Here is a 1,153,433-nt window from a genome sequence, read left to right as displayed (position 1 = left end):
CATTATGTTAAGTGAGATAAGTCAGACACAAAGACAAACTTCATATATTCTCATTTATTTGTGGGTGCTAAAAATGAAAATAATTGGCCCAGTGCAGTGGCTCATGCCTGTAATCCCAACACTGTGGGAGGCCAAGACAGGTGGATCACTGGAGGCTAGGAGTTCGAGACCAGCCTGGCGAACATGGTGAAACCCCGCCTCTACTAAAAATACAAAAATCAGCAGGGTGTGGTGGTACAGGCCTGTAACCCCAGTTAATTGGGAGGCTGAGACACAAGAATCACTTGAACCTGGGAGGCAGAGGTTGCAGTGAGCCAGGATCACACTACTGCACTCCAGCCTGAGCGACATAAGCGAAAATATAATTGAACTCTTAGAGAGTTGAAGGATGGTTACCAGAGGCTGGGAAGAGTAGTAGGCAGGTGGGGAACAAGTGGAGATGATTATTGAGTACTAGAGAGAGAGAGAGAGAGAGAATGAATAAAACCTAGTGTTTGATAGCACAACAGGGTGACTATAGTCAAATATATATATATATATATATTTTTTTTTTTTTTGAGACGGAATCTCGCTCTGTCGCCCAGGTTAATGTGCAGCAGCACGATCTCAGCTCACTACAACCTCTGTCTCCTGGGTTTAAGTGATTCTCCTGCCTCAGCCTCCAGAGTAGTTAGGATTACAGGTGCCCACCACCACACCCAGCTAATTTTTGTATTTTTAGTAGAGATCGGGTTTCACCATGTTAGCCAGGCTGGTCTTGAACTCGTGACCTCAAGTGATCTATCTGCCCGCCTCAGCCTCTCAAAGTGCTGGGATTACAGGCATGAGCTACCGCATCTGGCCATTATTCATTTAAAAATAACTAGAAGAGTATGATTGGATTGTTTTGGGAGTTTTGTTTGTTTGTATTTGTTTGTTTGTTTTTGAGATGGAGTTTCACTCTTGTTACCCAGGCTGGAGTGCAATGGCACGATCTCGGCTCACTGCAACCTTCACCTCCCAGGTTCAAGCCATTCTCCTGCCTCAGCCTCCCAAGTAGCTGGGATTACAGGCGTCTGCCACCACACTTGAATAATTTTTGTATTTTTAGTAGAGACAGGGTTTCACCATGTTGGCCAGTCTGGTCTCAAACTTCTGACCTCAGGTGATCTGCCCGCTTCAGCCTCCCAAAGTGCTGAGATTACAGGCATGAGCCACTGCACCCTGCCATTATTCATTTAAAAATAACTAAAATAGTATGATTGGATTGTTTGCAACACAAAGAATAAATGCTTGAGGGGATGGATACCCCATTTTCCATGATGTGATTATTGCTTATTTCATGACTGTATCAAAGTTCTAATGTACCCTGTAAATATATACACCAATGTACCTACAAAATTAAAAATAATAAAAAGATTTCCAGTACGTATTGTAATATAAGTAGTTAGATTTTTTTAATAGTCATTAAGAAATACTAGGAATTATTTTGTGAAGAATGCAGTGGAGACTTTTCTTCTTCATAAAAAATAATTTTGTTGCTTTCAAAATTAAGCTATTTCAGTTGTTTATAGAGACAGGTCTCTTTCCACTTTACTCCAGGGGATTTCTGTCTTCGTATGAAGTACTCCAGACACTTCTCTTCAATTGTTTTGTTGACCTGTTTAAAGTTGATTTCGGGTGAAACTGGAAGCACAAAATTGTGGGCACATTTAACTAACAATTCAGTGACCTAATTACTTACAGAATTCAACTTCTGCCTCAGACATTATTTTGTATTACAAAATAAATTTTCAATAGTTTAGATTTAAGAAAAGTTTCACAGCCATGATCTTAAAACTTGGAATAAAAGTCCTAAAGTGACTGCATGTAAAAAATTCCATCCTGTTCAACATTAACCCTAACAACAGGGAAGCATAATAGAAATGAAAACCTTTGACCTCCTCTATGAAATTCTCGACATTTTCTCATTGCTATGGGGATTTTCTTCGCTGAATACATACACATGACTTTCAGTTAGTGCTTCCCTATGGCAAGCTCTCATGATATTTTTCTCTGGTGTTCCAAGGCTAAAACTGTTAGTTTAACTCCTCATCATTAAATACAGAATCTAATACAGATTTCTGTTCTTAAGTTTATATGTTTTTGGGCAATGTGTAATTTATTAGTTCAGTAATCTCTCGTTTCTGTAAGCAAGACTGAAAAGAATGAGCATTTCGTAATTAGGAAATTCAGTAACTACCCCCACTGAATACTAGAAAGAGCAAAATGAGAAAGCTGGCACTGTTTTTAGCTCCTTAAATCCAGTGTTTTTTCAATGATTCATTGGCAACACCCAGGGAACAACTGTTTTCTGGTATGAAAGCCATCCTTTTACTTTAACACGTTGTCAGGAATAACATGGTCAAATCCTAAACTCTCTGTTTTAATTATCAAATACTATTTTGCTCATGTATTGTGTAGGACAATTTCTGGGCCATTTTCCTTCAAAATCTAATCATAAAAATAAACTAGCAACATATATAACTACTTCTGCAGTCACACACATTTGAGTTCAGTTCTGTAACGCTTGTAAATGGGCAATTAACACTTTTGTATACTCAATTTAAGAAAGCCAGTTTAGGCCAGGCGCGGTGGCTCACACCTGTAATCCCAGCACTTTGGAAGGCCAAGGCGGGTGGATCACAAGGTCAGGAGATTGAGACCATCGTGGCTAACACAGTGAAACCCTGTCTCTACTAAAAATACAAAAATTAGCCGGGCGTGGCGGCGTGCGCCTGTAGTCCCAGCTGCTGGGGAGGCTGAGGCAGGAGAACAGCATGAACCTGGGAGGCGGAGCTTGCAGTGAGCCGAGATCGTGCCACTGCACTCCAGCCTGGGCGGCAGAGTGAGACTCCGTCTCCAAAAAAAAAAAAAAGAAAAAAAAGCCAGTTTAATATGATGTTAGCTATTAATCTTTTGTCACAATTCATTTTATTTTAATGCAGGCATCAAGCAAAGACATCGAATGACAACATCTACTGAAAAAGATACTTGTGGCCACTTTAGGAAAGATTAATGGTTACACACACACACACACACACACACACAACAGAGTGATGAGTGTAATGAAAAATGTTAAATCCTCACATTGTAGTGATAAGTAAATTTTGCTCTGTCACAGTACAAATAATGGAATAAAACAAATTTGCCCTTGTCTGTGTGCTAACAGAGTTTCATATTCATACACCATATACACGATGATTAGTGACACTTTACACTCTCAAGAATCTTAGAGTGTAGAAAACAAGTGGAATAAAAGAGTATTATCTAATGCACCAACAATTTAAATGCATATGTGATAAAATGGTTGCTTTTAGTATAGTATGCACGGAATGAGATCTTCAAAATTTCTCGGTAGCAGGTGCTAGATATATAAATAAACATCTAGAACTTTATATTTGGCTTCTCCCGATTTGTTACCCTTTCTCTGTTACACTTCTTTTTTTTTTTTTAAGACATTGACCTTATTGCTATTCAATAAAAGGTTACCCGAGGTGATTTTCATGTTCTTCAGATTCGAATAACAAAGGTATAGTTATTTTGTGCTTTCATAAAATTCATCTATCCACCTAGAATACTTCCTTATGAAGGGGGAATTGTTTATTCTAAAAATAGATAGCTTTTTTTTTGACAAAAACAAGCAATGGGGAAAGGACTCCCTATTTAATAAGTGGCACTGGGATAACCAGTTGGCCATATGCAGAAGATTAAAACTGGGCCCCTTCCTTACACCATATAAAAAAATCAACTCAAGATGGATTAAAGAGAAATGTAAAACCCAAAACTATAACAACCCTGGAAGACAACCTAGGCAATATCATTTGGGAACTAGGAACCTGGCAAAGATTTTATGATGAAGACTCCAAAAGCAATTGCAACAAAAGCAAAAATTGACAAATGAGATCCAATTAAACTTAAGAGCTTCTGCATAGCAAAATAAAGTATCGACAATAAGGGAAATGGTGAATAAATTGAACGTGGTATCTTAAACAGGGTATTAGGTAACAACCAAGGAAACCTAAATAAGTATGGACTTTAGTTAATAATAATGTATATTAATAAACCACTAATCTGCTTTCTGTCTTTAAGGATTTATGTATTCTGGGAATTTCATGTAATGCAATTATATAATATGTGGCCTTTCGTGTATAGCTTCCTTAACATAATGTTATCAAAGTTCATCCAAATTGTAGCATGTGACAGTACTTCATTTCTTTTTATGGCTGAATAATATTCCTTTGTATGGATATGCCACATTTTGTTTTTCTGTTAATCAGTTGATGAATATTTAGGTTGTTTTAATGTTTTGACTTTTGTGAATATTGTTGCTATAAACATTCATGTAAAAGTAAAAACAAGAAGAAACTATCAACAAAGTAAACAGGCAAACTACAGAATGGGAGAAAATATTTGCAAACTATGCATCTAACAAAGGTCTAATAGCCAACATCTTTAAGGAACTTAAATTTACAAGAAAAAAACAAACAACTCCATTAAAAAGTGGGTAAAGGACATGAACAATTTTCAAAAGAAGGCATACATGTTGCCAACAAGCATATGAAAAAAAGCTCAATATCACTGATCATTAGAGAAATGTGAATCAAAACCACAATGAGATACAATCTCATACCAGTCAGAATGGTTATTATTAAAAAGTCAAAAAATAACAGATGTTGGTGAGGTTGCAGAGCAAATGGAACACTTATACTCTGTTGGTGGGAGAGTAAATTAGTTCAAACCTTGTGGAATGCTGTGGGTGATTCCTCAAAGAGCTAAAAACAGAACTATCATTTAACTCAGCAATCCCATTACTGGGTATATACCCAAAGGAATGGAAATCATTCTACCAAAAGGACACTTACACTTCTATGTTTATTGCTGCACTACTCACAATAGCAAAAACATGGAATCAACCTAAATGCTCATAAATGGTAGACTGGATAAAGAGAAGGTGGTACATATACACCATGGAATACTACGCAGCCATAAAAAGAATGAGATAATGTACTTTGCAGGAACATGGATGCAGCTGGAGGCCATCATCCTTAGCAAACTAATGCAGGAACAGAAAATCAAACATCACATGTTCTCAGTTATAAGTGAAAGCTGAATGATGAGAACACATGGACACAAAGAGGGGGCAACAGACACTGGGGCCTACTTGAGGGTGGAGTGTGGGAGGAGGAAGAGGAGCAGAAAAATAACTATTGGTAATAGGCTTAGTACCTGATTGACGAATAATCTGTACAACAAACCCCCATGACATGAGTTTACCTATATAACAAACCTGCACAAGTACCCCCGAACCTAAAATAAAAGTTTAAAAATATAAAATAGATAGCTTTTTTTGCTATAAGAAATCCATCTATTTGATTATTTTGGATATAAAATTCATTGCCTAGTACACAATCTTCTGATTATAAGCTCTATTAAGGATACATTTTGTGCAGTATACTTTTGACAAATTACTTATTGACTCCTGAGACTCATGATCTGCTCTTAATAGGATAACTGCATGTTTTTTCTTTCCCTAGACTATCTATAAATGGCATTTTTTATTTTGCAAGTTTCGAGAAATGAAATATGCCAGATAATCAAATAGATGTTTCTTCATTTGTTTTATTTTGAAGAATTATAATATTGCTTTCTAATCTGTACCACTATCTTACATGCTTAATGATTAAGAAGACTTACTCCAATGATTTAACACTGCACAGAAACTTTCTAATAAATTTTAGTTAACAAGCTCCAGCCAGCTTGCTAGTGCTCTCAGGGCTCAAAACATGATACCCCAAAGTATGGCACATTGGCATGCTGAGTATTTTGAACTGAAGGAGATTGAAAGGCCTCAGAAGAAAATTTTCTATGACCTTCTCCTGCCCTCCTGTCTCTTTCCCCTTGTTTTCCCCAGAAACAGGTCATAGAAGCCAAAATTCCTCTTTCAAATTCAGTAGTAGACTTGATTATGACTTGAGTCATAGAAACTAGAACCTCTCTCCCTCAAAGCAAGCCATAAAGTCTAGAAAGGTCTTTCCCCTCTCCCTTTTCCCTTGAAGATCTTCATTCCAGAGGGGTGTTGTCCATACCTCAGAGGAAGGAATGCTACACAGACAGACCAAGGAAATCTGTACAGAAAGGCCTTGCTATGTTTCTCCCACCAGTCTATTATCATTAGATCATATCCTTTATCCAATCACATTCGTACATGGCTCTCCATTCTTCATTGAACCTACAACAGTTTTCCCTGGGCCTTTAGGTCTTCATTTCTGAGGCTCCTGTGTCACATAAAACTTAAATTAAATAAATTTGCTATGCTTTTTTCTTGTTAACCTGTCTTTTATTATAGGAGTGTTGATCGTGACCCTTATGATGAATGAGGACAGGGAGCATACCTTTCACCCATGCCGTGCCACAAGGGCAGGGCCCACTCTAATTGTTTACTACTCTACAACATCTAAAAATAAGTCTGGTACATAAAAGGAGATCAAAGAAGGCTTTTGGTATACATCCATTAGGGGAACTAGATAGCAAAATCCAATGTAGTTATGATTGACTCACTTAGCTCTCCCATCATTAGAGGCTCTTCTAGGACGAATGAGAATGTTCACTGGCCTATAAAAGCTTGAACCAAGGGTTCCACCTCAGTTTGGAGGCAAACCATGTGTTTTGCTCTGTGCTTTTAACTAGTTTCTGAAAAATCTAGTCTTCTGATAATGATATGATAAGTTAAATTGGAATGCAACAGAACTTCAATTCTGACAAAACTATTTGTTTTGTCATTGACCTGTACAAGCATGCCTTATAACTAATCTCAGGAATTAAAAAGGTCATCACAAGCCAAGGTTACTCTTTTCATCAAAATTATATTTGTAAGTCATTTTTAATGATATAGGAAAATACTTTTATTTCAAATAACATGGGAAAATTAGGATAGCATATAATCACAACTATTTTTTAATTATTAGAAAAATACACCAAGGAAAGACAGCAAAGTAACAACTGATTATCTTTGGATGGTAGGATTATTGGTAAGTATTTTTCTTATTTATACCTTCCTATATCTCACAATTTTTGAAAACAATAAATAGGTATTATTTGTGTAAGGAAAAAACCTTCATACTTAAAATGTTATAAAATCACTATTAATTTTTCATATATTTCATTTCTAGCTAATTGCTGCAATCACTTCTGTAGTTGAAGATGTATATTTTCATAAATTATTTGAATTAGAACATAATTCTGTTTGAAGAAATGTGTGTCAATGCTGTTATGAAAATAGAAAGAGGGCCTACACTAGAACTTTTCTCCAGAAAAAAAAAAGATAGACACTTGGAAATGCCAATGTATTTCTCTGAATTATATCTTTTAAAAATAAATGCATGTGAATATCTCATCTTTGTTCTATGTTTCCCCATATTAACCTGAATTCATTGTGAATATTAACTATAACTTCGTGTGGGTTTTTGGGAAGAATTTAAGATTACTTTTAAAAATTACTTTTAGAAAAGGAACAACAATTTGTGGTTGCTGAATGTTTCAGTTCCCAGAGTTGGAAATATCAGTTAAGTTTTAGAACAAATTCCCTTTGTTTTGGGAAATTCACCAGGATGGAACTTTTAATTACATAAAAGTACCTATCATTGTTTCTGGAGAAAATTGTGAAGTCTCCACAAATTTGGATGTAGTAATATAAATGGCTGCATTTTTAGGCAGACTATTGACTTGTAGAGTTAGACAACTGTTTTCCCAAAATATGGATACAAACAGAATGTCAGTGGCCTCCATATTAAGATTGAATTATCCAAAAACTTGGGAAGTACATTTTCACCCACTATGATTGCATCATCTAACCCTTGACAGTCAACCCACGCCTGGCTTCTTCTGCTAAAAGAACAGGTGCCTATTTTCAATATCAGTCTAGGTGGGGCAAGAATTGGTGGGCCTGGTCCTTGGGGCATTTCTGAAATATAGGACCAAAGAATAGGGGTCTTGAAGTGAAGGAACATGGAAATTTCTCCTTGGCTGGAGTAGTGTACTGGCGTCTAGACACCCAGGAATCTGCACAGAGCTAGGCTACAACCCCAACACTAGATTCTAATGTCCATGGTAAATCACTGAGGTACCAGAGTTTGTCTCCCAAACAGTAAAGCATCATTATCCCTCACTTTGCTGAGATTTGGAAAGTTTAAGAGAAAGGATATGTCTATACTGGGAACAAAGCAGTGTGTTGTGAACAGTGTCAGTTTTCACTTAGAAATGGCCAAAGGTGACTTGGAGAGTTCTGTAGGGCAGAGTGGCCACCAGGATGGGTTAGAAGGATGTGGTAGCATTCTCTAAGGATTCCCAGGAATACTTGAGGAGAGAAATCTTAGAAAGGAGATGCCAGATTTAAATAGTCTGGGCAAGTGGGAATCGCCAATCATTACGGCTTAAACAGTAAAAGTAATGTAACTCCAAGCTAGATAAGGGTCTGCTGTTTATGCCTGTATAATCTAGTATTTATAATATATTAAAACATAGTTTTGGACTTTTAGTCAATCAGATGCCAATTTTGAGTTCTCAGTTTAAGTTGTTAAAATGTGTTTAGCAAACGCTTAACCATAAATACCCTTCCACATTGTGTTTTCAACTCTACCTAATTTCTGATTTTTTTTCTCTTGACCTAAGAAATTATCACTCAATTCTTGTAAGTCTCATTGTTAGTTCTTTTTAAAAATGTTTTTAAATTATTATACTTTAAGTTCTGGGGTACACATGCAGAATGTGCAGGTTTGTTACACAGGTATACATGTGCCATGGTGGTTTGCTACACCCATCAACCTGTCATCTACATTAGGTATTCCTCCTAATGCTATCCCTCCCCCCGCCCCCCAACCCCCACAACAGGCTCTGGCGTGTGATATTCCCCTCCCTGTGTCCATGTGTTCTCATTGTTTCAACTCCCACTTATGAGTGAGAACATGTGGTGTTTTGTTTTCTCTTCTTGTGTTAGTTTGCTGAGAATGATGGTTTCCAGCTTCATCCATGTCCCTGCAAAGGACATGAACTCATCCTTTTTTATGGCTGCATAGTATTTATATATTCCTCTCCTCCAAGCTAACATTCCTTTTTTATTTATAAGGAGAGAATTCAGAGAACACATCTGTTTCAAAGAACAGACCAAGTCACTCCAAATAATAAGACAGGATAAGTCAACCTTATATTCCTGTTGGGCTTCAAGAGGCGTGCATATTGTTGTCAAAATCCTATGGACTCAGCACACTTCTGAGGAAAGTGGTCTGAATCACTGTCTCCTACATAAGCATCATGGCTCCCACCACGTGGTTTCAGTGAAAACAAACCTGCAACCATGGTCACCACCTCCAGGAGAGTCTAGCCCTCAGGTGGAGCCAGAGATAAATAGTGGCAAGTGTCCGAGAACCACTGAACCAGCAGAAGCATCCAGATTCCCTGTTCATGTTGTTTGACCAGATTGGCTTCCCTTCTCAATGAGCGAAGGAAGGGATCCTTCATTATTCTCCCACCAACACCTGTAGTCCAGGTGGCATCACCAGTCAGGCAGGGGACCAGGAGCAGACTCCATTTCTCTGCCTTATTACCAAACCGGGTAGTCTGGAAAGTCTGAAAAGTGCTGTTATTATTTTTATTTTGGAGGAAGGAGTGCATACAAGGGTTTTGTGGGTGGGGCAGGGGCAGTCCTGGGTCTGTAAGAACCCTGTATTTGCCTCTTTCCTTCCCTTCCCAGGGACTACAGCTGTCCTTACCAGGGAATATCCAGTCCAGTCCCTTAAGGCTGAAAGCTGGGCTCCAAATTGTCAGAGTGCAGTTCACTGATGGGGGTTCCAGGGCTGTGCCCAGAGACACAGAGGTCAGGGGCCTCTTGGCAGTACTATATCAGGGGAAATCCAACTCCAATCCAAGCAACCGGGAATCAGAAGCCACGTTGAGTAGGATGGCCAGCTGGAAGGATGGAGCAGGTGAGAGGGCAGAAGAGGATGGTGAGTGGCGAAAATGGACAGGCAGAGGGCAGCTCTTGGTGGGAGTGAGTGTGGCAGTTAGTCCCCATGGCCTGGTTAATTTCACTGGAAAATCTTTAATACTGCATGACTGCACCTGACATGAGTTATTCAAATGGTGGTGGTCCCTGGATCTGTGAGCCAGTGGCAGCTTTCCAGCTTTCCCTTTCTCTCTCTCTCTTTCTTTTTTTGGGAGTCTCACTCTGTCGCCCAGGCTGGAGTGCAGTGACGCGATCTCGGCTCACTGCGACCTCCAGCTCACGGGTTCGAGCAATTCTCCTGCCTCAGCCTCCCAAGTAGCTGGGACTACAGGCATGCACCAGTGGCAGCTTTCTAAGGCTCCTCAGGCTCACCCTGCAGGAAGCTGGCACATTTCTCACAGAACACAAAGGTGGCTGCTGCACAAACATGTGGACCAAGCAGGTACCTCCTCCTGGGGTCAGTAACAAGCTGGCTTGCCTCACAGTTAGGGACTGTAACTGCTGCCCATCCTGTGAAGTGTGGAATTCCACTTCTTCAAACGTCAGGATCCTTCAGGTGTGGAAAGAGCTTCATATCTGTGTGTCACTCCAATACTGCCCAGTCTTGTCTTTTTGGGGGTCCCATTAAGTCATTTCACATTCATTTTCGTTTTCCTCCCGCCTCGTTCTCACTTCCTGATAATTTTTTCTCTATCTTTATACTTTCCTTACTGATTCATTCCTTTCTTCTGTCAAGACACACTTTATTCCTACTAATGAACTGAAGGAGATCAGTCTGAATTTAGAGCACATAAAACACCAGGCCAAGAAACAAATCAGTGCACACTTAGAAGATCATTGCTACACTCACCTCAGTACCTCCATGCTTCCTGAATCCCAGGCTCTGTGGATGGGATCCAGGAATCTCCTATTGAAGCAAAACCACTACGTGAGTCTTGTAAACACTAGCGTTTGGACCTGCATCAACTCTGACTCCTCCCAGGGCAGGGTCTCTGTCCTTTTCACCTTCGTCATCCAGTGTTCGGGATAGTGTTTGGTTAAAAAGTAGGTGCTCATCAAATCAGTAGTGAATGAAATACTGAACTAATGAAAAAATGACAAAATTGAATAAATATTGAAGCCCCAGCCTTAGGTAAAATTGTAGAAGAGCAGATGTAGTCAGCTTTTTAGCCTATCATGGCTACCAAATTTTACCTGGCCTCCCAGTAGTTCCAATCCTTCCCTTATACTCTTCACTTCAGTAATCCTAATAGGAGGTTCTCTGAGTTCTTATCCCACAAACCAAACACTGTGTTTCTGTTCATTTCTTCTTTTTTTAAAAAAAAAATTTACTAAAAGTTAACTGCACATTACCTCATTCATTCACAGCCAGGGTGTCTGTGTCTTTTGTGTTGATAGCTCCTTAAAAAAAATAAATATTTGGTAATGGACAAGGGTAAATGAGTTTCTTCAGTGCATTCCCTCTCTTCTTCTGAGTTCTTGTGGATTCATCTGAATAGTGCCTTCAGAAGACAACACTATCCAATTTCTTCCCTCTAATTCCAAGGTGAAATTCAGATAATGAAAACTTCAGGCTCCCTGGCAAGTAACCTAAGCAAGAGAGGTTTGAAATTTATTGAATAAAATAAAATAGTTTATTTGTAGCCCGTGATATAAATAGGAAAATGGCCTTTTCATCTTTTGTTGTTGTGGTGGTAGTTTTTAAAAGAAACTACAAGTATGTTATTCTCAACATTTTTCACATATTTAAAACTAAACATTCATTTAATATTAATATGTTTAGTTTTTTAATTAACGGGTTTTTAATTGACAAAAATTTGCATTCATTTATCATGATGTTTTGAAATATGTATACATTATGAATGGCTAAATTGAGCTAAATTAATATTATGTTTTGTAAAATAAATTTTAAGCTTAAAAGCTTAAAATAATCTTTTCCTTTTAAAAAATTACTATTAAACTCTTATTACTTACCAAGTATTTTTTTTTTTTTTTGAGACACAGTCTTGCTCTGTTGCCCAGGCAGGTGTGCAATGGTGCAATCTCAGCTCACTGCAACCTCCACCTCCCGGGTTCAAGCAATTCTCCTGCCTCAGCCTCCCAAATAGTTGGGATTACAGGCGCATGTCACTGTGCCCAGGTAAATTTTGTATTTTTAGCAGAGACAGGGTTTCACCATGATGGCCAGGCTGGTCTTAAACTCCTGACCTTGTGATCTGCTTGCCTCAGCCTCCCAAAGTGCTGAGATTACAGGCGTGAGCCACCATGCCCAAAATTGTTTTTTTTTTTAATCTTTAGTTTGAGCCACCAAAATTTTAAATGTGATTTGCAATTTTAAAATTAGGTAAAGATATAACATTCTTTTATATATGCCTAATTCTTACATCACTTTTTCCTGCAGGACAAAATATAAGCCCACCTAAATATATGTAAGCTAAAATTTACCCTTGACAAATAATAACTGTGATATAAAAATAATTGAGCCAAATTACCAAAATTAAATATTTTAAAGGCAGTCCAAATCAAAGATAATAAGGAAATTAAAAGGCAGTTAAGATGTTGAAACAGTCTGGGATCACCAAGGTATCCCAGTGGAATGAACAATCAAGAGAGCTTATGGAATTTATTTCTCACGTCTTCACAAAAAGAAGAGATTCTCCCTATTATAGGATGGCTTAAATGGATTGTTGCCAGAAGGCAAGAGGATGTACTGCACTAGATAAACACTTAACAGCCTTTGGCTTTACAGTCCTTTATTCTTACCCAATCTTTCTATTCATGAGGTCCTGGTATTTCAAACTTGATCATTAGCTTATTTCTCTATTTTTCTGTAGTGTAAAAATACTTAGTTTTAATGTAGTTTCTAAGCTTTGGTGATATTCAAGTACATTTAAGTCAATAATTTATTTTACTTGAATAGGACCACATGGAAATTTGGTCCCTCTGAGCATGGTTTGAGGGCCTTCAGTTTCTGACCCTTTGACAGTGCTAGTTGACACTGGTTAATATTCTCCTGTTTTTTTTTTTTTTTTTAAATAAACCCAATAGGACTTAAATGTAGTTAAGATACTTCGAATAGAATAGTCTATATTTAAATTTTTATTTTGTTCAGGCTCCCATAGTAATAAATCCTAAGAGGAAGACAACATCCAGTGATATAAAAAAATTAGGAAAAGGGACTTGTAATTAATATAGAGGACACATGCATATCAGAGATGAACACATTTCAAGACTGAATATGTTCAATACAAATAAAAGATACAAATCTTTTATCTTAAGACAAAAAGGGGAAAAAGAAAATGAATCAGAGATCAGAAATGTATACCTGGTGATTTCAATAACAAGCATGCTGTATGGTCTCTTTTTACTTGCCTGGTCAGTTGTGAGTAAAAAAGATTTGCAGGGCTGAGGGGGTGCCACCACAGAGTGGCACTAAGATCCTTGCAGCCCAGTGTTCTGCTGCCAGAGAGCTGACAGGGGTTGCTGTGAGATATTGTGAAAAGTACTAATATAGAAGTGTAAGATATGGGTTTATGGGGGATGGACATCCGACTAGCTTGTGATGGGACAGGGGCAGTGGCTGAGGGTCTCAAAAGTCCTGCTTGAATACATTCTGCTGAAGGTGTAGACTTATTCCTGAAGTTAATGAGAATTTCCTGGAGAGTTTTAAACAGAAGAAGAGTGTGATCAGAGCCTCTTTTAGAGAATCCACTTTGGCCACAGTGCAGTAGATGTACCAGAGGGGAGTGAAAGTGAAAACAGGGACATAAGTTAAGAGGCTATCCAGGACAGAAATGGTAGAAGCCTGAGATAAGGCAGAGACAGGCAAAAAGCAAAACAGTGAAGAAGGGAACAGGGCCCCACTAACAGACTAGCTACCACCTGAAGCATTGCCAGGTACTGTGGCAAAGAGAAAGGCACTAATTGTGTAGTGACTCTTAAAGCTTCTTCCCAAAAGTAACATATCCTATATCCACTCACAGTTCATAATCCAAGGTCACATGACCATCCCCAACTTCAAGAGGGTAGGGAAGTGGATTTCTACCACATACCTAGTAGCAGAGAGAACCAAAATGTTTGGAGAAGCATCTAATAGCTACACTTCCTAGTCTATAATCATTACCTACGGAGACTCATTGCCAGCTATATATGGATTCATGAAAAGAATACACCTAAAAGAACTGCCTAAAGACCTTAAAGGTCTTTCAGTCTTGGCCATTTAATTTGTTGAAATATTAAGTTCAGTCAGGGAAAAAATACTTTTCACTTTTATTTTCCCACCCTAACCTTGGGTACATTCTCTTTTCTTAGCCCAGCTACATAAATCTCACCCCTTTTGAAGCATGGTTTAGTCATTCAATAGATACCGAGCATCTACCATGTAGTAGGTATTGGAGACACTGATGAACAAGGCAGACATCTCACAACATCCCTATCATCAAGGAGCTTAAAATCAGAAAAATTGAAACTAAGAAAATGATTACATGTTATTTACTTATGATTGTAATAAAGGATGGGAAGGCAAACATATTGTGCAATGAGAATGTAAGAACAGGGCAAAGTAGAGTAGTCAGCTAGTTGGGAAGTTGGTCAGGTAAAAGTCTGCGGAATGATTACAAGCAGAGGAAAGAAATGCTTGTGAGAAGGCCAAAAGGTAGGAAAGCCATTGGTACTCATGAGGTAACTGAAATAAATCCAGTATGGCTGAAGCAAAGTAATCAAGAGAAAAAGGCAAGGGGCTAGAGACTGAGGCTGAGGTGAGATCACGGAGGTAGTCATAGAACAACTTAAGGAGCTTACATATTATGCCAAATGCTGTAGGAGGTCATTGAAGAGTTTTTGGCAGGAGAATGACATCATCCATATAGAAAATGAGGGCTGTTCAGAAGGAAATTTACAAGAATAATTATTAATGTATTCTACGCAAAAGTGGCTTGTTTCTTCACCACCTTGTTTACTCAAATGTACCTCCTTCATGAGCACTCACTTTCAACCACCCCCTATCTAAGATTACATTTCCACTCCTCCCACACTAGCCCTCAGATCCTGCTTACTCTTTTATAAGAGCATTTGCCACTTTCTAATATTTTAGACAATTTTCTTATTAGTTTATTGTCTATACTCTTTTGCTAGAATTCTTTTTTTCCTAGAAAGTGCCTGGCATATGGGTCTTCAACAAATATTTGTTAAATTAATGTCATATCACATTATGATTTAAAGCTGGGTTGTAAGATGATTTATCTATCAGTGTTTATGGCTTAATATATTTAGTTTAAAATACCTATTTCCTTAATATATGGCTCTTAGGCAAAACACATACTGTGATTTAATTCTTATTCTTATTTATTGTTATTATTTTTTTAGATGGAGTTTCACTCTTGTGGCCTAGGCTGGAGTGCAATGGCATCATCTCGGTTCACTGCAACCTCCGCCTCCCGGGTTCAAGTGATTCTCCTGCCTCAGCCTCCGGAGTAGCTGGGATTATAGGTGCCTGCCACCATGCCTGGCTAATTTTTGTATTTTTAGTAGAGACAGGGTTTCACCACGTTGGCCAGGCTGGTCTCGAACTCCTTACCTCAGGTGATCCGCCTGCCTCGTCCTCCTAAAGTGCTGGGATTACAGGCGTGAGCCACCGCGCCTGGCCGATTTAATTCTGAAATACGAAAATTGCTCTTGCAGCAGAAATTCATCACAGGCTTATTAAGGCTTATGGAAAAGTGTTTTTAGTTGGTAGAATATCCAAGCTTTGAGCAAATTTTAGGAAGAAAGTTTATGAAATGTGGTCAAGAATCATGAGTCACAGTGTGACAGATTAGCTATTTTACAATGTGGCTACATATACCTATCAAAATGTACTGCTGTGCTAACAAAATTGTAGTATTTTCACAGCACAGCAGTGATTAACTCTATAAACCTACTTTTGAACAATTATTGTAGCCTCACTTGAAGGTATTTTAAGGACTCATATGCAGTTGGCAAATTACAGCTTGTGACAATGCCTAGAATTCCTTGGAGTAAAGCCATTTGATTTGCAAAAAATAAATAAATAAATAAATAAGTCAGGTAGTGTCCTTTTCATTTCTCTGTGTATCTGACTCATATAATCAGAGGTTCCTGATTTATTTCAGAAATTAAATTTTCCAAAAAATTAATTTCCATTGCCAATGTTGTTACTACCCATGATTTCACATTCATTCATTTATTAAATTCATTTATTAGGCATATACTAAGTTTTACAATTGTGCTAGATGTTGGTCCATTTATTCATTAGCTCACTCATCAAACATATCTGTACTGAGGAGAGGCACAAATTTTAAGAGGTAAAATGAGACAGTTGCATAGTCAGTAAATTCATTCATCTATAAAAATTGAGAAGGCTTAGGTAAATAAAGGAAGACATTTGCTTTTTATAAAAAGAACACATCCAATTAGCACCAGTTTCAAAAGTTATTTTTGCTGTAGTTAATGCTGAAAGATGGGATTGTGATTAAAATTATTTGTGTTAAACATATATAGATATATTAAACCAAATATAAACACCAGAAAGTAATTATATTATTTGAATTTTATGTTTAACACTATAAGGAAATATGTTTGCATATTATTAACACTCTACTTTCTAGACCACTTGAATACAGCTTAAACATGAAACTATAGTGCAAGATAATAAGACTAAAATGGCAGAATTCTTGCTACCTTCATTTCCTGCCTCTGCACCCTTTCTTAGAAATGGGACTACCTTATTCATACTTGCAGGATCTATGCTATTCCAAGTCAAATCTAAGCCTCATACAAGCCAGGTAGTATTTAAGAATGACCTTTAAGTCTTGTTCTAGATTTTTTTCTTACCAGCACTCCTCCCACTCAAGTTGGAGTCCTGCCCCTGCCCCTAGTTTGCTGACTGGGCTGTGCTTCCTCATGGCAGATTTGCCTGGATAACCAACTACTGCCTTTTGGCTCTCTGCTTGCTATGGCTAACAAACACCAATTATTTTCTGGAATGTTGAAGTTATCTTCATATATGCAATTTGGGCTTGGGCACCTGCACCTTGAACCCCGGAGGTAGGCTGAGGTCTGCATCTCATTTTTTTCATTTTTTCATAGCTGGGCCCCCCTAAATGAAGCATCAGAGTACATGCTTTCGGCAACAGTTAAAGCAATCTATTCTACATATTCTTGTTCATAGTTATAAAAATTAGACATAGATTGTGTTAGAATATTTTTCCACACATGTAACAAGATTCATTACCCCAAGATATCATCCACATTATGATGGTAGCTAAAGTTAGTTAATTTCTCAAATGATTCTGCGAATTGCTGTTCTTCCGGAAGTTTCCATGTAGGAAGAAACTTGCTAACTGTGGAATGAGTACTTATCTACAGACCAGATTTCAGACAAGCCTCTGTCACTTAGCCCTACCCACAATCATGACATGTCATCTACTCTGTGGAGCTAAAATACATAGTGCATTATTTGATGATAGGTACTTTGGTTTCCTGAATCAAGGAGGCCAAGATTAAACTGACAAACTGACAAAGTTTAATCTTGAGTCAGTAAAGTATCAAGCTCCAGAGGTATGTGTTCAGCTTTCCAGATGATAGTGACACTTAAAGCTATCATAAATGTCATATCCAGCTTTTGAAATGGTCACTATGAGGAGCCAAGTGGCAAAAAACTATCTGGCAATGAGTTCTGTGACTGTTGCCAGTTCCCTGTCATGAAAACGATTCCCTGTACATACAGCTGTATGGGATGAAGCAAATGAGAATAAGGATATGGAAATACCTCCAGGATGGCCAGGTGAAGCTCAGACAACTGCTACTAGAAAAAACACAAGAGATATTTTAAGAACTTAACTGATGCCTAGTAAGTGGCAAGGCTGCTGGGAGATTATAACCCCTGAAAGACGAAGTACTTAAGCAGACATAATTACCTTTAAGGGCTTATAAGCAAGAAATTGTGTGTCTAAGGTGGGCTGCAAATAGAGGCAGCCATATAATCCATTACTATAGTTGGAAATCAATCAACAATATTTATATACACAGTTCAGAATGGACCATGGCTTCCTAATACAGATCATGTGACAATGGCAATCAATAACATTTCCAAATGCAACCAGCAATAAATCATGCAGCTGCTAAATAATGTCCCTCACTGGATAGCATCAGGCTAAGGGCTAAAACCCCCAACAAAACTTCAAAGAAACAAAAATCAGTATTTGTTACTTCAGCTATAGGTATGTCTTGAAAATTTTGTGGATTATTAATAAGAAATACTTTGATATCCCTAATAAACATTGTTGCATAAATAATACATTTATCCACTTGTTTGATCTATATTTTACTACTTTTGCCCATGAAATGGAAATTTCAGAATTTTATTGTAATGCCAATGTCTGTTTTTTGTTTTTTTGTTTTTTTTTTTGAGATGGAGTCTTGCTCTGTTGCCCACACTGGAGTGCAATGGCACAATCTCAGCTCACCGCAACCTCTGCCTCCTGGGTTCAAGCAATTCTCCTGCCTCAGCCTCAAGAGTAGCTGGGATTACAAGCACACACCACCATGCCCGGCTAATTTTTGTACTTTGGTAGAGATGGGATTTCACCATGTTGTCCAGGCTGGTCTTGAACTCCTGGCCTCAAGTGATCCGCTCTCTTTGGCCTCCCAAAGTGCTGGGATTACAGGCACAACGTCTGTTCTTTTTTATCAGCAAAATACTGAGCGAACTTGACAGGGGCTGTAGAATAAAGTGAGTAACAATGGAAACAAATTTGTCTCTCCATATCTACCAGATATAAGAAATGCACCATTTACACTGACATGGGTGTCATAAACCAAATGTGCATCTCTGATAATGCTCACCAAAAAGCATCTGATACAGGGACAAAAGAAGGATCCAAGCCCATGAGAGACGATGCCAGAGAATTTCTTGAGTTTTGTTTTTATGAATATGTTTAAAATCATTCACAATGAAAACAGAATTAACCCAGTTTTAGGCTGAATGAGACAAAATGTTAAGATGAAGACATCTGTTAATAGTAACAGCCATACACTCGGAGAAATACAACAATTAACTCACTCTTAAGTTTCTCCATGGGAAATCGTTGGCATTATTCTAGCATTATTCTAATTTATTTTCCAACGTAAAAGTGAAAGGTGATTCTCAGCTGAAAACTTTCTCCAAACTAACGTTTTACAAGAAAGAATATTATATATTTTGTTTTATTATGATTTATTTGGGGGCTTATTTGGGAACTTTCTGATGTGTGGCTAGCATAATTCAAGTACAGTATTTGAACAAATTGCAAATGTATACTCTACTAATTATCTGAACCTCCCACAACAATGTTCTGTGCTGTGTATGACTCCTGACTGTCTGAAGCATAAGTCCTTGGACAAAAGAAAGTACTTGAGGTAAATTAAAAAAGAAATTCAATATCGTTAAATGCATTATGCTCTAGAAAGAGTAAGGCTTTACTTGTTCTAGCCAAAATTAGTTTAAACAGTAACACAGCAGTTCATTCTCATCTGGTTATACTGAATATCAAATAGCCTAAACTTTCCATTTCTCTTTAATATTCTTGTTACTAGAAATTGTTGACTATAAAGACCTATATATATGTGTGTGTATATATGTACATATATGTATATGCGTGTATATATCTACATATATGTATATGCGTGTATATATGCACATATATGTATATGCGTGTATATATGTACATATATGTATATGCGTGTATATATGCACATATATGTATATGCGTGTATATATCAACATATAAGTATATGCGCGTATACATGTACATATATGTGTATGTGTATATATGTACATATATGTGTATATACGTGTATATATGTACATATATGTGTATATACATGTGTATATGTACATATCTGTATATATGTATATGTGTATATACGTGGTATATACACGTATATACACATATATACATATGCGCATATACGTACATATATGCACATGTGCGCATATACGTACATATATGTACATATGCGCATATACGTGTATATATGCACATGCGCACACGTGTACATGCATGTGCATATGGGCATATGTGTACACATGTGTACATGTGTGTACATATGTGTGCGTGTGTGTACGTGTGTGCATGTGTGTATATATGTGCATAGGTGTACATGTGTGTATATAGTGTACATGTGTGTATATATGTGCATATATGTATGTGTATATATGTACACATATATGTATATGTGCGTATATGTACATATATGTATATGTGTGTATATAGGTGTATATGTGTATATATACGTATATATGTATATGTGTACATACGTATATACGTATGTGTGTATACACATATGTATGTGTGTATACACATATGTATGTGTGTATACACACATATACGTATATGTGTGTATATATGTACATATATGCGTGTGTATATATGTACATATATGCATATGTGTATATATGTACATATATGCGTATGTGTGTATATATGTACATATATGCGTATGTGTGTATATATGTACATATATATGCGTATGTGCGTATATATGTACATATATGTATATATGTGTACACACATTTATATACATGTAAGTAAGTAGCTGGGCACGGTGGCTCACACTTGTAACCCCAGCACTTTGGGAGGCTGAGGTGGGCATATCATGAGGTCAAGAGATTGAGACCATCCTGGCAAACATGGCGAGAACCCACCTCTACTAAAAATACAAAAATTAGCTGGGTGTGGTGGCACGTGCCTGAAATCCCAAATACTTGGGAGGCTGAGGCAGGAGAATCGCTTGAACCTAGGAGGCGGAGGTTGCAGTGAGCCGAGATCGTGCCACTTTACTCCAGCCTGGCAACAGAGCAAGACTCCGTCTAAATCAAAAACAAAAACAAAAACAAACCACTATATATCTATATATATCTCATTTATTTTTTGCATGAGAATTTTTGAAGTGATGAGTAATGTGTATGTTTTAGATACACAATTTGAAGGAGTATGAGAAATACCAGCTCTTCTCACAGTCCACTGCTGTGTTCCTGGAGCTGCACAAAGACAAATGCATGTGGCTTCTGTGATCCTCGTGCAATGAAGTATCAAGTAAAGTCAGTGTCATTTTTCCTAAGCAACTTCAAATATAAATTGAGCTGTAGACAAACACAAACAGCAACCTAAAATACAGGAGCAAGTTAAAGAATGAGAGGAAAACCTGGAGATACACAGTTGAAGGTGAGGCACACTGCTTCGGCTCTCCTATGCCCTTGAGTTAGAAGTTTCCTTGGGAAACTTCCTTCTTCAGACAGACTTTCCTGATTAATCTTCTCCTTTCTCACAGCAAAATCTTCTCACTCCAAAGAATTCTCTTGCAATCATCTTTTTCAATTAATAAAAAGGAAATAACAAAATGCTGTTCATAACAGTATTGCTGTACAATGTCTATTTGCATATGTATATATGTTTTATTTTATTTTATTTTATTATTTTTGAGATGGAGTCTTGCTCTGTCGCCCAGGCTGGAGTGCACTGGCACAATCTTGCCTCACTGCAACTTCCATCTCCCGGGTTCAAGAGATTGTCCTGCCTCAGCCTCCCGTGTCGCTGGGATTACAGGCGCCCACCACCACACCCAGCTAATTTTTTTTTTTTTTTGTATTTTTAGTACAGATGGGGTTTCACCATGTTGGCCAGCCTGGTGTCGAACTACTGACCTCAGGTGATCTGCCCGCCTTGGCCTCCCAAAGTGCTAGAATTACAGACATGAGCCACCACGCCCAGCCATATATATGTTTTCTACTCTAGTTTCCTGAAATTAATAGAAGCTTGATACTCTCCATGATAATATTGAAGTAACATGATTTCACATCTCAGGAGCTAGGTAAATTATTAATTTATTTTCTCACTTTAAAGATGATACTAGTAAAATAATATTTCAATCAGAGAACTATATACACTTGAGTTGTAGTTCCAAATAATAAAATAAAAATGAAAATATAGTAATATATTAATAAAATCAGTCTATCAACAATTACAGAGTATTATCAGTTGCAATTATTAGGCTTTTATTGCATGCCAAACACTGTGCTATTGGCTTTATTTGCATTACCTCATTTGATAGTAACAGCAATCTTTGAGGTGGATATTATGGATCAAGCACATTTTACAGATGAGGAAACTCATCCTTAAGGGCTACAAACCTTGCCCAAAGTCACACAGCTAGTAAGGACCAACGCTAGGGAATCAAACCAGGGCTTGTTTACTTCTATAACCTAAGATATTAGCCACCATCCTTCCAGCCCATAAATTTTAAAAAGGATTTTTTTTTTTACTGAAGAATTAATTAGTATGAAATAAGAGTCTAACATCATACTGTTATACCTTTATCAGAAGCAATGAATGCAGTGGAAAGAACACTGGATTGGATGTTCAACAACGAAGTTTAGGATTGGTTATGCTGTTATCTCACTGTGTGTGATGATGAGAAAGTCACTTAAACTCTCTAGTCTTACATTTTCTCATATATAAAAAGAAGGGACTAAAATAGAGGCTTTGGGAAAGATTTGCAGATCATGTACAGCTTGACCACAATCTTGTAGGAATTCACTTGTGATATGGTTTGGCTGTGTCCCCACTCAAACCTCATCTTGAATTGTAGTTCCCATAATCCCCACATGTTGTGGGAGGGACCTGGTAGGAGGTAACTGAATCATGGGGATGGTTGTCCCCATGCTGTTCTCATGATACTGAGTAAGTTCTCATGAGATCTGATGGTTTTATAAGGGGCTTCCCCCTTCGCTCAGCTCTCATACTTCTTTTCCTGCCGCCATGTGGAGAACGACGTGTTTGCTTCCCCTTCTGCCATGATTGTTAAGTTTTCCGAGACCTCCCAGCCATGCTGAACTGTGAGTCAATTAGACCTCTTTCCTTTATAAATTACCCAGTCTTGGGTATGTCTTTATTAGTAGCATGAGAACAGACTAATATGACTTGCTACATAATAAAGAATATTTCAACGGAGGAAATAATTCAATGTGTTATTTTAATTTATGTTAAAATAATTTTCCACTCCTACACACAAATGTGACATCTTCACCCAAACTCAAAAGCAATTCACAACAAAAAGCAAATTATGGTATCCTGAATGCACTTGAGCAGAGACAAAAAGCTTGCTTCTCTTTTATAAGACAACAAATGAAAAAGACCATAAAACTGATGAACACCCTAGTGTAGCAAGAAAAATTGTAGCTTGCACAAAATATCAGTAAGATTGAGATTCAAACAACTCGATTATCTTAGGGAAGTATAACATTCATCCATGAAACCATTCAAGTTTCTTAAGAATTACAGTTAATGAAGTATATTCCAAGCCAGAACAAACATATTTACTAAGTTTTGTTTTGCCTAAAATTCAGGTTAGAAATGAATTCAACATGACAACTGGCATGATAAAAGGAACATGTACATTTTACATGCCTAATGGCACAAAAACAATTTAAGTATGTTATTTTCATTTGCTTCCCAGTTTTAAATCTATTGTCTATTGCTGTATAACAAACTTTGTGGCATACAACAGCAAATTTTTATTCTTTCTCACAATTTTGTGAGTGAATAGGACTCTGCTGGGTAGTTCTCCTTTGAAGTCTTTTATGTAGTTGCAGTCAGGTGACAGCTGGTCTGTAGTCATTGGAATTCTCCTCTGGGCTACCTGAGATGGCTTATGCACTTTGACATCTGGCAGATGAAACTGGCTGTTTAAATGAGAGTTGGGCTGGGGTTTTGACCAGAGCACCTACGCAGGGCATCTCTGTGTGTTTGGGCTACTCATGTAGAGTGGTTCAGGGTAAACACATTTCTTACACGGTGGCTGGCTTCCAAGAGGGAACATCCCAAGTTGGAATGTTCTAAGAAACATAGGTGGAGGCTATAAGGTTTCTTATGACCTAACTGCCAAGCATCAGTCTGTTGTATTTTATTGATCAAAAGCAAGTTACAGAGACAGCTCAGATGCAAAGGGAGGAGATTTATTGGGGGACTAACTACCACAGTGACACACAAAAGTAAACCTTTGTGACGAATCCACAGAAACCTCTGAGAGGTATAAAGTTAAGTCTTTCATACAAGATTCATTGAATAAGAATCAGGGTGGTTATTCTTGTACCAATGTGTTTTTTTCTACTTTGACAGAAAAGCATTCCTGGAATGAAATTCACCCTATAGTTTTACCTTGAGAATATTATAGATTTAGGAGAAAGGTATAAATTTTCTAATTTCACCTCAGGTTGTTATCTGAGCCAATCAAATTATCTTCAGCTTTATTTTTCTCTGTTTCTTGTACACGTGTTGTATCTTACAAATAAATTGAAATCAAGAACTTGAAGACACTTGCCCTCGTGCTGAAATAAATTGTTGGTCTACGTGTAATTATTGTTGGCTTGATTTTTCTGTATTAAATCTGATACTCAGAAGAAAACATGTGTATTACATCAGAGACTTAGCTGGGTATGGTGGCTCACACCTGTAATCCCAGTGCTTTGGGAGGTCAAGGCAGGAGTATCACTTAAGGCCAGGAGTTCAAGACCAGCCTGGGCAATAAAATGAGACCGTCTATACAAAAAGTAAATAAATAAATAAATCAGAGACTTACAAAAAATCTGTTTAGTAGCATATATGCATTTATGTATATTGGCCCAGAAAATAAATTCAATTTTTTTTTTTTTTTTTGAGACGGAGTCTCAGGATGGTGTGCAGTGGCATGATCTCAGCTCACTGCAACTTCTTGAAGTGATTCTTGGGACTCAGCTTCCCCAGTAGCTGGGACTACAGGCACACACCACCATGCCCGGCTAATTTTTTGTATTTTTAGTAGAGGCGGGGTTTCACCATGTTGGCCATCCTGGTCTCAAACTCCTGACCTCAAGTGATCTGCTGTCCTCCACCTCTTAAAGTGATGGGATTACAGGAATGAGCCACCGCGCCAGCCTCAATATGTATTTTTAAAAAGCAGTTTGGGGTGTTTATTATAATTACCCTATTTTCTGACCACTGAGATCAAAGATATTTCAACTTGTAAAATATTAAATGTCAATTCTTATTCTTGCCTAAGATTTATTGAATATCATTTATTACGTTCCTGTGCCTTCAAAGAGAACATGTCAACAAGTAATTTTTTATCTCAATATATTTCTTTCTTTTAGTCTATTTTCTTTCTTTCACTTTAGTATATAACATTCATGGATGTAACTCTAGATTTTCCTGGCTGTAAGAAGCCAGCATCTCCAAATCTTTGCTACTGAAAATATGCTACTATTTTCAACGCTCATTAAGATCTTCCAAAACAACCCACATTTCATATATTGGTTCCATCCTTGACATTATTTATTGATTATTTATTATAAGAATATGATACTTCTATAGTTGAGGGATTTTCAAACATTCTGCTAACACTATGTCAGGATGTTTATGTGTGGGATATTCTCCCATGTATAGTACCAGAGACATGGGTAGCATACCAAGAATAAGCTCTGGCTTCAAATACTTCCCAGTGTATTGTATGTAACTGCACACTATTATAGGATTGACTTTGAATCCATTCCAATCTATTTTGAAAAATAAATCATTCACAGATTGCATTATTTTAATTATTATTGGAAACATGTTATTTGCTCAAAACCTCTTAACTAATAGCAACATATGTGACATTACATCATTATTGGACTGTTGGAGAACCATTATTTTATACTACTTCCTCATTTTATGTAAATTGTCCAACTTATTGCACAATGTTGTTTATAACATTCTCTAATTTTTTAATGTCCATAGAATTGATTTCTCCTTTCACTCCTAAAATTGGAAATTTTTGCCATCTTATTTTTTCCTTGCTCAATCTGGCTAGTGGGGTTATCCATTTTGTGATCTTTTCCAAAAAATGGCTTTTGGTTTAATTGATTTTATCTATTATTTGTCATTTTCTCTTTCATTGATTTGTACTCTTTATTACTTCCTTCTTTCTGCTCATGTTGAATTCAATTTATTCTTTTTCTAGTGTCTTAAGGTTCAAACTCAAATAAATATTTTTAGATCTTTCTTCATTCCTAAGCATTTTAATGCTATAAATTTGCCTCTAATCACCACTTTGCCTGCAACCCACAAATTTTGATATGTTGGATTTTCATTATTATTTAGTTCAAATAAATTTCCAATTTTCTTATGAGAAAATTAGACCTATGGGTTATTTGGAATGTGTTGTTTAATTACCAAATATTTAGAGATTTCCATATATCTATCTGTCACCGATTTTTAGTTAAATTCCACTGTGGTAAGAGAACATAATGTGTATGATTATAATCCTTTTAAATTTATTGAGACTAGCTTCATGGCTTAGGATCAGTCAGTATGGTCAATCCTGGAGAATATTCCATGCACACTTTAAGAAAGTATTCCACTACTGTTGGGTGGACTATTTTATAAATGTCAATTAGGTGAAGTTGGTCTGCAGGACTATTTCTTTCTTTTTTTTTTTTTTTGTGAGACAGAGTCTTGCTCTGTCACCCCAGCTGAAGTGCAGTGGCGCGATGTCCGCTCACTGCAAGCTCCGCCTCCCGGGTTCACGCCATTCTCCTGCCTCAGCCTCCTGAGTAGCTGGGGCTACAGGCACCCACCACCACGCCCAGCTAATTTTTTTTTTTTTTTGTATTTTTAGTAGAGACGGGGTTTCACCGTGTTAGCCAGGATGGTCTTGATCTCCTAACCTCATGATCTGCCTGGCTCGGCCTCCCAAAGTGCTGGGATTACAAGCATGAGCCAACCGCGTCCGGCCTACAGGGCTATTTCAAGTCATCTATACCCTTACAGGTTTCCTGTCTACTTGTCCTATTTATTACATAGAGAAAAGTGCTGAAATCCTGAAGTATAATTGTGGATTTGCCTGTTTCTCCTTTTAATGCTATTAGGTTTTGCTTCGTCCTACTTTGAAGCTCTGTTCTTAGATATACAAACAAGTAGAATTGTTCCATGCTCTTAATGAATTTTTCATTATGAAATGTGCCTGTTTATTGCTATTAATATTCCTTATTGTAAAACCTACTTTGATATTAATATTGCCACTCCCAACTCTATCAGATTATATTGAGGTATAATTAACAAACAACAAAATTCGCCAATTTTAAGTGTACAAATTGATGAGTTTTGAGAAATACATGCAGCTGTATAATCATCATCACCGTCACGATATAAAACATTTCCATCTCTCCAAAAAGTTTCCTTCTGCCCCTTTGCAGTCCCCTCCCCCAATGCCACCGTCACCTGACTCGGCACCTGATGTGTTTTCTGTTTCTATAGTTTTGACTTTTCCAGAATGTTACATAAATGAAATCAAAATAATAAGTAGAATTTTTGATAGAGCTTCTTTCCCTTCGTCTAATGAATTTGAGATTCATGAATGGTATTAGTTTGTTTCTTGTTATTGCTAAGTAGTATTCCATTATGTGGATATACCATATTTTGTTTATTCATTTACTAGTAGAATAACATTTGGCTTTCCTCCAGTTTGGGGCCATTATATTAAGCTGCTATAAAACTGGAGTACAAGTTTTTTTAATAGAATTGCGTTTTTATTTCCCTTGTAAATATGGTAAGACTAGTACTTGAGACAATAGTGCTCTTAAGCTGTCTCTCTTTAGTCATTAAGCTTCCAATTAGTCCTAGAATCAGTCTCAGTAGTTAGGAAATCATGACTGCATACTGAACACTGTACCAGGTGAAAGAGAGGAATATATAACAAAACGTTGAGATCGATAGGTATCGATATATGGCTTCAAGGCCGAGCAGAAGCCACCCGAAGCAAGGAGAAAAAATGCCAGGAAAGCTCACAAATATAGTTTTGATCTTCATGCTACTGTGAGAATTAAAAAAAAAGGTGAACATAAATAACAACCTTTGAAAATGTCAACACGTGAAGCTATTAACCAACTCCACATCCCTGTTTAGAAATTCCTGCTTACTATTCGAATATACACTTGACATACAATTGACGGACGTTCCAACACTATATTTAATTGGCAGAAATTACTTCTTAAGGGTACAAAGGGTTTTCTTTATGCACGCAAATGATTACTGTCGAAGGTAATCTGGGACTCGATTAACGGCTGTGTTAATTATTCTCCCTTCAGCAGACCTCAGTATCCGTTTAAGACTAAAGTGGCTAGAATTACCTGCCCACCCGGGCTCCCAGTTGTAACTGAGACAAGCGGAGGAGCCTGAGGAGCTGAAGACGCACAGGTGACGGTCGCGGATGGCCGGCAGGATCTGACATTTAAAATCGCCCTGCTCATCTGGGCCTCGGAGCCTTTGACAGGCGGGCGTGTCAGCGACAGTGTGGGGAAGGGGCTGGGCTCCGCCAGGCAGCGCGCGACGACGCCCTTGCCTTGGCCTTCACAGAGTAGAACCCGAGAAGCCCACTCGCCCGTCTTGGCCAACGCCCCCAACGCCCAGGGCTCCCCCCGCAGTCGGCGGGCAGGTGTGCGTGGTGCGCGAGCCCAGTGCGTGCCGGGTGCGGCGCCAGCAGCGGAGGGGCGGCCCGGCGCCCAGCGGAGAGCCGCTGGCTGGGTGGGTGTCGGCCTCCCCGCCTCCTTCTTCTCCCCGCCGGCTTGCCGGGGATGCTTGCGCGAGGCGCCCCCTCGCCTTTAAGCTCCCGGCCCCGGGGGGCGGTGTGTGTGAGTAGCTGGGAGGGGGCCGCGAGGCGCTCCGCCGAGGGCTCGTCCGGGTTTGTCCGCCGCCGTCACCTGACTCGTCGGAGGAGCCACAGCTGAGGTGGGGGCGGGGATGGGGACGCAGCTCGGAGCGCTAGAGAGACGCGGCGGCGCTGGCAGAAGAGGCGGCGGCGGGCGGGTACTGGCTTCTGGGGCCAGGGGCCAGGGGCGGTGGGCGCCGGGACCGCGGAGCTGAGGAGCGGGGCCCGGCCAGGGCTGGAGACTTTGCGCCCGGGGGCACCGGGGCTACGCGCGGTCGCACACATCCACCGGCGCGGCTTCCCTCGGCGGCCCGGGCTCCGCTCATCCTGCGGCGGGCGGCGCCGCTCAGGGGCGGGGTGAGTACCCGCGGCCGTACTCGGCCCCCTCCCCGCGCCAGGGTCTCGCGGGGATCCGCAGAGGATAATCCCAGGGTGCGGAGAAGGGCAGCGGCCGAGTGACAGCTCCGCGGAGCGCTCCAGGGCGGGCGGGGGACTGGGCTTCGCTGTCAGCCCGGCTCCTCTCCAAAGCCAGGAAGGGTGAGGCGCCCCAAGACTCCGGCGCCTCCGCAGAGCTCCCGGGCGGCCCCTGCGGCAGGGATTTGGAACCGGGGGGAAGGGGCCCGGGCGATGGGCCTCGGCGAGGCTTTGGAGCCGGCGGCGAGGAAGGAAGGGGAGGCGAGGGCATAACATGGCGCAACGCTAGGATAATCTCCTTCGCGACTGAGGGAGGACGAGCCCTTTGCTGCAGCAGCGCGAGGAGGAGGAGGGAGGCAGCCAGGGCTTGGGTATCCGATGCATTCCCCGAAGCCTGCGGGCTGCTAGGAGGAAAGTCTGCTGAGGTGGGAGATGGGCACCGGTGGGTGCGGCGCCCAGGGAATAACCCCAACGCACGTTGTGGCTAGTCCAGCACCCGCGGGTCAGGTTGCGGGGAAAGTGCTGATTGACAGGGGGGTCCCCAGGGGGTGAGTCTGGCCCTATGTGGGGGCCGGGGGAGAATGGGGACGGTGTCACGATGCTGCGACTGGAGCCCACGCTGGGGTTCCGTGACGGCCCTACTCACGGCCAAGACTCCCTGGACCGCATCGCAGGAGCGGGGCTTGGCGCGTTGCTGGCTCCGAGAGGTGGTGCCAGGGTGGGGATGGAGGAGGAGAGAGCCGCCGCGCGGCTGGAGGAGGCAAGGCCTGGGTGCTTGGAGGGTAGGGTCTGCGGATTAAAGCCGGACCGTCTCCCCTTGTTTCCTGCAGAAGAGGAGGCGGTAGACGCGACCACAGAAGATGTCGGGCCAAACGCTCACGGATCGGATCGCCGCCGCTCAGTACAGCGTTACAGGCTCTGCTGTAGCAAGAGCGGTCTGCAAAGCCACTACTCATGAAGTAATGGGCCCCAAGAAAAAGCACCTGGACTGTAAGCATCTCTTTATATAAGAGGGACATGCGCACGGCAGAGGCGCCTGGGATGCTGGTGGTGCGGCCTGCGCTCTTGGTCCATAATGCTGTGGCCTCTGATACTCCCAGCCAGGTTGCCCCTGAGCTGAAATTCTTCAGCTGTGAAGGTGTTCCCTTGGGTTAGCCATGAAACCTTGTCTTGTGAGCCATTTTTTCCTCTTATTGACCTCCAAGGTCTTGGTGGAGGGGGAAAAATACACACACACACACACACACACACGCATATGTATATACACACACACAAGAGAGAGATTGTACACACTGAATTAGATGTTTTTCACCTTTTTTTCTTTCTCCACCCACCCTCCCTTCTCCAAATTAGAGGAAATTAGAGGTTGCACAGTCAAAAAAAAAAAAGATGAATTTATGGAAGGTCAAACTTGTCACCCTAGTTCTTTCCTAAATACATTTCAGATAGTTCTAAGGTAGTATAATCTTTTTAAGTGTTGCTCCTGAGGATTGTTTTTGTGAGTATGGGTGTGTGTGTGTGTGTGTGAGGTATGTTACCATACCAAACTGAAATAAATTCAAGGTACTGAATGAGGAAATTGGACTTCATAGCTATGGCAATTTCATTTTACACATCCTGGCACACTTTGTCCCATTCTCAGAAAATGCTGGGTGAGATGACTATGCTATGGTCACAAAATGGATGTACTTCCCCAGCATCTGAGATGGTGCAATTTTAGATGAAACCGTTTAATTCTTAATATTATTTTTGTAACTGGTTATTTGATGGAAAAGGCTTTATTCTACTCTGGAATCTATATATTTCTGAAATACCTTAATTAACAGTAAATCTTTTGTCACCGAAGGATAAACAGAGGCACTTAGAAAAGAAAAAGGCTTTCACCTGCTTTGGGTGGTGAGGTTTCTCATAAGTCAGGCTATATGAGTGTATGTTCAGCAGTTGCTATTTAGTTCTCTTGACCTGCTTAGGATCTTCTGTTCTATTGTGATGTTTTTGGTAAAGGTGAATGTTGGCATGAGAGACACAGGTATGGCCACAGCCATTTCCTCAGCTGGCTTCCTTTGCCCATCTTCTGGGTTTTTTTGGTCTTGGGTCTTTTTCCTGCTATTTCCTTTGTGCAGCTAAGAAAATGGCACCAGTGTCAGAATTCACTCTAGCCCTATTATCTGCATAAGCGAAGCTTGATGAAGCTTACAACTGGACATTGTAAGAGTTGTCCAGCCTTGTGAACCTGTTGTCTCATAGAATTGAATAATTTTGTTTCTAGAAGCTCATCGGAGGGGAAAGTACCATTATGCCTTTCCCAAGGGAATGTTTAACTAAATTTATTGATTACAGCATTATATGTTATATATGCAGTACAGGATGAAAGAGGCCACCAGGGCCAGGGCACCTAAGAGAAGTAGAAATTGTAAATTTGTGACCAGATCACTTTGCTGCAGCATGCTGAATCATTTAGCCATTTTCCCATCAGTTTCCCCAACTCTGGAAGAATGATTCATGTCTTAAAGGTATATATCAGTCTAGAAAATCCTCATAATAAGAAAGGTATAGGTTATGAATTTGCTACATGCTGATCTATAATTAAAATGATAAATCAGTATACTGATATATTTCAGAGAACATTCACAGGTTTGAACATTTCATTAAAACATCATTCAGATAAAGGCTGACTTCTCCAGATCTAAATATTTAGTCACATTAGTATTTTAGTGGAAAAGTCTTTTGAAAATTTGAAGGTAGGAGGTTTTCCAATATGATTTCTAAGATGTGGAAAATAGGGGGAAGATTCCATGTTATAAAAGAAAGCAGCTGAAATAGGAACTGGTGTTGAATTATTAATATGAATGGTCATAAGAGCTGAACATTTATTGAGCAGTTACTATATAGCACGAACTGAACTTTATATTATTAATCTTTCATCACTTAATGGGTTCAGGGAGGGTAATTAACTTTCATGGCTTTTTTTTTTTCTCTTTGTGAGATGGAGTCTCACTCTGTCACCCAGGCTGGAGTGCAGTGGTGCATTGTCGGCCCACTGCAGCCTCCCAGGTTCGAGTGATTCTCCTGCCTCAGCCTCCTGAGTAGCTGGGACTTACAGGAATGCACCACCACGCCTGGCTCATTTTTGTGTATTTTTTTTAGTAGAGATGGGGTTTCTTCATGTTGGCCAGGCTGGTCTTGAACTCCTTCCCTCAGGTTATCTGCCCACCTTGGCCTCCCAAAGTGCTGGGATTACAGGAGTGAGCTGCTACTTCCCCTGTCCAAACTTTCATAGCTTTTAACCAGTACACTTAACTGCCATCTGTAGATTAGTAATATACTTTATTGAGAGAGGAGAGAAAATGAACCATATTAACCTAAATGGTCTAATCTCTAAAACACCCACCTTGCTTGCATAGCTTTCTGTGGAATTGAGCATCAAAATCCGCGTACATATTGCAGTCTTTATAATATGCATGAAAAAATTTTAATTCTATCATGAAAAAATTGAATGAAAATATTTTAATTCTGTTGCATAAAAAAATGACCAAAAACCAAGCACTGAGGAGTATTGGTTAGTGGTTTTTCTTTTTAATGTTTTACTTTTCTAATAAGTCATAAAATAAAACATCTTCTACTTAAAACCAACTTTTGGATGGAATTTGGAGACATAGTTATCACATTACTAATATGTACTATTCTAAGAGAAGATGATATGGAAAACCTGAATGTATATGTTATATGCATTATTAAGAGGACATCTTTGCTCAGAATTCTTTGTGAAGTTCCTTTAAAGAAACAGTAAACTACCTCAGTAATTTATTCACAGGTTTTCAGTAAACACCAGTTATAAAAGTGAATTGTTATTAAAACATGCAAACACATAATTAAGTTTCTTTATAGGCATTGAAGATTCTCAAGTAGTTGGTGTTTTAGTTTTGAAAATATTAAATACTGGTTGGGAGAAAAAGAGCACAAAATATAGAGTTTGGGGGTTTGAAACAAAAACAATTTCAATTTATTACTAGTTTGATTTGTATATAACTTTTTAGTTTGGAGTTTAGATTGGAAGATTATAAAAACAGATTTATGGTCCTGTCATTTTTTTTTAAAGGTATTGGATTAATTGGGCTCAAAATCCTTATGAAATATGTATTTAATATTAAGGTACTGGTTTAAATGATAAATTCTTTTCTCTTTAGGTTGATAGGCCAAGAAAATTATTATTGTTAGTCATGGTGACTTATAAAATGATTCTTAAAGATATATGATTTATACACTTGAAGAAATGATTTGTTAACATCTGAGGGCAGAATTATATCTGGTGAAAAGGTCGAGATGAAGAAACTATATACATTTATTCCCAGATTTTTTTTCTTTTTTCAGTGACAGCACCTAATAATCTAAGTAAGGATTATATATTTTATGGCACTTTTGGATTATGTAAAACTTTCTTTCCATACTCGACTATAGTGATGTTGCCCTTTGTATGTGAAAATTAAATACCTAACCAATATTGGTTTGACATTAACTTTTCTGGGTCCACCTGTACATCCTCGCCTCCTTTCCCTTGTAACTTTTTGTACCTATTTGCTAGCATATAAAACATCCAGGACTCAATGAGTATTTACCTTTTTAGTTACAACTGTTTGACACTTCAGTGTTGTCTGTTTTTTCTATTTTGTATGTGATGCCCTAAGGGATAGCCCAAGTCAAATAATAAAGTAAAAAGATCAGGTAGTAATAGGCACCCAGTACCTACCCAGTATTGTGTCAAGCTTGAACAATAAAATAGAGTTGGTCCAAAGTAACATCTGCAGGTGTAAATTGGAAAGTTTTGCAGCCCTGCCATGTGATTCATTTCAGTTAATAGTGCTTATGAGTGATTTCTATATATGCTACATTGTTAAAGTATCCTATTTATGATAATCAGAATTCAAACCTAGACATTACTGTTAACATCAAAACAAACCTTATGAAAAGCCAATTTGGTTTTCAGTAATCCTATTTTTTCCGTATTAAACACTTGAAGCTATTTAGTAATGAGCTTATCCCACATGAAAAGCAAGTGCTTCAAGTTCTGAATCTGATGTTTGAGAGATACTAGAATTTTACTAATGATTCCGTTCCTCCCAAATTATGAAAAAGAAAAAGATTATGTTTCTTATAAGACTATCTGGTAAAGGTAGTAGGAGACATGTACTGAGTTTTGATTCAAGACAAATACTGGCACATCAACCCAAATTCCTGCTGCTTTAATTTTATTCATAAAGTATCTGCAAAAAAAGTAAGAAATTTTGTGAGTAAAAATAGAACGAAAATTTAAACCTAAAAGTGAGTTTTCTTTGCATAAATGTGCTTAGTAAATATGAAATATATTTTAATTCATAGAAGTTCTGTTAGCACACTAATTCAGTAGACACCATATATTTATATTTGTGATAATTTAGTAGGGCTTTCAGTAAGTGCTGAAAGATCCAAAAAGTAAGCAAAGTTTACTGAATAAAATTAAGTAGAACAATGTGTAAAAGATTACTAAACACTAGAGTAACTTTGAATTTGAGAAGTGTACTAACTTGCTGTAAATATATTTTAATCTGATTTTTGTTTTCATTTAACTATTAGTTTAAAAAAAAAAAAAAAACACACCCTCTCACTTTACTGTACCAGAACATAATCTGTTCCTTCCTCTTGATTTTACCAGAAGACCCAGCCCAAGGGTGAAGAGATGGGGGAGATGCACTTCTGAAAAGCATTTAATATGATTATAATTCATACCATACATGTGTAATGGGCCCAACGTGTGTGATTCTGTGACATTCTCGAAGATGCTCAGTGTCCTAGGAGGGGAGAGAAGAGACCATGTGATCAGGGTTGGCAGGAGCAGGGGAAGCAGAGTGACAAACAGTCTTAGGTAATAGGAGGGAGCATGCTTTAAAAATGACACAAAAATAATTAAACAGAATTTATAGCAGCTAGTGGAACAATAGGGGTTTTTTTTCCAGATCTTTTTACTTTCTCATTTTCAAAAGAATCTTTTTTTAATGGTATAATGTTAAATATATTTGGGTCACTTTAGATTTTTTTTTTTTCAGTTTTTGCAGTTGGTGTGGTTAGCAGATACTTTCTTAGAATAAAATTGATAACTCAATTTGATTTTTAAAAAGTTGTTTTAGTGATTTAAAATGTTGATATGGAAAAATATTAAACATTATATAGATAGTAGGCAAATTCATATCCTAATTGCAATATTAGCTTGTAGCATTTTAAATTAAAATCTAAATTTCTTGATATATTGCCACATTAGTTGTAATGTTTAATAAATGGTGGTTAAAGATTTATTTGTAATTTAATCTGTGTACTTAGTTGCCATGGACCTCTCTTTTAGCTTTTCATAAATAAATATCCTTTAATACCTTACCTCCTCCCTTCAATTGACTGATGCTGGGATAGGGTGTTCTTTGGAGCTTATCTTGGTAAAGAAGGTCAGAAGTGACATATAACCCTATTCCCTAGGGGCCGAGGGTGCTTTCCTTACAGAGTTGTATTTTAAGTGAGTCAACTCCTGAGCCAGCATCTACTAAGAGAACCTTCAAACATAATCATAGTGCATTTAAATAATTTGAAAAATCAAATTCCTTGCCATTAAAAACATTTATCCTTAGTTTCATTTCTTTTATAATGTTTTCTCTTTTTAGAAAAATGTATTGTTTATTTATGAAGGGGAATGTTGGCTGTGTTTTTTCTTAGGCATTTATGTAATGTGGGAGTTACCCTATTTTTTTCTTTCTCACCAAGGGAAGATTGGTTGAATGGTATACCCTGTGTCAATTGCACAATGATTTGTAAGAAATTACGACTCTTCCTTGAAACAATTGGGTGAAAGCACAAACCAGAGACAGTTGTACCCTGAAGCCCACAGTCTTTCTAGCTGTTTTTCTGCCATCTCTTCATTTGTCCCAGATGTGTGAGGATCCTCCTCTTCCTTGTGTACAGACAGAAGCCTTCTTTATTATTCATTTTTAAGGAGGATCTAGCATTTTCTCAAGAATTTTCACCAGGCGCTGTGGCTCACGCCTGTAATCCCAGCACTTTGGGAGTCCAAGGCGGTCAGATCACCTGAGGTCAGGAGTTCAAGACCAGCCTGGCCAACATGATGAACCCCGTCTCTACTAAAAATACAAAAAAGTTAGCCAGGTGTGGTGGCAGGCACCTGTAATCCCAGCTACTCAGGAGGCTGAGGCAGGAGAATTGCTTGAACCCGAGAGGCGGAGGTTGCAGTGAGCCGAGATCGCGCCATTGTACTCCAGCCTTGGGGGACAAGAGTGAGACTTTGTCTCAAAAAAAAAAAAAAAGAATTTTTGATGTGTCATTCCTGGCTACTCAGGAGAGAGAGAAGCTAGGTCTCTCCCTGCTTGGTGTAGTTTTGCTTTTGGGTCTCACCATTTGATTTTTCTCCTAGGCTTAGCATTTTTTATTTTAAATTACAACTGTCCTTTCTACATGAGTTATTCTCTCTGTCATCTCTATCTTTAACATCTTCTGTCTCTCTTATAAGTATTTTCAAGTATCTCCATTTAAAACAAACAAACCACACACATGTCTCTTTGGCCTCTATTATCTTGATAATAGCTTTTCAACAACCAACCTGTCATTCTTTGCTTTTTCTTTTTTCCCACAATCAAGCTGCTTGAAACAGTGTTTTACTCACCATTTCAAAGAAAACAGACACAACTGTACCCCTCTTTAAATATTCTATGTCTTTGAATGGCATAATTCATGCATGAAATCTTAGAATTGCTATCGGATGCCAGGCATTGCCTACTCAATTGCCCAAGTCACTAACTTGAGAGTTATCCCTCATCCCTCAAATCCAGTGAGTGATAATTATTTAAACACCCTCTGAGCTGGATGCAGTGGCTCTTGCCTGTAATACCAACACTCTGGGAGGCCAAGGCAGGAGGATCAGTTTAGCCCAGGAGTTTGAGACCAGCCTGGGCAACATAGGGAGACTCCATCTCTATAAAAAATAAAATAAATTAGGCATGATCATGTGTACCCATGGTCCCAGCTACTTGGAAGGCTGCAGAGGATGTCAAGCCTGCAATGAGCCATGATCATGCCATTGTACTCCAGCCTGAGTGACAGAGCAAGACCCTGTCTAAAACAAAGCAAAACAAAACAAAAAACTATCTGAAATCTCTTTCTTTAGTTGTCTTCTGCTTGATTTAGATCAGTAATAAGCCTCATCTGTAAAATGAAGATTAATTATAGTACCTACTTCACTTTTAGTGAGTAATGCATAAGATAATGCATGTAAAATACCCAGCTCAGAACTTGACACACAAATATGCAATAACAATCAGTTATTAATACCACTACTAATAATAAACATTACTAGTACTATTATTGCTGCTACCACCAGTATAACAATTCCACATGTATTGCCAGTGATTTGGCCCTTCTTCTCCATGCTTCTTTTTGCCCCCTCCTTTTAATTGTATCAGTTTTTCCTTTAATTCCAACTTTCTCTTTCTGTAGTTTGGAAGGCATATATACTATTTCTGTTCTTTTAGTGATTAGTCTTAAAATTTTAATATGCATATGTAAAGTCTGAAGTTGATCAATATCTCTTTTTTCTTCCCACGAAAAGAAATTTAGGAACTTTTAACTTCAATCACCTACTTCTGTCTTACGTGCTGTTATTATTCAGTGTTTTTAATTCCACTGTAGTTTTAACCCCTAAAGCTGTACATTATTATTTGATGAAGGCAGTGTTTACTTAGATGTGCCTACCTTGTAACTGACTTCTTTGCTCACCATTCCTTCATCATATATAAGATTTTCTTGAACTATATCCTTTTCTTGAACTATATTTTGAGGACAGTGTATCTGTATATAAGATTCTAGAATGACAGTTATTTTCACTTTGATAACATTTCAGTCATCTGCCTTCTATTATTGCTTTTAGGAGAATTTATCTGTCTACCTGTCTTTAGGTAATTCCTTTGTTTGACGGGGGCTGCATTCAAATCTTCTGTTTGTCTTGTCCTTCTTTAGTGGATGTGTGTCTAGATGTGGCATTGTTTTTTGTTTATTCTATTTGGAATTTGTTGGGTTTTTTAAATCTGAGAATGTATGTCTCGCATCAAGTCTGGAAAATTCTCAGCTTTTCAGTTATCATTGATTATTGCTTATTCTCATTCTCTTTCTTTTTATGTCCTTCAAACATGATTAGAAATATGTTAGACTTTATTACATCCGTATAAATCTAAATATACCTTTTGTATTTTCTAATGCTTTCTTTTCTGTTCAGCATGATTTGTTTTTCAGATACCTTCTAGTTCATTAATTCTCTGTTTAGCTGTGTCTTGTCTGCTTTTATGCATTCTTGGTTTTTTACTTTATTTATTTATATTTTTTGTTTTTGAATTTTTTCAAATTTGCCCATTTTCTGGATAATGTATGTTTCTTGCTAACATTTTTGAGTTCCTCTTTTATTTCTTTACCATTTTAAACAAAACTAATTTTATATTCTATATTTCATAGATCTATCACATGAAGTTCTGTTTCTATTGTTTTTGCCTGATGTTCAATCATGATTCCTCATGTGTTTTGTAATTTTAGACTCTGAGGTCATGTTGGCTAGTACTTCATTTGTGGGAATCCTAGGGAGCCTGGGGTCACCTAGAAAGATTTTGCTTCAGAGAGGTTCCACAGGTGCTGCCATTCTGAGAGCACCTGAAGTTGAATTATGCCCTTGGAGCTTCCCATCCAGTGCAGGTCCAGATCCATAATCCTTATCTGTAATTTGAAAATTAAAAATGCTCAGAAAACCAAAATTATTTTTGTAAATCATTTCATAGGAAAAGTTGACCATATATAGTCTTTATATACTGCCTATCATGATGAGTCATATGTTAAGCTATAAAAATATTGTCATATTATGGTATGCTGTTCAGATTATAGTGAGGTGTTACTTAATATATGATGTCTGTACCATAATACCTTTGTAGAATCTGCAAACTCATGAACTCTGAAACATATATTGCCCTAAGGGTCTTAGATATTGGAGTGTGGATCTGTAGTATAAATTTGAATCACAGAGTTCATCGGGGGAAAGCTATGCTTACAAATGCCCCAGATATTTTTTTCCCTTATCTACCCAGAGCCTAGGAAGAGCAGAACACATTTTCCCTCGTCTCCTTTTGCTGAGAGGTATTCTTTTTTGTTTTTGTTTTTCTCTTAATTTTACTAAGGGAGTAACCCTTTGAGGATCCTAGCTTTATATGGTGGTCTTAGTTCCAACTAGTCACCTTGCTTAGTCTCAAAGGCCTTGTCCCCTGTTCCCCACAGGGCTGCTAGAATCTAAGACTCTAAGCCACTTAGATTAACACATGACTTCAGGGCAGTCTCCTCTTCAGTATTACTTTACCATGTGGTTTTCTGCAATTTCTTTCTTTTTTTTTTTTTTTTGGCCTTGGAGATTGCTTTTATTTTCTTGTGAGTTCATCTAAATGAGTGGAAGGATGCCTGTAATATTTATCCAGGTTATCAGGTGTTTTTCCCTTGATAGTCCACCTGTATGCTAGATGTGGAACCAGCCTATTTTCCTATTCTTTGTTTTTGCCTACACACACACACATACCCCACAGTTCATTGCTGAACTACTTTGAAACATTCGATTCACTATATTCTGCATTACTTTTGGGCCTTTGCATGTGCTGTTTTTAAGTTTTAATATATTTTTAAAATCTAATTTCTAAAACTCTAGTTTTAGGCTTTCTTTTCAGTGCCTACATGGCCCCCTGTGCATTTGTTTCTTTCATATCCCTCCCAGAGCTATAGTGGGATTCTCTTCAGTGGTTGTTTTCTTCCTCTAGTCTGTAGTTTCTTTGAGACTGTCTTATTCCTCACGCCAAACATAGCATGATAGCAGGTTTTGGTAAATATTTATTGAATGATTTTTATTATGCTTCATATTTCCCTAATTTTATACCTTTGTTTTCTCATAAACTTTCTACTTAAAAATTTTACTTTTACCCAATAAACTTCGGAAGAGCAAGGAGTTAAACTCAATTCTTTCTCTCAAAAGACTATAAAAGCAATAGAAGTGTAATATTGGAGGAATACAAACAAATAAACATTAAATTACTTAATGTATATAATTAATGTGTATTTCCTGACATCCTCTCAACACTTGCATGACCATGATCTGACAACGATTTAATCTGGGGAAAATCAGAAAATTGATATTAAAAGTTAAAACAATGAGAAAATTGGTAAATTTGAAAAAAATGTTAGATTTTAACAATTATATCCATAATTTTTGGGTTGTGAATTTAAAGCATATGTGGACTTCTCTCAGTACATACCATTAACTGTTAGATATTAGATGGTTAAGTATTAGTATTAGAGAAAATCCTTTGCCGGCATTGTGTGTGTGTGTGTGTGTGTGTGTGTGTGTGTGTGTGTGTGCAGCTATTTTCTTTAGAGTTGGATACAGTTGGGCAGCATTGTTTTTCAATATTCATTTTATAATTTATAACTACATATATTATACCTGGTTAAGATAATTACAAAAGAAAAACAATTTCAAAAGTGACTACACACTTTCAATATTCACTGAAATGATAGTATTCACTAAGTTATTGGTGATACTATTAATTAACGTGATAAAATTTCCATTAACAACTTGGGGGCTTTCGACAAGCAGTAAGGAAAGGGGGCAAGATTAACCTAAAACTTAGGGTTCTTTTGCCTTTGTAAAGAAAGCAATAAATAACAACATATTTAATTTTATTTTTAATGACCTACTTGGAAAAATTAGAAATTGCTTTCAGTACTGAGTCTTTCACTAGCTTACTTAGCACAATCCCATTATTATTCATTTAACAAATATTTGGATAACTTCCAAATGCCAAGAATTGTTCCAGGAAACAGGGATACCATGGTGAACAAGATATGCATGGCCTTTGGCATCAGAGAGCTTGTGACTTAGTAGGGGAGACAGAAAATTAAAGAAATAATTACAGGTGATTCAAAAAGAATTCAGTTTTAATAAGGAAGGTGAAGACTACAGCGGAGGCACTTTGCAGAGGAAGAGATGTTTAAGCCCAGACTTAAAGAATGAAGGGTACTTAAAGTAGGTGAGGTGTGAACAAGAACTGCTGCAGAATGCTGTGTAGGAAGAGGCTCACAGAGAGCAAGGCACATTTTAGGAGTATGAAAAAGTTGAAGGTTGCTGGACGAATGAATTTAGGAAGACAGAGAATGTTAAGAAATAACACCAAGGTTGTAGATGGCCTGAGATCTGCAGGGCTTTTTAGGCTTAGGAGAATCTTAGAAGTTGATCAGCCTTTTCATTTTTATAGATGAGTGAGCTGAGTCCCAAAGTGGCAAAATTATACTTTCTGTATGTGTTAATACTGAATGATTCTTATCTACCTATCTTGAATAGGTGCCCTAATATGTAATTGCCTTGTTCACCTAGTTCTGATTGTTACATCTAAACCAGTGGATTTCACTGTAATATCGCTATGCACCTGGTTAGTGTCAAAGTGTAGAGCCTACAGCTCTTCCAACTTCTAGCTAAATAATTCAGTTAGACAATGGCTTCATGTAGTTTTGTTGTTTTTTTCTCCCTAAAACATCTAGGTTGCAGTGTGTTCATGTTTTTCTGGCCTCTTCATTATGTATTTTAACATGTAACATTCTGGTTTTGGCTACCCTTGAGTGAGCATGACTGTACCCATGGAAGTTTCCATAGGAGGCTGATTGGAGACTGTGCTAATGAGTGGGCTGTGACCAACTGTTTAACATATGCATCTCCTCACTGCTTTGTGGTTCTTTCCCACCCCCCTCCCCACAATAATTCTCATTATTGTTCCAAAGGAGTTGCTTAATTTTTAGTTATATTTTATTGCATTTTGTAAAGGACTGTGTTCCTTGGTGACATAACTGTGCCAGTGGTCTATTCTATATATATCTTAATGGAATAGAAATTTGACTTTGGCCCCTATTGTAGATTTTACTAATCATTTCGTAGGATAGTGCTGTGAATTAAGAAACAAGTGTTTTTTCAGTTCAGCTCAGCATTACTTTCTCAGGTGGAAAAATAGTATGAAGCGAGCACTCAATTGCTGCAAGTGTAAATGGGTATAAATATTTGGGAGGGTGGGTTGGCAATATTAATCAAAACCCTTGAATATCCTTTGACCAGCAAGTTGAATTCTACAGCTTTATATCAGGTAAATAATTGGAAAAATGTTTTGTTTCCCCCAAATTTGTTGCATCAATGTATATAGGAGAATGCAAAATTGAATATACCCAAATACTTTTTTTAAAATGATAGTGTATTCAAACAATAAGATACTGGCCAACCTTGAAAAATGAGCTTGTTAAAGTATATTTGACATGGAAAAGAAAATTTATGAGGTGTGATCATAAATCCATAAATCACAGTTTTCTTTCTTTTCTTTTCTTTTTCTTTTTCTTTTCTCTTTTTTTTTTTTTTTTTTTTTTTTGAGATGGAGCCTCACTCTGTTACCCAGGCTGGAGTGCAGTGGCTCAATCTCGGTTCATTGCAACCTCTGCCTCCTGGGTTCTGGTGATTCTCCTCTCTCAGCCTCCCTAGTAGGTAGGATTAGAGGCTCATGCCAACACACCCAGCTAATTATTTTATTTTATTTTTAGTAGAGATGGGGTTTCACCATGTTGGTCAGGCTGGTCTCAAATTCCTGGCCTCAAGTGATCCGCCCACCTCGGCCTCCCAAAGTATTGGGATTGTAGGCATGAGCCATTGCACCCGGCCCCACAGTTTTCGTTTTTTTAAAGTATGTGTACGCCCATAATTTTGGAAGAATATATGTCAAAATATTGTCTGTCAGTTGAAAGATTTTTGTTTTCTAATTTATACCCGTATTAGTCATGACTGTTGTGTTGGCAGGTTACAGGACCATAGATCAAAATAGTTTTGGCAAAAAGAGAAGCATTTTGGCCCTTGTAACCAATATGAGGAAAAGGCAGGGGTGAAGCTTGACCTCTCTAGTGCTTGTTCAGGATTCTTCCTCCACCCCCTGTTTCGCTTGTTTCTGTTTCACACATTAGTAGTGAAGTACCTATTCCATTCTTGAAGACTTTTTCAGTGATTCTGAACTAAAGCTCCCAGGTTCACATTATCATAGCCTCACAGAGAGAAATGGGTTCTCTTCCTAGAGAGAGAGTTTTCCAAAATCATAGGGAAGAATTCTGATTTGCTTAGCACAGGTCATGGTTGACCCATGTATATGGCACGATATTATGATTGTCAGTCTCAACCAGAACTACATTGTTGGGAATACCAGGAGCTAGTGGCATGCTACAAGCTTAATTTTTTGCTCGTATCATGGTCTGCCATGGATGGCTCCTCCTTTCTAGAAATTCTGTCATCTAGAGCTTCAGAGTCCTCCACTGTCATCTATGCATCTGGCTGACAGAGGGAGACAGACAAAAAGGGGAGTATTGCAAGAGAAGATGTAGGTCCAGGCCTAAATATCATTTCTACCTGTATTCCATTGGCAAGAAATCTATTAATGGCCTCATCCAAATGCAGGAAATGCTGGAGATGAAGCCTAGTTGTGAGTCCAGGAGCAGAAGGAAATGGGATGTGAATACACAGCATTCATTCTATCATGCCCATGGAAAAGGAAATTAGATTATAGTTTTTTCATCTGTAACTTAAAAATACTTCTTTTATGTCAGTGGACTCACTGCATATTCCTCCATTCTTGGTAGACATTGCAGATTAATCCTGGCACTCTTTTCTGCAAAGCTTTGATTTTGCCTCAAAATGCATCCATATACAGTGCTTTAGATTGTCACTGTCAATCAGTGTTGACACTTAAGATGAAATAGACTTGCTATCCCTAGTCTAGGCAATTTATCCATGCTGGATACTAAAGCAAGCTGCTCACTAGATTTACATAGACCCAGAAATGGCATTCAGCATGGATGGTTCCAAGCTGGGATTCATCTGCCAGTGGCCTTATCTTTATAAGCTAGTAATTCAGTGATTTGTATTGTTATGCCCTAGGGAGAAGTTCTTCCTCTCTGCTTGATAGCAAAAGGTAGTTGTTCTTGATTTTACATTTTGCATTAGTGGAGACAGTTATAGCTATTGTGAGACAGGGAAAAGACATTTTGAATTTTGCATTTAATATTTAAACTTTCTTCCAGCATCGCGTCTGATATTAATCAGTTGCCTTAAAATATATCTAATGCAAAGCATATTAGTACCCAAGAAATTTTCTTTGAGTTGCCACTTAGGTACCTACATGATTATAGTTTCTTTTTCAATTTAAAATAATTTTTTATTCAATTGTTTGATGTATGATACATTAGCAGTCTCTCATTCACTACAAGATTCAAGTGAAGAAAAAATAAAGGCGCTCTTTAGAGTGAAGGAGAGGCCGATGTGTGGAGCACTTACTGTGCCTGGCCCATGTATGTGACTGATTGACTTCATCTTCACAAAGCCCATTAGTTAAATACTCTTATTCCCAGTTTACAGAGGAGGAAAACAATGCCCAAGGAGGTTAAGGAATTTATCCAAGGTCCCACGCCTAATGAGGGGAGGAGTCAGGATTTCTTCAGCGGTCCTAACTGCAAGACTTATGCTTTTTTCTTTTACATAGTGATTTTTGTTTGTTCTCTGTCTCTAGTGTCACAGGTAGCAATAATCAAAAGCAAAAACAAAAACAGTTAAAACATCAGGCCCAATGTGGTGGTACACATTTGTAATCCCAGCTACAGGGAGCCTAGTAGTTTAAAACCCAGCATGGGCAACATAGTGAGACCCTGTCTCAAAAACAAAAAACAAAAACACACCACATGACCATATGATTGTTTTGGGAAGGAAAAATGGGGTGAGATCCAAAGATAGCTAATTAACTAGATGGGTAAAGCTCTGTGAAGGCCCATCTCTAGCTAGTAGGGAAAAAAGTGGAAGGGGGTGGGTTCAAATGACTGTCCTTGAGCCAGTCTCACCCCTCATTAGTTATGTCTTTTGATGATTTGCTACTGAAGCATTTATTTTAACATGCTTGTTAATTAAGGACCTTGGGGGTGGTGGAAGGTACAGCAGAAAGGGCACTGATTTGTGATCAGAGTGCTTAGTGTAATTCCAGGCTCTGCTGCTTTCTGCCTGTGATCTTAGCTACATTAATTTAATTTCTTTAGACCTCAATCTCCTCTTTTATAAGGCATCATGGGGTTATGGTAACATTTAAATAGGTAATTTTTTTTTTTTGAGACAGAGTCTCGCCATCTTGCCCAGGCTGGAGTGCAATGGTGAGATCTCAGCTCACTGTAACCTCTGCCTCCCAGGTTCAAGGGATTCTTCTGCCTCAACCTCCTGAGTACCTGCGATTACAGGTGCGCTCTACCACGCCTAGCTAATTTTTGTATTTTTAGTAGAGATGGGGTTTTGCCATGTTGGCCAGGCTGGTCTTGAACTCTTGACCTCAAGTGATCTACCCACCTTGGCCTCCCAAAGTCCTAGCATTACAGGCGAGTACATTTGTTAAAAATGGCAGTAACAGCAACAACAAACTTCAATCTTTAATTACTCTATAAATTATCGTTATTAGAGGAAAGAGCCTTTCAGAATCTAATAGTTCTTTTCATAGGTATCTTTCAATACTGTAAGCAGAATAGATATGTACAAAGAGCTCACCCTCAGCTGCTCTGGGCTTATCTCTGACATCTGCTTGAGAGATGATAGTTTATTCTAGGAAGATAAGAGTACAGAATGGGGCAATTATGCCTTCACTGTACTGTTTCATAATTTATTTGTTGATAAATGTTGTAATTATCAAAATATAACTTATACTTTATTAAAATCATCTCCTAAAATCAAATAAAAATGACTTTGGAGTGTCTGTTATGGCTTTCCTTTATTAGTATAGATTGTTGAGACTTGATAGGTTTGGACTTAGCATTTTTTAGATATTACTTTACACTTTTCAAATATTTAGGTTTTTGTTAACGAAGATTATTGCTTCTTTAAGAAAATAATGGTGGTTGTCCATTGAAGTATTTCAGATACATGGAAAGCAATAAAGAAAAACATATATGGAGTGACTTTATTATTGGGCCTGGGTTCTTCGTGGTCAGCATCGTATACTATTCTTAGGTTGGAGCTGAAGACGTAAATGCCAACAAGGAGACACTAAATATATTTGCATTGAGCACTAATAAATTGCCATTGAGGAACAATTTGTAAAATATTTAGAAAAAGAGTTGATCTAGTAGGGAAGTTAATTAGAAAATGACCATCAGTAGTTGTGGTGAATCTCGATATACATTGTATATACTAACAGTGAAATATATTTGGACTTTGACCATTTTAGTACTAATGAAAAGGCAGACAAGACTGAGTAGAACCATATAACAGAATTTAGTTAGTAAATAAGGTTACTGATATTCATTGTTTGGATTGAAGATGTTTTGAAGAACTGTTAGTGGATAATTTAATCATTTTAAATTTTACATTTAAGAGTTTAGTCCTTATAGCTAACAGTAAGCTATGTAATTGTGGTTAAGAATTTATAACATTTAATAAACTAATTTACCAGGTACAATATAATTTTAGGGAGGTTATAATTCATAGAGCTTGTCAAAATCTTAAGTAGGTCATCATTAAGAGCTATCTTATTTTTAAACATTTCATATGTGTTGTTATGTATTTCCTAAAATTGCTACAATTAGCCAGGCTCTATTTAAGAGTGTGAAAAGGGCAAATGTCTACCTTGACTTAGAGGTACCATTTTTGAGTTAAACTTCATCAGTAGCAAAGCATTAGACTTGAAATGCATAAGAAATTCAATATTAGCAATTTCTACATCATAGTGTGATTATGTATACCAAATTTTGCATATCTTATCTAAAATGGTGTTATAGTGTAGTTTAACTAATTTTCCTTATATTTTTTGAAAGTCCTTAAAAATATGCCTTTCTTACACTAATTAAGTAATAATTTTTAGACTGCTATTTAGTATAGGAGCTAATCTAATACTGCCCATCTCATTTTTCTTATATGTGAAGAGTTAAAAATTGAAAGGTCCTAGAGCATGAGATATACAAGCAGAAATTGCCCATTATAAGACTTACCTCTCTCTTGTGAGCTAAAGATTCATTATTCCTGTTTCAAAATTTATTCCTATGGAAATGCATCCGATTTTAGTAGGCTTTCTCTTTCTTTAGAGGTACGTTAGTCAAAATGGATATAACCAACCAAACAAAACGCTTGTTCAATGTATCTGTTGCTTTAGCAGAGAGTTGAGTATTTTCTTATTAATGTGTAACTGAGCTGCATTGTTTTCGTAGACCTACAAACCTTCTTTCAACAAGTGCTTCCTAATTTTGAGATCTGAAAGTATGTTCCAGCATCTTTTGAGTCATACAACCAAAGTATGAGGAGATCACAAGTCTTTTAAAAAGTTGTGCTAAAGGAGAAATACTTCAGAAATATGTTACATTTGTTTTGGATCACAGTATTATTTATTTCTCAAGAAGAGATTTGTTCATCATAGTAGTATTAGTAAGTATTCCCTGAAAAAAATTCAAATATTCAAATTAAGTTATTGCTTTCGTAACCATAATCATTAGGAAAACTCTCAAATGTGATGCTCACTTTTATCCTGTGTTTATACAAATTTACTTGAGAGGATTTTTATATTCAACAAAAATGCAAACAAGATTTTAACTCATTGTTCAGCAAAAGGGTCGAATAGGAAAAAATCAAGATTAGTAAAAATGTTTTAATTTATAAAATGAGAAAAAGTAAATGATGAGAAATAGAAAGGAAATAAAAGGAAAAAATGAGACAATTATAGTAATATACTTAAGATGAAATTTTATATCTTGAGAAAAAGGTAAAGAGTTAAATGTCAAAATAGAATGTGTAAGATAGAAAAGAAAGGAATGCAAGACTGCTAACATGAAGAAATAAAATGTTTGGAAACAAATTTTTGGCATGGATTAATAGAAAATTATAAGGATATTACCATATTCACAATCTTTGAGGAGTGATGTCAAAAATTATTTAATGAATTTTTTTCTAAATGCGTGTCCTCATTCTTTTCTTTACTGTCTTCTCTTTTGATTTTTGTACTTAGATTATGGAATGAAGGGAGCACCATCATACTGAATTTGAATTAATTTTTACTAGGTATTTTTATATTTATCTCAAAGTTATTTGGAGGTTTTCATTTTTAGTGCTTATCTTGTGTTCATTTTTACTAGTAGTCTACCACTTTTTACCTTTTTTTGTATGAGTAAAATATATTAAATTTCATTTGTCATAGCTATATTCAACTAATTTTTACTAGAGACCATAGTATATTCTCCTAGGTGTTAGTTTTCTTGCTTTTATGATTTTATAATTTGTTATGAAAACAAAAACAGAATTTTTAATTTTGAGGGATTAATTGGATGACAGTTTGAAAACTGTGCTATGTAGTCTCATAGACATGTTATAAAGACCTCAGTATACTCAAGTATAAAGAGATAGCTGACAGTTCACGAATCATAATGGCTGCTCTGTTATCAAGCTGTTTTGGCCTGCCACCAGCTTCCCTTTCTTTGGGTGGTCCTAAATGTCTTTGTCCCTAATGTTGCAGATGGGATAGCAGAAGGTTTCCTAAGCCCCACTCTGAGCCATGATGGGTGGCACACCTGATGGCGAAAGATCTTAGAGCATAGACACCCTTGCTACTTCTAAGCAACACTTAATTTCACTGGGGGTTGGGGGTATAGGTAAGCAGAGGGTCTTGCACGAACTTACCACTTAGTGAGATGATGTAGGAAAACAGAAAAGACACGGCAGCCTCTAGTGGGAGCCTTATAGCAGAGACATATAAGCAAACTAATAATAACATGCCATTATAAGTGCTATCGTGGTGGTATGACTGATATGTTTTGAAAGCACAGAAGTGGAAATGGCAAATTTTGCCTGAAGATAGTCAGGAAAGGCTTTTTAGAAATGGTGATGTTCACTTTGGGAGGCTGAAGTGGGTGGATCACAAGGTCAAGAGATCAAAGCCATCCTGGCCAACATGGTGAAACCCCGTCTCTACCAAAAATAAAAAAATTTAGCTGGGTGTGATAACATATGTCTGTAGTCCCAGCTCCTCAGGAGGCTGAGGCAGGAGAATCGCTTGAACCTGGGATGTGGCGGCTGCAGTGAGCCGAGACTGCACCACTGCACTCCAGCCTGGCAACAGAGCAAGACTCAATCTCAAAAAAAAAAAAAAAAAAGTGATGTTTGGCTGAGTATTGAGGGACAAATAGGAGTTTTCCAGACAAAGAAGCATGACTAGACATGGCATATTTTGTATACAGTAAAAAGAAAGGAAGGTTGGGGCTTTGTAGAAAGAATCACTGATGTCAGCCCTAAGTTTTATTTTATTAAGCAGTGAGAAGCCAATGCAGAGTTTCAAACAGTAGAGTTCCATTATTACTTTTATGTTTTACAAATATACACTGGTTATGTAGAAGATGGCTTCATTAGAGCAAAAGGAGACTAGATAAAAAGATATTAGGGTGAGTCAAGTGAGAATAAGAGCCTGAATAAGGAAATAACCAAGGGAATAAAATGGAGAGACTAGATTTGAAAGGAAATTCTGATGCAGAGGCTATGGGGTCATATATGAAATGTAAGGGGGAGAGATAAGAGACCAGAGAAACCTATATTTTAATCTTGGCCCATAATGGAGTCAACCTCCATGGGTTTGAAAATATTTTTAGATATCTCACGCTCAACACATCCAGGATTGAACCCGTGTCTTCCACGTCCCTCAACCTATCTTATCTCAGTCATCCACCTCTCGGTAGATAACAACTGCATCTATTCAGTTGCTCAAGCCAAAATTTTGAAGTTGCTTGACTCCTTTATTTCTCTCCTACCCCCATTTCCTTCAGTCAGTCAGGAAAATTAGTTGGCTCTACCTGTCTACAAAATAAATATAAATCCTACAATCTCCTCTGCCCCTGCTAGTCCCAGTTTTCATCATCTCTTACCAGGACGACTGTGATGGCTGCCTGATTCTGCTTCTGTCCTTCTCCCGTTCCCAACAAAGTACTCTTAACACAGTAGTTGGAGTAATCCTTTCAAACATATTTCCAGCCATGGCACTGCTATGCTAGTAACCCCCATTTCACTCAGCCAAACTTTCAAAGGGTTTATAATGGCCTTCCCAAATATCTGGATAAGTGAATGAGTGAAGTGGCCTCTGCCCGAGATGAGCTTACACTGGAGAGGGAGAAAAAGGAATATATGTAAAAAGAAAATCATATTATTAATTATTTTTAAGTTCTTGGACACACCGTGATACAAGTATAGTTTAGAAATTCTAAACCACTTATATTTTAGTTGAATTTCAGGTGAATTTCATCACAAACATATGGCCCATGTAGGATATTATTATTCTTATATCCTGAAGGACATGAAATAATTTGCTGCCAATTTTTTCTTAAAACAATATTTTCATTTTCGCCGTATTAGGTAAGAATAACTAAAACCATACAGTAAGCATAAGTTCATTTGAAGTGACTGATATTTTACCACAAATCCTCCTGAACACCTCACTCTATCTATATTACAAGAACTCATCAAACCCAAGTATGAGATTATCAGCAGGCTAAAGGGTTAACAGCTAGGTTGCATGAAGCATAGGGTACCTGGCTAACTGTAATCAAATAAGTCATGTTAAGTCCTGTATTATGTCCATTTCTCAGTACCAAAACTTAATAAACTTGAGCTTTATGAAGGACTTACATTTTTATATAAAAATTATTATCCAAGAAAACCAAAACCTAAGTAGCATAACTTTCAGGCCCATCAACACAAAAAGGCATTATTGTTAATTAGCAAGAGTGTACAGTTAACACACTGGTAACAGTGCCTCTCTTTTTTCCTAATAGGCTTTATAGAAGTTGGCATTCATCTTGTCCTTCCTCAGTTGTACTCTCATGGGAAACAGCAGTAAAGAAAAGTTTGATTATGGTCTACTAATTGAAATTAGAATTGGTAAATTTAGTGTCATCCATTGAATCATTCTGTTAATCCAAATGGATATAATCATTGGCATAAAAGATGTTTAAGCTGCTGTGTATTACACTTGAAATTTAGCTGAGCCACCTAAAGCACTAGATAATATAAAAGTATGAAAGTGATTATTTTCCCATATAGTGGCCTGGGCCCAAATTGGGCCCTAAATTTCAGTAATTTATTAGCTGAATTAGTCACCAAAGACCTACTAGCCACAGTTTAAAGCACAAATCTTTATAAGTGCTTTGAACAAAAGAGACTCTTCCTTAATGTTTAAATTTGAATAAAACTCCTTACACTCTACCCTTGATTTGTTGTTAAATACCTCTGTAGCCAGTAACTCTTAAAAAACTAAGTAGTGAATTTTATTGAGAGTTATATAAATATTATCAGCTTATTCAGATGAGCATTCCATGTCACCAAAATAGTGCTTAACTGAGTAACCAACTATTACCTGTGAGGGTTCATCTAATTTCGTATGTTTTGCAGGCCCGGTGCAGGAAGAACTCAAGTAAAAGACAAGAAAAAACAAAAAACAGTGTTGATTGTGGGATATTAAGGAAGGCTAGAATTTAAGCAACTGAGGTAAAAGCAGAGTATGTTCCAGGTTCACAACAAACATTTAATCAGTGTCTACTGTGCATCTACTGGTCTAGACGCTTGGGGTACCTTAATGAACCAAACAGCTGAAAATGCTTTCCTTGTAGAGCTTACATGTGAGGTAAGGATAAGAGAATCAAAAAGAAATAAACAAAAAGGTAAGTCAATTGGGTAATATGTTAAAGGTGAAAAAAAAAGACCTATTTTTTTAAAAAGATGGAAGCACAGATATGGGAATGCATTCGGTAGAGCGTTGAATGTGAGATAAAGATGACTGGATTTTCTTTGTAGGTGATTGGCTATTGAAATTATCTGGAGCAAAAGAATGATCAGCTCAAAGAGTTGTTTTGAGAACCTCAGTTTTGTTTAATGCACAAAGGATTGGAGAGATGGGAGATCTACTTGATAGACTGTCTTAGAAGTCCCGAAGCAGGTTCTGCAAGGTTGGTAGGAGGTGGTTATAGGGAAAAGGTTAGAGTTGAAGACATGAAGAAGTTCATACCACTTAGTATGGTGTCAACATAGGAAAAGGCAAGGGTCAAAGATAACAGAGGTTCATACCCTAGTTTTGCCCCATAGAATTATTAAAGAAGAAATTAAACAGTGTGTTATAGTCTTACAACCTGCTGAAATTAGTGATTATTCTTATGTTTTCCTAACTTTAATTATTTTTAATGACAATGGGATGGATGTTTTCTGACAAGGAAAGCCGAAGTATTTATTATTTCCTTATTTTTCTCTCTTAGTCTGTGCCAAACAACACAGCAGGCATTGTTCCTGCTACTTCTAGCTTTTTGCCAGAAGCAGGATTTTTTCCATTATGGAAGGAGGCCTGGACCCCTGAACTGTCAGGTGTTGCTATATTTATGGGTGGCACAGAGGGAGTTTTCCCCAGCCAGCAATTATACTCTGAGGGTGTGACCTGGCAACTGTGTTAACATGGGGTATATTCTGACCATTCCTTTAACTTTCTTAAAGCATAAATACTGGGACTGTGGTATCCAATCATAATTCTTGTCTTGTTTAGACACTGAGGGACAAGTTTTGCTTCTTTTTCTAACAGGAACTTAGATCCATAAAGGAGTATGTTCTTTAAAGAGAATTTTAACAAGGTCTGTGCCTATATTGAATATTCTCCTCCCTTTTTTGCTACTTGTTGGTTATCTTCTAGGAAAGAGGCACAGATCTTGGTGTTGTAACTCATTTTAAGAATAATTGTCATGGCTTTCTCCCTCCATCTGTTCTTTTGAAAAAGTGGAGTCATTGCAGCATGGTTCTAGGGTTTCTTGTAACTGTGATTAATGTCAATGTGATATTAAATAGTTTCTGATTTTTTAAAAAATAACAGAGCTCCAAGACTTGGAGCAACTATTACAGGTTTTTAAGATAAGGAAAAAGGAGCATTTATTATGGTTCTCTCAAAAAAGACTTGTTTCATATCCACTATATTTCAGGAATTTTGCTGGTGAAGCAAAGCTTGCATTCTAGTAAAGTGCACAGATATGTGAATAAATCTTCATGATATTGTGAGATGAGCTATAAAGGTGTATACAGAGTGTGACAAAAAGGACTTTGTTTGGCAAGGTCCAAGGAAGCTTGCAAAGAAGGTATTATATGAGCATCTAGGATGAATTGGAGCCCACTCATGGACAGGTGGAAGAAGAAAATGCCAGGCCAGGGGAATAGCGTATGCAAACACATACAGTTGTGAAAGAGCATGGGGGTTCTTGTTTGCAAGCAGGTTGTGTGTTGTATGTGAAGAAGTAGCAGGAAGTAATGGAAGGTGGGTGGCAGGAGGTCTGTGTCAGCCTTTCCCAACCCATGTTCCTCATCTGAACCATAGAATTCAGAGCATGATTTGAGTGAATATTTTCTTAATTTTTTCAATGATGGTATTTAATGCCAGTCCAGATGCATGAAAGAGAAGTTAACTTCTTACATATAATGACTGCTTTAGGGTATTGGGAAACCCAGGTTGAAGGGGACTAGATTGTATGAAACTATTCATTTCATCAGACATAATCGCATTTGTATTTAGAACTATACTTTTGAGAGCTGATTAAAAATAGAAGGAGAAAAATGGCAGGGAAACAAAGGTATGAGGCAATTGTGATAGTGATCCTCACAGAAGATAGTTCGAAGATTATTAACACAGAGCAGGGAAACTGTTCCAGAGATTTGTAGGAGGTAGTATCTGTGTGGTGTGGTGGTTGACTGAACGTGGAAAACAAGAAAGAAGACAAGGATGATGCTGAGCTAGAAAGCCAAGGGGCCTTTGTGGATGGTGGTACCATTATCTGAGCTAGGCAAAGTCGGTTTGAAAAGAAGGTAATGATTTCCATTTTTGTCTTACTGATCCATCTTAGACTATCCAGGTCTACTAGAAGTATGGGCATGGAAGAGATTGATTAATGTGTTAGTCCATTTTGTGTTACTATCAAGGAATACCTGAGGCTGGATGATTTATAAAGAAAAGAAGTTTATTTGACTCATGGTTCTGCAGGTTGTACAAGAAGTGTGGCGCCAGCACCTGCTTCTGGTCGGGACCTCTGGAAGCATTTACTTGTGGTAGAAGGCAAAGGGGGAGCAGGCATGTCACATGGCAAGAGAGGGAGCAAGAGAGAGGAGGAGATGCCAGGCTCTTTTTAACAATCAGATCTCCCATTAACTAATAGAGAAAGAATTAACTCATTACCGTGAGGACAGCACCAAACCATTCACGAGTGATCCACCCGCAAGGCCCAAACACCTTCCATTAGGCCCGACCTCCAACATTGGAGATCAAATTTCAACATGATAGTTGGAGAGAAGAAATATCAAAACTGTATCACTTACTAAGAGAGTCTTGACTAAGAACAGAAGAGGACTGAGGAAATCATCTTAGGCACACCCATTATTTAAGAGATTGGGGGAAGAAGGAAGGGCCAGTAATGAAGGCTGAGAAGGAAAGACAGAGATAAGAAAAAGGCCAGAAAAGGGTGGTTTTCCCAAATCCCAGGAAATATGACTTTTAAAAACTAGGTCAGGATTGACACACAGAATAGGGTGGAAACTGGAGAGTGCCCATTGGTTTTGGCATTTTAGAGGACACAGCTGACCCTGGAGGAGATTAGGAAGCATGATGGGGATGATGGTCATATGGTAGAGGCTTCCAGAGGCTAGCTGGTTATAATGATGTCCCAAGTCTTGAGTGAAGAAATGGAGACAAAGAGAAGGTGTGAGATTAGGGAATCTAGAGTATAATACAGGCATAAGAGAGGGATCTTATGTTTCCTTTTCCTCAAAAAAAAAGGCTAATTTAAAGGGAATTGAACAATGAGAACACATGGACACAGGAAGGGGAACATCACACTCTGGGGACTGTTGTGGGGTGCGGGGAGGGCGGAGGGATACCATTAGGAGATATACCTAATGCTAAATGACGAGTTAATGGGTGCAGCACACCAGCATGGCACATGTATACATATGTAACTAACCTGCACGTTGTGCACATGTACCCTAAAACTTAAAGTATAATAATAATAAAATAAAAAAATTTAAAAAAATATATACTTAGAAGATACAGTGGACAGGGTATAATAGAAAGAATAAAGAAATAAAGAGATAGGCCAGGTGCAGTGGCTCAAGCCTATAATCCCAGCACTTTGGGAGGCTGAGGTAGGCAGATTGCTTGAGCCCAGGAGTTCAAGACCAGCTTGGGCAACATGGCGAAACTCCATCTCTACAAACAAACAAACAACAAACACACAAACAAAAACACAAAAATTAGCTAGGTGTGGTGGCATGTGTCTGTGGTCCCAGCTACTCAGTTGGAAGCTAAGGTCGGAGGATCTCTTGAGCCCAAGAGGTTGAGGCTTCAGTGAGCCATGATTGTACCACCGTACTCCAGCCTGCACAACAGAGCGAGACCCTGTCTCAAGGAAAAAAAAAAAAAAAAAAAGAATTAAAGAATAATGACAGAGTAGACAGAAGAAAGCCTGCTGCAGGAATGAGAGCCCAGAATATGGTGTGGCCTTAGGAAGGAGGAAGGACTCTTTTTTTCTCCAGGATTGGAGAGAGAAAACAGTGGACCATCATGTCACCAAATGGAAGTGAGGTCCAGAGGGTATCAGTAGAATTCAAGGAAGCTTTCATTAACCTGTGACTTAAAGAAACATTGCTGTGTGCTTATTGCTCCCCATTCTGTTACTTGATAATGGGTCCTCTGTGACCCATAGTTTCAAATTTAACCTAATATGGAGTTTAAACTGTTTTTCAGTCCAGGATTTTTGCCACCATTTGTCATTCTAGAACACTTGGGGGAATGGTAGACCAAGATTGGTCATCTTTTATACAGCTTATTATGTCCAGAGTTGATATTGATTGACAGATACCCCTCTCATCTCTCTTTCTCTCTCAACCCTTGCTCTCATAGAGCACTGCTGCTCAAAGTATACATCCCTTTAGTTACCTATATTTTATAGTATTCTGTACCTCCAGTAAATACAGTTCTTTTCTTTTTCTTGCTTGTTTTTCCCTTGATGTTTTCTAACTTTTTTTTTCTGAGCTGGCTAGTAATCTTTGTCATGTTGTAAACTATAGATGAATCTTCTGTGGATTTTTGTATATGTACCATTGGTCTTTATCTTGAGGATCTAAACAAATGAAGGAAAAGAGTTGAAGAGAAATGTAGGAAATAGACATCTTTCTCTTTGGACAGCAGGGCTTTAGAAAAGCTCTGAGGTTGTGTGTGTTGTTCCACAGGGCCTAGAGAGATAGAAAACCTCCTCAGAAGCAGTGACTGCTCCTGGTGAAAATCAAAGTTCAGGCCAATGCTATCTGGGGACCTTAGGAGAAGGAGGCAGCCAGGATAGGAAAGTTTGATAGGATTTTGTGGGAACCTACAATTGCTTCAGAAATTATTAGGTTGAGTTATATAAAATTGCTGATGGTGTTAACCATTTTTGACTGACAAAAAAGGTAATTTCATATAATTCAACCTAGTGATTCTAAGATATACTTTTGAATCATAACCCCTTCAAAAGCTAGGGACTCCTATGCTTGATTATGTGTGAGAGTCCCTTTTCTGTAAATCTTTTTTTGGTTATAATTGTAAGCACTATGCACACATATTAGGTTCTTACAGACTGTTACTCATGCAGCATGGTCATTTGGCCACAACCAAAACTAGGTAAGTATTGATCACAAGCTGGGACAGTTTCCCCGGGGTCCTACTGCAGCCCAACTTCAATCCCTGAGATCTCCAAATTCTTACTGTAGGCAAACAGTTCTCAACAGTCTACAACAATGTCTGGACATGCTTTTGATTGTCTTGGAGGGAAGGGGGATTCTATTGGCATCTTGTGGGTGGTGGTTAGGGATGCTGCTAAACATCCTCAATACACAAGACATCCCCTCATAATGAAGAATTTTCTGGCCCAAAATATCAGTAGTGCCAAGGCTAAGAAACTTGTTCTAGACTGAGCACTAGAGAACTCAAGAAAATACCCGCAAACTTGTATATCATCCTTTTTAGTGGTATGCAAAATTTATAAAGAGAAGGGCAGAACTAAGAAGAATTAAGTTTGGAGAAGATATAATAGAATAAAACAGATTGCCTAAATATCCTACAGTTGTGAAGCTGCCTGTCTGGTGAACATGCTCAGAGCACTTAGATTTGGATAGTTTTAAAAAAGAGTTGGGTCATCAGAGAGTGAGTTTTCGATGGAATGTGACAGTGCCAAATTTTTTCTACTGCTTGAATGAAAGGAAATGAAAACAAGAACAGAAGTTATAGAATAGGGTAAGAGGGACGTTGCCATACAGAAAGTAAAAATTTAAAACCTTACTTATTCCTTTTGAATTGAATAATTGATGTGTCTACTACTATGGTTACTGAGTTGGGTAACATTTTCGGGTACAAATAGTGGTATAGGTATGAATGGGGGGGAAGTAATATGATAAACTCTTTAATCCTAAATTTTTAAACTTGATTGAGAGAGGTCTAGCCTTTTATTTGGCATAAATTATCTGGGTGACCCAGAAGGTTCTGTAAATATATTTGACTGAGTTGCTTTTAGCTCTGAGAGCTATAAAGAGATATTAAGAGGTGTCCTTATAAAGAGCTGTTAATAATTGAGTATATGAAGCATTATCTGTGCTATGGGAAAGATAGCTGTATTTTCATTTAGGTTAACTTTTTGAAAAAAAAATGTAAGTGGACATGAGTAGTATATAATTTTGTGTTGCTGATTGTGAACACTGAAGCTTTTTAAATCTTAGAAATCACTTTATTCTAGAACTATATTCTGATTAATATTTAAGTTCTCCAGGTAGCTCTCCAAGCTTGAAGTGCATTGAAGCCTAGGGCTGAACTACTTGAAGAAACTAATCGTTGTTACAGTGTTTTAAGGATTAAAAACATAAAGTTCTATTTGGGGGTGTCAGAAAGATCTTTCCTCGCGACCCCAAGCTATAGTGGAAGTAGGAACTTCATTCATTTTTCTACCTGTTGGATAGAAGAGAATGGAACGGGTTGGCCTGGTCAAGGATCTCAGATGTGCAGGGCCTTGTAGAAAAAGAAGAGATAGGGATGGGGCCTGGGGCTTCAGGGGTAGACCTACTGAAAAATTTGCCTTTCTGCTGCTGTCGACTTTTATTTCTAAATTTCTGCCCAGTCTTCATTTCTCCCCACAATTTACTTATCAGCAAATGTAGTCTCAGCAACTTCTCTTCAGTGTTTTTAAAGAAGTGTAAAAACCATTTTTTAAAAAACTAGTTTCCCTTTTCTTTTTTTCCCCTAGGAATTAAGGATATTTATGGAGGGGAAGCTTAAATTCAGGTGTCCCTGAGTATCTATGGTGGATTGATTCCAGGACTCCCTGTGGATACCAAATCCCGTGGAAGCTCAAGTCCCTGATATAAAATGTAGTGTTTCCATATAACCTGTGAACATTCTCCTGTGTGCTTTAAGTCATCCCTGGATTACTTATAATACCTAATACAATGGGAATGCTATATAGATAGTTGTTATCCTATATTGGTTTTCTATTTGTATTTTTTTAATTGTTGTATTTTGTGTGTGTGTGTGGTGGTTTTCTTTTCAAATATTTTCCATCTGAGTTTGGTTGAATCTGAGGATGTGGACCTTGTGGATATAGAAGGCCAGCTGTATTTTTTTTTTTCATTTCACTTAGATATTATTTCTTTCTTTTTACTTAAATCCTGCAGTAAAGTAAAATGATGTACTGAGAACTAAAGTTGTATTCCTTGGTACTTCCGAGAGAAAACAGACTTGGATTTTTATTGGATGATTCCTCCTAGGAAGTAAGATGAGGGCGTTCAAGAATAATAACAGTAAGGCTTTGGTAAGGCCAAAGAGGTGGGATAATGCTGGGAGATGGTGCCAAGGATTCTCAATAGGGGAGGAGCAGGAGTGGAAGGTAGAAGGTTAGATCCAGTGCTGTGATAACCTTGGAATGAAAAATAGAAAAGAATTTGAGAGACATCTTAGAGATTAGGTTATAGATACAGCAAAGGAGAAAAGTCCCAAATGCCTGCAGCAGCAGTTGCCATTTCTGAACTATTTATTTTTAGGAAACATAAGTTTCACGTGTGTGGGTAGGCAGCTTGATTGGAACAGAAAACTGATGCCTTGTGTCTGCTTTTTGAGTCCCATTTATGAAACGCTGTTTTTTTTATGGCTCGAGAGCACTCTACCAGGAAGTATTGAATATAAGGAGTTAAATAAGGATAAAATAGCTATTCTTTTCTGAGGATAGAGTAGGAAGTGATGGGTTGTGGTTAGAGCATGAGGGTTAGATATTTTTAAAAGATGTTCAGGGCTGGTCAATCGGTGTTGGGAGATGGTAAGTTAACCAATATGGTAAATTCTTCTCTAGAGACACCTAAAATACTGTTTTGGAGATAATTTGAATGTAAACTCCTGAAGTTTACTTTTAGTTCAAGATTCTTTGAAAAAGAAAAAAACCTCAAGGCTGTCATGTAAATAGGACATGTGTTAATTTACCTGACATACTTGAAGACTAGACATGGTAATTGATCATTGTGTGGCAGTAGCAGGAAATCAGTAACCCAAGCTGCTCATATCTTCTAAAATCTCCCTAGCAACAAAGTCAGCAAAGGCCATCCTTCCAGCAATTACTGCCAGCTTAGAGAACTGGCTTGAGATTCTTTGTGGATTGCCCAGAACACCAAGATCTTCTGTTTCAGTAGTCTGTTACAAATGGTCATCTTCCACCTCTATAGAATGATCTGTGTTTTTACTTATCCTTTTAAAGTTCTATTCCTGTAAATTTCTGATTCTTAAAGCACAGAGTTCTTTTGAGAATCCCATGACAATTTATAAGAAAACACTCAAAAGAGGATAAAATATAAAAGCAATGTAGTATTACAGCTGGCATGCATGTATTATTTCTACCTCACAGAAAACTGTAGGATAAGGAAATTGAATTACATGCTTAAGGTCACATTGTTAATGCCACAACAAGCTGTGCACAAACCCTAAAAGACAAAAATATAAATTTCCAATTTTTGTCTAAATAATTTTCTACTACCCTAAGGATTGACAATATTTGGCACACGGGCAGCTTCTCTCCACCATCCCCTTCTGAAGTAATAGTGGTGCATGGCCCTAGTTTCAGACTCATGCACATGGTTGGAAATTTTGCTGGCTCTTTGGAGCTCTGTGAGTTCATGGTGTTACATTCATGGTCATTATCTCCTCTACTCTAACTGGTCAGAAGAATCATAATCAGTAATTTATAATGTTCATTTTGAAGTGTTGCTGATGCCTGTACCTCAGACTGGTCTACATTGAGAGCATTTTGGGGTATAGCTTGCCAGTGATTCTGAAATGACTGACATAACTCTGAGGGTACCCCCTTACCTGCTCTGTAGAAAGTAGACATCCCTTTGGATGTGTCTCAAACATTGCACAAGGCATGGGGTCTCCTGTGGTTGGGAATGAAGTCAAGGAAGAGAGTGACAACTAGGTGGAAGTGGGTGGAAAGAGAAACATGAACTAGATACAAGCACGGCTCACCTACAGTGTTTTTCTTTCCTTTTTCCAGAGAGTGTACAAGAGGTATTTTGTCCAGTTGTTCAGGGGCTGCAAGCTTATCATTCTTTGTTCCTTTTGGTATCTAATGTCCTCTTTCCCACATCAAATCTATCAGCTATTCCTCTTGGCTCTGCCTTTGGAATATCCAGAATCCTACCTTTTGTTTTCCTGCTTCTATCCCATTGCCACACTAATATAAGCTCATTAACACCACTCACCTGAACTATTAAAATAACCTCTTTTATTTGTCTCCCTGACTCCCCTTTCCTCACCCAGTCTTTGCTCCATATAGCCACCATAGTAATTCTTCAAAATAAAACTTGACTCACAATACTCCCCTGACCAAAACCCTCTAGCAGCTTCCCATTACATTTTGAATGAAATATCAAGTCCCTTCTGTGACCTATAATGCTATAATGCACAGAGTTGTCTGGAACCTGGTCAGTTCTCTGTCCACCACTCCGTCCCTTGCTTGCTCTTCTCCAGTCACACTGGCTTTCTGGTTCTTTCTTGAATCCATCAGGCATGCCCTTGCCTTAGGACCTTTGCTTTTGCTGCTTTCCTCTGCCTGGAATGTTCCTTCCCAAGATGACTGAATCGCTGGCTTTCTCACTACATTTAGACCACTTTAAATTTCATTTCCTTGGGGAGGCCTTTTCTGATCACCCTATCTGAAGCAGTATCCTCTATCTATTTCTCTTCTTACTTTTTTATTTTTCATAACATTATCTGTGCTCGACATTGTATGTCTAGTTGTCTGCGTGTTTCCTCCATTAGAATGTGTGCTCCATGAAGGCAGACACTGTCTGTTTTGTTCACTGCTATTATATCTAGATGATAGATAGAACAGTGCCTGGCACATAGCAGGCACTAAATAAAAATGTGTTAATGAATTAATATATTAATCAACAAAGTATGTCACATTCTTTTTTTTTTTTTTTGAGATAGGGTCTTGCTCTGTTGCCCAAGTTGGAGTGCAGTGAGGCAATCATAGTTCATTGTAACCTTGAATTACTGGGCTCAAGTGATCTTCCCACCTCAGCCTCCCAGCAGCTAGGACTTTTTGTAGAGATGATGATGTCTAGCCATTTTGCCCAGTCTGGTCTCGAACTCCTGGCCTCAAGCAATCTTCCTGCCATGGCCAAATCTTTTTTGACATTGGCAGCCAAAGGGTGAATCTAATTATAACTCTGTGTGTGTGTGTGTGTGTGTGTGTGTGTGTGTTCCTTCAAGTGTATCAGGCTCTGTGCTATATACTTTGCTTGCATTACCTAGTTTAGTAAAACAGCTGTCAGGTAGGTGCTATTATTATCTCCCTTACGGTAATAAAGAAATGGAGGTTAAGAGAGGCAACTTTGCTCAAGTTCACACAGTATTAAATAATATAAGGTAATTGAACTAGGTCTCCTCTGGCTCCAAAATCTTAACTCAATAACTGTGATATATGCTGCGTTTCCTAATTTTGAATCTGCCAAAATCCTATTGGGGAACAAATAGTGTAAGAGAATTTTTGTAGCATATATTTCCACAGAGGACTACAAAAAATTACAAAGTATATATATTTTTTTCAAAATGAAAGAAGTTACTGAAATAGTTTAGAAACTAGATTACGTTAAAGTTCACATGTTAATGAAGAAATACAAGTATTTATTCAGGTATATCAACTAAAGTAAATAATGTTACTTTGAAGTTCACATGTTAATATAAAAATACAAGTATTCAGCTGTATCAACTAAAGTAAATAATGTATTTTAAAGCTCACATTATCTTTCTATTTAAAGCATTTATTTGAGGAAGGATATCTGTTGTTAAATTCTACAAATAAAATTTATTGTATTAGGCATATTTATAAGCTGCTCCCCTTTATCTCTATAAGCTTAGAGGGTGTCTATTCTTTTCTTACTTGCCCTATTCATCCATTGTCTACAGTTAGCAATTAAAGGTTATCACTTCTTATTCTTGTTTTCCCCTCCTTTGTTCTCATTTATGCAGTTCTCAGCACCTCCCCTTCAGGTATCCCTCCCACCTAAACCGTCAGTAGGTCGTTTCATTTGACAATGGAGAGCCCCTCTAGCTCAGTCTCGCCTAGACTTACACAGTTCACCCAATACCTCTCCTTAGCCTCCCTTCTTCTGGGAAGTGCATGAAATGTCCAATATCCTCTTTAGATTCCTGTTCTGATGATTTCCCTGTCTTTCCCATGTTACCTCAGAACTTCTATATGCATAATTTATATTTTATAAAATTGTTTCACATTGTTAGGTCTTCATTCCGCATGGGAAAAAGATAGCCCCTTTCTCCTTCCCGAAATATAACCCATTAAATATCTGTAACCAACTCACCTGAAACTGAACTTAGAAAGGGCTCTTATCCCACAGGAAGACACTACTAGAATTTTGAACATTCTTTGAAAGCATAGAAGCCTTGAGATTTTGAGGAGCAGTAAGATACTCAGAGAAACTTAGAGCTGGAAGATACTTGAGAGGCCATAGGTCTGGTTCCTTTTCTTTGGTGTTTTGTTGTAGCTTGTATTACTTAGCATGCATTTGGTTGCAAGTAACAGAATACCCCAACTAAGGACAAAACAATAAAATTATTTATTATCTTTCTTTTTTTTTGAGATGGAATCTTGCTCTGTCGCCCGGGCTGGAGTGCAGTGGCACTATCTCCACTCACAGCAACCTCTGCCTCCCTGGTTCAAGCAATTCTCCTGCCTCAGCCTCCCAAGTAGCTGGGATTACAGGTGCCCACCACTGTGCCTGGCTAACTTTTTTGTATTTTTAGTAGAGACAGGGTTTCACCAGGTTGGCCAGGCTGAGATCAGGTTTCAAACTCCCGACCTCAAGTGATCCGCCCGCCTCGGCCTCGCAAAGTGCTGGGATTATAGGCGTGAGCCACCACAACTGGCCTACTGTCTTTCTTAACAAGAAGTTCCCAGCAAGGGTACTTCCAGGGTTTGATTTTCAGTTAAAAACAAAACAAACAAACAAACAAAAAACATGATTCAGACCCAGGTGCTTTCTATAACTCCCATCTGTTATCTTCAACTTATAGATGAAGTCTGTCCTCCTGTTGAGATGGCCATGACATCACATGCATACACAACAACATTCTTGATGGAGAAGAGACATGTTTCCATCCTGTTTATTATATTAATAACAACTGTTTATTATGAAAGAAAGAGTCTTCCCAAGTGACTCAGCAGACTGCTGCTTACATATCTAGCTACAAGGGAAGCCTGGATTGCACCTGTCTGGCATTTTGGCCTTTCTGATGGGCAGAGAAGGGATGGGGGCAGGATTCTGCTGGCAAAGAAGAGGGAAGGAATAGCTGTTGGTGAGGCAATGTTAATGTCTGTCATTTGTGCTGAACCCAAGAAGAAAAACGTCTGAATCATCTGTATCACTTTTTCGTATTGTCTGGATAGCAACAATTTATTTCTGTTTACAAATGTTTGCAAGTTTGAACTCTTTGATTGTTGTTAACTAGAAGAGAGGGATCAAGGAAGGGAGGGAGGTACAATGGATATTAGTTTGCAGGGGCTACCAAAACATCATAGACTAGATGCTTATAAACAACAGAAATTTGGTTCTCACAGTTCTGGAGATAGGAAGTCCAGCATAGTCAGGTTTTGGTGAGGGGTCTCTTCTGTACTGCACACTGCTGACTTCTCATTGTGCCCTTGCATGGAGGAAAGAACTAGTATGCTCTCTGGGGACTCTCTTATAAGATACTAATCCCATTCATGAGGCCTCTACTCTCATGACATAATCATCTCCCACAGTCTTCCTCTCCTAATACCATTACATTGGGGGTAGATTTCAACATATGAATTTGGCTGAGGGGACACAAATATTCAGTCCATAACAGAAAGAGAAGAAGGAAGGAATGAGATGTAAATTTAAAAGAATTACAATGAATAATCTTGCATATATATATAAGCTTGTCCATGTGGCAAATATTCTGAGCTATTATTATGTGACAGGAATATTTTAAAACTGCATTTTAGTGTGACCTTGGACTTTGGTCTGTAGTTTCTCATTTCTCCTTGTGGAAGCTCAAGTTTACAAGATGATTATAAAATAAAAGAATGACCAGTTTTTATTCCCCTTTCTGACATTTGTGCAAAGGAAAATTGCTGTACTAGTGGGGTTTTACAGAGTCATATAATTAAACTTAGGGAGAGATTTTAAAATGGAATAGAGGATACTTTCCTAAATTAGGCTGCTGATAAAAGTATACATAACAATGAAATAGAAAGTAACTCTTTCTAATTTGTTGATTCACTTATGTCTAGTAAGAGTTATTGAGAGAATTGGCCTATAATATCTACTATTAATTTTAGTATGAAAGTATTTTAGATTCAGGCATATGACAAGCCAGTTACAGCCATCTTTCATTTACTAAGTGTCTTTTATACATGAAGACCTGTGGTAGGTACTAGGGATCCATAAATACAGATATGGCCCCCTTATTACCTGTTAGACCTTGAGCTCCAGTCGGGGAGAGACCTATGTAGACTAACAATGATAATTCTGTGTAATAAGGACTACAGTAGAGTCATATAGGGTGATAATTACCACAAATGACAGTGTTCATCACATAAAATAGTTAATATTATTCTTATTTCTAGGTGAAAAAAAAAATGGAGCTGCAGAGTGGTCAAATTAACTTGTCCATAAGTAGCAGAGTGAGATTGTGAACTAGGCCTCTTGCCCCCAGTCCCATGTCCTTTGCCTTACTTGCATGGAAGAGAAAATCAAAGCCTCTCTTCTATTTGAAGGTAATATCAGAAAAGACTTCGTGGAGAATATTGTATTTGAGATTGATCTTGAGAGATGAGCTCTCTATAGAGTGAAGGCAGAGACGTTCTAGGCAATGAGAATAGCACGTAAAGGTATCATAATTTTGTTGGCACAATTTGTAGCAGAGAAAAGATTAGTAAGGTAGCTGAGTCTTCTGATGAGAGGCCGTATACTCAAAATATAAGGTATAAAGTACATACTTCAGACATTTATATTTTATTAAATGGACAGCAGTAGGCCCCAGGGGGTTTTGAGCAAGTGACAGCTATGATCAGAAGGGCACACATGGGTAATTAATTTTTCACAAAAGTATCTAGTTGTGCTGGAGATGACTCAGAGAAGAGTTTATAGAGCAGTCCAAGCAACAGATAACAAGGGCCCTGTCATAAACAGCTATCTTTTCCTAGGATTTAAGTGATTGACAATCTCATATAGTAGTGGGAAAAGAAGTAGGTGACCACAAATTTGAGAACTATTTATATTTGTTGCTATTTTCTTGTTTTAGTGAACAATTACTTATATCTCCTGAAAGTTAAAGTTGTCTTTCTGCTTATACCTATTTCCTTCATTCTCTTGTTTATGAAAATCTCACCTTAGAGAGATTTAATTAATCTTTCTAAGATTAATTTTCAATTGCTTCAAACTACCAAAAAGAGAGACTGATACTTTGTGGCAAGATGGGGTAACAAGTAACAGAGTGAGATTGTCTTTATTTTCACTCATGCCTAAGACAACCAAAACACTGGACAAAAGCATATTAAATAAGTGTTGTCAGTATATTGAACACCAGGCAAAGTAAAACTGAATTTATCACAAGTGACATGATCATACATGCAGAAAATGTGATGGATTCTACCAAAAAGAACTGATAAGGAAGTTTAGCAGAGTTTCAGAATACAAGATCAAGATACAGAAATCATTTATATTTCTCAATATTGGCAAGAACATTTAGATACTGAAATGAAAAATAAATATCCCCATATCTTGAAGAAGTATAAAACATTAGGAATGCATCTGGCAAAATATGTGTAAGACTGATGTACTGAAAAGAACAAAACATTGCTGAGAGAAATTAAAGACCAAAATAAATAGACAGACCATGTACATGGATTGTAAAACTCAATATTGTTAAGATGCCAGTTTACCCCAAATTGATCTATAGGGTCAACATAATCCCATTCAAAATCCCAGAAGACTTTTTTGTTGCTGTTAAAGTTGATAAGCTCAGTCTAAAACTCATACGGAAATACAAAGGACCTAAAAAAGCCACAAACCATTTTGAACAAAATATAATAAACTTGAAGGGCTAACACTATCTGATTTTATGAATTATGATAAATTTATAGTAATCAAAGTAGTGTGGTATTGGTATAAAGACAGACAAATAGGTCAACAGAACAGAATAAAGAGTCCTAAAAGAGACTCAAAGATTTGTGGTCCATTTATTTTTGACAAAGATGCAAAGGCAATTCACTGGAGAAAGAATAGTTTTTTTTCAGCAAATGGCATTGGAAAAATTTGATATCCATATGCAGAAAAATGAAACATCCATACCTCATGCCATTTATAAAAACTAACAATGTATTATTGACCTAAGTGTACGTACAACCCTAAAACTATAAAATGTGTAGAAGAAACGTAGAAAATCTTTGTGACCTTGGATTAAGCAAAGATTTCTTAAAAGAAAACCTCCATAAATAGGACTTCATCATAATTAAAAATTTCTGTTCTTTCAAAGACACTGTTAAGAAAATGAAAAGGGAAGCCATAGATTTAGAGGAAATATTTGCAAGTCACATGTATGATAGAGGACTTGATCCAGAATAACTCAATAATAAAATAATCCAATAAAAATAGGAAAAGAATGTATACCAATGGCAAATAAACAAATGAAAAGCTCGTGACATAAATGTTTAACACCATTATAGTCATTAGGGAAATGCAAAGAAAAACCACCGAGAGATATCACAACATACCTGTTATAATAGAAAAAAAAAAAAAAGGACCATATCAAGTCTTAGCAGAGATGTAGAGCAACTAGAATGCTCATACACTGCTGGTGGTAATGTAGCATGGTAGAAATGCCATCAGGCAAGAAAGTAGTTCCCTAAAATTAAATATTTGAACTTGGGAAGATATATCTGGTATCTTTTTGGTAGTTTGAAAAACAGCTTTCTGAAAGCAGTTCCCTAAAATTAAATGTTTACTTAAAAATGACTCAACTATTCTACTTCTAGAAAATTACCCAAGAGAAATGAAGGCATATGTCCGTATAAATAGATATATGTAAATGTTCATAGCAGCTTTATTTGTAATCACCAAAAACTGGAATCACCCTTAATTGTTCATCAACAGGTGAATGAATAAATAATTTTTGTATGTTCATCTAATGGAATACACCTCTACAATAAAAAGGAATGAATTATTGATACATTCAATAACATGGATAAATCTCAAAGTAATTAGCTAACTGAAAGAATCCAGACATTCCCTCTCAAGAAAAAAGTTTTATTCCCTTCACATAAAATTTAGAATATGCAAACTAATTTATATTGACTGAAAGCAAATTGGTGGTTGCTAAGGGACAGCAGGAGAAGAGAAAGAGGAATTTTTAAAGGGTATGGGGAAACTTTTGGAGGTGATGGATATGTTCATTATCTTATTTTTGGTTTTGGTTTTATGAGTGTATAGGTTTGTCAAAACTTATCAAATAGTACACTTTACATATGTGCAATTCTAATATCAACTATACTTCAATAAAGCTGTTTCATAAACTACCAAAAAGATACCAGATATATCTTCCCAAGTTCAAATAAAACTTAGAATTCTAAGAAACTGATACATGACCTATACATAGCATTTAGATCTCACAATTTTTAAGAATTTTTTCTGTGTGTTTGTATCTATACTTTATTTTTTTAAATTCTTTAAATGAAAATTATCTTTTTGGTGAGAGAGTAGAGAAGTAGAAACTTATATAATAACTACTTATGAGAGCATTTGAAGCAATGACTATGGAAAAACACTTTTAAGTATGTGCATACCCTACAACCTAGCAATTCTCTTTCTAGGTATACAGATGGCCATGACCTATGATGGTTCGACCTCTGAGTTTTCAACTTTACAATGGTGTGAAACAATTCTGTTTTTCACGTTCAGTACAGTATTCAATAAATTACATGACATATTCAACACTTTATTATAAAATAGGCTTTGTGTTGGATGACTTTGCCCAACTATAGGCTAATGTCAGTGTTCTCAGCACATTTAAGGTAGGCTAAGCTAAGCTATGATGTCCAGTAGGATTGGTGTGTTAAGTGCATTTTCAACTTAATAATATTTTCAACTCACAGTGGGTGTATAAGATGTTACCCACAATAAGTCAAGGAGTGTCTATAGATGAAGAATAGTTGCTCTCAAACTGGTCTCAAGACTCTTTTGTACTCTTAAATTACTAACGAACTGAAAAAGCTTTTGTGTATGTGAGATATTTACTATATTAAAAATTACTCGTCACTTACATTAGGTACATCTCCTAATGCTATCCCTCCCCCTTCCCCTACACCACAACAGGCCCCGGTGTGTGATGTTCCCCTTCCTGTGTCCATGTGTTCTCATTCTTCAATTCCCACCTATGAGTGAGAACATGTGGTGTTTGGTTTTTTGTTCTTGCGATAGTTTGCTGAGAATGATGGTTTCCAGCTTCATCCATGTCCCTACAAAGGACATGAACTCATCATTTTTTATGGCTGCATAGTATTCCGTGGTGTATATGTGCCACATTTTCTTAATCCAGTCTATCATTGATGGACATTCGGGTTGGTTCCATGTCTTTGCTATTGTGAATATTGCTGCAATAAACATACGTATGCATGTGTCTTTATAGCAGCATGATTTATAATCCTTTGGGTATATACCCAGTAATGGGATGGCTGGGTCAAATGGTATTTCTGGTTCCAGATCCTTGAGAAATTGCCACACTGTCTTCCACAATGGTTGAACTAGTTTACAGTCCCATCAACAGTGTAAAAGTGTTCCTATTTCTCCACATCCTCTCCAGCACCTGTTGTTTCCTGACTTTTTAATGATCACCATTCTAACTGGTGTGAGATGGTATCTCATTTGGTTTTGCTTTGCATTTCTCTGATGGCCAGTAATGATGAGCATTTTTTCATGTGTCTGTTGGCTGCATAAATGTCTTCTTTTGAGAAGTGTCTGTTCATATCCTTTGCCCACTTGTTGATGGGGTTGTTTGTTTTTTTCTTGTAAATTTGTTAGAGTTCTTTGTAGATTCTGGATATTAGCCCTTTGTCAGATGAGTAGATTGCAAAAATTTTCTCCCATTCTGTAGGTTGCCTGTCCACTCTGATGGTAGTTTCTTTTGCTGTGCAGAAGCTCTTTAGTTTAATTAGATCCCATTTGTCAATTTTGGCTTTTGTTGCCGTTGCTTTTGGTGTTTTAGACATGAAGTCCTTGCCCATGCATATACCTAATGTACATGACGAGTTAATGGGTGCAGCACACCAACATGGCACATATATACGTATGTAACAAACCTGCACGTTGTACACATGTACCCTAGAACTTAAAGTATAATAAAAAAATATAAAAATCAAAATAAAAATTACAACTGGGACAGTTTTTTAAAATTCACTTTTAAATAATAATAAATCTGTTAACATGTTACATATAAACATGTTAATACAAATAATACTTTTAGGGGAAATGATAGTTCTCAAAAAAAAGCAGTGAAAAGAATATTATCATTTTATATTTTTATAAATCTTTTTAATTTCTTACTCAATAAAAGACCAGCATTTATATCTGTTTCTGTAATCAACCTGTTTGCATATATTATTTTAGTTAGAGTGTGTGAAGAAAATCTGGCCTCATAAAGATACTCAGTTAGAAAAATGAGAACTGTTTTAATAACCTTTTCAGAAAATTGTGAATATTCTTTGATACTACACTACAATTCTCCAAGTTGTAGTTTCTTAAGTTTAAATTGCAACCTTGACTCTGAAACTGTATCAGTGAACTGTTTATCTTCTGTTACGTTTAAATGCATTGGTCTATATGGTACTTTGAATGCATTTTTTTACCCATGCGTTATTTTGTAATGTTATGCGCTAGTCATTTGGAAAATATTGGTTCACTGAGTTATTTACACCTTCCAATGTTGACTCATTTGATTATTTTAGCTAAAGTATGTCTTTTATACATTTTGCTCAATAAATATTGTACACAGTGCTCTGCAAAGTGTTGTATGTGAAACAGACATTACTGCTTTTAAGGAGCTGTGATATGGTAGAAATTATGACAAATATACATCTATTCTGAACACCCAGCAGGAACAAAGTACCTCACGTTTTAAAGCACAGGAAGGCCACATGGGACTGCATTTGAAAGGGGCCAGGAAAGACTTCCTGAAGGATGAGTAAAAGTCCAATAAAGGAAAATATTGAGAGAAGGGTGTTGATGGGAAGGGGATGATGACAGAAATTTAAAATCAGTATAAATTAAGAAATAAGCCTGCCTTGATCCACTTATAATTCCGAACAGTTATTGATATCCTTTAGTCTAAGGAGTTTAGATATTTTTCAGTGGTAGAATATCAATTTTTAAAAACATTTATTGTGAAGAGAAATGCAATGCATAAAATGTATAGTTTAATGATTACTGAGTGTGGATTTGGAGTAAGAAGAATACATGTGCATGTTTGTTGCAAGCGCATGTTTGTTGCATGGGATTGCCTAGGAACTGGGTATCACATGCAGGTCTCTGCAAGATAAGTGTGGACTGTAACAGAAGTCATGCAGTGTCTGCTGTCCTGAAGAGGTCATCCTGTACTGTTGGAAGTACTTAAGTCTGTACTGTCCCACTGTGGCTTAGCTTCTGTTCCTTAGCACATGATCTTTGGTTGTCCCAGCTAACTCTTTGACAGCATTAACTGCTTTTCTGAATGCTGGGCACTCCCTGTTGGCCAGTAGATAATTTTTTTAAAAAATACACCTGGACTCATACTAATAGATGTGAACAGTGAATGTATTATAAAGGTTTACTCTCTTACAAACTCAGGTTAAATTATAGTAATTTAATGCATGCATGTTGTTCTACAAAAGCTTACATGTGTACAAAATTCTTTTCTCTTTTAATATTTGACCTCATCCTGCCACTCATATGACAAGTGTATTTACTAGCACCTTTCAAAGTTCAAATGCAAATGAGATATGCTTTTAGCTGTTAAGTTTGAAGAGTACATTTATGTTATTGCCTTCAAATGGCATATAGAATAAGTGCCCACATTTGAGACATTGTGCTTATAGCAGTAACAAAGAAGATTAAATACATGAGGCTTAGCCTTCCTGGAGTTTATAATTTTAAAAATGGCATAAGTACCAGCAAACAGGTAAATTCAGAAGAGAGTACAGAAGAAAATTAAGTAGCAAAATATACTCAAGAATAAATAAATATATTGGGTAAATAATATATGTACATGTCCATGGGTAAAATATTACAGTTTAATTTTTTAAATTTTGTTATCAGCTATTATCAAAGTACTTTTAAGGTCATATATTAGTAAACAGGCTTATATGTTCCAAGTTTGAAATGAATTTTTGCATGTAATTGTTAATATCATTGATTAATATCTTCTATTTTCATAGATTTGATCCAGGCTACCAACGAGACCAATGTTAATATTCCTCAGATGGCCGACACTCTCTTTGAGCGGGCAACAAACAGTAGCTGGGTGGTTGTGTTTAAGGCTTTAGTGACAACACATCATCTCATGGTGCATGGAAATGAGGTAAACTAAGTAAACTTTTCTTTTTTTGATGGAGGAAGGAGGCTTTTAGGAAGAGCATGGTGATGATTTAAGGCTCTTTGAATTTTCACTAATTAGGAGAAAAAGAAAAGGAAATACACAGTTCCGGATCATCTAGAATACAAGTTTAATCTTCTCCTTAGCTAGTTAACAAAAAATAAACTTTAAGTTAGACATTGTCTTAGAGATATGAGGAATAGGTACACCTCAGAGATATTGCAGGTTTGATTCCAGACCACTGCAAAAAAAAGCTAATATTGCAATAAGCGAGTCACACAAATGTTTTGGTTTCCCAGTGCATGTAAAAGTTACATTTACATTTATACTGTACTCTATTAAGTGTGCAATAGTATTATGTCTAAAAAAAGTACATATCTTAATTTAAAAATCCTTTATTGCTAAAAAATTATTATCAAATGATCATCTGAGTCTTCAGTGAGTTGTAATCTTTGCTGGTAGAAGGTCTTGCCCTGATATTGATGGCTGCTGACTGATTAGGATGGTGGTTGCTGAAGGTTGAAGTAATTGCAGAAGTCTCTTAAAATAAGACAACAGTGAAGTTTGCCACATCAATTGACTCTTCCTTTTACAAAAGATTTCTCTGTAGCATTCAATGCTCTTTGACAGCATTTTATCTACAGCAGAACTTCTTTGAAAATTGGAGTCAATCCTCTCAAACCTTGCTATTGCTTTATCAGCTGTTTATGTAATTTCTATATCCTTTGTTGTTATTTCAACAATGTTCACAGTATCTTTACCAGAAGTAGATTTTATCTCAAGAAACTACTTTCTTTCTCGTCCATAAGAAGCAACTCCTCATCCATTCAAATTTTATCATGAGATTATAGCAATTCAGTCCCATCTTCAGGCTCCATGTCCAATTCTAGTTCCCTTGCTATTTTCCCACACATCTGCAGTTACTTCCTCTACTGGTCTTGAATCCCTCAAAGTCATCCATAGGGGCTGAAATGCTCTTCTTCCAGATTCCTGCTAATGTTGCTATCTGTATGTCCTCCCATGAATCACAAATGTTTTTAATGGCATCTAGAATGGTCAATCTTTTCTAGAAGGTTTTCAATTTACTTTGCCCACATCCATCAGAGGAATCACTATCTGTGGTAGCTATAGCCTTACAAAATGTATTTCTTAAATAACAAGACTTGAAAGTAAAAATTACTCCTTGATCCATGGGCTGCACAATGAATGTTGTGTTAGCAGTCATGAAAACAACGTGCATCTCTTTGTGCATCTCCATCAGAGCTCTTATGGTGACAAGGTGCATGTCAATGAGCAGTAATATTTTGAAAGGAATCTTTTTTTCTGAGCAGTAAGTCTCAACAGTGGGCTTCAAATATTCAGTAAACCATACTATAAACAGAGTGTGCTATCATCCGGGCTTTGTTGTTCCATTTATAGAGCACAGGCAGAGTAGGTTTAGTGTAATTCTTAAGGGCCCTAGATTTTCAGAATGGTAAATGAGCATTGACTTTCACTTCATGTCATCAGCTGCATTAGCCCCTAACAAGAGAGTCAGGCTGTCCTTTGAAGTTTTGAAGTCAGGTACTGTATTCTCCTTTCTAGATAAGAAAGTTCTAGATGGCATCTTCTTCCAATTGAAGGCTGCTTTATCTACATTGAAAATCTGTTTCATGTAGCCACCTTCATGAATTATCTCAGCTAGATCTTCTGGATAACTTGCTGCAGCTTCTTCATCAGCACTTCCTGCTTCACCTTGTACTTTTATATTGTGGAGATGGCTTCTTTCCTTAAACCTCATGAACTAACCTCTGCTAGCATCAAACTTTTATTCTGCAGTTTCCTCACCTCTCTCAGCCCTCCTAGAATTGAAAAAAAGTTGAGGCCTTGCTCTGAATTAGGCTTTGGCTTGAGGGAATGTTGTAGCTGGTTTGATCTTTTATCCAGACCACTCAAACATTCTCCATATCAGCAAGAAAGCTATTTCACTTTCTTATCATTTGTGTGTTCATTAAAGTAGCACTTTCAATTTTCTTCAAGACTTTTCCTTTATATTTACAACTTGGCTAACTGGCACAAGAGAGCTAGCTTTTGGCCTTTCTCAGCTTTCGACATGCCACTCTCATTAAGCTTAATCACTTCTAGCTCTTGACTTAAAGTGAGAGATGTGTGACTCTTCCTTTCATTTGAATATCTAGAGGTCATTGTAGGGTTATTAGTTGGCTTAATTGCAATATTTTTGTGTCTCAGGGAATAAGGAGGCCTGAGGAAAGGGAGAAAGTCAGGGGAACAACCAGCGGTGGTGCAGTCAGAACATATGCCACATTTACTGATTAAGTTTGCCATCATTTATGGGCACAGTTCATGGCAACTCAGAACAATTACATTAGTAACATCAAAGATCACTGATGACAGATCACCAAAACAGATATAATAATAATGAAAAAGTTTGAACTATTGTGAGAATTACCAAAATGTGACACAAAGTGAGCACTGATAGACTGGCTCATCCCTGAGTTGCCACAAATCTTCAATTTGCAAAAAGTGCAATAAAAAAGAAGCTCAATAAAATGAGATATGCCTGTGTTAAAATTATAGGTTCAAAAAATGGATATACCATGTAAACCTATTTTTAAGCAAAAATGTTAGGAGAAGGAACAATAAAATTATTTTTCCCATAGGAAAGATTTCTTTGAATCTTTGAGTGAAAATTGCATTCGTAAGATATTTATTTTGGAAAATACTGATAAAATTAAAATTACCAATTTTATGTAGGATGCCTACTGAATCCTAATAAATTGTAGTATTTCCATTATGTGTAGAAATGAAAGATCGTACAATTTAATTCTAATTCACAAAGCTTTTTTTCCCCTCAGAGAAATTCAGCATTCTAGGAAACTTTATAACTGAGTAAAAGAGATCCCAATGAGAATTTGTTAAAAAAAAAAATCGCTTTAGTGTCAGAAATTGTTTAAAAGTATGATTTTAAAATGTGTGTTTAATTCTAATTTTTGTTTTTCAGAGATTTATTCAATATTTGGCTTCTAGAAATACACTATTCAATCTCAGCAATTTTTTGGACAAAAGTGGATCCCATGGTGAGAATATTTGTATTTTATAATTTTTTGCCAATGCTTTGATTTTTGAAGTGAGGCTATTAATCCAAAATCATTGCAACTGATAGCTTCATTGAATATTTAAGAATGTAAAAATAATTATATTTAAATATAGCTTTAAAATATTTAATTATAGACAACTCAGCATATAAAATATATATTAAGTTTATTTTGGGCGTTTTTACCACGTTTACCTTAAAAAGTAACAGTGGGTGTGCTAGACCCACAGTTGTTTTTTATGAAGGTACAGGAGACAATGAAATAAAAGATGTCTTCTCAATTAAAAAAAGTGATTCGAGTCTTAAAGAAATGTTTTGTGTGGATTAATAGGGTTTGAACTGCATTCATTTGTTCATTTATCATATTCACTGTTTATCTGTTGTGTGTAAAGCAAGCACATCAAGCAAATGGAACATTATCAGATGGCTGCATGAATTAAGTCTGAAACTGGCCATTATTTGAAAAATGAACAAAAGTTCAAGGAAAATTTAAAAACATATTCTGTACTGGAATGGTGGAATAAGTAATTGAAGAATCCTGGAATGCCTCATGGCAAAAGTATTTTTGCCTAGAAGCAGGATTTTAAATGAGATCTATCTGATACAGTTATTGACCCTATCCTAGGACTATCACCATTTAGAGAGTTAAAAAAAAATAGTACTATGCAAAGCACAGTTGAAGGTATTTTATTAATTAGTTTTATTTCTTCTTTCCACTCTCCCAGGTTATGATATGTCTACCTTCATAAGGCGCTATAGTAGATATTTGAATGAAAAGGCTTTTTCTTACAGACAGATGGCCTTTGATTTTGCCAGGGTGAAGAAAGGGTATGTTTTTGTCTTTCTTATATTTATTAGAGGAGAATAAGTCTTTGAGGCATACTTGATTTATTTTAACTAAGCTTAAATGCCAGCTAATTTTCTTGAAGGCCCAGTTTACAATAACCTAAAAAAAGGAACTCAATAATATTGTAGAAGTTAGCCTTGAAGTTGCAATATGCATTATTTTGTTTATATCTTCATGCAGAAAAATCTGATTTGCTTCTCAGTTTATATGCTATAAAATTTTTTTCTTCTCTCTAATCCCAGGACAAATTATATAACATTTTATTTGTTAAAAACTCAAAATTTTTAAACATGTATATACCTTTAAATAATTTAAGAAGGAGGGAATTAAGACAAGATTCACTTAAAAGTATAGTGGCTGTAGATGACAATAGCTATTTGGCCTGGCACAGTGATACCTGTAATCCCAGTACTTTGGGAGGCCAAACTGGGAGGATCATTTGAGCTCAGGAGTTAAAGAACAGCCTGGGCAACGTAGGAGTTAAAGACCAGCCTGGGCAATGCAGTGAGACTTTCTCTCTACTAAAAATTAAACAAATTAGTCAGGCGTGGTGGTGTGTGCCTGTAGTCCCAGCTGCTTGGGAGGCTAAGGCAGGAGGATTGCTTGATCCTAGGAGACTGAGGCTACAGTGAGCTATGTTCATGCCCCTGCACTCCAGCCTGGGCAACCCTGTCTCTAAGACCCTGTGTCAAAAAAAAAAAAGATGGAAAATAGCCAATAGCTATATAAATATTTTTTTTTTAATTGAGGTGAATCTGAACTTTGATCTGGTTTTGAGAGACGTATCATTCTAGAAAACACATATATAAACACACACCATAATCAAACTAATTGTTAATACTACCAATTAAGAAAACCTCATTGAAACAGAAACACTTGAATTTTATCTATAATTACCATTTATTTCCCTCTAAATAGATGCATAAATCTAGTCAGAGGCATTCAGCCACACATTTGTGCATATCTTATATCTGTTCCTCATTTGAAATAATGGCAAGGTACTATAGCAGCTTTAATATTTTAGTCTCAAGAATCCACACAAAAAGATGTAACTTTATTTTTGCAATGGCTAACCTGACCTTAGTTTGGGGCTACTTTTTTTACCATGGTGGTGAAAAACATCAACTTGCCTATTCAAAATAATTTATTGTAGATGAATACTTTATAAAAGTAGGTGTTTTCCTTCACCCTCTTCTCACGAGAGATGATTCTAGTTCATATGCCTTCCTCTAACTTCTTACATGGCACCATGCAACCATTGCTGATGTTCCCAGCTGCATTGTGACCTCTGCAGTAGGTCCATGGCCTTCCTAGAAACTTCTGCACCCCTGTATGAACACATATGGACACTTCAGGTTGCTTTCTCCACTGTTGGTCTGGGAGAGACCCTGAAAGTTGCCATGATCAGCATGTCCACATCATCTGGGTATTTTCTTCAGCTATTACAATACTGCTGCTCCTCAACCATCACCATCACTGGATACAAGGGCTTCCTAAGAGACCTGAAGGTGGAGACAAGGTGCAGTGCACCCTCCGACATCAGCATTAACCTTCAGTCTCATCTTCTGTAGCTAAACTCTTACCTTTGTTTGGGAAAAGTGTTCTTATCAGCATGCATTTTTCTTCCCTTGATGGTTAATAGCATAAACCTTGTACTCCAAGTCATACAGGTTTTATAAACTTCCAAGACATGTTTTCTCTTTCTCAAAAAAAAAGAAAAAAAAACTGGCTTTTTTGAAAGCTTATATTTTGATTGGGCAAAGTGGCTCATGGCTATAGTCTCAGCACTTTGGTAGATCATGGAGGGAGGACTCTGTGAGGTCAGGAGTTTAAGACCAGCCTGGGCAACATAGTGAGACTCCCATCCCTACCAAAACAAATTTTTTAAAAATTAACCGGGTGTGGTGGCATGCACCTGTAGTTCCAGCTACTCATGAGGCTGAGGCAGGAGAATCACTTGTGCCCAGGAGTTTGAGATTACAGTGAGCTATGATCATGCCATTGCACTCCAGTTTGGGTGACAGAGTGAGACTGTCTCAAAAAAAAAAAAAAAAAAAGAAGAAAACATACTTTTCAACACTATTACCTTTATTATAGATTTAGAAAAATCCATTCATAAATTCAGCTTGCCTCTTTTATCCAGACCCGATTGCTTTCTTCCTAAGGGCAGTACACATAGAAAACAAACAAGCATTGCCTGTGCAATGGAGGAATAAGAATAGATAATAGATAGAGGGGGGAAATGACTACAACCTTGTAATACCTCAAATTGATCCCACAGGATTAATAAGGAAATGGGGTGGTGTGGGGGAACAGCTTAGAACAATTCATATGGTCTTGAATTGTCCATATCCAATGAAATTGTACCTTTTTTTTTTTTTTAATTGTAGGGCCGATGGTGTAATGAGGACAATGGCTCCCGAAAAGCTGCTAAAGAGTATGCCAATACTACAGGGACAAATTGATGCACTGCTTGAATTTGATGTATGTATCTCACTAGAAAATGTTTCATACACAATCAATGTTGTCTTTCATTTGAAGATGGGCTACAGGTAAATCCAAAGATTTCCTCGGGAAGCAGCTATAGATCTTCATTTAGATGAATACTTAGTTCAGGCTGTTAAGCTCGGTAAAGATTATTTAGGTTCCCCTGATTTTTCTAAGCAGTTTACCAGGTGTTTACATAAGTCATGGAAAAATATGAATGGTACATTCTTGGAACTTCATGTTCTGAGCAGGATAGTGACTTCCTATTGTACTTGACAGGATGAAGTATCTGCAAGATGTGCCTTCAGGCAGTTAAATAACTTGACCTGCTGTTAGAAATCTTTTTTATTTTTTATTTTATTTTATTTTGTTTTATTTATTTATTTTTTTGAGACGGAGTCTCACTCTGTCACCCAGGCTGGAGTGCAGTGGCGCGATCTCCGCTCACAAGCTCTGCCTCCTGGGTTCACGCCATTCTCCTACCTCAGCCTCCTGAGCAGCTGGGACTGCAGGCGCCCGCCACCATGCCCGGCCAATTTTCTGCATTTTCAGTAGAGATGGCATCTCACCATGCTAGCCAGGATGGTCTCGATCTCCTTACCTCATGATCTGCCTACCTCGGCCTCCCAAAATTCTGGGATTACAGGCATGAGCCACCACGCCTGGCCTAGAAACCATTTTATGCAGATTGCTTAAATGACACTATCCACCAAAGAATTGTGTTTAATCTTAGATAAATTAGTGAATTGTTTCATTGTCAATATCCTGGTTGTGATATTGTACTATAGTTTTATAGGATGTTACCATTAGGATAAACTGGGTAAATGGTATATGGGAGCTTTCTGTATTCCTTCTTACACCTGCATGTAAATTTAGAGTTATCTTAAAATAAAAAAATTAATTTTGAAGAATCTTGAGGCTGGGCATGGCTCACGCCTGTAATCCCAAACTTTGGGAGGCCAAAGCAGGCAGATCACTTGACAAGGTCAGGAGTTTGAGACCAGCATGGCCAACATGGTGAAACTCTGTCTCTACTAAAAATACCAAAAAAAAAAAAAAAAAAAAGCAAGGTGTGGTGGTGCATGCCTGTAATCCTAGCTACTTGGGAGGCTGAGGTGGGAGGATCGCTTGAACCTGGGAGGCAGAGGTAGCAGTGAGCTGAGATCATGCCACTGCACTCCAGTCTAGACGACAGAGTGAGACTCTGTCTCAAAAAAAAAAAAAATCTGAAATCTGATTCATGAAAGTAAAATATTTTGACATGTAGAGACATTATTAACTCATATTGTTCAGCCTTTTTGTATTTTGGTAGTTGCCTACAACAAAGATTTTCCTCAAATTTTAGTAACTTAGCATCTCTGTTAAGATTGTATGGTTTAGTCTATAATTAGGTGCTAATCACAACACCTAACTCCTGTGAAATTTCATAAAAGCAGCAAACCATCTTATTTTTTAACAGATTTTATGATAAGGACTTCACTAAGTATCTGTCGAATTGCCTTTTAGCTTTTATTTTCTTTTTAATTCGTTTATTTTTCTTTACTTTCCTTGACCTTAGTAAGGGTTCTGTCTTAAAAGAGAAAGTCATAAAGGGAAAAAGAAAAGGATTGAGGAGTGGGGAGAAATTATGTGCCTTTGTGTTGATGATTAGAGTAGTTTGGAATAGGTGAACAGTTATGAGTCTCTAGAGTTATTTTAGAGGTAGCTGACTAAGGTATTCCCCATGCTGTTCTTCCACACTGAGTCATTGCAGGCCCCTGGAGCCTGAATCCTTTCACAGAAACTATTAGATAGGAGAAGTGGAAGAAATGTAACATAACAGTAAAAGTAACAAAACACCAGATTTTCAAAAGTTAAATTTGAATAATCTATGGATTAATCTATATAAACACATATATATATAATGCATATATCTGTCTTTTAATCGATAAGACTAACCTCATTGACTTAAATTGAAGCAAAAACATATGTAGTCCATCTTTTGATATTGGTAGGGTTACTAAATGAATTACCAATGTTTGTAGAATATTCATGAATTTCTTAGTAGTCATTTGAGACATTTTAATGTGATTCAAGAAAAATTAAGACTTAATGATATGCCGCTAATATTAAATTTTTCTGTTTTTCTAGGTGCATCCAAATGAACTAACAAATGGTGTCATAAATGCAGCATTTATGCTTCTTTTCAAAGATCTTATCAAACTTTTTGCTTGCTACAATGATGGTGTTATTAACTTACTCGGTAGGTGGAACAACCGAAACATGTCTGGGCTGATGGGATACACAGTAAGATTGATGAATTCTGTGGGGTGAGTCTGTTGTCTCACTTGGTGGGCAATATTGTGTGGAATATCATGATAGTGAGTAAGTCCACAGATGGTGGTACTGGCAGAACGATATGGGCAGAGATGGTAAATCCATATCTAGGGTAACTGGGTGCTAATCATAGTGTAGACAGATTGCTGCTAACCACCCCTAGTAAAAGGAATTAATCCTCAACCTGTTACTTGGTGGATGGCTGGTGTCCCTGGCCTATCGTGTTATGATGAAAGCTCAGTGTTGATCCAGGGTGTTGGCCAACTGAGGACTCAGCAGTGATGATAGGCATATAAGCCTTGGCGATGGGAAGCCTATGCTGTTTAGCCTATTCATAACCTCCATTTCTGATATATACCCACTTCCTATAGAGTTCTCTTAGCCGCCCTCTGATTAGAAAGAGCCTTTTTGTGGGATATGCCCTTTGGTTTTTATTCAAATGGGATGAATATAGTCTCATGCTCTCTATCCATTATGAGAGGTCCATCCATCACCTTTTCTCCAGAACTCCTTGTCACCAATCCTCCAGTTTTATTTTTTTCAAGTACCTTATCATCCAGGCCAACAGTTAGTTGCTACACATAATTTGGTGTAGTTCAATGTTTCTTACCATTTTTCCTTTACCATAAAGTGGAAAATTAGATAGATATATTACTGGAAATTTGACTCACTGTGAAGATTTCTTTCTTTGTCAAGGCCATCCCTTTGTGGGGATATTATTCAGCTTTTCACTTCCAGGTGGTGCCAACATGAGGAACCATCTCTAAACCAAATTTGAATGTTTTCTTCCTCAGTCAGCTGGTGATAGGGAACTCCCCCAGAGTCCATGGGTATAATTTGAGGGAGAAATGGGAAAGAAAAAGAGTAGATGCACTGGGAATATGAACCATCTGTTCATACAATCTACCTGCTTATTCACAACCTGCTTGAGGCTTATCTCTTATAGACTGCTTCTTTTGATAATGGAGTATGATTGCACTTGTTCAACTTTATTATTTGGTACATTAGATAACACCCACTTTAGGTCTGATGATCACTTGATGTTCTTTGGTCAAAATTTAAGTCTCTAAAAGTAAAAGGTAGGTAAAAATAAACCAAGGTAAACTGAGGTAAAAGTAAACCAAGAGCATTTTTTCCAAAGGAGATTAGCTAATGTGTGAAGAAGACATAGCCCTACTCCAAAGCACTGGAGGCCTGTATTGGAGTGTACCAGAGGTACTCTACAGCATTTGAATCTGCTGTACACACTTTAAGTACCTTTAGATCTGCTGAAACAGAGCCCCACGTGGCATCAGTTTGGAGAAGTTGCAGAGTCTTCCCTTAATCTGAGCCTGACTCATATGTGACACTATACCAGATGCTTTGCTTAGAGCAGCACATACACATGTCCTCTATGTTGCCACCAAAGCAGCTTAGCAGACTTCTGCCTCTTTTTAGTTACAAAGAGTGCAAGGTACAAAATTTCTCTTTTACACGGCAAGGATTTCTCTGAAATGCACAGTCTTTGGGGCCCTTAGAAACTTCATTGAGGTGACTGGTCTCTGAATTTTCATGGATTCTCCCATACTTTGACATGCATGTGACTTATCAAGGCAGCTAAGATACCGTCAGTTCTTGCCCACTAAATACATTCAGCCTTATGTCATCAAAATGATATCCTATGGGAGTATGACAGCCAAAGAGGTTGATATCCCTGAAATAAGACAGTGAGGCTTTAATGGCATCTCTGCTAGATGACAGAAAACTACTTCTGATGGTTTCTGTTTATTGAGGTAGAGATAAATCATTACCTAGTTCTGTAGCTGCCTATGAGGTACCAGGAGCTACATTGATTTTCTTCTGGTAAATGAGGATATATCTGGAAACCTGCACATTAGCAGTTATCATCTGATTAAGTTTATAATCTACTGTTAACCTCTCAAATACATACATCTTTTCATAAAACAAATATGCGAGTATACTGAGAATGTGATGGAATTTCTACCCCCGTATCTTTGCAGAAGTCAGAAAAACAGTGTGGATTCTGCTAGTTTTGAAGTATATCTACTCAAACTATGCATTCAGAAAACTGAGGATATAACCACAGATAGTCTTGTGCATTCACTGGATCTAATTTCCTTTTGTAACTTAATCCCCATAAAGCCTCCACTCAGATAGCTAAAACATATAGTGACATTTTGGGTCCCCAAGGAGTAGAATGAGCTTAGAGTCAGTGTCCTTGAAAAGTCTGGGTAGGTAAATCTGACTTCCGGTTTCCAGTTCCACATGGAAGGAGCTTAGAAGTCACCAATATGTCCTAAAAATAAGTACAAAGCTGAACAGACTGAAAAATCAACAGCTCTTCTGGGATCCACAAGAGAGGGGAGGACATAGGGCAAACCTCTGCCCCCAAGATTGGAGAGACAGACAAATACAAGGAGTCATGGATTACTGGAACAGAGACTCACGAGTGGAAGCTGCCATAGGAACTACTGTTGAAGTAGGAAGATCTGAACTGTGATTAATGAATTGTTGGATGCTCAGTGTGGCCAAGTCTGAGAATTAAAAACTCCAAGGGAACCCAGTCATAGAGAGCACCACACTTTTGTTTTACCTCCAGGAGCTCAACTAGGCTCCTATAGTAAATATTAGGGAAAAATCTCCTTGTGCTTCCAGGACGGGGAGGAGAAAAGGAACCATTTTGAAATATGCCAGAGCACTCTTGTCCTTAAGAAGGAGCAACTACTTAACCAGAGCTTTACCTGATGTGCTGAGATTTTATCAGAGCCTAACTGGACTGGGGCAAGAGAAATACCCAACTCCAGCCCACTACATCTATTTTGTCCAAGAGGAAAAACCAAGAAGCATTTGTGAAGTTCACAGTCCAGAGGCATAGACTCACTAAAAAGTGAGACCTAAACACAGGACTATGGAACACTTCCCCTCTCCGCACCTTAACACTACATTAATAAAGACCTATTTACAGCAGTTCCTTTTACCTGGTACATCATGTACAGCTATCAAGAAAAAATTACAAGTCATACTAAATGACAGAAAAACATTCAAAAAGACAGAGCAAGCATCAGAACCCGACATGGCAGGGATGAAGGAATGATCAGACTGGGGATTTAAAGCAATTATGATTAATAGGCTAAGGGCTCCAATGGATAAAATAGGCAGCATGCAAGAACAGATAGGCAATGTAAGCAGAGAGATGGAAATCCTAAAAAAGAACTAAAAAGAAGTACTAGAGGGCAAAACCACTTTGGGATTATTAGCAAACAGGACATGGCTGAGGAAACAATCTTTAAGCTTACAGATATATCAATAGAAACCTCCAAAACTACAAAGCAAAGAGAACAAAGACTAAAAACAAGACAAAAACGGCAGAACAGAATAAGACTGTGGGACAACACAAACAACTAAAAACAAAACAAACATCAGAACAGAATAAGACTGTGGGACAGCAACAAAAGGTGTCATATATGTATAATGGAATACCAGAAGGAAAAGAGAGAAAGGGACAAAATATTTGAAATAATAACGACAGAGAATTTTCCCAAATTAATGTCAGACATCAAACCACATATCCAGGAAGCTCAGAGAACACCAAGTAGGAAATGCCCCCGAAACTACCTTAAGGCATATAATTTTCAAACTATTGAAAATCAAAGATGAATAAATAAATCATGAAAAAGCCAGAGGGAGAAAACACCTTGTCTGTGGAGGAGCAAAAATAAGAATTTTGTATGACTTCACTTCACAAACCATGCAAACAAGAAGTGAATGGAGTGAAATGTTTAGTGCTGAGACAACCCACTTAACCTAGAATTCTTTACCCTGTGAAATAGTCCTTTAAAAGTGAAAGAGAAGACTTTCTCAGTCAAACACAACTGGAAAGAATTTATTGCCAGTAGATCTGCATTTGCGAAAAATGCTAAAAGAAGTTTTGTAGGGAGAAGGAAAATTATATGGGTCATAAACTTGGGTTTACATAAAGAAAGGAAGAATATCAAAAGAAGAGTGAGTGAAGGTAAAATAAAAACTTTTATTTCCCTGATTCTTAGTTGATCTGACAGACAACAGTTTGTTCAAAATAATGATAGCAATAATATATGTTTATGTATTTATAAAGCATATACCTATATGCTTATATATAGGTGAAATGAATGACAGCAGTAATACAAGGGATAGTAGGGAGGAATTCAGATGTTTTGTTGTTATACTCACACTATCAATGAAGCATTATGGTGTTATTTGAAAGTGGCCTTGGATTAGTTGTAAATGTACATAGCAAACTCTATGGGAACCACTAAAAAAGTAAAAAAGAAGTGTAATTGATATGCTAAGAAAGGAGAGAAAATGGAATCTTATAAAGTGCTCATTTAAAACCACAAAGGGTAGAAAAGAGTGGAAGACAAAAATAGGAACAAAGAACAAAGGCAATAAATAGAAAATAGTAACAAATATGGTAGATACTAATCCAGCTATACCAAAAATCACTTTAACCTCAATGGTCTAAATGCATCAATTAAGACAGAGATTACCAGAGTAGATCTAAAAACAAGACCCAACTATATGTTGTCTATAGGAAATCTACTTTAAATATAAAGACACACATAAATTAAGAGTAGAGAGATGGAGAAAAATACACCATGCTAACACTAATCAAAATAAAGCAAGAGTAGTTATATTAATTTCCAGACATGGCAGATGATAAAGGGGTCAATTTTTTCAAACAGATGCAACAGTCCTTAATGCATATGCACCTAACAGCAGACAATCAACAAATATGTGTGGCAAAAACTGCTAGAACTGCAAGGAGAAATAGATGAGTCTACTGGTAGATTTGGATCTTCAACCTCCTCTATCAGTAATGGACAGATTCAGGAGGCAGAAAATCAGTACAGATGAAGTTGAACTCAACAACACCATCAACTAGATATAATGGACATATATCTATATAGACTACTTGACCTAAAAAGAGCAGAATGCACATTCTTCTCAAGCTTGCATAGAACATTCACCAGTAGAGACCACAATCTGAACCATAAAACACATCTTGACAAATTTAAAATAATAGGAATCATACAACCATCTGCTCTCAGACCACAATGGAATTAAACTAAAAATAATAACAAAAGTAACTGGAAAATCTCAGAATAGGTGGAGATTAAACACACTTCTAAATAACACATGGGTCAAAGAAGAAAGCTCAAGAGAAATGTAAGAATATTTTGAACTAAATGATGCTGAAAATACACCTTATCAAAATGTATAGGATGCATTGAAAGCAGTGCTTATACGGAAATTTGTAGTATCAAATGCATATACTAGAAAAGAAGAAAGATCTAAAATCAGTCACCTAAGCTTCCACCTTGGGAAACAAGAAAAAGAAAATTATTCAAAGTAAATGGAAGAAAATAAATAATAAGAATTAGAGCGTAAATCAATGAAATTGAAAACAGGAAATCAATAGAAAAAAATGATGAAACCAAAAGCTGGTTCTTTGAAAAGATCAATAAAATCAATAAGTCTCTAGCCAGACAAAGAAAAAAAAGAGGACACAAATTACTGATAACAGAAATTAAAGAGGGGAGACCACTACAGATCTTATGGATGTTAAAAAGATAAGAGAATATTATGAACAGCTGTATGCCCACAAATTTGATAATCAAATGAAATGGACCAACTCCTTGAAAGATACAGTCTATCTAAACTCATACAAGAAGAAATAGACAACCTGGATAGGCCTCTATCTATTAAAGATACTTAGTCAATAATTAATAACCTTTGAAAACAAAAACCATCAGGCCCACATGGGTTTACTGGTGAATTCTACCAAGCATTTAAGTGAGAAATTATACCAATTCTTTACAATCTCTTCCAGAAGATAGAAATAGAGAAGATTCTTCTTAACTCCTTTTATGAGGCCAGCATTACCTTAACCTCAAAACCAAAGACATTACAAGAAAAGGAAAGTGGCCAGGCGCAATGGCTCATGCCTGTAATCCCAGCACTTTGGGATGCCAAGGGGGATGGATCACTTGAAGTCAGGGGTTCGAGACCAGCCTGGCCAAGATGGTGAAACCCCATCTCTACTAAAAATACAAAAATTAGCTGGGTGTGGTGGTGGGCACCTGTAATCCCAGCTACTCAGGAGGCTGAGGCAAGAGAATTGCTTGAACCAGGAGGTGGAGGTTGCAGTGAGCTGAGATTGTGCCACTGCACTCCAGCCTGGGCAACAGAGTGAGACTCCATCTCAAAAAAAATTAATTTGACTATTAGATTACCAAGCCAGGCTATTAAATAGCTAATATTCTCAGATCTGCCTGTATCTTGTATTATGTCCTGAACCATTCATTCAGTCTCCTAGCCTTCTGCTTCAATATTCATAAAACAACTGAGGTAAATTAGCTAATGTCTTAGATGTCTTCCAACATTAATGTCCGAAGATTTTATTAACTATTGCAATTGCAAATTGAAAATGCAAACTACAGAAAGTACATTATTAGAATTAATACCATGATTTGAATTTTTCATTTATGTATTTTTAATAACCTTTTGCTGTAGGCTTGACTTAAAAAATTCAGTTTGCTTTTGAAATATAACCATGAATAATATTCATCTGGAAAAGAAAGTAGAACTCGTAATGCCAGCTATGGGGTAAAAAAAAAAAATCTTCAACAAATTATAGTAGAACAACTGGATATCCACATGGGAAAGAAATGAACTTTGAACTTTATCTCAATTAGTTGTTCAAAATATACCTACAAATTCTTTGATACTCATCCCCTAAAAAGGTATGAATTGGCTGGGCGTGGTGGCTCACGCCTGTAATCCCAACACTTTGGGAGGCCAAGGTGGGCAGATCACTTGAGGTCAGGAATTCAAGACCAGCCTGGCCAACCTGGTGAAACCCCATCTCTACTAAAAATAACGAAAAAAAAAAAAAAGCCAGGCATGGTGGCTCATGTCTATAGTCCCAGCTACTAGGGAGGCTAAGGCAGGAGAATCACTTGAGCTGGGAGGCAGAGGTTGCAGTGAGCCAAGATTATACTGCTGCACTCCAGCCTGGGCAACAAAGGGAGATTTCACCTCAAAAACAAACAAACAAACAAACAAAAAAGGTATGAACTAACTCCTATCACCTTCAATGTGAGATGGACTTAGAGACACTTCTAATGAATAGAATGAAGCTGAAGCAATGGTGTGAAGCTTTGACACTAAGTTGTAAGAGACACCTTGATTTCTTCCTCACTAGTTCTTGCTTAGATCATTTGCTCTAGGGAAAGCCAGCAGTAAAGTTGTGAGGACACTCAGACAGCCTGTAGAGAGTTCCATACAACAAGAAACTGAGACCTTCTGTCAACAGGTATGTGAGTGAGCCACCCTGCAAGCAGAACCTTTGGCCCCAGACCACTGAGGGCTACAGGCATGGCCAGCAGTTTGACTATAACTTCATGAGGTCCTGAGCCAGAATCATCCAGCTAAGCCACTTCCAAATTCATGACTTATAAGCTGTGTGAGACCAGAAATTTATTTGTTGCTTTAACTGCTAAATTTTGGAGTAATTTGTTATTCAGTAGTAAATAATATGCCTCACAGCAGGCCTAGAAGTGAAATCAAAAGAATTATTGGCCTAAATATAAAAGTTAAAACTAAAAAGCTTCTAGAAGAAAACAAGGACTAGGCAAAGATTTCTTAATTAAAATACAGAAAACATGAACTATAAAAGAGAAAGTTAACAAATTGGACTTCATCAAAATTACTCATGCTCCTCAAAAGACATCATTAAGAATGAAAATACAAGTCACAGAGGAGGAGAAAGTATATGTATTTATGTTTTAGGGATGCCTATCAAGAACAAATAAAAGAACTCAGTAATGAAGACAACTCGATTTTTATAATGTACAAAAGATTTGAACAGACACTACAAAAGAAGATATAAAATGGCTAATAAGCATATAAAAATTATCAATGTCATCAGTTACTGAGGAAATGTAAACTAAAATCACAGTGAGATACCTCTTGGACCTACTAGACTCAACTAAAATTAAAACTACTGATGGTATCAAGTATTAGTGAAGATGTACAGTAACTGGAACTCCTATACACATCTGATAGAAATGTAAAATGGTAAAACGTCAAATGATTTTACCATTTTACATTTACTGTTTTCCTTAAAAAGAAACATACACCTAACTTATGACCCACTAGGATCATATCCTGGATGCTTACCCAAGAGAAATAAGAACCAGTATCCATACAAGGACTAGCACATGAATGTTCAAAAATGTTCATAATAGAAAAAAAAAACCATAAAGAAACTAAATATTCATTAATAGGTACATAGATAAACAAAAGATGTATTCATATTATACAATGCTATTCAACAATAAAAAGGAATTAACTGTTACATTTATGTAATAACATAAATGAATTTCAAAATCATTAGGTTCAAAGAAGCCAAAGAAAAGAGAGTGTGTAATGTATGGCTATTTACATAAAATTTTAGAAAATGCAAACTAACTTACAGTGACAGAAAAGAGACTAGTGGTTACCCATGGTTCAGAGTGGAGGAAGGAATGAACTGCAAAGGGACACAAGAAATTTTTTGAGAGTAATAAAAATGTTCTGTACTGCTGTGGTTTTAATGCTCCCTCCAAAACTCATATTGGAATTTAATTGGCATTGTGATAGTATTAAGAGGTGAAACTTTTAAGAGGTGACTTTTGTCAGGCATGCACTCTCTCACCACGTGATACCTTCTGACATGTTATGATGCAGCAAGAAGGCCCTTATTAGATACAGCCCCTTGATCTTGGACTTCCAGCCACAAGAACTGTGAGCCAAATACATCTTTCTTTACAAGTTATCTGGTGTGTGGTATTCCATGATAGCAGCAGAAAATGGACTGACATGTACCTTGCTTGTGACAGTAATTGATGTTGCATATAACTGTCAAGACACATAAAATCTACACCTTAAATGAATGTAATATATTATATATAAATAACATCTCAGTAGATTTTATTTAAAATTAAAAAAGAAAAGGAAATTACAGACCAATATCTCTCATGAACATAGTTGAAAAATCCTCGATGAAATATTAGCAAATTAAATCCAACAATGTATAAAAAGAATTATAAACCATGACCAAGGGGATTTACCCAGGTATGCAAAGCTGGTTCAACATTTGAAAATCAATTAATGTAATCTGCCACATCAATAAGCTAAAAGAGAAAAATCATATCAGTAGATAAAAGAAAAACATTTGATGAAATCCAACACCCATTCATGACAAAAATTATCAGTGAACTAAGAATAGATGGGGAACTTCATCAACTTGATGAAGAATATGTACAAAAAACTTAATAGCTAACATCATATTTAATGGTGAAAAAGCTAGAAGCTTTCCCAGTAAGATCAGGAGGAAGGCAAAGTGTCTCCTCTCACTACTGCTTTTCACCATCCTACTGGAAGTTCTAGCTAATGCAGTAAGACAAGAAACGGAGATGAAAGGTATACAGATTTGGGATGGAGCAATAAGACTTCTTTGTTCCCAGATTATATGACCATCTATTGTAGAAAATCCAAAAGAATCGACAAAAAAAAAAAACTCCTGGAACTAATAAGCAATTATAGCAAGGTTGCAAGAAAAAATGGTTAATGTACAAAAGTCAGTGGCTTTCTGATATACTAGCAATGAACAAGCAGAATTTGAAATTAAAAACACAATGCCATTAACATCAGCACTCCCTAAAATGAAATACTTAGGTATAAACTTAACAAAATGTCTCTAAGATCTATATGAGGAAAACTATAAAACTCTTATGAAAGAAATCAAACAACTAATAAATGGAGAGATGTTCCATGTTCATGGATAAGAAGGTTCAATACTGTGAATATGTCAGTTCTTTCCAACATGATCTATAGATTCATTGCAATAGTATTCAGTATTTCAGCAAGTAACTGTGGATATTGACAAACTGATTCTAATCAGGTAAAAGACCCAGAATAGCCAACACAATATTGTTGAAGAAGAACAAAGTTGAAGGACTGACCTATCCCACTTTAAAACCTACTGTAATACTACAGTAATCAAGATATTGTGGTATTGGCAAAAGAATAGACAAATAGATCAGTGGAACAGAATAGAGAGCCCAGAAATCAATCCACATTAATATAACCTGATCTATAATAAAGGAGCAAAGATAATCTTTTGAACAAATGGTGCTGGAACAACTGGACGTGCATACACCAAAAAAATTAATCTGGACACAGACCTTATACCCTTTACAAATATTAACTCAAAATGGATCACAGACCTAAATGTAAAATGCAAAACTATAAACATCCTGGAAGGTAACATAGGAGAAAACCTAAATGACCTTGGATATGATGGTGACTTTTTAGATACAACATCAGAGGTGTGATCCATGGAAGAAATAATTGAAGAGCTGGACTTTATTAAAATTAAAAACTTCTGCTCCATGAAAGACAGTGTCAAGAAAAAGAGTAAGATGTGCCACACACTGGAAGACAATATTTGCAAAAACCACATCTGATAAAGGACTGTTGTCCAAAATATACAAAGAACTCTTAGAACTAAAAAATAATAAAACAACCCAATTAAAAATGGGCTAAAAACTTTGATACCTCACCAACAAAGATATGCAGATATTATTCCGTGCTAAAAGGAAATGCAATATCAATCCATGAAAAGGCGTGAAGGAATCTTAAATGCATATTACTAAGTGAAACCAGTCTGAAAAGGCATGTTTTCAGCTCTCTGACATTCTACAAAAGGCAAAGCTATGAAGACAGTAAAAAAGATCATTGGTGTTTAGTGGAGGTCTTATTCTGTCTCCCAGACTGGAGTGCAGTGGCACGAACACAGCTCACTGCAGCCTTGACCTCCTGGGCTCAAGTGATCCTCCTGCCTCAGCCTCCCGAGTAGCTGGGATTACAGACACGCACCACCACTCCTGGCTAATTTTTGAATTTTTTTTTTGTAGACATAGGGGCTTGCTATGTTGCCCAAGCTGGTCTCAAACTCCTGGGTTCAAGCAGTCTTCCCACCTCAGCCTCCCACAGTACTGGGATTATAAGCATGAGCCACCATACCTGGCCAGATTTTTAGGACAGTGAAAATACTCCGTATGATACTAAAATGGTGGATTCATGTCATTATACATTTGTCCAAACCCATAGAATGTACAACACCAAGAGTGAACAGTAATGTATGCTATGGACTTGGGGTGATAATGATGTTCAATGTAGGTTCATCACTTGGAACTAATATGGCACTCTTTTCAGAGGTGTTGATAATAGGGGAGGCTGTGCGTGTTTAGGATCAGGGATAATATGGGAAATCTCTGTAACTTCTGTTTAATTTTGTTGTGAACCTAAAACTACTCTTTAAAAAAGTATTTTTCTAAAAAAAAAAAAGTCAGGATATATCCCTTTACCCTGTGCATAGTCACTATGGTAAAGGTCCATTTGCAGAAGACAAGGAAAAAGTACTTTAAGCAGTGTTCAAGGACTTTCCTCAAGAATATCTGGAGAACTTGTTAAAGCTCAGGTTGCTGAACCTGTTACCCAGAGTTTCTAATTAGTAAGTCTGAGGTGGGGCTTGAGAATTTGCGTTCCTAATAAGGGCCAAAGTCATGCTGTTCCTGGTGGTTTGGGGACTTTAGTTTGGGAATCATTGTATTAGAACCACTCCCAGATGCTCAGACTAGCATTTTGAATTTACATATTTTGGCGTATTCACCTAATTTGATAAATTTTGAGGCAGGTGTATTTTTCATTTGTTTACCTGATAGTGCTAGGAGTTAACCTTATGAATATGTTGTGGGTTAATTTTAGTCAAGGATTTCGTGACCAATACTTTACACCTAATGTTGGAATCAATATTGGTGCTATAAATCTTCACAAATGCTTTATTGCTATAATGAAACTCTGACTTGTAAGTAAGCTGTCTCCCTGACTAATGGTCATTAGTAACAGCTTATGTAGAAACTCTCAGTTTGTCTCTCAGAGATGATAATTTTTTTCATTTGGTTTCTTTCCTAGGACAATTATCCTTCAAAAGTTAATACTAGTATGACAAGGGTAATTTATCACAGCTTTACAAAGGTTCATGTCACAAACATGAAATTTGATCATTTCAAATATTGAAAGTTAACATATGTTACCTTTACTGTGAAAGAAAGGTAGAGGCTCATTTTTGGATGACCAATCCCCTCTTTAAAAGTGCCAGTTTTTTTAGGCCCTGCACTGGTCTGGACAGGGGAGTCTCATTAGCTGTGCCTGTGTCAGTGAAATAGAACATGTTGCCTTTCTGTGTCAATGCTACTATTATAGAAACAATTATGAGATTATGACCTAAATCCACAATGATCGAGTGCTTTTTATTGCTGAGTCCTAAATTATCATGAAGGATACAAACAATTTTAAAAGTATCCAGAGGAGACAGAAAAAAAAATTGGTTAAAATTTTGGTCACTGGTTCTAAAAGGAAATTGAGATATTCAGCTTGATTTTTCTTTTTGTATTATTGCTGAAGATCAGATGCAAAGATATAAACTCAGATTATACTAAAGAGAAGTAATTTGGATATTTGAAAGAAGTTTTTTATATGAAGATTGTTGTAGAAAGAGAGAACAAAAAGTATGTTTTGCCAGAATAAATCCTTATTTTCAAATTTCTTAACAAGAAAAGACTTTCGTCTTATAGCACCGTGAGTTTATCCATTGCATTAGAAAACAGGACAGAGTGGATAAAGAAAGTATCCTTAGATTTGGTCATTTTTTAAAAGACTGTCTTTTCTCTAAACTCCTAGCAAGTAGGAAACAGTATGTGTCTGTTTTCTTGATCTTTTTGCTTCCCTTAAATACCCTACAGGGGAGGTCCATGTAAAAAGTTAAAATTACCCAAAGACTGTCAACAGAAGGTAATGAAGTGTAACTGCTCTTGATAATTAGTTCTTTGTGTAATTATATATTACTAAACTTCCCTTAAGAAAATTAAAAATACTTCTGAGGTAGTAAAATTACATGCTGAATGAAATAACTCTCAAGTATGAGACAATATTAAAATAGCATATGTAACCAAAACAACATGGTACCGGTATCAAAACAGAGATATAGACCAATGGAACAGAACAGAGCCCTCAGAAATAATACCACACATCTACAACTATCTGATCTTTGACAAACCTGACAAAAACAAGAAATGGGAAAAGGATTCCCTGTATAACAAATGGTGCTAGGAAAACTGGCTAGCCATATGTAGAAAGCTGAAACTGGAACCCTTCCTTACACCTTATACAAAAATTAATTCAAGATGGATTAAAGACTTAAATGTTAGACCTAAAACCATAAACACCCTAGAAGAAAACCTAGGCAATACCATTCAGGACATAGGCATGGGCAAGGACTTCATGTGTAAAACACCAAAAGCAATGGCAACAAAAGCCAAAATTGACAAATGGGATCTAATTAAACTAAAGAGCTTCTGCACAGCAAAAGAAACTACCATCAGAGTGAATAGGCAACCTACAAAATGGGAGAAAATTTTTGCAACCTACTCATCTGACAAAGGGCTAATATCCAGAATCTACAAAGAACTCAAACAAATTTACAAGAAAAAAACAAAAACACCATCAAAAAGTGGGAAAAGGATATGAACAGACACTTCTCAAAAGAAGACGTTTATGCAGCCAACAGACACATGAAAAAATGCTCATCATCACTGGCCATCAAAGAAATGCAAATCAAAACCACAATGAGATACCATCTTACACCAGTTAGAATGGCGATCGTTAAAAAGTCAGGAAACAACAGGTGCTGGAGAGGATGTGGAGAAATAGGAACACTTTTACACTGTTGATGGGACTGTAAACTAGTTCAACCATTGTGGAAGACAGTGTGGCAATTCCTCAGGGATCTAGAACTAGAAATACCATTTGACTCAGCCATCCCATTACTGGGTATATACCCAAAGGATTATAAATCATGCTGCTATAAAAGCACATGCACACGTATGTTTATGGTGGCACTGTTCACAGTAGCAAAGACTTGGAACCAACCCAAATGTCCAACAATGATAGACTGGATTAAGAAAATGTGGCACATATACACTGTGGAATACTATGCAGTGATAAAAAATGATGAGTTCATGTCCTTTGTAGGGACATGGATGAAGCTGGAAACCATCATTCTCAGCAAACTATTGCAACGACAGAAAACCAAACACTGCATGTTCTCACTCATAGGTGGGAATCGAACAATGAGAACACTTGGACACAGGAAGGGGAACATCACACACCAGGGCCTGTTGTGGGGTGAGGGGAGGTGGGAGGGATAGCATTAGGAGATATACCTAATGTAAATGATGAGTTAATGGGTGCAGCACACCAACATGGCACATGTATACATATGTAACAAACCTGCACGTTGTGCATATGCACCCTAGAACTTAAAATATAATAAATATATATATAAATTAAAAAAAGAATACTGAAAAAATAGCATATTTTAAACCATGTGCAAATATAAAATAATGAACTTATAAAGAAGATGCTAGGCCATCAGGTATAAACCAGAGTTGCCTGGGAACTACTGTAGGCAGACATGGCCTGCTGTGTCTCCATCTGCAGTGTCAATAATTATTGACTGAATGATCAATGAATAACTGATTAAAACACTGATGAAGTACTGGTTTTCTTCAAAGCATGTATGGAAAAATTATACTCTCATATTGCAAGGGTAATGGAGCTGTAGTTCCCTAATGACAGCATTCTAGTCTTGAGAGTGTGAAAGAGAACAGCAAAATAAGCTTCTGTTTTTCTGTCTAGAAAGCTAAAGGTTGAGAAAGAGAGCATAAATAGACTAGAAAGTCATGAAGAATATAGTAAAACAAATTTTTTCACAAAAGTCTACTGTTTTATAAATAAAAGCCACATCATGATGTTTGAAAGAAATAATTTATGACCAATAAAAGCAAGTATCAACTTAGTGTAGAAAACTTAAAGAATTCTTTAATTCAGGAAGGTTTATTGATTATTGTCTTATAATTTATAGATTATTAGTTTATTGCGAGCTAATAAGAAAATAAGGATTCTGTAGAATGCAGTCATAAATTTTGAGATTATCCTTAGGAAGAATTTGCTGCTGTTTTCCAAGACAGGATATTGGATATGGAACATGAATTTAGCCAGTTGTGGCAATTCATATATTCTTCTACTTTAGTTCTGTTTTCATTATTTAAATTGTTTTATTTGAGACAGATGATTATCTTGGAACATAACACTTTTCTTAATCTATTCAGGTTCCCTTTGTTTAGGTGCCTTAATACCTCATATAAGTTTTACTGCCAAGTGTTTTGATTCAAACATTAATTAAGTTTTGAGTAGTAATCTTAACATAAGCTTAGAAAAAAATAGAACATAATACTCTTTTCAAATTGCTTATCTCTTTATCTTCTCTAGAAAAGTTTTTTGAAATGAAGAAAGGACAATGTAAAGATGCTCTAGAAATTTACAAACGATTTCTAACTAGAATGACACGAGTGTCTGAATTTCTCAAGGTTGCAGAGGTAAGTAATATTAAGTTTTCTTGGGAATATAATTTTTTAAATATTTGCTCATGTATCTGGAGTATATATAATAGAAGGTGTAAGAGAGTCACAGTATATTAGGGTTGGAAGTGCCTCGGAGTCACAGTATATTAAGGTTGGAAGTGACTTTGGAAGTCGTGTCATCCAACTTCTCACTCAGAGCTGTACTCTGTACTCCTGCATCCTAATCAGATGATCATTCTGCATTCAAATAAAAGTTTCATGGATAATAAGCTCATTTGCTGCTTTGCAAGGTGGTCCATTCCTCCATTCCACCTAATAGCTATCTTTAATTGTTAGAAAATCCTTTATTTTCATTGAACCTTAGGTTTGCCTTTAGAAAAGCCTGTTTATTATTCTTAGCATGTAAATGATAAATCATAAATTCTTACCTTTCTTACTTTGGCAATGATTTATACACAATGAAAAATAAGACAGAAAGCATAATTTGTTTTATAAAGTTTATAAATTCTTTCTTCAGAATGTGTCTTTATACTTGATTAGAATACCTGTGTAACTATGCAGTTGGTGTTCCTGAAATTATTTGTGAATTGGTATTTTCTCTTATAAAATCCAATTAATGATTCATGCTGATATTGGAAATTATAACATTGTTATTATAGTCCTTTGGAAGAATGACAAGTGTATTTTTATCTTACATGTCAATTAACTGATTACTAGGAACTGATTGGAATGTTGTATGAAAGAGGTTCTAAGGCTCAGCAGCAAACCATACAATGCTGTGGATGTGGGACATTCATGCCATGTTTTTGCTGTTTTTGTCATTTTGAGAATATACTGCATAAACAAGCATTTTATACACACGATTTAAGAAGTACTCTAGTCCATGCATTGTGTTTAAAATCTTTTATTCATAGAAGTAATAATTGTCACATGAAAATTCTGGGACCAAAATAATATCACAAAATGCTGATTCTTGAACTTTCACCCATACAACATGTAGTTAGAATAAAAATCTTTTTTAAATATAAGGGAAACAAAAGATAAAGATTAGCTTATGTAAATTGTATATACATTAAAGCACATTCACGTTTCTTTCCTCATGGGTTTATCAGTGTTGGTAGTCTTTAAGAAATGATAGAATTGCTTAAAATTTTTTCTTTTGCTGCTATACAGGTGTTTTTTGTATTTGGTATGATTTTGCCATGGTTTAACCGTAATTATCAGCCTAATCTAGTAAAATTTGCCTAATTTCTTTCTGTGAAAAGATAAATTATGCCTGAGTACGGAGAACAGATTATTTTGTTTCATTAAATCTTGGTGTACATTCATCCCAGTTTCTCATTTGTTATTGTATGTAAGTAAGGAGCTGGCATGTGGCAGTCTGGGGTATACACTTCTCTAATCAGCATTACAAGGCTGGGCTCATGATTCCCATGAGAAAAGTTCTACTTATGTGTCAATTCCTTCTGTTTTAACATGTAAAATTTTACTTTTTGTCTGTTGATACCTCATGTTAGCACAAGCCCACCTGAGGCCATTAAGAAAGAGATCTGCAAAAATCAGATATCATTGTAAGAGTCTGTCTTTAAATAACTGGATAATAAATTTAAAAATTATTTTTATTTGAACATTATGATTAAGACTTTTTCATAGAATGAATACTAATTTACAAAATTATTTTTAATAGAGTAAACATTAAATCACAATGGGACAACCATAACCATTTGTGTTTTCTTTCACATTTAAATCACATTGTTCATAATTTGGACACACAATGTTTGAATACCAGTGTTGAGTGGTTTTGTTATGATTGGTTAATATAGAAATTTTTCAACCAATGTACAAATCTCTCTCTACTGTATAGTACTCATGTGGTCGATGTATGGATTCATACTCAATAGCTATCCCATAGTTAGTAACATTTACCTGAAGAGTCTCAGGAAGACTTCTAGAATATGATTTTCAAAATACAACTTTATATATTGGTTATTTGGGAAATAGTAACAGTAAGTTGCTCATTGTATTAAAGAAAAGGTAAAGTAGTTGAACAAGTTCTATGGAACTATTCAAATTTCTTAAATTGCTTGAAGTACAGAAAACTTACTATGCCTTATATTCTTATCTGAAGTCTCCTATGGCAGACAAGTAAAACTTGGTAAAATAATTTTTACTGGTAAGATATATTTCTGCTAAATACTCTTCTCTTTCATAGAACCAAGTTATTCTTAGTTTTCTATTCTAAGGTAGATATCGGAATCGTAGGAGCTACATCTCCCAGAATATTTGCAGACAGAAAGTGATGAGATTTCTGTAACACACTTTAATCCTCTAATGATATTGTGGTTCAGAAGTTCAGAGCAATAAAAATAGCAATGTTGAGGAAGAATTCCTAAATTGTCTCTTTGAACACAATTATCCATTTAATGGAAATACATCACCTTTTCCTGAACTGATTTCAGTATTAGGGATCCATAATATTTTTATTTTAAAAAATGCCTCTTTCAGTGCCTTCTTATCACAGTAGGCAGCGAGTCAGTCTCATAAAAATGCCTCTTTTGTTCATATTAATATTTTTAAATGGATCATCTAAAGTGGTGTTAAAACATACAAATAAACAATGCAGTTGCTTTAACTGATAATTTCCCTAATTTGTAATAATATAAGTGGCTTTAGGGAAGCATCAGTGGCTAAACTGTTCCTAAAGCCAAAGTTCAGTCATTAGAAGGATAATTCCAGAGAGGGAAGGAAGACAGCCAACTAGACAAAGCTAGCAAATGCCTCTCCCACCAAGAGGAACCAAAATATCGAGTGAATCATCATGCTGATGATCAACAGATCTTTTGAGAGAAAATACTGAAAATCAATAGAGAGGCAACACAGTTGCCTTCAACATAGTTGAAGAGGGAGGAAGCCGGGAAACCTGCTCGGAGCCACCACATGCCAGCTGCAGTAAAACATGACCATAGGTGCCCATCCCCCAAGGCGCTCCATCTTGCTCTGCAGTTCCTGTTCTCTACTGGCCAGGACCATTGCTGCAGGACCAGGATGAATGCCCCCTCACCTGCTGGCCCCTCCCAAGATTTCCTGCCTGGCCACTCCCACAGGAGGATATCCACAGCGCAGCCCCCGCGCTTCCCTACCTGAGTGTTTTGCTGGTGGCCTGGAAGCAGTCTGGCACCCCCAGCACAGCCAGTGCTTAACCCCGAGGGGCCAGAAGACAAATCTGCAGGCCTGGTTTCAACTCCCTGGGACTCAAGCACACTGCCCACGAGTATCGTGCTGAGATCTATGGCCTGAGCTCAAGTGGAGGAAGAGCTCCCAGTGTCAGAACAAAAAGAAGATTGTGACTTAGGTTCTTATGCTGGTGCAGGTTCTTGTACAAATGTAGGAGCTGGGTGTCCCTCCCTTCACAAGACCCATCTGAGAAGGGTGCCGCCTGAAAGCCACATCTTCTTTCCCAGGGAGCCCTGCAGCCCACATCATCTGGAACAGCTCAGTGATCTGAGAGCAGAAGGCTTGGAACAAGTCTAGCCAGTCAAAATGCTCCTGGGGCAGACACTGGAGGAAGACCTGTTGGGTCAGAGGAGCACAAGCTGAGTGGGCCCCACAGCTGTCTGCCAGGCTGGAAACCCTGGGCCACAGGCACTTTTCCACTTGCGTATACATGATACCATTGCCCTGCCCAGGGATTCTTCACCCCAACCCACTGCAACACCAGACCGCTAGTAGTCATATCCCACAACCTGCTCTGACTCTCACAAGCACAGTGGGCCCCCCAAGAGTTAGAGATCTCCTGATGATCTCTCAGCTGGGACCATCCCTAAAGGGAGAGGGTAGCACAGCCTGCCAAAGCCCCCTTTTGAGCAAAGAAAACATGGGTGCAGCACCAGTACTTGAAGGGGACAGCACCAAGGCCCAAGGCCTGGAAACAAACTTGGACTGAGACTTATCTCTTGGCCCCTGCCTCCCCTCCCCAGAGCACTGCCACATACGCACTGAAAAATAAGAGGTGTCTGGCTGAGTAAGAGTATATCTGCTGGCCCTGATGTCACTGTGAAGAGCTGTCTACGAGACTGCAACCTGAATGGCACCACCAAACAAAAATACATTGTTTCACCGTGCAACACCTCTGAAATGCACCACAGGAGCCCATCTATAACCTCAGAACCTAGAACAGAGCCTTGACCCTCTGAAAGCGCTCAGAAACGAAACCGATCAACTATATACAACATTCACCACAGTCAACCCTTACGGGAAAAAAGAATGTAAAAACAAAAAGCCCTATCCAAATGAAAGCAAATTGACAAAGAAAAAGAAAAGCCAGCTCCCTCAGACGAGAAGGAATCAGCTCAAGAACTTAGGCAATGCAAAAAGTCAGAATGTTTTGTTTACCTCTAAAGGATGGCATTAGCTCCCTAGCAATGAATCCTAACCACATTGAAATGTCTGAAATTATAGACACAGAATTCAGAATCTGGATGGCAAGGAAGCTCAATAAGATCCAAGAGAAATTTGAAATCCAATACAAGGAAGCCAGGAAAATGATCCAAGATATGAAAGATGAGATAGCTATATTTAAAAAGAACTAAACTGAACTTCTACAATTGAAAAGTTCACTACAGGAATTTGAAAATGTAGTTGGAAGCCTTAATGACAGACTAGATCACACAGAGGAGAGAATTTCAGAGCTTGAAGACGAGTCCTTTGAATCAACCCAGACAGACAAAAATAAAGAAAAAAGGAATTTTACAAAATGAACAAAACCTCCAAGAAATATGGTGTTAAGTAAAGCAACCAAACCTACAATTCATTGGCATTTCTGAGAGAGAAGAGAGAGTGAGCAACTTGGAGAACATATTTGAGGATATAATCCACAAAAATTTACCCAGTCTTGCTGGAGAGATTGACATGTGAATACAAGAAATTCAGAGAACCCCTACAAGATACTATACAAGATGACCATCCCAAGGCACAGAGTCATCAAGCTTTCCAAGATCAACACAAGAAAAAATCTTAATGGCAGCTAGAGAAAAGGAACAAATCACCTATAAAAGGAACCTCATCAGGCTAACGACAGACTTCTCAAAAGAAACTTTACAAGCTAGAGATTTGTAGCCTATTTTTAGTATTCTTAAAGAGAAGAATTTCCAACTAAGAATTTCATAACCTACCAAACTAAGCTTCATAAGTGAAAGTGAAATAAAATCTTTCCCAGACAAGCAATTGCTAAGGGAATGTGTTACCAATCAACTGGCCTTAAAAGACGTGCTTAAGGGAGTTCTAAACTTGGAAACAAAAGAAACCTGCTACCACAGAAACACATATAAGTACATAGTCCATAATTCCTACAAAGCAACTTCACAGCTGAGACTATAAAGCAACCAACTAACAATATGATGACAGGAATGAAACCTCACATATGAATACTAACCTTGATGTAAATGGTACAAACACCTGACTGAAAAGACACAGAGTGGCAAGTTGGATTAAAAAAAAAGATGTACTGTCTTCAGTACATCCATCTCATGTAATGACACGCATAGCCTCAAAGTAAAGGGATGAAAAAAGATCCACCATCCCAATAGAAAACAAAAAAGGACAGAGGTTGTTGCTCTTGTATCAGATAAAATAAACTGAAAACCAACAACAGTAAAAAAAGAAAAAGTACAAAGAAGGACATTACATAATGATAAATGGTTCAATTCAACAAGAAGACTTAATTTTCAGCCAGAGATGAGAGATTAGGGGGGAAAAAGACTTAACTATCCTAAATATATACACACCCAACATTGGAGCACCTAGATTTATAAGAGAAGTACTTCTTGACCTAATAAAAGACAGACAGCCACACAACAATAATGAGGGAGTTCATCACCCCACTGAAAGCATTAGACAGATCATTGAGGCAGAAAACTAACAAAGAAATTATGAACTTAAATTTGACACTAGACCAATTGGACCTAATAGACATCTACAGACTACTCCACCCAACAACCGCAGAATGTATGTTCTTGTCACCTCTACAGGGTACATACTCTAAGATCCACCACATGCTCAGCCATAAAGCAAATCTCAATAAATCAAAAAAATCAAATCATAACAAGTATATTCTTAGACCACAGTAGAATAAAAATAGAAATCAATACCAAGAGGAACTCTGAAAACCACACAATTACATGGAAACTGAACAACTTGTTCCTGAATGACTATTGGGTAAACAACAAAATTAAGGCAGAAATCAAAACATTCTTTGAAACAAATGAAAACAGACACAACATACCAAAATATCTGGGAGGCAGCAAAGGCAGTTTTAAGAGGAAAGTTTATAGCACTAAACACCTACATCAAGAAGTTAGAAAGATCTCAAATTAATAACCTAACATCACACATAAAGGAACTAGAAAAACAAGAACAAACTAATCCCAAAGCTAGCAGAAGAAAACAAATAGCCAAAGTCAGAGCAGAACTAAATGTAATCAACGAGAAGTGGGGATCGTGGTGACTGGGAGGCAGGACTAGATTGCAGCTCCAACTTGAACCAACAGAGCAGCATATGGAGGCTCGCATTGTGAATTTTTGCTCCAGAATGACTGCAGGAATAAATCAGGAAACCTGAGATGACCCACAGACTCCCTGAAGAAAGCAGATTGCTCCTACCAGACCCAGAAGACACCCCAAATACTATGAGTGCCCAAACTGTGGAGGCAGGAAAGGGAGATCCTCTGCCCCTGAACACACACCCCGCACTGGGGAAACCGTAGGCCTAGATAACAGGAGAAGATTTTGACCTTACCTGGAACTGAGTCAATTTAGAGAGCCAAGCAAAATACAGGGATAGAAGAAGCAGTGAAAAAAATCCCTGTGGGCTTACTGGGTCCCCTAGCAAGCCGTTTTTGCCTGGCCTTACAGGGGTCCTTCAGGACGGTGGCCAGAGGCACTGGGAAAAGGCCACAGGGAGAAAGAAATCTCCAGCTGAACTTTGTAACAATTTTTTTTTAATTTTATTATTATTATACTATAAGTTTTAGGGTACATGTGCACAACGTGCAGGTTTGTTACATATGTATACATGTGCCATGTTGGTGTGCTGCACCCATTAACTCGTCATTTAGCATTAGGTATATCTCCTAGTGGTATCCCTCCGCCCTCCCCCCACCCACAACAGTTCCCAGTGTGTGATGTTCCCCTTCCTGTGTCCATGCTGATTGAGAAGCCTCTTGGCCAGAACTCGGGGGAGGGTGTGAATCTGTGTGCAGACACCACAGGCAGGGGAAGAAGAAAAGCTGTATTTGCCTTCGCAGCTGGGAGTTGGGTAGCCTGGGGCAGATTCTGAGATGTGCTTGCCCACTGCCTGGAAACACATTCAGTGCTGTTGCTGGGGGGCACAGTGGGAATGAGACTGGTCCTTTGGATTGCATGGGAGCTGAGTGAGGCCTGTGACTGTCGGCTTTCCCCCACTTCCCTGACAACCTGCATGACACAGTAGAGACAGTCATAATCCTCCTAGGAACATAACTCCATTGACCTGGGAACCTCACCCCCAACCCCCACAGCAGCCGCAGCAAGACCCGCCCAAGGAAAGTCTGAACTCAAACATGCCTAGCCCTGCCCTTGCCCAGTGGTCCTTCCCTACCTACCCTGGTAACTGAAGACAAGGGGCATATACTCTTGGGAGTTCTAGGGCCCTGCCTCCCACCTCTTCCTCCCCATACTACCACAGCTGACACTGTCTAGAAAGTGCCACCTCCTGGCAGGAGGCCAACCAGCACAAAAATAGCGCCTTAAACCACCAAAGCTAAAAACCCTCACAGAGTTCATTTCTGCCACCTCTACCAGAACAGGTGCTGGTATACATGGCTGAGAGACCCACAGACAGTTCACATCACAGGACTCTGTGAGACAACCCCCCAGTACCAGCCTGGAGCCTGATAGACTTGCTGGGTGGCTAGATCCAGAAGAGAGATAACAATCACTACAGCTTGGCTCACAGGAAGCCACATCCATAGGAAAAGGGGGAGAGTACTACATCAAGGGAAGACCCCATGGGACAAAAGAATCTGAACAACAGCCTTCAGCCCTAGACTTTCTGTCTGACAGAGCCTACCCAAATGAGAAGGAACCAGAAAACCAACTCTGATAATATGACAAAATAAGGTTCTTTAAATCCTCCAAAAAAATCACACTAGCTCACCAGCAATGGACCCAAACCAACAAATCCCTGATTTACCTGATAAAGAATTCAGGAGGTTAGTTATTAAGCTAATTAGGGAGGCACCAGAGAAAGGCGAAGCCCAGTATAAGGAAATCCAAAAAATGATACAAGAAGTGAAGGGAGAAATATTCAAGGAACTAGATAGCATAAATAAAAACAATCAAAACTTCAGGAAACAATGGACACACTTATAGAAATGCAAAATGCTCTGGAAAGTCTCAGCAATAGAATTGAACATGTAGAAGAAAGAAACCCATAGCTCAAAGACAAGGTCTTCAAATTAACCCAATCTAGCAAAGAAAAAAGAATAAGAAAATACGAACAAAGCCTCCAGGAAGTCTGGGATTTTGTTTAACAACCAAACCTAAGAATAATTGGTGTTCCTGAGGAACAAGAGAATTCTAAAACTTTGGAAAATATATTTGGGGGAATAATTGAGGAAAATTTCCCCAGCCTTGCTAGAGACCTAGACGTACAAATACAAGAAGCACAAAGAACATCAGGGAAATTCATCACAAAAAGAACATTACCTAGACACATTGTCATCAGGTTGTCTAATGTTAGGATGAAGGAAAGAATCTTAAGAGCTGTGAGACAGAAGCATCAGGTAACCTATAAAGGAAAACGTTTATAGTTATACCTTTAAAGGTATAACTATACCTTTAAATTATACATTAGCAGCAGATTTCTCAGCAGAAACCCTACAAGCTAGAAGGGATTGAGGCCCTATCTTCAGCCTCCTCAAATAAAACAATTATCAGCCAAGAATTTTGTATCCAGTGAAACTAAGCTTCATATATAAAGGAAAGATACAGTCTTTTTCAGACAAATGAATGCTGAGAGAATTCACCACTACCAAGCCACCACTACAAGAACTGCTAAAAGGAGCTCTAAATCTTGAAACAAATTCTGGAAACACATCAAAAGAGAACCTCTGTAAAGCATAAATCTCATAGGACCTATAAAAAATATATAATTTTAAAAACAAAAACAAAAAACCAAGGTATACAGGCAACAAATAGCACAATGAATGGAATGGTACCTCACATCTCAATACTAACATTGAATGTAAATGGCCTAAATGCCCCACTTAAAAGATACAGAATTGCAGAATGGATAAGAATTCACCAGCCAACTACCTGCTGCCTTCGAGAGACTCACCTAACACATAAAGACTCACACAAACTTAAGGTAAAGGGGTGGAAAAAGACATTTCAGAAAAATGGGCACAAAAAGTGAGCAGGAAGAGCTATTCTTATATCAGACAATACAAACTTTAACAGCAGTTAAAAAAGACAAAAAAAGGACATTATATAATGATAAAAGTCTCGTCCAACAGGAAAATATTACAATCCTAAACATATATGTACCTAACACTGGAGCTCCCAAGTTTGTAAAAACGATTACTAATAGACCTAAGAAATGAGATAGCAACACAATAATAGTGGGGGACTTCAATACTCCACTGACAGCACTAGACAGGTCATCAAGACAGAAAGTCAACAAAGAAACAATGAATTTAAACAGTACCCTGGAACAAATGGACTTAACAGATGTATATAGAACATTCCATCCATCAACCACAGAATATACATTCTTTTCAATAGCACATGGAACTTTCTTCAAGATAGACCATATGAGAGGCCACAAAATGACCCTCAATAAATTTAAGAAAATTGAAATTATATGAAGCACTCTCTCAGACCACAGTGGAATAAAACTGGAAATCAACTCCAAAAGGAACCTCCAAAACCATGCAAATACATGGAAATTAAATAACCTGCCCCTGAATGAGCATTGGGTCAAAAACGAAATCAAAATGAAAATCAAAAAATTCTTCGAACTGAATGACAGTAGTGACACAACCTATCAAAACCTCTGGGACACAGTAAAGGCAGTGGTAAGAGGAAAGGTCATAGCCCTAAATGCCTACATCAAAAAATTTGAAAGAACACAAACAGACAGTCTAAGGTCACACCTCAAGGATCAAGAGAAACAAGAATGAACCAAACCCAAACCCCGCAGAAGAAAGGAAATAACCAAGATCCAGAGCAAAACTAAATGAAGTTGAAACAAAAAACAATACAGAAGATAAATGAAACAAAAAGCTGTTTTTTTTTTTTAAGATAAAATTGATAGACCATTAGCAAGACTAACCAAGAAAGGAAGAGAGAAAATCCAAATAAGCTCAGTAAGAAATGAAATGGGAGACAGTACAACTGACACCACAGAAATACAAAAAATCATTCAAGGCTACTATGAACACCTTTACACACATAAACTAGAAAACCTAGAAGAGTTGGATTAATTTCTGGAAAGATACAATCCTCCTAGCTTAAATCAGGAAGAATTAGATACCCTGAACAGACAAGCAGTGAGATTGAAATGGTAATTTTTAAATTACCAACAAAAAAATGCCCAGGACTAGACAGATTCACAGCAGAATTCTACCAGACATTGAAAGAAGAGTTGGTATCAATCCTATTGACACTATTCCGCAAGATAGAGAAAGAGGAAACCCTCCCTAAATCATTCTGTTAGCCCAGTATCACCCTAATACCCAAACCAGAAAAGGACATAACCAAAAAAGAAAACTACAGACCAATATTTCTGATTAACATAGATGCTAAAATCCTTAACAAAATACTGGCTAACTAATCCAACAACATATCAAAAAGATAATCCACCATGATCAAGGGTTTCATACCAGGGATGCAGGGAAGGTTTAACATATGCAAGTCAATAAATGTGATACACCACATAATCAGAATTAAAAATAAAAATCACGTGATCATCTCAATAGATGCAGAAAAAGCATTTGACAAATTCCAGCATCCGTTTATGATTAAAACGCTTAGCAAAACTGGCATACAAGGGACGTACATCAATATAATAAAAGCCATCTATGACAAACCCACAACCAGCATAATACTGAATGGGGAAAAGTTGATAGCATTTCCTCTGAGAACTGGAACAAGACAAGAATGCCTACTCTCACCACTCCTCTTCAACATAGTACCGGAAGTCCTAGCCAGAGCAATCAAACAAGAGTACGAAATGGCATCCAAATTGGTAAAGAGGAGGTCAAGCTGTTGCTGCTTGCTGATGATATGATTGCTTACCTAAAAAACCCTAAAGACTCCTCCAGAAAGCTCTTAGACCTGATAAAAGAGTGCAACAAATTTTCTGGATACAAAATTAATGTGCACAAATCAGTAGCTCTTCGATACACCAACATTGACCAAGCAGAGAATCAAATCAAGATCTCAACCCCTTTTACAATAACTGCAAAAAAATAAAATACTTAGGAATATACCGAACCGAGGAGGTGAAAGACCTCTACAAGGAAAACTACAAAACACCGCTGAAAGAAATCATAGACAACACAAATGAAAACACATCCTGTGTTCATGGATGGGTAGAATCCGTATTGAGAAAATGACCATACTGCCAAAAGCAATCTACACATTCAATGCAATTCCCATCAAAATTCACTATTCTTCACAGAATTAGAAAAAAACAATTCTAAAATTCATGTGGAACCAAAAAAGAGCCCACATAGCCAAAGCAAGACTAAGCAAAAAGAACAAATCTGGAGGCATCACATTACCTGATTTCAAGCTACACTATAAGGCCATAGTCACTAAAACAACATGGTACTTGTGTAAAAATAGGCACATAGACCAATGGAACAGAACAGATAACCCAGAAGTAAACCCAAATACTTACAGCTTACTGATCTTCAACAAAGCCAACAAAAACAAAGTGGGGGAAGGACAACCTTTTCAATAAATGGTGCTGGGATAATTGACTAGCTACATGTAGGAGAATAAAACTGGATCCTCACCTCTCACCTTATTCAAAAATCAACTCAAGATGGATTAAGGACTTAAATCTAAGATCTGAAACTGTAAAAATTCTAGAAGATAACATTGGAAAAACCCTTCTAGACATTGGCGTAGGCAAGGATTTCATGACCAGGAACCTAAAAGCAAACGCAATAAAAACAAAGATAAATTTCTGGGACTTAATTAAACTAAAGAATTTTTGCAAGGCAAAAAGGAATAGTCAGCAGAGTAAACAGACAACCCACAGAATGGGAAAGAATCTTCACAATCTATACATCTGATAAAGGACTAATATCCAGAATCTACAATGAACTCAAATCAGCAAGAAAAAAAAATCCCATCAAAAAGTGGGCTAAGGACATAAATAGACAGTTCTCAAAAGAAGATACACAAATGGCCAACAGACATAAGAAAAAATGCTTAACATCACTAACGATCAGGGAAATGCAAATCAAAACTGCAATGCGATACCACCTTACTCCTGCAAGAATGGCCATAATCAAAAAATTAAAAAATAAAAAAAAAAACAGTAGATGTTGGCATGGATGTGGTGATCAGGGAACACTTCTACACTGCTGGTGGGAATGTAAACTAGTACAGCCACTATGGAAAACAATGTGGAGATTCCTTAAAGAACTAAAAGTAGAACTACCATTTGATCCAGCAATCCCACTAGTGGGTATCTACCCAGGGGAAAAGAAGTCATACTTGCACACACATGTTTATAGCAGCACAATTCACAATTGCAAAATCGTGGAACCAACCAAAATGCCTACCTATCAATGAATGGATAAATAAACTGTGATATATATATATATATATATATATGTAAAATGGAATATTACTTAGCTATAAAAAGGAATGAGTTAGTGGCATTTGCAGTGACCTGGATTAGATTGGAGACTGTTATTCTAAGTGAAGTAACTCAGGAATGGAAAACCAAACATTATATGTTCTCACTTATAAGTGGGAGCTAAGCTATGAGGATGCAAAGGCATAAGAATGACACAATGGGCTTTGAGGAAATCAGGGGGAAAGGGTGGGAAGAGGGTGAGGGATAAAGACTCCAAATACAGGTGCAGTGTACACTACTATGGTGATGGGTGCTCCAGAATCTCACAGATCACTACTAAAGGACTTACTCATGTAACCAAACGCCACCTCACCTGTTCCCCAATAACCTATGGAAATTAAATAAATAAATAAATGAAATTGACACCCCCAAAACATACAAAGAATCAATGAAATAAAAATTGGTTCTTCGAAAGGATAAACAAGATTGATCGACCACTAGCTAGATTAACAATGAAAAAAAGAGAAGATCCAAATAAATACAATCAGACAGACAAAGGTGACATTACAATTGATCCCACAAAAATAGAAAAAATCCTCTAGACTACTACGAAAACCTCTATGAACACAAAGTAGAAATCTAGAGGAAATGGATAAATTTCTGGAAACACACAACCTTTCAATATTGGACCAGGAAGAAGTTGAAACTCCGTTATTGGTCTTTCAAGTTCTGCAACTGACTTCAGTAGTAAAAAAACCTACTAAGAAATAAAAGCCTTGGACCAAATAGATTCACAGCTAAATTCTATCAGATGTAAAAAGAAGAACTGGAAGCAATTCTACTGAAACTATTTCAATGAATTGAGAAGGAGGGATCCCTCCCTAACTCATTCTGTGAAACCAGTGTCATCCTGATACTAAAATCTGGCAAAGGCACAACAAAAAAAAGAAAACTACAAGCCAATATCCCTGACAAACATAGATGCAGAAATCCTCAACAAAATAATAGCAAATCAAATCTAGCAGCACATCAAAAAGTTAATTCACCACAATCAAGTGGGCTTTATTCCTAGGATGCAAGGTTGGTTCAACATATGCAAAACAATAAATGTAATTCACCACATAAACAGAATTAAAAACCATGTAATTATCTCAATAGATGCAGCAAAAGCTTTCTGTAAAATCCAACCTCCCTTCATGATACAAACCCTCAACAAATTAGGCATTGAAGGAACGTACTTCAAAATAATAAGAACCGTCTATGACAAACCCACAGCCAACATCACACTGAATGAGCAAAAGGTGGAAGCATTCCCTTTAAGAACTAGAACAAGAAAATGATGCCCACTTTCACCACTACTATTCAGCATAATACTGGAAGTCCTACAGAGCAGTCAGGATAGAGAAAGAAAAGGAATCCAAATAGGAAAAGAGGAAGTCAAACTATCTCTCTTTGCTAAGGATATGATTCTACACCTAGAAAATCCTCAAGATTCCATCAAAAAACTCCTAGACCTGATAAACAACTTCAGTAAAGTTTCAGGACAAAATCTACCTACAAACATCAAAATCAATAGCATCTCTATGCACTAATAACTTCCAATCTGAGAACCAGATGAAGAATGCAATCCCATTTACAATAGCCACAAAAAATTGAAAACCTAGGAGTACCTCTAACCAAGGAGATAAAAGATCTCTACAAGGAGGACTACAAAACACCAATGGAAGAAGTCAGAGATGACACAAACAAATGGAAAAACATTTCATGCTCATGGATTGGAAGAATAAATATTGTTAAAATGGCTCTACTGCCCAAAGCAATCCGTAGATTCAATGCTATGTCTATCAAATTATCAACATCATTTTCCACAGAACTAGAAGAAATTATTCTAAATTTATATGAAGCCAAAAAAGAGGTGGAATAGCCAAAGCAATCTTAAGCAAAAAGAACGAAGCCAGAAGCATCACATTACCAGACTTCAAACTATACTACAAGGGTGCAGTAACCAAAACAGCATGATACTGTTACAAAAACAGACACATAGAACAGTGGAACAGAATAGAGAACCCAGAAATAAAGCAGCGTACCTACAAACCACTGATCTTTGATAAGTTGGCAAAAATAAGCATAACAAGGGGAAAGGACTCCTTATTCAAAAATGGTGCTGGGAAAACTGGCTAGCCATATGCAAAAGAATGAGACTGGATCCCCCACCTAACACCACATATAAAAATTTACTAAAGATGGATAAAAGACCTCAAACTATAAAAATGCTAGAAGGAAACTTAGAAAATGCCCTTCTGGATGTTGGCCTTGGCAAAGAATTTATGACCAAGTCCTCAAAAGCAATTGCAACAAAAATTAAAATTGACAACTAAGACTTATTTAAAGAGCTGCACAGCAAAAGAAACTATTAACAGAGTAAACAGACAACCTACAGAATGAGAGAAAATATTCTTCACCTTTGTTTCTGACCAGTGACTAATGTCCAGAATCTATAAGGAACTTAAATAAATCACCAAGAAAAACAACCCCATTAAAAAGTGGGCCAAGGACATGAACAGACACTTCTCAAAAGAAGACATTTAAATGGCCAACAAACATGAAAAAATGCTTAGCATCACTAATCATCAGAGAAATGCGAATCAAAACCACAGTGAGATACTATCTTACACCCAGTCAGAATAGATATTATTAAAAGGCCGAAAAACAACATGTTGGCAAGGCTGCAGAGAAAAGGGAACTCATATATACTGTTGGTGGGAATGTAGTTCAGCCACTGTGGAAAGCAGTTTGGAGATTTCTCAAAGAACTAACAATAGAACTTCTGTTTGACTGAGTAGTCCCATTACTGAGTGTATACCCAAAGGGAAATAAATTGTTCTACCAAAAAGACACAGGCACTCATATGTTCATTGCAGCACTATTCAAATAGCAAAGACATGGAATCAACCTAGGTGCCCATCAGTGGTGGACCAGTTAAAGAAAATGTGGTACATATGCACCATGGAATACTATGCAGCCATAAAAAAGAATGAAATCATGCCCTTAGCAGCAACATGAATGTAGCTGGGGGCCATTATCGTAAGTGAACTAATGCAGAAACAGAAAACCAAATACCACATGTTCTCACTTATTAGTGAGAGCTAAATCTTGGGTACACACATGCAGATGAGAACAGTAGACACTGGGGCCTCCAAAAGCAGGTACAAAGGGAGGAAGTCAAGGTCTGAAAACCTTCCTGTTAGGTACTGTGTTCACTATCTGGGTAACAGCATTAGTAGAAGCCCAAACCTCAGCATCATACAATGTACCCTTGTAACAAATCTGCACTTGTACCCCTGAATCTGAAATAAAAATGGAAAATTTTTAAAAAGAAATAATAATATTTGGTAGTTGCAGAAAAAGTAAAGTCTGGAATTCTGGATTCAAACATTATTTGATCCAGAGAGATTAAGGCAAGTGCTCTACGTCAGTGGTCTCAACAGCAAGTGACTTTGCTTCCCTCCCCTCCTCAAAGGATAGCATTTAGAGATGTTTTTTTGTTATCACACTGGAGAGGGTGTCTACTAGCATCCTGTGGGTAGAGGCCAGGGATGCTGCTAAACATCCTACAGTGCACAAGACACCCCCCAACAAGAATTATCTTCCCCAAATGCCAATAGTGCCAAGACTGAGAAACCCTGCTCTAGACACAGAGAAGAAAGAGGAAAGAAGGTAGTTCAGCATTTGACACACAAATGGATTTTCTGATCTCCAGTTTGCTTTATTGTCTTTGTAGCAGCCCAGCACTTTTGCTTCATGTGTTTACTTCTACATTTCCATCAGTATAATCAAAGCTCTTCATTTCTCAAGGAGATACACTTTGGCTTAACCCACTTTGTTTCTTTGAACCTCAATTTCATTATTTATATAAAAATGATACGATTGAACTTGTGATTTGTGTTTTTCCCCAACTTTTCACTTTGAATAATTTTCAAACCTACAAAAGAATTTATGTATAATGAATAAATATGGTCTCTTCATTGATTTACCTTTATTAATATTTTTTCATATTTGCTTTTCCTCCCTTCTCTCTTTCTCTGCCCCTATCCCCATGCTAACAAAATTAACAATATGCATATACTTTTATCTGGTAATTCCACTTCTACAAGTATATCATACAGATATATACATTACACATGCAAAATGGTGTGTGCAGCACTGTTTGCAATGGCAAGAGATCAAAAGCAACTTTAGTGTCCATTAATAAGTTACTAATTAAATATAGGACAAGGAAGTTCTATGCAGCTGTTTATTAAATGAGGATATTCTGTGTGTTGATATGGATATATGTCTAAGATATATTTTTTAGTGAAACATAAGTTCATTATATATAATATGTTATTATTTGTGTTGTAATGGGGAAATAAGTATATATTTGTATAATTTCATATTTCCTTGAATATACATAAAGAAACTCTGAAAGGATACATAAGAAACTAACAAAGTTAGGTCTGTGGGAGAAAGAGTGGAAATTATACCCTGAATGAGTTTTAGAACTAAATGAGCATTCCCTATCCAGAAGCTGGGCATAATTAACTACTAAATTTAGTCTAAGCAGTGTTTTACATTTTGAGCTTCTGTTAACTAAGGATACCATTACATTTTATGCTTCAATTTGTTGTCATTTGTTTTTGGATTCTAGTAGAATTCTATACATTTGTTATGTCTAACTATATTAATGAAATTACTGCTCTATTATATTGAGTGAAAAACTGCATAAAAAGCATATGTTCCAAGTGAGAGTGATACATAAAATAATTCATTTACACCAATATTGAGCTGTTTAAACTAATTGTGTAGGTGATCTTCCATTAAATGAAAAAAATTAATTTTAAAAGTTCTACTAATTTCTAATTTTTTAAATCCACAGCAAGTTGGTATTGATAAAGGTGACATTCCTGACCTCACACAGGTAAGCAACTCTCCCAGTGGAAGATTCAGTATGCATGAGATTATTACAACATATATTGCCACAAATGGGCATAGTCTTGTAAGCATTTCATGCATTTTGAACTTAGGCCAACCAACTTTCTTGGAAATTATTCTACCTTATTTATTGTTTCTAGCCATTGAATATATTTCTGGAGGTAATAGGAAGATTTTCTTGTTCTTATGATATAGTTTCTTCTTTAAACGCAACTGAATTTAGTAAATGAACTCATCTTTTCATTTTAAACTTGATCAAAAGGAAACCTTGAATAATGTTAATAGAAATGCTTTGGCTATGAAAAGTCACTATTTCTAGGCCTGATAATCAGAATATTAGAACTTTTCCTCCTGCTTGTCTTCCTAGTTTCCAACATGTCCCAGATATGAAGGAGACCCATGAATAGGGAAAACTCTGATGTCACAGTTGAACTACTTGTCTCCCCTATGAAATGGAGAAATGTCCATGTATAAAATAAGCTAATAAAATAGTAGTGGTAGATGAGCAATTTTTCTGGAGCCCATCTAGTAAATGACAACAATAGAGGGGCTTCTGTATCAATCATTTTATCTGTGAAGAGGGTACTGTGTATGGATCCTAATATATAGATTCAAGGTCATTCATGGGTATAGTATAACCTTTCTCATAATTGGCAGGAACTGTTTTTACTTAAGCACTCTGTTATGGTACAGTTATATCCCAAACATGTTATTTAACTAGCAATGATGTTATTGTAGAGATGATAGGAGAAAACACAGAGCTGCTATCTTATTTACCAGTAATGAATATATGAACTTTCTGTCCTTGTAAATATAGTCATTATAATAGAAAAAATTGTCATAATGAAAGATACCTACTTGTTAATAATATCAAAGTGCATTTAGTAATTTGCTGTCCTTATTATGCCTTGAAATGTTTCCATCTTTAAAATAATATTAATCCTTAAGTTTTTATTAAAAATTAGGGAAACTCAAAGAAATGTTATTTGTATTATTAAAATGCCAATTAAATATCAAGAATTCTTTATGAATAAAATTCACAGAGCAATCCAGAACATGATGGCATTGTATTTTTTAGTGAAAAGTTGAGAAGCAGTTCTTTTTCATAGACAGAATATTGGTATAAAATATTTCTGCTACTATGAGAAAACAGTGTTTTTTGACGAGGCACATACCTGAATAAGATATTGGTATCATTTTGGATATGGCCAAAAAATTAAGTGTGCATAAAGTGCCACTAAAAATCTCTTTATTAGATATAGATTTATCTTTGTAACACTATAATTAAAAGCAAAGAAAATAAGTGTGTTTTCATTTAAACTAATCATTTTTAGTAAAATTTATAGTACATTTTAAAAAATAATCCACATAAGTAATACATGTTAACTTTTAAGACATTAAAATATTTAGCTCTGATATTTAGAAGCTAATGAATAGCTTCTAGAAGTGGCAAATCATCTTTATTTCACATCTATGGACACCCTTACTGTAGAATAAAAGAGAAAGTAGGCTCTCAGTTAAGAATATAGGTCCTCATCTATCATACTTAGTTTGGGCAGTCTGAAAGGAAACAAGGAAATATTCAAATGACTACTTAAATCTGTTTTTGCTTTTAACATTAGACAATGAGAGCATGTCATTGAAAGTACATCATTGAAATCATATACTTGGATTAAATTTTTAATGATACTATTATAGTCATTATAATATTTATAATCTCCCCCTCAAGAAGCCCAGAAACATTATATTTTACTGAATGATTTAAGATGTGTGTTTTCATAATTTAGGGAACAGAGACTCCTCCCTCAAAGAAAGTAAAATCTTGCCCTGGGTCTGTTAGAAAGCTATTCTATGGTAGAAATTCATTAGAATCTATTAGCACTCTATTCTCTTCTTTTGTTATGACCTTAAGCGCCACATAAATTTCAATATTAACATTTATTTTTATGTGATACATATACACCATGGGATACTATACAACCATTAAAAAGAAAAGATCATGTACTTTGCAGAGACATGGATGGAGCTTGAGGCCAATATCCCAAGTAAACTGATGCAGAAACAGAAAACCAAATACTGCATGTTCTCACTTATAAGTGGGAGCTAAACATTGAGTATATATGACACACAGAAGTGAACAACAAACACCGAGGCCTACTGGAGGGTAGAAGGTGGTACCCCTGTGACATGCAATTTACCTATATGACAAACCTGCGCCAAGTATCCCCAACCCTAAAAGATTTTTTAAATGGGGAAAAATATTTATTTTTAAATTACCTGTTCAGGCTGGGCGCGGTGGCTCACGCCTGTAATCCCAGCACTTTGGGAGGCTGAGGCAGGCGAATCATGAGTTCAGGAGATCGAGACCACGGTGAAACCCCGTCTCAACTAAAAAAAAATACAAAAAATTAGCCGGGCGCGGTGGTGGGTGCCTGTAGTCCCGGCTACTTGGGAGGCTGAGGCAGGAGAATGGCGTGAACCCGGGAGGTGGAGCTTACAGTGAGCCGAGATCGCGCCACTGTACTCCAGCCTGGGCGACAGAGCGAGACTCAGACTCAAAAACAAACAGAAAAAAAAAAAACCTGTTCATAGAAAAATTCCTCTAGTTCAATACAAGAATATGATATGCTTCTGAAATTTCTTAATACTGTGGTTTCTTTTGGGGTTGTGAGTGACATAGAGCTAAACACCCTTCTTCATTCCTGTGTAGAGCCCCTCGGCAGGTCTAATGGAAGTCTCTAATTGACCTGAGGATTTAGACCTCTGACAGTTATGATCAGGTCTGGGCTAGCATGTGAATTGTTCTGGGGTTAGTCCTTTAGAGAGCTGTTTCATCTTTAAAACCAGGATTAATCTGCAGATGGGTCCGAAGTACCAGGTTATATGGATTCGGTTCTACTCTTCTAAGATTAGATTCTGCTTTCTACCAGGCTTGTCTGCGGCCACCATGGCCATTCAATCTAGCCAGGTAATGAACAAAAATACCTGTCAGAAGAGAGTGTTAAAGAAGAGATGGAGATCAGAAGGGCTTCCTACTGGGAGTAGGAATAGAATGCTCATAACTTAAAAAATGATTAGAATTCCTCTTTCAGCAAAATGGAATGGAGGAATTTCATAGATATCTTTATGAATTTAATGGATATCTTTTAGGTTAGAGACTGTACATTAAACATGAATGCAATCATCTGTAACCCTTTTTAACTTGTACACATAATATCATAATTATTACATTTAAATTATTCACCAATATCAATGAAATTTTTAAGGACATTCAAAAATAACTGTTTTGGGTAAGAACTGAATATATCAGAACTGAAATATTTCTCCTCAGCACTTTCAAATTGTTTCTTAGATCTAATGATAAGAATTTGAATGATCTTATGATTGCTTTTTTTAAATTTGGTTTTAATGATGCTTTATAAGCTATAGCATCTAAATCGTAGATGGATGCTTTCTTTTGGAGCCTGGGCTCACAATCAGCTATGAATTTGTTCCGAGAAAAGAATTTTTTAATATTATTTCCTGTTTGTGGCATGTGTACATTCCAAATGTAAATATCTTCATTTATGAAAAAAATCTTATGTTTTTGATGTCAGGAATTCTGGTTGATACGAAAACTACTGGTAAAGAAGGGTCTCCTTTTAAAGACCATACAACTGATGAATCGGTAACCATATGTTGCTGTTATCAGCTTTCACAGGCTGACTCTTGTTCTTTGGATTGGTGTTCCCATCTGATTGGTCTATTGACTTTGACATTTTTAAAAACAAGCAACTAAAGAGCCTGCTCATTATATTTTGTTATATTAAATTCCTTTTACAACAGCAGAGGCATTCTCAAAGTTTTTGCTCCTTGGAAATTTAAGAGGTGGTTTTCATTTATTGTCTACTGCATGCCCGGATGTCCTCACTGCCATAGATGCAGTTGAGAAAAGGTAGACATTCCTGCACGCCTGGATATTACTATCAAAGTACTTTTTTTCCTCCAAAGACATTTGAGGAATTTATTTCTGTTTGATTTTACATGTTTTTATAAGAAATATAAATGATGAAGCACTTTCAAACTTCTAGGATGGAATGCTCCAAACTTTATTTCCCTTTAAGACAAAAGTCAGTTTGATAGTCTTGTATTCCTTGATCAAATTTCTCTTTCAGCTATTGTGATTTTTTTTTTGTGACTTCTACTTATTTTTTCAATTTTCTCACTTAGAAAGAAACTTTACAAAACGAATAAAATGGGGACCTCTCTTCCTGGGTTTTTTGTTTTGTTTTTTTGTTTTGTTTTGTTTTGTTTTAGGTAACTAAGAAACTTAATAGGAGAAAATATTACCTATTTTTGGTTATCCCGTATTTGTTGCTATTTTGTGACTAAAAATAGCATTTTTCTTAGACCATGTTTTAAACTTAGGTTTAGCCAAAAAAATCACCCTTTCTTTACATTACATTAACATTCAAAGTATCTTAAGTTTTCTAACTGGAAAGAAGTTCTATGGCTTATTTTTTTTCCTTACTGCGATCCCAATGAAAAAATATAAATATGAAAAGTTTATATGCCCAGACCTCCTAAATTCCATCATCGTCATCATCATTATCATCATCACTGGCAATTAGTATGACAATTTTGAAGTTATCAGATGTGAATTCATCTAAAAATTTTGAAGCCATTTATTTTTTTATTTTTAATGTTACTATGTACATTCTTTATTCAATGAGCATTTCTTTATAGTTTATAATCTGGTATCTATAACAAAATTTTCTGTATCTCTTAAAATTCATTTTTTAAACTTAGAAATATTGTCTTAGTTGTGTTTTATTAGAATTTATTAAGTCCATTTTCATCTGAGTTGTATTTTAAAATCCTAATTTTTGTAATTTTCTAAACTTATTAGATGCCGATAATCTTTTTTTTTTAACTCTATAGTTCAAAGCTTTTAAAATAATGCCGACAGGGCTGTTCCTTTCTATCTTACCTTCATCATTTTGATCAAATTAATATTTTGGTTCACTTAGTAATTTTTATATATCTAAATTTACATGTTTTAGTTCACTTGGTAATTTACACTTATAATAATCACATAATTACAAATATAATAATCACATGAATGTTAAGACAGTTTTAAGAGTCTATTAGTGAAATGAAAAATGAATATTAAATAAATGTCCTGAATTTTCAAAATTAAAGATTTTTAGTAAGAATTTCATTCTGTCATTAAAGGTACAGTGTAAAAGATACAGTTATATGAATGTCTGTGAATTCTGTGAGTTCCTTTATCAGTTACCATAGTTACTTCAATGTCCTTCAAAATTAATTTCACATTAATTTAAAGAAGAATTGTCAGAATTAAATATACCTATAAGGGTAGTTATATATTTCATTTAAGAAATGCTATTCTTTGAATGCCTATGCTGCTGTTAAGGTCTAATTTGTATTACAACTATTTGAGAAAGATGAAATGAAATCTCTAATGCTTAAGGAATAGATTGGGTGAAAAATTTGCGTGAACCTATTATTTCTCCTTAAGTATACAGTGAAATGTCATCACTTTATATTGCCTAAAATATTATTTATAAAAGGAAACATTCAAGTATTTCTTAATAAGAGTTGAAACTTATTAAATTTGCCAATACACAGTGCTCTGATATTATATTTGCTAAAAGTTACTTTATTATACATATAAATATATTTTTATATATAAATAGGTCAATAATAAAATCTTAATTGTTATTGATTATTAGAATTATATTCTTTTCCCCACAACTCTCACTCACCACCTTTTTAAAATATATTTAAATGGTTTTTCCTAATATTTCAGACAAACATAGATAAGTGAGATTTTACTGTATTTTCAAATTTCTGTAAATTTGTATTTGGGCACTCATATTTTTGACTTGAATACAAACACTTATTCATTTTTACTATGGTCTTATGAGAAGGAGGTGGTGAACTTGATTTGAGTTTACTGCATATAAGTAATGTATTAGTAAAAGTCTATCCAATGTAATCTCTACACTGAAACCACACTGTAATGCTATTTGTTATGCAGTGGAGTTAAGTCTATTTAAGATGGGTCTGTCTGAAAGTCTATGGAATTTAAATATTTAAATACTAAAAGAACCTGCAATTAAATTATCTCACATATATATCGGGGTCCATCCACAGACTTCCACCATACAGTTACAGTGACATTACAGTGTGTTTACATTGAAAGTAAACAATGCAGACATTTATTTTTACTTTCTTATTGTAGGCTCCCAGCAGTCTTATGGAGACGCTTGAACAGCATCTAAATACATTAGAAGGAAAGAAACCTGGAAACAAGTACGCATTAGTTGTATATTCTAAATAAGATGAAAAATACTACAGTCGTTCTTCTAAGAATGAGATTTATCATGGTACAACTTATATTGCTCTAGTTTTAGGGTATGCTTTGTTATAATTTTCTGGGCTCCCTCAGAACCCCTACTCTTCCTATTAACTTATGACAGTGGGTATAGACAATCTCTCTGCAGGCTAATGCAGCAAATTAGTAGATTGTACCTACATTAACTGAACCTAATGATTTGAACATTTGCCTTTAGAAGGAATTCACAATATATGGAAAAATAGTTACTCCTGTTTAAAAATCAAAGCTGTTATCATTGGACATGAGTGAAAACAAGCACAATTTCACAAGCAGCCTTGAGCACTCTATTATCGTTATCAACCCCACTGTGAAAAAAGAAAAGCCCTCAAGTATAGTTTTTTGGACTCCAGTATCTCCCTACTTGAACTATTAGGCATGGCATACTACTGACATTTTATTCATAGATCCTTTTATATAGAGAATAGCAATCAAGCAATGATAAGTACAGTTTTACTAGATTTTCATACCTCTGTGTTTGAGTACTTATATTTTTGACTATTTTTCCTCACTACATGCACGAAATGTCCAGGTTCCTTTTTTTTTCTTTTTCCATCTCTCCAGCAGGTCTGAAACTTGTCTATTCACAAGGCCTGGTGTTTTCCAATCTTTGTGCCTTTTTCAGACTATAATTCTGCAAGTCTTAGGATGCCCATCCTCCTTGTCCTGCTTTGTAAATCTTATGCATCCTGGGAAGGCCATCTCTAGTCCTACCTTCTCATGAAGCCTTTCTTTATCTTGAACTGCTCAGTATTGTGGCTATTTCTTTTTTTACATGTATGATTTAAGTAGATTTTCTGAATCTAAAGGTTAGGGACTATTTTATACTTCATTATGTCCATTTAAACACTTAATGTATGTCCTCTACAGGGAGAGCTTGGAATCTGTCTCTGTTGATGATACCAGCTTTCTGTTTATTCCATTTTGGTTGACAGCAGGAGTTAGTAGAGACAACCCGTAAAATGATCATTTCAGGGCTGTAGGCTGATCACAGATTTTACCTATGACAGAGCTATCAAAATGCAACTATTTTCTGACTTTGTTGCCTCTGGACATTCTCCCAGAATCTAGGCTTGTGTCTTGATGTTACTTTTTTTTTCTGGTTATTTCATTAGCTGTGTTATTTCTATAATATTTTTTCAAGTTAGTGTAGAAATTATTGCGTGTTTTAAATTTGCAGTGATAAGCAACAGTATAAGAGTATTACAGACAATTATGGCAGAGCTATTTGGAATGATGGATAGTAGGAGCTCTCAGGGGCTCTTTCAAGGTTGTTTCCACAGTCCAGGCTCTGCCTCCAATCTCAGCGTGGCCGGGGATGATCAGACTTGACATGAGAGTACATTAGATCACAATAAGAGATGCCCTAGTTCAGTTATTTCTAGGCCCACCCTCTATTAGGGTATCTGGGAAGCCAAATGAGTTGCCTAGGATTTAAGCAAATGGAGACAGGAAGCTGAGAAATGTTTCTGTTCCTGTGACAGAAGGACCTCTTTAGCTAAGGAAATATGTACATCCGCTAAAGTTAAAATCTCTGTCTTGTGCAGTGCTGGATGCACACTGTAAGTCAGCTTCTCTGCACTCTTCCACTCAGGGTCCCCCAAACCCCATATAGGGCCACACCCTTCCCTTGTTTTTTGTTAAATCTATCAGTGCTGCAGTCACAGAGAAGCCTCCTTGGGTAGCTAGAATGGGTCTCATTAGCCCTGACTTCAAATCTAAATTCGCCCCCTTGTGGTCACCACAAGCTATTTTTGGAAAAAAAAATAGCTATGGACATTTAGTTACATTTCTAGAGAAGTGAAATTTAAAATTCAATAGTCCTCCATTTCAAATTACTTTTTTCTTAGAATAATTTTTCTTTTTCCTTTAAAATCATTTTATGCTTGTCATATTTCTCTTCTGAATTGGCTAAAACCACATTTGAACTTGTCTTTTGCTTATTCCCTATTTTTTAAAATAAATGAACTATAATAGTTAACTATTCTCTTCTTTGTATGTTTGTGCTTACCTTGGAACTTAAGTGAAGGGTGAGTACTGTATGGAGTGAGTTTTTTGCATTTGGTAATTACTAAAAATGCAAAAAACACTCTTAAGATTCCACATTTGGTATTTAGAAGATTTAAAACTGATTTCTGTCCCTTTTACACATCTGTGTTTTTTCATTATGCTTTATTTTTGTCTCCCAAGTTGACTAGCATAAATGGTTTTACTTTCTTTCGGTCTTCTTGGATATAGACTAACAGTCTCTCTTAGATGTATATATGTATTTATATTAATATATTCCTCAGATTTTAGAAATGAAATATTTTTTATTTGTTTAGTAAACAAAAGACTTCCCCATGGCTTATAGCATAAATGCGAAAAGACAAATTTATAAAGAAAATTAATTACTTAAAATTGTTTTATTTGTCTTCTGGTCACAGTATAAAACTATTCTAACCTCCAAACCAAGTATATACATAAATTGAAGCATTTGCAAATGTCTGCTATGAAGAATATGTATGCCCTTTATATTTAGTACCTTGTGTCCACTGCTGTTTATTTCTGTAATTTTATGCAATACTCTGTGATATACCTTTATATATTGTCTGTTTCTATAATTCCACAGGACAAAAGAGAGAAATTTATTTTATTATTTATGTGGGTTTACTAAGTGTTGAGGTTACAGGAAATTTAAGATAAATCTTTTGTAATTCAAGTTATTTGAAGGATGTAGATAGATCTTTCACATCTGTATTTTTTTCTGGCTAGCACTTATACTCAAAATTATGTAGGGATTATTGTTATGACTCATATAAAACTTAACAAAATATTCTATTTGACAGCTTCCTGTTAACATCTTGGAAAGAAATATGGACATTTGCTGTGTTCATAGTGAAACCCATGAGTTTGTAGTAATTTTACAGAATTTAGAGTAGATTACTTATATGGGTCATTCATTTTCTTCTAAAATTACCTTAATGCCTTGTTTTTCCAACATGGTTCATTATCTACTAGATTTTTCTAGGTGAAATTATTAATAGAAGTATTGGTCTTTTTAACAAATATTGTCTATATGTAAATGATGTAGTATCTTCTTTCCTAAAGGGCAATGACTAACATTAGGGTGGAAAATCAAGTGAGAAACACATAAGAAGAGCAATTTATATGTTGTGTAAGAGAGAAGCAAATGTGCCAAGTTTATCTGTGTTTTGGGGGTTGGAATGTGGACTGAGCATAGGCTCTGAGGGGCATATAGACTTGGACTAGAGTCTGGAATCCACCGTTAAAGCATGATGAGACATGGGAAAGTTATTAACCTCTCCGAGCCTGGGAACCTTCAGAGTTTAATCAGTGATTAATGGTGCTTTTGAAAGCTATGGCCCCATTGGAGCACCTCTGGTTCTCAACCTTTTAATTAAATCATGGCAGAAGCCAACTCTGGTTAGAAAACAGAGGTCACGCATCCTGACAGTTTTGTTTCACAGAAAATAACTTTTTAAAGACGTCTGGTTAATTTATTGATTATAGAATGAATACCTGAACATATTCTAATATAAAAATTCAAATAATACAGAAAATGTCAGATGATATGTAAAGTGCTAGGGATATAAAACAATGGGATGAGTTCCTTCCTTTCAAAAAACTTAGTATCTAGTGAAGAAGATAGAGAATTAAACAGGCAACTAAGATGTAATGTGGTAAGTGGGATATCTCAACAGAGACAGTAGGAGGGTTTTGTTTGTTTGCATAATTCATGGGATAACTGCAAGTATCATTTACTAATATTGTTTATGTGGAAGCTTGGCAAAATGATTCTTGTACCAATTATGATTTTTCATACTTAAGTATGATACTCTTTTTTATAGCAGGTAGAACAATTCTATCATTTTTATTATATCTTCATTCTTGCTGTGGGGTAGAAGATGTTATAGAAGAAGTTATAATATTTTAGGTATTAGTTTGGAAATGTATTTCTAAAGCTGTTGATATTTTTTTTTTTTTTTTTTGAGACTGAGTCTCGCTCTGTCTCCTAGACTGGAGGGAGTGCGGTGGTGCGATCTCGGCTCGCTGCAACCTCCACCCACCAGGTTCAAGCGATTCTCCTGCCTCAGCCTCCTGAGTAGCTGGGATTACAGGCGCGTGCCACCACACCCAGCTAATTTTTATTTTTTATTTTTTTGTATTTTTAGTAGAGACAGGGTTTCGCCATATTGGCCAGGCTGGTGTCGAACTCCTGACCTCAAGTGATCTGCCTGCCTTTACCTCCCAAAGTGCTGGGATTACAGGCGTGAGCCACCGCACCTGGCCTCTTCTCTTTTCTTTATTAGTATTTATAATTGTATCAATACCACTAAGAATTGGTTTATGAAAATTGCTTGAGAGAGAAACAAATTAATTTAAATTAATTCATTCTTAGAAAGTGACCATACCAAAGGCTTCTATGTTTTCTTTGTAGAATTCATGCTACTATTTTCTTGAATTTTTATTTAGATTTAACTCCCTTCCTTTTCCATACGTAAAGGGAAAAAATAGTGGAAGTGGAGAAATTATTAGCCAAAACTCACTAGGACATTTCCCACCGTATGCTGTACTAGATTTTTAGGTTCTTAAGGAATTTACTGTAGATATTTCAGTAGACCCTTTGACACGGACAGTATAGATAAAGGTATATCCTTTCCCTCATAGACTATATTACTCTTAAGATAACATTTAGCCAAACTACATGTAACCAAGTTGTTACCCTTATGCTTGTTATATAGCAGAAATCTCTGTGCCCTTGCTACCTGTTGTTTATATTCATTTTAAGTAGAAATTAAATTCAAACAGGAAATGGCAGGCATGTATTTGCAAATGAAGTTGAACTTAAAAGATATTAACTTGGGCCTGGCGCGGTGGCTCATGCCTGTAATTCCAGCACTTTGGGAGGCCGAGGCAGGCGGATCATGAGGTCAGGAGATCGAGACCATCCTGGCTAAGACAGTGAAACCCCGTCTCTACTAAAAATCCAAAAAAAAAAAAAAAAAAAAAAAAAAAAAAATTAGCCGGGCGTGGTGGCAGGCGCCTGTAGTCCCAGCTACTTGGGAGACTGAGGCAGGAGAATGGCGTGAACCCGGGAGGCGGAGCTTGCAGTGAGCTGAGATTGCGCCACTGCACTCCAGCCTGGGTGACAGAGTGAGACTCCGTCTCAAAAAAAAAAAAGAAAGATATTAACTTGGCATATAATACTGTTAAATTTGCTATATCCAATAAGACAAAAATTCATAATATTGTACAAAATTCTACTTACTAAATTTCTGCTGTAATTTTGTTTTGCTGCTGCTATGTGTGTGATATTTTCTCTGTAGATGAGTAAAAAGTCATCCCTGCCATGCAGTAAGGCGGTGAATATAGGCTGCTTATTGAAATGTATTTAGTCTTCATCTTGTTTTGTTATTCATTTTTCACTAACTGAAGTTAGTAAAATGTGAGCTGTTCTGGCAGTTATTTCTGAAGCACTTTCCTAGAAGTGATCTGCAATAGTCAATGCTACCAGTAATATAACTTAAAATTCACGCCTTCCTAATTTTCCCTCATTTTCTTAGAAAAAAGCATCGAAGTTGCTGTTTTTTTCCTAGCTCCCACTAATTATAACAGGATGATGGGAATATTTTTCCTAGAATATTCTTGCTAGAGTTTTTATTACAGCCATGGGGGGGGAAAACAGACTTCAAGAGTATGAATATGGAAGCCGAGACATATTTCAGCACAGGGCCTGTAGGGATCTTCACAGTGTACTTTAACCTAAGTGATTTAAACCACTGGGTGTTGGGGTTTGTCATAATTCTGCAAAGCATGGTTTTTTCCAAGCCTTCTGAAAATGGTTTTAAATTCCCATTTAGACAGTTTGTTTTTTATGGACATAGGCAATAATGTTTGACTCAAAGAATTTGAGTTGCGAGAGATATGGAAAATAATGTTGAATTTAAGTATTTCTAGTACTGGAAATTAAGTAGATGGAAAACAGTGGAAGGGGGTGTCATTATTAAGTAAAAGATTAAAAGTTTTTTAAAAATAGCCTGTCCATTATTTTAAAAGTCTGTATATAAAACAAGTTAGTGCTTGACCAAGTGAAATCCAACTTAAATGCTTCTACAAATATATTCACATATATATTTATATATATATATATATATATATATATATATATATATTCAGTTTTAATTTTTTTTTATGTTGCCTTTTAGATCTGGTGCTCCCTCTCCATTAAGTAAGGTAAGTTTGGTTTTTTGTTTGGGGGTTTTTGTTTTTTGTTTTTTACCATTTTACCATCATAAAGTGTACAGTTCAGTGGCATTATATACCTTAACATTGTTGTACAACCATCCTCTCTATCCATTTCCGGAACTTTTTTTTTTATCTTTCAAAACTGTAACTATACCATTAAACAATAACTCCCCACCTCCCTCTCTCCCCGATCCCCTGGCAACCACCATTCTACTTTCTGTCTCTATGAATTTGATTACCCTAGGAACCTCATATATGTGAGCGCATATAGAATCTGTCTTTTAGTGACTGGTTTATTTCACTTAGCATATCTTCAAGGTTCAGCCATGTTGTACCATGTGCCTGAATTTCCTCCCTTTTGAAGGCCGAATTATATTCCATTATATGTATATACCACACTTTATTCATGCATTCATCCATCAGTAGATATTTGGTTGCTTGTATCATTTGGGTTTATGAATAATGCTTCTGTGAACATGGGTGTACAAATATCTATTTAAGTCCCTGGTTTTGATTCTTTGGGGGTATATACCCAGAAGTGGAATTGCTGGGTCATATGGTAATTCTAATTTAAATTGTTTGAGGAAAGGTAAGTTATGTTTTTATGTATCCTCCTTTGTATTTGTTTCTAAGTCCAATGTAGTATAGTATATGTAATTTAGTCCTTTGTTTGGACTAAATATTTTTAAAGTTGGAGAGATTTTCACGTATTTATATTGCAACAGAAAACAAATGTTATCAGTAGAATGTTTTAATAGTTGTAAAACATTTTTACATATTCTAAATCAGAGTCGTATGAGGTAGGTAATGTGATATTGTGCATGTTTCAAAGGTAGAGAAATCCATTGTAATTGGGTGTCTTTCCACAAATATGCCTTTTAGACAGTTGACTATAATAACTTTAATAACTCGTTTACCTCCTTGTCTCTTTTTTACCATGTGAAAGGACAGGATTAGGGTTATTAGTGACAAGAGTATTTACTTCTATAGGTCTGTAGTTCACATTTACCATTGTATTCTTCAGACAAAAATGTAATAGATGTGTTTTTTCCTCTTTGACAAATTTCCATTATATAATTGCTGTCATTACAGATATTCAAGGATATCATTATGGCTGCACTGGTGATTTCCAGACACCATGTACTATGCCAGTGATGGGTTGGCTGGCTGCCTAAGATCCCCTCAGGGACCTTGAACAATCAGTCAGATAAAACAAACAAGTGAAAAGCTCCATTTATTCTGATATAAGGCCAGGTTTAAAACCATTATGTCTATGTGAAAAACTCCAATATATGACTGCTGAGTAGAGTGTCGTAAAATTGTGGCATCCTTTGGGTTGGTCTGTTTCTACATTTTGGCCAAATTGAATTTTTTTTTTTCTTTTTCGGCCAAATTGAATTTTACTGACTTTTTCTTTTTGTAATAACAGATTATTTGGGTTCTGTTTTCCTAGCTCTTACATCTCCTCAGAGCTTGTTGTTACAAGGCATTTTTTAATGGGCTTCTGTAGAGTTTCATTTTTTGCATTTATGTTGATAATATTTATTGCTGTCAATAAGTTCTCAGTGTTTCATCAATATCATTTTTTCTAAACTTATTTACATGCATTGGCTTTTAAAAACCTTTTCTTAGAGGATTTCTCAGTGTTCCCAATGGATGACATACAATTAGCTTTAACTAGTCCTTTCTCTTCCATTGATCATGTTTTGTATTCCATTTGGAAGATTTGAATTTTTGTTGAAGAGAGAGTTCTGAGTTGATATTTTCTGATTAACAACATCCACACTGCTCATGTGTCCACCTTTCTTGAAGTGCTAAATGCTTGGCACTTGCATAACTATTGAATTTTGACTTTTGGATTAGTATATTCTTGGACAAACATAATATTTAAGTCTGTAAATTTCTGTAAATTTCTGATCTCCTCAGTTTTTTTTTTCCTCAAATTATTCTTTTTAAAACTTCCTTTATGTTTGGTCTCTTTGAAGTCAGATGCCCAGTTAGGGGAGTATCTGATAGCCCTGGCTTGGTCTTGGTCTTCATGAATCTTCCTGCTGTTATGTCTCATCTCCACTAACAGAACTAAGTATCAATACATTGTTTTGAAATGTTCCATTAATCTTTCTCTTGTGAATGAATGGAGAATTAAATATACCAGACAAAATTGTTTAGTTACAGTAACTAAATAAAAATCTTGTAATATATTAATTGACTATTAATACCTCTTCTTGAAAAATAAATACTAGATTTTATTTTTACCTTTTTAGTTTTATCTATGTCATCTTAGTGATGGGCTATAGTCATGATATCTTCAAAACATCAGTGACTTGAATCTTGCTTGTGAATCGTTCTCTTCCAACTGTGAACTATTTTGCAAGTTAGATTTCTGGATTTGAAGGTCATCTGAGAGGACCTCACATGAAATCTTTTTAGGATGACAAGAAAAAATAATGACATTGGTTTTTTTAGCAATTATTACAATTGATAATTTTTGAAATTTTTTGCAGCTAGTAAGATCTTTCCTAATAATTTTATGTTCAGGAAATACATTTAGCTTTTATTTTAATTAATGAATGGAAGTCATTGCAATGTTAAGCCAAATATTTTATCATTTTATATAAATTACATTTAAAATTTGTAACATGTTTTAGCCAATATTGATTATTTATTACAATCCTTGATTTCAAATTTTATTGAGTTTTTTTTTCCTCCACAAAGAATTACAAAAAAAAAATTGCTGGGCATGTCATGGTTATACAAAGAAAAGTCCTGCTGCCCTGTGTCCTGTAGATTCATATTTGACTCAAGTGTGTTGTGCATCTTCACTTTCAGTCTTCTCCAGCCACAACTGTTACGTCTCCTAATTCTACACCAGCTAAAACTATTGACACATCCCCACCGGTTGATTTATTTGCAACTGCATCTGCGGCTGTCCCAGTCAGGTTGGTAAATAAATATGCAGTTAACTGTTTATTAATATTTTATTAGAGTTTGGTTTTATTTTTATGTGCTGTACCCAAATGATTTCACCAAAGGAAATCTAATCCTAGTAATGTTGAAGTTTTTACTACACAAAGTACATTGTTTTACTCCTGTGCCTCTTAAATCATTAGAAAGACCTAAGCTATAGAAATCACCTTGTTGTCACAAACTGAGAAAGGAAATGGAAGAATGATACACACAATTTATTCTGAAATTGGCTGATATGGAAAGTGTTTTCTAAAATTAGTTTCTTCTTGTGGGAGATTCAAAAGGTATTTTAAAATGCTTTAAAACACACACACACACACACACACACACACACACACACAACCCAACTTGGAATTGTTTGACCAATTAGCTAGTGCGTATGAGGAACTCACACTCTGGTGGTAGGAGGAGGCCTTTGGGGTATTCCTAATCAGTTTTTATAGAACCTACAGATCAGAACAGTAGTGAGAAATCTGGGGATGACTGTGCGTTCTTTGAAATCTCTAGCCTCCTAAAATCAATCCCCAGCTCATAGGTGTGTCCTCAAATAATAAATTTAGGTCAATTCCTTAGTTCATTTGCCTTAAGAGGATTCTAATATCATTTTGTAGTATCTTTGACTCTGATTATGAATGCCCTATGTTTGGAGACTTGAACTTTGAACTGAGCAAGAAATCCAAGTATTGTACCCATGTTAACTGTGTGCTTTACTCTCTACTTGCTTAGTTCTGCATTTTATAATAGCAAATTTGGCATAACCAACTCCTTTCTATTACTGTTCTAATTAAATTGCTTCTTACAAAAGCTTTAAGATATTAATAATAAATATGTATTCCTTTCCTGGTATTTAGTCCAGTTGTATTTATGAAATGGACATCAAAACTAGCAATGGTTTCAGTGGTTTTGAAACTTTTTTTAAAAAGCAGCAGAATCCTTTCTTCAAAAGAATATTACTTGGAAATCTAATATGTAAAAAAAGATAAAGATGAAACTGCTGTTTATGAAGGCAGGTGGGGAACCTGGGACCCTGATGGCTTGGCACCTGGCCTGGTAACTTTTAAGCCAGTGCTCCTCAAATCTGAAGGTACATGTGAATTGCTTTGGCATCTTATTAAAATGAAGATTCTGAGGTGGTAGATACAGGGTATGCCTGAGATTTTGCATTTATAAAAACATCCCAGGATGCTGCTAGTTTGAGGCCTATACTTTGAATAGTAAGGCTGCTCCTTGGAGATTCTACAGACAGAGAAGCTTTGAAAAGCACAGCCTCAACTGAGTAAAAATAAAAAATGCAGTAGTCGTTTTAGGTAAGTCCTCTTACAGGCAAACTTGATATATTATAGTCTAACGTAGGAAAAAGATAAATTAGTGGTTAATAATTCCCTTTAGTGTTCTTTGGTTTATAAATAAATTCTTCTCAAGACATGAATTTTTTTTCTATACAAAAGATTTTAGGAAATAGAGAAAAGATAACCTCAAGGTTATGATTTTGATTTCCCTGTAGAATGCTGCACATAGATCAACTCCAGCCCACTCTCTGTTTTTGTAAATAAAGTTTTATTTGAACAAAGACATGTTGATTTGTTTGTGTATTGTCTATGTCTTAATTTCATTCTACATTAGCAGAGTCAAGTAATGATAGAGACCAACTGGCCCTCAAAGTCTAAAATACTTACCATCTTGCCCTTGACAAAAGTAGTTTGCCAACTCTTGGTATATGCTATAGCTCTATACTTTCCAAAGTATTATTCTTTTATTGGATTTAAAATACCTAAAATCTTTGATGATTTCTGCATGTCTTTATTCAAAAACACCTTTATGTTATAAAATTTCAAAATCTGATTTTAATGTTTTATTTTCCTTTCAGCACTTCTAAACCATCTAGTGATCTCCTGGACCTCCAGCCAGACTTTTCCTCTGGAGGGGCAGCAGCAGCCGCAGCACCAGCACCACCACCACCTGCTGGAGGAGCCACTGCATGGGGAGGTGAGTAAAACCAGACAACCTTGCCATTTCTCTATTCATTTTATTTCATTGTTTTTACTTAGGCTATAATTGTTAACATTTACCTTTTGATTATCTAAAATGGTATTAGAAACTTGGAGGGAAAATGTTAAGAATGGCATTTATTGATTGAAATATATATTGAGAGAGAGAGACAGAGAAAGTGCCTGTAATACAGTGAGAATGTTCAAATAGTCATATAGTTTTTATTTTAACAGTTGGAACAAGGAAGTTTTGTGGGTTTTTTGTTGTTCTTTTTTATTACTACTCTAAAATTCTGATTATTTTTAGTAATTGTTCTCTAGAGACTCAGGCCTTGAGGATTGAGTATTCCCCTTAATTTATGGTTACTCAAAGGTAACATTTCCAATTTGGTTTGGTCAGGTGTAGCCTCGTTCCTGGATTCTTTTAGGCCTGAATTGATTTTATTCACATTGTATTTGACTTCATACAGTTGAAATCTTTTTACAGATTCTTATTTGTACCAGAAAAATCCATACTTTAAACTGATTGACTGAGAGGAATCACATCTAAGCACTTGATTCCCACTTTATTTATGGATCTCAGGAAAAAAATCAGCCTTTTATAAATATTTGATTTAAAACATTTAATATTAATATAAAAATTAAAGTAATTGCTTCATAATGCTCAAAGCTGCAAAGAGTTGGTTTTAAATACCATGCCTTCCTGTACCAAACTATCAGAATAAAATTTTCAAAAAGTTTAAGACATGCCTTGTACAACTATAGGAGCAACAGAAATAAAAGACTTAGTAACTCACTAATGAGGAAACCAGCAAGATGATAAAGCTGTCTCAAAGAACATTTTGAGGAACTGAGTATTTATAGGTATTTTAAAAGGAATGTTAGAATAAGATGGCTAGGTTAGATAGAAAGCTGTTAATGACCTATAGGGTAATAAAAATCATAGCCTTGAGGTTATCTTTTCTCCCATACAGAGATTATTTGCATCACTAGCAGACAAGATCTGTAACAACATAACATTGGAGAATCAGAGCCTTTAGTGCACAATAATAACTAAGTCAAATGAAGTTATATTTCTCTAAATAATTGAATGTCCTTTGGTGGTCTTGTTAAACAGTGTGTCAGTATAACATCAAAAGTCCTATCTGTAATCTCTTGATCTCATTTCCAAGTTATTTTGGTAACAAAAATAAGAGAAAGATAACCAGTTCTGAAATAATGTTGCTAACTATAAATAAGAACATTTAAAATGTTGGCACGTTTCCATTTTAAATATGTAAACCTTATCCTATATTGAAATGTTCAACTCCTAAGGCTACAGCTATCAATTTTTAAAATAAAATTGTTCTCTCAGCTTTATTTAACTTTATTAAATTTCTATTGGTAAAGGAAAATATTGCTAAAGAGATTTTATAAGGGCATTCTTTTTTACTCATGTTTTTATTCTGAGCTTCATCACTGATTATTTTAATTTGCTAATAATTTATTTTCATTACCATATTGTCTTTGTTAGAACTTTAATGAATAAACAGTGAAACTGTAAACTAGTCCCTTTTCCATATTCCCTGGCATGAAACTGAAGATAAATTTTATCTTTTTTTAAAAAATTTTGGCACTAAAAGAATGCCAAATAAAAGGAAAAAATAAAAGGTGAAATTTTGTTGAATTGCAATATAACATTTTTATTCATTTTCATCTCTAAATACTTTTTGCTAAGACACATAATATTGTAAGGAATTGATTGTAATAACCAATTTTATTAGAATACATTTTAGCCTTTAAAGTTAGAAATATGTAACTATTGATGATTGAAACATTAACATACCATTGGACATAAAAAGACAAAGCAGAGCAGTATGGTTTTAGCCAGGGCTGTACTATACAGACAATGTAGATCATGCATTGCTCAAAGGCAGGGCAAGGGGGCTGAAATCCAGCCAGAACTCTATAGTCACGCTGTGAGCCTTTCTCATTATCCTTGAGAAAGAGATGCTTTACTTTTTCTAATCTGTCTCACTACAGGGAGTACCTTTTTTTTTTCTTCTTTTTAAGATATTATAGCTTTTATTTTAGAATATAGCTTTTATTTTATTTTCAAATTTTAGCCATAAGACAGTAAAACGAACTCACTGATTTACCAAAGACAGTTGGATTAAAAAAACTGAGTGCAGTGGCTCATGCATGTAGCTTCTGAGGAGGCTGAGATGAGAATCTCACTTAAGCCCAGTAGTTAAGAGTCCAGCCTGAGCAACATAGTGAGATCCTTTCTCAAAAATAAAGAAAAAAAAATCACAAAAAGGCAGTTGGATCCAAATTATATTTCTGACAAAATGGGGCTTGTTCACATGGCTAAACATCAGTTGTCCCAATAGGTAAGCTAATGGGCCAAAATTTGGGGTAAAGCAGTTTCCATAGTAGTTTGATTTTAAAAGCATATTTTTATGCTTTTTTCAGTTATTTTAAATGACTATAAGGTTAAAGTTTTTTTGATAAACACATAAGATTAATTTTACAATAAAAACTAAGATAGCTCTCAAGTTACAATGAAAGCTAATATTGATTGAGTGCTCCTGTGACAAGTACTATGCTGGTCATCACTACACTTACCCAAGAAAGGTACTATCTTTAACCTGTTTAAAATGATAAATATGTGAAAACCATGTAAACTTTCTTATTTCTTTCTTTTTTAACTTTAAGTTCTGGGATACACATGCAGAATGTTTGTTACATAGGTATACATGTGCCATGGTGGTTTGCTGCACCTATCAACCAGTTATCTAGGTTTTAAGCCCCGCATGCATTATGCATTTGTCCTAATGCTGTCCTTCTCCTTGCCCCAGGGAGTACGTTTTTATAATTAGTACAAAGGCACCTTATAGGGCCTGATGTTCACCTTTTGATGATTAGACAGCACTTTTGCCGCAACAAAACATCTACAACTGCAACATTTCATAGCAATAGAAAAGTCAGCTTTGGGGGGAAATGCTAATAAAGAAATTCTCTAATTTCTAAGCAAAATAGTAAAAATTATAAGACTTTAAGAAATTGAAATAAACTTCTACAATTTGCCCGGTGGATACCCAGTCATGGTTGAAGGTGATGCTAAATTGTAACAGATATGTGTTTGTTTATTTGACTAAGCAAAAAAATAAAATTGTTTTCTCAATCTTGTTTGATAAGATCAAGCCACTTCTATTATTGAAGCATATTTGAATTCTGTATAACTAGGCAGTAAATTATAAACTGTAAAACTCTGTAAGCCTAATTGGATGGTCTCATTTCCAAGGACCATAGCCACTTCAAATGTCTCTAAATTTTTCTTGGGGGTTATAGGTACCAACACACATTTTTATTTCAGGGGACACATTGTAATGATAGCATTTTTTTTCCTGTTGGTGTAAAGCAACCAAATTTTAGCAAATTTATTTTAGTAAATTTAATTTAAATTGTGCATGTAAGATTTGGCATTTCTACAGGCTGGTGATGAACCCAATCGGCTGAAAGAATACAGAGGATTTTTTAAATCCTCATCTTTGGCTCCCTAATAGAGTGTTTTTTATTTTCTTCATAGTAAATTCATGTTGCAGAAGCACAAATAAGTGTGTGTTGTGTGTCTGTATATTTTAGACATGGGAAAACAGTTTCTTTTTATACATGCTTAAAGTGAAATTTCTACTTTTTTTGAGAAACATGGGATTACTGCCAGAATTTATTAGAATTAAAATTATCTACCAACATGTATTTGAAAGCTAATCAATATTATGTGATCATATGACTCTGATATCTTCATGTATAAGGTTAGCTACAGCACAAGTAGTTTTGTGACCCATTTGCTTGTTAATAAAATCTGAAGTACATGTCTAAAGGTGAAACTTGGTCTAGAGGATCTCTAGGTCCCTTCTAGCTTAAAAGTTCCATGATAATAGGTAGTACATTTATTTTTTAATTGCAAATGGTGTAGAAGACACATAAAGCTAAGGTTTTTTTAGTTAGTGCCTTATCTGGCTTGGACATTGGTATGGTTGCATGTTTCAACTTTAGCTCTTATTTATTCTTATGCTGCCATGTAATGGACATCGGTAGACCTTTTGGGAGAGGGTGAGTAAAGCTTTGTTTTTAAACTTCCATTTTGACAGACTTCTGTATGTAACAACTGTCCTTATTTTGATCATTTGGAGTCTGGTATATCTTTTGTCCTTTGCTTTTCTTCTCTCCGTTTGCTCTCTGTCTCTGGTGAAATATAGATTCTTTGGCTGCACTTTCCTCTGTTCCCTCTGAAGCACAGATTTCAGATCCATTTGCACCAGAACCTACCCCTCCTACTACAACTGCTGAAATTGCAACTGCCTCAGCTTCTGCCTCCACTACTACAACTGTTACTGCTGTCACTGCTGAAGTGGATCTCTTTGGAGGTTAGTTAGTCTCGCTGCTACTTTCATTTTTTCAGGATTGCTAAAATTACTTGGGAGTTAAGGTCTTTAAAATTTTTTCCGTTATGTAACAGCATGTCAGAGTGTTTAAGTACTTTTTCAATGTTTATTCATGTATATTTATCTTCACTAAATTCATCAACTTTCTCTTCACTTAATTTTAGTAATTTTATAGCAGAGATTGCAATGCATCAGGCCCATTTGATTTTCACGTTTTTTAACATTAGAATTCATGTTGCTACCTTCAGAACTCCTGCCTTTAGGTTCCTGCTCTCCAGTGTCTGTATAAAAGTGGTACCAGAGCTCTCTGTCACCTTTAGGTTTATTTAGCTTTTCGGCCAGATTAGAACTAGCCCAGAGAATATTTGGGGAATGTAGGAGGAGCAACACAGGCCTAAGTTGTTTCTTAATGTTTAGGGCAAAAAATAATCTAAGAGTAATTCAGGTTTGGAAGCCTTTGAAGAGAGTTAAGGGATGTGCCTGTTTTTACAGCTTTAAGTTTGTTCTGTCCAAATAAAAACTTGGATCATCTTTGGTTTTGGAACTCTGAGAAAACATCTGAAGCAGCACTTGAAAGGCTGATTGAAAACAGATTTAAGTCAGTCTTTGAAATGATTGTCTAAAAATATGCTTTCCATGGAAATGTAAATTCTGACCCACTATAATATGCCTGGACCTGATGAGCCATGTGAAGCCAGTTTATTCATATATGTATCCCCATCTGTGTGGTACCAATGTCCACACCTAAAGAAGTTCTCATATCAAACACATACGTCAAGTGATGTTATAGTCATTATAGTTTTGTGTATCTTCATTACCATATAACATCTTTCCTAGGGCATTTTGAGAATATGGTAAAGAAATTGGAGGAAGAAAATGGTGAAAGCAAGAGAGATTTGGCAGGCTTTGGTGTAATCAATATGTACCCCTGGGAACATACATTTAACACACTGTCACCTACCACTCTGCTACATGCCATGCTCCAGTCTCTAAGGTTGGCCAACATCATCCAAGACAAGGAGCACTCCACTAGACACAGCTTTGTTGCCACTGCTGCACAAAAGACATTTTCTGCTGCCTTGCTGTCCATTCCTATGGAACAGGAGAAACCTGTTTGTAAAAGAGTAGGAGAAAAAGGATTGCAGACCCTTGAATAAAGAGTCACCCATGGTCTGGCGCAGTGGCTCACATCTGTAATACTAGTACTTTGGGAGGCCAAGATGGAGAATTGCTTGAGCTCAGGAGTTTGAGACCAGCCTGGGCAATATAGTGAGACCTTGTCTCTGCAAAATAATTAAAAGCTAGCCAGTTGTGGTGGCAAGCACCTGTAGTCCAAGCTACTTGGGAGGCTGAGGCAGGAGGATTGCTTGAGCCCAGGAAGTGGAGGTTACAGTGAGCCTGATCACGCCACTGCACTTTAGCCTAGGTGAAGAGCAAGGCCCTGTCTCAAAAATAAAATTAAATTAAAAAGAGCCACCCACTATAGAGGGTTAGGTTTTCATTTATGCCCCTATATCCTTTGAAACCAAAAATTTAAATTTTAGCTTACATTTATAAAATCAACTTCCTCTTCCTTCCACAAATCTAAATCAGGTGGTAAATAGAGTTTGTCAAAGTTGTTTAGGCCTGACTAAAGGTAAGCCTCTTGACCTCCTTTGGCCTCAGTTCTCCCATCTATACAATTGGAAACTTGGTCTAGAAGATCTCTAAAGTCCTTCTAGCTTGAAAGTTCCATAATAATAATAGGTAATACACTTAGTAAATGTTTTAATTTAAAATCTATCCTTCCCCCACCCTCTGTTATTGATGTAGCTATGGGTAGTTTCTCATAGGCTTGTGTTAACAGAAAAAAAGTAAGGAAAATATGGACAGGATGCATAATAATTTTGTGCTGAAACATTTCTACGCCTTAGCTGTTTAGATTTTTTGTTTCCAGTCCACTTATAAGGAGTTGATTACCTCAAAGAAATCAATCAACTCTATCTTACTTCCTGCATAGCCCTCTAGAATAATAAAGACTAAGATATTTCTTTGAAATATTCTTCATGCCATTATGCTGTTTTTGTTTGTCATTTATTTCTGTTTTGACTATATTCATCAAGTGGAAAAATCTGTATGTTTAGAAAATTTTCATGATGGCATTCTTTGTAGCTTTAAATATAAGCTTAAAGGATGAGTACTGCAGAGAATCATGCAACTTAATGTCAAAGAATGAGACTGTTCTTGTGATTTTATCAATATCCTTTCCAGTCATCTGGCTGAGAAATGAGTGTACAATGACAATTACATCTGAAAATCACATCATAATTATTTTATTGATCTGTTTAGTTCTATAAATTGTCTCCTGGCTTCTGATAGCTATACAATTTCCATCCTTTATGTTCAGGAGTCTATATATGTCATTATCTGTTTTGTGATTTTCAGTGATTTTCTGTAATTTCTTTCATGCCTTCATTGGTTTTTAAGAAATTATTCAGAGATTTAATTTTTAATAAAAACCTAAGCTAAAATCTCTTTGGCCATTTTGTGTGGCCATTTTTTAAATATTTTGTCTCTCTACAATGGGTAAGTGGTAGAACTCTAGAATAATCAGAAAACCAGTTATGTTTTGTTTAACACAGCATAACTTTACAACTTTAAAACATGCCTTTTTGAGGTCCTATGCAATATGTACAGCAACTAAGTAGATTTCTTTAGAAATAAAGCTTAATGGATTTTAATTTCAGAAGGATGGCTATTTAATTTCATCCCTATCAAATATTAAAACTGTTAATGTATTTTAGTACTATATTTAAATTACACATTTTAAAAATAGTAAATTTTTGTGATTTTTAACAGAAATATTCTTATTGATACACAAGTAATGTTTTAGTCCTTTCAATGTAGGTAGTTCATGTAAGTCATTAAAAAATTTTTGTCAGCTACATTTATTAAATGCTTCATTTTTTAAAGTGAACTTTTAAGAAATGAGATCTTCTTTTTATGATCATGCAGAACAGGATTGCAAGGGCAGTGTTACGCCTTTAAAATTTAGTAAAATTTATAAATATTGACAAAAATAAAAGGCAAAATCCTTAAAAATAACCTATTTTTATACTGATGCAAATTTTACTGACAATAGCACATTGATTTGAACAACACAGGGTTTTTCTAAATACTAGAATGCTAAATTGATGCTAATTCCTCTGCACACCAACAAGGATACCCTTTCAATCAAATGTGTCAATTTGTGAGCAAACCTTCATAAGGTTAGTAGTCTGCAAACATTAAACCAAAGTGACTGGAAAACCAAAGAACTTACCTCACAAGCCTGATCACATTGGGTACATGTTGGTCAAAAAACTAAGTTAACCAACCTTCCTTAAAACCAATAATTAAACACTTTCAACTAGATTTCATGTTAGAGCCTTATAACCTGGGACCTTTGGAGACAAAGAGGAACCAGAATGTGACATTTGGGCTGTTGAGAACAATTGGAACCTTTGTGCTGAGTGTGTGATTTAAGATGGCTTATGTGGCCAAAGTAGATGGGGAGAGAGAATAGGTCAGGCTGAGGGAAACAACAGCTCTTAGATTTGAGAGAGGTAGTCATATGATAAAAAGTTTGAGAGGAAAATTCTGTCTTAGAGTGCTGGAAGGGGAAAAAAGACTAGTCTGCAGCAGTCAGCTCAGTTTATGGATTAAGGCCTAGACTGAGTCCATAATTGAAGAACAGCAGGAGCACGCATTTCTAGGAAATAGAGCTGGTTGAAAAACTGACAGAATGTAGAAATTAACTGCAAATGGGTAACATGAAAAGGAGAGCTGAACTGGAAATAACTTTAGTTTGCAATACTGGAAAGATAATGCTGCCATTTATAATGAAAAAAACTAGATATTTAAAAAAGTTTTGTTTATTTTTTAACAAATTCAAATTTTATCTCTCACAGTTCTGGTGGCTGACTGAGCTCAGCTGGGCAGTTCTCACTCAAGGTCTCTTTTGTGGCTGCAGTCAGACAGTGATTGGGCCTGGTACCATCTGGACACTCATTCATGTCTCCTTCGGGGCTAGGAAGATTCAAACAGCTGGGGGTGGGAGCAGCTGCAGCTCCTACCTTTAAGAAAATTTCTGACAGGTGTAGATGAGTTAAGTTGATAATATTTAGTTTCAAGTAACAAGAGAAGAATTAAAAGGAGATATCTTGCTGACAAGGGGATTTTTTAAAACCCTCTTCTAAGGATGTAGCTATAACAATATGGGCTTTATCTCCTTACACATAAGTGATAACCTAAAGGGGTCAGCCCATAAATATCTATTTGATCCCTGGCACTAATGTAACTGATGTTTATTCAATTATAAAGAAGGGAGTAATATAATAGAATGAGGCATATTTCATAAAAAATGCAGTACAGTGGCTAAACACATAAAGCTCAGACAGCTCTGAGCCAAATCCTAACTCTGCCATTTTCTTGCTGTGTAACTTTAGTCATCAGACTTTTTAAAAAAAAAATCTTTAATTGAAAAAGTATATACATATATATATAATGTACAACATGATGTTTTGAAGTGTGTATACATTGTGGAATGGCTAATTGAGCTAATCAACATAGATGCATTACCTCACTTATTGTTTGTGATGAGAACACACACGCTTTAAGCTTTGGTTGTGTTATCTACAGACTGGAGACAGTAGAACCTAAATCACAAGATTGTTACAGATAAATTTAATAATGGCAATATATATGACTGCTATGTGTTTCTACTCTTTGCAATATTATTGGCCTCAGTTCCAAATTTTATAGGAACCAAAAAAAAATAAAACAACTGACCTGACTCATGGCAAAATATTTACAGCCCTCCCAACATCTTTTCATACTTCTCTTACATTCTTCTGCCCTGCTTGTAGAGGGTGTGTTGCTCTAAGTCCTGAAGTATAGTATCTTTAACATGGCATTTAGAAAGTAGGCCTACTCTATCCCTTGATGTATTCTTCATTCTTTAGTTTTATTTATTTGGCCTCTCAGCTGACCTGACACTCAAAACCTATATTCCTGGCTGGGCATAGTGCTGTAGGCCTGTAATCCCAGTCCGTGAGGAGGCTGAGGCCAGAGGCTCACTTGAGACCAGTAGTTCAAAGCTATAGTGAGCTATGATATTGCCACTGCACTCCAGCCTGGGCAACAGAGCAAGACTCTGTCTCTAATAATAAATAAATTGAACATATATTTCCTCAGTATAACAAAGAGGAACAATCAGATCAGATTAATCCATAAGATATGAATAACTGATGTCCTGTTGTCCCTTCTAAGGGATATTTGTGATTTGGTAAAGGGCCTTTTAACCCAAGTAAGTATCTAGTTTAATGTTTGTTATTCCACATAAAACTAGAACTCTGCATTACTAAAGAGTGTTTCATACTCAGTTTGGGACATGCCAGGTCAAACTGAGAAACAAGTATCTTGACAGTAGCATGTCCTAGAGCCTAATATACTAAGTAAATCACCAAGGAAGAGCATGTACTGTGTAGCCCTTCCCAAGTATATATGACATGTTATTTTCATGACTGAAGGAACAGTGTTCCAGGAAACATGAGTAGATATTGCGGAAGACAGTATTTGGGGATGGAAAGTCTAGCAGGTAAGTGACAGGTTCTAGGTGGGTGCTGGTCTCCACTCTCCAGGGTTTTCTTCTCCTAAGCCTGTCATGTTTATCATGGCTTGATTCCTTCTGTACTTTTGAAACTATAGCATCTCTATGCAAGCTCAAAGACTTCTTACCTTAACTAACATTGTTGGTAGAAACACACTGGGAAGCATCTGTACACATCAGCCATTTGTAAAATGGGCATTTATAAACTGTGGCTGCTCGTATGTTAATGATATTCTATAAATAATAATACACTTATAGTCTTAAAATGTGAAAATATTGTTTTAACCTGTTGAAAATAGATTATTTTCCAAATAACTAGAAAAATATAATTGCATTATGGTATCATACCCTATTTTTATCTCTTTATGTCTTTAAAATAACTTATTGGTTATGTTTGAAAATGCTTTTCAAGGATAGTGAAGACTTAACACTTAGGAATGCTTAGTAAACTTAGTAAGAGTGTTTCATACTCTCATACTTAGTAAACCTTAGTAAACTTAACACTTAGGAATGCTTAGTAAACCTTAGTAAAATTATTGGTTATGTTTGAAAATGCTTTTCAGGGATAGTGAAGACTTAACACTTAGGAATGCTTAGTAAACCTTTCATGTTAACACTGTAATTTTGCCTGTACTAGATTATAAAAAATCTTAAAACTAGAATTATTTACATTGCCATTGTATATTTAATTTTATTGGCATTAAAGAAGATATTATGTTTGCTAGAAACTATGAGACAGGGACATTTTAATAACAGTGAATCAGTGTTACCTGGACATGAAAGTTTAATGTCTTAAATTACATAATAAAAATATTTTTTGTTTTAATTTTTACATCCATTAATTTCTAATGATACATAAAACATGCTTCTCAGAGCCCTTATACAATGAGAATCTCATTACCTTTTGGATCCTATTAGGCCTCAGCAGTATCAACATTGTATCACTTGCATGTTAACTAACATGAAGGTGTGCAAAGAATAATTGTTTTGTGACCACCGACAGCGCATGGGCCATAAAAATGCATTTTTAAAAATTCATGTTGTATAAGGGAGCCTTCTTCACAATTTAACTTGGTTCTTTTACTGTATTTTCTTCTCTTTTTATTCTTTTAATTTCTGCTGTTTTAAAAACCGCACCCAAGATGCCTTTGCAGCTTCTCCTGGGGAGGCCCCTGCAGCATCCGAAGGGGCCGCCGCACCAGCTACCCCAACCCCTGTAGCAGCAGCACTTGATGCATGTTCAGGAAATGGTGGGTTTAAAGTCATTAGCCAGTCTGTTATTCTTCTGTCCTAATGTAAAACCCCCGTAGTTAGAAGAGGCCATATGTTTTTCTAATTTTACTTTCTTCTGAGTGTAAAGTATCATTCATCATAACTAAATAAATAATGCCAGCATTTAAAACATTAAGACAATGAAGTACATACTTATCAAAATTGACAATTTCTTAAGATTGACAATTTTTGTCAGTGCAAGTATGCTGTCTTAATGTTTTTTTTTCTAATGCTATATTGTACTCTTTTGTAACATTGAGTTCAAATATATTGGCATGTTTTAATGAATTTTCAAAGCTACCAGATTGACCAAATAAAGTGAAGATTTGAAGGATAGCAATCTCTGATCCTAGACTGTAGGTTAATCTTACGGCACTTTGCAAAATGCTTTAGTTTGCTAACTTGTGGTACCTACTAAGTTTTCCTTTTTCTTTAGAAAAACATCCTAATCACTAACCCCTGCCAGTAGGATAGTAGTTAAATCCAAGGAGCCTCACACCTAGCTAGTGTGTAAATATCTGTATAAGGTGTCTCTTGCCATAGTTATGATGCTGTCTCTTGTCTCTTTCCTTACTGATGCTGTGTGTGTCTCCACTTTCCTTTCCAAAAGACCCCTTTGCCCCGTCTGAAGGTAGTGCAGAGGCTGCACCTGAGCTGGACCTCTTTGCAATGAAGCCACCTGAGACCAGTGTTCCTGTAGTTACCCCTACAGCTAGCACAGCCCCTCCAGTTCCCGCAACTGCTCCTTCTCCTGCTCCTGCCGTTGCAGCTGCTGCTGCTGCCACTACTGCTGCCACCGCCGCTGCCACCACCACTACCACCACCTCCGCTGCCACCGCCACCACTGCTCCTCCTGCTCTAGATATCTTTGGTGGTAATTTTTTGTTATTGTTGTCGACCTCTTTCCGTCTAGTGGATTGAATTCTGATCCTTGAGATGTACTGCATGAAGACTGTGTAATTAAATGGTTCTCTAGAAACCATTTGCTGCTTAATTCAGAGTTCTTCAAAGTGCTAATTAAGGACTGGGAAGTGATGCTGTGTCAGGCTTATTGTTCAAGTTGAGTAAAGGCATGTGTGTTCTTGGTCTTAGATTTATTTGAGTCCACTCCTGAAGTTGCTGCAGCGCCTAAGCCAGATGCTGCTCCTAGCATAGACCTGTTTAGTACAGGTAAAACCAAAGCAACCCTTTTTTTTCACTTTAGTTTCTTAGATGTTTTCCTGATTAAGCTCTTTGTACTCACCTGTGATAATGCATTTGTTAGATTTTTGACTTTGATTTCAGCTTTCTACTACTTACCTCTGCTTGGTTTTGGTTTGTTTCACTTTTGGAAGATGCTTTCTCCTCTCCACCACAAGGGGCCTCTCCTGTGCCTGAGAGTTCTCTCACTGCTGACCTCTTATCTGGTGAGTGCTTTGCCAAGGTCAGGACTTCAGAGATGTCTTGTGGAAGTAATGCATAGAGAGAAGGATATAACATGTGGGTTTTTCTTGAGTTCTTTTAAATTTAAAATGTACTTCAAAAGAAAAACTCACTCTTGGGACCATCATCAACCGTTGAGGGTTAATATTTCAAATTTAAGGCTAGTGAAAATTTTTTTCACACTGAAACCTCTGACCTCAAGGAGTCAATTTTATTTTGTTCTGGAGAGCGTGTATTTTAAAACCCGTTTGCTTTTCCTTAACTGTTAAGATTGTCTACAGTCTTTCTGCCTGGAGTGAACCATGAAATCCCAAGATGCCATTTGTCAAGGCTCATGGTTTTCTTTTCCCTTGGGTGACATGCACTTTTTCCTGTCTGTGCTTCACTGCAGTGGATGCATTTGCAGCACCATCTCCTGCAACCACTGCCTCGCCAGCAAAGGTGGATTCTTCAGGTGTCATAGACCTTTTTGGGGGTGCGTATTTCTCCTCCATCAACACTTAAGGAATCTTTTTTTCTTCAGAATAATTTTTAAATCTATTTTATTATATTTCATCATTTTTTCTTTAGGCTATATAAAATTCTGTCTCTTAAATGTAAACTTAAGTTTTTAAGATCATTTTCATTTCTTCGTCATCATCATCTTCATCCTCATCATTTCATCATAACTTTCAGTGCATGACCTAACAAAACACATAATTTTTCACTTGGTGTTTTCAACTTTTTGTTCTTCATCCTAATGTAGAATTACCTGACTGGAATTTCCTTCAACTGTTCTTCCTTGGTGATCCTGATCTGTTGGCTAAATCAACATCTCTAAGTTCTTAAAAGCCAAATAAACATGACCTATTAATAGATAATTTAGAAATGAAAACAAGCCAGTTAAAACTGAAAGCATAAGTCTAGATGTTGTACATTATTCTGTAGGTTTATTTATAATGTTTTGCTATCCTTACAAAGAGTTAGAAGGATTGGAAAATGTGTTGCTGATTTAAATATATTTCCCTCTTCCTTTATGTGTTATCTGAGGGCAGGAAGATGTACTGAATTAGCTCTTGAGCTTAAATACTATCCTTAGAAAGCTTAACCCACATTGAGTACCTCCTGTACATTGAAGCATCATGGACATTCCATGATGCGTACATGAGGAATACAAAGATGTTGCAGTGTCTGACATTTAGGGGCTCAAGACTTGTGTCAGATAAACACTAAACCTTGACATGTAGGTACAAATCATATTGCTGCTCCTTGAATTAAGTTTATTAATTTTTTAAACATTTAATAGAATTCTAAATGGAAAAATTCTGTTTTATTACCTTTAGGTAAAAAGTTTAAAACCTTGCTTCTGTTTTGACAGATGACAAGGTTTAGTCCAAAAATTTTATTCTTAGAAAAAAAAAAGAATTCCCTTAATCTTACAAAGAGGTATTACTTGTTAATATTTTAGAACTCTTTTTGAGAGAATAAACCGGTCAGAGCATAATTCAATTCATGTGATCATTTCACACACCCACAAAAGACAAGCTCACTGTACACTGTCATGTCTCTGCATTTCTCTACATAATACTTAAATTACTTACTGTACTTACTTTTTACACTTTCTTACTTTTCCGCTGCACAATGGATAACGGATAGATGCATTTGGAAGTAGTGCTTCTGAACCCCAACCTGCATCTCAGGCTGCTTCTAGTTCATCAGCATCGGCAGACCTACTAGCTGGTAATTAAATTAAAATGGTATTTTGTAGAAGTTAAATTTGGATATATTTTTATAAGTAACAATTATAAAAATTACATAAATTGCAGGGTGCATGTTTTCTTTTTCTTTCAAGACATAAAATTGAGGGAGGGGACAAGTATTGAAAAACTGACTGTTGGGTACTATGCTTATTACTTGGGTGACAGGATCAATCATACCCCAAACTTCAGCATCTCATAGTACACCCATGTAACAAATCTGTACTTGCCCCCCCAAATCTAAAACAAAATTGAAATTGTTTTTAAAAAATAATTTTAAAAGACATGAAATTGAAAATTCAGTCATTGTACGATAGAAGTTTGATTATTTCTCAGGGTCTTAAAGTTGCAGCTGTATACAAGCCACCTTTGTGGCTTCTTGTATGCTCCAAATCTGCCTTATTTTCAGCCAACATGTTTCCTTTAAATTATTTAAAGGGTAATGTGCTTATGTAACAATTTTTGTCTTGTAATGTCTATGCCCATCTTTTTTTAAAGGAAGTTGTGGGGAAATGTACCATGATGTTTGAAAATAGATTTCGTAATATATGAATCACTCCAAGAGAAACTGTTACAGACTCCTACCATTGGGTCAAAACTGCTATTACATAGACCACTGTTTTTGTTTTTTGTTTTTTTTTTTAACAAGCTGATCATTTTTCTATGTGAAAACTCATGGGGTGATCTCAGCTCAACAGGGTCATAGTGTGAAATAGATTGGTACAGTTTGCCTTGGATTACTGCTTGTGGCCCAAGTAGTATATATAGAATAAAAGGAAACAGTTCAAGGACTCAAAAATAGTAAAAGCCAAGTATTGGTCTTCCTTGGGAGCAAGACAAAGTGTGTGCTTAGTGATAGCCTTGACCTAGAAATTATTATTTTCATAAGCAAAGCATTATGAAAGACCAGTTGCAAGACCACAGTAGTAAGTTTAAGTTCAGATTATTAGTCAAACTCACAAGACATTGTTGGCTTACCTTACTCTGATTTTACTTAGACAGGTACATAACAGGAAGCACAACAGTAGTTTCACAGAGGACTCAGTCACTCAGATGCAGCTTCTGAGGCCCCTCCACAGTCACCACAAGGGTTGAATTTTGGTCCTAAGGTTGACAAGGGGCTGACGAGAGCATGGGTCACATCACCACTGGGAAGCTGCCATGCATGTCTGAAGTCTTGCATCTTAAATACCGTGCTAGTGCTAGCCATGTAGACCTTGATAAAGCATATGAATAGTTCCCTTTTTTAGTGTGGATATAGCCCATAAAATTACAAGTTATACAATAAACAATCCTGGCACCAGGTACAGCAAGCTGAGGAACATTTATTCTTGGATTAGTGGTGAGTAATGGCAGATGCTAAAAGACCCTCATCAGCCTTCAGAGTTGTAGGGAGTTTGAGTTGAGGTCAAATCTTTCCTCAGGAAGCTAAAGCAGGTAGTCGTAGCCCAGCTGTTAACCTTTCCTTCCATCAGTAATTCAGACTGGCTATTTAACAGTCTTTCCCAGGGGCAATAGTTCTCTAGTGTCTTTCCCATCCTTTCCTGACTACTATGATCAAACATAACAGTCTTGCATGCTGAAACCACTCATACCAGTGACTACCACTAGGTATTTTCCTCAGCACTGAAGAACCAGGGCCCCACCATGATATTGCTGAGAACTTATGCTGAGAAGCTAGCATAAGAAATTTTAACTTACTTTTAATTTCCGTAGGGCTTAATTTTGGGGGCTAATTTTTCATACTTCCCTGTTTTGTTATAGAAAAATATTTCTCACCCTTGTTCAAGTATCAAAACATAAGGAAATCATATTCTCACTAAAGAACATCATGGAATATTTGGAAGTTGCAGAGATGATAAGAGGCAGTACACTTAACACAAACCACAGCTGGTTACTTGGAGAAATAAACTGCTAGTTTGCCTGGCTTTTATCCAGGCCTAGATATTCTTATATCAGCTTCCAATTGGCTACAGAAACTTTCAAACTCTTACTAAACCAATAAACTTCATACACATTTTGGGGGTTCAGCAATAAGATTTTAACATGCCACAGAAATAGCATAGTTTTAATGGCTATTTGAGGGATCATGACCTTGTTAACTTTAAAATGAGATTAGTGATTACAAACATTTTGCTTTGAAGTTATAATTAAGATTAAAACGGCCCATAAAATCAAATATTCTGGCCTTTCACAGAAGCCTATGAATTCTTTCTTTCTCTCCTGGGTATCCCATCCCCTGCCACAGATCTCAAATGGGAATTTGAAGCCTACCAGACAGTAGCCTGGCAGAGCGGTCAGCCACTGTTGACCACCTCCAGTGCTACACAGCCACATTGTCTACTCCAGGATCCTCCTCCATTGTGGCCTCTCTGTGTCCTCCAAGGCTAGAACCTGAGATATTGTGTTTCTCAAAGAGCCCAGAACACTAGAAACTGGAGCTGAAAGGCCTTTTCCTGTGGGAAAAGGGAGTGTTCCCATCCAATTCCAAGTTAGAAGTCAGTAACAGAGCCAAGAGATTTGACCCTGGGGGATGCAATAAGAATCTAAAAACACATCTAGAACAAGCCTGAAGGGGTTTGTCACCTGCTGCCAGGTGTAACTGCACATACCTGTGCCACAGCTGCACAGCTTGGTATATGGACAGGTCCAGCAGGGGAAGTCTACAAAAAAAGTATGTTAGTTCACTTTACAAAAAATAAAATTATTCAATTGTGTTGTCTATTCTGAAATCTTATTAAAATGGGGTAGAAAAGAGGAGAAAATCATCAATGAAAGTACCCAATGTCATCTACATAGGTCTCATTTACTACACACTTTCCATTTCTTCTACTGCATCTTCTTGTGACTCTTTCAGTGATAGGCAAAGTTATATATTGTGTACACTTTCTTATTTCTCTCTTTTCTATTTAAATAAATTAATATTCAATGTAAATCAGTATAGATGAGTTTAATGTCTCATTTGCTTTCAAAACAGTTCTTGTAATTTAATGTATACATATGTCAGTGCCTGATTTATTTGGCACAATGTGAAATATTATTTCACCTTATATCCTGATATAAGGGGTTGGATGCAGTGTCCCACAATCATAATCCCACCACTTTGGGAGGCCCAGATGGGCAGGATCACTTGAAGTCAGGAGTTTGAGCCAGCCTGGCCAACATGGTGAAACCCTAATCTCTACTGAAAACAAAAAACAAAAATAAGCTAGCATAAGAAATTTTAACTTTTAATTTCCATAGGGCTTAATTTTGGGGGCTAATTTTTCATACTTCCCTGTTTTCTTATAGAAAAATATTTCTCACGCTTGTTCAAGTATCAAAGCATAAGGAAGTCATATTCTCACTAAAGAACATCATGGAATATTAATATAATTCTATCCTGTGAACTAGGAGCAACTTTCCTAGCCAAAAACAAAAAAATAAAAAATGAAAAAAATTCTGCTAATAAACGCAATATAAAACCACAGTCACATTTATATTTGTAACCTAGCTGACAATTGGCTGTTTCTGAGTTTTCACAATTCTCGTACATTTTTATTTAATGCATATTAAGTAGGACAAATATTTGGGGCACTGTGTGTAGTAATTTGCAGTGAAGCTTAGCATTTGTATTATAGTTGTGTCTGTGTTTATTTGGGGGAGGGATCAGCTAAGTCCACAGTCTATTGAAACTAAGAAGATTTTTAAAAAAAAATAAATAAATGAGCCTAGTCATACATAGCAAGCCCACAAATATGATCAGAATCAAAGAGAGAGAAGAGAGAAAAAGATTCTCTAGAATCCTGTGATTGCCTTTAGTAATAAAACTGTTTTGAGAAAGAATGAAAAAGAAAAATAATATGCAGACACTGTCATGGGAGGTTTAGACTGTTCAAAGGGAACCTTGGTCACTGGACTAAGGACTCTTACCCCATGCCTAAGATTAGATTTTTTTGAGTGAATACATTTACATGTGAATCATAAAGATAAGGCAATAAATATATGATATAATTAAATTTTAAAATGATTTTAGAGATTTTAAACTAAACATTAAGAACCATTTTAAAATTGAGGCGAAAGCTTTGTTAAAAATTGGTATCATTTTGAAACTTGAAAACAAAGACTAACTAGATAGTCTTGAAAATGAACCTATCTATCATAAAAACTATTCTTCTTTATTCAAATTCAGTTTTAGAACTGTCAGATAATACCAATTCCAGAATTAAACAGCACTTGAAATATTGCCTTAGTCGTCTTCTACCCCTTGAGTAAAAATTTTAAGGTGTTTGGTGCATGCAGTATAGTGAAATGATAAAAAATTCTGGAGAGGACAACTTCCAAAGAGGCCAGACTAGAAAAATCATTATCAAAATAATGAAGAAAGGAAGGAATAATGGGGGTGGGGGGAAGCAGAGGGGAGAATCCATAACAACAATGAGTAATTCTTTCCAAGCCATTGAGATTACTGGTAGGATACAGATATTATCCATATCTCAGGTAACATCTGAATGAAAACTTGAAAGTTAAGTTTTTAAATAATAAAAGTAAATATTTCATACAGTGAAGAGTAAAGCTGTCAAACTCTGCTCAAAATATACCAACTGAAAATACAGATGTTTGAAAGCTAGAGGCAGACTACTGGATGACAAAGGTAAAAATGGACTGTTAAGGAAGTTAGGTGTGTTGAGGAATATGCCTAACATCTGAGGTTGGCATCGAGCAGGACAACCATGTTTTTCCATCATAGACACAATTTTAGGGTGACTGCACTATAAATCTGTACTAGTATAAGAGAATTTCACATCCTATCTTTAATTGCAAAGACAAGGGACTATATGGTCCAGCCTATGAGGCCCTTTGTAGTTTTGCATTTGTTCTCTTAACCACATTAATTGCTTAAAATGAGCCACAGAAGTCCTTGAACTGAATTTAAAATACAAACATGCCCAGTGTGGCATTAAAAAGTAACAATTTCCTATAAAAGGTAAAAGTCTACAGAGGATCAATTCTATCATCCTGTGTGGAAGTGTCTTTAGCAGTAGTTTTAAAATTGCACTCTTGTGGCCGGGCACGGTGGCTCATGCCTATATAATCCCAGCACTTTGTGAGGCCGAGGCGGGCAGATCACAAGGTCAGGAGATCGAGACCATCCTGGCCAACATGGTGAAACCCCATCTCTACTAAAAATACAAAAATTAGCTGGGTGTAGTGACACACGCTGTAATCCCAGCTACTTGGGAGGCTGAGGCAGGAGAATGGCTTGAACCCAGGAGGCAGAGATTGCAGTGAGCCAAGATGGCGCCATTGCACTCCAGCCTGGTGACAGAGCGAGACTCCATCTCAAAAAAAAAAAAAAAAGAAAGAAAAAAAAATTGTACTCCTGCAACTGAAACAATATGATGTGTTAGATAGACTATGTAGACTATGACAGTCAGACTTGATATATCTGAATCAATAGAACTTCATTAAGAGTGTGGGCTACTCCCCTTTAGAATAACACATTCATAAGACTAATCATCTGTGATTAAAAAGCAGTGTATCAACAGATGGTTGAGTACCTGAAAACAGTTGGCTCTTCAGTTATAGTGTAGGACAGTTCAAATATGATTACAGGATGCACAAAAGCCTTACTCTGTTTCCAATTCCATTCCATAGAGCACCTTTCTTTTTTTTTTTTTTTTAAGCAACAAGGTCACCCTCTGTTGCATAGGCTGGAGGGCATTGGTGTGAACATAGCTCACTGCAGCCTTGAACTGATGAGCTAAAGCAATCCTCCCACTTCAGCCTCCTGAGCAGCTGGGACTGCAGGCACATGCCATCATGCCCCCTGGCTAATTTATATATATTGATATATATAGATAGATATATAAAAATGAGGTCTCGCTATATTGACCAAGCTGGTCTCAAACTCCTGGCTTCAAGTGATCCTTCTGCCACAGCCTCCCCAAATGCTGAGATTACTGGCATGAACCACCATACCCAGCTAAACGTCTTTCTTAATGTAAATTAGAACCACATAGAAAGATTAGTTGTTTAGGTTTTCCTATTAACTCTATTCCAGGGCCCTAAAACTTTTCAGTTAGTTACCAGGAGGAATTCCTCAAATGCCTCATGAATGACTGTAATGTTCCTGTTTAGTTCTTCATTATAGCAATTATTTTTTTGAGATAATCAGTTGGTCCTTTTATATCACTTAATAGCTGTTTAATTATTCTAGGCTTGTGAGGGCACTTACTTCATAAGAACCGAGTATAATGGGAAAAAGTCATCCTGCCAGATCTCGACAATTTTATAAATGTATGGGAAGGTTACCACTACAGCATTTTTTCTGGATGTGAGAAAGAGGCTGTGTGGTACAGTGGCAAAGAATCCAGACTCTGGAGAATTCCTGTTTGGAATCCTGGATCTGCCATTTGCTTTCATATGACCTTAGACAAATTATCTAACATCTCTGACCTCAGCTTTCTCATCTTTGAACCTCATGGGGTTGTTATAAGGATTAGATAAGCTAATGTGTGTTTTAGATTGAACCATTTAAAACTGCTGATTTTCTAGGATCAAAACAGTCAAATATCAGCCATTCGTGTCGTTCATAGGGTTCACCCTAAAAAAGGAAACCTAGAACAGTGCCTGGCACTTGGTGAGCCCTGGGCCAATGTTGGCTTACCTTTAATTTTCTTAGAGAAGGCACTATTTTTTTTTTTCAGTGAACAGCTTTATTTATTCACCTATAGATGTGATCTTAGCATAAAGTAGAAATAGCACTAAGCAGAGTGTCCTAGGTAAATGCACTCTTTTTCCTCTTTTTACTGAATCTTACCAGTGTGTTAACTTCTCTTTGAGTCATTTCTTCTAGCCATGAGATGACAGGAAGGAATCAGATGATCCTGAGGCCCTTTCCATCACTAATATGCTGTGATTCTAAAATAAATTGTCCTTTCCATGGCCAAGTTTTAAGAAGTCAAGAGTCAAGTTTTCTCCACATTCACCTATAGAAAGAGAATCACAACATAGAACAGTTGCCTAAATTTACCAGACAAATTCCAACTTGAGGTACGGGGTAATGTTTTTTAAAAATCAACATTAATACAGCCACCAATCTTCCTAAAATCAAAATGGTCACATTCACAAAAATAATTACTTTTAACCTACCTTGGCTGGGATAAGCTCTTACTGATTTAGAGAACGTCTTCTTCAGTAAAGAAAGTTATATGATACTTATGCCATTCAAATACTAAAATCACTTAAAGTAGCCATCATGAACTGTAAAGATCATCTAATAAAAAACTTTTTTCCAAATTAAAATTTTTTCATACACATATGAGGAAAGCCTAAACCCACATCACTGTCAATTTCTAGGAATAACATAACTCAAACAGCATTGCCACCTGCTTTAGAAAATAGTAGATAATTTTAGTGGAAATCACTTTCAAAATTATAAATCGATTCTATGGAACGTAAACTTAAGGATGTTTTTTGAAACATTGTTTTTGCAAGCAGTTTGTGAAGAAGAGACAATGTGGCTGGATTTGAAAGGAATATATACTTAAACTTTATGTAGGAATGACTTCTGGTAGTAATAAATTCTTTTATAATAGAATATCATCCAGTGTCTTGTTAAGAAATCACTTCCTTCAGAGGCTGTATATTTTTGTTCAGTAGCAATGCAGAGTGATCTCTGCTTCTGTTTCTGTCTGTTGATTGAGAGAAATGTTTTGCTTCCAGCCGTCAAAGGATAAATACTTAATCTGAGGTTGGATTACTTTACAGTAGTCTTTGATTTGTCCTCACCTTTTATATTCAAAAGTGTCCTTCATTTAATAAACATTAATTCAGTGTTTTAGGCACTGTGCAGGATATTAGTGGAAAAAACATGAAAAGAAGACACAGTTCCTGGCCTCAAAAAGCCATCTGGGGTTGGAGTCGGGGCAGTGGGGATAGATACATGTAATGAGAGTAGCAGGGGGCCATGTACCAGGTGCTGAGGATACTCGGCATGTATATGGGGATGTGGGTGGGGTGCAGCTGGTAGTGGGTAGCAGTGTGAGGGCAAGGAAGTCCTCCCAGAGCAGGCATCTGACACTGCGAGTGGCGGATCACAGCTGCAGCCTGCTTTGCTGCAGGGGCCAGTGAGTAGAGACAGAAGGACCTGATCACTACACGAAGGAATTCAAATTATATGAACTGAAAAATGATGGGAAGCTGATAGAAGATTTTGGAGAAGTAACTTTGTCAACATTTTCCACTTGGAAAGATCATTCTGGCTGCACTGTGAAGACTAGATTGGAGGAGATCTAGACTAGAGACAGGATGCCATCCCACTCCGTGACTGTTCATGAATCCAGAGAGCAGGGTTGCGGGGGCCTGCACTGGTGGTAACAGCAGTGGGGCTAGAACATGTATGATAGATGTTAAAGATTTGATATGTATTTTTATGATTTGTTTTGCATTTTATTATAATTTGCAGTAAACATTTTCTAGAAACCGGATATTATGATTTGAAGAAACATAAAATTTCAATGTAATGAGACTGTCTGAATTGTAAACCTAGTGATACCTTATTTGTTTATATACTCCATTGTAATAATAGATTTGCTTGCCATAGTTTCTCTTAATAAGGTTATACTTGTGTGTTATCTTATTTCTAATTAAATTAAATCTCTCATTAATGCATGTCAGATTTCAAAATATTATGCTTGAACAACTTTTCAGAAATGAGCTTCTCTGTTTCACTGACTGCTAATCAACATGCAATTAATTCCTTTTCAGTTTTCTATAACTTTTTAAATTCAGTTTTTATGGCCTTTACCCACCTTTATGTTATTTCTGCTTGTTTTTTTGGAACTTTTTTTCAGGATTTGGGGGTTCTTTCATGGCGCCTTCCCCATCTCCAGTGACTCCAGCTCAGAATAACCTGCTACAGCCCAATTTTGAGGCAGCTTTTGGGACAACGCCTTCAACTTCCAGCAGCAGCTCCTTTGATCCATCAGGTGAGGCAGTGACTTTCAAACATTCTTTTCATGTGTCCTGGTAATAAAAAAAAGTACTACCTAAGGTTAGTATGCTATCAGGAAATTTACAACAAGCAAATATTGAGTGATAATTTGGTTTATAAAACGTTAATAAATCTCTCATTTAGTAACTTAAATTAAAATTTATAGTACACATTGGTATCCATAAGAATAACCTGCAATCCTTTCTCTGTTTCTGTTTATTTTTAGCAGAAATCTAACTTAACCTGCACACCATCTATTTGCATGAGCTTACATGCACATGGTTTAGAGATGGTTAAAGAAAAACAGATACTTTGTACTAAATCTTTGTACAGTGTTTGAATATGTGAACACTCCCACTGCTGTTGCTTACATCCTCTGAAGCCTGCATGGCCCTCAGTTTTATGAAGTTGAGACACAAATAGTATTCTTTGCCTGCCTTTAACCTTTCATCACTGCTGTCATTTTGTTTGTATTCTCTTCCATTCTACTCTTCCCATGCTGGGTCCTTACTACAAATTTTCACTTGGTGAGTTTTTGGCAATTAAATGTGTTTCAGAAACACCCTAAATAAATCCTCTGCCTGACAATTTGGTTGCTTCTATTGCCAGTGCCTAGTTGAATGCTGTCATTTTTCACTTTAAAATTATTGTATAGTAGTTGTTATGGTAGATATGCATAGTTTTTTGATAAAATTTTACAACTACAAAGTTTTTGACATAGATAACATATTAGCAACATCTTATGCAAATGCTATGTGTCTGCATTTTGAATGGACTTTCTGTATTCTAGGAACTGAACAATTAGTAACTTATTTGGTGATCAGGAGCCATCAATGATGCATTTGATCCCTAATACTTAAAATAGTATTTAATTTACTTATGCCCTTAGAGTTACAACCAGAAATGATTGCTCTAATGAGTGAGAAAAAAATCAAAATTATTACTTTTGAAATGTGATCAACTTTTTCAGGTACCTATTACTAGATGCTGACTGTTATATCAGATGTTATTTTGTTTCCTAATTTCGTAGGAAACCAAGAGATGCATTATTTTCTCATTTAAGAATTATTTTTAAGGTAAACATTTTAGGTTTTCAGAGTAAATTATTTAGATTTCACCATAAAGCACATTAGAAGTCTTTTCACTATTTTCTTGAATAAGAGCAACAATGGCAATATTGAATGCCTGTATAAAGCAAGCATTATAATAAACCCATGACATGTATCACCTAATTTAATGTTTACAACAAAGCCATGTATTGGTCATACTCTCCCCATTTACAGATGAGAAAACTAAAAAGCTCAGAGAGTAACTTTCTTAAAGTCATGTAGCCAGTGAGTCATGCAGCTGAATTGAAGCCCAGTTCATTCCTGTACATTATACAGATTTTTTTCCATCCTTGTTCATGTTCATTAGTATTTTCATACTTTATGAGTAGACATATGTCGACATGTTCTTCTTGGTGTTACAGTCATGAAAAGTGTGAATTACTTGCCTTCTTTTATAAGATTTTATATTCACTTGTTTCCATAGTATCAAAAGAGAGTTTTACTTTAATTTCGCATATGATCTTTTTTTGTTTTCAATTATTCTGAACCTAGTCTATTTGATTTCCAGTGTTTGATGGTCTAGGTGATCTTTTGATGCCAACCATGGCACCAGCTGGGCAGCCTGCACCTGTCTCAATGGTACCACCCAGTCCTGCAATGGCAGCCAGCAAAGCCCTTGGAAGTGATCTTGATTCATCTCTTGCCAGCTTAGTAGGCAGTGAGTAATCTAGTTTTTTTTTTTTTTCTTTAACTGAAGCATATGTGAATTGTTTTTTGTTTCTCTCTCTCTCTCTCTCTCATCTCATATGTTTTGTTTCTGGACTCTCTTATGGGTGAGTATGGCAGGGAGGGAATAGAAATACTTAGTGCTTTACCCAGTGCAGGTCCTTGGAAGGCAAACAGTTCCTATGCCATTGGCTCACGAGCAATACCCATGTCATTTTAGTCTAAATTATTAAAGGTATAATCAGGGAGCATATACAAGTATGAAACCAAGTGTATTATGTGTAAAAAGCACTTAACTTTCCATTTCATTTGGAAATAAGAACATAGGGTAACTTACATGAAGTATAGTATCTTTATAAATTGAGTATCCAACTGAGTTTCAGTCATTTGTTCAACAAATATTTATTGAATACCAAGCATTCTTCCAGGCTCTAGAGATAAACCAGTGAGCAAAACAGATAAAAATGTCTGTACTTATGGCACTTAGGAAGGGCAGACACAAACTTTAAAATAAATAAATTCTATAGTGTGATAGATCATAAGTTCCATGGAGAAAAAACAGAACAGACAAAGGAGAGCTGGGAGTGCTACAGGGTAGGAGTTAGAGTAAGCCTCAACAAGAAGGTAAAATTTGAGCAAAGATTTTGAAGGGAAAGGGGTAAACTACGTGATGATCTAAAGAAGGACATCTGCAGGAAAATGAAATAGTGCAAAGGCTTTGAGGCAGAAGTTTGCCTGGCAGATTCAAGGGACATCCAGGAGATGAGTGGCTAGAGCTGAGTGGGTAAAGGAGAGAGTCCTAGGGAGGAGGGCAGCTATTACAAAGATCGACCTTTGCTCTTAATTCTGAATTTTGTATTCATGTGAATGGGTTTACCACTGTAGATACGTAATATTATTCAAGGTAGTATCAAAAGTTTAGCAAATCACGATACAGACTTCTTTACCTGTGAATTTGCCTGTGGACATACATTTTGTTTTCCATTCCTTCCCTGTGATTTGAGCAACCATGAAAATACTTTTATGACACCCGGGGAGAGGTTATTTGAATATTTCCTCCTATACTAAAATTTCATCTCACAAAGTGACTGCTTTCTCTGCATACTATAATGTATCCCCTTTCAGAAATAAAGGACTTATGCCTCCAGCTGCTGAGAGTGCCACCAACACACAGCCCTCAGCTGTCAACCACCTTTGAGAATGATCCCAGCTGAAAGAAGCTAACCCGCTAGAGCAATACCCAAACAATCTTGAAAAAGAAAAAATTTGAAGCAATCGTGTTTCCAATTTCAAAACTTCTACAAAGCTACAATAATCAGGACAAATGGTACTGGAATAAGGATAGACATAGAGACCAAAGGTATAGAATAAAGATCCCAGAAATAAACCCACGTATATAGTCAAATGATTTTTGACAAGGATACCAAGACCATTCAGTGAGGGAAAAGACATTCTTTTCAGGAGAAAAAAATTGGGGAAAGACTAAATAACTTCATGAAAAAGAATGAAATTTTACCCTTTACTTAAACAAAAAAAAATTAATTCAAAGTAAGTCGTACAACCAAATGTAAGAGCTAAATCTACGCAACTTTTAGAAGAAAACATAGGAGTAAATCTTTATGACCTGAGATTAGGTTATGTTTGGTTTCTTAGATATGACACCAGAAGTACAAGAAACAAAAGAAAAAATAGATAAATAGAAATATATCAAAATGTAATACTTTTGTGCAGTAGACAATACCATTAAGAAAGTGAAAGGACAAACCATAGAATGGGAGAAAATATTTGCAAATCATTTATCAGATAAGAGACTTGTACTCAGAATAAAGAACTCTAACAATTCAATAATGAAAACACAAATAATGCAATTTTTAAAATGGCAAATAATTTATTTGAATAGACCTTTTGACCCAAGCACCCTATATTCTCCAAAGAATATATACAGATGGCCAATATGCACATGAAAAGATGCTCACCATTATTCATCAGTGAAATGCAAATCAAAACCAAATAAGATATCACTTTATACCCAATAGGATGGAGATAACTAAAAAGACATATAACCAGTATTGATGAGGATATGGAAAACTTGAAACCCACAGACATTGCTGGTAAAAATGTAACATGGTTTAGCTGCTATAGAAAGAAGTCTGATAGTTACTCAAAATGTTAAACATAGATTATCGTATGACTCAGCATTTCCACTCCTAGGTGTATGGAGTGGAAATGAAAATGTGTATGCACACAAAAACTTGTACATGAATGTTTATAGTATTGTTATTCATAATAACCAAAAAGTAGACCACCCTAATGTTCATCACTTGATGAATGGATAAAAAAAAATGATATATCTACATAATGAAATATTCTTTGGCAATAAAAAGAAATGAAGTACTGATACATGCTACAACTGGATTTACTGTGAAAACATGCCAAGTGAAAGAAGTCGGTCGCAAAAGACTATGTGTTTTCATATATGATTCCATTTATATGAAATGTCCAGAATAGACAAATGCATACAGACAGGAAGTAGATTGGGGCTTCAAGGGGCTGAGGGAAGTGGAGAGGAAGAGGAGTGACTGCCAGTTGGTACAGGGTTTCTTTTTGTGGTGACAAAAAAGTTCTATGTTAGCACTGTGAATAAACTAAAACCATTGAATTACGTACTTTAAAAGAGTGAATTTTATGGTATGTGAATTATATCTCAAGAAAAATGTTTTTATAAAACATTTTTCAGTGTTAGCTGACGCTTCTATTGAGACTGCATTGCAGTCTTGCCCAATCACAGTTTCCTCTCTTCCCTTTCAAAATAAATCTCCTGCATGCTAATCTCCATCCCAGAGCCTTCTTCCCAGGACACCTAGCTTGCAACAGAGGCCCAGGCCCTCAGGTAACTCATTCCCGTCTGCCATGAAATTTGACAAGGGATTCATGTATACATATGTAAGGTACACTTCTGCTTTCTTTTGCTTTTTCACATGAACAGGCATAAATACTTGGTTTAGCTTTTTAATCATTTAATATACATATATTTAGTTTTATAGTCTAATTGAAAAATAAATTTTAAAATAAATTTTGTCTTTTAAAAAAACTAAAATTATGGGTAATCATTTTTATATTTGGTGTTCAGTTAATATATACCTTATTCTGTTTTGTAATGCCAAGATTTGGTAAGAAATAAATATTAACTTCATCCTCTAATACATTGATTATGCACCTGATTAGGGCTGTTGTCCTGGCTGTTCCCTCTGCCTAGAAAGCTCTCACCCAGACTCTGCTCAGCTTTGCCCAAGTCTCACTTCTATGAATCCTTCCCCAAGCACCCTGTATAATATTCTCTGGCCCCATGTTTATCCTACCCCTTCAACCCCACTTACTTTGCCCTTCCTTTTCATTTTTCCATAAGCTTTCCTTATCGCCTTCTAGCAGCCTGTATAATTTACTTTTTAATTGTTTTGTCATCTGTCTGACACCATCGGAATGCAAGTTCCTCCAGGATAGGACTCTCTGACTGTTTTCTTTACTAATATGTTCCGGGTGCCTAAAACAGTGCCTGGCATATGTAGATGCTCACAAAATATTTTCTGAAGTAATAAATGAATTGATATTAGAGCAGATTGATTAAGCCGACTATGTCAAGGGATTCACAGAGCCACTAGAAGGACACATGGGACTCAGCACATCGTTGTACTCACAGCTGAGATTTATTACGGAAGCAGAGGAAGGATATATGGCTGATGATAAGGGGAAAAGACAAGCAGAGTCTAGAAGAGTCCACATGCAGACTTCCTTAAGCTATGTCTCTCCCTTGAGGAGAAGAACACACTCTTCACCCAGCAACAAAAATGCAGCAGCATGTGTGAGGTGTTTATGCCTAAAGAAGACCTTTAGAGACTCCACACCCAGAGTATTTATTGGGCAGTGATCATGTAGGCATTTCTGCTTGGCATGTGCCAAAATTTCAGACTTGCAGAATGAAAGTGGATATTCAACATAAACCATATCATGTGTACAAATAGTAGTGTAGGCACAGTGATCCACTTTTATCATTTAGGGCAAGTTTTATCCTAGTATAGAGAACAATTTACTAACCAAGTTCCCAGATAGCAGCCTTTCTAAAATAGCAGCATCAAACCTGCTATGTTTGCTCTTTTCTGGACACCAGTTGACATTAAAATGGATCCTTAAGTCTAACATGAAGTAAAAGAAAATCTTTAATTTATGAAAATATTTCCTAATATAGTTTCTTTTCTGTATAACTGAATGCAGTCATTCCTAGGCAAAATAAGGACTTTTTTATAGACTTCTGATTATTTGATCTTTTAAATGTCATATCATATAAACTGAGTGTAGAGATTTACATTCTTTTTTCTTTTATCCATTTATAGATCTTGGAATTTCTGGTACCACAACAAAAAAGTAAGTGTTTGGAAATTATGTGATTTCCTTTTGATGGTATATTTGTATTCATTTGAGACTATCAACCATTTTACTCATTGGAGTAATTATTCATTCTCATGCTAGATAATTTCAGATAATTTCACAATTGGTGTTTATTTCATCCCAGATTTTTGTTGTTATTCTACTGGAAGCTCCAAACTGTTGCTTTGCAATGAAAAGGAATAATCTATTTCAATCTCCGAGATTGTCACTAAGTTATATCTAGAAATATTTGGGAATTGTGGCTTGAATATTTTAATAGCATTACATTCTAGATTCATTACCATAGTTCTAGCTAACATGAATTTTAAAAAGTCTTTCATGGAGTATTAATTGTAAGGAAAGATAGTAAAAATGGTAAACAATATATTCTTTTTTAGATGTATATTTTGTCGTTGAAATTGAGACATATCTTTCAGTGGATGGTGTCTTACGATCACTGTAAGGCAGGTTGCAGTCATGATACAGTTGTGTGAAACATTCTGCTGAACCCTCTAAGATCCAGAAAGTGCCATCATCAGTGCATCTTAAATTCAACAAAATCGAAGTGTACAGTATATATGATATATTTATTTGCATTTTTAATAACAAATGAATCCAGTTGGATTTTTCTGACATACTTTTCTTTATAGAGGATAGGAAATTCCTATACTTATTGAGGTCCAAACTCTAAATGATTTTTTTTCAAATGCTTTTAAGCTTTCTTAGTTACAGCATGGCAAGATTCCTCTGTAAGTTTTAACTGCTGTTCTTATTACTATACCACTTGACTAAATAAACTGCTTTTAAACCCAAATAAAATAATCTAAGGAGCCACACACCATTTTTTTCTGATTTGTGATTTTTTGTTTGTTTGCTTGTTTTGCATGGTTAATTTTAGGGGAGATCTTCAGTGGAATGCTGGAGAGAAAAAGTTGACTGGTGGAGCCAACTGGCAGCCTAAAGTAGCTCCAGCAACCTGGTCAGCAGGCGTTCCACCAAGTGCACCTTTGGTATGTAGCAATCAGAGCCCAGGGCAGCGCAGGCAGTTTGCCAGTTTCCAAGTGTGTAAAGTAGCGTGCATTTTGCTAACTTTGCTGCCGACGGTGTACTTATTCCTCTGCATTGAAGAAATATAAGCAAGTAGCACTCCAGCCCAGGGGGCTGCCCTCCATTCTTAGGTATGAAAACATTTGATAGCCTCTGTTTTGCTGCGGGAAGTGGGAGAGAGAGTAAATAAGCAAGATGAAAAAACTAAGCAAGATGCAGAAGTTACCAAAATGCAGATTCCAATGACTTTATATTTAATAATGATTATGACCTTTTAAAAATTTTAAATATTTTAATTAATATTTATACTTCCATATTTGTAAAATTATGAAAATGATTTATCAAAAGCACTTAATGTCATTGATCATTTTATCTATCTTATCATATTTCTTGCCCAAATTTTCTGATTGTCTTAGTAAGTAATAACTTTTTTTCCTACCAGAAAGATTGGGCAGTTTTTTATTGTGTAAGTTCATTTTAAAATCCTATTACTTTTGCTCACCATTTTAAAAATTGAAACTACTCACACCATCTTTTCTATAAGGTTTAAATAGATTTCATGTCTGTATTTTAAATTTCTATTAATATATTAATACTGCCATTCACTCTGGGAAAGAACACATGACTGGAAATAAAGACTAACTATTGCTTTGTGAAATTTGCTGACACAAAAAGAACGTGTTTTCAGAGTAGCAAACTGTATAATTTTTCTATATGCACTCTGTGTTTAGCAAAACTAAGCTAATCACTGTTTCCCAAACTTACTGGCAGTTTTCCACCTTTGCTTACCACCTCCACCTATCTAAATCAAACCCATCTCTAAGGCTTTCTTGATGTTATCCTTTCCTTGTTACCTGAAATAATTCTTAATCATCATTCATCACCGCCAGCCAAACAAACATGCAAGAAGTAAATTAATATAAATTCTAATTAAAAATTTTCTCCCATTCTGTAGGTTGCCTGTTCACTCTGATGGTAGTTTCTTTTGCTGTGCAGAAGCTCTTTAGTTTAATTAGATCCCATTGGTCAATTTTGGCTTCTGTTGCCATTGCTTTTGGTGTTTTAGACATGAAGTCCTTGCCCATGCCTATGTCCTGAATGGTATTGCCTAGGTTTTCTTCTAGGATTTTTATGGTTTTAGGTCTAACATTTAAGTCTTTAATCCATCTTGAATTAATTTTTGTATAAGGTGTAAGGAAGGGATCCAGTTTCAGCTTTCTGCATATGGCTAGCCAGTTTTCCCAGCATCATTTATTAAATAAGGATTCCTTTCCCCATTTCTTGTTTTTGTCAGGTTTGTCAAAGATCAGATAGTTGTAGATATGTGGCATTAGTTCTGAGGGCTCTGTTCTGTTCCATTGGTCTATATCTCTGTTTTGGTACCAGTACCATGCTGTTTTGGTTACTGTAGCCTTGTAGTATAGTTTGAAGTTAGGTAGTGTGATGCCTCCAGCTTTGTTCTTTTGGCTTAGGATTGTCTTGGCAATGCAGGCTCTTTTTTGGTTCCATATGAACTTTAAAGTAGTTTTTTCCAATTCTGTGAAGAAAGTCATTGGTAGCTTGATGGGGATGGCATTGAATCTATAAATTACCTTGGGCAGTATGACCATTTTCACGATATTGATTATTCCTATCCATGAGCATGGAATGTTCTTCCATTTGTTTGTGTCCTCTTTCATTTCGTTGAGCAGTGGTTTGTAGTTCTCCTTGAAGAGGTCCTTCACATCCCTTGTAAGTTGGATTCCTAGGTATTTTATTCTCTTTGAAGCAATTGTGAATGGGAATTCACTCATGATTTGGCTCTCTGTTTGTCTGTTATTGGTGTGGCTCTCTTTACCTATCAATACAAAAATCTAAGGCCCCTCAGCCCACATTTGGAATTACCCACAACTTGTTTGCTACAAGTCTTTAGTCCCACTTTCCCACTACTTTCTTAGAAAAACTCTCTTGTGCAAGTAGCACTCCAGCCCAGGGAGCTGCCCTCCATTCTTAGGTATGAAACATTTGATAGCCTCTATTTTGCTGTGGGAAGGAGGAGAGAGAGTAAATAAATCTGAATAAAATTCCCAAAGGAAGAAAAAAGCTTTTTTAGAACTGATTTGGTGAGTCTGTTAATACTACATAATGACATTAAATCTCACAATGTAATCTATATTATCATTATCAAAGTAAAGGAATTAATTTTCCTATTCCCTTCTGTGCAGAATTAGAAAGGCCTTATTTGTTGTTCTAAGGAATTTATACTTTCGTGATGTTGCCCTTATCACCAGGATAAAACTTTTGTTTTTTAACAAGTTAGTTTCAGAACAATCACTGGTAGTAGCACAGTCTAAAGTGAGTTAGGGGTATTGGAAGGCAAGGTGGTGAGAACATTAGTATCTGGCAGACAGGCTGTAGGTTAAAAAAAGGAAAAAAAAAGTTGGCTGGGCACGGTGGCTCATGCCTGTAATCCCAGCACTTTGTGAGGCCAAGGCAGGCGGATCACTTGAGGTCAGGAGTTCAAGACCAGCCATAGCCAACATGGTGAAACCCCATCTCTACCAAAAAAAAATGCAAAACTTTGCAAGCCATGGTGGCATGTGCCTGTATTCTCAGCTACTCAGGAGGCTGAGGTGGGAGAATCACTTGAACCCAGGAGGAGGAGGTTGCAGTGAGCCGAGATTGTGCTACTACACTCCAGCCGTGGGCGACAGTGAGTCCCTGTCTCAAAAAAAACAAAAGGAAAAAACGTTTAGAGCCTGAGTTAGGGTAGAAAGGAAGAGAAGAAGACAAATTTTCAGTTAGAATCCACACAAGTGGGGATTTTTATGGATGAGGCAACTAAGACAGTGGTTGCCCAGTGTATTATTCCGTTTTCACACTGCTGATAAAGACATACCCGAGACTGGGCAATTTACAAGAAAAAGAGGTTTAATGGACTCATGGCTGGGGAGGCCTCACAATCATGGCGGAAGACAAGGAGGAGCAAGTCATATCTTACATGGATAGCAGCAGGCAAAGGAAGAGCTTGTGCAGGGAAACTCCCCCTTATTAAACCATCAGATCTCATGAGACTTACTCACTATCACCAGAACAGCACAGGAAAGACCTGCCCCTATGATTCAGTTACCTCCCATTGCATCCTTCCCACAACACATGGGAATTCAAGATAAGATTTGGGTGGTGACACAGCCAAACCATATCATTCTGCTCCCGGCCCCTCCCAAATCTCATATCTTCACATTTCAAAACCAGTCATGCCTTCCCAACAGTCCACCAAAGTCTTAACTCATTTTAACATTAACTCAAAAATCCACAGTCCAGAGTCTCATCTGAGACAAGGCAAGTCTCTTTCACCTATGAGCCTGTAAAATCAAAAGCAAGTTAGTTACTTCCTAGATACAATGGGGGTACAGGCTTTGGGTAAATACCGCCATTCCAAATGGGAGAAATTGGCCAAAACAAAGGGGCTGTAGGCCCCATGCAAGTCCAAAATCCAGTGGGAGAGTCAAATTTTAAAGCTCCAAAATGATCTCCTTTGACGCCAAGTCTTATATCCAGGTCACACATGATGCAAGAGGTGGGCTCCCGGGCCAGGCATGGTGGCTAACACCTGTAATCCCAGCATTTTGGGAGGCCGAGGCAGGCAGATCACAAGGTCAAAAGATCGAGACCATCCTGGCCAACATGGTGAAACCCCATCTCTACTAAAAATACAAAAATTAGCTGCTCATGGTGGCACATGCCTGTAGTCCCAGCTTCTTGGGAGGCTAAGGCAGGAGAATTGCTTGAACCTGGGAGGCGCAGGTTGCAGTGAGCCGAGATTGTGCCACTGCACTCCAGCCTTGTGACAGAGCGAGACTCCACCTGAAAAAAAAAAAAAGAGGTGGGCGCCCATGGTCCTCGGGCAGCTCCATCCCTGTAGCTTTGCAGGGTATAGCCCTCCTCCTGGGTGCTTTCACAGGCTGGTGTTGAGTGTCTGTGGCTTTTCCAGGACCATGGTGTAAGCTGTCAGTGGAGCTACCACTCTGGGGTCTGGAGGACAGTGGCCTTCTTCTCATAGCTCCACTTGGTGGTGCCCCAGTAGGGACTCTGTGTGGGGGCCCCCATCCCACATTTCCCTCTGCACTGCCCTAACAGAGGTTCTCCATGAGAGCCCTGCCCCTGCAGCAAACTTCTGCCTGAGCATCCAGGTGTTTCCATACATCTTCTGAAATCTATGTGGAGGTTCCCAAACCTCAATTCTTAGCTTCTGTGGCTCAACACCACATGTAAGCTGCCAAGGTTTGGGACTACCACCCTCTGAAGCAACAGCCCAAGCTGTCCCTTGGCCCCTTTGAGTCACAGCTGGAGCAGCCGGGACACTGGGCACCAGGTCCCTAGACTGCACACAGCACAGGGACCCTGGGCCCAGCCCATGAAACCACTTCCCCCCCCGCCACCCCGTAAACCTCCAGGTCTGTGATGAGAGGGGCTGCTACAAAGTTCTCTGACGTGTCCTGGAGACATTTTCCCCATTGTGTTGGTGATAAACATTCGGCTCTTTGTTACTTATGCAAATTTATGCAGCTGGCTTGAATTTCTCCTCAGAAAATGGGATTTTCTTTTCTGTCACATTGTCAGGCTGCAAATTTTCCAAACTTTTATGCTCTGTTTCTGTTTTAAAACTGATTGGCTTTAACAGCACCCATGTCACCTCTTGAATGTTTAGCAGCTTAGAAATTTATTCCACCAGATACCTTAAATCATCATTCTCAAGTTCAAAGTTCCACAAATCTCTGGGGCAGGGGCAAAATGCTACCAGTCTTTCTGCTAAAACATAACAAGAATCACCTTCACTCCAATTCCCAACAAGTTCTTCATCTCCACCTGAGACCACCGCAGCCCACATTTTCCCATCTTCTTCTGAGCCCTCCAAACTGTCCCAACCTCTGCCTGTTACCCAGTTCCAAAGTTGATGCCTCATTTTTGGGTGGCTTTTCTGCAGCGCTCCACTCTACTGATACCATTTTTACCATATTAGTTTGTTTTCACACTGCTGATCAAGACATACCCGAGACTGGGCAATTTACAAAAAAAAAGGTTTCATGAACTTACAGTTCCACATGGCTGGGGAGGCCTCACAATCATGGTGGAAGATAAGGAGGAGCAAGTCACATCTTACATGGATGACAGCAGGCAAAGAGAGCGCTTGTTTGGGGAAACTCCCCCTTATAAAACCATCAGATCTCATGAGACTTATTCACTACCACAGGAACAGCATGGGAAAGACCTGCCCCCATGATTCAATTACCTCCCACCAGGCCCTCCCACAACACATGGGAATTCAAGATGAGACTTGGGTAGGAAGACAGCCAAACCATATCATCCAGGTTTCTGTGTGAGGCAGTTTGCCAAATAATGAGGCCACTAACCCAGAAGGGAACAAGGGAAAAGCACTTTAAAAGTAATATTAAGTTGAAGAACTTCCTTGGCCATTACCCACCCTGAGATCAAGACTTAACTGTGCAAAGTTAAGAATTCATCAAGTACTTAATTAACAACTGTTTTGCATCTTTAGGATAACAAAGCTGCTGACTGATTGGTAGGCACTTTCACAGACTGAGATTGTCTCATTTTTTTAACCCCAAAACTCTTTATTTTTGTTTATGAAGCAGAAAAATTTTAATTATTGGTAATTAAACCCCAGAAAGTGAAATATGGAAAGTTTTAGCATAAAGTATCCACAGCAGCTACGGAAAGAGAAATTAGAACAATAGAAACTATTTGTTACAATAAAGAGTTACATAAAGTTTTATTTCTTTTATTTTACTTAGCATTTTACACCACAATATACAGGCTCTCTTATGCATAGTTATTTTATCTTTATTAATTCTTAGTTTTATCTATATTCTTTTATATAGATACTCCATTTTATTTTTTACAAAGCTGTTCTTTCCTAACAAAGCTGTGGCTTTGCTTTTACTTAAGAAATTATTCTGAGGGAACTATTTCAGCTTTCTCCAACATACCTTTACACCCTGCCTCCCCAGTTGATCTCTTCCAACCTTCTATTCCTTTATAGTCTCTTTCTAGGAATACTCAAGGAAAAGAAGCTAGAGACACCAGAAACAAGTGCTTCAGAAGCAGCAAAGCAGTGTTTCCAAATTTTCCTTGTAATCTACAGGTCTTTGCTATTGAGAAGGAGATGAAGGATGCAGATTTGGGAAGGGGAATCCTTTTGCTGCCTTTTTAAAGTTTTTATTGATAGATAAGCAGTAAGATTACTTTTCCCCACTTATTCCAAATTTCCCTTAATTGCTTCTTAGAGGTGTAGCTATAACACTTTTCAGATCACAGAACCCAAGTTAGATCTAAAAACCTTAGCAGGACTTGAATATTGAACTACGTCTGCTGGCAGGGCTCTGTCATCATGGCCATCAGGAGCCCTGTGCTTCCTGGGTTACTTATTCCTGTTTTACAGTGCACAGCAGACCTATTAAGTTATTATTATTATTATTATTATTATTATTATTATACTTTAATGTGCACAACGTGCAGGTTTCTTACATATGTATACATGTGCCATGTTGGTGTGCTGCACCCATTAACTCATCATTTACATTAGGTATATCTCCTAATGCTATCCCTCCCCACTCCCCCCATCCCACAACAGGCCCCAGTGTGTGATGTTCCCCTTCCTGTGTCCAAGTGTTCTCATTGTTCAATTCCCACCTATGAGTGAGAACATGCGGTGTTTGGTTTTTTGTCCTTGTGACAGTTTGCTGAGAATGATGGTTTCCAGCTTCATCCATGTCCCTACAAAAGACGTGAACTCATCCTTTTTTATGGCTGCATAGTAGTCCATGGTGTATATGTGCCACATTTTCTTAATCCAGTCTATCATTGTTGGACATTTTGGTTGGTTCCAAGTCTTTGCTATTGTGAATAGTGCCACAATAAACATACGTGTGCATGTGTCTTTATAGCAGCATGATTTATAATCCTTTGGGTATATAGCCAGTAATGGGATGGCTGGGTCAAATGGTATTTCTAGTTCTAGATCCCTGAGGAATCACAACACTGACTTCCACAATGGTTGAACTAGTTTACAGTCCCACCAACAGTGTAAAAGTGTTCCTATTTCTTCACATCCTCTAGCACCTGTTGTTTCCTGACTTTTTAATGATCGCCATCCTAATTGGTGTGAGATGGTATCTCATTGTGGTTTTGATTTGCATTTCTCTGATGGCCAGTGATGATGAGCTTTTTTTCATGTGTCTTTTGGCTGCATGTCTTCTTTTGAGAAGTGTCTATTCATATCCTTCACCCACTTTTTGATGGGGTTGTTTGTTTTTTTCTTGTAAATTTGTTTGAGTTCTTTGAGGATTCTGGATATTAGCCCTTTGTCAGATGAGTAGATCGCAAAAATTTTCTCCCATTCTGTAGGTTGCCTGTTCACTCTCATGGTAGTTTCTTTTGCTGTGCAGAAGCTCTTTCGTTTCATTGATCCCATTTGTCAATTTTGGCTTTTGTTGCCATTGCTTTTGGTGTTTTAGACATGAAGTCCTTGCCCATGCCTATGTCCTGAATGGTATTGCCTAGGTGTTCTAGGGTTTTTATGGTTTTCGGTCTAACATTTAAGTCTTTAATCCATCTTGAATTAAGACCTGTTAAGTTTTTATCGAACAAGTGGGAAGACATTTGCAATTCAGAAATATGTGCATTTTGCAGGAAGATCACTGTTAAAAGAAAAGCTTTAGACAAAATAAATTTAACAAAGTTGAGCTGGATGCGATAACTCACCCATATACTCCCAGAAACTGAGGCGGGGGGATCACTTGAGGCCAGGAATTTGAGGCTAGCCTGGGCAGCATAGTGAGGCCCCATCTCTAGAAAAATTAAAAAGTTAGCTGGGTGTGGTGGCACATGCCTGTAGTAAGAGCTATATGAGAGGCTGAGGCAGGAGGATTGCTTGAGCCCAAGTGTTTGAGCCTACGGTGAGCTATGATTATGCAAGTTTAACAGAGTTTATTTAAGTGAAGAATGATCCATGAATCAGGTACCTCTCGGAAACAGAAGAGGTTCAGAGAGCTCCAGCACAGCAGTGTGGACCATGAACTTTTATTGGCTGATAAAGAAGTACAACAAAATATATTTTGTTGATCAGAATAGAAGGACCATAATTAGAGGTTAGTTGTTGATCTCTGCTTGATAAAGTCTCCAGTTAGAATCTGTTCGTTGGCAATTTCTGATTGGTAAAGTCTCTAGTTTCATTTTATTATTTATGTTGGGCTTCATTTTGCTTACATGAGAACTCAAGGTGCTAGAGCTGCACCAGTCAAGTGGCATCCCAATTAAAAACTTATCACCACTGAATGTAAGAGTTAATCTACCATTTCAGCAAAATGACTAACTCAGACAATTTCTTCAAACTATTTGACCATTTATTTGATCAGGAATTTCTGCAGGTTCATTTTGCTTTTAAAGCTAATAAAGCCCTTTTCTCTTTCATAGCCTGAAGTCCTAATGATGCAATTCAGGTCTGGTAAATAGCCTACCACCTACCCTGTTGAAATGATGGGTAAAGCATTAATATGAAATATAATTTTATAGGTATTTTCTTTCTTTTGAAAAAATTTTTATTGAGATAAAATTCACATAACATTTAAATTCACTATTTTAACAACTTAAAGTATACAATTCAATGATTCTTAGTATATTTACAGCATTGTGAAACCATCACCATTATCTAATTTCAGAATATTTCCATCACCCCTAAAAGAAACAGTCCCTTTCAATTTCCCCTTACCCTTAGAGCCTTTTATGCCTGGCTTCTTTTACTTAGCATAACATTTTCTAGGTTTATCCATGTCGAAGCATGTATCAGTACTCCATTTTTATGGCTGAATATATTTCATTTTATGGATATACCACATTTTGTTTATCCATTCATCAGTTGATGAACACTTATGTTGTTTCTATTACACATAATAGATTTTTATTATCATATATGAGTTTCCATATGAGCGTATATCCTCAGTTCTATTTGGAATATACCTAGGAATAGAACTCTGGGTCATGTGTAAGTCGATGTTTAACTTTTGAGGAACTGCCAAGCGTTTCCATAGCAGCTACATTATTTTACATTGCCACCAGCAATACATAGGGTTTCAAGTTCTCTATATCCTCCCAACAATTGTTATTTTTCATTTCATTATTTATTATATCATTCTAATGAGCATGAAGTGGTATTTCATTGTGGCATTGATATGCATTTCCCTAATGACTAACAGTGTTTAACATCTTTTCATGTGTGTATTGATCATTTGTATATCTTCTTTAGAGAAAGGTCTATTTATGTTGTAGGGGAGGAAAAATTCTTTTTTCCTACTACCCTCCTACACTCTCTGGCTGGGGCTGTGAACATTGGACTGATCAAAGACAAATTAAAAATAATAAAACAAACAGAAGTTATTAGCACATGCATCATGCTTACACATGGGAGCACTCAGGGTGAGTAACTCAGAGGCTTGATTAGAACATGGGCTTAGATGGCATCTTAGCAAAGGAACAATATATTTTTAGAGAAGTCACAAGACAAAGGAAAAGGACTTTGACTCTCTAAGGTGGCAAATATATGGGAAACTAATGGCAGTTCAAGGCTAATTAGTCAAGTTTGTTTTGCATTTTGTTCTGATGCCCTCTCAGGCTGATTAGGGTCTCAAGTTATCTCTGGTGATGAACTTTTGTCCCTGATAGAGAGGGGAGGAGAAATATCTCTGTAAATTTATGTTCCAAATAGTGAGAGTGATGTACTGAAGCCTGAAAAGGCTTCTTTTCAGTTGCCTTCAGCTCAAAGTAATTATTATGCCAAAGTGTCATATTTTGGGGTGGCATATTCTGCTACCCTATAACATCCTTAGCCCATTTTATAATTGGGTTGTCTTTTTATTATGGAGTTGAAAGAGATCTTTAAATATTCGGGATACTAGATGCTTATCAGATAAATGATTTGCCAATATTTTTATCTCATTCTGTGAGTTAGCTCTTCATTTTCTTGATAGTGTCCTTTGATGCACAAAAGTTCTTAATTTTGATAAACTCCAATTTATCTATTTTTTCTTTTATTACTTGTGCTTTTGGTGTCATATTTTTAAAAACTATTGCCTTAATCATAGGTCTTGAAATTTTTTACCTGTTTCTTTCCAGGAGTTTTATAGTTTTACCTCTTACATTAAATTTTTGACCTATTTTGAGCTCGTTTTTTAATATGATAGGGGTCCAAATTTATCGTTTTGCATGTGGAGGTTCAGTTGTCTCAGAATCATTTGTTTAAAGGACTATTCTGGCTGGGTACAACAGCTCATGCCTCTAATCCCAGTACTTTGGAAAGCTAAGATGTATGGATTACTTGAGCTCAGGAGTCTGAGACTAGCCTGGGCAACATAATGAGACTCTATCTCTACAAAAAATAAAATAAAATTAGCCGGGTGCAGTGGCATGCACCTGTGGTTCCACCTACTGAGGAGGCTGAAATTAGAGGATTGCTTGATCCAGGGAAGTAGAGAATCACTTGAGCCAGGGAACTAGAGGCCGCAGTGAGCCATGATCATGCCACTGCACTCCAGCCTCAGTGACAGAGCAAGATCCTGTATATATATATATAAAAAAAAAAAGAAAAGAGAAAGAAAGAAAGGAAGAGCCTATTCTTTCTTGATTAATTGGTTTTGATAACCTTGTCAAAAATTAATTGACCGTCTGACATATTGGGCTGGATAATTTAAGAAAGAGAAAAAAAAATTAACCATAGAGGTATGGGTTTATTTCCAGACTCTTTATTTGCTTGTGTTGATCTATATGTCTGTCTTTATGCTAGTACCACACTGTTTTGATTAATGTACCTTTCTATTAAGTTTTGAAACCAGGAAGTGTGATTCCCCCAAATTTGTTCTTTTTCAAAACTGTTTTGGCTATCCTGGTTCTCTTGCATTTTTATATAAATTTTAGGTTCAGATTATCCATTTCTCCAAAAAAAAGTGGTTGAAATTTTGATAGGGATTTCATTGAATCTGTGTAGCAATTTGCAGATTATTGCCATCTTAATGTTAAGTCTTCCAACCCATGAACAAAGGGTGTCTTTCCATTTATTTAGTTCTTCTTTAATTTCTTTCAACAATGTTCTATAGTTGCAGTGTTCAAGTCTCATACTTCTGTTAAATTTATTTTTTAATATTTTATTGTTGATGCTATTATAAATGGAACTGTTTTCATAATTAAATTTTTCGATTATTCATTGCTAGTTCCCCAGGAACACTGCACTGAGTTTTGTATATTGGTCTTGTATCCTGCAACTTTGAAGAACATGTTTATTAGCTTTGACAGTTTTGTTGTATATGGATTCTTTAGGGATTTCTGTATAAAAGAAAGATTGTGCCATCGATGAATAGAGATAGTTTCATTCTTTCTTTCCCACCTGGATGCCATTTCTTGCTTTTTCCTGCTAACTGCCCTGACTTAGAACTTTCATAACCTCCTTGTCTTGTTTTTAGGTAGAAAGTTTTCAGTCATTTTTTTTCAGTCACTAAGTATGATGTTAGCTGTGGGCTTTTGTAGATACCCTTTATTGGGTTGAGGAATTTCCCTGCTTTTCTAGTTCGTTGAGTATTTTTTGTCATGAAAAGCTGTTGGACTTCGTCAAACAGCTTTTCTGCATCTATTGAGATGATCATTGTTGTGATTTTCCCTTATTCATTTTTGAGGTCTCTCTTAGGAAAGTGGCTGCAAACTCTAACCCTGCCCTGACAGGCCTCAAAAGCGGGTTGCTGTTTACAGTGTGTTTTTCATGGGATACTTCTTTATTGTGGTGGGAAGCCTCATGTCTAAGATGTCTCGTTCACAGGAAGCTTGTTTATACTGGCAAATGCCCTTGTGGCTCTTGTCTAACTTGTGTTGTTTATTTCTACCAAGATAGCCACTCTCTAAGAGAACTTGACCTGCAAAGAAGTTAGGTGTCAGTCAAGTGAGACACAGAGGAGGCATACAATAAAACACATGAAATTACAGAATCTGTAAGTAATAAAAGTTACAGATCCCAGGGAGAAGAGGGCAGCATGCCAAAGGGAAGTGGGGAGCCATCCAGGACACATGTGTTCAACCAGTGGGTAGGAGCAAAAGAGAGTGAGAGTGAGGGATCTGTGGGCCAAGGCCTTTATTGGGGTCCAGGATATCACCTAAGCAGGTTTCCCACAGGAATTTAATTGGTAGGTTTACAGCAAGCAGGCAGAAGTTCCATGGAATGATGCTGTGACTGAGAGTTGGTTGTTGTGGCGTATATGCACAGTTAGCTCTGCAGAGTGTGGGGGACAGTAGGGTAAATCAAGTAGGTTGTATCTAGCTATCCCATAGGGAAGGTGATGGTATGAAGCAGATATCTAGATGACCACCTTAAGGAACTGGGAGGAGGCAGAGAACTAGAAATTGTATCAAGAGTGACTAAGCCCTGCTTCTGATATGAGAAAATTAAAGGTGTATCCAAAATAGATGCTGAGATAACATAAATTATAAGAGTTAACTATAATCATGTAATTTTTTTCTTTTATTCTATTAATATGGTGTATTGCATTGGTTAATTTTCATATATTAAGCCAACCTTGCATTCCTGGGTAAAACCTGGTCATGGTGTATAATCTTTTAATATGCTGCTGGATCCAGTATGCTAGTATTTTGTTGAGAATTTTTTCATCAACAGTCATAAGGAATATCGCGCTGTAGTTTTCTTTTGTTTGTGATTTCTTTGTTTGCCTTTGGTGTCAGGGTAATACCAGCATCAAAGAATGATTAGAAAGTGTTACCTTTTCTTTATTTTAAAAAGCTTGAGAAGAATTGGTATTAATTCTTTATACATTTGGTAGAATTCACCAATGAAGATATCTAGTTCTGGGTTTTTCTTTGATGGAAGCTTTTGTTGTTGTTATTGATGTTTTTTTAGAGACAGGGTCTCACTTTGTCCACAGGCTGAAGTACAGTGGTGCTATTACAACTCACTGCATTCTCAAGCTCTGGACTGAGGCTGTCCTCCCACCTCAGCCTCCCGAGTAGCTAAGACTACAGGCACACACCACCAAAAATTAGGCCCAGCTAACTTCTAAAAAATATTTTGTGGAGATGGGTTCTTGCTATGTTGCCCATACCGCTATGTTGCTGGTCCTAAACTCCTGGCCTCAAGTGATTCTCCTGCCTCAGCCTCCTAATATGCTGGGATTACAGGCATGAGCCACCACATCCACCTAAAAACCTTGCTTAATACAAATTAGAGCCATATAGAAAGATTAGAACAATCCTCAAATGTCTAACCCAATACCATTAGAGGATATAATGATAGGAAAAGACAAGCTTAGGGAAGTTTGACTCATTTCCAGGGAGGATGGGTCTAAAAAGATACAGAGGAAGCCCAATGTTATGAGCAATCTGCAAGCCAGCAAGTCCAAATGACTCTATAACAGAGAACATCAAGTCAGTAGTCTTGTTTATATCATTGATGTGGTGCTAGAACCATTTTCCTTTTTAAATTTAAAACTGAAATTTGAGATTTTCTTTACATATCCACTCATACATATTTGGCATGCATTCACTTTAAAATTCTGTCATTTTAAAACCAAATTATGTTCGGCTTGGTACAGTGGCTCATGCCTGTAATCCCAGCATTTTGGGAGGCCAAGGCAGGAGGACTGCTTGAGGCCAGGAGCTTGAGACCAGCCTACACAGCATAGCATGACCCATCTCTACAAAAAAATTTTTAAAAATTGGTCAGCCATGGCAGCATGTGCCCATGGTCCCAGCTATTCAGTAGGCTGAAGTGGGAGAATTGCTTGAGTCCAGGAGTTCGAGGCTGCAGTGAGCTGTGATCATGCCATCGTACTCCAGCCTGGGCAATGCAGTGAGACCCCATCTTTAAAATAAATAAATAAATACCAAATTATATTGTTCTTTTTGTTTGTTTATTGTCGTGCATGTGTTTGTGTGTTTTTGTGTTATTTATATGTGTATGTCTGTCTATCTGTGTAGCAAGGAGCTGTACCTCCAACCAGTTCAGTTCCTCCTGTTGCCGGGGCCCCATCGGTTGGACAACCTGGAGCAGGATTTGGAATGGTGAGTGATGACGTGTGCTAAAAATTGTAATCAACATTTCTAAATAATTTGCCAAATCCCAAATTACTAAGTATTCCTACAGAATATAATTTTTCCCAAAACACAGTAAGTAAAACTTAAAAAGTTGTCATCTGCTTTAAACCTTAGGTAGTCTACACATGAAGTGATAAAATGAGTTATAAAATACTTATGTTCTACCATCAAATTAATTTCTATAGTACATTGTTATATCATTTTTGCTATAAAATTTACAAAATATAGTATTAGCCCAATCATCAAAATCAACCCTTCATTATTATACTAGGACTTTTTACTCACCAATTTTACCAGCCAATTTTAGGACCATCTTTCATAAAGAAACAAATTTTTCTCTTTCCAAGAATTATGCTTACAGAAGATGAATAAACAACAACAAAGCTTGGTTGGGATGGGGATACCATGTGGCCAACCAGGCTTATGCTACCCACCCACCTTAGCGACTCTCTCCCTCACAGTACAGCCTCACATTATCCCTAATTAAAATTACAAATTATGCTTCCTCATAGTCCTGGATTCCTCAAATATTGTCAGAAGTACATAAAAGCAATAAATGTCAGGATAGTGCCCTAGTGAGTTCCACTCATGCTCTGAACCACTCTCCATTCTTCCTCCTCAGCCTCCTGCTGGGACAGGCATGCCCATGATGCCTCAGCAGCCGGTCATGTTTGCACAGCCCATGATGAGGCCCCCCTTTGGAGCTGCCGCTGTACCTGGCACGCAGGTCAGTTTCTTCAATGTCCACAAATCAGTGACATTAACTAATAAGTGTAAAACATTGGTGTAGCAAACTGTTTAAAAAGTGTTTTTACCTAATGTAATCCTCATACCTGTTGCTTCAGAAGTAAAGGGAGCTTGGAAGACAGATCTGCAAAAGTGAGATTTGGGGGGGAAAAAGTGATGGAAATAACTCACTGTCTAAAGATCCCTCCATTCTCTTCCTACTTAATTCATATTGGTTCCTGAGAACATCCAGATATTCAGGGCATCCAAGGCATGTGTCCCAGAGAAATGAATGCTTCTGGTCTGTAGTTTTAGTATGTGTTCCCAGCGTTAGCCAGAAAGGTTGGCAGCACAGTCCTCCAGACTGCCATGTCCACCCAAGACTCGTGACACTAACTGCAATAAGTTTGCCAAACTGCAAAGTCTGTGAGAATACTCCCTTTTAGAATCTCCTCACTCCAGACGCAAGACACATATTTGTGAGTCCCCAGGACCACCCCCACTTCAGACTAGCTGGCTACAAATTCGAGGTTTTTCCATGGCCAGGTTAGATAGTTTCCTAGAATGATTCACAGAACTCAGGAAAGTACTAAACTTATAAGAGTTTTATTGTAGTAAAAGGATACAAATTAGATCCAGTTATAGGAAGAGATGCATAAACATCATCTGGGAAAGTTCTAAACATGAAGCTTCTTTGTCCTCAGAGGTGGGTTCTCCTGTGGACATCATCATGTGACAGTACACATGCAGTATCGCAAGCTCACCTGAGCTTCAGCATCCAGCATTTATTGATGCTTCATTATGTAGGATTGGTTGGTTGAATTGTTACCCATTTTGTGGAACTCAATCTTCAACCCCTGTTCCTCCCTGAAGATCAGGCTGGTTTCATGTGGCCCAAAGACCCAGCCCTAAAATCTCATGGTTGGGCTTTCTGCCTCCACTCTGAGTCACCTTGTTAGCATAAACTGTCAGGTGTTGTTCCCAGAGCCCACCTTGAATAACAAAGACATGCCTATCATTTGAGAAATTATAAGGATTTAGAGGTTCCCTTTCTGGGCAAAGGAAAAAACCTCAGTTTAGGTAAAGCTAAATTCCTTACTACACACTGTGCTACTTACCCTTCAAAAATGCCAAAATATGTTACACTTTGTTGAACCGTTTTGCTGCTAGTGGTGCTAGTCTTAGTGATGAATCATGCTTTCCTGATTCCTCTTTTAAATTGTCTGGCCAAGGTGATGTTACATGTAGAACCAAAGAAGTTTTCATCATGAGAAATTGACTTGGATGGGCAGGACACCAAATTACTACTTTGGTAGCAGCATGCTTTACAAACTAGAGCAAATAGCTCAAATATATTTTAATGATATGAGTAAATGTTTTCAGTCCTATAATATTTTTAACTTATCAAATCAGTATTTATACTGTCTTATCCATGGAATACCTGCTGCTGTGAACTTTCTGAGTATACTTTAATCCCTTTTGCTTCCTTGATGCATCTCTAAATCCATTGACCTGTTCCCAAAATTTCCTTTCAGCTTCTTCACTTTGCCCCTCAAAAGCAACAGGGACCAAGAGAAAGAATGGTGGATGTTGAAAGACAGAAATTTAGAATGTGAGAAACCCTAGCCTTCATGGCCATTACTGGCCATAACTGGCTTCAGGAGAAATTTTCTAGTCTATGTGAAGACTGGTGAACCCTGTGTAGTGTTGTTTTTGGGGACAGTCAGGAAGGTTTTGGGTATAATGGTTGAGGTTAGGTATAACTTAGATATACTTAAATTCTAAGGGATCTCATTTATCATAAATATTTCCTTGATGTTTGAATAGTTCCATGACTATCATCTTTTTGAAAAAAAAGAAATATTTCTGTTATTATGCACTTGGAACAATGTTACTGAGATTTCTTTTAACCTTATTGTGTTTGATATACTGAAAGCTTCAGAAATAAATAAATATAATTTTATTACTTAAGGCAGTTGTTTTTATTGTGTAATACCAAAGTTAGCAACAATTTATTTACTTAATTAGAAGAATGAAAATGAAAAATAGATAGTATGATGGGAATACATTGTTTCAATCAGTAATTGAATTCATAATAAGCCAGGTAATGATACACCATATTTATGTAATTTTTAGATTATATTTCCTATATCAGAGAAGAAGCATAATTATACTAGATAATAAAATAAATGTGAGTTTGTAGCTTCAGAAAACAAAGTAGTTTTTTTATTACTGATGCCTGGACTATCGCAGCATTCTTTCATTGGCTGGTATCATGATATTGTCATCTCACCTAATTATCAATTATGGACCAATCTTTGAATTGATTTAAGGAAGTTCAAGCCTTACTTTATTTATATATATATCTCTCTCTATGAAACAGATCCCAGGTTTTTTGTTGTTATTTTTTTGTTTGCTTATTTGTTTATTTGAGATAGGTTCTCACTCTGTTGCCCAGGCTGAAGTGCAGTGGTGCAGTCATAGCTCACTGCAGCCTTGAACTCCTAGGCAACAGGGATCCTCTCACCTCAGCCTCTCGAGTAGCTGGGACCACAGATGCAAGCCACTGTGCCCAGCTATTTTTTTTTTTATTATTTTTTGTAGAGATGAGGCCTTGCCTTGTTGCCCAGGGTGGCCTCGAACTCCTGGCCTCAAGTGATCCTCCTGCCTCGGCCTCCCAAAGTGCTGGGATTTTACAGATGTGAGCCATCACACCCAGCCCATATCCCAGTTTTAAACATGGAAATTTGACAGATAGATAATATAATTAGTCAGTAGTTTCTGGACATAGGACCAAATCTCAAAATCCATACTTCTGGAACTCTGTTCACTGAACTAATAAAAATATACAACACTGCCCCACAGTCCCAGCATGTTACTACAAGCATAGGAGATTAATTAGACTCAAAGCCTAGATGTCAACTATTACTCTATAAACTACATGAGATTTTTCAAGACCTTGTATCCTGTAAAAGTCAGCTCCCAGAAGTTATATCTGTGACACAATGAAAAAATAATTTAGATTCTGGTTAAACAGAAACAAGGCAAGTTAATTATTTGTTACTTTTGCAACAAGTCCAATATGATTCTTTCCTATAGTATTTAATAATTAGTTTTGGCCTTCTCTGAGAGCTGAATAGATTGCATTAGAATTTTAGTGGCATTCACTACCAGGAAACTATTTGGTCATGTGAAACAAACAGTGCCCTCAAACTTGACTGATTTTCACTTAAAATAATGTATATGAAATTCTAGTATATTTAGCTAATAAGTGTAAGTAATTTCTTAAATAGCTTTCTGCAAACCGTTTCCTATTTTTCCTTCAAATTCACTCTCACTACAGGAAAAGCCATTTAAATAGATTTATTAGTTTAGAGGTACTAATGACTGAAAGTAAAAATGCTTTTGTATAGAGAAAACGGTTGTTTGTTTGTTTTACTGTTTGTTCATAATATCTTTATGTTACTAGTGTTTCACATCTTCCCTAAGTCATACCCATATTGTTCTACTGGAGTCCCCAAATTTTACTTTGGCTAAATCTGATGTCAGAGAAGTTCAAGAAAGCCAAATATCAGTTGAAGTATATTTTACCAGTCCAGAATTAAACACAACTCTGTGACTATGTAGAACAAGTAGATTTCATAAGCCTTTAACCATCTAATCTTCTGCAGGTTTGTTTTCTTTGATATGTGTTCTGCCTAATGCTTTTCTCTCTCTCTCTCTCTCTCTCTCTCTCTCTCTCTCTCTCTCTCTCTCTCTCTCCCCCTCTCCCTCTCTCCCCCTGCCCCCTCTTCCCCCCATGTCTCATTCTCTCTCTGCTTTCTATTCCTGCTCTTTGGGGCTGGCTTTTTCCCATTAGCTTTCTCCAAGCCCTACACCTGCCAGTCAGAGTCCCAAGAAACCTCCAGCAAAGGACCCATTAGCGGATCTTAACATCAAGGATTTCTTGTAAACAATTTAAGGTATCTAATATTGAGCTTTTCCTGTAGGCTTGTAATAATGAGCTATACAATGCTTAGCTATTTCAGAGGTACTCATTATTTCTGCGTTTTGAATAGCTGTGTATAATAGTAATAATTTGAGTGTTTATACTTTTAAATTTGATATTAAAAGCTCTCTTTAAGAGTTTTTTAAATCTTAATTTATGTAACTAGGAGGGAAAGTAACCTCCAAATTGTCCTTATCCTGGAAAGCACAACGATTAGCTTTAATAAAGCAAAAAGGTGCCCAAGCTACTTGGTAAATTAGAAAATTACCACTTTATTACATGATGACTTGAATTTATAGAAAGCTAACATTTATACTATTGCATTTAGAAATCATCTAAGAATATATTTGACTGCATAATTGTATTTTTATTTTGTTTATCCTTCTTTTGCCTCATAAAGCTTAGATTATTACCCTTTACATTTCTGCATTCAAGCAGAGTTTTAAATTTCTAATGTTCTAGTTTTAAATTTCACAAATTTCATATAATTTATGAAATGACTCATGCTGAAGTTATGGAAGGAAACGAATGAAGGAAAAATGTTTACTGTTGACCCCAGCACCTAACACAGTGGGTAGGTTCTCAACAAATCCTTGCTGAATGGATGAACATAATTTACACGGTACTTTTCACATCCACTTCTCAATAGAACAGTCATGTGAGATAAACTATCCAGATATTTTTTGTCTCCATTTCACAGCTAAAAGAACTGATCCTTGGGCATTAAGGAATTTGCCCAGGGTCCCACAGGGAAGAATTGTAAGAGGCTCAGTGTTTTTGGACTCTTGTCCAATGTTGTTTTCAGTATGCACCTGCTGTGCTACATATATTTCTTAAAACCCTTCCCTAATGTCTACTAAGATTTTTGTGGATTCTTGATTTGTTTTTTTTTTCTTATACAAGATTAATGATGCATTATTCTAAGGTATTAACATCTCAGTCAAGTAAACTCTCCTTATGCCCAACTTTTCTATTCCACTTTGGATTGGCTAATGTAGACATAAGTGAGACAATGAACACTTAATAGTTTCAGGAGTGACCAAGGAAACTGCATAGAGCAGCCTGTATTCACCTCTTACTTAGTAAATGTTGCCCTAATCATATGCCAGGAACTTTGATAAGTACAGGAAACAGATATGCTTGAGACAGTCCTTGCCTGAGAGAGACAGAGACAGACAAAGAGAAAGAGAGACAGAGACAGACAAAGACAGAGACACAGAGAGAATTACTATTTTATGAAGAGTTATCTATGCGGCTAAGCCTTAAGACCCCACAAATGTTTCCAGCAGAAATGAATGATGCATGAATTAGCCAGGGAGATGAGTGGGAAGTGGCTGAGGAAAGGCATCGGGTCGCCAGGGATCTCTCTGTTCTCTTCTATTCTGTCACTGGTTCAGCTGTTTAGAAAGTGACTCATTGAACACCATAACTGAATACATGAAAAAATAATGTAAGGTCATTGCCATGCCCCCTTTTTCTTTAGCTGCCCTTTTTAAAGGTTGGCTGCTCTTAGATACTGAATGCTATACCGAATGTCCTGCTACTAAAATTTCTAATATGTATCTAAATTCAAATTTTTGTTGATATAATTATTATCTAAAATGAAACTATACATCAAAAGTTTTTTTTTAATTTCTGGCTAAACTTTAAAAATTTTAAGCTTGTTTTAAAGAGCTATGAAAAGTATGTAAATTTGAATTTGTCCATGCAGAGACCTTTTTATGTAAAAGTTGTTTTCAGAAACTATGAAGTAAAATTGCAAGGGAGGTAAAATGTTTGAGGACTATGTAATAATCTTGTTTTCTAATTCTAGTTTTTGTTTTCTTTACAGCTGCAATATTTGTGACTGAATAGGAAAATAAATGAGTTTGGAGACTTCAAATAAGATTGATGCTGAGTTTCAAAGGGAGCCACCAGTACCAAACCCAATACTTACTCATAACTTCTCTTCCAAAATGTGTAACACAGCCGTGAAAGTGAACATTAGGAATATGTACTACCTTAGCTGTTATCCCTACTCTTGAAATTGTAGTGTATTTGGATTATTTGTGTATTGTACGATGTAAACAATGAATGGATGTTACTGATGCCGTTAGTGCTTTTTTGGACTTCACCTGAGGACAGATGATGCAGCTGTTGTGTGGCGAGCTATTTGGAAAGACGTCTGTGTTTTTGAAGGTTTCAATGTACATATAACTTTTGAACAAACCCCAAACTCTTCCCATAAATTATCTTTTCTTCTGTATCTCTGTTACAAGCGTAGTGTGATAATACCAGATAATAAGGAAAACACTCATAAATATACAAAACTTTTTCAGTGTGGAGTACATTTTTCCAATCACAGGAACTTCAACTGTTGTGAGAAATGTTTATTTTTGTGGCACTGTATATGTTAAGAAATTTTATTTTAAAAAATATAAAGGTTAACGTCCATAATAAATACTTCTCTTTGAAGCTACCTTATCAAGAACGAAAAATCGTATGGGAAGAATCCCCTATTTATCACTGCTATATTAAAATATATATATTTTAATTATATTTGACAGGTTTTGCATCTAAATTGACCTATTTATTCATTCTTGATTAAATGCACTGAAAAGTAAAGGGTCTGTTTGTGTCATGTTCATGAAAATGCGGTTAGAGAGGTGCTATTCAAGTGATTCTGAAGGCACCCCAAGGTATATCTGTAATTTAAAGATTACTGCAAATATCTTTACTTTACTGTGGGTTTTTAGTACATCTGTTAATTTAGTGTTTCTTTGTGTGTTTTGTAGACTAGTGTTCTTCCATCCTTCAACTGAGCTCAAAGTAGGTTTTGTTGTAACATTGTGATTAGGATTTAAACTAATTCAGAGAATTGTATCTTTTACTGTACATACTGTATTCTTTAAGTTTTAATTTGTTGTCATACTGTCTGTGCTGATGGCTTGGCTTAAGATTTTGATGCATAAATGAGGTCACTGTTGATCAGTGTTGCTAGTAGCTTGGCAGCTCTTCATAAAAGCATATTGGGTTGGAAAGGTGTTTGCCTATTTTTCAAATTATTTAATAGATGTATGGTACCATTTAAAAGTGGTTGTATCTGAATTTACTGTGGGGATAACATACACTGTAATGGGGAAAAATTACCTAAAACCAATTTCAAAATGGCTTTCTTTGTATTTCAGTTTAAAAACCCAGTGCATGTACGCCCTCTGAGATGCAATAAACACCTTGAACAAAGAAATGCAAACATAACGTTTCTCTCTTTGATTATGTTTGGGAAAAAGGTCTGTTTCAAATGACACACACAGCAGACAAAATACTGAAGATTTTAAAATGCTGTTCATGCCAATAGAGTTTTGATTATTTTATAAAAAATTAAAAACAAGGAAAAAGAGCAACTTTAACAAGCCTTCATTAAACTTGGGTCTCTGTAACTGCTGCCAAATGAGTTGAAATTCCATATTTCAAAATGTATATGTATTTTTATGGTGAACTTTCTTTTATTTATTTTTTTAATTGTACTTTAAGTTCTAGGGTACATGTGCACAACGTGCAGGTTTGTTGTTACATATGTATACATGTGCCATGTTGGTGTGCTGCACCCATTAACTCGTCATTTACATTAGGTATATCTCCTAATGCTATTCCTGCCCCCTCCCCCCCACCCCACAACAGGCCCCGGTCTGTGATGTTCCCCTTCCTGTGTCCAAGTGTTCTCATTGTTCGATTCCCACCTATGAGTGAGAACATACGGTGTTTGGTTTTTTGTCCTTGCGATAGCTTGCTGAGAATGATGGTTTCCAGCTTCATCCATGTCCCTACAAAGGACATGAACTCATCCATTTTTATGGCTGCATAGTATTCCACAGTGTATATGTGCCATATTTTCTTAATCCAGTCTATCATTGTTGGACATTTGGGTTGGTTCCAAGTCTTTGCTATTGTGAATAGTGCCACAATAAACATACGTGTGCCTGTGTCTTTATAGCAGCATGATTTATAATCCTTTGGGTATATACCCAGTAATGGGATGGCTCGGTCAAATGGTATTTCTAGTTCTGGATCCTTGAGGAATTGCCACACTGACTTCCACAATGGTTGAACTAGTTTACAGTCCCACCAACCGTGTAAAACCGTTCTTATTTCTCCACATCCTCTCCAGCACCTGTTGCTTCCTGACTTTTTAATGATTGCCATTCTAACTGGTGGGAGACGGTATCTCATTGTGGTTTTGATTCACATTTCTCTAATGACCTGTGACATTGAGCATTTTTTCATATGTTTGTTGACTGCATAAATGTTTTCTTTTGAGAAGTGTCTGTTCACATCCTTCCCCCACTTTTTGATGGGGTTGTTTGTTTTTTTCTTGTAAATTTAAGTTCTTTGTAGATTCTGGATATTAGCCCTTTGTCAGATAGCAAAAATTTTCTCCCATTCCCTAGGTTGTCTGTTCACTCTGCTGATAGTTTCTTTTGCTGTGCAGAAGCTCTTTAATTAGATCCCATTTGTCTATTTTGGCTTTTGTTGCCATTGCTTTTGATGTTTTAGTCATAAAGTCTTTGCCCATGCCTATATCCTGAATGGTATTGCCTAGGTTTTCTTCTAGGGTTTTTAGGGTTTTAGGTCTTACGTTTAAGTATTTAATCCATCTTGAGTTAATTTTTGTATAAGGTTTAAGGAAGAGATCCAGTTTCAGCTTTCTGCATATGGCTAGCCAGTTTTCTCAACACCATTTATTAAATGAGGAATCCTTTCCCCATTGCTTGTTTTTCTCAGGTTTGTCAAAGATCAGATAGTTGTAGATGTGTGGTGTTATTTCTGAAGCCTCTGTTCTGTTCCATGGGTCTATATATCTGTTTTGTTACCAGTACCATGCTGTTTTGGTTACTATAGCCTTGTAGTATAGTTTGAAGTCAGACAGTGTGATGCCTCCATCTTTGTTCTTTTTGCTTAGGATTGTCTTGGCTATGCGGTCTCCTTTTTGGTTCCATATGAAATTTAAAGCAGTTTTTTCTGAATTCTGTGAAGAAAGTCCATGGTAGCTTGATGGGGATAGCATTGAATCTATAAATTACTTTGGGCAGTATGGCCATGTTCATGATACTGATTCTTTGTATCCATGAGTATGGAATGTTTTTCCATTTGTTTCTGTCCTCTCTTATTTCCTTGAGCAGTGGTTTGTAGTTCTCCTTGAAGAGATTCTTCACATCCCTTGTAAGTTGTATTCCTAGGTATTTTGTTTTCTTTGTAGCAATTGTGAATGGGAGTTTGCTCATGATATGGCTCTCTGTTATTAGTGTATAGGAATGCTTGTGATTTTTGCACATTGATTTTGTATCCTGAGAGTTTGCTGAAGTTGCTTATCAGCTTAAGGAGATTTGGGCTGAGACGATGGAGTTTTCTAAATATACAGTCATGTCATCTGCAAACAGAGACAATTTCACTTCCTCTTTTCCTAACTGAATATCCGTTATTTCTTTCTCTTGCCTGATTGCCCTGACCAGAACTTTCAATACTATGTTGAATAGGAGCGGTGAGAGAGGGCGTCCTTGTCTTGTGCCGGTTTTCAAAGGGAATGCTTCCAGTTTTTGCCCATTCAGTATGATATTGGCTGTGGGTTTGTCATAAATAGCTCTTATTATTTTGAGATCCATTCCATCAATGCCTACTTTACTGAGAGTTTTTAGCATGAAGGGCTGTTGAATTTTGTCAAAGGCCTTTTCTGCATCTATTGAGATAATCATGTGATTTTTTGTCATTAGTTCTGTTTATGTGATGAATTATGTTTATTGATTTGCGTATGTTGAACCAGCCTTGCATCTCAGGGATGAAGCCCACTTGATCATGGTGGATAAGCTTTTTGATGTGCTGCTGGATTCGGTTTGCCAGTATTTTATTGAGGATTTTTGCATCAATGTTCATCAGGGATATTGGCCTAAAATTTTCTTTTTTTGTTGTGTCTCTGCCAGGTTTTGGTATCAGGATGATGCTGGCCTCATAAAATAAGTTAGAGAGAATTCCCTCTTCTTCTGTTGTTTGGAATAGTTTCCAAAGGAATGGTACCAGCTCCTCTTTGTACCTCTGTAGTATTTGGCTTTGAATCCATCTGGTCCTGGGCTTTTTTTGGCTTGATAGGCTATTAATTACTGCCTCAATTTTAGAACTTGTTATTGGTCTATTCAGGGATTTGACCTCTTCCTGGTTTAGTCTTGGGAGGGTGTATTTGTCTAGGAATTTATCCATTTCTTCTAGATTTTCTAGTTTATTTGCATAGAGATGTTTATAATACTCTATGATGGTAGTTTGTATTTCTGTGAAATTGGTGGTGATATCACCTTTATCATTTTTTATTGTGCCTATTGGATTCTTCTCTCTTTTAATTCTTTGTTAGACTGGCTAGCAGCCTATCAATTTTGTTGATCCTTTCAAAAAACAAGCTCCTATATTCATTGATTTTTGAATGGTTTTTCGTGTCTCTATCTCCTTCAGTTCTGCTCTGATCTTAGTTATTTCTTGTCTTCTGCTAGCTTTTGAATTTGTTTGCTCTTGCTTCTCTAGTTCTTTTAATTGTGATGTTAGGGTGTCGATTTTAGATCTCTCCTGCTTTCTCTTGTGGGCACTTAGTGCTATAAATTTCCCTCTACACACTGCTTTAAATGCGTCCCAGAGATTCTGGTACATTGTGTCTTTGTTCTCGTTGGTTTCAGAGAACATCTTTATTTCTGCCTTAATTTTATTATTTACCCAGTAGTCATTCAGGAGCAGGTTGTTCAGTTTCCATGTAGTTGTGTGGTTTTGGTGAGTTTCTGAATCCTGAGTTCTAATTTGACTGCACTGTGTTCTGAGAGACAGTTTGTTACGATTTCCATTCTTTTGCATTTGCTGAGGAGTGTTTTAGCTCCAATTATGTGTGCAATTTTAGAATAAGTGCTATGTGATGCTGAGAAGAATGTATATTCTGTTGTTTTGGGGTGGAGAGTTCTGTAGATGTCTATTAGGTCTGCTTGGTGCAGAGCTGAGTTCAGTTCCTGGATATCCTTGTTAATTTCCTGTCTTGTCGATCTGTCTCATATTGACAGTGGGGTATTAAAGTCTCCCACCATTATTGTGTGGGAGTCTAAGTCTCTTTGTACGTCTCTAAGAACTTGCTTTATGAATCTGAGTGCTCCTGTATTGGTTGCATATATATTTAGGATAGTTAGCTCTTCTTGTTGAATTGATCCCTTTACCATTATGTAATGGCCTTCTTTGTCTCTTTTGATCTTTGTTGGTTTAAAGTCTGTTTAAACAAAGTCTGGTTAAAATCCTAGAGACTAGGATTGCAACCCCTGCTTTTTTTTTTTTTTTCTTTCCATTGGCTTGGTAAATCTTCCTCCATCCCTTTATTTTGAGCCTATGTGTGTCTTTGCACGTGAGATGGGTCTCCTGAATATAGCACACTGATGGGTCTTGACTCTATCCAATTTGCCACGCTTATGTCTTTTAATTGGGGCATTTAGCCCATTTACATTTAAGGTTAATATTGTTATGTGTGAATTCGATCCTGTCATTATGATGCTACCTGGTTAGTTGATGCAGTTTCTTCATAGCATCGATGGTCTTTATAATTTGGTATTTTTTTTGCAGTGGCTGGTACTGGTTTTTCCTTTCCATGTTTAGTGCTTCCTTCAGGATCTCTCGTAAGGCAGGCCTGGTGGTGACAAAATCTCTCAGCATTTGCTTGTCTGTAAAGGATTTTATTTCTCCTTTACTTACGAAGCTTAGTTTGGCTGGATATGAAATTCTAGATTGAAAATTATTTTCTTTAAGAATGTTGAATATTGGCCCCCACTCTCTTCTGGCTTGCAGGATTTCTGCAGAGAAATCTACTGTTAGTCTGATGGGCTTCCCTTTGTGGGTAACCCAACCTTTCTCTCTGGCTGCCCTTAACCTTTTTTCCTTCATTTCAACCTTGGTGAATCTCACAATTATGTGTCTTAGGGTTGCTCTTCTCGAGGAGTATCTTTGTGGTGTTCTCTGTATTTCCTGAATTTGAATGTTGGCCTGCCTTGCTAGATTGGGGAAGTTCTCCTGGATAATATCCTGAAGAGTGGTTTCCAACTGGGTCCCATTCTCCCCATCACTTTCAAGTACACCAATCAAATGTAGATTTGGTCTTTTCACATAGTCCCATATTTCTTGGAGGCTTTGCTCGTTTCTTTTCACTCTTTCTTCTCTAATCTTGTCTTCTTGCTTTATTTCATTGAACTGGTTTTCAATCTCTGATATCCTTTCTTCTGCTTGATCAATTTGGCTATTGATACTTGTTTATCCTTCACAAAGTTCTTGTGCTGTGTTTTTCAGCTCCATCAGATCATTTATGTTCTTCTCTAAACTGGTTATTCTAGTTAGCCATTCATCTAACCTTTTTTCAGCGTTCTTAGCTTCCTTGCATTGGGTTAGAACATGCTCCTTTAGCTCGGAGGAGTTTGTTATTATCCACCTTCTGAAGCCTACTTCTGTCAGTTTGTCAAACTCATTCTCCATCCAGTTTTGTTCCCTTGCTGGCGAGGAGTTGTGATGCTTTGGAGGAGAAGAGGCATTCTGGTTTTTGGAATTTTCAGCCTTTTTGCCCTAGTTTCTCCCCATCTTCATGGATTTATCTACCTTTGGTCTTTGATGTTGATGACCTTCAGATGAGGTCTCTGAGTGGATGTCCTTTTTGTTGATGTTGATGCTATTCCTTTCTGTTTGTTAGTTTTCCTTCTAACAGGCCTCTCTTCTGCAGGCCTGCTGGAGTTTGCTGGAGGTCCACTCCAGACACTGTTTGCCTGGGTATCACCAGTGGAAGCTGCAGAACAGCAAAGATTGTTGTCTGTTCCTTCCTCTGGAAGCTTCATCCCAGAGGGGCACCCACCAGATGCCAGCCAGAGCTCTCCTGTATGAGTTGTCTGTTAGCCCCTACTGGGAGGTGTCTCCCAGTCAGGAGGCACGGGGGTCAGGGACCCACTTGAAGAGGCAGTCTGTCTCTTATCAGAGCTCAAACACTGTGCTGGGAGAACCGCTGCTCTCTTCAGAGCTGTCAGGCAGGGATGTTTAAGTCTGCTGAAGTCATGCCCACAGCCGCCCCTTCCCCCAGGTGCTCTTTCCCAGGGAGATGGGGGTTTTATATATAAGTCCCTGACTGGGGCTGCTGCCTTTTTTTTCAGAGATGCCCTGCCCAGAGAGGAGGAAACTAGAGAGGGAGTCGGTCTTGCTGAGCTGTGGTGGGCTCCGCCCAGTTCGAACTTCCCGGCAGCTTTGTTTACACTATGAGGGTAAAACCACCTACTCAAGCCTCAGCAATGTCAGACTCCACTTCCCCTACCAAGCTCCAGTGTCTCAGGTCAACCTCAGACTGCTGTGCTAGCAGCAAGAATTTCAAGCCAGTGGATCTGAGCTTGCTGGGCTCCATGCAGGTGGGACCTGCTGAGCTAGGCACCTGAGGGAATCTCCTGGTCTGCTGGTTGCAAAGACCATTGGAAAAGCGCAGTATCTGGGCTGGAGGGTACTGTTTCTCCCAGTACAGTCTCTCACGGCTTCTCTTGGCTAGGAAAGGGAAATCCCCTGACCCCTAGAGCTTCCCTGGTGAGGCAACACCCCACCCTGCTTCAGTTCGCCTTCTGTGGGCTGCACCCACTGTCCAACCAGTCCCAGTGAGATGAACTGGGTACCTCAGTTGGAAATGCAGAAATCACACACCTTCCACGTCTATCTTGCTGGGAGCTGCAGACGGGAAATGTTCTTATTCGGCCATCTTGCCAGCCAACCTGATATCTACAATTATTGTCTATTTAAAAAGTTAATTAAAAACAAAGAAACACAGCAACGTAGAATTTTGCAATAAATTGTTATTAACTATAGTTACCATGCTGTGCAATTGACCTCAAAAACTTATTTTTCGTTGGTTTCAAAGAACATCTTTATTTCTGCCTTCATTTCATTCTGTACCCAGCAGTCATTCAGGAGCAGGTTGTTCAGTTTCCATGTAGTTGAGCAGTTTTGAGTGAGTTTCTTAATCCTGAGTTCTAGTTTGATTGCACTGTGGTCTGAGAGACAGTTTGTTATAATTTCTGTTCTTTTACATTTCCTGAGGAGTGCTTTACTTCCAACTATGTGGTCAATTTTGGAATAGGTGTGGTGTGGTGCTGAGAAGAATGTATATTCTGTTGATTTGGGGTGGAGAGTTCTGTAGATGTCTGTTAGGTCCACTTGGTGCAGAGCTGAGTTCAAGTCCTGGATATCCTTGTTAAGCTTCTGTCTCATGGATCTGTCTGATGTTGACAGTGGGGTGTTAAAGTCTCCCATTATTATTGTGTGGGAGTCTAAGTCTCTTTGTAGATCTCTAAGGACTTGCTTTATGAATCTGGGTGCTCCTGTATTGGGTGCATATATATTTAGGATAGTTAGCTCTTCTTGTTTAATTGATCCCTTTACCATTATGTAATGGCCTTCTTTTTCTTTCTTGATCTTTGTTGGTTTAAAGTCTGTTTTATCTGAGACTAGGATTACAACCCCTGCCTTTTTTTGTTTTCCATTTGCTTGGTAGGTCTTGCCCCATCCCTTTATTTTGAGCCTATGTGTGTCTCTACATGAGATGGGTCTCCTGAATACAGCACACTGATGGGTCTTGACTCTTTATCCAATTTGCCAGTCTGTGTCTTTTAATTGGAACATTTAGCCCATTTACATTTAAGGTTAATATTGTTATGTGTGAATTTGATCCTGTCATTTTGATGTTAGCTGGTTATTTTGCTCATTAGTTGATGCAGTTTCTTCCTAGCCTCGATGGTCTTTACAATTTGGCATGTTTTTGCAGTGGCTGGTACTGCACAAAGGAACAAGTGGTTGTTCCTTTCCATGTTTAGTGCTTCCTTCAGGAGCTCTTGTAGGGCAGGCCTGGTGGTGACAAAATCTCTCAGCATTTGCTTGTCTGTAAAGGATTTTATTTCTCCTTCACTTATGAAGCTTAGTTTGGCTGGATATGAAATTCTGGATTGAAAATTCTTATCTTTAAGAATGTCGAATATTGGCCCCTACTCTATTCTGGCTTGTAGAGTTTCTGCCAAGAGATCCACTGTTATTCTGATGGGCTTCCCTTTGTGGGTAACCCGACCTTTCTCTCTGGCTGCCCTTAACATTTTTTCCTTCATTTCAACTTTGGTGAATCTGACAATTATGTGTCTTGGAGTTGCTCTTCTCGAGGAGTATCTTTGTGGCATTCTCTGTATTTCTTGAATTTGAATGTTGTCCTCCCTTGCTAGGTTGGGGAAATTCTCCTGGATAATATCCTGCAGAGTATTTTCCAACCTGGATCCATTCTCCCCGTCACTTTCAGGTACACCAATCAGATGTAGATTTGGTCTTTTCACCTAGTCCCCTATGTCTTGGAGGCTTTGTTCGTTTCTTTTTATTCTTTTTTCTCTAAACTTCTCTTCTCCCTTCATTTCATTCATTTGATCTTCAATGACTGATTCCCTTTCTTCCAGCTGATCGAATCAGCTACTGAAGCTTGTGCATTCACCAGAATCTCTGGGACACATTTAAAGCAGTGTGTAGAGGGAAATTTATAGCACTAAATGCCCACAAGAGAAAGCAGGAAAGATCTAAAATTAACACCCTGACATCAAAATTAAAAGAACTAGAGAAGCAAGAGCAAAGAAATTCAAAAGCTAGCAGAAGGCAACTAAGATCAGAGCAGAACTGAAGGAGATAGAGACACAAAAACTCTTCAAAATATCAATGAATCCAAGACCTGGTTTTTTGAAAAAATCAACAAAATTGATAGACCGCTAGCAAGACTAATAAAGAAGAAAAGAGAGAAGAATCAAACAGACACAATAAAAAATGATAAAGGGGATATCACCACCAATCCCACAGGAATACAAACTACCATCAGAGAATACTATAAACACCTCTACACAAATAAACTAGAAAATCTAGAAGAAATAGACAAATTTCTGGACACATACACCCTTCCAGGACTAAACCAGGAAGAAGTTGAATCTCTGAATAGACCAATAACAGGCTCTGAAGTTGAGGCAATAATTAGTAGCTTAATAACCAAAAGAAGTCCAGGAGCAGACGGATTCACAGCCGAATTCTACCAGAGGTACAAGGAGGAGCTGTTACTATTCCTTCTGAAACTATTCCAATCACTAGAAAAAGAGGGAATCCTCCCTAACTCATTTTATGAGGCCAGCATCATCCTCATATCAAAGCCTGGCAGAGACACAACAAAAAAAGAGAATTTTAGACAACTATCCCTGATGAACATCAATGCAAAAATCCTCAATAAAATACTGGCAAACCAAATCCAGCAGCACATCAAAAAGCTTATCCACCATGATCAAGCGGGCTTCATCCCTGGGATCAAGGCTGGTTCAACATATGCAAATCAATAAACATAATCCAGCATATAAACGGAACCAAAGACAAAAACCACATGATTATCTCAATAGATGCAGCAAAGGCCTTTGACAAAATTCAACAGCATTCATGCTAAAAACTCTCAATCAATTAGGTATTGATGGGACGTATCTCAAAATAATAAGAGCTATTTATGACAAACCCACAGCCAGTATCATACTGAATGGGCAAAAATTGGAAGCATTCCTTTTGAAAACTGGCAAAGACAGGGATGCCCTCTCTCACCACTCTTATTCAACATAGTGTTGGAAGTTCTGGCCAGGGCAATCAGGCAGGAGAAAGAAATAAAGGTATTCAATTAGGAAAAGAGGAAGTCAAATTGTCCCTGTTTGCAGATGACATGATTGTATATCTAGAAAACCCCATCGTCTCAGCCCAAAATCTCCTTAAGCTGATAGGCAACTTCAGCATAGTCTCAGGATATCAAATCAATGTGCAAAAATCACAAGCATTGTTATACATCAATAACAGACAAACAGAGAGCCAAATCATGAGTGAACTCCCATTCACAATTGCTTCAAAGAGAATAAAATACCTACGAATCCAACTTACAAGGGATATGAAGGACCTCTTCAAGGAGAACTACAAACCACTGCTCAATGAAATAAAAGGATACAAACAAATGGAAGAACATTCCATGCTCACGGGTAGGAAGAATCAATATGGACAAAATGGCCATACTGCCCAAGGTAATTTATAGATTCAATGCCATCCCCATCAAGCTACCAATGACTTTCTTCACAGAATTGGAAAAAACTAAAGTTCATATGGAACCAAAAAAGAGCTCGCATTGCCAAGTCAATCCTAAGACAAAAGAGCAAAGCTGGAGGCATCCTGCTACCTGACTTCAAACTATACTACAAGGCAATGGTAACCAAAACAGCATGGTACTGGTACCAAAACAGAATCACAGACAAATGAACAGAACAGAACCCTCAGAAATAATACCACACATCTACAACCATCTGATCTTTGACAAACCTGACAAAAACAAGAAATGGGGAAAGGAATCCTTGTTTAACAAATGGTGCTAGGAAAACTGGCTAGCCATATGTAGAAAGCTGAAACTGGATCCCTTCCTTACACCTTATACAAAAATTAATTCAAGATGGATTAAAGACTTAAATGTTAGACCTAAAACCATAAAAACCCTAGAACAAAATCTAGGCAATACCATTCAGGACATAGGCATGGGCAAGGACTTCATGTCTAAAACACCAAAAGCAATGGCAACAAAAGCCAAAATTGACCAATGCGATCTTATTAAACTAAAGAGCTTCTGCACAGCAAAGGAAACTACCATCAGAGTGAACAGGCAACCTACAGAATGGGAGAAAATTTTTGCAATCTACTCATATGACAAAGGGCTAATATCCAGAATCTACAAAGAACTCAAACAAATTTACAAGAAAAAAACAACCCCATCATCAAGTGGGCGAAGGATATGAACAGACGCTTCTCAAAAGAAGACATTTATGCAGCCAAAAGACACACAAAAAAAGCTCATCATCACTGGCCATCAGAGAAATGCAAATCAAAACCGCAATGAGATACCATCTCACACCAATTAGAATGGCAATCATTAAAAAGTCAGGAAACAACAGGTGCTGGAGAGGATGTGGAGAAATAGGAGGAACACTTTTACACTGTTGGTGGGACTGTAAACTAGTTCAACCATTGTGGAAGTCAGTGTGGTGATTCCTCAGGGATCTAGAACTAGAAATACCATTTGACCCAGCCATCCCATTACTGGGTATATACCCAAAGGATTATAAATCATGCTGCTATAAAGACACATGCACACGTATGTTTATTGTGGCACTATTCACAATAGCAAAGACTTGGAACCAACCCAAATGTCCAACAATGATAGACTGGATTAAGAAAATGTGGCACATATACACCATGGAATACTATGCAGTGATAAAAAATGATGAGTTCATGTCCTTTGTAGGGACATGGATGAAGCTGGAAACCATCATTCTTAGCAAACTATCGCAGGGTAAAAAAACCAAACACCGCATGTTCTCACTCATAGGTGGGAATTGAACAATAAGAACACTTGGACACAAGAAGGGGAACATCAACACCGGGGCCTGTTGTGGGCTGGGGGGAGTGGGGAGGGATAGCATTAGGAGATACACCTAATGTAAATGACGAGTTAATGGGTGCAGCACACCAACATGGCACATGTATACATATGTAACAAACCTGCACGTTGTGCACATGTACCCTAGAACTTAAAGTATAATAAAAGTATATTTTTAAAAAAGACTTATTTTTCCCCTGTAATTGAAACTTTGTACCCTTTGACCAACATCTCCCCATCCTCACCTCCCGCCCCACCCAGGCCCGGTAGTCACCATTCTACTCTCTGCTTCTATGAGTTTGACCTTTTTAGATTTCACATATAGGTGAGATGATTCAGAATTTTTATTTCTGTGCCTAGTGTATTTCAGTTAACATATTGTCTTCCAGGTTCAACCATGTTGTCTCAAATGACAGAATATCCTTCTTTTTAAGACTAAATAGTATTCCACTGTGTATACATACACACCATATTTTCTGTGTCTGTTTATTCACTGATGGACAGTTAGTTTGATTCCATGTCTTGGCTATTGTGAATAGTGCTCCAGTGAACATAGGAGTACTGATATCTCTTCAACACTGATTTCAAATCCTTTGCATATATATCCAGAAGCAAGACAACTAGATCATTTGGTAGTTCTCCTTTATTAGAGTTTTGATAGCTGTGTATAGTATAATAGAAGAGCTTACACTAATTGACACCCCATCTTGAAGATTTGAATCATTTCATGTATGTTGTAATGATTGTAAAGGTGGTTCTCTCAGTATTTGTCTCCCTTCTCCAGCCTCGGTGACAGAGCAAGACTCCATCTCAAAAAAAAAATTGTCTCTCCTTTGTTCTCTTTTATGTTATTTACTGCACTTTTTTAAAAAAGGATAGACTCGAGACTTTGGAAGGAGTACTGAGGTTCAGAAGAAGGGGAAAGGTGGGGACATGTACAAAGAAATGAGAACTCGATGCACCGAAAGATAAATTTGTGCAAAGGCTTCTTTCTGACCCTTAAATAGACATCTTTAACAAAAGATGCCCACAATTTTGTTGATGGAAAAAGGCATGGTCTTGCAGCAGTGATTACATGTGGTTTGTGTAGAAGCACTTGTTGGAAATCAAAATAAGTGCGTATATTAGTTGAAGAGTCACATTGACCTATATTTTTGAAGCAAAATGTCTTGTTTGTTCTATTTAAAATATTTTGTTTTTTGTTAATCCTCTTGGGTTTTTTTTTTCTGGTTAGAAAAATCATTTAGTTTTATTTTTATTTTTTGAGGGGAAATAAATTTGTTGGTTTATGTTAAAAGATAAAGAAATTATTTTAAAACATATTAATATATGTCTTTAAGTTTATAAATCAATTTGAATTTTTCCTAGGCACAAATTCTTACAGATCAAATAATCACATAATAATAAAATTGAGCTCTTGATGAGAAGACAAGCTACAAGACATTGTCATAACTTTGGACAAAACAGATAATAGTCTTGTCTACATACAAACTAACCCATAAGATGATATGTGTTGTTTTCTTAGGATATTTCTTTTTTTAATTATACTTTAAGTTTTAGGGTACATGTGCACAACGTGCAGGTTTGTTACATATGTATACATGTGCCATGTTAGTCTGCTGCACCTTGCGTTTTAAGGAAATTTGTTTCTCATAGCCTGGTTGACAGCAGATTTCATCTCTGGATACATCATCCAGATGTCATCTGTAATGAGACATATGAGGGAGTGATGTTTTGTGATTTAGTGATATAGTGGTTAACCTTAGCTAAACTCTCACGTTAATTTAATTCTGTGAATTAATTTCCACTCATCGCATACACATTCAATTTTGAAACATAAAAGTTTTCTATAATTGATTCACAGAGCAGAGTTTTCAAACTGTTTAGTGTCAGGACCCCTTTACACTCTTAAAATCTATTGAGGCTCCTCCAAAAGCTTTTATGTAGGTGGGTTATGTCTGTCAATATTTACTGTGTTAGAAAATAAAACTGAAATTCTTTTACATTTGTTTAATTTTTATTTATGTATTAGATTGGTGCAAAAGTAATTGCTGGTTTTGCTATTAAAAGTAATGTAGTAAAAGTGGCCGAACGCAGTGGCTCATGCCTGTATTCAATCCCAGCACTTTGGGAGACTGAGGTGGGCAGATCACTTGAGGTCAGGAGTCCAAGACCAACCTGGGCAACATGGTGAAATCCCATCTCTACTAAAAATACAAAAATTAGCCTGGCATGGCGGCATGTTTATCATGCTATAATGTCAGCTACTTGGGGCTGGGGCAGGAGAATCACTTGAACCTGGCAGGCAGAGGTTGCAGTGAGCCGAATCATGTGACTGCACTCCAGCCTGGGCAACAAAGTGAGACTCTGTCTCAAAATAATGTAGTAAAAGTAAAAATATAAATATTAAAACCACTATATATTAAATAAAATATTTTATGAAAAATACTACTCTTTGCTTCTATGAGTGTGACTTTTTTAGATTTCACATATAGGTGAAATCTTAGAAACTTAAAAAAGTGGTCCCGTTTTGCCATTTTTGCAAATCTCTTTAATTTTAGACTTAACAGAAGACAGCTGCATTCTCATATCTGCTTCTGCATTCAACATGTTACAATAGCCCATGTCAGGTAGTTATTGGAAAATTCTGTTGTGAGCACACTTGTGGGAAAGTGAGTGTCTTAGTATTACTGTGAAGACAGTTTTGACATGGACGTTCTGAAAGGTTCTCTGGCATCCTTAGGAGTCCCCTGACCACACTGGAGGATGGGTGCTCCAGCTGGGAAATGGGCTGGCATGGCATGAGAAGCATCCATCGCAGAGATTAAACTCCATTTCTTGGAGACTCCTTACGCAGTTTCCAATATCCAGTGACACTTTCTAAGAACATAAAGATGCTGATGGATGCTTTTGGCCAATGATAAAATTTAAAGTGTTTCTACTTGGAGATCAAAAATATTAACAAACATACTTTGTGAATTGACGATGACTTTTTTAAAGAAAAAATATTTAGTAATGGATTAGACTGAGATGGAAGATGATATTGAACATAAGAATATTGAGAGTGAACACAGTAGTGTGGTGCAGGTTGCAACCATCAGGGCTGGAGGAGGGTGAAAATTTTTAGCAAAAGCCTATGACTACAAGAGACTGTAGCCTAGAACAGCACCCAGGCCTGCAAACAGTAGCCCCACAAAGCGGCAGGGCCTGGAGCGGTCCCCTTGCAATAAAGATAAAGGGAGACAGTCACCTCTTAGTGATCATTTTCTCTGGTGTTAAACCACCCTTTGATACTAAATTCATCTCCAGACACCCAACATCCTTGTGGTTCATCTTTCTTTTTCAGTGTATGAAACATCTTTGGGGTAAGTTAACTACTTTTATAATTTGTAGCGGTATCTGTAAACCAGAACCCACAATGGTCTGAAAAGTCTTATAAATGTGTCCCAAGGAAAGTCGGAGTTATTTTTTAAATCATCCGTATTTTGGATCACGTGGATTTTGGCACTGTATTGAAAAACAGGAAATGCAGTTGTGACCATGCATGTAATATTTCAGATGTAAATTTAGGACCAGATTTTTAGAAAACCTGTCTCTTAGGGAAAAAAAATTAAGATTTAGAGATAAATTAAAAGGAACATTTTGTTTAGACCAGAAAAAGAAAGGTAGCTAGGTGTGGCAGCTCATGCCTACATGTAATCCCAGCACTTTGGGAGGCCAAGACAGGCAAATCACTTGAGCCCAGGAGTTCAGCACCATCCTGGGCAACTTGGCAAAACCCTGTCTCTAAAGAAAATGCAAAAATTATCCAGGCATAGTGGCATGCGTCTGTGGTACCAGCTACTCGGGAGGCTGAGGTGGGAGCATTGCTTGAGCCTGGCAGATTGAGGTTGCAGTGAGCCATAGTTTTATCACTGCACTCCAGCCTGGGTGACAGTAGGGACTCTTTCAGAAAGAAAGAACAAGGAAAGGAAGGAAGGAAGGAGAAAGAAATGAAAGAGAGAAAGGGAAGGAAGGAAGGAAGGAAGGAAGGAAGGAAGGAAGGAAGGAAAAAGAAAGAAAGAAAGAAGAAAAGAAAAGAAAGAGAGAAAGGGAGGGAGGGGAAGGAAGGAGAGAAAGAAAAGAAAGAGAAAGAAGCAGAGAGAAAAAGAAAAGGGAGGGAGGGAGGGAGAGAGGGGAAGGAAGGAGAGAGAGAAAGAACCAAAGAAAGAGAAAGAGAAGGAAGGAAGGAAAAGAAAGAGAAAAGAAGAGAGGGAGGGAGGGGAAGGAAGGAGAGAGAGAAAGAAAACAAAGAAGAAAAGAAAGAAAAAAGAGAAAGAAAAGAAAGGAAAGGAGGGAGGGAGGAAGGAGAGAGAAAAGAGAGAAAGGAAAGAAAGGAAGAAGGAAAGAGAGAAACAAAAGAGAAAGAAAAAGAAAGAAGGAAAGAAAAGAAAGAAGAAAGAAAAAGAGAAGGAAGGAAGGAGAAAGAGCAAAGTTAGAAAGTTAGAAAGAAAGAAGAAAAGGGAAAAAAAGAAAAAGAGGAAGGAATGAAGGAGAAAGGAAAGTTAGAAAGTCGGAAAGTCAAAAATCAGAAAGAAAAGAAAGAAAAAGAACGAACGAAAGAAAAAGAAGAAAGAGAAAGAAAGAAAAAGAAAGAAGGAAGAAGGGAGGAAGGAAGGAAAAAGAAAGAAAAGGAAGGAAAGAAAGAAAAAGAAGAAAGGAAAGAGAAAAAAGGTGTAGATGCTATTTGAGTTCAGAACAAAATATAGTTATATGACTTACTGGTTATGTTGTTAATTAATAGGTTAGTTCACTATAGAACCACGTTTTTTATTTAACTTTCTTGTCATTATTAAGGGTATTGTCAATGTTATTGATAAGTATCCTACAACACTTTTTAACATACATGTCTAAGAATGAACTCATTATCTTTTTCCCCAAGCCTAATCTTTCTGTCTTGGTCAGTGTTCTCACCATCTACCCAGTCTCCCAAACCAGAAGTTCAGGGAACAGAACACCCTCAACTCTTCTCTCCTGTATTCAAAGGCCACTAAGTATAGTAAACATTCAGCTCTCTAAATATCTCACAAGGTGTCCTCTCTTGCCTTTCTCTCTGCCTTTTCCTTACCACGGCTGCTCCAGCAGTCTCTGTATTGGGCTCTTTTGCGTCTAATCCCCACTCAAACCACCCCAGTACAGCCTAAATAGTGCTTCCAGAAGGTTTCCTTCTCAAAATTCCCATTTGTTCACATTTACCTGACGTAAAACCTGCATCAATTCCTAGTAATCTAAAGGTTAAAGTCCAAGTACTCTAGCATACCATTCGAAGTCCTTCCAAAAGCTGGTCCAAGTCTAGCTTGGAAGCTTTGTTTCTTACCATTCCTGGCCACTAGGAGGCGCCAACCTCATATAGCAGCAATTTTTAAATACTGTCTCCTAAACACAGTGGCATTATGATATACTAGTTTCCACCAAAAACCAAACTTTAATTTGGGGGTATGTGCATGAGAGAGATGCTACTGTATGTGAGCCAATGACTGCCCACACATAGCCATGATGTGGCTCCAGGACATCTGTTCATGGAGCCACATCAGTCACGTACCAGTCTACATAAAGTGACACAACTGCACATTTGTTGGGTACAGTGTCACTTATTTCCCCAGACCATGAAGAATGCCTCTAAAAGTAAATGGTCCAAGTACAGTGGCAGAGTACTAAACTCAGTTCTGTCTCAAAAATAACAGTTTTATTTTTAGGTAATTGCTTGATAAAGTGGTACTTTTGTTTGGCAGCAGATCGTTGGCATTAAGTCAGTCCTGATTTTTAAAACAAAAAAGTAGAAGAAACTGCATTTTTGCAGGTATTGCAGAGGAAAAAAATTTTTTTTACTTTTTTTTAAGTTCTTTTTTTTATTATTATACTTTAAGTTCTAGGGTACATGTGCACATCGTGCGGGTTTGTTACATATATACACATATGCCATGTTGGTGTGCTGCACCCATTAACTCATCATTTACATTACATATATTTCCTAATGCTATACCTCCCCCCCTCCCCCCACCCCACGACAGGCCCCGGTGTGTGATGTTCCCCTTCCTGTGTCCATGTGTTCTCATTGTTCAATTCCCACCTATGAGTGAGAACATGCGGTGTTTGGTTTTTTGTCCCTGCGATAGTTTGCTGAGAATGATGGTTTCTAGCTTCATCCATGTCCCTACAAAGTACACGAACTCATCCTTTTTATGGCTGCATAGTATTCCATTGTGTATATGTGCCACATTTTCTTAATCCAGTCTATCATTGTTGGACATTTGGGTTGGTTCCAAGTCTTTGCTGTTGTGAATAGTGCTGCCATAAATATATGTGTGCATGTGTCTTTATAGCAGCATGATTTATAATCCTTTGGGTATATATACCCAGTAATGGGATGGCTGGGTCAAATCATATTTCTAGTTCTAGATCCTTGAGGAATCGTCACACTGTCTTCCACAATGGTTGAACTAGTTTACAGTCCCACCAACGGTGTAAAAGTGTTCCTATTTCTCCACAGCCTCTCCAGCACCTGTCGTTATCCTGACTTTTTAATGATTGCCATTCTAACTGGTGTGAGATGGTATCTCACTGTGGTTTTGCTTTGCATTTCTCTGATGGCCAGTAATGGTGAGCATTTTTTCATGTGTCTTTTGGTTGCATAAATGTCTTCTTTTGAGAAGTGTCTGTTCATATACTTAGCCCACTTTTTGGTAGGGTTGTTTGTTTTTTTCTTGTAAATTTGTTTGAGTTCTTTGTAGATTCTGGATATTAGCCCTTTGTCAGACGAGTAGATTGCAAAAATTTTCTCCCATTCTGTAGGTTGCCTGTTCACTCTGATGGTAATTTCTTTTGCTGTGCAGAAACTCTTTAGTTTAATTAGATTCCATTAGTCAATTTTGGCTTTTGTTGCCATTGCTTTTGGTGTTTTAGACATGAAGTCCTTGCCCATGCCTATGTCCTGAATGGTATTCCCTAGGTTTTCTTCTAGGGTTTTTATGGTTTTAGGTCTAACATTTAAGTCTTTAATCCATCTTGAATTAATTTTTGTATAAGGTGTAAAGAAGGGGTCCAGTTTCAGCTTTCTGCATATGGCTAGCCAGTTTACCCAGCACCATTTATTAAATAGGGATTCCTTTCCCCATTTCTTGTTTTCGTTAGGTTTGCCAAAGATCAGATGGTTGTAGATGTGTGGTATTATTTCTGAGGGCTCTGTTTTGTTCCATTGGTCTATATCTCTGTTTTGGTACCAGTACCATGCTGTTTTGGTTACGGTAGCCTTGTAGTATAGTTTGAAGTCAGGTAGCATGATACTTCCAGCTTTGTTCTTTTGGCTTAGGATTGACTTGGCAATGCGGGCTCTTTTTTGGTTCCATAGGAACTTTAAAGTAGTTTTTTCCAATTCTGTGAAGAAAGTCATTGGTAGCTTGATGAGGATAGCATTGAAACCATAAATTACCTTGGGCAGTATGGCCATTTTTACAATATTGATTCTTCTTATCCATGAGCATGGAATGTTCTTCCATTTGTTTGTGTCCTCTTTTATTTCATTGAGCAGTGGTTTGTAGTTCTCCTTGAAGAGGTCCTTCACATCCCTTGTAAGTTGGATTCCTAGGTATTTTATTCTCTTTGAAGCAATTGTGAATGGGAGTTCACTCATGATTTGGCTCTCTGTTTGTCTGTTATTGATGTATAACAATGCTTGTGATTTTTGCACATTGATTTGATATCCTGAGACTATGCTGAAGTTGCCTATCAGCTTAAGGAGATTTTGGGCTGAGACGATGGGGTTTTCTAGATATACAATCATGTCATCTGCAAACAGGGACAATTTGACTTCCTCTTTTCCTAATTGAATACCTTTATTTCTTTCTCCTGCCTGATTGCCCTGGCCAGAACTTCCAACACTATGTTAAATAGGAGTGGTGAGAGAGGACATCACTGTCTTGTGCCAGTTTTCAAAGGGAATGCTTCCAGTTTTTGCCCATTCAGTACAATATTAGCTGTGGGATTGTCATAAATAGCTCTTATTATGTTGAGATATGTTCCATCAATATCTAGTTTATTGAGAGTTTTTAGCATGAAGGGTTGTTGAATTTTGTCAAAGGCCTTTTCTGCATCTATTGAGATAATCATGTGATTTTTGTCTTTGGTTCTGTTTATATGCTGGATTATGTTTATTGATTTGCATATGTTGAACCAGCCTTGCATCCCAGGGATGAAGCCCACTTGATCATGGTGCATAAGCTTTTTGATGTGCTGCTGGATTCGGTTTGCCAGTATTTTATTGAGGATTTTTGCATCAATGTTCATCAAGGATATTGGTCTAAAATTCTCTTTTTTGTGTGTGTCTCTGCCAGCCTTTATGATGCTGGCCTCATAAAATGAGTTAGGGAGGATTCTCTCTTTTTCTATTGATTGGAATAGTTTCAGAAGGAATGGTACCATCTCCTCCTTGTAAAAATAAAGATGTTCTTTGAAACCAATGAGAACAAAGACACAACATACCAGAATCTCTGGGACACATTTAAAGCAGTGTGTAGAGGGAAATTTATAGCACTAAATGCCCACAAGAGAAAGCAGGAAAGATCTAGAATTGACACCCTAACATCACAATTGAAATAACTAGAGAAGCAAGATCAAACACATTCAAAAGCTAGCAGAAGGCAAGAAATAACTAAGATCAGAGCAGAACTGAAGGAGACAGAGACACAAAAAACCATTCAAAAAATCAATGAATCCAGTAGCTGGTTTTTTGAAATGGTCAACAAAATTGATAGACTGCTAGCAAGAGTAATAAAGGAGAAAAGAGAGAAGAATCAAATAGACGCAATAAAAAATGATAAAGGAGATATCACCACCGATCTCGCAGAAATACAAACTACCATTGGAGAATACTATAAACACCTCTACGCGAATAAACTAGAAAATCTAGAAGAAATGGACAAATTCCTGGACACATACACCCTCCCAAGACTAAACCAGGAAGAAGTTGAATCCCTGAATAGACCAATAACAGGCTCTGAAATTGAGGCAATAATTAATAGCCTACCAACGAAAAAAGTCCAGGACCAGACAGATTCACAACCAAATTCTACCAGAGGTACAAGGAAAAAATTTTTTAATTTAAAAGTTCTGTCTTCTAAGATTGTTAGCTGCAAATTTTTCTAACAACTCATCCATTTAAAGTAGGCTTAAGGAGAAAAAAAGTCCTATGTCCTCCTAGATCTCTCTCTAGGGTATACTAGTAAATTATTTTCTTCTATTTCCTGAAATTTATATTGTTTTGTGATCTGGAGTCTAGGTTAGTAGCAGTAGTTTAAATTCTAAGTAAAGCAAAAATTGCAGAGTTTTGACTCCTATCAATTAATAGGAGAGGAAGGGCTGGTCAAGGAAACACACAGGTATCAGAAAGAGGTCTCTCTTCCTTACCTTCCAGAAGCCCCTAGTACTCTGGGTATTAGATTGCTCTGAAGATCCCCGGATTGCTTAGCTAGCTGAGAAGAGGTAGGCTCCATAATGGACTGTTCTTAGAAATATGTTGTGTTGTGAGCTATACCACAAACTCTGGTAAGCTGAAGTTTAGGAGTAACATAATATTGGGGAAGGGAGGATGTCTAGTTTCAGAGAACAAAATTTGCACCAGCACACACAATCACCTTAGTTCTACAGGACCACATGATTGCTGATCTCTCCTCTTAGGAAATTCCAGTTTGTCTTTCACAAACATAAAGTAAAACAGAATGCAACTAATTTATTATATGCAACTATTGATTGTCTTAGGTAACTTTTGCAATTAACAATACCAATTACAATGATCAGCACATTATATTTGGTCAACATTTGCTCTCTACAGGGCAGTCCACTATGATTAGACAACTAAGGTATTTTATTTTGCATCCTGAACTTTTTTCATTATACCAGACTTACTGTGCCTATCTCACAGCACTGTATGTATGCATAAATTGGGTGCAGCTATTCGACAACTTTCAAACTTTCAATAACACACATTAGTCTTCAAAATACTCAGATATTTTTACCCTGAAGAATGACCAAAATATTGCGGTAACATTTTTTCCTCAATTTTTGAGGCTAGAATTTCATTTGAGCCTAAAAACAAGTCAATTCCATTGACCACTGATGTTTCTCTTATTTTAAACAAGACTTTAATAAAATGTCAAGCCATTTTCATGAAAACTTTTCTATCATGTAATGCCTTTCAAAACTCATACTGATCATGATTTTATATTGATTGCTCAGTCATCATTATAAACATAACATATATTGCTATGATTTCACAGGCTAATACGGCTCACAAAGCTACTTGCCCAAACTCAGTAGCTCCAAACTACTAAAATTTTATAGTACCTATATACCTGGGTTTTTTTATAGTTTAATGTTTTTTCTACATCCTCCTTCTCTGTCAGCTATCACTTCTTGAGACTGTTGGACTTGCCTCAGTAGCAGCCTTCTCATTATAGTTCCAGAAATCAGATAACCCAACTTGTTAAGATTATTTCTAGAGTAAAAGTAATTTTGTGGCATCTATGTCGGTTATTCAGAAGACACTGTTTAACTTAATTTTTTTGTTACATTTTAGATACTTGAAGTCATCAGAAAAGGAAGTTCTAGATAAGTGAGATATTGTGTGGTATATTACAAATTACTAATGAAATTAAATGCAAAATATAATATAGAAAAGTAAGGAAAATGAGTGTTAATTAGGCTGAGCAAAAGCCCAGAGGATCTTTCCAAACTCATCTGTGTTCGGTTGTGTGAACAGTGTTCAAAGTATTCCTCTTATCTATACTGCGTGTGAAAGTGTACACACACTTAAGTATAATATGAGCATGCACAGAGGATTTCAATAACATAAACACAAGTTCATATTAGTTGAATATTAGTAAACATTTACAAATACAAAGTGAAATATGATCATGCAGTCTCAGTTTGGTAAACTGTAAACCCAGTTGGTAAAATCACACAGGGAGGCAATAATGGATCCTATGATTGATTGCAATGTGGATCAAAGTAGATATTCTAAGTAAGTGGGCAACTTGTCCTCTGTGCTTGAGAAAAGTGAATGGATGTTAAGGTGTTACTGGAAATTTTTAAATACTACTAAGGCAAAAAGATTTTGGTGACAGGTTTTGAGGCAGAGGTTGTCTGATTAAATATTTACATGGCAGAGGAGAGGATAAGGTGTAGCTACAGAAGCTTGGCACTTGTCTGTTTGAAGGCAGTTTCTATCGTAAACATACATGAGTCAACAGAGAATGTGTCAAATATCTAATTCCTTAAGTCGCACGCTATAGTGTATTCCAATACTAAAATTCTCATTACAAGAAAATATTCCCATTATTTAAATATTTCGCTATATTTTTAATATGATACACAATTAAGACAATACCTATAGCATTTTGGAGCTTCAGCATATAGCATAGAGTAAGTAATGCCCTGAAAGAGTAAGCCTCAATGAATACTTGGTGATAAGTTTAAGCATGTATCCATCGTTGCCTCTGTGCCAGGTACGAGTACTTGAAATAATGATGATGAAAGTTAGGAAAAAGAGATTGGCTGTCCTGAGCTGCCGTTCATACCCCTTTGCCTAGTTTCTCTAGTGACACATGCTTGTGAATTCCCTGGGTCTGGCCCAAGGTGCAACTTGTAGGTTTAGAAGTTTAGTGCAACTTGTAGGTTTACATACGTGTTATGAACTGTGTGTCTGTGTCCCACACCCACCCCTAAAAATGTCACATGCTGAATCTCTAACCCCCAGTTGTGATGGTATTTGGAAATGGGGCCTTTGGGAGGTAATTGAGGTTAAATGAGGTAATAAGGATGGGGCCCTCATGATGGGATTAGTGTCTTTATAAGATGAAAAAACAGAGAGAGTCTGCTCTCCCTTTCTCTGTCATCCTGCTTGTGCACAAAGAAGAGGTCACAGGAGCATACAATGAGACGGCAGCCAATTCAAGACAAGAGAAGAGGTCTCAAAATGAAACCTACCTTGACTTTGGACTTCCTAGCCTCCAGCGTTGTGAGAATTAAATGTCTTTTGTTTCAGCCACCCAGTGTGTGGGGTTTTGTTATGGCAACACCACCACCTTACCTGTGGGTAAGCAAACTAGCCCATATTGGGATCAGAAGTCATTTTGCCCACCATGTTCTAGACAGTTAGCTAACTGGATCAAAACATCAGCTTTTAAATACAGAGAGGAAGAAGCAAGGAATTTCCCTCCCTAGATTTTATAAGTAGAAAAGAAAACCATCTGAGGATGGTTTTTCCGCTTAGTTGAATAGTGAATCAATAAAAACATGTGGGCGGGCACAGTGATTCTCACCTGTCATCCCAGCACTTTGGGAGACCGAAGCAGAAGGATCACTTGAGCCCAGGAGTTAGAGACCAACTTGGGCAACAAAGTAAGACCACATCTCTACAAAAAAAAACTTTAAAAATTAGCCTGGCATGATGGCACATGTCTGTAGTCCCAGCTACTTGGGAGGCTGAGGCAGGAGGATCTTTTGAGCCCAGGAGGAAGGCTTCAGGGAGCCACGATCACTCCACTGTGCTCTAGCCTGGGCAACAGAGCAAGATTTTATTGAAATTTTATTTTAATAAAAATTAAAACTTGTGAATCTGCCTATAGGTCGATGCTATTTGACGAGGACATGATTTCATCACTGATTAGACCAAATCTCCTAAATATCTCTGAACCTAATGATTTGGCCATTGAAGAAAGAGCAATGACCTAGTTGCAAAAATCAGTTTATTAAAAAGGCTCTTCTGTTAATTAAGTAAAGATGTTTTTGCTGATCATTTTTAGTAAAAGTAGTTTTATTGAAGTACTTTTAAAGCCTGGCAGGTACTTTTAAAAATCAGTAGCCAAAAAAGTATCTGTTATTGGGAAACCACCCTAAAGAATAATGATGCTAATTCTAGGTTATTTATAGCTATAGAGCCACATTCTTGTACTATCCAGTGCTTGGTCAAATTGCCTTATCCCAATATTCTTAATTAATAATCACAGTTTATGTTTGATGCGAATAAATACCTGAGTTACTAACACAAGGACAAAAACTTATGAGTAATTAAAATGGTCAACATTGGAATAAAATGCAAGACATACATAATATAATTTTTACACTATGTAGCAAACTGAATAACTTATGGTAAGTTATATTTCTGAATTTATTTTAATAACTAAACAATAAGGGGTGAAAATTTTTCTTATCACTGGACAACCATTTGCAGAGAATGTGATGGAAGGGGATTAAAACTTAAAGTATAGGGTTAAACTGATGATCTTTTATAGTCTCTTCTTATCCTGAGATTCTTTCTATGAAATAAGAATTTAAAAGAATTATTCTATCTACAAGTAAGAAGGGGTAAGAATGTGTCCAGAACTCTGATCTTGGTTATTGCTATTGTCTGAATGTTCACACCCCTCCAAAGTTTGTATGTTGAAACCTAACCCCAAAGGTGACAGTATTAAGAGGCAGAGCATGTGGGAGGTGATTAGGTTGTGAGGGCTCCTGCCTCATAACTGGGATTAATTCTCTTATAAAAGGGGCTTGCATAAGCTTGGGTGCCCATCCACTACATGAGGACACAACAAGAAGGTGCCATCTATGAGGAATGGACCTTCATCAGACACTAAATCTACTGATGCCTCCTTCTTGGACTATCCAGCCTTCAGAACTGTGAACAATAAATTTCTATCATTTAAGAGTTCCCAGTCTAAGATATTTTGTTATAGCAGCCTAAATGGACTAAGACAATCAAACATTATCTAAATCTTTTTCAAAATAAACAATGGATTAATTAAGAAGCATATCAAAAAGGAAAAAATTGTTAAGTTGCTTCTACCCACATGCATTTCGTTTGAACAAGAAAAAAATAAAATAAAATATGTTATTTAGATAAAGAGGGAATGCCACAATTTTAAATTTCAGTTGTTTTGAAAATGGTTATTTGAAATCCACCATTGGTAAGATTCCAGACAATAAGTCAGTACAGTCCTTTGCACACAGTAAACATGTATGCATGTAAGTATGTTTGTTTAGCTAAGTGAGTTCAATCTAGTTCTCAATTTCAAATCTGATAAACATAAGAGAAAAAGTATATGAAGCAAAACTTTCTGGTTAATGCAATACATTTTAGCGTTCCTAAATAGGTCATGTAAGATTCAGGATTCACTTGGAAAAGAAAAGTGCATGACAGAATTAAAACAAAACAAAACAAAACAAAACAAAAAACCTCTAGCCAGGCATGCTAATGCATGCATGCCTGTTATCCCAGCTACTTGTAAGGTTGAGGTGGGAGGATCTATTGAGCTCAGGAGTTCAAGGCTACAGTGAGCTGTAATTGTGCCACTGCACTCCAACCTGGGTGACAGAGCAAGACTGTTTCTAAAAAGAAAAAGAGAAAAAGTCTCTGCAAATTAAACAAGCTCAATTTTATATTTTTGAAAAGTATATTGGACAATGATTTTAAGAATTATATATATAATGAATATATACTCAGAATTTAACCTTAAGTACCAAACTATTTTATTCAGCACCCAAAGGTATTCTAAACTTACTCAAATGCTAGGAGTTATATTCAAAGACTCAAAGACGAAGATTCTGTGTAAGTGTCTGTGTGTTTGCAAGTGTGTAAGTATGCAAAATTGACCTTGGAACATTTTTGTTTCTGTGATCACATAGATGTTTTCCCCCCAAAAAATTGAGCAAAATGTTTGAGTCAATAGCCCTATACCACTGGAAACAATAATAAAATACTACTTAGTGAAATGTGCTTGGAATTAAATCAAATCATTAAAAAAAATAAAATGATAGTTAATACTTGCTAAAATCCTGTATACAAAACACATATGGCTGGGCATGGTGGCTCAAATTTGTAATCTCAACACTTTAATGCCAAAGCGGGAGGATCATTTGAGGCCAGGAGTTTGAGACCAGCCTGGTCAATGTAGCAAGACCCTATCTCTACTTCAATTAAATAAAAAATACAAAAGCATATATACAGATACAGTAAGAGTTATAGCTAATTTATGTTTTAATTTTTATGGAATTATTTTTAAGAGGTTTACATTATAAAAGAATCTGCACGGCCAGGTGCGGCGGCTCACGCCTGTAATCCCAGCACTTTGCGAGGCCGAGGCAGGTGGATCAAACGAGGTCAGGAGTTCGAGACCAGCCTGACCAATATGGTGAAACCCCGTTTCTACTAAAAATACAAAAATTAGCCAGGCGTGGTGGCACGTACCTGTAGTCCCAGCTTCTCTGGAGGCTGAGACAGGAGAATTGCTTGAACCCAGGAGACAGAGATTTCAGTGAGCTGAGATCACGCCACTGCACTCCACCCTGGGTGAGAGAGCCAGACATCTCAAAAAAAAAAAAAAAAAAAAGTCTGCACTTGTACTGAATTTCTGCTGTTTTCAACACCATTCACAAAATCATTTATCATAATCTAATCAATTACTTCTTGGCATACTAGTCCACAGTATAACTCCCCATTATTAAAAAATAATAAGATAAATTTGAACCCTGGCAGAATCAATGACTTAAGTGTGTCAAGAGAGAAGAGAATATGGCCTTAGAAACTACCAGAAAGAACAGACCAAACCAGAAATAAGGCCTGCAATTGCTGAATTTTACAGTGTACTTGATTATAGATCACTAAAATTCTTTAAACATAATGCCCTGAACTATTCTCTTTTTACAGCCTTTTAGCAAGTAGTTATTTATTCAATAAATACACATTGAGTGCCTACTCTGTGTTTTGCCCCAGGGCAGTCACTGGACTCTGCTTACACTACATGATGGCCAGAATGAGTGTTGCAGCCTTGGTTCCTAAGGAAAATAACCAGACCCTTCTTTTAAGTCATATTCATAAATTTTATTCATTTTTAGGAAAGGACATATCTAAAATTACTAATCAGAGAATTCACCCTATAGTCCTCATACAAAAGCTGGATTTTGTCAAGGAGAAAAAGACTCTTTCTTGAAAAAGATTACAGAATTCTTTGTCCTAAAAATGTAGCACCTCATACATAGAATGTATAGCATAAAATAATGTGGCTTTCAACACATGATCATTCATAATTTGTGAAGTGTCTTCCCTATGCATACATGAAAAGTCCATATTTTGAGTATTAGTTAAATAAAAACTTGAGATCTTAAAATGTCTCAGCTTCCCTATTTCTAAACTAGGTTTATTTCATAGAACAAACTATTTCTCCCATTTTTAAATAATACACATTGTAATTGTTATTTCTTAAAGCAGTAAAACAGTTATTAGTTTTGTTTATAATGCTTGCTTTTTCTTCTGATTTGTAATTCTTCAAAAAAACTAAACTAAATGTCCCAGACCCAACAGATAACACAATATAAACATTGAGGGCATGAGCTGAATGGATCCATCTCAGAGTAGTACAAACTGTGTTGTAACTTTCTGTCTCTATTCTGATACTAATTGCTTTACCATCTACCTTTATCTATGCAATTTCACATTTAATACACAACCAGCATCCTATTAGATTCTTCTTAGAGTAGGACCCTGAGAATAAGTCCATTAAGGAGTCACATGTTATTTATAATACCTGTTTGAAGGTTTAAAGTGTGTCTAATTTTTAAGAAGGCAACAAAATTTTTCTACAAATGAAACTCATCACCATGTAAAGAAGAGTATATACTTGGCATTGAAGTGCCCACCTAGTTTCAATATCTGCACCTATACATTTTTTAAATGGACGAAAATCTCCTGATTTTGAAAAATGTTGAAATGCTATTGACAGAGTTCAAGTCCAGGCATAACCTATGAAGTGATCTCACTACGGTAAGCAGAGCTGGTTTTCTCTGTGATTTAGATGATACACCGCCCTGTTTCAGGTCTCTGTTAGCCGTAAGCACAATTGGCATCGTTCCCGTGAATCCAGAGGCAAATCTGGGCGTATTTTAGGGGAGTGATGCGAACAGCAACGTTGTAGTCCTTCTGAACCCCGTGGACATCCACCCACTGGTGCCCTGAGTAGACCGCAATGATTTTGCGCTTCCAATTCTTTTTGTCTGGATCTTTCAGACGCAGATAGACCCCCGAACCGGTGGAGCCCGACTCAGCATCGCAGTATTGGTAAAGGAGATCATTGGATTCGTCGGACACACTGCAAAACCGATAGACCAACTGATCAGCCCTATCGTTATCAAATCCTGAGAAGTGGATCATTCCACCAGGCATTTTCTTGATCGTTGGGCTGATTCCAAGTTCCATGTATTTCTTTTTGTGAGCACGCTTCAGCTCCAGAAGAGCATAGTCATAGTCCAAGGTAGCGTCCCCCATGCCTCCTCGTGCCCAGCCCTTCGGAATGTGGGTATTCTTGACCCGGGTCCACTGAAAGGAAGGCCTCCCTTCGGCAATCCTCTGACCCCGGCCAGATTTTTTTCTTCTTCTCCCACCCTTCGCTCTCTCCCGCAGATGCTCTCTGGTACCCTCTCTTTGGTCACCACCACTAGCTTCTCTCCTGCTCCTCTTAGAACCTCGACGTTTCTTGCCTCCACTTTTATTCCTCATCTTCAACAACCCTACCCTTAGCTTTTTACTCCCTTTGACATAGTCCTTTCCATCATGAACACAGTGGGCAGCAGTTAGAACATGCTGAGGGGAAATGAGAATGCCACTACAGCCCGTGGAAAGCTTCACAGCTGTGCTGAAAGGGAAATTGGTTAAGAACCTTTTGTCCAAGATGCTGAACCTGCTGTCGGTGCCATACACCTGTCTCTTTCTCCTAACAGATACTCCCTTTGTGGTGATATTTTGAGTCGGCTCAAGAACCAAATCTTGAACTTTCACCCTGGTTAAGGTTCGGGTGCCATTCTCAAAGACAGTCTCATAGGAAAGATAATCCTCCAATTCAGAAAGGCTGGGAGTTGGGAGTTCTTTCTGGCATTCGATGCCACACACTGTATTTACCATCATCTTAGCATCTGCCTCAAATGCGGGGCTGGTGAGATGGAAAGTCCTTTCACTGACAATCCGGGGTACCTTTCTCAAGTGCCACATAAAATCCCATTCCATTTCAGATCCATCAATGAGGGTCCACCCAGGGGTGAAAAATATCAACCAAAGCAGCATATTTTCCATTTTGATCTTCTAATTTTGTCCTTAAAAATAGAAAAAGAGAGAGGTTTATAATGTTTCCTTTTTAAATCTTACTTATCCATTTCATTCAGCCCTTGGATCCTAAATGTACCTTCACCACAAAGAGGTGTCCTTATTTTCACCTTACCTAGATTTTATTGAGATTAGATAAACACTGGTAAGTGGGCTCACACAGACTTCCAAAATCAGTAAGTTGTTTTCCACCCAAACTTCCCTCCACCAGCCCTAATCCACCTCGCTCCCACCCCAACCTGTCATCTCCACCTCTATCTCCCCTAATAGCCTCGTGCCTGAGAGAGTAGAATACGGTAGTAGGTTGGAATCCTCTGTCGGCTAAGCCACACTCTCCTCCTTAGATATCCTACAACTTTTTATCCAGATGATTTAGAAATAAAGATAAAAGCAAATGTGCTGCAGTCTTTTCCCACACTTAGCTACTTAAAAATAGGGATCATAACTTCTCCATCTCTAGACTGTAACTGCCTAGCACAGAGCTCAAAAAACTGCTCATTGGATACAGTGAATGTCCATGAACCAGGATTCGCAGCCCAAACTGATGTGAAGGTGCAATGCAAATTCTTGGATAATGTTTTAAAGCAGTAAGAGTATTAGCAATAAATAAATTGCTAATTAATCTTCTATTGATCTGTTTTGATTTGTATAGAATGCCTGGTCATAAAAAGAAAATATATAGCACAGGCCATTTTATGCTAAAGTAAGAAAAATGTACCATGTATTTTTAAAAAACAAAGTTGTGCTTGAAACCACCCTCTAAGCAAAGCTCCATACAAAATGCCTTATGGTGGGACTTTACTGCATATTAAAATTATTTGTAAGAATTTATGAAGTACAGGCTGTTTGGGGGGGACATGAGAATGGTTAGATATAGTCCCTTTTCACCGTAGGTCTCACCATCTAAGACCAGTGTTCTTGTGTTATTTAAATATTGTTAAAGGTGCCAGTACATAATAAATTATATAATACCTCTCCTACTATTCACATCTTCTTGCCCTCTTTTTCTTTTCTTGAGGCTCACTGGCATGTACATGTATCTATTTAGTGGAACTGATATGTATCAGCCATCTTTGCTTGGAGGTGGGTATAGTAGGAGCATGCTGGAGCAGCAATTTTGAACCTCTGTGTCGCTAGTATTTGCCAACTATGCTCCAAGTCATTTTTAACTAATAGTTAAAATATCAAGACTTAAGCAAATGATTTGTACTTTGTATAAAGCAGAGGCAATGCAGCATTCGCTTATCCCTACAATACATTCATCCTCAATGCTTTCTGATAAGCTTTATTTTATTTATTTCTTTTTTGCATGGAAAAGAAAGCACATTAGCAATGGCCCACAGCCATTGTACCACAGGGTACACCCACAGGATGTGTGCACTGGCACAAAAGGGAAAAGTCAACCCTGATGCAAAGTTCAATATCGGTATCCCTTGATACAACAGAATTTATGTTGCCATATACAAATACAATAATTTTATTAACAAACTAAAACATTCTTTTGATGAAAAATGTATGCTACATTAACCTATTTATTGTTTAAATGTGATATATTAATGAAAACATAACATAATTAATTTGAACCATTATACATTTGGAAATATTAAGCAGGCCGGGTGTGGTAGCTCACACCTGTAATCCCAGCACTTTGGGAGGCTAAGATCGGAGGATTGCTTGAATACAGGAATTCAAGACCAGATTGGGCAACATACTGAGACCTCATCTCTACAAAAAAAACTTTTAAAAAATTAGTCAGGCATGGTGGCACACACCTGTAGTCCCAGCTACTCAGCAGGATCGCTTGAACCCAGGAGGTCAAGGCTGCAGTAAACCATGATCATGGCACTGAACTCCAGCCTGGGCAACAAAGTGAGACCCTGTCGAAGAGGAGAGGAGGGGGGGAGGTGAGGGAAGGGAAGGAGAAGGGAGGGGAGGGGAGGGGAGGAAATCTGCATTTACGTCACAATATTTTCTAATAGTCACCGCTGCAAAACAGTAATTATATCATCAAGGATTTTGTAGAGTAGAGCCACTTAGTATTTTATTTTGTCTTCTATGCAATTTTTCTCAATAGTATTTCATCAAGTTTATTTAATTAGAATGAAAAAGGCTCACAACTCAGTAACTCTACTGAGCGCTTGAAATTGTAGTTCCCAGGATGAAAATTTATGTCCTTGGCTGAAAAAAAAAGTGAAAATCAAAGAGTTATTTGCTGCTACTTAGCTTATCAACAAACCAAAATAGATAAAAATGATATATATCATTATGTATATTTTTAAATCTACTTGATTCTCAGCAAAATTTCAATCAAGGGAGTTGTTTTGGTGTGGGAAACTTTTTTCTTAATTGCTTTTTCATTTAGCTCTTTATGACAACAGCTGTCCACTGTGTACTTAATATATGATTACATCAAAGCTTGAAAGTCAGCCAAATATCCACGTCAAGAGACACAAAGTATCTCATTTGGTATATCTTAATGCTTGGTACTAATGATCTGAGGAGCAATACACTTGTGAAAGGCATTCCTGGGCAAAATAAAGGATGTCTAAATAGTGTTACTGTGATATTTTTTCCCCAGTTACGTTTATCCTGTGCCATAATTCTGTAGCCAGACTTTTAAGAAAGCCTCATCAGAGTTGAATTGTATTTAAGTATAATTTTATTTCTGGCTATGTAGATGACACTGGTTTATAAAGCTATTGTTCTAGTCAAAGGCCTTGGACAATACTTTGGAAATTTTCAATGCTATTTGAAACCTGGCTTGGTACAAAGCAATGATTTGACTTATCAAATGACAATACCAATGATATAGGCATGGTTTTCCTTCTCTGTGTTCACGTTCACATTCTCACAGCAGTTACGAACGGTGGTTGAGAGCCCATATCTTGGTTGCTCGCCAAAAGGAAACACCAGACCAGGGGTTCTCAAAGGACAGTCCCTACACTAGTAACTTCAGCATTACCTGGAAACTTGTTAAAAATGCTAATTCTCAGGGCCTGCCCCAGACCTACTGTTAGAAACTCTCCTGAAAGGGTGGTGGAGAGTGACTCCCAGCTAGGTTTAACCGGCCCTCCAGATGACTTTGACACTCAATAAAGGTTAAGAACCACTACAGTAGCCAAGGCTCTGGTGTAGCAACATGAGCCATACCCCAGAAGGTGGTCTTTCCAAGGATGATGGCTTACCCGGGTTTTAAATGACATCTGCTTCATCTCTGTGTACAAAATTAATTTATTCTGACTTTATGCTTTTACTATGTTAGCAACTGACAATATCAAATAACTCAGCCAATTAATAAAAAACAAACATAACTAACTTTTATTTTTATTTTTAATTATTTTTTGAGAGTCAGTCTGGCTCTGTCACCAAGCTGGAGTGCAGTGGTGTGAACTAGGATCACATAGTGATCCTATGTGCATCATATGTCTCAAAAAAGTGAAATTCATAAGGTTTATATGTAATGCCTCCAATATCTCATACTACAGATCATTCAATGGCAAAAGTGAAGTTCATAAGGTTTATATGTAATGCCTCCAATATCTCATACTACAGATCATTCAATGGCATTGGTTCACCAGCCCTGCCTGGTGCCCTTTGAGGGAGCTCTGTGCAGTGTACCACAGGAATAAAAACCATGCCCACGTCTACCCTTGGGTATGGGAAGGGCAGAGCTTTGTAATATGACCTCAGAATCACAGTAATAAGAGGACATGGATTTAGTTAGCCTAATTTGGCCTGTAATTTAAAATTGGGCAAATGTTTAAAGACACTTTCTTTTGGAAAATCTAAGTTTGTCTTGTGGTAAAATGTCAATGTGGCATAAATGATAGCTCTTACTGATAGAGCAATCCACAGTTTGTTCAGTGGAGACATCTACATATGCCCATTATCCAAAAAGGACTAACTCATTGATCTAAAAAGACACAGTCCCAGTTGAAGGGGCAGCTATAATATTTTGAAAGTCTAACATCCCTTGGCTTCCCCATCCCCCTCATTTTTCCTGTCTTCCAATATAACTGTGACCTTCACTGTCCATTTCCAGATGGCTTGCATTTGGGGCTTCAAATTCCAATTTTGGTTAATGAAAGCAAAGTTGCAGTGATTGCTGCCCACCACTGTGAGTCAGCATACACACAGCTGATTATGGGCTGGATCCTGAAGACAGATTGAGTAGAAGGGAATTAAGGAAGAAGTAAGAATATCTGTGTATGTAGATGAACTCTTACTGATGGAAGAGATGTAATTACACATTTGTACCCAATCTATTAATAGAAGTGACCACACTTGACTACGAGATCACTTACTATTACCCTTTTGTTATTTGTTTATAGTTTCTTAGAAATGTGATTGCTGACAGCGTTGAGAATATTTGTGTATCTGTACCAGCATAGTGGTTATGAGTGCAGACCAAGGAGTGGGAAGGCTTGGGTTCAATTCCCTTTTCACCACTTATGAGGCATGTGCATGTGGGCAGTTCATTAACTCTCCAAGTTTCACTTTCCTCATCTGCAAAGTGGGGATAATATTATAGTAATTTCGACTTCATAACATTGTTATGGAGATTAAATGAGATGATACACGCAAAGAATTACTACTGAGCCCAGAGGATAGTAAGTAGTTAACACATGTTATTTTATAATTATTATCCTACCTTAATTGGTGAATTTGTATCACTTCAAAACAGGTTGTTATATAAGCCAAAATTAGAGATCTTGTAGTTTTCTAAAAAGTCAGTTTTACAGTCAAATATTTTTATTTCAAGATAGTTTCCAACTCACTCTAAAATTCGCTTTTTCTTTGTTTTGTTTTTCGTTCAAGGACAGCTTCACTTTAGAGACTTCCCAAATGAATGCTTTCCTAATTACTCATTTCTATGAATATCCATGGCTCTGTAATATATTTTTCTCATTGCTATTAAACTTAAGTGTGATTAAACACTATGCAGCCACAAAACACTTAAATTGCATTTTCTGTGTCTTATTTATAGCCTGGATCTACACTGGGAATTTTGGAACTGCATCAGACCCTCAGCCTAAAAAGAAACAGAGTCTATGTCAACATAATTACTCTAAGGGAGTGATCTACAATGAAAAAAAAACAACTTTTTGAGTGAGTCTATCTAGAGTATATAGAATCCTATGATGAAATGACATTATACCTTAAGGCTCAGTTTCTCTTTTGTGTTTTGTTTTTTACCCTAGAAGTTTATAGTCTAGCTTAGATAGAGCAGACAAACTAATGAAAGATTAGATGGCTGCCCACTATATTAATATTTCAAATCAATTATTTTTCCTGTCTATGAGAAAGCAAAGATGCTGACTTACCATTGAAGGACCTGCATTGAATTGCTTTCCCTCACTAGGTGACAGATTCACAATTACTTATGCCTTTCTTTTCACCTGGTTCCTTGTAATGTCTAGTGAGGTACTTGTCCATATTTATGTACATAGCATGTTGCCATGGGACACAACTTTGCATTGATCCATCAAACAGTTCCTGGGAGGCTGCTGTGGGTCAGGAATTACTCAGTCATATCAATGACCCCATAGGGCCAACACCACCCTCTACTTTAGTGTGTATGTTAGTACACACCAATGATTGCATGACCACCTTTTAAAACTTGGCTGTCCTCTATTTAGCCATCTGCAATCCCAACCACCTGTGCTTCCTAACACCACTGGCTCTGTTTACATGCATACCTAAATGTGAAGACATGCCCTCATTTCCTCCTCTACTTTCATCCTCCACCTACTCAGGATTGACACACAACAGGGAGACACTGGGGCCTGGCCAGATGATTCTGAATAACTGCAGAGAGAAATGGCTTAGGCAAAAGGCCACAGCAGGAGAGGGGGAGAATTACAAGTGACATAAACAGGAATAAAGCAAGCACTAAAGAAAGCGGTGATGTTTTGGATGACAATTGTAAAAACTTTCATAGTCAGTTTTATTTGGGGGAACAGATGCTGAGGAGAGGGGGTATCTTATGAAAACTAATTCCTGATCCACTGAGGCGCTCCCTGACAGCAGCACTACATGGAGGTAACATTTAATTTAGAGAGTGTATGAGAAAATAACAGTGTCTGTAACGTAATAAAAAAGGGGAGTAAGAACTAGGGTGTTTCAATGATTATGGGGGCAGTGGGCTTTGAAGCCAAATCAACCTTAAGTACACTTGCCACTTGTTACACTGTGATCTTGTGAAGGTTACCTAATCTCTCTAGACATTATTTCCCACATTTATTAGATAGAGATAATATTTGAGAATATTTTTGTGAGAAACTAATATGATAAGCACAATGCCCAGAGCACAGTAAGCACTCCACAAAGATTAAAGCCAATGTTTTTCATATCAAACAGGGGGAGCCAACACTCAGGTAGATATTTACAAGGTATTTCATACATCTCTAACTGCCTCATTGTGGTATGCCAAATATCCTCATCCCCAGGACCTGTGAATATTTCCCACACACAAGAAAAGAGACTTTACAAATACGATTACATTAAGGATTTTAAGGTGAAGTGGTTATTCTGGGTTATCCAGGTGGGTCCAATGCAATCATAGGGGCTCATATAAGAAGGAGGCAGACGGGTTAAGAGTGGGAAGAGCTGATAGATGTAAGCGGAGGCCAGAGCAATGCAGGATCATGAGCTGAGGAATATGAGTGGCCTCTAGATGCTGAAAAAGGTAAGGAAAATTATTTCCTAGAACTTCCAGAAGGAGGAACATAAATGAAAATGTGTTGTTTTAAGAAAAATATGAAGAAATATAATTTAAAACTAAAAACAGAAGATCACAATACAACTTCAGATTTCTTTTTTTTTTTTTTTTTTTTGAGACGCAGTCTCTCTCAGTCGCCCAGGCTAGAGTGCAATGGCGTGATCTCGGCTCACTGCAAGCTCCGCCTCCCAGGTTCACGCCATTCTTCAGCCTCAGCCTCCCCAGTAGCTGGGACTACAGGCGCCCGCCACCATGCCCGGCTAATTTTTTTTGTATTTTTAGTAGAGATGGGGTGTCACCGTGTTGGCCAGGATGGTCTCGATCTCCTGACCTCGTGATCCGCCCATCTCGGCCTCCCAAAGTGCTGGGATTACAGGCGTGAGCCACCGTGCCCAGCCAAAACTTTAGATTTCTGATCTCCAGATGCATAAGATAATAAATTTGTGTTGTTTTAAACCACTGAGTTTTCGGTAATTTGTTACAGCAGCAGTAGGAAACTGCTACACTTACAAAGGTGAGAATCGAGTTTTTACAACAGTCTGCCTGACTGTTTAGAAAGAAAGTAGTAGTAGGGAGTGGCGGAGGCTGTGGCTCACACCTGTAATCCCAGCAGTTTGGGAGGCCTAGGTGGGCGGATCACTTGAGGTGAGGAGTTCCAGACCAGCCTGGCCAACGTGGTGAAACCCCGTCTCTGCTAAAAATACAAAAATTAGCCAGGCATGCTGTTGTGTACCTGTAATCCCAGCTACTGGGGAGGCTGAGGCAGGAGAATCCCCTGAACCGGGAGGCAGAGGTTGCAGTGAGGTGAGATCACGCCATTGCACTCCAGCCTGGGCAACAGAGCGAGACTCCGTCAAAAAAAAGAAAAGAGAAGTAGTAGTAGTAGGGAGTGATTAAAAAGTAGAAAAGGGCCGGGCGCGGTGCCTCACACCTGTAATCCTAGCACTTTGGGAGGCTGGGATGGGAGGATCACTTGAGTCCAGGAGTTTGAGAGTAGCCTGGGCAACATAGGGAGACCCTGTCTCTACAAGTGTGGTGGCGCATGCCTGTGGTCCCAGCTACTCTGGGCTGAGTTGGGAGGATCACCTAAGCTGGGAGGTGGACGCTGCAGTGAGCTGTGATTGTGTCACTACACTCCAGCCTGGACAACTAGAATGAGACAGGGCAACCCTGTCTCAAAGCAAACAAACAAAAACAGTAGAAAAGAATGTTTCCTTCTGGGACTTAAAATATAAATGAAAATGTGTTATTTTAAGAAATAATATACAGAAATGCAATTTTAAAACTAAAAACAGAAGATCACGATAAAACTTCATAGTGGTAGGATGCAATATTGCTAGAGGAAAAACAAGAATTAGAACAGGATAGATAAATTTGTCTATTCAACAAATGCATACCACCTGCTAACTCCGCCATGCATTTCGAAGCCTTTATTTTAAAGAATCTCTCTGATAGTCCTTAACTGTTGAGTTGGACTAGAACATTTCTAAGATTTCTTCCAGCTTTAAAGTTCTAGAGTAAACCACAAATGAGAAAACACAAGTAATTTACTCATCAATGCTTCTCAGGAAGGTTCAATTCCTAGTCATCCAGGGAAGAACTTGCCTGTTATCCATGTTGCTACCACTAGATGGCAAAATTAGCCTGGTGATGGCAAATCTAACGCAGGTATTTAAAATGTTTACACTTACTCAGCTGTGAAATAGATTTTATTTTAAAAGCATGTAAGATTCAGCAGGGGCAAAACTTTTAACTGGCTAATAATATACTAAATGGCTGTGACATAGGGAGACATATGAAATTTATTATATTTAGAAAACCCACCTACCTACAGGCCACAGAGCCCATCCTGATGAACTGAGGGCTGATAATGCTGTCTACAGTCAGACAATTTTCTGGCAGATAGTTTTTCAAAAACAGTTGTAGTGCCAGCACACTTCCAGCATGACCTACAGCACTGTTAACTAGTCCCCCAAATGTGCCACAATTTATTTCAATGCTAAGGAAAATCTTGAACCTGCCAAATATTTCACGTTTATCAAATACTTTATAATCCATTACTAAAGGATAAGCTCTCCACTGATTCTAGGCTGAGAATAAATGGCAAGAAAGTTCATTGACAGTGGGCCAATTTCTATTCAAAATATCATACCATAGCACTATTTTCAAGTTTAGTTTCATAAATGGAGACCAAAAAAATGTCTGCTTAAAAAGTTTGGCAGTACTTGAGGGAAAGGAAGATGGTAAAGTTACACAGTTGATTATTTTACAGTAACCCACAACTTCTGTTTCTCATCACAATAAAAAACAAAACCTCCCTTTGTTTGGGGGCTATTTTTCCATGACCTGTACATCTCAATTTGTGCAATCCTATGGATAAATCAAATTTTGGGTGAATGACATTAAAGGAACCCCAAGAGGACTCTTTCATATGCTGCCTTATGAAGTGCACAGCATATAGCTCTAGACTTATCTGTATTTTTCAAGTTGGCCTTTGAGAGCAAAGAATATCTATAAATAGGTATGCTACTTTTCAGGTTTTAAAGCATCTATGGTCACAATGTTTTTAGCTAACCCACATCAGTTTTACCTATACGAAGCTTAACGTTTTTTAGTTATAAAATAATAGCTTGCATACTACTAACTTAACTTTACTGTTTCCTAACCTCTCCATCTCAGATTTCTCATCTGCAAAGTTACCTCAGTGCTAAGGTAAAGTAGCTCTATCCTCCCAAATTCTGAGTCTGATCCTACTGTTAAAATGCAATATGCTTGTTTGATATTTGAGCATTGGGCAGAGGAAAATCATTTACCCAATGGAGAAAATTAACTCACACTAGCAATTGCTTATTTTAACATCTAATGAACACATACTGTATGCCAAGTATATGCTAAACAGTCTCACATTTTAAAACGTGAAAAAGCTTCTTAAAAGCATGCAGTTTTCCCAGCTATCTGGAAGAAAAATGGGGTACAGTATCCACATCTACCACTTCCCTCACTAAAGGAACTCCTCTAATATTTCCTAATAAAAATAAAATTCCATATGATACTTGGCCTCTACCTTCAAGCCTACATGTCTTATTTGGCAGGGATTTTAACATTCTCTCTTCTAAATTATAAACCAGATTCTAAGTATAATTCTCCAGCCAGCAAAATATGACTTTTATAATCCTCTGTGGAGACAAATGTACTTCGGATAAAATAAGAATGAATTTCAGAAGTCAGAAGGGTTAATAAGGGGTGAAAGCCCCCTAGACACAGCAAGCAGCTTCTTTTCAAATCAAGGACAGTGTAAAAATGTCAGAGCAATCAAGCGGGAGTGTTTCTACAACTTTTTAAAAAACCTTTTATTATAGAAAATTTCAAGACTACACAAAAGCACAGAGAAAAGTATTAAGTTGAGAGAAAAGTACAACCCCCATGTGCACATCACCAGCTTCAACTATTGTCAATATTTTGCCAATGTTTCATCCACCATCACCACCCCACACACTTTTTTTTTTCAGCTAGAGTATTTCAAAGCAAGTCAAAAGCTTTTCTACTTCATTTCGCCGCCTCATTTTCTAAACGTTTTCCTATGCTCCTTTTGCTGACCTCCGCAGCCAAGTTGATAAAAGGGTAGAGGGGAGAGGCTAGCTTTCATAGTAACCCCGCCAAAGAGACTTTTCAGGAATGCGTTTCATACCTTTCTCAATGGCATCTGTTAACAATCATAAAAATAAAGAGGGTCCCCTCTGGTACTGCTTAAGCAGAAAGAATTCCATTTATATTCCAATGCAAACATTGTTGTCGTTAATATTAAACTGTGCAGAGGCCGGCACACAGAATTGCCTATGGGAAGGGTGGTTAGTTTCTTTGAGGACTGAAAGAAAGTGTCAAGTTTGATCCCTTTCTTCAAAGTCCTTCAAAGAAGCTCTCCTCGGGTAGGTCCTGCCTTTCTCAGGGAAATTTCTAAGTTCTAAGGTTGTTGGGTTTGGGGAGCTTCATCTTTACCTGCCAGGCTTGTTTGGTCCCCGAGGGCACTGTCAGCTGAGATCAGAGCTCCCGAGGAGGCGGGCGGGGACGCTGCAGCTGGGAGCCTCTCAGCCAGCCTGAGCCGGAGGCCGCCCCGCCAAGGCCGGGCCACAGCACCCAGAGCTCGCCACTGAGACTGCGGAGGGGGAGAGAGCTGCGCCGCACCACGGCCGGGAGATGGGAGGGGAAAGGGGGCGATGACGAGGGGCGGGCGCGGTGGGATGGAGTGGGGGGAGGGGAGGAGGAGGAGGTGGGCAAGAGGAGACGGAGAGGGAGGGCGGAGAGGGGAGTTCCCTGGAGGAACGGGGCGGACCTGGCCGTGTCTCACCCCAGCATTTCTGCCCCCAAGCTGAATTAAGCATTAGGAAAAATTCATGAGTAGGTTCACAGGGGATGCCTGTCCCTGTAATAGTATGCACTCCTTTAACAGTCTCAGGAGTTGTTCAGTTAAGAGTCTCATTCCTCACTGCTTGCTGTTGAGACCCCAGGCATCTAGAAGAACGGAGGGCGTCTCCCCAACCTTATCCCAAGCTAGTCTCCACCGGGGACCTAGCTTCTCTGGATGCACAAGCCTCAGGGTTACCCCGACTTGTACCAGGCGCCCAGGCTGCACACGAGGATGGGGACCTCAGGCTGGGACGCCTGGACCCCCGGGAGCATCCTGCGCTGCCTCCAGGGGGAGCGCGTCAGTTTCCGTCTGCAGGGAAAAGGCTGGTTTTCCTCTTTGGGCGAGTAACCTTTAAGGTCCTTTCCCATCTCAGTCCCACCAGCATTCTAACCTCATCCGTTCTCTCGACCTTTTATTCTCCTTTAGGAGAGGGGTGGGGGCCACATGAGAAAGGAAGCTTCATTTGTTTAACAACAAATTCTAGTGGGTGACAGGTCTGGGGCAAGATGAACTGATACAACGAGAGAATACATAAACAAAAACAAAAACAAAAACAAAAAAACTCGGTCCTGGCCCTAAAGCAGGGAGATCGAGTAAGTGCACAAGTACTTACAACACAAGGTCTTAGCATGTCTTGTAACACTTGGTTCGTTAGTAGGTTATTGCGTATCTCAAGTTCTGTGTACTTTTAATGAGATTATAACATACTTAGCATTGTCCCTCGTTATACTCAACGGACTAGTTCCAGGCCCTCTTCCCCTCCGCCCCCCCATACTAAAATCATCCCATATTCAAGTCCAAGTCCAGCTGTGGGCCCTGGGGAACCCGCGTATAGGAAAAGTCTGCCCTCTGTTTAAGCATTTCTGCCTGAAAATACTGTTTTCTATCCGCTTTTGGGTGAAAAAAAAAATCTGTGTATAAGTGGACCTGTGCAGTTCAAATATGTGTCCAAGGGCCAACTATATATACAATTTCATTGCTGTTTTCTCATTTAGCATTGTTAACATAAGCATTTACCCATATATTAAAATCTATTGGTAATTTTTACCAGTTAGAATTAGTTCTGAAGCTCTCTGTCACCAATTAGATCATAATAGTCATATGCATCTTTGAATCACCACCATCTACCACAGGGCCTGGCATATAGTAGCTGCTGCATTAGACGTGGAACTAAAAAGTTTGCTAGTCAGATGGAGTGTGGAGAAGTCACAGAGAAAGTCCAGAACTCAGAATGGGAATTCCGCCTGACACTAAATAGCTGTGTGCCCTGGGCCTCCGCTTTTTCATCTGTAAATTGAGATGGTTGAGCTGGAGGAGTTCCAAGGCCTGCAGCTCTCAAACATTTTTGGGATTCTAACACTGTATAAATCCAGAAGGATTCACTGTGGACCCAGGTCTGCTTCCTTCACTTTATTCAGCATTCTCCACTAGCATCACAGAAAGCAAACTTCCAGGGCTCTTTCATTTTCATGCCCCCCTTCTTGAGCCTTTGACCCCAAGCCCTTTTGTACCCTATTTCTGGATCTATTCCAGGTTGTCTTATCATTAATTTGACTGTTTTCAAAATTTATCGCTTTACTTCATCTGGTCCTGATGCTTCGTATTTACTATTTCTCTAGTTCTAGGTTTCTGGCTTCTTATTTTTAAAAAATTTTAATTCATTAAATTTTTAGAGACAGGGTTTTTAAATTATCACTCTGTCACCCAGGCTGGAGTGCAGTGGCAGGATCATAGCTGACTGCAGCTTCAAATTCTGGGCTCAAGCAATCCTCCCACCTCCACCTCCCAGGTACACAGGCACATGCCATCTCACCCAGCTTTTTAAATAATTTCTTTTGTGGAAGCAGGGTCTTGCTATGGTGCCTAGGCTGGTCTTGATGTCCTGGCCTCAAGTGATCCTCCTGCCTCAGCCTCTCAAAGTGCTGTGATTACAGAAGTGAGCCGCCGTGACTGGCCAGAATTCTGGCTTCTCTTAAGCAGGATTTCCTCTCCTGGCCTAGTCCAGCCCCTCAGGTATTCTATAGCAAAGTATGAGCAGTTCAGAAACCATACCAAACTAGATTGTCAACCCATCAAATTCCTCATTCTGGACTTGTAATGATGGTCCTATAATTTTCCAATGCTTCTCAACCAGCTTTCCACATGGGAATGCAAACTTTGGATAATATAACTCTTACCATTTTAGGAAATAATGCATTATAGGAAATGTTATCAGTTAAAAAAAATAAACTCATAACAAAGTTTCCAGCCATGTCTCCCCAAGGTCCTAGACTTTATCTTCAATTATTGTGACTATTGTGACCAAAGACTTTATCAAATTACTTTTAATACAACCCAAATTCTTGGTTAATGCACCAACAAAACTGATAACTATCTGTCCTTTGTGAGGTCCCCAGCTTAATGGAGGCATTTGTATGCTTCTCCAGAAATGGAACCAAGAGGCCCAGAACACATCTTCTGTCACATTTCAGGTCACGAGGGGTGCAGTGGCCTCTCTAGAAGAGAAGCCATGACCACTGTCAGGCCTGGCTATGATTAAGGCTATACTACTTAGCTTTTTTTTCTGGACTTGCTTTCCCAAGAGGCTGAGACCAGAATAGAATAAATCTCTATCCAAGACTAAATCTTACTTATCATGGAAATGTACTTGGAAAGTTTTAGCTGTGGAAAGACAGGAAGAGGAGATGTTTCATGGTCCATGGTGAAGGTCTAACTGATGACTCAACCTTGTAAAGGGACCTGAATTGCTTTGGCTGTAATCTTCCTGTTAACTTTTAATCCCAAGGTTTTATCAAAACCCTCTTTATTATTTATTAGGTTGTATGGTTGTGCCTGTTTAAAAACCTAGGGGTCCCTTAGTTAAGGCAGACTGAGAAAATTAAGCAGATGTAATAAGAAAAAAAGATAAGGTAGCATTTGTCCTCAAAGTAGATATACTGTGATAGAAGCCACCTATGATCTGCTAATTTGAGGAACAGTTGCTGGTGCTCCACAAACCTGCAAAACCATTGGCTTTCTCTATCTTTCTGGGTGGCCCAAGGAAATGCAATGATGTGTTCCCCCAAAAATCTGAAAGTTGGGTCCCTCAGTGCAGCCCCTCCTCCATTGGGTCATGTTCTTTCTGATAGGCAGTGTTGATCTCTCTACTGCCTTTGCGCCAGCACTGGTCCTGGGTACTTGCCACACTGTTTCGGAATTATTTTTTTCCATGTCTGCCTCCCAAATAGGACAGCCTCAAGGACAGCAAAACTTTTATATATCCAGCACTAAGTACAGTACCTGCAACTTAGATGTTTAACAAATGTTAACTGAGAAAATCAAATGGACCAGAATCAAGACATTCTACCACTCTCATCTGTAGTTTAGACACAATAGAGTGAATTATGAGAGGAAACCAGAGTTCTTACAGAAACCAGAGACTTAACCTAGAAGCATCATAAATAAGTATAAATTAAAAATCTGAAGAGGACACGAACTCCGGGAAATGCAGCCAGGACTAAAGCACTGGGCCCCAACCACAAAGTCTCCCAGAGACAGGATTTCATGAGACATTGCCAGAGGAGAGAGACTCTTGTAAAGTTTAATTCATAGGCCTGTAAATTAAGGCTAATGGATCAGAGTCATTCATATTCCAAGTTTGAAAATTTATGATAGCTTTTTGTTTTATTTTTTATTATTACATGTTTTCTTGGCTCTGGAAATGATGATTAAATTACTAGATGACATGAATAAGCCTTCAATAAAGAGCTTTATCAAAGTCAAAATATCCTGGGCAAACTACCTATTTAATCACATACCCAGTCAAGAAGAATGAAGGCTATTCCTCCTCCTTCTACATGGCCTCTGAATATGGAACTGAACCCACTATGGATAAGAACAGTGTACTCAATGGAAATATATCTGGGATTAGGAAACTAAGGTTTAAACCTGAACACTGCCGCTTATTAGCCATGTGATTTGGGCCAAGCCACTTAACCTCTGGGAGTCCCTATTCCCTCATTTGAAAAGTTAGCATGATAAAAGTTGTCTGGAAGAGTGGTTATGAAGGGCAAATGTAAGAATGTATGTGGACACCCTTAGCTGTGACCGGGCACATAAGTGCTCAATAAGGAGAGCCAGGAATTGGCCCCAGGAGCAGAGTCTAGTACGTGACATATGACTGGTTTTTGTGCTTCCACGTGACTCCGAGGAAAGGCAAGAGACCACAGTACCTCTAATGTCAGCTTCTCTCTGTTATACTCTCCCTTCCCTTTTTTTTTTTCTTTTTTGACATGGAATCTTGCTCTATCACCCAGGCTGGAGTGCAGTGGTGTAGTCTTGGCTCACTGCAACCTCTGCCTCCCAGGCTCAAGCGATTCTCCCGCCCTGCCTCAGCCTCCCGAGTAGCTGGGACTACAGGTGTATGCCACCATGCCCAGCTTATTTTTGTATTTTTAGTAGAGATGGGGTTTCACCATATTGGCTAGGCTGGTCTCGAACTCCTGACCTCAAGTGATCTGCCTGCCTCGGCCTCCCAAAGTGCTGGGATTACAGGTGTGAGCCACTGCGCCCAGCTCCTTCTCTTTCTTATAATGCCCCAAGACTCTCACTAGATCCAGAGACGAAGTATCCATTAAATCAAATACACTTCATCACATTTAGGTAACCTCCTAGAGGATGAATAAACAGGACAGGATCATCAATGAAGAGATGATAGATGTGGAGAACAATGAGAGATGGGAATAACTCACAGGCTGAGTCACATTTTATCCTGAAGGACAAACATTTCAGATTGCAGATGTTTTGGTGTGGCCAGAAAATTTGAAGATTTTCATTAAAAATTTGATTTCTAGGTTTCTGTGTGTGTGAGAGAGAGAAATTAGACCATCGGGCAAGTCTGGTCCACATTCCCTCATGGCAGTAGTCAGCTGAAGCTAAGTAGGAGCTAACAGTTTAGATGGAACAGGCCCGCTTGAGGTCGGCAGGTGTCACCACTCGTTGTTGCCTCCATATGCTGTCAGTATTGGTTTCCATTTGCCATCTCCAATGCATGATTGTTTCTTTTACTCCTAGCCAACTGCACAAACTACATGTGTGGGGGCTACCAGAAAATATAAGGATCATTTGCATATCAAAAAGGGAATCCTGGAAGCAGAAGGAATTGTTGGGAGAGAGAGAGAAATTTTTTAAACTTAGAGTGGAAAGAACAGCTAAGACACTGTTACAGTAGTTCAAGCTAGATATTATGAAGCTTCAAACCAGGCAGTAGCCATGGAGGTGGAGATGGGGAGAGAGCAGATTCCAAAGATGTCACAGGATTCAAATTGAGTGAGCTGGTGACTGAACATAAGGAGTGAGGGAAAGGGAGGATTTCAGGGCTCAAAATAAATCAAGGCTATGTACAGGGATACTTATTGCAATCATTTTTGTGTAATAGCAGAAAAGAAGAAATAAAGTGAATGCTCATAAAAGGAAAATAGTTGAATACACTATGGTATATCCGTACTCTGGGATATTATGTTGCTATTATCAAGAATAAATCAGGACCAAACCAGCTGCATTGTAGGCATTTCCTTAGTGTAGTTAAGTGAAATGCACTGAGGAACATATATAAGATGGCCCCATTCATAGAAAAGCAACAACCAAAGAACTTACATATGTATCTATATGTAGATATGTATACATAAATGCATATGTGTGATTATGATTATATGAATAAAGGAGAAGGTATGGAAAATATACTGTATTTTAGAATGTGGGGGTAAGCGGAGGAGGAAAGAACTAAGGAGAAAGCAAAAAATCTGTATTAAAAAAAGTCATCTTGAGCTTTCAAAGAATGTATATGACCGTTTTATCAAATTGCATTATGTGTATATAACCATAAAAAACACGCATGAGATTGTCATACGGAGCTTGAGGGACTCCAACTTATTTTATTTTCTTATTATAGATTGTTTATAAAATTGGCATAAAACTCCTACAATATGTGAACCTAAAGAGGCTTTTAAAAATTAAGTTTAGGGTCAGGCGCAGTGGCTCACACCTGTAATCCCAGCACTTTGGGAGGCTGAGGTGGAAGGATCACTTGAGCCTAGGAGTTCGAGGCAACAGCTTGAGCAACAAAATGAACCCTTGTCTCTACAAATAATAAAACATTAGCTGAGCATGGTGGCATGTGGCTGTAGTCCCAGCTACTCAGGAGACTGAGGGAGGAAGATTGCTAGAGCTGGGGAGTTTGAGGCTGCAGAGAGCTAGGATCATACCACTGCAATCCAGCCCAGAGCAAGATGCTGTCTCAAAAAGAAAAAATTAAGCTTATTAATTTTTTAAAAACCACAATAAATTTATTTTAACATAGACAAACACAAATCAAGGTATATTTTTTTCAGCCATTTCAACATTCCTCTCACATTAGGTCTAAATCCTGCTTCGGCTATTTACCAGCTGGGTAAATTCAGGCAATTGGCTTAATCTCCCTCAGCCTGATTTTCCTTATTTGAAAAATTGGAATGATAATCTCAATCCTGAAAGGTGCTGTTAGGATCAAATAGAAGAATATCTAAAGTATTATAGCTCTTATTATGAGAGCCCATAGTAGGCTCTCAATAAATGGCAGCTACATTTCAAAATCACTCTCTACCCCTGCTCGTGGTGTCACAAGGGTGACGTGATTGATGATTTCAGCCATGGCCTACAGTCCCTCCCTAACATCCACTGAAACTTCTTGTTTCAGTTCCAGGGATAATGGTCCCTTCCCCTTTTGTCTCAACTTTGGTCAGTTACTTGAGGCCTGGGAATTAATTCTGGTCTGCTGCCCAGTGAGCAAGCAGCAGGGCTCACACAGCTTTTTCCTCATCCGATTTTAGCTGATCTCACTTCATAGTTTAAAACTTAACCATCGAATTCAAATTCAAACCTCCTAGCCACATTTAATTTGACAAATAAAAGCCCTTATTTCTGTAAGTTTTTTTGTTTTTATTTGTTGGTTTGTGTAGCAAGTTTTGCCCAAAATATAAAGGAAAGGATTAAATAAATGCAGGGTTTTGATGTGATAGCATTACTAAGAGCTAGCTAACTAGCTAATGTATTTACAGAGTCACTGCTCCCTCCCTGCCCCACAAATATAATGGAAACTACTTGAACTTTTGACACAAATATGGTCAAATCACTTCAACGGAACTAAAATCACCTTATATTTGCATATTTGTTTAGTGTCTGCACTCCCGAGAAAGAGATACTAAGACATTTCCGATAAAGCTGTACTATGTTGGCACTGAAATTGCCTAGAGTATTTTATTCTTAGCCAAGAAATTCCACATAGGACTAGATAAAACAGAATCATTTGATTTATTTCTAAATATATCACCGATACTGGGAAGATGTATAAATGCATTTACAAACGTAAATCCAAATCACTTGAAATTTTCCCTCAAAGACTGGCTCATGGAGCACAGAACATTAAAACTCTAGTCTGTCCTAGCCCAAAGCTTTTCAAAACAAGTATCAGAGAGCTGGACTTTGGGTATTTCTTGAATTGAATGGAATATTTTATTTGTGTAAGAGTTTCTGAATAGAGTTTGCTTTTTGTGTGTGTCTCTAAATTACACTTTAACCTTCTTCAAAAGGCAGAGCATTTTGAACACTGTAGAAAACAAACCTTCAGATGTGGCCACTTACAGGAAAAATTCTATTCAATTTGGTTTACCACGATTAGTAGACAGTAATCAACATTTACTGTGTATAATGCTTGAGGCATTGACATTTTGGATAATGCCAATTCTGCATAATTTTTTATTGTAAGTAGCTGTCCTGTGCAGTGTAGGATGTTTGGCAGCATCCCTTGCCTCTACACACTAGTTACCAATAGTTCATCTTTGCACCATGCCTCACTGCCCAGCTGTTTACAATAAAAAATGTCTCCAGACACCACCAACTATCCCTTGAGAGGTAAAATCGCCTCTGGTTGAGTACCACTCACTGTCCCAGACACTTTTACACGGGTCATTTTAATAACTCTTCATAACAGAGTCTATAAGAGTTTAGGTAATTTTCCCAAGGCCACATACTGGTGAGTGAGTGGGTTCCTGGGATTCAAATTCCAGTTGGTGTAATTCCACAGCTGTACTTCTTTTAGAAATCACGCTGGAAAAAAAAAAAAAAGAGAGAAGAAGGTGAGAAAGCCAACTTAGACTCAACATTTCTTAAAACAAATTTTATTCTGAGTGCCTGAGTGCTATTCCTTCCCAATACTTTTCCATATTCTCCAACACCATCCTTGTCCCCAACATGTGCTTATAGCTGCCACCAGCTCCCAGCCCTTCCCTCCAACAAATACGCTATTTTCCCAGAGACATCAAAGCTATCTGATGTGAATAGTTTAAGCATTTTTGCCTTCTTCTCACAATTATTCTGGCACCCAAGCCATCCTTTACTATCCTTCTTTCTAAGCCGAACCCCTCTCTGTGTGACCTTGATTATCCCCCTCTCCTTTCCCTCTGACTTTTCTTCATGAATTATCCCCATTGCAAAGTATCCCTATTACAAAGCTTCAATTCTTCCCTAAGCCTGAGAACATGCTTATCCCACTGCGATGGTTAATTTTATGTGTCAACTTGGCTAGGCAATAGTACCCAGCTATTTGGTCAAACATTATTCTAGATATTCCTGTGAAGGTATTTTTTATATGGAATTAACATTTAAATCAGCAGACTTTGAGTAAAGCAGGTAACCCTTCCTGATGTGGGTGGGCCTCATCAAATCAGTTGGATAACTTAATAGAAAAAAGGCTGACCTTCTGTAAGTAACAGAAATTCTGCCAGCAGACTGCCTTTGGACTTAAGCTGCTTCTCTTCCCTGAGTCTCCAGCCTGCTCGCCTAGCCTGCCGATTTTGGACTTGCCAGCCTCCACAATTGCATAAGTCAATTCCTAAAAATAAATTTCTCTATACTGTATCTACATCCTATTGGTTCATTTACTCTGCAGAGTCCTCACTAAGAAACCTTTCCCCTGAAGCTGCTTTGCATCTAAGCTCAAATGTTCTCCACAAAGTCAGTTCAAGTAACCTCACTCCTTCCTCTGCTGGTGTTGCTCTTATAGCCATCATAGGTGATGTTTGAAAAGTTGGGAATTCTGCACGGTGAGGACAGGTGTATTAGTCCGTTTTCATGCTGCTGATAAAGACATACCTGATAAAGACACTGGGTAATTTATAAAGAAAAAGAGGTTTAGTGGACTCACCGTTCCACGTGGCTGGGGAGGCCTCACAATCATGGCAGAAGGTGAAAGGCACATCTTACATGGCAGCAGGCAAGAGAGAGAATAAAAACCAAGGAAAGGGGAAACCCCTTATAAAAACATCAGGTCTCATGAGACTTGTTCACTACCACAAGAACAGGATGGGGGTAACCACCCCTATGATTCAATTATCTCCACCTAGTCTCTCCTACAACACATGGGAATTATGGAAACTACAATTCAAGATGAGATTTGGGTGGGGACACAGCCAAACTATAGCAACAAGACCTTCTTTATTTCATTTTTACATTTCCCACAGTAGCACAATAACTTGAGCATAGTAAATAATTAAAGTTACTCATTTGAAAAGTCAAATTATTCTTAAATGATGTTGAAAATAATTGAAACTGAGAAAAATGCAACAATAAACATTACCTTTGATATTTCTGGATGTAGATATTTATGAAATTTTCTTATTAAAAACATCTGTTCTGAGAAATGTAATCCTCTTTTCTCAAACATTTACAAAAAATGTTTTCTGGAGTTGCAGTAAAAGAATGATGCAAATGCAGAAACCTATAGCTTATGTTTACAGAACTTCAAGATCAGAGGAGGAATCATTTGCCAAATTCACATGGTGATGACCAGACAGGGTGAGTGGCAGATTTTTTTTTACTTGCCTTCCACTTCTCCCTATAATGCCAAGTATGTTCATAAAAAATTAGAACATTAGGGGGAAAATTGAATTAATTATGTATTTAACTAGGTTTTTTTTTTTAAGTAAATAAGAAAGAAAAAGCAATAGGGTTCAGAGAAGGAGAATTTCTGATGTTAGAGAAAAACAGTTATATTGGGTGGAATTTTGAGCATTAGCCTCTTAACCAGAAAGTGAGTTTTAAAATAGAAACATATTCATAGAGAATTATAGGCGCTTTTAAAAAATTCAGTGGGATTTACCACTCTTTTTTTTTTTAAGATAGCATCTTGCTCTGTCACCCCAACTGTAGAGCAGTGGTGCAATCATGGCTCACTGCAATCTTGACTTCCTGGATTCAAAAAATCCTCCGACCTCAGCCTCCCAAGTAGCTGGAACCACAAGCAGGCACCATTGTGCCTGGCTAACTTTTTAGTTTGTGTAGAGATGAGGTCTCACTATGTGGCTCAGGTTAGTATCAAACCCTGGTCTCAAATAATCTCCCTACCTCGGCCTCCCAAAGTGCTGGAATTCAGACATGATCCACTGTGCTTGGCCTTGCTGATTTATTTTATTTATTTATTTATTTTTATTATACTTTAATTTCGAGGGTACATGTGTACAATGTGGAGGTTTGTTACATAAGTATACATGTGCCATGTTAGTGTACTGCACCCATTACCTCGTCATTTACATTAGGTATATCTCCTAATGCTTTCCCTCCCCCGTCCCCCCACCCCACAACAAGCCCTGGTGTGTGATGTTCCCCTTCCTGTGTCCAAGTGTTCTCATTGTTCAATTCCCACCTATGAGTGAGAACTTGCAGTGTTTGGTTTTTTCTCCTTGCGATAGTTTGTTGAGAATGATGGTTTCTAGCTTCATCCATGTCCCTACAAAGGACATAAACTCATCCTTTTTTATCGCTGCATAGTATTCCATGGTATATATGTGCCACATTTTCTTAATCCAGTCTATCATTGATGGACATTGGGGTTGGTTCCAAGTCTTTGCTATTGTGAATAGTGCCGCAATAAACATACATGTGCGTGTGCCTTTATAGCAGCATGATTTACAATCCTTTGGGTATATACCCAGTAATTGGATATAAATGGCTGGGTCAAATGGTATTTCTAGTTCTAGATCCTTGAGGAATCACCACACTGTCTTCCACAATGGTTGAACTAATTTACAGTCCCACCAACAGTGTAAAAGTGTTCCTATTTCTCCACATCCTCTCCAGCACCTGTTGTTTCCTGACTTTTTAATGATCGCCATTCTAACTGGTATGAGGTGGTATCTCATTGTGGTTTTGATTTGCATTTCTCTGAGGCCAGTGATGATGAGCATTTTTTCATGTGTCTGTTGGCTGCATAAATGTCTTCTTTTGAGAAGTGTCTGTTCATATCCTTTGCCCATTTTTTGATGGGGTTGTTTTTTTCTTGTAAATTTGAGTTCTTTGTAGATTCTGGATATTAGCCCTTTGTCAGACGAGTAGATTGCAAAAATTTTCTCCCATTCTGTAGGTTGCCTGTTCACTCTGATGGTAGTTTCTTTTGCTGTGCAGAAGCTCTTTAGTTTAATTAGATCCCATTTGTCAATTCTGGCTTTTGTTGCCATTGCTTTTGGTGTTTTAGACATGAAGTCCTTGCCCATGCTTATGTCCTGAATGGTATTCCCTAGGTTTTCTTCTAGGATTTTTATGATTTTAGGTCTAACATTTAAGTCTTTAATCCATCTTGAATTAATTTTTGTATAAGGTGTAAGGAAGGGATCCAGTTTCAGCTTTCTGCATATGGCTAGCCAGTTTTCCCAGCACCATTTATTAAATAAGGAATCCTTTCCCCATTTCTTGTTTTTGTCAGGTTTGTCAAAGATCAGATAGTAGTAGATGTGTGGTATTATTTCTGAGGGCTCTGTTCTGTTCCATTGGTCTATATCTCTGTTTTGGTACCAGTACCATGCTGTTTTGGTTACTGTAGCCTTGTAGTATAGTTTGAAGTCAGGTAGCGTGATGCCTCCAGCTTCGTTCTTTTGGCTTAGGGTTGTCTTGGCAATGCAGGCTCTTTTTTTGGTTCCATAGGAACTTTAAAGTAGTTTTTTCCAATTCTGTGAAGAAAGTCATTGGTAGCTTGATGGATATGGCATTGAATCTATAAATTACCTTGGGCAGTATGGCCATTTTCACGATATTGATTCTTCCTATCCATGAGCATGGAATGTTCTTCCATTTGTTTGTATCCTCTTTTATTTCATTGAGCAGTGGTTTGTAGTTCTCCTTGAAGAGGTCCTTCACATCCCTTGTAAGTTGGATTCCTAGGTATTTTATTCTCTTTGAAGCAATTGTGAATGCTAGTTCACTCATGATTTGGCACTCTATTTGTCTGTTTTTGGTGTATAAGAATGCATGTGATTTTTTTGCACATTGATTTTGTATCCTGAGAGTTTGCTGAAGTTGCTTATCAGCTTAAGGAGATTTTGGGCTGAGATGATGGGGTTTTCTAAATATACAATCATGTCATCTGCAAACAGGGACAATTTGACTTCCACTTTTCCTAACTGAATACCCTTGTTTCTTTCTGCTGCCTGATTACCCTAGCCCGAATTTCCAACAGTATGTTGAATAGGAGTGGTGAGAGAGGGCCTCCCTGTCCTTTGCCAGTTTTCAAAGGGAATGCTTCCAGTTTTTGCCCATTCAGTGTGATATTGGCTGTGGGTTTGTCATAAATAGATCTTATTATTTTGAGATACGTCCCATCAATACCTAATTTATTTAGAGATTTTAGCATGAAGGGCTGTTGAATTTTGTCAAAGGCCTTTTCTGCATCTATTGAGATAATCATGTGGTTTTTGTCTTTGGTTCTGTGTATATGCTGGATTATGTTTATTGATTTGCATATGTTGAACCAGCCTTGCATCCCAGGGATGAAGCCCACTTGATCATGGTGGATAAGCTTTTTGATGTGCTGCTGGATTCGGTTTGCCAGTATTTTATTGAGGATTTTTGCATCAATGGGATAGTTATCTAAAATTCTCTTTGTTTGTTGTGTCTCTGCCAGGCTTCAGTATCAGGATGATGCTGGCCTCATAAAATGAGTTAGGGAGGATTCCCTCTTTTTCTATTGATTGGAATAGTTTCAGAAGGAATGGTACCAGCTCTTCGTTGTACCTCTTGTATAATTCGGCCGTGAATCCGTCTGGTCCTGGACTTTTTTTGGTTGGTAGGCTATTAATTATTGCCTCAATTTCAGAGACTGTTGTTTGTCTATTCAGGGATTCAACTTCTTCCTGATTTAGTCTTGGGAAGGTGTATGTGTCCAGGAATTTATCCATTTCTTCTAGATTTTCTAGTTTATTTGTGTAGTGGTGTTTATAGTATTCTCTGATGGTAGTTTGTATTTCTGTGGGATCGGTGGTGATATCCCCTTTATCATTTTTTATTGCATCTATTTGATTCTTCTCTCTTTTCTTCTTTATTAGTCTTGCTAGTGGTCTATCAATTTTGTTGGTCTTTTCAAAAAACCAGCTCCTGGATTCATTGATTTTTTGAAGGGTTTTTTATATCTCTATCTCCTTCAGTTCTTCTCTGATCTTAGTTATTTCTTGCCTTCTGCTAGCTTTTGAATGTGTTTGCTCTTGCTTCTCTAGTTCTTTTAATTGTGATGTTAGAGTGTCAATTTTAGATCTTTCCTGCTTTCTCTTGTGGGTATTTAGTGCTATAAATTTCCCTCTACACACTGTTTTAAATATGTCCCAGAGATTTTGGTATGTTGTGTCTTTGTTCTCGTTGGTTTCAAAGAACATCTTTATTTCTGCCTTCATTTCGTTCTGTACCCAGTAGTCATTCAGGAGCAGGTTGTTCAGTTTCCATGTAGTTGAGCAGTTTTGAGTGAGATTCTTAATCCTGAGTTCTAGTTTGATTGCACTGTGGTCTGAGAGACAGTTTGTTATAATTTCTGTTCTTTTACATTTGCTGACGAGTGCTTTACTTCCAAATGTGTGGTCAATTTTGGAATAAGTGCGATGTGGTGCTGAGAGGAATGTATATTCTGTTGATTTGGGGTGGAGAGTTCTGTAGATGTCTATTAGGTCTGCTTGGTGCAGAGCTGAATTCAATTCCTGAATATCCTTGTTAACTTTCTGTCTTGTTGATCTGTCTAATGTTGACAGTGGGGTGTTAAAGTCTTCCATTCTTATTGTGTGGGAGTCTAAGTCTCTTTGTAGATCTCTAAGGACTTGTTTTATGAATCTGGGTGCTCCTGTATTGGGTGCATATATATTTAGGATAGTTAGCTCTTCTTGTTGAATTGATCCTTTTACCATTATGTAATGGCCTTCTTTGTCTCTTTCGATCTTTGTTGGTTTAAAGTCTGTTTCATCCGAGACTAGGATTGCAACCCCTGCCTTTTTTCTTTTCCATTTGCTTGGTAGATCTTGCTGCATCCCTTTATTTTGAGCCTATGTGTCTCTCTGCATGTGAGATGGGTCTCCTGAATACAGCACACTGATGGGTCTTGACTGTTTATCCAATTTACCAGTCTGTGTCTTTTAATTGGAGCATTTAGCCCATTTACATTTAAGATTAATATTGTTATGTGTGAATTTGATCCTGTCATTATGATGTTAGCTGGTCATTTTGCTCATTAGTTAATGCAGTTTCTTCCTAGCCTCGATGGTCTTTACAATTTGGCATGTTTTTGCAGTGGCTGGTAGCTGTTGTTCCTTTCCATGTTCAGAGCCCTTCAGGAGCTCTTGTAGGGGAGGCCTGGTGGTGACAAATCTCTCAGCATTTGCTTGTCTGTAAAGGATTTTATTTCTCCTTCACTTATGAATCTTAGTTTGGCTGGATGTGAAATTCTGGGTTGAAAATTCTTTTCTTTAAGAATGTTGAATATTTGTCCCCACTCTTCTGGCTTGTAGAGTTTCTGCCAAGAGATCATCTGTTAGTCTGATGGGCTTCCCTTTGTGGGTAACCCAACCTTTCTCTCTGTCTGCCCTTAACATTTTTTCCTTCATTTCAACTTTGGTGAATCTGACAATTATGTGTCTTGGAGTTGCTCTTCTCAAGGAGTATCTTTGTGGTCTTCTCTGTATTTCCTGAATTTGAATGTTGGCCAGCCTTGCTAGGTTGGTGAAGTTCTCCTGGATAATCTACTGAAGAGTGTTTTCCAACTTGGTTCCATTCTCCCCGTCACTTTCAGGTACACCAATCAGATGCAGATTTGGTCTTTTCACACAGTCCCATATTTCTTGGAGGCTTTGTTCATTTCTTTCTATTCTTTTTTCTCTAAACTTCTCTTCTGACTTCATTTCATTGATTTGACCTTCAATCACTGATACCCTTTCTTCCAGTTGATCGAATTGGCTACTGAAGCTTGTGCATGCATCACGTAGTTCTTGTGCCGTGGTTTTCAGCTCCATCAGGTCATTTAAGGACTTCTCTACACTGGTTATTCTAGTTAGCCATTCGTCTAATCTTTTTTCAAGGTTTTTAGCTTCTTTGCGATGGGTTCAAACTTCCTCCTTTACCTCGGAGATGTTTGATCGTCTGAAGCCTTCTTCTCTCAACTTGTCAAAGTCCTTCTCCATCCAGCTTTGTTCCCTTGCTGGTGAGGAGCTGCATTCCTTTGGAGGGGGAGAGATGCTCTGATTTTTAGAATTTTCAGCTTTTCTGCTCTGTTTTTTCCCCATCTTTGTGGTTTTATCTACCTTTGGTCTTTGATGATGGTGACGTACAGATGGGGTTTTAGTGTGGATGTCCTTTGTGTTTGTTAGTTTTCCTTCTAACAGTCAGGATCCTCAGCTGCAGGTCTGTTGGAGTTTGCTGGAGGTCCACTCCAGACCCTGTTTGCCTGGCTATCAGCAGTGGAGGCTGCAGAACAGCGAATATTGCTGAACAGCAAATGTTGCTGCCTGATCATTCCTCTGGAAGCTTTGTCTCAGAGGGTTACCTGGCCATGTGAGGTGTCAATCTGCCACTACTGGGGGGTGCCTCCCAGTTAGGCTACTCGGGGGTCAGGGACCCACTTGAGGAGGCAGTCTGTCTATTCTCAGATCTCAAACTACGTGCTGGGAGAACCGCTACTCTCTTCAAAGCTGTCAGACGGGGACATTTAAGCCTGCAGAGGTTTCTGCTGCCTTTTGTTTTGGCTATGCCCTGTCCCCAGAGGTGGAGTCTACAGAGGCAGGCAGGCCTCCTTGAGCTGCAGTGGGCTCCACCAAGTTCGAGCTTCCCGGCCACTTCGTTTACCTACTCAAGCCTCAGCAATGGTGGGCACCCCTCCCCCAGCCCCACTGCTGCCTTGCAGTTCGATCTCAGACTGCTATGCTAGCAATGAGCAAGGTTTCGTGGGCGTGGGACCCTCTGAGCCAGGCGTTGGATATAATCTCCTTGTGTGCTGTTTGCTAAGACCGTTGGAAAAGTGCAGTATTAGGGTGGGAGTGACCCAATTTTCCAGGTGCCATCTGTCACCCCTTCCCTTGGCTAGAAAAGGAAATTCCCTGACCCCTTGCATCTCCTGGGTGAGGCGATGCCTTGCCCTGCTTCAGCTCATGCTCGGTGGGCTGCACCCACTGTCCTGCCCCCACTGTCCGACGAACCCCAGTGAGATGAACCTGGTACCTCAGTTGGAAATACAGAAATCACCCGTCTTCTGAGTCGCTCACATTGGGAGCTGTAGACTGGAGCTGTTCCTATTTGGCCATCTTGGAACCGCCTCGCTGTTTTTTTTAAAAAAGCTTTTAGAAATACTCAAAGTGCTGTAAATTGAGGAAAGAAAAAAGTACTCACAATAACAAAATGACTACATATCGAATCATTTTTGTTTTTATATTTGTCTCTGGCTTTACAGTCCTTACCCATATAGATTTATAATTTTTCCAACATTTTATTACAAAATCTCTTAAACATACATTCTTTTATCCATGTTATTTTGAAAATACCCTTCAGGCCAGGCACAGTGGCTCATGCCTGTAATCCCAGCACTTTGGGAGGCTGATGTGGGTGGATCATGAGGTCGGGAGTTCAAGACCAGCCTGGCCAAGATGGTGAAATCCCCGTCTCTACTAAAAATACAAAAAAAATTAGCCAGGTGTTGTGGCGGGCACCTGTAATCCCAGCTACTCGGGAGGCTGAGGCAGAGAAGTACCTGAACCCAGGAGGCGGAGGTTGCAGTGAGCCAAGATTGCACCACTGCACTCCAGCCTGGGCGACAGAGTCAGACTCTGTTTCAAAAAAAAAAAAAAATTTCAAAGTAAGTTGCAGACATATACTTCACCACAACCAAGCAGGACTAATTCCTGGTATATAGGCTCGTTCAACGTTCAAAAATCAACTAATGTTTCTAAGATAAATATTGCAGAAGAAAAAAATCAACATTATTAATCACATCAACAGGCTAAAAAAGAAAAATCATATTGATCACATCAATAGATGTAGAAAAAGCATTTACAAAATCCCACAGCCATTCATGATAAAAACTCTAAGCAAACTAGGAATAGAGAGGAACTTCATTAACTTGATAAAGAATACCTATAGCTAAGATCATACTTAACGGTGAGAAACTAGACTCTTTCCTCCTAAAATTGGGAACAAGACAAATATTTACCCTCTTATCTCTCTTCTCTATTCAACTTCATATGGGAAGTCCTAGCTATAGGACTTGCAGTAAGACAAGACAAGAAGTGAAAAAGTATATCAACTGGGAAAGAGGAAATAAAACCATTTTTGTTCAAAGATGGCATGAAAGTCTATGTAAAAAATACCAAATAATAACAAAACTCCTGGAACAAATAAGCAATTACAGCAAGGTTTCAGGATAAAAAGTCAACGCGCAAAAGTCAATTACTTTCCTACCATGCTGTCAATAAGCAATTGGAATTTTCTTTTTTTAGAGATGGGTCTTGCTATGTTGCCCAGGCTGGACTTTGAACTCCCACACTCAAGCCATTTTCTCACCTCAGCTCAGCCTCCCAGAAAGCTGGGACTACAGGCACATACCCTGCTCAGCAATTGAAATTTGCAGTTTAAAAGACAGCAACATATACAATAGCACCAAAAACACAAGAATGGAAAAAAGAAATTGCTCAGGCATGAATCTAACAAAATTTCTATAAGATCTATATGAGGAAAACTATAAAATGCTGGTGAAGGAAATTAAAGACTATCTAAATAAATGGAGAGATTTCATCTTCATGGATAGGAAGACTTAATATTGTTAAGATGTCAGTTCTTCCCTACCTAATTTATGGATTCCATACATTCCCAATAACAACCCCAGAAAACGGTTTTGTGAATATTAACAAATTTAAAAGATTATGTGGAAAGGCAAAAATACCCAGAATAGCCAACACAATATTAAAGAAGAATAAAGCGGCTCATGCCTGTAATCCCAGCACTTTGGGAGGCTGAGGTGGATGGGTCACTTGAGGTCAGGAGTTCAAGACTAGCCAGGCCAACATGGTAAAACCTCATCTCTATTAAAAATACAAAATAATTAGCCAGGTATGGTGGTGCATGCCTGTGGTCCCAGGTACTCAGGAGGCTGAGGCAGGAGAATCACTTGAATCTGGGAGGCAGAGGTTGCAGTGAGTTGAGATTGTGCCACTACACTCCAGCCTGGGTGACAGAACGAGACTCCATCTCAAAACAACAATAAAGCCACGGTGATCAAGATGGTATGGTATTGGTGAAAGAATAGACAAATGAAACAATAGAACAGAATAGAGAGCCCAGAAATAAACCCATACAAATATAGTCAGCTGATCTTTAACAAGGGAACAAAAAATATTCAGTGGATAAAGGACAGTCTTTTCAACTGGTGGTGCTGAAACAACTGGGTATCCATATGCAAAAAAATAAATTTACACAGATCTTTCACCATGCACAAAAATGAGCTCAAAATGGATTATAGGCCTAAATATAGGCAAAACTATAAAACCTCTAGAAGATAACATAGGAAAAAATCAAGGTGTCCTGGATTTGGTGATGAATTTTAGATAGAGCATCAAAAGCATGATCCACAGAAGAAAAAATTGGTAAATTGGACTCCATTAAAATGTAAAATCCTGGCCAGGCATGGTGGCTCACTACTTTGGTAGGCTGAGGCAGAAGGATTGCTTGAGGCCAGGAGTTTGAGATCAGCTGGGGCAACATAGTGAGACCCCATCTCTATAAAAACTAGAAAAAAAAATAGCCAGGCATGGTGGTGGATGCCTATAGTCCTAGCTACTCAAGGATTGCTTGAGCCCAGGAACTCAGGGTTAAAGTGAGCCATGATTATGCTACTGCACTCCAGCCTAGGTAACAGAGTGAGACCCTGTCTCAGAAAATTAAAAAAAAAATTAAACTGCTCTGTGAAAGATGTTGTTAAGAGAATAAAAAGACAAATCACAAACTGGGAGAATACATATGCAAAACACATATCTGATAAGAACTGGTATTCAAAGTATACAAAGAACTCAACACTCGATAATAAGAAAACAACTAATAAAACATAGGCAAAGTGTATGAATCTGCACCTTACCAAAGAATATATACGGATGGAAAATTAGTATATGAAAAAAGTCCCACATCATATGTTATTAGAAAATTGCCAATTAAAACAACATTGAGATACCACACACCTATCAGAATGGCTAAAATTCAGAACACTGATAACGTCAATTGCTGGTGAGGATGTAGAGCAATGGAAACTCTCATTCATTGATGGTAGCAATACAAAATGGTACAGACACTTTGGGAAATAGTTTAGTAATTTCCTGCAAGGATAAACATAGGCTCCATATAATCTAGTAATTGTGCTCCCATGTATTTACCCAAAAGAGTTGAAAATGTACATCCACACAAAAACCTGCACAGGAATGTTTATAGCTACTTTATTCATAATTGGTAAAAATTGAAAGCAATCCAGATATCCTCAAATTGATGAATGGATAAACAAACATATATACCTATACAATGGCACATTATTCAGTGATAAAAAGAAATGAGCAGCTGGGCGCAGTGGCTTTATGTCTGTAATCCCATCACTTTGAGAGGCTGAGGCAGGTGGATCACCTGAGGTCAGGCATTCAAGACCAGGCTGGCTAACATGGTGAAAAGCTGTCTCTACTAAAAATACAGAAATTAGCCAGGCATGGTAGTGTGTACCTGTAGTTCCAGCTACTCAGGAAGCTGAGGCAGGAAAATCGCTTGAACCCAGGAGGCTGAGGTTGCAGTGAGCCAAGATTGTGCCACTGCACTCCAGCCTGGGCGACAGAGCAAGACTTCATCTCGAAAAAAAAAGAAAGAAATGAGCTGTCAAGCCATGACAAGACATGAAGAAATCTTAAGTGCATTTTTCTTCATGAAAGAAACCAGTTTGAAAGGCTACACATAGTATGTTATAGACTGAATTGTGTCTTCCCAAATTTATATGTTGAAACCTTAACTCACAATGTGACTGTATTTGGAGACAGGACTTTTACGAGGTAAAGTTAGATTAGGTCACAGTGTGGTCCAATGAAACTGTTGTCCTTTCAAGAAGACAAAGGGGCCAGGGGCAGTGGCTCATGCCTGTAATCCCAGCACTTTGGGAGGACGAGGCAGGAGGATCCCTTGAGCCTAGCAGTTCAAGACTAGCCTGGGCAACATAGTGAGACCCCATCTCTACAAAAGATAAATTTTTAAAAAATTAGCCAGGCATGTTGTCATGTGCCTGTAGCCCCCAGGTACTCAGGAAGTTGAGGTAGGAAGATTGCTTGAGCTCAGGAGATTGTGACTCAATGAGCTGTGATCACAACACTGCACTCAGCCTGGGTGACAGGGCAAGACCCTATCTCAAAAAAAAAAAAAGACAAAGAGACAGGAGAGCTCCCCCTCTCCCCTGTTTTCTCTTCTCCCATTTTCCTTCCTCTCCCTCTCCCTCCTCTCTCTCCCACTCTCTCTGCAAAGAAGAGGCCATGTGAGGACACAGCAAGAAGGCAGCCGTGTACAAGCCAGGAAGAGAGGCCTCACCAGAAACCAACCCTGATGGAGCCTATATCTTGGATTTCTAGCCTCCAGATCTGTGAGAAAATAAATTTCTTTGTTTAAGCCACCCAGCATGTAGTATTTTGTTATGGCAGCCCAAGCAGATGAATACAGATTTTAGTATGGCAGCCCAAGCAGATGAATACAGATTTTAGTACTAAGAAGTAAGATGCTGCTGTAACAAATACCTAAAAATGTGTGTCTTTGGAACTGGGTAATGGGTAGAGGCTGCAAGAATTTTGAGAAGCATGTTAGAGAGAGCCTAGTTTGCCTTGAAGGGACCTTTGGTAGGAATATAGGTGTTAAAGGTGCTTCTGGTGAGGTATCAAGACTGAAACAAGGAACAGGCTGTTGGAAACTAGAAGAAAGACAAACTTTGTAATAAAGTGGCAGGGAACTTGATTGAATCGTGGTTAGTGTTTTGTGGAAGGTAGAACTTACGAGCAATGAAATTGGAAATTTAGCTGAGGAGATTTTTAGGCAAGATCTTGCAGGTGCAAGCTGGCTTCTCCTTACTGCTTATAGTAAAATGCAAGAGGTGAAATACACTGAAAGAACTGTTAAGCAAAAAGGAACTAGAAATTGATGATTTGGAAAATTCTTAGCCTATCCATATTTCCAAAAAATGAGAAGCATGTTCTGGAGAGAATACCAAGGGTGTGGTGGGACTATCGGTCCATAAGGAGATTACTCATGGAGTTAATCAGCCATCTCAGCAGCACCACAATAGAGAGGGGATTATACCCACAGAGACACTGCCAGTTTGCACCAGAAAAAACAGGAACACGATGGAATAAAGGAAGGCTTTTGGATGTCTGGGATTCTACAGGAGTAGATAATAGAGCTATTTGACTGTAAAAATGCTTTATCCTTCAGAGAAAAAGAAAAATGACTCTGAAGGCAATTCAGAGATCATCAGTTTTGCCACTCCCACCTCAGGTCCAGGGAGCAAGGCTGTTTCTTCCTCAGTTTCAGAGGGGAGGCTCCCCTTCATGGTTTCAGCAGGCCAGGCTGCTCCTATCCAGTGCCTCAGGGGCAAGACCATAGCAAAGAGATATGTGGCTGGGGCCTCCACCAAGAGCCAAGGTGGAAGGCTCACTACCTAGGGCTATGGGGGTGTTGCTGCCACCCCAGTGGCCACAAAAGGCCAAAGAGGATTATTTTTGAGCCTTAAGGCCAAAAAGGATTATTCTTTTTTTTTTTTTGAGATGGAGTTTCACTCCTGTTGACCAGGCTGGAGAGTACAATAGCAAGATCTCGGCTCACCGCAACCTCTGCCTCCTGGGTTCAAGTGATTCTCCTGCCTCAGCCTCCCAAGTAGCTGGGATTACAGGCATGTGCCACGACACCCAGCTAATTATTTTTATTTTTATTAGAGATGGGGTTTCTCCATGTTGGTCAGGCTGGTTTTGAACTCCTGACCTCAGGTGATTTGCCCACCTTGGCCTCCCTAAGTGCTGGTATTATAGGCGTGAGCCACCGCGCCCAGCCAAGAAGATTATTCTTGAGCCTTAAGATCTAATGGAATTTGACTTGCTAGGTTTTGGACTTGCCTGGGGACTATCACCCCCTTCTTCTTTCCAATTTCTCCCGTCTTTTTTTTTAGGTAGAGTCTCACTATGTCGCCCAGGCTGGAATACAGTGGCACAATCTCTGCTCATTGCAACCTCTGCCTCCTGGGTTAAAGCAATTCTCCTGCCTCAGCCTTCCAAGTAGCTGGGATTACAGGCATATGCCACCATGACTGGCTAATTTATGTATTTTTAGTAGAGACTGATGGGGTTTTGCCATGTTGGCCAGGCTGATCTCAAACTCCTGACCTCAGGTGATCTGCCCGCCTCAGTCTCCCAAAGTGCTGGGATTACAGGCGTGAGCCACCAAGCCTGGCCTAATTTCTCCCTTTATGAGTGAGAGTGTGTATCCCTTGCCTGTCCCACCGTTGTATTTTGGTTTTGGGGTTTCTGGGTTTTTGTTTTTGAGACAGAGTCTAGCTCTCTCACCCAGGTTGGAGTGCAGTGGCACAATCTCAGCTCACTGCAACCTCTGCTTCCTGAGTTCAAGCAATTCTCCTGTCTCAGCCTCCCAAGTAGCCAGGAGTACAAGTGCCTGCCACCCCGTTCACTAATTTTTGTATTTTTAGTAGAGGCAGGGTTTCACCATATTGGTCAGGGTGGTCTTGAACTCCTGACCTCAGGGGATCCACCTGCCTTGGACTCCCAAAGTGCTGGTATTACAGGTGTGAGCCACCACGCCCAGCCCCACCATTGTATTTTGTAAGCACATAACTTACCTGGTTTTATAGGTTCATAACCGGAGAGGAATTTTGCCTTCAGGTGATTCATACTTAAGATACCTAACTCAGATAATATTTAGGATGAGTTAAGTTAAGACTTTTGGGGCTGTGGGATGGAGTGAATGCATTTTGCATATACAAAGGACATGAATTTTAGGGGGGTAGAGGGTAGCGTGTTATGGATTGAATTATGTATTCTCAAAATTCATGTTGAAGCCCTAACCCACAATCTAACTGTATTTGTAGATAAGGGCCTTTAGAGACGTAATTAAGGTTAAATGAGGTCTTGGGGTGGGACCTTAAGTCAAGAGGACTGGTATTCTTATAAGAAGAGTAAGAGACGCTGGAGTTCTCTCTCTTTGTGTATGTGCACAGAGAAGAAGCCACATGAACATGCAGAGACAGTCAGGAAGTGTGGTCTCACAAGAAACCAACCCTGATAGCACCTTGACCTTGGATTTCTAACCTCTAGAACTGTGAACAAATAAATTTCTGTTATTTAACCACTCACTCAGTGGTATCTTGTGACAGCCTGAGTAGACTAATACACAATATGATTCCAACTATCTGACATTCTGGAAAAGGCAAAACTATAGAGACAATTTAAAAGATGAGTGGTTATTGGGAGTTCAGGGAAGAGAGAGAAGATGAGTAGATAGAGCACAAGGCACTTTTAGGGTGATGAAACTATTCTATATGATACTATAGCGGTAGCTACATGGCCTTATGCATTTGTCGAAACCCATGAAACTACAACACAGAGTGAGCCCTAATAGAAACTGTGGATTTTAGTGTATAATAACATATAAATTTTGGTTCACCAATTTTAGCAAATGTATCACACTGATGCAGGATGTTAATAACAGGTAAATGTGTGTGTCGGGGTGTACTTTCTCTGCAATTATTTTGTAATCCTAAAACTACTCTAAAAATAAAGTCTATAAAAAAAATTTTTTTAAGAGACAAGGTCTCACTCTGCTGCCCGGCTGAGTGCAGTGGTATAATCATAGCTCACAGCAGCCTCAAACTCCTGGGTACTTGTGATCCTCCTGCCTCAGACTCCTGAGTAGCTGGGACTACAGGCATGTGCCACCATGCCTGGTTAAAATTTTTTTAAAATAATGTTCTTATCACAGACAAGTGCCAGTTTTTTCTTGCCAACTTATGTGTACTTTTAATATAACACCTGCATTATGCAGTTTTCTATCATATTTTCTGGAAAAATATTTTTCTCTTACTATTGATATTTTATTTATTTTCTCTTTTAGAGACGAGTCCTTGCTTTGTTGTTCAGGCTGGAGTGCAGTGGCACAATTACAGCTCATTGCAACCTTTAACTCCTGGGCTCAAGTGATCCTCTCACCTTAGCTGCTCAAGAGGCTGGGACTACAGGTGAGCACCACCATACCCAGCTTTTCCTTTTAATTTTATTATTCTTTGTAGAGACATGGTCTTGTTATGTTGCCCAGGCTGGTGTTATCGATATTTTGAAGTTTCATTAAAATTTCACAGACTTGCCCAAATCAGCTGAAATCATAGCATATTTGTGACATAATGGTGATAGCAATGGTTGGTTCACTTTTCAAAGAAAAGTGATATTCACCTGGGACATCTAAAAATATTGCATATTTAATTGTTTTTCTATGTGCTATTAGTCCACCACACAGAGGAGTTGAAAGTAGGGAAAGAAGTCAGAGTTGTCCAGATCCACTTCACAAGTAGTTGCCTTCACTAAGATGGGGCAAGCCTTCCTGCCACCTAGGACTTGCTAGAGGTAATGGTAGTTGCCAGGGAACCATATATACCCAAAATTATATACGCCCCAAATCACATATTTCCCTTTCTTTAGGGATAATTCAGGAAGGAATCTGAATTTGTTCATACTGAGTATTTGTACAAGCAAAAACCAAAAACATATACCATCTCTTCTAGGGACATTCAAGGGCCACTGACCTTTGCTGTCCCCTTCCCTGACCTTGTTCCTTCCAGTTCTCCCTGTTTTTATTCTTGGTCCTCTGCTCCACTTTTAATACCTGTTCTACTCTCTAGACTTCCTTTATTTCCCTCTCTCTACTATATTCTGTTTATTTTTCCTCCACAATATCTTCCAGTTTATTTTGTGTCATTTATGGTTAAATCCATCTACTGAAGATATTTTTTAAATATTTTATTCTGTATGACTTTCAAACATATGCAAAAGTAGACAGTAGAATATAATGAATGCCCATGTTCCCACTGGCCAACTTCAACAATTGTTTTTTTTCACCTATTTTTCTACCCACTTTCTCCCAGCCCAGTATCATTTTGAAGCAAATCCAATAATCTTCCAAGATTGCTTTTGCACATCACTCTCTCTCCTTGATAGCCATTCCTTGGCCTCTGCTTACCTTTTCATCCTGTAGGAGGTTCTGTCAGAGCTTTTGGGCATAGTGGGAAAAGAACAGGAAAGCATAACATACTGTGGTAGAGAGACTGACATTAGAGGTCTCAGGGGCTATTTCTCTCCTGGGAGTCAGTGTAGGTAGTGATCAGCTTCGCTTTTCTTTTTTTCTTTCTTTCTTTTTTTTTTTTTTTGAGACAGAGTCTCGCTCTGTCACCCAGGCTGGAGTGCAGTGGTGCGATCTCAGCTCACTGCAACTTCCTCCTACCTGGGTTCGAGCGATTCTCATGCCTCAGCCTCCCATATAGCTGGGACTACATGCATACGCCACCACGCCCGACTAATTTTTGTATTTTTAGTCGAGATGGGGTTTCACCACATTGGCCAGGCTGGTCTTGAACTCCTGACTTCAAGAAATCCACCCGCCTTGGCCTCTCAAAGTGCCAGGATTACAGGTGTGAGGCACCGTGCCCGGCCAGTGATTAGTTTCTGATGAGTGTAGTAGTAACCTTTGATGTCTGTCACCTACCTTACTCTGCTCCAGGGGCCACTCCTCTGGATCAATGGCTTGTGCCTCAAGAAATTGGAGTTCTAGGTCTGTTTATTGTACTTATCTTGAACTGCCTTTAAGACAGACCTCAAATAATTCCTTCAGAAAAATTTCTGAGGTATATAAGCTCCCAGGAAACAAGACACATGAGTAAGATCCAAGAGAATAAGACACACAGAGACTGCACATATTGGAATTATTAGACATATTTTATTTTTTAAATTTAATTTTATTTAACTTTCCAGGATACATATACAGGACGTGCAGGTTTGTCACATAAGTAAACGTGTGCCGTGGTGGCTTGCCACACCTGTCAACCCATCACCTAGGTATTAAGCCCACCATGCATTAGCTATTTATCCTGATGCTCTCCCTCCCATTGCCCCCCAGCCCCCTGAAAAGGCCCCAGTGTGTGTTGTTCCCCTCCCTGTGTCCATGTGCCTTCATCGTTCAGCTCTCCCCTATAAGTGAGAATATGCCGTGTTTGGTTTTCTGTTCCTGTGTTAGTTTGCAGAGGATAATGGCTTCCAGCTCCATTCATGTCCCTGCAAAGGATATGATCTCATTCCTATTTATGGCTGCATAGTATTCCATGGTGTATATGTACCACATCTCCTTTATCCAGTCTATCATTGATGGGCATTTGGGTGGATTCCATAGACATAATATTTTAAATAAGTCTGTTTAAACAGTTTAAAGCAATAAAAGAAGGTATTGAAAATATGTGTAAGGGTCAAGAGATTCATTTCTAAAAGACCAAACAGATCTGAAAAAAGAACTAAATAAAATTTTTCAAGATGAGATTATAAATAAAATTGAAAACAGTGAGTATTTTCATAAATGAGATAGTCATATAATTGAACCTGAATGTGATTAAACCTCAAAATCCAAATATCAATTGGTAGAATATATAGGAGCTAGAGGAATATGTTAAACTAAACTGCAGATAAGCAATTGTCAAAATCCAAACTGTAGAAATTTCCTTAAAACAACTCATTTTTCTTAAAAATAGATTACAAGGAAAATATAAAAATATGGAAGGGAACCTATTGATTGAAAGGACATATTCACCAATTGCAATATATTTATCTTATTCAGATTCTGATTCAAACAACTTATAAAAATACAACATTTATGACACAGAAATTTGAACAGCCACTGGATGTTGATGCTATTCAGTGGATATAATCCTATGGATATTAAATAATTATTGTTAATTTGGGCTGTAATAATGGTATGGTGATTTGTGTGAAAACAAGAGTTCTTTTACATATATGTACTGAAATATTTATGGGTTTCTATTTTAATAAATGATTAATCATCTTGGTTTGCTAAGGACTGTCCCAATTTTAGCACTCAAAGTCCCTAATCAAAAAAAAAAAACCTCAGTCTTGAGCAAACCATGATGGTTGGTCACTCTGGTACGGTGTTGATTCTGTGAAATTGGTTGAATTATTGTGCATTAAAATCACTCGTTAAATATTTTTCTATTTGATTTGTTTCCTTTTTCTTTCTTCTTCTTTTTTTTTTTTTTTTTTTTTGCCAATGGGGCGATTTCGGCTCACTGCAACCTCTGCCCACCCCAACTCTCCCAACACCTAAGCCTCGGCTCAAGCCGTCCTCCCACCTCAGCCACCTGAGTAGCTGGGACTACAGGCATGCATCACTATGCCTGGCTAATTTTTGTATTTGTAGTAGAGACGGGGTTTCACCATATTGCCCAGGCTGGATTGCTTGCCTTATTATTGAGTTGTAAGGTCCTAATCTATAATATATAGATTTTAAAAAATATATCACATATATGTAAAAGTTACTTACTAAGGTATAATTTATAAACAATTATATATACAAATCCTAAAAATACAACTTGTAAACTTTTACATAGTTATGTAAAATATATAATATTCTGGATAGAAGTGCTGTGTCAGATATATGTATTGCAGGTATGTTCTTCTAGGCCAGGCTTGTCCAACCCACAGCCCATGGGCCACACACAGTCTAGGATGGCTTTGAATTCAAACCGACACAAATTCATAAACTTCCTTAAAACATTGAGTTTTTTTGCAAATTCCTTTTTTAGCTTATCAGCTGTCATTAGTGTTAGTGTATTTTATGTGTGGTCCAAGAAAATTCTTCTTCTTCCAACGTGACCCAGGGAAGCCAAAAGATTGAACACCCTCATTCTAGGCTATGGAGTTCCTTTCTCTTCGTAAATAGTACCTTTGGATGAGCAGATTTTAAAATTTTGATGAAGACCAATTTATCAATTAAAAAATGTTATGGTTAGTGCTGTTTGTGTCCTGTTAAAAAAAACCTTTCCCTATCTCAAGGTAGTTTAAGCTTTCAAGTGTATATTTGATCTACCCAGAATTGACTTAGTGCATAGGTGTGAGATAAGGGTCAAATTTTATTTCTTATACGTACGAATATCCAGTTGCTCTAGCACCATCCATTGATATGACCATCCTTTTTTTTCTTGGATATAAATTATTGTTTTTGTTGTAAAGCCAGTGACCAAATATCCATGGGCTTATTTCTGGACCCTTTCTTCAGTTCTATTGATCTATTTATCTATCTTTGTGCCAATGCCACACTGTCTTAATTGCCTAAGCTTTATAGCAAGTTTTAAATCTGTTTAAGTAGGTCTTCTAGCTTAGTGTTGGATTTTTGGTTTTTTTTTTTTTTCTTTAGGATTGTTTTGGCTAGTCTAGGTCTTTTGCATTTTCATATGAACTACAGATTCATATTATCAGTTTCTACATACAAATAATTAAGCCTGCTGGGATTTTGATTGGGATTCTGTTAAATCTATAGATCAATTTTAGGGGGAAATGATATCTCAAAAACACCACGCTGGTGGTTTATCTCTACACTTATTTAGGTCTTTAATTTTTTTTTTTGTTTTGAGTCTCACTCTGTTGCCCAGGCTAGAGTGCAGTGGCACAAACACTGGCTCACTGTCGCCCCGATTCCCCTGGGCTCAAGCCTCCTGAGTAGCTGGGACTACAGGTGTGCCACCATGCCCAGCTAATTTTTTTTTTTACTAGAGAAGAGATCTCACTATGTTGCCCAGGCTTGTCTCAAATTCCTGGGCTCAAGTAATTCACCTGCCTCAGGCTCCCAAAATGCTGGAATTACAGGCGTGAGCCACTGCACCCAGCCAGGTCTTTAATTTTTTGAGCAATGTTTGATTACTTTTAGCTTATAGATCTTCCACACTTTTTTAGAATGTACTTTTCTCTTCTAGCTCCTTGAAGTGGAAGCTTAGATCATTGATTTTAAAACTTTCATCCTTTCTAATATATGCATTTAATACACATTTTCTACTAAGTATTGCTTTGGTTGTATCTCATAGAATTAATTTGTATTGTTTTTCAATTCAAAATACTCTCTAACTTTTCTTGTGATTTCTTCTTTGACCAATAGATAATTTAGAAATGTATTTCTTAATTTCTGAACATATCTTTTTGCTTTTGATTTCTAATTTAATTCCATTGTGATAAGAAAATATATTCTGTATGATTTCAGTCATTCAAAATGTATTGAGACTAGCTTTATAGCCCAGAATATTGTCTATTTTGGTGAGTGATCTATGTGCATATAAATAGTATGTGTTTTTTTCTTTTTTGTAGTTGTTGAGTATAATATTCTATAAACTCTATAAATGTTCAATTAGTCAGATTGGTTAATGGTATTGTTCATATCTTCTATATTATTAATATTACTGATATATTGTCTGCCTGTTCTATCAATTACAGAAAGAAGTATTTTTAAATCTCCAATTCTAATTGTGGATTTATCTGTTGATCCTTTTATTTTTGTCAATTTTTACTTCCTTTTTGAAGGTATGTTATAAGGCAAATATACATTAAGGATTTTTGTGACTTCCTATTGAATTGACCCTTTTATCATTAGGAAATGTCCCTTTATATCTAGTAATATTTTTTGCCTGAAAGTCTATTTTTGATATTAATGTAGTCATATCAACTTTCTTATGATTAGTGTTTACACGGTATATGGTATTTATGTTTTCATCATTTTACCTTCAACTGTTCTGTGTCCTCATATGGGATTTTTTTGTCTTTTTATTTTTTGAGACAGAGTCTTGCTCTGTTGCCCAAGCTGGAGTGCAGTGACACAATCTCAGCTCACTGCAACCTCTGCCTCCCAGGTTCAAGCTATTCTCATGCCTCAGCCTCCTGAGTAGCTGGAATTTACAGGCACATGCCACCATGCCTGACTAATTTTTGTATTTTTAGTAGAGACAGGATTTCGCCATGTTGGCCAGGCTGGTCTCAAACTCCTGGCCTCAAGTGATCTGCCCACCTGGGTCTCCCAAACTGCTGGGAGCCCCTGCACCCAGCCTTAAATTTTGTGTCTTATACGTTGGTTCCATTTTTTAAATTTAGTCTAACTATCTGCCTTTTAGTTGGAGTGTTTAGTCCTTTTGTACTTAAAGTAATTACTGATATGCTTTTGGGTCTACCCTCTCAGTACTCACTTTCTATTTCTTCATGTGTTTTTTATTTCCGTGCTCCTCCTTTACTGCCTTCTTCTGGATGTGCGCTTCACATGTGTCTGCACGTGTAGTATGTGACTATGCCGTGAGAATGTTGCCTTTAATTTATAAATTAAAATGTGATGAAGTTAAGAGCATAGTTAATTTAATTCTATTACTTCATTAATTTCTTTTTTAAATTTTAGATTCAGAGGGTACACACGTAGGTTTGTTACATGGATATGTTGCATGATGCTGAGGTTTAGGCTTCTATTGAACCTGTCACTAAATAGTGGACATAGTACCCAATAGGTGTTTCTTCAACCATTGCCTCCTTTGCTACCTCCTCCCTTAGGGAGTTTCCAGTGTCTCTGGTTTCTATCTTTATGGCCGTGTGTACCCAATGTTTAGCTCCCACTTATAAGTGAAAACATGTAGTATTTGATTTTCTGTTTCTGTGTTAATTCACTTAGGATAATAGCCTCCAGCTGCATCCATGTTGCCTCGAAGGACATGGTTTTGTTCTTTTTTATGGCTGCTACTTCATTCATCTCTGAGTGCACTGAAGTGATTGGTTAAATGACAACATATCTGTCCTGTCAAGCTCTTTAACTTGTAAGCCAGAATTTAACTCAAGTCTTTAAAGAGAAAAATTGTATGCTCATAAAACTTCTTGTGAAACAGATATGAATGATGTCTAAATTTAATTCAGTATATATTTCCATAAAATCTTACAACAAAACTCATGGAAACTATAGGAAGATGTCATGTCAGCCATTTCTATCATAGAACAAATATATACTCTCTCAGTTTCATGTCACCTTTTTTAAAAAAATGATTTCTTGAGGAAATACCTTTCTCTCCCTCTGGTAAATTGATTGAACTCTGGAAAGCTGTAACAGAAGAGAGGTTTGGGTCAGGCTGCCTAGAGGAACTTACCTCCCTTGGCAATTGATGCGATCCTGGCTTGTGTCACACAGGTATGATGCAAGTCTGTGCATGTGTGAAGATTATGCTTAACCAAGGGTTTACTTAGTGCAATGATGAAACTGAACTTTGGGGAGTTTTGAGACATAATTCTGTGAAATATAATTGTAACTAAGGTCTCTTTGAGGTAGTTAAGGTCTTTCCCTAGCCATAATAATATTGACTTATTTTGCCTTGCTTTTGGCATTAAGATAAAGACAAAGAGAAACAGTCATTCAAAAGATTGATTCACAATTTTTAAGCACTTTTAGTGCTGGGTATTCTGCCCGGCGCCATAGGTAATCTGAAATAAAAAAAGTCTGAGTTACTGCTCAAGGAAGACCTTGTCAAGTAGGAGGAGCTATGTCATAAATACAGATAACCATAGTATAAGGTAGAAAGTGGCATGCACTATACATTTGAACAAAATGCTAAGGGAGTTCAAGTGGGAAAGACTATTTACAATGGGAGCTGAGAAAGATTTAAAAAAATTCTTTATAAAGGAGGGGACATTTAATTTGGGCCCTAAAGGCTAGGTAGAAACAATAGCTACTGATGAAGTGGAGAATATTAGAGGTAAACACTTAACAAAGGTGTAGCAATAGGTTTGGAGGAAAAATGAGCCATTCTGTTTTGTTGGTATACAAAGTAAAAGTAGGAAAGAAATAATAGATAATTCTGGAAAGATAAGATGAACCGTACCAAGGAGGGTTTTAAATGTCCAGCTGTCATTATTACTCATTAAACATTAACAATGATTTATTCCTTTTACCATGTATTACAAAATAAGGCTAGCTGCTGTATAGACATATAAAATAAGGAAACATGGTCTATATGTGTACTGGATATAAAATATAGTTCTCTCAAATATAAATGGTCTCTGCCTTATTCTACTTTATAAATATTCTGGTTTTTTAAAATGCTTATTTATATTTATGTTTAGTTATGTTTACATTTGTCTTTATATAAGATTTGTACTTACCTATCACTTACAATGGCATGGATAACTCAGATAACTGGTTCCAATAGCAAACTAGTTTTCCTCTGACCTGCTTGTAGCTATCTTTAGCAGTACCTAGACTATTACTTAATGAGCTTCAGTCTGCCAAGGTCATAGAGATTTTCATGACCTTTGTTCTCTTCCCTTAATTTTTAAGCATGCAGAACATCATGAGCCAGTTATACTAGCCAATCTTTAACATTAAACATATGTGGACGCCACTTAATAATTCCCCTGACATTGACCTTCTATTCTATACCCTCCCTAGTCCTAGTCTGTGGTAGGCACCATTTGGCCTTCCAAATTTCTGGGTCCTGGTGTACATACACTTTCTTCCACTTATTCAAACATCAATCTATGTGTTGCTATGAATAAATTTTGAACATGCAATTAAGGTCCCAAATCAGTTGACCCTAACATAGGAAAGCTTACACCTGGATGGGCACACAGTGGCTTACACCTGTAATCCCAGCACTTTCGGAGGCTGAGGTGGGAGGATCGCTTGAGCCCAGGAGTTTGAAACCAGCCTGGGCAACATAGGGAGATCTTGTCTCTACAGAAAAAATTAAAAATTAGCCAACATTGGTGGCACCTGTGGTCCCGGCTGCTCAGGAGGTTGAGATGGGAGAATCACTTGAGCCCAGGAGGTCGAGACTGCAGTGAGCTGTGTTTCTGCCACTGCACTCCAGCCTGGGTGACACAGTGAGACCCTATCTCAAAGAAAGAAAGAAAAGAAAGTATTCCTGACTCATATGAAACCCCTGTGTACTCTGCCCCAATCCTGTTGTTCCCCTCACTTTTTCACCAGAGGTAATCACTGTCTTGAATTTGATGTTTCTCATTCACATGTGCTTTTATACTTTCTCTAATGTGTATATATCTATAAATAAAGATAAAATATTGTGTTGCATGTTTATAAAACTTTTCATAAATGGCATCATGGTGTTTGCAACTTTCTGAAAGATGTTTCTTCCCCTATCTTTCATTGTTATGGTTTTGAGAATAGCATCGTTTTATTTGGGCATATGGTGTCCCTGGCTGAACACTAGCAGTCCCCACTCCAGAATTTATAGGGATGTTGGAAGGAATGACACATAGGCACCAATAGATATAAAATAAGGTTTATTACTCACAGAATAAAGGGTAAAAAGATTCCTCAAGGAGAAGAGGTCAGGTTCAGACAGCGTTACTCTGTCTTAAACCACATTGTTCTAATTACTATATCTTTTGGATGCAAGATTCCTGATATCTTAAAGAATGAGTCCCCTATTCTTCTTCAGAATTATTTTGGCAATTCCTGGCCTTTTGCTCATTTATATGGATAACTTTAGGATAAACTCAGTAACTTTTATCAAAAAAGCCTGTTGGATTTTGGATGAACTAATGTCTTTGTTATTGAGACTTCCCATTCATGGGCATTTGTTTCTTTAATGTCTCTCAAAATTTTTATTTTTCTTTATAAAAGTCTTAAAGATTTATTTCTGGATACCTTATATGCATTATTGCTATAATACATATCTTCAAAAATTATATTTTGAACCATTTGTTGCTGGTTTTTAGGAATACATTTGATTTGCAGGACCATTATCTATTGATTCATTGAATATTTTATTATAGAAAAGCATATAAATAGAAAAGAATGACATTTTATGACTTTCCTTTTAATCCTTGTATTTCCTTATTTTCCTTGTGACTTATATCAGAAGGGCTTTTAATAAAAAGTAATTGGATGTTGTATAGAAAAGATATATATACGTAAAAAACCTGCACGTTGTGCACATGTACCCTAAAACTTAAAGCATAATAAAAAAGAAAGAAAGAAAGAAAAGAGATAGCAGGTATTTTCATCCTGTTCCTGTTTTGTATTTCCTCATTTTAGTGTATGGCTATATTAGTACCATGAGCCTCTCATTAATAGTACTACAAGAGGAAAGCTGTAACCTATAAAGAGATATCTGTGATTATATTTTAGTGGTAAGACCAGAAGCTGATTTAAGTAGCTATATTCAATAATTCATTACTAGAAGTAGACTTAAAAATACATTTTAGCTCACACCTGTAATCTGAGCACTTTGGGAGGTGGAGGTGGGTGGATCACTTGAGTTCATGAGTTCAAGACCAGCCTGGGCAACATGGTGAAACCCTGTCTCTACAAAAAACACAAAAATTTAGCTGGGCATAGTGGCTCATGCCTGTAATCCTAACTACTTAGAGGCTGAGGTGGGAGAATGGCTTGAGCCTGGGAGGCAGAGGTTGCAGTGAGCTGAGATTGCAACACTGCACTCCAGCCTGGGCAACAGAGTGAGACCCCACATAAACAAAACCAAACCAGACATTTCAGTATTTGCCCTCCCAAAAATTGAAATGTGCTATTTATCAAGATCCATTAGCTTAGGTGCCACACTTTAAGTCAGTTTTTCAGAAATAGTAATAAGTTTGCATTGACACAATTGGACTTTGCTGTTAACTGTTCCTCAGGGCCAGCGGCATGGTACTAAATATTAACTATGAACTGATAGTGTATTATTAATCTGTTTGGGCTGCCATAAAAAATATCATAAACTGGTGGTTTATACAGCAGAAATCCATTTTCTCACAGTTCCATATGCTAGATGTTTCAGATCAAAGCCTGGCAGGGTTGGTTTCTGGTAAGGCCTTTCTTTCTGGTTTGTGGATGGCTACCTTCCAGATGTGTTCTCACTTGGCACTTGGCAGAGGGAGATTGAGCAGCTCCCTGGTGTCTCTCTCTCTCTTTTTTTTTTTTTTTTTTTTTTTTTTTTTTGGCTTTTTAGAGATAGGGTCTAACTCTGTCACCCAGGCTGGAGTGCAGTGGTACAATCGTTGGTCACAGCATCATAGCAGCCTAGAACTCCTAGGCTCTACTACTTCCAGCTAATTTAATTTTTTGTACAGATGGGGTCTCGGTTTGTTGCCCAGGCTGGAGGTGTCTTTTCTTATAAGGCTGCTAATCCTACCCACAAGGGCCCCACCCTTATGATCTTGTTTGACACTAATTACTTCCTCACTCCAAAAACAGCCACACTGGAAGTTAGGACTTCAACATATGAATTTTGTGTGACACATCATGCAGTCCATAACAGATAGCTATTTAAATACCTCCACTTAGCTGATTTTCCAGGTTAACAGGTAATCTCCATTTTCCTTGTAAAAGACATATATACCTATGACTTGACAAATGCTTATGATTAGAAGGCTACTCACTAACAGGCCCCATGCTGCTATTCTCACAAGACAAGTATTAAGCTTGAGTCAGTCATGTTGATTACTACACTTGTTCATGGAAGTTGAACTTATTATTGTAATTATATAACTGAAATTAATTTAATGCAAACTAACAAATAAGAATGTGAAAAAAAGGAGTTGTTTTGATGAAAACTAAATTGAATCCTTTAGAAAGATTCAATAGAGTTTTAGGCTGGGCGCAGTGGCTCACGCCTGTAATCCCAGCAGTTTGGAAGGCCAAGACAAGCGGATCACCTGAGGTCAGGAGATTGAGACCAGCCTGGCCAACATGGTCAAACCCCATCTCTACTAAACATACAAAAATAGCCAGGCGTGGTGGCGGGCAGCTGTAATCCCAGCTACTCAGGAGGTTGAGGCAGGAGAATTGCTTGAACTAGGGAGGCAGAGGTTGCAGTGAGCCGAGACCGTGCCATTGTACTCCAGCCTGAGTGACAAGATCGAGACTCCATCTCAAAAAAAAAAAACAAAAACTACAACAACAAAAAGAAAGATTCAATAGTTGTCAAAATAGTTGACAAGGCAACTATAAAAGATTAGTGAACAGTAAGTACAAATCTAGGACTCTGCATAAAGATTATTTCATAAATATGTTTAGTTTTTATTCCACTTTAAAGAAACTGAAATGAGGCTGGGAGCAGTGACTCAGGCCAGTAATCACAGCACTTTGGGAGGCTGAGGAGGGTGGATCATTTGAGGTCAGGAGTTGGAGACCAGCCTGGCCAACATGGTGGAACCCTGACTCTACTTTAAAAAAAAAAAAATAGCTGGGCATGGTGGCACACACCTGTCATCCCAGTTACTCAGGAGGCTGAGACAGGAGAATTGCGGGCAGAGGTTGCAATGAGCATGCCACTGCACTACAGCCTAGGTGACAGAGCGACATTCCATCTCAAAAAAAAAAAAAAAAAATAGAAAAGAAACTGAAGTGATATAATAGCAAGTGCATTACAGACATCATTTGTGCAAAAATGTGATCATAGAAAAATCAGAAGATTCAAATAAAAGACTTTAACAAAGGCTGACAAATCATGTACATTTATGCACTTTATGTTACAGTAAAATGCTAAGGCATGTTTTTATCATTCGTAACTACTTTTATCAGTCCACTGCTTTCCTCGTCACCTCAAAAAAGGCTTCTCTTATACTGCTGACCAGGACCATATTGGGGCCATAATTAGTACACTATTGGTTGACTTAGAATAAGCCCCAGACAGAACTCATCCTGAACATTGTCTCTCCTATTTGCTTAGCTCAGTAACCAGTCACCAACATGTAGCAACAGAGGAAGCATGTGCAAACTATCAAAAGCCTATGCTTTTCATCCACGCCATTAATTTTTTTCATTTTTAATTTTTGTGGGTACATAGTAGGTGTCACGTCATTAATTTTTGAAGCTAGAAGATGATAGGGCTAGTGCACTGACGCAGTGCTACACAGAATCCCAGGACAAATACTCCAAGGAAAAATAATCTCCTCTAGGATACTGCTTTTTCCTTTAGCTGTGGTGATTAAAAGTACTTTCTATGTGACTTAATTTCTTAACATTTGCACCTGTACTGTGTGTCAAGTATCGCACAATGGTAAATTCTAGTAGCACTTTACAGGTGGACACTACTTTTCACCTAAGAAGTTCACATTTTCAGTAGAGGCTTTCCTTTTTCCTGATGGTACTACAGTGGGAGTAAACAGCAATTAACTCATGTTTTCATTTTCAAATGGGGACATCCCGCCCAAGAGGAGCCCGATGGTTAACTCTGATTCTCCAATGGGTCTACCAGTTCCAGCCTTACTTCATCTGCTCTGCTAGCCCCACACATTCGGAAAGTTCTCAGTGCAGTCAGGCTCAACAGCCCTGCTTATGACTCTCCACGTGTTTGCTGCCTGTTGCTTTCTCTTTTGAGGCAAGGTTAAACAGCTGTTGGAGAATTGCCATCTCTTCCAGTGTCCCTACTGCCATGCTATTCCAGCAAGATCTTCAGCTAGATCCAAATAGGACAGAGGTGGTGTGAGTGGAAAGAGAGCCACTCCAGCTAAACTCTGACAGGGAAATGATTGCCTTTAATTGCTAACTAACAAAGGACTTGTTGACTGTATTTTCAGACTACTTTGTGTTATTAGCATTGTAATGACAAATACATTTAATTAACTAAAAGCGCTCTTTGACTTTTAACCAGAAAGGGCAAGTTATATTTAACAGGGAGTGGTAATGAATTTACATTCATTAAGGTTAATCTCTGTAACTTGTTCCATTGGATTATCTAAATGAAAATGACTTAGGGTTACAGCAGCCTGAATTAGAGGGAAGGAAAGACAGCCCTGATAACTTTCTATTATAAATCAGTGTGAAAACAGGGATAGAATGAAAGATTCTTAGAGCTGAGAGAAACACTGGAGTCCATGTAGCCCAAATGCTTATTTTACAGATGAAGAAATTGTCAACATGTTTCTCACTAGGAACACCAGGGGCATTTGTCTGGGACAATTCTTTGCTCTATGGGGACTCACCCACACTTTGCAGAATATTTAGCAACCCTGACACCTGCCCACTAAGTGTTAGTAATCTCCACAGTCATTATGACAAAAATGCTCCCCCTCCCTACTTCCTAATGTTTCTGGGGCAGTTGTACCTTTCTCTCCCTATTGAAAACCTGTGAGCCAAAATGCTCATAAAAAACCAGAAAACATATACTACCACAATCGACCCATCGATACTTCTCAAACTTTAGTAAAGTGGGAATGAGCAACAATCAGGGATTTTGTTAAAAATGCATTATCTGATTCAAGATTCAGCAGGTTTGGGATGGAGCTGAGATTCTGCATTCTTTTATTTCATTTTTTAGAGCAGGGCCTCGCTCTCTTGCCCAGGCTGGAATACAGTGGTGCAATCATAGCTCACTGTAACATCGATTCTCTGGGCTCCAGGGATCCTCCCATCTCGGCCCCCTGAGTAGCTAGGGCTGGCTACAGGTGCATGCCATCACGCCCAATTAAAGATTCTGCATGTCTAACCAACTCGTAGGTGATGCTGAGACTGTTATTTCATGAATCCCACTTTGAGTAACAAGGGACCAGAGATTAAATTGAGAGGATGTCTGAACTGTCTTATTGTCTTTACCAGTTCATCTCCCATCCAGGGTTGTGGCTGAGGATACACCATAAAAGTTACTCTCTATGTATGGGCTTCTCAGGAGATCTGTTCTGGCTTTGCCTTGGGGACTCTGCCTAAATCTCCTTCTCCTGGGTGACCTGGTGGCAGACTCTGTCTTTGCCTCTGCACAGCAACCTTCAGACTGTTTGTTTGTATCCAGAGTCCAACTTTATGGAAGACCATCTCTCATGCCCTCAGACCATCCAGCTGCAGCTTCTGGAAGCCCAGCTCAAATCAAACCCAAAGCGCCTGCTTGCTAAGTGAGCTGGCAAAGGCAGATGGAGTTTGGGAGAGCCTGTGAGCTATTATTGTCTTGATGACAGAGGTAACCAGAGACTGTGTTTCCTGACTACCCAGCTCAGAGATTCTCTCCAGAGCCCCGTGCACTTATTTCTCTTCTATTTCTACCATTAAGTGAAATTCTGTGTCACTCAGTACATCTGTTTAACTTACCAGGAAACTGCCACCCACTCTGCTTCAGCAAGAAGGTTCTTTATGGATCAGCTTTCTGATTGATGCACAATGTAGAGAAGTCTTGCAGCACAAAATTAATGACGTACTGAGAAATGAGTTCCTGCAGACACTGTTGTCAAACTTGTTTTCCATTTTGCCATTCGGAAGTGGCTGGTGGGAAGATCTGGAGATGGGTCCATTTCCTGAAGTGATAAAACAATGAGATATAAAGGAATTCTATTACTGTGTATACACAATCTGCTCTAGATTCTCCACTATCTTTTCTCATCTCCTCCATCCTGTTTCAGCCAAGGAAACAAACCAGAAGGGCATTCATGTGGGTAGGTAGGCCCTGTATCAGGAAGGAAGTACTTCGTAACTCCATAATGTCTGTCTTAGCCTGGATTCCCCAGAAAGCAAAACCTGAGACAATGGTTTGTGTAGCTGGAGTTTATTTGAGAATGGGGTACCATCGAGCAACAGGGCAGGGCAGGGGGAGTCAAACAGAGAATGAAGGGAAGCAAACAAGGATATAGTATCACATTGGCCACAGCTACAGTTGACTGGTACTTGATTCTGCCTGGACTATCTGAGAAGCTTTATGTAGTGCATGTGAAGACTAACTAGAGAGTGAAAGGGGGAAGCATTTATCCGTCAGCTCCCATAGCCTATTAGTTAAGAGCAGGCCCACAGGTGTTGACCTCCCTGAACTTCCAGGTTGTGCAGGTATGAGTGCCCAGAGTTTCTGAAGGAACCCACTGCATCAGAGCCAGTCAAAACCTGTGAGGAAGTGCTAGAGCAAGAAGTGAAATTGAGTGGAATTTTAAGTGATGTATAAAAGGCAACAATCCTTAATACAATGGAGAATGTTTGGGACAGCTTTGGGAGTCCTGGGAGTTGAGACATCCCACCTGAAGTATCCTTTGTGTGACTAGCACAGGTTTTTGTCTGTATAGGAGCTGTGTTTTCTGAAAGACATACTTTGAACCAGCATTCTGGACCCCTGCTTTGTCATAGAAAGGGTTAAGGTGGGGAATCTGGAAACTGCTTTTAGGGAATCAGGAACTCAGTTTAGATCCTGTCCCAAATGTTGATTTCCCATACTCAACTTTGAGTATAGGAAGATTGGCTATAAAAATAGCTTTGGAAAATTGGATATCTACATGTAAAAGAATAAAGTTGGGCCCTTACCTTATACCACATATAGAAATTAACTCAAAATCAATCAAAGATCTAAACACAAGGGCTAAAACTGTTAAACTCTTAGAAAAAAAAAAGAGGAAAAGCTGCATGACACTGAATTTGGCAGTAATTTTTTTAGATATGTCATCAAAAACACAGGCAACAAAAGTAAAAATAGATAAATTGGACCACATCAAACTTTAAAACTGCTGTGTATCAAACAATACAATCCACAGTGTGAAAAGGCAATCCACAGTGTGAAAAGGCAACCCACAGAATAGGATAAAATATTTTCAAATCATATACCTGATAAAGGATTGGCATCCAGAATATATAAAGAACTCCTATAACTCAACAACAAAAAAATCAAACAACCCAATTAAAAACTGGGCAAACAGCCTGGGCAACATAGCGAGACCCCATCTCTACACAAATTAAAACAATTATCCAGAGGTGGTGGCACATGCCTGTAGTCCTAGCTTACTTGGGAGGCTGAGATGTGCAGCTCACTTAGTCTAGGCTAGAGTGAGCAATGATCATGTCACTGTACCCCAGCCTGGGTGACAGAGTAAGACCTTGTCTCTAAAAACAAACAAAACTGGGTAAAGAACTTGAACAGACATTCCTTCAAAGAAGGCATACAAATGGCTAACAAGCACATGAAAAGATGCTCAACATCACTAATCATTAGAAAAATGCCAATCAAAACCACAATGAGATACTAGGTCCCACCCATTAGGATGGCTACTGATTAGTTTTCTAGGGCCACCATAACAGAATACCACAGACTGGGTGGCTTAAACAACACAAACTTATTTTCTCACAGTTTTGGAAGCTGGAGGTCCAGGATCAAGGTGCCGGCAGGTTTGGTTTCTTCTGACGTCTCTGTCCTTCACTTTCAGATGGCTGTCTTCTTGCTGTGTCCTGGCATGGCCTGTTCTTTGTGTGTGCACATCCTTGCTTTCTCTCTGTATATTCTAATCTCCTCTTCTTGTAAGGTCATCAATCGGATTGGATTCTGGCCCACCCTAAATGCCTCATTTTAGCTCAATTACCCCCCGAAGGTCCTATCCCCAAATATGGTTACATTCAGAGGCACTGGGGATTGGGACTGCAACATAGAAATTTGGAAAGGACACAATTCTGACCATAAAAACTACTGTAAAAACAAAAAATAAGTGCTGGCAAGGATGTGAAAAAATTGGAATCCTTGCCTATTATTGATGGGAATGTAAAATGATGCAGCTGCTATGTAAAACAGTACAGCAGTTCTTCAAAAAATTAAAAACATAATAACCATATGATCCATCAGTTCCGCTTTTGTCCATATACCCAAAAGAACTGAAAACAATCCTCAGAGATAACTGTGCACCCAAGTTCACAGCAATATTATTCACAATAGCCAAAAGAAGGAAGCAACCCAAGTGTCCGCCGATGGGTGAATGGATAAACAAAATGTGGCAAGTCAGCTTTTTAAAAAGGAAGAAAATTCTGACATGTGCTATAATGTGGATAACCTTGAGGACTTTATGCTGACTGAAATAAGCCAGGCATAAAACGACAAATATTCCATGATTCCATTTATATGAGGTACTTAGAGTAGTGGAATTTATAGAGACACAAAGTAGAATAAAGGTTTCAAAGGACTGCGGTGCAGGGATGAGGATGATAGGGAGTTGTTTAATGTGTATAGGAGTTTCAGTTTTCCAAGATGAAAAGAGTTCTGGAGATTGGCTACACAACAGTGTAAATGGACTTAACACTACTCAACTATATACTTAAAAATGGTTAAAGTGATAAATTTCATGTATATGTTACCAGAATTCAAAACAAAACAAAAAGAGCTTTGGGGGTGATAGAGGGAGGCCAACAAAATATGGGTGGGGAAATAGACAAAATGGATAAAAATTGAGAATAAGCAAGTGCAAAATTTAAACCCTTATAAAATGGTTTCATGTTACTAAACAGGAAAGTTTTACTCCACTAAGTTTTGCTGATACAGACATATCTGTTATGTGTTCCTTTTTTGGTTTCCCAGAAATCTGCTCCAGGGGCAGGAATAAACCTTGTAAATCTTGATCTATTCCCCAGCTGTACCCATGAGGCCATGCTGTATAATGCTTAGAAAGAGACAATGCATTTCAAGAGCAGTGACAAAACATCCCTGGGGCATAGTGGCTCCCTAGCTACTGCAGGACATTGCAGGATTCTCATTGGGAACCACTGGTATAAGATCCTAATAAGCTTTTTCCAGCTGTACTTAAATTGCTAATGAGAGCAGCATAATTATGTCAGCTTGCAAGCTACTCATGCAATTTGAGAAATCTGGAAAGATGGTGGCAGTTGTCGATGCACAAAGTAATACCTTTAATGCTAGAATTACGTTGTCTAACATGCAATCATCTTCGACATCACCAGAAACCAAGTCATTGCTGGCGTAACATAACAGAAAAGTGAGAAATACAAAATCCTTACAAAATTGTTTTATTTTCTGAATAGGTTGATATTTCATTTGGATTTTACTGATGTTTATGCCATCTGCCATTTTCTCACATTTTAAAAACATCCGTAATGTTCTCCACATTTTCTATCTTATTTTATAAATAAGATAGTATGCAATCATTCTAATTACATAATATTTACTTTTAAACTAATTAATTACATTTTATAAGTAGATGCTATCAGTAATGATTTCTTACTGACAATAATTATTATCTTTATAAAAATCACAATAATTGTTAGCATTTATGAAGAGTCTAAAAGAGGTGACAAAGCTCAAATTCCTACTACATCCTCAGAGTTGTTGCTATAGTATGTTGTTTTTCTTAGAATGTTATTCCCATTGTTTTAAAAGTTCTTTATCATTATACCAACAAGAGAAATATAATCCCATTTAGCAGAAATTAGATAATTCTAGATAAAATTTTTTATATAAAACACAAAACCTAGTTTTAGGCACTTGTCTTTAAAAGAGACAAATATATTTGGGCATGTAGAGATAGTAGCAACTACTTTGGAAAAATCTAGAAAACTTTTGTGTGATACATGATTAACAAGCCTAAGAATACTAACTTAGAGGAATTTTCAGACACAGTGTATCCTTGTTAAAATATTTGAAGGGTTATCAGGTAAAAGATAAATTATATTTCTATGGCACCAACAGGTAGAAATATGACCACGAGATAGAAATTAGAGTGGAGGCACATTTGCTAATATAAAGTCAGTAGTTCCTATGGCTAGGTAGAAATTTTAAAATTACATATTAAGGTCTGCAAAATGTAATTTTATTTCTTATAAGTCTATCAGATTTTATCTCAAGTGCCCAATTGTAGGAAAAAAGCTATTCGGTGTAAACTAGGTCAGTTCAAGATTCTCCCCCTCCACATTCTCCCAGGTTTGATTCTGAAAACAATAACTGTGCCCTGTGTTACAGAAGGAATCTTAAGGTGGCCCCTATAATCCCTGCCTCCTGATATTCATGCCTTCTGTGGTCGCTTCCCATTGAGTGTGGGCAGAACCTATGACTTGCTTTGAACCAATAGGTTATGGCAAAAGTGATGGGATTTTAATGATTCCATGTATTCAATTGTATGTGTGTGATTATGTTACATAAGACTGTGGTGCCGACTTCTTCCTCTCTTGTTGGTTTGAGGAAGCAAGCAGCCATGTTGGGGAACTGCACATGGTGAGTGGGCAGCCCTCTGGCTGAGGATGGCTTCCAGCCAACAGTCAGCCAGCAAAAGAGGCTACTACCACAAAAGAGAAGTTCTACAGCTGCAAAAGAAATAAAATTTACCAACAACCTGAGTGAACTTGGAAGTGGGTCCTCCCCAAGTCAGGCTTCAGATGAGATCATAGCCTCAGCAGTCTTTTTGTTTTGTTTTTGAGATAAGGTCTTGCTCTGTCACCAAGGCTAGAGTGCAGTGGCACAATCACGGCTCACTTGCAGCCTCAATGTCCTGGACTCAAGTGATCTTCCCACCTTAGCCTCCCGAGTAGCTGGGACTACATGTGCAAACCACCATGCATGACTGATTTTTAAAATTGTTTTGTAGAGACGAGGTCTTGCTATGTTGCCATGGCTGATCTTCAACTCCTGGCCTCAAGTGATCCTCCCACCTCAGCCTCCCAAAGTGCTGGGACTATAGGCACAGCCACTATGCCTGGCCTGGCTGCAGTCTTATAAGACTCTAAGCAGAGGTACTTAGCTAAGCCTACCTGGCATTCCCTACCCATAGAAACTATGAGATTAATAAATGTGTGTTATTTTAAATGGCAAAGTTTGTAATAATATTATTATGCAGAAGTTGTTAACTAATTCACCTTGACATCAGTGGAAAGGGAGCACATAATCCTTGGTCCTCATCTGTCTTATTCCTTCCTTTGTTCCTCCATTCTTTAAACAAGTATTTATTGAGTGCCTATATGTCAGACATACATCACAGAACAAAGTTGGCAAAAATCCTTGCCCTCCTAAGGCTTTCCACTCTTGTTATATGGTGTTGAGGTCTTCAGTTTTCAGGCCAATCCAGTCCTCAAGGATAGTCAGCCTTCCACACTGTCATCGCTGAGGTTTCCACACCAAACCCTTATATCCCAGCCTGAGGATCCCTCAGGTCCTCATGCTGTCAGGGTTGTACCTGGACTATTCTCAGCCAAAGAAGATATCTGGCAATTCCCAGAGCTCCTTGGGCTGTGTAAAACTCTGGAACTGCCTAAGATCTTTGGCCTAACAGTTTGCCCTTTCACAGTCTCTGCTTCATGTTTCCCAGAGTATAACAGCCTGGGAAATGCTTCAGAGAATCTGTTGACTCTCAAGGCTGTGGGAAAACAGCGCAGTGCAATGCCCACAAATTTATCCATCTAATGCCTCCACTATCTTCCTGCGAATTAGATGAAGCCTCACCTCTGAGTCAATGCGGTTATATACAGTATGGCTTGGTGCTTTTGTGGGAAGAAAAAGGGTCTCCTTCCCCCAGCCCAGCAACAGAGTATGGGACTTAGTTAAGGAGGCACAAGTGAGACTCCACCTCTCACTTCCTTCTTGGGCGGGTACATCTGCATGTATGCAAACCATATATGATATATGATGGCTCCTCCTGAGTTCCTCCTACAGCTCCTGAGTTCCTGCTTCAGCCTCTCGAGTAGCTGGGATTACGGGCACGTGCCATTACACCCGGCTAATTTTTGTGTTTTTACTACAGATGGGGTTTCACCATGTTGGGTAAGGGGTAGGGAGCACCAAGGTGAATAGTGTCTGGAGAACAGTTAAAGTCTCACATTCTTTCTTCTCTAATTCCTCCTCAGCTCAGAGGAGGAGAGTAATTTATCCCTTTTATTTGGAATTGCACCAATTTTTTGGCTCTTAGGGCCAATGGATTACTTCAGAATCTTCATGTAGTCAGAGAATGGGAGGAACCAGGGTAGGGAGGAATTGGGTCATTAATTCATCCAGATCCTTCTTGAAGAATTTGACAACCTGAAGTCTTGTGTCACTTGAAGTCACCCTTTTAAAGCACTGGAAGCTTTAGACTGCAATTCTAATGGCCCAAATGGGTGAGAGTCATGGAGTGAGAGGTACAAGGGAGAACTCATCACAGGGTGGCAATAATGTTGTATCTCACTACCATTTATTGATGCCCAGTATTGCCAAATGTTGTTCTAAGCACTTCACATTTAGTACTTACAAAAAGCCCTATAAGGTAAATATTCAGCCACATTTCATAGATGATGAAAGTGTGGCTTACAAGATTAATGTCTCCAATATCACAGCCTTAAAGAAGTAGAAATGAGATCTGAAGCTATAACTACCTAATCCAAAGCTTGTGAGTTAATATTTTTAGCTCTGTTATGTGCCAACCACTGCTGAATATACCAGAACTACATCAGTATTAAAACTACTCTACTACCTTAGAACAGAATATGTCAGAGAGGTAAAAATTCTTGATCACTGGAAGCATTTAGGCAAGACTAGAAGACTGCTTGATTGAATAGTTTCTATTAGACAGTAATGTATGGCATTCATTAAAAAAATAGAAAATTAAAGCTTGAAATAATCATTTAACATAATGATTGGGCTGTGTAAAACTCAGCCCAAGATTCAGAAGTATAATTTTCCTTGGTAATTCTACAAACTCATTATTAAACTTTGGGTGCCCAGTAATAGTTATGAAATGACAATAATGTTAAGACTTCATTATTATTAATAATGCTCAGACTGGGGGTGTGGTTGCACTGTGGCTAAGCACAGAGCCAATGAAAAACATACTTTTCCAAATGAACACCTCTAATATCTGAATAGTGTTGACCAAATTCTAGAATTGTTTGACCTGCTGCAGGATAATATACAATCTCATAAAAAGGACAATTTATTTGATGCTTGAGAAATAGAGATTAGGCATAAGTACACTATGGTCAGATTGCCTGCTGGTTGCTACAGGGCCAGTGTGACACTCTTTGGGGATGTGCCATGAAAGACTTGCTGCAATTATCCGGTAATCATACATGACACAATGTGCCATAGCCTCAGATGGGCCATGGAAGCAGTTCTGTTTAAAGCTCTTCTGCTCCAACCTCTTGTATCCAGAAGTGAGTGACAGCTAAGCGTCACTGAATTTATTACAGTTGTTGAGCAAAAAGGTAGGAATGCACCAGGAGATAATGACTGATACTTCCGCCCTCTGCCTTTTTACTACACAGTGAGTGTACTGTTCTTATGAGCAGGTAGAGCCTGTTGACTTGAGAAACTGATATGTATTTTGAGGATTACAACACTATAAAACTTAATGGCAAGGCCTTTCTCTCACTCTCTTCCCCCTTGATATTTCCGAGTATGCCTAAGGGCACATTTAACATATAGCATATAAAATGCCTATGTGCAATAATAACTACCATAAAATGTAATAAATAACACAGACAAACTACATTTGCCTCCTCTGCCCATTTGGCTAGAATGTTTCTGTTTTGTGTTTCCCAAACGCTAAAGCTGGTGTGTTTAAGAAGTGTCCATATGTTGATGACTCCCAAATAGACATCTTGAGCTTTTACCATTCCTGAATTCTATATTCATATATGCAGTGCCTGATTGGCATTTCCTTTTACACTTAAGTCTTTTCCACCTCTCCAAACCCATTTTCCTCCAGTATTTCCCTCAAGTCAATACATCTAGCTTGATTCTCCTTTTCATTTACTTAATCCACTCACAAGTCAGTTACGCTTTCAAATATAACTTGAATTCATTCATATCTCTCCATCTTTACTACTACCACTTGAGAACAAGCCATCATCACAATTCCTCCAGAATTTTTGAATACCCTCAAAACTACTCTCCTACTTCCAATCTGGCCCCTTATCAATCTTTTTTCACAGAAAACCAAAATGATTTTTGAAAAGATTTATCTATAAGTCTGATGTTCTCACTCCTCTGCTTAACAACCTTCACGAGTTTCCATTGCAGCTAGAATAAAGTACAAACTCCTCACAACTGCCTATAAGGCCCTGTATTACCAGGCTTTCCTCTCTGGCCACATTTCAGACCACTCCCTGCTTATTCATTATGCTTCAGCTGTTCCTTTCTGTTCTGTAAACTCATCAAAACTATTTCCACATCGAGGCATTTGCACATGTTCCCTTGGCCTGAATGCTCTTCCCCCAGATCTTTGTTATGCCCATAGGATCATTCAAATGCCTGCTCAGAGAGGTTCTCTGACCTCTGCATCTAAAGCAGATCCCTCCCACTCCATCACTCTATCACATCACAATTATTATAAAATAATCCTGTTTGGATTATTATTATTATTATTATTTTAGAGATGGAGCCTTGCTCTATTGCCCAGGCTGGAACGCTGTGGCACAATCTCAGTTCATGTAACCTCTGCCTCCTGGGTTCAAGCAATTCACCTGCCTCAGCCTCCCGAGTAGTTGGGATTATAGGTGTGCGCCATTACACCTGGCTAATTTTTGTATTTTTAGTAGAGACAGGTTTTCACCATGTTGGCCAGGCAGGTCTCAAACTCCTGACCTCAGGTGATCTGCCCGCCTTGGCCTCCCAAACTGCTGGGATTACAGGTGTGAGCCACTACACCCGGCCCTGTTTGGATTATTTTATAGTAATTTTATATAAAATTTTCTATCTGAAGTGGTCTTATGTATTTACCTATTGTCTGTCTCCCACCATTAGAATGTGAGCCTCCTCAAGACAGACATCTGTTGGTCTTGTTTACTGCTGTGGCCCCAATGCCTAGAAAAGTTCCTAATTTATAGTAGGTACTTAATAAATATCTGTTCAATGATTTGGGTTTTTCCCTCAAGAAAAAAGCATGTTTCAAGGTAAGATATCTAAGAAGGGTACAGAGTCCACTTGCTTACTTATAATGAAAGATGCAAACCAAAGACAGAGATATCAGAAGGCTCATCATTAGCTTTTCTAAAACATTCTATTCTCACCCCACTAATATGAATTAAATTTCTGCCTCTTGGACATTGATGTTAATAGACATCTCAAGTTCATCTAGTCTGACCCACGCTTTTCACAAAATATTTAAAATATAGTGAAAACTTAACAGCTTTAAGAACACTAGTGTGATGGGAGGAAATTTATATTGATTCCTACAGTCGTTGACAAAGACTCTTCTTGACCAAACTTTGGTTAGGCTCCTCTAAGCCCTTTTCTTGACTAGGCCTCAATCCTGGCCTATAAGAGCAGCGACTGAAAGCACAAACTATTTCTCCCAACTCCTCCTGCCCTCCCAACTAAGAGACATGGGCAAACACTAGTATAGTTTCTGTAAGCTCGAGGCTGTGTTCCCAGGATGACAAACCCAGATCCCTTAAAATGCCTGCCTGAGAAAGCTCAACACTGCCAAAAGAATTTACTGTTCATTCCAGCCCAAAACCTGAGTATAGGCCCCTGATCTCTCTTTTCTTAGAGCATTTACTTTAGAAAACTTGCTATTGTAAATCTTTTCTCTCTTTGAGGTGTATCCTCTACATTCCAGGAATGTCTTTCTCAAGGACCTGGGAGCCATCCCTTTGAAGTGTAATCACCAAGAAAGATAAGGCCCTGTTGTGCAGTCTCCCTGGGAGTGTAGGTGCCTAACTTTGATAAGTTCCAATTGACAGACAAAGACAGACTAATAATCATTTTGAGCCAACCCCCACTAATGTCCTGTCCTTCAGTACTTTTTCTTTAGTACACCCAGATGTTTAAAAAGCCTCCCACCTTTTATTTCTGCAAAATTGGGTTTAGTTCTGTACTGAAGTATTTCTCTTCTATTGCAGTAGCTCAAACAAATTCTGTCTTGTCATTTTCAACAAATGTCCAGTGAATAATTTCTCTTTAACACCATGAGCTAGGTAGCTATTATATGTGGCATGTTTGGCTCTATCTTAGGGTGAATGAATTTTCATAGATTGTGTACTACATTTAGCCAGAATTTGAGATTCCTCAACATGATGATATTTTCCAGGAATGGTTCTTCACACTGTCTTCACTTTGATGGGAGATGAACTCAAGAAAGGTCCTAGGGATGGATCTCTGGCTAAAACAAACAAACAAAAATAATAGAGCTATATCCTGAAGCAATACCCAAACATCTACATCTCCAAGCCCCTCTTGATAATCTAAATTTAGGCCACCTGGAGTTTTGTTTTGTTTTTTTAATTGTCCCAATTGGATTTTGCAGTCTCAGTGACTGTAGGACCTCCAAGTGTCATGGATAGTTGGGTATAGAACCTGGGACTCAAGAGAGACATCTGGGCTTAAAGACACCTGGGCTTGGGGACACAGATTTGAAATAATTAACATTCAGGTGAAAACTGAGTTGGTAAAATTACCCAGCAAGAATGGGTTAACTATGAGAGGAAAAGAGGATCAAGGACAAATCCTCCTAGGAAATGCCAGTGTTTTCAGAAATGGTGGTGGACTGTGCTTCCCAACTGTTTACATGTCATAGCAGACATGGAAAATAGCATTTGTATGACACACTGGGTAAACTGTGAGACATCTAGGAGTATTTATATAAGGCTGCATGACATTTTTCTTTACTTTCTGTGTTAGTTTCCTAGGGCTACTACAACAAAGTACCACAAACTGGATGGCTTGAAACAACAAATATTTATCATCTTACGTTTATGGAGACTAAAAGTCCAAAATCAAGATGTCAGCAGAGCCATGTTCCTTCTGAAGCCTGTATGGCAATCCTTCCTTGCCTCTTCCTTGCTTCTGGTGATTTGCCATCAATCTTTGGTGTTCCTCGACTTGCAGCAATTCAGTATCTGCCTTCATCTTAACATGGTGTTCTCCTTGTGTGTCTCTCTGTCTTCACATGGCTATCTTCTTATAAGAACACATATTGGATTAGAGGTCCACTCCACATTAGTATGACTTCATCTTAACTAATTACATCTGTAATGACCCTGTATTAGGCTGTTTTTACATTGCTATATAGGAATACCTGAGGCTGGGTAATTTGTAAAGAAAAGAGGTTTATTTAGCTCACAGTTCTGCAAGCTATGTAAGAAGTGTGGCACGGGCATCTGCTTCTTGTGAGGACCTCAAGAAGTTCACAATGACTGGGGAAGGCAAAAGGGAGCAGGAAGTGTCACATGGCAAGAGAAGGAGTGAGGAGGGAGAGGTGCCACATTCTTTTAAACAACCAGATCCTGCATGTATAGAACAAGAACTCACTCATTATTTCGAGGATGGCACCAAGTCATTCATGAGGGATCTGTCCCCTTGAGACAAACACTTCCCACCAGGCCCCACCTCTAACACTGAGGATCATATTTCAACATGAGATTTGGATGGGACAAACATACAAACCATATCAGAACCTATTTTGAAATGAGGTCTTATTTTGAGGTACTGGGAGTTAGGATTTTAACCCATCTTTTTTGGGTAGGGACACAATTCTTAATACTTTCTTTATATTCTATAACTATAATAAGAAAAATTTTAAAAAGTAGTAGGGGTGCTAAATATTGAATTGATATAATATTTAACCTAACTTTTTAATATCAGATTTTATGTTTGAAATTGGTATACTTTCTTTCTAATTATATGTGATCATTACCATTGGTGGGAAATGTTCATATGAGTAGGTAGTTTAAAAAGTGAGAATATTTTTTATAACTACTTAACAATTTATGACAGTTGGAATTATATCTAAAGAATCTATCATCCCTTTTTTTCAGTGACAAATGTAATAGTAAATTTCTTGCAAAGATGATGATTTTGAATACAATCAAATTTTCTCTTGATGAACAAACACATTATTAGGATAGTCATACTATAGCTAGAAAGAACACTACTAAAATTGTAGTCAGCACAAATTTTATATATTTCTTTATTTCTAAACATTGTGCCATAAGAAATAAACACTAATATATTTGAAGACAGAATTTTATCCTGCTTGCAGCTCCAATAGGAAAGAACCCCTACCTGGCTTCCCCTGCACAGGCAGTTGTATCTTGAGCTGTGCACTCTCCTCTTTGGGCTACCAAAGTTGATGTCCAACTTGGCCTCTCCCAGATCTACTCAATAGAACAGTGAGTGCCATATGATGCTGGGACGGAGGGAGGCACACTTTCAGATCCACTTTTCTTGGATGACCATCACAGGAACACAAAATAAAAATGCTTCTAATGATAGCAATCAGCTATAAGGTTCTGTACTTCCAGGTCCCACATGGGTGAAACAATATCTCTTTGTTTCCTGTTTGTTGGGAAGCTCTGAGATAGAGGAAGTGGAGTCCTTAAAAGAGAAACAGATTAAGCAAGAGAAAAAAAAAAATAAATGAGTGTAGTGTCCCAGAAACTAAGCAAGGGTGTGGTCCACAAAGTCAAGTGCTGATGATAGTCTGGGTAGATAAGGACTGAAAGGGTCCCACAAAGAGGTTACTGGAGACCTTGTTGAGAGTAGTTTTAGTCAAGTGGTAGGAGCCCAAGCACAAGTTTCCATGGGTTGGAACTGGAAATCAGAATGGCAGTGAGAAGTGGGGACAGTGGAGGCAAACAACTGTTCTGTAAGCTTGGATTGCTACTCCGTGTCTCTAAGTTTCCTAGTTTTTTGTTTTGTTTTCTTTTGGTAAAATAGGGCATATATGAACACCAACCTCATAGGATTTTTGGGAGGATTAAAAGAATTAACATGAAAGCTTTCTGAAAATTATAAATCACCAGAAATGTATAAATACAGCCAATTATTATCAGGGATTTTAATGAAAATTTGTGATTCTTCTTGTACCATCCCCTCTCCCCAAAGAACCATCTCTTTTAAGTCTGGTTAAAAAAAAAAAAAAAAGTAGTTAAACCAGGAAATAGAGCTAAACGGTGGCCAAAATTTTTGATCCTCTTTTGTGCTCAGATGATAATGGAAGTAAATCCCCCGGGATGCCACTAAGAAAGAGAAGAAAATCACCCTGAAGAGCTGTCTCTCTACAAACTGTTGGATTTACTCTCTGTGAAGAACGTATGTTTTATTAACAGTGATTTAACTTTGGGAAAATTCTGAGAAAAAGCTGAAAGACACTATGATTAATTCCTTGAATTTGCAGAGAATATAAATTCTAGGAAGACCTGAGAGTATAGATTTGGAATGTGTGTGGCCTTGGCTGGGCCTGAGAATCATAATGGAAATAGATTGCTATTATAGAAAGACCCATCAGTGAACCTAGCTGGGGTCTTCTGCTATATTCAGCTAGAGGAAGGCCATGTTCCAGAAGAAAGTATTCCTAGACCAAAAAACTTGGCTACCTTTTCCATAATGCATTCACAGCAGAACAGCTAAACCGGGTGATAAATATGTGTGATGCTGAAGTGGTGTCAGGTATAGCTTATGTAATTGCAACTCTACATCCTTAAATCCTGGAATTAGATTTATTTCTGTAATCAAATCATTTCACTTTGCCACATTATTACCTGTATATGATTACTTATGTAGATCATTCAGCTTAAGAAAACATTAAAACTATTTTCAGTATGAATTAAGACTTACACTTTTTTTTTGAGATGGGGTTTAACTCTGTTACCCAGGTTACATTTGATCTCCTAGGCTCAAGTGATCCTCCCACCTCATCCTCCCAAGTAGCTGTGACTACTGCACTCCAGCATGTGCCACTGCACTCGGCTTACACTATTTTGAATTACTATTTTCATTTTCTGAAAACTGGTGTTAAAGCAAAAATTGTACCAGGTGGCTGGGCATGGTGGCTCACGCCTGTAATCCCAGCACTTTGGGAGGCCGAGGCGGGCGGATCACGAGGTCAGGAGATCAAGACCATCCTGACTAACACGGTGAAACCCCGTGTCTACTAAAAATACAAAAAATTAGCCGGGCGTGCTGGCGGGCACCTGTAGTCCCAGCTACACGGGAGGCTGAGGTAGGAGAATGGCGTGAACCTGGGAGGCAGATCTTGCAGTGAGCCGAGATCTGTTGCCCAACCTGGGCAACAGAGCGAGACTCCGTCTCAAAAAACAAACAACAAAACAAAACAAAACAAACAAACAAACAAACAAAAAACAATTGTACCAGGCAAAGTAAAATAGGCCAGGATGACATTACTCTATTCAAGGCTATTGCAGTAGGGGAGAGAGGCCAGAACAAACTCTGAACTTGACTCCACTGAGGCAGAGGGGGTAGGGTTTTTTAAGGGCTCGGTTGAACTGGTGGACAGTACTGGAGGACATTAGGGGAAAGTCTTAGGCCATCTGTGTTTGCTAATTGGCTTTATCCAAAGTAAAAATAAACTTCTCATATGTTTATGTTAGAAGGTAGTTTTGCAACTTGGAGCAGATGCCCACTAAAGTTAGGCTCCTACTATCCCACAGGAACTAGGAGATAGGAGTACTATATCCTTTGATAACTATATTTCAAAGAAATTGCTCTCAGGTCCTTGAGACAAGATATTCCTGGGTTGTAAAAGTGGCAAGAACTGCTCACTAGTAAAACTACTCACTAGCCACATGTGGCTATTGAGCACTTGAAATGTGGCAAGTGAGACTGTGAAACTGAATTTTTCATTTTTATTGATTGAAATTTAAATAGCCACGTGACTGGTGCCTGCCACACTGGACAATGTAGGCTCAAATTACCTCATCATCATTTGATCTGCAGAAAAACTGCTGCTATTAAATGTAATGTCTATAATCTGGATCATTCTCCAAAGAGAAATTATCACTGGCGATTAGAGACGCTTGTACTCACTTTGGATGGTGGCAGTGAGAATTAAGTTAGATAATGTATATGAAAGTGCCTAGTAAAATGCCTAGTATAAAACAGGCACCAATGATTTTAGTTTAGTTTTCAGTCTCCTTCAGGGGACACAAAATGAATTGTGGAAGAGTGTTCAAAGTCAAGAACATGACAAATAATTGCTGGTATGGGTGTTGCAGGGGCAGAAGTGTTAATATTCCTCATGGTTACATGGTTACAAGATACTCTGGCTGTTTTGTAATCTACATGAAGTTATTTAATCTTGGAAATAAGCACCTTCTTTATGCTTACTCAAATAAAAATGCCAAATTGTAAAACCATAAACATTTGGGTTACTCTCAATACATTTAATAATAATCTATTATTGCATGATGTTATTGATGCATTCTTTTCCTTAGAGGAGTTAAAATAAAAACCTTTATAAAGACTAAGTCAGAACATCTTCTAAAGATTCTTGTGATGTAAAGGCATGATTTTATATATTACATGTGTTCAAAAGAAATTATATCTTCTTCTGACAGTGAATTATATATTTAAAAATGTGGGATATACAGAAGAGAAAAGGAAAAGTAACATATATAATGAAGGAAAGAACAATTTTGGCAAATGTGTTTCAGCAGAATATGAGGATGTTGGCATACTACAATTGGCCTTAGTCTGAAAATAAGCTACTGTAGCTCCAGCCATCAGAAATTCCACATTTTTTAGCTGTGGGTATACAGCTGTGGGCTGGTTTCTCCCAGACACTATATTCTCTCCTATGTCTGACTTGTCTTTTTCTCCACTGTTGGTCACCATCATCTATTTTCAGTTGTTTTCAAAAGTTTTAATTTTCTCCTGGGAATTGCATAGTGATAAGTTTCTCCAAGAGATGCTTAAATTTTTATAACATGATGAGGATGTTTATATGAAAGAATCATTTTGAATGAATTATACTTACTCTCTGATAAGGAGTTTGGGGTGCTGCATTCAACCAAAGGCAGAATAATGGAACTCCTGGTCCTGGATCCCACCATGCTGACACATAAGAATAAATAGATTTTAGTAGTTTATTTCATAATTGGCCTATAATAGGGAGGTATTACATACTGACTTTTTATTCTGAATCTTATGCCAAGGAGATAGGACCCATTACATAATAGCTAGAAAGGTTTTTTTGTTTTGTTTTGTTTCGTTGTTGTTGAAGCAAAATTAAGCAAATTGATTTAAAATTGTTGAGGTTTACACAATGAAGAAGTCATAAGATTATAATTTACTAACAAAGACCATTAAAGCAAATTCCAATAGTCCATTTAAGATACTTATTTTACAAAATTTCAACTCATACTTCTAAGGAACATGTCTATAGTGTAAAATAAGACAAAACTACATAACTGTGTTTCCTTTTGCCAACTATTGAATATATAACAAATAGTAAAGAAGAAAACTGACATTTGCCAGACAATTTCTGTATGCTGGATGAGCACCCAGAAAAGACCCTTTTCCTCCAGTTTTGTAAATACGTTTTTAGTTATCATCTACCTTGCCCTGAATTCACTTGACTTTTTCACTTTCAGTGATTTTATGATTCCTTTGGTTACCACAAGTCACTTTCATGTTGTAATGATTGATTAAACATGCTAATTTTTAATATTCTACAGATACAGTATGTTACTTTTACTCTTAATTTTTATGTGAATCTTAAAGCATATTAATTTCATATGAATAGCTGACAAACATCATAGACTTTTAAGACTATTATGTAGGAATATTCTTATTTATAAGCATTAAAGAGCTAAACCAGGCCAGACACGGTGGCTCGCACTTGTAATCTCAGCACTTTGGAAGGCAGAGGTGGGAGGACTATTTGAGCCTAGGAGATGGAGACTAGCCTGGGCAACATAGTGAGACCCTGGCTCTACGAAACAAAAACAAAAATTAGCCTGGCATGGTACACCTGTAGTACCAGCTACTTGTGAGGCTGGGATGGGAGGATAGCTTGAGCCCAGGAGGTTGAGGCTACAGTAAGCTGATATCACCACAGCACTCCAGCTTGGGTGACAAGAGTGAGGCATTGTCTGGGGGGAAAAAGCTAAACCAAAAATAATTAGCAAAATTGGGAAGTTGGAACATGCTTAAAATTTTGGAAATGCTCTCTCACAAAGTTAGTCCCTTATGATCATCTAGAAGCCATGGTTTATTATTTTATCTATATATCATAAAACAATCTTTTTGCAGAATATTTTTTGTTCACAAGTCCAAATGTAATGACTTTCAGATACCCGAGGTGAGCATTTCTAATTAAGGAATTGTGTTGATTTACACTGGCCCCTCACCAAAAAAATTCAGTATTTGATGAAAAAAAAATCGGCCAGACATCATGGCCCACGCTTGTAATCCCAGTGCTTTGGAAGGCAGAGGTAGGTGGACTGTTTGAGCTCAGGAGTTCAGGACCAGCCTGGGCAACATGGGGAAACTCCATCTCTACAAAAAATACAAAAATTAGCTGGGTGTGGTGGTGCACACCTGTAGTCCCAGCTACTCCAGAGGCTGAGGTGAGAGGATGGCTGCAGCACAGGAGGTGGAGGTTGCAGTGAGCCAAGAGGGCACCACTGTACTCCAACCTGGGTGACAGAGTGAGACCATGTCTCAGAAACAAAACAAAGCAAAACAACCCAACCCCCCACCATGTTTTTGAATATATTCAAGGTATAATGTAATAAATAGCTTGAATACAACACAGTTTCATTTTCAAGAGATTTGTATCAGCTAATCCTATAAACACTAATACTGACATAGGTAGACTAATTCCTTTGAAGAATGACTCTTGGGACATTGCCAGTATCTGCATCTATTTTTTATTCTTTGATTCCTATAAGAGTTCATTATGTGGCCAAGTGAAGTGGCTCACGCCTGTAATCCCAGCACTTTGGGGCGCCGAGATGGGAGATCACGAGGTCAGGAGATTGAGACCATCCTGGCTAACACGGTGAAACCTCGTCTCTACTAAAAATACAAAAAATTAGTCAGGCATGGTGGCGGGCGCCTGTAGTCCCAGCTACTTGGGAGGCTGAGGCAGGAGAATTGCTTGAACCTGGAAGGTGGAGCTTGCAGTGAGCTGAGATTGCACCACTGCACTCCAGCCTGGGCGACAGAGTGAGACTCTGTCTCAAAAAAAAAAAAAGACTTCATTATGTGAGCTTTGCTTAGACACCCAGAACAATTATGAAATTATTGTACAATTTGCTTACTTCATTGAAAACTTTCCATTTTATCGTTTCAAAGTTTTGGTTTTCATTTTTTATTTGTGGACTGTAGGAGCTATTGTATTTGAAATGCAAGTATATTTCTGAGCCCACTTTCAGTCCACCATCCAGCTAGGATTAAGGGATAACATTTTGGCAATTGTGTAAGTTCACATTCTTGGGTTCCAAGCAACAATTTCAAAAAAGGTTTCTTTTCTTCTTTGTTATTTCCAACATAAAGAAATCCTGTCATAGAATTTCTATCATGAATGGACAGCTTCTATCACAGAATCACAGAATCTTAGAATTGGATCTAGTCCACCATCCCACTCAATTCAAGAATCCATTAGTTAGCATAGTTTAGTATCCCAATGAATGATCATCTAGTCTTTGCCTAAAGTCCACCAGTGATGGGAAAATTCATCATCATAAACCCCTATTCTATTTATGGTATAGTAGAAAGCCCAGTGGTTTTGGAAACAGACAAGATGGATTACAATTTTCAGTTCCAACGACATGAGCTAGGGCAAAGTTACTTACTGTCTCTGAGCCGTGTCTTCCATGCCTATGTCTAGCATATAAGTGCTCAAAAAGTGGCTGATGACAAACTGTATGAAGATAAAACTAGTTAACATAAAACATCCTCAGTGGTTGAAAGCTCTTGCCCCTTCCCCACAGAAAGAAAATTCTTTCTCTATTAAGCCAAAATCTGCTTTCCCATAAATTAGTTCATTCAATAAATATTTATAGTAGTACTGTTCAAGGTACTGTATATAACTGTGAACAAGACAGAGGGGAACTTACTTTCAGGAAAATTATGTTCTAGTGAGAAGAAACAGACCAACAGACAATAAATTAATGAATTAAGTTTACAGAAAAAAAATTAAGTGAATAGATAATGATACCTATTATACAGAAGGCTAAAACAGTTATATACTAATTACTGGGTGGCTACTTCAAGGCAAGACACTGCTGAGGCAGTGTCACTTAAGCTGAAATCTGAATGACAATTCTTCTACCCCTTGTTTCTAGATATGGTTTCTGAACAGGTCAGAAAAATTCTTTCCAATTGTTGAAGGCAGCTATCATATTTCTCTTTAGTTCTTTCGCTTCATCTTTCTTATATAACATGATTTCAACACAAATTTTCAGCTGGGAAGGCTCATGTTTTATTAACGCCGTCTTTAAATGTGTCCTAAAATTGAAAACAATACTCCAGGTGTAGCTTGAACCATGTGGAAATGGTAAGAACACCTCTTCCCTTCCCTCTGGATTCTGTACTTCACTGATGATACCTAAGCTTACACTATCTTTTTTGGCAGCCCAATTCTAAATCAAAGCCCAATTCTGGCTAAGTTTTCATCAACTAGAAATACCCAGTCTTTTCCACAGGAACTCCTATTTTGATGCATTGCCTTCTTCCTATGCAGGGACAGTTGTTTCTATACCAGGACTTTACATTTACATTTTTTTTTTTTTTTGAGACGGAGTCTTGCTTTGTTGCCCAGGGTGGAGTGAGGTGGCATGATCTCTGTGTTCACTGGAACCTCCACTTCCTGGGTTCAAACAATTCTCCTGCCTCAGCCAGCCAAGTGGCTGGGATTAAAGGCACATGCCACCACACCCAGCTGATTTTTTTATTTTTTAGTAGAGACGGGTTTCACCATGTTGCCCAGGCTAGTCTCAAACTCCTGACCTCAGGTGATCTGCCCCTTGGCCTCCCAAAGTGCTGGGATTACAGGCATGAGCCACTGTGCCTGGCCTACATTTACTCTTGCTACAGTTTATCTTGTGTTTCAACTAATTCTTCCAGCCTATGGAGGGTTTTGAATCCTAATTCTTTCCTCTACCATACTAGCTATTCCTTTCATCTCCATGTCATTCACAAATTTAGCTAATATGTTGCTAGGTCTATGAAATGGACATTCTGACAAATATAAAAATATTTCAGAGCCTTGGTAAATTATTCAAGAAATACAATTTGCTAATGAAAAAGAAAAGCCACACTACTATGGATGATTCCCCACCACCACCATCCCGTGTTTCCTAAATCATCTGTATTAAGCATTAATTAATTTTATAATTAGGAAGAAAATTATAAGAAATACATATCACAATATATCATCTATATTTTCATCTAAAAAGTTGGTAAATGTTAAAGAGTAAAGACAATGAAACAGCTGTGTGTCATTCTACTAGAGACTTCCCCATAGGCTGATGCAGGGCTGTTAATTTAAATCCAACTCAACCTGGGCAATAATAATATATTAATAAGTGTATTAACATTATGGTAGCAAAATAATGGTCCAGAAGGATGCAGGCCTTTGATTCAATATCCTCATATTTGTTATAATCTCATCAAAATGAGATTTTCTGGTGAAATTTCTTCTATTTCTTAGTTTAAAAGTAATTTTCTCAAGAATCCCTAGAAATAGTGATTATTTGAGTCAGTCAAACCTTTAAAAAAGCAAAATTTTCTGCCATAGTGTATGCTTAAAAAACTAAACAAAAGTGTTTAGAATTTAAACTTTGAATCTTGGCATACAACTAATACTCAGAGGACAAAGAATGCATTTCTGAGTGTGGGAAAGCATTTGCCTTTGAGAGAAATTTAGAACAAAAAATAACATTTTGCTGGGTGTGGGCAGAGAATTAGTTCTTATTCAGAGAGAAATGCTTACATGATATAATTGTCTTAATACAATTTATAGATAGAACACATTGACCTTGAGAAGTTCAGGTCAACTTGAATATTTATCCTTTTATTTCCCTGGAGATCTGACATTGGAATTTGGTTCTTTTTGTTTTTTTGGTAAAACTTAGCCTAAAACCTAATCTGTGTCTTTTTTTAAAACTTGACAGTAAAGCAGGCAAAAGCAGGGGTCATCACCTTAATAACATCGTCCTCCTCTCCCTGCTTCCCAGCTCTCTGTTGCTAATCTCAAGGCAAGAGTGAGCTGGAACATGGCAGGTAAAGCTGTTGCATAGGCTCAGTTGAGGAAAGAGGGAGACATCTGAGATTAAGAATCATTTTTGGTTGTTAAAACAATGACCAGTTTTCCTTTAAAAGCATGGGCATGGTCTTGATGAACACATTTCTTCTTTCATCGTATCAGATTTCATATCAATGACATTCACTGATTTTTCTTGTCACCTAAGAGAGTTAGTCAGTCGGGATCTTACTGCTTAAGATGGAAATTAGAGAATGTCCTAGGGCATGTACACACCTTCCATAAACTGTCTCTTCAAGTACAGGGCAACACACCTCTTGAACTCCTACTATGCCTCAAGCACCAGGGATTCAAAGATGAACGAAATGTAGGTCTTACTCTTGAAGAACTCACAATTAAGTAGGAAAGATACAGGCAACCTGGATATAAATGCAACTAGAGGAAAACACAATAAAGGTATGCCCATCTTATTGTGTGATCACCAAGAGGGGACACCCAAACCCAAGCCAGAGGGATTCCTAGAGGAAGCAACACACTCTAAGCTCAGCCAATAAAATTCTTAGACCACCATGTTCATCACTGCCTCTCCCCAGCATCTACCATAGTGCCTAACCCATACTAGGTGCTTAATAAATATCTGCTGGACAAACTGAGTTTGCTTTACTCTTGTTAAAAGATTTTATGCAAGATCAGAAGAGCTGCATATTCTCATTAAAGCTTCAAAGAATTCAGATATGTCATACTTATTATCTCCACAAGACTTATCACACTTTATATTGTACACATACTTAACTGTGCTTCTTCTTCTTCTTCTTCTTATTATTATTATTATTATTATTATTATTATTATTATTATTTTGCAGTTGCAAGATTTAATAGATTGAAAACAGCTCCCACACAAAAGGAGGGGACCCAAAGGGGGTAGCCGTTGCCGGCTCGAATGCCTGGGTTTATATCCCGATCATTGTCCCTCCCCCTGTGCTCTCATGCGATAGATTTGATTGGCTATTGTTTTTGCCTAGTTAGCATTTTAGTGAGCTCTCTTTACTACCTGACTGGTCAGGTGTGAGCTAAGTTGCAAGCCTGGTGTTTAAAGGTGGATGTGGTCACCTTCCCAGCTAGGCTTAGGGATTCTTAGTTGGCCTAGGAAATCCAGCTAGTCCTGTCTCTCAGTCCCCGCTCTCAACAGGAAAACCTAAGTGCTGTTGGGGAGATTGGCTGATAACCACTGTAACTGTTTCCTGCTGAATTGGGGTGTAGTAGGGGTCGTGCAGTTGAGATTTCCTCGGGAGGGGTGCCATTGATGTCATCAACATTGGAGCATGGGCTAGTAGGCGGTCCAGGGGTCTGCAGTAGATCTTAGTCAGGGACTGCATCTGGGGCTCCATTTGAAGAACAATGTGTAGTTTTACAGCTTCAATTCTGGAAGAGACAAACTTAACAAGGAAGTTAAAGATACAGGGATTGAAATGTATGGACTGCAGTGTAGGGGATTATTTCTTTGGCACACTTCACCGGCCCTGACTATCTGCTTGATAGTTTTGAAAAGGCCTGGTCCAGTAAATAATAATTTGGCCATCTGATGGGTGCTATCAATGCCTAAGTGAAAGGTTGGGTGAAGGGTTTTAAGTAATTTCCATTGGTTAGCTGCAGGCAAAAGTATTTTTCCTTCTTTGGTGGCTAGCCATTCTGAGGGGAGGAAACTATTTCCTTGTGAGGTCCCCATTCTATTTCTCCTGGTAAGTACTGGGGCTTTGATTCTCGGAGGGGATTACCCCATACTAGGGGTCCTTCTGTAAGCATTTTGAATGGAGGGTCCTGCCTTGTGGCTCTTTTGGCTTCAATATCCATTTGGCCGTTCCTTTCCTTTCCCTTTCCTTTCTTTTCCGATGACCCCAGCAGTGTAAGACTGCCACCTCTTTAGGTTTCTGTACAGCCAATAATAATCTCCTAATGGCTTCCTGATGTTTGATAGGTGTTCCCTCAGAAGTTAGGAAATTCCCTTTCCCTCCATATTGCTTTGTGGGCATGGAGGACTAGGTAAGCATACTTAGAGTCTGTATATATATTTACCCTTTTTCCTTCTCCTAATTCTAGTGCCTGAGTGAGGGCTATTAGTTCTGCCAGCTGAGCGCTAGTTCCTGGAGTGAGGGGATTACTTTCAAGTATTCCATTATCACTGACCACTGCATACCCTGTTTTTTGAAGTCCTTTTTCTACAAAGGAACTTCTGTCAGTATACAAGCTGAGGTCGGGATCAGTCAAGGGAACCTCTAGAAGGTCCCTTTGAGCGGTGTAGGTTTGAGCAATCACCTGTTGACAGTTATGTTCTATCTTTTCTTCATTGTCTGGAAGAAATGTGGCTGGGTTAAGAGTTGCACAAGTGCGCAGTCACAGCACTGGCCCTTCAATTAACAGAGTCTGATATTTAAGCAAATGGTTGTCTGACTGCCACAAGTCTCCTTTAGCAGTCAGTATGCCGTTCACATCATGAGATGTCCACACAGTAAGATCTCTTCCCTGTATTATTTTAACTGCTTCAGATACTAAGACTGCTACTGCTGCCACTACCCGTAAACAATGAGGCCAACCCTTTGCCACTACATCAATTTCCTTACTCAAGTATGCCACGGGTTGCAAGCTGGTCCCTCAAACCTGTGTAAGGACTCCTAGAGCTATTCCTGTTTTTTCTGTGACATATAAAGAAAAGTCTTGCCCCATTGGCAAGCTTAACACTGGGGCTTGTGTTAGGGCCTTCTTTAGGGCCTGGAAAGCCACTTTGGCTTCAGTTGTCCATCTTACTAAATGGGTATTGGCTTTCTGAGTTTCCTTAATTAGTGTATATAATGGCCTGGCTATTTCACTGTACCTGGGAATCCATATTCAGCAGAAGCCTGTTATGCCAAGGAACCCTCTTAGTTGCTTTTAGGGTTTGGGGATGAGGATAAGCCAGTATAGGCTGGATGCGTTCCTCACTGAGGACCCTAGTGTCTTTGGATAATTTTAGCCCCAAGTATTTAACCTGCTGTAAGCAGAGCTGAGCCTTTCGTTTGGAAACCTTGTAGCCACAAGTGGTGAGGAAGTTTAAAAGCACTTGGGTGGGTTGATGGCACAAGGTTTCTGAACAGGGAGCTAGATGTAAATTATCCATGTACCGAAGGACTAGAGTGTCCAGTATGAGAACTGGCACTCAAGTCTTGGGCAATGCCTGGCCAAAGAGATGGGGGCTATCCTTGAACCCTTGGGGTAAAACAGTCCAGGTGAGTTGAGACGTTGGTTTCAAAGGATCTTCAAAGGCAAACAAGAATTGAGAGTCAGGATGTACAGGGATGCAGAAAAAGGCATCCTTAAGGTCCAGGACTGTAAACCACTCTGCTTCCTCTGGTATTTGGGAAAGCAGAGTATAAGGGTTAGGTACAGCTGGGTATAGAGGGACAACGGCCTCATTGATAATCCTGAGATCTTGCACTAACCTCTACTGTCCGTTGGGTTTCTGTACTCCTAAAATTGGAGTATTGCAGGGGCTATTGCATGGTTTTACTAGGCCTTGGGCTTTTAGGTCCTTAACAATCTTTTGGAGTCCTTGTTGGGCCTTGGGTCTAAGGGGGTACTGCCTTTGGTAGGGAAAGGAGGTGGAATCCTTTAGTTTAACTTGAACAGGATGGGCTTTCTTTGCTCGTCCATATTGTCCGTCTGTTGCCCAGACTTCAGGATTCCTTCCTTCCTCAAGCAGGGGACAAAAAACGTGTGTTCCTTCTCCTGTGTTCAGGTGTATAATGGCCCCTGCTTTTGCTAGAATGTCTCTCCCTAACAAAGGAGTGGGGCTTTCAGGCATAATTAGAAAGGCATGTGAAAAGAGTAAAGTTCCCCAGTCACAACTTAGTGGCTGGAAGAAGTATCTAGTGACTGGCTGCCCTAGGACCCCTGGGATAGTGACAGATCCGGAAGACAGTTGTCTGGGACAGGAGAGTAAGACTCAGAAGGCCATGCCAGTGTCCAGGAGAGTTAACCTTCTGGCCCTCAATGGTCAATCATACCCGGGGCTCTGTGAGGGTGATGGCATGGGCTGGCACTTGCCCTGGGCACCCTCAGTCCTGCTGCTGGATCATCTGGTTAGTGGCTTCTGACTCAGAGGACCTTCATCCCCTGGGGCTGTGGGCCTTCCAGTGATTCCCTTGACATAAGGGGCATGGACGAGGGGGCGGCTTATTTCTATTTGGACAATCTTTTTAAAAGTGTCCTTGTAGACCGCACTGGAAGCAAGCCCTATTAGGCATTCGATTTGCCCAACCTTTCCATGTTCCAGAGCCTCCAAAATCTGCTTGCCTGAGGGTCATGACTAAAGCGGTGCCCTTTTTTTAAAAATCTCGTTTGTCCCATTCTGCCTGCTCCTCCTGATCTCTATTATAAAAACTGAGGTTGCCAAGTTCAGTAGGGTTTCTAAGTTTTGCTCTGGGCCTAAGGTGGACTTTTGAAGTGTTTTTTAATGTCTGCAACTGACTGAGTGATAAACTTATCCTTTAAAATTAGTTGGCCTTTAATAGAATCAGGTGCAATGCCTCCCTTAGTCTCTCCAGAAAGGCAGTAGGATTTTCTTCCTTTCCCTGTGTCATAGTGGTCATCATTGAATAATTCATAGGTTTCTTCCTATTTTCCTTAGTCCTTCTTGCATGTAAGTTAGCAAATGTCTGCAGCACCAATCTACATGTTCTGATTCTGCATCCCAATGATGGTCTACACTGGGAACTGCCTGCTGACCTGTGGGGAATTGTCTCTTTCCTCTGTTGTCATCCTATCATTGACCTGACTGAGATACCAGAGATTGCCAAACTCTCGGGCAGCAGTTATTGCGGCACATCTCTCATTTGGGGTTAGTGTCTGATCTAGCATTAAAGTATCTCTCCATGTTAGATCAAAGGATTGTCCTAACCCTTGTAAAACATCAATATAGCCATCAGGGTTATCTGAGAATTTACCTAGGTTTATTTCAATTTGCTTCAAGTCTGACAGTACAAAAGGTACATACACTCTGACTAGGCCGAATTCTCTAGAATACATCTTAGGGGCGTTTTTGCCTTGGGGGAAATGTTTTCCATCTGAAAAAATAACATAGGGTTGCCAGCACCCCTAGTCATTTTCCAGTATTCATTGGTCCTAGAGTGTCCTCTATGGTCTTAATGCTTATTCTTTTCCAGAGTGCATAACCATCCATGGACCTCTGCTTATTGGATTAGTTACTCTCAGTGATGTAGCAGTCCTGCACCTGTTTTCCTGCCCTTCTTGACCACAAAGAAAGGGGTCCGGGCTGCTGGATTCTAGTGGTCCTTTACCAGCGGGCCCAATATTGCCTTTGCACTCAGAGGTGAGTTCTAGACCTGGGCTGGGTTCCTATTTCATAACAACCCAGCTGCCTCATCAAGATGCATTCCTATAAACAACAGTTCTTATACAAATTCGTTTCAGAGAGGGTGTAGGTAACCTTTTGAGTCAGGATTGAGGTAGTCTTTTTGATTCTGTAAGTACTTTAAGGCTTGGCTGAGTGCAAACAGCTCACACGTTTGAGCAGACCAATTATTTGGCAATTTTCCTAACTCTGCTTCCACAAGAGTCTCCCTATCAATTACTGAATACCCATTGTGTTTTTTTTTCCCCTCAATCACCTGGGAGGAACCATCTGTCGTCCTGTCCTGAAGGGAGTTCTTCCTAGGTCTGGTCGTACTTTTGTATGGTCATTAAGATTTAAATCCCCTGTTACGAAATCTGCTAGGTTAAGGGAATTTTCAGTGGTTAATGTTAAATCACTTTTTTCTAAGAGAATAGCCCCATACTTTTAAGATTTTTGAGTTAGTAAGCTACCTTTTTGCTTTTTTGACTTAGAATAATTCTGAACTGGTGAGGTGTGCTCACAATGAGGTTTCCTCTAAAAGTTACTTTTCTTCTTTCTTCTGTTAGCAAAGCAGTTGCTGCTGCAGATTGAATGCATTTGGGCCATCCGTGGGTTCCTGAGATAAGAATTTTTGATAGGAAGGCTACAGGTTGTCAGTGGTCTCCGAGTTTTCAGGCTACGTCCTTGTTTACACTGACAACAAGGTAGTATTGGAGTGTTATAGGGTCATGGAGAAGACCTTCAATTATCAATTACAGGTTTTAAATTTACCCTGGCTTTTAAAGGAATAGGGCACACTGCTTTTTTCTTTACTACTTCTTTCTCTTTCTTTCTTTGACTCCCTTTTTGTCTCTCTCTCTCTCCGCTCTCTGTCTCTCTCTCTTTCTCTTTTCTCCTAGCCCTTTACAAACTTGGGGCCCTGGCAAGGGTGGTGGGGAACAGGTCCCACATAACTGCCCATGTCAAGAGTTGTATGCCTAAATTGGGAGGGACACCAGGGACAAGACTCTCTGAGTTCATAGCCTAGGGGCCTAAGGATGCAGTGTAGAGCTTCCTTAGATCCCTTTGGAGATACAACTTGCAGAGTAAATGAAAGTCTGAACCATTAGTACCTAGGAGGCAGGGATCAGAGGAAGTAGATTCAGAGGTAAGGAGAATTTTGGGGCTACACTTTCAAGAAAGTCATGGTCAGGACCCAGGAGGTATGGGTCAGAAGGAAAGGTAGGGGCACCCGCATGGGCGATTGTTGAGTAGAAACTTCTGGCTGTGCCATGATCTCAACCGGCTAACAGCAGGAGTTCAGGATGACAGCTTTCTGCCTCTAGTCAGCCCTCGGCTTACCCAGATAAACCGAAAGTGGAAGCTGGTTCCAGGCAGACCAACGCTCCCCACCCAGAAGGGTTGGGGGTTGTTAGAAAGCCCTTTCCCAGACAGCCTCACACCTGAGTCTTAAGTCTGGTGGCCACGCTAATAGTTTTTAACCAGCCAACAGGTGCCCAGTATTTTCCTCCAATTCTAAGGAACTATAGGACAGAATAGCAAGTGAAAGCGGTCCAATATTACTCACCACTTTGGAAGTCCCTTTGTGGTCACCAAAATGTTACCAGGGGATCCTTGCTCCTAGACAGCCCAAGATGGTGGCAGGGTGCTTCCAAGATGGTGGCAAGCCTCTTGTTCTCTGACCTGGGGTTCTTGGCCTCACGGATTCCAAGGAATGGAATCTTGGGCCATGTGGTGGGTGTTATAGCTCTATTAGAAGCCCTGGGTCACAGAAGAAAACCATGGAACCCAGCGACTAGTGTTCAGCTTGATTAGGACAAACCCAGGCACTTAGCCATGCACGAACAATGGTGAGCCTTTAGCCCAATCAGGAGCAGTAATGGGCATCTCACTGGATCAGGAGCACAGTGGACACCCTGCTGGAGCCGGAGGGGTGAAAGTCAGTGGCAGGTCTGCAACGGCAGCAAACAGCACTGGTGGATGTCCAGTGAAAGCTCACCTTGAGCCATAACAAACATGGACCAGAAGAGTGTGCAGTTGCAAGATTTAATAGAGTGAAAACAGAGCTCCCATACAAAGGTAGGGGACCCAAAGGGGGTAGCCCAACTGTGCTTATTATTTGCCACGCCACCTCCTCCAGGAATGTGAGCTTTTGATGATGGAATTTGCATTTCTATAGCCTAGAACTGTGGCTGGCATCTAGTAGAAACTCAATAAATATTTGTTGAATGAATGTGGAGTTCAACACTAGTGACACTGATGAAATGAACAATCTAAAAGGAAATTCAATACACTTGGCTTTACTTATTTTGCGGTGGGGGTTACACGAAGCAAATTCATGAGAATCTATATGAGAATTCAGTGACTAAATTCTTGTTGCCTAGGGCAATGGTCCTGGGTTTTCTGAGACTCTCATGAAGCTATTAACTCTCTCTATAGAAAAATTTACACATACATCAAGTTTTGACATTAACAAATATACAAAAATATTTGGTTGAGACCTCTTGACCTAGTGGAGAAGTGGGAAAATTTGAAAAGAATTGATTAGGCTTTTTTGTGAGTTTGCTTTTTATTGGCAGGGGGGCAATTTTAATGTCCATCTTTAAGTGTCCTTTATCTTACTTTATTTGTAAAATGAGAGCTATTGTATGATACATGTGTCAATCTGTATTCTATGATATTATCTAGCTCAATACTGAAACATTTTGAAAAGATTTGATTTTTCTTCCTTCTGACTCCCTTTATATGCTTAGGATGATCTTTTCACTGCTTGCTGCTTGTTTTTTTCCATTGCATCAAATGGCTTAGTAAAGCATGAAGAAAGGAAAGGGAAGGGATGAAGCAAGAGTGTGGGGATTATTCATCTTCCCTTTGTGCAGTTCTGGTTTGCCTGATAAAACTTAATTCCTGCCTTGCCCTGATACTCTACCACACTAAAACCACAGTGGGGGCATAATGGTCTCAGATCTCTCCACAGCCCAATTTAACTGCATGACAGAGCAGTTTCCACAGCAATCAGAGAGGAAAGTACGCTGAGGAGCCTCCTTTTCTGCTCCATTAGCCCCAGAGGATGAACAGCCAGTGGAGGTGGAACGAGCAGGGAGGAAGCTCAGAATTACTTACTCCACATTTTTCTGCATATGGTTCTAGCAAAGAATACTCAAAAGTTTTCTAGTATTCCAGCAAAGAATATCTCCAAATCTAAATATGAATGGCCTGGAAATTTAAAAAATTACACATAAAGGTTTTTGTGTCAATATAAGTTCCACTCTTTTTTTTATTTATTTATTATTATTATACTTTAAGTTTTAGGGTACATGTGCACAATGTGCAGGTTAGTTACATATGTATACATGTGCCATGCTGGTGCGCTGCACCCACTAACTCATCATCTAGCATTAGGTATATCTCCCAGTGCTTTCCCTCCCCCCTCCCCCCATCCCACAACAGTCCCCAGAGTGTGATGTTCCCCTTCCTATGTCCATGTGATCTCATTGTTCAATTCCCACCTATGAGTGAGAATATGTGGTGTTTGGTTTTTTGTTCTTGCTATAGTTTACTGAGAATGATGATTTCCAATTTCATCCATGTCCCTACAAAGGACATGAACTCATCATTTTTTATGGCTGCATAGTATTCCATGGTGTATATGTGCCACATTTTCTTAATCCAGTCTATCATTGTTGGACATTTGGGTTGGTTCCAAGTCTTTGCTATTGTGAATAATGCCACAATAAACATACGTGTGCATGTGTCTTTATAGCAGCATGATTTATAGTCCTTTGGGTATATACCCCATAATGGGATTGCTGGGTCAAATGGTATTTCTAGTTCTAGATCCCTGAGGAATCGCCACACTGACTTCCACAATGGTTGAACTAGTTTACAGTCCCACCAACAGTGTAAAAGTGTTCCTATTTCTCCACATCCTCTCCAGCACCTGTTGTTTCCTGACTTTTTAATGATTGCCATTCTAACTGGTGTGAGATGGTATCTCATTGTGGTTTTGATTTGCATTTCTCTGATGGCCAGTGACGGTGAGCATTTTTTCATGTGTTTTTTGGCTGCATAAATGTCTTCTTTTGAGAAGTGTCTGTTCATGTCCTTTGCCCACTTTTTGATGGGGTTGTTTTTTTCTTGTAAATTTGTTTGAGTTCATTGTAGATTCTGGATATTAGCCCTTTGTCAGATGAGTAGTTTGCGAAAAAAAATAAAAGGATGGAGGAAGATCTACCAAGCAAATGGAAAACAAAAAAAGGCAGGGGTTGCAATCCTAGTCTCTGATAAAACAGACTTTAAACCAGCAAAGATCAAAAGAGACAAAGAAGGCCATTACTTAATGGTAAAAGGATCAATTCAACAAGAAGAGCTAACTATCCTAAATATATATGCACCCAATACAGGAGCACCCAGATTCATAAAGCAAGTCCTGAGTGACCTACAAAGAGACTTAGACTCCCACACATTAATAATGGGAGACTTTAACACCCCACTGTCAACATTAGACAGATCAACGAGACAGAAAGTCAACAAGGATACCCAGGAATTAAACTCAGCTCTGCACCAAGCGGACCTAATACACATCTACAGAAATCTCCACCCCAAATCAACAGAATATACATTTTTTTCAGCACCACACCACACCTATTCCAAAATTGACCACATACTGGGAAGTAAAGCTCTCCTCAGCAAATGTACAAGAACAGAAATTATAACAAACTATCTCTCAGACCACAGTGCAATCAAACTAGAACTCAGGATTAAGAATCTCACTCAAAACCGCTCAACTACATGGAAACTGAACAACCTGCTCCTGAATGACTACTGGGTACATAACGAAATGAAGGCAGAAATAAAAATGTTCTTTGAAACCAACGAGAACAAAGACACAACATACCAGAATCTCTGGGACACATTCAAAGCAGTGTGTAGAGGGAAATTTATAGCACTAAATGCCCACAAGAGAAAGCAGGAAAGATCCAAAATTGACACCCTAACATCACAATTAAAAGAACTAGAAAAGCAAGAGCAAATACATTCAAAAGCTAGCAGAAGGCAAGAAATAACTAAAATCAGAGCAGAACTGAAGGAAATAGAGACACAAAAAACCCTTCAAAAAATTAACGAATCCAGGAGCTGGTTTTTTGAAAGGATCAACAAAATTGATAGACCGCTAGCAAGACTAATAAAGAAAAAAAGAGAGAAGAATCAAATAGACACAATAAAAAATGATAAAGGGGATATCACCACCGATCCCACAGAAATACAAACTACCATCAGAGAATACTACAAACACCTCTACGCAAATAAACTAGAAAATCTAGAAGAAATGGATAAATTCCTCGACACATACACTCTCCCAAGACTAAACCAGGAAGAAGTTGAATCTCTGAGTAGACCAATAACAGGAGCTGAAATTGTGGCAATAATCAATAGCTTACCAACGAAAAAGAGTCCAGGACCAGATGGATTCACAGCCGAATTCTACCAGAGGTACAAGGAGGAACTGGTACCATTCCCTCTGAAACTATTCCAATCAATAGAAAAAGAGAGAATCCTCCCTAACTCATTTTATGAGGCCAGCATCATCCTGATACCAAAACCGGGCAGAGACACAACCAAAAAAGAGAATTTTAGATCAATATCCTTGATGAACATTGATGCAAAAATCCTCAATAAAATACTGGCAAACCGAATCCAGCAGCACATCAAAAAGCTTATGCACCATGATCAAGTGGGCTTCATCCCTGGGATGCAAGGCTGTTTCAATATATGCAAATCAATAAATGTAATCCAGCATATAAACAGAACCAAAGACAGAAACCACATGATTATCTCAATAGATGCAGAAAAGGCCTTTGACAAAATTCAACAATCCTTCATGCTAAAAACTCTCAATAAATTAGGTATTGATGGGACGTATCTTAAAATAATAAGAGCTATCTATGACAAACCCACAGCCGATATCATACTGAATGGGCAAAAACTGGAAGCATTCCCTTTGAAAACTGGTACAAGACAGGGCTGCCATCTCTCACCACTCCTATTCAACATAGTGTTGGAAGTTCTGGCCAGGGCAATTAGGCAGGAGAAGGAAATAAAGGGTATTCAATTAGGAAAAGAGGAAGTCAAATTGTCCCAGTTTGCAGACGACATGATTATATATCTAAGTTCCACTCTTATTTGGAAGTCTTGAATGGATTTGTGTGGATAACAAGTACAAAAACCTTGGATATTGTCAAAACCCCAAAGTGACTTAATAACTTTCCTTCCAAATCCACATGATTTTTTTCCCTCCTGCCCAAAGATTCCCCAGTTTCTCTTCAGGAATTGGACCATGTCTTCAAAATGCATTTTAACACTCTAAATTTCCTCTGGCCTACGTGCTTTCATTCAGGTCTCTCCCTCTATCATGAATGAATCTCTTGTATAACTCTCCTGAGTACAACCTTTCATGCACACATTCTCCCTCTTCCAAGAACCAGAAAATGTGGAGCTTTGTCATTAAATTAGGAGCTTCAGCTTAGAACTAGATTAGAAATGCCAAGTGTCTGGTGACATTACAGATTGATAGTTTGTGCTTAACGCTGGCTTCATTCTTTTTCTGGCAGGTCATTGGATGTTAACCACTAGTTAGAGTGGTTAACAAAGTTAACAAATTAAAAAAGTTTGTGTTTTGACCTGATCTCCAAAACAAAGAATATTCTGTCTAGATTATTCAAATTAAATGAAGCAATTTGATAAGGCTCTTTTGTCTGTGTGATTTTTTTTATTCATTTAAAAAAATATATCTGTTTGAGATAAGAAGCCAAATAATTTAACACGGTACCAGAAACTAATGCCAATTTTAAAGCAAGAATTAGCTAGGCATTCCAAAGAGAAGTTTTAATAGTTTTTGAACCACTATATTTTTGTGTTTGTAAAACTTTACTCAAAAATAAATATTAAATGTTTATTTTCTCTAACTCTAGCATCAAATTTCTCAAAATATGTAGAAAAATACTGAGAAGTAAAAAGCCACGTAATACTGTTGCCTAGCGAATTACTATTAGCATCATGTTGTATTTGAAAGTCAATTATTTATTAAATAAGTTATATGACAATCTGTTCTTTAGGTAGGTCTGGGTTAAATAAATTCAATCTATATTGTTACAAAAAAAGTTAAACTTTCTATAAAGTTTTTAAAAATTTTACTTTTTAATTTTTAAGATCATTTTGGTTTATTTTTAGTCTGGCTTTTTCAAAGTAAGGATAGCAGGGTGGATCCACACAGGTGGAATAAGGTATTCTGAAACTTACCCTCCCTAATTCAGAGTTGCATTATGTGGCTGGCTTCAGTGCCTACTGGCAAGCAGTCAGAGATTTTAAGGTATCCACACTGCAGGAAGGTAGTAAAGTATGATGCCAGATCATCATCTCAAATTAACTTTGGAACAAAAGAAAAAATAGTGTGATTCCTAAAGTTTTATAATATATTGCTTTCATTATATCCTCCCCTGGGGTATGTTCCAACTGTTAAGTGATCTTTTTTTTTTTTCCTGAATGTAAAAGTAATAGATACCTTTTTTTTTTTTTTTTTTTTGAAAACTTCAAACATTACAGAACTACAAAAGGAAACAAACCATCAACAGTTTGGAAGCAGATTTTTCCAAATTGAAAAAATTTTCAGGCCACTTGTGGTGGCCCAGCACTTTGGGAGGCTAAGGTAGGAGGATCGCTTAAAGCCAGAAGTTCAAGTCCAGCCTGGGCAACATTGCAACACACTGTCTCTCTATAAAGAAAATTCTCCATCCATTCAATATTCAGTGTCCAGTATTATTTTTAATATGGTATTCTTTTTTTTTTTTTTTTTTGAGACAGAGTCTCGTTCTGCCACCCAGGCTGGAGTGCAGTGGCATGGTCTTGGCTCACTGCAACCTCCGCCTCCCGGGTTCATGCAATTCTCCTGCCTCAGCCTCCCGAGTAGCTGGGACTACAGGCGCCCGCCGCCACACCTGGCTAATTTTTTGTATTTTAGTAGAGATGGGGTTTCACCATGTTGCCCAGGCTGGTAGCAAACTCCTGAGCTCAGGCGATCTGCCCGCCTCTGCCTCCCAAAATGCTGGGATTACAGGTGTGAGCCACCATGCCCGGCTAAGTTTTTCTCAACTTATTTATTTATGCACATTTTATATTGGTGTCAAGAATTTGTCCGTATCAAGTGCACCACCCTCTCCTTATTTCAGATGAGTTAAAAAAGTGACATAAAAAAGTGTTGGGAACAAACAGTTAAACAGGTTTCTTTATACATCCATGTGTGTGACTGTATTTTCCAAATGGCTGCAACATTTATCCTATCATACAAGCTCTTCTTACACGTAACTTTGACACTCCTCCAATTGGGACAGGCTTTTATGACTGTTTGGATCAAGAGAGTAAGAAAAAAGTGACAATATGTGACCTCTAAGGCTAGGTCACCCAAAGGAAAGGCACATTCTGTCCTTTTCCCTGGAATGGTTGCTCTGAAAGCCTTCGAGCTCCCGGTAAGCACTTTGACTGTCCTGAGGCTGCCATGCTGTGAAGAACTCAAACTGGCCCATAATAAAAGATCATATATGTAGAGAGCCTGAGACTACTTGAGAGATAGAAATAGAGATGAGGGTGGAGATAAGAGAGAGAGAGAGAGACAGAGAGAGCATGCATGGCCACCCCTCACCCCCTTTTACCAGCCACTGTTTAACTGCAACGACATGAGAAACCCTGGGCCAGAACTAACAATCTAAGACCTTCTCAAATTCCAAATGCACAGAAACCATGAGAGATAATGTAATGATTGTTACTGTTTTAAGCTATTAAATGTTGCAGTAATGTGTTACATACTGATAAATAGCTGAAATATCCCATAAGCTTTTCCTAATTTGGGAGTGACATAATTTCCTTTCTTCTTGTAGAATCTGAACAGCTCTACCATTTTCAACCTAGAGAACAGGTTTGGACTGGCACAGGCACTAGTGGCAAGCTTTAGCATGACATACATAGATAGCTGACCCCTGACCTAGATAGAGAAATGATGTTTTGTAGAAGGTATACTGTGGTGATAGCTGGGAAAACATGAAAATTAGAAACAAGCAGTTTCAGAAAATTTTTACTTTGTTATATGAGAGTAAAAAACACAAACAGAAAAATCCAATACAATATTAATTAATTCTACAAGATTAATACTTAACCTTGTCTAGTCACTTAATTCTACTTTCTAAAGCCAAAACCTGTAATTGCTAAAATTGTAAGTAAAATTTATATTCTTAGAATATTTTAATTTCTTTCTTTATTTTCTTTTTTCTTTTTTTTCTTTTTTTTTGAGATGGTGTCTTGCTCTGTTGCCTAGGCTGGAGTGCAGCGGTGCAATCCTGGCTCACTGCAATCTCCGCCTACCAGGTTCAGCGATTCTCCTGCCTCAGCTTCCCGAGTAGCTGTGATTACAGGAGAGTGCCATCATGCCCAGCTAATTTTTGTATTTTTAGTAGAAACAGGGTTTCTCCATGTTGATCAGGCTGGTCTTGAACTCCTGACATGAGGTGATCTGCCACCTCGGCCTCCCAAAGTGCTGGGATTACAGGCATGAGCCACCGTGCCTGGTCAATATTTGAATTTCTTTTAGTGATTGATAGCGTTTTCTTTTTAAAAGATGTAAGTAAGTATACAGAGAAATGCACCTGATTTATTTTTGTCTTTGTTTTCATTTGACAAATACCCATGTAGGGCTTACTATGATGAGGATAAATCATTGGAGGAGACAAAGGGAGGTAAGTAACTTGACAAAGTTGGCAAAATTGGAACAGGAGCCCAGGAACTCTTAGTCCAAAGTCTATATTCTAGATTACTAACTTTAATGCCTTGTTGACAAGTACACCAGCTATTATCTGTCTAAATGAGTATTTTCCCCCTTCAAAATTGAAGTATTTCTGGGAATATCCCCAGTGGGGGCAAATTTATTATGAACATAGAAGCGAAGTGTTACTGAAGCTATCTTTTATTTACATTTGAAAGAATACTTCTACCATTCAGAGAGATTTTCAAGTACTTAAACACAAGACATCCCAAATACCAATAAAAATACAATTTAAAACATTATGAATATTCAAAAATATCAGTCTTCATGTTGCTAATTGCTGAAGTGCACACTCATTTCTTTTACAGTTCGGATTTCATAATTACCTACTTCTTTACTTGTGTATTGGCTGTTTCTCCCCATAAGCTTATGTTTGCATACCAGTGCCTAGTCTAAGGCTTGGCATAGAGGAAGTGTTCAAGAAACATTTTGAATAAATTAAGGGGGAAATAATGTGAGGGAATGGGGAATGGCTTCATAAGATGAACCAGATCTGGAAGGAAAGGAATAACATTTGTTGAATGCTTACTATGGGACAGGCACTGTTCTAAGTGCTTTACATGTCTATCTGTATTATATGATATGACATAGTATAGCTTGTTTATTATCTCAGTAGGATGTAATTTCTAGATGACAGAGAATTTGTATTATTCACTATAAATCTTCCAGGGCGTATATCAGGGGCTGACACATAGTAGGTTAATCTGTAAATATTTATTGAATAAATACACAAAAATCACCTCTTTTAATCCCCATAACAACTTTAAAAGGCAGGTACTTTTAATATCCTCATTTTTCTGATGAGGAAGCTGAGGCCCCGAGGTAATAAGATTTTCAAAGACACAGGGCTGGAAAGATTCAAACCCAGTCAGTCTGATTCTAGACTTCATTCTTGTTATGGATTGAACTGTGTCCCCTGAAAAGATATTTTGAAGTTCTAATCCCTGGTACCTGTGGACGTAAAACTAATATAATCTTTTTTTTTTTTTTTTGAGACAGAGCCTTGCTCTGTTGCTTAGGCTGGAGTACAGTGGCACAATCGTGGCTCACTGTAGGCTTGACCTCCTGGGCTCAAGCAATTCTTCTGCTTCAGCCTCCTGAATAGCTGGGACTATAGGTGCATGCCACCGCACCGGGATAATTTTTTTTTTTTTCAAGTTTTTTGTAGAGACAGGGTCTCACTTTGTTGCCCAGGCTGGTCTTGAACTCCTGGCTTCAAGTGATCCTCCTGCCTTGACCTCCCCGAATGCTGAGATTACAGGTGTGAGCCACAATGCCTGGCCTGAAACTAATAAAATGCTCTTAAAAGAATGTGGTATAGTGTTTACCCAGAGTAAATAAGAAATAATTCCAAAAGAGGAACTGAGAAACATTTCAAATAATGGCAGCTGGCCAGATGCTGTGGCTCACGCCTGTAATCCCAGCACTTTGGGAGGCTGAGGCGGGCAGATCACTTGAGGTCAGAAATTTGAGATCAGCCTTGCCAACATGGTGAAACCCTGTCTCTACTAAAAATACAAAAATTAGCCAGATGTGTGGTGCATTCCTGTAACCCCAGCTACTAGGGAGGCTGAGGCAGGGGAATCACTTGAACCTAGGAGGCGGAGGTCGCAGTGAGCCAAGATTACGCCACTGCACTCCAGCCTGGGCAACAGCGTGAGACTCTGTTGGGGGGAAAATAATGGCAGCAATGTTGAGAGTATGTGCAAAATTTCTCCAGCAGTTTGCTGTCTTGAAGTACAATAGTTATGTGGACATCTGAATTTCAGAAGGTTTATTTAAATGCAGTTTTACTAATTTAGAATTTTATTCCATATGCCATGTTATCAACTGGGATGTGAACTTTTAACAAAATGGTTTGAGGAATGAAACAACTGGGTTGACTATCTGAGAAGAAGGAAAAGAATCAGTGCTTTGTAAAGAAAATCAGTATGTTGCATGCATTTACGGTTATAAATAGCTATATATGTGAAACTAATAAGGTAGTATAACTTGAGTTACTCTGCGATTCATGTAACAACATCTGTATGAACATTACAATAACACAGGTATGTATATTTGATCTTTATTTATTTAAAACATTTAATTAAGGGCCCAAATGCATTGGATTAGACTTGTGCTCTCTAATTCGATGGTCACTGGCATGTTACTAAGCATTTGAAATGTGGCCAGTGCAAATGAGATACTCAGTTTAAATTGTATTTGATTTTAATTTAAATATAAAACAGATACTCAATTTAGTCATTGGAAAACTTTAAGGTATATTTGCAACAAGTTAGGTATGAGAGTCTACTATTGCAAATGTAAGTTTTATAAAATTGAAATACAGATCAAATTTCTGATAAAAATTTGGTGTCTAAATTGAGATGTGTTATAAAATGCACACTAGATTTTGAAGACATAGTAGTAGTGTGCTTTTTGTGTGAAGAAATACAGAATCATTTAGTTAATATTATAAATCCTCACCTAGATATGTATTTTTTCTATTAATCTTTTTTATCTCATGAAAGTAAAATATTAGAATTGCTGTATGTACTAAGAGTTATTTCCTGAATTTTCTATACTTGCAATCTCAACTGACATTACATCAGAGTATCTATTACAATCATATTTTATGTTGTAAAAGCTCTTTGTGTGCTAAACTATAACTTGGGAAAGAAAAATCTGATTTTGACTGATGGCATTCTCACCTGTGTATAACAGAAATCTATGTTTTAGTCTCTTAATTTGTGAATGATACCCATTCTTAACATTACCAATTGCTTTCAGAGTGACAGTGCAACCACAGTTTGTTACAAGGCAAATTAAAGCAGTTTTTTTCTCTGCATCTGTTTTCCTACGTTTTTGGAAATAAAACCTAACCTTATGAGATTATTATTTAAAAAAGACTGAAAATTTTGATATTCTAGCTAACATTTATGTAGAAAAATAGGTTCTTTCTAGTATTCTTGGAACTACATATGAATGTACTAAATGGCTTCTTCAGCTAGGCCTTATCCTGTTTCATTCAAGATGACGGCGGTTATTTTAATAATTAAAATAAACATACAGATGAAAGATGTGAACTTTACCTACTACTGGCAGGATATTGTAATCCCCTTGTAATGTTGCCTTTGAGGGAGAGGCCATATACTCTTTGTGGGTTACTCCCTGTACTTATAACACTTTTCCTATCTGTAGATATTAAATCTCAGAAACAGGAACAGGTAGGTAGTATATCTAAATTCATGTAATAAGTACTTTATTATAATAAGGGTCTGTTGTACTAACATTTTTGTTTCTTCTTAAGCAGCTTGAATTGGCTCCCATGCCAGCTGTTAAACTGTTTCCTCTCACATAAAACACCCTAACTGTAATGTGTCTCAGTTAATTCAGGAGAGTGAGTTGTGTAAAGTACACCTTTTTCTTAGATGTTGTAGGATTGAGTATTTATGGAGTATAGAATTAACAATGAAAGGTGTCATTTAACTTCAAGGATTTTTTTCAAAAAGAACTTTGTGATGCCTAGAAAATATTCTCTATAAAAACAACGAATTCTAGATAATTCAGGCGAGGTCAAAGAAGCTTCTAAATGTAAATACGGACAAAATACAATTACTGTAAGAAATCTTTCTGATAAGGCAAAGTTAACATAACTAGAAATGAAAACACTGTGATTGGATGTGTGTCTAGTATATGGAGATATAAAATCAGCAAATAATCTCAAACACTATCCTTTGTAATATCAGTATGCAGAGACAAATGGGACAGAAACTAGCAATCCTATTTAACTGAAAAGGAAACTGGGGCACAGAAGGCTTTAGTGTCTGTTGCTATTAATTTATTTTTATCAGACAGGCACTCCTTTTGGCTATGATCTGACTATTCCTCCAGTCCATGAACCTCCAAGCATAAATATCAATAAAACAATAAAAAAATGGCCCGGCGCGGTGGCTCACACCTATAATCCCAGCACTTTGGAAGGCGGAGGCGGGCGGATCACCTGAGGTTGGGAGGAAGGCCTGAAAGACTGCTTACTCATCATTATTCAGAGAGAGCAGTGGTTCTTGAACATCAGGTTTCTAGAACTCCCAGAGAAATAATATACAAGATAAACAGGACTGTTCATTGGGCCTTTGCACCCTAACACCTTGACTCTTATCTTATTGACATTCAAATACAATTCCGGTGGAAAATCTGTAGAAACTGACAGGTGTGGCGCCTGAGCTCTCCTCTCTGGGCTTCCTCCCAGTTCCCTTGGGCCTCGGCATTCTGGGTCAAGGTTGGTTCCCTCCGGCCTCAGGGCCCCGGGCATGGCCGGCATCCTGGATGGCACGGCGAAGGTTGTGGATCTGTAGAAAGAGGGCTTCCAAGACGCTAACAAGACAGGAGAGACGAGTCTGATTCTCCTCAGCCTGTCGAGGTGTTCTGTCAACAGTTCTGGGGACCCCTCACGAGTCCTTCCGTCCTGTAATCCCCCTAGGTGTCTGAGCGACCGCCGGCTCTGCCTGAACCGCTCAGGTTCGCACCTTCTGGCATCTTCTCGCACTTTCTCCAGCCTTCCCGGGCAGGGGGATCCTGGCCTGACGCTCCCCGCTCCCTGCCCCCGCCCTGGGTCTCTGGGGTCAGCAGAGCCACCCAGTGCACTGCGTTTAGGCATGCCCACATGGAGAGAGGCGACCACAGCGGTGATCATAAGCCCATGGTGGGCAGAGGCCCTATGGAGCCAAGGGCTCCGGCCGCCACCCCCGCTCCGCCACCAGCAGCGCTGCCAGGACTCGCTCTTCCTCCTCCTCCTCACACGCCGGCTCGGATGATCTCCTGCCATGACTCAGCGCTTCTCGCAGGCTGCCCTGCTGGGGACACCGGCTTCGCTCGGGCCCCTCCCGACGCGTCCACCCCCTCTCGCCACCCACGCCCGCCCCCAGCCGCTGGGCCTTTCCCAGTGCGGCCGCCGCCGCCACAGCTGCAGTCAGCACCGTCACCCCAGCAGCATCCGCCGCCTGCACCGCGCGTGCGGCCCGCCCCGGCCTGACCCCGCCGCCGAACCCGGCGCCAGCCATGGAGCCCGAAGCCCCCCGTCGCCGCCACACCCATCAGCGCGGCTACCTGCTGACACGGAACCCTCACCTCAACAAGGTAAACCCGCAGGCCCACCTGGCCGCCCATCGGCCCCTCTCTATCAGGGTCAGGGCCCTCTTGCAGGTCCCCGCACCATGGCCTCGCCCCTCCGCCGCTCCCCTGGGAAGGTTCCCGGTGAGCGGCCGCGGCCTGGGGGGCCTTGGTGTGGGCAGAAGGAAGAAGGACGCCTAATCGGGTCCGTATCCACTAGAGTGATGGCAGGGCAGTGCTGGTGCCTCTGCACCTCGGCATCCCATGTTAGGGATAGAGGTAAAGGTAAAGGTTAGTGATAGAGGAAAAGGTGATACTTTTCGGCAGCTCTTCTCCAAAAACAAGAGCCCAGACAATGAAAGTAGTATCAGACAAAGTGTGTGAATGGAGTGCCAGGTCAGACTCCATGTGCCACTCACTTACTGGTTGCACACACAGTGTGGCAATTATTGGAAGTTGATAAGGCGAGAAGTGGCTCAACTGGTCCTGCCCAGACAGAAACGTGTACTGAGTGCCTTCAGATCACGTTAGCAATCTGGAAATCCAAGTCCTCTCGGTTTCTGGAGTGACACGGTTAAGAGTCTGGGAATGCGTGGTGGGTGGCCTCTGTCTTGGACACTTTGCATGGCTTGGTAGAAGAACTCTGTCCCAGACATGGGACTGTGGGTAAAGCCATTTCTTTTCTTTCTTTCTTTTGTTTTGTTTTGTTTTGTTTTGTTTTTAATTTGGCTTTCTGGAAGTTAAAAAAAAATTTTGTTTAGAGCTGCTCTCTTTTTATTAAAGGGGAATTCAGTGTACACCCTGTTCAGAGACTCCTTTTCGGATCCTGGTAACATTTCATTTTCCTTCACTGGTGATGCAATATAAGCACTCGGGATGTCTCTCAAATAAAAAATACCTCCGAATTTATCATTTTGCTTCCACACTTATTTTACAGCCAGGTTTGTCTCGGGATTGTTCCTTTTGTGTGTGTGTGTGCGTGCGCTTTGGACATTTCCTATTTATTCAGGAGTCTGAAAATGCCATCAGTCAGCACAGAGGTTTGTTTAGTTATTTTGGTTGTCTCTTTGGTGGACTGCATTTCACATTAAGAACAGAAGCTCAGCTTTTTCCTTGTCGTGTTCCTGATGATTTGTTGATCATATTAATGACTTAAAGACATGATTTATTTAACAAGTTATAGTCAGTGTGAGTGATTTTTTTTGTGTGTGTGGTGACAGGCACCTTTTACAAATCTATGACTGTGTGCTATCTGCCGTCATGTAGCATTATTAAATTGTAAATAATTCCAACTTATTTCTTTCTTTAAAATAAATTTAATTGCTAGTTTGATTGTTTTTTCTTTTCTTTTATTATTCTGCAGGTTTGCCACCTATTTTCAGTAGAACAAAAGTAAAATTTGATGTGACAAAACTATTTGTGACTTGTATGTGTCACCTGCCTACTGTAATTTATGACCAAGTTGTGGGTTGACACTTAAGAAGGACCACATGAGTTGTATAACCTGTTTGATTTTCCTCAAGTTGGGGGCAAGAGTGTCTATTAAGAGTATGTAGATGGCATGAGCAATCCCTGAGCAAGAGTAATTATTGCCTTTACTATGCTTACATCAAGAATTTATTATTATTATTATTATTATTTGAGACGGAGTCGCGCTCTGTCGCCCAGGTTGGAGTGCAGTGGCGCGATCTCCGCTCACTGCAAGCTCCACCTCCTGGGTTCACGCCATTCTCCTGCCTCAGCCTCCCGAGTAGCTGAGACTACAAGCGCCCGCCACCATGCCCGGCAAATTTTTTGTACTTTTAGTACAGACTGGGTTTCACCGTGTTAGTCAGGATTGTCTCGATCTCCTGGCTTCGTGATCCACCCGCCTCAGCCTCCCAAAGTGCTGGGATTACAGGCATGAGCCACCGCGCCCAGCCAAGAATTTATGATATAACAATCCTTGTGACTCCTGTTCACAAGGTTACTAGGAATTAAGGATTAATTCCTACTTCAGAATAATAGTATCACAAAGATCTTCTATCAAAGATAAGATGTAACATTAATATGTTAAAAGCACATTTTCAAATTTGTAATACTTGAACTTTTTATCTGCATTATGTCAAATTGGATCCACAATCCAGTGTACCAACTTGGAGGCAATCGATGGAATAATCTTTTACTCAGTTCTAGGATGGTTATCTGGTACCTTATGGGAGTAACAGAGTTTCCTATGTACCATTGAAACTACAGCTATGGGACTTTCTTCATCTGTCATACATTCAAGACCTCTAGGCCTTTAATTTTGCTAGTAGCTCAGGAATGTTTTGGCTTATTTTTATTCTTATTATTTTGTAATAACCTTGGCTCCAAAGAGACAAGAGTAGATTTTACTTCCCTCAACAACCCAGCCTGTCACATGTCTTCTTCAACCACACTAACACAGAACTTCATCATTTACCTTTGGGTAGCTGCAACAACAGTTTTGCTGGTTTTATTTCCATTGATATAGTTCATTCTACATATATATATGAAAGAGACACCTTCATTAATTAACATTTTCTTCACTTTTCTATTATCCAAGCATTTATAGTATGTTATTATTTCCTATTATGTTTAATGTAAAATCAGTCTGTCAATTGGGTTTACAGTCTTCTCCAAATTTATCTTATTCGTTCCCCAATGTAGGCTTCCACTTAAAATATATTTGCTGAATCTCTTAATTCTTTCCTTTTTGTGTGTAATTTCTACTATGAAAATGTCTTAGTTGATTTAATAATGATCTTTCTAGGGAAGCATTTCTTAGTTATGTTAGTCTTATTATTTAACACCTCTGTTTTTATGTATTCAGTTGTACTATATAATTTTGTATTTACTAACTTGTCTTTTTATTTTCCTTTTTTTTTTTTTGAGACAGAGCCTTGTTCTGTTGCCCAGGCTGGAGTGCAGTGGTGTGATCTAGGTTCACTGCAAACTCTACCTCCTGGGTTCAAGTGACTCTTGTGCCTCAGCCTCCTGAGTAGCTGAGATTACAGGCATGTGCCACTATGCCCAGCTAATTTCTATATTTTAATAGAGACAGGGTTTGGTCATGTTGGCCACGCTGGTCTCAAACTCCTGACCTTAAGTGATCTGCCCGCCTCGGCCTCCCAAAAGTGTTGGGATTACAGGCGTGAGCTACTGCACCCGGCCATAAGTTGTATTTTTTTTTCTTATTTCTTTGATTGTCATAGGGCAGGAGTCACAATATTTAGTACAGTATTTTGCTCAGTAGACATTAAATAAATGTTTACTTAATGAATGAGCCATGTCTTTATTTTTGTCTTTAAACAGAACTCAGCTTTTAAAGTGATAGTTTAGGCATTGTCCTCTTTAAAGTAATTTTGTGAAAATAAATTCACATTGAAGTCTAAAGTTTAGTTCACTTCCTATGCCATTATATAGTATGCTGAAATGTAGTCAGAAAAGTTGAAATGTGGTTTAAGCTTGATAATCTCATGAAATTTTAATTACTTGCTGGATAACCTAAGGGAGGTGCTTCATCTTGGTAAAATCAAAGTTAACAGTAGATATGGTATGAATTCAAAAATTTTCAAAAAACTTAAGAGAATTAGGATCTTCATTTGTTATGATTCATGTATGAGTCTAAGCCTTACTATTTGTTTGTATTAAAATATGCATCATTCAAGGTAGGATTTCATCAAAACAATTGGGGAAGTAAATCTGCCTCATGTTTATGAGATTTAATATTTTTCTGTGCATAGCCCTAACTATTTTTGAGATGCTTATCTTTGCCGGTTTTATATAAATGTGTCTAATTTAATGTTTAATGTTTTTTATTTTCAGGGATATGGTCTAATATAGATGAGTTGTGTTTTAAATTTTTTTCTCAATAATTTTCATGTGACTAATAATATTTCATAAATTGCCCTTCAAAATTAAAATTCTACACATAATAAAATAATCATGCCTATTTTTTATTCTCAATTAGTTTATTTCCCTTTGCAATGGTAGAAAACACTAATTGATAGTTCTATCATAATTGTGCTTACATGGTTTCTATATCTTAAGAGTAAATAATAACATGACCCATAAGTAAATCTCCAAACAACACCACTCTTCCATATTTTAGGCAGTTTGGTTCAGTATAAGTCATGTTTAAGAGTTACGTTCCAGTAGAAGATAGTGTTTTATCGAAGTTAATTTGGGTCATCATTACTAACTTTTACATCTAAAAAATCAGCTTTTGTAGCTGTTTGTTTCCTGGCATGACAAGACCTAGTTGGGTGTGTTGTAAGAAAGAGAGAGAAATAAGATTCATGGCAATGAAGGAAAAGTACCCTAAACCTCTTTTTCTTCAATGTAAACTAGACCTGAATGAATTATTCAGAAAATTTCATCCAACCACATTCTCTAGAGTTGCCTCTGCAACGTGAGAAACTGATTTATTATTTAACATAGAATCCCACTTATGTGAAAGTCATATACAGCCAGGTACCTCTGTATATGTTTGTTACCTTGCTGCAGTGGAAACAACAGTAGTAGTATAGAATATCACAATAACAAAATGTGTGCTGTAATAAGAAAGGTGAGTTTGATATGGTAACTCTTGAGACAGGTGATATGGAGTATAAAAAATATTGAAGAAAGGAATGGATTTGAGATTTTGCCTTTTTCAGCTCTGATTTCCCTCTAACTTTTGGACAGGTAGGGGAGAATGTGATGTAAAGGAATGGACATTCTAAAACTTTGTGCCTAGAAGAAATGAGCCCAAGTCCCAAGCCTCCCAATTAGCTGTGTGATATAGCATCTGGGAAGGTCCTCCTTGCTACATCATCCCATGGCGGAAGGCAAGATGGTAGAGGGTGAGAAGGAGCAAGAGAGGGCTGAACTTGCTTTTATAAAGGAACCCACTCTTGCTTGCAATAACGAACCCACTCCTGCATTAACAATACTAGTCACCTCATAAAAATCCCACCTCTTAACACAGTTGCATTGGGGATTAACAACACATGGACTTTTGGGGACAGATTGAAACCATAGTAGGAAGTCAGGTAATATAATAATGAATAATGTTCTCTAAAAACATGAGAATATAACTGCTAGAGCTTTTCTACTAATATACAGACCCTGGATTTAAAAACACTGGTATTATTTTTTCAATAATCAGGTAATGGTTGAGTAAGAACATCGGCAAAAATACTTGTGTGTTTGATATGGTTTGTCTGTGTTCCTACCCAAATCTCATCTTGAATTGTAGTTCCCATAATCCCCATGTGTTGTGGGAGGGACCCAGTGGGAGGTAATTGAATGATGGGGGTGGTTACCCCCATGCTGCTGTTCTCCTGGTAGTGAGTGAGTTCTCACGAGATCTGATGGTTTTATAAGGGGCTTTCCCCCCTTTTGCTCATTCTTTTTCCTGCCGCCATGTGAAGAAGGATGTGTTTGTTTCCCCTCCCGCCATGATTGTATGTTTCCTGAGGCCTACCCAGCCATGCTGAACTGTGAGTCAATTAAGCATCTTTCTTTATAAATTTCCCAGTCTTGGATATGTCTTTATTAGTAGCATGAGAACAGACTAATACAGTATTCATACCAATGTTAGTAATTATGTTATCAGGCTAGTTGTGATGGCTCACACCTGTAATGCCAGATGTGAGCCACCTGGGAGGCCGAGGTAGGAGGATCACTTGAGCCCAGGAGTTCAAGACCAGACTGGGAAACATAGCAAAATCCCATCTTTACAAAAAAGAAAAAAAAATACAAAAAGCTGGGCATGGTGGTGTGCACCTGTAGTCTCAGCTACTTGAGTGGCTGAGGTGGGAGGCCACAGTGAGCCATGATCACACCCACTGCACTCCAGCCTGTATGACAGATTGAGACCTTGTCTCAGAAAAACAAAACAAAGCAAAACAAAACAAAAGAATAAAACCTTAGAGATCCAGAGGCTGAAGGAGTTCTAAGACTTCCATTGTACTATTAGGCATTGGCCCTTTAAGCTTAGAATATATTTAAATACATTTAAATTGTCTATTCAGAGTCTTAAGATGGCCATCTAGTAAGTCCAGGAGAGAAGCCATAGAATAAAATCAGCCCTCCAGACACCTTGATTTTGGACTTCTATCCTTCAGAACTTTGATAAAATAAATTTATGTTTAAGCCACCCAGTGTGTGACGCTTTGTTGTGGCAGCCCTAGCAAACTAATGATATACTTCTGTAATTGAAGCAAAATTTCATAATACAGCACTTTCCCTTGCTTTGTTTAGTAGACATTTTCTGGACTTTGACAGGAACATGTAGGTGAGAAGCAGTAATGATCTAATCAGTCAGGTTTGCTTGTAGCCATTGCCAATTTTTGACAATCTCTGTCTTTTGATTTTTGTGTTTAGGCCATTTACATTTAATGTAATTGTTGATACACAGAGAGATAAACAGATTTCTATCATATCATAGGTGTCTGTTCCCTTATTTTTCATTCCTCTATTTCTCCTTTCCAACCTAATTTTTAATTACTTAAATATTTTTATTATTCCATTTTGATTTATTCTGTGAGTTTTTGACAATATTTCTTTGTATAGCTTGTTTTTAGTACTTGGTCTGGTGATTATGATACACATACCGAACTTTTCACAGTCAACTTAAAGTTAAAATTTCACCACTTCAATTGAAATATAGAGATCTTACCATTATATAGATCTCATTACCTTCCTCTATTTATGTTGTAGTTATATGTATTATATCCTCTTATATCTCTATATATGTATTACACAAATATTTTTAAAATAGTAATTTAATGTAATGTTTATACCTTTTTTTTTTTTTTTGAGACAGGGTCTTGCTCTGTTATCCAGGCTGGAGTGCAATGGCGTGATCACAGCTCACTGCAGCCTTGACCTCCCAGACTCAGTCCGTCCTCTTGAGTAGCTGGAACTTCAGGTGCACACCATCATGCCTAGCTAATTTTTGTATTTTTTTGTAGAGATGGCATTTTGCCATGTTCCCCAGACTGGTCTGAAACTCCTGGGCTCAAGAAATCCTCCCACTGTGGCCTTCCAAAGTGCTGGTATTATAGGTGTGGCCTGTAACTTTTATTTATTTTTATTTTATTTATTTTTCATTTTTTTTTGAGACAGAATCTTGCTTTGTCATCCAGGCAGGAGGGCAGTGGTAACATGGCTCACTGCAGCCTTGACCTCAAGGCTCAAGCAATCCTCCCACCTTAGCTTCCTGAGCATCTGGGACTACAGGCATGTGCTACCACTCCTGGCTAATTTTCATATTTTTTGTAGAAACACAATTTCATCATGTTACCCCATCTAGTGTCAAACTCCTGAGCTCAAGGTGTCTGCCTACCTCAGCCTCCCAAAGTGCTGGGATTACAGATTTGAGCCACTGTGCCTGGCCCTAACTTTTGTTTTTAACTGTCACACATATTTTAAAGAGTTTAAGAGGGAAAGGATAATCTATTAGAGTTATCCAGGTAGATACTATTTCTGTTACTCTGTTTCATTCCCCATGTTCTGTGTTTGTTTTGGGGTATCATTTCTCTTCCATTTAAAGAATGTCCTCTAACATTTTTTTAAAGCAGGTTTGCTGGAAACTAATTGTCTTAGTTTTTCTTCCTCTGAGAATGTCTATTTTATCTTCATTTGTGAAGGATATTTTCAATAGTTATATAATAATGAGTTGACAGTTCTTTCCCTTTAAGACCTAAAAAAAAAAAAGCCATTTCTCTTCCTCCCGCCCTTTCTTTTTCCTGATGAGAAATCTGCAGTCATTCAAGTTGATATATGTTTGTAATACATCAGTTTTCTCTGGATGTTTTAATGGTATTTTATTTTTCACTTTCAGAATCTTAAATATAATGTTTCTGGGTTTGGAGGTTTTGGGGTTTATCTTCTTGGGGTTTTCTGAGCTTCCTGATTCTGTAAGTATATGTCTTTTATCAAATTTGATATGTTTTCAGCCATTATTTTCTCCAAATATTTTTTTCTTTCTCCTCTCTTTCTGGGACTCTGATGATACAAATGTTAGGCCTTTTGATATTGTCCTGAGGCTCTGAGCCTCAGGTGACTATATGATAGTATCAAAAGGCCTACTTTTTTAAGGACTTGTTTTCTCTTTATTTTCCAAACTGATTTGTTTCTAATGATTCAGCTTTAAGTTCACTGATGCTTTCTACTCTCATCTCAATTCTGTTCTTCAGCCCATCCAATGAATATTTTATTATAATTATTGTATTTTTAAGTTCTAAAATTTCCATTTGGTATAGCTTTTATTTCTTGTCCAATACTTTCTTTCCATTTATTTAGAAAGACTTTGCCCTTATGTTCTTAGGCATGGTTATAATAACTGATTGTAAGTCTTTGTACATTGTACAGAAATTTCAAGGTCTGACACCTCAGGATTGGTGTTTGCTTATTAGTCTTTTATTTTCCAAGTTAACGTTTTCCTGTTTCTATGTTGAGTGATTTTTTAATCTATTCTGGACATTTGCATATTATGAGATTCTAGCTGTCAGTTGTATCTTAAGGGGAATACTGTTCTTCTTTGCTTTAGTGGTCACTCAACCTGGTTAGGTGATTTTGCAAGTTGGACCCACCTGTGGCCTGCGGTTCCGATATCAATTTGGTTTTCAAAGTCTACTCAGTAGTACTGTTTGTATTTGTCCATTATGTGTACCGCCCAGTGGATAGTGTGGGATCTGTGCAGTAGTCTATGCTATAGTTTACTTCTCAAAGCCTTTGGTATGCTGTTTAAGGTCAAATCTATGCACGTTTAGCTCAAAAGTGAGTGTAGAAGTTAATATACAACTTTATGGGATTGCTCTCATGAGTTCCCTTCTTTCTGTGATCTCTGATATTTTTTGTTTCCATGAGGACCCCCTTTCCAGTCCTCATGGCCGGAAAACTGGGCTTTTGTTTTCCTGCCCTGCTGTGTACTTCCTCCAGATTTATTTGCATCTGATGCCATACGATTGGAAGACAGAGAGAAAGTTGCAACAGGCATTTGACCTACGATCTTGAGACCAGCTCTATATCCTCTGGTAAAAAGAATGATTCCCTTACCTTAGAATTTTAGGCATCTGTCGTGGTTATTGCTTCTGCCATCCCCGTGGGATTACCTGGGAGTTGGGACTAGAGAGGTGGAAAAGAATATTGGATGTTCTTCCTTCTCTGACCTTTAAGCACCCCCTTTCTGATTCTTGGACCAGAAAGATAAGGCTTCTCTTGGCAGTCTTTGTACACAATCAATTGCACTTCCAGCTTTTCTGCTGCTTTTGAGTCAAGGCCAGTTGATTACAGCAGAGAGAAAAAAAAGCCAGGCCATATTGGAGGAAAAAATGCCAGGAAACTTAATCTGGTTTTGTCGTACTTTAGATTCTAATCTTCTTCCTTAGTTCTTCTGCTATCATGTATTTTTCAGTCTTCAAATAGCTGCTCAACGCATTCTATACAAGGATTATTGTTGGATTTAGTGGGAGAGACAAGGTATACTATAGCTACCACTTTGCACAGAACCAGACCCTCAGGTTGTTATTTTTAAGGTATGAATGTGTGAAACTCAGTCTAACTTGATTTTAAGTTCGGAGAAGAAAAATACCAGGCAATTGGTTCCCAAATGTACACTCAACATTTTTTCCCTTTTTACTGGGTACATAGTTGCTATACCAATCAATATTAATAATAAAGATTATTGTGTGGAAATGGTTCATGTAAGACAAAAACTCTATACATAATTTATAAAATGTCTGTGTTCTAAGGATTTAGAAAGAAGTTTTGCCTTTTTGATATCTACATACTTCATTTGTGCCCCTTTTTGTGCTGTGAAGGAGAAGAGCAAGTTCGACGTTCAGAATTTCTTTGGGGTTCCCTCTCTTGGCTTTGGGCCCCCCCTCCCTGTCTGCATACAGGGAAGCTTCTTTCTTTCTTTCCCCTTCTTTTGTGCCTATTAAACTGTCCACTACTTAAAACCAAAAAAACAAAAAACTAAAAACAAAAAAACAAAAAACAAAAACAAAAACAACAACAACAAAAAAACCCAACAACAACAACAAAAATTTCTCTGTGGATGTGGGAAGGAGTGTTATACTGTTTTGCATCATAGATTTATCTTTCAACATAGTTGCTCTTAGGGCCTGGAATGTAGTAGGTATTCTGTAATAATTTGTTGAATGAATGAATCAGGGATTATTCTTGAAGTAACACTGTTTTACCTTGCAGATATTGCTATAACCTCTCAGGAGTTCACATCCTACCTTGTGGGATAAATGCACAATAACCTCTTTTATATGCTGTTGAATGTGTGTTGGAGAATCTCTTTTCCTTAATGGGTATAAGGATGACCACTATATCATTTAGGATTAGGTTTTGCTACATATAACAAAAAAGCAAAATAAAAGTGAGTTAACTAAGATACAGCTTAATTAAGATAAACTGTTCTGTGGGTCCACAAAGTCATCAGGAACGTAGGCTTCTCTTTTGCTGCTCTGTCATCTTCAGGATCACTTCATGGTCCTAACTGAGTATGTAGGTCTAAAGATACCACCTACAGACTGGGCGCAGTGGCTTATGCCTGTAATCCAAGCACTTTGGGAGGCTGAGGCAGGCGGATCACTTCAGGTCAGGAGTTCGAGGCCAGCCTGGCCAACATGGTGAAATTCCATCTCTACTAAAAATATAAAAATTAGCTGGGCATGGCGGTGGGCGCCTGTAGTCCCAGCTACTTGGGAGGCTGAGACAGGAGAATCACTTGAACCCAGGAGGTGAAGGTTGCAGTGAACCAAGATCGCACCACTGCACTCCAGCCTCGGTGACAGTGCAAGGCTCCGTCTCAAAAGAAAAAAAAAAGATACCACCTACACATTCCAAGATGGCTGCTGGAAGAAATGAGAGAATTACAAGAAGGCCTGCTTTTCAGTGAAGTCCCCTCTTTTAAAGTAGCCTTCCCCACATTTCACATGATACTTCCACTTAGGACTCATTGTTCAGTACTCTGTCATATGGTCACATATAACTACAGGGGAGTCAGGAAATGTCTTTTATTTAATGCATTGCCACCCCAAATAATATTAGGATTCTGTTCCTGGAAAGGAAGAGGGAAATAGATGTTGTCGTAGGCAATTAGCAGTCTCTACCATAGCCAGAGCTGCCAGAAGCAAAAGGAATGAGATTTAATAAATGAAAATATTAAATATGAATGTAATATTCTTGAAAATTGAGGTGAATGGTTCTTAATATTTTAAAAATAGTCTTATAGATTCGCTTTATAAAAATAAGATATAATAATGTGAAAAGTATGTCTGCCACTTCTGTGTCTGGGCTAGCTGGTTCCCCTCCCTAAAGGCAACCACTGTTGCCAGTGACCAGTGTTTTCATTATATACTAGAGATATTGTATGAAGTATTTTTTAAAGTTAATTTTCATAAGTTAAAATGTTATTGATACAGGACATGAATCAGATATGCCCTTAGTGTGGTAGATAGGAGATAATGTTATAAAGAAAAATGTTTCAGGTGGGAGTATGTATGTGAATTTTATAGAGACACCGAAAACAGATTAAGAATCATGATATCAGGTTGAGCCATCTATGATTTGCCTGGTAGTCTGAAACTAGTTCTGAAGCATTGTTCTACCCACCACCTTTTGTTTTTTTAAAATCTGAGCTAGCCTTAGTATGTGGATTCCTTAATACGGTGAGTGATAAACATGCGGGTTGGCTATTGCTAAACTCACAACATTTTTATGAAATGGAATAACTAGTCAGGAAAGGTACTGGGGCTTCCCATACTTAGGATAATGTTTGAAACTTCTTACCTGGTTAACTAGGACTTGCCCACTCAGGTTCGTACCTTTCTTTCTAGTGCTCATCTTTTATCATTTCTCACAGTTGGTGCAGTTTCCTTCCCTACGCTTTCCCTGAGAAGCCAAGCTTTTCTGCATTAGGGGTTATATACATGCTGTTTCTTCTCTACCTACCCCCAACTTTTCACCTGGTCAACTGCTACTCTTTCTAGTCATCCTTCAGATTGCATTTTGACATTACTCCTCAGTGAACTATTTCTCTAACTGTCTAAATTAAGTTCTTCCTTTTCTTTTCCCTGTACTTATCACAATTGTTATAGTTATTTGTGTAGCTTTTCATATAATATCCTGTTAAGCTCTTTATATTGTAAGCCTAATGAGACTATGGATCATACCTGACAAGCCACTGTTTCGTTGGGGTAGTTCCTGTATGCATTGTAAGCATTCACTCAATGATATCTGTGAGTGTGATGATTAATTTTATCTGTCAACTTGCTTAAGCCACAGGGTGCACAGACATTTGTTCAAACATTACTCTTGTAACTCTTGTAGTGTCAGTGAGAGTGTTTCTGGATAAGATGAACATTTGAACTGAGTAAAGCAGATTGCCCTCCCTAATGTGGGTGGGCCTCATCCAATCAGTTAAAGGACGAAAAAGCTGAGTAAGAGGGAACTTCTCCTGCCTGACTGTCCTGAAGCTGGGACATCAAATTTTTCCTGCCCTTGGACTCAAACTAAAATGTGGGCTCTTCCTGGGTCTTGAACCTCCTGGCTTTCAGACTGGATCTACACCATTACCATTGGCTCTCTTGGGTCTCTAGCTTGCTGGCAGCAGGTCTTTGGACTTGTCAGCCTCCATAATCATGTGAGCCAATTATACTATTTCTCTCATAATAAATCTCTTCATATATATAAAGGTTCAGTTTCTTAGGAAAACTGACCAATACAGCGAGCTTCACAACCGCCCATAAAGTAACTGTAAAAGCAGAGAGAAAACATTTCTGCAAATCTCCACAGTGGATCTGAAGCAAGAAAGCCATCTTGTGGTGTTTCTGGGAATATCATGTCTGAGGTATATATCCCTTAAGAAACTGAAACAGTCCTCTGCAACAGTTTTCAACATATTTTGTGCCAAAGGCACAAAAGTTGGAAAGTTGATGAAGTCTGTGGTCTCCTTAAATCAATGATTTTAAATAAACAGTATACATAATATTACAAAGGAAACCACTTGTAATTAAATATAGGTATCAAAATATTAACAAATATATTTACAAGTGTGTATTGTAAGATATATTCCTCTTTATTGAAGACTCATATAGCAAGATAATATATTTAAATATGGGCAATTTAAAGTAAAGTTTTATTTTTTAAAGAGATCAATATCAAGGTTGTCTGCATGACTGGCCTGTGTGCCTGTTCATGTTATTAAAAAAAGTTGGGCCTGGCGTTGTAGCTCATGCCTGTAATCCCAGTACTTTGGGAGGCCAAGGCGGGTGGATCACAAGGTCAAGAGATCGAGACCATCCTGGCCAACATGGTGAAACCCCGTCTCTACTAAAAATACAAAAATTAGCTGTGCATGGTGGCACGCGCCTGTAGTCCCACCTGCTTAGGAGGCTGAGGCAGGAGAATGGCTTGAACCTGGGTGGCGGAGGTTGCAATGATCCGAGATCACGCCACTTCACTCTAGCCTGGGCGACAAAGTGAGACTCCGTCTCAAAACAACAACAACAACAACAACAACAAAAAACAACAAAAAAAACATGTTAGTTAGGCACAGTGGCTCCTGTAATCCCAGCACTTTGGGAGGCCAAGGGAGGAAGACTGCTTGAGGACAAAGGACAGGAATTTGAGATCAATCAGGGCAACATAGTGAGACCCTGTCTCAAAAAAAAATTTTTTTTCCAGATGTGGTGGTGTATGCGTATAGTTCCAGCTACTCAAGAAGCTAAGGCAAGAGGATTGCTTGAGCCCAGGAATTCGAGGCTGCAGTGAGCTATGATTATACTACCGCACTCTATCCTGGGCAACAGACTGTCTCTAAACAAAGCAAAACAAAGCAAAACAAAACCTTATTGCAGATCTAAAGCTACAGTAATTTCAAAGTAATGAAGAACATGAATGTTATTTCCAGATACATGCCACAGATGTAACATGGCATAAAAATAATTGTTATTTCTATTATGACAAAGACACAGAAACTACTTTTTTTTTTTTTTTTTTAGACAAATCTCACTCTGTCACCCAGCCTGGAGTGCAGTGGCATGATCTTGACTCACTGCAGCTTTGACTTCCCGGGCCAAAGACATCCTACCACCTCTGCCTCCCAAGTAGCTGGGACTACAGGTGCATGCCACCACACCCAGCTAATTTTTTTCTACTTTTTTTTTGTAGAGATGGGGATCTCACTATGTTGCCCAGGCTGGTCTCGCACTCCTGAGCTCAAGCGATCCTCCTGCCTTGGCCTCCCAAACTGCTGGGATTAGAGGCGTGAGTCACTGTGCCTGGCCAGGAACTACTATTATGTCTCTTGTTTATTTCATTTAAAATGGAAGGAAATACTAAATCTCATAGAGTTTGTGAAAAAGATGTCCAAGTTCAGGCCTCCTTAATTACTCATCCATACCTTGAGGATCTGTGATTAGGTCTGTGAATTTTAAGTTAAAAGCCTCTGATAGGGGGCTAAATTGGTTCTTCACCAGAAGCACTGACCTTGGTCTCTGAAAACTGATTCTTAAACTCAGAGGCTTTCAGACAATACTGAAATGTGAAGAATAAAAGTCAATATTCATGTAGCATGTGCATATTAGTGACTTTATTTTAAAACTTTGTACCATAAGCATTTATATAACACTTTATAATTTACGTAGGATGCAAAAACACCTGGTCTCATTTTTTTCTTCCCAACAACCCAGTGAAACACACATAACATGTACTATGTGTTCAGTAAATAGTTGATTAGTCTTATTTAGCAGATGCAATAATTGAGGCAAATCTCCATTTAACCCTTAACACCTTAAATATTTGCTCAAAATCAAGTGTTAAATAATATCTACTTGTGACTCAAACTTGACAAATGGTATACCCTTTAGTCTTATGTTGCTATTCAGTCATATTTGTTGGTGAAGTGTGCATCTAAATTTCTAGTGTATGGCTTATTACAATCTATTAAATACCAAAAATGTACTGAATAGCTGCCTACAACAAATAATTGTCTGTCCTAAAATGTCACTAGTACCAAGATTGAGAAACCTGGTCAAGATGAAAGTACTTTAAAAAATCCCCATAAACTCTGGCACTTATGCTGATATGTAGATATATATTTTGGTCAAACCAAAGTTGATCTTGAATGCCTGGTTTAAAGTCAATGAAAAAACTTGTTAATAGTGGATTAGTTTAATTAAATGATTTCCTAAGGTATATGTGGAAAGCTTAATTATTATTTGGGAGATTTTTAAATCATGAGCACTCTTTGTACTATTGCATAAATAAATCTTTGTTTGAAATTTGAATTCGGTGATTTGGTTATTCAAAATAGAACTACACAGAACCGAACTACAGAGTACTGAAAATTTGTTTCACATTAATGTATTTATACATCCATTTGCTTATTTAAAATTTATTAAGGCCCTGCTCCATCCCGACATTGTACTAGGTGCTGTCATACAAATATGAATAGTATAGTGCCTGTCTTCCAGACCTGGGTAAAATGGCAGGTAAGCAGAAACAATGAACTATGGGACATTCTATGATAGAATTATCCCTTGAAGGAGATCATTATTCAGGAATAGGCAAAGGACACAGGAAGAAACAGACATTTGCAACTTCGTGTGTAAATTAATTGGTAATTAAATGTGTTGGAATTGCTGTCTAATGTTCATAGTCTGCAGATTCTTCTATTAGCTTGAAGAGTTAAGAAATCAAGACACAATAGAGGATTATTTTATAATTCTGATCTTTCTGGTTCATTATATGAGTAATCACTATACACACTATCATAGGCATAGAGGATTTTGTCACATATATAAGATTTTAAAAAATAGTATAAAGGTACGTATGATAACTAGGAAGTCTATTGGCAACCAGTGGTTTATTTGGATTATTCATACACGTTTCAATTGAAGATCTTAAATTTTGATTTTTCATCATTTGTGTCCATTGCTAGTTTCAGGTATTTACTGAGAAGTCTCAATCTGCTTATTTAACAGATACTTTTCTCTATTGGTTTAGTGACAGTGAAATTTGCCTTACAACTTGTTATGATAAAATAGTGCTCCATCTTGCTGAAAAGCTTTTGAAATTTTTCAAATGATTTCAATGATTTCAAGAGATATATTTGGGAAAATTTAGTGTTGACATTGTTGGCTAACAATTTTTCAGCCTTACAAAGAATCTATAACGATCAGTAATAAGACTTTTAAGTGAGAAATACTTAAACCTCTCATCCAATGTTTTAAAAACCCATTTGCTCTCTTAGGTAGAGGTGTTCTTTCTTTTTTTAAAAAAAAATTTAAGCAAACATGTCATTTAAATCACAAAATTGTTACACTTGCTTATATCCTATATTCATACCTCAATGAAATAATTTTGGGGTACTATAAAGTGATATTTTGCTGTAAATTTTAGGGTATCAAAGGCCAAGACTTAGCTGAATATATTTTAGATATATTGTTATAATCATTAACAGGTTAAAATTACTTTATATCAGATATGAGTAAAAATTAATTACTATGGAATGAAAGCAAATGATCTTTTGTGTAAAGAAGCTGTGTTTAATATATTGTTGGCCTTAAATAATTGGTTTTCTGTCCTTTAAAGGAGACTAATAAAGAATTTGTTTGTATAGTTAAATGCATTCAAAGTAATTATTTTTATATGATTATTTTCTGATGTAAACTTTACCGTGTAAATACATATGTCATCTGGCTGATTTTTTTTGGGGGGGAAATGAGGTTGGATACCACCATAAAAATAAATTTTTTTAGTTTTTTTTTTTTTTTTTTTTCAAGATGGGGTCTTGCTCTGTCACCCAGGCTGGAGTGCAATGGTGTGATCTCAGCTCATTGCAACCTTAACCTCCCAGGATCAAATGATCTTCCCACCTCAGCCTCTTGAGTAGCTGGGACCACAGGCATGCACCACCATACCTGGCTAATTTATTTTCAATTTTTGTGGAGGTAGTATCTCCCTGTGTTTCCCAGGTTGGTGTTGCACTCCTGGGCTCAAGCCATCCTTCTGCTTTACCCTCCCAATGTGCTGGGATTACAGGTGTGAGGCATCATGCCCAGCCAATTCTAGAAATTGTTATCTATATTATCAATTAGAATTTAAAAATAATCATTTCCAAAGAACAATTTTTGGCACTATAGAAGCCTTGGAGGAAGGAACCCTTCAGTAGAATGTGTTCAGGGCAAATTAGTATCAATTCTCTTAATGTAGATGTAAAATATGCACATAAACTATGTTAATAAATTGAAAATATGACACTTAAAACAAGCTCAATTTTATCTCTTTCAGAATAATAAATAATAAAAATATAAAGGGTCCTCTTTCTGTACTCTTTATATATAAATAATTTTCTCCCCCAAATTAGCATTAAAATTAATTCTAAAACTTTTTTGATATGAAGAAATAATTTTAAGATAGATCTACTATATTATTTGCAAGGTCACATTAATAAAATATATATAATTCATTTGAAATAAAAAATTAAGAAAAAATTTTCATAAAGGATTCAAAGACAATCATATTAGATAAAGAATATTTTAGGCTGGATGTGCGAGCCACTGTGCCTGGCCTAAAATATTCTTTGTTTAATTTGATTGTGTAATAATCCTAGGACTTTGGGAGGCCAAGGCAGGCAGATCGCTTGAGCTCAGGAGTTCAAGCCTAGTCTGGAGCAACATGGTGAAACCCAGTCTCTACCAAAAAATACAAACACAATTAGCTGAGCATGGTGGCATGTGCCTGTTGTCTTAGCTACTTGGGAGACTGAGGCAGGAGGATCACTTGAGCCTAGGAGGTGGAATATGAAATATATCAATAATTTGCTAAACAAATTTTTAGTCATTGTAATTATATTTCTTTTTAAGTAAAGAGAATATTAGTTACTGAATTGACTCTATAGAGTCTAATAAAATTCAATATAATGAAATTTACTTTTGGATGTACAGTTCTATTAGTTTTGACAAATATGCAATGTTGTGTAATCAACACCACAATAAGGAATGGTTCTATCACTGAAAAACATTTTCTTTTTGCTCCCTCTTTGAAGTCAAACCCTTTTTTCCACTCCCAGTCCCTGGCAACTACTGATCTTTTTCTATTCATATAACTTTGCTTTTTCAGAATGTCATATAAATGGAATCATACAGTATGTAGCCTTTTGAGTCTGGCTTCTTTCACTTAACATGATTCATCTATGTTTTGTGTATCAATAGTTTTGTTTTTTTACTGTTGGGTAATATTTCAGTGTATGGATATACCTTAGTTTTATCCATTTACTAGTTGAAGGACTTTTGTTGTTTCAAATTATTTGCAATTATTACTTTCCATTTGCCTTTCTACCATTTTTAACCTTCCTTATTCTCTTTTCTGCTTTGTCTTCTCCAAAATGTACTATAACAAGTATAATTAATTAATCATTAGTTAGTTAATCCGACACATTTTTTTGATTGCCTATGAAGTGCCACACAAGTATTATTCTAGACACTAGAGATTACACTAGTTAAACAGAACACACAAACCATCTCTGCCGTAATATAATCATAGCCTCAAATATTTAAATTATAAGTTCTGTTACCATAATGAATTTTCATACATGTATAGATTAATTGTCTTAAAGATCTTTATGAATAAGATAAATGTTTCCTTTTTTTTTGCAATTCAGCTTGATTTAGTAATTTTTCAGGGAAAAAAAGTCATTCATTGGAAATATTAAGGATTGTTAGTGCGGAATACAGAATATATTTGTTCTGTTTTTATGGCAATAGTTTCTGATAAATTACTCAGGACAAAGTTTCTTTCTCAGTTATGCTTGCTCCCTGCAAATATCATTTCTAATATAAGTCCTTCGTCATGTCAGGAATTTTCTTTTCATTTCTGCTTGACAGTCTCAGTTTTGTCAAGAAGATATACATAGGTTAATTAGCACAGTCCAGAAGAATAGTTGCCCTGTTTGCTGCCCTTAGCAGTGAAACAACGTACCATTCTGCTGTCTAGGGATCTAGTCCAAAGGTTTTATAAGGAATAGGGAAAGCAAAGAAAAGACAAAAAAGGAGAAAAACCAGGATCAAACTTAGCATATATGAGGATGTCTTTAGAGAATTAGATGTACAGGTGGTCTGGAAACCTAATATATCTATATAGACGTCTGATATCTTCAACTACATGAAAGACTTGGTAGAAATCAAATGACAGTTAGAACCTGCATGTATAATTTGGGTTAATTATCCTTTGTTGGATAGGCCCTGCAGGATAATGCTAAGGTAAAAATTCTTTGAACTATTTTACTTCAAACTTTACACATAACTGACCTGTTTATAAATTTCTACAAAATATATCTCTAATGAATATGTCTCTGTTAGTATGAAAAATAGAAACTGTGGCTTTAAAGAAATAATACAATATCCATTTTAAATTTTTTCAGGGATTTTAAGATTTAAGTTTACTTATTTGTTGATGTTCTTTTAACTTGTAAAGGGTGGTAATAGAATGTAAACCCAGTCATGGGACTAGTTTTTTTTTTTTTCTTGAGACGGAGTCTTGCTCTGTCACCTAGGCTGGAGTGCAGTGGCGCAATCTCGGCTCACTGCAACCTCCGCCTCCCAGGTTCAAGCGATTCTTCTGCCTCAGCCTCCCAAGTAGCTGGGAGTACAGGTACATGCCACCACGCCCGGCTAACTTTTGTATTTTTAGTAGAGATGGGGTTTCACCATATTGGCCAGGCTGGTCTCAAACTCCCGCCTGCCCTGGCCTCCCAAAGTGCTGGGATTACAGGCGTGAGCCACCACGCCCGGCCCATAGGAGTATTTTTCTCCACAATCCTAGGATTTTAACTTGGCCCAGTTCCCTAGATTTCTAAGCCCTAGGTTTTGTTGCTGTTGTTTTTAAAAGGATTGAATTGGCACTTTAGTGTGTTTTGGAAAATTTGGCTAATGGTATATGGGAGTTTGTAGTTGCTAAACATCAAAGAATATAAAAAGATTTCCAGATGGCATTATCATTTACATGGCATAAGATATGGAGAATCGTTAGATTTAGGAATCAGTTTCAGAACATGCCATTGGAAAATTTATGTTAAAAGACTGGCTAACTATAACAATAAATGTTGTTAAGTGCCATTATTAAGGGAATGAAAGGGCATATGTTAGTACATCTCACAAGACTTATCAAAATATTGATATTTTGATTATTATGTTTTTGGGCAGATTTTCAAGGCATAACACTCAGAAGTTTACTGCTTCTTCACATATATTTATATATTTTTGAGACTTTAGCCAGCTTTCCTTTCCCCTTTTCATTTTCTAGTTAGATAAAAATCTATTGAGTTTTCTCTTCTTTCTTTTTCAAATATATTACTGTCCATAATTTTGTTTCATTCCAAGGAGTTATTTCATGACATTTTGGTTTAAATGTTGTCTTCCCAGTTATATCTTCAACAAGTGAAGTTTGTCTTCCATTTTATAAATTACTTTTTCATACAAATATCTCTTGTTGCTTTGAATTTTAAAAGTAATTTGATCAGAATGAATATGCTAATCAGGTTTTTGAGCAGCAATTTAATAGATTTTATAAATTTTAATATCTCTAAAATTGAATGTTTGAAAATTTCTATGAATTCTAAATTTTCTCATAATAAATTCTAATGAATTATAAATATTCTATTGACTATGTTAAAATTTTATTGCAACAAATTTCTGAGTTCTATTTATGTCAGGCACTGTTGTAAGCACTAGGGAGAAAGCAGTGAAGAAAACAAAATTCTGTGGCCCCGTGGAGTTTTCATTCTGTTGTGGGGGTGCAAACCAAAAGTAAAAAAGTAAATGGCAAGCAAAGACTTCAGGCGATACCACGGATGTCTCCTGGTGCCAGCTGGAACTGCTGGGTAAAGGACTGACAGATTGTACCATCTGCCATTTAGGTCCAGGAGAGGATGATTGGTCCAGACACAATTGAACATACTGGATTATCCTCTTGGAAAGAGACCATTCTGCTGCTGTCCACACAAATTGAACTTCAGAGGACGCCCAACTGTAACAATGGGGGCTTTTGCAGCTATGAGAATGGCTGCTAATGAAAAATATCTTGCAACTAGACACCAGCTGTGGTGATAGCACTTAGAGACCTTATGAGAATTGAAGGTTGTGCACTGCTTCTTGCGCTGAAGATTCTGAAACCATTGGTCCCAGCCCGCTCTTGCAGTTATCTCAGAGAGCTCTATCATGGCGTCATTCAGTGGACCAATTTGTCTCTCTTCAGTCTGGCCCTCAACCCAGGAGGCTAATTAAACACAAACCTTTCCATCAGTGACATGAATTAATGGGTATATCTATATGAAAAATTAGAAGAAAGAGAGGATTGTTCATTCATTGACCTCTTTCACAAACTTCCTGGGTTTGGACGTGTTTATTCCTAACCAATCAGGGTTTGTCACCTCCCTGTGGGATGAACCGAATTGTCTCTCCTTTCCCTCTAGTAATACACTTTATAAGTACTCAAGAGCCACTATTCTGTCATTGCAAGAAGCTTTCAGGGACAGAGGAATGATTGTAGAATCACTCAGTGCAAAGTTAATGAACACATTCTTACCTATCCAGGTTGATTAGAGATAGCAGTAGTGACAATGAGCAAAACTAACTATCTTAGTCCCTTCAGGCTGCCATAACGGAATACCATGTACTGGCTGGCTTATAAGCAAAATAAATTTATTTCTTACAGCTCTGGAGGCTGGGAAGTCCAACATCAAGGTACTGCAAATTTGGTGTTTGGTGAGGGGTCTGCTTCCTTATTTGTAGACAGTGGTCTTCTTGCTGTGTCCTCACATGGCAGAAGGGGTGAAAAGCTCTCTGAGGTACCTTTTATAAGGGTAATAATCCTATACATGAGGGGTCTGCTCTCATGACCTAATCACCTCCCAAAGGCCCTTCTTCCTATGCCATCGCCTTGGGGGTGAGGATTTCAATGTGAATTTTGGGGGACTCAAATGTTCAGACCATAACACCAACTATCATATCATATTGGTGTACTTATCCTGGACCCAGAGGAACAGCAGTCATAGTCTAGATAAAGAAGTCTCTTGGGCTTCAGTGTCTCCAATCAGATGCCTCTCCAGAGGGACTCCTTATCCCAATCTACCACATCATTTTCTTAATGACTACGGGAGCTGCTCTGATATTACTTTGTCTTGTATTAATGCCAGCAAATATCTTAGGTCCATTATGGTTTATGCATCAATGCATAATTTCTATTTAGTTTTCATGTTTTTGAGCTTCATAGCTTGTTATTATCATTTGTTTTATACAATCAATGTTCATGTAAACAGGTAACATAGGTATAATAATAGGGTTGTAATGGATATACTGAGGCTTTAGACAGGAGGAAGCATTTGAGGTAAGACATAAAGGGCAGAGAAACAGGGAAGAATATCTTGACCATGTGCCATGGAAGAATAAAAGGGTGTGGTATGTATGGACAATGGTGAGAAGTTTTGTATGCCTAGGAGTACATAAGAATCAAAGGCTACAACTTGGGAGAGGAATGTTGAAACAGGTAACTCAGAATCATATAAGGCATTTCCTGACCTATTTTAAAGGTGGAATCACAGCAGGTCACAGGTGACTTACTCACATTCATAATTTTAAAATCTCTTCTAATAATGACTTTTTATTTTTATATGTACTGACATTGATAATAATGATTATATCTTCTTTCATTTTTGTGTCTTTAAGTAGTTTCCTTCCATTCATCATCTGATTTTATCCTAATTATCTCTGAGTGGCACAGCTCTGAAATATTATAGTATTCTAATTTCTACAGATAGGGAAACTGAGATATGGAGAGCTTACATGGTTTACTCACAGCCACATGGCCATGCTTCCAGTGACGCAGACTTCGGATTTTTAATTGCATATACTTGTCAGATTTTATATGTATGCTTTTTGTCTATTTTCCTCTCAAATACTGTTGTGTGTGTGTGTGTGTTTTTTCTCTATAGGACTTGGCCTTTACCCTGGAAGAGAGACAGCAATTGAACATTCATGGATTGTTGCCACCTTCCTTCAACAGTCAGGAGATCCAGGTTCTTAGAGTAGTAAAAAATTTCGAGCATCTGAACTCTGACTTTGACAGGTAACACATTGCTGAAGGTGGTTTTTATATTTCTCTTATGCAGTTGTCTAGTTTATTTTTTATTGGGTGAGAAAATGAAAACATTTAATGATTTGGAAAGGGTAGCCAACTTTGAGAAGAATTTTCCTGTAAACACAATGATGTTTTTAAAAAATTTACTCTCTTTAGGAACATTTGAATGAAATAAAATTTTGCTTTCTAAACTGCGTGCTCAGACAGACCATGTTTATCATATGATACTGCAAAAGCAAATGATCAGGAAATGCCATCCTGAACAGAATAAAACAGGTTAGAGTGGCTTTTAGTCACACTTTAAGTATATTGTAGTTGAAAGCACACTTTTCTAGCCTCCAGTCTCTGTTCCAACACAGTTGCAAGTTTAGGTCACTTACTTTGGATAGTGTATTCAGTTTCTGTATTTGCACAAAGATAAATATAATATTTTTCCCTACCTTTGGGTTTAGATAACCTTAGATTGAAATTCAGGCTCTATCTCACTAGCAGTAGATCCTTGAGCAACCACTACAGGCCCTGCCATGGCGACTGTAACTGCTTTGCTGTCTGTTTTTGACTCCACTCTTTCTTACTAAGGTACTAAGCCTTTGTAGACCTTAGTTTTTTTCATCCATGGATTAGAGAGAACAACAGCTATTTGAAAAGATTGTTGTGAGGGTTAAAAGAGGTAGCCAACTCAATATCAAATAAGTGTTGGTGTTAATCAGGGTGTTACTCAGGGTTCTCCGAAGAAGCAGAGCTGATAGGATGTGTGTGTGTGTGTGTGTGTGTGTGTGTGTGTATGAATGAAAATATAAATATAAATGGATAGAGGGAGAAAGAAGGAGAGGGAGAAGGCTTGTTAAATCCAAAATCTTCAGGTAGGTTGTCAGGCTGAAGACTGAAGGAAGAGTTGCAGTTGAGTCCAAAGGCAGTGTGCTGGCAAAATTTATTTTTGCTAGACAGGAGGTCTGTCTGTGCTATTAAGGCCTTCAGCCATTTGGAGGAGGCCCACCCATATTTTGGAGGGTAATCTGATTTATTTAAGTCCACCAATTTAGATGTTAATCTCATCCAAAAACACCTGTGCAGAAACATCCAGAATAGTGTTTGACCAAATGTTGATACACCATGTTTGCTATGGATTGAATGTTTGTGTCCCCCTGCAAATTCGTACGTTGAAATCTAATCCCCAGTGTGATGTTATTTGGAGGTGAGGACTTTGGGTGATGATTAGGTCGTAAAAATGGCACCCTCATGAAATGGGATTAGTACTCTAAAAAGAAGAGGCCAGAGTACCAACGAAAAAAACCCAGGATCAGATGGATTCACAGCTGAATTCTACCAGAAATATAAAGAGGAGCTGGTACCATTCCTTCTGAAACTATTCCAAACAATCGAAAAGGAGGGACTCCTCCCTAACTCATTTTATGAAGCCAGCATCATCCTGATAGCAAAATTGGGAAGAGACACAACAAAAAAAGAAAACATCAGGCTAATATCCCTGATGAACATCGATGTGAAAATCCTCAATAAAATACTTGCAAACCGAATCCAGCAGCACATCAAAAAACTTATCCACCGCAATCAAGTTGGCTTCATCCCTGGGATGCAAGGCTGGTTCGACATATGCAAATCAATAAACGTAATCCATCACATAAAAAGAACCAATGACAAAACTCACATGATTATTTCAATAGATGCAGAAAAGGCCTTTGACAAAATTAAACATCGCTTCATGTTAAAAACTCTTGGCCGGGTGCGGTGGCTCACGCCTGTAATCCCAGCACTTTGGGAGGCCGAGGTGGGCGGATCACGAGTTCAGGAGATCGAGACCATCCCGGCTAAAACGGTGAAACCCCGTCTCTACTAAAAATACAAAAAATTAGCCGGGCATAGTGGCGGGCGCCTGTAGTCCCAGCTACTTGGGAGGCTGAGGCAGGAGAATGGCGTGAACCCGGGAGGCGGAGCTTGCAGTGAGCCGAGATCCCGCCACTGCACTCCAGCCTGGGCGACAGAGCGAGACTCCGTCTCAAAAAAAAAAAAAAAAACAACAACAACAACAAAAAAAACTCTCAATAAACTAGGTACTGATGGGACATATCTCAAAATAGTAAGAGCTGTTTATGACAAACCCACAGCCAATATCATACTGAGTGGGCGAAAGCTGGAAGCACTCCCTTTGAAAACCGGTACAAGACAAGGATGCCCTCTCTCACTACTCCTATTCAGCATGGTATTGGAAGTTCTGGCTAGGTCAATCAGGCAAGAGAAAGAAATAAAGCATATTCAAATAGGAAGAGAGGAAGTCAAATAGTCTGTTTGCAGATGACATGATTTTATATTTAGAAAACCCCATCCTCTCATCCCCAAAACTCCTTGAACTGATAAGCAACTTCAGCAAAGTCTCAGGATATCAAATCAATGTGCAAAAGTCACAAGTATTCCTTCACACCAAAGATAGACAAGCAGAGAGCCAAATCATGAATGAACTCGCATTCACAATTGCTACAAAGAGAATAAAATACCCGGGAATACAACTAACAAGGGATGTGAAGGACCTCTTCAAGGAGAACTACAAACCATTGCTCAAGGAAATAAGAGAGGACACAAACAAATGGAAGAACATTTCATGCTCATGGATAGGAAGAATCAATATTGTGAAAATGGCCATACTGCCCAAAGTAATTTATAATTCAATGTTATACCCATCAAGCTACCATTGACTTTTTTCACAGAATTAGAAAAAACTACTTTAAATTTCATATGGAACCAAAGAAGAGCCTGCATAGCCAAGAAAATTGTAAGCAAAAAGAACAAAGCTGGAAGCATCATGCTACCTGACTTCAAACTATACTACAAGGCAACAGTAAGCAAAACAACATGGTACTGGTACCAAAACAGGTATATAGACCAATGGAACAGAACAGAGGCCTCAGAAATAACACCACACATCTACAACCATCTGATCTTTGATAAACCTGACAAAAACAAGCAATGGAGAAAGGATTCCCTATTTAATATATGGTGTTGGGAAAACTGGCTAGTCATATGCAGAAAACTGAAACTGGACCCCTTCCTTACAGCTTATACAAAAATTAACTCAAGATGGATTAACGATTTAAACGTAAGACCTAAAACCATAAAAACCCTGGAAGAAAACCTAGGCAATACATTCAGGACATAGGCATGGGCAAAGACTTCATGACTAAAACACCAAAAGCAGTGGCAACAAAAGCCAAAATTCACAAATGGGATCTAATTGAACCAAAGAGCTTAGAGCTTCTGCACAGCAAAAGAAACTATCATCGGAGTGAACAGGCACCCTATAGAATTGGAGAAAATTTTTGCAATCTGTCAATCTGACAAAAGGCTAATATCCAGAATCTACAAAGAACTTAAACAAATTTACAAGAAAAAAACAACTCCATCAAAAAGTGGGCAAAGGATATGAACGGACACTTCTCAAAAGAAGACATTTATGCGGCCAAAAATCATGAAAAAAAACTCATCATCACTGGTCATTAGAGAAATGCAAATCAAAACCGCAATGAAATACCATCTGACACCACTTAGAATGGCGATCATTAAAAAAATCAGGAAACAACAGATGCTGGTGAGGCTGTAGAGAAATAGGAATGCTTTTACATTGTTGGTGGGAGTGTAAATTAGTTCAACCATTGTGGAAGACAGTGTGGCGATTCCTCAAGGATCTAGAACCAGAAACACCATTTGACCCCACAATACCATTACTGGTTATATACCCAAAGAATTATAGATCATTCTACTATAAAGACACATGCACACGTATGTTTACTGCGGCACTATTCACAATAGCAAAGACATGGAACCAACCCAAATGCCCATCAATGATAGACTGACTGGATGAAGGAAATGTGGCACATATACACCATAGAATGCTATGCAGCCATTAAAAAGAATGAGTTAATGTCCTTTGCAGGGACATCGATAAGCTGGAAACCATCATCCTCAGCAAACTGACATAGGAACAGAAAACTAAACACCACATGTTCTCACTCATAAGTGGGAATTGAACAATGAGAACACATGGACACGGGGAGGGGAACATCACACACCAGGGCCTGTCGTGGGGTGGAGGAAAGGAGAGGGAGAGCATTCGGATAAATACCTAATGCATGCAGGGCTTAAAACCTAGATGACAGTCTATAGGTGCAGCAAACCACCATGGCACATGTATACCTATGTAACAAACCTCACATTCTGCACATGTATCCCAGAACTTAAAGTAAAATAAAAAATAAAAAAATAAAAGAGGCCTAAGAAAGCTGCCTTTCCCTTTCCCTCATGTGAGGATGCAGCGAGAATGTGCTGTCTATGTGGAATGTGTCCTTATCAGGCTCAGAATCTGCTGGCAGCTTGACCTTGAACTTCCTGGCCTACAAAACTATGAGAAATCAATTTCTGTTGTTCATAAGCTACCTAGTCTATGGTATTTTTGTCATAGCAAACTGAATGGACTATGACACCACCCATATGAATCTCCTCAAATCATACTTAATCTTTGAATAAAGGCAATAACAAGATCCATACTTCCACCTAACACAATAAACTATCTTGCATACAACCAAAAATGCACCAACCCTATCCTCAAAAGAAGATGCCAAATCCTTGGGTGATGTTTACTCTCGTCGATATTCCTTAACTTAAACACTATGATGTAATGTTAGCAGTACTTAAATACTATGATGCAGAGTCAGTATATCTTATGTTATCAGATAAGGTGATAAGAGAAGGAAGAAAATGATATTTTCTGAAATTTGCATATGGATTGTTGCTTTTATATGTATACACACATATTAATAGCAAAACAAGGAAGAAATACTTATGGCAATTACAGTCTTCTTTTTCTTTAATTGATCACATGGTCATAGCTGGTGTTTATAACTACCTTTTTCCATGACCCAATCCATATCCCCTTTGCCCTCAGCAAGTATCTCAGCTGATTGTGGTTCTTTACCTGGTGAGGGTGACTCAAACCTTCAATCCTCAATGGTCTGGGCCACTAGTAATCCTGCTTGAATTGGATTGTTGTTTTCATTAGCTTTAATCACAGGGCATGGTAATACTAAGAGCTACCCTAAGGGGTCTCCTGTATTTCAGACATACTCTTTCCCGCCTCCACTGTAGTGTAACAGTTTAGTTTCCTCTTGGTAGTCAGGATCAATTTTTCCCAGTCAGCACAGTAACTCCTTTCTTGGCCTGTTAATTCAGAGGCATGTGGTGCTCAAAGTGGTCAGGTGGCAGTCTTAATTTCCTGTTCAATGGGTTTATTATTGTGTTTCTTGATGGAAACATTCTTCCGTTTGGAATGAAGACCTCTAGACCAGCAGAGCATAAAGTCACAGGGGTAGAAAGGAGAAATTTTGCTAGTGTGACACTAGGGTTGTTAGTGAGAGGTGCCATTTCCATTTCCACCCCTTGATTCCTAGACCTATGAATCCTGGCTATGAGAAAAACAGCACCATTTTTTTGGACACTGATTGAGAGCACATACAGCCTCCTGGAGAACCTTGCCTCAGCTTTGCAAGGTATTGGCACTTTGCTGGTAACTGAGTCTTCAAAAGTACATTCCACTGTTCTGTCAAGCCAGTTGCTTCAGATTGTTGGGAAACATTGTAAAACTAGTGAGTTTCATGAGCATGTGCTCATTCCCCACACTTCGTTTGCTCTAAAGTGAGTTCCTTGATCAGAAGCAATGCTGTGTGGAATACCATGAGGGTAGGTAAGGCATTTTGTAAGTCCATGAATAGTAGCTTTGGCAGGAGCATTGCATGCAGGGAAAGCATATCTAGATCCAAACTAAGGGTCTATGCCAGAAAAAAAAGTTGTCCTTCCCATAATGGAAGCTGTTGAGTGTAATGAACTTGCCACCAGGTAGCTAGCTGGCTAATTACCCTGGAGAATGGTGCCACATCAGGGAATCAGTGTTAGTCTCTGCTGCAGATTGAACACTCAGAAGTGGCTATAATAGCCAGGTTGGCCTTGGTGAGTGAAAGTCCATATTGCTGAGCCTATGCATAACCTCTATCCCTGCCACCATGGCCACTTTGTTCATGAGCCCAGTGGATGTGATGGGGTGGCTGGGCAAAAAGGCTGACTCAGTTTGTCCGACGTGTATACAGTTGCTTCTTTTTAAACTCCTTCGCAACCTTCTCTTTCATTTGTTCCATAACATCTTCCTTTAGCTGCTTGTGTCCTTACTTTATATTCTTTTCCTGGGCCATTTTATCAGCTACCTGCTAAGAGCTGGTGACCTTCATATATTTGCTACAGACTGTTCCTCGATATATATTGAACATCAATTCAGTGTCAGGTACTCTTTTAGATATTGGGGTTATAGACAATGATCTCTGACCTCATGAAATTTACATAAATTATTAAAAATTATTATTATTTTGAGAAAGGGTCTCACTCTATTGCCCAGGCTGCAGTGCACTGACGTGACCATAGCTCACTGTAGTCTCAACATCCTGGGCTCAAACAGTTCTCCTGCCTCACCCTTCCAAGTAGCTAGGACTACAGGCATGCTCCACCATGCCTGGCTTATTTTTAAATACAAATTATTAAATTTTGTAAATAGTAATACAAATTGGTAAATTATAAAATATGCTAGAAAATGGCTAGTGTCTTGGGATGGGGGAAATAAAGGTAGAGCAGGGTAAAGAGGAGCTGAGAATGCTGAGGGGAGTTATGGCCAGTTTGCATTGTTGAGTTGGGTGATAAGGGTAATCTCCATTGAGAAGGTGAGTTTTGAGCAAATAATCAAAGGTGGTGGAGCAGTTAGCCATGAAGAAATCTGAGGAACAGCGTTTTGTAGCTGGCATGTTCAAGAATCAGCAGGGAGACTTGTGTCTAGAGCAGAATGAGTTAGGGAAAGAATGGTAAATTGGGAAAGGAAGTTAGCGAGGTAATGGGCGGTTGATTAGGTATGGCTTTGTAGCCTATTAAAGACTTCTGCTATACTATGAATGGAAAGGGTAGCCTCTTGAGGTTTTTGACCAGAAGAGCCACATGATCTAAGCTATAATTTCAGAAAGACTGGCTGCAATGTTGAGAATAGAATGTAGGCTGGGATGGCTTTTAGGAGACCATTAGAATAATCCAGTCAAGAGATGATGGTGATTTAGATCTAGGGTGGTAGCAATAAAGGTGGTCAGATTTTGGATATATTTTGAAAGTAAAGCCAACACAATTTATTCATGTATTTCACATGAGTGTTAGAAAGCTTTCAGAGAAGAGGAGTATGTTAGTCTGTTCTTGCATTGCTATAAAGAAATACCTGAGGCTGGGTAATTTATAAAGAAAGGAGATTTAAATGGCTCATGGTTCAGCAGGTTGTACAAACATGGCACCAATTATCTGCTGCCTTGGTGAGGGCCTCAGGAAGCTTACAATCATGGTGGAAACAGGAGCAAGATAGGAAGGAAGTGCCAACCAAATCTCACATCAACTCAGAGCAAGAACTCATCACAAAGGGATTGGTGCTAAGCCATTCATGAGGGATCCACCCCCATGATCCAAATACCCACCAGGACCCAACTCCAGCACTGGGGATTACATTTCAACATGAGATTTGGAAGGGACAAACACCCAAACCATATCAAGGAGAAAACAGCAAGGAAACAGAAAAGGAATGACCAGAGAGATAGGAGGAAAACCATGAGAATATGATAGATTGGAAGTCAATGAAAGAAAGTGTATTGAGCCCTGAGGAATATCTCCTGTGTCAAATATTCTGATAGGTAAGATGAGGTCTGAGAATGGACCATTGATTTAGCAATGCTAATTTCCACATTGCCAAATTAATTTTATCATGTCTAAAGTTAAACTCTTTGTCTTCCACATGTTTATTTTCTGGGTTATGTCTATCTAATTGCCCAAACATTGGAATCCATGCATCTCTTACTCAGAATTCTGTGCATTTTCAACTATTCTAGGGAATGAAAATCAATTCAAAATGGCTGGTAAGATTGTTGAGTAGTTTTGCAAGATTCTTTTAAGTTGAACTGAGCAGTTTACGTTTTATTCTATAAACTATTGAAGGTTACAGATATCATGAAGAGGTTTATATTTACAAAGATAACTCTGGGTCAGAAATGCTTCTAGAAAGAAAAAGGCCATAAGATACAGATACAAAGAAAAGTTTCTTGAACTTCCCTACCTTAGTTATTTTTAGGATGAGTGTTACATTCTCTTACTTATTTCCTGTATGTCATTTCCCTTGGTTATTCAATACTGCAAGTCAAAGGATGAAATCTTTCTATTAACTTAGTTAATACTAAATCTATAGTTATATTTTCATCTCTTTTAAAATAGGGATAAAGTCTCTTCAAGTATTAAATAAAACTGTGCTATTTCAGCAGTGATTTTAATGTTTGCATGATATTAGTTAAGTTTATGGTTCTTTATTCTTTGCAATATTTAAGAGTATTTCTTGTCTGGGTGCGGTGGCTCATGCCTGTAATCCCAGCACTTTGGGAGGCCAAGGCAGGCAGAGCACTTGAGGTCAGGAGTTCAAGACCAGCCTGGCCAACATGGTGAAACTGTCTCTACTAAAAATACAAAAAAAATTAGCCGGGCTTGTTGGTGCACGCCTGTAGTCCCAGCTACTTGGGAGGCTGAGGCAGGAGAAAACGCTTGAACCCAGGAGACAGAGGTTGCAGTGAGCCAAGATCATGCCACTGCACTCCAGCCTGGGCGACAGAGCGAGACTCTGTCTCAAAATAAATAAATAAATAAATAAAATAAAAAATAAGCCGGGTGTGGTGGCATGCCCTCGTAATCCTAGCTACTCAGGAGATGGGGTTTCACCATGTTGGCCAGGCTGGTCTTGAACTCCTGACCTCGTGATCCACCCGCCTCTGCCTCCCAAAGTGCTGGGATTACAGGCGTGAGCCACCATGCCCGGCCACTTTTGTATTTTTAGTAGAGACGGAGTTTCACCATGTTGGCCAGGCTGGTCTTGAACTCCTGATCTTGTGATCCGCCCACCTCAGCCTCCCAAGGTGCTGGGATTACAGGCATGAACCACTGTGCCCGGCCAAGACTCTGTCGTAAAGAAAAAGAAAAGAATATTTCTTAAGTCTTTTTTAATCAGATGTTTTCTATGTAACCTAAATGTACTTTATACTTGGTTGAAAATATTTAATTAGATTTCTAAGTAGCTATTTCATGACTTTATGGGATGTAGATCTAATTATGTCCAATTTTTACAGGTATCTTCTCTTAATGGATCTCCAAGATAGAAATGAAAAACTCTTTTATAGAGTGCTGACATCTGACATTGAGAAATTCATGCCTATTGTTTATACTCCCACTGTGGGTCTGGCTTGCCAACAATATAGTTTGGTGTTTCGGAAGCCAAGGTATGTCAACTTTTATTTTATATGCAACTTGTGTCTTTATTTATTTTTGTAAGTTTTTTAACGAATTTAAAATTTATTATTATTATTTTAAATTTGACAATAAAATTGCATATATTTATGATGTACAGAGGATGTTCTGAAACATGTATACATTGTGAAATGGTAGAATCAAGCTAATTAGCATATGCATTATTTCACATTCATATCATTTATTTGTGGTGAGTATGCTAAAATCTACTTTTAGCAGTTTTCACGTATATAATAAATTATCCTTAGCAATAGTCACTATGTGGTACAATAGATGTCTTGAACTCATTCCTCCTGTTTAACTGAAATTTTGTATCCTTTTAACCAGCATTTCCCTAATCCCGCAACCCGCTCCCCCTACCTTTCTCCTATCCTCTGGTAACTACCGTTCTTCTCTTTGCTACTATGAGTTTGACTATTTTTAGGTTCCACATGTAAGATCATGTGGTATTTGTCTTTCTGTGTCTGGCTTATTTCACTTAACGTAATATCCTAAAGGTTCATCTGTATTGTTGCAAATGACAGAATTTCTTTCTTCTTTAAGGCTGAGTGGTATCCTAGTGTGTATGTGTACCACATTTTCTTTATCCATTCATCTGTTAATGGACTCTTACCTTGATCCCATATCTTGGCCATTGTGAATAATGCTGTAGTGAACATGGGAGTGAGTGCAGATATCTCCTAGACATACTGATTTCATTTCCTTTGGATATGTACCCAGTAGTGTTATTACTAGATCATTTGGTAGTTCTATTCTTAATTTTTTGAGAAGCTTCCATACTGTTTTCCATAATAGATTTACTAGTTTACATTCCCACTGAACAGTGAATAAGAGTTTCCTTTCCTCAGGTTCCTCGCCAATACTTATTGTTCATCTTTTTGGTATAGCCGTTCTAACAAGTGTGAGGTGATATCTCACTGTGCTTTTAATTTCGATTTCTGTGATGATTAGTGATGTTGAGCAATTTTTCATAAACCTGTAGGTCATTTATATGTCCTCTTTTGAGAACTGTGTATTCTGGTATTTTGCTCATTTTAAGAACAGGTTATTTGTTTTCTTGTTACTGAGTTATTTGAGTTCCTTATATATTTTGAATTAATCCCTTATGAGATGTATGGTTCACAGATATTCTCTCCTATTCCATAGGTTGTCTCTTCACTCTGTTGACTGACTGCTGTGCTGAGCTTTTTAGTTTATTATAATTCCATTTGTCTATTTTTGCTTTTGCCTATGCCACTGGGGTCATATCTAAAAACATCATTGCCCAAACTACTATCATGAGGCTTTTCCCCTAAATTTTCTTGTAGAAGTTTTATAGTTTCAAGTCTTACATTTTTCTTTACCTATTGAGTTGATTTTTTTTAATATGGTGTGAAATAAGGGTCTAATTTCATTCTTCTGGCATTTGGAAAACCAGTTTTCCCGTCACCATTTAATGAAGAGACTGTTCTTTCTCCATTTCACTTTTGTAAAAAATCAGTTGACTGCAAATGCATGGATTTATTTCTGGGCTGTCTATTCTGTTTCATTCTGGGCTGTCTATTCTCTTTCTTTGGTCTCTGTGTTTGTTTTTATACTGGTACCATGCCGTTGTGATTACCATAACTTAACAGTATATTTTGAAATCAGGTAGTATGATACCTCTAGCTTTGTTCTTTTTGCCTAAGATTGCTTTGGACATTTGGGGCCTTTTGTGGTTCATATGAATTTTTTAATCTTTATTTTTATATTTCTGTGAAAAAATGTCATTGGAACTCTGATAGGGATTGTACTGAATCTGTAGATCTCTTTGGGTAGTGTGGTCATTTTAACAATATTAATTCTTCCAATCCATGAAATGGAACATCTTTCCATTTATTTGTGTCTTAAATTTTTTTCATCAATGTTTTGTAGTTTTCCACATACAGATATTTCACCTCTTTGGTTAAATTTATTCCTAAGTATTTTGTTGTTTTGGTGGCTATCATTATTATTATTATTGTTTTGAGACAATCTTACTTTGTCTGGAGTGTAGTGGCATGATCTTGGCACACTGCAACCTTTGCCTCCTGGGTTCAAGTGATTCTCATGGCTCAGCCTCCTGAGTAGCTGGGATTACAGGTGCGCACCACCATACCTGGCTAATTTTTGTATTTTTGGTAGAGATGGGGTTTCACCACATTGGCTAGGCTGGTCTCAAACTGTTGGCCTCATGTGATCCACCCGCCTCAGCCTCCCAAAATGCCTCCCAAAGTACAGGCATGAGCCACCACACCCACCCTTTGTAGCTATTATTAATGGGATTGCTTTTTTGATATTTTTGGATAGTTTATAGTTAGTGTATTAGAAACACTGCTGACTTTTATATGTTGATTTTGTATCATGGAACTTTCCTGAATTTATTAGTTGTAACAGTTTTTTGTTGGAGTTTATAGGGTTTTCTATGTATATGATGATATTGTCTGCAAACAGAGACCATTTAACTTCTTCCTTTCTAATATGGATGCCTTTTTTTTTTTCTTTTGCTTGCCTAATTGTTTTGGCTAGGACTTCCAGTCTCTAGATTTCTCTCTAGATTTAAGATTTGGCCAGGCACAGTGGCTCATACCTGTAATCCCAGCACTTTGGGAGGCTGAGGCGGGCAGATCACGAGGTCAAGAGGTTGAGACCATCCTGACCAACATGGTGAAACCCCATCTCTACTAAAAATACAAAAATTAGCTGGGCATGGTGGCATGTGCCTGTAGTCCCAGCTACTCAGGAGGCTGAGGAAGGAGAATCGCTTGAATCTGGGAAGTGGAGGTTGCAGTGAGCCGAGATCACGCCACTGCACTCTAGCCTGGTAACAGAGCGAGACTCTGTCTCAAAAAAAAAAAAAAGAAAAGATTTAAGATAATAGAAAGTATTTCCAAATCAATTTGGGTTCCCTTTTACAGATAGCAAATTAATTTCCTTTTTGTTTTGAAAGAGATTGGCTGGGCATGGTAGCTCACACCTGTAATTCCAGGACTTTGGGAGGCTGAGGCAGGCAGATCACCTGAGGTCAGGAGTACGAGACCAGCCTGGCCAACATGGTGAAACCCTATCTCTACTAAAAATACAAAAATTGCTGAGCGTGGTGGTAGTTGCCTGTAATCCCAGCTACTAGGGAGGCTGAGGTAGGAGAATTGCTGGAATCCAGGAGGCAGAAGCTTCAGTGAGCTGAGATTGCTACTGCACTCCAGCCTGGGTGACAGAGTGAGACTCCATCTCAAAAAAAAAAACCAAAAAAACAAAAAAGTAATACTGATCATAATTAAGCTTGCCTTTGATATGTTAATTACCACTATTACATGTATATTTTTACAAGTTAAAACAAAGATTCCAAATTTTTCTGAAATGAGAATATTACTTTCTAAATTGAGTCAAAATTAAATGATCTTAAAGTAGCTCTTTTGTTCTTTCCCTTAAATGAAATAGTAGTCACCTTTGAGATGCATAAAATATAGAACACAATTTTTCTAGCACTACTTATTCATTATATTAGTTTCAATACTTTTTGAAAGAAGAAACAATCGAAATAAATACATATTAATACTTTTAACAACAGCAATAACAAAAGTTCAAGTTGCATATGTCTTTCTACTTTTGGCTCTGAATTTAAAGATAAAAAAGAAATGTTTAAAGTATCTACCACAAACACAAAAGCCTACTGAAAGTACTGTCCTTAAAAGGAATATTTCAGAGGTATTATCGGAAAGCAATATTGAATGTGGATTTCCATGTAGCTGTATTGATATAGTGGTAATATTTATCATACTGCGCTGCATTACCCTTTGTATAAAGAAAAGAGTTGGCCGCATCATCCCTTTGTATAAAGAGAATAATTAGATAAGTAACTATAGTTGATCTAAACTACATTAAAATTTTTTTATTGATACATATTAGATATACATATTTTGGGGATATGTGTGATAATTTAATACATTCATATAATTTGTAAAGATCAAATCAGTGTAATTGAGATATCTATCACCTTAAATATTTATCTTTTCTTTATGCTAGAAACATTCGGATTATCTTCTTCTAGCTGTTCTGAAATATACAATAGGTCTTATTTGTTCCATCAAACTTCATACTAAACTACATTAATAGCACATATCCATGTTACATTTATGTAATAGTTACATTAACAATGACTAAATTTTTTTTCATTGAAGAAAAGGAGTTAGAATTTACTGTTAATTGTATTGCAAAGTAATTGTTTTCTGGGTATATAAGAATATTATTTTAACTATACAAATAATTATATATTCATTATTGAAAAAATAATAAATATTCAGAAGGAAGAAACTTAAAAATGCCTAATGTCATCGTACCAAAAAACGCCAACAGACACAATACATACTATTTTCCTTGTAGATGAAGGAATCATACTACATAAACTATTTCTTGCCTTACTAAAGGCAAGAAACCTACAGTATTTTCCTTATAGATGAAGGGTCATACTGTATGAACTATTTCTTGCCTTACTGTCTTCTCTGGGTAATGTATTATAAACATCTGTGCATGTCCAAAAAATATATTTCTATATAAAGAATCTTAATACAAGCATAATAAAAAGCTGTTTTAAATTCAAGGATGTTTATTGAAATTTTGTTTCTGAGAGATACTAAGTACTAACAATGATAAATGTAGAAGGGCTTGAATCAAACGAAGTATTTGAGTTGAAGTCGATAGAAATCTCAATAGCAACAAGTTTTTTTTTTTTTGGCAAGCACAGGGGATTTTATTGATGGTACATGAAAAGGTGGGGCTCCCTCGGCTCCTCCCTTTTAGGGGGTCTGCATGGAAACTATGAGGAGGGGAGATTCTCAGTGTGGTGGGAGACTGAGTGTGGCAGGGACTCTCCAGCAGTGAGGGCCGCTCTCTTCCCGTCGTGCTGTCGCTGGGGCTGGTGGTCTGGGGGTCTTACTCCTTGGAAGCCACACTGTGGGCAGAGGTCCACCACCCTGTTGCTGCAGCCAAATTCATTGTCATACCAGGAAATGAGCTTGACAAAGTGGTCGTTGAGGGCAATGCCAGCCCCAGCATCGAAGGTGGAAGAGTGGGTGTCTGTTGAAGTTGGAGGAGACCACCTGGTGCTCAGAGTAGCCCAGGATGCCTTTGAGGGGGTCCTCTGACGCCTGCTTCACCACCTTCTTGGTGTCATCATATTTGGTAGGTTTTTCCAGACGGCAGGTCAGGTCCACCACTGACATGTTGGCAGTGGGGACACGGAAGGCCATGCCAGTGAGCTTCCCGTTTAGCTCAGGGATGACCTTCCTCACAGCCTTGGCAGCACCAGTAGAGGCAGAGAGGATGTTCTGGAGAGCCCCATGGCCGTCACCCCACAGTTTCCCATAGGAGCCATCCATAGTCTTCTGGGTGGCAGCGATGGTCATGAGTCCTTCCACGGTACCAAAGTTGTCATGGATGACCTTGGCCAGGGGCGTTAAGCAGCTGGTGGTGCAGGAGGCATTGCTGATAATCTTGAGCTGTTGTCATATTTCTCATGGTTCACACCCATCACGAACATGGGGGCATCAGCAGAGGGTGCAGAGATGATGACCGTTTTGGCTCCTCCCTCCAAGTGAGCCCCAGCCTTCTCCATGGTGGTGAAGATGCTGGTGAACTCCATGATGTACTCAGTGCCAGCATTGCCCCATTTGATTTTGGTGAGATCTTGCCCCTGGAAAATAGTGATGAGATTTCCATTGATAACAAGCTTCCCGTTCTCAGCCTTGACGGTGCCGTGGAATTTGCCATGGGCGGAATTATACTGGAACATGTAGACAGTGTTGTTGAGGTCAATGAAGGGGTCATTGATGGCGACAATATCGACTTAACCAGAGTTTAAAGCAGCCCTGGTGACCAGGCAGCCAATACAACCAAATCTGTTGACTCCAGCCTTCACCTTCACCATGGTGTCTCAGGGATGCAGCTGGCAATGCACGAGAAGATGCAGCTGTTGTTCTCAGCCTTGACGGTGCCATGGAATTTGCCATGGGCAGAATTATACTGGAACATGTAGACAGTGTTGTTGAGGTCAATGAAGGGGTCATTGATGGCGACAATATCGACTTAACCAGAGTTTAAAGCAGCCCTGGTGACCAGGCAGCCAATACAACCAAATCTGTTGACTCCAGCCTTCACCTTCACCATGGTGTCTCAGGGATGCAGCTGGCAATGCACGAGAAGATGCAGCTGTCTGTTGAATGGGAGGAGCAGAGAGCTGCAACAATTATTTTTTGAGAGCTTTTACTATATTAGATGGTTTTCTCAGGCTTAGGACACTTTGGTGTGCATATATTCCAAAAGAAGAAGAGACAAACATATAAAATAAATAAATTGTCTAGAATGTTTGAAGGTGATAAGTGTTATGGAGAAAGAGAACAGGAAAAGGGGGATCAGGAGTGTCAGTTGCTTTGCAGGAGGCAGTTGTAATTTTAAACAGAGTGGACACTGTGGGTCTCATTGGAAGATGATATTGGAGGAGTTGGGGAGGAAGTCATGTAGATATGAGTGGAAACATGCCAGACAGAAGGAACAGCCAATGCCAAGGCCCTCAGTGGGAACATGCCTGGAGACCAGAAGCAGGATGGAGACCACTGTGTCTGGAGTGGAGTGAGAGAGAGGGAGAGTAGGGGATGAGTTCACAGAGGTGGGTCAATGAGTGGGTATATGTCTTAGGGCTTCCTGTAGGCTGTTTGGAAGAACATTGGCTTTTACTCTTAGCTAAATGAAAAGCCCTAAATGGTCTTACGCAGTTACATGACATGATCTAGTATTTTTAAAAAGAGCATTCTGGTTGCTGTGTTGAGAATAGACTAAAGCAAAAGAAGAATCAGGGACCCTTGTTAGGAGACTATTAAAATAAACCCAGTGAGAGATGATAGTGGTTCAGATTAGGAGGGTAATAATGGAGTTAGGGGTAAGTTTTAAAATCCAGATTCTGGATAAAAATGAAGACAGCCACAAAGACCTTCTGCTGGACTGAAAGCTTCCTAGAGTAGTGATTGAAAGTATGGGCTCTGGAGTAGGTAGCCTATTTTTACTTACTGGTTTTGCCACTTGTTGTAGTCTGGTATAAGGTATTTAACTTTTCTGTGCTTCGGTTTCCTCATCTGTAAATTGGGAGTAATACTACAGCCTGCCGCATCTTATCCATACTTTTGAATTCCAAAACTTTGAAAATCAAGACTGTAAAAAAATCTCATTTGGGACAAAACCTGATCTTATCTGAAATCATTGGCAGCAGTACCAAAGACTATATATAGTCTTATAAGTCCAGCAGTAAACTGGATTTATAAGACTATAATAGTCTATTTATTTCACTTACTGTCATTTGTTTTTCTGTAGAAGTACTAATGTATTTGATTATGGGAACTTTCTTAGAAATAAATATGTTTACATATATATAAACTTATATAAGTATGTGTTTTTATGTATGTATATATGTATATATATAGAGAGAGATGGGTGGCTGGGGAGGGGGAGAGGAAGAAATGGGGAAGAGGGTAGAGGTAGGAAAGCATTTGTGGCAAAATGCTTACAAATGTTGAATCTAGGTGGAGGTATTTGTTGTATTATTCTTTCAACTTTTCTGTAATATTTGAAATTTAAGTAAGGAATGCTTTACTGCTAGAGAAAGCAAAGTTTCTAAATCCATTTCTGTATGATCTCTTCATGACAGTTTTCTGTCATATTGCAATTTAGTGTGTATATTTTCTTGAACTTTTGATGATTTTGAAGTTTTCCAGTAAAATAATTATGGCTTCTCCTATAATTATAAAAAAATCCTGTTTGAAATTGTGTTATGTGGCTTAAATTTAGGTGTTGTATTTAATTAGAAAGGGAATTGTGGATGCGTGAATGATGTGAATGATGGATCTTCCATTAGCATATAGATGAATTTTATTTTTAAGCCAAAATGGAAAAGTGTCTAGTAAACCTTATCTACTACAACAGCAGGTATTTTAAGACATTCAGAAAGTGAAGAGGAGAATTATACCCCTTATTCTATTAATACTTACTGTGTATGGTTTTGGTGGTAGCACTTAGGAACATAGTGAAAATTAAGGGTTAAAAGTACTTCAAGTACTGAGCTTAACATAGTTACAAACAAATATATCTTTTGATCATACTTTTAAGTATGTATCTTAATGCTGTGATACTTTTCTGTGGCTAGATTTTTTTATTTTGAATATGGCATTAAAATCTGGCTAGGTATCCCAAAATAAATTCTTGTATGAATAACCGTATTTCTAATTTTTTTCTAAATGACTGCTGGGATACTCCTTTATTGGTTTTGTGTGGAATTTCTTTTCTTTTTGGCATAGATACTTTATGTGGGTTTTTCAGATGTCATAGATAATCATTTTTAAGAATATTTTTGGGCTCGCTTGGATTGTCTTATTCCCATGTGCCGAAATCATTTTAATTCTTGCAGAATTTCCAGTATTTGGTAGTGCAATCTGCTTATGTCAGTGTGCCTAATTGTGGTTAGTTTGTACATAGAGGTGTGATTTTTGGAAGCTAGAGACAATTTTTTTTTTTATTTTTGCAGACTGCTGAGCTTCCTGTGTTACTTAAGTTACCTGTATTTTGTGAAACTTTTTTTTAAAGAAAAGTTTTCTGCAAATTGATAATGCAGGTATATGTAATGGATAGCTGAAGCAGATTCATATAACTTCTTTGGAAATATTTCTACCTACTGTATTTTTACACTGCATTTTCTAAGATTTATCTCCCTCTCTTTTGAGTTCTGATTAGCTACATATTATTATACCATGTATTTGGCAATTATTCATGTTCCTACTTTTGATATTTCTAATGTTCTATCAAAATATGCTTGATCTGTTTTTTTGGTATTTTACCATTCATTTTGTCTCAACTATATTGTAAGTAAAATTCTAGAGAAAAGGGATCATATTTTATAAATTATTCTTGTATTTCTCATGCTATTTAGATTTAATGCCTGGTTGGTGTTCAATTAGTATATGTTGTTTGCTATCTCAGAGAAATTGTAACTTAGAATTACTTTATTCATTCACTCACACAGAAAAAATATAAAGTATTCATATAATCTTTATTTCTCCTACTGTTTAAGTGTATTATGCTAACAGGCAAATTCTCATAAATAATAGATATTAAAGAAATTGGACACACTAAGGAATCAGACTGTGAGGACATGAAATATTATTATTATTATTTTACTTTTGAGACAGAGTCTCACTCTGTCACCCAGGCTAGAGTGTAGTGGCATAATCTCTGCTCACTGCAACCTCTGTCTCCCGGATTCAAGTGATTCTCCTGCCTCAGCCTCCCAAGTAGCTAGGATTACAGGCATGCACCACCATGCCCAGCTATTTTTTTGTATTTTTTTAGTAGAGCTGGGGTTTCACCATGTTGCCCAGGCTGGTCTCAAACTTCTGGGCTCAAGAGATCCATCCATCTTGGCCTCCCAAAGTGCTGGGATTACCACCGCATCTGGCCTCATTCACTCATCCTTATACAGGGCACCACTGATTTGATTTTGGCAAACAGAATGAGCTAATACAACAGTTTGCTGGTGATAGTCTTTTTAAAAGAAGCATTTTCCAAAGTTTGATTAGATAGTACTTTTGGTTCACCAAAAAGTTATGATGAAAAAAGTATTCAGTGCTCGAATTAACTGGAGAAAAACAGAATTAAATGAAATCAAAAAAGATTCTTTACAGCCAAGTTTCTTAGAATAATAACCTATTTTGTGAGTCTTTTGAATGGTGAGAATTAGATTTAATAAAGTAGTATACATAGCCTAATTCTTGGCACAAAGTAGATATTCTCAAATGGTGGTTATTGTTACTGGTATAATTTTAACTCTCAGGTTTCTTGATCAAATAGATTGTGGTATCATGTACCAAATTTCAGAATATTGGAATATTTGAGAGAGATAGAAAGTTCATTTGGGGGGCCAGATGTGGTGGTGCATGCCTGTAATCCCAGTACTTTGGGGGGCCAAGGCAGACGGATCAGTTTAGTTTAAGAGTTCAAGACCAGCCTGGGCAACATGGTGAAACCCCGTCTTTACAGAAAATACAAAAATCAACTGGTGTGGTGGTGCGTGCTATAGTCCCACCTACTCAGGGGGCTGAGGTGGGAGGATTGCTTGAGCCTGGGATGTTGAGGATGCAGTGAGCTGTAATTACACCACTGCACTCTTTCTAGCCTGTGGGACAGAGTGAGATCCTGTCCAAAAAAAAAAAGGAAGGAAGGAAGGAAAGAAGGAAGAAAGGAAAGAAAAAGAAAAGAAAGTTTATTTTTGGGACATGCTAAATTTTAAATGTGTTTCGGACTTCCAAGTAGAAGGGTCTAATAGTCAATTAAATATATGGATCTGGAACTTGGTAGATGATGTAGTTAAAATGTCCTAACATTTTAACTTGCATATTAATATTATATGTGCTGCACGAATGGTATCTGTTTTGATTTTGGCAATGTCACAGATTATCAACAAAAGTAATTGTTAAAAAGAATTAGTCAATAAGTTGTTCCATTATGTTGCTTTATGTCTTCCTAGAAAATTCTTTGAAAAATGCATAAAAGGAAATATTAAAATCAGCCAAAACAAAATATTAAAATATTTTTCCTACATTTAATAATGCATTTTTATACTTATTTCCTTTAGAATCCCAAAAGGATTTGAAGTAGAGTATTCATTATTTAAATTGTGGGGACTAAGCTTTCTTTATTACTTAATATGTAATTTCATGTGAGGAAGTATGTCTAGTATGCCATCATGACCACGATTAGAAATGGAGATGTATACAAACATGAGGGTCTAAATAATGTTTACTTATATGGAAACATATAGTTTCTGCAGATGTATAGCCCATAGTGTTGTCTTATATGATGAGGGTGTCAGTTTTAATTGATGTTTAATTTGTGAAATAGCAGCAAGAAAAGAAGCTTAAAAAGAATAAATGTAAAAAGAAACCTTCCCAAAGCTAATACTCCTTTAACCAAAAATGTTCTCGTTGTATAGTACAGATTATAATTATACTATCAAAGGAGAGGTTAATATAATGAAACTTTCATATTGTTCTTGCTTTATAAATTTTCTCTAGTTTTAAATCTACCTGGCTTTTTTCATGTATCTATTTTAATTATATACTGTATGGTATGGTAATTTTGCTTGATTAAGCTATAAGTACTTCAATAACTCAGTGATTGTAAAATGAGCCTAAGTTGTTTATGGAAAAGAAACATGGTTTCACAGCCAGTTTTAATAACTGCAAATTAAATTTTTAATGCTTGAAATAAGACTGTGGCACTGTCTTAGTCAATTTGGGCTGCTATGATAAACTACCATAAACTGGGTACTTTATCAGTGACAGAAATTCATTTCTCACAGTTCTGGGGAGGCTGGGAAGTCTGAGAGCAGGGTGTCAGCGTGGTTGCTTTCCAGTAAGGACCCTCTTCTGGGTTGTAGACTGCCAGCTTCCTGTTATTTCCTCACGTTGCAGAAAGCAGAGAGCTCTCTGGGGTCCCTTTTATAAAGGGCACTAATCATATGGCCTAAATCACCTCCCAAAGGCCCCATCTCCTAATACCATCATATTGGGGGTCAGGATTTCAAAATACATGAATTTTGGGGGACACATTCAGTCTGTTGCAGGAACTTTCAATAGTTTAATGCTATTCTACTTGTTATTTGACAATTATAATGTAAACTGTCAGTTGATTCAGTGCCCAGAGGTTAGTAGACATGCCTTGCTGTCCTAGGTCCTCTCACTCTGAGATGTGTGGAGCTAGCCTTTTTTCATGGACCAGAATGGGAGTTTCTGGGAAGGGGTGAGAGGCAGTCCTAAACCTTTAGGTAGTCCTGGATACTAGAGCTGCCCAGGTGAACCAGAACTATTTTTAATTGGATTTGCCTTTTTTAAATTAAACTACTTTAGAATCCTTAGGAATATCTAGGAAACTTTTGAAAACCAGGGAATATTTTTGGCTTATAGTTCTGGTTTAGCATGTGACTTTTATTTTTTATTTTGTTATAATTGTCTGTATTTCTAGAAATTCTCTTAAACATCAAATAGTTGATGTTTAAGAGGGCAACTAGCTTTTAATGCTTCCAGAAAAGTGATCATTTTAATGTTAAATATTAAAAACATTTTCACTATTTATCTATGGTAATAAGCCTTTGATTTTGATTTATACTTATTCTGTAATATTATTTGGTCCATTTATTTCATTTCCCTTGAAACTGGCTTACCCCTACTTTAAGGTATGAGAAAAAGAAATACATGGTGTAATTTTTTTCAAAGATATGAAACAAGTCAGATGGAATGTCTGGACTAATTCAAGTCTTAACTGTTACCTCAGTTGATTTTGTAGTTAAAGATAATTATTTATTAAAAGTGGATTTTTATTTATTATAGAGATATAGATGATGATTTCTTAAATTATGAATTTAAACTAATTATTTTTTCCAAGCAGAATAAAAGTTATTTTTATGAAAATGTATATATGACTTGTGCTAAATAGGAGTGAGGTAGAGTATTCTATATCTTAAGTACTGGAAATTCAGTGAGTGCCCAGAAGTAGTTTAAAATACCAAACTGTCTTCTTTCCTAAGCATTGCCTTAATGAGGAAAAATTTGGAGAATGGAAAAAATGTAGACATGTTTCTAACATCAGTTCTTTACATCAAGATCTAAGGGTTGTCTAAATTTGTGCGTAGACGTATAAATCTTCAAGGCAGTGAAACTTATCTTTTACTGTAAAATGCCATTAAAAATATAAAGTAACAGTTCATCGGCTCTCCATATTCATCTAGAGATTTTAAATGTGGAAAACTTGAATGGAAATTTAGTTTAGGATCCAAAAATAACTTTTGTACAATCTGTGTGGTACGTTCAGGTGTTTTGACTTAAGTTTACACATAGCATATGGAGAATTAAGAAAAATTGCCAAGTTTTATCTCAGGTGGTATTTATGGCAGTCTATTAATTTGGGCATTATTTCCTCATCTTTAAAAAGAGTATTTGTTTTTAAGGAAGATTATAAATCTCACTGTTCTTTACTAAAAATAAAGAATTTTTAAAAAGGAGGCATAGTTCTTATATCACTTTGCATCCTCTACCCAAATCACATCTCGAATATTGTATTTAGTTTTGCATACCATGGTTTTGAAGTGTCATTGATATCCAGAGAAAGTGACAATAACAGTGACAGTTACTGAAAACTTGTCATGTGAGAAACAGTTGGTGGAAATAGGAATGTTTAGCTTAAAAGGAAAGACTTGATAGTTAAGCCTTCAATTATTTGAAAGATGTTCATATAGAAGAAAGTGTATGCTTGCATGGCATAGCCTCAGAATGTAGAACTTAATCACTAGATGAGGTGTAAAGCCACATACCCACAACCAGGTCATCTTTGACAAAGTCAACAATAACAAACAATGGAGAAAGGACTCCCTATTCAATAAATGGTGCTAGGATAACTGGCTAGCAACATGTAGAATATTGAAACAGAATCCCTTCCTTTCACAATTAACTCAAGATAGATTAAAGGCTTAAATGTAAAACCTAAAACTATAAAACACTAGAAGAAAACTTAAGAAATACCATTCTGGACATTGGCCTTGGCAAATAATTTATGACTAAGTTCCCAAAAGCAACTGCAACAAAAACGAAAAAAGGACCCTAATTAAAGAGCTTCTGCACAGCAAAAGAAACTATTAAAAGAATAAACAGACAACCTACAGATTGGGAGAAAATATTCACAAACTATGCATCTGACAAAGCTCTAATATCCAGAATCTATTAATATAAGGAACTTAAATTTACAAGCAAAAACCAAACAATCCCATTAAAAAGTGGGCAAAAAACAGACACTTCTCAAAAGAAGACATGAAAAACTGTTCAACATCAGTAATCATCAGAGAAGTGCAAATCAAAACCACAGTGAGATACCATCTCACACCAGTCACAATGACTATTATTAAAAAGTTAAAAAAAATCAGATGTTGGTGAGGTTACAAAGAAAAGAAATGCTCGTACACTGCTGGTGGGAATGTAAATTATTTTAGCCACTGTAGAAAGCAGTTTGGAGATTTCTCAAATAACTGAAAACTGAACTACCATTCAACCCAGCAATCCCATTATTGGGTATATACCCAAAGGAAAATAAACCATTCGACCAAAAAGACACATGCACTGGTATGTTCGTTGTAGCATTATTCACAATAGCAAAGACATGGAATCAACCTAGATGCCCACCAGCAGTGGATTGGATAAAGAAAATGTGGTGCGTATACACATAGAATACTACACAGCCATAAAAAGAATGAAATCATGTACTTTGCAGCAACATGGGTGCAGCAAATTGTCAATTTTAACTCAATACTATATGTTTTATTGTATATTTTGTAATAATATTTTATCTTTGCTATGGTAAAATTTATAAAATAGTTGATAGAAGGATTCCAAATTAAATGTTATCTACTTAAATCCTTAAGGATATCAAATTTTATTTTTTTCTAAGCAAAGAAGTTTCTCATTTAACAGTATAAACCCTGATCTTAATATGATTGGTGGCTGAATTAATGGCATTTATAATAATTTGGAGAATATCATATTTTACAAAAATAGTGCTGCCTTGTGAAATAAAACATTTTCACTATGAAATGAGGTAATTTATTTTAAAAGCTGAAAATGTGCAAGTATATTATTTCCCTCTTTAAATAAGTTCATTTTTATTGTCAACGTGCCAAATAAATGCCATCTGCCTGATGAGATCAGTGTTACCTTAGGATTCTTTCCAGTGCTTTTTACCATGAAAAGTACTTTGGAGTTTATCAGAACAACAGTCTATTTATACTTAATTAATTGGGTGCTTGTACTAGTTTTAAAGTGAATAAATGAAGAAGAGGTTATATAAAATTATTTTCTGTACATTTTGAGTCCACATTTATTTGGAAACAATAGTTGAGCTGTGATATGTAGAGATTGAGTCAGTAACATTTGCTATTTGTTGATTTTTAAAACCTGCTCATTTTATAATGTAAAACAATCATTCAGAGGAAAGTATCACCAGATAGTAAGTGCCAGAGTTGGGGCTTGAACTTGTTTTCTTCCTCCTAATACTTTGCATTAGTAAGAGTCCTCCAGAGAAAAAAAACCAATAGTATATATGTGTGTGTGTATGTATGTATGTATATGTGTGTATATGTATGTGTGTATACATTTTAAGGAGTTGTCCCATGAGGCTCGCAAGTCTAAAATCTGCAGTTTGAGTCTGAAGACAGTCTGCTGGCAGAATTTCCTCTTTTTCGGGGGAGGTCAGTCTTTTTTAATAAGATTTCAGCTGACTGGATGAGGCCCATACACATTGTGGAAGGTAATCTGTTTTATTCAGAATCTACTGATTTAAATATTAGTATCATCTAAAAACTACCTTCATGGAAACATTTAGAATGTTTGACCAAACATCTGGGTACTATGCCTAGCTAGGTTGACACATGAAAATAGCCAATACATATTCCTAGACCAATCTTGAGTCTTCTTATCTTAGATTGATTATGTTTTCCAACTCTACTCTGAGTTGCTCAGAGAAGCAGCACTCTTATCATGTAGCTCCTTGGACCTTTCCCTATTGATTAATATGTGTTCTGATTTTCAAAAGGTAAAATGATGTATTATGTTTGTTAATTAAGATTATTTTCTCAAATACTGGAGTGTTTACTTGTGAAGAGTTTCATATATTGCTTTTCAGAGGAGCTTAATTCTAGCAGATATTTCTTAGGAATATTGCTCTACTATGGTTTCACTTTTAAAAGTTCCTAATACTGACTGGATTAATTATAGTAATTTAACATTTAAACCTAATTTTAGAAATTGTCAGATAATATTATTGACCATTCAATTCTTCCGGAAGATTCTTGCTTTTTCTTCCCAACCTTGCCATTTCTTTACAGTCTTTTAAATTATTGACTATGCTTATTATTTCCCTTCTCCTTCCTTCCTTTACCAGAAATTTATTGAGCGTCCACTGCATGCCAGGCACTTTACCAAGCATTGAGAATAGGTAAATAAAGACTTAATTTCTGCATTTGTGGAATTTACAGGTAATATTCAAGTGAACAAAGAAATACATGAGTACTGTTTGTGTTATGAAGGAAATGAACAGAGGACAATGATAAACAATAACAGGGGATTTCCTTTCACAGTATAGTTAGGGAAGTGCCTGTAAGGAGATAGTTTAGGCTGCCGCTTGAAGGATAAGGAAGCAGCTTGTGAAAATCAGGGAAAAAAAAAAGGAAAAAATAAAAACCTTTGAGCCTGAGGGGATAGCTTGTTCAAAAGATCTGGGACTGGGGAGGTGGCATGAGATGAAGTTTGAGGTAGACAGCAGTCTCATGCAGGGTGTGTGGGTCATGATAGAGTTTCATTATAAAGCTTAATCCATTTAAAAAGCCATTGAATATTCAAAGTAGACAGCATCTAACTAAAGTTTTAAAAGATTACTCTGGCTGCCATGTGGATAAAATATTAGAAATGAGAGCTAGAATGGAATGGAAAGGGCACTAAGAAGACTTGCAGTATTGGATCCCTTTCCAATTCTTAATTGCTTTGAATGCACTTGATCCTCTTAAGATATGGAGCAAGGAAATCAAGAAAAGCTGTAAGCTAACAGAGTTGCCAATAGCAGCAACCAGTTCACATGGGAATAATTCCACAGTCTTGTAGTCCTGTACTGATGGCTATAGGTAGGTGAGGTGATAGGGATATGGACACACAGCATGTAGGTATATACACAGACTCTAAATACATCAGCTGGAGATAAGAAGGTCTCCTGTACATAAGACTTTCTCAAGCTTGCAGTAAGCTGAGATTGCACCACTGCACTCCAGCCTGGGCAACAGAGCGAGACTCCGTCTCAAAAAAAAAAAAAAAGAATTTCTTAAGCTTGCAGGCTTAATATAGTTCATTTTATTTATAGCCCAAGTCAATCACCTCACTATCTTGTCCTTTACTCACTGTACAAATCCATCCTGAACCAATCCTTTCTTGCCCTCCCAGAAGAGCCAATTAGATCATGTTCTATGAAGCCAGTAAGTATTGTTCATTTCATTTCTGTGCACCTATTTTTTAATTAAAATATTATTAATGTGGGGGTGGAGTGCTATAATTCTGCCTGCACAGTTCAATTTCGGCTGGGCCTTCTGCTCCTCAGTGTTTCATTCCAGCTGTGTTTTTGGCTCATCTCACTCTTGCAGTTACAAGAATGTAAACACTCTGCAGCCTTATCCTCCTTATCTCAGATATTTCTCTCCATGTTCCCCATGAATTCATTGGTTCAGCTTTTTATTTCCATGAACTATATCTAATACATTTCCTTTCTTCAATTATTTCCTTCTTAATCTGTTCAGCTAACTGCAGTGATCCATTCCACCCACTAAAATGTTGGTTCTTGCCAAGGTTTTATTCTGGGTTCTATTTTCTTTTTATTCTATATATTCTCTTAGTCACATGTAATTGGAGAATTTCCAAGTCAATATTTGTAGCCTAGATTTCTTTTCCTAAGATTATTACTCGTATTTTCAACTACTAAGTAGCTCATCTTAATATGGCAAACAACTACTTCCACTTACCCACTCCCCAGCCTAACATCCCAGGCTCCCAGGTTTTCTAACATTGTAAGGTGCAACATCATTCATTCAGTTACTAAAGCAAACACCTCAGAGATAATCAGGATTTTTTCCCCTTCCTTTCCCTTTTTGAGCATTAGAAATTGTATCCCTTAATTATCTATTGAGTCTCTTTTGTCCTTTCAATCCCCATTGCCACTTTTTTTTAGCTAGGTTCTTCTTGTTTCTTTCCTGGACTACTACTGCATATTTACCCTTGAAGACTGTCAAAAGGGAGTGGATTTTCAAAAAGATATATCTAATTATGTCATTCTCCTGACTAAAATAACTGAATGGCTCCCCATTTCCCCCATGATAAAATTCAAACTCTTTAGCATGATATTCAAGGATTTTTGTAATTTGACTTCTTTGCCTGCTTCTCTGTCATCTCTTTCCTATTCCTCCCACTCATGTCCCTACCCCAAGTTGAATGCCCTCGAAATCCCCTGGGCATTTTCACAATCTATTTCATATTGATGGTGTAGTAACTGACTTTCTTTTCTATCTACTGACTGATTTTTTTCTTGAGGGTAGCAACTCTGTATCTTTCAGCTATACCCCTGAACTTAGTAGAATTAGCAATTTTTGTTAAGTGAATAAATGGGCAATAAACTATGACAAACATTGCCAGCCTTGTATGTGCTTTGGACCTGAAGAGGGTTGGTTTGAATCCCTCCATTTCTTCTTACTAAATGTCTCATCTGAACTTTAGTTTCCTCTTCTGTAAAATGAGTATTGTTACTTTGTTTAAGTAAAATGTTCCCTCTTAAACCTTTCTTTTGACAAGAGGTATATAGAACTTAAAAACTGATTTATCTACAATTCAAATGTACGTACAGTTCTCAAATATCAAATTCTTTCTTATAAAGCAGAAGTTTCTACGTATTGAAACTTAGTTTGAAACGTGATTACAGAAATTATCATTGGAACATAATTGGTTTAATGTTATAACATGTATTTAGTAATATATAATAATGGAAAAGGATGGATGTCATCTGACTCATCAACTAAAAAAATAATTTTAAGAACTGGATTTCAAAAAACCAAGCAAATGTAAATTATGTATTATAAATATCATTAATGAAGATATTTCTAAGACACTAACAAATCAAGATTCATATAAAAATTACTGAAAACGGTGTTTACAAGCATTCATAGAATGCAAAGGAAGCTATTATGTTATTCTGTCTCACGACTAGTATATCATATTTAGTACCTTAAAGGAAATACAAGTATTTCTGAAGACAGGTGGAAAGTGTTAAATCTAAGTGATAATTTAAACTATATAAAGTTTCTCAAGAAAGTCCTCACCCAGAAAACAATCTATTTTATATTGGGGAGTTCTTTCTTTTTCACATGAGCAGATGAGGTCACTAATTTTTCTAGTAAGATAAATAAGATACTGATGTTGTAGATTTCTTTTTGCAAAGATTATTTCTTTACCAAATTTAGCTTGTGACTTATCTTGCAGTTATAAGACATTCCTAACATGTGACTGTTAAAGTCTTGGAGATGGTAGTATGGTTTCTTTATTACTTTTCATTATTTCTCATGCAACAAAATAGAGCAGAGTTTATTTTAAAATGTGAAAAGTTACACTAATGAAATTCATTTTATTAGTGTTGAAAATAAGGAAGTAATTAGAGCATTTCTATAATAAATAAGTAACCATCATGAGCAATGCCAAAGAATATATTGAACTGTTTTCTTCTTGCTTTTATTTGGAAATGAGGTACATGCTAGAAAACAATACAAAACAAAAACCTCAAGCAATCCCAGAGGGCAGTCTTCTTTAGTTTGTACCCAGAGAAAACCACTAATGACTATGGTAGGAAGAATTCCTTGTGGTTGGAAAACAGATGAACAAGTTGCTGAAAGTCTCATTTATGTATTAAGCCAGTTCAGTCAGTTTGAGAGTTACATGAAGGATTTCTGTTGTCCAAGTATCTGCTAACTGCCACATTGAATTGGTTAAAAAAAAAAAAAAAAGAGGAAGAAAGAAAAAACCTTCCCTCTCATGTCTTCTCCAATCAATGGACAAATATAAATATCTGAATAAAGAAGATACCTTCTAGTTTGATACTTTAACAATATAGCAAACTGTCTTCGGCAAAGATTATTTCTGACTCATTCAACCTGATTTACAGGCATATGTAACTTTCATTGTATCTAGTTTTTGTCAGGGTCTATATGAGAAAAAAATACCAAGTAGAGAAAATTCTTTTATATCTTTCATTGAAACTGTGGTTAGAAACAATGTCTACAATGTTGTTCAATGTGCTTTATATAAAGACCCATTTGATAAATTCCTCTCAAAATCAAAGAAATGCCTTTTTTTCTTCTTTCTCTCTTGCTAGAATTGAGAACTAATTCAGTTTTTCCTATTGAGCTTTGCCTATATACTATTTTATGCTCAATTATAGTAGTTTTCTTTAGAACATCTTTTTCCTGTCTTTTCCCCACCCCCCCATTGTATTAATTATTTTTAATGAATGAGTCTTGCAAACACACATTTTAGATAGTTGTTAGCCCTTGAGTTCCTCCTAGGCTCAGTGGAGGGCTCGTGTCCTTTAAAAAAAATAATCTGACCCACTTTAGCAGAGTCTCACACTTTCTTCCTCCCCTGGGTATGGGGCACCTTACTGCAGCTCAGAGAAAACAGAGTAAATCTTGCCTGTCTTCTGGATCTCTGTGGTTCCTCTCATTTTTCTATGGTTTGAATAATTTCATGATTTTACTGAATCTGTGACTTTATTAATTATTGCCTCAAACCTTTTTAAATTTATTTGAATCCACTAGCAATTTATTTTAGTTTAAATGGAAAAAAAAGATCACAAACTAAAACCATAATTTGAGTCTTTGTTTTTTAAAAATACTTTCTAAACACCAATCCCTTTGCCTTCCCAGCTATGAACATAGTTAATTAGCAAGATCTTGGGGAAATCTGAAGGCTGAGATCCCAAAGGCTTCATATACATTTTTTTTCAAATAATTATTTACCAACCTAGTACCTCTCCCTTTTAAATTAAATTATTATATTATATATTTGGGAGTTTAAAAGTTTAAGTTATTTTGATTGCCAGTATGCTGCCAAATATTGGGTTAAATTTAAGTATTTCCAAAAACTATGCTCTCAAGTCTGCAATTGCATGTTTGAGAGTGACTGGTAATTTCATCAATGCCAGATGATTATCATTCCTCTTTCTGAAAAGACATTTTTGATAGAAAGTTGTTTTTTTCTTTCTTATTACTAAATGTCAAAGAGTTTTGTTTAGCAGTGTCACTTAATTCTTAGAACTGTTTCCAAGTCATGTGCCAAAAAACATGTAGAGATATATTATGGAAACTTATTTTTAATTGATGTGCCAGTTGACAACTAGATTATATTCTCCTTCAAAATTGTTGAAAGCAAAGAATTAGAAGCCACTTGAATTTCAAAAGGATTTGTTACCCCATCATCATAATCATCACTTTTTAAATTTCTGAAAACTGTCTCCAAAAGTCTTTACCAAGATTTTTCAAATGGTCTAATATCTGTTATTTTTTCACTTAAAGTCATTTAATCTGAGATACTTATAAAGGGTTGGGAAAATTAAAATATTAGTTTTGATACATTTCCACAGTATAAACTTTTTCAGTATGAAATGTGTGTATCTTACACTTTTGTCATAAACTTGAAGTTACAGATTTCATTCCTTGATGTATTGGAAAATACTTGCCATGTAACCTCATTGGCCCAAACAGTCCTCTTTATCAAATCTTACAGGTGAATTAGACTTACTTTCTGCCAGAAAAATTCTGACTTCATTTTTCAATCAAAATGTGTTAATATTTCTTTTTTGAATTTTTTTTTTTTTTTTGTGAGACAGGGTCTGGTTCTGTCGCCTGGGCTGGAGTTCAGTGGTGCATTCTCAGGGCACTGCAGCCTCTGCCTCCCATGTTCAGGTGATTCTCCTGCCTCAGTCTCCCAAGAAGCTGGGATTATAGGCGTCCGCCACCACACCCAGCTAATTTTTTTTTTTTTTTGACAGAGATGGAGTTTCGCCACGTTGGCCAGGTTGGTCTCGGATTCCTGGCCTTGGGGGATCAGCCCGCCTTGGCCTCCCAAAGTGCTGGGATTACAGGTGTGAGCTACTGCACCCGGCCTCTTTTTTTCTTTTTTTTTTTTTTTGACAGAGTTTCACTCTTGTTGCCCAGGCTGGAGTGCAATGGCACAATCTTGGCTCACCACAACCTCCAGCTCCCAGGTTCAAGTGATTCTCCTGCCTCAGTCTCCTAAGTAGCTGGAATCACAGGCATGCGCCACCACACCTAGCTAATTTTGCATTTTAGTAGAGATGGGGTTTCACCATGTTGCCCAGGCTGGTCTTGAACTCCTGACCTCAGGCGATTCACCTACCTCAGGCTCCCAAAGTGTTGGCATGAGCCATCGTGCTCAGCCCTGGCCTCTTTTTTTAAATATTATAAACACCACTGAGAAATAATTTATAGAACACAGCTTATATGATTAATAAAAATCATAATGTCAAGATTAACATGATGCAGATATAATTAAATGATTTATCTATTTAAAAATTATAAAACAAGATAATTGTTTCTCATTTGTTAATTTGTAATAAAGCAGTATAATATATAGCAGAAACTACAAGTTATTTATGAACTAGAGAGTATGAAACACTTCCAAGTATGATATTACTTGGAAGTACGTATGTATGCATATATTAAGTTCTGGTGTTGGGCATTTAGAAATAACATACACAATTCAATTAATGTAATCCATTACATAAACAGAAACAATGACAAAAACCACATGATTATTTCAATAGATGCAGAAAAGGCCTTTGATAAAATGCAACATCTCTTCCTGTTAAAAACTCTCAACAAACTAAGTATTGATGGAACATATCTCAAAATAATAAGAGCCATTTATGACACACCCACAGCCATTATCATACTGAATGCACAAAAGCTGGAAGCATTCCCTTTGAAAACTGGCATGAGACAAGGATGCCCACTGTAACCACTCCTATTCAACATAGTATTGGAAGTTCTGGCCAGGGCAATCAGGAAAGAGAAAGAAATAAAAGGTATTCAGATAAGAAGAGAGGAAGTCAAACTGTCTCTGTTTGCAGATGACATGATCCTATATCTAGAAAACCCCAAGGTCTCAGCCCAAAAGTTCCTTAAGCTGGTAAGCAACTGCAGCAAAGTCTCAGGATACCAAATCAATGTGCAAAAATCACAAGCATTCCTATACACCAACAATAGACAAGCAGAGAGCCAAATCATGAATTAACTCCCATTCACAATTGCTACAAAGAATAAAATACCCGGGAATACAGCTAACAAGGGATGCGAAGGACCTCTTCAAGGAGAACTACAAACCACTGCTCGAGGAGATAAGAGAGGACACAAACAAATGGAAAAACATTCCATCCTCATGGATAGGAAGAATCAATATTGTGAAAATGGCCATACTGCCCAAAGTAATTTATAGATTCAATGCTATTCCCATCAAACTACCATTGACATTCTTCACAGAATTAGAAAAACTACTTTAAATTTCATATGGAATCAAAGAAGACCCCATATAGCCAAGGCAATCCCAAGCAAAAAGAATGAAGCCAGAGGCCTCATGCTACCTGACTTCAAACTATGCTACAAGGCTATGGTAACAACAACAGCATAGTGCTAGTACCAAAACAGACACATAGACCAATGGAACAGAATAGAGACCTCAGAAATAAGACCACACATCTCTAACTATCTGATCTTTGACAAACCTGACAAAAACAAGCAATGGGGAAAGGAATTCCTATTTAATAAATGGTGCTGGGAAAACTGGGTACCCATATGCAGAAAACTGAAACTGGACCCCTTCCTTATACCTTACACAAAAATTATCTCAAGATGGCTGAAATACTTAAATGTAAAACCAAAAACCATGAAAACTCTAGAAGAAAATCTAGGTAATACCATTCAGGACATAGGCATGTGCAAAGATTTTATGATGAAATTGCCAAAAGCAATTGCAACATTGCTAAAATTGACAAATGGGATCTACTTAAACTAAAGAGCTTCTGCACAGCAAAAGAAACTGTCATCAGAATGAACAGGCAACCTCCAGAATGGGAGAAAATTTTTGCAATCTACCATCTGACAAAGGTCTAATATCCAGAATTTACAAGAAACTTAAATTTACAAGAAAAAAACAAACAACCCCATCAAAAAGTGGGCAAAGGACGTGAACAGACACTTCTCAAAGGAAGACATTTATGTGGCCAACAAACATATGAAAAAAGCTCAACATCACTGATTGTTAGAGAAATGCAAATCAAAACCACAATAAGAAACTACCTCACACCTGTCAGAATGGTGATTATTAAAAAGTCAAGAAACAAGAGATGCTGGTGAGGCTGTGGAGAAATAGGAATGCTTTTACATTGTTCGTGGGAATGTAAATTAGTTCAACCATTATGGAAGACAGTGTGGTGATTCCTCCAAGGTCTAGAACCAGAAATACCATTTGACCCAGCAATCCCTTTTCTGGATATATACCTAAAGGAATATAAATCATTCTATTATAAAGATACATGCACACATATGTTTATTGCAGCACTATGGTCATCAATGACCCAACCCAAATGGTCATCAATGATAGACTGGATAATGAAAATGTGGTACATATTACACCATGGAATAGTATGCAGCCATAAAAACGAATGAGATAATGGCCTTTTCAGGGACATGGATGAAGCTGGAAGCCATCATCCTCAGCAAACTAACACAGGAACAGAAAACCAAACACCGCATATTCTCATTTATAAGTAGGAGTTGAACAATGAGAACACATGGACACAGGGAGGGGAACAACACACACCAGGGCCTGTGGGGGGTGAGGGGAAGGAGATCAGGACAAATAGCTAGTGCATGCAGGGCTTAATACCTAGATGACAGGTCGATAGATGCAGCAAGCCACCGTGGCACACATTTACCTATGTAACAAACCTGCATGTTCTGTACACATGTATCCCAGATCCTAAAGTAAAATAAAATTTAAATTAAAATAAATTTAACAAATTAATTTTGTTAAATATAATGATCAAACTTTCTATGTATTTAATGAAAGATAAAAATACACATTGCTGGCTGGGTGCGGTGGCTCACGCCTGTAATCCCAGCACTTTTGGAGGCTGAGGTGGGCGGAGTTCGAGACCAGCCTGGCCAGCAGGTGAAACCCCATCTCTACTAAAAATACAAAATTAGCTGGGCTTGTTGGCACCTACCTGTAGTCCCAGCTACTGGGGAGGCTGAGGCAGGAGCATCGCTTAAACCCGGGAGGTACGGGTTGCAGTGAGCTGAGATCGCACCACTGCACTCCAGCCTGGGCGATGAAGTGAGACTCTTCAGAAGAAAAAAAAACAAATACATGTTACTAAAAATGCTTGGTTTGGTGGTCTGTCAATAATTTGGCCTTTGGACAAAGATACAGGAAATATGAAACATTTGATAAAATAAATTAATATGAGGGTTATTTAACAGGAATAAATGCTCGAATTTAATAAAGTGTTATCTAATATCTAACTGAAGGATGGAACTTTTATTTGAATGAAAATAACATGAAATTTTTATCTGCAGGTTTTAGCCAGTATATCTGGGAATATTTAGTAGTTTTGGAAAGTATTCTATTTATGTTAAAACATTCAACATCACTAAACATTTACTTATTTCAGCTGTTTGAATATTTCTTTCTTTCCGGTGGACATAGCATAACCATTGTGAATAGCTGGAAATGTATGCTTTTTGTCAAATATGTGAGGGAAAAAGCCATTTTCAACATATGGTTCTTTTGCCTTACTTTCATGAGTGTCTCCCTCAACAGTGAAGCCATCTCCCACTGGTCTACTCTACATTGTCTGAATTCAGAACTAAAAATACCCTCATTCTAGTGTTAGAGTTTACCTGTAACAGGAATATGTGAAAAACCAGATAAAGCACACGTTAGCAGGCCTTACCTGGTCGTGTAAGTTACCTCACCAAATCCAGTAAAATCCCAAAGGTTTTTACACCTCGGGACAATGCCAATAGCAACTTGAGATAGATAATTTGGTGTCTTTCTTTTGTAAGAGAGAAGAAAGTCTAGTATTAAAGCAGCTAGGGAATGGAGAATCCACATGAGTGGATCAATCTTGGAGAACCACACTAGGTCTTGGCAGATCAAATTTAGGAAAGAGAGATATGAAAGGTAAATATCTAGAAATTGATTAAATTAAAACTGTTGATGCTTTTGTTGTCCTAGGAAAGTCTCTCAAACCATACCCCAGTCAGTCTTGGGGTTCCAAGAGTAAATGTTTGAAGAGAGAGGAAGTGGAAGCTGATAGTTCTTAAGAATTGGTTGGAAACTGGCACAGCCTTACTTCTGTCATATTTTATGGGTCAAAGCAGTTACAGAGGCTGTCTGAAATTAAGGAGAAGACATCGACCCCACTTCTCTACGGGAGAAGTGTCAAAGGATTTGTGATCATCTTTAATATGCCTCAGCTACTATTTGCTAGACACTGTATTAGGTCATTGGAATAAAATAATGAATACAATAGACATAATGGTTTGTTGCATGAAGCATATGATCTAACAGAGGAGACAAACAAGCAATTATAATATTGCGTGATAAACACTATGATAAGAGAATATAGGGTGCCATGGAATCATACAGGAGGGGCCCCTAAACCAGAGAGAACTGGAATTCAGGCACAACACCCCAAAGGAAGTACCCTGAGAACTCTATTCTGAACCAAGTCTTATTGATATGATAATAGTACAGCTATAATTTTTGAAAACATATTTCTCACTCGTGCTAGACTTGAAGGAAACTAGTGACAGATTTTCAGTAGTAGCATAAATTTGAATTTGTGCAGAGGTGATCTAGATCTGAGGGAAAATGGGCATTATTTGGTTTATAGAGTAGAATTGAAGGGATCGTTTTCTTAGTACCCAGCAGTAGCAACCTCCCCTGGAAAATTCTTTGGAAAACTGCCTCATATCAGAAGAATTTGCTTGAACTGTATTTGGCAGTATACCAAGTCTGTCTGTATGGCTTATATTTTTCTGTTGATACATTTTCTTTTCTCTGAAAAGGAAAAACCCGGCAACAAGGCCTGTGAACAAACAGCAGTTTTTCTGTTTAGGTTTATATAGGCCTATTCCTACAGTTTTCAGCATATGCATGTGAGTCTCTGTCAGTTTTCCAAAACATTAGAATAGGAAATGAGACTGATTGATTGAATAGTTTGATCAGTTAGTTTTGGGTTTAGATACACTAATCTGCAAGAATGTAGACTTCCAATGTAAAGATCAGCAAAGGGAAAGACTTCTGGATAAAGGCTAAGTCAAGGCTGTAGGATTTACTTTAGTAGCAGTTTGAAAGGAACTTGAAAATAAAACTTCAACTAAGAAGCTATTGCTCTTCAAGAATGCTGTTTTATCAGAGAAACAATAATAAAATTCTTAGAATAAATTATAAATGAAATTATTAGAAAGTTTATAGCAACAACAATATGATTAATGAAAGTTGTATTAATGATAGAGATTACCTAAAGATTTGGGACATGAGATCTTGAGCCAGCACAGGTAAATTTCATGTGAACATTGGGGCAAATCTTAATGGTCTAAGTAAAGTGTTATATGTTTAGAGGTAATTGAATTCTACCGTATCCTCTTTTTCTTCATTAATGTTTTTTGTGCTTTATGCCTTTGACTTCTTGCATAAAAGCATGGAGTCATTCTGGTGCACTTCCATCATAGAATGTCTCTCCTATTTCCGCTCTTGGATCCCATTGCATAGTCAGTTTATATTGGCCCTGGATATAACTGTCATTCCCTAGACATTAAGTAATGGAAATATTTTTTCTTTGCGTTGCCAGTAAATGCTGGATAGGATGTATATATTTTCATTTAACAGTGAGAAGTGCTTTTTTCCCCTTTACTTCATTGCTGTTATTTGTAATGTTTGGAAAGAAACCTGAGATACCAGTCTAAATGTGAGACTAAGTAATTATTCTATTTGATAGAATTTGCTAACTCAAGCAGGATGAGTAGGATGGATATTTGGCAAGCCTTTGGTACTTATGCAGTTGCTTTTTATGCATAGGAGTTTATCATTCTATGGATATTTCTATGTTTTTCAATCCTCATTTCAAATTGTCTCGTTTTCCTCTCTATTATGTCATATTCAAACAATTGTCATCTGTCCCATTAAATATGGTACCTTTGCCACCTTCTTTACTGAAAGGGAGTTTAGAAAAAGCAAGCAAGTTATCACATACGGGATTGAACACAGTGTAAGTAAAGTTGACTGTTTTTCCTGCAAAGTTAAGCTGTAGAATTTATTATGCCTTTTCCTCTCACCATATAGTATCTTGAAATAATTACAGTACAGACTGAGAAAGACAGGGATTTGTCAGCTACTTCATTTCTTTAATTCTAATGTCACAGAAAAGTATGAACATATCTTCCTAACTTTATCCATTTTAGTATGTAACGGTCTTTACAAATTTTAGCCTGAATCACTTGTATTTAACCTAAGTTTTTATTTTTGATTGAGATGTAGATTCTTAAACTCTTTGCAATAATTCTATAAATATTTAAGAACTATTATCTTTTTCTCTTCATATCTTCTCCGCTGCATCCTTTTAAAACCTTTCCTAAAGGAACCCCTAAAGGGTTGTCTTTTAAAACATTGAATCATCTTTACTGTTCTTTCATGACCCTTTAAGAATTCTCTGTAATCAGTTTAAATCTTATTATACCAAAGTTAATTTGATTGGAAATATATAGGACTTTGATATAGTTGACTGTCAAGTTTTGAACCGAGAAAGAATATATTCCTTCCTCTCAAGTTGTTATAAAAAAATCGTTTTCTATGGATTGGATTTCATTTATTTCCTTCCTTCCTTCCTTCCTTCCTTCCTTCCTTCCTTCCTTCCTTCCTTCCTTCGTTCCTTCCTTCCTTCCTCTCTCTGTCTCTCTTTTCTTTTCTTTTTCTGACAAGGTCACTGTCTGTTGCCCAGGCTGGAGTGCAGTGGCATGATCATGGCTCACTCCAATCTCAACCTCTCTGGGTCTTAGAAGATAGAAGGATCATTTTTCTACCAGTCATTTGAAAATGGAAGGTGTTATATCCATCTTAGTAAGGATAGTATTTTTATTATATGGTGGGAGATTTTGCACTTAGGTAAAGGGAGAAAATAAGGTCATTGACTTGGAAAAACTAGAGAGTTACTTTAATCTGTTAGGCCAAAACCCTCTTAAATAAAGTATATTTTAAAAATTATGGAACAAATACCTCAGTTCACTTCAGTAGACATTTAGAGTGCCTACAGTAAGTTCAGTGTCAGTAATAGAAAAGAAATTTCCAATGAAATGTCCTCTTTGGGCTACCAACAGTTAGTTAGGTCTTTGATCTCCCATTCATCACCCTATTCTTCATGTAATGACCCACATGACCTGACACTTAACTGTGTGCCTGGAAGTACAAGGAAGAGTGGGAAAAAATTACAGGAGAAAATTCTTTAAAGCATATATATCTATTTTTATTTTAAAAGTCACATTCTGCACATGTATCCCAGAACTTAAAGTATATTAATAATAATAAAGTCTATTTTCTTTGGAAGGAGGATTTCTTCATTCAACTTTCCTGCAGTTCTCTGGTTGCTAGCAAATATTGCAGAGGGAAATGAAAATAAAATGGGAAAATTTTCTATGGCAAGTTCAGGATTGGGAAAGACAATATCATAGACCCAGAGAATATTGAGTCTCAGCTTACTGAATATTCTAGGTCCAGCTCTTCTTATCTCTAAATTACTGAGTCTGGAGAAGATAACTGACTGTTCTAAGGATTCATAGCCATGACTAAAACTCCTATTTTTATCCAGTGCCTTTCTTAATAAGAAGCCAAAAAATATGATAGGGTCTACTCAGTAAATTGTAATGTGTTAGTTTTGTAAATCCATGTTGTAAATGGTGAGATCAATGCATGTAGTTATATGGCATTTTAATTTATTATATGATAACATTTGACTCCTTTGAAGTTAGTGGACTAAATGCAACAAAAATTAGAAATGTGGCCATAAAAGTGACCATAAAAGTAATGTAATTTATAGTTAATATTTAAATCACATGCAAAACATGTGGAAATATTTAATAGGAAACTAAAACCAAGCTTATTAGTACAAGCATGCCTCGTTTAATTTTTGTTCATGTTATTGTGCTTTGCAGATAATTTTTTTTTGTTTTTTATAAATTGAAGGTTTGTGGCAATCCTCCATTGGGCAAGTCTATCAGTGCCATTTTCCAATAGCATGTGTTCACTTGTATCTAGTATCTTTGTGTCACATTTTGATAATTCTCACAATATTTCAAATAATTTTGTTATTATTATAACTTTTATAGTGATCTTATATCTGTAATCAGATCTTTGATGTTAGTATTGTAATTATTCTGGGGTACCATGAACCGCTCCCATATAAGACTGCAAACTTAACCCATAAATATGTGTTTTCCAACTGCCCCACTGACAGCAGTTCTCATCTCACTTTTCTCGGGCCTATTCCCAGACACACAACAGTGTTGAAATTAACCCAGTTAATAACCCTGCAATGGCCTTTAAGTGTTCAGGTGAAAGGAAGAGTCACACATCTCTCAGTTTAAAACAAAATCTGGAAATGATTAAGCTTAGTGAGGAAGGCAAGCTGCAAGCTAGGCCTCTTGTGCCAAACTGTTATCCAAGTTGTGAATGCAAAGGAAAACTTCTTGAATGAAATTAAAAGTGCTATTCCAATGAACATACCAACGATAAGAAAGTAAAGCGGCCATATTGCTGATATGGAGAAAGTTTGAATGGTCTGGATAGAAGATCAAACCAGCCACAACATTCCCTTTAAGCCAAAGCCTAATCCAGAGCAAGCCCTAACTCTCTTCATTTCTGGGAAGGCTGAGAGAAGTCAGGAAGCTGCAGAAGAAAATGGTGAAGCTAGTAGAGGTTGGTTCATGAGGTTTAAGGAAAGAAGCCATCTTTATAACATAAAAGTACAAGATGAAGAAGCAAGTGCTAAGGGAGAAGCTACAGCAAGTTATCCAGATCTAGCTAAGATCATTGATGAAGGTGGCCACACTAAACAACAGATTTTCAATGGAGACACCGCAGCCTTCTATTGGAAGAAGATGCCATAGGACTTTCATAGCTAGAGAGGAGAATTCAATGCCTGGCTTCATAGCTCCAAAGGACAGACTGATTCTTTTGTTAAGGCCAAATGCAGCTGGTGACTCTAAGTTGAAGCCAATACCTACTTAGCATTTTGAATATCCTAGAGCCCTTAAAAATTATGCTAAATCTACCTTGCCTATAAATGGAACAAGAGTCTGGATGACAGCACATCTGTTTACAGCATGATTTACTGTTTTAAGCCCACTGTTAAGACATACTGCTCAGAAAAAAAAAGATTATTTTCAAAATATTACAAATATTACTGCTCATTGACAATGCACCTTGTCACATAAGAGCTCTGATGGAGATGTACAAGGAGGTGAATGTTGTTTTCATGACTGCTAACATCATCCATTCTGCAGCCTGTGGATTAAGGAGTAATTTTGACTCTCAAGTCTTATTATATAAGAAATACATTTTGTAATACTATAGCTGCCATAGACAGTGATTCGTTTGATGGATCTGGGCAAAGTAAATTGAAAACCTTCTGGAAAGGATTCACTAGTCTAGATGGCATTGAGAACTTTTGTGATTCATGGGAGGAGATCAGAATATCAATATTAACAGGAGTTTGGAAGAAGTTGATTTAATCCCTCATAAGTGACTTTGAGGGATCCAAGACTTCGGTGGAAGTCTTTTGATTTCTGGAAACTGCAGCCATCTATGTGTGCTATTTAGATCTGAACTATCAATGCAATGCATTGGTAATTTGGTCACAGAAGTGGCAAGAGAGGTATACAGCAACAACTGGATAGTCCTCTTGTATTGATCGTATAGCTCCTCAGTGTTCTTCATCCTAGGATTTTTGCCATAGTGTTTCACCCACTTTTGAGCCAGCCAGAGCCCCAGTCTGATCTGAACTATCTTTCTTTCTTCTTACCTTTATCCTTTCTGTTTCTCCCTGTTTCCTTCTTTTTTGAAGGCAAATTCCTTCTTCACACAAAATTCCTGACTTCAAGAGTTGGTAATCTAGTAGGACAGACATATAAGAAAGTGAAAAATAATATGATAAGCATCATAGTAGAGAAAGACAGCAGGGTTCTATGGGATTTCTGAGGGATTCCAAACTCAGATTGAGAATGTGGGTCAGGAAATATTTCCAAGAGGAGCTAACACTTGAACTGCCTCTGGTAAGCAATTAGGAGCTAGCCTAGCAGTGAAAAGGAGCTGGAGGTATTGGACAGATGCCTAAATGAATCCTTAAAACATCACTCAGAGTTGGAAACCAGATAGTTCTCAGGCTTAGTTGATCAAATGCCAAGAACAGGGTGGGAACCTTAATGGGAGATGAAGCCAAATTATCTGATGTAGCAGAAGCTGAGACAAAGTGGACTTTGAAAATGAGTCCAAGGATTGGAGCAAAGCAAGGATTCCCTAGGCGGTCACTGTTCATTAGAGTAAAAAAGAGAAGAGTTGAACATTGGAGCCTGGAGAATGCCAGCATTTAAGGGGTAAGCAGAAACAAAGAGACTATGAAGACTGAGGAGTAGCCAGAGACTGACAGTGTCAGGGTAAACTGGACTGGAGGACAGAGACACTGACCCTTATTTACTAATACTGTAATGAAGGAAATAACTGGGATACAGATGGAAGGAAGTTTATAGGTAGATAGCTAGAAGCTGAATCTCTGTTTATCTTTGGAGCAAATGAAAGTGTACTAATCTATTGAGAGTATAGAGGGGTGGGAGTGAGGGACAGGGGAAATATGAAGTAGCTCTTGTGAAGAATCGAAGTATAGCTAGTAAGGAACTCCTGGCCTCAAGTGATCCTCCCATTTTGCCCTCCTAAAGTGCTGGGCTTACAGGCACATGCCACTGCACCCAGCCAACAGTAAATAATTACAGCTTGTTTTTGTATACCTTACACTAGTTTCTCTGTGTTCCTTGGAGATAACAGCAACAGTCAAGCTGCACCCCTCTCTGCATCATGCTCTTTCATTTTCTCATTGAAAGGGCTGGGAACCCTGCATGAAATGTTGAAGACTGGGCAGGGTTAAGAACACCCACATAGGGCCAGGCACAGTGGCTCATGCCTGTAATCCCAGCACTTTGGGAGGCCGAGAAAGGTGGATCACCTGAGCTCAGGAGTTCAAGACCAGCCTGGCCAACAGGGTGAAACCCTATCTCTACTAAAAATACAAAAAATTAGCTGGGCGTGGTGGCAGAAGCCTATAATCCCAGCTACTCAGGAGGCTGAGGCAGGAGAATTGGTTGAACCCGGGAGGTGGAGGTTGCAGTGAGCCAACATCGTGCCGCTGCACTCCAGCCTGGGCAACAAGAGCGATACTTTGTCTCAAAAAAAAGAACACCCACATAGGTTGGTGGCCTGCCTCAGGGTGTGAGGACAAGTGAGGTGAGAGGAGAATCTGTGTAGGAGGGCAGTCCAGTGCCAGGTGACAGAGCCCCAGTGGGACGAGGAGGACTTCCAGGTAGGAGAGCTACTTACTTCAGAGATTGGTGTCTGAGTGAGGTGAGTGGGGCATCAACTTGGGGAGGGGAGGCAGTTGGTTTCATTCAGGAGGACTGATCAAATTAGTATTAAACATAATGGAAGCTAGGTTTCTCACTATAAGAAAAAGTGAAAACTGAAGGGAGACAACCAGAATGAACCCTGTTGGAAGTATTGCTGCAAATTTATGTTTTTGATAGATAGATAGATAGATAGATGACAGATAGATAGATAGATAGATATGTATATACCCACATATTCACATACATATGCATGAAGTGTATATGTACCTATATATAGTCTCTAGCTCTGTCCATTGGGTTGGCCTGGAAGCAGCAACACACCTGGATCAGTGAGCACATGGAACACTCACATCTAAATAGCATTCTCTACCAAAAGGAACCAGAACTGCTTAGAAAAATTGCTGACTCCAGGGCTGTGCCAGAGTAAGTAAAAGATGAGTTTGGGATATGTACCAAAAAGTAAGAATGTACTTGAAAAATGATCAGTGTATTTAGTCAGGGTTCTCTAGAGGGACAGAACTAATGGAATATATATATATAGGGGAGTTTATTAAGTATTAACTCACACAATCACAAGGTCCTACAATAGGCTGTCTGCAGGCTGAGGAGAAAGGAGAGCCAGTCTGAGTTCCAAAGCTGAAGAACTTGGAGTTCAATGTTTAGGGCAGGAAGTATCCAGCACAGCAGAAAGATGTAGGGTAGGGGAGGCTAGGCCAGTCTCTCTTTTGACATTTTTCTGCCTGCTTATATTCTAGCCATGCTGGCAGCTGATTAGATGGTGCCCACCAAGATTAAGGGTGGGTATGCCTTTCCCAGCCCACTGACTCAAATGTTAATTTCCTTTGGCAACACCCTCACAGACACACCCAGGATCAATACTATGTATCTTTCAATCCTATCAAGTTGACACTCAGTATTAATCATCACAAGTCCACCCCTTGTCAACTTGAACCCATATGCATCTCCTGAGATCATACATAATCTTCAAATAAAGACAATAATAAGGTCATAATTATGCTTAACATAATACAACTATCCTTCCTACAACTAGAAATGCACCAATCCCCAACCCAAATACTGTTACATAAAGTTAACAATACTTAAATGCTGATGCGCAGTTAATCTTATGTCACATGATAAAGGAGGAAGGAAATAAAATGAAGATATTTTCTTAGTACAAGTGTATAAATACACAAACATGTTTTTAACAAAAGAAGGAGGAAATACCCATGACAATTACAGTCCTCCTTTCTGCAACTGGTCATGTGGTTGTAGTTGGTATTGATGAGTACCTTCTACTACCCATTCTGTATTCCCTTTGCCTTCAGCAAACACCTCAGCAGGTTGTAGTTTTTTTCCTGGTGGAGTGACCCAAACCTCCATTCCTGAAGGGTCTAGGTCATGTGTAATCCTGCCTGGATTGGGCTGTTGTAGTTTCTCATTGACCTTAATCACAGGGCATGGCAGTACTAAGACAAGCCCTAATGGATCTCTTGTATTCCATGAATACTCTTCCTTACCGCCATTGTGGAGTAGTAAACTGATTTCATCTTGATCGTCCAGGTCAATCATCCCAGCAAACACTGTTACTCCATTCTTAGCCTGTTGACTTAAAGGTATGAGGAGCCCAAAGTATCTAGGTGGCAATCTTAACTTCCAGTTTAATGGAATCGTTGTTGTGTCTCCTGGTGGCAGCGTTCCTCCCTCTGGAACTAAGACCTCTAGGCCAGCAGAACGTAATCTTGTGGGAACAGGAAGCAAAAATTTTGCTAGTGGATCACTAGAGATGATGGTGAGTGGTGCCACTTCCACCCCTTGATTCCTGGACTGGTTAATCCTGGCTGTGGGTGAGACAGTGCCATATATTGGACGCTGATTCAGAGTATCCGTGGCCTTCTGGAGAACTTTGCCTCAGCGCTGCAAAGTATTGTCACCTAGTTGGCATTGTAACTGTGACTTCAAAAGGCCGTTTCACCATTCTATCAATCCAGCTGCTTCAGGATGATAGGAAACATGGTAAGACCAGTGAATTCCATGAGCATGAGCCCACTGCCACACTTCTTTGGCCATAAAGTGAGTGCCTTTGTTAGAGGCAATGCTGTGTGTAATACCATGATGATGCATAAGGCATTCTGTGAGTCCACAGATGGTAGTCTTGGCAGAAGCATTGCATGCAGGATAGGCAAACTCATATCCAAAGTAAGTGTCTATTCCAGTGAGGACAAACCTCTGTCCTTTACATGATGGAAGAGGTCCAATATAATCAACCTGCCACTAGGTAGCTGGCTGATCACCCCAAGGAATGGCACCATATCGAGGGCTCAGTGTTGGTCTCTGCTGCTGGCAAATTGGGCGCTTAGCAGTGGCCATAGCCAGGTCAGCCTTGGTGAGCGGAAGTACATGTTGCTGAGCCCATACGTAACCTCCGCCCCTGCCACCATGGGTACTTTGTTCATGGGCCCATTGGGTGATGACAGGGGTGGCTGGGGAAAGAGGCTGAGTGGTGTCCACAGAACGGGTCATGTCCTGTCACTTGATTATTAAAATCCTCTTCTGCTGAGATCACCCATTAGTGAGCACTCACATGGGATACAAATATCTTCACAGTTTTTGACCGGAGAGGTCGATCCACATACCTCTTCCCCAAATTTCTTTGTCACCAATTTTCCAATCATGCTTCTTCCAAGTCCCTGACCATCCAGCCAAACCTACAGCCCATGAATCCGTGTATAATCGCACATCTGACCATGTCTCCTTTGATGCAAAGTGCACAACCAGTTGCACTGCTTGAGGTTCTGCCCACTGGGAAGATTTCCCTTCACTGCTGTCCTTCAGGGATGTCCTAAAAAGGGGCTGTAGTGCTGTAGCTGTCCACTTTCGGGTGTTATCTGCATATTGTGCAGAACCATCTGTGAACCAGCCCCTTCTCTTCCTTTGTCAGCTGATCATAGGGAACTCCTCATGAGGCCATCGGTGCAGGCTGGGGAAGAGAAGTCAGGGTGGCAGGAGTGGAGACCATGGACACGTGAGCCACTTCCTCATGTAACTTACTTGTGCCTTCAGGACCTGTTTGAGCCCAGTCACCTATATACCACTTCCATTTGATGATGGAATGCTGCTGTGCATGGCCCACTTTATGGCTACATGGGTCAGAAAGCACCCAGTTCATGACAGGCAGTTCAGGTCACATGGAGACTTGATGACCCATAGTCAAATGTTCAGTTTCCACCAAAGCCCAGTAACAGGCCAGGAGCTGTCTCTCAAAAGGAGCTTATTTATCTGCAGAAGATGGCAGGGCCTTGCCCTAAAACCCTAGAGGCCACCACTGTGATTCACCTATGGCGGCTTGCCAAAGGCTCCAAACAGCATCCCTATCTGCCACTGACACTTCAAGCACCATTGGGTCTGCTGGGTCATATGGCCCAAGTGGCAGAGGAGCTGGCACAGCAGCCTGGACCTGTTGCAGAGCCTTTTCCTGTTTTGGACCCCACTCAAAACTGGCAGTCTTTCAGGTCACTCGATAAATGGGCTGGAGTAATACACCCAAATGAGGAATGTGTTGCCTCTCAAATCAAATCGGCCTACTAGGCATTGTGCCTTTTTCTTGGTTGTAGGAGGGGCCAAATGCAGCAACTTATCCTTTACCTTAGAAGGAATATCTTGACAGTCCCCACACCACTGGACCACTAGAAATTTTACTGAGGTAGGTGATCACTGAATTTTAGTTGGATTTATTTCCCATCCTCTGGCACGCAAATGTCTCACCAATACATTCGGTGTGTTTGCTACTTCTTACTCACTGGATGCAATCAGCATAATGTCATCAATGTAATGGACCAGTGTCATATCTTGCAGGAGCGAAAAGTGATCAAGGTCTCTCTGAATAAGATTATGATACAAAGCTGGAGAGTTGATAACCCCTGAGGTAGAACAGTAAAGGCATATTGCTGGCCTTGCTAGCTGAAGGCAAATTTCTTCTGGTGGGCCTTATGGACAGCAATGGAGAAAAAGGCATTTGCCAAGTCAATGGCTGCATACCAGGAACCAGGAGATGTGTTAATTTGCTCAAGCAATGAAACCACATCTGGTACAGGTACAGCAGCTGCAATTGGAGTCACCACTTGGTTAAGCTTACAATAATCTACTGTCATTCTCTATGATCTGTCTGTCTTCTGCACAGGACAAATGGAAGAGTTGAACGGGGATGTGGTAGGAAACACCACCCCTGCGTCTTTCAAGTCCTTGATGGTGGCACTAATCTCTGCAATCCCTCCAGGGATGCGATATAGTTTTTGATTTACTATTTAGGTAGAGGCAGCTCTAATGGTTTCCATTTGGGCTTTCCTACCATAATAGCCCTCACCCTACCAGTCAGGGAGCTAATGTGGGGGTTCTGCCAGCTGCTAAGTATGTCTATGCCAATTATGCATTTCTGGCAATGGGGAAATGACCATAGGATGAGTCCAGGGACTCACTGTAAGTTGGACCTGAGCTAAAACTCCATTAATTACCTGACCTCCATAAGCCCCTACTTTAACTGGAGGACCACAATAATGTTTGGGGTCCCCTGGAATCAACGTCAGCTCAGAGCCATTGTCCAGTAGTCCCCAAAATGTCTGATCATTTCCCTTTCCCCAGTGCACAGTTACCCTGGTAAAAGGCCAGAGGTCTCCTTGGGGAAGGGTGGGAGAAAGATTCACTGCATAAATTGTCGGTAATGTACTGGGGTCCTTCCTCCAGGGGATCTGGCCTCCCTTTCATTCAAGGGATTGTGGGTTTGTAAACTGGCTCAAGTCTGGAAATTGATTGAGGGGTCATGATTCTCTGTTTTTATAATTCAAATTAGCCTTTTGTCCATTCGACCTAGAAATTTTCAGATTGTGTAGATTAAGTAGGAACGCAGTAGGTTTCCTATCAGTTTCACTTCTAGCTCTACATAAGTCAGACTATTCTGATTGCTGCATTGCCTCTGCTCTCTATTACGGTAGCTCCACCCACCTTGCGTTTGAAGGTTGAGTGTGGCCACTTGGCCCCTGCCACCTCAGGATCCAATTATTCCCATTGTATTTAAATTTTGTAGTTGAGTGACTGTAGTTCCCATGTTACATCTGACATGCAGAGGAGAGCAAGTGCAAGGCTTTTCAAAGATGTAGGTGCTACCCTCACAAATCTGCTTTGCAAGACATTGGTCAAGGGTATATCTTCTGGACCCACCCTACTGGGATGAGTCAGTCTAAAGTGACTAATCCATTCCACCACCCCAATCTCCCTAAGCCTTTGGATCCCTTCCTCTACATTAAACCAAGGCAGATCAGGCATTTCCAGCTCACTCACAGTGGGCAATCTTTTAATCCATATTTCAGCTAACCAAGTAAATAAACTATTAGAACTTTTTGTAACCCCCTGAGCTGCAACATTAAATGCAGAGTTCCTATTTAGTGGCCCCAAATCAATAAATTCAGCCTGATACAACTCTATTTTCCTTCCAACATTATTCCACACCCTTAATATCCACTCACATGCCTGTTCTCCAGATTTCTGCTGATATAAATGGGAAAACTCAAGCAGTTCTTTTCAAGCATAACGCACCTCCTCATGGGTCACACTTTCAACCTCACTTCTAGGGGCCTGCCGGGACTTTTGTCTAGTTATAGGTCTAGAAGCAAACAGAGGTGTTGGGGGTGGCTCCTGAGGAGAATCAACATTATCTTGAGCGCCTCTGCCCAGCTCCCGCATCGTCTGGGATGTGAAGAGTGCCTCTGCCCGACCACCCTGTCTGGGAAGTGAGGAGTGCCTCTGCCCAGCCCCTGCCCTGTCTGGGATGTGAGGAGCGCCTCTGCCCAGCCACCCCATCTGGGAAGTGATGTGCCCCTCTGCCCAGCTGCCCACCATCTGGGAAGTGAGGAGCGCCTCTGCCTGGCCGCTGTGCAACCTTCCAAGTGAGAAGTGACAGCCTTGTGTGTGATCTTTTCTGTCTTCCCCAAGTTTGCATTTTCAACATTAAAGTTTACTTTTTAATTAAAAGTTTAAATTGGAGAATATAAAAAGAAAAAAGAAAAAAAAAAACATTATCTTGCCTGGCAACTGCCTCAGGGGAGGCCATCACTGTTGCCTCAGGTAGCGCAGGGTTTATCTCCTCAGACAAAGGTGGAAAGGCTGATGGCATCATGGGTCCAGGAGGGGATGTTGCCACTACTGGAGATGGGGAAGCTGTTCCTTCTGGAAAAAAGAGTTCATCAGAGTTTACAAACTCAGTGTCCCCAGTTTCATTGGGGTTCTCCCACACATCCCCATTCCAAGTTGCATGGTCCCATTCTTTTCTAATCGATGCCCTCACTTTAACAGTAGACACCTGGCAAGGCTGTGCATGCACCTTTCATTGCAGGTCAGCCACTTGCACAATAAGAGCTTGTGTCTGTTTTTCCACAATTTCAGCTCTTTCTCTACAGGAGATAAGACTCTCACTCTGAGCAATCTTAGCAGATTTGAGGCTCAGTATATGCTTCTGAAGCCAGGAGATACAATCTCTGAGTTCATCATTTTCTTTCATAACTTTGTCCACTGAACTTAGGAGCAACCAACCAGCTTTATTATGGTCGTTGGTTCACCACATAGGCTCAAAGATATTAGGTATAGAGTCACTAAACTCCTTGCCTCTCATGAGTGATGAATCGGGAGTGTCAAATGCATATATTTTGCATAACTCTGTAAACAGTTCACGCCAAGGACTATGAGTGTTTTCCATGCTATTAGAAGTAGAGTCCTTAGCATTTTGTGGTCTAATCATATTAGGCAGCCAACTCCCAAAACCCCAAAACCAATGAAAGAACTCCATCCTTAATATTCTTTTCCACTAGAACCACTCCTTATACCAAAATCTGTATTAGTCAGGGTTCTCTAGAGGGACAGAACTAAATCTGAATTAGTCAGGGTTCTCTAGAGGGACAGAACTAATGAAATATATATATATATATATATATATATATATATATATATAGAGAGAGAGAGAGAGAGAGAGAGAGAGAGAGAGGGGAGTTTATTAAGTATTAACTAACATGATCACAAGGTCTCACAATAGGCCATCTGCAGGCTGAGGAGCAAGGAGAGCCAGTCCGAGTTCCAAAGCTGAAGAACTTGGAGTTCGATGTTCGAGGGAAGGAAGCATCCAGCATGGGAGAAAGATGTAGGCTGGGAGGCTAGGCAAGCCTCTCTTTTCACATTTTTCTGCCTGCTTATATTGTAGCCACACTGGCAGCTGATTAGATTGTGCCCACCCAGATTAAGGGTGGGTCCACCTTTCCCAGCCCACCGACTCAAATATTAACCTTCCTTGGCAACACCCTCACAGACACACCCAGGATCAATACTTTATATCCTTCAGTCCCATCAAGTTGACAATCAGTATTAACCATCACAATTGGGATATCTCAAAAGCCATAGAAGCCAGCTTGAAGGGCCTCCCTCTGGCAAACCTGGGACAATTTGGCCATCAGATACATTATATTTGCAATAGATTAAAACCTGTTGAATAAGATAATAAACTATGAGCCCATACTGATCTGAATAAATTGAAAGTTGGATGAAGAAACAGTATACTTACAGAGTTTTGAAGAATCCTTTCACAAAATACTTGTTAAATACAAAGGTAGGAAAGAATGACTTTGCAGTAAAGAAGCCTGGAGGACGCCACTTTAATCAAGTGTTAAATGTGAACATCATCACTAATAGGACCGGTCGGCAATGGTGCCACCTGATAGTAAACAATGAGAAGAAGCCAGCATCACTTCTGTAATATTACTGCAAAAGATGTATAATCTCAGTCTAATTATGAGCAAACAGTATGCAAACTCAAATAGAGGGACATTCTATAAAAACACTAAATTGTTCATAAGTATCAATGTCTTGAAAGTCAAGGAAAGACTGAGGAAATGAGATTGACCAAAGAGACCTGACAACTAAATATTGCACAGCATTTTGAACTACTCTTTATTATGAAGGACAATATTGGAACAACTGGTGAAATGTGAATGATGTCTGAGGATTAGATGGTAATAATGTGTCAATATTAATTTTCTGGTTAAGATTATGTAGGAGAATATTTTTATTTGTAGGAAATGCATTACATCATTTGGTAGTGATGCGGCATCATGTTGGCTATTTAAATCATAGTTCAGGAAAAAAAAACAATTTTATGTAATGTACTTCAAAGAAGAATTCAAAGAATTTACTGCACTTAATGATCATATTGATCTGTGCTTTCTTAACATTTTTTCCCCTTGACTTCCTTTGGCTTCAGAAACACTGGTTGTCTTACCTGTTAGATCATTTTCTTCTCAAAGGCCATTCTTAGTCACCTTATTCTTTTATTGTGGGTACTAATTTGTAATGTTTTTCCTTGGCCTTCTCTTCTTTCCCCTTTAATAATTCTTCTATTTCTTGCAACTCTAGGCATATCTATCCTAAATTTGCATCTTTATCCTAGCTATTTCCTGATCTTTAGACCTACATTTTACTTGAAGTTAGCTTTTTTTAGTACTTCTTTTTCTGTCAGTCCAGATCTTTGGTATATAACTCAGCGTTGGCTTAACTCACAGGGCTCACTAATGCATACTCACATTTTGTGAAAAATGTGGGGTTTACTTTTCTTATTTCAAAAGATAGTAAAATTGGCTTCTGTAATGGAACAGAGGGTTATTAAGAAAATTTCAGAATGGCTACTACCTGTACTGATCCAGGATCAGGGTCATAAACTTATCTCCAAAATGAAATACAAGTTTGATTACAGTAGAAAGTTGCATGTTATAAAAAGGTGAATTTTATCTTGATACGAAATAAACTTTTAGGGATATTATCTGAGATAACATGAAGAAGTAAGAATATTATCTCATCTCCCAAATCTGTTTTGAAGGAAGAGGTTATGAGAAAAGTTTGAACTATATATATGAAAAAGCATCCATATTTTAAAATTGTCTCAATTCTAACATGAAACAAGAACAAAAATAGGAGTATTCTTAGTTGGCATGTCTAAAATTAAACATTTTAAATTGATCAAGAATAACAGGGATGGTGAAAAGGTATTCATTATAATTCCATTCATTAAAAAATATTGATAAATACCTTTCTTATTTAAACTTTTTTATTTTATAACTGTATATATGTATATGTTGAAAATTAATGTTTTTATATCCAACTGTGTACCAGAAAGTATGAGTCATTTCTGTGCCAAAACACTTTTGGATATCTCATTCGGTTTCTAATTATGAAACATTTCAGGAAGTATTGCAAATAACTCAAATAGCCCTCCCGAAATGCTTGGTTTTGGTGGGACGTTACCGGTCCTTTATTTGTTGAACTCTCTTCAAAAGTAATAATTCTTTCTATGAATGAATCTCTACTCAGTGCAAGAGATTACAGGTGGCCAAATGACTCTTATTCTGAAGCTGAACTCAGATATAATAAACATTGGCATTTAATTGGTGTTAATTTTGGTGTAATTCATTGTCTCTCTTATTTAAAAAAATGGTGTTTCCTGAAACCAGTGTTATTTGGAAAACCTTGGCTAACTAACAAGTTCCTGAGAAATATTACTGGATACCCCAAAGCCTTGACTTGACCACTGTGCAAGCTATGCATGTAACAAAATTGCACTGGTACCCCCTAAATTTATACAAATAAAAAATAGTATATTGCCAAGAATGTCTTAGTAATTCAACAAAAGTGCCTTCTTTAAAAAGTTCAAAAATATTTTAATTTTATAATTATTTATTGAGATCCTGCTGATTTTATAGGCTCACATTGGACTATGACAGGGATCCAAAAGAAATATATACCTTATAAAGAACTTATAATCAATTTTGAGAAACAAAATACATTCATATGAAACAGCAAGAAAACCATGAAAGGATATAATGTAGTGTCAGCTTAGTAAGTTAATATTCTTGTTGAGTCAGACAGTCATCAGTAATCTTCCTATAGCACTGACGTAATTTTGGGTTACTTAATGAGTCAATATTAGGCTGGATTTATTTCATGTTTTCTGTGCTTTATAATATTTGATTATAAAAGCCTTATTTTTCAGCACTGAAGTCAGCACATATTGTTGGATACATACTACTTGCTAGCACACTTATAGGCATCAGGATTACAAATGTAAGCAAAATAGAGATTCTTTGTACTTAAGCACCTTGCTGCTTTGTGTGTACATGTACGCTGGGTGATGATGCCAGGGAAGACACAGACAGTTAACATTTGAATACATAAATAAATAATTCTAGATGTTTTTAAGTATTGTGAAGGTGATAAAAATGTTGGGGTGGAGGTGCACTGACTACTGTTATCAGAGAAGGCCTGTCTGAGGAGCCAAGATTTTAGCTGAAGATTGAATAATGAGAAAGAATTAAGTAGGTAGTTAGATTTATAGTTTGGAGCTCAAGGAGAGGTCTAGAGTGATGATAGAAGTTTGAGAGTCACTACTATGAATATGATATTTAAAACCACGAGAGGCCAAGTGCCGTAGCTCACGCCTATAATCCCAACACTTTGGGAAGCTGAGGCAGGCGGATCACTTGAGGTCAGGAGTTCAAGACCAGCCTGGCCAACGTGGTGAAACCCCATCTCATGTCTACTAAAAATACAAAAATTAGCTAGGCGTGGTGGCAGGCGCCTGTAATCCTAGCCACCTGAGAGGCTGAGGCAGGAGAATCGCTTGAACCCAGGAGGCAGGGGATGCAGTGAGCCAAGATTATGCCAATGCCCTCCAACCTGGGTGACAGAGCGAGACACTTTCAAAAATAAACAACCAACCATGAGAGTGCTTAAGTTACATCAGTGAGTGTAGCTGGAGAAGAGAGGAGTATAGAGCCCTGAAACAGTTCAACATTAAGAAGACAGAGAGGAGGAGGAGGCAGCAAAGGAACCTGAGAAGAAGCAGGTAGTGATTAGGAGGAAACGTAGGCAAATGTGGTATCTCAGCAGCTAGAAAAGAAAGTGTTTCACAAAAGGGAAAACCAACAATGTCAAACAGTCAAGAGGTCAAATGAGATGAGAGTTGAGAGCTGACCTTTGCCTGACCACTTTCTGCTCAAGGAAACAGATTAGAAAAATGGCTCATTTTAGGTCTGGGCAGAACATTTTCAAAATAGACCTGGAACATTTGATCATAACAGAGCAAGGAATCTATCCAAAACTACTATAGACATGTCAAAAGGACTCAGGGGACAGCATGAAGAGTCTTTCACTTGCTCAAGATGAGATAATATGAATATCAATAAGGAAAATAACTATAATGGATTGAAACACATCAAATATGTTTAAATCCATGAGTTCAAATTGATCAAAAAAAGAAAACCAAAAACAAAACCACACACACACACACACAACAACAACAACAACTAAGTGGAAACCTCTGAAGAAATGTAGTTAACCAGCTTTTTAATTTAAAAACTGATAAAGAGAATCAAGCATTTTTCCTTTTTCTATATCAACCGTATCCTTGGATACCCAAATAGTAGATGTGGTGAAATTTCTCTTTAAAGGGGTGTTCCAGTAAATACATAATGAATGATACAATTGGAATATCACCATTTTGTAATGCCAGATGAATTCATGAATTTAGACATTTAGCAAAATAAGCTACTAACATCACAAAAAGGAATACCAAATATGGTGTGCCTTCTGATAACATCAACCCATGAAATGTCTTGTCCAAAAAAATTGAACATAAATCTGATTATGCTTCTAGATTCAATTTTCAATTACCAATTTTCCAAGAATACAGAAGAAAGATTAACATGTTAACCTATATCATAGGGATGTAATTAGCCAAATCTATATTGAGGGAAACTCTACCAGACAAATTAAACAATAGTGCCTATGGAAGGTTTATGATTTGGTGATAAAATAATAAATTAACTATAAAGGATGTGATACCATAAAAGTGAGGATAGTGGTTACACTTAGAAGGGAAGAGTCTTTGGGAGAAAACCCGGGATGGGTTTTGGGTAGCTGGCAAGATTCTGTTTAAATGAATATTATGTAGAAATGTGGTTGTCTTATAACAATTCATTAAGCTATATGTGGTTCTCTGTATGTGAGTCACATTTAACAATACTAGAGCAAAACTTTTAAATGAGGATAAGGCATTTACATATTTTAAATTCTATTATTTTAATTTGTGAAGTTACTTGTTAAGATTTTGTAGGAAATGGGAGGGGCAAGCAGTGTTAAAGACTTTAGAGTAAATAACAGAGTTGCAAACGGCAACTAAGATCACAAATCAAAGAAATCAAGTGAGCTCCACATGAAAGAACTACTCAGCATTAGTCAGTCACTTCAGCCATCTCTAACACATGTTCTCATCTTCATGTTGAAAATGGATTAGGTGGCATATACGTTGGAAATACCTGTTTACAGATGCTTCATGTTGCTTTTCAAAGTGCTTTTATATATATTATATCATGACAGATTCTAAATGAATTTGTGAGTGGAACTGATAATGGTATCTAAATTCTCTGTACATAAAAATAGTAAATGTTTATTAATTTAAAAATATTTTAAAATATCTAAGAGAACAAATCTCCCTTTATTGTAGATGTCAATATATTATTTCAAGTAATTTCTCCCTTACTTATAAGAATTCCTGCCCCTTATTTGTTTAAGGAAATAATGTCCACCAGTTTGATAAAAATTGAGATAAATTAAATTGTTGTTTGAAAAAAAATTTAAGATATTCATGGTAGTTTGACAGGCCTGAAGTAAATGTAAACTACTCCTTTTTTTTTTTTTTTTTCTGCAGAGGTCTCTTTATTACTATCCACGATCGAGGGCATATTGCTTCAGTTCTCAATGCATGGCCAGAAGATGTCATCAAGGTAAGTTATCATGTTTTTCCACTATAGCAAATTTTTTCTTTTTTCTGTCCCATAAAACAGTTTAAAATATACTGACAATTCTCATGATAATAGGTAGCATTCATTAGCTTTTCTAGTGAATATCACCTAATTTATATCCCTTTGATTTTTACATAGTGGGTTAATTTTATTCTGATGCCATTTAGATACTAAGTTTTCCTATTATTTCTATCTAATTTCTTAGTACCTCCATTCTAAGTAATGATAAATGTTGAATATGTGATAGCATCTGAATTTCTTTAAGCAAACCCTTAAATTCTATCTGTTGTGTTTAATTATCCACTAAGAGGAATCCAAGTAGGCAAGAAAAAAAGTCTGTTAATTCATTTCTTTTATCATTATGACTTTAAGTAGTTCATTTGACTTACCTCTGTAAGTGAGCTAATGAAAATAAAAGTAATAATAGTACTTGACATTTGGTAGCATTCTGAATGAGACTTTTTACATGGATTAACTCTTATAATAATAATAATTGATTGAGGAAAGAAAGGCACAGATGGGTTACAAAGTAGCTTAAGATAGTGGTGGGAACTGCATGCAGGCCCCAGAGCTGGCCTCTGAGTCCCTGTTCTTAGACACAGGGCTATGCCATCTTCCTTGTCTAAGGGAGGTGAGAAGTGTTTGTTCTCCCTTTGGTTCCCTCTTTCTTTTCTGTTGAATGCCTAGCAACTTTGTGGTATCTTTTAGTACCAGGATGGAATAAATCAATGCCTTTTGGTGGTACAAAGGCACTTCAGCTATAACTTCTGAATGTAAGTCCGTTAATGATCTTTTTAAAATTATTTTAATTTTTTTAGAGACAAAGTCCCACTATGTTGCTCAGTCTGGTCTTGAACTCCTGACCTCACGCAGTCCTCCTGCCTGAGCTTCCCAAAGTATTGAAACAATAGGTGTGAGCTACCATGCCTTGGTGATCTTTCCTATTTGAGACATTGTGGCTATAATTGATTAATTTGGTTCTCTAGGGCTCATGCCAGGAAAACTTGTAAATTAAAATGGTTTTTATTATTTCCAGTGTCCTCAATTTTTTTTTTTTTTTTTTTTTTTTTTTTTGCTTTCTCCACCTAAGTTGCTTCCTCAGCTTTTCTGCTATCAACAGGACCATGTTATCCACAGATTCTGGTCTTAGAAACTACCCTAAGAAACATCTTAATTGTATAAAGCATAAATGTCTGATCACCTAAGGATGTTTACTTTTAATCAGGAATCTAAAGAAAATTTAAGGAATCAACAAGTTGGCCAGAAGTGGTGGCTCAGGCCTGTGATCCCAACACTTTGGGAGGCCGAGGTGGGTGGGAGGATTGCTTGAGCTCAGGAGTTTGAGACCAGCCTGGGCAACATAGTGAGACTCCATTTCTAGAAAAAATTTTAAAATTAGCTGGAATGGTGGTGCATGCCTGTAGTCCCAGCTACTTGGCATGCACCCAGCTACTTGGGAGGCTGAGGTGGGAGGATCACTTGAGCTCAGGAGTTCAATTCTGCAATGTACTATGATCACACCACTACACTCTAGCCTGGGCAACAGAGTGAGACCCTGTCTCAGAAAAAAAACAAACAAACAAGAATTAACAAGTCAATAGAGGAAATAGTTCTGCAGTAGAGAGTTCTAGCCAATATCCCTGTAATCGTCCTAACAGCTAGGCAGTAAGCTATCACACCATGTTTCTTGTTCTTCCAACTAACTGATCTCTGCATCTTTAACTTTATTCATAAGCTACTTTTATCCTTTGGACTCTTAATATTGGGCCCTTACTGATGTTCTTATCCCTAACTATGCCCTCTTTTATTTAAAAATCTTAGCATAGTGCCTGGCACATAGTAGGTACTTAGTAAACGGCAGCTATTGATTGTAAAAGAATGCTGAAGATAGGTAAGTGTATCTTATATGGTCTGTACTATATACTTGAAAGTACCCATGAAATAAAGGCAATTATTAAGCAAAATATAATCAAAATGTGTGGTATTATAGGTGCCTTATTTATTCATTCTGAGGAGAATATTATTTAGAGAAGGCTGGAATAGTTAAGAAAACTTTTCTAGCAAAGTTGAAACTTAAATCCAACCTTTGATAGTTAGAAAGGGAAGAATATACTATTCTAAGAAGGGAACAGGTGAATGTAGATATCAAGTTCGGTAAGAGAATGGGGTGTTTTTAGATAATAAGGAAATTCACTTGCCTGACTAAAGCTGAGTGTTAATATTGGAATATAGTGGAATTAAGATTGTTTAAGGGGTAATCAAATTACTGTAAAAGGTTTTGAAATTCAGAAAGAGATTTAGATTTGAAAAAATAGAATGTCATATTTAACAAGGAAATTATATAAGTAATATTTGAAGAAGGTTCACTGGAAACAGATTTTAGAATAGTTTCAAGAAAGCAGGAAAAGATGCAAAGGTTCTGCATTTAGGTAGGCTACAAGAGGATGGGCCTTGGGAAATTAAATGAAGGGATGAAGACAGGACACATGGAGAGTATCTTTGTGTGTTCAGGAGAAATCTGCGTATTTCATACAGAAGTTTCTATTCAGGTAATGCCTAGATAATAATTTGTATAGTGGGGTGAAGATTTAATTTTTGAAAAACAGACATCACTGATAGAATTGTAGTTGTCTTACTGATATTAATCCTGCAGTTGTGACTTAATTATCGTACAGAAAACATCCAACTGCTTCATTTTTCTGAAGCAGGAGATAAAGTAGGTTAAAAAAAGCAAGAGAATATTAATTTAGTGATAAACTACATAAGTGACAAAACTTTTTTTCTTTGAGAGAATTCTTTTACTGTTAAAATCTACTCTTTTATATGGAAGTATTTATGAATTAATGCTATAAATGTACGTTTGTAATAAAGCATAAATATCAAATGTCTCAAAACATATTTTAAAAACTTCTCAAACTACTACATATCTAAATGTTCATGTATATGTATATTATTAAATAATATAAATAATAGCTTTGAGAGAAGAACTTAGGGAATAAAAGTTATGAAGAAATAAGAAAGAATGCACTGTTTTTTGTTTTTTGTTTTTTTTTTTTTTTTTGAGACAGAGTTTTGCTCTTGTTGCCCAGGCTGGAATGCAGTGGTGTGATCTCTGCTCACTGCAACCTCCGCCTCCTAGGTTCAAGCAATTCTTCTGCCTCAGCCTCCCGAGTAGCTGGGAGGCTACTCGCCACCACGCCCAGGTAATTTTTGTGTTTTTAGTAGAAACGGGGTTTTGCCATGTTGGTCAGGCTGGTCTTGAACTCCTGACCTCAGGTGATCCGCCCATCTCGGCCTCCCAAAGTGTGCTGGGATTATAAGCGTGAGCTACTGCAATTGGCCCACTTTTTTTTTTTTTTAATGTTCAAGACATATATTTAGTTTAACATAGATGAGCTATCAAAAATAAGTGAAAAGTTATGCCACTTGAAATCCCTTCAGAATTTTGAAACCAAATAACAACTCTCTGTGTTTAAGCACTTTTGATGAAATCTGGAAAGCATTTTATAAATTATTATTCAGGTCATAACTAAGCTAAGCTAAATGACTAAGCTAACTAAGCTAAATGACAATATTACTCTCCTTATAAAACATATCATTAAAAATATTTGTAAGTATAGGCAGGCCAACTGGACTTTACCTATGTAAAGATCACATTCATAAAAGTATATATTATCAACGATATGTAAAAATACCTCTATTTGTGGTAATGCAGTAAATAAAACTGTCTGTTAAATACACATTAGAAGTACCAGGACTTTGAAAATTTGGCCTTAATTTAATTTAAAAAACAAAGTTATAGTTATCTGCAGTATTTATCTTTTTTACCTTAAATCAGGGCTAAGTTAACCCAGTAGTATCGGATTGCTTCCTCCAAAAGAGCATCACATATTGATCCACTGCTATTTGACATGGAAAATCTTCCAAAGACAAATGTATTGAATGTGCAAAAATGATTTTCACCTACCTCCCAAATGTATTTGCTTTTAAGACAATTTTTCAAGAGCTGAATAATATAGGTGAACAGGAAATTAAATAAAATATCTTAGAAGTATATTTTAAAATATATTCTGCAATGTGGTATGGTGAAAAGAGCACTGTACTAGGAATTAACATATGTGGGTTTCTGGTTCTTTGATATTAACCAAGTAAATCACTTTAGGCAAATTATTTCAGTTCTCTGATTTTTCAGTTAACTAATTTATAAAATAAGAGGAATAGATGGAATATACTTTAGATTTCTCTTTACATCTAAAATGCTATAACTTTATAATTAGCTCCAGTGAAATAATAGTAATAATAGCTATAAATTTTTAAGAATTTGTAATGTACCAGGTACTGTGGTAAGTTCTTTATATATCATGATTTCATTTTATGTAATCATAGTTTTATTCAATTTACTAATATTTATTGATTGTTTACTGTGTGCCAAATGCTATACTAGGTGCTGATGTACAGTGGTAAGCAAAAAGACCTGGTTCCCAATTTTATACAGCTACTCTGAAAAGTACCTTTATTACTCCCAATTTACCAATAAGAAACAGAAGCTTAAATTCACCCAAGGCCAAATAACTGACATATTCCCACGTTTCTCTGAATATGATGAGTGTAGCAGTTTGTAGACTATCTAATAAATTGTGTTTCATAAGATTGGTTTTGTTTAAATTCATATAACTGACATGAATCACAAAGATGTTCAATAATGATATCAAATTACATAGAATTAAAATCTCCACATGATTAAAGTATATGCTTCATAAATATTCAAGTTAATTAGAAATAAACTAAACAGGCTGGGCACGGTGGTGGCTCATGCCTGTAATCCCAGCACTTTGGAAGGCTGAGACGGGTGGATCACGAGGTCAGGAGTTTGATACCAGCCTGGCTAACATGGTGAAACCCTGTCTCTACTAAAAATACAAAAATTAGCCGGGCGTGGTGGCGGGCGCCTGTAATCCCAGCTACTTGGGAGGCTGAGACAGGAGAATTGCCTGAACCCGGTAGGCAGAGGTTGCAGTGAGCTGAGATTGTGCCACTGCACTCCAGCCTGGGTGACAGAGCAAGACTCCGTCTCGGAAAAAAGGGAAAAAAAAGAAAGATAAAAGAAGGAAGGAAGGAAGGAAGGAGAAAGACAAAATTCATTAAGTCTAGTGGAAAATTTTCAGGTAAGAAGTAGCAGACTGTACTGGACATGTTTCAAAGATATCAAGTGATTATAGGAGTTAAGGAGAATGGGTCAGATTGTTGTAAAAATAGGAGGATAGGGCCAGGATGCATAAACTGAAGATCAGAGCATTTAGGGCAGAGATATAACCTCCTCAATCTCTTCAGTAACTATGCAGTACTTTACTAAGGACACTCTTGCTCAAAACCACCCTGTGTTTCTTTTGGTTCCCAGTCTGAGCTCTTATTTCCCTATACTTTACCCACTTGCTCTTCTTGATTGAAAAGTTATTTGGTATGTTTGAATCTTTATGTGCACACTTGCCCTTCTTTTTAAAATAACCTAATTAAGCATATTTATAAATCAAGTTCATTTCTTCACCCTATTCTTCCACAATTACAATTTATAAAATCTTTTTCATAAATATTCAATTTATGTTTTTTAACAGCTTACTATTTCACTAGTAGTAACTTCAGAAATAGAGTCAGAAATTGTGTCTCAGGATTTGTGAAAACTTGTTAATAGGTAATTTTTCTTTTTCTTCCAGGCCATTGTGGTGACTGATGGAGAGCGTATTCTTGGCTTGGGAGACCTTGGCTGTAATGGAATGGGCATCCCTGTGGGTAAATTGGCTCTATATACAGCTTGCGGAGGGATGAATCCTCAAGAATGTCTGCCTGTCATTCTGGATGTGGGAACCGAAAATGAGGTAAATAATTTACGTCTATAAGGCAGCTATGTACCTTTAAAAATGGCATCAATTCTTGCATTTTGAACTTATTCCAGGAACTCATAAAATTCATTCTTTTTTGTCTGGTTCTCTTTCTCTCTCCAAATCTGCCCTTTACTGTTGTAAGAAAATTACTTCTCCTGTTCTCCTTTTCCCATCTTAATAACGTGATTAATCTTTTATTTGCTTCCCTAGTGCCTTATGTTGCTTTGATATGTATTTACACCATTATTCTATAGAATATATGTTTTACTTTAAGGCAATAGTTTTAAAAATTATTTTTTTATTATATAGGAACTAATACCATGGGATTTATTAAATTTAATCAGTCTGAAATATTCTTGTTTTAAAAACCATATTGAACCTAAAATAGATCATTTGGAGTTTAACTTTTCTCAATCATGACTTTATATTTTAGAATCTTAAAGTCAGATGTTAAGTACTACTTTTTTTTTGCTCATCCTTTACTGCTAATATTTAGGATTAACTAGCTAACTAGATACTAGAAGTTAAACATAGAATTCTCTGAAATAGAAATGAAAGATAATAGTCAGTTAAGGATGAACTTTTAAAAAGTTATTTACAAATTTCAGACCTAGGTCCCAAACAGATATATCATCAAATAAGACCTTGACACAAATACATACATGCATTATGTTTGTTTTCTTTGTCTCCTTCTAAAACAATTGAAGATATAACTTTTGATCTGTAAGTAATGTGAAATATATTTTTGCATGAGCAAAAATACAGATAGTGACTTAAACAGTTATGTTTTTAACCTACACATAGAAAGTTACAATGTTTAACTTGATCTATGCATGAATGCTCACTTAACCTTTATCAAAGGATACATTTTAATAAAAATACATTGCTTATCTGGCATTTTCTAATACCAATAGAAGTGGCTTAGAAATTATCAAAGCTGGCCTCTTTAAACAATTGTCCTAAAATTGTGTGTATACATTGAACATTAACATTTCCTCTTTAAGCCAGGAGAGGTGGTGTGTACCTACAGTCCTAGCTACTCAGGAGGCTAGAAGGTAGGAGGATTGGTTGAACTCAGGAGATTCAGGATGCAGTGAGCCATGATCGCGCAATTGGACTACAACCTGGGCTACAGAGTGAGACCCTGCTCTAAAAAATTTAAATTAAAATAAAATAAATATATTTCTTCTTTATTTTAAAAATATATTTTAAAAATTGTTATGTGATAAGTTGCATTGAAATAAAATAGTTTATTTATTATTATTTTATTTTATTTTATTTTTTTTTGAGACGGAGTCTTGCTGTCACCCAGGCTGGAGTACAGTGGCTGATCTCCGCTCACTGCAACCTCCGCCTCCCGGGTTCAAGCGATTCTCCTGCCTCAGCCTCCCAAGTAGCTGGGACTACAGGCACATGCCACCATGTTCGGTGAATTTTTTGTATTTTTAGTAAAGAGGGTGTTTCACCGTGTTAGCCAGGATGGTCTCGATCTCCTGACCTTGTGATCTGTCCACCTCGCCCTCCCAAAGTGCTGGGATTACCGGCGTGAGCCACCGTACCCGGCCTATTTTTTTATTTTCTTTAAGACAGGGTCTCACTGTTGTTGCCCAGGCTAGAGTGCACTGTCATGATCATGGCTCACTGCAGCTTCAATCTCCCATACTCATGTGATTCTCCCACCTCAGCCTCCCAAGTAGCTGGGACTACAGTTACATGCCACCACAGCCAGCTACTTTTTTGTTTACATTGAAATCAAATTTTAAAAATCACAAAAATATGTAATATATCTTAAAAATCCTGTGGAGAAATGAGGAGGAATATATAACAACAAAACAGACATGCAAAAATGTTAGAATTTGGCTTTTTTTTTTTTTTTTGTAAGAGATAGGATGTTGCACTGCCACCCAGGCTGTAGTGCAGTGGCACTATCATAGCTTATTGCAGCCTTAAACTCCTGAGCCCAAGTGGTCCTCCTGCCTCAGCCTTTCGAGTAGCTGGGATTCCAGGTGTGCACCACCACACCAATCTAATTTTTTTTAACCTTTTTTTTTTTTTTTAGACGGGGTCTTGCTATGTATGTTGCTCAGGCTGGTTTTGAACTCCTGGTATCAAACAATCCTCCTGCTTCACTGGGATAACAGTGAAGTTTTAAACAGTTTTAAACCTTGGCCATTTATTGAGATTGTTTGTATAATGTGGACATTAAAAAAAAGCTGTGCACTAGTGAAACTGTAACACTAGGACACTTGCATTGATAGATATGTATTATATGAAAGAATTGATTTCATGAGAGAGATTGTATTATATGAAAGAGTTGATTTCATGAAAGTAGGTCTTAAAATAGCCAAATTGATGGTTGTCTTGAATTTTCCACATTATCTCTGTTTAGTGTATGTTTCTTTCCTGTTTTGGTATTCATTGCTTTTATGTTATTACATTTCTATCCAGTATCTTACTTCCTCAGCCTGCAGAACGCATCCACCTATCCTTCACGAAATTTCTTACTTTAACCAGCTGTAGATCTAGCTTTTTCTCTCTCTTTTTATTAAGACATGTCTGGTTCATACTACATTTCAAAATTTTTAAGCTGATAATTAGAAAATAATCTGATTATCTAAATGAATCTACTGTTAAAATGCTGTGTATTATTTGTAGAGATTTTGCTTACTGCCATTCGACTTTCAGGAATATTAAGGGCAGAAAATTAAGTGAATGGTGAACCTTTAACTCTTTGACAGGTCACCGGAGAATACCTTTGTCACTTTGAGAGTGACAGAGGTCTTTGAGAGACCTTTCTGAAACTCCTCAAATTGCATTTGGTAGATTTAATTGAATTAGACCAACATTGAGTACCTACTCATTATGTTAAGTGAAATAAACCAGGCACAGAAAGACAAATATCCCATGTTCTCACACCCGGGCTAAAAAAGTTGATCTCATGGAGGTAGAGAGTAGAATGATAGTTGCCAAAGGCTGGGAAGGGTGTGTGTATGTCAGGATAGAGGGTGGGAGGATGAAGAGAGGTTGGTTAAGGGGTACAAATATGTCAATTGAAGGAATAAGTTCTAATGTTTGATAGCAGAGTAGGGTGACTACAGTTACCAACACTGTATTGTATATTTCAAAATAGCTAGAAGAGAAGACTTGAAATGCTACCAACACATAGAAATGATAACGCAAGGTGGCCGGGGGTGGTGGCTCCTATCTGTAATCCCAGAACTTTGGGAGGCCAAGGCGGGCAGATCACCTGAGGTTGAGAGTTTGAGACCAGCCTGAGCAACATAGAGAAAACCCGTATACTAAAAATACAAAATTAGTTGGGCATGGTGGCACATGCCTGTAATCCCAGCTACTTGGGAGGCTGAGGCAGGAGAATCGCTTGAACCCAGGGATGGAGGTTGCAGTGAGCTGAGATCACAACATTGCACTCCAGCCTGGGCAACAACAGCAAAACTATGTCTCAAAAAAAAAGAAAAGAAATAATACTCAAGATGATGGACTCCCTAAATACCCTGACTGGATCATTACACGTTCCATGCATGTAACCAAGTATCACGTGTACCCTATAAAAATATACAAATTTATGTATCAATAAACAAATTTTTAAAAAGTATTGAATATCTGCTATCTATCAAAGCCTAAGCAAAGCCTAGGTAATATCGGTGTAAGAAACTAGATTTTGCCAGCAGGATGCTCTGAATCTAGAAGAGGAGATACACATGTAACTAGTTGCAGTATGTATTAATTGCTTTCTTTGGTAAAGGCTTTTGAAGGCATTTAGCAAACCAATTCTCTGACAGTTATTATATACTCTTGTTACTGGTGAACAAAGAATTGGACAAAACACACAACGCAAGGAAAGAATAAAGCAAGAAAAGAAGAGATTTAATGAAAATGAAAGCATACTCCACAGGGTGGGAGCAGGCCTGAGCAGCCGCTCAAGGACCTGGATACAGAATCTTCTAAGGTCCAAATACCCGCTAGAGGTTTCCCATTGGCCAATTAGTGTTCACCCCATTTAAATGAAGTGGTGGCCTGCAATCAGTCTGATTGGTTGCAGAAAGCAACCAATCAGAGGCTGAAGTGAAGTTACAAAGGTCACACTCCTAGCAAACATCTGATTGGTTGTGGAAAGCAACCAATCTGAGGCTAAAGTGGAGTTACAAAGCTGCCCTTCTGTGCAAATGAAGACTTGGCCCACAGTCAGTGTGATTGGTTGGGGACAGCAACCAATCAGAGGCTGATGTGAAGTTACAAAGTTACACTCCTATGCAAACGTCTGATTGGTTGCAAAAACCAACCAGTCAGAGGTACTTTCAATTTCTCATCTGCCAGCAGAAAAGGTAGGGGTTTGCAAAGGGAGTAGCCTCTGGTCATTTTGTTACTTAGGCGTAGAAAGTTAGGGTTTTCCTTTCAATTTTGTTCCAGGAAGTCAGTGCAAAACGGCCTTAGATTCCCCGCCTCCAGACCCTATTCTCCTGCCTCATTCTTAGTCTTAAACTCTGTATTACTGTTATCTTCTTATATCTTGTCTTTTTAAATAAATCATATTTTGGGAATTTAATTGTAAAAATGTATACTAGTAAATGATCAACTAGAGTTCTTGTTCTAAAAGGAGAGTAAATTATTTGTTCCCTTTATAAAAGGTAGTTTAGCTGTACCCAGAGTTAAACTACAGAGTTTACAGGTATACGTACTCTTCAAGACTGCCCTCATTTCTGACATCAACTGCAAGTTGAAGAGCTTCCCGAAACCAACTTCAGGCTTGATAATTTGCTAAGACTCAAAAAACTCACTGAAAGCTATTGTACTCACAGTTACAGTGTATTATGGGCTAAAGATACACATTAAAATCTCACAAAAGAAGAGATGCATAGGGAAGAGTCTAGAAGAGTCCCAAATGTGAAGTGTCCATTTTCCTATAAAATCAGGACATGTTACCCTTCCAGTATGGATATGAAATATCAACATGTGTCCCACTGTTCAGAGTTTTATTGGGGCTCCATTACCTAGTCATGATTGATTGATTGATTGATTGCCCAGGTGGTTGAACTCAGTCTCCAGGTTGACCGATACTGTATGACGCAGATGCCCTACCCCAGATCACATGGTTAGTCTTTCTGGCATGGCCAGCGTTCACCCGGTGACTCTCAGTTATGGTCGCTAAGCTACTAGATAAAAGGATTAGGCCCTTATTCAAACTGGTTGAATGCTTGTCAACTGTCACCAGAGTCCATCCACAGAATAAATAGAAATATAAGAGGCAAACAGACAAAAAGGAAAATAGATGTAAATTTTATTGTTAATTAAGCAGAATTAAGTTTTAAGCTCAGATAAGATTAAGGATTTGATCATCAACCTTTTAAGGAAATATAGTTCCTATGCTATATAAACTGTCCCAGAGCATACTAAAATTGACAGCTTAACATTTCAGTTTTTAAAAAGAGCATAACCTTGATATCCAAACTTGGTAAAAAAAAAAAAATAGCACATAACAAGAAATTGCTAATTAGTCTCATATTTACCCATGCTCCCAGTTTCACCACTTACTAGTGGTGTTTCTGTGTTTTGCTCATGTAAAATGAGTACTTACCTCATAGAGGTGTCATGGTTTAATACATTTAGAATGCTTAAAATTGTGACTGGCATTTTGAAAGCACTTGGTAAATGTTACCTCACGTGAACATAGATGTAGAAGCAAAAGTTCTTTATAAAATACTGGCAAGTAAAATCTTGCAGAATATTTTAATGTTGAAATAATGTTTGAAATCTATTCAAACCATTAGCTGCATCATAATTAATGGTGATATATTAGAGGCATTATTTTAAAAGACAGGACACCCGTTATCACTGCTGTTTTCTTTTTTATTATTCAGAAAATTCTAGCCTGTGTAATAAGACAATAAAACAAAGGAGATATAACTGACAGGAAAAGACAAAATTATCATTATTTATAGGTAATATGTTTATCTATTACTGAAACTCAAGAAAACCAACTAAAAAATACTGTGGTCAAATTATAGCACTCAGTAAAGTGGCTGCCTATAAAACAAATATTCAAAACTTAATAGCTTTTCTATGTACTTGTAATAACCAGTTAAAAATTAACTCATTCACAGTAGCAACAATATTCTATTCTGCTATTCTTCTAATGTTATATAGTATTTCACATTTCTTTTCTTTTCTTTTTTTTTTTATTATACTCTAAGTTTTAGGGTACATGTGCACATTGTGCAGGTTAGTTACATATGTATACATGTGCCATGCTGGTGCGCTGCACCCACTAACGTGTCATCTAGCATTAGGTATATCTCCCAATGCTATCCCTCCCCCCTCCCCCGACCCCACCACAGTCCCCAGAGTGTGATATTCCCCTTCCTGTGTCCATGTGATCTCATTGTTCAATTCCCACCTATGAGTGAGAATATGCGGTGTTTGGTTTTTTGTTCTTGCGATAGTTTACTGAGAATGATGGTTTCCAATTTCATCCATGTCCCTACAAAGGACATGAACTCATCATTTTTTATGGCTGCATAGTATTCCATGGTGTATATGTGCCACATTTTCTTAATCCAGTCTATCATTGTTGGACATTTGGGTTGGTTCCAAGTCTTTGCTATTGTGAATAGTGCCGCAATAAACATACGTGTGTATGTGTCTTTATAGCAGCATGATTTATAGTCCTTTGGGTATATACCCAGTAATGGGATGGCTGGGTCAAATGGTATTTCTAGTTCTAGATCCCTGAGGAATCGCCACACTGACTTCCACAATGGTTGAACTAGTTTACAGTCCCACCAACAGTGTAAAAGTGTTCCTATTTCTCCACATCCTCTCCAGCACCTGTTGTTTCCTGACTTTTTAATGATTGCCATTCTAACTGGTGTGAGATGATATCTCATAGTGGTTTTGATTTGCATTTCTCTGATGGCCAGTGATGATGAGCATTTCTTCATGTGTTTTTTGGCTGCATAAATGTCTTCTTTTGAGAAGTGTCTGTTCATGTCCTTCGCCCACTTTTTGATGGGGTTGTTTGTTTTTTTCTTGTAAATTTGTTTGAGTTCATTGTAGATTCTGGATATTAGCCCTTTGTCAGATGAGTAGGCTGCGAAAATTTTCTCCCATGTTGTAGGTTGCCTGTTCACTCTGATGGTAGTTTCTTTTGCTGTGCAGAAGCTCTTTAGTTTAATTAGATCCCATTTGTCAATTTTGGCTTTTGTTGCCATTGCTTTTGGTGTTTTGGACATGAAGTCCTTGCCCACGCCTATGTCCTGAATGGTAATGCCTAGGTTTTCTTCTAGGCTTTTTATGGTTTTAGGTCTAACGTTTAAATCTTTAATCCATCTTGAATTGATTTTTGTATAAGGTGTAAGGAAGGGATCCAGTTTCAGCTTTCTACATATGGCTAGCCAGTTTTCCCAGCACCATTTATTAAATAGGGAATCCTTTCCCCATTGCTTGTTTTTCTCAGGTTTGTCAAAGATCAGATAGTTGTAGATATGCGGCATTATTTCTGAGGGCTCTGTTCTGTTCCATTGATCTATATCTCTGTTTTGGTACCAGTACCATGCTGTTTTGGTTACTGTAGCCTTGTAGTATAGTTTGAAGTCAGGTAGTGTGATGCCTCCAGCTTTGTTCTTTTGGCTTAGGATTGACTTGGCGATGCGGGCTCTTTTTTGGTTCCATATGAACTTTAAAGTAGTTTTTTCCAATTCTGTGAAGAAAGTCATTGGTAGCTTGATGGGGATGGCATTGAATCTGTAAATTACCTTTGGCAGTATGGCCATTTTCACGATATTGATTCTTCCTACCCATGAGCATGGAATGTTCTTCCATTTGTTTGTGTCCTCTTTTATTTCCTTGAGCAGTGGTTTGTAGTTCTCCTTGAAGAGGTCCTTCACATCCCTTGTAAGTTGGATTCCTAGGTATTTTATTCTCTTTGAAGCAATTGTGAATGGGAGTTCACTCATGATTTGGCTCTCTGTTTGTCTGTTGTTGGTGTATAAGAATGCTTGTGATTTTTGTACATTGATTTTGTATCCTGAGACTTTGCTGAAGTTGCTTATCAGCTTAAGGAGATTTTGGGCTGAGACGATGGGGTTTTCTAGATAAACAATCATGTCATCTGCAAACAGGGACAATTTGACTTCCTCTTTTCCTAATTGAATACCCTTTATCTCCTTCTCCTGCCTGATTGCCCTGGCCAGAACTTCCAACACTATGTTGAATAGGAGTGGTGAGAGAGGGCATCCCTGTCTTGTGCCAGTTTTCAAAGGGAATGCTTCCAGTTTTTGCCCATTCAGTATGATATTGGCTGTGGGTTTGTCATAGATAGCTCTTATTATTTTGAGATACGTCCCATCAATACCTAATTTATTGAGAGTTTTTAGCATGAAGGGTTGTTGAATTTTGTCAAAGGCTTTTTCTGCATCTATTGAGATAATCATGTGGTTTTTGTCTTTGGCTCTGTTTATATGCTGGATTACATTTATTGATTTGCGTATATTGAACCAGCCTTGCATCCCAGGGATGAAGCCCACTTGATCATGGTGGATAAGCTTTTTGATGTGCTGCTGGATTCGGTTTGCCAGTATTTTATTGAGGATTTTTGCATCAATGTTCATCAAGGATATTGGTCTAAAATTCTCTTTTTTGGTTGTGTCTCTGCCCGGCTTTGGTATCAGAATGATGCTGGCCTCATAAAATGAGTTAGGGAGGATTCCCTCTTTTTCTATTGATTGGAATAGTTTCAGAAGGAATGGTACCAGTTCCTCCTTGTACCTCTGGTAGAATTCGGCTGTGAATCCATCTGGTCCTGGACTCTTTTTGGTTGGTAAACTATTGATTATTGCCACAATTTCAGAGCCTGTTATTGGTCTATTCAGAGATTCAACTTCTTCCTGGTTTAGTCTTGGGAGAGTGTATGTGTCGAGGAATGTATCCATTTCTTCTAGATTTTCTAGTTTATTTGCGTAGAGGTGTTTGTAGTATTCTCTGATGGTAGTTTGTATTTCTGTGGGATCGGTGGTGATATCCCCTTTATCATTTTTTATTGTGTCTATTTGATTCTTCTCTCTTTTTTTCTTTATTAGTCTTGCTAGTGGTCTATCAATTTTGTTGATCCTTTCAAAAAACCAGCTCCTGGATTCATTGATTTTTTGAAGGGTTTTTTGTGTCTCTATTTCCTTCAGTTCTGCTCTGATTTTAGTTATTTCTTGCCTTCTGCTAGCTTTTGAATGTGTTTGCTCTTGCTTTTCTAGTTCTTTTAATTGTGATGTTAGGGTGTCAATTTTGGATCCTTCCTGCTTTCTCTTGTAGGCATTTAGTGCTATAAATTTCCCTCTACACACTGCTTTGAATGCGTCCCAGAGATTCTGGTATGTGGTGTCTTTGTTCTCGTTGGTTTCAAAGAACATCTTTATTTCTGCCTTCATTTCGTTATGTACCCAGTAGTCATTCAGGAGCAGGTTGTTCAGTTTCCATGTAGTTGAGCGGCTTTGAGTGAGATTCTTAATCCTGAGTTCTAGTTTGATTGCACTGTGGTCTGAGAGATAGTTTGTAATAATTTCTGTTCTTTTACATTTGCTGAGGAGAGCTTTACTTCCAACTATGTGGTCAATTTTGGAATAGGTGTGGTGTGGTGCTGAAAAAAATGTATATTCTGTTGATTTGGGGTGGAGAGTTCTGTAGATGTCTATTAGGTCTGCTTGGTGCAGAGCTGAGTTCAATTCCTGGGTATCCTTGTTGACTTTCTGTCTCGTTGATCTGTCTAATGTTGACAGTGGGGTGTTAAAGTCTCCCATTATTAATGTGTGGGAGTCTAAGTCTCTTTGTAGGTCACTCAGGACTTGCTTTATGAATCTGGGTGCTCCTGTATTGGGTGCATAAATATTTAGGATAGTTAGCTCCTCTTGTTGAATTGATCCCTTTACCATTATGTAATGGCCTTCTTTGTCTCTTTTGATCCTTGTTGGTTTAAAGTCTGTTTTATCAGAGACTAGGATTGCAACCCCTGCCTTTTTTTGTTTTCCATTGGCTTGGTAGATCTTCCTCCATCCTTTTATTTTGAGCCTATGTGTGTCTCTGCACGTGAGATGGGTTTCCTGAATACAGCACACTGATGGGTCTTGACTCTTTATCCAACTTGCCAGTCTGTGTCTTTTAATTGCAGAATTTAGTCCATTTATATTTAAAGTTAATATTGTTATGTGTGAATTTGATCCTGTCATTATGATGTTAGCTGGTGATTTTGCTCATTAGTTGATGCAGTTTCTTCCTAGTCTCGATGGTCTTTACATTTTGGCATGATTTTGCAGCGGCTGGTACCGGTTGTTCCTTTCCATGTTTAGCGCTTCCTTCAGGAGCTCTTTTAGGGCAGGCCTGGTGGTGACAAAATCTCTCAGCATTTGCTTGTCTATAAAGTATTTTATTTCTCCTTCACTTATGAAGCTTAGTTTGGCTGGATATGAAATTCTGGTTTGAAAATTCTTTTCTTTAAGAATGTTGAATATTGGCCCCCACTCTCTTCTGGCTTGTAGGGTTTCTGCCGAGAGATCCGCTGTTAGTCTGATGGGCTTTCCTTTGAGGGTAACCCGACCTTTCTCTCTGGCTGCCCTTAACATTTTTTCCTTCATTTCAACTTTGGTGAATCTGACAATTATGTGTCTTGGAGTTGCTCTTCTCGAGGAGTATCTTTATGGCGTTCTCTGTATTTCCTGAATCTGAACGTTGGCCTGCCTTGCTAGATTGGGGAAGTTCTCCTGGATAATATCCTGCAGAGTGTTTTCCAACTTGGTTCCATTCTCCACATCACTTTCAGGTACACCAATCAGACGTAGATTTGGTCTTTTCACATAGTCCCATATTTCTTGGAGGCTTTGCTCATTTCTTTTTATTCTTTTTTCTCTAAACTTCCCTTCTCGCTTCATTTCATTCATTTCATCTTCCATTGCTGATACCCTTTATTCCAGTTGATCGCATCAGCTCCTGAGGCTTCTGCATTCTTCACGTAGTTCTCGAGCCTTGGTTTTCAGCTCCATCAGCTCCTTTAAGCACTTCTCTGTATTGGTTATTCTAGTTATACATTCTTCTAAATTTTTTTCAAAGTTTTCAACTTCTTTGCCTTTGGTTTGAATGTCCTCCCGTAGCTCAGAGTAATTTGATCGTCTGAAGCCTTCTTCTCTCAGCTCGTCAAAATCATTCTCCATCCAGCTTTGTTCCGTTGCTGGTGAGGAACTGCGTTCCTTTGGAGGAGGAGAGGCGCTCTGCGTTTTAGAGTTTCCAGTTTTTCTGTTCTGTTTTTTCCCCATCTTTGTGGTTTTATCTACTTTTGGTCTTTGATGATGGTGATGTACAGATGGGTTTTCGGTGTAGATGTCCTTTCTGGTTGTTAGTTTTCCTTCTAACAGACAGGACCCTCAGCTGCAGGTCTGTTGGAATACCCTGCCGTGTGAGGTGTCAGTGTGCCCCTGCTGGGGGTGCCTCCCAGTTAGGTTGCTCGGGGGTCAGGGGTCAGGGACCCACTTGAGGAGGCAGTCTGCCCGTTCTCAGATCTCCAGCTGCGTGCTGGGAGAACCACTGCTCTCTTCAAAGCTGTCAGACAGGGACACTTAAGTCTGCAGAGGTTACTGCTGTCTTTTTGTTTGTCTGTGCCCTGCCCCCAGAGGTGGAGCCTACAGAGGCAGGCAGGCCTCCTTGAGCTGTGGTGGGCTCCACCCAGTTCGAGCTTCCCGGCTGCTTTGTTTACCTAAGCAAGCCTGGGCAATGGCGGGCGCCCCTCCCCCAGCCTCGTTGCCGCCTTGCAGTTTGATCTCAGACTGCTGTGCTAGCAATCAGCGAGATTCCGTGGGCGTAGGACCCTCTGAGCCAGGTGTGGGATATAGTCTCGTGGTGCGCCGTTTCTTAAGCCGGTCTGAAAAGCGCAATATTCGGGTGGGAGTGACCCGATTTTCCAGGTGCGTCCGTCACCCCTTTCTTTGACTCGGAAAAGGAACTCCCTGACCCCTTGCGCTTCCCAGGTGAGGCAATGCCTCGACCTGCTTCGGCTCGCGCACGGTGCACGCACACACTGGCCTGCGCCCACTGTCTGGCACTCCCTAGTGAGAAGAACCCGGTACCTCAGATGGAAATGCAGAAATCACCCGTCTTCTGCGTCGCTCACGCTGGGAGCTGTAGACCAGAGCTGTTCCTATTCGGCCATCTTGGCTCCTCCCCCCCTGACTTGGAGTTTTATATCAGTATTTCACATTTCTAAGCAAAGAAATAGTTACATATTATTTGGTTAATCAGAATAATTAATTTTGGGGCAAGTATTTTTTTTCTAAAAACTGATCAAGGTGTGTTGTATTTATTAAGCAAAATATGTTTTCATCTTTGACTCAATTTGCCCTTAATTTTATTGACTTTCGGGCTACACATATCAACTGTATTCCGTTAGCAATACAGTGCTGTTCAGGATAAAAATAGAAGTTGTTTAAGATTCTGGATTAACTTTTCTGTTGCTTAAAATAGATAGAAATGCTCCAACATATTACTTTCTCCATTTGAGCTCTTGGAGTTCAAAATATGTTAGTAATATTGTAACCTGTAAAACATCCTAATCTAAATTTTTATGGTCTTTAACTCATAATGTGTGTGAAGAATAGAAAAATATTTGGAATCAACTGAGTTGCTACTCATAATGTTCTTATTTTATTCATTCTGACATTTTGTATTTTTTGTATTTATTCTTTCACTGCTGCTTTACTGAGAAGACAGGAAGGAAAACTTAATTATGACTGAGTCTATGAGTTCATTTAAAATGTAATGGTGTTTTTATGTAGTGGCAGTTTCACATATGGAAAACTGATTTTAGTCAAAATGTTCCTGTAGTACTAATTTTTAATCTTAATTGCTTTTTTGAATCTCTGCATATTTTACACTTAATAATAAAAATATAGAAACTGCTTGATAATATCACTTAGTTTCTTATCCAGAATAACCTAGCAAATTTTAATAAAAGTAAATCCCCTTTAAATACAAATTATAAATGTTTTCCTCTTTTATCATACCTACATGTACTGGATAGTAATGAAAATAGAAATGGAATTAGCTGCCAGTTAATAAGACAGTCTTCACTTGCCATAAAGATACACTTGCCTGACTGCTTTTAAGCTTCTGCAGCTTTCAACTAAAGGAAATTTAAGGAACTAAGATGCCAAAACAGAAGTACACAGAAGTACTTGGCTAAAAAATATTCTTATTTTTTTATTTTTATTTTTTATTTTAATAGCCTTAAGGGTACAAGTGGTTTTTGGTTACACGGATGAATTATATAATGGTGAACTCTGAGCTTTTAGTGTACCCATCACCTGAAAAACATTGTACCCAATAGGTAATTTTTTATCCTTTACCTACCTCCTACCCTCCTCCCATCTGAGTCTCCAGTGTCCATTATACTGCTTTGTATACTCCTATGTACCCATAGCTTAACTCCCACTTATAAGTGAAAATATGCAGTATTTGGTCTTCCATTCCTAAGTTATTTCATTTAGGTTAATAGCCTCCAGTTTCATCCAAGTGGCTGCAAAGGACATTGTTTTATCCTTTCTTATGACTGAGTGGTATACTATGATATATATGTGAAAATTTTCTTTATCCACTCATTGGTTGATGGGCACTTGAGGTTGATTTCATATCTTCGCAATTGTGGATTGTGCTGTGATAAACATACATGTGCAGGTGTCTTTTTGATATAATGGCTTCTTTTCCTTTGGGTGGATACCCAGTAGTGGGATTGCTGGATTGAATAGTAGATCTACTTTATGTTCTTTGAGAAATCGCCATGTTGTTTTCCATAGATGATATACTAATTTACATTCTCAATAACAGTGTATAAGTTTTCCCTTTTCACCACATGGTGCCAACATCTATTGTTTTTTTTGACTTTAAAATAATGGCCATTTTGATTTTGTTTAGATGGAAAATACTCTTATTCTTTAAGTTAATAATACTAAGTATTAAATTAGGTAGGGTGTTTGTGTTTATATTTTCATCTCATCTTTCCTCTGTTATTTCACAGTCCATATTTTCTTTAATTGTGAAGCAGTTGCTATATAAAGTTTACTTGTTACGTGAAGTAAATTTTCTTTAGAACATGTCATGTTTAATTCCTTCTTTTTTTGCTGTTGCCAAATCTTTTCATAGAAATTATGTTGATTATATGTCTGTTTTTCTTGTATATGACTAATATTGAGGCTTGCTATTTGACTAAAAATAATTTGAGTAGATGTTCCTTGTGTTCCCTTCCTGCTTGTTTGGACATTATTATGTCTTAAAGAACCTTTTCATACGTTATATGGGATATTCTTTTTTTTAGGGTTATTGTAACAAAGAGCCATAGACTAGGTGGCTTAACTGACAGAAATTTATTTTCTCACAGTTCTGGGGGCTGGAAGTCCAAGATCAATGTGTTGGTAGGGTTGGTTTCTTCTGTGGTTTGTGTCCTTGACTTGTAGATGCCCGTCTTCCTCTGGTGTCTTCATACAGTTTTTCTTCTGTGTATGTCTGTATCCTAATTTCCTCTTCTTTTTTTTTTTTTTTTGAGATGGAGTCTTGCTCTGTTGCCCAGGCTGGAGTGCAGTGGCATGATCTCAGCTCACTGCAACCTCCGCCTCCCGGGTTCAAGCAATTCTCTGCCTCAGCCTCCTGAGTAGCTGGGATTACAGGCGCCCACCACCACGCCCGACTAATTTTTGTATATTTAGTAGAGATGGGTTTCACCATCTTGGCCAGGCTGGTCTTAAACTCCGGACCTCGTGATCCACCCGCCTCAGCCTCCCAAAGTGCTGGGATTACAGACGTGAGCCACCGCACCCGGCCAATTTCCTCTTCTTAAAAGGACCAGTCATATTGGATTAGGGCCCACTCTAATGACCTCATTCAACTTAATTACTTCTTTAAATACTCTGTCTCCAAATACGTCACATTCTGAGGTACTGGGATTAGGGATTCAACATATGAATTTGGGGGCAACACCTTTCAACCCATAGCACATGATCAGTCCTCAAGAGGTCACGGGCAGAATGAGTAGGAGAATGTGATTTCTGCGTATTCTTTGCTTATTAAACCATTGCTCCAGGTCTCAGCTTTTCTGTGTCTAGTTTTATGTTTAGTCTGGCCTCTGGTTGATGTGTACAGTGTACCCTTGCCACTTCAGACAAGTGATCCTGTATTGGAATGAATACCAGTCATCATTAGTAAAGCCAGGGGAGAGAAGAAAATTCTCAACTCCCAGGAGTTTGGCTTGGAGTTTCATTTGCTTGCTCTTTGTGGTCTCATTTTGCCCCACCCTCTCTAAATTAGAAGATCTTAATAGATTTTATCAAGAATTTATTTATCTGTTTCCTGAGACACTACACTAGTGCCTTGGGAAAGAGAATGGGGTCTTTCTTTAGTTTGATTTTATGCACACTATAACTAGCAGGAACTCCTTGAAATTTTTATGTAAATTTTAGAAATACTGATTGTATAGAACAAAATGGAAAATTTATTTAAATGAGACAGAAACCTAGTAGGAAGTAGAATGGTTTTATTTTAACTTAATAATACAAGTTCGAAATAACTTAATAATACAAGTTCTCACCACTTCAGAATTATCAGGGGCATGTGTTAAGAATGCAGAATTTTGCACCCTGCTCCAGACATACTGAATCACAACTAAATTTTAATCATTTTTATTTCTAGCACTTTTTAATAATCATGCCAGCTCATATGCATGCTGACATTTTAGTGGTACTGGTTTTAGACTCTTACCTGAATGTGATGGTTACTTTGCTTATTCTTATTGATGACATGAGGCAACAAAACAGCAAAAGTTATATATTATTTATTTATAGAATCCATAACAAAAAATGAGAAATGGTAACAAAGAAAATAATTTTCTGTAGATTATAAATTGAGTTTAAAAATAAATGCTAGAATGAGGAATAGTTACATCAGTATAGAAGATAAAGGTGTATAATGTTCTTAATATTTAAAGAATACTTTCAGGTCAGTAAGAGAATATTAGACTAGGCTCAGTGACTCACACCTGTAATCCCAACACTTTAGGAGGTGAAGTGAGAGGATCACTTGAGCCCAGGAGTTCAAGACCAGCCTGGGCAACATAAGCAAGACCTTGTCTCTGCAAAAATTAAAATAAAATTAGCCAGGTATGGTGCCTGTAGTCCTAGTTACTTGGGAGGCCAAGGTGGGAGGATTCCTTGAGTCTCGGAGTTCGAGGCTATAGTGAGCTGTCTATGATCATGCCACTGCACTCCAGGATAGACAACAGAGTGAGAACTTGTCTCTAAAAAATAATTTTAAAAGAAGACATAAAAAAAGAGAACACTTTAAAGTAAGTAAGAAAATGTGAAATCTCCACTATACAAATTGCCTAAGGACATATGGACACAGATAATTTACAAATGAAGAAATAAAAATGGTCAATAAACTTATGAAAAAATGCACAACAGTAATATAAAAGGAATATAAATGAATGCTGCTTGAGAACAGTTTTGTGCCTATGTGCCACACAGAGACACACATATAGCAGGTACAGATATGAATTTATTGTTACTTCTTATATATTTATATGTATATTTCATGATATAGGCATGATATGAAAAGATACCTTATTTGAGACTGCAACAAAATAGACATACTTATTATATACCACTGGAGGTGTGATGAGGTGCTGTTAATTTATTCATACATTCTAGGAGAGCAGAGTACCAGTACAGATGTTTGTCTATTGACACGAAAGCTTTCATCATATATTCCTTTGTGAAAAGAGGTTAAAATATACTCTATGCTATCATCCCAAATTTGGACAGATAATCTTATATATGCATAGATACAAAGAAAAGGACCTGGAAGAATATACATCAAGGTGCTAATGTTGGGTAGTTCTGAATGGGTAGAGATTATTGGTATTCTTTGGTTTTAATTTTACTTTTCAGTGCTCTCAAACATTTCTGATAAACAAATATTGCTTTTGTGATGAGAAAAATACTTATAATATTAAGATAATATTTTTAAATTCTCAGACACGTCAGATTGTAAAGATAGAAATGTGGGAGACAAAAACAAGGTGAGATTTGATAGTGATTACTATTAACTTCAAATAAATAGATGCTTCAGTTATAAATTCTGAAGGGTGCAGAATTGAGATAATGTGAATAGTAAGATCATTAGTATAATTACCAATATATACCCTCCTTATCTCCTTTTTTTGAGCTCTCTTATATTTCCATATGTCTTATTCCTTACTTTTGCCCCAGTCTTTTTCCTTTTCTCAGGCTTGTAAATTTTCATAAGTCTTCAGTGGCACCACATGCATTTAGTGTAACACCTAGTGCTAAAGAAGTTCCACCCTTTTTTAAGTGCTTCCTTAATACCAAGTATTTATTCTCTAACAGTGATCTATTGAGTGTTTGCTCCTGACCATAAGAAGTTTTTAATCCAGTAAATTAATATCACTTCTGTGCCAGTCTACTTTGTCTGTGGAACCATTATCAAAACTGAATAATGTTGTTAAATTGCTTTTTGTAGATACTAATTTTTTTGTCAGCCAAATCTCTGAGAATGCACTAATTATTCAAGCCTTGATTATCTTAATTAAAATTATGAAATTAAAAAAACTAATTTTTAACAGGGACATTATTATGATTGGAAGAATTTTTTTATATACTTTAAGTTCTGGGATATATGTGCAGAACATGCAGCTTTGTTACATAGGTATACATGTGCCATGGTGGTTTGCTGCACTCATCAACCCGTCATCCACATTAGGTATTTCCTAATGCTATCCCTCCCCTTGCCTTCCACCCCCTGACATGCCCCGCTGTGTGATGTTCCCCTCCCTGTGTCCATGTGTTCTCATTGTTCAGTTCCCACTTATGAGTGAGAACATGCGGTGTTTGGTTTTCTGTTCCTGTGTTAGTTTGCTGAGAATGATGGTTTCCAGCTTCATCCATGTCCCTGCAAAGGACGTGAACTCATTCTTTTATATGGCTACATAGTATTCCATGGTGTATATGTGCCACATTTTCTTTATCCAGTCTAACATTGATGGGCATTTGGATTGGTTCCAAGTCTTTGCTGTTGTGAACAGTGCTGCAATAAACATACGTGTGCATGTGTCTTTATCATAGAATGATTTATAATCTTTCAGGGGACCTGCCCCAAAAATCACGTAGGTTCTTTTCTATTTTCCTAAGCATCGGCTGGCTTGAGAAATAAAGGGACAGAGTACAGAAGAGAGAAATTTTAAAGCTGGGCATCCGGGGGAGACATCACATGTTGGTAGGATCCGTGATGCCCCAAAAGCCACAAAAACCAGCAAGTTTTTATTAGGGATTTTCAAAAGGGGAGGGAGTATGCAAATAGGTGTGGGTGACAGACATCAAGTACTTAACAGGGTAATAGAATATCACAAGGCAAGTGGAGACAGGGTGAGATCACAGGACCACAGGACCGAGGCGAAATTAAAATTGCTAATGAAGTTTCGGGCACCATTGTCATTGATAACATCTTATCAGGAGACAGGGTTTTGAGATCAACTGGTCTGACCAAAATTTGTTAGGCGGGAATTTCCTCTTCCTAATAAGCCTGAGAGCGCTATGGGAGACTGGAGTCTATTTCATCTCTGCAGACTCAACCATAAGAGACAGGTGTGCCCCGGGGGGGCCAGTTCAGAGACCTACCCCTAGGTGCGCATTCTCTTTCTCAGGGATATTCCATGCTGAGAAAAAGAATTCGGTGATATTTCTCCCATTCGCTTTTGAAAGAAGAGAAATATGCCTCTGTTCTGCCCAGCTCACCAATGGTCAGAGTTTAAGGTTATCTCTCTTATTCCCTGAACAATTGCTGTTATCCTGTTCTTTTTTCAAGGTGCTCAGATTTCATATTGCTCAAACACACATGCTGTGCTGTACAATTTGTGCAGTTAACGCAATTATTACAGGGTCCTGAGGTGACATACATCCTTCTTAGCTGACAGGATTAAGAGATTAAAGCAAAGATAGGCATAGGAAATCACAAGGGTATTGATTGGGGAAGTGATAAGTGTCCATGAAATCTTTACAATTTGTGTTTAGAGATTGCAGTAAAGACAGGCATAAGAAATTATAAAAGTATCAATTTGGGGAACTAATAAATGTCTATAAAATCTTCACAATCCACGTTCTTCTGTCATGGCTTCAGCCGGTCCCTCTGTTTGGGGTCCCTGACTTCCCGCAACAATAATCCTTTGGGTATATACCCAGTAATGGGATTGCTGGGTCAAATGATTTTTCTATTTCTAGATCCTTGAGGAGTCGCCACACTGTCTTCCATAGTGGTTGAACTAATTTACACTCCCACCAACAGTGTGTAAAAGCATTTCTATTTCTCCATATCCTCTCCAGCATCTGTTGTTTCCTGACTTTTTAACAATTACCATTCCAAAAGGCATGAGATGATATCTCATTGTGGTTCTGATTGGCATTTCTCTAATGACCAGTGATGATGAGCTTTTTTTTATGTTTTTTGGCCACATACATGCCTTCTTTTGAAAATGTCTGTTCATATCCTTTGCCCACTTTCTGATGGAGTGTTTTGGTTTTTTCTTGTAAATTTAAGTTCCTTGTAGATTCTGGATATTAGCCCATTGTCAGATGGATAGATTGCAAAAATTTCTCCCATTCTGTAGGTTGCCTGTTCACTCAGATGATAGTTTCCTTTGCTGTGCAGAAGCTCTTTAGTTTAATTAGATCCCATTTGTCAATTTTGCTTTTGTTGCCATTGCTTTTGGTGTTTTAGTCATGAAATATTTGCCCATGCCTATGGCCTGAATGGTATTCCCAAGGTTTTCTTCTAGGGTTTTTATAGTTTTAGGTGTTATGTTTAAATCTTTAATCCATATTGAGTTAATTTTTGTATAAGTTGTAAGGAAAGGGGTCCAGTTTCAGTTTTCTGCCAGTTTTCCCAACACCATTTATTAAATAGGGAATCCTTTCCCCGTTGCTTGTTTTTGTCAGGTTTGTGAAAGATCATATAGTTGTAGATGTGTGGTGTTATTTCTGAGGCCTCTGTTCTGTTCCATTGGTCTATATATCTGTTTTGGTTCCAATACCATGCTGTTTGGGTTACTGTAGCCTTGTAGTATAGTTTGAAGTCAGGTAGCATGATGCCTCCAGCTTTGTTTTTTTTTTTTTTTGTTTGCTTCGTTTTTTTGTGTTTTTTTTGCTTAGGATTGTCTGGGCTATATGGGCTCTTTTTTGGTTCCATATGAAATTTAAAGTAGTTTTTTCTAATTCTGTGAAGGAGGTCAGTGGTAGTTTGATGGGAATAACATTGAATCTATAAATTACTTTGGGCCCTATGGTCAGTTTCATGATATTGACTCTTCCTATCCATGAGCATGGAAGGTTTTTCCATTTGTTTGTGTCCTCTCTTATTTCCTCGAGCAGTGGTTTGTAGTTTTTCTTGAAGAGGTCCTTCACATCCCTTGTTAACTGTATTCCTAGGTACTTTATTCTCTTAGTAGCAATTGTGAATGGGAGTTCACTCATGATTTGGCTCTCTATTTGCTTATTATTGGTATATAGGAATGCTTGTGATTTTTGTATATTGATTTTGCATCCTGAGATTTTGCTGAAGTTGCCTATCAGCTTAAGGAGTTTTTGTGCTGAGACAATGGGGTTTTCTAAATATACAATCATGTCGTCTGCAAAGAGAGACAATTTGACTTCTTCTTTTCCTATTGGAATACCCTTTATTTCTTTCTCTTGCCTGATTGCCCTGGCCAGACCTTCCAATACTATGTTGAATAGGAGTGGTGAGAGAGGGCATCCTTGTCTTGTGCCAGTTTTGAAAGGGAATGCTTCCAGCTTTTGTCCATTCAGTATGATATTGGCTGTGGGTTTAGCATAAATAGCTCTTATTATTTTGAGATATGTTTCATCAATACCTAGTTTATTGAGTGTTTTTAGCATGAAGGGTTGTTGAATTTTATTGAAGGCCTTTTCTGCATCTATTGAGATAATCATGTGGTTTTTGTTATTGGTTCTGTTTATGTGATGGATTACATTTATTGATTCGCATATGTTGAACCAGCCTTGCATCCCAGGGATGAAGCCCACTTGATCATGGTGGATAAGTTTTGATGTGCTGCTGGATTCGGTTTGCAAGTATTTTATTGAGGACTTTTGTGTCAATGTTCGTCAGAGATATTGGCCTGAAATTTTCTTGTTTTGTTGTGTCTCTGCCAGGTTTTGGTATCAGGATGATGCTGATGTGATAAAATGAGTTAGAGAGGAGCCCTTCTTTTTCTATTGTTTGGAATAGTTTCAGAAGGAATGGTACCAGCTCCTCTTTCTTTGTACCTCTGTTAGAATACGGCTGTGAATCCATCTCGTCCTGGGCTTTTTTTTTTTTTTTTTTTTTTTTGGTTGGTAGGCTATTAATTAATACCACAGTTTTAGAACTTGTTATTGGTCTATTCGGGGATTCGACTTCTTCCTAGTTTAGTCTTGGGAGGCTGTATGTGTGCAGGAATTTATCCATTTCTTCTAGATATTCTAGGTTATTTACTAGTTTATTTGTAGAGGTGTTTGTAGTATTCTCTGATGGTAGTTTGTATTTCTGTGGGATCAGTGGTGATCTCCCCTTTATCATTTTTTTATTGTTTCTATTTGATTCTTCTCTCTTTTCTTCTTTATTAGTCTGGCTAGCAGTCTATTTTGTTAATCTTTTCAAAAAACCAGCTCCTGGATTCATTCATTTTTTTAAGGGTTTTTCATGTCTTTATCTCCTTCAGTTCTGCTCTGATCTTAGTTATTTCTCATCTTCTGCTTGATTTTGAATTTGTTTGCTCTTGCTTCTCTAGTTCTTTTAATTGTGATGTTAGGGTGTCAATTTTAGATCTTTCCCCCTTTCTCCTGTGGGCATTTAGTGCTATAAATTTCCCTCTAAATACTGCTTTAGCTGTGTCCCAGAGATTCTGGCACATTGTGTCTTTGTTCTCATTGGTTTCAAAGAACTTATTTATTTCTGCCTTAATTTCATTACTTACCCAGTAGTCGTTCAGGAGCAGGTTGTTCAGTTTCCATGTAGTTGTGCAGTTTTGAGTGAGTTTATTAATCTTGAGTTCTAATTTGATTGCACTGTGGTCTGAGAGTGTGTTTGTTATGATTTCCTTTCTTTTGCATGTGCTGAAGAGTGTTTTCCCTCTAATTGTGGGGTCAATTTTAGAATAAGTGCTGTGTGGTGCTAAGAAGAATGTATACTCTGTTGATTTGGGATGGAGAGTTCTGTAGATGTCTATTAGGTAGGCTTGGTCCAAAGCTGAGTTCAAGTCCTGAATATCTGTGTTAATTTTCTGTCTTGTTGATCTGCCTAATATTGCCAGTGGGGTGTTAAAGTCTTCCACTATTATTTTGTGGGAGTCTAGGTCTTTTTGTAGGTCTCTATGAACTTGCTTTATGAACCTGGGTGCTCCTGTATTGGTGCATATGTATTTAGGATACTTAGTTCTTCTTGTTGAATTGATCCCTTTACCATTATGTAATAGCCTTCTTTGTCTCTTTTGATCTTTATTTGTTTAAACTCTGTTTTATCAGAGACCAGAATTGCAACCTCTGGGGTTTTTTTTTTGTTTTTTGTTTGTTTGTTTGTTTTTGTTTTGCTTCCCATTTGCTTGGTAAATCTTCCTCCATCCCTTTATTTTGAGCCTATGTGTGTCTTTGCATGTGAGATAAGTCTCCTGAATACAGCACACTGATGGGTATTGACTCTTTATCCTGTTTGCCAGTCTGTGTCTGGCAAACTGGGGCATTTAGCCCATTTACATTTAAGGTTAATATTGTTGTTTGAATTTGCTCCTGTCATTATTATGCTAGCTGGTTATTTTGCCCATTAGTTGATACAGTTTCCTCATAATGTCAATGGTCTTTACATTTTGGTTTGTTTTTGTAGTGCCTGTCCCGGTTTTTCCTTTCCATATTCAGTGCTTCCTTCAGGAGCTCTTGTAAGGCAGGTCTGGTGGTGACAAAATCCCTCAGCATTTGCTTGTCTGTAAAGGATTTTATTTCTCCTTCACTTATGAAGCTTATCTTGGCTGTATATGAAATTCTGGGTTGAAAATTCTTTTCTTTAAGAATGTTGAATGTTGGCCCCCACTCTCTTCGGGCTTGCAGAATTTCTGCAGAGAGATCCACTGTTAGTCTGATGGGCTTCCCTTTGTGGATAACCCAACCCTTCTCTCTCACTGCCCTTAAATTTTTTTCTTCATTTCAACGATGGTGGATCTGACGATTATGCATCTTGGGGTTGCTTTTGTCGAGGAGTATCTTTGTGGTGTTCTCTGTATTTCCTGAATTTGAGTGTTGGCCTGTCTTGTGAGTTTGGGGAAGTTCTCTTGGATAATATCCTGAAGAGTGTTTTCCAACTTGGTTCCATTCTCCCCATCACTTTCAGGTACACCAACCAAACGTCAGTTTGGCCTTTTCACATAGTCCCATATTTCTTGGAAGTTTTCTTCATTCCTTTTCATTATTTTTTCTCTAATCTTGTCTTCAAACTTTATTTCATTAAGTTGATCTTCAATCTCAGATATCCTCTCTTCTACTTGATTGATTCAGCTATTGATACTTGTGTATGCTTCATGAAGTTCTTGTGCTGTGTTTTTCAGGTCCATCAGGTCATTTATGTTCTTCTCTAATCTGGTTATTCTAGTTAGCAATTCCTCTAACCTTTTATCAAGGTTCTTAGCTTCCTTGCATTGAGTTAGAACATGCTCCTTTAGCTCAGAGAAGTTTGTTATTACCCACCTTCTGAAGCCTACTTTTGTCAATTAGTCAAACTCATTCTCCATCCAGTTTTATTCCCTTGCTGGTGAGGAGTTGTGATCCTTTGGAGGAGAAGAGTTATTCTGGTTTTTGGAATTTTCAGCCTTTTTGTGCTGGTTTTTGCTGATCTTCATGGATTTATCTACCTTTGGTCTTCCCTGTTGGTGACCTTCGCGTGGGGTTTTTGCATGGTTGTCCTTTTTGTTGATGTTCATGCTCTTCCTTTCTGTTTGTTAGTTTTCCTTCTAAGAGTCAGTCCCCTCTTCTGCAGGTCTGCTGGAGTTTGCTGGAGGTCCACTCCAGTCCCTGTTTACCTTAGTGTCACCAGCGGAGGCTGCAGAACAGCAAAGATTGCTGCCTGTTCCTTCCTCTGGCAGCTTCCCCCAAGAGGGGCACCTGCCAGATGCCAGCCGGAGCTCTCCTGTATGAGGTGTCTGTTGACCCTTGCTGGGAGGTGTCTCTCCGTCAGGAGGCACAAGAATCAGGGACCCACTTGAGGAGGCAGTCTGTTTCTTAGCAGAGCTCAAATGCTGTGCTGGGAGATGTGCTGCTCTCTTCAGAGCTGTCAGGCTGGAAAGTTTAAGTCTGCTGAAGCTGTGCGCACAGCTGCCCTTTGCCTCAGGTGTTCTGTCCCAGGGAGATAGGAGTTTTATCTATAAGACCCTGACTGGGGCTGCTGCTTTTCTTTCAGAGATGCCCTGCCCAGAGAGGAGGAATCTAGAGAGGCAGTTTGGCTATAGTGGCTTTGTGGTGCTGTGGTGGGCTTCACCCAGTCCAAACTTCCCAGTGGCTTTATTTACACTGTGAGGGGAAAACTGCCTACTCGAGCCTCAGTAATGATGGACATCCCTCCCCACACCAAGCTCGAGTGTCCCAGGTCTGACTGCTGTGCTGGCAGCAAGAATTTCAAGCCAGTGGATCTTAGCTTGCTGGGCTCCATAGGGATGGAATCTGCTGAGCAAGACCAGTTGGCTCCTTAGCTTCAGCCCCCTTTTCAGGGGTGTGAATGGTTCTGTCTCGCTGGCATTCTAGGTGCCACTGGGGTATGGAAAAAAAACTCCTGCAGCTAGCTTGGTGTCTGCCCAAATGACCACCCAGTTTTGTGCTTGAAACCCAGGGCTGTTGTGGTGTAAGCACCCAAGGGAATCTCCTGGTCTGTGGGTTGTGAAGACCATGGGGAAAAGTGTTGTATCTGAGCCAGAGTGCATAGTCGCTCAGGGCAGGGTCCCTCACAGCTTCCCTTGGCTAGGGGAGGGAGTTCCCTAACCCCCTGCGCTTCCTGGGTGCAGCGATGCCCCACCCTGCTTCTCCTTGCCCTCTGTGGGCTGTACCCACTGTCTAACCCATCCCAATGAGATGAACCGGGTACCTCAATTGGAAATGCAGAAATCACCCACCTTCTGCATTGGTCTTGCTGGGAGCTGCAGACCGGAGCTGTTCCTATTTGGTCATCTTACCTGGGAATCGATAATTTTTTAACTTTCTGATTTACTTCAGAATCTCTATCTTGTTCATAAATCTTTGTAATCGACTACATTGTAGTCAGACTTCTTTATGGTGTATACTTTAATTATTAACATGGGAAAGGAGGGAGAAAAGAGAAGGGGAAACGTAGCATTTTTTTCTCAATTGTGTAATTTTTCTAATTCACATTTTAGAAGTCTAAATATATTCTAGACATGGAGAAAGTATTTTAATTCTGGCAGCCATTAGTAGCACATTGGCACTTCAACTTCAGCTGCTCAGAAGCCTGCCAGTAATTGTTTAAAGTTTTTATGCCTTAAGGAACAGCTGCAGTTTACAGCGGCACTTGATTTCAGATTTTACATTTCATCTGAAATATATTTATATGATATAACTTGTTAACTTTCAGCTAGCTGGAAATCCTTAACTCTTCTTATGCAATACATTATAAGTAAGATATATTGGCCAAACCAAGACAATTTCACAACGACAGAGGGTGCCATTACTAATTACAACAGGACAACAAGTGTGAAGAACTGGGCTATAATTTCTGTTGCCTGTAAGTAAACTCCTCTTCAGATTATTCTTAACATCTGAAGGTTTAACCTTCTTAACATCACCCTCTCAGTGGCTTAAAACAATTACTGTTTTATTAATGTTTATGATTCTGTTGGCTGGCAGTTTGGACTGGAATGGCTAGGAAGGCTAGGATGCCTGGCACAGCTGGACCTTTCTCCACATCAGTTCTCATTCTTCAGAAATTGGTCACATTCCACATATAAAATATGCTTATCACCATCCTAGGATTTCAAAAGTTTCATCCCACTAATAGCAACAGGTCCAAAGTTCAAGAAATTGTCATCTAAATCTGATCTAGATGCAAATGAGGTTTCTTGGGTTTTGCTCCTTGGTGGAACTCATTTCTGTGTTCCCACATATCAAACATACAACGGTGAGGCAGGGACAGAATAACCACCATCAACATTCTCATTCATAGCTGGAGGAGTAGGAATCATATGGCTCTAAATGGTACATAGCAATTCTGAAATCTAACTGGGCACATGTTGCCAGGCCACCTACATGGGGAAGAGAAGGGAATATTCTTTGAATAGGGCCCATTAAGTTTCCTCAGGGTGGTTCTGTAGTTCATTGTTCTTTTTTGGGCTTTTGGTTTTGCCTTCTGGGTTCTTGGCTGTGTCCTCTGAGATATCCTTCCTCTTTCATAAGAAATGATCTGTATTAGCAGCTGAATAACTTTCTCAGTCTGCTTCCTGACTACAGAAAATTGGGGACCCAGAGAATTATTTTCATTTGAAGTGTCTCTGTCTTAATAATCCAAGATAGTGCCATACCCTTAAAAACTCTTTAGGCCTTCTCTGTTATCAGATTATACTCTACTCAATTTGACAGAGGCTCCATTCACAATTCTTTCAAAATAGGCCTCCTTCCTATGTTGGCTGGCATGTCAGAGTGATGCGGGACCAGTTCCTTTTTTGTTTTTTTTCCTATCTTTTTATTTTTTATTTTTATTTTATTTTATTTTTTTTATTATTATACTTTAAGTTTTAGGGTACATGTGCACATTGTGCAGGTTAGTTACATACATATACATGTGCCATGCTGGTGCGCTGCACCCACTAACTCGTCATCTAGCATTAGGTATATCTCCCAATGCTATCCCTCCCCCCTCCCCTGACCCCACAACAGTCCCCAGAGTGTGATGTTCCCCTTCCTGTGTCCATGTGTTCTCATTGTTCAGTTCCCACCTATGAGTGAGAACATGCGGTGTTTGGTTTTTTGTTCTTGCAATAGTTTACTGAGAATGATGATTTCCAATTTCATCCATGTCCCTACAAAGGACATGAACTCATCATTTTTTATGGCTGCATAGTATTCCATGGTGTATATGTGCCACATTTTCTTAATCCAGTCTATCATTGTTGGACATTTGGGTTGGTTCCAAGTCTTTGCTATTGTGAATAATGCCGCAATAAACATACGTGTGCATGTGTCTTTATAGCAGCATGATTTATAGTCCTTTGGGTATATACCCAGTAATGGGATTGCTGGGTCAAATGGTATTTCTAGTTCTAGATCCCTGAGGAATCGCCACACTGACTTCCACAATGGTTGAACTAGTTTACAGTCCCACCAACAGTGTAAAAGTGTTCCTATTTCTCCACATCCTCTCCAGCACCTGTTGTTTCCTGACTTTTTAATGATTGCCATTCTAACTGGTGTGAGATGGTATCTCATTGTGGTTTTGATTTGCATTTCTCTGATGGCCAGTGATGATGAGCATTTTTTCATGTGTTTTTTGGCTGCATAAATGTCTTCTTTTGAGAAGTGTCTGTTCATATCCTTCGCCCACTTTTTGATGGGGTTGTTTGTTTTTTTCTTGTAAATTTGTTTGAGTTCATTGTAGATTCTGGATATTAGCCCTTTGTCAGATGAGTAGGTTGCAAAAATTTTCTCCCATTTTGTAGGTTGCCTGTTCACTCTGTTGGTAGTTTCTTTTGCTGTGCAGAAGCTCTTTAGTTTAATTAGATCCCATTTGTCAATTTTGTCTTTTGTTGCCATTGCTTTTGGTGTTTTAGACATGAAGTCCTTGCCCATGCCTATGTCCTGAATGGTAATGCCTAGGTTTTCTTCTAGGGTTTTTATGGTTTTAGGTCTAATGTTTAAGTCTTTAATCCATCTTGAATTGATTTTTGTATAAGGTGTAAGGAAGGGATCCAGTTTCAGCTTTCTACATATGGCTAGCCAGTTTTCCCAGCACCATTTATTTAATAGGGAATCCTTTCCCCATTTCTTGTTTTTCTCAGGTTTGTCAAAGATCAGATAGTTGTAGATATGTGGCGTTATTTCTGAGGGCTCTGTTCTGTTCCGTTGATCTATATCTCTGTTTTGGTACCAGTACCATGCTGTTTTGGTTACTGTAGCCTTGTAGTATAGTTTGAAGTCAGGTAGTGTGATGCCTCCAGCTTTGTTCTTTTGGCTTAGGATTGACTTGGCAGTGCGGGCTCTTTTTTGGTTCCATATGAACTTTAAAGTAGTTTTTTCCAATTGTGTGAAGAAAGGCATTGGTAGCTTGATGGGGATGGCATTGAATCTGTAAATTACCTTTGGCAGTATGGCCATTTTCACGATATTGATTCTTCCTACCCATGAGCAAGGGCAATTAGGCAGGAGAAGGAAATAAAGGGTATTCAATTAGGAAAAGAGGAAGTCAAATTGTCCCTGTTTGCAGACGACATGATTGTGTATCTAGAAAACCCCATTGTCTCAGCCCAAAATCTCCTTAAGCTGATAAGCAACTTCAGCAAAGTCTCAGGATACAAAATCAATGTGCAAAAATCACAAGCATTCCTATACACCAACAACAGACAAACAGAGAGCCAAATCATGAGTGAACTCCCATTCACAATTGCTTCAAAGAGAATAAAATACCTAGGAATCCAACTTACAAGGGATGTGAAGGACCTCTTCAAGGAGAACTACAAACCACTGCTCAAGGAAATAAAAGAGGATACAAACAAATGGAAGACCAGTTCCTTTTGTCTAGTCAAGGTGATCTAGTAGTCTTCACTTTAAATCATTCAGAGATTTCTTAAAAAGTTATTAAAACCACACACTTAATTTCATGTTTGAAGACCTTATTTTGCTATGCACATCTTTTACCAGCAAGTCCTGTGTCCTCTATATTCCTTCAATTTTGCTCACAAACTGAACATTTTCTTCTCTAGCTCTTCTCTGTTTTAGACTTTATTATATAGCCACAAGAAGCCAAGTCAGCATTCTGCCTGGAAATCTCATTAGCCAGATTCACAAATTCATTATTTCAATTTTCTCTATTCTAGGTTACTGAAGGTGTCACTTTGGTCTTTTTTTTTTATTTTTATTTTTTGCAGGTTATTCCCAATTTAAGTCTTTTTGAGTTTCTTTCAGCAATATTTTGTAGTTTCCAGTGTGCAGGTCTTACACATATTTTCTTAAATATGTCCTTATGAATTTTGCATTTTGGGCTGGTATTATAAATGGAGTTGTATATTTTATTTCATTTTTAACTGTCCATTGCAAGTGTATAGAGGTAAAATTGATTTGTGTATATTTACTTTATAAACTGTGATTGTGTTAAATTCATGTATTTTTTTCTACTGGGATTTTTTTTGGTAGATTTCTTAGTATTTTCTATGTACACAATTATATGTGTACAAATAAAAAAGTTTTGCTTCTTTTTTTTTCAATCTATATTTCTTTCTTTTTCTTGCCTTATTGTAATAGCTAGGGTCTCCAGTATAGTGTAGAGTAGAAGTGATGAAGGTAAGTATTCTTGTCTTGTTCCCTATCGTAAGTGAAGAGCACTCAGTCTTTCACTGCTAAATATGCTATCAGCTGTGGGATTTTCATAGATGTCCTTTATTGCGTTAAGGAAGTTCCTTTCTGCTTCTAGTTTACTGAGAGCTTTTGTTATGAATGGGTATGTTATATTTAAATTATATCTCAATTTCAAAACTGATTTAATAAAAGTGATATTACATATTATATATACCAAAATTTACACAGGGCAACATTCTCAGATATATCAGTTTAAGAAACAACTTAAACTGTGTAAAGTTAAAAAATTTAAGAAAACACTAGTAAAGGCTAAAAAATTTATTTTAAAGTCTGTTAACTATCATAGTAAAGGTAAAGTAAAACCATTGTTTGATAATTTTGCTTTCGGAAGTGGAAAATTAAGAAAGGAATTGCTATCTTTCCATTCCTTAAGCTAATATTTCAAAACTAAATGTTATTTCTCTGTGTGATTACCTTTGTCTGTAAAATCTGAATTGCACTTTTCTAATTAACACAAATGAAATATTTTATTTTTTTCTTTTCCTCAGAATAATCTAGAATGTTTTTAACGTTTAGGAATTATTTTTCTTTCTTATTTATTTATTTATCTATTTTTATTGCAGCAGAGTCTCCTTCTGTTGCCCAGGCTGGAGTGCAGTGGTGCGATCTTGGTTCACTGCAACCTCCACCTCCCAGGTTCAAGTGATTCTTCTGCTTCAGGCTCCCAAATAGCTGGGACTACAGATGCACACCACCACACCCAGCTAATTTTTGTTCTTTTGTAGAGACAGGGTTTCACTGTTGTTACCCAGGATGGTCTTGATCTCCTGACCTCGTGATCTGCCTGCCTCAGCCTCCCAAAGTGTTGAGATTACAGGCGTGAGCCACTGCTCCTGACCAGAAATTATTTTTCTTATTTGGTGTATAAATACTACAGGTATATTCTATGTAACATTAAGTAATTACCCTGTAGGTTAATTCTGAATCAGTATGGTAAGATTTTATTTCTATTTTTGTCCCTTTTATACAGATGAAGAAACTGAGGCTCAATAAATGATTTGGTTATAGTTATTTCTATTTTTATGGTAACTTTTTTTAATAGGAGTTACTTAAAGATCCACTCTACATTGGACTACGGCAGAGAAGAGTAAGAGGTTCTGAATATGATGATTTTTTGGACGAATTCATGGAGGCAGTTTCTTCCAAGTATGTATCTTTATTTAACCTATATTTTAGTCAGTAACAATAACATAACAGACTATTAAAAAATCCAAGATTTATGCAATATGGTTTAATAATTAGAAGTAATTTGAATGAAAAATGCATATATCCTATCTATTTCCTCATAACTGTTAATGGACAAATGATAATATCATGTGTCTATCCAGAATAGATTATTTCTGTTGCTGTCCCTGAATATACTTTTTTTTTTACAAGAACCTTTAGAACCTGTGGCTGTTGAAATGCATGATTATGGTAAAGGAGGCAGTGACCAGTGACTAAATTACCTGCAAACCTTTTTACATTTATCGACAATCTGTACTTTCTGGTTGATGATAAAATCTGATCTTCAGTCATCTTTGTAGCTGGTATTTGACTCTCTTATGGTCAACCACCAGCCACAAAGGAAAAGCAGAAAAAGAGGTGGGGATTGAGCATGAGTTGGTACAGTCCACAGGGGTCCAGAATGGAGCAAGGACAGGGCATTCCATCATGATCCATGCATCTCTGATTAAATCTATAATATTTGATTAAAATGCAGTGCTATGTAGGTTGAGAGTCTCTTATCCAAATCACCTGAGACCATTAGTGTTTATGCAGATTTTGAAATATTTGCATATATATATAATGAGATGGTACCCATATCTACACAAGAAATTTATTTATGTTTCATATAAATCATATACACATAGCCTAAAGGTAATTTTATGCAAAAGTTTAAATAATTTTGTGTGTAAAACAAAGTTTATGTACATCGAACCATCAGAGGCAAAGATGTCACTGTCTCAGCTACCCATGTGGACAATGTATGGTTGTTTGGCATCACCATTATCCCTGATTCTGAATTTTATATGCTAGCAATAAGCAATCATTTTTTGCACTTATCATGCATAAATCCTTAACAGTATAAAACATAATATACCATTAATGCAATGAAAAAAATAATGTGTTCAGGGTAACTGGTGGCATCATATCAGCGCTCAAAATGTTTCAGATTTTGGAGCATTTTGGATTTTGGATTTTTGGATTAGAGATGCTCAACCTGTATCTTTTTAAGTTAGCATTTGATTGTGGGCCAGATGCTATTGTAAATTTTTCCATTTTTTTTCAGAAAAGAGACTCCCACCATAATTTAGTAATATATTCTAAGAGAATTTTATCACACTGACAGTCATCCCTTGGTTACTGTGTAGCCACAGAAACCACATACTATTTAAAAACACATATGTTGCCTTGGTTTTTCTTAGAAATAAAGTCATCACTAGAATTAACTCTAACTAGAGATGCACTTCTGGTTTCTTTTTATTATAATGTTTATTTTTAAGAAGTTTTATCCAACAGCAGAAAGTGCTTTCATCAGCTTGCACAACATTTAGAATGCATTGAACCTCTCATTACTCAAGGTTTTAATGCTGGGTACATTTGCCAATTAGTATGGACTACATTTTAGAACCACATGCTTGATTTATTTATTGTAATTATTTGAACTATACTTATTTATAGAAATAGTTGAGAAACTCTGCAGTTTGAGATCACATAATACAGTTAATTTCTAATAGTTTTTTATACTTAAAGTGCCTTATCTTGTGAAACGCTCATGTAAGGTTTTGAAATTATCCAACTTCCTCAGTAGCAACATTAATCAAGAGATTGTATAGATAATACCGTAAGGCTATATAAGAGGAAAGGAAATGCAGTCTGGAATAAAGTCTATCTAAATAAGACAACTTTAACAAACAGACGCTGCTAACAAGTTAGGTGCACTTAAACGCTGATGAAATAAGGGGAGAAGGAGTTTTTATTATTGGGAATCAATGAAAAGTTTTGGGAAAAAATGAGATACGAACAAATTTTGAATATTTTATATCAATCCAGAATGAAGAAAACTGTTTTTTTTTTAAATGTGGAATTGAGGAGTTACCTTAGTTCTTTGTAAGGAAACAGGGATTGACAAGTGTAAACAATAATTTTAAATGTAGATAGCACCTATGAATCAGGGTTTGTACTTCCAGAGAAAAATGCCAAAGACTAAAAAAATACTTTCTGTCATAACATTGTTTCAGGAAAATGATCTAGATGTGAAACCTAACACTACCCAATTAAATTGGGAAGTTGTAGTGAAGATAAACCCAAGATTATTTTAAAAAGAAACATAACTTAAATTCAAAGTGGGAAATGATTGTTACAGGTTACCTAGACATCAGACTCTGAGATAGAGTTTATTAAGGAGTACCCTTGGGCCAGGCACAGTGGCTCACACCTTTAATCCCAGCACTTTGGAAGGCCGAGGCAAGCAGATCACTTGAGGCCAGGATTTGGAGACCAGCCTGGCCAGCATGGCGAAACCCTGTCTCTACTAAAAAATACAAAAACATTAGCCAGGCATGGTGGCGTATGCCTGTAATCCCAGCTACTCAGAGGCTGAGAGACGAGAATTGCCTGAACCTGGGAGGCGGAGGTTGCAGTTAGCCAAGATCACACCACCCCGCACTCCAGCCTGGGCAACAGAGCAAGACTCTTTCTTAAAAAAATTAAAAAAAAAGGAGTACCCATTGGGATAAACCTCTTTGGAGGAGAGGACATAGTACAGAGGTTATACTGCAACATGGACCCACCAATAGCCATGGATAACTTAGTTGGGATTACCCCTGCCTGCTGTTTAGATACTTACATGGACACTAATTTCTGCCCATCAACCTCCCTCTCTTTCTCCTTCAATGCCCATCAACCTCCCCCTCTTTCTCCATCAATGCTATGTTGGTTTTTTTTATTTGCCATCTTGGCAGGTTTAGGGTAGAGCAGCTTCAAATTCTTCCTCTCGGTCTTCTCCACAATGAGAGCTCTTCACTCACAGGCTGAGGATTTGATATGGGTCTTGTGGCACTTACCAAGTCTGTCTTTTCTGATTACACATCTAGGGTCTGAGGAATCACCACCAGGTGGGTCTGTGGTGACAGTGGACCTATTATGAGCCAGAACTTGGCTGGGGCTCCATTTATTACTGGCTCCTGTATGCCTCTACTCTAACAGGGAGAGGGGAACAGTGTTTTGATGCTTCAAGTCTCCAGGTATCAGTGTCAACTGTGTGCTCATTAGTTCTCAGACATTTGAATAGTCCTTCTCCAGTGCATAGTTACTTGGGTAAAGGGCTGTAGTTCCCTGTGGATAAAGATTAGGGGGATTATTACCCTGTATTCTTGTCATGGTGTTATAAGGTTCTTTCTTCTGGGAACTAGGCCTCTTCTTCAGTTTATGGGTTCTGGGTCTAAAAATTAACTCAGGTTCGGAAGCTGAGCAAGAGATTGTGACTTCATTGGGGCAGCTACACTCAACTTTGTGGTCATTCATCTTTGGTTTCTTTTGATAGTAAATATTGAGTAGTAGCTTTGTTAGCTCTCCGTTTTGCCTCTAGGGATGCAAGATTCCGTTAATTATCTCAAAAACATTTTGTGGGTTAGCCACACACACCCCACTTTTGCCACTCTTATGATAATTGTGTCCATCTGGCTTCTGATTGTTAAGCATTCTCACCTGGTCTTAGCATCCTTATTGCTATCAGTCAGGCTGGTTATATATCATCCTTTTCTTCTGTCACTCCTGACCTTCAGGGGAGAACCACCACTGAAATTTTTAGTAATGTTGATGTCTTCTCATTGGCATATTCCTTATGGCTTTGGGAAATGGTGTGTTTTCTGGGCCTTCCTGTGGAATATGTTCATCTTATGGATTTTCTGGCTTTTACATGTGTCTATATACCAGACTGCCCAGTTCTCTGAGCCTCGCAATCCCCTCTTCTGTCATTTGCCACAGCATTCCTGGCATTTCAGTCATATTAGTATCAGCCATTAATTTGTCCATGTTTCTAGGAACCATCCTAGCAATGAGTTTGCACCATCTTCTGGGATTCTTGCCACATGTTAAATCCTGTATCTCAGGAGAGTGCCTGCAAATCAGTAAGCTCTCCCTTTTCCTAGGTTCCAGCCCTTTTAATCAAACACCCTCAGAATTTAATTCTACATGTATTCTCCTGGCTAATACAAATACTGGTCTTGTGGCTCCTTTGGGGTAAAGTCTCTTTCTTCCTTTATCAACTCTAGTATGTCCCAGATAGGTTATATTGTGATAAAACCTTAGTTATTGGCCCAGGGATCTGGAGGGGAGGCAGAGGTAGATGGTAGTTAAGGGGCACATGTTAACTTATGGGGGTGAAATCTCTACCCTTATCATCCCAAGAAAGAAGGGGAAGGCCACTTTGTGAGATGCGAAAGCTCTGGGGGAATCTGGGGATTCAGGATTTCGACAGACATCAAACCAGACATCCCATTCCATGTGGCAAATTCCCATTCTTTTGTAACTAGGATTCTGACTTAGCAGATCTGCTTTCCTTGAGTTTGGGAGCTTGAATATTCTGATGATTGAGCCCTGTTTCTGGACATAAGCTTTCTCTACCCAGCAGCTACAGAAGCTGAGAACATCTTTGTATCTACAAAGGAGGGCCTCTGGCTTTCTTGTTGGCAATTACTTTCTCTGAGCTTTTTGTGTTTTTTTTCCCATTGTCCTTATAGTTACTCTACTTCTCTCATATTTCTCAAACATCTGAAATATCATTCTAGCTAAGATGTTCCCTTCCCAACATCTCAACTCACCTCTGGTGAGTTTTAATAGTTGGACTGCTACCTTGGACCGGGCATGTGCTCCATCTTCTACCAGTGGTGGGGTCCTCATTACCACTGCAGCAGTGAGTTAACCAGTGCCAAAGCCCCATCTTATTACCAGCTTTCTCAGACTATTCCAAGATTAGGTTACCTGGGAGGCACATTCGGAAATGAAGTTTAGTGTTTAAGAGGTTTGTAAGAAGTGCCCTTGAGATTAAACTCTGTGGAAGAAATAACAAAGGAAGCAGGAATGGGCAGAAGGAGAAGTTGAGCTGCCTGCAGGCACCATGACAGCTTTCCCTGATCCCGTGGGGAACTCTGAAGCTACAGTGGCTTTTCAGAGTTGTTACCAGTTGGGCTGAGATGGTCAAGGCTTTATATTCCTGCATCAATTAGTCACTGGATGTGGATGTGGGTCACTCTGGGAAAGAGCATAGGTCGTGGTCTGTGGTGAAACGACTCTTTGCAGCTGAGGCAACCCCCAGGACAACAGTGGGGGATCCGAGGGGCATATCATGATATTCAGCATAATTTCTCAATTCAGAAAGTATTGATTAATTAGCTTGGATATTAATTAGCATCTCTAGTGGAGTAGCACAAATCCATTTCCTAGTACTGGCCTGTTCAACAAATTTATCAATTGGGCCTAGTAATTCTACATCTGAGTATATAGGTTAAGAAAATACTTTAAAATAAGAATATAGGTAAAGGAAAAATTTGAAGCCCAACATACAGAATTTCTTCTCTTTGCTTCCAGGATAGCACACTCCCCTTGCTTTCCTCCTGCCTCACTGATTGTTCCTTCGTAGTTTTCCTCAGCTTATTCCTTTTCATCTTCCCCACTCCCTGCCAGCTGTAAACATTAGAATGCTTCGGGGCTTGAAGCTTGAAACTTTTCTTTTTGCTATTAATCTCCACTTCCTTGGTAATCTCATCAAGTCATACATCTTTATATTTGTGACTCCCAAATCTTTATCTCTAACCTGTACCTCTTCTCTGAACTTCAGAATCACGTGGTAAAACTCCACTTCACATTTATACTCAGATCTGTAATAGACATAGCATATGTAACATGTCCAGACTTGGACTCCCAATCTCCCACTGACTCCCAGCCCTGCTCCTGTTGCAGCCTTTCCCATCTCAGTAAATGACAACCCCATTCTTCCTCTTCCTGTGACTAAAAATGTTGGAATTACCACTTTGTACCCAGGCCACCTACAAAACTTAGTAGCTTTAACTACAGAATGTATCCAGAATCTAACCTTTTCTCATTGTCAGTATCATTACTTCTCTTAACTGAACCTCTTTTACCTGGATTATTGTAACAATTTTTTAACTGTTAATGAAATTCTGCTTCCTCCTTTATTGCCCTTTAGCCTGAAAATTCTGTTTCACTGCTTCCTCCTTTATTGCCCTTTAGTCTGTCCTCAACACAAAAGCTGTGATGGTTCTGAGGTAATTTCTCTGCTCAAAACCCCAGGAAAGCTTATCATTTTATTCAGAATAAAAACAAATTCTTGCAATAGTGTAAAAGGCCCTGAGACTTCTGGCTTCCTGTTACCTTTCTCACATTATCTCCTCCTAGTTTCCCCCCTTGCCCACTTTGTTGTGGCCTGTTTGCTATTTTTCTAATTCAAACTAGGTCAAAGCTTGTCTTTCTGTCTACTTGACATCCTCACCATACCTGCCTCTGCCCAGTTTTCCACATGACTAGCTCTCTCACCTCCTTTAACATTTCCTCAAATATCCTTTTCTCAATAAGGCCTTCTTTGATCAACCTATGTAAAATTTTACCCTCAGCCCACTTTCCTCTTTTCATACATTTATAAATATCTGACATATTTGATATTTAATTATTTATGTTCTGTCTCTATTCATATACTGTTAAGTTCTATGAAAGCAGGGAGTTTTCTTTTTCCTCCACTGCCATATCCCTAGTTTCTAAAAAGTTATCTAGTATGTGATAAGTACTCAATAAATATTTGTTAAATGATGGTAAAATTTGATTTGTTTTGTTTATATAGCTTAAAATGAAAAGTATGAATGGAAGAACTTATTAGAATTTCTTTTCATGTGATTTAATTTCAGGAAATATTAAAGCTCTTAAATATGTGTGTTTGTTTTTGTAGTTGTACTCCTTATAGTATCCTTTTTTTTTTTTTACAGAATCAGTTGCCCCTGAAAATTAATAGAAATATAGAGACAGCTTCAGCTTTACTGCCTAAAATTCTCTATATTAGAATTTCATTAATGATTATTAACTAAATGAGAACAAAAGCTTTACCTCAAGTAAGCTTTTAAGAACTAATATTAAATTTTTTAAATGGAATAAATAGCTAATATTCAACAAAGACTATATTTAAAAATTGTGTTCTTTTTTATTTTAAATGACAAAAATTAAAAGTTATTGGGAAGCACTAGGAATGGCCACAAACGTAGTTATTATACTACACCCTCCTTCAACCTTGGCTGCCATCACAAATTGTTCTGTGATCTGTCACATAAAGTTTAAGAGAAATAATCTTAGTCTGAAGCCATATCATCTGCCATTTGCTGCCAGGTGTGATAATGAGGTTTTCATACAATTATGCTTTTTTTGCTGAGTAGTGTTGAACAAAAGTCTTGGCTGTGTGCCTGAAACAGACCAGACTAGTCAGAGATACTATCAAGTTGGTAATAGTCCTTGAGGGTCACTTATCAGATTTCAAGATATATAGCCTGTGAATTATCATGGCCAGATATACTAAATTTATTTCTTTAATTATTAATATCATCTTTTCTAAAGAAGGCATCAAATATGTAAATTAATATGTGCTCTTCACCCTTATTCAGGGTTGCAGTTAGATAGAGTTTCGTCCAACTCTACACTAAATCCCTGGCTTCCCAACAGGGAAGGGTCTTTTTCTACTGCCCTCCTTCTTTCTCCATTTCTTCTGCAGTTAATTTCATGGCTAACTTTCTGTACTACCTTTTTCTACCTGTTCTAATCATTGCTTTTTATGCCTGATCATTTTTTAGATGACGGGGATATATTTATAACTTACGTGATTTTATCTATAAGTCTGTGAGGCTCTTTAGATTCCACCTGTCACTTTGATCAGCATGAGTTACTTTGCTTTTCATAAGAAATTTAATGAAAGCATATGATTATATGGGATTCCACCTGCTATTCTTCCCTGTGGACCCAGGGTGAAATAACCAGGTGAAAAAAATAAAATGCAAAGAATGTCTGTCAATGTGAGAAAAATCAGCAGTCATGTTACTAGGGAACATGACTCAAATCAGGTTTCTGACTCAGAATTTTTTTCCATTTTCCCATCCAAAGAAAGATCAGATTCACAATTAACTATAGCCATATTTTCCTTAAAATCCCAACTATTTCTATTTATACCATTCTCTCTACTTTTTTTTTTCAAGTGAACAAAAATGGTGGGTCATGAAAGAATTAGAAATCTAAAGGTATGCATTATGTGTATGTATGTGTAAAAACATGTGCACTTATATTCCATAATGGATTTAAAGTGGATGTATACTTCAGTATTTTGATATTTGATTTGCATCCCTGTCAGTATCCCAGTCCAACCTTGGAGAAGCCAGAACTTTAGCAAGTCAAGTTTACTGTTTCATTCTGAACATGGTTTACAACTCTTCCTTTTAGATGCTTTTTGTGCCTAATTCCATTTTATTCTAATCAATTGCATTAATTCCACCATTCCTTTAATATGGATATAAATGTTTTACACTGTTTTTGTTCTGGTTACATGAGTCTTATGCATGCATTATTTCATTTAACCCTATTTTCCTTACTAGAATATAAGCTGTGTTAGAAAAAGTACTGTATTATCAAGGGATTGCTTTTTTCTGACTATCCCATATTATATTTTACCCTACAGTAGGCATAAAATAACTGCTGTTGAAAGCATTATTTAAGCATTGAGTCTAATGTTCTTGAAACTACAGTGGCATATATCTGAAGTAAAGGTAGCTCCCCAACATAAACTAGAGAAAGACACAGTTTTCCAAATAAAGAGTCTCTGCCTATAGTAAACTAAAGATTTGAGTTTTAATTATATGGATACATTTATGTTTTAGGTTGTAACTTTTATCTAAAGAAAAGAAACATTTTAATAAATTCCTGTTGTATCCATTGTTACCTATCTTTTTCTCTTAGAATTTGTAAACATTGAGATTTATATAGAGAAAGCCCTTAATATTTTATCTGAATTTATTAAAGCTAAATTATTAGATTATTAAAGATAATCATTACGATTTGAAAATTAGATTATTAAAGATAATCATTATGATTTCAAAATAATCTGTATACCATGTTTCTTTTCTGTATCTCTCTCCTTTTTTATTCTCTTAACTTTAATTTAGCAAGATTAAGCCCAGTTTCTTAAAAGCTTGTGTTTCTTATTGTTTTCCATCTATAGTCCCACATATAATAAATTAGAAAATAAGAATGATACATCCGCTCATTGGTAACATAAAAAAAGAAGATTCAATATGATTTCCTGAGTTATAGATCAACCTAAAAACAAAACAAAAAACACTATCAATAGCAATATCTTGTAGGTTAAAATAAGGTCTTTTGTTTATAATATTTTTTCTTGCCATCCTTAATTTACGTGTGTTTATAGACAAAGGTAAAGCAGGTATGAACATGTGAAAGCAATTTACTTTTCCTTTTGAAAGACCATCTATGTGGCTGGTTTGGGGAAATCTTATAACAATATTAGAATGAAGTACATATATTTTAATTATTAGAGATTAAAGATGCGGAAAGGAAAAGAATAATTAAAGAGGCAAACTTAGAAAATTGATTTGGGGGTAAGGTCAGAAATTAAGGGTACTTTTTTGGTTCTGTAGGAAATTGAAACCCTAATTGCAACTAATATCGTATCTGGACCTAACATTAGTATTGACAGTCAGTGCATTTCAGTTAATGAAAGCCAAAGTCCTTATAATGGCCCTCAAGCCCTGATGTGGCCCCCTTCCTGACCTCTATGATGTGCTCACTCTCCTGCACCCACATTCTCCACGCTGCCTGTACTGTCATTGAACTCTCAAGGCATGTTCCTTAGAATATTTTCACTTGCTTTTCCCTCTGTCTAAAATATTCTTCTCCCAGAAATGTGTTTGGTTAAAAACTTAATCTTTTTCATATATTAGCTCAAATCTTAACCTTCTTTTGAGGTTTACCCTGACTACCCTATGTAATACTGAAACCTGTCCCATCTTCTCCCCACCCTGGCTCTCCTGATCACCCTTGTTTTGCTCTACTTTTCCTTTTTTAAAATACCACTTATTACCATTATTCATTTATTATGTTTATGCTTATTGTGTGTTTCTTCCACTAGAAGATATGCTGTCAAGGACAGGGATCTACTTTGTTCATTTTATGAACAAGTTCCTTCCTGTATCAATGCTTGGCACAGAGTAGATAAACAATAAATATTTGTTGAACTCAATTGAGATACTTAAAGGGAGGCCACACAAGACAATGTGAGTGGTTTTGCAGAAATCTTTCACCATTACTAGAAAATTATTTCATTTAAACATGTCTTATTTTTATTGAATTACTAGCATCATTTTTATATGGAAAGGAGAGCCATCAGCACATGGTAAGTAATGAATACCCGATTGTCTCAGGTCCCAGAAGCAGATTATCCCTCAAGGAATTAGAGGTTAGTTCTAAAGTTAGCATGTTACATAGAGTAATCTAACGACATTTAATGCAAGTTGGTAGTAAATATTGTTTGAGCTGACATATGTCAAAGTCTCATTATTTAAAGCTACAACAAAATTTGTATAAAATTTGCCATAATCAAAATGTAAGAACAAAATAATCATTCCTGTTGCCAAGATGATCACATTCTGGCTAACTCAATTTTCCATGATTTGACTGTTACTTTTATTTCACTAACTATAAAGCAAGCCAGAATTAACACAGTGTGCCATGTTTTTTATTTTACCAATATGTAGTGATTAATTCTCAAGAGTGTTTTTCTTTGTGGTATCCACAGATGGTGACCCACTTTTTTCATATCCTCATGAAAATAATATCATATTCTGTATATACATGGTAAAAATGCCACATTTGTGAATAGAAAACAAAATAAGCTATTGTTAAAGTTTTGTTGACCAATATTGTTAGATTGAGATGTGTCGAAATTTAGATGGAAAGAAAGGCTCATCCTACTGAGCACAGGTTGGAATGGTGCTGCCTGGGACAGGTTTGCAGTCCATTTCTTCAGAGGTGTCATAGAATGACATTTCTTAATTCAGTTAATTTACCATGGTTTGGAGCCTGACTCTCAGCTCAGGAAGTTTAGAAATCTAATTTTGACAGCTTGCAAAGCTCATATCTCAGGTACATGTGATAAGTAAAACTTGCACTTTGGAGTCAATCCTCAGCTCCACCAACTACTACATTTGTAACCTTGGAAAAATTACTTACCTTCCTCAAGGCTTAATTTTCTTGCCTGTAAATTGGGGTAAAATGCTAATAGTACCTTCAGTAGTACCTTCAGACAGTTGTTATGATGATTGAGAGAAAACATATAAAACAAATTACTTTTATCAAGTGCTATAAATAGTAACTATAATTTTTATTTTTCAGGAAGGATTACTAGGACCATAATTTAGTTAAAAGATGTAGGCTGGCAAATTTGGCTTAATATTAAATAGAGCATTTAATAGTTGGAATTGTCCCCAAAGAAAATAATGTATATAAAAGTACTTGCACATAAAAATTACTCAGAGGTTGTTATTCCTTATTGTTTCTGTTGTTAATATTATTTGTGAACTCTCCATCACTCTGAGAACATGGACAGATGTGCTTAAAGATATAAAGATTTCTACTTTTATGTGAGATGATGGATTAGAATTAAATGTTTCTAAAGTGTTCCAACTTTAGGATTCTATGAAAGTGGTAAAAAAAAAATCGTATTTTGTTTCAACATTCAGGACTGGTTGTTTCATAAAATTCAGTGATTCAGCCATGCTTGTGATCATTATGAGTCAGTTGAAATTGATCATCACAATATATTTGACCCAGAGGAATAAACTTCTCATTCAACATTGTAAATTATTTTGTTTTGCATAACAAAACAACTTTAATAAACTTCAGTAAGCTTTAGCTTTCCCTTGCTACCCAAAGTTTATTTCATAAAGAGCTCAAGAGACAATTGGCAAGTTAAATAATTCAAGAGAAAAAATGTTCACAAGAAGTTTTTATTTGCTTTGCATTCTATTCCCTATGCTACATATTAATTGTACAGTTAGCTTCAAAGTAAGTTTGTAGTAAAAATTACTTTCACAATAAAAAAGGTACATAGATACAAGCAACTAGCAAATTAACTTCGCAAAGAATAAGATGTGGGTTTACATAAGCCATTTATGCCAGTTAACTAGACCAGTTCTCAACTCTCTCTTTTTTTGAAACATCTGTATCAGTATCATCTGATTGTATCCTAAAGCAGATATGGAAATAATTTATTATTCTTGGGTCTCTTCTGTGACCCCATTATTGTCCTGTGCATTTATCTCAAGATCAGATTCATTATTAAATCTATCCAGACAATTCCTCTATCATGTCCTTGATCCATTTCTATAACCATAACCCAGTTTCTATAATCATAACCCAACTTCACCATTTTATATCTTTACACCATCTCGGTAACTTCTGATTTTCTTTAGGATCATATTAATAAGTATTCAGGAACTTACCTTTACCCTGCTATTGACTGTTTTCACCTACATATAAATCCCTTTGTGATCTGGCCCATGCACTTCACCTTCCTGTCTGCCATCCTCCACCCCTCCGTGTATCCTTTACACCATTGTATAAATAAATAGTTTTAGTTGGCTGCACATGTCATTGTTCTGTCACACTTCTTCTCTGTATAAACTGCTCCTTCTTCCCCCAGTGCTTTTGCTTATTTAATTCATGCTTATCTTTCATAACTCAGGTTAAATATCTAGACTGGATTAGAGAAGTTTTCTGTATAGTATCCTAGCATGGATACACCAAAATAGCATGTATCACACTGTATTGTAATTATATGTATTTATTTGACTTAGCATTAAGTCATCAAGATATTAGAGGTCAGGGCCTCATTCTTTTCTCTCTTCCTTTATAATATATGTTGTTACTGTGATACTTCTTTTTAATAACTTTAATTTTAAGTTCAGGAGTACATGTGCAGGTTTGTTACATAGGTGACCTTGTATGATGGGGGTTTGTTGTACAGATTATTTCATCACCCAGGAACTAAGCATAGTACTCGTTAGTTATTTTTTTTTTGCTCTTCTCCCTCCTCCCAACCTCCTACTCTAAGTAAGCTGCAGTGTCTGTTGTTCCCTTCTTTGTGTTCACATGTTCTTATTATTTAGGTTTCACTTATAAGTGAGAACATGTGGTAATTTGTTTTCTGTTCTTGCATTAGTTTGCTAAGGATAATGGCCTCCAGCTCCATCCAAGTTCCTACAAAGGACATAATCTCATTCTTTTTTATGGCTGCATAGTATTTCATGGTGCTTATGTACCACATTTTCTTTATCCAGTCTTCTATTGATGGGCATTTAGGTTGATTCCATATCTTTGCTATTTTGAATAGTGCTGGAGTGAACAACGTGTGCATGTGCATGTGTCTTTATGGTACATTGATTTATATTCTTTTGGGTACATACACAGTAATGGGATTGCTGGGTTGAATGGTAGTTATGTTTTTAGCTCTATGAGGAATCTGCACACTGCTTTCCACAAAGCATGAACTAATTTACACTCCCACCAGCAGTGTATAAGTGTTTCCTTTGCTCTGAAAGTACACCAGGATCTGTGTTTTTTGATGTTTAAATAATAGCCATTCTGACTGGTGTGAGATGGTTATCTCATTATGGTTTTGACTTACATTTCTCTAATGATCAGTGATATTGAACTTTTTTCATATGTTTGTTGGCTGCATATATATCTTCTTCTGAAAAATATTTGTTGGCTGAGCACAGTGGCTCGTGCCTGTAATCCCAGCACTTTGGGAGGCCGAGGTGGGTGGATCACCAGAGGTCAGGAGTTCAAGACCAGCCTGGTCAACATGGTGAAACCCCATGTCTACTAAAAATACAAAAATTAGCCAGGCATGATGGTGGGTGCCTGTAATCCCAGCTATTCGGGAGGCTGAGGCAGGAGAATCGCTTGAACTCAGGAGGCAGAAGTTGCAGTGAGCCAAGATTGTGCCACTGCACTCTAGTCTGGGCGACTGAGCACAACTCCATCTCAAGAAAGAAAGAAAGAAAGAAAGAGAGAGAGAGAGAGAGAGAGAGAAAGAAAGAAAGAAGGAAAGAAAGGAGGGAGGGACGGAGGGAAGGAAGGAAGGGGAAAGAAAGAAAGAGAAAGGAAGCAAGGGAGGACATTTGTTTTCCTTTGCCTACTTTTTTTTTATTATTATACTTTAAGTTCTAGGGTACATGTGCACAACGTGCAGGTTTGTTACATGTGTATACATGTACCATGTTGGTGTGCTGCACCCACTGACTCGTCATTTACATTAGGTATATCTCCTAATGCTATCCCTCCCCACTCCCCCCATCCCATGGCAGGCCCTGGTGTGTGATGTTCCCCTTCCTGTGTCCAAGTGTTCTTATTGTTCAATTCCTACCTATGAGTGAGAACACGCAGTGTTTGGTTTTCTGTCCTTGCGATAGTTTGATGAGAATGATGGTTTCCAGCTTCATCCATGTCTCTACAAAGGACGTGAACTCATCTTTTTTATCACTGCATAGTATTCCATGGTGTATATGTACCATATTTTCTTAATCCAGTCTACCATTGATGGACATTTGGGTTGGTTCCAAGTCTTTGCTATTGTGAATAGTGCCGCAATAAACATACGTGTGCTTGTGTCTTTATAGCAGCATGATTTGCAATCCTTTGGATATGTACCCAGTAATGGGATGGCTGGGTCAAATGGTATTTCTAGTTCTAGATCCTGCACAACTCCATCTCAAAAAAAAAAAAAAAAAAAAAAAGAAAGAAAGAAAGGAAAATAAAAGAAAAATATTTGTTGATGTCCTTTGCCTACTTTTTAATGGGGCTGTTTTTTGTTTGTAGATTTAAGTTCTCTATAGATAATGGATGTTAGACCTTGTCAGATGCATAGTTTACAAATATTTTCTCCCATTGTGTAGGTTCTTTGTTTACTTTGTTTATAGTTTCTTTTGCTGTGGAGAAGCTCTTTAGTTTAGTTAGATCCTATTTATAAATTTTTGCTTTTGTTGTGATTGCTTTTGGCATCTTTGTCATGAAATCTTTGCCAGATCCTATGTTCAGAATGATATTTCCTAGGTTATTTTCCAGGGTTTTTATGGTTTTGGGTTTTATATTTAAGTCTTTATTAAGATGATTGTTGTATATGGTGTAAAGAAGGAGTCTAGCTTCAATCTGTATATGGCTAGCCAGTTATCCCAGCACCATTTATTGAATAGGGAGTCCTCTCCCCATTGCTTGTTTTTGTTAGCTTTATTGAAGATTAGATGGCTGCCTGATACCAAAACCTGGCAGAAAACCAACAGAAAAAGAAAACTTCAGGCCAGTATCCCTGATGAACATTGATGCGAAAATCCTTGATAAAATATTGGCAAACCGAATCCAGCAGCACGTCAAAAAGCTTATCCACCGCATTCAAGTCGGTTTCATCCCTGGGATGCAAGGCTGGTTCAACATACACAAATCAATTAATGAAATCCATCACATAAACAGAACTAAAGACAAAAACCGTGTGATTATCTTAATAGAAGCAGAACAGGCCTTCGATAAGATTTGATATCCCTTCATGTTAAAAACTCTCAATAAACTAGGTATTGATGTCACATATCTCAAAATAATAAGAGCCATTTATGACAGACCCACAGTGCATATCATACTGAATGGGCAAAAACTGGAAGCATTACCCTTGAAAACTGGCACAAGTCAAGGATGCCCTCTCTCACCACTCTTATTCAACTTAGTATTGAAAGTTCTGGCCAGGGCAATCAGGCAAGAGAAAAAAATAAAGAGTATTCAAATAGAAGGAGAGAAAGTCAAATTATCTCTGCTTGCAAACAACGTAATCCTATACCTAGAAAACCCCATGGTCTCAGCCCAAAAGCTCCTTAAGCTGATAAACAACTTCAGCAAAGTCTTAGGATACAAAATCAGTGTGCAAAATTCACAAGCATTCCTATACACCAAAAATAGACGAATGCCAAATCATGAATGAACTCCCATTTGCAACTGCTATAAAGAGAATAAAATATCTAGGAATACAGCTAGCAAGGAAAGCGAAGGACCTCTTCAGGAAGAACTACAAACCACTGCTCAAGGCAGTAAGAGATGACACAAACAAATGGAAAACCTTCCATGCTCATGGATAGGAAGAATCAATATTGTGAAAATGGTCATACTGCCCAAAGTAATTTGTAGATTTATAAATTCAATGCTATTTCCATTAAACTACCATTGACATTCTTCACAGAACTAGAAAAAGCTACTTTAAAATTCGTGTGAAACCAAAAAAGAGCCCGAATAGCCAAGAAAATACTAAGCAAAAAGAACAAAGCTGGAGGCATCACACTACCCTACTTCAAACTATACACAAGGCTACAGTAACCAAAACAGCATAGTACTGGTAAAAAAAAAAAAAAAAAAAAAAAAAAAAAAAAAAAAAAAACAGACACATAGACTAATGGAACAGCATAGAGATCTCAGAAATAAGACCACACATCTCCAACCGTCTGATCTTCAAAAAGCCTGACAAAACCAAGCAATGGGGAAAGGATTCCCTATTTAATAAATAGTTCTGGGAAAACTGGCTAGCCATATGCAGAAAACTGAAACTGGACCCCTTCCTTACACATTATACAAAAATTAACTCAAGATGGATTAAAGTCTTAAATGTAAAACACAAAGCTATAAAAACCCTAGAAGAAAATCTAGGTAATACCATTCAAGACATAGGCATGGACAAAGATTTCATGACAGAAACATGAAAAGCAATTGCAACAAAAGCAAAAATTGACAAATGGAATCTAATTAAACTAAAAAGCTTCTGCACAGCAAAAGAAACTATCATCAGAGTAAACAGACAGCCTACAGAATGGGAGAAAATTTTTGCAATCTATCCATCTGAGAAAGGTCTAATATCCAACATCTTCAAGGAACTTAAACAAATTTACAATAAAAAAAAACACACAGCCCCATCAAAAAGTGGGCAAAGGACATGAACCAACACTTCTCAAAAGAAGACATTTATGTGGCCAACAAACATATGAAAAAAAGCTCAACATCACTGATTGTTAGAGAAACGCAAATCAAAACCACAATGAGATACCATCTCATGCCTGTCAGAATGGTGATTATTAAAAAGTCAAGAAACAACAGATGCTGGTGAGGCTGTGGAGAAATAGGAACTCTTTTACACTATTGGTGGGAATGTAAACTAGTTCAATCATTGTGGAAGACAGTGTGATGATTCCTCAAAGATATAGAACCAGAAAAACCATTTGACCCAACAATCCCATTACTGGGTTTATACCCAAAACAATATAAATCATTCTATTATAAAGATACATGCAAGCGTATGTTCATTGCAGCACTATTCACAATAGCAAAGGTAGTGAATCAACCCAAATGTCCATCAATGATAGACTGGATAAAGAAAATGTGGTACATACACACCATGGAATACTATGCAGCCATAAAAAGGAATGAGATCATGTCCTTTGCAGGGACATGGATGAAGCTGGAAGCCATTATCCTCAGCAAACTTACACAGGAACTCATAAGTGGGAGGTGAACAATGAGAACACATGGACACAGGGAGGGGAAGAACACACACTGGGGCCTGTCGGGTGTCGGGGCAGGGAGAGCATCAGGGTAAATAGCTAATGCATGCGGGGCTTAATACTTAGGTGATGGGTTGATAGGTGTAGCAAACCACCATGGCAAACGTTTACCTATGTAACAAACCTGCACATCCCTCACATGTATCCTGGAACTTAAATAATATTTAAAAAAAAAGAAGATTAGATGGTCGTAAGTGCTCAGCCTTATTTCTGGACTCTCTACACTGTTCCATTAGTCTCTTTGCTTAGGATTGCCTTGGCTATTCAGGTTTTTTCGTGGTTCCATATGAACTTTACAATAGCCTTTTCTAGTTCTGTGGAGAATGTAATTGATAGTTTGATTGGAATAACATTTAATTTCTAAATTGCTTTGGGCAGTACGGCCATTTTAATGATATTGATTCTTCCTCTTCATGGGCATGGAATGTTTTTCTATTTGTTTGTGTTGTCTCTGATTTCCTTCCGCAGTGTTTTGTAGTTGTCAGTATAGAGGTCTTTCAACTCTCTGGTTAGCTGTATTGCTAGGTTTTTTTTTATTCATTTTATGGCAATTGTGAATGGGATTGAGTTCCTGATTTGGCTTTCAGCTTGGCTGCTGTTGGTGTATTTTTATGTGCAGGTACTTTTACATCCCTTGGGTAGCAAGGAGAATCTAAAGTTTATTGAAGTTTATTAATGTTATTTTCTTATGGAAAAGAAAATCATTTAAAATGTTGAATGAGAAGTTTATTCCTCTGAGTTAAATACGTTGTGATGATCAATTTCAACTGATTCATAATGATCACAGGTATCACTGAATCACTGAATTTTATGATACAACCAGTCCTGAATGTTGAAACAAAATACAATTTTTTAGCACTTTAATAGAACCTTGAAGTTGGAACACCCTAAAGATGTTTAATACAGGTGATTTTTGTACATTGATTTTGTATCCTGAAACTTGGCTGAAGTTGTTTATCAAATGAAGGAGCTTTTGGACTGAGAAAATGGTGTTTACTACATGTAGAATCATGTCATCTGCAAACAGGGACAGTCTGACTTCCTTTCTTCCTATTTGGATGCCTTTATTTCTTTCTCTTGCCTGATTGCTGTGGACAAGACTTCCAATACTGTGTTTAATAGGAGTAGTGAGAGAGGGCATCCTTGTCTTGTGCCAGTTTTCAAGGAGAATGCTCCCAGCTTTTACCCATTCAGCATGATGTTGGCTGTTGGTTTGTCATAGATGGCTCTTATTATTTTGAGGTATGTTCCTTCAATACATAGTTTATTGAGCATTTTTAACAGAAAGGGATGTTGAATTTTATCGATAGCCTTTTCTGCATCTATTGAGATAATCATGTGTTTTATCTTTAGTTCTGTTTATGTGATGAATCACATTTATTGATGTGTGCATGTTGAACCAACTTTGCATCACAGGGATGAAGCCTACTTGATCGTAGTGGAGTAACTTTTTGATGTGCTGCTGGATTCAGTTTGCAAGTCTTTTTTTTCTTTTTTTGAGGATTTTTGCTTCAGTGCTAATCAGGGATATTGATCTGAAGTTTTTGTTGTTGTTGTGTCTCTGCCAGCTTTTGGTATCAGGATGATGCTGGCATCATAGAATGAGGAGAAGACTCTCCTCAAATTTTTGGAATAGTTCCAGTAGAAATAGTACCAGCTCTTCTTTGTACATTTGATAGAATTTATCTGTGAATCTTTCAGTTCCTGGGCTTTTTTGGGGGTGATAGGCTATTTATTACTGATTTAATTTTGGCGCTCATTATTGGTCTGTTCAGGGGTTCAGTTTCTTCCTGATTTAGTCTTGGGAGAGTTTATATGTCCAGGAATTTATCCATCTCTTCAAAGTTTTCTAGTTTGGGTACATAAAGGTGTTCATAATAGTCTCTGGTGGTTATTTGTGTTTCTGTGGGATCAGTGTTAACATCCCCTTTGTTGCGTCTAATTGTGTTTATTTGGATCTTACCTCTTTTCTTCTTTATTAATCTAGATAGCAGCCTATCTTATTAATTTTTTCAAAGAACCACTCCTGGATTTGTTAAACTTTTAAATAGTTTTTCATGTCTTATCTCCTTCAGTTCAGCTCTGATTTTGGTTATTTCTTGTCTTCTGCTAGCTTTGGGGTTGGTTTGCTGAGGCTGGAGAATTGCTTGAACCCAGGAGGCAGAGGTTGCAGTGATCTGAGATTGCGCCATTGCACTCCAGCCTGGGCGACAAGAGTGAAACTTCATCTCAAAGAAAAAAAAAATAGATTTATTGAGTTGGATTTCAATGTTCTTCCAACTTTCAATGATCTTCATTCCTATCCATATTCTGAATTTTATTTCTGTCATTTCAGTCATCTCATCCTGGTTAAGAATCCTTGCTGGAAAACTCTGTGGTCATTTGGAAGACAGAAGATACTCTGGCCATTTGAGTTGCTCAAGTTCTTGCTCTGGTTTTTTCTCATCTCTGTGTTTGAGTGTTCCTTTAACTGCCAGGTAGATTGAGTACAGGCAGTAGAATTCTTTTCTAGATGTCTCTAGAGGGCTGAGCCTTTGTGCAGAGTCTTTATTTCTAGCTGTCTTCTTGTCTTTGGTTTCACATGGGGGTATGTTACCAAAGTATTTTTTGGTGTTGAAGTTTTGAGGTGTGATCCAGTAGGTGGCACTTAAGCATAATGGTCAGTTGGTAGGCTCTTAATCATGTGGCTCCTCTATATTTACCCACAGTTGCAGCCATGCTCCCTCTTAATGCTCTGAAAGTGGGTTCCTCTCCTATTTGAGTGCTGGCTGCAGATCGCAGTGTGGCACTCCGGGGCTGCACACCACGGTTCTGGAGCAATCTCAGTGTTTATGTTCCTTCTCCAACTTGGAAGCAGCAGTGGTTGTGGCTGAGGGTCTCTCACTTCCCCTTTTCTTCTGGGGCTCTAACCCAGAGAGATGTGGCGCTGCAATCTATCAGTGCAATTGCCCTGGGATGGGGGGCGGCACTGCCTATTGAGGAGCAGGGGGAGTCGGGGGGAACTGTGGAAGACAGATTGGCCTCCCCTCCTTGGGGTAACTGCAGCTTGCTGGAGATGTGGATAAGGCACTTAGGGTCTTTGCTCCTTACCCATTCTGAGGACAATAGGGGCAGTACCACTGCAGAGGCAGTGGCAGAAGGGCTTTTGGTTGCCCCTGGGTTCTCCACGTCCAAGAATTGTTTAGCTGCTGTCACTGGTAGTGTTCAGCCAGGGGGTTGGGTGGCTGCAATGCTGGCCTGAGCAGGGGGCTCTGCTTGTTGGGGAGCAGGGGATCGAGGGCTCACCAGGAGGAAAGACCATTCTCCTCTCTGTATGGTGACTGTGTGTGCTGCAAGCTCGGATAGAATATTTATTAGGTGGTCAACAACTGGTTGCTGAATGAGGGCTGAGGTAAAATCTTAGAGTTGGAATGTCAGAGATGGTGTATCTGAAGACTCTGTAACCTTAAGGGAATTGGATGATTACTTGAAATTAATTCAGAATTCTGGATGAAATAGTGTTTCTTTTTCCAATGATTTACAGTGTAAAATTAGCAGTTCTTAATAATACACAGAGTAGTTGTATATTTGTCCAGTGTTTTTGGAAAAGTATTGTGCATGTATTTCAGTGGCAAAAGAATTTCTTGCACAGAAAGTAAATGTTTAGCTTCATCCATGTCCCATATTTAATATATAATTTAATATGCAAACATTTATGTTGTTTTCTGGTTACAAATAGTTGAGGATAATACCAACTTCAGCCCTGTCTTAGTTTTCTTATTTAAACTCTGGATTAGACTATAACTGTAGTCTCTGCCTAGAAGTATATATAGCTAATATAAATCTCAAGTGCACACAGAGAGTAAATAGATGCTACAACTAAATGCGAAAGAAGAATTAAAATGAGTGTAGTAGCTCGCTTCAGTGGTGTTTTTTATAAAAGTGACTCTGGAGAATTTGTATGTTAGAGATGTCATTTGGAAATAGGAATTGGGCAAAAGAGAAATTGAGGAGATACCCTGGAATGAAGGCAAATCTAGTGAAACAACTGAGTCAGAAGCAGATACATTATGACAGCTCCTTTCGCTTACTTCATTTCACCCCTTTCCCCATCCCACACATTTATGCAGTTGATTTCCTGGGCAAAATTCATTTCTATTCTATTCAGTTAATTTTTTTTTGTTCTGGTTAAAGCTCTAGGCATGGCTGAATCTTCAGTTTCAGTAAAACATACCTAAATAAAATTTTGCCTGTGGAAAATTGTAATATTATTTCACACATATGCAATATCTAAAGTAGGCAAAATCATACAAACAGAAAGTAGAAACAGAAACTAGAAAGTGGTTGCCAAAAGCTGGGGGAAGAGAGGAGGGAGAATTAGTATGAGTATAGAGTTTCAGTTTTGCAAGATGAAAAAGTTCTAGAGATCCATTGTACGATGCTGTGAATACACTTAACATTTCTGAACTGTACATTTAAAAATGATTATGATGGAGGTCACTTCCAAGATGGCCGAATAGGAACGCTCTGGTCTACAGCTCCCAGCAAGATCGATGCAGAAGATGGGTGATTTCTGCATTTCCAACTGAGGTACCTGGTTCATCTCATTGGGACTGGTTGGACAGTGGGTGCAGCCCACAGAGGGCAAGCTGAAGCAGGGCAGGGTGTCGCCTCACCTGGGAAGTGCAAGCGGTCAGGGGATTTCTCTTTCCTAGCCAAGGGAAGCTGTGAGTCACTGTACCTGGAGGAGTGGTATGCTCCTGCCCAAATACTGTGCTTTTCCCATGATCTTTGCAACCGGCAGACCAGGAGATCCCCTCCCATGCCTGGCTCAGTGGGTCCCATGCCCACGGAGCCTTGCTCACTGCTAGCACAGCAGTCTGAGATCGACCTGGGATGCGGGAGCTTGGCGGCGGGAGGGGCGTCCACCATTGCTGAGGCTTGAGTAGGCGGTTCTATGCTCACAGTGTAAGCAAAGCGGCAGGGAAGCTCAAACTGGGCAGAGTCCACCACATCTCAGCAAGGCCTACTGCCTCTCTAGATTCCACCTCTGGGGACAGAGCATATCTGAACAAAAGGCAGCAGACAGCTTCTCCAGACTTAAACGTCCCTGCCTGACAGCTCTGAAGACAGCAATGGTTCTCCCAGCATGGCGTTTGGGCTCCAAGAACAGAAGCACTGCCTCCTCAAGTGGGTCCCTGACCCCTGTGTAGCCTGACTGGGAGACACCTCCCAGTAGGGGCTGACAGACACCTCATACAGGCGGGTGCCTCTCTGGGATGAAGCTTCCAGAGGAAGTATCAGGCAGCAATATTTGCTGTTCTGCAGCCTCCACTGGTGATACCTAGGCAAACAGGGTATGGAGGGGACCTCCAGCAAACTGCGAAGTAACTGCAGCTGAGGGGCCTGTCTGTTAGAAGGAAAACTAACAAACAGAAAGGAATAGCATCAACATCAACAAGAAGGACATCCACACCAAAACCCTATTCGTAGGTCCCAACATCAATGACCAAAGGTAGATAAAACCACAAAGATGTGTAGAAACCAGAGCAGAAAGGCTGAAAATTCCAAAAAACAGAACACCTCTTCTCCAAAGGAACACAACTTCTCTCCAGTGAGGGAACAAAACTGGATGGAGAATGAATTTGATGAATTGACAGAAGTAGGCTTCAGAAGGTTGATAATAACAAACTTATCTGAGCTAAAGGAGCATGTTCTAACCCATCGCAAGGAAGCTAAAAACCTTGAAAAAATATTACACGAATGGCTAACTAGAATTACCAGTGTAGAGAAGAGCTTAAATGACTTGATGGAGCTGGAAAGCACACTACAAGAACTTCGCGAAGCAAACACAAGCTTCAATAGCCGATTCGATCAAGCAGAAGAAAGGATATCAATGATTGAAGATCAAATTAATGAAATAAAGCGAGAAGACAAGATTAGAGAAAAAAGAGTGAAAAGAAACGAACAAAACCTCCAAGAAATATGGGACTACGTGAAAAGACCAAATCTACATTTGACTGGTGTACCTGAAAGTGACAGGGAGAATGGAACCAAGTTAGAAAACACTCTTCAGGATATTATGCAGGAGAACTTCCCCAACCTAGCAAGGCAGGCCAACATTCAAATTCAGGAAATACAGAGAACACCACAGAGATACTCCTCAAGAAGAGCAACCCGAGACACATAATTATCAGATTCACCAAGGTTGAAATGAAGGAAAAAATGTTAAGGGCAGTGAGAGAGAAAGGTTGGGTTACCCACAAAGGGAAGCCAATCAGACTAACAGTGGATCTCTCTGCAGAAACCCTACAAACCAGAAGAGGCTAGGGGCCAATATTCAACATTCTTAAAGCAAAGAATTCTCAACCTAGAATTTCATATCCAGCCAAACTAAGCTTCATAAGTGAAGGAGAAATAAAATGCTTTACAGACAAGCAAATGCTGAGAGATTTTGTCACCACCAGGCCTGCCTTACAAGAGCTTCTGAAGGAAGCACTAAACATGGATAGGAACAACTGGTACCAGCCACTGCAAAAACAGGCCAAATTGTAAAGACCATCAATGCTAAGAAGAAACTGCATCAATTAACAGGTGAAATAACCAGCTAACATCAAAATGACAGGATCAAATTCACACATAACAATATTAACCTTAAATGTAAATGGGCTAAATGCCCCAATTAAAAGACACAGACTGGCAAATTGGATGAAGAGTCAAGACTCAGTGGTATACTGTATTGAGGAGACTCATCTCACGTGCAGAGACACACATCAGGCTTGAAATAAAGGAATGGAGGAAGATCTATCAAGCAAATGCAAAGCAAAAAAAAAGCAGGGGTTGCAATCCTGGTCTCTGATAAAACAGACTTTAAACCAACAAAGATCGAAAGAGACAAGGCCATTACATAATGGTAAAGGGATCAATTCAACAAGAAGAGCTAACTATCCTAAATATATATGCACCCAATACAGGAGCACCCAGATTCATAAAGCAAGTTCTTGGAGACCTACAAAGAGACTTAGACTCCCACACAATAATAGTGGGAGACTTTAACACCCTACTGTCAATATTAGATCAACAAGACAGAAAATGAGCAAGGATATCCAGGACTTGAACTCAGCTCTGGACCAAGTGGACCTAATAGACATCTACAGAACTCTCCACCCTAAATCAACAGAATATACATTCTTCTCAGCACCACCATACACTTATTCTAAAATTGACCACATAATTGGAAGTAAAACACTCAGCAAATATAAACGAACAGAAATCACAACAAACTGTCTCTCAGACCACAGTGCAATCAAATTAGAACTCAGGGTTAAGAATCACACTCAAAACCACACAACTACATGGAAACTGAACAACCTGCTCCTGAATGACTACTGGGTAAATAATGAAATGAAGGCAGAAATAAACACGTTCTTTGAAACCAACTAGAACAAAGACACAATGTACCAGAATCTCTGGGACACATTTAAAGCAGTGTGTAGAGGGAAATTTATAGCACTAAATGCCCACAAGAGAAAGCAGGAGAGATCTAAAATCGACATCCTAACATCACAATTAAAAGAACTAGAGAAGCAAGAGCAAACATATTCAAAAGCTAGCAGAAGACGAGAAATAACTAAGATCAGAGCAGAACTGAAGGAGATAGAGACACAAAAAAAACCTTCAAAAATTAATGAATGCAGGAGCTGGTTTTTTGAAAAGATCAACAAAATAGCCCTCTAGCAAGACTAATAAAGGATAAAAGAGGGAAGAATCAAATAGATGCAATAAAAATGATAAAGGGGATATCACCACCAATCCCACAGAAATACAAACTACCATCAGAGAATACTATAAACACCTGTATGCAAATAAACTAGAAAATCTAGAAGAAGCAGATAAATTCCTGGACACATACAACCTCCCAAGACTAAACCAGGAAGAAGTTGAATCTCTGAATAGACCAATAACAGGTTCTGAAATTGAGGCAATAATTAATAGCCTACCAACCAAAAAAAGTCGAGGACCAGATGGATTCACAGCCGTATTCTACCAGAGGTACAAAGAGGAGCTGGTACCATTCCTTCTGAAACTATTCTGATCAATGAGAAAAAAGGGAATCCTCCCTAACTCATTTATGAGGCTAGCATCATCCTGATACCAAAGCCTGGCAGAGACACAACAAAAAAAGAAAATTTCAGGCCAATATCCCTGATGAACATTGATGTGAAAATCCTCAATACAATACTGGCAAATCAAAAAGCTTATCCACCACGATCAAGTCAGCTTCATCGCTGGGATGCAAGTCTGGTTCAACATATGCAAATCAATAAACAAAATCCATCACATAAACAGAACCAATGACAAAAACCACATGATTATCTCAATAGATGCAGAAAAGGCCTTCAACAATATTCAACAGCCTTTCATGCTAAAAACTCTCAATAAACTAGATATTGATGGAACATATCTCAACATAATAAGAGCTATTTATGACAAACCCATAGCCAATATCATACTGAATGGGCAAAAACTGGAAGCATTCCCTTTGAAAACCAGCACAAGACAAGGATGCCCTCTTTCACCACTTCGATTCAACCTAGTATTGGAAGTTCTGGCCAGGGCCATCAAGCAAGAGAAAGCAATAAGGGGTATTCAAGTAGGAAGAGAGGAATTCAAATTGTCTCTGTTTGCAGATGACATGATTGTATATTTAGAAAACCCCATCATCTCAGCCCCAAATTTCCTTAAGCTGATAAGCAACTTCAGCAAAGTCTCAGGATACAAAATCAATGTGCAAAAATCATGAGCATTCCTATACACCAATAACAGACAAACACAGAGCCATGAGTGAACTCCTATTCACAACTGCTACTCAGAGAATAAATACCTAGGAATACAACTTACAAGGGACGTGAAGGACCTCTTCAAGGAGAACTACAAACCACTGCTCAAGGAAATAATAGAGGACACAAACAAGTGGAAAAACATTCCATGCTCATGGATAGGAAGAATAAATATCATGAAAATGGCCTTACTGCCCAAAGTAATTTATAGATTCAATGCTATCCCCATCAAGCTGCCACTGACTTTCTTCACAGAATTAGAAAAAACTGCTTTAAATTTCATATGGAACCAAAAAAGAGCCTGCATAACCAATACAGTCCTGGGCAAGAAGAACAAAGCTGGAGGCATCACACTACCTGACTTCAAACTTTACTACAAGGCTACAATAACCAAAACAGCATGGTACTGGTACCAAAACAGATATATAGACCAATGGAACAGAACGGAGGCCTCAGAAATAACACCACACATCTACCACCATCTGATCTTTGACAAAACTGACACACACAAGCAATAGGGAAAAGATTCCCTATTTAATAAATAGTGTTGGGAAAACTGGGTAGCCATATGCAGAAAACTGAAACTGGACCCCTTCCTTACGCCTTATACAAAAATCAACTCAAGATGGATCAAAGACTTAAATGTAAGACCTAGGACTGTAAAAATCCTAGAAGAAAACCTAGGCAATACAATTCAGGACATAGGCATGGGCAAATACTTCATGTCTAAAACACCAAAAGCAATGGTAACAAAAGCCAAAATTGACAAATTGGATCTAGTTGAACTGAAGGGCTTCTGCACAGCAAAAGAAACTATTATCAGAGTGAACAGGCAACCTACAGAATGAGAGAAATTTTTTGCAATATGTCTATCTGACAAAGGGCTAATATCCAGAATCTACAAAGAACTTAAACAAATTTACAAGAAAAAAGCAAACAACCCCATCAAAAAATGGGCAAAGGATATGGACAGACACTTCTCAAAAGAAGACATTTATGCAGCCAACAGACATATGAAAAAATGCTCATTATAACTGGTCATTAGAGAAATGCAAATCAAAACCACAATGAGATACCATCTCACTCCAGTTAGAAAGGCAATCATTAGAAAGTCAGGAAACAACAGATGCTGGAGAGGTTGTGGAAAAATAGGAATGCTTTTACACTATTGTTGGGAGTGTAAATTAGTTCAACCATTGTGGAAGACAGTGTGGCGATTCCTTAAGGATCTAGAACTAGAAATACCATTTGACCCAGCTTTCCCATTACTGAGTGTATACCAAAAGGATTATACATCATTCTACGATAAAGACACATGCACACGTATGTTTATTGCTGCACTATTCACAATGGCAAAGACTTGGAACCAACCCAAATGTCCATCAATGATAGACTGGATTAAGAAAATGTGGCACATATATACTCTGGAATACTACGCAGCCATAAAAAATGATGAGTTCATGTTCTTTGCAGGGACATGGATGAAGCTAGAAACCATCATTCTCAGCAAACTATCGCAAGATCAGAAAACCAAACACCGCATGTTCTCACTCCTAAGTGGGAGTTGAACAATGGGAGCACATGGACACAGGGAGGGGAATATCAAACACCGGGACCTGTGGTGGGTGTGGAGCTAGGGGAGGGATAACATTAGGAGAAATACCTAATGTAGGTGACAGGTTGATGGGTGCAGCAAACCACCATGGCTTGTGTATACCTATGTAACAAAACTGCATGTTCTGCACATGTAACCCAGAACTTCAAGTATAATTTTAAAAAAAGATTATGATGATAAGATTAATGTTACATATTTTTACCATAATAAAAACGTTTTTAGTATTTGTCGATGAAAATTTTCATAAAAACAGTTTTTAAAGGATTGTTGAAATATTTAGTGTTATATACTAACCTGTTTTATTATTTTTACAGTTCATATAAAGTGCTTGGACTAATACCTATAGTAAGTGCTTAATAATATCATGATTGAATATGTAACATTTACTTTCCAATGCAATTTGATGCTTTCTTTTTAAGCTGCTTTTACGGAAAGGGTACTTGCACTGTAACTCAAAATCATCTGATGTAGTTCATGAGGGCTATTTATAGTCATAGAGTACTGTGAGGCTACAAGGAAAATTTTAATATAAATATACATTCTTCAGGAATATTTTATGCTTTGTAACAACTCATTTTCCTTGAAATAGCCAGCCTGCTCCTGTGTTTATCACTTCTTTGTGTTTTTCTCTTAAATGTTATAAATGCAAAAGAATTTTCTTTCAAGTATGCCTTTTATATACTGCTGAGCACTCATAAATATTAGGTATTAAAAAGGATATTTTCTTCTAATTTAGATATTATGAGAAGGTAACTTAATTTGAACTCATTGTTTCTCAATATTTAAAAATATCTCTTTAAGTGTAAGAATGAATACTTGATATGTATTCAAATGTTATCATGGATTTGAATCTTCAGGAATTGAAGAATGATTTTAACTATTGACATCAAGGGAGAAAAATAGAAAAGTTAAAGAAGCATTATTTTTTCTTATTTTGACTATGACACATCAAAATACCCACCTGATCTCTTCCATCAATGTTAATAACGAGTCACAGCTAGTACATTTGTTAGTTATGTACCAAGCTCAGTTCTAAATGCTTTAAATTATTTTTATTCTCAAAACAACTATGAGATACTTACAATTATTTATCTTAATTTTTCAGGGTAAGAAAACAGAGGCACAGAGTAACTTATTATAGCCACCCAATCAGAAAGTGACAGTCTGAGATTGAAATCCAGACTCTCTGGCTCCAGAGCCCATACTTTTAATCAGTGCACGACACTCCTGTCTTATTTAAAGAAATCTTATTCAGATATGTCAAGTGCAAACAGGATGGCATCTCTAGTACATTCTGAATTCGGAAATCTTATAAGCACCACTTTTGGTATAATGTGAAAATAGAAATGACAATGACTGTATGCTTTTGGCTGAATTTTAAACATGAAGATAAGCCGTATCCGAACAACTGAAAAAACAACTATGGAAAACTCGGTTATTCAGTTGAAAATTATGCATTCGCCTCTTTTCCTAAACATAACTTCCCTAAAAAAGACAAAACAGTTTGATAATCTTTTGTCGTATTTGAAATTCAAACAAATAGGAAATGTGTGTGAATTCAATAGAAGTTTCATTCAATGGCATTCCAAATCTTGCTATTTCTTGTACACTTCAGGTGCACTCCCACCTCAGGGTCTTTGCTTTTGCTGTTCTCTTGAACCTGAACACTCCTCTAGGTGTCTCCATGCCTTTCTTTATCCCTGTCTCCTCTTCTGCAAGTCTTTACTAACTTGTCACCTTCTCAGTGAAGACTTCCCTTCAATATTTGCATATCTTACAGTGGCTTTCTCCTTCTTCCTTCTCTACAGCATGTATCACCTTATAACATGGTACATAGTTTACTTATTCTTATTTATTATCTGTCTTCAGCAAGTACAATAAAAACTCTATAAAAGCAGGGATTTTTTATGTCTATTTTGTTTCCTGCAATATCCCCAGAGTCTGATTGCAAGTAAGCACTCACTATAATTTGTTAAATGTATTCACTTTATCTCTGGTTTCAAAGCAGTTTACATTAAGATTTATCTGACAGTCTAGTAGAATTAAAGCTTTTATGCTTTTTGATGCAGGCAAAAGAATAAAAGAGAGAAAAACCAATCCATTTTGTTTTGAACAGTCCCTAATACACATACATTTTCAATAACTGTTAAATATATATTATACTCTGCTGGTTAAGGTTGTCGTATTAATCAGTTTTGTGATATATTATACCCCCATTCACTTATTTTCAGTCTAATGTTAAGAAAAGACAAAACGGGAAAACAGATCATCATATGAAAAAGATACCTGCACTGATATGTTTATCACAGTGCTATTCACAATGGCAAAATCATAGACTCAATCTAAGTGTCCATCAACAGATGATTGGATTTTTAAATGTGATAAATATATACCATGGAATACTACTCAGAGAGATTATTTACTTCTTCTTTCCTATTTGGATGCCTTTTATTTCTTTTTATTGCCTGGTTGATCTGGCTAGGACTTGCAGTACTATGTTGGATAGGAGTGGGGAGAGTGAGCATCATTGTCTTGTTCCTGATCTTAAGGAGAATGCTTCCAGGTTTTGTCAGTTTAATATGATGTTGGCTGTAAGTTTGTCTTAGATGGCTCTTATTATTTTTAGATATGTTCATTCTATGCCTAGTTTGTTGAGGTTTTTTATAATGAAGGGATGTTGGATTTTATTGAAAGGTTTTCTGCATCTATTGAGATGATCCTATGGTTTTTGTTTTTAAATCTGTTTATGTATTCCAAGAATAAATCCTTCTTGATCATGATGTATTAACTTTTTATGTGCTGCTGGATTTGGTTTGCTAGTATTTTGTCGAGCATTTTTGCATATGTGCTTATCAGTGGCATTGGCCTGTAGTTTTCTCTTTTTTTGTTGTGTCTTTGCCAGGTTTTGGTAGAAGGGTGATGCTGGCTTCACAGAATGAGTTAGGGAGGAGTCCCTCCTCCTTGATTTTTTTTGGGGTAATTTCAGTGGAATATGGACCAGCTTTTCTTTGTACATCTGGTAGAATTTGACTGTGAATCCATTTTCTGGGTTTTTGGGGGATTTTTTTGGTTGGTAGGGTTTTTATTACTAATTCAATTTTGGAAGTTAATATGTTCTTATTAGGGTTGCAACTTTTTCCTGATTCAATCTTGGGAAGTTGTGTGTTTCCAGGAATTTATCCATTTTCTCTAGATTTTCTAGTTCATGTGCATAGAGGTGTTCATAATAGTCTCTGAGAATCTTCTGTGTTTCTGTGGAATTGGTTGCAACATCACCTTTGTTGTTTTTGATTGTGCGTATTTGGTTCTTCTTGCTTTTTCCTTGTTAATCTAGCTAGCAGTCTATTGATCTTGTTCCCTCTTTCAAAGAACCAACTTTTGATGTCATTGATTCTTTGTGCAGAATTTTGGGTCTCAATTTCATTCACTTTTGCTCTGATTTTAGTTATTTATTTTCTTCTACTAGCTTTAGGTTTAGTTTGTTCTTGTTCCTCTAGTTCCTCTAGGCATGATGTTAGATTGTTAATTTGAGATCTTTCCAAATTTTGATGTGGCAAGATTAGGGAAATTTTCTTGAATTATTCCCTCAAATCTATTTTTCAGGTTGTTTACTTTTTCTCCTTTTCTCTCAGGAATGCCAGTAATTCCTAGATTTGGTTGCTTTATATAATCGCATATTTCTTTAAGATTTTGTTAATGTTTTGGGGTTTTTTGTTTGTTTGTTTTTGTTTTTGTTTTTTATTTTAAGTTCTGGGATACATGTGCAGAACGTGCAGGTTTGTTACACAGGTATACATGTGCCATGGTGGTTTGCTGCACCCATCAACCTATCACCTAGATTTTAAGCTCTGGATGCATTAGGTATTTGTCCTAATGCTCTCCCTCTCCTTTCCCCCCACCCCATGAGAGGTCCTGGTGTGTGATGTTACCCTCCCTGTGTCCATGTGTTCTCATTGTTCATTTCCCACTTATGAGTGAGAAAATGCAGTGTTTGGTTTTCTGTTCCTGTGTTAGTTTGCTGAGAAGGATGGTTTCCAGCTTCATCCATGCCCCTGCAAAGGACATGAACTCATCATTTTTTTTTTTTTTTTTTTTTGAGACGGAGTCTTGCTCTGTCGCCCAGGCTGGAGTGCAGTGGCGCGATCTCGGCTCACTGCAAGCTCCGCCTCCCGGGTTCACGCCATTCTCCTGCCTCAGCCTCCCGAGTAGCTGGGACTACAGGCGCCCGCTACCACGCCCGGCTAATTTTTTGTATTTTTAGTAGAGACGGGGTTTCACCTTGTTAGCCAGGATGGTCTCGATCTCCTGACCTCGTGATCCGCCCACCTCGGCCTCCCAAAGTGCTGGGATTACAGGCTTGAGCCACCGCGCCCGGCCGAACTCATCATTTTTTATGGCTGCATAGTAATCCATGTTGTATATGTGCCACATTTTCTTTACCCAGTCTATCATTGATGGACATTTGGGTTGGTTCCATATCTTTGCTATTGTGAATAGTGCTGCAGCAAACATACATGTGCATGTGTCTTTATAGTAGAATGATTTATAGTCCTTTGGATATATACCCAGTAATGGGATTGCTGGGTCAAATGGTATTTCTGGTTCTAGATCCTTGAGGAATCGTCACACTGTTTTCCACAATGATTGAACTAACTTATACTCCCACCAGCAGTATAAAGTGTTCCTATTTCTCCACATCCTCTCCAACGTCTGCTATTTCCTGACTTTTTAATGATCGCCATTCTAACTGGAGTGAGATGATATCTCATTGTGGTTTTGATTTGCATTTCTCTAATGACCAGTGATGATGAGCTTTTTTCATGTTTGTTGGCCACATAAATGTCTTCTTTTGAGAAGTGTCTGTTCATATCCTTCACCCACTTTTTGATGAGATTGTTTGTTTTTTCTTGTAAGTTTGTTTAAGTTCTTTGTAGATTCTGGATATTAGCCCTTTGTCAGATGGATAGATTGCAAAAATTTTCTCCTATTCTGTAGGTTGCCTGTTCACTCTGATGATAGTTTCTTTTGCTGTGCAGAAGCCCTTCAGTTTAATTAGATCTCATTTGTCAATTTTGCTTTCATTGCAATTGCTTTTGGTGCTTTAGTCGTGAATTCTTTGCCTATGCCTGTGTCCTGAATGTTATTGCCTAGGTTTTCTTCTAGAGTTTTTATGGTTTTAAGGTTTACATTTATCTTTTTTCTTTATTTGTCTGCCTTGATTAGTTCAAAAGACTAGTCATCAAGTTCTGAAATTCCTTCTTCTATATGGTCTAGTCTATTGATGAAACTTTCAATTCTATTTAGAAATTCCTTAAGTGAGGTTTTCAATTCCAGAAGCTCTGATTGATTTTTTTTTTTTAAGTTGTATTATCTCTTCCTGCATTTCCTGGATTTTCTTACAAGTTTCTTTGTGCTGAGTGAGAACATTCAGTGTTTGGTTTTCTGTTTTTTTCTCTCTTTTTTTTTTTCTCTTTTTTGTTTTCTTTTCTTTTTTTTTTTTTTTTTTTTTTTTTTTTTGGAGACAGAGTCTCAGTCTGTCACCCAGGCTCGAGTGCAGTGGCACAATGTTGGCTCACTGCAACTTCTGTTTCCCAGGTTCAGGTGATTCTCATGCCTCAGCCTCCCGAGTAGCTGGAATTATAGACTCCCACCACCACACTCGGCTAATTGTTGTACTTTTAGTAGAGATGGGGTTTCACCATCTTGGCCAGGCTGGTCTCAAACTCCCGACCTCAAGTGATGGGCCCACACCTGCCTCCCAAAGTGCTGGGATTACAGGTGTAAGCCACTGTGCCTGGCCGGAAGTTTGTGTTGATTTTCAGCCTTGCCTTGACATTTTCAGTAAGCCCTGTAGTAAAAATTAGTTTAGATAATGTAAGAGGATATAGAAAGAGTACCTAATAAGTAATGTTGTTAGATGAGTTATCAGAGATGATGTCTCACTTACCTCTTCTGGCTTTTATAGAACGAATGGTTTAGTAGTAATTGTTGTTTTTTAAGTGCCAAGCCACATGAAATTAAGATTAGAGGCAGATTTTTGCTCACTTTATTCATTTTCATTCACTATAGACCCATGATGTTTTGAAAGGTTATATTAAACATCCATGAAATTTTACCATGGCATAAGTCTTCCTAAATCTGCATATATATTTGAAAAGCTTTGAAGTATTTTTTCACAAGGGAATGGTTTATTTTCAAAGACTTGTATAGCTATTCTAAACACCTTTTAATGTGCCAGATATATGATCTTTTCTTAGCATGCTCTTCAATATTTTTGTAAAGTTAGATTCAGAACTGCAAAACAATATAGTAGACTTCATTTTATTTGTGAGATGGTTGTTAAAGCAAGTTGACAATAATAAAAATGATTTTATTAGTCCTCAACAGGGATTAAATATTCTCCCTTTTAATGTCAATTAATTTATTTCTTCAACAAATATTGACTATTTGCCATATGGCAGGTTTTGTTCTAGGCACTGCAGATACAAATATATTATTATGAGTATAATCAGACTCACCCACACAGTTATATCAACTAATACCTAATTATATGTTCATGGTGAGACACAGGCTATAAAATTCTGACACATTTCCACCTGTTTAGCTACTGTAGTTGTTGGATCAATTCTTTTAATTTTATGGGCAGCATTTTTTGTTTATTTACCATCTTGCCAAAACATGGGCAGCAAAAGGAGCAGTTAGTGGAGACAAAATGTGAAATATAAGTAGCTCCAAAAGAGAAGTTTAGCAGATATTGCAAGTAAGAAGTTAATTCATTTAAGGAGAAACAAATACTAACCCTAAGTTCGTTTTCTCTCCAGTTTTAGCCTATCAATTATATACTTGTTTTTAAAAAATGTTTATTGGTTGCCTCAGAGTTTATAGTATACATTTATAACAAATCCAAATCCACTTTTAAATAATAGTATGCTGCTTCATGAATACTGCAGGTACCATATAACAGAGTATTTCCAGTTCTTCCCTGCTGGCCCTTGTCACATTGCTTTCATTTGTTTCACTTGTCCATAAACTATAATTATGGAATATATTGTTGTTGTTATTATTTTTTAAAAAAATGGTTGTTAGGTCAGTTGAGAAAAAGAAAAATATTTTATTTTACCTTAATGTATTTCTTCTCTAATGCTCTTCCTTTCTTTATGTGGATCTAATATCCGACATAATTCCTGACATATCATTTTCTTTCTTATCTTTTAATATTACTGCAAGGCAGGTCTACTGACAAGAAATGTCTTCATTTTTGTCTGAGAAAGTCTTTATTTCTCCTACAGTATATCAGTGTATTACATGATGCAGAATTGTAGGTTGGTGGGGTTTCTTTTCAAAACTTGAAATATTTAACCCCACACTCTTCTTGCTTGTGTGGTTTCTGAGGAGGAGTTTCATGTAATCCTTATTCGTCTTCCTGTGGAGATAGTTTTCTTCAAACTTTCAAGATTTTCTTCTTCTCTTTAATTTTCTACACTTAACTCTGATATGCCTATGTGTAGATAATTTGGTATTTATACAGCATGATGTTCTTTGAGCTTCCTGGATCTGTGCCTTGGTTTCTGTCATTAATTTTGTAAAATTCTCAGCCATTATTACTTCAAATACTTACTTCTTCCTTCTCTTTCTTGTATTCTCATTGTGATTATTTTACAACTTTTGTAATTGTCACACAGTTCTTGGCTATTCTGTTATTTTTTTCTCTCTCTCTTTTTTCTCTTTGCATTTCAGTTTTGGAAGTTTCTGTTGACGTTTCTTTGAGCACACAAATGCTTTCCTTGTGGTGTCTGGTCTACTGATGAGCCCATCAAAGCCAGTCTTTATTTCTGGTACTGTTACTTTGACTTCTATCATTACCTTTCGATTCTTAGAGTTTCTATTGCTCTGCTTAGATCACTTAGCATATTAATCATAGTTATTTCAAATTCCCAGTCTGTTTATTCCAAAATTTCCACTATATCTGAATCTCATTCTGATGCTTGCTTTGTGTTTTCCGACTATATTTCTTGCCTTTTAGGATGCCTTGTAATTTTGTTGACAATTAGACCTGCTATATGGGGTAAAAGGAACTTAGGGAGATATGCCTTTAATATGCTGGGTTTTGTTTATCTGGCTAGGAGTTAAGCTGTGTTTGATGTTTGCTGTAGCTGTAGTATTAGAGGCTAAAAGTTCTTCAGTGTCATTGTTTTTGTCTAACCTCTTGTCTTTGGATTTTTCCAGCGTCTCCTTAAATAGACTTTGAGGCTAGAATTTGTTTTAGCTGTAATCTGCTGTTATTATACCAGAGCCCTGTTGGGGCAGTGATAGGGTTGGGGGGGAAGGGGTTGTTTACTATAGTCCTATGATTGGCTGTCAGTTTTTTAGTGAGCCTGAGTTTTGAGTATTTTCTTTCCTCCATTTGAAAGCCCAGGGAGGACTGTAGTTGGATATTTCCCTTCCCCCAGTTTAGGTAGGCTTTGGTGAACCCCATTAAGTTAGGATCTGGTAAAATAGTTTCTCTTGAGGGTAAGTCCTATTAAGAAGAACAGAATGCTCTGGCATTTTAAAAAATGATAAATAGGCTTGGCATAGTGGCTCATGCCTGTAATTCTGGTGCTTTTGGAGGCTGAGGTGGGAGGATTGCCTGAGCCCAGGAGTTCAAGACCAGCCTGGGCAATGTAGGAGGACCCTCATATCTACAAGAAATTAAAAAAAAAAAGACTCTAGTCAGGCACCAGGCGTGGTGGCAAGCATCCATAATCACAGTTAGTTGAGAGGCTGAGACAGGAGGATCACTTGAGCCCAGGAGTTCTAGGTTACAGTGAGCTATGACTGTGCCCCTGCACTCTAGCCTGGGCGACAGAGCAAGAGCTCCTCTCTAAAAATAAAATAAACAATCAAATTTTTTAAATGGTTACTATTCTCTCCCCGCTTGCTGGAAGCACAAGGGGGACTTTTCCTCAAATCTTCAGTCAAAACCTAATGAAGCTCCTGGAGATAAAACTTATGAAAGTGTGGAGGCCCCCATAAGACTGGACCTCCTAGTAGTTTTTAATTTGCAAGTTAGTATACACTGAGTCTCCAGCAATTCATTAATTACAGTTTAAAGCTTTGCTGCTGATACTGGCTCTTGCTGCACGGTTCTGCTCCTGGGCTTCTACTCAAAGCCATGATTCTCTGTATTTGCCTGTCTTTCTAGTTTTGGGGGCAACCTAATGCATCATGATGGATTGAGTTGTTAACGTGTAGTTTGTTCAGCATTTTTCTTGTGAGATGGGAGTAACAGTTTCCAAGCTCTTTACATGTAAGAACCAGAAACTCTGACCCTAGATTCAGAATTCTAGGGTTCAAATGGCAGGAGGTCCAAGAAGATAAGCAAGCTTTCTGGCACACTGTGTTGAATTCCAAATATTATTATTATTATTATTATTATTATTTTGAGATACAGTCTCACTATCGCCCAAGCTGGAGTGCAATGGTGCGATCTCAGCTCACTGCAACCTCTACCTCCCAGGTTCAAGCGATTCTCCTGCCTCAGCCTCCCGTGTAGCTGCGATTACAGCCATGTGCCACCACGCTAGGATAATTTTTGTATTTTTGGTAGTGACGGGGTTTCACCATGTTGGCCAGGCTGGCCTCGAACTCCTGACCTCAAGTGATCTGCCTGCCTCAGCCTCCCAAAGTGCTGGGATTACAGGCGTAAACCACCACACCTGGCCCCAAATCTTATTTTTGTTCTTAGTTTTAGTTTGATAATCTAAGATATAGATTAGAATGTACTGTATGAATCCTTTCCCCATGTTTTGTTACCTTAAATAATATGGTATTCTAACTATTCTGCCATAATCCTGAGTCTCGTCTTCCTTGGCCTGTGGCTGTCCATGACACAGAGCCAACATACTTGTAGTGGACATTGGTTTTCAGTTGTGTTTTCTGCTAATGTAGAGTTACTGGTTAGTTCTAATTAAACTGGGGGTGCTGAGGCTAGGCCTGCTGAGGAATTTATACCCAGATTCAAAAGGCATTGAGTTTCATGTTATAAAAGAAGTTGTGTAGTTAAGGAGTCAGCATTACACAACTTATAGACAGTGAATATGAGAATGTAAATATTCTCTTTATAAAAGACAATATAATGGATATGTAAGTACCCAGGCTTGTTTTGTTTGGTTCACAAAATATATTAAAAGTTTTATTTAAGAGAATGTTTATTGCTGTTTTTTCTTCTAAAGAAATGCCATCTTATACATTCATCAATTGTTAAATATTTCTTTGAGGTGGGATGCAGTTTACTTCAATACAGATGGCTGTCTGTCTTAAGACAATATGCTAAAATTCAGTTTTAAAATCTTAACCACTTAACAGTTTATTGCAGAGCTAGGGAACTGTAGTGTAGCATATAAGTTATTTGTCTCTTTCTTATAACAATTTGTTATCAGTGACAGAACTTTTTGTAAGTAAATCAGTGATAATTCTAAGTGACCAGGGAAGCTGAAACTGTGATTATTAGGTTATCTTAATAACCAATAATAAAAATTAAGATCGTTCTATGACCTTTAAAATTTTTTTTGTCAAGACATTAAAAACTTCTTAATGTTGGTTATAAGTATATTGGGAAATGAAAAAATAGTAAAACTAATTTTTTTTTAGTATACTGTAATTGTAAACATCAGAAACATTCAGAATTAAAGTTTTATTTCTTTGTAAAAACTTTTCAAGAGTAGTTTGAACACTTCTTGCCTTGTTTTCATTGTATGGAGCAAGAGGTTTTCTATGCCTTGGCAAATTATCATACTCCTTTCCAAATGTGGATAAGCTGTCCACTTTTGATCTGTGCATTTTTAATGTCATGGAATATCTGAGAAGTCTTTTAATGTGGAGGTCTTTGCTGGCTGGCATCACTGCTCCTGGGACATTGTCATGCTTTGCATCACAACTACTTTCCTGAGTTTATAAAGTTTTCCTGGGTATGGATTTCACAGCAGAATCTTTATCTGCACCAGCAGTTCACCAGCTAGCTTAACATTATCAATTCATGCTGACTTTTGAAACAAAGAAATCAGCCTTTACTGGAGGTTAGAGATTCATCTTCAGTCTTCTTGTAATTACTGCTTTCAATTACTGTATTCAAAGTTGGTTCTTGGACCTAAATGCTAGCCAACTGCATCGTGAATTTGTTTTATTACAGAGTCTTCAATGCAAAAAAGTCGGTGCTTCGTTTCAACCGTAAGTGACTTTCTGTATGTTGTGCAGATTAAACTAAAAAATGTTGGCCGGGGCGCGGTGGCTGACACCTATAATTCCAGCAGTTCCGGAGACCGAGACGGGCAGATCACGAGGTCAGAAGATCGCGACCATCCTGGCTAACATGGTGAAACCCCGTCTCTACTAAAGATACAAAAAAATTAGCTGGGCGTGGTGGTGTGCACCTGTAGTCCCAGCTACTCCTGAGGCTGAGGCAGAATGGCGTGAACCCGGGAGGCGGAGGTTGCAGTGAGCCGAGATCGCGCCACTGCACTCCAGCCTGGGCGACAGAGCAAGACTCCATCACAAAAAAAAAAAAAAAAAAAAAAAAAAGGCCGGGCGCCGTGGCTCACACCGGTAATCCCAGCACTTTGGGAGGCCGAGGCGGGCGGATCACGAGGTCAGGAGATCGAGACCATCCTGGCTAACACGGTGAAACCCCGTCTCTACTAAAAATACAAAAAAATTAGCCAGGCGTGGTGGCGGCGCCTGTAGTCCTAGCTACTTGGGAGGCTGAGGCAGGAGAATGGCATGAACCCGGGAGGCGGAGCTTGCAGTGAGCCAAGATCGCGCCACTGCACTCCAGCCTGGGCGACAGAGCAAGACTCCATCAAAAAAAAAAAAAAAAAAAAAGATCAAAACTATTTTACCTAATTTTCAAAATATTCACTAGACTTTTCAATATGGTTCGGTTTATACTATAACCTCATGTAGTGCTAGTTTATTATTATTATTATTATTATTATTTGTTTGTTTCTTTGTTTGAGACTGAGTCTCACTCTGTCCCCCAGGCTGGAGTGCAGTAGCACGATCTCTGCTCACGGCAACCTCCAGCTCCCAGGTTCCAGCGATTCTCCTGCCTCAGCCTCCCATGTAGCTGGGATTACTGGCGCCTGGCACCACACCTGGCTAATTTTTGTATTTTTAGTAGAGACAGGGTTTCACCGTGTTGGCCAGGCTGGTCTTGAACTCCTTACCTCCTGTGATCCGCCCACCTCGGCCTTCCAAAGTGCTGGGATTGCAGACGTAAGCCACTGAGCCCAGCCTGTTTTTGTCCTATCTTAACATTGCTGTTACCATTTTAAAATCTTCTAGTCACATCTAATTTCACTTCCAGTGTCAATTTTCATTTCTTCATTGTACTTTCCTGGGGCATTTTTGGAAATTTCCTCTTTTGATTAAATATTTTTGTAAAATATCACTGGGAGTTTATTACTTGGAGAAACACAATTACATACTTTGCTGTCTGTGCATGAGCCGACTAGCAGAAAAGAAGTGACGTGATTTGTCACTGATCGTGATGTGCATCTCTTATTTGTGTAGTGATTTGTAAATAGCAGCAAGCACATCTGGTTTGGTATATTTTCCATATCAGATTTCAAAATGTAAATCGATTGCTTACTTGTTGGTTTTAAGTCCCAATATATGTCTTATACTCTGAAATAAACACTTCTAGATGTATTTTATGTTGATGCTTAGTGGTAGTTTAAATGGCCTTCTATCCTGGAATTAAACTACAAAGATTCTCACTTATATTCAACAAAAATAATGGATACTAAATAGAAGAACTGAAACAACCTTTTATGAATCCTTTGAAAAAAAGTTTTTTAGTAAATTTCTGCTAAATTAACTATTAGATATAGGCTTATCTATAATATACTATTTATGTGTTTGCATAAAGAGAAATTACTACCAAAAGATCAAATCCTTCAATTTTTTTTAATGTTCCCTGGAGTTGAAGAGATGGAGCATTTTTATAAGCTCCTGTACTTCACTTTTTCCATCTATCCACTGCTTAACTTCAGGCAGTATTTTTATCAAACATGTTCTTTTTCTCCATTATCATGACCCAAGATACATGTTCCATTTATTCTTTTTAATTTAACCATGGGCATGAACACTTATCAATATAGTAAGAGAAGTCTGAATGGAAATTTTAAAAATCAGGTAGCAAGCATAAAATAGTTTCATATTATTCTTCTCCATATTTCATTATTAGCAGAGCATTAGGTGACAATATTTGAGTATTAGCACATCAGAGGAAAGGAGCCAGATTTTGGAAAGGTAGCAGTGAAGCTGAGGGATACGAGTTTGAAAACAGAAGGGATTAATAGGGCCAAACATAGTGAATCAAGCAAGATAAGCATTTAACAGTTTCCACTGAAAACTCACTTTTACACTGTAAAAGTAGGATACTTTTACATGAAGGAGTTAAAAGGCACTTAACCAAATAACTGAAAATGTCAGTGGAGCACACTGGTGAGTATAGTTAGAAAGGCTTGGCAGAATAAGACTTAACTGAAGCAGCAGAGATGGTGTCATATAACGTTCATTTCATAACACATAACATGAAGTAGATTCTTGTCAGCTGACATAAAATCTTCTTTCTAAAATGGTAATGATTTTACCTGATTTGTCACTGTAAATTCAATCATCTGAATCTATTAGTATAATTATATTTCAGGAGTTTAAAGGAAAATCAACCTCTTTTTTGTATGTAGAAAATACTTCATCATAGAAGAAAACTTTCTTTTTAATCATGGAATGTTGTTTTAGTTCATGGAATAAGACTTAAGTTTAGGATTTTTGTTGAAACGTAAGTGTTGAGTTGAGGTGGTTGATTGTTTTAGAACCTTTTAAAAACTTCTTAAAACTTTATTTAAAAGTTTTTAAAAACAAGTCTTAAAAGAACTTGGAGAGCAGTGTTTAAACCAAGGTTCTTATGAAGCCAACCTAGAAAAAATAACATTCCTGTATATTTTTAGTCAATTGTTTATCTTTATTGTTTTACAAAAGATTTGCTCATAGTTACATTAAAACCTTCTTATTTTATGTCTTCTTAAAAGGGACAATTTGAAATTCTCATTTTAGAAACTAGTATTACAGCTTTATACAGTGTCTTTTTTTTTTTTTTTTTTTTTGAGGCAGAGTCTCATTCTGTCACCCAGGCTGGAGTGCAGTGGCACCATGTTGGCTCACTGCAGCCTCCATCTCCTGGGTTCAAGCAATTCTTCTGCCTCAGCCTCCCGAGTAGCTGGGATTACAGGTGCCCACCACCATGCCCGGCTAATTTTTTTATATTTTTAGTAGAGACGAGGTTTCACCATACTGGCCAGGCTGGTCTTGAACTCCTGACTTCAGGTGATCCACCTGCCTCAGCCTCCCAAAGTGCTGGGATTATAGGCGTGAGCTACCACGCCTGGCCCTTTTGCCTATATTCTAAGGAGCTATTAGTTGCTTTTAGAGAATTAGTTTACATGTAAAGATTAATTCCATAAATACACATATAAATATCAATATAAATGTATACGCATATAAATATTATCTGCATATATACCTGCTAAGTCTATAAAGAGAGACTAATTCTGTGAATGTGAGATGTATGTCCTCAGTTTTAGAGGAAGCTTTATCTTGCATTTAGTTGTTTGAATCTAATCCTTGGACTTAGGGGGTAAGTAGCTGACTGCATTGCCTTTCCAATCACCCGTAAAAGAAAAAAAGCACAGCTTTCCTGAAGTATAGAACCGTGGGAATATTTGCAAGCATAATATGTGAGTCTCCCTGACTTTAACCTGGATATCCTTTGTTTCAACTTCTCTTTCATATGGTTTTTAAAAATATTATATACCTCAATTTTAAGGCCTAGAATGTTGTTTTTAGATACAATTAAAGTATGTTACACACAAATTATCTTCTGTAACACTTGAAATTGGTATCTTTAAAAACTTAACACACACCAATATGGAAATTCAAGATAGCACATTATATTTCAGAAAAAAAAATGCTTCTCTGTTAGGATTTCATGAGAGTGTTTAGGCTTTTTTGTGTCTATTGTTTTACAGTAAATTTTTATAGATTTGTTTATTTGGTAGCCCTGTTAAGGATATTTCATAGTCATATCTCTAGGATCCTTTAATATATCAGGTGAGTTGGTTTAATGATGTCCACATTTTAAAACGGGTACAAAAAATAGAATGAGTAGTATTTAACAGCAAAACAGGGTGACTATAGTCACCTGTGCATTTTGTGCATGAAAACTTGAAATGCAAAATTGTGCAGTTTTAAATAACTAAGAGAGTATAATTGGATTGTTTGTAACACGAAGGATAAATGCTTGAGGGGATGGATATCTCATCTTCCATGATGTGATTATTATGCATTGCATGCCTGTGTCAAAATATCTCATGTACCCCATAAATATATACACCTACTATGTACCCACAATTTTTTAAAAAAAGTAATAAAAAATAATATGTTGCCCTTAGTGTCTTACATTTTTATTATGAAATTGAATATTTTTACTTGAAGTTATAACTTGCTATGTCTTTACATTCCTTGGTATGTGGAGAATTTGGAATGTCCCATACTTAATATTTTGATTTGCCACCAAGATTGCTCTGAATCTGTATTCGCCTTTATTGCCAAGTTTCTTCTTAACTGGGAGTTTGAAAATATAAACTTTAACCATTTTTTCTGGATACCACAGAACCCACAACGTATTACTGTTATCAGTTTACAGAAAAACACAATGACTAATACGTGACTAATGACTGATGTAGTTGATATGAGAAAGACTAATCATATCAATGACTAATATAGGTTCATATGAGAAAGAGGAATGGGAACCTCTTTATTCCACATATGCTTATTATTCAACATTGCCAAATTTCAAAAAACCAATTGCAGCCTCCATGTGACTCAGTTGTAGCCACATTCTCCCCTTTTCCATTAAACTGCCACACAGCTCTTTTCACTTATGACCTGATAGAGCCACCCCAGGAAAAGAGAAAATGGTTTTCAGACAATTTGTGTCTGTAAATTGTCATTTAACTTACTTTGTTTTTAAATTTTTATCCCTTTCGAATTTTCTGGAGCTTTGTGAAGTTAGTTACTACTTAATAATCCTATCTTTGAAAAGAGTTAGTGCTGTATCAGCAAGTAATCTGAGGTGGGAATAGTCCCAAATTATGGGCCCATTCGTCTTGAGACCTTTTCATTTTATATTACCGGAAAGTAAAAGCCCCTTTCCTGACATTGTAGTGTCAGTTTTCTAGTTAGATTTTTTTTTTTTTTTTACTCCTTCACCTAGCCACAACTTTACTTCATTTGAAATTAACTAAATTTGTTTGGCTTTGATTATAAATTTATCTTGTTTGTTTAAATTTTCTTCTCCCAAAATGACATTCTTATGTTATTTATTAGTGTGGAACAGTTATGAATCCTTTCCTTTTTATTATAAACTGTTGAACAACTTAGAACTTTTCTTACTCTGTTTTAAGAATTGCATGTGTAGTCTTTTCAGTAATCTTTTCAACTCCTGTGGACTGTGAAAAGGTATTTTCTAGCAAAATAAGAATGAGAAATTCCACATATTATGCATCCTCTTCTCAGAGATTATTAGTTTATAGAAGCATGTTAGGGTTCAGAGAACTTGAATGCTGAGTGAAGAAACCCCTCTGTTTTGCTTTGCCAAGTGTTTCCAAAATCAGTTAGTCAGGATTGCTATTTTTGCAAAATCCCAGTTAATGCCCTCCATTAGCGTGCCACTACTGCATGCAGTAGTGTGCAGTTCTGAGAAACCCAGTTTCTCAGCTGTTTCTAATCACTATAGGATATGGTGATCACTTTTGTCAGAGGAAAGTATAATAATTAAATAGGATTTGTCCTATAGAAATATCAAATTTTTTTTTTATTTTTGAGAAGGCGTTAGGGAGAAAAGAGATTTTTATGTGGAGTAGATCGTTTAACAAGAAATCTGGGACCTGATTTGTTGTGCAGTTTAGCTAACAACTTCAAAAAGAAAAGGAATGAAGAGTGGCAATTTAGAACATATAGAATGTAAAAGCAGATATGGTCTGATAAGAAATATGTTTTTTAAATGTATAATGTCTTAGAAAAATCAAATAGGAATTTATTACACAAATCAACTGAAGTATGGTAATATCATTCATTTTACTTACACGAGTACAGGTCACCCCACCCCTTGCTGCAGCACCATTTTTTGATGTACTATGTTTTTTCCCATTAGATGGATTAAAGAATGAGATATATGATATATTTGTAAAAAAGCATTACAGAGACCTATAAATCCAGACCTCTGGGTCTATATTTCACAAGAAGTTTTAGAGCAATACAGAGGTTATTTTTCTTGCTATGGAGTAATACAGAATTTTGGAATGAGACAAAGATATTTTTAGAAGTTAATGAAGACTTTTATTTTTATAAACACCTACATATTCCAGAAGTTTACATTTGGACAGCCTCCTAGTTTAAAAACTGAAGATAGGCACTAGAATCTCATTGTAATAAATCCGTTTGGGTCATTTTGGAAGACTTAATCCTCTTCCAAATTCTCATTAACCTAGTCTCCGAGGACAAGAGCACAACCAGAATGCGTTAGTTACTAACTTCTTTCCCAATCTCTTTTTATAGCTAGATTCATTTAGGCCTGTAATTATTTCAAATTTTATTAAATTATTGATATAAAAAGGGGGAACAGTTGGGTATATCTGAAAAAATGCATTTCAGGAGGGAAAGCCAATTAGACAATTTAGAAAACTGGCTATATTTTGACTTATGCATTGTCTTAGTAATGTTTTATGTTATTGTTTAACTACTTCATAATACCTCCACTAAAGTAAACTAACAGAACAGTCTCAAGATTTGTGTATTATGAAATCCAAATATGGTGTACTTTATGATGGAAAAGGCATATAATCAAAGCCTCCCAAGAATATTTCTTAAATGTCACAATTAATATCCCTTAATGTTACTTGCATATATACTTTATTATATATGTCTTGTCTATGTATTATATACTTGCATGTACAGTTTATTATAGAAAAAAAACAAACATAAATGATAGAGGAACAAGATTTAGAAAATAAATGAATCAATAACTGAAAGGTAATTAGACTGAAACTGTTTATTAGCACTGAGTATTTCATTTGGGATCATACTACCTTTACCCACATACTATAGTAACACTTACCTAAATATACACAGATATCTAAGGAAAGGACCAATAAATATTCCTGGGTCATTGCTTACTCAATCATGGTTTAATATACCACCAAGCTTACTCGTGGCTCTTGTGATAAACAACAAAATCCCACTGAGCAAACAATAACTAATATTTAGTGAATCCTTATTATGTGCCAGAGTTTATTCCAAAGGCTTGTATTAATTTAACCTCTCAAAAGTGTGAGCTGGATACAGTGGCTCATGCCTATAACCCCCGCACTTTGGGAGGCCGAGGCTGGCAGATTGCTTGAGCTCAGGAGTTCAAGACCAGCCTGGGCAACATAGTGAAACCCCATCTCTACCAAAAATACAATAATAATAATAATAATAATAATAATAATAATAACGGGGCATGGTGATGCGCGCCTGTGGTCCCAGATACTTATGGGGCTAAGGCTGGAGGATCGCTTGAGCCCGGGAGGTGGAGACTGCAGTGAGCTGAGATTGTACCATTGCACTCCAGCCTGGGTGACAAAGTGAGACTCTGTCTCGAAAAAGTTTAATCTCCAGTACTAGAAAGCAGATCAGTGACTTTCTGGGGCCCGTGCTGGACTGGGGATTGACTGAGTTGGGCCACAAGAGAACTTTTGGGAATGTTGTGAATATTCTATACCTTACCTTTATAAAGGTGAGACATAAGATACATTTATCGGAACTTACCCTAATTGTATACTTAATAGGAGTACTTTTATTGTATGTAAATAACACATCATTTAAGTTAATTTAAAAGAAAGCAAGGCACAGAAAAAGTCTTACCCTGAAATAAAGCTACTATAATACCTTATTGTTTATCTAGGCAACTTTATAGATTTTATTATCAATATTTAGATTTTCCAGGCATTTTCTTTATAGGATTTGTCCTATATAAATATCAATTTTTTTATTTTTGAGAAGGCCTTAGGCAGAAAAGAGATGAGTAGATCATTTAACAAGAAATCTGGGACCTGATCTGTTCTGCAGTTCAGCTAACAACTTCAAAAAGAAAAGGAATGAAAAGTGGCAATTTAGAACATATAGAATGTAAAAGCAGATGTATTTTCTTTATAGAGCATGCCACCTTTTTTCAGTTTCATTATTCAGTATAAACTCTAATGGAGTATGAAAAAAAGAAGAATGTGACACTTGAATTGATCACTTAGGCTGTTTAAGTGAGGAGAATGTTGGACCTATTGGCTTTTAATAAATGACTATCAAATATCATATATCTGTGTTCTTGTTCTGCTAATATTTTTCAATGGATTGTCAATGGATATCACATATACAGAATATCTATGTTTATATATAAAAGGAAAACAATATATGAGAGATTTATTCAGTATTTCTTTTGACCATATTAGTCTATTAGTATCAGAAGTGAGTGGAATTCTAAGGCATTTGCAAACATGAACCATAATTATCTGTTTCAGAAGTTACTTATGTTTCTTGCACATCTCTGGAAAACAGTTGGACCAAAATACTCCTATCTAGAAAATGCAAAGTTTATACATCTTGTCATGTATGCCTCCTTAAGAGACATAGTTTTATTTAGACATTTTTCATCAGAGAGGCTAAAACTGTTCTCCTCTGACTGGGCTGCACTGAGAGCAAAATTATCAGATTTTTATTTCCTCTTTGACTAATCAGGTTACTGACAGGGTCAGACTTTTTCAAAACCTGAGTATTTTGCTTAGTAGTAAGTGGCCTGGGGTTGTTCATTTGATCTCTGTTGAGTATACTTTTTCCAGTTCTTTTTATTGATTTAGAATTGCACAAGGAATTCTTAGAAGGGCAGTGGATAGACTTGAGATTTTAACCCAAAAGGCTCAATTTGTTTGTAATAATCTGCTGGATTATTGGGTTCTTTTTAGTAAGTATTGTTTTAGGTGCAGAAATTTCTTGTGTTGTTTTATATTTCTCAGTGATACCAGAATAAAATTATTAGTTTAAAAATAATAAATTATTGAGCTTCCACACATCCCTATGTTAGTAAACTCAGTAAACTACCAAAATTACCCTTCCTAAAAGATAAACTACCTACAATATAGCTTTGTTAATCAGATTATGGAAATTTGTCAATTTTGCAGAGACGAAGTTGCATTCTTGAAAATTTAGGCTGAAATATAAGCATACTTGTTAATTCAAAAAAAGTTCCAGAGTCATTCATAAATGGTTTAATGTGAAAGGAAGTCAAAACAATTATTAGAACTACATAGACGGCATCATGTTTTGTCCCTAAAAATTGTTAGGAATGAAGCAGAGACTCTGCCAGTAGAATTCTAATTTTAGTAGTATGTCAGATTAAATCAACTAATTATTGCACTATTTTAAGGGTGGGTAGAGATTGGCATGCAGGTAATTGCACCCATACCGGTGCCAATGGAAGCAATTCTAAAACAGTTTGGGCTTAAATATCTTCAATACCACTGGACGTATGATGGCTTAGTTCATGATGTCCTCAGTATATGAGAGGAAACGAGCTTATTTATAAAACAGGGAACATAATATTTTAATTAGTATTTAATTTTGATTAGTGTTAGACAATAATACTGGCATTTAATTAGTATTAGACAATAATACTGCCATAAGAAACTATTAATTTGGAATTATAAATAGACATAACTCAGGACATGTTATTGATAAGTGAGTGCTAATTATGGAAGATGGTTAGTATTCAGACTTTGACATTATTCCAGATGATTGTGCCAGAGAAGCTAGATTTGTACTTTACATTGGATTTGTGCTTTCAGCTATTTCTAAATGTACCATTCTGATTATTCTTGAATAATATGCATGGATTTCCATTACTCTGTGGCCTAAGAATGGATATTGGCTTTCAAAGTTTTTATTTTAAGCAGTTATACATGCAAAGTCCTTTTTAAATTTTTCTTTTGATTTTGAGGTCTCACTATAAAATAGTTTGATTTTTTTAAAAACGAAGATCTGAATGATTGTTATCTTTTTCTAAGTAGTATTCTGGAACGCTGTACAATGATAACTGCTAATGTTTATAATGCTTTTGGAATGCCTCTTTGAAGATTATGTATAGAGCCTACAAGCAATTATTTTAAGTATCATAATGGTGACATTTCAGGAAAAATCCTTTGAAGTGGATATTGACTTTTGAGAATAATCAGAATGAGAATATGATCCAATTAGTATTCATATTCAATTATAGTTCACAAAATACTTGTTCAAATCTGTTATTGCCAATGAGGAAAAAGGATAGAAAGTTACCTGCAAGATATAACTATCAAGCAATAAAATTGATTTTAAATTCACCTTGTAGTTGAAAGTAGTTGAGCAGTTGCAGCATCATTGCATAAATATATGGTCTGAAAGTGTGCACAGAAAGATAAATAACATTCATATTCATTTGAATACAGGCATACCTCAAAGATATTGCAGCTTTGGTTCCAGACAACCACAATAAAACAAATACTACAATAAAGCAAGTCACATGAATTTTTTGGTTTCTCAGTGAAAAGTTGTGTTTAAGGCCAGGCCCGGTGACTCATACCTGTAATCCCAGCACTTTGGGAGGCTAAGGCGGGTGAATAGTTTGAGCTGAGGAGTTTGAGACTAGCCTGGGCAATGTAGTGAGCCCTTGTCTCTACAAAACATTAAAAGAAAAATTAGCCAGGCATGGTGGCACACTCCTGTGGTCCCAGCCACTAGGGAGGCTGAAATGGGAAAATTACTTGACCCTGGGATGTTGAGGCTGCTGTGAGTTGTGATCATGCCACTGCACTCCAGTCTGGATGATGGAGTGAGACCCTGTCTCCAAAAAATAAAATAAAATAAAATAAAACTCACTTGTGTTTACACTATACTGTAGGATACTAAGTATGCAATAGCATTATGTTTAAAAAATTTGTCTACCTTAATTAAGAAATAACTTTATTGCTATTGAATGTTAATGATCATCTGAGCCTTCAGAGAGTCATAATCTTTTTGCTGGTGGAGGGTCTTGCTTTGATGTTGATAGCTGCTGACTGATTACAATGGTGGTTACTGAAGGTTGGGTGAGGTGGTAATTTCTGAAAATAGGACAGTAATGGAGTTTGCAACATCAATTGACTCTTCCTTTCATGAGAGATCTGTCTGTAGCATGCAATGCTATTTGACAGCATTATATCCACAGTAGAACTTCTTTCAATATTGGAGTCAATCCTTTCAAACCAGGTTGTTCCTTTATCAACTGAGTTTATGTGATATTCCAAATCTAAATATTCTAAATTGTTGTCGTTTCAACAGTATTCATAGCATCTCCACCAGAAGTAAATTTCATCTCAAAAAAACACTTTCTTTGCTCATCCAGAAAAAGCAATTCCTCAGCCATTCAGGTTTTATAATGAGATTGCAGCAATTCAGTCCCATCTTCAAGCTCCACTTCTAATTCTAGTTCTACTTGTTATTTCCACCACATCTGCAGTGACTTCCTCTGCTAACATCTTGAACCCCTCAAAGTCATCCATGAGGGTTGGAATTAGCTTCTTCCAAACTCCCATTAATGTTGATGTTTTGACCTCCTTCCATGAATCACAAATGTTCTTAGGGACATCTAGAATGGTAAACCCTTTCCAGAGGTTTTCAATTTACTTTGCCCAAATTCATAAGAGGAATTATTGTCTAGGGTAGCAATAACTTTAGGAAGTGCATTTTCTATATAATAAGACTTGAAAGTTTAAATTGCCTCTCTATGTATGGGCTGCAGAATAGATGTTGTGTTCGCAGGCATGAAAACATTTTTCTAGTACAGCTCCATCAGAGCTCTTCAGCTGACTAGGTGCATTGCCAATAAGCAGCAATATTTTGAAAGGAATCTAATTTTTTGAGCAGTAGGTCTCATTAGCAGACTTAAGATATTCAGTAAACCATGCTGTAAACAGATATGTTGTTACCCAGGCTTTGTTGTTTCATTTATAGAGCACAGACAGAGTCTATTTAGCATAATTCTTAAGGGACCTATGTTTTTCAAAATGGTGAATGAGCATTGGCTTCAGATTAATGTCACCAGCTGCATTAGACCTTAACAAGGGTGTCAGCCTATTCTTTGAAGCTTTGAAGCCAGACGTTGACTTCTCCTTTCTAGCTATGAAAGCCCTAGATGCCATCATCTTTCTACAGAAGGCTATTTTGTCTCCATTTTAAATCTGGTCTTTAATGTAACCACCTTCATTTATGAGCTTAGGTAGATCTTCTGGATAACTTGCTGCAGCTTCTACATCAGTACTTTCTGCTTCACCTTGCAGGTTATGTTATGTTATGTTATGTTATGTTATGTTATGTTATGTTATGTTATGTTATGTTATGTTATGTTATGTTATGTTATGTTATGTTATGTTATGTTGACAGCTGTTTTCCTTAAACTTCACGGATCAGACTCTGCTAGCATCAAACTTTTCTTCTGCATTTTCTTTACCTTTCTCAGCCTTTATAGAATTGAAGAGAGTTAGGGCCTTGCTATGGATTAGGCTTTGGCTTAAGGAAATGTTGTGACTGGCTTAATCTATCCAGATCACTCAAACGTTCTCCCTATCAAAAGACTCCCAAAAAAAGACTTTTTTTGCTTTCTTATCATTTATGTGGTCACTAGTGTAGCACTTTTAGTTTACTTCAAGAACTTTTCCTTTGCATTCACAACTTGGCTAACTGCTTCGTACAACAGGTCTAACTTTTGTCCTGTCTCAGCTTTCAACATTCCTTTCTCACTAAACTTAACCATTTCAAGCTTTTGATTTAAAGAGATGTGTGACTTTTCCTTTGACTTGAACACTTAAAGGCTATTGTGGGGTTGTTAATTGGCCTAATTTCAATAGTGTTGTGTCTCAGGGAATAGGGAGGTTTGAGGAGAAGGAGAGAGTCATGGGTGTGGCCAGTCAGTGGAGCAGTCAGAACATACACAACATTTATTGCTTAAGTTTGCCATCTTATATGCAATTATAATGGTAACATAAAAGATCACTGATCACAGGTCATCATAACACATATAATAATAATGCAAAAGTTTGAAATATTGGGAGCATTACCAAAATGTGACAGAGACACAAAGTGAGCACATTCTGTTGGAAAAAATGGTCCCAATAGATTTGCTCAACAAGGGTTGTCACAAATCTTCAATTTGTAAAAAAATGGCAGTATCTTCAAAGTGCAGTAAAGCAAAGCACAATAAAATGAGATGTGCTGGTAATAAATTCTGATAAACTTACCTGAAAATATTCTGTATTCTTGTAGTATGAAATAAGATAGAAGGTATCTTACTACATTACCAAAAAGGTCTGCTCTACCGTACGTGGCTATTGGACTTAGTCCCTCTGGCTTTTCTCTTAGATGGCAACACTCACTACCATATATTTTTCTGGAACCTTGGGTGTTTTTTAACCTTCCTGGTCATTAGTTATTGCTAAATCATCTCTGAGGACATTTCTAGATCTAAAATTTTATGACTGTAATATTCTTCAGTAAAATAATATACAATTCTCTTTTCTGCTGAATATGTGACCCTTAGTGTTCATAGAAGTTGCTGGCTTTTAGAAATAAACAGTTTGATTCAGGCTAAATGGAGAAAAAGTCACAGATTTAGTGATTCAAACTACAGAAGTAAATGACATGATTGAGGTTGGAGATGAGGTATTTACTGGAACATGCTTTGAGGAGACCTTTAATTCTCTATTGTAAGTTTGCACATGGAGTTTATAAAAGCATTTTCTAAATTTCTGCATCCCTTATATGAAGGCATTTTAGGCATAAGGAATGGTACAAACTAGAAATAGGAGAATACAGTGGTATGTTGAAGCACAGATAAGTCCTTTAGAGCCAAAGCTTCTCTGAGGATTTGAGCCTGTACCCATGCTGCCTTCAGCTCAGAGGCCATGATGTTCCCTCTTTCACATACTCATCTCCCCATGTTCCACCTTTGCCGTCCATCAGATGGCCTGTGCACATAATTAGAAAGTCTTGCTTCACATTATTGTTATACTTGGTTGCCTATTAAAATGTAAAAATAACATGTCATTTGTCTCTTTTCATGTATGCCTCCACATACTTCATGCTTTTTCTTTTTTCTTTTTTTTTTTTTTTTTGAGATGGATTCTCGCTCTGTTGCCCAGGCTGGAGTGCGGTGGTGCAATCACGGCTCACTGCAACCTCCACCACCTGGGTTCAAGTGATTCTCCTGCCTCAGCCTCCCAAGTAGCTGGGATTACAAGCGCCTGCCACCACGCCTAGCTAATTTTTGTATTTTTAGTAGAGACAGGGTTTCACCATGTTGGCCAGGCTGGTCTCGAACTCCTGACCTCAGGTGATCCATCTGCCTCGGCCTCCCAAAGTGCTGGGATTACAGGCGTGAGCCACCGCGCCCGGCCTATGCTTTTTCATACTTCACGTTTTGTGCTTCATCTTCCCTAAACCAGACTCCCAACACTTCTTCTTCTCAGATCTTTCCACTGTTTAACTGGAAACCCGCACTTTAACAACAGGCTACCTTACCTCCTCACTTCCTCACTGGATGTTCCCTTTACCTCCTTGCTTTACTGAGAAATGGCTCTCTGAACATAGGAACAGGCAAAGATTTCATGACAAAGATGGCAAAAACAATCACAACAAAAGCAAAAATGTACAAATGGGATCTAATTAAACTAAAAGCTTTTCCACAGCAAAAAAAAAAAAAAAAAAATTACCAACAGAGTAAACAAAGAACCTACAGAATGGGAGAAAATATTTGCAAACTATGGATTTGACAAAGTTCTAGTATCCAGAATTTTAAGGAACTTAAATCTACAAGAAAAAACAACCCCATTAAAAAGTAGGCAAAGAACATGAAGAGACACTTTTCAAAAGAACATGCATACGGCCAATAAGCATATGAAAAAAAGCTCAATATCACTGATCATTAGAGAAATGCAAATCTAAACCATAATGAGATACCATGTCATACCAGTCAGAATGGCTATTATTAAAAAGTCAAAAAATAACAGATCCTGGCAAGGGTGCAGAGCAAAGGAAATGCTTATACATAGCTGGTGGGAGTGTAAATTAGTTCAGCCATTGTGGAAGCAGTATGGAGATTCCTCAAAGAAATAAAAGCAGAAGTACCATTTGACCCAGCAATCCCATTAGTGGATATATACCCAAAAGAATATAAATTATTTTACCACAAAGATGCATGCACACATTTTTTTTGTTTATTGGAGCACTACTCACAATAGCAAAGACATGGAATCAACCTAAATGCCCATCAGTGATACACTGGATAAAGAAAATGTGGTACTGATACACCATGGAATATTATGCAGCCATAAAAAAGAGTGAGATCACATCCTTTGCAGGAACATGGATGGAGCTGGAGAGCTGGAGGCCATTATCCCTAGCAAACTAATGCAAGAACAGAAAACCAAGTACTGTGTGTTCTCACTTATAAGTGGGAGTTAAAATGATGAGAACACTTGAACACAAAGAGGGGCACAACAGACACTGGGGCCTAGTGTCCATGTGTTCTCATCACCACCCCAGAGGGTGGAGGATCAGAAGAGGAAGAGGAGCAGAACAAGTAACTATTGTGTACCAGGCTTAGCATCTAGGTGATAAAATAATCTGTACAACAAACCCCCATAACATGAATTTACCTATAGAACTACCTTGTATATGTACCCCTGAACCTAAAATAAAAGTTTAAAAACAACAACAAAATAATAAAATTAAAATCACAAGGGAAAAAGTTTCATGAATTTTGGAGACAAGGAGGATTTTTTAAATGCTTTTTATTAAAATATACTAAATAGCCACTTTAGTTATAAACCGAACTTCAAAATTTGTTGAATTTTAAGGAACTCAGAATCTCTTAGGTTTGCTATTTTTTTTGAAAAGCAGACAACACCTAAACATAGTGATTCTATTTTGCTTGTGATTCTTTTTTTTTTTGGTCCTTGCTATAAATGTTGTGTGATTTTTTGATTCTATAGATGCTTTTAGAGAAATAAATACTAAATAAAAATGGTTGGAAATACTGTTTTAATTATTTATCTCTCATTCTAAAAGAAAAAAGATTCATAGTATAAAATTTCTTCAAGTCCTTGGTATCATTTTGGAAACAGAGTTGTTTCTTTGAAAGATCAGCAGCAGAGATATAAATTTAGAAGTAATTTGTGTAAAACATGATTGTCAATTCCTTAAGAAGACAAGAAACTTGAGGGGATGAGAATATGGGGGAAAAGAATGGATGATTATGGCTGAATCTTCATCATTTCTACTGTCACAAAGAATAATTAAGAGGTAACAGTAAAATATAATAAAAGGAGTGGTAAGAGAAATGAAAGGACTGTCTAAATGTTACAAAATAATATGGAAGTAAAGTAGTAGGAGCAAAAGCCATATTGCTATGAAAGAAGTTAACACATCCATCTTCTTCGTTGTTACCTACAAAGAAGAATTGAATTTGAATGGTTCTTGGCCAGAGATAATTTGTGTCAACTTCGGATTACTTATTCTAGCATTCAAGACCATTCATCATCTGAAATTCAGCAACCAATACTGATCTTCTAAAGTCCTTGAAGCTAATATTTGTCATCTCCCCAGTACAAACTTTGAGACCTCTATTCTATCATTGGTTCTTTACTCCACTCTTTTCCTTATTTGAGTTCTACCAAGGGCCCATCTTAAGTCTCACCTAATTCATGTTGTTTTCCCTCAGTCCTTTAGTGATCAGTGTGCCACTGCTTTTGCTTTTAATCTGAACCTCCTTTAAGTTATTTGCTTACATCCTTTTGTCTTCCCAATGAGACTATTTTCCCAGTGAGCATTTCCAGGGCAAGATCCATGTTTCTTATTTGCTGCTTAATTCATTGAGCACTCTCAAGCTTCAATACATTATAAAAAATGGGTAATTTGGAATAAGTTATCCCTAAGGTACTCATCAGAGCTAAAGTGCACTAGATCTTGAATGTTCCATATGTAATAAATCCTATAAAAACATTTTACTATATCTCAGGAAAAATTAAAACATGCTTGGTTAACCTGGTTACAGTGAATTCTTGATCAGTTATAATCAAAGAAAGATTCATGTTCTCACCAATATCTGTTCATATATTTCCTATAATAAAAGGACCTGGTATGTTGAATGCATACAAATACTGTTTTGCTATTAATAGTTTTATGATAAAATTATAACACCCTTATTTTATCAGTGCAGTATTTTCAGATGTAAATATGCTATTCATTTCATTGACTTGATAACTCTGTTGGTGCTCTGTGGTAGCCAGTATATATAGCACTGGGCCCTGTGGTTCAGTGCAGACCTTACCACCTGCTAGCAGTATGAACTCAACCATGGCTTTTAATCTTACTGAGTTCATTTCTTTATCTGTTAAGTGGATAATACATTCTTCACTGGGTTGCTGACAGAATTGAGATAATCCCTGTAAAGTATGAAGCATAGTGCCTGACACATAGTGCTAGATATAGTGATTAGTCACTGTAATATGGTATTTGTCACATTTAACAATGCCACGGGAGCAAAATCTCTGCAGTTTTTACATGTTAATTTTATGGGTGTTATTTCTGTTAACTTTTAAAACCATTTGCACCTAGTATTTTATGTGGTATTTTGATCATAAAATAGTAGGTTCTTTTCATAGTTATGTAGAATTGAATTGGCTAACTTCTCAGTGTTCCACTACTTATAATTTTATAGTGACAAAGTGGGTTCAAATTGGAACTAATTATCCCTTACGTGGCTTTCTTTTATTATATGATGCAAGATGCTTGTATCACAAAATGAATTCAGAATTCCTCTCTCTAAATCTTTAGGAGTCAAATCAGAGTTAACTACCAGGTAGAGAAAAGTCATGAAACTAAAACTGATATATAGTTTCTAAGGGATACTTCTAAAATAAACTTTTGTAAATGATAAGGTATCCTGTACACCATTTTACTACCTATGCCTATTCCCAGATTTCACTTAAGAAACATTATAAATTTATAGCCTGACCACATTGTGTCCTAAACATTGAAGGCAAACCATATTGTAGGGATTTCATTTTAACCACAGAGAAATTCTAACAAGCGCAAAACCGCAGAACCAAGTAAGTAGTAGATCCGGGAATAGAATTGAGAAGGCTCTGATTCCTCCTCACATACTGAGACCACAGAGTTCTGCTCCTTCTGAACATAATGACAGCTCATCCAATGCTTCTAGACCACCAGTATATGATACATTGGGAGCAAACCATATGACAGCACTCTCCAAAGGCTCACAGTCTTTACTTTCTAAAGGCCTGCTTAGAAACCAGAGAAGTAGAAGAGCCATTACAAGCACCTCATGATTATTGACTGATATTTGTGTTTGGGGTACTTAGTTGCTATGATGAAGTTTGCTTCTCTGCTAGGTTATAAAAATGTAATAATTTGTAACCATAGAAATGATTTTACCAGTTTTTAGTAACATTTTTGTAATTATTAATACAGCTAGCTAAAGTGTTTCCTTGGAGGATAAACGGCATCATACATAAAAGGAGTAGAAAAAGTTTACGTTCCCTTCAGAATTGACCCCCCATCCCATTTTACTTTTAAATTGTTGCTTCTTTTTGTCTTTAGTGATTTACAGAGCACTGAAATGGTTGTTTTAAATATTTTGTCTTGCAATATCGTTGCTGTTTAGGGAATGAATTTGCCACCTTCTTCACTCTGTCATGCTAGAAGTAGACTTATTTTTATTACTATTTTATATGGATAAAAATTGCTTGTATTTCCCTACATTTTACTATTTTATTATACATAGGCCTTTTAAACTGGGATTATTTTTGTTCTTTCTGAAATATACCTTTTAGAAGTTTCTTTAGTAAAAGTCTTTTGATTTTTATTTATCTAAAGATGTCTTAATTTTATTTATTTTTTATTTATTTTTTTATTATTATACTTTAAGTTCTGGGGTACATGTGCTAAATGTGCAGGTTTGTTACATAGGTATACATGCGCCATGGTGGTTTGCTGCACCCATCAACCCATCATCTACATTAGGTATTTCTCCTAATGTTATCCCTCCCCTAGCCCCACACCCCCAAACAGGCCCCGGTGTGATGATGTTCCCCTCCCTGTGTCCATGTGTTCTCATTGTTCAGCTCCCACTTATGAGTGAGAACATGCTGTGTTTGGTTTTCTCTTCTTGTGTTAGTTTGCTGAGAATGATGGTTTCCAGCTTCATCCATGTCCTTGCAAAGGACATGAACTCATCCTTTTTTATGGCTGCATAGTATTTCACGGCATATATGTGCCTCATTTTCTTTATCCAGTCTATCACTGATGGGCATTTGGTTTGGTCCCAAGTCTTTGCTATTGTGAATAGTCCCACAATAAACATACATGTGCGTGTGTCTTTATAGTAGAATGGTTTATAATCCTTTGGGTATATACCCAGTAATGGGATTGCTGGGTCAAATGGGATTTCTGATTCTAGATCCTTGAGGAACCGTCACACTGTTTTCCACCATGGTTGAACTAATTAACACTCCCATTAACAGTGTAAAAGCGTTCCTATTTCTCCACATCCTTTGCAGCTTCTGTTGTTTCCTGACTTTTTAATGATCACCATTCTAACTGGTGTGAGACGGTATCTCACTGTGGTTTTGATTTGCATTTCTGTAATGACCAGTGATGATGAGCTTTTTTTTCATATGTTTATTGGCCACATAAACCTTACTGTTGAAGAATAGCTTTGTCTAGGATGACAGTTATTTTCTCTTAGCCCTTTGAGAACATTATTTACCTGCCTATGGCTTCTATTGTTACTATTAAATAATTTTTTAAAATCTGTAGATTTTTAAGTGGCTATAGAGTACTCATGTGCCAGTCATTGCATTGAGCACTTAACATTTATCACTTCATTTAATCCTGCTAACAGCCTTATGGTAATAGGCTGTTACTATTCTCATTTTTCTGATAGGAAATCAGAGGCACAGAACAGTTAAGGATGCACGGTATGTAAGGAGGACAAGATTGATCCCAGGAGCTCTGACTCCAGAGCCTATGCTTATAAACCAGTATGACAGCCAAGTAAATACTTAAAAAGAAGGATAAAAGATGATTAACAGTACTAAATATTAAAATTACTATAAAGCTGTAGGAATTAAAGCAGGGAGGTATTTTTTTCTTGATAGATTAGTAAGACTAATCATTACTGTTAGACTATCATTACTGAGCAATACCAATGTGGTATACCTGTGTGCCTGTTTCCTCATCTATTGGATGAGAATAATAATAGTGCTTACTTCATAGAGTGGTTGTGAAGAGTAAGTGTGTGTGTGTAATATCTTATAAAGGAAAACATATTTGTTGTCATCAGCAGTAGTAGAATAAAATGGGAAAGCACAGAAACAGACCCTACTATATATCAGAATATAGTATCTAATTATAGGTGATGAGGAGAAGGATGGACTGTTAAATAAATGGTGCTGACATAGTTGGGTGATTATATAGAAAACAGAAATTTTGGTATAGCTTGTTTTTTTAATCTATGGCCTAACAGTAAAAGTATACCAGATTTAGAGGTTAACTATTTTCTAAATCTATAATATAATTAGAGGAAATTTTCATTAATAGTTAAATAAATATATGTAGAGGAGACTGTTGTAAGCATTTCATCAAAGGAGAAACCATAAATAAAAGAATTGAAAGATCTAACCACATAAAAATTTAAAATTTATTTGGTGAAAACAATTAGGAACACTGTCTAAATAATTAATGGCACAGTGTACTAGATTAGAAAAGCCATTTGCAATATATATAACAGAAGGTACTATTCTTAATGAAATAATAAAGAAAACAACTATAACAATGGAAAAATGAACAAGTGAACATAGAATCTCCCAGAAAAAATTACAAATGACAAATAGACATAGAAAAAGATGCTAGGCTACACTAGTAATAAAACAAACAAACAAACAAAAAACGTTAACACCAGTTTTCACCTGTGAATTTTACAGTAATTTAAAAAGATAGTCTACCCAAGATAAATATGTAATTATATATAAATTAACATAATTGAAGGGAAATAACAAACTTACAGAGTTTTTTATTGTATCAGAAGAAAAAGAGAGAAAAATCATCTGCTTTGTGATATCAGGGGGTAGTGGTTTGAGACTGTCCTTGAATTATAATGTTGACAAGAAGTGAGAAATTAGTGCAAGGTTTAACATTCTCTGTTCTGAGAGGTTTGACATCAGAGGGAAGAAAGATAAGTAACTATAGCTTTGATTTTGTCATGGCCAAGGGAGGTGGTCTTAAAATCAGGTAGTCCTGAAAATGCTTGGGGACAGGAAAGGACCAGTAGTAAAGGAGAAATTGCAGCTGTTAGTATAGAGAGGTGCAGTTGATTCAGTTAGGTCCATGGGGAGGTTCGAAACAAGGAAGCAAGAATCATTCTCACAAGTTGAGGAAGAAAATAGACATAAAAGTACAAAATATTTTAATGTAGGGGAAAACTGAGAAGGTTAATAATGTTCTCTCTACCATTGATTTTAGTGAGGTAGTGACTGGTAAGAGACTTGGGAGACCAGGAGAATAAAAGGTTTGTAAAAGCTGCTGCTATGGTCTAATCATTACTATTACATGTTACGTTGTATATGTTGAAATGTAGTCACCATTGTGAAAGTATTAAGAGATGGGGCCTTTTGGGAAGTGATTAAGCCATGAGGACTCAACCTTCATGAATGTTTCATCAGTGCCCTAATAAAAGAGACTGAAGAAAGCATGTTTACCCATGAAGCTAGACGGGAGGAATGGAAGGGCCACAATGAAGATCTGGCCGTATCTTTCACTACACCCTTACATTTACTACCACATTATAGCCAAATAGGGCTTTTAAACCATTTTTTAAACAATTTTTCTTTTTTATCTTTCAGCTCAGTTATTTTGCTTCTATTTTTCCTCAGCTTATAAAACCCCACATCTCTACTTTTGAAATTATAACTATTCATTAAAACTCGTTCATTTGTTGCTTTGTCTTTGATCACAGCCAGAAGTGATATCTATCTTCGGAACACCTATCATTCCTTGTTTATACCACTTTTATATTACTTCTTATTTACTTCAAAAATTTTTGTTTCCACTAAAAGTTAAATTCCTTAAGGAAAGGGAACATATTTTGGTCATTTTATGTTATTTCACAGTGCCAACACAATGCCTTTTCTGTAGTCAGCATGTAAATATTTGCTGAACAGATATTATATTACATATTTATACTTAAGCAGCAAGATAGAACCTTTAAAAGGAAATAATGTTTTCCTATTTCTATGGGCTAATTTTAAAAGTTTATTTTTAAATAGCATTTTATTAACCTCTTCTAATATGAATGTTTTTGTCCCATAGGTATGGCATGAATTGCCTTATTCAGTTTGAAGATTTTGCCAATGTGAATGCATTTCGTCTCCTGAACAAGTATCGAAACCAGTATTGCACATTCAATGATGATATTCAAGGTAACAAAATTTTCACTGCATATGGATCAATAACATGTCTGAAATTAGTTCATAATTGTAATAATGATTCAAATTCAATCAATATATACTGAGTACCTTTTAAATTCCAGGAATTATGCTTGCTGATGTCACATACTATTTCTCATCTAGTTGCATATATTTGAGAAAAGTACTCTCTGACTGTATAATATACCATATTATCAATTAGCTAGAAAATGAGCTCCAAGAAATCTGACAAAATCCCTGGTGATTATGGCTAAACAAAGAATGAAATGTATGAGACCATATTATTCAATGCTTAAAAGTAAAAGTATACATACTTCTCTCTTCAGCCTATCTTAGCCACAATTTTTATGCTTTACCCCAGTAGGAGCTGCCTTTATGTAGTATGCTGCATTTTGCTATTTGTCTTTGATTGTAGATGCTTGGCTACCTGCTTTTGTCTAAGCTGCCAAATTTTTTCCTCTTTAAGCTCTAGTTTTTTAATCCTCTCCAGATCCATGCAGAGCCCACCCCCCAATACACATGTCTTACTATGAGAATCTTACAGGTTCTGTTTCATTATTGGAAGGTAGGGGGAAGCACAGGTAGATGAGCTGAGGAGAAATACCGTAAAGAGGTTTTGCAACTTGAAATGAGATTGCAAATGGCTTCCATTTCACTAATTCCAATGAATGTTTTTCAGTGTTTATCTTATTTGAATTTTCAGCAGCATTCCACATTGTTGACTCACCTTGTTTCTTGAAATACTCTTTTCTGTTGGCTTCCATGTCAGGGCATTCTGCTGGTTTCTTCTTACCTCTTTGGCTGTTTGCCTTTTCTTTTTCTTCTGCAGGTTCATCCTTTCCTGTCTAGCTATTAAATGACAAAACACTTCATTTTTAAATGACCTGCTCAGTGCCAGCTCCTTTTCTTTTTGTTCTGCTGTATGTTCTTAGGTATATACTCAGGTCCACACATTCAATTAGCAAATTTATATTGCCAGCCCAGACTTCTTTGTATTCCAGGTCTATACACCCATGTCTTTATTTAAAATCTCCACTTAGGCGCCTATAATCCCAGCACTTTGGGAGGCCAAGGCAGGCAGATCGCTTGAGCGTAGGAGTTTGAGACCATCCTGGGCAACATGGCAAAACTCTGTCTCTACAAGAAAATACAAAAATTAGCCTGGCATGATGGTGTGTGCCTGTAGTCCCAGATACTCGGGAGGCTGAGGTGGGAAGGATTGAATCCCTTGAGCCCAGGAGGTCGAAGTTGCAGTAAGCCATGATCATGCCACTGCACTCCAGCCTGTGTGACAGAGCCAGGCCCTGTCTCAAACAACAACAACAACAGCAACAACAACAACAGCAACAACAACAACAACAACAACAGAACTCCTGCTGGATATCTCAAAGTTATCTCCTACTTAACCTACTCCCAAATCAAACTCTTATTTCCCCACCAAACCTGACCTTCTTCCAGTGTTCTCCTTTTCAGTGAATTGCTGATAGCTCCCTCTTCAGCTTTCCCACCAAATACAGTCTATCACTAAACCTTTTGCATTTCCTATCATCAAAATCTGTGTTTTTCATAGATTTCTCCTCATCACCCCAGTGCAAATTGCTATCATCTAAGTAATCTATCCACATTTACTCTTGCTTCCCCTTCTTATATGTTTTCTGCATAATATCTCTACAATTTGTCAGATGTAGATCTAAGTGCTCAGGCTTTTGTGGTGAACAGAGATAGTTTTCTTTTTGCTATAGAAATCTGATCTTATTAGTTCTTCCTCAAAATAATTTGATGGATTTTCATTGTACTTAGGATAAAGATGAAAATCCTGAATGTGGCCCAAAATGCATGGTCTGATGCATGTTTCTCTCGTCACTCATTCTAGCCACACTTCCTTTCTCAGGTCCTGAAATGAGCCAGGTTTCTTCTTATTTAAGGGTCTAGCCAAATGTTGATCTCTCATCCTAGAATACCCTTTCTTCCCCTCTTCAAATCTCATCTCAATTATGACATTCATCATTAAACCCTTCTGAATTTCTGGGTCTGGGTCAATTCCACCTCATAGGCTGCCATAGCACTAATTATTTTTCTTTTTTCCTTATCATAGTAGCATTTTTATATATTTATGCAATTTTTTTTTTGAGACAGAGTCTTGCTCTATTGCCCGGGCTGGAGTGCAGTGGTGCAATCTTGGCTCACTGCAACCTCTGCTCCTGGGTTCCAGTGATTCTCTTGCCTCAGCCTGCTGAGTAGCTGGGATTACAGGTGCGTGCCACTGCGCCCGGCTAATTTTTGTATTTTTAGTAGAGATGGGTTTTTGCCACGTTGGTCAGGCTGGTCTCGAGCTCCTGAATGCAAGTGATCTGCCCGCCTCAGCCTCCTAAAGTGGTGGGATTACAGGCATAAGCCACCATGCCTGACCTATTTATGCAATTAAAAAAATCAGTGTCTCCATTCCAACTAAATTTTAAGCTCTGCGAAGGCAGAGAACGTGGGTATTTTGTTCATCACTGTATCATTAACTTGTCATTAACATAGCCCCAAGCCCACAGAAAGTATTTAACGTTAGTGGAACAAATCAATGTAATATGTCTAAAGCAGGGGTTGGCAAAGTACAGTCTGTGAGCCAAATCTAGCCACTGCCTGTTTTTGTAAAGTTATTGCAACAAAGCCATGCCCACTTGTTTATATATTGTTTACAGTGGCTTTCATGCCATAATAGCAGAATTAAGTCTGGGATAGACACTGAATGGCACACAAGCCCTAAAATATTTACTATATTGCCTTCTATGAAAAGAGTTTGCCAACCTTTGGTCTAAAGAATTAAACATGAAAGAGTTGGTGAGTGTTGAACTAAGGAGTTGGTAGGTTGACTTGGGTAGGTTTGCATTTGGAAAGATTATTCACACTGTCTTCAGTCTAGAGAACAGGATTGAATTGGAGCACATTTGAAGGCTGTTGCTGAAATCTATGATGGTGGCATCTTGCTCTAAGAAAGTGCCAGTGAAGTTAGAAGTAGACAGGTAATTAGTTGTTGATAGTGAAGGTGAGAAAGGAGCCAAGGATGGAGCCTAGGCTTTTGCCTTGAAGAACTAGAAGAATGGCAGGGCAGTAACTGAGATGGATAAAGTGAGAGACACTGTTAAATGCAGATGTTAAGAGCTTGGACTATAGAGTCACACTGATTTGCTTTGCCCTTTACTAGCTATGGACTTTGACCAATTTACATAACCTCTCTGTGTTTAATTTCTTACCTGTGGCAGAAAGTTATATAACAGCTTCTATTTTTTTTCTTTGAAACAATAGATCAGAAGTTTGAGGAAAACAAAAAATATATGTAATAGCCTTAAAGAAATATTTATTTCTTTGAAATAAATGTTATTTTCAAGGAAAATAACAATCCTGTTATTTTCTTTGAAATAACAGGATTGGAAGTTTGAGGAAAATAAAAAAAAACAGATCTGAAAGAACTATTGTAGAGAACTAGAGAGCCAACGGACTATGAAACATAAAAGGATTCAGTCAGCAGACATTGCAGATTCAGTTGAAATTAATACTGTAAATGTATCATGATGCTGGCTGAGCAGCTTGAGTTCAACAGTTCAGGAATAGGCAAGGCCACAATGAACAGCTGGATTCATCTATGTTAGATATTTTATTGTATTTGTGCAAAGAAAAGACAATGGGATAAAAGCTAAGGTTAAAATGATGACCATGACCCTAAGCTGGATAGGGAAGAAAGTGAAGATAAAAAGACTGTTAGATGGGGGAAAGGCCTAGACATTCCAATGGGGTTGAAGAATGGGTATAATAAGGATGATTGAATTAGAGGCCTGGGAAGATAGGAGACTGTACACCATGAGTAAAGTATTCTAATGTAGTACTTTCAAGGATTGGTTCCGAGTGATGGCAAGCACAAGATGAAATTTAGAAGGAAGTCAGTCGAAGTGGAATAAAGGTGAATGCTATTGGAAATGAGGTGATCAAAGAAAGTTTAAATGTAAAATGGGGATGATAATGTTTCTCTCATGGAGTTTACATTGAGGACAAAATAATTATTTGTAGAAATACCCTATAAACTGAAAGGTACTTTATAAATAATAATTTTTAGGCCAGGCACAGTGGCTCACACCTGTAATCCCAGCACTTTGGGAGGCCAAGGCGGGCGGATCACGAAGTCAGGAGTTCGAGACCAGCCTGGCCAATATGGTGAAGCCCCATCTCTACTAGAAATACAAAAATTAGCCCAGCATGGTGGCGCATACCCTTAGTCCCAGCTACTTGGGAGGCCCTTGAACCCGGGTGGTGGAGGTTTCAGCAAGCTGAGATCATGCCATGCATTCTAGCCTGGGCAACAGAGTGAGACTCCATCTCAAAAAAAAAGAAAAAAGAAAAAAAGTATATATATAATAATTTTTAAAATTCACCATGCTTAAGTATTTAGTATGGCAGCTATATACATTTAACGGCTTTAAAAATCCTGAGTCTTTATTTCTTTTGAGATACATGAAAGTAATTGGTCAAATCTTTCTTTTCCCCAAATTCTTTGTGATGTTAATTACATTGTTCCTTCAGTGCCAATTTTCATGACAAAGATGCCTAAGTTAAGTAAACTGTGTTTTATTCTTTTTTATATTAAATTTCTTTTTGAGTATTCATGAAAAGCAAATATAGGATTTCAGAAATGGAATAATCTGGAAATTTCCAGGTGTTAAGAATTGTGAGCTATAGAAAGATGGCCTGATTTTAATATTATTTGCATTAGTCTATTTTCACACTGCTACAGAGAACTTTCCTGAGACTGGGTAATTTATGTAAAGGAAAGAGGTTTAATTGACTCACACTTTCTTATGGCTGAGGAGGCCTCAGGAAACTTACAATCATCGTAGAAGGCAAAGAGGAAGCAAGCACCTTCTTCACAAGGCAGCAGGAGAGAGATGAGTGAAGGAAGAACTTCCAAACACTTATAAAACCATTAGGTCTTGTGAGAACTCACTCACTATCACAAGAACATCATGGGTAAAACCGCCCCCATGATCCAATTACCTCCCTCCCTCAACACGTGGGAACTACAGGTCCCTCCCTCAACATGTGGAGATTACAACTTGAGATGAGATTTGGGTGGGGACACAGAGCTAAACTGTATCAGTATTGCATACTAACTTGAAGATACCATGTATAATAATGATAAAGTGCCTTTGGCGCTACAAACACATGCTTTGTAGACCAGTGTTTTTAAGTCACTTGTCAATTCATTTTGCAGTGTTCTCTAAAACAGCCACCAGTAAACTGTTGAACAAAACTACAGAATTCCTTTAATATTGTATATCTTCTGATTTTGTGGGTCTGATGTAAATGTCCATACAAAGTTAAAGACCAGTATTAAATAATTTCTAATTATCATGCAGAGTTAATAGGAAACAGAGTTCAGTTTAAGAAAACGAATGCTAAATTCAAATTATCAAACAAAACAAGCAATTAGGGTCAGGATTTCTATCCATCAAGGCCAGGAATTTAGAGGTCAGGCTCTGGGGTACATCAGAATTAAAGGCGGGGGCACAGGATATCAGAAGCAAGAGCCAAGCCTAGGTCAAGAGCAGTGCAAGAAGGAGCCCTGAGGATCCACAGCATAATATGCCCCCCAAGCAGGTCACCACAATGGAGGCATTAAATAACTAGTTTTTCACGACTAATTCGGCCTAAAATATAATCTGCACATATATAGTCTTTTATTTCCATATAGGAATTTTAAAGTATTACTGCCTTAGGAAATAAAAAGATAGGTTTGAGAAAAATATGTCTAATCTCTGACTAGAGAAAACCTTTGGCAAGTTATTGGGGTTCTGACTAGAAATGACCAAACCGTTTTGTGCACATCATGCAAAATCGTGCCCTTATGACACAGTTTCTCCGTATGGTTCTTTTTTACCTTTTTAACCTTATGTTCTTACCATTATGCCCACAGATGTAATACTTTCCTCTCTGCAGGCACAGAAATTGCATTCCAGTGCCAACAAAAATAATTATCTAACCATTACAGCCTTACCATGTAAATAAATGTGTTTACACTGGACCCTTGGGTGGACTCTTTTCTTTTTTTTTTTAAACACATTTGTTATTTAAAGATATGATTTATGAAAAGTATTTGATTAAAATTGTATATACTTAGAATTCTACTGTTAGTTATCTAAAATAACCTTAAATAATATAGATTTTGATTCAAAATGTATTTTAGACATGAATGCATTCTCATTATAAATTATTTTAAACTGGAAAAAATGCATAAATTGAATCTATTAAGAAATTGGCCACATAATTATATAATCTGAAGACAAACAGAATTCAGCAAATTCAGACTGAAAAAAATAAGGTTTCAACCTCTAGTCATTTAAAATAAGCTACAAAAAGAAATTTTTCTTCTCATAGTAGCCTCTGGAATAGTTACTCTGTAACATGACACTCTAAATATTGCACATAGAAATTTTTGCCATAATAAACTAGTTTGACTTGTTAGTATTTTTAAAAAATACATTTAATATATTAGGCTACATTTTTGTAAATATAGTGAAATCTTATACTGAATGCTTTGATAATTGAAAAGATCAAAATCAGACATGGTAGAACAGATACTCACAAAAGGATACCATGGCCAGTAAACATATTTTTGGAGTTTAGCCTTACTATTAAGTTTTTAAAAATTTATTAAACAGCAAGTGAGAAACTGATTTTCTCTATCAAGCTAGCAAAGATTTTTGTTATAAACCCAACTGTTAATGATGCTTTTAGAAAATGAGCACTCGCATCCATTGATGGTAGAAGTATAGATTGATACAACTTTTGGGGAGCCAGTTTGTGTCAAAAACCTAAAAACATGCAGATCTTTACCTGATACAATTCTTTTGTACAAATTTATCCTGAAGAAATAGTGATGTGCAAATTAAATATACAAAGTATTGCAATGCTATTTTTAATAGCAAATAATCAGAATCCTCTAAATATCTAAAAATAGAGGTTTGGTTAAATGAATTACCATATACCCATAGTATGGAATATTATAACTGTACAAAATAATATTTTAAAATATATTATAGACATGGTTAGGTATTCACAAGATATTTTTAAGAGATAAAAAGCATGTTAAAATAGTAGGTATGGAATGAGGTATTTTTTGTAAATTAAAATTTTTTGAATATACACATATCAGTATGAGACAAAAATTTGTTAAGACTAAACATCAGAATGTTGAAAGTGGTTACAGCTACACAGTGGGATTACAGGTGACTTTTTTTGTCTTTATCTGGATTTTAACTGTTTAATGCATTTACCACAATGAGCATGTATTTATGAATAACTATTTCAACTGAAAAAGATCAAACATGGCACAATTGTTGAGCCATAATATCAAAAATACCTAATATATAATCTTTCATTAGCAAGATAACTTAGTACCAAAGCTTTTTACTTCCATTAGTATTCTTTCCAAAGTGGTATTGTTGTTGATGTTGTAATTTGGAATTTGCCATCATCTCATATCAATGACATTCTTCATTATGTCACCACTTATTTGACAAAATACTAGACATAACTGATCGTAGCAGACAAGTTATACAAAGAAAGAAAGAAAATAGCATTCTGACTATACTTCTTCCTCTTACTCATAGATTTTTCTGAGTTAATACTCATTTAAGACTTACAATTAATATTCTGAAACATTTTTATGTGTAGATCCTATATTTATATGTAGATCCTGTAAGATTTCTTTATATTAAAATGCAAAAAAAATTTAGACTATCTTATTGTATTAAAATGTGTTTTGTCAAATACTTATGAGAAAAAGCTCATGAATTAGAATGTAAGAATATTTTGTTGAATATTTTTATTACAAAAGAATGTAACATGGAAGAATTTTAAAATATTACTTTGCCTCGGCCAGGCACGGTGGCTCACGCCTGTAATCCCAGCACTTTGGGATGCCAAGGCAGGTGGATCACCTAAGGTCACGAGTTCAAGACCAGCCTGACCAACATGGAGAAACCCCGTCTCTACTAGAAATACAAAAAAATTAGCCGGGCATGATGGTGCATGCCTGTAATCCTAGCTATTTGGGACGCTGAGGCAGGAGAATCGCTTGAACCTGGGAGGCAGAGGTTGCAGTGAGCCGAGATCATGCCATTGCACTCCAGCATGAACAACAAGAGCGAAACCCTGTCTCAAAAAAAAATTATTTTGCCTCACTAATAATGACACCCCACTACTTTGGGAAAGAAGTTCATGGTTAAAAGATGGCTTGTTTTCCTGTAACTTCAACCTCTTTCTCTCTATTGCCTTCTTCCCTTTAGTCTATGACCATAGACCATATTTAAATTGATTTCAGTCTTAAAATTATTGCCTCCATTCTATTTTCTTCCCTCCATCAGTCAATGTCTTTCTTCCCTTAAAAACATAAAAATAAGATATTTGCCTCAACCTTGTTTCCCTCCCACCCCATCTCCATCCTCACCCCATTCTTCCTTTTCTTATCTAAGCTTCTCCAAGGAGTGTTCCACACCTGCTCTCCCTGTTCTTCACCTTTTATTTCTTCCTCGGAATACTGCCATCCATCTTCAGCCCTGACATGCATGCCACTAAAAACGGCTCTTTGATAGGTCACAGGTGATGTAATTGCAAGATCCAATAGCAATTTTTCATTTTCTTTCTTGATTGACCTTTGTTCTTTGTCATTACTTCTCTCTGTTTTCAGGTAAGTATATGCTCTTTTACCTCTTTGATAATTTTTTCTCTGTCAATGTGTGTTATAACAAAAATGTGTTATAACACATTTTTCTGCCCTCTGTTCCTTAAATGTTCATGTTCATTTAGGTTCTCTCCTTTAGCCACTCACTCTGAATAATGTTATCATTCCACACGACCTCAATACATGTTTTAAAATTCTAAATATCTGTGGCCCAGATTGTATGTAACTATTTCTTGATACTGCTATCAGAATAACACATGACAGGAAGCACAAGCTTTGTGCAAAAGCTCAAAATTGAACCTCCTAATTTGTTTGCATACCCCCAGCCTCAAATTTCTCAAAACCATCACCCACCACTATTCTCTGAATTTAAAATCTTTAAACACCATCTGCTACCTATAATATATTATAATTATATATACCCATATATACCTATAGGTACTATTAGTATATAGTAGAAGGCCCTACATGATCTGACCCCAAAACTTCTCTAGCCTCATATCACTTTGCATTCTAGTAAGGTGTGTTTGCTTCAGCAACACTGCACACAGTTTCACATGTGTTTTATGTTCTCTCTCCTTTTATATTTTAGAAGGCTGGGCATGCAGATGGAGGTAGTATTCTGAGTCTTTACTGTAAGGTGACTTGGTTGGGCCATTTCCTTAGGTAATCTTCCTTTTCAGTCTCTTTGGATTCCTTCTCTTACACTGCTGAGATTCCACAGAAAAGATTTTTCCAATCTCGCTCCTGATACTACCTTTCTGCCAGTGCTCTTTAAGTAGGAGAAGATTGGAGGGTCTCCGTATTGAGTATGTAAACTTCCAGTTAAGCTTGTTTCTAGTATGGAATCCTTGCCCCCAATTATGCCTGGTGTCTTATACTCCAATGACCCTTTCCAGAAAATGAGCCTCAAGTTTTCTTTCAAACTTCCAGAGTGTGGGGAAGTTGACTATCTTCTAGAAGGAGAGGGGGATGCAGATCTGGGTTTTAACTGATATATATATATATATATACACACACACATATAGAGAGAGAGTTATATATAATTATATATATAATTTATATTATATATTATATTATATAAATATAATATATAATATATAAATATAAGATAATTATATATAAATATAATATAATTATATAATATATAATATAATATAATTATATATTATATAAATACACAATTATTTAATAGATCAATATAATATAATTATAATAGATTATATCGATATAATGTAATTATAATAGATTATATCGATATAATGTAATTATAATAGATTATATCGATATAATGTAATTATAATAGATTATATCGATATAATGTAATTATAATAGATTATATCGATATAATATAATTATAATAGATTATATCGATATAATATAATTATAATAGATTATATCAATATAACATAATTATAATAGATTATATAAATATATAAATATAATCTAATTATATAATATATTATATAAATATATAAATATAATCTAATTATATAATATATTATATAAATATATAAATATAATCTATTATATAATATATTATATAAATATATAAATATAATATAATTATATTTTATATAATTACATATAATTGTATATTATATATAATTAAATATATATATTTAATTTTGAGACAGTATCTCTCTCTGTTGCCCAGGCTGGACTGGAGTGCAGCAGAGCAGTCATAGCTCACTGCAGCCTCAAACTCCTGGGTTCAAGTGATCCTACTGCCTCAGCCTCCCAAGTAGCTAGGAATACAGGCATGTACCATCACACCCAGCTAATTTAAAAAAAAAATTTTTGGGGGGTAGAGATGGGTATCTCTATGTTGCCCAGGCTGGTCTCAAATCCCTGGGTTCAAGCAACCCTCCTGCCTTGGCCTCCCAAAGTCCTGAGGTTACAGGACATAAACCTCTGCACCCTAGCCTTCTTAACAGACTTTTGACCAGCTTCCTGTTTTCACCCTCTCCTTTATCCCTACTTCCAGAGGCACTTGGTGCCTCCTATACCTGGGTTTTTGAGAGTTTTGCTGTATCAGTCTGGTCACTTATTCCCCACTGCCGGCCAACAATTCAGCTTTCTCAAGTCTGCTAAGTCAGTTGCCATTTGCTCATTTAGAAGCCTGTCAGCTTCTAAAATGTTGTTGCTACCCTTTTTTGCTACCCTTTTCTCTTAGTCTTTTTAATTTTTTTCTTTTCGAAAAAGCAGTTTTCTATTGTTTTAGTAGAGTTTGTTGGGGAAAGGAATACTAATTGTGTGTTCAACTTCCATTTCTAACAGGGAGTCATCCCTGCCTTCATGTCTTTGCATATGCTTTTCCTACTCATTGTGTCCTCTTGTCTGAGGTTCTGAAACTCTTACATTAATCAATACTGTGTTCAGGGAGTATGCACTCTAAATGCCTTGACCTTTGCCTAGATAAATTCACCCATCCCCCTGCTACTTCTAGTTCTTGTATTTTACCCAATCTATTTAGTAGCACATGAGGATTATAATTATTTGATTACATATTGATCTACCTTACTAAAATATATATGGTAATTTTAACCAGATTTAACAAATTATTGCATTAGTAGAGGCTATTCTTTGATAAAAGGTGAGACTTTTATTTAACAACCATATGTTGTTATGTTTATGTTTATGTTAAAGTCGTAAGTTTCTAAAATGTTAAGAAAAATTCGATCTGTTTAGTATCTTGCTAACAGTGTTAAGTCCTCTTTAAAACTGATAGTACAGGCGGGGCTCAGTGGCTCATCACGCCTGTAATCCCAGCACTTTGGGAGGCTGAGGCGGGCAGATCACCTGAGGTCAGGGGTGTGAGACCAGTCTGGCCAACATGGCAAAACGCTGTCTCTACTAAAAATACAAAAATTAGCCAGGCATGGTGGTGGGTGCCTGTAATCCTAGTTACTTGGGAGGTTGAGGCAGAAGAATCGCTTGAACCTGGGAGATGGACGCTGCAGTGAGCCAGGATCGCGCCACTGCACTCCAGCATGGGTGACAGAGTAAGACGCTGACTCAAAATAAAAAAATAAAAATAAATACAAAAACTGATAGTATGAAGATAAACCTAAGCACGAATTCTGTCTGACTTATAAAAAGCTTAGTTTTAAATCTTAAAGTAAAACTTATTATGGAATAATTTATTGTAAAAATTTACAGTTTTATGAAATTTCAATTTTCTACATGTATTCCCTTCTCTGCAATGAAATTTAAATCAAGGTAGTACCAGGCCATGTACAAGAATCATGTTCAAGTTAAATTTTTGATAGTGCTAAAAATATCTTTCTGATTTTATTAATTAATTCTATAAATGGAAGATTAGTGTTTTCATTGTGTTCTCAGGAAATATTATGAAATATATCTTTAAATATAATGTATGAACTTAACACATTTTGAGTTTTAAGTGATCTAGCATAACCATATGAAATTAAGGTACCAAATAGGATATTTTAGAATATTTTCTGTCTATCTGACCGTAAGTGTCCAATTCGATGTAAATAAAAATAATAATACAAATACAGTGATTGCTGATGATACTTCAACTTTGATGCTTCAATTGGTTAAATCTTATAGAAACCCTTAAAATCATAGAATCTCAGAGTTGGAAGGGAGCTTAGAGTTCCCCAGATCCAAACTTCTGGGCAGTTTACTTCAAAAGAACCCAAGAGAGAGATAGCTTGAGCTACTATTTCTGAATAACTTCTTATTTAGTAAGTGGATATCTATACCTCTCTTTCTAGTTTAAATTCTCTTTCATCTGTTTAATGACTCTAGTGAATATATCTTGCATGGGGAAAATATCATTCTAATCATGTCATGATATATTCTCTACATACACTAGCCATATTTTTTGCATAGATTTTCACCTTAAGTAATGTATAGAAGAGTGGCTTTTTCATAATATATGACTTAGCACAGTTCATAATTATTGCAATAGTGACTCTAAATTGCATGCATTTTATTTTTGTAGTACACATTGTGATCCTAAAGAAAAGGCACATATGGGACTAACAGGCCTTCAACAATTATTGTTTATTGTGTTCTTATTTGCGGCTACCTAATTATACAAGAAAGAAACTAAAAGATTGAATAGAACAAATTTACTGATTGTGAAATGTTGATTACCTTTGATACTTGACATACATAACGCTTCATCGTTGTGTCATTCATCAAACCTAGTCTAATCTTTGTTTTAACCATAATGTTAAATAAGGGTATTTAACGTTTAGCTAGGCTTTACTACCCAGCTGAGTGATGTAGGAAACATTATAGGTAGAATGTTACCTTGGAGGAGTAAAGTATAGATACAGCTGGAAAGTGTTGCAAGAAGCTGCTGCTTTATTAGCCATAAAGAAGTTGAGCTGTGTAATTACACTTAAAGCAAGAGAACTGCTTTGTGATCTGTGAATGCTTATATGGTAAAGTAATATAATTGGAACTGGTGAAGTTTTTATGCCTATGAGACATGATGAGGAAAATATAATTTTTATCTTAAGAAATTTTGCATTAGTTTTGTCTAGTACCTTTGGGATCCACCAGTGATTTTCATAGGTAAAAAGTCTATTAAATGATACAATATAATTAGATTTTACTTGCCATTAACATTAAATTCCAAATGTATCAAAAATATTATGAGCACCAATACCATCATCAGCAAGAATTTACTATTTGTGTCCTCCTATCTCAGGTTCTGAAACTCTTACATTAAGAGTTTCTTTGTGTGAAGAAGAGTTTCTTTGTGTGAAGCCTACTTTGTGTGAAGAAGAGTTTCTTTGTGTGAAGCCTTCTTTGTGTGAAGGGGATCATTAATAGATTTCAAAACCCCAAGAGTAATTAGACGGAAGAATCTAATAGCACTTATTACTCTTTTATATCATAAAGTAAAACTACTTTACAGATGAGGAAACTATCTATTTGATGTACACAATAATTTCTCTAAATTCTTTCAGCTAGTCAGTGGGTTGTTGAGCTAGAATCTGAGGAATCCAGATCCCATCCTTTCATTGATTATGTCACTAAGATAAGTCACAGAATCTTCTTTTAGGGAAGTTTTCAAGAATAGTAGTAAGCTGCTATCTTAAAATATTGATGTCAGTAGCCTGGGAATTTTACCACGTATGCAAGCATGGGATAAGACAACCACAGGTTTCTCTTCTGTACCAGTTAACCTGTTTTATGATTATTTCAAGTTGTGAATAAAAGCTTGAAAATTGGCAGGATCTGTTTGAGGATTACTCAAGGATATTTATTACTTGTTTCAGGAACAGCATCTGTTGCAGTTGCAGGTCTCCTTGCAGCTCTTCGAATAACCAAGAACAAACTGTCTGATCAAACAATACTATTCCAAGGAGCTGGAGAGGTATTTGCCTTGTGTAATACTTATGTTCTCCTAAACTAACATATAATTAGTGTTAATTGCTCATTAACTCAAGATTTGACGTATTCTTTCAAATTTTTAGTATATTATGACTGTAGGCTTTATGGAAGATTCCCAAATTAAGTACTGAGACATATTAATTATTCATAGGATAATTTAGTACAGAAGTAATGAGATATTTTTCACAGTTTTAAATTTGTGGTATTATCAAATGTTGCCGTAGGTATTTGTTATGCATATCTAAGGTGCCATACAGGAAAACTTTCCAATGTATGTGTATATATGCAAGCTTTTATGTATTTAAGCTGGTTTATCTGATACTGGCTTTTAGTATACTCCAGTGTTACAAAAACAAGTTTTTAAAATTTGACTCACAATTCAGTGTGTATGTATGTAACTACATATGTGTTTTTAAGAAAAAACATTTTGAATTAGGGATTTGTAGTATATTATTACTGTTCACATGCAAAAATCCCAAAATATTTTAAATTGTTGGAAAGAGACTGCAGCAAAACCAAATTATGCTTTGTTATTACTTGCTTAATTTAATAATCTGAAAGAAGAAAACTAGACTCCTGTAATAATAATTCATCCCCAAACTAGAAATTAAAATGTTAGTTGAGTTTGAGTTTCTTATGGGAAAACTGCCAAAATCTCTTTAGAATTATAGAATGTAAGTAATAGAGAAATATTTTGTGGCTATATATATATATATATATATTTTTCAAGAAACTTTAAATTTTCAAATTGAATATGATTATGAACACAACAATATGTTACACTGGTAGATCATTGTTTATGTCATATTGGTTTTCATTTTGCTTGTTTTTAGATAAAACAAAATATGTGAAGTTAGAATTCAAATGCCACGATACAAATATGTGAAAGTATTCAGAATGTAAATCACAAATTCACTTTCACATTGAAATAAAAATCAAGGCTAAATGACAGCTCATTAACATTTGAGTTCTCTATTTTGCGGATTATTACATGCTGTATTTAACTTTAGTAAACCTCTTTGAATTTTCAAAGGGTTTGATGAATGGCACAGGCCAGTTCTTGATACTCAACTAGGCAGAAGAATTCATGGTTGGATGATTCAAAACTAGCACTTGTTTGTCCCTGGAAAGATATTGGAAATTTCACAGATAATTATAAAATTTACCAAATACCAAGGAAGTTGATTCCTTTAATCTTGCAATAAATTTCACAGCACTTTTGGTATCCAAATTAGAAGAGTAAGTAGATGCTTGGAAACACAGATCTTTTATTTTTCATCAGTTTCATTCTGTTGCCTAATTGGTCAAGTTCCCATCCAAATGACCAAGCTTCTTTCTTCAAATTCAATTAGAGTAGCTTGAACCTAACAATAAACAATACAGTTCAATGAGCAAGGTTGACCAGTTCATTATTTTGAATTCAGTATTTTTTCTTGGAGCAAATCTTGGTTGTATTAACAGGATTAAATACACTGACAATCAAGGATATCACCAGTTTATCTGTGGCCAAATAGCAAGCCACATAATAGTGGCTCTGTTGTAGTAAAAAGGGTAAATAATTGTTATTTGGCTTAACCTAAATGTGACAAAAATATTTTGTTCCCACTAACAAAGACAAAATGGGGTGAAATGTAACCCTTAATAAGATATCATGTAGAACAACTTTAAAATTTTTTCTTTTCATCACTGAGGCTGCCCTAGGGATTGCACACCTGATTGTGATGGCCTTGGAAAAAGAAGGTTTACCAAAAGAGAAAGCCATCAAAAAGATATGGCTGGTTGATTCAAAAGGATTAATAGTTAAGGTAAGAATTTGTCATTTTTAACCAGAATAAAGATAACTATGCCATTCTGGATGGCCATCTCAAAGACAACTCTGTTTCTACCACCTCCCTTTACACTATATTAAAAGAGTAGCCATTAAATACAAATGATCATGTCATACAGAATACTGATACTCTTCTGAATAAAGAAAACTATGACTTAGGAACAGATTCCATCTGCAATGTGAGTCGGCTCCTTACACCCCTTTGAATTGACAGTCCATTTGAATTAGTTTAGTTTTCTTTCTTTCTTTCCTTCCTTTCTTTCCTTTCTCTTTCTTTCTTTCTTTTTCTTTCTTTCCTTCCTTCCTTCCTTTCCTTCCTTTTCTTTCTTTCTTTCTTTCTTTTTCTTTCTTTCCTTCCTTCCTTCCTTTCCTTCCTTTTCTTTCTTTCTTTTTCTTTCTTTCCTTCCTTCCTTCCTTTCTTTCTTTCTTTCTTTCTTTCTTTCTTTCTTTCTTTCTTTCTTTCTTTTCTCTCTCTGTCTCTCTCTCTCTCTCTGTTTTTGAGGTAGGGTCTCACTTTGTCACTCAGGCTGGAGTGCAGTGATGCCTCCATGGTCACTGTAGCCTTGACCTCCTGTTTTCAAGTGATCCCTATCCCACCTTAGCTTTCTGAGCAGTTGGGACCACAGGCCGCCATATCCGGCTAATTAAAAAAAAAAAAAACTGTACAGCTTTCACTGTGTTTCCCAAGCTGGTCTCAAACTCCTGAGCTCAAGTGATCCTCCTGCCTCAGCCTCCCAAAGTGCTGGGATTTACAGGCATGAACCACTGCACTTGGCCAGTTTAGTTTTAAATTTAGCAATTTGATATTGATACAGATGAAACACCTAGATATATCACTTTTTATTGAGAGTTGGTGATCAAATTGTACATTAGCTAGAAAGAAATGAGGAAAGAAATGAAATAGCTACCCTTTACCTGCTACTTCCTCTCAACCAAATTCTTAAGGGTTTGAATGGGAATTCCTGAGAGAAAACTTTGATAAATAGCTTGTTTGAATGTTATCTTACCTGAGCTTGAGTTTCTCCATCTTTAATAGTGATAATAGTATCTACTTCATAGTATTATTTTGAGAACTAAATAAAATTAGGTTTGTGGCCATATTGCTATATAGTTATAAGGCATTATTAATACTTGTGCCACCTGTGCATATCAATCATTCTTTAAACTGCTAGAAAAAAGTACATATAAATCCCCTTCCTATGTGAAGATGAATGATTAGGAATAAATAATGGTAAGCAGTGTCTTCCGGAATTTAGTATAGAAGTAAATGTGAATGTGTACATACAGACTTTCTGGAAAGCTGTTTTATGTGTATTCAAAGCCTTTAAAAGTTTATATTTTTGAGCCACTAGTTTCCATTCAAAGAATCTATCTCATGGAGATAGAGATGTATACAGTATTTTATGTATGAGGATATTATTGCAGCATTATTTACAATAATGATATGGTTTATCACACATTAATTATAATAGTGATATGTTACACTTACCTAAATAAAGGATGATTGTCAAATGAATTGTGGAATAGCCACATTAGTATATTGTATAGGCTTTAAATTGTTTTCAAAGAGCAATAAATGACATGGTAAAGGATTCATAATATAATGTTAGGTGAAAAAAACAAATACCATAGTATATATTATTTTTTATTTAAAATACAGTTGTATATGAAAGTCATAGAAGGAAATATATCAAATGCATATTACCTTAAAACATTTATTTCTAATGTCTTTTTTATATATTTTGAATTTTTAGTAATCTGTTCCTTTAAAGCTAGAAAAATATTTGTTTTTTAAAATTAATATACATAAATATGTTTCTTTAAATGAAGAAAAAATATATGCATAACTTTTGTAGTAAATAAGTATATATAAAGACAGAGGCTTTCAGTATGGATTTCTTGGCTTAAAAATTGCTATTGCTGGCTGTGCGTGGTGGCTCACGCCTATAATCCCAGCACTTTGGGAGGCCGAGGCGGGTGGATCACGAGGTCAGGAGATCGAGACCATCCTGGCTAACAGGGTGAAACCCCGTCTCTACTAAAAATACAAAAAAAATTAGCTGGGCATGGTGGTGGGCGCCTGTAGTCCCAGCCACTTGGGAGGCTGAGGCAGGAGAATGGTGTAAACCCAGGAGGTGGAGCTTGCAGTGAGCCGAGATCGCGCCACTGCACTCCATCCTGGGTGACAGAGCGAGACTCCATCTCAAAAAAAAAAAAAAAAAATAGCTATTGCTTTGAAGAATCAGCATAGTATGAAAATTTTGTACACTGTCATCATGTGACAAGTTGTGGGCATGAAATAAGAATGTTTATTGAATAAAACCACCTATGGATCGGGTGTTGTTCTAGACTCTGGGGATTCAATAAAGCCCTTGATCTTAGGAAGCTGATAGCCTAGTGAGAAAAATTCAAGCCACTAGTTACAGAACTAGAACCATATGAAAGTATTATAAAAAATATGTTCATGGTGTCAAGGTGCACAGGAGATGATGCTCCCAACTGCACTAAGGAAAAAGATGGGAGTACTGAGGAAGATATCAAGACAACGTGTCTATTAAGCTAAGTTGGAAAGCAAGAGTTAGGAGTTTATCTAGGGTCTCCATGGATATCTTAAATTTCCTATATACAAAACTGAAACAAAGGAAATATGATGGCAAGTTCACTGAGAGATCTTGATAGAAGCTAAAGATGATGCCTTTCATCTCTTTAGATCTTCAAAGTTCTATACAGTGTGTAGTACATGCCTGACAACAAATATTTTGTTAATAAATGAGTGAATAAGTCACTTTACAGACAGGAGAACCAGCATGTACAAAATAAAATATTTTGGTATAAGGGACATTTACAGATTATATTAGAAAGGAAGCAGATGATAAGAGATGAAGGGCTTTCCGAACCCTGAAGATGAGCAATTAAACAAACCTGTGCAGGGGGGTTTGCCTCTCCTTTACTCTGATGGCATTGTGGAGGATGGATTGCAATGAGGGGAAACTGAGAAAAAGAACTAGTTACAAAGCTGTTGCAATAATCCAGATAGAAATTAATTGGGGCATAACCAGAGGTGAGTGAAAGAAACTTAATTCAGTAGGTATTTAGGAAATAGAAGTGGCATACTTAGTAACTGATGAAATATGGAAGGAGGAATAGGGTGGAGTGGAGGAAGGAGTCTAGATGGACTCCTTGGGGTCTGTCTAGTAAGGAATAAAGAACAGACCAATTTAAGGGAAGTAACAGGATCAGTTTCACACATAGAAAGTTTAAGGTGATTGTGGAGACCTCAGACAGAGATGTCCCATTGGCAGTTGGAGATACGGGACTGATACAGAGGATAAGTGTCTGGGTTGGAGATAGGGATCTGGGGGTCATCACCATGTAAATAGTAGGAATAGTAGGAGCTGTGGAGAAAGCTATACAAATTGTTGTCCTTAGGGATATAAAATATTCAAAAGTCCAAAAAGTGGAAGTCTATGTGGTTTTATTTTGTTGTCTCTGATGACATTTTTACCTGAAATCTGTGTAAAAATACATAGATTTTAGCATCTTGAATAATTTTAACACACATTTACTGAGCTGAGATTCCAGAGTCCATGGATATAATACTTGGAATAACTGTGAAGTAGTTGGCTAGATCTAGTCAGTCTCTCTTACTTCGTGTCTTTTACTTGCCAAAATAAAGAAGTTCATATATTCTGCTTGCCAAGATAAAATTACATTTTAAAAGGTTGTTATATATTTAATAGCTTGTACACTATTTAATATAAAAGATACATATTAAGTTTCACTTTTTCTTTCATGCTTTTAAACAGTCAAAATCCTTATATTGACTTTTGTTGCAGAACTAAGCCTTAGAATAACCAGTAAATTAGTGTAATCCCATTTTCAAATTTACATGATTCTTTTGTGTTTTTTATCCTTCATTCTTAGTACTTTTATATCTCCTGAGAACCAATAATAATAATTTTATTAATTTTATTAACTTATAATATAATTGTTTATAAAATGTAAAAATACCATAAAGTTTTAAATAAAAAATTTTCTTGGTGAAACTCCACTTTTTAAAAACACCATGTCAAAAACTCAAACATGAACTGTGAAGTCAGCTCATCTTTGAAGTTATATCATCATCACGCTAGATAATTATTATTCCAGCATATTTTCTCTTTCAACTTTCAACATCACAGGCATAGCATTTTCCATCATTTACACCATATCCATATGTGCAGTGGAAAGAGTTAATGCTATAGAATACCAATATTGTAAATAATTCATCCATATCACCAAGGTTAATTGAAGTCAATTACTTGGTTATGGATCATACTCAAATATCTTTGTACTTTATAGTAATAAACATAAGATGCTTTAGTTTTTTATAGTGGAAAATAATTTATATATTAATTTTGTCAACTAATATTAATACATTTTAATGTAAAACTAATACTTAGTTTTAAAAAACCTTCCAAAACAAAAATTAAAGTAAGAATAAAGACAGTGAAAAGAGAATGAAAAGGGAATGTTGCCTAGTATTTGCATTTTGCAGTGAAGATTTGGAGCATTTTCAGGAGGATAAGAAGCCACAAAACAAACCAGGTTTAATCTTTGTCTTAAATAAATATTATATTTTCGCTCTCACTAATAAACGAAATTAATGCTGACAGAACTTCAAAATAAAAAGTAGGATATTAACAGACCTTACGAAGGATCGATTTCATCTAACCCAGAATGAAGCCATAGACTGGTTTGAATTTCGTTTTTATTTTTATTTTATTTTGTTTTGTTTTAAATAATTTTGCTGTACTGTATTTTTCTGACTTATAGTTAAATGTTTAGCTCCTGTAGAAAGAGATGGTCAATAAAGGTATATTGTATGTTATAAAGGTAGTTTTGACAATATAGTTATTTCATTCCTGAAAGTATAATCTCTAGGTCGAGGGCTTGAAACTACAGACTATATAGTTTATCTGCTATTTTATCAGAATTTTTGACTGGTGCTGCCTTCACCCTGAATGATGGTTAATACATTTCATACAATGTGGTTTAATAAAAAATTCTAACTCCAAATAGACTATGTAAGCTGGTAAAAAGTATCTGGCTTGATTGTTTTCTCCCTCTTTTTTATTTCAAATAGAGTATGATCAATGCATGTAGGTATTAAAAAGAACAGAGGCCAAAGATTATATGCATGAGTCTTAGAAAATTATGAATATTGATTTTTAACATACAAAATTAAATACTGATGGAGTTCACCACCTACTATCTTACATTAAAAACACTCCATGCCCCTTACTATACTTTTGTCACATAATTTATCTTAGTTTAATCTGTCCTGAGATGATGAAACACAGCTCTGGACTCTTTTAGCAAGTGCACATACCTGATTTGCAACAAATGCAGTGAAATGCTACTGACTATGTGCTGAGAAAGCCCTGTCCACAGATCCAAAGAGGGGCCAGGTTCAACTCTGATAAACTAATGACATGACAGCAAAAACAGGCCAGTAAATTGGGGGTAGGTAGTCCAACTGGGGCTTGTGGAAGAGTTTTTCTAGTCCCTGTATGTAGGAAGGAATAAATATTTATCACTGGTAATCTAGAATTAATTTACTTATTCCTATCCTGGGCTGTGGAATAATAGCCCAAAATCTTGGCAGCCTTTGCCCCCATTCTCCTCCCTATGCCCACTATAAACATGTGCTTTTGAAAAGGTAGTAATTAAATCTGGTTATATCTTCTACGATATAGTAAGAATCATCACAATATAAAGGGATAGGGGAGATTAAAGTAATAATATCACAAATAAAGTTTCAGCTATCCATAATATGTTTGAGGTAATTAGAGACTCTTGAAAAAAACAGAGAGAGAAAAGATGCATCATAGAATTTGGGATTTCTGAGGTGAGAGGTGCCCACATGCACTTTGCCAAAAGAAGGCAAAAGGATTTCAGCAAGGGATCCTGAAAAGGGAGAATGAAGGGAAAAGACATCTACTCATCTCCATACCAACTGAAGTTATTGGCATAACGAATATGTATTCCAAATCAGATTTTGAAAAATAAAGAAAAATAAGCCATTAGTCTAGAAAATAGAAGTCCAAAGGTACAGGTAGTTGCCTCAGTATTACCGGATTTAGAAAAGGTTGTCACATTCCAGTAGTTTCTTTAAACTAGGTCATCAAGTCAATTTTGAAAATGGTAGAGAACATACTTGGGAGACATTTTGTGTGTGTGTCTTTTGCTTCTTCTGTTTTGTCAAGTAAGACCTTCAGTATTGCTAGTATTACCATTTCGTGATTCCTGGACTTTTTTCAGCATTCTTTCAGCACTTGTAAGTCATACCAGGAATCAAGCCTTTGAAAGTGTTGCCATGGGTAATTTATGCTTCTTACTAGATGGAATGTCTTCTGGCTAAGTTCTGGCTTCAGTGTCTAGGAGCTGCCAGTGGGTATACTATGATTAATAAAGATGTTTATGATTAAGTATATATCTTTTTCTTTTCATACATTATTCATCTGTCTTTTTTATTATTTGTTTCCCATTCTAGGCAATTTAAATATTTTTCATTATATCTCAGCTTGACAGCCAAAAAAGCTGTGACTTCCAATTTATCTTATTCTATAGCTTTTCTTCTTTAGACTCATTATTGTATACTTTTTTGAAAACATAGCACATAACCTCTTAAAAACGCATGTGGTAGGGATATGATAGATCATTTAGTACACTGATTCTCAAAACTGGCTAATCATTTCTTTTTTTTATTTTTTATTTTTTTGAGACAGAGTCTCGCTGTCGCCCAGGCTGGAGTGCAGTGGTGTGATCTTGGCTTACTGCAAGCTCTGCCTCCTGGGTTTATGCCATTCTCCTGCCTCAGCCTCCTGAGTAGCTGGGACTACAGGCTCCTGCCACCACGCCCAGCTAATTTTTTGTATATTTTTAGTAGAGACGGGGTTTCACCGTGTTAACCAGGATGGTCTCGATCTCCTGACCTCGTGATCCGCCCGCCTCAGCCTCCCAAAGTGCTGGGATTACAGGCATGAGCCACTGCGCCTGGCCTACAGCAGATTATTAATAGGAGAAAATATACCAAAACTTTAAGTGCTGGAATTATGATTTTTTTCTTCTTCACAAAAATTTTAATTGCAACAACAACTAGCATAGAGCTCTTACTATAAACCAGGTACAGTCCTGAGTGTTTTACATGCATTACATTTCATTTACCCCACAAACAACCTGATGAGGTAGAAGTCCTTATTATCCTTATTTACAGATGAGGAGACAAGCACAAAGAGGTTCATATGTTTCAAATTTTTTAATAATTCAGTATATTGCTTTTAAAAACAGAGCCTGTCTCTACTAAAAATATAAAATTAGCCGGGCACATGCCTGTAATCCCAGCTACTTGGAAGGCTGAGGCAGGAGAATAGCTTTAACCCGGGAGGCGGAGGTTGCGGTGAGCCGAGATCGCGCCACTGCACTCCAGCCTGGGCAACATGAGCAAAAACTCTGTCTCAAAAAAAAAAGACAAACAAAACAAAATTAAAAACAACAACAACAACAACAACAACAAAAAAAAACAGAGCCTGGCATGGTGGCTCACGCCTATAATCCTAGTGACTCAGGAGGCTGAAGCGAAAAGATCACTCCTGAGGCCAGAAGTTCGAGACAACCCTGGGCAATATAGCGAGACCCCCATCTCTAAAAAAAAATGATAAATTAGCCAAGCATGGTGGTGCATGCCTGTAGTTCCAGCTACTAGAGAGGCTTAGGTGGGAGGATCCCTTGACCCCAGGAGTTCAAGGCTGCAGTGACCTCTGATCCACAGCACTCCAACTTGCATGACAAAATGAGACCTCATTTCAAACAAACAAAAGCAACAGAAATAAAATGATAATACCCTTTAAAGAAAGAAAATTGTACTATCTTCATTATTAACAATTTGCAAAGACTATGACATACTATTTGTTAAGTTTTTGCCCGGGGTGATTCTGTGCTATATTGAAAAGGCTTTGAGTTCTAGTACAATCTCTTGCCTTGAGCAAGTCCCTTAAAACCTCTGAACATGTTTCCGCATATGTAAAATGACTATACTTATACTTGTCCTGCTTCTCAGAATTGTTGAGGGGATCAAATGAAATATGTGAAAACAACTTGTAAGTCATCAAGTACCATATAAAATTAGGCAGTGATCCATTATGTAGTCAAATCTTTAAAATTTGCAGCTAGAATATTATAATTAGATGTTTACTAGATAACACATGGCGCATTCATAATCAGAACATTAAAAACAAAAACATATAAAATGCATACTTACTGAGAAAATCTAACAATGACATAAATATGACTTCAAATTCTTTTCTTAGTCAGTAGCATAAATTGGTAGGGCTAAAGCTGAAGCCAACTCCAAATTCTGAGACCTGCTATAAAACACAATGTGTGACGAACAATATAATTATTTAAATTATATTTTGCATGGCCATTTGTTAATGCTAGTTCTCACATGTCTGTAAAATTAGGATTTTTAATATCAATTAAATGAAGGACTTTGTTTTGTTCACTGTTACATCTCCATTGCCTAGAACATTGACATATAAATATTTGTTAAACGAATGAATGAAATAACATTCTGACAATTGAAGAAGAGATTTTAAGAATAGCTGTAACACATCATACATAAAAATGTTAAGCATAAATATTTGTAATATATGTACCGAAATTTATTGACCCTCACATGTTTGGCAGATTCTTAATTTTTTCTTACTGGCTTTACTTAGGGACGTGCTTCCTTAACACAAGAGAAAGAGAAGTTTGCCCATGAACATGAAGAAATGAAGAACCTAGAAGCCATTGTTCAAGAAATAAAACCAACTGCCCTCATAGGTAAGCATTTTCTCCTCTCCCTTCTCCCCTACCCCTTATTTTGACCTGATTGTTTTTTTTACTACCAATTTTTGAGGTATAATTTAGCCTTTTTGAATTCAAAAAACTACACGTTCGCTCAAGCGACAGTACCCTGTAGAGACCTAGATTTTTAACTTTAGTCCTGTCGTCTTTCTCTTACTGATCTGAGATGAAGCGTATGGCCCCCTCCTCTAACTCAGCCTGTTAATACCTGGCACGTTCAGCACTTTTCTAGGCTTGATTACTCCAGATAGACAGTGGTTCTCAAATAAGAGGGATTTTTGCCCTGCAGGAAACATTTGGCAATGTCTGGAAGCTTTGAGTTGTCTTAACTAGGGTAGCGGGGTTGGAAGGGAGTAAAGGGAGGGGCTACTGACATCTAGCAGATAGAGGCAGCGGAATGATTCTACTAAATATCCTGTAGTGCACTGGACAGCCCCTGCGACAAGGAATTATCCAGCCTAAAATGTCAATAGTGCTGAGGTTGAGAAATACTGCAGTAGATAAGACCCTCCTGGAAGACAGGGATCACATCTCACAAATCTTTATTTTCCTTATAGCACTTAATACAGTACTTACACAATGCATGTGCAGTGCAAGACTTTAAAGTGGTTTTAGAAAACTCAAAGGAATTTATGAAACTTTATTCTTTATTTTGTGCATATATAATTTTGATTTTTACCTTGTATTATACTCCATTCCTACAAGCTCTTGTGAAACAGATGACAACGTTGAAAATAATGATGATAACTACAATAAAAGAAGTACTTACTCCATGACAGGAACTTTACTAAGTGTTTAATATTGTTTTTACAAAATATATTCTGTCAATAATCTTATTGTTTTTCATTTCCATTATGCTAATTGCTTTATTCTTCTGTTAAAGTTACTTCAGTGGGTGGTACTTTACTTTTGCAGATGAATCAGATGGTTGTCTTAAGTGATAGCGTTGGTTTATAAAACTTAATTGCTTTGTAGCCTGACAAGACTGAAATATACTCATAGAATTGCTTATAAAGAAAGTTTACACATTAGATACAAATTTCCAAGTGATTGGTAACTAACTCAATGTACTATGGAAGCCAAATATTATCTTTAGTTTTTAATAGATATTTGTAGATTTGTGACCCTAAGGATTGTAAGGATTGTTGGCATTAACAAACTTGCCTCTTTTTGTCACTATACTTGAATACAAATAGTTTATATAGCATTTTGTTTAGGGTCTATTAGAAAATGAGCTGATAGATATCATTGATTTGAGGCATGGTCTTCTTGTGTGAATTAACCAATGATAGTGTTAATTACCAGCTTCATATTTCTTCATTAGGAGTTGCTGCAATTGGTGGTGCATTCTCAGAACAAATTCTCAAAGATATGGCTGCCTTCAATGAACGGCCTATTATTTTTGCTTTGAGTAATCCAACTAGCAAAGCAGAATGTTCTGCAGAGCAGTGCTACAAAATAACCAAGGTAAAGTAAAACTATAACAGATATTTTAATAATCAAATTTTTATTCATTATAGGGAGGCCTAGGATATCTAAGGTGCTTACTGTTTAAGTTTAAAAATTATACAACCAAAATGGAAAGAAAAGCACACAAATCAGAGGGATAAGAACTATTTCCTTTTCTAGAATGTTGTATAAATCCTCTTCTTCAACAAAATAAAATACATATTTTAATGTTTTACTGATAATTTTCCACAAGTGATTTGGAAATAGATATCTAAGATTTAAACATAAAAGTTAAATAGAAAGGAAGCAGCTTGGTTCTAGAGGCTTATTAAAATAGCTTTTAACTAGCTATTCCCAAACACTGAAGCATACAATGTAAAACCACAACCTTATTTTTGCTTTGCTAAATCCTGGGTTTGGGTTTTGGTACTATGGGTGGAACATTTGGGCAACTATCTTGACATCCAGCCAGACTGGGATAGGAGTCCTCAATGCTTCAACATTTTACTATGATTTATTTTATACCATGTTTGTACTAATATGTATTTGGCTGATATGCTGAAAGGAGCCTTTTTTCCCTTCAAAGACTTTAAAATATCATTACAACAAAATAGAGGTTGAGTCATATCTATCTAAAATGTTTATTTTGGAAAGAAATCCAAAATGAACTAGAGAGGTAAACATGAACGCTATGTCACTCTGCATTAACTGGAACTTAATGGCTCTATTTTAATCATATATCCTTAAATGCTCAATACTAGAATTAGTGATTTTTCTTTTTGGCAAGGAGCCACTCCATTGTTTATCTCTCTTATTTGGGATGGCATCAGTGTTCTCACTGATTTTAATTTTTATCTCATCTCTAGATTGGGGAATTTGCCTCACATTATTCAGTAGTCCTTAAATCCTTAAAGGAAAAAAAAGTCCTTTCAGCAACAACCAAGTCTTAGCATCATGCCTTGCACCTACTAGGCATATAATAAACAAGTGTTTAATTAATTATTTTGTCTTAATATATCTCAACAGGCCTCAAGGGTTAAGAGACTTATCTATAACACACATAAACAAAATTAGCCAAATTTATGTAGTTGTATTTTAAACTTTGAATGTGTCTGATATAAATGTATGCCTCAACTCTTTCTTATCATCTTGCCTAATGTTCTATGTTTTTCTACATAAAACATTGAAAGTTATTTTGAGGATGAAAATTTAGACACTGGTTTGGCTAAAGGATTGGAGAAAAAGGAAAGGTCTGCCTGTTGCTGGATGTGAGTTTCTGCTACTGTAGGCACAGGTGAAGATAGGAAAGGTTAAGTTACAATATACAGAAAGACTATTGAACCATAAAAATATAATCTAAAAATGGTATGGGAAGGTTCCCTTCACCATGTTAATAACATATATATATGAGAATATTTAGCTAGCTACAGTACTGTCATTTATTTAATGACATTTCTCCTTAAAATATGGTGATTATAGAAAGGCAGGAAGAGTGGGAGTGCAGGAGTGGGGGAGATATATATATATATATATATATATATATAATGTTACAGGCCTCTTTCTCAAATATAATTTTCCAAAACCTTTATATATGAAGTAATAATTTAGTTACATTAGAAAGTTGTTTATAACAAAATGTTTTATCTGCTAAAGAGCTTAAGGTATCAGACTTGTCTGAAAACAAAACCGAATTCTGTGCAAAACATAACAGTGTCTTATAAACAGCTAGATGAGAATTTGTTTTTCTGCCTCATCTATTTTCATCTTTTTGTCTCTCAAAGAAGGTTGAATTTCTGTTATACAACTTTAAGAACAACTAAAAGGTATATTATGACATTTGCTAAAAATAGGTTAATATTAATATCATTATTTAGACTCTAGATCCAAGAGATATGAAAGTTAAAACCCATTCTGTCATCGTTTAAACTATGCCTTGGGGATTTGATGCTTTAGACTTTTCAAATAGATTTCTTAGACTGTGATGCTTTATTTGTTTAGGGTTTCTGATTCCTACTTTGAAGCCTAAATACTCTCAACTAGATGTCCACTCTCACCATCACAGACAAATGTTCTTTTGATTAGCAATATGAAATGCAGCACCTAACAGGCCCTAGTTAATGCCTTTTTTTTTTTTTTTTTTTTTTTTTGAGATGGAGTCTCGCTCTGTCACCCAGGCTGGAGTGCAATGAATGGCACGATCTCGGCTCACTGCAACCTCCGCCTCCCAGTTTCAAGCAGTTCTCCTGCCTCAGCTTCCTGAGTAGCTGGGATTACAGGTGCCCACCACCACACCCAGCTAATTTTTGTATTTTTAGTAGAGATGGGCTTTCACCATGTTGGCCAGGCTGGTCTCCAACTCCTGACCTCAAGTCATCCACCCTCCTCGACCTCCCAAAGTGCTGGGATTACAGGCGTGAGCCACCGCGCCCAGCCAAGTTCATGCCTTTTTAAAGCAAGCAGTACATGAGATTCCTCAAAACAATTATGACAAAATATTAATACTAGGCAAAATGAAGACAATTGTTGAAAAATATTGATAACTTAATCTTCTTCTTCCTTGCCAATTCTACTCCTGCCAATGAGTTTGTTTCCTATGTGATTCTCCACATAACTATTTTATTTTATTTTATTTATTTATTATTATTATTATTTTTATTTTTTTTTTTTTTGAGCTGGAATCTTGCTTTGTCGCCCAGGCTGGAGTGCAGTGGTGTGATCTAGGCTCACTGCAACCTCTGCCTCCTGAGTTCAAGCGATTCTCCTGCCTCAGCCTCTCAAGTAGCTGGGCTTACAGGCACCCACCACCACTCCCCAGCCACTTTTTATATTTTTAGTAGAAATGGGGTTTCACCATGTTGGCCAGGCTGGTCTCAAACTCCTGACTTCAAGTGATCTGCCCCACTCGGCCTCCCAAAGTGCTGGGATTGCAGGCATGAGCCACTGTGCCTAGCCCACATAACTCTTTACAATATAGAAATATATATGATTTTCCCAGTTTTTATTTTGGAAATGTGTCGATTCCTAAACCCCAACCTAAAATATCATTATTTTCAATACTTAAATATTAGCCCATCATTTTTTATCTTCAGATGTCTATAATTGGAAGCCTATATAGAAATGGTTGATGAGCCTATCGGTTGAACCACTGCAGAGAATAGAGTGATGGTCTTAGGGCATCCTGTACTTTGCATGCTCCTCCTGGAAGTAAAGAGTAAGACAGAGAATAGTAATAATCACCCATTCCAGAACTGGTTGCACAACATCACAAAAGCTTGTCCAGACTTATTAGCAAGTTAATAAAAAACTAGACTTCTTTCTAAGTACTTATAATTTAGGCTGTGGGGTAGTTCTGTTATGATACATTTGTTTTAAAATATTCTGCTTCTTTTTAAAGTGAGTTGTATGTGTCTTTGTTGTAGGGACGTGCAATTTTTGCCAGTGGCAGTCCTTTTGATCCAGTCACTCTTCCAAATGGACAGACCCTATATCCTGGCCAAGGCAACAATTCCTATGTGTTCCCTGGAGTTGCTCTTGGTGTTGTGGCGTGTGGATTGAGGCAGATCACAGATAATATTTTCCTCACTACTGCTGAGGTATTGTAAAATCCTCTAAGTTTACCAAGGGTTTAAAATACCAAGTGTGCTCAGCCTAGGTTGTCTAATGTTTTATTTATCTAGCATCTCAGCTTACTCTCTGAAAGAAGTAAAGTCTGAAGAACTTCCCAGTGGAGTATAAGGGGTGGGTAGCATGTTCATACTGACTCACAAACGAAAGGTTCTTCTTCAGTAGTCATTAGAAAAATTGTGTTTTTGATTTCTTAAGAGGAACATTTTTGTGTCTTCACACATCAGATCAAGTTCTGTGACAGTGATGGGACAATTAAAAATATTGTTTCCAGGGCTGGGTGTGGTGGCTCATGCCCCTAATCCCAGCACTTTGGGAGGCTGAGGCAGGCAGATCACTTGAGCCCAGGAGTTCGAGGCCAGCTTGGCCAACATGGTGAAACTTCATCTCTACTAAAAATACAAACATTAGCCGGGCATGGTGGTGTGTGCCTGTGATCCCCCCTGACTCAAGAGGCTGAGGCAGGAGAATTGCTTGAATCCAGGAGGCAGAGGTTGCAGTGAGCTGCGATTGCACTACTGCACTGCATCCTGGGCTACAGAGCTAGATTGTTACCTAAAAAAAAGCAAAAACAAAATTGTTTCCAAATGATGATTAAGTGGTAAATATTTCCCTGTTGAGAACAGTGCTTAATAATGAATGGCATTTTGAAGGTTTAAAGTGAAAGTCTGATATGGTATAGTGGACATGTTTATTATTCAGGGTTCAGTACAGGAGACAGAAACCACCCTAGTATTTAAGCAGAAATTAGATCAAAATAGGAAATTAGTTGTTTATAAAATCATTAAAAGAATAGGAGAAGTGAGCTCTGTCTGGGCCTTGAGGAAAGATTCTCAGAACATCACAAAGCAGGCCCACTGGGGAATCTTGTACTGTCATGAAACTGTGAAAGATCTGAGATTTTACTCTACTTGCAAGCTAACAAGTTAGCCACAATTTCATAGATATTGACAGAAGACATGAAACTCTTAGGTCAGAGACAAAGGACTTTGATAATTCCTGGCACAAGAGATATCATGAGCTGCATGTTCCTATCAGTTTCCCTCCTCCTCCCAAGCCTCAGCAGGATGATACGGTGATTGGGCATATATTTATAAAATCATGAGCTTTTTGATAATCATCAGGTTGATGTTCATCAGGTTGATATCATGTTTCAGATTTGAACAGGTAACCATTTATGGATGAGAAACTTGAGTGAATTTCTTTTCTTACGATTAAACCTTTGCAGCTGAACTGATCCAAAGAACTTGATTGATATTCAAATATTTTTATCCTGCAAATATTTTTTCCATTGTGAAGAGGAACCCCAAGAATGTAGACAAAGATTCTTATGTTACTGATGTGATCTAAAGGAGCATAATCTTGGTGGCTAGCACCCGGTGTCATTCTATGAGAACAGATGCTTGGAAGCAATAATGTTCTCCTGTCGTTTTCTTCACTGCATTAAAAAGCATGCCAGCTGATGTCACAGGTTTTCTTTAACTCAGAAAATCTTGTTAAACATAAATGGATGTCTAATTACTAAGAGAGCATGTAAAAGTAGCTTTTGCATTAAGGAAAATGTAATCATTGTCTTTTAGAATAGGCACATCAGAGTTTTGGTTACCTGCAGTAGTCAGTGTTTTCTTTCTTAAATAACTCTAGCACCCTCTAGTGACAAATTCCGTGAAAAATATTTTCAGTTTACTCTCCAAGAAAAGTAATAATCACTACCAAAAAACACTTTGAAGGAAAAAAAAAATGTGGTGTTGTCAACATACCACATCACTAATTCTTATCATAGCTAGTGATCTCTCTGGCTGCATCTCTTGGCCTTTCTACTGGTTTTCTCTTAGGCTTCAACACAATATTCCTGTTTTTTATATCATCTAAATTATGTCCCACTCATTATTTTCCTTGTCTCCTTTTCATCTCCCTTTTAAGTAAGAGTTTTTTTTCTAGCATTCATTTTTTGTTACCAGTTTTTTCTTCTCTTTTTCTTATGCTTTCAAAGATCTCATTCATTCATTCATTTCTATTATCTTCATTCTAGTAGTGGCCAAATCTGTGTATCTCTATTCTCATCTTTTTCCATATCTCCAGTTGCCTGTTGGGTAATTCCACAGACATGCCCTACTGTGTCCTTAAACACAACATTATGAAAGCCTTCCTTATCTTTCCTCACTGTCAGCATTCACATTTTTATTAGTGATACCCCCTTTCCAAGCAGGCAGCAAAGCTTAGAAGCTTGACATTCTTTTCATTCTCCCTCATCCCATAGCCTTCAAACACACCATGCATATGTATGCCTGTGTAACTGCTTTATCTCTTATCCTGTCTGGAAAGACCTGAGAATTATTCTCCAATGATCTAAGCTTCTCCTTTAGGGTACTGCTTAAATACCACCACATCCTGGAATCTTTTTGTGACAAGTCTAGCTCATCTTGATCTTTCTCCGTAGCCATGACTGTCTTTATTACACACTTTGACATTTAATTTTATTTCTGGTTATGATACACTCCTGAGAGCTTCCTATTGTAAAAGATTAGGTGTTGCCTTTATAACTAAATTGTAGATTATCTTTTTTTTTTGAGACGGAGTCTCGCTCTGTTGCCAAGCTGGAGTGTAGTGGTGTGATCTTGGCCCACTGCAACCTCCAACTCCCTGGTTCAAGCAATACTCCTGCCTCAGCCTCCCAAGTATCTGGGATTACAGGCACAATGCCAATACGCCCAGCTAATTTTTGTATTTTTAGTAGAGACGGGGTTTCACCATGTTGGCCAGACTGGTCTCGATCTCTTGACCTTGTGATCAGCCTGACTCGGCCTCCCAAAGTGCTGGGATTATAGGCATGAGCCACCGCGCCTGGCCTGTAGATTATCTTTTTTAAAGACAGAGAGTCTTCCATATACTTCTTTTAAAACTTCAGTAGTATCTAGCACCATGCTAGGCACAAAGCAGAAAATTAGTAAATACTTTTTGAATAGGATTAAATAGAATGAGTCATGTATCTTAGCAAGAGGAATAAATACAATACCACAAACGTTCACTACCAGATGGCCCCAAAAAGAAGAAAAGTACTTCTTGTCTAGATTATATTTTGTAGTTAACAAAAGTAACATATAGGAGATATTTCTGAATATTTTGTTTTGCAACCACAAATTTAATAACTGTTAGGATTATTGTCAAAATACTAGTTGAATCTCTTATGGAACTAGAAATGTCATGGGTTAGCACCAATCTCAAAGAATATTTCTGGACATTTTTATATCATGAAGAGATTTTTGGCTTTCCTGGCACTATAGACAGTCTTCTGGACCTCTGGTGATCAGCCCTCCTGGCCCTGTGTGGTCTGTAGTGTATCCTGGGAATAGACTCCTCACATCCTGTTCACACCTGGGAGACAAATCTCAGCCTCCTATCTTCACACCACTTCTCCTGAATCACAGGCTGGTGTCTTCTCATCTGCCTTGCTCCACTCCTTTCTGATATCTGCTCAGAGGACCCTTTAGATAATCATCATGGACAGTCACACATGGAGAGTAAGGATTCAGAATGATTCTTCTTTACTCAGCTATCCTGTGACTGTCTCCAATCTCTTTAAAATGACATTTGTGTGACATCCTAGAGAAGAAACAATGAAATTGAATGCCAGCAGTGTCCTGGTGTTTATAGGTGGAATACACATATTATGTCATATAAATAGTTGAAAAAACTTGAAGTTGATTCGTTATAGAACTTGCCCCCAAATCAAATAGCTAACAATCTATACACTGTAGAGCCAGATCTGACACCAGAAGCTATTTTGCTTCCATTTGGCCATGTGGGCTGCCTATTGGTTCTTTTTTAAAACAAAATAGCTGGCCAGATGCAGTGGCTCACGTCTGTAATCCCAACACTTTGGAAAGCTGAGGTAGGTGGATCGCTTGAGCTCAGGAGTTTGAGACCAGCCTGGCCAACATGGTGAAACCCTATCTCTGCTAAAAATACAAAAAAAAAAAAAAAAAAATTAGTTGGGCATGATGGCACACAGCTGTTGTCTCAGCTACTCGGGAGTCTGAGGCGGCAGAATCACCCAAGCTAAGGGAGATTGCCTACACTCCAGCGTAGGCAATCTGAGTGAGACCCTGTTTCACATACATACATACATACATACATAAAACAAAATAGCTAAGTTTAATTGAATACTTTTCTGACAGACACTGTCTGTGGTAAATTGTTTGCTGGCATTTATTTCATTCAATCCTTATGAATTAGGAAGTATTATTAGTCCTGTATTACTGATGAGAAAACTGAGGTCTAAAAAGGTTAATTAATTTGCCCAAATACAAAACAGACAGTAATTGATGGAATTAGAATTCAAACATAGGTCTACCTCACACCAGAGCCTGAGCCTTCAACCACCATGCTCTGACATCTTTTTAACATTGTGCTATTCATTTTGTTCTATCCAATTAAATACCAATACCTGACACCCAGAAAAGTTTTTGCTTTAACATCTAAGAAATTATTATTTAAATCTGCCACATCTCCTTTGCAGAACAACAAGAATTAATAAAGTTTTTTAAAAGTTTCAATTCAGTGGAGCAATTAACATAAAATGGTTTTATTTTGCCCCAGTCATTGTTTTAAATCATTCTCCACCAGCTCTCCCTCTTGTTTCTCTTAGTGCCATTTCGGTAAGAGCCCATAACTTTCAGTTCACTCATTCTTTTAATATTCTTTTAATTAAATACCTAACATATGCTAGGCATTATTCTGAGTGCTGAGAATACATCAGTGAACAACAATTAAACATCTGTGCAGTTCAAAATGTTATATCCAATTCAAATGTCATGTCCTCTCCCTGCAGTAGGAGAGGCCTGCAGTAGCAGTTAGAGAAAACCCATCTGTTCTTTTACTCTTTCTCTGAAGCTAGCACTTTGAGGAATTTGGGGGGAAATGTTTGGCTCGACTCTGAGAAACCTCCTCCCTCTTTTTGTTAAAGACTACTTCTTCAAATACGTTGGAGAAAAGAAGGAAGGGCATGGAAAAGGGCAAACATCTCTTTTATTAACTCGATTATTAACTCCACTAATTCTCTCTGGCAGGGTCCAAATCTGGCCCTCTGATGTAGGATGTCTGGCTTCAGCCTAGCTTCCTTACACTTCTTCAGGTCCCCAGGGATGCAGAGGCCTCCTCTGCTATGGCCGCTTGACCTTGGAAACTCATGTACCCATACCAGATCCACTGATGGGAATGTATACAGCTTACAGCCACCCTGTCTGTCTGGCTCTCCCTTTCCCATTCTCTTCTCTGCTTAAGTACACATACCTATAACTGCTCACGCTGAGGAGGGGAAAAGAATGCCCCCCAGTCTTTCCTTGAGGACACCATAAGCCTTTAAGAAGGAGTAGCATGCACCAAGAAGAGGGGAGGAAAAAGCCACTACATTACCCAGTAGGCCAAACCATGGTTCCAGCAAATTTCCCTGCCTCTCACTAGCTCAGCCTTCTGGAAGGGGGTGGCTGTGGTTTGTGGGGTTGGCAGGGCTGATTCTACTTTCTGAGGTAGATGGCAAGCCCCACTTGTTTGGTGACTTCCTGATAGTGTGGAATAGTTAACGTATCTTTGTCCTGAAGTTTGGGACCCTGATGACCAATTCTAGGGCAAACATCCTGTTACAAAGGCAAGAAATTAATGAGTTAAATGATGAGTTTATTATAAAATTATGGTCAACACCCTACAATTATATGTTATAATATTTTGTATAATATGTAGAGCAATACTAATCAAACAAATAGTTATACTAGTAACTTTACCTCCTTCTCCTTTCCATCTTACCTCTGCCTAAATGTCCCTGGTCAGAAGTCCTTAGTCACCGACGGGATTTAACTCCAAACTCCTTTTTTGACATTGATAATGCTCCAGTCCTTATTTCTGTACCCAGACCCTCTGCTCCCCCAGGTCAGGACACTTGGGCCTGCTGAGTCCAGCTCACACACAACTCTGCCTTTGGTCTGACTCTGTTTTTTGTCTGAAATGCCTACCTACTTTCTGTTTGTCTAACTCCAGGCTTTCCTGTAGGTTTGCCTTTCAAGCCACTGTGCACTATAAGGCCTTCCAGAACTGCTCTTCCTCTGGATTTCTTAGCACCCACATTTCACCATTAGCCTAAGCCGTCTTCTCTTTCAGCGTTCTCTTTTTCTTCCCGTACTCTGTTACCTTACTAAATTATACATCTCTCAAGGACAATAACACTTTTCTTAAGCTTCTCCGTAGTGTTATGCTTGTTCAGTGCATATATGTTTGCTGATGGCAAAGAATAATATTTTGGAAATAATTTCATGATTTAAAAATCTAAAAGATATTAAGATATACTGAAAAATAAGTATTTGATTATTTAAAATGTTACAAAAGAGGAAGGTTTCCTACTCCCTCTCTGCATCCACATTTTCATGGAACAAAGGCCTAGGTATAAGCTGATTTAGATTTGCCCCCATCTAGAAATTTAATCAAAGTCTTAGAGCTGGAGAGAACATCAGGGTTACTGAGTCTCCCTCTCTGCCTTAGGGTTCAATACAAAATTTAACACTGTTTGATTTGGAACTAGGGAATGGTTTGGGGACAGTAAATGTTGAGGCTAATTAGGTGATTTAGATAATCCAGAGTCTGTGTAAAATTAAAATCCTATTTGTAGTGAGACTCTGAACTAGCTTTCTCAGCCTTTTGCTCTACCTCCTGCACAAGAATATGACTCAGAGCTGGGAGTAATGGCATGCTTAGCCTTGGATAGCTGTCCTCCTCTGCTTTCAGGATCCATTTTCATTACTCTATCATCTTCCTCTTTCTTTCTTTTCTTTTCCCTTGTTCCCCTAATGTATCAATTGGAAAGTATCTAGCATTTCATGGTACAATAGAAAAGGAAGTGGACTAAAAGGAAACCTAGATTCTATTCCCATCTTTTTCACCAATTATGTGATCTCAACCACCACCACACCACTCTGGGCTTATTTCTTTGTTGATAGAAGTGGGGATGAAATTAGGTAATCATATTAATGTCACTGGTTTTTGTATAGACCATTATATGTAACCGTTCACTTAGTTATTGGCGTACCCACCACATTGTATCGTGTGAAGTATAAACACTTTTTTTCTTTCTTTTTTTCATAAGGTTATAGCTCAGCAAGTGTCAGATAAACACTTGGAAGAGGGTCGGCTTTATCCTCCTTTGAATACCATTAGAGATGTTTCTCTGAAAATTGCAGAAAAGGTAAAACCACTCTTGTTCAAGCTTCATTATTTTTCCTTCCTTTTCTTGCTAAATATGCATTTTTAAATATTAAAAATCTGCTTCCTTGAAATGTATATCTGTATCAACTTACTATGTCAGAAGTCAGAGAAATGAGGCACACTGACACTGTAGAGCTTAGGAGCTACATTTGCTTCTCAGAGAAGAATGGAAGTATTGGGCCGAATAATTAATTTCCCTCTCTATCGTTCTTTTTTTCTCCTAAAATTTAAATAATTCATTAGGGCTTCCTGTCAGCCAGATTTCTCCCATTTCACCTTTTTAAAGTTGTTCTTTTCTATATCACATTAGTGATAATTAACCAAAATATTACAGATATGTTAGAGTAACATTTAGACCTTGAACCACCTTCCATATCCATGTCACTATGATGTGTGGCATCATAAATGACAGATCACAACTGATAATACTGGGCGGAAGGCAAAATAAAGAGGTCAAAGAACTTGAAAGCTGTTTGGGTGGCAGATGAGCTACTGAAGGAGTTAGCCAAGAAGAACCCAAAGGCAGAGAAATTTTCTGTAACTAAACTGGAAGATAAGTGGACTTTTTTTGCAGTGTAATTGTATTAGTTTTCTTGGGCTGGGATAACTACATACCACGGTTATGTAGTAACTGTTTTTAAATATTCAAGCCACAGACTGTGTGGCTTAAACAACAGAAAACTATTTTCCCATAATTCTGGGAGCTAGAAGTCTAAGATAAAGATGTTTGCAGGTTTGGTTTCCTCTGAGGCCTCTCTCCTTGGCTGGCAGATGGCTGCCCTCTTTCTGTGTCCCCATATGGCCTTTTCTCTGTGTGTGTACACGCTTGTGTGTCCAAATTTCCTCTTCTCTTAAGGACACCTATCAAATTGGATTATAGACCATTCTAACCGTCTCATTTTAACTTAATTATCTCCTTAAAGGCCTATTTCTAAATACACTCACATTCTGAGGTACTAGTGGTTAGGGCTTCAACACTGAATTTGGGGTGGGAGGAACACAGTTTAGCCATGACAGTAGTTATATGTTTAAATTGGGGTTTCTCTACTTCAGCGTTGTGGACATTTTGGGTCAATAACCATCATGCGGCTGTCCCAGGCATTGTACAATCTTCAGCAGCATTCCTGGCCTCTGCCCACTAGATGTCAGTAGCATCTGCTCAGTTGTATCAACCAAAGCTGTTTCCAGACATTGTCAAGTATCCCCTTGGGGGCCAAATTGCTCCAGATTGAAAATCACTAGCTTAAGCTATTAGCAAGTTATCTAAACAACACCATTTAAGAGTCACATATCATTATTTATCTCGTTGACTGAAGGCAGTCTCTTAAAAAAAGAAGTAATTCTCTAAAAACCTTTACATAATAATCTGCTTGGTTATCTATGAAAAAGTATGTTCATATATTCTACTAATATGTATCTGCTAGTTTTTAAGTAGTTTAAACTATTAATATACTGAATAGCATATTATCATTTTAAGTTCATTTTGGAGATTTAAATGAAAAAGAGTTAGCTTATGATTAGAGGGGAAAAAAAGCAGGGGACAGCAGGGGAGTGCCAAAAGATTCAGATATCACACCTAGAATAATGGAAGAATACAGAGTGCATACACAGAAATTGAGAAACTAGAACAAAGAACCAACTTCAGAGAGGGAGATCATGTAAGTGGACTGCAAGTTTGAGGTATCAATGGCACATTCAAATGTACCATTTTATCAAGTAGATAGAAATGACTGAAACTTAAAGAGAGGCTAGATAAAAGACCTGGGCATCTTCTGCATGTGGTAACTGGTGAATATCTAGGAGTGGGTGAGGTTGCCAAGAAAGCAAGTATAGAAAGGAAATAAAAATGAGAATAGAATATAGTTTATTATTCTGTCTAGAAGACAGAAGAAAGATGCCAGTTAAGAAGAGAAGTGGTCAGGATTTTAAGAGACTCCAAACTGAGCAGCATGTCAATAATTAGGAAAGAGACAATTTCAGAATGGGAGTGGAAATTGTGACCAACACAGCCAAATCCTGGAGAGAAAAACAGATGCAGACTTTTATTTGGTACTTAACAAGTTATCAGAGACTTTTACAAAAGAAATTTCAAGATGTACAGGAGGTTCAGAAGGCAGAGAATTAGGAAAGCAATAAAATATAAGCCACTCTGTCAGAGAGTTTGGCATTGACAGGACAGAGAGAGTGAAGATTTCATTGGGAGAAGGGATTATTTCTATGGTATAACTGGGAGCAGAAAGAGGAGATGAATTTCCACATAGTCTATGTCAGTAATGAAACAATGTGTTTTATTATAAAATTAACATAGCCATCTTAAGTAGGCATGAGGGATCTTTTTGGGGTGATGGAAATATTCTAAAACTGAATGTGGTAATATTGTTGCACAGCTCAGTAAATTTACAAAAATAATTTAGTTGTACACTTAAAATGCTTGAATTTTGTGTGAATTATATCTCAATAAATCTGTTTAAAAAGTAATACTACCATATTATGGGCACTTTGGAAAACAAATAGAGAAAAGGAAAATAACCAATATCCTATTTTTCTAATATAAGTATTATTTTTTTTCCTGTGTTTGTTTTGAGTCTTTCGTTTGTTTATTTTCTAACATTATTATAATTATGAAATATACATATTGTTTCCTGCTTTTTCATAGACATTTCATAATACAGCACAGTATTCATAACCTTAATTGTTCATAAATGCATAGTTTTACATTGAGATGAGATAATCATTCTGATATTCTTTGAAATCAGACTTATCAAAATAAGTCAGTCATATAAATATTGTTTTAAGAACTGATGTGAATTCGGCTGGGCACGGTGGCTCACACCTGTAATCCCAGCACTTCGGGAGGCCAAGGCAGGTGGATCACCTCAGGTCAGGAGTTTGAGACCAGACTGGCCAACATGGCGAAACCCCTTCTCTTCTAAAAAAGTACAGAAATTAGCCGGGTGTGGTGGCAGGAGCCTGTTAACCCTTGGGAGGCTGAGGCAGGAGAATCGCTTGTTTTTTTGTTGTTGTTGTTTTTTGTTTTGTTTTGTTTCGTTTTTGAGATGGAGTTTTGCTCTTGTTGCCCAGGCTAGAGTACAATGGTGTGATCTCGGCTCACTGCAACCTCTGCCTCCCGGGTTCAAGTGATTCTCTTGCCTCAGCCTCCCGAGTAGCTAGGGTTACAGGCATGCACCACCACACCCGGCTAATTTTGTATTTTTAGTAGAGATGGGGTTTCTCCATGTTGGTCAGGCTGGTCTTGAACTCCTGACCTCAGGTGATCCACCTGCCTCGGCCTCCCAAAGTGCTGGGATTACAGGCATGAGCCACTGTGCCAGCCAGAGAATCGCTTGAACCCAGGAGGCAGAGGTTGCAGTGAGCTGAGATCGTGCCACTGCACTCCAACCTGGGTGACAGAGTAAGACTCCATCTCAAAAAAAAAAAAAAACTGGTGTGAATTAAATAGTATATATGAAGTGATTAATTTTGATGAAGAGAATCCATTTAAAGAAAGTAGGGAAAGAGAAGATGTATGAAGACACTGAGGAGATAGTCTGAGTTGGTCAAAAGGGAAATTAAGGTCATTTTCTCTGAGTAGTTGAAATTTTCTCCCATGATGTGATATGATGATGTGATTCTCCAGTGAGTGATGAGAGTCAAATGGAAGCTTGAAGATGGGGGAAGGTTTGGAATTGCTTTTTGGGAACCACAAGAGGAAGTTTTAAGTAAAGAGAGAAAAAAGTATAATGTGCAGACTAGAAAAAAAATATAGCACCACAGAAAGTTTACTGCATCGTTCTAGGATGCACAGCCACAAAAGGAGAAAGCCAGCTCTGAGGGGTCCCCAGACGAGGGACTAGAATTATGCATGAAACACAGGGCGTGATGACCAGAGAATCTGTGACGCTGGCAAAGAGTGCTCATCCTGACTGTGGTGTCTAGATGATTAGCTGAGCAAGATCAGGAGACCCTGGGGTACAGGAAGAGATTTTGTAGGAGGCTGTGGTGAGAATAGGGATTCTTGAAAATTCAAGGTTCAAGTTTAGCAGGACTATTTAGGTATTTATTTCAAGTTAATTGTCAGTCAGGTCATGTCAAGACTTTGAACACTGGCTTCTCTGAGAAATCCAGATGTGATAGTACTTGAATCAGTCTCACCTGGTCACACTTTCCTTAGTTGCTGATGTCATTTTTCTCTCTCACTATATGATTTATAATTGCATTTTCATTTTATATCTTCATTGCTTATATGTGCTTTTATTATAATACACTTAATGTTTTTGCAAACATAGGATACAGTGTTTTTGAAATGGATAAAAACTTCCACTCACATGGGCTCATGATTACCTCTATTTATTAAAATAATTAATATTCTTTTCTTATATCTAGATTGTGAAAGATGCATACCAAGAAAAGACAGCCACAGTTTATCCTGAACCGCAAAACAAAGAAGCATTTGTCCGCTCCCAGATGTATAGTACTGATTATGACCAGATTCTACCTGATTGTTATTCTTGGCCTGAAGAGGTGCAGAAAATACAGACCAAAGTTGACCAGTAGGATAATAGCAAACATTTCTAACTCTATTAATGAGGTCTTTAAACCTTTCATAATTTTTAAAGGTTGGAATCTTTTATAATGATTCATAAGACACTTAGATTAAGATTTTACTTTAACAGTCTAAAAATTGATAGAAGAATATCGATATAAATTGGGATAAACATCACATGAGACAATTTTGCTTCACTTTGCCTTCTGGTTATTTATGGTTTCTGTCTGAATTATTCTGCCTACGTTCTCTTTAAAAGCTGTTGTACGTACTACGGAGAAACTCATCATTTTTATACAGGACACTAATGGGAAGACCAAAATTACTAATAAATTGACATAACCAACATTAAAACTCATAATTATTTTGTTGACCATTTTGTTAAAATCTACTTTTCAAAAAAAAAAAGCTAGAAATGAATCTAGGCGTAGGTGAACTTTTGCTAAGCAGAAATAACACTACTTTGTTGCCTAGAGAAAGATAACTTCTCAAGTATTTTTATTCCAGTCCTAGATCATATATGTTCTTTTGTGCAACGGAATTCTAACAGTTCTAAGAGAAAGATCACTGCTGTTTACAGCGCCTTGTGCAGCCTTAGATTTTAATATTCTTTTGTCATTGTTACATCTCATAGAGTAAAGCTCTTATTACCTTGATCCTGAGTCAGAAATCCCACCTGAAATCACCTTTTTTCCCCCTTGATCAAACATCCCATCCTTCAGCTACCATACTGTTGCTACAGGGATTTTGTGGACTGTGGCCCCTGTCCCGAGGTTGGCACCTTCAGTTCAGCACAGCCTGAGCAGTGAGAAGGTCTGAAAGGAGAGTATATAGTTAAGATCCTTGAGAAAGGGCTGCCTGAGGAACTGACCTCTTAAAGATCTCAGGATCTTTAAGACAACAAGTTAGGTTCCTACTGGAGTTACCTGCCAGAATGGCCTCTTAATTAACTCAGGTAATGAAGAGCTAACTGTGTTATAATCATCTTGCTTTTGCCTGAATTTGGAGAAAGTATTATAATTAAGTTCCCAGTATCAGAAATGTCCTTACATAAGATTAAAATATCTTGATGACTAATACCATTCTATGAGAAAGAGTAGTTATATGCCCAGACTGTATTAATTTACTTTAGAAACTAATGTTTGAAGTAATGGAAAAAATTTTAAATTATAAAGCTAAGGTGCAATAACATTTGCTACTTATTTATAGAATTATTTGAAGAATTTTGTTTTTGAAGTAATGCTTTAAGGAGTATAAGATATTCAAGATAAATTATACTATAAAATGATTTTATTGAAAGTTGAAGGTTACACAAATTGTTTTAGGTATGAGCAGAAGAGGTTAAGGTATTTCTAAAGGTAACATATAGTCAAGAGTTTCCTCAAAATAGTTATTTGGAGAAGAATCAGAATGTCTGTGTATTTCTTGTCTGTTTCTATGTTGTCTTATAGCTCTGACTAAATGTGTTTACCTATGCAAAAGATTTATTAAAGCATAGAAAAGGTGAATGAATAAAAATATAAAATAATTGTCCTTTTTCTTAAAATGTTACATTGTAATGCTTGGTCTTGGGGTCATATGATTATGTGTGACGAATTTCTAAAATATTCTAATAACTGCTAATTTCAGTATAAACATCATTCATTTAAAACATATGTGGCTGGGCACAGTGGCTCACGCCTGTAATCCTGGCACTTTGGGAGGCTGAGACAGGCAGATCACCTGAGGTCAGGAGTTCAAGACTAGCCTGGCCAACCTGGTGAAACCCTATCTCTACTAAAAACTATAAAAATTAGCTGGGCTTGGTGGCTCATGCCTGTAATCCCAGCTACTTGGGAGGCTGAGGCACGAGAATCGCTTGCACTGGACGTTGCAGTGAACCAAGATCATGCCACTGCACTCCAGCCTGGGGGATGGAGTAAGACTCTGTCTCAGAAAAAAAAAAATATATATATGTAATCACATATTCTGGACACTGTGATGTGTGAGCCACTTCCTTGTCCTCAGGGAAAGATAATGAAATAAGCATTAGATAGTTACTTACTAGGTGTCAAGTATCCCACATACATTATTTTAATGTAGTCCCCTCACTTTCCTTATGAAGTTGATATTTTAAGTAACTTGCCAAGTCCACAGAATAACTGAAGAAAGTAAGCTTTACATCCATATTCATCTTTCTTTATAGTTTGTTCTCCTTTCCATAGGCTACAGTCTAGAACAGCACTGTCCCATGTGTAATTTTAAATTTTGTAGTAGCATCATAAAAAAAAGACACAGGTGGAATTCATGGTAATAATATATTTTGTTTAAACCAATATATCCAAAATATTACCACTGCAACATGTAATCATCATAAAATTATTAAGATAGTTTATTTTGTTCATATTTTCTTCGAAATCCAGCACATATTTTACACTTACATTTTAATTCAGTTCAGACTAGCCACAGGTCTCAGTAGCCACATCTGGCGAGTGACACTGTATTGGACAGTGCAGGTTTAGAAGAGACAGTTATATACCAATAGCTGTAAAACTGCATCTCCATGAGAGAAGTGAAGTAGAAGTCTGAGGGAAATGTTTACTCAAAAATATTTTGGTAAATAATGCCTCAATAAAGTAGATAAAAAACTAATTTGTGCCAGCCTCTCTTCATAAGCCAGCCATGCATATTAGGAAGGGAGCACAGCCCCAGAACAAGAAAATTATTTAACAATTTTTTATAGAACGCTCACTTTGCTATTAACCAAAGAAATGTAAAATGCTACTGGAGCACACATGGAACAAATAAATTATATAGTGAGAAGGAGATGTCAGGGAAGAGAATATAATAACATTAATGTTAATAAAATTAGACAAAAAGAAAAATGGAAAAAGATAACTTTATCACAAAAATAGAATATCTAAAGAATTAAATGTACATTCTAAATATAAAAAATAAAATATCTGAAATTAAGAATTCATCAGACAGATGGTTTAACAGCCAACTAGAGGTCATAGAGGAAAAGATTAATGACCTCAAAGGCAGGTCATTAGAAATTACCTACATTTTTTTAACTTTTATTTTAGGTTTGGAGTTACATGCAAAGGTTCATTATATAGGTAAACTTGTGTCATGGGGGGTTTGTTGTATGGATTATTTCATCACCCAGGTATTAAGCCTAGTACCCAATAGTTATTTTTTCTGCTTCTCTCCCTCCTCCCGCCCTCCACTGTCAAGTAGACCCCAGTGTCTGTTGTTCCCTTCTTTGTGTTCATGAGTTCGTATCATTTAGTTCCCACTTATAAGCAAGGACATGTGGTATTTGGTTTTCTGTTCCTGTGCTAGTTTGCTAAGGAAAATAGCCTCCAGCTCCATCCATGTTCCCACAAAAGACATGATCTCATTCTTTTTTTATGGCTGCATAGTATTCTATGGAGTTCATATTACCACCTTCTCTTTATCTGATCTGGCATTAATGGGCATTTAGGTTGATTCCATGTCTTTGGTATTGTGAATAGTGTTGCAGTGAACATTTGTGTATGTATGTCTGTATGGCAGATTGATTTATATTCCTCTGAGTATATACCCAGTAATAGGATTACTGGGTTGAATGGTAGTTCTACTTTTAGCTCTTTGAGGAATCTCCATACTGCTTTCTACAATAGTTGAAGTAATTTGCACTCTCACCAACAGTGTGTAAGTGTTCCCTTTTCTCCACAACCTTGCCAACATCTGTTATTTTTTTGACTTTTTAATAATAGCCAGAATGTCATGAAGTCATTCTCACTGGTGTCACAATGAAATTGTATCTCATTATGGTTTTTGATTTGCATTTTTCTAATGATCAGTAATATTGAGCCTTTTTTCATATGTGTGTTGGCCGCATGTATGTCTTCTTTTGAAAAGGGTCAGATCATGTCCTTTGCTCGCTTTTTGATAGGGTTGTTTTTTTCTTGTAAATTTGTTTAAGTTCCATATAGATGCTGGATATTAGACCTTTGTCAGATGCATAGCTTGCAAATATTTTCTCCCATTCTGTAGGTTGTCTGTTTACTTTTACTCTGCTGATAGCTTCTTTTGCTGTGCAGAAGCTAAATTTAATTAGATCTTGTTTGTCAATTTCTGCTTTTGTTGCGGTTGCTTTTGGTGTCTTTGTCATGAAATCTTTGCCTGTTCCTATGTCATGAAATCTTTGCCTGTTCCTATGTCAAGGATGGTAATGCCTAGGTTGTCTTCCAGGATTTTCATAGTTTTGGATTTTACATTTAAGTCTTCAATCCACCTTGAGTTGATTTTTGTATATGGTATAAGGAAGGGGTCCAGCTTCAACCTTCTACATATGGCTAGCCAGTTATCCCAACACCATTTATTGAATAGGGAGTCTTTTCTCCATTGCTTGCTTTTGTTAGCTTTGTCAAAGACCAGATGGTCATAAGTGTATGGCCTTATTTCTGGGTTCTCTGTTCTGTTCCATTGGACTATGTGTCTGTTTTTGTACCAGTACCATGCTGTTTTGGTTACTGTAGCCCTGTGATATAGTTTGAAGTTGGGTAATGTGATCCCTCCAACTTTATTTTTTGCTTTGTATTACCTTGGCTATTCGGGCTCTGTTTTGGTTCCATGTGAATTTTAAAATAGTACTTTCTAGTTCTGTCAAGAATGTCATTGGTAGTTTGATCAGAATATTATTGAATATGTAAATTGCTTTGGACAATATGGTCATTTTAATGCTATTGATTCTTCTGATCTTTGAGCATGGGATGCTTTTCCGTTTGTTTTTGTCTTCTCTGATTTATTTGAGCAGTATTTTTTAGTTCTCCTTGTAGAGATCTTTCACTTCTCTGATTAGCTGTGTTCCTAGGTATTGTATTCTTTTTGCAGCAATTGTGAATGGGATTGCATTCCTGATTTGGCTCTTGGCTTGGCTGTTGGTGGTGCCTAGGTATGCTAGTGATTTTTGTACATTGATTTTGCATCCTGAAACTTGGCTGAAGTTGCTTATCAGCTGAAGGAGCTTTTGGGCCAAGACTATGTGGTTTTCTAGATATAGAATCATGTCCTCTGCAAACAGGAATAGTTTGACTTCCTCTCTTCATATGTGGATGCCCTTCATTTCTTTCTTTTGCCTGATTGCTTTGGCCAGGACTTCCAATACTATCTTGAATAGGAGTGGTGAGGGACAGCATCCTTGTCTTGTGCTGGTTTTCAAGAAGAACGCTTCCAGCTTTTGCCTATTCAGTATGATGTTGGCTGTGGGTTTGTCATAGAGGGCTCTTATTATTTTGAGGTATGTTCCTTTAATATCTAGTTTACTGAGAGTTTTTAATATGAAGGTATGTTGAGTTATATTGAAAGCCTTTTCTGCACCTGTTGAGATAATCCTATGGTTTTTGTCTAACATAAACAGAAAATTTCCAAATGGAAGCATAAAGAGAGAGCAAGAAAGGAAAAGAGAGAGAGAGATGTTGGCTAAAATGAGGTGGTCTAATATACGTGCTACTGGGTCCTGTAAGGAAAGAAGAGATACTGGAGTACAAATATTTGAAGAGATAATGGAAAGAAATTTTCTCAAATTAATGAAAAGCATCAACTGATAGAGCTAGCAAGCCCCAAGTAGGATCAATACAAAGGACACCATACCTAGGGATATCATAATCAAATTGCATATCAAAAATAAACAGAAAAATCTTAAAAGCAGCCAAATGAAATAGGTATACAATGCCTTCAGAAGTACAATAAGAATGACAGCCAACATCTCGGCAGAAAAATGAGATAATAGACATTTTTAATGTGCCAAAAGAATAAAATTTAGCATTCTTTTTTTTTTTTTTCCAGACGGAGTCTCGCTTTGTCGCCCAGGCTGGAGTGCAGTGGCGCGATCTCAGCTCACTGCAACCTCCACCTCCTGGGTTCAAGCAATTCTCCTGCCTCAGCCTCCCAAGTAGTGGGACTACAGGCACCCACCACCATGCCTGGCTAATTTGGTTTTTTTTTTTGTATTTTTAGTAGAGACAGGTTTTCACCGTGTTAGCCAGGATGGTCTCAATCTCCTGACCTAGTGATCCACCCACCTCGGCCTCCCAAAATGCTGGGATTACAGGCGTGAGCCACCGCGCCCAGTCTAAAACTTAGCATTCTATACCTAGAGAAAATATCCTTCAGAAATTAAGGCAAATAGAGACATTTCAGACTAATGAAATCTGAGCTAATTCATGGCCTGCAGACCTACACTGCTAGAAGTACTAAAGGAAGTTCTTCAGTCTGAGGGAAAATGATCCTAGATGGAAACGTGCATCTGTGGGAAAAAATGAAAAGCACCAGAAAGAGTTGGGCCCGGTGACTCATGCCTGAATCCTAGCACTTTGGGAGGCCAAGGTGGGCTGATCATGAGGTCAGGAGATTGAGACCATCCTGGCTAACACGGTGAAACCCCCGTCTCTACTAAAAATACCAAAAAAGAAAAAAAAAAATTAGCCGGGCATGGTGGCAGGTACCTATCCTCCGAGCTACTTGGGAGGCTGAGGCAGAAGAATTGCTTGAACCTGGGAGGCGGAGGTTGCAGTGAGCCGAGATTGCACCACTGCACTCCAGCCCGGGCAACAGAGCAAAACTCTGTCTCAAAAAAAAAAAAAAGAAAGAAAGAAAGAAAAGAAAAGCACCAGAAAAGGTGGATGTGTGAGAATATAAAATACTGTTTTAAAATTCATATAAGACTATTGACTAATACAAATAACAATGTATGTGGGGTTTATAAAATATGTAGAAGTAAAATGTATGGCTAGAGTAGGACAAGGGGTGGAAGGGGGATTAATAATGGAAGTATACTACTGTATGTTTTATACATTATTCATGAAATGGTACATCCATTATAAAAGGAATACTGTAGCAAGTAATATACCACTTCATGACCAATCTAGGAACCTAACAATTTAAAATGTATTGCAAGAATTCAAGGAATATAGTAATAAATTAAGGAAGAATATTATAACCTCTAAAACACTAAAAATAATACAAAAAACATACAGTTTAAAAGCTAATAGGCCAGACGCTGTGGCTCACACTTGTGATCCCAACACATTGGGAGGCCGAGGTGGGTGGATCACCTGAGGTCAGGAGTTTGAGGCCAGCCCAACATGGTGAAACCCCATCTCTACTAAAAATACAAAATTATCCAGGTGTGGTGGCAGGTGCCTGTAATCCCAACTACTTGGGAGGCTGAGACAGGCGAATTGTTTGAACCCAGGAGGTGGTGGTTGCAGCGAGCCGAAATTGTACTATTGCACTGCAGCCTGGGCAACAAGAGTGAAACTCTGTCTCAAAAAAAAAAAAAAAAAAAAAAAAAAAGCTAATGGAAGAAATAGAATAACTCTGAAATACTTGATTAATGCAAAAGAAAGATAAAGGAGGAACAAAGAACGTAAGAGCTTAACTCCTGGGATAAATATAAAACTAATAGCAAGATGGTAGACATAAACCCAACTTTGCTGGTAATTATGTTAAATGTAAGTGAACTAAACACTCTAATAGCAAAAATTGTCAGATTGGATTTTTTTAAAGCTCCAATTATATGCTGTTTATATATATTTTTATTGTTATTATAGAGATGAAATTTCACTATATTGCCCAAGCTGGTCTCAAGTTCCTGAGGGCAAGTGATCCTCCTGCCTCAGCCTCCCAAACTGCTGGGATTATAGGCATGAGGCACCATTCCCAGCCTACAATTATATGCTGTTTATAAGAGACATACTTTAAATATAATGACACAAAAAGTTTGACAGTAAAAGGATGGCAAAAGATATCTCATACAAAGAGTAAGCCCAAGAAAGCTGCTGTAGCTCTATTAATATAAGAGAAGCACACTTCAAGGCAAGGCATATTAGTAGAGATAGTGATAAATGGGTCAGTCATTAAAAGACACAATTCTTTCTATGTTTTTAATAAAACAGCTTCAAAATATATGGAAAACAATGGCAGAAATAAATGGTAAAATATACACATTCACCATAATAGCTGGATATTTTAACTCACCTCTCTTCATAATTGAAAAATAATGACCCATAAATAATTAAGTCAATTTGTGGCCAGGCACAGTGTCTCACACCTGTAATCCCAGCACTTTGGGAGGTCAGAAGTTCAAGACCAGCCTGGCCAACGTGGTGGAACCCTGTCTCCACTAAACAACAACAACAACAACAACAACAAATTAGTTGGGTATGGTGGCCCAGCTACCCTGGAGGCTGAGCCTGGAGAATCACTTGAACCTGGAAAGCGGAGGTTGTAGTGAGCTGAGATCACACCACTGCACTCCAGCCTGGGTGACAGAGCAAGACTCTGTCTCAGAAAGAAAGAAAAAAAAAATTAAGTCAATTTGTAACAGAAAAGCAAAGGGGGAATTACGCTTTAGATAGTTGCATATACATCAAAGTCATGAGAATATACAGGACAATGGAATGGAACAGGAAACTCACAGGAATATGAGTTACCAAGTGATACAGTTTGGCTGTGTCCCCACCCAAATCTCATCTTGAATTGTAGTTCCCATAATCCCCACATGGCCTGGGAAGGACAGGTGGGAGGTAATTGAATCATGGGAGCAGTTACCTCCATGCCGTTCTCATGACAGTGAGTGAGTTCTCACAAGATCTGATAGTTTTATAAGGGGTTTTTCCCCCACTTCGCTCTGCACTTCTCCTTGCTGCTGCCATGTGAAGAAGAACATATTTGCTTCCCCCTCCTCCATGATCGTAAGTTTCCTGAGACGTCCCCGCCATGCTGAACTGTGAGTCAATTAAACCTCTTTTCCTTTATAAATTACCTAGTCTCGGATATGTCTTTATTAGTAGCGTGAGAACGGACTAATACGGCAAGCTAGCACAAAAATCAATAGATAAAGAACAGAATGCTTGGTAAAAGGACTGGAAAAACTGGCCCACAACATGGAGAAAATTAAAACTAGAACCCTACCTTACACTATGTGAAAAGGTAGACTCCAGATCGATTAGAGACCTAGGTATGAATGGTAAAAATATAAAGTTAATGAAAATCAATGTAGCAAAATATGTTTGGGACCTCATAAACACAACTATGAGGTAAAATGGGATATATTATCTAAGGAAGGGAAGGTTTAGGTGGATCAGATGGCTGCTGCCATAATACAGTGTAAAGGACAAGGAATTCTAGGACTGTGAGTTGCGGTGGTTGCTTCTAGCAGAGATGGATACATAAAGAAAGATAATTTAGGCTTGAGTCTGAAATCCTCAGCTCAAAAATTTTAGACTGAATTCTCAATCTAAAAACCAGAAAAAGCCCCATGTTTTTGCTAACAACATATTTTCTCTCTTTCTAGTTATAATGCTGAAATAATTGAAAACCATGGTCATACTTAATCTTGCTGCTTGCCAAATTATATTAATACCCTGAGTTAAACTGACATCCTCATTAGGCCTCTTATGTCAAACTTAGAGTATTGACCAAGAAACAGTAGGACCTTGATTTGGAATGGGGAAGGGGATTTGGAGGACTCATAATATCCTAAACTAGGGAGAACAATAGTCCAGGTTTCAGAAGTGAAAGTCCTGTGTCCCAGGAAACCCCTCAGTCCCAGGAAAACTGGGATAGTTGACATGTTCTCCTTTGCTAATCAAAGCAGGATCTCTTCCCGTCTAAAGAAGTTGTTACTGCCTTGCTAGAAGATCCTGTAATGACCTCACCTGAGGTAATAATTACCTTGTAAAGAGAAACCAATTGTAAAGGGAGGCCTACGCTCCTCCTCCATTATTCACATTATTTCCGTACACCCCAAATCAGATTCCAGCATGAGAAGGGCTGTGGTGGCTAGTAATTTAAAAGGCAAATCCAGAAGGAGGAGACTTACGCCAAAAAAATTCTAGACTCTGCTCACATATATTGGCAAAAGCCCAGAGAAAAATGTGTGGGATTCTCAGAACGTTACACTCACAAGGAGAACTGTAATTTTGGATAAGGCAGAAATGATGATAGGGTACACTTGCCACAGATTCTGGATTCTGTGCGCTGCCTTGAGCAGCTGGGGGTGATTCTACTTGTTGGTTCAGTTAGTTGAGTGAAACATGAACTTAATAAGGGTCCACATTAAATGAAATTGAGAATGCAAACATTCCTTAAATAATATAAAGCCATTCAAATATTTACAAAGATAGGAATGTTGGAGTGGAATTGTTGTGTGCAATATGACTGTCCTAATCTATTGATCTCCTAAGTCTCCTTGGAGGACCTATCAGTGACCCTCCTTTCACTAAGGCCTTGAGAGAAATAACACTGGTGAGGGGAGTACCAACATCCATGAAAAGCATTTTAATGATACTTCTCTTTAAGCTAGGAAGGCTTGGGAAAATGTTATGGTTAAAAGGCTTTCCTGATTTCAATGGAGAAATCAGACTCTTGGGTTTGGTACAGGCTTAATAGCATTTAGTAGCAATTAACAACTGGAGACAAGGTGAAAACAGTGATTGTAATAGGAGGAGGTCCAGTGTAATCAAGAGTTCAGCCCACAGAAACCTTGGTTGTGGATAACACGGGGCCTCCTGGCCTGAAATGCTGTTCAAAAAATTAATGAGGCAGCATACATACTAACCAAGAAAAATTGATACCATTGTATAAAATTGATACAGCCATGCCAGTACATACCAGCTATATCCCAGCCTGGCCTAGGACCAAATACATTAGCAACAACATACGCCCCACTTGATATATATAACAATAGCAGAAAAGCCTGACTGGAGCCACCAAGATACAGTGTCACCAAATTGCCACAAACAGATATGAATGAAAGACCCCTAAAGATGCAGAACTCTGTAATTATATCATAAATGTTTCCAAAATCTTTTTTGAGGCTCCCATTTGCTAAGATAACAATGCACTGCAGAAAGGAAAAACTATTAGGCCTTTTGGAGGTCATCTGGGAACAGCTCTGAACAAATATAAATTTCTCGGGTCTCTGAAACCACTGTGGTCTATAGAACAAAGTATATGCTATAGGAATAAACCCATCCCCCACTTATTTTTCCAGTAAAGAGTTATAATTTATTTCTTCATCCTCTGTGGCAATATACCCACATTGGATCCCTGATCCATAAAAAGAGGGTTATTCTCTCAGGAAGTATGAAGAGATTTGCAGAGATGAGTCCCACCATCAAAAGCTTTGAAAGCAGCAGGAGTGTGATTCTTATCACATCTTGCTTTAGCATGATCTTTGGCATATGTAGGAGGAGACAGATGGGTCTCTAAGAATGACTTCACAGGCTGGGCTCAGTGGCTCACACCCGTAATCCCAGCACTTTGGGAGGCTGAGATGGGCAGATCACTTGAGGCCAGGATTCGAGACCAGCCTGGCCAACATGGCGAAAAACCATCTCTACTAAAAATACAAAAATTAGCCAGGCGTGGTGGCATACACCTGTAATCCCATCTACTTGGGAGGCTGAGGCATGAGAATCACTTGAATCCGGGAGGCAGAGTTTGCTTTGAGCTGAAATTGGGCCACTGCACTCCACCCTGAGTGACAGAGCGAGAGAGCAAGACTCCGTCTCAAAAAAATAGAATGGCTGCACATATTCCGAAACTTAAGCAGATGGTGATTCCAACTGCAGCTGCTGTCATATAAGTTCTTTTTTCTTGGAGCAAATCAGAAAGTAGCTGGCTACTGATTTGGTCAATGCTTTTTTGTTTTTCCTTTATTCCAGTAAGTAAAGACCACTTGAAGCATTTTCTTTATCTCAGTAAGCAGCAATGTAGATTGTCTTTTTCCAACATTACATTAACTTTCTATGTCAGAATATCAGTCTCGATATCAGACCTTTGATCAGCTTACCACTATACAGGGCAGCATGCTGTATGCCTCCAGGTGATATTCTGATTGGACTTGGAGAATGGAGTCATGTTTCCTGGATGCCTAGTAAGATGTGTCATCCCAGAGGGTGAACGATAAATCCCATGAAAGCACAGAGCCTGCAGCCAAGTTTTGTAGAAGTCCAGTGTCTGGTACATGCTGGGATTTCCCCTTCATTGTGAGGAACAAATTGTGTACTTTGTTCCTTCTATAACTAAGGAGAACTCCCAGGGTTTGGTGGGTGATATGGTTTGGCTGTGCCCCTATCCAGATCTCACCTTGAATAGTAATAATCCCCATGTGTCAAGGACAGGACCAGGTGGAGATAATTGAATCATGGGGGTGGTTTACCCCATACTTCTCGTGGTAGTGAATAAGTGTCACGAGATCTGGTGGCTTCATAAAGGGGAGTTCCCCTACACAAGATCTCTTGCCTGCCCCTATGTAACATATCCCTATGCTCTTCCTTCGTCTTCTGCTGTGATTGTGAGGCCTCCCTAGCCATGTGGAACTGTGAGTCCATTAAACCTCTTTCCTTTATAAACTACCCAGTCTCGGGTATGTCTTTATTAGCAGCATAAGAATGAGCTAATACAGTGGGCTTACTTAAATTCTGTGTACCCTGCTCAAATTCATTCGGGGGTTGACCCAAATGCATCTAGTTTTGACTGGGATCAGAAAGAGAGGTCTCTCTAGCTGGTCCAGGCTATGGTGAAATTAGTTCCACCATGTGGACCTTATGAGGGAAAGCCAATGGGCTCAGAGTTTCTGTGGCAAATCAGGATTATGTATAAAACCAGGAAGTGTGAGCAACACTGTGCCCTCTTCAGACAATAACTATTCTTTTGACTTACTACTGGGCTACTTGAGATAAAAGCAAGTGAAAAAAACCTGTTCAAAAGGGTTCCATGAAGGCTGCAGACAGACACCATCAGAACCTTCTCAGGTTCTGAGAGGGGATGGATGGCATGTAAGGAGTTATATGTGAACGCTCAAGTTCACAGGCAATGTATGTTTGATTTAATAAGGAATGTTTTAGAGGTCCCTGTGTTGTGGTCTGCCAACTCATCTGGCCTACTCAATTCACTATGCAGGTGTCCTCAGCTCTTAGCCTAACACATAATAGACCAGTAAGGAATGAAAAGCAAAGAACATACTTGACGATATGCTTCATTTACTTCAGCAAACTTTAAAAAGACACTGTAACTTTTATAAATGAGCACATTTTCCAAATAACCATTTAAGAATATAATAAACAGAATATCCAGATTCTTAAGTTACAAGCAATAGAGACTGATTCTGATTTCCGACAACAAAAGGGAAGATGCTGGGTCATTCAAAGGAAATGCCAAACAGCTGAGCATTCAGTAGGTCAGAAATGAGGGTGGCACTAGAGGTTTAAGCAGCAAGAGCTCACAGCCATCTCTCCAGGAGGCTGCCAGAGGACAACTTGATTCCTATCACTTTCTCTTCCCAAATCACACAGGGAAGGGGCAGTTTCCCAAAATAAGCTGTGTGTGTAGGGGGAGGGGGTTGGGGAATGACGGACTTTTATTATGTGCTCATATCAGGCTGTGCAAACAACCAGCAGACTCCTATACATACAAAGTTGAGTTTTGAATTATACATGTACTTTTTTTTTCTATAAAACCTACACGTCCCCATAATACTATCTGCATTAGTTTTCCTGATAGGAAAAAAAGTATTGCAGAATGCTCAAATTAGACTTATTTATAAAAAAGTAGGTTCTGAAAAATCTCAGAAATAGCTCCAGAAGCAGTAGAGTTCATAACCTAGAATTTATTGCCTTTTCTTTACACCCATCTTTCTGTAGCTACTTTTGCTCATGTAATCAGGAAAAACACCTCTATAAGGTAGGTTGATGGCACATATTGATTCATTTGGATGGAGTTACATCTGTTGAAGGCCTAAAACTTGTAAATGCGAATTATACTTATTGATAGCTTTGTGGAGACTGTGGGGGAAAAAGATTCCTATACTTTGTTGTTTTTAGTGCTGGCAAACATTAAGAAGTGATTCCTTGGCAATGTAAGTCCTATTTCTTCCCTTTGCATATAGGCAAAGTGTCAGGCTCCAGCCTGAGTTCCAGCACAACCAAGGCTAGGATGGAAACATGAATGGCAAGCTGGAGGACCTGGCGGGGCAGGCCTACAGCGAGCCATGGGTTGAAGATCTGAGTTGTGCCCTGAGAGGACACTCATTGTGACCTAAGAAGAAAGAGGCAGTACAAAGTGGACCCAGTTCTAACACCTCCTTGGGATAGGGCCTCCTGCTCCATCATGTCCTCTCTGTAGCCCAAGGACACGTCTGCATCCACGGCACAGAGGGTAAAACCAGATGGTAGTTTCATCAGAAGTTCTGTAGGCTCCCCAGCACAAGCAGCACTGTCTGACATCTAACAGGATGTGTTCCTAAATCCCAGCACCAAGCTTTGGCATCTTGAGAGGACCCAGTAGGAGAATGGAATGCCTCCCGGGAAAGGGCAGCAGTAGCTGACCACAGAAACACGGAAAGCTGCAGAGGCTGCTCAAGACATCTCTTAGCACATGAGACTCGCAGAAATACTTGGGGAGGGATGGAGACCTGGTAATGAAAAGGCTTGGCAAGAGCTACTTAAATAGCGGTTTTTAATCATTAAAATAAACTCTCATTTTGAAAAGCCTGGTGAAGCCTGTGGAGCTTGGAATTTTCAGAGGAGATGGCAGTAACATCATCGGACTGTAGAATTAGATTTTTTTTTTCCCAATAAGGTAATGATGCAGATATCCACACTGGTCCCCTCAACAGTCTCTTGCCCTTTATAGTAATGCATACTGGCACACAGGCAAAGGTTGGATTGAAACAGGCGAATACTTTGTAGACAAGGAACCATGTGTTTATCTTTTCTGGATAAGAATTAAACTAATACTGGTATCAGGATTGCTAGTATCATGAACTGATATAAACAGCCAGAACACATAGCATTGTGTGTCATCTTTTAACTCGTGGGACTTCATGTCTATGAGTCCTTTGCCACTGCTATTAGGATCTAGTTTTACTAAAACACTCGAAATAGGAGTTTAAAGTAAGAAATGAAGTAAACGGGCTGGGCGCGGTGGCTCACACCTGTAATCCCAGCACTTTGGAAGGCCGAGGCAGGCAGATCACGAGGTTAAGAGATTGAGACCATCCTAGCCAACATGATGAAACCCTGTCTCTACTAAAAATATAACAATTAGCTGGGCGTGGTGGCGCACGCCTGTAGTCCCAGCTACTTGGGAGGCTGAGGCAGGAGAATCGCTTGAACCTGGGAAGCTGAGGATGCAGTGAGCCGAGATCGCACCGTCTCAAAAAAGGAAGTAAACATGTCCTTCCTGTTCTCATTTTAAACTTGATTTAGATTTCCAATAATGAAAGACAAGTGGGTGTGTCACATGTGTGCTAGCAATGTGAAACAAATGCTATTCATATTTCTCAATTCATAATTGCAGTTTGATTTTTGATGTTAGTTATGGGCTTTGGATTCCTCTTCAATCAAATCAGCTTCACAAGTTAAATGGATTGTTTTTATTAATTTACAATGAAATAGTTTTTGAATGACTTCACACAAAAACCTAGAGATAACATCACAATTGCAATGTTATAAAGTTTAAAGGCCTATTCATTTCACTGTCAGTTGAAATTCGTTACCAGGTGAAAATTCTGGAGCTGGGTTTTGCACTGAGGATGCTACACAGCCACTAGCCTTTTTAATTTGGTCTTATTAACAGAAATACTGACTTAGTGAAATTACAGGCATAGGCCTCTTAATCGCTTTTTATGAGTCTGAACTTTTGCTTTCAATACCAAATAGTATCTGAAAAACATGCTCACTTTTGTGCTTCTTGAGAAATTCTAAGAATTGGCCCAGATTCATGTGATAGTCATTCCTTAATCCATAGTCACCATGAGCCTCAAGGAGTAACTCTTCAAAAGAATGGAAAAGGCGCAGGTCCTCACCATTTCCTTCTGTCTCCACGCTTTCAGCATGCTTACAGGAAATGTGCTTCCAATTGGGGTACCTAATTGTGTGCCAGAACTCCTCACAGTGCTCTTTGAAACCCTCCACACAGATTATACCAGGCTTTCCTGTCATGCAAAATCCAGTCACATCTAACCTTTTCCCAACATCCAAAATCTTTTTCCTTAGGTCCTGCTGATATATATGGTGACTGTAGATCCACATTCGGAGGAATGTGTTCTTGACTGGCTTTGCTTGTGTAGATGGTTCATATACAAGCTTTCTGTTCAGGAAATAAGATGCACTGTTGTCCTGTAGCCACTGGATTGCTGCACATACACAGAGCTCACCTGGATCAAAAGTCCCTATGTAAGAAGTGAGACCTTTGTTGAGAAGTAGCTGCTGATGTCTGTCAAGTTCAGATGACCGTCCAAACAGCTGCAATGCTACATAGGGGTAGCTGTGAGGCATGGTCACTTGCAAATCAATTTTCACCTTAAAATGAAAATCAAATAGATTTAAATACCATAACATCACATAAGCTAGTTTATCAATAGCAACTGCATGATTTTGAGAAATGTTATTGCTACTATTAAATGTACCAGGTACTTTACATACATGATTGCTTCCTTTTATGCATTATTTCAATATTTATTGAACAACTACGTGTGCCAGGTGCCCTTGTGCTGGGATAAAAAAGTGAATAAACCAGACACTATTTTTGCCCTTCATGAAGTCCAGGGCCTAGTGAAGGAGACACACATTAAACAAATAATTACATATAGCAAGTATTTAATTTCAATTGTGAAAAGCATTACCATGGAAAAGTGGAGGGTTCCATTGAAGTGTGTAACCAGCGGGACAGAATCCAGTCTGGAGAACCAGAAAGTCTCCTCTGAGGGAATAACAACTGAAGGATGAGTAGGAAATAGCTACAACAGTGGTTCTCAAATGCCCAGTCCACGTATTACCTATGCTATGCTAATGTTGCTGGAGATAAATGGATCAGAAGATGGAGGTAAATTCATTTTTAGTCTTTAGATTTTTCCATCCATATTTGCTTTCTGTGTTATGGTGCCATCAAAAAATCCACTCATTCACTCCTTAAAAGACAGTTATGTTACAGGAGATATTTAGATTTATGAAAATCATGATACATGTGAAAGGTAGTCCAACTGGATGGGTGAACAAAATAATAATGGCATAAGACTGCAAGATAGCGTCAATAAAAACTCCAGGTATATTTGTTAAAAAGGTGTATATGTTTACATAAAATTAAAGATATTTACTGAAGACAATTTATAGAGCATTCCGTATCTTTCAAACAAGGAAATATGCACCTGGAATATTTCTATCTTTCCTTGACAGAAAGCTCATGTTCTAGATGTTTCAATTAAAAACTGGGCACCTGGCAAACACTTAAATCAGGGTACCTACCTTGGGCTCTTCAATCTGGAGTGTAATTACAAATTCGATTTTTGGTGGCAGCGCCTCCCTTGTGCCTTCCAAATACCTCTTTATATTCGTCAGGGCATTTACATCTTCAAGTTTTACTTCTCCTTGGTTAGGAAACATAGAAAACAGCATTTCCATCTCCAGTAGCTGAAGCTGAAGGCTTTCTTTCACCGAAGCAGACATGTTGCCTCGCAATCAGCCTGCCTGGAAACCTCACAAGGCTCAGGGACGCTGGGTTTGTCAATGCCAGCCGGTATCCAGCGAAATTTCCCGAAGGTCCCTTTACGTGGAAGCAATTCTGCAGGAACGCTTTGCACCGAGAGCTAGGGGCACAAACCAGACACTTGCACTCTTCTTTATTTCCTGACTCCAAAATCTAGTATGCACAACATCCTCTAAAACACTCCGTAAAAACCCATATTCTGCGTACCCGGGCTCCGGGTTCCCGCCTCCCGCACCCCGCACTAGATAGGGGAATCTGCACTTTCAACAGGTGTTTGGAACTGTCCCGCTGCAGGTGGCAGGCAGACACCTGCAGACGCTCTGCAAGCCTGAATTCTGGGAAAGGCTGGGGCCCGGCTTCCAATCCCACCCGGGGCTCGGGCTTGGGCGGAGCCAGACGCTGCGGCGAGAGAGGCCGCAGTGCCAGCAGGATGGGCTCCGAGTTCCCCAGCGCCAGTCGCCACCCCTCGGTCCTGGACTCGCGGACCGCCCCCCCCCAACACCGCGGTGGCCTTTTCGCTTGGGCCGCATTCCAGGGCTCCGGACGTTTACGATTCACTGGCCTCTGCCCCGAGGGACCCAGGATAAGGGTAGGGGGTGTCTCAGAGGTCATTAAATAAAAGATGTTTACAGTGAGCTGGGGGAAGGGGGTACCCGGGGAGACGGCAGCCGGAGAAGGCTTCCCAGATTCAAAGGTTTGGGAGATGACCTCGACGTCGGAGAGGGGGATGCGGGCCGCCGGCGGCGCTCACTGTGGGCGAGGTCGCCCTGTCCGAGGCCCAGCGACGGGGCTGATTCCCCACCCCCGCCCCTAGCCAAGACCACTAGGAACCCCGGCTTCCCAGGAACGCAGGGCCTGCCGCCCCCAGAGGCCCGGATTTGGAGGCGGAGGCTGTGCCTCCGCGGCCGCAGTGCTCTGAGGGCCCGCGACCCTCGGCCCCAACCCCCGGGCCACCGCGGGGGCCTCACCCTTTCTGGTCACTCAATGGTAACAGCCCCAGACCCCGCTCGGAACCGCAGCCGCAGTTCCTCAGGCGCCAGCTGCGCGCGACCTGCGGCGAGGCGGGGGCGGGGCTGGCGGATAGTCCTCTGCCGTGATTGGCCAGGGGGCGTGGCGACGAGCCGGAAGCCACGCAGGGCCACGTCTGCGGTTCTGAGGACTGGGTTTGGGTGCAGACGTTGTTGCTTGGGCGCTTCTCCGCTGCGTGTAGGTGAAGGGGGCTTCCTGACCGAGGTAAGCCGGGCCCCGAGGCTCGGAGTTGAGAAGGGAGACTACCGGTCGGCAAGGGCTCGGTGGGAGCGGGACAGGTCAGATTCTCGGCCCGACGGAGGGGCTAGTGGTCTGGCGGGCGACTGACCGAGCGGCGGAGCGCGCGGGACACACCTACAGGCCCCTGCGCCCCGCGGGCGGGCTGGTCGGGACGGGCCGCGGGTCTCCTGCCGGGGCTCTGGTACGTGGACCTAGGCGGGGACCTCAGGGTGGAGTGCCGGGAATCACCCTTGTGCGGTGATTCGAGGGTAGGCGGGAGAGAGGCACCAAGGAGATTTGAAGATTGAATGGAGAGTAGGGGGATACTCTTAACTTTTTGCGTGGACGCTGGATTTGGCAAATATGCTTTCAATAAAGGCATTCGCAGAGGCATTGAAAGTAGTTGTAGGGCCTAAAACGCATGAAAGGATGAACTCATATTATCTGGACCTTTTTTTTTTTAATGGCTTTTTGGAGTTAACAGGACTGGTTTACACTCTTATGAATAATCATGACACATAACTGACTGCTCAGTTTTTACAAATATGTATTCATCCTTAGGAAAGAGATCTGATCACTGTCTTGAACTAAATTAGTTTACTGAATGCCAGCTTTTTCCAACTGGACAAAAGCAAGTATTTTTCACCATTTCTTGCAAGTTCTGTTCATTGAAGCAATGAAGGACAATAAAGAAAACAAAATTATGAGGCTAGCAGCTGGCGGACTGCTCCTCATCTCTGGGCTAATTGGGAATTAATTGACCCAGGAAATGTAGTATATGGACTACTGAAGGAAAACTACTGACTGAGGTTGGAAACCCCAAGTTCCACTTAATGGGAGTATCCCAGAGAAAACAGTATTAGTGGGCTAAGGGCCGATTTTTTGTTGTTGTTTGTTTTGAGACGGAGTCTCACCCTGTCGCCCAGCCTGGAGTGCAGTGGCGCGATCTCGGCTCACTGCGACCTCCACCCGCGGGTTCAAGCGATTCTCCTGCGTCAGCCTCCTGAGTAGCTGGGACTACAGGCGCGCACCACCACGCCAGGCTACTTTTTGTATTTTTAGTAGAGACAAGGGTCTCACCATGTTGGTCAGGCTGGTCTTGAATTCCTGACCTCGTGATCCGCCCGCCTTGGCCTCCCAAAATGCCGGGATTACAGGCCTGAGCCACCTCACCTGGCCTGTTTTTTTTTTTTTTTTTTTTTTTTGAGACCGAGTCTCCCTTTGTCACCCAGGCTGGAGTGCAGTGGCGCGATCTCGGCTCACTGCAACCTCTGCCTCCCGAGTAGCTGGGATTACAGGCGCCAGCTAACACGCCCGACTAATTTTTTTGTATTTTTAATAGAGAGGCGGTTTCGCCATGTTGGCCAGGCTGGTTTCAAACTCCTGACCTCAGGTGATCCGCCTGCCTTGGCCTCTCAAAGTGCTAAGATTACTGGCGTGAGCCACCGCTCCCGGCCGATGTTTTATTTTTAAAAGTAAAGGAAAAAGGTGGCATTCTTTCAGAAGAAGATATTGCTAGTTTTAGAGCAACATCTTAGAAGGGTGTCCTGATTGTTTTTAGCAAATGGAAAAAGATCTGGGTAGTCTTGGAGAAGAAACTGTTGCCTTTTGCTTTTCCTTTAAGAATATGTCTCTGTAGTTTGGGAGAAATAGCAAAAGAACCACAAAGATTTCTCAGATATTTGGGGATATGTAGTTTCAGTCCACTCAAGAATCTGACTTTAGGCCTCAATCCGTCACCAGCTATCTATGTTAATTTAGGTTAGTTTCCCTTTTTGTAAAATGAAATGATCTTTGAGCTCATTGGAGTCTCTGAATAGGTGTAAAATCTTCATTTTAGTTGAGAGTGGACCAATTTAAGTGTGCCCGGCGTCCAGGATAGTCCTGGAGCTAAAATGGGAGGAGAGTGGGGACAATCTGCTATCTGCCCTGAGTCTGCCCAGGAGTGGACATACCAAGTTGGACAACATCTTGTAGGTAATTCTAACCCACAGGACTTACTCTCCTGCCCATTGCTCTGTCAAACATAGGGTTCTTTGAGGAGGTTCAGGATGAGACAGACCTATTCGTTTGGGGTGGCAGTTTTTGAAGCAAATGGTTCTTAAGAAATTACTTGTTATGCCCGAAACAATATTTCTTAATTTTGTAGACATGGATTTAGGTGCTATTACAAAATACTCAGCATTACACGCCAAGCCCAATGGACTGATCCTTCAATACGGGACTGCTGGATTTCGAACGAAGGCAGAACATCTTGATCATGTCATGTTTCGCATGGGATTATTAGCTGTCCTGAGGTCAAAACAGACAAAATCCACTATAGGAGTCATGGTAACAGCGTCCCACAATCCTGAGGTAATGGGTTTAGTGCCCTGATAAAGCAGACCATTATTTACAAGACCAAGCCTTAGTGTCTGAGCAAATTGACCTAAAGTACAAATTCTAATTCTAGGAATGTGCCTTCTCATTTATATGTGCTTTGGATGTGAAACAACTTTTTTTTTTTAAGAGCATGATCATTAAGCTCATGATTCCTAAGGGTGTGGAAAGAATGAAAAGATACTGTCATTTTTTGGAGTGTCCATATTAGAGAAATAACAATGTCCTTCCAAATTTATTGATTTAAGACATTTTCAGTAATTGAAAATTGTTTCCTTTGTTAACTTAGCAGTGATTAAAGATATTGGGGTTGGGTGGGGAAGGGTAAAGATTTGAAAAGAAACATTTTGAACATTTTCAGACAGGTTTTTATAGCTCGGCAATAATTTCTTGTTCTGAATGAACAAACAGGTGAGCTTTGGCAGAATATTGATGACGCCTGATAGTTCTAGTCTTTGTGACAGTTAGATTTTAATCAAAGTATTCTTTTTGACACAATTATTTTTTCAGCTTTATTGAGGTATAAGTGATAAATAAAAATTGTATAATTCAAGTCATACAACACCATGTTTTGATATATGTATACATTGTGAAATGATTACCACTATCAGGCTAATTAACATATCCATTAGCTCACATAGTTACCTTGTTTTGTGGTGGGAATACTTAAGACGTACGCTCAACACATTTTCAATATATATTATTATGAACTATAGTCACCACGCTGTACGTTAGTCTTCCAGAACTTATTCATCTTATAACTGCAAGTTTATGCCCATTGGCCAGCATCTCCCCATTTCCCTTACCCTCTAGCCGCCACCATACTACTCTGTGTTTCTGTGAGTTTCACTTTTTTACATAACACATGTATGTTATGAGCCTGCAGTATTTGTCTTCATGTGTCTGGCTTATTTAACTTCGCATAATGTCTTCCAGATTCAACCATGATGCAAATGGCAGTATTTCTTTTTTAAGGCTGAATAATATTCTATTGTGTATATATACCACATTTTCTTCATCCATTTATCTGTTTATGAGCACTTTTGTTGTTTCTATATCTTAGCCAACCTCTTGACACAATGTAGTTATTCTTTATTAGCTATAGGCCATTAATACAGGGTTTGAATAATATGCTTCTATTTGATTGCTGGGGCTGTGGGATTTTTGCCTTTGTAGCTAAATCAGCAGCAAGTTAAAGTGGTGTAGGTCTGTGAAGGATTGTAACCTCCTCTTCCCCCAAACAAGGGCATTGCTTGTCCAAATATGTGATCATTATAAATGTGTATATGTCTAAATATGTAAGTCACCATAATTGATTGACTGATTGACTTCTAGGAAGACCCTCACATTTATTGCTAGTTCCAGAGGCACTTCTCAAAATGATTCTCTTTTCTTTCAGGTGACATTCACTGTGAACTACACTTTCTTTCCACGAATTTGAGCAGAACAGTGTTGGGAGGCAGTTTTCAGTGTCTGTCCTACCCGCTGGTTGACAAGCTGGCTAGTGTGTTCTTGGAGTTCCGAGTCATAGTGAGAAGGATCTCTGTGTGCCCTTATTCTGCTCCACTTGTGCCCTAGTCAGTTTATGGATAGTGGATGCACAGATCACAGCCTTTTACAAAGGCTAGTGTGGCATAGTGTTTTTAGGCGAGTAAGATAGACTTGCTGTTTTAATATCAGTACTGACATTTGTTAGCTGTATGATCATAAGCAAATTACCTAACCTCTCTGAAGCTCAGTTTTCTCGAAGATTGAAATTAAAATAGGATTATTAGTTTAATTGATTATGTGTGTCATGAGGATTTAATGAGGTAATATATATACATAAAATACCTAATCCAGGGTCCAGTATTAATATTTGGTGTTTATTGTTGAAGCTGCTCAGCCATCACTGTCTTTGGTTGAAGGGAAACAGCTTTTGAGTTCTGTTCTCAACTCAGCCTCATGAGTATGCACAGATTGCTTATTGTTTGTTTTTCTTTTAAGGAAGACAATGGTGTAAAATTGGTTGATCCTTTGGGTGAAATGTTGGCACCATCCTGGGAGGAACATGCCACCTGTTTAGCAAATGCTGAGGAACAAGATATGCAGAGAGTGCTTATTGACATCAGCGAGAAAGAAGCTGTGAATCTGCAACAAGATGCCTTTGTAGTTATTGGTAGAGATACCAGGTGATGATAAGAGTTACTGGTAAAAAAAAAAACCTTTGGGAACGTGATATAAACGATTGTATCAGTTTTAATCCAAGACAAATGGAAAGAAGTAAAGTGGAACTACCCTGAGTTGCATGTCTACCTGCCTGGCCTTTCTAGTAGGATGTAGTAGCTAAGTCACTACTGCAGCTTGGGGTTTGGAGTCTGACTCTGGTTTAAAACCCTACTCCAAAACCCAAGCTGCAGAATAATGTATGTAAAATACTTCCTGACACAAGAGAAGCACTCAATAAATGTCTCCCACCCCCTCTGTAGGTTTATTTTTTTTTCCCTACAGAGTCAACACATGATTTGAACTCATTATTTTTAAAGATTTACTTTGTAATCTGTGTTATTATTGTTTCAAATATTTATATCATTTTCCCATGCTGGAGCTCACTGTAAACTACAATATTATTTTCCACATAGTTCTGTTTTGCAGCTTTTGCCTTTCTTAACAAAAATGTCTTTTTGTAAAATATTAGATGAAAAGTATACTTTGCAACAGTAGCATTTCCTTTTGCATAAGATCTGGTTTTAACCTGAGATTATTTCAAAAGGAAATTTCTACTCAATCTCCAATACCTGGACTGGTTTTTTTACCCTCTGTTGTATTACCAGAGGGTTTTCCAGATACCGACGATGGTAGCAGAGTAACTTATGTTCTGAAGTAAATTATCCCACCACAGTAAAGTCATCCCACATGTATTTGGTTCTTAACTATTAACTAATGTAAGTGATGAAACGTTTTTTCCTACAAGGCAGTTTTTTTATTATTTTTTATTTTTTTGATACGGAGTCTCGCTCTGTCACCAGGCTGGAGTGCAGTGGCACAGTCTTGGCTCATTGCACCCTCTGACTCCCAGGGTCAAGTGATTCTCCTGCCTCAGCCTCCCGAGTAGCTGGGACTACAGCTGTGTGCCACCACGCCCAGCTAATTTTTGTATTTTTAGTAGAGACGTGGTTTCACCGTGTTGGCCAGGATGGTCTCAATCTTGTGATCCACCCACCTCGGCCTCCCAAAGTGCTGGGATTACAGGTGTGAGCCACTGTGCCTGGCCAAGGCAGTTTTGTAATCTGTTTTATTTTCAGATAGATAATTTGTTCTGACTTTACAAAATGGAAAACAGGTTCTATATCCTTGGCAGCTTAATACAAGTACTGTCTTATACACACTGTGTATATTCAGTGTTTATTGTTACTGTTCTTAGAGTTCAGACATGTTGCTGTAGTCGAACTTGAAAAGGTATTTGGGTATGCTGTGGTTAGAGTGTCCTTTATATCTATTTTATAAATTCATTTAAAAGCCAGAATTTTTCCTAGAACTAGATTGTGAAAGGCTACTGGAAAATGCTTATAATTTACCAGTTATCTTGAGAGTTCATAGCTTTCAGTTCAGATACCAGGAACTTACTATTTTGAAATTTGTAGCATGTAATTTTTGCATTTGCTTGCAGAACCAGCAACCCTGCCAGTTTCAGGATGGGATATATTATTTTCTTCCTTTTCTTTCCTAGGCCCAGCAGTGAGAAACTTTCACAATCTGTAATAGATGGTGTGACTGTTCTAGGAGGTCAATTCCATGGTATGTAGTTATCCTGAGTTGGAAATTAAACTAATATTTAAAAAACTTTAATTTACAAAAGTAATGTATATTTATTTAGAAAAGTTTGAAAATACAGATGAACAAAAAATGTTTAAAAAATGAACTCCTAGATACAAAATACTAACTTTAAAAATCATCTTCCAGGTCGTTTCTGGGCAGGCATGTTTTGTCTTACCTATGGTAGTACTATAGGAGATTATAGCTGGGAAATTCTGAACTAATACAACTTCCTTTACTTTGGTAAGGCTGAATTTCCTCAAATAAAAACCTTTTTAAGTACTTGAAGATGATCATTCTGGGGAGCTTTTATCAATATTATTAGGTCTTCCCTAATAGCTGGTTCCCTGTGAAATCAGCTGTTACCTGTCAAGTAGTGATGGGAAATATTTTTGACAGGTAGTTCTTTATGTTATATCAAATGACAGAGAATTAAGTGAAACAAAACAGACTAGGATCCCCTTCTCACACTGTGTCTGTTGTGAAGGCACTGCCTCCACCATGTTTTGAGGTGAATATTTTCCTGGTGTGAGATCTTTCTCATTAAAACAAACGTCCACTCTTGACCTTTGAAACCTCCTCTCGAGTTCCGACTGTGTTCCCTTCCTGCACGGTCAGTCTGGCCTCTGCTGAGGGCTAGCTCTGCTTACCTTCTCTGTTTCCTCCTCTTCTGTCATTCTTCAGCTTTCTGCAGGTGAGTCTGTATCCTTACCTCTCCTTGAAATAAATGTCTCCCCAGCCCACCCCTGACATCCATCTGCATTGTTATTGCCAAATCTGGTGGGTATTGTAAAGTAGGGATTATTAACCAGGGACCTCTGTGGCATGTCTGGGAAAGCTGCAGAGGACCTGTGGACCTCATGATACGATGTACAGAGTGTTGCCGGCACAAGCACTTTCCCAGGGAGTGCATGCGTACCTCTCCTCAGATACTCAGAGGGGGCTGTGATCTAAAAATAATTTTAATAATTTATGCTTTAAAGATCTTACAGTTGAAGTCTTTGTAGCTTTCCATAATGTTAAAGCTCTTTCTTTGAGCTTCTACTTGCTTGGCCACTATTCCATATTGGTCTTCTCTGTTGGCTCCTCTTCTGTCTCTTTCAGGGAGGGCATTCCTCGGGACCCTCTTTCATTCTGCATGATTTCTGAATGATTATCTCTACTGCCATAGCTTGAGCTACCTTTTTTCATTTATTTATTTATTTATTTACTTATTTATTTATTTATTGTTTGAGATGGAGTCTCACTTTGTCGCCAGGCTGGAGTGCAGAGGCTCGATCTTGGCTCACTGCAACTTCTGACTCCCTGGTTCAAGCGATTCTCCTGCCTCAGCCTCCCGAGTAGCTGGGATTACAGGCACATGCCACCACACCTGGATAATTTTTGTATTAGTAGAGATGGCGTTTCATCATGTTGGCCAGACTGGTCTCAATCTCCTGACCTCGTGATCCGCCTGCCTCGGCCTCCCAAAGTGCTGGGATTACAGGCATGAGCCACTGCGCCCGGCCTCATTCATTTGTTAATTCATCAAACATGTTTTACTACCTGCTGTGTACATCCCTCTAGTAGTCTATTTCTGTTTCACTGTGTATCACAACCCATAGTAAGAAACCCATTATGTGTCATGACATGTCAATGTGTGCTTGTGTGTATAACTGAAATAATAGTTTCAATAAACAATGCTCATCCAGCCTACATGACATGCAGTCATCTGTTTAAAATGCACAAATGCTGGTTGTGTCTCACTAAGTAAATTCCATGGCCCATTGGCAGGCTGTGGCCTGCAGTTTGTAAAGCATTGGTCTGAGTGGTGTCTTCCCTTAGGTGGCCTGCTTCTGTCTCATGTTCACCCTGCCCCAAACTGTATTCTTTCTGTCATCCCCAGAATGGTTGTCTTTTTCAGCATTTTCATTCTGTCGCTAGAACCATCACTCTTCTAGTGTTTTAGTCTAGAAAAAGTTGAGAGTAATTTTTTTAACCTTTCCTTCATTTCTCTCTTCAGCTTAGTGTATTTCAGTAAATGAAAAAAGGTTAATGTAGCTGCAACATAGGGAGAAGAGGGGCTAGGAGAAGAGAGTAGGGAGGTAAGGTGGGACTAATTCATACAAATCTTGGAGGTCATGGCAAGAACTTGGGCTCTATTCCAGATGCAATGGGACTCCATTGAAGGATTTTATGCAAGAGAGTGATATGATCACATTTTCATTTAAGCCAGTCCCTCTGTTTGTCACAGAGAGAAGGGAAAGGAAAGTTGTTAAGAAAGGGAAACAGACCAGCTAGGCCGCTCTTGAAAAATTGGTATTGCATTCAAAGGATTTTGTGATATATGGGGAGAACAGAACTGTGAAGAACACATTCCAGGTTTCTGAGTTGATGAGTTGGATAGATAATGCTTTTCACTGGGTATATATACTAGTCATTTAGTAAATGTTTATTTGGTAATTTTGATATTGGTCACAAAATTATTTTGTTTCTTACTTTAGCATGTCTTTTAGAATAATGGGTTCCTCTAGTAAACACTTCCATTAAACTAATCTAAGCTCTTATTTGTATTTTTTGAGCTTCTCCATCTCCTCCCATCTCATCATTATACCAGAGCTAAGGTTGCCTTCATAAGGTACCATTTCTGTTAAATAACTTCAGGGCTCAAGAATTTAAAGTGACTCCTTTTTGCCTGCAGTCAAATTCTTGTGTTTGAGGTTCAGGTCCAACTGACAGGTGTAGTCACTGAGTATTTACTTATTGGTTACTGGTCCATCTTTGCGATCCATTTTTCTTTGTTTTTTGCTCATGGTGCTTTTCTTATATGTTAGCTATGTTTAACTGTAAGCTGGTTTTCTTTCTTTTTGTTTTTGAAAATTATGGGACGTTTTTGAGGTTTACAATGAAAGTATAGTCCTTTGGTAAAGTTTAGTCTGGCTTCTGCTGGGTACCTGGGGCACTGGCTGGGTTCACTTTAAATTGATTCATGACAGGCCGGGTGTGGTGGCTCATGCCTGTAATCCCAGCATTTTGGGAGTATGAGGTGGGTGGATCATTTGAGGTCAGGAGTTTGAGACCAGTCTGGCCAACATGATGAAACCCTGTCTCTACTAAAAATACAAAAATTAGCCGGGCGTGGTGGTGGGTGCCTGTAATCTCAGCTACTTGGCAGGAGAATCACTTGAGGCTGGGAGGTGGAGGTTGTAGTGAGCTGAGATTGCGCCATTGCACTCCAGCCTGAGCGATACGGTGAAACTCCGTCTCAAAAAAAAAAAATTCATGACAAAGTTCCTTTGGACTCCTGTGGTTATGTATGTTGGGCAGGAAGTCCATGCAAGGGCCTGTGCTTGGTAACAGCTCTTCAAGAATGGGTTTTCCCGTCTTCCCTGCTCAGTGTTAAGATAACTGTCCTGGGAATGGTGACATGGGGTGATTAATTTCTGACTCATCCTCGGACTGAAGATATAGTTCTTTGGGATTTCAACTTCATGAGAGTCTGGTCTTCTACTGGGTTCTGCATCTTAGATCAGCATGGGCTTTTTTTGCTCTGAAAACCGTAGCTCAATTTCTAGTTTAGAGGAATAACTTCAGAACAAAACTGGCTTCCGAACTAGCTTAGATCTTGGAGTTCTTGCCTTCGGGTATGTTTTGGCCTGATAATTCTGTCACTTTTCAGCACTGTAGTTCTTTTTAAAAGGAGGTTTTTGTCTTTTATCTAGCATGTTGGTTGTTTCCAGGAGGATGATTCATCTGAATTATGTAGTTTGCAATGTTACTGGAAACAGAACTCAATTATTACTTGTCTGTATTGCTTTATATTTACATTGTTACCTGTTTATATGTAATGATTGGTTTTTTGGCTTCTTATAGTCATTTATATTTCTTTTTAAGATCATTTTTATGTTTTCTAAGATGTCTGAGATGACACAAAAGGATTTGTCACCCTGAAATTCCTACACATGAATGCATTTAAACTTTTTTCTCTTTGTTAAGAAATGCGGTGAATTGCTTTTTGTATTTCTATGACAGATTATGGCTTGTTAACAACACCCCAGCTGCACTACATGGTGTATTGTCGAAACACGGGTGGCCGATATGGAAAGGCAACTATAGAAGGTTACTACCAGAAACTCTCTAAGGCTTTTGTGGAACTCACCAAACAGGTGAAAAGTTTATTGAACATGGTTAAAGTTAAACAAATGAATAAAGTAACATGGTCTACTGAACAAATTATCTTGTTTGTCATGCCTCCTCTTTCCTTTTCCAAAGATGCTGCATATCTCCTTTTTTGTTTTTCTCTAGGGCTACACAAGGTTCTGGTCTATGTATCCTGCTAACTTACATTGGCGTTTACTTGGCAAATTATGTAGTACATTCTGAGATACTTTGGGGAAGCAAACATGGTGGGGGTCTTGACGATGGTATCATAAGTATTCATTCAGATGAATTTGATCTTAGTTAATGTAGGTGCTGTTGGCTTAATACCTGAGGCATGTACTATTGAGATTTTCTTCTAGGTATATTGGCTTGTTAAATGTAGAGAGATTTGAGAAGTATAATTCGTTTGATCAACAAATATTGAGTATATGTCCTTACCAGGCACAATTAACTAAAAGCCCTTGCTCTCATAGAACTTATAATTTGGGGTGAGGATAGCTGGGAGAGGAGACAATTAGAAAAAAAACAAATCTGCCTGATGATGATGTCACATACTATAAAAAGAATGACATGTCATTACTGCCCATTTGTCTGTGTGCTTATTCTTGCATTTGAATGGCTCCCTTGTAATATTACTTTTAAGAGACCCTGTTAATTGAGACTAAATTCTAATAAAGCTCTATGCTATAAGTTGTTCAATCAGCAAAACTATTCTGTTGTTCCAGGTGTTTTTAAATTTTACTTTAGTGTTTTATAATTTTAAAAATTGAAAAATGAACACAATTATAATTGATAAAATTTAAAAATTAAAATGAGTTAACTAAATATTTACATATGCACATATGTATATATGCTTTATATTTCACATTTATTTTTATAACTTGAAATTTTTCTTCCATGTGTCTTTTTCCTTTGTAGGCTTCTTGCAGTGGAGATGAATACAGATCACTTAAGGTTGACTGTGCAAATGGCATAGGGGCCCTGAAGCTAAGGGAAATGGAACACTACTTCTCACAGGGCCTGTCAGTTCAGCTGTTTAATGATGGGTCCAAGGGCAAACTCAATCATTTATGTGGAGCTGACTTTGTGAAAAGTCATCAGAAACCTCCACAGGGTATGTCGTACTAGCACTGCAAAAATTTGTTTTTAATGCTCTTTGAAGCCAATCTCACTTATAAACTAAGGTGGTAAAGTGAGTTAAGAATCTTGCAGCTATTCCTGGCTCTGCCACATTTAGACATTGAGAAGTCTTCCCACTCTCAGAGCCATTGAAACATGGTCTGCTCTCTCTGCCTGTAAATCACACCATTCCTCATAGTCTACAGGAAATCAGGTGGGGAAAGCAAAGTCAGGAAATGGCATTCTAGAGCAGTGGTTCTCAAACTGGCATGTGTCAGAATCACTTTGAGGGCTTGTTAGCACACAGATTCCTGGGCTCCACTTCTGAGTTTCTGGAGGTCTGGCATAGGATTTGCATATGATAGAAATTTGCATTTCTATCAAGTTTGCAGGCTTTGTTCCCAGTGCTTGTCTGGGGATCCCTTTTTGAGAATCACAGATCTACAGGGGAGCATAGTAAGTATTATTAGATACCTTATCTGAATTAAATACACTATGGAAAGCAAATGTAACTCTGCTTATACAGTTGTTAGCAATCAGTGTTTTCCACTCAGTGCAGAATAGGAGGAAGACTTTTCTTCAGATTTTAGTTGTAGTAAGAGGTGTTCTGGATTTATCTGCATTATAGACCCTAAATTATTTGCTTAGGCCAAACCTGACTTGCAGATATGTTTTGTTTGGCTGGCTGCATTTGTGTGTTTGTCTGTGTGCCACTGTTTAAAAATTCCGTGACTTCTCTTATATATTGGAATCTCTAGCATCTCTTTACCAAAATCAGAAAATGTTCACACATGGCATTAGTCCACTACAGTCAGATAGATGCTGCTCCCCTAAAATAGGACATGCATTCTGGAACTCTACAGACTTCATCCAGTTGCCTCATTCATTCATGTTATTATGCTTTACTTAGTAAGCATTTAAAATGTCAGTGTAGTCAACCAATTTGAGCTCCTTTTCATTGAATTGCTTGTTTTGACATTTACTTGACAGTTCAGTTCTGCCACTTATTTATCCATTTCTTAAATACTGAGCTCTTACTCTCTATGCTCTAGGCTTTGGGACTACAGTATGAACAAAACCATAGTCCTTGCTTTCCTGAAGCTTGCATCATGTCCTTTCATCAATCTTATGATCCCATTCCTGACAAAAGCCTTTTACTTCTTAGTTGTCTCATGTTGAATTTGTCACTCTGCTGCTGTCATGGCTAAGGAATAGCCAAATTTTCTAATAAATTTGATGTGACAATTGCTGAGATTTCAGCAACTTTATGTAAATTTCACAGGCCAGTTATCTCTCAAAGTTATAATTCTTTGCTCTTAATTATCAGTGTTTCTTTTTATTGGTGGTATGAACAAATAAAAATCATTTCTGTTAGAATTAAAGCACATACATCATCTAGTGCTGATTATTTTTTCTATGTAAAGGAGATCACGGTCCTAGGTAAATTACATTCAGAAATACATGTAGCTTTCAAAAAACCTTTATGGGACACCTGTCTAGCCAAACCAACCTGCTTATAAAGTGGAATTTTATGGTAGTATTATAGCAAATATCAGCATAGATTTTGAATGCTCCTTTTTTCACTTTGCAGTGAAAGAATTTGACCTGTAAAAACCACTAATAAACTATGTACTATTTAAAGATTATACACTATTTAAGATTAAGACATTGATTTTTAGGTGGATAATTTTAAGAGAAAATTCTAAAACTCTTTATAATAAATTCTTAGACTGAAATGCATGTTAAATTATCCTGTGTGCTAGGAATGGAAATTAAGTCCAATGAAAGATGCTGTTCTTTTGATGGAGATGCAGACAGAATTGTTTATTACTACCATGATGCAGATGGCCACTTTCATCTCATAGATGGAGACAAGATAGCAACGTTAATTAGCAGTTTCCTTAAAGAGCTCCTGGTGGAGGTATGGTGGGGGGATTGGCTACCCTCTAAAACAAGACTTAGTAGTGAAATAGTTCCATATTTTACAATCATTTGTCAGAAGGGCACAATTTATGACAAATTCTTTACATTAGTGGGCAGAAAATTAAAAAAAGAGCAGTGGTAATACCCAGTCATTTGAACATTTGAGGCATTGGCTTTGGAACCTGAAGGTACTCTTTTCCTCCTTATACTGGCTGAGTTTTGTGATTTGAAGCTTTAGGAAGTTTTGCTTCCATCATAATTGAAACTTTGATGACAGTTCTGTGGTCACTCCATAAAAGCCCTAAATTCTAATAGGAAATCTCATCATCTGATATATTAACTGATTATGATAAGCTTAGTAATGTGAGATTTGTTTCATTTTGCTATTTTAGAAATAAATCTCAGGCTAGCTTTAAGTACACAATGTAATTGGAAATTATTATAATCTGGAAACAGCATACTTTAAGAATTTAATAGATTTTTTTTTTTTTTTTTTTTGAGACAGTGTTGCTCTGTTGCCCAGGCTGGAGTGCAGGGGCGTGATCTCGGCTCATTGCAACCTCTGCCTCCCTGGGCTCAAGCAATTCTTCTGCCTCAGCCTCCCAAGTAGCTGGGATTACAGATGCATGCCACCACACCTGGCTAATTTTTGTACTTTTAGTAGAGATGGGGTTTCACCATGTTGGCCAGGCTGGTCTCGAACTTTTGACCTCAGGTGATCCACCCACCTTGGCCTCCCAGAGTGCTGGGATTACAGGCGTGAGCCACCGTGCCTGGCCAGATACTTTTATTTAAAAAATTAAAGAGGTGAAGATCAGGAGATACAGGCTTCTTAAAAGAGGAATTCTCATAGAATTGTTTTAAATAGTGTTCAAATGTATTTTAGGCTTTTTTCCTGGCATACATGTAAATTTTCAGTCAGACATTTTTGGCATAAACTAAGGCACAACTGAACTGGCTGATAATTTTGGTAGCCTTTAGAACTCTCATTATATTTGTTTTTGTAGACCATACTTTTGATGGCAAGTTAAGTATCATTGTTTTTGTCTAGATTGGAGAAAGTTTGAATATTGGTGTTGTACAAACTGCATATGCAAATGGAAGTTCAACACGGTATCTTGAAGAAGTTATGAAGGTATTGAACCATTTTTGTTTTCTGGTAGTTTCTTAATTAAGATCATGTTTCTGTGAGAAAGATACTGCCCTCATAAAAGTGATTATGTTGTAGTGCATGAAGCTGAGCTGCTGTTCATGTAAAGGTAAAGAGAAATAAATAAGAAAAAATTTAGTTGTCCTTGATGAATAAAGGAAAACTTCTTTCCTTCCTTTTCTTGGAGTTTTCCTTTAGAAAACTTGGAATTCTTTCTCTGTGCCTTTGTAATGAATGTAAGTCTTTCTAAAGGCCTAATAAGCCAGTTTTATAGCTCAGGAATACTTTTCTTTAAGGGCCTAGAGTCACCAATTTCAAATATAAACATCAAGGAAGATAGCTCACCTATCTCCCAGTCTCAGGAGAGTTTAACTTAGGTGTTTGCGTCCAATTTGTAACTATCTACCTGTCACAGAGGTATGAAAAGTTTTATTACTCCTTTAGAGAAGGGCAGTTAACACAGGTGGCCATCCCTATTACCAAGTAAGTTTAGGATAAACTATGTGTGTGACAAATGGTGGTTTCAAGTTTTCCTATTTGAGGACTAGTGTTAAAGAAAAAATAATTCATGACACTTGTTAAAATGGTAAGGCAGACTTGATTCAGGACTGTTGTGATAGGTACAGGGACTAATGTGATGGAGTTTTGCAGTGGTAGGAGAAAGATTGGGCTCAACTCCAAATATAGTAAGGAAAAGTAGGGCTTTATAGCCAAGGAGCAGGGTGTGTGGGGGGTGGTCAGTGGATGAAAAATTACTGAGAGGAAACATGAGGGTAAGTGGGTGGTATTTTGGCTAAACTGATCTAACAGGACTTTTGCTGAAGGTAGGCCAGGGCGGTCACATATTACCTGGGGGATGGTAGAGAATGAGAACTCAGATCAGATGTCAAGAGTGGTCATGTATCAGGATGAGGGATTCTCGCTAAGCTCACTTAGCATGACTCTTATTAAAATCGGGCTATTGGAAGACATGCCTAAGGACAAGGCCTAGTCAGGCCCACCTAAACCTAACTAAAGTTTGGTCAAGGAGAGAATTTTTGTCATTAGCCATCTTTTATCTTAGCAAATTGTATTGGAATGTGTCCGCTTGGCTATATTAAAGGGTGAGCGTTTATCTTTGCTATCTCTTAGCAAATTAGCCTGTGATTGAACATCAGTTTGGCTTAATACTTATTCAGTAATAAAACTGTTTCTTACCCTTCTTTTTTTTTTGGAGAGGTTTTCTGGGGTGGTGGGAGATTCTGTTTCTAATTATTTCCCCGGTGTCCACCAGGTGACCACCCTTGGCACCACACTACTTGCTCGGAGAGTTACCAGGGTTCATGGACAAAACTGGAAGTCTGTTTGCCTATACTTTCTCATTATCGAGAAGTTTTCCAACTTTTTTGTACCTCATTTTGTACCTCGTTCTGGCATTTATACTAGTTTTAGTTACCTTTCCATTCTCTAGAAAGCAGGAATTACAAAGTCAGATTCCTGCAGGATTTGGACAGGTAAAGTGAATGAGGGCAGCAGGGGGCTAAAAACAGGTCAGTATGTGCCAGCTGATGTCAACTGTAGTCACACTCTTCAAGAGAAGCAGGAAATCTGAATTTTCATGTGATGTTCCTATTTGTTTAAAAAGAAACAGTGGCTGGGCAAAACGAAATATATCTTGAGGCTGCTAGTTTATGACCTGATTTTAATATATGGTTATAATAAGCTCATTCAAGGGATTCCATCTGGGGCCCATTTGCCTGCCTTTCACAGGGATTGGGTTATTTCACAGTACTTGGGTTATTGTTTTAGGATTTTCATTTTCTGTCTTAAAAATTTATTACAGATAAAATAACCTAGTTTAAGAAACTGTTACTTCTCAACTCACTGTCTTCCAGATGAAATATTTTTAGCCCTTGCCATTCCTGAGGTCTCCTACATCCAATCTAATGCTGATCTTTCTTTTGCAGTTTTTCTACTATCAATCTTTCCTTAACCATTCTTAAAGCTCTCTCAGATCCATCCATCCATGACTTTCCCTATTCACTATTGCTGATCCAGCCACTATTTCTTACTGGGATTAGTCCTAGAAGCCTCCTCATTCCATTTCTTAACCTTCTAATTGAACTTGCTGCTATTTGCAAACAAAGTTTTATTGGAATAGAGCTATGTTGATTTGTTTATGTATGGTCTGTGGCTGCTTTTGCACTGTAATGGCAGAGTAATTGTGACAGAGACCATATGGCCTGCAAAGCCTAAAATATTTACTGTCTGGCCTGTTACAGAAAAAGCTTGCAATTCTGCTCTAAGCTATTCTCCACACTGTAGCTAAACAGCTTTCTAAAACAGTTAGGTCATGTCACGCCCCCACTTGTAATCTTTCGTGTCTTATAAGGAGACCCTCATCTCTCTCACCGTGCTTTACCCTTGGCTGCGTGCTTCCAGAGTGTGTTCATGCTTCCATTGTATACGTACCATTTTGTATTTTAATGCTTAATCGTCTTCCTCACTGGACTCGGCCCCAGTATTTTGTTCCCCTTTGTATCTCTGGGATACTAGGTATGCAAGAAACATTTGACATCTGAGTAATTGCTGTATTTCTTTAAATGCATGTGTTATAGGTACCTGTCTATTGCACTAAGACTGGTGTAAAACATTTGCACCACAAGGCTCAAGAGTTTGACATTGGAGTTTATTTTGAAGCAAATGGGCATGGCACTGTAAGTTCTCTTAATTATAGTTGGCCTTAGCTGGCACTTTTCTTTATGATGAGACTTCTATATCTGGGAGGTAATAATAGGTAATATTGTACTTTGTTGAAATAATTGGATGTGACAAAAAGATCCTTTGGTTATCTTATATATTGATGTATTATGAAACTGTGATTCTCTTTTACATGGTAATGATTCTTCTTTGAATGTGAAGAGATATACTAAGGTGTTTTGAATAGTTTTTTAAAATTTACAGTTCTTAATTTTTTTATAAGTATGTTGTCTATGCATTTTCCGGCTGGCCATAGGAGAGGAAAAGAAAAATTCAGTCGCTATGGTGAATTGCAAAGTGTTGGAAAGTTGATAATTAATAAGAAATGAAAATGAATTTAAGGTAACTAGTGATAGGCATAAAATGTTTCAATTTACATTTTACATAAAATTACATTTTAAAGTGTATAATTTAGTTTTTTGTAGATTCATAATGTTCAGAATATTTTTAAAATGTTTTTATACTCACCTCATTTAATGAATACACTTGAGGTGGCTATCAGAACATTTGAATCAAAGCCAAATAATTTTCCTCATTAATTTAAAATTGGCTTTTGGAGGGCATAAATATAAAAAGGGGAAAAATAAGTTCCTACAAAATGCAATTAAGATATAACTTTAGTGATCGAATGGAGAAGTTGGTAAATTATTTTCTAAAGGGTAGAGAGTAAATATTTTTGGATTTTCAGGCCATAAGGTCTCTTACAGTTGTTTAACTCTGCTGATCTAGCTTAAATGAATCTGTGTGGTTGTGTTCCAGTAAAACTTTACAAAAACAGGTGACTAGCCTGTGCCTTATTTTATCAAGAAAAATGTATTTCATCAAGTAGTTGAGCATAGTATGCTAATCTTGCTCAGTATTAGGCCTCTAGAAGGCAGTAAAAAAGATGAGTATTTCCAAATGAGATAAGACTCTTGAGGAGCATGATGAATTATATATTGTAATGACTATCCATGACATTATTTGCCATATTTTGATGAATACTATGAACTCTTAATTTTGCCTAGCTCATCCCCTTAAGTTTTAGAATAAAACTATACTAGCTGCAATGAATTATATCCTTCAAAGTAAAAAGGATACAGACAGGCTCTAAGTAACCTGGTTGCACAGAAATGATTTAGCTGGTTAAAGGGAAAACATGAACTTACTGTGTGTGCTTGCCTCTTGTCAAGGTGGTGTTTTCTTTGTAATCAGATGTTTAAATTTTTATAACCAGTTATATAATCCGCAAATAAAATTTTTCCCCTAGTACTATCCTCTGGGTTTTAATGTGATCTTACATTAATTTCATACATTTTAAGGCTGCCACTATTTTTCCCCTCAGTTTCTCCAGATTGACTAGGAGGGAAAAGTGGGTTAGCTAGAATAATAGTACTTATGACTAGGTTTTGGATAGTGTTTTGAGACTGATTTTATATTCTTTTGCTGCAGGCACTGTTTAGTACAGCTGTTGAAATGAAGATAAAACAATCAGCAGAACAACTGGAAGATAAGAAAAGAAAAGCTGCTAAGATGCTTGAAAACATTATTGACTTGTTTAACCAGGTCAGAACTGATGGGGCAGTGGACTCTTGGTTACCTTTACATTATTCAGAAGATGGACAGAACAGAGTGTGGGTGCATACAAAATTAAAGTGGAGACGTCCTGGCCTGGTGGCTTCCTTCTAATAGTGGTATATTCAGTTGAGATTTATAATGAAATGGAATGACAGAACATTTTTTAATATGCTTCCCTTCCCCTACCTCTTATGATGGAAATTTTCAAGTATATTGGGTAGCTTCTACCTAGGATCACAGATTCAGCTACTCAGTGTATACATATATATTATTAATTTTTTTTTAACCAAACCTCGATGAAATTAAGTAAAAATAACTGGTTGTCAGGCCAGGCACGGTGGCTCATGCCTGTAATCCCAGCCCTTTGGGAGGCCAAGGAGGGCGGATCACGAGGTCAGGAGATCGAGACCCTCCTGGCTAACAGGGTGAAACCTCGTCTCTACTAAAAATACAAAAAATTAGCCGGGCATGGTGGCGGGCACCTGTAGTCCCAGCTACTCGGGAGGCTGAGGCAGGAGCATGGTGTGAACCCGGGAGGCAGAGCTTGCAGTGAGCCAAGATCACGCCACTGCACTCCAGCCTGGGTGACAGAGCGAGACTCTGTCTCAAAAACAAACACAAATAACTGGTTGTCTCATTGACAAAGGACATACATGTGGGTTAGTTGGGGTTGGAGTGTCGTTTGGCTATGGAAAAGCAGTACTCAGGGTAGAGGAAAGCGATTCAATTATTTGAGTGTCTTGCACACACTGGACACTTTATATACCTTGCTGTGTAATCCTTACAGTAACACAGGGAGAGGTGTTACTGTAATTTCCATTTTATAAGTGAAGAAACAGAGATTTATCTTCAGTTATATCTTATACCAAAGCTCATATTTCTCCATTTTACCTTGATGCTTTCTATCAATCATTGTGGGGTAATATCTCAAAAGGGATCTATTTATAAAAAGAAAAATGAGTGATGGAATGTTAGGCTGAGCCTTAGAGTTATCCAGTCTAATTTCATTTTATAAATAAGGAGTACTAAAGGCAAGTTTCTCAAGAGCTAGTTTCAGTATTCTTTGTTATACCTTTCATTGTCTTCCACAGAGATCTTCACCTCATTGTTCGTATTTTATCCATCCACAAAAACACTTCATTTAATCATGCTGCATGTGAGAAAGCACATGATATAGGCTGAGTATCCCTTATCCAAAATGCATGGGACTAGAAGTGTTTTGGGTTCCAGATTCACTGGATTTTGGGATATTTGCATATATATAATGTGACATCTTGGGTATGGCACTCAAGTCGGAAACACTAAATTCTTTTGTTTCATGTATGTTACATAAGATTAAAGGTGGTTTTATAGAATACTGTAAATTTAGTGCATGAAACAAAGTTTGTGTCTACTGAACCATCAGAAAGCAAAGGTGTCACTCTGTCAGCCACCCGTTGGACAATCTGTGGTTGTCTGGCATCACCATCATTCCTAAAACTCTGAATTTATATGCTATCAATCAATAAGCAATCAATCATTTTTTTACACTTATTCACACACAAGTATTTTAATAGTAAAAAATATGATACATATCTGGCATGCATGGAAACGATGTATCATAGCTGAAGGAGGCTGAGAGGGTCTTTTTCCCTTGGGGATGCTGAATGAACTGCGGGCCTGCCTTTAGTGGGTTTTTTTTGTTGTTGTTGTTGTTTTGTTTTGAGATGGAGTCTCGCTCTGTTGCCCACGCTGGAGTGCAGTGGCGCAATCTTGGCTCACTGCAACCTCTGCCTCCCGGGCTCAAGCAATTCTCCTGCCTCAGCCTCCCGAGTAGATGGGATTACAGGCGCCCACTACCACACCTAGCTAATTTTTGTATTTTTAGTATAGATGGCGTTTTACCATGTTGGCCAGGCTGGTTTCAAATTCCTGACAGTGAGGTCAGGAGTGCATTTGTTTTTTATTAAGAGACAAGGTCTTGCTATGTTGCCCAGGCTGGAGTGCATTGGCTGTTCACAGGCATTATCACAGCACACTGCAGCCTCAAACTCCTAGCTTCAAGTAATCATCCCATCTCAGCCTCTCCTGAGTAGCTGGGACTGTAGGTGTATGCCACCACACCTGGCAGTTGTATACCCACATTTTGACCTGTCACAGGAGGCCAGGTGTGGAATTTTTCACTTGTGATTATTTTGGCACTCAGCATGTTTCAGATTCAGGTTGTTCAACCTGTACTGTGATTGGTTTTCTAAGAAAAAACATCCATTTCCAAGATTTGCTTGTGTTAAGTGGTTTCTTCCATTTGTTTCCCCATTTGCAGGCAGCTGGTGATGCTATTTCTGACATGCTGGTGATTGAAGCAATCTTGGCTCTGAAGGGCTTGACTGTACAACAGTGGGATGCTCTCTATACAGATCTTCCAAACAGACAACTTAAAGTTCAGGTGTGAGAGAAACTTTAAAGTAACTTTTTTGAATATTAGCTAAGTAAAACCTATTATCCCAATTCTCATTATATCTCACTGACATATGTTTCCTATTTCATTCTGTACATACACATATGATACATAGAAAATAAGGCCTTATGGGCCAAGCGCAGTAGCTCGTGGCTCATGCCTTTAATCCCAGCACTTTGGGAGGCCAAAGCGGGCGGATCATGAGGTCAAGGGATTGAGACCAGCCTGGCCAACATGGTAAAACCCTGTCTACTAAAAATACAAAAATTAGCTGGGCGTGGTGGCACACACCTGTAGTCCCAGCTACTTGGGAGGCTGAGGCAGGAGAATCACTTGAACCTGGGAGGCAGAGGTTGCAGTGAGCCGAGATTATGCCATTGCACTCTGGCCTGGCGACAGAGCGAGACTCCGTCTCAAAACAAAAAAAGAAGGCCTTATGATACCTAATTGTATTCTCTTACAGCTGAAAAAAAAATTATAGAATAACTAAGTTCATTTACTTAACATTCTATTGTCTGTGAAGTATTTGGTTTCCAACTTTATGATATAATAAATAATATGAATGACGCATCACTTTTTTAAAGAGATTTTATTATGGAAAATTAAAAATAGATATAAAAAAATTAAAAATAGATATAAATGTAGAGAAACAACATAATGAACTTTTGTGTACCCAGCTTCAACAGATTTCAATTATTGCCCTATACATTCTTCATACCCCCTCCCAATACTCTTTTGTATATTTTATTTAGAGACGAGATCTCACTATGTTGCCTAGGCTGGTCTTGAACTCCTGAGCTCAGGTGATCCTTCTCCCTTGGCCTCCCAAAGTGCTAGGATTACAGGTGTGAGCTACTGCACCTGGCCCCAACATTATTTTGAAGCAAAACTCAGATGCCCTGTCATTTCAAGTGAAAGTACTTACTCTGCATTATGTTTAGTTCACAGAGTACTTCCTGAGGGAGAGAATTCAGATAAATTGCTAATTGATTTCTGTACATGTTTATGCCAGTTTACACATTCACCAACAGAATTTGTGAAAGACAATTGGAGGTACTAAAGCCACAGTTCACAGAAATGGCTGATTGTTCAGATTATTTTTGGCATATTTAAGAAATTCTTATCGGTCTTCTTATATAATGGGCTACCACTTATCCTGTTTTTGTGTGTGATATGGGACTTAGTCATATCGTATTTACTGGCCATTATCTTAGTGGTAACTCTAAGCATTTGTGGAAATATTTTTTGCCAAAGGTAATTCTTTATAGACTGAAGAAAAAGAGAAAAGTTGCACAAATGTTGAAATTAATTACCCTGACCTTGGAGAAAGAAGTTTTAATGTAATTTTATATTTAGTCTGGCACTTTTCGTAGAATGTATGTTTAACAGGTTAAGCTTCTGAAAGGAAGTGTAATAGAGTAACAAATATGAAATGCTTGCACTTAGGTTGCAGACAGGAGAGTTATTAGCACTACCGATGCTGAAAGACAAGCAGTTACACCCCCAGGATTACAGGAGGCAATCAATGACCTGGTGAAGAAGTACAAGCTTTCTCGAGCTTTTGTCCGGCCCTCTGGTACAGAAGATGTCGTCCGAGTATATGCAGAAGCAGACTCACAAGTAAGCTGGGATAGTTCTATTGAAAAAGAGCCTAATATTAGGTGATGGGCAGGCAAACTATTTTAATGGTTTTTAGAATCTCACTATGATGATTAAGGCTTTATTTTGTTGAGCCTTTTAGGTTCACATTAAGACTACAAAATTATTTTCACCAGCAGTAATTATACAATTTAACAAAATTAGACCCACTTAGTTTATTTCCCCAAATATTTTTGACTTATTCTAGACTTCCTGAAAGTGTCATATTTTTAACCATGGCAGGAATAACTAATAAATACTTAGTTTATGCACTATAAGGTAGATGATCCTTTTCTCTTCTTTTAAAAATATACTCTTGTGACATGAAAACAACCAGCTTTGTAGTTCATTTCTAAGTCAACTGATAGCATTCTGGACTCTTGATTTGTTTTTCAAAATATTTCCTTTAAATGACAGCCTTACTCTGTGCCTGTTTCCCTGACAGGGGTCAAGACTTGTGGTCTGGATTTTTATTATTTGGCCTCTTCACATACTCCTTAAAGTGTGTGCAAAGCCAGGGCAAAGTACAGTGAGTGCGCTGAATAGGGAATCAGGAGGAGACATTTGGCAGCTTTCCTGCAGAAGCTTAAGCCATCTCAGAGTCTAATGAATATCCATGATGGATGAGGAGATGGCAACAGAGGCATTAGTACTTACTTACTGTTAGGCCAATTGTGGATTAAAGTTTTATTGAATTTTTTCAGTTGTGGAATGATAGCTATTTTTATAATCTGAATTGATTAAAAACTTACCTTATTTAGAAGAATTTGGTCTGTTTTCCGTTTATTTAAGGGCTTTGGAATTTGTTACTGAAAGATGAAAAAAGGTTTTCATTAGAATTTGTTAGTGAAACAAAATCAAGAATCACCCCTCTCTTCCCCAGAGTTCCAAGTAACATGGTCTTGCCCATGTTAGACACATGCTATGTCTTTCTCATCTAATCTCTTTTAATGTAATTTGCAGGAAAGTGCAGATCACCTTGCACATGAAGTGAGCTTGGCAGTATTTCAGCTGGCTGGAGGAATTGGAGAAAGGCCCCAACCAGGTTTCTGAAGATAATTTTCATATTCCTGAGAAACTGGACTTTTTACAAGTCTTTACAAAACTGTCAATAATAATGGCAGTACTAAGAGATTTATAATCATAATGTTTACAATGCAGCCTACTGGATTGTCTCTAGATCTGTTTTTCTTAAACACTAACAGAATAATTCTTTATAAATAGGTAAGCCTTACACTTGTTAAAGAAATTTACCTCTAATTTCAGTCTCACTAATGTAAAATACTGGGACTTAAGTATACAATTCAGTCACTAACTGTACAGTTTTATGTGGGGAACAATTCATGCAGGCTACTGGAAAATTAAATCTTATTACCAACTCCTTGTGATATCTTTGCCATCACCATCACATGAGCAAGATGATGTTTTGCAGCATTCCCCATTGCTGATACAAATGGAGAGGGCAGAGAAGACTTTATACAACCAGTTTTTCCATTGCAGAGTCTTAAGAAAGATTATTAGATGACTTACCTATATGACTAATGCCATCAGGAACTCAGAGGTATGAATAGGGGGTTGTCCATCCCTCTTCCATACTGAGGTGGAGATGCTCATGCAATACTTTTAAGGATGCATGGTCCAGCCTTCAGTTATTCTTCACTGCTCTTGGTGAAGGTATGTGGGAGAAAAACTAATTATAATACGTTTCCCAGCCTCTGATGGAGAAGGAACACCATTCTGATACCAGAACATGGTTAATAAGGAAAAGAGAAAAATCCCCAACCAATCTTAATTGAACCAAGTCTGAAACCAATGGAAAAAAAAAATGGGTAGTGTATATTTTGCAGGTTTAAGACAACTCAGGACAATAAAAACAATGGACTTTACATGTGTATATATATAGCTCTCTTAGGCACCATAATCAGTATGAGCCAACAATATTTAAACTTGATTCAGGCCACATTCAGACATTTGCTCTTATATACAAATATTTAAATTAAATACAATCTGAAATGTGTTCTGTTACATACAAAAAAGGAAAAACTATACAACGCAGAGCAGTGTGTGTGTTTTAAATAATTACATTTACATGTAAGCTAAATGGAACCAGCAATGGTGCTCAAGTTTTTATCATCCCTTCCAGAAAATCTTTTTCTACCATCTCTTCTATTTTTTGCCTGGCTTTGCTGGAACATGGTTTGTGGTTCTCCAGTTTCATGTCCTTATTAGGGAAGGCATTTGAGTAGAGGATAGGACTCCCTGAGTGTCCTCCACATCGGCTTGTGACTTTGCTGTTGAAGACTTGACTGAGCACATTGAAGAACGGCAGGAGCTGCTCCATACTGCGCACGGTGCAGATGGTGAGCAGCAAGTGCCCTGGCTCCCAACCCAATGTTCTCCCTGAGTTGTCTTCCTCTGGATTTTTCTGCAGAAAACAAAAAGTGAACTGGTATTAATACAACAGACAATGTGGTATGTTAGAAAAATTAAAAATATATAAACTTTGGCAATTGGTCAAGAAATGAATACAAATGACATTAAGTTTCTAACTCCTGACCTGATCAAAACCCTTGGTGCTTCTGAGACCTTTTACTGCCATTTATTAGTTTTACATGGAGCAGTCTAACATTGTAGTAATAGTTCCCAACTAGAATGCGCAGATAAGCTTAGTTAACAGAAATAGCTTTGAACAGGAATAGAGTCAAACATAAAAGTTTTATGTTGTGCTTTGTATTTACTCAAAAAGCTCCCAGGTTTCTGAACCCTCACTACTGTAACCAAGGACTAGGTCACAAAATTACTACAGAAAAAAGGAACAAAGTGCTTTATACATTTCATAATATATCCCCTTTTATTATAATTAGTTAATTCCCTTTTATCTAAATGGCCTAAATTTGCCATGATGGTAGCAGTGTCCAAAGTGAATAATTACTGTCAGTACTGCATCACAGAGAAAGGAAGGGATCCCTCAGGAGACACTGCTGTCTCCTTCTGGGTTGTGCTAAACAACATAGGGAGGAAAGCTGGACCTGGAGTCAAAGGAATTGAGTTAGTGTGCTGGCTCTGCCATACTTACGGCACCCTTGGGCAGGATATACAAAGGTTCCTCACTTATAAAATGGGACAGTCTAAAACTACCTTTTAGTAGAGAAGTCAAATGAGAAGGTATGTGAAAACTCTGTCAACTAAATATAAAGACTAATAATTTGGGTATTAAGAGGCTAGTTTGAGAAGCCACCTGAATTACACAAACACAGCTACAGACATCATTCTGTCTAGAGAAAGATAAGAGAGAACAGGTTGGTTGAACTTGGGCAGAATCACAGATACAATTCCACACTAAAGAATGAAAATAAGCAATGAACTAGACAGAAGGAAGAAATCATGAAGACTTAGGAAGCAGAATTACAATCTGTCATATTAACAAATGGAGTTTGCCTTCTAAGATCAGATGTTGCTCAGAAACTTTCATTGTTTACCTAATAATTTAATATCACTAGTTTCCTAGTGGGTCAAGCAGATGCAAAATCCAGCTTATTTTCTTCTATGTGCTCTCAAGCTTATTGCTTATTTTAAAGTAAAATCCTGAAAAAGGAAAATATTAGGTTGGTGCAAACGTAATTGCGGTTTTTGCATTGTTGAAATTTGCCGTTTTATATTGGAGTACATTCTTAAATAAATGTGGTTATGTTATACATCATTTTAAGCATATTTCTCACTTTTTTTTTGCTAATGACTTATTGCTGTTTATATTTATTTTAGACTATGGAAATGATGTTAGACAAAAATCAAATTTAGCGATTTTCTGAGTTCAAAATAGGTTATAAAGCAGCAGAGACAACACACAACATCAACAATGCATTTGGCCCAGGAACTGCTAATGAACATACAGTGCCGTGATGGCTCAAGAAGTTTTGCAAAGGAGACTAGAGCCTTGAAGATGAGGAGTGCAGTGGCCAGTCATCGGAAATTGATAATGACCAATTGAGAACATCATCGAAGCTGATCCTCTTACAACTATAAGAGAGCTGCCCAAGAACTCAATGTTGACCATTTTATGGTCGTTCGGCATTTGAAGCAAATTGAAAAGGTGAAAAAGCTCAATAAATGGGTGCCTCATGAGCTGAGTGAAAAATAAAAAAATTCGTTGTTTTGAAGTGTCATTTTCTCTATTCTATGCAACAATAATGAATCATTTCTCTATCGGATTGTGATGTGTGCCAAAAGGTGGATTTTATACGACAACTGGCGATGACCAGCTCAGTGGCTGGACTGAAAGAAGCTCCAAAGCACTTCCCAAAGCCAAACTTGCTCCAAAAAATGGTCATGGTCATTGTTTGGTGGTTTGCTGCCAGTCTGATCCACTACAGCTTTCTGAATCCAGGTGAAACCATTACATCTGATAAGTATGCTCAGCAAATCAATGAGATGCACCAAAAACTGCAATGCCTGCAGCCGGCATTGGCCACCAGAAAGGGCCCAATTCTTTTCACGACAACACTGGGCCGCACGTTGCACAACCAACGCTTCGAAAATTGAACTAATTGGGCTATGAAGTTTTGCCTCATCTGCCATATTCACCTGACCTCTTGCCAACAAACTACCACTTCTTTAGGCATCTCAGCAACGTTTTGCAGGGAAATTGCTTCCACAACTAGCAGGACACAGAAAATGCTTTCCAAGAGTTCGTCAAATTTGGAAGCATGGATTTTTATGCTACAGGAGTAAACAAACTTATTTCTCATTGGCAAAAATGTGTTGATTGTAATGGTTCCTATTTTAATTAATAAAGATTTGTGTGAACCTAGTTATAATGACTTAAAATTCATGGTCCCAAACAGCAATTACTTTTGCACCAAACTAAAAATATAAGTTAAAATGGAAGAGTCTAGGAGCAAACCAAGAAAAGATCACCTACTTCATCATCTCTGGTCAAAAACAAACCAAAAAACTTAACAGCTATCACTTAAGTTTGCTTCCTAGCAATTATTTAGCTTCCAGTCTAGATTACAGGATATATAAAACTTTCTTTCTTTCTTTCTTAACTATGACACTGGCACCAATGAGAGTCCTGTGACTGACTTTCACATTTCCACCATTACTCAATTACTGGTACCATACCACCTCTAATCCCCTAAATCAAACTGCAATTCAACAATAAAGGGCGTACAGAGATGACTTTGTCCTGAAGGAAAATGAATATCCTTGTACCCTCTATATAGCTAACTTCCAAATGTAAGAGAACTATGGGGTAACCTTTTGTTTCTATTCCTATCAAGATGAGCCTTTAAGAGAGGGACTTTTATTAAGCTCTTGACCAAGAAGAATACACTTGATTCAGAGTTTCTGATGCTCTTAATCAGAACTATATGTATTGTCTCAATATTAAATAAAGTCAAATGTTTCCATACAAATGATTTCTCCTTTGACTTCACCAGTCCACACTTGAAAAAAGACTTCCTTCCTGTTTACCTCCCTTGTACTTGTTGACATTCAGACCTGGGTTTGTGTCTCAATATTTGGCAACTTTTGCTGCCATATCATAAGCATGAAACAGCCACCCTCACCTGATGCTTGGCCATCTCCAATCCCTCCAAAATCACTGTCTTAAAGTCCTCCTCCTTGTCCTGTGGAAGGAAAGAGGAGAACTCACAGCCTTTGTTCCAGTGAAAAGTATGCTTGGCCATGAAGACCTTGTTTAAGGTGATTTGGATGGGAAGATGCCTTTCAATCAAAATAGTTTTCTTATTCTGTGGGACAAATTTTGGGCAAAAGACTGTCATATTTATTATTTAGATAAAGGAGGGGGGTCTTATAAAAATTCTCATTACTAATGAAAGGCAGGCATAACAGAAAAGGACATGTGCCTGGGGTCATATTTGCTTCTGGATTTGTCATGATTACTTGCCCAAACTCTGAGATATCAAATTGAAAGTACCAAAGTCCTACCCTGAACTCAGGACCCAGCATACATCCTCATCTCTGTCCTTTTATTAAGCCCCTACAGAAGCAACTAGGAATTTAAGTCAAGTTTTCTCATGTAAATTCCTTCCAGCAAAATCTCTTTAATCACTTTCTTCATTCCATTTTTATAGTTATGGAATTCAGTTTAAGAGCTGCTGCCTGATTAGGAGGACTCCAGAAGACTGGAAAATTTCTGAGCACTCAAAGCACACACTGCATACTAGATCTCACCAGACAACCTAGATCACTCCCAAATTGTACAATTTGATTTTGAAATTTGTTGAATGTAAAAGAAAATTTGACAAAAGGTTAATAACAAAGGCCCAATGGTGAGCATACCAGTTTCATTGCTGGTAGGTTCTTGGGCAAAGATCTGTAATAAATTAGCATGATGCATACTGAAAGATAAAAAGTATATAAGACAATATTTTACAAATTTTATTTTCCTACACTTTTTAATGGTATATGTTTTAAGTAAATTCCCACTTTTCCCCTTAAATAATTTCTCTAAGAAGATGCTTTATATTAAAGAGTCATAAAGCCAGTTTAACTCTGAGCACTGTTTTAAAAACTGCAGGTTGTGGGGGTCTTGCAATCTGTACTCAGCATCATCACTGTGAACTACAAAAAGGAAAATATCTCATGTTAAGGGCAAGAACTGTTTTGTGAAACTTTAGATTCGGTTATATAGCTGTACTGGATCAGGATAAGGAACACATTTCTGAATGTAGGTTATAATCAGAAAGTGAAAAATACTTAGAAAATGAATTTTAGCATATATATTTTATTTCATATAGATAAACAGAATGAATGCTAATGATTATTTCCTTTATTCTGATCGAGGTCTAGCTCATTCAATTTCAATGAAATCTGACTCATATTTTACAAATTTAAAATGTATAATCTTCTTACCCATTGATTAGTTCTGTTGAAACAACTCTGACAGGTTCTAAAAATCCCTTTTGTACTGTATTTTTTTCAATCAACTCATACTTTTGTTTGTCATCATGGCATTAAGATGAACATTATATTACATTCTCAAGTTTTTGACACGAAGAGTGTTCAGGACTACAGTCTTAAATACTCACATGTATGGTTCCAAGGTTTTTATTTTCTTTTTTGAGGGGAAAACATTTTAAGGTAGATGTTATTAATGTACAAAAGCCTTCCTTTTTCTTCTTTAAAAAAATGAATAACCGCATATTCCTTTAAAATACATACGATATGTTTTCTAATGTCTGGAAATATGAGGCTTATGGACATTAACTCTCAAAACTGGGGACTTGTTTTCAAAATAGCTCAACTTGATAACGTTCTCAGTTTCCCAGGAAGTATTTAATAAATACCTCACTAATGCAACATGTAGTGATGTAAAACAAAACAATCACAAAAGAATGCGATACCTTTGCTCTTTTCCGAAGAAGTTTTGCTAGTCGTACCACGTAAGGTTTAAATTCTCGTTGATGTATACCCTGCCTTCTGACTTCCAAACCTGAATCATCTGAGGCTTCTGGAATAAAGGCCCATCGGTACCTATGTATAGAATAATGACATCAGCATCAGTAAGACAGACTTTGTGCCATCTAAGATTAGGCCACATAATGTAGTAGAAAGATCATGACCCCACTGCTTATAAAAATTCAAATGCCAGATGTGCCACTCGTAGCCTTGTCACTTTGGGTATGTTTCTTAACCTCTCTGAGCCTTCATCAGTAAATAAAGATACTATTAACTACCTCATAAGGTTGTAAGGAATAAATATGAAAACTTGTAAAGTACTCATCATTACTTTTTTCATGAGTCCAAAGCAAGTACTCAACAAATGTTTCTTTTCTCATTAGCGAACAGGCATAAGGTTCTTAAAAGGAAGATGTTTTCATTTAGCTTATCTCTTTGTACTGCAACATAACAGTCTGACAAAGACTTGATTTTTCAACATATAACTGGCCAAATGTTCCCTAGTTGCATAGTAAAGGAGTAAAAAATTGAACGAATTTAAGAAAACTAAGGGCTTTTTTTGCACTTCTCTTGTATTTTTGTTTGTAATTTTGTCTTTCATAAGTAAGTAAAAGTAATATCCGACCATGGGAAAAATTCAAACAGTATAAATGGGCATACCAAAGAAAGGCAGTCTCCCCTCCCCGCATAGGATTCATCAATGTTGTCAGCTTCGTAAGTCCGTCCAGAGAGTTTATGCCCAAAAGAGTATATATTCACACAACCAACCCTCTCTTTTAAAAAAACATGATTGCTGCCTGTTTTAATTATACATGTAGGATATATATTTTTGATATAATTTATTTGATATAAATTACATATCTTGGAGACAATTCTGCATCATATAAAACTTCATTCTTTTTAACAGCAACATAGTAGTACACCACAGCCAATGTCCTAGATTGTCCAACTTCTTGCACTTACAAAGTACCACAGTGGATACTCTTAAGTAATGCTTATTTATTTTTGTGCACATCTGAGAATATAGAGACAGGATAAATCCTTGGATGTAGCAGAATTATAGGCTTAAAGATATATATTTTAAATTTTGGTAAATATAACCTCTGAACAATTGGACAATATCAGTGTATACTTCCAACAAGAATAAGAATGCTTCTGTTACTAAAAGTAAAAGGAAAGCAACTTTCAGATCTTTACCATTCTGATGGTTATCTATAATTTTAATCGGAAACTCAGGAGAACAACTGAGCAGTTTTTCCTATGTTTAGAAACCATCCTATAAATTATTAACTGTCTTGCTCATTGGCTCATTTTTCTACCAGGTTATTTTTATACATTATGCATTTTAGACTTTTGTCATATACATCGAAAATATCTTTTACCAATTCATTGCTATCTTTCGAACTTTATAGTACCTTTTAGTTACATGGATACTTTTAAATTTATATACAGTAAACTTATCAAGTATTTTGAACTTTCCAAATATGGATCATGCTAAGATATTACTCTTTCAAGATAATTAAAATCTTTACACTTTCTACTTTATAGATTTTTATTTTTAGAAAGATGTAAGTTTTTAAAAAACTAATTAATATAACGGCATGTTTCCTTCCCTTTTGTAGTAACTAACATCTTGACAAAGAGGATAAACTGATTTTGGTTCTTGTCATGGAAGATAAAAAGTCAGTATCATGAGCATACTATTTCATGTCCCTCCAAAAGCACCACAGAATAGTTATCACTTTTGTGAAGGTAAGTGTCTTGGTTAATATTGGCCACATTCCTACGATTCTGTTTAGTATTCTTTTCTGGACTTCCTTAGGAGTAACATCTGTGTAACAGATACCCAACAACTGAAATTCATCAAAAAGTAGATATATATATATATATGGTTTTCAAGTAGAAGAGAAAATTAAAGGAACTAGAATGACTCTAAAAGTAATTTCTAGTTCTTACCATTAAGTTTAATGAAAAGTAAGCTTGTAAAATAGCAAATTTTGGAGCATGTCCAAATAAAAAAGAGAAAAAGCTCAGTAGCATACTCTTTATCCTATTATTTCTGTTCCAGAAGAAAAATAAGACACAATATAATAAATTAATACATATTTGATCTTGTGGATAAATTCTCATATTACCTTAACTACATTTTGATAAAACAATCTTACATAGCTTGCCCATTATTTTTAAAATTTATATATGCTTTTATCAACTTTTCCCCTATTCTTTTCAGTTCAATTCATTATCATCTAAGATAAAACTGCCTCCTTCATTCTAGGCTTGCCCAGCTCCAGTCCATTCTCCACACTACATAGCCAAAATAAGCATTCTAAAATTCAAGCCTAATAATATCACTTCTTTCCTTAGCTGTCCAAGTTCTCTAACACAGCTTACAAGGTCTTACATGGTTTAATCCCTTTCCAGCTTCTTCTTAACATTCTGCTCCAGCAATACCAATCTCTCCACACTTCAGACGTATCATGTCTGCAGCTGCCTCTATCTTCACTCTCCCAGCTGTCATTCTTCACCACCTCAGGTTAAGACTGCCCTCAGGGCCTGCTCTGACCTTCAGAGCTAGTAGGGATCTCTGCTATGTGGCCTCAGTGTGTCTTGTGCATGAGCCACCATAGTATGAGTATGTCTCCTTCCCTGGACTTGAAGCATGTGAGTTATGTACCCCATTGTCTCACATCTGGAGGTACTCAATCTGTTGACTGAATAGTCTGTTAATATATCCACATTGACCATTTACTTCCGATAACTCTGCTGTGCCAAAAGAATTACATTTTAGTAAAAATTAGGAATATTTCAACTTACACAAAAAACTTTTTAATTAGTCATAGATGTCAGTGACCAAAGCAAATGCACTTTCAAAAATAACCATTTAATATCCTTGCTTTTACTTACATCTGAAACTGAGGAAGGTTTTCAGAGGGCAATGCGAGAGCCAAATCCAAAAATTTGCAAGCAGAGAGATAGAGGTTTAACCACCGCTGGCTGTTATATGAAGTAGAGAAGCCATTACCTCCTGTGTACGTTGTCTCCAGACCAGCCACAGAGGGCCCTGAAGTCCTGTAAGCAGGAGACAGTGCTGTCAGCAGCTGGACCCATTTACTCACAGGAATTCCTGGAAAGATCTAAAAGTACCAGCTAATATTTTTCATAATCATCCTGAGATAAATGTGCCAGTAATTGCTAAGCAAGGTCATGATGAAATGTCACTGTTTTCAAATCAAAAATTCACTTTTCTTCTTTGAGAATGCAAAAACAGTACATAGACTGGGCGCAGTGGCTTCTGCCTGTAATCCCAGCATTTTGGGATGCCAAGGCGGGTGGAATGTTTGAGCCCAGGAATTTGAGACCAGCCTGGGCAACATGATGAAACCCTGTCTCTACAAAAAATACACACAGACAAAAAAAAAAAACACTAGCCAGGCATGGTGGCACACACCTGTGGTCTCAGCTGCTCAGGAGGCTGAGGTGGGGGAATCACCCGAGCCTGGGAGGTCGAGGCTGCAATGAGCCAGGATCACACCACTGCATTCCAGCCTGGGTGAAAAGATGAGACCCTGTCTAAAAAAAAGTAGTACATAACTTATATTATGTTCAAGAAATATAAAAATAAAAACTGTAAAAGCGAGAAACTTTTTTACTCAGTTTCTGCAAGGATGAGAAAATTCTCTATAATAATAAAGTTATTAGTACAGGAGATCCTTTTTATAAATCTACTACTGAAGAAGAAAATATATTCAAGAAACTTGGTCTTAAAGGAACTTTTCAATTTATAAATTTGTGTAAGTAAAAAATTGTATTTAGTCATACATTAATAAACTGCCTCTATTAAAAAGAATAAAAGTATATTAAATTGGGACCATCTGGAAGATCTGCATATACGAATAGCCTGGTTCCAGGTTACCTACCATAACAGGGTTGGCTATATGTTGCAATGTTTCAGAGACCAGATGTGACTTACCAAAACCAGCCTAGCTCATGTAGCTGAAACAATACTGTACTGCTTTAAATTAAATTTGTGTCTAGGGGCCCAGGGCAATGAATGCTGATGGCTTAATCCAATCTAAAGGGCTTAAGGAATAAGTAAAACTACATTATATCCAAACGTAATCAATTAGATAATAATAAATAAGTATTCAGAAAAAGACTATATTCTCCTAGATGCTGAGTAATATTCTGAATAATTTCAGGGTATTAAAAAATGGACAACAATATATTTAAATTACATATTACCGTGAAATATCTTCATCAGCAGTGAGTTCCTGCTCCATCAGTAAAAATACTTGTACCTGAAAATGGTGAAATGTTAAATGTTTATTTAAACTGGATATTTAATCCTTTCAAGTTATCTTTAAGTTGTATTTTCATTAACGCAAAAACAAATTTTAGAATACATTTTCAGAATCTTTTAAATTATACTTAGTTTCTGAAGGTAAAACTGCAAATTTAGCCACACAGAGCCTTGCTAATCATTTGGTGAAATCCAGTGAGATGAAGGTGAGCTTTTGTTTTTAGTGATTATGGAACAGAGTTAGTTATTAAAAAAGGAAAAATAGGTCTGGTGTGGTGGCTCACACCTGTAATCCCAGCACTTTGGGAGGTCGAGGTGGGCAGATCACAAGGTCAGGAGATCGAGACCATCCTGGCTAACATGCTGAAACCCCGTCTTTACTAAAAATACAAAACAAAATTAGCTGGGTGTGGTGGCAGGTGCCTGTAGTCCCAGCTACTCGGGAGGCTGAGGCAGGAGAATGGCCTGAACCCGGGAGGCAGAGCTTGCAGTGAGCTGAGATCTCGCCACTGCACTCCAGCCTGGGTGACAGAGCGAGACTCCATCTCAAAAAACAAAAAAAAAAGGAAAAATAAAAGAAAGATTAAAGCAATTATATTTGCAGGGAAACTATAAAGCTAGATTTTCAGAGAGAGATTCCTTTTCCATTGTTTACTCATTCCTCTTTCCTAACTCCCCAAATCATTCTGAGGAGGATAAGGATGACTGTGTACGGTTTGAGGAGGGGAACAGAAGGGTGTAGGTGGGACTTGGGAAGGTTTTACCGTTTGGTAGGTTACAAAATCTTTGTGAAAGTCTCTCTGAAGCAAGTTTAAATGGGGTAGGTGCTGCACTTCAAGAGTGAGTATATGTAATATGTCAGAGCAGTTAAATCCAGCTCAGCCATCTCTATCACTAGAGGTATTGCTACAGCTATTGTAAATGGGTCCAGCTGCTATTGTCAGGACTGTAGGCCATGACAGAGTTAAAAATGTAGTGTAGTACAGACTAAACACTAAACCAGATCCAAGAAAGTAATCATTCACAAGGAGCTGGCCATCCATCTATGTTGCATGTTTGTAAATTTAAGCTGTATGGAAATGGAATCTGACTTGTTTTACTATTTTCAACTGTAAAAAGCATCAGTAACTGGTTTAACTACAGCTCAGTTCTCTCCCAATATTCGTTAATATCTAGTAAGCACATGGAAACTAATCACTGTTTTATCATTTAGATTTATAACCTGACTGAATTAAAATTAACTCACAAGTTCTGTAATCATGGTAGGCCAGAGTGAGGTAAGATGTTGGGGAGACATTCTTAAAAGTAACACTCTGAAAAACAGGAACACTTGAGAATGGAGAGTTGGCACCTGTGGCAAACGGAGACTCTCAACCAATCTCTCTGAAAGAAATGCAGAGCATTTTCAATAACTAAATAATCTTTATCACATAAAACTTTCTATATTGTCGGTCCAGTACTCTCAAACTATCTGTAGTAAAGGATAAACTTTAAAAAAATTCAAAACTGTTGTAGATATTTTCATAAAACAACGAATAAGAGAACTCCAATTAAACAAAGATACACAAAATACAAATGTCATTTTCTTATTAAGCAGATTCTGTCAAATAGCAAATAAAAGTTTAAAATGTTTACTCTAAAGTTTTGTACTTATGGATGGGATAACAGACTGGTTACTGGTCCATGGACCATACTTTGAGTAGCACTGATCTAGTCAACTTAAACAAAAAAAATTGTAGGGACAAATAGTGTACATTTTGCATATCTGAAATTAGGCGTAAAAGGTTAGGAAACAAGGAATCATTTGTCTTCTGGGAGAAAAGAAAATTCTCCCTAGAGAGATGACAACTATCATGTTCCCATGTTGGCTCCTGAGGCTGGAGGCTTTAGAGTATGCTGACTCGAGCAGCAAATAATTCTGTTCTGGATAAATCCCCATTGTGGAGCTATTTGGTGGTACAGGGTGATGACACGTGTACTGATATCCTTCTGGATACAGAAGGTCACCAAACCCACTTGATGAAGTTACCGAAAATGTTACATAATCCCCCATGCAGTCCCCAAATTACAGATCTCCAGGTGTTACTTCTAGCCACAATTTCCTGGCTTTGCCTTATATTTTGGTCTTCTCAGAGTACACAAATTCTTGTCCACAAGGAGAACATGCTAACATGACTGCCCGCAGCAAAATCATCTTATACCTCATCCTCAAACATGAATTCCTAAGAAATTTGAACTAAACAATAAAATAGAGACCACATTTAGGCAAGTCCTACAACTCAGTGATGATTTCTTTTAGATGCCAGCATTGATAATTTTCATTGTTTCAGTAGAAAAATTTCTAATTCCCGATTGATCTACACTTGATATATTTTACCCCAACTTAGTATTTAGAGAAGTATTTTCTAAGGAACCAAAAACCTGTAGTTAGAGAAAAAATAAAGGGTTTTTCATTTTTTACCTTGTATATCTGGAAGATATTTCTGGTACTGGTCAATTTCACTGCTAAAAATAGCAAATGCTAATCTTTTAAGAAGCATAGCTCTCTGTTCTAGCTCCACATCACGGTTTGCAAAGAGATTAAGTGAACTGCTTTGAGCCACTGCTACACGAGCTGAAAAAGCAAGTGAAAGAGACTGTGACACTGTCATCTGAAGAAAGATTATTCTGTTGTTTTTTAAAATAGCTAGATGCTCTATGACATCCAAAACTGAGAGGAGCTTGGGGTACAAAACTTGATGCCCCTCTCTGGGGCAGACAGGCTGGCAAACAGATCCAACGTATATAAGCCAGAGGACCAAAATGGTAGGAATTGTGATGGAGAGGAAAATTTAGAACTGTAGGTTTTAGAAGGTAAAACCACTAATACCATTTATATAAAACCCTGAGGAAACCCTTTAATATTTGAGGCCATCTGCTTAAATCCTTCTCGTTACTTTAAAAATACCTTCTGGTGTAGCTTGCCTACCTACCTCTCCTTCCTCAAGTCATTACTCACCCTCAACTCACTCTGCTGTAGCCACACTGTCTTGCTTGTCATTCTCTCAGTGCACCAAGCGTGCTCCCATCCCAAGACCTTTGCAATTTATTTGTATTTTTCTTTGAGATGGTATCTTCCTCTGTCACCCAGTCTGAAGTGCAGTGGGCACAATCATGGCTCACTGCAGCCTCAACCACCTGGGCTCAAGCAATCCTCCTGCCTCCTGAGTAGCTGAGACTACAGGTACATACCACATTTGGCCAGTTTAATTTTTTTTTTTTTTTTTGTAGAGCTGGGGTCTCGCTATTTTGTCCAGGTTAGTCTCAAACTCCTGGCCTCAAACAATCCTAGTGCCTTGGCCTGTCAAAGTGCTAGGATTACAGGCGTGAGCCACTGCACCCAGCCAACCTTTGTAATTCTTGTTCCCTATTCCTGGAATATTTTGACCCTAGGCCTTCTCATGGTTGGCTTCTTTAGTTTCACCTTGTATATGAGCTATTTAGCTGTTATTTAAAATCCATCACACATTGCCCTATTTCCTTCACAACTTTTAAAATTTGATTAAGGTTAGCGCAATGCGTGGCCCACTGTTGTCTTTTAATAAAAATTTGTTGAATGGATAAATCTGAACCTTAAAACAACCTTATGAAGATAAAACAGATATCCTGCCCTTTTTCCAAATGAGAAAACTGTAGCTTTAGCTAAAGAATTTGTTAAAAAATATTACAGAATCATACAATGTTACTGCTATTTAATAACTTTCAAACGTTTTTTAAAACTCTTTTTTTTCAGATGAAATTCTAAATGGAATCCTAAACTATAAAAACAATCAAGAGTAGAAAGAGGGGGTGGGGGGTGATTCTGCCCTTCTTGGCACCCCTCTTTCTTCCTTCAGATGAAATAAACAGAGCCCCAGAGATTTAAAGTGACTTGTCTGATAGGCTGGATTCGACTGCCTGCCTTTTGCACTTCACCATCTGTCAGTCTCTCATTCACTGAATAATTATTTATTGAGTGCTATTATTATGTGCTGGGTATGATGCTGTGTACTGAGGAAATAATTTAGATTCAAATTAGACATGGACCCTTCCCTCCACTAGTTGCTGCAAAAGGACAAATAGTTTTACTTATTACTTATCACTTAAGTTGTCCTCTGTAAATTTTAAGATTATATTCCCATAGCGTACAGAAAGTAGTGTGCTTTCCCTAGAGCACATATCCCCACTGACACTTGACAAAGAGCTAATTCAGTAGTCTCCTAGTCTCCAGAAAAGAGTACAAGTAAATAGTAAGAAGGAACCATGTACAGGAAAGAACTTGGATTGTCATCCCGTAATACTCACTCATCAAATCTCTAAATGTTGTTTTATCATGTGTCATCAGATTGTCCATAATTGCTCTCCAACTGAAAGAGATAAGGATTACAACATGTAATTATGTTGTTACTGTTAAAGAACAGTATTCTAACTTTCCAGGGGAGTAGCTGATTTCATCAGACTGTGAGGTGCATCATGCTGAATACAAATAAGAGGGCAACTTACTGATTAACACAAGAGGCATCCATCTGAAAGAAACTGGGATCCATAAAGAGGTCAAAAGCTTCTTTTTTCCAAGCTCTCCGTGTGTACTGATACCCACTAAGACTGCTGAGCAGCTGGACACAAGCTCGATAACTAGGGGCATTATGTGCACTACAAGGAAGAAAAACCACCTTAACCTACGTGTCCTAACTTTAATCATCCTATCAAGTTATACATAAATGTTCACATTTACCTAAGACAGTGACATGAAGATATGAAATAGAAAGCACCATAAGAAAAATAATATATGAATTTTTTTAAACAATTATAATTCAAGGTAAAAATGCCATTTTATGATAATTCTAGAAATGGCAATAAGGGAACAGAACTTGTTTCTAACAGGCTATGAATTAATTTTAAAAACTATTTAAATAATGATAGTACCTGTGATTTCTGAGGTAGGGCACAACATAATGCATAATATTTACAAGTAAAGGAATAACCCGCTCCTTTTCATCACTATAGAAAACCATATCCAAAAGATGAGCCAAAACCTATGAAAACATAAAAAATGAAGAGTAACATATGAGGTGAAACTGACATCATCCCAAGGTACTGATTTTCAGTTTGTTAGAAAACCTAGACTACTTAAAATTAGAAAAATCTAAAATTAAATCTTCCTGAATCATTTTTATGTTAATGAGTTTTGCCACCATCTGCTTTTTTGTACATTGTTACTATAGGATATAAATATGGGCAAATCTTGCCATTTCCAACTGAGATAGGGAAGTACAAAAAAGAAAAGAGTTCAAGAACCTTCTGTGACAGTGAGTAAACAGTGAATTTAGTACTAGAAACTATAGTATTCTTTTTCCCTGACTCAGCTAAAATGTAGTTTAGGAAAAAAAAACAAACAATTGAACTGGGCTGTTCAAATTCCAACACTGTCAATTAACAGCTATTTGGCCTTAGTCCTATTGTTCTGATCTTTGTAAAGGTCACTATCCACATCTGCAAAGAGGAAACAAAATGACATGTGTATAATAGGGTATAAAAAAGAACCTGTCAGACAATGTACATGAAAATGTTTGGTAAATTGTAAAATACATTATAGTGGCAGGCTTTAGATCACCTCCACCCCTCCCCAGGCCGGGCGCGGTGGCTCATGCCTGTAACCTCAGCACTTTGGGAAGCCGAGGTGGGCGGATTACCTGAGGTCAGGAGTTCGAGACCAGCCTGGCCAAACTGATGAAACCCCGTCTCTACTAAAAATACAAAAATTAGCTGGGCATTGTGGCACACACCCGTAGTCTCAACTACTTAGGAGGCTGAGGGAGGAGAATAGCTTGAGCCCGGGAGGCAGAGGTTGCAGTGAGCTGAGATCACCCCACTTGACTCCAGCCTGGGCAACAAGAGTGAAACTGTCTCAAAAAAAAAAAAAAAAGAAAAAGAAAAAAACACATAAAAAAGAATAGGACATGGAGAAGGGAAGCAGTATCTAAATTTATCACTAATGTTTGGCAAACTAAATAATCCAAATACATACAAGGCCAAAACTTTATATTAATTCTATATAGTGATTTCTAGAAGCACAAAATAGTTTCTCAAATTAGAAATTCCTCTATAAAAATTACTTGCTAATTTTTAATAATGAAACAGTCTACTTGAGAGTTCATGTGAAAAAGCTTAATATTTACCTCAGAGAGTAATGTCAATGCATGGACACTATATACAGAAGGAGTTATGTTTGCGGTTTCCATTGCAGGTGATAACATATCTATAAATAAGAGAAAATTAAAGATATGGCTAATTCCCACTGAAAATAAATTTTATGTGTGTGTGTGTGTGTGTGTATTATTTTTATATATGTATATATATATGTATATGTATATATATATTTTTCCCACTGAAAAAAAGTTACTTGTTAGACATGAGAAAAGGGATAAATTTGTGGTACTTATAGTGCTAGGCAAAATGATTTCTTAGTAAATATATGCCTGCTTACAGATAATAAACCTAAATGTTTGACAAGAATACCTTCAACATCAGATTCCAAATTGGTTCCATCTACCATTATTTTGGGAGAAGGCTTAACTTCAAGATTTCGTCGCAGCCATGTTGTCTGTTCCAGAGAAGAACCAGCAATTGCACCAATTGCATCCACTATTTTGTGAGTTACATCCTAAAAAAATAAGGAAGAACAACTATGTATGGTACACACATGCACACTAGTTATGAACTTCTGTAGTTTATATTTCTGATAATAGATATTTTACAATAGACTTGTTGATTCCCATAGAATGTTCAGAGTTGAAAGAAACTTCAGTTTATTTTATTTGACTCTCTCATTTTCAAATTGAGGGCACTGAGAAACAGTTTTGGCAACAGCTCTTAGACTGCCTTACCTGAAGGTCTCTTTGGTCTTTTTTATTTTCCAAACTAGGGTTTTTCATAATAAACTCATTCAGAACCCTAAAAGGGCCAAAGAGAAAACAGAAACGGGAAATATCAGGCTAAAAGAAACTAATGCGATCTAATTTCTCACGATGAGTTAAGCGGCTTAATGGTCTTGATTTCCATTTTAAATATTTAATATATATACATATCCTATGACTCAACTGACATTCATAAACATACTCATGAAAAGACACTGTATAAAGATGCTCAAAGCATCTTTTGTAAGAGCCCCAAAGTGGAAGGAACCCAGATGTCCAGCAAGAGCAGAAAAGATAAATTGTGGAATGTGGCCAGGCGTGGTGGTGCATGCCTGTAGTTCCAGCTACTTGGTAGGCTAAGGCAGGAGAATTGCTTGAGGCCAAGGCTGCAGTGTGCTATGATCATGCTGTGAATAACCACTGCACTCTGGCCTGGGAAACCTGGCAAGATCCCATATCAAAGAAAAAACAAATTGCAGAATGTTCAAATACTAAACAACAATGAAAAATTACAGATATGTGAATTACATAAATGAATCTCATAAACATATGTTGAACAAAAGAAGCCGACACAAAATATTTATATATACTTATAGTTCAAAAACAAGGCAAAATCCATCTGTGGTGTTAGAATAGTGGTTACATTTGGGGAGATAAAAGAATAGTAATTGGGAGAGGTGTGGAGGGACACATGGTGTTTTATTTCTTAATTTGGGTTTGTAATGATATAGTGGTATGTTGACTTTTTACAAACTTTGCATTTGTAGAGTTGTGTACTAATTATTTGTGTATTTTTCTATGTGTGTTTTATATATAAACAGAAAAGTTTAAAAAATCTTAAATTGTAATACAGAAATGATTTCTTCCCATAACACATTAAAAATAGTTCATGAAGAAAAAAATTTCCATTTTCATTATTTGCTAAGAGTCTACTCAATATTCACTCTGACATGGTTTTTTAAAAGATAAATTATATGCACAATTACTTCCAAACTAATATGTAAAATGAAACTAAAGAGCAACCTTCATATCAATATCTATTTTTTAATTAGGTAATTTTAGAGGATCAGTACAATGGTTGGCAAAAAGGTAAACTGACAAATTTTAAAAGGAAATAAAGTTTCTAGTATAACTGAAAATGTTCAACTTTCAACTTTTTGTTTTAACATTCAGAATATGCACATGTTGAAAAGGAAGAGGATCCTTCATTCTGAAAGGAAGAAAAGGCATGTAAGGAAAGGGGAACAGCTACAGATCACAACAAATGAACTTAATTTTTTGATGAAATTAGCCAGCAGGGTTATTTGGTGATGATTCCAACACCTGTACATACATTCCCTCTCTGAACCTTATGACAACTCCTGTGTAGCTGGGACTACAGGCACGTGTGACTATGCCTGGCTAATTTTTAAATTTTTTGTAGAGACACAGTCTCCCTATGTTGCCTAGGCTGGTCTCAAACTCTGGGCTCAAGCAGTCCTCTTGCTTCAGCATCCCAAAGTGCTGGGATTGCAGGCATGAGCCACCGCATGTGGCTTCTTTCTTTTCATGATCAAATATCCTCAAAGAAGAATCAACACTTACTTTCCCACACTAAGCATTTGCTGTTAACACATCTGTGCTGCTACCTCTCCAAACCCTCTCTCCAAAATCATCAGATAACTGGTGATTGGACAATTAGGATGCCTGTCCAGATTGTCAACAAACATAGCCTTTTATTATTCCTCACCTTCCTTAACCTCTCTGTAGGTGTTAACCATGCTCTCTTAACCTCCCTTTGGTTCTGGACAATCAAATGCCTGGTTTTCTTCTTTTTGATACTTCCCTTTCTATCTCCTTTGCTGGCCCCTTCTCCTTCTTTATCCTGTTCTTTCAATCCCATCAATAGTTGAAACCATCCCCACACTTCCCACTTGAAATAGAATTCCTAGTCTAGCCTCTTTCCCCTCTGATCTAGCCTACTACTACTAACATGCCAGTCATGTCTCTCCTCAAAAACCTGCAACCGCTCCCACTCCCTTTCAAGACCACATTCTTTAAAATAAAATTCAAGATCCTGCCCCATCTAGCTCCCATCTCCCTTTTCATTCAGTCTTATTTTCCACTATACCACTGCCTGTGCCCTGCTCTATTACCAAATCAGACAAGGTACTTTGCCCCAGAATACCCTTCCCCTTCCTGTTTCACAAAGGCTTTCTGTGCCCACCACCTCTATTCACTTACCAAGTATTTACTGGGGACCTATTAGGAATCAAGAATAATGGCAAGCAAGAAAGAGAGACTGACTATGACATCCCAGTACTTGCAGTCATAGGTGACTAACATTTATCAAATAATCATATAAATCACTAAGATAAATCAGAAAACTTCAAGACACAAAGAGAAAAATTTTCCCAGGCTGTTTAGGTTTGGGGCCCAGCTCAAGTGTCCCTCCTCTGTGAAGTTCCCCTTCAGCCATGCTACATCACCCCCTCCCCTTTCCATTCCATACTCTCCACCACCACGGAAACAGCTACTGTTGTAACAGTTTTATGTTAGTGTAGTTACATTTTGTATATGTATAAACATAGACTGTTTCCTCCTCTCACCCTGCCTCCCACTTTTTTTTTTCTTAAACAGGCCTTATACATCTAGTTTTGCATCTCAAGAACACTATGAGAAGGTAGAGAGATCACTGTCACCTAAAATATCTATTACTAATACTTGGCAACTAGGACAATTAACATTATCCTTTTATTTGAAATAATATTAAGTGAAATTGCTTACCCAAGTATAAGAAACTGCCCTGGAGCTGGAAGACTCAGTTGTATAGAGTCTTTCAGAAGTATCAACAGTGACGCCCAGCTATCCACTAAATTGGGCACTGGAATTCTGCAAGATAATATAGTTTATACAAAAGCCACAATAAACTATGGTTTTCTACTAGTTTGTGGAACATTCTCTAAATTTTTATAGACAATGATAGAACAAAATTCCTAAAAACTTTACATTTTTACTAACGTTAATTAGTAAACCAACACAGTTGAAATATCAATGCAATTTCTTTCTTTTTTTTAAAACAGAGATGGAATTTCACCATGTTGCCCAGGCTGGTCTCAAACTTCTGGGATCAAGCGATCCACCTGCTTTGGCCTCCCAAAGTGTTGGGATTATGGGCATGAGCCACTGCATCTGGCCCCAGTGCAATTTCTTTTTTCTTTTTTTGTCTTTTTTTTTGAGATGGAGTCTCACTCTGTTGCCCAGGCTGGAGCACAGTAGCGCGATCTCGGCTCACCGCAGCCTCCACCTCCCCGGTTCAAGCAATTCTCTCCTGCCTCAGCCTCCTGAGTAGCTGGGACTACAGGCGTGCGCTGCCATGCCCAGCTAATTTTTGTATTTTTAGTAGAGACAGGGTTTCACCATGTTGGCCAGTATGGTCTTGATCTCCTGAGTTCGTGATCCGCCCGCCTCGGCCTCCCAAAGTGCTGAGATTACAGGCGAGAGTCACCGCCCCTAGCCTGCAATTTCTTAATCTAGAAATTTTTCTATTGAAATCCCATTTATCACATGGGATCTCAAAAGTAAAATACAACTGCAGTAATTCTCAGTTTAACTACTGATACCACAGTCATGTACTCCCTAGCCTGGTCTCTCCATTTCCCTCTTAGTTCTTTTTCCTTCACCTTGTACGTCTCTACCTCATATTATGGAGGGCTGTCAACTGAACATTAGTCTTTAACCTGTAAAAATAATGAAGACTATCTTTGTTTCAGTCTGACCTTAACCCTAACACCTCTCTGTATATAAGTTCAGATTTTAGGCAGTGCTTGCTCTAGGTCACAACCAGTTTAAATACACTCAATAGCCTGACCTTATAATGCTAGTCATAGATTACAAATGGAGGCTGAGTTTGGTGAATAAAATGGAATTATCTTATAAAGGAGGATGAAGAGTCAGGTTCTTGAGTAAGAAGTTATAAAAACTCAAATCATAACTTCTGTTCACAGGTCAGTTAAACGCAAAATGGAATATGATAGTAAGAAGATATTTCATGTAATCATTCCTAACATTAAAAAAGCAGAATGAATTACTGTATGTTCACCTATACCAAAATAATGGATTCAGTGGCAATATGCATAGTTTCGAGAGTAGGTTCAACTTTTCATTTATGTTTAAATGATTTTATCACAATTCAGTGTTTTACTATCTAGGAATCTTCAATATCCTTAGGTCTTTAGGTTTGTAGGATATACATGGCTGGGTCGTTAAGACACTCATTACTTATATTAATATATCCATAAATAATGTTTCTCTGTTTCTAGCAACATAGTAAGGACAGATCAATATCAGTAATCTTACCTTTGAATATAAGCATAGAAAAACTGAAGCATGCAGACTTCCAAAGAAAGATGTTTCTATAAATAAAAGAAATCAATTTTGTAGTGAAGAAGAATACTGCCTTTGCTTTTTCATTGTTGCAACTACTCTGTATCTTACTGCCAATTTTTAATTAAAAAAATTGAAAGAACAAAATCATCAATTTTTCATTAATGAGCCATGCAGTTCTCTTCCACTCAGTAGGAAAAATTCAGAACACATGAGCTATTTTAAAAGTTGAAAACAGATGGAAGGAATGGAAAGACTGTCAATTTTTCCTTCCATATATCAGAAGTTGATAGTCCACCACTCACTTTTAAATGATTCATGTACTCTATAAGTATCAACACTATTTTAGGTAGCTTATGCTTGGTGCTATCAGAATGAGGTTGAGATTTTTAATGAAATGTGTATTTGAGTCTTATTACACATATCTGTTCAATTAGTGTAGTTCAAATTTGTGATCAATTCCTAAGAGCTTTAAATATAGCCACTAAATTAAAGATAGTGTTGAGTGTAATATATAATAAAAATAAAACACCTGCCCTTGGAAATTAACAAGAGGCCAGAGAATGATATTGATGACCACTGACGTTTATCAATTTGTGCTTTTTTAGTCCCAACTATTTCCTTGAAGGTTTCCTGTCCAAAAATCAAGTGTCTAATAGATTCAGAACTTAATAAGGGGACACAGGTTGGTGGGGCAGGACAGTGGATTGGCTCTAATTTGTTTTCATATCCCTCATGTGTTGCTCAATGTCTGGCACAAATAGGTACTCAAAATACAAACTAAAAATCCTATGACAAATGCCCCAGTTTTTATTAAAAACTTAATAAGGACACTGACTATTCACACACATCTTACTCCCTTTGGAAACACAAGATAAAAGGAAAACATCATTCAACATTTTCAGATATATATCATAATTCTTTAAAGGATGTGATTAGGTCTATTTTGGCTTGGCTCAAAGTCTAATGTTTGTAGTTGGTAAATACTTTCTGGGAAAATATGACCTCTTGGTATTGCTTGAACAAAGAGCAGAAAAAGTAGAAAAGTCCGTAATATTCCTAATTTGTAGACTTTTATTTTTGCCTAGAAACACAGCAATGTGTGTGCAGAGACTATGTCATTCATAGTGTAGCACTTGCATAGCACAGTATTATACATGGTCAAGAAATGACATTGACTAGAACTAAGGTTATAGCAAAATTTGGGGAGTTCACAGAATTAAGAGATTCATTCAGAAAAGAAAGCAATAAAGAAGCTATGAAAAATGGCAACAACTGAGAGAAGCAAATCTTGAGCTCTGGCTTATGTTCTTTAAATGACCAGAAAAATCTCTCCTGAGAATTTAGTCACATGGTCCCTGACTACCTTTGAGGTACATATGAAGATATGAGCAGTTAACTGCTCTTCACTGGCTACCGAATAATCAGAATAGCAAGTCACTACAAATATTGATAATTGTTTTGATTGAAGCAGTGTGAGGGCCACATGCAGTCATCTCTGCAATCTGTACTATATTGAAAGGACATTATTGTACAAAAAAAAATCTTACCAGCATAATTTCTGAAACAGAATTGTAAACACATGTGAAGAAGAGTTTTTTCTTACCTTGTCCTTGGCTATGGCTGGTGGCTGCTTTAAAACTTCTTTTACAGTCTGGATAACAGTTTCTGCTCTCATGACACTGATTGAACGAACCAATTCCACTAATAAAAGCTGTTCTTCACTGGCTGCAGGAATGACCTAGGTAATAAATCATTGTATGTATGTATGTATGTATATAAGTCTTTTAGGGGAAGTTACAGAAGAGAGTATTTTATGATCTCTTCTTTTTTTATATTTTTTAAATGGAGATGAGGTCTTGCTATTTTGCCCAGCCTGGTCTCAAACTCCTGTGCTCAAAATGATCCTCCTGCCTTAGCCCCCCAAAGTGCTAGGATTACAGGCATGAGCCACTGCACCCAGCCCTGGCCTCTATTTAATATAAAGACCTCTTCAAGTCCCTTGACTACTTTAGGCAAATTTTACTTATATATATATATATTATATATATATATATTATTATATATATATATTATATATATACTTTTAAATATATATATTATATATATAAAAGTAAAATTTGCATATATATATATATATACAATATATGTATATATTTTTTGAGATGGGGTCTTGCTCTGTCTCCAAGGCTGGAGTGCAGTGGCTCAATTACAGTTTACTGCAGCCTCAACCTCATAGGTTTAAGCGATCCTCTTGCTTCAGCCTCCTGAGTAGCTGAGACCACAGGCATGCCACTATGCCCAGATAATTTTTTAATTTTTTTGTGGAGACAGAGTCTCCCTATGTTGCCCAGGCTCAAAATTTATTTATTTTTCATCAATAAAGGTACATCACCTCAAAAAATAAAACAGAACAATAAGCTTTATAAGAAAAAATAGTATTGTCCTATATCCCTTCCCATGCCCCAAAGCAACCATGCTCAACTCTTTATGTTCTTTTCCATTACGTCTAAATAACATATACTACTATTTTTCCTATTTCCTGATTTTATTTTCAATTTTAGACATTATCTATTCATTACTTATTTTGGAAGACAAAGATGTAGCTCTCTTATACTTTTCTACCTATCCTCTCAACATTGTTATATCATATTTTTATTTAAATCCATATCCAATGTTCACATGATTATTTTTGGTTGCAATGTGCATTGTACTAGCATTGCATTTGTTTTATGGTACAACTTTTTGTTTTTCCTAGAGCTAATAAACTGCTTTGTTTGCTTCATTTTCTCTGTACCTATTAAAAATTCATCCCTACATACTTCAACTGTAAATCTCTAATTACATATTCAAATACTTCAGGTAATTAATTTGTATCTTTTCCTCCCTCTCTTCTCTTTTTTCCTTGAGACATTTCTGTTAGATGTCTTTTTATTCTACCCTGGGTTGATACTCTCTAGGTTTGCTACACAGTGTCATCTTGATATCTCTCCTGTTACCATTATCCCAGAGATTCCCCTTGCTTTCTCTTTTGTGTTGCAGCCCATTTCTTGGATCCCCTGTCTTCTTCATTCTTGGTTTATTCCTCCTCCGGTGGAGTTACATCTTCCAGTAGCCAAGAAAAAGTGAACTCATGGCAATTTTCCTTGTTGTTGTTGTTGTTGAGACATTGCATAGCTGAAAATGTTTGAGTGACAGTTTGGCTGGAGATAGAATTATGGGTTGAAACTAACTTCCCATCAAAATTCCCAGTGTTGCTGTTAACAAATCTCATCTTTATTCTTTGGAATGTGACCAGTATTCTTTCATTAGAAGCTTTTAGGATCTCTTCTTTATCTCCAGTGTTTTGAAATTACATGCTAATCTTTGTGCAGATCTCTTTTCACAGTGGTAGGCACAATCTGGAAACATATTTACTTCATTCCTGAGGACTTTTATTGTATTATTTCTTTGTATTTTTCTCCTCTTGTTTTTAAATTCTGCAGAAAGATACTGGGTCTCTAGTATCACTCCTCTAATATTCTTATCTCTTTTCTCGTATTTTCCGTATCTTTAAATTTGTATTCCATTTCTGATATTTATCCACTTTCTGTTCCAACCCTCCTAAAAATATTGCTTTGTTTCTGTTGCAGAATTTTTAATATCCATGAAAAATTTTAATTTTGGGAATGGTCTTTCCTATGATCTCCCTTTCTACTTCATGGTCTCACCCACTTAAGGACATTACTATTATTTACATTTTCTTCTGTTATCTGCACTGTTTGACTTTTTAAAATCTAGTTGTTTCAGTCTGTCTATCACATTAGAGACTTTATGTGACTGGTAATCCTTGGCTCTCTATTTCTATTTAAATATGAGGAATAATATAGCTAATATTTACACAGTGATTATTAAGTGCTAGGCATTGCTCTATGTGAATTACATATTATCAGCTGTAATATACCTGATAATTCTCCTGCCTCAGCCTCCTGAGTAGATAGGTCTACAGGCAAATGCCACCACACTTCACTATTTTTATTTTTTGTAGAGACAGGGTCTCATGAGGTCTTGAATTCTTGGCCTCAAGCAATCCTCCCGCCTTGGTCTCCCAAAGTGCTGGGATTATAGCTATGAGCCACTGTGCCTGGCTTCAACATGCCATGTTAAATCAAATGTTCTTTACTGCTTTTAAGTAGTCCAGGATTTAAATTTTCAATGTGAGTGATATCTACTACTGAATCTTCACATGCAAAATAATGTAATATGGTGTGAATGTTTATTTTGATTAATTTAAAAATGTAATGTAAAATCAGCACAAAATCAGGAATTGTTAGGTGGAAAAAATCATATATTTTATATAAATGTAAGTTATATAATAGCCTTACTATTCTAATGTGCCATGATTTGTTTTCAATATAGAGCATTTCTCTTGAGCTTTGAAACTCAGAAAGCAACAAAATTCACATATATAACTCAGCTAAGACCAACAGCAAAGTGAGACCTCATCTCTACCAAAAAAAGTAGAAAAAAAAATTTGTGAATTATATTTAGAAACAAGAACTCTTTGAACTATCACATCATAGTAAACTATAGTCAAGATGAAAACTTTTCTCCATATCCTTGCTTTGTACCCTAAATGACTAGCACTTGAAAAATATACTGTACCATATTACCATTTCTATTTAGTTTTAATATCATACTAATTTCTCTTTTTTCACATATCTTTTATATTTGACCTCAAATTTTATTTTATTTTTATCTTTATTTATTTATTTTTTGAGGAAGAGTCTTGCTCTGTTGCCCAGGCTGGAGTGCAGTGGCATGATCTTGGCTCACCACAACCTCCGCCTCCCAGGTTCAAGCAATTCTCTTGCCTCAGCCTCCCGAGTACCTGGGACTACAGGCGTGTGCCACCATGCCTGGCTAATTTTTGTATTTTTAGTAGAGACGGGGTTTCACTATGTTGGCCAGGCTGGTCTGGATCTCCTGACCTCATGATCCGCCCTCCTCGGCCTCCCAAAGTGCTGGGATTACAGGTGTGAGCCACCGTGCCTAGCCTTGACCTCAAATTTTAATCAATACTTAAAGAAATTAAGGCAACAATTTATCTAAAGCTGTCGACAGACTTTTGCTTTACACTCGAATCTACCCCGGCCCCACTGCAATATATGGAGAAGTGGAAATTAGCATGTACTCACCAAATGCAAAAACAAAAAGTGCCAAATGTCTAAATACATACCTTGGTCCTGGTGGTTGTTTTATTCTGTCTTCTTTCATTCCACACAAATGCAATGGCAGCCATAAAGTGAACACCATGATTCATTGAAATGGGGCCCAACAATTCAAGAATCTGTTGTCTCAAGTTCTAAAACAATTTGAAGCAAATGAAAGTGAAACTTTTAAAAAATGAAAAAACATTTACAACTAGACTGCGTTTTTGGTTTCTTTGAAATAATATAGTACTTATAGGTTTTACTATCTAAATAACACTAGAGGAAACTTTAATAACGTTAAGAGCTACAATATGACTATAATTCTAAAAGAAAAACAAATCCTATAAAATGACGGCTACCAATCAGCCAAATAAAAGTCTATTCACTGTGAAAAGATACTAGAAAAACACAACACATATAAAATTCAACTTAGTAAGTCTGATATAGAGTCCTTTAAAAAAAGGTGAGGGATTCTATAATTATAAAACACCTTCTGTTTTATTTAAGTAAAACGAAACATAAAAAGTATAGTTTAATCCAAGCATCAAAACTTAGATCAAATGTTCTAATGGTTCCCACCCTTACCCTTTTCCCACTTCCCTATGTGTTCCCTTGGATCCCTGATCCAGGTGGTCTGGTCTAGGAGCAAAATTAGGTTATTGAAGGATATCAATTTGACAGCTTGACATGGCACAGCATTTGGAAAATATCAGAGTGCAAGGAAGAAAAAAAATTTAAAAATCAATAAGTTATCCCACCATCCTGAGATAATTACTGATAAAATGCAAACTTTCTTTATTCCTTTTTCTGCAGATAACATTTTTTACATAATTGAAAATATGGTATTTGTTCAATTATGTAACATCCCTGTTTCACTGAGCTTTTGAGCCCTTCTCCATCCAATAAGAATTCTTCAAAACCATGAATATTAGTGGCTATGTAATGAAACATTGAAAGGATAATTTAAACATTCCCTAATTAATTGTTTAGGATCTCTGTTTTTTCTGCCATTAAATAATACTATAATGAACACTTTGTATATACATCTTTGTATAATTTCAATTACCTTAGAATTCATTCCTAAAGTAGATTACTAGGTCAAAGACTATGAAACCTTTAAAGCTCTCTATACATATTGCTAAATTGTTTTCTAGGAGGGCTTTGCATATTAAAATGTCAATTTAAAATGCCCTAAAAAAAAAAGGAATAAAGTTATAACATGTATGAATGAACCTTAAAAATATGTCACGTGAAAGAAGCTAGACACAAAAGACCAAATATTGTTATCATTCCATTTATATGAACTTTTTCAGAAAAAGCAAATCAATATATGGAGAGAATAGATTCGTGGTTGATTGGGATTAGGGATGGGAACAGGGAGTGAGTGCAAATGGCCATGAGGAATCTGTGGTAAAGAACATATTCAAAAATTGGACTGGGGTGATAGTTCACAACTCTGTAAATTTACTAAAAAAATTACTGAATTGTATACTTAAAAATGGGCAAATTCTATGATACGTCAGCCATAGCCCAGGAAAACTGTTAAAAATTATTTGATAATTAGCAGAGTCCTGTAAATACTACACAAATTATTCACATATTCTGAATATAATCTTTGGGAAGGTCCTCAGACTCTTGAGCTCTACAGATTAAATATGAATTGTCTAACCTTTGTAGCTCCAAGATTAATAGTGGTAAGAGATGCGGATGCGGCAATAGTCATCTTTTCTGAAGAATCAGCTTGATGCAGTATGCTCCAAAGCAGTGTCACAGAGGACATGATCATATGAAGGATTGAGAGGATTCCACTGCGTGCTTCAAACAAGTGTTTCTGGTCTACACTGACCAAAAGCTATTAACAGTTGGGGGAAAAGAAACATATTACTTACTGAGATTTACAAATGGAAATTTATTAGACCTCACAGTCTTTCAAAAGAAGTCAAATATTTGTGCAGTCTTACTTGGTGATACTGTGTAGTTGGATCCAACAAACAGTAATGGATAATGGCTGTAATCCCTTCCAAAAGAGTAAGAATCATATCTGGTGGAATAATTGATGCCATCCACAGAGGCCTGAAGTAAAATGCATTCATTTAAACACAAGTTTTATGATAGTATAGTTCATATTTTATCACTAGTAAATACTCACAATGTGTCAGGTACACAGAAGATGTGCAATAAATACTAGATTAACAAATGGCTAAAAGAATAAATCAGGGGCTTTTATTTCCTAATCTATAAAATAAGTGAGTTGGACTAAATGTACTAGAGTTCTTTTTGGCTAAAGAATTCTATACAAAATAAACAAATGATGGCTAGTGACTCTCTAGCCACTGAGGAATGGCAGGCATATTAATATTAAACAATACAGGCAGTTTTCTTATTATTTTACATGTAGAAACTAAGGTTATTCTGAAGAAAAATGACAGTCTACTGGAACTAATTTTTCAGACTTCATTTTGAGCATAGAGACTCAGATCGAATTTTGTCACTAAACCATGAAAATCCAAAACAAGAAATAAAATTGGATGGAAAAGATTTGTAAATTTAAATTATTTTCAGTCTGAAATTGATTTGCACTTAGATAAAACAGACAAAACCTGGGAAACCCTTTTCTAAGCTTCCCATTAGTTTTGCCAGCTCAGGCAAGAAGAGAAGAGCATTGAAATTAATTTTAGATCTTGGTAGAAAATAAGCCTGTTTAAATATTCCTTCCCTTTTCCATTCTAGATTCTTTTACTGATACTCTTCCTCAAGTCAAATTTTCTTTTTTGTGGAAAGTAATACACTATTTGTAACCTACCAAAAACCATTACTTTATTTACTCAAGTTGTGACCAACTTTCCAGACATTAAGCAGTCATATATGTGAAAAATGTCAGTACCAATAAAGTTAAAAATCACCTCTTACCTACTATCAGATAATCCTGTTTCGTATTTGTACTGCTGAATTAGATTATCTAAATTTCTGCACAGTTGTAGTGTCACAGAAACAACCACTCTCTGCAGAACTTTTCCCATGTAAGGCAGAGTAGATGTGATTAAACCAATCCATTGTGGGTGCATCTTACATGCACAGTGCTGATGCAAAGCTCGTATCACTGCACAGAGGAACATGCCTTGACATGTGATTGGCTGAGCATGCAAATACTGAAGAGAAGTCATGGGTTGATGGGGACTGATGTGTTCTAAGTCAGATACAACAAAATCAAAACCTGTTTCATTCTCTTCAGGAATAGTCATTACTCTGTGTTCTAGAACAATCAGCCTCTGAAGCACCTTAAGAAGTTGTGACTGCAACGTGCTGCCATTGTCAAATTCATCCTCTGAGAAATTAATAAGGCTGTCCTCTGAGAAACCTTCTTCCACAGCAACCAGGTTCTTACCTGCCATTTTTTCACTATGCCATTTCTGAGCACTAAAGATAGATGACAGCAAACAATGAAGAATCACTTTCTGAACTTTGCACTTAGATAACATATCAGAAATAAAACTAGGGAAACCCTTCGCTGAGCTTTCTATTACTTTTGCCAGCTCAGTGAAGAGTAGTGTCAGAATTTCTATGCTCATCATTTGCATGTTTCGATTGCCTATTAAATCTTGTGCAGTAACCTTGACATGAGTTGGGTAATGGCTACGCATGTAATATAAGCAGAGAGAAATAAGAATTTCTATGTACATAGAACTCCGGAAGTTATGATTTGAGTCCACTGGAATGTGACTATAAAAATCTTTGCCCATAACAGAAATCCGGTGTCTGGCCAATAGATTCTGAAGGAGAGACAACTGAGGAGTATATGCATTATTTACACTAGTAGTTGAAATGGCATTTACAAAAGCTATAGGGTTAGTTTTCAAGATGGCTTTGATGGCAGAGAAAGCATACAAAGTCCTGGATGAATCATACAACTGGAGATACAGGAGCACATGTTGATAGAGAGGATGAATGTTGAAATTGGGAGATTTTCGAGATCCTGGAGAACCCATGTCACTCTCAATTTCAGAAATGTCTCCCTCTCCACAGCTATACCAGTTCTCTAAATCCAGACCATCACTGAAGAATACACTGGTTTGTTTGAGTTTTTCATTTGAAGATTTTTTCTTGTCATCATCCTTTTTTCTGGCAAGTTTTACTTTAGGTTTTGCTCCTGGTTGTTTACCTGACTCCTTAACTATTGTTTCCTTCTCCGAAACTTTTTCTGATAATTTTTCTTTGAAGCTGAATTGAATACTACTGTGACTCCTTTGTCTAGATTTGGTTTCTATGGAAGCAACAGAAGAGTCATGAAGAGTGTGTGTGGTTCCTGAAATACAAGGTGAGGAGCTATTCCTGGAGATTCCATTTGCCACACACTCATGGCCTCCCTCTGCAGACACAGACAGAAACTGAGAACTTTCATTACTCAGCAAAGCATTCTGACTCTGTTGAATGGAGTCATCTTCAATTTTAATCGTCTCTTCATCTGGATCTATATCACTGCACTTTGGGGGCATAGCTTCAATTTCTAATTGAGATGTAACTGATGCAGATTCCACTTCGAGGCCACTTACAACTTTACATATCAGGTCAAATACTACCTGTTGAACATCATCATCTGGGGAGCTTTCCTTGGGCATTTGAGAATCCTCTTGGGCATTCACGGTTTCAGGATCAACTTCGTAACTCAAGTTGTCCCCAGCAGAGGACTGTGAACATCCCGAGTCAGAACTCTGAAGTATTTCTATCTGTTGGTCTGGAAGATCAAAATCAGACACAACCATTGGAATTGTCTCACTGCTGGTACTTAGGAGGGAAAGTCTGTCACTTAATGGATTCACAGTGAGACTAAAGTTCTCTATTTCATCCATGGTAAGTGGCTTTTCACCATTTCCTTTTGATGTGATGAGTTGTACTTGGCTCACTGATATATGAGAAAAACAGTAAAAGAAGAAAAATACAAAATGCATTAAAATAATTGAAATGTAGAAATGTAGACTGATCAAAATTTTTAATCATTAGTGTCATCATCTACTTATATTTTCCTAAAATTACATTTTATTTTATTGCAGGTGAAAGTTTTGTTTTTTCCTCCTTAATACCTCACTTTAGTTATGCTGTTTCTAAGCTCTCTAAAGACTTTAAAATTAGCAGCAAACCACAAATACATAATTCATTTCTGTATTTTTTAGGGGGCATACAATAATGACGGTCTTCTTTTAGAAAAGGTGGAAGGCTTAGTGACATACAAAGTAGTACATACCAAATGCTAGCAAATTTAGGGAAAGAATCATGATACCATTGATGAGGTCTGGCACTGATCTCAGAGGGGAGGTGAGAATTCAGCAGACAGTTAGATAAAGCATTAACACAAAGACATTCTGGCAATAAGCAGGGTAATGCAAATTCTTACAAGATTCAGAAGAAGGAATAGAAAAGAAGCCAGAGAGAGGAACCAAGACTCTGTAGAAACACACTAGAGATGAAGTAGGACTATGACAGTTTGGTTTCAGCTTCATCACTTAATAGCCATGAGACTCTGAGAAAGCCATAGCCTTCTAGGCATCAGCAACCTGCTCAGTAAAATGATCTTTTCATTACCACCACAGGGTTTGTCAAGAGACAAATGACATATGTGAGAGTCTTTGTCCCTTAAATGAAATAAATTAATCTAAGGGGACAATATCACTGTATAGAAGGCATCACTCAACTATAAAGTATGGACTTTGTAGTAATATAGTAATAGTGAATATTTAGGCATGTCACAAACATGACTACATCTGATGGTCATAATAAAACCTTGAAAGTTGAGCATTATTCTTCTCTTAAAAGATGAGGAAAATGACTCATGAAATACAAAATGTGCATTACAGATTTACTATAAATTCCCAATGAAGTATCTACAGAGCCTGTAGGACCAGAATTGCTAACTAAGCTCTAAAGATATTTCCATCAAAATTGAAGAATGTCTCTAATCAGAGCTGTGCCTGATTCCTGCCCTGAAAGAGTCAACTGAGAGACCCACATCCTCTAAGATGGTCATTGACAAAGTACATTCTGACATGGTCCACACAGCATTGCTAGTGCATGAGGAGGGGAGAAAATAAGCCCATGGAGAAAATCTCACATGCAGTTCTTTCAACAATTACTGTTGTATTCATGTATCACTTTATTTTAATAATTCTAAATAAAGCTGTCTACTTCTATGTGTTATTCACCATTGCTGCAGGCAAAATTTTGCATGAAATGCTTGTCACTCTCCTCTCCTGGATAACAGGGAGACTTATTCCAATAACGTTCTGCTTGTACACGCTGTACTGAAACCCTCTGAGTTTTTGGATGAAGCAGGAGCAATAGCAATGGTTCCAAAACTCGTGCAATATCATGTCTTTGTAGGACTTGGTTCAGCCAGGCTTGTCCCACAGAGCTAGTAGAACCATCGAGACTGTTAAGGCTATCTAACATGATGAACAGTGACCTAAAATAAACACAAATAATTAAAATAAAGAACCAAACATCTACCTTGTCACACTCTTTTATAAAATTAATAAATTCTGTTTCTTATTTTGAATTAACTATTTTGAAGTAGTCATACTTCAGGATAAATTTTGATCATAGTATTTTAATAATCTTAATCCCAATAGTCTCGGTGGGTATAAGAAAGGAAAAAAACCTTTTGCCCTTTTAAAAATATACTCATGCTTTGAAATTTCACAGGCATACATTACTAAGATTAATACTGAAGAACTGAAAAAAAATATGATTAGTCTTGTTTTAGCAACATTTTCCTGTTCATATTATCAAGCACTGAGCCTTCGGCAAGTCGGCATTACTCCATGTTGGTCCATGTTCCTCTGCTCACACTCTCCTTGTGAGCCAAAGCTCTGTGCTTAATTCAAGGAAAGATCTGTGGAAGGTATGAAAGTGTGGTTTGGAATCAGAAAAACCCAAGATTCAAATATTTTGTGTGGTGTTGGGCAAGTAACAACTTTTCCTGACCTCTATTCCCTCACTTGTAAAATTAGGAAAGATGGTTGTCAAATAAGAGATGATTATTTATAAAGTAAAGGTTCAATATATTCAGTACATTGTAGGGGTTCAATATATGGTTCAGTATCAGATGACTTAAAATGCTAATGCTGGTTGAAAAGCACCAGCTGAAATAACGTTCAGTAGAGGACACATCTGATCCTGAGCTGACCTTGAACATAGATTCATGGCCACCAGTATGAGACCAACTGGTGAGACTACCTTATGACAATATATGAATCCACCTAAAAATGGCAGCTCCTTGGAATTTAATGCAGATCTGATATTTGAAGTCACCTACGTAGTCCAGACAAAAACCAAAACCACTCTCAGGCAGCTACAAGTTCTCTGGATTCATGGAAAGAATCTGTTAGTGTTTTCAGCTATAGATTTTAATAAATCTAGTTTAGGCAGAAGATTGAAAATAATTGCTTGAGAAACACATAATCTACTATCTATATGCAGTTTCACTAAATGTGAATATAGTCTCAAGAGAGCTGTATCCATTGCTCTATCACTAACATTATCAGGAACGTGATGAATAGTTGTCCAAGGAAGGGAAGTGGAGCCGGGTACTCCAAAACCAGAAAGTAAAAACCTGGTGGATGAGTAAAAATGCCATGCATTTTAATACAGCTTACGGTTTTCAAAATAATAAATTCTCTTTATAAAATTTGTAAATTGCTATCTCCTACACTTGCCAAGCTAGACAGTGGACTCAAGGAAAGAGGCAACATTAAGATATATGACTGTGAAATCTTAATATAAAATGTAACTGACCTGTCAAAAGAACGTACAAAAGATGAAGATTTATTTATATGGAGATCTCTCGTTAGATGCCAAAGAACTGCAAACTTGGCATGTGCTTCCATCCTTATTTTCTGAGGAGAAACATGGGAGCTTAAATTATGTTCTTCTCTCTTGAAGATACTATGATTTTAGTAAAATCAGAGTACTATTTAGGAGTACTGTATTACGTTCAACGTCCACAATATTCAAACACACATTGCAATAAACTTTATTTATATTCTTTATGGCAGTAGAAACACAGAAAATATGTAAATATATACAGAAATATTGAACTTAAAAGGATCATCTCATCCTGTCTCATAAATAATTATTCCTGAGTTCAGACTTTAAGTAATTAGTTTACTATATTATTGTATAACAGGAGAAAAAAGTTACTAATGTACATATATCTGGAGTCCAGAAAGCACTTCCTCCTTCATTTTAATATAAACATTTAGTTATCAAAATTGATTTCATTGCACTATATATTTTTTGTCCCAGAAATGATACATTAATCCCAAATGAGTTTTTCATCACTTATAAAGCTGGTTTGACTCAAAAATTTAAATACTTAAAAATAATTTTTACAATAAAAATATTAAACTACTTTTGAGATTATTTGGAAAAAGATTAATATAATAATGGGTAAAACAATGTAAAAATAAATTATTTAGATAGGCAAGCACATTTGGTATTAGATAATAAACATGTATAAATCAAGTAGAAATTGTCACACTATCAAAATTTTTAAAGTCTTTCTTTAGCATTTATGGATCCTTCAAGCAAAAGCCCCAAGAAACCAGACGGCAACTTTCTAAATGCTTGTGATAGGTGGGAGGCATGCTTGTTTTTTCTATGGGCTTAATACAGGCTTTTCTTATGAAGCCTGCATTTGTATCAACCACCAGAAATGTAAAAATTAAGTAGTAAAAGATATTTTAATTTTTTTTCATGGATGTGTATCTTTATTTAGAACTTGGGAGTATTTCTTTAAAAATGAAATGCTACCCAAGTGAAAACAGGCATATATTTGTCCTAGATTTATATTTAATGTGAAACTTAAATTGTTAGAATACAGTGCTTACCTATTATTTTTGAATAATTTTGAAAAAATATGTTATAGCAGAAATAGAATTTTAACATTTTTCTTGGAATAAACTTTTCATTCCTTTCATTTACTCCTTCATATACTACTTTCTCCTCTACCAAATGTTTCATTTATTTAACACAATTCCTTTTTTGATTATGACCCACTCAAACTCACTAGCATTTTGAGTTTTTTAAAAATAGGACAATCTACTTCTAAAAGCTCTTCAATAAAATCTTCAATTTATATTACAGAGCAGCACAGGAAGACCACAAATGTCATTAAATAACCCTGATGAGGTTAGTAAAAATGATTATTCCAGCTTCTTCTCAGGCTAATTCTCAGCCACCTTTAACTGAATTATATATCACACTTCATATACATTAGGATACAAAATTCTTATTTTGGATATGCAGTATAATAATACAAATAATATAATCTCACATATTAGCATTCTATGGCTTATAAATATACTTTATACATTATTTCATTTCATATATATTAGTTAATAAATCCGTAAGTTCCATAACTGAGGCCTCTGGTTCCTCTTTAAATGACCCAAGAACTGAGACCACCAATACTAAACATCAGTTCCCATAACTGTGTCTTGAACAAAGAAATAAACCCAGCATTTTATTTTTGTTTTAATTTTTCATATTACTGATGCTTTTGTAAAGAACTTTCCTCTAGAAATAATTGAATACATTTATTTTAAAGATATTAAGATCACTGTGAACAAAGCTATTTTCTCTTACTCCGATGTTAATTGCAATAATTTCCCTAAAGTTTTCTTACTTTTCAGTATTTGTGTGTGTGTGTGTGTGTGGCGGAGGGGGCGGTGTGCACAAGATAAGAGGATTTACCTTATCTTTATGGGTTAACTGCTGACTTATAACATCCTCACAGATGCTAGAAGAAGGAACTAAGTTATGTAATTGATAAAATAGTTCCACACTCTTCTGGTGATGCTGAGGTGTCCCATCTCCCAACTGGTCCCACAATGTTAAAGCTACATGCTATAAAAAAGATGTAAAAGTGACAGTCACAATACCATACATGAAAATTTAACAAATATTTCCTATTAGGTACAAATGAATGCCTGCTCTCTGTCAGACCTGAAAGGCTTTTAATATTCTACTGCATGGGGATGAGGTTACTAAGGCAGTCTTCCATGTACCTACCTTCTGATCACCCAAGCCCTTGGAACCTTTTATGATAGTCCTTTAATGATATTTGTTTTCAGACATCAGGCGTTGTCTGAACATGGTGGCTCATGGCTGTAATCCCAGCATCTTGGGAGGCCGAGGCAGGCAGATCACCTGAGGTCAGGAGTTTGAGACCAGCCTGGCCAACGTGGCGAAACCTTGTCTCTACTAAAAATACAAAAAGTTAGCCAGGCATGGTGGCATGCACCTGTAATCCCAGCTACTCGGGAGGCTGAGACACGAGAATTGCTTGAACCCGAAAAGCGCAAGTTGTAGTGAGCAGAGATTGCGCGACAGAACGAGACTCCATCTCGAAAAAAAAAAAATCAGACATGTAAATGTTTTCTGCAGGGCCCAGATAAGACCCCATTTCGTTATTTAGTGGTGTTTAGTAAAGTGATGCTAGAATAAACTATCCTTAATAAGATACAAATCCCACATTGAATGCAATTTAATATTTATGGTTGTATATTACAGAGTGAAAAATAATTCATAGTTGAAATATCCAAACTACTTAAAACCTATACAATAGATAATAGGTATTTCAGAGCTACATATGTTAACATAGCACTTGATCTGTAACAGCATTAATAATAATGCAATGAGTAATAATAATAATGCAATAATCTTCAGGATTCACTACCACAATATTATAGAATCCAACTCTAATCTAGCAGGAGGAAATATCTGAAGGGGCACAATGACTTGAAATCAGATTTTTAAACTTTTTTTTAATGTACAGTCTACCTGCTTAAGATGTATACAATCCAAATCTACTTGATGTTCGATATAGAGAATAATATTTATACCAGTGTGGTAGAAATCAAAGACTGAGTTTTCTGAATTTTTTTCTGAGTGACTTTATACGCCACAGATGATAATGAGACAATATGAAGAGTCAGAAAAAGTTTTCATGAGAGTTTTGGAGTGCTGAGGTTTTACTGTATGAAAAGCAAAAGTGTTGCTCACACCTGTAATCTCAGCACTTTGGGAGGCTGAGGCGGGCAGATTACTGAGGTCGGGAGTTTGAGACCAGCCTGGCCAACATGGTGAAACCCTGTCTCTACTAAAAATACAAAAATTAGCTGGGCGTGGTGGCACACGCCTGTAATCCCAGCTACTCGGGAGGCTGAGGCAGGAGAATTGCTTGAGACCAGGAGGCAGAAGTTGCAGTGAGCCGAGATCATGCCACTGCACTCCAGCCTATCTGACAGCAAGACCGTCTCAAAAAAAAAAAGAAAAGCAAAAGTGTTGCAACCACTTAATCTGAAAGTAAGTTCTACCGCTTTCCTCTTTCTAGCTGAAATTATTTCCTACATGGCTTCAGTGCCCTAATACTTCTCTTTCTTTATCCTAATATTCCTACTCCTTTATCCTTATCTTTCTCCCCTGCTCACAAAATTGGGAATAAGATGGGGAGAGCAGTATGTATATCAGCTGTGGCATCATTTTCTACATGGTATGGCCTATTAAGAGGTGTTTAAATGAAGCTTTATTAACATTTAAAAAATAATTCTTAAAGCAAACTAGGTCAAGTATCATACATGGCTGTAATCATCATAGTCATATATGCATTTCTTAGAATTTACCTTGAAAAATTCAGTCTTCTCAGCTATGTACCTCAGATTGCCCTGAGTGAGGGGAGGTCTAATAACCACAGCTACTCTTCCCTGGTTTGGACTTAAGGGTTGTGCAGGCTCTACACTGTTGATGTTTTCCCCAGTGACCATGGCCACAGACTGTGTCAGTCCCACCAGGTCCATAACTAGTGAAATAGCAACACTCTGAACACTGAAATCACTTGCTTGGCTGCAAGCATTCATCAGAGTCTGGAGCCACTGTGGAGGCTGCACATGCTCACAGTCTGAAACAAAAGATGGTAGCAATCAGAGTTCATTATACTAAACATTTCACACACACTCTAAGTTAATTTCAAAAAACAAAGCCACTAAATACTTTTAAGGCCTTGATCTGTTAACAAAACCATGGTTTCTCACCTAGTCTAGAGCTTTAATAAAGTAGCAACAAGAATTTCTTATACTTTTTTCAATATATATTTTTCTTATGCCAAGTCATACAATCTAGTTTTCTGTCCCGAAAAACAGTATATTGATCAATAAGCATTATGTAGTATTCACTGCACTTTGTGTGTATATATAAAAATCAAAATAAAGGTAAATACATATGTTACTGGTCATAACAAAGAAAACCAGCAGATCTACTGCTACTTTTCTCCAGAGATTTCCTTTTCAGCTCCTACTTATCTGCATGCAAACTGTGAAAGACATCAAAATCACAAAATCTTCCAATATATCAATCTCCCCATAGTGACAGTATTTCATTTTTAAAAAAACTTGCAAATTAAAACATTAAAAAAAGTAACTGGCTAAAAAAACCCCAGTTTTGAGTGCCTCTTTTAAAAAGAAAAAACATACTACAGACAATACTGAAATATAAGCAAAACTGAGATGACCTTACCAGTCTCCAATTTTTCAGAACGTAACTCTGATGTATGGTTCCCCTCAGCAATGTAAACTGGGAAACTTGAGCACTCTAGGAAGAGCTGACAGGCAGCAAGGAAGGCAGACAGGTATTCTTTAGAAGTTTTTTGTTTACTTATGTTTTTCTCTTTTACATCTCCTTGTGAATTTCTGTCCCATTTTGAAGTCTCTCCTTGTTCTCGACCAAGATCCCCTTGATGTTCTGTAGCCAAAGACTGAGAAAAAGAGTTATTCTGAATGATGTAGAGGTTGATAAGTCTGGTAAGAAACTGTTGGACATACTCCAAGCAGCACTGCATTGCAGTCTTTTGGGCTGTCTTCCTACTTCGGGTTGCTGTCCCCTGAGTGACTACGGAAGGGGTCTGGATGATGGTTTCTTCAGATCCCACAGTGGATGCTGTTTCTGTCTCAGAGGATGTGCTACCAATTGGGATGGCAGCTGCCCCCTGGCCCTCACTCAGTTCTCTGTCAATATCATCAGTTCGGTCTGCTTGATATTGTATAAACTCAGTGAATCCACTCTCTGATGATCGACTACTTGGTGGATTTTCTCCATCTTCAAACACTTCAGTAGGATTTTCATGAGAAACTGATGATACCTGTTAGAGATTTTTAAGAAAACAAAAGGCTGAGTAGCAAAGTGTACATATTAGGAATTAGAAATGACCACTTTTGAGATGTTTTAGACTATTCACAACTTAATCTGCCCATTCTGTTGACTCTTAAAGCAGCCCCACACTGATTTATTCATTCACCAAGTATTTACTATGCACTACACACACAGCATACATAAGGTTAGATTCTTGAGGACAAAAATACATATATACAAGTCTCTAGGATCTATATCCTTGTTTTCAAATGACTATTTCATCTACTTCATGAAATCACTTTCCTAATGTCTAAACAATGCCAAGAATGAGATATGTAAGGTTAAAAAATGACATTTTAATAACTACAAATAAAATCTAATAGGTCATCTGTTCAGGGCCACATGAATGTGAAATTTTTATTGAAATGTGTATAGTACTAATTAAATCTTTGCTATTAATCTTACTTTCTTTCAGTGAATAGTTACTGAACTCCTATCATGTGCCAGACACTGTATTAGGTAGTAGAAATAAAAGGAATATTTTATAATCTAGAGGGGAAGATGAGAGAATTACAGTAAACAAACAAATGAACCATTCCTGGAGTAGAACTGGAGTATATTAGCCTTTTACTCCCTACAATAGGATAGAGTAAGTATAAATATCAAGCATATTTTCTGGCTTAGTTTAAGTAAAAGTTATATGTAAGAATTCCTTGGGTGACTGAGTCAGAATATAATAGCATCATGAACTAAAGCCCTGTTGCCCAAAGCTGGGCTTCACGCAATGTTCCTTGCCTCAGTGAATGACACTTTTCCTTGAGTCAGGAAGACAGAAACCTAGGGGTCATTCTTGGTACCTTCGTCACCCCTCCTCCCCTTCCCCACTTTCATATCAGTAGAGGGGTTAAGGGTGCAGGCCTTGAGTCAACTAGGGCTCTGCCATTCACTAGTTATGTGATACCTGGCAAGTTATTTAACTTCTCCAAACCACCATTTCCTAATGTGTATAATTGAGAGACAGTAATTCCTACATTTTACAATTGCTATGAGGATTACATAACGGTATATATAAAGCACATGGCAAAATAACTAGCACTTAGTAAACACTCATTAAGTGTTAGTGATCATTACCCTTATCAATCTATTACTAAGTCTATTTTTCCTCCTAAATATATTGCTAATCCATCCATTTCTATTTTTACTCCTCGTATCTTGTTGGCACAAGTTATCACCACCTCTCACCTGCGCTACTATAGGTCTTCCCACATCTGTTTTTGTTTCTCCTCTACATTTCATACTGCAGCCAGAGTAACTTTTCTAATATACAAACGTAATTATGCCATTTGCCTTTTCCCCTTCAGGGCCTTCCCGGTGCTCCTAAACAACAAAAGCCCTCGAACAGCTCAAGGCCCTCTAAGACCTGGCCTCTGCCTATCTTATAGCTGCATCTCTTGTCTGCTTGGTGCTCGTCTCTGCCTAAGAGCCTTTGCAAAATCATAGCTGAGAAAATTATGACAGTGAAAGATATCAAACCTAACTGACCTCATCTTCTATCCTCTCCACTGTCCTTGTTCATTCCTGGGTATAGGCTGAACTAGCCTTGGGAAGGAATTTAGTTTATAGTTTAAAGCTAAACTGTTCTTGTAAAACAAATGAAAGGCCACCAGCCACCAGGTTAGAATGAGAAGGACTGGAATTCTAAATATTACGAGCCATTATTCCAGAAGTCATAAGATTTGCAACTTCCCCAATTACTCTTGTAGGTAACATCACTATGTGAACCTAAGATCAGCCTTTTGATATGTCTTTTCGGGTTTTTGCATTTCTAACAACTGAGTGGTCCCACCTGGACCTGCCAACCAGTTCTATGTTCCCCACCCAGGAACTGACTCAGCATAAAAAAGCAGCTTCTACTCCCTATGATTTCATCCCCGAGCCAACCAATCAGCACTCCCAATTCACTGGCCCCCTACCCACCAAATTATCCTTAAAAACTCTGATCCCTAAGTTTTCGGTGAGACTGATTTGGGCAATAATAAAACTGCAGTCTCCTACACAGCCGGCTGTCCATAAATTACTGTTTCTCCATTGCAATTCCTCTGACTTGATAATTTGGCTCTGTCTAGGCAGCAGGCAAGGTGAACTCACTGGGCTGTTATACTTCTTCCTCTGTCAGGTGCTCTCTTTTTACCTCCCTCACCACACCAATTCCTCTAAGGCTTCACTCAAACACGTCTTCCTCAAGAAAGCGTTCTTTAGCCCCAGCGTAGGTCAGGTCACCCCATTTTCCATATTCCTACCACTTGATTATTTTCCTTTGTACACTTATCACAACTGTAATTAAATGTGCACTTACTTGTATAATATCTTTCTTCCAATTAGAAAGGAAGGATAGAGAAGGGCAGAGACTATGTTTAGCTCACCACTGGATAGCCAGCAACTAGCATAGTGATAGCAGCAGGAGACAGACAAATCCTAGGCAGCCAGGGACGGGTCCCCGGTGAAACCCCACCTTCAAGCCAAAGACAGTTTAAAGCCTAGCTACAAGTCCTGGATAAATCCACAGACCAGATTGAGAACCTCTCCTCCCATTTGGCATGCTTTCCTCTGATTGATCCCCACTCTTCACCTATTTTACATATACCTACCCTTCCCTAATTGGTTATTTATACTGTTGTGGCTCACCTTTGAGTGGTGCCTTTGTTTTAGCCTCTTTTGTATACTCACAAACCAATCAGCACGAAGATGTGCTGTAAGTGTAAAATGCACACTAGATCTTGAAGAGAGTACAAAAAAATCATGTAAGCTACCTCACTTATTTATATGACATCAATTTTATATAGATTACATTGAAATAATATATTGGCTACAATTGTCCAAATAAACTAGAATTAAAATTAACTTTACCTGCTTTTTACTTTAATGTGGGTACTAGAAAATTGAATTACATATGCCATTCACATGATACTTCTACTGGAAAGTACTGATAAAGATAATTAAACTGCCCTATAACCAAAAGCCTACAAGCCTACTAACACTGCATTTGGATCTAGGAAAGACTCACTATTATTTAAATGCTTATGTATAAGTGATTTTACTAAGTAACTGTTCTGCTTTGAAGAAATATGAACAGTCTAATACCAAAAATAATAGTTAAAATTACCTTTTTGTCTTCCCACTCTTTGACTGAATTGTTCTGCCCACTTGGAAACTGCAAAACACCTCCAGTGCTAGCAGATAACAGTGGAGGCTGAACCTTGCTAAGGATCTTTGAGCAGAGTCTGAGAGAATCTGTGAGTTCAGATAAGTGCAATGTCTGGAGATGGCTTGTCAAGGCAGAAATCATTCTGAGCAGCAACTGGGGCAAGTGTTCTGTCTGGATTTCAATGTAAGTCTCCTGAAAATAAAAGTGAAATGAAAAAAGTTTAAACAATGTGGAACCCAAAAGTTACATTTTTTAATCTATATAAATAGGCAATGATTTTACTCATCCATAATGTTTTATATGCATCATGCTCTTAATTAACACTGTATATTTTATTACTGATGCCTTATAAAATTTCTATTCCCAAATTCTCAATTTAAATACTTCAAAGCATATATTATAAAATAACCCCAGTTTTATCTGCTACATTACTAAAATTATAATATAACAAAAGTAAATAGAATCATTTAAAAACAAAACAGGCTGAATGTCATACCTGACACAGCACCCTCATACTTCTAGTAGGCTTCAAAATGAGAAAGCAAAGAAGTGAGGAGAGAAAACAGAAGGGAAAAGATTTCCAAAAGTCTTCATTTAATAGAAATAATATTAATATAAATGCAGCATTAGACCACTATACACTAAACAGTTAAGATTTTATAACATGCAATTATGAAGTTTACTCCATGTATTTTTTATATGTATATGTCAAAGGACAAACACTTGAAAGATCTTATGAAAAAAGCTTACCAAAGAGGAAAAAATCAATTTAATTTTAAAGATGAAATGTATCTGAAGGCTTGCCTACAACACGAAATATTTGAACTACGTTATTCGATTTCCTTGATATTTTCTTACCAAGGTGGTCTTACCAAAGAAACTATGTCCAACAAAAAATCCACCAGTAAGCAGAAATTGGTCAGCTGTAATTCAGATGAGTCATTACTATCTCCAGGTCCAATCTGAAGTCTCACATGCAGTGTCCTCCTAAAAGGACAAAATTCACTTTATTAAGTATACTGTCAAGTGATGTGAATACCTGTGACAGCATCATCATCCTTCTAATGAAGTCCAAGTCAATATTGGGTCACACACAGTAATGTTTTTGTGATGACATATTTTATTTCCCCCAGGCCACTGTACCTCTTCATGGAAAATTCTCAAAGCAAGATTCCTAGGCTGATCCTCTCCCTGTAACTCCCATCCTGTACTTCGAAGTGTTCTGAATGGATCTCACTTTCTGGGACTTATTTCCCATTGCTTCCTGTATAGATATCACCTCCTAGTTAACAGTGATTAACTGCTACTTGATTTCTAACCTTGGGTCTTAAAATAGGCTCATTTGTCCTTCTGTACTACTGTCCTCCCCAATCTCATTTTCCCATGATCAGAATGCATCTGTCCTTCAAAGTCTGAGATCAAATGTTACCTCCTCCAGGAAGCCTCTTCTGATCCAAGTAGTAGAGATCATTCCTCCAACAAACATTCACATTAAATCATAGAAATCCTATATGACCATACATTGCCCTCCACTCTGAAGACACAAAGTAAGAATATAATATAGTCCCTGACCAACAAGAATATAAGCATGTAGACAAATAAAAGCAACAATGTGACAGTGTGGAGGCATTGATTCTGATAGGCTATTTGAGGAAAGGAAGGAAAGGTGGGTAACCTCTACATAGGATTTTAGCAGATAGGCAAGGGGAAAGAGTATTTCAGAAGGAATAGCACAAGTGAAGCCTCAGCAGAATGAAAGTTAAAATGCTGCTAACTTTCAGAGAATAGTCCAGGTTGGCTGAAGAAGTGTGGATGTGTGCATTTGTGAATGTAGAAGGTAAAAACCCAGGGTAGGGCCAGGCGGCAAAAAAATACGATTCCTACATTTTAATCTATTAAGACATTTGTAATTTTTAATACTAGGAATATACGCGTGCATGTCTTATTTGTTCCCACTATAAGATCTTTGAAGACAGGGACTGTCTATCTGCCTAGCATGATGCTTTTTAACTGGGTGCTCAACCTCTGCTGAATAAGCTAGGAACTTTCTAAACCACTAAAGAGATTAATGTGTAGGAGCAACAATTAACATTTTTTATTAAAAGACTTCTAATGCTGAAATCGTACATAATTACATTTTGACTACATGCTCCTGGGCCTTGAGTGGTTAATCTGGTTGAGAGGATCTGGTCTAGAAGCCAGACAGAGATTCCACTCAGATTCACTAGTATCCTAGGGTTTTCAGACCATATTTTTTGCTTTATTTGCTAAGGGGTAGAAGGCTTTTATCACTTCCCAGTGACAGCATGGATTAGTTCTAATGGCTTTAAAAACACAAGTCAGGCCAAAAAGTTTTTTGTTAATCAAAGTGGAAATCCTTTTGGAAAAGTGTGCTGAGGCAGCAGCCAAAAATTTGCTATCTTTTCTACAACAAAAAAACTGGATTACTATAGACTGAAGACGGAAAATTTTTAATCTACTCTGGTGTATGAATAACTGATCTCTAAACTCCCTTCCAATTCTAAGATTATATGATCAATGATTTTATATCCTATGTGACAAGGTAGAGTCAGATTATGGATAGTAAGTAACAGTTATTATTAGTAATAGAATGTATAAAAGAACATTCATTAAATGTAACAACTTAAAAAAAACCCAAAGGTTAGCTTTAGATGTTACGAAATTAAAAGGAATGAAAGTTTAACATACCTACAACATTCTTCAAACCAGCGTGCAACATAATCCCACATATAATAAGGTTCGAAGGAATTAAAGAGAAGGTTAGCAGTTTTAATCAGCTCTGCTGTTTTCTTATTTTCTCTTAATTTACTGAAAAAAGAGAAAAGAAAACAAAAACTAAAAAATATTAACATTTGTTTTTTCAAATTTAAATTTGAGTGCAGTGCCAGTACATATTCCTAGGTAGTTGCTAGAAAATGTGCTAGTAAGAAGATTGCAACAAATAATTTTTATCTACTGCCACTCTCCTATCATTTTATGGGCAGTTATTTTTTCAAATTTGAATTTTTGTCAAACATCAAGATCAGAAATGAGACTTGCACAGTTTCTGCATAATAAAAAAGACAAAAGAACAAGAATTTCTTTTTGAACTATTTAGTGTGTGGGACTGTAAATTTGGCAAAATTCTTTTATTTCCCTTGGCACATACAAACTGAGTAGTGATTTGATTTTCACAGCCTTGATTGTGAAGAATTTTGTCTGCTTCCCTGTGCTATTCAGGATTTTCTTAAGAAAGGTTTACCTTGACCAGTTTCAATCAAATTATTATTCTTAGTTTGAAAAACAACAACAACAAAACCAACTAGTGCTGTTAATAGCCACTATTACTGAAATTGCATCAGGGAAAAAGAACTTTGTTATTTCAAGTGGCAACCCTTTAGCCTATTACCTATTTCCTCCTCCTGTCTTTTGTAACAATTAAAACAATTGTCTTTATATAGTGAGGCACTGTCAATACAACTAGTATGTCAGTATTAAATCAGCTTTACTAGTATTAAATCAGCTTTACTTATTAGAACACAAACTTCATAGAGTAGGATCCCAAGTTATTACACTTCAAGTTTATATTAAGTGAATACATATTATGTCTTCATGTCACATTTAATTTTTTGATAATCCACCTGCTTAACTGAGCATGATCCTTGCTGAAGGGTGGTTCAGTTTGAAGATCCAACTCTGCTTTGCATTGAGAATATAATGTTCTAAACACTTCAATCAGGACATCTTCTAGAATTACAGGTCCTAAAATTAATATTCAAATTAAAGACAGTAATTAATCAGCATGAGCAAATCATGCTTATCTGAAAATTGGCCCAATGAAACAATGTTTTAAAAACAAGTATTTTTAAAATAGTATTTCTTCAGAAGCTAAGCTAAATTCACACTTCTTTGAGAAGGTAATATAAGATATTACATAACTGAACAAATATTTAAAGTGCAGGTTGACACAATAGAAATTACAGAATCAGAGAAATTGGTTTTGCCAGTTAATAGTTCTGTTACATTAGACAAGTTATTTAACTTCTTTGAGCTTTAGTTTCCTCATCCAGAATGAGGATAATACCAAAATTTACAGGACTGTTAAGGGTTAGAAAAAATATTTGTAAGATGGGTAGCATAGTTTCTAGAATATAATAAGTATTCAACAAAAGCTACTTGTAATTACTGCTATTAATTTAAATAATACTAAAATGCATAAGGCTAAATTTTCTTGCTATTACAGATTTCCTTAAAAAAATTCCTGAGCTTCATCTGTTACCATAACAGCTAAAACACCTCTCAAGACCATTTATATAATTCAAGTTATTCTTATATTTTAAATTTTTCATGTTTAAAAAATGGTGAGAAGACACCTGCTAAAACATCTGTATATAATTTGAAGAAATTACATACTTTATGATTTCATTTTATTGCTGTAAATATTTATGTTTTTTACTAATTTCTGTCTCAAGTGCCATAATATATAAGAAATATACAATGGATAAAGAGAGAACATGCAAAATAAAGGGAATGTGGAGAAGAAAGCTGAGGGATATAACTCAAATATTTTCCTCAAGTCCTTGGATTCTGTGAACTATAAATTGCTCATGATGGATTAATGTTTTAATTTCAGTAATACAATCAGGATTAAGAGAAGCTTAGATAGCATCTTTAAAGGGATTCTTCTGCTACATACATACCACAAGACAGATACATAATAACGTATCAGGTGGATGAATACCTGTATCTTAACTTTGTAGAGTGAACTTTAAGAAATTGTTGAGAACTTATATTTAAAGGCCACCTCAAAATATAACAATTTCCCTGATGACTCTTTTTATTTTCTTATTAACACAAAAGTACCACACATGACCTTATGCCCTAGGACAGTATACATTACCTAGCTCAGGTTTGTCCAGTAAACTGATTAAAATGCGAAAAGGCTTTAGATCCTGCATTAGAGTGTTCTCTTCTCCAAATCCATTCACTTGTAAGATTCCCACCATTGCCTTTAAAAAAGGAAAGTACACTGGTCATTTAAGTAAACATATTCAAATATTTTTTCCTTAAGAAAAAGTATTTTTAAATGCAACCATATATAACGGAGACTTATACCCACTATTGCTTTTCTGAAGCCTTTTCACCAACCTTGGCCTTCTTACTCTGCTAGGAAAAAAATATTATTTATCTATCTTGAGAAAAAAAGTGTCTAAATTTTCTTTAGACATAGTGGAATATCAAAGAAAATTTAGAAAAATATATTCATGAGCTGAGTGTTTTCCCTACAGATGAATTTCTATTTAAGATCATTCTTCTCAGAACTATGCCACATTATCATGGCAGTGTCTGCTATTAGGCAATTATTTTCCCGTTAGTGACTTAACAACTATATTCTTATAACCTCACTCATTTAAAAATGCTTCAGATACCATGTATTTTCTTCTATTTCAAATATCTTAAATAAATATAATTGAATTAAAAATAATATGAAATAAACTTCTCCAGAGCTTCACAGGAAATAGCACAGGTCCTGACTCATTTTTGGAAAAGCTCCAACTTCCATTGAGCAGACAGGTGAGAAGCTACAACTATGTTTTAATAAAGTAATGAAAACAACAAAGTAAGAGAAAAAAAGTCTTTTGTCTTACATGGTAGTCTAACATATGATTATCATTTTACAGGAATTTTCTTGTTATAAAAATTCTTGGGAAGTTTGTAAGTCTTGTCTCCACCCCTTCAACTGTGAATTCAATTAAGGCAAGACCTCGTCTTACACTTTTTCACTACCTCTAGTGGTCAGTAAGTAACCAAAGAATAATAAAAGTATTCATTACCTGGACTAATAATTCTTTTGAAAAGGTAGTGAAATAGTAAGTGGCATGTTCTTCAGGATTACTGTGTCTTGTGCTTCTGGGTCCTATGATAGCACCGTTGTTATCAAAACCTCCATGGAAACAAATCACAAAATTACTTAAAATGGAATTCTCAAAACTGTTGTTCACTAAATACCAAAACAGCAAAATCTCAGAACAGCACTAAACACTTACCAATTAGTAGCCCATTCAATGTCAGCAAGAGAGATCATTTTAGATAGTTTAATAAAGGGAAACCAATTCAATACATAAGTATCATAGTATTCTTCCAGAATTATCCTTTTTATTTTTTGGCCAATTTTACTAACAGTGAAATAACTGAATACTCAGAACATCCACAATAAGTTATATTATGTCCCCTCACTCTAGGCAGTAAAGAGTTGTGAAGACAGACAAAACACACAAAAAGCATGGACGACCAAAGTGTACATATGTATTACTGCCTGAGTGGGACACTGTATGATGTGTAAGACAATGGTACTAGTCCTGATTCCTTTGATGAATTCAAAGTTTTGGACAGTATTTTGATTATTAGCTCATCCTTCTTTGCCTACTAACTTATATACAACCATCTCAATTTGTAAGGGGAAAAACATCTTGTTAAGGACAAGGGAACATGACTTTATGAATTCAAATAGACTCTTCAAATATAAAGCTGCTGAAATTTCTTCATACAATACACAACTAATACTGTTTATATTTTTATTGTCCATTTACACAAGAGATTTTAGTTTTTAAATTCAGGACATACATACAACTTGGTAATACTTATACATGACAAATCTCCCTCCATTTTTTCCCCAATCATGACCACAGACATCAAATACCTACCAAGAAGCCATGCATAAAGTCTTCGATTCAGAGACATATCCCTCCTTAGCACTACATGAAGGGCTGCTGACAAGATCCTGATCATATCCGGTCGAGTGGCCTGAAAGAGTTAGGAATATGGTTGTACTTAGCAATATACAATATATATTATTTTTTTCCTCTTTAAAAAATGCCCTGAAATATGCTTAGAATATTAGGGTGTATGGAGTACTTTCATGGATTATTTCAAACACAGGATATTACTTCCATTTTACAGATTAGGAAACAGGAAGAAAGTTAGGTAACATGGCTATTTAGCTGCATAACTGAAACTATAACTTAATTATTTTAACTTACAGTTTAAAGTTCTTTGTCTATATAATAAAAGCAAATTCTGACATAAAACAAATAAAATGAAGCAAGATGGGACAGACACAAGAAAATGATATGCCATTAGTCTTTCACATTTATAACGTTGTCAACTGACTATAAACTCCTGAGAAGGTTACTATCTTCATCCACTCTTTATTCTTTTTAAAAATTTTTATCTTGTAGTATTTTAAACATATCAAAAAATACAGAAAACAAAATAATAAACCGTTTTCTACCAATCATCCAGCTTTAACAATCTTAATTTTTCTCTCATTTTGTTCCATTTCTTTTTAAGAGAAATAATTTTTTTCTTTTTTCCCAATATCCTTAATTCAACGTTTAAAAAAATGATTAAAGGAGATCTGGGTTTTAGCTAAAAGAGGTAAATTTATAAAAATCAAAATAGAAGAAAAGCAACTAACTTGCTATTAATTTTAAGAATACTGCCAGATAATCACTTTACAATATAATCTTGGAATCTGAGAATTAGATGATAATGTGGAAACTGACTAGTTTAACAACCACTCTATAAGTAAAGAATCTAAACCTCACAGGTTCTTGAGGTTTTGGCTAAGTGCTTAGCCAAATTCAAATGCCTGGTTAGTGCCCCAGCTAGATGGAGAACTCACTTCTCCTTAATCACAGACCAGTGAACTTTGTCCTATATCATGCTTCTTGATAGAATTAGAAAGGATTTACCCAGCTCATTTGTGTTAAAGGAACCTTAGAGAAATAACTGAGATGATACAGAACACAGATCACCAACAATTGACGAATTAGGTTCACTCCTTTGAACACAAATGCCTTCTATTGATCTGTACAATTCTGAAAGTATGGTTCAAGACCCCTAGGTATCTCTAAGACTTTTTCAGGGGGTGCACAAAGTAAAAACCAGCTATTCATATTCATAACAAATAAAACTATGCATATTCATAACAATACAAAGATGTTATTGGGCTTTTTGTTTTGTTGACATATGCCCTGATCATGCAATAGTGGATAAAACTGCTGGCACCTTAGCATGAAAAGAGGCAGCATAGCAGCTGCACCTACTATACTTGTAATCATTATATTTTCACAGCCATGTACTTGCAGTAAAATCAAAAAATAAGTATCAACCTTTGAGTGCATGTCTTTTAATATTCTGTATAATAGAGTGAAAGATTCACTTAAAGTATTTCTGATGTGGCCGGGCACCGTGACTCACACCTGTAATCCCAGCACTTTGGGAGGCCAAGGCAGGCGGATCACAAGGTCAGGAGATCTAGACCATCCTGGCTAACATGGTGAAACCCCATCTCTACTAAAATTACAAAAAATTAGCTGGGCACGGTGGTTGGCGCCTGTAGTCCCAGCTACTCAGGAGGCTGAGGCAGGAGAATCACTCGAACCCTGGAGGCAGAGGTTGCAGTGAGCTAAGATAGCACCACTGCACTCCAGCCTAGGTGACAGAGAAAGACTCTGTCTCAAAATAAAATAAAATAAAATAAAATAAAATAAAATAAAATAAAATAAAAAAGTACTAAAATTACTTCTGATGTATACTGAAGTATGATAGTTGTCTTAAGGAAAAGCAATTGTATAACTGAGTTGTGAGCTTAACTACCAGCTTTCTCAAAGAATGCCATTTTTACCCGAAGAATTACTAATATGAATTATGATTATTCAGGCCTGGACATTTTGTAGTCATTTCCTCAAAGTGAGCCTGACATTGCAAGGAAAATAACATTAATCGTGACAAATAATAAAAGTTGGGCTTCTAGGAGAAAAGTAGAATTATGGAAAACTTGCATTTAGACTGAAACTGTATTTTTTGGATTTTTTTTAAGTTGGAGTCTCACTCTGTCGCCCAGGATGGAGTGCAGTGTTGCAATCTTGGCTCACTGCAACCTCTGCCTCCCAGGTTCAAGTGATTCTCCTGCCTCAGCCTCCAGAGTAGCTGGGGTTACAGGCATGTGCCACCATGCCGAGCTAATTTTTGTATTTTTATTAGAGCATGGGGTTTCACCATGTTGGCCAGGCTGGTCTTGAACTCCTGACCTCAAGTGATCTGCTTGCCTAGGCCTCCCAAAGTGCTGGAATTACAGGTGTGAGCCACCGCATCTGGCTGAAATTGTATTGTTTTGATTTGAATTGGTTGAAAGCTTCTCAATACTGGGCTTAAAAGTTTCTCCCAATATCTAAAAATCTTTACTGATGAGATCAGTGGCAATAGTAATAAACATGATTGGTATTGTACAATAAAATGTGAAAACATTTGGAAAATCTGCATAATTCAATAAACCAGTATTTCCTTAATATCCAATCATGAAGTTACAAAAGCACATATGACTGAAAGAGCCACTGAAAGTACAAGATAGACCAGTGGATTTTAGTGGAATAGAATATGAAAAGTTCATTGATGTGGTTTAAGACTTAATATTGTAACTAATTTTTAAAATCTACAGCTTCGAAGTTTTGGTATAATATCAAAGAATATGTAATTTTAACGGAAAATGCTACTGAAATACTCCTCGATTTTCCAACTACATATCAATGTGAGATCAGATTTTCTTCATATACTTTAACCAAAAGAACAAATCACAATAGATGATCTAACCAATACAAGCAAAAGATTTTTGAGGACCTTCTGTACTTTTAAAGAGTGTAATGGGGTTCTACAACTAAAACATTTGAGAACTTCTGATCTATCCAACATAAGATATGAAGATTATATTGTCACAAAATCTTTAAAAGTACAAATGTCTCCCCATCTTATTTTGGGAGAAAAACTACTTAAGAAAGCAGAAAGTAGAAGATGTTAGTCAAAGGATAAAAAATTTCAGATGGGAAAAATAAGTTCAAAAAGATCTACGGTACAACACGGTAACTATAGTTGTTAGCAATGTATTGTATTCTCTTTTTCTTTTTTTTGAGACAGAGTCTTGCTCTGTCGCCAGGCTGGAGTGCAGTGGCACGATCACTTGCTCACTGCAAGCTCCCCCTCCCGGGTTCACGCCATTCTCCTGCCTCAGCCTCCCGAGTAGCTGGGACTACAGGCGCCCGCCACCATGCCCTGCTAATTTTTTTTGTATTTTTAGTAGAGACGGGGTTTCACCGTGTTAGCCAGGATGGTCTCGATCTCCTGACCTCGTAATCCGCTTGCCTCGGCCTCCCAAAGTGCTGGGATTACAGGCGTGAGCCACCACACCCGGCCACAATGTATTGTATTCTTAAAAACTGCTCAGAGTACATTTTAAGTGTTCTCACTGTAAAAATTAATTGTGTGAGGTAATGAATGTTAATTAGCTCCATTTACAGATTCCAGAATGTATACATATTTCAAACATCATGTTGTACAGGATCAATATATACAATTCATGTCCATTAAAAAATAAATTTAAAAAAGAAGTTGCTTCTTGATTACAATTGATATCACCATCTATTTCTAATATGAAAAAAAGTCTATTATAATCTCAAAGGTGTAAGTACTACAGATTTGGGTGAGCTTTCCAGGAAACAAGTTAAAGAAGTGTAGCAGTCCATCCCACTGCTGAAGTTCCTAACAACTATCATCCTTTTGGGATATGGTAATGAAGGCACTGTTAAGTCACAATTATAATACAATCCATACTTGGATTGTATTCTATTATATGTAAGACATAGAAAGAGGGAAAGTGGAACACTAAGGTACCTACGTCATAATCCTTATTCAGTTTGGTACAGTAATAGGGAGAACTATATTAGAATTTGGTAGCATAGTGGGGAGAAAAGTATTAGAATTATAAGATTATTAGAACTGGGTGTATACTTTTAAAAAACACATTCAACGAAGCTATTGTTTCCATAATACATATTATAGAATATAAGAATCTAGAACATTTTGGCTGGCAGGAATACAGAAAAGGCAGAGTAAGAAAGTACAGGCTGAGAAAAGCTTAGGAAACGCTGATATATTAAGATTACAAATTAAGTTATTCTTGAGTCTACTATGACTTAATTCCTCAGATCTTGTTGAGACATCTGTCAATTGAGGGCCTAATGATGTTGAATGTTTGGAAAGTAAGAAAGCAATGGGAAAAGTTCAAGAGGAAAGTCAATAAATTTTTTGGATAAAGATCCAGACAGTACATAATTTAGACTTTCAGATCACATACATTGCTTTGGCATATTCTTCTTTGTTTTCTAAGTGTTTAAAAAAACATAAATCTTTCTTAACTTATGAGCTGCTGTTTGGCCATCCCTATAATAGAGCATTGGTAAATTTAGATTACGCTGAGATGACTCAACAGTTGTTTTTGTGAAAAGCCAGAGGGCAGAATAAAGTCCCTTGGTTGAAGGGTGAAAGTCTCAAAATAGAAACAGAGTGGTTTATGTTCCAATTAGTCAAAGTATAGACAAGGAAGAGTAGAATTATTTAGTTATTAATATTTCAATATCAAATTAAATAAGTAAAAGAAAAATGTTAATAAAATAATGAATAAAAAATTGGCCAGTCATAATGCAAATTCACTACAGTTATCTATTAATCACAGTTCTTATGAAAACCTCAAATAATAGTCCTTTTTAGGAATAAATTTACTTTTCCAAGGTAGATATTCTCTATATCTTATTACTTTTGTTAGGTATGTAGTTCCACCATTCTGAATGCCTATATACTGGTGCTGTAAATCACTCTTCATCAAGGTTTATAAGTCAAAGGAATTTAGATCCTTTCTTTTAAAATGAGGGCACTGATTAAATTAAGTTCTAGGAATGAACTTCATTTATTATTTGTCAACTTAGTTGCACTTATTTGTAATAAAAGTACTATAGAATATCACAGTGGCTAAACATGTGGCTCTTAAGTTATAGTCAACTCTGCCAAGGGTCTGGCATGCATGTTAAAATCACCAAAACAAGATAACATAACACCAGTACAGATGATGGCTGGGTCTCAGTCTTGGCTTACTCAGAGTTAGCAATAGAGAACCTCTTGCTTTTTATATGTTACAACTTTTTTCAAAAGTATGAAATAATCTACTTCAATGACCATATTCTTATCAAATCAGTGAAGCTTTTATCTTTAGTTTTTTTTCACAACAAATTCCACTCCTTAAGAAGGAACTTATTTTCCATGCGCTTACTGATTTATACAAGAAGAATTCAACACACATGCCTTTAAAAAATAACTACACATTATCAATCTACAGTTTTCCAAGAATGCCTTATAATAACATCGGCGTTAATATTTTACCTGACTCATGTGGAATGGAAAACAGAAGAGTATGAGGTCCAGTGTGCTTCTCTGTACAAGTACACTTGAGTCCTGCACTGAAGTACTTACTGCTTCTACCTGAAATAACAGCATCTTTAACATCTATTGTCTATTATGCTGAGACATTTTTGCCACGAAAATGTGACAACTCTTTATTTTCTCGAAAGTATGCTTCTGAGGATCTAATCAATAATTAAAGATATTTACATTATTTTGAATAGTATATATATAATGATGGTTTAAAAATTAAGAAGTACGTAAGACTATACAGCAAAACTTCCAACTATCCAACTTCTGTTTTGTAGGCACCAGTTTTACTAGTGAATATTTCCTGTAAATACAAGAAAAACACCATATATATATATATTCCAAACCTGCCTTTTTCATTTAACATGTTTTAGAGATCTTTCCTTGTCATTAAAGAGCTTCATTTCTTAATGGCCAAAGTATTTTATTTCATAAATGAACTCTAATTTATTTAACCAAGCTTCTAATCATGTGCACTTATACATTTCTAAACACTACTGTAAATAATGTTGCAATATATAATACTTACATTACATCTGTAAGATAAATTCCTCAAAATAGAATTGCCAGGTCTTGGGGTATGTGCAGTTACAATTTAAATAGCATAATGCTGTTAGGCATGGTGGCTCACGCCTGCAATCCCAGCACTTTGGGAGGCTAAGGTGGGTAGATCACTTGGTCAGGAGTTGGAGATCAGCCTGGCCAACATGGTGAAACCCTGTCTCTACTAAAAACACAAAAATTAGCTGGGTGTGGTGGTGCATGCCTGTAATCCCAGCCACTCAGGTGGCTGAGGCAAGGGAGTTTACTTGAACCCTGGAGGTGGAGGTTGCAGTGAGCCAAGATTGTGCCACTGAACTCCAGCCTGGGCGACAAAGTGAGACTGTGTCAATAAATACATAGCATAATGCTTTATGTTAGGTTTCTATCACTTTATATTCCCACCAGTTTTACATGACAGTTTGTTTCTCCACATGCTTGCTTAGCTTTATATATATATATATATATTTGTATTTTTGCCCATCTGACATGAAAACTGGCTTGGTGTAGTTTAAACTCTTATTTCTTTATTACAATGTTGATCATCTCTTTATGTTCAAATTATTCTTATTTCCTTTAAGTTAATTATCTGTTCAAATCCATTTTCTACTTGTTTTTATTTATCTATAGTAGCTCTTTGAATATTAGAAAGAATACTCCTTTGACTGTGATATTTTGGAAATATTTTTCCATGTGTGTCATTTGTTTAAATAAGTAAAAAATGATTTGTTTAAAATTTCCATTAAGTTATTCAAAAGAAATGTAACAGTATATTTTAAAACCTGAATTTAAAAAGCATAGCCATTTTGGAAAATAGTTTGGCAGTTTCTAATAAACTTACGCATTGAAGAAAAAAGACTAAATCTCTGGTACCTTGGATTAGACAATGGTTTCCTAATATAACACCAAAAGCACAAGCAGCAAGAGAAAAAAAATCAAGTCCGGATGAACTGGATTTGATCAAAATTAAAACTTTTTTGCTTCAGGGGACCCTATCAAGAATGTTAGAAGACAATCTACAGAATGGGGGAAAATATTTTCAAATCATATATACGACAAGGGTTTAATATCCAGAATATATAAGGAACTCCTACAATTCAACAACAAAAAGGCAAATAATCTAATTTTTAAGATGGACAAAGGATTTGAATAGAAATTTATCCAAAGAAGATACACAAATAGCCAATAACCAACCACAAGATGTTCATCGTTAGTCTTTAGGGAAATGCAAATCAAAACCACAATGAGAATACTTTATACCCACTGGGAGGACTATAATAAAAAAGACAATAACAAGTGTTGTGTTGGCAATGATGTGGAGAAACTGAAACCTGCATATACTGCAAGTGGAAATAAAAATTGGTGCAGTCACTTTGGAAAAAAGTTTGCCAGTTCTTCAAAAAGTTCAACAGAGTTACCAAAAAACTTGGAAATGGCACTACTAGATGTATACCCGAAATAAATGAAAACGCATGTCCATACTAAAACTCATACATGAGTGTTCAATAGAGCATTATTTTTAACACCCAAAAAATATAGAAACAACCCAAATGTCCATCAGCTGATTAATGGTATGTGAACACAAGCCAGGCGCAGTGGCTCATGCCTGTAATCCCAGCACCTTGGGATGCTGAGGTGGGTGGATTACCTGAGGTCAGGAGTTCGAGGCCAGCCTGACCAACGTGGATTTAAAGAACACAAAAAATGAGTCCACTTATATACAGTATGATTTATTTAACATTCTAGAAAAAACAAAACTATAGAAACAGTAAACAGATCAGTGTTTCTAAGGGCCTGGGAGTGTAGAGGAAGGGGAGTGACTAAAAAAAAGGCATAGAGGACTTTTTAGGGTGATGTAAATATTCTGTGTCTTGATTGCAATAGTGGTTATATGACTCTACGTGCTTGCCAAAATTCAGGTAACTCTACAATGTAAGAAGGGCTAATTTCAGTGTACATAAATTAACTTCACTAAATCTAACCAGAAATATGCATTAAAATATCAGTAATGTCATAATCATATGCAGAAAAAGTAAAGTATGATCAATCAAATTGTTTAATTTTTCAAAATGATCCTTGAGGGTTTTTTATTCCTTGCTCATATTAAGAGTATAGCACCCTAGAGATATAAAGCTTGCCCTCTGTTGTTAATCTTGAAATTAAAAAGAAAAATATTGTATAAGTAAGCAATAAATGTGATTTTTCTTCCTATTATCTTTCACTATCTGTTTTAGTACATCTTCTCACATAAATTCCATACGGAATCTGGCTATATTACTTTATCTAAAATTCACTTCTTATAAAGAAGGCTATGAGGCCAAGGTGAGAGGATCACTTGAGTCCAGGAGTTAAGCTTTTAAAAATAATAATTATTATTTTGGCCTTTAATTTTCCTTGATAAATGTAAGCTCGATGAAAATAGGAACTTTGTTCATTATACAATCCTCAATATATGTCTGGAATAGTGCCTGACTCTAAAGAAATATTTGTGAAATGAGCAACCATATTTTTAGACCTACCATTAGCTCAATATCACTGCCAATTATATAAAGTTGATCTTCCATAGAAAGCTTCCTGTTTAAATGGGCAAGAACATACGTGATTCCAGGTAAACGCACAGCAGGACTGGTGAGAAGACTACCCCACAGGGCACTGTAGAATGCTGACTGGTCCACAGCAGCAGCAACCTTTTCCAACAACATATTTGTTCTGAGGTATAAATAAAGTGGTTTAAGAAGGGAAACATTTAGTTTCATATTTTAAAAAATAAATCATTCTTTTCCAAAAATGTATGCAAACACCCATGCTACAGTCATATGTTCCACCCTGGAAACAAGTGTGATAGACTGAAAGAAGAATATACTTTAGAGTCAGAGGACTGAATTTAAGTCCTGGCTCCACCATTTACTAGCTGTATATGTTGAGGAAGTCACTTCATTGTTAAGTTCAGTCTCCTCATCTGTAAAATGAAGAGAACAACAACAACAAAACACTCCACCACAAGACCTATCTACCTCACTAGGTTGTTAAAGTACGCTAAGTAATAAAATACCATATACATTTTAGTTTTTTAATAAGAATATTAGTAATGAGATATTAGAGATACTTAATGCCATCATGCATTGCCTACAAATATTAACTCCCCGAAAATAATAATAGGGTCCAAACAGATCAAATAACTTTGTTTGAATAGTTAGATATCAAGAGTACCACGTCAACAGCTAGTGAAACAGCACTGTACTGGTACTAAGCTATTTTCTCCCATTAGCAACTTAAAAATTGTTAGTGCATGGACTAATCTTCCATTCTTATCACTAATCTAAATGTCCTGTTATATTATTTTAAATTATGGGTCACAATTTTCTTGAGTGACTTATATGTGCTTGGCTAAGGACTAAGTGATTTGTTATTAGAATAACACAGATAAATAGGTATTATGTTTGTTTTAAAGATGAGGAAACTAAATAAAGTTCAGACACTAAGAAAACTTCCCTAAGCTCAGTGTCTGTATAGGCAAGATTTCAACTCAGTACATCCACCTCCGAAGTCTATGCTTTTATCACTAGCTATATTTTCAGTATGATACATAGACTAGATAAACTATAATAATGTTTCATTGCTATAGAAATATTCATGTGATATACTGAACTGTCTAGAATAATTCATTTGTGATGTTAAAACATATTTGACCTAAATATGCTTGCTGACAAATCCATGACTTCAATTACATAACTGCACCAAATATGATCTTACCTCTCATAGTACTCTGATCCTTCTTCTAAGCCAGGAAGAATACCAGTAAGCAATCCCTGTAGACCAGGTTTCAGTGTTTTACCCAAAGGCAGATAATATATCTCATACAAACTGAGCAATGTTGGTTTCACAGACATGGCAGCATTTGCAAGAAGAGGAAATAATCCAGAACTATTAAAAAAATAAAGACAAAGGAGAAGGAAGCAAAATAACTATACAATATTAATTCATATGCAATTATATGTATAAATATTTCTTTCTGATGAAAAAGTTATACTGATTGGCTTAAAAATGATACCTGTATATGAATGACTACATCCATTAAACCAGACCAGTTCTCTCACCTGGGTTTTATACTTATAAACCCAATAGCTACCTAGCTGTTTCACAAAGTCCTCATATTTCACAATTCCAAAAACAGAATTCTCCCCCAATGTGCCCCAGCAAAACATGTGCCTTCCCTGTAATAACTGTCAATTTCAAAATATGGCATCACTATCTATCTGGCTGACCAAAAGCTATAAATCTAGGACTGATCCTTGACTCATGCAATCTTCCTGCCTCAGCCTCATGAGTAGCTTTAAAAATCTTCTACTCTAACATGGCTGGGTAAGTTGGCTCATGCCTGTAATCCAAGCACTTTGGAAGGCGGAGGTGGGAGGACTGCTTAGGCCCAGGAGTTTAAGACCAGCCCAGGAAATATAGTGAGACCCCATCTCTACAAAAAATAAAAATTAGCTGGGCACAGTGGCATGTGCCTGTGGTCCCAGCTACTTGGGAGGCTGAGAGTAGAGGACTGCTTGAACCTGGGAGGTAGAGGCTGCAATGAGCTGTGATCATGACACTGTACTCCAGCCAGGGTGACAGAGTGACAGCCTGGATCCAAAAATAAAATAATTTTCTACTCTAACCTGCAATCAGTTATCAAGGTCATCAAGTTCTCTCTCCAAGTCACTCTCCTAGATATTTTTTGAATATAACAAATTGTATCTCCACCAGATAGCTACCTAGAAGCAGCTGCTATCATATCTTGCTCTTCATGTTTTAACATGTATTGGTTCATTATTGCCCTGAAGCAGCTCTCAGTAAAACCTTTCACTGATTTCCCATTGCCAATGTGGACTTTAACATCTTTTAAGAAATGGCTACTACATATCTCTGTACAATCCACTGATACTCACCAATTTTACTCCTGTACCCTCTGCTCCAGCTATACTGAAGAATTCCTTTCTAGTTCCTTTCGGAACTTTCTATGCTCTTTTTAGTGCCCATACCTTTCCATATGCTGCTCTGACAGATACAATTCCCACTCCCTTACTTATACCCTCCTTGTCTGGGGGATTCCCAAACTTTCAGGCCTCAGCCTAAGAAGCCATTTCCTTAGGGAGATTATCTCCTAATTAGACTAGGTTAGGCCCCCTATTTGATGTTCTCATAGTACCCAATATTCACTTACTAAAACACTTATCATTCTTTATTTGAATTGCTTAATGTCTATCTCTTCCAACGGACTGTAAATATCAGAAAACAAAGGACCATGACTATATTTTTATTTCTGTATCCTAAGTTTCAAGCACCATGTCCTGTACTTAGCAAGTGATGAACAAATGAATTAGGAATCTCTCTTGCTCCTAGTTTATAAAAAACAGAAATCATCAAGAAAGAATGGCTTCAGTTTTCTACTTTTCTGTCTCCCATTTTAGGTACTGTTTGATCTAAAGATACAGTCACAGTCTCTCAGTCTCTTCCAGGCTACCTTTTTTCCCATGTGCCCCAGGGCCATGACCCGCCTGTCCAGGGACCTGCTTCATCCATTATCTTTTTTCTTTTCTGTAATTTTTCTTTCCGAACTGACATCTTTGCTTTTTAATACAAATGTACTCACATATTTCCTCATAATTCTAAAACGAGAAAAAAAAACAGCAACAACCAAACCCCAAAATCTTTATTCTAACTAACCTTCTGGCTTAAAGCTACCAAACTCTATCAACTGTTAAAATATATATATATTTTTATGAATTTCTTCTGTTTATCTTCCATCATTAATCAATCACGATACTTCTACCTCCTCCACTGAAACTGTTCTCATTTTGGTCACCAATGTCCACCAATTGCCAGATCCAATGCTCTATCTTCAGACCTTATCCTATTTTATTTAACATGTGATACTATTAACCAGAGCATTCTCTTGAAGCGCTCTTCCCTTTTGACTTTCAGGACTGCTTTGTCTCCTGGTACATTTTCCTTTCTTTTCTCTCTCTCTTTTTTTTTTTTAGATGGACTCTCACTCTGTTGCCCATGCTGAAGTGTAGTGGTGCAACCAGCTCACTGCAACCTCCACCTCCCAGGTTCAAGTGATTCTCATACCTCAGCCTCCCCAGTAGCTAGTATTACAGGCACTCACCACCACACCAGGCTAATTTTTGTATTTTTAGTTAAGATGAGGTTTCACCATGTTGGGCAGTCTGGTCTTGAACTCCTGACCTCAGGTAATCCACCCACCTCGGCCTCCCAAAGTGCTGGGATTACAGGCGTGAGCCACTGAGCCCGGCCTCCTGGTACATTTTCTATTTCTGACTCTTTTTCATTGGCTACTTTCCCCCACCTGATATTAAATACTGAGACTCCTAAATACTCTTAAAATGATCTCATTCCTTTTTTCCTCCTTGTTATTTACAATGTACCTAGGTAATTTCAATTATTCTCTTGGCTTCAACTGCCAACTAAATGCTGACTGCTCTATAGTATCTGTCTAGTCTGCAATCTAGATTTATATTACCAAAAGCTCACTTTACATACTCATCTAAATATTTTAAGGCATTCAAAACTCCACTTCTAGCCTTCTTAACATCTTTGTGCACTGCATCACATTAAAAAGAAATAAGCTTGAAGAGGCAATATGGTATTCTATCATGTAATAGGTTATAGAACTTTAAAAGTATTTGTATTTAATTATGTTAAACCATAAACCTTGAGATGAAAAAATCATTAATTAAAAATAAACATATCTACATTTAATATAAACTTTAGTTTTTAAAATAGTTATACTTCAAAAAAGTATAGAACAATGGTATCATTTACTCCATAACGTGTGTGTATGTGTACAAGAATATCTGCCATATTTAGAAATGGTATTCTAGATTTAATTTTACGTAACATACTAATGATAAAAATAGGTATACTACAACTGAAGAATAACTGTGTTGCTTAAACTTTCTGTTAAGAGTTAGAAAGTAGCAGGCATGAATTATGTAAATCTTGCCTTGAGAAAGGAAAATCTACCAATTATTAGATAATTACATGCAACACTGATTCAGCAATGCTCAGTTTTCTTAATATCATTCTTTGAATGTATTATTTATTACTATCAAAAATACCTTTACTGGCCTTACATACTATCTTTAAGACATCCATGCTCAACTGGGCGCAGTGGCTCACGCCTGTAACCTCAGCACTTTGGGAGGCCGAGGCAGGCGGATCACGAAGTCAGGAGTTCGAGACCAGCCTGGCCAACATAGTGAAACCCTGTCTCTACTAAAAATACAAAAATTAGCTGGGTATGGTAGCATGTGCCTGTAATCCTAGCTACTTGGGAGGCTGAGAAAGGAGAATTGCTTGAACCTGGGAGGCGGAGGTTGCAGTGGGCCAAGATTGTGCCACTGCACTCCACCTTGGGTGACAGAGCGAGACTGTCTCAAAAAAAAAAAAAAAAAAAAAAAAAAAAGAAAGACATCCATGTTCATTTCTCTTTAATAATATTTCCTTGCTCACTTCTCTTTAATAATATTTTAAAATATCAAAGAATTGAGTATAACAAATAGCGTTTCTTTATTCATTAAACAAATATTTATTAAGGGTATACTATCTGTCAGTTCTTCAGGATACTGAGAATAGAACACTTAATCACAGTAAGAAATTCCTGCTCTTTAACCTCATAAAGCTTATTTTTTGGAGAGTATATATGTATATATTTTAATTGTTTGGTTATTATATGTCTTAACACATACATACATACATATCAGATGGTGATAAATGTTACAGCAGAGAAGAAAAAGTTACAGGAGAATAACAAGGAGAGTGGAGCATAGACAGGTTCTAAATAGGGTGGTCAGAGAGAGCTTATCTGAGCAAAAATGAGAGAGTAAACACATACACAGTAGAAAGGATCAGTAAATAAAAGTTGGTTTTTAAAAAGACTAACAAAATTGATAAACTCCTGATAAGACTGATCAATTAAAAAAAAAGGATGGCTTGAGTCACCAATATCAAGAGTGAAAGAGGAGACATCACTATAGATCCTACATGCTACAAAGATAACAGTATATTAAGAACTTTAGGCTGATGCATCTAAAAATTTAGTAAAAGTAGGCAAATTTTGAGAGAAAAAACTTATTAAAACTGACATAAATAAATTTGAATAGTCCCATAACTACTAAAGAAATTAATCTGTAATTACAAATCTTCCCACAAAGATAAATTTCAGATAAAACCTTCTAAATAATTATACCAATGTTATGAGAACTGTTCCAGAGAACAGAATACGAGAACAATTTGAAAGTTAACATATACTAGAAAACAAAATTAGATAAAAATGTAAAATCATAGCCATTCTCTACTAAACAAAGATGGAAAAAAAGGATTCTAAATCATGAGCCAACTGGATATATTCCAGAAATGAAGGGTTGATTGAACCTTCAAAAATATTTAACATTTTCTACCTGGAGTGAGAAATAAGACAAAGATATACTTGCCCCTACTCTCTTTAACACTTTACTATAGACCCTAGTCAATACAATAAGGCAAAAAAAGATATGAAATTATTAAAATCGGAAAAGAAAACTCACCATTCACAGATAGTGTGACTATATCTCAAAATTCCAAAAGCTATTAGAAAGAACAAGTGAACTTGACAAAGTGTCTGAATACAATGTCAATACAGAAAAACACCTTCATATTTCTACATTCTAGCAGCAATATACCAAGCAAAGATTTCTTAAATAAGAAGCAAAAAGGACTACTTAATAAAAGGTTGATAAATCAGACTTCATTAAACTAAAAAAAACTTTCTTCAAAAGACAGCATAAAGAACTTTTGGTTCTTCAAAGATACCATTTAGAAAGTTTTAAAAGTTAAGCTGCAGAATAAGGGTAATACATATAGTTGGATAGTAGGGGTTTTCACTAGAAGGGGGTAGGAGGGAACTTGCTGGGTTGACAAGAATGTTTTATATCTTATTTTGAACAGTGGCTACGAAATTGACTAAATTTGTCAAAACTCATCACATTGAACATTTACAATCTGTTCATTTTATTGAATGTAAATTATATCAACAGTTTAAAAGAAAAGTTAAGTCGTTAAGAAAAGGAGAGACAGAATTAGTGACCTGGAAACTAGGTCAGAAGAAATTCCTGAGAATGAAGCACATAAGGACAAAAAGTTAGAAAATATGAAAAATGGTTAAGAGATGGAGAAGCCATAGTGGGAAGACCTAATAAGTGGGGAGAGAACAGATGTGGTGAAGGCAATCTCAAAAGATAGTGGTTGAAAATTTTCCAAAATTGGTGAAAGGCATCAATTCATAGATTAAAAAATTTTTTTAATGGTTTTTTTGGGGAATAGGTGGTGTTTGGTTACATGAATAAGTTCTTTAGTGGAGATTTCTGAGATTTTGGTGCACCCATCACCCAAGCAGTGTACACTGTACCCAAAGTGTAGTCTATTACCACTCACCCTGTTATACCCTTTCTCCTGGGTCCCCAAAGTCCACTGTATCATTCTATGCTTTTGCATCCTCATAGCTTAGCTCTCGCTTACAAGTGAGAACATACGATGTTTGTTTTTCCATTCCTGAGTTACTTCATTTAGAATAATGGTCTCCAATTCCATTCAGGTTACTGTGAATGCCATTATTTCATTCCTTTTTATCCAATTCACAGATTTTTTAAAGTCCAACAAATACCAACAGGATAAATAATAATAATAATAAAAACCTACCTAAAAACACATCACAATAGAATAGAATACTAGGGATAAAAATGTGGAAGAAGGGCCATTTCAGATGATAATTAAGCAAGTCTTCTGAGGAGCTGATATCTGATCAGAGACCTGGATTTGAGAGTTACAGGGCAAGAGAATAGCAAAGAAAATGAGTAATAATAAGCAAAGAGACCTGTGGACCTGAGTGGAATAAACTGGGGGGAAAAGAATAATAGTTTAGTTTTAGTTTATTAAGAGTTGAGGTCACTGACAAAGCCAGGGTCAGAGTACTTCAGGAAGTAAAGTCTTCAAAGCCATGTTAAAGCCTTTTTCTTAATTTTTCTGAAGTGTGCTGAGAAGCAGTCAATAGACTTTTTAGCAAGACGGTAACATTATTTAATATATTAAAAAGATTACACTGGTACTATGTGGAGAACAGGGTAGAAGAGGATAAGAACAGATGGTGGATCAATGTTAGGCCAGTGACGAAGCCTGAGCTAGAGATGATGCTTACTTAGACTGCATGCTGCCAGTGAAGGTTCAGGGAAGTAGATGTATTTGAGACATATATCAGAATAGTAGCTAACATGTATTAAGAACTTACTGTAAGTTGCCCATTGCATTTTACATGTATGAACTCTTTCAATTCTATTAACCACCCTATGAGGTTGATAATCTTATTTCTGTTGTGCAAGTGAGGACACAAACACAAACAGGTGAGGACAATGGCCCCAGATCACAGAGCTAGTTTGACCCTGCCATCTCTTCTCTTAACCACCATGAGACATAACTCTGAACAACAGACTGTGTACACCGGAGGTGGGAAAATGTGGGTGGGGAAAACAAGGTAACAAGTGTAACTCTCAGATTTGAGGGTTATATAAATGGATAGATGGTGATACCATTTATTGAGCTTTAATACAGTACATTGCAGGAAGGTCAGGTCAATAGGAGAAGAGGAAAGTTTAGTTTTAAACAGGTTGAACTTTAGTTGCCTTTAAAGATCTATATGGCGATGTCAAGCAAGCAGGAGTTTAAAGCTGCTGCCAGCACTGGAAATGTCCAGCTGGGAGTCAGCATATAGAAGATAAAACAGTTGTTACCAAGGGCAGGAGAAAATGGGAAATGTCAGATGAACAAATCTAGAGATCTAATGTACAACATGAAGACTATAATTAATAATATTTTATTTGGGATTTTTACTAAATAGATTTTAACTGCTCCTGCCACATACACAAAAAATAGGTAACTATGTAAGATGATGGCTATGTTAATTTGTTTATCTACAGTAATTGTTTTATTATCTGTTGGTATCTCACATCATGTTGTGTATCTTAAATGTACACAATAAAATTTAAAATAAAAAATAAATCATGGGTATGGCTAAGTTTGTCTAAGGAGAGATTACAAAGTGAAAATATAAGAAGGTGCTGCACTAAATGAGCCCTAAGAAACTCTGTGTGGAGTTTGGGTAGAGGAGGAAAGACTTGTAAAGGAGACTGAGAAAGAGTAACTGAACAGGAAAATGTGGTACAATGAAAGCCAAAGGAAAAGACTGTTTTAAGTGGAGAAGAGTCAACCATGTTGAAAGTTGCTGAGAGATCAAGGTATCCTATTTTTTTCTCAGGCCAGTTTTCAAGCTTAAAAAGGTAGAATGTACTATAGTCTCAACAACTTTGAATGAAAACTTTTAATAAATGATATCTAAGAATAAAAAACAAAAAGACATTAAAGACTGTTCTACATTTTTCTGAATCACTTAACTCAAATATTTAAGATTGATATCTGAGGCCAGGCGCGGTGGCTTATGCCTGTAATCCCAGCACTTTGGGAGGCAGAGGCAGGCGGATCATGAGGTCAGGAGATCGAGACCATCCTGGCTAACACGGTGAAACCCCGTCTCTACTAAAAATACAAAAAAATTAGTCGGGCGTGGTGGCGGGCGCCTGTAGTCCCAGCTGCTGGGGAGGCTGAGGCAGGAGAATGGCGTGAACCCGGGAGGCAGAGCTTGCAGTGAGCCAAGATTGGGCCACTGCACTCCAGCCTGGGTGACAGAGCAAGACTCCGTCTCAAACAAAACAAAACAAAGATTGATATCTGAAAACTTCTAATCACTAAGGAGTTTTCAATTTTTAGTTTTTAGTGCAGAAAGTATAAAATAGTTTAGCAATACATTTTCTTTATATTATTTGTATATATATAGTAAAATTATTCTTACCTATATAAAAAAAGATCTTTGGCAAGTCGCTTAGGTCCAATTATTTTGAAGATAATTTCATATGTTTCAAGCGCCTTCCGATGAACTCCACCTGGTAATGCTGGATGTAGACATTGAGCTAGGCGTTTGCCTATGGTCAGCTTTTTGGGTACTACTTGGTACTTTGCATTATTTTGTAAAACCTTGAAGAAAGCATTTTAATGTAGTTGAGAAAAACAAAATATTGCATTCATTTTACTTCCATTTTCTAGCATAGTATTATAAAAAATGATCATTGTAGGTCTTTGTGTTTTGTTAGCTACATTTGCCTATATATACCATATTTAAAATTAAAACTGAGGAAATGTTACAAACTTTATTAATTTGTTTAAAAAATAAACTCGTTACCTGTTAACAGAATAACATTTTTAATGAAAAATGATATTTTCCAAAACAAATTTATGGAGAAGAGAGGTATTTTAGATTTTTTTTGGTAAATTTTTAATATTTGATGTGAGAAGACAGCTGGAATGTTACATGAACATGTAACATGGAAAGTTACAGCCTTCAATCCATTTTTGCTACTTTGAAATAAAGTCTGGCCTCAAAGTAGATATTTACAGTACTTGGAAGAGGTACAACCATTGTCCTAGTATATCAAATTACAGCAAGTAATTCTAATGCTTATAAGAAAATCTACATGAGATTATCATTGCCCATTTGTTTTTATAAACTGATTTTTCTAACTGGACAAAACAACTTTTTGTTTTATTTATTCAACCATAACATTTCCTTAGAAATAATGGTCAGGGCAGAATTTCTGTACAGAGACCCTATCTTACCAACCACTCAAAGGAGATTAGTTAAGTAAAGAAGATCTTATAATAAATGTAATCCTTTAGTTTGAACCTAGAAGTCAGTATTATAATCAAGTATTGATAGAATGTCACAAAGTGAAGACTCAGAATGAATACAGACTATGTTAGAACTGGAATTTAGAAGAAATATGCAAAGTCTTATTTTACAGAATAAACTGAGGTTGAAATAATAGGTTAGTGCAAAAGTAATTGTGTTTTTTTGCCATAATATATGAAATGACCATCAAAGGCGGTATGAGTATATATATGTAATAGAGCATATATATATGTGTATGTGTATATATATGTATACGTGTGTATATATATATATATATGTATATACACACACACACACACACACACACACACATATGCAATCCTTGCCTTGTTCTATCACAATTTTGGCTAAGCTTCATAAACAACTTGGGTATTCTTCTTTGAGTTATCTAGATACCATGAAATCTACTTTTGTGAATATTGGTTAATCTAAAAAACTAATTATGTACCTAATTAGGCAAATTAATTTCCATCATTTAATGACTTGCCTTTAAAAAGAGTTCCCAGTATATCTTCAGAAACAGACTCTTCAAAACTCTTTAGGAAAAAAAAGAACCTAACTACCTTTAAGCAAACTTGTACTTTTAGATGGAATTTCTTGTGGATGTTGTAAAGGAATAAAGAATTATTCAAACTTCAAAAGATAAATGTTAGAAGTTCTAACATCAAAGAGAAGCTTCTGAATCAAATTTTAAGACAAATCCTTGACATACTGAAAATGGTAACTTTTCTTTTTATGGTATCAAAGTGATTATCTGTCGTATCAGGTTGAAAACTAGTGTCCTGGTGTGGTATTGTGAGTGAGAGTGTGTCTGTAGGTTTTCATCCATGGTTCCTGGCTCATAACTCCCACAGCCCTTATTATAATATGGGGAACTTTGGGCCTCAGAAGCAGGCCTCAGAAAACAATTTCTCTCTGACTTTTCCTGCCCTCTTCTCATCTCCTTTTTCTCCCTAAGGCAGGAATCTTCCCCTGTCTCGGAGCTGGCCGTAACAAAATTCTCTGGACTACTTGGTCTCATTGTAGGTCAAAGACCCCTATTTCAGAAGGGGTCCTGCCCCATACCCAGAAGGAAGGAATGCTGTAGAGAGGCCAAGAAAAATCTGACAGACGGGCCTTGCTGGGTTCCCCCACTTAGTCTGTTAGTATTACATCATATCTTTTCTTTCCTATCACATTTCTACACAGCTGTCCATGCTTCAATCATGCCTATCCAATGAAGTCTCAAAAGGCCCAAAAGGATGATTAGAGAGTGTCCAGGCCAGCTGAACACATGCGGAGGTTCCTGGAGGGTGGCACTCCTGAGGAGGGCATGAAAGTTCTACGTCCCTTCACCCATACCTCACACTATGCATCTCTTCACTTGTATCCTTTGTAATGTCCTTTATAATGAACCAGTACCCTAAGCTCTGTGAGCCGCTCTAGCAAATTAAAGCTAAAGAAAGGATTGTGGAACTTTATAGCCAGTTGATCAGAAGCACAGGTAAAACAAACTAGGGCTTGTGATTGGCATCAAAACAGGAGGACAGTCTTATGAGGCTCAGCCCTCAACCTGTGGGATCTGATACTATCTCCAGGTAGATAGTGTCCAAATTGAACTGCAGCACATCCAGCTGGTATCTACTGTAGAACTGCTTGCTTGCTGGTAAGGGAGAAATAACCACTTGTTTTAGGGTTATAGAAATCTTCTGCATTGATTGTCGTGGTGAGAGCAGAGGAAAAACTATCTGTGTTTTCTTCCCCCACACATCTTAGTATGTATTTTAAGACAAACTTCTTTCCTAATTTGTATGTTAAGCTATTTGATAGGCTGGGTATAGTGGCTAATGCCTGTAATCCCAGCACTTTGGGAGGCTGAGGTGGGAGGATCATTTGAGGCCAAGAGTTCAAGACCACCCTGGTCAACATAGCGAGATCCTATCTCTAAAAAAATAACTAGCCAGACATGGTGGCATGCCTGCAGTCCCACCTACTCAGAAGGCTGAGGTGGGAGGATCCCTTGAGCCCAGGAGTCTGCAATGAGCTATAATCATGCCACTGGACTCCAGCCTGGGTGAAAGAGTAAGACCTTGTCTCATATAAAATAAAATAAATGAAAATAAAATAAAATAAAATAAAATAAAATAATAAAATAAAATAAAATAAAATAGAATAAGTTATTGGAAGGCCACTCCTTTCCTATGTAACCTCTTTAATATTTAGAAACACTCCCATTCAATAACAATTTAAAAAAAACCTTAACTATGGGTATGCAGTAAAAAAAATTGATGTTTAAAAAATAAAAAGGTCAAAATGAAGCGCCAGAGGTTGATCAATGATGCCACAACAATAACTGAATAAAAACCAGACATGTCTCAAGAAGAATTACTCAAGGACAAGCTGCAAGGCGTAAGCAACTGCTTGTATATACTCGCCTTTGTAAAAAGTACCAAATTATAACTATAGCTTGCCAGGATAGAAAATGTTTCCTTGTTGCTATATATCATTTGGAAAGAACACAGGAATTACTGCTTTCCATTTGTAGGTTTTCATTTTGCTGCCAGGAATTCCAGCACCATATCTGATGCTCCATTACAGAAATTTACTAGCCCTCATAGTTAGCATATTTGCTTCCTTCTCTTCTGTTTTTATAGCTGATAATCATGGCGATAACTATATTTTTCAAGCATTGTTATTTCTTTGAATTAAAACTTCCAAAGCCTTAATATGCTTGACTACACAGGCATGCAACTCATGAAGAAAAATAGCACTACCAAGAGTAATCTAAGGTTCATTTATGTTTTTGCATTCTTACTTCAAGATTTCGAGAAATCTAACAAGTACAAACACAGATTTCTAATTTTTACTCCTTTTATGAAATGGATAATACAGACATACCTTATTAAGTTTTCCAAGTGCTGATATCAAATCTGCCCATTCACTGGAGTATTCAAAATTCTTTAGTGCTTTGTCAATTGCTGCTACATAGTTTCTGTATTTGGAGTCACTCAATAACTCCAGCTCTTCTGTGTTCATCCTCCCACAACTTCCCACTAGAGACCAGTTCCAAACTCATGTAAAGTCATTACCTACAAAAGAGTTTGCAGGAGGAACCAAGGTTACAAAGTATTAAAACGGGTTCATATGATCTTACTACAAAGGTAATGACTAACTTGAAAATGTTCCTTACTGTTAGCAGTGGTTGAAACTCTCCTCAGCTAGTGTTCAGGGTCATGGAAGTATTCAAAGACAGCCTGAAAGATAACTACTTGTGTGTTCCTTCCTAGGAATTGGAAAAATGACTGTGAAAATTTAGTAAGTAAAAGCATAGAAAATTTTCTTATACTTATTTCAATTTAGAATCATGTTATTTCTCTGTCATATTTGTTTATGTAACATTTCTGATATATATATGCTCCTCTACTTTGTTTTGATCCTAAAATACATTAAGTCTGGTTAGATTGGAAGAATCAAGAACACAGGGGAAGAAAGAAAAACAAATAAATGATTCGGAGATCATTTTATTAAGTAATAAGTGGGCATCTAGTATGAAGGCCCATTAGCTGTTTGGAATTAGACTTTACTTTGAATAAAACTGACAAGAACATGTGGTGGTTTAAAGTATGCCCACAGCTGAGTACAGTGGCTCACACCTGTAATCCCAGCTACTTGGGAGGCTTGAGGATGGAGTATGGCCTAAGATCAAGGTTTCAAGACCAGCATTGGCAACACAGTGAGATCCTGTCTCTAAAAAAAATAAAAATTAGCCAGGCATGGTGGCACCTGTAGTCCCAGCTACTCAAGAGGCTGAAGTGAGAGGATAGCTTGAGTCCAAGAGTTCAAGGCTGCAATGAAATATGACTGGGTGATAGAGCAAGACTCTGCCTCTATTAAAGCAAAAAAACAAATCCACAAATTCTTTGTTATTTCTTTGAAAAAGTGGTTCCCAATCCCCCAGCACCTTAGGGTCAACTTTGTGACTCATTTCTCATGAAAAGAATAGGGTAGAAGAGACAATGTGTAACGGCCAACAGGTCATAAATGCACTTTGGTTTCCTCTTTACTCTCTTATCATTAGTTCTGGGGGGAGCTAGCTGCCACATCATGAAGACACTTTCAAGGAGCCCTATGGAGAAGGCAGGTCTCGTGACAAGGAGCTGAAGCTTTCTATACAGCCATGTGAGTAAGCCACCTTAGAAGCAGATCCTCCATCCTCAGCCAAGCCTTAATTTGACTGTGGCCCCAACTGGCATCCTGACTATAACTTCATGAGTTACCCGAAGCCAGGAATACATGAGCTAAGTCTCTCAAATTCGAGACCTACAGAAGATTTTGTTATAGGCCACTGAGTTCAGGGGTCATTTGTTACACAGCAATACGTAATCTAGGGTAATAGGAATAATTGAATTAAGGTTCTACTTAAAAACCAATGTGGCTCCCCTTTAATTTTTCTGGTATCCTAACTGACTTCTAACTAACTTGGTACCTTTCTCTAGAGCTGGATGCACGGACCTACAGGAAGGTCTAAGAGTGGGCCTTAGGGGATGCTAACACAATTCAACCAAGGTAAGAATAGTCTTTCCAACAAGTAGTTTGGGATAACTGAATATCCCATGTGCAAAAGAACAAAGTTGACTCCTTCACATCTACACAAAAGTTACTTTAAAATAGATCAGAGATCTAAATGTAACAGTTAGAACTATAAAACCCTCAGAAAAAAATATAGGATTAAATCTTTGTGACCTGTGGCTAGGCAAAGTCTTCTTAGAAATAAAACTGAAAGCCAGGCACGGTGGCTCACGCCTGTAATCCTAGCACTTTAGGAGGCCGAGGTAGGCGGATCGCTTGAGGTCAGGAGTTCAAGACCAGGCTGACCAACATGGTGAAACCTCGTCTCTACTAAAAATACAAAAATCAGCCAGGTGTGGTGGCTCATGCCTGTAATCTCAGTTACTCGGGAGGCTGAGGCAGGACTATCACTTGAACCCGGCAGTCCGAGGCTGCAGTGAGCCAAGATCACGCCGCTGCACCCCAGCCTGGGCAACAGAGTGAGATTCCATCTCAAAAAAATAAACAAAATAAAATAAAATTAAAAACCAAAAACACAAGCAACAAAAGAAAAAATAAATTGGACTTCATCAGAAGTAAAACTTTCGTGTTGCAAAGGATAACATTAAGAAAGTGAAAAGACAACTGACAGAATAGGAGAAAATATATCCTCCATATATCTGATGAGACTTAAACTAGATAATAAAAAACTCTTCCAAGCCAATAATAAAAAGACAAATAATTCCAAAGTGGGCAACAGATGTGAATGGACATTTCTAAAAGGAAAATGTACAAATGGTCAATAAGTACGTAAAATGACACTCCACATAATTAATCATCAGGGAAACAAATCAAAACCACAATATTTCATGACTACTAGGATGGTTACAATAAAAAAGATAGACAATAAGCGTGTTATGTAGAAACTGGAACCCTCATACACTGCTGGAGGAACATAAATTGGCGTAGCTCCTCTGGAAAACAGTCTGGTAGTAGTTCTCCAAGGTTCAACATAGAATTACTATAAGCCATAAATTCCACTCCTACGTATGGTGTAGACACAAGAGAAATGAAAATATATGTACACTCAAAAACTTGTGTGAATGCTCATAGATGCATTATTCATAATAGCCAAAAGAAGAAATAACCCAAATATTCATCAACTGACACACAAATAACTAAAATACCATGGAATATTATTTGGTCATAAAAAAGAATGAAATAGTGATACAAACTATAACACGCATGAACCTTGAAAACATTGTAAGTGAAAGAAGCCATTGACATAAGACCACATAGTATATGATTCCATTTATATGAAATGACAGGAATAGAAAAATCTATAGAGACAAAGTAAATTAGTGGTTGATTAGAGTGGGGGGAGAAGAGGAAAAGAGGAATTGGTGGGAAATGGACAATGAACTCAAAATGAATATAGGGTTTCTTTTTGGGGTGACAAAAATGTTTTAAAATTGATTGTAGAGATGGTTTCACAATTCTGAATATACTGAATATCATATTTTATATATATATTTTTTGTTTGTTTGTTTTTGAGACGGAGTCTCACTCTGTCACCCAGGTTGGAGTGCTGGAGTGCAGTGGCGCCATCTCGGCTCACTGCAATCTCCGCCTCCTGGGCTCAAGCGATTCTCCTGCTTCAGCCTCCCGAGCAGCTGGGATTACAGGCACCTGGCACCATGCCTGGCTAATTTTTGTATTTTTAGTAGAGATGGGGTTTCACCACGCTGGCCAGGCTGGTCTCGAACTCCTGACCTCGTCATCTGCCTGCGCTGGCCTCCCAAAGTGCTGGCATTACAGGCGTGAGCCACTGTGCCCAGCCCATATTACATACTTTAAATAGGTGAACTGCATACTCAAAATATATGAATCACCTTAAATTACATGTGAAATTTACATGTCTTACATTTTATTGGGGAGAGTCTACTTCTTTCATAATATTCTCAAACAATAGTTTTTTAACAAAAAGGTTAAAAACCACTAGAGAATATAGCCAATGAGTAAAATCTGTTTGTACTGAAAAAAGCTACAAATCCATTGATTTATAAAATCAAAATTTCCTTGGTTAAGGTTGTGCCAAAGAGAGGCTATACGAGTTTCCCAATTCTCTACTTCAATTATTTTATCCACAAAAATGAAAACAAGTCCCAAAGCCTATCTTTGGAGAGAGTAGTCACCTTAAATGTGATTTCATTTGACATGAAATGATTTTGCTTCAGCATACCATGTGCCAAGCACTATGTTTGGGTGCTGACTAGAGAGAACATCCCTGACCTCATGATACTTTCATTCCCAATTGGGACAGTGAGAGTAGAGAACAAAATAAGATAGTTTATTTTTCTCTTTAAAACTTGATATTTGATGCTAAGGGACTTAAAATAATATAAAGTTTATGTGGGGAGGAAAACACAGTCATACAGTACTTCTTCCCCACCCCATCCACATTTTCACTGTCTGTGGGGTTTCAGTTAACCTCAACCAACCACAGTCTGGAAATATTACATGAAAAATTCCAGAAATAAACAATTCGTAAGTTTTAAATTGCATAACATTCTGAGTAACATGACAAAATCTCTCGCAGAACAAAGTGAACCCTCCCTTTGTGCAGTGTATCCATGCTATAGATGATAACTGCTCATTAATCACTTAGTAGCTGTGTGGGTTATAGACTGACTGTTGTGGTAGCACAGTGCTTGTGCCCTTATTTTACTTAATAATAGCTGTAAAGTGCAAGAAAGAGTACTATGCCTAATTTGTAAATTAAACTTTATCACTGGTATATATGTATAGAAAAAAAAACAGAATTTAGAGTTTGGTACTATCTGCAGTTTCAGGCATCCATTAGGGGGGTCTTAAAACATATCCCTGGTGAATATGGTGGGGGGGGGGGGAGGGACACTACTGTCCCTTCATGCTTTGGACTCAGAGCAGCAAATCAAACATAAAGCAGTATTTTGAAGTACTCTGAAGAACTCACAATAAATATGAACTTAAATATGTGAATCAAAATAATCTTAACCTTGCACATCAAATTAATTTTTGTTTTATATAAGGATTTGCTATGCAATTTTCCTACCAGGAAAGTTCTTTGAGAGCAGGAACTATGTTTTATACATGTCTCTATGCTGGACAACACATAACTTACAATAGTGAGGCTACAGTTGGACTCATGATCAAAGTGTTTAAACATAATAAAGACTGGTAATAAATTAAAAATGATACAAGCTATTTCATTATCAATCCATGGTTTCTAAAACTTTTAAATACTAGATTTAACCATAAACACACACACACAGCATACACACAAAGCAATACCTGTATGTATGTCAGATACAAAAGACTAGCACACTAAAACAAGTAAGGCCATAAACTCTGATAGCTAATAAAACAGTTAAATACCAACAGTGACATATATGGAATGAAGGTTAGAGTGAACACAACCTAAAACATTTCTAGTTCTGTTTCTCAGAAATCAGAAGGATAGCAAAACCAAATTAAACTCAGGGAAAATATCAACTTGACTGGATTTTCTGAAAGCACATAAAATTCGTATAAAATAACTAAAATCCAATCAATGAATTTAAGAATGTGGTAGACAGAGTAAAACACACGCATAAATTTTATCAGCAGGAACATTTTTTTTCCTTCCTTAGCAAGATTTCCAGAATAAGATATAAAATAGCATTCATTTTGAAGACATATAATATTCAGTGCATGAGGAAGATTAACCTGCCAAGCAATTTAGTAGTAATTTCTATTAATGAAAATAGGGGTCATTTATCAGCCTAATAATTTTTAAGCAATATTATCTCAACATACACATCCTTCAGATAATCTTATTTGCTATAAAAAAGTCAATTAATAATGACCAGCTATGTCTGTAAGGCTTATAACTCTTGTATGCATCTACAGCTAAAAAGTTTGGTCAGGTAATTAATTTGAACTTTCTTACTTTTTTTTAGGCAATAAATTCCTAAATATTTAAATATGATTAAAAAGACTTCATATAGCTTGTTTGTTTGATATATGTTTATATCAAACATATAAAACAAAATATTAAAAGCAAAATCTTAAATTGCTGAAAAATGAGAAGAGACATTTTGCAGAAGTTTCATCAGCAGAGCTGCAGTATTACTTTTCATGTGAAAAGATGGTTGATATGGTTTGGCTGTGTCCCCACCCAAATCTCATCTTGAATTCCCATGTGCTGTGGGAGGGACCTGGTGGGAGGTAACTGGATCATGGGGGCAGGTCTTTCCCATGGTATCCTCATGGTGGTGGGTGAGATCTGATGGTATTATAAGGGAGAGTTTTCCTGTACAAGCTTTTTTTTTTTTTTAATTTTTTTCCTTTGCCTGCTGCCATCCATTAAGATGTGACTTGCTCCTCCTTGCCTTCCCCATGATTGTGAGGCTTCCCCAGCCATATGGAACTGTAAGTCCGATTAAACTTCTTTCTTCTGTAAACTGCCCAGTCTCAGGTATGTCTTTATCAGCAGCATGAAAACTAATACAATAGTCAAATCCTAGGACTAAAAATTTAGTTGTAATTCCACAATGACTTTAATGCAAATAAAATTGTCATTATATATCAGAAAAGAAGTGTAAAGATACACCATTTTAAGCCTTTCATCCAATATATACATACAAATTGCAGTTCTCAGTCATTTTCCCCCATATTTTGTTTTATAATGGCTTAGGTCAATACTTCTCAAACTATCTGTAGTGAAAGATCAGTATTTCCACCAAATCCATCACTGACCAATACTTTTCTAAAATATAAAATCATGTGCTTTAGTTGTTGCAGTAATATTAAATTGCTATAAAAGTTTCTAAATGTTTACTTTTATCTCTGTGCTTATTTCACCATGTCTCTTAACAAAGTTTGTGAATAACACACTTTAAACACCACTGACTTAGATCATAATGCAAATATAACGTATCCCCATAGTGTATCAAACTTTATACCATGCCTCTTCTCCAGAATAAACACAAAATAAATAGACATACTTAATAACAGAGTAGTGTTTCACAGAAACCCCAGGCGATGAAAAGACAGGCAGTAGACGGTAGGGCCTCCAAGAACAGGGGTTAAAGTCAAGATGACCTAAATCTAAATCCTAGCTCTAATACTTACTTAGCAGCTGTATGACCTTGGGCAACATGCTTAATTTTGTCAAACCAGTTTTCCTTATCCATTAAATGAGATGAAAACACTTATACTTGAATGGCTGTCAAAATTAAATAAGTAACATACTAAAGTTATCAGAGTGCTCAGCACATAGAAAATGCTCAAGAAACAGTTGTCGTCATTATTTCCTACGAAATCAAAACAACACTGGGAAGCAAGTATGTTAATTAAGAGGGGTAGTAAGTTATAATTAAGCATCAGATGTGGCTCTGAATTTCTTGGCAGCAAACTGGAAAACTGAGGACTCACTAACCTATCTTGAATTGTCTTGTGAATATTAGTTAAAATGTAGTATTATTGCCAAACATGTTTTATGGCTTTGTTAAACTGTATATATTTAATACACATATTTGATGAGTTCTGACTAGTGCGTGCACCCATAAAACCATCACCACAATCAAGATTCTTCACTACAGTTAAGATACAGAACATTTCCATCATCTTAAACGTTATATCAAACATTTACATCATCTCTGTCAAATGAGCTGTTTTGTTTGAAATTAACTCCCTCCTCTCAATAACCTGCAACTTTCCAGGAGATACAATAACAAACTATTTATTTAATATAACCAGGAAACTTAAAAAAATAAAAATAAAAATTCTAGCTTGTTTAAAGTGATGCAAGTAAATCAAAGTTGCATTTGTAATCTTTCTTCTAGGGGCTGTTAATCGTAGTTTCTCTGACTTGATCTTTAGTCCACTGGACAATTTAGTTGCAATACTTTCAAAGTTACAACTCAGATAAATTGGACCTGAATTGTCATGAAACATAATTTAGTGTCATGTTTTGTCTCACAAATATAACATATATCAATTATAAAAATAAAGCAAAAAAGCTGTTTATGAAAAAAGATAAAAGCTGTAGATTTCTCTGGGCAAGTTATGCCCTATGAAAAAATTAGTAGGTAGTACAGATTTGTTTTTACACTTTATAGCATAAAAAGCTAAAATTTAAATAAGAAATGAAATATTGTATCATACCATCTCAATTTTTAAAAGTTCTGTTTAAATGGTGATAAAAAGTGAGTAGACCTCACTTCAGAATAACAACACAAAGATACTTTGGCTAGTTTGCTTATCACTAGCTGCATTTTCTCTTTCTCTCCTTCCTTTGCCACAAAAGGCAGGGGGAGGGCTGAAAAGAGAAAAGATTCATTATTACTCAATTCCAAAGATGTATCTGGGGACTAAGTGTTTCTAGCACATCCCAAGAATATAAATTAATGAATTATTGTAAGCACCATGCAATGGGGCAAAAAACCCTGCTGTTGTTTTTGAAAGAGAACATCGGAAAAAAAGCTATATAAGTAGATGCTCTTTCCAAACTTTTCTAACTAATGAAAAATTACCATTCAGTAATTGTTACCATCTAACAGATGTAACCATTAATAATCTATTTCATTTTGGTCAACAGTTCTAGGTTCCAATGTTGGCACTGTCACTAAATAATCTTCAGGAATCATTTATTTAGTCAATTCATAAAGCCAGTCACTCCTGAAAGCTGGAAACTTCCCTTGAGTGTTAAAAATATGGATGAAGGCCGGGCATGGTGGCTCACACCTGTAATCCCAGCATTTTGGGAGGTTGAGGCGGGCAGATCACGAGGTCAGGAGATCAAGGCCATCCTGGCCAACATGGTGAAACCCGTCTCTACTAGAAACACAAAAATTAGCTGGGTGTGGTGGTGCATGCCTGTAATCCCAGCTACTGGGGAGGGTGATGCAGGAGAATCGCTTGAACCTCAGAGTTGGAGGTTGCAGTGAGCTGAGATCGCGCCACTGCACTCCAGCCTGGGGACAGAGTGAGACTCCATCTCAAAAAAAAAAAAAAAAAAAAAAGATGGAAGACAACACTTACTAGGTATTTTACAAATAGGTTATTGTCACTCATTATAAACCTGATGCTCTGTACTTCCCTAATCTGATCCAATCTCCCATGCCCTTACTGTTGTCTCAAACTTTCAAATGGTATACACTCTAGGAAACTTCAGATATGTGCTCAACAGATCATCAGCCTTTCCTCTGCATGTCCTGTCACCTTCTAGTCTTAATTATGCCATTCCTTTGCTTAAAACCCATCAATGGTTGGCCGGGTGCGGTGGCTCACACCTGTAATCCCAACACTTTGGGAGACCGAGAGGGGTAGATCATGAGGTCAGGATATCGAGACCATCCTGGCTAACACGGTGAAACCCGTCTCTACTAAAAAAATACAAAAGGTTAGCCGGGCATGGCGGCAGGCGCCTGTAGTCCCAACTACTCGGGAGGCTGAGGCAGGAGAATGGCATGAACCTGGGAGGCGGAGCTTGCAGTGAGCTGAGATCGCGCCACTGCACTCCAGCCCGGGCAACAAAGCAAGACTTCATCTCAAAAAAAACCAAAACAAACAAACAAACAAACAAAAAAACAAACATCAATGGTTTTCCCCAAAGCTTGTCCTGTCGCCTTCTAGTCTTAATTATTCTCTGAGGACAAGACCTCTTCTAACCTTACAGTGTACTTACTAAATACCAGGAACTATTCAAGTGCTTCGTGTATTTTAATTAATTTAATCCCAGTTGATCCTTTGCAGTAGGCACTATTACTCACATTTACAAGTAAGGAAACTGAAGGATAGAAATGATATGCAATACAGCTAGTAAATGGGAGAGGTAGGGATTTAAACACAAGCAATTTGGCTTTAGAGTCCTAACTCCTAGTCATTACTCTTCACTTTCACGGAGGCTGTTTTCCTTCTCATACCCATCCTACCTTGGGGTAAAGAGTGTGGAATCTTCCTCTTTATACTCATCTGACAAAACTCCAATCCTGGTTAAACTCAACTACATGTTTTTTTTTGTTTTCAGCCTGAAAATGAGCAACTAAACATTGGAGAAAAAAATCATACAATCAGGTTGACTTAAATTGAGAAGCACAAACTTCAAACAGGTACTCAACACTATCCTAACCCACTGTTTCCTTAGTAAATTTAAGTTCTTGACACAACTATTTCATACCTTCTCTTCTCAAAATCCTAATACTGTCTTCCCTCCATCATTGCTAAAGATCTAGTTTCAAACTTAAGAAAATGGAAGCAAAAAGAATATTCTTACCTTCCCTCCAACAAATCTGTAACCTATCTTCACCTATACCCATATTCTCTACTTTTCTTTCCATTATGAAGGACAAAGGACCTTCCTCCCAGTAAAGGCCTCCCTCTTGCTGTGTTCTGAATCTGGTCTCCTCTTGCCTTCCCAAGGACTATTAGCTCAGGCTCCTTCAATACTATCAGTTTCTTTTCCTGTCTACAGCCTAAAGTCTACCCCCCGAATCTCTCATGGTCTAAAACTAAAACTAAAACTAAAACTAAAATTAAAACCCATAGCCTTTCCTTGACCCCCACAGGCTCTCTGGCTGCCAACCCATTTCTTTATTCTCTCATAGCAAAACCTGAAAGATTTCTCTATATTTGCTATTTTTTCCTTATCTTTTATTCACTCTTCAGACTCCGTGAAATGCCTATGGGACTGTCCCTCCAGGAAAAAAACCCGTATAAAAATCACCCATAATGTGCTTTAACCAAAGCCAAAGGTCACTTCTGTAGCCCCTCATTTTATTCAACTCAGCAGTATTCAATACCTTGTTTTTGGCTTCCGGGACTCTTCCCTCTCAAGGTTTGTTATCTCTTAGCCTCTTTTTTTCAGTTTATGTTGGCTTCTCTTTTCTATTCAATTTTAAATGCTGAGGTACAGCTGAGTCTTGAAAAACATGCAATTTGAGTTGCATGGGTCCGTTTCTTCGTGGATTTTCTTCCACTTCTACTACCTACCCAAGACAGCAAGACCAACCTCTCTTCTTTCTCCTCCTCTTCCTCTGCCCACTCACAGTGAAGACAATGAGGTTCATGAAGATCTTTGTGATGATCCACTTCCACTTAATGAACAGTACATATATTTTCTCTTATGGTTTTCTTACTATTTTCTTTTCTCTAGCTTATTTCATTATAAGAATACAGCATATTATACATATAACCTACAAATGTGTTAATCAACCATTTATGTTACCAGTAAGGCTTCCAGTCTATAGTAGGCTATTAGTAAAGTTTTTGGGGAGTCAAAAATTATACGTGGATTTTCGATTCATGGGTCAGCCTTACTTCAAGGTTCAATCAGGAACCCTCCTCTCTTCTTTCCCTTTAGGTTATCTCCTATAGTCCTATAGCTCCAATAGCATCTGTTAACTGATGTGTCCTAAATCTATACCTGCCACTTTTCCTCTTCTATTATTCTAACCAGTTATAGCCCACTCCAGCACACCACTGATTCCTGCTTCTATTCTTGAGAGTCTGCATAATTCATCCTCCACAGAGAAGCCAGAGACACATTATGTCATTCCTTTGCCTAAAACCTGTCAATGGCGATAGAGCGAGACTCTGTCTCAAAATAACATAACATAACATAACATAACATAACATAACATAACATAACATAACATAACATAAAATACCGCAAAAAACCCATCAATGGTTTTCCTCAAAGCTTGTCCTGGTCACCTTCTAGTCTTAATTATTCTCTAAGGATAAGACCTCTTCTGATACAGCAGAAACAGCAACATCTTAGCTATACCCTAAATACAAATATTCCAATACAAAGCTTAGAATAATATCCAAACTCAAATACACCAATTTTTTTTGCATTCTAGGCATTTTGTTCTTGCTATTCTCTACATTTAAAATCTCTTTGGTCAACTCTATGTGACAGATTTCTTCCCGTCCTCCAGTAATATCAAACCCTACCAAAAGTTCTTTCTGATCAGTCTAAGTAGCCTGCCTGGGGCCAAACTCTTACCACATACCCTATAACATCACATTATTTCCTTATTAGCATTTGTTACACTTTGAAATTTTCCTATTTATTTGCTTGTTTCCTGTCTATCATCTCTCAATGGGATGCAAATACTATGAAGTCAATAGCCTTATCTTAGTTGTTCATACCTGCATCGGCAGTCCCATAATAGTGGCTGATAAACAGTAGGGCCTCAAATATAATCTGAATAAATGAACTAATCTATCAACGACAATATAGTTAAACCATTTTCGTTTGTTTTTTCTGAGAAAAGCTTTGTAGAAGAAAAATAAAAAGCAGAACTACAGTTCTATTTCTTAACTAGTATAGTCACACTTGACCTTACTCTCCTCAAATACAGAATACATTCACATGGCTATTAAGTGCTTTAAAAAACAGATTGCCTAAGAACATTTATAAAAATGTGTACATTCCAGTTACACTTTTAAAAAACTGGCTCAGTTTAATCTGTATTAAACATAACTATCTAAATGTGAAGGAAGTCATTCCAGCCCTGTGAAAGGAGATTTAAAAAATCCTATTTAGGCTGGGTGCAGTGGCTCATGCTTGTAATCCCAGCACTTTGGGAGGCCAAGGCAGGCAGATCACTTGAGGCCAGGAGTTCGAGACCAGCCTGGCCAACATGGTGAAACCATCTCTACTAAAAAAAAAAAAAAATACAAAAATTAGCCAGGTGTGGTGGTGCGTGCCTGTAATCCCAGCCTCTTGGGTGGCTGAGGCACAAGAATCGCTTGAACCCAGGAGGTAGAGGCTGCAGTGAGCCAAAATGGTGCCACTGTACTCCAGCCTGGGCTACAAAGCAAGACTCTGTCTCAAAAAAAACAAAACAAAACAAAAAAAACAAACTACTTAGGTATGATACTCCCAGACGTCGAAGTCAAATCTTTTCAAATTAATTAGCTGCAAATCTCAAGCTGGAGAAAAATTTGGAAAAAGTTTTATTATACTTTATGTACTTATTTATAGTCATGCATTGCTTGATGGGAATATGTTCTGAGATGTGTTGTTGGGTGATTTAGTTATTGTGTGAACATTCATAGAACATGCTTAAACAGACATAATGGTAAACCCTACTACACATCCTGGCTATATGGTATAACCTATTGCTCCTAGGCTGCAAACCTGTACAGCATGTTATATATTGAATACTGTAGGTAACTGTAACACAACAGTAAGTATTTGTGTACCTAAAAATAGAAAAGTACAGTAAAATACAGTATTAAAACCTTACGGGACCACTGTTACATAGGTGGGCCATCATTGAAATGTTATACAGCATATGACTATTTATATTTTCACTTTAGGTCTCAGAAAAGCTATACGAATAAAAACCTAAGACACAAGAGGTTTAAAAGCCCATAGATCTGCCAAGGTGACAGTGAAGCTGATTTAACTTTACGATTTCTTTTTTTACCAAGTAAATATACACAAAATTATATACGTTATTAAAAATTGTCTCTGAATGCTATAAAATCAGATTCTTTCTCATTTCAAATTCTGTGATTTCTGGTACACATAGCAATATGAAAATATTAATTTTAGAAAATACAAAACATAAGCACCATTTATAACTTGGAATGAGCCATTAGCAGGTAGGTGGGATTCTACTTTAAGCTTCAAATGGCAAACAGCCATAATAATAAACACTTAAGCACATACCCTTGAGTTACAAAGGATCATCCTGTCTCCAAAGCATAGTAGCCAAATAAACATTGTCCACGTATTACTCAAGATGATGATAATAATCACAGTTGATACTGACTTACAAATTACTCTGTGCCAGGCACTATACTAAGCCCTTTCATGTGAATTATCTCATGTATCTTCACAATACATCCATGAGGTAGATATACACATGAATCCATGTTCATATAAGGCAATTAGTGTTCAAGGTGCCACAGAGAATAAAAGGAAGAACCAGGAAGAACTCTGGCAGACTGACTCCTGGAATTGGCCCTTAATCAGTATCTTTCTGAACTTTTTTTTTTTTTTTTAAACCACAAGTCTTAATTCTCCTGCATGACATATTCTACCTCTCCTCTCTCATTAACTTTTTTCAAAAAACTTTTCCGGCTATATAGATTTCTTTCTTAGAAATTGTACTTAAAAAAAAACTATAATAATGTAAATACATATGTTATTCTTCCTAGACCTTGAATGAAGCACAGGGACCAAAGCTCAACTCAAAATACCCCAAGTGGTTCACCACTCAATACTGATAGTGTTTAAAATATAAGGCAAAAATGATCATGATTCTGATACAGAAGTTTTTATTTTTGGTTGTTATCTATAAAAGAGTGGGTTTTTGGCCAGGCATGGTGGCTCATGCCTGTAATCCCAGCACTTCAGGAGGCTGAGGCGGGTGGATCACCTGAGGTCAGGAGTTTGAGACCAGCCTGGCCAACATGGTGAAATCCCATCTCTAATAAAAATACAAAAATTAGCTGGGCGTGGTGGCAGGCACCTGTAATCCCAGCTACTTGGGAGGCTGAGGCAGAAGAATTGCTTGAACCCAGGAGGCAGAGGGTGCAGTGAGTGGAGACCGCACCACTGCACTCCAGCCTGGGTGACAGAGCAAAACTCGGTCTCAAAAAAAAAAAAAAAGTGGGTTTAAAAAAGAGACATGTAGCTTATTTCAAATTGACAGATAAAATTGTATTATGTACAATATAATGTTTTGAAGTATATACACACTGTGTAATGGTTAAATGTAGCTAATTAACAAATGCATTGCCTCAAATAGTTGTCATTTTTGTGGTAAGAACACTTACTACTCTTTGTATTTTTCAAGAACATATCATCATTAACCATAGCCACTATGCTGTACAACAGATTCCTTGAACTTACTCCTCCTAACTATATATCCTTTGACTAACATTCTTCCATCCTGTCATTTCCTCAAACCACCCCAGCCGCTGGTAAGCACCATTCTATTCTCTACTTCTATGGGATATACTTTTTAGGTTTTACATATTGGGTGAGATCATGCAGCATTTATCTTTCTGTGCTTTGCTTATTTCACTTAACACAGTGTCCTCTAGGTTCATCCATGTTATTGCAAAGAACAGAATTTTGCTTTTTGATAGGTGAATAGCATTCCATCATGTATATAAACCATATTTTCTTTGCCCCTTCATCTGCTGATAGACCCCTAGGCTGATTCCATATCTTGGCTATGTGAATACTGCTGTTTATGTGCACTTCTCTCTTTGACATACTGATTTCATTTTCTTTGGATATATACTCAGTAGTGGGATTACAGAATCATATGGTAGTTCTATTTTTTTCATTTTTTGAGGCCCCTCCTTACTGTTTTCCATAATGGCTATACTAATTTACATTCCCACCAACAGTGTGTTCCCTTTTCTCCACATCCTCTCTAACACTTACCTTTTGTCTTTTTGATAACAGCAATTCTAACAGGAGTGAGATGATATCTCATTTTAGTTTTGATTTGCAGTTACCTGATGATTAGTGACGTTGAGCCTTTTTTCATATACCTGTTGGCCATTTATGTCTTCCTTTAGGAAATGTCTACTCAGGTCTTTTGCATATTTTAAAATCAAGTTGTTTACTTGCTATTGAGTTCCTTATATATTTTAGATATTAACCCCTTATCAGATGTATGGTGTGCAGATATTTTCTCCCATCCTGTAAGTAGGTTGTCTCTTTACTCTGCTAATTGTTTCCTTTGCTGTGCAGAAGCTTTTTAATTTCATATAACCCCATTTGTCTATTTTTGCTTTTGTTGCCTGTGCTTTTAAGATCATAGATACAAAATCATGGTGCAGATCAATGTCACATAGCTTTTCTTGTTTCTCCTAGTAGTTTCATAGTTTCAGGTCCTATTTTTTTTTATAACCCAAGATGATTTTTGTATATGGTGAGAGATAAGGGTCTAATTTTGTTCTGCAGTTTATCCAGTTTTCCCAACACGATTTACTGAAGAGAATGTCCTTGCCCCACTGTGTATTACTGTTGCCTTTGTCAAAAACCAGTTGGTTGTAGGGCTGGGCATGGTGGCTCACACCTGTAAACCCAGCACTTTGGGAGGTTGAGGTGGGTGGATCACTTGAGCCAGAAGTTGGAGACCAGCCTGGCCAACATGGTGAAACCTTGTCTCTATTAAAAATACAAAAATTAGCCGGGCATGGTGGTGCATGCCTGTAATCCCAGCTACTCAGGAGGATCGCTTGAACCTGGAGGCAGAGGCCACAGTGAGGTGAGATCACACCACTGCACCCCAGCCCGGGCAACAGAGTGAGACTCTGTCTCAAAAAACAAACGAACAAACCAACAGTTGTTTGTAAATGTGTGGAATTATTTCTGGGCTCTCTATTCTGTTCCATTAGTCAGTCTGTCTGTTCTTATGCCAGTTCCATGTTATTTTGGTTACAATAGCTTTGTAGTATATTATGAAGTCAGGTAGTAGAACACCTCCAGCTTTGTTTTTTTGCTCAAGATGGCTTTGGTTATTTGGGGTCTTTTGTGGTTCCACAAAATTTTAGGATTTTCTTTTTTCTATTTCTGTGAAGAATGTCATTGGTCTTTTGATAGGAATTGTATTGAATCTGTAGATTGTTTTGGGTGACACAGACATTATAAAACAGGGATTTTAATTCAATAAATGGCCGTGGTGAACCTATATACAAGGGGAACTATATACAGAACATAAAAGACAACAATCTATTCCTCCCTAGAAAATAATTCCTAAGAGGTAAAAATGCTCTGAAGTGGGATGAAATACTACAGAGGTACTGCAGGTTGGGTTACACATCCAAAAACAGTATTACAGATGTGGCTGTCCCCAAATTTAGGATGTGCAGGGCTGATGACAGGATTCTTGCTGGATTAGCAGTATGCTTTAGTGCACAAATTCTATTATTAAGCACCTAAGGGATGCTTTATAGGACCTACTAAAGACAGGTTTTTTCTCTTGGCAAAGGGAGATATAATTCCTGAGGGTTATTAGTTATGAGGGGACAAAATGATAGTTCAGAAAACAAATATATCAAGGAAGTTTTCCTTATTTTGATGAAACCTGTGAACATCACTGATAGTTTAATATTCTGGTTTAGTCATATATCATTGTATTAACAGTATCTATAGAAAGAAGTAGTTGTGTGGATAATGTAAAACAGAATCCCAAACAACTAAATTTTGCTTTTAGGATATATCTGCTTTTTTCAAACATATCTTTCTAATGTTTTGTTTTTCCTAACATTAAAATGTTTGATTTCACTGTGTATACATTGATTGGGTAGGGGGAAATGAAACAAACATTTTAGATGGCAGGGGAAAAAAAATCAGCCTAAGAGTAAATATCAGAATAGTACACTTAAAGAACATCTAAATTATCTAGATTGACCACATTCTGTTTTGCTTTTATTAATAGTTTGGAAGAAGAAAGAAAACATGGCTTATTTTTTATATACAGCAGAAGGTAAGACATGAGAATAATGATAAAAATGAATGCATTGCTATTCAGAATGATTAGAGAGGTGAAACGCAAGATGAGGAATAACTAACTGTTAACTATCCCACCATGTATTTCTTTCCAGCTTATTTGAAACATAAATTTTCATCAGAAAGTACCTTTCTCAAAGTATCTTTATTTGTAGCTATCATTCTTCATTTAATGACAATGATTTTGCTTAAACTTTTACATATGCTAAAACATACTACTAGAAATAAAGTGAAATAAGCAAAAATAATTTTTACAGCATAATTAAACCCATATTAAGTTAATCAAATCATTATTTGCAAAATAAAATCTAACCAATATATTTAAAAATTAGTAATTTAACGTTTTCAGCATTTAAAAAATAAATAGTATGCTATTAACTTACTACAGAGTTGGATTTTCAAATAAAGACTGGTTTTTACATAAGTTAACATAACAATGCCGTACTATACATACTAGCCAAACATTTTTCTATACTTCCTAGTGTGTTCCAATTTAACTGAATATCTGTAAACAAATTTTAATCACAGCCAGTAGAAACAAATTTTTCCCATTAAAAAAAATCCCATGGAATTTTAACGTTTTTCTTTGCCCATTTTATTAAGACTGTTCCAAAAGTAAAATCATAAGAAAAAGCACACATGCAAAAAAATTCACTGAGATGCAAATTCAATCATGCCTATGTATTTAAAAGATAAGATCAAAATATTACACAGGAAGTCACCAACACTTTAGCTGAGTACTTTTATTTAAAGATGCTTTTTTAAAAAAGGGTTCACCCTGGACACAGACCATGCATGTATCTGTGCACATCAGTTTCCAAAATCTGTGAAAGAATGGTGACAGAAAGTAGCCTTGCACAAGGGTTAACTCCCTTGATGGACAAAGTAAACTAGAATTAATGTTGAGGATATCAAGATACTTTACAGAGAAAAATGGGGTACAGCCTACAGCAGACCTTCCCCCAGCTCCTACAACCCTTCAATGTCCATCCCCTCTCATGTTTTAAGGTTAAGATGGTAACAAAACAACAATATTAATAATGCTCATCATGAAAGAACAAAATAACTTTGCTGAGGTGTTAATTCTGTAAGAGAGAATTAACTCTAGATATTTTTGCAGATTCTGAAGCACGTAATAGAATAAGAACCAAAATAAGGTATTGCTTAATTATTGTAAAAAATCTCTACAAAACATAGGCACCCTCCAAAATACTGATAAACCATAAACTGTTACTACACCTCTCCTCACTTTCCATTTCACAGTACCTCTGTTGTCAGAATATCACTCCAAGAAATGCTGTAAAGTCTGTCAAGCACTGCTATTATTTTCTGAATTTCCTTGTTTTCCTTCATTACTGTCAACAGCACCATCATCTTCCTAATTACACAAGTTTGTACTTGTGCGATTTCATTTGGAGCAGTTTAATAAAGTCTACAAATGTGCATTTTTCAGAATGGTCTTTAATTCATGCCTATTTTATACCTGGACTATGTCAACAACCTATTTTCACTACCTTCACCTTCTCCAAGAGCCAATTAATTTTACACAGGAAAAAGCAGGTGGAGCATGTTCCCTGCTGGAAGCTCAGAAAAGTACATTTGATAATCCCTGGAAAGCTCTTTAGCTCAGTGTTAACTTAGCGTATAAGAAGTGCTCTTATTACTGCTATAATTGTGATATTCATTTTCTTAGACATGAAATGCAAGCTGTTAGCCATATAAAGCCTTCATAAAATAGACCCATTCCTTCAATCTTATTCACACTTCTGTCCCAGCTAAGCAAAACCTAGGCAATTGTCCACTGTTCAAGACTTGCTCCCTCCCATCTCAGTGCCTTTACACATGCTATTAATTTTGTGGATAGAATTTAATTTTCTATTAAATTATACTCAAACTCAAAATGCTATGTCTCTGCATGATACCTAGTGATTCAACCCCTTTGACCTAATTTTTAAATCAGTATCTTTTTCAATATTCAGAATAAGCTTGTCCAACCCACAGCCCAGAACAGTTTTGAATGTGGCCCAAGAAATTCGTAAACTTTCTTAAAACATTAAGAGATTTATGCATGGACCTTTTTAGCTTATCAGCTATAGTTAAGTGTTAGTGTATTTTATGTGTGGCCTGAGACAATTCTTCTTCCAATGTGGCCCAGGGAGGCCAAAAGTTTGGACACCCCTGATTTAGAAACATGGCTTACATGACAGTATAAAATGTAAAAAATGTACATATGCTTCATGTTTCTAGAAGTTTAAAGTCCTTTTTATTTTTTTGAGACAAGGTCTCATTCTATCACCCAGTCTGGAATGCAGTGGCACAATCATGGCTCACTGACGTCTCTAACTCCTGGGCTCAAGCAATCCTCTTGCCTTAGCCTCCTGAGTAGCCAGGATTACAGGTGGGTGCCAACATGCCTAGCTAATTAAAAAAAAAAAATTTTTTTTTGTAGACAGGGTCTTACTTTCTTGCCCAGGTTGGTCTTGAACTTGTGGCCTCAAACGATCCTCCTGCCCTGGCCTCCCAAAGTGCTGGGATTACAGGTATGAGCCACTGTGCCCAGCCTATAGTCCTTTTTAAATTGTTTTTAAAGCATATAACATTTACCATCTTTTTTTTAAGGGGTCTTGCTATGTTGCCCAGGCTGGTTTTGAACAACTGGGCTCAAGCAATCCTCTGGCCTTGGCCTTCCAAAGTGTTGGGATTACAGGAATGAGCCACTGAGCCTGGCCAAAATTTACCATCTTAACCACTGAGTGTACAGTTCAGTAGTGTTAAGTACATTCACATTATTGTGCAACCAATCTCCAGAACTTTTCATCTTGCAAACTGCAACTCTATACCCATTAAACAACAATTCTATTTTCTGCTTTTATGAATTTGACTACTTTAGATACCTCATGTAAGGGGAACCATATTGTATGGGTCTTTTTATTATAACTGGCTTATTTCACTCAGCATAATGTCCTCAAGATTCATCCATGTTATAGCATGTGTCAGAATTTCCTTTTTTAAGGCTTAGTAATATTTCATTCTATGTAGATACTGTATTTTGCTTATCCATTAATCCATAGATGCACACATAGGTTGTTTCTACCTCTTGATTATCACGAGTAGTGCTGCTATCAACATGGGTGTGCAAATTCCTCTTCCAGATCCTGCTTTCAACTCTTTTGGATATATCCAAAAGCGGGATTGCTGCATTTAGAGAGTAATTTTTTAAACTTTTTTTGAGGAATGGCCATACTGTGTTCCACAGGGGCTGAACCATTTTACATCTCTACCAACAGTGCCCAAGAAGTTTCTAATTTCCCTACATCCTTGCCAAAACTATTTTTTTTTTAATAGTAGCCATCATAATGGGTGTAAGGTTAGGTATCTCTTTGTGGTTTTGATTTGTATTTATCTAATGATTAGTGATCTTCAACATTTTTTTTTCTTTTGAGATGGAGTCTGCTCTGCCTCCAGGCGGGAGTGCAGTGGTGCGATCTTGGCTCAACCTCCCAGGTCCAAGCGATTCCCTTGCCTCAGCCTCCTGAATAGCTGGGACTACAGGTGTGCACCACCACGCCCAGCTAATTTTTTGTATTTTAGTAGAGACCGGGTTTCACCATGTTGGCCAGGATGGTCTCAATCTCCTGACCTCATCATCCACCCACCTCGGCCTCCCAAAGTGCTGGGATTACAGGCCTGAGCCACCACACCCGGCCTCAATATCTTTTCATATGTTTGCTGGCCATTTATATATCATCTTTGGAAAAATGTCTATTTAAGTCCTTGGCCCATTTTAAAATTCAGTTACTTTGTTGTTATTGAACTGTAAGAGTAGCTCTTTCTTTATATATTCTGGGTATTAGCCTCTTATCAAACACATGATTTATGAATATTTTCTCCCTTTCCATAGTTTGCTTTTTCACTCTCTTGTACTCTCTGATGCACAGAAAGTTTTAAGATTAATACAATCCTATTTTTTATTTTTGCTTTTATTGTCTGTGCTTTTGCTGTCATATCCAAGAAACTGCCAAACTCAATGTCATAAAGCTTTTCTCCTATGTTTTCTTCTAGGAGCTTTATAGTTTTAGGTCTTATCTTTAGGTCTTTAATCCATTTTGTGTTAATCTTTGTGTATGGTATAAGATATACAACTTCATTTTTTCACATAGGGATATCAGTTTTTCCCAACACTATCTGGTGAAGAGGCTATCCTTTCCTGACTGAGTCGTCTTGGCACCCTTGTCAAACACTGTTGGACCGTATAAACTAGTGTTTATTTCGGGGCTCTCCATTCAATTTCATTGATCTATATGTCTGTTTTGGCCAGTACCATACTATTTTGATTACTATAGCTTTGCAATAATTTTTAAATGCATTTTTTGAGAGCCACCCTTTTATTCCTTCTGTTTCAAACACTAAATCCTAACTTGACCTGACAAGTACCTACTTATCCTTCAGGTCTCAGATTTTATCCCTTTTGGGAAGTCTTCCAGGACCATTCCACCATTCCCCTAACACTCACATATACACCTCCTTCCTGTGAACTCCCATGACATGCTATACTTCCTCTATCATAGAACTTACCTTGCTTTATTGTAATTGAACTGTGACTCCAGGGGTGGTAATCGCTATAACAGAGAGACCTCATCTGTCATTTTAGCTCTCAAATCCCCAGCTCCTAGAAAAGTGCCTGACCCACGGTAAACAGTCAATAAACATTATAAAAATTGAATGACAATAGAATATTCTCAGTTGGTAAAAATAATGAATTAAGTGTATACATTGATTTTTAAAGTGCTAACATATATTAACTAAAAGAAGCAAGGCACAGAATAGTGTTTATAATATGCTATCATATTAAAAGAGGGAAAATATATATTAATTTGCATATGTACAATACATATCTGAAAGAACACACAACGAAACTAAACATTACTTCCTAGGAGACAGGTGGTAACTGGATGGATGAGGGCCCAGGAAAAGGAGTCTTTTCATCATACAGATATTCCTTGACTTATGGCTTATATCCACACAAACTCATCCTAAGTTGAAAATACCGTAAGTTGAAATGTATTCAACATTTCATTTAGCATTGCTGGGCTCAAGCAATCCTCTGGCCTTGGCCTTCCAAAGTGTTGGGATTATGGAAATGAGCCACTGAGCCTGGCCAAAATTTACTATCTTAACCACTGAGTGTATAGTTCAGTAGTGTTAAGTACATTCACGTTGATTCACTATAATTTACATCATTACTTAGCCTAGCCTACCTTAAATGTGCTCAGAACACCTATATTAGCCTATAGTTAGGCAAAAATCACCCAATATAAAGCGTGTTTTATAATAAAGTGTTGAATAGCTCATGTAATTTATTAAATACTATACTGGAAGGAGAAATCAAAATGGTTGTATGGATACTAGAAGTCGAGTTTTTATTGGATGTGTATCATTTTTGCACGAGTGTAAAGTTGAAAAGTCATAAAGTCAAACTACCATGATTTGGGGACTATCTGTATACTTATACTTTTAAAATCATGTGAATTATGCCCCATTTATGGTAATAAAGGGTGAATGAATAATGTCCCTAAAGAACATGAAATAGCAACTGTGTAAAATGTGGTATTTCCTCCTTTCATCTCATAATAAATAACAATAAATAAATAAATAAATAAAATCTGTATCTTAAGTGCTACGTCTCAACTCAGAATCATACCCCCCTCCCAAAGGACCATGGAGACTAAGAATTTGTCAAAGTGCTTGATTTGTTTGGTACATTAATTTTCAAGTGCATTTTAAGTTAATCTTTGAATATTCTTTCCAAAATCACAATGAGCTGTGTATATACTGCATACTGAGTAAATAGGTACTGTTTACGATTTAGATAGATATTCACATACTGGCTTCTAACATGGGTTTCAATGATCCTCACTTCCTGATATTCATGCTCTTGGGCAATTCCTTACCACATGGAATCACTGCTGGCCTGTGAGAATAATCAATATAACACTGCAGAAGTAAAAGGCCATAACAGACACTGTAGCTCCCACTTTGATATCTCTAGAATCACTCATTCTGGGGCAAGTTGGCCTCTATGTCATAAGGACACTCAAAGCAGACCTGTGAAGAGGCCCATGTGGGGAGGAACTACATCATTCCTCTAAAAGCCAGAAACAACTTGCCTTGCCAGTCATGAGTGAGCCACTTCGAAAGTGAGTTCTCCAACTGCAATCAGACTGCAACCTCATAAGAAACTCAAGCCAAATAACTTCCCTATCCCCTCTGACAAAAATTGTGTGAGATACTGTTTTAAATCACTACATTTTGAGATAATTTGTCATGTAGCAATAGATAACTTAACAACAGTTTATTCCCAAATAATATTTTCATTTTTTCAACCACAATCTCTGAAACTTAAAACATAATGAAAGTTATCAGATTACGTAAAATTGGCAGCCTCAAGTTATGGAATCAGGTAGGTTTGGGGAACAGTGCTTTGAGGACAGCCTTCCAAAAAATGTCAGAGGCCATATTTTGTTTCTGGAACCCCTCATTCAGGCTCAAAAGTGAACTGCTGGCCAGGTGTGGTGGCTCACACCTGTAATCCCAGCACTTTGGGAGGCCAAGGCGGGCAGATCACCTGAGGTCAGGAGATAGAGACCAGCCTGGCCAACATGGTGAAACCCTGTATCTATTTAAAAAATACAATAAAAATTAGCTGGGCATGGTGGCACATGCCCGTAGTCCCAGCTACCTGGAAGGCTGATGCAGGAGAATCGCTCGAACCCAGGAGGTAGAGGTTGCAGTGAGCCGAGATCATGCCACTGCACTCCAGCCTGGGCAAAAGAGTGAGAGTCTGTCTCAAAAAAAAAGAAAAAGGAAAAAAAAGTGAACTGCTACTTGGTGGTAATGCTGTATATAATATGGAAGTCATTCAAACACTTATTTCTTCCAAAATGTCAGAGACTAACTTTAAAGCAAGTACTGTACTATGTTCTATTTTTTCACAGGCCAGCAGGAGAAAAACCTCTCCAGGAAATTTTTAAACTGTTAAGCATGTATGGAAAAGCCACTGTGCCAGCTGCATCATTCTGAACAGAAGCAAAAAGCATAATCAGTGCTCTGCGATGGCATTTGGGGTATATAAAAAAATTCTAGCTATGTAGAATATTCGATAAAAATAACACATATTCTAAAGGTTTCAGGTAGCTGATACTTTATAGTACCTTTTCATAATATAATAGCACAATCAAAAGCAACTGAAAAATGTAGGGCTATTTACCTGTATAATTCAAAGGACTAAGATTGCAGTATTTTTATGATTTTCTGATTATAGTCAGCTGTCACTTCTAAATGATGACAATTTACCTATATTGCTTCTGTACTGCTCCCTTATTTTACAGTGAGAAGCAGGAAAGAAACCACTTGTTTGTGAAATAAATGCTATGCATCCAAGATGGCTCTTTACTTACTTCCAATTTTTTAGGTTGTATCCCAGAACCTTATATTAACAGGAATCTCACTCCACCCTGGACTACAGAGCCCCGTCTCAAAAACAAAAACAAAACCCAGGAATCTGACCTCTTGGTGAGTAGCAAATGATTGTGTGTACTGATAAACTTATCACCACTCAGGTTAATTTTTTTTTTTTGGAAACCGTTAACACCAAATGAAAGGGTCTATTTACTCAAGCTCTTTGTTCATGAACACGAAATAACAGCAAATGTTAGGCTCATAATATGGATATATGCCTATAAGTAACTCCAGCAACTTTAAATACAAAATGTATTTTACAAAATAAGAGCAGGGAATTTATTTTCCAGTATGTTCATACGAAACTCCTTCCACAGGAGAGTAGAAGGTGTCATCTCAGGAGGAAAAAGTCTAGAAATGTCTTCGGCAGGATTAAAATATAAAAATATAGCTATATAAAACTTAAGTGATGAGAGAAAAAACTAAAGGAGATAGGAGATTATTTTAACTTTATTACCTCATCTACTCATACAGGAGCTTTGCCAGATAAACATTATATTAACATTTCATCACTCCTGAATCAACAGTCATCACTTTGTCATATAACAGGTTCCCACTTGTTTTCTGATTTAGATTTTAGATTCAAATGTTTATCTTAAGGCTAATGTACCCTAGTAGGATGTAACATCAGTAACATTCAGAACATTTTTGAAAAAATAAAGACATATCTGATTCAAGAATATTATCTTTGTACTATTTTTTAAAGTAACTTTTTTTACTATATTTTTTAAGGTAATTGTAGTACACTTTTTAATTTACAATTAAGGCTTTGTTTCTCAATTATTGCACAGATAAAATTCTAAGGAATTTTCAAGCACTGATTAACTTAGTATCTACAAAAATTTGGGCCACCAAATGGAGACGTGGGATGATTTTATAAGATCCGAGGGCAGAGCTAAGTGACACTGAATTAAATGAGGAGGGGCCGGACACAGTGGCTCATGTCTGTAATCCCAGCATTTTGAGAGGCAGAGGCGAGGCGGATAACCTGAGGTCAGGAGTTTGAGACCAGCGTGACCAACATGGCGAAACCCTGTCTCTGCTAAAAATACAAAAGTTAGCCCGGTGTGATGGTGGGTGCCTGTAATACCAGCTAATCAGGAGGCTGAGGCAGGAGAATACCTTGAATCCGGGAGGCAGAGGTTGCAGTGAGCTCACTCCACTGCACTCCAGCCTGGATGACAGAGTGAGACTCCATTTCAAAAAAAAAAAGGTTACTTCCTCTTCATTCTCTTTCAGTTCCTCTGACTGTATCAAGAAGAAAGTCTCAGTTTGGTGCCAAGATGTTAACACCACTGAAATTCTTGCCAATCTCACTTTTAAACAAAGGGCAAGTTTTAGGCTTAGAGCCTCCTGCAGGCAATAGTTTCTAGTTAGAAATTAAGGGGACTTTGATTTTCATTATTTTTACGTATACGTCCACCTTCTGTTTATGGCAAGTGCCACCTGCTTTTTACTCAAAGTTATTCCAAGTTTCCTTTAAAATATTACTTTAATAATCACATTGATATAAAGAAATATTAATAACTAAACAGGAAGTATGCCAAACAGGAAGATATGGCCAAAATTTTGAAGATGATATCACAAAGACTGAAGTTGAGGAAATATTACATTAATCCATTTGGTCAACAAATAAGTGCCTGCTATATGTTTGCCACTGGGTTAGCCACCACAAAGAACAGAGAAGAATGATGAAAAAAAAAAATGTGAAAAGGAAAGTCAGAAGAGGAGGAAATTAATTCAAAATGAGGTAATCAAAAAAAGGTTCACAGGGTGGCATTTGAGCTAGGTCTTAAAGGTATAATTTAGACACTCAGAAACAGAAGAACATTCTCAGAGAGTAAAAGTATAACTATATGTGCCTGAGTGGTGGCATCTTCCAAATCTTGATTGTGGTGGTAGCTACACGGGTGCATATATATCTACTAAAACTTATTGAAATGTACACTTAAATGAATGTACATCAGTATATATAAATTTTTCCTTAATAAATTTGATACTATATAATTGACCAATGCAATGAAAGGTCATTGAGATTTCAGGCTTGGATAGCTTGGAGAGGAGGAAGTAAATACAATAAAGGAAAAAGGGAAACCGCCAGTTAAAGACAAGGGTATCATATTTTCATACAATTCTCAATAAAAACTGTTAACTATTACACAAAAAATATTAGCTTTATATTTCTACTTAATAGTTTTATTCCAGGGAGATAATTTACCTGAATTAACGCTTATCTATTAAAATTACATGTTCTCTTCCCACCTCTCCTATCTGCAAGCAAAATTGTGCATTAACAGCATTCACCCTAAGAAAGTAATAAAGAATGAACAGAATATCCACACTGGTGGTGTACTAGTGACACTTAACAGACTTTAGCAAAACAGTTTAAGATTGTGTTCAGCACACATCCTGTTTGTAAAGCAATTTAGAAGTAACTGTCTCAAAATTTGTGTTTTAGCCTTTAGCTCTTTTCCATGATATAAGCTCTTAAAATAGGTAGTTATTACACAGTAAGCACATTTTGGGTGGCTTCTACCATAATTTCATTTTAGGAATGCATGACTATAAGGAGAAATCATCACAGCAAAAGTGATGCCATTATCAACAAGTCTTCACTTGTTGGAACCTCAAAATGCCATTTTGAATAAAATCAATAACTACACTCCACCATCAAATTCAAAACATGAATTATGGTTTTAAAAAAGTCAAAAAACCAGAAAGAATAAGATAAGTCTTCTGCCAATAATTAAAGCATTAAGACTCATGGGAACTTAAGTGTATCATTAATATTTTACTAAGAAAAATATAATTTTTTTTATACAAGTGAGTTGCCACTAGATCTTCATGCTCCAAAAAGTTTAAAATGACAGCCAAAAAATAAGCCTAATGCATGGACCTTTACAGTTGAAGAGGACTCAGCTTAAGTACAGCAGTTTTTAAATTTATATTCTATGTAATTATATTCTAAGAGTTGTTAACCATTTGGCCATGAGAAAATAGATCAGGTAAATTTGGGAATGCTAGGATAACCTTCTGGAGATTTACATGTATCAGCATAACAGTAAAGGTTTTGAAGAGTCCTGCCTTTATAAGCAAAAAAGTTAAACCTAGTTTAACCTAGTGTGCTCCCAAATTATTTGCCATTGAACACTGCTTTGGGGAAAGTAAGCCTATTAAATGGTTTTAGAACACTGTTCTGGGGGAAACATCAGTTTGGAAAACCCTGGTCTTTTCAAATTTCCTTAAACAATGACAAAACCGAAGCCTGGAGATCACACCTGGTTAGTAGCAGATTAAAGCACTTGAATCTAATCTCTTCATTCCCAGGCCAGAGCTCACTCCTTTACTTTAACTACAAAATAGGACTTCTTTGAATGTATACAAACATTTAACTGACAACACTTACCTTACATTTAAGATTTGGGTTATGGTGTCACATTTTCTGGTTTGTGTATTAAATCAGGTGTTTTTAGTTCCTTCAGCACTAGGTACCTAATAATCAAGCCCACGTGGAGATTTGCTACTGCTTAACAATTACAGAGAATGATTTAGTTATCAGTTGTGGCCGAAAGTAATCACTAAAATAAAGCATTTAGACTACTCGTGGTTTTAATTTACTCATAACTTCAGTCGGCCCACCTAAATCACTGTGTTATCTATCAGGTGGTGAGTTACTTAGCACATAATGCCGACGTATGTTATTCACTGTAGACCATATTAATACCCACAAACAAAATTAAAATGTGAGAACTTATGTCTGCATAGACAATGGCCAACAACATCAAAACAGATTTTTCTCTCTCTACAGTTCAGGGCCTATTTGTCAGGCAAACAGTTTCCTACATTTTTGGTAATTATCATTTTTTTTGACTGCTTTAGCTGGAGTCGAAGTCATTTTCCCAATCTTTACATTTCTCAAACGCCATAGAACTCTAAGATAGTGTAAAAATGTTCAAACACAATTTACTTAGCTTAAGAAAAATAGTTGTGTGCCATTCCCCGCCCCCCTCAGGGTACAGGAATGGAGGAGGCCCGAACAAGTGACTATTGTTATGTTGCAACTTTAAAAGGCTTAGGAATCAAAGGTGATAATTGTTAACAACACCCGTTTGACTCTTCTGACTTCCTCTTAATAAACTTCGGTACTCCTTTCTAAGCCCCACGGAGAACATGAACCATCGCGGGCCTACGTGTCTCCTCAATGCTAAAAGAACCCACCAGCCGAGAAGGCACAACGCCTCGATTCCTTCAACAAAGAGGGTACTCCGCACGCCTCCATCGCACAGGTGCGACCTCTGCCCCAGCCTTGCGCACCGCTCCGCCCCAGCAGGGGAGGCTCGGGACCTGTCCCCGGCTCCCCGGCCCCGCCTCCGGCCTCCCTCACCTGGGGCCGCCCTCGCGCCTCTGCCCGGCCCAGGCCCCGGCCCCAGCCCTGGCCCTCCAGTCCCCGCGCAGCTCCCGACTCCCCGTAAACCAGAGGGCGGCCGACCAGCTTCGCAGCTCCTGGCGGGGCCGGAGCGGCAACACCCCCGACGCCACAGCAGTCAGACTCGCAAGGCGTCCCCGCGGCTCAGGACCTAGCCGGGCCGAGAAGGATGCTCGGAGCCGGCTACCAGCCTAGCGGCCGCACTGGGGGCAGGGACGCTTTTACCTGCTGCTGGCTCGGCCGCTTCTCGCCGGCGCAGCTCTCCTGGCAACCACGGCAGCTACACCGAGACCGGGAGCCGAAGGGCCTAGTGACAGCTCCCAGAGTGCACCGTGCTCGCGCCCACGCCGGCGTCGACGTCTGAGGCCTTCGATCCCCGCCCCCGATCGGCTTCCTGCCTCCCGGCGCTAGCTGTTGCCACAGCGCCCTCAAGTGGACTGTCGCGGGAAGCGGCCATGGCTACCAATTTCAGGAGTGGCTAGAAAGGGGGTTAGCAGATGTTTTCATTTGAAGAGATAATAGGAACTGAAAACAGCTTTTAAATATTATTTGAATAGTTTCTCAATATTTCATATGAGTAACCTGCATCCCAGAGAGGTTAGGAGACTTGTGAAGTTAGGAGACAAGTAGTTGGTGTCAGATTTGGAACTATTTTGAGTCTAGAGCTCTATCAATCATATCTAGTTACTCCAAGGTAAATTGCACCGTTTTGCCAACACCATACCGTAAAAAAATGAAAGTTTTTACAAATACGTAACTAAATATATAAAAATCTTTTAAGCTAACAAAACAATTATAAAGAGTAAGTTGTGCTACGGAAGTTGTATATTTCAATATAATGTGTCAATATTTAAGCATTCAATAGCCTCGGGTACTAAAGGTGGAAGATATGAAGAGTTGAAATCATCATCCTTCAAATAGATGAATTATTTGAGACCAAATAATAGTAAACTTTATTTTTTTAAGTGAGTTGTTGCTTCCATCTATAACTTCAAATTATTGTGATAGATATAATAATTTGTGCATCAACATAATAAACTTTAATCACCCCAAATACTGATTTTAGAAAAATTGTCAAGCTATTATCTTAAAATATATGACAGGATTTATTTATTTAGAATTTATTTATGGTTTAGGCTGGGCATGGTGGCTCACACCTGTAATCTCAGCACTTTGGGAGGCCAAGGTGGGCGGATCTACCAAAAACAGAAAAATTAGCCGGGCATGGTGGCGCGTGCGCCTGTAATCCCAGCTACTCGGGAGGCTGAAGCAGGAGAATCGCTTGAACCCAGGAGGCAGAGGTTGCAGTGAGCCGAGATCGCGCCACTGCACTCCAGCCTTGGCGACAGAGCGAGACTCCGAAAAAAAATAAATAAATAAAAGCAGCTCCTTGTTTTTAAGAAGCCCTATTGTAATTCTACCCGGTCTTATATTTTAATAGTTCTTCATTATAAGTATTTACATTATACCAGGTTCTTTACTGTGTCAAACTTTTCAAAACTATCTTCTGGTAGTAAACTTCTCCAACTTCTCTTAGTTTTTACTTTTGTGAAAGTGAATAGTGGAGCTGTACATACGTAATCATTCTCATCTTCCTTTTTTACCCCCTAAAAAATGGTTAGTCCTGATAGACTTCAGCCACACTCTTCTGCATTAGGTAACAAAGAACTTCCTTATATTTTTGCACCTGTTTCAATTTTGGAGCTATCCTGTCTAAGTTGAGAAGCAATGGCAAGTCAATTCTTGAAAATTTTGTCGCTTTAGATAGAGGCTAACAAACGACCCTTGTTCATAAAGAGACCAAGATAAAGTGGGTTTGGGGCCGGGAATTCTGTTCTTGCATCTCCTGGGGACAAAGCCCACCTGTAACACTTGCCTCCATCATCTCCCTCCCTTCGAGCTAGCCAAAGGTGTGAACCCTGGGTCTGATTTTTATGGTCATTTCCAGGGATGCTAACGCGCCAAGTCACGCTCATAAGAAGCAGAGTGGGGCGATAGCTAGCCTCTCGCCGCCCACCTTTCTCAGCACTCTGGGCCAAAGCCTGGTTTTGAAAATGCGCGCCCCGCCCCGGCCTCCGGGGTCACGCGCCTTCTCGGTGGTGCACTCTCCGGCCGGCAGGTGGCGCTGTGAGCTGGTAGGCGGCGCCAGCCCTGCGATCTGGCACAGGCGCCTGCGCCGCAGCGGGGCTGCCGCTGGTTGGTCCGCACGTGGAACCTCTCCTGGTCCTGTTGACCCGGGCCCCTCGGAACCTCCAGCTTGGTCCGGTCTGGGACTGGAAGCCTGCCATGGCGGCTTCTGCGGCGGAGACGCGCGTGTTTCTGGAGGTGCGGGGACAGCTGCAGAGCGCGCTTCTGATCCTGGGGTAAGAACTGGGATTCTAGGCGCAGTGCCCAGCTCGCTTTACTGCTGCCCGGGGGTCGGGGGCTGGTGAGTCTCTCTCTGTACGAGGGATTTTGAGTTTCTTCTTTCCAGTTGCGTAGAGCCTCTCGATCACTCAAAGTGAAGCTTTCCCCTGTAGTCGGCTCCGCCACTCCCACCCCTACTGACAGTGTGGGTATCTTTGGGGAGCTTTTTAGAAATTCAGGGTCTCAGCTCCACACCAGACTTATGGAATCAAAACTTATATTTTAACAAGATTTCCAGGAATCAAATGCACATTAAAATTTGAGGAACAGTGATGTAAAACACTGTTGGCAGTGCCCGGCGTTTCCAACAAAACAATGCAAAAAATGATTTGTCTGTCTCTCTTCGGGATCCTCCTTACTGGATCAGTTCCTATGTGAGCTTCTTGTTTTGTAAATAACCTCGGGTCTTTTCGTCCAAAACTGCTCTTTGCAGAGAAACCACACAATCATTCAATAAACGTGAGTTTAGTGAACCACTAAGACAGGTTGTAGACTTCTTACTGGAGCTCGTTCATTTATTCATATTCTTCCTTCCAGTGAGAACGTCAAACTTGTTATTCGCTACACAAATAACTTTTAGGAAAAATGTTCTCTATTTTGTTTGACAGCAGTTTTAATGATTTGTGGTCCCCTTGTCTATTCCTTTGTGATCGCTGTTTCAAAGAGAGTAAGTTAGAAGTTAAAATCCTGAGAATGGTATTACACGGTGCCACAGGTAGATTGATGCTTAATTTTTTCCTCTTCCCTAAATCTGCCAGATATCTGGTGTGGCAATTTGGAATATGGCGTGAGAACTGAGTTCAAATGCTAGCTTCCTCACGAAATTAGAATAATTTAATCTGAATTTCTTCAATCTTGAAATGGGAATAATAGTACTCTGAATGTATTTCTTTTTCTCTTTCAAAATTTATGAATTTGGACAAATATCTCCAATTCTGGTGCACCTTGTAGAGTAATTAGGAACCCAAACCCTACCAAAATAAAACAAAAACCACACACACACAACAAACCCTCCCTTCCTCTCATGCAGGGGCCTTTCACAGTTCCCTTGGACTACTCTCCTTTGTTTAGGCAAGGTACCCGGGTGGCTCATGCCTGTAATCCCAGCACATTGGGAGGCTGAGGCGGGCGGATCACGAGGTCAAGAGATCAAGACCATCCTGGCCAACATGGTGAAACCCTGTCTCTACTAAAAATACAAAAATTAGCTGGGTGTGGTGGCGCGCACCTTTAGTCAGTCCCAGCTACTCAGGAGGCTGAGGCAGGAGAATGGAGTGAACCCGGGAGGCGGAGGTTGCAGTGAGCTGAGATCGCGCCACTGCAGTTCAGCCTGGCAACAGAAAGAGACTCCGTCTCAAAAAATAAAAAATAAAAAGAAAAAAAAAGAAACCTAACTTTGCTGGACTTAGTTTTGCCATTTCTTGAACTACTTATAAATGGATTCATACAATATATACTTTTTTGTTTCTGGCTGCATTCCTTCCATAATATTTTTCAGATTCACGTTCCATCTATGTGGCTGCATATATCAGTAGTCCATTCCTTTTTCTTGCTAAGTTTTCCATTGTATGAATATACCACAATTCATTTATCTGTTCTCCTATTGCTGGATGTTTTTCTTGTTTCTGGAGTTTGCTTATTATGAATACAGCTGTCATAACACTGTTGTATAAATCTTTTTTTGGACATACATTTTCATTTCTTTTTAGGTAAGTACCTAAGAGTGAAATTTCTGGGTCATAGGATAGATGTGCATGTTACTTTGTGAGAAATTGCCAAACAGTTCTCCAAAGTGATTGTACCAGTTTGCACGTTCAACCAGAAAAAAAATGAGTTTCAACTACTTTACATTTTGACTTACATTTAGTATTATCAGTCCTTTTAGTTTGAACCATTCTAGTGTGTGTAAAATAGTATCTTGTGGTTTTAATTTTCATTTTACCGATGACTAATAATGTTGAGTGCCTTTTCACTTGCTTTTTAGCAATTCATATATGTTCTTTTTAAAAGTATCTTCTAATTTTTTTTGCCCATAATCAGATTATTTGTCTTGTTTAATTGAGAGTTCTTTATACTGTCTCAAAACAAGAGCTTTCTCACATAAATGCCTTGTGAATATATGACTATTCTTATCTGTGACTTAACTTTTCATTTTCTTTTCTTTTTTTTTTTTTTTTTTTTTTTTTAGACAGCGTCTTGCTCTACTGCCCAGGCTACAGTGCAGTGGTGTGATCATGGCTCACTGCAGCCTCAACCTCCTGGGCTCAAGCAATCCTCCCACCTCAGCCTCTGGAGTAGCTGGGATACAAGTTGCATGCCACCATGCCCAGCTAATTTTTGTATTTTTTTGTAGAGATAGGGTTTCACCATATTGCCCATGCTGGTCTTGAACTCCTGGACTCAAGCGATCCACCCACTTTGGACTCCCAAAGTGCTGGGATTACAGGTATGAGCCACCATGCCCTGCCTCGTTTTTTTGATAGTGTCCTTTGATGAACAGAAATTTTAATTTTAATGAAGTCCACTCTATCGTTTTTTTATTCCTTAAGGGTTAGTTTTTTTGGTGTCTTAAATCTTTGCCTACCTTAAGGCTGTGAAGATGTTTTGGCAGGTTTATTTTCTAGGAGTTATATCGTTTTAGCTTTCACATTTTGATCTGTGATCATGTTGAATTCATTTTTGTGTTTGCAGTGAAGTAGGGATCAAAGTTCTTTTTTTGGTATAAGGATATTCATTTATTCTATCACCATCAGTTGAAAAGGCCATCATTTCTCCCATTAAAATAACTCAGTCTTCATGAGAAATCAGTTGACTATACTGTTTGCATAGTGTGTCCTTTCTACCTTTTTAACCTTTCTTATGTCTTTCTGTATAAAGCAAAAAGCTGTAAAAATACTGTATTTCCCTAAAAATAGCATAAAACTGTATGCTAGTTTTAAAAATATATAGTTGGGTGATTTTAAATCTGTTCTGATGATCTGTGTGTTCTAATTAAAATGTTTAGTATATTTTATAGTTAATTTAAATATTGGTGTTCTTGTTCCTAACTGCTATGGTTTGGATGTGTTTTGTCCCTATGTTTTCTCACTTTGATCCCCAATGTGGCAGTGTTGAGACATAGGGCCTAGTGGGAGGTGCGTGGTTCCTGAGGGCAGATTCTTCTTGAATAGATTAATGCCCTCCCATGGAGATGGTTGGGTGAGTTCTCTCTCAGGAATGGATTAATTCCTGCCATAGTGGGTTGTGAAAAAGAGTCTGGCTTCCAAAGTTTACATTCACAGATGTAAAGATCTATTTATATTAAGATATCTTAGCATTTTGGGATAAACTTTGGCCATTCATTTATTCAATCCACAGATGTTTATTGTGTTCTTACTCTAGTGCCAAAAATTCAAATTCTAAGTGCTGAGAATACAGCCATGAACAGTAACAACAGCAAAGACAAAAACACCTGCCTTTGTTGAGCATAGGGTTTAATGGTGGCAGTAGAGAAGAGGCGGCAGAGAATATACAAAATAAATATATATTTGATAGAAGTGGAGAAAAAAATTAAACAAAAAAGGAATGGGGAGAAAAAAGTTACAATCTTTTATTTCAAATGAGAAACTAACATTTGAGTATTAAACTGTAACTGGTGAGGTGTAGAACTGCCATACCTGGTGGGAGACAATTTCCCTTTGAGAGAAAGTGAGTATGAAAGGGTGCCTAGTTCAGAGAGATGCGGGTGAGTTGGGGGAACACATAGTAAAAGATCTTATGGCAGTGTGCTGGTACATGTTTAATAACCTACTCTCCATGAAAATAAACAAAAAGACAAACTAAGGTCTTGATTTGAAGCATTTGTTGATTTCTTTGGTGTGAATACTTTCACCACGTATGACCTTCAGCCTACCAACTGGGTGAGGTGAGTTGACCTGCTTTGCAGAACTCCTAGAATTTTAACAACAGGTTCTCCAAAGCTTGTAGCAGCAGGGCCTGCTATACCACTGTGCCTTATGGACCATCGAAAGGACTTTAGCTTGTAGTTAGAGTGAGAGATGAAGTCATTGGATAGTTTTAAGCAGTTGTGATACCTGACAGAATACAAGTCAATGGTGAAGAAAGCCTCAAGTATGAAATTATTGTATGAACTATGTCAATCAAACTTAGTCTTAAAGTAGGAATTCTCCTAAAGAACCATCATCCAACACTCACAATTGGGAAATGTGTTGCTACCATCTTACATCATTCATGTTTTACCAGTTGTCTACATAATATCCCTAATAACAGAAGAATCCAGTTCAGAATAAGGCATTGCATTTCACTGTCATGCTTCCTCTGTCTGTTTCAATCTAGAAGAGTTCCTCATTTTCCATTGACTTTCATGGTCCTGACACTTTGCAAGATGATAGTACAATCATTTTGTAGAATATCCTTCCATTTGGATTTGTCTTATGTTTCTTCAAGACAAGATTCAGATTTTGCATCTTTGGCAGGAATATAACAGAAGTGAGGCTTCCTGTCAGGTGGCACATGATTTTGCTTTGTTCCATCAAATTGGTTATGTTAACTTTGAGCACTTAAAGTAAGATAGTGTCTGCCATGCTTCTCTACCTTAAAGTTACTCTTTTTCTCTTCATAATCAGTAATTGGAGAGGTATTCTGAGATTATGTAAATACCCTGTTCCTCATCAGAGTTTCATTTTATTCATTTGTGTGTCAGTAAGGATACATGATTCTTACTGTGGGTTACTCAGTGGGTTTTATTTTTTATTTTATTCAATGGGCTACTTTTTTGTTCATATTATACCAGATGTGGCCAAGGAAGTCCTTTCTGGATGGTTTCTGCGTCTTTTTTGGTAGGTACCTGTCATTCTTTGATTTCTTCATGTTCCAGCAACATGTTCCAGGCATATTTCATTCTTTCCCTGTTACAGCCCTGGATGTAGTCATTTTACTGAGGAACTTTGTTTCTGGTTTGTTCATTTCGTTTTTTAAAGCAGAAAATGGCCTTTACAAACCAAGATCTGGGCACTAAGTGTACTCATCACTGTTGGATGTCGCTTCTCCCAGAACTAGGGTATGTGTGTATGACTTATATATGATGTCTATGTATGGTTGTGCCTACATACCTATGTACATACATGCATTTACAACCATCAATATTACTGTATCTATTTGTAAACATTGAAAACCATGACTTCACACAGGTATTTCTAATTCTGCCCCACCACCATAGGGTCTATTCTAGTTTCCTCGCTTTCTCTTTTTGTAACTCCATTCTCCCACAGTGAGAATCATGGCCCTCATTGTCCTAGTGGCATTTATTTATTTTGTCAGTCTCCCTCTATGTAATTAATAGTCTGCTGGCATCCTTTGCCACCTCCCCCTGCTCATTGTTGACACTCTCCTCACCTGCTTGGACCCTGTTATGGACTGAATGTTTGTGTCCCCTCAAAATGTACATGTTGAAGCCCTAACCCCCAAAGTGATGGTGTTAGGAGATGGGGCTTTGGGAGGTAGTTAGATTTAGATGAGTTCTTGAGGGCGGGGCCCCCCTGATGAGATTAGTGTCCTTATATGAAGAGGAAGAGGCACTGAACTTCCTTACTCTGCCATGTCTGTTGTTTAAGCCACCCATCTATAGTATTTTGTTATAGCAGCTGAGCTAAGACAGGCTCTGAAACCCCATCCTGAGCTGGCCTCACCTCCTGTTCAGATTTCCTCCTCACCTGTCTTGGGATTTGACACCCCTGCTGAGTGGTCCTCCTGGTGGATGCCCTCCACAGCCTGCTTGGTTTCTCATATCCATGCTGGGCCACTGTGTCACCACCCTTGCACTGATGCCTCCCTTGCTTGGCCCTATGGATGCCCTCCACAGTCTGCTTAGTTTCTCAAATCCGTGCTGGGCCACTGTGTCACCACCCTTGCAATGATGCTTCTCTTGCTTGGCCCTATAAAATGACTAAAGTTTTTGGGACTGGGAAGAAATGTGATAAACCAGAGATGGGGTGGCAATGGGGACTTAGGAACCCAGTGGTATCTCTTGCGGCACTTGGAAGTGTCAACTCTACACAGTCTAGTTTGAAAGTCATTGAGGTAGCAAATGGACATTGTGTTATCTTTAGAGCAGTGGTCAGAGAACTATGGCCCATTGGCCAAATCCTACCTGCAGCCTGTTTTGGTACAGCCTGTGAGCTAAGAGTTGGATTTTTCTTCTGTATCTTTTTTTCTTTTAGACAGGTTCTTGATCTGTCGCCCAGGCTGACATGCATTGGCGTGATCATGGCTCACTGCAGCCTCCTGGGCTTAAGTGATCCTCCCCATCTCAGCCTCCTGAGTGGCTAGGACTACAGGTGCGTGCCACTATACCCAGCTGATTTTTTATTTTTTATTTTTTTGTAGAGCCAGAGCCTTGCTTTGTTGCCCAGGCTGGTCTCAAACTTCTTGGCTCAAACCATCCTCCCACCTCAGCCTCCCAAAGTGCTAGGATTAGAGGAGTGAGCTACCTCGACCTGCTGATTTTACATTTTTTAAGGGTTGTTTTTTAAAAAATAAAAAGTATAATATGTATTCTACTTTGAGACCATACATGGCTCATAAAGCCTAAAATATTTACTATCTGGTCTTTCACAGAAATAAAGTTGCTGACTCTTGTTTTAGAGGATCATTATTTCTTAAACACCATTTCTTGAAATTGAACTTTTGACTCAGGTTTGAAACTGTCATCCCTGCAAAAAACTCAGATGCTTAATATTCTGTATTGCTAACTAAGTGCAGATCCATATGCTTTGAAAAGGAACTAGCCAGAAAGTAGCTATAAGATTTTCTAAGGCAGATTTCTAAGGCCTAACCAAGATCCACACCTGAGCACATGGTCTACCCTCTGTACTCAGATGACACTCAAGCAAATGGCTTGCTGTCTGCACTTAGTTGACACCATGTGGATGACCTGCTGTCTGCACTTAAGAGGGAGCCATGGTACTTTGTACCTCTGTTGCATTGCTAAGCGTATTGCAGTTTCAGAGGAGGGTCATTTCCATAGATGCCTTTATCCCCTCTATACTTTTGATGCCTGGGGGCTTTTGACAGGGACTGTGTTTTACTCTTTATTGCCTATACTGAGTAATTTGTGTTTGCTCTGAATTGGATTAGTAAGTCCTTTCACACCTGATATTCATACATCACTGTATCGTTTTCTTCATTAATTCTTTTTATTCTTAAAATTGACAGGTTTTTGTCTTGTATCATTGTTTCACTGAATCTTGGTCTCTTTATTAAAATCTTGTATATGAAATAACAGTACTTTGCTCTGATTTACTATAAAACATTATTTTAGTGCTCTTCTCAGAAGGAAGAACCAAAAATCTGTCCCAGGACTTGCATATTATGGTGATGGTGAAGGGCACTCTGATCAGATCTAAATCTAGTGTAGGTTGCTTTCCTTTATGATCTGCTTGCTGCTGTTTTTCTGGGGCAGTGACTTTAGAGCTCCTATTGAAGAGGAAGAAAGAGATCCTTGGCCATTTTTGTTTCTTTCATCATGTGGTTTTCATTGTGAGAAATAATTTGTTTGGGTTTTGTTTTTAATTACCAGAGAACCGAAAGAAGGAGGTATGCCCATGAATATTTCCATAATGCCATCTTCACTCCAGATGAAAACCCCTGAAGGCTGCACAGAAATCCAGCTTCCAGCAGAGGTCAGGCTTGTACCTTCCTCTTGCCGTGGGCTACAGTTTGTTGTTGGAGATGGACTGCACCTGCGACTGCAGACGCAAGCAAAATTAGGCACAAGTGAGTAATATTAGCACTTCTGCTGCTGTATTTACCTTTTTGTTATAAACCAAAGGTGATTTTTCCTTTGATAAGTTGAACTTTTCCCAGGTGAAGGGGTTGAGAAGCTCTAGGGTCTTTGTCAGCTCTGCCAGTTATTGGCTGTATGCAATTGAACATGTTACTTAACCTTTCTGAGGCTTCTTCCCTCCCTCCCTTCCTTCTTTCTTTTCCACCCACAGCAAAATTGAGCAGAAAGTATAGAGATTTCCCATTTACCCACTGCCTTGTTTCTTTAATTGTAAAATTTTCTGGCTCACAGATGGGAAGATTAAATCAGATGGCAGTTGTATAAGACCTGATTGATTTTAAAGCATTACATGGAAATTTATTCATTCAACAAATATTTTGGTTTGTGCTATGTGCTAGGCATCAATCTAGGTTCTGGGGATACAGAGTGAACAAGGTAGGGGAGGTGTCTGCTCTCATGGAGCTTACATTCTAATTGGTGGGAGCAGATAATGAGCAAACAATTTAAATATTAAGAAAAGTGTTATGATAATATAAAACAGAATAATGGGATAGGGAGTGACTAGGGTTGGCTGAAGGATGATCAGTGAAGGCCACTCTGAGGAGGTAATGTTTGACCTGAGTCCTGAATAAGGAAATCCTATCCATGTGGGGACTGTTCCAAATAGAGAAAACAGTACACAAAAGGTCCTACAGTTGAGTTTGATACTTAATTTGATTTTAACTTTTACTATGCCTGTTATATTTACAACATTTTGTAACTGGTATAATGATTCGGTAAGGCAGTGGAAAATTTGCTTTTTCTAAGACCTCAGGGTTATTTATTGTATAAAATTATTGGTTCATTACATCTATTACAATGTACGTAATATATGCTTTGGGGGATTAAAATTATGTCAAAGGGGGAAATAGGCTGTAAAAGACTTATGTGATGTTTATTATCAGAGAAAGATTGTAATTCTTTCAGCTGCACACTGACACTTCGCTGCTGCCTCATCTGTAATAAACCTTTCATCTGCGCTGTGTGGATCCTGGAGATGGGGTCAGGAGGAGTGTTTGGAAGAGCCATTTAGGAGATGTTGAGTATTCCCCTGAGTCTGTGCTCTTGGCTTTTGTGAGGAAAGAGAAGATAGAGAGGGTTTCATTTCTTTTTTACTGGAGAGCAATTTTTGCTCAAGTCCTGGGTTAGTGAATAACTAGTTTGAGTTGGGCAGGGTTAGTTTTAGGAACAAAGGGTAGGGAAAAGAGATGTCATGGCACTTAAATGTTGTAGGATAAATACTAGGAATGACTGTTGGAATAACCATAGCAAGAAGGTTAGGGTCACCGAGCTGGGAAGTAGACTCCCTGATTGCACCTAATAATGGGCAGAGAAAGTGTTGTTTCAGGGAAGAGGCCATGGGAGGCTGGATGTTGTGTTGTCATCACCTTCTCCTTCACAACAGTTACCTCTTTCACAAGAGTAACCACAGCAGGAATTTTGTGTTGGGTTCTGAGATTTGGGAAAGGCAAGCATGAAAGCCACAGTGGAGTGTTTTCTGGGATTGTGATTTTAGAGATGGAGGAATAGAGACCACCAGGGACATAGTATTGGGTTTTTGCCCATCCATATTCTGTATTCTGTAACTGAATATACAAATATCAAAACTGGAATTATTTTTAAAAATTTAAATCTGCAAACATTGTTTAAACTATAGGACAAAATAAATTGACTGCTATGTGCTGATTTGCATATTGTTTGTGTTCACTGGTCTCCTATTTCTTTACACTTTTAATATATTTTGCTCAAATATCTGAAAAGGAAAATTATCAAAGTCCTGTTCCATAGTGCATGAAAGAGTATGCAAAACAGATTCCTCAGCACTTAATTGCCTGAGTGCTTTCCATATAATAGATGGTGTATAAATATTTGTGGAATGAATAAATATGAATAGATATGTACTGGTGTGAACTTGAATCAAACTGTTTTGTAGGAAGTGACTTGAAAGTTTTAGCCTTCAGTTTGTGTTTCAGGGTTTTTTAAAAAGATGACTTTTCAATGCTAAGAACACCCTTTTAAGGACAACTATAGTAAACATCATACTGGTATACTGCTATTTTGAGTGTCAAACTGTGACCCTCGGTGTGGAACTAGCTACAGTAGGATCTATTAGAGCACACGCATTAGATTGATCCCCCGCAGCAACGCTCTCCCAGGATTCCTCTATATCAGAAACTGAATTTTAAACCCGACCCAGTGCATCATGCTGGGTGGCCAGCAGAGGGTAGTGTTTCACTGAAAATTTGTTTGTGGGTCTGGAAAAAATATTTTGGATTCCTAGGTCTCCTTTTAATCTGCTCAAAGTTAAAGAATAATACTGTTTATTGCACCTTAGTGCTATAGGGATTTCTGGCCACCCCTTAAAAACTGTTAAGATTTTTAATTGCCAAGGCGTAAACCTTCTAGCATCAGTTTTTTAAAATCTTAAAATACATACAGAAAAACACAAACCAAATCCACATTGCTTGATTCTGATGGATATGACCTCATTTCTTTAATTAGATTTTTATAGACATATTTTAGTTCATTCTTTTAAATGAAAGTTTCCTTATTTCATAAAAGAAATAATAGAAACTAAGGGAACATGCGGCCTTATGCTGCTCTTTCCCATAGTGTGAGAAATATACATTTTTCCCCACAGCTTTCAACGTTTTACCATAGCTTTCATTAGAAATTGATTTTTGATCTGGGAAAACTGGACTCTTTTTGGAGCCATTTCATTCCCAGGGAGGTGTCCAATAAACATTAGTTTGAGATCTTTGTTTGTTCATATGGTTATATGCTAGACTGGACATAAACCTTATTTAAATAAAATTAAACTCAAAGTTGGCTGGGCACGGTGGCTCACGCCTGTAATCCCAGCACTTTGGGAGGCCGAGGCAAGGGGATTACGAGGTCAGGAATGCAAGACCAGACTGGCCAAGATGGTGAAACCCCGTCTCTACTAAAAATACAAAAATTAGCCAGGCATGGTGATGGGCGCCTGTAATCCCAGCTACGCGGGAGGCTGAGGCAGAGAATTGCTTGAACCCAGGAGGCAGAGATTGCAGTGAGCCCAGGTTGCGCCACTGCACTCCAGCCTGGGTGACAGAACAAGACTCCATCTCAAAAAAAAAAAAAATTAAACTCAAATTTAAGAGCTCTATTTGTTCACACTGATGAAACACTATTGTGAGACACAGCAGAGGGAAGCTGAGAATGTTGGAGATCTGTGTAGTTAGCTTGATGAGAAGGAAATAGTTCTTTTTCACTCATCCTTAATGTTGGTATTTTTAGAATGAGAGAACTAACAAATGCTACATGCGTAATCTAGAGCAGTACCTGTCTCTGGAACACTTAGCAAAATCTGTTGTTTTCAAAAACACTTCACAATATTTGCTTCTGCTTGAGTCATCAGATAGTATTAATTAAATGTGTACTTCTGGGTGGATCATAAACTGTTTATGGATGGTAATTTATCGTGGCTATTGAACTGTTTAAGTATGTTAATATATTTGTTTCAATCTCTAAGATTAGCTATTTCATTGACTTCCTTTAGAACTGATTTCAATGTTTAATCAAAGCTCGCAAACCCAAGAATGTTGCACGTTTTATTGCCAATCCTGCGGTGAAGTCATAATAAAAGACAGGTAAGGAATATATTTAACACTGATTAATTCTGTGCCTGGCAATGGTTATCTCTTTTTCTATCAGAATTTTTCAAGTAATTGCCAATGGAGTAGTATATGGCCTTAAAGTGAGAGCCAGCTTAATGTCACTTTGAACAAAATTAGCCACAAAACTTGCTAGCAATCGCAGAGTGATTAGCTCTTAGGGACATAAAGGGGAGCACTAGGATGCTGGCTTTGAGAGAGGAGTGCTTATCTTGGCCGAAAACCTGTGCTGATCACTGAAGCACCTCCCTCCTGAAAAGAAACATGGGACCTGTCACATTTCATCCAACACGATGCTGAGTGACATTTTCCACATTCAGTGATTTTTTCCACATAACAAGCTTTTGCACAAAAACTTTTTATTTGAACTGTTTTTATCAGTGCCTTTCTAAAATCCATTTCCTATTTCTCCTGCTTATTAAAACAGAGCATACAGAGCACAAATTAACCTTTTGTCAATGATTAGGTTAATTTTGTCATTTATTCTTGCCATGTGCTGTGATTGCCCTGTTGAGATGGGAAGGACTCTTTGTTGGTTTTTTCGTTGTTGTTGTTGTTTTTGGGTTTTTTTACAGTCCCTAAGGCTTTTTAATTTCTTTTTCTTTTGTCCCTCATGTCAGCCTTCTTGTTTCTTGGGCACAAACCCTTCCTCCTAAAATTTCAGCCACGAGTCATTCATCAGCTGGAGAGACAGATTAAATCCTAATTATTGTTAATACTATTTAAAGAATTTAGAGTTCTTTATTAGATGGGTTTCCTGAGCCATGTTCCTAAGACTTATAAGTGAACGGATCCTTCCTGTCTGAAACCTGCTTCTCTTCCAGTGTTCCTTATCTCAGTAATGCTGTACTTCTACCTGTGTCCTCAAGGTAGAAACCTGGTGTTGCCAGAAGTTCCTCCCTCTGGAGGCAGGGGAGTCCAAGCCTTCGGCTGTCTTGGGCTACACATAAAATACACTAACACTAACAATTGCTGATGAGTTTTTAAAAAATTGCCAAAAAAATCTCATGTCTTAAGAAAGTTTACGTATTTGTGTTGGGCCACATTCAAAGCCTTTGGGCCATATGCTCTAACGTGGGTCAGCTTGCTCTAAGGGGTTCCCCCCATATCAGTTGCCAAGTTCTTTTGCTACTTTCTTCATAGCATGTCTTACATAAGTCCACTTTCCTCCATCCCAGTGCCTCTACCTTAGTTGAGGCTACTGTTTGTTCACCTAATTACACTTGTTGCCAACTCCTCATCCATTGAGCCTCCCTGTAGTTTTGTCCTCTCATCTGATCTATTTTAGCACAGCTAAGTAATTGTTCTCAAATGCATCAGGCTCTGCTGGTCAAACCCCTCCATGGCCCCCCATTTCTCCAATATAAATTCCAGAAACATGCTACATTAGGACCTTTATGAGTTTACCTCTATTTACCTCTCCACCCTCACATTTCATATCTCTTTCCCCAACCTATTCCTCCTCCCCCAAAAAAACATGCCATTATTGACTGGCATTCTGTACACAGCTCTGGTGATCAATGTGCAGCCCCACAGCCTTTTCATGATATTTTTTCACCCTGGGGCCTTATGAAAGTGACTTCCTTTCCTGGAGGAATGCACCCCACACTCTGTCTCCCCCTCGTTGGCTCCTACCTGAACTTCAGAATTCAGCTGACGGGACAGGTACTGTTATGAGCCTTCTCTCAACCCTGGGTTGGTTTAGGTGTTCGTCTAAGGTTTATTTGCCTGTCTTCACAATTAAACTGTAGGCTCTCGGAGTGCAGATAATCTTGTTGTCCCCTGTATCCTTTATCCCTACTCTTTTGAGAGTGCAGTACAGGGTAGTCCCTTCTGAGTCTGTCTAGTAGTACAGACTCAGAAGCCAGAGCAGCTAGGTTTGCACCTGCCATTTACTAGCAGTGTGACTCTGGGCAAGTTACTTAACCATTCTGTGCCTCAATTCTTTTATTGCAAAAATGTGGCTAACAGTAGGACCTACCTCATATGGTTGCTAGGAGAATGGAGTGAGTTTAAGTGTTTATGACAGTGCCTGGCACGTGGCAAGCATTCAGTATGTATTAGCTACTGCTATAATTACTGTTCTTATCATCATCATCATCCTCCTCAGCATCAGGCACTGTCCCTCATAAATAGTATGCTCTCAATCAATTTTTGCTGGGTTGAATTGAATAAACGTTGACATGTTTGTTTTGGCCTTCTACCAACCTCTCTTGCTTGCTTCCTGATTTCTGTCAGTGTCCCAGGTAGATGAGATGGCACAGAGTTACTCTGGCATAAGTGAGAGGTTACAAATGGAGGATCCTCAGAGTGACTGTCTTGAGTAAGAAATGAGGTGACTTTAAATTTGCAGAGGAGGGAACCTCATCTTTGCTTGAATTACCTAAGGGTTGAAGTTATTGCATGTACTCGGTGACAGGCCCACTTTATCCTGAAAGGTTCAGGGGATCTCAGTTTACATTGTAGTTGAACCAAGAGTGTTTTCCTTCTCTCAATCTATTTTAGGCGTTGGTTGAATTCTCAGAAGAAGTTTCTGAAACATGCATTCCTAGACAACAATAGGGATTCCTAGAAGTTACAGTTGGAACATGTTAAATCAGTGTAACAGTATTTCCGGGTTCTGCTTACAGTAAAGGATATGCTGGTTCATTATTGGCTGTTATTTGTGTTTCATTGGAACAGGATGATAATATGAAAAATCTTTTATCTGTTGCCCCCATTTTTTCTGTTCAGGAACTGTATCTTCTGTGTCAGTCCCTTTTACAGTCATGGAACTGAGAACTAAAAGGGCAGCACTCACTCTCCCTAACCCTGACCATCGGCAGGCCCTGGAGGCAGGAGCAGGAGAATGGGGACCTGGGTTTGAAATCCAGCTTCTTGACTTAGTAGCTGGGAAGTTGTGTTTGTACTACCTCAGGTTCTTCTAATACAGCCTTCTAATAAGGCCTATTTTCCAAACTTGTCAAGAGAGTTAAAGGATGTAACATATGTAATAGTTAATGCTCGACAAGGTCTTTTAAATTGGTTTTATAGACTTTCTACCCCCTTTTCCAGATTGCTCTTATTAGCAAACTAGCAAATTATCTAGTTTAGTGTTTCAAACCTTTTTGTTTCAAGACTGTGATTCACATACTCTGCAGGTGCCGAGGAAATGAATTCCCTTTCTCTTTTTCTCTCTGAGAAACAGTGGACTTGACTTAGCCTTTGCCTCATTTAAGCAAGGCTTACCCAAAAACCTTTTCATGTCACACCTGTGTGCCTGGCATATGCATGCCTCTTCAGTAATGCAGAGAAATCCTTAGTAAATGACTCAAGGCTTTGCTTACCTGTAACTCTTAGGTAGCATGCCCTGTGACTGAGTTGTATGGAAAAAGACGCTTCCTTAAGTAACTGCACATGGATTTCATGTTGACCATTAATGTCAAACCCAGTGTTCTTCTTATTTCTCCCGCAGTTATCTGTTTTATGTGAGTGGTAAGGACAACTTTGTGCTCATTAAATAGAAAACAAGACCAAAGGTTTTCAAAAGAGCATGTATGTGCCCCAAATCAACTAATTGTAAACATATTTCCCAGGAAGGTACCTTGGAATATGTTGATTTATCTGTATTGGGAGCACCTCTGTAGGAGCAGGGGAACAGAGTTAAGATCTGCTTACTGGCTAGTCTTATTATCTGGGAACATGTTACATTAATTTCCTGGGGTCCAGTTTCCTCATCTGCAAAATGAGGACGTTGGATTAGATAAACCTGTTAGAGTGCTATGAAACATGAAAATTACCTGATCAATGAACCTCATTTGTATTTGGGGTTTCATGTACTTTGTGATTCATGATTATTTGATAGTCTGGGACTAATGCTTATTCTTTTTTTTTTTTTAAATAAAAAAGGTTCTTGTCAAATTAATTATAGAAATAAGATATAGAGGACAGTTTAAACAGTAAGACTCATTAATGGCTTTTAATACTAGCACCAGGACACATGATATCTGCTAATTATAGCAATGTTTTTTCTTAATTTAAGGTCACATGTTCTTAGCTATTTGTTGTGGTTATTTGAAACCAAATAATGCCTCATTTCTTTATAATAAAATTCTCCAATTTACATTTTACCAGATTAGCAGTTTTTCTATAAAATTTGTGTGAATGTATGTAATTTTTTATTATGCTCTTGTTAAGATTAATGGGCCCTAATATCCAGCAATAATAATAAAATTTATTTTGTTGTGAATAGTCTCAGAAACAGCCAAATAGTCCTTGTGTTTGGAATTTATGTATTTTAGAAATAAATTCATCTCATATGTGAATGAAATCAGTTGGCCAAACTTTCAAACTCAAGCCTTTCGATTTTCAGATGATTTGAAACAGAGTGGCTCTCCGGAGGTCTCTGGATGGTTCGCCCTGTTCTCCCTGCACTGGTAAGGTAGTGCTAGGTGTCAGCCTAGATCTCATGAGGGCGTTGAGACCCTAGAGGGAAACCAGCAAGATGGGATCTTGGGAAACATGAGATGTCAGGATATCCAACCACTTGATTGATCCACTTGGCAGACCAGCTACAATTGTAACCTGAAAATAACTACTCCCAAGAATACAGTCACATTTCTACAAAGAGGTTAAAAAAGAGTACAGTCACCAACTGCACTATTGGTAACACTGTACAAACTTTTGGAATAAAATTATACTTTTATGGCTCAAATCATACTATGTACGTAATAATATTAAAGTGCTAAAGCTAGTTTTGTAGGATTTGTGGCCTGCCAGTCAGAGAATGTCACCTGAATTTATCTAATTCCAGCAGCCATATTTTGAGCTTTAGATAGTTGATGTTACTAATATTCTTAATGTCCACTTGATTATAATCCAGTCTGTAGAAGCTGTTATTACCATTGTTATTATCACTGATTAATGGATCATTTTAAAGCTAAGGGGCATAATTTTATTTTCCTTATGTATGTTCCTTTATTTTCACATTCTTCATTTTTCTTTGCCTCTATTAAAGGGGCATGCATTTTCTTGTGTATATGTTTAAGTATTAAACATCAATATCATTTGGATATTTTAAGTTTTCTAAAAGTTTATGCTCATGGTACATTAAAAATAACTAGGAAATTTTAATTTATTGTGAATTTGTGTTGCTGTTCATTATAGAATCTTAGGCTGAGAGAAAATTCAGGAAATCGTTTCACTGTTTTTTTGAGCTCCACCAGGTTTCTACCTAAAAACTAACCTTGAAAAAAATGGTATGTATTTTATTTTGAAAGTTCTCTTGGGAAGTAGATCATATCAAAGTATATTTTTCAGGGTTTTAGATAAATATGCTTTCAGTAAAGCAATGATTAAAATCTTTTGTTCTTAAATGTTTTATGTTTTCTTCAAAACATCAAAAAAATTTTTTCTGCTTTAAAAACTCTTTTATCTTTGCAATGACTTGCAGATTAGGCACTTTCTTGCTCCTGCTGTCTTATGTAGATGGTTCTAGGACATATTATAGCTTTTATTCACATGATATATGGTCACATTAAGTTTAAAATATCATATTTTGTGTTAATGTGAGTTGTCTCCCAGATCTCTGTAAATCTTGGTGCAATTTTATTTCCCTGATCATGTAGGGGGTTTTGACATTGTTGTCTTTTGCACTGTATTGAGGGTTTGTTTATTGGCACTACATGCAGTATGTCAGGAGACAAAAGATCTTAATGATGGAGAAAGTCCAGGAACCTATTTAGGCCTAACTCCCTCCCACTCTAAACAGGCAATTTATTTGCCCTCTTCTTCTGCTGGTTCTTCTTGGTAAAATTCAAATCTGACCTGTTATTCTGTTTAAAATTCTGTAATGCTTCCTACCCACCTGAGGTACCAAGTCCCTACCCCTTAGCGTGGCCTGGAACACCCCACACAGTTTGCCACCATCCTACCTGCCCAAGTCTCCTCCTCTATGGCTGTTCTGCATTGCCAGGGAAGGAATATATTCTAAGGACCTGCCGTTACTGATCACTTCTGATTCTGTGAACTTAATGCAGATTTTTTTTTTTTTTTTTTTTTTTTTTGAGCTGGAGTCTCCCTGTTGCCCAGGCTGGAGTGCAGTGGCGCGATCTCGGCTCACTGCAAGCTCCGCCTCCCGGGTTCAGGCCATTCTCCTGCCTCAGCCTCCGGAGTAGCTGGGACTACAGGTGCCCGCCAGCACTCCCGGCTAATTTTTTGTATTTTTAGTAGAGACGGGGTTTCACCGTGTTAGCCAGGATGGTCTTGATCTCCTGACCTCGTAATCCGCCCGCCTGGGCCTCCCAAAGTGCTGGGATTACAGGCATGAGCCACCGAGCCCGGCTTAATGCAGATTATTGAACATTTCTGAGCCTCACTTTCCTCCTCTGTACAGGAAAATGGTATTTCCTGTCTCTCAAAGTTGTTGCGAGCATTAAATGAAATAAGGTGTGTTTAGTGGCCACCAAGGGTCTTTTTAAGTTAACTAAACATGTGGACTCACAAGGCTACCACAGGCCACATTCCTTGCCAGCTTGCCAGCAGGGCAGCATCAAGAATTCCTCTCAGCAGGGGCTCTGCATGTTTGCACAAATGACAGCTCACATACCTTTCTGGGGACTGTTGTCTCCCCACACGACGTAGTTCCAGGTACAAAGCCTAAGCTCCACATCAGGGAGGTACGGGAGCTGCCCTGGCTCAGAAGAAGCCTCCTGCCTTAAGCAGCCAGTATCTCTTGTAACAATTCTTGATATAGTTTGTAGGGTTCCCAAGAAGAAACTGCATTCAGGGAAGGCCAAAGTGTCCTATCAGACATTTACAGCTCATTCATATTTCTTCCTGGTTCAGATGCAGTTTACCAACCAAGGATCATTTTTACCGTAAGCAGTGTTGCCTAGCAATATTGTGGATGCCTAAGCTCTTACCTGGTTTCCAGGGTAACAGAGCTAGGTGGCTAAACCAAAGATCAGATTCTCAAGCAGCAAGGGAAAAGGTTTTTAACCCCTTAATTCCAGTGTGCAACAGACGCAACCAGGGGCTTCACACATTATAGTTATCAAAATACGCTAGTTCATTTCTTCAACAAATATTTAAGAGCTCATGATATACGTTAGGAGCAATGTAAGACAGTAGAAATACAGTGGCAAGGTAAACATATATGGCATCTACCTTCATATTGTCTCTTCCATGATGCCCTTAATTCCTTTCACTGCCTGGAGAACTACTATTTATCTTTCAAAGGCCAGCTCAGATGTTACCTCTTCTCTGAAGTCTGTGTACAATCTATTCTTGTAGCAGTTTGTGTTTATTGCCTTGAATTCATGGATTGGTCTTGGGGATCCATGAATCCCCTAAAGTAATATGCAGATTTTGTGTGCTTGTAGAAATGTACATTTGAGGAAAGAGGCTAACACTTTTCTTAAATATTCAAAGGGATCTGTACTGCTCCCCCGGTGCCACCGCCCACCCCCCCCGCCAACTGCAAGAATTTAGAACCGTTACTCTGTTACCAGCATTTATAACATGTGCTTTTGTTATTTGTTTGTAGGTCTATATTTCTTACTAGAACATGAGTACCTTAAGAGAGACGGACTGTATGTGTTCATATTTTGTGCCAGTAGAATGCCTTATTCATAGTAGACTTATAGGAAATGTACGTTGAAAGAATCACTTCTCAGTATGCTTAACAGGCTCAGCACTTTGATGATACCAATGGTGCAGCATATACTAATTTCAAAGGAAAAGTTCTTCCTTATGTTAAACTAAAATCAGCCTTTCTTGTTTCTAGCTTTGTCCTCTGCAGTTATAAATTGTGTACCCTCTTCTGAACTGTAATTGCCCTTTTATGCAACTCAGTTGATTGGGGAAATCAAAGGAAAATGGTTAACATGGGGGAATTGTTAAAAAAAAAAAGTAGCATTCACATTTTAAATGTTTTAACTTATAACATCTGAATGTACATTAATTTACTAGTATTTGTGTTTTGTTAGAAGGAGGAACTTAGCATATATCACCTTAACGAAGTTATCAAGATTAGCATCACTAAGTTGTGTTGATATGATATATTCTCTGATTTGATGTGATGAGAAAGGTACATTTCACTTCTGTGAGATTCTTTCCCCAAATCCATACCACCAGCCTAATCTTGAGACAATATTAGACTAACTCAGATTGAAGAATATTCTGTAAAATACCTGATCTTTGCAAAAATCTCAAGTGTCTGAAAAATAAGGAAATATTGAGAAACTGTTATAGACCAGACGAGACTAGGGAGACATGATGACTAAATGCAAAGTATTATCATAAATTAGATCTTGGAACAGAAAAAAAGGATATTAGTGGAAAAACAGGTGGAATTCAAAGTGTGTAGTTTTGACAAATCTACCATGGTACCATAAAATAGTAAGTTTAGGTCCATCTGGGTGAAGTGTATATGGGAACTAATACACTACCTTTGTAAGTTTTCTGTAAATCTAAAGTTATTCCAAAATGAAAAGTTTACTAAAATATAGTAATAGAAGAAATTATAGAAGAAAGTTGTTAGGTGATCTGACCATTAAGACACGTAAACCAAAATAAAAGGCAGTAACACCAAAAAAATTTGTAACAGATTAATAAGCATGAGGCTAATACTCTTAATATAGAACACATTTTTACAAATTAATAAGAACATAATAATACCACCCTGGAAAATAGTCACTAATCACAATTCACAGAAGAAACACAGTAGACTATAAGTAGCAAAACTAGATGAATCTCACCAGTAATTTAAGAGTTGCCAGTTAAAGCAGCATTGAAAATACTTTTACCTATTACTAATGCAGAAATGGAAAAATGATAGTATTCATTTATGAAAAGGGTGAGTGGAAGAATTATAGATTGGCACAGCCTTTCTGAAAAGAAATTCACCAAATAGGTGTTGGGTTTTAAAATATGCATATAGTTTGTGCTTATCATCTCACACTTATATAGGATTCTTTCCAAGGAAAATAGATATGTTCATAAATATTCTAACAGGAACATTCATCACAGAGTTATTGATAATGAAAAACTCAAAACCTAAATATCTAACAGTTGAGGGAATCATCTCAAAAGTTTTGATGTACTTATGGAATAGAATATTGTGGACTAATTAGGATTCATCTAAATAAAACAACAAAAGCAAGATATAGTATGTTTATTCACGATTCTCAAACTTCGTGTGATATGTACAGATATATCTTTTGAACGGATGGCAAAGAAATACACTGTCATGTTTAGTTACTTATCTCTGGGTAGTGAGATAAAGGATGATTTTTCCTTGTTTATACCTCCTTGCATTTTCAAAATTAGCTGTAGTGAGTATATATTACTTTTATAATTGGGGAAAAAATTAGCATTGCAAACCTTGTGGTTAATGAGTTTCTTTCATCTTTTATGGTCATTTAATTAAGAAAATGTTAGTATCATTTTGTTCTGTGAAAAATGATTTTTCCTCTTTCCACTAGGAAGCTCCTCAGGGTGCTCCCACTGCCGAGTGAGAACTGGGGAGCTCTAGTTGGAGAATGGTGTTGTCATCCTGACCCCTTTGCTAATAAATCACTTCATCCGCAAGAGAATGACTGTTTTATTGGAGACTCTTTCTTCTTGGTGAATTTAAGAACCAGTTTGTGGCAGCAAAGACCTGAACTATCCCCAGTGGAGATGTGCTGTGTTTCTTCTGACAACCATTGTAAATTGGTAAAATATCATTTCAAAATAAATGGTAATTTAGAGGCTGTCTTAGATACTGACTTCTTCAATCTTTTCCTAATTAAGGGCTTGTTACATAGACTGCTGTAAAGGCCAAAATTCATTATTTTCAACTGTCATCGCTATCGTTGCTTTATCAAAACAGGAAGAGCATATGGCTTTAAACTAAAACAGCCACAGGCGCCTGGAAGAATAAGGAGAGGAAGACCTCTGCAGGCTTAGAATTGCGAGTGCTACCATTTTACAAACAAAATGTCTTGCTTTCTTGTTCTTAGGACAATATTGCATAATTTGTGTGCATTTTATCCTAAATAGTCTGATTTAGGTTAAAAGTGTTGTCTTGCTCCAGGATATCTACTATACTATTAGGCTGAGGTATTTTACTATTTCTGCCCATAGTCTAGACTTCTGCTGAAGTCATAAATGGAGATGTCATCAAGTAAAAAGAGGAATGGAGGAGCCCAGGAATGGAGATAAAGCTTGTGTTTCAGGGTCTGAGTTGGTGCTTGACAGTGTGAGGTCAGGTGGCTCTTGCTGCATAAGTTGCTTTGGGAAGAAGGCAATTTTCTCTCACTGCAGAGAACAAGTGTTTTACTTTATTTTAAAAGAAAATCAATGGCATTGGCTTGGCCCATGTGAGAAAGCATTCCACTGATGGCCAGTCAATACAGATATTATTTAAAAAGTAAAATCATTCCCAGAGAATCATTTTAACATCTGATTATTGGTGGGAACTAAAACATTGTATTTTAAATTTCATTCAGAACTCATTTAATTTTTGTAATAATAACTGAGCGACTGCAGGAAATATGCAGTAGGTGGGCAGCTCTTAGGTTGTAAATTAGTTTATAGAACTATTCTGAGGGAGATGAAGGAAATTCGTCAAATGTGGAGGTTAAGTTGTTGTCAGATAAAGTTATTTAAGTGCCTCATTTTACACTGTAAACAGAAATCCCTTTATCTAAATATGGTTCACTTTGGTGAAATGTAGTACTTTACATTTTATATTTTAAAAGGTAAATAGTAAGTTAATATATATTTGTTATATTTAATATGATTAATTAAATTTGTATTTTAATCTAAATATATACTAATACTTTATATGTGTTTTAAATTTCATCTTTATGATTAAGCTATACATTTCAAAAACATTTGGAAGTTGTGAGCAGAAAAGTAGTAGAGAAAGATTGAATCAGAGAAACCATGTTTCCCTTTTTAAATAAACTCAGCACTCTGTGCTGAAATATATTCATCACATTTACATCTTTATCAGTTATGTGATGCCATTTACAAGAATTTCTCTTCATAGTAAACAGCTATCTTATCCATTAAAGAAAGACCCATCATATTTTTAGACATTACAGTTTTAGTATCAAGGAGACTGTGGGAAATTCTGTACTATCAAGACAAGATGCTGTTGAAAAGATTTTCTTCAAGTTAGCCTAGATGAAAGTCCCTCTTTAATTGTATATTGTAGCAGTCCAAAGAGTGTGCCTGTGACCAAAATAGAAACATAAATTTGGAGGGACTGCGTAAACAGCGCTCTCAAGGCTCCTGTGGGAACAAGGCTGTTCTGTGCTATTGAAAACCTATTTCTCCTATCACCCAGTCTAGCCATCTAGCAGGGTTTTGAAATGTCACATAGTAACAAAGCATCCTAATGGTATCTCTTGGGAAACATTTTTTTGATGAGACAATATCAAGGGTCCTTAGAAATTGAAACGACACAAAGGGAAAATAAAAGGGAGGACACGAGGCTAATCCACCTCTCTGAGCAGCCCTGTGGTGTCTCAGATATATTGACTTAATTAGTGCACAACAATGTCTGTCTTTGAGGTTTGCTCTGTAGAGTTCCCACACTGTTAGGCTGCTTCATTACACAACTTGCCTTATTATTTCCTTGAAGGATAGGTGAAGAAAAATGCATTACAAAGCAGAGATTCTCTTTAAATGAAATTTATGTGCTATAATATGTTTAATTAAAAAGATCTGCTTTTAAAAACAGCACAAACAAACATGAAGCCCAACACTTTCTTTTCTTCCATAGCCTTTTAGAGTTTATAATACTTTATTGGAGGCTTTGTTATTGCAGCAGTATCTACTTATTTTTAAAAGATACCTGCTGAAGATTTCCCTATTGGTGTATTCATTTATCACCTCTCTTGTGCTATTTTGTGCCTGCCCACATAATACAAATTTTGCATCTTGGGCCGGGCGCAGTGGCTCATGCCTGTAATCCCAGCACTTTGGGAGGTTGAGGCGGGTGGATCATGAGGTCAGGAGATTGAGACCATCCTGGCCAACATGGTGAAACCCTGTCTCTCCTAAACTACAAAAAATTAGCCGGGTGTGGTGGCGGGGGCCTGTAGTCCCAGCTACTCAGGAGGCTGAGGCAGGAGAATCGTTTGAACCTGGGAGGCAGAGGTTGCAGTGAGCCAAGATTGCACCACTGCACTCCAGCCTGGTGACAGAGCGAGACACTGTCTAAAAAAAAAAATTATATAATAGACGATAAGGATGGCATTTCATCCTTTTATAAGAGTCAAAATATTATTCAAGGCTTCACTCTTTTTTAAAGAGCAAATAAAATTGATCTTTGATTACATTAATATTACTGCTAGCAAGGATGACTAACATCTTTACCTTTTTTTCTTTCTTGGAGTACTTAGTAATTATTAGTTGCTTTTGGTAATTTGTTTTGTTAAATCCATAAGTGTGTCTTTTTTGTTTTCTTAGAAAAATGTGTTGTCAAACTCTGTAAGTATTCACAAGTATAAGAAGAATAGTATTGTGAATTTCAATATGGATTCATTAAGTATGCTTCATCTGCTCTTTTTTTCCTGAAATGCTTAAAACAGTCTTGTCATTTTATCCCTACATCTAAAAATAGGAATTTAAAAAATGTAGCCACACCGTTATCACACCTGATAAAATTAACAATTATTCCTTGATGATATACTACCAGGCCATATACAGATTTTATCAATTGTCTTAAAAGAATCTTTTAGCATAGGTTTGTTTGAATCAGGAGCCACACATGTGATTGAGGTAATTTGGTTGTTGTTGAGCTGATTTTTAAATCCTGATTACCCATGTCTGATAAGGATAGAATCTTATTTTAAAAACAAGCAAACAAAAAACACTTCTCCTGCCCCCTTGAAAGACAAAGTGAGATGTTCTGTGATGGCAGTTACAAAGGAAGTACATATCAAAGCACTTGAAAAAAAATTTTCTGCTTCAAATAGAAAAATTCTTTCTTTTCAAGCATTGCTATTACAATACCAATATTAGTTTTTAATAAAGCCCTTAGTTTTTGGTAACATTTAATGAGTGTGATCAGATTTAACTTGTATAAAATAGTACTCTTTAAAAAATATTTTTAATATCAACTTGGAGCCATGCAGGTATGTTTTACTGTAAGAAAGCATTAAACTGCCAGAATGGCACCCTTTGTAGACCATACTGGCTTTCTGAGTTCTCTTCCTCCTGGACCTGAATAAATTGGCACCTTCCTAGGTTTCTGTGTCTGTCTCTTACCTCTCATGGGTATGACACCATCCAGTTTCCCACCTGGGTCAGGCTCTGAGACCTGCCATTTGTGATGTGCCTGATAAGGATGTCAGTGCAATGGCCAGAGATGGCACACTGTGGGGCCCACTTTGGGAGTGTGCCTGGATAAAAGTTTGAGCCAGGACTGAACTGACTTATGAAGTTCATGTGTGCTTTTGTTTCCTCAGCAGAGACTTTTGAGGAAGGCTGCAGAATCTGTCCAAATACTGCAGCTAGACCAGGAAAAAATGGAATAAGTGTTTATGTTACTGAAGGTTAATTCAGTGTATGAAGGGATTCATCTCAGAAGTTTTTAAATAGAAGAGCTGTAGGCATTTACGGATTTTTTTACTAGTTGCATGTGTTTGAGGCTGGGGGAAAGAATAGGCCATAGAGAAAGACCCCAGTATGAATTGTGCTGTTGCTCTTGACTTTGACCCCTGATTGAATATATATATATATAGAGAGAGAGAGAGAGAGAGAGAGAGTCAGTCTCGCTCTGTTGCCCAGGCTGGAGTGCAGTGGTACAATCTCGGCTCACTGCAACCTTCCCCTCCCGGGTTCCTGTGATTCTCCTGCCTCAGCCTCCTGAGTAGCTGGGACTACAAGCGCGCACCACGACGCCCAGCTAATTTTTATATTTTTAGTAGAGACAGGGGTTTCACCATGTTGGTCAGGCTGGTCTCAAACTCCTGACCTCATGATCCGGCTGCCTTGGCCTCCAAAAGTGCTGGGATTACAGGTGTGAGCCATGGTGCCCAGCATTGAATATATTTTTTTACATCAAGATCTGATAACACACATACACTCATGCACACATACACAAACACACCTCAAATAAAAGTTTCTTGAAGCAGTACTTACTCAGTGTTTGAAGCACTGTCATATTTTCTGTTCTATTGTATTTCATTTTTTAAAAACACAGTAGGCCTGGTGTGGTGGCTCACGCCTATAGTCCCAGCACTTAGGGAGGCCAAGGTGGGTGGATCACGAGGTCAGGAGTTCAAGACCAGCCTGGCCAAGATGGTGAAACCATCTCTACTATAACTACAAAAATTAGCCGGGCATGGTGGCAGGTGCCTGTAATCCCAGCTACTAGGGAGGCTGAGGCAGAGAATTGCTTAAACCCGGGAGGCGGAGGTTGCAGTGAGCCAAGGTCGCGCCACTGCACTCCAGCCTGGGCAATGGAGCAAGACTCCATCTCAAAACAAAACAAAATAAAACAAAACAAAAAAAAACAAAACACAGTAATCCACTGAATTGGTTCCATGAATTGGTTCCCACTAATGGGGCACATGAGCTGTTGTTTGGAAAACACTTAGCATAGTGTTCAGAAGCTTTAGCATCAGAGAGACCCAGATTCAGACATCAGCTCTGTCTGAATCTAGCAGCACTTCCATGGAACTCAGTTTAAATGTACTTTTTATTCAATTTTTCAGGAAATTATTTATGCCAAAGAAAAAATACTTAAATGTATATTAATCAGTTAAAATTTTTTTCCTTAGATTAAATACACATATTATCCCACATCAGAAGTCACTGCCCTTCTTTACTTCAGCCTACACCTATTCTGTGGTTTCCCAGGAAAGGTACCCTGGAGTATCCAGAGTTGTAGAACCTCCTTTTCCCTGCCCACTGTATATGGCTTCTGCCTTGTTACAGTATATCTGGACGAGAGGAATGTATGGTTTTAACAAAGGTATAACTATGGATGGGAAAAGGCATATTCTTTATTGATTAGGCAAATGCTAGCTATTTTAATCTGTATCTCAAATAGCGAATTTGGATTTTTGAAGCTTAGGTTTGTTTCAGGAATTGTCCCAGAGCACTGCCTGTCTTTCCAGTTACAGTGCCGATCCTAAGTGGAAAAAATGGAAGTATATGAACAGACTAGATATTTTTAACTTTTCATTTATTGTAGTTAAGGGTTATGGGTTACTTTTACATAAATTACACTGGACTAGGAGTCAAAATAGTGTGAGTTCAAGTTCTGATTCTTCTGTGTTCTATACACATGAGTTGGGGCAAGTCATCAACCCTGTCTTTGTTGCCCACCATCTGCCTGTTTTAAGTTATAAGGCTATTTGGAAGTGCTTTTTAGAAATATAAGGTACTACTTATTCAAATTATTTGGCAACTTTTGGACTATCAAGAAGTGGCTGGTTTTGGAAAAGTGAATCTGTGTGTTACTGTTTCTTAAGACTTGAAAAATTTTCTCTGTGCATGTGAATTATGCATACAAGCTAAATGTATTCCCAGTATTTAGTAGAGGGCAGAATAAAATGTAAAGTTCAATGTATACTCTGGGGACTATGTTAAAATTATATATTCCTTTTAAGAAAAGCTGAATGACATTTAAATGACATTTTTCTGTTCTACAGGAACCAAAGGCAAATACCAAAGTAATTTGTAAGCGTTGCAAGGTAATGTTGGGAGAGACCGTGTCATCAGGTAAGAATTTCATAACAAGAAGCCAAAATGATTGGCTTCTTGCTTAAAAGCCAGAATGATATTTTATAGTAAATATATAGGAAAGATAGATGATTAATATATGTTGTGGAATTGGTGCTTTTCAAAATAGACCCCAAGTAACATACCATCCAATATACCAAGAAGTTTGTATATTTTGACCTTCATAAATACAGAGTATTGAATTTTAAGTATTAAGAAGTTGAGTCATTTTCAGAGTTTCATAGCCTCTTTGTAGATATAAAGCAATAGTATAAAGTTTGTTCTTGGGCCTATTTCAAGAAAATTGGAGCTTTTTTCTCTCTTTGTTTCCTTCTTTCTTCTTCTTCTTTTTTTTTTTTTTTTAATTTTACCTTCCTGGTAACTCACGAAACAGAGCTTTTTTCTTAATACACCTCCTCAGTTAGAAGAATTGGTGCCCAGAGATGGAGAAGTTGTTTTTCTTGGCTGCCATCTGGCTCGGGGCTGTATTTTGGGGCTGGGGATGGGAGAGGACCTGTTGAAATGGAAGAAAAAAAATTCCGAATTTTGTACTTTGTCCCTTATTCTTTTGGTTCCCCAGTAGCATTGATTATATTTTATGTAAACTCTGTTATACTACTTTAAAATATAATAATGAAAATCCTGATAATTAAAATGCATTGCTGTTTAAAGATATGGTTTATAGTGTCTAGAGAACTACAACATGCTGTGTTAGCTTTGGATGATGAATAATTACTTTTAATACAGTTAATTAGAAGATGTGATTTACATGAAGCAATTGTACTTAAGGGAAGGCAGATGATGGTATTTTTTGTTTATTTGTTTGTTTAATCGTCAAAATCTTGTAAGAAGTTACTTGTTCACAGTGAGCCAGAAAGGAAAAATGAGTTAGTAAAAGGTACCATCCTTAACGTCATTTTTGGAAAATGAAAGCAAGCCTCTGAAGCAACACCTTAGAAAAAGTTAAGCCTTCTGGTTAAATAAGGTGAATTGATTTTTAAATTATTTTCTCCCTGAAGTCCTGTTAAAATGTCAGTTAAGGAATGAAAAGATATATATCTACAAAGGCAAAGAGAAATGGAGAGGAGATGACAATGACATAAACAAGAGATGTAAACAAACTTTTTTGGAACACACTTGGCAGCCTGGAGGGAGCTGCAGCTTTGGTGTCTGTAGATCATTTGGATAAGGAGTGGGCCAATAATCTCTGTAGAGCCCCAAAACAAGTCAGAATTTGGAGGCAGCAGGTGACAGGGAAGGCAGTCTGAGGCAAGGGGCTGGAAGCAGGATGATTGGTTCAAAGTGTATATATACAGCTACTAGACTTCTAGGTTTCCCACTTCATTTTCAACTTGCTTCTGTAATCCTCAAGGTTGGAGATTGGAAGACCTCCCCCACACCCTTTTTTTTTGAATAATGGAAGAATACCAACTAGAGAAAAGACTTGCAGACACTGATTCTTTGGGGACATTCAACCAAAAATGAGGTTATGTCGTTGTTCAACAAAAATGAGGTTAAACTGAGCACAGTGGTGCATGCCTATAGTCCCAGCTACTTGGGAGGCTGAGGCAGGAGGGTCACTTGAGCCCAGGGGTTCAAGGCTGTGGTGCACTATTATTGCACCTATGAATAGCCACTGCACTTCAGCCTGGAGAACATAGGGAGACTCTATCTCTTAAAAAAAAAAAAAAAGAGAGAGCTTATATTCACTCATCCTACAGTCAACAAACCTTGTACCTATACCCAAGAACTTTCTCTCAGCATTTCACTGCCTTACACTAAAATTGAAATGAATTGTTGAGAATCACCAAATATTTGAGTAAATCAACAAAAAAGAAACCAAGGCAAATAAATGATTAAGCAAGCAAATTAAAAGCACTGAGAAGAAACACATTATGTATACAGCAGAAGTAAATCTTTAAAAAAAAAATGCCCTTGAAGAAATAAACTAATATTGCTTCCATAATTCAGAGAATGTGGAATTTAAAAATGTAATAGCTTCAGAAAAAAAAAATTAAAGAATTGGAAGATAAAAGTAAAGAATTAGGCCAGAAATTAAAACCAAAAGACAGAGATTGAAAATTAAAGAAGAGGCCGGGCACGGAGGCTCACGCCTGTAATCCCAGCACTTTGGGAGGCCGAGATGGGCAGATGACCTGAGGTCAGGAGCTCAAGACCAGCCTGGCCAACATGGTGAAACCCTGTCTCTACCAAAAATACAAAAATTAGCCAGACATGGTGACATGCACCTGTAATCCCAGCTACTAGGGAGGCTGAGGCAGGAGAATCGCTTGAACCCGGGAGGCAAAGATGGCAGTGAGCTAAGATCGTGCCACTGCACTCCAGCCTGAGCAACAGGGCAAGACTCCATCTCAAAAAAAAAAAAAAAAAAAAAGAAGTACAAAAAAATATATGTAATCAGTTAAGTTTCCTGAAGGTAGAGACATTGTCTATCTTGTCTATCCCTGTAATCTCAGCACTTAGTGTAATGTCTGGCACATAGTGAGTACCCAGTAAGTATTTGTTGAATGAATAAGTGAATTGAGCCTTTCAGGACAACCAACATCTAGCTTATAGAAATTCTAGAAAGAGAGAATAGAGACAACAGAATGTAGGAAATTATCCAATAACAAAAATACCAAAAATACAAGTCTATTTTCCAGAGCTAGGACTTCAGTTTCTTGACTGAAAGGGTCCACTAAGTACCCACTGTAATTAATAGAGGAATAGTAAGGAAGCCACTTCAGGCCACAACAGTGAATAATTTCAGAACACCAAGGATGAAGTTTGCAGAGGGAAAAAGGCAGTTAATATAAGACAGATTAAGAATTAGAATAGCATTGAACTTCTTAACAGCAGAGCTGAAAGCTAGAAGGCAGTGAAGCAGTGCCTTCATAATTTGAAAAGAAAAAGATTTCAGCCCAGAATTCTATACACAGTCGAGCTATCAGTCAAATATGAAAATAATAAAAGCCATTTTGCAAATAACAAAGTCTCAAAACACAATTCTCAAAGGTTTATTTTTCTTAGTAATTCACCATAAAATATAAATCATCTAAACTAGGGATTCAATCTAGGAAGAGATGACATGGAATTGGGTAACAAGGTGTACAATAAAGGAGAGCGGGATAAGGAAGTCCCAGGGTAAGGAGTGGGCAGCAGGACTACAGGATAGCAGCCTAGATTGAAGCAAATGGGAAAGAAGATTGCAATAAAGATTTTTTTTTTTTTTTTTGAGACATAGTCTCACTCTGTTGCCCAGGCTGGAGTGCAGTGGTGTGATCATGGCTCATGGCAGCCTCAACCTCCCGGGCTCAAGTGATCCTCCCATCTCAGCCTCCCAAGTAGCCGGGACCACAGGTGCATACCACCATGTCTGACTAATTTTTAATTTTTTGTAGAAGTGGGGTCTCCATATGTTGCCCAGGCTGATCTTAAACTCCAGGACTCAAGTGATCCTCCTGCCTCAGCCTTCCAAGTGCTGGGATTACAGGCATGAGCCAACATACCTGGCTGATTTTTTTTCTTTTTTTTTAGTTATAAAGTGGAATTGATAAATTATTTGATTTGTTTGATGTGTATTAGTCCATTTTCACACTGCTGTAAAGAACTACTTGAGACTGGGTAATTTGTAAAGAAAAGAGGTTTAATTGTCTCACAGTTCTATATGGCTGGGAAGGCCTCAGGAAACTTACAGTCATGGCAGAAGGCAAAGAAGCAGCAAGCACCTTCTTCATAAGGGGGCAGGAGAGAGAGAGCAGGGAATTGCCACACACTTTTAAACCTCAGATCTTGTGATAACTCTATCGTGAGACGGGGGAGATGGTGCTAAACCATTAGAGACCACCCCCATGATCCAATCACTTCCCACCAGGCCCCAACTTTAACACATGGGGATTACAACTTGACATGAGATTTGGGTGGGGACACAGAGCCAAACTAGATCAACATGTGACGACAGCTAATCTCGAGACAAACCATTTCATTATATGGAAAGAATTAGCTAAAAGGTGATTGAAGCAGTTATTCACTGCAGGAAGAAGAAAAAAGGTTGAACAAGAAAAGAAACATCTCCATGGTAGTATTATGGTAATAATAATGTAAACACTGAATATTCACTTAACTAAACATTGTAGTATGATACAAAAGTATATTAGAAGGTCAATATGTGTGAGTTTGTGTGTGGGGTGGTATAAGAGATCTATATCCACATCTGTTCTAAAAGTAAATCACTAGGATTCCACTTCCCAAAATAGTGTCATGAAGAGAATGGGCAATTTTATTCTGTAGAAAACATGTACAAAACTGGACAATTTTAAAAATTAATAAGAACCATATTAGGGCACTAGAAAATGAACAAAAGTGAAGCAACAATTTGAGAACTATTTAAGTAGTGGAAAACTGCTACTATATTGGGAAAGAATAGCAAGTTTGTAATTTTGTTTTGCCTGGGGAGGCAGACGGACCTTGTCACCTTATATCTTCCCAACTTAGGCAGGAAAAGCCCACAGCTTTACTGTCTATACATGGTGGGTTTGGTTTAGGGTAGGTGGTGGAGAAAGTAGAAATTTTAAGGAGGATATTTTGGAAGCAAAGTGATTGTATTAGTCCCTTCTCCATTGCTATAAAGAAATACCCAAGACTGGGTAATTTATAAAGAAAATAGAGGTTTAATTGGCGTATGGTACTGCAGCCTATACAGGAAGCATAGCAGCTTCTGGTTTGGGGGAGGCCTTAGGAAACTTACAATCATGGCACAAAACAGGAGGAGTGAGGCATCTCACATAGTGGAAGCAGTAGCAAGAGAGAATGAAGGGAGGTGCTACACACTTTTAAACTAGTGGATCTTGTAAGAAGTCACTCACTCACCATCATGAGTACAGCACCAAGGGGATGGTGCTAAACCATTCATGAAGGACCCACCGCCATAATCCAGTCACCTCCCACCAGGTCCCACCTCCAACATTAGGGATTACAATTCAGCAGGAGATTTGGGTGGGGACACAGCTCCAAACCATATCAGTGATATAGTTCTGATGTTTGTCTCCTTTAAATCTCATAAAATAATAAAATATAATCCCCAATTTACAATAATAAAATGTAATCTCCAATTTTTGAGGTAGAGTGTGGTGGGAGGTGTTTGTGTCAGGGGGCAGATCCCTCATGAATGTCTTGGTGCTGTCCTCATGATCATGAGGGAATGCCTATGAGATCTGGTTTTTTAAAAGTGTGTAACACCTCTCCCCTCTCTCTCTCATCCCTGCTTTCACCATGTGAGACACCTTGCTCCTTCTTTGCCTGCCACCATGATTGTCAGGTTCCCAAGGTCCTTACCAGAAGCCAAGCAAATGCTGGAGGCTTGCTTGTACAGCCTGGAGAACCATGAGACAATGAAACTGTATTAGTCTGTTCTCATGCTGTTAATAAACACATACCCAAGACTGGGAAATTATAAAGAAAAAGGTTTAATAGACTCACAGTATCACATGACTGGGGAGGCCTCACAATCATGGCAAAAGGTGAAGGGGGACAAAGACACTTCTTATATGGCATTAGGCAACAGAGCATGTGCAGGGGAACTGCCCTTTATAAAACCATCAGGTCTTGTGAGAGTTATTCACTATCACAAGAACAGGACAGGAAAACCCCGCCCCCATGATTCAGTTAATTCCCACCAGGTCCCTTCTATGACACCTGGGGATTATGGGAGCAACAATTCAAGATGAGATTTGGGTGGGGACACAGCCAAACCATATCATTCTGTCCCTGGCTGCTCCCAAATCTCATGTCCTCACATTTCAAAACCAAGCCTTCCCAACAATCCCCCAAAGTCTTAACTCATTTCAGCATTAACTGAAAAGTTCAAGTCCAAAGTCTCATCGGATACAAGGCAAGTCCCTTCCACCTATGAGACTTTAAAATCAAAAACAAGTTAGGTACTTCCTAGATACAATGGGGGTACAGGCATTGGGTAAATACACCCATTCCAAATAGGAGAAATTGGCCAAATCAAAGGGGCTAAAGGCCCCATGCAAGTCTGAAATCCAGCAAAGTAGTCAAACCTTAAAGCTCCAAAATGATCTCTTTTGACTTCATGTCTCACATCCAGGTCATGCTGATGCAAGAGGTGGGCTCCCATGGCCTTGAACAGCTCTGTTCCTGTGGTTTTGCCGGGTACGGCCCCACCCAGCTTCTTTCATGGGCTGGTGTTGAGGTACTGTGGCTTTTCTAGGCATACGGTGTAAGCTGTCTATGGATCTATCATTCTGGGGTCTGGAGGATTGTGACCCTCTTCTCACAGCTCCACCAGGCAGTGCCACAGTGGGGACTCTACATGGGAGCTCCCACCCCACCTTTCCCTTCTGCACTGCCCTAACAGAGGTTCTCCATGAGGGCTGCGGCCCTGCAGCACACCTCTGCCTGGACATCCAGGCGTTTCCATACAGTCTCAGAAATCTTGGTGGAGGTTCCCAAACCTCAACTCTTGACTTCTGTGCACCCACAGGCTTGTCACCACATGGAATTTGCCAAGGTTTGAGGCTTGTACCCTCTGAAGCCGGGGCCCGAGCTGTACCTTGGCCCCTTTTAGCCATGGCTAGTGCGGCTGGGACACGGAGCACCAAGTCCCTAGGCTGCACACAGCAGGAAACCATTTTTTCCCTCTAGGCCTCCAGGCCTGTGATGGGAGGGGCTGCTGCAAAGGTCTCTGACCTGCCCTGAAGTCACTTTCCTCATTGTCTTAGTGATTTACATTTGGTTCCTTGTTACTTACGCAAATTTCTGCAGCAGTGTAAATTCAAGCAGGCTTGACTGTAACGCCCCATGGAAGTCCGAAATCCAGCAAAGCAGTCAAATCTTAAAGCTCCAAAATGATCTCCTTTGACTTCATGTCTCACAGCCAGATCACACTGATGCAAGTGGCTTGAATTTCTCCTTTGACTTCATGTTTCACATCCAGGTCACGCTGATGCAAGATGCAAGCAGGCTTGAATTTCCCCCCAGAAAATGGGTTTTTCTTTTCTACCTAATCGTCCAGCTACAAATTTTCCAAACTTTTATGCTCTGTCACTTCTTGAATGCTTTACTGGTTAGAAATTTCTTCCGCCAGGCTGGGTATGGTAGCTCATGCCTGTAATCCCAACACTTTGGGAGGCCGAGGCAGGTGGATCACTTGACGTCAGGAGTTCAAGACCAGCCTGGTCAAAATGGTGAAACCTTGTCTCTACCAAAAAATACAAATATTAGCCAGGCATATTGGTGCACGCCTGTAGGCCCAGCTACTTGGGCGGCTGAGGCATGATAATCACTTGAATTTGGGAGGCAGAGGTTGCAGTGAGCTGATATCGCACCACTGCACTCCAGCCTGGGCAACAGAATGAGACCCGGTTTCAAAAAAAAAGGAAGAAATTTCTTCCACCAGATACCCTAAATCATCTCTCTCAAGTTCAAAGTTCCACAGATATCTAGGGCAGGGACAAAATACTGCCAGTCTCTTTCCTAAAGCATAACAAGAGTCATCCTTGCTCCAGTTCCCAACAAGTTCCTCATCTCTATCTGAGACCACCTCACCCTGGACTTTATTTTCCATATCACTATCAGCATTTTGGCCAAAACCATTCAACAAGTCTCTAGGAAGGTTCAAACTTTCCCCCATTTCCTATCTTCTGAGCCCTCCAAGTCTCTAGGAAGTTTCAAACTTTCCCACATTTTCCTGAGCCCTCCAAACTGTTCCAACCTCTGCCTGTTACCCAAATTCCAAAGTCGCTTCCACATTTTCCAGTATCCTTGCAGCAACACCCCACTCTACTAGTACCAATTTACTGTATTAGTCCGTTCTCATGCTGCTAATAAAGACACACCTGAGACTGGGTAATTTATAAAGAAAAAGAGGTTTAATGGACCCACAGTTCCACATGGCTGAGGAGGCCTCACAATCATGGCACAAGGTGAAGGAGGAGGAAAGGCAGGTCTTACAGGGTAGCAGGCAAGAGAGCTTGTGCAGGGGAACTGTCTTTTATAAAACCATCAGATCTCATGAGACTTATTCATTATCATGAGAACATGATATGGGAAAAACATGCCCCCATGGTTTAATTACCTCCCACTGGGTCCCTCCCATGATACATGGCAATTATGGGAGCTACAGTTTAAGATGAGATTTGGGTGGAGACATAGCCAAACCATATCAGAAACGTCTTTTTTTTTTAATTTTAATTACTCAGCCTCAGGTATTTATAGCAATGCAAAAACCACCTGCTGCACAAAGGGTGATAGAAGGGCTGAGATAACTTCTCTGCCCTAACACAACTCTGGCTGACTGCTAAACTCTGCATACACACAAAAAATGGCAGGGAGTATCTATTATATGTATTTTCAGTAAGGATTGAAAGCTTAGGGGGACCTGTGAATTTGCTGTGACTTTGATTGCATTCCTCAATCCACATACAACTTGGGTAGCAGAAGGTAATTTTCGTAAGAAGCCTTACTGGCTTGAGGTGTTTGAGTAGAGCCTTGCCCCAAATTATTTGCTGACAGCTAACCTATGCAGGTACAGTGGATACTTGCTAGGGAGCCAGACTAAAAAAAAATTAAAACTGAGTAGAGACATTAGTGGCTACATACTGTGGGGAGATACATTTCACAGTTCGAGTCCAGGCCAGTCAATTGACTGCTATCCCAACCAATAACCAACAACCTTCAGAAGAGCAACACAAAATCCACAGTTGCTACAACATATTGCACACAATGTCCTGCTTCTGTCTAAAAATTATTAGATGTGCAAAGAAACAGAAAATAATGTTTCATACTCAAGAAAAAAAGGTCTTAATAAGCAGGTACTTAGTAAGCACAGATATTCAATTGAGCAGACAAACATGTGGAAGCAGCTATTATAAATATGGCAAATAACTTTTTAAGAAAAGCTTTGAACAGATAGCAAATCTCAATAAATTAGAAAAATCAAAGAAAAATAATTTGGTAATTCTAGAATTAAAATGTACTGTAACCGTAAAGAAAAATTCACTAGATGATCTAAAGCACAGATCTGAGATGACAAAAGATAAAAAAAATTATTGAACTTACAGATTAATCCAAATTAACCAAACAAAAAAAGTCTAAAACAAAATGAACAGAACTTCCAGTTTGTGGGACAATATCAGGTGTTCCAACAAATGTGTAAATAGGGTCTCAAATAATGAAGAGAAATTGAAAGGGTCAGAAAAAAAATTTATACAAAAAACTGGCTGAAAACTTGGCAAATTATTTTAAAAATATTGGCTTTCAGATCTAAGAATTTCAATGAACCTGTAGTAGGATAAACACAAAAACACTTCACTCAGGCATGTTGTCGTCAATCTGTTGAAAGATTAAGAGAGAATCTTTAAAGTAAAAAGAGAAAAACAAAACCTCATATGTAAGAGATTTCCTAATACAATTAAGGTGAACTTCTAATAGAAATAATGACAACCAAAAGACACTGAAATAAGATATGTGAAGTGCTGGGGGGAAAAAGATGTGACAACCAACAGTACTGTATCTAGCATAACTATCACTCAAAAATGAAGGCAAAATAAGGATGTTTCCAAATAAATACATGGAAATAATGGATTCCTATCGTACCTGCTGTACAAGAAATGATAAAGGAAGTTCTTCAGGCTGACACGAAAGATACCAGATGGTAACTGGAAACTACAGGAAGGAATAAAAATCAGGGAAAATGGAAAATAATGTGGGTAAATTACCAGAAAAGCAGACTCAAAAGAGGTAAGCACAAAATTCAAGCCACATTTTCTTTGCAGTTTGCCCATTCTCTAAAATTAGAACTTTAGTTTCGAGAAGGACAAAAATGAGAGACTACTCAAGAGGAGAACCTCACAAAAATAGGAGACGCTAAATGTTGTGCCCTCACAGTGAGGGTGAATTGGAAATAGAACAGCCCTGTGGAATTGTAGACAGAGATCAATCCTTTGGGACTTGAGGGAATTTCAAGTCTTGAACTTTGTTTATTTCACCTTGTTCTAGACATTTGCCAGGTGCCTGGCAAAATCACCTTTGTAAGGAAATATCTTCATTGTAAAACTCATTCTCACAAATAATTTTTTAGGTATAGTATTCACCATGCAACCAAAGATAAATAGGCACACAAGTAAACTAGACTTCCACCAACAAGAATTAAATCAAATAGACTTCTTATTGGAATTGTGTGTAAACTGTAAAACAACCATGCTTAGCATATTTAGCAAAATGAAAGGTGTGAAGGTAGCTGAAAGGAAAAGGAAACTATAACAGTAAGTTATATAAATTAAACAATAAATTTATACAATAAAATTTCTTAAAAAGTGTTATAATTGATATTAAAAACTCAGCCAGTGGTTTAACACCAGATTAGATACAACTTGAAGAGAGAATTAACGAGCAAAAGATAGATGACAAGAAAAACCTGCTGTGTAGCACAGAGAGACAAAAGGCAAAAAATATAGAAGAGAGAGTAAGAGACGTAGAACAGACTATCTGATGTATGTTTAATCAGACTTCCAGGAGGAAAAGAATGGAGCATGGGCAATATTTGAAGAGATAATTGTTGAGAATTTTACAAAAGTGATGAAGAATAGCAATCTATAGATTCAAGGGACCCAGTGAATTCCAATTCGGCAAAGCCCTAGCAAGAAAAATAAAAAGAAATCCATACTTAGACACATGCGAGTAATACTGTAGAATAAAAAGTGAAGATAATCTTAAATGCAGCTAAAGAAAAAATGACAGAGTGCCTTCAAAGGAACAGCAGTAATGGAAGTCTGAAGACGGTAGAACAATATTGCCAATGTGTGCAAATAACTGTTGATCCTAGGACTTAATCTCAAGTGAAAATTTCCTTCAAGAATTAAGGCTAAGATAAATATGTTTTCTGACAAACACAAACTAGGTTAATCTAGGTTAATTCAATACTAGTGGTTTCTTTTTTTTTTTTTTTTTTTTTTTTTTTGAGACGGAGTCTCGCTCTGTCGCCAGGCTGGAGCACAGTGGTGCGGTCTTGGCTCACTGCAACCTCCGCCTCCTGGGTTCAAGCGATTCTCCTGCCTCAGCCTTCCAAGTAGCTGGGATTACACACATGCACCTCCACGCCCGGCTAATTTTTGTATTTTTAGTAGAGATGGGGTTTTACCATGTTGGCCAGGCTGGTCTTGAACTCCTGACCTTGTGATCCTCCCGCCTCAGCCTCCCAAAGTGCTGGGATTACAGGCGTGAGCCACTGCGCCCAGCCCATAGTGGTTTCTTATGAAAAGAAATTGTACCTGTACTCAGGTAGAAGAAAATGATCCCACATAGAAGATCTAAGTTCAATAAGGGTTGATAAAATCGTGAATATTCACATAACACTTAAATGAATATTAACTATAAAACAATAGAAATAATACTTGTGGGATTAAAATAATATAATTAAATTTTAGATTAACAACACATGAAATAAAAAGGGTCACTTCTGCTTTGGGAGGCGGAGATGAGAGGATCCCTTGAGACCGGCCTAGGCAACATAGTGAAACCTGGTCTCTACAAAAAATTAACTGGGCATAGTGGTGCATGCCTGTAGTGCTAGCTACTCAGGAGGCTGATGCGGAAGGATCACTTAAGCCCAGGGGTTCGAGGTACAGTGAGCTGTGATCACACCACTGCACCCTAATTGGGCAACAGGGCAAGACCCTGTCTTAAATAAGTAAATAAATAAATACATAGGCATTTCATAAAGTTAAAAAGGTTTAGTTTAGTCCTGCGTGTAATAACGATTTCAAAATAGTAAATATTGACACATCTTCAATGATAAATGGGTAAATCTGTCATGGCTGTCTATATATTAATCTATGAAACCATTTATTTTTTTTACCTTTCTGTGTGTAATATTGAGCAATTACACACTTTTTCAAAAAATAACTTTGTCTTATTAAAAGTTGTTTGACAACACTATTTTATTTTATTTTTTAAGAGATGGGATCTTACTCTGTCTCTCAGGCTGGAGCGCAGTAGTTCATTGAAGCCTCAGACTTCTGGGCTCAAACAGTCCTCTTGCCTCAGCCTCCCGAGTAGCTGGAACTACAGGCACATGCCACTCTGCCTGGCTAATTTTTAAAAGAATTTTTTGTAGAGACAGGCTGTCACTTTGTTGTCCAGAATGGTCTCAAACTCCTGGGCTTGAAGTGATCGTCCTGCCTTGGCCTTCCAAAGTGCTGGGATTAAGTATGAGCCACTGTACCTGGGCAACACCACCATTTTTAATGACAGCCTCATTTTTAATTATTTCTGGTTTGAATTTGACCTATTTAAAATTTGAAACATGCATGCAGTTATGTTGCCTGAATATTTAACCCATCCTCAATTTTTAGACATTTGTTTTCAGTATTTTTCTATTGATATTATGAGTATCACTATAGATAAGTGTTTTCATATACCAGTGAGTATTTTTTTGAAATAAATTCTTATATGTTTAATTATGGTGCCACAATACATACACAATTTTTCTTTTTTTTTTTTTTTTTTTTTTTAAGATGGAGTCACGTTCTGTCGCCCAGGCTGGAGTGCAGTGGCACGATCTCGGCTCACTGCAACATCTGCCTCCTGGTTTCAAGCAATTATCCTGCCTCACCCTCCCGAGTAGCTGGGACTACAGGTGGGAGTCACTGCGCCCAGCTAATTTTTGTATTTTTAGTAGAGACAGGGTTTCACCATGTTGGCCAGGCTGGTCTCAAACGCCTGACCCCAGGTGATCTGCTCGCCTCAGCCTCCCAAAGTGCTGGGATTACAGGCGTGAGTCACTGCACCCAGCCCTACATATACAATTTTAAGGCCTTTGCCAAGTGGCTTTCCGGAAGTCTGTCATTTTCTGTTCTCACAGCAGTGTGTGAATAAGCATATCCATCTATATAAATAAGCGTATCCAGCAGTACACCTTATCATTTTAAAATATTTTGTTTGATGCAAAAAAAAAAAATCTTATTTTGATGTACATTTTCTTCATCGTTAGTGAGATTAAACTTTTTCTTAGATTTTTTTAGAACTCCAAGATGATTGTGTTTACATTTATGTCTATTAAATTTCTATTTAAATTTTTCTGTAAGCAATCAGATAACCAGATTTAGTGAGAATTGTATATCAATAGAGTCATTGAGATTCTGGGTAGATTCTAATGTGAGGTTCACCGCATCTGTGTTTTGGGATGCTGTGATTAAAAACCCCTTTTCAGGTAGGAGCACTGGAACATCAAAGGCAAGGTAGGTGTGGTTAGTGTAATGGACAGAAAGCAAGGCAACAATTGGAATAATCTGAGTTATTCAGTTATATGATGTTTGCTAGTTGATCATGGTGTTGTCTAGAAGTGAATTAGATAGCAAGCCTGCTAAAATCTTACTTGATTTGTATAAGAAAGTTCTATGTCAAGTGAATAAAAGTCGAGCTTGAATCATAAAAACAGAGAGTCCTGGCCCCTCAATCAATTCTCACACTTGAGCCTTTGTAGGCCCAGGACCCCTTGAATGAAGGAGAGGACAGATGCCCTCAACGAAAAACGATGCTACCTGAAATTTATACCGTTAATCTTTCTCCCAGGCTTCCACAAAGGGAACCATGGCCTTTCTCAGGGTAACAGTTCCCCATGCGCACTGGGGAAAAGGAAATAATCACACCTTTTAGGGACTGCTGGACACTGGTTCTAAATGAACACCAATTCTAGAAGACCCAAAACATCACTGTGGCCTTCCAATTAGAGTAGGGGATGGGGTCAGGTGATCAATAGAGTTTTAACTCAGGTCCATCTCACGGTGGGTCCAGTGGATCCCTGAATGCTTCCTGTGATTATTCCCGAATTCCAGAGTGCTTAACTCAAATTAACACACTTAGCAGCTGGCAGAATCCCCACGTTAGTTCCCCAAAGTGTGTATTGAGGCTATTATGGTAGAAAAGACCAAGTGGAAGCCATTAGAACTGCCTTTATCTGGGAAAATAGTACATCAAAACCAAAAACAAACCAGAAGTCTTTTTCATTGACTTACAGGTTTGTAGCTATTCTGTAGAATTGAGGAAACCCAGTGACTAATTTCTATCTAAGTGCACTATGCCTGTGATGTGACTAACTTTTATAATCTTCCATATGTGTAAGCAGAGTCTCTGGGCATTATTTTCTAAAAAGACACAGAAGCTTCAGAACTATCTCCTTGTAGTGACCAATGCTTTGTCTTCTGAAACTAAGTAGTTTTGGGAAAATGTTTACAGAATATTAATTTTACCAGTATATTTAATATTTAGTTTGGAATATCCTAATTTGGAGTCAACTTGCCCACAATAAAATTATTAGTGTATTGGGGAGAGTCTTAATTTTCTTTTTTGTTTCTAGAAACCACCAAGTTTTATATGACAGAGATAATTATTCAGTCATCTGAGAGGAGTTTTCCTATCATACCAAGGTACAAATAGCAAATTACATTTATTTATTTGTAATTTATTTTTTTCCCCATTCAGACCTTTATTTTTTATTTTTTGGTTTTGAATTTATTTTTTATTTTAATAGGTTTTTGGGAACAGATGATGTTTGCTTACATGAATAGTGATAATTTCTGAGATTTGGGTGCATCCATCACACAAGCACTGTTCACTGTACTCAAGTGTAGTCTTTTATCTCTTACCCCTCCCCCTGCCTTTTCTCCAAGTCCTCAAAGTCCATTGTATTATTCTTATGCCTTTGCATCCTCATAGCTTCGTTCCCACTTATGAAGGAGAACATACGATGTTTGGTTTTCCATTCCTGAGTTACTTCACTTAGAATAATAGTCTCCAGTTACATCCAGGATGCTGTGAATGCCATTATTTCGTTCCTTTTTGTGGCTAAGTAGTATTCCATGGCATATATTTGTAATTCCAAATGTAGGAAAAAGGAAGTACAATTGATCATATGGGAATTCATTTTTATTCATACCTTTCTTTATTTGGAAAAGGAAAGAGAAAGCCTTTTTGATAGTTGAACCAAACCACACATATAAAAGTTTTGAGGATTTTAAAAAATGTTTTGATCATATAGTGCTGTAGACAAATGTGCTCTTATAAATCTTCTAATTCTGAAAGTTTTCTATGCTTATTTCTATGTGCCAGATATCTAGAATCTTATCACCCAGTCACCAATAAGTTTTTTGAATAATTTCTGGTTTTAATTTGAATTATTTAAAATTTGAAACATGGGTCAGTTTCAAATGACTCCTATGTTTTAAAAACATGGTACTTAGTCACTAAATCTATTAGTGTTTTTATTTCTTTGACTCTTTAGTTTGCAAACAAGTTAACCATGATATGTCTTTATTCCAGTTTATTTGTTGATATCCAAAAATTATAGCAATCTTTGAGTATAGCCTTGAACTTATCCTTATGTAAATACTTTGATTCTGTACCTCAGAGCTGACACTTTAGGGAGATCCAAATGGAAGAAAATGTAGACAATACTGTCTGATGTTTGGAAGGAAATTTCTTGCCTTCTTTTGTAAGTTAGTTATTCTCTGTTTAATATGCTACAGCACAAATGGAGTATTGACTTGTTCTAACATGGTATTTTTTTATTCAGTAGGGGTGAATAGTTAGGTTTGGTGTGGAAAGTGTATCAAGGATTGGAGAATAGGTTTTAAGAAGAATGGAGCAAACCTGAATACATTAAAATATATTAAAATCCACATCAGTGCAGATTCTGAGGGAATGAGCAGTCCGTAGAAAAGTCTGGCATGTGGATATGTCTGCCTTTTAGGTACCGTGTGTGTATTTTTTGCTTATCTTGCCAGTTAGAGTTATTATGAGATACACATTGTAAAAATTGATTTCTGTTCAAACAGGTCTTGGTTTGTCCAGAGCGTGATCGCCCAGTGTCTGGTGCAGCTCTCCTCTGCTAGAAGCACTTTTAGATTCACGATTCAAGGTCAGGATGACAAAGTGTATATCTTGGTAAGAAATTATTTTATCCAGCTTTTTGTAGCCTAGGAATCCAAGGTCTCAGAATTCTTCAGTTTTTTCATCCTTTTTTCTTAATTCTCAGGTGTGGAAAATAAGTGATTAAAAATGTTAATATCAGGCTGGGCACGGTGGCTTATGCCTGAAATCCCAGCACTTTGGGAGGCCAAGGTGGGTGGATCACTTGAGGTCAGGAGTTCGAGACCAGCCTGGCCAACATGGGGAAACCCCATCTCTACTAAAAATACAAAAATTAGCCTGACATGGTGGCCCATGCCTGTAGTCTCAGCTACTCAGGAAGCTGTGGCAGGAGAATCGCTTGAACTCAGGAGGTGGAGGTTGCATTGAGCCAAGATGGTGCCGCTGCACTCAAGCCTGGGTGACAGAGCAAGACTCCATCTTAAAAAAAAAAAAGTTAATATCAGTTTAATTCATAAATCAAACTCCTTTATTTTAATAACAGATGATCAAGTGCCTCTATGTACTAGGTACTACGGATACAGAGAAAAATCCTGATTCCTGCTATTTAGAAGCTCATACCACAAAATCAGGGTTTTTTTGTTTTTTGTTTTTTTTTTGAGATGGAGTATCACTCTGTCGCTCAGACTGGAGTGCAGTGGCGTGATCTCAGCTCACTGCAAGCTCAGCCTCCTGGGTTCATGCCATTCTTCTGCCCCAGTCTCCCGAGTAGGTGGGACTACAGGCGCCCGCCACCACGCCCGGCTAATTTTTTTGTATTTTTTTAGTAGAGACGGGGTTTCACCATGTTAGCCAGGATGGTCTCGATCTCCTGACCTCGTGATCCACCCACCTCGGCCTCCCAAAATGCTGGGATTACAGGCATGAGCCACCACGCCCAGCCAAAATCAAGTTTTTTACTCTCAGTTTGTAATGGCTTTTTTGGGGTCACTATAACACTATTCTGTCCCACTTTTTTTTTTTTCCTATTTAGTACTCTTATGTTTAGAATATGTCCTATTGCTCCTGTTTGTTTTTTGTTTTTTTGAGACAAGGTCTTACTCTATCACACAGGCTGGAGTGCAATGGCATGATTATGACTTAACCATAGCCTCGACTTCCCAGGCTAAAGTGATCCTCCCACCTCAGCCTTCTGAATAGCTGAGACTCCAGGCCTACTCCACCATTCCCAGACAATTTTTAAATTTTTTGTGAAGACGAGGTCTTGCTATGTTGCCCAGGTTGGTCTCAAACTCCTGGGCTGAAGTAATCCTCCCACTTTGGCCTCCCAAACTGTTGGGATTATAGTGGGATTACAGGCATGAGCCACCATGCCTGGCCTTCTTCTGTTGTTTTTAATTGCCTCTGATTCTGTGATATTTGAGAAACAGTGGCAATTTTTGAGGAAGAGGCTCTGTGGCTAGCAATCATCCCAGCATGTACCACTAGAGCCTAATATTACACTACCTCTGAAAAACAGTGTCCTGCAGAAGCAAATTTTGAGCATTTATCTGGATAGTCAAGAATCATAGCCCAAGTATCTTCTCTGCTTCTACATCTATTTTATTCAACCAGTAAACAGGTATGGAGCACTTCTTATATGAAAGACACTGTTCCAGGTGCTCAAGGTAGAACACAAATGCCTTCATGAGACTAAAAAGCTAATAGGGAAACATAGTAACAAAAAGGAGGGAAGGGCCTGAAGTTGCTGTTAGGTGTGACTCTGTAGCTGGCCATCCATTATGGGGACACTATGCTTTTCTAATTGCAGATAATTTCCATGAAAACCTAAAATATTTTCTGACTGATTTTGATAGTAAATATACCTCACAGTTTTCTGAAATCAGTTTTACTTTTTCTTTTATTGTAAGATTTCAGATTGAAGATCGGGAGTAGGAACTTCTGAAACTTTCTAACATATATTTAGATTTTTCTTTTTTATAAAAGTAAAACATTCTTGAAACACAATCAGGGAACATGAAGAACATAAAGTGTTCCCTTTCCTGCCTTGCTATATCATACTATTCAGGGAGCAATCAGTATTAACAGTCTGATATGTGTACTTCATTATTTTTATTCTTTCCATATACAACTATATATATGTACACTCACAGGTGTTTGTCTATTTGTAAAAAAAAAAAAAAAAACAGTATCACATGATTAGCGTTTTTCTGCAACCTGCTTGCTTCACAGTATGTATCATGAGGATTGTTTTTATTAGTTTAAATATAGGTCTGGCTCTTTAATGACTGGAATTTTGCTGTATGGCTGATAAGACTGAACTGCAATGAAAATAATCTTTGCCTGTGTCTTTTAGTACTTCTTTAGAAATGGATCTTTCTAATGTAATATAAGAATTTGTATATTTGAAACTCAGATAATTATCACCTTGCAAAAAAGTTGTACTAATTTATCTTTTATAGTGGGCATTCTTGGTGTGCCACCCAGACCCCATACTGGGTTGATGCACCCATTCCCAGCTGCTGACAGCGTTGGCTGATAATGGCTCACAGCTGCCCGCTTCTCCACAGACTTCCTCTTTAGATGACAGGTGTTGCCTTGCCCAGAAGTTACCTGTCCGCCACAGTCCCTCCCTGACTCACCCCTTCTTGGTCAGCCCGCTGCCAGTGATTTGATCCTGGGGCACAGAAAGCTAGGGACTCTTGTCTCAAGGTAGAACAAACTCTGTAGGTGGGATTCATGCTGTAGAACTCCCCCATGGATCAGGCTGAAACCAGACTCCAGATGATTCTATATCCTTAACTAGCTCTTTCCCCTGCCTTATCCCATTTCCTTCACTTCCTTTCTCCTGTGAGTTTTCCCTCAGTGAATCACATGCATCCAAATCCCAAAACACTCTCCCACCAGCAGTGTATTGGAATGCCCACTTCAAACCCCTTTTCTGAACTAGATGTTATCAGTACTTTTATATTTGCCAATCTGGTAAATGAAAAATGGTGGCACAAAATTTTACATTTATTAGTTACATTAAGATTCTAATATATGTTTATTTATCATTTATTTCTTCTGTTAATTCTGTTCATATTCTTTGCCTGTATTTCTCTTGGGCTGTTTTACCCCCTTACTGAAGCTCTGTATATTATGGATAATAACTTTGTTACTTATGCATATTTTCTCCGAGTCAGTTGTCTTTTTTTTTTTTTAACTTTATGTCAGTTGCTCTACCGAGAGTTATGTTTTGAAAGGCCTACCCAACTTTAAAATTATGTACATGATTCTCATATTTATTTTTTCTGGTATTTTCATAGTCTCTTTTTTGTTTTTGAAAAGTCATAAGATATGGATAAGGTGACAATATTCTTATACTTGGACTTTCTCTTCACATCTTTAGCTATGGCTTTTAAATTCAGACAGTTTGGTGATTGAATCTTTGAGAAATTCCAAATATATCAAAAAATTCCCCTTGTTGGAAAACACATTCAAAGCCGATTCTAGTTCTGCCTGGAGTGCTGTCAAGGTCCTCTACCAGCCATGCATCAAAAGCAGGAATGAAAAGTAAGTTGTGCATTTGTTTTCTCTTTCCACATTATGTTTTAGCTTTTGTTGTCATGTTGGTGTTAAGAAATTAATGAATTAAATGCCACTATACCATTTCCCTACTTGAAGCTTCTAGGAGCCAATACTGCTAAATATTATATGTTTAAAATAGGTTGAATTATTACAGATGATTCATGTTAATATGCAGAAAGCTTGCTTTTACCAAAAATTATTGTTTTTTTCTTGTAATCTAAGCTGTCTGTACATATGGCTGCAGTGCTAAATCAGACTTCAACAGTGATGAATATTTACCAATAAGCACTTTCCAGGCATCAGGATACAATAATGAACAAACCCCAGCCCCTACCTCTTAGCATTGTTGTTCTAATAGGGGGAAGGCAGACCATAAACAAAACAGATTCTTACGTCTCTTACTATGTGTCAGGCACTCATCTAAGAACTCGTAGCTCATTTAAGCCTAACAACAACCTGTGTGGTATGTACCATTATCATCCCCACTTTAAAGATAAGCACACTAAGACACTGGTAGTAAATCACTCTAGTGAAAAATGAAGCAAGGTAAGGTAGTTGGCGAGGGGTAGGATGGGAGTAGGATGTCATTTTATATTGCAAAGTCAGGGAAGATTCTTTAGATAAGGTGATATTTAAGCAGGTAACTTGAAGGAAGTGAAGTGGTGAGCCATATCTGATGGAAGATCATTCCCAGAAAAGGAAACAGCAGGTTATTTTAATTGTAACAGAATCAAAGTTTGTACTTGTCCTGTACTCTTAGATGGGTTTGATCAAATTTATCCTAAGAACGGAAGGGTCTTAGTCTTTTTCTGGAAAGTAAATAAGACATTGAAAAAATTAATTAGGTTTCTTATGCAAGTAGTACCAGTCATAAAATATTCAAACACTAAGAGATATATACAAGGTAAAATTATATCCCGCTCCAGAAGTAAAACGTTTGTTGTCTACTCTTCCACTTCCTTTTCTGTTCATTTTGCACCTAAACATGTGTATTTTTTACACTTAAAAAAAGCCCATGTCTTAGAGATTCTTTCCATTGTGAGTGCTTGACATTTTATGAAATGGAGGTACTATAAATTATTTAGCCAGTTTTCTTTTAATGGATATTTGGTTTATTACTTTTTTGCTGTTATAATTAGTGTTGTGATCTTGTATGTTTGTTTTCTGATTATAAGTTTTTTATATTAGAGGAATTTCTAGAGGTACAATTGTTGAGTCAAAGGGTATGGACATTTAAAATTTTGAGAGGTAATATCAAAGTATTTTGTAAAAAGGCATCATGAATTTATATTCCCACCTGAAGTTTTTATAAATGTCCATTACCCTGCACTCTCACCCAAATTTCCATTTAGATTTTTGCCTATCTGATGTGATTCTAAAGGAAACAGGTTTACTTGACACTATCCTTATATTTTATTGAGACATGTTCAATGGATGCATCTCAGTTTTATGCTTTTGAGACTCTTTTTGAGGGCTTGGGTTTTTTTTTGTGTGTGTGCCCTTATGCATAGTCAACTAGTAAGCTGTACATTGATTATATTCTCTTTTGATGTATGTGTTTGTGTGTATCTTTATATATTTAGGTTTATATCATCAAATTTATTAAAACCCTTTATATTCATCTTTTCTGTTTATTAAAATGTGGACTTTTGTGACAGGTATGTTGAATCTTATATTATGATTATGTAAGTAATTTTCTTCTGTTTTGATACTAGTTTTCACATTATGTATTTTAAAGCTGTGTTATTAGAGGAATAAAAGTTTGTGGCATGACAATGAATTGAATATATTATCAATAGGAGATTTTGCTCTTCTTCAATTTAATGCTAGTTTTTATTTCATTCTAATTTGCTGTGATGGTTAATACTAAGCATCAACTTGATTAGATTGAAGGATACAAAGTATTGGTCCTGGGTGTGTCTATGAGGGTGTTGCCAAAGGAGATTAACATTTGAGTCAGTGGGCTGGGAAAGGCAGACCCACCCTTAATCTGGGTGGGCACCATCTAATCAGCTGCCAGCATGGCTGGAATATAAAGCAGGCAGAAAAACATGAAAAGACTAGATTGGCTTAGCCTCCCAGCCTACATCTTTCTCCAGTGCTGGATGCTTCTTGCCCTTGAACATTGGACTCCAAGTTCTTCAGCTTTGGGATTTGGACTGGCTTCCTTGCTCCTCAGCTTATAGATGGCCTATTGTGGGACCTTGAGATTGTGTGAGTTAATATGATCTTTTATATTATACATATCTTTATATATATGAAGATTTATATATTTATATATGAAGATTTATATATGGCTTTATATATATGAAGATTTATATGCATATATATAAAGATTTACATATATATATGTCTATATATCCTATTAGTTCCGTCCCTCTAGAGAGCCCTGACTAATACAGATTTTGGTACCAGGAGTGGTTCTAGAGGAACAGAATATTAAGGATGGAGTTCTTTTGTTGGTTTTGAGGTTTCTGGAGTTGGCTGTTTAATATGATTACATCCAAAAATGCTAAGGACTCTACTTCTGATAGCATGGAGAATGCTGATAGTCCTTGGCATGAACTGTATAGAGAGTTATGCAAAATACATACATTTGACACTCCTGATTCACCGCTCATGAGAGGCAAGGAGTTTAGTAACTCTATACATAATGCCTTTGGCTGTATTAAGGAACATAATGAAGTTGGTTGGTTGCTCCTAAGTTCACTGGACAAAGTGATGAAAGAAAATGATGAACTCAGGGATTCTAACTCCCAGCTTCAGAAACAGATACTAAGCCTCAAATCTGCTAAGATGGCCTTGAGTGAGAATCTTATCTCCTGTAGAGAAAGAGTTGAAATTGTGGAAAATCAGACAAAAGCTTTTATCATGTGAGTGGCTGACCTGCAATGAAAAGTGTATGCACAGCCTCACCAGGCATCTACTGTTAAAGTGAAGGGATTAATTGGGAAAAAATGGGACCCTGCAACTTGGAATGGGGACGTGTGGGAGGACCCTGATGAAGCTGGGGACACTGAGCTTGTAAACTCCAATGAAACTTTCTTGCCAGAAGAAACAGCTTCCCTACCCCCAGTAGTGGCAATGTCCCCTCCCCAATCCATGCTGTCATCAACCTTTCCACCTTTGTCTGAGAAGATACACCCTTTACTGCCTGAGGCAACAGGCCTCCCCTTATGGCCTCCCCTGAGGCAGTTGCCAGGCAAGATAATGTTGATTCTTCTCAGGAGCCACCCCCAATACCTCTGTTTGCTTCTAGACCTATAACTAGACTAAAGTCCTGGCAGGCCCCTAAAGGTGAGGTTGAGAGTGTGACCTATGAGGAGGTGCGTTACACTCGAAAATAACTGCTTGAGTTTTCTAATGTATATAAACAGAAATCTGGAAAACAGGCATGGGAATGGATACTAAGGGTGTGGGATAATGGTGGAAGGAACATAGAGTTGGATCAGCCTGAATTTATTGATTTGGGCCCACTAAGTAGGGACTCTCCTTTTAATGTTGCAGTTTGGGGAGTTACAAAAGGTTCTAATAGTTTATTTGCTTGGTTAGCTGAAATATGGATTAAAAATGGCCCACTGTGAGTGAGCTGGAAATACCTGATCTCTCTTGGTTTAATGTAGAGGAAGGGATCCAAAGGCTTAGGGAGACTGGGATGGTGGAGTGGATTAGTCTCTCTAGATCTACTCATCCCAGCTGGGAGGTTCCAGAAGATATACCCTTGACCAATGCTTTGTGAAGTAGATTTGTGAAGGCAGCACCTTCATCTTTGAAGAGCCCCGTAATTGCCCTTCTCTGTATATCAGATCTAACAGTGGGAACTGCAGTCACTCAACTACAAAATTTAAATGCAATTGGAATAATTGTATCCCGAGGTGGCAGTGGCCAAGTTGTGGCACTCAGCTGTCAAAGGCAAGGTGGGCATACTACCGTAATGGACAGAAGAGGCAAAGCAGCAATCAGAATAATCTGACTCGTGTCCAGCTCTGGCATTAGCTAATTACGATGTTCCTAGAAGTGATAGGAAGCCTACTGCATTCCTACTTAATTTATATAAGCAGAGAACTTCCAGACTAATTTGAATTATAAAAGCAGAGAATCACAGTCCCTCAATCAATTTCCAGACTTGAGCCAGTTTACAGACCCAGAACCCCTTGAATGAAGGGGAGTCCGGGTCCCCTTGAGGAAGGACCCCTCTACACTACTGACAATTTATGCTGTGAATCTTTGTCCCATCCTTCCCCAAGGAGAAATCCAGCCTTTTACCAGGCTAACTGTTCACTGGGGATAGGGAAATGATCAGACATTTCAGAGACTACTGGACACTGGCTCTGAGCTGACGCTGATTCCAGGGGACCCAAAACATCATTGTGGTCCTCAAGTTAAAATAGGGGTTTATGGAGGTCAGGTAATTGATGGAGTTTTAGCTCAGGTCTGACTTACAGTGGGTCCATTGGGTCCCTAGACTCATCCTGTGGTCATTTCCCTAGTGCCAGAATGCATAATTGGCATAGACATACTTAACAACTGGCAGAACCCCCACATTGGCTCCCTGACTGTAGGGCAAGGGTCATAATGGTGGGAAAGGCCAAATGGAAACCATTAGAGCTGACTCTACCTAGAAAAATAGTAAATCAAAACTAATATTGCATCCCTGGAGGGACTGCTGAAATTAGTGCCACCATCAAGGACTTGAAAGATGCAGGGTTGGTGATTCCTACCACATCCCTGTTCAACTCTCTTATTTGGCCTGTGCAGAAGACAGATGGATCTTAGAGAACGACAGTGGATTATTGTAAGTTTAACAAAGTGGTGACTCCAATTGCAACTGCAGTACCAGATGTGGTTTCATTGCTTGAGCAAATTAACACATCTCCTGGTACTTGGTATGCAGTCATTGATTTGGCAAATGCCTTTTTCTCCACTCCTGTCCATAAGTCCCACCAGAAGCAATTTGCCTTCAGCTGGCAAGGCCAGCAATATACCTTTATTTTCCTACCTCAGGGGTATATCAACTCTCCGTCTTTGTGTCATAATCCTATTTGGAGAGACCCTGATCACTTCCCTTCTGCAAGATATCACACTGGTCTGTTACATTGAGGACATTATGCTGATTGAATCCAGTAATCAAGAAGTAGCAAACACACTGGACTTATTGGTGAGAGATTTGCCTGCCAGAGGATGGGAAATAAATCCGATTAAAATTCAGGGGACTTACACCTCAGTAAAATTTCCAGGGGTCCAGTGGTGTGGGGCCTGTTGAGATATTCCTTCTAAGGTGAAGGAAAAGTTGCTGCATTTCGCCCCTCCTACAACCAAGAAAGAGGCACAACGCCTGGTAGGCCTAGTAAGATTTTGGAGGCAACACATCCCTCATTTGGGTGTGTTACTCTGGCCCATTTATTGAGTTACCCAAAAGGCTGTCAGTTTTGGGTGGAGTCCAGAACAGGAGAAGGCTCTGCAACAGGTCCAGGCTGCTATGCAAGCTGCTCTGCCACTTGGGCCATGTAACCCAGCAGATCCAATGGTGCTAGAGATGTCATTGGCAGTTAGGGATGCTGTTGGAGCCTTTGGCAGGCCCTCGTAAGGGGGCCTCTGCTGTTAGCGGAGGCATCAGGATTTTGGAGTAAGGCCCTGCCATCTTCTGCAGATAACTGTTCTCCTTTTGAGAAACAGGTCTTAGCCTGTTACTGGGCTTTGGTGAAAACTGGATATTTGACTATGAATCATCAAGTCACAATGTGACCTGAACTGACTATCATGAACTGGGTGCTTTTTGACCCATCTAACCATAAAGTGGTCCTGCACAGCAGCATTCTGTCATCAAATGGAAGTGGTATATGCATGATTGGGCTCGAGCAGGTCCTGAAGGCACAAGTAAGTTACATGAGGAAGTGGCTCAAATGCCCATGGTCTCCATTCCTACCACCCTGCCTTCTCTTCCCCAGCCTACACCAGTGGCCTCATGGGGAGTTCCCTATGATCAGTTGACAGAGGAAGAGAAGACTAGGGCCTAGTTCACAAATGGTTCTGCACGATATGCGGGTACCACCTGAAAGTGGACAGCTACAGCACTACAACCCCTTTCTAGGACATCCTTGAATGACAGCAATGAAGGGAACTTTTCCCAGTGGGCAGAACTTGGAGCAGTACACCTTGGATGGAAGGAGAAATGGCCAGATGTGCAATTATATACTGATGCATGGGCTGTAGCCAATGGTTTGACATGGTCAGACATTTGGAAGAAGCATGATTGGAAAACTGGTGACAAAGAAATTAGGGGATGAGGTATGTGGATGACCTCTCTGAGTGGTCAAAAACTGTGAAGATATTTGTATCCCATGTGAGAGCTTACCAACGAGTGACCTCAGCAGAGAAGGATTTTAATAATCAAGTGGATAGGACAACTCATTCTCAGCCTCTTTCCCCAGCCACCCCTGTCATTGCCCAATAGGTCCATGAAGAAAGTGCCCATGGTGGCAGGGATGGACCTTATGCACGGGCTCAGCAACATGGACTTTCACTCACCAAGGCTGACCTGGCTATAGCCACTGCTGAACGCGCAATTTGCCAGCAGCAGAGACCAACACTGAGCCCTTGATATGGCACCATTTTTTGGGGTGATCAGCCAGCTGTTTGGTGTCAGGTTGATTATATTGGACCTCTTCCATCATGGAAAGGGCAGAGGTTTGTCCTCAGTGGAACAGACACTTTGGATATGGATTTGCCTATCCTACACACAGTGCTTCTGCAAGACTCCCATCCGTGGACTCACGGAATGCCTTATCCACCATCATGGTATTCCACACAGCATTGCCTCTGACCAAGGCACTCACTTTATGGCTAAAGAAGTGCAGCAGTGGGCTCATGCTCATGAAACTCACTGATCTTACTGTGTTCCCTATCATCCTGAAGCATAGAACAGTGGAATGGCCTTTTGAAGTCATAATTACAACAGCAAGTAGGTAACAATACTTTGCAGGGCTGGGGCAAAGTTCTCCAGAAGGCCGTGTATGCTCTGAATCAGCATCCAATATATGGTAGTGTTTCTCCCATAGCTAGGATTCACGGGTCCAGGAATTGAGGGGTGGAAGTGGAAGTGGCACCATTCACCATCACCCCTAGTGATCCATCCACTAGCAAAATTTTTGCTTCCTCTTCCCACAACATTGCTTTCCACTGGACTAGAGGTCTTAGTTCCAGTGGGAGCAACGCTGCCACGAGGAGACAAAACAACGATTCCATTAAACTGGAAGTTAAGATTGCCACTTGGACACTTTGGACTCCTCCTACCTTTAAGTCAACAGGCTAAGAAGGGAGTAACAGTGTTGGCCGGGGTGATTGACCTGGACTGTCAAGATGAAATCAGTCTACTACTCCACAATGGAAGTAAGGAAGAGTATGCATGAAATACAGGAGATCCATTAGGGCATCTCTTAGTATTACCTTGCCCTGTGATTAAGGTCAATGGGAAACTACAACAGCTCAATTCAGGCAGGACTAGAAATGACCCAGACCCTTCAGGAATGAAGGTTTGGTTCATTCTACCAGGAAAAAAACCACAACCTGCTGAGGTGCTTGCTGAAGGCAAAGGGAATACAGGCTGGGTAGTAGAAGAAGGTAGTCATCAATACCAGCTACGACCAGGTGACCAGTTGCAGAAACAAGGAATGTAAGTGTCGTGAGTATTTCCTTCTCCTTTTGTTAAAAACACGTTTGTGCATGTATACACTTGTACTAAGAAAATATCTTCATCTTATTTCCTTTTTCCTTTATCATGTGAGATAAAGTTTATTGACTTCATATCAGCTTTTAAGTATTGTTAACTTTATGGAATAGAGGGTTGGGGATTGGTGCATTTCCGTTGTATGAAGGATAGTTGTATTATGTTAGGCGTAATTATGACCTTATTATTGTTTTTATTTGAAGATTATGTATGATCTCAGGAGATGTGTATGGGTTCAAGTTGACAAGGGGTCGACTTGTGATGGTTAATACTAAGTATAAACTTGACTGGATGCAAAGTATTGACTCTGGGTGTGTCGATGAGGGTGTTGCCAAAGGAGATTAACATTTGAGTCAGTGGGCTGGGAAAGGCAGATCTACCCTTAATCTGGGTGGGCACCATCTAATCAGCTGCCAGCATGGCTGGAATATAAAGCAGACAGAAAAAAACATGAAAAGACTAGGCTGGCTTTGCCTCCCAGCCTACATCCTTCTCCTATGCTGGATGCTTCTTGCCCTTGAACATTGGACTCCAATTCTTCAGCTTTGGGACTAGCTTCCTTGCTCCTCAGCTTACAGATGGCCTGTTGTGGGACCTTTTGATCATGTGAGTTAATACTCCTCAATAAACTCCCCTTTATATGTATATATCTGTCCTATTAGTTCCATCCCTCTAGAGAACCCTTACTAATACATTTGCCTGATGGTTAATATTGCTATATTTACTTTTTAAAAAATTGTTCATTTGTTCTTTTTATGTTTATTTTCGCCTGTCTTGTGTCATTTAATCAAGTGTATATTGCATTAAGATATACCTTATGAACTGCGTACAGCTGGATAGTTTAAAACTCCAGTAGGTGAGTCCTTCTATTTTAATAGTGAATTTAATTATTCACATTTATTGTGATTTTGATGAATTTGGACATAGTTTGCTGTCTTTTAGATTGGTTGCCCTCTCTGTGTCATTTCTTTCTTCCAATGATTTGGAAGCAAAAAATAACTTTTTTATTTATTTCAAAATGATTATTCGTGATTAACCTTAAAATTTTAATACACATTTAAATTTACTATTTTTTTAACTGTCAATATTTAGATTTAATTAGTATTCATACTGTTCACTGGAACAAGGAAAGACTTGGAGATTCATGTTTGTCTTCTTGCTCCCTCCCCAACCTCCTCCTATGTTGGATCCTTTGTGATTCTGATGATATGATGGTTATATTTCTTCTTAAAGAAATATTAAGCTGAAGCCCTCCTCCATTTGTCTACTCTCATGCATCATGGCCATGAATGTTTTGTATCTTTATTATAAATACTTCCTTAAAAAAATAGGGTATTATTTGATATTTTCTCTTTTTGTGATTTTTTTCGCTCAGTATTCTTTGTTTGATTTTTTAATGTGATGAAGTATACTCTTTAATACTTCTTTTAACCTTGTACTATAGTCAATCTGTGAATATCTGAAAATTTATTATACCTATTCTGTCTCTCCAAAAACCTTTAGGATTTTCTTTTTATCCTTGGCTAAGATTTTATACAGATGTGTTTAAATGTGAGCGCTCACTCAAAATTTTCTCTTATGTCATAATCTCTTTTTATAGATATAATATTCACTCAATCTCTGTGAGAATAGTATTTCTACTTAAAGTCTTGTTTTTTCTCTATTAATGTTTTCCTTGGGTGTTGGCTCTTCTGTTTTTGAAAACAAAGGTTAAGTTTGGTACCTCTCTTTCATGGTGGTGCATTTCCCAAATATTTGATTATTTCACTGGAATTCCTGCCCTGAAATGTAAACTTCATGTGAACCAGGGCCATCTCTGTCTTGCTCAGCTAGATGAGTACTTATAAAAGTGCTCAAAGCATACAATTAATGTTTATGCAGTGGTGCATGGTTTTCTGCTTATCTTTGTAATATTTGGTAATCATTATTTACCTATTGGTAACTGTAGGTTCTTGTTACCATAGCCTGCCTGTATGGATTAGTGAAAGATAACTCACAGGGTATACTAGCATGGATGTACCAGTTTGTCTTTTGACAACTTTCAAGTATTAAGAAAAAGGAAGTGGTTATTTTGCTGATTTTTATATTCATTATATGTAGAATCTTTACCTTTCCTTTCTTGAAGAGTATTATAAGAATTTGATGCACCTGCCTTATTACTTCACTCATTCTTAACACATTCCTCTGACACTGGAAATATTGTGACTATAGTCATATGTGTTCTCTTGTATTCAATTAGTAGGTTTTTTTAAACTCCAAATGTCTTAGGGACAAGTTGACATCTAATAAATTAGTTTGGTTACTTTAGTTTGCCTGTTGCATGTAACTACTTTTGTTTTATTTTTCCTCCTGCTGTTGTTTGACTCTCTGCCCCCGAGGTAGGAAGAGAAGTAGGTAAACATGCTGTGAGTTATTTACTTTGTCATTTAAGGACATTAGTGTCTTTCTTTTTGGGTGTGACTGAACAAGCTGTAGACTTCCTGGCATATTTTTGGCACATGGGGTGGTGTATTAACTATTTTAGTCCAATTGGCTAGAACTTTTTTCTAATGGAAGTGTGGATTGCCAGATGGTAGTCTAAAAGAGGAAAATAGAAAATGTAACTATGGTTTTATTTCCTTGAGCATACACAAAAAAGTGGCATGTAATATTTTTAGAGTGTTCCTTCTTTCTAGCAATAGATACACATCTCTCTCAACACTTTGAAGTGTATTGTTTTTCATCCTCCCCTCCTGCCCACTTCAGCCAGCGTTTCACATCTTGGTGAGCAACAGCGGTTTTTTTTACTGCTCCACAATTTTGTATTGGGGAAATAATTTATTTCATATATCACATTTTTTAGTTTGTTTATCAGCATTTAGATGCTAAATATTAACTTTTTGGCTTTAGACTCTATATTAACTTCTGTAGTTTAAGTCTGCCAATTCATCAGTTCACCTGTGGCCTCATGTGTAGACTGGGAGTAATTTAGCCTCACAGGAGACATTTGGCAATGTCTGGAGACATTTTTAGTTGTCACAACTTGGGGAACTACTGGCGTCTAGTAAATAGGGATGCTCTTAAGCATCCTACAGTACACAACAAAGAATTTTTCAACCCCAAATGCCAATAGTGCTAAATTTGAGAAACCCTAATCAAGACATCTGAAATCAAACTGTGTCTGCCTTTTCCCTCAGTGTGTTATATAACCCACGATTTTCTTGAAATTGTATTTAGGCCAGCAAATAAGAAAATCTTACTATCACATGAGCCAAAATTTCTTTTTTCTTATATTTTTTACTTTTTTTGAGACAGGGTCTCACTTTGTCACCCAGGCTGGAGTGTAGTGGGTCAATCTCGGCTCACTGCAGCCTCAATCTTCTGGGCTCAAGTGATCCTCCCACCTCAGCCTCCCAGGTAGCTGGGATTACAGGTGTACATCACCATACCTAGCTACTTTTTGTATATTTTGTAGAGATGGGGTTTTGCCATGTTGCACAGACTTATCTCGAACTGCTGGGCTCAAGTGATTCACCCACCTCAACATCCCAAAATGTTGGGATTACAGGCATGAGCCACCGTACCCGGTGAGCCAAAATTTCTATTAAATATAATCCACTTTAACTTTGTTAGGATAAACAGAATAAGTGACAAAAAATATAAATGTTTATGTCATACTTCTCTTTTTCTGTTTTGGAAATATGAAGAGTAGATTTGTTTTTATTAAATACTGGTGAAGAATTTCATAGTTATCAAGCTCCTTGTTTTTGTATTTTTAGGAGAAAAAGACTTAGGAGAATACAATTAGTAGGGAGTAAAGAAGTGTTTTTTATTTAAGCTAAAATTGAATTCTCTTCACTTTGTAAGTTACATGAGTCCTAGTATTGGTATTGGTAGTGGTTCTTCCCACCTTTTTGAAAGGATAAAATATCTAACTTAGGAATGTGGAAATTTGAGCTGAGAAGAACAATTCTACATTTGACTATTATTAATATTTTCTCACAAAATATATTGAAGGAAAAATGATGATGAAATGTTATCTTCAGCTTTAGTAGAATATAGAGACTAAACTATAAACTAATTTGGTTTCTTTATTTTGCTACATATTGCTAAATATTGCCTCTAAAATAGATGTGTTGTTTTAGCTTTAGACAGTTTAAAAAATGTTATTTTTTCCCAATGAAATAAAAACAAATGTAACCACACCCATATATATTTCATAGTCCTAGAATAGTATTAGTAGTTGTCTTTACTTGTAAACTAGTATTTCCTTATCTTTTTTTCTTTATTTCAGCAGGAAAATTGAAACTCTACTTAATTTTAAAAATTATGTTTAAAAACACATAACACAAAATTTACCATTTTAACCATTTTTAAGTGTATATTTTGGTAGCGTTAAGTATATTCTATTGTGAAACAGATCTCCAAAACATTTTTATCTTGCAAATCTGAAACTCCATACTCATTAAACCACAACCCTCTTTCCCACTCACCCCAGCCTCTGGTAACCACCATTCTACTTACTACTTCTATGAATTTGACTATATTATAGTTGACTAGAGCTGCCATAGCAAAATACCACAGACTAGATGCCTTAAACAACAGACATTTATTTTTTTCTGGAGGCTAAAAGTCTAATTTTAGAGGGTAAAAGTCCAAGATCAAGGGTTGGTTTCTCGTGAGGGCTGTCTTCCTGGCTTGTAAATGGCTGTTTTCTCTCTGTGTCCTTGCATGGCCTTTCCTCCTGCACATGTCAAAGGAGAGAGAGATCTCCTGTGTCTCTTCCTCTTCTGGTAAGGACAGCAGCCCTATCAGATTAGGGACCCATCTTTATGACCTCATTTAATCTTAATGACCTCCTATCTCCAAATACAGGGACATTGGGGTCCTATCTCCAAATACAGGAAAAGCAGGGTCCTATCTCCAAATACAAGGACATTGGGGTTAGGGCTTCAACTTCTTAATTTGAAGGGACACAATTCAGTCCATAACATTGGCTACTTTTTTTTTTTTGTTTGTTTGTTTTTTGAAACAGAGTCTCACTCTGTCACTCAGGCTGGAGTGCAGTGGTGCTATCTCTGCTCACTGCAACCTCTGCCTCCCAAGTTCAAGTGGTTCTCCTGCCTCAGCCTCCCAAGTAGCTGGGATTACAGGCGTGAGCCATCATGCCTGGCTAATTTTTGTATTTTTAGTAGAGACGGGGTTTCACCGTGTTGGCCAGGCTGGTCTCAAACTCCTGGCCTCAAGTGATACACCCATCTCAGCCTCCCAACGTACTGGGATTATAGGTGTGAGCCACCGTGCCTGGCCAACATTGACTACTTTTTGATATCTTGTGTAAGTAGAATCACAGTGTTTGTCTTCTTGTGACTAGCTTATTTCATTTAGCATGATGTCCTCAAGTTTTATTCACATAGTAGTATGTGACAGGATTTCCATCCTTTTAAAGGCTGAATATCATTCCATGGTATGTATATATCACATTTTGTTTATCTTTTCGTCTGTCAGTGGACATTTCGGTTGCTTCTACCTCTTGGCTATTTTGCATAGTGCTGCTATGAACATTGGTGTGCAAATATCTCTTTGAGGCCCTGTTTGCAATTCTTTTTTTTTTCTTTTAATTAAAAAAAAAAATAGAGACCGCACCTTACTATGTTGCCCAGGCTGGTCTTAAACCCCTAGTCTCAAGCAATCCTCCAGCCTCAGCCTTCCAAAATGCTGAGATTATGTGCCTGAGCCACCATGCTCAGTCTCAATTCTTTTGGATATATATCTAGAAGTGGGTTTGCTGGATTATATGATAGTTCTATTTTTAATTATTTGAGGAACCTTCATACCGTCTTTTATAGCAGTTGCAGCATTTTACAATCCTATCAAAAGTACACAAGCAGTCCAGTTTCTCCACATCCTTGCTAGCGCTTGTTATTCTGTTTTTTTTTTTAATAATAGCCGTCATAATGGATGTGAGGTGATATCATTGTGGTTTAATTTGCATTTTTCTGCTGATTAGTGATATCGAGTATCCTTTCGTGTTCGTTGGTTATTTGTATATCATTTTTGGAGAAATCCCTGTTTAAGTCCTTTGCCCCTTTTTAATCAATTCCTTTTAATTTGTTATTGAGTTGTAGGAATGCTTTATATTCTGGATAATAATCCCTTATGAGATGTATGATTTGCAAATATGTTCTCTCATTCTGGAGTTTGCTTTTTCACTTTGTTCATTGTGTCTTTTGATGCACAAAGGTTTTTAAGTGTGAGATAGTCCCATTTCTCTATTTTTGCTTTTGTTGCCTGTGCTTTTAGTGTCATTTCCAAGATATCATTGCCAAACTCTGCTTAATTCTGATACTCTGCACCTGATGTGGCAGAGACTGTCATTGCCTGAAATAAATTTGGAAATTAAATTAGGTGGTTTTGAGAAGATTTAGAGGAAATTGTCTTTTTGGTTGATTAAAAACAAAAGAAACAAAGGTTAATTATACTGATTTTATATCCAGCAGAGTATCTAAGACTATTATTTAATAGTTGTGTAACCTGCTAAAACAATTTATGCTAACTTATTTGAATAGTGTGTGAATATGATGCTAGAGTAAATGAATGAATGAATTGACAAGTGTCACCAAATCCTAAAGAACATTATTATTAAACAAAATTATTAAACAATCTCAAGTAAGTGTTTATTCCACTTCCCACTTAGGAGTCACAAGGTGACATTGTCAGTGCATCCCAATTGGGTACACTGACTTTGCAGTGTGGGATATACTTAAACTTCAGAAATGAATGTTCAAGTCTTACATTTTACAATTGAGAAATCTGAGTACAAAAAAGAGAAATAACTTCAGTTAGTCAGTATGTTACTGACAAAACCAGAATTAGAGTTGGGTTGTCCTGATTTCAAATTCAGTGCTTTTCATTGTATCGTGTAGTCTCTCACCATAAAATATTAGGAGATGTGAAAAGGCCACTGTGAATGTATATTTTTCCTCAAGAGAAATTCTCCTGGTAGTTTAGAATGTGTCAGACTTTTGATTACTCCCCAAAATGTATTGTTTGCTATACTATATTCAGTGAAATTTATGCCTCTTAATCTGTAACATCAGTAGCAGAAACTTCTGATTTACAGTATGTTCATATCTGATGTTATAGATCAGAATTTATGGGTACAAATGTGGTTTTCTTTAGAAGTCCAATGCCTTAGCTCCTTAGAACAAGAATCCATTGAATGGAAATTACTCTAAAGATACAGAGAAGTAGTTAGGTGCCTATGGAAAAATATAAATGCATCATTTGAAATCACTTTTCACATATTTGTCTGTTAGTATTATCACCAAAATGTGTACATCTAGGGACCATTCATTATTAAGCAAATTAAGCACATACTTCTTTCATTTGTAAATGGCAAATATCTCCTTTAGACTTGTAAGTACAGTCATGAACTGCACAGTGACATTGCAATGACAGACTGCATATATGGCAGTGGTCCCATAAAATTATAATACTCTATCTTTCCTGTACCTTTTCTGTGTTTAGATATGTTTAGATACATAGATAATTACCATTGTGTTACCATTGCCTACAGTATTCAATGCAGTAATGTGCGCTATGGGTCTGTAGCCTAGGAATAATAGACTGTATCACTTAGGTTTGTCTGAGTACACTCCATGATGTTCACACAAAGACAAAATTGCCTAATAATGCATTTCTCAGGATGTATGCACGTTGTTAAGCGACACATGACTGTACAATGGCCTAAACTAAAACTTGTTTTATTTGAAATTCGTATACTATCCATGAATCCAGTAGTAATCATAAAAGAAGAGACAGAAAATAAGACGTATAATAAAAGTCAGCTTTTTTTTTTACTAGAAATAACAGGTGTCCTATGAAAAGCAGTTATTCTCTTCAGATTGCTTCCTTGAGGAGAATCTGGTTTCCTTCTTTTGATGAAAAAATATGAGACAAGTATAATCATGATCTGTGAGAATACAAATGGCTTGGGGACTGGGATTGGGTAGAGGATGGAAGGGAAATCTGTAAATAAAATTGTTTCTTCTCTGTTCTATGTTTTCTAATCGTATGTGAGATAGTTTTATAAGTCAGACCTGAAGTAGTTGTCTTAACCTTTCATATGAGAAAGGTCTAAGTTTTTCTTTTTTCTCTTTTTTATTACCTCCTGCTATACTTGCTACTGTATTAATAAGTGATTTTGAAGCAGGAGAACAAAGATTTTGCCAAACAGGAACTTACAGTCACGTTAAGGCAGCATGGTAAATACACCCCCAGAATTTATTCAAAAAACCAAAATCTATATAAATGCTAATGTCTTAGTCTGTTGTGCCGCTATAACAAAATACCTGAGACTAGATAATTTATAAACAACAGAAATGTATTTATCTGGATTCTGGAGGCTGGGAAGTCTAAGATCAAAGTGCCAGCAGGTCTGATGTTTGGTGAGGGCCCCATGTCTGCTTCCAAGATGGTGCCTTGTTGCTATATCCTTACAGGATAGAAGGGATGGAAGGCCAAAAGGGCCCAGCTAGCCCCCACCAGCCTTTTGTTTGTTTGTTTGTGACGGAGTCTCACTCTGTCGCCCAGGCTGGAGTGCAATGGCGCAATCTCGGCTCACCGCAACGTCTGCCTCCTGTGTTCAAGTGATTCTCCTGCCTCAGCCTCCCAAGTAGCTGGGATTACAGGTGCCCGCTACCACGCCCAGCTAATTGTTGTATTTTTAGTAGAGACGAGGTTTCATCAGGTTGGCCAGGTTGGTCTCGAACTTCTGACCTCAGGTGATCCACCCACCTTGGCCTCCCAAAGTGCTGGGATTACAGGGGTGAGCCAACACGCTTGGCCCACTAGCCCTTTTAAAAGGTGCTAATCTCATCCATGAGGGCAGAGCCATCATGGTCTAATCACCTCTCAAAAGCCCTACCTCTAAATACTGTTGCATTGGAAATTAAGTTTCAAAATGACTTTTGGAGAGGCCACAAACATTCAAACCACAGCATCTACGGAACAGGTTTTCATGGAGAACAGTATTCTTTTGCTGAATTAAAGAAAATAGAACAAAAGGTAGAAAGTACTGTCCCCCACTCCACCCCTATTCCAGGAAAAACTGAAAAGAGCTGGGCAGCAAAAGCATCCACATGTTCAAATAGTGGATTCTAGCTAATGGGAGAGTATGTGGCTTCCAGAGGGCTTGGGAAGGTGGGGTGGGGGTCAGACACCTACTGTAGAGATGCTCACATTTATTTCTTTCAAATATTAGTCTCTACTCAAGAGGGTTTTTTGGAAGAAAGGGTTCCACAGCTGAAAAAAAAAATTAAGAATCACTGTGATATGAGGTGATATTTAAGAATCTCTGTGATACGCGTTTCACCAGATTGTGCTTGAATCCACTGGGTTATGGCAAAGTTATGACTTGGAAAGCAACTACACTGAATTTCTAATTGTTAGAATGGTCTTCCTTTTATTTGAGAGAAATCTGCTTCCTAGACACTCTTCCAGAGCTGCTATTTTTTGAATATGATAGCTCTTCAGAGATTCAGGTAACCTGCTACTCTCTCCAGGCCAAACATTCTCAGATGGAGTGGCTTCAAGCTTCCCTTTCCTTGTAGTCCTTCCGCTTTCCTGTTACCATCTTGATTGCCTGTAAGAAGATATTGCCCAGCATCCTGTTAATTTTGTGTAGTAAGAGGTGAACTGGAGAGAAGCTAAAGCTAAGGCTACATCCTACAAGGCTGCTGTAGGAAATTTATATATAAAGGGATAAGGCATTTTCAATGAAACTAGACAAAAGAAGCTGAATTGTAAGAATCCATAGAATCTGGACAACTAATAGAAAAGTTTTCAACTTCAGGTATTAGAGAAGGTCATTGATTCGTTCAGCAAATACTTATTAAATGTGTACTCTTGTGCTAGGTATTAGGAATTTAATATTGAGCTAAAAGAGACCTTGTATCACAGACTTATTACAATCTAGCAGGAAAAATAAGTAAATGTAAAACTGCAAACTGATCAGTGCTATGATGAAGAGATAAATGGTGCTATGAGAACAAATCAGAGAGAGACCAACTGGGTCAGGATAGGAGTCCATGAAGAACTGATGCTTGGGCCGGGCTCAGTGGCTCACGCCTGTAATTCCAGCACTTTGGGAAGCCAACGCTGGCAGATCACCTGAGGTAGGGAGTTCGAGACCAGCCTGACCAACATGGAGAAACCCCATCTCTACTAAAAATGCAAGATTAGCCAGGTGTGGTGGCACATGCCTGTAATTCTAGCTACTCAGGAGGCTGAGGCAGGAGAAACACTTGAACCCAGGAGGCGGAGGTTGCGGTAAGCCGAGAGCGCCCCATTGCACTTCAGTCTGGGCAACAAGAGCGAGACTCCGTCTCAAAAAAAAAAAAAAAAGAATTGATGCTTGACTGCTGCCTGAAGGAGGAGAAGGAGTTTACTGTGAAGAGCTTCTAGGCAAGGGGTGGGAGGCAGTACAGTGAGTACAAGGGATGGGAAGGTCAGGGTGGCTGTAATAGAGAGAGAGAGAAACAGGCATAGAGTAGGGAAGAGACAGACCAACTCAGGGACCCAAAGGGACTTGAAAGAATTTAGTCTTTATCCTAAGAACAATAAGAACCGATTGAACATTTTATCCAGAGAGAAGCAAGAGGTGGTTTAATTTAAGCTTCAGGAAGATTGTTCTGGCAACCATCTAGAGAATAGTTGGATTTGGGTAGATCAGATAGGAAGCTATTGCAGTAGCCTAAGAGAAATTATTTTAGTTTGGACCTGGGTGATGGTAGCTGCAATAGATTTGAGAGATACTTAGTAAGTAAAATTGCATACTTGATGATTGATTGGATTTGAGGAATGGGCCACTATATACTGGGATAGATAATATTGGAAGAAGATAAAGTTTTGGGAGAAGATAATTGGTTCACTTTTATACATGTTGAGTTTGAGGTGCATTTGAGTTGTTCAAGAGAGAATAGCAAATAGAATGTTAATATATAGACCTGGGGTTCAAATAAAAGGTTGGGGCTGGATTTGTAAATTTGTGAGTCATCTGCATATTGGTTGTAATTGAAGCCAATGGCATGGGTAAGATTATTTAGGAAGAAAGAATGGAAGACAGAGCAGTGAAGAACTCCCACATTTATAGGCTAATTGAAGGAGGGTGAGTCTGGAAAGGAGATAGAGGAGTGGTGAGACAGGAGGAAAACAACAGTATTGCTTTTTAGAGGCTAAGGGAGGAAACTGCTTTAAGAAGGAGAAAGTAGTCAAACGCTGCTGAGAGAGAGGTCAGGTAAGATGTTGAATGTAAAACATGCATTGGATGTAGATTACAAAGGTTATTAGTGACTTTTACAGGAATTATCTTGGGTGCCTGGGATGAGAGCTGGGGTGGAATGGGTGAGCAGTGAATGAGAGGTGATATGACAAACAGTAAGTGTGGACCACTGTTTCAGGAAGTTTGGCTGTGAACGGCAGAACAGAGAGGAAGGGGATGGGAAGCTGACTTAAGGTAGGCAGGTGGGGTTAGACTGACTTGAGTCCATTTAAAAGCCAACAGGGGGCTGGGTGCAGTGGCTCATGCCTATAATCCCAGCACTTTGGGAGGCTGAGGTGGGTGGATCACTTGAGGTCAGGAGTTCAAGACCAGCCTGGCCAACATGGTGAAACCCCGTCTCTACTAAAAATCCAAAAATTAGCTGGGTGTGGTGGTGTGCACCTATAGTCCCAGCTACTTGGGAGGCTAAGACAGGAGAACCACTTGAACCCAAGAGGCAGAGGTTGCCATGAGCCTAGATCGCGCCACTGCACTCCAGCCTGGATGACAGAGTGAGCCTGTCTCAAAAAATATAAAAGCCAACAGGGAAGGTCCTGTTGAGAAGAGGTTGATTACACATGAGAAAGAAGGTATGACTGATGAGGCAGGATTCCAGGACAAGATGGAAAGGTCTGGTATCTCAAGCTCTGGTGGACCGACCAGCCTCAGGAGCAGGATAGCTCTCCTTTTGTAACAGGACAGAAGGAGATCAGTATTGGAGTGGCTGGAAAAGATTTGCATATAGGTTTTGAGAAGATGAAATACTTGTCCTCTGATGGCTTCTGTTTTATCTGTAAGATAGGAGTAAAGAGGGAGGAGGCACAAGAGGGAGAAGGGATAACGGTAGTGGACGGTTGCAGATTTGAGGAGAATGGAGAAGATTTAAAATGGTCATTTGGAAAGGAGATGAGTGAGATGACCAGAAATGTGTGGACTTGGTAGGCATAGTTCATTGCCCATTTGAGGTTCATGATCACAAATTCATAGTGATATTAACCTTTCTTATGCTGTGACATTTTCCAGCTTATCATCTACTAAGCACAAGCACAGAGAAAGCGGACAGTTGAGTTCATCAGGGTTAAAGTTTGGTTGTCCCCATGCAAAGAGTACTGTGTAACTCTTGTATTAAGTATTATTATAGTGATGGACTGTAGAATCTGTGTGGCCTGTTTTAATGACTTAAGAGTTGGAAAGAGGCTATAGTTTTTAATCACTTACTGAAACTTAGATCTGGTAGAAGAGAAAGCTTTTAATTATATATTTGAAGCTTCTTAAAAAATTTTTTTAAGTACCAAAGATTATTGATGGGAAATGATCCCCTTAAAATATATTAAGAAAAACTCTAATCCCTTAATGGAGTTTTAGCACTTATTCAGACACATGCCCTGAGTTAAATTTCCTTCCAGATTTTCCATATGATTTTTGTAATCCCATTTTGTAAGGAAATGTATTGGCCTAATGTGAGATGATAAGTATAAAGAAAAAGGTGCGTAATCTTTAGTGTCTGCCAGAATTTTAATTTGACATTTATTATGTAAAGGAACTGCAGTGTTCCTGTGGTTCTGCTTTTATTTTAGACATTAAGGTTGAAAAATGATCTTTGGATCCTAAAGTCAGCTGGAGTAGAGGGAAGAAGTCAGTTTCTTTCATTATCACTTGGGGACTTTTTATCCAGATGGCTGTAAGAGCCTTCCAGGTGCATGTACCTCTATTGCAAAGCAAAATAAACGGAACATTTAATTATTGGAGTTCCCACTGTTAAGTCTAGCTGCTGCTGTAACATCCATTGTGGGAGGAAGTGCTTGTCCCAGGTACCTATGCAAGGCTTCAGGCCAAAGGCCTCTAGCAATAGCACTGTCCTCCATGGGACACCCTCTGCCTCACTGCACAATATCAACTGCCAGAACCTTACTCTTGTCATTTTCTCTCCATGTCAGAAAAAATTCCCGTACTTAAAAAAAAATCAATCATTCCTAATTCCCCAGGTAAATGGTGAAGGCATTCTCCTTGTAAAATAATTTCAAATCACAGGGTCAAGTTCAAATCCGTGGACTACCATTTCTAATTTCACTCCCGTCTGTATAACCACTGTAACCAGGTTGCTGTGTATGTTTCCAGACCTTTACCTACGCATATACATATATTTATATATGCCCCTGGAAGTATATACAAAAACTATTGTGTTTTCCTTTTTCTTTTCTTTTCTTTTTTAAGACAGAGTCTTGCTGTGTCGCCCAGGCTGGAATGCAGTGGCACCATCTCGGCTCACTGCAAGCCCCGCCTCCTGGGTTCACACCATTCTCCTGCCTCAGCCTCCCAAGTAGCTGGGACTACAGGCACCCGCCACCATGCCTGGCTAATTTTTTGTATTTTTAGTAGAGACGGGGTTTCACCATGTTAGCCAGGCCGGTCTCGATCTCCTGACCTTGTGATCCTCCCGCCTCTGCCTCCCAAAATGCTGGGATTACAGGCGTGAGCCACTGCACCCGGGCACGTTTTTCTTTTTTTTAACATAAATAATGTCATATACCATAGTGTCCTTCTGCAATTTATTTTTCACCCCATTATGTCTTCTCAGTACATATAGATGTATCTCATTCTTTAAACCTATATTCCATAATGTATTTCATGATTTATTTCGTCATTCTATTAAAATTATTTTAAATTTTTCTTTGATACAATTCTGCAGTGAAGACCTTTGCACATGCCTTCTTGTGCACCTCTGCAACAATTTCTTTAAAGTGGATGGAAAGAAGTGGTGGTGTTGTTCTTGGGGTATATTTATTTTACATCTTTAAAAACTTTACTTTGGAGTAATTTTAGAATTACTAAAATTTAGAAGTAATTTAGAAGAGTTGCAAAGTTAGTACAGATTGTTCCTGTGTACCCCTAACCCATTTTCAGTTTCCCCTAATGTAAGATGATAATATTATCATGACATCTTTGTCAAAACTAAGAAACCAACATTGGTGCACTGCTATTAACTATGTTTCAGACTATATTCACATTTCACCAGGTCTTCCAGGAATGTCCTTTTTTCTATTCCAGGATCCAATTCATGATACCACATTGCATTAATTTGTCATATCTCCTTTGTCTTCTCTAGACTATGATAGTTTTTCCTTGTTTTTCATAACCTTGACAGTTTTGAGGAGTATTGGTTAGGCATTTTGTAGTATATCCCTTCATGCCTGATGTTTTTCTCATGATTAGACTGGGTTGTGGGTTTGGAGAAAATAGCATCACATCATATTAGGGTATCCACCTTCCATCACCGGCAATGTTAGTCTTGATTACTTAGCCAAGGTAGTGTTGGTCAGGTTTTTCCACCAAGCTACTCTTTTTCCCTTCTCATGCTGTATTCTTTGGAATTGAGTCACTAAATCCAGCCCACACTCAAAGGGGTAGGAGTGATAAGCTCTATCTCCTGGAGGAAGGTATTGTCTGTAGATTTTATTTGGAATTTTTAGGCAAGAAGATTTGTTTTTTCTCTATTGTTTGTTCATTCAATTATATTTTAAGGACTCATGTATATTTATTTTATAATTTGGGTTATAATCCATACTATGATTTTATTTATTTATTTATTTATTTATTTATTTATTTATTTATTTATTTTGTTGCTCAAATTGTTCCAGCTTTGGCCATTGGGAGTCTTGGGTTGACTCTCATGTCCCTTTGCCTAACCTCATACTTTTGATTTTTGAGCACCTCCTTGCTTTCTGATCTCACAAAATACTCCAGACTCACCTTATATTTTCCCATTTTCCCAGCCCCAGCCCTAGAATCAGCCATAAAAGAAGTTCTGGTTCTTTTTTATCAGTGGATAGAAGTGCTCCCTACTACTGTTGTTTTTTGCTTTTTTGAGATGGAGTCTTGCTCTGTCTCCCAGGCTGGAGTGCGGTGGCATGATCTCAGCTCACTGCAACCTCTGCCTCCCAGTTCAAGTGATTCTCCTGCCTCAGCCTCCCAGTAGCTGGGATTGCATGTGCCTGCCACCACACCTGGCTAATTTTTGTATTTTTAGTAGAGACGGTGTTTCCTCATGTTGGCCAGGCTGGTCTCCAAGTCCTGACCTCAAGTTATCCACCCGCCTTGGCCTCCCGAAGTGCTGGGATTACAGGCAGCCACCATGCCCAGCCCTACTGATGTTTTTAAAGGTTAAGAGCTACTGTCCAATTCTCTCCTATGGGCTTTTCTAGTTGACGCGTTTGTTTTTCTCCTCATACCTGTTACAATACTTGATACTATCAGGCTTACTAATTTTGGCCTGATAAAATTGCACCTTTTTTAAATGACTGTTTCTCTGATTACTAGTGTGGTTGAACATCTCTGTTTATGTTTATTAGACATTTGAGCTTCCTTTTCTGTGAATAGCCTGTTCATGTTCCTTTGCTTACTTAAGTTGGTGACTGTGTGTGTGTGTGTGTGTGTGTGTGATTGTTAGTATTAATCCTTTATCTGGTTTTGATGAGTAGTCTTTTTTTCACCCTATAACTTACTTTTAAATTATATAATTTCTTTTGACAAACAAGTTTTAAATTTTGATACTGTCACAATTGAAATTGAAGGCTTTTGCTTTTGTATCATGTTTAAGGAGATCTTTCTAGCATGTCCACATATGCTTTTACCGCAATCATTTACTGAAACTGCTGAGTCAAAGATCTCAAATGAACACACCTGTTAAGCAAAATCATTTGCTTTTTCTCAATCCTTAGCGTTTGGCATTATTCATGGTTTCTTCTTGGAAGTGTTTGCCGTGGCATTCTCCTGGTTTGCCTCTGGCCTCTGACCTCTTCCCTTTCCTCTTTCTTTTGGCCTCTTCCCTTTTTCCTTCTCATTTATACTTTTTCCTGTAGCCTGCTAGCAGGGGATTCTCCCTGCCTTCTTCTTCCCCTTTGCTAAGCTCATCTGCTCTCATAAAGGAAACTCTGATTTCTGTTGAGTAAAAAATTCAAGCCTACATTTCAAGTCCTACCTTTCACTTAAGTTGTTTACTTCTCCCTCTTGTCTCTATGTTGTCTCTGCTGCATATCACACTAACTTCTCAAATTCAGTATGCTCAAGGTAGAAGAAACTCATTACCATTCCTGGCAAATATATCTTTCCTCTTATGTGTATGTCTACCAATGGCATCATGATTCTCCTAGTCACCTGGACTCAAAACCTAAAGTTTGTCTTTAATTGTTTCCAACTTCCCCCACATCCAACCTATTATGAAGTCATATTCACTCTGCCTTCAAAAACTCCTTCACATCCATTCTTTCTTTTCTCTTCATCATTGCATCAACCTAGTTCAGGTGTTTGTCCCTCTTCATGTGGTGTTTACATGCATCTCTTCAACCTGTGTCACCTCGAATCCACCCAGCTTGGTCATTGCAATCATACCCCTGCCTCTGTTTGCCTGTCCCAAATCCTTATCTCCTTGGATTAGTATTAAAGGTCTTCTAGAGCCTGGCTCCAGTTTCTTTCCCTAACCCTGCTTTCTGCTGTGTCTGTCATACTCTCTGTCATGTCCAATCAGAATGGAATACTGCTACTGCTCAAATATTAATTGATCTATGCAGGTCATATACAGTTCATTGTGTTTGCTAAGAGTATATAATTACCCATGGGACTCTAAACTTTCTATTTCAATTAGAGTCTATTTTTTTGGTAATATTTCTGTAAGTAGGGGATTGATATATAAATTGGTGTTTTTAGTTATAAGTATTGCATGGGTAAGGTCTTCACTAACAAATGTATTAAAATTTTTTCTTCTGTTGTCCATGGCTAATAAATTATTTCTTACATCTTTGGGAATTAAATAAAAATAAACACATGCATACATAGAAGTTTATTTTAGGCCCTATGATTATTGTTTTGCTCCTGTTTCCCTAGTGTGTGTTATTTCCATCATTTTTCTCCTTTTAGCAATTTCAAATAGTACCTTTACTGGTGAAGTGACTTAACCTTGCTAATTTTATCACAGAGTTTGTTTCTAGATTAATGAAGTCAAAATAGGGAAATTGGCAAACATACAATGTGTAGCACTATGAATCTCATATGATCATGGAACTCTTTTTCATGAGAACCCTAGGTCCAGAGAATACACTTTTGATAAATTCTACAAGAATATCCTGTATGTCAGTGGAGTGAATGTAGAAAGAGATTTCCCTGTTATTAATTGGACCAAAGTTGGAAAATAAGAATTTAAGGAAGAAGATTGGAGAATGTACAGTTAACCCTCTGTCACCATGGGTTCCACACCCATGGTTTTAGCCAACCTCAGAAAGAAAATATTTTGGGGGAGAAAATCCCCACAAAATTCAAAAAGCAATACTTGGATTTGTAGCACACTGATTCCTATGTTGAATCCACATGAATGAAGTGATGTGTAGGCATTGTATTAGGTATCATAAATAATCTAGAGATGATTTAAAGTATACAGGAGGATTTGCATAGGTTAATCCAAATACTATGTCATTTTTACATAAGGGACTTGAACATGGGTGGATTTTTGCTGAGGGCAGTCCTGGAACCAATCCCCTATGGATACTGAGGGATGACTGTATATTCACAGAGGGAAACCATTTTCTGTCGGCTGATAGGTGTCAGTGTCTGCCAAATACAGCTTGGGTACAGTCGTGCAAGAGGAAAAGATTGGAAGAGGACAGTCATACGTTGGTAATTTCCAAGAGTACCTGTACATCAAAGGAAGAGAATTTATATTTATGCATTTAAAATTAATATACTTTAAGACACTTGAATAATGAATTATACTTTTGCTGACTCTCTCTCTCTCTCTGTCTCTCTCTCTCTCTCTCTCCCCCCCGACCCCGTTTCTTTCTCTGTCACAATAACCTAACACCAGAGATAAGGTGAAAGCTTTATTTATTTGTGTATTCATAGATTCAACTAACTGATACTGTGTTAGGTGGTAGGTCCGCATTAGTAAATAAAAACTACAAAATTGCTGCAGTTGTGGAACACATACTCTAATAATGGGACTTACTGGGACTAATCTGTATCTAGTATTATGTAAACCATCGCCACTTATCTGACAAATACCCAGGTGGCAGAGGTAGTTCTTAGTAAAGGACTCAAATAGAAGTAAGCTCTGGAATGGTTTATAATATGAAATATGTCAAATGACATCACTATGTATACCAGCCTCTCATTGTTGAACCTGTCCAGTATGCTGGATTCCCAGAATTTTAGATAGCATGAGGAATTACAACTACTGGATCTGATATTCAAGTATACACACACAGCCAGGGACCCATAGTGCCCATTTCCCACAGAAGAAGAAAAAAGAAGGCGTGTAACTGTTCATTCCAAAGCTATCATCTACTTTTAGCTCACATTTCCATTGGGAAATTCAGTTTCTCCTACTTTATACTCCCTTCCCTAAAGAATATGGATGTCAGCTGGGCGTGGTGGCTCACGCCTGTAATCCCAGCACTTTGGGAGACCAAGGCAGGCAGATCACCTGAGGTCAGTAGTTTGAGACCAGCCTGGCCAGCATGGTGAAACCCCATCTCTACTAAAATTACAAAAATTAGCCAGGCGTGGTGGCAGGCACCTGTAATCCTAGCTACTCAGGAAGCTGAGGCGGGAGAATTGCTTGAACCCAGGAGGCAGAGGTTGCAGTGAGCTGAGATCGTGCCATTCCACTCCAGCCCGGGCAACAGAGCGAGACTCCATCTCAAAAAAAAAAAAAAAAAAAAAAAAGGAATGCAGATGTCTTTAAAGGTACAAAGGTACAGACTAACTACAAATCTACTTCTTTACCTTAGAGACATGACCTATAAATGTTGGAGTGCTTATTATTCCAAGACATCTTGGAATACTTATATACATTCTCTGTGCATGTTTGTGCTGGAATCTATTAAAACAAAAGAAAATGTAATAAAAACTTTAAACTTTTCGGGATTTTTGTTTTTTGTTTTTTGTTTTACATGAAGATCTTAATTTATATATTAGGGACTTTTACAGGTACACTAATTAATGCCAATGTGACTTGTACATTTAATTCTCTATGACCTTATTGATTATGTGTGGCAGCTCTACCACCTGAGGCTGTGTGCTTAGCAGGTTTATATATACACAGAACTTGGGTGAAAAACCTTAAGGGGAAAATCTGAAAGTTGGGAATTCAGGAAATGGTCAGAAGATGGTTCTTTCTTCAGTTAAGAAAGTAAATCTTAACTGCTCAGGGATTGCTATGCTTATTTTGTTCTTTTTTTAATTTTCAAAATGATAAATTTCTTAACAAAATTTATCCTTTTTTACCTTCTTATGTAAGATCTTCCTGCCAGAATTTGGAGGAGGAGGATTTACACTTAAGCTGTGGGAGCATAGTTTAGGAATTGTCATCTATTCTTCATTTTATAGTTTAATTCATTTATGAGAGTTAAAGATTCTATTTAGATACTTCTGAAGATTGCTACCAAATTCACAAAATTGTTATAAAAAACTACTTGACCCCTACCTAACTCAATATAGTGATGAGTCATGCCAGGTATTTATGTAATAATTATGGTGCTAGGAACAGTGAGGGATTCCAGGCAGATTAAACATAATACCACCTTCTTGGTATCATTGAGTTCCTTGGAGGTATTGATGGTTGTAAGATGTGGTTTTAAAAATTCTTTCATGTTCCTTTCTTTAAGAGGTGGAGCTTAATTTCTTGAGTGTGGGCTGGACTTACTGACTCCTCAGGGATAGAACAAAGATTATATGACAGTTTTAATTCTGGGAGTAGGTCATAAAAGGCACAGTGGATTCTTCCTTGCTCTGTGTCTTGAGCACTCCTTCTGTGAGAATCCAGCTGCCAACATGAGGACACCAGGGCCTATGGAGAGCCCACATGGTAAGGAACTGAGGCCTCCTGCCAGTGGCCCTGTGAAGGTACCATCTTGGAAGCAGTAACCCTATCCCCCATCCGGCCTGTGGACAACTATAGTCCCTGTTGGCATCTTGACCGTGTAAACCAAAAAGTATCTGAAATGGTTCTCAATCAATTTAGAAGTTTATTTTGCCAATGCCAAAGACATGCCTTGAAAAAAGGACCCCAAGTTCATGGGAACAATCTGTGGTTCATGCCTTTTTCCAAAGATGATTTTGAGGGCTTCAGTATTTATATAAAGGGGAAAAGGGCTGGAGGGGAAAGAGGGAGAGTACGGTCACATTACTGAATCCATATGTTGCGAGAGAAAAGGAGCAGGTAGAGGAATAGTTAATTATGTATTCATCTAGCGCTCAGTAACCCAGCACTTTACATAAGATAGGGTGAACATAAGAGTAGCTATCTGTGGAGATTCTTAACCTTTTATCTGTAGCTATCTGCTTAGGAACAAAAGGAAAGGCAGGCCAGGTGTGGTGGCTCATGCCTGTAATCCCAGCACTTTGGGAGGCCACAGTGGGTAGATCACCTGAGGTCAGGAGTTCAAGACCAGCCTGTCCAACATGGTGAAACCGTGTCTCTACTAAAAATACAAAAAGTAGCTGGGTGTGCTGGTGCATACCTGCAGTCCCTGCTACTTGGGAGACTGAGGCAGGAGAATCCCTTGAACCCAGGAGGTGGAGGTTGCATTGAGCTGAGATAGCACCACTGCACCCCAGCCTGGGCGACAGAGTGAGACTCTGTCTCAAAAAAATAAAAAAAGGAAAGGCAATTTCTCTCATGACTCAGCTTTCAGTTTAATTTTTTCCTGTTGGCATAGTGAATTAGGGTCCTGAGATTTTATTTTCCTTTCACAAACAACTTCAGCCACATGAGGGATTCTAAACCAGAGCCACCCAGCTAAGTTGTTTTCAAATTCCTGTCCCACAGTAACTGTGAGATGTTTGTTAGTAACTAATTCAAGAGGTATGGCAGCAACCTGGAATCCTTGGACATACTAGCTTCACTTCCAGCAAATTCCAGGGTATCAGTGACCTCTATAAAAAGGGATATAAAATTATGCATATGTATGTGTGCATTTGCTTGGCAAGTGTTCATAACTTTCACCAGTTTCTAAAAGGGCTCCTTAATCTCTGAAAGGCTAAAAATCCTGCATTATGTGTTTTGTTCAGAGGAAGCAGGGCAGTGAGGCCTGGAAAATGAGATAGAAAGGTTTCATTGAGGGAAGCAGGGCTTACATATAAGTAATTGATGTGTATTTTTTGAAGATGGGATTGAATTGGGCTTTAAAAAGTAAAAAGAACTTAACATGGGCATATGGGACAGTTCCCTTTCAAAGTGTCCTTAATTGCTTTAGATCAGGGGTAGGCAAATTATAGCCACTAAGACAAATCCGGGACCTCGCCCTGCTTTTATAATTTTAATGAAATACAGCCATGTCTATTTGTATACATATTATTTGTGTCTGCATTTGCCATGGTACAGTAGAGTTGAGTAGTTGTGATAGATGCCCTGTAAACAGATAGTAAAATATTTACTATCTGGCCCTTTACAAAAAAGTTTGCTGACCTTTACTTCTGAATATTGAGATGAGTTTGGCACTCTTGTTGCATAAAAGTAGTAGCTAAAAATTATCTTTCTAACTGATGGGTGAATATACTAGATGCCATGTAGCCAACTGTCCCCAGGTAAGTAACACATTAACATTTGCTCCCCAAACCCCATCGGAGTAATTTCTCTCCTGGTCTAAGGAAGTGGCTATCTGGACAGCCTCCTGGAGAAATTAGATTTGTAGAGCAGAAGGCAGGGGTTAATGATGCTGCATCAGAGGTGAACACCCAGGGGCCTTGTACTGCTAACAGTTAAGCAGGAGAGGCCTGTGGTATTTGTTACTGTAAAGGAGCTCTTGCTTCCTCTGTATTTGTCTCTACTTGACATTTTTCTTTTCTGCCCGAAGAGTCTCATAAACCTTATCTATAAATGACACATACATTATTTTGAAATAAGATACTTGAGGGCTGGATTCTAGTCTATTTCCTTTCTAATTCTATTTTTGTGTAGTGTTGTGAACTCACTTGTCACTAAGAGTTACTGATTGATTCTTCCAGATAAAAGGGATACTCACTTTAGAATTGGGCTTAATTCTGAGACTTTAAGTCTGATTTCTTTTTTCTCTTTTTCTTTTTTTTTTTGGTAGTTAATCTCCTGGTAACAGCTGGTTTTACTTTGTACCTTAGGTTCAACTATGCTAAATGTTTATCCTTTAATATCTAAGATATTTCTCAACTTTAGAAAAAGTTTGAGAAAGTTTAGAAAAACTAAAGAAAGGAAATGGCACATGGCAGAACATATGTATGTTTTATACAGTCTTTCATGCATGCAGTATACAATATTTCTGCTGTGACAGCCCACATGCTCTATCTGAAGCCTGATGTCCCATATAGACCTCATATGATTACTGGCTGATGTCCTCAGCAGGAAGAGCAATGACAAAATTCATTCAGCTGTATTCAGAGTTAATTGTTTAAGAGATTTGTCTTCATTGCTCATTGTGTCAGTTAAAGAATATTTTTTTTTTCTCATGTCTTGTACTTCACTGAGAGGGTCAGTCTGTCAGTATTTTGGCTAATTTTCTAGAAGTTCTAACCGAATTCATAATTTAATTAATTAATTTGTTATGAACTGTCTTGAATTTACAGAAAAGTTCCAGAACAATGTAATAAAAATCAATTTTCTTACTCCCATTTTTAATAAAACTTGATAGGTAGGTAGGTAGGTAGATAGAGTTTTAAAAATAAAGCATTAACACAGTCGAAGCTTCCTCTAAGTTCGTTCTCTTTTATCCTTCCCCAGAAGAAACGTGTCTGAAATATGGAATGTATCATTGCCAAACAAAAAGAATTTGTGAAAACTTCTTAGTTGCATAACTAGGAAGACTAGAGACTATTGACTGTCATACATACTTTTACTAAATATGAGTACTGTTGTATTTTTACTATTTATAAATATTAAAATTACATACTATTAACTTGCATGTTTTTAAACAACATATAAATGGTATCACATTGTATTTTTTGCAACTTGCTTTTTTCACTTCTGACTGTGTTTTTAAGACTTCTCCATGTTGACACATGTCATTTATTCATTCGTTTTAATTGCTGTAAGATATTCTTTTGTCAGGATATACTACAACTTATATATCTGTTATTCTTTCTGTGGACATTTAAATTGTTTTCAGTTTTTACATTAAAAATAATACAGCAGTGAGCATTCTTGTTCATATCTCTTTTGAACATGTGTGAGCTTTTCTGTTCTTTACATAAGAGATGGAATGATTGGACCTTAGAGTACATCTTCAGTATTATTAGGTAATTCCAAACAGCTTTCCAAAGTCGCTATATGAATTTACACCCACACTAGCATCATAAGCATTCCCATTGCTTCACATCATGGTCAGCACTTCCTAATTTTGCCAATTCGATGTTTTATTGCTACAAGAAATATTTTCCTAATTACTAGTATAGTTGAGCATTGGCTTTAATTTTTTATCTTTAACATTGTGTTGGAGATAGTAGCTAATGGAAATAGAAAGCAATTAGAGGCACAGGAATTGGAAAATAAGTAAAACCATCTTTTTTTGGGATAATATAGTTATGTATCAAGAAAATCCAAAAGCATCCATGAGAAAACTACTACAAACAAAATAACTTATTAAATTAGCAAGTTATAGGTGAGGCGTGGAGGCTCATTCCTTTAATCCCAGCACTTCAAGTAGCTGAGGTGGAAGGATTACTTGAGGCCAGGAGTTCAAGACCAGCCTGGGCAACGTAGTGAGACTCTTGTCTCAAAATAACAATAAAAAAAGAAAGAAAACATAGCAAGACCCACTCTATGCAAATTTTTTTTAATTAGCCAGGTGTGGTGGCATAGTCCCACCTGGCTACATCTGTAGCACCTGTAGTCCCAGCTACTCAGGAGGCTGAGGGAGGAGGATAGCTTGAGCCCAGGTGGTCAAGGCTGCAGCAAGCCTTGATCATGCCACTGGACTCCAGCCTGGGCGACGGATCAAGACTCTGTCTTGTGAAGGAAGGAAGAGAGGAAGGGAGGAAGGGAAGGAAAGGCGGGCAGGCTTTTTGAAAGCTATTATACATATGTATAATATAATTAATTTATTATATATAAAATAAAAATAACACCTATGAAAAACTTTGTAATTCAAACCAGAGATCAAGGCTAATAACTCCAATATATAAAAATCTACAAATAAAGAATATATATGTATAATACATGTATACATATATATGTATAATGGATATATATATAAAATATAAATATATGTATAATCACGCATATGTATAAAAGATATATGTATAATCCATACATATGTGTAAAATATATATGTATATATTTTTTTCAAGTCACCTAGAACATATGGAAGACCCCATGTACAATAACACAGAAATTAAAATGCTGAAACTTAACTAGAGGTGTAAAAAACATGTATGAGGAAAATTATAAAATACTTTTGGAAAAGAGTACAAAAGTTTTTTTTTTTTTTTTTTTTTTTTTTTTGAGACAGAGTGTTTCTCTGTCACCCAGGCTAGAGTGCAATGGCATGATCTCGGCTCACTGCAACCTCCACTTCTTGACTTCAAGTGATTCTCCTGCCTCAGCCTCCCGAGTAGGTCGGATTACAGGCATGTGCCACCACACCTGGCTAATTTTTGTATTTTTAGTAGAGATGAAGTTTCACCATGTTGGCCAGGCTGGTCTTGAACTCCTGACCTCGTAATCTGCCCGCCACGGCCTCCAAAAGTGCTGGGATTACAGGCATGAGCCACCACGCCCGCCATTACAGAAGTATTCTTAAGCAAATGGAAGTATATACCATATTATTGGATAAGACGGTAACTATCATTAAAATGTCAGTTATACCTAAGTTAATACACAAACTCAATAAACTAAAGCCCAATAAAAATGCCATCAAATTTTGTTTTGTTTTTTCAGCTAGACAAGTTGATTATAAAGTTTGTTTGGAAACAATAGTTAGGAAAACCCTTGAAAATAAAAGAAATCAGGGCAAGGACTAGCCCTATCAGATATTAATATTAAAATGTATTATTAAGATACTATAATTCAAATAGTGTGATTCTGACCCATGAATAGACAAACCATTGGAACACAACAGAAATAGACCTGATTTCATATATAAACATAATACATAGGAAAGGTGGCCTCTCAAACAGTGAGGAAATGTAGAATTTATAATAATTAGCGTTGGGGTGCTGAGATAAATGCAAAGAAAAAAATAAAATTTAATCTTTACATGTTACACGGGGATCCATTTCAAATAGATCAGAGGTTTAAAAAGAAAACCACATGGCCGGGTGCAGTGGCTGATGCCTGTAATCCCAGCACTTTGTGAGGCCGAGGCGGGTGGATCACAAGGTCAGGAGATTGAGACCATCCTGGCTAACATGGTGAAACATCGTCTCTACAAAAATTACATAAAATTAGCCAGGTATGGTGGCATATGCCTGTAGTCCAAGCTACTTGGGAGGCTGAAGCAGGAGAATCGCTTGAACCTGGGAGGCAGAGGTTGTAGTGAGCCGAGATTGCACCACTGCACTCCAGCCTGGGCAACAGAAAGAGATTCCATCTCAAAACAAAACAAAACAAAACAAAACAAAAAAACAAAACCACATAAGTACTAAAAGAAAATATGGATGAATTCTCCATTACCTTGGAGTGGGGAAAACCTTTTAACAGTGACTCAAAATCTAGAAGTAGTAAGGAGAGAGAGTGATAAATTTGATTACATAGAAATAAAAAGAAAAACTTGTAACAAAAAAGCATCATAAACAAAGTAAAAAGATAAGGAATAACTACGAGGCCAGGCATGTGTGGCCCACACTTGTAATCCCATCATTTTGGGAGGCCAGGTGGGAGGATCACTTGAGGCCAAGAGTTTGAGACCAGCCTGGGCAACACAGCAAAACTCCTCTCTACCAAAAAAAAAAAAAAAAAAAAAAAAGAAGAAGAAGAAGAAAGAAAAAAATTTAAAAACAGTCAGATGTGGTTGTGCACAGCTGCAGTCCTACCTACTTGGGAGGCTGAGGTGGGAGGAATGCCTGAGCCCAGAAGATAAAGGCTTTAGGGAGCCATAATCACCACTGAACTCCAGCCAGGGCAACAGAGTGAAACCCTGTATCTAAATAAATAAACATAACAACAATGAAAAACTCTTTATAATTTAAACCAAGGCTAATATCCCCAGCTTATAAAAATCTACAAATAAAGAAGAAAAAGGCTAACAACCCCATAGAAAAATGGAGTAGAAATATTCACAGATACTTCATCAGAAAAGAAATGAAAAGAACTCTTAAACATATAAAAAGATACCCACCCTCACTCCTAATAAAGAAATGTAAATGAAACTCTCCTAGGCTTTATTAGATTGGCAGAAATCCAAAAGTTTGACAACATATTTTTTTGGTGAAGCTGTGAAAAATGGGAAATCTCATACTTTGGTAGATATACAAAATGGTACAATCTTTATGGAGGGAAATTTGGCAAAAATTACATGTGCATTTACTTTTTTGATGGAGCAATTCCATTTCTAGGAATTATTTCAGGGACACATTGATGGAAATTAAAGGACACATGCATACGACTATTAATTTGAGCACTATTTGTAAAATGAATGAATGAGTGAATGAATGAATCAAACAACCCAAATGTTCATCAATAGGGTGCTGACCGAATAAATTATATTCTTGCAATTAACCATACAACTATAAAATTAATAATGAATATCAGTATATACTACTCTGGTGAAGAAGAAAGTGTATAGTGTGCTATTGTTTATTGAAGAATGATAAGAATATGAATATATTTGCTTATATTTTAAAAATCAAAGGCTAAACTAAGATTTAAATAAAGTTATTTATAAAGGAAGGAAGAAAAGACAGTGAACAGAACAAGGATACAAGTTAGGCTTTTAAAAATATATCTGATTTCATAGATTTGACTTGGGAACAAGTATATATTTTACATAGTTATAAGGCAAAATATGATTTAAACCATCTCTAAAAATCCAAAGGAAATGGAAAAAAAATGAACTTAAGTGCATGTAGAATTGGTGTCATAAACACACAAAGAAGTGCTCCAAGAGACTTTAAAACACAGTCATTGGACTGTATATCTCTCTTAGTATATATCCTAATGACAAAAGAAACTACAAAAACATCTTAAAACTTTTTTCATAATCATATTACTGGTGACAGTGTGGTAGTAATAAACTGAGACTGTTGTATGTGGATTTTAGGATAAGTCAAATGAGCAATTATGTTGGTGTCATGAGAACTGGGTTTTTGACGTGAGAGAGAGAAAATACTACAGATGCAAGATTGATGAGATTAAATAAAACTGTTTAGTCCTGGATTTGGAATAGAAATATTAAAATGAGCACATAATTTAACATTTAAAAAAAAATTACTACTTTTTAGCTCTATTCCCTGAAAAAGCCTAAAAGTATTGACTAACCCAGTGGCAGTGCATTCCTAGGGCCTAGATTATTTTGTCTGTAAATACCATTCCCTACTAAAAACAACCAGGGATCCAACCAGAAGTGGGTAGATCTCAGGATGTAGCATGTAGTATTACAAGAGCTTGTAATATCCTATCCTGTTTTAATAGAAAAGAAGTTATCAAACATTATTAGGGTCATGTCAAAAAGGACTCAGGAGACAACTTGAATAGGCTTCACTGGCCAAAAAATGGGTAAATTTGAGCATCAATAAGGATAACAATAAGGACAAAACAACATATATATTTACATCTGTGAGTTCATAATGATACCAAAAAAGATAAAAAAAAAAAAAAAAACTTTCAGCCAGGTATGATGGCTCATGCCTGTAATCCCAGCACTTTGGGAGGCTGAGGCAGGAGGATCACTTGAGCCCAGGAGTTTGAGGCTGCAGTGAGCTATGATCATGCCACTGCATGATCCTGGGTAACAGAGTGAGACCCTGTTTAAAAAGAAAAAAAGAGAGAAATTTCATTGGTCAGTACATTTGGAAAATGCTATGAACCATCATAGCTTTGAAAAGTGGAAGATAAACGGGGAGAAAATCAAACATTTATCTAGCTTTTCCTCTGTGAGCTGTGCCTCAGAGTAACCAAATATGTGATTAGGGGAAGTTTTTTCATAGGCAGATTCCAGTGAACAAATGAAAACAGCGTAGAATTGGGCTAACACCATTTTCTGAACCATCATGAAGTAATGGAACTTGTTGATGATCATCTTTGGATACTAACATCACAAAAGGAAAGATGGGGTGGGGTGGTGATTCCGTACCTCCTGACAGAAGTGTATAACCCCACCTATAAAGTAGTCTTCAAAACAGCAAACCCGATCAAGCTTCTAGATACAACTACCAGTTTTTAGGAAATTCGGGGGACAGGGATATGTTAAAGTATGCTATAATGTTGCAACTGGCAAAATCCAGATTGGGAAATTATAGGTCAATCAACTTGGTTTCTTCAGCAAAATATTAGCAGGAGGAGAAAAGATAGAAGGAAGGAGAACCTACAGATTAAAAGAAACATAGGCTTTACCAACCAATTAATAATATGTGGACCTTATTTGGATCTCAAAGAAAATTTAGAAAGTTAAAATGTTGAGGACATGTGAACATTTGATGAGACCAAAGTTATTGTTAATTTTTTTGATACGGATATGATATTTTAAAATAACTCTGTCTTAGAGTACATGTTGAAGTATTATGTATAATAGATGATATGATAGTATTTGTGGAATTTGCTTCAAAAAGATCCAGGGGTTGAGAGTATTGGGTGGGAATATAGCTGAAACAAGTTAGCCGTGAATTGATTGTTGATGAAGCTGGGTGATGAGGACAGTTGTTTATTACTCTGTGATTTATACTTTTGTATATGTTTGAAATTTTTGATAAAACTTTTTTTAAAAATTTAGGTTAAATGATTTTCATGAGAAACAGGGGCAGTTTATTATAGGTCTCTGCCTATTTGCTTATTACCTCATCTTTCTTGAAAACAATCACCAATGAAACAAGTCCTAATTTTAATATGACATTCCTGCAGCTGCAGTTGGTAAGATGTACTTGAATTGGAAATCAGCTCTCCATTCTTCAACTAGATGTATATACATTACTACTTTGTGCCCTTTGAAAAATGAGAATAATTTTTAAATATCCTACCATGCTTTAGCAACAGATTTTTTTTTAAGGTTCTTCTCAACTTAATGGTTGTATTCCAAAAGCTTTTTTCTAAGGCAATTCTTTAGAACTAGAAGAATGTTCTGTCAGAGAAATTATGTTGTAAACGTCAAGTAGGTTCTCAGGCCAGTTTACAGAAATCTATTAATGTATAACATAATGGAATTAAAAGATGACAGAGTACTAGGAGTTCAGTACAGGCATAAATTTAAATTTTTTTTTTTTAGGAAAATGCTTCCTTCATTGACAGGACTCCAAAAGATGAGTGACTTGCCTACTACTTTATAGGAGGCATTGGTCTTGTTATACCACTGGATCATTTAGTTGCCATATGCTTTGCATTCTGGAGGTAAAAAACAGTAACATTTTTAACACCTGTGACTTGGACTGCTCCCATTCATAAATTATATTCTTAAGAGAGCAGAAATTTTCTGCATATGAATGATCTTGGTAATAAAAACCTATCCTGTATGCTGTGTTCATACATTCTTTGATATTCACAAGAAAGCTTTGAAGCTTAAAGGGCAAATATTATTACCCCCGTTTTACAGCTAAAAAGACAGCCTCAAAGGTGTGATAGAAAACACTTGAAGTTCTGGCTCTTCTGGGAGAAACGTGCATGTTCATTTAACCTCCTGAACTTCAGTTTCCTTGTTTTTAAAATGAAACCCTATTTTACAATTATGTGAAAGAATTGGATAACATATAAGGTACTATGCAAATTTTCATTTGTCACTGAAGAAGATCATGGTAGGATTATTTTAATAAATGATCACTACGTTGATTAAAAACAACAGGAATAGTAAGGAAACTCATCCATATGATATGAAATCACTGTGGGAACATGGTACTGGTATAAAAATAGACACATAGACCAATGGAAGAGAATAGAGAATCTAGATAAAAAGTCACATAATTATAGTCAACTGATTTTTGACAAAGATGACAAAAATATACACTGAGGAAAGGACACCCTTTTCGATAAATGGTGCTGGGAAAATTGGAAATCCATATGCAAAGAATGAAACCCTCTCTTACCATATAGAAATCAAGACAGATTAAAGACTTAAATGTAAGACCTAAAACTATAAAAATATGAGAAGAAAACTTAGGAAAAAGTCTTCTGGACATTGGCCTAGGCAAAGAATTCATGACTAAGCCCTCAAAAGCAGAAGAAACAAAAACAAAAATAGGCAAATAGGACTTAATTAAACTAAAAAGCTTGTGTACAGGAAAAGAAATAACTTAGTGAACAGATAACATGAAGAAGGGGAGAAAATATCTGTAAAATATACAACTGACAGAGGACTAATATCCAGAATTTACAAGAAACTCAATGCAACAAAAAACCCCAAATAACTCCATTAAAAAGTGGGCAAAGGACATGAGTAGACATTTTTCAAAAGACATACCAATGTTCAACAAGCATGAGAAAATACTTAACATCACTAATCATCAGGAAAATGCAAATTAAAGCCACAATGGGATATCATCTTACACCAGTCAGAATGACTATTAAAACGTCAAAAAAAAGAACAGATGTTTGTGAGGATCCAGAGCAAAGGGAACACTTGCACAATGTTGGCAGGAATGTAAATTGGTACAACTTCTATGGAAAACAATATGGAGAATTCTCAAATATAGAACTACCATTCAATCTAGCAATCCCACTACTGGGTATTTACCTAAAGGAAAATAAATCATTATTATCAAAAAGATGCATTCATTTATTTGTTTATTCCAGCACTACTCACAATAGCAAAGATATATAATCAACCTAAATGTCCATCAGTGGATGGCTGGATAAAGAAAATGTGGTATATATAAAGAAAGGAATGCTCTTTGGCCATGAAAAAGAATGAAATCATGTCTTTTGCAGCAATATGGATACAACTGGGGGCCGTTATCTTGAGTGAGACAACTGAGAAACAGGAAGTCATATACTGCATGTTCTTACTTACAAGTGGGAGCTAAATAATGTGTGTACATGGACATAGAGTGTGGAATGATAGATGTTGGAGAGTTGGAAAGGTGTGAGGGGGGTAATGAGAAATTACTTGATTTGTACAGTGTACATTATTTTGGTGATGAATACACTAAAAACCTAGACTTCACCACTATGTAATATGCCCATGTAACAAAATTACATCTTACCCCATAAATTTATACAAATAAAAATAAATAAGAAATCAGTATTGGAAGAAACTTGGGGAATGTTTAGCTTAGAGAAAAATCAGAAGAAAGTGTTAAATGTTGTTGGATATTTTCTGAAGGGCTCAGGTTCTGAAGAGCAGATTTCACTCAGTTCAAAGAACTTCCTGGCAGTGAGTTTCCCTGTTATTGGAGTTTTTCAAACGAAGACCAGAGAGCCACATGTTAGGAATGTTGCAGAGGAGCAAAATTTCTCTCAGGTTAATGTCTACTCCAAGGTTCTATCATAGAAAATTAACACAATTTCAGAGTTGGGTTGCGATTCCTGGTTACTGGCCCAAAGTTCAGAGAAGCACTAATGATAATAGTCCTGTAATGGTATAAACATTGCAAAGGATTATCTATATGATGATTTAAAAAAAATCATTTAGCAAGTATGTATTAAGCACTTACCATATTGCAAGATGATGTGCTAGGTACTGGGGCTCTTTTAAAAAACCCTCTCTAGTATTCCATTGTTGAACATAAGATTCTGTTCTGCTAGCAATCATTGCCTAACGTTTTGAATATACTGTTTCAGTTTTGATTTTCCCAGGTCTTATAAGGGAGGAGATAAAATGTTAACATTACCCACTATGTATGTTATGTTATTCCAACTGATTTAGTTTCCAATTTTGTTGGAACTTTCCTGCATAGACTTTCATTCTTCAGAGTAGAATCAAAATGGGTCGAAATGACCTCCTAAAAAAAGAAAGGGAAAATAGATCACCTAGTACAAAATATGTTTTTGCATCCTAGGCTCTGAGGATAAAATGTGGTTACATGAGTAATGTATCAGAACCTTAATGCTGTTTAAACATACGGATGGGTGCGTTGTGTGTATTTTGTATATTTAAAATTGAGATTTTTGTTTGAACAGTGTCTTTCATTTGGTGTACTTCATGGTGATTTATCATAATAGACTGATTTAAATCATTTGAAATACTGAGACATATGAATTTTAACAATAACTTCCCCAAGGCTAGAGAAGTCAGCAGGAGCTCAAACTGCTAGGTAGACATTTTTTTTGTTTCAAACTCATATGCAAGTGTAAAACTTTTATGAGGCTGCTTTAACAAGGCCCTTTGGGATTTAAGGTTATTTATCAAGCTCTTATTAAAAATGAAAACTTTTCTATGTTTAGCCCTGTAAAGCAAAACTGATCCTAACAATACTGTAAGCTGGAAGAACAAACATTGTTCTCTAGACTGACTTGAAAATAAAGTCAGGAAACTTTGGGGTCTCTCTCCCCTGACATTATGATAATAGAATAGTGACAGCAAAGCCAGTATTTCAAAGTCTCCCCTTTAATTAGGAAAATTTAGCTCTACCATGCTTATAATTTAGGCTTTGACATGACTTATTAAGATGACTTCCAGCCCTAGAATCAAACTGTTTCACTGAGCACTCCAGTGTCTCCATTAGCGTCAACTTGCCCCAGGACTGTGTTGCCTGGTACAAGATCTGGGAGCACCTTTTCATTTGTGGTATCTGCACTTGTTGATGTATCTTTGGCTTATGCCCTTTCCCACCGAGATGTGGGGCATGAGAGAGAGGTTGTTTCTGAGATTAGTGTGCCAGAATCTCTCCATACATAACCCAGCGGAAGAGCTGGAGCTGCTACAGGAAAAGTTTTGTAATCTTGAAATATGTTCAGCTTTTTTGTAGGTATGTTCAGGTTTGATGAGTCTGGGTCCTATAGTAAATCTATTTTTAGACAGATCCTGGGAGCTAAGATTTTGTTGTTGTTGTTTTTTGAGACGGAGTTTTGCTCTTGTTGCCTAGGCTGGAGTGCAATGGCATAATCTCAGTTCACTGTAACCTCCACCTCCTGGGTTCAAGCGATTTTTCTGCCTCAGCCTCCTGAGTAGCTGGGATTACAAGCGCCCACCACCACGGCCAGCTAATTTTTGTATTTTTAGTAGATACAGGGTTTCACCATGTTGGCCAGGCTGGTCTTGAACTCCTGACCTCAGGCGATGCACCTGCCTCGGCCTCCCAAAGTGCTGGGAGATTTGTAATGCAGTACATTTGTGAGGAGTAAGAACATTATGAGAGAATAAAGCAAGTGTTATAAAATCAGGATCAAGATCTTTTGTACTCATTAAGAGCTTATCAGGGTCAATTTAGTTTTGTTGTATCCAGTACAGTTGGCAAGGATTTTAAGCTGAGAATGTAGGTGGATAGATGGGTGAAAGGATGGATAGAAAGGTTGGGTAGAGAGATGGATATACAGTTAGAGCTAAATAATCATTATTGGTAATATAATTGTTGATTAATAGGTTTGTATGCTATAGAGTAATACAGAAAAATTAGACAAATAGGCATATCTGATAGAGATCATGGTGAAAAAATGCAAGATTTTGAAGACATTTATAAAGTGATCAAAAGTGAAAATTCTGTGCCAGAGAGCATTTTTGGATTATTTTTAAGGGTCTTACCTTCTTTACCTTCTTTTTTTTTTTTTTTTTTTTTTTTTTTTGAGATGGAGTCTTGCTCTATCACCCAGGCTGGAGTGCAGTGGCACAATCTCAGTTCACTGCAAGCTCCGCCTCCCGGGTTGACGCCATTCTCCTGCCTCAGCCTCCCGAGTAGCTGGGACTACAGGTGCCTGCCACAACACCTGGCTAATTTTTTGTATTTTTGGTAGAGACGGGGTTTCACCGTGTTAGCCAGGATGGTCTCAATCTCCTGACCTCATGATCTGCCCGCCTCGGCCTCCCAAAGTGCTGGGATTACAGGCGTGAGCCACTGTGCCCGGCCTACCTTTACCTTCTGTAACCTCAGTAGTACTAGTGTAAGTCATTAGAAATAATATTTCACTTAGAAGAACCTGGAGACTCTGAGTTACTGCCTGTTTCAGAAGAAGTGGAAATGCTTCCAAGACAATAGAGGAGTAAGTGTAAAGCACACAGATGATGTTTCTAAGCGGGGAAGTACAAAACCACCAGCTGGCAATTATAGTTTAGAGTATGATGGAGACAAAGAGCAAACACCAAGAAGGTGACGGTGGCAGAAATATTGGCTGAAGGTCAGAGGTAGAGGCAATACAAGTGTAAAAACTTAAACAGGTTGGGAGATGTCAGTATGAAGTTTAGAAACTTCTATTCTGAAAGAATCTCGGAGCAGTTGTAAATGGAGGGAAAATTGTATGTACACTTGGTTTTCAACTCTTCAGCATGAGCAGCTGTTTTAACAGTTGAGTTGCTAGCCACTGTCAGGAATAGAATATTTTAATTTTGGAAAAACCCAACTGTTAAAACAGCTGTTTCATCTGATTAGACTTAAGCTGGCTCTGATTAAGTTGCAAGACCTAATGGGACCATAGCACCAGGCTATTATGGTGCTATGATTTTATGATTTTATTGAACATAATAAAAAATATGAATGGATGTTAGGTTGAGTGTTTGGTTGGACACCGATCTCCAAAGAAGCCACATTCCCCGGTTTGTTTCTGCCAAGTGCTAAGGCAAATAGCATGGGCTTTTTTACCTTGTTCCTGGTTAATGAAAATTACCTGAAATAAATTTGCCTTACATTTCTTGGATGTGAGCTTTTTTCCTGGCACTTAAAAAACATTTTTTCCTGGTTCTATTAACATCTCTTAATCTCTTAATAATCTTCTCTTGATAATAGATATTATACCTACTCAGATCACCTCAAGTAGTCAGTCATTTGTGTTACTTATTTTGTATTCTTTGTTACCTAAGAAAAGAATTCTATTAATAGCAACCTCTAAATTTGTCAATTTATAGGTAATACATTTTTTAATATCTATAGCAACTTGACTGACGCTAATGACAAAAATCTTAAATTCCAAATTTAGTGCCATAGGTACCTTTCTTCATGGAAAAGACTGCTTTTTAGGTTAGTTTTTTAAAAATTATCTTAATTTAAATAACAATTGAGTTTACTTGTTAAGATGACTTGATCAGTTTCTCATATAAAAGTAATGTTAATCCATATTTTAAAGCATTCAAAGACATTTCATTTCACATATTTTCAAAACAAAAGTAGCTCTACTTTGTATATATCACCAAAATAGTATATATTTCTTGTAAGCTATTTGAAACAATACAAGAAAAAATTGAAGAAGGCAAGCAGAATTTTTATACTCATAGCCTACACTGACAACTACTGCTAGTATTTTGGCACTCTTCTTTGCTTGCACCTCTTTATGTACATTTACACAGAAGGATATGGCTAGAAAATTTAAGTTTGCATAAGCTAAGTGAAGTTATACGTGCCGTTCTTTATTTTTTTAAAACTTATCAAAATATTATGACTGTCTTTCCATGTCAATTTAAATCTACAGTCATCATTTAGGCATTGATTTTTAGAGGTCTCATACTTTAAAGCAATGCCTTATATTTGCTAGTTTCTAAAACTTGATATTGTAAGTAATTAGGAAGCAAAATTGAAGAATATGCTTGGGGTCTTAATAAAGAGATGAACTCATATCCAAAGTATAATTTTGCTGCTTTCACTGAAAAATGTGTGTTTATCTTATTAAACTAAAGCAAGTTTATATATTTTAGATATCATTATCAAAATTTAAACAAAAGTATTTTGGTTATAAATTATTGTATTTTTGTTATTTTAAAATAAAAAAATAAGCATTTTTATTCAGATCATCAAGAAACATTGTGCTTTCTTCCTATACCCTAGGCTACCCTAGGCTGATAATTATAAGCTTTCCTCACTTTAACATTCATAAATATTTCTCATTATAGTATGAATTGATTCAGAGGATGACAGTGTTTTAATATTCACAATATGATGTTTTTAAAAGAGTACAAGTTTTTTTTTTTTAAGGTCTTTTAACATTGGTAAATTCAGGTGCTTAACTACCTTTCACAGCTTTCTTACAATTACTTTACAACGTTTCTAGAATACTGATTTCTTGAGTAGCTATATTTAACTCCTTCCCTACCCCCTGCCACACAAGGTAATACAGTCAGCCTTCTGTATCCATAGTTTCCTCATCAGAGGATTAAGCCAACCACAGATGGAAAATATTCAGGGGTTAAAAAAAATAAAAACACAACAATAAAAAAATACAAATTTAAAAATACAGTGTAACAACTATTTACATAGCATTTACATTGTGTTAGGTATTATAAGTAATCTCAAGATGTCTTATATGGGAGGATATGTGCAGGTTATATGCAAACACTACACCATTTTAAGGGTGTAGCGAGCACCATGGATGTTGTTATCTGCAGGTTGTTGTGGGGGGTCCTGGAACCAATCCCCTATGGATACGTAGGGATCACTGTACACACATACACTGTACAGCAGCAGTCCCCAACCTTTTCGGCACAAGGGACCGGTTTTTGTGGAAGACAGTTTTTCCACAGACCAGGATGGTAGGGGGATGGTTTGGGGATGATTCGTACACATTACATTTATTGTGCACATTATTTCTATTGTAGGTTGGTGCAAAAGTAATTGCAATTTTTGCCATTCCTTTTAATGACAAAAACCCCAATTACTTTTGCATCAACCTAATATTGTTACATTGTAATGCATAATGAAATAATTATACAACTCACCATAATGTAGAATCAGTGGGAGCTCTAAGCCTGTTTTCCTACAACTAGACAGTCCCATCTGGGGGTGATGGGAGACAATGACAGATAATCAGGTATTAGATTCTCATAAGGAGTGCGCAACCTAGATCCCTGGCATGCACAGTTCACAATAGGGTTCAGGCTCTTATGAGAATCTAATGCTGCTGCTTATCTCACAGGAGGCAGAGCTTGGGCAGTAATGTAAGTGATGGGGAGTGGCTGTAAATTCAGATGAAACTTCGCCTGCTTGGCTCACAGGCCAGTATTGGTCTGTGGTCCAGGGGTTGGGGACCTCTGCTGTACAGGGATGATTACTCACATTTTAAGTGTCTTTTTTATACCTTGGAACCAAATACTGAGGCTAGCCTCTTCAAAATGAACAGAATGTGGATTAATGAAATCCAGCTATCAGAGATAGCTCATTTTAAGGGTGTGGTGACAAGGAAAGAAGCTAAGAATTCTATCATTTTTAATAAAAAATAGTGGCCTTCGGAAGTTTCAATGAAATTCTTCTTAGGTTTTAAAGCTGCCATTTAAAAATATTTTGTTCTACCTCGGAAAAATTTAGCAAACATTTTTCTCTTCAACTCAAGGTGCTCTTCGGGGAGGAGATGCCTTTTAGTGCATAAAGTCTGTGAATAAAACTGGAGTATATTTTCCAGTTTCAATAATCAGACCTCTCTGCAAGTCAGTTAATGAGTTAATAGCAGATATAAAATTTAGGAGATTGTCAGGACTGACCTGATAGATTTTGTTGGTTATATTTATTTTATCTAGGTGCATACAAATCAAATTCTTATAGGAGAATCAAATCCAAGTTGCTAGAAATGAATTTTTCTCTATGCCAAATAACTTGGGAAATTGATTCTCCTACTTTGCATAAAATGGGTGTGGCCAGTTTTGTCTTGTTTTTTTGTCTTTTGTACTATAATGTGGTGTTGTCTTTTATTCAGTCGTACAACTTTGGGGATTCCTGAATAAGCTTTTACCTGTGGTAGAAACAACAGATTTCAGAACATTAGTAGCTTCTCATTTATATAGCTTTTTAAAATAATTTTATAGCATATTCTTTAAAACAATACTGTTAAACATATGTGTTTTCAAAGTTAACTGGTAATGATTTTATTTCTATCATAGCTCATTTAAGAGAACAGTTACTTTAGAAGGATAGACTAGACATGTATTTCTTTTTAAAAATATAATTTTTGGTTATGTGAATGATTCATGTTCAGATTTCAAAAATAGAAAATGTCCTAAAGTGCATCATTTTATTTATATAACTTCTTGAAATTATAGCAGTCTGCAACATAAATGGTACAACAAAGAACACCAAGCTATATTTTTATGTACATTTAAATTTGTAGAATTATGTACCATTTTTAAGTATCTGAACTAAAACCAGGGTATTTCCAACATATAGCTTATATTTTTATATGATTATTTTTAAGAGCAGACTTAAAATCAACTCTACTAGAGTTACATTGACATGTGACTTCACAAAAGGTCTAAAGGCTTAAACTTGAGGGCTTTTTCCAAAATCAAGGGCTCTTGCACAGGTAGCATGAGATCTTGGTATTTGGATTCTCATCTCTTCCCATGGAGGGAGGGACAGAATTCTTAGTCATTAGGATTTGTCTTCTAATGGGTCAGAGAAATCCACTTATGACTTAGGGTTATGAAATTCAGTCACTAGTAGCTAAGATACCAAGATTGGTCAGGCCTTATTCATGTGAATTGAGTTATACCATTGCCAAGTGCCCTCTTGTGAAAGAACGGTATCTGGGTTTCCAAAGGAAGGGCATCTGAGGATAGACTTGGGAAGAGGTATAAAGGGAAGCCAAGGATACTGAAGATGATGGTACTCTGTGAGGGTAGGAATGGAACTCTGTGGTTGCATATGATGCAAACAACCAGAACCCACCCCGTTCTGAAGGCATGGGCTGAGAGAGCTCTGCTAGATCATCTCTCTCTTTTCTGCTGAAACCAGATGTGGTTTCACCATCTATCTCTGGTCTCACCATCTATTTCAACACAATCACTGCCAACCAATTTGAAGTGAAAAATGAAGAGAACCTATTTGTTATACCAGGTCTAGGACATCATCAAAGAAGAAAGCGTCAAACATTTTGAATACCTCTAATGCAACTCCAAATAAAGCTTCTATAAATAATGCCATTTTATCAATACCAGTAATATCAATATTAATAAATTAAATATATTTCCTGACATGTTTTTTAAAAATTCTTTCTGGCAAAAATAAACTTAAAAAAGACATCAAGAGCTATTTAAAAAAAATAGAGGCCAGGTGTGGTAGCTCATGCCTGTAATCCCAGCACTTTGGGAGGCCAAGACAGGAGGATCACTTGAGGCTAGGAATTCCAGATCAGCCTGGGCAACATAGCAACACCCTGTCTCAATATTTTAAAAAAAAGAAAACATCTTTAATCCTTGCTTTGTACCTTATGCATCCTAAACACTTTGCATTCACACTGGCAAAGGACTTCCACTTTGGGACAGAGTGGGTAATGCTGATTAATGAAAGTGTCAGCTGAGTTTGGCCCCTATGGGACAGGGAATCTAGTAATGCCAAGTGTCAGATTTATTTATGAGAATGTTATTAGAGTGGACCTAATTTATTATGTCTCAACCCACATACTTTGACTGCCACTTACTTAGGAGGGTGATTAGAGGATTAGAAATGCGTTTCTCAGCCTCCTAAGTTTTTAACTGATTTCCTCTGGTAATGTAATAGAACATAGTAAAAATGTGAGCCAAAAGACCTTATTTCTGAAAACTTTTCCTAAATGGTTATATTTATTAATGTGCTAACAAATATTATGATATATAATTAGAAGTTAGTTCAAAATGGAACTGTTTTAATTATTTTGTCAGAAAATAGTAAATTAGAAAAAGAGAATTTTGACTGAAAAGCAGCGATCCTTACTCAGGGGTCCATAAATCTTGAAAACATTATGCTAAGTGAAAGAAGCCAGACCAAAAAGGCCACATGTTGTATGATTCTATTTATATAAAAGATGGTAATGAATGGACTTGGAGAGGAGGGTGATCTGAGAAACACCCAAAATTATATGCAAAATCCTCTTTGTAAAATGAATGTTGTTGAGGAGAGAGAGTCCCTAGTTTTTGTTTTTTGTTTTTTGTTTTTGTTTTTGTTTTTTGTTTTGAGACAGAGTCTTGCTCTGTCACCCAGGCTGGAGTGCAGTGGCGTGACCTTGACTCACTGCAATCTCTGCCTCCCGGGTTCAAGCGATTCTCCTGCCTCAGCCTCCCGAGTAGCTGGGACTACAGATGCCTGCCACCACGCCCGGCTAATTTTTTGTATTTTTAGTAGAGATGGGGTTTCACTGTGTTAGCCAGGATGGTCTCGATCTCCTGACCTCGTGATCTGCCCGCCTCGACCTCCCAAAGTGCTGGGATTACAGGCGTGAGCCACAGCGCCCGGCCCAGAGTCCCTAGTTTTAACTATATTGTCATTGAGGCCTATGACCTTCAAAATGGTTTAAAAATCACTACTTAAAAACCTTTTTAAAAATGAATTTCTGTCCTTTGTCCTCTTTTTGTAAATTCATAGAGGTTCTTTCTGTCAATAAGGTTTTCTGCCCTCTGCCTGTGATTTAAAATTTTTTTTATTAGCAATACAATTTTTTAAAATTATAAAACCCTTATAGATTTGTGTTTGTGGTAGTTTTTTAGAGTTTTTGGCAAGATTTATTTTATTTTTACATATATGCCTGTGATACATCTTGAATTTATTTTTGAAAATGATATGATAGGTTTTTAAATTTATTTTCTTCCAGATGAGTGGTTTTTTGAACTATCACCCTTAATAAATAATCAATTTTTCTGTCCTTAAATTGTAATAGTATATCATTTCTAGTATATTATATCATGTTCTATTATATATAATTATATATAATTATATATATAATAGTATATCATGTTCTATTATATGACTATGAGTAAACACCATAGAAATACGTTACATTTCATTAGGGTCTATTTTTGTATTTTGTGTTTTGTTCCATGGATCTATTTGTCTACTTCTATATTAACACCATTTTGACTTGATTACATTAGTTTTATTATATGTTTTGGTATCTGGAAAGCAAATATGCCTACTGAATTCTTTTTAACATGGTCATTTTCAAACATTTATTCTTGCAAGTAATATTATTTTATCCAGTTCTGATGAAAACCAACCCTTTTGGGATTCTAACTGAAATTACATTAAATTAAAATATAAATTTTGGGACCATTGACACTTTTATGATATTAAGTATATCTTTCCATTTTTTCATGTCTTGTTTTATGTTCTTGAGTAAGGTTATGTAGTCTAATTTCTGTAGCTCTTTGTCTTTTTTGTTAAATTTTCTAAGTTTGTTTTGTTTTGTTTTTAGAGAGGGTCTCACTCTGTCACTCGGTCTGGAGTGCAGTGGGATGATCTTGACTCACTGCAACCTCCACCACCTGGGTTCAAGGGATCCTCCTACCTCAGCCTCCCAAGTAGCTGAGCCCACAGGCATGTGCCACCATGCCAGGCTACTTTTTTGTATTTTTAGTAAAGACGGGATTTCACTATGTTGCCCAGGTTGGTTTCAAACTCCTGAGCTGAAGCAATCCACCCACCTCGGCCTCTCAAAGTGGGATTAGAGTCGTGAGCCACTGCACCTGGCCTCTTTCTAAGTATTTTTATCGTGATGTTCTTATTGTAAAAGAGGAAGGTTTTTCCTTACTATTTTTAGGCTTCACTTCCACCCCACCCCACCCCCACCCCCACCCCTGCCCTGTGTAATAGAGAGATTCTTGCTTTTTACATAAATATCTTGGGCACATTTTCTTAACTCTTGTTGTTAACACAGTCTCTCAGGCTTTCTAAGTAAAACAGTCATATCACCAGGGGAAAAGGGGATTAATTTTAACATCTCCTTTACAAGAAAGCGTTAATCAATGACAGTGACCACTCCTGTCTACTTCCTGATTTCAATTGCGATAATTGTATGTTTTGCCATTTATAATTTGATTTTGAGTATTGCTTACAAACTGATGAGAAAAGGCCTAATAATTGAGGCTACTGATGGCATTCCTGAAGTTGTGCAATGAAGCACCTCTGCAAATGACTCAACAAAATTTGAAAATAAGATAAAATTTTTAAAATGTAATTCACAGAAAGCAAATCCAAACAGCCAACAAATATATGAAAAGAAACTCTAGTTCACTAGAATTAAGCAAATATAAACCAGATATATAGCACAGAATAATTTTACTTCCATCAAACTTTAAAAACCCCAACTGTTAGTTCACTGTTGGCAGGAGTATGGGGCAAAGAGTACTCTGATGACTGGTTGTGAAAATGTGAATTGGCACAGACTTTCCAGAAATATCTATTAAAATTAAAAAATGCATATACACCTCAATCTGATATTACCACTCTTGAGATTCTATTCCAAACAAATCAAAGTACCAGAATGTAAAGAAATGTAAGCAAGGACATTATTGTAATATTGTTCATAGCAGGAAAAGAAAACTGGGAGAAAAGATAACCAAGGTATAGTATTTTAGACATACACACCTTGATGTGTTATATAGCCATTAAAGAGAGTGAATTATTAGTCCCAGAGCAGTTGATTTGAGGGCAGAGAGTGGTCAGTGGATAGTGAGAGATCAGTGATGGGGTGGGGGGCAGGGGAAATAGGGAGAGGTGAGGGAGGTTAAAAGGGGGAGAATGCAGTACAATATGAGATTTGGCAAAGATTTCTTAAACAGGACACAAAAAGTGGTAAGCTTTAAAAATACAAAAACTTGATTACATTAAAATTAAGAACTTTTTAAGCATGTGCTTATCATATGACCCAGCAATTGCATTTTGGGGCCTTTTATCCTGGAGAAATGAAAACTTAATGTTCACCCTAAAACCTGTACACAGATGTTCATAGCAGCTCGTAGCTATTATTTATAATAGCCCCAAACTGAATCAGCCCAAATGTCCTTCAGTAGATGAATGGATAAACAACTGTGATTATATTCCATGGAAATTTACTCAGTTATAAAAAGGAATGAAAGCTAGGTATGGAGTTGAGTAGCCTGTAATTGCACCTATTCTGGAGACTGAGGTGGGAGGATTGCTTGAGGCCAGGAGTTTGAAACTAGCCTTGATAATATAGTGATCCATCTCTTAAATTTTTTTTTTTTAAACTTAGCCTGGTGTAACAGTGCACACCTCTAGAATCAGCTTCTCAGGAGGTTAAGGTGGGAGGATCACTTGAGCCCAGGAATTCAAAACTGCAGTGAGCTATGATCACGCCACTGCACTCCAGCCTAGGTGACAGAGCAGGACCCCATCTCTTTTTAAAAAAGAAAAAAAATATGAACTGTTGATACAATTACTTGGATGAATCCCGAGGGAATTATGGTGAGTTATAAAAAAAGACTACATATTATATGATTCTACTTATGTAACATTCTTGAAATAACAAAATTATAGAGATGAAGAACAGATTAGTGGTTGCCAGGGGGTAGGGAGTGGAGGCGATGGGGAAGGGAGGTGGTTGTGCCTCTAAAGAGTTATCTTAAGAGATGCTCGTAATGGAACTGTTCTGTATGTTGGCTATTCAGTGTTAATGTGGTCACACGAGTCTGCACATGTGAAATAATTGCCTAGAAGTAAATACACATAGACACACACAAATGAATGCATGTTTAAACATGAGGTTTAAAAAAGGTTGGTGAATTATATCAATGTTGATGTAGTTATCCAGAATGTTACCATTAGGGGAAGCAGGGTGAAGGATAGACAGCATCTCTGTATTTCTTACAAATGCATGTGACTCTACAATTATCTCAGAACAAAAAGTGGGAAGAAATGGTTTAAATATTTAAAATGGAAAAAGTGAAGGACAAGGGAGAGCAGATGCCAGCTCGACAGAGTAAATCATGTGGGGCTTGATTTTCCCATTTGAGGCAGGGAATGGAAATAAAAGATTAATAAAATGAAAAAAATGAAAAAAATATTTTTAAGGTGGTGAACTACATAGTATAGAGACCAGTTTGTCTCACATTTTGTTTGCAAGTAAAAATTTTCTAGAATTAATTACAATAGCAACCATAATATGTTTGAGTTTCTGTTGGGAATATTTACTAGTTCTCCTAGCTCACTGTTACATAATTAAATCAGTGCATTCAGCATCCATCTGTCTTGATAAGAAAGAGCTGAATAGATCTATAGGTATCCCTAGAACTGATTTAATTTTTCCACAAATTCTTTTTTTGTTAAATTTAAATATGATATACATACCATAAAATTTGTTCTTTTAAAGGGTACAATTCAGTGGTTTTTTTTTTTTTTTTTTTTTTTTGAGACGGAGTCTCGCTCTGTCGCCCAGGCTGGAGTGCAGTGGCGGGATCTCGGCTCACTGCAAGCTCCGCCTCCCGGGTTCACGCCATTCTCCTGCCTCAGCCTCCCGAGTAGCTGGGACTACAGGCGCCCGCCACTACGCCCGGCTAATTTTTTGTATTTTTAGTAGAGACGGGGTTTCACCGTTTTAGCCGGGATGGTCTCGATCTCCTGACCTCGTGATCCGCCCGCCTCGGCCTCCCAAAGTGCTGGGATTACAGGCGTGAGCCACCGCGCCCGGCCCTCAGTGGTTTTTAAGTATATTCACAAGGTTGTGCCACTATCACTATCTAGTTTCAGAATATTTCCGTCTCCCTAAAATGAAACTCTGCCCACTAGCAATCACTCCCCATTCCTCCTTCCAGCCCCTGACAACCCCTAATCTGCTTTCTGTCTTTATGGATTTGCCTATTCTGAGCATTTTATATAAATGGAATCAAACAATATGTGGCATACAGATGAGGAATGCCTTAAAAGACATACCGATCAGTTGCAATATATGGATCTTATTTAGTCCAAACTCAAACTGTAAAAAAAAATAATGAGGCGGTTGAGGATATTTGAGCACTAACTACAGACCTGATATGAAAGAATTGTTACTTTTTTCAAAGTGTAATAAATTATATTGTGGATATTCTTTTTAAAAGAATCTATCTTTAAAGATACATACTGAATTATTTCCTCATGAAATGAATGATATGTTGTCTGGGATTTCCTCCAAAATAATTCAGAGGGGTTGGGGGCGTGTGGAGATACAAATGAAACAAAGTTGGCCATGTGAGAATGATGGCTTGAAGCTGGGTCTTGGGTACATGGGTTCATTACACTTTTCTCTCTTATTTTTGAATTTGTATTTGAAATTTTCCATAATGAAAAGTTCTTTAAAATCTGAAGAAGTAGCTGGCCTCTTTAGATAGACTTCTAATTATTATGTTCTTAATTATATCACTTCTAATTATGAAGTTTCTGACAGGCTTGTTTGTAGGGTGGATTCTCCTCTTCTTCTTCTTTTTTTTTTTTTTTTTTTTGAGATGGAGTTTCGCTCTTGTTGTCCAGGCTGGAGGACAATGGCGGTATCTCGGCTCACCGCAACCTCTGCCTCCCAAGTTCTAGCGATTCTCCTGCCTCAGTCTCCCGAGTAGCTGGGATTACAGGCATGCGCCACCACACCTGGCTAATTTTTTGTATTTAGTAGAGATGGGGTTTCTCCATGTTGGTCAGGCTGGTCTTGAACTCCCGACCTCAGGTGATCCACTGGCCTCGGCCTCCCAAAGTGCTGGGATTACAGGTGTGAGCCACTGTTCTCTTCTTTAATGAAAGTGTTCCCAGTCTAATTTCTGTGTTCTTAGTGACTGCTGTCTTGCAATGATACAAGCATTTATAAAAGACAACATTTCTTATTTTTTGGCATGAAGTAATACATTTAATTTTGAGACTGCCTTATTGGTATCTTATTTAAATGAGAACCATTTTCCCAATGCTTTCTGATGTGTGGGAGATTTACCTTGACAAACTTACAGTCATATGGGCAAAGTTTGAAAGGCATAGCATTCAGGAATTGTGTACTTAAATTCTCTCAAGATCCCTTTAATTCAAAGAGAATTAAAGACCAATTTTGGCATTTGTAATTTGAAAGGGTCAAATTTTTCTTCTGTCATTTTCAAAGAAAAATTTTCTTATGGATACTGTTCATTACTTAATGAACTTTATTTGGACAAACAGTAGTTTGTGCATTTTTTCAGGGTCTATTTTTATTTAATTAATGCTTTTGAAATATTCTAAGTATAATGCAGTCAATATGGCTCATCAGAACAGACATTCCAATATATTTAGATGTTTCAAAATGTTGTATTCCTAAGAATGGCTTATAAGAATTTTAAAATTTTGGTTATGTATTAAATAGGTGAATGTTTATAAAAATTCTATCACTAAGTTGTTGCAATTTGCTTGTTTTGCTAGTTTGTGAGCTTAAATTGATGGACATATCATTGGCGTAGCTTTGAAAGTGAGCATCTAAAATTTACAGGTATAAGCAACATAATATTTCAATATCTTTAATAGGCTCTTTGCTTTCTTAGGTTCTTCTAGGGTTGAAGAGTTCAAATTATCTACTAAAATATGAGAAACGAGGTTTAAGTTAAATATTTTCATCTTGAGCTCTCTCATACATACCATTTTTTCTTCTCTACACAATAATATTTTGGATTCCTTTTAAATATTTTAATTTTGGTAGAGTTGTTATATCATTTCTATTGTCATTTTAACCTGTGTTACATTAAACGACCTCCATGTTTCCTAGAAGACTATATCACCTTTCTATTTACTCAGGTTCTTTTCTTGATATTGATTGGTTTGATTCATTCTCAATTTCACCATTTATGTTAGAAGTGATAGAAAGTGACTTTTTTCCCTTTCTCAATGCCTCTTTGAAAATAGATAGGCCGTAGTTGCTTCTCTAGGGAATTTTGACAAGGCAAAAGTTTAGAAATAAGGATGGTGTGTCCTCTACTTGTATTTTGGTCTGTTAGACTAAGGTCATCTGGCTGACAGTTCTGGTCTCCTAGGAAAGCTTTTCCTCTCTCAGTACTTTAAAAATCATAGAAGTAAGTTTCAATTGACGTTTAGTTCATTGTTCCTTTTGAAGTATCTTTCTTATTGACTTATAGTGGATGATTACTGATTTAGGTCCAATAGTCTGTGATGTCTTTATAGGAAATACCAGAAATGTTCCAGATTCTGCCCTATGGTTCTTAAAATGCTTGATCAACAGACATTTGTATTGATATTTATGATGGTTCATACTGAATGTCAACTCAGTTGGGTTGAAGGATGAAAAATGTTGATCCTGGGTGTGTCTGTGAGGGTGTGTCTGTGAAGGAGATTAACATTTGAGTCAGAAGGCTGGGAAAGGCAGACCCACCCTTAATCTGGGTGGTCATCATCTAATCAACTGCCAGCCCAGCCAGGATATAAAGCAGGCAGAAAAACATGAAAAGGCTAAATTGACTTAGCCTCCCAGCCTACCTGCTTCTCCCATGCTAGATGCTTCCTGTTCTCGAACATTGAACTCCAAGTTCTTCGGCTTTGGGACTGGGGCTGGTTTCCTTGCTCCTCAGCTTGCAAACAGCCTATTGTGGGACCTTATGATTGTGTGAGTTAACACTCCTTAATAAACTTCCCTATATATCTATCTGTCTTATTAGTTCTGTTTCTCTAGAGAACCAAGACTAATATAATATGTGAGTCATGGGCAGAGTTGCAAATGACACCTCTGGCTTTATCAACATATGTCCTAAATTCCACATAATGAGTTTGGTGATTGTTTTAGGATATACTGTATGAATTCAGTATGCCAAGCCATTTCTTCCTCTTTCCATTTTGTTCTCTTTTATTTCTTTCTCCAAAAAAAAAAAAAAAAAAAGATGAAAACTTTACCTGAAGTTTTAAGGGAAAGTTACCTGTAGTTCTTACTCTCCTAAACAACTAATTTCATTTTTATTTATTACTTTCTTTGTTCATATGTATGAATGCTTCCTGTGATTAAAGTAATATTTTATGTGATTGAAATTACAGAGAAAGTTTATAAATCATAACATTAGAAATAAGTCCTGAGACTCATGAAAAACGTACTGTGGGAATAGAAAGAGCAGGATGAACATTAGAAATGTGAGCAATATTAGACCTAGCTAGTTTGTCTAATTTCAAAAATAAGATTGCTCAAATTATTTTAAGATGAAGGGTTTTGAGATATCTAGAATTTACCCTATCATTTGCCTTTGGGGTTTTTAATCTCTTTGGGTGGAATTAAATAATGCCTAATATACTTTTGCCTTGTTCATGGAATATTAAAAAGAATGGGATTTAGATGGTAAAGATCATGCTTGAGATTTTCCTATCATTTATTGGCCCTGTGATCAAGATAACACTCTTTTCCTTTATGCGCTTCAATGGGAATAAAAATTGTTAAATCACAGAATATTTTAAGGATTAATTTTAAAATGCCAATGTTGGATTTACATACCATGCAAATGTCTGTAATTACATAGAGACATGGGTAACTAAAATGATAACTAATTGTATCTTTTTTGTGACTGTGGTTATCATTACTGTAACAATGTCCTTTTGTATAAATTTTGATAGTTTGATACATTGGACAGGTTGTATACCTGACTCCAAGGTCCTGTGAGGAAATTAGGCTCCAGAGTGCTTGTCCATGATCACTCACTGATGAGTGACAAGGCGGTGCCAATGTATTTTTATTTCTATTTGAGTGTCCATTTTTGATAGGTCATACCATAGCCATTTAGCAGCATGTTGAAACTTTTAAGTAGCATTTAAAATTTCCTTTGTCTGAACCAGAAATCACATCAACAGCATAACATTACTTGTTTTTGATTATAAAAATAACACTTGAAAAATAAAAGTATAAAGAAGAAAATGTAAAAACCAGATTATTATTTTCCTGTAGTGGAAACAACTGTGAATGTATTGCCCCCTAATCTTTTTTTCTCATCACATGGTTATTTTCACTTACTCTAACATGAATATTTTTCATTGTCTATCTTACTACCTTTCCTAGTCAAGTTTTAAAGTAATACAGACACACACACACACACACACGTATAAAAAATAAATTAGCATCTTTTTTGTTTTTTTTTTTGTTTTATTGTTGCCCAGGCTGGAGAGCAATGGCATGATCTCGTCTCACCACACCCTCTGCCTCCTGGATTCCAGTAATTCTCCTGCCTCAGCCTCCCGAGTAGCTGGGATTACAGGCATGCATCACCATGCCTGGCTAATTTTTTGTATTTTAGTAGAGACAGGGTTTCTCCATATTGATCAGGCTGGTCTCGAACTCCCGACCTCAGGTGATCCTCCCACCAAATAACTTCTTAAAAAAAGATCAAAATACTCAACTATATTTTGCAAGCCAAAGAGTTATCTTGCAGAAGAAGTAGGCATTAGCAGATTCAGTTATTAAATTCCTACTTATGGTTTGCTTGGAGAGGATAATATATACAGTGTCCTCAGCAGTCAGTGTGGTGTGGTGCGAATAGCACAGACTTTGCATTCGGGCTGACCTGACTGAATCCTGGTCCTACTTCTTGCTAACTGCATGATGTTGGACAATCACTTAACTTCTCTGCCTTTGGTTTCCTATTTTTAAAATGGGATGAATGATGCCTACCATTCAGGGCTGCTTTAGGATTAGAGACAACAAATATAACTAAAGTGCCTGACCTGGTGCCTGGATGTGTTAGGCATAGGATAAGTGATAGTCAGAAAAAACCTAAGGCCTTAGGCTTACAAGACTGAAGTAATTTTGTAAAAATTAAAGGCGACCATGTTATAGCCATAATTAACTAAGTAATGTGTCTTCAAAATATTTATTTGCATAATTTACCATTTTCCCTTTCTCTTGCAAATATATTACTGCCCAAAGAGGAATGGAAAATGATGAAAAAGTGACTGTCTTGAGATGCTTTCTACCGTGGTAGGCCATGGTCCAGGCTACAGTGTTTACCTCATTTCGAGAAGGTCCAAAGCATCATGGGCCTGGAATAGGTCTTAGAGATTCACTGATGAGTTCCCAAGGAACATTCACAATCCAGGGCAAGAGATTCAATTCAGAAAAAGCAAAAACCTTTTCACCACACTTTTTAAAAAAATTCAGAATGAAAGTAGCTTCAGTGAACCCTATTGTGGGTGGCAGGAGTTGGGGTCAGTGGTATAAATTCTGAAAACTTGAGTTGTTTTATTGAACATACAAATGTCAGTGAGGAAATTGAAAAGGTATTTATTTTAGCCAGTAAGAGGTTAATACCTGACTGTGTCTGCAGAAAAGCAACATTGAGGCAACTTTTAAATCTTTATTTCCAAAGAAGATGAGAAAGTTAGAGGAAATCACTCATGTCTGATCTAGAAAGAATTAGAGACATAGACGTATCCCAAATAAGAATACTAGTAAGGCATTTGTTTCCTTTATAAGAACTTGCCTAATACCATATTTATATCACTTACAAATGCCTTACTAGTATGTAAGTGATATAAGTATGGTATTAGGCAAGTTCTTATAAAGGAAACAGGACAATATCTCTAAGAAATGATATGTAAGTGGGTCTCACAGGATGAATAGAAATTCAGCAGCAAGGATAACTGCCTTTCAGGCCCAGTTAACTGTATATGTAAGACAATAGTGGATTATGGAGAGCATGAGGAAGGGGTGTGGGTGGTGAGTGAGCTTAGAGCCACTGCACTAGCATTAAGTTTGAATTATGGAAAAGACAGCAACATTTTAATTTTCATTCCAGAGAAATGTTGAAAATGTTATGTAATGAGTAAAAGCAAAAAGAATAGCAGAACCAGTCAATCAATGTAAGATAATTTTTTAAACACAGAAAAGACACTTAAATGTGCCTTTGCCTATGAAGGAGTGAAGGACATGCCATCCCAAAATGTGTCAGATTGGTATATTGATTATTTAGAGGTGAAAACTTTGGAGAAATTGGAGTCTCATGAGGCTGTGTGGACAGGATGCCTTCCTGAGCTAGGAGCTCCTGCATACAGAAGAGACACTGAATGAAATTGCCAAGATGATGGTGCATGTCCCCAAGGAGGAACAACTCTTTTCTTCCCGGGACTGCAAGCGTATTTCCCAGAGGATTAACTATTTCCCGTCATGAAGGCTAGATGAAGACTTCCTGGAGCTGCCTTTCTTCCACTAACAGGACCCTGGGAGGCCTGTAGGAGCACCCTGTTTGGGACTGTGAGGTGCTTGAAGGGGTGTGGACTGGCATCCAGCTGTCACTAAATACAACTGGTGTGTAAAAGGCAGGCCTTACATTCCTTAGGAGCAGAGCCAATCCTTTTTTTTTTTTTTTTTTTTTTTTTTTTGGAGGTCTCACTGAGATAGGAATTTGGATCACTGGATTCAAAGAAACAGAGCCAATTCTTAAGATCACTTGGTGCCTTAAAGACACGCATTCCAAAGTGGAATGTGGTTGAAGGAAGTGGGCCAGGTGGTTGAAGAAAGCTATGTGGGAGCTCAACAAATCAAGGGCTTATTATGACGCTGCAAATAGTCTCCTTAGCATCTCAGCTCTTCTGCAAGGAAGAGCTTGGGTGTTAGACCTCAGAGGCTGTAGGGTCCTTGGGTTACAGAGCAGGGGAGAATGAAGTTCTGTGACCCAGGGGTGGAGAGTACACTCTAGGTTTGCGGGCTGGTGGTACTACCAGAGGAAAGCCAAGCTGCTTCTGTTGTGAGCGGATCAGCAAAGAGCCTCAGGCTGAAGGGAAAAGTGCAGAGAGGAAGATATTTTACAAATCAGGTCAGTTTAGGCCAAGACTTATGCTCTACAGATTTTGAGGGGGGTGGGGGAACTTTTTAAAAACAGTTAGGGGTCTTGACAAGTTGTATGTAAAGATTAAAATTTTCTATTTTTCTAAAAAAAAAAAAATTAGAGGACATGGTTTGTCTTTTCCTGCATGCAGCAAGCGATCAAGATTCCTCTGGGAGGGGCACCCTCTCCATACCAAGGTGAGAAAACAGCGCTTATCACCCAAGACTTGGAATTGGAGACTGCAGTGGACCCAAATAAACATATTTACCTTATCTTCCATCTGTTTTACAGACGCCCACACCATATATCTCCAGTGACTCCCCTAGAAAATTTACTTCCTCTAGCCAGATTTTCCTTGTCCTGTCATTTTCCTCATTTTGGCACTCTGTGCCAAAAAATGTATAAAAGCATCTTGCTTTGGCCACTTCCTTGGACTTCACTTACTTGTAAAGATCCCCATGTACATGTAAAACTAATAAAATTTGTAGACTTTTCTCTTGTTAATCTGCCTGGTGTCAGTTTGGCTCCCAGATCCAGCTGAAGAGCCTACTAAGAGCTAAAAGGGGGTTGGAGGTGATCTATTCTCCCCTACACAAAAACTGGACCAGTGTCTTATTCCAGTCCAACTAGTTGGCCAGTACTTCAACGGAGAGTGAACTCCATCACCCCACATCAGAAATCTGTCAGCATAATAAGTAACCTGATTGATAAAACATCTAAACCATTTGCCATGACTTGTTCTGTAAATTATTTAAAATCCATTATGTCCCAAACCACTGATTCTCTCCAAGTTTCCATTATTCACCACTGATTTGGTTAAAGATTGCTTTTCAGAGAGAAGTTTATAGAAGTGGCAAAAAATACATGTATATTTATATAAACCAATATAAATATTATATACATATATCTTTAAAATTAGTGATAAGAGACACTTTGGTCGCAGATCAGAGAGGAAATAAGTAAACAGAAAAGTTGAAAACCTAAAATGCATGCTATTCTTATTATTTTATTTTCTCATAATTATTTTTTGATGTTTCCCTTTAAGCACTAGATGAGGAGCCAGGAAGCCAGGATTCTAGCCCCAGCCATATCACTTTCTACACATTGCCTCATCTCAGACAGATCCCTTTACTTCTCTAGCCCTTGGTTTCCTGATCTCTAAAATGAAAGGATTTTCAAATAGGTTCCGCAGGATATAGCAGAGATGCTTCAAGGGCCACTCTGGAAGATGAAGGGAGGCCTCCTGCCAACCTTTCCCTTCAGACAGAGCAGCTTCGCTTTTATTTGTATTATAAGTTGGGGCTGTTACAAGATTTTTTTTTTAACAAAAGGATTCTGTCACTTTTTAAAAGTTTGAAAATCACTGAGCTAAATGTTCCATAAGGGCCTATCCAGCTCAGAAAAACATTTTCATAGCTGTAGAATGGGGATAACAATAGTTCCTTCTCTTAGGTTTCTGAGGGGTAAACGAGATTACATGTAGAACAGGGCATAGAATGTAGGAAGCATTCAGTGTGTTAGCCGTTAGTCTCTGCCACCCCTTCCCCCAGCAGGTCCCACAGAACTAAGACTGCATTTCCTGTGACTGTATACTTCAGAGTATGAAATGATGGCCTGAAAAATTGCCTGATCCATCTGCTTTATATCAACAACACCATAAAAACGTCTTGGACATGTTCTCTGTGAATTTTTAATATAGTTTATTTCTAGTTTTTGTACTTTGCCTTTTTCTCTCACAATTGAGTTTTCTTCTTTCATATCAGATTTTTAAAATAATTATGATAATGCATTTTTGAAAGTTAATGTGTTGGTGTGTTCCAGACTTGTCAGCTTGTGGGAAAGTGACATCAGCGTCCACCCGCTAACCCTGCCCTCTGCAACCTGCTTGGAGCTGCTGTTGATATTGTCAAAGAGTAATGCCAATCTGCCTTCATCCCTTCGCCGTGTGAATTCCTTTCAGGTGAGCAATGGCTTCTTTTCTAGGCCGTGATTTCTCAGTTTTACTTGGAATTATTTTTTAAGGATCCTCTCTTTCACAGGAGATAGCCCGTGGAATTCCCTAGTTTCAAATCATAACAAGCATAATGCATGTATTGCTTTGTCTATCTGTTTTTTGTTTGTTTGTTTGTTTGTTTGTTTTTTGGAGGCAGAGACTCTCTCTGTTGCCCAGGCTGGAGTGAAGTGGTGCAATCTCGGCTCACAGCAGCCTCCGCCTCCCAGGTTTAAGCAATTCTCATGCCTCAGCCTCCCGAGTAGCTGGGACTACAGGTGCATGCCACCACACCTGGCTAAATTTTTGTGTTTTTAGTAGAGACAGGGTTTCACTGTATTGCCCAGGCTGGTCTCGAACTCCTGAGCTCAGGCAATCTGCGTGCCTCAGCCTCCCAAAGTGCTGGGATTACTGGCATGAGCCACCGCATCCGGCCTTTGTCTATCTCTTTTTAAATAAATGAACAAACAGATGCTCAGAATTGACTACGTAATTGTCTAGTTGTGGCAGAACTCACAGCTGTATAACTCCAGGCTTTCTCTCCAGCTCCCATCTTGCCTCTGGGAAATGGCAAGAAGATCAGGTAGACACTTGTGAATGCCACCTCCCTTCTCCCAAGTTTGCAGGAGACCCAGGAATCTTAACCATTATTAGTGGCTTTGCTGCTGTTAGCCTGAAGTCAAATTGCCAAATGGATGTTTAACAGGATTGGTCTATTTAACAGGGTTCTACTTTCTGAGCCATTTCCCTCTCTCTCCTTAGCCCTCTCCCTTATCACTTCCCTACTGCCCTTGATATTTATTTGTTCTCCTAGTCTAACTCAGTTCTGCAAATGTAGACTGGCCAGCAAGATGACCAACAGGAAGACCCCCCGCCTCCCTCGCAGTCAGCTAATTGTCAAATGAGTGTCAAATGAGAATTAAATGTTAACTTGTGGCTTAAGTTGTGGCCCTATCACTACTATATGTAATTGCACATATCTGCGACTCTTGACAATGGGAAAATACGAGCCCTCGGATGCTGGTGGGAATACAACCTACGTTGCTGAGAAATAAATAAACATGGGTTGTTTCTACTTCTGAAGGGTTATTAATGTATCCTAAGAAAACTTCAGGAGCATTGTATATTGCTTTGTACCTCTGTTATGTGGTAAAACAAGATGTGGATTTTCCTATGAATCATACCTCAAGAAATGGAGAGAAAAAAACTGCTCCAATCTTATTTACATTCCTCTCCTCTTGGAAATCTGTTACATGGATTGTCTCCGTGATGCTCTTCCTCTTTCTGAGCCTCAGGCACTCATAGAGTACAGTCTTTGGTCTTAGCATGCCTATTTATATTTGCTGCCCATTGGTCAACTCCAATCCTGGTGTCTCAAAGGACCTTAAAGAACATCTTCTCATTTTGTAGGAGAGGAAATTGAGATCTGGAGCAATGGATTGAATTGGCCAGGAAACACTCAGTGGGTCAGAGACCAAACTGGACTCACTCACCAGGATTACTCCATCTGCCACCAACTGCAGTGCCCACTAAGGTCCTGGGGGTGGAGTGAGTGTGAGTGGTGGGTGGAGGCAGGTTATTAGATCTGCCTTGGAATGTCCACAGCCTCCCCTTATTTTGCAGTAGTTTGTATTTATTTTATTTATTCATACACTGCCTTAAACCAGATATGACTTAAAATTCTGTCTATCCATATTTCTTTAAGTTCTGCTTATGGGATTGAATAATGCAAAAGTTTGTATATGCCCACAAATGTTCATGGAGGGAGAGACAAGAAACTTAACAGTGGTTATCTTTGAGGAGTGAAGCTGAAAAACAATAGTTTTATATTTCACTCCTTCCCTCATGTACTGTTTGAAATTTGCATGCCATGGGTGAGTGGGCAGCAAGAGAAATGACTCTGACTTAAAGGATTTTACGGCGTATTGGGGGAAATAGAACAGTCATCCATGGATGATTTAACTTGAGAGGAATTTTATTACAAAGTAGCCTCAACACAAGTCTTAAAGAAATTAAAAGTAAAAGAGTAATCTAAACCAAATATGGGAGGTTTGGGAGGAAGACCAATCTATATTTCTTCCCTGTGAGACCCAGAAGGCCTTGCCCCCTTTAAGGATGTCATTTCAATCTCATGGAAACACAGGTGCATGAAGCCTGGCCTGCAATTGGCGGCATTAGTGTGGTCTTAGCACCTTTAATTAGAGGAGCTCTTAGAGCGGTCTGAATGTTAATTACTCAATGCCCTTTTCTATTGGTGATTGTACTTCATGTGGTTTTAGTCCCTTTTCTGAATATTATTGTCAGAAACACACATGCTTTTCCAGTTTCACAGATACAGAGAAACTTGACAGAATCTTATGAACTGGTTTGGTCCCTGCTGTCACCCCTGGAAAGATGTATTCTTATAAGGAACATACCAGGAATCATCTTCCCTACCCAGGTCTTCACTCCAAGATGAAGGATCAGTGAAAATGGGAAAGTGTGTGTCAGGATTAGAAAGAGATGCTCTGCTTTTTCATCTTTGTACCACCCACTTCATCATTTATTATAATGGCGAGGAATGGCGCTTCTAATTTTGCCTGTGTTTAGGATTTTTTTTAAATTGGAAATTCACTTTCATGCACATTTTTTAAGAGCTATATTGGCAAGAGCTATAAAATAGCAGAATGACACTTGTTAAAGTTATCTTTACATTTCCAATTCTCTTACTTTTCTGGCTGAGTCACTGTGAGCAGTGCTTCTTTTTCTGTAAAGCTGTCATTTTAGGATTCTCTTGGTGCTCCTGCTTGAGCTGTTATCACTGCTGAATCTCAAAAAGAAGAGTTTATCTTATTAATTAAAACAACATAATATGAAATTCTAACTTCTTAAATTACATTGTAACATTTCTCTCAGGCCAACAGGGATCTCTTTTGGTGGTTTTGTTATAAATATAGCTTCCACTCTGTTATAGTACCTTACTATTTCTAATGCAATTATAAGCCAACAAAATGTAGGATTTGATTGAGATTCACTGACATATTGCTAAGCATATACTAAGTTGTTGCAGTGGTCCCAAGAAGATGGATGGACTTATCATTCCTTATCATGTCGCTTCCTGCTTAAAATTCTTCCATGGCATCCTGTTGCAATGAAAATAAAATCCAAACTCCTTATCTTGGCCAATAAGGCCGGGGAACATCTTGGCCCTGCCTCCCTTTCTGACCTCATCTCTGGCTCTCTCACTCTCACTCTGCTCCAGGCACACTGGCTCTATCTCCCTGTCCTTATCACGAGCTGGTTCTGGCTGTAGGATCTGTGGACTGGCTGTTTTCCCTGCTACTGGGAGAATACTCTGCACCAGGTCTTTGCATGGCCACCTGCTTCTTGTCGTTCAGGTCTCAGTTCAGGTATCCCCTCTGAGGAGAGGCCCAACCTGACCCCCCTTCTTCACATCACCATTACTCTGTAATCTTACCTTGTTTAATTTTCTTCATAGCACTTTCCACTATTTGATCTTGTTCATTTATTTGTTCACCTTTTTCCTCTACTAAAATATGTGTTGACTGAATGAATGGGGGAATGTCTGTTTTTGTTCAATATTGTGCCAACAGAACTTAGTATAGTGCCTGGATGTAGGAAGAAGTTAATAAATATTGGATGGCTGGCAAGATGGCTGGATGGGTGGATGAAGGCACAGTTAAAATGCAGATGGACACAGCCATGTGACATTCTAGAAATCTAAAAGACTGAGCTGGGTTACACAGAGGTACGTACAGTATACACTCAGGGCAGAAGCAGCAGCCCTTTCTCTGCTGGGGCAGTGCTAGACTCAACAGATAAGGTCTGGATTTAAGATATGTCAGCAAAGTTGAGCACAGATGGGTATCCACATTGAAACTGCAACCTGGTGTTTTGTACAAATGAGAAAAACTCGAAGAAGAGTTCAGCCCTTAGAAAGAGCTGGCAGGATTCAGATAAGCAAAGTGATCAATATATAGGATGGGACTCTCTGGGTACTGGAGACCACAGTACCACAGTAGGGAATATGGGAATGATGCCCAACTTTTGTGCCAGAAACCAACGCAGTAGGCATTAGAGGTGCAGAGGTGTCCTCTGGAGGAGGCAAGTTGCAGCCTGTTGACGTCATTGCCGTTGCTAGTTTATTTCACTCTGTGTGCTTCAGAACTCTGGGGTTAGGTGGCACAAGGCCATTTCTATACCCATCTTGCTGGGCAGCAACCAGCTCTTAACCTGAAGTCCTGCAATGGCAGCTTTAAATATAGGTAAGATGTCTGGAAGGTAGAACCTTAAAAGCAATCAGGTTGGAACCAGGACTGGGCAAGAGCTGCTGGTTTTAATGGCAACTATGTATTTTTCCTAGAATCCTGGCCTATTGCAACTAGAAGGAATAACTAGTCTAATAATCTTATTTTTATAGATAAGGAAACACATACCCAAGAATGTTAAGTTGATATTGGAGACTGAAATTCTGATTTCTTAGTTGTGCTTTTTGTGCTACAGAGACTATGTTGACTTCTCTTTGGGTAGAGAGGGGATTTTTCTATACTTAGCATTTCTCTGCTCCAAAGTAGCTCACACCTGTAATACCAGCACTTTGGGGGCTGAAGCAGGAGGATCACTAGAGCCTAGGAGTTCAGGTCCACCCTGGGCAACATAATGAGACACCATCTATGTAAAAAATTAAAAAATTAGCAGATGTGCTGGCATATGCCTGTAGCTCCAGCTACTCAGAAGGCTGAAGTAGGAGGATTGCTTGAGCCCTGGAGGTCAATCCTGCAGTGAGCCATGATTGTGCCACTGCACTGCAGCTTGGGTGAGAGTGAGACCCTATCTCAAAAAAAAAAAATTAGATATTAATAATCAGATAATAATATAAATTATAATAGCTAATTTTTTTTAGTTCTTTCTGTTTTCCAGGTACCGTTCTCAGTGATTGGTACTTAGTAGCTCATTTCATTTTCATGATACCTCCATAAGGAAGGTATATTATTGTTTACATTTTACAGGTGCAGAAACTGAGCACAGGTGCACAACATTCCCAAGCTCACACAGCTAATAAGTAGAGGAACATGAAGTACAAGGCCTGGCTCGAGAACCCCTATTCTTAACCACTAAATAATGTTAACCTCTTTTAATAAGGTTGGTTAAACAAAGTAAGATGTTTTTAAGTGGCATGACTTGTCAGCCCCTTGCATGTGCTTAAGGGGTAGTGTGATCCTCCTAGTTGAGGAACATAGTAAACAGTATTTCTCAAATGTACTTGATAGCAGGGAGACTTTTTCTAGGGGCATTTTATGGGATTAATGTTTGCAGAATACAAATGGGGAGACACTGTTCTATCTCTAAAGACCCTTATGTACATTCTTAGTGGCAGCCTTCCTTACCTCCACAAGAAGTAGTGCTGCAGTTTTAGAGGCTGATTGTCAGGAGGATACCATCTCTTTCTTTTGAGACTAGATGGTCGTCCTTTTGGTCAGGGCCTCTTTGGTCAGAATGGCACAGTAGGAACAAGATCTGCCTTTGGCATTCCTTGGTACACACTGAATCAAGCCTGAGGCCCAGAAGTCCTCTGGCTGAGCATTGCTTTCCCACCCTGTACCTGTTCCCAGTTCTATTTCAACTGGCACTCATCCACTCTGTACACTGCATACCAAAGTAGTAACGTGGCAAAGGGTTCTACTGGTAGATTAAGCCCTCTGGCTAAACTCTGCCTCTCCCCTAACTTAAGGATTGACTCTCACTGAGAATGCTCCAGAAGAGTCTTCCTTGGAAAATATACTCAACTAGGATAAGGAAGGAGTGTTTCATAGCCTTGGTCCCTGAGTGGAGGAAACCCTTCCTGTTTATTCCCACATCTTACCTCATTAACTCCAGCTCCAACCAGCTGCTCCAGGCTATCTAAATGGTATGGATAGAATTTTTAAGGACATAGCCCCAGGTTAATGACAGAATTCTAAACAATTTTAGATGTTTTCACAAACACTTGCCTTTTTCAGATCCTTGCAATTCCTATTTTGTTTATTCTTAATTTTTATGGGTACATAGTAGGTATATATATTTATGGGTTACATGAGATATTTTGATACAGGCATACAATGCATAACAAGCACATAAGGGTAAATATGGTATCTGTCACCTCAAGCATTTATGCTTTGTGTTACAAACAATCCACTTATACTCTTTTAGTTATTTTTAAATGTACAATTAAATTACTCTTTACTATAGTCACCCTGTTGTGCTAGCAAATATTAGATCTTATTCTTTCTTTTTTTTTTTTTATCCATTAGTCATCCCCACTTCCCTCATCCCTCCACTACTCTTCCCAGCCTTTGGTAACCATCTTTCTACTCTCTGTCTCCATGAATTCAGTTGTTTTAATGTTTAGATCCCACAAGTAAGTGAGAACATGCAAAGTTTGTCTTTCTGTGCCTGGCTTATTTCACTTAACATAATGACCTCCAGTTCCATCCATGTTGTTGCAGATGACAAGATCTCATTGAGTTTTATGGCTGACAAGTATTCCATTGTGTGTATGTGCCACATTTTCTTTATTCATTCATCTGTTGATGGACACTTCGGTTGCTTCCAAATCTTGGCTCTCGTAAATAGTTTTGCAATAAACATGGGAGTGCGGATATCTCTTTGATATACTGATTTCTTTTCTTTTGGGTACCTACCTAGGAGTGGGATTGCTGGATTGTGTGGTAGTTCTTGAACTCCTGACCTCAAGTGATCCACCTGTCTCAGCCTCCCAAAGTGCTGGGATTACAGCTGTAAGCCACTGTGCCCAGCTGGTAATTCTATTTTTTGTTTTTTGAGGAACCTCCAAACTGTTCTTCATACTGGTTGTACTAATTTACATTCCCACCAACAGTGTAAGAGAGTTCCCTTTTCTCCACCTCCTTGCCAGCATTTGTTAGCCTGTCTTTTGGATAAAAGCCATTTTAACTGGTGTGAGATGATATCCTGTTATAGTTTTGATTTGCATTTCTCTGATGATCAATGATTTTAAGCACCTTTTCATATACTTGTTTGCCAATTGTGTATATTCTTTTGAGAAATATCTACTCATATCTTTTGCCCATTTTTTAATCAGTTGATTAGATATTTTCCTATAGAGTTGTTTGAGCTCCATATGTATTCTGGTTATTAATCTCTTGTCAGATTGGTAGTGTGCAAATGTATCGTTCCATTCTGTGAGTTGTCTCTTCACTTTGTTGATTGTTTCCTTTGCTATGCAGAAACTTTTAATTTGATGTGATCTCATTTGTCCCATTTTACTTTAGTTGCCTGTGCTTGTGGGATATTACTCAAGAAATCTTTGCCCAATTCAATGTCCTAGAGAGTTTCCCCAATGTTTTCTTACAGTAATTTTGTAGTTTGAGGTATTAGATTTAAGTTTTTAATCCATTTTTATTTGATTTTTGTATATGGTTAGAGATACGGGTCTAGTTTCATTCTTCTGCATATGGATATCCAGTTTTCTCAGAACCATTTATTGAAGAGACTGTCTTTCCCCCACTATATGTTCTTGGCACTTTTGTAAAAAATGAGTTCACTGTAGATGTATGGATTTGTTTCTGGGTTCTCTATTATATTCCATTGGTCTGTGTGTCTGGTTTTATGCCAGTACCATGCTATTTTGGTTACTATAGCTTTGTAGTATAATTTGAAGTGAGGTAATGTGATTCCTCCAGTTTTGTTCTTTTTACTCAGGATGGCTTTGGCTATTGTGGGTCTTTTGTGGTTCCATATAACTTTTAAGATTTTTTTTTTCTATTTCTGAAGAATGTCATTGTTTAGGCAGTGATTGCATTGAATCTGTAGATTGCTTTGAGTATTGTGGACATTTTAACAATATTGATTCTTCCAGTCCATGAACATGAAATATCTTTCCATTTTTTTGTGTCTTCTTCAATTTCTTGCATCAATGTTTTACAGTTTTCATTGTAGAGATCTTTTATTTCCTCAGTTAAGTAAATTCCTAAGTGATTTTACTCTGTTTGTAGCTATTGTAAATGGGATTATTTTTAATTTATTTTTCAAATTGTTCCCTGCTGGCTATGGAAATCCTAGTGATTTTTGTTTATTCATTTTGTCCCCCGCAACTTTACTGAATTTGTTTATCAATTCTAATAGTTTTTCATTGAAGTCTTTAGGTTTTTCTAAATATAAGATCATATCATCTGCCAACAAGGATAACTTGATTTGTTCCTTTCCAGTTTAGATACCCTTTATTTCTTTCTCTTGTCTGATTGCTATAGCTAGGACTTCCAGTACTATGTTGAATAACAGTGGCAGTGGGCATCCTTGTCATGTTTCAGATCCTAGAGGAAAGACTTTTAGTTTTTCCCCATTCAGTATGATACTAGCTATGGGTCTATCATATATGGCTTTTTTTTGTGTTGAGGTATGTTCCTTCTATACCCAGTTTTGTAATGGTTTTTATCATGAAGTGATGTTGAATTTTTCCAGATGCATTTTTAGCACCAACATTAATTGAAATGTTTATGTGGTTTTTGGCCTTCATTCTGTTGATATGATATCTCACACTGAGTGATTTGTATATTTTGAATCATACTTGTATCCCTGGGATAAATCCTACTTGGCCATGAAGAAATATCTTTTTAATGTGTTATTGAATTCAGTTTGCTAGTATTTTATTGATAATTCTAAATCAATATTCTTTAGAGATAATTGGCTTGTAGTTTTCTTTTTTTAATGTGTCTTTGTCTAGTTTTGGTGTCAAGGTAATACTTCTGGCCTCCTATAATGAGTTTGGAGGTATTCCATTCTCTATTTTCCAGAATAGTTTGAGTAGAAGTGGTATTAGTTCTTCTTTAAATGTTTGGTAGAATTTGGCAGTGAAGCCATCAGGTCCTGGGCTTTTCTTTACTGGGGAACTTTGTATTATGGCTTCCATCTCATTTGGTCTGTTCAGGGTTTTTTCATGGTTCAGTTTTGGTACATGGTATGTGTCTATGAATTTATTCATTTCTTCTAGATTTTCCTATTTATTGGCATATAGCTGCTCATAGTAGCCATTAATGATCCTATGAGTTTCTGCAGTATCAGTTGTAATTTCTCCTTTTTCATCTCTGATTTTATTTATTTTATTTATTTATTCTCTCATGTTTTCGTAGTTATTCTGGCTAAAGATTTGTCAATTTTGTTTGCCTCTTCAAAAAAACCAACATTTTGTTTCATCGATCTTTTATATTGTTTTCTTCATTTCAATTTCATTTATCTCTGTTCTGATCTTTACTATTTCTTTTCTTCTACTAATTTTGAGTTTGGTTTGGTTTGCTCTTGCTTTCCTAGTTCTTTAAGATGAATCATTAGGTTGTTTATTGAAGGTTTTTCTTCTGTTTTGATGTAGGCACTTATAGTTATAAACTTCCCTCCTAGAACTACTTTTGCTGTATTCCATAGGTTTTGGTATATGTGTTTCCATTATCATTTGTTTCAAGAAATTTTTCAATGTACTTTTTAATGACTTCATTGACCCACTGGTCCTTCAGGAGCATATTGTTAATTTCCATGTATTCGTATAGTTTTCAAAATTCCTCTTGTTATTGATTTAAGGTTTTATTCCATTGTGGTCAGAGAAGATGCTTGATGTTATTTCAATGTGTTTTGAGTGTTTTAAGACTTATTTTGTGACGTTAACAGAAGGTCTGTCATTGAGAATGATCTGTGTGCTGAGAAGAATATGTATTGTTCAGCACCATAAGATAGGGCAAGAAAAAGAAAAGAAAAGAAAAGAAATTAAAAATTTAAAAAATATGTATTCTACAACCATTGGATGAAATGTTCTGTAAGTATCTTTTAGGTTTATTTGGTCCATAGTGCAGATTAAGTTTGATGTTTCTTTGTCTGTTTTCTGTCTAGAAGATCTGTTGAATGCTGAAAGTGGGGTGTTGAAGTCTCCAGTTATTATTTTATTGGAGTTCATCTCTTTCTTTAATAATACTTTCTTTACATATCTGGGTGCTCCAGTTTTGGGTGCACATATATTTACAATCATTATATCATTTTGCTGAATGGACCCTTTTATCATTATATAATGACCTTCTTTGTCTCTTTGTATAGTTTTTGTCTTTAAATCTATTTTGGATGATATAAGCCTAGCTACTTTGCTCTTTTTTGGTTTCCATTGACATAAAATATATTTTTCCATCTTTTTATTGGAGAGTTTACTTATATTCAGTGTTGTTATTGATAAGTAAAGGCTTACTCCTGGCATTTTGTTATTTGTTTCCTGGTTGTTTTGTGGTCTTCTCTTCCTTCTTTCCTTCCTGTCTTGCTTTTAGTAAAGGTGATTTCCTCTGGTGGTATGATTTAATTTCTTGCTTTTTTTTTTTCTGTGCCTGTTGTATGATTTTTGTTAACATGAGGTTTGCAAAAACTATCTTATAATTCATTATTTTAGGCTGATAACAACTAAACCCTGCTTGCATAAACAAACAAGCAAAAAGAAAACTAATAAAAACTCTACACTTTAACTTTGTCCCCCACTTTTTAATTAACTTTTTAATTTTTGTTGTTTCTGTTTATATCTTATTGTACTATGTCTTGAAAAGTTGTTGTAGTTATTTTTGATTGGTTAATCTTTTAGTCTTTCTACTTAAGAGTAGTTTACATACCACAGTTACAGTGTTATAATAGTCTGTATTTTTCTGTGTACTTATTTTTGCTGGTGAGTTTTGTACCTTCAGATGATGTCTTATTGCTCATGAACATTCTTTGCTTTCTGATTGAAGTCCTCTCTTTAGCATTTCTTCAAGGACAGGTCTGGTGTTGAAATTCCTCAGTTGTTGTTTGTCTGGGAAAGTCTTTATTTCTTCTTTGTGTTTGAAGGATATTTTCTCCAGATATACTACTCTAGGGTAAATTTTTTTTTTTCCTTCAGCATTTTAAATAGGTCATGCCACTCTCTCCTGGCCTGTAAGGTTTCCACTGAAAAGTCTGCTGCTAGGTGTATTGGATCTCCATTGTATGTTATTTGTTACTTTTCTGTTGGTGCTTTTAGGCTCCTTTCTTTATTCTTGACCTTTGGAAGTTTGATTATTAAATGCCCTGAGGTACTCATCTGTGGAATCTGGTTGGTTTTCTGTAACCTTCTGGTACTTGGATATTGATATCTTTCTCTAGGTTTGGGAAGTTCTCTGTTATTATCCCTTTGAATGTACTTACTTCCCTTATCTCTTTCTCTGCCTCCTCTTTAAGGCCTGTAACTCTTAAATTTGCCCCTTGAAGGCTATTTTCTAGATCTTGTATGTATGCTTCATTCTTTCATTATTCTTTGTGTTTTTATCTCCTTTGACTGTGTATTTTCAAATAGCCCACTAATTCTTCTGCTTAATCAATTCTCCTATTAAGAGACTCTGATTCAATCTTTAGTGTGTAAGTTGCATTTTTCTACTCCAGAACTTCTTCTTGATTCTTTTTAATTAGTTCAATCTATTTGTTAAATTTATCTGATAACATTCTGAATTCCTTCTCTGTGTTATCTTAAATCTCATTGAATTTCCTCAACACAGCTATTTTGCATTGTCTGTCTAAAAAGTCGCATACCTTTCTTTCTCCACCAGGATTGATCCCTGGTGCCTCATTTAGTTTGTTTGGTGAGGTCATGTTTTTCTGGATGGTCTTCATGTTTATTGATGCTTGTCAGTATCTGGGCATGGATATTGAAAAGTTAGGTATTTATTGTAGTCTTCACATCATGGGCTTGTTTTTACCTGTCCTTCTTGGGAAGGCTTTCCAGGCATTCAAAAGGACTTGGGTGTTGTGATCTAAGTCATATCTGTATTAGGAGACTGAAGCCTAGTAATTGTGTTATTCTTGGAGACTCATAGACTCATACTGGCATGATGGTCTTAAATAAGATCCAGAATACTTCTCTGGATTACCTGGCAGACTCTTCTCTTCCCTTACTTTCTTCTAAACAAATGGAGTCAGTCAGTCTCTCTTTCTCCCTCTTTTTCTCTCTCCCTTTCTGTCTGTCTATCTGTCTCTGTGCTGAGCCACCTGGGGCTGAGGTGACACAATCGCCCCTGTGGCCACCATCACAAAGACTGCTCTGGGTCAGACCTGAAGCCAGCACATCCCTGAGTCTCACCCAGTGTCCACTGTAACCAATACTTGGCCAACACCTATGTTTGCTCAAGGCCCTAGGGCTCTACTATCAGCAGTTGGTAAAGCCAGCAGCCTTGTGTTCTTCCCTTCAGGGTGGCAATTTCCTCCGGCCACTGGGTGGGTCCAGGGATGCCATCTGAGAGCTATGGGCTAGAGTTAAAAACCTTAGCAGTCTACTTGGCATTCTATTCTAATGTGGCTTAGCTGGTCCTTGAACCATGATAAACAGTCCTTCCCACTCTTCCCTCCCCTTTCCACAGGCAGAAGAGCTTCACTCCATGACCACAACCACCAAAAACCCATAGGGAGTACTGCCAAGCTACCGCTGATGTTCACATGAGGCCCAAGGGCACTTCAGTCAACTTGTGGTGAATTCTGCCAGACTGGGACTCACCCTTCAGGGCAGTGGGCACCCCTTTGGCTCAGGACAGATCGAGAAATGCTGTCTAAAAACCAAGTCCTGGACTCAGGGACCAAAGAACCTGCTTTGTGCTCTACCCAACTGTGACCAAGCTAGTACCTAAAGTGCAAGACAAAGTCTCCTTTACTTTTCCCTTTGCTTTCCTCAAGCAAAAGGAGTTTCTCACCATAGCCATCACAGCTTCAAATGTGTTGTGTCTCAGCTGAAGTCAGCAACTCTCAGAATCTCACCCAAGGCCCACAGCTCACTACCTGGGTATCACTACTGGTTATTCAGGGCCCAGGGGCTCTTTAGTCATCAGATGATAGGCTTTGCCTGGACTGGGTCCTTCCCTTTATGGCAACAGATTCCCTTCTGGTCCAGGATATGTCTACAAATGTCATCCAGGAGCTAGGGCCTGGAATGGGGCCTCACAACCCTGATCAGTTCTCTGTCATACTGTGGCCGAGCTAGTATTCAAGATTCAAAATAAAAATCCTCTTTACTCTTCCCTCTCCTCTCTTCAAGTGAAAGGAAGGGGTCTCTTTTGGAGTTGTGTTGCCTAGAGTTGGGGGAGGGGTGGCACAAGCACTCCCTTAGCTGCCCCAGCTAGTGTCTCAGTAGGTTGCATCACCCCCAAGTCCACTTGCTCCAAGCCCAGCTCAGCATTAAGACTTGCAGTCTCTGTGGTCTAGGTTGTTTCAAGTTTTTTTATGGCCCCAGAGCACTTCAGCCCACAGTAACAAAGCTTGACTGAACTCAAGTTCCCACCACTGGGATGGGCGATTCCCTTCTGGCTAGGGTTGATCTGCATGCTCCCTGCTTGTGTGGGCATCGGCTGAGTTCCACTTGGTTTTGCTTTCCACTGTAACCAGGAAGCACTGAGTTTAATGTGAAGTCTCATATTCACTGCACTCTCCCCCTTCAAGAGCACAGATTTCTCTGAGCTGTGCAGGTGCTGTGGGGGAATGGGAGAGGGGTGGCATTGACAATTCAAGACTGTTTCCTATTCTTTTCAGTGATATGAAGTTAAAATCAGATACCATGAGTCCTTACCTGATTTTTAGTTCTTTTTTTGTAGTTGTTGTTTGTTTTTTGTTTTGAGACAGGGTCTCGCTCTGTCATCCAGGTTGTAGTGTAGTGGTGTGATCTCAGCTCACTGCAACCTCCACCTTCTGGGCCCAAGCAGTCCTCCCAACTCAGCCTCCCAAGTAGCTGGGACTACGGGTACATGCCACCATGCCCAGCTAATTTTTGTACTTTTAGTGGACACGGGGTTTCACCATGTTGCCCAGCGTGGTCTTGAATTCCTGGGCCCAAGCAATTCTCCCGCATCAGCTTCAAAAGTGCTAGGATTACGGGCATGAGCCACCGTGCCTGGCTGAGTTTCGGTTCTTAAGAAGGTGCTTTTTTGTGTGTAGATAGTTGTCAAATTTGCTTTCCCTGTCAGGGGGACAGTGGATAGGGTATTCTAAAAAAAAGCAAGTCAGTTACTTCCTAGATACAGTGGGGTTACAGGCATTAGGTAAATACACCCATTCCACAGGGGAGAAATTGGCCAAAACAAAGGGGCTACAGGCCCCATGTAAGTCTGAAATCCAATAGGGCAGTCATTAAATCTTAAAGTTCAAAACTGATCTCCTTTGACTCCATGTTTCACATTCAGGTCATGCTGAGGCAAGAGGTGAGCTCCGATGCTTTGGGCAGCTCTGCCCCTGTGGCTTTGCAGGGTACAGCCCCCCTCCTGGCTGCTTTCATGGGCTGGTGTTGAGTGTCTGTGCAGGTGCACAGTGCAAGCTGTCGGTGGAGCTACCATTCTGTGGTCTGGTTGATGGTGGCCCTCTTCTCACAGCTCCACTAGGCAGTGCCCCAGTGGGTACTCTGTGTGGGGGCTCAGACCCCACATTTCTGCTCCTCACTGCCCTAGCAGAGGTTCTCCGTAAGGGCTCTGTGCCTGCGGCAACCTCTGCCTGGACATCCAGGCATTTCCATACATCCTCTGAAATCTAGGTGGAGCTTCCCAAACTTCAATTCTTGACAACTGTGCACTCACAGGGCCAATACCACATGTAAGCCACCAGGGCTTGGGGCTTGCACCCTTTGAAACAATGACCTGAGCTGTACGTTGGCCCCTTTTAGCCATGGCTGGAGCTGAATAGGCAGTGGCTGGGATGCAGGCCTGGGCCTGGCCCACAAAACCATTTTTTCCTCCTAGCACTCTGGGCCTGTGATGGGAGGGGCTGCCCTGAAGGTCTCTGACATGCCCTGGAGACATTTTTCCCATTGTCTTGGTGATTAACATTCTGCTCCTTGTATCTTATGCAAATTTCTGCAGCCAGCTTGCATTTTTTCCCAGAATATGGGTTTTTGTTTTCCATCACATTGTCAGGCTGCAAATTTTCCAATCTTTTATGCTCTGCTTCCCCTTTAAATATAAGTTCCAATTTCAGAACATATCTCTCAAAGTTCCACAGATCTCTAGGACAGGGGCAAAATGCCTCCAGTCTCTTTGCTAAAACATAGCAAGAGTGACCTTTCTATTCCAGTTCCCAACAAGTTTCTTATCTCCATCTGAGACCACCTCAGCCTGGACTTCATTCTTCATATCACTATCAGCATGTTGGTCAAAACCATTCAATAATCTCTAGGAAGTTCCAAACTTTCTCACATCTTCCTGTCTTCCTCTGAGCCCTCCAAACTGTTCCAACCTCTGCCCGTTTCCCAGTTCCAAAGTCACTTCCACGTTTTGGGTATATTTATAGCAGCACCCCACTCTACTGGTACCAGTTTACTATATTAGTCCTTTCTTGCTGCTATAAAGAACTCCCTGAGACTGGGCAGTTTATAAAGAGATTTAATTAACTCACAGTTCTGTATGGCTTGGGATGCCTCAGGAAACTTACAATCATGGCAGAAGGTACCTCTTCACAGGGCAGGAGGAGAGAGAATGAGTGCCAACAGGGGAAATGCCAGATGCTTATAAAACTATCAGATCTCATGAGAACTCACTCACTATCACGAGAGCAGCATGAGGGAAGCTGCCCCCATGATCCGATTACCTCCACCTAGTCCTGCCCCTGATGCATGGGGATTCTGGGGATTACAATTCAAAGGGAGATTTGGGTGGGGACACAGAGCCAAACTGTATTACTGAAGAACTTAAAAAATAATAATATAATAACTTATAGGGGCTCCTAGAAATAGATAGACAGAGGCCTGGGAATTTTACAGGTAAGTAGCAACAATGGGCTATAGACAAGAGAAAGTGAACTTTTTATCTCTGCACTCTTTTTTTTCTATATACTTTCAAACATTGTACTACATAAATGACCTCATCTGTTATATTCCACTTTCATCTCTGGGTGAATTATAGCCATTATTTTTTTTTAAGTCATGTTTTCCCCTAATTATATATATAAAATAAAACCTTTTTTCATAAAAAAAATTGGAAAATTCATAAAAATATAAAGAAAATTAAGATCACTGGGAGTAACCAGTATTGACATTTTAAAGTAATTGTTTTTTATTTTTTTGGAGATAGTCTTGCTCTGTCACCCAGGATAGAGTCCAGTGGCACGATCTCAGCTCATTGCAACCTCCGCCTCTTGGGTTCAAGCAATTCTCCTGCCTCAGCCTCCTAAGTAGCTGAGATTACAGACGCCACACCCGGCTAATTTTTGTGTTTTTAATAGAGATGGGGTTTCACCGTATTGGCCAGGCTCGTCTTGAACTCCTGACCTCAAGTGATCCACCTGCCTCGGCCTCCCAAATTGCTGCGATTACAGGTGTGAAGCACCGTGCACGGCCATTTTAGAGTAATTCTTAGTCCTATTTTTAATATCTGCTTATACACGCACACACAAATATATATATTAATATAAAATTGGGCTCATTGAAGATGCTGGCTGGGGCACAGTACTGACAATACTCTGCTCTTTCCTCTGTTTCATCTCCTGGCATGAAGACATATACTTTTCCCAAGAGACTATCAATGGGCCTTGGGGACATTATATATGAGGGTCTCAGGGTCCTGTTATTAACTGAGAGTGGGTAGGGAAGAAGGGTGTGAGTGATTCCACATGTCAAAGGGCTTCTGCAGATGTAGTCATGAAGCAGACAGACCTGAACCAAGATGGGCAGGCACTCCCTAGAATTTTCACTCAGCACTTGTGGTAATCCACGTGTGCATCCCAGGAAACTGAGATGGGAGTGGTGTTGGCACCTTCGGGTCCCTGGATGTGTCCACTATTTTTCCTTTCCTGCTAATGCCTTTGTCCTCAGTGTGCAAAGATAATCAGGACTTGAGTGCTGGTCATTGTATTTAGGAACTTCGTTCTCAAAGGTAGTGATTACTGTCCTATTTTCCATCTCTCTCCTCAAAACAATTTCTGAGAATTGCCTCAGCAATTTGGATGTGAAAGATGTTGTCATCTTCATTCCTTTTTGCCCTGCAGGGTGTTCTGTGGTCTGGGGAAATAAGCAGGTATTCTTAGTTGAATACAGTTCTCTAATCTGAATTGTCTCATCCTCTGCCTCCTTTCATTTTGGACTCTCCTTTTTGCCATACTCTAGAGAGAATGTGGAGGATGGGGCCAGGCAGACAGCCTGGAGGTTAACCAGAAATTTAGTCAGATCCACGTTGCTGCCACATCACATCTTTCAAAAGGCCGATTCCCTACCCAGATACCTGCCACGTGACCTGCCCCTCAGACATTTCTGTCCCTACCAAGGAGTTGAGGTTGTGGGCAAAGCTGGACAGTTTCTGTGCTTTCTGTAGCACTTCGTAGGGGAGGTCTGATGGGACTTAGGATGCTCTGCCCTTTGCTTTATTGAGAGAAGCAGGGATGATGTATAGCTTACTAAGTCTATAATTATGTTTCTTGTTTTGTTTGGTTGTGTTTAGTAAGTTAATTTTTTCCTGATTCTAAAGGAAATACCGTCATGTATCACTTAATGATAGAGATACATTCTGAGAAACATGTCATGAGGCATCACAGAGAATGTCATAGAGTGCACTTACACAAACCTGGATGGGCTGGGACAGACACAAACCTAGATGGGCTGGGACAGTCTACTACACACCTAGGCTATGTGGTATGGCCCATTGCTCCTAGGCTGCAAGCCTATATGGCACTGTACTGAATACTGTAGGCAATTGTAATACAATGGTAAGTATTTGTGTATCAAAATATATCTAAACATAGAAAAGGTACAGTAAAAATATGGTACAAAAGATAAAAAGTGGTGTACTCATATAGGGCAGCTCCATTATAATCTTATGAGACTACTGTTGTACATGTGGTCCCTTGTTGATCAGACATCATTATGCAGCTCATGACTGTATGTACCCACGATAGACGATGTGGTATGGGTTTTTCATTAGCAAAACAATACATATTTTTACTTTTAGCAAACTAAAAATATAGAATCTTAAAATTGAACCAATGGCTACCTAGCCCAATTCAGTCCATCTGTCCTTCATGGTGGGGAGAGAAGGCCTAGGGGCAAGGCCTGGCAGGCTCTGGGCAGCCTTTGTGATTTGAGAGCACTCACCTTCTCTTACCTCAGTATCTGTAACACAGAAATGGGGATAAGGAGAACTGGAAGACAGATAGGGTTTGTCTAATTCTGTGATGACATTATTATGAATGGTACTCGTTCTTTTTTTTTTTTTTAATAGACAGGGTGTCCAGTCTCACTCGGTCACCTTGGCTGGAGTGTGGAGTGTAGTAGCACGATCGTAGCTCACTGCAGCCTCGAACTGCTGAGTTCAAGCAATCCTCTTGCCTCAGCCTCCCATGTAGCTGGGATTATAGGTGCATGCCACCACACCAGACTATGGTGCTAGTTCTTAAATGTCAGTATACATGGGAAGCTTGTTTAAAATTTAGATTTCTTAGTGATCTAAGAAATCGGAGTCCTAGCCAGAGAGATTCCGATTCAATAGCCCTGAAGTAGAGCCCAAAAATCTGCATTAACAAGCATCCAAAAGTGTGTATGATAGGGAATTTCAAGAACGAAAACTGTAAGAAACACGTGATAAGAGAATATACACCAACTAAAGTGAGAAATGAAAGAATTTTAATTATAACAACATCTAGTCACAGGTCCAAATAGCTTAATTATTTTCCTCTTTTCTTCACTGCTCCTTATTAACCTGCACTTAACACAGTCTGTATTGCACTAAACTGAATAGTTGTCATCAAGTTTGTGTTTTTTTATTTTCCTTCTCTCTTTACCCTCAGATGTCTTGTAGAATCCTGGTGTTACCTCTGTCACTCCTCTTTCTGCCATTGGTGTGAACACCCGGCATCCCCACATCTCCTGATATCCGGGCTTCTTGCTTTTCTCAGGGATGTGCAGCCTCTGTAGTCCTCTCTCTCACGGCACGTCTGATGTGGTAGGACAGTCGCTCACGCTGATGTCAGACACTCAAGATCTAGTCTGGACTGCTGACCCTCTTCTAGGCAGATAACCCTCTATGGATCCCAGTTTCGTTATCTATGGGATGAAGGGTTGGGTTAAATTACATATGTAAGTGTTTTTAAAGTTCGTTTAAAGTAGAGGCACAGAGTCATTTTTGTCTGTTCCCAGCTGTTCCTGATTTATTCACCCAGTCTGCATAATATAACTGTATTCCTTAAATGTTATAGAACCTTATTTCTTGTGAACATCCTAGAAGTGTTTAACTGAGGAAAAATATAGATAAAGTCAGATTACATAGGGTTGTTGTGTGTGTGTGTGCGCGCGCACACGCCCGTGTGCTCTCCAAGAGGATGGAGTTGATGCCGTAAGACCTCCCTAACAGCTGCCAGGAAGGGACAGGAATGATGGGGTTAGGGTGCCATCTGGCCCTTGGCTCTTCCTGCCTCTGAGACATAGGTAACTCTTTCATGTGGAGGCTAGTAAAGGAAGAACCCTGTCCGAAGGGCTGTTTGTCACAGAAACTTGAAATGTTCTCTGACAGCCCGTAATTTCCCCCCTTTCGTCTTCCTTCTCTACCCTCCCTTAGACTTTTTGCACTTTCGGCTTCCCCTTTTATTTTTCACTCTGGTTCTTGGTGCACATTGAAACATTTATGGCTTAGGAATTTTTCAGTGATTTTGTCTTTGTATTTTACTTATAAGTATAGTTACTCCAAGAAAGATTTCTAAAATGTGAGCCTCTTCTGTTGCCTGGAGCTGCTACTGAGAGGACTTCGTTCTTTCCCACACACTGAGCATGGCTGTGTTCAGTCAAGTGGTGGGTCTTACTTCCTTGGAAAGGAGGCTAAAGATATGTGTCTGCTTTTAGAAACAAAGTGGGATCAAGATTGAAATAACTGAGCTTGCTTCACTCATGGAGGGAGCTGCTGTGTTGTTCTCAGGAGCTTTTTTTGTGTGTTTTTGTTTTTGTTGTTTGTTTGTTTTGTTTTGTTTTGTTAGAAGGGGGAAACAACAGCCTGGGGAGGATGTCAGCCTTCAAGGGAATGTAGTTTGGAAGGTGAAACTGTTCTCAAGCCTCCATTGAGAACCTCTTGTGAGCCCTCCTGGTAGTGAGTAATCATTTCAGCAAAGTGAGAATATTTAGAATAGAAGAGGTATTGGGGGATCTTTTCTAGTCTAAATGGAAATAAGCCAAAGGAAGCATGGGAAACAAGAATGAAATTATTTTATTGTCCCTTTGGTCCTTGCTCTTATAGACCTCATCTATGGAGCAGTAAAGAAAAGGGCCTGCAGTGGAGGTGGAAGATATGATTGGGCTCCTTCATGACTGTTATGAAACCAGCAACCAGCGTGACTGGACCTAAGTCACTTTCCCTGTCTATACCCTAGTGTTTTCATTCCTCCTGCGCTAAACTGATTCTAACTTCTAGTAGTTGAAAGTTTCACAGAAGTGTAAGAGCTTGTGGATTAAACTAGCCTGAAAAAGAAAAATTATCATCCAGTTTGCCCTTCTCTGAGATTAGCACATTGCTTCTTTGGGGTTTGGAGGTTGGAAGTGATGGTCACAAACCAAGTGATCATGTCTGGGCAGCAGGGAAGGGGCTTCAATTAGGGGCTTAAAGCAATTAGCATCAACAGTTGGCTTTCAGAAATTTAAGACAGTGTGATTAATCCATAGCATACAAAGGTTGTCTGGTATATAGTCCAAAGCTGTGATAACAGAGCACAGACTAAATTGGCAGAATAATGTTTCAGTGCTGGCTCCTTATCTTGACTCTTTAGAACTGAATGCAGTTCTTCATTAAAAAAAAAACAAAACCTGTATGTGTCCATAGTCCCTATATTTCTGGTTCTCTTCCTGCTGGTAGTAAATTATTATTTTCTTCTGATTTAACTTCAGCTTGAAAATCATTTGTAAAGGCAATAAATATTTGAGACATTGATCATTTGAACCATCAGCTGCTTTTCATTGAGTCCCCAAAATATGCTAATGTTTTTAGCAGAAATCAGAGCACTTAAAATAGAAGGCTTTGTTCTTGGTATTTTTATTTTAAATAGCAGAGTTAAATCTGTTTATATTACATTTTTGTTTCACTAATGTAGTTAGACTGACGTCTACAATCTTTGGCAGGGGCAGGATGGAATATATCTAGGATTTTCTAGCAGAGACTAAATTGTTCAGTATATTTACCTTTTTTAAACAAGCAAAGACCTTACCATTGTTTTTTTTTTACCACCTCTAGGCACATTCCACCCTCTCATCCCACATTTCCCCATTACTATTATGTATTATTTTTCCTGGTTCCACTTAAAAACACAAAAATCCATTATTTTAAATATTTTCATGTTCATTACCTAATACATATAATTGTCAGGCTTTTTTTTTTCTTGCATCTCACTTCCTGTAGTATTCCTGTCACTGATAGTTTGTGAATGGGAAACTCTCTTAGTCTTTGTACATCTGGAAATGTCTTCATTTTGTTCACAGTCTTTAGTGATGGCTAAGCTAAGTATAGAATTCTATACCCCTTTTCGCTTTGAAGATCTATCACTCATTGCCTGCTGACATCTATTTTTGTTGATAAGACAGCTGTTGTAAGACTATTTGCTATTTCTTTGAAGATAAACTGTCTCCTTTCTTTTTCCTGCTGGCCTGTAAGATTTTATCTTCATGCTTGATATACTATAGATTTACAGTGATGTCTTCAGTGTGGAGTTTTAAAAACTTATTCTACGTAGTACTCAGAATACATGTAAGAACTCCTGTCTTTAAGTAGTTCTATAAAATGATCAGCTATTATATATTAAATTTCCATTATCCCCACCCCCATTTCCTCATTCCGACCTTCTATTAGACATATATTGGTGATGTAGTTTGAATATTTGTCCCCATCCAAATCTTATGTTGAATTTTAATCCAAGATTTTGGAGGTGGGTGGGGCCTGGTGGGAGGCTGTTTGGGTCACAGGGGTGTATCTCTCATGAATGGCATGGGCTAGCTCCTTGGTGATAAGTGAGCACTCGCTCTGAGTTCACACAAGATCTGCTAGTTTAAAAGTGTGTGGCACCCCCACCCCTCTCTCTTGCTTGCTCTGCTTTCTCCATGTGATGAGCCTGCTTCCCCTTCACCTTCTGCTATGATTGTAAGCTTCCTGAAGACTCCCTAGAAGCCAAGCAGATGCCAGCACCATGCTTCCTATAAAGCCTGCAGAACCATGAGCCAGTTAAACCTCTCTTATTTATAAATTACCCAGTCTTAGATATTTCTCTATAGCAATGCAAGAATGGTCTAATACTATTAGAGTCATTCTTGCATTCTCCTTGCCTATTCTCCTTGTCTCTTAACTGTTTTTTCATATATATACATATATACATATATATATATGTGATTTGTAAATACACACTCATACTTACTTTTATCTCAGAGCTGTATCAGAATAAATTCCTCAGTACTAGATCTTCCAGTTCACTCATTCTGTTGTTTATCTCCACTATTGAGTTCTATTTCAGTGGCTATATATTTTCATTTCCAAGGTATCACATTTTAAAAATCTCTATGAAGATATTAACATAGCCTATAAATATTCTTAGTTGGTTCTGTTATTTTATTTTTTTCTGAAAGTGCTTATTCTTCTACTTGTTAATTTTGTGGCTAAATTAGATGTCTTCATGTGTTTTGGAATTTTGATTTGCAAGCTCACCTTGTTTAACAACTGTTTTCTCCTCCTTACTCCTTCCCACAACTTGCCCCACCCCCATGGTAGTTTTGCAGCTGCTTCTGCATCTATATCTGTGTTTTTCTATTTCTCTAGATGAGAAACCCCATGTAAGTCGTAACTTGCAGCATTTGTCAGCAACAATTTTCTTTGGTTTCCTTTCATAAACATCATGCAGTCTAAGTCCAGCCCCTCTGTTAAAAAATTAAAATAACAGAACAAAGTAAAAAGATTTACAAGCTGTGTTTAATGTCCTCATTGTATTAGTCCATTCTCACACTGCTATAAAGAACCGCCTTAGGCTGGATAATTTATAAAGAAAAGAGGTTTAATTGACTTACAGTTCCACGTGGCTGGGGAGGTCTCAGGAAATTTATAATCATGGTGGAAGGGGAAGCAAGGCATGTCTTACATGGCGGTGGGTGAGAGAGAGTGTGTGAAGGAGAAGCTGTGAAACACTTATAAAACCATCAGATCTTGTGAGAACTCACCCACTGTCAAGAGAACAGCATGGGGGAAACAGCACCCAGGATTCAATCACCTCCTACCAGGACACTCCCTCAACACTTGGGGATTATGGGGATTACAATTTGAGCTGAGATTTGGGTGAAGACACAGAGCCAGACCATATCACTCATAATGATTTTTTTTAATTTGATACCTTGGAAATGAAAAGACCTTAACTTTAGCCCCACTAGGCACTCACGTGGCTTTAGCTCTGCCTCCACACTGTGTGCTTCTGGTCCATGGAAGTGCTTAGCTTGTTTTCTGAGTATAGCTATTAGTTGGAATTCTCTCATTTTATATTTTATCTGTCATTGCCTGATATTTGAAGAAGGCAAAGACTTTTAGTGTAATCTTTGGCTCTCTATGATTTAACCTTTGTTTTCATTTCGTATCTGTAGAAGGAAAATAACAACTGCCCTTCCCATCTGTGAAAGCACTTTGTGAGTAAAAAAGGCAAGTTGTGGCCATTTGTATAGTTAATGTAATTGGTATCACATTTTACCACTACACTCTACCTATGGAGTCAAGGATGTTCAGGATGGGTGGGTGGCATGCTAGGGGAATGAAATACCTTATATCATAATAGACTTCAACATCCCTAAAGTTGTCTGCTAAATGTTGTCAGTGGTTTAGTCCACAAATTGCAGAGTGCTTTCTACAGGTAAATGGATTGTGACTGTGTATTTACTTTTAGAGTTGCATGCAATGAAAATGAAATTGTTTTTCATGACAGTAAAGCTGGCTCACTATTCACTGGATTATTCCGTTTTTCTTAACTCTGTTGTGTTGGTATCCAGAACCTATCTTGCCATTTGCTGCTTAGGAGCTTTATAAAATCTGTCTAAACTAAAGATGCATTTGCTCTGGATATAAAAGAGTTTATTAAACTTTGTCTTTCAGGTGCTTATCACCATCATTGCATAATGTTGAAGGCCTAGAGAGTCATACTGTGAAGGTGATGCCTTTTATCAGTGTTATAAACCATTTTGTTAGTATCTTCCCCCACCCCCCAAAAAAACCCAAATCTGCTTGGTCAGGTGGCAGGAATCAACAAGAGAAGCCACTGCCTGAATTTGACCCTGGATACACAAAATTAAAGGTTTTCCCCTCTCATACTGTCACATTCTTTATAACAGACAACTAGAGCCCTGCTTTTCTCTTTTAGCTATGTTTTATTAATTGAAAAGTTGTGTTCCTCTCTCTCTCCATGCTCTAGCATGTCCCCTGGTGTCTAAAAATGCTCCATACACATTTCCTGGTAGCAGAAAACAATGGCAATTGGGTAGTAATCAGTCTCCCAAACTAAAAACAAAAAACAACTTTCCAATTAGGAAAACACTGCACAAAGCCACACCCTTAGCATTACTTATAGGCAGAGAATACAAAAATACAAATAGCTGTGGATAAATAGGGAAAAAACATAAGTAAGTTCCAGTGTTCAGTTCCTCACACTTCTTCCACACTTCCATTCATGCCAGGCTTCATGGAGGGCAAAACAGACCAAGAAAAACTGTGAAAACAGAAAAGATAGCCTAGTGACAGTGCCTAAGGGTGATTTGGAATCGCCACCAGAAAGATTAAATTTAACCTAAAGTTTAAAATGCTGGGAAAATGACCAAGCAGATCACAGCATGGAGTATAAGGAAGGGATTTTAAGGTCACATGATTTAAAAAGCCAAAGGCCATATAGGACCAGATACACCATTTAAAGATACACCATTTTATAGGACCAGATACTATTTAAATGGACAATCATCATTAAAAAGGATAGGTATCATTTAATGGGTCAGTCTTCCCAAGCATTGTTTCCAGTGAAACTACTCTATATGATACTGTAGTGGTGGATATGTGTCATCATATGTATTAGTCTGTTCTCATGCTGCTAATAAAGACATACCTGAGAGTAGGTAATTTATAAAGAAAAGAGGTTTAATTGACTCACAGTTCAGCATGACTTAGGAGGCCTCAGGAAACTTACAATCATCGTGGAAGGGGAAGTGAACACATGTCACATGGTGACAGCAAGGAGAAGAATGAGAGTGAAGGTAGGAGAAGCCCCTTATAAAACCATTTTATCTCATGAGAACTCACTCACTATCAGGAGACAGCATGAGGGTAATCACCCCCATGATTCAATTACCTCACACCGGGTCCCTCCCACGACATGTGGAGATTATGGTAACTACAATTCAAGATGAGATTTCAGTGAGGACACAGCCAGACTATATCTTTTCACCCCGGCCCCTCCCAGATCTCATGTACTCACATTTCAAAACCCAATCCGAGTCCAAAGTCTCATCTGAGATAAGGCAAGTCTTCTCTGCCTATGAGCCTGTAAAATTAAAAGCAAGTTAGTTACTTCCTAGATACAATGAGTATACAGGCTTTGGGTAAATACACCCATTCCAAATGAGAGAAGTTGACCAAAACAAAGGGGCTGCAGGCTCCATGCAAGTCTGAAATCCAATAGGGCATTTATTAAACCTTAAAGTTCCAAAATGATCTCCTTTGACTCCATGTCTCACATCCAGGTCATGCTGATGCAAGAGGTGGGCTCCCATGGCTTTGGGCAGCTCTGTCCCTGTGGCTTTGCAGGGTACAGCCCCCCTCCTGGCTGCTTTCCTGGGCTGGTGTTGAGTGTCTGTGGCTTTTCCAGGTGCACAGTGCAAGCTGTCAGTGGATCTACCATTCTGGGTCTGGTTGACAGTGGCCCTTTTCTCACAGCTCCACCAGGTGGTGCACCAGTGGGGACTCTGGGTCGGGGCTCCGACCCCACATTTCCCTCCCACACTGCCCTAGCAGAAGTTCTCCATGAGGGCTCCACCCCTGCAGCAAACTTCTGCCTGGATTTCCAGGCACTTCCATATATCCTCTGAATCAAGGCAGAGGTTCGCAAAGTTCAGTTCTTGACTTCTGTGTACCCACAGGCCTAACACCATGTGTAAGCCACCAAGGCTTGGGGCTTGCACCCTCTGAAGCCACAACCTGAGCTGTACCTTGGCCCATTTTAGCCATGACTGGAGCAGCTAGGATGCGGGGCACCAAATCCCTAGGCTGCACATAGCAGGGCAGCCCTGGGCCTGGCCCACGAAACCATTTTTTCCTCCTAGGCCTCCAGGCCTGTTATGGGAGGGGCTGCCATGAAAGTCTCTGACATGCCCTAGAGAAATTTTCCCCATTGTCTTGGTGATTAATATTCATCTCCTTGTTTCTCACGCAAATTTCTGCAGTGGGCTCGAATTTCTTCCCAGAAAATGAGTTTTTCTTTTATACTGCACTGTCAGGCTGCAAATTTTTTAAACTTTTATGCTCTGCTTCCTGTTAAACACTTTGCCACTTAGAAATTTCTTCCGCTAGATACCCTAATCATATCTCTCAACTTCAAAGTTCCACAGATCTCTAAGTCAGGGGCAAAATGCTGCCAGTCTCTTTGCATAGCAAGAGTGACCTTTCTACTCCAGTTACCAAGAAGTTCCTCATCTTCATCTGAGACCACCTCAGCCTGGACTTCATTGTCCATATCACTATCAGCATTTTGGTCAAAGCCATTCAACAAGTCTCTAGTTTCCCATATCTTTCTGTCTTCTGAGCCCTCCAAGTCTCTAGGAAGTTCCAAACTTCCCACATTTTCCTATCTTCTTCTGAGCCTGCCAAACTATTCCAACCTCTGCCTGTTACCCAGTTCCAAAGTCACTTCCACGTTTTTGGGTATCTTTACAGCAGCGCCTCACTACCCAGTACAATCTACTGTATTAATTCATTCTCACGCTGCTAATAAAGACATATCTGAGACTGGATATTTATAAAAGAAAGAGGTTTAGTGGACTCACAGTTCAGCATGACTGGGGAGGCCTCAGGAAATGCACAGTAGTGGCAAAAGGGGAAATGGAACATGTGCTTCTTCACATGGTGGCAGCAAGGAGAAGAATTAGAGTAAAGGGTGGGAGAAGCCGCTTATAAAACCATCAGATTTCATGAAAACTCACTATCACAAGAACAGCATGAGGGTCACCACCCCCATTATACAGTTACTTCCCACTGGGTGCCTCCTATGATACATGGGGATTATGGGAACTAAAGATGAGATTTTGGGGGGGATGCAGCCAAACCATATCATCATGCATTTGTCCAAACCCATAGAATGTACACCACTAAGAGTGAACAGTAATGTAAACTGTGGACTTTGGGTGATAAGGATGTGTCAGTGTATGCTCATCAGTTGTAATAAATGTACTGTTCTGTGGTGGATATTGATGATGTGGGAGGCTATACATGTGTGGATACAGAGGGAATATGGGAATTCTATGCACCTTCCTTTCAATTTTGCTGTGTACTTTAAAAAAACAGTCTATTTCTTAAAAATAGCATAATTTCTGGAGAAGAAAAAAAGCAAAAAGAAGAGAAGGGCTTTTTAGCAATTGGATGAAGAAGGAGAAAAGAAGAAAGGGGGAAAGCTTAGAATTATGTAAGAGAATCACAAAATCAGAGGACTCACTCCCCACCCCCCCAACCAGAACAAACACACCAACAAAAAAACCCACTAAAGTACTTAGACTTTGCTAGACTGACAGAAAAGGGCATCTTTAGAAAGAGGAATTTTCAAAAACACTTTAATCTCATAAAAATGAACAAAATGAAATTAAAATCAGTAAAGAAATTTTGCAAAAAATAGGAAATCTTCAGTAAGAGAAAGCCCTTAATTTGTCCCTTAATTGTCAAAAAAGCTTAGCAAAAATTACAGTTTTTCAAAACACAATTAAGTGACCCTTTCCCCACAAAAGTCTTAGTTCCATGGTAAAACCGAGAATTTTATTATAGGTCAGTGTTGATCTCCATCAGATGTGATTAGGGCCCACAGTTATGTAAGACAAACATGGCTGTTGAAGAGCCACTCCTATGAATAAGAAAGTCCTTATTCTTTCTTATTGGACTGGATGTGGACTGGATGGATATCTTATGTTTACCCGAAGAAAGATTTATTATTTTTATGATTTTGATGATGTTGTTTCTACATCCTTGGATTTAGATCATACAATCAAGCAAGAATCATAGTAGCCATAGTTTTATTTTGGTCGCTATGTGGTTCTTTTGGAATTATGTTTGAAATAATTATGTTTGAAATTATAATGCAGAATAATTGATTAAGGTGTTTGTTGTCACTTCTGTATAATGTTGGGACTAGGTTTTGTTATGCATATCTTTGTTAGAATAGTATTTCCATAAGACAGTCAAATTTATATTACTTCACCTAACTACAGCTGTTTTCCCTAGAAGAACATAACTTACCATATGGACAGAGACTGCTGCTGTTTGGATTCCCATGGATATCTTTATCCAGCATTTTGTCAGAATGGAAATTGCCTTATACATAATCTGAAATAATTGAAATAATTGGAAGTATAATGAGAGCCAACATTTAGAAGCTCCCTTGTGCTTCTTTCTACTCTGCAAATAAAATGATCACTGAATGCATTCATGTTTTAAAATTTAAGCAGACTTGGTAAATGAATCTTGTTTTCTAAATGTGCAGAGGGGCTAATATAAGGTGGTTGGTGTCCCTGAAACAGATGTTAAAAGATCTTTTTAAGCTTCTCAATACATTTGCAAATTTACCATGATGAAGTGGCAATTTGCAGTGTAGAGCTCATTACAGAAATCAGGAAATAGTTGAAATGTATTTTTTAAAATTAATCATATTATTGCCTATTCCTGTGCTTTTTTATAATACATACAACAACATTAATAATGTTCTCAGAAGTCCCTGAGAGACTTGTTGGCTTGTTTTATTTTTAGTGGTTGACAGGAATTGACTTTAAAATGAAAGCCATTCATATGCGGTTCCCGGGATCCATTTTAGCATCTGACCAAATTTTGCATATTTTTGTAGCAGTTTTAGGTTCACAGAAAAATTAGGAGGAAGATTCAGAGATTCTCATATACCCCTTACCTCTACTTGGGGATAACTTCCCTCATTACAACATCCCTCACCAGATTGGTACATTTGTTACAGTTGATGAACCTACATTGACACATTCTTACCACCTAAAGTCCATAGTTTACATTAGGGTTCACTGTTGGCATTGTATATTTTATGACTTTGAAAAAATATATAATGATGTATGTACCAACATAGTATCATACAGAGTAGTTTCCATCTCCCTAAGAATACTCTGTGCTCTACCTGTTCATGCCTTCCTCCCCCCACAACTACTGGCACCGACTGATCTTAATACTGTCCGTATAGTTTTGCTTTTTTCCAGAATGGCATTTGTCTTTGTTCAGAGATGCCATGATTGTCTTATTTAGAAAATCCTGAAGAATTAAAAAAAAAAAAACCCTCCCAAACTAATAAGTGATTATAACAAGATTGTAGGATACAAAGTTAATATACAAAAGCCAATTGCCTTCCTACATACCAGCAATGGATAAGTGAAATTTGGAATTAAAAACAGTACCTTTTACATTAGCCCCCCAAATGTGAAATATGTAGATATAAATCTAGCAAAATATGTATAAGATCTCTTTGAAGAAAATTGTAAAACTCTGATGAAAGAAATCAAAGAACTAAATAAATGGAGAGATATTCCGTGTTCATGGAAAGGAAGACTACATGTGGTCAGGATGTCACTTCTTTCTAACTCTAGATTCCCAACCCATAGATTCCATGCAATCCCATTGAAAATCTGAGCAAGTAATTTTGTGTACATTGGCAAACTGATTCTAAAGTTTATATGGAGAGGCAAAATACCCCAACTAGCCAACACAATATTGAAGGAGGAACAAAGTTAGAGGACTGACACTACCCTACTTTAAGACTTACTATAAAGCTACAGTAATCACCACCAGTGTGGTATTGGTGGGGGAAAAAAAAAAAAAGACAAATAGATCAATGGAACAGAATAGAAAGCCCAGAAATGGACCCGCAAAAATATGGTCAACTGATCTTTGACAGAGAAGCAAAAGCATTTCAACAGAGAAAAGTTAGTCTTTTTAATGAATGATGTTGGAACAACTGGACATCCACGTACAAAAACAATGAATCTAGATACAGACTTTACACCCTTTACAAAAGTCAGTTCAGAATGGATCACAGACCTCAATGTAAAATACCAAACAAACCCTTCGAAGATAATGTAGAAGAAATTCTAGATGGCCTAGCATCTGATGATGACTTTTTAGATACAGTGCAAAGGCATACCCCATGAAAGAAAGAATTGATAAGCTGGACTTCATTAAAATAAAAATTTCTGCTTTGCAAAAGACACTATAGAGAATAAAAAGAAAAGCCACAGACTGGGAGAAAAGAAAACAACCTGATTTTAAAATGGACAAAGACCTTAAGAAGCATGTCACTAAAGAAGATATACAGGGAGCAAATAAACATATGAAAAGATACTACACATCACATGTCATCAGGAAAATGCAAATTAAAACAACAGTGAGAAACTACCACACACCTATTAGAATGGCCATAATCCAGAACACTGACAACACCAAATGCTGATGGAGCAATAGAAATGCTCATTGATTGCTGGGAAGAATGCAAAATGATACAGCCACTTTAGAAAACACGTTGGCAATTTCTTAGAAAACTTAACATACTCTTACCATATCATCAATACCAAAGGTGCTCAAACTTATTTCCACACAGAAACCTGCACAGGGATGTTTATAGCAGCTTTATTCATAATTGCCAAAACTTGCAAGCAAGTAACAGTCTCTTCTATAGGTGAATGGATAAACTATGATACATACAGACAATGGAATATTACTCAGTACTAAAAAGAAATAGCTGTCAAACTAGGAAAAGACACAGAGGAAACTTAAATGCATATTACTAGGTGAAAAAAGCCAGTCTAAAGAGGCTACATACTATATGGTACCAACTATATGACATTCTTTTTCACTTTTTATCTGGATTCCACTCCATTTTACCTTCAAGTTTAGAAGTCACAGTCAGGTGAATTGAAAGGGGCTTGAGTAAAGCAAGCTGGGGTTTCCTTCTTTAGGAAATATTTTTGAAAGATGATCATTAGATCATTGTTTTTATATCCTCTTGAGTAAGGGAGGTGGGGATATTTTTTAATAAGATTTTAGACTATAGAGCTAGAAATGTGGGGATTTGAATACTGGTTCTATCATGTACTTAACCACCTGTGTGACCTTGGGAAGGTTTTTTTCTACCTAAATGAGCATTTAGTCTTTACTTAGTAGGAACAAAGTATAGAACCAAGGAATGGAATATTATTTATTTAATATTTTGGTAATTTTGTGGGGTATTTATTGTTAATCCTCATATTTTAGAGGCTGACTCTGTCATCATTCCCCCTATTGGTCAGGGGTTCTTAAAAGCAACAAAATCCTCTCTGGCTAGTTTGAGCAGAAGCAGGATTTTAGTGAAGGATATTGGGCAGTTAAGCATGCAGCCAAGAACAGAGCCCAACATGCCATCCAGATTGCTTTTAGGAAAATATCACTACATTATTTACACAGGTGACTCTACCCAGATGTCCTCAGAAAGACAGATACTTCCCTTCCATGATCACCACAGGATAGGATGGATTCCCCATGTTTCCTCCTCAGGTTACTTACATCTGAAGGTAATCCTGAGCCGAGTGTCTAATCATAGAGTCTCATCACGTGCTGCTGTCCTGGCTTCACAGGAAGGTTGAAGAAACAGGTTTTCTGGCTTTTGACTTAAAGAAGTCGGGTCAGTAAGGAAGGAAATTCCTCAGACATTTTGAAAAAGTGCTGTGTAGGCAGAAAATATGACAGTACTCCAAGGACATTTTTGTTTCAGTAGATGGCTTCATAAAGATAGAAATATGTTCAAATTAAAAGGAAGGTGACTTTGGTTTATATTCCTTCTTTGAATCATTATTTTATTGTTAAGGTAGACTTTGCTTACAGATATATCTGTATCACTGGCCTTTATCATTCACTTTTTTGTACCTATATACAGGGACAAAACTATTTGAGGCTAGCATTGCAATGGGGGACCATGGCTGGAGACTGTCTCTCTTTGAACATTATGCAAGACAGGTTGCAGATTGTCAGCTTGCTATGTTAATACTATTGGGAAATATCAATCTGTAGGGGCATATGCAACTGCAACATAGCTGAATGAATTTGTGACTCAGAAGTGAGCTCATTTAGGCCCAGCAGATATGATGAACAATAAAGATGAGGTTCCATATCTTAGGAAAAGCATGACCAGAAAGCCAACAAAGATTCTAATAGAGTTTTTAGTTAGGTTCAGTCAAAGGAAGGATAATGTTTACTATAAATACTATGCATTTTCCATATTCTGCCTTAAATTGGACAGTTGAACTTCAAAATATTTTTGAATAAATGGATGAAAAAATTTTAAAGGAAACAAATGATGTTATTTAAAAATGCAGAACAAAATGAGATGTATGCCTTTATTTTTCAATTTGTGCAAAGATTCAGTGATTTTAAAGATAGAGCTAATACCCTGCTTGGCAAATATTTTTAAATGATATTCTATAAATGGTAATTAATTTACAAATTACCTAATCACTTTCCAGTGTGTGTAATTGAATTGAGAGGTAAAATAGTGTTTTGAATTTGTGATACTAGAAACTAAACAAAGTTACTATGCAGTTGTCATAATAAATTCTAGTTTTTATACAAAAAATAAATTGTTCTGTAGTAAAGATTCTTGTCCTTAAGCTTTGGCTAAATATCTGATCATTTCCTAAATCAAAACTCTGAATATTTTTGAGGTTTTTGACATTTTACCTAATTATTCTCTAAAACGTTCATATCAACCTATATTTCATCCAAGTAACTTTTCTTATCAGTTAGTAATTGTAAGCTCTGCAAGAAAATGGCTATATCTGGGTTTTGTTTTCTTTTTCTTTTTATTATTATGTACCTTTTCAAGTAAATATTTTTTAATAAGTTAGAAAAATGTGTTTAATGGCTGCCATTTGTGGACTTCCAAGTACTTTTCTTTTTTCTCCTACCTTTTTTTATTTATACGCTGCTTGTGCATATGCATGCTTCTGCTTAAGAAAAAAAAAAGCCTCTTTTCACTGCTTCACCATTTTGAAGGACCAGGTACACAGTGAGGGTATGATTTTTCTACTAAGAATATTACAAGCTGAAATTTGTTTTTTTACTTTTGACTCTAGGCTTTTCCAACACACAGTTTTTTTGCTGCATTTAATCTGTTTATATGGTGAATTACCTGTAATAATTTTCAAATGTTAAATTAACATTCTTGAGTTAAACTTAACTTGGTCATGATATGAAGGTCATGATATAAATTCATATTTTGTTTTTTATCTGTGTTTGTGTTCAGAGTCTAGATAAGTAACAGATGTTCCTCTTTTATTTAGTTATTTATTTTTATTATACTTTTAGTTCTGGGTTACATGTGCAGAACGTGCATTTTGTTACATAGGTATACACGTGCCATGGTGGTTTGCTACACCAATCAACCCGTCACCTACATTAGGTATTTCTCCTAATGTTATCCCTCCCCTAGCCCCCCACCCCCACAGGGCCCCAGGCTCTGGTGTGTGATGTTCCCCTCTCTGTGTCCATGTGTTCTCATTGTTCAACTCCCACTTATGAGTGAGAACATGCAGTGTTTGGTTTTCTGATCTTGTGATCGTTTGCTGAGAATGATGGTTTCTAGCTTCATCTGTGTGCCTGCAAAGGACATGAACTCATCCTTTTTTATGGCTGCGTAGTATTCTATGGTTTATATGTGCCACATTTTCTTAATCCAGTCTATCATTGATGGACAGTTGGGTTGGTTCCAAGTCTTTGCTATTGTGAATAGTGCTGCAATAAACATACGTGTACGTGTGTCTTTATAGTAACATGATTTATAATCCTTTGGGTATATACCCAGTAATGGGATTGCTGGGTCAAATAGTATTTCTAGTTCTAGATCCTTGAGGAATTGCCACACTGTCTTCCACAATGGTTGAACTAATTTACACTCCCACCAACAGTGTAAAAGCATTCCTATTTCTCCACAACCTCTCCAGCATTTGTTATTTCCTGACTTTTTAATGATTGCCATTCTAACTAGCTTGAGATGGTATCTCATTGTGGTTTTGATTTGCATTTCTCTGATGACCAGTGATGATGAGCATTTTTTCATATGTCTGTTGGCTGCATAAATGTCTTCTTTTGAGAAGTGTCTGTTCATATCCTTTGCCCATTTTTTGATGGGGTTGTTTCTTGTAAATTTGTTTACCTTCTTTGTAGATTCTGGATATTAGCCCTTTGTCAGATGGATAGACTGCAAAAATTTTCTCCCATTCTGTAGGTTGTCTCTTCACTCTGATGATTGTTTCTTTTACTGTGCAGAAGCTCTTTAGTTTAATTAGATCCCATTTGTCAATCTTGGCTTTTGTTGCCATTGCTTTTGGTGTTTTAGACATGCCTATGTCCTGAATGGTATTGCCCAGGTTTCTTCTAGGATTTTTATGGTCCTAGGTCTTATGTTTAAGTCTTTGATCCATCTTGAGTTGATTTTTATATAAGGTGTAAGGAAGGGGTCCAGTTTCAGTTTTCTGCATATGGCAAGCTAGTTTTCCCAAGACCATTTATTAAATAGGGAAACTTTTCCCCATTGCTTGTATGTGTCAGGTTTCTGAGTTTCCTCTTTTACACTGTCTGTGGGTTTTTAATATCAAGGTTTCAATAGCCCCATAAAATGACTTGGAGAGAGTTTCTCCTTTTTCTGTTCTTGGCAGACTTTATATAAGATTGAAATTACCGGTTTCATAAAATTCATTTGTAAAACTATCTGGGCATGGTGTTTTCTAAGTTGGAAGAATTTTTAGCTGCTGATTCGATGTCTTTAAATGTTTAAGATGATTCAGGCTTTCTATTTATTCTGGAATAAGTTTCAATAATTTCTGTTTTCCTAGGGATTTGTCCATTTCATCTGCATTTTCAGAATTTCCAAAAAAATTGTTCAGAATATGCCTTTTATGTCTGCTACAACTATTATCTGGTCTTATTCATCTTTCTTCTACTATGTCCAATCTCTTATTTGTCTAACATTAAATTTCTGGTAGCAAGTCTTATATTTTTTCCTTTCTGGATGTACTGTTTGGTTGTTTTTCAAATCTTCCCATAAGTTCTGAAAGTCTCTTGTAGCCTAGGAATACTTTTGCTATTTCTTTTATTTGTTTATACATATTATATATTCTTCCTAGTGAAAATGTCTACAGTTTTGCCGGTCTGGTTGTGTAAGTTGTTTCTGTTGACTTGCTCACATATTTAGTGATTTTATGATGGCAAGCTCATGTTCTCCTTGGGACTTTGGGAGGGTTCTTCAAGGCCTGGATGAAAATATGTTCCTGCATAGAGGACTGTTAGTGAGGCCCCATAAATAGTGTGAAAATTCCAACCCCAAACATGCCCATGAGTGGACCTGTGATCAGGAATTCTCACAAGTGCCTTTCTCCTCACCCTCCATGCCACATTCTGAGCTGAGGCTGAGACAGGCAAGTTGCTTCATTCACCATCTGCCTCTAAAAGGTAGATTTTTTTTTCTCCAGTTCATTTACTATGGGCGAGTGGTATGGAGGAAGAAGGAAGGATCTCAGGGGTGTGTGATCCAGTGTGCTATTTTGCATGGCTCCAGGCTTGTCTGCTGACCCTCAGCCTTTCATAGGTTTAAAGCACAAGCACAAGTCTAGACCTTCCAGGATGGGCAGAAGCCTTAGGGAAAATTCTGTTTTCAGCCCTGGCTTACCAAGAGGCTTCAGGAATTTTTCCTACCTCAGAGGATTTGGTTATTCTCCTGATAGCTCAGCTATGTGTTTAAAAGATTTTTTAAAAATATTCAGGGCCAGGTGCTAATGCCTGTAATCCCAGCGCTTTGGGAGGCCAAGATGGGCAGATCCCTTGAGCTCAGGATTTCAAGACCAGCCTGGGCAACATGCCAAAACCCAGTCTACTAAAAATATAAAAATTAGTTGGGCATGGTGGTGGGCACCTGTAGCCCCAGCTACTTGGGAGGCTGAGATGGGAGGATCACTTGCACCCTGGCAGTTAAGGTTGCAGTGACCTAAGATTGTGCCACTACACTCCAGCCTGGGTATCCAGCCTGGGCAACACAGCAAGACGCTGTCTCAAAAAAAAAAAAAAAAAATCAGCATTTTTAGTTTTCTATACTGAGAGGGCTTCCTCTGACATCAGGCTACCATACTGGAAAAAATGGGCGTTAAATCTTTTCTTCCTTTTTTGTTTGTTTGTTTGTTTTCCTAGAAGAGAAGTCGGAGTTGTAAATCTTACGTGGTAACTTCTTTAAACATTACATATATAGGTCAACCTCAATTTTTGAGACCACAGTCAAGAGAAAGGAAATAAGTGAAAAAGTAGCAGTGGCTAACATTTTGGGTTGATTCTTAATAATGTATGGGGCTCTATACCAAGTGCTTTATTAGGAAGATCTCATTTAATCCACCATCACAATTCTACCATTCCCATAGTAAAGAGGAGGACACCGAAACTTTGGAGAGGTTCATATCACTTGCCCAAGGTCACACAATGAACAGGTAATTCATAATGTTGACCTTGGGTCATCAAGGAAAGGAATCTGTTTATATTTGGTGCATTGTTATTTTAAAAGGCAGCAAAATGTGTAATATATCTTACATTTTTATTTAAATGGTGCTATTATAGATCAATGTGGTCTTATCATATTAAAAAGATATATGTATCAAAGGAATGCAGAAGCCAATTTACCTTGTCTCTTACTACTTTTTGTCCTCTAAGAAAAATTACTCTTAAAATACTTCCCAAGGATTTTTCTGGATGTCATATCCAAAAACACATTTGTTAGCCTGGATAAGAAGAGAAACTTTGGCCAAGGACTTTAAAGATTCATTACTAAACATGGATCCCCTTTGTTTCATAATTCATCTCAAACTACTTCTCTCCCACAGCTTCAGTCAACTGTGTGGTATTTGGTTATAGTGTTAATAGATACTTCTTCCTATGAAAGTGGTTTCTTAATATGATTTATATATATTTTTTCCATTTGAAGCATAATGTTATAAATCAGACTTGGAAAATGTAACTTTCATAGTACAGAAATTTCATTCGGTGATACTTGATGTACAGTTTTCTCAAGTAGTGTTTTCAATGAACCTTCTTTTTCTTGTGTGACATTGTTTCCCAATTGCCAGTATTGGGATAGATGTCGAAACCACAATGTCTGTGTGTTTTTCTCAAGCAAGTTCTCATTCTCCTAAAGTAACCAGGTCCATCAGTCCAGGAAAATAAGAAAAAAGATTGCTGGGAAGACACTCCTTGCCCAAATTCAAAAATAGGCAGTCTCCGTGGTGATTTTACTTCCTCTATGCCATGCTAGTAATTGAACCTTGTGCTGTTACCTCCAGGGTCTCCACTGGCATTCTTATTATCATCTGTCCTTGCATGTCCTGATACTTCTTTTTTTATTATTATTATTTTATTTTATTTTATTTTATTTTTTGAGACTGAGTCTTGCTGTGTCGCCCAGGCTGGAGTGCAGTGGTGTGATCTTGGCTCACTGCAAGCTCCACCTCCTGGGTTCACACCACCTCAGCCTCCCAAGTACCTGGGACTACAGGCGCCTGCCACCACGCCCAGCTAATTTTTTTGTATTTTTAGTGCAGACAGGGTTTCACCGTGTTAGCCAGGATGGTCTCGATCTCCTGACCTCGTGATCTGCTTGCCTCAGCCTCCCAAAGTGCTGAGATTACAGGCATGAGCCACCGTGCCTGGCCAGGTCCTGATACTTCTAAGGCCAGCCACTGAAGAAGAGCATGGGTCACCACCACTTGGGAACTTAACCCACCCCTCTTCTTATTAATACTTACATCCCAAGAAGTCTACTTTCTCCTCTTGGGGTGGCCACTTCCCTTGCCTCTGGAAGCTGTGGTCTTAAGGATGGGCAAAGGAGGCCAGGATTCAAAACACCAGGTCTTTTTGCCCTTTCTAAACATGGGTGAAGAGGAAGAAAGTGGACACTCTCATATAATGCTTTTGTGAATGAATCTGTTACCAAAACACCAGGAGATGGATCTAAGTCCTGCTACTCTCTGCACAGGAGGCCAATCATGGAGATGAGCATTACCAGGGAAGAGGCTTTATTTGGGTGCTGCAGCTGATGGGAGATCAGTCTCAAATCCATCTCCCTGACCAATTAAAATCGGGGGCTTATATATACAGCAGGGAAGAAATGTAACTACGTGCAGGTAAAGAGGAATTAGGGAGAAGTGAAGAAATAATGAGAGATGAGGGGGTCTGGCTTCTCATTGTCTGGATCTGGTGAGTTTCAGTTCCTTGATACTATCTAGGAGGCCTGAGGAAGGAACTCAGATAAGACCAATGTAAGTTTTAAGACCAGAAGGGTCAATTTCTATGTTTATTTAAAAAGACTGTAAATATCAGTTCTATGGGACATTTGGGCCGGTTTCAAATCCATAGCAACAAAGGAGACAGTACACTAGTATTTATCTCAATGATTCATCCTATTACAACAAATTCTATTTTCCATGGTATTTTGATTATTTAAGCTACTAGGAACCTGTCTGGGAAATGCTTTGTTTAGTTTTCAACTTTTTCACTGAGTAAACTCAGATGTGTTCCTTAATACCTGATACCATCATTTTCTCATTTGTAAAATGACTTTAGAAACCTTGTACCTTTATAATAAGTCATACATATGAAGAGCATGAAAAGCTCAGACTGGTGAAGGGTTCATATGACAATGAGATTCAGGAAATGAAAGGGTTTATTTTTTTGTTTTTTTTTTGTTGTTGTTGTTGTTGTTTTTTACCCATTATCTTATTTCCCTGGTAGAAGGGTAAATGAGAATTTTTCTTTTAGAAATTAAAAGACAACTTGAAGAGAAATATACAACTATTCCCAAAAACTGAAAAGATAATTCCATTTTCTCCCTGCATCCATTTCAATTCTGTTTGTTTTACCAGAAAGTACATGAGTCCTTGGTTCTTGTCTTACTTGGGAGAAAGAATTTGGCCAAGAGACAAATTTAGCAAAGAAAGCAGAGAATTTATTGAAGGAAAATAAAGAGCAAGGAGTTTATTGAAGGAAAATAAGAGCAGAGAGTTTGTCAAAGGAAGTAGAGTTTAAGAAAGGAGCAGGCTGGTCCGGCTGGAAAACAGCTACAATAGCAGCAAGGGTTAAGCAGTGGCAGAGTTTAGAGAGACAGCACACTCCAAAAGACAAGGCAGAGTGAGCCGCTAGAAAAAGAATGAGCCAGCAGCCCTGAGAGTTCTGTGTTGAGGTTTTTCTTACATCAGACTCTTTAAGTTTGTGCTTCTGTCTTAAGTCTCTGCCTTTGTCTTTGTCTGGTTTCCCACTTCTGCCTTAAGTCTCTGCCTTTCCCCCACCTAGTTCCCATTCCAGGTTTGTGGGATTCTCCCTTACTGTCATTTGTTACAGAGGTACAGGCTCAGTGTTGGATATGAATCCTTCCTAATCGTGCTCATTACAATCACCCCAGGGAGGTCTCATAGTGGTTAAATATGTACTTACTGCACCTGCATGCCTCTTAGGAATTTCACCTTTGCCCTCTTTCCTTCCCTATCGGCATGTAGCTAGCTACCTTCTGACAGCTTAACTGCACAGTGAGCAATTACTGGGCATCTTAAGGGATGTCCGAGAGTGTTCCTTCCTGCATACGTATTTTGCCTCCTCTCTGCTCATATCTAGCATGCATGTTTTGGGTGGTCTCTGGGGTGTGAGATTTTCCAGACCTTCTTTTCTCAGGGGCTTCCCCCTCCTGTTCATGTCTAGCTATCTGCCTGTCCTAACATTTGCGCTAGTCTTGCCTTCCTTCCTTTCTCCTTTCTTCCCTTCCTTCTTTCTTCCCAGTTGAGCTCCTGTAATCTCTCAGGAGAGTGCAAATTAATTTCATTATGAGAATTTACATCTTTATTTCAATGCTGGGAATATGAATTGGGAAAAAGCTCTCATTTTGAACTTTCATTTTGTTTCACATTCTTTAGAAAAGGAGGATAAAGCAGGATTTGGAGGCAGAACCTTAGCTTTTCCTTTGGTTTTTTTAAGTGCTCCCAGGTATTCTCCCTCTCTAAAATTATCAGTGTCCGTTTTTAGACACAATAGGAGAAAGTGGCTTTTAATAACCAGTGTCTGACTTCTTAGGGCAGGAAGCTGGGTAGATTAATTGAAACATTCTAAAACTAAATAAAGTTGGTATCGGGGGTCCAGCTGAGCACACACAGGTGTTACATGCAAGACCCCCTAGTTTGTTGCCGTATCAGAAAGTGATTGTACCTTCAGCTGAAAGCATGAGATTGTCCTTAGAACTAGAGATAGATCCCATTTGTATTTGTTTTTCCTGTTTGAAAGTTACACTTGAAATGTACGTAGATGTTATTTGTCTACAGTAATTTTCTTGTAACCATATCGTTAAATCTTTGTCAGATTTGTATTTTCTGCTTTCAGTCAGCAACACAATATTTATTCATTTCAGTACTCACATATCTCAAGTTCAACTCAATATTTCATTTATTGAAGCTAAATAAAATGGCTACATAATTTACCAGTTATTAATGTATTCTGATTGTGCCAGCCTTCAGTGTGAACCTCTGGAAACTAAATAAGATGTGTGACCTATGTTCTTCTATGTTGTCTTACAGCTGCTGTAGTAATAGTAGTTAAGATGTATTAATGTAAGAAGTAGAATATTATTACATACTTAGATGTCAGTAATGTCTAAATACTTCATGAGTCTTGCTATATTTAATAATTGAAAATGCCATAGTGGATATTTTGACACAGATGTACAGAATCTCAGAAAAGGCTAGACTTGGGCAGGACTGGGGTATGGGCCTAGAAATTGGACAGGTGTGGTGTGAAATTGCAACCCTTGTACACACTGGCCACAGGACCTCAGGGAAGATGTCTTATCTGTGTAATAAGAATATTACTTACCTTATGGATATTGTAATGATAAAGTCAATGAATATATGACAAGTCCTTGGAATATAATAAATACTAAATAAATGATTATGACTTTTGTCCCTATGACTATGCCATTTCTAATTGTAAACATCTACTTCAATGACTATTAGAGACCAGGCTCTTATCTCCCAGCCCAGTGCTCTGTTGAACTCTTGTTCAACAAGCTTGTCATATACCTAATATTAGGTATTGTAAAGGATATCAAAGAAGACAATAAGATCAACACTGATATTTGCATCACTTCCTGCTCTACCTGTTGTCACATAGCATGACTAACAGCTGCTCAAGTGTCTGTCTCAGTTTCCAGTGAGATCATAAGTTCCTTTTAAAGAGGATTATCATCTTACACTTTTATAAGGTAACTTGCAACACCTGGAACATTACTGTTTGTAAGCCCAGCTGTTCAATGATAGAATATCTTTAAAAATTATAATTCAAAGAGAGCATGTTGACAAGAAGAAATGGTTGCACCTGTGGTGGGCGGGAGAGGTAGAGTTGGACCAGCTGATCTCTCACTACCCCTCCCACCCCAGGGTTCTGCCATCCTTCAGAAACACGTTCAGTGAGGCAGGTGAAGCTAAATAAGACAAACATACAAAACTTGTTGGCGGGGTGGTCATTTCCCAGTATGGTACTTATTTGTGAAGTCACATATTTAATATTTATACTCGAATTTTGTACAGACTCATACAGGCCCCGTCTGTGATCCTGATGTTTATAATGGAATCTGTAAGAGCGATTGCTTGCCAAAATATTCCTGCTAGCTGCTGCTGTTATAACTATTTTTTCTGTGATCTCCTGTAATCTACTTTTGCCATATTATAGCTCAAGGTTAATGCAACACAACATTATTTAGGCTGTGTCTTAGAGGCATGGAGCTCTAATTTTGGCTGAAAATGACCAAATATACTGCTTCCTAAGCTTTATTACTTTTTGCTAGATCTCATTTTTCCCTATCCCAAGTTATAGAACATTCTATAAAACTTAAAACTTTTTGCTTCTAAAAATATGCCCTCAACTCTTTATTGTCTGAAGAAAAAATGGAAGGGAGAGCATTCCACAGGTTATAAAAGAGAAAAAGGTGGGCAATCCACTCAGGGTTTCAGGTACAACTATAGCAACACCCAGACCTTTGGGATGAAGATCATCCTGTGAGAAGCCAGGGAAATGGAAAAAGTAATTTCCATTATCCTCTCAGGATGAGAGAGGATGGACATAGGTTCTTTTTCATAAGCAGCTTCAGTTCATCGCTCATATTTTCTTACCACCAGCAGGCATTCACAAAGATGTTGGGAAGCAAAAGGTATCGTCTTGATTGCTAAATGGGGAAGTAATAGAACAGCAGTAGATAAGGGGCTCTTTGCAGAATGCTATAAATTATTTTTTCAAAAATGAGTGTGGAAGTCACAGCTTTGTTAATATTGTATAGGATACAGTCTAACAAGGATATCAGTTCTCCTACTCCTGGCAGCAGAAGCCTTTCCTTCAGCTAATGGAGCAGAACACTAATTTGGAAAGCAGAGAGAAAGTAAAGCTGCCCTGCTTGACGCCGAGGTGCCACAGTAGAGTCCACTTTTCCAGCCAACTTCTCCCTACCCCATGTCGTCTGTGTCTGCACTGGACACATTTCCACTTGTGGCACCTTGGAAACCACTGGTCTAATTGCTCTGGTCTCTACCCAATCCACTGCATTTCACTTGGTTTTGCTCACTGACACCTTTAAGAATCTGATAAAAGCTTTGGGTCCTATTCCTTTAAAAGAGTGCATCTGCTTGAAATTTTCTGTGCTGTTTCAAAGCATTCATGGACTGCTCCACCATCACCAAGGCACATAAATTCCTCAGACCTAAGCCCTTTCTAAAAGTCAGACTGCATCTTTTTCACACTAAACAAAATAAAAATAAACAAAAACAAAATATAAGTCTAACCACCTAAACACACTATACCTTCATCATTTTAAATTAGTTTTGGAGGAAACTGAAAGAAATCTAGGTTCTGGTTTTAGCTCTGCAGCTAGTAGCTGGATTGCCTTCAGCAAGTCATGTAAGACATTTTTGGGCCTCAGTGTCTCTGTCTCTTAAACTCTAGTGTTCTGTGTTCAGCTGTAGTCTTCTGTAATTCTGTGAGCCAAAGTGAGAAGTCAGTAGTCCTCTCTATGACCAACCATATGCTGTTTGCATCCATTTATTCATTTTTAGCTTATGAGGGAATGGCCTTTCCTTTCACTCAGGCTAGATGTGAATGTTGTAGTTGATAAGCAGGTCAATATTGACATACTTATATGTAAAAAGACACTTTCTGCTGTTAAGTTTGAATCATTAAGTTCTGGGTTTGTTTTGTTTTGTTTTATTTTGTTTTGATCCAGCTATCCAGTCCTCTTCCTCACATTTCCATCACCTCCATCCCCAAGCAAAAAGTAAACTGATTTATCACCTTCCCTTCCCTTGACTCATTTAAAGTAATACACTAATGCCCTGAGTTAAACTGTATCTAAATAAGTTTGGATGATAGAGGAAAAGATAATGGTGACAGGTAAGGCCCAGTGAATGGGATGCTAATGTAAAGGGGCATCTATGGAGATAATGAATAAGTGGGTCATGGGTAAATGAAGTAGGAGCACAACTCAAGAGAGAAGAGGGGTTGGGTTAGGACATGTGCTACACTTCTTTTACAACCTAGTTATCCTCAGCCTACTTGAAATTAACCCTGTCATTCCTTTTCTGAGAAAAAAGAATTCTTTGCCTGGAGCAGTCATTTCTCCCAGGCTCTAAAACCCAGCCATAATAATGATGCTGCTAAAATTATAATTTATTGGACGTCAACCTTGCAACAGTACAGTGATAGAAACTTTGTGGATTTTAATTCACTTAGTGATTATAACCACCCTTTGGTACTTGTGCAGCTATTTCTGTTTTTCACATGAGGAAACTGAGGCTTAGAGAAGCTAAGTCAGAGCCATATTGGCCTCAAACCACAGAGCGAGAATCTAAGCACAGGTTATTTGATTCTAAAGCCTCTTTTTCCCCACTGGATTGCATAGCCACTGGGCTTTCAGTTAATAACTAGTGAAACAGTCCTGTAAAACTGTCCACCTTAGTGAATCTGCCTGCAGGTAGGTTTATTGTTACTGTGGCTCCTCATCTTTTGCAGGTGAATACCATGTATGAGATCATTTTGGAGGAGAGTGGCATGCCTAGAGTAGAGAATAACCACTGACAAGATTCTCAGGATTTAAAAAAAAGGTTGTTTGTTGTTTTATTTTGATTTGCTTTTTATTGCCTGACACATTGGAGGAACCCAATGAATACATCCAGAGGATGACTACGTGGATGTATGAGTGAGTGAAAGGCAGTTTATTCTACAAGGTTTAAATGAACTAATTTTGCAATAGCAAATACAGAAAGCAAAATTTTAGCATTATACCCTGGTATGACTTTATTTCTATATTTCAGGAACAAAACATCATATAACTTTCCACATAACTCTTTGAAGCTCTTGATAGGTCTTTTATATTCCGCTTCCCAAATCCTTCTGTGTAGTTATAAGTCGAAAGTAGAGTATTACACCACTTTCATTGGAAAAAAGACTAATTTTACATTGTAATGATTGTACCTGTTCTGTGACAAAGCCTTGATTAAAAAAAAAAATCCAAAAATTCCAGTTTAATAGCTCAAAGAAAGAAGATTGTCTCTAGGAGAACTAGGACACAGTTTTACAGTTTACTCATTGTAAAATTGGCCTTCAGTGTGCTAAAATGGAAAAAAGGATGAATGCAGAAGAAAAAAAGCATAGAATAACTGACTAAGCTCGAAGGTCATTAATGACACTAAGAGGAGTAAAAATGATAAAGTGAACATAGAAAATCATATTCTGTGAAAAATGAAATAGAATTGCTCTTAGCAAGAAAAAAAAAAGCATGGAAGAAATCTTTTTAGTACATTTGAGGGAAGGGAGGAAGGACTGTGTGCCCAAATGAGTAGCTCTGTTGGAGCCAAAGAATGGGTTCTAATCCTTATCAGAACTTCAGAACAAATTTCTTAAAAATGTAGGTCAATAAGAGCTTATAGTTAGGAGAGAAGCCTGGTTTCCTGCAGACATGTTTTCTGTTCCCCAGGAAGAAAGTCCAGTGTCAGTCAGCCTGTGAATCCAAATGTGTGATTCTAAGGAGGTACAGCATTAATTGGAGCAGCTGCTAGCACAGGAAGAGTGTCCAGCCTTTCTGACCGATGACAGGAGAAAGCTTTAAGCAGGGTAGATAATCAGCTCCTCCCATGACTTCTCCTGAGATTATAAAATTATCAGTGTAAATGTTGTGATCCCCCGTCCTAATCCTGTACATCCCCTTTTTCTACCCCCTCACCTTCATTGGGGAAAACTATTCATTATTTAGAAGGCAGCAGCACTAGTGAAATGCACAAAACTCAGATCATTGTTGAAAGAGCTGATCAATGTGTTTAAATGAAAGTCTCAAAAGAAATAAAATCTGTCTCACATGTGGCCCATGTGCTGAGTTTAAAAGGTTGCTATGGGAAACTTTCAGCTAACCTTTAGCCTCTGTGACTATATATTGCCTAGCTCAGACTTGTGAGAAGTATTCTAATTTATAAGTTTTATTTTCATGTAATTAGAAAAACAACAAAAACCAGTTATTGTCTCAAATGTTTGGGCCCTTGTTATTCCATTTAGAAGCAGTATATTGGTAATGAAGCTTTTTGCTGTGTCCCCAAATACTGCATTTCAAAACTTCAATTCTGGTCCTTTACCATGTAGGAAGATGATTGGAGAGTACACAATGAACTGATGATCAAGTCTTGCATTAAGGTAATAAATGAAAAGACTGTCACAAAATCTATTCATGTCCCCCCTGAGTTTTTTTTTTTTTTTTTTTTTTTTTTTGCCAAAATGTTCTTGCTGTGACCTACTTCTACAGATAAGAAAAATGATTTTTCCATCCTTCTATGACATTATGGCTATAGTGAACTGTTCCCAAGTGTCTTGGTGTAGGTGGCCTTGTGAGGATAAGAATTAATTATTTTTAGACTGCTGATGCATCACCTCTGTGGTGTCTATATTTGTCTTCTAAGAATGCATCATCACTCTCTAATTATAGGTGATCTGGTGGGATTAGATCTTTTGAGTTAAACAGACTAGGATGACACAAAATATGCATGGAAAGTAAACATTTGAAAAATTGGTGAGCCACAGTGATTGTTAAGATCCCAACTATACTGCAGTGTTCAGAATAACACTCAGAACAATCTTCACATTGTCAGTGTCACCACCTGCCTAATTCCTACATTTTAAATCAGTTGCCAATTGAGTTTATTTTTATGTTTTCAACTTGAAAATGTATCACCTAATTCTAATTCTTGGACTCTTGCAATGTTACCCCAACAGCTTTTGTGAAAGAAAGAAAAAAAAATAGGAAATCACCATGGAACCTCTGGAATGCTGCTCTGTGACAGCCGTCTCTGCAGAACCAGGAGAGCAGTGAGGGCTGTGGCACCTTGGTCTCAACTTTGAGGCTTGTGAGGCAGTACAGAGCAGAGCTCTGAGCAAAGTTTTAAAGAGCAGATCATTTTCTGGGCAGGATGTTTTGCCAAGTAATGTGGAAGTAATAGAGTACTGGGGTTGAAAATAACAAATCTCCCAGTCTCTTTTCAGCTCCATCCTATAAAAGGTTATTTTCTCTGATGTTGATGCAGAAAAGTAATAAACCTAGATTCTAGTTATATAATTAATTTGTCCAATCATTCATTCCAGGCAACAAATATTTACTGAAAACCTTCTGTGTACAAGACCTCATAGAGAGATATACAGAGATTTAGATAAGATGTTGTGCTTCCACATGAATGGTCCCTTTGCAGGCAGGAGTGGATACGCAAGGGTTTTATTGGGAAATCTAAAGCACAAAGTGTCGTCAGGAAGAGGCATTTGGTTCCCTACTCAGTGTCTGTGTGTGTGGACTGTGTCACAGGCAAAGTGTGGGAATTTAAAATCACCAGTGCTTTTCCTCTTTTCTTGAATCCCAGTCTAAGAAGTAGCTTTCGGGAATCACAAATTCAAGTGTTTAATCGATGATGAACATAAAGCTGGAGCATTTGAACACGTTGAGGGTAGTGACCAAAGTGCAAGGGTGCCTTTCTAGTCCCCCAAGATCACTTCTAAAACTCAGTGCCATTTTAAACAGTGAAGTTGGGAGGAAGGGGAAGGATCGCATCCAATTTCATTCCCCTACTGTGCAGCAGATGTGCCCACAGGAACAACTGCACAGTGCGATGTTGTCAGGTTTCCAAAAGAATTTAGCTAATGGGCTTCATTGCTCATAGACCTCGAATCCCAGAGAATCAACATGAAGGTGACAGACAAGTACAAAACTTGAAGCTTCTAAGAGTGAGTAAGTGATGAAGTTTTTGTGAGCAGCTTTTCCAACCTAAGAGTTCTAATTTGCCCCACCCAAAATTTGAAGCAGCTACCCTTGCACAAAGGGAAAGAAAGCAGATGTGAATGCTTATGTTAAAAGTCAGCTAATTTAAACCTAAGGAAAAAAATTCTTAGCTGTGGAGAGGGCCAGAATATTGAAGGAGCTCTGCAGCATCTCCTCTGGAGGCATTTCTGAATAATATCTCTTGAATGGCTTAGCTGTACAGGGCTGCCTCCAGGCTTAGCAGAGAATATATTCTGGGTACCATTGTAAGTGTTAGGGAAGGCCTGAAAATCACTGGCAGAAAGGCTAATGTTATACAGTTCAGATTCCCCCAAGGAAGAAAATGTTTATGCAATTCAACTTTGGTAACCTGAGTTGTAAGCTACTTGTTTTCTGCAAACATCAGAGTTAATAGTACCGGTACCCTAAACTACTAGTTCACAGCATATTTTTGGATCCATTTTTCTTTCCACTGAAGAACAACTTTTAACTTGTTATCAGGAATGTTCTCTTAGATTCAGAGAGAACCACAGAAGTCCGTTGCCAGTTTGTTACTGTGACCTGTGGGACAGGGGTAACCCCTTCAGAAGTCCTCACCCACCTGCACACTTGCCACACTCCCTGTGACTACTTCAGACTGCATTAATTGAGCACAGAGCCATGGGGCCAGGAAAAGTGTGGCACTACAGAGAGGGGCAAGTGAAATGCTGAGGCTTCCTGGGAAACCTGGACTGACTCACCTGCAGCCTGAGCCAGGCCCTGCTCCAGTCCCACACTGCTTTATGACCCCAGGACTGTCTCTGTGCCCTGGCTGTATAAATATCTCCCTGAGGCCTTCAGGAAGTTTCGAGTAGCATAGTACGTGAGTAAGTTATGCAGTGGAGGAAGGGAAGAAAGGAAGAGTGTATTTGAAAGGAGAGCTGTTGACAAGAAGTCCTATACCCCATCCATCTTTCTCCTAATATTTTTAATAAACATGTATTAAGCACAGTTTGTATATGTAATGCATTTATTGAACAGTGGAACTCATAGGATTGAAATATGAAATTTTTTCCCCCAATCTTCAACCACATTTTGGAGTTAGGAAAGGTGTTGCTGAGTTTCTTTTTGTTTTATTTCTTATTTTCGTATTTCAGTAGCTCTAGAGGTACAAGTGGTTTTTGGTTACAAGGATGAATTGTATAGTGGTGAAGTCCAGCCATTAGTGTCACCCAAATAGTGTACATTGTACCCAACTATTGACATTTTAAGATGGATTTTTTTTTATTGTAGAGAGCTGTCCTGTTCATCCCGGGCCTCTGCCTACCAGATGCCAGTAGCATTCCCCTAGTTATGACAACCAAAAATGTCTCCACGCATTGCCAAATGTCCCCTGGTTGAGAACCACTAATACACACCCATGTAACCATTATCCTAAAAGAAGATTTAGATCATATCCATTTCCCATAAAGTTCCCTTCAGGTGTCTTGCAGTTAATCGTTCCTCTTTGAAAACCATTGTCTCTATTTTCTATCATCTTAGATTCATTTTGTCTATATTTGCACTTTGTATAAATTGAATCATACTGTATGTACTCTTTTTTGTCTCGACCTCCCACTTTAACATAATGTTTTTGCAATTTATCCCTATTATTGCATTTATCAGTAGTTCATTCTTTTTTGTTGCAGAGAAGTATTTCACTGAATAAATATGCCACAATTTGTTCATCAGTTCTCCTGTTAATGGGCACTTAGGTTGTTTCCTATTGGGGGCTGTTTTGAATAAGGCTGCTGTAAATATTCTGGTAAAATCTTTTTGTGGACCTGTTTTCATCTCTCTCAGGTACATATCTAGGAATGGAATTGCTGGGTTGTAGGATAGATGTATATTTAACTTCTAATAAACTGCTAAACACTTTTGCAAAGTGCATGTGCCATTTTACACTCCCAGCAACCATGTCTGAGAGCTCCGGCTGTTCCGTGTCTTCATCAGTGACATCATTTGGTGATGCCAATCTTTTATTTAACTATTCTGGGTATCTCATTATGATTTTCATTTGCATTTCCCTAACAACCAATGATATGAGCACCTTTTCATGTGCTTTATCTTCTCTTGTGAAGGATCTGTTTTAAGGCTTTTTATCATTGATTGTAGGAGTCCTGTTCCCCTCCTACATCCCCCACCACTACCCGTAATTGGTTTGAGTTTTACAGGAAACTCAGGGACTGAGAAACCTTTGGCCATCTGAATAAATTTGATCTAAATTATAAAAACCACTGTGAAACATGCCTTCTGGATTTTGTTTGTTTGTTTCCATTTCCAAACATCCTGTGAGTTTAGAGAGTATTTTCCTTAGAGGTTAGAAATACTCCTCCTAATTAGCCAGACAGGTATGCAGAACTACTTTAATTTTCTATGGCATAGCCTTCCAGTGCTTACAGCCCCTACACAGCAACAGCCCGACCTCATCCTTCCACAGTTTTGACAAGCAAATTAACAGCAGGAACCTGTCCCCACATAAGGCAGTGAGTCACTTTTATAATTCCATGCCCAAGGGAGTTTTGTGGTGAGCCTTTTTCTGGAAGCAGTTATTTCTCACTCCTCCCTCCATTTTTCTTTTACCCATACAGGAATGTCTTTACCTAGTTTAAAAAGAATTAAGTTCTCTATCTAGAAAGATCCTTTTTTCCATTCCTATTTTCTGATAATAAAGCTTAGCTATTTCCTTTTAATTACAGTGGAAAAGGGAGGGACTCATGAACTTTCTTTTGTTTTAGTTTGTCCGATAAAATGACTCGATTGTTAAGATGGTTTTAAGACAGTATTTTCTAGCCTGTCCTACTTAGCTAACCAGATAGAAAGATTCATCTCTGAGTAGTTTAGAACCTTGTTTCTAAATAGGATACAAAGACACTTGAAGCAGGGTGTTTTCTTGCTGCACTTTGAAAAGGGAAGGCAGTGGCCTGCAGAAGGGGAGTGGCTTGTCTTATGTGTATACATGAGGTTAAGTGTTCAAAGTGCTTTGTAAGCAGTAAGGCAATCTCCAGATGTGGTGGCTAAGTACCATTCCCCACTAAAAGGAACCATGTTTCTTGGGAAAATGGCTGATTCTATGTCTGAGATAAGAAATGTACAAGACAAGACTGAGTTCTGTCTTACCATAAGTGAGGGAAAAAGTAATCAAATTATTATAAACTACTAGGATCACGTCAAAAGGACTTAGGCTCTAAGTTGAAGAGGTTTTTACTGACAAAGATGGGCAGGTTTGAGTATCAGTGAGAATGACTGCAGTGGATTAAAGCATATCAAATATATTTCAAATCCATGAATTCATAAGGACACTAAAAGCATAAAAGTGGTCACATTTCAGTCTTTGGAAAACTCTGCAGAACAAAAAGCCTGATTTCTTTGAAACACAAATTGCAAATGGAGAAAAAGGGAAGGAAGAGGGACCTATTAATTAAAAGCAGTGTAAAAGACTTATTAATTGTAATATGTGGACCACATTTGGATTCTGATTTGAACAAACGCCAACTGTTAAAAAAAAAATGTATGAGCTAGTTGGAGAAATTTGGTCACTGATAGGATATTTGGTTATATTAAGGAATTATTGATATTTTAAATGTGATCATGGCATTGTGGTTTTATTTTTATAGTAGTCTTTCTCTTTTAAAGATATATACTGAATTATATGTGAAGTAATAGGACTGGGATTTGCTTCAGAAGAGGTCTGTGGCAGGGATTTGGATGAAACCAATGGCCGTGAGCTCATAATCATTGTTTCTGGGTAATAAATGTATGTAGATTTGTTGTATCTTTACTAGAGAATATATTAACATTTGAAATTTTTTATAAGCTAAAAAAAACCAGTTAAGTACACTACAGATTGTTACTGTTAAGGGTTTATTGGAGAACAAAAGCAGATGTTTGAACAGGGAGGGAGGACTGCTGGGATGACTAGACTTGAGTAAGGAGCTGTGTCTTGCGGGCCTTGTTTGTTGGTATGTTGCAGTGAAAAAATTAGTATCCACTGATCTAACCTGCCCCAAACATTTTTCTCTCTAGCTTTTGATTTAAGTGAAAAATGTGTGGCTCTTCCTTCCACTTGAACATTTAGAGGCCACTGTAGGGTATTAATTGGCCTAATTTCAGTATTGTTTTGTGTGAGATGTTAGGGAGGCCCTAGGAGAGGGAGAAAGACAGGGTAACGGCTGGTCATTGGTACAGACAGAACAGACAACATTTATCGATTAAGTTTGTGGCTATATATGGGCATGATTTGTGGTGCCCCAAAATAATTACAATAGTAACATCAGTGATCACTGATCATAGATCACCGTAACAGGTATAATATTAAAGGAAAAGTTCAAAATATTGAGAGAATTACCAAAATGTGATGCAGAAAAATGAAGTGAGCACATGTTGTTGGAAAAATGGGGGCCAGTAGACTTGCTTAATGCAGGGTTACTGCAAACCTTCAATTTGTAAAAAATGCTGTATCTGCAAAGTACAATAAAGTAAAGCAGAATAAGTGAGATGTGCCTGTATTAGTAAAGGACTATTCAGCCAAATAGTTTCATATATTAAAGGTCCATGGCTTAATCATTAATCCTGGATTCAGAGTTGAATTTCTCAGGAGTGGATTATGTCAGCAATCCAGGATGTGCTGGTTTGAATCCCTAGGAGTGTTGCCCATTACAAACCTTTAGACGCCCCCTACACAATCCAGCCAGTGGCCTCTGGGCTTCAAGTTATTTTTCAAGGACCAGGTGATATTTTACACTAAGCAACCTACATTCTTATATTTGAAAATGCTATAGGTTTATAGTTTCTTCTTCAGATGCAATATCTGCAATTTCAGTGACTGTCACTGGTAGATGTTTTGTTACTTAGGGTAACATAGGAAAAAAAGCCTTATTTAAGCCTTGGATATTTATATACACAATTAGTCATTTATGCTTCTCCTTTAAAAATAAACAATTAAACATGAATTTGTTCATTAGCAGCAGACAGCAAAAGAGATGCATCTGCAGCAATATTTAAAAGAAACACTTAGGTTTAGTATAATAATATTAAGCTCTTCCATTTATCAAAGGCCTCATCTGTGCCATGGCCTGCCAGGCCATTTATGTCCTTTATTACTAATCCCCACAACCACTGGTGGGCAGAACTGGAGGGAGCTAAGGCTCCAAGAGGTCATTCAGCTAGTAAATGTCGGGGAGGCATTCAATCTCAGCTCTCCCAAGAGCCTATATTTTTCTGCTCTCCCACCACCTCTAGCAGTGTACAAACTGCTGACTTCTTACACTAATCTGTTTTTACTTCTCTCTGTGTAATGTACAGTAGTCCTCGTTTAACGTGGTTGATAGGTTCTTGGAAACTGTGACTTTAAGTAAAATGACGTTTGGCAGGTCCTTGAATAATATTGTTTCCTTCAATGTCATTTCATTATAACTTTGATGATAAAAAATTGGTTCATTATGCTTCATTTCACTTAAAGTCACAGTTTCCAAAAACCTATCAACAACATTAACTGGGGACTTACTGTACTTTATCTCCAATTCTCCAGTCTTTTCATATCAATTAGAATTCACCTTTCTGCACCTTCCTGGTAGCCACCTGAGACTTCCAGCTTCTCATGGAGAATCTACCGCTTTGAATGCTGAGAGTCTTTTTCTGGTCCCATACCCTACACTGTCCTTGACCTGGAAAAGTTCAGTGAACAGTTCTGTATAAAAGAACGCCCTTTGCCTTCCATGTGGCTAAAAGTAAAAAACCCAAGGCTTCTGGTGAAACATCACATAGCATCCTCTTCAGCTTTTCAGCTTGTTCCCCTCTGTGGTATGACCGTTTATAAACTCCTCATAAGCCATTATTTACCCCTCCTTTAAAACAAACAGGCTAATTACTGTTTTGCGATCCCCTCTTTATTTCCAGCAAGTCCAAACGATAGACTTAAGAAATAAATGGTATTTATTCTTAAATGGCTATATTAGCATGTTTTTCTTTTTAAAATTTGCATGTCTTAAGTATATTTTCAAAGGAATGTCTGAGTAGTAAATAGCTAAAGAAAATGAGCACCTGGTTACATTTTGATTCCTTTCTTGCCAGAACTTACCTGTTATTTAATTATTCCAAGTCATAATCGTTTTTACTGAACTGATTCAACTATGCTACTGTGACGTATCCAGCTTTCTAAACTTAAAAATTCCTTCCCAAGATTTCAGGCCAATATGTCATCTATCCTGTTGGCTCTCCTCCTCTGCCAAAGTTTTCTCCTCTAATCAAATAATTATTTTCTCTTAAGAGTAGGATTTACTTTGCCATTCTATCTCTTCTTTCTCCTCCTTACCACTAATCCAAAAGAAGTAATCTACTTTCTTCTCAAAAAAATGGGGTGCTAGCTGGGCATGGTGACTCACCCTTAATTCCAGCACTTTGGGAGGCCGAGGTGGGAGGATCACTTGAAGCCAGCAGTTTGAGACCAGCCTGGGCTACAAAGTAAGACCGCATCTCTACAAAAAAAAAAGAATGCGTGCATCATTTCAACTGCACTAAATCTGACTTAAAATTGGATTATGGATTCCTTCGTCAATTAAAGTTACAATAGCAATTATCTCTCACCATAATTAAATGGAAGGGAGCTTTTATGATGGAATGAATGTGAAGCTCAGAGACAGAGATCTACTCACACCCCTAGTCTTGTTACTAGCTTACAGCCATGATCAAAAGTTACCTAGCTTCTCTGACCTTTGAGTCTTCACTTATAATTTGGGTAGAATTAAATTAGATATTTAATTCAAGTGGATTTTTTAAGGATTTAGTGAGATGGTACCATGCTTGGCACTTAATTTCTTCACTGCACAAAAACATATTAACATTTACTAAAGAGCTTATACAAACTACTGAAAAATTTAAACAGTCTGTTGATAGGTGTACTGAGTTCTATACAATTTTATCACCTGTGTATGTTTGTGTATCTACCACCATAGTCAAGACACTGAACAGTTCTATCAACACAGGAATCCCTCCTGTTGCACTTTAATAATCACACCCTCTCTCCCCTCTCCAACATCCTTAACCCCTGCAATCACTGCTCTGTCCTTGACTTGTAAAATTTTGTCAATTCAAAAATGTTATGTAAATGGAATGATACAGTATGTAACCTTTTGAGATTTTTTTGACTCAGCATAATTCCCTAGAGATTCTTCCGAGTCATGTGTATTGATAGTGGGCTGCTTTTTATTGCTGAGCAGTGTTCCATGGTGTGGCTGTACAACAATTTAGCCAGTCACCTGGGCTGACTCCAGGTTTTGGCTATTAAAATAATGCTGCCTTAAACATTCGTGTACAGATTATTATGTGAACATAAGTTTCTATTTCTCTGGGACAAATTCCTAATTTGCAGTTGTTAGGTCATGTAGTAATTACATGTTTAGTTTTAAAAATAAACTGCCAAACTGTTTTCTCGAATGGCTCTACTCTCATAGTCCCCTCCTCAGCAATGTGTGGAAGACTCAGTTTCTTTGCCAACTTTTGGTGCCAACTTTTGAAGCCAAATTTGTGACCATTTTCTTTACCTGAGCTAAGCAAGTAAATTTGCTGGAGACCCATGTGGAGTGACTAGATTTAGAAAAGAATGTAGTCATATGTGATATGCCACAGTCTAGTCATATGCCACATCAGGGCATATCAGAAGCTGTCCCTGCTAACTCCCACCCCCCAGAAAATTCATTCACTTAACTTTTAACAGACTAGCTTTCTATGATACGTCAATTTGAATTTGAGATATTAGCCCCTTCAGTCTCTACATCGTGAACAAAAAGGGCTTGGCTTTCCTTTTGTCAACAGTGGGCCCAGGCTCCTTTATTAATATTGGGAAATAGGACTGGATATAATTTGTTTCTTTCTCCCTTGACAATTTTATTGTCTTCTAGAGGAAACAGATGTTTTTTGAAAAGATTTTTGGGCACCCAAATCAGCACCTTTGAGTTTGCACTGGTCTAGAAATGAAGACACTGGAGTAGGAGTTAGAAGACCTGTGTTTGAGTCCTCGCCTAATTAGCTATGTCACTTTAATCCAATTCCCTTCTCGAGGATGGTTTGCTCAGCTATATAAAATGGTTGGACTAGATCAACAGCTCTCAAACCTAGCAGGCATCAGAATCACCTGGACAACCTATTAAAACACCCCTTGCTAGGCCCCACCCCTAGATTCAGTAAGTCTGGAGTGGGCACAGTAATTTGCCTTTTTAACACGTTCTCAAATGAGGCCAGCAATGCTGATCCAGAGACAGCACCTGAGAAGCACTGGGCTGGACTATTTGAAAGTGTTTCCTGGGACTGTCAGTCAATACCACCCTCTCCCAAGCCCTGCTCCTCTCTGGTGAAATAAGTTATGCACTTACTCTTTTTTTTTTTTAAGTGATGCAGATGTGTAGTAAAATATAATGCAGCAATTAAAGATATCCTAGAATAATATTATTTGAAAATTACCACAATACATATTACATTTAGTTTCAGAAGCGCTATTTCACAAAACAGCTATACGGAATTGTCCAGAAAAGTAGAAATCTAGAAATATATATCCAAAATGTTAATAGTAGTTATCCCTAAGTGATGTAGCCACAAAATTTTTCTTTTTGTGTGTACCTTTCTGTGTTTTGTAAGTTTGTCTATAATTCATATAATCATAAATCACGTATTTAAACAGGAATTATAGTAGGCAATATAAGTCTTGACTTCTCTAAGTTTCAATAATTGCAATAAAGAACTTGTTGAATATCAACCAATAGAAGTAAGGCTTTTTTATTTCTGGTGTGAAATAAAATTGTCCAGGATGGTTTTCAAAGGCAGGTATGACCCTCTTTATCCCTTTCTCTTAAAAAATGTGTTAGGTCACCTTTTGCCATTCTTCCTGCTGGACAGAATTATTCCCTCATGCACAAGCAGCCCTGGCCTCAGGGCCACTCGTTAAGTATCTCAATACTGCCTGCATAGTGTTTCCATGACACTTTTCCACTGATAACTAGTGGGATCCACAGTCGCAACCTTACAAGCTATTTCCTCCTCTTTCCTTCACAGTGGGTCAGAAAGCGTTTTGTCTGCATGAAGCAAGTTTTCTTCTTGGTTGCATGTCTGTTAAAAGAATTAATATTTATAGCTAAAATAGGAATTTAAAAATTGCCACTGAAATAAATCTGTTTAAATGACAGAACCCATTCATCTGTGGAAATCTATTTTGTTCCACAATATAGGGGTTCATGGCCCCTCCTAGGATTTCCAGTTGTACTGATATTGTAAGCATACCATTTCTTCACCAGCCATGCTTCTTAACCTTAATGTAAGACTGGGCATAGTTTCCTTTAAATATGATATATTAAAATGGTTTTGCTGCTAAAGGCACCTCTCCTTAAACAATTGAAAATATTTCAATTGATACTATAGAAAAGCACTTTATTTCTGAGCTCTAGAAACTCTGTTTCTGAATAAACTTGTTTGGTCAGAGGCATGTCGCCAATAGGGCAGCACAGTGGTGATTTTCAAAACACCACTCTAGGCCAAAGCTGCAGCAGTGCCACTGTTCCCTTCTGCAGGTTCCTTCCTGCAGATATTCCATAGGAAGGAGAAATTAAAGGGACTTTTTGATTTGTGAGTGTGTGTGCATGTATTGAGGTAGCACCATTTTATATCTTGTGCTTTAACACCCACCCATACTGGTATCCTAGAATTATTTCCTTACAAATGTTTTGTGCTTCAGAGGCAATATATTTTTATGTAATATCAGAAGACTGCTATATCAATGTTGGCCCCATCGGTTTGCTCTCATTAGTAAAGTTACTAGATTTGCTTTATATGACTGGGAGCATCAGAACTGCTTGTTCACTACAGTGTTACAATAGCACCATCCAATGCCAACAATGCTGTCCGTAGTCCAGTTATTCTAAAAGAAGTGAGGAGAAGTTCACATGTAGGACCTACTTGCTTTGTTGAAGAATAGGATCAAGATCCAGTAACTGCTATAGTGGTCCTTGATTTCAGCCCCATCTAGAGATGAAAAGGCACCAGTAGTCCTCTTCCCTCTGCCACATACACATCTCTTAAAGTACTTCTCATCCTGTAAGTGGACTGCTGGCCTTTTACCTAGATGTCTGCTAGAAGACATAGCAAGGCTCAGCCTAACTTTTTAAATCAACAAGCTTTTTAGTTATATGTAAATTTTCATAGTGCCTCATGGCTTAAAGCAAATACAGGGTGAAAGTTTAATTTACGGACACCCACCTTTTTTTCTTTCTACCTTTTAAAAGTTCTTATGGAATGTGTGCAGAAAGTTCAGGGTTGGAAGGCTACACTGATGTTCCCTTAGTCTATTGTTTCTGTCCCTTACACACATAATTGTTGCCAATTTGGAGGGACAGGATCTTCTTCCTCATTGGACTGCTTCTCACATTTTTGGTGTTTTGTTTGGTCCTTCCTTTTTGCCAGTCATTCATTTAGCAGGCCAGCATCCTAGGGGGATCAAGTGTGTGCCAAACTCCGTGGCATGCCGGGGTTTATGGCTCTCTTTGCTTCCTCCTGGGTAGTGTCTCAGGAGGCTCTCTTGCTTTCATAATGCAAAAATAGTCTTGTTTCTCCAAGCAGGTGTTAAGGTCCATCTTAAATTTACTCCACCTTAGGATTGGAATCACCTAATTCCTTGACTTCCTCTCCTACTCTCATTTTAGCAGGAGGCGGAAATTCCTTCTCAGTGTGCGCTGTGGCTGGAACAATCAGTGTCACATAGGAGATAATTAACGATTGAATGAATGAAGCTAGCCTCCCAGCCCAGAGAGAGAAATATCTTTAAAAAAAATTTTTTTTATTATACTTTAAGTTCTGGGGTACATGTGCAGAATGTGCAGTTTTGTTACATAGGCATACATGTGCCATGGTGGTTTGCTGCACCCATCAACCCTTCACCTACATTAGGTATTTCTCCTAATGCTATCCCTCCCCTAGCCCCCTACCCCCCAACAGACCCCAGTGTGTGGTCTTCCTCTCCCTGTGTCCATGTGTTCTCATTGTTCAGCTCCCACTTATGAGTGAGAATATGTGGTGTTTGGTTTTCTGTTCTTGTGTTAGTTTGCTGAGAATAATGATTTCCAGCTTCATCCATGTCCCTGCAAAGGACATGAACTCACCCTTTTTATGGCTGCATAGTATTCCGTGGTGTATATGTGCCACATTTTCTTTATTCAGTCTATCATCAATGGGCATTTGTGTTGGTTCCAAGTCTTTGCTATTGTGAACAGTGCTACAATAAACATACGTGTGCATGTATCTTTATAGTAGAATGATTTATAGTCCTTTGGGTATATACCCAGTAATGGGATTGCTGGGTCAAATGATATTTCTAGTTCTAGATCCTTGAGGAATCGCCATACTGTCTTCCACAATGTTGAACTAATTTACACTCCCACCAACAGTGTAAAAGCTTTCCTATTTCTCCACATCCTCTCCAGCATCTGTTGTTTCCTGACTTTTTAATGATCGCCATTCTAACTGGCATTTGATGGTATCTCATTGTGGTTTTGATTTGCATTTCTCTAATGACCAGTGATGATGAGCTTTTTCTCATATGTTTGTTGGCTACATCAGTGTCTTCTTTTGAGAAGTGTCTGTTCATATCCTTCGCCCACTTTTTGATGGGGTTGTTTGTTTTCTTGTGAATTTGTTTAAGTTCTTTGTAGATTCTGGATATTAGTCCTTTGTCAGATGGATAGATTGCAAAAATTTTCTCCCATTCTATAGGATGCCTGTTCACTCTGATGATAGTTTCTTTTGAGAGGAATATCTTTTAGTATTTATCCAACACAAAAAGTTGAGTCTAGGGTATCCTCAACATGGTCGCAATTAACGCCAAATTAGTAAGTTAGAAAAAACTACCTAATCCCAGTATTATTTTAAGACATCAAGTATATTTGCTAGCTGCTAGAAAAAGTTGTAGTTTTTAATTTTATTTTTGTTTTTACATTTATATTGTATGTTTGTAAAGGAAATTTGGATCTTGGAAACTAGATTTTGTTTTAATTAATTAATTAGTTTATTTATTTTTGAGATGGAGTCTCACTCTGTCACCCAGGCTGTGGAGTTCACTGGTGGGATCTCAGCTCACTGCAACCTCTGCCTCCTGGGTTCAAGTGATTCTCCTGCCTCAGCCTCCCAAGTAGCTGGGATTACAGGCACCCACCACTGTACCCAGCTAATTTTTGTGTTTTTAGTAGAGAGGGGATTTTACCATGTTGGCCAGGCTGGTCTCGAACTCCTGACCTCAGGTGATCCACCCACCTCAGCCTCCCAAAGTGCTGGGATTACAGGTGTGAGCCACCGCGCCTGGCCAAGAAACTGGATTTTATAATATAAGGGCATAAACTTTCCTTGTCCTTTTCCTTTTCCACCATAAAAACAGCCTGTTTCAGATCATAACTTTGAACATGCACTGGACAAAAATACATATCTAAAGGAAAGTTTTGTGTTTTTTTTTTAAGTCAACAATGTCCTTTTTAAAAGGAACATTTGTGTCTGTCTACTTAGTGTAAAGAGTCCTTTCTAAAGCCTTTCTATGTAGCCAGTGATGATGATATGTCTTTTTAGTGATTGAAATTCTAAGGCCAGGCAGAGTGGCTGATGCCTGTAATCCCAGCACTTTGGGAGGCCGGGGCGGGTGGATCACAAGGTCAGGAGTTCGAGACCAGCCTGACCAACATGGTGAAACCCCATCTCTACTAAAAATACAAAAATTAGCCGGCATGGTGGCATGCGCCTGTAATCCCAGCTACTCAGTAGGCTGAGGCAGGAGAATTGCTTGAACCCGGGAGGCAGAGGTTGCCGTGAGCCAAGATCAGGCCACTCTACTCCAGCCTGGGCAACAGAGCAAGACTCTCTCTCAAAAAAAAAAAGAAAAGACAAAACAGAGGATAAAAAGTTCTAAATCAATGTTGAGAAATCAGTTATTATAAATTTGTTATCTAGGGTAAAATAACATTAAAAAATGTTTAACGTGTCACACAAATGTATTAATGCATCCCAAACTTACATTTGGTCAATGATACATCAACCTGGCCATGTTTATTGTGGTTTAAGAAGATTGTTTTTAGAGATTACTCAAAGCAGAGACATCATTTTTAGACATCTTAACATCCTCTCCCTCTCTCCATTTCCAAGTGTCACTATTCAGGTGTACAGAACTAAATCAGATCTTATAACCGAGAGGAAAGGTTGTCTTTTGTTTTTTAAAATAATTATTTATACGTTGTAACTATATTCCAGAAATATAACAACCAGCAAAACCTTAAGCTGCAGCTATAGTCATATGCTCTGAGAAGCTTTAAAACTTTTACTTTGGGGAATAAAATGAAAAACATGAAATACAGAGATCTTTCTCAGTGTAGTGGAACAAAATAAAATTATCCTCTCTTAAAATAAATGGCAGTTAGGGGAAGTAATTTTTCTTGTCATGGATAAATGGTAGGGAACACAAAATCAGCGTTTGAAATATGTTAACTCACAGTCTTTTAAATATAAGGAATAAAATGCATTGTACAGTACCTGTTCCCAAGGATGATTGCAGTTTCATGTTGTCTTTAAAAATACATAATGTGCTCGGCAAATGAAACTATAAAAACCAGATGAAAAGAAGACATTAAGCCAAATTTTAAACTTTTTCTTTTTCATTGGGAAGGTCCATTTTGCATTATTTAATTTAATCAGCTTAGCCTCTTTTGTAGTTGTTCCTCATCTTGAGTTCATATTCGCAGGCATGCAAAAGAAATCTTTTGATAGTTGAGGCAATACCAAAGATTGGAAGTCTCTAAGCCTCTGTAGTTTTCTGTCATTCATCTGTAAAGTTATAGTGGGAAAAGCATGGATTAGAAATCAATTTCTTTCTAAGCCCACCATTGTCACCTAAGAGCTTTGCTATCTGAGCAAGTTTCATAAGTTTTCTGAGCTTCTGTTTCTTCATATGTAAAACAAAGATTCAAATGCCTGCTTTACTAAACCATAGGACTGTGCTGTGGATGAAAAAAATCAAAGTAGGCTTAATAAAGTGTTTTACAAATTTCATGTACATCCTGTTAGAATTCCCATTTTGTGGGTGAGGAAAGGCTGAATGGGGCTAGCTGATAATTCTTTGTTTTAGGGGCTCTCTACATTGTAGGAGAACGTCCCTGGCCTCTGTCCACTGGATGCCAGTAGCACCCCCTCCCAGTTACGTTGACAACCGAAAATGTCTCCAGATACTGCCAAACGCCCGTCAGTACACAAAATCACCTCAAGTTGAAAATCACTATTCTGTATAGCTAAAATTCTTAACCATTTTCTTTTTTTCTTCTTTTTGAGACAGACTCTCCGTCTGTCAGCCAGACTGGAGTGCAGTAGCGTGATCTCGGCTCACTGCAACCTCTACCATATGGGTTCAAGTGATTCTCATGCCTCAGCCTCCCAAGTAGCAGGGATTACAGGTACCTGCCACCATGCCTGGCTAATTTTTGTATTCTTAGTAGAGACAGGGTTTTACCATATTGGCAGGCTGTTCTCAAACTCCTAACCTCAAGCCATCTGCCTGCCTTGGCCTCGCAAAGTGCTGGGATTACAGGCCACTGTGAGCCACTGTGCCGGCCTCTTAACCATTTTCGTAATGTCATTTATCAATGTTATCCTTATGCTAAGTATTTCCTGGTTGGAATATGCCATGACATAGCAATTTTCAGAATTACAAAAGAGATAAATGGTTTTCTTCCATCGTCTTCATGTTTGAATATAAGCAGCGTCATTGTCTTCTTTGTACAGTTGTGAGCTTCCTGTCCCTGTAAACTGTCTATGTAGAAGCAGAATGTCGCCTGCCAGGGATGCTGCCCACAGTGAGCCCTAAGTCAGACTCAATGACTTCTGGTCTTCCTTCCTCTGTCTATTATAACAGGCTCTACTGGCCTCTCTTCTCATCTGGTATATTCACAGGCTTCTAATATCTCTTGTCAGCTGAGAGACAGGGGAAACACATGGATTTTCCTAATCATTATTATTAAGTTTTGAAGGGAAGGTGAGGGTTAAAGACAGAGGGAGTTGGCGGCTCTACAGAAATGCAGGTTTTATGTGCAGCACAAGACCTGCAGAGGTGGGGGACCAGTTAATGCCAGCCAGAGCCCACCGCTGCTTACAGGCTGGGGTACTTATAGGTATGGGTGGGAGGGGTCTGGGCAGTATGGCTTACCGCCCGGCAGGATATTGATAAGATGTTCCTATGATCAGGCGGTTTGGCCCTTTTTCCAGTGGGATGTCATAGGATGTTCCTTGGGCCTTTGTCCAGCAAGATATGATAGCAATGTTCCTTCAGTTGGGCCTTTGCCTGGCAGGGTATGATAAGAAAGTCAGGTGGTTGGGCAGGATGTTTCTCATGGTCCGAACCCCCATGGAACGTTTCACTTTGACCTGGGACTATGAAATGGTTGGGGGGGTGGGGGCGAGGCTTACAAAATGGTGCAGCTTGAACTAACAATGATCTCATTTGAGCTTCACAGTAAGCTCTTGAGGTTTGCATCAATTGTCCATGTTTACATTTTGTTTAGGAATCAACCTTTCCTCTTTGCTGCTCCTTCCAATTTGGTGTTCTCTTGATAGAGAAACTCAGCAGGAAGTTGATATGGAAACTCAGCAGGTGCCTTTCTCACCAGCACCGTATGAAGGGTAACATCCTTCTGAATTACTCAGCATAAAGCAGATGCTTTCTGCCCTGTGTGACCCTCCCTTTACCTTTTCTTTTAACAGAATAGTTAAATACACACCTCTTTTTACTGCATTCGGGGACTTAAGGACAAAATTTCCTGATGCAATTGACAGATGTCCCATACTTCCCCAAGAGTAGAATGTTTTTACTTCTGTTGCTCACGCCTAATACGAGCTTCCCAAGCCTCCCATACTTCACGATCTATCTCTGCTCTATACTTGACTCTCTTCCTCATATTGGCACAGTTCCCAATTTATTGTCACCCCTGAACTAAACCTTTCTAAACATTTATGATTGACTTTGTTAAGTTTGTTTCTGTTTTCAAAACTATTGGGAAATTAGATGCATTTGATCTAGGCCTCATTACATAGTCTGAAAATAGTTTGTTCGTAAGACTGTGTGAATTAATTTTTTTTAACTCTAGGTTTTAAGATGAATTGCTGCTGACCAACCAATATAAGTGAAAGTATCACAATGACCTAGGAGAGACTGGTATAATTACCTATAGGGATGAGGACCCAGAATCGCCTAGGAATGAGACTCAGAATTCTAAATATGGAAGGTCCAAAACAATAGTTGTGAATCGATGGAAATGAGGACTGGATTACTTCGTAGCAATATAACTTTAGTTTCAATTAAAACTCTATTTTTCTCCTTTAAAATGCGTGTGAATCATCTTAATTACTATATGGTTCATTAAAAAAAGACTAATTGGCTCCTGCTGTAAAATAAAATGTCTAGATCCACTAAGAGTCATTTTTCTGTTTAAACAAGCATATGATCTTATTGACCAGACTTAACCTGATTCTGATTTGATGTACATGCAGCCATTTTGTCATATTATAGAAGTAAAGCATTGTGGGTTTTTCTTCCTTCTCCAGGTGGCCTTTTTGAAGATGTAACTATTAGAGCTGGGCATTCTCCTCCCCCGGCAGACAGCTCTCAAGCAGGAGCACACCGAGGCCAGCAGTCAGCTCAGGAGGCATCAATTACAAAGACAAGAACCAGAGCTATGGGATAAGAGCATTGCATTGAAGTTTTAAGTTTACTTGTTTGCATGTATTCTCTAAGAGAAGAGTTAACTTTAGATCTTTGAAAACCCAGGACTGTGAAGAAAGTCATAGTAGCAGGTTGAGGCAAGTGTAGAAGTTACATCTCTATTTCCCACAGAGAGGAATATTCACATATGTGCAGTGTCAGCACCACCTGGAAGGTTATTACCTAATGGAGATCCATCTGTCCTGTGTGGAATCCAGTGAGGAATTTTATTGGTGGAACTGAATGTTAACTGCTGTAAATCCTAGGAAATAAACTTTTAAAGAGTTTCTCAGGATGATTTAAAACAAATTTTAAAAAAGAAAAGTAGAAAACATTTTATACTTTATTCAGAGGAGATGCTCAATAGATGTTTGTTGAATGAATGATTATCAAATTAAAGGATTTCCTATTTATGCAAATCTGCATGTTTCTTTTGTTATTTCCTTTACCATACATTATTGCAAATTAATAAATATACCTCACTAGCATCCCGTTACAGAGTTGTTCTATTCTTTGTGTACCAGCACAAGCGGTGAGGAAACCTTTCAGTGAGAAGGATAGAGCTACAGGGAATCCCACAGAGTACACGCTAGCTCCTAATTTCACAAGGAACGTTTGAGACTTGCCTAGAATCACACAGCTAGGATCAAAGCTGGGACTGGAGCCAGGCATGTCCATCTCCTCTGCCCAAGATCTGATCCATCTCTCTCTGACATCCTCCTTTCCTACTCCAGGATCAGGAGGACAGTCTGTGGATTTGCAAATATCCTTGCTGCTCAATTGGCATTAATCTCCACAGACCACCTGATATATCTTGCCTCAAAAACCCTGAGTTTTCTATCCGCAAATTTTCTAACACTTTTTTTTTTTTGAGATGGAATTTAGCTCTCGTTGCCCAGCTGGAGATCTCGGCTCACTGCAGGCTCCGCCTCTGGGGTTCAAGCGATTTGCCTGCCGCAGGCTCCCAAGTAGTTGGGATTACAGGCACCCACCATCACACCTGGCTAATTTTTTGTATTTTTAGTAGAGACAGGGTTTTGCCATATTGGCCAGGCTGGTCTCGAACTCCTGATCTCAGGTGATCCACCCACCTCAGCCTTCTAAAGTGCTGGGATTACAGGTGTGAGTCACCACGCCTGGCCTCTAACATTCTTAACACAGGTGTCACTTGGCATTTTATGATTGGGTGTACTTTTCATGATTTCTTCTTCCTGGTAGTGCAACCAAAACATTTGTCTTACTAGCAAAGCAGTGGTATGGCACTCCTAATTCTGTAACTTGTAGACTGACATAGGAATAATACCCAACTGTTGATCCTGCAGAGTCATTTTATGAAGCACAGTTTGAAACGTTGAAGTTCTTAGTGATACATCCAAGACTCACAGCCACAGAAGAGAATTAGTTTGGCTTCACTTAAGCTACTAGACTCCCAAACATCATGCTGACTTTCCATGCTTTAGATTCCTATCTGTCAGTATACAGCAGGGTTCCTCAGCTTCAATACTGTTTATATCTTGGTCTGGATAATTCTTTTTGTGGGAGACTGCTCTCTGCATTGAAGGATGTTTAGCAACATCCCTGACCTCTACCCACTAGATTCCATTAGCACAGCCCCCTCCTCCACTCCAGTTGTGTTGACCAAAAATATCTGTAGATATTGTTGTGATTGACAAAATTAATTCCAGCTGAGAACCACTGCTATGGAAGATATGGCCTGAGAAACAAGATTTGGTGACTGTCTATGGAGTTGTGTATTGCCCATGACAGATTATTACAAAATCTGAATCTTTTTCTGGCATGTAGCCTAAGCTTAGTATGCTATTTTTTTTTCACAAATGAATACATTAGTGGTGAATGCCTTTATGTGTGACTGTTTCTTAGAGTTCAGTTTGTATCGGTCTAATGTTGGAAATTGGAATAAATTAGATGAAGCAGAGTTCAGCCTGTGCATAAAAAAGAATTTTCTTCTGAGATAGTTTTTCTCCCTCTGGAAAAAAGCAATGGCCATACTACCATACTAATGTATGTTTATGATTTAGATCCTAAAGGTGCTTGTGATTGCACAGATAACTCTGTACTGCTCAAAAAAACCCAACTAGAAGAATATTCTAATTTTCTAACCTTGCCTCCCTAATAAAATCGAGTTGAGTCAAATGTAGTGAGACACCCTCATTTCACCTCTTCCTTGGGCCTTAGGAGGAACCAAGCCAGCCTTCTTTCTGATGGCATAGTGTGGGGAGTGGAGGTGGAATGACCATGACCATGAGAAGCTCTGAGGGACAGATGTAAGAGGAGGTCATGCAACACACACATGCACACAAAGGGCAGGTTTCTGGCAACACTATAGTTACTTTGCTTTAAATTGCATCTGTCATGAATCACATAAATCTTGTCATGGTGAAGTTCCCAAGCTCAACAGGTCTCCATTGGATCTTCCACAGTTGGGAAGGGAGGGCCAGCACAGCTATGCCCGTGCTCAAAGTGAGTTATTTACATCTAGTCACTGGGTAGGTCTGAGGGGTAACATGTCTGTACCTGTGAGAGTCTACTTTGGGGCTATAGGGCATGAAGGGAAAAGGGAAATGGCTCTTTCTATCTTTTTGTTGCTGTGGGTGAGTGAATTGGTGTGTATGAGACACATGCACAGAAACAAAGAGACACAGGGATAGCATTAAAGACATTTAAATTTCATTTTAAACCATGCTGGGAGGGCTACACAGAATTGAAGCAGGCTGTACAATATTAATGTTGACCCTTGGAAGTTGTTCCACATTAGCCTCCTCTGTCTGGTGAGTATAATTCCACAATCTATTCAGTAGTATTCTTAGATAAGGATACCACAGAATGCAGACATGCATTGGTTACCAAGGACCTCTTAGTAAAGCACCAAATTTCTAGTCCCTTTTTTATGTCTCTAAAATCTGCTGTAAACAAGTGGTTCTGTGAACTTGTTTTTATCTAGTATAAAGTTACAGTAAAATTACCTGTTGAAAACTTCTGTCGGCCACTCATTTTGGCAAACCTATATAGGTTTGTTCATTCAGTGAGGACTTTTAGAACATCTACTACATTTCAAGCATAGTTACAGGTACTGCAGATAGAGATAATAAGACAAAGTCCTTGCCCGCATCGAGCTTACATTCTCATGGAGGCAGCAGACAAAAATAGAAGTACTATGTTTTATCATAAAATTACTATATATAATTTCTGCAAAGCACAATAAGACAAAGATGGGTTAAGAAAGATTAGGTGCTATTTCAGACAGGGATGGCTGAAATGAGCTTAAAGTGTATGTATACTGTATAGTACCATATATGGTTAAAATAATTCAATTCCATCAAGAGCTGCATTGTTAAAGGCCAACAGATCACATGCAAACTGCAGCCTTGCATCATTTTGCCAAAAGTAGCTTGACTAAACAAGGATCCACCGATATTAGCAAAGCGTGTTTGATTCCATAGATACCAGAAAAAAGAATCCGATTAGACCCAGACATGCTGATGTAACTGGCCTTGTGCAGGCCTTTTGGTAATTAAGTCTGCTCAGTAGCCACTGTTGTAAAAAGTGCTGACAGTGTTAAATAGTTTTCCTTTTGCATGATAAAGCCAGCCTAGTTGCTGTTCCTGTACATTTGTTTTTGCGCCTAATGTATAACAAATATTAATTGAGATCCACATTTCGTTGTTATTCAGGAATGTAGGAATGATTGGTACATCTTAGTCTATAGTTAGAGAAGAATCACCATTAGTGTTACCCATCAGAGGAGTGTGTCCCACTAGATGCTTATTTAAGAGTTCTACACATTCTTAAATCTTAAATACACAAGACCACTCAATATGATTTAATGTAACCATTTCTCTTGGTTTACATTTTAAGATGCTTTTACATTTTAAGATAGGTTTTACCTTTTATGATACATTGTACATTGTAAGATATATTTGAGATTTCATCTACTGAATCAGAGCTCATCATCAAAACTTAATCTGGGAGAAAAAGTAAGAGGGAGTTAATGGAAATCAGTCATAAGAGGTAAATCCTCCAGTTTTAAGAAGAATGACAAACATAATTGTTCAAAACAACATTTTTAAAAACATCTAAACTGTACTACCATTCTTTTAAAAATATGTCCCTATTTCCATTCTGGAATAAACTAAATCAATTTGTTCTCAATACCATTACATATAAATTATGAAACCCATTTTCAAGGCCACCCTTATTCTAGGATCCTTTGGTTACAAGGTACAATAAGCAGAGGGCAGGATTTGTGTCCTAGTCGTGTCTTTTAGTAGCCTTCCTGGGACCTTTGGCAGCCTTTCTGGTCAGAATGACAACTGCTGGCCAGATGACTACATTTTCTTTATTCACCTTTCTCCCCTATTATACAAAGCCTGATTACTTTCTTTCTATAAATATTTCAATATTTTTATTTGATCCCTTTTTAACATTTCATAGATTAAAACTATTTTCTATTTTATTACTTATTTTAGAAAAAAGGTGAAAATGATTTTTATTGTCATAATTTGTATGCACTCTATTTGTGTTTTGGTTGCAAATTTCAATAAATCTGCTTAAAAAAAAAAAACCTAAATCATGAACACCACAAGTGGTTAACTTAATTTCAAGCAGTAGCAGCAGTAGATTGCCTATATGGAGGTTCTGGCTGAACTCTTCCTAAACTCAAGGAAAACAGGGCTTGTCACCCTCTGCCCAGTACCCTTCCCAGCCTAAAAAGGACATGGCAGGCTTTCTGCAGATTGAAACTGGGAAAGAAATTGTAAATAGAAAGCGCCTTATAAGTGCCCACAAAAAAAAAGGTGGAATCTTCTCTCTTTTTTCACTGGAAACCAGAGAAAGGAACCAGTCTTTGGTGAAAAGGATCTCTCAGACCTGTACCTCCCCTTACATTTCCCACACCCTCTTCCCCTCTTCCTAGGTAATAGCATTTCTAGGAAGAAGAGCCAGAAATGCCAGCTTTGATCACTCCTGTGCTCCCTTTCCTGAGCCCACACTCTGGGGTTGATCACTGTGTGACCCCTTCACTTGAAACTTTCTCTTCATAGGATGGTGATATAAGTAACAAAATTAGTCATCATTAGTTTTAAGTTCCATAGTAGTACATATTGGACTCAGAAAGTATACCATCCAATATTCTTTTCTTTTCTTTCTTTTTTTTTGGGGGGATGGAGTATCTCTCTGTTGCCCAGGATGGAGTGCAGTGGCGCCATCTTCGCTCACCGCAACCTCCATCTCCTGGGTTCAAGTGATTCTCTTGCCTCAGCCTCCCGAGTAGCTGGGATTGTAGGCGTGCACCACCACGCCCGGCTAATTTTTGTATTTTTAGTAGCAATGGGATTTCACCATGTTGGCCAGACTGGTCTCGAGCGCCTGACCTCAAGTGATCTGCCTGCCTCGGCCTCCCAAAGTGCTGGGATTATAGGTGTGAGCCACCGCGCCCAGCCCACTATTCTTTCTGAAAAAAAAAAAAAAAAAAAAAAACTGTTACTGTCTCCTCCAAATACAGGGTTTGTTTGTTTTTTCTCTCTCTCCCTTTTTTTTTTTTTTTTTGAGACAGTCTTGCTCTGTGGCCGTCTGGAGTGCAGTAGCAGTAGCACAATCTCAGCTCACTGTAGTCTCTGCCTCCTGGGTTTAAGTGATTCTCCTGCCTCAGCCTCCCAAGTAGACTACAGGCACCTGCCACCACACCCAGCTTTTATTTTTTATTTTTTATTTTTTTTGGTATTTTTAGTAGAGACAGGGTTTCACCATGTTGGCCAGGCTGGTCTTGAACTTCTGGCCTCAAGTGGTCCACCCGCCTTAGCCTCCCAAAGTGCTGAGATACAGGCATGAGCCACTGCACTAGGCCCAAATACCAGTATTTTGAATAATAAACTCAATATAGGGCACTATAAATTCTCTGAATTGTTCATTTGATTATACATACTCTGTTTAGTGCCAATGTTAAAAAAATTCTTGAAATAAGGTTCATAATGTAACAAAAGAATTGAAATAAAATTCCACATTTCAATTCAATACCATCTGAAAAGTGATGATGTCAAGAAGAAACGAAATAGTGGCCAAGCATAGACACTTTGTCTAGCACAGGCAAGAGACATTTATTGTTGATATCATGAGAAAATTAAGTTGAAACTTTTTTTAATTTCTAATGAAATCACCAGTAAGTTAGAAATGTGTGTGTTAAAAATCACTAGAGGAAACAAAGAGAACTTGATAAAGAAAACACATTTCCTACGTATCTTTCCAATCCCGTGACAATTGCTCCTGGCAATTTTAGAAGAGCAAGTTTCAATGCTTGTGTTTACTTTTTTCCCTTTATTCCATCAAGCCAAGGATGTTCTCTACATCAGGGGTCTCCAACCCCCGGGCTATGGACCAGTACCAGCCTGTGTCCTATTAGGAACTGGGCTACACAGCAGGAGGTGAGTGGAGGGTGAGGAAGCATTACTGCCTGAGCTTTGCCTCCTGTCAGATCAGGTGGCATTAGATTCCCATAGGAGGTGAACCTTGTTCTGAATTGCATATGAGAGGGATCTAGGTTGCGTGCTCCTTATAAGAACCTAACCAATGGCTGGTGATCTGAAGTGGAACAGTTTCATCCCCCTTCCACCACAGGTCCATGGAAAAATTGTCTTCCACAAAACCAGTCCCTGGTGCCAAAAAGGTTGAGGACCGCTGCCTTACGTAAGCAAAGGCTACCACCTGTGGTTTTGCCACAGTGGTTGTATTCCTTACACAGACATAAAGTGTTCCGGAAATGAGTACTGTCATTAGAGATTGCTTTGTATGAAAGTAAAATTAAGAATGGAGGTGAGAAAAAACACACAAGAGAAACTGGCAAAGCAGTGAGTGATGATATCAAACTGCTGGTGTGGACCCCAGCAGTTGTGGAGTACAAAGAGGGCCCTCCCAATGGACAGAGAAGGCATCCTTGTCTGGATGAGGCAAGATTTTATGTGGGCCTTAAGTGATTATTAAGATTTGGAAAGATGGGAAGAATAAGACACTCTGGAAGAATGAAACTTTGAAATAGTAAGAACATTTGGCTGGATTGGAGGAATTGAGATTGGACTGTGAATAAGATAGGAAAGAGTTCTTGTCAGATTGTGGAAAGCTTTGAATGCCATCATGAACCTGCAGAACAATCCCCTTCCTCCTGACTTCTCAGTGCTCAGGCACAACAAGAACAGAAAATATATATTTTTTGTACCCTTGAGGGCTTTTTGAGCTCTAAAATGTAGATGCGGTAGTTAAAAGTGAGAGGGTTCTAGAATCTGCCTGCCTGGGTTGAAATGCCGCCTGTGCAGTCTTGAGCAAGTTATTTAAGCTCATCTTTAAAATGGGGTAAAAAAATAGCATTTGTCTCATAGGGGTTATTTCAGCATTAAATGGGTTAATGCATGCATAATGTCTAGAACAGCACCTGGCACACAGTGTGCAATACATTTTAGATACAGTGATTATTCTATGAATTTGCTGGTCTGCCACCCCTCCTTGTCATCCCCTATGGAATTGATTTTCTGAAGTTTTAAGCAGGAGAATAACATAAAAGTGATGCACTAGAAAAACCAATCTGGTTGCAGAGCACAAGGTAGGTTGAGGAGAAGAAGAAAAGACCTTTTGTTGCAAAACAAGGAGAGGTTTCCCAATTCCAAAAAACTGTCAAAAACTGTCTTGACCAAATAGCTTTGTCAGTGCTTTTTTTTTTTCTATTCTACTTTTAATTATTTGTGAAGGCCATTAAAGATACAACGGAATACATAGTTTTCCATCTCCAGTCAGCTTTGCTCTAACAAGGGACGTGACAACCCATTCTAAGCATTTTCATACAGATATTTTTAAATGAGATCTTTTTCAGAATCTTCTCTTGCAAGCAGAAAAGCTTTTGCAAAAATCTTTAAGTGAGGAAAGGAATCCAGCACAGAAGTTTCTGACCACGCATCTGACAGGGATGCCCTCTGGACTAAAGTTCAATTTACTTTTTATGTAATTTCCAAAAGTACCGGGAATCTTTTTGTTCAGTGTCACTGGTTCTCAGGAGAACAAGGCAAATCATCTTCCCTGGTGAACCCGTCCTCCTCCCTTCCATTCGTATTTCCCCATGCATTTTCCTTCTCAGAATTATGCTGTGGGATCACCCCAGTGTAAAATCTCAGTGTTCCACCTGAAATACCATGATGGGAAAGAAGTTGTTGACTATGTTACTAAATTTCAGATAAGTGAGCACTTTTATTTCTATTTAAAGAATAATTCAACACATTGTTGAAATGAATTAGGATCTAATATTTGAGTAACCTGTGTGTATGGAGCCAAACATAGGGGAGTAGACAATGAGGTGAAATGAGCAGGAATAAACCCTATTTATCTGATTCTTATCCTCACTTACTATTGAAAGTCCTGCCGCTCCCTGCAAAATACTCTCTAATTATGTCTAGGGTGCCTTCTGGAGTGCCCGTATGCATCATTTACCTCATGGCATCTGTCACTTTATTCCTTTTTTTCTCCAGCATCATTTGGTGCTGATGATCTCCACTGCTGCCCCATATGAGGTGTAGGTGCCTCTACTACCTGGAAGCCTCCAATGGAGCAAAAGAGTGAAACAGTCTTGGAAACTTCAATAAGCCAAAGTTTCACTGTCTAGGGTATAGATGGAAGGAGAAGGTTGATCCTCTCCACCATGTGTTGCTCTTTGTAACACAGATCCCAAAATGGGTGTTTCCCTGCACCCCAGTGCCTATAATTATAGTTTCTAATTGAAAGCTGCTCTTTTTAATGTTTTAAAATTTGAAATTATCATCCCAGCCCAGGGGCTAGACTTGAAAACAAATTTTGAGTACCATATACTCAAATGCTAAAACACCATTTCTGAACCAAACCCAAGTGCAGAATTATCTCTTCTTCCAAAATGAGGTTCTCCCAGAAGTTCTCTTGGTCCTGCACATAAATAGATTCAGGGCAGAAATCTCAGGTGTTAGCACTGTTTGGGTTCAACCTGGGACTAAAATTTAATTACTTTTTTTTGCCTATTCTACCTTTATAGAAGTGCTATAACACAAGCTTTGACCATTCTTGTTCTCTTTTAGTTTTAAAGCAGTTATGTAGCATTACCAACTTTAAGTTTGGGACTATGGCTTTGGTGAAAGTATATTAGATTGAGGTGATTTTTGAAACTCCTTTCTATCCTGGGAAAGCTGTCTTCTCTTTATCTTAGGTCATTCGATTTTATTTTACTGAGAAAATTGCTGTGGAACAAAACTTTCAGGTGGGGCTTCCAACTAAACTTGGGAATCAGTTTATAATGATTCTTGTGTTTTATTTTATGTAATAAAATTAAGGAACAGTTGAACTTTTTGAAGCGTGGGCGCTCTTTGAGGTCAGGTCCAGTATTTTATTCATCTTCTTAATCCTGTGCTTAGGACGATGCCTAATGCAGAGAAGGAATTCAGTAAATGTTGGCTTCATTAATTACTCTACTGGGGACATTCATATTGGAAAACTAGAGAAGTTGGGTCAATAGGGTATGATCGATTTGAGTTAATCCATTCTTACAAAATGTTTATGAATCTCTCTGGCTGTTAAAAGGTTCTATATCCTTTAAGATTTATTTCCAATATCACTTCCTCTAAGAGACATTTTCCTTATTCCTCCCAGACTAAAAACATTTATTTCTTTTTTGAAAATATACTTTTCAAAAATAAAACGATGAAGTCTTTTGTCCTGTAGGAAATGTATTGAAGATATTTGCTCATGTGTAAAATGCAGATGAACCTTCACTTCTTGTTAGATTATATGGTCTTAGATGAATATAATGACCAGGTTTACAAGTCCACTCTATGTCCTGACTGTTTCTTGACCTGGTTTGGAAACTTTGTGTAAAGTGGCCATTTATCTCTTATTAATTCCAAAGATGACAGACACAGAAATTTATTGTCTAGTTAGTAGAAGCTGCATTCTCTGATTAGCTGCCTTGCCCTTTTTGAAGCTTTGATTTATTGGGGCGGAGCAAGCACTGGCTTTTGTATGTGCTGAAAGGAAACTAGGGTGAGGAATAATTTATAGTTCTCTCTTTGTGGCTGTAAAAAAAAAGGTTATTTTCATTATATTGCTATAGGAACTGTTCTAAAACAGAAGAAAGATACTGTAATAAGTAGAAACCCAAAGAATGACATTGAGCTACTGTTTCAGATAACTTAAAAACATTGTTAAAGTTATAGTTTGAAGCAGATGGGCCCTTCTGCTTCAAAATCTCTTATCTTAATTTTACAGAGAACAATGTCTTTTCCAGTCTGGCATCAGCTCTGTGCAGAGTAGCATTTCTGCAGCTCTCAGGCAAGTTACACTTGCCAAAACAAAGCATAGGTGGAAGGTAGCCGGGAAGAACTGGCTGGTAGCTTTTTTAGCTTGGGAAAGTGCTGCCAAAGAGGAATCCAAAATAGAGGTGCCAAGTATTCAATTGTCCACAAAAAAACAGTAGCAAACATTAGACATTATCACATTTGTTTGGGGTTTCCCAAACTTTTCTTTTCTCCTTTTTTATATTCCGATAAAGCCTTTATTTTGGTGAGGTGCTTTGCTATATGATCCCTCTGTTAAAAGGTTTTAGGAAAGCCCTACAGCTTGAGAGTATTTGCTGTAATAGGATAAACTCTGGATTTCCCCTTCTAAGCCAGTCAAGCCTTTTTTAATCATCACAGTGAGGGTGCAAGATTTTCCAATCTCATGGATAATTCCAAATTCAAACCCTGGCTCCTAGAGTCAAGAGTAAGTAGGATTTCAGGATCTTGTGTACAGAGTAAGATGAACAGTAGGGAATCGGTTCCTTTGGAGAGCATTGTAAGTGGAGAGCAGCAGCAGGGACAAATGACGGGAGGAAGGAAAGTTCTGGGTGTGTTCGTGGAATGGTAAATAATTTGGCTTACTAACAGCTGATATTTTTAGGCATTTCCAATATGCCAGGTATTAGCTGGCATTAATTAATTTATTTGTGGGAACATTATACAGAAGATACTTTAGTTATCACCAGTTTATATGTGAGGAAACTGATGAGGCTTAGAGAAATCCAATAACTTACCTAAGGTCATACAGCTAGAGAGAGGCAGAAATATTATGTGATTCCAGAATGGCTGAGTTCCGCATGAACTGTTAATCACAGTGCTATCTATAGCCTTCAGCTGGGACAGAGAAAGAGAAGAGGGCCTTTTTTTCAGAGGAGGAAAAAGCAGTAGAGAAGTGATAGATACTCTGGAAACTGTAGAGCACTCAGCCTCTTTTTCTAATAGTGTGCTGGACATCTCCATATGAACTTAGTATCTGCTGTTCAAATCCAACTGATCTAAAAACCAAGCTCATTATCTCTTCCTCCCCTTGAAGGTGGTATCCAGGTTATGGCGTCATCACCAGATGCTCAGGCACCCAGGCTAGAACCCTTGGAATCAAGGTACAGCCCCTCCTCATAATCCTCCTCCTCTGTGAGTCTCTCTCTGTCCTCTTATTCTAGTTTGACTGCTTCTGCTCTGCTTCCCACCCTCATATTCCTACCTGGCAACATTGTCACAACTACCAACTTACCAAAGTCCCTTTCTCCCTACATCCTCCTAGCCCCAATGCATCCTGCAGTTGCTGGCTAGAAAATTTTCCAAAACCAGGACTCTGATCATGTCACTCTCCTCCAAACTTCATAGCTCCCTCATACATGCAGGATTCTCTCCAGACCTCTCAGCCTGGCTTTCAAGGTCCTCCACAACTGAATCCTGCAACTGACTGAAAGTTTCTGTCCCCTTAAAATTCATGTATTGAAATCTGAACCCTCAATGAGATGGTATTAGGAGGTGGGACCTTTTGGAAGGCAAGTAAGTCATGACAGAAGAGCCCTTATGAATGAGATAAGAGACCTTATAAAAGAAACTCCAGTGAGCCCTCTTGTCTTCTTTCCCTCACATAAGGACATAACAAGAAGTCAGCAATCTGCAAACCAGGAAAGAGCCTGCACCAGAGCCCAACAACGATGCCACCCTGCTCTTGGACTTCCAGGCTCCAGAACTGTGAGAAATAAATTTCTATTGTTTGTAAGCCATGGAGTCCATGGTGCTTTATTATAGCAGCCTGAGCTGACTAAGACAGGTCCTAACCTATCTTTCTGGCCTTTTTGCCCACAATTCCTCACTGATGTTAACTTTCGGAGCATGCTAGCCAGACTCCCCTGAGGCCTCCCTCATGCTTTCTATTCTCCTCTTCACACCTTGTTAATGAAGTGCCCCTGCCTGAAACACCTCTGCCCAAACCCATCCCACTTCTTAAAACCTTTCCTCATTTTTTCAGGTCGAATGAGTTACTCCCCCAGGTCCCCCATAGCATTTGCTTATACCTCACATTCCCTGCATTATGTCACAGCCTTTTGGGTTGAAGACTTTCTCCCCAGTTACACTATAAGACTTTTATGATGAATGACCTGGTCTTATTCATTAGTGTGATGTCACTACTTAGTAGTAAGTCTACTGAAATGCATTTTGCTGAAATGAAGACACAATCACTTGGTCCTGAGTAGAGGCTACCTTTGAAAATGAACTTAATGGCCCCTTTCTTCTCTGAACCAGGAGATCATCCTTGATAAGAGACCATATCTTGAAGGAGTAGGTAGTTATGAAGCCACATGGAACAGGGTGGCTTAGAAACATATCCAGAGCTTTTTACTGCACAAAGCCCAAACTAGGCTAATTAACTGAAGTGAAGGAAGGAAGAAAGTTTACAGAGTTATGTACCTTGGCATATTCTTAACTATGTGGATATTTTTTCATAAAAAGGGGATCTTAAATCATTTTCTACTTTTCTTTGTGTGTGTGCAATCGGCATGGGGCAAATCTGACAGGATACTAGGATGCCACACAGAATAAAATCCATAGATATTATTTTTTAAATTATATATTGACAAATTGTATATATTTATAGGGTACAAAGTGATGTCATTTTTTAATATAATGTGCCATAATTAAATCAAGTGAAATAATATATCCATCATCTCAGCTCACTTTTTTTGTGATAAGAACATTTGAAATTTATTGTTTTAGTGATATTAAAATATACAGTACTGGGCCACGTGTGGTGGCTCATGCCTGTAATCCTAGGACTTTGGGAGGCCGAGGTGGGCAGATCACATGAGGTCAGGAGTTCAAGACCAGCCTGGTCAACATGGCGAACCCTCCTCTCTACTAAAAATACAAAAATTAGCCAGGCATGGTGGCTCACGCTTGCAATCCCTGCACTTTGGGAGGCCAAGATGGACAGATCAATTGAGCTCAGGAATTTGAGGCCAGCTGGCCAACATGATGAAACCCTGTCTCTACTAAAAGTACGAAATTTATTAGCCAGGCATGGTGGCACATGCATGTAATCCCAGCTACTTGGGAGACTGAGGCAGGAAAATCGCTTGAACCTAGGAGGCAGAGGTTGCAGTGAGCCGAGATCACACCACTGCACTCTAGCCTAGGCATCAGAGTGCAACTCCATCTCAAAAAAAAAGAAAAAAGAACTATACAGTACTCAATTATTAGCCATATTCACCATATTGTAGTATTGATCTAAAAAAAATCAAACTGATGATAGTCAAAGGGGACAAAGCCTCAGTTAGATGGGAGGAATAAGTTTAATTTCTTTTGAAATTAATTCCACAGATATTATAACCTACAGGCACACATAATGCACTAGCTACAACACAGAGGAGAAATGAAAGTAATTTATAATAAATACTCTCCACTTTAATATGGAAATGCTCAGTTTAGGACCACACTGGAAGACCTGGGGAGCAGTCTATGCCTACACCACACATGTGCAGCTGCACGTGCAGACTCACACAAGTGGGTGGTCTCAGTGACTCACTCTGGCGGCATCCCAGGGAAAGTGCCAATCCAAACAAAGTGAAATCTCCCCTCAATACATGGTAGCTGTAAATCTGGAAAATTCCATGTGTATTAAAATCATGCAAAAACATACTTTGTTTTTCTGCATAAAACGAAATTAGATTCTGGGCTCAGATAATTATAAAAACCTGTCTCACCTATAGGAATGTCTGACAAAACATCCAATATTTGTGAGGGATGTGGAACAATTCTTTGATGGGCAGTGCTGTGCTGTGCATTGTGGAAAATTTAGAATCCCTGGCTTCTCCCAAATGCCAATGGCACTCTCAAATATTACGACAACCAAAAGTAGTCCCATCAATTTCCAACATGGCCCCTAGTAGGCAAAATCATCCCCACTGAGAACCCCTGACCTAGGTGACTGGGTTTATGAGGAGGTAGACTCAAAAAATTTAAGTGAATCACCAAAGTTGACATTGCTAGGAAGTGGCAGGATCAGAACTATATGTGTAATTCACATCTGTTGACTCTCAATCCAGTGCTATTTTGTTAGGTATATTCACACACATGTAGCCATAAATGTATATGTTACATTTATATATAGATGCATACACGTATGATAAAATTTGTTTTATTGAGAAACTATCTAGTCAACATTTGACTACATCTGAATTTCATAAAAGCCTGTTCTGACATTTCAATTAAAATTAGTTCAGTCATACTGCTCAACTTAGGTGAAACAGATATGCAACACAGGCTAAAGGCAGGAAAATGTTGCATCTCCTAATTACTACAGACTCTTCCATTTCTATGTGGCTGGCTGGGTAATCAGACCACCTTTCCACTGAAGCAACCACTTTCTACTGAAAACAACTGCAGAGGTAGGGGAGTCCCCAAGACCACCCTCACTTCTGACACCAATTACAAGTTTGGGGTCCCCAAGATAGCCACAAACTTGAAACCTTGCTAGAAGGATTCACATAACTCACTGAAAGCTTTTATACTCACAGCTGTGATTTATTATAGCAGAAGGATACAGATTAAAATCTGCCAAGGCCAGAGACACACGGGGCAGAATCCACATATGGAGCTTCCATTGGCCCCTCCCAGCCAAGTCATGGACAGTGCCAACTTCTCCCAGCAAGGATGTGAGAAAATGTGCACAGAGTGTTGTCAACCAGGGATGCTCAACTGAGCCATGGCTTCCAGTTTTTACTGGGGCTCAGTTGCTTAGACCTGGCTGCCCGCCTTAAAACTGACCTTTAGTTTCCAGCCCTTCTAGAGCTCGAGCTGATACCATGTGACTCACAGCCCCAACTCAAAATCACATCATTAGGCTATTGGTGTGGACCAGGCTCTCAGGTACACAATGGCATTCATATTGGGCAGTACATTCCAAGGGCTTAGAGATCCTCTCCCAGGAGCCAAGAGCAAAGGGCAGATGGCTCTTGGTTAATAGAAGACCCATCTGCTCATAATGCTACTACCTCAAACTATAAGGGTAAGTCAGAAAAGAATTCACCTCATACCCTCCTCCAAGAGAGTGCAAGGATGTTTACCTTGGCACCAAGCAGTGACAGAAAGAGGGAAAGCTATCCCTGAGATATTACCACAAGCTAATCTTGACACAGATTTGCAACCTAGCCTCCCAGATTTGCAGTCCAATAAAACCACAGGTTGTAAATGTTGTTTAAATTGGCTTTGAAGTGGTAGTGCCTTCTAGCACTTGGCAGAAGTAAATTCCAGTCCTCTCTGGAGGAATATGCCTTTATCCTAGGCCTCGAAGAAGTCTCACAGTAAATTTTCTGAAAAAAAATGAGCAGCTTATAACAACCCAAGAGTAGGAACCAACAGAATAAAAGACAGCAAAAACAGACCTGCAAATACTTTGGATATCAGAACTATCAAAGAAATGATAAAATAACCAGGCTTCCTCTTTTTAAAGACATGTAAAACTCTAAATACTGCAAAAGACACTAAGAGAGCTTAGAAAAATGAATCTATAGAGTTTTCAAAGATTTGAGCCTCTTCACAAAACACAGGTAGACAATAAGTAGAAATTATTGTTTATAGAGCTGTGGATAAGCTAGGTTGGCTTTAGTCAAAAGTGCATTCTAATTTTTGTCCTTCTTGATTTAAAAAGTAGAGATCTTATGATAAATATTACTCAGTGCTATTTTAAAAAGAAGTGTAAATACAGCTGTTCCTCATTTACTATGCCTCACTAAAAAATAAAATTAATTGGGTCTACCATTTATTAGCTAGTTGCCATTGGACAAATTACTTAGTAACATTAGTCTAAGTTTTCTGTGAAATGAAGATAAGAATAGCATTGACTTCATTTTTAGTAAAATGAGGATGGGGATAGTATTGACTTCCTAGGAGTATTGTGAAGAGTAAACAAGATGATGCATGTCAAATGCCCAGCACACTTGGCTTATAGTAATTGATCAATATAATATGGCTTTTTTTTTTTTTGGAAAAAAAAAGGAAAATGTGATGTTTTAAAGATGACTAATTATGGGCAACTATTTGCTTGATAAAATTATACACTATGGTGTTCCTTTAAAATGAGGTATATTAACCCACATTGATTAAAACAATCTTTTACTCCTGGACAGAAAAGTCTGCCATGGAGGCAGAGAGGAGAGCCAGTGGGGCCCATTGTTTACAGGTGTTTACCTTGTCAGGTCATTATATTCTTCCAGTTCCATTTCCTTCTCATGTCTCGCTTTTCACTTCCCTTCAATTCTCATGTCTTTCCACTCAGTGAACATATAAACAGTTGGACAATCTTTAGCAAAATAACACTTAAAACATGTGAAAACTATTTTATTACCTCTTCTTTGTTGATCAAGTTGAATACATCAGCTCCTTTAAACTTTTTGCTTGGCCAGTTTTCCAAACCTTTAATCATCACTATTTTAGAACCTACGAGAGTTTTATCATATGCCATTTAAGTGTGGAGCCCAAGGAAGACATTCATTCAGTGATGGTCTGACTAATGCTGACTCATCTGGAAGGTGAGTGTCCTGCTCCTACTTATGTTTCCTAGGATAGTATTGTGCCCGATGTTATTCTTTCAGGGGTTGGCAACTGAAAGAATTTGGCCTGTAGGCCAAGTCCACCCACTGCCTGTTTTGGTAAATATTTGAGTGTTATTAGAACACAGCTACCTGTATTCATTTAAGTATTGTCTGTATCTACTTTTGTGCTGCAACTGCAGAATTCAGTAAGGTCTCTTGTGACAGAGACCTTACGACTCAGCAAAGCCTAAACTCTGGCCCTGTGATCACTGAGTGTCAACTTGATGGGACTGAAGGATACAAAGTATTGATCCTGTGTGCGTCTGTGGGGGTGTTGCCAAAGGAGATTAACAATTGAATCAGTGGGCTGGGGAAGGCAGACCCACCCTTAATCTGGTGGGCACCCTCTAGTCAGCTGCCAGCGAATATAAAGCAGGCAGAAAAACATGAAGAGGGAGACTGGCCTAGTCTCCCAGCCTACATCTTTCTCACATGCTGGATGCTTCCTGTCCTCGAACATCGGACTCCAAGTTCTTCAGTTTTGAGACTTGGACTGGCTCTCCTTGCTCCTCAAGCTTGCAGACAACCTATTGTGGGATCTTGTGACTGCGTACATTAATACTTAATAAACTTCCCTTTATATATTACATTTATACTATTAGGTTCTGTCCCTCTAGAGAACCCTGACCAATACAGGACCTTTGCAGAAAATGTTTGCCAACTCCTGCTTGAAAATGTTACTCTGCTCGTGAGCCATATTTACCCTGAATACCTTCTCTCCAGCCTCATCTGTCTCTCTCTCCTTGCTCTCATCTCTCTACCACCTCATATCTTTCTTCAATCTCTCTTGTCCACTACGCTGAAGCCACACCTGCCTCCTTTCAGTTCCAGGAAAACACCAAGACCTTTCTTGCCCAGGGACTCAGCACAGGCTATTCACTCTGTCTAGACAGCCCTCTCTGTCTGGAACAGTCTTCTTTCAAAAGCGGATTGCTTCTCATTGCTTTCCAGCTCATATCTCAGAGAGGTTTCCCTAACCACTCTACTCTGAATAGTTCTTTCTCTCACATATCAATTATTCTTTTCCACATTACTCTGCTTTTTCCCTTCAAAACACTTATCACAACTGGAAGTTTTTTATTTATTTCCTTGTTTAAGGCCCCTGTCCCCCCTTGTTCTGTGAGTTCCCCGAGTGAGAAACAATGTCTGTTTTGTTCACCACTCTATCCCCAGAGCAGAGCACATAATATGTGCTCAATAATAAATTGCTGAATAGATGAACAAATAAGAGGCAAATTTGCACGTATAATGACCTTCCTTTTATTTTGTAATTTGGATTTTCTCTTTAAATGTAAGTACTCCACTTTGATAATGTTTGTTATATTTTCTCTCCTTTGCTCCAAATTATCAAGGTCCTGTGGTATTTAAGGTTTTTTTTTCTCTCCTTCATGGTAATTTTTCTCCCAGTGTGATGCCATTTGCAAACTTAATGAATACTATTTGGTTATTTATGTGGTTAGGAGCAGAATGAGGAAGACAGGTTGTACTGACTGCTCTGTTACATTTGGGACATTTCAGTAATAGGAACACTGAATCTTCACAGAGAAAGCCTCAGCTCATTCCTGAATGAGATGCTGAAAATAATGTATTAGAATATTAATGAATACCTCATAAATTGTTTAATGTTGGTTTCTGGAATATTTGTACATTGATGCCAGTATACATTTTGATTTCTAGAAAAGCATTCCCATAAGCCAAAATTGATTATACTTACATGCTTTAATTACAAAAATTTTCTGCAGTAAATATCTCTTCACAGTAAAATGAGATACACTAGAGAAAATTGGAATTCTTAAGCAGTGTAACAATTATGGCTCTGATTAAACTCCGTCTCTGCTTTGCAGTGATGGTCCGGCCAAAATGAAAGTTTTTCTGTTGCTGGCTCCACTGTACACATCTCCTCACCTAACACCCATCAGAACAGCCCCCGAGGCAAAATCCAACAGCTCCTTAACAACTCAAGAACACTATACAGAACTTAGAAAACGTAGTTAGGGCCAGTAATTCTCAGAGTGTGGTTCCCAGACCAGTAGCAGCATCACTGGGAACTTGTTATAAATGCTAATTCCTGGGCCCCACCCCACCCTACTGAATTAGGAACTTGGTGGGCTGTGTTAGAGAAAAGCTGTACCATGACCCTTGTTAAAGATGGTAAGACAGACATTATTCAAAGGAAGGTACTACAACAGGGTTTTGTAATAGGAGAGAGATTGGGCTCAACTCCGAATACAATAAGGATGAGTGGGAATTTATAGCTGTATTAGTCAGGGTTCTCTAGAGAGACAGGACTAATAGCATAGATGTATATATGAAAAGGAGTTTATTAAGGAGTATTGACTCACACAATCACAAGGTGAAGTCCCACAATGGGACGTCTGCAAAAAGGAGCAAGGAAGTCCCAAAACCTCAAAAGTAGGGAAGCTGACACTGCAGCCTTCAGTCTGTGGCTGAAGGCCTGAGAGCCCCTGGAAAACCACTGATGTAGGTCCAAGAGTCCAAAAGCTGAAGAACTTGGAGTCCAATGTTCAAGGGCAGGAAGCATCTAGCATGGGAGAAAGATGGAGGCCAGAAGACTCAGCCAGTCTAGTCCTTCCACGTTCCTCTGCCTGCTTTTCTTCTAGCGGTGCTGGCAGCTGATTAGATGGTGCTCACCCAGATAAAGGGTGGGTCTGCATCTCTCAGTTCATTGACTCAAATGTTTATCTCCTTTGGCAATACCCTCACAGATACACTCAGGAACAATACTTTGTATCCTTCAATCCAATCAAGTTGACATTCAATATTAACCATCACAGTAGCTAAGGAGCAGGAAGGGATCAGAGGATGGGAACTTACTTGAGGAAACATCACGAATAGGGGAAATTCTGGCTAAAGGGACCTAAGAGGATTCTTGCAGAAGGCAGGCCAGGGTGATCAGACATCACCTAGGCGATGGTGGATGATCAGATATTCAGGGTAATTGTATCTGGAGGGTGGAGAATTCTAGTTAAACTGATTTAGTAGGATTCTTGCTAACATGGACAATGCAGAAACAAACACAGAAGCTTAAAAGCCAGGGTCTCATTGAGAAGAGAGTTCAGAGGAGGCTGACTGGAATTTGGTGAAACAGAGAATCTTTGTCAGGTGCTGGAGAGGCAAGGAGAAAGGAAGTCAGCGATCTGTGTTGTAACAAGCCCACCAGAAGAATCTAATACAGGTGAACTACTGAAGTAGGCAGAAAAAATTTATTCCAGGTGGTGTTTAGGTAGAAAATCTGTGTTTTAACTCACTTATGTAAAACACAGAGGTCCCCTAGCTACGTATGCTAAGGAGTGAAGCTTTCCAACTGGGTCCATTCTCTTCTGATACCTACTAAGGCATTGTTTCTGGGATGAGTCTCCAAAAGTCAGCAAATTTCTTCTCTGGTCTGGAGGGCTTTTCTTCAGGTAGGTTTTACACACACTTCTCCTGACTCAGATGTGAGTAATAATTGGGCCAGGACCTTTCTTCTCTGCAGTCTACATTACACACTTACTTGCCAGAACTTTGACTTTCCCCACTTTTTTTTTCATTAAAATTGACCTTGGACTCTCCCTTGTTAGACTTGCTCTACCTTGCGGGCTGAAATGGAAAAGAGATTTTTACATCTGAGTAGTCATTCATTAACTTGAGCATGCAGGATCACTGGATGCCTGTTAAAACAATTGCTGACCTCCCTTGATCACCACCAAGTTTTTTGATTCAGTAGGTCTGGAGTAGGTTCAAGGATCTGTATTTGCATAAATTCCCAGGTGATGCTGATGTTGCTGGTCTGGGGACCACAGTTTGAGAACTACTGTTATGGAAGAGTGAAAATTAATTTAATTCACCAAACAGTACTCAAAGTTTTTAAAACAAATGTGTGTTTACTAGGTATGTTAGTCCGTTCTCATGCTGCTAATAAGGCCATACCGAAGACTGGGTAATTTATAAAGTAAAGAGGTTTAATTGACTCACAGTTCCACCTGGCTGGGGAGGACTTGGGAAACTACAATCATGGCAGAAGGGGAAGCAAACATGTCCTTCTGTCCTTCTTCACATGGTGGCAGCAAGGAGAAGTGCTGAGCGAAGAGTGGGGAAAGCCCCTTATAAAACTGTCAGATCTCATAGGAACACACTCAGGATCATGAGAACAGCATGGTGGTAACTGCCCCCATGATTCAATTACCTCCCACTGGGTCCCTCCCATGTCACAGGGATTATGAGAACTATTGTTCAAAATGAGATTTGGGTGGGGACACAGCCAGATCATATCTCTGGGTACTTGTCCAAAGCATATCCTAACTGGGAGGATTTTAATTTTTTAATGCTTTTTTTTTCAACTTCATATTAGCCAATATGGTAAGGAGCTGATGGTATGCTACAATTCACAGGCCCCAGGTACAGAAAGCTGTACCTGAGAGATTGGATATCTCTTTCCAATTCTGTTCAGCGACATCATGTTTGTAGCTTGAAATCATCCATGGCAGCAGTATCTATATCATGGAAATCAGGCAAGCATTATAGATCAGGGTTTCTCTCCCACTCTCCCAAACTGATTGTTTAACATTTACCAGCACACTACTGGGAAGAACCATAAATAATGAGCATACAGGGTAAGATCTGAAATTTCCTTGCAGTAGTATAGACGTGAATTAGACAAGGGTTGGGAAATGAAATTTGTAAATGTATATGTCTTCCAAAAAAATGTGAAAAGGAATGATGAGGTCAAAAAGGTATTTAGCAATTGCTTAGGGTAAGTTGAGAGGCCAGAAAAGTGTACTCTTTAAGTGATGGGCTTTGGAGTTAGATACACCTGGGATGGAGTCTGACTCCATCGCTTATTGTCACTTATTGTATGTGATCTTGAGTAGGGTGCCTGACCTCTCCTGATTTTAATTTCCTCATTTGTAAAATAGAAATAATGTGTTGTTATGAGGCTTACATAAGACAAGTATTTTTAAATCTGGCATGATGCCAAACATACTTGTTACCTTAATTCAGGCAATGTTAATTATTATTACTATTTTTAAAAATTAAGTATAGAGGTTGCCAACATTCTGTAAACAAATATTTACTCAGCACCTTTTATGCACCCAATACTCTGTAGACACCATTACTAAGTTGTGGTTACTACAGTCCAGGAGTTTACAATGTAATGATGCCATCACATTTTCTATCAGCCTGCAATAAAAGAGAACTGAAATGTATTTGTTTAGGTGTGTATGCTAACTTTGAAGTATAAATATTGACAGAAAAGGAAATAGACCCAAAAGAATTAATAGGATTATAAACTAAAAGGAACAGAGGCTATGAAATATAATGTGAAACGATTGCTCTTTCTGATCATGCTTTGGCAATAACAAAAAATTTCTCAGGCACTAGGATACTTTGCAAAGAATACATAGAGGATTAAAAAATCTCATTTGAACAAGAGAAAATGTTAACATATGATTTAAAATGATTAAAAGCAAGAACGTTTTGTCACTTTTCAGTATAATATAGAATAGTGCAACATACAATATGAAATGGAGAATATTAATTGGCTTACACAATTAAAGCACTATTTGAAATATAATTCTATAACAAGGGGACTATTCATTTGGTTTTTCATGATTCCTACCAAAACATTTACTGAAATTTTTATGTATCTAGAGTTGACAATGGAGGATTTTTAACTTATACTTTTATAAAGATATAAAAATAATTCATTCAGAATCAATTTACTCCCTGTATAGAGAGTAATATATATTGCTATACCTTTTTAAAAATGTAAATATATATGATACCTACATATGCTATTGAATGGAGTTCTGATGTCAATATCATGTTCTTTTTCATTAAACATTGGACAATCATTCTTATGCAGATATCCAAGGGAAGGGTCTCTGTTTTGGATTCCTCCTCTCCACGTGTTGTCCAAATTCAGCTTGTTTTCTTTCCCATTTACATCCTGTGATCACTTCTTGTCTCACTTGATTCTGGCAGAAGAGGGTAGGCTTGTGTTAAAACCACCTAGATTTTGTCACATATATGCTATGTGATTTTGGGCAACTTGTTTGAACCTCAATTTCATCTTCTGTGTGATGGCTAAAATAATAGTTCAATTTTATAGGGTTGGTTGTGGAAATTAAGACAACACATGTAAAATACTTTGCATTCTGCCCAACACATGGTAAACACTCATTAAATAGTGGTGGGTTTTGTTTTCTCTTTCCTTTCAGGGTTCTTCTACTAGTTACAACTTGTTTTCAGTCAATGAATATGCAAATGAAAACTGTTCATTGTAAGCATAGTGTTTATAGAGGTTCTTCCTTCACTATGCTTTGCAAAATGCTGGCTGCCTGCCTTACTAGAAAACTATAACTTGAAAATTTGTCTCTTGCTGTTGTTAAACTCTATTTTGTAGCTTTCTGTCTAATCTGAGTATTCTCTGGCTGGGTATTATGGCCTGTCCTGGATTCTCCATTTAGATGGTAGGAGTTTTTTCTTGCTAAGAAATTTCTCTTCCTTTGGGCCTTACATAATAATGGACGTCCTCTGGGCATGGTGGCTCATGCCTGTAATCCTAGCACTTTGGGAGGCTGAGGAGGGAGGATTGCTTGAGCCCAGGAGTTTGAGACCAGCCTGGGCTATAGCAAGACCTCTCCTCAACAACAAATAAAAAATAAAAAAATAAAAAAATAGATGCCCATTGCAGAACATAGGTTCTAACACTTCCTGAATAACCACATTAAATATCCTCTCTGTATTCCAGAAGCACTAGGGGAAAGAAATGGATCCAAAGGCTTTAAAAACTAAAATATATATTCCTAGTTGCAGAAGTATTTAATGGAGATGAGGCTTGGGGTGGATGGAGGCAAAGAAATTTAAGTCAAAGCAACAAAAATTGAAGTGGAAAAGAAAAGTTTAGATAATGTCAAGAAGAAGAGAAGACAGAGAAGTTCAAGCAACAATAAAGGCCTCATCCCCAGAGTGCACAAGGGACAGAGAAAAGTGGGCAGTGATTTAAAGAGAGAAAAAGAAAAAATGAAGATGGTGTCAGGAATGGTTTCAAAAGAAAGAAATACAGAGGATTTGGGGGTCTGAAGGAAACAAAGGAATGAGCTGTAGATGTCAGGCCCTTTGACTGAGGTACAGACAGAATGTGGCTCCTTGTCCTTATGAGGGGACAGTTTTAAAAAACTACATATATACTTTCTCTTTTGCAGTTCCTCCCACTGTTCTGGAGAACATTCTTTGCCTTGGGGATGCTGAAGATTGTTATAGCAGAAATACAAAGTGGGAGGGGGTGTGTGTTGAGGCAAGGGTTGGGGAGAACAAGATAAAAAGAAAAGCAACAGACTTAAAATTAGCTCCTGAAATCCAAAATAAGATTTTGCAAGAAGACACAGCTCTTAAAAACCAGACTTTTTTTTAAGGCAAAGAAATTCTCTGATTCTTGTATTTATCACTCATGTGTTAAGGCCTAATGGACCTTGACCATCAAGATACATTTGATTGAAGTCCCAGAATGGAAGAAGGGTTTGAGTTGAGCTCCTATAAGAAATCCTGGGTCATGTGTGACCAAATGGGACAGAGAAATTTCTACCTGCTCCTAAGGAGGGATACAAGGGGCATGGTCAGGTTGTATCACTGGTGTGGGCAGAACTGACCCTGTGGCCAAAGACAGAGGGGGACAATCTGGACCAGGAATTGAATGGCCAATATTAACAGACCTCTGAGGTTCTGCGGATTGACAGGAGCCAGGGCAGACCTGTCTCAGCAGCTGGGCCCTAGCCTGACAAGATGAGAGACAACAGCTGGCAAGTGTACCAGACCCCTTCACAGCCACGAAACAAGTCAGGATGGTTGCCCAAACCTTAGGCTGCTTTCTGAGTGACGAGAAAAAGAATGGTGGCTGAGAAGAATGGCCAAGGCAGTAGAGCAAAATTCTTTGTAATAATATGTTTTGTAAAGACCAGAGGTGAAATTAACTGGTAGGTGTTTGTTTTACCAAAATCAGTTTTCCAGATTTTTACGGTGTATCGGTCCGTTATCACATTGCTATAAAGAACTACCTGAGACTGGGTAGTTTATAAAGAAGACAGGTTTCATTGACTCACGGTTCCACAAACTCTACAGGAGACATGGCTGGGGAGGCCTCAGGAAACTTACAATCATGGAAAGAAGGGTGAAGGGGAAGCAAGCACGTCTTCATACGGTGACAGGAGAGAGAGAGAGAAAGAGAGAAAGAGAGAGAGAGCAAGAGTGAGCAAAGGGGGAAGTGTTACACACGTTCAAACAACCAGATCTTATGAGAACTCTATCATAAGACAGCACTAGGGGGATGGCACTAAACCATTAGAAATCACCCCAATGATCCAATCACCTTCCACCAGGCCCCACCTCCAATACCTGGGATCACAATTGAACATGAAATTTGGGTGGGGACACTGAGCCAAACCATATTATACAGGAATTGTGCTTCAGTGATAAATATGTGAAAATACAGAGTGCATGATAGGTCAGATCCAGCCAGTGTAGCACAAAAAAAAAAAAAGAGTTAATTTCAGAGTACATGATAAGAGGGAGTTATACAGCTTATCTGTAACATGCAGATCAAGAAAAGGCATTGACTATTTAAAGCAAGACATATTAATGTATTTGTCTCTTTATAACCAGGCAAAGATGTGGCATGGCATCACTTAAGCATACGGGTATTTGAGAACCATGAATCCAAACCCCATCCCACCTCATTCCACCTGCACGCTAGAGCAGCATTGCCATGATGAGAACATTGCTGGGGGAAAATGTAAGTGATGGGGGAAATCCATTAAGCAAGGCCACTCATGGAACGTTTACTGGGGATTCTTCTGAAAAACATGTTTACATCAAATCTGAAGGTGAAGAGAGAGGAACAAGAAAAGGGGAGAGCAACGTGAAGATGGAATAAGCCAGAGCGTATGTAGACATGTTCGTGGTGAAAGCAAGAGAAGGGTTGGCTTAACAACCATCCTGCCCAGTTCAGTTTTATCTGCTAATGAGAAGAAAAATGAGCATCAGTGAAGGAGAGGAAATTTATTCACACATGGGATCTCTCTGTGTTCTTCTTTGAGGGGCACAAGAGCTCTGGGGCTTTGATTGATCCGTCTGCTAGAACTGCCTAAAAAAACAAAAAAAAAAATGGAAAGAACTGAAAAGAAGAAAAAACACAACAGGAACCGCTGAGTCTGTGAATTACTTGATGCCCTGGGCAGAGATGGGCACCTTGCTGCTTCTGGTCACTGCAGGGCTGTTGGAATTCAACAGTCATCAGCTGTTTCCTGTTCACTGGACTGGATACAAGACAGATTCAGGAAAGGGTTAGCTGCCCACCCAATCTAAGACTCTTGGAGGCGAACACTCAGCTCATCTGGGCAGTAACTTTCCATGAGGGCAGCTGGAGTTTATTTGGTTTTATTTGCTTTTTCACCAAATATATTTTGTGGGCCATATTTCTAGGAGGGATGGGATTTGGTGGATACCCAAGCACAACATATATTTATTTTGTGTTAAACTAGAATAATGTGTTATACAAAGAGGTATTAAACTATAATAAAAATGGCCTTGATTTAACTTTTAAGCCAAACATTTGCAATTTGAAGTAACTAGTAGTTAGGAGAATGACATCTGGTACTTTTGCAGGCATGTTTCAAGAAAATTTATATTCTATGAATCTAAACTTATATTAATGTCAATTTATTCATTGACTTTTAATGAACTTTGTTAGCCCAGTTACAAATAGTAGCCTTCTCTCACCTTGCTAATTGAAAAAGGGAGGCAGAAAGAGGGTAAATTACCTCCTCTGGACTAGTGGCTTAGTGGCACAATTAGGATAGGAACACAGAGACACTGATCTGATCGCAGGGATCTGACATTTGCGGCACAGCAGAAGCTATGTTGCAATTTCCAACTCCTGTTTGCTGTAATTGATTCCTGGAGAAATCTGTGACTTTAAGGACATGATGTTGCTTTCATGAATAATATTTACCAGATTATTTATTCATGAGTTATAGATTATTTACAGACCATAATTGTGAATACAGCCATTGGAGCTGATCATGCCATGGTGATTAGGATTACATTAACATGTGGGATGATGGAATAAAAGCAAGCAATTTTATCAACAGAAGAGGATGCCAAAGCTGAACTGATCATACGGATAGCTTCTAAAAATTAGAGGATTTGCCAGTCCTCTACTATAGGCCTTCGAATATATTAGGGAAGCCTGAGAACACAGACAGGGAGGGGCATAAAATAGAGCTGCCTACAGAGAGAACTGAGTTCTCATTTGGAACAGGAATAACTGACTGTATTATGAGCTAGAGGATTTGCAAGAGAAGCTTGCATGTGGATATTCATATTCAAATGCTTCACCGTGCATTTAAGTATTACATTGAATCCTTTACATTACATCAAAGGCCTTTACTTTCTTATCTTATCCACCTATAGAGAAAACATACATGCATTATCAACTCAATGGTTATTTCATCTTACTGTAACACATAAAGAAATTTATTGGCAAAACACCTCACAAGGATGTTCTGTTAGAAAAATGAAGGCCATCAGTGCTGGAGTCTCCAGGTAGTGCTTCTTTCTTCTCTTTTGTTCTATAGAATTGCACTGGTTTGTACTCTCTAACTTTCAGCAAAAAGCAACTTCGTAAATGGTGCACTCAAGTGCTCTGATGAAGTTATAACTGATAAAGGCACTGAGACAAAGATGCTGCAGTGAAAAATGGGGCACGTCAAAGAAAACTGATTCGTAATCACAAAATGCAGACAAGGAAGAATAAAGTGGTGTGTGTATTGCACGCTGTCAGTTGCCCACTTCCAGGTTTGTCCACAGCCTGAGGGCACTATGTCTTGTCAGAAGTGCTTGTGGATGCTAATCTGTCAACACTTGTTCAATGTCAAATTGTATCAGAGAGTTCAGTCTCCTTTTGGACTTCAGTAGTCATCTCTCAGCTCTATTACATCTCCTTTGGTTAAATGAACTTTCATTTTAAAACTGTCAGGCTTTTTTCATCCGTCTCTTTCCCCATAGAACTGGGAATATGGGCTGGATCTTAAAGCCATATATACTGTTTCTTTCTTTTAGCAATGACCTGATACAGATCTTTAATAGAAAATTCCCATCACCTCCCAGAATACACGTGACCCAGCACACTCTTTCCCCAACTTCTATGCCCCTTCATCTAATAGTACTCCCTGGTAGGGTCAAAGATTTTTGTCTTCAGTCGTGAAAGCCAATTGCTTTACCCTTTTCTGTTGTGTTTCTTTACAACCACCACTCTCTTGCAGGGGTGCCCTTTTCCTCTTTCCCGCTACCATTTCCTTTTTTCTTTCTCAGCAAATTAAACCCCTTCTTTAAGATTCATTATCTCACAGCCATTTCTAATTTATTACTACCTGAGACTTTCTTTCCAGACATTATTTTATATGAAATAAACTGCAAATCCTCTCATGACAAAATGCCTAGAAATTCTATATGAACAAATTTTTAAACCTTTCCTTTAAATGCATAGATGAGTCGATAAAACATAATCTCCATGGAGAAAGTGAATAGAAAGTCACATCTGACACCGTAGCAGTTACTGCTATGTGTGTGTGTGTGAGTGTGTGTGTGTGTGTGTATGTGTGTGTTAGGTGGGGGTGGGTGCCAGTAGTCATGAGAAGATAGGGCTATAGACTGTAACACCATGGAGCAACAGATGATGAGATGTGGGGACTGCAAGAGATAGGAATTGGAACTGAGATATATGCATAAAGCTGGGACTCTTGAAGGGCAACACTTTGTAAAAGAGTGACTAGAAAATAAATATGTTCACCCATGCAAGGAAGCCATGTGGCAGCTTTTCTAGCTAAGACTGGTTGCTTGGGAACAAAGTCTCCCCTGGAGAACTTTATAATCACAGGCTTGTCATCTCATGGTTTGTGATTCAAATATATACTATTCTTTATGTTTCATGAACCCACAAGCTGAGAGACAAGATGAGAAGTTGTCACAGGTCAGTGAAACCCATGGATACCTGGGAAAAGCAAACACACAGCCTAGGCCAAAGTGGTTTCCCACAGAATAAGATCCTCTAAAGATGAGTTCACAATCTAAAATTACAAAATAGTCAAGGAAATAATTTACCTTGAACCAGAATCAGTAAAGACAATAATAAATATCAAGCTCATGAGCCTAAGAATTCAGATGTTACATTTATCTGTTAGACTTTAAAAAGGTATATTAAAATGGTGAAAAGAAATATACTATCAAAGAGGCCAAATATGACTTCCAGAAATTGAAAATGTAAACACTAAAGTAAGAACTGAGTGAGCATTTTAAACAGGATATTGGACACAACTGAAGAGTAAATTCATAAACTGGAAGATAGATCTGAAGAAAACTGTTTGTAATGGGATGCAGATAACATTACGAATGACATAAACATTACGAATGACATACTCTATCTTTTGCATTGTGTTATGTGCCATGTACAGAGATTAAAATCTAGTCCCAAACTTACACTTCCAAAAATTGCCTAATGTTGTGTAACCACCTTCTCAATGATCAGAAGCTCCTGAAGAGAGGCAACTAAAATGTATTTAGTGTATCAATCAAGTTCTCACTCCAAGTTCTGCAATATAAGTACCAAACAGTAAAGTTAACAATCCTGAGAAAAAGGAAAGAGAAAAGATGGGCATTGTATCTAGGTATATGACTATATACATAACACAACAAGGAAGAAATGATGGGTAGATGCCATAATTCTTACTTCTGCAATGGCATGAGCCATGGTTGACATTTCCTTCAGTTAGCACCTCAGACTGTTGACTTTCTCAATGAAGCCTTCATTTCTGAGGAATATGAACTCTTGATGTCCAGTTTGTTTTGGATTGCAAGACCCTTGCATTAATCTTTGCCTCTTGACTTAATAGAGGCACCCCAGATCAGCTGGATTTTAGCCAAAGTCTTCCTGCCCCAAATGTGCAGCAGTTATTCTGTTTCTCCTAGACAACCAGGATCAAACACCACTTTTTTGTTTTATCTGGTGTCCTCAAGAGACTAACTGAGCAGATGGCAGTTGCCACTTTCAGTTTAGTGGTATTATTGTTAAACCCTTTGATGGCAGCGTTTCTCCCTTGGATATGAAAAACTCAAGTCAGTAGAGTAAAAAGTAATGGAGATTGGGAGTAAATATTTTATAAATGAGTCATGAGTTGTAGCTATAAAAAAGGCCAACCCTACTCACCCCTTCAGTGTTGGAATTCTTGTTTTCTAGCCAGTAATTGATTGCTCTTCAGAGCATTTACCAAATTCCACAGGAGAGAATTTCAAGCTTGCAAAGTGTTAGATACTGGCTGATATAGTAACTGAGTCTTTAATAGGCAATTCCAGCTACATATGGGTAATGAGAAAGCAGACGTGACCAATGAATTTTTATAACATTTCTTTATTTCTTTTTATAGTTAAAAGGACTTTCTTGGCCAGAAGTAATGTTGTGTGATACTCCATGGGATGAAAAAGCCATCTAGTAAGTCTATGGTAGGTGCTACTTGAGGAGATTATGAGACATGGAAGGCATACCCAAATCCAGAATAAATGTCTGTTCCAAGGATGTAGCAGGATTCAGTGTAATGAATCTGTGACAGGTGAATTCCTGGTTCAATTAGAGTATTCTTCCTTACTGGAGGAGTCAGGGTCAGTAACTTGTTGGCAGACTTGGCACCTGACTCTGACAGAAACTTAGTCAACCATAGTAAGAGTAGGTCTTTGTTGATGACCTTGTGTATAACCTCTGTCCTTGTCAATATGGATGATTTTAGAACCCACTGAACAAAAATGGGTTGGCTGGAGAAAGAGGCTAACTAATACCACAGGTTAGCTGAGCTTCACCTGACAACTAAGAACCTTCTCTGCAGTGGAGACATTATAATGAGCATCTCTATGAGACACAGATATTTTTCTTGTCATCAATCCTCTGATCCTGTTTCTTTTAAGAGCTTGATGATCTCTTAAATCTAATCAATCTGCCCTTCTCCTAGCCAATGTGGACAAAGAAATGTACTTGAAGTTCTGCCTACTGGAAAAAATTCTCTCTTCCACTTCTCTTCCTGAGTGCGCTCTAATATCATGGAGGTCTGTCTCTGCCTATTGTCAGCCACAGGTTTCTCTTTTATATCACTGCATCATAGGGAACTTTCCACACAGCAATGTGGGCCCATGAAGTAAGCTGAGGGGAAGATGGCAGCATGGGAGATTCAGGCCTGCTAGAAGAGTAGGTAACATTCTTATTCAACATTTTTTTTTTTTAGGATCTGTCTAAGGCTGGTCTCTAATACACTAACTTCTCCTTGACTATGGAATGTATTGTTTGCAGTCAGTTTAGGGCTAGGTAGATCTGGTAACACCAAGTTTATAATGGTCAACTGAGTCCCTTATCATCAGGTATACCATGGTTAGCAGGGCCCAGTGGCAATCAAACTACTGTTTTCCAAAAGAATGACAGCTACATACCAAAGAGGATGCGGTTTTCTGTCAGATTCTTAGGAGACTTCATTGTGATTCTTCTAATGGGAATTTCTCCAGCCTTCATATATTATCTTAATATGCCCAAGGCATTTAATTTGCCATAGCATTGGCTGAGTCATGGGGATCAAGGTGCAGAGAGCTGTTTGCAGTGTAGCTAGGACAAGATGAAGACTCTTCTCTTGCTCTGGGCCTTACTCAAATTAGGCAAAGTTTCAGGTCACCAAATAAACAAGTTACCTTGTAAATATAGCTTGTGTTACTTCAAAAATGCAAAGATCCCACCAAGAATTGTATTACAAAATATTGCAACTTATTTTTTATTCTGGAAGGAATATGCTGAGCCAGTCTACTGGTCTGCCAAAAACTTTACTGAGCTTTCAGATTTTTATAATTTTGTGGAGGACACCTTCCATCTTCTGATGAGCCTGGCTTCTAGGCAACCAGCTTCTTTTTGCTCTTCAGGTTGTATTATTACCAACAATGTGATGGACCAGGGAGATATCTTGTGGAATGGGAAATAGTCAGATCCCTGAGAAGTAAATTGTGGCATAGCACTGAGGAGTTGCCGTGTCCTAACACAGAATAACAAAGATGTACAGCAGGTCCTTGAATAACATCTCTTTATTCAATGTTGTTTCATTATAAATAAACCTGATGAGAAAAAGAAGAATTGATTCTTCGCTGGGGCCTCTGTCTGTATGAAGTCTCCATGTTCTCCCCATTCTGTGTGGAGTTTCTCCAGGTACTCTAATTTCCTCCCATATCCCAAAGATGTATACATTATGTTAATTGGTATATCTTCTAAATGGTCTCAGTCTGAGTAAGTGTGGGGGTATGTGTGAGTGCACTCTGCAGTGGAATAGTGTTGGTGCCAATCTCGTGCCCTGACAGGTTCCATCCACTGGCAACCCTGAACTGGAGTAAGTGGGTTGGGAAATGAATGAATAATGAATTCTGTTATTGTCCAATAAAAATTCATAAAGTGTACAGTAATCATCCAAATGCATGACAATAAATGATGCCAGATGAAAGAGCTCAGTGAGCCTGTCATAGTTGTTATTGTGTGATTTTGAACTGTGTGGTGGTAGGAGGTGCTCTTTTCAATTTTTGACTTGCAAACACTTATTCCTTGATTTAACCCATCACTAGGACTGCTGTTACTCACCAGTTCACCAAAACCAGTAAACAATTATCTGGGTAAATAATTACCTTACTTGCTTCTATTAATCTTTCTTAAATGTATGTTTAGCTCACATTTATTTCAAATGTTAATACTATAACTGTTTTGAGCCTTTAGAAGTTTAGTGATGGTTTTGTGACCAAAAATATGCTGTAGGAACTTAGCTCTTGTTTATGTCAATTAGCCTATGATAAAATTGGTTTCAGAGCATGTCGTCTTGCATAAAGTCACAGTTTCCAATAACTTATTGACAACATTAAAGGATGACTTACTGTACTAATCTCTTTTTCCAGGGAAGCTATTGGTTTCTGGTATTTTTTGCTTGTTGGGATTGAAAAAAAGTCACCGGATCTATAACTGGTTATTAGGTATCCATGGTTGTATTAATTTAGTCCATTAAAAATATTACATCTGGAACAGTAGCTTTTATTGGAGTCACCAACTAACTCAGGTTATGAAAATTCACTATTGCTCTCTCAAAATCAATCATGTTTTGCATTAACTAAACTAGAGAATTACACTGAGCATTTTATAATTACCACTCTGCATTTTCCAGCCTTCCATGGTAGCAATAATCTCTGCACTTCTCCTAGGGGTGTAGTATTGTTCTTGACTTACTATTCTGTATGGAAAGAGAGATAGCCTCTGCATGTCCATATTTTTCTATAGCTCTTACTCTGTGAGTTGGGAATCTAATGTGAGTATTTTTCTAGCTGCTGAAATGTATTCAAACATTATGGTCAGGACCTGGGGAAATAACCATGTAATGGGATGAGAGTCACACGCAGCCAATTGTGAGGGAGACTCAGGTGAAAATTATTATCATGACATGTGGCTCTGGGAATATAATGGATTGAGTGTGTGTGTGTGTGCGTGCATGTGCACACAGGTCTTCTTATTGGGGACTAAAGTTAGATACTTCATAAGACATAGTTCTTATGTTTTGGGGTTTGAAGAAAGTAAGAGAAATTTCCAAAGGACCGGAAAAAAAGGAAAAGCTGCGAGGACTTAAAAAGCAATTAAAGCAAAAGTAATGAGGGATTCCAACAAAGGTAGGAGCCAAATTGTCACTGCTACTAAGAAACTGTACTTTGGTCTGGTGAAAAGACGTATGTGGGAAGTTGCTAAACTTGAATGTCCCAGGTTAAGTGTAAGAAACTTCAAGGTGATTTAAGTCATGATAGAAGTTGGTAGCCTATCCTGGCTTGTGTTTGATGGAAACCAAATCCACTTTGGTGAAAATATCTTTATTTTATGCTCTCATGTTTTCCATTGATCAAGATCAGCCAAATATGAACCCATAAAGAAAGATTACCAAACATGCAAAGAAACTAAACCATATCAATGATAGTTAGCATAGGTAACCTACAATACATATGAACCCTCAAAGAGTTGAGACATGATAATCATAAAATATAGTTGCATAAGATGTAGGATATAAAACAACATATTATGAACTATTTAAAGGAATGGAAGATGGAACAACAAAAAATGTACATGCAATAAAGCACTTAAAATTTTCCAAGAATATCAAATGTAAATTTTAGAAATAAAAAATGTAGTTGTTGAAAAACAGAGGTTAAAGAACATTATAGATATGAAAGAAGAGAAATAAGTTAATTGGCAGACAGGCTTGAAGAAATTAACTAGAATGCAACACAGAGAAATGGGAGGTGTAAAATGAAAGAAACGTTAAGAGATGTGGAGGATAAAAAGAGAAGGTCTAGTACTATGTCCCTTGTGACATGTGCAAGAAACAATAGCAAGAGATCCACCTGGGAGATTGTTAGAAATTCAGATTCAGCCTTACTGCTGACCTCTTGAATCAGAATCTTTATTGACTAGGAAGCCCCTCAGGTGACCATATACACCCAAGGTTTGAGAAGAAGTAGGTGAATAAATGTATAGTTAGAATCCCAGACTGAAAATAAAGAGAATGAAGAAGAAGCAGTATTTCAAGAGATAACAATTACACATTTTCCAGAATTGAGGGAAGACATCAATCGATTTATACCAAGCAGAATATCTATCTATCTATCTATCTATCTATCTATCTATCTATCTATCTATCTATCTATCTAGATTGTAGTGAAACTGTAGAACACCAAAATTCAAAAGGAAATCACAAAAATGACCTAGAGAGAAAAGACACTTGGACTGCTGACAATTAACACTACAACTGTAACTTCAACAGCAACAACAGAAGCAGAAGAGAGTGGAATAATATCTGAAAAACAACTCTTCTGTACCAACCAAAACTATCTTTTAAGAATAACGTGAAACAAAATAAAGTCATTTTCAGAGAATCAAAAACTGAGAGAACTGTCCATGTGTCATACTTAGGAATGTCTAAAGCATATATTTAAGAAAAAAGAAAGATTATTCTAGAAGAAAGAGCTGAAATGAAAGAAAGAATGGTGAACAAAGAAATCAATAAAGTCATAAAACAAGTCAAAACAAACATCATTTTTATAGAGTGATATATAATTTGTGAGGGCTTAAAACAAAGGGAAGAATTAAAATACTTGACAACTAATATGTAAGTTGGGAGGGGTGGTTAGAATTAACATTTTTTTCTTAAATTTTAATTTCTTATTTTTAATTTTGTATGTAAAAAATATACATTTCTATACATATTTATAGGATACATGAGATTTTTTATACAGGCATACAATGCATAATAATCACATCAAAGTAAATAGGACATCTATCACCTCAAGCATTTATGTTTTCTTTGTGTTGCAAACTATCCAATTATATTCTTTTAGTTATTTAAAATGTACAATAAATTATTGTTGACTGTAGTCATCCAGTTGTGCTATCAAATACTAGATCTTAATCATTTTCTGTAAATATATTTTTGTACCCATTAACCATGCTCCCTTCTCCAACCTGCCCAACTACCTTCCCAGCCTCTGGTAACCATCATTCTACTTTCTGTCTCCACTAGTTCAATTATTTTAATTTTCCCATAAATAAGTGAGAACACGCTAAGTTTGTCTTTCTGTGCCTGACTTATTTCACTTAATGTTCTCCACTTCCATCCATGTTGTTGCAAACAACAGGATCTTGTTTTTTTGTGGCTGAATAGTACTTCATTGTGTATAGGCACCACATTTTCTTTTTTTTATTATTATTATACTTTAAGTTTTAGGGTACATGTGCACAATGTGCAGTTTTGTTACACATGTATACATGTGCCATGTTGGTGTGCTGCACCCATCAACTCGGCATTTAGCATTAGGTATATCTCCTAATGCTATCCCTCCCCCCTCCCCCCACCCCACAACAGTCCCTGGTGTGTGATGTTCCCCTTCCTGTGTCCATGTGTTCTCATTGCTCAATTCCCACCTATGAGTGAGGACATGCAGTGTTTGGTTTTTTGTCCTTGCGATAGTTTGCTGAGAATGATGGTTTCCAGCTTCATCCATGTCCCTACAAAGGTCATGAACTCATCATTTTGTATGGCTCCATAGTATTCCATGGTGTATATGTGCCACATTTTCTTAATCCAGTCTATCATTGTTGGACATTTGGGTTGGTTCCAAGTCTTTGCTATTGTGAACAGTGCCGCAATAAACATACGTGTGCATGTGTCTTTATAGCAGCATGATTTATAATCCTTTGGGTATATACCCAGTAATGGGATGGCTGGGTCAAATGGTATTTCTGTTTCTAGATCCCTGAGGAATCGCCACACTGACTTCCACAATGGTTGAACTGGTTTACAGTCCCACCAACAGTGTAAAATTGTTCCTATTTCTCCACATCCTCTCCAGCACCTGTTGTTGCCTGACTTTTTAATGATCACCATTCTAACTGGTGTGAGATTGTATCTCATTGTGGTTTTGATTTGCATTTCTCCGATGGCCAGTGATGATGGGCATTTTTTCATGTGTCTGTTGGCTGCATAGATGCCTTCTTTTGAGAAGTGTCTGTTCATGTCCTTCGCCCAATTTTTGATGGGGTTGTTTGTTTTTTTCTTGTAAATTTGTTTGAGTTCATTGTAGATTCTGGATATTAGCCCTTTGTCAGACGAGTAGGTTGCGAAAATTTTCTCCCATTTTGTAGGTTGCCTGTTCACTCTGGTGGTAGTTTCTTTCGCTGTGCAGAAGCTCTTTAGTTTAATTAGATCCGATTTGTCAATTTTGTCTTTTGTTGCCATTGCTTTTGGTGTTTTAGACATGAAGTCCTTGCCCATGCGTATGTCCTGAATGGTATTGCCTAGGTTTTCTTCTAGGGTTTTTATGGTTTTAGGCCTAACATGTAAGTCTTTAATCCATCTTGAATTAATTTTTGTATAAGGTGTAAGGAGGGATCCAGTTTCAGCTTTCTACATAAGGCTAGCCAGTTTCCCCAGCACCATTTATTAAATAGGGAATCCTTTCCCCATTGCTTGTTTTTCTCAGGTTTGTCAAAGATCAGATAGTTGTGGATATGCGGCATTATTTCTGAGGGCTCTGTTCTGTTCCATTGGTCTATATTTCTGTTTTGGTACCAGTACCATCCTGTTTTGTTTACTGTAGCCTTGTAGTATAGTTTGAAGTCAGGTAGCATGATGCCTCCAGCTTTGTTCTTTTGGCTTAGAATTGACTTGACAATGCAGGCTCTTTTTTGGTTCCATATGAACTTTAAAGTAGTTTTTTCCAATTATGTGAAGAAAGTCATTTGTAGCTTGATGGGGATGGCATTGAATCTGTAAATTACCTTGGGCAGTATGGCCATTTTCACGATATTGATTCTTCCTACCCACGAGCATGGAATGTTCTTCCATTTGTTTGTATCCTCTTTTATTTCATTGAGCAGTGGTTTGTAGTTCTCCTCGAAGAGGTCCTTCACATCCCTTGTAAGTTGGATTCCTAGGTATTTTATTCTCTTTGAAGCAATTGCGAATGGGAGTTCACTCATGATTTGGCTCTCTGTTTGTCTGTTATTGGTGTATAAGAATGCTTGTGATTTTTGCACATTGATTTTGTATCCTGAGACTGCAGAAGTTGCTTATCAGCTTAAGGAGATTTTGGGCTGAGAGAATGGGGTTTTCTAGATATACAATCATGTCATCTGCAAACAGGGACAATTTGACTTCCTCTTTCCCTAATTGAATGCCCTTTATTTCCTTCTTCTGCCTGATTGCCCTGGCCAGAACTTCCAACACTATGTTGAATAGGAGTGGTGAGAGAGGGCATCCCTGTCTTGTGCCAGTATTCAAAGGGAATGCTTCCAGTTTTTGTTCATTCAGTATGATATTGGCTGTGGGTTTGTCATAGATAGCTCTTATTATTTTGAGATACGTCCCATCAATACCTAATTTATTGAGAGTTTTTAGCATGAAGGATTGTTGAATTTTGTCAAAGGCCTTTTCTGCATCTATTGAGATAATCATGTGGTTTTTGTCTTTGGTTCTGTTTACATGCTGGATTACGTTTCTTGATTTTCGTATGTTGAACCAGCCTTGCATCCCAGGGATGAAGCCCACTTGATCATGGTGGATAAGCTTTTTGATATGCTGCTGGATTCGGTTTGCACAGTATTTTATTGAGGATTTTTGCATCAATGTTCATCAAGGATATTGGTCGAAAATTCTCTTTTTTTGTTGTGTCTCTGCCAGGCTTTGGTATCAGGATGATGCTGGCCTCATGAAATGAGTTAGGGAGGATTCCCTCTTTTTCTATTGATTGGAATAGTTTCAGAAGGAATTGAACCAGCTCCTCCTTGTACCTCTGGTAGAATTCAGCTGTGAATCCATCTGGTCCTGGACGTTTTTTGGTTGGTAAGCTATTAATTATTGCCTCAATTTCACAGCCTGTTATTGGTCTATTCAGAGATTCAACTTCTTCCTTGTTTAGTCTTGGAAGGGTGTATGTGTTGAGGAATTTATCCATTTCTTCTAGATTTTCTAGTTTATTTGCATAGAGGTGTTTATAGTATTCTCTGATGGTAGTTTGTTTTTCTGTGGGATTGGTGGTGATATCCCCTTTGTCATTTTTGATTGTGTCTATTTGATTCTTCTCTCTTTTCTTCTTTATTAGTCTTGCTAGCAGTCTTTCAATTTTGTAGATCTTTTCAAAAAACCAGCTCCTGGATTCATTGATTTTTTGAAGGGTTTTTCATGTCTCTATTTCCTTCAGTTCTGCTCTGATCTTAGTTATTTCTTGCCTTCTGCTAGATTTGGAATGTGTTTGCTCTTGCTTCTCTAGTTCTTTTAATTGTGATGTTAGGCTGTCCATTTTAGATTTTTCCTGCTTTCTCTTGTGGGCATTTAGTGCTATAAATTTCCATCTACACACTGCTTTGAATGTGTCCCAGAGATTCTGGTATGTTGTGTCTTTGTTCTCGTTGGTTTCAAAGAATATCTTTATTTCTGCCTTCATTTTGTTATGTACCCAGTAGTCATTCAGGAGCAGGTTGTTCAGTTTCCATGTAGTTGAGCAGTTTTGAGTGAGTTTCTTAATCCTGTGTTCTGGTTTGATTGCACTGTGGTCTGACAGACAGTTTGTTATAATTTCTGTTCTTTTACATTTGCTGAGGAGTGCTTTACTTCCAACTATGTGGTGAATTTTGGAATAGGTGTGGTGTGGTGCTGAGAAGAATGTATATTCTGTTGATTTGGGGTGGAGAGTTCTGTAGATGTCTATTAGGTCTGCTTGGTGCAGGAATTGCACCAAGGAATTGAACTCCTGGGTATCCTTGTTAACTTTCTGTCTCATTGTTCTGTCTAATGTTGATAGTGGGGTGTTAGTCTCCCATTATTATTGTGTGGGAGTCTATGTCTCTTTGTAGGTCACTAAGGACTTGCTTTATGAATCTGGGTGCATATATATTTAGGATAGTTAGTTCCTCTTGTTGAATTGATCCCTTTACCATTATGTAATGGCCTTCTTTGTCTCTTTTGATCTTTGTTGGTTTAAAGTCTGTTTTATCTGAGAGTAGGATTGCAACTCCTGCCTTTTTTTGTTTTCCATTTGTTTGGTAGATCTTCCTCCATCCCTTTATTTTGAGCCTATGTGTGTCTCTGCACGTGAGATGGGTTTCTTGAATACAGCACACTGATGGATCTTGACTCTTTATCCAATTTACCAGTCTGTGCCTTTTAATTGGAGCATTTAGCCCATTTACATTTATGGTTAGTATTGTTATGTGTGAATTTGATCCTGTCATTATGATGTTAGGTAGTTATTTTGCTTGTTAGTTGATGCAGTTTCTTCCTAGCCTCGATGATCTTTACAATTTGTCATGTTTTTGCAGTGGCTGGTACCGGTTATTCCTTTCCATGTTTAGTGCTTCCTTCAGGAGCTCTTTTAGGGCAGGCGTGGTGGTGACAAAATCTCTCAGCATTTGTTTGTCTGTAAAGTATGTTATTTCTCCTTCACTTATGAAGCTTAGTTTGGCTGTATATGAAATTCTGGGTTGAAAATTCTTTTCTTGAAGAATGTTGAATATTGGCCCCCACTCTCTTCTGGCTTGTAGACTTTCTGCCAAGAGATCAGCTGTTAGTCTGATGGGCTTCCCTTTGGGGGTAACCCGACCTTTCTCTCTGGCTGCCTTTAACATTTTTTCCTTCATTTCATCTTTGGTGAATCTGATAATTATGTGTCTTAGAGTTGCTCTTCTTGAGGAGTATCTTTGTGGCATTCTCTTTATTTCCTGAATTTGAATGCTGGCCTGCGTTGCTAGATTGGGGAAGTTCTCCTGGATAATATCCTGCAGAGTGTTTTCCAACTTGGTTCCATTCTCCCCGTCACTTTCAGGTACACCAATTAGACGTAGATTTGGTCTTTTCACATAGTCCCATATTTCTTGGAGGCTTTGTTCATTTCTTTTTATTCTTTTTTCTCTAAACTTCTCTTCACGCTTCATTTCATTCCTTTAGTCTTCCATCACTGATACCCTTTCTTCCAGTTGATTGCATCAGTTACTGAGGCTTGTGCATTCATCACGTAGTTCTCGTGCCATGGTTTTCAGCTCTATCAGGTCCTTTAAGGACTTCTCTGCATCGGTTATTCTAGTTATCCATTCATCTAATATTTTTTCAAAGTTTTTAACTTCTTTGTCATTGGTTCGAACTTCCTCCTTTAGTTCAGAGTAGTTTGATCTTCTGAAGCCTTCTTCTCTCAATTCGTCAAAGTCATTCTCCGTCCAGCTTTGTTCCGTTGCTGGTGAGGAGCTGCGTTCCTCAGTTGGAAATGCGGAAATCACCCGTCTTCTGCGTCGCTCACGCTGGGAGCTGTAGACTGGAGCTGTTCCTATTCGGCCATCTTGGCTCCACCCCAGCACCACATTCTCTTTATTCTTTATCTGTTAATAGAAACAGGTTTCTTTCAAATCTTGGCTATTATGAATAGTGATGTAATAAACATGGGAGTGCAGATATCTCTTCTATATGTTGATATCCTTTCTTTTGGGTAGATAGCTAGAAGTGAGATCACTGGATCATGTGGTAGTTCTATTTTTAGTTTTTTGAGGAACCTCCAAACTGTTCTGTATAGTGGTTGTGCTAATTTACATTCCCAGCAACAGCGTACAATGCTTCCCTTTTCTCCACATCTTTGCCAGTATTCATTGTTGCCTGTCTTTTGCATAAAAGCCATTTTAACTCAGTTGAGATGATATCTCGTTGTTTTGATTTGCATTTCTCTGATGATCAGTAATGTTGAGCACCTTTTCATATAACTTTTTCCATTTGTATATCTTCTTTTGAGAAATTTCAATTCAGAGTTTTTGCACATTTTAAAATCAGATTATTAGTTTTTTCCTAATGAGTTGTTGGAGCTCCTTATGTATTCCAGTTATTAATCCCTTGTCAGATGGCTATTTTGCAAATATTTTATTCCATTCTGTGGGTTTTCTCTTCACTTTGTTGATTGTTTCCTTCGCTATGCAGAAGCTTTTTCACTTGATGTGATTTCATTTGTCCGTTTTTGCTTTGGTGGCCTATGATTGTGTGTATTACTCATGAAATCTATGCTCAGTCCATATCCTGCAGTGTTTCCCCTATGTTGTCTTACAGTAGTTTTGTAGTTGGACATCTTAGATTTAAGGCTTTAATTTTCATTTTTTTATATGACAAGAGATAGGGGTTTAGTTTCATTCTTCTGCATATGGATATCCAGTTTTCTCAGAACCATTTATTGAAGAGACTGTCTTTTCCCCAGTGTATGTTCTTGGCACCTTTGTAAAAAATGAGTTACTGTAGATGTATGAATTTCTTTCTGGGTTCTCTATTTTTTCCACTGATCTATGTGTCTGTTTTTATGCCAGTACCATGCTGTCTTGGTTACTATAGCTTTGTAGTATAATTTGAAGTCAAGAAACACATTAGTGTTTCCTCCAGTTATGTTCTTTTTGCTCTGGATGGCTTTGGCTATTGTGAGTTTTTTTTGGTTCCATATAAATTTTAGGATTGTTTTTCTAGTTCTGTGAAGAATGTCATTGTTATTTTGATAGGGATTGTACTGAATCTGTAGATTGCTTTGGGTAGTAGGGATATTTTAACAATATTGATTCTTCCAATCCATGAACATGGAATATCTTTTCATTTTTGATGTCCTCTTCAATTTCTTTCATCAATGTTTTATAGTTTTCATTATAGAGATCTTTCACATTTTTAATTCCTAAGTATTTTATTTTATCTGCAGCTACTGTATATAGGATTGCTCTCTTGATTTTCTTTTCAGATTGTTTGTTGTTGGCATATAGAAATACCACTGATTTTTGTATGTTAATTTTGTATCCTGCAACTTTACTGAATTTGTTTGTCAGTTCTAATAGTTTTTGGTGCATTCTTTAGGTTTTTCCAAATATAAGATTATGTAATCTGCAAAGAAGGATAATTTGGCTTTCTCTTTTCTAATTTGGATGCCCTTTATCTCTTACCCTTATCTGAGTACTCTAGGTAGGACATCCATTGCCACATTCAATAACAGTGGTGAAAGTGGGCATCATTGTCATGGTTCAGATCCTACAGGGAAGGCTCTCAGTTTTTCCCCATTCAGTGTGATACTAGCTGTGGATCTCTCATATATGGTTTTTATTGTGCTGAGGTTTGTTCCTTCTACACCCAGGCATTTGATAGTTCTTATCATGAAGGAATGTTGAATTTTATCAAATGCATTTCAGTATCAGTTGAAAGGAGTATGTTTTTTCCCTTTATTCTGTTGATATGATGTATCACATTGATTGATCTGCATGTGTGGAACCATCCTTGCATCCCTGCATTAAGTCCTGCTTGGTTATGATGAATGATCTTTTTGATGTGTTGTTGAATTCAGTTTGGTAGTATTTCATTGACGATTTTTGCATCAATGTTCATCAGTGATATTGGCCTATGTTTTTTTGTTTTTTGAATGTATCCTTGTCTGGTTTTGGTATGAGGGTCATACTGGCCTTGAGTAATGCATTTGAAAGTATTCTCTCTCCCTCTAGCTTTCAGAGGAGTTTGAGTATGATTTGTAGTAGTTCTCCTTAAATGTATGGTAAAGTTCAGCAGTGAAGCCATTGGGTCCCAGACTTTCCTTTGCTGGAAGTCTTTTTTATTGCAGCTTTGATCTTATTACTTGTTATTGGTTTGTTTAAGTTTTGAATTTCTTTATGGTTCAATCTTGATAGGTTGTATATATCTAGGAATTTATCCATTTCTTCTAGGTTTTCCAATTTACTGGCATATAATTGCTTGTAATAGTCTCTAATTATGCTTTGAATTTCTGTGGTATTGGTTGTAATGTCTTCTTTTTATCTCTGATTTTATTTATTTGGGTTTCTCTTTTTTTAGTTGGTCTGGCTAAAGTTTTTTCCACATTTATTTCATTTTTTTTCTTCTTCTTCTTCTTCTTTTTTTTTTTTTTTTTTTTTTTTGAGATAGGGTCTCCCTCTGTTGCCCAGGCTGTAGTGCAGTGGCATGATCATGGCTCACTTACAGCCTCCACCTCCTGGGCTCAAGTGATCCTCCCACCTCAACCTGCTGAGTAGCTAAAACCACAAGTGCATGAGATCACACCCAGCTAATTCTTTGCCTTTTTGTAGAGATGAGGTCTCACTGTGTCTCAAACTCCTGGGCTCAAATGATCCTCCCACCTTGGCCTCCCAAAGTGCTGTGATTACATGCATGAGCCACCATGCCAGGACTGATTTTATTTATCTTTAAAATAAAGGCTAACTTTTAAGTTTTTGATCCTTGTGTTGTTTTCTTTATTTCAAATTCATTTATTTCTGCTTTGATCTTTATTATGTCTTTTCCTCTACAAACTTTGGGTTTGGTTTGCTCTTGCTTTTGTGGTTCTTTAAGATGCATTGTTAGGTTGTTTATTTGAAGTTTTTTTACTTTTTGGATGTGGGTGCTTATAGCTATAAACTTTTATCTTAGTACTGCTTTTGCTATACCCCATAGGTTTTGGTATGTTGTGTTTTCATTATCATTTGTTTCAAGAAAATTTTCAATTTCCTTCTTAAGGTCTTCATTGACCCACAATCAGGAGCATACCATTTAATTTCCACATGTTTTCAATGTTCCTTGTGTTATTGATTGCTAGCTTTATTCCATTGTGGTCAGAGAATATACTTGATATCATTTCAATTTTTTTGAATTTTTAAAAACTTTTTCCTGTGACCTAGCATGTGGTCTATCCTTAGTAATGATCCATGTGCTGAGGAGGAGAATGTATTCTTCAGATGTTGGAGAAAGTTTTCTGTAAATATCTATTAGAACTATTTGGTTTATAGTGTGGGTTAAGTCTGATGTTTCTTAGTTGATTTGCTGTATGGATGATCTGTCCAATGCTAAAAGTGGGGTGTTGAAGTCTCCAGCCATTATTTTATTGATGTGTATCTCTCTCTTTAACTCTGACAATATTTGCTTTATGTATCTGGGTAATCCACTGTGGGTATGTTTATATTTATAATTGTTATAACCCCTTTCTGAATTGACCTCTTCATCATTGTATATTATAATAATCTTTTATGTCTCTTTCTATAGTTTTTGTCTTGAAATCTATTTTGTCATATATAAGTATAGCTACTCCTGCTCTTGTTTTGGTTTCCATTTGCATTGGTTATCTTTTTCCATCTCTTTATTTTCAGTCTATTTGTGTCTTAAGAGGTCAAGTGTGTTTCTTGTAGGCAGTAGATCACTGGGTCTTGCTTTTCTTTTTTAATCCATTCAGCCACTCTGTGTCTTCTGATTTCAGAGTTTAGTTCATTTACATTCAAGGTTATTATTGATAAATAAGGACTTACTCCTGCCATTTTAAAATTTGTTTTTTGGTTGTTTTGTGGTCTTCTCTTCCTTCTTTTCTTCCTTCCTATCTTCTTTTTAGTGAATATGATATTCTCTGGATATGATTTAATTTCTTGCTTTTTATTTTTGTGTGTGTATCTTTTATATTTTTTTATTTGAAGTTACCATGAGGCTTACAAATAATATCTTATAACCCATTATTATAAACTGATGACAACTTAACATTGATTGCATATACAAACAAGCAAATAGGAAAGTAATAAAAATTCTACATTTTAATTCATCATTCTGTTTTTAACTTTCTATTGTTTCTATTTATATTTCATTTGTACTTATATATCTTAAAATTTGTTGCAGTTATTTTTGACCATTTATCTGTTAGTGTTTCTAGTAAAAATATGAGTGGTTTACACACCGCAATTAGGGCATTATAATATTCTGTGGTTTTCTGTGTAGTTACTATTACCAGTGAGTATTAGACCTTCAGATGATTTCTTTTTGCTCACCAACAGGCTTTTCTTTCAGACTGAAAAATGCCCTTTAGCATTTCTTGTAGGACAGACAGGTCTGATGCTGATGAAATCCCTTAGCTTTTATTTGTCTGGGAAAGTCTTTGCTTCTGCTTTATGTTTGAAGGATATTTTTGCTGGATGTACTATTCTAAGATAAAAGTTGTTTTTCTTCAGCACTTTAAAAATGTCATACCACTCTCTCCTGGATTGTAAGGTTTCTACTGAGAAGTCTGCTGCCAGATGTGTTAGAAATCCATTGTATGTTGTTTGTTACTTTTCTCTTGGTGCTTTTAGGCTCCTTTCTTTATCCTTGACCTTTGGGAGTATAATTATTAAATGTCTTGAGGTAGTCTTATTTGGGTTAAATCTGCTTGGTGTTTGATAACCTTCTTGTACTAGGATATTGATATCTTTCTCTAGGTTTATGAAGTTCTCTCTTATTATCCCAGTGAATAAATGTCCTACCACCCTTTCCTCTTTAAGGCTAATAACTCTTAGATTTGCCCTTTTGAGGCTATTTTCTAGGATCTCATATGCATGCTTCATTCTTTCATAATTCTTTTTTCTTTGGTTTCCTCTGTGTATTTTCAAACAGCCTGTCTTCAAGCTCACTAATTCTCTCTTCTGCTTGATCAATTCTGCTATTAAGAGACTCTGATGCATTCTTCATTATGTCAATTGCATTTTTCAGCTCTGGAATTTCTGTTTGATTCTTTGTAATTATTTCAACCTCTTGGTTAAATTTATCTGATAGGATTCTGAATTTCTTCTGTGTGTTATATTGAATTTCATTGAATTTTCTCTATGTGGCTGTTCTGGATTCTCTGAAAGGTCACATATGTTTGTTTCTCCAGTATTGGTGTCTGGTGCCTTTTTTAATTTGTTTGGTGAGGTCATGGTCTTAGTCTTGATGCTTGGGGATGTTTGTTGGTGTCTGGGCATTGAAGAGTTAGGTATTTATTGTAGTCTTCACAGTCTGAGCTTGTTTGTACCATTCTTTTTGGGAAGGCTTTCCAGGCACTGAAGGGACTTGCGTGTTATTATGTAAGTTTTTGGTCACTGCAGCTATATCTGCATTACAGGATACTCCAAGCCCAGTAACATTGTGGCTCTTGCAAACTTGTGCCAAGGTACTACCTTGGTGGTCTTGGATAAGAGCTGGAAGAATTCCCTGGATTACCAGGTGGGGACTCTTGTTCTCTTCCCTTTATTTCTCCCAAACAGAGTCCCACTGTTTATTCTGAGCTGTCTGGATCTAGGGGAGGGGTTACACAGAACAGAAGCACTGAAGCCAGCAGAGCACTGGGTCTCCCCCAAGGCCCACAGTAACCAGTGCCTGGCTACTTCCTATGATAGCTCAAGGCCCTAGGGCTCTACAATCAGCAGGTGGTAAATCCAGCCAGGCTTATGTCCTTGCTTTCAGGGTGGCAAGTTCCCACAGTTCCCAGGTAGGTTCACAGATGCCATCTGGGGGCCACGGCCTTGAGTGGGAAACCTTAGGAATCTACCTGGTGCTCCATTCTACTGCTTCTGAGCTGGCACCCAAGCCACAAGACAAAGTCCTTTCCCTCTTTTCTCCCCATTTTACAAGTAGAGGAGTCTCTCCCAAAGGCTCCCACCACCCCAGCCACATGGCCAGAGCTGTCTGGCTACCACTGATGTTCATTCAAGGCTCAAGAGGTTTTTGGTCAGCTTGTGGTGATTGCTACGAGGCCTGGGTCTCTCCTTTCAGAGCGGTGGGCTTCCCTCTGGCCCAGGGCAAGTCCAGAAATGCTGTGTAAGAGCCAAGGCCTGGAATTGGGGACCCCAACAGCCCAGTTGGTACTCTACCCCACCGTGGCTGAGCTGACACCAAGGTAAATTTCGATTCCTATGAAAGTGTTTTCATGTGAATAGTTCAATTTAGTGTTCCTGAAGGAGGACAATTGGTGAAGGCTTTTATTCAGCCATCTTGATCTAAAGTATTTTTTAAAAAATTAAAACAAAAATATTTTTTTAAACATGGGGTCTTATTATGTTCGTCCTTGAATTTTATTGATGTAGGTGTTTATTGCTATAAACTTCTCTCAACACAGCTTTTTATGTATCCCACAGGTTTTAATATGTTGTGTTTCCGTTTTCATTTGTTTCAAGAAATTTTTTTATTTTCTTCTTAATTTCTTCATTGACCCAATAATCAGGAGCATGTTATTTAATTTCTATGTATTTACAGTTTCCCATTTTCCTCTTGTTATTGATTTCTAGTTTTATTCCATTTTGGTCTGAGAAAATAATATGATTTCAAATTTAAAAAACTTTTTGAAACTTTTCTGTGGCCTAAAATATGGTATATCCTGGAGAATGTTCCATGTGCTGGGGAGAAGAATGTATATTCTGAAGCTATCAGATTAAATGTTCTGTACATTTCTATCAGGTCCATTTGGTCTAAAGTGTAGTGTAAATCCCTAATTTCCTGTTATTTTCTGTCTAGATGATCTAATACTTAGAATGGGGTGTTGAGGTCTCCAACTATTATTGTATTGGAGTCTATTTCTCCCTTTACATCTAATAATATTTGCTGTATTTCTGGGGTGCTCGGATGTTGAGTGCATTGTGGGGTGCAATTTTAAATTGTTATATCCTTTTGCTGAACTGATCCATTTAAGAATAGTATTTTCAACAAATAGTACTGGGACAACTGAATATTCACATGCAAAAGAATGAAGCTAGACCCTTACCTCCCACTACACACAAAAATTAACTCAAAATTGATCACAGACCAAATGTAAGAGCTAAAGCTTTAAAAAAAAAAATCTCAGAATAAAACAAAGGAGCAAGTCCTCTTAAACTTGCATAGGCAATAATTTCACAGCTGTAACAGCAAAAGCACAAGCAACAAAAGAAAATTTAGATAAATGGCCATGTATCAAAATTAAAACTTTAGTGCTTTAAAGGACAATATGAAGAAAGCAAAAGGACAGCCTCCACAGAATGGGAGAATAGTCTTGCAAATTATATATTCAATAAGAAACTCTTTAGAACCAAGAATATATAATGAACTATCACAATTCAACAATAAAATGATAAATACCTCCATTTAAAAATGGGAAAGGATTTGAATAGATATTTCTACAAAAATATATACAAAAAATAATGTCCAATATAGCACAATGAATTTCTCATTAGGGAAATACAAATCAAAACTGTTAGATAACACTTCATATCCACTAGGATGGCTATAATAAAAAGATGGATAATAGCAAGTGTTGACGAGGACAGAGAAGGTAGAACCCTCATATATTTTGGTGGGAATGTAAAATAATGCAGCTGCATTCAAAAACAGTGGAAGTGCCTCAAAAAGGTCGACATAAGAGTTACCATATAATCCAGCAATTCTACTCCTAGATATATACCCATGAGAATTGAAAACAGATGTTCATCCAAAAGCTTGTACACAAATGCTCGTAGCAATATTATTGACAATAGCAAAATATGGAAACAACCCAAATGTCCATCAATTGATGAATGGATAAATGCTATGTGATTATATTCATATCATGGAATAGCATTTGGTGACAAAAAGGAATGAAGTATTGATATATGCCATGATATGGATGAACCTTAAAAACTTTATGCTAACTGAAAAAAAACAGACACAAAGGTTACATATTATATGATTTCATTTATATGAAATATCCAGATTAGGCAACTTCATAGAAATAGAAAGTAGATTAGGGATTGTGTGGCTGGGGGAAAGGGAAAATGAGGAGTGACTGCTTATGTGTCTGAGCTTTCTTTTTAGGGTAATGAAAATATTCTGTAAGTAGATAATGGTGAAGGTTGCACAAGTCTGTGAATACTAACAACCATTGCATGATATGCTTCAAAAGTTTTAGCCTTATGGAATGTGAATATCTCAACAAAGCTGTGATTAAAATAAAAATAAAATTTAACCTGGCATCAGGGTATAAACAAATGGGGGTGGATGAAGAAAGCAGAATAGCCAAGTTAATAGATTATTAATTGACAAGTGCTTAAGCTCAGTGTTAGTGATGGCAATGGGGAAAAATGCAAGAACCATAACCAAAGTTAGATTTCAGAATGTAGAAACTCCAATTGCAAGAGAAGTGAGAAAGGGAAGAATCAATAGGCTTTGCTTCTGGGTAACTCAGAGAATGGCTGTGCCATGAAGGAGTGAGAGGTTGTCAGGGGTGAAGGGGGTGAATGTGATGTCCAATATAGCATAATGAATTACTCATTAGGGAAATACAAATCAAAACTGTTAGATCTGAGTGGAATGTGACAGAGAGTAAAAAAGAGATGGCTAAAAACCAGTAACTGCCTTTACTTAATGTAACAGCTAACTTTTTTCCAAGAGAAAGTCTCGCTCTGTCACCCAGGCTGGAGGGCAGTGGCATCATCTCGGCTCACTGCAGCCTCAGCCTCCAGAGTTCAAGCAATTCTCCTGCCTCAGCTTCCAGAGTAGCTGGAATTACAGGCACGCACCAATTATGTCCGGCTCATTTTTGTGGTTTTAGTAGAGATGGGGTTTCACCATGTTGGCCAGACTGGTCTCTAACTCCTGGCCTCAAGTGACTCACCCCCCTTGTCCTCCCAAAGTGCTGAGATTACAGACACGAGCCACTATACCCAGCCAACAGCTAACTTTTATATAGAACTTGCTGTGTGTCAGATAGCATCCTAAGCACTCGACATGTATTAATTCATTTAACCCCTACAATGACTCTATGAGGTACAGACTATAAATATCTCCATTTTATAAGAGCAGAAAATGAGGCTCTGAGAGGTGAAATAATTGCCCAACATTGAGCATGAACTTATGCTCTAACTTCTATACTCTATACCGCCCTTTTAAGTAACAAGAAGGCACCCATCATTTATAGGTAATATTCATCTCCTCAATTCACAGTTATTATTGATTAACCATTTGTTTACAAAAATGCAAATTATCATGGAGTATTTTAGTCTTAATTTGTATAACTTGATTTTGGAATCTACCTGAAAATGAAACCAGTCAACTTAGTGGCATACACTTGCCGTCACTGAAGTTTGACACTTCAGGAAGATGTGGAAGGCAAGTTTCAGAAGGATTCATGTATTAGCCAAGGGTAGAGCTGATGTCTTCTCATATGCCCTCAGAGATATCATTCTCTGTGAAAGAATTTCTTCCCTGTTGGTCTCTCTGACTTCTGTAACATATGCAGAGATTTTCTGGAGAGCTTGAGATTTTATTTCTACTAAGCATTATGAGTTTTGTAGCTACCTTTCTGGCATGATTTTTAAAGCTTAATTTGCAAAAGTAATGATTCCTTTACTACTAGTGGTTAACTGTATTCCCCTAATATTTATAATGACTTACTTCTATCACCGACTATGAGATAATTACATTTCCTTTACTTCCTTTTTCAAAAGGAGATTACAGTGTCTAGTGTATATTCCTATGAATGAAGGCTGTTGGAAAAAGCAGTCATGCACAGGATACTGACCCTTGCATGGCTGCATAAAAGAGTGCCTCAGTCCTGACACATTTTCCTACATGGAGGTAAGGAGCCCTCACAGCCTGTGCTGGGCATATCATCTTGTTTGGGAGTATCTTTTTCTGCTCCAGGTTCAATGTATACTTTTTTCTTCCGTGTAAAGTGTGCTCATCCTATGACACCTGGTCAATGGCACTGCTATTTCTGTTCCTTGCAGAGGAAGAGATAGCGTCCTTTGCCTATAGCACAAGAGGGGCCCATGCAGACCATCTCCCTGTGTTGGCTGTGGGGCAAGACCTGCTGTTCATGGCACCAGTTTGAAGCCGATCTTGCTCTGCTTCTTCTCTATAAGAGGAAAGTGTTTTTCCATTCAGCGCCTGTGTGAATCATGTCTTTCTTGGTGATGCTTTCTTGGTGACTTGATGCAGTGAGGTGACATCCTGGGACTGCTGCTCCTGGTGGTAGGCATTGTCATGCTCTTTGCTGTCCTCCCTGCAGTGGACTCCTCCCCTAGAGGTGGTAACAGGTGTCATTTGCTTGCCAAGGGCCAAAATGCTACCTATCTGAAGAGGCCAGAGACCAAATGCTGGGACTGTTAGGTTAATATCAAACCTTCAAGAGCTAAAAATCAAAATTCACTGATATCATTTTAAAAATATAGATAAGCAAAAAGGAAAAACTATTTGTAATCCTGCCACTAAAACACAACTACTAATAGGGTTTTGAGGCATATCTTTCTAGTTTTTTCTTCTTTTTAAATATATACATTTTTAAAAAAGAATAGTTCTAGATTTACAAAAAAGTTGCAAATATAGTATAAAGATTTCCATATACCTTATACCCAGTTTTTCCTATTTTAACATCTTATGTTAGCACGGCATATATGTTACAGTTAATGAATTGATATTAATACATAATTAATAACTAAATAACATTTTGTTCATATGTCTTTAGTTTTTACCTGATGTTCTTTCTGTGTTCCACAATCCCATCCAGGATGCCACATTACCTTTAGCTGTCATGCCTCCTAAGGCCATTCTTGGCTTGACAGTTTCTAATACTTGGCTTGTTTTTGATGACCTTGATAGTTCTGAGGAGTACTGGTCAGGAATTTTGTAGAATGTATTTTAATTGGGATTTGTCTGACATTTTTGTCATGATTAGACTGAGGTTATGTGTTTTTGGAAGGAAGACCACAAAGCCACAAAGGTAAAATGCCATGCTGACCACATTGTATCCAGGGAAACATACTATACACATGACTTATTACTGTTCAAGTTAACCTTGATCACCAGGATGAGGTAATGTTTGTCAGATTTCTTCATTGTAAAGTTACTCCTAACCCACCCCATACTGTACTCTTTGGAAGGAAGTCACTATGTACAGCCCAAACTTATGGAATGGGGAGTTACGCTCTACCACCTTGAGGGTGAAGTATCTATATACATTATTTGAGATTCTTTTGCATGGGAGATTTGCTTCCTCCATTTATTATTTATTTATTTATTTATTCAGACATTTATTTATATCAGTATGGACTCATGGATATAGATTTTATACCTTGGGTTGTAATCTAATACTATTTTCCTTGTTTTCTTGCTCAAATTGTCCCAACTTTTGCCATTGAGAGCTCTTTCAATTGGCTCCTGTATGCTTGCCCTTTGAAATACCACTATAACTGTGGGTTTGTTTTGGGGGATTTTTTTTTTTTTGCAGTAATTTTTTACTTTCTGGTACTGCACTTACTCATCTTCAATGGGTCATATTCATGACCCCAGGCCTAGAATTGGCCATATCTTTACTGAGCTTTTGTCTTTTAATGAAATAATGGCATTAGAAAGCAAGATCTGGGCATTAGGGGTGTTTATTAATATGGGGGTGCCATTTCTTCTAGGTCCTTTAAGCAGAAGAGAGCAAGAAAACATATATATGTATATATCAACTTGTGTATATATATATATATATAATATTTCTATATGTAACCATCTATACTTATTTTAAGCTAAAACATGAGTTCATACTGATTTCTCCAACTCTAATTCATTACCATAGTGATCATTCTAGCTTCCTCTTTTTGCTTGTCAAAAACCTCCTACTCCAACAGTGAAAAACGTGGCTCCTACCATCTGCCATCCATTTACATATGCTTTAATCCCAGTATACATGTATAGCAGAATCAGAATTGTTAACCTGTATTCCCATGGAAACAACTTTATTAGCTGGGGTACAGTAGTTATATGCAATTTATTTTGCCTTTAGTCTTCCTGTATTCACTCACTTCTGAACTTACTTATTAGTACCTTTTCTCCCCTACCCATTTCACTGAAATTATTTCATACATTTGTAATAAGTTAAATTCTTTGGTCACATTCTGCATTCCAGGATCACATGCTAAGATCCCCTGAACTCCTAAATGCTTTTTTAAAAATTTTCACCCATTGAGGTTCACTCTTTGTGTTGTAAAGTTCCATGGGTTTTGTCAAATATATAAAGAGATGTACCCACCATTACAGCATCATACGGAATAGTTTCACTGCCTTAAAAATACTGTGCTGCACCTTTTCAACCCCCGCTCCTCTCCTTGAAACCCTGTTAACAACTATTCTAAAATTATTTTGCCTTTTTCAGAATGTCATATAATTGGCATCATACAGTATGTAGTCTGTTCAGACTGACTTTTTTCACTTAGCAATATGTGTTTAAGATTTATCCATGTCTTACTATGGCTTGATAGCTCACTTCTTTTTGTCACTGAATAATATTCTACATTTTTACCATTGAATAATTGTACCACTGTTTATTCATTCGTCTGTTGAAGGACAAATTGGTTGCTTTCAATTTTCAATTTAAACTTGCTAGAAACATTCACATGTAGGTTTTTGTGTGAATATAAGTTTTAAAATCTTTTGCATATGTACCTAGGAGTGCAATTGTTGGATTATATGGAATGACTATGTAAGAAACTGCCAAACTCGGCCAGATGTGGTGCCTCATGCCTGTAATCCCAGCACTTTGGAAGGTTGAGGTAGGAGGATCACTTGAAGCCAGGAGTTCCAGACCAGCCTGGGCAAAAAAGAGACTTCATCTCTACAAAAAATTTAAAAATTAACCAAGCATGGTGATGCGCGCACCTGTATTCCCCGCTACTCAAGAGTCTGAGGTGGGAGGACGGCTTGAGCACAGGAGCTTGAGGCTACAGTAAACTATGATCGATCGTGCCACTCTACTCCAGCCTGTCTCTTAAAAATAATTAAAATTTAAAAAATTAGAAACGGCCAAACCCTGATTCAGTACCATAGTTATCATTCTTGCTTCCTCTCCTTTCTGCTTCTAAATGACCATCCCGTTTTGTATTCCCACCAGCAATAAAAGAGTTTTTGCTGCTCCACATCCTCAGCAGCAATTAATGTGATTAGCTTTTTGGATTTTAGCCATTCTAACAACTGTAGAGTTGTATTTGTATTTTTTTTTTTTTGAGGCAGGTTCTCACTCTGTCGCCCAGGTTGGAGTGCAATGGCACAATCTCAGCTTACTGCAATCTCCACCTCCCAGGTTCAAGTGATTCTCGTGCCTCAGCCTCCAGAGGAACTACAGGTTTGTGCCACCACACCCGGCTGATTTTTGTATTTTTTGGTAGAGACAGGGTTTCACCATGTTGGTCAGGCTGGTCTTGAACTCCTGACCTCAAGTGATCTGCCCACCTTGGCCTCCCAAAGTGCTGGGATTACAGGTGTGAGCCACCACACCTGGCCATTCATTGTTATTTTAATTTGCAGTTCATGACAGCTAATGTTGAGCATCTTTACATATGCTTTTTTTTTTGCCATTTGTATATTTTGTTTGGTGAGGCATCTGTTGAGAACTTTTGCTCATGTTTCGGTGAGTTGTTTTCTTGAGTTTTAAGACATCTGCATATTTTAGATACAAGTCCTTTATCAGATATGTTTTGAAAATATTTTCTTACTGTTTGTGGCTTATGTTTTGATTCTCCTAACTGTCTTTGACAGAGCAGAATTTTTAAATTTTAATACAGTCCAACAATTATTTTTCTTTTATAGATTGTAATTTTGGTATTATATCTAAAAACTTATCACCAAACTCAAAAATCACATAGATTTTCTTTCCAGTCTTTTTTATGCCTATATATTTTATCAACATGAGATTGTACTGTATGTATATACTGCACTGCAACTTGCTTTTCATTCTTAATGATATATTGCAAACTTTTCTCACACTGTTAGATATTCTTCTAGAGCATCTTTTCATTAACTGCTTGGTATTTTCTTACATAGATGTACCAGTAAGTATTAAGTCAACCCCTCTAATGTTGAATAATATATTTTTAGGTGTACTGAATCATTATACACATTTCTGAAAAGTTGTTTCAAATTAAAACTTATTGGACTAAATAAAGGTTCTCAGTCTCTGACGTGAAGAAACAATTATAGCCTTTCTTTCTTCCTTTCACAGATATTTAATGAATCTGTGCAGTATATGAGGTTCATGAGAGGCTCACTCTATTAAACCCTGGGATTGCAGCAGTGAATTGGAGTTCCTGCCCTTAAGGAGGTTACGCTCTAGTAGAAGAGTCATAAAAAAAAAAAAAACAGTATGACTTTTGATAGTTATCATTGTAATAAAGAATACAAAGGAGGGTAAGGGGGTAGTGATGGAACATGTGTCTTGAGGCTTTAGGCAGGAAAGACAATGAACACATTAAGGACTGGTAAATTGGAAGAGAAAAGTGTTAGGGGCTGAGATTTCTGAACTGCTATAGCAGGAGTAAAGAAAGGCAGAGCCAGAAGGTTAGAGAATATAGAGAATGAATTTTCAAAATAGGAGCAATTCTGAGCAATGACAAGTGCCCCAGTGTGATTAGGGGAAGGGATAGATGGAATGACAAAAAGCTACAATCAGTGGAACTGTGAAGAACCATTAGGTTAGGGCCCTGAATGGTCATCTGCATGAAGTCTCACAGGATGGCAACGGAACTCAGAGTTGAGGAAAAATTCGAGTAGGTCAATGAACAGTTCAGAATGAGGTGGAGTCACTGGAGGTCAGAGCTGACGGAGATGAGTGGAGTAAGAAGTCATATGGCCGGGCGCGGTGGCTCATGCCTGTAATCCCAGCACTTCGGGAGGCCGAGGCGGGCGGATCACCTGGTCTCTACTGAAAAAAAAAAAAAAAAAACAAAAAACAAACAAACAAAAAAAACCAAATATTAGCCGGGCGTGATGGTAGGCGCCTGTAATCCCAGCTACTTGGGAGGCTGAGGCAGGAGAATTGCTTGAACCCTGGAGGCGGAGCTTGCAGTGAGCCGAGATCGCGCCACTGCAGTCCAGCCTGGGTGACAGAGGGAGACTCCGTCTCAAAAAAAAAAAAAAAAAAAAAAAAAAAAAAAAAGTCATATAGCCAAATGACAGTGTCCTAAACGGAATGGGGATTTTTGTACAATACAACAAAACCCAGTGGTCTGGAAGTGGCATGTATGATTTTTTTTTTTTTTTTAATGCCGACTCCAATTCCCAACCCCCAGGCGCAGAGTAAGAAAATGAGCTGGAACTGTCTCCTGAAGCCTGTCAATGGTAAGGAGCAGCCATTTTAGGCGAGGCGGGTTTTAACCAGGGCAGTGAGGCAGGGAAGGGGAAGCTTTCTGTGAGGAGCTGAAGGGTGCAGGGGGAGCTTGTTTATCATGTTTCAGTGAAAATCTCTGGGAAGGAGGGAAGCGTGAAACCTGAGGGTGGGGAGAGGAAGCACAGAGCAAAACCGGGACGTGGGTGGAGGACACAGGTGATAAGAGTTGCTTCTGTTTTGAGCCATAGCCAAGGAAAATGTAGACCTCAAGGTTTTAAAGGAACTCTGGGAGAAAGTGCCTTGATGTCAGCGCAATTTGTGGCTGAAATGAAGCTCATGGTTAGCGTCCTGCTGTGGTCATTAGGTCAAGTTGAAGCCGTTGCTGGAAAGCGATAAAGAAAGCCATGCTATAAACCAAATTATAGGCAGTTGCTTATATTCAGAGGAGAACAAAATCTTTTAAATACCTTCAAGCACTTCAGAAATGCCCATTTATCCTCAAATTGATTTGTTAATTACAAGTGACTCAGAATTTCTTTAAGGCAATTCCCTTGAGAAACTGTCTAAATTATACTTCCTCACCTTACCTGCTGGTAGTGTGTACCTGAAAATAATGGAACTATATTTCTTTAAATATGTTTAATAATTACAAAATCCACCTGACCACTTGTTCTGAAATAGCATGTACCTGTGCCACTCCCACCCCATAGCTATTTTCCTCAGCTGTCAGCCAGAACAAATTCTCCTGAGTTCTCCACTCAAGTTCCAATATTTCTTTGTGCTTCCTCTCCCCTCTCCCAATGGCTTCAGCAGTGTAGGTTGGAGGAGAATTCTGGCTAATCTCACCTCCACAGGGAGAGGCAGTATTAGGAAGCATCACTACCCAAATTAGGCGACAGGTCATGATTTTCCCATAACTGGAGATGGCAGGTTTTCAAAATTTTTTTTAATTTGTAACCTACCTTTTCATCACATAAAAATGGCAGTTTTGAAGTTATATTTCTTATGCCTAGATCATGATTCTTGAAATGCTACTCCAGTATTAGGGAAGTGATAGGTTCCAATACATTTGCCATATTATGCAGGAATAGTTTCGTATTTGAAAGAGCCTGAATCTAAATATGTAGTTGTTGCTATTAAGGTTACTATATTTGAACATATTTGTCTTAAAAAAGAGTATAACACAAAATATAGTTAAATATGTATAAAATAATAAAAATAGGTAAAATAATAAAAATAGGTAAAATAATTGTAGATAGGTAAACATTTATAAATTTAAATGTCTAAAACAATGACATTAATTATAGAGGTATGTAAAATGTACAAATAAAATATGTATAAATAAAATATAGTTAAAATCATTAAGGAATCTCTGTTATATGTAGTCACAATAAGATTTTGAAAAAAATTTTGGAAAGGTTTTTTTTTTCCTAACTCTACCAATTATATTTAAATTATTTGTCAAGAGTTTGGTCCAAATGCTGTAAATATATTGTTGCTTTTGTCATAATTTTCAGCTGAAAGGCTGGTAGCCTTTTCAGTACATAAACTTTTGGAGGGGATGAACATTACTTAGGATAGGAGGAAAAAACCTCTAAACAACAACAGGAACTTCCCAATTTGATATAGTTTGGATATGTGTTCCCTCAAATCTCATATTGAAATGTAATCCCCAATTTTGGAGGTGGGGCCTGGTTGGAGGTGTTTGGGTTATGGAGTGGGTCCCTTATGGCTTGGGGCCGACTTTGCAATAGTGACTGATTTCTTGAGAGATCTGGTTGTTTAAAAGTGTGTATTACATTCCCCCACTACTCTCTTGTTCTTGCCTAGTGAGATGCCTTGCTCTCCCTTTGCCTTCTGCCATGATTGTAACCTTCCTGAGGCCTTACCAGAAGCGCATGCCGGTGCTATGCTTCCTGTACAGCCTGCAGAACGGTGAGCCAATTGAACTTCTTTTCTTATAAATTACCCAGCCTTGGGTATTTCTTTATAGCAGTGCAAGAACAACATAACATACAAGTAAACAAACACATGGGGCCAGGTAATAAAAAGTCAGGCTCAAGAGGTCAGGGGAGACAATCTTCCTTAGGTTGCAAGAAGGTTAAAAAGATTATACTTATCTGGAGAAAAGTGATATGTTAAAATGGACTCCCTGTACTAAAACCAGAAAGGGAGTAGCAAAATTGAAATGTGAATATACCAAAGCTTATGGGAGGACATTCTGCTGGATTGATGTTGTCTCTTAACCTGAAAATTAAGAGTACTTCTGTGTAGGTTGAATCTCCGTTTCCCCCAGATAGGTAACAAGTAAGCTTGCAGTTGTGCAGTGTGATATGCAACATACCCAGAGAATATTCTATGAGGGATTCAGAATCTTGAGTCTACTCTGTTGGCTTAGTAGATTGTCAACCAAAATTCACCCAATCTTGAATCTACTGTTTCACTTAGTTCAGGTTAGCAGCCGATCTCCATATGACAGTTTTGTTAATTATAACTGAACTCATACATTGAAATGAATTTTGGGGGATCAGGGGCATAATATTTTGGACTGTCATCTCAGTAGATCTGGAAAGCAGAGCATTGCGTCAAAGAAGATTATTCCTGAGGTTTAAGATCTCATAGAGTTGGCCTTGCTAGGTTTTGAACTTGCTTGAGGCCTGTCACTCTTCCTTTTCTCTTTTGTCTCCCTTTTGGAATGAAACTACCTTTGCAAAGATAATGACAGTGAGAGAAATCTAACATGACTGACTCCATCTTGCTGCTAGTCTCACAGGCTGGCTGTCCTTGCTCATTCCTAGGTGTAGGCCAAGCTAACTTTGGGAGACATTTAGTTTATAGTTTAATCTTAAAGCAAGGATGATAATAGCACCTCCCCAAACTAAACTGCCTTTTGTAAAACTAATGAAAGGCCACGAGGTTGGATTATGAGAGGGGCATGAATTTTGCTAAAATGTAGATGTAGTTAAATGATACCAACTATTGTTCTGGAGGTCACAAGATTTGTGACTTCCCCAATTACTTCTGTAGATAATGTCACTACTGTAGAACTTAAGATTGGTCTTTTGAGATGTTTTTCAGACTTTTGCATATTGGCAAATGACTAACCCCACTCACAGGTGACTGACCCCACCCAGAGGCAGACTCAGGGCATAAGAACGATTTTCCACACTGCTATGATTGCATCCCCAACCCATCAGCAGCATCCATTCCCTAGTCCCCTGCCCACCAAACTGTCCTTGAAAACCCCTAAACTCAGAGCCTTTTGAGAGACTGATTTGAGTAATAACTCCAATTTCTGCATGGCCAGACTTGCATCAATTAAACTATTTGTTTATTGCAATGCCACGGTCTCACTGAATTGATTTTTGCCTGTGCAGCAGGTAGGAAGAACCGGTTAGGCGATTACAGGAATGGGATGTCTCTTCTATGCCTGAATCACCATTGTATTTTGGAAGCACATAACTTGTTTAGCTTCACAGGTCACAGCTAGAGAGAAATTTTACTTTAGGATGAATAGTACCTTGAGACTCACCCATATCACATTTAGATGATATTGAGATGAAACTCTGGACTTTAGATTTTAGAGTTGATTCTGGAATGAGTAAAGACTTTTGGGGCTGTTGGGATGGAATAAATGTATTTTTCATGTGAGAAGGACATGGATTTTGGGGAATTAGGGGCAGAAAGTTATAGACTAAATGTTTATGCCCTCCCCGCCAAATTCATATGTTGAATCCACCAGTGTGATGGTGTTTGGGGACAGGGCTATGGAAGGTAATTAGGTCATGGGGGTGCAGCCTTCATGATGGAATTAGTACCCTTACAAAAAATGATATGAAAGAGCTTTGCCTCTTTCTCTGCTCTCTGCCATGTGAGGCTACAATGAGAAGATGGCCATCTGCAAATCAGAGAGAGGGCCCTCACAGATACTAGATCTGCCAGTGCCTTGATCTTGGACTCCCCAGCCTGCAGAACTGTGAGAAATAAATGTCTGTTGTTTAAACCACCCAGTCTCTGATATTTTACAGCAGCCTGAACAGACTAAGACAATATATATAAAGGGCCATAAGTGGTCTAGAACTGAGACTTAATTGAGTGTAATGTGTGAAATGTGTAATTGTCTCAAAAAACTATTTATATCCACTGATATACAGAGGGGTCAAAGAATCTTCTGGAAGCAACAATAATAACCTGTCTTTTGCTGTGACTTCCAAGGAAGTTCAGGTGTGTGTGGGCATGTTATGAAAATGAGGGTAGAGGACAATGAAATTCAGGTTTCATGTAGGAACTGTGAAGATGCTGAGGGTCTGAGGAAGTTATGATTTCAGATATAAGAGAAAGAATGTTACATACACTTGAAACTGACCCTATCCAGCCAGGAGGAGTGTTACTTGGAGGAAGCACTTGTCTTTTCACTTCAAAAGATTCTACCAAGCTCTCAAGACACTAGAAAATGGGAGACCTACAAGGATCTGTACTTAGCATAGCAGAAGCCAATGTGGCACAAGTTAGGACAGCACAGGTGACAGTTCAGAACCAGAGGCCAGCAGAGGTGAGGACTGATGGGGTCTTCTGATCAGCTGAGGTCACTGGTTGCCTGCTAATCACAGATCATATGATTAGTCTTTGCCTAGTAACCCCAGGGATGGCTTTGTGGGGCTGTAGATGTTTGTATCTTTAATCTGAGCGCTCTAAATCTATGCTCTTTCTGTAGGATCTGCATTCTTCTGTATACCATGGTGGTGATGGCTGGGGGTTGAGAGGTGGTAGCAGAGGGTATAAATCTTGGTTGGAAGAAACATTTGCAAACTGGAGTTGAAGTTGAAAATGCATCTACTATTTGACTAACCAGATGATACTTCCTATGTAACCCCTCTAAACACTCCCTACTTGCAGTGCCTCAGGAATAGTTTAGGAGTATTTCTGTTTAACCATTTCATGCCTGATATCTTGTGGGTTACATTTGCTCTAAACTGTGTCTCTTCAGACTGGTATATCTTTGTCACACAGAGTCTGATCACCCCTGAGGACTTTTGAGACAGTTTTGAAAATTCAGTTCTAACCGGGTGACCATCTTGTGGTGTTTATACAGATTTGATATTTTAGATCAAGTTACAAAGAACTACTAGTTCCAAGGGAGCCTATCAAATTATAGAAAATTACTAGTTCCAAAGGATATTATATGGTGCTCCCCGTAAGTTTGTGAATCACTTGGTTAAATGATGTAAAACAAGTTTCTTTATTGCACTATTTTTCAGGGTCTTTAATATGCTAATATACATCGGAAAAAAAGAGAAGATGATATAATATTAGGCATTTCACTAATTTATTTGAATATTTTTCACAGAATACTTATTAACATCTTTTTCTCACATAATTCTAGTTAATAACTTTCAGGATAATAGTGTTCTAAGAAATAAAGTTTGAGAAATATTGTTTTACAGAAATTAAAAACATTAGCCTGGCCTTTTGAATTTCTATCAACCCCTGGCAGAGCTGAGCTATTATTTTTGGTGAAATTCCAGCTTCATTAACAAGATTATATTAGCCAAATTACCTCTCTGAGCCATTGAGGGACAATCTGTCACCTCCTGTCCTAAACTTACAAATTATTATCTTGGGAATTAACATCTAATTCACTAAAAGAAAAACAAATTCTTCCCAGTGGAAGAACTCCAGTTGCTTGGTTTATAGTCATGGTTACACAGTTTTCCTATTTTTATTAATTTTGTTAAAAGATTTGCTAAAACAAGAGTAGGACACTGCCTAGGTCTTACTGTTGAGTTTTAGAAATTTGTTTTATTATAATTTGGTATAGTAGAAAAGTCATTTTCCAGAAGGATGATTGTCAGAATCAGATCTCTTTCTTAGCCAAAAATAGGAGCAGCCCCGACTACTCTCTCTCCTGCTTGAGATGGCATAATTTATCAACAAGGGGCCTTTGAATGTGATGTTCTCAGATGGAGGCTTGCAGTAGAACTTGAACTTTCTGGTTCTTTAAATTCTAGGAGTGAGAAATAGCTCCAATCATGAGTCTCTAGGTGGCACAGAATCTTACAATCCCCAGGTACTTGTGGTTGGGGACAGGTGTCTCTAAGGTCTGTGGATAATGTAATACGTGATATAAAGGAAGGGCAAAAAATTAGCATGCACTCTCTGATGGGTTAAAAGAAAAGCCCTGCATGAATGTATATTTTTAAAATGGTGTTCGTGACCTCTAATTGTGGGTCTACAAACTGTTTTACCTTTACTATCTAGCAAGTAGTCATTTGATAGACACAAAGCAATATGACACAATTTTTTTCAAGGTATCTTTAAAACCAAATATTTGATAATCCATCTAAATATTTGAAAAGTATTTAATCAATTGTTTGCTTTTATGAAATGACACTGGGTAATACGGTATTGTATTAGTCAAAATGGTCCAGGTTTTCTATGTTAACGAACTTCTCCAAAACCTCAAAGGTATAGCCTAAAGGTTTATTTTTCATCCACACTACATTGATAGCATAAACAGGTTCATCAATGGGTAAACTACAAATCTGCTCCCCATAATGTTGACTCTGGGGTCAGGCAGGTACAGTAGGCTTTACCTGGATCATTGCTAGCTTTGTGACAGAGGGGGAAAAAGACAGCAAGCCATGTGCTGGTTCCTATAGCTTCTGTCCAGGAGTAACACAAGTCACTTTGGCACTTTTTATTGGCTGAAAAGAAATCACAAGACCAAACCTGACATCAGTGGGGGTGGGAAAGTATAATCTTTACCCAAACAGGAGCAATGAATATTTTTGAACAAGAATGCAGTTTACGGTGGAGATCCTGACTTTGTGTTAAAGGGGTGCAGGCTATGGGCAACAAGGGAGGGTAGTCTCAAGGAACCCATTGCTACGCTTGAAGCTTTCTGGGTGCCAACTCTAGTCTAGATGCTCTTGGGTCCAGCAGCTCAATGTTTTATCTTACTTTTTCAACACACACCAATCCCCTCAATGCTTGAGAGTCCCAGCTCCTGAAGGTAGGTTTAGAAGTATTCTGGTTCAGTCTAGACAGATATTACAGCATAATCTTTGCTTTGGAGGTTATCTGGACTCCAGAAAAAATGTGCAGCCTTGAAATGGCTGTAAAGCTAACCTTGAAGTGCCAGAGCATCCAGATGTCAGTGCCATCTTCTTGCCAGCATGGCAAGAACCTTTTGCCATGGCTCCTCCTCTGACCCATATGCATGCTAAGGAAATCCTGGGTATGAGTGTGTGTGTGTCTATGGGGGGATAAAGACCTAAAACCTACACCACTCTTTCTAAAGAGCCAGAGGAGCCCTCATTGAAATACAAACTTAGTAGGCACCCCACAATTCCTGAGCTTATGAGAGAAGGAGAAGGGAGGGTGAGTAAACTTGGATTTTTTTCATCCAGAACCATTATTTTATCCAGAGTAACTCCATTTTTACTGCTTACATAATTGGGAAGCCTCACAAGATTGAGTTTGTGAATAGAAATCTATTGAAACCACAGTGTTACAGAGCATGAAGGCAGATGCTTAAATCGGTTAAATATAGAAATAAAATTTAAGGAAATTTCTACTTGTAAAAGCGTTTAGAGCAGCTGGGCATGGTGGCTCATGCCTGTGATCCCAGCATTTTGGGAGGCTGAGGTGGGAGGATTGCTTGAACACCAGTCTGGGCAACATAGTGAGACCTTGTCTCTACTAAAAATTTTAAAAAATTAGCTAAATGTGGTGACTGGTGCCTGTAGTCTCAGCTACTGGGGAGGCTTGGGCAGGAGGATTACTTGATCCAAGGAGATTGAGGCTGCAGTGATTGCTCCACTGAATTCCAGCCTGGGCAACAGAGTGAGACCAGGTCAATCAATCAGTCAATCAATGCTTTTAGGGCCTCTTTTATTAAAAGGAGATGGTATGTATTTTCTTTTTTTAAATTTAAATTTTATTTTACTTTAAGTTCTGGGATACATGTGCAGAACGTGCAGGTTTGTTACATAGGTATACATGTGTCATGGTGGTTTGCTGCACCTATCAACCTGTCATCTAGGTTTTAAGCCCCGCATGCATTAGGTATTTGTCCTAATGCTCTCCCTCCCCTTGACCCCCACCCCCTGTGAGGCCCCAGTGTGTGATGTTCCCCTCCCTGTGTCCATGTGTTCTCATTGTTCAACTCCCACTTATGAGTGAGAACATACGGTGTTTGGTTTTCTATTCCTGTGTTAGTTTGCTGAGGATGATGGCTTCCAGCTTCATCCATGTCCCTGCAAAGGACGTGATCTCATTCTTTTTTATGACTGCATTGTATTCCATAGGGTATATGTACTACATTTTCTTTATCCAGTCTATCATTGATGGGCATTTGGGTTGGTTCCATATCTTTGCTATTGTAAATAGTGCTGCAGTTAACATACGTGTGCATGTGTCTTTATGGTAGAATGATTTATATTCCTTTGGGTATATACCCAGTAATGGGATTGCTGGGTCAAATGGTATTTCTGGTTCTAGATCCTTGAGGAATTGCCACACTGTCTTCCACAATGGTTGAACTAATTTACGTTCCCATCAACAGTGTAAAAGCATTTCTATTTAAGGAGATGATATATATTTTCACTCATATATTTTTTTTATTTTTTATTTATTTTATTATTATTATACTTTAAGTTTTAGGGTACATGTGCACAATGTGCAGGTTTGTTACATATGTATACATGTGCTATGTTGGTGTGCTGCACCCATTAACTCGTCATTTGGCATTAGGTATATCTCCTAATGCTATCCCTCCCCCCTCCCCCCACCACACAACAGTCCCCGGTGTGTGATGTTCCCCTTCCTCTGTCTATGTGTTCTCATTGTTCAATTCCCACCTATGAGTGAGAACATGTGGTGTTTGGTTTTTTGTCCTTGCAATAGTTTGCTGTTCACTCATATATTTAATCTTTCAGTTTAAACCCATTTCCACTCAACCTGTCATTGGCAGTGACCTGGAAAAGCATTTGTGTGAATGTGTCAAAAACAGTATGGAGTTTATCCTTTCTGCTCTTCTCTTAACTCTGCAAACACTCCTTTTGGGACTTTTAAGTTGTAATATATATTTTTATTTTGAAACAATAAAAAACTTACAGAAAATTTGTAAGTCCATTTCAAAGAATATTTTTTCCTGAAACACTTAAGTATAAGCTAGTAACCTAAAACCTCATCACTCCTGTTTCTTTAATTTCCTTCAAACAAGAAGTCTCTTACATAACCACAATATAATCATTATATTAAATTGAAAGTGCTGTCATAACAAACTATCACAGACTGGGTGGCTTAAACAACAGAGATTTATTTTGCTCACAGTTCTGGAGGTTGGAAGTCCAAGATCAATGGGTCAGCAGCTTTGGTTTCTCCTGAAGTCTCTCTCTTTGACTGGCAGATGGCTGCCTTCTCATTGTGTCCTCACATGGCACTCCTTATATCTCTCTCTCTGTGTCCAAATTTCCTACTTTTATAAAGAAACCAGTCAGATTGGATTAGGGCCCACCCAATGGCCTCATGTTAACTTAGTCGCTTCTTTTTTTTTTTTTTTTTTTGAGACAGAGTCTCACCCTATCGCCCAGGCTGGAGTGCAATGGCACAATCTCATCTCATTGCAGCCTCCGCCTTCCGGGTTCAAATGATTCTCCTGCCTCAGCCTCCTGAGTAGCTGCGATTACAGGTGTCTGCCACCATGCCCAGCTAATTTTTGTATTTTTAGTAGAAACGGGGTTTCACCATGTTGGCCAGGCTGGTCTCGAACCCCTGACCTCATGATCTGACCGCCTCGGCCTCCTAAAGTGCTGGGTTTACAGGCATGAGCCACTGCAACCACCTACTCTGTCACCTCTTTAAAGACCTTGTCTCCAAAAACAGTCACTTCTGAGGTGCTGGGTGTTAGGCTTCAGCATGTAAATTTGGGGAGAAGGATACGATTCAGCCATAACAACCATCAAAGTCAGGAAATTAACATGAATGAAGTATGACCATCTTATCTTCAGACTCCATTCACCAAATGTCCTAATAATGTACTTTATAGCAAAATAATCCAGTTCGGAATCACAGGTTGCATTCAGTATCATGTCTCTTTAGGCTCATTCCCTCTGGAGCACTTCCTTACTTGTTTGTTGTTGTTGTTGTTGTTGTTGTTGTTGTTGTTTTAACTTTCACAGCTTCGCTATTTTTGGTTACAAGTCATTGTTTTTGGAGAATGTTCCTGAATTTAGGTTTGTCTGATGTTTTCTCATGATTAGATTCTGATTATACATCTTTTGCAGGAACATCACAGAAGTGATGCAGGCTTTTTCTCATTGCATCCTCGCACATGGCACCAATTCTGATCAGTTCCATTACTGATGATGTTCACTTTCATCACTTGATTAAAGTAGTTTCTGCCAGGTTTCCCCACAATCTTATTCTTTTTTTCCTCTGTAATTAGCAAATATTTTGTAGGACATTGTTGTGAAACTGTAAAAATATGTAAATATTATACTTTCAATTTGCTTGCATATTTATTTCTAACTCGATTTTCTTAGGGTTTCCAAATTCAATGCATTTTAATTCATTATTACCATTAAGTATTTTAATGACCCAATTGTCTTAGATTTGACCAGTGGGAACCCCTTCAGGATGATTTCTGTATTCTTTTGAAATATCTCATTCATTCTGTGAGCATTTTCTTGTTTTCTGGCACAACAAGATGTGCCATCCAGCTCATTTCATGTTTTCCCTGCTCTGGCCCTGGAATTAGCCACTTTTCCAAGGAGCTCTCATTTCTTTCAGTGAAGAACGGTATTCAGATCTGAGTGCTCATATGGTCCTTGCTACTGGGATCACAATATCAGTAGACAGAGCTAGAGAATATACGTGTGTGTGTGTGTGAATACATACATGTATACACACATTTTTATGTATATCTATTTCTGTATGAAAACACACACACACACACACACACACACACACACACACACAAAACTATGAGTTCACCCTGATACCTTCCAATCCAACACCACAGGCCTCATGCTAGTTTCCTCTCTTTTCATATTGGTAGTTCCCTTTTCTGACAGGGAGACACCTGGTACCCAGTATGCTTAATGTATTTTTTATTTGATCAGTTCTCCCAAAAGTCACCAATTTCTTATCACAGCTATCACACCCTTCATTGGGCATGTTCCCTCATCACCCAGCTCTGGCTCTGACACCCCACACAGGGTCCTTTCTGACACGTATACCTTCCTCACCCTCCTTGGGCTCTGATACCTGCTGTGGACCACTGTGCCTCCTGTCCCCGTCCTGGTCTGGACACCTATGTTATTCTGTCCTACCTAATGGCTTTAGAACTAAGTTTCTAGGGAAGGGAAAGGAATGGAAGGGGAAGTGGAAGATGATGGGTCTGGAATCACCTTAAACCCATGCAAACTATAGAATGGTATCTACAGTATTGTTAAGCATGTGAAAGTACCACATAACCCAGAAAGAATATATAGGGTTTTTTTTGGTTGAACTCATTGTACATGTTACTATGTTCTTTCTGTCACATATTCATAATCAATGCTAGCTTCTGCGTTTGACTCTCAAATGAGAAGAAATATACACCTGCTGGACAATGTCAGTTACCTAGAAAGTACCCAAGAAGGGAAGTGCATTAGGAGTTGTCCCATCTTGTGTCTGTGCTGGAAACCACTCTGGTTTTTTTAAGCAAGCAGTAACTCAAAGGACAAGTATATACCATATGTCTGGGACCTGTGGACACTGCTATCTTGGATTTGTAGAATTCTTTCTTAAATATTGTATTCTGGGGAATGCTCATATAATGCAAACAGCCTAGTTATACATGACAGCTACAGAAGAAACAAAAATTAATAATAGAAAGATCAGAAACGAATGCTATTTACTGTTCACAATTTTTCAAAACATGGCATTTTGCCTATACATTTATTAATGTGCTTGTGTGGATAAACGTGTATGTAGTGGAATCCATTACAAGGTAATGTTACCTGACAGTCACACTGGGCCTTATTGAATCAGAAATTTTACTGTATTGAATTACAATTTAGGGAGCATATTTTGACAGCAGTATTCTAAATCCATCTATTTTAATGGTATCTCACTGTAACAGTATAAACACCATCAAGTATTAGTCTTTAACCTCTATAGGAATTTGACATCTGAACAGATTAACACTAATCTTTGCTTGTGTGATTGTTCATTTTAGTATTTTTGTGGGAAAATATACAGATATGATATTGTATATAAAAATAGCACAACCAGATATCTATACAGAAATTAGCATAAATGAATCCTAATTCTAGAATTCACTTTCGTGAAAGAAATGAGACTCATTTCTTTCCAAAAGGACAAGTTAGATAAGAAATCCAATTAGTTTCCCAAATCCTCCTTTCATTCTCAAATCATTTCATCAGAGCTGCTGCCTTGGTACCACTGCTTGGATTGGGTAGGAGAGCCAAATGTCTAGCAGGCGTACTCAGCCATTCCTAACACTAAGACATGAAATATAATCTGTATTTATAATGCAGTTTGAAAACGTTTGCTTAGAGTGTGTTTTTCCCCACAAGGACAATTGCATTTAAGTTAAAAACAGCTGATTCTGAAGGGATGTCTTTTTGTTTATTTACTGTATCTTACTGAAAAAAAAAATTTCTGATTTTCTTGAGTTCTGTTTATATTCAAGGTAGTTGGAAAAATAACTATTTACTTCCATTACTTCTATTTCTGCTATGGAAACTGTTCTTTTTCTGTTTTTCATTATGCTTTTTACTTCCTTTTGTCCTTCTCCTTCCTGCCCTGTCTGGGTTTTGTTAGTTCATATCCTCTTTGGATATGGTCAGAGTCATCAGTGATGGAAAATGTGACTGCCAGAAAGTCTACCTTCATCTTTAAAACTAAATAACTTGACAGCCTTTTAATTTACACTGTTGTCAGAGATGGCATGGAACATATAGGCTTTGTTACTGATTTCTGACATTTAACTCATTGAACAGTGTGGCAAATGAAATCCAGGAACTTCATATTGGTAAAAAGACATATTAATTTTTTAATAACACATGTCTTTTAATGTTTTTCTTTTAAGGAACTGTGACTATGATCTTCTAGAAATGAATATTTTTGAGAGCTATAAGAATGTGTGTCTAGTCCTTGTGACAGACGACTTGTAGACAATTGACCAGTTAGAAAAAGCCTAGAAGCTATGTTATCTATAAATGCAACCTTCAAATTCCAATATTTATGAACAGGTCTCTCACACTTTACCATGACAAATGATGTTACAGGAGCTAATTAAAAATGACCAACTTTTAAAATAACTTTCATGTCTACAATTCTTTAGACCCTATGACTCAGGAATCACATTTCCCTTACATGGTGTTTGGTAAACTTCAATGTGTGTGCTGTAGTTGATATCCAGGATTAGCTTGTTTCTTTTAAATTGTCTAGGGATGTGTCCAAAAGAACATTTAAAAATGTGCCTTGTGATACATAAACAGTTTAAAGGTCAATGGAAATTTAAAAATCCAAACATCCAATAGAAAGTATAATGAAATAGCAAATCAGAATTAATTTTCTCTTATTTTTCATCCACATTTACTTTGGAACATAAACCTACTTTCTAGGTTAATAGATACTTACAAGCTAATATATGTTTGATGTTAACTGTTAAATGTATGATCATTTAAACTTTTTAAAAATCCTTTAAAAATTTTTTATAAACAAAGCTTTCTTTTTAGAAATCACATCCTTTTCAATAAAAATCATTTTTATTTCTTTTCTTTTTTTTTTTTTTCTTGAGACATGATCTTGGCTCACTGCAGCCTTGCCTTCCCAGGCTCAAGCCATCCTCCCACCTCAGCCTCCCAAGCAGTTGAGACTGCAGGCATGTCCCACCATGCCCAGCTAATTTTGTTTATTTTTTGTAGAGATGAGGTCTCTACTCACTGTGTTTCCTGGGCTGGTCTCCAACTTCTGGGCTCAAGCACTCTTCCTGCCTCAGCCTCCCAATATGCTGGGGCTACAGGTGTGAGCCACCATGCCTGGCCGATAAGCAGCATTTAATATATATAAATATATATAAATATAATATATGTAATTAATATATTAATAGAATATAACCTGTTCACAGAAGGCTGAATGATAATATAGCTCAGTTATGGCTACCATTTATTGAACATTTATGACACATTAGGCTCTTTCATATATCTCATTTAATTCTCATGTCAGCTCTACAGGTAAATAATATTATGTTTCTTTTACGGATAAGGAAACTGAGGCTCAGTGAGCTTAAGTAATTTTTCTGTGATCCACAGATAGAAAATGATAGAGTGATACAGAAACTTAAGTCTCACATTTGAAAAATCCAAAAAACCCTACCATTATACCACATAGGTTTTGAATAAGTTACAATGCAATTTCACATATATTTATCCCTTAAACTTGCTCTCACTATTTACGTTCTGAAATCTGAAATATGGTTCCTAGGCTCATGCTTTTGCTTTTCTCTATATTCAGTTAAGTATTGTAGAAAATTATGTAGAAGTATTTCTATTGAACATAATAGCCCTCCAATAAATACAGTCAGCCCTCCAGATCCACAGGTTCCTATCCAACTGCATGGATGCAACCAACTGCAGATTTTACAAATCTTTTACATATTTTTGAAATATTAAAAAAATCCACAAAGGTCCAAAAAGCGAGATTTGAATTTGCCATATGCCAAGCACTATGTTGATTCTATGTGAATGAAGTGATATATAGGCATTGTATTATGTATTAAATGTAATCTAGAGATGATTTAGAGTATATGGGAGGATGTACATAGGGTATATGCATATACTACCCCACTTTATCTAAGGGATGTGAGCATCCGTGGATTTTGGTATTTGAGGGGGGTCCTGGAACCAATTCCCCATGGATACCAAGGGACGACTGCATTTACAGACTGAATGCAGAATTGATCCTAGAACAATATCATTTTTGTCTCTTTAAAAGCACCCTAATAAACACTGATCTGTGGAGCGTTGCGTGTTGATAGAGACTGGACAGCTCTGGGTCTCAGATCTCTACAGCAGCATATAAAAAAATAAGGCATTCATTACTGATGCTGAAACAACTTCTCCTCCCTGTGGACTGCCTCTTAAGCCACAATAACATTTTACAAATACAATATTATTCAGCCAATCATTTCCCAAGATGCGTAGAAATCTGAATGCAGATCATATTTGTGTAAGTCTCAGCACAGTTTTATGTCTGAAAAGTGAATTCAGTGACAGTTATTACAAATGTCTCAGCCTCCTTTTGAAAGGCATCTCACTAAGGTCAAGAATTAAGAAACTAACTTTTTGTTCCTTTGGTCTCTGTCATGAAAACTTGAGGCTAAACATATTTGTACTATGCAAACATTCAAAGCAGCAGCTAGGTACTACATGTTTTAATGTAATTTTTATCTATGATATGCTGTGAAAATATTTCTAAGAAAACATCTAACTGCTGAAACTTCTCCATTATATCAATTATATTGAGACACTGAATAATAAGTACATTTTTACTCCTCATTGGAATTTCTTTCATTTTTTTCCTTAGTTTTCTCATTTTTCCTAAAAGAGATGTACTTGTCACACAAAGTAATTATTAAGCATTGTGAGATTTGTGCTTCAATTGGAGATAAAAAATAATATGAAAATGAGATGAAAATAAGATTAAAACGTTACCTCTTTCATCTCCATGGATTGGAATCAAAATGTCTGTTTACCTCAAGTACCCATCATATCATCTTTTCCTTTCTGCAAGACCACAGTGGTAGAGGATAAAGCTTGCTCTCCTGGCACCATGGAGCCCAGAAAATTGCTGTCTTTCTCTTGTTTGTATTTCTGTACTCTGCACTAGGTACTACCAGAGGTTGGCAGGAAGCATGTTAGAAATGAGACTAATGCTTTCTATTTCAAGTGGGTGCTGGAGGATATTAGAGGTAAAAGCTGCCCTTGAAGAGCCCACTTCATCTTGTAACGAGACTTTGCGGCCCGTCCTGCTGGAATCTGGGTTACTTTTGGAAACCCAGTTTATTACCTAGAGATGTGAGAAGTCTTGATTGACCTGTCCTCCCTCTATGGCTAATAGAACTGTCAGCTCTCCTGTCACTCGGCCATCTCCAGCCCTAGAATATAATAAAGACCTTGAAGGTAATACGGGAAGTGGAGCATCCCAAGGGTATAGCCTTCTCAAAAATAAGGCTGCTTGTTGAACCCAATACTCTACTTCAAAGGTTTGAATTCATAGCAAAGGGGAGTGAACTTGAAATAGCCTTGCTTTTTTAATCAGTATAATTTCCTTTTCCATTTCAGCATGTGCATATCACTTCAATCTATGAATGTCCCAAATGTAGCAATGAAAAGTTGAGCCTGGCAAGGTGAGAAAAGATAACTCAGAGGAGGCCATGATTTGTGTGTGTGTGTGTGTGTTGGGGATATGAATAGGTAATAGCAGTTAGTTGTAAGGGGTGCTTTGTCTGAAGGAAAGCTAAAACCCAGGTTTTAGTAAATAACTATTAAATTCTATTCCATTTATTGAACCAGGCAATATACATTGACCTCTTGATCTTAACTGGTATCATTCCCTCTGCTGAAGTTAGAGACAGAAGATGCCCTGACAGAGATGATTAATGTTCACAAAACATTCATGTTCTCTCCTTTACATTTACACCCAGTCTCCCTTGCAGGAATGTTTGAACCATGAGACTAAGTTCTCATCAATGGGAGCTGAGCAGAGATAATAAACCATTTCCAGAACTGACTGCTGAAAACATCTCAAGTGACTCTCCATGTCTCTCTTCCCTTGCCTTTTGACCTTAGAGGCCACAAGTTCCAGATGGCATTACTACAAGGGAGGAGCAACCTGGATTCCTGGATTTCTGCTCAGAAGAGGACTGCCCTGGAGAGCTACTCAGTTACACTTCAAATAAGCGAAAATAAACTTTTATTTTATTAAGCCAATGGGATTTCAGGGTTTGTTATCACACAGCATAGATTATCCCAGGAGTTCTCAAAATGTGATTCCCAGACAGCAGCATCAGCATCTCCTGGGAATTTGTTAGATATGCATATTTTTGAGCTCACCTGAAGTCTAGTAAATCAGAAACTGAGGGTGGGACACAGTGATCTGTGTTTTAGCAGGCCCTGCAAGTGATTCTGATACACTCTAAAGCTTTGAGAACCATAGGTCTAAACTACCTCATCAATATGGCAGAATCCTTGATCTCCAGGATCTCACAGTCTAATAGACAGAGGCCCTTGTATCCTAACCTCTTCTCAATTTTCCCAAGTCCTTCTTGCCTTTGCTGAAACCAGCCCATCTTCTGAGGACAGGACGTTTCTTATAGCTCTCTCAAAGCAGTGCTATTTATTCTTTTACTACTCGTGCCAAACCTGCGGTTGGTGATGAAACAAACTGTTGTTATCTTTGCTTCTTCCAACTTAGCACTCTCTTACTCTTCTATAAGAAAAAAATATTTTGAAACTCATGCCATTCAGCTCTATCATTCTTTTTATTTCCTGGTTTATGTCATCTGGCAGCCTCTGGGTGTCCATTTATTAATGACTTTGGCATGTGGATCACAGTCTTCACCTCCACCATGAGTATGGATCATTTCTATGCACACTTATACTTGTTTAAATCTCTCTTAGATAAAATAAATTCCTGAACCTCACATAACCCTCCTAAGTTTTTGTCCTATTTCTCCTCTCCCTATTCACAACCACATTTCTTGAGTTGTCTATAATCATTGTCTCCATTTTTTTTTACTCCTCTCAAATCCATTGCAATCTAACTTATGCCCTCAACAATCTACCAAAATACTGTTTGTGAACATCACCAATGTCTTCAATGTAGCTGAATTCAATGAATAATGTCAGAGCTCAATTACCTGATCTGACTCTGATAACCACACCCTTCTATTTGAGATAATTTCTTCTCTCAACTTTTCTTGTACACTTTTTTATTATTTTAAATTTTCTGACCAGTTCTTCTGCGTCCTTCATGCGTGCCCATCTTCCTCAAAGCATAGTCCTTGCTCCCCACCCCCCGTTTTTCCTTATGCTATATTCCTCCCCTAAGAAATCTCAGCCCAAACTATATTTCAATTACCATGGATGCCCAGATGACTGACAAAGGTATATTTTCATTTAAGACCTCCCATCTAAATTCAATCCCCTATGTCCAACTGTCCACTGACTTCTCTTGATATCTCAAGCATATCTTAAACTCAACATGTCCCACCCAGAACTTAGAATTTTGCCGTGCATCACTCAGTACTCTTTATCTCAGTAAAGGATATTCTCATCGGTCTATTTCTATTAGCCAGAAACCCATGAGTTGTTCTTGATGCTGACTTCTCCCTTACTCTTCATATCCAATATATCACCAACTCCTGTCAATGTGATCATACTGAATATCTCTCAAATGTTCCTGTTTTTAACCTTTCCACCAGCATCATTCTTGTCCAAGCTACTATCTACTTTTATCTGGACCACTACATTTGCCCCTCAAGTGACGTATCCACATCTATTCTATGTCATCTCATTCTTTTTTTCTAAAAATCTTCCAGTAGCATCACATTGTTCTCAGAATAAAGAATAAAATGTTTATTATCCATATGACACCTTTTATATATTAGTCCTTCTTTCCACTTACACCTCACTTCACACTCTTCCATTTGGTCTCTTTCTAATTTTTAGCTGCGTGACCTGTTGCAAGTTATTTAACTTCATTGATTTTCAGATATCTGTAAAATGGTGACATTAATGTCAATTTAATTGGGCTCGGTATCTGAAACAGAGCATATCATAAATGGTAGGAAGGGTTCTAGTGATTATTAAAGATTTACAGCAATTCTAATTCTGAGTTTAGATCTCTGATCAAATGGATTGTTCAATACAGATCACAAAATACTATGCTACAAGTCATCTGTCTTCAGTGTTTTAGCAGGACCATTTGTGATGATAAATATAACTCCTGAGGAATTCTGGGTGGATCCTCGAGATGTGTGATTCCTCCTAGTCCTGAAAATGCTGCACCAGACAAGTCACACACATCCTTAAGGATTCTTTGTTGTAAATTCTTTTTGCTGAATTAGCTGACAGAGTTGAAGATTTCTTAGCTCAGCAGTTCTTCTGGGTTTCAGTTTGGGCCTGCCATCAATGATTCATGAAGAACATATTAAAGTTTAGGTTTCGATCATAAAAAGGCAATGTGAATGCTTCACATAGGGGGTGTAATTAGATCAATTACATGAAGTCTCAAGGTAATTATAAAGGGAATATATATATATATTATATATATATAAAGGGAATATATATATAATATATATGTAAAGGGAATATATATATATTATATATATAAAGGGAATATATATAATATATATAAAGGGAATATATATAATATATATATAAAGGGAATATATATAATATATATATAAAGGGAATATATATATAATATATATATAAAGGGAATATATATCTATATAATATATATATAAAGGGAATATATATATATAATATATATAAAGGGAATATATATAATATATATATATAAAGGGAATATATATATATAATATATATATAAAGGGAATATATATATATAATATATATATTCTACTTTAAATTCTGGGGTACATGTGCAGAATGTGCAGGTTTGTTACATAGGTATACAAGTGCCATGGTGGTTTGCTGCACCCATCAACCTGTCATCTACATTAGGTATTTCTTCTAAAGCTATCCCTCTCCCAGCCCCCCACCCCTGACAGGCCCCAGTGTGTGATGCCCCTGCCTCCATATCCATGTGTTCTCATTGTTCAATTCCCACTTATGAGTGAGAACATGTGGTATTTGGTTTTCTGTTCTTGTGTTAGTTTGCTGAGAATGATGGTTTCCAGCTTCATCCATGTCCCTGCAAAGGACATGAATTCATCCTTTTTCATGGCTGCATAGTATTCCATGGTGTATGTGTGCCTCATTTTCTTTATCCAGTCTATCATTGTTGGGCATTTGGGTTGGTTCCAAGTCTTTGCTATTGTGAACAATGCCACAATAAACATATGTGTCCATGTGTCTTTATAGTAGAATGATTTATAATACTTTGGGTATATACCTAGCAATGGGATTGCTGGGTCAAATGGTATTTCTAGTTCTAGATCCTTGAGGAATCGCCACATTGTCTTCCACAATGGTTGAACTAATTTATGCTCCCACCAACAGTGTAAAAGCGTTCCTATTTCTCCACATCCTCTCCAGCATCTGTTGTTTCCTGACTTTTTAATGATCACTATTCTAACTGGCGTGAGATGTTATCTTGTTGTGATTTTGATTTGCATTTCTCTAATGACCAGTGATGATAAGCTTTTCTTTTCATATATTTGTTGGCTGCATAAATGTCTTCTTTTGAGAAGTGTCTATTCATATCCTTCACCCACCTTTCGATGGGGTTGTTTTTTTCTTGTAAATTTGTTTAAGTTCTTTCCAGATTCTTGGTATTAACCTTTTGTCAGATGGATAGATTGCAAAAATGTTCTCCCATTCTGTAGATTGCCTGTTCACTCTCATGATAGTTTCTTTTGCTGTGCAGAAGGTCTTTAGTTTAATTAGGTCCTATTTGTCAATATTGGCTTTCGTTGCCATTGCTTTTGGTATTATAGTCATGAAGTCTTTGCCCATGCCTATGTCCTGAATGGTATTGCCCAGGCTTTCTTCTAGGGTTTTTATGGTTTTAGGTCTTATGTTTAAATCTTTAATCCATCTTGCATTAATTTTTGTATAAGGTGTAAGGAAGGGATCCAGTTTCAGCTTTCTGCATATGGCTCACCAGTTTTCCCAACACCATTTATTAAATAGGGAATCCTTTCCCCATTTCTTGTTTTTGTCAGGTTTGTCAAAGATCAGATGGTTGTAGATGTGTGGTGTTATTTCTGAGGCCTCTGTTCTGTTTCATTGGTCTGTATATCTGTTTTGGTGCCAGTATCATGCTGTTTTGGTTACTGTAGCCTTGTAGTATAGTTTGAAGTCAGGTAGTGTGATGCCTCCAGCTTTGTTCTTTTTGCTTAGGATTGTCTTTGCTATGCGGGCTCTTTAATTTCATGTTGCTCAGATTGTTTCCAGCTTGAGAAAATGTCATCCCTGGATCTTTAGGTCCATTATTTATCTAACATCTATCCTATGTTAACCTTTTGGATGATACTTGTTTGGAAAAGCTAACTGAAGTATATTGTCTTAAAGGACCATTGAATATGGGATGCCAAATCAAGCCTATGTGTTTGTTCTTTAAAAGATTTTTCTTCCCTTTTATCCTCTAACAATATAAATGTAGGAAAGAATTAGAATAGACCTATTAAGTATCATCATGCAAAGTTAAGGAGAATTAATAAGCTGCACAATTCCAGCATGATGATTCTAGTCACCCTGGTGATGCGCATCTAACAGATTTTTCAGGGTCACATGTAATCTACCTGGGCACTTCCATGTGTGAGCAAAGATGCCATGAGGATTTTCATGACGTGGGCTGGCTCCTTCACTGACTTAGTATAATAACTGCTCTTTTTGCACTATATAAATTATTATTATTTTTATTCTGAAATAAGCAAGTCAAAATCATGTTAAAATCTATGAAAACATTATAATTTGCCAAAACAGCTGTGACAATAATGAAACACTTTCATTTATTCACCAATGGAACTATAAACTGAAAAGAGCTTAATGAGTAAGGATGAATATAATGTCCCTATATAGGAGTTCCTGACACAACAAAATGGGCACAACACAGTGAAATGGGAAATAACATTATTTTATTACTCACTATGATCTGTCCAGCTCTATTACATGAATAAATGAACCACAGACAATTGACAGGGTGGGAAAGCCTAGTGGGTGTGCTTAATAAAAAGACAAAGTGAAAACGATGAAGGTCCGGGTAGAGTATTTTGGGGGAAACATCCTATTAAAGATACTCATGCAGCCGGCTGGGAGGCTTTTAATGATCAGATGGTCTAAGAATCACTTTGATAACTAGTGACTGTCTTGTTAATAGAAATCTCTCTTCATCATTGTTAGGCAGTAAGTAATCTTTCATAGATCAGCGAATTTCCATTAAATTCTACAAGTACTTATTGATCCACTATCACGTATGTATTTAGTATTGTGTCAGCGACTGAGAATGCTAGAATTTAGTATTGTAAGGCTAATAGCAGCTAAATAGGGAGATGTAACATCTGATGACCAAATAGTTAAGAGTCAAAGGCTGTGAATTATTTTCTAAATTAATGGTATACATTTTTTACATGCTCTAAGAATTAAGAGGGGGATGAAAATGCCATGAGATGCAAAATATTGAGGATGGTTTCATGTATGACATGAAGTTTGAACTCTGTCTTGACTGTCTTGGAGAACAGATACAATTTTGAATGGGAGGAGAGGAATGGAAGAGACTATTCTTTGATAGAGACCAGCTTGAATAAAGCCACAATGATTAGGTAGACTAAACCTGAATTTCCAAGACATGAGCATAACCACCTTGTTGTAGTGAAGGACTCACGTTTAGAAGAGTGAGAGAAAAAGTTTTTGAAAGGTTTATTCAAGATTGCTTCACTAGTAACTGCAAAACGAAAACAGAGCCTGGTTCTCAGTTTTGTTACTCACACTTTCTTGCTTTAACATGTAATCTTCCTCTTTTTTCTCTCCACACCTAATTCATCTGTCCCCCAAATCACTTCAAATCCATTTATATTTTCTACACACCTTCATATTATATTGTGTAGACCGAAGCTTATTAGCACATATACTTGATATGAATTCTTATCCAAGCACTGAATACAGTTTGCCCCTACTGAATGCAAAAGTTGGTTACTTTTAGCTGCTTCTTAAGTATTATAAGTATTTTTTTTTTAGGAAAAAAAATATTTGTATGACATATTATCTGGATACCTGACTTGAAGCAAGTATGAAGGTCTTACACAGGTGATTATACCACATACGCTGTGGTTTTGTACACAGAAGATGCTCAATTTCTGAATACGTAAATATATGAATAAATACATGTAGGCTTCCTTACCAACTTTAATCCTAGAATGATTGGCATGTGTTGTTGTGAGTTTAGAGATTTCATAGTGAATAATGAGAGGATTTTAACTTATGCAACAAATGAGAGAGAGAACTCCCTAGATTACTTCATAGACAACTTGGCTCCTTGCAAGTATAATCAGAAGTAACTTTTATAAAAATTATCAATGACGTAGTCAAATTATAGAAAAGTTATATTTTACTAGTCATAAATTAGAACAGAAGTCTATATCTAATATTTATTAAACTGTCTCAGTCCACCTCTGGATGTGGCTTGGAATCATTTCGCATGACCCTCAATTATCTTCTGGTCAATTCCTATTAAAATTTAAGTTGATAATGTGGCTTTTTATTTTTATTTTTGATGGAGTCTTGCTCTGTCACCCAGGCTGGAGTGCAATGGTGCGATCTCAGCTCACTGCAACTTCTACCTGCCAGGTTTAAGCAATTCTCCTGCCTCAGCCTCCTGAGTAGCTGGGACTACAGGTACGTGCCACCATGCCCAGCTAGTTTATTGTATTTTTAGTAGAGACGGGGTTTCACCATGCTGGCCGGGCTGGTCTCAAACTCCTGACCTTGTAATCCACCTGCCTTGGCCTCCCAAAGTGCTGGGATTACAGGCATAAGCCACCACGCCCGGGCAATAATGTGGCTTTTCTATAATGACTGATTGAAATTTCATGTTTCTTTGGACTTCAGGAAGCTTGGGGTCAAATTTACAACCCAGTTATAATTGTTCATGCTGTACCTTTTTGTTTGATTGGAGTTTTAGAATGCATTTGTCATATTGTGTGTGTTTTTGCAAAAGTGTGCCTCCAATTCTCTTTTAAGAGTGATAAGATATAAAGCAGTAAACATTTTCAAAACACATGTCCTGTTCCAGGCACTGTGTTAGACACTGCAGATGTAAATAAAAACTTGATTAACAAATCATAGAAAAGAATATTGAAGCTTAATAAAAATTGGTAAAATTTCTCCATTCCCTAAAGTTATGTCAGTTCAAAGAGATAATATGGCAGATAGATGCAACCATAAATTTTCATTGGATGTTGAAGTAGAAAGGACTAAAGAGGGTATTTAATACAGTGTTTCCCAGATATGTTACATAAGGCACTATTGCAGAAGATAGTAGTCATTTTGGGTGACAGAGCAAGACTCTGTCTCAAAAAAAAAAAAAAAGAGAGAAAAGAAAAAAGAAAAACATGAATATAAACCCTTTCTGTGGTCAAATAATGGCAGTGCAGGCAGGGCGAAGGCTCATGCCTGTAATCCTAGCACTCTGGGAGGCTGAGGTGGGCAGATCACTTGAGGTCAGGAGTTTGAGACCAGCCTGGCCAACATGGTGCAACCCCATCTCTACTAAAAATACAAAAATTAGTCAGGTGTGGTGGTGCGTGCCTGTAGTCCCAGCTACTCAGGAAGCTGAGACAGGAGAATCTCTTGAACCCAGGAGGCGGAGGTTGCAATGAGCAGAGATTGCACCACTGCACTTCAGTCTGGGTGACAGAGCGAGACTCCATCTCAAATAATAATAATAATAATAATGGTAGTACAAAATTAATGGTAGGCAACATAGCTGGTGCCTTGGGAAAAATTAAGGAAGTGGTTTCAAACTGCATTAATTGTCATTGCCACACACTTGCAGTTTAAAAAACAAAAGGCCAGCTTTACTTGATAGGATCTTCAATAGAATAGTATAAATTATTGTTGCTAAATCTTGGCTATTGAGCATATATGTTTTTAATCCTGTTTGACTAAGTGGAAAGTATGCATAGAAAACACTTCTACTGCATGTGAGTTATGATGGTTATCTTGAGGAAAAGGATTTGTGGAGTTGAACTAACCATGTTTTTCTTGGAACACCATTTTCAGCTGAAAGAATGACCAATGAACAAACTGTTGGTATTAAGAGATGACTACTTGGCTAATTTTTTTTTTTTTTAATGAACAAATTGCTTCTGTCACTTTAAGGAACACTGATAGCATTTGTTGCCAGTGATAAAGTTTGAGCTTGCAAGTGACAATTTGAGTTTTGGAAAATTTGTATTTGCCACCATGAACTTCATAACTTTCCAATACATAAAGACTTTTCTGATGAGAATGGTGGGGATATTAATGAATGTGTTTTTGATATTACATAATGAAATGCACCAACATTTGGGAGATCTCCGTAACTCAGGGAATCAAGATAGTCCAAATGTTACAAAATTATGCCTGGGTAAAAGATCCATTCAAAGAGTAAGAAAGAACAGTGGATTTTAATGTAACAGAAAATAAAAGTTCATTGATATGGTTTCTTATTCCGTATTACAGTTAACCTTTCAGAAAGGACCACTTGTTGAGTTTTGCTGTAGTGTAAAAGAGGGATAGCCACAATTATCTGGAAGAATATTAAAATACTCTTCCTTTTCTAGATCATAGATATTGAGATGCCAGATTTTCTTTATATGCTTTAACTAATACCACATATCACAACAATGTACATGCTGAAACGGATATGACATCCTAGCTGTCTTCTATTAAGGCAGGCTCAAAAAAGATCTTCAAAAATATTTTTAAAATGCAACTCTTTTTATTAATTTTATTTTTTAAAACAAACTTAATTTTTCTAAAGTATTTATGATAAAATGTAAAGCTTTGTTATTTTAAAGTGAACTAATATTTTTAAGTTCTCTCAGTTTTAGTTTTTAAAAGAGTATCAATAGAAATAACCCATATAAACAAAAGCAAATTGGATTCTCAGAAATTTTAAGGATGAAAAGGAACCATAGGACAAAAAAATATGGGGACTGCTGTCCTAGAAGAAACCTCCTGGGGTCACATGCATCTTTATTTGGTCATATGAAAATTAAAATCAGCACCCATAGTTCCATCTCAACCAATGTTTTAAAAAAGCCATAAAAAACCTCAGTAGTGTTACAACTGCTAAAGCTAGGTACAAACATTTATGGAGAAAGGAAATCCTGAAATATTATTCTTGTATTACTTTACCAAAGATACCATGTGTTTATGTATCAAATAAAAATTCTTGGCTGGGCATGGTGGCTCACGCCTGTAATCCCAGGATTTTGGAAGGCCAAGGCAGGTGGATCACCTGAGGTCAGGAGTTTGAGACCAGCCTGGCCAACATGGCGAAACCCCGTCTCTACTAAAAATACAAAAAAATTAACTGGACGTGGTGATGGGCACCTGTAATCCCAGCTACTCAGGAGGCTGAGGAAGGAGAATTGCTTGAACCCGGGAGGCAGAGGTTGCAGTGAGCCAAGATCATGACATTGCACTCCAGCCTGGGTGACAAGAGTGAAACTCCGTCTCAAAAAAAAAAAAAAAAAAAAAAAAAAAAAGAGATACCTGGCAAGATGGCCGAATAGGAACAGCTCCAGTCTGCAGCTCCCAGTGAGATCAACGCAGAAGGCAGGTGATTTCTGCATTTCCAAATGAAGTACCTGGTTCATCTCAATGGGACTGGTTAGACAGTGAATGCAGCCCATGGAGGGCAAACAGAAGCAGGGTGGGGTGTTGCCTCACCTGGGAAGCACAAGGGGTCGGGGAACTCCCTCCCCTAGCCAAAGGAAGCCATGAGGGACTGTGCCGTGAGGGACAGTGCATTACAGCCCAGATACTACGCTTTTCCCACAGTCTTCACAACCCACAGACCAGGAGATTCCCTCAGGTGGCTATACCACAATAACCCTGGATTTCAAATACAAAACTGGGTGGTGATTTGGGCAGACACTGAGCTAGCTGCAGGAGTTTTTTTCATACCCCAGTGGCACCTGGAATGCCAGCAATACAGAACCTTTCCCTCCCCTGGAAAGGGGACTGAAGCCAGGGAGCCAAGTGGTCTGGCTTGGTGGGTCCCACCCCCATGGAGCCCAGCAAGCTAAGATCCACTGGCTTGAAATTCTTGCTGCCAGCAAAGCAGTCTGAAGTCAACCTGGGATGCTCCAGCTTGGTGGGGGGAGGGGTGTCTGCCATTACTGAGGCTTGAGTAAGTGATTTTCCCCTCACAGTGTTAACAAAGGTACCTGGAAGTTCGGGCTGGGTAGAGCCCACCACTGCGCCACAAAGCCACTATAGCTAGACTGCCTGTCTAGATTCCTTCTCTCCGGTCAGGGCACTTCTGAAAGAAAGGCAGCAGCCCCAGTCATGGGCTTATAGATAAAACTTCCATCTCCCTGGGACAGAGCACCTGGGGGAAGGGGCGGCCACGGGCACAGCTTCAGCAGACTTAAACGTTCCTGCCTGCCAGCTCTGAAGAGAGCAGCCGATCTCACAGCACAGTGCTTGAATTCTGCTAAGGGACAGACTGCCTCCTCAGGTGGGTCCCTAACACTGGTGGCTCCTAACTGGGAGACACCTCCCAGGAGGGGTCGACAGACACCTCATACAGGAGAGCTCTAGCTGGCATCTGGCAGGTGCCTCTCTGGGATGAAGCTTCTAGAGGAAGGAGCAGGCAGCAATCTTTGCTGTTCTGCAGCCTTCACTCATGATACCCAGGCAAACAGGGTCTGGAGTTGACCTCCAGTAAATTCCAGCAGATCTGCAGAAGAGGGGCCTGTTAGAAGGAAAACTAACAAACAGAAAGCAATAGCATCAACATCAACAAAAAGGACGACCATGCAAAAACTCCATCCACAGGTCACCAACAGCAAAGACCAAAGGTAGATAAATCCACGAAGATGAGGAAAAACCAGCACAACAAGGCTGAAAATTCTAAAACCCAGAACACCTCTTCTCCTCCAAAGGATCACAACTCCTCGCCAGCAATGGAACAAAACTGGATGGAGAATGAGTTTGACAAATTGACAGAAGTAGGCTTCAGAAGGTGGGTAATAACAAACTCCTGCAAGCTAAAGGAGCCTGTTCTAAACCAATGCAAGGAAGATAAGAAACTTGATAAAAGGTTAGAGAAGTTGCTAACTAGAATAACCAGTTTAGAGAAGAACATAAATGACCTGATGGAACTGAAAAACACAGCACGAGAACATCGTGAAGCATACACATACATCAATAGCCGAATCAATCAAGCAGAAGAAAGGATATCAGAGATTGAAGATCAACTTAATGAAATAAAGCATGAAGAAAAGATTAGAGAAAAAAGAATGAAAAGGAATGAAAAAAGCCTCCAAGAAATATGGGACTATGTGGAAAGACCAAACCTATGTTTGATTGGTGTACCTGAAAGTGACAGGGAGAATGGAACCAAGTTGGAAATCACACTTCAGGATATTATCCAGGAGAACCCCCCGCAACCTAGCAAGACAGGCCAACATTCAAATTCGGGAAATACAGAGACCACTACAAAGATACTCCTCGAGAAGAGCAACCCCAAGACACATAATCATCAGATTCATCAAGGTTGAAATGAAGGAAAGAAAAAATGTTAAGGGCAGCAAGAGAGAAAGGTCAGGTTATCCACAAAGGGAAACCCATCAAACTAACAGTGGATCTCTCTGCAGAAACCCTACAAGCCAGAAGAGTGTGGGGGCCAATATTCAATATTCTTAAAGAAAAGAATATTCAACCCAGAAATTCATATGCAGCCAAACTAAGCTTCGTAAGTAAAGGAGAAATAAAAACTCTTACAGACAAGCAAATGCTGAGGGATTATGTCACCACCAGCCCTGCATTACAAGAGCTCCTGAAGGAAGCACTAAATATGGAAAGGAACAACTGGTACCAGCCACTGCAAAAACAAACCAAAACGTAAAGACCATTGACACTATGAAAAAACTGCATCAACTAATCGGCAAAATAACCAGCTAGCCTCATAATGACAGGATGAAATTAACACATAACAATGTTAACCTTAAATGTCAATGGGCTAAATGACCCAATTAAAAGGCACAGACTGGCAAATTGGATAAAGAGTCAAGCCCCATTGGTGTGCTTTATTCAGGAGGCCCATCTCACAAGCAAATACACTCATAGGCTCAAAATAAAGGGATGGAGGAAGATTTACCAAGCAAATGGGAAGCAAAAAAAAGCAGGGGTTGCAATCCTAGTCTCTGATAAAACAGACTTTAAACCAACAAAGATCAAAAAAGACAAAGAAGGGCATTACATAATGGTAAAGGGATCAATGCAACAAGAAGAGCTAACTATCCTAAATATATATGCACCCAATACAGGAGCACCCAGATTCATAAAGCAAGTTCTTCGAGACCTACAAAGAGACTTAGACTGCCACACAATAATAGTGGGAGAATTTAACACCCCACTGTCAATATTAGACAGATCAATGAGACAGAAAATTAACAGGATTTTCAGGACTTGAACTCAGCTCTGGACCAAGAGGACCTAATAGACAGCTACAGAACTCTCCACCCCAAATCAACAGAATATACATTCTTCTCAGCACCACATAGCACTTATTCTAAAATAGATCACATAATTGGAAGTAAAACAATCCTCAGCAAATGCAAAAGAACGGAAATCACAACAAACACTCTCTCAGACTACAGTGCAATCAAATTAGAAATCAGGATTAAGAAGCTCACTCAAAACTGCACAACTACATGGAAACTGAACAACCTGCTCCTGAATGACTACTGGGTAAGTAATGAAATTAAGGCAGAAATAAATAAGTTCTTTGAAACCAATGAGAACAAAGACACAATGTACCAGAATCTCTGGGACACAGCTAAAGCAGTGTTTAGAGGGAAATTTATAGCACTAAACGCTCACAGGAGAAAGCAAGAAAGATCTAAAGTCAACACCCTAACATCACAATTAAAAGAACTAGAGAAGCAAGAGCAAACAAATTCAAAAGCTAGCAGAAGACAAGAAATAACTAAGATCAGAGCAGAACTGAAGGAGATAGAGACACAAAAAAACCTTCAAAAAGTCAATGAATGGGCTGGGTGCTGTGGCTCATGCCTGTAATCCCAGCACTTTGGGAGGCTGAGGCAGGTGGATCACAAGGTCAGGAGATCAAGACCATCCAGGCTAACATGGTGAAACCCCATCTCTACTAAAAATACAAAAAAAAAAAAAAAATTAGATGGGCATGGTGGTGGGTGCCTGTAGTCCCAGCTGCTCAGGAGGCTGAGGCAGAAGAATGGCCTGAACCCAGGAGGTGGAGCAAGGCTCTGTCTTAAAAAAAAAAAAAAAAAAAAAAAAAAGTTCAATGAATCCAGGAGCTGCTTTTTTGAAAAGATCAACAAAATATACTGCTAGCCAGACTAACAAAGAAGAAAAGAGAGAAGAATCAAAGAGACATGATAAAAAATGATAAACGGGAGATCACCACTGATCCTACAGGAATACAAACTACCATCAGAGAATACTATAAACACCTCTGTGCAAATAAACTAGAAAATGTAGAAGAAATGGATAAATTCCTGGACACATACATCTTCCCTAGACTAAACCAGGAAGAAATTGAATCCCTGAATAGACCAATAACAAGTTCTGTAATTGAGGCAGTAATTAATAGCCTACCAACCAAAAAAAACCCAGGACCAGACAGATTCACAGCTGAATTTTACCAGAAGTACAAAAGAGCTGGTACCATTCCTTCTGAAACTATTTGAAACAATAGAAAAAGAGGGACTCCTCCCTAACTCATTTTATGAGGCCAACATCATCCAGATACCAAAACCAGGCAGAGACACAACAAAAAAAGAAAATTTCAGGCCAATATCCCTGATGAACATTGATGCAAAAATCTTCAATAAAATACTGACAAACCAAATCTAGCAGCACATTAAAAAGCTTATCCACCACGATCAAGTCGGCTTCATCCTTGGGATGCAAGGCTGGTTCAATATATGCAAATCAATAAACGTAATCCATCACATAAATGGAACCAATGACAAAAACCACGTGATTATCTCAATAGATGCAGAAAAGGCCTTCCATAAAATTCTATACCCCTTCATGCTAAAAACACTCAATAAACTAGGTATTGATGGAACATATCTCAAAATAATCAGAGCTATTTATGACAAACCCACAGTCAATATCATACTGAATGGGCAAAAGCTGGAAGCATTCCCTTTGAAAACCGGCATAAGACAAGGATGCCCTCTCTCACCACTCCTATTCAACATAGTAGTGGAAGTTCTGGCCAGGGCAATCAGGCAAAAGAAAGAAATCAAGGGTATTCAAATAGGAAGAGAGGAAGGCAAATTGTCTGTTTGCAGATGATATGATTGTATATTTAGAAAACCCCATCATCCCAGCCCAAAATCTCCTTAAGCTGGTAAGCAACTTCAGCAAAGTCTCAGAATCCAAAATCAATGGCAAAAATCACAAGCATTGCTATACACCAATAGTAGACAGAGAGCCAAATCATGAACAAACTCCCATTCACAATTGCTGCAAAGAGAATAAAATACTTAGGAATCCAACTTACAAGGGATGTGAAGCACCTTTTCAAGGAGAACTAAAAACCATTGCTCAAGGAAGTAAAAGAGGACACAAATAAATGGAAAAACATTCCATGCTCATGGATAGGAAGAATCAATATCATGAAAATGTTCATACTGCCCAAAGTAATTTATAGATTCAATGCTACCACTGACTTTCTTCACAGAATTAGAAAAAATTACTTTACATTTCCTGTGGAACCAAAAAAGAGCCCATATAGTCAAGGCAATCCTAAGCAGAAAGAACAAAGCTGGAGGCATCACATTACCTGACTTCAAACTATACTACAAGGTTACAGTAAATAAAACAGCATGGTACTGGTACCAAAACAGATATATAGACTAATGGAACAGAGCAGAGGCCTCAGAAATAACACCACACATCTACAATCATCTGATCATTGACAAACTTGACAAAAACAAGCAGTGGGGAAAGGATTTCCTATTTAATAAATGGTGTTGGGAAAACTGGCAAGCCATATGCAGAAAACTGAAACTTGACCCCTTCCTTACACCTTATACAAAAATTAACTCAAGATGGATTAAAGTTTTAAAGGTAAGACCTAAAACCATAAAAACCCTAGAAGAAAGCCTAGGCAATACCATTCAGGACATAGGCATGGGCAAAGACTTCATGACTAAAACACCAAAAGCAATGGCAACAAAACCAAATGGGATCTAATTAAACTAAAGAGCTTCTGCACAGCAAAAAGAAACTATCATCAGGGTGAACAGGCAAACTACAGAGTGGGAAATAATTTTTGTAATCCATCTGACAAAGGGCTAATATCCAGAATCTACAAGAAACTTAAACAAGTTTACAAAAAAACCCAACCCTATCAAAAAGCGGGTGAAGGATATGAACAGACACTTCTCAAAAGAAGACATTTATGCAGCCAACAAACATTTGAAAAAAAGCTCATCATCACTGGTCATTGGGGAAATGCAAATCAAAACCACAATGAGATACCATTTCATGCCAGTTAGAGTGGTGATCATTAAAAAGTCAGGAAACAACAGATGCTGGAGAGGATGCGGAGAAATAGGAATACTTTTATACTGTTCATGGGAGTGTAAATTAGTTCAACCATTGTGGAAGCCAGTGTGGCAATTCCTCAAGGATCTAGAACCAGAAATACCATTTGACCCTGCAATTCCATTAATGGGTAAATAGTCAAAGTATTGTAAATCATTCTACTGTAAAGATACATACACACATATATTTATTGCAGCAATATTCACAATAGCAAGGACTTGGAACCAACCCAAATGCCCATCAATGATAGACTGGATAAAGAAAATGTGGCACATACACACCATGGAATACTTTGCAGCCATAAAAAAGAATGAGTTCATGTCCTTTGCAGGGACATGGATGAAGCTGGAAACCATCATTCTCAGCAAACTAACCCAAGAACAGAAAACCAAACACTGCATGTTCTCACTCGTAAGTGGGAGTTGAACAAGGAGAACATATGGGCACAGGGAGGGAAACATCACACACTGGGGCCTGTTGTGGGGTAGGGGGCAAGGAGAAGGATAGCATTAGGAGAAATACCTAATGTAGGTGACAGGTTTGTTGCGAAGTAAACCACCATGGTACATGTATACCTATGTAACAAATCTGCACTTTCTGCAGATATATCCCAGAACTTAAAGTATAATAAAAAATTTTTTTCCAGAAAGCTTAATAATATTAATATTAAAAGAATGTTGGCACCCAGGTAAAAGCTGAGACTCAAGAGATATCAGGATAAACAGAAATTCAATACTTAGGAATACATTCATTATTCTTTCCCAATGGCTTTTTATTCATGGAATTATGACATCTGACAAATCGCTGCAGGGAAAGTGTGCCAAATGAGTTCCCCTGTTGTTTACAGCTTGTAGCAGGCAGGTGCCACATGAAAAGAAGATGAATACATCTTTCCCACTCCAGATTGTTTCTACTCATAAAAGGAAGCTACTCTCTCCCCATCCCTACAATGTTTGACTTAGATCACAGCAGCTTAATGATGTAGTTGCTTGATGAGTTTATGGAAACAGAGCAAGGAAGATGTAGTTCCACTCATGGATTTCCCTGCAAGGTGATCTCACAGTAGCCAAAGCTAAAGAACATTGTTTCTGTTTCCTACAGGTTCCACTTTTTGTGTCTCCAAATTGCCCTCTGGGTTTTTCTGATTAAATTAATGCCACCCTTGCATGTTGCTGTCTACTGGAGCCTTTCTGCTCCAGGTGTGTTTCACAGACCAGCAGTCCTGGCATTCCCTGAACTTTTTAGAAACATAGATTCTTAGGCATCACTTTAGACCTCCTGAATCAGAATCTGCATTTTAATAAGATCCCCAGGTTATCTGTATATTTATTCATGTTGGAGATGCGCTGTTGTATATCAGATGATTGCAATTATGACTGAAATTTGAAATCTCCTAGGGAGTTAAAAAAAAATCCTAACACTTGGGCTATACTGCCTAGCAATAACATTAGAATCTTTGTCAGTAAGACACTCCCTGAAGAACAGTATTCTCCAAGCTCTGACAGTGTCACCTTTTTCTACTGTCTCTATTTTTCATAAATGCACCTTTGGAATTATTAATGGAAGTTAATAGGAAAACATACTTCCCTTCACAGATAGCTTTTCAAAGGCACTGAGTTGCAGGTGGCGTAATGGTACCCATTTGGGCACCATTTTAACCATCTCCTGGACAGTCCTCTGTGCAGTCCTCAGATTTCCTGCAGCCTTAAACCTCTCCATTTACCTCACCGAAAGACATCCTGTTGGGAAAGCTGGCTTGCCATTCAGTGTTAGGTTGGAACAAGAAGGTTCATTAAATTTTTAGCGGATCAGAGTTCACAACCTAAAATTGGACCTAATCTCCTCCTTGCCAAAGACCTTTGCTTAGAACTGGAACTAAGTACAGGCGTACCTCAGAGAAATTGCCTATTTGATTTTAGACCACTATAATAAAGCAAGTATTGCAATAAAGCGAGTCACATAATCTTTTTGGCTTCTCAGTGCATATAGAAGTCATGTTTACCTATACTACAATCTGTTAAGTGTGCAATAGCATTATATCTAAAAACACGATATACACATCTTAATTAAAAAATACTTTATTGCAAAAAATGCTAACTATCGTCTAAGCCTTCAGTGAGTCCTAATCTTTTTGCAGGTGGAAGGTCTTGCCTCAATGTTGATAGTTGCTGACTTATTAGGGTGGTGGTTGCTGAAAGTCGTGGTGACTGTGGCAATAACAATGAAGTCTGGGCATGGTGGCTCATGCCTGTAATCCCAACACTTTGGGAGGCTGAGGCGGGTGGATGGCTTGAGCTCAGGAGCTTGAGACCAGCCTGGGCAACATGACATAACCAGACCATGTATCTACTAAAAAGACAAAGAACGAAAAAGAAAAAGAAAAAAAAAGCTGGGCATGGTGGTGCCTGTCTGTGGTCCCAGGTACTTGGGAGCTCCGATTGACTTCCTTTTACAAAATATTTCTCTGTAGCATGTGCTACCATTTGATAGCATTTTACCCACAGTGGAACTTCTTTCAAAATTGGAGTCAGTCCTCTCAAATGCTGCTGCTGCTTTATTAACTATGTTTATGTAATATTCTAAATCCTTTATTGTCATTTCAGCAATATTCACAGCATCATCATCTCCATGAGTAGATTCCATCTCAAGAAACCACTTTCTTTCTCATCCATAAGAAGAAACTCCGCATCCATTCAAGTTTTATCATGAGATTGCAGCAATTCAGTCCCATCTTCAGGGTCTATGTCTAATTCTAGTTCTCAGTATTTCCACCACAGCTGCAGCAAATTCCTCCATTGAAGTCCTGAACCCCTCGAAGTCATTCATGAAAGTAGGAATCAGCTTCTTTCAAACTCCTGTTAATGCTGATATTTTGACCACTCCCTAAGAATCACAGATGTTCTTAATGGCATCTAGAATGGTGAATCCTTTCCAGCGGATTTTCAATTTACTTTGCCAGATTTGTCAGAGGAATTACTGTGTATGGCAGCTATAGCCTTACAAAATGTATTTCTTAAATAATAAGACTAGAAGGTTGAAATTACTCCTTGCTCTATGTGCTGTACAATGGATGTTCTGTTAGCAGGAATAAAAACAACATTAATTTCCTTATGCATCTCTATCAGACCTCTTGGGTGACAAGGTGCATTGTTAATGAACAGTAATATTTTGAAATAAATCTTTTTGTTTCTGAGCAGTAGGTCTCAACAGTGGACTTCAAATATTCAGTAAACCATGCTGTAAACAGATGTGCTCTCATTCAGGCTTGATTATTTTATTTATACAGCACAGGCAGGGTTGATTTCATACAACTCTTAAGGACCCTAGGATTTTCAGAATGTTAAATGAGCACTGGCTTCACCTTCAAGTCATCAGCTGCATTCGTCTCATTAAGAGAGTCAGCCTGTTTTTTGAAACTTTGAAGCCAGGCATTTATTCTCTCTGGCTATGAAAGTCCTAGCTGAATTATTCTTCCAATAGAGGGCTATTTTGTCCACATTAAAAATCTGTTGTTTAACGTAACCACCTTCATCAACGATCATAGCTAGATCTTCTGCATAACCTGTTATGGCTTCTGTATTAGCACTTGCTACTTCACCTTATACTTTTATGTTATGGAGATGGCTTCTTTCCTTCAACCTCATGAACCAATCGCTGCTTGCTTCCAACTTTTCTTCTGCAGCTTCCTCACCTCACTTAGCCTTCATAAAATTGAAGCAAGTCAGGGTTAGGCTTTGGGTTAAGGGAATGTTGTGGCTGGTTTGATGTCTATCCAGACCACTCAAACATTCTCCATATTAGCATTAAGTCTGTTTCTCTTTCTTATCATTTCTCTTTCTTATTACTTGATAATAAAGATTACTTGATAAGAAAGATTACTTGATAATAAAGATTACTTGATAAGAAAGAAAAATAGCCTTAATGCTAATATGGAGAAAGAAATAGCACTTATAATTTACTTCAAAAACTTTTTCCTTACATTCACAACTTAGATAACTGTTTGGTGTAAGAGGTCTACCTTTCAGCCTATCTTGGCTTTTGACATGCCTTCCTCACTAAGCTTAATCATTTCTAGCTTTTGATTTAAAGTGAGAGATGTGCAACTCCTCCTTTCACCTAAACACTTAGAGGCCATCGCAGAGTTATTAATTATCCTAACTTCAATATTGTTGTGTCTCAGGCAATAAGGAAGCCTGAAAAGAGGGAGAAAGACAGGGGAGCAAGGGAGCAATCTCTTTTTGATCAAATTTACTGTCTTGTATGGATGTGGCTCATGGCACCCCAAAACAGTTACAATAGTAGTATCAAGGATCACCAATCACAGATCACTCTAAGAGATACAATAATGAAAAAGGTTGAAACATTGCAAGAATTACCAAAGTGTGACACGAGAGACATGAAGTGAGCACATGTTGTTAGAAAAATTGTGCTGATAGACTTGCTTGATGCATGGTTGATACAAACCTTCAATTTGTAAAAAATGCAATATCTGCAAAGAACAGTAAAGTGAAGCACAATCAAATGAGATATGCCTGTACCGTATTTAACATCATACTAATCTGTATAAATTTGCTAGGGCTGCCATAACAAAGTACCACAGACTGGGTGGCTTAAACAACAGAAATTTATTTTCTCACAGTTCTAGGTGCTAGAAATCCAAGATTGAGGTGTCAGAAGGGTTGGTTTCTTCTAAGCCTTCTCTCCTTGGCTTGTAGATGGCTGTTTTCCCCCATATCTTCACCTGATCTTCCTTCTATGTATTCTATGTTCTAATCTCCTTTTCTTATAATGATACCAGTCCAGATGGATTAGGACCCATCCTAATGATTTTATTTAACTTTCATTACCTCTTTAAATACCCAGTCTTCAAATACAGTCAGTTCTGAGGTACTGGGGGTTGGAAATTCAGCATATAAATTTTGGAGTTGGGGTAGGGACACAATTCAGCCTATAACAATTAAAGGCCTGGTGTGGTGGCTTACGCCTGTAATCCCAGCACTTTGCGAGGCCGAGGTGGGAAGATTACCTGAGGTCAGGAGTTTGAGACCAGCCTGGCCAACATGGTAAAACCTGTCCCTACTGAAAATACAACAATTACCCAGGCGTCATGGTGCATGCCTGTAATCCCAGCTACTCGGGAGGCTGAGGCAGGAGAATCACTTGAACCTGGGAGGTGGAGGTTGCAGTGAGCCGAGATTGCACCACTGCACTCCAGCCTGGGCGACAGAGCAAGACTCTGTGTCAAAAACAAAAAAACAAAAAACTAAAAACCCAAAAGACAACAATAATTAAAGAAGAAAAGATTACAGGAGACAGAAAACTATTGATGCTTTCAGCATTGTCAGTAGTAACAAATGACATCAATAAGAATGGTGGCACACTTTTTAGATGTCAATACACCTAAATATTTACATTACATATTAAATACAATATATTTAATATTTTTAGGTTTAGAACTTTTCAATAGAGAGGACTACATGCAAGGTTTCTTGCACAGTTGGTCCCTGCTTCTTCATCTTGTATATTTTACCTGAAAACAGAAAAAAATATTTTATAAACGTATAGCAAAGCAGTATGGTTGACTTAATTTGATGTCTGAGTCGATTATCAATGGACTTTTAAAATACAACCTTTAATTTTAAAATCATTTAAGACTTAACTAAAGTTGCAGAAATAGTACAGAGAGTTTGTGCGCGCCCTCACTCAGCTTCCCCTGATGTTTACCTATCAATTTAACAAATATTTGTCACTAATTGATATAGCTTTCTTATGTTTTAATATCATTTAAATAATTATAGGAAGGAAAAATGAAGATTGACAGTGCTGGCTTGTTTTTTTAAAAAAATGTGCAAAAGACTCATACAAATCAGACTTAGAATACAAAAGCCTAGTCAAAGAAAGTGAAAAATTTCCTGGTAGTTAAGAACTTGGACTTTGGAGTGAGAAAGTTGTATTGGTCAGAACTCTTTGGTTGCACATAACGGAAGGCCAACTCAAGCTGCTGCATCCAGAGACTTTAATAATGTTATCGGCATCATCTCTTTCAACTTTTCTTCCTTCTATTTTAGTTTCATTTGCAGTCATGCTCTCTCCATCTCGAAGCTCCAACCATATGTTGTGCATACAGTTAGTGAGCTCAGAGAAGAAAGAAGGGTTCTTTGTGTAGAGGATACTGACTAGACTAGCTTGGTTTATTTATGTGCCTGTGGGAGGCAGAATTCTAAGATAGTGCTCAAAATTCCCAGCCCCTGGTGTCCATAACACCTTTTCCCAGTTATTTCATCAGGCACTAATCTAGATGTTGCTGAAAAAGGGTTTATAGATATAACTAAGATCCCAAATCAGTTGATATTAAGCTAGAGAGATTGTCTGGGTGGGCCTTACCTCATTACATGAGCCCTTTAAATCTGGATCTAGAGGTCAGAGATGGTGATATCAGAGATGTAAAGTATAAGAAGAATTCAACACACTTGCTGGCTTGAAGATGAAGGGGGCCTTATGGCAGGGAATGTGAGCAGCCACTAGCAACTGAGAGTGGCCCCTGGCTGAGACTCAGCAAGGAAATGGATCCTCAGTCCAACAATGGCAAGGAATTGAACAAGAATGAACTTGGAAGCAGATTTCACCCCTGGAGCATCTAGATGAGAACTCATCCTGGCTGACACATTGATTTTAGGCTTATGATGCTCTGTGCAGAGAAGGCATCCATGTTGTGACTGGACTTTTGATCCTCAGACCTATGAGCTGATAAACTGGTGGTGTTGTTTTTAACCTTCTGTGTTTGCAGTTGTTCGTTACGCAGCAGTAGAAAACTAATACGATGCCCATCCCTGAATTAATCATTGTGGCTAGAGGAATGGGATTCTTTAATTGGCCAGCCTAAGTCACACCCCTAAACCTATATTGAGAGAGGCTGGGACTGAGCATTCCTAGGAATGAAAGATGGTAGTCACCAATCTTTCATTTTTGTGACTTTCCCAGAGTCACCAAAAGTAACTCTGGGAAAATTGCTTAACCTTGTTGTGCTTCAGTTTCCTTATTTATAAAGAGACATTAAAGAGTACCTACCCTCTATTGTTATTGGGTTGGTTAAATGAGACAGTGAATGCCAGTCAAGTACTTAGTATAGTGCCTGGCACATAGTCCTAGCTCAATAAATGTTAGATATTATTATTATTAATGAAACTAGTAAGGACAAACTGTGCAACATTAGTTAAAATTTCAAAAGTTGGAGATAAGGGTGAGTTACCATCTCTTCTCCATGGCTAGCTTTCAGCCTAAAAGGATTGTACCACTAGGGTGTCTGGCCATTATTTTAAGGCTCATTTCTTTTTATCTAGCATTTTGGCTGGGATCTGGGAGTGGAGAATGAAGAACAAACTCTGGAGGCTTGCAAATAAACAGATACAAAGAACTACATGAATAGAAGTCCACAAAATAATGGGATTCAAAGAGTATGGTTTCTTATGTAGAAATATTTTTCTTTTGGGACTCAGGGTTTCTGTGAGTCCCATAATCACTCTTGGAGCACAAAATGTAATAATAATTACATGAGCCAAAGAAGGAGAATGCCGTGTGGACATTCTCTACAGGAGAGTATGTTTTTAAATTTAAAACATAAGCATATGCTTGTTCTGTATGAAAGCACATTGCAAAGCTCCTGGTTGCCACTAATTGGTTTAAACCTCAGATCTCAGTAGGGATCCACAGATGTTAACTGCTCATTGATGCACTAAAGCTTCCTAAGTTTCTCACAAAGGTTCAGAGTAATTGTAAAATGTCTTCTGGAAGACCATGGATTAGTGAAGTTGTTAGTTGGGAAGATGCTGTGAGGCCTGAGTTAATTTTGGACTAACATGTCTCTTCTGAAAGACAAAATATTTTGGTTGGTTTGTGAGTCATAGGGGTAAGTAATCAGCTGAGAAACACAGGTAATGTTTTAATGTAAATCTAGCACAAGAAGGAATTCCTGTTTTGCAGAATCTGAAGCTTATAAAATTTGAGTAATCCTCTTTAAAGTCAGAGTGAAGTTAGGTTTCAATGTGCACCTTTGCAATTTTTACAAAGTCATACACTAAGTGAGGTTATATGGGCTCTGCTTCCAGGGCTCTGAAAGGGATGTATGCGTATGTGGGGCTCTGGAGTTTAAGCTTCATTGGATTCAGGATAAATCCACTTCTGCCCAGAAGTGAGATTAAATAACCAAATTTTAATCAACACAACATAACTTGGAATTAGGGTCCTGCAGCCTGTTTTCATTCTTACCTTTGGCTCACTGAGTGGTTTCATTCAAATCACTTGCTCACTTGGAGTCTTAGCATCTTAGCTTGTTCTGGAAAACACAGATACTTTTTACATTTTTTTTCCCCAGCAGTGTTGCTGCAGCAAGCAATGACTATTTATAAGACACAGTATATTTTCTTTGGAAAAAGTTGTACCAATATGCTATAATATTATATTTTTCATCCTAAATTAATTTTTGAGTGACCTTGGACTCAGTGAAGCAGAGGCTCTAATTTAAAGTCTTATTTTATGTCTTTATATATCCACTAAAACAACAATGGAAGGGAGACAAGTCTGTGTCTTGAAAACTTATAACTTATAGACAAGACCTATTTAATAAAAATTGTATATTGCTGCAGAGACTAAAGCATTATCAAATACCAGTGAAGTAAAAAGATAAGATAAAGGTGGACCTTTTAAAAAAAGTATTTCTAGGGTTAACTCAATATAAATTTAATAAAATGTAGGTGAAAAACTGTCTTAGTTAAAACAAAACAGAAATATGGTGCACCAAATACAGAAACCCAGCTTATTCAGACCAAATATTAATTCAATTTTTAAAAAATTTTTAATTTCTGTGAGTACATAGTAGTTGTATATACTTATGGAGTGCATGAGATATTCTGATACAGGCATATAGTGCATAATACTCACATGAGGGTAAATGGGGTATCCATCATCTCAAGTATTTATCCTTTCTTTGTGTTACAGACAATCTAATTATACTTTTAGTTGTTTTTAAATATACAATAAATTGTTGTTGACTGTAGTCACCTTGTTGTGCTATCAAATACTATAATAGCTCTTATTCATTCTATCAAACTGTATTTTTGTGCTGATTAACCATGCTCCCTTCTCCCGACTTGCCCAACTACTCTTCCCAGCCTCTGGTAACCATCATTCTACTTTCTGTCTCCATGAGTTCAACTGTTTTTATCTGTAGCTCCTACAAATAAGTGAGAACACGTGAAGTTTGTCTTTCTGTGCCTGGCTTTCACTTAACATTATGTTCTCCACTTCCATCCATGTTGTTGCACATGACAGGATCTCATTCATTTTTTTTGTGGCTAAATGGTACTCCATTGTGTATATGTACCACATTTTCTTTGTCCATTCATCTGTTGATGGACACTTAGGTTGCTTCCAAATCTTGGCTATTATGAATAGTGCTGCAATAAACATGGGAATGCAGATATCTCTTCTATATACTCATTTTCTTTCTTTTGGGTACATACCTAGCAGTGGGATTGCTGGATCATATGATGGTTCTATCTTTAGTTCTTTAAGGAACCTCCTATCTGTTCTCCATAGTGATTGTACTAATTTACATTCCCTCTAACAGTGTACAAAGATTTCCTTTTTCTCCACATCCTTTCCAGCATTTGTTGTTGCCAGTCTTTTGGATAAAAGCCATTTTAGCTGGGTTGGGATGATATCTCATTGTAGTTTTGATTTGAATTTCTCTGATTATCAATGAAGTTGAGCACCTTTTCATAAACCTATTTGCCATTTGTATGTCTTTGAGAAATGTCTATTCAGATCTTTTGCCCATTAAAAAATCTGATCATTAAGTTTTTTTTCCTGGTTGTTTGAGTTTCTTGTATATTCTGGTTATTAATCTCTTCTCAGATGGGTAGTTTGCAAATATCTTCTCCCATTCAGTGGACTGTCTCTTTATTTTGTTGATTGTTTCCTTTGCTATGCAGAAGCTTTTTAAATCGATGGGATTCCATTTGTACATCTTTGCTTTGGTTGCCTATGCTGTGGGGTATTATTCAACAAATTTTTGCCCAGTCCAATGTCCTGGAGAGCTCTCTAAGGTTTTCTTGTGGCAGTTTCATAGTTTGAGTCTTAGATTTAAGTCTTTGATCCAGTTAATCTGCCTTTTGTTTATGATGAGAGATGGGAATCTAGTTTCATTCTTCTGCATATAGATATCCAGTTTTTTCAGCACTATTTATTGAAGAGACTGTTTTTCCCTTAATGTATGTTCCTGGCACATTTGTAAAAAATGAGTTCACTATAGATGAATGTATTTCTTTCTGGGTTCTCTATTCTATTCCATTGGTCTATGTGTCTGTTTTTATGTGAGTACCATGCTGTTTTGGCTACTATAGCTTTTTAGTATAATTTGAAGTCAGGTGATGTAATTCCTCCAGTTTTATTCTTTTTGCTCAGGATATCTTTGGCTATTCTGAGTCTTTTGAGGTTTCATATAAATTTTAGGATTTTTTTCTATTTCTGTGAAGAATATCATTGGTATTTTGATAGGAATTACATTGAATCTGTAGATTGCTTTGGGTAGTAAGGACATTTTAACAATATTGTTTCTTCCAATTCATGAACATGGAATATCTTTCCATTTTTTGTGTCCTCTTCAATTTCTTTCAACAATGTTTTATAGTTTTCATTGTAGGGAGTTTTCATTTCTTCAGTTAAATTAATTTTACGTATTTTGTTTTATTTGTAGCTGTTGTAAATGGGATTTCTTTTTCATGTTGTTCACTGTTGGCATATAGAAATGCTACTGATTTTTGTATGTTGATTTTGTATTCTGCAACTACTGAATTTGTTTATCAGCTCTAATAGTTTTTCATTGAAATCTTTAGGTTTTTCTAAATATAAGATTATGTCATCTGCCAACAAGGATAATTTGACTTCTTCCTTTACAATTTGGATGCTCTTTATTTCTTTCTCTTGTCCGATTGCTCTATCTAGGACTTTCAGTATTATGTTGAGTAACAGTGGTGAAAGTGGGCATCCTTGTCATGTTCCAGATCTTAGAGGAAAGGCTTTCAGTTTTTCCCCATTCAGTATGATATTAGTTGTGGGTCTATTATATATGGCTTTTATTGTGTTGAGATGTGTTCCTTCTATACCCGGTTTTTTAATGTTTTTTTTTAATCATAAAGGGATGTTGAATTTTATCAAGTGCTTTTTCAGAGTCAATTAAAATGATTATGTGTTTTTTTTACTTCGTTCTGTGATATGATGTATCACATCTATTGATTTGCATATGTTCAACCACCCTTGCATCCCTGAGAGAAATCCCACTTGATTATGGTGTATTATTTTTATGATGTGTTGTTGGATTTAGTTCACTAATATTTTGTTGAAGATTTTTGCTTCAGTGTTCATCAGGGATATTGGCTTATAGTTTTCTTTTTTTGATATGTCTTTGCATGGTTTTGGTATCAAGTAATACTGGACTTGTAGAATGAGTTTGAAAGTATTCACTCTTCCTCTATGTTTTAGAATAGTTTGAGTAGGATTGGTGTTAGTTCATCTTTAAATGTTTGCTAAAATTCAGCAGTGAAGCCATTGGTTCTTGGACTTTTCTTTGATGGGAGACTTTGAATTACAGCTTTGATCTCATTAGTTGTTCTCAGTCTATTCAGGTTTTGGATTTATTCATGGTTCCATCTTTGTAGGTTGTTTGTGTCTACAAATTTATCCGTTTCTTCTAGGCTTTCCAATTTACTGGCATATAGTTACTTACAGTAGCCTCTAATAATCCTTTGAATTTCTGTGGTATTGGTTGTAAAGTTTCCTTTTTCATCTTTCATTTTACTTATTTGAATTTTCTCTCTTTTTTTCTTTCATTTTGTTGATCTTTTGTATTATTCTTTTAGTTCAATTTTGTTTATTTCTGCTTCAATCATTATTATTTCTTTTCCTCTACTAATTTTGGGTTTGGTTTGCTTCTGCTTTTCTGGTTCTTTAGGATGCATTGTAAGGTTGTTTATCTGAAGTTTTTCTACTATTTTGATGTAGGTGCTTATTGCTATAAGTGTTCCTCTTAGTACTGCTTTTGCTACATCCCATAATTTTTTGTATGTTATGTTTTCATTAGCATTTATTTCAAGTAATTGTTAAATTTTCTTCTTAATTTCTTTATTGATCACTGGTCATTTAGGAGCATATTATTTAATTTTCATGTATTTGTATAGTTCCCCAAATTCCTCTTGTTATTGATTTTTAGTTTTATTCCATTGTGGTCACAGATTATCCTTGATATAATTTCAATATTTTTTGAGAATTTTAATACTTGTTTTGTGGCCTAACATATTGTCTATTCCTTTAGCAATTCTTGTAGGACAGTCCTGGTGTTGATGAAATCCCTCAGCTTTTTTTGTCTAGGAAAGTCTTTATTTCTCCATGTTTGGAGGATATTTTTGCTGGATATGCTACTCCAGGATAGAAGTTTTTCCTTCAGCACTTTATATATGTCATGTCACTGTCTCCTGGCTTATAAGGTTTCCACTGAGAAGTCTACTGACAGACATATTGGAGTTCCATTGTATGTTATTTATTTATTTTCTCTTGCTGATTTTAGGATACTTTCTTTATCCTTGACCTATGGGAATTTGATTATTAAGTGTCTTGAGGTAGCCTTATTTGGGTTAAATCTGCTTGGTGTTTTATGACCTTCTTGTACTTGAATATTGATATGTTTCTCGGTTTGAGATGTTCTCTCTTATTATCCTTTTGAATAAACTTTCTCCCCTGATCTGTTTCTCAATCTCCTCTTTAACCTATTACCTGTTTAGGAAAAAAAAGTGCAGCTTGCTGCCAAGTGCTCATTTAATTTTATATCAACATACTCTTTGAGGCTGAAACAAATCTGACTGATTTACAATGTAAAAATAAAATATAAAAACTGTTCTTGGAGTTATTTCTAAATAGAACTTGTCTCTAATCCTAATGTAACAGAAATGTATATGATATTACATTAGGATTAGAGACAAGAGTATTTTTGGGCAAACGGGAAATGGGTTAAGGCCAGTAACTCTTAGATTTGCCCCTTTGAAGCTATTTCCTAGATCTTGTAGGCATGTTTCATTCTCTTTTATTATCTTTTCTTTTGTCTCCTCTGACTGTGCATTTTCAAATAGCCTATCTTTAAGCTCACTAATTCTTTCTTGTGCTTGATTAGTTCTGCTCTTAAGAGACTCTGATGCATTCTTCCATATGTCGTTGCATTTTTCAGCTCCAGAATTTCTGTTTGATTCTTTTTAATTATTTCAACCTTTTTGTTAAATTTATCTGATAGGATTCTGAATTCCTTCTGTGTGTTATCTTACATTTTGCTGAATTTCCTCAAACTGCTATTTAGAATTTTCTGAAAGGTCACATATCTCTGTCTCTGGGATTGATCACCAGTGCCTTATTTATTTAGTTCATTTGGTGAGGTCAAGTTTTCCTGGATGGTCTTAATGCTTGTGGATGTTTATTGGTGTCTGGGGATTGGTGAGTTAGGTATTTATTGTATGTAGTCTTTGCAATGTAACTTTGTTTGTACCCATCCTTCTTGAGAAGGCTTTCCAGATATTTGAAGGGACTTGAGTGTTATCATCTTCATGTTTGCTCAATGGAGCCATATATTCATTAGTGGGCATCCCAAGCCCAGTAATGCTGTGCTTCTTGCAGACTTGAAGAGGTATCACCTTGGTGGTTTTGGGTAAGATCTGGAAGAGTTCCCTGGATTACCATGCAGAGATTCTTATTCTCCTCCCTTCCTTTCACCCAAACAAATGGAGTCTCTCTCTCTGTGCTGAGCTGTCTGGAGGTGGGAGAGGAGTGACACAAGCACTGGTGTGGCTACCACCAGTGGGACTGTGCTGGGTCAGACCCAAAGCCAGCACAGCACTGGGTCTCTCCCAAGGCCCCACAGTGACCACTGACTGGCTACCACCTATGTTCTCTTAAGGCTCTAGGGCTCTACAAACAACAGGTGGTGAATACAGTCAGGCTTGTGTTCTTCCCTTCATGGAGGCGAGGTTCTCCCAGCTCCAGGCAGGTTAAGAGTTGCCATCCAGGAGCCAGGGCCTGGATTTGGAAAACTTTTGCATCTACCTAGTGCTGTATTCTACTGTGGCTGAGCTTATACCCAAACCCTGAAGACAAAATCCTTCCCATTCTTCCATCTCCTTTCCACAAACAGAAGAGTTTCTCCTCATGATCACCACTACCCCAGGCCTGCAGTGAGTACTGCCTGGCTGTTGTTGATGATCACTTAAGGCCCAAGGGCTATTCCATCAGCTTGTGGTGAATGCTTCTGGGTCTGGGTTTTTCCTTTCAGGGCAGTGGGCATCCCTCTGGCTCACAGCAGTTTCAGGAATTAAGGCCTGGAATAAGAGACCCCAGAAACCCACTTGGTTTTGTACTGCACTGTGGCCATGTTGGTACCCAAACTGTAAGATGAAGTTTCCTTTACTCTTCCCTCTCCTTTCTTCAAGCAGAAAGGGTATCTCCCCATAGCCACTACAAGTAGGAATGTGGTGGGTCATAACTGAAGGCAACACAGCTCTGAGTCTCACGCAAGTTCTGTGGTGAGTATTACCTGGCTACCACTGCTGAGTATTCAGGGCCCAAGTGCTCTTTAGTCAGCGGGTGATGAATCCTGCCACAACTGCATCCTTCCCTTCAAGGCAGCAGGTTACTTTCTGGCCCAGGGTGTCTAGAAATGTTATCTGGCAGCTAGGTGCTGGAATGGGGCCTTAGGACTTTGATGGGCACCCTATTCTACTGTGGCTGAGCCAGTATCCAAATTGTAAGACAAAGTCTTCTTTACTCTCCCCTCTCCTCTCCTCAAGCAGAAAGAAAGAGTCTGTTCTGGAGCTGTGAGCTGTGCTGCCTGAGGTTGGAGGAGGGGTGACACAAACACTCCCTTGGCTGCCTTGGCTAGAGTCTCACTAGGTTGTATGCACCCCAAGTCCACTGGCTCTGATCCAAGCATAGCACCAGGACTTGCTCAGGAATTGCAGTCCTTATGGCTTAAACTGCCTTTCAAGTTCATTTAGCACCTCAGAGCTCTTTAGCCCATGGTGGCAGGGCTTGCCAGAACTCAGGTTCTAACCACTGGGATGGATGATTCCTCTCTGCCCAGGGCTGGTCTAAATGTTGTTTTCAGCTGGCTGAATTCTGCTCAGTATTGCTTTCTGCCATGACAGGGCAGCACTGAGTTCCAGTGCAAATTCCGACAAGCTCTGCACTCTCCCTCCTCTGAATGCACAGATTCTCTCTCTGTGTCATGAGGCCACTACCAGGGAATAGGAGAGGGGTGGTATTGGCAATTCAAGACTTTCCTACCCTCTTCAGTGCCTCTTTCCTTAATATGATGTTCAAACCCGGTGCTGTAATCACTCACCTGATTTTGGTTCTTATTAAGGTGATTTTTGTGTGAATAGTTGTTCAATTTGGTGTTTTTGAGGGGAGGATGATTACTGGAGGCTTCTCTTCAGTCATCTTTCCTTGTCTGTCCTCCTAATTCTGAAGATATTTACAGAATTGTTATGTTTTGTCCTCATTTCATAAGGCAAGTATGCCAAATACTACTTTTGGCTTTTGAACAAATATGGTTGATTTTTTTAGTTTTACCTCAAAATTGCTTGTTAAATCAGTTTTGAGCCTGATTGATATTCAGTTCTGAATAACTGTCTGATTGAATTGAAACAAAGGTTCTGAAAACTTGGCTCTTGTTAAGAATTGGATGAATATGTCTTAAACTGTTTGAAACAGACTGTTTACTTACTCTTCTAGGTTCCCATGACATGATCTAATAAAGTTATCTTTTTTTTTTTTTTTTTTTTTTTTGGAGACAAAGTCTTGTTCTGTTGCCCAGGCTGGAGTGCAGTGGCATGATCATAGCTCACTGCAGCCTTAAACACCTGGGCTTAAGCCATACTCCTGTTTCAGTTTTCTGAGTAGCTAGGACAACAGGTGCAAGGCCACATTGCCTGCTAATTTTTATTTATTTATTTATTTTAGAAGTTTAAAAATTTTAATTTTTTTTGTAGAGGCAGGATCTTGCTTTGCTGCCCAGATTGTTCTTGAACTCCTGGGTTCAAGTGATCCTCCTCCTGTGGCCTCCCAAAGTGCTAGGATTATAGTCTTGAACCACTGCTCCCAACTATTTTCTTTAAATATCCTTAAAATATGCAAAACCAAACCAGTATGGTCTTCCCTTTCTGCCATAGGTTTGGGACCTTTTGTGTTAGGGTGGACTCTCCCAGAAGAACACTCCAAGGCCAGGATTTGAGTGCCAGTAGGGGTAAGTATTCAGTGGACACTGGTGGGAAAGTGAAGTGGGTCAGGGAAGCTCCCACAGGGTGTGTCAGCAGGCACTGTACCCGACCTCTGAGAGATGGTGTAAAGCACACTTCAGGGTTGTCCCACCTGAGGGTCAGAAGCTGGTTAATAATCTAACTTCTTCTGTCATTAGCTGAGAGCTGGTATGCAGAATTAACTTTCCAGCGCCTTCTTTCTACTTATGCATAAACTCAGTATGTTCTGTGGCCAGAAAAGGGAGATACGGGAACCCTTAGGAAGGGCTGCCATAGGAAGCCGTGGTCAGATATAGGAACCCTGATTGGTGAAGTGATCATTCTGGGCACCAGGAACCTCTGCTGTATGAAGCAAAAACCGATTTCAGGGCTGGAAGGAAACTTTGAGTTCACTCCAGAGAATCCGCCTTCTTTAAATGCAAAATGAGGACTGTAGAATAGATAATTTCCAGTTATCTTTGTCTCTGAGTTTTCAGTTCTTTCACTGTTCTGGTCTTTCATGCATGTGTGGTCCTGTACAAAGTAATATCTCTGTACAAAGTCATGTTCTGCATGCCCTTGGTAGAAGTATATTTGCTGGAAGCATAATACAAGTACCAGGAGGCTTACAAATTCTTCCGGAATTCACAAATTCAAGTGTTTTTATTCTATACCAGCATTAGCATGGGGGCTTTTTTTTGTGTTATAATGTATGATGTGAATCAAGTGTGTCTGAATCAAAATAACTGCTCTAAAAGGAAATGTATACTGAATAAAATCAAGTGGGGAACTTAGTATTCAACTTGAACTTGTCTTTAGAAGCAGTCTCAACTCAGGCAATTATTGAAGTTAAACAAAGTTAAAGGTTAGATATTTGAAAATAGTAAGAGAATGATTTTCTGTATTTATCTCTGAGCTCTCCTTTCTTAAAAAGGAACTGGGGAATCAGCATATGGCCTTGCTGTCCCTCTCAGTAGCCATGTTTGAACTTTAAACTTGCCTGGGTAGTATTTTTTGTTGTGTCTGCCGTTGATCGATGGCAACCAGAGGATTTATGGGTGCTTGTCTTTGAGCAGCACCAGCCAGAGATGCTGCAAAAATCCCTCTGTGACTCACTTGCAGCTGCCCTTCTGAGCCAGTAGTATCAGTCAATAAATAATAGCAAGGCAGGTGGCCAGAGGCACTGCCTGTTCAGTGAAGGTGGGCACCTGGCTAGGAGGAGACCTATATGAGGTTCAGAGATTTTTACCCAATGCGTAAGCAGTTCTAGACTCACTCCATCACTGGCATACATGGCTTCCAGATGCTTTGTGCACTCAGAGAACAGGACTATTCTAGGCCTATTAGACTGAGGGCAGGCTCCTCATGCCAACCTTAGGAAAATTTCCAGTGGTTTGGACTTTGAATTACCCTAATACTTCTGCACAGATGTGACTAGTTTGACTGATATATTTTAGGGATTAGATGGGAAAAGCCTTCTGCCATGGAGGCAGTTACCCTAGAATGGTAGAGCTCCTCATACTTCAGTCCCTTTAGAAATCATCTAGTGGGTTTGCTAAAATACAGATTTGGGGGCTCTTGATAGCTCTAGAAATCCTCATTTTAATGTTTCTCAGGTAGATTTTGAGGTGGGCAGTCTATAGATCACACCTTGATATATATATTTCCAGTAAATATGTTTATCTGTCATGTGGATCTGTTTTACTTCAATGATTGGGGATGATTGGGTGGATGGGTACTTGCTTCACCTTTGAGTAGAAAACAGCAGCTGAAAAATAGACCAATTATTGGATTATTTTGGCTAGTTTGGAGGAAAATACACTATCTTCCAATTTCATATTGGGATGTATCTAGTTAAAAATTATATATTTAATATATTGCATATATCTAGTTCAAAACTTAAAAGCTTGGAGACTGTTCTGAAACCTATATACAAATGTAGCCCAAGCAAGTAAACAAACAAAACTAAAAGTGTATTGATATAATAGATGTCAGAGGCAAACAAAATTTTGAGATCTAAAAAAACAGCAGCAGCCTAATGCTCTGGAGGGTGGTGGGCTTGAAACCACCATGACTGATAAGAGAGGAGAGGAGACTGATGGCAGACGATGATTCAACTCAGAAGGCTAAATTATATGTACTCTATTCTGATCTGTTGTCTTTGCCCTGCTGCTGCCTCTGTTCTCAAGTTGCATTCTTTAGCAGGGAAACAGCTCTTCTTTAACACAGACAACAAGTTGTTACTCCCATCATGCATCAGTGTCACAGTTTCTGTGTTTGTCGCAACTCTTCTGAATTGATCATTATGGAAAGTTAGTGTTTGTATGGTGTATTCTTATATCTGTGGGGAATTATATTGCTTTAGTCTATTATTTTCTCCATGTTTGTTCTAATTTCAACTATTGTTACTGGTATCACATACAACACACATGCAATCCAGAAATTCTCAAACACTTTGGAGTGGCAGCATTCAATATTTAATTATTTGAACTTACATCAGGGACCCTCACCTCCTTTTAAATATAACAGGAAACTTTAGGGAATTTCCTGCAAATATTTGTGGCTTGCTTAGGCTTTTGCAAAGCCAAGGTTAAGATTAGTCATAAAAAAATGGTTCTATTTGAATGCAAGTCCTTTTCTTAAACTTTAAGAACATGGGCAATATTGTCTATTGGTTGTTTTTAAGTTCAAATGGCATATTGTGTTTGTTAGAAACTAGACTTTATTTGTTGCCTGAGATTAATGATGTGTTTAGTTATCTTTCTGTGTCCAGTGCCTAGCATTGTGCTGGGCTTATACTCAAATCTAATGAACTCATATTCAAGTTCAGTTAATTGTTGAATGAACTAAATAAACTTTGCAAGCCCTGTTGGTTGCATTGAGGATATTGGAATAGTAACTTATCAAATGAGAGAGTAAGGCAGATAGGGCAAATATATAGCGTGTATATTGCCACTCTGTATTCCTGATTGCTTAGTAAGACATTACTAATGCATAATAGCACTAATTCTTGTTGGGCCAGAATGCTATCTCTTGATCACCTTAAACAGTGCTCCAGAAGAGCCACTACCAGTCAATCACAGTGGCAGAAGGGGCAAGAAATAAAAAAAGGAAATCTTTTTTTTCCAGTTCAATACTGAGGCTTAAGTTAATACTTTCTACTGCCAGGAGGATAAAAATTCCCTAGAGGTTGCAATAGGTGCCATCTTCCATGTCCACTCTTATTAATTGGTGGTGGCTGTCTCTAGCCATGTTTTAGGATTTTGAGATTGCAAGTAAGAGTCTTCAAAATCAGCTAATGACTTGTCCTAGGCAAGTGAGACAAGAATGGTGGCCCTTCGCCGAGTATTTTCTATCCCTGCCCAGCAATATTTTTAGCTCATGGGCCATTGTGAGTGCAAGCAGGGAAATTGAAATAGCTAAGTGAGGGAAGAAAAAAGAGGATCGGAGTAGAACCAGAGGAAGGGAGAGAGGAGGGGCTGTGTGAGGCACAAATAAAAGAGGGCTATGCAGTAGGTAGTGTGAGAGTGTCACCACTAGGGACTTCATGTGCCACTTGGTAATTTCATTGCCACAGGCTGCCTGTTTCTGCATTGAACTGCAATGGATCTTAATTGCCATTCTTTTGCAGCACCTGCCACATTCAGAAGAGAGTTATATTGTGAATCTAGAAGTTACAATTGCAATAGAACTTAAGAGGAAAAAGAGAACTATGACTGTGAGATTGAGAGGCACTCAGGGGAAATTAAGTGCTTCAACATTCCACCCCCTCTGCGTTGCCACCCACATCACAGTGCTGCTGTGGGGATTAGGCAGAAGCGAGAAGACTACAAACCTCTGGCTACAAGTTTTCATTATTCATTCATCTATAATGTGGGAGGCTCTGCGAAAGTCATTGGAGCTTACATGAAGATAAAGAAGATCTGTTCTCCACTCTCAACAGGAGGGTCCCAATCTGGTGAGAACAGAAGATCTGTCAACAACAGCACCTATTGAAAATGTGAGAAGGAGTATGATATATGTGTCTTAGTCTATTTTCTGCTGCTATAACAGAATACTACAGATTGGGTAACTTGTAAACAAAAGAGATTTATTTGGCTCATGAATCTGGTGGCTGGGAGGTCCACGATAAGGGGTCCAAATCTGATGAGGGCCTTCTTGCTGTGTCATAATGTCGTGGATGGCGTCACATGGCAAGGAAGTGCATGTGAGAGAGACAGAGAGGAAAAGAGGGTCAAATTCCCATAATAACTAACCCACTCCCATGGTAATGGCATTAATCCATTCATGATGATGGAGGTGTCATGACCTAATCACCTCTTAAAGGTCTCATCTCTTAATATAGTAGTCCCCCCTTATAGCTGGTTTCACTTTCTGTGGTTCTAGTTACAATATTTTGAGAGAGATCACATTCATACAACTTTTATTATAGTATTTTATAATAGTCCTATTTTTATTAGTTATTATTCATCTTACTGTGAGTAATTTATAAATTAAGCTTTATCTTTGGTATGTATGTATAGGAAAAAACAGTATATATAGGGTTTGGCACCATCCATGATTTCAGGCATCCACTGAGGGCCTTGGAATATATTGTCTGAGGATAAGGGGGCTACTGAGCCATCATAATGGCAATTAGATTTCAACTTGAATTTTGGAAGGGACATTCAAACCACAGCATTCTATCCCTGGTCCCCCCACACTCACATCCTTCTCACATACAAAATATATTCATTCTGGCTGGGTGCGGTGGCTGATGCCTGTAATCTGGCTGGGAAGCACTTTGGGAGGCCGAGGTGGGCAGATCACGAAGTCAAGAGATCAAGACCATCCTGGCTAAAATGGTGAAACCCTGTCTCTACTAAAAATACAAAAAAAAAAAAAAAATAGCTGGGCATGGTGGTGTGTGCCTGTAGTCCCAGCTGCTTGGGAGGCTGAGGCAGGAGAATCGCTTGAACCCGGGAGGCGGAGGTTGCAGTGAGCCAAGATTGCGCCACTGCACTCCAGCCTGGCAACAGAGTGAGACTCCGTCTCAAAAAAAAATTATATATATATATAATCATTCTATCCTAATAGCCCCAAAAGTCTTAAGTTATTCCAGCACAGATTTAAAAGTCCAAAGTTTAGAGTCCCATCTAAATCAGATTTGTGTGAAACTCAAGGCATGATTCATCCTGAGACAAATTCCCTCCAGCTGTGAGCCTGTGAAATTAAATGAGTTATCTATTTTCAAAATATATTGGTGGGACAGGCATAAATAGACATTCCCATTCCAAAAGGGAGAAATATGTAAGAAAAGAGGGGTAACTGGTTCCAACTAAGCCAAAATTCCAACAGGGGTAAAAATCACATCTTAAAGCTGCAGAATAATCTCCTTTGATTCTATGTCCCACAACTTGGGCACACTGGTGATGGAGGGGTGGCTTACAGACAACTGGGTACCCAAAGCCTTAGGAAGCCCCATCCCTGTGGTCTCGCCAAGCTCAGTCCACCCAGCAGCTCTCATGGATTGGCATCTTGTGCTTTGCAGCTCTCCTGTGCTGGAGTTGCACACTGGTGGCCCTACACTTCTGTGGTCTTGGGTTGGTCCCACTTCCATGGCTCTACTAGGCATTGCCCCAGGGGGACTCTTTTTGTGGTGGCTCTGACCTCACATTTCTACTCAGCATTACCCTAGCTGGGACTCTCTGTGATGGTTCTGCCCCTGTGACAAGTCTCTTCCTGGGCCCCCAGGCTATCTGTGAAACTGTTTGAAGCCTGCATGGAGGCTGCTAAGCCTCCGCAACTCTTGCATTCTGTGCTTCTGCAGAATTAGCATCACATGGGTATTGCTAAGCATTTATGGCTTGAACCTTCTGGAGTGGCAGGTAGAGTCACAGCTGGGCTCACCTGAGCCACAGATGGGGCAGTTGAGGAGCACTGTGTGGATCCTGAGTTGGATCTGGGTAGTGGGTCCATGGAGGGTCCCCAGGAAACCATTCTGCTCTCTGGGCCTGTGGTGGGAGGGACAGCTTCAGAGATCTTTTGAAATACCTTTGGGATCTTTTCCCCATTGTCTTTATGAAGATACTTGGCTCCCTTCTAACCATGGCTATCTCTTTAGCAAATAGTTGCTTGGCCACACTCTTGGTTTGCTCTCCTAAAGATGCCTTTTCACTCTTTACATGGCCAGGCGTAAGTTTTTTAAATCTTTGTGTTCTGTTTTTTTATTATTATAAATTCCATCTTTAATCATTTTCTTCATTTTGCATCTCACTGTATGTGGTTAAAAGTAGCCACACAGCAGCCTGAATGCTTTGCTGCTTAGGTATTTCTTCTACCAGGTATCCTAGCTCATCAAGCCCTCAGGCATGAACGTAATTCAGCCAAGGTCCTAGCAACTATATAAAAAGAATGGCCTTTACTCCAATTTCCAATACCTCGTTCCTCATTTCCCCCTGAGATCTAGTCATACTGGCCTTTACTTTTCATATTTCTACTGGTTAAGTAACCCTAAGCCAAAAGTCCAAAATCTGAAATGCTCCAAAGTTCAAAACTTTTTGGATAACAACATGATGCCACAAGTGGAAAATTTCACACCTAACCTCATGTGAAGGGTTGCAGTGAAAACTGAGGTGCACGACACATGGTTTATTCAGCATCCTTAGGGATAAAAGACCCTCCCAGTCCCCTTCATCTGCAATATATTTTTTCTTGTCATACCCAGATTCCCTCACAAAAGCACACCCACAAAGGGTAATACAATAGTTTAATGTAAATAAATTTTGTTTCATGCTCCAAATTATTTAAAATATTATATAAAATTATTTCAGGGTATATGTATTAAGTGTATATAAAGCATAAATAAATTTCATGTTTATACTTGGGTCCTAACCCCAAGATACCTCATTATGTATATGCAAATACTCCAAAAAAATTTCAAAACCTGAAATGCTTCTGGTCCCAAGCATTTTGGATAAGGGATACTCAACCTGTACTAACATTCTGATCACTACTACTCAAGCACTCTCTAAGAGTACTTTCCCTACAGCTCTTTTCTTCTTCTGAGCCCTTACAAGAGTCGCTCTTATTGCTCCACTTGCAGCAATCTAGGTTTTTAATTAGTATAAGCTCCTTGGAGGCTGATGGTGTGACTTCATAGCAGATAATAGAATGGACCTAAGAAACAGTGCTAAAATTAAACATTCCTTCCAAATGTTTAAGCTGTGAAATGCCTGCTTCCCCAAATTCTTCTAGCCTCTACCCATTACACAGTTCTAAAACCACTTCTACATTTTCAGGTATTTGTGATAGCAACAGCCCCATTTCTGGATAACAATTTTCTGACTTAGTCCCTTTTCTGCTACTATAACAGAATAGCACAGACAGGGTAATTCATTAAAGACAAATTTATTTGGCTCACAGTGCTGGAGGCTGGAAAGTCCAAGATTGAGGGGCCACATCTTGGAGGGACTGTCTTGCTGCTTCATAACATGGCAGATGAGATCATATTGCAAGGAAGCACATCAGAGAGAAAAAGAAGGCTGAACTTTCCCAATAACTAATCCACTCCCATGAAAATGGCATTAATCTATTCACAAGGGCAGAATATCTTGATCTTATCATGTCTTAAAAGTCCCACCTTTTAATACCATCACAATGGCAATTAAATTTCAACATGAGTTTTGAAGGAGATATTCAAACCATAGCAATATGTATGAACAAAGGGCTATTAACTCTGTGTGAGGGGGCTGGGTAATTTCAGCTGTGAAAAATATTTAATTACACTGTACCATAGGAGATATTTATTTTGATAGATTAAATAACTTGCTGTTGAAAGAGAGATTCTAACCTAGTATAGAATTGTAAAGTAGATACAGTACACACTACTGCATTGATGGATTTATTAGGAAGAGCCTATAATGCTTCAGTATGTTTTTCCTCTTAAAAATAATGTACAATACATGAGCATTACATTTAATGAAGCAAACCAAATGACATGGATAAATGTGCTGGTCAGTAAAAGACCAAATACCTTTTCCACAAAACCAATCTTAATGTCTGTGATTTGAATTGAATTTCTTAAAGAAAAAGCCTTGTTATTCAAGATGACCCTAGAATGCTCCTGTTTAATATCAGTACTCAAGTGATTCCTAACGGCAAGAACTCAATAATAATCTAATTCTATACATGTGAAGCCATCTTTTCAGTTTGGGGCTTGTGAGTGTTAGTTTTTGCAGGCCTAATTGCTCACTGAACCATCTACCAAAGTTAGAGGCACAGATAAAGGGAATCCATTCTTCTGTACAAATGTGCTTATATTGTAGACTGATTGCCCATTGTGGACTTTCATTAACTGGTCTTTCCAGTGGGCGGTTCTGCTTTATATGCCCAGTGGTTGCTCTATTGATCTTCTCAGGGGGTTGGCAGGCATTTCACGGCTTAGGGATTGCCTGAAACATTTGGAAGGAATGTTTAATTTTAGTACTGTTCCTTAGGTCCATTCTGTTATCTGCTGTGAAGTCACACCATCAGCTTATAACCTCCAAGGAGCTTATACTAATTAAAAGGCAAAGTTCAAGAGACCATACTCTTGTTTCACCAAAAACCTTTTGTATGAAATAATGGCCCAGAGCATATAGGTAAATAGTTCAATAAAGACTTTGGGTAATTTTAGCTTGTATGATGAGAAGTTGAAGCGGACTTTTGGGAAGAAAAGCTTTAAAATGAGCTCACTGTGTGGATACTATTTGCACTATGTTCTTTAGACGTAGCACTAAATATTACTTGAAATAGGAGGTATCAGTTTGGTCAAAACCCATTACAAATTTAATTGGGAGTGAGACACATACAGGTAATTGTGTGTCTATGGAATATAAGCATTTTGCAAAGGTCGAAAGGCCTTCAGATCTGAGAAATTTGAACCATTCAGAGACTGACAAAAGAGACTTGAATCTACAGAGCAATTTGGGAGTCAACACAGGATGGGTTTTTTCCCCTAACTTTTCTGGTATAAAAATAAAAACTTTGTTTTGAGATTATGCTGTCAGATATGATTAGTTTTTTTCTCCTTCTTTTATATGATTACTTATGATTTTTCAACGTTTACGCTTTTAAACTCTTGCCCAAATATGAGCAAATGTAGCTTATATTTCTCTTGAGAAATGAATAGAGCAAAATAAACCTTTCCTTTTTTTCTCTTCCCTGAATTTCTAACAGGACAGATTAAAATTTTTTTTCAGTCTGAAAGAATTCATCTACACTATAAAGTTATCAAGTCAGAGGTAGACAGGTTGTAAGTGAAACCCTGTATAATTTAGTTTGCAACAGAATAATCTCTTCTGTGACATACTGAAATGTTTTATTTTTATAGTAGACTCAAAATTTAGGGCATTAGAAGTTAGAGCGCTTGCATCACAATAATTGTTCATACCTGGATAAAGTTGACTGAGTAATGCAAATATTATATGGGTTGTAGATAAATTTAAACAGGAAGTTAGCAATTTTATGATAAAATGATCCCTTTTGGCTTAATGACCATTAATGAGATTACAAACTAGCAAATCACAGGCCAAATCCAACCTATAGGCCCAAAAATAGATTCTTTTTAAAAAAAAAAATTTAAGATACCTTTTGGCTATATAGTGAAAGGCAAATCTTTCTTCCACTATTGTTCCCCAGTTGAGAAACTAACCAATTTCTAATGGATTCTTCTGGAGACAGTTTGTGCAAATGTGTGTATAAACAAATATGTGTGTCCATTCCCCAACCCCTACTTTATACACACTTTTCTACACCACTTTCCTTCTTCTTTCCTTCTTTCCTTCCTTCCTCCCTCCCTCTCTCCCTCCTACCCTCCCTCCTTCCCTCCCTCCCTCCATCCCTCCCTCCCCTCCTTCCCTCTCTTTTTAAACATTATGTCTTGGAGTCCATTCCATTTTAGTGCATTCTTATCAGTGCATTTTTATTCTTTCTGATTCTATTATATAAATATACTAAAAGTTATATAACAATTTCCATATTAATAGGGATTTTGGATGTTTGCCAACGTTTGCTATTTTTATGTGACTATGCATACCTTTGTACAAATACCATATCAGATATGTGAGTACATATCTATCTGTAGGATACATTTCTGGAAGTGCAACTGCTGGGTCAGAGGGTAAGGACATTGATAATTACACTAGATTTGTTAAATAGCCCTCCAAAATGGTTGTATGGATTTAGCCTCCTAGCTGCAATGTATGAGAATGCCTATTCCCTCACTCTTACCAGCCCACTGTGTTATCTAATTCTTTGATCGTTGCCAATATAAGTGAAAAAATGTAATCTCCATCTTGTTTTAATTTGCATTTTTTTAAGAGTGAAGTTTAGCATCTTGTCATATGTTCAAGAGCCATTTTTATTTTCTCTTCTGCAAACTGTTCATTGCCTTTTAAAATTAAGTTGTTGCTCTTTTACATATGGAATTGTAAGACTCCTTTTAATTTAGAAATAGTAGCCATTTGGAATATGTGTTGCAAATATTTTTAACCGTTTTTTTCTTTGTGTTTTGTCTTTAGCATGTGGTGGTTTTAGCTATGCAAAAATGTTATTTTATGTGTTTTAAATTATTAGTCTTTTCATTTATGAATTATGGATTTGGTGTCATACTTAGAAAATTGTGAGCTATATGTATCTCATAATATATCTCACATATATGTATGTTTATAATAGATGTATGTATAAACATAATTTCTATATATCTCAATATATCTCACATATATGTATGTTTATAAACTGAAACTATTTCTAGATGGAATTTCTATTTAATTGTATTGTTATTTCTACTTTTTTGAACTTACAAAAGTTATCTTTGGGGTCTAATATATTGTTAATTTTTATGAATGTTTATGTTTGTATGAAATGAGGTATAATTTTCATGTTATAGGGTTTTACATTTATTAATCAGATTTCTATTTACCGATTTTCATTTTATTATTCTATAACCTTATTTTTTTTCCTACAAAATTTGTCAAAAATTGAGAGAGGTGATTTCAAGTCTCTTACTACTAATGAGTTCCTAGGTATTTCTCTTTGAAGCTCCTATCATTTCTGCTTTGTTTATGATGCAGCTGTGCTACTTGGTGCATAAATATTTGTAGCACTTGAATCTTCATTGTGAATTTTACATTTTGTCATTATAAAGTAGGCTTCTTTGTCTCGTTTAACACTTTTAATTCTGAATTCCATTCTGCCAGATGTTAAAATTCTAAGTCTTGCTTTCTTTTTATTTGCTTTCTTATTATAATGCTGACTATCTTTATATTTTCACTTTCTGACTCACTTTGTTTTGGAACTGGGTTTTGATTTGTGGTTCAGTTTTTGTCTTTTAATTGGTGTAAGCCATTTAAATATACTGAAATGACAGATGCTTGGTCTTGATTCTGTCATGTTAGTTCATTTTATAGTTTCTGTTTTGAAAAGTCTGACACATTCTGATCTGTTTTCATTCATTTTGCCTCATGCAGTTTTTTTGATATTGAGAAATTTACACTTTTGTACTGATTACCTTTTAATTATATTTTTATATAATAACTTCAGCTCTTCCAATTTTGAGTGTACTTATTAGTTTCCTAATGTACAAAATAATGAAATTAGCATGAAAGAAGATTAGAATTTTCTTTCCCCTCCTCTTCTACTTTATCAACGAATTTCAGTCAATAACATTAGCTTTCTTAGTGTTTCCATTTGTACTGCCAAGTATGTTTAAATTTATGTTATTTAACTTCTTACCTTTGAGATACTTGGATTTCCAGGTATAAAAGCTGAAACAATCAGAGAACTTATTTTACCTATCACCTTCTTTTGACCTTTTTATAAAAAAAATTCTCTCTGAACTTTCGTTCTCTTTTAGTTTACAATTAAATACATTCAGTGTTTACCATCATTTCTTTTGCTAGATTTTCCTCAGCTATATTTCAGTTGGAGGAAACTTGTCATCCAGCCATTTTCTTAAGGAGGAATCATGGCAAAAAAATTCCATGAATTTTTGCATATTTTAAATGGTTTGACAGAAGCCTTCATAAAATTTGGAGGATAGCTTACTGGATATGAATTCTTTGGCTCACAATTCTTTCTTTGGAGCACTCCTGTGTATTGATTTACTGGATTTTGGCATTGGATTCTGTGGAAAAATACAAGGTCAGCCTTGTTTCTTTTTCTTTATATATTATTTCATATTTTTGCCTAGGTGTTCCCCAAATTTTGGATTTAAACTTCAATAACTTTCCTAGGATACATCTCAATTTTGATCATTCTGGATTAATTATTCTTAGGTCAGTATGTGCTCTTTTACTCCAAAGAAAAAACTAATGAGATTAGATGTGTTATATTTGTTATAAAACATTATTTAAAATGGAAATATCATTCAACCAATACATAATAAATGCTTAAAATTTCCATTACCACTAAAATAATTATTCAAAGTTATTTTTCATTTAATGTCTACATGAATATTTATTACAGGTCTAGTCTCTCCAATTCAACAAAAATGTGAATGCCATCTATGATAATATTAATAGTTGATATGAGTAATTCCAGTCCCTCCTATGTATTATTTTGTCTCCTCTTCCAAACAAACTATGTGTAAGTACTGTTATCCCCATTCTGAAGAGGCAGGGACTGAGGCTTAGAGAAGAGAAATAACTTGCCTAACATTAGTAAAAGTTAGAGCCAGGATTTAAACCTAAGCCATCTGACTCTACAGTCAAATTTTTAACCACTAGGTCACCCACTTATTGAGCTAGAGGGCTATGTATTTGGATAGTTCTTTGGATGCTGAGCTATTATTCGATCTATTAGTGTATCTCTTTCATGAAAACTATGTGCTTGAAGGTTTTCTCAGAGCTTTAGATCCTTTAATTAGTCAGTCGTTCTCAACCTGAGGTGATTTTGTTTCCCAGGGAACAGTTGGTAATGTCTGAAAAACAGTTTTCGTTGCTACGGCTGGGGCAAGGGGTAATGCCTCTGGCCTCTGCCCTGGCTTTAATGCACAGGAGAACCCTCACAGCAAGTAATTATTCATCCCAAATGAATGAATTTGGCATCCCAAATGCCAAGAGAGCTGCTGCTGAGCAAATCTGAATTACATGATAATTTTCTTGAGGGAAAGTCTTTGCTTTTACTTGTATCACTCCGTATCATTTAATCTAGTGCTATAACTGAGAAGATACATAGTAGCTGTCAACTGGCTAATGTTTTAAACAAAAATAATATTTAAACTTATTTACCAAAGTTCTAATACTCTTTAGAATTGTATTGTTTCAGGGACAAAAAGGACAAGCAATCAGCTAGGCCTTATTGAATATTTGACCTTTAAGAAAAAAGCTTTTTTTTCTCTTTCTGATCTAATTTTATATCAATAAATATTTCAGTAATAGTTATCTCATCATTGAATTAAAGTGAGGCTGTTCATTAAGGAATTTCATCCCCATTATTAATGAAGAGCTCTAAATTAATTATTTCCTGATTACTTAGCACAGTGTTTATGAAAATCAGTAAGAATAGTTCATTTTTCTTTGGGAGTGGAGAAAGGTTGTTAGGATAATGAAATTGGGCAGAATTATCTATGTTTCTATTTAAAAGACCATTTTATTAATTAGCCTTTCTCTTCCCTCAGAGAATGAGATCAAGATCTGTTCCCTTACCAGAAGCTTACCTTTCAATTCCACCCCACACTTTGGAGCAACTGTGAACAATAGCAACCCATAGTTGTAATAAAGTCTGGCCACTTTGAAGACAAGGCCGACTGCCATGATGATAACTTAAGAATTACTGACTATATCCTTTTATTCCCCTTGCAGGTCACATATATCCAAAGCAAGAACATGTATTAATTGCTTCTGGATAGGGGTATGGAGCTGTCATAGAGCTCTAAGCACAGTATCTTTTTGAAAGTGAATTAGTCAATAATGTCCAAAAGGCAAGTTCCTACTATCTGGCTCCAGTATTCAAAAGTATTTGTTTGCAACTCCCTTATGCAATACGAGGGTCTAGCTACCAATCAAATATGTGGGAAATTTTTTGAACATTTCAGGGAAATGATTCCTATTGTAGGCTTTAACGAGCTCAGAGGATGATTTTTTTAAAAACCAGTGATAAATCTTTCTTGTCTTAAGGAGTTCTGTTTGTAATTGAAGGAAATTGATTTAGGAAGGATGAATTGTGCATTTTAGAACAAAAATAAGGCATGTAAGTAAGGTGTTTATCAGTATGAATTCCTCTGAGTGCTGGTAAATGCTCTTCATAACAAGTTCTCCAGCTAAAGGCTCCCATTAGCAGCTGTTCGGTCATTAATTGTCTTTCTTCAACAAGTAGTCACGGAAAGGTTTCATAGTGCCAGAGTTCTTTCTGTGTGTCTCCTCCATCCAAATTCAAAGGCATCATTAGAACATCTGGAGGACAGTATGACAGATAGCAGAATCCTTCTGGTACTTGCACTTCCCTGTGTCTCTCTATGTCTTCTTAATTAGGATGCAAAGTAAAAGTGACAGAGCCATTGCTAGTGAACAGGCAGCATCTGGCACCTCCATGAGAGGGGGCAGATTTAGCGGTGAGGGGAGTAGGATAATAATTCATATGCCCTGACAGAGAGGAACACTTTAAAAATGGAATGTTGCAAGGTTCTTTGCTACAGTCAAATGTGACTTCCTTGCTACATTTTGCAGTTTTGTGTGATGAAAGTGGGGCCACTCAGGTTCCAACAGATCTCTAACTTCTGAAGAACTCAGAACTGAGTTCAGGGGAGTTGAGTTTCCTTAGGAAATAGTGGGAAGAATTGAGATATTTCTTTGGGAAAGATAACCTGAATATAGTGGAGTAAAAATGTCTTCAAGTCAGTCTAGAAGTTCTTGGTGATGGAGTTCATTGGATGTATTGACTAATTTTTAACAGGTGAAGGTCAGAAAAGTAGGCAAGACAAGTTATGGGGTCAGAAGGCTGTTTGTAAATTTTAGAATAAGATTATACAAGTCTGTGGATTGGAAATTATGTCTCCTCTCTTATTTGTTGTAAGGCTGTAATAGACAAAGAAAACGTGATTTTGTACTATAATCCATGGATCTTTAATACATCCAACCAAAATGTGAAAATTAGTCTTGTCAGCTGGTAAAAATTCAATAAATTGTTTACTTTTCTGTATATGTAATAAAACCTTTTAAAAAGTCACTCAACTGTTTCATTCTTACATTACCAACTGAACAATCTGAATTTTTTCTCTTTTAATTAACCAAATTTTTTATTAAAATGACTTATTTACCATTGAGGTGAGCTAATTTGTTACCAGATAAAACATCAGCTTTGATATCCCACTATTTTTGCCCCTGTTTAGCTATATGATATTTGGGGCAATATCCATAATCCCTCTGAAGTTGATTTTCTTCATCTATAAAATGGGGCTAATAATGTCTTCCTTATAGCAATGTTCTAAGGATGAGAGACCCCCCAGCTCCCAGTATTGCTTCAGGCACATGGTAAATACACCATAATTGGTAGCTAGTATGATGATGATGATGATGATGATTGATGATGATGATGATAAAGCCTGTAGTCATGAAGGAAATGGAAGTGAAACAGGTGTAAAGTAGCACAAAAGCATTTTCATTTAGTTACCTAGAGAATATATTATGAATACTTACCTTCTGTTATAGTAGTAGTTTGAAGAATTATTACAAATATTCAGAACTACATTATGCTGGCTGTGTGGGGTCTCACATTAATCTTACTGCCCCAGACCTTGTATCTGATATTCCTGAGCTGTGATCTAGGCATCAGATGGCTTTGCACCAGGCCTTTTCTGGCTCCTCTTGGCATGGCTAGGACCATTCTTCATCGGCCTTAGCATCTCCTAAGCACTCTCACACTGAGAGGGACTGTACCCTATGTTGAGCCCATAGCTGGGCCTTTGTCAGAGGCTTTTCCAGGCTTGGGCTCTCATGGCCAGAGAGGAAGGCCTGGAACTATGGTTTTGCTCACCCTCTAACTTCAGATGCTCTCTGCTGTCTGGGCTTCTGTTGTGTGTCCACCCAATTGATGGGAGTTCAGTACCAGGACTGAAGGAGGGTACAAATCCTTCAAGCTCCTTTATACACTGTCCTTTAGATTGTGAGCTTTGGGGCCAGTTCTGTCTGGTCAGTTACTCTAGCTTCCATTTTTGCCCAAGTTAAAATACTCCATCCTTTCTATGTGTCCTTGATCCTCTCAGAAAATTTACTCACCTTTCAAGGCCCAGAGAAACCATTATCTTTTTTTGATATTCTGTCTGGCAATTGCAGGACAAGATTTTCATGCTTTTCTTTATGCCCTAGCTTACTTAGTTCATACTTCTCTGATAGCCTTTATCACTTGGTATAATTTATAGTTGCCTATGTAAGGATGGTGCATTTCTTGAAGGCAGGAAATGTCTACTTCATCTCTGTATACTAGTATCTACCAGAGATTAGCACATATTAACTGATTAGTAAATGCAGGATAAATAGAACTGATTTAAACATGTTATCATTTGACTTCAAAACAATTATTATAGTCAACACTAGGAAAATATAAGTTGTTTACATTTGGCTTTGGAATGTACAGGGCCAAAGGGAGGCTTATAACTGAATGTGGATGAGTATAGTATCCTGGGAATTTATTAATGAAGCTCTAAAGCATCTCAATTCTCTCAGTTCAACTCCCTATTGAAACTTCTGCTTCTCTCTGAAGCTGTTATATGGGTTTCATCTTTCCCTTTGTATCAATGGGGAAGGTAATTAAGTGTTTCAAAACCAAATTATGTTTCAAAGTTCTGTCTTTGTGCTGTGTCAGGATAAGGACAAAGGAGGAAATTAGTGACTTCCTTTAGTGACTTCTTGGTATCGTAGGAGGGCATTACAAATTTCTTGGCCTCTTTCTAGACCAGGCCTGTGCCCTGTTGGGCCTACCCCATCTTCACACCCTGAAGTTCCTTGTCCCTTACTCTCTTCCATTTAAAATTACTCCAGTTGTATTTCCATGATATCTATATTTTCATATTTCTACCTCAAGTGTTTTGTGACAAGGAGACTGTACCACCATACATGAAAGGAAATAGGCTGTGGAAAGGGCGTCAGATTGGGCAGCTTGAAATCTACTTGTGATTCTTCAATGTGTGATGTAAGCAAGTCGTTTAACCACCTGGAGCCTCAATTTCCCATCTGTAATAGGACAATCGAATCTGTCTCAGAGTGTCTAAAGATCAAATAAGTGAAACTTCCGGTACAATGGCTGGAAAATAGCAGCCATTCAATGAGTAGTGGAAGTTGTAATTACTATTATTATTATTTCTGTGCCTTTTGCTCTTTTCTCTAGTACTATGCGTATAGTTTCAACCCTAGTTATTTTCTTTTCTAAATTTTCTTTGACCTTTCACCCACTGTCCATTATCATATCTCTAGTTGTCCCACAAAATATGGATGTTACACTTAATCTAAAATCTAGCATTGAAATGATTTGCTATCTGGCCCCCTCAAAGTCGCTTCCACCTACTTTCCTCATTGCTCTCCAGAGCTCCTCCATCCTTCTAGTGTCCTCCCAAAGACATGGATCTTCTCTATTCTGTTTTCTACCTACACGTAGCTCTGAACAGTTCTTTGTCAGATTTGTCCCATTCTACAATTATCATCAAGTCCTAGCAATTATTTTCTTACATTTTAAATCATGCTAACAGCATGAAATAGTAGGCTTTCTGTCTTCTCTTTTCTTTGTAATTCATCCTACACACTGCTGCTGAAATCTTTCAAGGAGGAAGACTGATTTTATCACATCTCTGGGTAAATCAAGAATCTTCAAAAACTCTCGGTTCTATAATGCAAAGATCTTAACTTTTTGGCCTTGTCTTTATTTTCCAACAGTAACAAGAATCATTTACTCCCAATTAATAAGAGACAAGTTAGTATTTTCAAAAAGAACTATTACTCAACTGTAAAAGAAAAGCAAAACAAAAATAAATATGAGCATACATAGATTAACAGACTTTTTTTAAAAAAATATTTTAGGAAAACCATTATCTACTTTATTGATACAACCCTCAGGATTGGAGCTTTGAATTTCTTTCCTCACTCTCAACCCTCAGGTTGGCATGGCTTTTGGGCTGATAGAATTCTCTGTCCCTCTCAGAACCTTTTTCTGTTTTTTGTTTTCTATCTGGGTGTGGGCCCAAGGTTGTCGTCTCCTTAGATCCAGGCCTGGGTTACACGTCAGAGATGTATGGTGGATTCCCCTCCTAGACCTGACCAGCCTGTGTTGACCTCCTGTACGAAAAATATTCTAATCAGAATACCCTTGTCTCACTGTAACGTGATGGGCTGGGACAGTGCAATGAACACTGTCTTCTGGGGAATCTGTTGCCAGAACACGTCCGCTCCATTATCCTATTCCACAAAGTCCTTGCTTTGTAGGGGCTTTCCCATTCTTTCCTACATCCAGTCTGACTGATGGTTCTTGTTAGATAATTTGGTAAATAGAACTGATAGGCCCTGATCCCAATACTTGTACTCTTCTAGGCTCTGTTCAAATGCCATTCACTGCTTCACAGGTTCCCCTAATAGGCTCTCTTTGGGACATTGATGTTAAATAATTTAGTTCTTACAAGCTATGCTGATAACCCTGGGGAGGTCCTTTCGTTCTCTGTTCCTAAAAGCAATGGTGGTGACTTTCAATTTTTATTTGACCCTAATATGGGCAACTTAGTTCTTAGCAGCAGGTCAAGGCGGAGCTCACCTAGTCCACCTGATTCCTTTATCTGCTTCCTTCGCTTGAGCTACAGCTCTGATTTCTGTAACCTGCTGAGCCTTGTCCTGTTCTAGCTCCTGTACCTGCTGCTGGCTCTCAGATGTAGGTCTTCAGCAACAATTACTGAAAAAGAAAAATATGTTTCTCCAAAAAGAAAACAGTTTGCAAAGTTCTGCCCTGCCCAAATCACCAGGGTAATGGATTCCCACAGTGATGCTAAGTGTTTTCATTCAGAATGACTCAAGAGTCCAGGGATCAATCAAAGCTTCCAAACTGAACTTTTCTTTTCAATTCTTTTAAAGAAATAATTGCTGTGGAAGCACTCCCTTGCCATTTCAGAGAACAAGTTTGAATTGTGCTGAAGTCTCCACTAGGTTTCTTTACTTGAAATTCAAAAATGACTGTTTAGTTCAGTTTTAATGTCATTGGCTCTTTTTACTTGTTAGCTGCTTTTAACTTGAATCGGAATCCATAGTTTCTCAGCTTCCAGAATCCACGTGAGATTCAGGCTGAGCCACGCTCTTTGGCACAGCAATGCCCCCCCCACCCCCCATTTTCCCACTTTGCCCTTTCTCTCTTACACCCACTTTATCTCTTCCAGTTTTCTTTATGTATATAGGAGGTAAGCAAATTTGTCTTTTCTTTCCTCCACATTCCCGTTTTCTCAGTTCTTCCTGGCTATGGAAGATTTTTTTTCTCTAATCCTCCTCCGCCAGATCTATAAAACTTACTTTGTTCCAAATATGGCTTACAGCTGATATTTCCCGGGAAGAGAATAACCACAGCTAACTTCCTGTAGTGATGTGCAGTTCACAAAACACTTTTGCAAGGTATCAAATGAACTTCATGTGGCTCAGTTCACCCTTCTCCTTAGTGAGTCCTCAGAATGTCAATACTCAGCACTGTCGTAGCTTGCATGAAGATATATTACTTTGTGGGAGTTGTTTATGTCTTTGTGTACACTCAATCTTCCCACAAAAGTGGTAAATTTCTTGAACCATCATTATTTAATTACTTTAAGAAATACTAAGAGCTTCCACTAAATTAGAATTACCTCTTAATGGGTGTAGTTAAGGAAAGTCTAAGTAGCAACGAGCAGACAGTGACTCTGATGAGGATAGCGGGACACACTGGTGTGGGTGTGTGCTGCAGCGAGGAAAGAGGGCCGAGGCTGGCTTCAGGGACCCTGGCCCTTGGCCCACTCCCACCTCCTGATGCTGAAGCAATATCTGCAGAGCCAGACTGCAGCCTGAGGTGAAAGGGAATGTCAGTTACACTGATCCTGTCTTTATTGAGAATTTTAGTATTTTATTCATCATGACTTTTTTGCATTCATATGATTTTTTAAAATATTGCATTAAAATATTATTCATCTTGATTGTTGAATGTTTTGGCACCTCACTGGCCTCACTCTTGTCCCAGTCTTATGCTGAACCTCCATCGTCAAGCATGGGAGTCTTTTGCTTGTGTATCTGTGTGTCTGGGAGGGATGTGGGGTAGACATCCATTGACTTCAACAAGCATCTGAATCACCTGAAGGGCTGGTTAAAACATAGCTCGCTGGGCCCCGCCCACTCATTCAGCGAGTCGCTGGAGCCCCAGACTTTGGGTTTCTATCAAGTCCCAGGTGATGCTGCTGCTGCTGCTGTTACATATCCCACACTAAGAATCAATGACATGGAGATTCCTCTATCTGAGACTGTTCAGCATGGATAAGGTGGGTCCCTTTATTTAGCCTCTGGACAACTTTTTCTTTATTTTATGTGCATGTGTGTGAACATGTGCATGTGTGTGAATAACATAGTAATGAAACTGATTACATCTAATCTGAAGGTAATTCCCAACTTTTAGTATTTTATAATGACTTTTTTCAGGAAAAATTAATATTTATATTAACTAAGTCTCTGAAACAGCTCTATAATATTTGTTAAAGTGTAAAATTTGATAACTGTTTTTAAATGAATAGACTTCATTTTTTAATGCAGTTTTAAGTTCACAGAAAATTTGAATAGGAAGTACAGAGTTTCCATATACTACTACTCCCAACCCCTGAATAGTTTTCTCTATTACTAACATCTTGTATTAGTGTGGAACATTTGTTATAACCGATGACTCAATATCAATACTGATGCATTACTAATAACTGAAGTCCATAGTTTACATTAGGACTCACTCTGTGTTATACATTCTACAGGTGTTGACAAATATGTAATGACAATATCTGCCATTATATTATACAGAAGAATTTCACTGCCTTAAAAATCCTTTGTGCTCCACCTATTTATTCCCCTCTTTCCTCTACAAAACACCTAGCAAACACTGATCTTTTTTTTACTGTCTCTATTGTTTTGCCTTCTTCATAATGTTATATAGTTGGAACCACACAGGATGTAGCCTTTTCAAATTGGCTTCTTTCTTCTTTCACTTAACAGGGACCTGTGTGGTCCCCATACATTTCAGGTTCCTTCACATCTTTTTGTGGCTTGATAGCTCATTTCTTTTTATCACTGAATGATATTTCATGGTATGGATGCACCACAGTTTATTCACCTACTGAAGGACATTTTGGTTGCTTCTAAGTTTAGGCAGTTATGAAGAAAGCTGCTATAAGCATTTGTATGCAGGTTTTTGTGTTAACGTAAATTTTCATCTCATTTGGGTGAGTATCAAAATTTTAAATACAAGATGTTTTAAAAGTTTCCAGTGCTCTGTTTTTGATGGAGAAATGGTGGGCATGGGAATGGGGTCCTCAGACTGAGTACCACCACTACTACAATTACTTCTGCCCGCTACTATCTATTGAGTAAATGTGTTTATTCATGTAAAATGCTTAGACAAGGGCCTGGAAGTTGCAAGCAGTCAATAAAGGTTGTTGATGTTATCATCATCATCACCATTACTAGGTGACTGGACCTTGGGCTAGGGGATTTTTATACATTATCTCTTCTCCTCAAAAAAATTCACAAATTAGGGCTTCTTTTCCTGTTTTACATGTGGCGCTCTGAAGCTCAGTGAGGGTAACATGTCCAATGTCACACAGCTAGAGTGGGAGAGCCACGATATAACCTAGGCCTTTCTGACTTTTTAAATTTTAAAAATATTTCCATGAGAAGGGGAAGGAGTTTTACCAAAAATGTTAGAGAGAAATAAAAATATTAATAATTAAACAAACAGTGGAATTTTTAAAAAGGCATTATTGAAATACCAAGTAAAAGATTAATTTTATCAACTGTTGTAAAAAAAATCCATTGTGCTATAATTACATGCCATGATCATGGCTCTTATATTGTAAATAGTTCATTATGCATATTTATACAAATTACAAAATGAGTTCTAATTATTCTCATGATGTAAATAAGTAAGTGGCTAAATGCTGCCTAAGAAACATAATGGAATGACTTTTCAAGTATATTATTCTTATTAAAGCAAAGGAATTCCATATTACTGGAATTAAGTTTTGCCTAACCCAAAGCTTAGCATTCCAGGCATAGCCACAGTTTTCTAAGTTGCCTTGCCTGTCTCTACCATTTCATGAAATTAATACATTTCTTTACTATTTTTTCTCACCTCTCACAGTCTGGAGAACTCTGCCTTTAGGATAACATAGTAGCTAAATGCTTAGGCTCTAAAGGCATAAGCGTGTGGATCCAAATCCTATGTCTTCCCTGTATTCCCTGTGTCCTGAAATAGGCTTGTTATTTCTAGGCCTTGATTCTTTCATGTGTTGCAGTGATGATAAAGGTATCTAATTAATGCATTGTTGTAAGGATAAAATAATGCAACATGTAAGTAAACACACACACACACACACACACACACACACACACACACACACACTCTTAGCATGTGATTTGGAACATAGAGAGGAATTAATCCATGTTGCTAATATTATCAAGGCCAGGTTTTCATTGATGTTCTTTAAGTACAGAGTGAAAGATTCAATACCTTAGGAAATGGGAGTGAACATGTATGAAAAACAAGAAATATTCGATATCATTCTTGCAGGATAGACTGTCCACTGAGTAACCTTATTTTTTTCATTTATTCAATACTTTTAAACAAAAATATATTTTCAGATATTTTGCATAGCACTAGGGAGACAAAGAACAATAAGACACATCCCTGCCCTCAGAGAACTCATATTCTGGAGAAGGAAGATAGACATGTAAATATATAAACTCACAAACAATACCATGAGTGCCATAACAGGGCTATAAACACTGGGATGCCAGATATTTTTTGTCTCCAGTGTTAGTAAAGGATGTAAGAGCAATTAAACCTGCTTATAGTCACCTGATAGGGACCTGCAGCTGAATTCCAGTCAATGCAAAATGAAGCTTTAAGGGGGTAGAGCCAATACTCTACCTATATAAACTTTGTGCCTCTGTCTGAAAATCCAGCTGGGAATGTGAATACAGAAGCTGTAACGCTGATGTACATAAAATGGTGTTAAACCTGATCTGGGCATGGCACGACTCTAATTTTGGTTGCTGATATCACTCACCAGAAAAGAGCATGTACCAAAACTACGTTTTATGCCTTTGGGACCTCGCTTCCAACCTTCATTAACCAAAAGAGCCAAATGGCCGGGCGCGGTGGCTCACGCCTGTAATCCCAGCACTTTGGGAGGCCGAGGTGGGCAGATCAGGAGGTCAGGAGTTCGAGACCAGCCTGGCCAATATGGTGAAACACTGTCTGTACTAAAAAATACAAAAATTAGCCAGGGGTGGCGGCAGGTGCCTGTAGTCCCAGCTACTCAGGAGGCTGAGGCAGGAGAATCACTTGAACCCAGGAGGTGGAGGCTGCAGTGAGCAGAGACCACTCCACTGCACTCCAGCCTGGGCGACAAAGGAAAAAAGGAAAATAAAAAGGAGCCAAATGACTCCTGGCTACCTTGAAACACAGCCTAATAACTTCATGTAGAAATGAGAAGATGCTAAAGCCCCACAGGCCAATTGTGAAAGATTCTGATATGGATGCAGACTCTCCTGTGAATTTCCTGGGGGTCATTTTGCTGTCTTACTCACCTTTGCATCCCTCCGGTCCTTGGCAAAGGTCCTGTCACAGAGATGCTCATCAAAAGTTTGTTCAATCTAAGTGAACTGAATTACTAGAATTTAAAGACTGGCAAAATAGTGACTTTTCCTATAAAGAAATTACAAGTAAAACACGAGAGGCTTATGATACAGAAATAGGAATCAACGCCCCTATAATTCAGTATTTTAAAGGGCTGTAAAGTAATGCTCTAGAACACCCCTTTTTGTTTGCTAATATATTTATTAATAATAAATATAATTAATAAATTATAGTAAATAATACTATGCTCTCCTTTTTATAGGAATACAATGCTAACAACTCTTTCTTTATAGGGAAAATGTTTTTATTTCTTCCAGAATTGATGCATAAGTGGATTGTTCAATTATTCACTTCCTTGACCAGTTCTGCTTCTTTTTACAATGAATTTGTTATTTTAATTTTTAAATTATAAAAAATGCAAAATTAATACTTACCCAAAACAGATGTGAAAATAAAAAATGAAACTCTTTCCCTTCCTCCACCTACTGCTCCTGATTCTGATCTTTCAGAGTACGTCCTTCCAGTCGTCTTCCTATACATGTATAAATGTATTTTCCTAATGCATATATTTATGTCTATTAATATATAATGTTTTAACCCTGAAGTGACATATTATATATATTTTCTTAGGATTCAGTCTCTGTACAGAAGTTTTATATAATTATACACTTATTTCTATGTTTATTTATCGTTTATTTTCCTTGCCAGCATGTAAACTGCATAAGAACTGTTATCCTTCAATATGCACCTAATACTTAACACAGCGCTAGGCATATGATAGGCCCTTGATTAATATTGAGTAAATAAATTAACAAATAAATGAAAACATTTCCACCGACGTCACATTATGGACATCCTTCCATGAGGGCCCTGACATCCTCTTTTGTCTTTCCAGCATCCACACAGGACTCCATTGCATGGATACCTTATGAACTATTGGAGGATATACTACTAATTCTCTGTTAGGGAGGCCCACCTTCATTTTAAGCTAGTCTTTTATAAAAAAAATTAAGTTTTATCTAGGCATAGTGAAAGTATCCAAACCATAAGAAAAATATATGAAAAGAAAAATAATAGTTCTGTCTTCCTACCTCTAATTCCACTTCCCAAAGAAAACACTAGTACCAGTTTTAACTATTTCTATTTTATGTCCACTGGCACTTTTCTTTATAATTTAAATAAAACATTTATGATTCATAACTTATAATTCATAATTTGGATGGTACCTTTCACATCTTAACTATGAAAAGTAAGGAATTTAGTACACAATCCCTCAACCACAACCTCTTCAATTTCTTGCTTTTAACAAAAGTTTTATTCTTATTTTTTATGGTCAAAGTTTATAACATTTAGAATGTAATCTTCAGCTAGAATTCAGCATTCCCTGATTTATCTGTAGAACGACTCTGAAAGTTTAAACCCAAATTAAAATAACATTCAAAGTATTAAAAAATTTATTCCCAAAATCAAATTTATTTTGTTTTTAAATAAACCACCATAGTACTCCTTCTGAAATCTAACTACTGGGAAAAAAGAACATCTCAATTGCACTTTCAGTTTCTTTTCTTCTTTTAGGTATTACTCGGTTGCCATGGTTGCTTGTATCTCAAGTCATATTCTTTCTTGCATTCCTTTTTAGTTTTGCTGAAATTTTTTTTTCCCAGGGAAATAGTTTTCTTATGGGATGCATGTGTGTAAACTTTCTGAATCCATACATGGCTGAAATTATCTTTATTTTATTCTTATAATATTTGATAGTTGAGATGTACACATGCATATATATATGTATATTTATAGATGTATACAACTCTGGGTTGAAAATTATTTTTCCTTGGGCTTTGAAGGTGTTGCATCTTGGTAGTCTAGTGTGCAGTGTTGTTGATGGCCTGTTGCCAGTTTGTTTCTCATTTCTTTGTAGTTAAGTGTGAGTCTTTAAAATTTATTTTTAGCAAAGTGGTACATGAGTCCTTTCAAGTTGCTATTGCTGTTTTCTGATTAAAGAGTCAAATAGCTCTAACAAGCTTATTAAATAACATGTTTTACTGACACTTTCTTCTTTCTTCCTTTAAAACTTTTTTTTCTTCCTTCCTTCCTTTCTTTCTTCTTCCTTTCTTCCTTCTTCTTTTTTCTTTTTTTGATTGAAGTGTTATCTATTGACCTTCCATTGTGGAGATTGAAGATGTAGCCTTTTTTCATTCTTCTGCAAGTAGCCTTCAATTCCTTCTATCCTTTTGACGAACTTTTACTTAATTTTGGTTAGATCAATATTATATTTTAATGATTGGATCATGTAAACTTTATTCAAAGCTCTCTTACACCTCTTTTTGCTCTCCCTGGAATTATTTGTTTTAGTTTCAAAATATATACTTATCATTAATTTATACCCAGACTCTGTCAGTTGTTTAAATATCCTTTTGATATATTTGAGCACATCTGGTATGCTATCAATTTTGTCTTTCTGGAAAACTCTGTACTGGAAGTTTCTGAACTTTTCCAACTTGGATCTGTTTATTCCTAGGCTTCCCACACAGCTATCATCCTAGGGTCTCCTTTCACCATCATTTGGTGAATTTCCTTACCCACTTGGGTTGAATTCCCTGTTCTAGAATCCCATATATTGTATCTTGTTTCACTTACTCATTTTGTAGGAACACCTCCTCTAGTAGCTCCCTGAGAAAGAGTGCATGGAATATAAATTTTTGAGACATTTCATGCCTGAAAATGTCTTTACTCTGCCATCATAATTAGTTGGCAATTAGCTGGATGTGAAATTTTTTGTTGAAATCCATTTCCCCTCAGAATTTTTGAAGGCATTGCATCATTCTCCAAGTTTTCCAATTTTCCAAAGTTAAAAAGTCTGATGAAATTTTGATTTTTTTTTCTTACACACAACCTCTTTTTGGCCTCTGAAAGCTTTTAGGATTGTCTCTTTGTTCCCAGAAATTTATTTTTATTTTTATTTCAATAATTTTTGGGGAACAGATGGTTTTTGGTTACACGAATAAGTTCTTTGGTGGTGATTTCTGAGATTTTAGTGCACCTGTCATTCAAGCAGTATACATTGCATCCAATATGTGGTCTTTTTTTCCCCTCACCTCCCTCCCACACTTCCCCCACCGAGTTCCCAAAGTCCATTATATCATTCTTATGCTTTTGCGTCCTCATGGCTTAGCTCCCACTTAAGAGTGAGAACATAAGATGTTTGGTTTTCCATTCCTGAGCTACTTCACTTAGAATAATGACCTCCAGCTTTATCCAAATTGCTGCAAAGGCCATTATATTGTTCAGTTTTATGGCTGAATAGTATTCCATGGTGTATATATACCACATTTTCTTTGTGCACTTGTTGGTTGATGGGCATTCAAGTTGGTTCCATAGTTTTGCAAACGCAAATTGTGCTGCTTTAAACATGTATGCACATGTGTCTTTTTCATATAATGACTTATTTTCCTTTGAGTACATACCCAATAGTGGGATTGCTGGATTGATGGCGGTTCTATGTTTACTTCTTTAGGGAATCTCCATACTGTTTTCCATAGCGGTTGTACTAGTTTACATTCAACCAGCAGTGCAAACGTGTTCCCTTTTTACCACATCCATGCCAGCATCTATTTTTTTTTATTTTTAAATTATGGCCATTCTTGCAGGAGTAAGGTGGTATTGCATTGTTGTTCCCAGATACATTTTACCATTTATCCACCATATGTTTAATTTTTTCTCTTTTTTTAAATTATACTTTAAGTTCTAGGGTACATGTGCACAACATGCAGGTTTGTTAAATATGTATACATGTGCCATGTTGGTGTGCTACACCCATTAACTCATCATTTACATTAGGTATATCTCCTAATTCTATCCCTCCCCCCTCCCCCAACCCCATGATGGGCCCCGGTGGGTGATGTTCCCCACCCTGTGTCCAAGTGTTCTCATTGTTCAATTCCCACCTATGAGTGAGAACATGTGCTGTTTGGTTTTCTGTCCTTGCAATAGTTTGCTCAGAATGATGGTTTCCAGCTTCATCCATGTCCCTACAAAGGACATGAACTCATCCTTTTTTATGGCTGCATAGTGTTCCATGGGGTATATGTGCCACATTTTCTTTATCCAGTCTATCATTGATGGACATTTGGGTTGGTACCAAGTCCTTGCTATTGTGAATAGTGCCGTAATAAACATACATGTGCATGTGTCTTTATAGTAGCATGATTTATAATCCTTTGGGTATATACCCAATAATGGGATTGGTGGGTAAAATGGTATTTGTAGTTCTAGATCCTTGAGGAATTGCCACACTGTCTTCCACAATGGTTGAACTAGTTTACAATCCCACCAACAGTGTAAAAGTGTTCCTATTTCTCCACATCCTCTCCAGCATCTGTTGTTTCCTGACCTTTTAATGATTGCCATTCTAACTGGTGTGAGATGGTATCTCACTGTGGTTTTGATTTGCATTTCTCTGATGGCCAGTGATGATGAGCATTTTTTCATGTGTCTGTTGGCTGCACAAATGTCTTCTTTTGAGAAGAGTCTGTTCATATCCTTTGCCCACTTTTTGATGAGGTTGTTTGATTTTTTTCTCGTAAATTTGTTTAAGTTCTTTGTAGATTCTGGATATTAGCCCCTTGTCAGATGGGTAGATTGCAAAAATTTTTTCCCATTCTATAGGTAGCCTATTCACTCTGATGGTAGTCTCTTTTGCTGTGCAGAAGCTCTTTAGTTTAATTAGATCCCATTTGTCAATTTTGGCTTTTGTTACCATTGCTTTTGGTGTTTTAGACATGAAGTCCTTGCCCATTCCTATGTCCTGAACGGTATTCCCTAGGTTTCCTTCTAGGGTTTCTATGGTTTTAGGTCTAACATTTAAGTCTTTATTCTATCTTGAATTGATTTTTGTATAAGGTGTAAGGAAGGGATCCAGTTTCAGCTTTCTACATATGGCTAGCCAGTTTTCCCAGCACCATTAAATAGGGAATCCTTTCCCCATTGCTTGTTTTTGTCAGATTTGTCAAAGATCAGATGGTTGTAGACGTGTGGTATTATTTCTGAGGGCTCTGTTCTGTTCCATTGGTCTATATCTCTGTTTTGGTACCAGTACCGTGCTGTTTTGGTTACTGTAACCTTGTAGTATAGTTTGAAGTCAGGTAGCATGGTGCCTCCAGCTTTGTCCTTTTGGCTTAGGATTGTCTTCGCAATGAGGGCTCTTTTTTGGTTCCATATGAACTTTAAAGTAGTTTTTTCCAATTCTGTGAAGAAAGTCATTGGTAGCTTGATGGCAATGGCATTGAATCTATAAATTACCTTGGGCAGTATGGCCATTTTCACGACATAGATTCTTCCTACTCATGAGCATGGAATGTTCTTCCATTTGTTTGTATCCTCTTTTATTTCATTGAGCAGTGGTTTGTAGTTCTCCTTGAAGAGGTCCTTCACATCCCTTGTAAGTTGGATTCCTAGGTATTTTCTTCTCTTTGAAGCAATTGTGAATGGGAGTTCACTTATGATTTGGCTCTCTGTTTGTCTGTTATTGGTGTATAGGAATGCTTGTGATTTTTCCACATTGATTTTGTATCCTGAGACTTTGCTGATGTTGCTTATCAACTTAAGAAGATTTTGGGCTGAGACGATGGGGTTTTCTAAATATACAATCATGTCATCTGCAAACAGGGACGATTTGACTTCCTCCTTTCCTAATTGAATACCCTTTATTTCTTTCTCCTGCCTGATTGCCCTGGCCAGAACTAACAACACTATGTTGAATAGGAGTGGTGAGAGAGGGCATCCCTGTCCTGTGCCAGTTTTCAAAGGGAATGCTTCTCTTTGAAAGCATTATACCACAAAAGCATTACAATTTGGCCTGTTCAGTATGATTTTTTTGCCCATTCAATATGATATTGGCTGTTAGAAGGAAAACTAACAAACAGAAAGGACACCCACACCAAAACGACATCTATATGTCACCATCATCAAAGACCAAAGGTAGATAAAACCACAAAAATGGGGAGAAACCAGAGCATAAAAGCTGAAAATTCTAAAAATCAGAGAGCCTCTTCTCCAAAGGAATGCAGCTCCTCACCAGCAACAGAGCAAAGCTGGATGGAGAATGACTTTGACGAGTTGAGAGAAGAAGGCTTCAGAATCATCGATAATAAAAAACTTCTCTGAGCTAAAGGAGGATGTTCGAACACATCACAAAGAAGCTAAAAACCTTGAAAAAAGATTAGACGAATGGCTAACTAGAATAAACAGTGTAGATAAGAACTTAAATGACCTGATGGAGCTGAAAACCATGGTATGAGAACTACATGATGCATGCACAAGCTTCAGTAGCTGATTCGATCAAGTGGAAGAACGGGTATCAGTGATTGAAGACCAAATGTATGAAATGAAGCAAGAAGAGAAGTTTAGAGAAAAAAGAGTAAAAAGAAATGAACAAAGCCTCCAAGAAATATGGGACTATGTAAAAAGACCAAATCTATGTCTGATTGGTGTATCTGAAAGTGATGGGGAGAATGGAAACAAGTTGGAAAACAGTCTTCAGGATATTATCCAGGAGAACTTCCCCAACCTAACAAGGCAGGCCAACATTCAAATTAGGAAATACAGAGAACACCACAAAGATACTCCTCGAGAAGGGCAACTCCAAGACACATAATTGTCAGATTCACAAAAGTTGAAATGAAGGAAAAAATGTTAAGGGCAGCCAGAGAGAAAGGTCGGGTTACCCACAAAGGGAAGCCCTTCAGACTAACAGCTGATCTCTCGGCAGAAACTGTACAAGCCAGAAGAGAGTAGGAGCCAATATTCCACATTCTTCAAGAAAAGAATTTTCAACCCAGAATTTCATATCCAGCCAAACGAAACTTCATAAGTGAAGGAGAAACAAAATCCTTTACAGACAAACAAATGCTGAGAAATTTTGTCACCACCAGGCCTGCCTTATAAGAGCTCCTGAAGGAAGCACTAAACATGGAAAGGAACAACTGGTACCAGTCACTGCAAAAACATGCCAAATTGTAAAGACCATCAATGCTAGGAAGAAGCTGCATCAACTAATGAGCAAAATAACCAGCTAAATCATAATGACAGGATCAAATTCACACATCACAATATTAACCTTAAATGTAAATGGGCTAAATGCGCCAATTAAAAGACACAGACTGGCAAATTGGATAAACACTCAAGACCCATCAGTGTGCTGTATTCAAGAGACCCATCTCCAGTGCAGGGACACAGATAGGCTCAAAATAAAGGGGTGGAGGAAGATCTACCAAGCAAATGGAAAACAAGCAAACAAAAAAAGGCAGGGGTTGCAATCCTAGTCTCAGATAAAACAGACTTTAAACCAACAAAGATCAAAAGAGACAAAGAAGGCCATTACATAATGGTAAAGGGATCAATTCAACAAGAAGAGCTAACTATCCTAAATATATATGCACCCAATACAGGAGCACCCAGATTCATAAAGCAAGTCCTTAGAGACCTACAAAGAGACTTAGACTCCCACACAATAATAATGGGAGACTTTAACACCCCACTGTCAACTTTAGACAGATCAACGAAACAGAAAGTTAACAAGTATATCCAGGAATTGAAATCAGCTCTGCACCAAGTGGACCTAATAGACATCTACAGAACTCTCCACCCCAAATCAACAGAATATACATTCTTCTCAGCACCACATCACACTTATTCCAAAATTGACCACATAGTTGGAAGTAAAGCACTCCTCAGCAAATGCAAAAGAACAGAAATTGTAACAAACTGTCTCTCAGACCACAGTGCAATCAAACTAGAAATCAGGATTAAGAAACACACTCAAAACTGCTCAATTACATGGAAACTGAACAACCTGCTCCTGAATGACTACTGGGTAAAGAACGAAATGAAGGCAGAAATAAAGATGTTCTTTGAAACCAGTGAGAACAAAAACACAACATAACAGAATCTCTCGGACACCTTTGAAGCAGTGTGTAGAGGGAAATTTATAACACTAAATGCCCACAAGAGAAAGCAGGAAAGATCTAAAATTGACACCCTAACATCACAATTAAAAGAACTAGAGAAGCAAGAGCAAACACATTCAAAAGCTAGCAGAAGGCAATAAATAACTAAGATCAGAGCAGAAATGAAGGAGATAGAGACACAAAAAAACCCTCCAAAAAATCAATGAATACAGGAGCTGTTGTTTTGAAAAGATTAACAGAATTGATACACCGCTAGCAAGACTAATAAAGAAGAAAAGAGAGAAGAATCAAATAGATGCAGTAAAAAATGATAAATGGGGTATCACCACCGATCCCACAGACATACAAGCTACCATCAGAGAATACTATAAACACCTCTATGCAAATAAACTAGAAAATGTAGGAGAAATGGACAAATTCCTGCACACATACACCCTCCCAAGACTAAACCAGGAAGAAGTTGAATCCCTGAATAGACCAATAACAGGCTCTGACATTGAGACAATAATTAATAGCCTATCAACCAAAAAAGTCCAGCACCAGATGGATTCACAGCCGAATTCTACCAGAGGTACAAAGAGGAGCTGGTATTATTCCTTCTGAAACTATTCCAATCAATAGAAAAAGAGGGAATCCTCCCTAACTCATTTTATGAGGCCAGCATCATCCTGATGCCAAAGCCTGGCAGAGACACTACAAAAAAAGAGAATTTTAGACCAATATCCCTGATGAACATCGATGCAAAAATCCTCAATAAAATACTGGCAAACTGAATCCAGCAGCACATCAAAAAGCTTATCCACCATGATCAAGTGGGCTTCATCCCTGGGATGCAAGGCTGGTTCAACATACGCAAATCAATAAACGTAACCCATCATATAAACATAACCAAAGACAAGAACCACATGGTTATCTCAATAGATGCAGAAAAGGCCTTTGACAAAATTTAACAGCCCTTCATGCTAAAAACTCTCAAACTAGGTATTGATGGGACATATCTCAAAATAATAAGAGCTATTTATGACATATATTTAATTTTTAAGAGAGCTTTTTGCTCTGAATGTTCCTTATTAAAAGCATCATATTCTTATTTTATGGATGTAATATTTTCTTATTTCTCTGAGAATATTAATGAATGAATTAATGAATACAGTTTAGAAGTTTTTTTTTTAAAAAAAAAAAGAAAAAAAAACAGACTCTGTTTCTTCCAGCTTGCTTTATTTTGTATGTGGTTGTGATCTTTCCTATTAGGCTCTCCTCTATACTCATTTAATCATGGGGCTCTAACAAGCAGATGGGAAACTCTGTGAACTTGGTTAGGACTTGTTGACTGTTGGTCTCCCAGCAGGGAGATAGACTAAGTTTAATTGGGAAATTGCTAATGTCAGTATTCTTAGGTCTTTTTCTTCTAGACTGTTCTTATTTCCCAGAAGAGAATCTCCTAGTATTCTATCTAGAGGACAGAAGCATCACTGAAAATATTCTGAGATCCGACTGGGAACAGGGTGATGGGTCTCAAGATTCTGTATGTACCTAGACTTTTACTTATTTTTCTGTTTTTAATACAGTGGCCGATCCTTCAGCTGTGCTCCATTTCCTCCAGTCCAGAGACTTTCTATTTCGTCTAAGTTTTGCTAAGTCAGTAATCATTTATTTTTGTTTCCAGCTTCCAAAATCTTATTGTTATAATCTTTCTGTTCCTTTTGTCCTTATTGGATTAATGTCTTTTATTTGTAGTCTTTTAACTCATTCATATTTATTGTGATTAGTGATATATTTTGATTTATTCCACTTGCCATCTTATTTTGTGTTTTCTAGTTGACATTCTTTTAAGATCTTTTTTTCCTTCTGTTAGGTCTTTCTTGGACAATCATTTTTCTGTTTCATTTCCACCCCTCATCCTAAGGTTTGGAAATTTTACAGTCTTTATATTTCTAATCTTCTGGTGATTGATCTTTAAATTTTAATATCAATAATTAAACATATGTTTCTATTGGTATTATTAAGTTAATCAATATCTATATCATTTCTCTTCCAAAAAGGAAAAGAACCTTAGAATGTTATTTCCTTTTCTACTTCTCCTTCCTATTTTGAGATTATCTGTAATTTTAGTTCCAGATTGTTAGAAATATTTGTATACTTGACATATATTATTTTATTTATATTATTATATATTCTATATTACATTTTATATATTTTATATATTATAAAATTTACCGTATATAATAGGTACATAAGCATATCAATATGTAATATTTATATATAATATTTTATTTATTATGACTATATATGACATAGTCTACATATAATATATTATATTTTAATATTATTTTTAATATTTAATATTTTTAATATTTTTGCGTATTGCTTTTTTGTATCAAACTACTTTCTCTTGGCTTTTTTGCTAATGTACTTTAGTAATTCTTTGAGAAAATGTTAATGTGTTAAAAAAATTCTGATTATTTTGTGTGTTCAAAATATCTTTGATTTACTCTTGAATGATAGTTTACTGGGCATAGAATTCTAGGTTCAAAATAATTTTCCCACATAAGTTTTTAAGAGGCAGCCTCAAGAAGACATTCTTTCATGTGCTGTGGATGATGAGGTAGCCTATGTCAGTCTGATTCTTGTTCCTTTATACAGAATCAAAATATTTTAATTCTGTGATGCAATGAAGTTCTGCATCACAATAATTCTTTATCAATGAAGTTCTGCATTTACACCATAATGTGTCTTTTTGATTCATGCTGCTTGACACTTAGTGGGTGCTTCTACCTACCTTGAGGATGCCTGTCTTCAGTTGTGGAAATTTTTGTTTCATTATTGCTTTGAATATTTTTTTCTATATAATACTATATAATCTCCTTTCTGGGATAATAGTTAGATAAATATTGGAAACTTTGGGATCTTTCCTCTGAACTTCTTACTTTTTTGTTGTGTATTCAAACTCTCTGTCCTTTTGAGTTCTGTTGTGAATTCCTCAGTCTGATTATCTAGCTAATTAATTTGCTTTCATTGTCCATTTTGCTACTTAGTTTAGCCGTTTATTTTTAATTTAAATGATTAAACTTTTAGTGTTCAAGATCTAGACTTGATTCACTTTATGAATATCATGTTCACTGTTATATCTTTGAGGATATTATTTATACCTATTCTAAAGTTTTATTCTTTTTTCTTGATTTCATTAGGAGGCAATTCCTTCTGTTTGTTATGTTTGATGACTCTAATCAAATACTAATGATTCATGGTTTTGTTTTGTTTTGTTTTTTGAGGCAGAGTCTTGTTTTGTCACCAGGCTGGAGTGCAGGGGTGCAATCTCTGCTCATTGCAACCTCCGCCTCCCGGGCTGAAGCAATTCTCCTGTCTCAGCCTCCTGAGTAGCTGGGATTACAGGCATGCACCACCAAGCTTGGCTAATTTTTGTATTTTTAGTAGAAACGGGGTTTTACCACATTGGTCAGGCTGGTCTCGAACTCCTGACCTCAAGTGATCCACCTGCCTCGGCCTCCCAAAGTGCTGGGATTATAGGCGTGAGCCATTGCACCTAGCCTGGTTTTGTATTTTTCTCCAGGTTCCCCAGTAGCCTGTCTATGAAGCCTGCTTTTGGGAGAGGGTCAGCATGTGCTGCCTACCTAGGTATATTCTCCAGTGACTGTGGAGAAGGAGAAGTAGTGCTTATGTCTAGAGCATGTAGGTGTTTTCTGGGTCTAGTAGATACCTGATTCCCCTCATTTTACCCAGGGCTTTGCTCTGTGTCTGTGACCCAGGTGATTGCAGTCCAAGTTCTCCCTGAGGTGCAGCATTCCTGTTGGGGTTAGAGGGGTACTTGCTCATTAGCTGCCCCAAGGCCCATTCCTCTCCATAGTAACTGCTGCATCTGGGTTTCAAGCACCTTTGAGCCTCCTTTTTTTATTCAACAGTCCCTTTTTTGCATATGCTTTAGTTTGTGGTTTCCTTCTTTAACCTGATTCCATTTGACTTCTGTCTTTAGGAGTCTTCAAATTTTCTGGCCCTATAAGGACATTTTTTCTCACTGTAGAAATGAATGCTAATTTTTTTTGTTGCTATTTTTTTGAAGGATGGCACATTCCTTGTTTTTCACTGTAAAGATAGTGCTAAAACTTTGGTTACTGTTATTTCTAAGGATGGTGCAGAAAGGTAAGGCTGGAGCTTGTTCTCAGGCTGCCATTCTGAATCTGAAGCCCCCTAATTTAATAAAGGCAGTTTTCAACTGGCCTTCTATGGCAGTATAGCATGGTTATTGAGGAACATGTTTTCTGGAGCCAAGCTGTTCTTGGGTTTGAATTCCTGTTCTATCAGTCATTAGCCATGTGACCATAAGTTGCTTATCTCAGTGCCTCAGTTTCTTTATTTAACAAATAGGATAATAATAGGGCCTACTTCAGAGAGTTGTAATGAAGATTCATGAGTACCTGACTTTTTTGAGTCTTCGATAAAAGTCTTCCGTTATAACTCTGGAAATTGCAAGGGACCAATTGGCTTAGCTCTTCTACATTCAATTCTTTATTAATTACTTTGGTGGGTGCCCCAGGTCCCATTCCTGCTTTTTGTGTTAGTTGACCCAGATCTTGGAGTTTCAGTGGGCAATGTGGTTTGGAAGTGTTGTTTTTCCTACTCGGTTTTCTTTGTACATCTGATCGTATTTGCTTTCTCTCTTCCTAGTTCCTTTGAACTTTCTGTTCTTTTGCTTGATTCCTTTCTTACGAGGATTGTTGTAGGCTCATTAAAAAAACCAACAACTTTTCTACCATTTCATTAGGACACAAGAGGTGTAAGAGTAGTTGATGCATATGTTTCGTCTTTCATCTTGAATCTGGGTCCTGTCTTGTGAATTCCTCAACTTTCTGGCTAGCATTGGAATGTAATCTTTGGCCACTGGCAATGAAATAGCATTTTATCCCTGCATGCTGCACTAAATTACAGTTTTGGGTTTTTTTGGTTTTCGTTTGTTTGTTTTAATTTGCTTGCATTTCAATGGCTCACAGTTTTTCCTCTCTGTGACTAATCACACAACAGCATGGATATTTATGAAACTCAGCCACCCGTTCAGGCCAGAATATTGGCACTTTCAGATCTTCAGCCAGAAGGCTGAGCAGTAGGCTCTGTTTCTAAGTTAGCCTTAGTGTCTCATAACCCACACATTCTGTTTCTCTCCAGTTCCACGACAAGGAAAACATGATTCTTTCAAGAAATTTTTCTTGCATCTCTCCAAGAGCAAACACAAAGTCTAAGACTAAATAAACCTCTTTAGTTTAAGCTTTCAGATGGAAAAGAGGAAAAATGAGCAGAGTGTGACAAATTCAGACTGATCTGAATTTGTTAGATTAGAGACCACTCTCTGATTTGGAAGGGCCTATTTTCCAAGAGATTAAAACAAGCTGTATTAATGGATAACACTATGTAGGAAATAGTACAACTTGAGCATTCTTAACACTTGCCTTTAAAAATAAGGTTTGCATGGAAATGAATTTATGAGTGAAAATAGTAATATGTATAATTTAAAAGAAGAGCTTAAGTTGCAAAGTGCTGTGTAGTTACTCATTTTCACTCAATAGTTAAAATGGTTTAACTGTTACTTGTAGTGCTGGAGAAAATGTTTAGAGCTATGGAGGATTAGTACGGATATCTTTCTGCCTGCCTCCAACCAAATAAAAGGTTCTTTCTCCTTTCTGAAATGTAACAGTCTTAGACTTAACTGTGTGGAGCACATTTCTGTAAATAAAGATACCGCTGACAGTCAGACTGAAGAGAAATACAAATAGCTGCTGAAAAGCTATTATCCAGATCCTTAAAACTATGGTTTTAGCCAGAACTTTCTTAGAAAATACATTGCTTTCACATCTGTAATTACTAAGGTGTATAAATAGCCCCCAAATTAAAGCATAGTACTTTCTTTATTCTTTCCACTTGGGAGATTGAAGTAAGCTTGACACCAGGGCAAGACCTCATCTATAATACTCCCATGGCACTATGCTTGCTTTGCTCAATTTAGACCCAAATGGATTGTATCTATCTTTGTAGTATTATGGAGGATGTCTGCAATTAGATGTTAACCATTAGATGAATTCAAACCTGCAGAACATTGGATCTTGCAGTTTTGCTGTCTTATGCCCCAATTCAGAAATACCCTGTGTGACTGCCATCTGTGCCACTCACTACCAAACGAATACTAAGGATGGGCTAACAAGTAAGGTAAAACATAAATTTCACTTTGAGCCTTTATTCATTAAGTAAACCAAGATAGTGTTAAGGATTACAGTAATTTGAAATGAAATAAGGGTAGGGATTTCTGTTTGGTTCTAACTTCTCAATAGATGGTGACCCTACTGGTATCTAATATGCTGATTTTTCCAGAATTACACATTTTTCTATTTGGCCGATGAAAGAGCAAGATCACAGTTATTAGTGCCTTAGCAGACTGTTCCTAACAGCTTTACTGCCCTGGAATGGGAAGGCTTATTTGTCCCTTTAGAACAGAAGTTTTCAAACAATCCTAGCAAATTCTGGAATTATGCTGGGGCCTTTGGGGGATGTGTAGGAGGTGGGTTGTTAGAGAGCAGGCAAGCTGACTAGAGGCCAGACCCTACCTTAGTCTAAACCCACACACCTTCACCACTGCATATGCGCAGTGTTTACTGATTTTATAGAGATTATGCTTCAACATAAAACTCAGTTTAATGAGGATTTCACTCCTTACAACACAATAAAACAAACTCCCGGCTGGGCACAGTGGCTCACGCCTGTAATCCCAGCACTTTGGGAGGCCGATGCGGGTGGATCACGAGCTCAGGAGATCTAGACCATCCTGGCTAACACGGTGAAACCCCGTCTCTACTAAAAATACAAAAAATTAGCCGGGCGTGGTGGTGGGTGCCTGTAGTCCCAGCTGCTGGGGAGGCTGAGGCAGGAGAATGGCGTGAACCCAGGAGGTGGAGCTTGCAGTGAGCTGAGATCACGCCACTGCCCTCCAGCCTGGGTGACAGAGCAAGACTGTGTCTCAAAACAAACAAACAAACAAACAACAACAACAACAAAAATAAATTTTAAAACTCCCCTCATGTTTGGAAACTGATGTTTTCAAAGAAAATGTATGATGCTTTACTTTCTGAGAATAAAGTTATGTCCAAGAAACTTCTGAAGGAAAAATGAGTTTCGTGGATTGGAAACCCACTACTCCCTAGAATACTACTCCAGGGATTTGGGGTGAGGTAGGGGCAACGTTTACAACCAACATTTCAGCCATATTTAGCCAACATTTACAGAACTCTATTTGTGTGTCTAGGCCCATGCTGTGAGCTTTCATGCATGTTCTTTTACCCATTCCTCATAGCACCTTTGAGGTATGCGTTATTGTCCCTGTTTTATAGCCAAGGAAACAACAGCTCATGGAGGATAAGTGTTTTGTGCAAAAACACAGAGCTCATAGTGGTAGAGCCAGAATTCAAATTCTGGTAGAGCCAGAATTCAAACACATCTTCCCATAGCTTGCTTTTACAACATGATTTAAGTCTTAGAACCTAAAACTCTGGGAGTTTATACATGACATCCTACTTCTATATTTTCACTATTTATGATTCAAAGTATATTATTATAGGGGAAAAATTATACTCTGGATGAAATTATGCATTTATACAGTGACCCCATTGAGATTCCTTTGTACTTTCTGGGCTTTCCTATCCCTATAATAACAAGCTACTAGGACCTGGGGAACTTTTGGAATTCAAAGTATAAGGACACCCAGCTTTGAGAACTCATAGAGCTACTCCAGAGGATCAAGATACCTACACCCTCCATCTCCAAACAAATTCTCCATTTTTGAGGTTTTTCAAATGGGTCCAATATTAATAAAATACATTTTAGAATGGGCTACTACAGAGATTGATTTTAACATGAAAGAAATTTTCTATCTAGTTTTTAAGACAGGTTGCAATAAAAGGTAGATTTTATTTATAAGAAAACTAATAGTTTTCTGACTTCTCAACATGATTATATTTGATGAGGTCTTGGTAGTTTACATGCATTTTCTCAAGTTCTAAGATAGCTATCGAAACTATAACCAGAAATATTCTTTTCTTGTACATCTAATATATTGTTCCAAATTATGATGCTTTCTCAGCACTATTCAGTATTATTGTGTGTTCTTGCTGTTTTTAAAATTTGTATTCGTATATCGTATTTATAAAATGTTAAGCACAAGCTGGCTTGTTAAATATAAGAGCTACTGCAAATATTTCTTTGAAGAAATGAAAACACTGAATCATCAATGCTGCAGCAAAATTGGAATCATACGGAAACTGAATTTGTTTTCTCTCTTCTCTCATATCATTGGCCTCTGCTTTGTTTCTGAATGTCTCCCCTGAATCTCACTGCAGATTTTCCATACCCAATCTACCTACAGTTTTCTTAGACAAAAAAAAATTATACGGAATTTAGTATACAGTATACATATACATATGTGCATATATGTATATGTGTATATTACATGTGTATATAGGTAATATATGTATATATAGTGGACATATTTTGTGTATGTTTTGTATGTGTGTACATATATATTCTTACGTATTTCAAGCTATGAACCTGATCAACCTAGTATGGTGGGAATGTCAGTTCCTGGCCACTAGAGCCAGAAAATAAGCAGAACTCATAGTAGAATTATTCCCCATATAAGAAACACATTTATTAGTTTGTGGGGAAGATAGGACCAAAAAAAAAAAAAAAAAAAGACAAAAGGGCCAGGAGGCAGTGTGGTGAGGAGTGTCCATGTAATCAAGTTTGGGCCCAAAGTCCAGCTCTGGTTCTTCCCAATGGAGTGGCATTGGGCAGTCCTGTCCTGCCCTTTGTGCCTCAGTCTCCTCTTATGTAAAACATGTGATTAGCCCCTAACTCAGAGGGCCTCAGGCTAATAGCTGCTACTTTAAAGAGTACTTCCTCCATGCTAGTCACCATGGAAAATGCTCTAATACATCGGAACACTTTCTCCTCCCAACATGTCTTTGTGGTAAGTATGCTTATCTGAATTTTACCCTTCCAGAGAAGTCAGTCAACCTTGCTCAAGGTGACCAAACCTGACCTAGAGCTAGGTTCAAACACACATTGATCTATCTGGGCTCTCAAGCCCATGTGTTAGGAGCAACTGTAAAGTTGCCTCATAAACTGGGAAGTGTTAACATTAGCAAGGTATCTTATTTTGGGGAAAGAGAGAAAAAGCACGAGGACAGTAGGGAGTGGGAGAGTGGACAGGAGGAGGAAGAAGAGATCTAGGGCAAGAAGACTGGAGCAGGATCTCCTGTTTGTTTTCATGCCCTACACACAATGTAATGCGGGAGGAGGGCCTGGCTGGTGGGCAGTGCTCACGTGTCATGTGCCCAGTCAGGTGGGCAAGCACGGCTGTACTGCATATGTCTACTCTGTGTTTTGACAGTTTCTTCCAGCACATCCTGGGCACCTTGGCAGGCAGTTAGCCTCTTTGGGAAGGATACTACACTCTTGCAGCTGCCTGGATCTCACCCTGCTGGACTCAAACCTGCCAGGCTGATGTTAGGTGTGTCAGCTACTTCCTTTGAGAATCCAGATAAGTAAACATAATGTGTGGAAAAAGGAAACATTCACAAAGCTCCTGCTCTCCTGGGAAGCATGTTCACCAGAGACTGCTGTAGAAGGAGACAAAGGGCTTCTCAGTAGCTGCATCTGGAAGCCCCGTGCCGGGTACACTGTGAAGCATCCACACAACGGATTATTTCCCAGTACCTCTAGTATTACATGATATCTGAAATTCCAGCATAAGGTCAGTTAGCTAGAAACTGACCACCTGAAGAAAAAAACATTAAAAATCCTCATGCATTTTAAAACTCTCAAATAATCTGCTTATGTGATCTTTGTTCCTTCACACTTTATTAATTGCAAAGACCCCTACCCAGGTGCTTTCTCTGCTTTGCTTCTCATTTCAAAAGGAGATGGCTTCTTGGAAAGTAATTTCCATTTGCAGAAGGAGAAAAGGAGGATTTTTGTTTCTTTCCATTGCAGGTCAGAACCACATGAATAGTGACACCTTAACAAGCTGAGTAATCAATCTTCAACAATTGGGTATTTTCTATGGACACAGAGGATTTAATTGGACAGCAGCATTTTATAGAGACCAAGAAGTTTCTGATAATAATAACAACTAACCATTGACATTTATACAGTACTCTGTAGTTTATGAAGTATTTTCACAAGTCTCATGTAGTTTCATCTCCAGCATTTAATATACTTTAAAAAAGTAATAGCTAACACTCATTGAGTCTTGCTATATGTCGGGCAGTTACATCTAACCCATTCAATGAATTAGTTTATTAATCCCCAAGACATCCTTATGCTTTCTCCATTTCATAGATGAGAAAACTGAAGGTCAAAGGAATTAAATGACTCCCTCAATCAGTCATTCACACCTACAGGGCCTGCAAATGGCTGTGGTTGATTTATTGCCTGAGAGGCTAATCCACATCTTGATATTTGGATTGTCTCAGTAGGGGTGGGTCGTGTCTTACCTTGCCTCATTAAGTGTTTGGTGAATTCTCAATTCTACTGGGTCTGAGGTGTTCTATGGAAAAAAAGAAGGCTTCTGGGTCAAGTGAATTTTTGAACTGCTGAGCTATACAAAACTAAACACATATTTTTCCATTTTAAAAAGTTGCTTCTCAGGAGCTTCATGTTTCTCCATCTACATATTGGTCATGCTGACCTGGACTATTCCCCCAAAGAGAGTTCTAAAGGCAGAGCTGGGAGGTCAGTCACTTTGGCCTCCTAGGGTCTGGTAACACTCTTCTCTTGTGATCCTAGAAGACAGTTGAGAAAACACTGAAAGTGGCTTCACTTAGAAAAAGTGTATCAAAAACATTGCTGCCCAGAGCCACACCCTGCACCTGTTGTCTTCCGGCTTTCAGCTTCAGCTTCAGCTTTCCCTGTCAGGGCATCTCTCACCATCCCCACAGCAGCCCAGGGAGGATGTGGGACCTGGGAGGTAGATGACTTTGAGATCCACTCCCATTTCTACTGCCCTCCAGGAATGTGAACTTGGGTGAGTTATTTGCCCTCTGTGCTTCCATTTTAATATCTATGAAATGGGGATAATGATACCTACTTGGTATGGTTGTTGTAAAAATTAAGAGTCTGTAAGAAAGCTGCTAGTATGAAGTCTGGCACTGAGTAGGTGATCCAAAATGGTAGCTATTGTGGCAAGCTAGAAATAGGGCCTTCAAAATAGAAGCTGATCTTTGCTCTGGCCTTGGCCCTTGCATAGGAAAGAGATTTAGTAAATATTTGCTTTACTGACTCTCAGTAGTATTTTACATTAGCAACAGATCTCCATGTTGTCCCTTGACCAAAAAGTTAAAAAATGTAATGTACTTCTTACACACAGCAATAGGATCATAGTGGGCAGTCTTTATGGGAATCCTTTTGGTATGTCCTTAGCAAGAGGAAAGTGAGATAGAACAAAATTTCCCTCCAGTACCATAGCATGTTACCACTTGTAAGCACTTTCTTCTGTGTGAAACTTGAGTCTCTTATGGATCCTATCGACCTGATATCTCCTTAGTGTACCAGGGCTCAACCCAGACAATAGGAATTCCTCCTTGCAGCAACATTTCAAAGCAGCCTATTCCAGCTTCAGTCTTCAGTGCTAAACCTCACAGGTCCCTTCTTCTTCTTCTTCTTCTTTTTTTTTTTTTTTTTTGAGACAGAGCCTCACTGTCATCCAGGCTGGAGTACAGTGGCATGATCTTGGCTCACGGCAACCTCTGCTTCCCAGGTTCAAGCGATTAGCATGCCTCCATAGTAGCTGGGACTACAGGCATGTGCCACCATGCCCAGCTCATTTTTGTATTTTTAGTAGAGATAGGGTTTCACCATGTTGGCCAGGCTGGTCTTGAATTCCTGACCTCAGGTGATCTGCTCATCTCAGCCTCCCAAATTACTGGGATTACAGGCATAAGCCACCATACCTGCCCAGAGGTCCCATCTCTTGAGGTGAAGTCTCCCTCCTCCACAGTGTCTGGTTCTATCCCCAAGGGCCACAGAGAAGGAGATTGATCCCTCCCCTAGAACAGCAGCTGCCATGTCCTCCCTTCAACCCCCTCCCCATTTGTAGACAGGGAGAACAACAGAAAGGCATCCAGGTTGTTAGAGAATGCTCTCCTTCTCGACTAACTATACTATCTTGAATACTTTCATACCTTTTTCCATATAGGAGGGATTTTTCGAAAACCCAGAAAATGTCCTGACTCTTCTCAATTCCTATGGCCCACCAAGTGAAACCAAATCCCCTGGCCAGGCCTTCACAATCTAGTCCCAACCTGTCTTTCAAGTAACTCTTTCTGACCCATTCTCCTCTCTTCAGCTCTTAGCCACCATGGCAGATTCACTCTCTCTTCTCTGAATAGTGTATATCTTCTTCAATAGCATATATCATTGTATACATTAGTGTCTTGTTTGTGTTGCTTTCTTTGATAGGTGTATTCTATTCCCCTTCTCCGCTAGACATGCTACTATTCATTTTTAAAGCTCGGCTTAAATTTCACATTCACCACCTTCTCCAGGCAGTTATTTAAAACTTCTTGCTGTCTATTATAATAGAATATGAACACATCACTACAAGCATAGGACTCTAACACTCTGATACATTCAGTTGGTTGAGTTGACAATTGGCCTGTCTCACTGGACTGTGAGAGCCTGGTAGGTATGGGCAGTGACTTCCTCATCTTGGTGCCCCACACATTTAGTATAGTACCTGGAGCAGCTTGGTAGATGCTTGATACATTTTTGTTGAATGAATAAATAGAGTAGTAGAGTGAAAGCATCCTTCTACCTCAAAAGTTAACCAATAGCCAGGGGCTGGTTGGAGTCAGGAGGGTCTGGTGATTTGAGACTCAGTCTAATGTTCTGACTGTAGTCATTAATGTTGAGATAATTACCTCTCTGACCTGGCAATAGCAGGAGAATTTGTGGGTTGGAATAGGAAATGAATGGAGCTGGTGACTATGTCTTATGCTCCTACCCTGGCTGACTGGGAGGCCTAGGAGGGCCTTGCTGCTGCCTGGAGCATCTAGTGTGGTGTCCACTGCCAGAGTATTGAAGCTTCCTGAAAATTCAGACTTAGGGACTCTCTTACTCAGAGTAGCCCAGCCTTTCAAGTTTCTGAGGACTTGAAGGGTAAGTGACATCCCCCAAAAGATGGATCAGACTAATCAGAACAGAAGCCCCAGCCGACACAGAGAGGAAAGTGTTGCATTTAGCGGGTGAGGGCAAGCCGTTCCAGTTCATGCACGTTGTTGGATCCGTACACTGGATTTGCATGTTGGATCTCCCAGTCAGCCCAGCTCCTTGGTCAACGTTAAGAACAGTTCCGTGTAGAGAGATGGACTTCTCTTAAGTCTCCTCTGCTCAGGCTGACTTTAGGAAGTCTCTGTGATGGCAGAGGAGTCAGGACCAGAAAACAAGTCACACCCAATTAAGTGGTCCTATAATCTGAAACAGCAGCAGCTGCCAAAGAACAAAGCAGGTTTTCAGGCACCAGAGGGCCCCTAAGGAAATTAGGACAAAGCAGTTTCATTGGAAGTATGTAAATAAACTTTCTGACTTGATGAATAGGCATTGCGCCAAGTGGTCAGGCAAGGGGATTTGTTACCTTGGGGGTGGCTGTGGAATTTTCTTTCCTAGGGATTTTAACAGCAGGTTACATTTTTATTTGTCTAGAGCTGTGCAGCTGTGAGCCATCCTGGAAGCAGGGAAGGGGTGGCAGCTAGGAGAGATTAGTCTACCCTTAATTATGGAAACTGCTTAAGAGGAGGTATGAGGGGAATTGTGTATGATCTATAGATATATTTTTACACAGGCAAGTCTTCCTTCAGTTGGCCATAGAGGCATGACTTGTTTTCCCTGATGATTCAGAGTTCTTGGGATTCAACATGCTAAATGAGTCTCTTAATCAGTATCCGGAATAGTGTAAGAGTTCCAGAAGATGAGCAGATAGATATAAACCACAAAAGTTGCTTTAGCTCATCCTGTAGGCTAAAAACAACTTTTAAAAATCCTGAATTAGTAAGATTATAAACAGATTGTTAGAATAAGTAACTGCATATTTGAAGTGAGAGGTAGCATGGAGTAGCAAATTAGCTCTGGAGCCAGATTTTGTAGATTTAAATCTTAACTATACCACCTGCTAGCTGTGTGATCTTGGGCAAGTGTCTTAACCTCTCTGTGCCTCAGTTCCTTCTGTAATAAAGAGAAAATAACTGCTCCTACTTCAAATGGATATTATAAGTATGAGCTCAATCATGTAAAGCACTACTGTGAATAGTACCACATAAAAATTACTAAAAAATTACTAAATAAAATATTTTAGCTATTGTTATTACAATTGACAAAATATTCATATATCTTATGCCTCTGGTTTATCTATTTGAACATATTAAGAGTATAGAAATAAATATCTTAGAGATCCTCACACTGAGTAGAAAAGTCATTAGCCATGAGTAGGTGATTTGTCAAATTTATGTATTTAGCATAATTGGTAAGTATTGTATTAAAAAATATCCAACTCCTTCAAAAGGATTTTGGATCTTTGTACCCCGTTCCTTCCCTTCTTGCCTTATGCACTTCAGTCTGACTGGAGCTACTGTATTATTTCCCCTTTAGTCCTTTTCTTCAGTTGTCTGCTGTCTTGGAATCCCTCATTCTTCTCTGTGCTTCTCTGCATGTTAAAATCTCACTCATCCTTCCAGAGCCCCTCAAGCCCTACCTCTTCCCATGTCCTCCAGGCAGTCTTCCCAGACCTTTCTGGGGAAGCAGTGTCTTCTTCTTCCCTATCTAAGAATCTTTTACAAGTCTTTTAGGGGATTTATCTCTTTCTACATTGTTGTGTAGTTTATTTTTGCATTTGTCTGTTTTTTCCTGCTAGATGTGAACATCTTATATCGTCCATAACCCCTAGCATAAAACCTTCTATATCATAAGTCCTTGAAACCATTTATTGAGACTGAAGTCAATCTTATACTCTAATGTTTGCTATGAAACACTTCTATTCTTGGGGTGTCAGGGTTAAGTACAATCACTCATGGTTCTGGTAGCAGGTATTACTAGGGAAATTGAAAAAAGTTTATATTCTTAGATAGGAAAATGTGTTCCTCCAGAAAGAACAAAAGCCTTTGCACTGGGCTCTAAATCCATTAGGTTGGTGCAAAAGTAATTGCAGTTTTTGCCATTACTTTTAATACTACTAAATGCAATACTAAATACTATATGAATCTTCCAGTAAGTATATTTTCACATTGACATTGACCAAATAGGACATAGTCATGGGATAGTGTCCTGGGGAATACGAGTTCTGCTCTAAATGAAGAGGTGTGGAAACTGGGAATGTGCAGCCTGAGTGAAGAAAGCTCTTGCTGCCTTCGAATATTTGAAGAGTTGTCATGGTGATGATGAGGGTTAGACTCTGAAATGCTTCAGAGAACAAAACTAGGACCAGTGGGTGGAAATTACCAGGAGGTGGATTTCAGGCCAATATTAGAACATTCTAATAACTGCCACTGTTTGTCAGTAAAAGAAGCTGCCTGAAGCAGTCGTAAGCTCCCCAAGTGGAGTGTTTCAAATACGGGCTGGGTAATCTCCTGGCTATAGGAGTATTGGGTGGGAGACTGGGTGTCATGACCTCCAAGTCCCCTTTCACCCTAAAGATTAATTGATTTTATGGAAATCTGTATTTGGGCAAAGGGTGGTAGGATAAATATTCTGTTTTGTACTGCATTTTGAATGCTGACTGAGTTAGGGATGAAAAAATGTCAATGGCTTATTTCGTTGCCTTTCCCAAAGAAAGGGATATAAGCTTTCATTTAGGGATTTTAGAAAATCCATTTAGTTTGATTTTCTTGTCTCATGGCTTAAGTGCAAGAAGGTACTAGCTGGGTTTTCTACTTAGTGACAGGCTAAACTGTGTTTGCACAAATTGCTTCCTGTGAATCTTGTTTTTGGGTCCATATTTATAGGCTGTACTTGCTACCAGGGCTGTATTTCTATGTCTTGAAAATTGGTGCAAAGATGTTTTTGCTCTGCATGTTTGGAGAGGGAAGAGCTGTTTGTAATCTTGTACTAACCTGAATTTCTTGAGTAACTTGAACAGTTTTCACATTCTTTCTACACTCCTGTGGATAATGACATTGCTAGCTTGCTCCCATGCTGTTAATGTATTCATGTGTATTCTTAGGACAAAAAAAGTACACGGTGTGTTGTTGGCTGAAGGTTTCCCTTCATTTCCTCCTTCTCTGTCTCTCCTAGACAGAACAAAGTCTTTCCTGTTGTTGATCAAGACCATGTTTGCATTTTCAAAGTAATTAGCAGTAGATTCTTTTGCATTTTTTCTTTTTCTTTCTTTCTTTCTTTTTCTTTTTTTAGGAGTGGAGGTTTAATAGGAAGGAGAGAAGAGAATAAGAAACAGCTCTCTCCATAGAGAGAGGGATCTTCAAGTGGAAAATCTCTTTTGCGTTTTTTTCTATACTGCTTGCTGCTTATAGTTATACCATCAGGTGCATAGCTAGGATTTATACCCAGTATTTACTAAATCATTTCTATCAAAGATAGATTTCTATCAAAGTTATAGTGGATGTCTCCACTATAACTTTACCACTGGATGATCTGTAGTAGACATCTTCTCATTTACCAGGTTACTAGAAAAGCAGAAGCACTTCCTAATACTGATCTGAAGGAAACAATGTCCCATCTTTATCCCCAGCTCTGCACTATCTCTAGGCTCCCTCTTGAGTCGAATTCAAAGCAGTAAGATTATTCTGGAAATTCTGCTTGTCTCAGGGCAATTGGAAATGGGAATTGGCTTTAATTACATTTAAACACAAAATAAACAGTCCTTTGGTGGAGGGGCATTCTTCTTGCTTTTCACCTGCAACAATCTCAGCAGAGCAGAGTAATTGCCTTCACCATGCTTATTTCAGGAAAAACTTTCTCACTACCAGCAGTTCTGACTTAATTAAACTGAAGGAGTTAATTTGAGCTACAATTTGAGCTATTATGTATGTATAATTAATAATGTTTATATTAATTCATGTTAGATTTAGAAGTTTTTTCCTTAAAATAATTATTGAATTTTATAAAAAAGAGCTTCTGAACAAACAAAAACACCTCAGACTCTAACCTAGAAGGGGAGGGTATAGGGGGAAGGAGATCCTTTTGTAATTATTCTCATATTACAGCTCTCAGTCCTCAACTCTAGTTGGGAGTATTTGTCCTTTTCCCAAATTCACTAATAACAGAAATAGGAAGAAAGGAGGTTTTGTTGTTGTTGTTGTTGTTGTTATTGGTTTTCTTTTTCTTTTTTTCCTCTATCTTTGGCTTAAATCAAATACAGACTGAATTTTCTAGTTCTTTCTTAGGATCAGGGGCAGCCAGATAACACATCTTTTCTCTCTGCTCTTACATTTTGTGCTGTTCTCAGTGTTTTATTTTGGGCCTGATTGGTTTCACATACCACCAGATAGGCAGAGAGAGAAATAATATCCCCAGGAGGTCTCCAAGCTATTAGGATATTACTATAGAATGTCAGCACTGACATTCTTACATATCAAAATTTGTTCATGTAGAAAATGAACTGTATAAAGCCATCCTGATTGCAGTATTTCCCCTCCTCCAACTGACCGAGCCATTGTCTGGTTTACATTTTGATGCCATTCTCATAACTATTTATTCCACTAAATAAAATTTGGTAGGTTTTCTGTTGTTTTTTTCTCTTTTTTTAACATCTGCCATCTGCAGTATATATAGTTGCAACCTGCATGCATCCTACTTAGTTTCTGCAATGTAATCAGAGATGCCGTCTTCTTTTATCGGTATTGGATCATGTTACCTGAACTTTACTTAGATTTTTGTGAGCAAAGTTGGAAGCTCATCATCACCAACTTTAATCCTAAGAGGTCAGGCTTGCTGCCACATGGTGGCAGGGGGGGCTTTTGGGAGGACATCTTTAGAGTAAAATCCCTAAGGCTTTAGGAACTCTTGGTATAGATATTAAGCTCAGATTTATATGCTTGCTAAATAACCCTAGCTTTGCAAGTGTCAAGGTGGTTTTAATAACTCTAACTAAGGGGAAAACTCAGAATAAAACTTTAAAAGTAAAAGAACAGAAAGGAAAATTAAGATTTCTACAATCTGATTTACAAAATGAAAAATGTATCTTACTTAAAAATGGCACGATGGCATTATTCCTTGTTTGCTTTAATATTTTTTCCCCAGTGACTTCTCTTAGTCTTTTTTAGTTTGGTACCACATTTTTGGTAATAGATTTTGCGGATTTCAGGGAGAGACTCCTTTCCTCTGGAATTACTGGAGTGCTTGGAACTTCATAGCACCACCACTCTCTGATTGTCATTAATATAACAGTACAAATAGCTAGATATGTTAAACACTGTATTTGGACTTCTGTTATTCCAATTATTATTTATTTATAGACAATTCAGTATCCCTGAAAAATAGTTTTCCTGACCCCTATTTTAAAAATCCACATCATCTTCTAGGAGGCTGACACCATCAGGCTCTCATTTACTCCATTTATACTGTGATTGATAAGAGAAACTGCCACTAGTTGCCATGTGTTACTTCTGTAGTCAAAGTCTGAATTGCTTATGGCTTGATGTGGGGTGGGGGGTTTCAAACAACAAGGATGCCAAGGTTAAGACTTCTCAACACCACGGGCCCTGTAAGTATAAGTAATACTACTAGACATATGCGTAGAGAAGGGCTCCAAGGGTGTCGGGGCAGATGTATGAGATTTAGAAGGAGAACCTAGGGGATGATGTACAGGAGGATACAAAATGCTAGAGGTGGAGATGAGCAAAAGGTAATGGGCCAAACCCAACGTAGAGCCATAGAGGTTTAATAAACTAGAGAATTTTGTCCTTATTTGCTCTCTATGTGAGAACCAGGTTGTAAACAGAATGGGGATGTCTGTGGCATTTTTCCTTAGTGTCTCTACGTGCAATTTCTATGTGCTTTCTCGTCTGTTTGAGTCTATGAACTTTGTCAGCTCTGTTTTCATATCTTTCTGAGTTCTGGTTGTACCATTTGTGAGTGTTCTATATTTAAGTTATGTTGTTCCTTCCTAGCTTCTCTCATTTTAATTTATTTCATTTTGAAATATTAGATTACAGCAGTCAGTTACTTTGTGATTTTTCTCTCTCACTCTCTCTCCATATATGTGTGTGTATTTATATTTCTAGTATGTGATAATTGTCTCAGTATATGATTTGGACAATTTCCCCTTTTTGCTTGTATTTGCTTGGGGCTCCATTTTGATCCTTTTCTGTTACTCATGGCAAAATATGATGGGCTTTCCTGTACGTTTAGGAGTTCCTTTGTAGGGGATGGGAGTGGGCCAGGAAAGTTTTTTCAACCTCATGGCTGTTGCCAAGCATTAAAACACATGGCCTTTCTCGGGAGCCACCTCCAATTCCCTGCTTCATCCCTGTAGTGTGCCCCTTGGATTATTTTCCCAGGGGTCTGCCTCCAGATGTGGCTTTGTTCTTATGGAGAGTTTAGCTGAGGATTCTGAGGGCTTCACTTCCTCAGGTCACCCCCTTCTCTGCCCCACTTTGCCTCTTCCCGCAGCCCCTCATGGGGCTGTTTCCACATATGCCCTAATGAGAGGCTGGGGAGCCCTGGCAGTGAGTGCAGTGAGCCGGGATCCACTGGAAGTGGGATTCACCCTCCTGAGAGTGAGCCCCATGGGGCTGCTCAGGGTCTCCCAGTTCACTACCCTCAGGGCTCTTCTGTGGCTTTCCTAACCCTGGACTAACCTGGACTGCGGGATCAGACTGCCAGGTTTTCCTGCTGATAGATGCTCTCCCTCTCCCCTGACCCCTCTCCTTCCCTCTCCCTCTGTTTATGTTAGTCTTTGCACGAGATGATTTGGAGAGATTCATAAACTACTCCAGGGAGCTCTCATCTTGCCCCTCTCTGAAGGCCCTCCTTCCCCTCTAGGTCTAAATCATTCCTTCTTTGGGTTCCAGGGTTTCAGATCACAACTTTCTTTGGGCCTGTACTTCTTTGATGTCTCATAATACATTTTTATGGTTCCCTCCTCTATCTACCCTTTGCATGCGGCCTTCAAGGAATGTGTTCTTGATACTCTTCCCCACACTTTTTCCGGGTAATCTGTACTGTACCCACAATTTAAAAAATCTTTCTCTCTTTGGTGAAGGTTTCTCTGATTCATGTCCAATTCCTAGTTCTCTGTCAAACTTCAGACTTGTGTTTCAGGTTGCTTGTCAGATGTACAACAGGCGAATTAAATTTGGAAAATCCAAAACCAAACTTTGCAGCTTTGGCTTCCCGCCAAAAACCTTTTTACCCTAATTCAATGGCTAGAATCAATTTCTCAGAATCATGGTAGCTGTTCTATGTTCTTTCCTAGCCTGACTCCTCTATTCTGGCAATCCCTAACTGCCTAAATTTACTATTATTATTATTATTGTTCTGAATTTAAAAATCTTTTCTTATCCTTCTGTGTTCACAGTATCCATCAGATACTGTGATCTCATGACTGAGCCATTGTGGTGTCCTTGACTCTTGGTTTTGACACTGTCTATTCCACTCCTACGTTCTTACCAGGGAATGAATTATTAACAACAAAAAAAATCAACTATACAAACTACCCTATTCAAAGCTTTCCAATGGATCGTTATGGCTTAGGGAAGAGGTTTTCACACTATTTTTGACTTGGCAGCAAAATATTTTGAACTTTGGCCCAATGTAGGTATGCCTATTTATTTATTTATAGGTGATATATATATATATCTATATACGTAAAATTATTATGATGTTAATAATGGTAATAATAACAAACATCTATGGAGCTCTTTTTTTAAAATCTCAAGGTCTATAAGTGCATTTAGCCAAATACATTATTTCTTTATTTACTGAAAGCTATTCACTTGTTTAATCATCATGGCACACATCAATATAATAGAAATGAAAAGGAATAGGAGGATAGTGAAGCAAACAATATTTTAGAATAATTTATTAAAATGGCTTATATTCAAAAGACAGGCAATAACAAATGCTGGCGAGGATGTGGAGAAAAAGGAACCCTTGTATACTGTTGGTGGGAGTGTAAATTAGTACAATCACTATGGAGAACAGTTTGGAGGTTCCTCAAAAAACTACAAGTAGAGCTACCATAGGACCCAGCAATCCCACTGCTGGGTAAATACCCAAAAGAAAGGAAATCAGTATATTGAAGAAATATGTGCACTCCCATGTTTGTTGCAGCACTGTTCACAATAGCTAAGATTTAGGAGCAACCTAAGTGTCCATCAACAGATAAGTGGATAGGGAAAATATGGTACACAATGAAGTACTATTCAGCCATAGAAAAGAATGAGATTTGTCATTTGCAACAACTTGAATGGAACTGTGTAGATCATTATGTTAACTGAAATAAGCCAGGCACAGAAAGACAAACGTTGCATGTTTTCACTTATTTGTGGGATCTAAAATTTGAAACAATTGTACCCATGGAGATAGAGTAGAAGGGTAGTTAACAGACACTGAGAAGGGTAGTGAGGGAGTGAGAGAGAGGTAGGGATGGTTAATGGGTACAAAAGTTAGAATGAAGACAATCTAGTATTTGATAGCACAACAGCATGACTATAGTCAATAATAATTTAATTGTACATTTAAAAATAACTAAAGGAGTATAATTGGATTGTTTGTAACATAAAGGATAAATGCTTGAGGGGATGGATACCCCATTTTCCATGATGTGATTATTATGCATTGCATGCCTATATCAGAACATCTTATTTATTTCATAAATATATATATATACCTACTATGTACCCACAACAATGAAAAACGTAAAAAAGAATAATTAAGAAACTTTTCATTTAGAAATGGTACAAGAAATTTTCTGCTCTCAAATTTTGGTAGGTTGCATTTATGTTCAGGATACTTAGTTGTTAATTGTCATACTCTTAATGATGTTATCATGTTATAATGTTACTATAATTTACCAGCATTGTATGTATTTTACTTATCTTTTATTTTATATGTTGTCCATCTCCCTCCAGTAGAATCAAAACTCCATGAAGCCAGCATTTCACTGTTTTGTCCATAGCTCTTTCCCTGGCATCTAGAGGAGTTCCAGATGAATAATAGGTGCTTCATAAATATTTGTCGAATGATTGAAGAGCTAATATGTTAATACACAAAATTCACTTAGAATGAGGATTGTTGTTAATGAGGGGATATATATTCTTTTTTTCTAATATTCCACTTGGCAATTTAAATTTTGGAGGTTCTAAGTTTTCATCATGTATGACTAGACTATTCTTTTTCTACTTTATGGTGTGGCTAAAGAGCTCATCATAAGTTAGAGTATCAGTTTGCTATATTCTTATTGTTTGATTTTTCTTGTTTATTAGTATGTCCAATCTATAGTTGGCACCTTCAAGAATATTTTTAGAGCCACAGATACATTTTATAAAGATTAGATTGGTTTCTAAGACTAGAAATATAATCTCTAAACACACAAATATACATGGGAAGAAACACATGACCTGCAATATGTGCTAATATACCGAAAGTTAACAAATGAGTGAGAATTCTGTCTGTATTAGTCCGTTCTCACACTGCTATAAAGAACTACCTGAGATTGGGTAATTTATAAAAAGAAGAGGTTTAATTGGCTCACGGTTCCACAGGCTCTACAGGAAGCATGGCTAAGAAGGCCTCAGAAAACTTACAATCATGGTGGAAGGCGAAGGGGAAGCAGGCATGTCCTACATGGGTGGAGCAGCAGGAAGAGAGCAAAGGGGGAGGTGCTACACACTTCTAAACAACCAGATCTCGTGAGAACTCACTCGCTATCACAAGAACAGCAAGGGAGAAATCTGCCTCCATGATCCAATCACCTCCCAGAAGGCCCCTCCTCCAACATTGGGGATTGCAATTCAACATGAGATTTGTGCAGGGACACAAATCCAAACTGTATCACTGTCTTCAACAATTCCATGTCTGTAACCTCTACCAGTTCTCCAACTTTTCCTATAGAATATTTCATATAACATATAATAATGATAACTTCCTTTTATATGATCCAAATGACGGTGTGTTAATCCTTAAATATTAGTAAATATCAATTGCTTTTTATGTTAGCTAAAATGATAAGTGACAACTAAAAATATGAGTTCTGGTTCCACTTCCACTAATGGCCAAGTAGGTCTATCGGATCACCTATCCTGCAAATAATATCTACACATTTTGGGCAAAATGTAAAGCAGCTATCTAAAGGCTATGTAGAGTAAACAAAAGCAGAAAAATACTGAAAGAGGGGTTAGATTTGAAGAAAAGAAATGGTACTGGGTGAGCTTCATTTTTTAGAGTTTCTAGCCTGAGGGTGAGCCCCAGATTACTAACACATAGGCTGTTAAAATATGGACAGAAATGCACAGTCTTACTGTTTGCGAGGAACCAGAGTTTAAGGTAATTGCAGTAGCTGGAAAGTGGGGGAATGCTAGAAAGGAGAACAAAAGTATACATTTCCAAAATCTCTAGAAAACACCTTTCGTGTGCAGGGCAGACTCCAAGCAGCCCAGCTAAGGCTAAAAGCACTGTTTCAAAGTTTGAGTTTGAATTCAGCCAAGTTAAATGCCTGCTGAAACAAAAATTAATATTCCTGTGAGGAACATAACAGAATCTACATTCTCTACCATGTATCATTTATAGTGTCCATGGTACCAGACAAAATTCCTAGGTATAATACAAATCCAAAGAAATAGAAAAAATAATACCATAATAAAGAGAAAAGGCAATCAATGGAGACTGATTCTGAGATGAAATTTAATGTACCTATTATAACTATACTTAAGGATGGAAAGGCTTATAATAACAAATCTCACAGAGATGGAAACTAAAAAAAGCAAATTCTAGAATAGAGAAATACAGTTATCTAAAATAAAAAGTTTACTGAATGAATTTAGTAGCAGATTGGAAATGAAAAAAGGGTTAATGACCTTGGAAATCAATAAATAAAATTATCTAACCTGAAGGTCAGAGAAAAAAGATTGAAGAAATGAATAGAGCTTTAGTGACCTGTGGGAAAAATCAAAAGGTATATTTGTAGGTTATATATTTGTAATTTATTTGTAAAATATGTAAGTATTTGTAAATGGCATCCTGGGGGAAAAGATAAAGATATTGGGGCCCACCCCAAAATTTTTAAGACCTAATGGCTAAAAATTTCTCAAATTTGTTGAAAGACATGAGTTCATGAATTCAAGCATCTCAGTGAATCCCAGGGAGGATAAATACAAAGAAAACTGCAAATAGATGCATCACAGTCAAACTGCTGGGAAGCAAAGATGGATAGAATATCCTGAAAGTGGACAGAGAAGAATGACACATTACACCTAGAAGAATGCTGACTTTTCTTATCAGAAAGAATGGAGGCCAGAAGACAGTGGAGTGATGACTTTAAATTGCTGAAAGTAAAAATAGACTGTCAAACAGGAATTCTATATCCATAAAAAATATCTTCAAGAATAACAAATATAAACAGAAATATACAAAAAACAGTAAAAAATGGATTGGTGTATGGATACAGCTATGAACAGATGTTTGATAAAGCAAATATATTAAAGTGTTAATTGTACAATTTAGGTGGTGAGTATATGGGAATTCTCTGTACAATTCTTTTAACATTTTGTGTGCTTAAAATTTTTCATAATATGATGTTGGGAAAAACAGAAGTTCTAATGTTTTCTTTCATAAGTCTCAATGATGATCTTAACTCTTTTTGGAATAACCCACTTGGAGGCCACTGCTGTAGAGGGTAACATCTAAACATAGAATAGCTTACTAGGACCTTCGCCATCTGACTGGTTTGTCTCCCAGAGATGCTTCTCCTTTTATTCCTTGTCTTGCATTTTAAGCTTTGAGAATACAGACTCTATGTAGTTCAACACACATGCTAGAGTTTCTATCCTATCTACTTGATTTCACTTATGCTTTCCTCCAGAATGCCCTTCTGACTCCTGACAAATTTCTACTTAGCTTATAAATCTCAGCTTTTGTGGACACATTTTGTGATTCCTTACCAGACAACACCAGAAAGAATGTTCATTCCCTCATGACCCCATTCCGATTTGTCCATCTTTATTCTCTTTGTACTGTAAGCTTACTGTAAGAATATTATGATTTTCTTTTATCCAACACAGTCCCTGATACATATTATGTGCTTAATAAATGTTTGTTGAGTTGATGAAATAGCATATTCTTGGGAGACTTTAATTAGAAGTTGGTCAAATTTTGCTTATATCCATGAACATAGTAAGAAAGATCTTTCTTCTTGAAGGATATCAGCCACATAGAAAAACAATTTGAGAACCATAATAGAATAAAAAATATTTTTTGTTTTTTTTGAGGCGGAGTCTTGCTCTGTCGCCCAGGCTGGAGTGCAATGGCGCTATCTCAGCTCACTGCAAGCTCTGCCTCCCTGGTTCACACCATTCTCCTGCCTCAGCCTCCCGAGTAGCTGGGACTACAGGCACCCGCCACTGCGCCCGGCTAATTTTTTTTGTATTTTTAGTAGAGACGGGGTTTCACCATGTTAGCCAGGATGTTCTCGATCTCCTGACCTCGTGATCCGCCCACCTCGGCCTCCCAAAGTGCTGGGATTACAGTAAAAAATATTTTAATTGAGAATTTTATTTTTTTTTAAAGAACAGGATAAAAAAGAACCCTACAAAAAGTTCCCTAATTGTGAAATTAAAAACAAGGAACAGAAAGCTTTATTCTACACATACTATTAAGGGGAAAATATTTGTTTAATTTCCCCAGTTTGGAGCTAGGGCAAAGGCTAGGAGAAAATAGATAGTAAAGAAGTGGTCAAGGGCAAGTGAAATGGAAAAATAAAGAGACGAGGGGAAAAATGTGTGTAGGGAGATCTTGCAATGACAGGTTATTTTCAGCAATATTCCTTCATTTGTAGCTCTTTCATGTTCTCAAATTTTCCTTCTGAAATTCCAATAGCAAACTTTAATGATAAAAATGAAAATAGAAATCGGCTACAAGTAAAACATTAGTATTATTTGGCACATATAGATATAGAGATAGATAAATACTAAAACAAAAAACATTTTACTGTGGTACTTGGGATTTTTAGAAGATAAACTGTCAGAAATCACTTTGTTAGAAAATTCTATTGCTTATGTAGATGATGAAGTTTACAGTGCCTTACCACCACTACATTAAATTGGATCTTTACATGTTTTGAATAAATGTACTTGTATGAAAGGTGTTACAAATCATTAAATTTTATTAAAAATTGAGCTTAAGTCTGTGTATATCAACTTAATTTTATAAACATCATTTTTCACATTGAGAATTGTTTTTACAACTTATGTTATTGTCTGAGCAATGCTTCAAAAGTATTTTTTACAACTAGAGATAAAAGGATTTAGCAGAAAAATATAGTAAATGTATTAGCCAAGGGGAATTCTTCAAGAATATATTGCTGTCTCGGATCAGTTTACTCTATAATATTGGTGGGAATCTTTTTTTTTTTCACTTTGAAATATTTTTTTCCCTTTACTTTCAATTTTGCTGGCAAGCAAAACACTGTTCAGAAGCTCACTATCATAAAAGGAAAAACATATTTCTGATCTTTTTCTTCTCTGAGTCAAGAGGAGCTTGTATGTCCTTTTTGGCATTCTCTTTTCTTGAAGCTTTGATTGTAGCCCCAATTTCCTCATATCGGAATCAATTTTTTTAAGCAGATTTTGTTTTCATTTCTACACACATTCAATACCTTTTCAATGTATGAAGAATCTTGTCCATTTCATCAACATTTTGATACAAAAAGCAAACTCTTATCACCAGCATTCTTATAATACTGTATTTGCTCCACCTCCCAACTCTCCCATTAAGTTAAAAATCTAGGGTGGTTGGTCTTTACCTTTATTCTGAAATAATTTAGTCCAATAAATTAGCAGTGATATCGCTAACTTTTATTGTTTAATTAAGAAGAACCATCTTTAAAACATAAAAAGTGATGTTCACAGCTAGCTGTCCTATCATTGTATATATATATAAACTTTAAATATTTAGCCTTTATATTTTGTTATTTTAAAGATTCCTTTAAATTCTTTATTTTTCAGCTTTAAACAAATTTTTTGTTCTGGTAAAGAAAATGTGGTAAACATTTTCTCTTAAGTAATATAACTCTTTTCAAAAGAAATGAGTAATATTAAAGCATTTGTAATCCAGTGCCATCTTAGAATTAAGGAAAGGAAAGCCATTGTAACATGTTTTGCAGAGAGAAGAGTATTTTCAAACAGACATGCTGGATTAATTGCAGAATAGAAAAATCAGCCTCTAGAAAAACTTAAACAGATTACTTTATAGAAACCTGATAAAATCTCATGCTAAAATGACCAAAGGAGGCTGGGCGCAGTGGCTCACCCCTGTAATCCCAGCACTTTGGGAGGCCGAGGTGGGTGGATCACGAGCTCAGGAGATCGAGACCATCCTGGCTAACACGGTGAAACCCCGTCTCTACTAAAAATATAAAAAATTAGCTGGGCGTGGTGGAGGGCGCCTGTAGTCCCAGCTACTCAGGAGGCTGAGGCAGGAGAATGGCGTGAACCCGGGAGGCGGAGCTTGCAGTGAGCTGAGATCGCGCAACTGCACTCCAGCCTGCTGGGCAACACAGCAAGACTCCGTCTCAAAAAAAAAAAAAAAAAAAAAAGAAATGATGACCAAAGGAGTCAGACATTTAACTCATTTTTAAAATTGGAATATTAAAAAAATTTACATGAAAGGAACATGTAATGAGCATTTGCATATATGAATAAAGAAATGCAAATGAATGTTGCAAAATCTAATGCAATCATTTTATATGCAAGAATGCTAGTGGAGAAGATTGATCACCTCTTCAAATTTGGTTGGCCTGACCCTTACAAGCTCTAAGACTTATGCTTTTTCAAGAATTTGGCTGAACTAAATTTTAACCTCCAACCTGCACCTATGAGTACATTGACAAAAGCCCAAACTTTCCTTATGGATATGTTTGTAATGTCTTTTCTTTTCCAGGAGTTGTAGGTTTACCCAGATGTGTTTTTCATCAGATCTTTAAAATTCCTGTTTAGATACATAATCTTATAGTGACATAGTATTATTGCAGGGAAACATTCTGGGCTTTGGAGTCACGAAAGTGATGAGAAGCAATATATAGTTCAGAGAGGGTAGGAGTCAGGATATGGCCGGATGAAAGTTAAGTAAAGAAGGAAGAAGGCAGAGATGTAGAAATGTATTGATATCAGCATTTTTATTGTTATTTTACATTAACTTCTGATTTCTCCCCTGAAACTTGCGTCTCTCTCCCCCTCCCCCCAGCAGTGGTCCCTATCCCACTAATACCTTTCATCTAGTTGCTCAGACCCAGAACTGAATCATCATTTTTTGGGGGACGTAGAATCTTTCACATCCTACATGCAATCCACCAGCAGATTCTGTTGACACTGCATTTGTAATTTATCACAAATTTGGTCATTTCTCACCCTTTCCACCTCCACCTCCATACTCTTTTACAAGGACTGTTGTAATAGCGACCTAACTGGCATTTTCTATTTCTGTTCTTGCCTTTATACTTGCTTTCTGGAGCCACCCAGCAGTCAGAATAATCTTTTAAAATATAAGTCAGGGTCGGGCGCATTGGCTCACGCCTGTAATCCCAGCATTTTGGGAGGCGGAGGCGGGTGGATCACGAGGTCAGGAGATCAAGACCATCCTGGCTAACACAGTGAAACCCCGTCTCTACTAAAAATACAAAAAATTAGCCGGGCGTGGTGGTGGGTGCCTGGGGTCCCAGCTACTCGGGAGGCTGAGGCAGGAGAATGGTGTGAACCTGGGAGGCAGAGCTTGCAGTGAGCCAAGATCGCATCAGTGCACTCCAGCCTGAGCGACAGAGCGAAACTCCCTCTAAAAAAAAAAAATATATATATATATATATACACACACATATATATATACATATATATACACATATATATACATATATATACACATATATATACATATATATACACATATATATACATATATATATACACATATATATATATATGTATATATATGTCAGTAATTTTACCCCCTGCTCAAACCCACCATGGCATCCCATCACTCTTAGTACAAAGCGTTATGGTCTACAAGGCTCTGCAGCAATGATTCTAAACATGTCTGTATATTAGAATCACCTGGGGAGGATTAAAAAATTACTGTTGCTTGGGTACCACTCCTGACCAACTCAAATCAAATCTTTGGGTTTGGGACCTGAACATTTGTGGATTGTCAAAGCTCCTCAGGTGTTCCAGAGGCAAAATAAAGACTGAGAGCTTTCTCTGGCTACCTTTCCAACCCCAGTGCTTACCACTCTCCCCTTTGTTCTCTCTGATCTGCCATATTGACTTCCTTGTTCCTAAAGCTTGCCAAAGATGCCCATGGCTCAGGACCTTTGCACTTAGTATTCTATCACTACAGCTGGCTACATGGCTGGGTCCCTCACTATATTCAGATCTCTGCTCAAATGTCACCTCCTCAAAGAGGCCTTTCCTGACAATCTCACCTAAAATAGGTGAGCAGCCCTTGTCTTGCTCTCCTTGTTCTATTTCAGATTTCTTAAGGGCAGTCTTAATATTATATCACAATTATTTATTTATTTATTTTTATTCTGCTCACCACTAGAATGTTAAATCCATGAAGCCAGTAAATTTGTCTAATTTGTTCACTGCTCTATTTCAACTCTGTAGAACAGTTCTTGGCACCTAGACATAGTAAGAGCTTAATAAATATTTATTAAATGAACTAATCAACAAATGTAGTTTAATTGCATGAATATATTTGGAACATCTACCATTTTGGAGACATTGTAGAAAGTTCCTCAGGCCATGAAAAACGACAACAACAACAACATATGGTTATCTATTTAGATGGGAGAGGCCAACAGGCCAATGGATAAAAATGGAATCCAGATTCTAGTATGTGCTAAAAACAATATGCTGATGGGCACAAAGGGACATTCACACTGATATAGGAACGTATATACTAGGAAGTTCCTAGTGTACATTTTTGCTGATATGGAACATAAAGTAGATGGCGTCTGGTCAATATCTGTTTGAAATTTAATTTCGTATTTTGTGACTGCAAAGGCTGGAACGTTAATTACATTTTTTTAACTCTTGCAGTTAGGCTTTTAGATGCAATTTATGTTGTTCCAATCAGGTGCATATATAGGAGACTGTAATTCAGAACAGAGTTAAGTGGGGAAAGAGGCAGTAGTACATGAACCATCCACATTGCTGGTGTGGATTGAGCAGTTACTACATGGCTCTGAAGTCAGCAGTTAATTTAGAAGTTTTTCCATCCTTAGATATCACTGTGCTTGTGATACTCTGTGCCCCGGGAACATTATGAAATAGTTCACTACTTCACCTAAGGTGCCATTGCTTTAGTTTTTGAAAGTAATTTTTGCTGGGTGTACCATTCTAGACTGACTTTTCCTCTTTGTGTTTTAAAGATGTTGCTTTACCATCTTTCTGTTTACATTGTTTCCAATGAGAAAATTGCTCTCATCTTTATCTATCTCTATGAATAATGTATCTTTTTTCTCTGTCTGCTTTTAAGATTGTCTCTTCATCACTGGTTTTGAACAATTTGATTATGATATGCCTTGGTATAGTTTTATCCATATTTCTTGTACCTGGGATTCACTGATGTTCTTGCTACTGTGGGTTTATAGTTTTCATCAACTTTGGATTTTTTGAGCCATTATTTTTTCAAATACCCCCCGCCTCCTTGAGGTTGTCCAGGAGCTCACTGATGCTCACACAGTGTGTTTTTTTTGATTATTTATTTTTCTCTGTGTATTTCATTTTGGATATTTTCTGTTGTTATGTTTCAAGTTCACCAATCTTAATATTTTTCATTTCATACCTGGTAGGCAGAATTCTAAAATGACCTCCCAAATTTTTTACCCTAATTCAGAATTGTTACTATAATGAGATATAATCCCCAATTTTGTAATGTTTTATGGCAAAAGGAATTTTTCAGATTTAATTAATTTTAGTAACTTCGGTTACTAGTCAGTTGAATTTGGATGAATCAAAAGGGATATTAACTGGGTGGGCCTTTAAGAGGAGTTTCTTCAGGATGGTAGCAGAAGAGGAAGTCAGAGAAATTTGAAGCGCATGAAGGATTTAAGCCATTGCTGGCTTGGAGATAGAGGGAGCCTCATGAAAAAGATCTGACAATGGCCTCCAGGTGCTGAGAGTGACCCCTGGTTACTAGTCAGCCAGAAGATGGGGACTTCAGCCCTATATCCACAATAAACTAGATTTTACTAACAACTACAGTGAGCTTGGAAGTTAATTTAAAAAATTATATCTATATTTTTGTAGAGACAAAGTCTCACTGTGTTGCCCAGGCTAGTCTTGAACTTCTGGCCTCAAGCAATACTCCTGCCTCAACCTTCTAAAGCAATGGGATTACATTCATGAGCCACTGTATTCAGCCTAGAAGTTAATTTTTTTTCAATGCCAGTGGGTAAGAACCCAGACCAGTGAATGCCATAATTTTAGCCTTGTAGGATCCTAATCATAGACCCCAGGCAAGCCCTCTCAGACTTCTGACCTATGGAACTGTGCACTAATAAATGGGTGTTGTTTTAAGCTGCCAAGTCCGTGATAATTTGTTACATATCAGTAGAAAACCAATACATCAGACACTGTAATTTTTATCTCTAGAAGTTTGAGTCTTTAAAAAATATCTTTCATGTCTGTACTGAACTTTTGAACATAGGAAGGGATATTACAAAAGCCATTTTAATGTCCTTGTCTGCTAGTTCTAATGTCTATGTCATTCCTGGGCCAGTTTCGTTTGCTTGATTATTCTAGAACCCCATTGTGGGCTGCGTTTTCCTGTCCCTTTTTGTGCCTTGTAATTTTTTATTAGATGCCAGACATAATGAATTTTAGGTGGAAGCAGAATTGTGTCTAGTCTGGGGCTAATTATTCTCCATTTAGAGGCAAGACCCTTCTAAATACTTTACCAGTTTACTGTGAGTTATGAGGCTTTCCAGTTTGATTAGTGGGAATAAGCATCATTCCTGGTCCTGTGTTAAGTACCATCTCCTCTAATTCTTTCAGCTGTTTTTTTTTGTTGTTGTTGTTGTTGTTTTATTTTTTGAGATGGAGTCTTACTCTTGTTGCTCAGGCTGGAGTCATTGGCACAACCTCGGCTCACTGCAACCTCCGCCTCCCGGGTTCAAGTGATTCTCCTGCCTCAGCCTCCTGAGTAACTGGGATTACAAGCGCCTGCCACCATGCCCGGCTAATTTTTTGTATTTTTAGTAGACATGGGGTTTCAAAGTGTTGACCAGGCTGGTCTCGAACTCCTGACCTCAGGTGATCCACTCGCTTTGGCCTCCCAAAATGCTGGGATTACAGGCGTGAGCCACCGTGCCCAGTCTCAGCTGTTTCTTTTACTATTGTTTTTCTAACATGTATGAGCAGAATCAAAATCAGGTTAATAGTTGAGATTTTAGACTTCTGTATCTGTGAAGCTGTCTCTTCTCTGGTACTCTTTCCTGTAAACTCTGGGATCTTCTGTCTCCCTGGACTCCTAGGTCTGTTTCTTAAACTCAGGGAGTCTATCAGACTCCACTTAGGTTCCCTCTCCCTGTGCCATATCCTGGAAATTCTCTCAAGGCTGTAAGCTGGGACAATCACAGGGTTTACCTTTTTTGTTTCCTATCTTTCAGGGATCACTAACCTTCATTGCCTGATATTCAGTACCTTGAAAAACTGTTGTTTCATATATGTTCTGCAGTTTCTTGGTTGTTTCAGATTCGATTATAAATTCATTCTCTGTTACTTCATCTTGGCCAGAAGCAGAAGTCTATTATTGATCTTTTGACATATAATAGTAAGATGAGATACACTGCTCATACCTAGAAAGCATATCTTTTAATCATAATATGTATTGTCATGCATAAATCAATGTGAGGCATGTACTATATACCACATTTATTTACAAAATAGATTCCATTTTTCTGTTGATTTGATGTTGAAATGTAAAAATATAAAACCACTCAAATCAGATGAACATGATCACCGGAAGACAGCAGAGAGAAAGGTAAGTTGTTAGATAGTCAGAGGTTGGCAGTAGAGGATATGGCAAAAAAAAAAAAGATGAGAAAAAAAGGAGGGCATATTGTAAGGACCAGTGAGGTAGAAGTTTGGAAGCAGGAATGGAAATAAAGATGAAGAGAAAAGGGGTCATCCTTGGAGGGCAGCTTTTGTGTGATGGATTTTTTTTTCACATAATAGGGTGGTATGGCTTTGTTCCCTACTCCACCCCCTTTATTCTGTGTCTTTTTACCAGTTTCCTCCATGCACCTCTTTTCTACATGCATCTATGGGCATGTAGCCCCAAATAAAGGATATGATAAATGAAGACTGTCATTCATTCCTTTAACATGTGATTTTTATTATCGATTCTAATCTAGATTGTGACAAGTGATGCAACTTTTAACAAGGCAAACACAGCTCTTTGTCCCAAAGATGGTAGATTCTAGCAAGGGAGACAGATAATAAGCCAGAACAACAGAGTTTGGTGTGTACTAAGATAAGGGTAAACGGGGCATTGGGGGAGCCATAGAATGCCACCTATTCTAAAGTTGGGATAAGGGTGCTCAAGGAAAGTATCTCTGTGCTGAGATTTGAAAGATGAAGAATTGGTTAAGTTAAGAAGAAATAAGAGGAAGGGAAGGGTATTTCGGGCTGAGGTAGCAGCAAGTATCAACAGGGCATGATTTTGCAAGATGGCAAAGCTCAGTACAGTTGGAGCAGGGACTAAAAGGGCTAAGGGGATCTTATTGTAAAGTTTGGAAAATGTGGCACAGATTTGGCCCCCACCTTTAGGATTTTGGCTTAAGTAGTAGCTAGAGATGGAAAAACACCCCTGCTCAGGGATTTTTGGCCACATATGTCATGTATATATAAACCTGTCTGCAGAAGAGGGGCACCTGAGAGTTGAGATTTCTTCCTACTTTGGTTTTCCTGGGTAAATCCCCATCTCAGCATCCCGTAGCTAGGAATGTACCTAGTATGTGGCAAAATGAGAATTCGCAAGGATTTTGTACTTTCTGACAGACTGCAGAAACTCAAGAAAGTGCTTTCATGTATTCCAAAGATCTGAATATGTTGCCTGCGACTTTTGCAAATGAAGAAACAAAGAAGAGGCAGTGTGAAGAAACAATGGAACCGTGGCTACATCTTGGCAGTTTTGTTTTCAGAAGAATATTTGTTTTTCTTCACTGAGTACCAGGATAAATGAGCTTCAAAGTGGGGCAGCTTAGTATCTTAAGTGCTATTCCCTTGATCCGGTGCATGGATTATGCCAGGCATAAAGAAGTGAAAATGAAATAGTAGCCAATGTATAACAAGTGAGGATGTATGATAGTGACTCATATTTTGGCATTTTAAAATGTAAACCAAGCAAGTTTTTAATTGTCTAAATATGCAGAGTTCAAGGAACAGGCTAAATTACCTTCTTCGATCACTTTAACAGTTATAAATCACTTAGTAAATATTTTAAGTACTTTTTGTTATTTACAGAAGGCCGATAACTTTTAATTTGCCTAATACCTCATAATAGTTTATTAAAAAATGATGCACAATATAAAAAGCAATATATCACCTAAATTACTTATGAGTAAAGCCATTTGCTTCCCCCAGCCTTGTTTTATTTTATTTTATTTTTTATTTTTTATTATGCTTTAAGTTTTAGGGTACATGTGCACAACGTGCAGGTTTGTTACATATGTATACATGTGCCATGTTGGTGTGCTGCACCCATTAACTCGTCATTTAGCATTAGGTATATCTCCTAATGCTATCCCTCCCCTCTCCCCCCACCCCACAACAGTCCCCAGTGTGTGACATTCCCCTTCCTGTGTCCATGTGTTCTCATTGTTCAATACCCACCTATGAGTGAGAACATGTGGTGTTTGGTTTTTTGTCCTTGCGATACTTTGTTGAGAATGATGGTTTCCAGCTTCATCCATGTCCCTACAAAGGACATGAACTCATCCTTTTTTATGGCTGCATAGTATTCCATGGTGTATATGTGCCACATTTTCTTAATCCAGTCTATCATTGTTGGACATTTGGGTTGGTTCCAAGTCTTTGCTATTGTGAATAGTGCCGCAATAAACATATGTGTGCATGTGTCTTTATAGCAGCATGATTTATAATCCTTTGGGTATATACCCAGTAATGGGATGGCTGGGTCAAATGGTATTTCTAGTTCTAGATCCCTGAGGAATCACCACACTGACTTCCACAATGGTAGAACTAGTTTACAGTCCCAACAGTGTAAAAGTGTTCCTATTTCTCCACATCCTCTCCAGCACCTGTTGTTTCCTGACTTTTTAATGATCGGCATTCTAACTGGTGTGAGATGGTATCTCCTTGTGGTTTCGATTTGCATTTCTCTGATGGCCAGTGATGATGAGCATTTTTTATGTATCTTTTGGCTGCATAAATGTCTTCTTTTGAGAAGTCTCTGCCCATATCCTTCGCCCACTTTTTGATGGGGTTGTTTGTTTTTTTCTTGTAAATTTGTTGGAGTTCATTGTAGATTCTGGATATTAGCCCTTTGTTAGATAAGTAGATTGCAAAAATTTTCTCCCATTCTGTAGGTTGCCTGTTCATTCTGATGGTTTTTTTTTTTTTTTTTTTTTTTTTTTTTTTTTTTTTGCTGTGCAGAAACTCTTTAGTTTAATGAGATCCCATTTGTCAATTTTGGCTTCTGTTGCCATTGCTTTTGGTGTTTTAGACATGAAATCCTTGACCATGCCTATGTCCTGAATGGTATTGCCTAGGTTTTCTTCTAGGGTTTTTATGGTTTTAGGTCTAACATTTAAGTCTTTAATCCATCGTGAATTAATTTTTGTATAAGGTGTAAGGAAGGGTTCCAGTTTCAGCTTTCTATGTGTGGCTAGCTAGTTTTCCCAGCACCATTTATTAAATAGGGAATCCTTTCCCCATTGCTTGTTTTTGTCAGATTTGTCAAAGATCAGATGGTTGTAGATATTTCTGAGGGCTCTGTTCTGTTCCATTGGTCTATATCTCTGTTTTGGTACCAGTACCATGCTGTTTTGGTTACTGTAGCCTTGTAGTGTAGTTTAAAGTCAGGTAGTGTGATGCCTCCAGCTTTGTTCTTTTGGCTTAGGAATTGACATGGCAATGCGGGCTCTTTTTTGGTTCCATATGAACTTTAAAGTAGTTTTTTCCAGTTCTGTGAAGATAGTCATTGGTAGCTTGATGAGGATGGCATTGAATCTATAAATTACCTTGGGCAGTATGGCCATTTTCACGATATTGATTCTTCCTACCCATGAGCATGGAATGTTCTTCCATTTGTTTGTATCCTCTTTTATTTCATTGAGCAGTGGTTTGTAGTTCTCCTTGAAGAGGTCCTTCACATCCCTTGTAAGTTGGATTCCTAGGTATTTTATTCTCTTTGAAGCAATTGTGAATGGGAGTTCACTCATGATTTGGCTCTCTGTTTGTCTGTTATTGGTGTATAAGAATGCTTGTGATTTTTGCACCTTGATTTTGTATCCTGAGACTTTGCTGAAGTTGCCTATCAGCTTTAGGAGGTTTTGGGCTGAGACAATGGGGTTTTCTAAATATGCAGTCATGTCATCTGCAAACAGGGACAATTTGACTTCCTCTTTTCCTAATTGAATACCCTTTATTTCCTTCTCCTGCCTGATTGCCCTGGCCAGAACTTCCAACACTATGTTGAATAGGAGTGGTGAGAGAGGGCATCCCTGTCTTGTGCCAGTTTTCAAAGGGAATGCTTCCAGTTTTTGCCCATTCAGTATGATATTGGCTGTGGGTTTGTCATAGATAGCTCTTATTATTTTGAGATACGTCCCATCAATACCTAATTTATTGAGAGTTCTTATTTGTCTATTCAGGGATTCAACTTCTTCCTGGTTTAGTCTTGGGAGGGTGTATGTGTCCAGGAATTTATTCATTTCTTCTAGATTTTCTAGTTTATTTGCATGGAGGTGTTTATAGTATTCTCTGATGGTAATTTGTATTTCTGTGGGATCGGTGGTGATATCCCCTTTATCATTTTTTATTGCGTCTTCTCTCTTTTCTTCTTTATTAGTCTTGATAGCAGTCTATCAATTTTGTTGATCTTTTCAAAAAACCAGCTCCTGGATTCATTGATTTTTTGGAGGGTTTTTTGTGTCTCTATTTCCTTCAGTGCTGCTCTGATCTTAGTTATTTCTTGCCTTCTGCTAGCTTTTGAATATGTTTGCTCTTGCTTCCCTAGTTCTTTTAATTGTGATGTTAGGGTGTCCATTTTAGATCTTTCCTGCTCTCTCTTGTGGGCATTTAGTGCTATAAATTTCCCTCTACACAATGCTTTAAATGTGTCCCAGAGATTCTGGTATGTTTGTCTTTGTTCTCGGTGGTTTCAAAGAACATCTTTATTTCTGCCTTCATTTCGTTATGTACCCAGTAGTCATTCAGGAGCAGGTTGTTCAGTTTCCATGTAGTTGAGCAGTTTTGAGTGAGTTTCTTAATCCTGATTTCTAGTTTGATTGCACTGTGGTCTGAGAGACAGTTTGTTATAATTTCTGTTCTTTTACATTTGCTGAGGAGTGCTTTACTTCCAACTATGTGGTCGATTTTGGAATAGGTGTGGTGTGGTGCTGAAAAGAATGTTTATTCTGCTGATTTGAGGTGGAGAGTTCTGTAGATGTCTATTAGGTCCGCTTGGTGCAGAGCTGAGTTCAATTCCTGGATATACTTGTTAACTTTCTGTCTCGTTGATCTGTGTAATGTTGACAGTGAGATGTTAAAGTCTCCCATTATTATTGTGTGGGAGTCTAAGTCTCTTTGTAGGTCTCTAAGGACTTGCCTTATGAATCTGGGTGCTCCTGTATTGGGTGCATATATATTTAGGATAGTTAGTTCTTGTTGAATTGATCCCTTTACCATTATGTAATGGCCTTCTTTGTCTCTTTTGATCTGTGTTGGTTTAAAGTCTGTTTTATCAGAGACTAGGATTGCAACCCCTCCCTTTTTCTGTTTTCCATTTGCTTGGTAGATCTTCCTCCATCCTTTTATTTTGAGCCTATGTGTGTCCCTGCACTGGAGATATGTCTCCTGAATACAGCACACTGATGAGTCTTGACTCTTTATCCAAGTTTGCCAGTCTATGTCTTTTAATTGGAGCATTTAGCCCATTTACATTTAAGGTTAATATTGTTATGTGTGAATTTGATCCTGATTATGATTTAGCTGGTTATTTTGCTCATTAGTTGATGCAGTTTCTTCCTAGCATCAATGGTCTTTACAATTTGGCATGTTTTTGCAGTGGCTGGTACTGGTTGTTCCTTTCCATGTTTAGAGCTTCCTTCAGGAGCTCTTGTAGGGCAGGCCTGGTGGTGACAAAATCTCTCAGCATTTCTTGTCTGTAAAGGATTTTATTTCTCCTTCACTTATGAAGCTTAGTTTGGCTGGATATGAAATTGTGGGTTGAAAATTCTTTTCTTGAAGAATGTTGAATATCAGCCCCTACTCTCTTCTGGCTTGTAGAGTTTCTGCTGAGAGATCAGCTGTTAGTCTGATGGGCTTCCCTTTGTGGGTAACCCGACCTTTCTCTCTGGCTGCCCTTAACATTTTTTCCTTCATTTCAACTTTGGTGAATCTGACAATTATGTGGCTTGGAGTTGCTCTTCTCAAGGAGTATCTTTGTGGCATTCTCTGTATTTCCTAAATTTGAATGTAGGCCTGCCTTGCTAGATTGGGGAAGTTCTCCTGGATAATATCCTGCAGATTGTTTTCCAACTTGGTTCCATTTTCCCCATCACTTTCAGGTACACCAGTCAGCCGTAGACTTGGTCTTTTCACATAGTCCCATATTTCTTGGAGGCTTTGTTCATTTCATTTTATTCTTTTTTCTCTAAACTTCTCTTCTTGCTTCATTTCATTCATTTGATCTTCCATCACTGATACTCTTTCTTCCAGTTGATCTAATTGGCTACTGAGGTTTGTGCATTTGTCACATAGTTCTCATGCCATGGTTTTCAGCTCCATCAGGTATTTTAAGGACTTCTCTGCATTGGTTACTCTAGTTAGCCATTCGTCTAATTTTTTTCAAGGTTTGTAACTTCTTTGCCATGGGTTCGAACTTCCTGTTTTACCTTGGAGTAGTTTGATCATCTGAAGCCTTCTACTCTCAATTCGTGAAAGTCATTCTCCGTCCAGCTTTGTTCTGTTGCTGGTGAGGAGCTGCATTCCTTTGGAGGAGGATAGGTGCTCTGATTTTTAGACTTTGCAGTTTTTCTGCTCTGTTTTTTCCCCATCTTTGTGGTTTTATCTACCTTTGGTCTTTGATGATGGTGACATACAGATGGGATTTTGTTGTGGATGTCCTTTCTGTTTGTTAGTTTTCCTTCTAACAGTCAGGACCCTCAGCTGCAGGTCTGTTGGAGTTTGCTGGAGGTCCACTCCAGACCCTGTTTGCCTGGGTATCAGCAGCGAAGGCTGCAGAACAGCGGATATTGGTGAACAGCAAATGTTGCTACCTGGTCGTTCCTCTGGAAGTTTTGTCTCAGAGGAGTACCCGGCCATGTGAGGTGTCAGTCTGCTCCTACTGGGGGGTTCCTCCCAGTTAGGCTACTTGGGGGTCAGGGACCCACTTGAGGAGGCAGTCTGTTTGTTCTCAGATCTCCAGCTGTGTGCTGGGAGAATCACTACTCCCTTCAAAGCTGTCAGACAGGGACATTTAAGTCTGCAGAGGTTTCTGCTGCCTTTTGTTTTGGCTGTGCCCTGCCCCCAGAAGTGGAGTCTACAGAGGCAGGCAGACCTCCTTGAGCTGCAGTGGGCTCCACCAAGTTCGAGCTTCCCGGCCACTTTGTTTACCTACTCAAGCCTTGGCAATGGCGGGCGCCCCTCCCTCAGCCTCGCTGCCACCTTGCAGTTTGATCTCAGACTGCTGTGCTAGCAATGAGCGAGGCTCTGTGGGCATAGGACCCTCTGAGCCAGGCACGGGATATAATGTCCTGGTGTGCCGTTTGCTAAGACCATTGGAAAAGCGCAGTGTTAGGGTGGGAATGACCTGATTTTCCAGGTGCTGTCTGTCACCCCTTTCTTTGACTAGAAAAGGGAATTCCCTGACCTTTTGCATTTCCTGGGTGAGGCGATGTCTCACCCTGCTTCGGCTCATGCTCAGTGCACTGCACCCACTGTCCTGTACCCACTGTCTGACACTCCCCAGTGAGATGAACCCAGTACCTCAGTTGGAAATGCACAAATCACCCGTCTTCTGCATCGCTCATGCTGGGAGCTGTAGACTGGAGTTGTTCCTATTTGGCCATCTTGGCTCCACCTCGCCCCCAGCCTTGTTTTATTGGAGCCAATTTGGTTGTAAAATAACATTTTTCTTCAGAGAATTTGTACATGCGTTTGTGTATTAGTTTTCCAAAGATGATATGAGGACAAGGAATAAATAATTCTAAATTCTCTATCCTTCAAGTGGCCAGTTCTTGGTGACAACATGGAGGCAAAATTAGTGTGATGGTCATGAGCATCTGTCTGGGCTGAAATCCCACTCCTGCAAACTTCAGCAAGTTATCTAAAATCTGTGGGCATCTGAGCATCAGTTTGCCCGTGATATGGTTTGGATATTTGTCCCCTCCAAATCTCATGTTGAAATGTGATCTCCAGTGTTTGAGATGGGGCCTCGTGGAAGGTGTTTGGGTCATGGTGGTAGATCCCTCATGAATGGCTTGGTGCTGTCGTTATGAGTGAATTCTCACTCTGTGTGTTCACATGAGATCTGGTTGTTTAAAAGAGCCTGGCTCTTCCTCCTTCTCTCTCTTGCTCCCTCTCTCACCCTGTGAAATACTGGCTCCCCATCAATTTTCTCCATGAGTGTAAGCTTCCTGAGGCCCTCACCAGGAGTAGATTCTGGCTCTATGCTTCATGCACAGTCTGTAGAACAATAAACCAAATAAGCTCTTTTCTTTATAAATTACCCAGTCTCAGGTATTCCTTTACAGCAATAAAAACAGACTAATACAGTCCATCTGTGATATAGGTACTTATTTTATCATTATCTACGGTAATATTTTTATCATACAATTGTGTTGAGAATTTAACTCATTTATGCTAGTACTAGGCATATGACAAAGGCTTAATAAAGGATGGCTATTATTATTATTAGCTCTTAGAATAATGGGGCTAAATGTTTTTGTTTTGTCTGAGATTTTTGTAAAAGCTATAGATATTTTCTTAGAAATGTGAATACACATGGTATTTTGCATATCTTTACAGGAATCTCATCAGCTCTTGAGGCTTTTTTCACAATTAAGAAACTTTTCACTTGAGCAGATGAGAAGAGTTGAGATCCCATGTACAAAAGGAGGAACTGTGAGATAAAAACAAGGGCAGTTGGTTTGTACAAAAAATTGATAAGTTCAATGATGGGAGGATGTGGAATTCTCTCCTGATGGCACCCATTTCCTCATTGAAATAAGAAGCGAAGCCATTGGTCGAGAATGAGAAGGGCAGGGAGTGTTGGAGGTTTAAGGAGGGAAAACTTGTGAATCATTGGGAGAGTAATAAAAGAAACTGATTAGGAGAATATAGCAGGATTGCCAGGCAGCACTGAAGGCCCACTTGAGATTTGTGATCACAAATTCAAAGTGAGACCAGACAACTGCTTGAACATGAATGGAGAGTAGAAGGATGGTTGAGTGTAATCAGGGTTGGATATTTGAGGTGAGTACAAAGGAAGGAGAGGCAAGGAAATTGAGGTGTATGATAATGTTTCTCATGTGACTTTACCTACCCCCTGTTACAGTCTTTGGAGAGGCATAGGCATAGGCAGTTCCTCTGTTACTGGTAAGTGGCAGGAGATGCATTGTAGGAGAGTCAGGAGAGCCCTCCCTTCCCTCCACTAGCCCGCTTCTCCTTTCTTCCTGTTTAGGAGCCAGAGGGCTGAGTACTTTCACCCTGCATTGCCTTGAGCCGAGAGAATGTCCTTCTGAGATGGGGCAGGGAGGAAATCTGTACTCCGGAATAGATATCCATGCCTCTTTCCACCAATGTTTTTTCTTTTTCTTTTTTTTTTTTGAGATGGAGTCTCATTCAGTCTCTCAGGCTGGAGTGCAGTGGCATGATCTTGGCTCACTGCAACCTCTGCCTCCTGGGCTCAAGGGACTCTCCAGCCTAAGCCTCCCGATTAGCTGGGATTACAGGCATGAGCCACCACACCTGGATATCAACCAATTTTTATTCTTAGGTAACTATATTACCTATGCTAATTCCATCTTAGGTAACTACATTTCTGATGATGGAGTCTTCTATTGAATGTATCCTTTTTGATAGTCACAGCATTTATGCATTTAATAAAACATTCTCCAAGAAAAAAGTACTTAGTCCATGACAAATCATGTTCATATTGAATTTCCTTTTTTATTGATACATAATCATTACACACATTTATGGGGTGCATGTGATATTTTAACACTTGCATAGAATGTGTAATGAATTCTCATGACCTAAAGGGGGAGCTATATTCTTTATTTCACTTGCCTCAAAAGGAAGTGTGTGACTTTCTTTGCTCTTGTGCTGATTTTTAAAATATATTTAACTCCACGGATAGTATTTTATTTTCTCCATCAATCAACCTTTTTTTTCTGTTAAGCCCTTGAGAATGGGAGTTGCTGACAGTTTCCTTCCCATTTACCTCCAGAATTTTCCTTGTTATAAAACATGGCCCAGGAAAGCCACAGAACAGAAGGAGAGCCAGCAGTTCCTGCCTCCTCTACTTCCGTAGGATCTGGGTTTCTCCTTTAAAGCCTGAGTTCCATGGTTAGGACCCTTTCCCTTTCTCTTTTATACAGCCCTCTGTTTCTCAAGCAAAAGCTCTTTACCAGCTGATGTGGAGATGCAGGGCACACCCTATTCGGGCAGGTAAACAAGATTGTGCTCCTTCCTGCTATTCACTGTGGAGAGGCTGCATGAGATAAGAATGGAAAAAGATGGACTTTCAAAATCAGCTAGACCCAAGCTGGAGTACTGATTCATTACAAGTTGCTTAATTTTTCTGAGTCTTACTTGTAATAGAACCTTTTCATTTCTTCTTGTCCCCCTCCTTCTCTTTCTCTTCTTCCTTCTTCTCACCCTCCTCCCCACCTTCCTTCTTTTCTCCAGGATATTTCAGCTATGTGACAAAAGTATCCAACTCAAACTGGCTTCAACCATAAGGATTTTACTGGCTTGTGAAACTGGAAGTCTAAGGTTGAATGGCTTCTGAGTGACACAACCTCATGGCCTTGTTTTTGTGTTTCTGTGGCTCTTCTCTCCTTAGTGGGCTGCATTCCTAGGCTGGCAGCGGTTCTGAGCTTGCATCATAAAGAACACTGAGGAGTTTCCAGGATCTCTTCCAGAAGGTGGGGGAAGAACTTCTGCAGAAGCTCTAGGAAGTCTCTCCTTGGTCTCAGTGGTCATGTGACCATTTACCAAGCTCTGGAAAGGAGGACGGGATTTCTTTTAAATTACTGAAACACACACTTAGAACTGGGCATGGGGTCAGCTTTTCCTGAGGCCCATAGGCTGCATGGAGGAAGGTAAACTGCATAGAAAGAAATCGGGACTCTGTTAGGAAGGAAGAAGGAGGGATTATCTGCAGGGCTGAGAGCTGATAGCATCCACTCTGCCCAGGGCTCACGCACTGCTCTTCTGCTTACCTGACAAGCAAGATCCCTTCTCTATTTGACTCCTGGTGAAAACAGGTTAGACACCTGGCCCCAGAGGTCCTTATGTCTACCAACAGCAATTCCCTGAAGCAGACTTTCTGGGTGCACAGCCTGTACTAGAGTTATAGTGATTATGCTCTCTTCACAAAGACTGTCACTCAGTCTTTCTTTGTGCTTTTGGTGGCCTGGCTTCCTGACCAGAACTCTGTGTTTCCTTTCGTCATTAATCCTCTTCTTGGCACTCCCACCATCTGAGGCTCTAGGCTCCCATTCAAGATTCCTGCACCCTGCGCAGAGAGTCGCCTCTCCCAGGCACCCATCTCCTGGTCTTTTCTTGTTACTGACATTGGCATTAGCTTTGAAAAATCAAAAACCCAATTCCGTTTGATAAATCCCCATCTGTTACACCAAATTCTTTTCAATTCCCATTTTATTTTTGTTCTCATCATCCAGGGCATGAACTGAGCAGAGGAGAGGATGCGAGGGTGGAGGAAGCAGCTGGGCATGCTCAGCACAGGCTGCTGCGAGGAGGAGCCCTGGGAATGCTGCTTTTAATGCCACAGCGGTGACTTTGCTTAGCAGAAGCCTTCACAGTCTATGGACTGCAGGAGGAGGCTCCACAATCCCCATCCTCAACACAAAGTGGAGGCCTGCTTGCTCTGTTTTAGGGAGTTGCTGCCTCTGAGGACAGGGGAAGCATCATGCTCCTGTAATTGCATCCTCACCATTGAATAATCAGGGAATTTTAAAGCATAGTCCCAATTTTTCAAAAACACAAATTAAAAACAGACTTACTGCAAGGTTGTTTTTCACTCCTGACAGTAACTATATGTCATAATCTGTCAGACTCTTTCTTTCCAGACAAGAAACTTGGGTTACTATGAATGAAGAGGGCCAAGGAAGCTCTTCTCCTATGTTCTCTTCCAGGGCCGATCCCCACCCCCACTTTTTTGTTCCCTGGGGAGAATAAGCACACTAATTTAGCACATATACATGCCAACTTTAAGCCATTTTTCATATGTTTAAAATATTTGTAAGAGTCAGGAGTCCAAATGACATCGTTTTCATTATACTAGCCAACATTAACTGTGTCCATACTATGTGCCAGGCATTGATATGAATTAACATACTTAGTCTTCACAAACTGTTATAAGGGTAAGTGGTATTATTATTCACCTATTGAAGCTGAGCCCAGAGAGGTTAAGTAATTGTCCTAAGTTAACCTAGTTGGTAAACAGCAGTGCTGGACTCAAATCTGTCACTCTGTCCCCAGAGCTCCTGCTTTTAACCACTTGCACCATAATTGGAACACTGCCCCCACCCCTTTAACAAAACATCCCTTGCACTTCACAATAGAACATGTCTTATTTCTCTTTCCTCCTTTATGACTATGTCTTTGCTGTCTCTTTTCTTGCCTCCATTTCCCTCTCCTATTGCTTTTCATGATTTTAGGGTGTTTTTCATGTGAAGAGAGGTCCATGCCATCAAGGAGAGGTCTGACAAGGGTGTCTGGGCTTGAGTGATGACCTAGGCAGAATTGAAAGAGGCGTACTGGAACACATGAATTAAATGAACAATAAATTAATTCCAAAAGATTAGGAAAGGTCCCAAGGGCCTAGAAAAGAGGGGTCCAGAGTCTTTGCAGACCAAATGGTATATGTAGCAGCCTTAGTAAGGAGTCAATACTACCGTTTTTTTGTTTTGTTTTGTTTTGTTTTTTTGAGATGGAGTCTCAGAGTCTCACTCTGTCACCCAGGCTGGAGTGCAGTGGCATGATCTCAGCTCACTGCAAGCTCTGCCTCCCAGGTTCACGCCATTCTCCTGCCTCAGCCTCCGGAGTAGCTGGGACTACAGGCACCCGCCACCACACCTGGCTAATTTTTTTGTATGTTTAGTAGAGAAGGGGTTTCACCGTGTTAGCCAGGATGGTGTCAATCTCCTGACCTCGTGATCTGCCCACCTTGGACTCCCAAAGTGCTGGGATTACAGGCATTAGCCACTGCGCCCGGCCAGGTGTCAATACTATTGTTAAGTCAGGTACTAGGGAATGGGGCCATGGACCTTCAAAAAGATACTGTGGCTTGGTTTTGGGGGCAAATTCTACTAAACGTTTAAAGGAGAATTAATGCCAATGCTTCTCAAGCTCTCCTAAAAAAATTGAAGAGAAGGGAACATTTCCAAACTCATTTTACAAGGCCCGCATTACCCTGATAACCAAGGCCAGACAAGGACACTACAAAAAAAAAAAAAAAATTACAGTCCAATATCTCTGATGAACATAGATGCAAAAGTCCTCAACAAGGTAAAACTGAAAACTGACTTCAACCACACATTAAAAAGATCATATACCATGATCAAGTGGGATTTATCCCTGGGATGCAAGATGACTCGACATACGCAAACAAATCAATGTTATATACCACATTAGCAGAATAAAAGATGAAAACCATATGATCATCTTAGTAGACGCAGTAAAAGCATTTGACAAAATTCAACATTCTTTCATGACATAAGAAAGGCCATATATGACAGGCTTACAATTAACATGATATTTAACTAAGATCTGGAATAAGACGAGGATGCCCACTCTCACCATTTTTATTCATTGTAGTAGTAGAATTCCTAGCCAAAGCAATTAGGCAATAAAAAGAAATAGAAGGAACTCAAATTGGAAATGAAGAAGAAAATTTGTCTCTGTTTGTAAATGATGTGATCTTGAAAACCTAGACACCACCAGAATAAAACCTGTTAGAACTAATAAACAAACTCAGTAAAGTTATAGGGTACAAAATCAACATGCAAAAATCAGTTGCATTTCAATACACTAACTATGAACCTTCAGGAAAAGAAATTAAGAAAACAATTTCATTTATAATTTTTAAAAAACCAACTTAAGAATAAATTTAACTAAGAAAGCAGAAGATGTATTCACTAAAAACTATAAAATATTGATGAAGAAAATTGAAGAAGACACATATAAATGGAAAGGTATCCTGTATTCATGGATTGAAAAAATTAATGTTGTTAAAATGTTCATACTACCCAAAGTGATCTACAGATTCAATGAGATTGCTATCAGTATTCCGGTGACTTTTTAAAACAGAAATAGAAATTCATATGGAGCCACAAAAGGCCCCTAATAATCAAAGCAGTTTTGACCAAAAAGAACAAAGCTGGAGGCATAACAATACCTGACTTTCAAAATATATACTATAAAGCCACAGTAATCAAAACAGCATGATACTGGTATAAAAACAGACATATAGACCAATGGAACAGAATAGAAACCTCAGAAATAAATCCTTACAGTTATGGTCAATTGATATTTTACAAAGGTGTAAAGAACAGAAAACGGGGAAAGGACAGTTTCTTTAATAAATAGTGTTGGGAAAACTAGATATCCACATGTAGAAGAACGAAAGTGAACCCATCTCTCATACCATCCACAAAAGTCAAATGAAAATGGATTAAAGGTTTAAATATAGGACCTGAAACTGTAAAACTGTTAGAAAAAAAAAAAAAAACAGAGAAAAAGCTATATTATTATTATTATTATTATTATTTTTTTTTTTGAGATGGTGTCTTACTCTGTCTCCCAGGCTGGAGTGCAGTGACTCAATCTCAGCTCACTGCAACCTCCACTTCCTGGGTTCAAGCGATTCTCATGCCACAGCCCTCTGAGTAGCTGGGACTACAGGCGCAGACCACCATGCCTGGCTAATTTTTTGTATTTTTAGTAGAGATGGGGTTTTGCCATGTTGGTCAGGCTGGTCTTGAACTCCTGACCTCGGCCTCCTAAAGTGCTGGGATTACAGGTGTGAGCCCCACAGCCGGCCAAGAAAAAGTTTCTTGATACTGGTCTGGGCAATGATTTTTTGGATATGACTTCAAACGCACAGGCAACAGAAGCAAAAACAGACAAATGGGATTGCATCAAACAGAAAAACGTCTGCAGAGCAAAGGAAACAACAAAGTGAAGAGGCAGCCTACAGAATAGAAGAAAATATTGACAAGCCAAATGCCTGATAAAGGGTTAATATCCAAAATATACAAGAACCCAAACAACTCAATAGCAAGAAAACAACCTGATTTAAAAATGGACATAAGACCTGAAAAGACATTTCTCAAAAGAAGACATACATATGGCTGACAAGTATATGAAAAAATGTTCATCATCGCTGGTTATCAGAGAAATGCAAATTAAAACCACAATGAGCTATCACCTCACACTTTTAGAATGGCTATTAACAAAAAGACAACAAATAGCAAGTGCTGGTGAGGAAGTAGAGAAAAGAAAACCCTTGCACATTGTTGGTGGGAATGTAAATTAGTACAGTCATGGAAAATGGTGAGGAAGTTCTTTTAAATATTAAATATAGAACAATCATATGATCCAGCAATCCCACTTCTGGGTATATATCCAAAGGAACTGAAATCAGTATGTTGAAGAGATATCTGCACGCCCATGTTCACTGAAGCATTATTCACAGTAGCCAAGATATGGAATCAACCCAAGTATCTGTTGATGGATGAATAGATGAAGCAAATGTAGTATAGGCATATACGTGTACATACAATGGGATACTATTCAGCCTTACAAAAAGAAGGAAATTCTGTCATTTGCAACAACATAGATGAACTTGGGGGACATTATGCTAAGCAAAATAAGCCAGGCACAGAAAGACAAATACTGTATGATCTCACTTAAATGTGCAATCTAAAATAGTAAAACTCATAAAAGCAGACAGTAGAATGGTGATTTTCAGGGACTGGGAGGGAGAAGGGAGTAGAAATGGGGTGATGTTAGTCAGTGGGTACATAGTTTGTTAGATGGGAGAAATATGTTCTGGAGATCTATTGTACAGCATTGTGACTATAGCTAATAGTAATGTATTATATAATTGAACATTATTAAGAGGGTATGTTTTAAATGTTTTTACCACTAAAAAGTGGTAAGTACGTAAAGTGATGGATATGTTAATTAGTTTTATTTAATCATTGCACAATATATACATGTATCAAAATGATTATATACATAAATATATGTTGATAAGGTTTGGCTCTGTGTTCCCACCCAAATCTCATCTTGTAGCTCCCATAATTCCCATGTGTTGTGGGAGGGACCTGGCAGGAGATAATTGAATCATGGGGGTGGGTCTTTCCCATGCTGTTCTTGTGATAGCCAATACGTCCCATAAGATCGGACGGTATTATAAGGGGGAATTTCCCTGCACAGCTCTCTCTCTTTGCCTGCTGCCACCAATGTAAGACGTGACTTGCTCTTTCTTGCCTTCTGCCATGATTCTGAGGTCTCCCCAGCCATGTGGAACTATGAGTCCAGTTAAACCTCTCTCTTTCATAAATTGCCCAGTCTTGGGTATGCCTTTATCAGCAGTGTGAAGACAGACTAATACAGTAAATTGGTACCAGTAGAGTGGGGAGCTGCTGAAAAGATACCCAAAAATGTGGAAGTGACTTTGGAACTGGGTAACAGGCAGGAGTTGGAAAATGTGGGAAAGTTTGGAACTTCCTAGAGACTTGTTGAATGGCTTTGCCCAAAATGCTGATAGCGATATGGACAATGAAATCCATGTTGAGGTGGTCTCAGACGGAAATAAGGAACTTGTTGGGAACTGGAGCAAAGGTGACTCTTGTTATGTTTTAGCAAAGAGACTGGCAGCAGTTTGCCCCTGCCCTACAGATTTACGGAATTTGGAACTTGAAAGAGATGATTTAGAGTATCTGGCAGAAGAAATTTCTAAGCATCAAAGCATTCAAGATGTGACTTGGGTGCTGTTAAAGGCATTCAGTTTTATAAGGGAGGCCGAGCATAAAAGTTCAGAAAATTTGCATCCTGACAATGTGATAGAAAAGGAAATCCTATTTTCTGAGGAGAAATTCAAACCAGCTGCATAAATTTGCATAAGTAATGAAGAGCCAAATGTCAATCCCCAAGAAAACGGGGAAATTGTCTCTAGGGCGTGTCAGAGGTCTTCATGGCATGCCCTCCCATCAGAGGCCCAAAGGCCTAGGAGGAAAAAATGGTTTTGTGGCCCAGGCCCAGGTACCCATGCTGTGTGCAGTCCAGGGACTTTGTGCCCTGCATCCCAGCCACTCCAGCCATGACTAAAAGGGGCAAAGGTACAGCTTGGGCCATGGGTTCAGAGGGTGCAACCCCCAACCCTTGGCGGCTTCCATGTGGTGTTGAGCCTGCAAGTGCACAGAAGTCAAGAATTGAAGTTTGGGAACCTCTGTCTAGATTTCACAGGATGTATGGAAACGCCTGGATGTCCAGGCAGAAGTTTGCTGCAGGGGCAGGCTCTCATGGAGAACCTCTGCTAGGGCACTGTGGAAAGGAAATGTGGGGTTGGAACCCACACACAGAGTCCCTACTGGGGCACTGCCTAGTGGAGCTATGAAAGAGGGCCACTGTCCTCCAGACCCCAGAATGGTAGATCCATCAATAGCTTGCACCACATGCCTGGAAAAGCCGCAGACACTCAACACCAGCCCATGAAAGCAGCTTGGAGGGAGGCTGTACCCTGCACAGCCACAGAGGCAGAGCTGCCCAAGACCATGGGAACTCACCTTTTGTATCGTTGTGACCTGGATGCGAGACATGGAGTCAAAGGAGATCATTTTGGAGCTTTGAGATTTGACTGCCCTGCTGGATTTGTACTTGCATGGGGCCTGTAGTCCCTTTATTTTGGCCAAATTTTCACATTTGGAGCTTTGAGATTTGACTGCCCTGCTGGATTTGAACTTGCATGGGGCCTGTAGTCCCTTTGTTTTGGCCAAATTTTCACATTTGGAATAGCTGTATTTATCCAGTGCCCATACCCCCATTGTATCTAGGAAGTAACTAACTTGCTTTTGAATTTTACAGGCTCATAGGCAGAAGGGACTTGACTTGTCTCAGATGAGACACTGGACTGTGGACTTGAGTTAATGTGGAAATGAATTAAGACTTTGGGGAACTGTTCCGAAAGTACGATTGGTTTTGAAATGTGAAGACATGAGATTTGGGAGGGGTGGAGTGATATGGTTTGGCTCTGTGTCTCCACCCAAAGCTGGTCTTGTAGCTCCCATAATTCCCACGTGTTGTGAGAGGGACCTGGTGGGAGATAATTGAATCATGGGGGTGGGTTTTTCCCATGCTGTTCTCATGATGGTGAATAAGTCTCATGAGATCTGACAGTATGATAAGGGGGAGTTTCCCTGCACAAGCTTGCTCTCTTTGCCCTCCACCATCAATGTAAGATGTGACTTGCTCCTCCTTGTCTTCCATGATTCCGAGGCCTCCCCAGCCATGTGGAACTGTGAATCCAATTAAACCTCTCTCTTTTGTAAATTGTCTAGTCTTGGGTATATCTTTATCAGCAGTGTGAAAATGAACTAATGCATATGTATAACTATATTTATGATTGTATGCCATAAATATCTAGTTTTCATTTGTCATTATACCTTAATAAAGCTGGGGGCAAAAAGATCCTACCACAGGTCCATCACTCACTCTTGGTTTCTGTCACTTTGCTTCTTTATGAACGCTTGCTGGCTTTGAACTTACTTTTCCTCTTGAAATCTGATTCTCTGAAGCACCACTGCTAGGAACTGATGACTCATCATGTTGATTCCATTTCTTACCATGGCTTGTTTACCACCTGATTCACTCTCCTTAATCAAAGTTCTAGTGATCTGATCATCTGTATGCCTTTCCCAGGATTGTTCCTTTGACACAACTTTATTTTGCTTGCCAATCTTGTTTGTCTTTATTATCTTGAAGGCTTTACTATCTTTATCCTGGAACTTCCTGGATGAAATTTAAAAAATGAATCCTAAGGCTGAAGCTATTTCTTAATTTGTTCACACATCGAGAATTTATTGAATACCTACTATATGTCTGGTCTTGCTATAGGTGCAGGAAGTTAGCCAGATGATCAAGACACCTCCAGCCTTTCTATAGAGCAAGCAGGGAACAGGAAAAGAAGACATTCTAATCCAACGAATGTATGTCCATGAGCAAACTCTCGTTCATGCCAGGTAATGAGGTTTATCTGAACCTCAAATCCAGACCAGGTGATAAAATTTGTTTGAACTTTAAATCCAGACCATTTCTTTTCATTAGGAGATTTAGTATTAGTCAATTGTCACTAGAATCAGAGCTCCAGGGACCAGATTTGTGTCTTCACTGTTGTATCCCAACACCCATCACAGTTCTGAGATGTAGCAGTGGCAGCAGCAAGCAGGCAGCATTTATTGAATAAACATCACTGTCTGTAAACCTCTTTGTAATGCCAGTATGCTTTTTGAGGCTTTCTAAAGCCTTTGTTGGTGAGAAGGACCCAAGAAAAAAGGGATGCTCCGAGAACACAACAAAAACTCTCTGGAGCCTTTTCCTGTGATGGTGGCAGTGGGAGACAGATGACATGGGAGTGAGTTCTTTGTGAAAGTTTTGTTTGGAGGCCCCTGGAGTTAAAATGGAACTAAACTTTCATCACTGCATGTGATGGAGTGTTACGTTTGTTTAATGAGCCCTTGCATTTTCTCTCATTTTCCCATTGTCTTCAGCTATAGATCTGAGGAGGGAGATTGTGCGGAAACAGAGATTTCGGAGAGGGAAGGCTCATGGCATGAATGAGACGTGCCTGAAAACGCTGCCTGGCATGTCTTCACAGCATCACACAGGTGGAAAGAGGGGAGAGGAAGAGACAAGGGTGGGGTAAAGGCTATGGGAGGAGGTTAGCTATTTGCTACTGCATGTTTTTATATCTGCTGAAAATGTACAATTACACAGCATGCTGATTTAAATTTGCTTTAGCACCAGAGATAAAATTCTCAGAAGAAAGATTATCAACTTGCCTGTTTATTAAAAATCAAGCAAGCTGTGGCTGAAAATGTTTAAACTAAAACTTAGACTCTTTGAGGGAAACCAAGTTGAACTATCATTGCTCAAGGGACTGTGTGCATTTTCTCATTATTGCTGGTGTACTTTGTCAGCGTGAGTGACACCCTTCTCTCCTCTGGCCTTCCGCTCCACTGGCTCGTGGCTATTATCCATTCTCAAGGTGAAGCTATGAATAAGAGTGTTGTCATTTGGAAGCCTGAGAGTGTGAGAATCTTTCCCTTTTGCTCCTGATTCTGAATAATGTTCACAAGCAATCCAAGCCCATGCTTTCACCTATGATGTCAATATAGTTCTCATGCTTTTATTTGTTTCACCTTACTGGGCCTCTGTTTTCTGATCTATTAAATGGAGAAACTAGATAGTTCTGTTTCCTTCTAGTCCTAATGTCCCACAGCATCTATGATGGGACTATATTGGGAAGAGAACAAAAAGAGATCATTAATGGGATGCCTCATTTTAAGTATGAAAAGTATGTGTCCAGAAAACTGTATTTTGAACCTGCCAAAAATGGTTTCTGAAAGAAATTTTTGGTGACTTGTTTTGGAAAGTTCTTTTCTCCAACCTCACCTAATTTGATTTGCTTTGATAGCTTGACTTAAAATAACCACTTATCTGTGGTTTTCTGTCTATAAAATGTATACTTGTTTTGCCATGTGCTTGTTAAATGATAAAAGCATCAATAAAATTCTTTATCTCCGTGGTGCTGTGTGGAAATCATCTGAAGAGAGTTAAATATACCATACCTGCCTTTGGGAATTTGTCTGGTGTAGCAGTTGCATGTATAGATAAAGGGCAAAAAACAAGTTCTTAAATTATATTATTTAAATTAAGTTATAAGAAACAGCAAATGGGTAATTCTGAGTGAATTTTTTATGTAGTGGAAGGGAAAAGGTGCCATCTCCTATAGTAAATCAAAGAGCACAGCATGAAGGACATCAGAATTTATGAACCACAAGGGGAAAGGGTGAAGCCTCATCAATTTGTAAAGAAGGAGGCTTGGGCATCTGATGACATCTGGAAGACTTGAAGACAGATGTGGCTTTAACTCATTTTGAAGATCGAACTCATTTTGAAGAAGATCTATTTACTATTATATTTTAATAGTGGTAGGTAGAATAATAGTCTTCCCAAAGATGTCCATACCCTAATTCCTGGAACCTGTGAATATGTTACCTTACCTGGCAAAAGGGGCTTATGCAGATGTGATTAAGGCTAAGGACCTAGAGATGGAGAGATTATTTCAGATTATCTGAATAGGCCCAGTCTAATCACATGAATCTAATCTCTGGACATCAGAGATGAGAAATCAGAGAACGTTTTGGAGCTGTGATCAGAGAAAAAGATATGATCACAGAAGAATGGTCAGGGTGATGAGATAATGCTGGCTTTCAACATACAGAAAGTGGGACTGGGCACAGTGGCTCACACCTGCAATCTTGGCATTTTGGAAGGCTGAGCCATGAGGATCGCTTGAGGCCAGGAGTTCAATACCGGCCTGGGTAATATGGTGAGACCTTGTCTCTACTAAAAATTAAAAAATTAGCTGGTATTGTGGTGCATGCCTTTAGTCCCAGCTACTTGGTAGGCTGAGATGGGAGGATCACTTGAGCCCAGGAGTTCAAGGCTGCAGTGAGTTGTGATTGCACCACTGTACTCCAGTCTGGGTGACAGAGACCCTGTCTCAAAAAGAAAAAAGAAGCAGGAAGGGGCCATCAGCCGAGGGATGCTGGCAGCTTCTAGAAGCTAGATGAGGCAAGGAAACAGATTTTTCCCCGAAGCCTCCATAAAGAAATACAGCCCTGTCAACAACTTGATTTTAGTTCATAAGACCTGTACCGGACTTCCAACCTATGGAAGTATAATATAATAAATTTATGTTGTTTCAAGCAGCTAAACTTTCATAATTTGTTACAGCAGCAATAGAAAACAAATGCGCATATTCAAGTTTATATTCACATAAATAAAACTGACATTTCAATGTGAAATGACTTTCCAAAGGAAATCTAGATTTCATCCTCAAAACCCTTATTATTATGCTCCAGTGAGAAAATTTTCATGTCTTGCAATGCTGAAACCAGATCAAAATAAAAATTGGATACTTCTTCGATTTCTCTGATTACTTATGATCTTTCCTTGACTCATGCTGGCTGACCATATGCTCCTCTTATCCTTCCTTGGCCCTTCCATTGCCAAGCTGCCCTAAAAGACCCTCAGTTTGTACTTTGCCATTTGAATTATTTTTGCTAAGTGTTTCAAAGATTTTTATGTAGGGCAAGAAAATCTAATCTTTCCTTGAGAATTCTTGCTTTAATTTATTGTGCTTATTATTTTAAAAATATATTTGAATGACCTCAATTTGCTGGGTCTTTGTTCTTGCTTTTACACCTTAGATGAATTTGAATAGTACTTTGCCTTTGAATATAATCTTAGACCAGGGGATAATTTAACTAAGAAGTCAAAATGAATAATATTCATGCTAACATTATAGTACTACTCTCTTCATATGCCTATAGTGCTTTATAAGACTTAAGATTTATTCTTATCTAATATTTAGTAGAATTTTAATTTTCATTTAAACTTATAGGTCATGGCTAATGTCTGTCAATTAATATGCATATATAACCCTAAGTTAGTTAAGTCTGGCCATACTTATACACTTATATGTTTCTTATTAACCAATGATTTCTGAATTGTCATTAGACATTGTTCCTGTATCAAAATGACATTCTTGAGTCTTCCAAAGTTTGTGTTTATCTTCATTTCCAAATATTACTTTTTAGAAAGCATTCTTTTGATATAATATCTATTTCTGTTGGGCCTGAAGCCATCTATTTGCTTTTTAGCAGTTGCCTTGGTTAAACCATTCCACTGCTTTAGATCTCTATTTGAAATACTACAGACATTTCCCCTCTGTCTGTCACTTAAAAGCATTGAATACATACTCAGAAACTGAAAGGATAAATTAGGCTGCACAAATTATAATGGACAGAAAAGGAACAGGACCCAACAATACTATCTCACAAAGCAATTGAAACTTATTGGACATATGCACAAATTAAGTAAGCTTGATTAAGCAACATGCTCTTGTTTCTTTTTCTTTAAAGAAAAAAGAGGCATAGTAACCTCAGGAGATGAGCCCATGATATTGAGATTGGCTAACGTCACTACATGCCTTTTACCCAAAGAAGTAGAAGCAAAGTTTGCATGATATCCTAGGAAATCCTCGCTACATCTTAAAACATATTTTTAATATTGTGGTAGTTAGAGCTGTGTTTTCCTCATTGAGTCTCTTCCACATAGCAATAGTTCTCAGTCCTTTCAATCACATAGGAAGCTCCTAAGAAATTTCAATACTCATGTTCCACCCCAGGCTAATCAGCATTTCCCCCATGTAATTCTAACGTGCTATCCGGAGTGGGAACCACTGACTTAGGGGTTGAATTCAATATCCATTCATTTCTAAGGATAACAGGATAATACAACTTATAAGGCATCTGGTGGGTTTCTTTATCTAGCCTGGTGGCTTGCCTAAGGAATTCAAAATTTTATGTAGAAATGGTTCTTATTAATTGGACCTCCTGAAATATTAATGATCTCCTAAGGAAGGTTTCTGCTAGTAACATAAATACAGCTCATAACTTTATTTTTTTTTTTGCATCTTGTTTGGTGAATTCAGATTCACACCTTTGACCATTCACCCATACAGTAGAAAATGACTGGCTAAAGAAAATTAAAGTGATGAGTTCTGTTAACAGCTGATGTACATCCTGACAGTTTCTTTAAGCTGCTCTGGAGGCTGCTGTGTTCTGTCATGGGAGGTTTTCAGCCAAAGTAGTTAATTAAGGCTCATTAGAATAGTCAAAATTGATTGTCTGTTTTGCTTCCATCTCACTGTCTTGCATCTCCATTAGTCTTATAGTCATAGCCTTGGCTGCTGGTCTCAGTTTTGTTTGAGTCTGGCCTGCTTCCTACATAGTTCTGTCAATTTCACCAATGCCAGTTTCACCTCTGCCATCCTCTCTAGGCATTCTCATCTGGCACCTTGGCGCCCTCACTCATTTTGCACTCTTGTTTCCCAAACTTGCCATTCTCGCTCCTGATTCTTACTTGCCAAAATCTTCCTTATCTACCTTGACACTCATCTGTTCTATGCCCTCCACTCTCAAGCCCATGTTCTGTATCTATTTCCTTTTTGACCCTTCTTGCTTCTGTTAGCCTCCATTCACTCTGTAGCACAATGATGAATTCCTACCAAATTATGTGAAAAAAAGAGTTTCCTTTCATAAAAGTGATTTGAATCAAGCTTCTGTTTTTGCTATTGCTCTGAAGGCTTTTGATATCTATGCCTGCCTACATCTTGGCAAAAGAGCCCATTGGCAGACAAATAGAAAATTCTCTAATGCACAAAATTACACATACTCATAGAACACAGGGGCAGCAGGGAGCAATCAGCCTGCAAAATACGACCTGCAATTACAAATAATAATGACATATGAGAGTGTTTAATTTTTCATGTCTTATAAAATACAACAAGGAAAATAAATCTGAAGCTGAAGTCTCAGGTCTGGGAGGAGTTATGTCAAGCTTAATAAGCATCAGTCTTTGGATAAGTGAGGTTTCTAATAAAAAGGCCAGATCTGGGAACACTTCTTCAGACTGTTATTTTCTGCCCTTATGAGCAACATGTCTGTCCACTGTAGGACTACATCAAAAGTTCAGAGTTGTGGATAAATTTGAGAAGCCCTGTAGTTCAGAGCTGTGTCAGACATTTTATTGGGAATTTCATGTGCAGTCTGGCTCTCTGAGAGAGCCTTTTTAGCTCCAATATTATATATATATGTGTATATATATATACATATATATGTATTTACATATATACATATATGTATTTATATATATACATATATATGTATTTATATATACATATATATTTATATATATATACATATATATGTATTTATATATATGCATTTTGCATATATATGCATCTATCTATCTATGTATGTATATATTTCCAATTAGGTATAATTGGAGTTATGGTTCTCAGCTGGCTTACAGAAACAAGGGTATTTGACCACTTAAACTTCTAAGTAGTGAGAGTCCACATGATAAAAACAATATACACCATTATAAAGTAAACACTTATTATTTATAGTGATCAAACAAAATATTTGACTCTACAGACAACTAATAGAATTGAAACTACAAATTAGGGAAGTTCAAGAGTAATCTTACCAAGGAAAGCTATGACTTAACATAAATCTTAAGTATTAGTGTTTGAAAGTTTAAAAACCTTAAATTTTTGCAGAAGATTTTTTAAAATTAAGCAGCTCTGATATTTTTATAGTGTCTAGAAAACAAGGCAGAAACCTGGTCCTTTGTGGGTACTTGGCAGAATGTGAAAATGGTGTTTTGTTTTGTTTCTTCTGTAGGGTTAAAAAGATAACGAGGCAATCCCACGTTCTCACATGGATTCTCCTCCAGATAATGGACAGAAATACAGTCCTCTTTATCTAATTTTCAATCACTCCAGAAAGGGAGCCTGATTTTTGCTTTGTTTTGATATTAAAGGAGGCCAGTTTAGGGTAAAAAAATAGAAATCCTATGGCTTTTTAAAAATCTTATTTTAGAGTATAACATCAAACTTTGAATAGAAAATGATGACTCACATTTTATTCAGAAGTCTCTGATTCCTGGAATTCTTAATAAAAATTCCATATGTTTCAGCAACAGTTTTCAATGCCTATAATTTATGCTATTAAGTTGCTCCTATAACTTATGTAATGAAACATAGGGAAACATCTTTTCTAAAAGCTTCCAGGAAAATGGTAGGCAAGCCATTCAAAGGTCCCATTAAGTTTGGGGTTATGTTTAAAGTATTCAGGGGGTTTACCTAGACCACTGGATCTCAAAGTGTAGCCCTTTCTAACAACAGCATTGTCATCACCTGGGAATTAATTAGAAATGTAGATTCTTAGCCCCCACCCTAGACCTACTCAATCAGAAACTCTTCAGGTGGACCTCCACAGTCTGTTTTAACAAGCCTACTAGGGAATTCCATTGCATGCTAAAGTTTAAGAAATGGGGTCAGGTGCAGTGCCTCACACTTGTAACCCCATGGGAGGCTGAGGCAGGCGGGTCACGAGGTCAGGAGATCGAGACCATCCTGGCCAACATGGTGAAACCCTGTCTCTACTAAAAATACAAAAATTAGCTGGGCATGGTGTCATGTGCCTGTAATCCCAGCTACTCAGGAGGCTGAGGCAGGAGAATCACTTGAGCCAGAGAGTTGGAGGTTGCAGTGAGCTGAGATTGTGCCACTGCACTCCAGCCTGGTGACACAGCGAGACTCCATCTCAAAAAAAAAAAAAAAAAGAAAAGGGAAAAGAAATGGGTGGGTGTGTCTGTCCATTCATTCAACAAATATTTATTGAAACCAACTACGTAGCAGATATTCTTCCAAATTGGTATGAAGAAATGCGAGACAAAGAGAGTGATAGAAAAAGCAGAGATCAAGATTGTATTTCTAGATCACCTTTGGAGATTCGTCAAAATAAAACTGCTTGAACCCCACCTCATATACATGGAACCACCACATTCCTTGTATTAGCCATGCTTCCATCCAAGGAGTAGGGATGGGCAGAATGGTGCAAACTTTCCTAGCATCTGATGAAAGGACAAAATATTGATGGAAGATTCCTTCTCTGTGGGCTGAGGCCGAATACAGAAGTATTCCCACTAGAGGCAATATTTGATGGCAAGCTTGTCTACTACATTTGCAGTAAGGAACAGGAACCAGAGACAACAGTGTTTTTAAGTAATGGGCATAAGTTTCCAGGCATCACTCTGCTCAGAATATATTTTATACCGTAAATGTTTATAAAACTCTTCCCAGCACTTAGGGACAAAGCACAGGCTCTGGCAGAGCATACATATAATTTTATGAGGACTGTAGTTTCCAGCCAAATTGGACCATTATTTTTTTCCTTATCATTTCCTACCTACTCCAATTTCCTAGACTTTGATAGACATTTTTCTGCCACATGGAATGCCTCCACCTCATTTCTGTGTGTCAGAATCCCATAAATTCACTAAGGCATAGTCCAAAACATCCAGTGGCGGCCCAATCGCTCTGCTCCCCCAACTTAATACAGTGTCTCCTTCCTTCAGTGTCCCCATATTTGGTGTGTATCTTTTGTGTTGTGCGCACCATGTACACACTGACTCGTGTGTAGAAATAGAAGCAGTTTCCTATAAATGGGTCTAACTTACTCATCAGCCACCAATCAGTTCTAGAAAACACATGATCTTGCCTCTTCAAGTTTACTCAATCATTAGTGAAATCAGGACTTAAATTTAGTCAATCAAGGTTCATGTTCCCCACTAGGATCGGTGTCTCCTCATAGGTGTTCTCCCTTCTCACTTCCAGCACATGGAAATGAAGCATGGGCTTCTCGTGGCAGGGGCAGGCAGGTGGGCCTGGCTGGCTTTGTATGAAGTCTCTCTGTGTCTGTTTTGAAGGCTTCTCTGGCTGGTGTAGCTTGTTCTTTTCTTCTCTTGGCACGGCCACGGTCCCTTTCTGTTCTCTCCTCCCTCAACTCTGCTCTCACCAGTGCTGCTGACCCTGTGAGGCTCACTGATGGACCCATCTGTCTTCTGGCTTTGAGCTGTCTACCTTGCAGCCTCTGTGAATGGTCCCCTTTCCCTATGATGCAGCATTCTTCAAGCAGGCATAAGGACTCATCACATTCTGTTATTTATTTATTTATTTATTTTTCTCAGATGTCTTTCTTGCCCCTCTGCAGTGACTCCAGGGATTTTCTGGATTGGTTTCACTCTGAGCTGGAGTAAAGATTAGGGATCTATCTCAGACCCTCTCAGCCTAAATGCAATTCTACTTGACTGTGGCCCAGGGTGGCTCAGTTAATTTGCGAAGAGGTCCCCTCCAAGAGGTCCTGAAGGGAACTGATGCTCAAGCCTCCTACACTCTGGATTCCCAGCCATCCTGGGTTCTACATCCCCGACAAGGCTCTCAGCCCCAAGGTGGCCCAAGACAAGCATCTCAATTTTCTGGGCGGCTCCTGCAGCCACAGGATGGGCTTCCTCAAATGCCTGCCCCATTCCCTAACCTGCATTTCCATACTCTGTGTTTACAGTTAGAACTCTATAATCCAGTCTTCTAGGCTTGGCCAATTGGAATTTCAAAGCCCATCTTTGAGATTCCCGAGAAACTGGCTTTCTCTTTCAAGCATCCAGCTCTTTCTATTGAAAGCCAGAGGGTTTTCTGTCTATTGTGAACCCTCTAAATGTAAAAAAATCATAATGTTCCTGTGTCTTCTTTATTCTAGACAGATCTACCTTCTCCCTGAAAATGGTAAGCATCTCAGCCTCGGTGTGTGGAAAGTCACAAGATGGCAGCTTTGGAAGTAAAAAAATACAGACATTGAAAAACAAATAAAAAATATGATTCTTGCTACATCTCTTCTGGTTGATCCCGTTCTGCCTTTTGTCATGCTTAACTATCTTCTGATATTTGAGTATTTTTTCCACTTTTTGCTACCTCTCACTCAAATTGTCAACTTTAGTTAAGGGTAGGCCCAAGTCCTTTTTATCTCTATAACTCTTCAGCACCTAACATGGTATCATTTCTCAAAAGTATTTTGCTGCATTGCATTGGGTTGATTCTTAATATTTTGTTTAGACTTTCTCCTATAAAATAGCTGTTTGTTTATTATTGAAAACATTCTCCTTTGCCTCTCTTTTCTTTTTGAGTTGCTTATTTAAATCCTGAGAAAATAAAATTCTCTCAGGAATTTACCTTTGATTCTCTGAAGCTTAAACTGGCATTATTTATAATAATTATACCTAAAACCACCACCTGGACACCACTACTAAACAAAAAAAGGGCATGGGTACTCTCATTAGCTTTGCTTACTAAAAGAGTGCTCAAACATGATTCCCACAGCCATTAATTTCCTCTGTGCACATACCTTCTCTCTCCTTTTGGCCTGAATATGCATTTTAAATGCAGGTGTATAGACCCAGAGGAGCTCCTTGAACACGCTGGTGTCTGAAGGATGAGTTAGGCAGTTATGATGATGAGTAGGAATAGCTGGCTTGCTCATTTGGGATTTCACATTGTCTTAGCTTCTAGTGGGGTCACCAAGAACCCTGAGTCTTCTGGTCCATGAAATTTGCAAGATTAAAAGAATATTAGCACTTTTTCTTGGAGTAGGACTCTGAAAACAGGATTATATTGTTCAAACTAACAAAAAATGTGTGGGTACCAAAGGAAATATCTACCTATCTGTAGCATTTGTATGGCTAGATATTCTTACCCGTATGGTATTTGTTGTCATTTAATAGGTCAAGAGTTGCACCTTTAGCTCTCAGTTATTTCAATCATCATATGAAACCCACAGGTATCAGTCAGGGTCTTAGTTCCAGCTAACTTAAGCAGAAGGGGGATTTATTGAAAATATAGTGGGTCATGGATAGAATTACCAGGAATCTGCAGGACCTGGCTCAGGCTCAGTGGCTCCATAAAGACCTTTGTCACTACAGCTGCAGAGTGGTAGTGGATGCACTTAGGTTGCCAAAGTAGACCCTGCTGGCACAGAGCCGTGCTTACTGCTGATACTACTGTTGCCCTGGGAACCTGATTTTGCTGCTGCATCTGGCACTACAAAAACAGCATTTCCCTTCCTCTCAAATCCTTGTGCCTTTACATTGCTGGCTGGAGCAGGTGCACCTGATTTGGTCAAGTGCCAGCACTCTACCTGCAAGATTGACTTGGGAAATTATGAATCTGACAGCCTCAGTGCCTCAGCCTATGTAGTGAGAAATAACTCTCCTTCCCAACAGGACTTTCAAAGTGGGAAATTTCTTAGACAAAGGAAGAGTGGGAGGTAGTTTGGATGAATGGCAGCCAAATGAGAAAAGATATGAACTCCAGTCCAATTAGAAAGATGGTGGTGGCAGGATCTGCATGCGAGCCATGTGTGTCAAACAAAAGCTTATCCTTACCCAGAAGAAGATTGTGTGCTTTTGTTCTTAGAATATAACATAGAAAATATTGTGAAGAAATAAACTCCTATGTAAAGTTTGGTATCTATTTTACTAAATCCTAAGTATTTTCTTTCCTCATAATTTTCCTGCCTGCCCTTAGCATTCTAGAAAGAAAACTTGGGGTTGAAATCCCCTTCTTACATGCAGACATTAGCTTTTGATGGCATAATATCCTTCAACACTTTGGGATTCACTTTCTATCTCAGTTTCTCCCTCTGTTATTTAGTGGAGATAGTGTATGAAGCCCAAAATGTTGAGAGACTGCCAGGGAGAAAAAGAAAACAGTGTTTCCTTTTGGCTTCCTGCCTTAGCTTTCCTAACTTTGTATGTATTAGGCATCTAAAGAAAGAAAGAAATCATTTAGGTTAGAATTCATGCTGAGAATATGAAGAAATATACATATGACAGGCTTTTTCCAACTAGAAGAGAATAATTTTCTATTCTCACCTAAGAAAATAAACAACAATCTTTCCTCTACTAATAAGAAGCTCTATCAGTTATAAGATAGGAGGTAAAAGTAACAATGTCTCTGCCCAATTCTCCTCTCAGAAGTTACCACACAATAACAAGAACAGTAACAACCACAGCACAATTACAGGTGCTCAGCTTTATCTTTAATGAAACCAGGAAACATCTAAAACTCCAAACTATAACACATGAAGATTGCACATGGTTGGGTGAATTTCAACCATTGGGCAGATCAAAGGTCAAATTTACAAGTGTGTATGTGGAGGGGAGGAGGGAGGTTACCACTGAGAAGCTCAGTAGTTTACCCTGCCAGATTCCAGGAATTCTCAGAAATTGGAAGCCCAAAGCCTGGAAGAGAGGAGGCTGAGAACAAGGGGACTATTTGTTTAAGGAGCAGTTGGATGCCAATGCCCACCTTCATTCTGAGAAGTTAGATGACTACCCTTCCTGTGCCCTAAGAGAGCTGAGAGATCCATTTCTTAGAGGAATTGCAGAAACAGTTTTTGGAATTGTGGATACCAAGCACAGATGAGAGAAGTGATTCGATGCTGGATAGAAAACCAGGGAAATACAAGAAACATGTTGTATCTAATGAGGAGGTTTTCCATCATCTAAGCTGAGCGTACTAGTAGCCAGCCTTCTATCCCAAGGACGAGATTGGAGGATTCTTCTCTTAGGAATCTCAGGAACTGACTAGACCTACAAATAAAAACCTAAAAGAGCTGGATGCCTGCTCATTGCTCTACAGTGAGATTCACTAGTTGTCAAGCCCTACTGCTGTGGTTTGAATGTGTCGCCTCCAAAATCCAGGTGTTACCAATGTGATGGTATTAAGAGGTGAGCCTTTAAGAGATGATTAAACTGCAAGGGCTCCTCCCTCATGAATGGGATTAGTGCTCTCATAAAAGGCCTTGACAGAGGGAGCTGGTTCCCTCCTGCCCTTCTGCCTTTTATCACGTAAGGATGCAGTAAGAAGGCCCACACCTGATGCCACTGCCTTGATCTTGGACTTCCCTGCCATCTAAACTGTGACAGAATACATTTCTGTTCGCTCTAAATTAGTCAGTGGCATTTTGTTCTAACAGCACAAAATGAACTAAGATGCCACCAATAGAGTGGGGCTTCCAATCATCATTTTAATGTCTTGTTTTTAAATAGGAGAAAATAACCAGATATTTAAGGAAAACCTTCAACATGAAAAGTAAAGGTACAGTAAAGTAAAAGTAAAGGTAAAAGTAAAGGTACTCCTGCCCCAAAAGGTAATAATAAAAATACACTAAGAGTTAACAGAGGCAAATCAAGGAATGGAAAAAATGCTATAAAGTATTGCTTTTTCATATCTTTAGTGACATAAAACAAGAATGCAAATTAATGAAACCAGTCTGGTCAGAGCAAAAAGCACTTAGAAATTAAAAATTATAGTTGAAATTAAGAATGCTCATCATTCAAGAAGATGAAGTCAAGGAAAACACCCAGGAAGAAGTAACATTAAAGAAATAGATAATAAGGGAGAAAAGCTAAGATAATTAAAGGCTTAATCTAGGAGGTTCAGTATCCTAAGAAAATAGGAGTTTCATAAAGAAAAAGCGGAGAAAATAACAGAGAGGACATTTTCAAAGCATTAACAAAAGATAGTTTCCTTGGAAATCTTGAGTAGAGTCCAGTCTGCTTCTGTGGGGTAGATAACAACCCCTTACACACGCTATATTTATACAGTTTTGTTACCGTTGTTATTTTGTTTTGTTTTCTTCACATTCAGTGTACATATGTAATGGGAATTGTGGTCCTGCATATTCAGAGGCTGTGAATCTCAGGTACATTTTTATCTTTATCTTGGGCTACAGTGGTGCCTGCAGAAAGTGACCTCAAGTGTAATGCTAGCAATACTGCCACCGAAGACAGAGGTGAGTGGACTTGGAACCCATGGGAGGAGACGGTAATAAACGCTAGCTCACAGTAGGATGCGCAGGCACCAAGCTATGTTGTATTTTAATATAACAATAATGAAAGTATTTTAAAAACCAAAGTATTTTATCTCTTGCTATGAAGGCTCCTAAAATTTTGAGTAATAAAAAAAACCGCATATGGGAAAAAGCTATGTTCTTCTATCTTATGTATAAAGAAAATTTATTTGCTATTTATAGGTTCATTAGTAAGAGGTAGATCTCATTCTTTGTTTTTTAAACAAAAATTACTTTTCCAAATGTAAAAAACAGGGGTTGCAAGTAATATGAATGATAAAATCTTATGAAAAAACAGTTTCTTTTAAATTTATGAGTATAAAAATGTGGAAAGATACAAAAAATACCTTTCCAGCAGAGTGGAATTGGTGAGGAGTATGTTAGAGAAATTACTAACTTTTTCTTCATGTGTTAATTTCATGCTCTGTTAAAATGAAGATCTTTTCCTTTTTTTTTTTTTTTTTCTTTTCCTGAGATAGAGTCTCACTCTGGTTGCTCAGGCTGGAGTGCAATGGTGTGATCTTGGCTCACTGAAGCCTTGACCTCCTGGGTTCAGGTGATTCTCCTACCTCAGCCTCCCCAGTAGCTGGGACTACAAGCATGCACCACCAGGGCCAGCTAATTTATTTCCTTCCTTCCTTCCTTCCTTCCTTCTTTCCTTCCTTCCTTCCTTCCTTCCTTCCTTCCTTCCTTCCTTTCTTTTCCTTCCTTCCTTCCTTCCCCTCTCTCTCTCTTTCTTTCTTTGTTATTTTGAGTAGAGAGACGGGGTTTCACCCTGTCGCCTAGTCTGGTCTTGAACTCCTGGCCTCAAGCAATGCACCCGCCTCGGCCTCCCAAAGTGCTGGGATTACAGGGATGAACCACTGTGCCCGGCCATCTTACTTATATAAATAAAAAAGATAATACATTTAAGGTGATATTCCTTTTTACCAACATTTTATATTTTCAAACATACCACAAAGTTGAAAGAATTTTGCAGTAAACTTTTGTGTATCCACCATCAATCCATCTTATGTTTTGGTGTATTTCAAAGTAAATTGCAAACATTAGTATACTTCCCTTCTAATCACTTAAATGTGTATATCATTAATTAGAATTCTTTATTTGTTTACATTTTTTAAATGACTTTCATTATAAAATATGTATTTATCATAGAAAATTGATAATTACAGATAAAAAATCTGCAGATCTATAAGTTAGTTTTTGTTTGTACCAAATACTGTGCTATGTACTTTATTAAAACCATTTCTTTTAATCCTTTAACAAGCCCTAAGTAGTCACATTATCCCCATTTTACAAATAAGGAGTCTGTGAGAAAATTGCCCCAGTTCCCAGAGTGGCAGAGTTAGGATATGCATCCAAGTATGTTCAATCCCCTTACTCTTAACTGCATGCCATCCTGCTAGCCTTGTGTCCACCCCACTCTGAGATAACCACTGATGACTCCTCTCTAAACCCTTTTCTAGGTGTATGTATTTCCACTAAACTGGGGCTATATTGTATGTGTTGTTTCATAACTAGCTTTTTCTCACGTATAAACCTCTTCCTCCAGCTCCTTGTTAATGGCTGTAGAGTATTCTGTCAAGTGAAGATACCATATTTAATAACTACTCATTCTTGTATATTTTTCCAGTTTCTGCTATTATCAAATCTTCTTGCGTGCTACTAATTTTATCCTTAGGATCATAAGTAGAATTGTTTACTGAGAGATTATGCATAGTTTCTACTGTTAATATAAATTCCCCAATTTGCTTTTACCAATTTCCCACCAGTAGAATGTTGGGAAACCTGACTAACAAGTTTCCCAACATTCTACACTGACATCAAATATAACTTTAAAAAATCATTTCTAGTTAGATAAGCAAAAACATGTATGTTTTGTTTAGCATACCTTTGATCGTTAATGAGGTTGAACGTATTTTCACCTATTTATGTATCGTTTAAGTTTTCCCTTTCAGATACTTCTTGTTCAGATTCTCGGAATTCATTTATAAATTAGTCTCTTGAAGAATTCCAGCCCATTTCACAGTAAAGCTGATGTTAAGACCGAAATTTTATTTTTCATGCAGAGTTCACTCTTGGAGAGTTGCAGTAAAGGCAGTCACACTTGGAGTACCTCAGTGACGGCAGAAAGGTTTATGTTTTCCTCTTGGTGACAACATAAATCTCTGTGAGATTGCTGTAAAGGTAAGGAGGATTTTAGAATTCATTTGCACAGAGGTTCCCGGAGCTTCCAATTTGACACGACTGGCCTTGGAAGATTCGCCTGGGCAAATCACAAGGGCAGATAGTTGGCTGGTTTAGTGATTGGCTTTGAAGCAGCACCAGATGCTGTGGACACCGGGAGGCCTTTTGCTGCCCTTCAGGAAAGCAGCGGAGCAGCAGAGGAGAGCGCCATGGGAGAACATGGGCCACCCTGGGTGAGGACAGGAAACAGGCAGAGGAAGTGAAAGAATTCTTTGAGGAGCAGAGGAGAGAGAGCTGGTAGTTCATCTCACTTTCTCTGATTAATAATCCTCACCCCTTCTGCCTGCGCAGCTTGACTGTGAGCAAAATAAGAAATGTGCAGCTCATGATGTCCTGAGTCCTGCTTCCATGTGGGTGGTTGGTGATGGGGCACAGTACCTCTTGTCCAGCATTAGATCTCAGAGGACTTGGGGGAGAGCATCTTTTGGCTGGCTTATTTAGGAAAAATATTTGGCTAAAATTCACTTACAGTTTCAACTACTTTCATTTTCCTATAATACAAGTTACAGGAGAAAAAAGGTGAAAAGAAGCCTATTTAAATTGTTAATATAGGTATTTATGAGTGATTAATTTTACTCCTTTCTGTTTCTCTTTATATTCTATAATGGGCACATTTACATATGTAATAGAACTACTAATAAATTGTATATATAATTTCTCCCCCGGGTGAGAACTCATCTTGCTGCTAAGTTAGGTTCAAGAAACAAGAAATCCTGTTGTTTGTAAACATCCCTTTAAACAGAAGTGAATGCTTGTGAGTATAGGTTCTTCTGTATTGCTATATTGGCAATTTAAGCCTTAATAGAAAAGGGCAGTAGTTTGGTAGTGGTGGTAACTTAAAGCCAGGATGGAGTGTTCCAGATCCCCCAAGATTCTGTGTGGACAGTGTGACTGGCAGCATGTGGGCTTGTTAGGGACTCTGGTACCAAGGCAATCCGTGCTGAGATCTGTTATATTTGCTCCAGTCCAGTGTGGTCCTTAGCTTAGAGTATGTAGCTTAATCCTGGTGGCCGTGGATCCTAAAAATTCCATCAAAAAGGCTCTATTAGGAGAGGTTACATATAGGGAAGATTGCATAATGTAATGTCATTATTTCCTCTCATGAATGGTCCCACTGAGTGAACAGGAAGGGTGGGGCCCTTCATGAAGCTTAAAGCCAGTCCCTCCAGTGAGGTTGGTATCTGAGCAGAGAGGGCCAGAAGTGTAAGAAGTGCTTGAAGTGGGCATGAAAAAGTTCTTCAAAGCTGAAAAATGGTACCATTGTATCTTTTGTTGGCTTGAAATTTCTGGCATGTTAATTAGACTATAAAAAGGGCCTCGACAATGTCATAAGGCAAGTTCTAAAAGCCTCAGGCTTTTAAACTTGAAGTAGCACAGTGAAGGACGGACCTCATGCAGAATGTTCACAATGAATCGCAAAAAGTGACAAAAGTTGATTAATTACTTATATGAAAACTAATTTGCAGTGATGATATTAACATTCTGAAGCCAGCCGTTTCCTTCCATTTGCTTCTTGTGGTTGGGACGTATATTCCTTCTTTGTTCATTTCTTAAAGGAACCATCTTTCATTTTCCCTCTTTTTTTGGTAACCTGTTTCTTCCAAGGACTATAAATATCTGAGATTCACTGATCTAATCAAGACTTCCTCCTTGATAGAAATTCTTAGAGAATTCAGTGGCAAAAATGAGCTCTATCTTTGAATCAAAATCTAAAATTATTTTTTAAAAGAAGGATAAAAATAGAAAATAGCAAGTTATTTAACTTGGGTATGATGTTTGTGACAATTCAGAAACCACCTTTGCAAAAATAGTAACAGTAAGAAAATTATGACAGTGGAGGATATCTGATCTAGACAACCCCCTCTTGCCTTTAGCCTTCAAGCTGACTTAATTGTTCCTGGGCATAGGCTGGGCTAACTTTGGGAGACATTTATAGTTTATATGATAATAGCCCTTCCCCCAAACACAGCCATCTTTGTAAAGCTTAATGAGACCACCAGGCTAGGAAGATAGAAAAGCCTGGATTCTGCTAACATATGAGCATTGCCAGCCATTTCTTCTGGAGGTCACAAGATATACAACTTTCTCAATTACTTCTGCAGATAACATCATTATTGTAAAACCTAAGATTGCCCTTTGGAGATAACTTTTCAGGTTTTTTGCATGTCTAACACCAATGATGGCTCTACCTGGACCTGCTAACCACTCCTGTGTCTCCACCCAGAAGCACTTCAGCCAGCAGGAGGATAATTTCCTATATCCCTATGATTGCACCCCCAACCAATCAGCAGTAAGTACCCATTGCCTAGCCACCTCCACCTCTTCCCCCAAACTACCTTTGGAAAACCCCTAACCTAAGATGAGATTTATTCGAGTAATAACTGTCCCCCACATGGCATGGCCACCCTTGTGTCCATTAAACTCTTTCTTTACTGCAATGCTATGGTCTTTGTTTGTGTATTGAGCAGGAAGAACCTGTTGGGATCTTTCAATTCTATTAAGTAGATAAATTAAAAGACATCACCTCGTGTCAATCCCTCATTCCCTCCACCTAATTTTAATCAACTAGTTGAATTTAAGAAAATAATCTTAACACTAAGTTGGTTACCAGCAAGTGTTCTATTTTTAAAAATCATCTTTTATACATCTAAAAATGATAAAGATGCTTAAACTTTAAACAATTTAAGGTATGTAAAGTGCCTATCAGAATGTCTTATCTATAATAAATGTCCAATTCAAAGTAAAAAGTTTTGCATATTGATGGAGACATTTCGGTCTTGCCCTTGGTTTGAGTGAGGTTCAACAAACATGAGAATCTACTTTCTCTTAAATGCTTCAGCTGTCTGGGGCACCAGCGCCTCCTGGATGAGTAGCATAGAAAGCTAAGAACTCTTTATTGCACTTGTTCATTTTTGGGTGGTCTGCTGGCCAAAGCTTGCTATATTCTATGGAGCAGAATTTTCCAGAATGTATTCCATACAACACCATCCCAAAACAGTCTCCATGAAAAAATGCATTACTCAACTGAGCTCGCAAAGCATTACTGATATGGTTTGGCCCTGTGTGCCCACCCAAGTCTCAACTTGAATTGTAATCCCCACGTGTTAAGGGAGGGACCTGGTGGGAGATAATTGGATCATGGCAGCAGATTTTACCCTTGCTGTTCTCATGATAAGAGTTCTCACAAAATCTGATTGTTTGATAAGTGTGGGGCTCTTCCTCCCCTTCTCTCTTTCTTTCTCTGTCTCGCCTGCTGCCGTGTAAGACATGCCTTCCTTGCCCTTTGCCTTCTGCTATGATTGTAAGTTTCCTGAGGCCTTCCCAGCCATGTGAAACTGTGAGTCAATTAAACCTCTTTCCTTTATAAATTACCCAGTCTTGGGCAGTGTCTTACAGCAGTGTAAAAACCGGCGAATACAACTACTGAATGAATATTATTGAGTAAGTTTAGTATTCTCTACTTAACCTGAAAGCCAATCATTAGGCATGTCTGACTGGTGCTGATGAATACTAATGGTAATTTACTTTCCCATCAGTGTTCGTGTGGTTACGATGCAGGGAATCCTTGTGTATCAGGTGCCTGCCTCCTAACTGCAACCAGACTCCTTCCCACCAGCTCAGTTTTTCCCTCAGACCTCACCATTGCAATCTCCACAGACTCCAGCAAGGTTAACAAAGCCAATTAGACATTAATGGACATTGTCACAACTCTGGCATGCATCTGCTGGCATAATAAAACACTCTGTGTTTTAAATCAATCTATGGTGCAGCATTAATGATAAGATCTTTCGTCTCCAGGAAGCTTTTCAAGTGCACATTTCTCAATGAGAACAGCCTGGTCAGGAGGGAGACAGTGTTTCATGACCATCTCGCTTCAGACTACAGAGTCTGACTCTGGGTTTGCCGTTACACATTACATTATACATAATTAATGGCTGAGTTTGCCATTAATTATGTGATCTTGGGAAGTTACTTAAATGTACCATACTTTAGTTTCTTCACCTGTAAAATGGGAATGATAATGGGATCTACTTTGTGTAGGGTTGTTACAAAGGTTAAAGGAGATAGTACTTACACTAGAACAGTAACTGGGATGTGATTAACAATCAATAAGTAGTTGTTATCATCCTAGTGCTGTTATGATTATTTTCTCAGAAGTTGGGGTTGGAGTTAGCATTCATCTGATACCGTTTTTGAGAGTGTGCCTATAATTAAATCTTTCTGATCTCTTTTGGAGGGCATATTACATTTAATAGGCGTATAAGACTTGGTTAGTCTGCACTTAGACTGCTGAATCTTGAGGAATTGATGTTGAAAGGTTAGCACTTTGGAGCTGGATATGACTGCAAAAATGACCGGGTCTCACTCTTATTTTGCAGATCAAGAGCCTTAGGTCCAGAGAAGTATTTTTCCAATGCTATAGGTGGGGTTGCTATAGGTGGGGTTGACAAAAGAACCTAGGACTCCTAATTCCAGGTCTACTACACTATTCCACACTGCCTTAGTGCAGGAGGCCTCAGTGTGTGTAGGATAATGCATTATTAGTTATTCTGTATTCTGCTTAAATTTGTAGATTGTTTCTTATTCAAGGTTGATATTCCTCAAGCGTAAAGAAGCAATTTGAAAGGAGAGGAAGAAAGACATGGAAGAGACACAGGCTTTAGAGCCAGAGTACTGAGTTTCGATCCTATTATCTAAATGTCTAACTCTCAGTGACTTAGTGAATTTCTGTGACTTTCACCTTCCTTGTGTGTTTGGGGATGATATTTTCTTTTCAGAATTATTGGGAAAATTAAATGAGAAAATATATAAAATTGCTTTGAATGTGGTAGGTACTCAAAGATGGCAATTTTACAGATGTTCCCTGACTACCATGGGTTTATCTGGATAAGTTGAGGGGTGTACTGAATGCCTGTCGCTTTCACACCATCTTAAAGTTGAAAAATCCTAATTTGGGGACCATCTGTGTTAACATTTATGGCTAATGACAGCTTTAATTTAACATTTATGGCTAATGAGAGCTACCTGAGAATAACAGGCTGGAGACAATGTGCAGAGTTTACTTAATCCCATGCTTCTTGAACTGCCGTATGTATAGTCCAGTGGTAAATAGCTATGTGCCAAAGTGAATGAAATGGTATGTCATTTAGGAGTGTCAATTTTATTTGGAAAAAAAAACTTGAGAAACTATTAAGTGATTAGTAAGTTAAAACACTTGAAAAATAACATGGATATTCTATGGAATAAAATTCAAAGTTAAACATCTTAAGTAAAAAGCACAAGACTTCAAATAAATTTTAGTTTTGCAGCAGACAGCTCCAAAATATTCTGCCAGCCTTCTATTTCACCACCCTTCTGCCCCAAAATCCAGAGTGCTCACCCTTCATGGCTGTAGGGGATATTCTGATGAAAAGTTGAGAAGGATTAATTTAATCTATCCTCTTACTGCTGCTTTGTAAAAGTAACCACCCAAGAAAAGATAAGCTGAGATGATGTGTTGCAGGTGCTGCCAGCTCCTCTACTAAATGATGTGGGAGTGTCACATGGAGGGCAGTGACATCAAATCGTGTTGACTCTGAACCCATACACCTGCCTTGCTAACTTCTCATGCCATTTCTGAATGCCTGGTCCTCATTTGTGGGTTCTGTTTGAGGTGGCATCTATTCTTTTTGCCTGCCAGTCATCCAATCCATCCTTTCTTCTGATAATAGCTCCTGTTTTTTCTCCACCCTTCTCCTACTTGGTCTGTGAGTCTTGGCTGTGACTAGTCCTGACCCCTGGATTCAGGGTAGCTATGTGACTGTAGCCTGATTGTTAACTTATGCCTTTCTTCGTGGCTCCTGTGGTGCTTTCTTTCCCCTGAACTTGAACCTGTGAGGATATAAGCCTGGAGCTGCCTGATGCTTCTGTCAGTGAAGGAAGCTATATAGAGACTCATAAATTATGTCCTTTATTTGTTTTGTTTTGCCTTAAAGTTGTAGAGTTGAGTTTTCTTTTATTTGTATCACTCTGCATCTGTATTTACTCTTGCCTTTTCTACCCTAATCAATTACAAGAACTATCTACCTGTCCTTATTGCAAAGATTAATATTTACTTCTTCATGTTTCATGCATTTGTTTATTCACTCGCTTATACTTATAAAGTATATAGAATACCTACTGTGGCAGAGCTGATAATTGTATACTCATTCTTTTCCACTTTTTTTTTGCCAATTGAACTGCAAGTTTATTCACAGCAATGATGTGCCACCTGAGGCCATGGGTCATGATTGATCTAACGTTCTAACTTAATCACACCAATCCTGTTCTAGGTGAATCACACCAATCCCATCCTCTTCTTTCCCAGCCCCCCTTGTAGCTAGTGGTGGCCATGTGGCCCAGTTCTGGCAAATGATACCTCTTAGTAGAAGTTTGCAGGAGAATTCTGAAAAGATTTGCTTTACTGATTAAACAGCATATGCACAATTTGTACAACTACCTTCTTCCTCCTTCCTGTGACTGTGATGTGCAGAGCTGCAACCACTATCTTGCAACCATGATGCCCCCCAGGTATGAGAGAAAGGCCAAGAGAGTCACAGAAAAGACAGCCGTGACATTGTTGAGCTAATGAAACCTCACCAGTAGCCACTTCCCTCAAGACTTTTTATTTGAGAATTACAAACCTCTATTTGTTTAAGCCTGTGTTGGCTTTCTGTTACTTTTAGTGGAAAGCATTCCTAAAAGACACACCCAGAAATAATCAGGCAATGGGCTAAATGCTGGAAATAGATAAATGAAAAAGACATGCCATTTCAAGAAGTTTGGCACAGAACTGTTCAGTTAGTACAGTGTGATGATGTAATTGCTACAGAGTATAGACAAGGAGCCAAGGGAGCCCAACAGAAGGCAGGCTTGAAAGACATGAGCCTTGAGCTGACCCTTACATGGAAATGAGGGTTTTCTAAGTGGACCTTGGCATGGGGTTGGGGACTAGAGCAGTCCATGGAAGCTGGAACAACACGTACCTAGGGCTGGCTCAGTAGCTATAAGCAGTTGTAAGCGATAAAATGTGAGGGAGAAACCAGTAGCAGGAGACGACTCTGTAGAGGTAGACAGGGGCCAGATCTTAAGGACCCTTTTTTTCCACACTAAGGAATTTAGAATTAATCCTGTATGTCAGTGGATCAGCACCTGTATGAGCCACACATGGGCTTTAATGACAGTTTCTCAGACCCTAGCCTAGACCTACTGCTTTGGAATCTATGTGTTAAATCCCAGGAATCTGTATTTTTGAGAAGTTTCGCAGGTCATATAGGTTAAGAATTAATCACACAGATGATAACAAGATAGTGAAAACTTTTGGTCAGGGGAATGAGAAGATCAGATCTGTCTTTTAGAAAGATCCAGTTGTGTGCCTATCATATTTGATGCACAGAATACATCATTTTTTAACAACTGCCTCCTCTATATGACAACATTAATTTTAGTAATATTTTTCTGATTTTTTTTAAAAAATCAGAAAAATAAGAATAAATTTTAATTTTAAAGATATTATTCAAATTCAATAAAATATTTTCTGTATGAGCTTAGAATTTACACCTACCAAAAAAACCTCACAGTTTGTTCTCTTTTCACTGTTTGAAACATTAAACACAAATCAAAACTCCAAGTAGTCACTTAGAATGACTAACAGAAGGAACTCGAGTTCTGTTTATTCATCTTGAAATCACTATACTGTCATTGTTTGTTGTGAATCTCCTTTAGCAGTCCTTATGTTGTACAGTTCTGATGGACAAGAATTTCAGTTATCACAGTGCAGTTAAATAGCACCAGTCCTGCAACAACAAGGTTCACATTTCAGTTACCAGTTCAGTTTATTAACTGTGAGTAATTGCATGAAATACAGACTTTACAGCCAGCCCTTCAGCTCAAAAATCACTACGTAAATAAAAGATTCACATCATGATTGGTGACCAATCATGATACTTCTTTAAGAGTCTGTTAGTGACTGGTCACCGTGCATCTGTTATGTAGTACATGCACAGATAGTACAGTGTGTAGTTGTGTTACATCCTTCTTGTCCAGTGATAGTCCACAAGATATTTTTACAAAAATGGATAGTCAAAACAGTATATTGGTCAACAAAGATGAAAGTGTAACAAAGGAACAAAAGTGATAATGCTAGAAATGAAACTGACATCAAACATGAATGGAGTTCTAGAAGAAATAGCTGACCACGGGAATGCTGACACAGCCATCATTTGAGACTTAGATATGCAGCCAGAGGAACTTGGTGAAGGTGAATTTATGGACATAAATTAGGCAAGTGGATGTGACAAAAGAAATATAAAGATGTCTCTGAGGAAGTGACACCAGGGACTTCACATGAAGGGGACTCTTGGAGATATTTCATGATGTTGAAAATGCAAAGGATAAAATGTTGGAAGCTGATTCAAACTTCAAAATAGTCTAACAGTTTGTCAAGGGATAGAAAAAAATGCTCATTCCAAAAATAAATTGTAGGAGAAAAAGAAAGAAAACACCATTCAAACTACTTGTGATAAGTTTTTTTAAAACAAAGAAATAAAACACTAATTCACAATGTTTCTAATGTTTTAAATTACAATGTACTAAACAAATATCAATTTTACTATTTTTCATTTCTCTATTCTTTAGAACTGAGATTAAGAGGGCTTTTAAAGTCTCAACCAAAAAGTTTAGAAGTCACAGAAGAATCTTCTACCTTTTGATGATGAAGATCTTTTTGCATGGTTTCTGCTTACATGACAATTTTTTCAGTTCCACAGTGCTGTGCAAACCAAGGACTGCCTGTATTTAAAAGTGGGAATGTATGACGCCTTAGAAGTTAGACATAAAAACTGCTCTTGAAAGGAGCTTGAAAAATACTTGAATTGTTACAAGCTTATGACGGAAACACATTTTAGGGTGTTGATTGTACAATTGGAAATTCTCTGATGAATTTCTATGTAAAAAATGTTTATGAAAGTAAAATGTCTACTAAATACACAATTAAAAATGTGCTAATTTGAAGCTCATGTATACAATATTAAAACTCATTAGTAATCACAATTGTTTAGAACTTAGGCCAAGAAAGTATTTTTGGGGTAGGAGTAACGTATCAATGATGTTGTTTAGACTTACATACGCATGGATATGATGAAAGGCAGACTGACTTTTAGTTTTATTATTGTTTTAAATTCCCTTTGTATTTGCCCACCTTAGGGCTTGCACTGGGGTGAACTGCTCCCACTGTCCTGCCATTGGTACACCACTGGAAACATCACTGAAGAAGCACTGTGGTGGAGGTGGAGGATGACACGAAGGCAGTGAGACAGAAGCCAGGTATGTACATAGGAATGGCAGAGAGACTGATTAGAAGATGAGCTGAGGCAGTCACAATGGAAATGAACCTATTTTAGGCTATTGGTCTTTGTCATGATGACCAAGTTTAATTCCTGCCTGAGATGACCACTGTCTCTTACAATTTCTCCAGCAATCTATCTCTTTCAGACCCATCCTTCTGTAGCTGGCACTGCTGATTATTCTAAATCTCCCCTGAATGTAGCCGTGAACCTGCTGAATGCCCTTTACCCTATCACTGACCTCCAGCTCTCCCCTACCCACATTTGACCCTCAAGGAGATTTGGCCATGTCCTCAGTTGGGTCTGACAGTCTAAAATCACAGCCTATTATTCTTACAAATTATAAGTGAAAGAGATTCTAGATTCCCTTATATTTAACTTCTTTCAGAATCTACTAATTTTGGAAGTACAGGTTTTGCCCCCATCTCTGTCCTGAGATGTCTTTTTTTCTGGAGATGACTATTCTTATTTTTCTTTTAGTTCATCATTCTGAAACTGGCCCAATTGTCCTACAGACCTGAGGTTTATGGTTTCTTTTGAGTAAACATAGAAATTGAACCTCCCAGTCTTAAAACTTGAGAAAGTTTGATTTGTCTTATCTGAGTTCCTTTCTCAGGAAATCAACCATCAGTCCTCCCAGATTGTAATAAGGAACTGAAACTTACCAGATTATCACATCTGGACAATGAGATGCCAGACCCCTCACCTAGCATGACTGCCTAACTGGCCACTTGCTTCCTGTTGACCAACTCCTCTTTCTTACCCCTTCCTAATTTCTGTTTTCCCACACAGGATTACACTTATTTCCTGCATATAAACCCCCAATTATAGTCAGTCATGGAGAAGGATTTGAGACTGATCTCCCATCTCTTCAGCTGCAGCACCTGATTAAAGCCTTCTTCCCTAAAAATACTTGTTGGCTCAGTGATTGGCTTTCTGTGTGATGAACAGCAGGACCTAGACAGGACCCTTCGTGTTTTGGTAACAATTCTGCAACAACCTTTTCTGAATTTGATTCTTTCATCACACTGAAGACACATATATTTTAATTGTATATTTGAACATCCTGGAAAAAGCCTGACAACAATACACAATTAAAACCCAGAATTATAATGGTATAATTAGGCCAGAAGTTATAAATTAATTGCCTTTAGTACAAATTAATATCACAGATATATGTCATTTGGACCATGCAGTGTTTTACATTTTTTTAAACCAATGCTAATATTTCAAAACCTTCATGACAAAAATCAGGCTTTTCTTCTTTTTCTTAAAAATACCCATTAATATTGGGTCTACATTTCCACAAGGTAGAAGTCAATTGGTGCTAATGGTCACCACTACTTTTAGACAGGATCTGTCTAAACTTGATTTCTATTTTCCTTGATTCCTGTTTTGTGATGTCTACTTAAACCTGGTAGACATTTGAGTTTGTAACTCATGATTTCAAATTTAGAGACTTCATTCTTATCAAGAGCAACATTAGCCAAAGCTATTTTCTTCAGAATAAATAACCAGACTATTGATTGTCTACTCCTCCAAAGATCACCTAATAAATTTAGATTTGACCAACACATTTATCTTGTGGTCTTTTCAGATCTCAGCACCCGTATATAAGAACAGCGTCAATTTTGCTTGGCTTTGGAGGAGAATTTGGATGAAAATGCAGAAGGACATGTCTCTTCCCAATTATGTGAGTAGAAATAAGTATTTGTAGAGTATGTTTTAATTTCCTCAATAGTCAACTATAATTAGATGTTGCCACAGCCTTCACTAGTCCAGTCTATGATGGTGTAGTATCTGGCAGTTGATCTGCAATTGTTTATGTGTTCTTCCTGAGGTCTTCTCCAGCTTGACTTCTCATCTGTACCAGGACACACAATAATTTAAACCACTCATACATATTCTTTGCAAATTAAAAAAAAAAAGTCTGCATAGTCATAAGTTGGCCAAACTTATTACATAGCTAGCTTACCTAACCAGACAGCTAAGCTTCTTCCTCTGAAATAGCTATCATTTGGGTTATTTCACTGCACTTAGGTTTTCCGCAAAAATGAAAAATACATCCTTGTATTATATTTGCATAACTAAGATGTCTATTGTATTGATTGTCCCAGAGCAAAGCAACTTTTAATTCAAAGTTTCTTATTTTAGGAAACATACTGAAACTTGCTCTCACATGAACAAAATTAAATAAAATTTTCTTTTAGAATAGTTTTAGGTTTACAGAAAAGTTGCAAAGATAGTACAGAGAATTCACATGTACTCCTCACCCAGTTTCCCCTGTTCTGAATGGTACATATGTCACAACTAAGGAACCAGCATTGGTGAGTATGATGAATGTCACACTTTATTTGGATTTAACTGTTTTTTCCCCAACAGACTTTTCTGTTCCAGGATCCAGTCCTTTTTTCTCTCTTCCAGGATCTCATTAGATAGAAAACACATTACTGGAAAACACATTATATTTAGTTATTATGTCTCTTTAGACTTTGCTTGGCTGTGATGAGTTTCTTAGATTTTTAAAAAATTTTTTGATGACTTTGATAATTTTGAGGAGTACTGGTTGGATATTTTGTGGAACTATCTAAATTTGGGTTGGTCTGATGTTTCCTTTTTACAATCAGTCTGGGATTATGAGATTTTAGAAATAATACCACAGAGATAAAGTATCATTCTTATCACATAGCATCAAGGGTATATGCTATCAACATGACTGGTCAATGATGATGTTAACCCTGACCACCTGTCAAGGTAGTGTTTGACAAGTTTCTCCACTGTAAATATAGTCTCCCTACTCCCCAACACTTGAAAGCAAGTTAGTAAGTGCAGTCCATATTCAAGGGATGGGAAGTTAAACTCCATTTCCTTGACGGGTAAGTATCTATGTAAATTATTTGGAATTTTTCTACATGGGAGATTTGTCTCTTCTCCCCCTTTGAATAATCTCAGGTTAATTCATGTATACCTTTGGCAGGTCCCCATCATTTTGTTTATTTAGCATATCCTTACTTTCTGGCACTACATGATGTTCCAGGGTCATTTGTATATTCTCTGTCTCAGCCTTAGAGTCAGCCATTTCTCAAGGAGCCCTGGTTCCTTTCATTGGAGAATGGTGTTAGAAACCAAGATCTGGGCATTGGGTGTGCTCATTCATCCTGGGATGTTATTGCTTCTAGAAGGTCCTCTCAGAGGGCAGAGCTAGGAAATATATGTATGTATACTAACCCATGTGTTCACACATATACAAAATCATTTCTGTATTTATCTATCTGTATATATTTTAAGTTAAAGATGAATTTACACTGATGTCTTTGACCCCAAGCCCACACCACATGTTTCATTCTGACTTCCAACTTATCTATAACCTCTCAGCAGAGAGAAACCTGGATCCCACTGTCCACCATCAATTTACTTATTTGTTCAATCCCAGTATAAGATTTTCTTATCTCCCTAGTTTCTAGTTATTATGGGTTCAAGTGAGATATTGGGCCTTAATCTCAGATAGGAAAACCCTTTTAGTTCTTTCAATGATGTAAACAGCGAAGCATAATTTGGCCACACTGTGAAATAAAAACCCTCAGCATGTTTCCTCAATTCATTGAAATAGATAAGTATGCATTAGCAGTTAACACATCTGTGCACACCTGGAATGCTATGAATTTTAATTAGGGATATCAGGTCTAGAGGATTTATGAAGGCAAGTGATTAAACAGGTAAATATAGATTTTAGTCATTCAACATTTCAGGACTACAAATTTTGTTTTTGTGTAAAACAGAAACCCCTTGGGAACTTTAGTTCTACTCATTACTTGTTTGCAAAAAAAGATTTTTATAAAAAGATATTTTGCAAATTTGCACAAATGAGATTTTATCCTTTGGGAGTAACAAAAACCAAGGTGAATGATACTGAGGGAATTAAATTACAAAATGAGATAGCATAGGTTTGGGGTATACTGAACTATTGCATTAAGAGTTGTTTGAATGCAGAAACAACTTAATGTCTTTCTGGAGTAAAACAAATTCAAATTTCAGGGTTTTTGGAAAAATGCTAACGCAAACATATTATAAAAGATTTTTCTATCATTAGACGGAAGCAGCTAAGATAATGACTGTGCTTCTGGGTAGGCCTACAGTACTTTTGGAAGAATTGATCATGTTCTCCATTGTAAGTTCTGCTCTGGGTGCTATAACTATATCAGATGTGGGGGTGTGATGTTACCTTTAGTGCAGAGAGATAAAGGGATAACATTATCAAATGAAAGGAAACCATTGAAAAGAGGCCGAAGAACACCTCTAAAGTTTGCAATAATGTAAAGTGTTGATACAATATGGTGTATAAGGTGGGACTATGATGCTAGGAAATGATTCCTTGAAACTTTTATAAAAAATATGGCTCATAGCCTATTGCTGTAATTAGTGATCATTTTGTCTAAAGCAATAGCCAGCTAGGTTGGTGAATGACACTGGGAAATTATAAATGGCAACATTAATTTTCTTTTTTTTCTCACCACATATCTGTCTAGGTTTATTTCTAGAGGTTTTATTTTGTTTTATTTTTTGGTCTTCAGGAAAGCTTTATTATGATTTATTTGTTTCTTTTCTTTATTTTTTATTTCAATAGGTTTTGGGGAAACAGGTGGTGTTTAGTTACACAAATAAGTTCTTTAGTGGTGATTTCTGAGATTCCGGTGCACCCATCACCCAAGCAGTGTACACTGTACCCAGTGTGTAGTCTTTTATCCCTCACCTCCTCCCATCCTCTCCCCCGAGTCCCCAAAATTTATTGTATCATTCTTATGCCTTGTGTCCTCATAGCTTAGCTCCCACTTATCAGTGAGAACACATGGTGCTTGGTTTTCCATTTCTGAGTTACTTCACTTATAATAATGGTCTCCAATTCCATCCAAGTTGCTGGGAGTGCCATTATTTCATTCCTTTTTATGGCTGAGTAGTAGTCCATGGTATATATAGACCACATTTTCTTTATCCATTTGTTGATTGATGGGCATTTGGGCTGGTTCCATAGTTTTGCAACTACAAATTGTGCTGCTATAAACATGTGTGTGCAAGTATTAATATCTTTTTCATATAATAACTTCTTTTCCTCTGGGTAGATCCCCAGTAGTGGAATTGCTGGATCAAATAGTAGATCTACTTTTAGTTCTTTAAGGAATCCCCACACTGTTTTCCATAGTGGTTGTACCAGTTTACATTCCCACCAACAGTGTAAAAGTGTTCCCATTTCACCACATCCATGCCAACATCTATTATTTTTTGATTTTTTTGATTATGACCATTCTTGCAGAATTAAGGTGGTATTGCATTGTGATTTTGATTTCCATTTCCCTGATCATTAGTGATGTTGAGCATTTTTTACATGTTTGTTGGCCATTTTTATATCTTCTTTTTAGAATTGTCTATTCATGTCCTCAGCACACTTTTTGATGGGATTGTTTTTTTCTTGCTAATTTGTTTGAGTTCTTTGTAGATTCTGGATATTAGTCCTTTGTCAGATGTACAGGTTGTGAAGATTTTCTCCCACTCTGTGGGTTGTCTGTTAACTCTGCTGATTATTTCTTTTGCTGTGCAGAAACTTTAGTTTAAGTCCCATCTATTTATCTTTGTTTTTGTTGTAATAAACGGCAACATTATACTTTCAAGTAGTGTCTTGGTGGTATCTCCAGTTTGGGACTTTTTAATCCATTAGGTTGCCAACACTCATTTCTGTTGGGAACATATTTACTGCCCATCTTTTGTCATCTCATAATAGTTAGGGTTGAAAGGGTACTTAGAAACCCAAACACTACTGGAGAAAGGCTTTGAGAAGGAAACTACCTGGGTTGGGTTAAGTTAAATTAGATAAGAATACATGAAATGAGCAAAGAAGATATATGTGAACTAACATGGAAATCTCTAACAGATATATTGAAATTAAATAAAGAAAATTTCAGAAAAAATGTATACCTGTATTAAAGGGAGAGACTAGGGGATCATGTGGAGAAACTTAGCCAATTTTTTTGTGTGGTATATTCCTACAACATTTGATACAGTTTTGAAACCTATTCCATATTTTATAATGGATGACTTATGAAATAAACAGCCTTATCAGGCTACTTTAATTTGGATAACCACAAACTGACTGACCAGATGAAACTAGTGCAATAGTTTGAATTAGTACATTCTCAGGCTGTGTGATTGTGTGCCTATTACTGATCTTACAGTCATCGCTTTGGGAATCAAAAATGAATTACAGAAATTAAAATACTGATGTGCCTTTCTAGCTGTTAAAAACTGAATCTTTCAAAAGTATGGTTCATCTTTGTTACAGTAAAAAGGGTTTTAAAATATTTCTTATTGATGTGTCATGAATCTGTCAAATTTGGTAAGTACAAAAATTGATTTTATTTCTTTATTCTCAGTGGTGAAATTTTCCTTTTATTATTTCAAACCAAGAAAATAATGTTTTATATTTTACTACTAAATACTTCCAAAATATGATGTTTACATAATGATTTCCTTTTTACAAAGTATTTGCACAACTATTATTTCATCTGGAGTCTCCAAACAAGAGAAATGTTAGGATCTAAAACATATGTTCTTAGAAATTCTGAAATGAAAGTGTCCTTTTAAATGTTTTATTAACAGTTTTTCTATTCAGGCATTTTATCTTCTAACCCCAAAGTTTGTTATATTCTTATAGTTTTATTTCTAAGGTAAGATGAAGTTTTAATGACATAGAAACTTAGCAATACAATGACTCCTCATTATAGAAAATATTTTCATTAAAGAAAACTTTCATTTTAATTTAATTCAGTTCGATTCAACCATTACGACTGATTGTGTGTGCACTGTAGAGGATGCTATGCTGGGAGCTGCAGGGAATATTATGAGCAAAGCATTGTCCTGCTTTCAAGGAGCAATAATTACACATAAAATATAAGCAGTTCAATGAGGAGCTTATCGCTCTGTTGTGGTGAATGTAGGAGAGTCAAGAGAGAAAAATAATAAATTATGACACTAAGCAGAACATGATGATATGAGGGAAATGAAAGCAATGTGTCATGGGACTTCAAAGGAAGAAGATGATGCCCTGAGTTGGTAGGATTGGAGAAGGCTTCATGAAGGTAGTAAGTATGAAATGAGCCTTGAATATGCAATAGAGTTTAAAGAAATTAGGAAGTTTAGACATAGTCTTGGGAAAAACCAAAAGTATTTCAGTTGAGGCTATCTCAATGAGTTAGCCTTTTTCTTTTCTGTTGAAGATATATATAAATCATCTTATCAGTGAATGACATAAAGTAGGGACTCCTTTTCTTTGTCCTAAGTCTTATGATAAGAGTTATCATCTCATCCAAGTTTTTCAAGAAACTCTGATCCAGAGAAATTAAGTGCCATTCTGTAAATCCCCAGCACTTGGTAGAGGAGTCAGACTTAGAGCCAGTCTTTTTATTTCCAAGCCAGTGATGAACTCAGTTTACTTAAAAAAAAACAAAACACTACAAATATCAGTGACTCTTGGATGTTTCTTTTCATTATTTGGGATGTCAATATAAAGAAAAATGCAAGTGACTTTTTTTGGTGATGTGAGACTTTTTTCTACATTATGTCACAGTCTTGACTAAACAGAACGAAATAATAACAGATGCCATTACTAGGAGGCAGGCATTTAACAAATGTTTTCTCATTTAATCTTTACCATAAACAGGCCCAATTACCATAATTATCATTTCTATTATGAGAAAAATGATACTAAAAGAGTGTAATTGATGTGCTTAGTGTCATATCCTTAGCATTGGTGAATTCAAGACTCAAACTGAGGTGCCGAGCTATTAATCCACATTGCCAATTTGGAACAGTTAAGTACAGCTCTTGGTTAGAGGAAGGTGAGAGATCCTTCTAATAATCCCCTTAAAACTACCTTCTCCTTTCTTCAAGGCAAACAAAGTGTTTAGGACACACAAATCATTTAGGTTATGCTTCCTCTAATTTCGATCTATAGGCTTTTGGGAAAGACAAGAAGGAGTCATTTCTTCACTTAGAAATGAGGAAAACACAAAACATGGTGATAAATATATGGGCAGTATTTTTTTTAACCATTCATATCAGTTGGAAGGGTTCCAGAGCCTCAAATCACTTCCCGCCACCACCAGCAGCACCATCACCACCACCACCACCAACATCAACAACAACTGTTGTACAGCAGGGCATCCTCTACTAGTTGATCCCAGTTATTTCGCCTTTGCTGGTGACAGTGCTAGACTTAAGCATGGGGTAAATGCTGGTGTCTACAGGCAGGGAGGAGGTACCTTCTAGTCTTTTAAGAGGTGAGCTTTCTTGAAGGCTGAATGTAAAAAAATGTGCAAAAGAGATGTCCATGGAAAGTGAAGCTTTCAGTCACATAAAAAATGGAGAAAAGTAAAATGGAGATTTCCAGAATAAGGTTTCAAATGTACAAACAGATGTCCAGATGAAGGCAGGCAATTTTCTCAGCATATTTCTCTTTGTTTATTTCTAATTATGGTGAGTTTTGAGGTTAGTCCTACTCTTTGGTTATACTTTTATTCTCTCAATTTTGTCTTTCTGTGTTATGATCCCCTTAACAAGCAAGAAGAAATAGACATTTAATAAACCAGATGTCACTCAATAAATCCTAAGTGTTATTCTTAGTATCAGAAAAGCAAATGCAAACCAGTAAAGAAAAAAAAAAGTGGCGGGTGGGGGCTGGATTTTAAAGTTATTCATTTGGCATAGTTTAGAGTTATTATTGACAATGATGCTCTTCAAACTAAAAAAAGTTCTTTTAAATGTGGCATAGAAAAGGACTTCTTATGGGTGAGATGAGCAGTATGCTAATGAAAAGCTAAATAGTTATATATTTTTCTGTCTATTTACCTATCAATTTATTCGCTATAGTTTATTCCTAAATTGCTCCTTTCTTCAAATAAGGGTGATATTTTAGAGTAAGACTCAGCATGACAAAGTGAAATATTGAAAGGCAGCAGGCACTTTAGATTTAGTCAATGGCCATTCCCCTTCTTTGAAAATAGAACGCTGGTTTTTGTTTGCTCTCCTCCTATGAGCATCTCTTTCAAGGATAGCTGGACTCTTCCCCAACCAAAGAGGTAACCCTTAATTGTTTTAAGCTAATTACAGTGGTCTCATTATTTTTTTTCCAAGTAATTGGTGAAACCATGTGTAATTTACAAAGTTTTGGCCAAGAAAACATGAAAGGATATCTCCCGAGAGCGTCTGGGAAGGTTTTTATCACTGTATTAAAAAAAAAAAAAAAAAGGACAAAGACAGGGTAGATGTATCCTCAAGGAATACTTGAAACTGAGTCAGATATCTGGAGGCTATGAGGGGGAGTCAGCCTAAGAGTCAATATCCTGGGAATCAGCAGATGGCACAGCAGAAAATGGAAGGAACCTGCTTTTATGATGACCTCATTGAACTATTTGATTACCCATCCCTAAAACTGACCTACTTATGTGAGATAATAGTGTCCTTGTAAATCTCTTCTGGCTGTGATTTCTCTGATTTGCAGATGAAAGCACTCTGATTGGCACAAGTGTCAACTTTTTTTTTTCAGAATTATATTTAACTATTACCCAGTTTGAACTTATTCCTAATTTTGCCTCGTATTCTCCACCTAAAATGCTCTTCTTGTCTTCTTGGACCATTCAGAGCCTGAAATCTCTGTATGTATGTATCTCCGAAATCTCTCAGTATGTATGAAACCTTCCCTAAAACTTCCTGCAGGAGCCCTCTCTTCTTAACGTCTAGAAAAATGCTTCTCAAACTTTAATGTTCATTCGTGTCATCTGGGGCTCTTATAAAAATGCAGATTCTGATTCAGTAAGTCTGGAGTGGGACCCAAGATTTTGAGTTTTCAAAAGCTCCCAGGGGTTACCATGCTGCTCATCCAGGGAGCACACTTTGAGTAACAAGAACACTCTTACTGGTAACACTCACTTGATGCTAGATCACATGCAAGCAATAATGCATGTTATTTAGTTTCATGAGTTTATGTTTCCTCTTTCCAACTAAATTTTAAATTTTTCAAGGGCAGGGTTTCTCATTTTTTGGTTTCATGACAACACTCAACACAGTGAATCTGTTAAGCAAAGAAGGGATGAATCAATTAATGAAAAGGAAATTAAGTTAAATATAACCATGTTTTTGATAAAGAGGAATCCACTATCTTAAATAACTATCAATAAGATGATTTGTTCTGTCTTTGGTAATTGACAAAATACTTACAATGCTTCTGTAGAGAATTAAAAATTCTAGACAAAATATTTTAAAAAATTATTTGCCTGATGGCACTGGAAAGTGAACAAAAGCAGGCAAATACTGGAGGGGAAGTGACACTAAATTAAATAAATATCATTTAGTGATATTTTTTCTTTTTGCCTGAGTACAGGTCCCAGTCTGCTATGCAGGGTGGCTATTAAAGTACTTCATACAGTCTTACTGTTTAAAAGAAGTAAATGACAGAGTTCAGAGAAACCACAGCCACTGGAAAATGAAGGAGAAATCTTGGAGAAGAAAGAGCCAGAGATGGGGAGTCCACAATGCTGTTCATAAACTCTTTTCAAATTTCTGGGTGGTCTCAAATCATGCATGTGGGACAGACTCCTAGCAGCTCAGCTATGGTAAAGGAATTGAACTGGTAAAGGAATTTGAGCTACCATTCACCATAGAAAATATAGAGTTTTCAGTCTGAGTTCAGCCAATTTAACTGACTGCTCTAACAACAAAATTAATACTCCTCAAAGGAACATAACAGAATCCAGAGTCTGTATAACATATTATTCACAGTGCTCGAAATATAATGAAAAAGTACTTGCCATACAAAGAAATAAGAAAACTTAACCAATAGACCTTTCTCATGAAAAAAGACAAGAGACTGACCCTGAGATAATCCACATGTTGGAATTAGCAGATGCAGATTTTAAAGAAACAATTACACCTATTTTTGAGTATATAAAGGAAAATTTTCCCATATAATAAATTAAAAGGTAATAATTCTTAATAGAAAAATAGAAATTATAAAAAGGTATCAAATGGGGATTCTAGAACTGAAAAATACATTCTCTGAAGTTTAAAAATTCCACTGCATAGGCTTAAAAGAAGAATGCATATGATAGGAGAAAAAGTCAGTTTATTCTGAAGCTAAATCCTCCGAATTCAATGAGGTGATTTGGTTCTATGATTCCTAGTTTGAACCTTAGAAATGACAGTTATGGCTGGTCTAAAGATTTTCCAATTACTTTTTTTTTTTTTTTTTTTTGAGATGGAGTCTCACTTTGTCACACAGGCTGGAGTGCAGTGGCGTGATGTCGGCTCACTGCAACCTCTGCCACCTGGGTTCAAGCGATTCTCCTGCCTCAGCCTCCCAAGTAGTTGGGATTACAGGTGCCTGCCACTGCGCCCAGCTAATTTTTGTATTTTTAGTAGAGATGGGGTTTCACCATCTTGGCCAGGCTGGTCTTGAACTCTTGACCTCGTGATCCACCTGCCTCAGCCTCCCAAAGTGCTAGGATTGCAGGTGTGAGCCACTGTGCCCAGCCTCCAATTACCTTTTTAAGGACCCCAGGAATCCACTCTTTTTCTGGGTCAAGGATCTTAAAACTCAGGAAAATTCAAGGAGTTTTTAGTGTTCTTACCTTTGCTAAACAACAGTTGGAAATCTTCAGTGAGCCTAGAAGAGATATGCCAACCAGGGATTTTTCAAGTATCTGCTTGATGGCAGCCCCATTAGCAATGCCCTAGAATGTACTGAATGACACAAACCTAATTAGACTGATTAGAATCTGATCAGTTCTGAGAATGCAATTAAGCAATGCTGCTGCTTAGTTAGTGTTATATCACTCCCAGAATAACAGAAATATTTGATGTTGCTGAAAGAGAAGGGAGAACTTGAAAGGAATTAAAAAGTAGACGCATCACCAGTTGGCAGCCACTGTAGTAATAATAATTTTAGCCAAGAACCAAGAAAGAAACTAATGGTTGAAAATTTGATGAAAAATAGGACATTTACATCACATCAAAGTAGGTCTCCAGAAGGTATTTATTAATTACAAAGGGAAAAAAGATTTACACTGAGGAAACATGGCAGAAATCACCTTAAGTGATCAAAGTAAATGTCACTAATGAGACAGAGATATCATGTGCTTCTTATTATTATGCTCTGAAAAGGACACAACACTTTACTTCTGTGCTAATCCTTCCATAAATGCATAACCTATTTATGAGGAAACATCAGATAACCCCAAACTGAGGGCTTGTATACCTTGAATGTCGAGGTCATGAAAGACAAAGAAAGATTGAGGAATTATAAGGTGATAAAGAGACATGACGACTAAATGCAATATATAATTCTGGATCAGAAAAAAAAGACATTTTCTTCCTTTTGCTATCAAGGACATTAGTGGAATAATTAGTGAAATTTGACTAAATTCCGTAGATTAGATAATAGTCACATAAATAGTAAGTTCTTGATTTTGATAATTAAACTGTGCTTGTAAAAGAATGCGCTTGCCCTTGTTTTCTAATTAATAAACTTTTAGTTTTAGTTTCACAGTGCAATTGAGCAGATAGGACACATACCCCTGTCCTCACATATGTACAGCCTCCCCCACTATTGACATCTTGCACCACAGTGGTACATTTCTTACAAACAATGAACCTGCATTGACATATCATTGTCACCCAAAGCTCATAGTTTACATTAGGGTTCACTCTCGGTGTTGTACATTCTATGAGTTTTGACAAATGTGTAATGACATGTATTCACCATCATAGGCCCTAAAAATCCTGTATACTCTGCCTATTTTTGCCTTCTTCCTCCCAACCCCTGGTAACCACTCATCTTTTTACTGTCTCTATAGTTTTGCCTCTTTCAGAATGTTATATTGTTGGAATCATACAGTATGTTAGCCTTTTTGGATTGGCTTCTTTCAATGATAGCAATGTAGATTTAAGGTTCCTCTGTATCTTTTTGCGGCTTGAGAGCTCATTTATTTTTACTGTTAAATAATATTCCATTGCCTGAATGTATAACAGTTTATTTACATATTCACCTACTGAAGGACATCTTGCTTGCTTCCAAGTTTTGGCAATTGTGAATAAAGTTGCCATAAACATTAATGTCCTGGTTTTTATGTGGACATAAAAGTTTTTAAATCATTTGGGTAAATATCAAGGAGCATGATTTCTAGATCACATGATAAAAGTATATTCAGTGTTGTAAGAAACTGGCAGATGATTTTCCAAAGTGTCTTTTCCATTTTGCATTCCCAGGAACAATGAATGAGAGTTTCTGTTGCTCCACATACTCATCAGCATTTGGTGTTGTCACTGTTTTGGATTTTAGCCATTCTAATAGGTGTGTAGTCATTGTTTCTAAGAAACATACATGAAAGTATTTGGCATTGCAAAGTAAGGAGGCATTACAATATAATCTTACATGGGTCTGAAAAAACATGCATTTCTGTGCATGTATAGCGCACACTAGGCACTCACAAAATAAGAGATCTGTTATGATACACATATGTTTCCTAGCTTCATCTGGTTTTCCTCCTTCTCCTAATCTTCAAATTCTCTCTCTCTCTCTCTGTGTGTCACATCCAGAATAACAGAGAGGAGGTATTATTATGGCCAGGGCTAGTGGAAGTAAGAGAAACACATTCTAATTCCTTATGGCTCTGATCATAAATTCTGGAGCAATAGTTTTCAAATATGGCTGCACATTGGAATCATCTGAAGTGTTTCAAAAAATTCAGATGCATAATATGAACCATGCATAGGTAAAAACATTTATTCAAAATATAAAATAGAACAATAATATAATGTAACAAAATATACAAAGTTCATTAATATTGTTTCAGATTTCATATTGCAACTAATATGTAAGAAACTACCATTTGTAGAATTTCGATGTAATATCAAGAACACCCACAGCTAACTGAAAATACTCCTTTCTTTTCCAACTACATGTCATGTGGGCCAGTTTTTCTTCAAATGTTTCAACCCAACAATTTATTGCAACATATCGAGTGCAGAAATGGATATGAGAATCTAGTGTTCTGTTTTAAGCCAGAAATTAAAGAGATCTGACCGGGTGCAGTGGCTTATGCCTGTAATCCCAGCACTTTGGGAGGCTGAGGCAGGCAGATCACTTGAGGTCAGGAGTTAAGAGACCAGCCTGGCCAACATGGTGAAACTCCGTCTCTACTAAAAATACAAAAATTAGCTGGACATGGCGGTGCATGCTTGTAATCCCAGCTACTCGGGAGGCTGAGGCAGGAGAATCACTTGAACCCGGAGGCAGAGGTTGCAGTGAGCCCATATTGTGCCACTGCACTCTAGACTGGGCTACAGAGAGAGACATCATCTCAACCAAAAAAAAAAAGAAATTAAAAAGATTCAAAAATTGCTAAATAATATGTCTGTTCACATTTGAGGAGAAAATATGGATTTATTTTTATAAAATATGTTATTTATGCCAATATGAAATGAGTATATTGTTATTTTAGTAAATTAATAGATAAATTATTTTTCCATTTTAATTTCTTAAATTTTGATAGGTATGATTAATATAAATAAAACCCTTTGGGGTCTTCAGTAAGTTTTAAGAATGTAACGGCATTATGAGATTATGCTGATCCAACAATCTTCATTTGGGAGTATCAGGAAAAACTTCCTAGCATTTGATAGAGCTTTTGTGGCTTGGCTGGGGATTTGGCAATTGAAGATTAGGGTTGGGCATATAAGAGGATGTTCTAGACAGAGGGATCAGTATGAGCTGAGGCCCAGAGGTGTGAAAGTTTGGAGAGAATTTGGGAAACAATGAATAGTCAGTCCATTTCAATTCAACTATCTACAGAGCACCCTTTGGGTGGTAGGTGGATGCTGTGTGTAGTGCCAGAGAGTAAGACACTATCTCTACCCTCAAACTCACAGTTCGTATTGGTGGGAGAATTATATTTTGAGTGGAAAAGCAGTCAACAATACACGTGGCCTGACCTCAACATTATTTTCCCAGGTGCTTTCTTTTTTTAAAAAACAATTTGCTTAATTTCATAATTCCTCATTTATGAGACTATGCAACAACTTAGATTTAATTAACTATAATGACTTTAGACTTTATTGTTTAGGCAACCTTTTTAGCAACAATGTCCATTTTTCTTTGTGGGCACCTTTTTCTTTATGCAGCCAGTTTTACAAGAAGCAGGTGAAATTCTTCAGCTGATATATGAGCAAGTTATGTCCATTAAAATTAATGAGAGCTGACTATGTGCACTGAGGGAAGAATATACTTCAAAAAGTTAATTTACACAATGTTTCTTGTTACGTTTTCATTGTAGGATTTCTTTTTCAATTATGCTTAATGAATTGTATTGAATGCCCTGTCTCTAAGGTTAGTGACATTAAATATGCTTCTAGTTCTGTTTCATGTCTTAGGCTGTCCAAAGCAATCTTTTAGAAGTGGAATTAATCTTATCACCTATGATGTTTAGACAAATGTAATGGTTTTCAATATAGTTCAATACCAAAGTCTCCACAGAAAGAGAATTCGATTAAGAGACTAGTAAAGGAGACAGAACAGATTGCTTGTAAAACATGTGACTTTTGGAGATAATAAGTGACACTTTATTTATTAAAAGAGCATTTCTGGTTAGAAAAATAAACAAAACCATCACATAACTGTGGGGATCTTCAGGGGAGGAAATGGGCCTTTTCTCCCAGGGATGCTTTCACGGGTTGTGCACAGTTTGTCAATAAACCTTGGTTTCATTAAAGAGTGTTCATCCTCATACTAATGAACCAAATTTGCCGAGAAACCCCAGAACAGCAAAATGGCAAACCTAACCCACACATTTATGTTATTGTCTACTTATTGGCTTCTGGATACAAATTGATCCTCTGTTGGCCTGTCTGTCTCAGACCTTCTAATAGGCTCAGGAACTGCCTGGGGCTTTCACTTACAAGGAGCCAATGAATCTGGTCATCCTTGGTGGTTGTTATTCTTAATAATCTTTTCCCCCGTTCTTCCAAAGGGACACCTAATAAGTGCCTTAACGCTCTATCAACATCACTGACATTATTATTGCAGAAACTTTTTACTGTTTCCTGCTTCTGGTAGCTTTAATAGGATCTTGGAGAGCACAAAGGTAATATTTCTGCTTGTCAGAAGGATTCCTTGGATTGAGCTTCTGTAATTTGAGCATTTGCTTTTGAGGCAGCAGATATGGGAAAACTATGAGCTCTTGTGTTGAATCTTTAGCCTGGTGGTTCCACAGAGATGTGCTTTGCGAATGGTGCTATTTTATTATTTGTTTTCACTTTCAGCCAGCATGTATCCATCATTCTAGTTTCAAAAGGGATATTCATGCCTTCATTAACTTATCTGGTATATAAGGAAGCAATCGTTAACACATAGACACTTGCTTTAAGGAGCTTTTGGTTTAGTTATCAACTGAATGCATACACTTTATTTTCAATGAAAATTAAATTTAAAAGATTGACTCTGTACTCTGTGAGTGATATTTTGGTTGTGACACTCATAGTGGCATATTATAAGGAGAATCCTGATACAAAAGAGGCAAGCCAACATATGTCTCTTAAATAATGCTACTTTTTTTACTTGTTTGTTTTAATAAGCAATGTCCCTTTCTAGGAAGGTATTTTGCTTCAGAGGATCTGCTAGCTGAAGTGCCACTGTGCTCCTCTGAGCACAGAACATGGATGCCTTTGGTCCCTGGTAGGAGGAGTGATGGGCCACACTTACAGATCCCAGGCGCAGAGCAACATTTTGCATGCACCCCTATTCCTTTTCCTTTAATTTTAACTCATCTGCCCTATTCTCTAAGACCCCTCATAGAGATTAGAGGATATCTAAATGAAATATTTTAGTGCTTAATTTTATTTTTGTGCTATTCCTTTTCTTTCTTGGTCTTTTAAAAAGCACCCTTGACCTCCTATATATTTTTGGTACCAATGTTTCTGAGGATGTGCTCTTTTCAATCACTACAGGAATTATTTCACAGAGAATGGGTCCAAGCTACCTGTAGTGTGACTTTAACATTGCAAGGAACCAAACCAGGGCCCAAACTGGGTGCTGAGGCCTTGTGGGGGCTGAGGGGGTAGAAGCTTAATTTTAACTTAAAGATTCAAGATTTGAGCTGAAGTATTTTTTGGGGGAAAAAGCACATGTATCAATAGATTTGGGCACAATGATTGTTTGAATAATGGCAGACATGAAGGTAGAGAAAGGAAACTATATTTAAACTTACTGTAAGGTCTCAAAACAAAGTACTTGAATGCAGAGATGAGACACTAAAGGAAGTGGAAAATGTGTAAATGTCAACTGTAAGATATATTAAAACGTAAAAAGAGTCTTTAATGGAAAGAGATTGGGAAGCACTAGTATAAGCAACCTGCCTATTTATTTTTCTTAACAAATCTATTTAAAATACTGTTAAGTCAATAAATCTCAGGTTGATTGTACATAGAAAAGTCAGATGGAGAAAATCCCATGATGAGAGAAACAATTAATGATGTGATTTCTTTACAGTTCAACCAGCAATTTTTAAGAATTGCACTCTCTGGATTCAGTTCTGAACTGGTCAGTGCAGTGGATATTGTTTGGTTTGTCAGTCAGTAAAAATGTTGCATCAAAATTGGAAACTTTTCTCTTATTCTAGGAAACTACAGATATTTTGATTTAAAAAATACCACTTTAAACATTTATATTATTTAGATTTGGGCACCATTGTGATAGCAGAAATGAAGAACAGACAGATAAATTCAGAATATATAAAAATACTGTCTACGCAGCACCATTCCAGTTGCAACATCTATACAAAAGCCAGTCTGGTAGTTTTATTTTTATATTGCAATTAGAGCTTGAGGTAAAATTTAGAGCTACCAGTATGTTTCCTTACTCAGGTATTGGATGCTCAGAAATGGACTCCTACATGGGTCATAAATCAGAAAAATGATTTGTGATGCCTTTTACCAAGGCTTGCTTTCAGAATTTTGGGACCTCCTCAGCCATAGATTTTTTTTTTTTTTTTTGGGTGAATAAGTAGCTCCATTATGGCTGTGACAATTGTGTGGATTCTAGAGTCTGTGCTGTATCTCTTTTATCTGCTGCTTTTCACCACATTCTGAATTTCACCCTCTCATGTATTTGTGTTTTTGTTCCTCTCTAGCCCTGTTCTTAATATTCATCGTTGTCGTCATCATGATGATTATCTATCTGATATTCATATAAGAGAACAGCATGTTTGCATGTTCTAGTATTTTAGAAGTTTAATTAAAAACCAGGGACTTTTAAGCTCAGTTTGATCTGTTCTTTTAATCTTTTGGTCTTTGGCAATAAAATCCTCAAAATAAAAGCATTCTAGCTATTTTTAATTCATAGATTTTTACTTATTTGAATTGTAGATTTAAGATTTTTATCAAGTGTTTGTTACGTTTCTTTAAACTTTGAGATTTCCAAAGCTTCTCTGCAGACTAAAATAGAATCCACCTGCTTCCCTCTACCACTATCATGCATTATAAAGGGTGCTTTTATCCCCCTCTTAGATGGACACCTTTGAAAAATTCTAGTGAAAAAGTAGGATGTAAAATATGGTGATTTCCTTCACAGGCAGTCTTTATGGGACTGTATCTATTTTGTAAGGTAGAAAAAATTAGTTTTACAATCAGGGCCACCCCTCTCAGTGAAAAGGGGTTCAATCCAGCCTATGATCTAGCCCTGGTCCAGCATGGAGAAAGGAAAACTCCTTTTTCTACAGGGTCCATCCAAAGAGGTGACTTTTTCCTAATTCCTACAAACCACATGGCACATGCTAGAAGCAGCCATAGTAAGATACATTGAAGCAATTAAAAAATTTTTCTACAAAAGATAAAAATTGCCCCTCATTTATCTTTTTATACAAATCCAACAATGAAGTCATTGCCAAGTACGGCAACCATAACCCAAAGTCTCTTATGTTCCTGGGAGCATCAGAAATGTTTCCATTCTCCCAAATACACACATATGTATACACACACATAAACACATATATGGAGTGAATTCATTTTCAGTATGGCTGTTGCCCTATATTTAATGATATGCCAGAAGGTTGAAGGTACTAACATTTCTGCTATACATTCATATTGGGAAGAAATTAATTATATAAAATGTTATGTTGCTTTAAATATTCTTTGACTTTAGAAAATGATTTTTCTATAAAAAACTGCTAATGTTAGAATCATAACTAAATTTGTTTATCTGGAATCCAGAGTTATAGTCTTTTCAGTGTTAACTTGCATAATCTATTCTGTTTTGATGAGGAAGAGACAATGGCCAGTAAACAAGTTGACGACAGAGAATTCTAGAAATCAACTTTCAGACTGCCATAAACTAGATGACTATATTGATTCATCATGAAATTTATCTTCCAAACCTGAGCACTTTCGAGAGTGAAAGAGAGAACTATGCTTGGACTGTAGTGTTAACTGGGACGTTCCAGGTAAAGTGAAATATATGAAGACCCTGGTTATAAATCACAGAAAAATCTTAGTTAATAATTTAACATAGACTGTAAGATATAGTATTTCACTCTTTAAAAATGTCTTAAGCATGCACTAAATGTTTTATGGTGTGCTAGTTCTTTGTTAGTGTGTACAAACATGAATCTAATACACAGGTCTCAGCTTACAAATAGGAGATAAAAGATAGGCATGTGCAGCATGGTTTGGCTCTTTAAGATGCTGCTTCTGGCCCGGTAAGATGTATCAAGGCAGCCAGAAAAACTTATAATTCTCAGAACCAAGCGTTCAATGCTCTTTTGTCACTTCCTGGTTTTGCTCCCACCTTCCTCTTCCTCACTTCGTGATCTTATCCTCCCCAACCCAGGCTTAACAGGACCTGACCACTCTTTGCCTCTCTCCTCCAACGATTCTGGAAAAATGGCAGCTTACAACATGTTTTATGGATTTCTTTTTAGCCTTTTATAGCATGAGTTAATTTTATTTGCATATGTACACTGATTTGTTAGTGTGTGGGAGATTGTTTATTAGTCAATTTTCTCTTCGATGACTTATTTAAGATTTTCAGACCACAGCTGCAACTCATTTTGTGTTTTATTATGTATTATAATTTTATTTTAAAATTGTACCATGCATGTAGAATTCTCTCCTGTCTTAACTTATTTTTATGTCATCTCTCCTTGGCAAAAGTCATGATTCTTTTATTATAATCTGTCCAATAGAGAAGGAAAACAATAATAAACCAATTAAAAAGGAGGCAAGCTTTAAATTTCTCACTGACATAGTAATACTAGACCTACTGAATCTGTTCCTCGAATCTGTTACTGTGAGACTCCTACAATATTAGATATTCATTATTTATTTCTTAGCATACAGCATTTGGAAGACAATGATTGTAACTAAAGGAAAGAGAGCTAATTGCAGAAAGTCCAATATGAGATCCAGTGATGACTGGTTCTATATTGCCCCAAGAGAAGCAGCTATTTAGCCATTATCTCTTCGATCTGATCATTACAGACAGTCAAACTAGAAAATTAAAGCCTCAAATAAAGAGCTCTCAGAGAATCTCTGGAAGGATCATTTATAAACTTGATTCAATTCTAAGAGTTTGTAATTTCAAAAGTGAGAGTAGAAGTCATATTTAGGAAAATATGAAGCCTTCAACTTTAAAGATAATCAATTCTTCCCTGTTTATTGTATGCCTAGCAATGTAGAGTGCTGGAGTTTTAGCAGCAAATAAAATAGTTCACTTCCCTGCCTTTAAGGCTTTTCACTGTAGCAAAGAAGACATTGCACATGCATGTTTCCGAGGACACATACATGGATGCATAAGAGCTATGAAGATGAATCATAGGCTGATAGACATTCGAATTTGGAGGGAGCATTTTGACTATGCAATGCCAGTACCAAGTGAAATTGTTTCTAAGAGGTGAGAGTGTTTCAGCAGGTGGAGTTAATGTGGCTGGGAAGGCAGAGGTCATGGGCAAAGGAATGAGGGAAGGGCTTGGTAGACTATAGAAAATAGTATGGTGTCCCTCAGAAAATTAAAAATAGAGTTACTATATGATTTGGCAATTCTACTTTTTGGTATATACCCAAAAGAACTGAAAGGAGAGTTTCTAAGAAATATTTGTATTCCCATGTTCACAGCAGCATTATTCACAATAGCCCAACGGTGGAAGCAACCCAACTGTCCATTGATAGATAAATGGATAAACAAAATGTGGTGTATACACACAGTGAAATATTTTTTCAGCCTTAAAAAGGAAGGAAACCCTAACACATGCTACAACTTGGAGGAACCTTGAGGACATTAAGCTAAGCAAAATAAGCCAGTCAGAAAAAGGCAAATATTGTGTTTTTCATTGATATGAGGTACCTATAGAATGGTCAAATGCATAGAGACAGAACATAGAATGGTGGTTGACAGGCTGGAGTGAGGACAAAATGTGGGGTTGTTTAAAGGGTCTAGAGTTTCACAACATGAAAATAGTTTTGGAGATTGGTTGCACATACTTAACAATATTGAACTGTACACTTCTAGTGGTTAAGATGATAAATTTTATGTTATGCATATTTTATCACAATTTTAAAAGAGAGAGAGAAAGAGATATGCTAGAGTGTGTCCATAGATCTTGAGCAGTGGAGACAAAAAAAAGGGATCAAAGTTAGCTTTAAGATTTTAAGCTTATATGACTGACTGAGAGAAAAATGGCAACATTAGTGAGGGAGAAATTGGGTGGAGAAGGTTGGTGTGGGTGGTTGGGGTAGAAAGGTTTGGTGGAGATGATGACTTGGATTTTAAAATGTTCACCTGGAGGATGTGGTGGGACATCTTGTTGGTGGTAATTTGAGAAGAAGAGCTAAAAATATGTCATTTATCCTTTTCTTAGGTTAATAAAACTTACCTATCATGTATTTGGTAAGGTTATTTATCATGATGTAAAAATGACTTTTTGAGTAATTATCCTTTTCAGGTAAAATTGTCAAAGGTTTATGGTTATGTTGCTTCAGAGTGATTTTAATGACAGAAATTCCAGGAAAAATAGCAGGGCATATGTGCTTGAACAAAGTCTTTTTATATTCCTTAGATGATACTTGATGAACAGGGAGTGACATCAGTATCCAACTTTATAACTTGAGTCAAAATTACTCAGCCCAACTATGATGGGTTTTCCCTCTCCTATAGTCTTAGATGATCTTCTGACTTTTGCCGTCCACCTGCTGTGAGGGGAAAAACAACATAATTGGTTTAAGCTCCTTGGATATTTCTCAATGAAATGGGGGTCATAATATTATATAAACTATAAAAATATACTATTATTGTGATTATTTCTACTTTTTCTCACATCGTATGACCTGCTTAGGGGAGGGGCCGTATCTTTTTTGTCTTTGTAATCCTGAGAACTAGTAAAATGCCTGGCTCACAGCAGGAATAAGTTCACAGCCTTTGATTAATTGCATCATAGATGGGTAAAATGGAAGAAACTGGAGGGGCCTCCCCTTTGCTGTCACACAAAGAGGTGAAGCTCAGACAGACAGGCTGGCTTGCCCAAAGAAGTACTAGTGGGCTAATCCAGACTAGAGCCTGGATTGCCTGACTTCTAGTCCAGTTTAACTTCCAGCTTACTTCATCATTTCATGAAAGTTCCTGAAGCTCCCAAACCTCGAGTCATATCCCATTGTACCCTTGTTAGTGCCCAGCATAGCACCTTGCACTTAGTTTTCAAATAAATGTTTACTGGGTCTTTTCCAAAGCAAAAATCAGATGAGCGGAGAAGCAGCAGCAAGAGTAACACACTCCTGAATGGTACCTAAGGTAAGCTTTTATTTGAATTGATATTCTAATACAAAGAGTTAGATGCTCAGTTATTAAATCAAATTCTGGATTAGCCTGATGAGAATGGAGTTTTTTTAATAAGCAATTTTACTTACACCAATCTTACTAGCTGTGTGTGGCAAGCCAATTGGCCGTACAGAAACTCTTTGGCTCTTTTTGGCAGATAAAGGAAGCTGCTGGAGAAAGTTAAAATCGATAAGGGTAAACACCTCCTCATAATTGCAGTATCACTTATTTATAGCAGCAGGTCTCAGATCAAATTCTGCTACACATACAGATATTTTTAAACAAATATAATTAGAAAGCAAGCATAAAATTGCACATACAACCAGCTGTGTAATCCCAATGAAATCCCTTCTGTCTGTCCTTTGGCATATTCTAACCCCTGTCTTACATGCAGAGTTTATTGGGGACAAACACAACCATACTCCAGCAGCAGGAATCCATCCTTTTATAGGCAGTATCAGGCAACTAGAAAGCCTCCTAAACCAATGGCTGAACACAGGACCGGCTAGTGGAGTGTCATCCTCGAAGGTGAAAACATAGATCTCACTGGATTTTATACCCTGTTCATAAGGAGTTGAGTGTCACCAAAATGCCTTAAACTAACCCATACCTAGATACCTTCAATGTAATCAGTAAGAGCTGGTTCTAAAATTTATCATGCTACTCACCAGGTCACTGTTTTTAATCAATAAAAATCCATTGCTGATATTCATTAAGCTAATAGCAAAGTGTTGGTTATTGGCCGAGATGTGAATCATTCAAGTTATTACGGTAGCTGCTTTGGGGAACAGATTTCCTGGGTGGAATGCCAGAAGACCATCTGGTTTGTGCATTCTTGATTAGTGCCTGACTGAAGCTCACTGTAAGTAATATAAACATGATATCACACTATGTATGTTGAGTATTTTAAAGTGCATTATAGGACAGCATAATACTATCTCAATTTTCTTTTAATTAGGTCATTTTAGATAAAATGGAGGGTTTGGGAACCAAGATGGAATTTGGGAGCTAATTTTAGTAATTAATTGTCTGAACTGGATACTTTTTTCTAATGAATGTCAATGAATTGATATCATACACATATGACATAAATGGAAACTGAACCACAGCTTAGTTAAGTGACTTCTTGAAGTGTAGATAAAATGGTATAGAGTAAGAACCAGGGACAGAATCCAGAGCCCCTGGTTTCTTTGCCAGTGTAAATTCCATGTGGGGGCCCATGGTACGAGCAGGGACATTTCTGGGAGAGAATTAAGTGAGACACTAAAATTAGGTTACCCTTAAAAACCTTTCTCTTCTCTATTGGAACTGGGGAGGCTTTAGATTATGCACTTTAGTAGACATTTATCTCTGTTCTTACCTTGGGGAGTATTATCAAATGCAATTGCCCTTTCTGCCTGTGAGGCTAGGGTCCTCCTCACCTGAGCTGAGAGATCTGATGGATGTAGCCTTCATGGATGTGCACTGAGCCCCTGGGGTTATGCTTTCCAGCCACAGGATGGTGGCAGCTATGAGGACAGTGGCTGTGATGACAGTGACTTGGCTGATTGTAAACCAAACTGTCTGGAGTTATTTCCTCCATTTTGCCTAGAGAATCCTATGTCAACATTGAACTTATCATTAGCTTTATGGTGCCCCAGATTCTAGTTGTAAACATTAAACTAGCACAACTTTTGAAATCCCAATTTTTTTTTTAACTGAGACAGAGTCTCGCTCTGTTGCCCAGGCTGGAGTGCAGTGGTGCAATCTCAGCTCACTGCAAGCTCCACCTCCCAGGTTCAAGCAATTCTCCTTCCTGAGCCTCCAGAGTAGCTGGGATTACAGGCGCCCGCCACCACAACTGGCTGATTTTTGTATTTTTAGTAGAGACAGGGTTTCACCATGTTGGCCAGGCTGGTCTCGAACTACTGACCTCAGGTGATTTGCCTGCCTTGGCCTCCCAAAGTGCTGGGGTTACAGGCATGAGCCACCACGCCAGGCCTGAAATCCCCTTTTGAAGAGTTTTATTCAAAAGTCTCTACTTCCAAGGTTTACAGACACAGAGTGACCTCCTGAGTTTCTCCCATCACCACCCCCATCCCAAATGTTGGAGACATGGAGGCCCATGAGATGGTATGGACAGAGTGGGGATTTTTTAAAAATTATGTTTTTATGCAGAAGAAGGGGCAGTCCTAACAGACTCAGTACTTTCCCATCCCCATTTCAGGTGTTTAAGACCACATAAGGAGGTAAGAGAATATTTATTGCTGCCACTGTTTGATGACTATCTTCAGTGCCCAAACTTGGTATGGGTTCTCTAATTTTGATAAATATTTTCCATCCCTTAGCCTGTACAAACATTTTAAAACCTCAGTAATGCCATAGTCATGGAAATTACTGTTTTAACCAAAGCTTCTGAGATCTTGATTGACTTCAAACACTGCTTCAAACATCTATGTCAATGACAGGGCCTTATGCCATTATTTCTGCATTACATTCTAGGCAGTGATTTACTGATGAGATGCTACCTGGCCAAAATTGAATTAAGTCTCATCCTGCATTTGAAGACTGAGGTTTTTATATAAGTTCAACTTTGTTATATAAAGTATCAATTTGTTTACCTTTTAAAAAGTGGCACTACATAGAAAGCACAGTAAAATCAAGTGACAAATAATATTTGAAAATACCAAATTATAAAATATAACTTCATCCAGTAACTATTATAAACACCTTGTTTAATGGAATTTATGAAGTTTCAGAATGCATAATTAAGTTTCTGGAAAATGCAATTTTTCCTAACATTTTTTGAGATATAAATCTATTTGGTCTTAGTAAAATAAAAGATACGTTTTTGTTTTTAAACCACTGGACTTCCTAGTTGGGTAAGTTTTAGATAATAGCTCTTAGCTTTCAAGTATGGATTCTCTCTTGTTCTCCTGTTCTCTTCTGTCAAGTCCCTCCATTCTAGTGATGATGGTGATAAAAACTAAGGTTTTATTGAGTATCTAATATTTGCCAAGAACTGTAGTGAGGATTTTATATACATAATGCCATTAAATTCCCTATTTTAGAGATGAGAAAACTGAAACTTAAAGAGGTTAAATAACTGATCTCAGGTCTTCCAGCTGGACCACAGTGGAAAAAGGATGCATACGTTGACCACATAAACTTTTGTTTTTTCTAAATTTTGTAACATTTGCTGGATTGCAATTTCTTATCTAACATTGGGATGGAGTCTCCACAGATTCCCTAGTCATTTTGAAAAAAACCCTTTTTAGTCCAGCTGTAGGTACTCCCAGCCTGGATAATTCTATCCAAGTAAGATTCTACTTAGTGGCCTTTTTGGTTGTATCAAGCAGATTTCTGAAAAATATACACAGCTCTGTAAGAGAAAGAGCCTAGTTGTATCTTAAAGATGCTCAACATAGTCTCTCTCCTCCTTCCTTCCGTCTTTCCTTTTTTCTTCTTTCCTATGTTTTGTTTTCTAAAAAGATACAAGCTTTTTTGTATTTGATTTCTTCCCCCAAATAAATACTGTAATTTAGTATTTCTACTAAATACTCCTTGTATTGATTCCTTTATAAAGGCACAGGGACTAGGCAAAAGACAGCATAGGACATGGAATGGGTTATCTGAGAATTGCTAATACGCGATGGCTTCCATGTGATTTATCATCATGTTAATTAAACTTTGACTCTATCGGTCTGCCAAAGAAAGTTAGACTCCCCTGAGCAGAGGACACACACTTGATCTTAGAATGAGAAGGGTAGATGAGTCATTTCTGTTATAAATCGATCTTGACAGGCAGTGTCAGAAACTCAGGGCCAATAAGTCAGTGTCACTTACTGAGCCCTAACCTGGCCACTGTATAATTACTCTCGGGCTTTTCCTCTTGAGTGCACCACTGTCTTTGTACTTGACAAGGTATTAATTACCAGACCTGGGAAATTCAATGTGTCTGATTTCACTCAATCACTCAAACTCATGTCATTCTCTATGCACATTACAATTAGGCATGAGTAGTAAGGCTAGTGGAAAATAAGGACTAACTTCAGCTCCACAATTCCTCCAGGCAAGCCTAAAAAGTATATGTACTCAGGTGTCAGAAAGTTTTTAGTAATTCATGCCATTCTGTGTTTTCATTGTAATTGTCACTACTATTATTGTCATCACTAGAAAATTTGCCACATGGTAAAATGATGTGATTTTTTTGGTTACATTCCTAGATCAAATGGAGTGCAATTTTTGAATTTGGAGAAAAAAAAAAGGATTTCTGCAGGTTTTCTCCAGTTTATAAAGCATATATTCTGGAAGGTAAAATGTGAGATAAATTTTATATAGCTAAAGACTCATCTTGGAATCATTTCTCTGTGAAACCGTCAATGAGCTTCATGTTTGCCTTTGACAGAGTTAGACCCCTGCCCTTTGTGTCTCCATTATACCCACAGTCTACTTCTTCTTTTTTTAATTTTTTATTATACTTTAAGTTCTGGGATATAAGGGCAGAATGTGCATGCTTGTTACAAAGGTATACACATCCCATGGTGGTTTGCTGTACCCATCAACCCGTCATCTACGTTAGGTATGTCTCCTAATGCTATCCCTCCCCTAGCCCCCACCCCCAGAAAGGCCCCAGTGTGTGATGCTCCCCTCCCTGTGTCCCTGTGTTCTCATTGTTCAACTCCCACTTATGGATGAGAACATGTGGTGTTTGGTTTTCTGTTCCTGTGTTAGTTTGCTAAGAATGATGGTTTTTCACCTTCATCCATGTCCCTACAAAGGACATGAACTCATCCTTTTTTGTAGTGGCTGCATAGTATTTCATGGTATATATGTGCCACATTTTCTTTATCCAGTCTATCATTGATGGGCATTTGGGGTGGTTCCAAGTCTTTGCTATTGTGAACAGTGCTGCAATAAACATACGTGTGCACATGTCTTTATAGTAGAATGGTTTATAATCCTTTGGGTATATATCCAATAATGGGATTGCTGGGCCAAATTGTATTTCTGGTTCTAGGTCCTTGAGGAATTGCCACACTGTCTTCCACAATGGTTGAACTAATTTACACTCCCACCAAGAGTGTAAAAGCATTCCTATTTCTCCACATCCTCTCCAGCATCTGTTGTTTCCTCACTTTTTAATGATTGCCATTCTAACTGGTGTGAGATGGTATCTCATTGTGGTTTTGATTTGCATTTCTCTAATGACCAGTGATGATGAGCTTTTTTTCCATATGTTTCTTGGCCCCATAAATGTCTTCTTTTGAGAAGTGTCTGTTCATATCCTTCGCCCACTTTTTGATGGAGTTGTTTTTTTCTTGTAAATTTGTTTAAGTTCCTTGTAGATTCTGGATATTAGTCCTTTATCAGATGGACAGATTGCAAAAATTTTCTCCCATTCTGCAGGTTGCCTGTTCACTCTGATGATAGTTTCTTTTGCTATGCAGAAGGTCTTTAGTTTAATTAGATCCCATTTGTCAGTTTTGGCTTTTGTTGCGGTTGCTTTTGGTGTTTTAGTCATGAAGTCTTTGCCCATGCCTATGTCCTGATTGGTATTGCCTAGGTGTTCTTCTAGGATTTTTATGGTTTTAGGTCTTATGTTTAAGTCTTTAACCCATCTCGAGTTGATTTTTGTATAAGGTGTAAGGAAGGGGTCCAGTTTCTGTTTTCTGTATATGGCTAGCCAGTTTTCCCAACACCATTTATTAAATAGGGAATCTTTCCCTCATTTTTTTTGGTCAGGTTTGTCAAAGATCAGATGGTTGTAGATGTGTGTTGTTATTTCTGAGGCCTCTATTCTGTTCCATTGGTCTATATATCTGTCTTGGTACCAATACCATGCTGTTTTGGTTACTGTAGACTTGTACTATAGTTTGAAGTCAGGTAGTGTGATGCCTTCTGCTTTGTTCTTTTTGCTTAGGATTGTCTTGACTATATGGGATCTTTTTTGGTTCCACATAAAATGTAAAGTAATTTTTTCTAATTCTGTGAAGAAAGTCAATGGTAGCTTGATGCGGATAGCGTTGAATCTACAAATTACTTTGGGCAGTATAGCCATTTTCACAATATTGATTCTTCCTATCCATGAGCATGGAATGTTTTTCCATTTGTTTGCGTCCTCTCTTATTTCCTTGAGCAGTGGTTTGTAGTTCTCCTTGAAGAGGTCCTTCACATCCCTTGTGAGTTGTATTCCTAGGTATTTGATTCTCTTTGTAGCAATTGTGAATGGGAGTTCACTCATGATTTGGCTCTCTGTTTGCCTATTATTGGTGTATAGAAATGCTTGTGATTTTTGCACAATGATTTTGTATCCTGAGAGTTTGCTGAAGTTTCTGATCAGCTTAAGGAGATTTTGGGCTGAGATGATGGGGTTTTCTAAATATACAATCATGTCATCTGCAAACAGAGACAATTAGACTTCCTCTCTTCCTATTTGGATACCCTTGATTTCTTTCTCTTGCCTGATTGCCCTGGCCAGAACTTCCAATACTGTGTTGAATAGGAGTGATGAGAGAAGGCATCCTTGTCTTTTGCTGGTTTTCAAAGTGAATGCTTCCAGATTTTGCCCATTCAGTATGATAGTGGCTGTGGGTTTGTCATAAATAACTCTTATTATTTTGAGATACGTTCAATTGATACCTAGTTTATTGAGAGTTTTTAGAGTAAATGGGTTTTGAATTTTATCAAAGGCCATTTCTGCATCAATTGAAATAATCATGTGGTTTTTGTCATTGGTTCTGTTTATGTGATGGATTACATTTATTGATTTGCATATGTTGAACCAGCCCTGCATCCTAAGGTGAAGCCATCATGGTGGATAAGCTTTTTGATGTGCTGCTGGATTCGGTTTGCCAGTATTTTATTGAGGATTTTTACAGCGATGTTCATCAGGGATATTGGCCTGAAATTTTCTTTTTTTGTTGTGTCTCTGCCAATTTTTGATATCAGGATGATGCTGACTTCATAAAATGAGTTAGGGAGGAGTCCCTCTTTTTTATTATTTGAAATAGTTTCAGAAGGAATGGTACCAGCTCCTCCTTGTACCTTTGGTAGAATTCAGCTGTGAATCCATCTGGTTCTGGGATTTTTTTGGTTGGTAGGCTATTAATTACTGCCTCAATTTCAGAACTTGTTATTGATCTATTCAGGGATTCAACTTCTTCCTGGTTTAGTCTTGGGATGGTGTATGTGTCCAGGAATTTATCCATTTCTTCTAGATGTTCTATTTTATTTGCATGAGGTGTTTGTAGTATTCTCTGATGGTAGTTTGTATTTCTATGGGATCAGTGGTGATCTCTTCTTTATCATTTTTTATTGTGTCTATTGATTCTTCTCCCTTTTCTTCTTTAATAGTCTGGCCAGCGGTCTATCTATTTTGTTAATCTTTTCAGAAAATCAGCTCCTGGATTCACTGATTTTTTGAAGGGTTTTTCATGTCTCTTATCTCCTTCAGTTCTGCTCTGATCTTAATTATTTCTTGTCTTCTGCTAGCTTTTGAATTTGTTTGCTCTTGCTTCTCTAGTTCTTTTAATTGTGATGTTAGGATGTTGATTTTAGATCTTTCTTGCTTTCTCCTGTGAGCATTTAGTGCTATAAATTTCCCTCTAAACAATGCTTTAGCTGTGTCCCAGAGATTCTGGTGCATTGTGTCTTTGTTCTCACTGGTTTCAAATAACTTATTTATTTCTGCCTTAATTTTGTTGTCTACCCAGTAGTCTTCAGAAGCAGGTTGTTCAGTTTCCATGTAGTTGTGAGGTTTTGAGTGAGTTTCTTAATCCTGAGTTCTAATTTGACTGTACCCTACAGTCTACTTCTTATAGCATCATAATGCTTCCTACATTTTCCCCGTTCCTCATTTCAAACAAGTATTCAGAGCTTTTTAGCCTACTGATTTCAGGATGGTTTATGTTCCTGGACTAAAAGCCAAAGTTTCCTGTCAGACACATACCTTTCAGATTTTTGAAAAGCCTGAACCCATTGAAGAGATATGCAAGGTATGTTGGAGGCCGATGGCTTAGAGAGGATTGGGCCTTTGAGAGGCTGTAGGTGGGCAGATCACCTGAGGTCAGGAGTTCGAGACTAGCCTGGCCAACATAGTGAAACTCCCTCTCTACTAAAAATACAAAAATTAGTCAGGCATTGTGGTGGGCGTGTGTATTACTAGCTACTTGGGAGGCTGAGGCAGGATAATCGCTTGAACCCAGGAGGCAGAGGTTGCAGTGAGCCAAGGTCATGCCATTGTACTCTAGCCTGGGCAACAAGAGTGAAACTGCATCAAAAAAAAAAAAAAAGGAGAAGAAAATAAAATAAAATAAAATAAAATAAATAGGATAGCAGAGAGTTAGTAGAATCTGGGGGATGAAGGGCATAGTACCCAGAAAGAGCAGGGGCTTGCATTCTGCTCTGAAGCGGCACCTGAGAAGATGGCATGACTCAGAGGGTAAGGCTGGGGGCTCCGTATAGATGCCCATTTCCCACACTGGGACAGAGCAATAGGGCTGAATCTGAAGGGACCATGCTGACTCTACAGTGGGCATATTCCGCCAGCCACAGAAGACTTTGAGCTGATGGCCACAGGGCTTCCTGGTGCTTTGTTACTATCTGAGAGCTTTGGTGTTTGCCTGGCCCTTCTGGGTTACTCCCAGAACCATTTCAGATATGCCTTCTGTCCAGTAATTTAAAGTAACCAATGCCCTCACAACAAAACTGACCATTGTTAATAAAAAATGTAGCTCTGCTTTCCTACAAGGCATAACAAGAACTTTATTCTCTATTTTAAAACCCTTTGCCAGGCCCTAAGTCTATTGTGTTTTTTCCTAATCTACTTTGCAGTGTTATTCAAACTCTAATATGATTCTTACTTCTTTGGGAAATTTGAGACCTCGATATTAAATGGTGACCCTAGCAACTCTGGTCCTTCCATTGATTTTAGCTACTGTGCATAGCTCTTGACTATCTGAAATAGGTACATTATTGAGATTAAGGTGGGTAAACCTGGGATTTGTCCTCTATGGGTGAGCAGATGGTTCTGAGAAGGAAGTCTAGGGAAGAAAGAATGAATCCCAAGTTGGAATGATCGGACTAGACTAAAGCTGAGCAAGCAAAGATATACAGAACTTGGACTGAGGAGGGTGAGATAAGGAAGGGCCAGAGGCCTGGCTTCAGGGGTGTCTGTCTACTTCTGTGAAGTTCTGTCTGCAGAATGAAAAGACAGAAATATATTGTCAGTGATCCACATTTGTTGGGCATCACTAGCTCCTACCAATGAATGTACAGGATTAAAAAGATAAATAATAGTCACAATGAACTTACTTTAGGAGCTTTGGAATTCCCCAGGTGAGCTGGATGGTCCTGTTGCTGCCAGTAGACACCCAATAACACATTTGCTCTTATAGTTTATCTTCATAGCCATAAGGTATTTGTTCCATTTCCCTTATGTCCTGAATTGGTTCCTCTGTTCTCACTGACACTGTCTTCCTTAAATCATAAACGCCTAGAGGTTAGGCATCATGTCTGTTTAATTAGCTCTGTAAAATGCCTAGCACAGCTCTATACACAAGAAAGTATTAAATGTGCTTGGATAATGAGTCAATGTTTGAAAAGTGGAAAAGGGCTCTGAGTCACTTAAAATAAAGATCACAGTTCACAGGATCCTTTTAAGTCTCCTGTTAGGACTCTTTTTAGTTGTCAAAAAGTATCTTGGAGATAGGGGTGTCACTAGGGGTACATTGGGAGCTGATGTTTATTTCTGTGCACAGGAATGAGTTTCTCAAGTTCAAACTTGTGGGCCTAGGTTGAACTAAGGCACCCATGTAGATGCTGTGTTGAGTGTAAGGAAAAGACGACTGATTCCAATCCCTCTGAACACCCCTTTCCCTATGCCCTTCTCTCAGGAAGCATGGGCAGCTGGTTCCAAGACCTGCCTGCAATAGATGTGAGCCTGGCCCTGGGGCAATGAAATATGTGGATAAAATGACTTGCTTCATCCCTTTGCTGAAAGCAGAGGCCAAAAACCCTTGCCAAACAAAAACCCAAAAGCCTCGTTTGCTCAAAAAATGACCACAAATTATCAAAGTTATAAAGAACAAGAAAAAATCCATACTTCTCTTTGAGTGGTCAATTTTGGACAGCCATTGTCCTTGAAATGTTAAGGGTTATGTAGATGAATGTATCCATGACAGCACTTGAGACACAATTGGACCAGGGAGGACAGGGCTATTGTTGACTCTGACAATGGACAGGAAGGAATTGAGCTCACATGGGCCTAAGAGCCAAGGAGCTAATGAGGTCAACGATCCAGGAATTAAAAAAAAATCCTGTGAAGAGCTTTGAAATGTTCACCTGTAATAGTTCTGGAGCTGTTAGCACAAGCTGTCATATCTGCAGGCCCTATTTCAATAACTGCTTTAAGTATCCAGTGTGTTAAATATCACACACTTGAAGACTTTACTTGGCTGGTATTTACTGAAGGTGACAGCTAGTAAAAGTTCCAAACAGGCTTATGAAATATGCAATTAAGACTCTGGAGAGGAGACTTGAGAGGAAAGATGGTTAGTACAAAAGAAGAGCAAATCTCTGGAAGCTTTTGTTTGATTTGATTAATTACCTTAGATTTACATTGGAGGAGGAGGATCTCAAAGGCAGAGTTTGGAGTGATGGATGCCTGGTGACTTTGTTCTACAGCCCACCTGTGATCTAGGAGCTTGAGCTCTTCAGGCAGATTCAGCCACAGAGATGGTCCGTTCCCTGCCCTTTGCTTTTCTGTCTGCTCTATACCTCTGGATCTCATTGGTGCTTATGTCTTCTAACAGCTTAAAGCAGATGGCTTTCAACTGTGTATCTCAATCTCTCTTCTGAGTGTCTGTCACACATTCAAAATTATTCACTGGATGTTTCTACTTGGAAACTAAAATGCAGCCTGGATGAACCTAACTCACCACCTTCCATCAAGAACTGCTTGTCCTCTCCTAACTTGTCCTGGTTCTGAGGGATACATGTCCCCTGTTTTTCTGTACCGCCAATAGGGAACCTTGAGGTCACTGTTGACTTCTCCCTGTTCCCACCTATCCCATAAATAATCACTCATCAGAACTAGTTTATTCTTCTCCCAATATCCTTTCCTGCAACTTGGACATGTCAGGCCCTTTTCTCGGCAGCCTTGGATTATTTCTTTTGTCTAGGTATTGTGCCTTTCTATGGTTCAATCTTTCATAAGTCTGGTAGTTTGTATTACTAAGCCTTTTTCAGAATGTTATATACTTGGAATCATACAGAATGTTGACCTTTTCAGATTGGCTTCTTTCACATAACAACATGCGTTTAAAGTTCTTCTGTCTCTTTTCATAACTAGACCGCATATTTCTTCTTTGTGCTGAATAAATTCCACTGTTGGGATATACCACAGTTTGTTCGACTATTCACCTATTGAAGGACATCTTGGTTACTTCCAAGTTTTGTTAATTATGGGCTAAGCATCTGTAGTCAGAAAATCTGAAATCCAAAATGTTTCAAAATCCAAAACTTTTTGAGCACCAACATGATGCCACAAGTGGAAAATTCCACACCTGAACTCACGTGCCATTGTTAGTTCCTGCTGTTGTTTAACAGCTGATACGAGTATCCTAATGATGCTACTATGCTGCTTAGTTATCCTGAACACATTTTTTTACTATATTAATGATATGTCTTTTTTTTACTGTTAAGTACTTACATGTGAATAAATATGAGAAAATGATTGTTTATTGGTAGCTATAAATTCAGAGTCAGGAATGATGGTGATGCCAAACAGCCACAGATTGTCTACATAAGTGCTGAGATAGTGATATATTCGCTTTCTGATGGCTTAATGTATACAAACTTTGTTTCATGCACAAAATTATTAAAAATATTCTATCACTTACCTTCAGGCTATATATATAACATGTATATATAAGGTAAATATAAAACATAAAGAAATGTCATGTTGAGACTTGGGCCCCATCCCTAAGATATTTTATTATGTATATACAAATATTCCAAAACCTGAAAACATTCAAAATCTGAAACACTTTTGGTCCCAAGCATTTCAGATATGAGAATCTCAACCTGTACAAATAAAGCTCCTACAAATATCCATGTATGGGTTATCTAGACATAAGTTTTCAACTCATTTAGGTAAATCAAGGAGCATGACTTGTGGGTCATTGGTAAGAATGTGTTGAGCTTTGTAAGAAACTGCTAAACTGTATTCTAAGTGACTTTCCCATTTTGCATTCCCACCAGGAATGAATGAAAGTTCCTGTTAGTCCATATCCTTGTCAGCACTTCCGCGTTGTCAGAGTTTTGGATTTTAGCCATTCTAATAGATGCATAGTGTTATTTATTTATTTATTTATTTATATTTCAATAGTTTTGCGGGAGCAGGCTGTGTTTCATTGCATGGAAAAGTTATTTAGTGGTGATTTCTGAGATTTTGGTGCACCCATCACCTGAGCAGTGTACACTGTACCCAGTATGTAGTCTTTTATCCCTCACTCCCCTCCCACACTTCCCCGAGTCCCCAAAATCCATTATATCATTCTTATGTCTGAGTCCTCGTAGCTTAGCTCCTGCTTATAAGTGAAAACAAAACAAAACAAAATGGCTGGGTGCAGTGGTTCATGCCTGTAATCCCAGCATTTTGGGAGGCTGAGGTGGGCGGATCATGAGGTCAAGAGATCGAGACCATCCTGGCCAACATGGTGAAACCCTGTCTCTACTAAAAGTACAAAAATTAGCTGGGCATGGTGGCATGCACCTGTAGTCCCAGCTACTCAGGAGGCTGAGGCAGGAGAATTGCTTGAACACGGGAGGCTGAGGTTGGATGTTTGGTTTTCCATTCCTGAGTTAATTCACTTAGCAGAATAATGGACTTGGACTCCATCCAGGTTGTGTGAATGCCATTATTTTGTTCCTTTTTATGGCTGAGTAGTATTCCATAATATATATATATATATATATATATATATATATATATATATATATATATATATATGTGTGTGTGTGTGTGTGTGTGTGTGTGTGTGTGTGTGTGTGTGTATCACATTTTCTTTATCCACTCATTGGTTGATGGGCATTTAGGCTGTTTCTATATTTTTGCAATTGTGAATTGTGCTCTATAAACATGTGTGTGCAAGTGTCTTTTTCTTGTAATGATGTCTTTTCCTCTGGGTAAATACCCAGTAGTGGGATTACTGGATCAAATGGTAGATCTACTTTTAATTCTTTAAGGAATCTCCATGCTGTTTTCCATAGTGGTTGTACGAGTTTACATTCCCACCAGTAGTGTAAAAGTGTTCCCTTTCACCACATTCATGTCAACATCAATTTTTTTTATTTTTAAATTTTGGCCATCCTTGCAGGAGTAAGGTGCTATCTCATTGTGTTTTTTATTTGCATTTCCCCTGTTAATTAGTGATATTGAGCATTTTTTCATGTTTGTTGGCCATTTCTATATCTTCTTCTGAGAATTGTCTATTCATATCTTTTGCCCACTTTTTGATGGGGATTATTTCCTTTTTTCTTGCTGATCTATTTGAGTTCTTTGTAGATTATGGATATTAGTTCTTCTTTAGATGCATAGTTTTCAAATATTTCCTCCCACTCTGTAGGTTGTCTGTTTACTCTGCTGATTATTTATTTTGCTCTACAGAAACTTAAACTTAATTAGGTCCCATCTATTTTCTTTGTTTTTGTTGCATTTACTTTTGGGTTCTTGGTCATGAAGTCTTTGCCTAAGCCAATGTCTAGAAGAGTTTTTCTGATGTTATCTTCTAGAATTTTTAAGGTTTCAGGTCTTAGGTTCAAGTCTTTGACCCATCTTGAGTTGATTTTTATATAAGGTGAGAGATGAGGATCCAGCTTCATTCCTCTATTTGTGCCAATTATCCCAGCACCATTTGTTGAATAGGGCAGCCTTTTTCAACTTTATATTTTGGTTTGTTTTGTCGACAATCAGTTGGCTGTAAGTGTTTGGCTTTGTTTCTGGATTCTCTATTCTGTTCTGTTGGTTTACATGCCTGTTTTTATACCAGTACCATGCTGTTTTTATATGAGTACCATGCTGTTTTTGGTAACTATATTCTTTTAGCATAGTTTGAAGTTAGGTAATGTGATGCCTCCAGATTTGTTCTTTTTGCTTAGTCTTGCTTTGGCTGTGTGGGCTCTTTTTGGGTTCCATATGAATTTTAGGATTTTTTTTCTAGTTTTGTGAAGAATGATGATGATATTTTGAGGCAAATTGCATTGAATTTGTAGATTGCTTTTGGCATTATGGTCATTTCCACAGTGTTGTTTCTACCCATGCATGAGTATGGGATGTATTTCCATTTTTTTGTGTCATCTATGATTTCTTTCAGCAGTGTTTTTAGTTTTCTTCGTAGAGAGCTTTCACCTCTTTAGTTATGTATATTGCTAAGTATTTTATTTGTTTAGCTGTTGTAAAAATGGTTGAGTTCTTGATTTGATTCTCTGTTTGATCATTGTTGGTGTATAGCAGTGCTACTGATTTGTGTACCTTAATTCTTTATCCTGAAACATTATGGAATTCATTTATCAGATCTAGGAGCTTTTTGGATGAGTCTTTAGGGTTTTCCAGGTATACGATCATACCATCAGTTAACAGTGACAGTTTGACTTCCTCTTTACTGATTTGGATGCCCTTTATTTCTCTCTCTTGTCTGATTGCTCTGGCTAGGACTTCCAGTCCTATGTTGAATAGAAGTGGTGAAAGTGGGCATCCTTGTCTTTTTCCAGTTCTCCGGGTGAATGCTTTCAACTTTTCCCCGTTCAGTATAATGTTGGTTGTGGGTTTATTATAGATGGCTTTTATTACCTTGAAATATGTCCCTTCTATACAGATTTTTCTGAGGGTTTTAATCATAAAGAGATGCTGGATGTTGTCAAATGCTTTTTCTGCATCTATTGAGATGATCATATGATTTTTGTTTTTAATTCTGTTTATGTGATATATCACATGTACTCACTTGCCTATGTTAAACCATCCCTGCATCCCTGGTATAAAACCCACTTGATCATGGTGTATTATCTTTTTGATATGCTATTGGATTTGGTTAGCTAGTATTTTGTTGAGGATTTTTGCATCTATGTTCACCAGGGATATTGGTACGTAGTTTTCTTTTTTTGTTATGTCCTTTCCTGGTTTTGGTATTAGGGTAATACTGGCTTCATATAATGATTTAAAGGATTTCCTGTTTCTCTGTCTTTTGGAATAGTTTCAGTAAGATTGCTACCAATTCTTTTTTTAATTCCTGATAGAATTCAGCTGTGAAACCATCTGGTCCTGGACTTTTTTTTGTTAGCAATTTTAAAATTACTGTTTCAATTTGGCTACTTGTTATTGGTCTGCTCAGAGTTTCTATTTCTTCCTGATTTAATCTAGGAGGATTATATATTTCCAGGAATTTATCTGTCTCCTCTAGATCTAGCTGGTGTGTGTAAAGGCATTCATGGTAGCCTTGAATGATATTTTGTATCTCTGTGATATTGGTTGTAATATCTCCTATTTTGTTTCTAATTGAACTAATTTGGATCTTTTATTGGTTAATCTTGCTAATGGTCTATCAATTTTGTTTATCTTTTCAGAGAACCACCTTTTTGTTTTATTTATCTTTTGTATTTTTGTTGTTGTTGCTGTTGTTTCAATTTCATTTAGTTGTGCTCTGACCTTTGTTATTTACTTTCTTCTGCTGGATGTGGGTTTGGTTTGTTCTTGTTTCTCTAGTTCCTTGAGATGTAACCTTAGCAATCTAAATTGTCTATTTGTGCTCTTTCGGATTTGTGATTAGGCATTTGATGCTATAAACTTTTCTCTTAGCACCACTTTTGCTGTGTTCTAATTGTGTCACTATTATTGTTCAGTTCAAATAATTTTTTAATTTCCATATTGATTTCATTGTTGACCCAAAGATCATTCAAGAGTAGATTATTTAATTTCCATGTTTTTATATAGTTTTGAGGATTCCTTTTGGAATTGATTTCCCCTTTTATTCCACTGTGATCTGAGAAGGTACTTAATATAATTTTGATTTTCCTACATTTGTTGAGATTTGTTTTGTGGCCTATCATATGGTCTGTCTTGGAGAATATTCCATGTGCTGATGAAAAAATGTATATTCTGCAATTGTTGGGTAGAATGTTCTGTAAATATCTGTTAAGTTCATTTGTTCTAGGGTATAGTTCAAGTCCACTGCTTCTTTTTTGACTTTCTGTCTTGATGACCTGTCTAGTGCTGTCAATGAAGTATTGAAGTCCCCTACTATTATTGTGTTGTTGTCTGTCTCATTTCCTATGTCTAGTAATAATTGTTTTATAAATTTGGGGGCTCCTGTGTTAGGTTCATATATATTTAGGGTTGTAATATTCTCCTGTTAGACTGATCCTTTTATTATTATCTGTCTTTATCTTTTTAAACCGTTGTTGCTTTAAAGTCTGTTTTGTCTGGTATAAGAACAGATACTCCTGCTCACTTTTAATGTCCATTTGCATGGAATATCTTTTTCCACCCCTTCACCTGAAGTTTATATGAGTCCTTATGCATTAGGTGAGTCTCTTGAAGACAGCAGATACTTGGTTGGTGGATTTGTATCCATTTTACCTTTCTATATCTTTTAAGTGGAGCATTTAGGCCATTTGTATTCAACATTAGTATTGAGATATGAAGTACTGTTTTATTCATCATGCTAGTTGTTGCCTGAATGCCTTGGGCTTTTTTCATTGTGTTATTCTTTTATAGGCTATAAAGCATGTAAGATTTATGCTGTAAGGACGTTCTGTTTTGGTGTATTTTAAGGTTTTGTTTCAAGGTTTAGAACTCCCTTTAGCATTTCTTGTAGTGCTGGCTTGGTAGTGGTGAATTCTTTCAGCATTTGTCTGAAAAAGACTACCTCTCCTTCATTTATGAAGATAAGTTTGGTGGATACAAAATTCTTAGCTGACAATTATTTTGTTTAAGGAGGCTACAATAAGACCCCAATCCCTTCTCGCTTGTAGTGTTTCTGCTGAGAAATCTGCTGTTAATCTGATAGGTTTTCCTCTATAGGTCGCCTGATGCTTTTGCCTGAAAGCTCTTAAGATTCTTTCCTTCATCTTGACTTTAGATAACCTGAAGACTATTTGTCTAGGTGATGATCTTTTTGTAATGAATTTCCCAGGTATTCTTTGAACTTCTTTTATTTGGGTGTCTAGCTCTGTAGCAAGGTAGGGAAGTTTTCCTGGCTTATTACCTCAGATATGTTTTCCAAAGTTTTAGATTTCTCTTCTTTTCCAGGAACACCAATTATTCTTAGGTTTGGCCATTTAACGTAATCCCCAAATCCTTGAAGGTTTTGTTCATTTTTGAAAATTCTTTTTTCTCTGTCTTTGTCTGATTGGATTAATTCAAAATCCTCGTTTTTTTTTAAAGCTTTATTGAAATAATTTACATATCATTAAGTTCATGCATTTAAAGTATAAAATTCAGTGATTTTTAGTGTATTTACAGAGTTATAAAACCGTCACCATAATCTAATTTTAGAACATTTAGAACATTTCTAACATGCAAAAAAGAAACGCTGTACCCATTAGCAGTCAGCCCCTCTCTTCCCCCACTCCCCATCCTCGGCGTCCACAGATCTGCTTTCTGATTTGATGGACATTGCATATAACTGGGTTCATGTGGCCTGTGGCCTTCTGCCACTGGCTTCTTTTACTTGTGTAATGTTTTTATTTTATTTTATTATTATTATACTTTAAGTTTTAGGGTACATGTGCACAATGTGCAGGTTAGTTACATATGTATACATGTGCCATGCTGGTGTGCTGCACCCATTAACTCGTCATTTAACATTAGGTATATCTCCTAATGTTATCCCTCCCCCCTCCCCCCACCCCACAACAGTCCCCAGAGTGAGATGTTCCCCTTCCTGTGTCCACGTGTTCTCATTGTTCAATTCCCATCTATGAGTGAGAACATGCGGTGTTTGGTTTTTTGTCCTTGCGAAAGTTTACTGAGAATGATGATTTCCAATTTCATCCATGTCCCTACAAAGGACATGAACTCATCATTTTTTATGGCTGCATAGTATTCCATGCTGTATATGTGCCACATTTTCTTAATCCAGTCTATCGTTGTTGGACATTTGGGTTGGTTCCAAGTCTTTGCTATTGTGCATAGTGCCGCAATAAATATACGTGTGCATGTGTCCTAATAGCAGCATGATTTATAGTCCTTTGGGTATATACCCAGTAATGGGATGGCTGGGTCAATTGGTATTTCTAGTTCTAGATCCCTGAGGAATCGCCACACTGACTTCCACAATGGTTGAACTAGCTTACAGTCCCACCAACACTGTAAAAGTGTTCCTATTTCTCCACATCCTCTCCAGCACCTGTTGTTTCCTGACTTTTTAATGATCAGCATTCTAACCGGTGTGAAATGGTATCTCATTTTGTTTTGATTTGCATTTCTCTGATGGCCAGTGATCATGAGCATTTTTTCATGTGTTTTTTGGCTGCATAAATGTCTTCTTTTGAGAAGTGTCTGTTCATGTCCTTCGCCCACTTTTTGATGGGGTTGTTTGTTTTTTTCTTGTAAATTTGTTTGAGTTCATTGTAGATTCTGGATATTAGCCCTTTGTCAGATGAGTAGGTTGCAAAAATTTTCTCCCATTTTGTAGGTTGCCTGTTCACTCTGATGGTAGTTTCTTTTGCTGTGCAGAAGCTCTTTAGTTTAATGAGATGCCATTTGTCAATTTTGGTTTTTGTTGCCATTGCTTTTGGTGTTTTAGACATGAAGTCCTAGCCCATGCCTATGTCCTGAATGGTAATGCCTAGGTTTTCTTCTAGGGTTTTTATAGTTTTAGGTCTACGATTTAAGTCTTTAGTCCATCCTGAATTAATTTTTGTAGAAGGTGTAAGGAAGGGATCCAGTTTCAGCTTTCTACATATGGCTAGCCAGTTTTCCCAGCACCATTTATTAAATAGGGAATCCTTTCCCCATTGCTTGTTTTTCTCAGGTTTGTCAAAGATCAGATAGTTGTAGATATGTGGCGTTATTTCTGAGGGCTCTGTTCTGTTCCATTGATCTATATCTCTGTTTTGGTACCAGTACCATGCTGTTTTGGTTACTGTAACCTTGTAGTATAGATTGAAGTCAGGTGGCATGATGCCTCCAGCTTTGTTCTTTTGGCTTAGGATTGACTTGTTGATGTGGACTCTTTTTTGGTTCCATATGAACTTTAAAGTAGTTTTTTCCAATTCTGTGAAGAAAGTCATTGGTAGCTTGTTGGGGATGGCATTGAATCTATAAATTACCTTGGGCAGTATGGCCATTTTCACGATATTGATTCTTCCTACCCATGAGCATGGAATGTTCTTCCATTTGTTTGTGTCCTGTTTTATTTCATTGAGCAGTGGTTTGTAGTTGTCCTTGAAGAGGTCCTTCGCGTCCCTTGTAAGTTGGATTCCTAGGTATTTTATTCTCTTTGAAGCAATTGTGAATGGGAGCTCACTCATGATTTGGCTCTGTGTTTGTCTGTTATTGGTGTATGAGAATGCTTGTGATTTTTGTACATTGATTTTGTATCCTGAGACTTTGCTGAAGTTGCTTATCAGCTTAAGGAGATTTTGGGCTGAGACAATGGAGTTTTCTAGATATACAGTCATGTCATCTGCAAACAGGGACAATTTGACTTCCTCTTTTCCTAATTGAATACTCTTTATTTCCTTCTCCTGCCTAATTGCCCTGGCCAGAACTTCCAACACTATGTTGAATAGGAGTGGTGAGAGAGGGCATCCCTGTCTTGTGCCAGTTTTCAAAGGGAATGCTTCCAGTTTTTGCCCATTCGGTATGATATTGGCTGTGGGTTTGTCATAGATAGCTCTTATTATTTTGAGATACATCCCATCAATACCTAATTTATTGAGAGTTTTTAGCATGAAGGATTGTTGAATTTTGTCAAAGGCCTTTTCTGCATCTACTGAGATAATCATGTGGTTTTTGTCTTTGGCCCTGTTTATATGCTGGATTACATTTATTGATTTGCGTATATTGAACCAGCCTTGCATCCCAGGGATGAAGCCCACTTGATCATTGTGGATAAACTTTTTGATGTGCTGCTGGATTCGGTTTGCCAGTATTTTATTGAGGATTTTTGCATCAATGTTCATCAAGGATATTGGTCTAAAATTCTCCTTTTTGGTTGTGTCTCTGCCAGGCTTTGGTATCAGGATGATGCTGGCCTCATAAAATGAATTAGGGAGTATTCCCTCTTTTTCTATTGATTGGAATAGTTTCAGAAGGAATGGTACCAGTTCCTCCTTGTACCTCTGGTAGAATTCGGCTGTGAATCCATCTAGTCCTGGACTCTTTTTGGTTGGTAAGCTATTGATTATTGCCACAATTTCAGATCCTGTTATTGGTCTATTCAGAGATTCAACTTCTTCCTGGTTTAGTCTTGGGAGAGTGTATGTGTCAAGGAATTTATCCATTTCTTCTAGATTTTCTATTTTATTTGCATAGAGGTGTTTGTAGTATTCTCTGATGGTAGTTTGTAGTTCTGTGGGATCGGTGGTGATATCCCCTTTATCATTTTTTATTGCATCTATTTGATTCTTCTCTCTTTTTTTCTTTATTAGTCTTGCTAGCGGTCTATCAATTTTGTTGATCCTTTCAAAAAACCAGCTCCTGGATTCATTAATTTTTTGAAGGGTTTTTTGTGTCTCTATTTCCTTCAGTTCTGCTCTGATTTTAGTTATTTCTTGCCTTCTGCTAGCTTTTGAATGTGTTTGCTCTTGCTTTTCTAGTTCTTTTAATTGTGATGTTAGGGTGTCAATTTTACATCTTTCCTGCTTTCTCTTGTGGGCATTTAGTGCTATAAATTTCCCTCTACACATTGCTTTGAATGCGTCCCAGAGATTCTGGTATGTTGTGTCTTTGTTCTCGTTGGTTTCAAAGAACATCTTTATTTCTGCCTTCATTTCGTTCTTTACCCAGTAGTCATTCAGGAGCAGGTTGTTCAGTTTCCATGTAGTTGAGCAGTTTTGAGTGAGATTCTTAATCTTGAGTTCTAGTTTGATTGCACTGTGGTCTGACAGACAGTTTGTTATAATTTCTGTTCTTTTACATTTGCTGAGGAGTGCTTTACTTCCAACTATGTGGTCAATTTTGGAATAGGTGTGGTGTGGTGCTGAAAAAAATGTATATTCTATTGATTTGGGGTGGAGAGTTCTGTAGATGTCTATTAGGTCTGCTTGGTGCAGAGCTGAGTTCAATTCCTGGGTATCCTTGTTGACTTTCTGTCTCGATCTGTCTAATGTTGACAGTGGGGTGTTAAAGTCTCCCATTATTATTGCGTGGGAGTCTAAGTCTCTTTGTAGGTCACTCAGGACTTGCTTTATGAATCTGGGTGCTCCTGTATTGGGTGCATATATATTTAGGATAGTTAGCTCTTCTTGTTGAATTGATCCCTTTACCATTATGTAATGGCCTTCTTTGTCTCTTTTGATCTTTGTTGGTTTAAAGTCTCTTTTATCAGAGACTAGGATTGCAACCCCTGCCTTTTTTTGTTTTCCATTTGCTTGGTAGATCTTCCTCCATCCTATTATTTTGAGCCTATGTGTGTCTCTGCATATAAGATGGGTTTCCTGAATACAGCAGGCTGATGGGTCTTGACTCTTTATCCAATTTGCCAGTCTGTGTCTTTTAATTGGAGCATTTAGTCCATTTACATTTAAGGTTAATATTGTTATGTGTGAATTTGATCCCATTATTATGATGTTAGCTGGTTATTTTGCTCATTAGTTGATGCAGTTTCTTCCTAGTCTCAATGGTCTTTACATTTTGGCATGATTTTGCAGTGGCTGGTTCCGGTTGTTCCTTTCCATGTTTAGCGCTTCCTTCAGGAGCTCTTTTAGGGCAGGCCTGGTGGTGACAAAATCTCTCAGCATTTGCTTGTCTGTAAAGGATTTTATTTCTCCTTCACTTATGAAGCTTCGTTTGGCTGGATATGAAATTCTGGGTTGAAAATTCTTCTGTTGAAGAATGTTGAATATTGGCCCCCACTCTCTTGTGGCTTGTAGAGTTTCTGCTGAAAGATCCGCTGTTAGTCTGATGGGCTTCCCTTGGAGGGTAACCCGACCTTTCTCTCTGGCTGCCCTTAACATTTTTTCCTTCATTTCAACTTTTGTGAATCTGACAATTATGTGTCTTGGAGTTGCTCTTCTCGAGGAGTATCTTTGTGGTGTTCTCTGTATTTCCTGAATCTGAATGTTGGCCTGGTTCCATTCTCCCCGTCACTTTCAGGTACACCAATCAGACGTAGATTTGGTCTTTTCACTTAGTCCCATATTTCTTGGAGGCTTTGCTCTTTTCTTTTTATTCTTTTTTCTCTAAACTTCCCTTCTCACTTCATTTCATTCATTTCATCTTCCATTGCTGATACCCTTTCGTCCAGTTGATCGCATCGGCTCCTGAGGCTTCTGCATTCTTCACGTAGTTCTTGAGCCTTGGTTTTCAGCTCCACCAGCTCCTTTAAGCACTTCTCTGTATTGGTTATTCTAGTTACACATTCTTCTAAATTTTTTAAAAAGTTTTCAACTTCTTTTCCTTTGGTTTGAATGTCCTCCCGTAGCTCAGAGTAATTTGATCATCTGAAGCCTTCTTCTCTCAGCTCGTCAAAGTCATTCTCCGTCCAGCTTTGTTCCATTACTGATGATGAACTGTGTTCCTTTGGAGGAGGAGAGGTGCTCTGCTTTTTAGAGTTTCCAGTTTTTCTGCTCTGTTTTTCCCCATCTTTGTGGTTTAATCTACTTTTGGTCTTTGATGATGGTGATGTACAAATGGGTTTTTGGTGTGGATGTCCTTTCTGTTTGTTAGTTTTCCTTCTAACAGACAGGGCCCTCAGCTGCAGGTCTGTTGGAGTACTGGGCCATGTGAGGTGTCAGTCTGCCCCTGCTGGGGGGTTCCTCCCAGTTAGGCTGCTCGGGTGTCAGGGATCAGGGACCCACTTGAGAAAGCAGTCTGCCCGTTCTCAGATCTCCAGCTGCGTGCTGGGAGAACCACTGCTCTCTTCAAAGCTCAGATGGAAATGCAGAAGTCACCCGTCTTCTGCGTCGCTCACGCTGGGAGCTGTAGACCGGAGCTGTTCCTATTTGGATATCTTGCGGCTTATTTTATTTAGGTTAGTATCTTCCAGGTTTATCCATGTTGATGTATATGGCAAGATTTCTTTCTTCTAAAGACTGAATACTATTCCATTGCATGTATATACCACATTTTCTTTATTATTTTTCCCATCAATGAACATTTGAGTTGTTTCTGTATCTTGGCTATTGTGTAATAATGCAATGAACATGGAAGTACACATATTTCTTTGAGATCCTGATTCCGATTATTTTGGGTATATACCCAGAAAATCAATTGCTAGATCATATGGTAGTTCTATTTTTAATTTTTTGAGGAACCTCTGTGTTATTTAGTAGTGTATTGTTTAATCTCCAAGTATTTAGGGATATTCCAACTATCTTTTGGCTATTGATTTCTAGTTTAATTCTATTGTGGTCTGAGAGCATATACAATATTATTTCTATTATTTTAATTTTGTTTATGTGTGTTTTATGGTTCAGTGTGTAGTTTATTCTTGGTGAATTTTCCATATGAGCTTGAGAAGAATGTGTAGTATGCTGTTATTAGATGAAGTAGTTTAATAATGTCCATTATATCCGGTTAATTGGTCGTGGTGTTGAGTTCAACAATATCCTTACTAATTTCCTGCCTGGATCTATCCATTATTGATAGAGGGGTATTGAAGTCTATAATCATAATAGTAGATTCATCTGTTTCTTCTTGCATTCTATTTGTTCTTGCCTCATGTCTCCTGATCATTTTTGCTCAAACATGTCCAGCTTGCCTCTTTACAACTCCCATAGCTTGACAGCATGCCCCAATAAAATGTTCTGCTCATCTTTGTTTCACAGTTCCACCTAAGATTCTGCTGAGTCCTATTTTCATATACTGTAGCCCAAAGCAAGTTCAAGTCTGAGGTCTGGACTCAATCCAGTTTCCCTAGATCCTGCCTGTTGGGAAGGGGCAACTAGCTGGTTTACTTAAATTGGTTAATTCCATCTTATTACTGCATGTCAACTTTTTATAGGCTTATTGTGTGGCAATGTATACATGTTCAACATGATCTTCTAATATTAATAGAATGAGTATAGGGCCAGGTGACCTGTCTACTCACCCCCACACAGGAGCATGGTTGAAACTTAATAAATGTTTGAGAATTAAATGAGCATATTAGTGTCTAGCTGGAAGAAGAGATTTTGTGTCCTAATGTTTGAGCTTGAAAAGATAAAGATCAAAGATGAAGATTTTTAAAGAGAAGAAAAGGAAAGAAAACAGTTCTTTGGAATTAAAACCCCTATTCACTAAAGAAAGAGAACCTATTAATGTGTTTATTAAAAATAATGTTGTATTTAGAGTTATGAGATCAAAATATGAGCCCTAGTTTCATCCTTGGACAACTTGGTTATCCTCTCAAAGCTTTAAATAATACTTACCTCATGGAGTCATTGTGAGAATGCACTGAGATATGATGATTTATGCATGCTATTAAATATTTCCATTAAGTCTTCATTAAGGGTGAGAATAAGATGATATCAAATATTCATTCACAGGTAACTGTTTGAAAAGCACTGTTTGAGCATATATATACAAAAGAGAACAGCTATGGCACGTGGTTCACTTTTTCATCTTTGTTTAGAGAAGAGGTGAATCCTGATTTGGCTGTTTTGCTTGGCTTACATTTAAAAACGTTCCACATTGTGTTGCTAGTTTGTAGAATTTGAGGTTAATGCTTCATGGATGTTTATAAAGACACATTTTTATTTCTGCAACATGAGTTTATGCTATTGGGCTTAGAGTGTCTGTCTAGTATAAGCTCACTTCAATTCTCAGCTACTAATGTGTTTCTAATTAATAAATGTGTAATGGAAGCATGGAAAAATCTTTTTCAACATGAAGTGAGGCCTGAAAATTTTGTTCATTTTATATGTGCCTTTTTTGCTTGTTTATTTAAGCTTTATTGCCAAATTGCAATTTAATTGCCTTTAATATATTAGCAGGACTAATTTTTTCCATAATAGAATTTCTGAATTATCACATATGCAGTGTATATGGGGTTTCTTAAAGTAACTAATTTCGAAGAGGTCCCCTTCCAGAGCCTGAAATTCTGCTTAATTTTTCTTAAAAAAAAATTAAAAATCAAGTTCAACTAAGAACTCAGTGGGTAGGGTACTTGCTATGTTAGTAACTTGCCTATTCATTCCTGTCTCTCTCTCACAGGAGAAATAACTAATTAATGCCATCTAACCTAGGCTCCACTTTCCACAGTCTAGCTCCAGCCATGAACCAATCCTAATCATGCAGCTATGTACTGATATGATTAGGCTTTGTGTCCCAACCCAAATCTCATCTTAAGTTGTAATCCCCATAATCCCTACATGTCAAGGGAGAGACCAGGTGGAGGTAATTGAATCATGGGGGCAGTTTCCCCCATGCTGTTCTCATGATAGTGAGTTCTCATGAGATCTGATGGTTTTATAAGGGGCTCTTCTCCCTTCACTTGGCACTTTTCCTTTCTGCTACCTTGTGAAGAAGGCGCCTTGCTTCCCCTTCACCTTCTTCCATAATTGTAAGTCTCCTGAGGCCTCCCCAGCTATGCTGAACTGTGAGTCAATTAAACCTCTTTCCTTTAAAAATTACCCAGTCGCAGGCAGTTATTTATGGCAGTATGAAAACGGAATAATAGATGTCCACACCCAGTGGGAATTAGTCATATTACTGTAGACTTAGACCAATTTGTACAACAAAGCTTTTGCCTCAATCTTTGAATAGCACCCAACTCTTCACCATCTTCAACTCTAGTCCATTTGGGTAGCCCCTTGTACCTTGCCAGGCTCTAACCCTCCCTTTTCTCTGAGAATAGAGTCCTGCTCCCTGCACCAATTCAATCCACTAGCCAAAGAATAGTTGCTATTGACCAATTACTTAAATTCATAACCACTATTGGGATTCCTCTTCAAATGCCTTAGCTAGGTACTGGATCTCCTTGGATTTCTCATCTCTCATTGCTTCACCCCTGCTACTCAATTATCTAGCCATAAGCTTCTGTCAGTTCTTCTAAGGCATCAGGCTCTCTCTGATATCTGAATATTTTCATGCACATTTCCCTTTGTGTGGAACAGTTTTTCTACTTCAGCTCCTTCTCCTCCAAGCACAGACAACCCTAACAAATTCTATAGTTCATTCAGCTTATCCTTCTAAGACACCCAGTTTGGGTTAGGTAGTTTTCTATCACACCTTATACCTCCCCTGTTGTAGCATTATTATATTAATACCAGATTATAATTGCCTGTTTAGTTATCTGTTACCCCCATCTCTTCCCCCAGATTATAAGAAATCATGTCTATCATGTTCACAGTTGAATTTCCATGAATAGTAAAGAGCCTATCATGTAATAAGCACTTAATGAAAACTTGTTGAAAGAATAAATGCTGACTTCCTACCCCAACTAAGTCTCAAAATTAGCATGCTCTTGGGGCTGAATTTCAGCTGTCCTTGAAGAAACCAGCTCTATAACCATTATTATTTCTCCATGATCTTGTCTTATTCAGGCCCTGAACGATCCTTTACCAGTCTGAAATGCTGAGTTTTGACATAATCTTGAAGCCCTGTAGACCAGGGCAGGAGGAAGTATGTCGGAAGGTGAACTTTAGCTCACAGCATCTCTCTTGTATCCTATACCTCTGAAACTCTCCATATCCCCAATCTTTCTTTCAAGGTGCTGCACAGTCATATTTTTATGCAGATTTAGACATCTCTGAAAGCCATCATTCTCAGGTTCCTCACCTGTGTCAGTGTAGCAGTTTGCGCTAACAGTAGAGCTGAGGGAACAGAGACGCCCCCTTCCCCTCCCAACACTGCCCTTTGCATATACTTTTTTCTCAAGGCAGGAGGGGGTCACAGTCTTGAGTGCTTCTGGGCCTCTCACCTGGATATCTTATTATGGATGTGTTCCTGAGCCTGCTTCAAAAGGATAGAACCTACCCTTTGTCTATGTCTGGTTGATAGATGAAACTAAAATTATAATAGTACAACAAACTTCAATCAAATTTTATGATTCAAAGAGGATCCAGTTTTCTAATTCTTAACTTGGCTCTTTCCATAAGAACCCAGCTAATGTAGAGGCCTCAGACTTGTGGCCCACGGACTGAGTCTAACTGTCAGTTTCATTTGTCTTGCATAGAATTGGCTCAAATAGTGTTTCCTAAAATATTCCACTAGTTGTCAATTTTTAAAAATCAGTTGATACATCAAAAATTTGAATTTTGGCTTCTCTTGAAAAAAATGAGAAGACCAGGACCTGACTTCAGGCATAGAAACAGTCGTTTTGAGCTGGGTGAGGCTGCTGTCTTTATGATGGCCCATGCTTTCTGGTTCACCACAGTCCTCATCGCTCCCTATTGTTGCCACCATGCGTGGACCAGGCCCTGTGTTTACATTGCCTGCTAGGCCCTGATGGCCATTTGAGTTTGTGATTCTTAGCCCAGAGATCCATCATCATCTAGGTCCTAACTTATTAAAGATAAGCTGTGCGTGAGCTTTATCTAGTATGTCCCCTCCTAATGTACATGTGGCATAGACTATGAGCTAAGACCATCTAACTTCCAATAGAGAGAGAAGATTAAGCATGAGCAGAAATAACAACAACAAAAAACACAGAGGCATGCTTAAACATGACATATCTAGTGAGTGGCATATAGGGAACCATTACAACTGATTTTTTTAAAGATTTTTAAGGCAAAGAAAAATAATCACTATATGTTGATAAGTAGAAAAATGCTGACTGTATTACTACATATAGTATAATCCTAATTCTAAAGAAAAAATATACAGATATATTCATCGAAAAAGTCTGAGAGGAAAGAAACATACTGGAAAATAAAGTTGGTGATCTCAGGTTACTGGGATTGTAGGTAATTTTTGGTTTTTATTTTGTAATACTTTCTTGAATTTTCCAGATTTTCTCCTGAGTATCTATTACCTTTCTAATCAGAAAATAAGTAATCTTTTAAATAAATGAATACAGCATTATTCCAGCAATATAAATGTACCATTTTAATAAAGTCTGTTATGGTCCTAGGGAAGATTTTTAGCCTGTGGGTATCCCAAGTTACTCAGTTTGTGTGTGTGTGTAGATACATAAATAGATATATAAATTATAAATATGTATCATATAAATATAATATATATTTATGTATATAATACATATAAAGTGTATATAGTGTGTATAGAATATATACTGTATATACACTAAAATATATAGTGCACACAGACTATACATATATAAATAGTGTATATAGATATATATATATTCATACATGTTTTTATATAGAGAGACATAGAGTTATATATGTATATATTATATGTAAATATAGATGTGTGTATAAATATATAAATATATAAATATCTACATATATTTATCTCTAAGTATAGATAAATATATCTTTATATTTATATATCATAAATTATTATAAATTCTATAAAATATTTATTTATATATTGTATAAATATATTTTGCATATAAATTATTTAAAAGATATTTATCCATACATTTTTATATATTATATATAAATTATATATGTAAATTATTTATATGTAAATATAAAAATTTATTCATTTATTTTTGAGACAGAGTCTCACTCTGTTGCCCCAGCTGGAGTGCAGTGGTGCAATCTTGGCTCACTGCAGCCTCTACTTCCCAGGCTCAAGCAATTCTTGTGTCTCAGCCTCCTGAGTAGCTGGGATTACAGGTACATAGCACCACACCCAGCTAATTTTTGTATTTTTAGTAAAGACAGGGTTTTGCCATGTTGGCCAGGTTGGTCACGAACTCCTGGCCTCAAGTGATCTGCCGTCCTTGGCCTCCCAAAGTGCTGGGATTACAGGCATGAGCCACCATGCCTGGACATAAAATTATTTATATACATCAATTATAGATATTTATAATATATATCTATGTATAATATTACATATAAAAATATTATATATGTTATATATAAATATTATATAAATATATACAGAAATATATTGAATAACATTGAAGGAAACATGAGCTTCATTAATGGGAGCCAGAGGGACAGCCGGGGAGGCGGGGGAACTAGAAGCAAACAGGTACTAATCATTCCTGCTATTGAGGCACCTGCTCCATACAGTCCTTTTTTCTATACTCCTGTGCCTGTATGAAATAAACAATGAAAGAAGTCAAAGAAACAATGTCAAGATGCTGAAGAAATTAGAAATAGATAAACTCACAGAGGTAAAAGTTTAAGAAGAGCAGCAATTAAGAGACTAGAGTGCAAACAACAGAAAGAATAAAAGAAGCAAAAGTGGCCAGGCACGGTGGCTCACGCCTGTAATCCCAGCACTTTGGGAGGCTGAGGAGGGCGGATCACGAGGTCAGGAGATGGAGACCATCCTGGCTAACATGGTGAAACCCCGTCTCTACTAAAAAATATAAAAAAATTAGCCAGGCCTGGTGGTGGGCGCCTGTAGTCCCAGCTACTCGGGAGGCTGAGGCAAGAGAATGGCGTGAACAGGGGAGGCGGAGCTTGAAGTGAGCCGAGATCGAGCCACTACACTCCAGCCTGGGCGACAGAGTGAGACTCCGTCTAAAAATAAATAAATAAATAAAATAAAAAATAAAAAAAAAAGAAGCAAAAGTAAGAGATATTTTAAAGTTGAGACATAAATGAGTAAACAAAATATAGATAAAGCAAAAGCAAGTTTTATCAAACAAAACCCCAGAACCACATAAAATTAAAAGGGCTCAACAAAGAGAGAGGTAATATGTAAAAGGAGAAAAAGGAAAAAGGCTCAGGAATAAAACAAATGCAACTGTGAAAGAAGTGAAGATAATTACAATGATAAAATTTGAGAAATAAATGAAAGAGACAAAAATACCTAATCTTTGAAGGACAAAGTAAAAGATTACAGTAGTATAAAAATATTAAGAAAAAAATACAACCATTTAAGAGAGAAATGGTAAAATCTGGAAGCTTAAAAACTCAAATCAGGAAGCTTAAAAACTAAAAGAAGATAAAATATGACAATTGTCTTAGTCTGTTTTACGCTGCTATAACAGAATATCACAGATTGGGTAATTCATACAAAAAAAGAAGTTTATTTTTCACAGTTCTGGAGGCTGGGAAGCCCAAGATGAATGCACCTGGTGTGCGCCTTCTTACTGCATGCTCACAAGGTGGAACGGCAAGAGAGAGACCAAGTCTGTGTCCTCACTTGTAGGAAAAGCAGAAAAGAGCAAACCTACTCTTGCAAGCCCTTTTTACAGTGGTATCAATCCATTTGTGAGCTAAACACCTCCCATTAGGCCCCATCCCCCAACACTGTTGCACTGGGGATTGAATTTACAGCACATGAATTTTGGGAGCCATATTTAGATCATAGCAACAATAGAGAAGAAAAACATATAATGATTAAAAACAAAATAAAGGCCGGGCGCGGTGGCTCACGCCTGTAATCCCAGCACTTTGGGGAGGCTGAGGCGGGCGGATCACGAGGTCAGGAGTTTGAGACCAGTCTGGCCAAGGAGGTCGAGACCAGTCTGGCCAGCATGGTGAAACCCCGTCTCTACTAAAAATACAAAAATTAGCCGGGCGTAGTGGCGCATGCCTGTAGTCCCATCTACTCGGGAGGTTGAGGCAGGAGAATTGCTTGAACCCGGGAGGCGGAGGTTGCAGTGAGCCGAGATGGCACCATTGCACTCCAGCCTGGCGACAAAGTGAGACTCTGTCTCAAAAAACCAACCAACCAGCCAACCAACCAACCAACCAAACCTAACCAAAACAAAAGAAAAACATATAATGAGTAGAATTACAATAGACACCTTTTTGTAGGAGCTTACTGGTACCAAGAGCTTTACATTAATTCATGGAATCCTTTCAGTCACCCTTTGAGGTCAGTGCTACCACCTTCAGCTTCCTTCGAAGCAGGAGGAAAGTGAGGCACACAGGTGAATGGTTCCCTTCCAGTTACTGGCTGGGAAGGTGTGTGGCTCTGGGCTTGAACACAAGTCACCTGCCTTCAGATCCAGGGTCTTTTGACCCCTTGATCATATATACTACAGCTTAGTATAGATGAAATGACAATCTTAAAAGATTAAACTCTGCTAAAATAGTAGCCCCTGTGAAGTTAGAACACATTTAAAATAAATACAGTTTCAATGAATAAGGAGGAAGTAGAAAACAAAGACCAAGATGTAAAGGCTGCCCTGCCAGGCTAAAATGTCCCATTAGACCATTAGCCTAATGAAATGTCCCAAAGACTATTAGTAAAGGCTGCTCTGCTGGGCTGAAATGTCCCTGGGAACAAGCACAGATGCCTGAGGGCAGAAGGCAGAAGCCTAGGTGGCAGTCTGCATACTCTCCAAAGGACAGCACCCAACTTTACGCAATCTACAAAGAACACATATTCCCTAACCCCTGGAGGTATGTGCACCTGATGCTGCTCCGACAGCAGTGTAAGCAGCCCAAATATTGCAAAGAAGGCTAACGGAGAACTATCTTTACTTATTTAAGGAGATAGAAGGTTTGGGAATAGGTAGAAAGTTATAGAAAAATCTCACATATTTTCTTTTCAGTGAAATCTTAAAGAGGGTTATTTGAGCCTCATGCCTCTATACCTTTCTTTTAAAAGGGATCTTCATTGCTGTTTTTATTTTCTACAGCATCTTTAGCAGATAAATCCTGTAAATGTAAATTGCTAACTTGTTGCAGTGTATTCATAGCACATTGTTATTTCTTGAGCCCTCCTGTTTAACGTATACCAAGTGGGTATACGGGAAAGAAAATAAATTAATATAACAAAAATAATTTTGGGGAAAAATTTGATGGCAATATCAAATCTTATGTACTATTTTCCACAAACTTAGAAAAGTTAAATTCAACTGGTACTGAGGCTCAATACCTCACATATAGTAGGAATAAATAACTTAATGGAAAAGTTCTATTTGGGGCAATGCAAACTCTTAAATATGAGGAATTTTCTTGCAAGGTTTAGGCAGAATCTTGAAATCACGTGTCAGTCTGTGTTAGAATGCCTTGCTACTAACTAGAAGCTTGGCAAAATCTTACAGGGAACATAAATAGATTTTATTTTTTGTTTCAGCAATTATACTATTGCTGTTATACTAAAATATATATATATGACATTACTGTTCTGGCTGCTATAAAGTTTTAAAAGGTGCCACAAAACGCCATTGCAATCTACTTTCTTAAAATTTAAAACTAATATAAGATAGTAGAAAGGAGTGGGGGGAAATGTTGAGTGTTGCAGTTAACTTGCCTTTTTAATTCTTACTTGTCTTTAAAATTAAAATGATTTGGGTTTTCAGGGTAAGCATGATGAGGATATTTCTTTCCCTCTTTCCATGCAAAAATCAACTTTTAAAAAGAGAAGAATGAGAAATAGTAAACTCTGTCTTTGTGAAATTAGGAAACACACTAAACTCTGAGTTGAAAAATAAAATAAAATCTACTAGGTGCATTAAATACTTGACCAGGGTTAGCAGATAGGTGCAGTGGTGGGGAGGGGAATGCCAACAGATGAACTTTGTCTCCAGATCTCAAGCAACAGAGCTGGTAGCCTATATAGCCCAAGGATTAGAGTGTTTTGTGAACCAAAGAAGATTCCCTCAACTCTGTTGAACCCCAAAGTTTAGAAATGTAGGTGGGGCTAAATTCCTAACTCAAAGCATGGACTCATCCAGGATTCCACATTACATTCAGTCATTGTCTTTAGTCTGCTTGGGCTGCTATAGCAAAATACAATTAACTGGGTGGCTTATAAATAACAGACATTTACTTCCTGCAGTCTGGAGGCTGGAAAGTCCAAATCAAGGAGTGAGATTTGGTGTCTGGTGAATTGCTTCCTCATAGATAGTGCTTTCTCATAATATCCTCACATGGTAGAAGGGATGAGGTATCTCTGGGGACTCTTTTATCTAATACAAGGGCACTAATCCCATTCATGAGGGCAGTACCTTCATGACCTAATCACCTCCCAAAGGCTCCACCTCCTAATACTATCACATGGGGTAAGGATTTCAATATGAATTTGGGGCACACATTCAGACCATACCAGTCATTGTGTCTCCTTAGATTCCTGTTGGCAGTTTCTCAGACTTTCCTTGTTTTTGATGACCTTGACAGATTTGAAGAGTACTGGTCATATATTTTGTGGCATGTCCCTTGATATGATTTGGCTGTGTCCCCACCCAAATCTTACTTTGAACTGTAGTTCCCATAATCCCCAGGTGTCATGGGAGGGAGCCAGTGGGAGGTAACTGAGTCATGGAGGCAGTTACCCTCATGCTGTTCTCAGTGATAGAGAGTGAGTTCTTATGAGATCTGATGGTTTTATAGGGGGCTTTTTCCCTTTTGCTCAGCACTTCTCTCTCCTGCCACCATGTGAAGAAGGACATGTTTGCTTCCCCTTCCACCATGATTGTAAGTTTCCTGAGGCCTCCCCAGCCATGTGGAACTGTAAGTCAATTAAAACTCTTTTCTTTATAAATTACCCAGTCTTGGGTATTTCTTCATAGCAGTGTGAGAACACACTAATACACCCCTCATTTAGGATTTGTCTGATATTTTTCTCATGATTTGACTGGGGTTATGGGTTTTGGGGAGGAAGGCCACACAGGTAAAGTGCCATCCTGATCATATCAAGCCTGCATACTATCAACATGGCTTATCACCATTGATATTAACTTTGATCACTTGACAAAGATGTTTGTCAGATTTTTTTTCAATGTAAAGTTATTTTTTTCCCTCATTTCCATACTGTACTCTTCAGAAGAATGCTACAATGCACAGCCCACATTTAAAGAGTAGAGAGTTAACGCTGCCCCTCCTGGAAGGTAGAGTATTCACATAGATTTGAAATTATTCTGCATATGCCACGGATTTGTTCACCTTTTCTGTAGTTTAATGTTATACAAATGGCCTTTTCAGAATGACTTCTTTTATTTAGCAATACACACTTAAGACATGTGGTTTGATAGCTCTTATTTTTTTATCATTGAATATTTTATCATGAAATAATTGTACTACAATTTACTTGTCCATTCATTTGTTAAAGGACAGCTCTGTTGCTTCCAATTTTTGGCAATTTAAATAAAGCTGCTATAAACTTTCACATGCAGGTTCTTGTGTGCATACAAGTTTGCAAATCAGTTGGATGTGTGATTACCCAGGATACCTAGGAGTATATTGCTAGATTGTATGGGAAGACTGGGTTTAGCTTTGTAAGAAACTGCCAAACTGTCTTGTTTTGTTTTGTTTTTTTTGAGATGGAGTCTCTCTCTGTCGCCCAGGCTGGAGTGCAGTGGCGCAATCTCGGCTCACTGCAAGCTCCGCCTCCCGGGTTCACGCGATTCTCCTACCTCAGCCTCCTGACTAGCTGGGACTACAGGCACCCGCCACCACGCCCGGCTAATTTTTTGTATTTTTAGTAGAGACGGGGTTTCACCATGTTAGCCAGGGTGGTCTGGATCTCGTGACCTTGTGATCCGCCCATCTTGGCCTCCCAAGGTGAGAAACTGCCAAACTGTCTTCCAAGTAGCTATTACATTTTGAATTCCCATCAACAATGAATGAGTGTTCCTGTTATCCAATCCTTAGCAGCAATTGACATATTGTCAGTTTTGTTTTGTTTCTCTGGATTTTAGCTACTATAAGTGCTACACAGTGCATTTCCCTAATGATATATGATGTTGACCATTTTTTTATATGCTTATTTTCTATCCGTGTATCTTCTTTGGTGAGAAGAGATATATCCAGATCTTTTGCTTGTGTTTAAGTTGGCAACATTTCATATTTCTAAGATTCTTTTATTAACCTCAGCTTGCTCTTTCTCTGTTTTCTTATCTTGGAATGAGAAGACGCCAAACAGACCTGCCATTTATATTCCAACTCCAGTGCAGAATTCCCTTGACACCCCCCTCACTATTCACCTGGGGCTCAGAGACACCTCCTTAACTCATGCAGTGCATATGATCTGCATGCCCATTAGGCATTTACCTATTGTGAATCTGCTGGTCTGGAAAAGAATCTGTTCCTGCTTCTGCTGCCTGATTGTGTGATATGTAGAGGGAAATTACTCTTGATAATTTGAATCTATTTGTCATTTCCCCTTGTCAAATTGTATGTGCGAAAAGCCTACAGAATCTACCATTCATTCTACAGCTCTTCCTGTCTCCTGCTCCTTCCTCCCATGGCCAGCACATCTCAAGGTGCAATCAATGCACCTAACATTTACTTCCAGCTGTACTACATTACTTGGTGTTATAGTCCATGAACAAATGAAAAAAGAGTTACTGATGCATGGGATGAAGGATGCTGCATTGATTGCTTTAGAAAAAAAATCCCAGTAAGAATGTGATGACCAGCTTCTACAAATACCCTGCATCTCCAAGGTCAGCAACATGATGGAAGAGGGAGAACAATCTCTTTAATCATGACAGCTCCCTTTATTAATCTCTTCGAATGAGCCCAGAACTTTTCTAAGCACTTACATTTTACATTTGCTAAGCACTTTACATATTATGACATTTAATGCTTACAGAAACCCCTGAAAGAGAAATAATTGTCTTCCATTTACAGATGAGGGCATAGATTATTCAGAGAAAGCTGAGAATTCAAACTCAGGACAGTGCAGTTCCAAAACCCATATTTCCAACCAGCATTGTTTTCCCTACTCTGGGTTTCGTACTTTTGGGGCAGGTCTATATTTAGGCTTCACTAGTGACAGTTCCTCCTGGAGTTTGGAAGATGGTGGTTAATATTCATATTTCCAATTCTGTGACGGTTTTGTGATTTTATAGTTAAGAAATTGGAGTCAAGTGAAGTATGAGTAACTCATTAGCTGCCAGCTCTACCCAACTCTCTCTATAGCCAATGTTAGAAAAATGAAGTTATAAAAACAGGTTTAAATTTTTAAATGACAATCTATATTCTGAATTACAAAACATTCCACTGTTCTTTATTTGTAATAAATTAAAATACTGTAAATATTTTTAGCTGATATAACACTTTTCATCTGAGATCTTTACCATCTCTGTCATTCATAAATCATCAAACTACTTTGGGAAGCAAAATTATTTAATAAATGGCCCTCATAACATTTGAAATTTAAAATGCTGAATTCTTTTATATTTTAAAGTATCCCTATGTTAATCAATAGAAAAAAAAAACAGTAATTTTTTTCCAAAACAAGAATGAGGCTCACATGTTGAGACTCCGGCTTAAAAAAAAAAAAAAAAAAGTGCACCTTCTATTCTTCTATCTCACCTCCTGAAACAATTAAAGTAAATTTTTTTAAGTTAAACTCTACCTGGTTAAATGTATCATGTGGACTTCTGGGACAGATTCAATGTTAACTTTGGCTAACGAAACTTATGATGTTATTCCTACTATTATCATTCTAGTTCAACACTTGTCTTCTTGCACCCGGATTATTGCAGTCATCTCCCAGCTGTACTTATTTATAGCATCCATTTCTCTTCTTCAAAACACGTACATGTTCAGTATTGTGCTAATCACTCCTGGGGAGCCTCTTTCACTTTCTGAAGTGGCAGTAAAGAGCTGGTCTTATATCCCATGGAAAGAGCATATCAGTTGAAGTCAGACAACCCTAAATTGGAATCCTATCCATTCTGCTGGTTAAACCTGAGCAAGTTACTTAGCCCAGCTAACCTTTAATTTCTCAAGGGAACCCTGAAATATTGCCATAAAATTAAATGAGACAAAGTACATAAATAAACATTCCTCATTTCCCTATCCAGGACTGGCACCCTATGGAACTTTACAGTTTCATTTCCCAAACAAATAGTAGATAAGCCATGCATTATCTACCATTTTTGAAACAAGTTTTGCATTTCCCTGTGCATTTTATCATGTATTCTCTCTGACTGAACTGTGCTTCCTTCCATATTTTTATCTGCCAAAAATGTCAGCCCTTTCCTGATCCAGCCTACCTTCTGACATGGAGGACCTTCTGATGGCTCAGCTCTGACATTTCCTAAGCTAAGATCCTGGGTGGGGCAGCCATAAAATAATACCTTCCCCATCCTAGTGGTGTATGTGTGATAACATATGGGCATGCATGCCCACTAACCCACAGACTTCTCTTAACTTCTATTACATTTCTCCAGTATGCAAAATTGTCGATTACCTGTACTTTAAAAACAGCACTCTGATCATTCCATATTAGGATTGCATCCTAGCCCTGGGCTCCCATCTTCTTGCCTGGGATCATGATGCTTCCTAATTTTTGATAGTTCCTACTCTAGAAGGCTATTACTACCTCTGATTGGGTCTTAATCTGCCTAAATGAATTCATATAAAATATCACACCTATTTATCTCGGCATCTTTCCTTGAGATAATGATGCTATAGACTATCTACAGGAGTGGATTACAATCTTGATTTCTGCCATGCTTTTTTGGGCATTATAATTTGGACTCTGGCTTCATATTTCGGGGACAAATTGTATAGCCAAGTAAATTTCTCCACCTCCCCAGGTCTAGCTGTTTATTCTCCTTAGTCTATGCATTGAGAATGGAGATCCCATCTTGCCTTGTAGCCATGTTCAGAAGCAATGAGCAACCCATCATTCATACCTAGCTCAAATGCTTCCTCTCCTAGAATCTCTTAATTTTCTTCCAGAACTCTCCTTTATTCAAAAATATTTATTAAGCATCTAGTATGTGCCAGGCACTTGGATGCAGCAGAAAAAAAAAAAAAAAGAAAATTCAAAACCCTACTCCTATGTTTTTTTTTTTTTTTTAACATGGTTTATTGTATTTTCATAGTGCCTCTTCTTAGTTAGTCATAAATGCTGTAATACAAGGGCAGGAAACTTAAAAAAATTAGTCTGTCTAACCACACCTGTAATGGGTTGAATGGTGGCCTGCCAAAAAATACATCCATGTCCTAACCCCTAACCTAAGAATGTGACCTTATTTGGAAAAAGAGTTTTTGCAGATGTAATTAAGGATCTTGAGATGAGATCATCCCAGATTATCTGGATGGGCCCTAAATCCAATGTCCTTATAAGAGAAGACACAAACACAGAAGTGAAGGCCATGTGAAGATAAAAGCACACATAAGAATTATACAGCCATGAGCCAAGGAATGCTTGGAGCCATCAGAGCTTCCTAGAAAAGGCAAGAAAAGATTATCTCCTCTAGCCTTTGGAAGGAGTACAGCCCGGCTGAAACCTTGATTTTTGGACTTCTGGCCTCTAGAACTGTAATAGAATATATTTCTCTTGTTTTAAGCCACAATTATCACAAATTTGTTTGAAATTTGTGATAATTTTTTACGGAAGCCACAGAAAACTAATATACCACCATACTTTGCAGATGACCAGAGCTGGCTAAAATCCTTAGAACCCACAAATAATAAAAGGATTACAGTCTTCACCCTATCCCATACAGGTTAGGACCTGTAATTTGAAAGAAAATCATTTCTAAATAGAAAAACAAATACCCATGCTGAAATTAAAATAGTTCCCTTTCAGCTTTTCTGATTATAAGATTCTAAAGAGTTCATAGAGTATGATTTGTTCTTTTGCTTCTTTTTTCTATTTTTTTCATTGCTCCATTTCTTTGGCTGTAATGCTTTTTTTTTTTTGCAGAACACAAACAATAAGCCAGCTCATAATGTGGGAATAAAGTGATACAGCATGGGAAGCACATGGTGCTAGTCACTTGGTAACTAAATATGCCTTCTCTTTATTTTGGGACTGGTGATGGGGTGGTGGCAAGGGTATAATGAAGACGAGACATACTTTGTTCCTTGGTCCTATCTACTGACTCAGTGGTTCGAGATCTATGAGGTAGAGACATGAGACAATTCTCCAGATAATTTGAATTAACTCAGCTCAACAGATTCATTCTACCTTGCAACTGGCATTTGGTGAATCTCACAGTTCTTCATTTCTGCACTACAGTTTTTCCAGTCACCAGATGAGGTCATCTGTGTTCTTCTCATTGAATTGTTCTAGAACCATGAGGCAAGATGTATCTGGGTCTGATTCCCAAGAAACAAATCTTAAAATTATTTTCCTTGAGTGGATGAGGAAAAAAGAAGCAAGAGCTTTCTCCTTGAGATGTTTCTGGATTTGTAGGTGGCTGATTGAGTGGCTATGAGCCGTGCATGAGCCTTAGCGTTTCTTCCAATTGAGAGTGAAAATAGCATAATTTCTTTGGGAAACTTTTTACTGTCAATTATATCTTACCTCCTGGAGAGACTAGCCAGACAGACTCCACTGACAATATGTAAAGGAAGCATCTTAAGTGCCACTTAGTTGTCCCCAGAGCTTTAGTCACTCATAATACTTCCTCAAGACTGTAAAAACATAACCCAAAATTATTTTACCTTTTTTTAAATTGAAGAATTCTTTGACCTTTCTCTAATAGTTGCTCCCTAGAAATTTCTTCTAGCTGAAGCCATACTTTACCCTGGCCTTCCAAACAAGTTAATGTCTTTGTACGCAGGTTTCCTCGTATTCGTTTGAAAATGGGGAAAATAATAACGACATTTCTTTCTTTTTGAGCCATAAAGTTATTTTCTGAACTGACTTCCAATTTATTTAGATCAAATAGACTAGCACTGTTATCACTAACAAGCATTCATATATCTGCCTTATCCCTACGCAAATGCGGCACATTTGTTATATACTACAGCAGATTCTTGGTGTTCGACTTCCTGTATCTTAAGTTAACCCTGAGTTCAGTCTTAGTAGAACTTAGCAGCTGATACAACTGTGTGATATACTCACTGTTTATAGCCAGCTTCTGTTCTGATTGACTGGTGTCCATGTTAAATACTTGGAATATCACCCTTGTTTAACTGCCATATTTTAAAACTGATCAGTGAAATAAATGGCTATAGGAGTCCATATAGTGCTTGTAAAGTACCACAGTGTTTGAAAAAGATTTTATTTCCTAAAATATGGTGAGTTAACTCCCAATCTTGGAAAGGAATGGGAAATCTAATGGGCAGTATTATACCTTGTAACCACTTAGGTTTGTTACTCCATTTAGTTTAAATGATAGATGTTGGAAGAGGCAATCTTCTTCTGTGGGCTCTGAGTATTCCTGCATGCTCTTTCTGGGTGTGCCAGCCAAGAACACAGGGTCTCGTCTGCTCTTTACGAGACATTTCTTAGAGTTGAGTTTGTAGTGAGTAACCTAACCTTGAAAGATGAGGTAATATTTTCCTGGAGACCAAAGGTAGGCTTGCTTCTGTTTAGTATAAAAACAATAAATCCCCAAGCTCAGTGTTCCTTTCCTGTAAATACAACCCATTTTCTTTGCAGGCATCCATCATGAGCCCTTTGTGTTGCCCCATACAACTTGGGGCACATGGGGACCTGAAGCAAGCAACCATGAAACTCTGGTCACTGCTTTTGCTATGAGTAATAAAGTCTTTTGTCTCCATCCCAGGAGTCTCATGCCTTTTGTCAGCCATCAGTGAAATAGTAACAGGCTCATTTGTTAGTTTGTAAGTAGAATAAAACCTTAACTCTTGCAGAGTTCCTGAGGGTTTTCAAATATTTCTTATGTAAACCCCAAAATAGGTCCTATAATGTTTATTTATATTGTTTCAAACAATTAGTGAACATAAACAGTATAGAATCTTGGTCTTTTATCCTGACTCTACCACTGAGTAAATGATCTTGAGTAAGTTTTTTTTTTCTTGTAGGCTTCTGTGTTTTCATCTGTAAAATGAAGGGGTTCAACTGTGCCCTGGGGAGTTGATGACAAGTCACTTCAAGGGCACTTGCATTAGTCCCTGGTTGTGGGTTGTTGGCTATGGCTGGGGACAATGATATAGCTGTGTTGACTGGCCTGGTCTCCTACCCTCAGCAGGGCCAGCAGCTGTAGACACTGTCCCTCATCAGCTCTCTTTCATATTTCTCTTACGTATGATTTCCTCCACACTTTTCCTCATACTTCCTAACTCTCTCATTTCCTTTTTCTCGGGAAAAAAACAATGCAGATCATCAGAATTTTTTCCTTTCTATCCCTTGAGCCACGGACTGTGCTCTGGATACCATCCATCTTATCAATCCAGGGCTGACACCTGGCAGGAAGAGATGACATGTGGTTTCAGACCACACAGTCATTAAAGTCTCTAAGAGTTCAGCAGAGAGGGAAATTACTATGAACTGGCATGTGGAAGAATGGGGAAGAGTGACCTGGACCTTCAAAGCTGGCATTCTGAAATACAGAAGGAGAGCCCTGCCTCAAGGACTTGCCTTCTAAGACTCTTTCCCTACAGGAATGTAGAATATTTATCTCAACAGGGAACACAAAGAGCTGGCTTTTGCTAAGTTGATCCACTGTCCCAATTTGCCAGAATTAAGGGTGTTCTTGAGACATGGGACTTTAATATGTTAAGCCAGGACAGTCCTGGGCAAACTCTACTAACATATTCTTCTAGATCCACACTTTGTGGTATAAGCTTTATGTCATAAGGTCCTCAAATATTAAGGTTTTGGAAGCTCAGACATCAAGAATTTGATGTAGCCCCCACTCCCCAAATATTGCTGTAACAATGTGCTTAGGAAAGGCAATAAACACCCCTGAATAAATGGAAGAAAGAAAAAATTAGAAAACATAGTAGAAAATGTTGGTTAACATAACATGTATTATCTTCCTATAGCTATCTTTAATAACTTGTAAACTAAAATGGTTTCATTATGATCCCTTTCTAATTAATTTCTAAGTAATGGGAGTGAAAATACTCATGAAAATATGCTTAGAGCAAAGAACTGATATAGAAAAAAAAATAAAAAGTGAAAGAAAAGGGCATAGAGAGAATGTATACCTATATAGCGAAAAGCAACTGTCAGGACATAAAATTAAATATGATTAATAATGGTTATCTCTGGGTGTTTATTTTTATTTCAATATTTATGCTTTTTTGTGTTTCTAATGTAACTATAATAACCACATATTACTTTTGTAGTAAAAAATAGCTGTTAATTGCAGCTTAAAAAATGAGAGAAGAAAAGATGTGTCAAGACCACAGTGGGAAGGACTATGTTAAGAAATATTAGGATTTCATGCTGGAGACAATGGAAATCAATTGGTGGCTTTTAAGCAGGAAAACCACTTATTGTTCTTGATCAGAGGAAGAGTTTTAGATCAGATTTTTGAAAAGGATCCTGATGGCACAAAGGGAGGTATTGCCCTGGCTGGAATATTTGGTTTTAAACATGGGTCTCTTATTTTCAAATCCAAAAGTAATAGAAGTGCGGGTCCTCTGACAGGTGACTTGAGATTCATTCAGGCCAGAGGGCCCAGCCCAGTGCCTGCCAAATATTTTGACATAGGTGAGCATTTATTTCTCCTACTCAAGTGGCCTGCCCTTTTCTTCATCAAAATCATTTAAAGGTCAGCTAGAAAACTTGTTGAAATTGTCAACTTCCACTTTCTCTGAATTTCTGGTAATCTGAAGTCTTCTGAGTTTAGCATCCCCCTTTCTGAAGTCTGAGTTTTTATGAGTTTGATTTTATATGATTGGTTGTACTAATTTGTAGTGATATATACTACCATGGTGCAATGAGGAACTGTGCAAAGAAACAAAGGATGTTTGTTTTATTTTATTTATTTATTTATTTATTTTTGCTAGATATGTTTGTTGGGGTTTGGGACTTTATGTAATTCTGTAATCACTTGCCAAAGAGAGAATTTGACTAAAAATAATATAGAGGGGCTTCATCAAGGAGTGTTTATAGATACATTAATTACTGTGACTTCGCACCAGAATATGAAGGAAATTATGACTTGTACTGAGTGCTTCTTAGTTCTCTTGCATTTTATTTAGGAATGAGAGTTAGGGGATTCAATGTGTGTGCTAAGGTAGCATGCTCTAGACAACACTATAAAACCATGAGTCACCTAGGGTCTCTGAGGGAGGCCTTGGCTTCTCTAACTGTGGAATTTAAAGCACACAACTGTATTGTGTGATTTTTTCTGTTCTGTGTTTTCAGCAGCATTATCTGAAAAGAATTTTCAGTCTGCTGCTTGTATGCCATGCTGTTGTCATCTTACTGAAACATGAAGTGATTTAAGCTTCACAGCTGTTATTGTTTTCAATGGAGCAGCTGCCTGGCACTTCCAGGGACAATGACAGGTTCACATGGAGGCTATCTATGCAAATTACAGTAGAAGGTTGAGCAATAATCTGGTGAATTTGATCATTACAGACAGTCTAAATAATTCAGATGCAGATAGTGTAAAGTTCTTTCACTGGCCAGAGCAATGCAACAAATTGCTTTAGTTCCTTCACTTGATTTAGTGACTTTGGACTTAGCCTTAGTGATCAATTTAATAACCAAATTCATAAGAGACTGATGTATGAAACTAAATGCCAATTTACAATGAGAACCACAGTTCATGCCAGTAGATTCTCTCTTCATAGGAAGAGCTATATGTGAAAATTACTATAATCAGAAGATGAACTTATAATAACAGCCTGAGCAGGCATAGTCAGCTGTTTTAATCAATAATAATCTCAGCTGTAGGAATAAAACTACTCAGTAATAGATCCAGGATTTTGACGCCAGAAAGCATAGGGCCTTTAGCCATTAGATCATGTTGTCTGGAACATTTTTTTCTCTATTAGTTTTAGTTTTGCTCCCAAAATTCCAATTTATACACCTTAATTGACTTGAGTACTTTCTAAATCTGCTTCCCAGGTTCACACATAAAATTCTGAATCATATCTTTAGATGGCAATCCCATCCAGTCTAGGTTGATTTCCTGTGTGTCAATTCTCAGGCACTCTGGACTCTAAGAACAGATGACATGAGGTTTCAGACCACACAGTCATTAAAGTCTCTAAGAGTTCAGCAGAGAGGGAAATCACTATGAACTGGCATGTGGAAGAAGGGGGAAGAGTGACCTGGACCTTCACAGCTGGCATTCTGAAATACAGAAGGAGAACCCTGGAGACTGCGACTAAATCTGCTTGCCTAGATGAAAAGGTAATGCTGCAGAGAAGTACAGATAAAGATGGAAATTCACTCTGAGGCCAGATTGTGGAGGTTCTTAAATGCCAGTATAGTAAGTGTGGATTCATTTTAGCAGCTACTGTGGATGCCTAAGAGCTTTGGTTTAGAGGAATGACATGATCAGTCCAGGGCATGAGAAAAATAAATCTGACAACCTTTCACAGAAAGGAGGAATGGAGAATAGAAGCAGAGGAAACAGGTAGGAGACTGTAACCCTAGCCCAGATAGAGGTGAAATTGAAATGAGTTTCAGACCAAAGTCAGGTATAGAGACTGTATTTGTTGCTGATTGCTGCTGTAAAAAATGACAACAAACTCAGAGTCTTAAAGTAACACTAATCTCTTCTCTTACAGTTATGGAGGTCAGGGTCAAAAATCATGGCATTGGCAGGACTGCTTCCTAGTGTTTCTCAGCTTCTGGAGACTGTCTGCATTTCTAGGCTCATGGCCTCTTCCTCCATCTTCAAAGAGCATTACTCCAACCTTTGCTCCTTTTGTCCCATCTCCTCCTTCTGCCTTGTGATCTTCCTGCCTCTCTTGTATAAGCACCCTTGTGATTACTTTGTGCCCACCTGGCTCATCCAGGATTGTCTCCCCATCTCAAGGTCTTCACTGAATCCCATCTGCAAAGTCTTTTATGTCATGTTAGGTATCATATTGTCAAGTTGTGGGGATGGGGATATGGACATTTTGTGGAGAAGTGCCTTATTCAGCCTACCACAGAGACACAGAAACATCCACCTCTCACTGTTGTCTCACACTACTTCCCTTTCAAAGACACCGAGCTCCAAAGGAACGTGATGACTTATATCCAAAACGTACCTTGTTATTTGCTGCTTTTAATTCTGTTCTTTTCTTTGCCTAGAATATCTTTTCTCAATATTGACCGCCTCAAATGCTTCCATCCCCAAAAATCTTTCTGCTATCCTCCCTCATCCCCTCCCTTTGACTTATGACTTGAGGAAAGATTCTCTCTCCTTTGTCTTCTGCCTATACTTTATATGACTCCTGTTATTTTAACAAAAACCTTTATTTTGAAATAATTTCAGACTTTCAAACAATGCAAACATAGTAAAAAAATTGCTCATACTGTTTGCTCACTGTCTTCAAATCTTAATAACTTGAATAGCCATAGCATAGTGATCCAGACCAGGAAATTAATATTGCTACAATACCATTAACTAATCTACAGACTTGATTGAGATCCTAACAATTTTCTCACTAATGTCCTTTATCTGGTCCAGAATCACATGTTGCATTTAGCTGGCATGCTTCTTTGATTTTCTTCAATCAGAGACAGCTTCCCAGTCTTTCTTTGTCTTTCATAGTCTTACTACTTTTGAAGAGTCTTGACAGTTATTTTGTAGAATGTCTCTTTATCTGGGTTCATTCATGTTTTCTCCTGATTTGATTCAGATTATACATTTATGGCATGGATATCTCAAACGTGAGGTGCCCTCTCGGTGCATCGTATCAGGAGTTAAATTACATTGGTATGTCTCATTACTTGGGATATGTAACCACTAGTTTAAAATGGTGTCTGCTAGGTCTTCTGTTGCTCTTAGCACATTTAGCCTTGTACTGTATATACTTTTGTCAGCATGTTAGGACTGGAGAGGATCAAAGCAATGATTTGGCAATAATAGAAAAGTAACATAATATCAGGTAATTTATACTAAGGATTTAGCATATGCTAGGAACTACACACATTAGTTCATCTAATCCTTAAAATACCCCTTTAAAGTTGACACTTTATCAGCTCCATTTATCTTTTTGGAGAAGACATTCCTGGTTGACAAGTACTGTCTTGAGAAGAGGGAATACAACTTGCTCATTTTTATCCCACACAGAGCCTAGTACAGCACTCTACATAAAGTAAGGGGTAGAAAATATTTGTTAAGTTAACTTAAATTGAAATTAAATGGAAGGCAGAATCTTGAGATTGTATAACTAATTAATGTCAACAAAGGAGAAGGAATCCTGGGTAATTATGAGTTGCTGAGTTTGTGGGAGGGGAACACATATAGGAAATGATTTCTTTTCAAAGGGGCAAAAAGTTGGAACTTTTGTTGGCCAAAGTATGAAGAGTGGCTTAAAAGCAAAGACTTGGAAGTACATTCACATTTATTTGGCAGAAGAAAAATCGGTAAAGGAGAAAAGGAGTGAAGTGTAAACAAGGTAGAAGAAGCAAGATAATGTAGGCTTATGGCTACACAATTTTAAAATCTGAAATGAAGAAAATTCAGTGGGAATACACATAAAGCCATTCTTAAATTACAATCAATATTTTGGGAAAACTGTAAAAACACATTTGATGAAGTTGTTACTGGTTTTTAAAAATTTAGGCAACACACAATTATCCATAGTAGTCCATAGTAATGGAAAAGAACAATATCAAGCATAAATCAGAAGAATGGATGATTCTGAACATGTAGAAGTGACTATAAAGCACATTGTGTATGATTTCTGAGGCAGCATATTTCCCTTTCAATGACTGCTGAATTTAGATGAAGAACAGCTTTTATTTCTTAATACAAAACCTGAGTGCTGGAAGGGAAAGAAAACTGGAATTTGAAAAGTGGTCACATGTTTATAGTTGAGGGCTTATTATAAATATAAGACTGTTTCACAGTGTTCTAAATGTAAGCCCTTTCTGGCTTTATCAACCTTCCAATTTTACAATAAAGGAGATCAGGTCACTGGACCAGAACTCAGACCTGGCTTCTATTCTTAGCGTGGCCACAAACTGTGTAGTGAAGCGGGGAAATTCATTCTGGCCCTTTGGGCCCCGGACAAGGAGGTTATTAACTAGACGATCTCAATGATCCCCTGTGGAGCTAAATCTCTGAAGCTGGTTCTGTTGTTTAGGGAAGGCTAACTATATAACTGGTTTGCATTACATACAAATTTTATTTACTAGATTATTTGACATATGTAAGTACTTCCTTAAAAGCAGAGTTTTCTGGAGAAAAGTGTAAGTGGAGAGATTCATTGCCAGAGCGACATAGCATGGTAATTGTAGAATTAAGAATTACAGGGATAGCTTTCTATTTAAAACAAGCTTGGCATTTTCCATTTGTTTGGGGTTTTCTCTGAAGCATTAAGGATGGCCCTTGCCGTTTAGTTCTCTCTCCCTGTGTCCTTGGATGAGCTGCCTTTGTGTGAGAGATTGGTCTTGGAAGCCCAAAGCAGCCAGGAACAAAGGTGTGAAGCTGGAGTGCCCAGCAATTCTTCAGAGAGGACAGATGGAGTCAGGAACTAAAGAGGGGAGGAGCCTGACAAAGGAATGAAATTAATTTGGATGGGACCCATGGAGATTGGATGAAGTCAAATAGTTTATCAGTAGGAGGGCTTATTTTACATCCAAAGTAGTTTTCCTCTGAAAGAAGACCCCTTAATGATGGGAAACATTCTTTCTTCTTCCATGGCAATCTCTGTTTTAAGTCTTTATTCTTGCTTCTTCCCTCCTCAACTTTGTTGTCCTTCCTCCCCCTTTTTGCCACTCCCCTCCCATTTTTCTCCTTCCCTCCCCCTCTTAACACTCTTTCATGATTAGATTAATTTGTTTGCCCAGACAAGGGGAAGAATAGTTTGCAGACTTGTAAGAACAGGCTTCCTTTCCCAGTGCACATTAAGCCTCAAAACACTGAACTCCTCTCACTGCCCTGTGAGCAAGAAAAAGGGACACTTAGTCCTAAAACAAAAGAAAAGACTCTTGAAATCTTTTAAAATTGAAGTAATGAAAGTCCTGCTGTAGTGAGGAAAGGAGAAGCGGTGTGTGTGTGTGTGTGTGTGTGTGTGTGTGTGTGTGTGTGTAGACAGACTATAAGGCTCTGATAAAGATGGATGCCAAGGTTACAGAGGATAGGAGGGTAGAAGGAAGCACACAGGAGCCTTGAAGAAGGAGAGATAGTTTGAGTTGAATATATGTCTGAAATAGTGCAATTTTCACACTATCAAGTTCATAGTCCCAGGAAGAGGGAGACTGGAGTAAGTCTGAGCAAGCTACTTAACCTCCCTGAGTCTGTTTCCTAAAATAAAATGGGCACATTCACACTTTCTCACAGTGTTTTTGGAGGGGGACATAATAAGTCATTCATGTGCTAGTGCTTAGAGAGTTGTGTGATATTAGATACAGTTTTGGGTATTAACTTGCCCATCTGTAAAATGGGAATAATGATGGAGGGTTTTCATGGGAATTTAATGAGATAACAGAGCCTAGCGTAAGGAAATGCCTGATTCTTGTTTATTCTCTTATTTTCCCTTGGGTACAGCTTATCTTAAGTATTGGGAAGTAATAGTAGGTTGGTTTGTATTACTCATCTTTAATACTAGCCTAAAAGCATAGTTAAAAACTTGAACTTACTGAAAATCATATAATGCATTATACAGTAAAATAGAAAAGCATTTAATGTGGTTTGTTGTGTTTAAATTATCAATTGACCATTGATAATAGCTAACTCAGAGTGCACTCTGTATGAGCAAATGGTTAACATAACACAGTTTCTAATTTGTGGTCTCATCTGCTTACATTATAATCAACTGGTGTTGTGTGGGCATCACCCAATTAGAATGGACACCCTTGTGATAGTTTGCACCACATATTCTCACTCATAGGTGGAAATTGAACAATGAGAACACTTGGACACAGGGTGGGGAACATCACACACTGGGGCCTGTTGTGGGGTGGGGGGAGGGGGGAGGGATAGCATTAGGAGATATACCTAATGTAAATGATGAGTTAATGGGTGCAGCACACCAACACGGCACGTGTATACATATGTAACAAACCTGCACGTTGTGCACATGTACCCTAGAACTTAAAGTATAATAATAATAAAAGAAAGAATGGACACCCATCACAGTGCTGCAGCAGGGCCTCTGAGGCCCCTCACTGTGACATGCCGGACATTAACCCTTGAATTGCCAGAGCCTGGGCAGCTTCAGGGCTCTGGGGAAACAGGAAGTTCCTTCAAGGGGTTGTGGGTAGTGACTGTTTAATAACTGGTATAAAAATATTTTGATATTTTTTAAACGGAAAGGATAAGCCAGTGCAGAAAGACTGAGTATCCTAGCTCATCTGGAACTCCATAATAACCTAATGCAAACAAAAAAAAATCACTATACCATCCCACTTCCCCTCAAACAACAACTCTCAACTCATTGTATCATTGACTAGCAAGTTTCTGAATGGGCTTTCAAGTCACAGAAGAACCTTATTCTTTTGATAGGACAATAGAATGAGGGAAAAACAGGTAAATTCTAGGACGGGATCTCAGAATAGGCATAGAACAGGTGGCTTGTGCTAAAAATTACCTACCCTACTTTTAACACTTTTCCACTTAGTAGGAATCAATTTCCATAATTATTGCTGTGATGTCTGGGCCTATCAATCGTTCTACTTCAGAGAGATTTATTTAGTTAATTATGTTGAGGATCTGGGAACTTTGATTGGGATAGTGGTATGAGGAGAGAAAAGAGATCATTTGGAAGGTAATTTACTTTAGAAGAAAGCAGACATGGTGGAAGAGAAGCATTAGAACACTTGGACATCCATGAAGTAGTCCTAAAGTTACTGGCTGCCTAGTAGTTAGGGGAAAAGGATTTCCAAAAAGGAGGAGACTTCAAGCCCCCCATCCTGATGACTGACCCTTTCCACACATCCCATGCTTAGGACTTGTGTGGCATCAGATGCAAATACAGGTTCCAGAATAAGAAACAGACCGATCAAATGCACATGGCAGTTCTTGCTGAAGCTGCAGCTGTGCTGGGTAGCATCATCTAATAAGGGTGTACCTGAAAACACAGATGAAAGAAAAGAGTTGGAAGGCAGCCAAGAGTAATTTCTCCCTAATTAGGAAGAGAATCATAAATTTACCTATGACATTTAATGGCCAGGAACTTAGATTTGGGGGGAGATCACTTGAAGAGCAGTGAGGCTGGAACAGAGGTAAGACGGAGTCATAGAGAGTCCCAAGCATTGTTTCAACTGGGAATACCCTGGAAGACAGTCAATAGCTAACTCACCAACACCAACTGCTTCACCACTGAGATGGCCTACTTGGAGGGCAGCCTCACATGAAGAAATCTTGTTCAATAAGAGTCAATTGCTAGGATTATGGCTCAGGGCATAAAGCTTCCAGCTGAAGTCCTTAGCAAACATAGATACTAGTTTAGTGTTGCAACTGAAGTAAACTGTCATCAATAATAATGTTTATAATTTAAGTTCTGTTATGCTATTTTCTTTCTTTATCCAGAATTCCTGAAAAAATGGGAATATTCTGGTGAATAGATTTTTTTTAAAGGAATTGTCTTTAGGACTATATAAGGAAGCAACAATTACTAATAATTGAAAGATAATAAAATATGCTTAAAAGTACAGTAATTCCTTTGTGATTTTTAAGAAGCCCTTGAGGAACTCATATTGCCTAAAACTCATGAGAGGCACCAAGTTCAGGATGTCAAATACTGTTCTTAATCTGATGGCACCAAAGAAATACACTTCAGAAACTGGTTTTTAAATTGTTTTAGCTAAGATTTCTTTTCTCAGTGTTCTCAAAACTAGACTGTAAAAAGTACATTAAAAACCATCAAATTTGGATGTATATCATTTTAACACTTATGCTGAATAAAAAGTTGATCTTATTTTTTTGACAATTTTGGGTTGTGACCTTGTTTGACCAAAAGATGGCTTTTATCCTAATTTAAGAGACATTATTCCCTAATTTCTTTTGCTAGAGTAATTGTTTGAAAACCAAAATCAGAAGAGTTTTCAACAGAACTCAGAGCTTACTGACTCCTAAACTTCAATTTAGTATAAATCTATTTCCTTAGAAGGGATCTATTTCCTAGTAATTTTAATAGTTATTTTAAAAATTGAGATATAATTTACACAGTGAAGTGCACAGATCTTTAGTTTCACAGTTTGAATTTTTACATATTTATACACTACTGTAACCACCACCTAATTAAGATATAGAACATCTTTACCACCCAAGAAATTTCCCTTATCTTCTTTGCCAGTCAAGCCCTGCCACTTTCCCTCCCTCAAAGCAAATGCTGTTCTGATTCCTATCAATATAGATTCGCTTTCTGTAGTATAGTACTGCAGTGTGGGAGATTGAAGATGCCCATACACTTTTTTTTTAAAAACAGAGTCTTGCTCTGTTGCCTGGGCTGAAGTGCAGTGCCACGATCTCGGCTCACTGCAACCTTCTCCTCCCGGGTTCAAGTGATTCTCCTGTCTCAGTCTCCCTGAGTAGCTGGGACTACAGGTGTGTGCCACCACACCTGGCTAATTTCTGTATTTTTAGTAGAGATGGGGTTTCACCGTGTTGGCCAGGCTGGTCTCAAACTCCTGACCTCAGGTGATCCGCCCGCCTCAGCCTCCCGAAGTGCTGGGATTACAGGTGCTCAGCACCCCCATACACTCGTTGACATTCCTTCCATCACAAAGTGGGATCTACGTCCCCTAGCTTTGAATATACAGTAAGAGCTTAACTAATGGAATACAGTCAAAGTTATGCTGTGCCAGTTTTCAGGCCTGTGCTTTAAGAAACTGGCAGCTTCTGCTTCCTGAATCTTGGGATACTCTCTCTTAAAGCCCAAATGGCATACTGTGAGGAAGTCCAAGTACCCCATAGAGAAACCCATGAGGAAAGAAACTGAAGCCCTAGCCAACAGCCCTGGCTGAGTTTCCAGTCAACACCCAACACTAATTTTCCAGCCATATGAGTGAGCTATGTTGGAAGTATTAATAGTTCTGACAGTCTCAGTAGAGCTGCCTGGCAGATACTGTATGGAGCTGAGATGAACCACTCTCATGAATCTTTGTTCGAATTGCAGATTTGAGGCCAAAATGGATGTTTGTTTAAACCATTAAGTTTTGGATGGCCTGTTTCACAATAGGTAACTAGAACATTTATATAAATAGAATCCTACCACATGTACTTAAAAAAAATCTGACTATAATGGTTAGTTTCATGTGTCAACTTGAATGGGCCATGGGGTGCCCAGATTAAATATTATTTCTGGGTGTGTCTGTGAGGATGTTTCTGGATGAGATTAACATTTGAATAGGTGGGCTCAGTAAAGGAGATTGTTCTTCCTAGTGTGAGTAGCCATCATCCAATCCATTGAGAGCCAGAATAGAACAAAAGATGGAGCCAGGAAGAATTTAGCCCCTTTTTTTTCTGCCCAACTACTTGAGCTGGAACATCTCATTTCATCTTCTGCCCTTTGACTGAGATTTACACCATTGTCTCCTCTGGTTTTCAGGCCTTTGGACTTGGCTGGAATTACACCACTGGCTTTCCCAGGTCTCCAGCTCACAGATGGCAGATGCTAGGACTTCTTGGCCTCCATAATCATATGAGCCAATAGACCATAATCTCCCATATATATCCCATTGGTTCTATATCTCCTATTGGTTCTGTTTCCCTGTAGAACCCTAGCTAATACACTAACTTCCTTAGCTCAGCATTTTAAAAAGTATATCCACGTCACTGCATGTACTGGTAGTTTATTCCTTTCTATTGCTAAGTATTATCCCATTAAATAAATACACTGTAATTTGTATATCAATTTTTATGTTGAAGGAGATTTGGATTGTTTCCAGTTTTTGCCTACTGTGAATGATGTTGCTGTGAACATTCATGTGCAAGTTTCACGTGGATATTTGTTTTTATATCTCTTGGGTAAATATCTAGAAGTGGAATTGCAGTGTCATATAGTACATATAAGTTAAAGTATTTTACTTAATAAAAATACTGCCGAATCTTTTTCCAAAGCCACGGCCAAATTTTACAGTTCTATCAGCAATGTTATACGAGTTCTTGTTTCTCTACATTCTTTGCATACTTTTATATTGTCAGTCTTTTAAATTTTTACCATTCTTGTGGGTGTTCAATAACATCTTATTCTTATAATTTGCATTTTTTCAATGAGTAATAATGTCAAGTACTTTTCCATGTTCTTATAGCCATTTGGTTCTTCCTTTGAGAAGTATCTGTGCAAGTATTTTTTTCATTTTGAATTGGGTTGTCTTTTTATTACTGAGTTATATGATATTTTTATATATCCTGATATCAGTTGCTTTTTATGCATAGGTTTTGTGACTATATTCCCCTAGTGTGTGTCTTATTCATTTTCTTAATATTATCTTTTGATAATTAGAAAACTTTTATTTCAATTAGGTCTAATTTATCAGTTTTTTATAATTAGTGCTTTCTGTGTGCTAAGAAATTTTTCCTACCCTAAGGTTGTGAAGATACTCTCCTATATTTTCTTTTAGAAGCTTCACAGTTCATATTTCAAATCTATAACCCAACTCAAATTAAATTCTGTACATACCGTGAGTTAGAGGCCATGTTTATTTTTTTCCCCAAGTGGGTATATGGTTGCTCCACCACCATTAATTAGAAAGAATTTCACTTACTCATAGGGTATTTTTGCCTCTGTTGAAAATTGATTGTATATGTATGTGCCTCTTTCTAGATTCTCTCATCTGTTTCATTGATCTACTTTTCTAATTCTATATCAATGCCACACTATCTTGATTAACATAGCTTATAGCAAACCTTGAAATCAGGTAACATAAGTCCACCAACTTTATTTTTTTCCAAATTGTTTTACTATTACATATCTTTTGCATTTTCATGTAAATTGTAAAATTAGGTTGTCAATTTCTATATAAAAAGCTTGCTTGGATTTTGACTGGACTATGCTGAACCTATGAATCAATTTGGGGACAGTCAACATCTTAAAAATGTAGAGTCTTCTCATCAGTGAACATAGTGTATCTCTCTTTTTACACAAATGTTTATTCTGTCTCACAAAGGTGTTTTTAGTGTAGAGGTTTTGAGAATCTTTCATTATATTTTTAATGATTGATTTTAATTAATTGTTCAAAAGTAGATATTGAAGCACCTATGTGTCATACACTGTTTCAGGTGCTTTATACACAAGATCAGCAAGTCTTCTGTTTTCATTCTGGAAGGAAAGACAAAAACAAACAATAAACATATATGCAACATAGCTTTACATAGTAATAAAGGCTATAAAGGAAATAATGCTCCATAAGAAATAGAATCATGGATATGTACATTTTTGATGGGGTCATCAGGGAGCATCTCTCTGAGAAATTGACAATTGAACAGAGGCTTACATCATGTTAAGGAGCAAGTCATAGTAAATATCTGAGGGAATAACTTTCTGGACAGAAGAAATAAGGGGCAGAAATAAGCTTGGTATATTTTGACAAAAGCCAGAAGAATTGCCGGTAGTTTCAGAATGTAATTTTAAGATATTCTCATCTGATTCCTTCTATTTTCTCAAGGAATAAGAATTGATATGATTATTTGATAATGAGTGGGACAGATATTGGAGAGAGGAGAAATACAAAATGTTCTTTTGTGAAATGAGAGAACAGTAATACAAGAGAAGTGTGGCAGTATTGCTTGGGCACTTGGGAGTGTTCTTTGAGATCTGGATCATGAATTGAATAGTAGTTAGTAATGATTGTGTATTGTATGGCAGGAAAATTAGTCTGTTAGAGAGCAGATGGAGATTTGGTGTGGAGTTGGGTTTAACTAGCACTGAGTTTGTTTCCTTTTCCTAGTAAGAATGTCATAGAAGAAGATGAGGAGAAGAGTTTAGAGTACATTCAATGGGATGATTACAGTGATGATTAATGGAAACCAAGCTGGGAGCAGTGAGAATATAAAGGGAATGAGAAAGTTTTAAAAATTTGCCAATGGACTGGAGAACCAACTACCTTTGGAGTTGGGATGTTGAAATAGATGATCTGGAAAGACAGGAATTGGTAAAGTATAGGCTGTTTGAAGATTTTGGAAGTGGAGCAATGAGTACTGATACTGAAATTTCTAAGACGTAGCCTTGGGATTGGATTGCTACAGTGAGGAGGAGAAAATAAATTGTTGAAATTGAGTTAAGGAACAAGAAGAGTGTTAAGTGGATATTGACATGAATAGGGAACTCACTAAGAATGATGAAAGAAATAATAGTGGAGGGAATGATAAATGAGAAAGAGCCATCCAAAGGTTGATGGTGATGATAATAAAGAATGGTACCCAGGGGTACAGTATGATGGAAAGTGCTTTAAAGGTCAGGAGTTTTGGGGCTGAATGTCGTGGCTCACACCTGTAATCCCAGCACTTTGGGACGCTGAGGTGGGAGAATCACTTGAGTGCAGGAGTTGAGATAAGCCTGGGCAACATGGCAAAACCCCATCTCTACAAAAAAAATATAAAAATTAGCTGGGTGTGGTGAAACGTGCCAGTAGTCCCAGCTATTCAGGAGGCTGAGATGGGAAGATCGCTTGAGCTTCGGAGTTCAAGGCTGCAACGAGCTGTAATTGCATCACTGCACTCCAGCCTGGGTGACAAAGTGAGACCCTGTCTAAAAAAAAAAAAAAAAAAAAAAAATCTAGGGAAGAGCTAAAGAAGAATTATAAGAGTGCATTTCCAAGAATACAGTGCAAAAGTTTGGGAGGTCAAAAGAGATTTTGGAATAGGGATAGACATAGCTCTATGAAGGGACAAAGTGTGGATAATGAAGGATGATCTGAGAAGTTTGGACTTCTAGCACTGCCTGAGATAAATAAAGTTGTGAGGCATGATGAGTTTCCTTCGAATGATTTCTTCTGGGAAAGTGTATGATCAGTTCTAATCATAAGACACTTATGCCATTTGTGGTGGTAAGTGAGGTGATATTGAAGTCAGGAGAGGCAAAGTTGCACCAGGAGAACTTAGAACTCTGTAGGCCTCTCTTACATTCATAAAATGCATGATGAATGAAACAAAATCTCATGGACCTCACACACTTGTCAGTGGACATAAAGAGAATCATCAGTTTGTATTTATAGATTTTAAAATGGTTTGTTACTTCTAAAAGAGAGGCTTGGGCATGCAAGAGGACTTGAAACAAGTTGAGACACATTATTGGTCAACTGTTAGGATGTGTTTGCCTTCCTTTTTAATTAATCCAAGTATTAAACACCATTTAAAAATGGTATAAAAGATCAGGGCAGTAATCCTACCAAAATAAAGACTGACAATAAACACTATTATCTATATTAATAATAATAATATTTGAGATTATTAATAACTATTATTATTTGCATATATATCTCATTAGAGCACATTATGTCATTAAACAAGCCAAGCCTATTGTTTGCAATATAATTTTTCACACTTATGAAAAAATTGTAGTTGCCCACAAAGATTTTAAAAAACATATCCTTTGTGCTTATGTTTATTCAAACGTTTAAAATCTATTTCTTCAACTGTTTAAATCTATGTTCTTCAAGTGTTTAGCTTTAATCCAAGAAACACCTTTCTTATCCGGATTTACTCTTTGATTTTTCTTTATCAGCTTGAGACAGGAAAAAAAATGTCTGTAATAATGAAGACAGAAAAAAATCTGTATTTATTATTAATCTTGTGTTCTAGGCTGGAAAACTGATGTCTTATATTAATACTTGGGTAAATGAAAGAAAGTTTTCCTATATGACTGTATCTTGGAAAGTGGTTGTCTCCCTATTTTCTCCTTTTCTGCTTGTTCCCTTCTGGGGAGAGCTCTTCTGTCTTATGGTTTAGATGATTCTTTTTCAGCAGCTGCCCTGCAAATTTATTTCTCTACTTAAAACCCCTTTCTCTCTGCTCAGCAGATCCTCCCTACCTGACACTCAGATGTATCAACTTAGATGTTTTTTTCTCTTTGCAAGTTAAACATGGAAAAGACAAAAATAGAAAAGCTCATTAATCGTTGTAAGGAAAATATGTCAGAGAGAGAAAAAGAAGTTATGTTATAAGGGCAACCACAGTGTTGATTTTTAGCAAGTTGACCCAGGATCATCCTTCATCAAATAGCTGTAATGTAGTTCACAGTTTGGATCATGCAAATATTATGAAATACTTATTTGACTTATACATTTATTATTAATGAATGATAATATTAGTAATAAACTTGAACTAGACTCAGCTGCTTCATTTGGCGATATAATACAAATAAACCCCATGTTCAGATAAATAGAAAAAAAGCAATAAAAACAATTTGCCAAAGGGCCCATTTCCCACTTGCTATGACAGCTTTCTTAATTTGCTTTCTAAGCCTTTACTCATTTTCTCATTTATTGCAACAGTTTCTGGTTTGGGAAGTAAACAAGGTTACATACAAAATTGTAATTAAATTTTTCTTCAAGTTCAATCACCAAAGAATTGGGCTTAGAGGCAAAGCAAATGTTTCATGGTATAGCAAATGGGAATCTTCTTAATTTATTCAGAAGAATAAAATAAACCTGGCCTGGAAAATCTGAAATGGGAGAAGAAGTTGTAGCCTTGCTAAACCTGTCTCACAGGTGAGTAAATATAATAGAGAATGCATTTTCTTTTTAGTGGTGTCTAGGGCAATTTTTTGAGATATTAATTTTTAATTTGTTCTATTGTTTTTCTATTGTTCAATTCCTAGAAGATAGCAAAGCCTTCATACTCACTTGACTCTGGGAAGGATTGTGTCACAGAGTAAAAGAAGAAATTGCTTATAGACTACAAAGGCTAACATGGAGATAGAAGAACCACATGGAGCTTGGAAAATGGGAATCTCAGTAATAACATAATGGCTGTGAGTCTGCAGGGGTGTCCTCCAGTGCTTTTGTTCTTGTTAAATCCCCAAGGACCTTTGAAGGATAGTGGGGAGGGGAATCCTCCAAATACCTAAGATTAAATTTCCTACTGGCTTGGTAGGATGGAACTTGTAAATGAAATTAAATTTATTTATATTATTATTGTTGTTATAATTATTATTATAATTTATTTTTGACATTAGGCACCAAACAAGACCAATCATAATTTTTGGCTCATAACATACTTGCCATCATTGCTTACTCCTGGCCTTCATTTATTTTATTTCTTTAATTTTATATATTCATTGACAATATGATGAAGTTATATGAATTCACTGCCTGAATCAAGAACTAGAAAGTTATTAATAACAAATATACACATATATGTTCCTCCCTACTCCATTTTTAAAAACCTGCCTTTGGAGTAGCTATTATTTGAATTTTATTTTTATCCTTATTATGCCTTAAAGAAACATTATTGTGTTTGTGTGTATGTGTGTGTAGTCCTAAAAATATTTTGCTTAGTTCAAAATGTATGGATCTTCTTGGATTTGCTCTTCCACTCTTCATTTTCATAATAGGATTCATTCATGTGTTACATGTTGCTTGGTTCATTAATTTCCATTGATATTTAATGTGTCTGTGATTATGCCACAGTTTATTGAAACTCTTGTTAATGGGTATTTGGACAGCTTCCAGACTTGTGCTATCATGCACACTGCTGCTTTCTGGTACACATTTGCTAAACTTCTCTTGGGTAAATACCTAGAAGTGGAATTGCTGGCTCACTGGGTGTGCAAATATTCAACTGTATAAGATAATACCAAATTGTTTTCCCAAGTGATTATTCTAATTTACATCCTGTCAACAATGTGTGAGAGTTCATCAATCTACAGTCTCTGGAATACTTGGTATTGTCAGCTTTTCAGTTCTTGCCTATTGAATGCATGTAAAATAATATTTCCTACTCTTGTTTCACATTTCCCTGAGTACGAGTTAGATTGAGCAACACTTCATATGCTTTTTATTAATACATATTTTATCTTCTGTGAAATGCCTATTCAGGTCTTCTGCCCAGTGTTCATTTATTATTGGCTTGTAGGACTTCTTTACGTATAAACAGTATCACAATTTTAATCTTTTCTATTAAGTGTTTTTGCGGTAGTTTAAGAAATTATTCTTCACCTTAAATTCAGAAAGATATTCATCTATATTTTATCTTATAATATTAAACTTTTAAATTCAACAGCACATCACCATCTCTACACATCATGTAGGAGTTTCTAACTAGTTCCATAAATGAAGAAATGAATTAAAAGTTATAAGGCTAGGAAAGGAAAAAAAACCTGTAATTTTCAGACGACATGATTGTCTGCTTGAAATCCTCCCCAATTGAGCAAACAAATAAATATAATAGGAAGTTGAGCAAAGTGGATGAACATAAGATTAATACAGAAAAGTTGATTACACTTGTATAAATCAGAAACAAACAGAATAATAACTATGAACACACAATTTACAACTAAAAGTATAAAGTACAATACTTAGGAATAAAGCTAATAAAAGATGTATAAACTTGGATGTAGAAAACTATAAAACATTTCTGAAGAATATTTTTAAAATACTAATAAATGGAGATGTATCCCTTGATCAACAGGAAGATATCATTAAGACCTTAATCTTTCTTATACAGATCTACAGATTTAATGTAACTCTAGTCAAAATCCAAAAAGGATTCTTTAACTAAAAAAGGTCCAAAATAGCCAAAATACTTCTTTATTAAATGAAAACATGTAGATGGAGTTGCTCTTATAAATACAAAGACATATAGAGCTATACTAACTGGCATGTGTTATTCACACAGAAAAGAGAAATTCATGCATGAAATAGGATACAGAACTCAATAAAGGACTCATATATATAACTTTGATGGGGTGGCATGAAAGAACACTTAGGAAAGGAGTAATTATTCAATAGTTACAGCTGAAAAAGTTGGTTGTCTACATAGAAAAAGCATGAAAATTGATCTTTACCTCATACACAAAACAACCTTCCACAAATTAGGAATTTAAATGGCAAAGGCAAAAATAACAACTTTTTAGTAGAGTTAATTTGTTTCAGATAAAGTAAAATCATGTGACATTTCGTTTCTGCACACCCAAATTTGCAGTACCATCTTCATATCTGGTTTACTTTTAAGTATTGAGCCCATATTTATTATTGGACACAGACTCTAGAGGAAATCTCTTGAATAAAAAATTCTCACGTTTTTGTTTCTTTGTAACAAATAATGCCCACCTTTTTTCCATTGCTCTCTCATTTCCAATCCTTCTGATTACCAGGAAAGAAAATCCTAAATTAAGTATTCATGTCATTAACCTTTGCAATGTTTTTATAAGAAAAGAAGGGTGTATCCACGGGAGACAAGCGATGTTGGAGCAGTGCTGAGGAAAGCAGGAGGCAGCAAATATGAAAAACTGGATTCTGAGTATGTATTGAGTTCTTACTTGAGGCAGATATTGTATGTTGACTCTCTCAACACCCATTCCAACTTCTTTTTACTTGCCTTCCTCCATTTTGGAAGCTTAAAAGCTAAAAGCTCATCTTTTCAGTTCTGGCCAATGAGACATCAGCTTTGAAAGACTTCAGTACTTTCGGTTAGGGCTGCCTCTTCTCTTTCTTCCTTTCCACTGCCCAGAATGTTATTAGCCATCCCACGGTTGAAGCAGCCCTTACTAAGGATGATGGAGCAGAAGAGCAAGAAGCCTCCTTTCTCGATGGCATCCTTGAGCCCCTACACACTCCCTAGACCTACCTACAACTTTTTGTTACGTTAAGTGAAATAAACCTGTTTCTATTAAGTTACCATTGATTGAGCTTTCTCATACTCATTACTGAATGCAATCCTAATCAAAAGAGTGTATAGTACTAATTCACATGTATGTACCTGAATACAGTGATTATCATTCATTAATATGAGTGCATACAACTTCAGTATACCTTTCTCAGAATTTGACAGTTCCTGTAGACAAAGATTAAGTAGTAAAGATAAACAGGAATTGAATCATACAATTAATACGTTCAAGTAATAGGCATAAATAGGCACTTCTATTCCTCAAAAAGAATAAATGTTATACACTCTGAAGTTTCACAAGAACCGATCGTGAATATGATGACAAAAAATGTTAAAATTTTTAATGGTACTGTCAGCTTTTCATGGGTCACATTCTCTGGTCATGCACCTATAATCTTTGAAATAAATAGTAAATAAGCAAATATAAAATTCTGATTTCTTGGAAACACACTTCTAGAAATATTATGTTGGGTCAATAAGAAAATGAAAAACGAAATTACATGCTATCTGGGAAACAATGAAAATGAGAATACTTCATCCCAGAAGCTGTGATACACAGCAAAAGGGACTCAAGACAAAACTAATAGTATTAAATTTCCTCAATGTTAATGAGGAAAAATAAAGGGATTAGAAATTTGAAAAGAAACACGAACCTCTCACACACACAAAAGAAAAGAAAATAAAGGAAATTTTAAAATATAAACTGGATTTAATAAAATTTAAAAACAACACTTCATAGGAAAAGAAAAAAATAAATCTAAAAGATTTTTTTGAAAACAATAAAACAGATAAGCTGGATTACTTTAAAAAGAGAGAAAACAAAAATATATAAAATTAGGAATGAGAAAGTAGATGTAAGTATGAATATAGAAGAGATTGAAAAGAATTATACAAGACTGCATCTATTTTGACAATGAACTTGGAGACCTAGAGGAGATGGATGATTTTCTAGCAAAAGATAAAATACCAAATTTGACCTAAGAAGATGTAGGATCCTTGAATAGAACAATTACCGAAGACAAGATTGAAAAGGTGAATAAAGATGTACCATTCAAATACACACCAGGGCCAGATGAGTTCTCAGCCAAGTTTTATATAACCTTTAAAGGAAAGTTATTCCAGATTATTTAAACTATGTCAAGCCATAGAAGAAGCTAGAAATCATTCTCATTTATTTTATAAATCTCACGAAATAACAAAACTTTATCAGGTACCAATATAGTTACCAAATAAAATGAAACTCATTTATTAATATAGGCAAAATTATAAATAAAATATTGGCAAGTAGAATATATCAAAAGAATAATATATTATCACAAAAGTAACTCAGGAATTCAAAGGCAATTCAATATCAGTATAAACAAGTTTAAGAGGAAAAGATCATGATATAAACAGTGCTGAAGAGGCATTTGATAAAATAAAGCAATTTTTCCTAATAAAAAGTTAGTAAAATTGGAAAAAAACCTACTTAAATGTCCTAACATGTTTTACTGTATACCCATAGTAAATACCATTCTAAACAGAAAACTAATTCTAAATCATGAAAACTTTCCAATGAAATCAAGAATAAAAATAAATAACTAGCACTTTTTTAGTGTTTACTATGTGTGAGCATGGTTCTAGGTACTTTACATATGTAAATCTTCACAAAAATAATACATAATATCATACAGTACGATAATCCCCACATTGCAGATTGGAACACTGAAGGACAGCGAAGTTGAATAACTTGCCCAATAGCAAGTGGTAAATTTGTGATTCAAAGCTATGCAGTTGTGCTCCACAAATTGTACTCTTAGCCACTATGCTATATGGTTTTTGCACCTAACCAGAGATTCATATCATTGTTACTTTTCAACATTTTTGAAGCGCTCAAAACTGTAATAAAAGCAGAAAATGAAAGAAATGTTAATGTTGAAAAACAGGGATAAATCAACATATTTCAGATTGCATTTCTTGAAAACCAAAGAACATCTAGGAAAATGCTACTAAAGTTAATACAGAAATTTGGTAAGGTAGCTGGACAAAAGGTGAGCAAAATTGATTTCCTCTACTCTTGCAATACAAAACCTAGAAATGGAAAGGGGGGAAAGTATTTTGCTCACTACAGTCAGATGCAGAAACATAAACACATATACACAAATAAAATAATTTTTAAAATTGACAAAACTTTGATAAGAAAAGCATGGGATTGATATGAAAACTATAGTCTTAGAAAATATACGAAGAAGATTTAAACAAATAGAAAAAATCTCAAATTGAAAGATTATTATTTAATATCTCTATCATCCAAAATTAATACATAATTTTAATAAAATTGTAGTAACAAGATATTTTGGGCATTGGATATAATAGTCTTAGCATACATAAAAGAAAAATGCCCCAAAATAGCCAGGAAACGTGTGAAATGAATGAAGAGTGTAGGGGAAATTTCCTTACCAGGTATTCAACATAATCAGTATGGGTATAGGGAGAGACAAATAGTTTGAAACTCAAAAATAAATCTCAGAGTATATGAGAATTTTATGTTTTATGAGTGAGGGATGAATTTAATGGGAAAATGATGAATAATAAATGGTAATATCACAATTGCCAATCTAACTGGAATAAAAAATTTAGAGTTGTCTTTAATTGGCCAGTCTGTAGTTTTTTCAAATGGCAGACCAAATAGCCAGGCTGTTGCCAACAACCCAAGAATTAGCAAAAATATAACAAAATTCATCAAAAGAGGTACTGGTTCAAGCTATGAGAATGGCCTGGGTTCTACCTACTGAGTGGCATAACCATGCCCATTTTTAGCTTTCCATAGCTGGTGCGGGGGTTGAAAAGCTGTTGATTCCAGTGGACACTGTTAGGTTTCAGCTCAGCCAAACCATTAGCGAACTAGGCCCAGGCACTTTGGTGAACCTCAGTGCATGGAGAGACCCATTGAGCCTGCAGTTTCCTTCAGGTGACAGAGTGGAGAATAAAGTTTCTCCCAAGCAAAGAGCTGCCATTTTTTCATGTAATGTTGAGATGTCACTTAAACTGTGCCAGATATGGTCTTCAATATACCATTTCCATGTGACAATCAATGCTTGTTAGGCCCCTCCCATCTTTTTGCTGAATATAAGTTGATCCACTTCAAAATGAAAATATGAGGCCCTAGAAAGTCACAAGGTCTCCATGGCCAGGCATTCAGTTTTAACGAGGGCTCAGGAACAAGCTGGGGTGTTCTTGGTAGCCATTTCAAGGAGGAAACAAGTTTAAAGTCACGAGGGATACCTTTGGGTGGTGACTGTCTCTCTTTGCCAGAGGCTTCACTTGAAAAAAATCATCAGTCTCAGAGATACGAAGTTCAAAAGGGTTATCAGGAGTATAGGGCCCAAAGGTTGAGAGCCAGCCATAGCTTGCTAGACCGCTTCCAATGCCACCTATTGGTGTGGGCCCAGACTCAAGGACGCTGATATAAACATCCAAGTAGAATGCCCAAGTGAGCATATACTGTCTCCAATACCAAAGTATTGAATTAAGGTGTTGTTCTCCTTTTTGGTGGTTGGAGGCCAGAGGCAGCAGTTTTTCCTTGGCTGTCAGAGGCATTGAACATTCTGATTCTGCCTACATAATCCCAAGAAGCCTTATTCACCTAGCAGATCCCTGAATTTTTTTAAGGTTCATCAGCCACCTCTGCCAGCACAAGTATGATAACACTGCAGGTAGAGTGTTTAAAACTGGATCTTCTCACTTGTCAACTAAATAATATGGTCTATATAGCGAAAGCTTTGGCTATCAGAGGGTAGAGGCATTTGTACTAATCCTGACACACCCACTGGTGGTAAATGGTAGGGGAGTTTAGGTACCCCAGGGGGAATATTGCAAGCCAGTGGGCCAGAAAACAAGGTGCTGGCAATGTCTAAGACATTATATCAAGTGTCATGTACAGTAGATGTACAGTAAATGCCATTACAGTTATAAGGTCTATATACAGCCAGGGATTTGAGAACAACAGCTGAATTCAATAAGCCTCAAGCCTCCATTGGCCTTTTACACTGGCCATACAGAGTTATTATTTTGAGCTATTGCACCTCTTACTACCCCTGCTGCCTTTAGAATAAGGCTTCAAAGCTGTGATTTCCCTTTTGCCTCCTGGGATACTATACTATTTCTGTTGGACCTGGAAGGGGACAGGGAGATGATTTGAGGAGAACTTCACAGTTCCCTTTAGCACTTCTCTACATGTTGCTTTTCCCACTTGGGAGACTCCCTCTAGTATTTATGGGATAGGAAATTACAAGCATATAACACCTCAATTCTTACTATACATGCAGATGTAGAAGCAATAGTAACAGTACATTCAATTGGCCCAAAGTTCCTTAAGGTGCCATGAAGTATTTTCTTTCTCACCGTGTACCCAGCCCAAACCCCATTAACTGAATCTAAGTGCCTTTTCCTTCCCCACTTTCAAGTAAGATAGTGATTTGATTGTCTATTGCCAAGATAATCATACAAGTTATAATCCCTCCCACCCTGAAATTCCCCAGGATATTCAAACTGGTCTGTACGGCTTTTGGCTTGCCCTTTGCAACAGGGAGACTTGGCCTAGTCCCTAACCATTTTTCTCCTTAAAACAGCTGAGATAGGGGTCTGGGGGAGGGAGGGGATGACAGAATATAGTGGGAGAGAGCAGCAATATGACATTGAACAAGGTTTTACATTTACATTTGGTTTCAAACAGCACAGCAGCTGCTAGTAGCTCAACCAGAAAAACTTCCAAATTTTTTTGCCCTTATCCCAATCCAAGCCCCATGTTGAGTAGCAAGATCATTATTAGTGACACTATTTTGGCTCTGGGGATCCCTTGACACTACAGCCACATTGTTTTTTGAATGGGACGGTCAGATTTGCACCCTTTGTAGATTTGCGCTTAACTCACACACAAACAAATTTTTAAAAAGAGGTACACTTTAATCTGGGTCAATTTCTGCCCTATTTTTATAACATCTCTTAACATAAAGACATAAAACATATGTCCAGTTTTAACATAAGGAGTGGCAGAGTTTTCCAGAGGAATGAGGCTGATCATGAGAATATATCTAGAGTCCTTTGGGTTAATTTCTCATTCTCCATTGATTCATCAGCACTGTAAAACCAATTTAGGGCAGAAAGAGCCTGAATACTAGTCAATGACTCATCCGTGGTTTTCTCTTGAAGTTTGTCTTTCTCAAGGAAATCTCCCCAAGAAGGTCAAAGGTCTCTCATAGCAGCCAAGACCCACTGAAAAAACTCAGTCTTTTTCCTGCCATTTGAATGGATCTAAGATTGACTTGATGGCCTGCAGAGGGGGCTGAGACATAAAAGATATTCCACCTTTAGTCATTCATCCTTAGCAAGCATTATGCATCTGACACCCTCAACTCCCCGGTGACCCAGCGGAAGCACTAACAGCCTGGTTTTCTGCCACAGTGATTGCATATTTGCCTCCTTTCACACTCCACGTCGATGCTTATGTCTGTCATCTGAAAGGGACAGAACCTTCATATCAGGATGAATCTTAGGACTAGTTGTCACAATGTAGAGGACTTAAGGCTGACAGCCCAACTGGTAAGAAAGTTCACCTACTGGTAGAACAACCTCTGCACCTTTTGGGCAGTCACTTGTCTCTGAATTAATTTCCCAGTACTCATTCTGCAAACATATCCTTAATTTTTCCTCATTAACAGGCATTAAGGTGGAGGACCACTTATTGACCAAATACATTTGGTCAGCATATCATGAAAGTCCTTCAGTTGGTCCAAAAGGTCCTCCCCTCTCTTCCACAAAATCATGGCTCTATCAGCATGCTATCCTTATCATAAAAATTGGTAAGAACTGTGACAAATCTAAGGTTTTACCTGATTTTTTCCTTCCTTACTTCCTTCCTTCCTTTTCTCTCTTTCTTTCTTTCTTCTTTCTCCTTCCTTCCTTTTCTTTTCTCTTTCATTCATTCTTTTTTCTTTCTTTCTCTCTCTGTCCCTCTCCTTCCCTCCTTTCTTTCTGTTTCTTCCTTTTCTTTTTTCTTTCTTTCTTTTCCTTCCTTCTTCTTTCTTTCTCTCTCCTTCCCTCTTTTCTTTCTGTTTCTTCCTTTTCTTTTCTTTTTTCTTTCTTTTCCTTCCTTCTTTCTCTCTCCTTCCTTCCTTTTCTTTTTTCTTTCTTTTCCTTCCTTCTTCTTTCTCTCTCCTTCCTTCCTTTTCTTTTTTCTTTCTTTCATTCTTTCTTTTTTCTCTTTCTTTCTCTCTCTCCCTCTCCTTCCCTCCTTTCTTCCTTTGTTCCTTCCTTTTCTTTTCTTTTTTCTTTCTCTCTTTTCTTTCTTTCTTTTCCTTCCTTCTTTTCTTTCTTCCTTCTTTCTTTTTCCTTCCTTCCTTCGTCTTTCTTTTTTCTCCCCTCCCCTCCCCTCCCCTCCCCTCCCCTTTCCCTCCCTTCCCTTCTTTCTTTTTCTTTTGATAGGGTTCTGCTCTGCCACCCAGGCTACAGTGCAGTAGCATGCTCTTGCCTCACTACAGCCTCTGCGTCCCAGGCTCAAGCCATCCTCCCACCTTAGCCTCTGCAGTAGCTGGGGCTACAGATGTGCACCACCACACTCAGCTAATTTTTAATTTTTTGCAGAGGTGAGGTTTCACTTTATTGCCCAGTCTGGTCTTGAACTCCTGGGCTCAAGCAGTCTTCCCAACTCAGCCTCCCAAAGTTTATAGGTGTAACCCACCATACCCAGCTTGGTTTTACCCAATTTTCAATCTACTATGTTAGCCTGCCAGAGTTTGGTGGTGGTGGTAGAAGATATGAGTCTCCTGGGTTAGAGATGAAAGACAGTTCATTACTCAGAGCAATAGCAATAGCCAGAGTATAGCACTAGCATTTTTTGCACTGATTATCTGAACCCCAATTCTCATATCTGGTGTGGAGAGCCCCAGATGACACCTGCATACACAGTGAGTTGGATTATAGGAGAGAAACTTTGACCTTAGGGAACCTGAATCTTTTTTAAATGAGCAGGAAGTATGCCTGGACTTTGCTGCAGAGGGAGACACTTTATCTTCTAAGAATGTAAACCAACTTGTCTTTTGCTCTAGAGGGAGATATTAGTTCTATCTTTCAAGGCTGTTTCCTATACAAACATCCTTGGAAAGGTAGTATGGAACACAAAGGACATTCAGGTGTAACTCTGAAGATACTCAAGAATGTGAGAGGCCGGGAGCAGTGGCTCACGCCTGTAATCCCAGCCTTTGGGAGGCCGAGGCGGGTGGATCACGAGGTCAGGAGATCGAGACCATCCTGGCTAACACGGTGAAACCTCATCTCTACTAAAAAAAATACAAAAAATTAGCCGGGCGTGGTGGCGGGCACCTGTAGTCCCAGCTGCTAGGGAGGCTGAGGCAGGAGAATGGTGTGAACCTGGGAGGCGGAGCTTGCAGTGAGCCGAGATCACGCCACTGCACTCCAGCCTGGGTGACAGAGCGAGACTCCATCTCAAAGAGAAAAAAAAAAAAAGAATGTGAGAAACCCATGGAGAATCATCTCCTAGTGATGAGTATATATTCTTTGCCAGAATGGAATAAAATTGAGAACTAAAATTTTACAGCATTTAAATCAAAGGAAACATTTAAAAAATCATAAACTTATTTGATGAAAACTGTTATGATTTACAGAGAAGGGTCCATTGAAAGTGTCAACAATTTTAAATATGTAATTCATAAATTTGTATACATTTTGAAGAAGATTTCTGGAAATTTCATGAAAAGGAAATTATAAAGACATTGATTCTTTTTTTTAGAAAAAATTCTAACAATCTGATATTTCAAACAGCTATAGCTCAGAAACTGGTTATTCTCCTAATATTATTTTAAATGTTGAGATAATCAATATAACAAAGTTTTGAAATATTTTCTTCAGATATACACAGATGTCATTTTTATTTTCATGAAGAATTTTAATTTTGAAAATAACTTTTGAATAGAACCATTTATAAATCTACCCATATAATAAAAAAATTGATAATAACATGTTTTCCAAAACAACATATAATTTCAGTTATTTAAGGGTTCCTTTTCAGGATCAAGAATGTCCTCCTAGCTTGGATGAAAAATTATCTGTTCATCTGAGTATGAATGAAAGTTACCTGGTAAGAGGAAGGAATTGAGTGATTACAGGAGACCAATAAAGAGTAGGGAAGTTTTAAAAAGCTTTCGTGAGAAATGTGAAACTGATCTCATACAAGATATGCACAAAACAATGCTGTTCAATTCATTTATGTTTTCACCAATCATTTAGAGAATCATTGAACTTTTGAGTTGGAAACTTAGAATTTACCTACTATAATGTTCAACCCAATGCAATATATTTTAAGACACCCTTTACAGATTTAAATTTTATTTTAAAAGCATTATATATATTTTAAAATAATTTAGGGGGCATGTGAAAAAGTAATATCTTGAATACATTCAACATAAAAGTCTATTGTATTCATACTGTTTCTGTTCTATTCAAAAAATCACTCATATTTTCTCCTAATGTTGACTTTCCACCTTTCAGCTGAGCGTAGTTTTGACTCTCTTAATTAAAAAGCTGCCTTAATTTGGGGCATTTTCTATACCTGCAATAAAGTTAGCTTCTTGATGTCTTCTTCCTTTCCATACATAATTGCAATTGGATTTTAACACCACTTTTGGTTGCTAAGTAATTTAATCATGAAGATTAGTATGATGGGAATATAGCAAAGTTATTAAAAATTGAGACTTTGGGGTCAGTTGGAACAAGGTTTGAATTTTAATTCCACCTCTTATAAGCCATGGGGCTTGAAGTTATTTAATCTCTCAAAGTCTCAACTGCCTCATCAGTGAAATGGGGATAATAATGACAATACTTTCCTCACTGAATGGTTGTTAGGGTTGAATGCTGTGACATACTTAACAGCTTAGCATAGTGCCTGCCACATGGTTAACACTGAATAAACATGATCAATGATGATGAGTATGATGACAATATGAACATAACACAAAACCAAAGATCTAAAAAACTCAACACAGTCTTAATTTTTAAAAAGCCATTAGTATCAAAATCTAATTCTAACTTTATTTTATTTATTAATTTATATATATTGCCTTCCACTTCATGGAATTATTTCAGTAGAGATGCCTAATGACATCTTCCACTTGACTATTTTCTCACCTGAGAAAACCTAGTGTGTGGGAGAAGGGAATGAATGGTCTGAGTGGGAAAGGATGGTACTTGGACAGATGGACAGGAGTACATCCTTTGCCTGAGTGTGATTTTTGCAGCTTGATGATTTTTCAAAAGCTGTTTGCAAAGCTAGGATAACTAATCTGGACCATGGCCTTATTAGTAAAGTCAATATTTTTATCCCTGTTTTACATATAGAGGAACTGAGCCAAGACATGGTAAATGTCTTTGTCAAGGTTATGCGGAAAGTCAGGGCAGAACTACATATTTATTTTAGAGTATTGATTCTAAAGCCAAAGGCATAGGCTGCATAATCCTGCTAATGTGCAAAATAACTGAAAACACACCTTTATATAGTGGATGTTTTAAAAATATAATAATGCAAATATCATTTTCAAAATCTCCAAATTAATGTCACACCTGTGTAATCACTTATTTCTAACATTACGCTGGTGTTAGTTGAAGCATGAAAGAAAACGTATCTGCAAAAAGAAACTACTAATTGTATTGATAAAGCAGCTTTTGGAAAAAGACTAGAGCTGGAGGAAGAAGTAGAGAAAGGATAGAAGAAGGAATTGATTTAATACCTTTAACACATCTGTACCTGATGCATTTTAATATTGAACTGAAATTCATGAATAAAAATTACCGGTGGGGTTTCCCACTGACATAAATGGCAGTACTGAATTTCCTTCCTCGTTTGCAGCTCTAGCTCATCCGGATCTCTATGGCTAAATGAAGGAGGATGCCAGCCAGAGAATTCATCACAAAATGTAGTAATTCTTGTCCAGCAGAAAAGCGCTATTTATTTCTTTGGTAAAGCAGGGTGTGGATAGACAGTTTAATTAGAAGTACATCTAGATGCAGGAAATAACTATATTTCCTTTCTCTATTTTTGTCTTCAGTCTTTTGCTGAGATGTGTGATCGAGCCGCTCCTGAAAACCATTTTAAATTGGCATAGATGGATCTTCCTTGGCTAAATTTAGCAGGATAGTCAAAATTTTAGTAGTCTGTCTCACCCACTCTAAGTTAATTTCCCACTAAGCATTTATGCCTGCTAACTGGCTGTTGTTTGTATGGAAATGTATAATTTTGCTTTCCAAGTGAAGAGTTGGCAGTGGGGTAGAGTAAGCCCCGAAACAGTTCCTATGCCAGGATTAGACATTATTTTCATCTTCTAGGGGGAGGTAAACCAGGCATGTACAGACAACTCTTCTACAAAAGCCCTCTGTAGAACATATTCACTTTCAGTATTGCTATTTCAGATAAATTGCATCTCCAAATACTTTGTATGAAAACTTTCCAGTAACTAAATTTGGTTAAAAAATATTACATTTGGATGGTGGATACAAGTATGTCATCGTGGTTACATCTGATACAATAAAAATAGCCCATGTGGATAACTAATTTAAGAAAGAAAAATCTATCGTGCTTTGGTGCTAATTTCAAATAGTCTGTTTCTGTGCTCAACAAGCCGGATTCTATCACCACTCACAATAGGAATTTGAACTTGACTTGGATAGTAAATCTATTATGGCTATTAACGATCACACTGGAGTCCAAACAGTGCACTGAT

General features: G+C 37.7%; 7 protein-coding genes, 3 long non-coding RNA genes and 1 pseudogene across 173 annotated transcripts, besides 23 other annotated features; 7 read left to right on the top strand and 4 right to left on the bottom strand.

The window, feature by feature from the left end:
- Window positions 1–11,441: 11,441 nt before the first annotated feature.
- Window positions 11,442–28,495, bottom strand: LOC105377879 (uncharacterized). The gene is made up of 3 exons (NR_136251.1): window positions 28,218–28,495; window positions 14,819–14,896; window positions 11,442–11,608 (listed from the first exon to the last, which is right to left on the bottom strand). It is a non-coding gene; the product is annotated as an uncharacterized LOC105377879 (long non-coding RNA).
- Window positions 28,544–185,052, top strand: SNAP91 (synaptosome associated protein 91). 72 transcript variants are annotated; one of them, NM_001256717.2, is made up of 30 exons: window positions 28,544–28,611; window positions 29,980–30,139; window positions 47,501–47,714; window positions 51,714–51,809; window positions 59,034–59,159; window positions 72,356–72,498; window positions 75,515–75,590; window positions 76,333–76,435; window positions 78,845–78,938; window positions 81,072–81,183; window positions 96,735–96,841; window positions 114,595–114,636; window positions 120,898–120,968; window positions 127,260–127,287; window positions 130,129–130,238; window positions 132,134–132,252; window positions 136,338–136,352; window positions 136,499–136,666; window positions 143,456–143,563; window positions 144,196–144,459; window positions 144,920–144,991; window positions 146,643–146,726; window positions 155,581–155,715; window positions 157,338–157,487; window positions 161,884–161,914; window positions 162,816–162,927; window positions 176,990–177,073; window positions 177,729–177,833; window positions 181,692–181,794; window positions 183,652–185,052. In NM_001256717.2, exons 5-29 carry the CDS (start codon window positions 59,135–59,137, stop codon window positions 181,782–181,784), a joined length of 2,451 nt encoding a protein of 816 aa, NP_001243646.1. In that variant the 5' UTR covers window positions 28,544–28,611; window positions 29,980–30,139; window positions 47,501–47,714; window positions 51,714–51,809; window positions 59,034–59,134; the 3' UTR covers window positions 181,785–181,794; window positions 183,652–185,052. The 72 variants fall into 72 exon arrangements, 68 of the variants coding, with proteins under 68 accessions (NP_001243646.1, NP_001363649.1, NP_055656.1 ...); NM_001376720.1 differs by lacking the exons at window positions 47,501–47,714; window positions 51,714–51,809; window positions 59,034–59,159 and adding exons at window positions 45,430–45,547; window positions 144,678–144,755; window positions 145,399–145,482; NM_014841.3 differs by lacking the exons at window positions 47,501–47,714; window positions 51,714–51,809; window positions 59,034–59,159 and adding exons at window positions 123,075–123,080; window positions 144,678–144,755; window positions 145,399–145,482 and having other exon boundaries at window positions 28,544–28,815.
- Window positions 28,564–28,623: a silencer, noted in NCBI's record as "silent region_17360". NCBI's record gives its function as "represses an Ori minimal core promoter by ATAC-STARR-seq in GM12878 lymphoblastoid cells {active_cell/tissue: GM12878}" and the evidence as "EXISTENCE:reporter gene assay evidence [ECO:0000049][PMID:35858748]".
- Window positions 28,954–29,163: a silencer, noted in NCBI's record as "silent region_17359". NCBI's record gives its function as "represses an Ori minimal core promoter by ATAC-STARR-seq in GM12878 lymphoblastoid cells {active_cell/tissue: GM12878}" and the evidence as "EXISTENCE:reporter gene assay evidence [ECO:0000049][PMID:35858748]".
- Window positions 29,573–29,867: a silencer, noted in NCBI's record as "tiled region #13924; HepG2 Repressive non-DNase unmatched - State 22:ReprW". NCBI's record gives its function as "represses a minimal TATA promoter and a strong SV40 promoter by Sharpr-MPRA in HepG2 cells {active_cell/tissue: HepG2}" and the evidence as "EXISTENCE:reporter gene assay evidence [ECO:0000049][PMID:27701403]".
- A 27,180-nt stretch (window positions 185,053–212,232) lies between the features above and the next one.
- Window positions 212,233–225,403, bottom strand: PRSS35 (serine protease 35). Of its 2 annotated transcripts, NM_001170423.2 has the most exons (3): window positions 225,243–225,403; window positions 216,298–216,402; window positions 212,233–214,515 (listed from the first exon to the last, which is right to left on the bottom strand). In NM_001170423.2, exon 3 carries the CDS (start codon window positions 214,493–214,495, stop codon window positions 213,254–213,256), a length of 1,242 nt encoding a protein of 413 aa, NP_001163894.1. In that variant the 5' UTR covers window positions 214,496–214,515; window positions 216,298–216,402; window positions 225,243–225,403; the 3' UTR covers window positions 212,233–213,253. The 2 variants fall into 2 exon arrangements, with proteins under 2 accessions (NP_001163894.1, NP_699193.2); NM_153362.3 differs by lacking the exon at window positions 216,298–216,402.
- Window positions 305,471–306,670: an enhancer, noted in NCBI's record as "MED14-independent group 3 enhancer chr6:84140986-84142185 (GRCh37/hg19 assembly coordinates)". NCBI's record gives its function as "activates an origin of replication core promoter dependent on BRD2, BRD4, P300/CBP and CDK7 cofactors, and independent of MED14, by STARR-seq in HCT116 cells {active_cell/tissue: HCT116}" and the evidence as "EXISTENCE:reporter gene assay evidence [ECO:0000049][PMID:35650434]".
- Window positions 305,471–306,782: a biological region, named in NCBI's record as "MED14-independent group 3 enhancer GRCh37_chr6:84140986-84142185".
- Window positions 306,613–306,782: an enhancer, noted in NCBI's record as "active region_24785". NCBI's record gives its function as "activates an Ori minimal core promoter by ATAC-STARR-seq in GM12878 lymphoblastoid cells {active_cell/tissue: GM12878}" and the evidence as "EXISTENCE:reporter gene assay evidence [ECO:0000049][PMID:35858748]".
- ME1 (malic enzyme 1) lies at window positions 306,886–527,535 on the top strand. Its single transcript, NM_002395.6, has 14 exons — window positions 306,886–307,060; window positions 330,036–330,169; window positions 339,421–339,570; window positions 385,798–385,873; window positions 391,603–391,764; window positions 422,524–422,627; window positions 484,199–484,308; window positions 498,301–498,398; window positions 500,107–500,220; window positions 509,006–509,111; window positions 510,460–510,602; window positions 514,004–514,177; window positions 521,341–521,439; window positions 525,843–527,535. Exons 1-14 carry the CDS (start codon window positions 306,983–306,985, stop codon window positions 526,011–526,013), a joined length of 1,719 nt encoding a protein of 572 aa, NP_002386.1. The 5' UTR covers window positions 306,886–306,982; the 3' UTR covers window positions 526,014–527,535.
- Window positions 306,993–307,182: a silencer, noted in NCBI's record as "silent region_17358". NCBI's record gives its function as "represses an Ori minimal core promoter by ATAC-STARR-seq in GM12878 lymphoblastoid cells {active_cell/tissue: GM12878}" and the evidence as "EXISTENCE:reporter gene assay evidence [ECO:0000049][PMID:35858748]".
- Window positions 307,403–307,672: an enhancer, noted in NCBI's record as "active region_24784". NCBI's record gives its function as "activates an Ori minimal core promoter by ATAC-STARR-seq in GM12878 lymphoblastoid cells {active_cell/tissue: GM12878}" and the evidence as "EXISTENCE:reporter gene assay evidence [ECO:0000049][PMID:35858748]".
- Window positions 443,399–443,625: a silencer, noted in NCBI's record as "fragment chr6:84004031-84004257 (GRCh37/hg19 assembly coordinates)". NCBI's record gives its function as "represses an EF-1alpha promoter that drives an FKBP-Casp9 reporter gene in an ReSE screen in HepG2 liver carcinoma cells {active_cell/tissue: HepG2}" and the evidence as "EXISTENCE:reporter gene assay evidence [ECO:0000049][PMID:32094911]".
- Window positions 489,380–489,580: a silencer, noted in NCBI's record as "peak5928 fragment used in MPRA reporter construct". NCBI's record gives its function as "represses an SCP1 promoter by STARR-seq MPRAs in K562 erythroleukemia cells {active_cell/tissue: K562}" and the evidence as "EXISTENCE:reporter gene assay evidence [ECO:0000049][PMID:32103011]".
- Window positions 527,536–539,001: 11,466 nt separating the features above from the next.
- On the bottom strand, window positions 539,002–544,580 carry RWDD2A (RWD domain containing 2A). Of its 10 annotated transcripts, none has more exons than NM_001322336.2 (4): window positions 544,494–544,580; window positions 543,285–543,625; window positions 542,666–542,757; window positions 539,002–542,342 (listed from the first exon to the last, which is right to left on the bottom strand). In NM_001322336.2, the coding sequence occupies exons 3-4, from the start codon at window positions 542,666–542,668 to the stop codon at window positions 541,665–541,667; spliced, it is 681 nt and encodes a 226-aa protein (NP_001309265.1). In that variant the 5' UTR covers window positions 542,669–542,757; window positions 543,285–543,625; window positions 544,494–544,580; the 3' UTR covers window positions 539,002–541,664. The 10 variants fall into 10 exon arrangements, with proteins under 10 accessions (NP_001309265.1, NP_001309266.1, NP_001309268.1 ...); NM_001322337.2 differs by having other exon boundaries at window positions 542,666–542,742; NM_001322339.2 differs by having other exon boundaries at window positions 543,285–543,406.
- PGM3 (phosphoglucomutase 3) lies at window positions 544,037–589,232 on the top strand. Of its 17 annotated transcripts, XR_007059271.1 has the most exons (16): window positions 544,037–544,114; window positions 546,923–547,128; window positions 549,139–549,323; window positions 550,862–550,929; window positions 554,959–555,092; window positions 556,006–556,201; window positions 557,970–558,127; window positions 559,181–559,264; window positions 561,877–561,975; window positions 563,450–563,563; window positions 565,878–566,000; window positions 567,459–567,632; window positions 568,614–568,695; window positions 576,695–576,824; window positions 584,398–584,484; window positions 585,880–587,209. XR_007059271.1 is itself a non-coding variant. In NM_001199917.2 (14 exons), exons 2-14 carry the CDS (start codon window positions 546,669–546,671, stop codon window positions 568,701–568,703), a joined length of 1,713 nt encoding a protein of 570 aa, NP_001186846.1. In that variant the 5' UTR covers window positions 544,037–544,114; window positions 546,614–546,668; the 3' UTR covers window positions 568,704–573,064. The 17 variants fall into 17 exon arrangements, 10 of the variants coding, with proteins under 10 accessions (NP_001186846.1, XP_047274832.1, XP_047274833.1 ...); XR_007059272.1 differs by having other exon boundaries at window positions 568,614–576,824; window positions 583,828–584,484; XR_001743468.3 differs by lacking the exons at window positions 544,037–544,114; window positions 546,923–547,128 and adding an exon at window positions 544,672–544,758.
- Window positions 544,210–544,709: an enhancer, noted in NCBI's record as "H3K27ac hESC enhancer chr6:83902947-83903446 (GRCh37/hg19 assembly coordinates)". NCBI's record gives its function as "activates a minimal SCP1, AML or CMV promoter by ChIP-STARR-seq in naive and primed H9 embryonic stem cells {active_cell/tissue: H9 hESC(naive and primed)}" and the evidence as "EXISTENCE:reporter gene assay evidence [ECO:0000049][PMID:30033119]".
- Window positions 544,282–544,651: a silencer, noted in NCBI's record as "silent region_17357". NCBI's record gives its function as "represses an Ori minimal core promoter by ATAC-STARR-seq in GM12878 lymphoblastoid cells {active_cell/tissue: GM12878}" and the evidence as "EXISTENCE:reporter gene assay evidence [ECO:0000049][PMID:35858748]".
- Window positions 544,952–545,021: a silencer, noted in NCBI's record as "silent region_17356". NCBI's record gives its function as "represses an Ori minimal core promoter by ATAC-STARR-seq in GM12878 lymphoblastoid cells {active_cell/tissue: GM12878}" and the evidence as "EXISTENCE:reporter gene assay evidence [ECO:0000049][PMID:35858748]".
- DOP1A (DOP1 leucine zipper like protein A) lies at window positions 566,587–670,266 on the bottom strand. Of its 50 annotated transcripts, none has more exons than XM_017010559.2 (42): window positions 670,158–670,266; window positions 641,114–641,206; window positions 640,822–641,012; window positions 637,051–637,232; window positions 628,857–629,027; window positions 627,623–627,812; window positions 624,516–624,614; window positions 618,950–619,049; window positions 618,080–618,189; window positions 617,146–617,254; window positions 615,887–616,007; window positions 614,955–615,074; window positions 613,118–613,232; window positions 612,742–612,771; window positions 612,204–612,437; window positions 608,429–609,050; window positions 607,540–607,814; window positions 605,609–605,761; window positions 603,650–603,750; window positions 602,059–602,318; window positions 598,775–600,764; window positions 597,826–597,937; window positions 597,534–597,716; window positions 595,891–596,016; window positions 592,279–592,413; window positions 590,646–590,701; window positions 589,074–589,178; window positions 586,278–586,344; window positions 585,910–586,054; window positions 585,570–585,649; window positions 584,317–584,426; window positions 583,894–584,043; window positions 583,696–583,757; window positions 581,834–581,986; window positions 580,619–580,755; window positions 579,315–579,370; window positions 577,977–578,141; window positions 575,018–575,147; window positions 573,218–573,277; window positions 569,181–570,075; window positions 568,403–568,459; window positions 566,587–567,648 (listed from the first exon to the last, which is right to left on the bottom strand). In XM_017010559.2, the coding sequence occupies exons 3-40, from the start codon at window positions 640,957–640,959 to the stop codon at window positions 569,770–569,772; spliced, it is 7,458 nt and encodes a 2,485-aa protein (XP_016866048.1). In that variant the 5' UTR covers window positions 640,960–641,012; window positions 641,114–641,206; window positions 670,158–670,266; the 3' UTR covers window positions 566,587–567,648; window positions 568,403–568,459; window positions 569,181–569,769. The 50 variants fall into 50 exon arrangements, 48 of the variants coding, with proteins under 48 accessions (XP_016866048.1, XP_016866050.1, XP_047274384.1 ...); XM_017010561.2 differs by having other exon boundaries at window positions 618,080–618,162; XM_047418428.1 differs by lacking the exon at window positions 670,158–670,266 and adding an exon at window positions 669,725–669,826.
- Window positions 626,085–626,609: an enhancer, noted in NCBI's record as "NANOG hESC enhancer chr6:83821047-83821571 (GRCh37/hg19 assembly coordinates)". NCBI's record gives its function as "activates a minimal SCP1, AML or CMV promoter by ChIP-STARR-seq in primed H9 embryonic stem cells {active_cell/tissue: H9 hESC(primed)}" and the evidence as "EXISTENCE:reporter gene assay evidence [ECO:0000049][PMID:30033119]".
- Window positions 650,944–651,093: an enhancer, noted in NCBI's record as "active region_24783". NCBI's record gives its function as "activates an Ori minimal core promoter by ATAC-STARR-seq in GM12878 lymphoblastoid cells {active_cell/tissue: GM12878}" and the evidence as "EXISTENCE:reporter gene assay evidence [ECO:0000049][PMID:35858748]".
- Window positions 666,683–666,742: an enhancer, noted in NCBI's record as "active region_24782". NCBI's record gives its function as "activates an Ori minimal core promoter by ATAC-STARR-seq in GM12878 lymphoblastoid cells {active_cell/tissue: GM12878}" and the evidence as "EXISTENCE:reporter gene assay evidence [ECO:0000049][PMID:35858748]".
- Window positions 669,768–670,037: a silencer, noted in NCBI's record as "silent region_17355". NCBI's record gives its function as "represses an Ori minimal core promoter by ATAC-STARR-seq in GM12878 lymphoblastoid cells {active_cell/tissue: GM12878}" and the evidence as "EXISTENCE:reporter gene assay evidence [ECO:0000049][PMID:35858748]".
- Window positions 670,208–670,357: an enhancer, noted in NCBI's record as "active region_24781". NCBI's record gives its function as "activates an Ori minimal core promoter by ATAC-STARR-seq in GM12878 lymphoblastoid cells {active_cell/tissue: GM12878}" and the evidence as "EXISTENCE:reporter gene assay evidence [ECO:0000049][PMID:35858748]".
- Window positions 670,388–670,457: an enhancer, noted in NCBI's record as "active region_24780". NCBI's record gives its function as "activates an Ori minimal core promoter by ATAC-STARR-seq in GM12878 lymphoblastoid cells {active_cell/tissue: GM12878}" and the evidence as "EXISTENCE:reporter gene assay evidence [ECO:0000049][PMID:35858748]".
- UBE3D (ubiquitin protein ligase E3D) lies at window positions 672,096–857,135 on the top strand. Of its 17 annotated transcripts, none has more exons than NR_146808.2 (11): window positions 672,096–672,295; window positions 679,915–680,111; window positions 683,699–683,789; window positions 693,278–693,509; window positions 699,452–699,521; window positions 712,058–712,179; window positions 713,899–713,968; window positions 715,376–715,458; window positions 718,801–718,964; window positions 780,487–780,625; window positions 844,895–845,547. NR_146808.2 is itself a non-coding variant. In XM_017011458.3 (11 exons), exons 1-10 carry the CDS (start codon window positions 672,219–672,221, stop codon window positions 856,485–856,487), a joined length of 1,200 nt encoding a protein of 399 aa, XP_016866947.1. In that variant the 5' UTR covers window positions 672,096–672,218; the 3' UTR covers window positions 856,488–856,503; window positions 857,009–857,135. The 17 variants fall into 17 exon arrangements, 13 of the variants coding, with proteins under 13 accessions (XP_016866947.1, XP_011534540.1, NP_001337533.1 ...); NR_146807.2 differs by having other exon boundaries at window positions 715,376–715,484; window positions 843,856–845,547; XM_017011458.3 differs by lacking the exons at window positions 712,058–712,179; window positions 844,895–845,547 and adding exons at window positions 856,437–856,503; window positions 857,009–857,135 and having other exon boundaries at window positions 715,376–715,484.
- Window positions 698,805–700,004: an enhancer, noted in NCBI's record as "CDK7 strongly-dependent group 2 enhancer chr6:83747652-83748851 (GRCh37/hg19 assembly coordinates)". NCBI's record gives its function as "activates an origin of replication core promoter dependent on BRD2, BRD4, P300/CBP, MED14 and CDK7 cofactors, with strong dependence on CDK7, by STARR-seq in HCT116 cells {active_cell/tissue: HCT116}" and the evidence as "EXISTENCE:reporter gene assay evidence [ECO:0000049][PMID:35650434]".
- Window positions 736,694–736,885: a silencer, noted in NCBI's record as "fragment chr6:83710771-83710962 (GRCh37/hg19 assembly coordinates)". NCBI's record gives its function as "represses an EF-1alpha promoter that drives an FKBP-Casp9 reporter gene in an ReSE screen in K562 erythroleukemia cells {active_cell/tissue: K562}" and the evidence as "EXISTENCE:reporter gene assay evidence [ECO:0000049][PMID:32094911]".
- Window positions 812,815–813,110, top strand: LAP3P1 (leucine aminopeptidase 3 pseudogene 1; annotated as a pseudogene).
- Window positions 826,820–827,020: a silencer, noted in NCBI's record as "peak5926 fragment used in MPRA reporter construct". NCBI's record gives its function as "represses an SCP1 promoter by STARR-seq MPRAs in K562 erythroleukemia cells {active_cell/tissue: K562}" and the evidence as "EXISTENCE:reporter gene assay evidence [ECO:0000049][PMID:32103011]".
- A 44,321-nt stretch (window positions 857,136–901,456) lies between the features above and the next one.
- On the top strand, window positions 901,457–918,527 carry LOC105377877 (uncharacterized). Its single transcript, XR_007059665.1, has 3 exons — window positions 901,457–901,529; window positions 903,349–903,453; window positions 918,387–918,527. It is a non-coding gene; the product is annotated as an uncharacterized LOC105377877 (long non-coding RNA).
- A 130,925-nt stretch (window positions 918,528–1,049,452) lies between these two features.
- On the top strand, window positions 1,049,453–1,140,169 carry LOC105377876 (uncharacterized). 2 transcript variants are annotated; one of them, XR_001744232.2, is made up of 6 exons: window positions 1,049,453–1,049,683; window positions 1,051,968–1,052,033; window positions 1,058,966–1,059,085; window positions 1,059,898–1,060,086; window positions 1,060,703–1,060,798; window positions 1,139,657–1,140,169. It is a non-coding gene; the product is annotated as an uncharacterized LOC105377876 (long non-coding RNA). The 2 variants fall into 2 exon arrangements; XR_942739.2 differs by lacking the exon at window positions 1,051,968–1,052,033 and having other exon boundaries at window positions 1,049,523–1,049,683.
- Window positions 1,090,998–1,091,198: a silencer, noted in NCBI's record as "peak5925 fragment used in MPRA reporter construct". NCBI's record gives its function as "represses an SCP1 promoter by STARR-seq MPRAs in K562 erythroleukemia cells {active_cell/tissue: K562}" and the evidence as "EXISTENCE:reporter gene assay evidence [ECO:0000049][PMID:32103011]".
- Window positions 1,140,170–1,153,433: the final 13,264 nt, after the last annotated feature.

The sequence above is a fragment of the Homo sapiens genome, chromosome 6 (genome assembly GCF_000001405.40).
Source record: "Homo sapiens chromosome 6, GRCh38.p14 Primary Assembly".
NCBI classification, from domain to species: domain Eukaryota; kingdom Metazoa; phylum Chordata; class Mammalia; order Primates; family Hominidae; genus Homo; species Homo sapiens.
This window is presented reverse-complemented; position numbering and strand designations above follow the sequence as displayed.

Bases quoted from the DNA above. Each gene is read 5' to 3' on its own strand.
- RWDD2A (XM_047418134.1), bottom strand. From the start codon at position 543,485: ATGTCTGCTTCGGTGAAAGAAAGCCTTCAGCTTCAGCTACTGGAGATG. The intron at 542,343-543,284 runs GTAGGTACCCTG...TTTCATTTTAAG, and splicing joins TCCAGATTGAAGAGCCCAAG to GTGAAAATTGATTTGCAAGT.
- SNAP91 (NM_014841.3), top strand. From the start codon at position 30,010: ATGTCGGGCCAAACGCTCACGGATCGGATCGCCGCCGCTCAGTACAGC. The intron at 130,239-132,133 runs GTTGGTAAATAA...TTTTCCTTTCAG, and splicing joins TCTGCGGCTGTCCCAGTCAG to CACTTCTAAACCATCTAGTG. The intron at 144,756-144,919 runs GTAAAACCAAAG...CACTTTTGGAAG, and splicing joins CATAGACCTGTTTAGTACAG to ATGCTTTCTCCTCTCCACCA.
- ME1 (NM_002395.6), top strand. From the start codon at position 306,983: ATGGAGCCCGAAGCCCCCCGTCGCCGCCACACCCATCAGCGCGGCTAC. The intron at 330,170-339,420 runs GTAACACATTGC...CAATTTTTACAG, and splicing joins CTGAACTCTGACTTTGACAG to GTATCTTCTCTTAATGGATC. The intron at 385,874-391,602 runs GTAAGTTATCAT...TTTTTCTTCCAG, and splicing joins GGCCAGAAGATGTCATCAAG to GCCATTGTGGTGACTGATGG.
- PGM3 (NM_001199917.2), top strand. From the start codon at position 546,669: ATGGGAGGAGAGTGGGGACAATCTGCTATCTGCCCTGAGTCTGCCCAG. The intron at 556,202-557,969 runs GTATGTCGTACT...CCTGTGTGCTAG, and splicing joins TCATCAGAAACCTCCACAGG to GAATGGAAATTAAGTCCAAT. The intron at 561,976-563,449 runs GTAAGTTCTCTT...CTTTTGCTGCAG, and splicing joins AAGCAAATGGGCATGGCACT to GCACTGTTTAGTACAGCTGT.
- DOP1A (XM_017010559.2), bottom strand. From the start codon at position 640,959: ATGAACACAGAAGAGCTGGAGTTATTGAGTGACTCCAAATACAGAAAC. The intron at 618,190-618,949 runs GTAGGTATTTGA...GTTTCCATGGAG, and splicing joins ACTTTATGCATGGCTTCTTG to GTTTTGATAACAACGGTGCT. The intron at 609,051-612,203 runs GTAATTTTAACT...AATCTCTAACAG, and splicing joins AAGAGTGGGAAGACAAAAAG to GTATCATCAGTTTCTCATGA.
- PRSS35 (NM_001170423.2), bottom strand. From the start codon at position 214,495: ATGGAAAATATGCTGCTTTGGTTGATATTTTTCACCCCTGGGTGGACC.
- UBE3D (XM_011536238.4), top strand. From the start codon at position 672,219: ATGGCGGCTTCTGCGGCGGAGACGCGCGTGTTTCTGGAGGTGCGGGGA. The intron at 713,969-715,375 runs GTACAAATAGCA...CTGTTCAAACAG, and splicing joins AGTTTTCCTATCATACCAAG to GTCTTGGTTTGTCCAGAGCG. The intron at 715,485-718,800 runs GTAAGAAATTAT...TCACATCTTTAG, and splicing joins ATGACAAAGTGTATATCTTG to CTATGGCTTTTAAATTCAGA.